This window comes from Acanthochromis polyacanthus, chromosome 10 (assembly GCF_021347895.1).
Source record: "Acanthochromis polyacanthus isolate Apoly-LR-REF ecotype Palm Island chromosome 10, KAUST_Apoly_ChrSc, whole genome shotgun sequence".
NCBI classification, from domain to species: domain Eukaryota; kingdom Metazoa; phylum Chordata; class Actinopteri; family Pomacentridae; genus Acanthochromis; species Acanthochromis polyacanthus.
In genome coordinates this window covers 5,364,712-6,518,144 of record NC_067122.1, presented here as the reverse complement: position 1 = coordinate 6,518,144, position 1,153,433 = coordinate 5,364,712, and the positions used below count along the sequence as shown (strand labels likewise).

General features: G+C 40.1%; 18 protein-coding genes and 7 long non-coding RNA genes across 41 annotated transcripts; 16 read left to right on the top strand and 9 right to left on the bottom strand.

The window, feature by feature from the left end:
- Positions 1–135,558: 135,558 nt before the first annotated feature.
- Positions 135,559–144,627, bottom strand: leprotl1 (leptin receptor overlapping transcript like 1). The gene is made up of 4 exons (XM_022199628.2): positions 144,489–144,627; positions 143,799–143,874; positions 140,764–140,950; positions 135,559–138,925 (listed from the first exon to the last, which is right to left on the bottom strand). The coding sequence occupies exons 1-4, from the start codon at positions 144,502–144,504 to the stop codon at positions 138,809–138,811; spliced, it is 396 nt and encodes a 131-aa protein (XP_022055320.1). The 5' UTR covers positions 144,505–144,627; the 3' UTR covers positions 135,559–138,808.
- A 1,473-nt stretch (positions 144,628–146,100) lies between these two features.
- On the top strand, positions 146,101–158,048 carry srp72 (signal recognition particle 72). The gene is given in 20 exon segments (XM_051954355.1): positions 146,101–146,243; positions 147,023–147,143; positions 148,504–148,624; positions 149,145–149,288; positions 149,419–149,530; positions 149,634–149,665; positions 149,960–150,084; positions 150,297–150,354; positions 151,316–151,447; positions 151,555–151,683; positions 152,657–152,729; positions 153,007–153,071; positions 153,242–153,337; positions 153,554–153,657; positions 153,895–153,972; positions 154,389–154,526; positions 154,652–154,689; positions 155,721–155,880; positions 156,999–157,081; positions 157,084–158,048. Coding segments are annotated over 20 exon segments (2,001 nt in total). The 5' UTR covers positions 146,101–146,143; the 3' UTR covers positions 157,176–158,048.
- A 981-nt stretch (positions 158,049–159,029) lies between these two features.
- Positions 159,030–161,533, top strand: LOC110954877 (snRNA-activating protein complex subunit 1-like). The gene has a single exon (XM_022199625.2). It carries the CDS (start codon positions 159,097–159,099, stop codon positions 160,168–160,170), a length of 1,074 nt encoding a protein of 357 aa, XP_022055317.2. The 5' UTR covers positions 159,030–159,096; the 3' UTR covers positions 160,171–161,533.
- Positions 161,534–161,976: 443 nt separating this feature from the next.
- arl9 (ADP-ribosylation factor-like 9) lies at positions 161,977–166,568 on the top strand. The gene is made up of 4 exons (XM_022199631.2): positions 161,977–162,341; positions 163,026–163,203; positions 164,104–164,279; positions 165,392–166,568. Exons 1-4 carry the CDS (start codon positions 162,117–162,119, stop codon positions 165,566–165,568), a joined length of 756 nt encoding a protein of 251 aa, XP_022055323.2. The 5' UTR covers positions 161,977–162,116; the 3' UTR covers positions 165,569–166,568.
- A 411-nt stretch (positions 166,569–166,979) lies between these two features.
- LOC127535814 (testicular haploid expressed gene protein-like) lies at positions 166,980–189,105 on the top strand. Its single transcript, XM_051954690.1, has 9 exons — positions 166,980–166,998; positions 167,086–167,116; positions 168,978–169,034; positions 169,482–169,616; positions 171,322–171,450; positions 175,060–175,201; positions 175,810–175,944; positions 176,772–176,926; positions 188,944–189,105. The coding sequence occupies exons 1-8, from the start codon at positions 166,980–166,982 to the stop codon at positions 176,901–176,903; spliced, it is 780 nt and encodes a 259-aa protein (XP_051810650.1). The 3' UTR covers positions 176,904–176,926; positions 188,944–189,105.
- Positions 187,834–194,977, bottom strand: hopx (HOP homeobox). The gene is made up of 2 exons (XM_022199632.2): positions 194,627–194,977; positions 187,834–188,133 (listed from the first exon to the last, which is right to left on the bottom strand). Exons 1-2 carry the CDS (start codon positions 194,774–194,776, stop codon positions 188,056–188,058), a joined length of 228 nt encoding a protein of 75 aa, XP_022055324.1. The 5' UTR covers positions 194,777–194,977; the 3' UTR covers positions 187,834–188,055.
- A 22,481-nt stretch (positions 194,978–217,458) lies between these two features.
- On the bottom strand, positions 217,459–252,464 carry sec24b (SEC24 homolog B, COPII coat complex component). Its single transcript, XM_051954345.1, has 24 exons — positions 251,953–252,464; positions 249,470–250,135; positions 247,720–247,881; positions 245,063–245,221; positions 239,304–239,387; positions 237,141–237,304; positions 236,020–236,204; positions 235,599–235,701; positions 233,397–233,523; positions 232,970–233,079; positions 232,240–232,352; positions 231,986–232,104; positions 230,810–230,865; positions 230,293–230,499; positions 229,462–229,585; positions 228,325–228,483; positions 228,028–228,201; positions 227,678–227,788; positions 226,788–226,963; positions 224,659–224,796; positions 224,382–224,486; positions 223,165–223,257; positions 222,530–222,633; positions 217,459–218,942 (listed from the first exon to the last, which is right to left on the bottom strand). The coding sequence occupies exons 1-24, from the start codon at positions 252,038–252,040 to the stop codon at positions 218,828–218,830; spliced, it is 3,642 nt and encodes a 1,213-aa protein (XP_051810305.1). The 5' UTR covers positions 252,041–252,464; the 3' UTR covers positions 217,459–218,827.
- Positions 252,465–257,236: 4,772 nt separating this feature from the next.
- On the bottom strand, positions 257,237–262,184 carry LOC110951670 (thiosulfate sulfurtransferase/rhodanese-like domain-containing protein 2). The gene is made up of 9 exons (XM_022194849.2): positions 261,805–262,184; positions 260,421–260,710; positions 260,156–260,264; positions 259,884–260,003; positions 259,635–259,740; positions 259,292–259,407; positions 258,412–258,570; positions 258,092–258,230; positions 257,237–257,964 (listed from the first exon to the last, which is right to left on the bottom strand). Exons 1-9 carry the CDS (start codon positions 261,931–261,933, stop codon positions 257,744–257,746), a joined length of 1,389 nt encoding a protein of 462 aa, XP_022050541.2. The 5' UTR covers positions 261,934–262,184; the 3' UTR covers positions 257,237–257,743.
- Positions 262,185–262,204: 20 nt separating this feature from the next.
- LOC110951669 (nuclear cap-binding protein subunit 1) lies at positions 262,205–277,764 on the top strand. Its single transcript, XM_022194848.2, has 23 exons — positions 262,205–262,368; positions 264,018–264,106; positions 264,323–264,423; positions 264,508–264,664; positions 264,760–264,867; positions 265,313–265,434; positions 265,604–265,673; positions 266,293–266,508; positions 267,010–267,107; positions 267,192–267,255; positions 267,354–267,464; positions 269,445–269,509; positions 269,596–269,658; positions 269,761–269,835; positions 270,306–270,406; positions 270,620–270,742; positions 271,079–271,181; positions 271,785–271,878; positions 272,288–272,391; positions 272,575–272,692; positions 274,007–274,147; positions 275,785–275,898; positions 277,163–277,764. The coding sequence occupies exons 1-23, from the start codon at positions 262,335–262,337 to the stop codon at positions 277,274–277,276; spliced, it is 2,385 nt and encodes a 794-aa protein (XP_022050540.1). The 5' UTR covers positions 262,205–262,334; the 3' UTR covers positions 277,277–277,764.
- Positions 277,765–281,508: 3,744 nt separating this feature from the next.
- slc49a3 (solute carrier family 49 member 3) lies at positions 281,509–300,994 on the bottom strand. Its single transcript, XM_022194847.2, has 10 exons — positions 300,571–300,994; positions 294,593–294,751; positions 293,169–293,385; positions 291,841–291,917; positions 290,206–290,343; positions 287,060–287,176; positions 286,686–286,838; positions 286,215–286,372; positions 285,208–285,308; positions 281,509–284,690 (listed from the first exon to the last, which is right to left on the bottom strand). The coding sequence occupies exons 1-10, from the start codon at positions 300,730–300,732 to the stop codon at positions 284,524–284,526; spliced, it is 1,449 nt and encodes a 482-aa protein (XP_022050539.1). The 5' UTR covers positions 300,733–300,994; the 3' UTR covers positions 281,509–284,523.
- Positions 300,995–306,922: 5,928 nt separating this feature from the next.
- On the top strand, positions 306,923–390,773 carry LOC110951666 (polycomb group RING finger protein 3). Its single transcript, XM_022194846.2, has 10 exons — positions 306,923–307,066; positions 344,040–344,149; positions 349,516–349,633; positions 358,242–358,338; positions 363,457–363,512; positions 363,812–363,919; positions 371,673–371,761; positions 379,794–379,931; positions 382,646–382,726; positions 384,641–390,773. Exons 2-10 carry the CDS (start codon positions 344,135–344,137, stop codon positions 384,686–384,688), a joined length of 750 nt encoding a protein of 249 aa, XP_022050538.1. The 5' UTR covers positions 306,923–307,066; positions 344,040–344,134; the 3' UTR covers positions 384,689–390,773.
- A 131,148-nt stretch (positions 390,774–521,921) lies between these two features.
- Positions 521,922–1,033,506, bottom strand: LOC127535740 (uncharacterized). The gene is made up of 2 exons (XR_007944587.1): positions 1,033,392–1,033,506; positions 521,922–522,188 (listed from the first exon to the last, which is right to left on the bottom strand). It is a non-coding gene; the product is annotated as an uncharacterized LOC127535740 (long non-coding RNA).
- On the bottom strand, positions 522,653–594,192 carry LOC110951665 (complexin-2-like). 4 transcript variants are annotated; one of them, XM_022194843.2, is made up of 4 exons: positions 593,840–594,192; positions 592,895–593,013; positions 533,059–533,234; positions 522,653–526,206 (listed from the first exon to the last, which is right to left on the bottom strand). In XM_022194843.2, exons 2-4 carry the CDS (start codon positions 592,923–592,925, stop codon positions 526,012–526,014), a joined length of 402 nt encoding a protein of 133 aa, XP_022050535.1. In that variant the 5' UTR covers positions 592,926–593,013; positions 593,840–594,192; the 3' UTR covers positions 522,653–526,011. The 4 variants fall into 4 exon arrangements, with proteins under 4 accessions (XP_022050535.1, XP_022050536.1, XP_051810317.1 ...); XM_022194844.2 differs by lacking the exon at positions 593,840–594,192 and adding an exon at positions 593,304–593,464; XM_051954357.1 differs by lacking the exon at positions 593,840–594,192 and adding an exon at positions 593,315–593,464.
- On the top strand, positions 594,439–602,077 carry LOC127535741 (uncharacterized). The gene is made up of 2 exons (XR_007944588.1): positions 594,439–600,854; positions 600,972–602,077. It is a non-coding gene; the product is annotated as an uncharacterized LOC127535741 (long non-coding RNA).
- On the top strand, positions 602,525–695,617 carry LOC127535743 (uncharacterized). Its single transcript, XR_007944590.1, has 5 exons — positions 602,525–603,319; positions 629,325–629,450; positions 685,832–685,929; positions 690,926–691,017; positions 692,093–695,617. It is a non-coding gene; the product is annotated as an uncharacterized LOC127535743 (long non-coding RNA).
- Positions 676,605–679,418, top strand: LOC110951664 (uncharacterized). Its single transcript, XR_007944591.1, has 3 exons — positions 676,605–678,175; positions 678,268–678,359; positions 678,476–679,418. It is a non-coding gene; the product is annotated as an uncharacterized LOC110951664 (long non-coding RNA).
- Positions 708,866–717,872, top strand: smu1a (SMU1 DNA replication regulator and spliceosomal factor a). Its single transcript, XM_022194841.2, has 12 exons — positions 708,866–709,006; positions 710,119–710,329; positions 710,971–711,123; positions 711,463–711,573; positions 711,744–711,872; positions 712,543–712,662; positions 712,764–712,880; positions 713,824–713,951; positions 714,417–714,543; positions 714,660–714,827; positions 715,107–715,259; positions 716,657–717,872. Exons 1-12 carry the CDS (start codon positions 708,981–708,983, stop codon positions 716,735–716,737), a joined length of 1,524 nt encoding a protein of 507 aa, XP_022050533.2. The 5' UTR covers positions 708,866–708,980; the 3' UTR covers positions 716,738–717,872.
- Positions 719,345–743,899, top strand: LOC110951662 (probable carboxypeptidase X1). Its single transcript, XM_022194840.2, has 14 exons — positions 719,345–719,720; positions 726,211–726,320; positions 726,398–726,537; positions 727,532–727,616; positions 731,545–731,704; positions 731,784–731,875; positions 733,076–733,199; positions 738,027–738,223; positions 738,339–738,518; positions 739,804–740,001; positions 740,276–740,372; positions 741,354–741,493; positions 741,698–741,800; positions 743,308–743,899. The coding sequence occupies exons 1-14, from the start codon at positions 719,420–719,422 to the stop codon at positions 743,610–743,612; spliced, it is 2,232 nt and encodes a 743-aa protein (XP_022050532.2). The 5' UTR covers positions 719,345–719,419; the 3' UTR covers positions 743,613–743,899.
- On the bottom strand, positions 743,957–764,537 carry elp1 (elongator acetyltransferase complex subunit 1). Of its 2 annotated transcripts, XM_022194838.2 has the most exons (36): positions 764,489–764,521; positions 764,326–764,390; positions 763,942–764,132; positions 763,548–763,700; positions 763,376–763,457; positions 763,027–763,107; positions 762,840–762,925; positions 762,539–762,729; positions 760,407–760,530; positions 760,184–760,277; positions 759,443–759,673; positions 759,196–759,366; positions 758,707–758,785; positions 758,282–758,437; positions 757,357–757,463; positions 756,891–757,048; positions 756,681–756,786; positions 755,983–756,098; positions 755,710–755,783; positions 755,337–755,415; positions 754,927–755,006; positions 754,694–754,831; positions 754,391–754,476; positions 754,123–754,271; positions 752,772–752,895; positions 752,083–752,180; positions 751,698–751,899; positions 751,522–751,583; positions 751,252–751,314; positions 749,931–749,991; positions 749,672–749,785; positions 746,557–746,656; positions 746,342–746,469; positions 744,992–745,143; positions 744,329–744,407; positions 743,957–744,099 (listed from the first exon to the last, which is right to left on the bottom strand). In XM_022194838.2, the coding sequence occupies exons 3-36, from the start codon at positions 764,089–764,091 to the stop codon at positions 744,032–744,034; spliced, it is 3,942 nt and encodes a 1,313-aa protein (XP_022050530.2). In that variant the 5' UTR covers positions 764,092–764,132; positions 764,326–764,390; positions 764,489–764,521; the 3' UTR covers positions 743,957–744,031. The 2 variants fall into 2 exon arrangements, with proteins under 2 accessions (XP_022050530.2, XP_022050529.2); XM_022194837.2 differs by lacking the exon at positions 764,326–764,390 and having other exon boundaries at positions 764,423–764,537.
- LOC127535742 (uncharacterized) lies at positions 756,937–759,069 on the top strand. Its single transcript, XR_007944589.1, has 3 exons — positions 756,937–757,060; positions 757,364–757,489; positions 758,217–759,069. It is a non-coding gene; the product is annotated as an uncharacterized LOC127535742 (long non-coding RNA).
- arhgef37 (Rho guanine nucleotide exchange factor (GEF) 37) lies at positions 766,586–804,358 on the top strand. Of its 8 annotated transcripts, none has more exons than XM_051954354.1 (17): positions 766,586–766,716; positions 769,488–769,526; positions 775,383–775,465; positions 775,802–775,912; positions 780,402–780,910; positions 783,366–783,495; positions 784,391–784,538; positions 784,633–784,832; positions 784,940–785,070; positions 786,342–786,446; positions 787,486–787,599; positions 787,779–787,948; positions 789,370–789,517; positions 789,730–789,858; positions 791,854–792,049; positions 792,635–792,804; positions 798,475–804,358. In XM_051954354.1, exons 5-17 carry the CDS (start codon positions 780,413–780,415, stop codon positions 798,691–798,693), a joined length of 2,358 nt encoding a protein of 785 aa, XP_051810314.1. In that variant the 5' UTR covers positions 766,586–766,716; positions 769,488–769,526; positions 775,383–775,465; positions 775,802–775,912; positions 780,402–780,412; the 3' UTR covers positions 798,694–804,358. The 8 variants fall into 8 exon arrangements, with proteins under 8 accessions (XP_051810314.1, XP_051810312.1, XP_051810313.1 ...); XM_051954352.1 differs by having other exon boundaries at positions 775,267–775,465; XM_051954353.1 differs by having other exon boundaries at positions 769,452–769,526.
- ppargc1b (peroxisome proliferator-activated receptor gamma, coactivator 1 beta) lies at positions 951,675–1,067,557 on the top strand. Its single transcript, XM_022213998.2, is given in 13 exon segments — positions 951,675–952,217; positions 1,027,420–1,027,605; positions 1,034,925–1,035,125; positions 1,046,800–1,046,925; positions 1,051,614–1,052,673; positions 1,053,009–1,053,054; positions 1,055,104–1,055,168; positions 1,056,133–1,056,790; positions 1,058,134–1,058,191; positions 1,058,422–1,058,540; positions 1,059,327–1,059,361; positions 1,059,364–1,059,453; positions 1,061,566–1,067,557. Coding segments are annotated over 13 exon segments (2,817 nt in total). The 5' UTR covers positions 951,675–952,136; the 3' UTR covers positions 1,061,658–1,067,557.
- A 3,138-nt stretch (positions 1,067,558–1,070,695) lies between these two features.
- On the top strand, positions 1,070,696–1,080,784 carry LOC110965075 (uncharacterized). Of its 5 annotated transcripts, XR_007944796.1 has the most exons (8): positions 1,070,711–1,070,832; positions 1,072,180–1,072,278; positions 1,072,405–1,072,469; positions 1,072,558–1,072,642; positions 1,075,067–1,075,122; positions 1,075,211–1,075,288; positions 1,076,594–1,076,729; positions 1,079,438–1,080,784. It is a non-coding gene; the product is annotated as an uncharacterized LOC110965075 (long non-coding RNA). The 5 variants fall into 5 exon arrangements; XR_007944793.1 differs by having other exon boundaries at positions 1,070,696–1,070,832; positions 1,072,558–1,075,122; XR_007944794.1 differs by lacking the exon at positions 1,075,211–1,075,288.
- A 10,605-nt stretch (positions 1,080,785–1,091,389) lies between these two features.
- LOC127535948 (uncharacterized) lies at positions 1,091,390–1,102,714 on the top strand. 2 transcript variants are annotated; one of them, XR_007944884.1, is made up of 3 exons: positions 1,091,390–1,091,704; positions 1,097,560–1,097,635; positions 1,102,232–1,102,714. It is a non-coding gene; the product is annotated as an uncharacterized LOC127535948 (long non-coding RNA). The 2 variants fall into 2 exon arrangements; XR_007944883.1 differs by lacking the exon at positions 1,097,560–1,097,635 and adding an exon at positions 1,096,211–1,096,286.
- A 1,206-nt stretch (positions 1,102,715–1,103,920) lies between these two features.
- Positions 1,103,921–1,150,733, bottom strand: pde6a (phosphodiesterase 6A, cGMP-specific, rod, alpha). Its single transcript, XM_022218384.2, has 24 exons — positions 1,150,602–1,150,733; positions 1,149,520–1,149,853; positions 1,148,698–1,148,839; positions 1,145,014–1,145,166; positions 1,140,850–1,140,939; positions 1,140,287–1,140,427; positions 1,138,928–1,139,002; positions 1,138,133–1,138,197; positions 1,135,848–1,135,914; positions 1,131,664–1,131,711; positions 1,124,158–1,124,307; positions 1,122,686–1,122,829; positions 1,120,634–1,120,699; positions 1,120,163–1,120,309; positions 1,118,677–1,118,784; positions 1,117,930–1,118,039; positions 1,115,733–1,115,820; positions 1,115,217–1,115,317; positions 1,113,191–1,113,298; positions 1,113,029–1,113,092; positions 1,109,300–1,109,374; positions 1,105,644–1,105,727; positions 1,105,127–1,105,295; positions 1,103,921–1,104,896 (listed from the first exon to the last, which is right to left on the bottom strand). Exons 2-24 carry the CDS (start codon positions 1,149,846–1,149,848, stop codon positions 1,104,853–1,104,855), a joined length of 2,568 nt encoding a protein of 855 aa, XP_022074076.1. The 5' UTR covers positions 1,149,849–1,149,853; positions 1,150,602–1,150,733; the 3' UTR covers positions 1,103,921–1,104,852.
- Between the last annotated feature and the right edge of the window lie 2,700 nt (positions 1,150,734–1,153,433).

The following is a 1,153,433-nucleotide window of genomic DNA, read 5'->3' as shown; positions in this document are numbered from 1 at the left end:
TGAATGACACAAAACTGTCACTTAAGCAACTTGAAAAAAGCAGCATTCCATGTCTGTAGTCTGAAAACGTGTCCGTTTGTGGTTAGTTCAACTTGTGGTTCAGTTTGCTTCACGTCTGACAGTTTGTTGGGAAGATGCCACACACTTGCTTATTCCTCAGTAATTTAAGGCAGTTCTTACATTGTTGAACTGAACTCTATTTAGGCATTCCAACACCTGTACTTTTCTCGGCCATGCTGTGGTCAGTTTCATTTAGACTAAAGCTATGTTCACACATAAACAGGGCTTAGTTAATGTAGCTTTTTCTATGTTTCTACAGTCTGAAAACTGAGGTTTCTCTGTCTGTACATCAACACTGCAAACAGTATTTCTGAACATCTTCACAAAAATGTCAAAGTGTACAAGAATACCTCTTCCTTTCAGATGTGGCCCAAATAGGGCTGATGTTAACTTTGCTAACTGGACTTTAGACATGTTTGCACATAAATGCACAGTTAAACTCTCACGATATTGAGAAATAGTCCACACATACACCATCCCCTCTTCCTCGATGCATCGCTGTTGATAGCTTATGGTCTGGATCCATGACGTTTTAAAAGATTTCAGCTGTCAGAAATGATACGACTGAGTAGCCTTGTTGGAGTACTACGCTGTCTGAGTGCGTTTTTAGTTAGATATGTGGAAGAAGTTACCGTGCTGTAATGCATATGGAACATAAAGTCTTCTTCCCATGATATGTAGGCTAGTTCATTAGCCTGACTGTATTTAAAATTAGATATGCTTGCCTACTATCTGTCTGTGTGGCAGCCTGTTGCAGCAGCTCTCACTCACTGTTGAGCATTTTTTGGTATTTTTTTTTATTCAAGTTGTTTTCTTTTGCACTTTCAGTGGTATTACTGTTCTTAGCACAATAATACACCATGGACATCAAATTTATTCATCTTGCGCTGACTGTTTTACTTTTTACAAAAACATTCTGGACTTTTAAAATACCCCATGCAATATTTGTCCTTACACACATCTGAAACGTGTGTTACATAGGTATGTTTCTACTTTGCATAGAAATCTGTGCAACATAGGTAACCTGTGCAATATTAATACTTGTGTCAATATTTCCATTTATGTAAGAATCTGTGCAATGCCACTGGTATGTGCAAGAATATTATTTCTGTTTAGCACGTATGTATATCTTGGTTTATTTTGGATATTATTTTATGCTTCATTTCCTAAATGTTTGCTGCTGTAACTGTAAATTTCCCCACTGCGAGGTTAATAAAGTCTTGTTTTATCTTATTTGTAGGATCCAGCTAATTGAGCTGTAGTATAATGGCTTACATGCTCACATACACGATCAAGTGTTTTTATTTCTACTTTGATTTTTAAAAATGAACGAGTTGCAGATATTGACATGTGGGAAGCAGCTGTTCATTTATGTCTTGAGCACTTCTAATAGGAGTGTCTTGCTCATGAGGGAAGAGTAGAGGTAAACGGGAGCCCTCTGTTTTTCTGCCCCATTTTTTGCAGCTGCTTCCTTTATTCAAACAGGCCACCATACGAACACAAGGTCACCGCTCTTACCGTCTGGCCTTTGTGCCACATGGAGAAGTACTCTACTAGAGATCTGAATGTAAATACCTCTCTTGTTAGTTTTTGCTCAGGCCAGGCCTGTAACAGGAATTCAAGCTGTGCTAGCGCACCATTAGGTCCTGGCAAATGAAAAGACATAATTCAGATTATTAGGTCAGTCAGGAGGGGGTGGAGGATTGTAAGAAACGCTGCAAATATTACAGAAGTCTAAAATAGCCTCCTAATTGAATCTGTTGGTGTGCCCTCATCTGGCTATTACACACATTTAACTCTTTGTACCTGGTAAAATACAGACTCCCAACATGAACTTTGGCCAGTCACCATTTCAAGCAAATGTTTGCTTTTCGCACATTGACACAAAGCCCCACTGTTTTACATTGTGCAGCACTGAGGCACGAGACATTTTAAATAGGTTTTATTAATTTCTTGCATTGGTGTGAAACATCCGCAGAATACTAAATAAGTGCTGTGTGAACAGCACAGGTGTGGTCAACATCTGTCAGGAGTCTGTGCTCAGTAGTCGCACTTGGAGATTTACCAAGCATGTTAAACTGTAGCCAATTCTACAGTCCTAAATTATGTGGCCCGCTTGGAAAAATAAGGGAAAAGTCAAGGGGTAAGAGGGAGATTTGCCAGTCGAATCCCCTTACAGAAGCGTGGTGTGGACTGTCCCAGGCCACTTGCTGAAGACATAACATATTACTGGTGAAGAAAAACAGCAGACCTGGACTTTTCTGTCAACTGCACAGCGACGGACTCGGCAGGCCAACTGTTGGGGCAACGAGATGCTGAAGAGGATTCACTTCAGCCGATGAAAAGTTGGCTGGATTGTGTTTCATTGGGTGGAAGTATCAGAGATCCGGGGGATTCTTTGCATCCTTAAGGAGATTCAGGAGATTAATTCAGATTTCTCCTAATATTTATGCACTCAGTTTGGCATTTCATGCTGCACTGTAAAACCTTACGGAGTTCTAACATAAGGAAATGTATTCATTCTTTCAGTTTGTAGGGTATTTTTAAATTAAATTTAAAGCTAGAGGTTTCCAAGTTTAATTGCACCATTAAAACTTAAACATTTAACTTGTCAGGACTTTTGACTATCTAAATCTGCTCTGAAACATCAATGAAACTGTCCAATTAAAATCACTGTTTAACACAGCCTAGAACAAAAAATGTCAAACTCATGTACAGAAAAATGTAACAGCTTTGAAATTATAGACAAGAGGGCAAACTGGAAAGAAACTGGAGGGAAATAACCAACAATAGTAACATGCCAATAGTTGCTAATTATCTCTAAACAGGAAATTCATCTGTAGCCAATGGAAATGTCCATTAATTTATCAGATATTGTCATGAATATAGTCATGTACTGGTAATTTTAGATAAAGTTAATGATTTACCAGATCACTGCAAATCTATCCTGGGGGAGACATAGCTACACAATCCACCAAGTAGTTCTCATTAGATGTCTCCCAGATGTTTAGGATACATCCTCTGAGCACCACTTAACACAATATAGACTGATTTAGTGCTGATACAAGAACAAATTATAACATTACTGTCATTGTTAAGCACACCTGTCTGTCTCCATGCATGATGTGTTTTAGTACAAGAAGCATTGAAGCAGAAATATCTGATTATGTAAACCTAAACAACATTACCGTATTTTGTAGCTTCATCAAGCAATGTTGGCATAGGGTTGTAAAATACATGACGTTATGTAGAGATTGTAAAATTTAATCTGATATTTTTCTTTTTAAAAAGTTCATAATTAAAGTTGTTTTTTTTTTTTTAAACTAAGTCGACCAATTATCTGTCTGGTCAATTATCAGATCAGATATTAGGCATTTTTCTGATTATGAGTATTGTTTTTTCTGTAACTGATTCCTGAAAATGAGATAAAAAAAAAAAAAGTCCACTTTGGCTCTTGTGCAGCTGCTTTTCTATCTGTATACACATAAAATATAAACAAAGATATTTCAGCAAAGATTTGTGTTGGACTTTGTGTTATTATTGATTATTAATAATAAACCATCAGTCGATCTCTAATCAGATGTGAGGTCAGACAGTCATACAAACTAGTTTTGTCCATTAGCTAATTCAGTTAGCTACACAACAGTTACGCCTGGAACTTACTGGACGTATGCAACCGGTCAAAAGTTTGGGGTCAACCAGGCAATTTCATGTTTTCCATGAGAACTCACACATTTATTCATGTGCTAACATAACTGCACAAGGGTTTTCTAATCAATGAGCCTTTCGACATGATTAGCTAACACAATTGGAACACAGGAGTGATGGTTGCTGGAAATGTTCCTCTGTACCCCTATGGAGATATTCCATTAAAAATCAGCCATTTCCAGCTAGAATAGTCATTTACCACATTAGCAATGTCTAGACTGTATTTATGATTAGCACAGTGTTATCTTCATTGAAATTAAAAAAGCTTTTCTTTCAAAAATAAGGACATTTCTCAGTGAACCCATACTTTTGAACGGTAGTGTACATGCTTCGTCCCAACTAACCTTAACATAAAATCTAGCTCACGTGTTTCATATTGAGTGACTCTTAGTCAACTCTTCTAACTAGGTTAAGATTGAAGTTAAAAACAGCTGGTCCAGGCAGCTCCAGATGTTTTTAACTCACTGGCATCGTTAGCACCGTCGGAACAGGACCGCTGCCACTGACTGACAAACTGTCTTGTAACTTTTTTATTCCATTTTTTTTAACGCGCTCTCAACATCCTCATCGTTTACCCCTAGGGATAAAGCCGTTTGGTGGAACGATTGGAAGCGCCGCTGCTCTTCATATTATCTCTGCCTCCGAGTTGCATTTGATCTACGTTCAAGCAGAGCAGATGGGACTCTGCTGCATCTGTGGGGAGCTTCGACCAGATTTATGGAGCAAAACCTACAACTTTCAGGGTGTGAACTTTGAGCGCAGTCTGTTTTTCTGACACATTTTATCCAAATAAATCCATCCTGACATCAAACAGCTTGACATCAAACAATCGTGGAATTTCATAGCCGCAGATGCGAGCCATTTACAGGAAATTGTCACAATGGAAGATGCTGAACGTACATCTTTATCCTTTCCCTCCTTCTCTGATTACGCATTCATTGAGTTACCCTCTGATGCCTTGCTTCACCTTCAACCCCAATTTAAGCTCGTTAAGTCTGATTGGGCAACAAGGAAACAACAGTGCTCGGGAATCCATCAGTTTTTCCTCGTTGGAATAAGAAATTAAGATTAAACAGCAATGCTGAGGAGTGAGAGTAAATGATGTCAAATTGGAAACAGGGTCTCTTGAGATTCTGGAACATCTGTTGGGGTGTCAGGTTGCTTTCGCTCTCGTTAGGCCTGCAGTTTACCTCATAAGGCGGTTTCCAAAAAACCCTCTGCTCCCCCTAGACACAGTCCACTGTTTTACAAACAACCTCAGAGCTGAGGCCAAGATTTAATGTGCCCCTGTTTACCTTATACCAACCTTAGCTGTCCCCACATGCACTTCTTTTCTTCCCACAGAACTCACTTTGGGGACTGATGGCAGTGGGACTTCTGTGTCGTTGCAATTTGTGCGTTCAATTTAGTTAGATTAAGTACTCCGATAATGGATGCCGCTTTCCCACAGGAAAGCTGCTGCTCCGTACTTCATGCGGCGATAACCTCTTTGTATTTCTTCCCTGACATATGAACAATGAAAGCTACATCACGCGAGCAGATATTAAAGGAGATAGATCATGTCTAACGTCAAAACACAGTCCAAGTACCGGCTGGGTCGGACCTGTTCGGAGTGAAGGTCTCATTGAAAAAACACATGTCCTAACGTCTCACGATGTGTTTGTGATGTTTCTTTCTGCCTCTTTTTTCACACCGGAGGAAGAAAGGTAAAAGCATCCAAGTCTGGGTTGTCACATTAATGACACGATCGCCTCTGACGATCAAATTGCATTTGACAGTGAACTTCCGAGGCACAGATGTATCGGCTCGAGCCCAAGCAGACGCCGGCTCCGGTGCCAGACGACTGAGCAATCATTTGGAAAACACTGGCAACACCCGGTGTTTTCATTTTCAGCTCACTTTTTAACCTCTTCGCAAACTTTCAGCGACTCTTTCAGGTCCCAGATGACTGCGAGCACATTTAGCACATGACGGATAGCCTCAAAAACTACAAGTGTGCCTGCGTGAGCGCTGTCGACGTGTTTAGGCTCTGCTGAAATGCTACTGTCCATGGGATTTGAAAATTACAGTGCGAGTTCAATGAGAGCATCCAGCGTGGGGGTTAAGGCGAGGTTATCCCTCACTGCTTTCCAAAATGACTCCCTTGAGAGCCGACCTCTCTGTGTCCTGACCTTACGGTGCTAAAGCTGTAATCTCTGTCAGGTTTCTTTCTAACTCCTTCTGTCTCCATATTTTCTCTCTGTTATTTCTGCACTCTCCCTTCAACTGTTTACTCTTTACATCACTAAGTTTTATTTTTCTCAGTCCTCCTCCCAGTTTTCTCCCCTTTGCTCTCTCCTTCCCTGCTCAGAGTTTTTCTCTGTGTCTCCCTCAGCTATGCAGCCATACTGCCAGGGCTGACTCTTTTGATTTGAGTGCAGTACATGTGGTTGAAATCTGAGGCCTGCTTTACTGCCAAGCCACAGGCCCTGTAATGGAGCGCTGGCGCAGGAGAATAAGCCATTGTTCTTGGTGCAGTCGGTGGATGAATAGATGGAGGGAGGGAGATCGCTCTGCTTTTTTTTCTCAATTTTTTTTTTTTAAAAAAAAGCACTGACTCTTGCTGAACACAGCCCCTGGGGTCAAAGGGGAGCTCCATAATCTCGCTGTAAATCCCACTCAGGGCAGCAGGGGAGGAGAAGCTGCCTGGGAGTCATTTACAGACACAGGATGCAGAGATGTTAGCGAGGCAAACTGTCCAGTCTTGGTTTCCTGGTCTGTCTGACTGCACATTGAAATGACATCAGCAAGAAACTGAGAGTCTTGTACTTGACTTTAAATTTAATATAATCATTTATAATTTCTATCCATAGCGTATGACTTAACAAATATTCCACTTGATTAAAAATCTAAAAAAAATAATAATAATAATAATAAAGCAAGTAAGTCAGTTGATCAACATGGATAACCTCATAAATATTTAATAGTTGATGGCAAATAAAGAAAAAGACATTGTTTATGATTTGTACTACTACAGTATCTACACTACTGTTCAAAAGTTTGGGGTCACCCACGAAATTTCATGAAAACTCCGATTTTTTATTCATGTGCTAACATAATTACACAAGGGTTTTTCTAATCAAGCAATGAGCCTTTCAACACCATTAGCTAACACAATGTAGCATTAGAACACAGGAGTGATGGTTGCTGGAACTGTTCCTCTGTACCCCTATGGAGATATTCCATTAAACATCAGCCGTTTCCATCTAGAATAGTCATTTATCACATTAACAATGCCTAGACTAGATTTCTGATTTAATTTTCTAATTTAATGTTATCTTCATTTAAAAAAAAAATGCTTTTCTTTCAAAAATACGGACTTTTCTAAGTGACCCCAAACTTTTTGAAAGACGATGTATATTACACCACCGCTGCTTAGAAATTACCTTAAAATAATGACGCTAGTATAATTTATTTTCTGTATAAGTTGAATGAAAATGCTGAAAATATGTTTGACTTTATGACATGCAACTTTACCGTTTCGGCTCACATCTGCTCATCATTGAAGGGTTTAGAAGCAAAGTGGTCGAACCCACTTTTTGAGAAAAATGAGTTCAGAGTTTTGTGTACTCAAAATTGGCTAACATTCGAAGTGCCACCGTAAAGCTATACTTGGGTTGTGGGTTAGACCACTTTGTCACTAAAATCTAGATCATAAAATTTTACAGAAATTATATAAAACTCAGGATTTTTTTTCTATGGGTTAGACCACTCTACGTCTAACCCCTTCCAATTGTTTTTTGCAGTGACTGGCTGCCGGCGGAGCGGAAAACTTCCAATAAGTCTATTGCACACTATACCCGCTCAGCATTAAATAACAGAAAAAGTTAGCAACTAGCAGATAAACATTGTGGATCATTTACAGAAAAACAGGAGCCAGATTTTTTTGTCAGGTGTTGGTGGAGACCAACAAGTAGCAAAAAGGAGATATTGTAGCAAAACTATCTGTAAAGGTCTATGGAGAGTTGTGTGTCTTACGGATCTTTCTGCGCATTTACAAATCTTATTATGTTTGCAAATTTTAATACAGATTAGTAAATGTTTTACACATGACAACCTAATTACAGATGCAAAAAGTTCGAAAGACATTTACAGATTTTGGTTGGCATCAACAATCTCATTTACCAAGTCTTTTACACATTTACAAATGTCATTAAGGACATACAGATTGAGATACAGACATACAACTCTCCATATACGTTTATAAGTAGTTTACCCCCATACCAGGAACATGACTCCTACTGAATGATAATGTTGGGACAATTGTCAACCAGGGGCAGTTTTAGACTTTCAGCTCTCGGGGTGCTTAGCACCTGGTTGGGCACCCAGCTCTTCTGCAAAATATGTCTGCTAGCAATTGAGTTAACGCCACAAAATAAACATTTGAACACATGCAGTAACGTTGCTCGTGTTCTGTGCTTTGCCCCCCAAACCTTACCTGAAGCTTTTGCTGGAGTTTTCTTGGAAAAAAAAAAAAGCCCTAATATCCATTGTGACGGTCGGCCTACAAACAACACATTGATAAAACAATGATATGGCACCAGTGTGAAATTACAATATCCTTTTTTCACCTTCATGTTTGGCATGCCAAAAGCATTGCTTGCTTCATTTTGTGATTTGAGAGGCTAAAAGAGTAAAATTCGCTAGCTGGAAGGCAAGCTAGCTAGCTGGATTGTTTGTTTAGACAACTCAGGCTTATAAATGCAGATTTCATGGACAAACTTGTGAGTTCACTTCAGAGTATATAAATACCAAGTAAACGTTGCAGTCACCTGCAGTTGCTGGCTCTGTTGGCTAGCCTGTCAATCTCTCTGCCGATCCATCACACGCACACAGGGGCGGGAGCAGCATTCAGCGCAGCGGCAGAGTAGAGGGGAACTTGCGCTCCCTTAATGGATCAAACCATTATCCAAAAGGGGGGGATCAAATTAGGGAGAACTTTGCCAGATTTTACATTTGGTTTGAACACTGTTAATAATTAGTTCAGCATTTATTATAAACATAAATAACGCCCAATAATTCTAGGGGTGCTTAAAAAAAAAATTAAGGGGTGCTCAAGCACCCCTGAAAATGGTCTAGCTCCGCCCCTGTTGTCAACACAATAAGTTGAATTTGTCCTCTTTCTAAACAGGACACCTTTTAGAAAACGTTCTGAAACTGACATGTTAACTAGCAAATGAGCATGCTTTGAGAGAGGTTTATTTGCATAACAAGAAAACAGGCAGTTCAGTGTAAATCTACAGGAAATAAATGTACATAGTTCACACGATCCTGGACTGCGGATAGAGCTCAGCTGGACCAGCATGTTTCCTCAGTGACTTTAGTAAGTGAAAGGAACACGTGCACTCCCAGCAGCTGGAAAAGCTAACCATGTCCTTACATATTGATATTTAAACCTTATGCTAAGAATGAGTCATGACTGCTTGAACTTGATTTGTGAACTCTTGTCTGATGTTCAAGTTTGCAGCATCAAAACAGCACGGACTAATGCTGTTTTTCCTTGCTCCTATTCTGTCATATTTTAGGACTGTGACATAGTTGGATTGATACGCTGCTGCAGCTGTGGATGTGATGCATGTGGACGAGAAGCAGTTGTTCAGTAGACATGTTTTTGGCGTTTGTAATGAGCATTGTTGACTTTGTAGTAGCTTAATCTGTGTCTTTTGGATGCACTGTTTGTTTAGTTTTATTATCTACTCTGACCTCATAGCGATCCACACCATATGCTGCCTAAAATTTCTAATATTTAAGACCATCTAAAACATTTTACTCATCTCAGCCCTTCTGTCTCCACCACTTTTTAATGGGAAGTGATGCTCTTGGGCACATAAGGTCATTACTTCAAATGAGTGTCATCAACTTATTGTGGAGTGTCTGGAAAAAGATTAATGTAATTCAATAAAAGGCTATAATAACTTTTTATTGACTTTTTTGTGCAAATGATTATGCAAAATAACTAGTAATGGCTGCAGTAGAGGAAAAATACAATATCTACTTCTGAAATGTAGTATAGGAAAATATAAGTAGCTAAATTAAATTTAAAAAAAAACACCTGAAAACAGTGCTAAAGTACTTTTAAAAAGAAATCTTCTACTTCTAAAAACAAACACTGGTCTTCTCTTCACCTGGAGTAACTATCTCCAAGCCTGTGTCACTTTGATTATTTGCTTACAGTCCTTGGTATGACTTTTGAAAATGGTTTAATTTGAGCGATTATAGTTCACAAGGACATTTAAGAAGAGGACAGTCTATTCTGTTGTGATGATGGGCTGCTACAAAACTGATTTTAAATACATCTGGACTCTATTTACCCCCTTCACTGTAAAAACCAGAATCAGGATGCAGGAGTCTGACAGTTTTCAACTTAATTAAATGAGTGTTTATGACCGAGGGGAACGGTGAGTGTGCAAATTCTTCTTGATTAGTCACACCAGCTGCAGTCAGACTCCCCCCTCGCTAATAAACCTCACCTCCCCTATAGGTTTTATGACACGTAAAGGGTTAATTTTGTCTGGTCAAATCTTTTGTTTACCTCACTGGATGCAGCAAAATCATTAAAATGACTACAATGGATCAAGTGACCCCAGCTCATTAAAATTTATGGCCAAATGAGATGGGAGTGCCGGAAAGCTGAAGCGGTGTCATCTTGAATCATGAGAGCTGCCACCCTGCTGGGACTCTTGGTGCCATAAGGTCCTGAGGTTTCCCTCTGCAGCTTTCCCATCAAGTCGTTTCACAACAAGGCCTGTACATCAAGGCAGCCCTAGACACCATCATTGTTTTTACTAAGAAAGCTGTAAAACAAGGATAATTTAATAGCTGGTGTCCAATCTAATGGAGAGATGCCCTCTAGATATGATTTGACATTTACGAGGTGGCGGGAAGCTGTAGCTTTTTTCTCACGGACGGGTTGTTAGGAGGCGTTGGATGCAAGTGATGACAAACCACCATGAAGTTGGTTCTCGTTGCCCAATCATATCGCCACAGAGCCGGGTTTAAATGTTCTCTCACTAAGTGTAAACGCTCTTGAGTAGTCATCCTGTCCCACAGCGGTGCCACAGCAAGCAGTATGTATTTGTTTAGCAGGATTTCTCCTTGGAAACTCGGGTCAAAGTGTCTCGTGCTGCTTGAAAAGCAGGAATTTAAAAATGGACCAATTTTGACTCTTGCATGCAGAGCTGAATATTTTATGAACAGACTTTGTTTTCTCTCTGTGTCGTCGGCTTTGGCTGCTAAACATTTCCTCATGCAGAGATATGCGTTGATGCAGATTCTGGGCCCTGTTCCCCCAAAATCATTTTGAGGCTAAAGTAATCATCTAAACCATTTTACAGAAACTCTTCAGCTTTAGAGACGTTTTCCTCTGAAGCTTCTTAATGTTCTTAGAATCTATTGTAGATTATCAAGAGCCTCCTACTTACATGCTTGCAGAAAATCTACAAAAACTGTGTTTGATGTGGAAAATAAAACTAGAAAAAAAAATTCCTAAACAACTGAAAGGGCGCCAGTCAAACCTCAAATAGTAGAAAACTATGTAGAAAACGTGACATTTGTGTTTGTTTCATGCGCTAATTTGAGTAACACTGCAGTCTTCAGCCAGACTGAATGTGTGATGTTTTTCACTCGTGATTTTTTTATACAGAAGTTAAAATGCATCGAACCAGGTGCATAAAAATCCATAATTACTTAACTTTGATAGACGGACAACTGGGTTTTTATTTCTCGTGATTTTTTTTTTGGCAGACTCAATGTAAAGCATGTTTCTTGACAATTTAAAACAAAGGCCAATCAAAAACTTGAAATACTGTTCATGGTTTTATAAGGATGTTAATGCTTAGTGATTAACTGATTTTTAGCATTATTAATTTACCCGATTCAAAAGATGTGAGACTTACAATGCAAAAGATAAACGACATGCAGAAAATGTTCATTAAATGTAACACCTGATTGCACCATCAGATGGAGAATCTTTCTGCTAAACAGCAGCGACCTGAGGAGACGTCACTCAGTTGAGCTTGTTAAGGGCCACCATGATTAAGTCTCCTGTGACGCCTATAATGCCAACCAGCCAGTTTGACCCCTTCTAGTCCAATATTTTCTGTTGTTTCTTCCACTGAGCCTCAAGGCTAAAGCAACACAGTGAGAAGCTTAATATCCATGTTGTCATAGTGAGTAGAGGATAAACGGCGTGTTACAGCAAACCACTGAGCTTTCAGCAGCTTCTCTCTGTTCTGTTTTAACATCACAGGATAAAGCAACCACTGTCTAAAAGGGCAGCTGTTTCCTACCTCTCTGCATTTCTCTGGAAGGTGATGTATGAGCTGGTCAGGAAAATGAAATGGAGAGGTCCTCCAAGAGTTAAAGGCATGAGGTCACAGTAGCTGCTACCACTGGTGCTTCCGGCCCTGCTCCTCTGCCCCTCGTACAACAAGCCCAACATGTGTGAAGGATTACAGCAATAGCAGATAATCAATAAAATTCACAACACATTTGATGTGATGGATGCCTCCCCGCTGCCCTCTGTGCTCACATCATCATTACTAGTCGCGCTGGCCGCGGTGATCCATCCTGATCAACAGTGAAGGTGTCAGACGCGGCTATAAAAGTCGTTGTAGCCGAAGTGTTTCAGCTGAGTTTACCCCTTCACACCATTTCCCTTCTCACTGAACCTTAGCTTATCTCCCTCGGTGAAAGTATAGGATGTCTAGGTCACAACAAGACACTTGACTGATGAGGGCAAGAGGAATGGTTTCGGTTTACCGCCGGCCAGAGGGAATCCCAGTCGATTTGAAAAACACCACATGGGCACAGTTGGATGCTAAGTGTGTGTCTTGGAGGACCAACCAGAGTTAGGATTCCTGACTGGCAGCGTGATGATTCACAAACATCAGGGGAGCTGGATGATTGATCCTGCTCAGTGTGTTCAAAAGCCTTGAATGGAAGCTGGCACTGAGTGGGGTACATGCAGATACATCAGTGTGTTGTGCGATTGCTGCGCCGATTCCCCAAAGTCTTAAATATTAAGTATCTCTGTCTGGCCGGTTGTGATTAGCAGAGACTGATGTTTCCATTCTCTGCAGTGCTGCAATATTATTTGGGAAAAATAATTTTTTTCGTTTCCTGTGTGTATATCAAATTCTGTCATCCTGAGTAGGAAATAATGGAATATTACCCAAGTACTGAGGAGCAGCAAGGTTTTCCAGAGCACAAACTGGTTTTATGTCAGCAGATCATACAGTGCACGATACACAGATTAATTTAATATTACAGACAGCTGTCAGGCAAAAATAGACACTCTAGTATTTATGACAGCACTGGAAGGCTGACAGGACATGTTATTTCAATAACCATGCCTTCACAGCTTGCATTATGAGCATTTTTAAGTATTGCATTGAAAAATGTCATAGAAGCTGCAAAATTAATTTAAAAAACAAAAAAGAAATCACTAAAATACTCGACATGCTTTTGAAAAAGTTACTGCACTTTATACCAGACCAGAAAAGCAGACATTATCTGTCTGCTGACTTTACCAGTGTTGGTTCATTAGATCATTTTCCAGAAATCTAAAATCTTGTGATATACTAGTATATAAATGTCATGTCATAAAAACATCAATTTACATTTTTTTAGGTCTGTTCTGACAACAGACTGTAAAATCATGCCACAATGTCTAAATTCAATATCTCTGGGTCTCGTTTGTGAATCTACGCTGCCATTCAAAAGTTCAAGGTCACTTAGAAATGTTTTTGTTTTGAAAGAAAACATCTTTTTTTCCAACGAAGATAACTTTAAATTAATCACAAATGCAGTCTAGACATTGTAATGTGGTAGAATGACTATTCTAGCTGGAAACCGCTGATTTAATGGAATATCTCCATAGGGTACAGAGGACATTCCAGCAACCATCACTCCTGTGTTCTAATGCTACATTGTGTTAGCTAATTGGTGCTGAAAGGCTCATTGATGATTAGAAAACCCTTGTGCAGTTATGTTAGCACATGAACAAAAGCATGAGTTTTCACTTTTGAAAGGTAGTGTACATCATCAACATTAGCATATAAACTGAACTTTTAAGCAGTTTATCAGTCAATAACTGACAGATTTCCTGTTAGGAACCAACAGTTGTTTTGAAAAACCAATCAGCTGGGTCCAGTTTCCAGTTTGATCAATCTTCCTGCTGTGGGTTTGACTTGTTCTGTTGCTGTAGCTCAGCAGCATGAGTAAATCTCGCATAATCAGGGCTGAAGATGAACCAAAATCTTAATAATCCCTTAACAGGAATTTAATGTAAGTTATCGTCATGAGAATTCTTGTTTCATTTTCCTCATCAGGTAGATGAAAACAGCTTCTCTCCTCTGGGCTCCACGGTGCCTCAGTGTGAGCTCGACCCCCATTATCTCCCCAAAATAACTTCACTGGTAATGTCTCCTGGTTTTATTATTTATATTCCTTTTTCTTTGTCAGCAAAATCAAAATGAATAACCCCTCAGGTTCATTCCCTGTTATGCTGGGGGGAAAAAAGACTTTGAAAGCATTTTATCTGTTGAACCCTGAGGACTCACAGTATATGGCCAATAGATGATACAAACTATTGTTTCAGCACTTCTCATAGACTGTTTGGATCTCAAAACAGTTTACACCATTCGGGCACTCGGAGAGCTAACGGGTTAAGTTGCTTCTCCGCCACAGCAGCCCGGGTTCAATTCCCACTTGTGACCCTGGTGCTGCATGCCTTTCCCTGTTCTTTTATGTCCACTGCACCTAAAAAAAACAGTTTACACCATTTGAATCTTGAGGTTTTGTACCTTCCCTCCCAATTACAGTTCATGAATTTCGAGTCACAATATGTCAGTGACCTCCAATTACAGCAGAAGTAATAAAGCATGTAGCACAGTGGATAAAAACAGAACTCAAAACAAGACTAAAGTCAAAAGGAAACAGTAAGAATGATCTGGGACTGGTCTTGAGCTCAGGTCTCCTGGGTGAATGTCTGCTGATTTGGATGACTTCTTTAATGTGTTATTGTGGAATTTGTTCCTCTTCGTAAGTGCAAAACCGTGGCTCTGCCATTAAGTGAAGTTACAGCAGAGCTCCTTTAAAATGGGTGATAATGGTCAACTGAGCTACTACAAAGTGGACGACTTCCTACTGGCTCATATGTGTGGGAATGATGCACCATAAAAACACTTACTGGATGATATGATGATATTTGAGACCAGTGGTTTGATACCGCAAAAGGAAAATATTCTTATTAAATGACTTTAGATAGAATGCATAAAGTAGAAAAGTCATCTCCAGAAAAATCAATCTGTGCATATGAATAGATGTCATTTGAACAGTCTCATTTGTCACTAAAATGTTTCACTTGAAGCATTAGCAGCTTGTTGATGTTTATTTGAGCTGCAGTGGCTGTGGATCAGCTTGTCATTGTGAGGATTCTGCCCCAGTCTCCCTTTTGTTGTTTTTGTTCCTTGGCTCCCTCTGTCTGCTGCACCCGGTCTTCTGATTATTGTCAGCTGATGCAATCATCTCAACTCATTTCACCTGGTCCCCTCCCTGCTATTTAAGTCCTGCCTTCCCTTAGTTCTTCACTGGGCTCATTGTTTGCACACACTCGCTGCAGACTCCGCTTTCCCGACCTCTCTGGATTACATCAGTTTTAAGGACTTCTTTGCTTTTCTTCCCCTTTTGGACTCTGTTGTGTGTTTGGACTTTCAGTTTGCTTTTGCCTTCAGTTATAGTTCCCTCGTATGCAAGTACCTTTTGTAGCCCTGTCGTTTGCCACAGTTTAGTTTTGGTTTTTGCCATTTCAGTCCCGTTTTCGGTTTTGTAACAGTTTTGATTAAATAAACCTTTTATTTATTATAATGCCGGCTGCCTGTCTAATGTCTGCACCTGGGTTCTCCAACACATCCCCGTCGTGACAGTCATGTTATATCTAAGCAACATGACTAAACCCTCACATAATCAGGGCTGAAGACACAAAGAAAAAGCTCATCCTGAATAATCCTCCAACAGGGATTCACTACACGGTATTATCATGTGAACACTGTGAAATCGTGGGCTACACGGTGCCTCAGTGTGGGTTCAGACCCCATTATCTCCCCCATAATACTTCACTGGCATCAACTCTGCAGACGAGGAGGCCTCGTTCACGACGGGACACCCAATTGGCTTGATTTACGAGGACGTTAATAAGGGGAGGAAACCACTTTGCCTCACATATATCCGAGGATTACGTTTCACAGTGAATGGGAACATTCAGTTGTTCAGTCCTGAGTGCAAGTCGACACTGATGAGGAGGATCCTGAGGGACGAACTAACGTGGCTCGCCCCGCAGCGATGGATTATTATGTGTCAATACTTGAAAAACAGCTATTTCAGGAGACTGGACTGATCCAATCATGTTCGGCGTTTAAAGTCAGTTTCATTGAAATTGAAGGTTCCTGTGTGTTTCTGAAGAGTAATTGGGTTTAAATGCTCAATGTAGAATAATTACATTGATTTTTCACTCTGAACATTTGCCCGTTCACAGAGAAGCATTCATAAGCTCTCACTGTACATGTGGGGCTGCGGTCATCGCTGGGGATATCGAAAACCCACACAGCTCGGAAAATAGAAGAAGCAAAAAGGCAAGGTAATGCAGTTTTACCACAGGTCTGCTTCCTGTGCAGGAAAACACCAATAGCTTTGCATAATTTGGGAAATTATGATCAATTAAATTTATTCACTGCTTTTCCCAGTGCATAATTGCACATTTATTTTATACTGGTGTGATTTCTACATGTTTCACTACAGTTTTTAACTTTATTGTTTAAAGATCTGACCGGAAGGTTGTCTTAGAGAAATATGCTGCCTGTAGTTTTGGTCTAAAGGATATTCAACATGCTGATATGCTAAATTTTCCTGAGGCTTTAGTTGGTTTTGCTCGACAGGACATGCCAAATGTAAAGTAAATCCAAATGGCTCCGTTTGTAAAAATCAAAGTCAAAGCTTTTAGGTCCTTTGTCTGAATCCTGCAGAGCTTTTTAAACAGCTGCCATCTTGGATTTGACTTTGAGAAAGTGACACAGTAATGGTAAATTCAGTTTTATTGTCTAGTGACTAGTCATAGAACACACAGTTGCTTCCCAACTCTAAATGAGCACAAACAAGAAATGCTCCACAGCTTCACTGGTTCCAATAACATCCAACGCACAACATTCACTTGGATTCAAGGATGAATTAAATTTTGTAGTCAAGGGTCACTGATCTCACAAAACACATTTTTGGCCAAAACTCAAAAACTCAGAATGAATCAAGTGGCAACAGATTCATTTATAGCCACGCAGCGTGAAAGTGTTTGAGAAACACCTCTGTTTAAAGAGAGGCACCTCATTTATTTGGACGTGTCAGTGGGTGGTGGTCATCCACAAAACTGAACTCTGAACTCTTAAGATTACCACACAGTCTGTACGTGTTGTGAAATATCCTGCACCCAAGCTGGAAAAAAAAAAAAAAAACTGTTTCTGTGCCATCATTCAAATGGTAACACTTGCATGTGACAGTTGTGTCCTGTTTATCCTGTGTTCCATTTTCAAGCTTGATCCCTACTTTTTAATGTTTTTTGCTGATAGATATACATAGAAGACATTCTTTGATCTGGATATTGAATCAAACTCTGGTAAATGTAGTTGAAAAATATGTAAAAGATAGAGTAAACATTAATTGTATATAATGTACAGTAATAGGTATCCCACATTTTTATTGCAATGATAATTGACCTCAAGGGGTTCTTTCTGACAAATAGCACCTGCATCCCTGTTTTGAGCTGTTTTAAATGAGCAAAATATATACCCCCTGCTTGTTGTCTTCTGCTCTTAGTATGCTCCAAGATGAAAGTTTGGGTTAATTTGCAACGGAACATCTTTGTAGTTTGGTGCACAGTAAGAAAGTTATTTTGCAACGGTCACCTCACAGAAAGAGGGATTCAAACCTGAAGCCTGTATTATGAAAGCCGGCCTACGTGTGAGATAGTTTTGTCTGTTTTTCAACTGCGTGATTTTACAATGGTCTTTGGAAAATATGGTAAGTCATGATACAACAGGTCTATTAAAAGCTTGAATAGCTTTAAATTAGCAGGAATTCCCCTCCACTGAATAGTTGCAGTAGATCTCTCATATCTATGCTTGTCGGGGAAAGAAAGAGTCTTAGACAGGCTATAAAAATCCACCTCAGAGACGGTCTCACTATCCAACTTCTGGTGGTCATCTACCAATAATGGACGCCTTTTTCCCAATAAAACTGCACCACAAATGGTCTGTACTAAAACACATTTAGGTTAGACTGAACTGCCATAATAATCCAAGGATAAACCTGAAATTTACCTCGCTAACCCCAAATATTGCATCATAGTACATGGAGTTTTGGGTTCTTCTGTGTCTACGAGGCTTTGGTTTTCTCTCACAACCAAAAAAAAAACAAAACAAAAAAACACGGCTCAGACACAACTTGGCGACTTGTCCTGGGTGGACCCTTGCCAACGGATAACCACATGTAGCTGGTGGACATTAGACTCCTCTCCACTTGTCAGAAGGACAGCTTTTCGATTAGTTTGACGTTTTGTTTATAGAGAAATGAGCAGTTGCTGAGTAAGATCATCTGGAGCCAGTCCAGCAGTTTTCACCAGAATTAGACATCTGTGCAGGAGGAACAAATCCAGATCAACTAGATTGACAGCTGAGTGCACCGACCAATAGATGCAACTTGTTTGTGACCTGGACAGCTGTATGTGAGCAACGACACAGGAGCATTGAGACATGGTTTATGAAATTGGATTACGTTAAGTATGCAGATAAACAGCAGAGAAGTTGGTTATTCTGTTGGTTTGAGGAGTCATTGTGGACATTTGGATGGCTTCCCTCCCCCACTAGAGCTGTTGAAATGCATTGCAACACAAAACTACAATTCGTTCCTGGCGCCTTCGACTTTCCAGAGGTGATTGATCGTTTCATGCTCAAAGGTATGCGAGTGCGCATTTTAAATACCTTCTCGTCTCCGTGGCAACTCCGTCCGTCAGACCAGAACAAACCCCATGAAGGATTTCCCATTACAGTTTGACACAGATGTACACGTGAAGTCCAATTCTCACCGAGCCTATAGCAATTTAAAACTACTTAACTTTCATAAACTTCACTTCTAAGTGTTGTGAAATTCATGTGCCTCGTGACATGACATGTGGTGAATAACAAATTTCAGTGCTGCAGTGTGGTTTAGGAAGGCCGGTTTTCAGCAGCGCCTCGGTTCAGCCGGTTCAGTCGGGTTTTCCAGCCAACCGAGCCCCGGCTGTCAGAACTCATCCAAGGGCTCCAAGCCACCGTCATGGGATTATTGTTGTTTCTCTGTCACGCAACAAGAACACCATTTGTCATTTAATGTTGATCACGCACATTGCTTTTGCAATTATTCACATTTGCATATAATTCAAACTAGAAGCGTCTCTTTCTCACCCGTGGCTCTGCCTACATGTCTGGAAAGTGCAGACAGAATATTGATGTATTGACGTTCACTTAGACTGTCACTGGGAGATAATACGCCAAAAAAGGTTAGCATAAATTAAAAGTATTTGGGAGGGGGGGCTGTTGTTTTGGTTGTTTGAGGCTCGGGGGGTGATGTCAGCTGTCAACTTAAACTATAAAAACTGCTGTGACTGTGGAAAAACCTGGAAAGAGGACACAGTTTCTCTGCAAGTCAAATACATCCCATTCTCTGCTCCGTTTGGGAGGTCCAGCTACCTTTTGGTCCACCAAATGCAGCGTTCCGTCGCCGTCTTGTCAAGCGTCTGCCGTGACTAACAAAGTCAAATTCCTCCCATTTGCACTCGCCAATTAGAAGGATTAGAATTCTTGATGCTGTGGCCAAAATTCTTTGTTGGAAACTGCCTCTGGAATTAGTTTCAAGTGGGAATCCAGAGACGGGCCGTGGTCAGTCTCACTGTCAGCGAGCAGGCGAAAGCATCCCAGTGTTTCACTGCAAGTCAAATGTTCAGAGCATAATGCTTCCCAGACCGAGTTGACATGAGTTTCTAAATATCTAATAAAAGTGTTTGTTCTTTGGGACAGTGTACAATACATGGTGATGTATCTTAATCAGTGTTTTAAAGTGACAAAGCAGAAACGGTCACCAGTGCAGGGGGCGACTTTACTTCTGGAACGTAATTAATTGTAATTTATTAATTTTCACAATTACCACATATCACACAACTATCACACATGTATTATAATTACAACAAATGATGCTTACTCTGAAATGTTGGATTCAGTTTATTTCAATTTTCACACCCATCAAACTTTTGTCAGGCAGATTTAATTCACTTTTTAAAGATTTGAACATTTACCACCAGACCAATGCACTGAATTATTTCTTAATGTGTGATTTTTTTCCCCCACTGAATAAATGCACTTGAATTAAAGGTTGGATTCCCCACCCCCATTGTTGTCCTATATTTAGAAAAAAACTGAGTTTATTAGAAGCTAAAGAACACATCTTAACCAGGGGTGCCAATAATTATGGAGGGCGCTGTACATCTCTCTACAGGCTGTACTAGTGTTAGTTAGACTTTTACTGCTACAGTATAATCCTGTTTTAATGTATATTGTGTTAGTGGCTATCTGGGTGGGAAACAGGTGGCTAAACTGAATTTCACATTTTCCCCTTTTGTAAACAAAAATAGATTCCAGAAGTACACCATTATTTTCAGTGTAAACAGGCCCAGAGCAAAAAGCAAGACTTAGATTATTGCACAGAGCTCAGTAAATATTTGACTGTGTAGTGCTCTGATGTTTTGGCTTGGTGCTCTTATTACTTTGGAATTGAAATGACAGTTTGATTAATTACTAGAATTCTCTGCAGTATTGAGCGAAAGGTTAAGGGAATAAAACTGGCTGGACTCTGTCCCTCCTTTTCTGGAAGTCCTGACTGGGAATCAGCGCTCCCGCTGTGACCCTTCGCCTAAAATATTGCAGAGGAAATTGCAAAGCAGACTCTGGATCAGAATCCAAAGGCAATTTGACCCTATTAGTTTGAAGGAGATGCAACAGCTTTTGTCGGCGAAGGCCAAGCGGCTGTAAGTGTTCCTTCAAAGAAATACTGATGCATGGTTTTCAGTCCTGAAGTTGAATATGTGGCTCATTTTCCAAATTCAACAGTTTCAAGCTTTATAAGTAATGAAGTCATCATTTCACATAAAGGCCACAAGGTTTCAGACTTTAAATGTAATCTTTATTTCACAAATGAAATGTTTTATGTCTGTCTCTGAAATAGTTGAGGATGTTGTTGTCTTTAACATTTTCTCCTTGATTATTGTGGTGTAGTATACAAACCACATCATTCTGGTCAATGTGTGTCACAGGGCTGATGGGTAATAAAGTGTTTATGGTGTCCTTTACAGGAACTCTGGCAAGTTTAATAGTCACAAAACAAACTGAATTAATAAAAATGTCTTTCTCCCACTGATGCACTTTGAGACAAAGAACAGAGACATGTCAAAGGCAACCCATGTGTCCCAAGTAGGAGAAAGAAAGTCAAACACAAACATAATATTCAACGGTTGCTGCTCTTAGTGGTACCCTCTCAAAAACGGTCATTATGTCTTCTCGTTAGTACACTGGTTTTAAGCCCTCTTGTTCAGACATAGAATAATTAGATGTTAATTACCTTGCTTGCCTGTTTCAGTGAGCACTCTCCTTCATCAGAAGGATCTCACTGACACCAATTATTCTATGTCTGAACAAAAGAACTTAAAACCAGTTTTGTGGTACTAGTTTTGAATCTTTTTATGATCATTTTGCATCATTACTTTTACATCTTGTTATTTTTGCACCTCTCATTTTGCATCTGTGTGGTCATTTTGTGTTGCTTTGGGATCGTTTGCATGCGTCTGATCATTTTTGCAACCTTTTTCTGGTCTTTTCGCCTCTTTTTGGATCAATTTGCAACTTTTTAGCATCACATTGTGATCATTCGCATTCTTAGTTTTGCATCTTGTGATTATTTTTGCATCTCTTTTCACCCAAGATGTTGACTTGGCCTCCAAACCTCTTAAACCCCATTCTGATCAAGATTCAACAAGATGCAGTGGAACAAGTTTGATTCACAGACGCCACACTGCACAACCCAGAGAACCCAAAGGATCCACTGCCAACGTCCTGGTCCAGACCCCATAGGACACGCTGAGAGGTCATCTTTGCCCAGTGGTTCAGAGCATTTTTGACGACGTAAGAGACCAACACAGTAGTAGGCAGGTAGTCATAATGTTATTCCCGTTTGTGTATGCAAGATTCTTCATCAATATGATAGTACACTAGTTTTTGTTTGGTTTTATAAAGTTCAAATCCAGTTGAAACCCTAATTTGGTGAAAATTCTTATCACAAAGTGGCTCCAGAAGGACGACGTAAATGACCTTTATGAGAAGAAGCTTGTTTGTTTTGTCTAAATATTAAACATCCTCAAATACAGTTTAAAATTTGAAGTCTGAAAAACCACTTGTTCCAACAACCTGATGGCTGAAATGTTAGTTTGCAAACCACAAGCACTAAAATGCCTTTAGCAGAAGAAAAGAGTTTCCTGACCAACCAAACCTTTACTGCATGTCATTCCTCCACTCTCTCCCCACATTTCCTCAACTGTACACTGTCAAAAATTAGGCGAAAATGCCAAAAACAATCTCACGTTAAAAACCATTTTATATCAGGTTTAAATGAGTTTATCCATTTATCCATGAGGTTTTGTGGGTCTGCCTTAATGCATGGTGTTCACAGGAATGCATCCGTCCATAAAGGCACAGAGGGAATATGCTCAACTCTGTAGGACCTTAATGGCACAAAAACTCAGTGAGGTAAAATTTAAAATAACATTTTTATTTTAAGTCAGCTGAGCTCAACTTAACCTCCATCAGTCATTCAGGTAAAGTCGCTCATATGGCATCCCAAACCCACATTTTCTGTCCACAAACCAGCCTGTTCCTGAACGCAGCACTGACCATATCCACAGAGTGCCGTTTTCCTGTGGTTCACTTGGGGTAGTGCTGTTAAAAATCAGGTGCAGTGCTTTCACCATTTCCTTTGTGGAGCCCGGCTATGTGCTGCTAACATGCCATTTACGTTTTTTTTCCCCCTCCCTAAAATGACCAATTAATGCATTTAAGCTGGGGTTGAGTTTTATGCCAACTCAGGAACCTTGCAAAATGTCACTCAGTATTTCCTGTCTATACATAATTTCCACTTTTAAAGTAATGGCAGTATTTGGTTAAGCTCAAATTTCTGCGTGGAAAGTGTTTTCACAGGGATTAATACCGAAGCACAGAACTACAGCGATATTTGTAGCGTTTCAGAAGTGGACAGAGGCTTCGTTCTGCACCGCTCTGCTTCCACATGCCAATAAACTGAAGACCATCTGTGACAGAGCTGAATAAGCTCCCACATACAGAACAGACATCAACATATGTACAGAAACTGTATCGGGATAAATTCATCAAAGCTGGAGCAACCCAAACATTCTATTAGTAGTCGTGTAACCATCACTTATTGAAAAATGATAACTTTGGTTAGCGCTCAGTGTGTTCACAACAAAAATGATGTTTTCTCTTCCCCGGACATGGAAATGTGGGCGTGCAGCAGCGCTATAGGGTGCACCACAGAGGGAGAGCGCTGGCTTGGCAGACACTCGTTGAGGAAACAGGAATGAGAAGCTCTTTGCATTGTAGGTCTGAATGGATTGTCCAAATTTATTCCCCCCCCCAATCGGATTTGTTTTGCAAAATAAAATGCCTCATTTTTTCCCCCTCTCACAAGCCGTATTTTATCGTACAATGATTCACTGATAAATGGATGCTCTGCTGACAAACTTGATTTAAACTCAAGAAAGTTTGTCTTAAAGTCAAGTGGACATCTCAAATTATCAAAAGATACTAAAACATGTCAGGTTGAATTTGTGGGGGAAGTGGTAGATGAAGAACAGTATTTTCAATTTAGTTACTCAGTGTTTGAGTTTACTGGATCATAATATTTAAATGAAATATCAGACAGAAAAGATGCTTTTAAGCCACTAGCTCTTCAACATACATTTGAAAAAAAAAAAAAAAAAAACCCAAAGGTTGCAGTATGATGACCCCAGTCAATGTGTTGAAAAAAAAAGCATAAATTTACTTATTTTTTTAAGAAATATGCTTGTATATTCACGATGGTAACATTTATTTAGTTTTCATCCTTCAAAAACAAAACAACTTGGTCACGGCATTAAAAAAAAAAAAAAAAAAGAGAGCAGCCAGTTGATCAAATAAAGAAACAAATGAAAGAAATATGGATCTTAACTGTAGTTTCAGACCCCAGCTTCACCTTCATGAGCCTGCTGAGAGACCACCAACTGATGATTACAAGATAAATGAATTAAATCTGAGAAGAACCGGTGGAGATCAGAAAACGTGCGTTTGTCTCTGACCGATCTAAGAGAACATAGTTATATTTCAGTACCATCAAATTTCCCCATTAAAGTACAGAACACAACTGTACTGACCGTTTCTGGAGGGTCACTACTTGCACATGAAGTAAACTGGTACACAATGATCAGCTGGTGGGACTAGGGCTGCAACTAAAGACTATTTTGATGGTCTTATCGACTAGCAAAATAGATCGACTAATCAGATTATGAAGTAGCTCTTGTTTAGTTAATAGCGTTTAAATTTAGCTTGGGATCGTTTTAGCCATGTGCTCGCTACCAGTGAAGACCATAAAGATGCCGTTTGTGTACTTTTACACAGCTTTTTTTATATAATGCTGAAAAATGAAACTTGGCTCAGTTTCTGTGAGAACTTGAGGATGAGGTGCTCCATTGACCCAAGCCTGGACTAATGATGTTGACTGTAGAGCTGAAAATGTTGGATATTGTTGTACATCTGCATAGAACCATGTTTTTATAGACCCTCCACCTGAACACATGGTGTCCCAGTCTTTTCTTCTTCAAAGGCTGACTAGAGGGTCGTCAGCTGAAAGGGCTAGATGGTTCAGTCAGATTAAACCTCCCTCAGTCTTTAACAGGAGCTACTCCTCCAGGAGTATGGGTTTTGTTGGTTTCATTTCATTGTTAAAGCACATTGTGGTTACTTTTGTTTAAAAAAAAAAAAAAAAAAAACTTTTTTTTAGTCACCTGTTAACTCCCTGTTTTGTTACAGCTTTTGAGCAAAGCTGTGACACTAGAGTGTTCTCCATGCTTATGCCTTTGTATAATCACATCAGGTAGTGACACCACATTTTGTCCTGAGAAATAGATCAATTGCCGATAACGGAAAAGTGTGAAATGTAAGGTGTTATGTCCCCATGAGTGTTATGCTTCACCCCCTTTTGTCTCAGATAAACTAAATGAACCAAGGTTGTTTACGGGTGAAACAAAAACTGCACAAACAGAAAACAGGGTTCTGTGGTCAAAAAGAGGATAGCGTATTGTTGAATACCACTATCCTTCACTAAATCTACCAAAGGTGGTAGAACAAACAAAAACTAAGACCCCTTAAAAGAAAAACATTCCCCAAAACAAAGGCAAGGAAGTGCGGGGTTCTGTGCACTGACACAACACAAAGACACTCAGGTTTCCAGAAGAAGGCCGACTGATGGTATCAAACCTTCCAGGTCACCTACCCCCAACCATCTGAGCAGCTGGGTGACCCCTCCTTATATCCCCAGCACACAGCTGAGCTCAATCTCACAGGTGCAGCAGATTGAGCCTGATCTGAGAGCCAGGCTGTGAACTTTCCAAGTCCATAAGAGGACGAGGGGGAGTAAAACAAAAAAACTATATATAAAAAGAGACAGGGAGCTGATTATGGAACGGAAAGCTGTTTATTTACAAACTAAAGTTTGCTACAGGTTCTTGCCCCATTCTTCTACCCACATTCCCTGCCTTTCTCTCTCCACTGTCTTATATAACAAAACATTTTCTAAGTACCAGTCTCTGTAATTGAGTCCAAGGCATACTTGACCACACTGAGACACTTTGTGTCTCAAAGAGCAACATCATCCATCCATTCTCTATACACCGCTTTATCCTCACTAGGGTCGCGGGGGTGCTGGAGTCTATCTCAGCTGACTCGGGTGAAGGCAGGGGACACCCTGGACAGGTCACCAGTCTGTCACAGGACTACATATACAGACAAACAATCACACTCACATTCACACCTACGGGCAATTTAGAGTAACCAATTAACCTCAGCATATTTTTGGACTGTGGGAGGAAGCTGGAGTACCCGGAGAAAACCCACGCATGCACAGGGAGAACATGCAAACTCCATGCAGAAAGATCCCAGACCATCCAGCATCATGAAGTGCTTTAATTCGATCTCTGCCTTTCTCAGCGAGTTCCCGATGCTTCACCATTTTGAACAGGAGTGAGGAATTTCAAACTGACTTTGATACTCAAATTTGAGCCACTACTCAAACTTGAACACTAGAATTCTTTGAGAAATCAGAAATTAATCAAGGAAAACATAAAAACACTTAAACAAATGTTTGTTTGTTTTTTTGGAATGCAAGCAACAGTAATTCGTAATGGGTAACAGTAATTTGGCATCTCAATAAAATAATAATAATGTCCTTTTTTGTACATTTCAAAATTCATATACATAACAACAATAATTGGATTTTAGCATTAAAGAAGTCATTTTGACTGAAGAACTTAAAGGTGGATTAACCATGACAGAAACATAAAGAAATGTTTAGGCAATCAGCAATAGGGCAAACACCTTACACTGGATGGCTATCTAATACATTTGCATTGTATTTTGTGGAAAGTTCAGCCTGTAAGATGCAAGCACATTTGTGTTCAATTTGTTGTGTCATCATTTTTACAGCAGAACTCTTGAGAAGAACCTGTTACCCACCTACACACTACAACACGTACATCTGATGGTAAAGCGTGTTCTCAGGGTCGAGGCCTTATGATCCCCTGTGAGAAACATGCGATCGGAGAGTCATCTGTACAAATAAGGTCCTAGCTAACTACTTGGGGGGAGGGCAAAGAAATGGCCTCTGGGTAACGTAACAGAGGAGGCAGTAGATGGTTTGCTGCAGGAGATGCGTGCTGACAGTTACGCTGTCAAGACCGATACCCCTGATTGTCACCAGATGTTCCTCTCTGCATTCTACATGCACGTGTGTTGCTGCACCAGAAACGCAGCAATTACAACCAAATACACGTTTCGGTAATGGGGGCGGAAATTAGGACACTTCCTGTCTGTGTACGAGGCACGAGATGCTTCAAATCGACAATTTCTAAACTTTAACCTCTAAAAAGGCGTCATAGAAGTGACAAGCAGTATCTGTAGGTGCTCTGGGCCTGACATATGATGTGGAAATAGTTTCCAAGCCTCAAACTCTCAAGAAAAATACATTAGTGCCATTCAGACTCCCGTCCATGACACCTGCAAATGTCCACAGATGCACCAACAGGGGTCTGCAGCTGAGGCTCTGGTTTAGTCATTCCCCAGCACATTCAATTTATTTGTTTATCTTCCACAGTTTTCTCATTATTTTGTGTGTCTTGCAAGAAAGCATGCAGTCTATATGAAAAACAGCCTTACAGTTTGCTGTCCAGATCACAAATTGCCAAGGTTTTATGATAGTTCTCTTTATTTGTCCTTGTTTTTAACACTAAAAATATAGAATATTTGAACTTCACTGTAAGTACTTGTAACTGAATTCATATCTACAACATTAATTAGCTTAGACTGGGCAAAGACTGAAATATTTGCTTTAGTTTGTTGTTACTAATAAATTACCTTCTGCAAAAGTTACCATTTTTACATTAGGTTTTCTTAACAGCCATAACCCAAAGATTTTCAGTTTACTTCCACAGAAAGTTAACAAGAAAAGCACTCAGAGAGCTCAGTACTCCGCCATCATGTGATTATCAGCAGCCATCGTTCATTTGTTGTCATGGTTACAGTGATGCCATGCCGCTATCTCGCAATGATACAGAAATCTTTAACAAATCCATGAATACAGTCTATAAGCTGCATTACTGCCAAAATCTAATCACTTAGTCCTTGTGTCATTTCTGATCTTCCCTGAAAATTTCATCCAAATCCGTTTTTCTGTTTTTGGGTGATGTTGCTAACAGACAAACGTACACCGATTGTCACGTAACTCCACTGCGTTCCTTGGCAGAGTAATAAATCCCACAAATACTCAAATTTGAAACTATTGGTGAAACAGACTGTGATGCAGATTTGCTGCTGTTCACGTGATGTTTAAAGATAACGGTGACAACCGTAACTGATCTCATTCATGAATCAGTAAATGTTAAACCATCCAAACTCGGGAACTTACAATTTATTGGACATTAGCTGAGTTACAAGTTCACCTTAATGAATATCGACTCAGATCTCTCCATCTCCAAATCATCAGAGAATAGAGAAGAATTCCATGCCCTCCTTTCCCGTTGCTTGTTCAGTTTCCTCTCTCATGGCCTTCACAGTGCTATGTGAACGATGGAGAACGGTTTGCTGCCCTTCAATATTATTCTGAAAGAAGCTCCAGATTGTAGCATTGGTGATGCTTCAAAATAATGACGGTTGGATTGTACTGGTTGCTGCTCTCAGGTTGTTTCTGATAGTGGAGGTAGCAACACACAGACAGTAGAAGAAGAGGAAAAAGCTGCATATCACATGCAGCAGAAATGGCAGATTTATACCCAAAGTCTACAACCAGTGAGTCGAACTCGTTGAATTTTTCCAGAGGTGTCAGCTACATCTTGCGGCTTTCATTCGCAGATGACAACTAAGAAAATTCACAAGATGTAGCTCTCCAAAAGAACAAAGAGAGCAGACCTTGTGATTTGAGTTTTGTCAGATTTTTCCCAGGTCTTAAAACTTGTGCTGTGTTTTGTGTCTTTTTGTCAGCCAACAGTCGAAAACCCAAAAGAGGCAGAAAAACGCAGCAAATGGGCCAATTTGAGAAGCGAAAAGTGAAGAATGTCTGTCATTTTGTTTGATAAATGAGTTGTAGGACTGATCAATCATCAGAATTGTGGTTAATTCCAGCTTTAGTCAATCGTTCTCTGGTGACCTTCGCTCTCAACGCAAAACTGCTTCTAATTCAACACAGGATTACGTAAAGTGCAGTTAATCCAATTCATTACATTAATTATTACATTTGCTGTAATGAAGTTTTATTTTTCAGAGTTTGGGCGAACCCACAGTGAAGCATAAACATAAAACAGTAAAATTTATTGGAGCCTCAAGGTGGGGACAATTATCTTTCACCTCTGGAATGAGACCTCGCTAATCAACTGTAAGGCTCTTACCAAAGTGACTTGGGTTTAAAAAATATTCCCCGAGAGTCCCAAAGAGACAGCTGGAAGCTATTGTAAGTGCTTGGGAGGTCACACAGAAACGGCAACCTGTGTGCGCGCTCTGCGTATAATTGTTTTTTTCTGAAGCAACCTTGGAGTGAGTGTGAGAGCACCTTCAAGATGGTCGAGGGGGGGGGGGGGGGTCGCAGAAAGCAATTATAAGGCACTTGTTTTTACTGGCAAGTGCGGGAGACCTTGGAGGCAGCACATATGACACCATTGTGATACCGCCCCGTGAAGGAAACCATGGACTCTACTGGCACCTTGGAAAAAAAACACAGCGACCTCGGTCTGGTTTTCACTCGACACACCCCCTCAATTTCATTTCACACTACATTAGTAATCTAATTATGTGGTGAAATGTTACACCGGCAGGGCTCCTCACGTGTTGAGACGGAGCTGGAAAGACCCGGTGAGCTCACAGTGTGGCCGCCTCACGTCCATGCTACCGTTGAGGGATTCGGTGAACCCCGGCGCTCCACCCCGACCGCCCTGCCAGCCTCCGCCGTAAGCCGAGACCTCCCTTCATAAACGCCAGCAGCTGAGTCGCAGCCATGAGCTGTCAGGCAGCATTAAGGCTGAGCGCTCTGCTCTGCGCTCACAGGCGGGCTCCCGGGAGGCCGCCCGGGCCAACATCACATCCCTGAGTGGCCAAAAGATCAGGCCCACACATCCACCTCAAAAACAGGCCCCTCCATTCGCTCAGCCCGCCCCAGGGAGTGAAATTAGAAAGACCCTTCAGCCCTGATACGAACCATGGGAACGCTGTCCGCCCTCAACCCCGGCTGCCCTCCCCTTGAAATTAATTAAGGGTAATTTCTGCTACATAATGGCACACTATACGTTCAGCAGGATGACCGCAATAGTGAGCCATTTTTACCGTTTATGGCAAGTCATCAAATTGTGTTTTGCAAAGCAGAACTCCCTTTAACCCGCAGCGCAGGGTTGTGACCTCATGAAACCAGCCTCCAGCTCCCTTATAAAGTTGTTTACTGCCAGATTACTGGTGGTATTTTCTCACATGCTTCATAAAATGATTACATTTGGGGAGGAAAGCTGCCTGTGTGTTTGCAAACTGTGTGGAATCCAGAAAGTCAGGACATTACCTACCAAGGCGAGCTATTGTCTGAGAGTGAGTTTGTGTTGGACTCGCTCCACATCACCTCATGTTTGAGATTATGGCACAAGCCACCCAGAAAGCTGAATCCGGGAGGAATTTTTTAATAAATTTGTCCAGCGTTGTACAGTAGAAACATTTTTTTTTGTCTTCCTTGCTGGCTATGAAGGGAAATAAAGTTGCCAACCCACCTGATATTTACTCTTTTAAAGAAAAGTTTACAAAGAATTGTTGAAGGGTTGAAAAATCGAATTTTCCTAAAACATTTGCATTTTTAGTGAGATAAGTTCACACAATGCTGAATCCTTTGATGGGATTTGTAATAAATCTGGCAAAAAAAAAAAAAAACATCCAAAGCAACAGTGAAAGCAACTTTATGGAAGAATTGTTTATCTTGAAGAGTGAATAATACATTAAAATGGTCAAAATGTGCCTCTGTTTGCTGGCTATGGACTGAAATATAGCTGTCAACCTATTAAATATTTACTCTTTAAGAGTAAAATCAGCTTTTCAGAAAGATAAAAATACAAGTTTATTTTTCTAAAGTCTGGACAACAAGTTCAAACATCATTTTCTGAGGATGTTGGGTGGTGTTTGCTGAATTAATGGCACTATGTTTGACAACTTCTATAACCTTTACAGTCAATAATTCCCCCCATAAATTCTTACTAAATGAACCTTTTGACACAATTGTTTGGCTTCAAGAAAGAAGAATTCCTTAAAACGCTCATAAACATGCATTTAAACATCTCCAATTCAAGCACAGCAGTGCAAATTCAGTCTGATGACCATATAATATAGTAGATTGCTGAAAAACAGCTACTGAATTGACCTTGTAGTGAGACTGTTATCACAACTGTTATCTTCAAGGTCTGAAAATGCAGAAAATGACAGAAAGCCCCGGGACAATGACTAAATGGACCTTGTGTTGAGATTGTTCTTTTATCTGAAAGCATTATTGCACTTGTAGAGGTTTGAGTTACTCCAATCTTTTACAACATTCGACTTCAAGTGTTTCTTTAAAGTTCCCGTTGAGTCCAGCCATTGGTTTCAGTGAAATCACTCTGCTGCTTCTAGATTTCAAGGCATCTGCAAATTGTTCTTGCATGTTCTTATCCAGAATTCAATCAGGGCTGACCTTACATGTGAGCTCCAGGCTGCTAATCTGCCTCTGCTGAATGCATTAATCTGTGTCAGCCCTGGAAAACAGAGCGGAGCTGGTGTTGGTCGTCAACTCACTCTTTCTACTTTCACTTTTTCCGTTTGCCTCGATGGTTTGCACCTTTCCTTAACTTCATGCGCTTTGTTCCTCTCTTTGACTGCTCAGAGTGGATGAAAACGTGATTAGGGTCTTCGTGCATGTGTGTGGCCTGCAGAGCTCAACTGCTGCATACCTGCTGGCTGCACGCAGGTACTCTTAAATCTTCCCTCTAACATCGACCGTCTGTCAAAACAACTCCGAATTTGTGCGTCACGTGAATCACACCGACTCAGCTAAGAGGCTGTGTGAGTGTGTGAGGGAGTCTGATGGCTTTATGTGTCTTCTGTCAGCGGATCGCTTCAGATCAAATTATTATCTCCAAGCTTTCTGTTGTGTGTGTGTGTGTGTGTGCAAGAGAGAGTGGAAGGCAGAATGTCATCTTTTTTCTGTGGGAAGGAAGAGGAAAAAAACTGATATGGGCTCAGTTTTTTATTGTCACCGCAGAATGCTCTTTTTGAGGATCCACATGCTCACCAGAGAGTCAGCAGCCGGAAATGAAGACCGTGTCACACCACAAAAAAACATTCCTAGCGCTTTTATCCCCATCTTTGGCTACAAGACATAAACGTCTCAAAGCAGGACACACAGCAACCTCTCTAAGGAGGGTTGAGAACGAGGAGGTAAATCAGAAAAGGTCCACAGATGTACAGGGAATCAAACGGCTCATGTGGTAATGCTCCCTGTTAGCTGTCAACAAGAGATGAAACTCTACGCCTCGCGAACTCGCTGTTCCTCCAGAGAGGTCCATTTGGTGCCCCCGCTACCGTATCCCGTTGCCACCACCGGGAATTCACCTTGACATAATTCAACGGACTCTTACCTTGGCGCGGTCGGTGAGCTGGAGGTGCAGAGCGGCGCTCCAGTAGACACTAAGAGTAAGGTTTCCATCAGCTGTAAGCATCCTGCCTGGATGGTGAGATCACAGAGACAGGCGGCAGACCGACGTTGGAAAATACCTGTTTGGAATAAACTACTTTGTCAGAATTTATTGGGGTGACTGACAGACATATTGCTGTTGTCAAGGAGGATTAAAAAACATACAAGTCCACATTATACTGCTTTCATGTTTGCTGGGATTGCCAATCAGTCTTGTAGTCTCAGAATTTTATAGTCCTGAATGAAAGCTTTTTGATAGCGTTTACAAAATGATCTTTAGTCATTCAAAATAAGAGAGATCTCTTTATGAGCCACGTGTATCTTGTACATGTACTGTATAGCTCAATATTGAATTCTTCTCAGACTAAAATTGAAAAACAACTCAGTCAAAAATGGGAAAGCATGATATTCCACTGGCTTCACTCCATTATAAGTAGCTTTCCAGTCTTTGTTATAGTTGCATTTCCGTCTCTTAGCTGTAGTTTCTAAGGTTAGGGGTCACTTAGAAATGTTCTTATTTTTGAAAGAAAAGCATTTTTTTTCAATGAAGATAAGATTAAATTAATCAGAAATACAGTCTAGACATTGTTAATGTGGTTAATGACTATTCTAGCTGGAAACGACTGATTTTTAAGGGAATATCTGCAATATCTGATCACATTTACAACAACAGCAGAGGAACGATGGTGTCAGCTGTTATAGAAAATGCCCAAAAATTATGTTACATTCAAGTGACAGCATCCTCCAGTGGCCAAAGTAATTATGACTGGAGGAAATTTTGCTACAGAGCAAAGTCTGCAGGGAGCTCGGGGTGGATGGATGGGTCAACAAAACATCAAACTTTAACATTATTTTGGGGGTTCTTTTGGGGGTTTGTTGGAGACAATGGAGACAGGAAATGTGTTGGAAAGAGTGAAAGAAGAGTGAATGAAAGAGTGGGCGCTACGCCACAAATTAATGGTCTATGGCTGGACACCAGACTGGTTGTATTGCAAATATGGTTGAACAACTCAGGAAAAGTATACACTGCCATTCAAAAGTTTGGGGTCACTTAGAAATGTCCTTATTTTTGAAAGAAAAGCAGTTTTTTTCAATGAAGATGACATTAAATTCATCACAAATACAGTCTAGACATTGTTAATGTGTTAAATGACTATTCCAGCTGGAAACGGCTGATTTTTAATGAATATCTCCATAGAGGTACAGAGGAACATTTCCAGCAACCATCACTCCTGTGTTCTAATGCTACATTGTGTTAGCTAATGGAGTTGAAAGGCTCATTGATGATTAGAAAACCCTTGTGCATTTATGTTAACACATGAATAAAAGTGTGAGTTTTCATGGAAAACATGGAATCATCTGGGTGACCCTAAACTTTGAGCAGTAGTGTAAGTTGTAAGTGTCAAAGAGACACAAAATATGGAAGTAAAAGATTGGCAGTGGAATTGGCTTTTAGTTGAACTATCTTGTGTTTGCAGAGGCAGTTCTGGCAACAGGAAACAGAGTTATTGAACTTACAGCAGCAAAACAAAAGTGTGTGAACTCTCTTTCTGTAAATTCCAGTAACCCATAAAACCCATCGAAATCCCGCGATGATGTTTTATAAACACACTACACTGCTTCTCATTCAGCAAGACGTCTTATCTAAATTCCTCAAAAGCCGACTTTTGGAGGAAACGTCCAGAATCAACAAGAAACTCAACATACCAGCGTGTCTGCAGCTGCTATTGTTTCATCATTAGCTGCTGCTTTAACACAACAAATGTCACAGTTTCAAGGCCTCTTGGCATCTCCAGGCATCGAAAGATAAAAGCTCCATCTTGTGCGAAGGTGTCTGTCACAGTAATAGGTTGTTCTAGAGCCCAAAGGAAGCGAGAGGTCTGAGGAAGAAGTTTAAACTCTGAGTCATATCACTCACACCGGACTAAAAAGCAAAATGGGAAGGCTTTGTTTTTGCTTTTGCTGCTAATCAGTGCTGAGGATAAGCCCTATCTTTGAATTCCAAGTGCAACAGGAAGACCTGATTAGGTTTCAAAGGAAGTCAGTGGAAATTTGTGGTCACCAAAACCAATGTGGAGCGGTCAGCTGTGGCCATAAAGTGAACCTATTGAGAACAGTTCAATAAACCGCACAGTGACGTGCAGTTTATATCTCTGCCTGCGGCTGACTGATGTTTTAAAAGACTATTGCCATTATTTTCTCTCTGGCATTTGTCAGATAAAATTGAAATAATGAAGGCAGACGTACATGATTTTTTTACACTGCATGTGGTGCGCTGTTATTCTCCACAATTACAGTTTGAACAAGCTTTATATACAGACAGGTCCACCCAGTACAAACACCATCGCACCAAGCAGCTCATTTCAGAGGCCACAGGAGGTTAGTCAAGGAGGGTAAGAGTCAGTTCTTTCATTTTAATGCAGGAAGTGGTATCTTAGTGCGTTTCTTTCATCTAATATGCTTTTTTTTTTTTTTTTGCTAGATGAAGCTGCCGCCAGGTCGCAGTGCCATGCCTTCCCCGGTAAACATTGGATTTGAATGGAACAGTGATAGAAAGTAGTGCAAAGACAAGGAGGACTATCATGCTTCAGTTTAGATGCAGACTTGTGCAGTTAAAGAAGTCCCCTTCATGTAATTATTGATTAGTGGCCCCATTGTCTGCTTGAACACCAAATCCTGCGTCATAATCTGCCAAAAGAAATGATATTCGAGTGCATATAAAGAATTATTTGCACTCGTCTTCAGAAAAATGCAGAATCTGATTGTGTTTGCACAGATTTAGCCGTTTTCAGTCCACGGAACATGGCAGAGTTATGTGATGACCAGCGTACGTTTGTCCTTCCGTCTGTTATTCCGTCTGTGTGCAACATTACTGAAAAACAGACAAACAGATTGATGACACTAGGACCACCTTATTATATTTTGGCAGTGATGCAGCTTATAGTCTGAATCCACATATTTGTTAAAGATTTCTGTATCATTGTGAGATAGCGGCACAGCATCACTGTAACCATGACAACCAGTGAACACTGCGTCGGCTGCCTGCTGACGATCACATGATTGAGATCCTACTACAAATCGACCACTGTGGACTTATCAGGACATATCGATCAGAAATCATACAAGGAACAATTGATTCAGTTGTGAGGGTCGTTCCAAGTCCAATCAATTCCCGCATATTTAGGTCATGCGATTCTGTACCTGTACATAACGTACACATGCATAACACAGGCCTGTGCTCAGGGCTTTGTCATTTGGATACATCTATATTAAATGGTCGCATTCTATGGTGCCGTGATTTTTGATCATCAGTAACTAACAAACAAATGATGCATTTCTCAAAAAAAGCTGCTTTTCTGACAATGCCAATGGAGGAATGAACAGCCTTGGTGGAGTACTGTGCTCTCAGTGCTTTTCCTGTAGACAAAAGTAACTGCTAAGAGGTGACTGGTTGTATCTGCATGAGAAGACATCTGAAGAAAGGGATTTTTGTGGTAAAATCTAAGCTCAGTACCAAAGTTAAACGTTCTGAATATACAGTGAACTGTCTTTAACCCTCCTTTTTGTTCAAAACACTCAACATGACTTGAAGCCAGTGGCATTAGGAGAAACTTGAATTTAATGTCTTACTCAAGAACATTACATTACACAGCAGCAGCCAGAGATCAAACCACCAAATCTACAAATAATGAACGGCTCTGAGCCCTTTCTGGGTTGGCCAGTTTGCCTGCTGCTCCAGAATAACCAGTTAACTGGTTAGTTTGTGCCAGGATGACCGATAGGGGAAGTGTTGTCTCACAGGATCTCGCTGTTCAATAAACTTTACAGATGTCTGAGACATATTTGGTGAAGAATTAAGTTCCTAAAATACACATTTCCCAGAGTTTTAATGAGAAAATGGGGCCACAAAAATATAATGCAAGAACTGTTCTCTAATGTGGGTATATGCAGGATTTTTATCTATAAATGAACTTCAGTTACGTCCAAGCTTCTGTCCAGTGAGTTCACATGATGTAAAGTCTCTCTACTGGAGTTTATAATCTGGTTTCTGTGGTGACATTTTTGCACTGATGCACCAGCAGAGCAGAATCCTGTCAACCAGCAGTGGTTGGTTTGAGAGGGAAGCAACTAAGGTGAAGTACGAAACTGCACCTTGGAGTGTGGCAGAGCTTATGGTGGAAACACACAAGAAGAGTCCAACAAAAGTTCCTGATGTTACAAACTGAAAAGAAGCTCGGCGTCCAGAGGGAAGATTACAGTCTACAAATAGGGCTTCAATGTACAACTTACAGTATAATTCTAGTATATTTCAATCTGGGTCATGATACCTTTGGTTACCAGAGAGGGATTTTAAAATGGTTGTAATGTATGTACTGTTAATCCCAAAGATGCTCTTCCAAAAGGAATGACATTGGTGTTTGTAGTGCATATTTTTCCCAAATTGTTAAGCCCTATTTGCAACATAATCAGACTGATGTCCAGACATGGACCATTAGTTTGTGGCACAGCGCCTTCTCTCTCCCATTATTTCCTGTCTCCTTTGTCACCATCAGTAAACAAACCCCCAAAAGAATGAATTAAAATAACTTTGTTAAAGTTTGATGTTTTGTTAGCCCATCCATCCACCCTGAGCTCCTCCTTCTGCACACTTTGTGGTTCTGTAACAAAACTTCTGTCTGTCATAATTTCTTTGGCCACTAGAGGGCGCTGTAATTTGAATGTAGTATGTACTTTTAGACATTTTCTGAAACAGCTGACACCGTTGTTCCTCTGCTGTTATTGTAAATGTGGTCAGCATCATTCTGCACCAGAACCGCTGGACTCATTAATAGCTACTTTTAAGGGCGAGTCAGGAGAAAGTGTGGCTCTCAGGTCACTGTTACGTCAATCAAACGCTTACAGAAGCAGCAATTTAACTGAAAATCAAAAACCTTCCTTATCTGATTGGCCACAACTAAAATTTAAAAGTTAAACTCGGGCCCTTTGTGTTAAAACGCACACTTATATTGGGAAAAGGGATTTACCTGCCCTGCCCTGAGAGGAAATGAATCAGGGTTTAGCGCCCGCAGCGGTTAAAGGAAATGAAGAAGCCGACAAGTCGCTGACAGCTCCGACAACATTCGAGCACAAACACTTTAACTTTTATTGCCATCTTTTTATTGTCCCAGAGTCTTTAATGAAGCTTAATTGCAGGCTGGAGTGCAGGCAGCAAGGTGGACAACATCCCAGCTGCCAGCATTCCTGCACCGTCTTTGATTTACAGTGTTTGTGTACCTGTCTGTGCAGCTGCCAACCTGTTAAGATGAGAAAAATGTAGCTCAGGTGCTTTGACGAGAGTGCGGTCATTTAACACCTTTTATCGTCAGACTAAACCGTCCCGAGCTGCCAGACGGAGAAAACCCTCTCGGTTTTCATGACTCCCGAGTGGTTTTGCGGAGGTAATTCTGTGCTGCTCTTTCAGCTTTTTCGGCAGGCATGAAAATGCTGATTCACAAAACTTCATTTCAAAGTCTCCATTGTCAAAGCAAAAGAAGGAGACTCCGTTTTCCAGCCAGTGCGGGTTGCGTGTAACCCAACATGTCGAAGTGTAATTGCTGCGATCGAAGCACAGTAGATCTTTTGATTCTCTCCATGTGAACGTGGTGTTTCCAAGTCTGCATCCACACCCACGACACAAGCACTCAGCACAAACATTTATTTCAGATCCCAGCGTTGTTTACAAACTACCAGTGACTGATTGGACACCAGGAACCTTTTGGATCCGACGCCCCTCTCATTATGCTGGGTTTTGGGGAAGCTTTCACATGCAGAACATTTTTGGACTTGCCAAAATGACTTCATAATTGTCGTCATATCATACCGAAGCCTATCAGAGTCTCACCAGAGCCGACACCTGACGTCAGCTGCTGACCAAAGTTGATGCTTTCCAAGTTATGTAATGACACAGACAAAAACAAATTGTTCTCTGCTGTGTGTTTGGAACAGTCTGCTTTTATTTTGAAGAGTCGGGACACCAAGGTAGTGCATTTTGCAAAATAACATGTCCTTAACACAGAAAAAATTGCCCTCTATCAATCTTTTTGATGTGCAACTTCGAATGAAATTATGTTCCACTACACTGAATTAGGGGAAATTAAATTTTCCACTGCAATTACATTCATTTTAACTGCAATTTATTAGTAACTGGTAGCATAAGCACAAGTAGTTCAGTTCTCATAAAATTAAATTTGTCCAACTAGTGTTTCTATATCATTTGAAATATCTTCTTTTGTGTGCGTTGTGTATGTAATTGCCACAATTTTCAAAACAAGTCAACAAACCCAGAATAAATAAGATTCGATATTATCCAGTAATGTTTGCCTTTTTGGTGTTTTTGTTCATGTAGTAGCTTTTAAGAAATTAATTAAATCAATTATTAAAATTGCTTTTTTAAAATATTAATTTGAACTGCAGTTGAACACGGAACATTTTAATCTTTAAAATATAAAGTTCATGCAATTACAAACATTATGCGAACCCAATTCATCAAAATGTCAAAGTTTTTTTGAAAATTTTATTTAAATACATATAAAAACTAATTATTCTTTGCTGTGTGTGGAACAGTAAACATTAATAACTGAAATGGCTCCAATTAGATTTTCTCTAGTAATTTTTTGCCCTTTTTGGTGTTTTTGTTTATGTAGTAGGTTTTAAGAAATTTATAAAATCAATAACAATATTAAGTTTTTATTATTATTATTTTGAACAAAACATTTTAATTTTTAGAATATAAAGTTCATGCAACTACAATTATTATTATTATGTCAACCCAAATCATCAAATTAATGTCTGAAATATTTTTGAAAGTTTTATTTAAATGCATATATGAAAGAGTTCACTCATCAACCTGAATGAGACTGCATGACTGTTTGAATAAGGTGCCAAATCCCCTTGATTATTGATCTTGTTTGTTCCTCACACACTTTGTTTTTTTTTTGTTGTCTGCATTTATTCTCATTGTTTAACTCCATGGAAGGGGTGTCAACACTTTATGAGATTAATGCATATTTTAGTCTTGCAGCCAGATATCTTATTATTTAGTGCATGCGTGTGACCATCACCAGCCCTCCCTGAAAGCTAAGCTGACACTCTTTATTACATTTCCCTGTTAAGAGCCAGGGAGGACAGTGCTACACCTCAGTGGTGATGTGAGGGGAAACAAAGGGTGGACAGGACGAGAGGGGACGGACAGGGACAGAGACTAGCAAGCGGTGCTATTGCATCCGAAGAACATCAGGTGTTGTGTTATTCCCAACTAATAATTACCCATCAATAAGACAAACAAGCAAACACATACACAAGAGAACAGAAAACCAAACAAACAATAAATAAATAAATGAATAATTAGCCAGACAGTACTGAACACCATAGTTGTGGGTGTCATGTTAGTATAGAGTGTAATAGGCCAGAAGATACTAGAAGAAGATACTAGAGAAAAGGAGAAAGGGTTTAGTGTGAGATTAGACTCTGGAGAGAGTCTCAGCACATTCCGGCGGGTCCCATCACTGCTCAACAGCGGAACTCGACAGGAGCTGGTGGGACCTGAGCAAACATGCACATGCAAGTGTGAAAGACCCCGAAGCCCAGAACAGCCATCACAGCAATGCAGGAGCCACGCCCACCCAGGAGCCAGCACGCCAAGGACGCAGGGCGCCCACCCCGCAGCGCCCCCGAGACCCCACACACTTTGTAAACACTCTCACCTCAAGCTCTATGAAGTGTACTTCCATGAGCACATTACATAACAAAAAATACTACTGTAGAAGCTCGCCAGGTGGCTGTGCACGGAGAAGCTTCTAGTCTCCACTCAGTTCAACTCTGACACACGTGTGGGTAATGTGATATTATGAGACTGTATATACATAGCTCACTGTTTCAGGCACAGTTTACGTGTCATGTCAATGCATTTTAAGCTTTGTAATGTTACCATAATATGAAAAAATGTTACATTTAAGGAAAGGAGATCATAACTCCAAATGTAAAAGCTGTGCTTGGATGTGAGTTGGTGTGTTATTCACATGCCTTTTTAATCATACCAAGCTGGTGTTTGACCAAAAAGAGTACAAAGCTTAATAATGGCAGACTTACCCAAGTTAAAAACAAGAGATTGTATTTACATGGGTTTTTTGGGGGGGTGGAGAGTTGAGTTTTCTATTTGTAAAGAACACATTTTTGCCATCCGTATAATTAATCACGTTCATTTGATTGCTGGAGGCCAAAATCACGATGCTGATTCATTTTACACTGATTGTTCAGTCCTAGCAGCTACACAGCTTTGAGTGTTGGTAAAACCACATTAAACATCCTGATCAGGAAGCTAAATGGGTGCTTTTATGTAGTTTTCCTTCTTGTTCAGAGCAGATGAGTTCTTTGACACATTAAAATGAAATAAAATCCAGCTCTAGCCTGAATCTTAGGACAATCCCACGATCTGCCTACGTGACTGTTTTAAAACCGATCACGTGTGGAATTCAGTATTTCAGCCAACTGACGCTTTCCGTGCCTTCGTCGACTCTTGGATTCTCGTGTTACCTCCGTCTGCTGCGTGCCAGCCACGACTCTGGTCATGATGGGAAAAGCAAATATTTCAAAGCGAGTTTCAGAAGTTTACAGCCGTGATGCCACTGTTAGTTTCTCCTGAGGACCGTTGTTGTCTTTGGCTCGGTCAGAGTAAATATTTCTATTCCTGTGTTGTGTTAGAAAATGATGTGTATTCAAAACCCTGGGGATTCTCAACCCAGGCTAAATACAGACTTTTTTATAGCTTTTTTTTTCTTTACAGTAGGTTGTTTGTGTGGGTTTTGTCCTTTCTTTACAAGTGTGGGTAAAATGCCATGTCATTTTTTTCCTTTTCTTTTTGGCTGCCATCACTGATTTGCCGCCACCATGAAATTGCTGTTCCATAAACAGCATCCCTGTGAATGTCTGTTACATATGTTCAGATCCTTCTGGACCTTCAGGCCTGCTTCACAACAAAACTCTGCATCTATTACCATCAAGCACTTTGGGCAACTATTTAATCTTTCTTGCCTATGTTTTCTTTAACCATTTATCTGTTTCACATGAGATTTCTTGGTCAGTCACGGCTGAGACTTTCTTTACAGTTGAGTTGAAAAGATGAGAAAACCGTTTTCTCCACGTCGTTAGCGGCTGATTTAAACCAAAGGTTTATCTGTTCGGACTCGCTGGTGCGCATCTGATCAAATGCGCTCCCTTTAATGATACTTGGAGAAAATGGGTGGTCTGCAGTGGCAGGAAGGCCAGATGATTTGTGGCCTGAGCAGAGACACAGGAATCAGAGGGGATTAGAAAACATTTTAAAATTCTAGTCTGTTTTTCTCCTTCGCAAAATGCTTGTCATACAGTGGGGGGAGTCTGCAAGTCAGCCGAAAGAACAGGATCCTCTGAATGGGACAAAATGCAAACGTGACAACTTCTCCAGTGGGCGTAAAGACAATTAGGTTATTACTGGTGGAGAGCAACAACTGAGCAGCAGTGAACAGATCAATACATTCGTGCGAGGCTTATTAAAGAGTCTCGAGGTCGAAGTAATCTAATCCAACTGTATGCGAGGGTTTGCAGCGCCGGGCCTCTTCTTGATCTGTTTTCCATCAGTTTCAGAGGGATTGTTTGGTCAACATGAAGCCTCAACAACGCGCAGGATCCGAGCGAGAATGTCATTTCAGACGACAGCATCTGGCCCGAGCTGCTCAGATCTTTACGGCGAGCTCCGAGGACGTCGGTGCGCTGGAGTCGTAAACACTTATATAGACCGTCAGGAACCCAAATCTGCAGTCAATCAGACTCCTGCTGGAACCAGAGCCTCTGTCTCCTCCAGAAACTTTAAGGGCTTTTCACTTCCTTTCAGAGTTTTTCCTGCCTCGGCCGGGTGAGACGGTGTCAGATCCTGTCCGCAGCTGTGCGTCCGCAGCCTTTGGTTTAGCTCCTACCTCGTATAATTTAGCAACCACTGGGGCTGCCTCTGGCTTTTGACATTTGAGGCTTGCAAGGCCACGACCACCAGAATAATCACTTACTCCGCTCTAAAGACTGCAGTCATTGTCTGGGAGAGCGCACGTCTTTCAGTATTAATGGCAAACATATCCTAGGTTTTATGAATGTATGGCGCCGTGGTGTTTTGACATCATCTTCACCAAATTCTGCCTTTATAAAGCAGCCAAATGCCGTGAACAAACAAAAAAACGAATCTGTCGCAAAACCAGAATTAAAACATGCATAATTCATATTTTACTTGATGTTTGAAACAAAAGAGGTTTATTTTAGGTCAAATAAAGAGTTGTTTTGAAACATTAGTTGCCTGCTACCACTCAGCCTCCCTCATCTTTCGGCGATTTGGCTCCAGATCAGCCGTCTGGTTCTGCAAAGGCTCTCCCATCGCAGCTCAAACTCCAAATCTGCTCCGGAGGTTGTGGCCTCGCTGGAATGCATCCACAAGCACATAACCTCTACCTCTGTCTCTCTCTTAAACTCCCTCTCTCTCGGACACGGGCATACCCTCTGTCTGTGTCTGGTTTCCCCCTGGGCCAGAAGATGGTAACTCACTGCAGATAAAAACAGAATTTTTCCAAAAGGGTTTGAGGTTTCTGTCCAGCTTTAACACTAAGCTGCAAGTTTGGACCACATTTTGTTCAGTTTAACTTACTGTTTTGTTTGTTTGTTTGTTAAGATAGATTCTAAATTTAGGGAACATAGGAATTCTTGTGCAGGGGTCTCTAGGAGTCAAGCAAAAAAAAAAAAACAATCAAAATAGACAATTTCATGTTTTCCATGAAAACTCACACTTTTATTCATGTGCTAACATAATTGCACAAGGGTTTTCTAATCATCAATGAGCCTTTCAACACCATTAGCTAACATAATGTAGCATTAGAACACAGGAGTGATGGTTGCTGGAAATGTTCCTCTGTGCCCCTATGGAGATATTCCACTAAACATCAGCTGTTTCCAGCTAGAATAGTCATTTACCACATTACCAATGTCTAGACTGTATTTCTGATTAATTTGATGTCATCTTCATTGAAAAGAGATGCTTTTCTCTGAAAAATATGGACATTTCTGAAAGAAAAGCAATTTCTAAGTGACTTCAAACTTTTAAATGGTAGTATAGGCTTTGTAGAATCATACTTAATAGAATTTTCTGAGGACGCAAGACTTTCTGTTAACTTTCAAGTCATTTTAATAGTTTAGATTTGTCTGGACCAAAGTGGTGGATAGACAGGCCAACACCCCTACAGTCACACTGCCAGCATCACTAAAAACAACATTAAATGATTTAACTACAGCCACACTGTCTCCTAAAATCACAGTATCCAGCTCTCATGCTTTTGCAGTGAGACACCCACTTTCAGGCTCCGTCTCGAACTCTCAGTCTGAGCATCAGGCATTTTTTCCACATTTCAGCACCAGCATTGGTCCATAAACATCACACTCAGTTTGCGTGCCTTTAGCTGACAGATGCAATGCACACAGACCACTCCAAAATCACAAAACACCTTTCATGTATGTCGAGTTTGGCTTCATTGATTGTGCTCTACAATTTCACATCTTTGCAAGTGAAGTGTTCGTGAAAGTGCAGCTTTACTGCAATGAGGGCAGAGTAACAGGTCTGATTAATAAGATTTATTGTCTATTCCAAATTTTAAATGACAGATCTATTTGGAATGTCTAAATAGCCTATGTCACATGAATAAATGTATGATTACTCCTAAATAAATGTTTCAGAGAGAAGGGAGACAGGGATTTTTAGATAAAAACAGCTACTGTTACACAGTTTCATGTCCTGTTTAAATAAGACAAAAAAACATAAAAGCTATAATGATTTAATGATAGTTAAAGTTGTATCGATTTATTGATGCCAAAAACATTCTTCTATCAGGTTTTTATTTTATTGTGGAGAATTTTTTGCTTCACAAACTTGCCACAGCATATTTCATGTAAGGGCAGTCTTGCTGGAATGTTCTGATTAGGATGGGAGAACTTTTCCCTTCACCAATATCAGCACCATCTCTTCACCTGAACGATTAAAGGTTTGGTCATCCAAACTATCCATCCATCCATCCATTCTCTATACACCGCTTTATCCTCACTAGGGTCGCTGGGGTGCTGGAGCCTATCCCAGTTCACTCGGGTGAAGGCAGGGGACACCCTGGACAGGTCACCAGTCTGTCGCAGGGCTACATATACAGACAGACAATCACACTCAAATTCACACCTATGGGCAATTTAGAATAATCAATGAACCTCAGCATATTTTTGGACTGTGGGAGGAAGCCGGAGTGCCCGGAGAAAATCCACATATGCACAGGGAAAACATGCAAACTCCATGCAGAAAGATCCCAGGCCCACCCTGGGATTTGAACCAGGGATCTTCTTACTGCAAGGCAAAAGCACTAACCACTACCCACTGTGCAGCCCTTATCCAAACTACCAAGAAATAAAATTATTATGAAAAATTTAATTGAGTTCTAACTGTGTATGAACCCCAAGCAGCTTGCGGGCATTTTTTCATATTTTTCCTTACTTGCCACTCTTTTTTCTCTGCAATATAAAGTCCTGCACCGCTGTGGAAACAGCACAATCATTACTAGAAGCTGAGAGAACTCAAAAATATCTCCTGTGCAGAGTGAAACATCGATACATATTTAAAAAAAGTTAATTTCTTAAATTATTTATAGGGCAAAAATTGCCCTATACAGTTTACAGTTTCTTGCGCTGATAAATGGCTAAAAACATTCAGTTTAAACAGCCCTCCAACACTCAGCCCCTCCCCTTTCTGTGTCAGAGCGATGCATTGTGGGATTTGTAGGCATGGCCAACGGCAACCCATAGTGTCTGATCTGCAGCTCCTCCATTTCATTTTGCAGCTGCTCCTCCTGCTGGTTCTTCTCCAGAACTTTCCCAGACTCCTGCTGCCCCTTCAGCTCCTCGATGGCCTCCAGCTTCTTCTTCAGGTTCTTGATCTTCTTGTCTGTCTCTGGCATGCGTTTTTGTTTTTTTTATTGTAACTTCGGAGCGTTAAGAGTTTGGCATGAGGAGAGTGTAAATGCAACCAGGCGAGGCAATATAAATCTTGTGTCACAAAATGCCTTTGAGAGTGGTCAGAGAGTCACTGAGGCCACAGGCTGATCAAGTGTAAATGGATTCATCAATACGTCACCGCTTTCCTCCAACCAAAACATTACATCTCCAACCACATCAGCCGCCATCCCAGAACAATGCAACCGCACGGTCCGTTGCCAAAGTGCTTTCAAAACAAGTGAGAAAAACAAAACGATGAAAGCGTGGCATCTAGTTGCTCGTGTGTTTGTTGTCCGCTTCACTGTGGGTTAATACTGGCCCAGCATGGATTCAGGTAATTATCCAGAACACAAATCCGGTACAGGATTGAGCATGATGTCCCAGCAGTGAGGTTAAAGCCTCGGTTGGAGGAGGTGCAGAACACCAAGCAGACATCACCTCCTTCTCCTCAGACCCCAAACTTTCAGCCTCCTCAGCTCGACCTTTTCTCAGCAATGTTTTATATACGGTCATTGTAGGTGTGCATGGACCCCTGCACGCACACATCACAGTGAAAAAAACCCCTAATCTTTCCCTTGTGTTTGTCTGGAGGACGTCTACAGTGAGAGGTCACTCGTGCACACGTTCATTTTTCAGCGTCTGGCCGAGGTGAAAACAGATGGTCACCCCTTGCAGTGCATCCAGGCAGTAAAGCTGCAGCGTTGCATCATGACTAAGCAGCCCGAAGCCAAGATTCTGGTGGGGGTGGAGAGGGGGTTCGGAAGGGTTCAGGCCCCCCCACAGCGGCTCTCCTAATTATGAAGTTAAATGTCAGACGTCACCGAGGGAATTCTAATTAAAGAGGTCATTTCCAAAACACTGTTCATGTATTTTGGAAACACCTGGAGTCACCCGTAATCATCTCCCAACATCTGTTAAATCTCCTCGTTTTGTCAAGCAGCGGCCTAAGTCGGCCGTTATCCTTTTAAGAAGTGCCACAATGGTTTTAGTTCACACTCATGGTCACTGGTCATTGTTTTATTTTACTGTTTGGGTATTCTGGTTGGGAAGGTGGTTTTATTTTTGTTGTTGTAGATGGATCACTCCATGTGTCGTTAGTTTTTTTAAGATAATCAACCACATTAACACTGAGAGTAAAGTGGCAAAAGTAAATTAGGTCAGTAGTTGTCAAATGCTAAAATCAATTGCCCACTGTTTTGGTAATCAATTAATATGTTATTTTTTTAAGGAAAATGTAGTCTAAATTCTCTGATTTCATTTTGTTAGTTTCCTTACTCTTATGTGACAGTAAAATGAATATCACAGAGTTGTGGACTAAAGAAGACATTTGAGGACATCATCTTAGGGTTTGACAACTGGTTTCTAACCACTGGGTGGTAGGCCGGTACAAGGCCATGCATCAGTTGGTACTGAGCCAGAATGAAAAAGTTTAGTTTTTTAGTTTATTTCCGATAGAGTCTGCATGGTGTTTTATTTTGAAACATGACAAAAAAAACACAGATTATTATTTGTTATGTGTGTGATGACTGGTCCGTAGAAAACTGTCTTGCTTAAAACCAGTCCGTGGTGCAAAAACTGGAGACCGCTGCTTTACAGTACAAACAGCTAAATGATTCATTGAGAAAATAACTGACAGATTACTAGAAAACAATCTTAACTTGCAAGCCAAGCACATTGCTGTCAGAGCTACGGACCAACTTTTCACAAGCAGCACTGGTTCCACCAAAATTTGGCTGGGCACATCTGGTTACCTCCTCCCTTTTTTTGGTACAGTGTAGGGGTGCAAATGATCTGTAACAATGTTTAGGTAAGTGCTATGTGTCAAAGTAACATCCACATGAATGCAGGACCCAAGGTTTCCCAGCAGAACGTTGTCTAGAACATCACACTGCTACCGCTGGTTCACTTTCCTCACATAGTGCGTCTTGCTGCCACCTCTTGCAGATAAACAACGCGCATGCAGTCGTCTAAATGATGTAAACGATTCATTAAACCTGTCCACGTTGTGCATTGCTTCATGGTCTAGTTCTAACACTCATGGGACCAGTGTAGGATCCTTCAGTAGTGTACAGTGATCAGCGTTGGACTTGTCTGAGCTACACAGCTCCATAGTAAGCTTTTAGTACAGTTTTCAGCAATTTAAGATACTGTAGCTCTTCCAAGGGGCCAGCCTTCACTCCCAACATGCATCAGTGAGCCTTTGGCACTCGTGACCTTGTCAGTGTTTCACCCATTGTCCTTTCTTGGACCACTTGCTAACCACTACCATGAGGAACACCCCGCATGATCTGCTGTTTTAGAGATGCTCTGACCCAGTTTTCCAGCCATCAGAAGTTACTCAGATCTTCATTCCAACTCAACAACTTCAAGAGATGACTGTTCACTTCGTGCCTAATATATTATCCCTTAGCAGGTGCCATTGTAATGAGATAACCATTGGACGGACGGACGGAAGGACAGACCGATCGATCTTACATGGCTACAATGGCTTAAAATTTGTAAAATGTACTTTTCATTTTACTGTGTCTGTGACACACTCACAAATATTGGATAAAAGTACCGTCTCATGGTATATAGCGTCATATTCTCCAAATCAACTCAATGATACTGATTCACTTTGAGGTGTTGATGATTCAGTAGGGTTGAGTTAAGCTTGAGGATTTGTTCTTACATGTACAGAACACCTCGGTCAGCCAGTTCCTCTTCCTTTTATTAGAAGAACGCTGGAATCGTAAAAAGCATTACTTCCTGTGAGACACACAATTGTTCTCATGAAAGTCCGAAGTGTTCAAAACACCAGGTTTAAAAGGGTTCATAAAGTTGGATCGCAGATGGGAAGGTTGAATCACTCTTGCGTTCCAGCCATCAGCAACAGAATTTGGCAAAAAAAAATTGAATTTATTTACATTAAAATGTCAGAAACCTTTGCTTTGAAAAATGAAATTTGAGTTTTAACTGTCTTTACTTTGGCAGTGCTACCTCACTCAATGTAAATGGTCGTGTGTCACAACTAGCATGTGGCAGCGTTCCTATGGGAGCCACTGGATGTGTTCAGGAAAATGTCAGAACATGAAAAGTCTCAGGGTGAAATCCTCAACACGTCTGCAAGGGAGGCGGCGGCGTCCAAGAGCAGCGATGCACGTCTCGGTGCGACGATGATTAAACAAAGTGCAGCGGTTGAGGAGGAGTGACAGAACGCTCAGTGATGAAAGCCAGACAGTGAAACGGTTCCTGCGTGGTTCTGTGAGGTGAAGCAAAGCAGCAACTGAAACATACTGCGTGACTACAGCGAGGCGAAGAAAGAGAACATTTTATAGCTCAAACCAAACTGACTTCACTTTTCACGTGCAACGATGCCTGAAACCAAAATGTTACAGAAACAATCAGGAATTTAACCTGCTCTCCAAGTTTTTAGTATATTTCCTTCCAAAATCTTTGTAACTGATGGATGAAAATAAGATTGTTAGGAGCTTCTTTGTGCTGTCAGAGCATGCTGTAACTGAGTGTGAACAGTTTTGTCCAATGAATCACTATATAAACTCTAGAAACAGCCACATGGGGCAGCAGTGTTTCCTCTGAAGAGCACAGGTTTAAATACTGGCACTAAAGTGATCAGATCGGACAGAAACAAATGACCTGGATTCATCCTGATTTATGATGGAGTCCCAAACGCAGAGATGTAATTTCACGGAGGCGCATGTAGCATGTGTCATCGCTGTGTGATGAAGAGTGAGAATTTTAAAGTTGAACTTGGCAAAACCACAGCATCTTTTTCATACAGGCTCAACACAAAAACTGATTTATTTCCACCAGAAGCACTAAAATGGTCAGTTAACAGAACAGATTTGAGTTTGTCTTTCTGCTGCAAAAAGAAATCCTTCCTCTAACGGAAAAAAAGAGGGCTTAGTGGTCTTATATTAACCCAATTGTTTGCATTTTGACTGTTTGAATATGATTCAAATCACATACAGAATTTTAAATAATGACTGAAACTGAAGTCTTACATATGCTTAACTCAGTACCTATACCCGTATAGAGACAGGTGACAAATTAAAGGGAAAAAAATCATGTTAATTCGTGTCTTGATTAGGTGTTGGGCAACCAGAACAGCTTTAGTGTTCCTTGACATTGATGCTACAAGTTTCAAATGGAACCACAGACTGCATATGAAAGATGGATGTATGAGCCACACATCACACTGGTTGGTGAACAACCAATGTGATGGAATTTTGCCTGGTCTTTTTAAGCCAGACATGACAGATGAGCGGTAGATCTGATTAGATCTGAGAGTTGTTGGGCTTCTCTGTTGTAGTTTTTTTTCATCCCAGCTTTAAACTATGGATTAAAGTAGGGTCGCGGCCTTTTCAGATGAGTTCCAAATACACAGACTGAGATCATGAAACCCCAAAAATACACCCCAGTGAGTTTGGTACCACTTTACTGTCATGAATAAGTGCCTTCTGGCCCTTTGGCATCATGACATCAAAGCAGCAGCAAAGGGACACGGATCGTTGTGATCAATACATCACCTCACAGCGGGTCGCCTGCTGGAGGGAAATCAATGAACGCAGAATCCAAACTGTTTGCAGTGAAGGTAAATCATCAGTAAAGTCATCCATGCGTGTAGTTCCATTTCAGATCTCCTAACAGTCTGTACAGCAAAAAGCATAAATGTCCTCGCTGGGATTGGAACCAGAGTCTCCTTTCCACAAAGCAACGTTGATGTCATTCAGCAAAGACGCCAACTGTCCAGCCCCGTTTCTGGTGAGAAAACGGCAGCAACTGTGGACTGAGAAGTCTAGAAGTGATGCTTATTGAAACATTAGGGGCTGACTCATTTTTTCACACCTAAATGCGCCTCAAAAACGCCAACGCTTGCAGCTATTTTTGCTTTTAATCAACAACTTTGAAGCGCTTGTCTCAATGCGACTTTTTCCATTTAGGTTTGATGTCTGTTTCCTGAGGGTGGCAGAAGGAGTAATTGGTTTTCCAGCACTTAGGCGCCTCTAATTATCTGTAAATAGGCTAATTGTGATGCTAAAAGCTTGAGGTTTGCACTCCCTAAAAATCATTCAAATAAAATCAATGTGTTTCTCCCCACTGGAAATAAATGTAAGCAATAGTTTTTGACAGATATACAACAACTTTCATGGAGCGTTTATTGAAGCACAGTCGAACTGTAATACAGTGTATGGCAGCTTGACAAAGCAGGAACTTGTCTTGTTTTCATGCTGTGTGGACTTTCGACAGACCTTTACAACCTGCAGACCAGTGATCAACAGATCTACTTCTGCAAGCTCTTCTCTGGGAACTGCCCTGAATGGGGCTCGGCCATGGCTTACCTTCTTATACAGTACAAAAAGTCATATGAAGTAGATGGATGCTCAGCTGCCAATGTTTTCTGGTGGTCAGCTGCAGTATTGCAACAAAAATAAACCTGTGCAGTCTAAAAAGAATCTTACATGGACATTGCATGCTTCATCCTAGAAAAATCACTTAATTTTCATGAAAATGTAAAGTCTGCAGGCCAAGTAGTAATCTGTAAAGCACCATGAGAAGAAAACTCAGAAACTCAAGAAACTTTTTGGTTCATCTGGTACACAAGCACTTTTATATGGTAGTGAGTAAGGGCCACCTTTGAGTCTGGTATGAGTACGAATCTACTAGATTTCAAGCCAGCTGACACACACAATCAATAATGCTTGTGTTAATCAGTCTCCAGATCTTTCATCCTGTTTCTGTTTTGTCTTAACTGGATCATTTGCTTCTCTTGGGTTTTGTTTTCAGAAGTGGATTTTTTATTAGATTTTTTTCAGTAAAACATTGTTGAAGGGAGGAATGAGCTGACAGAGCCAGCAAGCAAGCTAATGTCATTTAACGGCTACATGTATGTGACAAATTAAAGGAAAATCCAGCCTAAACTGTCTTAACACTGGTCTGTTAACTGGTCTAACACATACCAATAGAACAGCTTCAGTGCTCTTTGGCAATTGATTCTCTGGACTCTCCGGAAGGGATGAACACCATTTCTTCCATAAGATATTCTCTCATTTGATGTTTTAAGATGGTGAATCTCCTGTAGGTGTTCTGCCAATGATTCACATCGTTTTTAATCAAACCATCCAGTCATTGTCATCCTGGAGAAGATCTGCACATCAGGATAGAAATATCCCATCGCAGAATAGAGGCGATTGTTCAGAACAACTTTGCATTGATTTGTAGAGACTCTTTCCTCTGACGGGACAAATAGACCGAAACTATGTCAACAAAATCACCTCAGAGCATTACAGAGACACCGGATTCTCTCAGTGTAGCCTTCAAAGGACTGAGCTTTTTCCTTTTACTCGCCACTCGTCTGTAGCTCGTTTGCCGAGTCACAAATCAATCTGTGGTACCATTGCCTGCTGTCTCCTAACTATCTACAAAGCATGTCCGTTTTATGTAGCAGTTTACAGGTTATAAACTAAGATTACCTGCTGACCTGCTCAGTGCTGTCAAGATGGCTTATTAGTGGTCAATTTGCACGTCAAAGTTCTGCAAAATATACCTCAAAGCAAAAAAAAATTCCCAGGATTTACTTTCCCCATTGTAAGTGAATCCACCAATTGTGAAATGAGCAGACTTTTAGGAGAAATTTAGCTGTTTTAAATTGTGCTGTGACAGGGCTGTAAACCTGTCTACCCAAGTATTTTAACAGAGGTTGAAGTTCACTTCATTTGACACTTGAAGCAAAGCTGCCCACCTCAAGGATTCTGGATGGTTGCTCCTTTTTAAACTTGCATCTACAGTACTTTCAGCCAGGCGGTTCCATGACAATATACAGTAGTGTTGGCATTCAAACGGATTATACTAAGTCCTGCTGCAGCGTAGGGGGGAAAATCGACTGAAGAACCTGCAGAACAGAACATGTGTTTGGCTCGCTCAGATGAGGTCAGTGTGCTGCAGAATCAGCAGACCCCTCCGGCGTGGAGCTGAAACAGAGAGAGCTCTCTGGTCAGAAGCTGGCTGAGAGCAATAAATTGAACGAAAACGGAACCAACTCAAAGGGGAAACTATTCATCCCAGCCCTATAACTCTTCCTGCTCCTTTCCCCCCTATTATATTTTATGTCCGAGCTTTTTCGCACTGATTGCATTAGCAGGCCCCAAAGAGGCCTTGGAAGAACAAAGCCGTCATAGCTGGAAGCAGACTGGGCTCGGAGGAGGAGGAGCCCAGGGGCCCGGACAGCACAGCGCAGAGCTCCATAATGAGAAAACGCTCTAGTGTCATCCTGTTAATGACTTCTCAACGCACATTTGCGCTGATGGATTTGGCTTTAGTTTTTTATCTTTTCACCGCAGTTGTCGCTGCCTGTTTTGTTTACGATTGGCCAGGATATTAATTCATGTCATTCATGTTGTTTGTTTCACCGCTCTGCAGATTTATCATCTGTAAAGGCTCTCGGTTTGGTTTTTTTTGAAACGTACTGAAGAAATTGTGCTGTTGCCACTGTTACTCTTGGTGTTTATAATTTTAGAAGCAGTGGATTTGCCAGCACTAATAGTAGAAAAGGCTAAAAATAAAAAAGAAGAGTTGTAACAGCAGCTATTATCAGAGCTGCAGTGGTTATGGCAGCATGTTCGGAGAGATTGACATATGCTTTACTGTCCCACAGGGAAACTCAAAGCCGCTGCATCACACAGCACACTAGACAGCAACATCATAATGCAAAGTCAAGCCAATTCATGCAACATAAACACAGCTAAAACACAAACAAACATGAGCCTTCTATCACAGAGACAAGAGTTACAGTCATTAAAAAAACTGAATAATCAACCAGCAGTTTGTCAAGTCTGAAGATAGTAGTTTTATATAGTAAAACACTGTTATCGTCAAACTGATCCTGTAAAACAATAGTAAAAATCAAAGGCCATAAGTCCAGGTTGCTATCAGAGCAGCACCATCTTACTTTATTTATGTACAGCCCAGTGAAGCTTGTCTTTAGTAGCAGCATTAACTGCAGTCTTAGCGGTTTAAAGTTAACGCGTTGTTTATTGTGCACTCGAACCTTTAAAGGGTCCTATTGACATGCACTTCACTTAAAATCTGCACTGCTGGAAGAGCAGCAGAAGACAGGAAACACACAGAAAGTATGTCAACTAAACACTAACACAATTGCATTTTTCTACAGTTTCCTGGAGAACATCTCCACTTTTCCAACTGTTGCATCAATCTTCCTCCGCATGTTCTGTTCTGTCTGGGAATCCCTTTACTCCCATGTTGATGGATTGTAGCGATGCTTTTAGAGATGGACCTGCTCACAGACTTGTCCCCTTCTTCGAACATTTTGCATGTGTGCCAGTTGTGATGGGTTACAAACATGGAAGGTGTGTGACTAGCAGAAATGGGGCTGCACAGTGGCTTGGTGGTTTTAACACCTTCATCTTGCAGCTAGAAGATCCCCGACCTTCCCAGGATCTTTCTGCATGGAGTTTGCATGTTCCCCTTGTGCATTTTCTCCTGGATCTCTGGCTTCCTCCCACAGTCCAAAAACATCTAGTGACCTTAAGCGGTGTACAGAAAATCGATGGATGAGATAAAAGACACTGCAGCACACAGTAGGGCTGACACCAGTAAGAAAAACATGTAGCTTTAGTAGAAGCACTAAATTAATTCACATAAAAAACAGTTTTGTTATTTTCATAATAAAATTTATTACTTCTACTGTAGGTTGCTTTCATTTTGCAAAATTTTAGTGCTGGTGAAACCCCAGGCTGGTCATGTTTGGAGACTAAAATGCAGCTCAGGATAAAATAAATTATGTAAAAATTATTGTCTGGGGTGTATGAGAGTTTGCTCTGAGTCATGTTTGATTACCTGTAGCCCGACCTCCCATAGCCAGACCTATATGGAGAATACCTGATTACAATTAATCAAAATATAATGAAAATCACATATGTGCAAGTCCAAAATTTAAAAAAATAAATGAGATGAGCTTCTCATCACAAATTTGAAGCCATGACTTGTCATATGACAGAAATTAATGACTTTTTAACTCAACTATAAAGCAAATTAAAAATGTATCAAATAAATAAAAGCATTAAAATATCTACTGCATGTGGAACCTGATTTCCTGTCAGTATTTTTAATACCTGTGGGCACTTGGATAAATGGCATTTTGTGATGTTTTTCAGTTTCTTTCCAATTAATTATTCACTAAATAATCAAAGAAACTCAACTTTAGATAGTTTTTAGAGAGAATTAATGGTAGTACGGTTGTGTCATTCTGCACAAAAGTAATTTTTGAGTTCTCTCTACTTCTATCCAGGTTTGTGCCGTTTCAATAGAGGTGCAGGATGAAAAATTAGTCCACAGTGAGGGAACAGTTTGGCAGGAGCAAAAAATACTCAGAAACTGCTTTGGGTCAAGAGGCTTAAACATACAGCCTGTGAATATTTCTGCACGAGAACAAATTACATGAAATAATTGAGCATTTTGGTTAAAATAATGGAAATCCAAACAACTTTCACAATGTTTTCTGATCTCAACCCCCCACCAAAAGACCTAATTTGTGTATTAATCACTAACATGTTCATTTTTTATCTCTTTTTTTGAACTTGTTCGGCATACACCCAACTAGAGGAAACCGAGTGGCAGCCCAGATTACGCTGAAGGGATCATATGTCTCGATGAACGTTGGTTCTTCACGCTGCTGTCAAGTGTGGTCGGACACTGATCAGGCCACAAAATGACTCATGAGCTTGTTCTGCTTGATAACAACATGGCTTTTGGGGGTCATAAGACAGAAATAGAAGCATTTCAGGAAAAGCTGGATGTTGCTAAAGTGCAGTCTGTCTGGATACACGACACTCTGCTTCATTAAAAGGTTTGTCGCTCGATCAGGCAGCATCGCAGTTGTGTCTTCACCAGAGCAGCAGCAGTAGCTTGTGACCGGACAAACTGTGGAGATTAGAGCTTCACAGTGCAGTGGGAATGAAACATTGAGGTCAGGGCTTCCGGTGGAGGCGGCTCTGGGAGTGCTGCTGTCCCTTTAGGGCCTTCGGTGTTGTTTACTTCTCGTTGGAGTCACTGTACTGCATGCGATTCATTAAACCGCTGCGTTCCTCCGCATCCTTCGGTGTCGTCATCGTGTTGCAGAGTTCACGGACGTTATCGGCATGCTTTGCTACGAATGAATCATGGAAATTGCTGTAATTATCTCTCAACCAGATCCTCTTCATGTTTACAACCTTTAAGCCCATGTTTCTCCTCGCTGCAACCATCCAGAGGAGAGCGAGAGGAAATATCAATATGGCTTGAATCAAGGCAGAGGATAAATTATTCTTAATTGCTTACAGAGAACCGTAACGCTTGGGGGGTATTGTGGGGAATCAGCCGGGGTTGCAAAGCAGCGGTGGCTGTAATAGTGCACTGTAGGTCACGTATTATGTAAACGTGGAGGTTGAAGTACCAAAATGTCTGTCTGCTGTATAGAACAGGACTTTCTTAGTTAGTCTTTTGTTGTTTTATTTCTAATTTTAATAAACTGTTTGACTTTAGGGATGATAAATTGTGGATAAATAAGTAAACCTGCAATAACATTACCCCTGAGAGGGAAATCTGTTAGGCATCAAACAATGAATGAGCCTTTCAGCTGTACTTAACTTTATGAGGCAGACACAAACACGACTAAATGAAAGATAATGTTTCTCCATGTCTGCCGGATGTGTAAATTAGCTAGAGTTTGATGTTTAAGTATAGCAGGTTGGACTTTTGAGTGAATCATCTGTCTGCTAAGTTATTCCTTCGACAGACCCCTTTAATGAATCACAATCAATCGATCAATCGCTGTTAGTCAGAGCGTTCTGTTGTGTTATTCAACTTCATAATTGTTTTAAGTGATGGAAGTAACAATAATATTACATTCATAAAAGATATTGTTTAAAAAAGCCCAACTAAGAATGAAATTTCAAAGACAGTATCTTTTATTTTGGAATACAGTACTCCAAGTCTTGTTGCTTGCTGAATCTACAGAAGCCCAGAGGTGCCAAAACATCACCTACCCTCCCAACAACAGCAAAACCAAAAACACAACAATGTGGACACATGAATACACCAAAAACAAAAAATACTTAAAAAAATAAACACTAAAACTTAAAACCTAACGCTTAAAAAATGCATTTCTAAAATAAAATGAATCATAAAAAGTAGAAACAAACCCCACATTTACAAAAACACAGTAACAAACAAAAAAGGCATTTTACAAAACAATATCTAAACAACATTAACAAAATAAAGCAAAAAATATACAGTAGATTTACAAAACAAAAAAACTCCATTTACAAAAAATACGAAAAACATAGTAACATTTACAAAAACACAGACAAAAAATACAAAACAGCAAAACCTGAAACACAAAATTTATCATAAATATTTCACAGATCACAACAATGAAATCCAGGAAGATAAGACACAATAACGACACAAAAAATCCTTAAAAGACAACAAAATCTAAAACCCAGCACTGTCAAAAACTTAAAACAGAAAACGCAATCTGTACAAAAGACATATTTTATAAACCACAACAAAACCAAATACTCAGTGGCTATAAATAATACATTAAATAAACACATTTACAAAACAGCAAAAAAGACAAAATCCTGCTTTTGAAAAATCTTTTTATTTTATCAGGGTTTTTTTATTGCTTTTTGTGTAAGGTTCTCGTGTTTTGCACCTGAGAGCCTCCATAGCTGTTAGTTTAATGTATTTCATTGAGTTATGGTGCAAACTGAACCAAAATACCGAACATTTCATTACTGCTTCTGACAGTACAATGCAGAAATCCCAAAGAAAACAGCGGATTAAATACAGCTGGGTATGGATCTGAAAATGCAGTTTAAACACCAGAAAAATGTCCAGTAAAAATACCATGTGTTCCCTTCCCGGACAGCCAATTGAGAGAATTTAGAGGCACACTTAAATTGAACAATTGGATTGCATTTCTGCCAGAGGAGAGACTTTCACTGTCTGCTTCAACTCAGTGATCATTCAATACTGGCTGTCTAAAAGGCTATATTATTCTTTTAGAGGGTAATTTTCCCAAAGCCAAATGTTCTGTCCTTTTTTTTTTTGGAGGAAAAAAGACATCATTCAACAATAGCACATTTGTCAACTTTGACAAAGCAACGAGTTTGATATTTATTCACTCAACTGTGTCTTGTTTATTTATTATCATGTCTCAGTAACAAACCATAAACATGACATGAGCCCAGATGGAACCTCGTTCTCCTGAACCGCAAGATGAAATCTATAATTCCAGCTATGTGTTGATGTGTTCAGATAATTGGATATGGAATACGACGCTCTCCATCCAAGTGGTAACCAGAGCTGTGTTTCTGACAAAAGAGGCCCTCCGACAGCGAGCTGGACGGCTGTGCAGCACCAGAGGTGTGGGGCCTTAATTGAATTTTCATTGCCCACTTGCCTTGTAATGGCAAAGTTTCCTTTTTGGAATCAGAACTTGCCAGTGCTGCAGAACATGGAGCTCCGTGGCCGTGACGCTTGGTGCTGCTCCAGGACTTGTGTTTATGTACTCGGAGGCCTTTGGCCCCAGTAAGCTGAACCTTTTCTACCTGCAGCTGGGAAGCCATGTCATCTTGAATCTCACAATTTGTTTTTCCACTTCTCTGAGAATACACAGCTGCATTTTTTATCCACTGTGCCTGACGACACACCCATGTTTGGTAGAATCCAGAACAGGCGTGTGAATGTACAGTAGTAGTCCAAGGAAATCTTAGCTGATTTCTAGTCTGTGTTCCCAATGTTCTCTGTCTTGCTGTTGTTTTCTTTTCAGTTTTCATTCCCAAACTCCAATTAAACAGCCCTTCTGTGATTGACACGCACTCTGGCGCTGACTGAATTGTCTTCACACAGTAACCTTCACACATCTGCTGCTTTAATAAGATTTAGAAACAGGCTAAGAACATTATTTTGAAATGTATAATTCAATCCAGATCTGATACATACTGAAAATTGGCGATTGGGGAGTTAAACTCTTTTTTTCTTTCCCTGTACATCCAAATTCTTTTATTACCGAGTATCAAGTTGAAATTGGTCATCAGTTGGAGAAAACTGTGAAGTCCCTTTGCACCAGTAGAATTAGCGCCTTTATGCAGCTTTTACAAGGTCATTTCACTTCGGCATTGCCGGCCAATCCGCACGATCACGAGATGCTGTAGGTGGCTGGATCCACCATGACCTCATGTTTAAGCTCCGTCCCAAGTAACAGGATAATTGTAGCCGCGAATGTGGCAGTTGAGGGACCGTACTGGAGACCTGGCTCTGTGAATTACTGAATCCTGGATGATACGTCCTGGCTGTGGACTCGGCTGTAAATAAATGCCAGAGCACACCCTGCTGAATCTGGCTCAGCGCGTGATTAGCTCTGGCGGCTAAATAAAGGGCATGTTGGCTCACAGAAGTGCCGGAAAACTGCTTTTTCCAAGGACCACATATCCCCCTTTGCCTCACATGTGGGTCTGAGACGCCTAATACTCATGAGCAGATTTGTACTACCGTTTCTTTGCACACGGTGTTTTGGGTGAGTGATGATCCATCTTCTGTGTCTCCAGATGAAATCCAAGAGCTGTGGGGATGCAGAACCAGGAAAATCCACAGGGAGGTTCTTGTGGTACAAAGTCTACTGATGCACAGCAATATGAAAATGTATGTGGGCGCTAATGTTTTTAGCAAAAGCGTTCGTCTGTGTGGGCTTTGGGAGCCCTAAACATCCTCCTGATCTAATAATTGATAGTTTTGAAAGATTTTACCTCCCTGGTTTGAAAAGGTGCCATTGTGACAATGATGGCACAAACAGAGGGAATCATGTTCATATTCTGCGATTTAAATGTTGTTGCATCCGGTAATTTGACCCACTGTGAAATGACATGATGTGGTTTGGAACAGACGTGGGCATAAAGCAGAACACTGTAAAACAGAATGCCACTACAGTGTAAAAAAAAATGCATCTGTAAAACTCTGGCATCGAGAGTGTTGGAAAAATGTGTTAATAATGTTGGATTGCTGTAGCGTTCAAAAATTGTTGGTACAGTAGAAGTAACTGATAGATCTAAATACTTTTTTGAAAAAAAAATAGTCTAATGTTATCAAATGCTGTAAATGAATGAACTGACTTTTTTTTTAAATAAAGCAGCTGGAGGTTGAGACATGATTTATCATTTTTATTCCTTAAAACACAGAATTTTTCTTTGAAATAATGACATTCTTTGTAATTTAGATGCAAAAAGTGTCTAAATATTACATACACTGGAAACACTGCTTGCAGTTCAGTCAAAGCCTCTCTGAATTCATGTCAAATGGCTGTTGGTCACTGCAGAGTCACTAATGGACCACAAAATTATTTATCTTTTTATTATTTTGCAGAGTCTGGTGTAAGCAATGTATTTTTGCAGAATTCTTCATGAAACACGCAAACAACACGATTTGGATGGTAGCCTTGGTTTTTCAATAGAACCAATGACTGTCTAAAAGGCAAAAATCTGATAATTCTTTTTATTTTCACAGTTACTGGTTCAGAAAAATGCTGTAATTTAGGCATTTTTTAAAAAACACATGCAATTCAACCTGGGTGTTTCAGAATTTTCAAAGCCCTCCATCTTCTCTGCTGGTTTGAAGTTTGTTTTTTCAGGAGTTTTTTTCTAGCCGGTATCGCTCCACCTCCCGCACCAGCTCAGGTTCCTTCCCCGCCAGTGAGGTGACTTTCCACGTCCCCAGAACCAGTCTACGCCACCAGGGGGTGGCACGCCCAGGCGCCCGCCCCTGCCTACTGCCTGGTGGACATAGCACCCGACCCCGACTTCCTGCCCTGTAGGTGGTGGGCCTACTGGGCGGTGGCCCCGTGTTTCTTCTTCGGGCTATGCCCGACCCAGCCTCACGGGACCCCAAGACTCAGCCACCAGACGCTCTTCTACGAGCTCCCCTCCCCCAGGCCTGGCTCCAGGGGAAGGCCCCGGTCTCCCTAACCCGGGCGAGGTAGCGGCTTTAACATTTTTTGTTCTCATCATGGTCTTCTGAATCACTCTTGGTCTGGTCTCTCACCCAGGACCAGTTTGCCTGGGAGACCCTACCAAGGGCTTATGCCCCGGACAACATAGCTCCCAGGATCACCGAGACACTCGAACCCCTCCACTGCGATAAGGTGGCGATTCGAAGGGGGGTATTTGGTTCAGGTAAAGAACTTTATTGCTTAGTCGCTAATTGAACATAAAAGTTATCAAAGACATTGAGGCTGGTGGATATTGTCAAATGCACTGACGTTTAACATGCAGTACCCAAAATCTCAATCTACCAAACTGCTTCTTTACGAAATTAGTAGTCACCCTCAGTGACTACAGAACCAATGGCCCACACAGAAATACAACCAATACACAACTGACACAGAGGAACCAGGGCAAACTGGTCACAAATACCAGCCAACAGACTGAGAGCTTGGTTGTACTTATATACTCTGGTGTGGTGATTGCTGGTTCCTTCTGGGAGGAGGAGACATGGTGGTGGACCAATCCGATGTGTCGGGAGGCGGGGAGGACCAGGACTGGGAGGAGGTCTGGAGCTCCAGGCTAATCACTCCTCATGAGTGCCAGGTGTAATCAATCCTCCTCTCTACAGACACAGAAGCTGTACAATGTCCATTTCCAGACGCATGGCCACCAGAGGCCATAACATTGAGGCTGACACTCTTCTGTTGCTGTTCTGTGTAATATTCCTCTTTTTCAGTCATCAAAATGTTCAAATCTGTCATAAAATGAAAAACAAACATATTTCAAGCATAAAATCATTCTTGTGTGGACAAAAATATAATAAAAACAATAATACAAATGATTATTCTTAACCAAAATGAGTAAAAATGGCATAAAAACACATTGATTCTTCATTTTTGACCTACTTATGGAAGAGTGTAGGGTCCAGTCAGTCGTGCAGCTAAGATTTAAGTATCTTCTGTTTAAGGATTTCCACTTTTAATAGTTCTTTATGGAAAATTAGCTATAGCTGCATATTTATATAATTTCTGTATTGTTTTCTGGTGTTGATTACTGTATAGTTTTCAGAGTATTATTTATTGTCGCTCTTGGATGGAGCGCTGACCCCCAACAAAAGGGCCCATTTGAAAATCCTTCCTTTCAGACAGTCCTGACTTGACCGCATCTATTACTTCTGTGACCGCGGCTCACACAGATCAAACGAATGTGATACTGAGAACAACCGAAGCCAGTTCTGCTAAATCTTTCCCAGTGTAAGTACTCTGGCAGGCAAACCGCAGTCTTTTGGAGACCCTCCTCTTTTTCTAAAAACTGATAAAACACGGAGTGCGGCCTGTCAATTTCGGGATTTACTAGCATCTCTGGCCTATTGACAAAAAAATGTGTTTCCGCTCCTGATCTCAAGGATTCTGGACGTGTATCTGGTGGCTGGAGTTGTTGCTTTAGAGTTCCTAGTGATTGCAGCCACAAAGGGCTTTAAACAATCAGAGTGCAGGATTCTGTCTGCCTCAGAGACATGTCTCCTCCCAGACGTTTTTTATTTATGCTAACAGAAGGTCCTCTCTCTCAATGTCGATTCCATAAACATGCTTTTCTTTGGTGTATGTTCGTGTTGGCCGGAAACCAGGGTTCACCTGCAGGTGACGCGAAGACGACTGAAAACAGACAGCGCTGACTTGCATGTTTTGATACGTGGCAGCAGTGATTTTCCTCAACAGAGGAATCGGTCTCGTATCAGCTTTCACAACCAAAATCAGACCAGAAATCAGATCCCGTATTAGATCTGAACCGCCACAAGATTTTAAAATATCCAATAAACCACCAGTCGCTGCACATTTTCCCCATTTTACTGCGGCTTCTCCTGCACTAGCTTTGGTGATTCAACTCTTCCAGCTCTATTTGTTAGGTTTAGCTCCTAAACCTCACATCGTTTTATTGTTACAGCCAGGACTGTGACCGTGGATTAAAATATCAAGGCAGAGTGAGAGAATAAGAGCTGAACTAACATACTAAGAGGTAAAAACGAGCAGACGGGACGAAGCGAAAAACGAAACCTGGAGAGATGCTTAGAGCGGCCGTCCAATCAAACAGACACTTTGCCAGTGCTCCAACCTCGGCGAGCCATCCATCACCGGAGAGGGACATTATTATGAGCGTGTTTCGGCATTTAGGCCCATAGGTGCAAGGTACAGGTTTCTTTTCGGGTGTAATTGCAGAGTGAGGCCCAGCCCGTGCTGGGGGTTGCCTGTTATAAAGAGATTCGATGAATGCATGAGCACAGGCTGAGTTGGAGGAGTAACACCGCTGTTCTCAAACATTTCCCAGCCTGTTCTGGGAAAGAGAATGTCTGTATCACTCTAGACATGAGCTTTTCCACTATAAACAGGACACTGAATGAATCTTGAACCATCCTCTGACGTTAGAGATTTGAGGATATGAGGGATTATGAAACATGTCAGTTTTCTTTAGGTTTGAGGTTGGTTTTGTGCATTTTTCTATTTGGAGCAGATGGACAAAAAAAAGGAAGCTTGTCCATGATTTAATTAGATTAAACTTCAGAGAGTTTTCACACATCAATTCAGCTCTGGGTGGGAGGTATAGTTGTGATCTCTGAAAATAACCTGCAGTGCCAAAACCATTTTAATGTAAGGAGATGGTGTTTATTTTCTATCCAGTTAATCAAAGCAATAAAACAAATGACTTTTGCTTTTCTACTTTATGGTGAGTCTAAGGCTAACTTCCAATTTGTCAGCTCACAAGCTGCTATGTTGTTGTAAAGCTGGATATGAATGTATGCATATAGATGTGTATGTATAATGTCCATTATTAATCTATATGCAGATGTGTGTGATTATATACAGCTGTGCTCATAAGTTTACATACCCTGGCAAAATTTCTGAAATATTGTCCATTTTTTTTAGAAAACATTTTTGATCATGGCAACTGTATTTGCTCTGATCATCCATGTTTTAATGAAAGAATGTTACTTTTTTTTTTTTTTTTTTTTTACAAATTCTGCCATAGTATGTAAACGTTTGAGCGCAATTTTATATACACTACCGTTCAAAGGTTTGCAACCACTTAGATATTCATTGTCTCAGATATGGGGGGTCTGAGCACTGAGCATTTTTTCCTCTTATTGGGCCGTCAGCTTCCTTGTAATTAATGTCACTCTCTACTTTTACTATGTATGCTGTAGTGATAAGCCTTGATATAAATTCAAGAAAACCTAAAGCTGAAATGGAAAAAAGGGACCAAATCATTCATTTTCCACAACGAACTATAGAAAAAAGTTCATTATGTTCACATTTGTAGCTTAACAACTCGAGTGAAAACAAAAAAAAGGACGCAAAAATAAAACGTCTTTTCATAAAGTCTCTATTGCAACTGTTACATTATGTGTACATTATTTTTTGGCATGTTTTTACTTTTGCCACACTTCCAACTGTGCACAGAAGATGGAATATGTCATTACACAATTCGACATACTTAAGATAACTGAAGATGAGCAAAGATATTTCTGAATCTTGTTTGTAAATTGCCATTGCACCATTTTTAATAAGTTCATTACCTTAGTGCACGATTCACCACCCAGCACCGAAGCTTGTGATTGCAGAGAACAGAGTCAGCGTGTCTGCAAGGATTTTATTCACTGAAACATGGAACAGCAGTTTGTACAATCAGCAACCAGTAAATTAGGTGCATAGAACATCAAATTGTTGCTTTTATTAGTTTTTAAGTGTCCAAAAATAAATGTTTCTGCAATAGATAAACTGAGCCCATGGATGAATTATGGTGATGACAGGTGATGACCTAAAGTTAAGGATATTGTTGATATATGGAGTGAACTTTCTGCTATCCAAGGCAACTGATAGACCCAAATGGTTAAGAAAAAGAGTACAGGGAAGAGCCTCAAAAAGATAAATAGATAGCCGTCTTCTGCTACTCCCTATACTTGCAGTGACATACAACACATCAGGGTATTGATGAGACCATGAATTTCCATCACTTGCTTTCCAGAGGCGTCCAGCTGCATTCAACCGTGTCTCCAAAGTGTTAACAACCTGATGAGCAGCACTCACCCAAGCTGTAAAGTGAACTCTGACCCTGCATTAATCATGTACTTTGATTAATTTTCCCTCCCGGTCCCTCGGCATGCACTTGAAGGAGTTCCAGAGCTCATTTTTTGCTTTTCGATATCTGGATTGCGTTAAATGCAGCCGCAGAAACAGGCAGAGTGGAAGACACACGGCACGTATGGCTGAGTGTTCATTAGCGAGCGTCGGGGTTCAAAGGCAGTGAATCATATTTTCACTACATGCAATGCACACAATCACACACACTCATGCACATCCACAGTCAGCCGCTGGCGTCTCTTCAGAATGTTACGGTGTCCATGTGTGAATGAGGTAATTACACAGAATCCTTTACAATGATAATGCTCACACGGCTCATTTGACTCTCATTACAAACCATTTCCAGTTAGCTCAGCTTTAAGACGAGACACCTCCCTCACCTTTTCGAACATACATCCCTGAACCAAATGACAGACATAGACAGCTTTCTACACTTAAAAAAGGATAACCCCAGCTGTAGTTTATCAAGCCTCCTCTTTGTAAATTGTTTTTTTTGTCTCTGAGGAGTCAGATGATGCAAGAGTTTTGTAGCAGGGCCTCAATCACAGAGGAAACAAGCAGGACGGCATCCCGCAGGCTTCCTGCAATCTAGAAGGCCAGAATCCTTCCAGAAGAAAACGTCATCCTCTAAAGCTGACTGTACACACATTTCTCAACCTCCTTGGTTTACATTTTAAAAACAGGCGTTGGACATTTGGCTTCAGCGCTCGTGTAAAGTCAGCAGGGAGGACGTCATTGTCTCACTAAAAGACACTTTAGCATGTCAGCTGATGAATCGGTTGTTGTGGACTCTGAAACTACAAACTACTGGAATTAGAATTAGAATTAGAATGGCTTTGTTGTCATCATACATGGCATGACGAAAATATAAATAGCTTCCGCTGGACGGTGCACAACGACAGGCAATAAAAATAAAATATCAACATTAATGAAATCAAATGTACATATATAACAAAACAAATAAAAAGACTACAGAGATATGTAGGGGGGTTCATTACCATTTGCTTATTGTTGTTATTTAACAAATTCTAATTACTCTGATCAATTGTTCCTCAAACCAATGCCGATCATCACAAAACTCCACTGTGTTCCTTGGCAAATTGTGGGGGTGTTTCTGAGTCCCATCAATTCCCGCTACATATTTAGGTCATGCCATTCGATATCTGTAAATAACATCCATGTGCATAACACACACCTGTGCTCAGTGCAAGGTCATTTTGGGTACATCTATAATAAATGGTCACATTCTATGTTGCTGTGATTTCTGATCAATAACTAATAAACAAATGCTGTGTTTCTGGCAATGCCATGTGGGGGAATGGACAGCCTTGGTGGAGTACTGAGCTCTCTGAGTGCTTTTCTTGTTGATGATGTATCAGTTTTGTTTAGAAAATGTAAAATACATGCCATACATGCAAAACACATTAATAAAAATCTGTGTTAAAGTTGACAATACTGGCAGTTCAAAAGCTCAATATTTAAATATTATGTTACATGAGAGGACATTTGTGACAGTAAACTGCTGAATATGGTCATCTGGCTTCATTTGAAGAACTTTCTTCTCTTCTCATGAGCAGCTTTCATGGCGGCAAAACAAGATGCATCGCTGCAAACGCTCTAAAGAAGTCCTGCAGAGAGCGAAAGTGGCTGATTGAAATGTGAACTGAAATGCTTCACATATTTTATCAAGAACAGCTGTGTACCATGCAGGCATGTAAAATATTCTTAATGGGAGGTTTGTCCAATATTGGTTGCACATTAAAATGTATAAATACAGGATGGTGTAATAATTCACTCCAGTTGTTTGATGGCTTCTTTTCACATCCTCCCCTGCCTCGCTTTGACACTGACAAATATTAAAAGTTTTTAAGTATCTATAAACATCAAATTTTAAACTAAACATTCTGTTAAATATTATTCCAGTATTTCTTGATGATTTAGGTTTTGAATAGTATTGAAACATTTCGGCGAGTATCCTATCAAAGTAGTGACTGCACTGTTTGTCATGGGTCACAGTTTAAAGTGAAGGTCGTGCATTTAGGCTACAAGAACACAGTAATAGTTTACCAAGCAGGTGGTGGCATTAACGCAAAATAAATCACAAAATATCATGAAGAATAAATGGAAAAATGTGTTATTCGGTCTAGAGGGAAAACACATTTAGTGTATGAATATTTTCCAACAGCTACTGCATTTTTGAGGCCGATACTGCAAAACAATGCTTCAGAGTTCAGATAAATCAGTGTAGCAGTGTCTTTGTACTTGCCAGCATTAAAATCAGCCAACAACAATAAACCCTGTTCTCACACGCTGCTCGCCAAACGTTGTCACAGACTCTACTCATAAGGGTCGTTGGATGATAAATTAAATGCAGATAACATTTAAAATACATTCAGTTAAAGCAGATAAACGTAGCTCAGCTTATCACACTGTTGTGCTCTCCTACAGTGCTGCATCGCTGTCTGGATTCCCCTCGCTCAACTCATCCCTCCAGCTTCATATCTTCCCCATATGGGACAGATTGAGATGTGACCACAGCTCCTCGCTCCCATCCTGAATCAAGGCTGCACAAATCAGTCTCCTTTCACGCTTTCCTGAGGCCACACAGCAAGAAGGGGAGGCACTGATTCGGCAGCAGATTCTTCCTCCGCACCACTCCGGTCGGATGTAAATCCCCCCGAGGTTGGAGGTCAAGTGTTTTCATCATCATCTGCACGGCTATTATTTTACTCATCATTATCAGCTGCGTAATATCCCCGCTCAGTCAGGAAACGGGCATAGATGCGAGCGAGGAAGCGAAGAGATGCGGGTCTTGTATGGCTTGTTGCCCTGCAGCTGTGGTTTGGGTCTGGTTCCCCCTCAGGACCTCACACAAGGGAGTTCACGTCCATCCCGTAAGTCCTTACCGTCTCGGACTGCAAAGGAAGCAGCTGCGTTTCATCCTCATAACCGCCGTTGGCAAGATTAAGTGACCATCAGCCGGCCGAGAGCGCAACTTCCCTGTCTCCTGACCACAGCTGCACTGATTTTTGATAAGCTTAGAAGTTTTGGGAGCTATTTATTAAATCCCACACTTTGTTTCCCACCAAAATCACCCTTATTCATACGTCCTACGAGAGGAGCCAAAAGACATTAGCCTCATTGTAATCCAATCCAAGCGGTACATGTTAGCGCTGATAGAAAGCAGCAAAGCAGGGACTCAGCCACTCTCTAAAAAGGGCCTCCTCGTTTATATTTATTAGCCGACACTTCAGTATCACCGTGGTTTGGGAATATCAATGACGAATCGACGACTTACACTTCTCTATAAACCCAGCTACCGCTCTCCCACACACATCATGGATGTTCCCCCACAACATGGCCGAGATGTGCAGAAAACAGATGAAGTCCTGATTAACTTGATAGAACGTGAATGTTACCTTCCCTCCCTGGACGTTAAGAGGCAACAAGAAATATTTTCACTGTTGCATAGCAGCAAATGACTGCACGATACCTGCCAGAGTTATCAGCACTGCTGACTTGGCGAAGTGCTCCGATGTCTGGACGTGGAAACAATTTACGGCCTGCATGTGAAAAAAAACAAAACAAAATGACAAAGCAGGATTATTATTTTACGGCCTCGCGGTCTGTTTGCTTACTTGTCTCTTTGCAGGAACGGGACTTCATCATTTATGGCGAGTGTAAGATGAGCCGCTCGGTGAATCAATTAAACAGCTGAGGTCGATAAAAGTCGCACAATTCTTCATTTTTATCAGTTGTTACACATTAATGGTCTAATGTAATGATGTGATACAACTTGTAATAGCCTGGAGTCAGAGGGGATTGCAGTTTTGCTTCACTTTATTGATTCAACTTGACATTATATCCATGTAAGCTGGCTAGTTTTCTGCTCTAACTCATCCAGTGAACATCATTTTCTGTGGCAGCTACTGCGAACACTGGAGTAGTTAGTGCATCTTTTTGCCACTGATCTGGGTTATTTTCCCTGAGTTTACTCACAATAGCATACACACCTGTACCAACCACATCTACATTTGTGTATGAATATGGCAAACTAGCTATTAGTGGTGTAATAATGCATGTATTTGTTCTGAAATGTGTTTTTGATTGTCTACTTGTAGTGGACAAGTGGACACACATATAGTGAATCAGATGCTTTGGGGTGATGTTTAAATTCTCAGCTGCAAATTCCACTCCCTTCACAGTGCATTACAGAATGCATTGGAAGCAAACTGAAATGTATTGTACAACAACTGTGCACTGCATCAACTGACTTAGACCATCATGCATTGCAGTGTGTCTCTCTGTTGTAAGAAAAAAACGTTGGTGCTACTGACAGAGATTTGCAGAAAGTGCATAACAAGCTTCAGATATTTGTCTCCTCCCTTGCCTGAGCAGCAGCAAATATTATGTAGAAGACCACTAAACCTTAGTTGCTCAGTTTCAACTGTAAATAAGTTTGCAAAATTTTAAATCACTTGTTATATGGAATGTTTATGCCGGAGCGGTAACAAAAGTAGAAATACTGCTGCTTTAAAAACAGTTATTTGAACTGTATTTGGCTGCTTTACTTCAGTAATATACTGAAGATTACAACCAGCCTGCTACAGTCTAAAAAGCAAGCCTTCCACAGAAAAATGACTTGGTATGGGCTAAGATGAATTGTAAGCTTTGTAAGGTTAGGGGAGCTTTTTGGTAACCATGGCTATGTTCACACTAACATATATATTAGACTGTATACAGCATAATGTCTGACTATTATATAGAGAGTTATAGAGCTAAACTGTTTCTCAAATGTGGGGGAAATTGCTGTCAGTGGGCACAAATCCAGACCCATTTGAACTGATGAATATCTTGAGATGTGCTGCGACTACGACTGTAATAGACGACAACATTTTGAGGAGAAAGCTGCTGTTTTTTATCAGATCATAGAAAGCAGTGAAAATCCTGTATTCATATTAACAGTCAGGTCAGACTGATGAATGTGCTGACTGATCAGAGACTCGAAATACCAAAGAAAAGTGCTGATATTGTTTGTTTTAAACCAAAACAACCGCAGTTTCAAATAGCTGACACCTTTTCAAGTTGAGCTCCTGTTGGCGAAAAAATTAAAAAGTCAATTAGTTTGAAACTTGAATTCTTGGTTCAAAAGCTCAACCTTTTCATTCACAAGATCTTTAATAACACACTTACGGAAATATTTTCCAGAGTGCATGAATTGTATTTTGGAATGGAACCCTTCATTTGTAAAGTGAAGTATTGAAGTGGCCAATAAAAATTATAAATGAACTTGGGAAAGCGAGGCCACAGAGCAGACTGTGCAGGTACGCCGTCTTCACAAGTCATCTACACATTCATGACTCTGTGGAGGATACTTCCTGCCAGAACTGCAAATTACATTTCAACATATGCAACATATGGTGGCTCTTTAGATTGGCAACGCTGACACGAGTTCAAAATTGTCATCATTTACCGTAAAACAAAGCCCTGCTGATTGAGGCTGATTGACGGTGACGTTTCCAAGAGTTATTAGACGCGTCACAGCGGCCGCCGTGACACTCATTTATTTTGCATTTGTAATGGATAAACTGTCTAAGATCGCTTTCAAGAAATCCAGACTTTGACCTCTCGTTTCACTCGATTCTTATGCCAGGGCTACTCTGCGGCCAAAGAGCTTTTTGAGTATCCTTTTTATTAAGTGTGTGCAACCATTAGGCTCTCAGTGAGGGGAATTACTGTTACTGCTGAATGTTTCATGCGGTTGACTGAAATGACCCGATGTGACCGCGAGGGTAGAGGGCTCGATAAAAACGGCAAAGCATGAAACCATAGATCACTCTCCAAAGCAGGAGTGGTGTTAACCTTGGAGATCTGGGGAGCTGTGAGCTTCAAAGAATACAGGCATTTGAGTTATTTGTTTAGGGTTGAAGGGTTGCGCTGAAATGGACCTACAAAGTTACTAGCGCCATAGCTTAACTGTGGCCCCCTTCCTGGAGGGGTCACAGGTCGCTGTTGCTGAAGACACAAGAGGCAAAACGGTAGAAAGGAAAAGTGGTGGATTTAAAAGCTGCAGCCATTTAGAGGGGGAGAGCACGAGAGAGAAAATCAGATAAATAGTCTGCGGTGTAAAACGCCACATATTTAATCACATTATGACCTCACTTTTTGGCTGGTTGTGATAAATGTCATGGTAGCATTCGAAATAATGATCTGCTGCTCCACTGTATGTCTTGCAAAACCACAAAGCATGATTTCTGTACAACGCAGAGAAGACCTTCCCTCGTTCGTGTTTGCTGTTCTTTTTGTAGGTTATCCGAGGTGGCCTTCTGCACCATAAAGATCCTGAAACCACATACACTAAACTATTTACAGACACAGAACTCACATCCGAAAGGGGTTTCCGAGTCTAAATCCTCTGGCCATCTTTTTCCCCTCTGAATGATATACCTTCAAAATTACACATTGGCAAAGGATTTAAGTGTCTTTATTTTTACCACTGAGTCACAAGGGGCATTTAAAGCCAGAGGCGTTGTCTTGTTCGGATGCAATGAACTGATAAGTGTCAAAATCCTCCATGGAATCACATGGGTTGGTAATATAAGAGAGAAAAAAGAAGACTCTATTCTGTAAAGTTTGTGTAGGCAGAGTGCTGCTTTGAGCAAAAATGCTAGCATCAGCATGATAACATGCCCACAGTAGGCTGTTTTCCACTGCAGGAAGTCTTTATAAATGTTAAGACTGAAGGAACCAGCCTGTAGAAGCTCTTTCAGAGCTGATGCTGGGGAGAAAAAGTAAAGAAGAACTGGTCTCAGCACTGACTGGTTAAACTTTGAGAGGGCAACAAGCACCATTCTTTTCTGCCCTCTTGATGTCCTCACTGAGTAGTCGTATCATCTCTAACACCCACTGACCATGTCAAAAGTCACTATAAAGCTAGCAAAACAAACCTCCATTGCTGTGTGTCATACAGGCGTATAGACTGTAGTTACAGCCTACCATTAAAGAAACGGTCACATCATTTGTATGTGGATGTAAGTGGTGAAGGGTGGATATGTCTGGGACCCCAAGGTCACTGTGGATGGTGATGTGGTTGACACATCTTAAAACATATCCTGCTTTATTGTCTATTTCACTCTAAATGGGATGATAACTTAAAGAATAAACCTCGTGCTGTACTGACTGAGTCTTGAAACTAGTGATTGAGACCAAAAACTCAGTATTAAAATGTTTAATGAGGTAACAAATCATTCTCATAGACTTGTGTACAATCAGACTTGTTTCTGCAAACAGGAGTCGCCCCCTGCTGGCTGTTGGAAAGAATGCAGGTTTAAGGCGCTTCTTTGTTGGTTTCATTTTTCAGACCCTGATGCTGCATTCATCTTATATATAAAATCTATGGTCAACAATGAGATATGCTAGTAGTGAAGGGAAATGTTTGGTGATACTAACCCTCACCAGCAGCTGGTCAAAGTCAGTAAGATTCATCCTTTGATTTGTGTCCACATTTTTGTTCGGCATTAGCTTCTGCCACATCCTCAAAATATACCACAGAAGCATATTTAAGCACATGTCAAAGTATCTTAGCATTCTAGCGGAAGTATTACAATTCTTAATACAATAAGCAGACAAGGGTTTGTAAAAGTCTATTCTTGGGTATGAAGGGTCACAAGCCACCAGAAGTTTGGAACCGGAGTTTTAAAAGTCGGGTCTTTTTGTATGTCCCCTGTAAAAAAAACAAAAAAAAAACAGATGAGGACCCGCCGTTGTTGTTGTTGGCCTGTGGGGTCAATACATGAGGTGTCTCGTTTCATAGCAATAATCAAAAACACGCTGATCTAATTATGATAATGTGGGCTTATAGCCACGTCTTAGATAAACTATCACCCAAATGCTTCACCCATTGCAGACCTGTTTTTCTTAGCCAATCAATTTCCTAGGCGGCAGCTCGGGATTACCTCCAAGGCTGATCCAACCCTCCTGCGACAGGCTGCGAACGCTGTCCGTGTCTTGCTTATTTTGCCTTCCTCCTGCGTATTTAGGTCTGTTTGTTGACCTTGGTCATGCTTCTCCTTTTGGAACCTGGACCGGTTTTGTCTGCTTTGTCTGGCCAAGCCTTGACACCGGCTGGACTCGGGACTGCGCTGCGGCCCAGAATACACAAACGTCACTGGTCAGAGGGCCAGCGAGAGGCGCGAGGCAACGCTCAACTCAGACCACACAACCGTCAAACCTGTCTCACTGTGCAATTTGAGAGAATTCTTGAATACATTTAGGTCAACACTGCAGTGACTCCAGCTTCTTTCTGTTTAATTTTTCCCCGGCAAAGAGAAGGGGAAATACAGGAAGAGCCTCCGTGCTGTGTATTTTTGCAGGAAGTTCCGATAGAAATGGAGGGATCACAGAACCTTGATTCACAACCACAGGGGTCAGTTTAACTAAATAAATGTGAAAAAAGGGGCCAATTCTTAAGAGAGGAGAAAGTCTGCTGGAGAATAATTTCCTCAACAGAAAAAATTGCCTAATTACATTGGTCTGGGGGTCTTCACTCCCAGAGAGGGAAAGTAAAAATAGTCCACTAGATCTTGGACGTTTCAGGATAAAATGGTATATATTGGCACACATTAATAAAACCTCAGAGCAGGAGAATTGTAGCATTGAGAGCTAATGGGCAGCATTACTGCTTTTATGAATGTTCTGCCTCATTTGAAGGGACTTTTTGGACACTGAAGTTGATTTCAGTGTTCAAAAGCCTCTGTGTGAAATAAGAGTAAAGGCTCATTTTTTCCTTCATTAGGAGTTTCTTCTCTTTCCATGATGCATTCTGTTTTGTTACGGATTTACGACCAACGCTTGTTGGTCATACAGAAACTCAAGCATAAAGGTGATGGAAATTTTTATCAAAGCTGTAAATTGCCTCACTGGGATGCGCATCAAGTGGAAAGATCTCTAAATCAATTCAAATAACACTGTCTAATCTAGTCTCAACCCTTTTTCTAATGACTTTATTTTAGTCCAGAACAGCGTAGATCAGGTTTTTACACATTAATGAGGGTTTAAACACAATGAAGAAATGTTTTCATCCATGAATTGTTCCCACACTGTTGGCCGTTCCTGCCTCATAATCAGACATTTCAACCTTTCCATTGTGGTGTAGGATCTGACAGCTTCGACCTTCAACAACAAATAGTAGTTATTGGACATAACTTGGGTTAGAAAATAATACAATTATGTGATGGTGAATAAAGATGGCAGCATTAGTAAGGAGAAGGCTGCCATTTCATGACAACATCAAGAAAACAGAGAAAATGGCACTTAGTGTAAAAGACCTACACGGCAGTTTCTCAGGCCAGCTCAGATTTCCACTAGATTTGGTTCTTTGTTCTCCCTTTGAAAACAGCATGTTGTACAGGGATGGTTCTTCAGTTGAAAACCGGGTATTTCATCATTTTAAATGCTGAGGTGACCAAGTCTTTATCCTTTGAACTGTTCTCTTGGAGAAGGACCAAAGAGCAGCAGAAGCTCAGCCTAAATTCAAAGTAGAAGTTATTCACTGTCCACATCTGTATGTTAACATCAGCCAGAGGTTTTTGTTCTCACTTAGAGGGTCACCAGGCAGAGCCCTTCCTGAGAGTTACAAAGACATCACACATGTTTCAGAGTGCCAGAAACCCCAAGAACCAAAATCTGATTTGCAACATCCATCATATACTATGAGGAAGTGATTTGCATTCAAGGGAAAAAAGAGATGTGAACTCCATAAGCTTCCATCTGTCCCAGCTTCAGAAGTTTCTATTTTTCATATCAAACCTGCTGAAAGATGAGGGTATTGTTTGACTTTTTTTTTGGTTCCAGACTGTGCCGCATGAGTCCATTACGTGTGGAACCCTCCATGCTGCAATTTCTTCAACAATAACGGTGAAATTCATCTGTTCTCCAGTTTGGTTCCAGAGGTTATAAAAGGTTTGGAAAGTTTTCTACTGGTTTAACACATTGTCTCTGATGGAAAAAGTTTAAGAGGCCACCCTGGACGAATTCTCCTTCTTGCTTTATTTCTTTCTCCCATTCTCTCTCTCTCTCTCTCTCTCTATTTCTTAAATACACACCTCAGCTCGCTCTATCCGGCACACGAGTCGACGCTTTTTGCCCAGAAAACAGTAGAGGCGTGTTCACCATCACCGCAATTATACTCACCAGCAGGTTTACAACACAGCTGAATTAGTCTTTGGATTAGGTGTAGCACTGCTTTTCTCATTAAGGCCTGCTGGCTCTGTTCATTTCATTGTTTCCGGACTCCTGCCTTTTGTCCAGGGAGCTTTCTATATAGCTGGCTTTGTAATTGCATCACCAAAGGAGGATTTTTTGAATTACACATTTTTTCTGAAATGTTCAGCAGATTAAATGTGTGTAAGATTTTGTGGAAGCGTTGTCCGTCTTGTTATAGAGGCTTAGTGTGTAGGAGGGATAAACGTGCATCAGACTTAATTTGTAATGACAACTACAAAACTATCTTTGCCAGACATTTTTGGTCAGTTAAACATTTCAAATTGTGGGATTTGAACACTTAACCTATTGTTTATCTTTAGAAAGAATTCTGAGCTGGGATCCAAAAACATTTCGAATTTTGTCGAGTGATCCAAAAGCTCTTAGGAATGTTTTTCCTCTCTGTTGCAGAAACAAATGACTCAAATGCTGCTTCCAGTGGAAATTGTGTGTTTTTGACTCACAAAGTTGATTAACTGATAAGAATGTAGTTCAGTAAAGTTATAACAGCAGCTGTTGCTGAATGACTGGATAGTTGGACACTTTTTCCTCCCTTTTTAGAAAAACTCAATGATTGATTTTTACATTTTAGTTGCTGACTTCAAATGAAGTCATGTTTACCGTGTTCATGACATGAAAGCCATGAACGCCCACATATTGCGTTATTCATAAGGAGAAGTTCTGAAAACTCAGTTCAACATGCTTACTGAAGCTTCAAAGATGGTGCCGGCCATAGAGGAATTTTTCTTGGTGGATGTTCAATGTTGTGCTGCAATTTAGGTCTCATTGAGTTCTTCTTCCTAATTTTACAAATGATGATATTCCCGCTGCCCCACCTTTGCATGTCCTACATTACCCACTCATTAGCTTGCGAAACGCTTAGCCTCTATATAGTTTGCATATGTAAAATCATTTTAGATATTTTTAGGATTTTTTTCGAAGATTTTTACTATTTTTTTATATATATATTTACAAGAATTTCCTTGTCAAATGTGGGGATTTTTAAAATGTTTTAAATAAAACTTTTAAGGGAAAATTTTAAGGAATTATTGGAATTTTCTTCCTGAAGGTTTTTGCAAATTTTCAGAAATTTGGGGAAATTTTTTGGGTCAGATTTTTTAGATTTCTTTCAGACAAGGAAACAATATTTTTTGGTGTCCGTAAATGAAAACAACAGGAGGGTTAATGCATCTAAAATTAGCAGGTTACATGAAAGCAAAAATCTGTTTTTGAGTGAAAAACTGCTTCTTCTTTTTTTAAGCATATCTAAGATCGAGAATCCTGGTAAAATATAGCTTAAATTAAGTTTTCCACGCTAATTTTGAGATCTCAATCTTCTAAATACCATATCTTATTTCAAGAAATCTTACCAAGCCATTTTTCACTTGTTCTATTGGCAGATTTTTTCCCCACTTACTTCAAGGTAAAAGTTCCTTGAAATAAGTTTTTCTTTCTTGTTTTGAGAGGATCATTTTTTCCAGTGTGTCTCACATCAGTTAGTCTGTTAGTAACGCTGATGAAAAGCAGATATTATTGCAATACTGAGAGAACAGCAACTACACAGTAAACATGTCATTTAGTGTTAATATGCCTCTCTTAAATTACCCGCCTGTGTAACTGTCAATAATGCTTCTAGAAACACTTCTGCTGTAGGTGCTATGACATCCTTTACAGATTATTTTTTCCTGTTTTCTTTGTTGAATAAGACGTCGGCAATCTCCAACCAGCTGCTCATGAAGACTGACAGCTGCCGTAAGTTATCTAACGACGTGAAAAGGGCAAGTTTTTCAAATGTTCTCCCCATCCTGCCGACACTCTGGCGTGAGTGCAACATATAAATCATGAGTGACGTACTTCGCAGTATGCTAACTATGCATTTACCAACGCTGCCGCAGTGTCATCCGAGCCACTGCATGATTGCAAATCAAATCCTCCAACCACAGAACAAGTACCCGGACAACGTTGTCTTGCTGAAAAGTTTTAGCAATAACATGCACATTAGGCACATAGCTTGGATTTTGAAAGTTCTTTCCATTCTGCAAAGGTTGCAGAGCATTTGGAAAACTTTACTGCCTTTGTCAGGAAGTCAGAGCATGGTGTGAGTAATAAAATTCAATCTTAAGACACATGCACAATTTTAGCACACAACCTGCCTTAAATTACAATCTGCCAGTGCACATTTTCTGCAGTTTTCCATCCTTCCCTGTACTCATTGATTGCATCTGCACAGCGCCTGTCAATCACGCTGCTGCTCACAAAACCTTATGTTGATGAGGAATCTCTGTAGGTGGCAGGCGCTCTTTTCTCCTCCTCTTTATTCAGCCTTATCGACTATCACAGCTCATTTTTCTGTTCGCTACAAACAGACTGGAAAAGTAAATCACATCAATGTCTGTCAGCCAGTACATTTTTCCTGACAGAAACCAATCAAACATCTTGTGTTTGGAACAGCAACTGCTTCAAGCCTCCATGAACTCGCTGTATTTTGAATCACAATTGTGTTACAGCAATCAGTGATAGAGAGTAGCAAAATGCAGATCTGTTTATTTGAGAATGTCATATTATACAACATTCGTCTGCAATCATTCGCTTATTTCTGCTGGAACCTGACCCGGTGTTGCCTTTATTCCCATATCGACACACAGAGTTTGTATTGTAGTACTTTCCTGCAAAAATTACCCTTCTGAAAAAATAAAGGTCATTTTTTTGCACATGTTCTGGTCCTGTAGTATATTATTGTGATAACATTTTGGAACAATACAATCACTCAATCATCGGAGTTGTTGCAGTGCAATTTATCATTTTGTCTTCATGTTTATAATCTACTATCACCTTGCTTGCTTTAATTTGGCACAAGCAAACCAGACTCTGTGGAATAAAGAAAAAAATGCTACTCTTGTACTTTTGGCATCTACATAGTATGGAGAGTTACATACTAGTCTCGCTTAGCTTGGCATGATACTGCACCTCTGTATTATTCTGCTACGGTGGGAAATAAACGCTCTGGCTCGTTTATATTTCTTTAAACCAATCATAGTTGTCTTGGGCAGGGCTAAGCGAAGGATGCGGCTTTGGTGTTCTCTCAAAATAGTGATGGGTGGAATTGTTGTGGTGGAACATTTGCATGCTAGGAGACGAACACTGTCATTAAAATGTATGATTTACCCAAAAAAAATAGCCCTACTGCAAGATGCAAATCCTCAGCATAACTTCAGTTTTCAGTGTGGCATGTTGCTAGCATGAAGATGAATGTTACGGGATTTTTGAAAACAGTAACGCACAGAGAGTGGAAGAAGTCATCTCACATGAGTAGATAATGGCAGACTTCGTCACATCCTACAGCTGGTTAGTCAGACTAGTCTACTAGTGAAAGCATTACCATGAAATGTGATGCAGATACTTATGTCCATCAGTAAGAAAATAAACACCCTTCTGAAGTGAGGAAACCGCTTAAATGAAGATTAAACATCAACAAAGACCAATAAGGAAGTTCAGTTTGTATCTACTGAAGCTCGTTGCACTAACATGTCCTAGATAACACAGACTGATCAGCCTGTTAGCATTGTCACTGTGAGACTGTTTACACTTAGCTGTAAGCACAATAGACTCACAGACATGCTAGCATTGCTATAGACTCTTTGTTAGTTGGTGTATTTGACACTTTATCTTTGTAGTCTATGTATTGCACTTAGGAGTTTTATCTCTAGACCTGCATGAGCATTACAGGGACTTAAAGGGAGATGGACATATTAACATGGTTCTGTCAATTGGATCAGTCTTATTATTAGTTTAATTATTTTCTCTTCTTTGTTGTCTGTCTCTGCCACCCTCATCCCGACTGGTCGACACAGAAGGTAAACCTCTGAGCCTGGTTCTGCTGAAGGTCTCTTCCTGTTACAAGAAACTCTTTCCTCTCAATGGGTGCAAAAAACAATAACACGACAGTAGAATACATTAAATTCCCCCCCAAAAAAGGATATATAAAGCAAAATGAAGAACTGTCCACATAGATCAAAGCTTGATCATACTAGATCTTTGGAATCTTAGATTCATTGCGTTTGCATGTGTATTTTGCAGGGTCACAACTTTACTTCAAATTTTGCCAGGTTATTCTCCATAATTAATAATGCTATAGGGTCTTAGCTTTAATATTTGTATTAGTTAGGTTAGACACTGCAACTAGAAAAACCAAAAGGTCTTAGCCACATTACATTGAATAATTCTCCAATATTTATTACTACTTATGGTCTCAGTCATATGTATTATGGTCAGTGAAAATAGTACTTTCTAGATTTTATGTAGGGTTTTAATCCCTAATACATACATTATACCAGTAAAATCACTTCATGAATAACAGTGTCTTGGCCTCCAATATTTGCACTTGTTAGATTAATTCGTAACAGTAATTTTACAACCACAAACATTATTTCTTTTCTTCTTGAGTGGCAAGACTGTTGACACCGTTTTAAATGTGCTATATAAATAATAATAAACAGTAGCCTGACTTCACTTGACCTACATTACTAAACCATCCTTCTTCCACCTCAAAAACATTGATTACTTCTGTCCATCCCTCTCCTTTCCATCTGCAGAAACTCTCATCCTTGTATTCATTACATCCTGACTTGACTATGGCAACAGTCCTCTCTATGGTCCATCATCCAAAATACCCAAGAAACTTCAATGCATCCATCCTGTTTGCTTGATCACCCATGAGCACACCACTTCCATCTTTTAAAACCTTCTTTGGCTGTCCATTCCCCAGCAAATCACCTTCAAAATCCTCCTGATCACCTACAAAATCCTTCACAACCTGACTCCCCCCTATCTGACTGAACTCCTTCACTTGCATTCTCCTGCTCCAGTCTGTTGATGCTACCCTCCTACACCACTCCATCCGGACCAAATACTGGACTTTTACCAGACAGGGATTTCTCCATCACCACTCCCATCCTCTGGAACTCACTCCCCAAAAACATCTGAAAATCCTTCTCACTCTCCAGATTCAAGAAATCTGTAAACACACATCTTTTAAACACTGACTACAACTCATAATCACTTTTTGATATGCTTCCACAATACAAGTATTATGCATTATCATTCATTTCTGTTATTCTTATTTCCTCTTACTTACTGTACTGCCTCATCTCCTGTTTTTCTTATCATGCAGATGTGTATTTTTCTGCAATTTTTAACAAAGACCGTTTAAATCGTACTTGTTTAGTATTTCTCAAACTCCAGAATACTTTCTAGGCAGGTCGGGTCCTTCCAAGTTTGGTCTTTAAAAGGTCAGGCAAGCAGTTGAGTGCTCCAGTTATTGAAAAATGCATCACACAGGAATTCTTGAACTTTCTCTGAATGATTAAATCAGTCCTTGGTAGAATTTGGAGGATCCAAGACATCAGACCAATGACGTAGCACCCGAGAAATGCAGCTGTTAAGGATCATTCCTCAACTTTGAGAAGCAGCTACTGACTGTTTGAAAGTGTTCGCACACAAACCCGATTTGTTAAAGCAGAGTAAGCAATACAGGGTTAAAGGGTTAAACTGAATTCTCTGCCGTGACTGTGACAGTCTTTTGGGCCGTTGAGTCGCCCCACTGGATGCTCTCTGTGCAGCAAGGACAAAAGTATAAAACAAATTCGCCAGCTGGCCTTTATATTTGAACCCATGACCTTCTCTAACCTTCATGTATACTTTAGCTTTATGCTGCAACTGAAGTACAGTGAATTCAGGCTTTGAAGCCCTACCAGCTGTCTGGACTTGTTCTGCAGCTCTGAAGGGAAACCTGTTAGAAATGGAGATCTAAGATCATTCTTTTGGCTTCTGCGGTTATAATCAGCATGGTGTAGTCTTGTGACCCAGGCGGAGCAGATTAAACACAGGTTCTGGATGGGCTCTTTATAGAGGTCACATCGTATTTTGGGAATGCAGCCACCCTTCAATCCCTTCCAATCCATGTTACATCAAAGCAGCATGTCCTCTACCCCTCAGCAGTGTACAATGCGCTGCAGTGTGCGCTGGCCTCGATTCAAACCCCCACTAATTACCTCCAAAGCTTAGTGGGGATGGTCTGTTGTTTGGAAACACTTGTTTCTTTGGTAACTGCGTAAACCCTGTATGGTGTGCTAAAATAAACAACACAGAACTCCCCGATCGATGAACAACTGGAGATTACAGATTGTAGAGGAGATTGTGGAAATTACATTCTCTGCTTATGGCTTTGCAATCTGATTTGAGCTCCAGTTTGTGTTTTTTTTTCAGCAAAAATGTTCCTTGAAGAGTTTTGGAAAGCGTCCAGGTGCAGTACAAGTAGAGTTCATTGCTGAAAGGAGAATATTAACAGTATCAGTAAGGCTGTACAGTTCTCACAGGGACTCTGGGTGTAGTGGAGATCATAAAGAAATGTACACGCAAAGACATCAAAGTGCAACCAATCAGTGAGAATTTGTGTAGCTGAAGTAACAGCTTCCATGGTCATGTGCCTGTTTAAGGCCTCAAAAAAAATACATACCAATAAATACAAGATTTTTTTTTGTTGAAATATAAACACAGGCTCTGCAGATGCTGTGAAAAGCAGCTGTATGGATAGAACACGTTTAACTCTACACTCCAAAACCTACAACTCCCAGCTCCACACCCAGACGCCTCTTCCTCTCTTTTACAGCCAGACATTCTCTAACCTGTCTGGGGTCCAAGAGTCAACCGCCTCCCCTTGACACCAATCCATACGGGTTAATTGACAATGAAAATACCTGGAGGGAAAACAGACATTTTTTCAAGTCAAGATTTAAACCCGGTCATATAGAATTTTTTAAAAAAAAAAAGAGGCCATGAGCACGGTGCAAAGAAAATACCTTGGCCTGCAGATGAATAGGTATTCTTTCTTCTTCTCGAATGTGTTGTTTTTCTTTGGGGAGCTTGCGGTCCTGAAGTGCTTTGGACCTCAGCTCGGAGGCAATTGAATGGATGTACAGCAGCCACGGTGCACAGAAGACCGTATTAATATATGTTCCTTATGTTTTGATACAAAATTCAGGCTTCAGGCTAACGCACAGTGAGCATTCTTAAAGTAGCCGGCTGCAGTGACAAGCAGGGCAGCTTTTTTACTTTTTAGTTTTTGGCCGTGGCGATGAGGAACGTCGTCCAACCACTTGCCTCAGCGGCGCTCTTACAGTCGCTGAGGAACATTTGTATCCAGGAAACATTTGAGCAGTTGTTCATCTTTCCTGACTAAAAGTTAGTCTTGTGCATTATCACCCTTAAGATTTGGCTTGTGGATTAAATTAATCAACCCCATACAAAGCTAAGAGACACACAATGAACATGACGTACATGGAGAATGACAGCTGAATGCACGCTCACTCTGCTCACAGATCCTCCTCCAAACCCTTTATTACTGGAAGATGGATAAACAGAATCTGAATCATGTTTTTTTGTCTCTTTTAGCCTGTCATTCTGTGCAGTGTTTTATCTGTTTACTGCTGTCGGTGTCACAAAACAGAGTGAATAAATGTGCTTGAAGCTCAGCAGCAGCACTATTGACCCCCACAGCCTGTCCAAAGCACTCTGGGTCCAGATTCAAGAACACTTCTTCTCAGAATTGTCCTGAAAGTATTTCCGCAGTGAGGTGTAGCACGTATCATATTAAACCACAATGTGACCTTTCCAGCAATGCTAGTTGCTTCTCTGCACAACAAAGTGTCAGAATGTCAAAAAAAAATCTACACACAGCTCTCTACAGCCATCGATGTTGCTGGTGTTACTCATGAGTTTCTATGTGTTAAGAAGTACAGGGGGTCCTCGACTTATGTCAGAGTTCCATTCCTACAGATTGACGCAAGTCAATTTTCGCCTTAAGTCGGAACTCGAGCGAAAATGCAAACAAAGTCATTACGTGTACCATAATATCGATCAGTTCTTCAGAAAAGTCATGCTCTTAGCGCTTTATTTTATCTCATTTCACTTCCATGGAGAGGGCTTTCCTTTTCTTCGAAGTACTGCCATCAGAAGATCTGACTTCCACCGGGAGCCATAATGAGGGCAAAAAGTTAGCGAATATGGTGCAATCGAAGGTGGCGTACAACCAGCGAATGTAAATAAAGCCATCTTATAGCACTACGTGATGAGGTTTTCCACCGTTCACCAACTAGTTATACGTAACCAGTTCCAACATAACAGTGAAACGCCGTAGGTCAAGGACATCGCAAACCAAGGACCCACTGTAGATATATTAACATCTACAGAGTATTTGCATTGCATATACATTAATATATGTTAACATGTCTTTATAATGGTATTTTAATATCACAAGAAAGAATCAAAAAATCCCCTGCTAGTTATCTGCTCATTTTTACTCACATAGCAAAATAATCAGCTGGCAAGCAGGGTACTGACTGCAAAAACATAAGTGAATAAAATAATGATAAAGTATTTCCATAAAGCACTACACACATTATTTCCAATTTCTAAGCCGTACAATATCCCATCACTGTGGTTCAGCTATTTCCAGATTCCAGACAATCAATTAATGTCTCTGCCAGCATGTTATGTTGGGATATACTGCTGTTCAAAAGTTTGGGGTCACACAGACAATTCCATCTTTTCCATCAAAACTCACTTTTATTCATGTGCTAACATAACTGCACAAGGGTTTTCTAATCATCAATGAGCCTTTCAACACCATTAGCTAACACAATGTAGCATTAGAACACAGGAGTGATGGTTGCTGGAAATGTTCCTCTGTACTCCTATGGAGATATTCCATTAAAAATCAGCTGTTTCCAGCTAGAATAGTCATTTACCACATTAACAATGTCTAGACTAGATTTCTGATTAATTTAATGTTATCTTCATTGAAAAAAAAATGCTTTTCTTTCAAAAATCAGGACATTTTGGTAGTCTATATTATTAAAATTGTAAATACAATTTTGTCTCTTGAGGTACAGGCTAATTTAAAAATCTGCAAGTATTAGCATATGAAATCATGGGAGATCTTGACACCAACCACCAAAACCAAATTCCTCGTATGCTGTGTACATACTTGGCCATTAAAGCTGATTCTAATTCTGATAGTCTTGACTGTTCTGAAAAAAAAAAGATAAAGAAAGGCTTAAAACTAAATGAAAAATTGTGAAATTACAGTGGAACTACCCAAAGGCTCATAGGGTTAAACATCACCAGAGGGGCTGAATGTGCAACAGACACCATCCAGCAGCGAGTGGGTCTTTGTTCCCATAATAATACTGCTGATACACATTTCTCTCTGTAATCAAGGGTTTACTCACAGCTGCTTGTTTTGACAGCGTTGCGTCAACTGTTTTGACAGAGGCTCAGCTGAGCTAAACTATTCCACCATTCAAGTCCTCCTTTGGTCTGTGTTGTGCTCATCGACGGCACTCACGGGAGGCTCCAGAAACTAAAAGTACACCAGATAATGTTTGCCGTGTTTTTAGGATTGTACAGAATTCTGAGCTCTCAGCAGTTACCATGGTAGAGTTCAGTTATCACAACTGGAGTGATGGTTAGGAACTGCAAAAATGTTCCAGTCTAGTTGTGAAAATGTGTGACTTTTACATCATACTCTACATGAGGGGTGTCAAATATTAACCTGGCAATAGCCAGATTAATAATTGTGTAGTACTTGATAGTACTCCACAATATCAATCTGGGACCGCTCCATGTAAATCCGTTCAGAGGAAAGAGGCACGGATTGGACAATGCAACAGTATGTCCCGCCTCTGACAGGTTTGTTTTTAGCCAATCGCGGGATCTTCACAACAAGCGGAGCCAATTGGTAGATTAAACTCTTACCAAAACCCGTAGGTAAAAAAGCACAAACATCTTTACCATCCAGAAATGCGCAAAGTGCCTCTCGTTGTTCTTCCTTCAAAGAAGCGATACGAGAGTCGGCTAAAACTGATTTAATAGCAGCATCTACACGATCGTTGTCCTCCGTTGCCATGTTTGTTTTGATCTACTGGCGCTTAGTGTCGTCGAGAATGCTGTCGTCTTCACACCCGGATATCCCGCCCCACACACGAATACTGCTGCGTGATTGGCCCGTGCCAACTTGGCTCTGTACGAACAGTGAAAGCGGGAGCGGTTCAAGATGCTTTCTTGAGAGATTTGTGAACTCACAAATATCGCGAGAAATCAACTTGCTGGCAAGGTTAGTCAAATATACGGCCTGCGGGCCAAAAGTGGCGCCCAAAGAGTCCAATCTCGCCCATGGGATGACTATGCAAAGAGTAAATATTACAGAGAAGACAATAAATGCAAATTGTGACTTTGTATAACTATAGATTTAAAATAGTTTCTAGACCGTGACAAGTTTTGATCATAAAGTAAAATACTAGGTTGTTGAGTTTCAGACACCTAAAACTAACCGTTTTGTGCCGTTGTGACACACTTTGATCCGTAAATTTTAATGTGTAAATGATAAACTGAGGCGTAATATTGGTAAAACTGCACTTATTTTTTAAAGAAGATTCAGATTTTTCAATATGTTTTGCAAGAAGACGGTTAATTAAATAAGAACATTTTCAAAATTGTACTTTTTTGCACTGAAACTAAGGAGAATATTTGGAGTTGTTGTTTTTTATAGGTTACTGTGATTTTACTGGTCCGGAACAATTGACATCACATTGGTCTGTATGAATCCCTTGAACTAAAATGGGTTTGACACCCCTGCTCTACATAATTGAATAAAAACAAATGGATGCCTGAAACAAGCAGGAAAATACAGTCACAACTAAATCTGAACCGCAGAAACATGCTCTACATTCTGGTAAGCAGTAATGTGAAGTATTTGTGAGCATCATGATTCAGTCTTACTGCACTCAGCTGCAGAGGGAAAGACTGTTTTTAATTTCCTAAATCCCCGTTGTCCCTCTCAGAGTGACAGAGCTCAGCCGATGTGACAGTGACATTTGTACCTTCGATTTTACGGCCTTTAGCTCATTTCACTCTTTGTGTTCTTGGGCCTGCTGTACTTCTGACAGTCCTGACATGTAGACATCATGAGAACACACGGGTTAAACCTGCTGTCCTGTCCCATCTGTGCTCTGAAGAGGCCTGTGGAGTTCTAAAACGTGAGGCTTTCTTTGGTCAGCTCTGGCGGTGAATCACTGAAAAGAAGCTAAGACGGGTAGCTTAGAGAAAGTACCATCTTACATCTGCCTCCTCTCACGTCGCTCTTGTTTTTTCTCCGTCCTTCATTCTTTTGTGCCGCGGTTGCCATTCGCTTGGAACGTCTCGGGATCGTCTTTTCCATTCCCAGACAGCTGGAGCGAGTTACTGGCGGCCTGGCGATCGAGCCAGCGGGGGAGAAGCAGATGGTTCAATTCTCATGTCACCCTGTCTGCTTGGCAGAGACGTCGGGGAGCAAGTGGAGAAGGATTTACTCACACAAACAGAACGTATACTGTATATACATACAGATGCACACACAAATAGGATCCAACGCACGCACAGTCACGGATATATGTGCGGAGGGCTTTCACACACATTTTCTCCATTTGCATTGGAGGCTTTTACTCGACGCGCTCATCCAAAGACACTTAAACAGAGCAGCAGCAGAATGAGCTGCAGTTCAAGCCGCTAGAATAAGGAGTAGAAAAGGTCTCGTCCAGAGAGTCACAACAAGTGTCGGGTCAGATATCAAACATACAAAAGGTATAAACATTTTGCAAGTGTTTACACTCGCAGATCTATTCTTGTCGGGGTGAAAAGGGCATGAAAGCAGCGTTTGGAGTGCTGTGAAACACAAAAACCCTCAATTGGAAGCCAGAACAATGCAATGCCTAAACATTGGGTCACAAAGTAGCTGTGTTTTCTTTGATTGTCAACAATTTCCTTCTCATGGTGGATTAATTTTGGCTTTAAAATGTCAGAGAAATTGTGAAAAAAGGTTGCCACAACCCACAACGGCGTCCTTAAAAATGTTTGTTTTGGTCTAATCAACCCCCTAGATGTGCAATTTTCAGTGATTTTTTAAAGAGAAATAAAGAGAAAGGCAGCACATTTTACATTTTAGAAGCTGGAGATTGTCAAAATAGTCCTCAGATAATATTTTAGAATAGAAGTTTTTTTTTTTGTCAGTGTCTATTTATTCAGGACAAACAGAGGAACCAAAAAGACATTTCTCTCACATCTTTGTATTAGCGGCATACATTTTAAAAAGTACAATACAGTATAAATAAAATGAAGTAAAACATAAAAATCAGCCTATGAACTGTCAGTTGTGCAATATAGGATCGCTTTTAGAGATTTTTTTTATCTATTGATCAGTTGCATCAGCTTTAGTTATTTTTTTTTACTCAATACTTAGATCAGTAATGAATTCGTTTATTTATTATGCGGGGGATTTATTGTTGAATTTGGAAACAGAACTTGACCAACAAGTTCCACCTAATGTAAACTTTCCAGAGCTTTCAGCTACATCTTGAAGCCTTCGTCAGGCCTTAAATGTGCAATTTGGGACACATGATAAATAAAAAAAGTCTCCATCCACTGGTGAAAGCAACAAGATGTGGATCACCCTTCAGACTTTTGTGCAAATGCTGACAATCTGTCTGCTTGAATCTGGGGTTAATGTGAAATTTGATGCGTTTGTGATCGATATTTTCATGTATTTTTTCAAACATGAACCTTAAAACACTTCTAGTTGCCATTCAGTAGGTAAAACACAGATAAAATGGTCATTTACCACATTAATAATGTCTAGACTGGATTTCTGATTCATTTAAAGTTGTCTTCGTTGAAAAAAAAAAGCTTTTCTTTCAAAAATTAAGGACATTTCTAAGTGACCACAAATGTTTGAACGACAGTGTACATGATCCGATATAGCATACACATTTTGACAGTTCTTCTAATTTATGCAAACACTGCAATTTGCTACACTTTGCAAAACATCCAGTGACAGGTTGTGTAATGTCTGTAAATGAAGTCTGAAATAATCATGAGATGTTTTTAAGAGGCAGTGTTCATTTGTTCACATTGCTTGTCAAACAGTCAAAAATCTCAATAATGTTCATTTTCCAATCACAAAAAAAAAAAAAAAACCACACACACAAAAGCTGTAAATCTTCACTTTATTCTGTGAAAATATTTCTTCCTCTCATTTTTTTGCTTGAAAAATGATCTAAATGATAAATCAGTTCTCCAAAAAACTTTCCCACAGAACTCGACGGCAGCTCTACAGTGTTGAGACAAACGCACCAAAAAAACCTGCTGCACTCTGAGATGTATTAATATTTGCCTAATTACATTCATATTTTTCACATTGCTGCACACGTGCGCTTTATTCAGACCATACCGTTGGAGTCGGGGTGGCTGTGTGGGAGCCAGATTCTGGAAAAGCCCTGAATTACTTTGGAGAGAGACGAAGTTTCAGGACTGTTGTGTTCAACTCAAAGGCTTTTCTCTTTTCCTTTCTTCTTTTTTTGTTTTTTAAATTTTCAGTTTGTTTTCACAAAATGAACCATGTTACGATTCGGGAGCAGCTCAGCTCCAATAATCGTTTGCTGAATGTTTTTAGGTTTGTTGTCATACCTAATTCTGGCAGAAGGGTCGGCTGCATTCCTGCGGTGCACGACTCGGTCATCGTGCTCATCGGGGCCCAACTCCAGCTGGGCAGGAGACTACTGTTTCTGTGTGTGTGTTACTATTACACACACAGTAGGTGGGAGGTATCCGTAGTAAGAAGACCCTGCTGACAGCTGCAGACAGGTGGGAAACCTTACAATAATATTGCACTGGAGTTAAGGGAAGGGGCGTGTGTGTGTGTGTGTGTGTGTGTGTGTGTGTGTGTGTGCGTGCGTGCGTGCGTGCGTGCGTGTGTGTGCGTGTGATGGAGTGAGTGCATACATGCTCCATGTGTGCATGTATGTCGGTGTCAGACTGGGAGCTTGTGTTCATAAGTCAGTTGACATATACGATATCAGCTAGCCTGCATACCACATGTACACTACAGTTCAAAAGTTTGGGGTCACCCAGATAATTCCATGTTTTCCATGAAAACTCACACTTTAATCAATGTGCTAACATAACTGCACAAGGGCTTTCTAATCATCAATGAGCCTTTCAACAGCTTTAGCTAACACAATGTAGCATTAGAACACAGGAGTGATGGTTGCTGGAAATGTTCCTCTGTACCCCTATGGAGATATTCCATTAAAAATCAGCTGTTTCCAGCTAGAATAGTCATTTACCACATTCACAATGTCTAGACTGTATTTCTGATTCATTTAATGTTATCTTCATTGGGGAAAAAATGCATTTCTTTCAAGAATAAGGACATTTCTAAGTGACCCCAGACTCAGCAGTAATGCTATAAGTGTGATTGAATTTTCTCACAATGAAAAGTTTCATTTTTGGGTGATTATTATTAGATTATTGATTTTAATGTTCTATTTTGAACAAATACAACCAAAGAAAGGATTTAATTTGAAATGAACCACTTTCACCCGTTTGTCTCAGCGCACTGTTTAAGGTTAACACAGCAATGATGAAACACAAACACATAAATGTACACACAAAAAAATATTAAGGTCAAGGTCAAGAATCTTTAATGTCATCATGCAATCAGTTTTCAGCTGTCACAATGAAATTTTCTTGGCAGTGCAGGCTTAAAATTCAACATTAAGAGACGTGGACGGCAAAACAGAGTGCATTAAAAAAAACAGTAAAAATAAATTAAAAGTAAGAAAATATAAATGCAACAGACTGATTAAAGTGCAGCAATGCAAGGTGCAGTTTCAGTCTCATCTCGTCTCAAGCTTTTAAAATGAGTGTGCATGAGGTTGGACAGAGTTTACAGCTCTGGGGAAGAAGCTGCTTCTCAGTCTGGTGGTTTGAGCTCTTCATTGTCATTAAAGGAATTAACTTTATACACTGATAATTTTGAACAAAGTAAATAAAAACCAGAGGATGACAAGAGCAAAGCTGCCACCCTGCGATGAGTTAAAGGTTCTAACTTGCTGTCTTTACCGAGTTTCACCAGACAAACATCCGACAATAAATCTCTCAACACTTCAACACTAATACCAGTAATTGCCATCAATGCCCTGTGTGCCACCAGTATGTATTGCTATCATTTTGCTGTAGAGGCCCAGTTCGTGCATTATTCCAAGATGGATCGCCCACTAACAGCTGTACTGTCACTAGATAAACATTCCTAAATTAGTTTTTTGTTGCCGTTGCGTTTCATATTTATGGCATTTTGCTGTAATAAACAAAACTAGATACAAATTGTGGTATAGCTTCATTTAAGCTAGTCAAAGTAAGTTGTTAAAGTAGTGTTGATGTTGGATTTATGTTTATTTTCTTGAATGTATCTGACCAGTTGCAGATTTCCACCAACATTGTGCGTCCTAATAACAATGCCACCATACTATACAGTATACTAGAGAATATTTAGTATATGCCGGTACATAGTATGATAAATGCCTAAAATATGCAGAAGTTCTACAACATGTAGTCAGATTTTGCAACGTGGAAACCAGTGTACTTTTCTGGTCGTTCTGACCCACAATTCTCTGTCACACGTTTGTCGCTCAAGTATAAACCGACTCGTACCATCAAGAGCACAAAGAAAAAATGACAGCCAATTTTGCAATACAGACAATATTATGACAAAGTGGTACGTCCACATTGTGTGCATGTTGTATGAAATAATCACTTTGCAAGGACAGCTGCAACACGTACTTAAAGTAAAAAGAAAAGTATGCAATTCAGAATGCAGCCATTCACCATGGTTGCCAGAAAATTCAAAATATTTACATGATGGTGTTTTCCAACTTGGTGGCTGTTTGTAATTTTGCTCTGAATTACATTTAGCCGCCTTCATTTCAACTTCAATTGAAGCACTTTACATGACTGAGGTTTAAAACTCAGTGTCATGCTGTAAAGGAATTTTATGTTTTATTTTCTATATAATTATGGAGTGACAGAGCATTGTGGTGACAAAACTACCTGTCAGTTTTTAATGTCCGATTGATTCATCACAAACGGAACAATAAAAGAGAAGTGACTAATGTGAAACCACCATCATTTGCATAATATACAAGTTCCCAATCATCCAGCTGGTGTTTAACAACGTAAGAAACCAGAACAAACTATTCAGAATCAGTGCTGAAGTTAGCAAGTTAGGCTAAGTAACTTTCCAAAGTGCTAAAAGTAACAGCCAAGTATTTTCCACTGGTATCATTGATTATTTAAAGGCGTTAGAGGAGATTTAGTTTCCTACGACTTTGAACTTAGCATGCGCACATACAACCTCTCCCTCACCCCCCTCTAACCTCCCCCCTCTTAACATTTACGAAGAAACGCCCCCCTCCAGAAACTTGCGTAGGACTCGTGAAGTTGTCTTTTATGGCTGGGTCCCCCTGGATCTTTATCTGCCATTATGTAAAAAAAGATGAGCAAAACAAGTCGCCAGCTAACTGTGAAGAATTTAAAAGTGGGCGGGACGAAATAAGGTGAATACCAGAGCAACACATACAGAAAACACTTAAGTCCAAGGCGTACGTAATCTACGTAACTAGGCCTGAGCCGGAAGATTTTTGATTGACAGGAAAGGGAGCAAACCAAACGCCTCTGTCCAAGCGCGTTGATTGGCTGATGTTTTTCAGGTCCTGCCATGTCCACAGTTATTTTTTTTATTATTCTTTTAGAGACCATACATACAAGTCCACTAAAGGTCAGTATATTCATTTTATGTGAATCAGACAAATTAAACAAACAAAAAAAAACATCCTCCATAATGTCTTTAAGATGGAATTTACACTGATTCAGACCGTCGACAGAAAATAGCCACAAGCTAACATCCATCCAGTCTGACAAACGCTCTCCAGCTTTTTCAACTTTCATGTTACCAAACTGATTGCCAGCTGTTAGATGTTAGAAGACACATCCTTTAATAGTATTCAGACATTACTTTAGTACTGAGTTTAGCATTAAGCAGGGAAGATGATGACCGTCACAAAACTCTGACCACTATGAGCACAGACTTACCCATACAAAAGGTTTAAAGACTATACCTCAAAACCAAAAACTGTACTTGGTTTAAATTTTGCTTCCATCCCAGATAGTCCCGTTGTGGAAACATGTCAAACTGCATTCATGATGAGTGCTGGATCTCCAAACTTGTGTCAAAACAGCGACCCCTCAACTTCAATTGAACTTACAGAAGTCACAGTGAGTAATATCTAACAAGTAAGGGGTGAGACCAATGACTGTATTGTTGTGGCTCATTTGTGTGGTAGTGAATGAATCCTATGTTGGTCGTAAAGCTGTGAGGGCTTCCCGCAGAGGTGTGAATCAAATTCCATGGGAAACATTGAATTCTTGTCATTTTTCTGCATTAGATTTGTCAGATGTACGGTTGTTGAATATCAGGACATAATACGCATATCAGACTTCAAAGTCCTGCTGGTCGGAGCGTAACACTTGCATGTGCTTTATCCAACACCCTGCTGCTGAGGAATCTTCACCTGTGCACCGAGTTCATCCTCTCATCTTACCTCCTCATTACGACGTGGAGGCAGCAGCTCTCACAGGCCTGAAAACTTCACATGCAGGATTACTCAGTCATGCCAACATGAGTCATGTCAAAACTGGAGTGAAAGGGATCCTTCAGAAGTGGCTTTTTTGTGTGCGTTATCTGCAATTCTGAATCTGCTTTGCAAATGTGTGCAGGACGTCCATAACTGAGCTGTCCCTCGCTGGGGTTTTTATGGCGAGATAAAAGAAAACCAAGCAGGATATCTCCAACTCAGCTGACATTCCAAGTCAGAGGATGGTGTTGACTGCAGCCCGCTAATTGAAGACACATTTCAAAGATGTATCGCTGTGTGCCAAATGGGCCCTCACTGACCCGTCAATCCCTGATGCAAGAGGGACCTCCAGTGGCCGGGGTGCTCCTGAGGAAAAGAACCGTCTGAAATACAGAAACTGTACGTTGGATATGATGTTTAACATGTACCTGTGACTGAGTGGAGTTCACCAGAAGTCAAACACAGACGTGCACCTACATCACTGGCCTGGATTGTTACAGAAAATTTAAATTTACAGAATGTTCCGGTGGTTTAAGTTTCAGACAGTTGGATTGCGAAGTTTGGTATTTCCAAAAGACAAACTTTTTCATGATGCATAAATTCAGTTCTATTGAGGGATTTTTTTGGGGGGGGGGAACCAACAATACATTTCATTACAAAGGATTGTGGGTTTTTTTGTTTTTTTTTTCGATGTGAGTATATGCAGTTAGAGCAGAGCCAAATAAAACAGATCCAGCCACAGGTTTAGACAAGAAACTCTTCTGAAGTTGAAAAAGGTGCATAAACTAAATAGACAATCCATCCATCTACACACCGCTTAATCCTCATTAGGGTTGCGGGGGGGCTTAAATCTATCCCAGATGACTTATGGTGAAGGCAGGAGACACCCTGGACAGGTCACCAGTCCATCACAGGGCTACACAGAGACAAACAATCATTCTCACATTCACACCTATGGACAGATTAGAGTTACCACTTAACGTCAGCATATTTTTGGACTGTGGGAGGAAGCTGGAGTCTAAAGAGAACAACAAAATACAAAAACAAAAGAAGAAATAAATGCAAAACATCTCATTTTTGATCATGTCTGCAGCTACATTTCTATATCTAAGGGAATACTGGCCATTTCTGTTTTATAAAAGGGGCAGTAAAGTGGTCTTGGTCTATGAGACTGACTGTTGTGATGTGACGCTGCCGCCCACTGATTCATCTGTTGCTGCGCAAATTTTGTCTTCTGGTCCACGTCAGGTATAAAAGTGTGAGGCTGAGAGTGGGCTGACTGAACTTTTTAATGCCTGGCTTTACCACAGCTTTCATCGTGGCATCACATGCTGAGGAAGAGTCCTGATTTAAAGAATCCTGACAAAACTTTCTCTGAACACAACATGATGTTCGCCCAGCAGGAGCCAGACAGCAGCAGCTCAACTGTAGCTTTGATGGTCAAACAGAGAAAAGGCAAAGAAACACATCCCTCCTAGCCTAGCCGCGCTAGACCCATGCTCTGAAGACGCAAGGGTCATGGCACGCTCGACAGGGAGGGAGGCGGGCTAAAAGGTTGTCTATCAAATCACTCTGAAGTAATTGGGTAGGTATACAACCAATCAGCGCAACGAATAGGCTCCTAGAGCGCCGGAAATTAGGATGCGGGAGTTTGGTGAAGCCTTATTTATACAGTCAATGGGTGAAGCTCAAGTATATTACAGACATGTTAACAGAAAGATTATTCAGAGTCGGTGCTAATGGAGCTCAACGACTGTTGTCGTTTTTGTTGTCGACTCTGGCAGAGAATTAAATTCGTTGCCGTGGGTTGTCTAGCGCGGCTAGGCTAGTTGTTTCCGGTTGTTTCTGTCAGAATCGTCGCGCCTCTGTCGTCACTTAGTTACGCCCGCCTTCTGACTCTACACTTCATGGTGATTCGTCCGACCAGTTTTAGGAGAATCCAGCCTCGAGCCTTATGGAGGGTAACTAGACCCACCCTGGCAGAGAATTAAATTCGTTGCCGTGGGTTGTCTAGCGCGGCTAGGCGAGTTGTTTCCGGTTGTTTCTGTCAGAATCGTCGCGCCTCTGTCGTCACTTCGTTACGCCCGCCTTCTGACTCTACACTTCATGGTGATTCGTCCGACCAGTTTTAGGAGAATCCAGCCTCGAGCTTTATGGAGGGTAACTAGACCCACCCTGGCAGAGAATTAAATTCGTTGCCGTGGGTTGTCTAGCGCGGCTAGGCTACATCCCTCCTTCTCTAATGTCTAATGATGTCTGACAAAAACCTCACCCAGGAACTGTTGTGGCCTCTCACTTCTTGTCTTTTAAGGTGCCAAACCAAAGGCTGGATGTCTGAAATTGAGGAAGTGAAGAGAAAAGAGAAGAAACAGAAGAAGAAAAAAATCTCCAAAACAATCCTGCCCTGGCACACAAAAGGCATTTCAGGTCTGAGAGAAAATAGATTGCAGCTGTTGCTGCCAAAACCTGAAGAGGAAATGTTTACAACCTCGTGCACCTTGTATATCACACTGGTGCCAGCAGCATGACCTGAAATCTTGCTGGTTTTGCATCCAGGAAGAAAAATCAGTAAAAGAGCGACAAAGGCCATGAAAACAAAGACTGCAGGCAGAGTCTGGCATCATGTTGTCAAGAGGTCAGATCTAAATCGAGCTCTGCATCCCTTACAGGAATAGTCTGACATTTTGGGAATCTGCTTATTTGCTTTTTTGCAAAGTTAGATGACAAGATGGATACTTCTCATGTTTTTGTGGTCAGTACGATGCCCCAGCCAGCAGACAGTTTAGCACAAACACTGGAAACAGCAAGTCTGACTCTGTCCAAAGCATTATGGCCAAAACTAAAATTTATTTGATTTTTTTTTATTATTTCAAGCTTACTTCCAGCAACATGCGGGGAAATTGAAACATTATGTTTTTTCCGACGTTAACGTTCAAGACAAACAAGCAAGAATAATAACATACCTGCTCCACATGCAAGACTGGTTACTCAGACATCCAGTTTATCCTTTTAAAAACTCATTGTCTTTGGGTTTACACAGCTCAACCATTTGCAAGAATGAAGAATGAGAAACATCAACAAACCATGTGATAAATTGTATTTGGTTTGTTTAATTTGCACAAAAGTGGAAAATGTGATAATTTGTGAGTAATTAGAGATGCAAGCAGGCAGGTTTTTCAGCACTGGATAAAGCCAGGTTAGCCATTCCCCTTCTCTTTATGCTAAGTTAACAGCCTGCTGGTGACTGCTTAATATTACCATTTATCTTCATCTGATTCATGACCAGAGATCAAGTGCATTTCATAGAATTTTGCAGTATTTCTCTCTAAAGGGCTACATTCTTCACTGGATTTCTCCTGTCAGATATGAACGTCTGAATGAGAATCATCCCACCGTCAACTTTTTACCCTCGTTTTCACATTTCATCTGTCTGTATCATCGATTCATGAATGAGATCACAAGACGTCAGTTTAATAGCCAAAAAACGAATTACAGCTTTCACCTCCGTTCATCTGGTCAGCAGGTCGTCCTGGAAATCACAACAGCGATTCATCAAAATTTAGCAGGAACACTGGCAAGACTGACAGTGTAATAAAATGAGAAACGGTCGTCATAATATCAGTCAAAATGCCTTGCCAATGTAAACACTCAATGGAGTGGAAAGAATATTTCTCAGCATAAAACACATCTGCCTTCCAGACCATTGATATTAGGCTTCATACGACAGTAAAGGGAGGCTGTTCCTCCTGGCCGGCTGCAGCTGGAACGACCTTGTCGCTGTGCTTCACCTGTGGACTCGATGGTCCGGGTGGCTTCGGCAGCCGTCTGGGGCTCATCGCTGCTGCCACACACACGCACAGAGTCACCCTTCAGTCACACCGTGGGCTGTAATATAAGCCCCCGCCACATGCCAGCCAGGGGTCAACGGCGTGTCAACATCTTGCCTCCGTCAAGCAAGAAGACCCACATACACACACGTTTGCGTTACAACACCAACTGGTTTCCTTCCAGCGCTAAACCACAACTTCTACCTTCAGCTAAATCCAAGTCCCAAGCCATAAACGCTCCTTGAAGAAATGAAGACCGGCCAGAGAGACCTCACTGGAGAAGGAAAAGTCTCAGTGGAAAACAAAACAGCCACTCAGATGGAGCTACACCTGACATCAGCCATAATTTGTCTGCAGAGAACCTGTTGACTCCATGTAAAGGACAGCTAGCATCTAAAGGGCAGAGGCAAAACGACTGTCCTCTGTTGTCAAACCATTTATACACACGTGGACAAAATTGTTGGTACCCCTCAGTTAAAGAAGGAAAAACCCACAATTCTCACTGAAATCACTTGAAACTCACAAAAGTAACAATACATAAAAATTTAATGAAAATTAAATAATCAAAAACAGCCATTACTTTTGAATTGTTGATTAACATAATTATTTAAAAAAACAAACTAATGAAACAGGCCTGGACAAAAATGATGGTACCTCTATAAAAGATTGAAAACTATTTGACCAGAGTGACATGATTAACTCAGGTGTGTCATTTAATTGACATCACAGGTGTTTCCAAACTCATAATCAGTCAGTCTGCCTATTTAAAGGGAGACAAGTAGTCACCCTGCTGTTTGGTGAAAAGGTGTGCACCACACTGAACATGGACAACAGAAAGCGAAGGAGAGAATTGTCCCAGGACATCCGAAAAAAATTATAGACAAACATCTTAAAGGTAAAGGCTATAAGACCATCTCTAAACAGCTTGAAGTTCCTGTGACAACAGTGGCTCATATTATTCAGAAGTTCAAGACCCACGGGACAGTAGCCAACCTCCCTGGACGTGGCCGCAAGAGGAAAATTGATGACAAATTGAAGAGACGGATCGTTCGAATTGTATCCAAAGAGCCCAGAGCAACCTCCAAAGAAATTAAAGGTGAACTCCAAGGCCAAGGTACATCAGTGTCAGATCGCACCATTCGTCGTTGTTTGAGCCAAAGTGGACTTCATGGGAGACGACCAAGGAGGACACCACTGCTGAAAAAAAACTCATAAAAAAGCCAGACTGGAATTTGCAAAAATGCATGTTGACAAGCCACAAAGCTTCTGGGAGAATGTCCTTTGGACAGATGAGACCAAACTGGAGCTTTTTGGTAAGGCACATCAACTCTATGTTCATAGACTCAAAAAGCAAGCATGCGAAGAAAAGAACACTGTCCCTACGGTGAAACATGGAGGAGGCTCAGTAATGTTTTGGGGCTGCTTTGCTGCATCTGGCACAGGGTGTCTTGAAAGTGTGCAAGGTACGATGAAATCTGAAGACTATCAAGGCATTCTGGAGAGAAATGTGCTGCCTAGTGTCAGAAAGCTTGGTCTCAGTCGCAGGTCATGGGTCTTCCAACAGGACAACGATCCAAAACACACAGCCAAAAACACCCAAGAATGGCTGAGAGAAAAGCGTTGGACTATTCTAAAGTGGCCTTCTATGAGCCCAGATCTGAATCCCATTGAACATATGTGGAAGGAGCTGAAACATGCCATTTGGAGAAGACACCCATCAAACCTGAGACAACTGGAGCTGTTTGCTCATGAGGAGTGGGCCAAAATACCTGTTGACAGCTGCAGAACGCTCATTGACAAATACAGAAATCGTTTAATTGCAGTGATTGCCTCAAAAGGTTGTGCAACAAAATATTAAGTTATGGGTACCATCATTTTTGTCCTGCCCTATTTCATTAGTTTGTTTTTTTAAATAATTATGTTAATCAACAATTCAAAAGTGATGGCTGATTTTGATGATTTAATTTTCAATAAATTTTTATTTATTGTTACTTTTGTGAGTTTCAAGTGATTTCAGTGAGAATTGTGGGTTTTTCCTTCTTTAACTGAGGGGTACCAACAATTTTGTCCACGTGTGTAGCTTGTTAGAGGGCACACATACTGTTGCGCAGTCCTAGTTAACAGCATTGTGCCTCTATTCTCTGTTCCATCTCTCTACTGTACTAAGTTTAACCTGTTGTCAATAACAAGCAGTGTCTGGGGAAAATGTAGTAAATGGTGTTTATGAGCAAGTTACTGTACTTTGTGCAGGGTAACATCATGTATCAGGTTGGCTGTGACTGCAAACAAAATCTATATACTGTATGCTAGTAGAGGTTTGGCTCTTAATGAGCAACCCAGTCTCACATCAAATTGTGACATAGTCACGTTTGTCCACAATGCAAAACGTTACAATCTCACAATTTTGGCCTGAAAATTGTGAGATGCTCACGTTTTTTCCCGCAATTCTTTTCTATGGGTCTGACGAAGGGTCACGTGACTGCTTGCTGCAGGCTTCTCAAAATGAAAACATGGCGGCTATTCCTTTCATTTTCCGTGGAAAATGCATTATTTTAAGATAGTTTGAACAGAAAAAAACATTTTGATTACATTTTTAGCGAGAAATATATATAACACTTTCACATTATCCATTCAGTTATTGGAAATGATCTTTGGTTTGGTTTGTTTTTACGCTGAATTTCACTTCACGGCATTAAATTGTGACAGTGTCACATTTTGTGCGTTATGTTGGCTGATTAGGACGCTGCCAAAAACGAAAACAAGCGGTGTGTTTATTTTTGTATTGTTGCATTGTGTAATTTTTTGAGTTGTTAAATCATTTATGTAACGCTTGGTGATTACTGCTAGTTACTGAGATGTCTTCGACGGCCTTTCATTAGTTGACGCGCTTCGCTCCCTTGTTAACAAGTTGCATTTCAATGATCCACAAGTCGCTCGTTGTCAATGCAAACAACCGTATTTATTTCCATGAACGTGCTTTTGTTCATTTGTTGAGCTCATCCATACACCAGTCAGCGCACAGCGATCTAAAAACTTTATTCCTGCCCACAACAAGATTCCCCTCTCTTTCTTTAGCCCGTGGAAGCGTCCATAGCAACCACCATAGCAACGGTGGGAAAGGTAACAATTCCACTCCGAGACGTGAAAGATTCATCGTAATAACAAACCAGAGATCATACACAAGAACTGAACGAATATTGTGAAATTAAAATGTATATTTTTTGGTGTCGCTGTAATGCCTGAGGCTTTGCTGCTGTCCGCTTCCTGACCGTGGTCGGCAAAACACAGGGGAGAACGACGTGCAGAACCTGCTGCACCTTTCTTCTTCGGTGGTGTCTGTGTAAAACAATGTCCAACATGCAAACAGCACACCTAGCGCCATGAAGCACAAAATGCAGGTGTAAATCAATGACATCTTACAATTACAATGTCCTGTCTTTTAACTAATAAAGACACATATATAAAGAACTTTACATCAGTTTGTTTGTTTGTTTTATTAAGATCCCCTGTCAGCTTTTGCAAAGCAGCAGCTATTCTTCCTGGGGTCTTCATAATTTCATTTGTGACAACACCAAAAAGCAACATGTACACAAAATACATACAAATCAAATTACAAAATACATAAACAATACATACAAAAATACACGTATACAATACAAATAACATGCATATACAAAACCTGTACTAACCAAAAGCATAAAACACATAATACTCCCACCTTGAATTATAAAAATAAACTTTTCTTCTTCAAAGATACCATGACCTAACAGTAATAATTAAAGAATAATCTACCTCAGAAACCAACCATAACATGAATCACATAAACAGTGACATTACAGTCACTACATTTAAGTTTAAGATTTAATTTAATGAATGATTGTATTTTACAAATTTCTATTCCCAAGCAACCCACTAAACTAATAACTAAAATTTTGTGCTACATAATGCTCTTTTAGTTTAATTTTAAAGTTTTCAATATTCCCCATTTTTGAGAAAATCCAGATGCTATCACTCGCTCCCGAAAAAAGCATCTTTTTTTTTTTTAAATATTTTGGATTTCGATTAATTAGACAATGAACAAATTGACGTAATTTCCTGGTGGGTGTGTTTATGCAGCCTATTAAACACTTTTTTCCCTATGAAATAAAGTACAATCCATACATCATGGTCCGGTGTTCATTGTTTGTTTTGTTCACTGACATAGTGCAATAAAGTTTTGTTTTTTAAACCATCCAGTACCGTAATGAATATTGAATGAATATGGCATTTCGTTTACATCTCTAATTAAGGAGCAAGAAATTTACTGACGTTGATTTATGATTCAAGACAAGCAGAGGACACACTGTGTGCCCCTTTAATGTCCAAAAGGCCAATTAAGGTCAAAATCTCACAGATTCTTTGACCGATTTGGACCAACCTGCACATGTTTGATATTGGGTCCTAAAGCAATACTGGTGTACGTTTTCAGACCACCAGGACCTACAACGGCAAAATAGGAGCAAAGAAGACACTGGAACAGGGGCCTTTGTTAAAATGAATGAGAAACAATGTGAGAACATCAATCAAAGTGCACCAAAGTGCATAAAGTCATAGAACAGGGTGTGCTGAATGCTCTGGGAGCAAGTCTGCAGTGAAAACACCTTTGAAGGGGTCAAGGGTCACTAAATCTGAAGACTTCAAATGAAGGAGACATTTTGTGCAACATATCAAGTATCATAAAAGTCATTCCCAGTGGAATTCAAGTCTGATATTGTGTGGGACTATTCAGAGCAGTCACATGAAGCACCGTACCTGTTTTCAAGGGTCTAGCTCCATGGGAACTTGCTTTTTTCAGCAGTGAGGCCTGCTAGTAGTGATGAAGCCTGAGGCCTTCAAACATGTAAAAAACATTCCTGCTCGGTCATTTTTGGGTCTAGTGACACCAAATCGGACACGCTCCTAGTAGACCACCTCCTGACCTTGCATATTTTTTTTCAGAGAGTTAGCTCAAAAGGGGCCCGACCACGGTCCTGTTTCTGACTCTATGGTTAACCCTTTCATGTCCAAATGCTTCAAAACGGGCTAAAAAGGTCAAAATCTCACACAATCCTTAACCAATTTGGACCAAACTGCACAGGTTCTATATACAGAGGCTAATGTGAACGCTCATGCACGTTTCAGACCTCCAGGGGCCCTGAAGAAGGAATGAGGGCCAAAAAAAACCAAAGTGCATTTTTTCAGTTCTCTATACTTCTATCCATGGTTGTACTGTTTTCATAGAGGCACACAACTTTATATTGCAGTAAAAACAATGAGCCCAGGGGGATTTACAATACGACTGGAGCAACTAGAAACTACTTCAGGGAGTTAATGACACACCAGCATAGCAACACAACTACAGCAACAACAAATACCACAACATCTACAGAGAAAAACATCATTATTACTCTCCTCATTATTACGAAATATACAGACTCTTTATATATAAGGAACCATAAACACGCTAAAGACACAATAAAGTAGCCAAAAAAAGGTAATGAATAAAGTTTCAAACAAACAGACATAAGTTTTGTGTGTGTGGGCAAAGTGTTCTTTTCAGAGTCAGTCAGCGCAGCACAGTGAGGTGCACCAAAGAAAATTAATGATAAAATGATGACTAAATGCTGAGATGTTATGATGAATAAAACAAAGATTTTTCAGTGATGGAATATTCTTTTCCACTTGTACAATGACTGCAAGGAAATTGTGCTGCAACCAAACAGCAAACTCTTTGAATGAACAATAAAGGCAACATGGAAATGCAGAAAATTACAGTTTGTCAAACGTCTGCTTGAAGCTGCTTCAAAAACGAGTTAATCTCTATGGATCCCTGCGTTAAAATGTCCAAGTTTACAGCAGTCTTTTTTGCTCCTGTTTTGCCGTTGTAGGTCCTGGTGGTCTGAAAACGTACACCAGTATTTCTTTAGGACCCAATATCAAGCATGTGCAGGCTGGTCCAAATCGGTAAAAGAATCTGTGAGATTTTGACCTTAATTGGCCTTTTGGACATTAAAGGGGCACACTTCCAAACTTCAACATGGTACCATCTGGCCCCCTGTTGATCTAGGAGGCTGATATTGTGTATACCGACTCACAGGGGGCCCTAGTACTTGTGGTTAAAATTTTGTCCCGTTCGGGTAAAAAATGAGGGTGAGGGTCAAATTCCACTGGCAGAAGGCTCTCAGGGTCAATAAGTCGAACAAGACCTGATTTTTCCAACATGAACACTTGGTCAGATTTTTCTAGTGGGACCATGGGGCTGATCTTTTACTATGTTATACTAGGCTATATTTGGAGCTGAACTGTGGTGGTTTGGAGTCTCTATGACCTTCCTGTGACCCCTGGCGCAGGGTCAAAATGTCACATTTTTGGCACATTGAAGCACCATAAATTAGTAATTTTTGCATCAAATGAGCTGAAACTTTTAGGGGTGATTTAAGTGACCTCGGTGAACAATTGATTTGAAGTACAAGTCTCTAGGTCATTCCTGGAGCTACTTCCGGTTTGGGAGGGGCTAGCAAAACAGTTCCAGTGGATTTAGATTTTAGATGTTTCAGAGGTACCAGATGCCAGATTTCAGCTCTCTGAGTGTAACAGAAGAGAAATGAGAGCAAAAGAGGGACAACTATTGAAAAACGTGTTTTTTTGGCCCTCATTCCTTCTTCAGGGCCCCTGGAGGTCTGAAACGTGCATGAGCGTTCACATTAGCCTCTGTATATAGAACCTGTGCAGTTTGGTCCAAATTGGTTAAGGATTGTGCGAGATTTTGACCTTTTTAGCCCGTTTTGAAGCATTTGGACATGAAAGGGTTAACCATAGAGTCAGAAACAGGACCGTGGTCGGGCCCCTTTTGAGCTAACTCTCTGAAAAAAATATGCAAGGTCAGGAGGTGGTCTACTAGGAGCGTGTCCGATTTGGTGTCACTAGACCCAAAAATGACCGAGCAGGAATGTTTTTTACATGTTTGAAGGCCTCAGGCTTCATCACTACTAGCAGGCCTCACTGCTGAAAAAAGCAGGTTCCCATGGAGCTTGACCCTTGAAAACAGGTACGGTGCTTCATGTGACTGCTCTGAATAGTCCCACACAATATCAGACTTGAATTCCACTGGGAATGACTTTTATGATACTTGATATGTTGCACAAAATGTCTCCTTCATTTGAAGTCTTCAGATTTAGTGACCCTTGACCCCTTCAAAGGTGTTTTCACTGCAGACTTGCTCCCAGAGCATTCAGCACACCCTGTTCTATGACTTTATGCACTTTGGTGCACTTTGATTGATGTTCTCACATTGTTTCTCATTCATTTTAACAAAGGCCCCTGTTCCAGTGTCTTCTTTGCTCCTATTTTGCCGTTGTAGGTCCTGGTGGTCTGAAAACGTACACCAGTATTGCTTTAGGACCCAATATCAAACATGTGCAGGTTGGTCCAAATCGGTCAAAGAATCTGTGAGATTTTGACCTTAATTGGCCTTTTGGACATTAAAGGGGCACACAGTGTGTCCTCTGCTTGTCTTGAATCATAAATCAACGTCAGTAAATTTCTTGCTCCTTAATTAGAGATGTAAACGAGATGCCATATTCATTCAATATTCATTACGGTACTGGATGGTTTAAAAACAAAACTTTATTGCACTATGTCAGTGAACAAAACAAACAATGAACACCGGACCATGATGTATGGATTGTACTTTATTTCATAGGGAAAAAAGTGTTTAATAGGCTGCATAAACACACCCACCAGGAAATTACGTCAATTTGTTCATTGTCTAATTAATCGAAATCCAAAATATTTAAAAAAAAAATGATGCTTTTTTCGGGAGCGAGTGATAGCATCTGGATTTTCTCAAAAATGGGGAATATTGAAACTTTAAAATTAAACTAAAAGAGCATTATGTAGCACAAAATTTTAGTTATTAGTTTAGTGGGTTGCTTGGGAATAGAAATTTGTAAAATACAATCATTCATTAAATTAAATCTTAAACATAAATGTAGTGACTGTAATGTCACTGTTTATGTGATTCATGTTATGGTTGGTTTCTGAGGTAGATTATTCTTTAATTATTACTGTTAGGTCATGGTATCTTTGAAGAAGAAAAGTTTATTTTTATAATTCAAGGTGGGAGTATTATGTGTTTTATGCTTTTGGTTAGTACAGGTTTGTATATGCATGTTATTTGTATTGTATACGTGTATTTTTGTATGTATTGTTTATGTATTTTGTAATTTGATTTGTATGTATTTTGTGTACATGTTGCTTTTTGGTGTTGTCACAAATGAAATTATGAAGACCCCAGGAAGAATAGCTGCTGCTTTGCAAAAGCTGATAGGGGATCTTAATAAAACAAACAAACAAACTTATGTAAAGTTCTTTATATATGTGTCTTTATTAGTTAAAGACAGGACATTGTAATTGTAAGATGTCATTGATTTACACCTGCATTTTGTGCTTCATGGCGCTAGGTGTGCTGTTTGCATGTTGGACATTGTTTTACACAGACACCACCGAAGAAGAAAGGTGCAGCAGGTTCTGCACGTCGTTCTCCCCTGTGTTTTGCCGACCACGGTCAGGAAGCGGACAGCAGCAAAGCCTCAGGCATTACAGCGACACCAAAAATATACATTTTAATTTCACAATATTCGTTCAGTTCTTGTGTATGATCTCTGGTTTGTTATTACGATGAATCTTTCACGTCTCGGAGTGGAATTGTTACCTTTCCCACCGTTGCTATGGTGGTTGCTATGGACGCTTCCACGGGCTAAAGAAAGAGAGGGGGATCTTGTTGTGGGCAGGAATAAAGTTTTTAGATCGCTGTGCGCTGACTGGTGTATGGATGAGCTCAACAAATGAACAAAAGCACGTTCATGGAAATAAATACGGTTGTTTGCATTGACAACGAGCGACTTGTGGATCATTGAAATGCAACTTGTTAACAAGGGAGCGAAGCGCGTCAACTAATGAAAGGCCGTCGAAGACATCTCAGTAACTAGCAGTAATCACCAAGCGTTACATAAATGATTTAACAACTCAAAAATTACACAATGCAACAATACAAAAATAAACACACCGCTTGTTTTCGTTTTTGGCAGCGTCCTAATCAACCAACATAACGCACAAAATGTGACACTGTCACAATTTAATGCCGTGAAGTGAAATTCAGCGTAAAAACAAACCAAACCAAAGATCATTTCCAATAACTGAATGGATAATGTGAAAGTGTTATATATATTTCTCGCTAAAAATGTAATCAAAATGTTTTTTTCTGTTCAAACTATCTTAAAATAATGCATTTTCCACGGAAAATGAAAGGAATAGCCGCCATGTTTTCATTTTGAGAAGCCTGCAGCAAGCAGTCACATGACCCTTCGTCAGACCCATAGAAAAGAATTGCGGGAAAAAACGTGAGCATCTCACAATTTTCAGGCCAAAATTGTGAGATTGTAACGTTTTGCATTGTGGACAAACGTGACTATGTCACAATTTGATGTGAGACTGGGTTGTAATGAGACATCTTTCTCAACTATCATTCTTAAATCCTGCCAAAGCATCTAACATTGCATTTTAAAGGTTAGCAACATAACTGTTGTAATTTTGTCTTTTACAGTTACTTATCGATTTATTTTTGCTTTTTGCCTTATTTCAACCATTTGAGCTTTAATTCATCTGTAAGAGAATAAGTCTTTCTTCACAATTCACAGTTAACTTTTTTTGTAATAGAGTGGTCATTGTAGCAAGGAACTTAAAAAATTCAGTTACTTTAAGATCAGATTCATGCTTGTCACTTTCATAGTTGCTGTAAATGAAAACAGAACTTGAAAAAAATCCTCTCTACCTGCTCACCACTAAACGATGCAGACTCGCTCTGTTTCCGTATGACTGGGGGGTGAATTTGAAGCAAATTTTTTGAATGTTGCAAAAAAAATGAATTGGACTTCTTTCCATTAACTGCTTTGGAGTAACAAAACTACAGGCTCTGTGAGAATGTGGCACCATGGGCTACATAGCAATGACTGTAATAAGGTGAGTAGAAGAAGCCAGAAATAAAACCAGCTGTTGGCCAACAGTTAAAAATCTTGAAGATGAGGAAGAAACAAAACAAAACTTTGGTCATCTATGAAAGCTTGTGTTGGCCACATTTCATGCTTTTTGACAACATACATGTCAGTCCTCTGAGTTAACTTTCACTATGTCCAAACTTATTCAACAAAGATGTACCGTCACTCATTAACTCTTTTTTTTAAAGCCATTTCCATTAACTTTCTTTTGTGCACATCAATATTGCTTTAAAGACATTAGAAAAACACAGCAGGAATGTAGCTTCTGAACAGAATGGAGCATTTAGCAGACAAAGAACCAGATATTTCCCTCAGGATGTGGTGGAGACCAAAACAGAGTTTAAAGAGAGCAAATGTTGGAGAGAAACAGCTAGACTCTTCTCCTATATGGTTCCCTGGTGGTGGAATGAGTTACCACACTCTGTTCAATCTGTAGAATCCCTCTCAGTCTTTAGGACTAAAAACTCAGCTTTTCACTGAACACTTTTGCACTTGACAGACTGCCAAAAAATAAAAAATCTTATTACCTTCCATATTGTCTGTAGGCACTAAGGTCCAATTATCATACTTGACCTTGTTTTATGACTCTTATCCAGGTTGTTTTCTCCTGATTACGTCCTTGTTTGTGTTGCATCTACTCTCACATGTATGTTGCTTTGAGTAAAAGCATCTGCTAAAAGAAACTGTAGACTCCACATGAATATTAATGTTGTTCCATAACTGCTAATAAATTTGACTTAAAGGTGATGATGCGTCAAACTTGCGTTCACAACTTAATTAAAGCTTTACCACTAATGTCAACAGAACCAAACAAAGCTCACTAATCTGAAAAGCCTTTCATGTGCTGTGTTTGACCCAGAACTTGCTCTTTAGCGCGTTGCCAAGTTTGCATCTTGCTATTCGCTTTGTTTATGGGGAGGATTCCTCCACAAGTGACGTCATTGTTTCTTTAAGGCAAGAATAGCTGGATGTTTATGTACAGCTTTGTGTCGCGAGGTTTGCTCGCATTTCTCAGCATGGGCGTCAACACTTAGGATCCTCCGTCGCCAAACAAGGCCCACTCAAAGTCCTGACACCTAACCCCTGTGTGTGTTTACTCACGCCACCGTTAAACATTTACATACTCGTCCAAACAGTGTCAGACGGAGAGCCGAATCATCTCGCTCTGTTTTACATTAGCATGCAAGCAAGCAGTTCGCCTCCTCCGCCAAAGAGGTAAAAACTCCCAGAGCATCCATGATAATCAATCCGACGAACCCAAACAGCAGTACACACAGAGGACACGGGAGTAAACAACTTTCAGCTCACTTGGACTGAAGTCTCGTCTCCATGAGGCGTGAATAAGACGTGACTCCGTGTTTTGCGAACGTTTTGTCTTTTAGTTTAAGCTCCGAAACCGCAAACAACTTTGTGTATTTTGCGAGCAGAGTCAGAGGGCTATTTCTCCAGCTCTCGTAAATGTTTAATAAACACTTTCTATTCACAATAACTGAACTTTTTCCAAACACATGTGGCGCTCTTTTATAATCCATATAAGCCGTGGACGGCACATGCTTGTACCACATAATCTGTGTTTGTATAAGCAAGTGCACAGACAAAAGTCACACGTGGAAATACGAGTCTCCTGGTCTCCATTTTAACAAGTCTCACTTTTTTTAATGGGCATATCCTGGTGTTAAATGTCTGTAATGTGTTTTCCCTGGCTGTGACGGCGCTCGGACATAAACATGCTATTCTTGCTCTACCTATAATTGTTCTATTAATAACACCTATAACGTCTGAGTCTCGTTCTGCATGGAAGGGTGCAGCAGTATTTACTGTGTGCGAATGCGACCCGTTTCCAGCTGCCACACGTTGTTAATCTCTGGCTACACCTCAGCCGTTCACAGCCCATTTAGGTCAGACTCTTTTGGCGCTTGGCAGTCAGAGGGCAAGCTGCTGCCGCTGCCACCGATGTCCCTCGTGGTCAGGGGCGCCGCCACAAATCCGGGGCCACACCTTTCTGACGAGACATACGATGAAGCCACGTCTAATTGAGAACGGCATCGCCTCGCCCGTGTTACCTCTGCCCCCAACCTCAGAGTTACACTACCTTCTAAATGCATGCACACAATCGCTTTGCAGAGCCATTCTTTCAAGGACGGCTCCAACAGACCTAAGAGATGCAGACCTTAGAGATGCACATGGACCACCCACAGACAACTGATAGAATGGGATATGGTGAATTCAAGGCATTCTATCAGATGCTGCAAACCAAAAAAAGTGTACAGAGTATCATTTTTTTATGACAAACCGTTGTATGTGCAGACTGCGATCTTGTAATATTACTAACAGAGGGTTCATTCTCAGTTTTATATAACACTTTAATGACATGAGTATTTGTGATCCTGGGAGCTGTGTTTGTCCGGGGCAATAGCCTGTGGTAAGGTCTCCCTCGGTAAACTGTTTTCTGGGGAGAGACCAGACGGAGCGATTCAGAAAGCCTCGCTAAAAACACAAGGGGTTAGGGAAACTGGGGTCTTCCCTGGAGCTAGGCCTGCCAAGGAAGCTCAGAGAGCCTCTGGTGGCCGAGCCTTGGGGTCCCGTGGGGCTCGGTCAGGTACTGCCCTTTGCCTCGAAAGGAGACACTTGGGTAGTTTGGACATCTGATTCAGATGCCTCCAGGGAAACGTCTTTTGGAGGCTTTCCACACCTTGGAGCTGACCCTGGAACTTGTTAGAAGGGATTATGCATCTTGTCTGGCCTGGGAAGGCCTCCAGGATCCCCAGGAAGAACTGGAAAGTGTTACAGAGTGGAGGGACGTCTGGAATGACCTGCTTCATCTGCCTTATCCGTGACTGTACTTCTGTGTCAGATTCTCAGTCATCCAGGTCGTGGTATCATAGGAGCTTCAGTAGAAATCAACTGGACATCTCTTGTAGGTTCTTGAAGGGGTTTCACTTCTCATTCAAGAGACTTGTTGAATTCCAACTGTGTAAACTGGCATGCCCATACACCGTGATTGCTGTCGTTGTTGGTGGACATTAAGTGGCCATTAGTCATGCGAGCTTGAGCGACTAAATTCTGTAGCTCCTCAGTCTGTTAGAACTGAAGAAGCCTTGAGTATGAAGGTGAAGTGTCTTTAAAGAACCTACAAGAGAAGTCCATTTGATTTCTACTGAAGCTCCTATGATTACTTTACACTACACAAGTTGTGATATTGGAATTTTCAGGCATACTTCCTCAACTCAGAAACAGTCTGAAGATTATACGATGAGTTTTACAAACTAATTAGACAACATGTTCAGTTTAGTACAGACAACACTGAAAGGAATGCTTATGCTCTCTTAATTTCTGAAATCTGGTCCTTCAGTTGGTTCCATTGCTCAGGACTCCAGGCAGATACCTTTTTACTGTAAGCTGGTTTCCTTAGAGTCCATTTTTTACGACAGTCGTTGATTTGCTGCCAGTTTCAAAGTGGAAATGCTCAGCAGTGGCGTTAACATCATATTTCACTCATGATGTGCATTTCAGCATTAAAAACAAAAACTATAAGGGCACATTAACAAGTTAAAAAACTAGATTTTTTTTACGTAGTTGAAGCATGTTACTGTTGTAGTGCTGCAGGTGGAGATGGTTTGAACATTTTTATTATTCAGTTTTTACGATATGGTTAACAGGAAAGGAAAAAGTAATACAGTTGTGATTACGGTGTACTTTCAGTTTTTGGACATTTCATTTCACTTTTTGGATAATTTGAATATTTTTTTAAATGAAAATTTGTGAGAAGTTTCGTGGGGGAAAAAAAAAAAATCTAAATTTGGTGAATTTCGACATAGCTCCAGTATTTAGCCAGGCAGGCAGCTTAGCAGCTCAGCTAGTGAAAAGTATGGGGCAACTCTCCCCCCCCCCGCATCAAAGTCTGCCCTAACGTGCTTTTTTCCCCCACACTGACCGGCTCGGATAGCGGTTTTGGCTCAAGCTATCACGCGATTTCGGAACGAGATTTGCTTTCTAGCGTCCTGAGATTTGGATACAGACCACATCAAAGAGCGATCAACAGGTAATGTGGAGGTTTTCGTTCACTTCTCATCTCTAGTATGTTGTGGGACACTCATTGAGACTATCCGAGCCGGTCAGTGTGGGGTAAAAAGCACGTTAGGGCAGACTTTGACACGGGGGGGCAAGTTGCCCCATACTTTTCGCTAGCTGAGCTGCCTGAATGGCTAAATACTGGAGCTATGTCAAAAATTCATTTCTCTATCACTCACATGTATGAAATGACATATGAAAACAGACCCCAGGATGAAAAAAAAAAAAAAAACTAAGTTCCCCTTTAATGTGAGCTAAATAACCTCGCTCTCATTTCAGATTCCTGCTGACCAGAGAAAGCCCAGGCGATAAGTGAAAGGATGTGCTGATCAGAGTAGAGATGTAGCAGCGGGGGAACAATCAGCGGAGCTTCATTTGGGTCAAAACAACACGTTTGTTGTTTCCTCTGTGCGCCAGCTGCTGGTTTTCCTGCGAGGATTCACTGGCAAAACAACAAAAGCGAACATTCTCAGGTGCTTATGCTCTTGTTAGCGGTGCTGATTACAAGGTCTGAATAATGGACAATTACTGAAAAATGTGACCAGACAACTCCAGGCACATGTGATGTGCACGTGTGACAGAAAAGGCAGGACAAGCAGCGCGTTGTATGTTTAGGTTTTAATTCAGTCGTATATCACTGAACAATAGTGGAAGAAAAACAATGAATGCGTGGTTTTCACAGGTTTGTTTTTCCAAGACTGTTTGTCTTTTTACAACAATGACTGGGAGGCGAGTTGACCACACACACAAACATCTAGTAGTTATCGTCTGGTTTGCAGAAGGTGGGAAGAGAAGGTAAAGACGATTTCAGGCTCCAGGCTTCTGTCCTCATGGAGGTTTTTGGTGTCCGTTGATAGGGCTCCCCGCCTGAGGACAGGAAAATAAACTGTAAGTGAAGATGACCAAAGACAATAAACAAAAGTGTGTGCAAGGAGAAGACATCTGAGTGAGAAAAGGCCTTCAGGAAAAATGTCCCAGTTAGTAATGAAAGGTCAAAAGATGTCTAGATATCAAAGTTATCTGTACGGTTTGTTCCGTTTATAATTTTAATGCTGCATATATTTTTCCCTCTCAGTCTTTCTGCATTGTTTTTATGTATTCATAATCAGGTTTTGTTTAGTTTTATTTCTTTGTTTCTATGTAAACCACACTGAGCTCCTCCTGTGTATGAAAGTGCTATCCAAATAAAAATGCCTTGTCTTTCCTGGTCTTAAAACTAGGCTTAGATTTAATTCTGGTTTATTTCAGCCTTCGTATTTTGCATTAATGTGCATGTCAGAACTGCACGGATCTTTCTAAATTTATTCTGATTCCAGGGTAGAGATTCAAGGAGGTGAGGAGTCACATGCTCCCTGCAGCTTTCTTTAAAAAAAAAAAAAAAAAAAAAAAAAATTTACATGGATCATTTTTGAATATTTGTTTTTGATTCAAACTGAAACTATCCATCCACTTTATTCCACTCATCCACACTCTGGTTGCAGTGGCAGCAGCTCAGGTAAATACTTTAGTTACTTGTGTAAGTGTACAACCCTACTGACAATATTTTTTCTAAAAATGCAATTAAAGGCAACTGTAGAACATTTTAATTAGTTCTAATTCCACAATGGAAGGGAATACAGGTGAAAAAAGTGATTTTAAAATACCATAAATATTGTAATATGGAAACATTACTATGTAAAAAGGATCAAGTATTTGATATGAAAATCCACATTTTTCATCAACCAAGTAGCAGTTATTGATACAGTCTTCATGTGTTAATTTTAACAACAGCACAAAAACTGAAACTCCATGAAGAATTGTGACTCGACACATGCATTAGAAGGTGCAGATTTGTCACGACATTATGGCAGCAGTGTTGACACATTGCTGCAATAAAAAGCGGTGACTAGTGACATGTCCACATGTATAAGCACTACAGGCCAAAAGTTTGGAGGCAAGATCAAATTTGTACAAAAACAATCACTGTTCAGTTTTTTTATATACTTTGCAACTTAAACAAAAAAACACGAGTCATTCATCAGAATACATTTTCACCAAAATTCTCAGTTTGTTTTTTTTTTTTTTTAACTCAATGGTTTCTTTCCAGACATTTCTGGAAATTGAGATATGGACACAGTTGAGAATTATTTGGATTTTTGTATGCAAACTCTCAAAAGCCAAAGAGCTAAACTGAACAATGCAAACTTTGTTTTTGCACTGAAGTTCTGATTTTTGCAAATATTCTCAACTCTAAAAGTAAGCCCTTCTTTTCTTTTGCTAACATTTATTCAACATTTCCCTGGTAACTCCAATATATATATATATATCTAAAGGTAAATTGATGAAAATGGTGCACATCAATGAAAGCAAAGTCTGATCATGCAGTAAATACATCACAGAATTCATAGTGGTTTTTAAGAAAGGCATTGTGAACAGAATATTAAAGTCACTTCCAAATGCCTGGCCTGTAGTAAATCCATGTTTAATGATGTTAGCCTGTTAACTGTAGCCGAACCAATATACAGCAGCTATAGCATGAAGGTAAAGATCTGATGGTTTCTGCTCAAGTTCGAGGCTTTCGATCCTTGAAAGCCAAGAAAAGACGCGTTAAAATGATGCTTCTTATACTGCTTCACAAAACTAATGCTGCACAATTGACCCAACAGCAATCCAGCATTTATTTTTCAAAGCCGAGCAGGTTAATTAACCTTCACGTCAGAAGATTCACTTTCAACTGTATTTAGCCCAGATATAATCAAGCCTCTGCGATATAAACCATCCTGACTGAGATGCACTTCTAATGTCTCTTAAAATGTCCTGAAGCTTTCCTTTTTCCCTCCGTGTCATCTAAGAACGATGCTTGTGTCCACACAGTGTGAATCAGCCGTTTGTATAAATTATGTCAGAGCTGGTAATGTGTTTTATCATGGCTGTTTCCTCCGTGTCTCCGGCGGTCCCTGCTCCTCCAGCTAAATTCCCTCCCCTCTCGCAGCTCTGCAGGAACTGAAAGGAGGAAAAAAAAAAAAAAAAAAATCATCTGCACTCAATCAGAATAATTATCCAAAGAAATGCAGTGCAGAGCCGGTGAGAGGTGAGGGGAATGAAGCACAGAGGCTATTGGCAACCACCTCCCTCCAGTCATTATTAGTCATCTCTTTGCTGCTTTGGAAGAGGACCCGGACGGCTTGGGAGGAAGCCATGTGCAGCCGACAGACAGACAGACACTGTAAAGGCCTGATGTGACGCCGGTGCCCAGAAAGCATCAGCAGTCTCTGAAGGCTCTGGCAGGCCGGCGGCTCCTCTGGGGACTGGCAGCGAGTATTAGCCTTATGTTCTGTCTGTCAGGATTCTTCTTATCCTCCGTTTTTAAAACACTGAACTTGTCTTTCTGATGTGGGGGCTTTAAAAAAATAAAAAATAAAATCCCCAAAGCGGACAGCAAACACCTTTCACTATAAAAATCCTCCAGGAGGATGAAGTGTTTGCAGCCCTGTCAGGATTTGTGAACGCTTCCTGAAGGAGCTCTTTGAGGGACATTGTGAGGTTCCCGTCTGATGGTAAAATGGCTTTGCCACTGAAAGTTCCTCAAAGCCCTCGAACTTTTCAAAGCATACAGACAGAAGAAATAAAACCGATTCGACTCCAGTGCCTATGAAGTATCAGTTTTATGAGTGTCCTGGCAGCCGTCCAGGTCCACAGGAGGACTGGCAGTCGTCCTCTCATGAATGCTGCTGTGTTTTGCAGCAAAGATTTTAAAAGAATACAGTGGTCACTCTTAAGGGATCATTTCTATAATCCAAAGGCAGCTACTTGTGCACTTTGCCCTTACAAGACAAATTAATCATTCTGACCACAGCTCCTGACAAGCTTCTCAGAACATTTCCCATTCAGATTCCGTGTCCCCAATTTCTCTAAACTCTTCCAGAGATGGAAGTTGAAGATTTGACGGATGTTCCTAGCTCAACTTTACAACACATTTGGGTTTACTGGGTCTGTCCAACAGCCTTCTCCAGCATCTGATCCAACACCAGGCAGTGATCAGTCCACAGCTCTGCTCTACAAAAAGGTGCCAGGTAGACTTAAAGGGTTCAGCAGCAGAGTGGTCGAATCTATTTTCTCAGTTTGACAAAAATGGGTTCAAAGTTTTGTGTTTTCAAGAATGGTCTAACATTCAACGTGCCACTGTAACGCTACATTTCGGTTGTGGGTTGGACCACTTTGCCACTCAAATCCAGACAATGAAATATTACAGAAATATTAAACTGCACAGTGGCACAGTGATTTGTCACTTTCGCCTTGCAGCTAGAAAATCCCTGGTTCGCTTCCCAGGATCTTTCTGCATGGAGTTTGCATGTTCTCCCTGTGCATGCATGGGTTTTTCTCCAGCTTCCTCCCAGAGTCCAAAAACATGCTGAGGTTAATTGGCAATTCTAAATTGTCCACAGGTGTGAATGTGAGAGTGATTGTCTCTATATGTAGCCCTGCGATAAACTGGTGACCTGCCCCGGATGTCTCCTGCCTTCATCTGAAGTCTGCTGAGATAGACTCCAGCCCCTCCACGACACCAATGAGGATGAAGCAGCGTATAGATAATGGATGGATATTAAAGTAATTTTGGATTTTTTGTGCTTCTAACCCCCTCACTTATGAGCCACTTTGTGCCCCAACATGTTGTCCATTACGGCCCAGTTTTATCTAGCTATACCATTCCACTTCCTTCCCCATCAGAGATGAAGTTCCATAAAACCAGCCCCGATGCCAGAGTCAGGACGCCAAGGTGCCCACATTTGCCTGCTGTCTGTCTTGCAGAGCACCCAGGATTAAGTGTGGACCTATTCCTTGACTTATTGGAATCCTTATGCTAATCAGAGCTACACTACACTCCATCCAGCTCACTGGCTGCTCACTCCAGCTTCGTATTTAACAGACATCAAACTCTTTGGAAAAAGCGCATTTTGAAAAGTGTTGAGTTGCGCCTTCAACAAATGTTCATATGCAAGAGGTATGAACTCTCCTAGCTGAGGTGCCTCGTGATATTTTCTCTTTTGTGTATCTTGAACACACGACCAAAGAGCCTTAAAGCAGCTCACAGTGAGAATGAGAAGCCAAATCTTTCATGAATAGGGCTAATTATTTTCAGTTTTTAACTATATAAATTCAGATATTTAGATGGAAAAGATCACATTCAATCAGTTTACATCCTGGTTTATACCCATTGTTACATTTCATCCCCTCTTGTCTCAGATAAACTAAATGAACCAAGGTTGTTTATGGGTGAAACTAACAAAAAAAAAACTGCACAAACAGAAAACAGGGTTCTGTGGTCTAAAAGAGGATAATATATTGTTAAATACCACTATCCTTCACTAAATCTACCAAAGGTGGCGGAACAAACAAAATTAAAACCCCTTAAAAGAAAAACATTCCCCAAAATAAAGGCAAGGAAGTGTTGGGTTCTGTGCACTGACAAAGTCAACAAAGAAACTCAGGTTTCCAGAAGAAGGCCGACCTATGGTGTCAAACCTTCCAGGTCATCTACCCACAATCAACCAAGCTGTTGGGTGATCCCTCCTTATATCCCCACCCAGCTGATTGGCAACAGCACACAGCTGAGCTCAATCTCACAGGTGCAGCAGATTAAGTCTGATCTGAGAGTCAGGCTGTGAACCTTCCAAGTCCATAACACTATCAAGAACCAGACCATCACTAAAATGAATCTTGTCACTCCATCACGACCGAGCAGCGCCATGGTCTCCACCGCAGAACTCAACATTGGCCAGAAAGGTTGATTTGCAGTAAAGAAAATTCAGGGTTGTGTTAAACATCCCCACTGATATCATCACAGTGACAGCAACAACAGCAGAAAATGGGCTTTACCTGTCATCTCAAGATGAGTTTACACACTTAGATTGTGGACAATGGAAGTGACGTACAGTGAATGTCACAGTAAAAAAGAATTACAAATTAGATGCCGATGTAAAAATTATTATCAGATTTAAAAAGGAAATTAGATTAACACCAAAATGCAACAAATCTGTCATAACTGCCTTTAACTCCTGTGGACTGGGTATTTCTGATCGATTAATTACTGTATTGTGTTTCTTTTGACGACTTTAAGCTAATGTTTAACTGTTTAACCACACCTTTTGGTCTAAATTTTATCTATTATCTATTTTCTGAGTTTTAATCATTGTAGTACAGAAAAACTACAAGCAACAGTCCTGATAGTTCAGGTCTTACAACTATAAACAGTTCAGTTATTTTTTACCAAGACTAATAGATTGTTTCATCTGTTCAACATATGAATTCCTACACATTTTTAGCTTGTGTGCCCTCCAGTGGTGTCATCATTGGACACTCTTCCTCCCTGCATGTGATCCTTCTGCACATATGGACAAGTGTCTCATTGTTCAGATACGCAGCAGCCAGGCAAAATAAAAGCAATGAAGAGACTTCTTTGCAGATGTCTGAGTTTTCTGGAAAACTTTGTGGCACCGCAACATGCCTGCAGTGAACTGGCAGCTGTGCCCAGATGAATATCTAAAAAACGACCCCGTGTTTTGAAATTCTAATGTTTCGCCCCGAGATCTGCTCTTGTGTCCAATCCAGAGATTTTAAAACTGAGATAGAGAAGATAGATATGGCATTTTAAAAAAAAAAAAACACACAGTACCCCACAGCTAGCTTCAGGGATCCTCACGAATAAAATAACCATGAAACCAGGCTGTCCATACCAAATAAATAAAAGAAGTGTTTGTCAAATCTGAGGCCAAAAAAACAAACCTGTGCAGAGCACTATTTTTTTTTGTTAATCAAGCCATTTTTATGTTTATTGTGAAGTGATTAGAGGCAAATTTACCGGAAGAAAATGTGTCCGTTTTGAGGTCAGGTTAACTTGAGTAGAACGAGACATCATTTGGCCTCATGATAAACGGTTATATCACACAATCACGATGTCTCCTGTCTTTGTTGCATGTTATACCCATTTTCTGTCCAAATAAAGGCAAAATTATACCTCATAAACATACAGGAACAAGAGGAAAAACTCGAGAGACGAGAGAGGGAGCTACCAAGCTAGCTTACAGTTCATGTATGCATTTTTGGTGCAGTACAGCGGCTGTTTCAAGTGGCAAATCAACACAAACACTCAAATTTGCATGACTGAGCCAAAGTTATAATTTACTTCACTGTCCGTCTGAACACATCTTTACAGTGGCGGTCAGTAGGGACGTGACAAGAACCGAAAACAAGGCTGTGCTTGTTTTTCTTTGGGCCACTTTCCACTGCAGGAACCTGTGGGCCATTTTTTAAACTTCGTGCATGTTTCCAACCACAGCAGCCGCCCACGTAGAACTTCTTTTAGGGCTGAAAAAAGTACCTACCTCAGGGTACTTCCGAGTGGAGCTGAGAAACGGTTGTACTAGGGTCAACGCTGATTGCTTAAACTCAAAGAAGACAAGAAACGACAATTGTTGGCCTCTCAGTGTCATCGTCAAGTAGCTTTCTTCAATGCAAAGTTAACCACATAAAATAACACAACAAACCTCAGTTCTTCAATTCACCACTTGCTTATTGAACTAAAGTTTGGCGAAGTTCGATCGGCCTACGTTTGTCCATCTGTCTGTGCGCAACATTACTCAAAAACGGACAAACAGATTTGGATTAAATTTTCAGGGAAGGTCAGAAATGACACAAGGACCAACTGATTAGATTTTGGGAGTGATAGTTATATAAACTAATACAACAAACCTCCATTTTTCTATTTACTATTTGCTCATAGAACTGAAGTTTCGTCCAATTATTTGTCAGTTTTTGGGTGCGATCGAAGCTTTCAGATACTACAAGACAATGGAAATAAAAGCCTGAAAGAGTCAATCACAAGGCCACACCTGTAAATGTCTACTGCCAAACTGCAAAACCCTCGAGCTCTTACAGTACTGCATATACTGGACAGTGATATATCAGCATGTACAATGGTGTGCAGGTACAGTAACACATTCACTGTAATGTGTGGAAAATAACACACTGGAGTATGCAGATATTCTGTATTTGAGTCAATGATCAGGAACAAGTCATAGATGATTGAAAGCCAAAACACAGACAGTATCATGAGAATCTGTGACATCCCCAGAGGTCAGAATGAATGAACACTTGTTTCTTCTTGAAACGGAAACTAGACGTTTATGGAGATACTCTCTGTTCTTTATAGAACATTCTGCAGTCATCCATTGATTATATAAAGTCTTTAACTCATCATTAAATGTCAAAGAACAACAATGAGAGTATCAGAGTTCTGCGAGGCCTCTGGCTGAACGGCAGCTCCTGTAGGGACTGGCAGTCACATCCAGATGAATATTAGCTCTGTTTTTTGGATTTCAAGTCCTGAGACCGGCACCAGATTTCTGTGAAACTTTTAAAATAAGGATCCGCATGAGGGTTGGAGTAACGTACAATGAGAGCGGTTTGAATTTTCCTAAAACTTTCTATCAGGAAAGTTAGAGCTACAACAAATACTCATTGTTGAGCTACAACAAACACTCTGTCTTTTTGAATTCTCAATCATAAATGAATCTATTTTCCAGCAAAAGGACAAACATTTTGGGGTTTTAACTTGTACTTTTCTTTGACATATAAGAAACTCTCTTTTAACTGTGGAGAAATTCTACCACTTTTCACTCTTTTCTGACATTTAATAGAAAAACCAGAGCAGAAATGAAAAGGCAAATTACCCAGTAAAGTAATGTGCTTCACACATGAGAAGCTTGTGGAAGTCAGACGTGACAGAGCTTTAAATATCCTCCACGGCAGAGAGACAAACCTCACTTAGACATGTTTATCCAAGACACACTCGTAATTTGTGGAGGAACTGACAGCACCGTCAGCTCCTCTGGGGATTGGCAGCCGTGCTCAGAAGAATATTATTGCTCTAATGAAGCTCTAATATTTCACCAGTAAGGTTTACATGCGTCTACTATGCCAAGATTCAAAGGCTTTAAAAGACTTGAATTAAAAGAGATGTGCCGTGAAAATGTTCGGAGTAACCTTTAGGATGCAGCGAGAGAAGATTCCTTCGATGGGATCTGAAACACCTGAACATTAGGTAGAGAAATAAAAGCGTTACCTGGTTGAGGAGCTCCTCGTACAACATGTTTGAATTCTCCACTTGAGACTCCAGATCAGTCACTGCATCCCACGATGCTATGCTGTTTGAAAAAGAACAGCAGGTTAAACTGGTGCCATGTAGTGGAAAATGGAGGTAAACATTGCAGAATGTAAACTGATATGGATATTCTGTATTTAACTGATTGATTTGGAAGACACACTGTGATTCCTGATGGGATCTCTTCGTACTCGTTACCTGACACAGCTCTCAGTGTCCTGCAGAGGGCAGACGAGGCTCTGTGTCGGGCTGCTGTCCTGTGAACTCTTCTTCAGTTTCTCAGCCTTCTTTTGCAGCGTGCTGAAATGTCGCAGGAAAATCTCTCTCTCCTGCAGCAGGCAGTCTTTGAACCTGCGAGAAACAGACAAGTCAGCACATCTTCATACAAAACCCAGAGCGCTGAAACGCAGCTGATTAAACTGTAAAGGAAGCAGCAGGATGAGGTCTGGCTGAAGCAGGACATAAATTGTAGGGTTTGGTTTAAAGCTTTTTCCTGTCCACAGGCAGAAATGTCCTCCAGCAATACAAGGAACCTAAGCTTACTTCCGACATGTGAGCTGTTTTAGATAAGATGCTGTTAATTAATGTGAGTTTGTGGCAAAGTTTAGATTCCATTTAAGCAGGGGTCAGAATATGAATTATGTGCAGCACAGAGGTCACATTTTACTTCTTAAAGTTAATTTAAGGTGAGAGACCTAAGATACCTCATGTGTTCTACCCCCAGTCATAATCTTTATGTTGTTCTATCCATGAAGCATGCAAATATTGTGTTATATCACTTTAAAAAAACAACCTAATTTGCATTACATTCAAGAACACAGAGAGTGGAACACTGGATGAAGCTCACTTTATAAGTCTTGTTTTTGTTGATGGATTAGTCAAGGGTTTTTTACTGGGGTAATTTTTGAATCTCTCTTTTCATGACTCCCTAAATGAAAGAATGTTGCCAACAGCCAAAAAACATAAATTTTCACCATGTTTTTAGTAGTGAAATGTTCTAATAATCAGGGAATGAATGATATATGAACAAACCCTTTGATAGGAACCCTGAGGGTATAGGAATGAAACTGGAAAGCCTGATGTATCTGAGTGCTACTGAAGTAAGATTTCTGACTCAGAATATGAGGAAAAAGAAATCATTTTGAGAAAATTCAAATATTCAGTTCAATTCCATTTTCTTTAATATAACACAAATTCACAACGTACAACCGTTCAAAAGTTTGGGGTCACAGAGGCAATTTCATGTTTTCCATGAAAACTCACACTTTCATTCATGTGCTAACAGAACTGGCTTTATAATCATCAATGAGCCTTTCAACACCATTAGCACCTTTAGCGTTAACACAGGAGTGATGTTTGCTTGAAATGTTCCTCTGTACCCCTATGGAGATATTCCATTAAAAATCAGCTGTTTGCAGCTAGAATAGTCATTTACCACATTAACAATGTCTAGACTGGATTTCTGATTAATTTAATGTTATCATCATTGGAAAAAAAATGCTTTTCTTTCAAGAATAAGGACATTTCTAAGTGACCCCAAACCTTTAAACGGTAGTATATGTCACCTCAAAGCGCTTAGCATCGTAAGCTACAGACCTTACAAATTATAAACAGAAAACAGAAAACCCAACAGTCCAAAATTGCCTTTGGATTTCTTATGAACAACGGTGGGAAGGAATGAATAAACCCTGGGATAGATAGGGGAAAAAACTCTGACAGAACCAGGCTCAGGGAAGGCAGCCATCTGCCTCGACCGGTTGGGGTGAGAGAATATGTTCTATTATTGAAATCTACACATTCAAAGAGACAAAGAGTAGTTAAATTAACACTTAAATGTCTGTTTTTAGATGTTTACTCTACACTAGTATGAAAGAAAACATCCAAAACAGGCATTTATGTGCAAAATATATCAAATATACATATTTTATGTCAAAATCTCAGAATTGACAATGAAAAACCATGTCTTGGCATGAGTAGATTCTCTTTGATTTAATTCTAATTTGCAGATGAAAAAACTTGATGTTGCTTTTTAAAAACAGATTCCATCCAGTAATCAGATATTTAATGTAGTAGTGTGTTTTATGCAGGACCCCTCATTGAGGTCTGTGCACATTTCTGTGTCGACTGTAAAACTTTGATCATGTTTTCTGGCAGATAAAATCATACCCACCTCTTTACACAACACATCCAGTAGCGCTGCTGCTGACAGAGCCACTCAAACTGCTTCTGCCGTCGTCCTGCAGTTTCCTCAGACTGCCCTCGTTTCTCCCGCTGCAGTTCCCTCACCTCAAAAGGAAACAACAAGACGGCATCAGTCTGTTTCCCCTTCGGCTCCCACGACTTTCACAACACTTCACTGCCTCCAAATAAATGTTCTCATTAAGTTTTCACTGACCACTTGCGGTCTGTTGTTCGGTTCTCTTGGCTTTGTGCAGACATCTCAAAGGAAAGATTAATTGTGGACCTGGATTGTTTGCTGTTTGATGGACTGGTTGAAGCAGAGCCCAATGAGGGAGGGAGTCTTTGAAGCAAGTGTAAATAAAAAAAAATCTTGACAGAGCAGAGAATGTTCAGTAAAATGCCCAGACCCAACACACACCCAACACAAACCTAATGCCAGCAAAATGTGAATTAGAGCACTCGCTGAGGTAGTGGTAGTTTTTTAAGATTTGGCCACCAATGCATCAATTTGAACCTTGAGGTTTTATGTTTCATGAAATTAATTATCTGAAATCCAGCAGCAGGTCATTATTCACTGTTTTGAGCTGGCACTCTGCCACGCTGACCTAAATTAGCCTGAAACACCAGCACGTTAATCCACGCCTTCTGATTGGAGGAGCCGGCTGCGAGTTCCACAAAGAGGAATGTCCCATATTCATTTGAAAACCATTAAAAGTTTTGTATTTGTTGACTGTATTTATGTCCAACTGTAAGTCCAGTTTCAAACAAAGTGTCCAATCCCGACATCTGCTGGACAAAAGTGACACTGCAGCAATCAGGCAGCAGATGTCCTGATGCACCCGATCACCCTTTAATCCTCAAATGACATTCTGAACTATGAAAAACGCTTGACTTTAAGTGCTAAACTGCACTAGTTCACACATTTCAAGGTAACTTGGCAGGTAGGTTTCCAAATATGTACAACGTGAGTCTTCTGTCTCTTCATGTAATCAAAGACTGACTCCATGATGTTGAGACCACGGCTCTCTCAAGGTTAGACTATGAGTTGCAGGAGTATTTGTTATTTTTTGTTGCTGAAGATAGTTTTATGACTCTTACTGGATGTGTGGGCTCAATAAATGACTTTCAGAGATGTCTAAAGGTGTTGCATGATGGGTAAGAAACTAAACATGGGAAGTGACAAATCATTTTGCACTCTCCTGTACCCACCCATTGGTTTGTGGGCTGATGTTTTGAAGCTGCCACCATCTTGTTTTTGAAACTGGACGTAATGAGTGACGAGTGGATCTGACAACACAACAGCTGTAGGTCAGATGGTAAACCGGGTTACCCACTAATAGCACCAATAGTCTCAATATTATGCCGCAGAATGAATTTCAGAGATGTTTAAAGGTGTTGCATGACGGCTAAGAATCTAAAATCTAAAGTGACGAATAATTTTTCACTCTGCTGTATGTTTGCATTCTATATTTGCCATCCAGAGACGTGTACTATGAAGCAGGTGTAACACAGCCAGGCTCTGTTTGTGTAAGCCAGCTCAACAAAACCTAAGACTTCAGTCAGAGATAGCAGATATCACATCAGTAGCTATCAACGTTCTTTGTTAACCAGGTTGTCTTTTTCAGTTTCTGCCATTTAAAGCACCATAGACTCTTCTTCTACACTAAATGGACCAGCTGTTTGCTGTTAGACACCGTGAGGTCACTCATTAGTTTGTGGACTGATGTTTTGAAGCATCTTGGGTTTTTGAAACTGGACGTAACAGGTAATAGGTGGATCTGACTGAAAACTCAATGACACAACACACACAAAAGGCAGCTGTAACTCAGATGGCTTATCCACTAATAGCACCAATGGGGTCGATATCATGCAGCAGAATGAATTCCAGAGACATCTGAAGTTGCTGCATGATGCCACTACTTGGCGGTTTGAATCTCAGCACATCCACATGCCGAAGTGTCATTAGGCCAGACAGAATCCAGAGGTTTTCCCAATGGCAGATGATCACCTTGCATGGCAGCACTGACATTATGAGTGTGTGTTAAAGAGAAATATTGTAAAGTATTTTAAGTATCTCTAAGGTAGAGATACTTAAAATATCTTGCTTCATCATCTAGTTTCCTCTAAATGGGACCATAATTTACTAAATCAACAGCAAGCTGCATTGAGGGAAACTTCTAAATATCAACTGAAACCATAAACTTAATAGGAAAATGCTTCCTGAGATAACAAATTGAGCAAGAGGGCAGAGTAATTTATCATTAACTTCAATACAATTTGACTTTTTGCAGCCAGAGAAGTTCACCACTGCTGGCTGTGGGAAGGAATGCAGGTTTAAGGCCTCACTTTTCTGACCCGGAGGCTACATCCATCTTTTGTATACAAATATTGCAAGTAACACAGACAGACTTACACAGAGTTGGACAAACATACAGGTCTTACAGGGACATTCAGTTTCAGAGATAGAGGCATATCATATGTTAATGCTAGACAAGATGGTGTGGAATTGTTTTTTGACCTTAGGAGATGGTTTGCCTATTATAACTCATATGGCTGTCAGAACAAGCTCTTCCTAAAAAGCAGCTTTCTGGACGTGGGCAGTCAGCCAGAAGGAAGGACGATGAGTTGATGGCAGAGTGGGTGGTCCAGGTCTGGTGTGATTACGTATCTCTGTATGAAAGCTGCCGCCCTCCCTTCATCTTTCAAGTCTTTACATTGTTAATAGTGGATACTCCCACTTTTCTTTTACTTTAATCTGCAGAAAACCTTCAACCTGAATCCCTATCAGTCCTAAACGTTGTTCCTCACCTCCTCCTGATGAGCTCTGCGGAGATTCTTCAGCTCCTTTCTCAGGGTTTTGTTGACGTCTTGTAGCTCCTCCAGTTCAGCCGTCTTACTGTTGATGACAAAAACAGAAAGAAAAAAAAAACCCTCAAGCTTTACTTGAGCAGAGTCATAAAGAAAACACATTCCATTAGTTATTTAAAAGGAAGGAAATTCTATCCATATTGCCATTTGCATTTATATACAAAAAGCCTGAATAGAAAATGTGCTAATACTGCAAAAAATAAGAGATTTGTTAACAGCATTGAACATGGAATAATTGGAAACTTCTGTTTGTTTGTCTTGAACAGTAAAGAATCTTAATGAATATAAAAGTAAAAGTATAATATCTAAAGTGCCACAGCAACTACTGTACTGTTGCTTATTTTAGTGTTCATACAGGTGTGTCTTTAACAGATTTACTCCTTTTCACATTAACATTTTACATTTACTCATCTGGTTTTCTATTTTTAGCCCTCACACATCAGCAAATGTCTTTGTCTTGATAAGAATTTCAATGAAAATCTAAACATTTTAATATGAATATCTCTGCAAATGTCAAGATTTCATTCATCTGTATTCCTGCAGTCATAATGTGATCACAAATTCTGAATCTAAGCCATCTCTCTGCGGGGACTGAGCAGCACTGGACGATCACTGCTTTTCTCTGAGCTCCATGTTTTCATTTGATCTTGAGACAACAGTTGGAGATGATTTTCTTCTCTGGGTTTGCGGACAAGATGGTGACAGCTTTAGTCGGCGTCAGTTTGCTGGAGATGGTAATCAAAAGTTACTCATTTTATGTCTCTTTCTTCTTCTGCCTGCAGCCTGATCGTGGTTAATGTTCGTTGTTGTATTTTGTTAAGTTTTAATAGTAGAACATGGAGGAATGGGTTCAAATCAATAATTAATATCGCTGAGAACAACATGCATCACTGTAGCCAGCTTTCAGGTTTTTCCTTCACATCTCAGAGCTTTGACTGGACCATAAGGTTTATATTTTTTAGTCTATAAAATCAGAAAACAGAGCCCAACTTGACGTCTTCAAATTGCCGTCTATTAGAGGCCCAATGGGTCAAGAGGTTCATGGGTCGGAACCAATTGCATTTCTACTTGCAAATGCAGAAATTTATCAATGAACTACGAAGAGAAAAGAGCAACCACAAAGAGATGCAAAAAAACAACTACAAAGAATGTAAGATTGCTACAAAAGGATGTGAAATGACAACAGAAAGACCTTAAAATGACAAAGAGATGTAAAGTAACAACAAGGAAATGCAACCACTAAGACATGCAACATTACCACAAAGAGCTGCCAAGCAATCACAAAGATATATGAAAGCATGACAAAGTCAAAATCATAAAGCAAATACAATGAGCTGCAAAACAAGTACAAAAAAAGACTGAATGATCACATCGAGACAGAACTTAAAAACCATACAAGGACACAAAATTACTATAAATAGTGGCAAAAACAGACACAAAAAGCAATGTGAAAAGCCCCCCCCCCAAACACGACTAACCACAAACAGACACAAAATTACCACAAAAGAAGTAAAACGGTCACAAATAGCTGATAGACAATCACACAGAGATGTGAAACTACCACAGAGACCCAGAAAGGCCCAAGAAACACAAAAACCACCAGAAAGAGATATAAAATGGCAACTAAAAAACAAAGCAACCGTAAAGAAATGCAACAGGCCTCAAAGAGCTACAACCACAGAAAGACAAAATGACCACAAAGAGACACAGAATGGCAACAACAAAAAAACCCAAACCACAAATGGACGCAAAATACTACAAAGAGCTACAAAGCAACTTCAAGGAGCTTTGTTCACCGCAAATTACTGCAAAACAGTCACTGTGAACTACTCTAAAGATGCAAAAAGGCCATAGAAAACAAGAAATCAATCATAAAGACACACAAAATTACCAAAAAGATGTCAAAGCATCACAAATAGCTGGAAGACAACCACAAAGAGACATAAAACCACCACAGAGACCAAAAAACGTCCCAAAAAACACAAACCCCACCAGAAAGAGAGAACCAAAAAAAGATTTATCATGCAAAACAGTTGACAGCTGCGATGGGCCTACCTGTGCAGCTCCGCGTGGAGGCTCTCTGTCAGTGCAGCTCTGCTCTGGGCCTCAGCCTGCAGCTCTGCCTGGAGGCCTTCTGCCTCTGTGGCTCTGTGCTGGGCCTCGGCGTGCAGCTCCTCCACCAGGCTCTCCAGCTTCACCTCAGAGCTCTGCAGACACAGCAGCTCTGAGCCGACCTGCCGAAGCAGCTCTGCGTCCCGACAGCTCTCCTCCGCCAGCAGGACCAGCCGCTGCTGCAGCAGGTCCACCAGCTCCTGCAGACAGGTTTTACTATTATTTAATGCCTGTAGTGTTTTCATTAACAGCAAACACACTTTTTTGTTTTGTTTTTTTAACTAAATACACATAAATAGCGCACAGCTACCATGCATGTTATTCTCAAGTTATTCAACGCTGCCTAACCTTTCCAGGTCTGCCCGGAGACATAATAATTAAATTATTGCTATCCAGTACTGATTGTACGTACAAGTGATTTAATGCTGAACACCCGTAAAGGTCAAGGAGTTTAGGACGAGCCCAAACCTGACATGATATCAAATCTTTGGGGGGAAAGTGAAGTGAATCTCCAACAAATACCACAGTAGTTTCTACAAAAGCTGGTCATTTGTTACTCTACTGCTTCCAAGTGAAACACTGGATAAATGTTAAGCTGCTGAAAAACTGCACATGTGAATGAAAAAGCATCACGTTGAACACTACGATAAGCTCCTAAGATCCTTTAAAAGTGTTACAAAGAGTTCCTGGATGATTAATGGTACAAGAAAAATGAAAAAGGCAACAACATTCTTCTTCGACATGGAAATATGTTGATTTTTTTCTCCCCTAAGATGTTTTGCTGTGTGAAATATTGAATCCAGGCTTCCAAAAAGAATTAAAATGAAACGGTTAGAGAAAGGAAAATAAACTCGTTTTAAGTTCAAATGTCTCACAGCTCATAGCTCATGCCTGTGTTGAGCAGCCAGGAGCTCAGAAACATATAAAAGTTCTGCCAAAGCCTCTGCTGTTACACATGTTAACACTGGTAGTCCAATTCCAGTGTAATTACAGTAACTGCAGCACACGTGGCCCGCCGTGATTACACGCATCCAAATAAAAGGACTGTAATGAGGCTAAATGACACAATTTTTTAAAAAATCACTCTGAATTGCACTTACAGTAACCTTTAGGTAGTTACTCCTAACAAGACTGAGCTGAATGTTGGTCTGTGAATCATGATTAAGTGAAATGAGTCGCTGTTATCAGCCGGCTCTGCTGAGCTTCTTAACTTCCTCCACTAGAGGTTTTGGTCTCACGGTTCATTTACTGGTAGTTCGGTCTGCAGCTGTTTGCAGTAAAAAGTTTCGATAATTCAACTGTAACTACTGTTCAGCGTCAAATGGCAGAAAGAGTCTGAGAGCAGCTGCTGGAGCGTTTAGCGGCTAAACACTCAGATATTTGCCTTCAGGAGACCAAACCTGCCACTGAAATGGGAGTAAGTGCTTCATTCTCATGTAGTTGGCAGAATGCTTTGTTTTGTTGGCTACACTCACTACCAATTTAAATAATTCAAATTAGCCACTTTTGTAGCATTAGACCATTCAATTAAAGAGCCCAAATTGTGCTCATTGACAGCTTTACAGTTATATTTTTTCAGCTGTACTACAATATGTTTGATTTGATGGTTTAATGTTCAAAAACACGGAATTTTCCTGCGCGTAACTGCAGCCCCTCATCTCACCACTGGCTAACTGAAGAGTTGTCATGAATTAAATAAAGTTTTTTAGATGATCAATTAATTAGCTTAAGTAAGAAAAAAGTCTAAATACTCTCATTAATTTTCTTAGATGTGAATACTGACAGTAAACTGAACATCATTTATGTAAAGTCATTTTACAGTAGAAAGATATTTTCAAAATAAGGTGTCTTTTCACTCCAAGTCATTACAAAACCAAAACTTTGAGCAAAAGTAAAAGGAATGGCATGTTCATCTGCTCTGATGTTACTATTAGCATTTGCTAGCATGCCTGCTAATGGGCTAGAAGTGAAATAAAAGATCATTTGTTATCGGAAACCTTATGATCCAAATGTCAAAATGTAGGAATTATTTTGGATTTACAGTTTTACAATTTGCAGTTAATGTCTTCTCTGTAATTTTTACACTTTGGGCCGGATTGGATCTTCTGTTGGGCCGTTTTGGCCCACGGGCCATATGTTTGACACCTCTGGTTAAGCGTGTTATTGCAAACAACTGTCAGTTTATGGTCTATTTTTTTCTTTTTAGCAGTTTTGGGATGAATGATCCATTGACTGCAGCACCTTCTAGACATTTCAGCTCTCTGACTTCTAACTCAGCCCACCTGCTGCTGGCGGATCCTGCTGATGAGCTGGTCCTGGTTCATCCTCAGCTCCATGTTCTGCTGCTCCTGCTGGAAAAGTCGAGCAGTCGCAGCTTCCAGATCATTCTGCAGCTTCCTCTCCCTGTCTCTGGACAACAGAAACTCTCTGTCCAACACTGCTGCAGAAATAAAAACACCAGAGCACAGTCAGGACACAGAGCTCATCAGGAAAACTGCAGGTTTTGCATGGGGTTTATATGCTGATGGCGAGAATGATTGGTTTTAAGAGGACAAAGTGTTCAAAATTCAAATTAATTAAAAATCGGCTGCAATGCTCAAAGGTAAAGCAGCAAATCCTCATGTGAGAAGTGGGAACTATGAATTATTTGGCATTTTTAAATGAACAAATAATCTACTAATTATTGAAGCTCCATCTGTGTTTCATGTCGGGTAGTTTAATTTATAACAAAACATCCTGTTTTATCAGCATTTAATTTTTTTTATTTGTTTAAATCTTGAGCAGTAATAGGAGCCATGAAAATAAAAAGTTGTCTCACATGTGAGTAGTGTACTTACATGTCAGCATTTTATTTTCATGACTATCACTGCAGCTTAAGAATGGGGGTTTTTTTGTTGTTTTTTTTTTTTTTACAAACAAAGCATATAAAGAGCTGGCAAAATATAGTGTCATTAAGTTGGGGTCTCACTAATCCTTCATTGGCAGATTAATTGGAATTTACGAATATATTTAAGAATAGAACAATGAATTAAATGAGACATACACTTTCTGGTCACTGCTAGAATGTAACTAACTACATCCATTAAAGTAGTGAACTACAGTATAATTGTTATTTTTCTACTTCTAAAGCACCAGATTTCATATGATAGTATTGTGCTTTTTATTCTGCTGCATTTGCTTGACAAGATATTTCAGATGAAAATTCAAGATTTCTGTTCAATAATTGTTAAATATATCAAAAAATATGTTTGTTTTTTTAAAAAAATGCAGCAAATACAAATAGAATTAAACTCATTTTTCATGCATAAATGCTCAATATACAATTCCAGTTTAATTTTTCCATTGTATTGTATTGTTTTGTTGTTAATTTACTCTCAGTACTGTAATATTGTAAAGGGTGCAACTTTGGGTAACCGTGATGGACATTCCCCCTGTTTAAGAGATGTATGCTCAGCCAGCGTCAATGCTGACATGAGCCAGTACAAAGACAAGATGACGGGATTGCTGTGGGAGTTTGAGAAACGATTTCAGGTCTTCAGCGAACTCGAGACAGAATTGGCAGTTTTTCGCTCACCATTCACAGTCGAAGCTTCTGATGTGCCCTCTGACATGCAACTTGAAATAATGGATTTGCAGTGTGATGTAGAACTGAAGGACAGATTTGCCTCTGTGGGCATGGAAACATTCGATCAGCATCTCCTTCCCTAAATTAACAGCACCAGCTGCAGAAATGTTGTGCACGTTTGGGACGACCTATCTTTGTGAGCAAGTTTTCTCAGTGATGAACATTAATAAAACAAAACTGTGCACAAAGCTCACACATAACACTTAAGTGACACGCTGAAGCTGGCTGCTGCTCAGGACATGATGCCTGATACTGATACACTTGTGCAGGCTAAAAGATGTCAAGTTTCAGGAGCAAATACAAAGCAAGAATAAATCCTGTAAAATGCTGCTTTAAACATTGCTGCCCTAGGGGGGAAAAAACTGTTGCTAAATGAAAACTTGCTGTAGTAAATACTGTGAAATTCAGTGCTGGTCATCAGATTCACTACAAAAGTGTTTGGTTGACTGGAATATTATTTCTAATGGATGCATCCATGTTATGTATGTAGTTTTTTGTGTATATGTTACATATACATTTTGTACATAAACAAGGCAGGTGACAACTTTACTTTCTTAACTGTCTGTATAAAATAGCTGCTACTTAAGATTTAAAGGTGTGCAGAGTTCATTTAGGTGTTCACAATTACTTTCCAGATGTGGAAAACGGACTTCAAAAAATTTCTATATCTTGATAAGTTTGATTTTTTTTAAATTCCAGGACTATGTTTTAAGTTGCACATACCTGTGACTAAATATGTTGTGCCATTGTACAATCACTGTGATCAGTTGTAATGCACACAAATAAATGTTAAACTGAGTCATAGTGTTGTTGAAATTGCACTTACTTTAATCTCTGGTTGTTTCTAATATAATTTTTTAAAAGGACAGTTCATTACATATAAAGATTTTTCTAACATACTTGTTCTCCTTTGCACTAAAATGGCGGAAAAACTTAGACTTATTGTTACTTCTCTGTAATTATGCCATAAGTTTACTGGTCCAGCCCCTTTCAGATCAAATTAGGCCGTAAAATGCGTTAACACCCCTGCTCTAGACTGTATTTCTGATTAATGTAATGTTATCTTCACTGAAAAAAATGCTTTTCTTTAAAAAACAAGGACATTTGTAAGTGACCTCATACCTTTGAACAGTAGTGTATTCAGTGTATAAGTACCACTTTCAGTACTTCTACACTGTACTTGAGTTATTTATTCATTTTTGACTGCATGAGTTGACTTGCATTGAGTATTTTTACAGTGTGCTTTCAGTGCTGCTACCTGACCTGAATATTTCCTCCAATTCTGATGAAGATCATAAAGTTTATGTTTTATTGATCTCAAAGTGAAACTGCACTTCTACAGTCCAGGCCTTTGGCAGCCAATTAAAAGAAACACCTCTCAGTTTAATCAACATTAGAACCTTCATGATAACTTCTTATTAAAAGCTGTAAATAACATAACAGACAAAAAAGGAGAGAAGAGTAGTTCCTTTCGGATTGAACCAGTTTTATGTTCCTTTATAACCGGGGTCAAAGCCTTGACCTTCAGGACTTACCTTTGTCATGAGTCAGGCGGGTGCACTTGGCTGTCAGATACTGGATCTGACTGTAGTCCTCGTCCCTGTGCGCTCGGAAAAACCTTCTCATGCTCGTCTGCGTCTGAACTGCTCGCTCCGATCTAAAGCCAGCTTCGAATGATCCTCAGGGCAGAGCGGGTGTGCCCCACATGGTCACAGAGGGCACGTTTCCCACAATATTTAACTCCCCTGCTGCATGGAGCACACCTACACAGGGCGGGTTTAAGCATTAATCCGGGCTGTTTCCATAACATGGAGGTGAGGCGTGCTGCTGCTGTTGTGTGTTTCCGTGTGTTTTCTTGCCATCTGGCCCGCTAGTTGAATAAATAGGGAAGCTGGGACTCCTTCCCTGCACAAATTAAAGGGTTGATCTGGCGTTATATGCAAAAATTGGTGTTGAAATTCTGCCCCCGAGGCGGCGAGAAAGCTGAGGGAGTCGGGCATGTTGTGTCTAGCAGGCAGGAGTCTCAATAGCAGCAGCCTCAGGTTAGAACTTTATAATATAGGATTGCATAAGGCACTCAAGAGAAGACATTTAATAACATCTTGTATTTTATTCATTGGGTGTGTTAGTATTTTTTAGTCCTAATAAGTGGTTTGAGTCCATTATTTGTTATGTTTCCTGCTATTTGTCTGTTACTGCTGGTGATGTAACGCAGATGTGATCCAGATGAAAACCGTCTCAACATTTTTTGTTACAAGAAAATTTGTAAAAATCCACACTGTGAGGGTCATTTCACCTTTTTAATGACTCATTATACAAGGATTTCTTTTGCAGTAAGCTCTTATCTGCAGAAAGGTCACACATCTAAAGGAAAAGTTCAGCTTTTGGGGTGTATTTGCTTTTTGGTGGCGCGTCAGATGAGAAACAGGGACTACTTTCATGTTTATGTGGCAAAGAGGAGGCTACAATTAGCTTAGCTTTGCATGCAGCTGGTGAAAATGGCGCTCCTGGCTCCAATATGTTCCCTCATTCAGGCAAAGCTGCAACCACTAATCAATCAGATGTTCGTTAAATTAGACGCCGACTATTTTACTAAAAACTTAATTGCTTTGAGTAATTTCTGCTTTTTAATCCAGCTTGTCAAATTACATTTTTTTCTGGTTTCTTTCCTCCTGTATGACAGGAAATTGAATATCTTTGGGTTGTAGACAAGACATCTGTCTTATCGTGGGCTTTGGGACATATTGATCGACATTTTATAGCTAACAGCTAATCGAACAATCCAAAAAAATAACTGAGAGATGACTTAACAATAAAAATAATTCTTAGTTGAGGCACAGATCCTGGAAACGAGGCTTTTCAAAGATTTTTTCATCTGGATGAACAATAGTCCATCCATTGATATTCCAACATAGTTATTAAATGACAAATACTACATTTATTTTTAGCTTTTTCTGTTTTAATGGCAGCCTGTGTTGCAACAAGGCAAAACGGTTAAATTTTTGTTTTCATGCAGAGAGGACAGAGATGAAAGCACTACCTGATTAAATGTAAAGAATATGTTTGACATCAGTTGAAATATTCTGGAAAATGTCATGTTAAAGTCTTGTGTGAACAGATAAAACTTTTACTTGAAATAGGAAGTGCAATGTCATTATGGATGCAGTGAGTTACTCTACAGGCTGCACCATGACGCCCATCTTTTATCATACAATCATTTACATTTTAGAAAATAAAGTTTGACTTTTGGTGTTTACTTTTGGAAGTACTGACAACATTCAGTAAATTATTTTGCCGCTGAAGATTCTCAGTACAATTCTGCCAATCAATCTCTTCTACATTATCTCATAATTACAACTGTCAAGTGTTAATTCAGTGTTCTTTATTTTAAATATATAAACATACACGTTTAACTCACTGTGAGATTGTTCTGGGGCAGGGATTGAAGCTTCCGATCTCACCTGGAAATCCTCAGAATTTTAAGACTTCTGCAGTTTCACAGTAAATTTGTGACAGTTGTAAGGACATCCTTAGAAAAATGAAATAAAAAATAAAAGGCCCCTGTCCTCTCAAACATCAGGATTTTACATGACAACCCTGACATTTCTAACTTAATAATAATTCCTAATAGTTTCTTTGTGAATGCAGCGCACGTCTGCCATCCAGTGATCTATGGTTAATTAACTTTTAGAGAAAGTGATGGTAACCGCTGCAGCCGGAATGTTTGTTTATACATAAACAACATAAACGGGGACTCTCCTGACTCTGTCCAAAGGTGAAAATCCACCTTCCAGCTCCTCAAGCTCACTAATTAACAAGACTGATCTGGTTTGTTTAAGACTATAAAGGTCAAGCTGTATTTTTATAGGAAGCTGTATAAGTTGGAAAAGAAACTGGGACGTAGCAGGCTAACTGTTTCCCTCTGTTTACAGTATTTATGCTAAGCTAAACTAAGCACATGCTGGCTGCAGCTGCACAGTGAGTGGAGTTGATCCTCTCTAATGCAGCTCTTTTTCAAATTTTCTGTAAATAAAGAAGTGTTCTGAGATTAAAATGTTCTAAACTCTGTCGTAGCATTCTGGGGACCAGATAAGATTTTCAACCGTCAAAAAAAAAGACAAAAGAAACATGAAATATTATCTATATATGGGCAACAGGCCTTCATCAGTGAGACTCAAACTCAGTAATCTAAAGAGCATCTTTAAAGCCTCTAAGATTAAACAAAACAATTCTAAATGCAAATATTCAGAAGGCACAAGTAGTTAGTTTTAAATTATTCGTACTGTGAGGCTCATTCATGCCACATATGTTTATTAAAGCGTGCAATCATTTCTTTTCTCTCATCGTTTCTAAAACTTTATGAAGGAGCTCTAACAAGTGGAGGTGATTCATCTGATGCTGATAAAGCTGTTATTCCCATTTCCTGCCAGCAGATGGAGACAAACCTTCAATAAGGGAACCTTTAATTATGTCACTTTCATAGATTTTTCATACAAAATCAGCTACCTTTTTGTTTTTGAAGCTTTTGCATCAATGGACAAACATGGTTATTTTTCCTACATTACTATGTGTGGTAAAAGCTTAAAAATCATTAACTTAAAATGACACGTACTCAACACAACCACAGCTTTTGTGATTTCTTTCTTGCTTTGAGCTCTTGAAGTAGACACTCTTGCATAACTGAAAAACTGAATTATTTGAGGCAGAAAATGAATTGGTAGTTATTTTGACGAGCAAATAAGGACAAATTATGAATATTGATTGTTTTTAACCTCTCAGACAGAAGAACTGGATGCTCTTCTTTGTCACACGTGATTTTAAACTGAGGATTTGGGCTGTAGGTGGACAAAACAAGGCTAGATTTGGATGCCACTGTACATCTAAAGGGTATTTCCACTGGTTTTTTTGGTGCTGTGTAGACTACAATAGAAATAAAACAATATGTGGCATTTGAAAACGTGTTTGTTCACTTCCTACATGTGTTTAATGAGATGAGTTTAGTAATGTGCTGATTCTCCAGAGAGCTTTTCATCAACAACATAAACTAAGTAGGCCACTCGGATGATATCAGTGAAGTATGTTTCCAGTGAGGAGTCCATCTGATGCAATCTTGCAAAGTGAAGTGAAATCCAGCTGTAGTCATTCAAAGGAGAGGATGTTCAAAAATGGCGTTTATTTTAAAAAAAGAAAAAGAAACCACCATGCTGACTTCTGCATCTTTAACACAAATGTTGTAGATAGAAAATGGTGTTGGACATCGACACAAAGCGTCCCACAAAATAAATAAATACAACATCCTCCCAATATCTGTGGAAAAAACAACAAAAAAAGAGAACAGAAACGCAGAGAATCCCATCCCAGAGCTACACACCAGACTGCGTCACATCGGGGAGTTTACGCCAGACGACAAGAACAGAAAATCGGAGAACTTTCGACATATTTAGCTTTAAATTCAAACAGTGTCACACACACGCCTCAGGAAAACAATATGGAGTTACCCTGCTTGTCCAATCACAGACAGGCTCACAGACTGTCACCAGAGGGTTCATTCAGATTCAAACAGGAGCTAAAATGTGCACAAATCATGTCAGTAGTTATAACAGAAATAAAAAGCTGCCGTCATGTGGTGGTTTTAATACAAGCAATCAGGTAACAGACAGAAAGGTTGATTATACAGGAGCTTTGCAGCCTTGATGTTAAACGTAATGCACTGACAGCCAGTTGGTATTCTGAATCCTGGGGATTTTTAATTAATGCAGGAAACACAGTTTTTGCTCCTGCTAATTTGACCTGTTCACTTTTGACTTATTAAAGGTGAAATTCTCATGTCGGGCCTCATGTACGAAGCTACAGTCACTAGAAAAAAGGGGGTAAACAGCCAGCCGGGCTCCGTCCAAAACAAAGAAAAACATCTATTAGCATCTCTAAAGTTCACAGATTAGCAAGTCGTGTCTTGTTTTATTAACATATGGACAAAGAAAAACATAAAACTGACAGTCTGTGGTTTTGGAGGGAGTTGTGTGTTTTGGAAATGTGTTTAGGAAATGATAGCAGAGAGGAGAGTGATCATCGATCAGAAATCACAAGTCAGTGTGTGCAGCTTTTGCATCATGCTAGTGGAACGTTGTGTCACTCTTTCTGAAGGGTTTGGTGAATTTACCGGACATTTTGAGGATCATAGTGCAGGACAAAAGAAAATATGTATTCAATGATTTCTTTCTCAAAGGAGTGTCTCTGCAGCAGTCATACTATCTGATCATTGTCCTTTCAAGTCACTCTTGATGAGGCTGTGGTTTACCTCAGTGGTTGAGAATGTGTTACTCAATGAACAGCTAAAAACTTTTTGTGTACATTTTAAGATTCACTTTTTTCGAAAAGATCTGAGATGCTTACTTGTTTTTCTAAGTCAGTAGTTAGCATGGTGTGCTTCTATTGTTGTTCACAATGCTTAAAGCACAAAACTCCCTCTAAAAAGTACAAATTGTCAGTTTTAAATTTCTGTCTGCATACAGATTAAACAAAACACCTGATGTGAACTTCAGAGGTGTTTGTAGGCCTGTTTTTGAGAGTCAGACAGTCTAGCATTTCCTTGTGTTCAGGCTAAGCTAAGCTAATCTCCCCTCAGCTTCATACTTAAGACTTCTAACTATATATATAGATATATGTATCAAATATTTACAAACAGGTTGAACTGTTCCTCTAAGATGAATTCTATGTGCTGCATATGTGGTGATAAAAATCCTAAAAATGCAATTTAAAAATGTCAATTGTGGGGGAAAATGTGCGAATAAGTCCACTGCGTATGGAAACCAGTGAAGGAAGTACCTTCTGGGATCAAGATGTAAAAACTAAAAACACTTCATTCTTGTGATAAAAGGGGAAATATAAGTAAATGACATTCTATTTCAGAGAGCACATTTTCAAATTGTGCAATCTACAGAAAAACAAGTTTGAAAGAAACATCTAAACCTAAAACCTCAGTCACAACACTCCAGCGCTCCCACAAGGCAGCAGATGCTTAATTCCTTATTTAGCTTCCACTAATGCAACACACTGGAGCGCTGCACCTGACCGACTGCAGGTCCTGCTTATCCAAGAACCGGCAAATAAATCTACTTCACGCGAGTTAGCATTCAGAATTAAATCATACAACTTAAGCGTGTTTTTACAATGGAAACGCTGGTGTGAGGGAATGCATGTGTGCCGGATCTGGATGTGAATTAACACTGAACTGAGCACAGTATGAGGGAGTCACAATTAAAAGCTTAAAGGCTGTTAGTGACTGCTTATAAGTAGCACAGGTCTTACGGTACCTTGGACGAGTTTCAAACAAGCAAGGCTGCTCTCCTCAAGCTAATCCTGCTGGCCGGGAGCTTCTAGAGGCTTCTCGTGCTTCCTTGACCTGACAAGGTGAGGCTACTTCGGACATACAGTGAGGTAAGGGCAATCAGATGCAGAGTAACATGGTGAATAAGCAGCCTGGAAAAATCACTGCGTGAGGTTAATTTGATCCCTGCAGCGACAGTGAGGGTGTTTGAGTGAACTCAAATGCTCCTGAACACTATCTCCTTGTCTTTTTGGTGAGAAACAAAGATTTAAACCACATTTACACACGTAACAGGATTAAAAAGATGTGTGTTGTTGGCAGCAGTAACAGCCAGGTACGTTCACAAACACACTCATCTTCTAGGCAAGTTCACAGCTTAGTGTTGGTCACATTACATGAGCTGACAAAACTCTGCATTATATCATCAGAATTGTCACACTTTAATGTGACAAAACAAAGAAGAACACAGTTTTAATCCAATAAGACTCACATCAGACGACAGACATTTTGTCTAGTTGTGAGTGCTGAAATTTGAGCTCATATAATGCAGATTTTTCATCGGTTTTCTGCTGCTTTAAAACTCACATCAGCATTTAGGCTGGAAATTCACATCCATCAGTGCTATTTATAAAGAAAAAAGAAGAGTTTTTAGAGTATCTGCTAATTGGAAAAAGGAGGCAGGACAGCCCTGACGATTCTGGACATTCAATTGGATTCCTGTTAGCATATTTTTTTTACAGATAGCAAAAGAAGCTGTTCAACAACTCAAATGAAAGCGACCACACAGATGGAGAAAATTCACAACACAGAAGTCAGAGAGCAAAAGTTAAAAATAAAATTCAATAGAATGAGTCAAATCCAACTGAAAGTCAGCATTTTCCATCCCACTTGTGTCAGTTCAGTATGATGCAGGCGGTAAAAAAAAAAGAAAAAACAAAGTATTGCACTGGTTTGGTGTGAGTCTATGGATGGGTGGTCATCATATAAATAACAACAGCAAGAACCAAACAGTAATACCATAATAATATTAACGCTAATAGAAACAGTTCCGACTAAGGGCCCCCTCCCTCTGCTGCTTTACCACTGCTGCCAACTGAAGTCGTCGTTGGATCCGAACACGAGGAAGAAGCCCAGGATGGTCCCGAAGATGACTACGTTACCCGTTAGCACGAGCGCACACGCCCCCCACTCGATCTGTAAAGCAGCGCATCAATAATTCAGGTTAACAAATGCTGCTGCAGAGGCGATTTAGGGCAGAATCTCAACAGACGTGTCAACAGCAACAGTTTACAGAAACATTTCCACACGCTGCTCCGTGCTCAGGTTTATCTCTCTGACTATATATGTAAAGGACTCTGTAATTGTTGAGGTGATTTTGTTTGGGTTTTTTCTCTTCATGGCCCAACTGTGTGCATTAGGAACAAACCCAGCATAGAAGAAGAAATACTAAACTAAATGATAAGGTTCCTTTACTTACTATACTTTGTGCTTTTGCATTTTAATATATTATTTCCTACACGTCTGGTGATATTCATAATATTGCAGAAAAACTACGCACACACAGGTGTTTATTTTCTCCGTCAACAGTTCTTAAACCTTTTGATTTGTAATCCTTTGAAGCAAAACAGTCTCATTTCTCATTGTTTTATGTGAATTGTTTGATACTTCAGGTTGTACCTCAGCCTGTCACTATTATCACACAATGACCTGATCACGGTTATTTCCTTAAACCATGATCATTTTGCATAAACATTCGAATCATTCACTTGTATAAAAACGGCTGGATGAAGCTAACAGAAGCATCATACTCCAGTTATTATTTCCACATTGTTATTCCATGGTTCTCCTTCTTCTGTTTGAATAGCATCGACCGTTTAACACCTAATGCTTTTATTTCGGTGAGGATCAATTGACGTTAACGCTACAGATTTACCAGATGTGCAGCAGAAACGGGGTGTTCAAAAATAATAGCTTAAAATTAACAGAGGAATAAAATCAATAGAAAACGACAAAGTAAGTCATTCATCGCAATTAATGGCTTTAAAATTTATGGTAAACTAAAACTGCATCAACTGCAGCCAAAGATCCATCACAACGTTTAAGTGTTGCGAGTCGATCGTAATCTTGAGGCCCCTTTTATTATATTTTCAGCTGCAACTGGCAACATGAGAGCACCTTCTCTTGTGTTTATTTTGGTACTTTTAATTCATCAACAGAAATACTAGGGGGGTCCAAGGCGACCTGATGGCCAAGATACCGGGGAAAATACCGTCAGCTCCACCTACATTTCTGCTCTGTCTTTACTACAACTATCCAATACAGGAAAATTAGCATGAACCAATAAACAAAGAAACCGAAGACTAGTGCTGTCCCAGATTCAGGGTAATAGTAAGCTAGCCTTCTACAGTGAATAAAACATGTGAGCATACTACCCTTTGATAATTTTCCCAACCAGACAGCTTACTAGTGTACAAGAAACACTTAATTTCTTTCATGCTTTCATGTTTTATTGGGACTGGAAGGAAAAAAAGAGGCTTCCCCCAAAGGATCATTGGACTCTGAGACTCTGAATAACCACCAGAGAAGATTGTAAAACTCAATTAACTGAACTTGACAGTTCTTTCTGAAATAGAATGTTGGTAACGTTAGTTAAGCACTACTCCCGATCTGCTTTTGTAAAAGGCAGCTGAATTGATAATATCCACATTAATGTAAAGATAAAGTCATCGCAGCCTCTCTTTAATAACTAGCTGATTGTAAATGTGCTCCTTGTTTTCGTGGCTATACGGCTGATTCATGTAAAAATCACTAAGAGTAAATACTGAGCAACAGCTATGGAAGAACTAGCCTGTATATTGCAGCCCGCTATATTTAACTGTGGGTAGTTTAAGACATGGAATTTACAGCCAGAATTCAGAAAAATAAAATTATGCCAACCATCTTCCAGCATAATTGAGTGTTCCCGGCCCCAATCTGGACCCACCACTCCTCATCATCAGTATGAAGAGCGTTAATAAACTGCAGCAACTTACTACATCAGCTCTTGCGAAGACGATGGGCAAGCCGAAGGCTGAAATGACGATGCCTGTTGTGAGAAAGATGGCCAGCTCTTTGCAGGCGTTACTGGCCGAGTCTGTGTCATCGACCACCCTCCGCGAGATGCAGTAAGGGATGGGAGAGAGGATGTAGAAGAAGAGGAGGAACAAAGGCCAGTATTTGCTGCAGAGAGAGGGAAAAAAAGAGAGAGAGAGAAACGGGGAAGTGAACGAGACATAAACACCCACATGCTGTGATGATAAAGGAAGCAGTGAAGTGAATTGAAGGATGAAGGAGCAAAATGCTGTTCAGGTGTTTTCAGAGGACGGAGCTACAATTCTATGATCTGTGGAGGGTAACATTGATATTATAGCGTGAAAATATCAAATGTAGCCATATCTTTCAATGCGTGCTTTTTGATAGGAACACATATTTTGGATACAGATCTCTCATAGTCGGGTTATTACTGAGCTGCATTTAAGATAGCATGTACGTAATGCAACATTTTACAGTAGAAAAGCAAACAGAAAGTCAAAATTACAGCACAGGTAAACACATAACTACACTGTCTATAATAAAAAATGAATTATTTTGTGAAACAACTCAGTATTATAAGCCTAAAACATTTAGTACAAAACACAGACGTGGCTGAAATAGAAATGAGATCGTAAGATTGTACACCTCTATATCTGAGACGTGTGTTTGTGTAGAAGTGCCAAAGCCGAACGGGTTTTCTTCTGATACAGTCTCAGGAGTACGTTTCAATTCAACTTCCACACTTGACGGGTTTTGTACATTCACAAAACTGAGTGGATGTGACTGGATTTGGGTTTGTAGTAACTTCAAGAACTGTATCTTGGTTTGAGAACGTGCTCTGCCAAAGTATGATCTCCATCGTCGCCATTTATGGCTTTCAAGTGTGTAATATCTTTATTATCTCAGCTGATATTTTGCTTTCATGGTGGCTTGGACCAAGAAATGTAAGCTGCCACCCACATCTGGGGTTTCTTCAGTAATTCAGACATGTCTAGTGTTTGGTCGTCTTCTCATACAGCGACAGTAAATCTGTAAACCTGACTGCTACTTACATCTTGAAAAATGTAAAACAGCAGAATCAACAACTCTTAAATCATTCTATTACTTTGATTATCATGAAAAACATGTCGACTTCTACCTATAACCTCTCCTGCAATGTCTCTGTTGACTGAAAATGACGCTCAAACAAAACAAAACAACTCTTCTTCCCAATCAGAAATTAGCTAACATGTCAATTTATACAAAAAAAAAAAGAGAATCCTGTGTGTTTTTTGAAATGATTAAACCATAAAGCCCTTCACCGTGGAAAACACTAAATTTAAAACACCTCCTGATGATTTAAAATTCATCTGGATGAGTTGTAAGAGCAACACATTTTCACTGACAGTAAGCTGAATCATGATCAAGACATTCATTCATTCAGAATGAACCCCATTTGTGAACTCATTTTCTGAATCCAATTGAATTAAGTCCAATTAGCTGAAGAACAAACCATAATTATCCTGAACTGAAAACTGATTAAAACAAGTAAACGATCAGCAGAACTGTGGAGAATGTATCGCCTGCTCAAATGACAAATGATGACAAAATACCTATAATTACATCACTACTGAATCAAAACAACTAAGATATGAGACAAATTCAGTGCAGCTAATGAGCCTCCTGTTAAATTCTTATTTAATTAGAGAAGTTGGCGCTTTTTGGATCCTGAGATTTCTTGGCTTCATTCTAAATGCGTGGTTATTGCTGCTGCTGTCTCCCTTAATTAAAGCGCATGATAACTTTATCCAGGATTAACAAATTAATCCACAGACTGGTCTCAAAGGATGCATGAGAGTAAATAAAGGTACTTTAAGCTTTATTCATATTTATGGGGGAATCTACACCGTATGTACAACCTCCAGGAATATAACAATAACTGTGATGCGACTGTGAAGAAATTCATCACAGTGGTTAGACTTTTTTCTTCATTAAAGGGCATTTTAATTTGACACACTGTCATTGTGTAAAGCAGCGCAGTACAAAATGTAATCAAAGGTTTCCACAAAAAGGTGAGTGAAACTAGAAACTTCAACATTATATAAGTCTATTAAAAAAGACAGCTAATTATTAAAGACAGTACAGCAACTCCAAAAGAAAACCAAGTTTCTATAAAACCCCTATGTGAAAAAGATCAGCGTGTACATTAAACAAAGTGCAGCATGGTGGATATTTTCCAGATATGAAGCAGCTACAGAAACTAATTTTCTGAGATTCACTGAGAGAAAATTTTCCAAAAAACATGCATGGGTTTAAAATTTGTACATCTTAGATGTTTCTCTCTTGTTCCATTTTACTTTTAGCTGCCTGGTTCTTTGGTGTGATGCCGTCTCTCTCATTCTTTAATTCTCTATTTTTTGTTATTTTCAATTTGTAATTTTAACTCTCCATCTTATTCTTTAATTTTCAAACTGCCTAGTTCCCTTGTTTGATATGAGTGCTAATCTCGCTCATCATTCCTTTGATTCATTATCATTTTTACTATTTATTTTAATTGACTGCTCTGATTTGTCTGACTGTTGCATGTTTTGACTGTCAAAGCACTTGGTTCTTAAGGGTGATATATGAGTAAAACGATTATTTTAAAGTTTTTACTAAAATGCCAGTGTTGATGCATCATCTTGTATGATTGTAATAAACTCCACCACTAACCAGCATTTGGTCTGCCTACTTACAGAGCAACACGGAGTATAAATCAAGGTTTGGTCTGCTGACAGTCTAAAAGACATTTGAGGAATTGGCTCCAGGTTAGTAGTGGGGTGCCCAGGAGCCTCACAGAAGATTTATCTGGCCATATATCTGAAGCTGCGTTTAAAGCTGTAAATCTGAGATGGGATCACCACGGGTGAACCTGAGCATCACGTGAGAACAGCGTCTTACCCCCACTCACACACACACACATACACAAACACACACACAATCTCAGGCTCACATGCTGTGTGCTGGCTGTACTCACTCATACACGGGGAGGGCACATCCAAGCATGAGGAACATGAGGCCGATGGCCCCTCCAAAGGAGAGGCTGATGAGAGCTGGAAGAGAGGCAGAGCTTGTTTGTAACTGCGGTGTGGACCCACAGACCATCAACAGTGTACAGCAGGGCCCCTCAGGATGCTGACGCTACCATGTGATGAATCAGCTGATTCACGTGAAGCGGCTACATTAGCGGGCTTAGAAGGGCTATTACACGTTAAACTCTGAGAGAAACGGTCCGTGTAGCCGCCCATTAACAGAAACTAATCCCGGCAGCTCGGCAGCAACAAGCACAGCATCTCAATGAGCGCCTGAAGTTAATGTGCAGCTAGCTTTAGCATCACAACGGTAATTACTACGTTGTTATAGCAGTGAACGAGAATGACACTAAATACGGTGTCATTATGCTGCATTACGTGGATGCGGTATGTTGAATAGAAAACTAAACACTCCATAAAATGATATTAACCATTTTTCTTCTACAATAAAGAGTGCAGCTTCTTCAGCTAGCTAATACTAATGACTGTTGGCCCTGCGGCTAACTATTGCACCACTAGCTAGCGGGATGTGACAAACGCAACCGTCCGTCTGCGCCACATTTACACACAATTACATCAACTGAGGCGGAATTTAGAGGCTTTCTGGAGTCGATGAAAAAGCGGGCACTGCTTACCTTTAATCCCGGCCATTTCTCCTTTACAAAAGCTCGACTCACAGCCCTAAAGAGTGACAACAGTGCCCCCTCCTCCGCTGCCGAGTCCGACTGAACCTCCAACCCTGCCCGGCCTGCCGCCTTCAGGTGCCGCCAGAAAGCTCGGAAATAATCATATTCACACAGAAACAACTTCATAAAAACTGATGCTGCAATAATCGAAGACTGATCAAACTGATGAATCATTCATCTAACAAAAATGTCCACTTTACCCTTTGTAATGATTCGCCTTTGTTGTAATAGATAATGTAATAACGATTATTTTCACTGCAGACAAATTTGAAGATTATTTTTTTAGATGAGTTATTCAGCCGATAAAATGTAAGAAAATGGTAAAATATGTCAGATTAGATTAGTTTTCCAACACTCAATAATAACATCATATCATCAGCAATATTGCTTTCTTAATAGTCTGTGCAATTTCACTTTCGGGATTGCATGTAATGTTTCAGTTTGCTGTTCAAAATTTCATTGTCATATACAATATCACTGTTTTTTACATTTACATTAAATAACTCAAGGATATTGAGTTTATTGTCACAAAAAAGAAAGACACCGTAAAATAATAATATTTTAGAAGCTGGAAATAGACAATTTAAGCTAATTTATTGTTCAAACAATGTTCAAATTGTTTATGTGATTATCAAAATATTTTGCCAATTAAGCTAAGAGTTGACAACTGATTGATTAATTGCTGCAGCTCTCTTATTATTAGGGTTGGAGACTTGTCAGTTAGAGATGCAATGATCTCTCAAGTAACTTTGAAAGTCGAATCATAATCTCAACTTTTTCCCCCAGGAAAACTGAGAATTATTTGCTAATTTCAGCCTCTCAAACTGAGGATATGATTCATTTCTTTACTGTAACTCATGTTAAAATGATTTCTGGGGTTTTTCAACGGATCATCAGAAAAAAACAAGGCATTTAATATGTTAATATTTGCCTTTTCAAGATTTTCCAACCTATTTTAGCCGACAAATAATAGACAGATTAACGTATTTTTCAATTCATTGCCACAAAAAACAGAAAACAAAACATAAAACATTCACATTTAAGAGTCTGGAATCAAAGAATGCACTTTTATTATTTCTTTAAAATCTGCGCTAGTTAATTGATTAGCTGTCAGCTAATAGGTTACTTGATTTGTTGTTGCAACTGTAAATGTTAGATGTTTGAATATGGACTGTTGGTTAGAGAAAACGACCAGACATCACCACTAAGAAAATCATCAGCAGAATAACTGAGAGTAACTTTATGAGGATATCTTCTTCCATAAAATCATTAGATTGTATTTGTATTTTTTGTGAGTGTGTGGTTTTGTTGTTGTTGTGAATGTGTGTGGCAATGTGTCCCGCAGCGGTTCCGCTTTCTCCGACTCTGTGTATTGGCAGTGAAGACATAATTTGGCTGCGCCATTCGATAAATAAAATAATAATTATAAAATATCCTAAAGACGTCAAGTCTTCGCAAACACTGAAAGCGCATCGAAATTTACGACTCGCGTGTATTTATTTCGTTGGGAATAATTTTAAAAATAATAAATACTGTTATTATTGTTATTTACACGGTAGTGAACTCCTTCTACTTCCTATGTCCCGAGCCTCCATTCAGCGAAGATGGCGAGCGGAGGAGCGTCCGTGGCTTCGCTGTGGACCGAAGTGAACCGCTGCGGGCAGAATGGAGACTTCACCAGGGCCCTGAAAGCTCTCACTAAAAGTAGGTGCTCGTGTCTGTCAGCGGCAGGTTTGAAAACAAGAGTGGAGCGGCGGAGAAACGGCAGACTGACGGCGTTTTTCTTCTGCTCACAGTTAGCATGACCATATGTTAGCATGCGGCTAAGCTAACGGCAGATATGCAGCTTTTAGGTGTAAAAAACAGCTGTGCCGCTCCAAGTATCAAACTACTATTCGATGTAGTGTTTTTAAGAATTATAGTTAGTAATCCAGCTGCTGTCTGCGTCTTGTGTGTCTTGAATAAATGTTATTTTGCCACACAAGTGTGCCGTCGTTCTGTGATTACTGACGTGTCCCTAGCCTGACAGCTAGCTTATGGTTAGCTAAGTCACTCTGGTAGTCTGGTAGTCTCAGTGAAAATCACTGGACTTTCCTTTTTGTTTTTTTGTTTTTTGTTTTTAGGTCGATGTCAGTATCTTCTGCATATCGAACAGTCGTGTGCAATATCTATGATTTAAATATGACTGAGGAATCTTGTGCATTTTACATATTGAAGTGTCTGTGCTATGTTTTTCTAAATACAGCAGATTGTGCAACATTAATGCTTCAATGTGCAATATGTGCAAGCACTGCCTGGTTTCCCTTGTCGCTACTGTTATATTTGTGTTATTAAATTGTGTATTTATTCATATGTTTATAGTATTTTTTGTTGTATCCCTTTTGCTGCTGTAACAGTAGGTCCAGTTTTTGATATTTAAATCAGTGTGTTGTCTGTTTTTGTTAATCTGCATTACTGAGCGTGTTTTTGTTTTTCTCCCACAGTTTTGCACGAAAACAGGGATGATGTGACGGCCCTTCACTGTAAAGTAGTTTGCCTTGTTCAGAACGGGAGCTTCAAAGAGGCGCTGAATGTCATGAACACGCATGCCAAAGTGCTCAGCAGGTAAACATCACACTGTCGCTCACCTGTGCTTGTTGTCTTTGGGATGATAATAGTAGGTTTATTCATATCACACTCCTCAACACACGGGTGTAAGGTGCTTTAACATAAAAACAAATAATCTCAGAAATAAAACTGGAAGCTTAAAATATAAATGCATTTGTCGTATATAAACCTGGTCGACCGAGAGGCAGCTGCTCTTTCTGAATAATTCACCTGGAAGTGATGTGAGAAGGCAATATTATACAAAGTTTGAGCTGAACAATTATTGATTAGTTAGTTGTGAGGTAGGCAGAGTAAAATAATGCCTACTATAGACCTCTTTTATTAGTGTGATGAGATAAGAAGATTAATAATGCTGATAGAGCTGAAGCCAACAGGTGTATTTTGAATTATTTTGAATTCTTAACTTCACTCAAGGACAGTTATGTGATTAATTAGCTTGTACACTTGCGGAAAATAAATCTGCAAAGTTGTGATAATGAGTTTTCATTCAGAGTTGCAATGATTAGTGCAGAAATTTTGGAAACTGAATGCAGTCTCTTTTTTGTAAGAAAAATGCCAAACATTTGCTGCTTCTCAAATGTGAGAATTTTATTTTTTATGATATTGAATTAAATATTTTGGGGATTTAGAATGTTACATGTAACAGTGAATTTACTTTTAAATTATTTGAGAAAACAATCAGCAGATTAGTCAAGAACAGTTAGATCCTTTTGTCACAACATTGTTTACATTATTACTCAAACATTTGTTTTAGTTGCAACATCTCCGATTTTGTGAGTTTTTGCCATGTGTAAATTGCTGTAAATTGCCAGGCATTTGATTTTGAGACATGAGATAGTTTTGCCTGTTTATGGACAAAATTTATCAGCAGTTCAAGTTTGGTTGCGTAGCAAAGTGTTTTTCAAAAGCAATTCACAGGGCTTTCCTAAAGCAACTCTCATGCACAAACAGCTAATTTAGCTTGACTAAACAATTTCGTTTTAAATTTGACATTTAAAACACAAATAAATCTGCTGTAAGCCATTGCACTATCTTCAGATTTGAAAGTCTTTAAATGTATGTACAGTACATTTAAATGCATATACAGCAGACAAGTAGTTCAGTGTTTTCTAGACCAGGAGCTGACTGTTCAGATCAGCTCTGTAACCAGAAGACAACCAGCAGGGATGTTTGAGAATCATAATGACGTATTCAGACTCAAGACATTATCAGCACAGTCATTTCTGTTTAAAGTTATCCATTTACTACAAGCCATGGCATTTAATATTAGAACTACGTACAACAGTTACAGGATTTCTGGTTTGCTTTTCTTGTGATCTTCTCCCCTTTTAAGAACTTTATTCTTATTTTTCCACAGTGAGGTTGTGTTTGAGAAGGCGTACTGCGAGTACCGGCTGAACAGAGTGGAAAGTTCTCTGAAGACCATCGAAGGTGCTCCTGAGCAGACCGACAAGCTGAAGGAACTTTATGGTCAAGTGGTGAGTTTCACCAAATTCTGATATTAGTGTCGTGTTTTATTCTTGTATATTATAGTGAGTATTTTCTGTTTAGCTAAGAGGAATGAGTGTTATTGGCCATCTTCCTGTAAAAGAAGCACCAAAATTGTCTGCAAAAATGACTGTATCACTAATGTGAGCCCTTCTAAGTTGCTTATTATTGGTGTGTAGCATCATATCATCTTTAACATCGTGACTTTCACAGCGTCAGATCTCTTACTATATAAAAAATATATAGACATGAAGTGCTGTAAGATACAAGCAAGTAACTAATATAGTTTCTTTCAGAACGATTTGGAGTACGGTGCCACTGTAACACCACATGGTTGTATACAAATAGATCAGTGGTGCAGTAGAGGGACGTCACTGAAGATGATTGATATTATTGTTCATGAACTCTGAGCTTAATATTTTGGCTTTTGTAACTGTGTTCTCACAACAGTTCTTGTTTTGAGAGGGTAAAAACGTGCTGAGCTGACCTGGCTGTGTTTTGCCTCTCTAGTTGTACAGGCTAGAGCGCTACGATGAGTGTAAGTCCGTCTACACAGATCTGATCAGGAACTCCCAGGACGAGTACGAGGAGGAGAGGAAGACGAACCTCGCTGCTGTGGTGGCTACGATGAGTCAGTGGGAGAAGGCTCCGATGGTACACAGCTCAGGCTTTAATCTGATGCTCTTCTAAGTCTGAAAGAGTAGACATTTCTTCTCTCAGACTGGATTTTGATTTGAATTATTCCTGTTCATTTAAGATAGTATGTTTTATTTTTCCGCTGCAGGAAGATCTGGGTCTTCCCGAGTCCACATATGAGCTCTGTTACAACGCTGCCTGTGCTCTGATTGGCCAAGGACAGCTTACAGAGGCCCTCAATAAACTACGACAAGCAGAGGGTCAGTCCGTTTATGTCCAGTCTCCTGCGTCAAGCTGCTGTTTGGGACAATTTTTTCAATTATGTAATGATGTTTGACATTACATGATTGTTTCCTTTGACAGAGCTTTGCAGAGTCTCACTGGCAGATGATTCTGTAAGTGTTTAAATTTAATTTATAACATTTTCATCCATAAAACAGTGAAAGAAGCTTTAAATTGTATGTGGAACTGTGTGTTTTTGTGAATAGATCTCGCTAAATTTGAAGTAAAATTTGACAAGCTTATAAAAGGCACAGTCAGTTGTAAATATTGTGTTTTCTGTAAGTGAAATTGTGCAGTTGAATCTTTCACTTTCCAAAAAGATTCAGGATGTTTTGAGTTTAGCTGTAATGGAAAAATACTTGTATTACAAGAAACTAGTAATTAAACGGCCGGTTTGTCCCCATCAGGATGTGACTGAGGAGGACATCGACTCGGAGCTGGCTATCATCCATTCACAGATGGCGTACATCATGCAGTTACAGGGTCGGACAGACGAGGCTCTGCAGCTCTACAACCAGGTCATCAAGCTCAAGTGAGTCGAGGCTCCATTACATCAGTTAGTCCCAGCAGAGATGATGGAAATGCAGTTGCAGTGAGCAGCAGACATACACAGTGGCGTTTCTTTCTAGTTTAATTTCGCATTATGATGGTAAATTTGTACAAGAAATAAATGAGAGTGTTTACCAGGCATTCAAATCAAATAGTGGCTTCATAACGTGCTGTACTTGTCTGTCTTAAATTCAGGCCATCAGATGTGGGGCTGCTGGCTGTGACCGCCAACAATATCATCACAATAAACAAGGTGAGTCGAGAGCTCACCAACTTTAAACTTTACTGACATCAGCAGCATTTAACAGCAGAGGTACCATATGTTGACTCAAGCCGGATAGTAATTTTAAGTTTTCAGACTCGAGACTTGGTTGTCTAACACGAATAAAAGACTTAACTTTGACTTCAGATTGGACTTAGATTTGAGACAGAGAAGATGAGATGTTATTTTTCATTGAATATGTGTATGTCAGGAGATGTGATGTTTTTCTAGAAGTTTCTGATATGCATGAACTGTTTATTGTTGTTGTTTTAGAGCTAAGGGTTAGTTGGTTTGTAAACATTTCAGTTGATTATGTGATATTTCCAACATTTTGATCATTGTAAAGCAGCCTCAGGATCAAAAATCACCCAACGCTCCACATTTTTGTGGGACACTTCAAATGCAACTTTTGAAAAACATTGCTATTCATTTGCCTCACCATCAGTCCTGGCATGTTTGCCCATAATCCTATTTTGACACTATTTCACACCAAAAGAGGCCAAGATGGTGTAACCCTCCTGAAACGGAAGTCAAGGCAGGAGGCTTACCACTGTGGTGTTGATTATTTTGTTTAATACTTTTCACTTTTGACAGACATATTATTTAGGATTTACGGCCTCTGTTGTGTTCCTTTAAGAGGCTTGGTTTTATTTTCTGCCTCAAAATGACAAATATCAATCATTAAGTTTCATAAGATCAGCAGGCTGTCAGTTAATTTTTGAAAATACAGCTCAAATTTTGTGTTTAAGCTGATTTAAATGTGGAAATTAGAGTGGATCATCAGAATTTCGTATGACTTAACTTGTGAAGATTTGGCTGATTTTCACCTCCATAACTCGCTTGTGACTTTAAGATGTGCATTTTACCTTCACCTGTTGTCAACAGTAAGCCTACTTCAGCATAAGGCAAGTCACGATTCTTATGCTACATCTGTCCATCTGTCTTCCCTCAGGACCAAAATGTGTTCGACTCAAAGAAAAAGGTGAAACTGACGAGTGCTGAGGGCGTTGAATACAAGCTGGCGAAGAAGCAGCTGCAAGCCATCGACTTCAACAAAGCCCTGCTGGCCATGTACACTAACCAGGTGCTGTTGTAGCATGAAACCATCTGTGACTGTGGAAAAATGTCTTTCATTTTACATTTTGAAGCTGATCAGTTTTTGTTGCTGCTTTGCTTTTTGCCCATCAACAGGCTGACCAGTGCAGGAAACTGTCGTCCAGCCTTCAGTCTCAGAACCCAGGTCACCCTCGGCCGGTCCTAATCCAGGTGGCTCAGCTGTGCAGAGAGAAGCAGCACAGCCGGGCCATCGAGCTGCTCCAGGTATCAGTGACAGACACTGCTGCTTGTTTTCAGGCTGATGCACATCCTCCACCTTCAGTCTGAACGTGATTCCAGTTAGGCAAAAAAACAGCAATGGTAAAAGTGCACAAGTATAAATGTACTCAAAACGAGAATGAAAATTCTTAGTAATTTTCACAATCAATATTTGATTAACCAATAACATAAACTGACTACAGTGTACATTATTCCACATGCTGGGATAGCTATTTTTGATACCAGTTGCTAAAATGCTTAGTTGCGTACAGCATTTGGGTCATAGAGCGATTTCCTGGCAGATTTCAACTCATTTAGAAGCTGTGACAACTATCAATTATCTGTTAATCACTAATTTGACTAGGTCAAAGTATTAACAGTAATCACAGCACTAGAATGAGCCCTGTAACTTAAACACTATCATATATTATACTGTTAATTTTATATTTCTGCACAAGCAGCTTTTTAATGTTCTAGCTGGCTGATTTGGAGAATATTTTTGACATTTTATTTTATTGAACTGCTTCAATTATTAATTTAGTTGTAGTTAAAATTGATTACTGTTTGTAAAAATTCTGAAAATAGTGAAAAAATGTTGATTATTCCTATGTAAGTCAAAGTCCTGTATAAGGATTAGCAGTAAACTGTAATGAAAGTACCAAGGTTTTAATAAAAATATAGCTGTTGTAGCTACTGTGTAAAATCGTTCTCTCAAAAGTAACTAAAATGATCACATAAATGTAGTAGAGTGGAAGTATGAAGTTGCTTGAAAAAGACACTCATTTAAGTACCTTCTAAATTGTAATTAAAGGCAGTACTTGAGTAAATGTTCATGTTTCTGAAATCACTCAGCATTTCTCTACTTTTTCTGCACAAAACTGAAGGATGCTTTAAAATACTCAACAAGTGGCTTAAAATGTTTTGGTTCTTGGTGAAATTTAAGTGTTGTTTGCTGATTGACTTTTGTTTTGTTTTCCAGCAATTCTCAGATCAAAATCCAGAGAGTGCGTCTGGCATCAAACTGACAATGGCACAACTCTATTTAGTACAAGGTAAAGGCACGCTCTGATGCTTTTAGACAGACTCTCTGAGGATATGATAGCAAATGAAAATGTTCATGTTTGCAGCCTCCTGTAAGAAACGCATGGATCTTTACTTTAACTTGTTTGTCAGTTCTTGGTGTCACATCATCCTTAGTGCTAAAATGTTCATAAACAAGAAGTACGATATGAAAGGGAAAAGCTTCTATACCTTGAAATTGAGTTTTAGCAATGCTATTTTGGAAGGATTAGCTTTTTCATGCTTTGTTTTCTGGTTTTTGGTCTTTAGGTCATGTAACAAAAGCCTGTGATGTTCTGAGGTCCATTGAAGAGTTCAAGCACAAAGCAGGGATGGTGAGACCAAAATGAAGACCATATTGTGCAGAAATTTACAACTGTGTCCACTATTTCTGTATTATTATGTCGTCTGTAACGTAACAGCTTGTTTTATCGCAGCATCCTGGTTACTGTCTGATGAGCTTTTCTCTCAAACATCCGTCTAAGTTATGGTTTTGACTTTTCAGATTTCAGCTCTGGTAACGATGTACTCCCATGAAGAAGACATCGACAGCGCTATTGATGTTTTCAAACAAGCTATTGAACATTACCAGTCTGAACAGGTTTGTGTTTTCATATTTAATTTAAAGATATTTTCTAAAGAACGTCAGCACATTAGCAGCTTTGTAGAACTTTTAGCAGAGCTGTTGTATAGACTGTACAGCGCTACTAAAATGTGCTAAAGGTTGCACTGCACATAATATTTTCATTTGAGAAGGCAGCAAACGCACCAGCTAGTGTCACATATCTGACCGTGTTTCACCGTTTCTCCTCCACAGCCCGGATCTGCTGCACACTTGGCTCTGGTACGAGAAGCTGCCAATTTCAAACTGAAGTACGGACGGAAAAAAGAAGCCATTAGCGATCTGGAGCAGCTCTGGAAGTGAGTTAAATCCTCACAAAACACTCCACCAGCTCAGCATGTGTGAAGTATGTTAAAGTCAAAACAACAGAGTAGATCAAGTATTTATCAAGCTCTTTACTGGCAAACATTTTTTGTGGTACATCATTTAAATACATTTTTTCATTACATCTGTGACACTTTCTGTTTTTCTAAGATCATGATTTTTCTAGAATTTGTTCTTTACAGCAGTTAAACTTGTTTTTTTTGTCTCAACAGACAAAACACCAATGACGTCCACACACTGGCTCAGCTCATCTCTGCCTACTCCCTGGTGGACACGGACAAAGCCAAATCGTATCCTTTCACCAGATTAAGTGTTTCAAATGGAAGCGCTGGAACAGTGACCGTTTGTTTCTTTATCGTAGTAAATAGCTGACTTTCTCTGATTTTTAAATGCAGAAATTAAATGTTTTTACGTTTTGAATTGATGGTCAGATAAAACAATAGTGGCAAAAATGTCACTTTGATCTAATTTTCTGCAATTTGTTACTTTTTTTTGTTTGTTTTAGACAAAAAAAAAGATTAATCATAATTTAATTAAAGTACAAACCAGTATTGTAAATAAATGCAGCCCTAGAAGATCACAATCAAACCTATTGTAGATTGGTATGGACTTCAGAAACCTGCAGTTGGGCCCAAAAGGTGAATGATCAATGCAAAAATCATTGTTTTACAGAAGAAAGTGTTCCATCCTTAGCGCTGGTCTACAGCCTCAGCAAACATCTACCGTCTGCAGACACCATGTCCTTCAACGTGGACGTGGACGAGCTGGAGAACTCCCACGGAGCCACATACGTCAGGAAAAAAGCTGCTAAAGTTGTAGGAGAAAGCCTTCCCAAAGAGCAAGGGTAAACCTCCGCTATACTACCACACTGGATTTATAATGTTCACGTTTCCCTTTAATGATCAGAGAGGGAAGGACGAGCTACGGTCGCTGCACATTCACCTTTCTGCTTCTCTGTTGTCTTTACAGCCAAGACGAAATCAAAAAGAAGAAGAAGAAAAAGAAAGGTACGTCTGTGCTTCAGCTGTGGATCGAAGAATTTAAGTAAAACGAATGATTAGTGTTCAGAAGTCTCTGTTTCCACTTAACCCTCTGAATTCCCAAGCAGTCACATTTTTCCTCACTGTGGCCTCATTTGTCACAACCATGACTAGAAGTCAAAGGAAGTCAGATATGTCTTTTATGCAGAATGACGCAGTTCTAATGGCATAAAAATCATCATAAAGGAAAATTACAAATGAACATTGAAAAAACCTGGCATCAACATACGCAGTTACTTTTCTGAATAGGCGCAGGTGTTACTAATACTGGAAAACAGTGGTGACTCTACATACTGTAGATCAGGGGTGTCAAGATCCGTTCCCGGAGGGCCACTATCCTGCATGTTTTAGATGTTTCCCTCTTCCAACACACCTGATTCAAATGATCAGGCTCGTTATCAGGCTTCTGCTGAGCTTGATGATAAGCTGATCATTTGAATCAGGTGTGTTGGAAGAGGGAAACATCTGGAACATGCAGGATAGTGGCCCTCCAGGAACTGAGTTTGACACCCCTGCTGTAGATATTGTACCACCAAAGGATTTTAATGAAATGTCACTGTTTATGCTTAGATTTGACTGTTTTTTTCTGTCAGGATAGTGCATTCACAGTGTTGGAACATTGAAACTCTGGTGACTGTTTTTACAGTTTGACTCTGATTAATGATGTGGTTTTTTTGGGGGTTGTTTGTTTGTTTGTTTAAACCCACTGATAGTTTTTGGTTGTTAAAATTGTCAAAATGACATAAAAAAGTATTAGTTGCTATAAAGGATACTTTACTGTAAAGTGTACCTAAAAGTAAATAGTGTGTCCGCTGTCTTTTTCTACCTGATGGATAGAGCAGTGTTACCAGAACTTTATAACCCTTAGAGAAAAGATGCCTTTTAGAAATAGAACACACCTTAATCCTTTGAGATGACCAAGTCTTTACTTGCTCTTAAAGTTATTTTATGTTTTTAGTCATAGACCATACTAACCAACACGTTGACCTTCATTTTAGGAAAACTGCCCAAGAACTACGACCCCAAAGCGACCCCCGACCCCGAGAGGTGGCTTCCTATGAGGGAGCGGTCCTACTACAGAGGCAAGAAGAAGGGCAAGAAGAAGGAGCAAATTGGAAAAGGCACGCAGGGAGCAACCGCAGGAGCTTCAGCTGAGCTGTGAGTAAACTAAACAATCACATGCAAGTGCAAACAGAGCTGTCGTGTCGTTGAAACTCAGTAATTAACTCCACTAATGGTGGTAAAGCCCCTGAGATCTTTGTGTTGTTTACCTGCCAATAAAGCCTCCAGATCTCCAGCTGTCGTCGCCAGAAACAGCTTTCCTGTTGTTATAGCTACACTATAAATATTTCTCGGTCTCACCTGGAGGAAAAATTCATCTGACAAAACTTTGACACTAGAATGTGAGGGAGTGTCAAAATAAAGTAGTGAGTTAAAATATAAACGTGTTGAAATGTCTCGGATATCGAAAAATCCCAAGAAAATCATGTAAAAAGGCAAGTACATATTTTGTAGCTATATTTCTAATAATTATATAAGCCAAAACCAGCTCGGAGCAGTTCTGATAACTGATTTTTAGTTTACTGAACTTGTTTCATGCATACAAGCTTGGAATGGGAGGTCGTTAAGCATCACAGAAGGTTTTATCTTGGTGGCTCTTTGCTCGCTAAACATTCAGTTATTTGCAAACTGTAAAAGAAGAGAAAACAAACTACAGACTGAAGGAAAAATGACTCTTTCCCCTTTTCTAAGGTCATAATGGCCTTTAGACAGACAGATGCTGCAGGATGTTAGATACTGTCTATTCTGATGTGACTAAGCAGACTAGCTGTCTCCATGTTGGTCTGTAATCTAAATCTGACCTTCTCCAACTACAATATACACCCAAAGATCGGAGAGAATCCTCAGAACTGATGCTGGCATTGCTTGCATGTACTGCTGCTCTGTTGGTGTCACTTCTCCTGATGCAGCGCTCGATTTAGACGGTCGCCAGGTCGCCGCGAGCGCCGGGAATGATAGGAGGTGATAGGAGGTTGATGACATCATACAAAGTATGATGTCATCAACCTCCTATCATTCCCGGCGCTCGCAGCGACCTGGCGACCGTCTAAATCGAGCGCTGTGATGTCAGCAAACCTTTACTCTCATCCTAACCCATCTGAGTTTCCAGCATCTCTCTGTGTCTGCCTCGACGTCACTGAACTTCGACTACACCAGTTTGAAAACGAACACCGATAAGTACCCTCTAACAGGAGTTTGGTATTTTCTCTCTTCAGGGACGCCAGTAAGACCGCCAGTAGCCCCCCTACCTCCCCGAGACCGGGCTCTGCGTCCGGCTCGTCTGCAGCCCCGGCCAGCGTGGTCCCCCACGACAGCAGAAACCCTCAGCCTCAGGGGCCACCCGCAAGAAAGCACCACAGAAGAAGAAGAAGGGAGGCAAAGGAGGCTGGTAGTTGAATGGAAACGATGTGTGAGGAGGAATGGATGAGAAATCAGAAGCTTTTTGTTTCAGGTTCGGTTTTATTTTGTGTTCTCTGTTCGAGTCATTTTGCAAACACGTGAAACCAAAATCTCCCCGTCACTCTTCTACACCATTAATTTGTGATATTTTGTAAAGTACAGCAGAGAGAATATTTAAAGGACAGTTCCAGTGAAATATAAGGCCTTATTGTTACTCTGCAGGAACAGTTTTTGCTTTCCTTTAGCTTTGATGTATTGAGATCACAGCAAAATGATACTACAGATATTCCTCATGAATGTTTTTCCATTAAATTTGCTATGAATCTCCTGCCACTATATGACCGTTTTACTGTATTTTACACCTTCTTTAATGGATATCCAGCAGCATATGTCTATAACACAGCTCATTGTTTGAATCCAGTTCTTGAATAATGTCACTCCTGACATTTAGATGACTTCATGGGACCTTTACATTTTCATTCCCCTTTAGAAAACTAAACCCAGTGTCGTCTCATGATTGCATTTTTAGAAAATGAATTATTTACTTTAAAATAATTACAGTCAGGATTGTCTGAAAGCTGCTTCTGCAGAGGAACGTGAAGTTCAGAAGTTTGGGAGAATTGTCCTCAAATATTTAAGAGTCTGAATATTCGGATGTCGAACTCTGGCTGTCTGTCACGTTTCTTTAATACGTCCCTTTTATTTTCAATCAGCTGCAGAGAAGTAAAAGATATTTATTTTTGAATCCCTGTGTTGACTTCAAGTGAAAGAGTTTGAATTCTGTCAGATGCATGTTTTAGAAAGACACTATTTTGGCCAAACAGGAATCCCATTTTGTTAAGTCTTAATAAAACTCTGAACAGCGACATGCCTCCTGTGTTTCCTGTCACCATCTACATTGAAATTTTAAATCTTGTTTAATGTTGATTATCTGCACGTCTCAGACAACAGGAGGCACTGAATGCACTCAAGTTTCCTTCAACATGACACAAATTTTTTTTTCTTGTTTCTTTAAGTTTTAAGCAGTGTCTCAGCATTGTTTTAGGTCTTTTTAAAGTATATTTTGATCAGTCAATCAGTCCAAAATAGCAACTGAACTTCTTGTGTGATCAGAAATGTTTTAACCAAGCACAGGTTAAAAGCTATAGCTTATGTTCAGCATATTTATTTACGATTTTGTTGTCACTTCCTTAGATTGTATACAAAGGAAGCATTGCAACTTTAGTGGTATTGTTGATATTGTATCTTTCAGGCAATTAGTGCAACGAAAAATAAAATCTTTTTAGATATAAGTGGACAAACTGACATGTTGATATGAAATCTTGTCAGTTAAAATAAAGTATTGTTGTGTGATACAGAACAGTTATGTGTGTTCACTTTGGGGACTGTTTGGTTTTGTGGTTATTTGTATTGTTGTGGGACAGTCCATGCATAATAATCACTATTTAAAATATTATGTTGATTAAAAAAATTACAAGAGACATCAATGAAAAAATAATACAAAAAAAGAAGATTTAAATTTCATTTTAACTGTTTTGAGATTCAGTTTGGTCATCAGCAGGGTGGAACCAGAGAACAGCGTCATTTTAGGGGGAACTCCAGACTTATTTGGTATTGAAAAAACATTTCTAAACATTCTTTTCTCCTAGTTTTTTTTAGATTTGGTCTCAGGACAAATAAATTTACACAACAACTCGACGTTTAATATTTTGTACATGTATTATTTGAAATTTAAAGTAAAACGTCCAATTCTGGAATGGTCCATTGGCCTAATTGGTTTAATTGGTTTGTCATTAATTCTTCCTGCCACTAGAGGGCGCTGTTGTTCTGTAATCTGTCCACGCTGATATCACACCTGCAGTGTGAACACCTGAGCAGCATCATCCTGTTCCTGACGGAGCTCCAGCAGACACCATGCCGCATGCGCCTCCTCCTTACTCGGACATCTTCGACGAGCTTTTGACGGAGGACGTGGAGGAGCTGCTGGGCCGCTTCCAGCTCTCGGACTCGGTTAGATACGAGGTGTTCGCGGACATCTGGAGGCAGATGTGCTTCTCGGATGTCTTCAGAGGAATCCCCAGCCTAGCAGAGCTCAAGAGGTTCAGCAGGGTGACTCTGGCCACAGCCGTCAACTACTTCCTGCCTCCGTTCAGCTACCAGATCAGAGTGGGAGGTTTGTACCTGATGTTTGCCTTCTACCACACGCAGCTCTGCAGACCCCCGGTCCGCATCAGGCTGGCTCTGAAGGACTGGATCTACATCAAGAAGTTCCTCGGAGATTCCGCAGACGCCGGGCACAGCGACGTGCTTTACATCTATCGTAAGCTGGACGCGGCCAAAGCCTTCTACTACACCGCCATGCCGCACGTCCTCGCCTTCCAGAAGCAGCGCAAACCCAAGAAGGCCGCTGTGTGTGCGAAGTTCCTGGGCAGAGCGACCGCGGTGCATGAGCTCATGTGTGCGGACATCCTGGAGGAGCTGGGCAACCTCCAAGTCCACTACGAGCAGCTGAAGGAGGCCTGCCCGGAGGTGAAAGGTCAGGTGGCAATGACGCACCGAGACCTGGCCTCCCGCCTCACAGACTGCATGTCGGAGTTCATCAGCTGGCAGCAGAGGAGCTTCTCCTCTCTGGGCGTGAAGAGGAAGAAGGCGGTGGATGAAGATGGAGAAGAGGAGTCCGACAGCAGCAGAGCTAGACTGCTGTCCTCCATCAAGCAGAAGAGCTACAGCTGCTACCAGGAGGCTCCCAAGTCCCGGAGGCACCGGCAGGCGGAGACGGTGGAGTCGCTGAGCTGCGGGGCCGAGCAGCTGCAGGACCCCCCCGCAAGGCAGAAGAAGAGGCCTCCGTCTCTGCGGGCCCGGACCCAGCGGAGCCTGGGGGAGAGCCGGGAGGACAGCTGGACGCAGACCTGGCTGCTGAGCGTCCCGGAGCAGAAGGAGAGGCTCCCGGTGAGGAGTACCAAGCAGCCGGCGGCACAGTACGCCTGAGGACCAGAGCAGGATGTTCTCCTCTTCTGTGGTAAACGGACAACCTTAGTTTATCTTGTTCATTATAACCCGCCCAGTTTCTGTTTTAACTGGAATTATTGTTCATAAATTTAATAATAAATCGTTCTTAAGTTCTTGCACTTGTCTGAGAAATTGTTAATCTGAGTACAAGTTCCAAAAGTCCACCAAGTCGGTGTTTGAATCTTTCCTTCTCAAGTCAGTAAATTACTCAGATGTAAGCTGAGTTTCAGAGGACAACGTAAAAGTTTGTATTCCTCCATATAGGAAAATTATGGAAAAAATCTCCAATGTTCTTGAATAACACATTAAAATAATAATATACATCCTCACATTTAAGAATATGTCAATGGAACTGCAGTTAAAAAAAATCTAATTTTCGGGTTTCATTTTAGAGATTTGGTTTGTTTCAAATGCATAAAAATGTCAAATTTCCATTTTGTTAGAATTTTATTAATAGATGAAACTTATATTCAGCTTTAACACAGGAGGTATATTTGTAAACATTAGATACGATGGTATTAGTTTTACATGTGATTAAAAGTGGAAAATACACTTTACTGAGAGGATTTTAATGAAATATATTAGTGTTACTGAAAACAATGTTTTATAGAATTCTGAATTAAATATTGGTCTGTAATCAAAAAAACTTAAAAAGTTAAAGCCATAATGATTAATCTCAATTAATCGTCTTGAAAGATTTTAGCAAATTCGAAAGCCAAAGATACTTATTTTACGATTATAGAGGAGAAAATAAACCAGAAAACAACTAAATTAAGGAAATTGGTCAACATGGTCCCCAGGGTTGGCTTTGGTGGAGGAGGTGCAACAGTCCGGGCAGGCATCAGTAGTCGGCGCAAAACAGATGTGGCAATTGTAGATGGCTCAATCACTGCACGTTCTTACCTCAGAGACATCATAGAACCCATCATCATCCCCATTTCCACCAGCACACCCCCAACTTTCGGTTCATGGATGATAATGCTCCACCACATGGTGCAGAATTGTCACAGCTCCACTTCAGGAAGTTGGAGTGCCTCATATGGTATGGCCAGGAGTGTCCCCTTACCTGAACCCCATAGAGCAGGTCTGGGACCACCTGAAGCAGCGACTGGATGCTCGTACCCCTACATGACCTGGCAGAACTGCGTGTAGTACTTGTGGAGGAGTGGAATGCATTGACTCAGAACAACATCATGAGGCTCGTTAGGAGCATGAGACGTCAAGCTGTCATTGTGACAAATGGTGGAAACACCCACTACTGACTGTCAATTTTGGTTATTTGGGGCTGTCTTTGTTATTGTCTAAATTGTTGGGATAATAAATATTGCACGAATGAAAATGATGCTTCTTCTCATTCATTAATAGTAATATCAAAGGGAACTATTACTTATTTCATTAAAATTCAGAACAAATAGGAAAGTAGTCATGTAAATAACAATATCCCTAACTTGTTGTGAGGCATGTATTTATACATGAAGTTAATATATAAATGTTTTAGAAAGATTGTTGATTGTATATACAGATGTTTAGATAATTTTAGGAACATTGTAGATTTTATATAAAGATGTTTATAAACATCTTTATATAAAAACATATTTATAAAGCGAAAGGAACATATTTATTTCAGCTGGGATAGGCTCCAGCACCCCCGCGACCCTAGTGAGGATAAAACGGTGTATAGAGAATGGATGGATGGTTGGTTTTAGGAACATCTGGTGCCATCTGGCGGTCGGTTTCTGAAAGTGCATGAGCGGAAATATCGCTGCAGTGAGTTCTTCCGGAGCTTCCTGCCTCTTAATCCACTTGTTGATCGGAGCAGGAGGCGGTCTGCGACTTAAACCTTCACTCAAACAGCTCCAACAATGTCGGAAACTGACGGATAAACGGCGCCAAAAACACAGCAGCGCAGCCGGCGGTGGAGCACTATGTTCGGCCTGAGGGAAGCCGGAATCCTCGGAGCCTCCGTGGTTCTGGCGGGAGGAGTCACTTATCTTATCTGGAACTACGTGTCCTCCTCCGGACACCAGAAGCCCGAAACACGGCCGCGAGAGGACGGAAGGAGTTCCGGAAGAGAAGAGACGAAGGAAAAAAGAAAGGAGACTCCTGTTGAACAAACTGTTTCTGCTGCCGAAGCTCCCACGACGTCACAGGTAAATAAAACTCTTATCACCGAGCTGCACATAAACGCACCTCTGCACCGCCAGATGTGTTATTACGATCCAAAATAAGAGAAAAGCAGTGTTTAAAAGGACGTGTTGTAGCGGTTAATGGTTTTACTAGATGGTCCATTTACATTTTACTTGTTGTGTTGTATGTTTGCCTTCACTCAGCTACACACTTTATGTTCAACAAACTGCTCAAATACTCATCAATAACTCTTCTCAGCTTTTTTAGACATGTCCTCTTTGGTCAAAGGGGGATCCTGAGATATGTAGATAATTAAATTAACAATTTTGTCCCTTCAGTAATGATCTTTGTCATTTAAAGTATCCCTTGTTCTACTTTGTTTTTGGATTTAGACATATGAAGATGTCACTCTGGTCTGTGGGAACTGTAATGAGATTTTTATTTCATGACTAATGGTAATCAAAAGATGCTGTTTCTGCAGTATTTCCAAACCACAGTTTCTTTTTACTTATCATCCCTCAAAAGCAATATATCTGCAATTAAATATTGTTCAGTTAGCTCCGTATTTTTTTTACCATTTCATACAAATGATCTTATTGTTAAATCGTAGATGCGTACTTACATTGATTAAAGTGATGAAAGCGTTCAGAGAAGGGTCCCTTCGTTATCAGTGGGAATGTTCACCCCTGCTCCGCTCTGTATTCCAGTCCTGTTCTGTGGAGTCTCAGGGGACCCAGGTTCTGGTTCTGGGTCTGGATGGATCTGGGAAGACCAGCCTGCTGCACTGCTTTTCCTGCGGCATCCCGGAGCAGGACATGGAGCCGACGCAGGGCTTCAACGCCGTCTCCATCAACAGAGAAGACCTGCACATCGAGTTCCTAGAGAGTAAGTCTGTTTGTAAACCAGGGAGTCTGCAGGTTTTAACAAGCTCCGAATAAAAGGCCTTAGAAGGTGTCAGAGAGTGTTTTCTTCCTGCTTATCGTGACCTACATTAATTTAGTAAATCATACACAAATCGAGGTTGCTGCTGTTCCACCCCCTGCAGTGGATCCTCACTAGTATCCCTGCATATGTCACTAGGAGATGTTAATAATTTCGAAATCTGTATTTGTGTGATACAGATGCTTGAGTGATTTGTTTTACATGCAAATAGACTGTACATGCTGGCTGCAAAATGGCTAAATAAACGAGTAAATATTGGTGCAAATGTAACACCTTTGTCGCTATATCTTAGCTAGAATTACTCGTGTTGAATCTCGCTTTCTGTCCTCCGATTGGCTCCATGGTCTCGACCAGATGTATCCTCCTCTTCCTCTTCCTCATCATTGTTCATGGCATTTCTGTGATCTTCCTCCTTTCTTGATCCTTCCTGGTGTTTTACTTTGAAACATTTTAGTAATATGTTATAAGCAATTATCTAAAAATCAAACTTGCGGCCGGCTGATAAACATACATGTATATTAGCGTGAGTAAATTACTCAACAAGTAAAAAATATTTCGACTACACCCTGTGATTTTTGGTGTAATTTGTGAGAGACAGTCCAGACTATGGATGTTAGCTAGTATTTTTTATTTTTTTTACAGATTTGGAATTATTTACATCAATAGAAATAATAGCTACATTCAACTGGATACCTGATTAATTCACAAATTTATTTCCTCACAGCTGCTTCCACAGTATGTAATGTCAAAAAAGGGATTAATTAACTTTCTGTATTGTATGCAAGACCCTGTAAACGACTGAGATGCTGAGTTTGAGTCATGACTTGTCTGTTTGTCTGTCAGTTGGAGGTAAAGAGGATCTGCGGCCGTACTGGCAGAGGTACATGTCCAAAGCTCTGCTGCTGGTGTTCGTGGTCGACTCCTCAGACCCACAGCTCTTCCCGGTCGCTAAGAAACATTTACACGAGCTGCTGGCCTCCCACCCCCGCCTGCCTTTAATGGTACTGGCCAACAAACAGGTGAGCATGACAGGAAGACACTCTGAAGTGTTTAAAATTAGGGACAGCTTGAAATTCAGTAGGTGAAGACAGTCTAGTAATTTTTCATGAAACACCCTGCAGACTTTGCCAGAAATAAAACGAAAAACAAGATGTTTTTATTCTTTCTGTGGCCCGGTACTGGTCCGCGGCCCGTTGATTGGGAACCACAACTGTTCACACTCTGCTGGAGACCCATGCAGCTGGAAATACGTAAAATAACATTAACAACTTTAAAGGTGCAAATTTTAAACATGAATTTGAAAAATGAGCAGTGATTTTCAAGAATGAATGACTGAACAGCTGTATTTGTTCCACTGCTGTTTTCACATTTATTCAATCTTTATTTAAATCTCGAGGAATCATTGAGGCCAAGCCCTCAGTTACGATGATGTTGAGTGAACAGGATAAAACAGGCGACAATCAATGAGACAAAAAAGAGAGGAGCGCAGTTAAAAACCTTAGCTTGCAGACTAACGTTTCAGTATCAAATTTAAATGTGAATTTTTGTTCCAGACGGATGCCTAGATATTTATATTCGGAGACTGTCTCGACATAATCTTGATATTTGAGATGTATTTGTATTATGTAAAATTGTGTGTCATCTGCATAGTAACAGTAACATATTTTGTTGTTGAGCGAGAGAGAAGATGTAGATGTAGTCCAACCACTTGAAATAGTTAACTAACAGTAGGAATTAAGAAGTTGACGCAGCTAATGAATCTGAGGGCTGAGTGATAAACTGAATCTGTTGCTTTCAGAGTGGAAATAGAGGCGTTTCTGTAGATGATATCTCCATAATCTAGGACAGACAAGAAGACTGCTTCGATTATTTGCTTTCTACAAAATATGGTAAAAATTTTCTGCTGTAGCTTGCAGACTGACGTTTCAATATGATTTGGGTTTTTACTCCAGATAGATGTCTAGAAATTTATATTCGGAGACTCTCTCGACATAATCTTTATGTTTGCACGTGCAAGATTTATAAAGACAAACTTCGTCAAACTCCATCAGGTGTATTCTTGTAAGAAACGGGAGAATATCTCACCTCATCTCCACCCTGACATCTCCTCATGTTGGTCTTCTGTCTCCAGGATCTTGCAGGTTCCTGCAGCATCACTGACCTCCATGACGCCCTGTCTCTGTCGGAGGTGGGGGACCGCCGCTTGTTCCTCATCGGTACCCACGTGAAGAAGGGCGAGGCGGAGCTGGGCTCAGGCGTTCAGGACGCTCGGGACCTGATCGTCCAGATGGTTTGCGATGGCAGATAAAGCTCATAGTTGGTCGTCACTCTGTCCTGCACTTTTTTTCTCTTTACTGTCTCCACTACACCAAGTTGGCTGAAACTCCTTTATTTATTTGTGTTTTGGTACGTCACAGTTGGGATAAAAAAAAAAAAAAACAACTCACTGTCGTCGTCAGAAAAGGGCCAGATCTTATTGTTTATTTCCTTGTTTTTACTTAAACTGATGGACAATTCTAAAAACTTCAAACAAAAAAGTATTTTTCCAGTTTGTCTCAGTAGAGGATGGATAGAGCCATAAATATTTCACTTTACAAGACTGTTGGTATGTGTTTGACAGCTTTAGAAGCATTGTAATGTTATTTAGTACTGCATTTTAAGAAGGATCATTATGTCTTTCATGTGTCATAATCAATAGAATCTAAAACACCTTGGCATACGAGACTTAAAGCTCATCATATCGGCTTAGAGCAGACTTCGGTGTGACTTCATATTTCAACGAAAAACGCAACTTAAGTAGCGTCTGTTATACTTATTATTCATTTTTCAGTCAGTAGCATCGTTCTGCCATGTGGGGACACCAGTGAGCAAATGTTCAAGTGCATCAGACTCTTAGTTACCAAAATCTGAAGACTGTTACAGCTTTAAAAACACACTTTTCTGTTACACATTCATGGTATTTGATGTGTGTTTTCTGTTAAACCTGTTAAAGGGAACTTGCTTTATCTTAAAGGAATATGAAACGGGATGTTGTTGTTTTTGCCATTCAGAGAGCTGACTTGCTGTTTTTTTTTTTAATTTAAATACTGTTTTATTGGAGGAAATTTGTGCCTGCAAGCTGTGGGATGAGGCTGAACTACACTGTTGATGTGTGGAACGCCTTCACATGCACTGTTTCTGAGGGATGTAAAGCATTTGAAAGAGCACGTTTTCCAAAAAAAATTACCAAAATATGTCCACTAAACAGTAAATATAGACAGTTTGATACATGTTGTTTTTTCACACTATAAATAAACTGTTTCCACAAATTTTTTTCTGACTTTTCATGGTGATTTTAGGGTTCAAACCTTTTGAGCCTTCACGTACAGGACAAACAACTCTGTTTGTTGGGTTAAAATTAACTTATCTGCCTCTAAACCTCGTCCTAACATAGCTGCTGTCATCTCCACCGCATCAAAGCACATTTATATCTCCACAAATACCTCCACAGTCACCTCCCAGCCGACCTCGACGTATCGCTTTCCTTTTACCGTCCCGTGTCGGAAGTCTCGAGTCGGTAAGATGGATGGCTGAACCACGCTGACTCCTGTTTCAAGGCGTCCTCAGGTGTGGAGCTGGTTGCCAAGGACTCCCAGCTCCATAGCAACGGCAGGAGATTATCGACACCATCAACGGGCAGCGAGCCGACACATCCAAACCTGCTGTGGCTGCGAGGTGAGATGGTGTCTGGAAAACAAGGTAAATTTATCATTTCCTCTCAGTCTTAGGATGTTTGGGAGCTAATATTTTTAATCTGTTAACTTCTTTTGTTGTTGGTTGTTGCAGGAATTCAGTCCAGATTTGGTCCATCGAACAGGTGAAGTTTTTTAAGTTTTTCCGCTGCATCTCATGGCTTATATTGAACATTTTCCTGTTCTGTTGCTTGTTGTTCATATCATAATTACTTAACATGATCAGAATTCACAAACATGTGCCCAAATTTCCTAAGTAGCTGGGATAAAAAATAGACGGTAATGGATAAACTGTTGGAGTGGGTGGATAAAAATAATGAATGAAACTGCTGAAATATTTGGCCAGAGGTAAGTAATATCCAGAGGAAATATGTTTTGTTTCAAACTATTTTCAACAGAATTAAAAGTTATGTAAGGAATTAAAAAAACATAAGATAAAAGCAGCAAAGTTAAAGTTAAATGCATTTTAAAATGTTCACACTTAGGTTAATGAAGGGCCGAGGGAAACTTTTTTGACTTTGGGTCAGAAAGTAGCAAGTTTTTAAGCCAAATGTGTGTAAACCCACTGACAAGTCTTTCTCACTCGTGCTGTGACAGAAGTTATTTAAGTACTTGGTAAATTCTTAATGTGGTAGTTGGGTGACTTGGTAGTTCTTTTAATGTGGCTGTTGAGATTCATGTCTGAATGTTTGACCGCACCAAGGTTTCTGCTTTAGTCTGTGGTGTGAAGCTGATTGCTGAATTTTATTTGTTCTTCCTTCAGTTTTGTGTTTGCCTAATTGTAGAAAATTTTGGTAGATCCACTTATTGATTTGTTCAGTGCAGCTCCTGGGTGCTTGCATGTTATTATAGTCTCACAGTTATGTAAAGTTGTGTGTCATCTGCATATTTTGTGGTTTTAGATCATTTGAGCATTAGGGAGCATATAGATGTAGACTAATCTTTTGAAATGGTTCACTAAAAACACGAAGTGAACAGTCAAAACTGTTGGCGTCAAGAAATTACTTCATTTTTGTCTTTGTTTATTTGAAGAAAATTCTTCCACATCAAACCACTGATTTGTTCAATGCAGCACCTGGGTGCTTATATAGGATTGTATTTTATATTATGTAAAGCTGTGTGTCATCTGCATAGTAACAGTAACATGATTTTTTTGCTTTCAATAGTATGAGCGAGATGGAGCATGTAGATGTAGATTAACCACTTCCAATAATTAGCCAAAAGTTGGAATTAAGTAGCTGACCCGGTTCAGTTATTTAGCAGTTTATTTAATTGATAAATACCCAATTAATAAGTAGTGGGCATTCTAAGCAAAAATACAATATTAATTAATACCTGTTTAAATATTCGGCTTAATTATTTAACATTAATAAACGTTTTGTGACTAAATATGTTGTGCCACTGTGCAATCACTGTGATCAGTTGTAATGCACACAAATAAATGTTAAACTGAGTCATAGTGTTGTTGAAATTACACTTACTTTAATCTCTGGTTGTTTCTAATATAATTTTTAAAAGGACAGTTCATTACATATAAAGATTTTTCTAATATACTTGTTCTCCGTTGCACTAAAAGGTCTGAAAAACTTAGACTTTTTGTTACTTCTCGGTAATTATGCTATGAGTTTACTGGTCCGGCCTCTTTGAGATCAAATTAGGCCGTATGCAGCCCCTGGACCAAAATGAGTTAACACCCCTGCAATACAGGATCAGTTTAAACTGAGAAATTGGTCTTTTTCAGACGGCGCCGCAACATTCAAAAAACTCAGATAAACTGACAGTTGTGTCTTTGAGTCTGACTAGTGGCCACAGTGAGGTTTAGTGTTCCATCTGAAGAGTGAGACCAGTTTTAGAAGCTGGAATATAGAAAATCCTCAACAACGATGTGAAACCCTCTGAGCCACTGCATGTTCCCACTGGGCCCTGAGATACCCTCCTATTGAATGCAGCTTTCTGCTTTTCTCTGAATGTTATATGATTTGGCAGAATCTTGGAGCTGGCGCAGCACAAAACCTCAAAAACAGTTTGGGCAACGACTCCTTGGTGAGTAGCTGTGTCACACAAGCTTCCCTGATACCACAAGAAGAATCACAGTGGCCTCTATTCAGCACACGCCGGGTCCTGAGCATTTTGAGAATGGCAGGGCCGGTTCTGTTCCAGCTGCTACATCATATAAGATTCCATGTTTGTTCATTGATCCAATGTGAAACTGACTCCAAGAATCCAGGAACCAATGTGGTCAGTGTTTCCTTCTTCGAGTGAAATTTCCCTAAACTACATAATCCAAAGCAGATGTCTGGCACACTCTGAATGTGTGTTTAAAAAGGAAAAACAATGGAGACATGAGCAGAGGTCATTGTTGATTGAAGGTATCATTTTTTTATTTGGTAATTGCCCATTTGGAAAATATTTGTTCTACCTCTCCACTCATATTTTCATCATTGCAGCTTCTTATTGGAAACTTTCCATCTTTTTTTTTTCATTGATTAGTGAGAAGCTGAGCTGGGGCAACCAGGAGCCAATATGGCCCATCTCCGCTTCAGCGCTCGGAGCCGCTCCAAGTGCAAGAATCCAATACCTAGCCAGGCACAAAAGAGACTTCTCAGCAAGGGAGGACCACCGGAGGTAACTGTAGCCTGTGTGCACCTCCAACATTATTGATGACTCTATCAAAAAGGCATGAGCGGGAGGGCTGTTTGTGTTTGTGCTGCAAAGCCGAGTACACAAGCTTTTTACGCCGTGCTGCATCGACATATTTGAGTGGAAACGTTTGCAAAGCTCTTTGGCACACGGTAGATTCAGGAAAGTGATGTTCAGGACTGATGCCAGTTGATCGGAGGTGATCACCCCAGAGAGCTGTCAGCCTCAGTTAGTGGCTGGAAGGATGCGCTGGTAGTTACAGCTGCAGAGGCTCTTCTGCTGATAAAACCAATAATAATCATTCACTGTTATTGAAGATGACAGCTGGTTTGGTCCAAAGCTGGCTTTGTTTTTCCACATTGGCCTGCAGACTGCTGATTACATACACATAGATAGACTTTATTCTTCACTGGTTTGCCAGACTAAATTGGAATTTGTTGTGTCTGATAATTACCCTGCTGGTCGACATCTAATCACATCAGTCTGCAGTCTAGAAGTCTAGTCCATGCTGTTAATTTTTAATCCAATCAGTTGATAAAGTATTGCAGAAAAACAATCTAGTCTGACTCCACTATTGTTTTTTAGAATATAATAGTTTTAATACCTTAATATCGATAGTGTGATAGTGCTAGAGTGTGGTAGCTGGAACTTAAATTGCAAATTTAGCTTAGGTGTGCAACTGATTCCTTCCAGTTATACATTTTTTAAAATAAATATACACTACCGTTCAAAAGTGTAGGATCATCCAGATAGTTCATGTTTTCCATGAAAACTCACACTTTAATTCATGTGCTAACATAACTGCACAAGGGTTTTCTAATCATCAATGAGCCTTTCAACACCATTAGCTAACACAATGTAGCATTAGAACACAGGAGTGATGGTTGCTGGAAATGTTCCTCTGCACCCCTATGGAGATATTCCATTAAAAATCAGCTGTTTCCAGCTAGAATAGTCGTTTACCACATTAGCAATGTCCAGACTGCATTTCTGATTAACTTCATTGAAAAAGCTGCTTTTCTTTCAAAAACAAGAACTGTTTTAAGCAATCCCAAACTTTTGAACGGTAGTGTTAAAAATTAAATTTCAGTTTAACTCAGAAGACAATGACTCCAAGCACATTTCAATGTGCAGAGATTATTTGACCAAGAAAAAGGAATCTGGAGTACTGGAACTGATGGACTAGCCAAGACAAAGACTAGAATCCTATTGAAGAGATCTGAGATTTATTGAATTCAAAAATAGATTGCCCAAAACTTTCATCCAAAGCAAGTCTCTTGGAACAGCTCGGAACTATTTGGAACTCAAAAAGAAAGGAGACTGTCAAAGTACATAAAAACAATGGCAGCAAAAATGGAAGCTGTTATCAGGGCCAAAGGAGGCAATACAAAATATTAAGATGTTTGGTTAATCTATCTGTCTATCTGTCTATCTGTCTATCTGTCTGTCTGTCTGTCTGTCTGTCTGTCTGTCTGTCTGTCTATCTATCTTTCTTCACACGTCATTGCACTGTCATGAGTGTTTATCAAAATTTCTATGTTTTTGTGGGTGCATACTACTTTTCCACTGAGGCTTAACACTTTACCATTGTTCTATTTCCCTTCCTCCTTCCTTCTGCTTGAGACGATCTTTTGTCCCAGACACATCACAACATGTAATGGATGTGATAATAGCTTCCATTTTCCTGCAGGAAGGAGGTGGAGGAAGCGGCGAGCTTCTTCAGTACGAGGCGGCGTCCTTCCTCTAAAACCTTCCAGTATGAAAACATTGTGCGCTTGTCGACGCCCAAAACCAGGAACCGGAGCTCCCAGGAAGCACGGTAAAGACCTCATCAGATGCTAAACTTGTACCAAGCCTGAATCAAGGTTGTTTGGATGCCCATTATCTAGTTTTCCCCTAACTGAGCTGCATTTATTTTGACATCTTTTAGACTCTGTGTGTTAGATGATAAGATATGTGACCTAAACATCTTAACAAGCAATCCTCTACCTTGCTGGTAGTTTTTAGGTAATATAATGCAGGTTTTGGTCACTTTACGCATCTACAAGCACATGAGGGCTGGCATGGCGTAAATGTCGGCATGCCTTTATCCCCTCTAGACTCCACACAGACGTCTCTGCAGACATGTAGCCCAAAATTTGTGTCCCAGCGGCTGCTACGCCACGAGGGCTGTAGTGTACATGCATAAAATGTGAAGATGCTAATCTCCTGTGCAGGTATGAGAGTACTTCCTCCAAGCAGACTAGAAAGTAGTGTGTCCATAAGGGCAAGCCACTGATTCTGTGTTCCCCTGTGCAGACTGATTTAAAGACTTTGAAAGCAAACAAAGGATAAAAAGATGGTTTCTTTCTTGCTATAGTAAGTGCAGTTACAAATCCCCCTTCCTGTCAAATATAGAAAAACACTGAGGGGCTCCTCAAAGCCTGTGATGTTACAGTTTTCTGCGTTATATCACAGTTAATTACAGATTGTACAGGAGGTGTGCCCAGTATGTGGGACAGACATGGCACAGACTTTTGGGGGGAATTTCCTACTGTGTTTGGGCCCAGTTGATGAAAAGCATGTATGAATTTCAATTACAACTGTTTAAATGATGAAATATAAATGTGCAGAGGATGCATCTTCTTTCTTTTTTTGCACTATTTCCTAACACATGAGGAGTATGTGTGGTGGCAAACCTCCACAGAGAAGTCAGCGTGGACCCTCCTGAACTTGGACAGATTACTTTTTACCACACAGCCCCTTGTGGACATGCAGACGCAGAAAACATGAAATTGCCTTAATCACAGCTTTATAAATCCTGAGGTTTTATGCAACACAGACTTAGAACATCTGTAAATATATTCTGAGCCATGTTGCCATGGATAGATTTCATAGTTTTGACGTAAGAAGAGAAGCTAAAGGATCGTCAGCATAATCTTTGGCTTTTCATCAATCATGTGGACCAATACGTAGCTGGTGGTCAGAAACAGCAATGATGTGTCCACTAGAGGGCGCTAAGCAATTTTTATTTCATTCTTTAACTATAATCTGTGTGTCGAAGATGAACATGGCCTCCTGGTCTGAAAAGTGTAGCCAATGTGGGAGCGACATAAACCTGTATTCTTAACAACACTACCTAATGGACACTCATATCATCCTCAGGTTCTCAGTCCTCACTTACGACATTAAAGTTGAAACAACTCAGATGGCGACCACATCCATTTTTACACAGTAAAATGTTCCGCACACTGCATAAGTCACTTCAAAACTCTCAGGACCTCATCAAAAATGCTTATGTGTTTATATTGAGGTACATGTGGAGGCTATTTCTGTGAAATCAGTCAGTTGTGCTTTAAAAGCAAATAATGCCCAAACAATTAGTCGATTCATCAACTATTTTGGCATTTATAAAGCAAAAGCAGTTCACAACTCTGGTATCAGCTTGTTGGATGTCTTCATTCTTGTGGACTTAATATGAGCGGGTTTTGAACCACCTTTGCCTCTGGTGATCTGTAACAGATGCTTAGCATTTCATCGCAACTGATGAATTCATTTTAATAATCAAGATAAGACAAGACGATCCCTTATTAATCCCACAATGGGGAAACTTGTAGAGCAGTTTGTTAGAGCAGCAGAGATAGTACAACTGTTTAGGAAATGTACTAAAAATAAAACTGAATAAACCAAGACATACATAGTATTAATTATAGAAAACACATTATTGCATGTTAGTGGTGTTGCACAGATTCTTTCATGAATGGAAATATTGACATAAGTATTAATATTGCACAGATTACTAACTATATTGCACAGGTTTTATTTTTTATCTAATTAGATTCACTGTTCAGAAGTTTGGGGCATTTAGAAAGGCTCATTGATGATTAGAAAACCCTTGTGCAGTTATGTTAGCACATGAATAAAAGAGTACATTTTCATGGAAAACATGAAAACTGTCTGGGTGACCCTAAACTTTTGAACAATAATGTGTGTTGCATATGTTCTAGTATATGTCGGGAAAAAATTAATTATCTTTACTTGCAGCGCTAAATGAAGCTTAACTAAGCAGAAGCCTTTGCCACCCAGTCACAGTTGAATATTCGATTTTTAACATTTTTTTTATTATATTTTCTCAATTTGAAAACATATTCACTATATAAAACCACTAATTACTGTCTTACTGTTATGAAGTGTTTAAAAAAAACTTTCTTTGAAGTATCTGTTTTAGAGATTATTTCCACATCCTGCTCTCCAGTGTGTCACATGTCAAACTCCAAAGCGTCCATTGTCTCTGGGGAGGCCCTCACGCAAACCAAAGTCTCGAGTAATCGCAGCAGAATGCAACATATCATAAAGTTAAATATGAGACGGCAGAGCGGAGGCTCTGGTCCAACACTAATGTCTCCTCAGTGCACGAGGAAGCCAGCGCTCGGACATCTGTTATTTCAGTGTCAGACTGTGGCAGAGCGAAGAGCGGAGACAATAGAGCTTATTGTCCAAAGTTCAGCACCCCTGGGACACTCGTAGTCGGCCGCAGAAGTCTTTTTATAAATCCTCCACACAGCAGCCGCTGAACATGTTGTTGGGCATGAAGAGAGTTTCATCCAGGGTTTATTTTCAATCCAGTGCAGCAGCAGGCAGACGTCTTTGTTTGTGATTTCAGTGACAGCCATCACACTGATTGCTGTTTTAATGCTCTGTACAAGAAATAATCAGTCGAGACTTAATCCTCTCTTGTTGTTGCTCCAAAAAAAGACAGACGGATAAATAAAGCAGACAAAACAAAGCAGATAAAAATCAAATACTTTTCCTTCTGAAATTAAACTGTGGAGAAGAAAAACACCATTACATTTTATGTTCCTGCTTCCAAAAATACTAATATTAAGACAGATTAAATATTAGTAATGATAATAGAAACTAAACAAAAGAAATCAAAATGATGTGATATAAAGGCAGTAACAACCAAGAACAATCACACAAACACGAAGAAGTTAAAGTACCAATGGAGTCACAATGTCTGTGATCTATTTTTCTTTATTGCAATTTTATTTTCTTTAGCTTTTACACTGTGGCATTGAAGATAACAGCCATTTATTTTGTTCACGTCCACTGATTCTTCTTATCGGGATGAGGTGAGAAGATCCAGCGTAACTACATTATGTTTCAAATATTCACCACAGAACATTTTAAATGCATTTCCATCACATATGTCTTTAGAAACTTAAAATCCTGTCCGTAGCGGTACAACAGAGGACTGTCGGTGCGGCGATTTTAGGATTAAGGTGTAAAATTCTGAAAGTAAAAGCATGTTTTTACAAGAACAAGCCATAATATCACAAAAAAGTAAGAATTTTAGAGGAACAAGGCAGAAAAATGTAAGAATCACACAGCTTAGAATGTTTTTTCCCCCCTCACAGTGTATTAAAGGTTCTGTGTGTTCGTCCTGCAGGCCTCCTCACACTCCTCACTGTGAAAAAATCTGTCCAGTGTGGCACGTTGATCCCAGAGTGAAATCTGCTGCGATCTCTCCTCGACTGTTGCAGCTCTCCAGCCCCAAACGGACACATCCTGACTTCCAGAGCAACATGGAGGTAAAAATGTAGATATCTGTGAGCCAGAAAACTGCAAATTTATAACACAACTATGTCTGCTTTAACTCGGACTGCAGTGCACCTCTTCAGTGCTTAATATCTCCTCATTCAGTCCATGATTTTGACCCAAAATATATAAAATACTGTATGAGAATAAATAATTTGATAATTTATTGGCGATATAAGCGATAGGAAATCAAAAGCAACACGGGCTACATGTGAGAAACATGGAGGAAAAGAAGCAGGACTCTGAGTTTTGTGGCTAATTGGATAAAAGTGGTGCTTTTTTGTAGTGAACTGATTGTGTTTCTTTTTATTCTTCTTGTATATTTTGAAGACTTTCAGGTTAGAAATGTTTTAGTTGTTCTTACAGTAAAGGATTTGTTGATGATGGTGAAAGGAAATGTTAAATTATTTCATTAAAGTAGATTTTTATCTAATCTTTTATTACTCTTTGTGTCATTTTTCATGACTTTATTTAATCTAAACTGCAGGTTTGTGTTGGCAGCAGACTGATGGCAGCTCAACCCTCCTCAGCCGCCGTTGGGATCCGTTGTGATGACACAGGTGAAAATGATCTGAATCTGCTCTTCCTGTTTGTTCTGCAGAGTGTTTCCTCAGTCGTCTCCTTTGCATCCAGAACAGCACGAATCTCGAAGCGACTGGTCCAGTTGTCGCTGCCCAAACTGAGGGAGAGCAACATCTGCTACGACCTGGGACGCCCAGAGGAATCCATCTGGACGGTAAGAGCGCTCGCTAAGGCCGCTGTTAGGGTCAGTTTGTGTGATCTAATGATGTTTTCCACCGTCCACGGCAGTCCAGGCTGAAAATTTGTGGCTGAGCAGCAAAAAAATATGCAACATTGTTGAAACTGCACTCAGTTTGCTTAAAATAAAAATAGGTTGTTCATAATGTTTTCTAAAAAGATAGTTTATTCAATGTGAATAAACTATGTGAGTTGTACATTTTTGCACTAAAACAAAGGGAAAAATTTGGAATTGTTGATATCAATAGGTTGTTATGCTGTGATTTTACTGTTCGGTCCCCCTGAGGTCAGATTGGCCTGAATGTGGCCCCTGAGCTGAAAGGAGAGATTTTGACACCCTTGATTTAAAGGATTAATGGTGCAACATAAAAACCATCTGTGTTACTTAAGTCTTTAAATGGGAACAAACACAAAACCAGAGAACAAGGCATTCTTCTCTGACTGTACGCTCAACATCACACATTCAATTAAAATATTTTCCAGCTGTCTGAACTGGTTCTCACATGACGAATACATCTTCCCATTAACTGTGGAACTTTCCTATCCTTACCATCGTCAGGCAAATGACTATTTGATGAATCCGTTGCATGTGCATAAATTACAGACATTTATTGGCCATCTGTCTTCATGATCTGTTGCTTTGCAGTCTGCTATTTATAATTTGATGGATGAAGAACACCGTGTAGGACAGAAAAACAGAGCAGCAGCTGATCAGCAGCTTTTAAGACATGAGTTTGGTTCCTGCATTTTTACCATCTGCTAATACAACAAGAATGTACTGACTGTCTGAATCTCTATAATCAGGTTTCAAGGGCAGCGAGGAAAGCCACGGCGAGCACTCGTGTTGAGATGCTTGCATCACCAAAGCGACTGTCCGAGGACTACATCCCTCCACGAGAGCCAGAGTGGAGCCAGAAAAACGCCCAGTCCAGCTGAGCATCTACCAGCATCTTCACCAAGTCAGTGTTATTCTAGTTTGGAACCGTTGTTAAACCAATTCCATTCCTGTCTAAACCAGCAACATTTAAACATTACGACATGGGAAAGTAAAAATTCAGATTGAGACTCAAGCTTTGAAGTTGATTTAGATCAGATTTTTTTAAAAAGCCAGCTGTTGAATTAACTTCTTTCTGTGCTTTGCTTCCTCATATTCAGTATTTTTTTCAAATCATTTTGAACTAATTATCGCAACGTTTTTGCTTGCTGACAGAAACAAAATAATCAACCCACAAACCACACAGAGAGAAGCCCGACATCTCAGTGCAAACTCAAAGCACGAGGAAGACAAATCCAGATGAGAAAAGACGCCACAACTTTTTATAGCATGTCTTGAAGTTTGTGAATCGAATACAGTTATTATAAGATGTGAAAATACCACAATAAAATCCTCACTGAGCAGCTGGAAGATTTTAAAACTGCTAAAAATCGACCTCGGATTGAGAGAGCTAGAGGAAAAATGATGTTTCTGTTGATATCATTAACATCTCCATGAAACCTTAAATGATCCAACTCTGGACTGTGATATATAAACATTATCTGTAATCTTTTGACAAAAGAAGTGAGCAATGCTGGGGTTTAAGACATAATTGTGACTCTCTCCGTCTACGATCTGCAGCCTTTAACTGAGCCTCGGTGTGATACAGTGATCCACATGGTTTATCCTTTGCAGCAGAGCTGGATTCTGTAGTTTTATTGCAACCATGTGTTCATGAATCCTTGCACTAAAACATTTCCATGTCACAGAGTTTCATTCAGTGTCTATTATAGGCTTTAAAGAGCACGTCTGTGAAGTTCTCAGTATTAGAAGGAAGGCATCTCGACTTTCCTGAATGTCTTGAAGACGTTTCTTCTGAAAGGCCTCTTCAGGTATAACTGACTGGAGAGGAGTCACAGGTACTGAACCTCATGTGGGGCTTTTTAGCACACTGAGACTTCATATGAGTTGTTTGGATCCCCGATTCGAGCTGTATAGAGGAGTAAAGCTGCCCGAGGAGGGATCTTAAGGACTGTCACTGACTGATAAGTGCTGTCCTCTATGAAGTAATGGTCATTCAAGTTTGGCATAGATGGCTTCTTTCACTCCTCTTTCCAACCACTGGTGTTTCCAGACCTTAATGTATACACTGAAAAAGCATACCACTATGACCACCTGCGTAGTATTGTATCGGTCCCCTTATGTGGTCAAAAATGCTCTGAACCATTGGGCCTGGACCAAAGGAACTTTCAAGGTGTTCTGTGAGGTCTGGACCAGGACGCTGGCAGTGGATCCTTTGGATGCTCTGGGTTGTGCAGTGGGGCCAGGCCCGGGGTGGCTAATCGGGAGGACTGGGACAATTCCCAGTGGGCCGGTCTGATGTTTGGGCCACGATGTCCGGTGTTCAGTCATGGCTCTTGGTCGATCATTCTGCTGCTGCCGCTGTTCCTGGGCCGTCTCCACTGGCAGCTCTTTTCTTTTGTTTGCAGACACACCGTGAGGTTATACGTCCATGCACACGGTCAGAGGTGTTTGAAAGATGAAAACAGTTAGAGCAAGGATGGTGCGGAGAAGGCAAGAATTGTGATCAATTCACCTATCAGTGGTTTTAATGTTGTGGCTGATCGGTGTATACTGCTGTCCTCTGAATATCCTTTTAGAACTGCTGAATCCTGTCCTGAGTTGTGCCTTGTGAAACAGTTGTTCTGTTTCCTCAACGTACATTCGGAGAGCTCCTCACTTCACTGAACTGTGTACACTATATTACTCTTCTTATGCCTGAGTGTTTTGTCCTCAGGGTGAACAAGCTGCTGCCTCAGCGTGCGGTTGGGTTTGAAGTGCATAGTAATGTGGTTTGTTTAAGATCCTTTGGAGTTTTTCAGATCCTCCTGCAACACAAGGAATAACAATGTTGCTCTGTTAATTGTTCTTTTCCTCTCTGTTCTGTTTCAACAAAGGCCCAGTTTGGGTAACCACATGTGTTTAGTGCTTCTCTGATGTCTTTGAGCTCATTCTCTGTCTACTTCTTCACTTGTTGGAGGCAGTGTGTGCCACAAGGAATGAGAAACAAGACCGTTTTCTTTATCATTGTTTGTACCCCTGAGAGGACATCTCTTGTTTTTTATAGAACTGACAGATAGACAAAGAAAGAGTCCCATTCAGGCCAATCACCACCACATCCAAAGCCCTGGTGACCTAAGATATCACTTCAATCTTCACATGCATGCCAACGCAGTAAAGACTATCAGGAAGCGATTACTACAGGACATACTCTGTCTAAGCTGCTCATCTTCGGCCTGATGACCACCTACTTTAACATAACAAAGGCTTCTTCAGACAGATGTGTGGGTCATCGATGTCTCCAATCATAGTCAATATCTTTACAGAGGTAAAGATGTAAAGAGTGGAGGTAAGAGTTAGGTATGAGGATAAAACCAAAAAACAGAAAGTTGTAACTTTTACAGCATACATCAATGCAGTGGACACCAGCAAGTAATATCAGTGAAAATATTCTGCCCTTCTCCGACTGTATGGTGCACACTGAAGATGGCAGATACCTCAGTGTCAAAAATAATATACACAGAGATTAACACTGATTCTCTGCTTCCACTCATTTTAGAGCCCTAAACCATCAGGCTTACAGAGGAGAAGAAGCACAACACATGAGAGAAGCACATAAAATGAGTCAAACCTATAAAAAAGACATAGACCAACAGTGTATCCTTGTGGAGTTTAAGCTAAGCAACATGAAACAGAAGTTCATCCACACTTTACAGAAAACCTCCAGACATCAGGCTGCATTCATACAAAGTCATTCTTGCACAATGTGCATTTTAAACCAGTAAAAATATTATTATTTTGTCATGTCAATGTCATTTTTGACCCACTTACGCATCTACAGGTTAAGGATCCTAAACTGTTGCAGCATTGTGGACGTCAGGTGGAAGTGTAGCAAAAATTGTGTTGGTTTTTTTTTTTAAACAAAAACGTCTCAGTGTGGATGTAATTGTTGTGTATGCAACTTGATGTGGTAAAGACTTGCACGCTGGGAAACAAAACTGCAGCAACACAACTGCATGGCACAAATCAAGGAGAGTCAGGAGGTGGTCACTTATCAGCCACTTACAATGCAGCAATACAACTTATAAACCCATTCACGCTTCAACTCAGGGGACCCTAATGTTTCACATGTGACCTCAAGGTGCCAAAAACATCACAAGAGTTTCAATACCTGGCACGACTCAACAGCCAGGCAGAAATTAAGTGTTTCAGATTAGACAAGAAACGTCTTCAAGAAGTAATTGAAGCTGCCTTCTGTAATTTTTCCAATCATGAGAGAATTAAATAATTGACAGCCGTCAAAAGCTGCTCTTTCCCCATTTCAGAGGTCACGACTTTTTGAAAATTTAACATTCTGGCCATCATTTAGTTAACAAAGGCATCAATTTGAAAATCTGCTGTAATCCCTTTTACACTGCTGGGGCCCGTAAGTGAGTGTTACATGAAAAAATGGACACAGTTGTACATTCGGAGGCGGCGGCCAGCATGGTTCTTAGATCAGCGCAGGTTTGTGGGCCGACTCAAGGCAGAGGCCAGCCAGACATCAAAGGAGATTTAACCTACAACCCGCTGGGAGGCTAATCTGGGATTAGCCTGCTGAGGTCGAGAGGTTGAGATCAGGAGGAGGAGGTGGGGAGACAAGGGGACAAACAATGAGAGATAAATTAAAAATAATTTCCTCAGTTTATGACGTCCTCGACCTACAGCATTTCATTGTTACGTTGGAACTGGTTATACGTCATCATGCGGTGCTTTATGACAGCTTGGTTTACATGTGCCGGTTGTATGCCATCTTGGATTTTGCTACATTTGCTAACTTGTTGCCCTTCATTTTAGCTCCCAAGCGTAAGTCAGACTCTTCTGATGGCAGTGCTTTGAAGAAAATGAAAACCATCTCAGTGGAAGTGAAATTAGAGAGAATAAAACGCTCAAGTTGTAAAGACAGTGCAACATATTCTGTCATCTTCTTGTAAAATGACTCATGCACGCATGAAAGTTGTTGGTATTCATGACTTTTCCGAAGAACTGATCGATATCGTGATGCATGTACGGCTTTGTTTACATTTTCGCCGAAGTTTCGACGTACAACAAAAATTGACTTTAATCGATCCGTAGGAATGGAACTCTGATGTTTTCTTACTTTAGAATAGTGTTAGCCTAGCCGCGCTAGACAACCCACAGCAACGAATTTAATTCTCTGCCAGAGTGGGTCTAGTTACCCTCCATAAGGCTCGAGGCTGGATTCTCCTAAAACTGGCCGGACGAATCACCATGAAGTGTAGAGTCAGAAGGCGGGCGTAACGAAGTGACGACAGAGGCGTGACGATTCTGACAGAAACAACCGGCGCACAATAAACAGTTATCTTTCGACTCAGCTTTGGCCACAGCCCTTAAAGATTTGAAGCTAAAATTCAACTTGAAAGATAAACAAAGGACGGCACTGAAGTGTTTCATTGAGAAGAAAGACGTATTTGGACTTATGCCGACGGGATATGGCAAATCCTTAATATACCAGTTGGCTCCGCTGGTTGGGAAGCTAATGGGACTTAGCCACAATCCGCCGGCGCTCTTGGAACTACATCAGCCTATTCGTTGTACTGATTGGTTGTATACCTACCCAATTGCTGCAGAGGGATTTGATAGACAACCTTTTAGCCCGCCTCCCTCCCTGTCGAGCTTCCCTAGACCCTTGTGCCTTCAGAACATGGGTCTAGCGCGGCTAGGCTAGAATAGTGTTGCTTTTTAACTTGAATTTGTCGAGTTAAAAAGTAACGCTATTCTAAAGTAAGAAATGACAAAATGAGCATAATCCATGTAGATTTCATTGTTGTTGTGTTGTGTTGTTGGTGATGCTCTACGTCTGTTTCCTTTGCTGTCAGAGCTGAAGTTCTCTGAGTCTTTGCTGTGTTTGTGTTTTACCCTTCATCTGCCACATGTGGTTTGTGCCAGCAGCCTCACGCCGGATGTCGCGTTGCGTACAGTCGGTCCACACCTTCTGCTAAACACAGGAAACAGATAAAGCAACACGTTCTCCTGTGTTGCAATTTTGTGTTTGAGAAGCTGTGAATGAAAAATTAATAATCAATAGCACAATTATTAGGAGCAGCCAGAATTGGTCCAGATAAAAATGCACAGATTTTGGGAATAGAATAATCTCTGGTTAAATATGTTAAGTCTGCAAACGACATCATGGAGTTACAGGAACTGTCTGCAAACAAAACTAAATCTTCCCCTAACAGAGAGGAACTGTGCTGCTGCTGCTGCTGTGGTTTTAGACTAATAAATCTGCTGGACTTCACTCTGCAAACCCTGTATTTTCTTAATTAACCACCATTTATGGTGCATAAGATGAGGTAAAACCAGAACGTCCATATGGTTTTGCTTTGGTTTATGCGTTTGAGGAAATGGTCCGGAACAGGAGAAACAGACGAGTGAAAAGAAAAAAAAACAGACTTCTTGGGAGGAAAGGATATCAGGGTTTATCCAGAGGTGTCTGGAAGGGTTTCATAAGTTGAGGGATGGTTTAGTTTAAGTTTAAAAGCAGCTTAAAGGACCGCCTGCACGTCTAAAGCAGCTCCATGAGGTTGTGTAATTCTACAAATGGTCACATTTTTCAAGTTGTGAAAAGTTTATTTGTTCTTGTGGGTGCCAAATTCACACTATGTTCTTAAATGTGTGCAGCATCAGTCAGTAACTCACACTGAAGGTTAAATTTGAGTGCAATCGCTCTCGCTTTGGTTTAAAAAGCCGTATTTTACAGATAAATCCTCCCTGATTTTTCTATAGTTTCCTCCCATGTGTTGATATTTTGAACCGTGTCGACTTTCAAACCAGCGACTCGGATTTCTGACTGGTGCTAAATTAACATCAGGGAGTGTACTTTCAGATTGAGTATTCTTATTAATAGCACATGTAAACATTCGAATGCATCAAGTTTGACGCCCTGTTGAAGCCGGCCGAAGAATCAGTGCATCTCCTTGAGTGTGGCTAGATAAACGAAGCATTAATTAAATATTGATTATTATAAATCCAGTATTTTGTGGTTTTGTGGCCACAACAGCAGCAGCTAATCGTTTATTTGTTTGGATATTATTCAAATTGATCATTTTAAACTACTGCAGGCTTGGATTGTGTTTAACTGGTGTCTCTTAATGACCATCTAAAGGTAAATTATCAGCTTTACAGTCTCTTCGAAAAAGTATAAATGTCCACATGAAAAGTCTCTGTTTTTACAAACAGTAATTAATTCTCTTATAATGTGCATTTAAATCCAGTAAAAAATATAATTATTTTACAGATATTTTCTGCTGTTGCCAAAGTTTATTGTCTGGCATTTTTGCTTTAGCAAAAGTTACGTATCAGTTAGAAAAGTTAGTCACCGTGAATTTCACTGTTAATGAACTAGTCGTCTCAGCTCTACTTCACTTTTTAAAAGTTAGGGCCAGCAGCTTGAAACTAAAACTGAAAATCTGAGTAAGAACGAGTTGAATTAGACTTCAAAAATATAAAGCGGTGCGGAAACAAAAAATCAACCAACAAGAGAGGAAAACTAATCAGAAAACTACATTTAAAATGAAATGATCGGATCAATTCCCGTTCAGCGGAACAGAAAGTCAGGCTGCAGACTGACAGATTCCTTGCAGCTCTGCAGCGTCCTCTTAGCAACACACAAAACCAGACTCCATTCAGATTCTGAACACACTCTCGTCCGTCCACTGCTGTGACTCTGGACCAGCAGGAACTTTTTCTCTGACATTCAAGATCAGAGCAGAACATCAGCATCATGACCTCTGACCTTTTATCATCCACACTGGTCAGGTTCATCTCTGCAGCCACGTTTATTTTTTTTTAAAAAAATCTCGACTGCAAATGATGTTTTTCACGTTCTGCTAATTTGTTAAAATGAGGCAAACCTTTTTTATTTGACTATGAGTTGATGGCCACAAAAATATTATTTTACAGATATTTATGGATATTGAGGAATGACAGAAAAAAAGGTACGCATTTACACACTGCCTGCAAAAAACTAACCACAAAAAACTGCATAATGTCCACATCTGTATTTTACAAATTATACATGTTCTTTCACCCTGTTTTTATTACTTTTCTTTTTTACAGCTTTTGAATGTTACTTTACGTTTCTGCTATTGTTTTCACGTCATATCTGCAGATTTTCAGATTTTTCAACAGTCCACATGACTCTTAATACTTACTATCCTGTGTTGTGCTACCAACAAGTGTAATGGTATTGTGATTATTATCATTTAGAATAATAATAACAATAACAATAATAATAGTATAATAATAGTTAGCCACGTCTCTAACCTGCAGTTCTTGTAAATCAACACTGGAAGAGTTTCAAAAAGAGGTAACTCCGTTTTCAGAAAACTCTTTTTTGTGTTTACTTGAGATAATAATAATAACACTAATAATTTATTTTTTCTCTATTTTGTCATGTATTTTTCTACTGACTCAAATCCACTCAGCTTCAGTTTGATTGATTTTATCTCAAGTAAACAATAAAAAAAAGTTTTTTGAAAATGTATCAAAACGGAGTTATCTGTTTTGCAAATGAACTCCTCACTTCTAAAACCCAGTATAAACCACATACCTCATTATAAAGACTGAGGAATAATATGATATTTATCATTTCAAAGAATTTGGAAATTTAGGTTTCAACAGCAACACCTTTTATTTTGCTAACCAGTAGTAATATCCCCTTAAAGCTGCTTTACCATCATTTCTTTTTCTTTTTTTTAAAAAAACTGTCACCTACAGTACAATAAGTCCTATAGGTGACAGTTTAAAAAAAGAAAATAAAAATGTGCTGAAACCAGTTTACCAAGTGAAGCAATCGAAACTGTGAGAGTGAATGATGATTTATGAGCGAGCAGGAGCGAGGCAGGGTCCCAGATATAATGTGTGTTTTCAGCAGGGACTATAAAAATGTTTTTCTTTAGTGGGTGTGACTTTTTTTTTCTTTACACTCAGCTGAACAGCGGAAAACACCCCCAGGCTCAGGAAACAGACACCGGCTCTGTGTGTGTTCTGTATTTCTAGACGTATCCCCTAAAGTGAGGGGCTAGTGAGCAGCTTAGACTGTTCAGATTCTGAGTAAACACCGAAAACGTGAGTAAACGTGAACAGGAGAGTTGAGATTTGAAAAGCAGCGCTGTGTTTTATGACTGCCTGTTGGGTCGGTGTTGGTTTCTGTCGAGCTCGTTGTGCTCACCGTTCCCACGATCAGAGCGTTTTCACTCCCGGCCTGTTGGCAGGAAACCCCATCCTCTCCCCCTCTCCTCACCCCTCTCTCCCCCGCCTCCTTCAGTCTCTTCGGAGGGAGTGTGAGGCTTCAGGATGTCTTTTCTGTCCTGAAAAAATGAGAAACTGTGTCCTTGTCCTGCTTCTTGATTCCCCTTTTTCAGCTCGGTTGGGTTAAAGAACACGTTTTCATTCCTGTGCAGCACAAACGTCCAAAAATGCAGCTCTAGTCTGCAGATTTCTCTTAACTTCTGTCAGTTCTGCTAAACTACGTCAGACTCTTATAAGCAGTTTTCCTCAACCTTGCTTCATTTATTTATTTCACCTCTTTGTGCTCAGAAATTCTGCCTTCCCTTAATGTTTGTTTGTAACAGACCTGCATTACATTCACCATGAAACTTCTTAATGTTTTGCATGAGAGCATTTTCAGAATTGTGCTTTCTTGCACTTAAACAAAGAGAAAAATTTGATATCGTCATTGTTTATAGGTTATTATGCTGTGATTTTACTGGTCCGACCCACTTGAGATCAAGTTGAAATTGGGCTGCATGTGGCCCCTGAACTAAAATGCTCTACGTCTTTCTGATCGGGATGTTGCTGTTTTTGTGTCGTCGGAACCCGATACAACAGACATGACGATAAGAGGACGGGATGGAAAACTCAAAAATCCATCACGACAGTTGTTGGTTTAAGTGTTTTAAGATTGCTATTGTTATTCTATATTTTTTGTGTCAACAAAGCTCAAAATATCTCTCAGACTCTAAGCCCTAAGACCATTCATTCCTTCTGAAGAAGCAAACGTTAGCTCAAAAATTGCAGCACAATATAGTCTATTTATAGGGGAATGTTTTCAGTGGCGGATTAAGACACATTTGTTGCATTATATTAATATTTGTTAGTTGCATTCAAACAAACTACAGTGTGTGTGTGCTTGCTAATGTGTCGTTGGACAACAACAGAACAGAGGAGTGACATCTATGACATCAGCTTGTAATCTTGTCATGGGATTTGTTGACTGTAACAAACAAGTGGAATATTGGCAGCCTCGTCCTTTAACCCTGTTTGAGGCCTAAAGCTCCGACTTTCTGGTGAGATCACAGCCTTTTTACAGCGCTCAGTCATGGGGAGAAAAAGGAACAATGAAATGACATCACCTGCCGATTGTGTAGCCCATAATGCCATTCACAGTCGAGCTGTTTCCTCCCCCTTCCCTCCCCTCCTCACCCATCCCTGTCTGTCTGTCTCACAGCTTCTGAAATGTTCCAGATTCGTCCCTACAAGTTCCAATTCCAGCAGCATCCACTGTAATCGCAGCGCTTCCTCACATCTTTTATGTGGAAGCGGGCGTCCAGCTCGGCTCCCTGCTGACAGACTTACATGTAAACAGAACAATGGAAACAAAAGCAGCCCCCTCGGACCACCCTTTATAAAGCTCTGCCCGTTATTGTATAACCCGACTTCCTCAGTGAATTTAAAGCCCACTCTAATGGTGGATAATGGCTCTTCAGTTCTTAAAAGCGCCGAAGGCTCTTCATTTTTTATTTATTTTTTTCAGTCATCTGCTTTAGTGGAAGGTAAAAGCATGAAGTTAAAGCTGGAACTACCATTTTTTATTATCAAGTGAGGGGGTTAGAAGCAGACTGGTCTAACCCACAAAAAATACAAACTGAGTTTTGTAGAATTTCTGCAATATTTTATAGTGTTTGTTAGATTTTAGTGTCAAAGTGGTCTAACCCACAACCCAAATATAGCGTTATGGTCGTGCTTTGAATGTTACATCATTATCGTAAACACAAAAACTACAGACAGTGGGTCAGACCACTCTACTTCCAACCCTTCATTTGATTATTTGGTTGATAGAACATCAGAAAACAAAGAGAAATGTCCATCACAGCTCCTCAAACTCCAACCTGAAATCCTGTAATATGTTGTTCTGTCTGACTAACAGTCCAGAACCCAAAATATTGCATTCGCTCAAATAGAATTGACCCAGAAGTGCTGCAAACTCCTACATTTGACTTATAAATGTGTTTAAAAATGATCTGGTCCAATAGAACCACCAAAAAATGGCAGCTTAAAGAACTTAAAGTCCTTTGGAGCACCATTTCTGATGGTTCTTTAGGGGTTGTGGAACTAAAATTGGTTCTCAAAAGCAAAGACCACAAACTGGCATTGGCTTTTGATTTTGTGGAATTCACTCGCTCGCTCTTTGTCAACTGATCGGCCTCAGAATGTTTAAAATGAATCTCTGGTTATTGATTTAACTCCTAAAATGTCATCTCTGTGTATCAAAATGACAAATTTAGACTTTTTTTTGCATTAAAATAATCCGTTTATGCCCTAAAAATGTTGTACATGAGGAAGAGTTTTCTTCAAGAGTCCCGCACACACGTTCTCTGGGCTACCTGGTTGATCCTGCCAGTTGCATGTGCTTGTCTCAAAGATTAAGCCATGTGAAACTGCAAGAGGCCCAGTTATGGTTTCGTCAATTAAGATCCACTTTTGCTTCCACGCAGCAGCTTTGTTGTCCGAATGCAGATGTACAGTAGCCTCAAAGCACACTGGAGTCAGTTTAACTTATAATAACAATATGTTTATTTCTGTAAACATGGCGATTATACAGGCAATGGCGCACACACACAACTTCACATTCTGCAAAATAAAATAGCTTCATAGATACAAAAACAGAGATGGACAGCCGGAGAGGGAAGTGTCAGGAATCAGTTCATCCAGGAGGAAAAAAGCAGGTCATGATGAAGGAGCTTCAGGCATCCAGAAGGCGGTCAGGAAACTTTAGTCCCACACCATTCCCGTTTCAGCCGGAAGACCCTCCGCCTGCCTCCACACTGCGTTACGTAGCTTGAACCATTTCTGCAGGGAAAAAGACCAAAACAAACAGGTGAAGGGTTAGAAGCAGGTGGCAGGAGGTTCTGTTCACAGATTTACCGCTGCAGAGCCGGATACCTGATCGCGGTGATGTAACCGGTTCCTCGGACAGAATACGGACACGACATGAATATTCCTGAGAAGTTACACAGGTGTGGCGTCTTATATTGCCAAGAATTAAATACAAATGCAGTTCAGTCCTCAGGCCAGTGGCTATGTTTACATGTAGACAATGATTTAAGGATTGCCAACTGGACAGCAACATGATAATATGATTCTCAAATAGGAAACCCAATCGCTCTGTTTGTGTGAGTAACAACACACGTGAGCTACACAACTATATTGTTCATATGTGGAGCTTCAACTTAAAGAGTGAAAAGATGCTATTAGCAGCATATCTGTTGTGTTTGACAGAGAAATATATCATAAAACATGTGATACTGCATGAAATCATGCAACAGAAAGATTTACAGGAAGTTTTAAAGTTATGTTTTATCATCTGAAAAATTAATGGAGCACAGCCGTCATTTTTTTTTTTTTGTCAAGGATAATTAAATGTTTAGTTATTGTGTGACTAGAGTGCTGATCATAAATACAGAAATATAAGCTATAATTAAACCATGATTAAACGAAAACTGTCCCTGTCTGACTCTCACAACCTTCACAGTCACATTGCAGTCACATTTTGTGCTGCATGTAAAAGTGGCTGCTGACTCACGGAGGCACAGCGGTGACCCCGAGCCTGAGTTTTATCAGAAAAACCACAGAAAACGAATGTTTCCATCTCATTTTCAGAGAATGCAGGCAGTGACTGGGCCTGTTTCTCTGGGACCAGTTCCCTGCACAAGCTTTCTGCACTCTGACAGTTCAGCCAGCGACTGCTACACTAAAACTCCGACCAGATGACGACTGCGTGGAGCGCCTCGACACACACCCGTGACCGGTCGCAGTGCTGTTTTGCGGTTCGTGTTGTCAAGGGACTCACAACAGCGCTGACATAATCTCGATAACGCCAAGGGGGAAAGGGAGGGATCCAGGCTTCTGACACAAGACCGAGGCTGGATGTTTGAGCCGCGCGCCTGGCAGAAGGGTCGCTTTCCACGTTTTGTAATGACAACACATGAGATTTCCATTTTGGGTTGTCTGTGTTTGCACTTACAGACTAAATCGATTCAAGAACTCGCAGAACTTGGCTGTTGATGCTGATGTTTCACAACTAACGATCCCATCTGTAAAACTGCAGTTTTCTCTCCCTGGTTTTGAATGGAAGCTTTGTCTTTTTGTTGCTTTGACACTTTTTTTACAGGTACAAAAGACTTTTGAATCCCTTATATAAGCAAGTCATTTCTGAACAATAATAAACTGATTTATAATCCTGCCGACCTATACAATGGCGTCTGTGTCTTTTTTTTCCTGTTGACTCGCACTGCATTGCATAAGGAGGCCTTTCAGACTTCACTCTGACGCAGCAAAGCAAATAAAACGTTGCGCGGAAGGAGTTCAAACATGCCGCCACAGAGGCTGAAGCACGTTGTAAATATTGTTAATGCGAAACGGGGAGCGGTAGCCGGGGTGGGTTCCTTCAGCCGAAAAACTTCCAAAGAGTTCTTTGTCAACAAATACAAAACACTCGACAGGATGGGCGGCAGGACCAAAGAGAAAGCCAGAAAAAAAAAAAAGACATGAGCGGGAGGTTTAGCTGGGTCTTTTGAAGGGAGGCCAGACCTTTACCTCACCCTGCATGGACTGGGCTTCCCTGTCAGGTCAGCCCGGCTTCTCCCACCTTTGTATGCAGTGAATGGAAACACAGAATCAGCCGGATTGTGAACCTCAGCCGGGACATGACTGGCTAAAGATGAGGCTTGGCAGCAGTTTGCAGCAGTTAGCAAATCTTTCAAAGTTCAACATTTTCTCGTACAAAATTCCCTTTTTCCACCAGGTCCTGATAAATGCGTGAAGTTCTGTTGCCAGAACAAAAAAACCAAGGCCATAAATCACACGACTACCAGACTGAAGATAACCCATTTGGTTTGGCTAACTCCAGCCTTGTCTGGTTAGCATCCTCTGATCTTTAAAGGAAGGCTTAGGGATAGATTTTGTCCTAGATCTTTTCCAAAAGGGGTCATTTTACAGACATGAATCATTACATACACCAGTAATCCTTCTGATGTGCAAGATTTAAGTCATGAATTTGATTACCTGGAAATCTACAAATTAGTATCTGTACTTGTCAGGGGGATTACTGCAAATCTGGAGATAGATTTATAACTGGGAATTAAAGTCAGGATATCTTTTTCCAAGTTGGAAGTGTAATATTAGAATGGATAGAGCAGTTTCTGGGTTAGTTGCGGCTTTTGAACTTGCATTTTGTGTAAACGGATGGCCAAAAAAATCAAGTGTTAGCTTTGCAAACAGCAATTTCTATATCACAGCTCAACAACAAACCTATGAGATCATCTAAAAAAACAAAAAAAACAGGCTAACTTGTCTGCATTATATTTCTCAATAGTTCTTCTTATATATTTTCAGAAATCATATGGATATTGCTGCTTGTAAACAGTTTCCATCATTACGCAATAAAATAAGCAAATTAAGATGATCTAATATGCCACAAATGCTATCCATTTATGCTGATTTAGAATCTATTTAGGCTAATAAGACTAGCAGGTAGAGGGCACTCATAGATAACGTGCAAATTTCATCCCCAATCAATTGGTTGAAGAATTAAATATGATTTCAGTTTAGTTGGCTTTTTTTTTTTTTTTTTTTTTTTAGCTTTCATGCACTTTCTGCTGCACATGCTCAGTACTGCTTTACCTGATGGGCCGGTCCACATGTTCCTGTTTGATATCATGAAAATATAACATTTTTTTTTCTTGGTGTTGGAAAAGTTTTACAAACATGAAGGCACGCTGGATTAACCCTCTGAGTTCCAAGCAGTTTTATTAGCTGTTGTCCCATTTTTACCAGAATATAAAGTCCTATATCTCTCTGGAAACAATACCACTAAGCAGAACAAAAAACGACTAAATCTGGAATTTACATGTTCGGCATTTTTTTCAAGTCCCTACAGATATATGTTACCAATAGTGGAAAGAATGGCAGCTCCACATGCTGTATATATTTTACTCCTTACATCACATGATTTGTTTCCATACCTGTCTCTCTTTGTGTAAACACTGCCTGCAGTTCAGCCGAAAAGTCACAGGATTTTTGACTTTTGATCACAGCTGAGTTAATAATGTCTTTGCAGTTGTGCTTTGAAGCACAGATTTTTTTTTATTATTATTATTTTTAATTTCAAGGGAAAAGGTTTATTTTTTGGCTATTTCTGAAAAATGTGACTGATTTTGAACTTAAACTTGATTTCTGGCACATGACAGATAAGTACTTCAGGGGCTGCTTTAAAGTAGAAAATCTGACGATATTTTCTGTTTTTACAGTTTCTGGCTAATAAATGGTGTAATTTTTGTACATTTTAAACACAATAAACCAGTTATGGGGTTCAGAGGGTTAAAATCTCATAAGAGACAAAGGAACATCTGACCGTGTTTGCGCTTAGAGGCGTTTCATCAACAGTTTTACAGATGTTATTTCATTACATAGGCCTGTATTGCAGAAGCATCGATCTTACACACACATGATGTAACTTCTCAAACAGTGCCGCCGTCTCTATGACAACGCAAAAGCAAGTTTTAAGCACTTTGCATAATTTCTTCTGACGGTTGATTGTTGCTTTTTGCTGTTAGTTCTGGTGTAAAATGTGCTTCACATCTAGAATAATTCTTCCTGTGATTCTCCGTTTGAAAAACCTGTTTACACACCTGCCTGAAATCTGTGTTGGGCGTTTTTGTGTTGCCGCAGCACAGAGATATCTGGAGGAACTGGTTTGCAGTAGAAACCAGCGAGCAGCTCACATGTCATGTGTTCACTGGCGACATGTTTGCATGTGACAGCTGCCTGTTTCCACTCGACTGTCGGCTGCACCAACACAAACACGAGCAGGAATTTGCATACGAAGCAAGCCTGATGCTGCGTCAATCCAAATGACAGAATTTACATGTGGGGCTTTTCCTCCTCATGAGCGCAGCTAAGCAAACAGCCATGGCAGAAAGCTTGCTCTGAACTGAAACATCCACCAGTCTGGATGGCAGCTGGAGGAATCAGTGTGATCTGTCAGCGAGAGGAATGCTACTGGAACGGGCCTGCATAACTTGAGCGCACGTTGCGTTGGTATCGGTGCTCTGAAGCTTCACATCTGGCTGCTGATGTGAAGATCACAAACTTTACAGTAGGCCAAAAGACATTCCCCAGATAGAGAGTTGGTGGGAGTATTTATGTGTGGGAGAGAAGGGTGATGGAGACTAAATACCGAAGTAATAAAGTGAAGTTTTCTACAATTAAATGCCTGCTTTTTCTACTTTAATTTATGACTGTGACATAAGCTTGCATGTTTTGTGCTCAATAGCTGTTATATCATATGTTACCTATGTTTACTTCCTGACAACCACTCTCTTCCTCTTGCTTAAATGTTTAAATCTGGAAAATGTACAGTTTTTTCTTATCTTAACATTACACTACATGAAATATTTGTGGGCTTTGGAGATACGGTGACACTGCTTTGAACGCTAGGACACTCTGATGGACATTTATTGAGGAAAATAGCTGCTAAGTGCAGCCCTAATGAGCTCTAGCGTGGGACTTCCCACATCCTACAAGGAAAAATAACATAAAACTGATGTTAAACAGACCCGGCTGCTGTTTATTTTTTAATGCTTGCATGCTTTAGAAAGCATACTTTTAAGTTTGGGAAGTGAACTCATTCCACCGATGAGGATGTGGTTAAGAAAATAGAAAACAAGGTTGACTGTTAGTATGTTTTCAATCAAAACTGTAACGTTAGGCCATTTTCCTTGATGGTTAATATGCCTAGTGACATTTAACCAATTTGTTTGGTCAATAAAAGGCAAGAATATCACAGTAAAATAGCCATTCAGTGCTTTTTTTTGGGTCCAAAACCTAAACATTTGCAGTTTACTGTCACATAATTAGAGAAATTGAAATCAGAGAATTATTCGCATTTGAGCTCAAAATATGACAAATATTTGAATATCAAAATAGTGTTTGATGATTTTTTTGTCAGCTGACTTGTATTTTCTCCCTGTATATCAAACACAAGTAAGTAAAGACGAGCTTCTCACATCCTCATGTACAATGCAGCACATATATAAACAGCGCCCACATCCTTGGTTATATCAGCACAGAATATCTTAAAAACAACAGCCACAGTCCCACCCTCACTGTGTAACTGACAGCCTGAAGCCCGTACAGATGAGTTAGCGTCTTTGTGAGAGTTAACAATAGCGGCACTTGAACCTGAAAAAAGGAAAAGAGGAAAAACAGCCTGAAGCTGCTCCACTGAACATCAGTGAGCTGTTAACTCTGTGTTCAGTGTCACTTTACACTCAAATGAGGAATATTTCATCACATGGTGACGTTTTGACAGAAATGTTGGGCAGGTTCACCCTGAGCGCCGACCTGCTCTTGTCACTGCTAATGGAGTTGATAGAGATTTAAAGCCTTGTTTTGCAAACCCTGCCTTTGTTCCTTTGAGCACTGTGTCCCTCTGACACTGATAAACACTAAAACCAGTTAACTGTATCTCTGTGAAGCTGTGACACTATAAAGCCTCATTTAATGAATGTAGGTCTCATATTTTTTTTATTGTAAGCAGGTGATGTAGGCTCAAGGAAAGCAACATTTAGTCAAGAAGTACAGTTGAGTACATTATACTTTACTGTAGTTCAAAACTAATATTAATAATAACTACTCAGTGGTACATAAGTTATATTATCAAACTAACCTGGCAGAAGATGAATGTACAAGATAAGAACAACATATTTCCTGAACAGGCTATTTTTACTTTTCCCTGTTAGATTTAATTATTAAAATGTCATTTTTAATTAAGGAGTAGTTCGACTGCAGACCTTTGTGTCCTCTAAGAACTGAAAAATATCCAAACACATAACAAAAAGTGATCATTTCTGACAGATATTTGCATTTTCATATGATTCTCAATTTCATAATCAGCATGTTGTAACAGTGTGAACTAGTAGCAAATGACTGCAGCTCCTCTGATTTCAATATTTTGTGTTATTTATCCCGATTTCTTATGACTAAAACCGTCTTCCATTTGTCAGCATGTTATTTAAAGTGTGCAAACAAGAAGCTTGGGAACCAGCAGGACTATAAATGACACAGAAATAAATTATGAGTCCCAGGATACTAATGAAGGATCAATCAGTCATCTCACATGTCACTATCAGTCTCCACGAAGAATTAGACATAATGAATACACAATATATTCGAATAATTTAAACTATCCCAGTCTAAAAACCCGCTATACTGCAGCCAAACTTAATGTCACAAACTCCTGATCACACTCAGGCAGTGAGGAAAGGGCTGAAATATGACTCACTTGTGTTTCCTCCTCTGACAGTCCGCACTCCGCTGCGATCAACATGAGCGTCGTCTCGTCCGGATGCTTGGTGACTTTGTTAAAATTCTCCTCCAGCACTTTGACCTGCTCCTCCGACAGCTTCAGACACTCCATCGCTTTAGAAGCCATAATCCCGTGTGCGTGTATGCGTGTGTTCCCGCTCTCCAAAAGAGTTCAGCCTCGGTTGGTTGGAGCTCAGATGTGCGCACAGCTGGACGCGCGGAGCAGAAGGCGAAGCGGTGCGTAAAGGACGCGGAGACGGAGCAGCGCGGTGCGGCGGGGCGGCTCTCTGACAGCCCGGCGGGAGTGTGCGAGTGCGTGCGGGTGTGCGGAGGCTTTACTACTGTCAACAGAGGCGCGTCATGAGGCCAGTCCCACCAGCGGAGCCCTCCCCCGAACACAACTGGAGGAGGAGGAACACAAACATCCCTGCCGCAGAGCCAGATCCGATTCCGCTGTCAGGAATGCGACGAGGGGATTATGGGATTGTCAGGGCAATAAAGAGGTGTAATTTATGAGGGGGCGAATCAGCCATGTTAGCCTGTGATGAGATGATGCCATAAAGTGAAGCAATGTCACTGATATGTGGGCAAAAAGGGAGAGAAAAAGTTGGAAAGATCTGTGCGTAAAAGTGTCATGCAAAACAAAAAAGATGAGGCAGTTGTTGCCACGAGGGGGCAGAAAAGTGAGAAATTTCCAAATAGTGCTAAATATTTCTGTCATAGAGCTGCTATTTCTGTTTATTTTATCTGATGTCTATTTCTGTCTGTTGTTTTTGTTAAAACAAAACAAACTGATCCAGATGTACCGATTTATCTATAGTTATGTGACGATCCTCGCACATTTGTCTGTCTGTCTGTTAGCAACATTATTCAAAAACAGACCAATGGATTTGGATGAAATTTTCAGGGAAGGTCAGAAAACAGACAAGGACCACGTGATTAGATTTTGGCAGTGATGCAGCTTTTAGTCTGGATCCACGAATTTGTTAAAGATTTCCTGATCCTGATCTCCTGTCCTGACATCAAACTTATAACCGTGTCGCTAGTCATTCCAATGGCTGAAAATGACACGTAAAAAGCCTAAAATACAACTTGTGCTGATGTGGTGAGATGTTTATATGCAATCCTATGGCATCATGTTCAGAAATCAATGTCTTGGGGAAAATAGTTAAGACGTTTCTTGCAAAAAGTTGGCGCGATATGGTTCAAAACGTGCAATATGTAGTCCCGCAATTAGTTTTTACTTAGAAAAGTGTACATATGTACTCCACTTCAGTAATTCTAAGTGGAGTTACTTGATGCAGCATGTAGTTACTAGAGCAGCAGTAGTTTTATAAGTTAGCCTTTATGCTAAATTCAATGTTATCGGTGGTGTAGAGAAGATAGAGCAGAAAGAGGTGCTTTTTGTCCTCAGATTTTAATCAACCAGCATCTTTTCCCACCCAGCAGTTCTTCAGACCCACTCAGAGTACCTACCCCTCCCTAGGTACTTTGTTCTCCCCTGAAAACTGCTCTGAAAGCAGTTCTTCTGGGACATTTCTCACGGTCAGAACAAGGTTCAGGCCCGCTAGTTCCTGCAGTGGAAAACGGCCAAATCAACCTATTCTGATGCACATTAGGAGACCGATTAAGCTCATTTCCCAAAAAGTAGAAAAGAAAAAGCCCATCAGAAACATTCTAAGAAACTGACCCGGATGGCAGGAATACAATAAGACACAAGAAGAAGGACAAAGGTCATCAACTGCAGCTGGATAAGCACAGAGAGGGACATTATGCAACAGACGACTATAAAAATCTCACTGGATCACTTTTAACTTACTGCCATATAAGAGCCATATATGCATTTTACACTTCCCACAGGACAAACGGTTTTATTTGACCCCTACTTACAATGGAAACAAATGTAAAGAAATAGTCCAGACTGAAATTTGTCGCTGTTATTAAATTGAATCAACACTGCTTTTGTTGCAACGTGAACATTTTCAAAGTACAAAGCTGAGTTTTTATGCTGCTGTGCAAAGAGCCACGGCCTGAAAAACAAACAAAGGATGAAAGTATGACTCCCAGTTTTGCATCTTTACTTTCTCGGTTTAATCCGCCTGTTTATTTTAATAAGCCTTTTCCGCTCTCTTTACCGAACACGTTGACGGACTGGAGGCTTTGTTTTGAAGGCACCTGTTCAAGCATGACTATGAAAATAAGATCCTCCTCATTCACACACACACACACACACACACACACACACACACACACACACACACACACACACACACACACACACACACACACACACACACACACACACACACACACACACACACACACACACACACACACACAGAGGTTTTCTTCTTGCATAAATGATTCTGTTTTCACTGTTATGTCACCAAATTAAGTGACATTATCTACTGACTTCTAGTAATTTGGCTGCATCCAGATGAACGCATGCTAAGAAGCAGTAAATACAGGCACACACACTTCAGTTTCTTGTGGTGCTATGTTTAGATTCTGATTAGACCTGTAATTATGTGGTACTCTCACTGAAAAGCTGGACTCAAATGACTGCAGATCTTCCCAGATGATTTCCTCCCGCCTCCACAATCCATCTAACCTTCCTAGCAGTGACACAAGCCGGGACTAGTCAGAGCTTTTACATCTACGTTAATAAAGGCACATTATAGCATTAAGCATCGATTTAACGCCCATAAGCTCAGATTTTTAAGGTATCTAGAGGCACACTGAACATGCATAGAGATGTTTAGGCCAAGAACTGCTTAAAATGAGGCGGGAGAGGTGCTCAGATCTTGTACGTCAGTAAAAGTACCAATACCACAGTGTAGAAATATCCTATAGTACCCATGTTTGGTAGCCAAGCCGCGCTAGACAACCCACGGCAACGAAATTAATTCTCTGCCAGGGTGGGTCTAGTTACCCTCGGTAAGCCTCGAGGTTGGATGCTCCTAAAACTGGCCGACGAATCACCATGAAGTGTAGAGTCAGAGGCACGACGATTCTGACAGAAACAACCGGAAACAACTAGCCTAGCCGCGCTAGACAACCCACGACAACGAATTTAATTCTCTGCCAGGGTCGACAACAAAAACGACAACAGTCGTTGAGCTCCATTAGCACAGACTCTGAATACTCTTTCTGTTAACATGTCTGTAATATACTTGAGCTTCTCCCATTGACTGTATAAATAAGGCTTCACCGAACTACCGCATCCTCTGATTTCCGGCGCTCTAGGAACTACGTCAGCCTATTCATTGCGCTGATTGGTTGTATACCTACCCAATTGCTGCAGAGTGATTTGAAAGACAACCTTTTAGCCCGCCTCCCTCCCTGTCAAGAGTTCCTAGACCCTTGTGTCTTCAGACCTGGGTCTAGGCTACATGTTTGGGGTAAAGAAGACATATTAGCGGAACAGTTAGCATCAATATTTTTGAGTTATGACAACTTCTAATTACATTATGTTCATCAAAAAACAATAAATTAGGAGAATAATCTTTTCTTGTCCAATCAAATGCATTAACTCCTGTATGGATGCAAGTTTTTGATTTGTTTAAACAGAAAAAGACAAGTTTGCATCAGAAAATTTACTTTTTAATATGTTTTTTTTTTATTTGCGGCCATACTTTTAAATAAGTGGTTGGAAAAGATTCCTTGAAAAAGAAAAGTGTTCATTATGGCATATTTTATGTCTAGATTTTAATTATACAGAAGATTCATTCATTAATGTGTTTGTTACTTAAAGTGTGAAGCTACTGAAGATGATTTGCTGCTTGTGGATTTCCCCTCAGAGATCAATAAAGTTTTATTTTTATCTATAACTTTAAATTCTAAGTTATTTGTGTTTTAACTATTAACCTAAATCTGCAAAATAAGTGTAGTTAAGTAAAAAAAAAAAACTATATTTGCCTCTGAATTGGGCTGAGTGGAAATATAAAGTAGCAGGAAATACTCAAGTCAAGTAATAACTGAATGTTGCACTATTATACCACTGACCTGAGGGGAATAAAAGCCTGTTTTCTTCAGCAGGACTGTGGTGATCCTTGTTTATTATGAAAACAAAATCTGAACCAACCAGAGGAAGTGACCCCAAAGGGTGAAGTTTGAAGGAAGCTGCTGTTGATATGTGATATCCAGCAGGTCCTCAGGCATGGAGAGCTAAAACTAAATGAAGGATGAAGTCATTTTATTTTGTCTTTCCACCAAAGTGATGTGGACAGGATGGTAAGCTCCTGAATCGACCTTTAATCATCTGCACTAAAACACCGAGCAACCTTTTATAAACTCCTAATACTGCTGTACTACTATGAACCTGCCACTTACATACAGACTCTTGTCTTTTTGGTCATTGTGCTCAAAGAAACTTTCAAACTGACACCGTTCCCCCACTCTCAAAGCCATTTGTCAGTCCAACGATGAATTAACTCAACAAAAACTTGATGTCAGGATTCACTGTGAGGCTGAACAGATCAAACCTTCACTGAAAGTGAAACAAATCAGTTAATTCATCAAACAAAATGACTTACAACTGCCAAATTACTTATTTCTCAGTGGGTGTCATTTCAGAGAGCAGCTGTGTCTGATTTAGCTCTGAGTTTACCAACTAGTTTTAGACTCAAACTAAGCTTTGTAAAAAATCTGTTGGCAGAATTCTGAGAATTTTTTTTCCGCCCTCAAAATCATCTTTCCTGTGAAGCTATTTTAAGACTGCAGGATCTCCAGAAATACAACTTCCACAGTCATGAACTATTGTGAGGACTCAGGAAAAAAGTACAAAACTTTCTTAGAAAGACGTCGGGGCACCAGAAAGTCCCTTCAAGTGTAAATATGGATGAGTCCTCATTTCCTACTTAAAATAAAGTCTTTAGTCGACTTTTCACCAACTTTTGAGGCCTGACAATTTGCTCTTGTGCAGTTTTCATGTTGAAATTTAACAACACGAGGCTTTTTTTGCCTTACTTAGTGTTCCGACACATGAAAACTCAAACTGAGATGCTGCAGCGACAAATTTACTGACCTCTGTTTACAGTGATACAGACTGAGCCCACTGGACTGGATGGAGACTGCTGTATTTTTACTGCATCTTCTTATAAGATAACTTTAAATTTCACAAGCAAATGTATAAATAATTGAACCAATGTCTCTTCTTCTGAGTTCATTTGTGACTGATTTATATTTTTTCTTTAGGTTTTTTTTTGTTTATAGTGTACAGGTTTCTTTATCATTAGGAATACAATTTTATAAAAACATTTGTCTCCATTTGCTCATGCTCACATCATTAAACATATTACTGTCAAAAAACATGAGACAGATTCACGCTCAACTGTCTTTAAAAGCCGGTAAATCGTGAACACGATCGTCGCCTGCAGCGCAGCATACGGTCACACTGCTGATAACAAGCTGTCTATTTATGATGGACAAATACAGCAAAGGGTTCTGTGGAAATGTCACTGTACATAAAGCTGCTGGAGGTGATTGGCTGCTGCTTTTTGTTCAGTGATAAGATGAAAAACTGCTATCAGGATGATCCAAAGTTCACCTCTGATGTATATTTGTATTCCCTGTTGACACGAGTCATTAAATGTAACCTGCTGAAAGTATCCAAAAGCTGTTATCAGTCATAGAATATGTGTGTTTAGAAAGCATTATTTGGGTTAAAGGGTGGATTTAGGGGAAAATGTGCAGCAGCAAAACTTGAAAAAGCTTAATATATAAATATAAGAATACAATCAGGTTGATGTGTGGTGAAGCTATAGAACGTTTTGTTGTTATATGTTTCTGTTTTGTGTGAAATATGTTGTGTATTGTAGAAAATAACAGCCAGAGCAACTGAATACACCTTTCAGCAAACAGAAAAACATTATTTTGTGTTGCTATGATGTGCATGTAATTCATTTTAGATTATTTGAGGCACTGGGACTGAGACAGTTTTGCTCCCACTAATTCTAATCTTTTTAGTGATGTTTTTTATAGAGTATTTTGCAGCTTCTTTCATAAACTACCTTTCTAAACTGTTTGCGATCATAGTTTTCTGCTATAAAGTTTTCATCTTTTTATTGTCTTCTTGTTTAATTTCTTACAGACTGATAAATGTTTTATAATTTACGTAATTTTATCTGTTTTTATCGAGCATTTATGAGTTGGACAAAGTTAAACACACAATCTAAAGCAATTATTATTATTACTGTGATACAATCATAAAAAAGTAGCAAAAATAACTAATTGAATCATTCTGAGTGGGCAAAAATAAAATTTAAAGCAGGAATTTACGATTAAATGTAGTTTAATCTATCTATCTATCTATCATTTTTTTCCACTAAAAATGACAACTAAGCATTTTATTTATTGCTGAGTCACAGCTTGTTGCCAAAATAAACTGAGGATAAATAATGAGGCGTGGGATAACCAGCCTCACAACGAGCCTGAAATAGAGGAACAAACTGATAAAGGTGAGTGGCCATTAGTCCACGACAGATAATAAGGGGCTGAGTGGAGTAAAAACATCACAGGTTTGATTTTCAGGCAGTGCAGCAGAAACACACACTGTGATGATCTGGGAAGTGACACTTGAAGCTTACATGTTTATTTTAGTTCTGCTCATGAAGAAGAAGAATTAGATATAAGATTACAATAGTTATTATGTGTGACCCAAGTGGCAACAAGGGCCAGTCTATAATTATATATAATTTATAACTGACTTTTAGCGTATTATGGTGTTTAGCAATGATTAGATTTGTATGATTGTTTTAATTTCACTGACAATAATCATTCAAAGCATCTTAAAAACTTTTTTTTAAAATAAAATTATTATAAATGGCTAAAAGCTGCTGAATTAAAAGCACTTCTAACCACAGATGCTGTATCTTGATATATTTATGTTGAAAAAACTGTCCAGACTGCCTGACATTTGGCTTCATTTCAGTCTGAGAAACACAAAATAATTTCACTACATTTCAAACTGGCTCCAAAAAGGTACGAGGAAAATCAAACTATGAGCAGATAATCTTTCTTTAAAAAAAGAACCTATGATATTGTTGGTTAGCAACCATCGGCTGCACATTAGATTTCCCGGTGCATTGTGGGATACTTTGAGTGCAACGCAACATTCAGACAGCACTACAATATTGGGACACACTCACACTTACAGAGAAGACATGACCTGATTTGATCTGGAATTTGCACACTTTTGCACCTTAGTTTTAAATTATTTATAATTTACAGAGTGACTTTAAATGGCTCTTTAACCACAGGCTGCTACTGTGGACACTTTAAACAGACAATTTCAATTTCCTTTCAGCTGCAATACGACTCAGGGATGTGTGTTTTAAATTCAGTTCTTTCTTCATAGGATTCCTAGTGAAAGGCCATTTACAGCTAAATGACAGTAAAGGATGATTTGATTTGATTTTGAACTGCAAATTGAAAAATCATTTCCAGACCTTGACAAGTTGTTTTGATCATAAAGTAGAATCCTACACTGTTGAATTCTAGATAGCTGTGACTAAATGTTTTGTGTCTTTGTAGACACACTGTCATCTGTAAGTTGTAATGTGGAAATGATAAACTGAGGCATAATGTTATTGAAATTGAACTTATTTTTCTAAAGAAATTTCAGGTTGTTCATAGTTTTGTAAAAAGATAGTCAATTAAATGTGAACAATGTACCTTTTTGCACTAAAACAAAGGGAAAAACTTGGAGTTGTGCTCATTTATAGGTTATTATGCTGTGATTTTATTGTACTTTCTGTGGCGTTAATAGGGAGGAGTGACTGACTACAGACACAACCAGAGTCTGACGCTGTTTCCTGATGACGGTTAAGTAGCTCCTCAGTTATCCTTTGAACGCTGCTCTGCTTAAGATGTTAAGTTGTGACTCAGTTAATCTTTTCCTGCCTTCAGTCGTCTTCACCAACCGTCCAGATAAGAGAGAAACACTCCGTCCTGTATTTAAACAGTCCCGTCTCACTCATTCACTGGAGATATGCGAACGTTCCTCATATTATCTGTGTTGAAAAGACACTGAACTGCAGATATTAACTCAACAGCCAACTGTCGTTTACATTAAAGTAAAACAAAGTTTTCATTAGCAGTGGTTCAAATCCCTGATAGGAACTATTTCTGAGGTGTGGTAAGTACTTTTTAAACTCTCAGTGTGCAAAAAATAATCAAGTGCTGCCGGTGGTAAAATTTCCACAAAGAGGAATGAGTAAATATTAAATCTTTACACTTATAACTTGAATATTCACTAAAAAAGGCTGTCTGATACATGTATTGTACCATTTATGTTGGTATAGTGGCTAAGTAACTGCTAAATCACCACGCAAAATGCAGTAAGTTGTGTTTACAAGTGGAAATAACAGACAGAAAAGCACTCAGGAGGAGTTTATTTTGGCGATAAACAAATGTCCTCCAGAAAAAAATAGCGACTTAATGACTTCGGAAGTTGCAGTTTAATTGATGATATCACAAGTATTTTATCATTTATGTTGGTTTTTAACGGTTAAATCTGTTTTTATGTCCACTAACTCCTAAATCAGTATCTTTACATATTACTATCAACATTTTTATTGTTTATTTTGGATCGATATTTGTATCTCTATTCATATTCCTGATATTTTATTGGTGCGTTTTGCGTATTTCTCATTTTCTTTATACTGTTAACTTGTCTTCCCTTACTGTTTTTCATTGCTAAGGATAAAGCACTCAATATAATAAAAATATAAGTGTCATAATCTAGATTTGACTTATCTTTTGTTGCTGTTCTTTTTTATAAAAATATAACTAAAACATGTGATTAATGGGCCTGCAAAAGGCAGATGCTAAGTTTCTACACTGTACATTGGCTTATAAAAGAGCTTACAGCCTTATTTAAATTCAATTAAATGCTGCTTGTTTTGTTAAATGTTCTTTTTGTTCTTCAGCTGCTCATGTGCATGTCCCATTTTATACTCTGAGGTTTCATCACATTCACAGAATATTCAGATCTCCTGCTTTAGCACATGAGATTAGCATACGTCAGCTCAAGACATCAGTTTTATCTGGGCTGAATGCAGCCTTCTGTTCCCTCAGGGTGAGATTACTGCAGGGAAAATAAAACAGGCCTGAGGTAATCGCACTCGTGACAGGGTCTGAATCATCGTGATGTCGTGTAGCATTCCAGCAGCGAGACATGGGATCGCCTCCTCTCAGTCTAAAGGTGATGCAGCTGATTGCAGCACGCAGGCCTGTTTTCAAGTGTTGTTTTTACGTGTAATTACAGACGCAAGTGTCAAAGTCCCGACACGAATGCTCATCAACGGAACTGCTGTTGTTTCTGAGCATCACAGCTGTTTACTGCTGAGTCACAGGCTGATGTCATCGTACCGCCTGACTGATAAAACTACAAATCTGCACAGTGGCAAGTCACCTTTGAAGGCCTTGAATGATAGGAAACTGTCTATTTGTACCTAATATGGGCTGATTTAAGGCATCACTAGAATCATGTAAATCCTGGTGAGCATTCACTTTTGAGAATTTGTTGCTAGGTGACAGCAGCAAATTCAAAGGTGGGTAAAATGCTGATATCCTCTTGATGTCATCAATCAAGCATAGAAAAAAACAGGACAGTCTGACAGCAAGTAGTAACTAGTAACTGAAGACGCCCACATTTGCTACACCGTTATCTCCTTTGAGTACGACAAAGAACTGAAGCTGAAACTGATCGGTTGCAACAAATCTCTCCACCAACTACCAGCTACTACAGAGGCACCAATATCAACAGTACAAAGTTGTGTAGAGTTTTTCTTTTATTTGTGAAAATGAGGAAAAGATTTAATTCAAGACGACAGGATGGTCCCTACAACCAATCCATTGGAAAAAGCTTTGGATGCTTCCTACCTTGAAATCCAGCAGCTGAGAGAGCACAACAAGAAGCTGAAAGCACGTATCACAGACCTTCTGACGAAAACAAGAGTCAGTGAGAAACAGAGCTTCACTCTTGATGCCATCAATGATGCAGCTGTGGAGAACAGGGAGACTGTGCTGAGAGATCTCAATCCTGAAGGCTGAGAAGCAGAGATTTACCAAGTCCATCAAGGCAAAGGAAGAAGAGCTGAGTCAACTGAAGGAGCAGCTCAACATGAGGGAACAGGAGATCCTTAGTCTGAAAATAGAAAAAGATACGGAAGTACTGCCGGAGGAAGTGAAGGAGCCACAGAAAGACTTTGAGGAGACAGAACAAAAAGAACTGAAGACAGAGATACATCAAAGACCTAAAGTCTACAACCATCAACAACAAACCTCTGCACCAACTAAAAGGTGTTACAGATGCACCAATACCAAAAGTATAAAGTTGTGTAGAGCATTTTTTATTTTTAAGCAATGGCTCAAAGATTTGAAGACACCAGGGTGGTTCTTACAACCAATCCAACCAAATCATAGAGGTGCAGAAAACCTTGGATGCTTCCTGCCAAGAAAATTCAAATAACTCAAGAAGGCCAAGAGGCCGAGATTTGCCAAGTCCATCAAGGCGAAAGAAGAAAAGCAGGATCAACTAAAGGAGCAACTCAAAATGAGGGAACAGGAGATCCTTAGTCCGAAAACAGAAAAAGACAAGGAAGTACTGCTGGAGGAAGTGAAGGAGCCACAGAAAGACTGAGGAGACAGAACAAAAAGAACAGTGCGGTTGGTTGCTGTAAAAATATGCAACCACTGCCTCCTCAACATCTCTACCTTCACTTCTCCATCCCCCACCTCCATGACCATCCATGACTCCTATTTGTCCATCTAACTGACTTGTATTCCTCCTTTTCTCCATGCTTCCTGCCAAGAAATTTCAAATAACTCAAGAAAGTTGAGAGGCAGGAACTCGCCAAGTCCATAAAGGCCAAAGAAGAAGAGCTCACCTCTCCACCTCCCTCTCAATGACCATGCACGACTCCCATTTGTCCACCCTCCTCCCTCCTTTACCCCTCTCTTTCCTTCCAACGTCATCCTCTTTCTCTTACCAGTCTATCTCTGTCTCTAAGACAGAACAGAGGCTCAGTGATTGCCACTGCAGCCTCACATTTGAAATAAACATTAAAAAAGAAACATATTTCTGCATGTATCTTCTTCTCTGAACAAACATGGCATGACGTGTTTCTAAACTAAGATCAAAAGTTTGAATCACCTACGAACTACAAGTAAATATTGACTTTTCAGGTGACGACTTTTGCGTGTTTGGGGGAAAAAAACTTTTTGAGATACTTTACTAATCCTGTAGGAAATTATAGGTGTTCCATTGCAACCACACATTTGTTAGACACTGCAGCAAAGTAAAGTAATGCATGACTACTGAGACTAAGACTAATACTAAGACTAGGACTGACTGTCCCTAAATCTCACTCCGCCTGCTGATGGTTCTGGTGTTCATTTCTTTTGCCTTTTCCATATTTCTGCCTACAGCAGCTTTAAAACCCCTACAGTCATTGGCTAAAGAGCAGGAAAGCTGATGGAGGCTCTAAAAAGGTGGAAGTTTGTCTAAAATCAGACTCAGCTGAAATGTCCCACAAAATGCTAGCAAGATGCCTCATCTGTCAAATTATGCTTGATTGCAAAACTGCGGAACTTTCAACTGAACATGACAAAAAATACTGAGTTGACTCATTTTTGTGTTACTCTATGAGAATTTAAAATGTACAAACCTCTGCAATTTAAAATGAGTACAAACATGAAAAATATCAGCCTACACTAAGAAATATTCTGTAATTTTCTCTCTTCTCACAGAGTAGGTATTATCTGAATTTTGTTATTCGATGGCGAATAACTACACACAAGGAGGATGTTGAACCAGCGAGCCAAACCACTGTGAAGAGAAGGGAAAGGGATGGAAAGCCAAGACAAACACTGGGTTTTGTGTTCAAAAAAGCAGCCTCATCCTCCTCGCAAGACAGTAAATCCACGGAGAATCAGATATGTGCGGTAGGTTTCTATTAATAAATCTCCGGGTGCTGTGGGAAACGGGGAAAATAGATCTGCGGTTGTCTCAGTGGCTGTGTCCTCCGTCCTCACCGATTAACCCTCGTAATTCACGGAGCCTTGGTTTCATTTAAGAGGGGCTGCGAGTTATTAACAACGCCTGGAAGAGAGTATTCGTTATTGGCCAAGGTTCACGGTCGGGTCTTACATAAGAAGGCTCCCACCCACTCACCCACTCCCTCAAATAAAAACATCTGGGAGTGAAGAATCTAATTCACACTGGCCTGGCAGAGGTGGAAACATGCCTGCAGCCTTACTGGGAGCTTAAAGGGGATTACTGGAGGCTGGTTTGAAGAGTTTATTTTCCTGTAAATAGTAGATTTAGAAAACAAATGTTATCTGAGGTAAAAATACCCAAACTACGCTTACACTCAGGACATTTATGATCCAGATTACACAATGTTAGCATGACAGCAGCCCAACCCGAACATTATAGGCTCAGAACGGAAAATGAGCATCAAGACGAACCTGAGGCAAAATCCCAACTAAAAGATCGTCTTTTTACCTTTTCCCCTGTTAAATGGTGACTTCAACACTCTGATGCTCCACACACAGCTTGGCAAAATGAAAACTAAAGGGCAGAACCTATAGTGTCCTTTTACAGCCATTTTTGTGCCTCCATGCTGATGGTCGCCGAGGCTGGAGGAATTAATTCTTGAATTTTTCCAAGTGGACATTAATAATGGACCCAGCAGGACCCATGTACCTATATATTCTCTACTATCAGTTCTAGTTTAACATTGCATGTTTTGTACTTTCTAATAATCGACTTTATTCTGTATTCTGTAATACTCTATTATTGTAAATACCACCAATTTCGTACACGAACTTTTATAACATTTTATATCCAGAAAGACCAAAGTAAAATCTGGACAGAGATGGATGTAGATGGACACTTGACCACTATTTTGGAGGCACAAAACCACAAGCGGCGACAACTAAGGCCGCAAAGTGAAGTCAGTATAGAAAACCTGCAGTTCCGCTATAGTCCGGTAGAGGTGGGCTCAAAAAGTAAGTCAATCCCCACAGACCCCCATGTTGAACCTTTACAGCTTATAATATATAATAAACCTGTTTACAGCCCGGCACACACAACTATCATGGTCTCTATAGCCAATTTCTCTGTATGGAGGGTGAATTTTAACATGGCTCGCCCATTTTAATTGCGTTAACACTTAATTTATGCATAATTAAGGGTGTGACAGTCATTGGCCTTCCTCAGCTACACTCACGCTTCCCTATTTTGCTAATTTTTGGATTAGCAAGGAGACAGTTGGAGTCACCACACTGGAAACCAGTGGGTGACATCATGGAAAGTTCGTCCATCTTCATATACAGTTCTGTTAGCAGTTGGCCCCTGGCACTTCCTGCATGACTTTTCATAGGTCGAGCGGTATTAATGGTCGAGTTATGGCAAGAATAATGATAAAGAAATGATGCAACGGACTGCCAGAAGGTTAAACTCTTGATACTGAGTTGGCCTATGTTCATCTCACCTGCACTCATGAGCTCTGGATAGTGACCAAAAAAAAAATGAGATGATGAATAGAAGCAGCCAGAATGAGGTTCCTCCTAGGCTGGCTGGGCAAAAAGCATTAAAAAAAAAAAGCATAAAACCCCCAGAACATAAAGAGCTTTTTCAGTGTTGGCATGACCCTTTTGTGCACATTTGGATTCAGAACACCAACAGCTCCTTTAATTCTTGAGTAATACCAGAAAAATGTTCATCTTGAGCTTGATTTCACCAACTCAGCCCTACTTTAAATGTTTGTTTTCCTACCCAGGATGGCTTACAACACGAGAGAAGACATTTTTAGCATTTGATTGCTGAACTGTGTTATTCTAAGCGCCACATTGGACCCATATTGGATGGTTGAAAGAAAGATTTCCATCTCTGACACTCGAACTGTTCTTAGCGGAGGAAGTGCTAAAGAAGTCTCAAACAGCCAGAAAGGGAAGCCAAGACTTGACAGCAGGAAGCAACTTCCTGAGTCGCCGTGGAGATCCAACCAATACAGAGGAAGCACAATGCTTTGAGGAGCTGCTCTTGAGGCAGCAGAAAGGCAGGATCTCTTATGTAATCGGGTGGATTTGTACGTTCCATGTCAAACGCCGGGGGCCCTCGGTAGGTAACTGCTCTGGGGAAGGGGCTGAGTCTGAGAGCCTCCTGATGCTGCCGGCCAAGTACAACAGTCCAGAGGACAGCGAAGAACTGCCACCTATTTATGGACGAGTATTAAATGAGCTCAACTGAACTCCGAGCGGTTCAATCGGCCTTTTGTTCAATCAGGCAGCCCTGAAAAGTAGGAAATTCTGTGAGAGCGTTTCACACCTCCAGTTTGAACTCTTGTTTTCTGTTATTTCAGTTAATGCTGAAAAGGCCTGCTGAGACCGTGGCTGGCCGAACAAACAGCGGTGAAATGGTGTGATTAAGGACAACTTTAGTGTACTTGTAGTTGAGTTTTTGCAATTTTTGGAGAAAAATAGTGATTTTAACTACACGACATGTTTGACAGCTATAGTAGGTATTAGTTAGCTACCTTGTAGGACTCTTTCCTGATCAAGATTTACAATAAAAACAGTGTTGATGAAGCTTTATGGTTTTTCTCACTTAAAAATCAAACTGCTTTCATAACCCCCTCCCAGAGAAGCAGGTATAACTGATGGTTTGTACTCCTGAATATGCAGCCCTCCATAGCTTTAGGGAGCTTTGATTCGACGTGCTTCTACACCTACTACAGTCGTTAGTGAGAATATGCGGACATGAACTAGAAAACACGATGGAAACTTGATGACAGCAGATGTTTGTCGTGTTTGGCTGGATGACATAAAAAAGAGAAAACTTTGTGCAACAAGAAACAATGTCAAAGGGTGTAACAGACATATGACGCATGAAACAAGAGGCCAGTTTAATTTTTCTGGCACACAGTCAGTGCCTTTTATGTCCAGACTGTCTGCATGATCTCACACTTTAGGCCGCTGTCTGCACAGATGAAAAAAATTACATTATGCAGGTCTAGAGACGCAAAAATCATGAATTGGCCTTAAACTAATGACAAGCACCTAGTCAGATAAAGAGTCCGGCGGGGATGTTGATGAGGCTTTTTTTAACTGATTGGTATTGTTTTTGAGCTTTTGACATCCGCTGTCACACCGGGTAATGAAAAGGGTGAGCAAGATTCATCTTCTTCATTGGTGTTTGGTAAACAAGCTCAAAGGTGCAATATCCCCACCGAACGGACTGGAAGGAGAGCATGATTTGTGGCAGGACGTCTGCAGTGTAGAAATATTTTAAATTCTCAAGCAATCCAACAGCCAGGTCTGTAGTAGCACAGCAGCACCTAAGAAGTGAACACTCAACAGAACACAGCGAGTTCATTCAGGTAACTCAAGAAAGGCTGCATTGAAGCAACACACAGTGGAGGTGACTTTCAAGAGGAGAATGACATTCGCCAGATTTTTTCCATCTGTGCCACATATTATTGACTGCATCCTTTGATAAAAGCATCAGGAATAAAGAATAACTTTGACAGATGATGTTCAAAGCAGCAGTGACAGAGCTCTGCGCTCATGTACATCAGTTTTTGAGATAAGCGCCTCGCCGCCTGCAGGTCTTCCTTTTCCCCTCTGAAATCTAAACCAGATAGTCAGCTTATCTGTCTGTGATATGCTGCTCTCCAGTCTGTGGGACTTTCTTTGGGAGTGTCGCCTTGGCTTCACTCGAAAGCAGTTTCTGTGTTCGTCCTGTAAGCAAACAATGGGGTATTGTTGCACCGGATGTGCTTCAGATAGTCCTGGGTAGCAGTCAAAACAAGAGAGAAGAATTCTTTTTGTAGCCGGCGAGGAGAAACATTTGAGTCCAGATGAGGGCCTCCCGTGCCTCCTGTTTGTCTGTGTGGTTCTCCTACTGAGCACTAAGACAGAAGTGTGGTTTACTCCAGTGTGGTTGCATGTTTTGTCTTCGTGAAGCAGACGAGCAGCAGTTCCTGAAGATAAATTCAGTAAAGTTCATAACTTGCGGTTGAGCGCAAACAAAAGCCCTGACTTCCCAACACCTATCTGTGAAAGCAGCGTTAATGTTTTCAGCTTTCAGCGTGCCTCGTTGTCGCCGTGCTGTTCTGTGATGAACAAACAGTTGGGTTTGTTCAGCTTTCCTGCAGCTTCACCCAGAACCACCACTCTACAGGCCGACCGTCGAGCTTTTCAGCTGTCAAAAGGAAGAAAAAGGAGCCCAGCTGAGTTTATTATGATGAGCATTCCTCCTCAGACAGATCCTCAAGCTGAACCACATGCAGAACGACTTCAGAAACAGTGTTTAAACTCGTGGCATTTTCAACAATATCAACACATTTATTTACCGTACATGTAGAAAATGTTTTACTGTATTTTTACGGCAGCACTCTGGCAAGCACCGCTGACGGAATTACACCGATTGTTTTTTGTTTTTTTTTACACTGCACACTACCGTTCAAACGTTTGGGGACATGAAAGTGTGAGCTTATGGAAAACATGGATTAGCCTGAGTGACCCCAAACTTTTGAGCGGTAGTGTACATGCTGCTCTCTTCGATTATTATCGCAGCAACGGCAAATGTACAGCCGTGCGTGGAAACTGTGACTTCACGTCCACGAATAAATAAAAGAGGGTCTGTAGTGAGAAGCTGGAGCAGATCTGTGGCAGAGGTTGGTGAGGAGGTGTGAGTCGGGGGTGTGGAGGTGGGTGTGTTAAAGGCTGCACCAGTCAAAGCTGCAGTTTAAATATAGCTGGCAGAGCGAGACTCACTTGTTGTTTGTTGGGTGAAAAAAAGAGGCGAGAGGCTCGTAAACAAGCGCCTTTTCGGCGTGTTGTCGACGGATTTGAAACCTCAGTTTGATTTTTTTTTTTCAAACATCTGGCATCACCAGTCACTTTTAGATTTGCAAAAAAAAGTAGGCTTTGATGAGCAGGACTTTTTCCGACGCCCCGTTCCAGCTGCTTGTGGCCAGCTTTTCCCCTCCAACATGTTTACTTGTATTTCAGTCTGAACTGTGCTTTTTTTTGTAGAACAGAAAAATAAAAATGCGAGACTACTTAGAGTAACTTTTTCTTTTTTTTCCCCTCTCTGACTGCCTTCTGCCCGGCTGGCACCGAAAGCATGACGGGAGGAAATATTTGAGATTTCCAGCATGCAGTTTTCCATGAGAACAGGCGAGCCATATGGGAGCCAGATACTGTATGTTTGAGAGCAGCTTGCTGGCTGTTTGTGTGTTTACTGCAGGCCATTATTTCACAGCTACTTCCTAAGCAGCTCCGCTCACTTAAAGAAAACAACTTCATTCTCACACGGGGTCCTTGGAAGGTCTGAAAACGACAGGAGAATGGATCGTATCATTTCCTGCTGTTAAGAAAAAGTCTGGAAGAGCCTGGGAAAGACGATCAAACTGTGCTCAGTTAGTGTTTGCTTGTACTAATCTTCCAACTGTAAAATAGTGTAGTCTGGATTTCAGCACAGTCGCATGAGGTTTACAGCAATTTCTTGCTTTGTCAGACTAAAAATCTGGAGGAGACTGGAGTGAATGAACTGAAAATGTTCAGATTTGGAGATATGGAAGTTTGTTATCAGATGCTACCAAAAAATGAATAAATAAATCAAAGTGCAAACCCGAAACGAGTTAAAGCCAGATTAATACATGATATAATTATAATAATGTTGTTCAGGCCGCAGCTCTAACATGTGATTCCTGTCTGACTGCTGCAGTACACAGAGCTGAGCGCTGCTGCTATAAATGTGGCGGACAGACGGCAGCTTTGACGGTTGGAGTAGAACTGATTCTTTCAAGTTTATCTGATTTTTCACTGGCCTCAGTGGAATCTGATAAAAGATAAGTTGAGTGAGATTAAACTACAAACTGGAAATTAAACAACATCAGCTACTGAATAAGAATTCATCCCATAAGATTTGTGTTTACATGCACCAAAGCATTTGTATGATATTATTTATAGAATCTTTTTTGACAAATGCTAAACTACCCACTGCAATCTGCTGTAAAATGTTAATTAATCTAACGAACTTCATCTGTTGGAAATGATACAACTGAGCAACCTTGGCGGAATACTGCGCACTGAGTGCTTTTCTTGTTCTGAATATTAGCGGAATATTAGGGTCCAGCTAATGTGTGACCCTTTGTAGCACAATTTTAGTAAATAAAATAAAGACAGGTCTGTTCTGCAGTCTGGACAGCTGACAAAAGCACCTCTGTAGGCTCTTATGTAACTTTGGTTGTGCATTTTAGTAACAATTCTGTCTTTTCTTTATACCCGTTTTCACGTTAGCATTTATCAAACATCCTGCTTTTGTGAGGAGTTCATTCTTTTACCTTTCTATGAAACAAACTGAGAAGCTTGCTTCGGAATATGTTGCTGTAAATCAAGTTGTGGTTATTGCTAATAATTTCTGGAGAAAAGCCAAGTTCACCGGTCCTCAACACACAGTGAGAGAGAAACGTGAAAGTTGACACTAATATTACTGCAGTGTTGCTTGATAATCTTCCGGGTAAAGTCAGAGATCGTAATCCAATACTCTTTGAGTCTACTTCATTTCTGTGTGTGCCGGAAAAAAATAAACACAAAAATTGGAAACAAGCTAAGCGGCTCGAACCACATTGTGTCCTGTGCAGAGGATGGGAGGAAAGGAGGTGCTAAATCTGCCCCTTCCACCTAATATCAAAATCTTTTTCCAGAATCACTGACTCCGCCTTTAACAGTCCTCTGACGCAGCGGTCCCCGACTGTTTGCACATAAAACTGCAAGATGGAAAATCCGTATCCTGTTGGGAATAATGAGAAAAGATAGACGGAGCCAAACGCATCCTTATTAACCCACAAATAGCCTATAGAGCTATTTTATTAGAGGGTTGTTCAGCTGTCTAAGTTGAATCATAAAGTTTTATCGTTGCCTGGGAGCGAACGCTCTGCAGCTCACTGTTTCAGCTTGTTAATAAAACTAGTCAAAACTGCAAAAAAAATAGAATATACTGTAAGCTGGTGTATGTGCATCTACTGACGGTAACTCTGCAGAGGATAAATGATGCAATCCCGATCTGGTTTTGTCACTAATTCTCACAGATTCAACTGTTTTTGCATAAATTTAACAACTTTTCAGGGTAAGATCAAGTGTTAAGAGGAACGTGGTGCTCAGTAAGAGTCTCTTCTCGTCGATCCAGCTGCTCTGATGGATGGGAGAAAAGAGTTCTCTCGTCAGAGCAAGGAGAATATTACATTACAATAAAAGCTTTTAAGGGCAGACACTATATTTGATACTGATGATTGGATTATATTCCACAATGGAAACCTGAACATTGTATGAAGCGATTCAAAATAATTTAGTTTTGTTCATGAGTTACACCGTCTCCATCCAGACATAAATGCTCTTATCAATCATGACTGATAAATTAACTTAGACGATATAAAAGTGTAAAGTTTAAAGTCTCAAAGTGCTGTTCAAGTGGAGATTTAAGGCTCAGAATATGAGAAAAACTGATTTTGAGAACAGCCTTTAAAGATACTGATAATGGAAATCTACAGACAGTAAAATAAACATCTAAATGTGTGTTTTGGATGTTTTCTTTCCATGAGTTTAAATGTTGACATGTTACAATTGATCAGTGGAGGAGAAAACATTGGTTTTGCCTTCAGAGTCTCCCTTTATTGTAATAATTCAATAATTTGCCAAGTTCAGGCTTTCAATTTAGCATATTTTCTCAAAAATGTTGTAAAAACTGGTAGTGTTTATCAGAGCTACATACACACGTGGACAAAATTGTTGGTACCCCTCAGTTAAAGAAGGAAAAACCCACAATTCTCACTGAAATCACTTGAAACTCACAAAAGTAACAACAAATAAAAATTTATTGAAAATTAAATAATCAAAAACAGCCATTACTTTTGAATTGTTGATTAACATAATTATTTAAAAAAACAAACTAATGAAACAGGCCTGGACAAAAATGATGGTACCTCTATAAAAGATTGAAAACTATTTGACCAGAGTGACATGATTAACTCAGGTGTGTCATTTAATTGACATCACAGGTGTTTCCAAACTCATAGTCAGTCAGTCTGCCTATTTAAAGGGAGACAAGTAGTCACCCTGCTGTTTGGTGAAAAGGTGTGTACCACACTGAACATGGACAACAGAAAGCGAAGGAGAGAATTGTCCCAGGACATTCGAAAAAAAATTATAGACAAACATCTTAAAGGTAAAGGCTATAAGACCATCTCTAAACAGCTTGAAGTTCCTGTGACAACAGTGGCTCATATTATTCAGAAGTTCAAGACCCACGGGACAGTAGCCAACCTCCCTGGACGTGGCCGCAAGAGGAAAATTGATGACAAATTGAAGAGACGGATCGTTGGAATTGTATCCAAAGAGCCCAGAGCAACCTCCAAAGAAATTAAAGGTGAACTCCAAGGCCAAGGTACATCAGTGTCAGATCGCACCATTCGTCGTTGTTTGAACCAAAGTGGACTTCATGGGACACGACCAAGGAGGACACCACTGCTGAAAAAAACTCATAAAAAAGTGAGACTGGAATTTGCAAAAATGCATGTTGACAAGCCACAAAGCTTCTGGGAGAATGTCCTTTGGACAGATGAGACCAAACTGGAGCTTTTTGGTAAGGCACATCAACTCTATGTTCATAGACTCAAAAACCAAGCATACGAAGAAAAGAACACTGTCCCTACGGTGAAACATGGAGGAGGCTCAGTAATGTTTTGGGGCTGCTTTGCTGCATCTGGCACAGGGTGTCTTGAAAGTGTGCAAGGTACGATGAAATCTGAAGACTATCAAGGCATTCTGGAGAGAAATGTGCTGCCTAGTGTCAGAAAGCTTGGTCTCAGTCGCAGGGCATGGGTCTTCCAACAGGACAACGATCCAAAACACACAGCCAAAAACACCCAAGAATGGCTGAGAGAAAAGCGTTGGACTATTCTAAAGTGGCCTTCTATGAGCCCAGATCTGAATCCCATTGAACATATGTGGAAGGAGCTGAAACATGCCATTTGGAGAAGACACCCATCAAACCTGAGACAACTGGAGCTGTTTGCTCATGAGGAGTGGGCCAAAATACCTGTTGACAGCTGCAGAACGCTCATTGACAAATACAGAAATCGTTTAATTGCAGTGATTGCCTCAAAAGGTTGTGCAACAAAATATTAAGTTATGGGTACCATCATTTTTGTCCAGCCCTATTTCATTAGTTTGTTTTTTAAAATAATTATGTTAATCAACAATTCAAAAGTGATGGCTGATTTTGATTATTTAATTTTCAATAAATTTTTATTTATTGTTACTTTTGTGAGTTTCAAGTGATTTCAGTGAGAATTGTGGGTTTTTCCTTCTTTAATTGAGGGGTACCAACAATTTTGTCCACGTGTGTACATAATCCTGAATACTTTAAAGTTTGTGTTCATTCAACACACAAGTTCAGGTCACATTTAGGCTTTTATCATAACTTTTGTTCTCATTTGAACCATGTCTTCCTTCTCTCTACCAAAACCCAAGGTTACATTCTCCAAGATCTCATCATACATCCATTCTCTATACACCGCTTTATCCTCACTAGGGTCACAGGAGGACTGGAGTCTATTCCAGCTGACTTCGAGTGAAGGCAGGGAACACCCTGGACAGGTCGTCAGTCTATCACAGGGCTACATATATGGACAAACAGTCACACTAACGTTCACACCTGCGAGCAACTTAGAATAATCTATATAAATTAAGCTAAGCATGGTCTTGGATTGTGGGAGGAAGCTGGAATAGAGCGTGTCATGGCTTGTAGATATCTCGGCATGGATTTTAAAAAAAATGCCGCCTTCAACTCTACCTCTCCAAGACTGAGCTCCTTGTGATCCCAGCCAGTCCCTCTATACAACAAGAAATCTACATCCAGCTTGAATCAGCCCAACTCAAACCCACAAAATGTGCCAGAAACTTGGGTGTCACGATCAATGACCAACTAACCTTTAAGGCTCATTTGTCCTCTGTTACTCAGTTGTGTCGATCCGTCCTGTAGAACATTGGGAAGATGAAACGCTTTCTGAACATGCAGCACAACTCCTGGTAGAGGCTCTTGTAACATCACGCATCGGCTATTGCAACTCCTCACTGGTAAGCCTCCCCCCATGCATGGTCAAACCTCTGCAGATGATCCAGGATGCAGCAGCACGTCTGGTTTACAACCAGCCAAAAAACAGCCCAGCACCCTGGAGTTCAGATCACTTCACTGGCTTCCAGTTGCTGCCTACATCAAAGTCAAAACTCTGACACTTGCATTCAAAACTACAATGGAAACTCTCCTACCTGAACTCTCATTCAGGTCTACGCTCCCTCCTGCTCACTACGCTCGGCCAACAAAAGGCGCCTATCCAGGTTGTTTTCTCCTGACTAGATCTTTGCTGCTGTATCTACTCTCAGATGTACGTCGCTTTGGATAAAAGCATCTGCGAAATGAAATTGTAAGATAGTCAACTTCAAAAAAATAATGAAAGATGCAGTTAATAGATGTAGTCCGTGAAAATATATTGGCATTTCCATGTACTGAGCTGTAAAATTTGTCTTAGTTAAAAGATAAGTGACTGATCACATAAACACGGGAGCCGTTACTCGAGTCACAGCAAACGATAAGTCACTGAACGTTTGTCTGGGAAGGGAAAACATCGGGATTAAAAGCCCCTGAGGTACAGTCGCTGTATATATTTTCAATAAAACCATAAATGATTATAAACAACATCACATAATAAAAATCACAGCACATGGGACAAACAGAGTTCCATTTTTGTTTTTATTTAATAAGCTGGTTCATAAATTATCGCACATAAAAGATTCTTTTCAGTAGTTACAAAGTGGATAGCAACTTCATATAGCGTCTGGAGAGAAAAAAAACAGATGAGGAGAAGACTGCCAACGGGGAGTGATTGATCACACCGATTTGGAAATTATCAGAGAACCGATTGGCATTTATCACCGAAGATCATTCTCATATATACTTATGGGCCAGTAGGGACTTATTCCATCTTCTAGTGGACTATTCTGACCACTAAAAAAAACTGTGCAATCCTGATAGCATAGGTGATATCATGTGGTAAAGTAATATCACCCTGGAAATGAGTAAAATGTAGAGTTGTTACATAGGGTTAAAGTAGCGTCAGGGTGTATTTTTTTTTTTACCTAAATCTTCTAAAAATACCTAAGTCTAATCAAGAATTGCTGATGCCTAAATGTAACTCAGTACCTCCCATACACAAATTTAATAAAACTGCCACAGAAAACACAAGAAAATGAACTTAAAAAATAACAGTTGTCCTAGATGAGATGGTGATAACTCGGCTGACTACAAAGTGGCCTGTATGTATGGGAGTGATTTGCGATGATAATACCAACTGAAGGGTTTGATAACATCCAAACCATGTGTCGATCTTGACTTCTCCAGGGGTTCACACAGTGGAGCAGAGAAGAAGAAGCATCCAGCAGGAGTTTTAAATGTCCAACCGCTGTCGAATCTCGTTCCTGAAGAGCTGTCGTTCATCACCAGACTAGCAGCGGACAAGACGGCGACACGCGTTTCCAAAGCACACACCAATACTCTTGTTTCCGGTCTCCAGTGTATTCAAAATAAGTCTCAGAATGAAAATAAAATGAAAATAAATTCTAGAAGAAAAAAAAAAGAAACAGCACTAGCTACATGTTAGGCTCACAAAAACAAACTGAACTAAACATGTTTGAAGTGGCATCTTCTTGGCTTGACTCCCTTTCCCCTTCTTTTCTCGAACAGGTTCGACAGTGGTTATGAGGCAGCGACCACGCGCTGCAGGAACATTTTCAACAACTCACTTTATTAATAAAAAAGAAAATCACTGTTCCTTCATTTATTTATTTCTGTAACTCTTCATACTTTTCCTACAACTACCTCCTCCTTCCCTTACCATGGTCGGATCGCAGCCGGCCGACGGGCTGCGGAGATGGATTTGTTCAATAAGACTGTGAAAGGAAACCCACCTCACTGAAACTGGTCTGAGGGAGCGATGGGAGACCACCGCTGGCCAACGCTAGTTCTCACGCTACGAGCTGAAGTCCAGTTCTGCTCTGGTTTCAGGAATCTAGTGGCCGAAGTTTCTCTTAGCATGATGGGAGCCTACTTGGATATTTGCTGCTGAATGTGCTGCAGGAAATCACGGTAGGAAGAAGCCACCTCAGACTGGTCCTCTACCAGGTGCTGGAACAAAGTGGCCTTAGCTGAAGCATCATCTCTGCAGGAGCAAAAAAAGACAGGTGTAAAAGGAAGCAACTGGTTTGGAGATGTTAATTGTGGCGTGGACACTATCATCAATCAACAAACAGTAAAGGTATCATACGTGAGAAATTTTTCAATTTTCCTGTTATTTCTGAGGATTTCATAAACAAAAGTGTCTATTTGGCTTGAGGAAATGAAACCCCAACAGAACCCTTTTTTTTAACCTTGTTACAGCCACAGGTGTTTGTGTGCCATCTTGTTTCTAGTTGGGATTTCTTTTGGGCCTTTTTATGTGGAGATGGCCTGTGTGGGCCCAGCTGTGGCTGCTTAGAGATCCTCTCCAGAACCCCAGCTGCCGGTCATCTCAGCTAATGAGTCTGGAGTTGAAGACCTGCACTCCAGCCTTTTGTCTTCCCCGCCTAACGATCTGTCTGATTGGGCCACCACCCAGATCCCTCCACCTTCAGCCATCCAGTCACAGCTGTCACCACTTCCTGAAGAGGATAAATCCTGCAACCAAATTCTCAGTTGAGGCGGCTGGGATTTAATGTGACCACTGTTTTGTAGTCACTAAGGGGTGGCTACCTGGAGCATAACTTCTGTTAGCGGCTGCTATTTCAGTGAGGAGCCACCAGTCTTGGTGAAGACTGTGGCTCCTGTTAGCAGCCCGCTAACTTGGTGAGAAGCTACTAATGGCTTGAGTCTTCACATGTTGTGTCTTGTTAATAAATGTGTGTTTTGAGGCAGCAGTTTTGTTCAGTTAATTATGCACACTCGGCACTCCTTTGTATTAGTTTCAGATGTTTGTGGTGGGTGTTGCTACTGTGTTTGATTTAGCAACATCCACCAGTTGTGTTTTTGTTTGATCACTTTTCTTCAAATTTGTCACTGAGCATAAATTGCTTCACCTAAACCAGGGATGTCAAACTCACTCCACAAAGGGCCGGTGTGGCTGCAGGTTTTTGTTCCAACTAAGCAGCATCACACCAGATGTGACTCATTTAATCAACCAATCTCAGTCTCCAGACAGGTGATTGGTCAGACTGTGTGCTCTCGGCTACAGCATTTAGTTCTAACATATCTACAGCACACAGTCTGACCAATCACCTGTCTGGAGACTGAGATCGGTTGATTAAATGAGTCAGGTCTGGTGTGATGCTGCTTAGTTGGAAGAAAAACCTGCAGCCACACCGGCCCTTCGTAGAATGAGTTTGACATCCCTGACCTAAACCAACGGCAACAACTGACCCTAGCAGTTGGGTCAGAACAAACCTAAACAGTGTGTCTTGTCTTGTTTACAATGTGGTACTCCAACTACAAAATAGGACCGGACTAAATGGAGAAAATCCTTAATTGCTATTTTTCTGACAGATACTGTGATATAACTTACGTTTTTTTTAAAGTCAAGCTTCATCTCAAAATTTACTGTTTAATAGGTTTTAAACGTGATGAAACATCATGACATGAGATGTCATTGAAAGCGTGACCATCACACACACCGACCAGCGGTTTATCTGAAATTACAGCCTCACATGGGAAAGGAAAAAGCTCAAAAACACACGAGAGCTGATTGCCGTTGCTACAAATCCTCAGCTGAGATGATGCCTCACTGTCAGAGACATGGGAGATGCTGCCACCTTAAAGCCTGGAGAAGTGAATCATTTATCGCTCAAGAGTTTTAACTTTGCACTTTTCCACAGAGAACACTCCTAACAGTAACAGTGATGCTGCATTTCTGTCAGGTGACATGACCAATAAAAAAGGTTGTTCTTGCAGTTCATTCATCATGTTCAAACATTAAGACTTCTTCCTGTTGCAGTCTCTCTGTAAGTGACTCTAAAAATGCTGAAGCTTCATATTAACTTCTGATTTCACCCCGTAAAAACCAAGCCAGCATGATCAAGAGGAATGATTACAGTGAGAAAAAGTTACTACAGCTTCAACCTCTAACACGCAATGAGGCATATAAGGTTCAAAACCACAGCTTCATCGTATTTTTGCATCTTTAGCCTTTTAAAAGAACTACCTTTATTTATTTTGATGTCTTTTAGCAAAACCTCTTTTAGTCATGTCATTTCAGATGATGACATCCTGAACCTCGCCGTCCAAACATCCGCTCAAATACCACTCGGTCCATCTGTACTGACATCAGCCAACAACAGCGGCGTAAACATGCGGTTGAGCAACAATGCGGTGCCACAAAGAGGAGGAGAGAGAGGAAACGGTAACAATGCATTCCCTGTGGATGGCTTTACCGCTGCTGTCAGTCACTGACCTCACTGCTTACTTTGTGTTTACAATGGAAATAGTTTTCTGTCAACCTCAGGACAATCTCTTTAACATGAAACCGGCCACACCCTGTTTCTGTGCAGTGCCGGCGAGAGCAGCTCGCTGGGAATGTGATTTTTACTGAGGTGATCACAGCAAAACTAACATGCAGGCCGGGCCAGAAGTAGGCAGTTTCATGTAGTAGATCTAATTTATCCAAACCATAATTCCATATCCTTTATTCACGTTTTGGAAATGTTATTAACCCATTTTTTCCCCCAATCTTGGTTTACATTTTTATGTTTTTTTAAATATTTTTTTCGAGGGATTGTAGGCAATAGCAAACAAATTAAATCAAGAGGAAAGAAAGTGGACACTAAAGCAGCACTGGAAGTGTGAAAATGCAGAGCAGGTGCGCACATCATAGCAAGGAGCTTTAACACCTTCTCCACCTTCATGCCAGGCAATTTATCACATAAGAAATTAATCTGAAAGCACGGGATCGGTAGGTGAAAACCTACTTTTGGCAAAACCCTGAATATTAACCCTGAAGACTGACATCATTTCTGAACCTGAAATTAAGAAGTATGACAACTGAGCCACAGTTTATTTAATTTACAAAGATATTCTTTTAGAAATTGGTAGCTATTTTCACTATGTTTTAAGGGACCAAATGTCAGACTCAGTTTGCAAAAAAAAAGGATATACACTACTGTTCAAAAGTTTGGGATCACTTAGAAATGTCCTTATTTTTGAAAGAAAAGCAATTTTGTCATGTTTGCTTTATCTTTATGTAGACTACCCATGCAAACAGCTTTACACATTTAATAGAATGGCAGTTTTGAGTGGCTGGGCGGAGTCCACGGCCCACCTCAGCTCTACCTCGATAGTCATTTCCAGATTAGCTGGGAGTTAGGGGGACTCGGGCGCTGCCAAGATGGTGATGGCCAGATCCACCACCTGTGATATCACCAATAGGTCCCAAGGTTCATGAAGGAACTCCCATCTCTATATACAAGCACGGGTAAAAACTCAGAACAGTGAGCGCTTTTTGTTCTGTCGAGTGCTTCGTTGTACTTCAGTGGAACTCTGATGTTGTTGCTCAGTCTCTTAGTAATGGAGGAAGTGAAACTGTAATCTGACTGATGAAAACCTGTCAGAAGGCTTTGTTATTTTCAAAATTTAGGCAGTAAAAGAGGCATGAAGCACAACTAACAGCCTTTATATGTCCCTGTGTGACTTCCTACCCAACATGTGGATATGATAAGATGCACACAATCAAACACAGCTCCCTGACTGTTAGTAAAAGTCAGATGTGCATCCAGATGTGCTTACTTGACGACGTGTATCGTGCAGCTGAACGCTCGGTTGTCCTGCAGCCAGTCGAGGAACGCTCGCACCCTCTCAGAAAGAGGAGTCTCCAGCTCAGGAATGTGACTCTGGGTTTCACAGAGAGAAACAAACATCAGCAACATTGTTTTCCTGCCATGCTTCAGATAATGCAGATTCAGACAGTCATCCCGGCTATACAATGTGGACAACAGAAACACGCCTGTGGTTGGGAATGTGCGGCTTGTAGGTAGCTCTGGGTTACATTGACCTCTCACTAGCAAAAATAAAATAAACAGCACAAACAAGTGCTGACGCTGTTTGTTCTGGATGCTGCCGTGATGCCCACACTGTGGCAGTGACAGAACTTTCTAGGTGGCTGCATGGTTTGTTAAAAAAGCAGAACGGCTACTACAGCAAATCTGTTTTTGCTGCACGAGTTGTATTTTTTACAAGGCTGACAGAAAAGCAGAGCTTCTTGACTGTGAAGCAAAACAGTCGTTTTCAGGGAAACATCATTGCATAATTCATGTAGGAACTGGGCGGTGGTGTCAGTCGTGCCATTTCCCTAATCACAGTTATTCTCTGTCATTTCCTGACATGCTGGGTGAAACATAAATGCATCGTTTTGAATCACTGACCATGTTGGGGGGTATTGAAGCGTAGTTGGGGCAGCCCAGAACATCCCGGATGAACATTTCATTGCAGCATTTGCCGATCCACAGATAAAACACCTGGAAGAGAAGAAGGAGAGAACAACATGACTGCACCTGCCTCATCTTCTACGTTTGTGTTGACATATTAACATATTCATGACTAGTTATTCAACACCTAAAGTCACATTTAGTTAAACAGAAACCCAGTTACGCATCTCTTAATTATTTGAACCCACTCTGACATTTTTTCCTTTAATAAATATGTGTATAACTTCAGCACTAAACGAAAAGCACAAGCAAGTGATTAATATCATTTATTCAGCGCAACATGGGCTATTTGATTATACAGACTGCAGTGATAGCACAAGAAAAATAGCACAGTGTTTCCATGATGGATTACCAAACCTCTGAGAGCATTAAAAGAACACTCAGCTTGTTGCAACCGCTGAAATGTGCCCTGCAGGACAGATTTGAAATTAAGTCGCTATACATATCCGTTACAGAGATATTATTAAAAGTATGAAGCCAGTGCTGGTGCAACTGTGGACAACCAGCATGACTCTAGATGGTTAAACTTTAAAGCATCACAACAGAACACATTCTTTTAAAATGACCTCCTTATGTATGACTAATACTTTACTGTGATGTTCAGTGACTCTTATCAGAAAAAGCAACAATATATTTGGACTCCACAAGGCACTCTGGGGTCTTTAATTTAATTAAAGTTAATCGATACACACTGAAACACAGACCTGCATATACTGTCCTGAGTCAAAAGCATTGAAAACACTATGAACTTCACTGTAATGCATCAAAAGTTATTGACATAAATTGCACTCTTCTTTAAATTTTATTCTCTTTGTTTATAAGTCAATGTGTGCAATTGAGATACTTTGTGTAAAATCCCCTTACGTTACATTATATGACAGAAGCTGATTAAAAACTGGACTGTACCATTGCTGTTGATGTTACCGAGGCCAACAATGGCACAAAAATTTAATGGAGGACAAAGTGGCCATCAGTTCTACAAACTTCGAAAAAGTTTATAATTCTATGTTGTTGTTTTTTTAACACAGACTAGATGGTTCTGCAGCAGTGAAGTAAAGAATATAAATGAGATTAAATAGAAATCCAGAGAAAAATCTCTTTAAGAACCACATCCCTGCAGAGTGCACCACGAATAAATAATCCTGAAAGCTTACGTTGCTGCAGTCCATGAGGAAAGCTCCGTCTCTGCTCAGCCTCTCAGCAGACAGGTGGAGCAGATGAGGCTGGGGAACCACGGTGTCGTTCAGATGGAGCGCCCCCTGCAGGTCACACACACCAAAGAAAGGTCAACTTTAACGGGGTACAGTAACGGTCGTATTAGAATTAGATAAAATAAAGTAATAAGCAGCTTGTTTTTTATCGTTAAAGTCTATCAAACTTGACAGACTTGTTACAAAAGCATCATGTGTGTGACTGCTGTCTGCGTCCTACCTGGTCAGACATGTTGTCCAGCCTGTACAGGTCAGGATGAACCAGTCGCATCAGCTGCTGTAGCGGCTGTGTCTTGAACTCGCACATGGCAAAGACCCGCTCGTCCAGCCGCGTGCTGGTGCCGGTCCGCAGCGCTTTCTGGAAACAAATTCAAATCGGCTCAAAAATGTGTCACATTTCACTCATCCATTTGAAGGAGTAAGGCTGTGTGTTCCATACAGTGTTTTCTTGAGACCAGCATGTGTTTTTTTTTCATATTTTTTTGCAACGGGAGCAATGAATATTTACAGTTTAGTGCATGTGCTAGTAGCGTGATGAAGTGTTGAGTTTCTTTTCATTTTCTTTCTGAAAAAAGCTGAAAAATGTTAAAAACGTTGGGTAAAAGGCTGTGCACGTCATGGTCACCTTTCACCAAGCACTGCAATCCACAGTGGATCAGTAGCAGGACAAACACTGCACCAACCAACTATCCACAGTCTGCCTCTACAACTGCTGAACAAGAATGAAGGAAGGGTAAATACTTCTGGTTTTTGATTATTCGTGTCTGTACCAAACCTTGCACAATATTAATATGAAGTCTAGGGCTGGCCCGAATAGTGGTTTCTGGCCTCCGAATATTCGGGCCCTATTAAAGACGAATATCCGCTTATTCGTTCCGCCCCGTAATGTCTGACCAGGGGGAGGGGGGCGCGGGGCGCGGCGGCGGAGACGGCCCGAATAGTCGGATCCGTTCGTCTGGTCTCCCGGGTCCACATTTTGCCCTCGTTTAGTCTTTAGTTAAACTGAAGAATTCCCAAACGCCGGTCTTCAGCATCTTGTCTTGTGTTTATGCAACGAAGTGAAGCGTGACGTCAGAGTCGGCAGCCACCCGGCCATTCGGATGGTATTTCCAAACACGAATGGAGGAGCCGAAATGAGCCGAAGAACACGGCGGGATGAGCCGAAATGGGCCAAAGGCGCAGGGAAGAGACGAGCTCCTAATATTTTCGTCTGGGGGGAGGAGGGGGTGATCACACAGACATATGTGTATATGTTATAGACATATGTGTATATGTTTATGTGATCACACGACGAGATGAGCCGATGTGGGCCGAAGGCGGAAGGAAGACAGTTAGGTGTAACACTGCATATTCTTTCCGCTCGGTGACGTCCGACGACGGGGGTGGGGGTGGGGGGTATTCGGATACCAAAATTAATATCCGGATAGTGCCGTAGCGAACAAATATTCGGATATTCGGGTCCAGCCCTAATGAAGTGAAAGCGGTAGTTGGAGAAATATTTCGCTTTATCAGGTAAGCAACAGTCAGCAGAGTCAGCCAGCGGATCGGTCCTAACAGCTGAGCATCTTCAGAAGAGCATCTCACGTTTTCAGGTAAGAAAACGCTCAGGTGGACACTGAGCAGAGACCTAGAGATCTATTTCCAGGTGTTTTAATGCTTTACAGCCATAAAAGATTAAAATATAAAGGTTAATAATGTGCAAAGTGGATTAAAAAATGCAAAACAAACCCTTATTTGCGATTAAAAGGTGGATTAAACAGAGGTTGCGTCATAAACTGACAGTGAACTTCCAGTAGCATTTGTCATTTAATCAAGTACTTTTTAATTTGGTTTGAACCATTGACATTCATGAATGCTTTAGGGTGTAAACTGTTATGACCCAACCAACACCTACAGGAGGATTTGTCTCAGAAAAGGGTGTGTGTGTTTCAGTGTGAACACACCCTGAATGTGTGCATGCACACATCCTGAGTGGATGAATACAGTCATTGACTAAGTCTGTATGACTGAACTCAGCTTTACTGGCATGTGAGTGTGTAAATGATATTTTGTAGGTTTTGTTTAGGGTGTGTGATGATGTAAACGTTGCTCATATTTTAGACGTGAACTACAGATGTAAAGGTTAAAACAACGTTGACCCTCAAAACTTTCCACCAGAAGGCATTAAAGCGGGTACAAGGTGGATTAGTGCTCCATTATTCAACCTCACACGTTACCAGACATTACGCTTATGCTTTTCTTATGGGATTTTGAGTCTATGTGTCAAAGCCTGACTAAAGCCTATAATGATCCTTTGTGACGTGTTTGAATCTGCGTCTTCATGTGCTGATGCCAGCTGAGCGGCCACACCTGTTTGAGCAGAGCGAGGATGTAGAGGGGGAAGAGGCGCATGGACGCAGGCACGACAAGTCCAGACTGCTGCAGGTTGGACACGTTGCTCTTGTAGGCGCTCACCAGGTCCACCACGGCGTTCACCAGAGCGTCACGTGCATCCGACAGGCTGGATGACACGGACCGGTCGATAGCTGGAATAACAGAGACAGGATAAAGAACATCTGATTGCTTTTCAGTGTTTTAATCATTTCTGAACAGATATTTAATTTGGCTAAAATTGTAGTGTGGAAAAAAGCAAAGGAAAACAGACGTGGTTCACAAAATAGTCAACATGATGTGTAAATTGAATACAGTTTGAACTACAACACACAAAACGCCAGTGTAGTTCTCCAAGAGCACAGTTTTCCAACAGCTTATGTCACTTATAATAGTCCAAGTATGACGTATTAATTCTAACTATCAGAAATGTTCAGTTTTCCAGGCCCAGTCCTAATCTGCCCTTAAAATATGCTTGACTCAACCCTCAAAGTGAGCCTTGAGATTAGCCTGGAACATCTCTAATGTGTAATATAAGTTACGTATTTAAAGGTCAAAAGGTTCTTTGTTGTCGTATCATTCCACATTTGCACATGAAACAATACGAAATTGGACCCTGGTCCCGGTTTCAGTCATCAAAACAATATAAAAACACTTTCATAAAGACAATATAAGTATAAAGAGACACACTATATATACAAACCTGCAACATAAATATGTGCAGTGAACCATCAGTTTGTGCAATATTTAGTAGGTAAATAAATAAGAGTCTTCCCAACGTTCAACCGTGACGAAGCTAAAGATTCATTTTTCACAAATGGGTGAAGTAGATGCTTAAAGAGGTGTGAACGTTGTGTTTAGAGACTCACCCATGTTGGCTAACAGACAGGTGATTGCCTGGACGTCAGCTCCGGCATACACATCGCTCAGCTGGTTGACCACCGGCAGACACAGTGTGTGGACCCTGATACGCCTCTTACCTGCAGGAAAAGATCAATAAAAAACACCTGCATGAAGATTTCATTTCAGGATTCAATTGGGGGAAAAGAACACTCAACATGCAGCGTTTGTATTTGTCCAAATGTGAATCACATGTGAACTAAACAGACATGTCCACACCGGGAAGTCAGTCAACACAGCTTACGGCTCCTACTGTTGGTTGCTGGAGCAGTGTTTTAGCTTTTAGCCTGGCAGGAGACACAATCTTTTATGTGTATACCTCTACTAGACGTGTAGAGCAGAGCAGCCTGGAAGCAGGCCAGCGACGAGTCCGCCAGAGAGTCTTCAACTGACATCTGGACAGCGAAGGCAGAGTCTGGGTTCACATTGGCCAGGGACAGCAGGTCAGTAGAGCGCACAAAGAAGTTCCCGTGGAACGTGTGAATGGATAAACCTGAGGGTCGGGACAAAAGTTATGTTTAAAAAAAAAAAATAATCAATGCGTTGGAAAACTTCTAATACAAAAGAGCAAACTACACATTAAACATGTGGCGTTTTGGTGTGAAAATCCAGCTACCTTTAGTGCATCGTATTCTCATGACGGCCTCAAAGCCAATCTTTCTGGTGAGGTAGCGCTCGAGATCCTTCTGGAACTTCTCCAGCTGAGCCGGGTTGTGGATGTAATGAAAGGAGGGGTAGTAGAAGACACTGCCCGCTGAATACTTTGACATACATGCTGAAAAACAAGACAGAGAAAAAGAAACAGAACAGGATTGACTTGAAATTTCATAAATGATTGTTGGAATTTAAAGGCATTAAATGCAAATGGGTGTGTTCATGTTCTGAAGGACACTTGGTCACAACAAGCACTTATGTCCTGCTAGCTTGAAAGATCACTCTAAAATGTTCTATTAGAAGCCACAAACATACTAAACACACCAGCCAATAGTGGAGAAGTGAATTATGCAGCCAAAGTAGTGAGACATTTGCTACTATTTCTTGTTAAGTTTTAAAAACATATTTTAAAAAAAGCAACAAAAAAGGCAAACAAAAACTGAAAAATCCTGACAAAATCATAAAATAGAATTTGTATAGGAATGCAATCGGAAATAATTAACATCTACAGATGAAAGCTTTGCATTAAAGTCTCTGGATACAAGACTGGGAAGGACTTCAAAGTCTTCAGAGTTGATCTAATTCATGATCCATCAGTTACGGATACGGGTGAAAAGTCACTATCAGTGCCGCATGTTGACTGTAGGAACATGAAGAGCAGAGTAAAATAGCACATAGTTTTCTTTTTAGCCCCAAATATAAGAATTGTTAACAGAAACTCAACATCTGTATCAAAACAATCATCCGAAATATGATTAAACAGACAAAATGAGGAAGACAAGAGGTTGTTTATGAGTCACTTCTTAATAAATCTAGGTATGATGGCATAGCAGAGGTTTGAGAACATTTTCTGGAGGTAAACTAAGGTCACGCTCCAACATCCACACTACATAGTTTACTAGAAAAAGATTTAGTAAGTCCCAACAGATAGCATAAAAAATGCATTATGCCAGACAATAACAGGATGGTCACACTGTGCAGAATACTTTGGATACTTTACTTTTTGACTTTCTGCTTGTTAGTTAGAATCTACAGCCATCAAAACTAAACTCAGCTAAAACTCCTCCCTGCAGTGAGGTGTGAATGTTTGTGTTCTCACCTAATGAGGCGAGGTCGGCATACTGCGAGCTGAGCAGGAAAAGATCCACTCCAATCTGTTGTCCTGAGCAGTCCAGTGCAAGTTTCTTATAGAAGTCTGTGGCTGGGCCGAGGTGCTGTACTCCCTGGAAAGGAAGCAAGAAATTACCAATAGATCCTCATATTGATCTCAAAATTGTGGGTAAGTTGGTGTTTTTGCATTAAAGGATTAAACAAAAGGAATAAAAGTATAATAAAGATGCAGAGTGAGTGCAAATCATTTGACAGGTGTGTGTTTTTTTTTTCATTTTCATGCTTTTTCAGCCTCAAAATCCTCGTCAAAGCTCATAAACCAACAGAAAGCCACTTTCCCTGAGCAAGAACACATCTGCTCTTTGTTCATTTTATTCAAGATTTTAGGAAACCTCTGCTGTGACTTCTTGGCAGTTCACTCAGATAGAAGATGTACGATGATGAGTATCAATAAATCTCAGTGGTGGGATGACAAAAACACACTTGGCTCACCATCACGGTGTTCAGTTTCTGAGCTGAAATGTAAGAATCGACCGTAATGTTGTCATAAATAGGAGCTGTGGTGGGAATATAAATAAAACACAGCACTATAAATGCCAGGACACCAGATATAAATCCACATAGCAGTGACTGTTTGGCTGTACTTCATCTGTCATATGGTTTGGTTTAGACTTCATAAATAACAGGAAAGGTGGTGCAGCCATCATCGAGACGTCCCATTCTATTTAAAAAGATTGGTAGTAAAATGGTGAAAGATGGCGGCAAAAAAACTGACACACTGAGGCAGGAATTCAAACTTCACCATCAGTGTATCACCAACCTTTGCACTCGAGCGCTGATTGGGGTCTTCTCTCGCCTGCAGCGCACCGACACCCAGCGTCGGCAGCTGAGTCTGGAACACCGTGATGCGTCCGCCGGTCGGGGACATGAGCTTATAGGCGGCCTGTAAGGCAGGACCGAGGGCACTGTGGGTCTCCCTGGTCTGGCTGAACATCTCTGGTAGCGACGTCAGCAGGTCCTTCACCAGCTGGAGGAGGGAGGAGTGGTGACAGAACAGAAAGAGAACAGTTTCACTGCGATCGAGAACATCTAGCTGTTAAACATGTAAATTTTAGACCTAGCTTACTGTATTGTACATTTTATATAAGCTCATTCTTATGTTTGCTGCTTTTACATATGAAATTTTGCACAAATCTACTGCGAATTTTTCCCATTTCCCACTGTCTGATTGATCATGTGATGAAACTTTTAAAGGTAAACATCATCTGAAAAGGAGCAGAAGAGAGGCAGAGAAGACGAGTGCAAGAACATGAAGAGGCCACAAATGACAGGTCTACCTCTTTGCTCTCCTTTAGGTTCACCATCAGACTGTCATGGGATGGGATAAAGACATCTGCAGGGGGAAAAAAGTGACATTAAAACTAAAAAGTACATTGAAAATGACATACCTTCTTAGCTCTGCTTGTTACATGGAGCATCTGACCGGGAGCAAATTCATTTAGAAACATTATGGTACAGTTTACATTCATTTAAGAGTCATTCATTATTTCTAGAACTTATAAGTAACATAGAAAACATCCACAAATGCATTCTTAATTACCAACTGAAGCATTTAGATCACACAAAGGGAGTTTCCCCAAGTATTTATTAATTTAACTCTTTGAATGCTAAAACCTGCCAGCACGTTTAAAAGGTAAAGTTTAAATAATTGAATAAAATTCAAATGATTCCATTTATCAGAGTAATAAAACTCTGTATAAACCGAAATAGCTCTCAGATTTTTAACTTTTCAGTAGTTTCTGGGAGAAATGGCAACAACAACAAAAAGCTCAAAATAATAATAATCAACATTCCTGCAGTCTGTACAAGCCATTATTCACTCTGCTGAACTGCAGAGAGATGATAAGAGAGGCGGAGAGGGAAATGAAACATACTGGATAAATGAACAAATCAAAAACAGTGAACAGAAGAGTGAGCTGTCAGCAGGTTGTTCAGATATACACTCATGAGCGAACTTTCTGGAGTCAAAGGGAGAATAGTGAGGAACACGCCTACTTTGTAGAGGTTGTAAAAAGGTAAATAGGCAAAATAAAAGTCAAATAGTCCATCTATAGCATGTGGCACCTCATTTCTAACACTTGTGGGCACTTCTAAAAACATTACACATATTGAGTCCAGTTCTTTCAATTTACGAGACACAACAATTCAAAGAAACTCATCTTATATTCTTATTTTAACAATTTATGGAATTATACAGAACTATGTTGCACTGCATAGAAGATATTTTTGAATTCTTTCTACTTGTACTCGTAGTTGTGCTGTTTCCATAGATGTGCAGGACTTCAGGTGCAGAAACAGCTTGGAGCTCAGGAGGGTTAAAAACAATGAACATAAACAAGAAAACAAGCAAAAAAACCAACCTCATTATCAGATGGACATGTTGTGTGCTTTGGAAACTGCAGCCACCTACAAAAGAACAAAGAGTCTTATCCTAACGGAGTGAACAGACGTACCATCGATGTCCGACACGACCAGCATCTGCGGCTGAGACAGGCCCTCCTGGAGGTTATAAAAGTGGATGGTGCTGTCAAAGGTGAGGAAGCCCACCCTGGTGCGCACATCCCCCGGCAACCTGAAGCACATGAATTCTGTGAGCGCTGGTTTAGATGGAAAACACCAAGAAAAAACTACCAGACGCTCATTACCGTCTTGTAAACTCACACAGCAGCTGCATTTATATTCAACTGTGAAAATAATCAGCACTTACTTAGTCAGGTTCTCAAGAAGTGATTCACAGAAGTACTTCAGGTATCCTGCTTCTACAGCATTGTGAGAAACATCGAGCACAAACAGGTAGACCGCCGGCTGAGGAGGCCGCAACTGAAGACACAGAAGGCAGGGATGTATTTTTACAATATTTAAGGAAACACCTCACATGTGAGAGAGGACATAAGTGTTCTAAAGTGTAGACTCTTGGTCTACAAAGCACTGAACGATCTTGGACCTGGACTTATTAGCTCCAGATCCGGGGCCCTCAGGTCATCAGGGACAGGTTTACTTTGTGTCCCCAGAACCAAAAATAGTGAAGCAGCATTTAGCTATGATGCTCCTCACCTGTGGACCAAACTTCTTGAACACCTGAGGTCTGAGGAAACCGTCGGCTCTTTTAAATCAAGCCTGAAAACCAGATCGTTTACTGCAGCTTTCCCTTAGATGCTCAAAATATTTTCTTGACTTTTAATGCATTTTAATTGCCGAATAACATTTTATTTCTATGATTTTAATGTCTACCTTTAAATACTGTTTATAACTAATTTTACACTTCTGTGGTGAATGTACTTCTTTGACACTGTGAAGCACCTTGAATTGCCTTGTGTATGAATTGTGTGACACAAATGAACTTGCCGTGCCTTCACACTGCAGCAATAACATTGTCACACTGCCCTCTACTGGACAAATCCTCACAATACATGTAAGATGGATGTGGGATATTTTACCATGTAGTCTGATGAGGCAATGAACTCCACCGTGGCGTTCTGGACCTCTGGCCTCTTGTGTGGTTCTCCGTATGACCTGGTGACTGGGTTGTACATAAACTCATCTGGAACTGAACAAGACAGAAAAAAAATTAAATTCTTTACACAGGAAATGTAGCATTTTACATTTTTGTCGTCGTTTATTTTTATTTACTGCACATTCTAGCTTATTTATCTGTATTTGTGGTGATGGGAACTGCACTCTTTCAGCTCTAATAACCAGATTTTCCCTTGGGGATTAATAAAGTATTACTATTCTATTCTATAAGGTAGGACTGCTGCAAGTCTAGACAAAACACAAAAAGCTACAATATTAAGTAAGGAGAGAGCTGCAAGCACAAAAATCCGACAGTATTACTTCCTCAGTAACATCTGACTGGACTCATACCATCGTTGACCCGGTAACACAGGTTGCACTTCCACCTGCGCTGGTCCAGGAAGGTGACAAATGGGTTGATGTAGGTGCGACAGGAGCGACAGCGCACTATCGTGTTCGATGTGATCACCGGTAACTGCTGCAGAAGGTAAGGGGAAAACAGGTTGGAGAAAGATAGAGCGACTTCTAAGAAAAAAAATGCTAGATGTGTTTCATAAACTCAATATTTTACATATTTTGGGCCTTCCGCCTTCTTTTCCAACCATCCCATGACCTTTTCAAAACATTCCTCTATCTGTGCCTCAGCTGATGATTAAAGAGGGCTTTGTGTCATTTTTCTGGGGAATGTGGTTGAACGAATCTTTGCTGTTATTTGACCCAATGTTCTGTTTCTATCTGTGCATATGACTGTTCTGATGGTGCACCACGGTCACCTGAGAATTTGATTTTTTTTCTCAGAACAGAGGACATTTAATTTTCACTACACCAGCCACAATGTGTGTTTTTGGACTTGTGTTCTCTCCTTGCAGTTGATCAGAAATCACAGCTTAAGTTATTTATTCACCAAGCTGATCAACAGAAAAATGAAGCTATTTTGATAATCAGTTATTTGCTGCAGTTGTTACACTAACGTTCAAAAGTTTGGGGTCACCAAGACAATATTATGTTTTACATTTAAATTCACACTTTTATTCATGTGCTAACATAACTGCACAAGGGTTTTCTAATCATCAATTAGCCTTTCAGCACCATTAGCTAACACAATGTAGCATTAGAACACAGGAGTGATGGTTGCTGTAAATGTTCCTCTGTACCCCTATGGAGATATTCCATTAAAAATCAGCTGTTTCCAGCTAGAATAGTCATTTACCACATTAACAATGTCCAGACTGCATCTGTGATTAATTTAATGTTATCTTCATTGAAAAAGACTGTTTTTCTTTTAAAAATAAGGACATTTGTAAGTGATCCTAAACTTCTGAACTGTAGAAATCTCACATAGAATTAAAATTTTGTTTAATGTGTTGCACAAAAGACATCTGGATTTACATTACTTTGATCTGTGTGAAATTATGAAAAAACGGCATTTTTTCTTGTTTCAGTTAGGGCTGCAGCCAACAGTTATTTTCACCGATTATGAATCTGTTGACTTTTTTCTTGATTAGTTCTTTGGTTCACGTAATGTTGATTGATGTTTTCCAAATCGCAAGATGGCATCACTTCAAAATGTCAAAGATACTCATTTTCCTGTTATACAGGAGGAAAGACACCAGAAAAGATTACAATTTAAGAAACCAGAAAGCAATTAATTCACCAGTTGACAAGTAATTAATTAATCATTGCAGCTCTAAGGTTAGGGTATTTCTTCCCTTACAAACAGATTTGAAATGCGCTTTTAACAGTTAATCTAGCCTGCTACACTGTTAGAATAAAACAGACCAGCTAAACAATGACTTCCTGTAAAGCTACATTCTGTGTATTTACAGCCATTTGACCGGTGTTAGCTTCCTGCACTGCTCTCTGTCAGCTCATACCCTCTGACAAGACGCCACCTAGCACCTCTATTAATACATTCATCTATCTGCTCTGCTCTTCATCATTATCATTCTGTCCTCCTGCTGTCACTGCATCTGCAAACTGTCTACAAAACACTTGATTCAGTGAACAAAGACGATAACGTGTTAAATAATACTGTGTTTTACTCCCCGGGTCCCGTTGTGTAGTGACATATTGCTAACATAATAATCATCGACTGTTTTATTAAAACAAATGGTTCTGCGCTGCTGGCTGATGTTATATTACATCTTTGTTCTGCAAGTTTGGAATTTTACAGAATAAACCACAACTGTTTGCAAATAAAAAGTGCAAAATGGTAGAAAAAAAGACAAAACATCTGCAAATCTGCAATGCAAACGTTTCATGGAACAGCAGTGTCAGTGTCCTCAGTTTCTAAAACAGTGTAAATAATAGGTTTTAGAAAACGCAAAAGAATGCCTTTTTTTAAGAAAATCCAAAAAAAAAAAAGAGTTCAAAGTTAAGCTTCTCAATCAGTCACAAAGTACTCCAAGAACCGCTTTTAATCACATCTAAATATAAAAGAGTAAATAGATTAATTCCTCTTCAAGAGAGCAAAATGTATCTAAAAAAAAAAAGAGCTTTGTGTCTGCATGTTTCACTGTGTATATGGGGGTTCTTTAGGGGGTCAGTTCATACCTGTAGATCTCTGAAGGGGTGCAGGAGGAGCCCCAGAGGGAGTCTGGCCTTGTTGAGTAAAGCCTGGGTCTGGGGGATGCTGGTCAGGGTACACCTGAATGTCCTGATCAGCACATGGGAAATGAGAAGAGAGCAAATTAGCAAATATATCTATGCAATAAATGATGAGAGATAAAGTCTGTAAGAAATCCAGAGTAAACATGAGAGAAATAAATGCTTCAATCAGCAAAAAAAGGGAGATCAAACACGCATTTTATTTCCTATTTAAAGGGATTATTAGTATAATTTCAGTAGTGTTATGAGTTGCCTTTATTTGGTGGTAAACAGTGAAACAAAATATAGAATCTCTAGATCCAGCAGCCACTGTTGCTGTTTGTGGGAAAAGCACGCCCCGTTAGCTAACTGCCTACACTCGACTTACTGCGGACTGCAGTTGACCTTCTTCAGATCGGAGCTGACGTTGGGTTCGGGGGCCTCCAAGGGCCTCGGGGGCAGCAGGTTCCTCTCCTGCAGCAGGTTGACGGGCCTCAATGCCTCCACCTCCAGCTCAGGAACCCCGCTCAGCCCCCCCAGGGCGGCAGACAGCTGGGAGAGGTTGGGGAATGGCTGCAGAGAAGGAAGAAATGCAAAGAAAGAGCGGCTTTTTCACTCTTTTTTTACTGCAGGAACGAACATCTGTCAGGAGTGAGGATGGAAGATTGAAACAGTAACTGAATGTACTACCAAAATGCAACAGGGAAGACTTTTTTTTTTTTTAGAAAAGACTAAGATGCCTTTATTGTGAATGGACTTAAAAAATACAACGAAATCGTGTTGGCATTCTCTTACAGTAGCAGCAGGAGTCATAGGGAATATAAGAATATACCGGTATTTACACTAGCGTTCAAAAGTTTGGGGTCACTTACAAATGTCCCTATTTTTGAAAGAATAGCAGTTTCTTTCAATGCAGTTAACATTAAATTAATAAGAAATACAGTCTAGACATTGTTAACGTGGTAAATGACTTTTCTAGCAGGAAACAGCTGATTTTTAATGGAATATCTCCATAGAGGTACAGAAGAACATTTCCATCAACCATCACTCCTGTGTTCTAATGCTACATTGTGTTAGCTAATGGTGCTGAAAGGCTCATTGATGATTAGAAAACCCTTGTGCAGTTATGTTAGCACATGGATAAAAGTGTGAGTTTCCATGGAAAACATGAAATTGTCTGGATGACCCCAAACTTTTGAATGGTAGTGTATATAGATAAAATGTAATAAAAGCAGAGGTATTTACATGAATAACAGCAGGAGTGGAATGAAGAGTCATTTTTTTGCACTAATTTCATCAAAAAACATTAATTTCAAACCCCATATATATCTATTTCACTTTGCAGGTTAATTCAATGATTTAAAGTGTTCCTGATTAATTTTTCATCAGCTCCAGCATTCAAACATAACACATTAAATATATTATTCCACTCACAATAAACACGAGAATCCGCAATAACGTGACGCATCACTCAACACTTCAGCAGTTTTGTTCAAGCTGTGGCCTCACCTGGGAGTACTGCTGGTAGCCTGACTGTCCATACAGGTCGTGGGAAGGCGAGGCGTCCGTGTGGGAGGCTGGTCCCTGCTGATAGGCTGACTGCATGCTGGGGTAACCATAGCTACCATACGGAGCAGCCTGGTTGGTCATATCATTAGAGGGTGGCATGGAATCTGGACAATAGATAGATTAGCATCAGACAAATGTGGTGCACGTTAAAAACACAGAAATGTACTTCAGTGTAGCTGTGAAGTTTGTTTCAGAAATGAGATATTTAGGCCTCGGAGATGTTCACATAAATAAAGACTTGAACCACCTTTTAGGGAAAGCACATTTGACAAGAAGAAAAGATAGTAAATCACTTTCTTTCCTTAAGGGGTCTTCAAATACCTCAGTTTAAAGAAGTTTGTGATGTTTGGGGAGGTTGTTTTTGTGTGATGTTTGTCCAAGTTTCTATCGACCTGCGATGATAAGTTCTATTTTTGTCATCCAGTACTTGATAAGATGGTCCCTGCGCCCAGTTACACGATAAAGGAGTTGTAAATCTGTGACACTGCAGCACAGGAATAATTCTATATAGTGGCCATGTCAACAAAACAATGGTTTACAATCATGTGTGATGCTGTTAAAATGATCACATCCTGAGTGTGTTCAGCCTTATGGGGGGGGGGCACTGCTTTGAAGAAGGTGGAACTGGGTGAAAAGGAGACAGGTGTAATAGTTGAGGGACTATCAGAGACCTGGGATACCTGAGCACAGAGCACTAAAAATGGAGGGAAACAGCTGCAAGCTCGATTCACTAGAGAAAGAGGCTGAGCACAGCGGGGTGTAACAAACCACTGAGATTTCAGTTTCAGGCTGATTTTTTTGTACGTATTTTTGCAGCTAACCTGGGGAATATGCTTTGTTCTTTTGGCTGGATTATTCTGCAGATTTCTGAGAGTTTATGGACGACTGTTACTGACTGGAATAACTTTTTTCTACACCTGTGAGCAGTGATCACATGAGAAGGAACAGACTGGGACAATATGAATCATAGACTTGTCTGTGAAGTAAGATTGTGACTTTAAAAATGTTCACTTCAGTTTGCCTTGTCATTATTTGTTTACAAAGACTTACTATTTATAAAAGCATCTTAAAGGAAAATCACATTTTACTTGTGTATTTGGTATGAGTCAATACACAAATAGCTCAATGACTGATTGTACAGCCATGGCCATAAGTTTGGACACAGCATGACTTACTATGTCTGTTTTGATGTCTGTTACAGAACATAACTAATATTTTTTGACAGCACCAGTTTAATTAGTCAACAAATCAACAAGGGATATAATATCAATAAATTCCAACAATTGGAACAACTTTGTTCCCAAAACATAATATTAGAAGAAAATAACAAAAAAATGCAGTACTTTCACAACCGAATTTGGTAAGAATAACAAAATGACACCAAACTCTTTTGATGTTTTTTTAAAATATGAAACTTAATATAGGTCTCAGGAGTTGTGTCCTGTATTGTAAGTGACAATTTTGTGGTATTTTCTAAGATTCACGAGCGTCATGGTACTTGTGTCCAAACTTATGGCCATGGCTGTAGTTTGCAAGAGGTAAAAGGTGTAGGTTACTTTATACAAGAACAAACAAGAAATTCTGGCCATTTTGTCTTTAGAGAAGCTTAAATAACACAAACAAACAAAAATACTACAGAAACAAATATGGACTTGTCTGAGGGCTGCACCTAGATGCCAGAATGTGCCGTCTGCCCGATAGTGTCACTTTGTTAATCTGTTCTCTAGAACATACCTGTCTAGTAGCACCTCAGTGTCATTCTGCTATAAGGAGGAAAGATGCATTTTTTTTTTAATCAATCACAATCATTATAAGGGAAGTTAAGTGAAGGACGCCACTTCCTCAAAATAGTGACTAGTGGAATTGTTTTGATAGAACATTTGCATGCAGGCACTGTAATCAAATGTCTGTCCTTTAACCCGTCTTTACCGGCGCAGTGCTTTGCATGGAAAAGTTCTTTGGCCTCCCATTTCTCATTGTCCTGAATGCACCAGGGAAGCTGTCACATGAGTGAGACTCAGTGAAATAAATCTAGCATGCTTAAAGTGAGTCGCTCTCAATAAGAGGAGCCACATATGCAGTGTGTTCGTAATAAACTATTACCTGGATAGCTGCCGCCTTCTAAGGAATCGTAGCTGTTGGGCACCGGAGAGGCACTGCCAGTAGTGGAAGAGGAGGTGTCGCCGCCTAAGAGAGGCAGAGATAAAGAAATACACACAGAAAACATTAAAAATTAAGATTAAAAGACAAGAAGAGAGAATAAAGCATGAGATTTACACGGTGAAACAAAGACGAACAGGAAGAAAAAGCACAAGAAGAACATTAAAAAAAAAGAGGAGAGGCCTGAGAGACGGAGGGCAGCAGCTATAAATGAAGCCGGTGAAGAATGAAAAAAGGAAGGAAGATCATGATAAATATGAAACGGTCAGAAAACAGTTTAAGACAAAACATTACAGAGAAGTGGCTTTCTTGTTTGTTCCATGAAATGTGCTTTGCTTAGAGTCCCTCAGGCCTCGCACCAAGACTGAGAGGGAGGAGGCAGAGTGACCGCTGGAGAGAAAACATGAAAAGGATGCACTTAAGTCTCGAACAAGTGAGTGTACAGACGCTGCTTTGTGGGGAGTACAGGCCTCTAAGGATAGGAAAAGCGGAGGGAAAGGCAAAAGACTACAAGGATAGCGTGACAGCCTGACAGTCCACAATCCTTGCTGTAATGGGTACAAACAGCAACGGAAATATTCATTTCTAAAATGCCAGGGTTCTTCCTAAAGAAATTTTTGGTGCGTATCAAAGACATTTTAGCGAGCAACTGGAAAAGAAACAGCACAGTTTTGTTATGTGGTGTTCTGCTCACTTTAACATGAGACATTTTTGTTTATCAAATGTCAAATATTATCAAACATTTAGCTTTTTGTCAAATAAGGCAACAGACTCTTTGTTTTTACTGCCTGTTTACTGGAGCCAATTCCAGCTGATTTAGGGTGAAGGCGGACTGGAAAGGTCTCAGAGCTACACGCAAAGACTTAGAGACATTCGCACCTACAGGCAGTTTAGAATCACCACTTAACCGCAGCATGTTTTCGGACTATGGGAAGAAGCTGGAGTGCCCAAAGAAAACCCACGTCTGCACAGGGAGAACACGCAAACTTCATGCAGAAAGATCACAGGCCGGATGCCAACCATGGACCTTTCTGGTGCAAGGCCACGGTGCTAACCACCGATCCACCATGCAGCCCTGTTCACTGATCATAAATATTGTCATTAACAGATATATGTGAAAGGCCAATTCTGAAGCAGGAACAACCCTTGAGAGAGTGAGTATGTAGGCAGAATTGGGACATTTTAAATGGAACTTACATCGCGTTGTGGCGCAACAGTTAAGCTGATCAGAAGATCCAACCCCACTGCTGCTCTTGAGCAAGGCCCTTAACCCTTAACCAAGACTGACCTTGCGCTGACCCCAATTGGGATATGTGAAAACAACATTTCACAATGCTGTAAAAATGTATCCATGACAAATACAGGCTTCTTCTTCTTCTTGTACCACAGTTGGTCATTTTCCATCCATCCATTCTCTATACACCGCTTTATCCTCACTAGGGTCGCGGGGGGTGCTGGAGTCTATCTTAGCTGACTTGGGCGAAGGCAGGGGACACCCAGGACAGGTCGCCAGTCTGTCCAGTTGGTCATTTTGCAATTTTTAATTTAGCAAAGTATAAGCAGAACTGTGTTTGTGTGTAAATATCATTTTTATAAGTAACTGTGGTTGCATCTTCATCTGCAACAGTTCAAATCCCACCTTTGCTGCATGTCATCAAATAATGGATAGATTTTCCAAAAGGATTACACGGGCAGAATATTTGAATGAGCCCATTAATCCGTGTGTGCCAAAAGGAGGGATCAACAGCAGCAGACCAGCAGCAAAGCGACAGGCCTCAGGCAGAGAGCTCATTGGACAGGACACGATCCAATTATCTCCGACTTAATCAGAACAGCAGACTCCTGGATTATGTGCTCTGGAGGAGGAGGACACCAGGACGGCTAAAGCCTTCTTCTTCCTCCTCCTCCGAGATTCTTCTGACGCCTCCTCCACTTCCCTTTTGTTCTCTCAGCTCCTTCAGGAATAAAGGGGGAGATGCCACGACGAAAACGAATGTTCTCACAAAGTGTTTGTTTACAGCATATCTTTACAGCTGCTCTTCAAAGTTTTAATCAAAAGTCCACTTTGTTTTCCCGCCAAGCTGCTGCCAACAACCCTGATTACTGATAATCAAGGCTTCATTCATGCTGTGGCCAACAGTGTCTAATCCGTTCCTCAGTAAACAACAACAATCTTGGCTCTAGACTTAACTCAGTCCAAACTTGACACAAACATTTCTTTTTTTTTCTATTAATATTAGTACAAGTAACTACTACAAGTGTTGCTTTTCATATTTTATCAGGATAAGAGTAAAAATAGAAATTAAAAGCCAGAAAAATGTATCTATTTAGTTGCAGATATGTACTACGTCCACTCTGTTGATTTTACAAAGCAAAAGCATACACAAAACAATATTACAACTGCTAATTTTCCCAAACAAAAACCGTAAATATGCTCCTAAATTGTGACTGTAATAATAGGGACAACAGGGAAATAGGGAGTTATTGTCCTACTATAGTTAAATTCTAAGTGGCTTCAAGCACATTTTAATCAAAATTTAAATTTGTTTCTGAAGGTTTTGTTTTATAGATCTCAAAAGTTTTGTCTAATACTGGTCAGCAACTAACAACCATTGAATGTATTTTTTTATATCATCTATGTTTCAATCTCTGTCTTAATTAATCAAAAACATGGGTGAAAAGAATAATTACACTCAACAAAAATATAAACGCAACACTTTTGTTTTTGCTCCCATTTTTTATGAGATGAACTCAAAGATCTAAAACCTTTTCCACATACTCAGTATCACCATTTCTCTCAAATATTGTTCACAAATCTGTCTAAATCTGTGATAGTGAGCACTTCTCCTTTGCTGAGATAATCCATCCCACCTCACAGGTGTGCCATGTGAAGATGCTGATTAGACACCATGATTAGTGCACAGGTGTGCCTTGGACTGCCCACAATAAAAGGACACTCTGAAAGGTGCAGTTTTGTTTTATTTTTAGGTGCAGATTTTGTTTTAAGAAAATCAAAAACAAAAAACAAAATCTGCACCTTAAAATAAAACTGCACCTTTCAGAGTGGCCTTTTATTGTGGGCAGTCTAAGGCACACCTGTGCACTAATCATGGTGTCTAATCAGCATCTTCACATGGCACACCTGTGAGGTGGGATGGATTATCTCAGCAAAGGAGAAGTGCTCACTATCACAGATTTAGACAGATTTGTGAACAATATTTGAGAGAAATGGTGATATTGTGCATGTGGAAAAAGTTTTAGATCTTTGAGTTCATCTCATAAAAAATGGGAGCAAAAACAAAAGTGTTGCGTTTATATTTTTGTTGAGTGTATTTAATCGACAAACAGGCCTACTTTCTGCAACCAAAGTCTAAAAACTAAGCAAAACCCCAGAAAACTGTTTGCATTTTTGCTTTGTAAATGATTTCTATGATGAAAAGTTTATAAAAATTGCTTATTTTCTGTTGAGGATGGATTGACTGTTTGATTAACTGACACAATAAGTACATGATTCTCTGCATTAAATATCAGTGTTATTATGTACACTACTGTTCAAAAGTTTGGAGACACCCAGACAATTTAATTTTTCCATGAAAACTCACACTTTTATGTGCCAACATAACTGCACAAGGGTTTTCTAATCATCAATGAGCCTTTCAACTCCATTAGCTAACACAATGTAGCATTAGAACACAGGAGTGATGGTTGCTGGAAATGTTCCTCTGTACCTCTATGTAGATATTTCATTAAAAATCAGCTGTTTCCTGCTAGGAAAGTCATTTACCACATTAACAATGTCCAGACTGGATTTCTGATTAGTCTAATGATATCTTCACTGAAAAAAAAGAATTTCTTTCAAAAATAAGGACATTTTTAAGTGTCCCCAAACTTTGGAACGGTCGTGTATATATAACTTTGACTATGATGTTTATCATGATAAGCACAGCTTCCAGAAATCAACACCTGATAAATTGCTTCTCAGGAGAATCAGAGCAATCACGAGGGACAAACATAAAACTGAATCAGGTTTGTCATTTCATTAAGAGATGTGCTAATGACTGGTAACAGAGCTGACACCGCCTTCTCACGAGAGAGCACGAGAGTCAGCAAACATGGACAGCCTGGACCTGTCGGCAGGGGAGTGGCTATATTTAGACACCTGTTAACCTCTGGATGATGACACAGCTCCCGAAGGATGCTCACAAGAAGCACACCTGAGTGGTGCAGAAATGATAGGAGACTGATGAAACACAGCATTGTGTCATTTCATTCAAATTGCGGTACGTTTTTAAGTAGCGAAGGGTCAAAATATTGGTGTTTTTATTACTCTGCTACGGAACGCAGCAGAGTTATGTGACGATCAGTGTACATTTGTCCATTTGTTTGTCTGTTAACATCACTCAAAAACAGACTAATGGATTTGAATGAAATTTTCAGGGAAGGTCAGAAATGACACAAGGACCACCTGATTAGATTTTGGCAGTGATGCAGCTTATAGTCTGGATCCACAGATTTGTTAAAGATTTCTGCATCATTGCAAGTTAGTGGCATGGCGTCACTGTAACTATGAACAAGTGAACATTATGTCAACTGCCTGCTGACGATCACATGATTGCGATCCTACTACAAATGACCGCTGCAGACTTATCGGGACTTATCTGTCGGAAATCATACAAGTACTGAGCAGCCTTGGCGGAGTACTACGCTCTGAGTGTTTTTCTTGGTGCCATTTGGTATTGGCCCACTAATATTATTGGCCCAATATTGGTCGATATCGTTGTCGTTTTTTGCCTATCAAGAAAACCGATAAAATAATGCCTGGATTTCGTCAGGATTTACCTGTGTGCAAATGAGGCCATCATCAAACTGCATCCCAAGAAGCATCACAATAAAATTAGGCATGACGTGTTAATTCCATGACAGGAGATATGTGATGTGACCTAAAATCAGTTAAATAGCCCACATATATCGGAATCAGAAATTGAGAGCTGGATAATATCGGCATATTGGTTATTGGCAAAAAAGCCAATACCGGACATCCCTAAACGAAACACTTAAATATGAGCTGAGAATTAAACAAAAACTCCAACTCATACCAATGCCATTTAGTCCACTACTACCATCTAGAGTTGTAAGCCCAGTGCAAATAAAAACAGTTCATCCATTGTTTTTTTGTTTTCCCGTCAACATGGATGACTGCTTGTAAGTGGAGAAGCACGAGAAGTGGATGATCATATCTCAAACATTAATTAGAGAGAGAAAGCTGGACACCTTCCTCTGTTTGACAATTACAATAAGCACAACTTAGCTGAATCCTTCAAAGTCAAATTGAATGCTAATCGACTTACCTGCCACCTTTCTGTGAGAGAAAATGTCAGTTTTCAGGGATGCAACAACAACACACATTTAAAAGATGGAATTGGCATTAAGTGTGAGCGCTGATGATAGTGAGGGGGAAACATGGCAAACTTTGGAAGACTGTTACAGTCAGAGACACAGAGAGAAATCTGATTAGCCCACTGGAAAGGACGGCCGTCAGACACAGAGCAGAAGTGTGGCAGGGATCAAAAGTGACACTGCATGGATGAAGGTGTCTATTTAAAGAAATGCAAGAGGTTCATGGGCAAGGTTTGAAAGAACCATATGAGTTCATGGGGGTTGGAAACAAAGGGGTTATGGGGGAGGTAAAAGCTAAAGCAGACCTGCTTCCTCATCCTCATCCTCCTCCTCATCATCATCATCAGAGCTGGATGACGAGGGGGCTGCTGCTGCTGCTGCTGCTGCTGCTGCTGCTGCTGGGCCTGAGGTGGTGGCAGAGGCAGAGCTAGCTCCACTATTAGCAACATATCCGTACTGCACGCCTGTTGGGAGGGGGGGAGTGGGGAAGGTACAGAAGAAAACCAACAGGACTGGGTGACTGTCATCAGCCGTGATCGTACACTTCATGCCATGTGATGCGAGTGTTTAACTCTCTGAATCTCCAAAATCTACCAGCAGGTTTGAAAGACATGTCACAGAATCACAACATTTATCAAACCAGGACAAAAAGAATTGCTGGACTTTCCCATGTGATGCTCGATTCTGTTAGGAAAATTATTGAATCTAAGCTTAAAATCATGATATGTTCTACATGTGTCACTTAAAAATTGACTATTCGACTGCACTGCAGGCTATGTATGCACGGAGCATAAAAGAGATACGTATGGTAACAAATTGGACACACAAAGAAAAATAAAACCTATTTGTTCAATCAAATGAATGCAGCATGGCTCTACATGACATAGAGAGGAGTAAAATGCCAGTTAGTTGTTGGAAGATACATACAGCATGGTGAAATATCTTTCTGGACACGACTTACAGAGTAGTGTGATAAATTCATAGCTAGTTTAAAGGAGTTTTTTTTCAAGAAAATAGGAAAATATCTCTAGTATGTGGAGGTAAATCTGTTTACAAGTACGGCAACACCTGTGGACACTTGCATGTTGATTCCAGCTTTTTCGTAATTTTTAAAAAATAAATCAAAAGACTTCCTGTTTTCTCTTTTATGATTTATGGCATTGTAACTGTGTAATACTGCATTTCTAGAATACTGTACTTCTGGTCATTGTTGTTCTGTTTCCACTGGGGTGCAGGACTTTATATTGCAGTCAAAAATGAACCCATTTCTGAGCCCCGAAATGCCCAGAAAACTGCTTTGGGTTCAGAGAGTTAAAGCTTTTTCCAGTGCCACAATCAAGTAGCTTGTGGACTTCCCATTTCTCTTTAAAACAAAACTACATTTTTGACCAGAAAGAGGAACCTACTCTGCATAAAGACCCTTAAGCACAATTTAAATAGGTCAAGCTCACTTGAAGTTTCTGGCAGTGATGAAGAGGTTGAAAGTTACAAGAAGTCCTGTTGCAAAGGCAGGTTTTAACATTATCTATACACAATAGAATTTAAACAAAATCAAGTGTAAAACGAGCATCGCATATTTTAGCACCTAAATGGATCAGAAGAGGATCCCTTCCAGCCCACAGGACTTTATTTCTACCAAATATGTTTTCTCAGGCAGCAGCTACTGTCATCCCACAAAAGGCCTGCAGCTAATGACTGTTTTCAATATGAAATAATCAGTAGCTTACGTTCTCAGCTTATTGATCAGCTGATGGGTGTAAAAAAATAGAACAGAAAAAGGAGAAAAATGTTTCTCTCATATAGAAGGGGAGAAATAAAAATCTTCTAATTTAAGAAGCTAGACTCAGCAGATTACTTATTTACCCCCAAACTTGATTTTCTTATATCTATATATATATATATATATATATATAACTGATTATCAAAATATTGCCAATTAATTAAATAGTCAATTGCTGAAGCTCTACTCAGCAAAATCCACACCACTGCTTTTATCACAGTGCCACAAATTTACAAAAATTACCTAAATATGTCACAAAAAACCATCACAATGATTGGCCACAATAATTCCAATCACAGCATTCAGCATAGCAATACCATTGCTTACTGTAAATACTTATTTAAAACAAATTATTGCATGACTACGACAGGGATGTGTCTGTTCTTTGTGAAGCTGTTCTCCTCCATTTGTATAACGTGTTTGCTGTTGCCTGAGGCTGACATCAGAGGGAGAAAGGAAACTCATTTAGACACATTTTTCTGACCACAGAGAGGAAAATCTGCAAAGTGTTGTAAATACTGGGTCTGGCTACACTACTGAAGAAGTTTCTTCTGTTTGGTGAAGCTATGCAAACTGTCTTTAGTCCAATCTGAATGATTCTTAAATGCAGGTGCAGCTGGTGCAAAAGTCTTAACCTAAGATAAGAAATGTACAAGTCATAGTCAAAATATGGTAGCAACAGGCAGTTAAGTGATACCCTAAAAGCCTAAAACTTGTGAAAACATTTGAAGAGTGTGTGTGTGTGTGTGTGTGTGTGTGTAACAGACTACGTGTGCTACATTTCCAGTGCAGCTGTGAACATAACAACTATTCACACACACACTTAAACTGTCAATATAGGGCAGGATTTAACATTCAAACTGACCATGTAAACACAGGCTCGCTGACAAGTTTGCACAAGAAGAGACAAAAAACAAATCCAGGCAGCAAAAAAAGGACTTTTCCGCTACAAACAGTTTTTTGTTCTGAGCTGCAATGAATATTTTGTCTGGCAGGATAACTGCACTGTGACAGTTTGTCTTTGTACACATATAGAAACATCATCATACATAAAGCCATGGCTAACAATTTGCATTTAAACACTGTTTTTTAAGTCTCTGTTCATCAGTACCAAGATTTTTATTTTTTTTAACAGCAGTTCCAGTGTATTTAACTTATTGCTTGGAGTTGTGTCATTGTTACCTTGGTGGTGGCCCGGTGAGGAATGGACTGAAGTGGAGGGGGTTCCTGAGGGCGGTTGGTCTGTGTCTGCACCACCACTGCCTGGAGGGACCCCGCTGTAGGAGTCATAGCTCAGAGAGGCCTGGTGGCTTTGGGTGTAGTGTTGGTGGACTGCGTTTTGGGCTGCAAAGACAAAAAGAGAGCACACCGAAAAATAAAAGATCTAACCAGGAGAGGACTAAATAAAACATTTTCTCAAGAGTAAATGGAGGTTTGTATGTACATAAATCTCATTTTTGAATGAAATCTGATGCTCAGGACATGACACAACGAGAACTGGTAAACAGAAAAACAGCCACTGATAACAAAATGTCACTGCTCTGCAGCTTTCTTCGCAGGTTTGCTTAGGGATCGTTTTGGTTTCAGACACATTCATGTCTTCACTTATTTTCTTTATAAACAAAAGAAAGCCACAGCAGTAGCAACAGTGTAAGAGCAAAACAGTCAAAGACATGCTTTCATAATGTTTACAGACCTGCCAACCTTGGCGAAATATTTTGCATACCACTTAATCTCACACACGCACGCACGCACACACACACAGCTCGCGCTCATGTCGATAGGAAAAAAAACTCTCGGTGCTTATTTCCCCGATATGACATCGTATTTTCAACGTGAAAGTAACGTTATTAACAGTATATATTTGCCAAAAGACACACACGTACACTCACGCGTGCACACACACAAAGACACACACACAGAGACACACTATTTTACCATTTTAACCGCCAGCTGCTGCGGGTGGGGGCACGGGGAACGGGGAACGGGGAGAGAGGCGGAGGGAGGCAGAGGACAGGAGAGAGCGGGCCAACAAGGGTTCGGCAGACTCGTTATTCTATGATGATTGGTTGAAATTGCACCACTACACTGCTGCATCATGTTGTCAGGCATGAGTATTGCACGTCCACATTTCTAACAGCACTCACAGATGTCTGCAGCTTTTTGCGTAGTTTAATGAGGCGGAGCGTACCAGCGCATTTTGATGTCAAATTGCGTACCTGCTACGCAAAATGCGTACAGGTTGGCAGGTCTGTGTTTAGCTAGATGTCAAAAAACAGAAAAATATAAATTCCACAATCAAATACGTATTTACCTCCACAGATCAGGGGTGTCAAACTCATTTCAGTTCAAGGGCCACATACAGCCCAACTTGATCTCAAGTGGGCCGAACCAGTAAAATCATAACATACTAACATGACAGCTCCAAATGTTTCCCTTTGTTTCAGTACAAAAACATACAATTTGGAAAATGTTCACATTTAAGGAACCATCTTTTTATATAACATTATGAACAACCTGAAATTTCTTAAGTAAAATAAGTTCAATTTCAACAATATTGTACCTCAGTTTATCATTGACACGTGTATTACAGCTTACAGATCACAGTGTACAAAGGCACAAAACATTTAATCACAGGTATCTGGAACAGAATATAGTATTTTACTTTATGATCAAAACGACTTGGTAATGTGTTGATTTTAAATGCATGTTGTACACATGTACAATTTGCAGTAAATAGCTTCTCTGTAATCTTTACACTTTGCAAAGTTTGACACCACTGGTATAGCCCGTTAAGTTCAGTAACAGGTCTCTGCCATTCCAACTTCACTCCCAGCATATGCACCTTAAAAGTTTCAAGAAATATCAAGGCTTTAATGATTTCTCACCAGCAGATGATCAGCCTCAGTGTAAAACATCCGGTTAAACATACCTGCGCTTCCTTGACCGTTGACGACCGTTGGTGCCGTCTGACCGGGAGGACCCACACCGTACCCAGGCTGCACTGCTGTCGTGGAGGGTGGAGGCGCAGCGCTGTACTGGTGTAGGGGAGCACCCACCATCTGGGTGGGCATGCCTACGGGTGCAGAAGTGCTCTGGGAGGAACTGAGGGTGCCATACTGGCTACTTCCTGGCGCAGACGGGTAAGAAACAATTGGGTAGAGGGGCGCTCCGGGGCCGCTAGCTGTCACAGGAACCAAGCTGGGATGCTGCCGTGCTGAGGAAGGATGGTACGACTGCTGTCCATAGTAGGATCCTGGAGTAGCATAGGGCGGATGCGGCTGGAATGGCTGTTGGTTGTAGTGGGCATTTGTTGGTGGAGGCGCTGCAGAGGGAAGGGCGGCATATGGCTGAGAGGGAGGTGCAGAGCTCAGAGGAGCGCTGTATGGCGAGGGTGCTACATGATGCTGCGGGAGGTGGTTTTGCTGCTGCTGATGGTTGTTGTGGTAGTAGTTAGCACTGTGGGCATTGTTCGTGACGGGTGCTTTGTTGGGAGCAGGAGCAGCATGGCCAGGAATGGTGGAATAGCCCTGCTGTTGAGGTGGGGCTCCATAGTAACCTGCAGGTGGGTACATGGCAGGGTAAGTCTGCACTGGACCTGAAAGGAGGGAGAGGACCGGAAAGTGTAATGACTTTTCTGACAAGTGTTTCTGATAATATCACCATTTAAGTCACATCAAACAGGATAAATTGTCAGCACATGTGGACAGTGTTGCAGGATTGAAATCATAAACTATGGAACAACCAAATGCTAAGTGTACCTGTATTAGTCTACATGTGTCAGATAATTAGTATTAACTGTAAAATAAGAAACCAACATGGGTCAGTATGCAATTTCTTCACTCTGCACACATTTTTGTAAATCTGATGAATAAATGTGCACCCTGGTCACTTGCAATGACAAACTTACTAGGTCATGCAGTCACACGAACAAATAGGAACTCACAACATACTGTGTGAAGTGATGTAGGGGAGGCTTTTTCCACATAAGACAACTTTTTTTAATCACTCCGCCCTTCAAGTTCACATCGATTAGGACGTGACTGCGCTAAAAACACAATCTATAACAGGTCAGATTAATAAAAAATAAATAAATCACCTAAAATAAATATAGCTTGGGTATTAGCTAAAGTTCAGTTTGTTGCTTCCTGCTGTTTGTAGAGTTGTTGTCTCTGACTCTATCAAATACCCGAATCATCAAACAGAAGCAGGATCAATAACACAGAGTTGTGCACATTTACACACAACTGCAGCAGATTCAGTAATTGACTGTTATTATAGACTATCCCTGACATGAAGACAGGCTGATCAGGATCTTGGGACAAGTCACACAGTGTACTTCTTCACCTCAGACAGGTGAGCTGTCAGAATCTGCGCTTAAATCATTAGCAGTCGTTCTCAGGCTGAGTCCTAAACTTCACTGGGATATTTTAACTTCACTTTTTAGTAAATTATTCATTAGAATATCATCACACATGAAAAGAGTTTTTTTTACAGCTACAGTTTATGAAATGTATAGATAAACTATGCTGTTATTTTGTCAGTTTGATAGGCTGCACTTGGTTTAGATTTGGTGAATTGGCATATTATTATTATTCTGCATCACTGGATGTGCGCTCCAGTTTTGCATGCACCTTTGCTCTCTTCATCACTGTGGTTTCAATGAAGCTGTGAGGAACATTTTGTCTCTGAATGACTAAAAACAGACTGATTAAAACACCAATGTTACATATTCCAATCTGAAAAGAGACACTGGCATTTTCAGCTAACCTCTATTCCACAGCTGCATAATAGCTTCCCTGAAATTCTGTGGTTATAGTGTGTCACCTCAAGATTTTCAGTGGCTCCATCTGGCTACAGCTGTTGCAAATTTCTAGAGGAGGCACTGCAAGCTTGTAGGTACAAGCTCAGGAATAAAAACCCAGAATAGAGGATACCATTAGCTGCAGAAGACCAGCTTCATCAGCAGCCGTTACCTCAGCAGGGAGGTTAATTCCAGCTAGCTCTAAGCACAACGAGCATCCCTCACATCGCCACAACATTTATCAGTCAAAAGTAAATTAATTCAGAGGAAATTAACTAAACAGTTATTCGCTGGAGCTTCGATACAAAGCGAACATTACGAAGTGATGATGCGCAATCTGTTAAAACAGCTATTACCTGAGCTAATGCTAGCCTCTACCTGCTCTACTAAGTTAGCTAGAGTTAGCAAGTGACTACCATTAGCTGAAACCCTCACAGTTTTAATGTACACTTCATTTACATTGACAGTCCCCGTGAGAGATAACAGCAAAAGACGGTTGTAGAGAAAATAAAATGGAATAGAAGGAAAGCGAAAGTCAAACTATCTGACATCAGGGCGTTAGCATGCTAACGGCAGCGGGCTGGCTCATCGCATCATCCGGCCTGTGTTACCATTCTGATAGGGGGGCGCAGCTCCGCCGTTCGGCGTTGAGTTCTGGCTGTAGCCGACGGAGCTGTTCAGGTTGGTGAAACCAGACATCGCTCGGTCCTGCCGTCCTTATGCCCGCAAATACACGTCTGGGTACATATGCATGAGCGTCGGTATCCCAAAGCCTCGCTTTCCCCCGGAAAAAGGCGTTAAAAAGGCTGCTGCTGGTCGGTGAAGACCCGAGCAGCCTGGCCAGGTCCGCTCGGCTGAGAGCTGAAGCCTCCAGTCGGATAAGAGGAGCGGAGCTGCCTCCTGGCTGCGGGCTGATCGCTCCCTCTGGCGGAGCTCTAACGCAGGTGTGGACCCTTAGTATATTTCCGAAGTTTGATCTCTTTTTTTATATATATAATTAGGGTCCGAGCACCGATGGTGCCTCGGGTTTCTTATTATTATTATTCACTCTTTTGAATTGCACTTTTGGCTGCCTTATCATACCCCAAAACGCGTGAAACTTGGCGTGCACACGAGGACTGCCGAAAAATTTGATATTTTATGGAAGTTGCGCATGTGTGTGCCAAAATGGCTCCATAGCGCCCCCTGTAAAATTGAAAAAGTGGTCATTCGGCCAACTGCCACAACGTTTCATCTGCAGCTATAATATTTGGTAGGCTTATGCAGCACATCAGGACACACGAAAAAGTCAATCACAGTCACGCCCTAAACCCAACAGGAAGTCGGCTATCATGTATTAACTATGAAAAATGCGTGATGAACTCCTCCTAGGGGATAAGTCCCAGAGACCTGACATTTGGTCAGTATATGCACCAGACCTTGCTGATGAAAATTTATCAAAATGTCGCGCAGAAGCCAAAAGGTGTGGCCATGGCGGCCCCTCAAAATACTGATCTTTCGCCACGAAAAAGGAAGTGGTGTCTAATTCTTCTGAACATGCTCCAATCTGGCTGAAACTTTACATGTATGATGACAGTTCTGTCCTTATGTCATTCACAGTGATATTCATTCACAGTCATAGCGCCACCCTGTGGTTTCAGGAAATAGACATTTATTACACTTTCATGCACCATTCTTACCCAGTTGATTATATTCACCTCAAATGTGGTGACAACAGCCTGAACACGTTGGTGATGATGCACAGTGAAAATGGTGACTTGTCATCAAAAGGTGTGTCTGTGGCGGCACAGCGAATTTTGATGTTTCGTTTTTGTTTGAATAATCTTATCCAAGCCATTTCCAGAAATTCCTGGGTCTGTTTCCAGACAATAACATCATCTAACTGCAACCGTGTAATGTCAGTAAAGAAGTGCAGAGCAGACAGCTTTCAGGGTCTACAGATCAGACTGTCAGAACTCATGTAGGATTTTACATTTGCATCCAACTGGATTAAAAAAACTGAATTTCTGAAAACTGTTTTATATCTAACTGATAACATAATATCTGATCAACCTGCAAGGTTCTATACATTTGAAGTTTTTGAGTGATAATAATTATATTATCTGCTAATCTTACAATGTTCTAATATTCTCTGAGTGTTCCTCTACACACGTGGACAAAATTGTTGGTACCCCTCAGTTAAAGAAGGAAAAACCCACAATTCTCACTGAAATCACTTGAAACTCACAAAAGTAACAATAAATAAAAATTTATTGAAAATTAAATAATCAAAAACAGCCATTACTTTTGAATTGTTGATTAACATAATTATTTAAAAAAACAAACTAATGAAACAGGCCTGGACAAAAATGATGGTACCTCTATAAAAGATTGAAAACTATTTGACCAGAGTGACATGATTAACTCAGGTGTGTCATTTAATTGACATCACAGGTGTTTCCAAACTCATAATCAGTCAGTCTGCCTATTTAAAGGGAGACAAGTAGTCACCCTGCTGTTTGGTGAAAAGGTGTGTACCACACTGAACATGCACAACAGAAAGCGAAGGAGAGAATTGTCCCAGGACATCCGAAAAAAATTATAGACAAACATCTTAAAGGTAAAGGCTATAAGACCATCTCTAAACAGCTTGAAGTTCCTGTGACAACAGTGGCTCATATTATTCAGAAGTTCAAGACCCACGGGACAGTAGCCAACCTCCCTGGACGTGGCCGCAAGAGGAAAATTGATGACAAATTGAAGAGACGGATCGTTCGAATTGTATCCAAAGAGCCCAGAGCAACCTCCAAAGAAATTAAAGGTGAACTCCAAGGCCAAGGTACATCAGTGTCAGATTGCACCATTCGTCGTTGTTTGAGCCAAAGTGGACTTCATGGGAGACGACCAAGGAGGACACCACTGCTGAAAAAAACTCGTAAAAAAGCGAGACTGGAATTTGCAAAAATGCATGTTGACAAGTCACAAAGCTTCTGGGAGAATGTCCTTTGGACAGATGAGACCAAACTGGAGCTTTTTGGTAAGGCACATCAACTCTATCTTCATAGACTCAAAAACCAAGCATACGAAGAAAAGAACACTGTCCCTACGGTGAAACATGGAGGAGGCTCAGTAATGTTTTGGGGCTGCTTTGCTGCATCTGGCACAGGGTGTCTTGAAAGTGTGCAAGGTACGATGAAATCTGAAGACTATCAAGGCATTCTGGAGAGAAATGTGCTGCCTAGTGTCAGAAAGCTTGGTCTCAGTCGCAGGTCATGGGTCTTCCAACAGGACAACGATCCAAAACACACAGCCAAAAACACCCAAGAATGGCTGAGAGAAAAGCGTTGGACTATTCTAAAGTGGCCTTCTATGAGCCCAGATCTGAATCCCATTGAACATATGTGGAAGGAGCTGAAACATGCCATTTGGAGAAGACACCCATCAAACCTGAGACAACTGGAGCTGTTTGCTCATGAGGAGTGGGCCAAAATACCTGTTGACAGCTGCAGAACGCTCATTGACAAATACAGAAATCGTTTAATTGCAGTGATTGCCTCAAAAGGTTGTGCAACAAAATATTAAGTTATGGGTACCATCATTTTTGTCCAGCTCTATTTCATTAGTTGTTTTTTTTTAAATAATTATGTTAACAATTCAAAAGTGATGGCTGAGTTTGATTATTTAATTATCAATAAATTTTTATTTATTGTTACTTTTGTGAGTTTCAAGTGATTTCAGTGAGAATTGTGGGTTTTTCCTTCTTTAACTGAGGGGTACCAACAATTTTGTCCACGTGTGTAATTACCTATCAGGGCTCAGAGGGGCAGCTATAGGCAGCTGTCGTTTAGACAGCCACAGGCACGATCTCTCCATTGTGCCTGATGTGCAGGTGGCATGGTGCTGGAATGCCTTTACACAATGAATCAATCAAAGCCACTCCTGAGTGGACCAGACCTACAGGCAGTGATACAGGCGGATCCATAGCAGCTGTAATATGGATCCTCGGTGCCGTAATCTTTTTACAAGCTTCACTTTCACTTCAGCCTGACCATTTGGAACCAAGATGATCACCGTAAACCCACCCTTGTAATCCAATGCGTTTGAAAATTAGGTAGCATAATAAAACTGCATGGTGTGTTGTCTTTACAGTCTAGACGTGTGAAATGGGCTCTTTAAAGGGTTCCATTAAACTCAGTAATATATGGGATCGGCATCATATACAACAGAATAGCGTCAGAGTTGTTCACATCCATCCTTGGCCCCATTGCCTGGACCTGAGTTACAGCAGGATGAGTCAGCCGTGCCCATATGAACCTCAGATGAAGGCTATTTTGTTCTCCAGCACAGGCAAGCTGTCCAAGAGCACATTCTTATTTATTGACAGCATTGAGCTAGATGTAGTGCATGCAACATGAATTACTGTTCCTCAGATTAAACACAAACACACAGAATTTCCCACTTTGACTGCAATGTTACACTTAAATAAATTGATGCTGGTAGGTTTGCTTACTGTCCCAGCACCAGACAAACCGGGTTTCAGTCTAAGTGAAGATTTATCTACCATGCTGATGTGTATCTTACACAACTTGACACTATAAAGCTGAGATTTCCAGAGATGCTACTTACTAACTGACCATGCTCTCCACAGTGTGAACATTTTCAAGATTAATAAAACGCTGTTGCCGTGGCAACGAATTATTGCCGGAACAAACAAAGTAATTTCTGACAGGTTAAAAATGCTCAAATGCTCACCAAAAGTAACACACACATCAGGACTGGCAAACCACTTCAAGTTTAAGGGGAATTTTACCTGATTGTGGCAAAATGGCTCCATAGCGCCACCTGGAAAATTTCAAACATTTATTACAGCCAGTATGTGTAACCTACAGCTATGAAATTTGGTAGGCATATGTAACTCGTGAAGATACACAAAAATGTAATTGACACCCATGCTCAAAATCCAACAGGAAGTTGGCCATTTTGAATTATATGTCATATTTTGGGACGATTTCAGGTCATTTTGGACCATTTTCAAAAGCTATATACTCCAACAGGGTAACACCAACAGACCTGAAAATATGCTGTTGTGTTTAATAAATACTATTGCATTCTCATATTTCAAATATTTAAATTAGTTTAATAAATTTCTATTGTAAACTATAGAATAATTAAAAACAATATTAATCAGAGTATCTAGTCAGGTAAAGTTGTACAATAAATAATACTGTAGGGTCTTAATTGTAATATTTGAGTTAGTCAATTAGTCAGGCTAATTTTATCGATCTGCTCAATGGATGAATGCGTCCTTAAAAATTCCATCTTGTGTATATAAAGTTTCCTCCAATTTTTGCACTGTTTTTAATATATTCTTAAACTGCCCTTATAACCCTGTCTTTTGAGCTGCTGTAACGGTGAACCTTCCTCACTATGGGATCAATAAAGTTGATCTGACCTTGCTCCTTTAAGGGAGCTTTATTGGTCTGGAAAGTTTACATGATAAATACCATTGTAGAGTCTAAACCTTTAGATAGATAGATAGATAGATAGATAGATAGAGAGATAGCTAGATAGAATTGAACTATTCTAATTTAAGAACAATAGGGTGCTAAGTGAAATTAAAAATTCAATATACAGTATATACACATTTCAAGGCATGGAAGAATAAAAATTAAAGTGAATATTTACACTTGTTTGGCAAATTTATGCAAAATTTACATAACGCTGATCTTATTCCTCTACTTTATCTTGGGGTGAACATCAAATCTTTACCTTAAATCATCTTGCTTCAACTAGTATTACTAATTGTATACTTAGCTGCACACCTTTGGCCTGTTTTTGCACGCTTTCACTCACACACATTATGCACAAAGAAGTTCTTCCACAAATGAGTGTTAACCAAAGTAAGGCACACAGATGTTTTGCTGTTTGTGGTTTGTTTAGGGAACACCTGCAGTTGCAGTAACCTTTATCAGCCAAAGTTTGCAAGGTTTGGAAAACATACAGTCAGTAGTGCATGACGCACATTTTGCATATTTGTAGTTCTACAAAGTGCACTATGAATTACTGCCATAATTTTTTACCAGCACCAGTGGAAACAAATGAAACACATCAATAACTGTCTAAACATTTATCATCGCTCAATGCTGTGATTTGAAAAGAAAATAAACTCCCATGTGTAAACAAATAAGCTGAAATTCAGCTTTCATTACAAATGTTCACAATATTCACATAATAAAAATTACCCTCATACTTATTCAATAAAAGATGATTAAAAGGTTTCATTAGTTAACATCAACTTCATCAACGAATCTGTCTTCATTCCCAGCACCCATACTAAAACATCTGAACTTTAAAACACATTTTGAATTCATCATTAACAGCAAGTCCACATTTTTCAGGCACTGAAGTCTAATTGTTGTGTTGCTACACATCCTGAGGGATTCTGGGGCGTCCATCGGTGCATTCACACTCCTCTTTGTGATGCTGAGTCGCCTCGCACTGAGCCCGTCCTTTGGTCTGGCAGGTGGGGCAGCAGGCAGTGTGTCCGTCCTGCCTGCAGCTGGGACAGGACAGAACCAGCTGGCAGCAGAACCGAGTGGAACAGAGCTCGTACCGGTCCCACGGACAGCCGCAGTACCTGCAGTCTGAACAGACACCCTGAATTAATCAAAACTAATGCCAGAATGACTGTGTTTATTGGTGTTTTCTGATGCTGTTAGCAAATTCTTTGTGCTATTTAATGTGCTGATAAGATGCTCTTTTCACACCAACCTGAGATGATATCATCGTTGGAGGAGATGGCGTAGCGTTCATCAAACACAAAAAGTTTCCCTCGATAGAAACCCTCTGGGAAACGCTCCAGGTACTTGTGAATTCCACCTTTCAGCTGGTAAACCTCTTTACACACATCCTACGTGTAAAGCAGGAGATCAGTGTTAACATGAATTGACAGAGCAGGCTGCATATCAGGAATTTAAAAACTATGACTGAACTGCTCCCATTGTGGAGAATGAGCAGCCAGCATGTATGTAAGTGAAGTGAGCCAGTTCCATGAGAGGCTGTGGCTGAGTCCTCCCCAAACATCAGCTTACTTTGGAGCGGAGGTAGGCGGAGCCGCGCTCACAGCGGATCCCTCCTGTGCAGTACATCAGGACCTTCTTGTCTCTGAACAGTTCCAGGTTCTGGTCGACATAGTCGGGGAAATAGCTGAACTTCCGGATGTTTGGGGCCAGACATCGAGTGAACTGCCCCTGGGGAAAATTAAAATTGCAAAAATTTAGTCAAGCAGTTTTCACACATTGCTTTAAGGCAGGGGTGTCAAACTCAGTTCCTGGAGGGCCACTGTCCTGCATGTTTTAGATGTTTCCCTCTTCCAACACACCTGATTCAAATGATCAGCTCATCATTAAGCTCAGCAGAAGCATGATAACGAGCCTGATCATTTGAATCAGGTGTGTTGGAAGAGGGAAACATCTAAAACATGCAGGACAGTGGCCCTCCAGGAATGGAGTTTGACACCCCTGCTTTAAGGCAAGGGTGTCAAACTCAGTTCCTAGAGGGCCACCTCTTCCCTCTTCCAACACACCTGATTCAAATGATCAGCTTATCATCAAGCTCAGCAGAAGCCTGATAACGAGCCTGATCATTTGAATCAGGTGTGTTGGAAGAGGGAAACATCTAAAACATGCAGGATAGTGGCCCTCCAGGAACGGATCTTGACACCCCTGCTTTAAGGCATTTTGAAAGAACAGTTCATTATAAAATACTGTTCAACCAACCAACCTGAATACGACCGTGTATTAGGACCAAACTATTTGGGGAAAATATCGAATTGTGAGTTTTCTGACAGATATCACCTTTTGTTAGTAACATACCTTTTTGAAAGACGCGGTGTAGGGCTGATGAAAAAGAGGACTGAATTGACCTGCAGAATGTGAATGGTCATTTAAAGAAAATTAATTTCCCACTTACAATTTTACTCTCGTAGAAATTGCGGCAGTCCAGTAGGATGGTGTCGCTGCACAAATCCCCTTTAGCCAAAAGAGCCTCAACTTCTTTATGAAACTCCTCAGGCTCCAGATGAACTCCTGAGAGACAAAACACACGCATGAAACATGAAAACATTAACAACACACACAAAGTAAGAGTCGGTTACAACATAATGGAGAGAAAATGAACACATAAATAGGCGAGGCATGCAGCCACTTGGTATGCTTTCTCAGAAATGTGTGAAACAACTATAGGTATAATTTACATTACTAATATAATCAGCAGCAGCAGAATTACAGCACTGTTGATTACAAGCAAACAGCACCTGCCAGCTGGTAGGAAATAACATCAGGATCCACTCCCATTGGGACGATTTCCTTATAGACTCCAACCTTCAAGTCTGTGAAACACTCCGCTCCACCATCACTGGTCTGAACAAACACACAGATAAAAAGTTCCATCAAAATGCAAACAGCTTAATACATTCATGGTATGCCAATAATTAGAACAAAATATTATGTATGTATATTATGATGCTACTCTCCTATGAGTTTTTTTTAAAGCAGATTCTCACCTTAAAATCTTCTTTATCCATCTTAAAAACAGGATGTGAATGCATTGCATTAATGTAAATGTCAGCGGCCACGTTGGTGCCTCCAACTGTTCCATTGATGCCTTCTGTTGCCACCCTCACCTGAAGAAGACAATGTTTTTTGTAAAAGGGACAGTCCCATTTAATTGAATGTTCCTTTCTTGTTAAATTTATAGAAGAAAAGTCTTTTTCTGTTCCGAATGTAAATGATCTGGAGTCTCCTACTTGGAGATCAGATAGAAGACGTCATTGACCTTGCCGGTTAAATGGAGCTTCTCACACAAAGCTTTCTGCCAGGCACAGATGGTGTGGGGATCTTCTACTTCACAGTAGCGGTAGTAGAGGAGAACCTTGCCTGGACCGCTAACAGAAAACAAGCAAACAGAGAAAAGCATTCAGAAATTAAAACTGAGCTCATAAATATTCTACAAGTCAGCCATGTTAATGCAATTTCATGCTGAGCTTAACAATACAAAGACATGACAGCTGAACCCATGGGGGCTAATCAAAACTTTGTACTTTTTAAGTTGCTCTTCAGAGATGTGGCTGACATCAGGTATCCATGTAGAAATGTCCACTGCCTCTGAACTGTGCTTATTTGGCTGCTGTGTTTCAGGCTCTTCTTCCAGTTGCCTTAACAAACACTCGTACGTGTCCTGCGTCAGTTGCTGAAGTTCAGCATTATGACTTCTGGCCACGTGTTTGTGAATGGCAGAGTGTTCGTTGAAGCTCTGGCTGCAGCAGCACCAAGATGAGACTCCGTCCTCCTGGCTGTCGTCCCTCTTCGATGCCACAAAGGCAGCAAATGACTGAAAATGAAAAAACAAGGAGCATTTTTAATATGGCACACTGTAGGTTCTTAACATTAATATTGAAATTACCCAGGTAAACTGTTATTAGCAAGAACATTGTGGGCTTTTAAACTTTTTTTTTAAAAATTATTCAGATAAATTTTAGATTATTTTGGAGGTTCTTAACCCTAACATTTAAATTACCAAGGTAAATTTGTACTTCACATACCTTTGCAGGGCTTTGACCATAACATTGAAATTACACAGGTATATTCACATAATAAATAACACATGGGGTCTTAATCTTAATATTTAAAACAGCCAGGTAAAGTTGTATTGCATACACCTTTGAAGGGTTTTAGCCAAAATATTCAAATTAATCTATTAAACTGCTATTTTAAGGAATACTGTGGAGTTTTAATCTTAATTTATAAAATAATCTGATACATTTTCTATTTTATTTCATGGGTCTTAACCCTAATATTTAAATTATCAAGGTAAATTTGAATTTTGTATAATTTTAAAGGACCTTAACCTTAATAATTAAAGTAACAAAGTAATTTTGTAGTTGACATATCTTCACAGGGTTTTGAGCATAACATTGAAATTACACAGATATATTCACAAAATAAACAATACTGTAGAGTCTTAATCTCAATATTTAAATTAGTCTGGTAAACTGTTATTAGAAAGAATACTGTGGAGTTTACTTTTTATTTTTTCAATTAGTCAGGGAAACTTTCCACTATTTTGTAGGGTCTTCACCTTCATATTTAAAATATTAAAGTAAAATTGCATTATGTATAATTTTGTAGGACTTTAACACATAATAACTAATACTGTAGGGTCTTAACCTGAATAAAATTCATAATGCTAATCTTATTTCTCCGTTGGAAAACACTATGACTCAATATCTGTTGTTTTAAATGTGCTCATAAGTACTGCTGTCTTGATTTGTGTCATTTAAATTTTAATTACCTTATTGCTTGTCACAATAAAAATGCAGAACTTCAGCAACTGTTTCATTTGCTAAAAAAGCCTAATAAAATACATGTCAGTTCTCATAAACTGCTACATGGCGGTCTTGTCAACATAAGCAAACTGCTTCTCACCTTCCTCCTGCAGAAGCTGTAATATCTCCTCTGAGAGGCTGACAACTGTCTCTCCTGTTTCAATCCGTCACACGATGAAACATCCACCTCCCAGCTCATAAACTCTGTTGTTGTTTCATTCACTGCCATCGTGTTAAACAGCTTTAGCTAACATTTAGCGCTTCGCCGTTTGAGCATTCAATTCATCAGATGTAATCCAAAAACAGCTAATATTAAAAATAAACTCCTATACTTGTTGAGAAATACATATTACAAAGTTTATGGTTACATATCTAAATATCACCAGGTGTGCAGCAGATAAACTCAGCAGCAGAGAGCGTCGGAGGAAAAAGACGGTGCAACATCCGGTTGATCCCTGGCTAACCCAGATGTGCTTCACTTGAATCAGACCGCTGTTATTTTCCTGCAGCGGCGGTCTTGCTGAATGATCAAGACTGAAGACGCTTGCGTAGCCGACTTATTGTTTTATTTCATATTCGTATAATAATCGGTTTGTCTTGCATATTATAGCAAAACAAGCGGAGTGAAAGATGTCCAGGAGACGGCACAGCGACGAGAACGACGGTGAGTCGGTGGACATTGGCTGCATGTGTAATTCAGACGTTAGGCTAACTGGCGGCGGCTAGCTAACGTTAGCGTGTTTATGGTGCATGCTGGTTGCTATATTGTTTTACGAGGCCGTGTTTGAGATTTTCCTCAATCATAAAGTACAACACAGGTAATATCCATTGATAATGATTCACATTGTGGCTGTTTGGAGGGATAAGACTGAGCAAACTGTGTTAGCTGCGGCAGAATTACCCAGTTCTCTTTCACCGTTAGCTGCCAGATTAGCTAATGTGAGTTCAGTATCAGTCAGTATCAGCGTCGGTAACACTGTGGGCGGTTATCATTGCTGTGCTGCTGATTACCAGACAGTTCAGTGTCTGTTTGGAATGCTACCTACCAGAACTGCTCAGATTCATCAGCAAAATCTTAGTATTGATCATTGGAGTCCTCTTGGCCTTGGCCATCCAAACCAATGCAGAGGTCACTTTTGGCTTCCTGTCACAACCTCTGAGATTTTCCTAAGTGGAACTCCTTGGATTTTTTTTGATGATGCTTTGACCACATTTACCTGACACACAGAAATGACTTTATAACCTTTTACTATCTTGTGAGCAGCCACAACACTCGGCTGTCTCTGAGTGATGGACCCCAATAGCAGCTCCCTTAGCTTTTTTATTTTAACCATGACATCAGATTTACCAGTGAGTTACTTGAAGAGTACTGCATCAGCTGTTCTCATCCTATTTTTGTATGTGCTTGAACATTTTCTCAAAGAGAAAAGACGATATCAAGGAATGTATATAAGTTTTTCTGTGACATATTAGTAAAAATGAAATGTAATGTCTTGCTGTCATATGTCATTCAGCTGGGACTAATAGCTGATTCCATGTCTTTATTTTAAGCAGCTCTAATTGATTTTTCTTAAGTTGACAACATAAAAGTGAATTTCCAGACTGTTGTGACCTTTATTCTAAGCACCAGCTCATTATTTAGTTGTTTTGCCCAATTTATTGAGGTTCACTCTCTAAGTTAATATTTTTTTTTGTTGGAACAAAACCGACTGCCCACTGTCTGCTTAGCAACAAACAGCAGTCAGACTCCGTTAGAGATGAACATAGCAGAGCTTTAAACTGCTAGGAACTGGTGGAGACTAAAACAGAGCTTGAAGTGTGATTACTGGACTAACGTTCATCAAAACGTCAGGAACGCAACCTCAAATGAATGGTAGTGTTGCTCCTCAACTTCTGGATGTTTATTTAAGCCACTGTTGATTGATAACCTCAGCTTGTCTCCTTATCAACATTAGTTCCACTGTGAATCATAAAATAATTGTCAGACTACTGCCTCAGTGTCCTATGAATTGTTTCAGTATTCGTTGTCTGTGCAGTTGTTGCGATATCACTACACTGACAGAAGGAAGAATCAGGACATTATTAAGTATTGTATTCTTATGTTAATTCTTGCGATTACCAATTGTTATCTAGTTTTTTTTTAACAGTTTTTTTATTACAATAAAACAAAATTTCTTCTGTAAATTTAGTGAATCTTTTTAATGTCTGGGTTTCACGCATCAGGTCTGTATATGTTCTGTTTCAGCCTGGAGTTTCACATAATGCTGACCCTTATTTTTTCAGGACTAATTTTTTTTTTCATCTCTTTTTCAGGAGGGCAACCCCATAAAAGGAGAAGAACATCAGAGCCCATTGAGATTGAAGATCGTTTGGAGTCGCTGATATGTCGTGTTGGGGAAAAGGTGAGGGGACTGTTGAGGGAGGGACAATTGATGTTTTAAGAATAATGTTTTTTTTTTTAAGGCAAGAGCTTTTTGTAGGTGTTTGCTGCATTAAAATGCACTCTGACTCACCAAAAACCAAGCAAAAGAAGTCAAGGCTTCGCTGTCTTTACCGTGAAATGCTTATTAAATTGCCTGCTAGTTACAACTGCTAAACTGCTTCTCGTTTCCTTCCAGAGTACATCGTCCCTCGAGAGCAACTTGGAGGGCCTCGCAGGTGTTTTAGAGGCCGACCTCCCAAACTACAAAAACAAAATCCTGCGCATCTTATGTGCTGTGTACGTTCATAGCAGTTCTCACCCTCTGATTAATATGTTTCCATTTGACTGTCGCCCCTCACTGAATTAGTTTTTTGTTGACAGCGCCCGCCTCCTGCCTGAGAAGCTGACCGTCTATACAACCTTGGTCGGACTCCTCAACGCCAGGAACTACAACTTTGGGGGCGAGTTTGTGGAAGCCATGATCAGGCAACTTAAAGAGACGCTCAAAAACAACTTGTACAATGAAGCTGTTTACTTGGTATGCTAACTATTTGTAATCTCAACATATATGTGGCTTTTAAATTACACTGGATATATGTATTTTTTTTTAAAACATATTTCTTTATTTTTTAGGTGCGTTTTCTGTCTGACTTGGTCAACTGCCACGTGATCGCTGCTCCCTCTATGGTGGCCATGTTTGAAAACTTTGTCAGTGTTACTCAGGAGGAAGATGTGCCACAGGTGGGAAGATGCTTAAAGTGGAGTAGTAATGTTTTGTATGCTAAAGAAAATGAAGGATGTATAAACCAAATTGATAACTTGTACATGCAGGTATTTGAATTAGAAATTAGATAAAAATGGTAATTAGTTCATGTGCCTATTTGTATGTCTTTTTTGTTATGATTTATGTGTCATTACCTGATGGAAAACGTAATATAATTTACGGGTTTGTTTGGCTTTAGTCTCAATTTTGTTGTATAAAAGAAGGATGTGAATATTCTTCATCTTGGTTGTCAATATTCAGAATGAATTCTGGTGCAAAAAGCATACATGCTTTAAAATCATTAGCTTTAAACACCATCTACCTTTACATTTTAGTGAAATATGAAATATGATCATGACCTTCAGCAGCTCCTGACTACTTCCCCGTTTCAGGTCTTGTAACTTCTCTCGTTTGCTCCCGCAGGTTCGGTCAGACTGGTTTGTGTATGTCGTTCTGTCCTGTCTGCCCTGGGTTGGTAAGGAGCTTTATGAGAAGAAGGATGTTGAAATGGACCGGCTCCTCAGTCAAATTGAAGGCTACCTCAAGTAAGACTTCTGCCTTGTTTCTGCACTGTCTTTTTCTGTTTTTTTCTATCATTGTGTCCTTACTGTATTGTTGAGTCTGACGTTTGGCCTTTTGATCTCACATTCTCATTATCAGAGCAATCTTTGCTCCAATTATGTCTCTAAACTCGGTATTGTCTGCCTTTTTCAGGAGGAGAGTAAAGACTCACGTCCCCATGCTGCAGGTGTGGACGGCAGAGAAGCCCCACCCACAAGAGGAGGTGAGAGTTCTGGCAGTGTTGATTGAGACATTAATCAAGAGGTGTGATCTGAAACCTCTTGATAGTACCTAACAGTTTGACAGTGCTTCATTGTCATTCTACTTTATCTGTATTTCTTTAAACTAATCACAAACAAGACAAGCGAAGGATGTTGAGTCGACATTCCCTCAAAGTAGTGACGAGTGGAACTGTAGTGATGGAGTATTTGCATACAGGTAGACAAGCATTGTCGTGTTTCTAGGCTGTAAAATTGATAATTGACCTTAAAAGAAAAAGCAAAGCTAGCTGAGCTGCCTCACTGTACGATCCAAATCCTCAGAAAAGGTCCATGTGATCCGTTGTTGCCTGGAGGTGTTGGTTGTTGATCTTTATTTATAGTGGATTTCTGATCAGCCACAACTTTAACAGCAGCAAATTGTAGAGAAGAATAAATAAGTCATGTTGCAGTCATGGTCCCTGTTATTGAGCTCACGTTTACAGCAGCTTGTAGTGTGAACACAGAAATAATGTTGCTCCTTTTAGCTTGTTTTTTCTCAGAAAACACATCACTTTTGATCCAGGTGGAGGTATAGTGTTACAATTCTAACTTCTCTGTCTCCTCTTCTTGTCCTTCATGCAGTACCTGGACTGCCTCTGGGCTCAGATTCAGAAGCTGAAGAAAGACCGCTGGCAGGAGCGTCACATCCTTCGTCCCTACATCGCCTTCGACAGCGTCCTGTGCGAGGCTCTGCAGCACAACCTGCCGCCCTTCACCCCGCCGGGACACATGCCGGACGCCCAGTACCCCATGCCCCGGGTCATCTTCCGCATGTTTGACTACACCGACGCCCCGGAGGTTTGTCGCTGTATTTTTGTAAATCTTTCAGGAATTAATCTGAATTTGTTCTGAGTCACTGTAGACAAGGAGATGAATGTGTAGTGGTATTAAAAGTAATGATTTGCTACATAAATCTGCAAATTTACAACAGCACAAATGTATTGGGGAAAGTACTACAATGAGAAAAGCACTGCTTGTTATTAGAGCTGCAATAATTAATTCATATTTTAGTGGTCAGCTATTAAATTATTGCCAGCTCTTCTGATAATCAATTATTTGGTTCATTTTTCCAAAAAAAATGTTGAAATCCTCCAATTCCAGAGTCTTAAATTAAAATATTTTCTGGTTTATCTCCTCCATGACACTAAGTCATGACAAAACTGGATATTTGAACATGTCTTCTTGGGCTTCAAGAAACACAGACTGACATTTAGATTAATCGACAGTGGAAGTAACATGTTAGTTGCAGCACTTTTGGTTATTGACAAGTTGAACATCATGTTTTTTTTTTCTCTTTAGGGACCTGTTATGCCTGGCAGCCATTCTGTGGAGAGATTTGTCATAGAAGAAAACCTGCACTGTATCATCAAAACTCACTGGAAAGAAAGGAAAACATGGTGAGTAAGTGGTCACAGTTTCACTTTTGGAAAGCCACCTGAACTGTCACTCAGACACCTACATTTGTTGTTTTCCTTTTTCAGCGCTGCCCAGTTACTCAGCTACCCAGGGAAAAACAAGATCCCGCTCAACTATCACATTGTGGAGGTATGCATCTGTTTTTGTTTGTGTTTCATATGATTCACATGTAAACGTCAGAGCTATTTTAATACAGACAATTGTGTTGCTTTTTTTTTCCCTTTCAGGTGATCTTTGGAGAACTTTTCCAGCTGCCCTCGCCGCCTCACATCGACGTCATGTACACCACGCTGCTTATCGAGCTCTGTAAACTGCAGCCCGGATCGTTGCCCCAAGTTGTATCCTTGATTCTTTGCCTCGCTGGCGTTCATGTCAACAAAACCCTTTAGTGCAAGTGTTTTCCACTGCTCCTCCGAGTATCTGAGGGTTTCTTCAGAATTCAAAGATTCAAGGTTCTTTACTGTCACGCCACCACACGTATTCATGTAAGGTAGCACAAAATTAGGACTTGGGTCTTGGCTGTAAGCAATAGAAACAAATAAAGGAAATTACAAAGCAGTATAAACAATATACTCAAGTGTTTAACAGTGGTAAACAGAGAAATTGCATGTGTGCAAAAAATGAGGAAGTGTAAATAGAATCTGGTTGTAAGGACTTTATAGTGAAATGCTCCAAACTGCTGCAAAAATCCAGCGCGAGGACACTGCCTCATGAAACACCTCTTCAGTGTTCGTGATGGAGTTGGCTGCACAGGCCAAGTTATACAGTAGAGTTTGTCACAGGATTATACTGGTAGTTGATCAGTGCAGTGTTGCTAATCTCATGATGCCACTGTCTGTACAAACACTGGTTTCTTTTTTAAGTTCCTTTTAGTTTCCTCTGAATTTTTATCACAGTGCAGGGAGACAGACGAATGCTGGAAAGTGAAGGTCATTAGTTTTCCTCATTTGCCCTCCAGTTGTGTGGTTAATATCACAGTTTGCTAATGGCCTTACAAGCAGCAGTTGATGCCAGTGTATATAAACCCCAGCTGGTGATTTTTAAAACACTGAGCTGCAGGGAAAATGAGATGAATAATGACCTCATTGACTTTCCACACACACACACACACACACACACACACCGCTGCTTCAGTGTCACGTCCACACTAATTCTCTGGGTTTTCCTCTTTGGATTGGCTAGACTGGCATTTTTTTATGTTATAAGCTTTAGTTGGGTCTGTTGCTCCCAGTAGTCCTGGCCCCAGCACCTGATTTATGTGGTTCTTCTCTGCAAACTAAAAAATGGATAGTGTTCCTGTGGAAACGGTTTTCCTGGACGAACGTCGGTTCTGTGGCTGTCGAGACGCAAAGAAGTTTAAGATTAGGCACTGACTTCCAGCCAGACCTCCAACGACTTGACTTGACAAAGGGTGACAGGAGAGCTCAACAATGCATTGAAATATTTATTTTAAAACGTGACACAATATCCCATCTTAAATGAAGCCTTTAAATTGTATTCTCTGGATGTACGGAAACAGACCACAGCAAAGCGTCCCGTCATTTTTCAATTTGTTTCAGGAAGAAGGAAATGGAAATATAGACAATTCCCACTAGAGTTTTCTTATGCCATTTTTCTTTTTTTTTTGCGTATTGTTCAGCCCCAGCCTTTATGACGGGTCACCTATGTGGATGGTGGGTTGATATGTTGACCATGAAATGAACTGTCTCAGGCTTGAATCCAGCTCTCTTTCTCTTTTCCCGACGTCTTTCCATTAATGCTCTTTAAAATAGGCAAAAAAAACATGCACAGAATTAACTAGGAAACAGTTTTTATTGTCTTAACAGTCATTTAAAGCAAAGTATAATACAGTTACAGGTGGTCTTTGACTTGCAGCAGAATTCTGTTCCTACGGCGCGTCGTAGCCTGATTTATGCTGTAAGTCGGAACTCAAAAAACATATGTGGCATACAACCGGCAAATGTAAACAAAGCTGTCTTCCTCGTATAGCTCCACTTAACAACATATTCATCCTCCACTCACCAACTGGTTCCTGTGCAGAATTTATTTTAAAGTCACAGACGGCGTACATTGGAATGATGGAATAAGACTTTCTGAATAAATCTATGGGAGATGGCGATGTAACCACAAAACGCCGTAAACAGAGGACCTACTGTATGTCCTCACAGAATATTCAGTAACGATGTAATTAATTATATAAAGTAGAATAGTGTACAGTGTAATTGGTCTCTTTATAACTGAGCTCAGCAGGATGTTCAAGAAGCAGAACAGAACTTCTCTACTGTGATGGAGCCTTTTCTTTAACGCCTGCCTGTTAGTTGGCTCAAGCCACAGAGATGCTTTACATGAGACTGGACACCATGAACACCACCTGCATAGATAGGTAGGTAGTATTACTGCATGTTTGCAATGTTTTCTGTCTGTAATGTATCCATAATCCCAACACTCTCCATTTTCTATGCTTTACAGACTAATCAACTGGTTTTCTCACCATTTGAGCAACTTCCAGTTTCGATGGAGCTGGGACGACTGGTGAGGGGCAGTTTGATGAGCGCAGAGATCGTTTATTGGAACTATGTGATGTTTCAGATCAGAAGAAATGTGTGTTTTCTCAAACATGTTTCCTGTGTAAAGGTCCGACTGCTTGACCGTGGATCTGGAGAAGCCAAAGCCCAAGTTTGTCAAAGAGGTTCTGGAGAAGTCTATGAGGTACGGAAGCACTGCTCATGTTTTCTTCAAGTCTAGAAAAGTTCTACCCTCTTTTAGCAGGAGTTTAAGAGATGTACTTGAGAGTTTTCAGGAGAACTGTATGACCTTAATCTAAACATTTTATGATTTGTAGAAATCCAGCCAATCCAGTAGAGCTCTAGTAGAGGTTTAGTGTCTTACTTATGTAACAGTTGGCTTAGTTTTGTCCAGTATTTTCCGTAAAACAAGACGTTTTCATCACCTGACCTGGGTGTGTCTTAGTACTGTCACAATTTTTCCTCACTCAAAAATGTCACAAAATAAAAAATAATAAAAAAGTCTTATGTCCTCCAATAACACTTTAGGGTTGAAATTTTGAATTTCAAAGTATTTCAGTGAGGGCCCTTTAAAGGGTTAAAAACAAATTCTCTTTGTTTCTTTTTAAAATGTCTCTTAGCCTCAAACCGTCCGTTTTCCTCCTTTACTTGCAGACTTTCGTACCATCAGAGGATAGTGGACATCGTCCCTCCAACTTTCTCAGCCCTCATCCCTGCTGAACCCATCTTCATTTATAAATACGATGAGAGCGCCTGTAAGAACGCCTCCCGTTACTTTGTTGTTTTTATTCTTAACATATTTATAGAAAACTCGTTTGAAACATTTTTGCTAAAAGCAGCACAGTCGCAGTGTATTCATTTACAATTAGAGCCAAAATGCTGTTCAGGAATCTTATTTAATCAGCATCAAGTGGTTCAGAGGAATCTTATTGTGATTAACATCTTACAAAACCTCTGCTGCCTCACAGCTTCGTTACCGGGTTACGCAGTCACCATTACCGTCGGAAACGCCATCAAGAATCGAGCATCCAACGAAGAAATCCTCACCATCCTCAAAGAGGTCCCCAACCCCAACCAGGAAGATGATGACGGTTCGTTTCATTTTTATGGAGCTGAACATGATCACTTGTTACTGTTTCTGTAAATGTTGCTGCCGTGTTTCTTAGCTATTTAACACTGGTTTGTTTCCCACAAAAAGTTACTAATTAGTTAAATAATCATCTTTGGAAACAATTTTGTGTTAAATTATGCGGACTTCTTTCTTACATTCTTTGTCAGTTTAGCAAAAAAACCTCAAATTTAATGACGCTGATTTGACATTTTGCGCTTATCAGTTACGCTATCTCAAAATCTACCCAAACATCGCTTCATACCGTTGGATGAAATTGCTCCGCTTGCTCTTATTTTCTGTTTTTCTGTCCATCCAGATGAGGGTGAGAGCTTCAACCCTCTGAAGATCGACGTTTTCCTGCAGACTCTGCTCCATCTGGCAGCCAAATCCTTCAGCCACTCCTTCAGTGCCCTCGGCAAGTAAGTTCACCGCTGTGTTTTTCACCGACTAAAATGTAGTTGGCGTAAGACATACTTACATGTGAAAAAGGGAAATTGTGTCATATACATCCTCTGAGAAAGAAAAGGGTTTGTAAATGGAGGAAAAAGAGGTTTGTATTCATGTAAAATGTGGCAGTGCAGTGATTGAAGGTTTTTCTAATGTCCACAGGCCTTTTCTTTGTGGATAAAGTTTAAATTTTCAGCTCATTACCCAGTTCAAACTTACACAGGCTGCTTAAAGGCTCGCCATGCATAGCTGTGATTTAATACCAGTATGACAGCTAACTAAAAACAACATATCCACAGTTTGCAAGTACAGCTTGTGTAATTTTACTGTTAATCATCAACAAACACGAAACATTTTAGTGAATAAATATCACAGTTTGTGTTTCCAAAGCATAAAAAAGATTCTTTTGTCACCATCTGTGAAGTAAAATTACCTGTAGCTGAGTGTAAAACCCAAGAGACTGCCATAAAAGGAGGGAAACTGTTTTAAAAATAGTTTATTAATAGCTAAAATATAAGCTATCGAGATATGTAAGTGTATGAATCCATGAACTCACCTTCATCTGATGCCTGCAGGTTCCATGAGATCCTGAAGACCCTGACAGACAGCGATGAGGGGAAACTGCACATTCTCAAAGTGGTGTATGAAGTGTGGAGGAACCACCCGCAGGTAAAAAAACAAGCTAACAGTGTCCCAGTGTGGATCTTCACGTCTGAATGTACACAACCGTTCAAAAGTTTGGGGTCACCCAGACAGTTTCGCATCAATTAGCCTTTCAAGCTAACACAATGTAGCATTAGAACACAGGAGTGATGGTTGCTGGAAATGTTCCTCTGTACCCCTATGGAGATATTCCATTAAAAATCAGCCGTTTCCAGCTAGAATAGTCATTTACCACATTAATAATCACTATGCTGGATTTCTGATTAATTTAATGTTATTTTCATTTTTAAAAACTGCTTTTCTTTCAAAAACAAAGACAATTCTAAGTGACCCCAAACTTTTGCACGGTAGTGTACATGCGGAATAATAGAGTTGAAAGTTTGGTTAATGAAACATGGTCTTTGCTGCGTCACAGATGATCTCGGTGTTGGTGGATAAAATGATCCGGACACAGGTCGTGGACTGTGCTGCTGTCGCCAACTGGCTCTTCTCTCAGGACATGGCTCACGAGTTCACCAGGTGGGACATCAACAGCAGTTTTAGTGGAAACACATGCAAATATTTCAGTTTTATGCTGAGAATTGTTGCAGTTAAAACTAATTTCCATCTTGGGACATATAGATGATCTGAGCTTATGTGTCGTGTCCAGAGTGTTTTCCTTCTTCCTGCCTGTTTAAATTTAAAGACTCTCTCCTCATGCAGACTTTTCATCTGGGAGATCCTGCACTCCACCATCCGAAAGATGAACAAACACGTCCAGAAGATCCAGAAGGAGCTGGAGGAGGCCAAAGATAAGCTGGAGAAGCAGCAACACAAGAGGGTAACTTTGGTTTTCATCATTTTAACAGATTTTTTTTAAAAACAGGGGTGTCAAACTCATTCTAGTTCAGAGGCCACATTCAGCCCAATTTGATCTGAAGTGATGTGGACCAGCAAAATTGCAGCAAAATAACCTATAAATAACGACAACTCCAATTTTTTCCTTTGTTTCAGTGGAAAAAAATGCATTCTGAAAGTGTTCATTTACTGTAATACCTTTTTACGAAACATAATGAGCAAACTCAATTTCTACAACATGATGCCTCAGTTTACCATTTACACATTCTAACTTCCAGATCACATTCTGTCTACAAAGGAACAAAACATTTAGTCACAGCTATCTGGAACAGAACGTTACAGTATTTAACTTTTAAAAAAGACAAAAACAAGACAAAATACTACAAAAATACGACACATAACGACAAAATTGAGAAACAAAATGACGATAAATGAGACAAACGACATGAAACAATATAAAAAGACACAAAAAAGTTACAAAGCGACAAGAAAAATAGATAATCGGTTGCCCCCTTCCCTCACTGGATGACCTTAACAGTGCTCGCTCTGCTAAAAAAGCTCAGAGCATTATTAGACATTTTCCATCCTGGTCACTCATTGTTTGAACTTTTGCCATCAGGCAGACGTTACAGGACACTCAAATCAAGAACAAATAGACTGAAAAACAGTTTCTACCCCACAGCAATAACTACCCTCAATGCCTTAAGGAATGTCATGTCTGATTGAGTATTTATTTATTTATTGTTTTTCTATTTATTAACTTGTGTTGTCTTTTTTAATGATGCACTGACTGTCTGGCACTTTTAAATTTCGTTGTACTGGCTACAATGACAATAAAGGACTATTCTATTCGAAAATGGACAGAAACGAGACAAAAAATGACACAAGCGAGAAACAAAATGAAAAAGCAGTGAATACAGGAAAGCAAGAAATGAGACAAAAAGGAACACAAAACGACATGCTAGACACAAGAAGGCAAAAAAACAACAAAACAGGACAAAATAGTCCAACAATGAGACACAAAACAGCGAAAGAGCAATGAGCAGTCTCGTATTTTACTCCATGATCAAAACAACTTGGCTTAGGAATTATTTTAAGTTTCTAGTTTTACTAAGTTTTACAGTTTGCAACAGATGTCTTCTCTGTAATTTTTACACTTTACAGAGTCGTCCCACGGGCCGGATTGGACCCTCTGGAAGGCCAGTTTTGGCCCGTGGGCTGCGTGTTTGACACCCTGCTTGAACAAACATCAGATCAGTGCAGTTATTTTGTCTGTGCTTGTGTTCTGTTGTAACAGAGGGACAGCGGCGACGACGAGGAGATGGACAAGAACAGCGAGGACGAGGAGGGTCAGCTGGAGGAGCAGATCGAGAGGCTGCAGGAGAAGGTGGAGTCGGCTCAGAGCGAACAGAAAAACCTCTTCCTCGTCATCTTCCAGGTATCAGTGATTTACTGAGAAATGAGGCAGGCAGAGAAGGGACGCCTGAATGAATCCAGTGGAGCTGCTTAGTGACCAGCAGTTTACGGCTTTGATTATGTGACAAAAATAACCAAAAAGTAGGTTCAGCTGGAGTTAGTCATCACTGGTGAAGACACCTTAACCCTCCTGTTGTCCTCATTTACAGGCACTAAAAAATATTGTTTCCTTTTCTGAAAAACATCCAAAAATTCAGCAAAAAAAATCCCCCAAATATCTGAAATTGTGCAAAACCTTCAGGAAGAGAATTCCAATAATTCCTTAAAAGTTTTATTTAAAAAATCCCCTTTATGTAGCAAAAAAATCTTGTAAATATTTTTTAAAAATGAGTATAAATCTTCAAACAAAATCCTAAAATATCTAAAGTGATTCTATATATCAGTGAAACTTCTAATATTTTCTTTAAGGACATTCACAAAAAAATCCAGCGAATTTCACTGGATTTTGGTTGATTTTTATGTGAATGTTCTTAAAGAAACATTTTTATCCCCCGCCTCCATGAAGTGGAAAAGGGGGATATAGGTTTGGCGTCCTTCCGTCCGACATGAAGGGGACAGCTTTTCTCGGAAACTATTACAGCTAGGATTACGAAATTTAGTGTGTAGCTTCACACCATGGACACCTTGATCAAGTTCGAAAATGAGACCTGTGCGATAATATTTAACAGAGTTATGGCCCTTTATCACTATTTTGGATATAGACTCATAGACATCACATGTGGCAGGGGATATTGATGACCATGTCGTCTTGTTAATATTTCTTTTTTTCCCCATCAAAAAATGTTGAAAATGTGGACATCAGAAGTTTCACTGTGAATATATGTATATATTTTTTTTTCCCCACATTTTCAAACTTTAAAATGACACGAGACTTAAGACCTGCAGGGTTTAAATCTGAGCAGCAACCTTTCTGTCCTGCTTCCTTCTCTAATTTAGTCACATGTTGGTGATTTAGTTTCTACATTCAGTAACAGTTTAAAGATATTTTGCATCCATAACATTTCAAATTGGTTCAAATTTAGATTTTTATTTTTCTGCACTTTGTGTGTTGGACAGCTGTGGAAATGACTGCATATTTAATAAGTGAACATTATTCATTCATTTGCATATTTTAACATAGAATTTCACAAAACTCATCAAAAAGAGTCTTAATGTAAAGAATCAACTGATAGCAACATGATGATGTGTTTGTTTACATATTTGCCAGTAAATACTGATTTCCAGAAACAAATGTAGAGTTTTGCAATAAATATCTTTAATTGCAATTTTCTTCAAGTGAGTTTTTTCACCTGCTCTGAGCCAGAAGTCTCCACTTACAGCAGAACTTGCGTCCACCAAACCTTTCAGTTTTATTCCTCCCTATGTTCTGAAGGTTTTTGCAGAGGATTTATGGAACATTTAATTCCTAAGAACGTGCAGAAAATAGATTTTTCTCCAGCTGTTGACGGTACTTTCTGATTTACGGAGGAACAGAAAATAAAAAAATCTTTCTATTAAAGCCATTGACTGCACAATGCCAACAAAATAAAACTCAGATTTTAGAGCAGCTTTAACAGCCGTGTGTGTGCATGTGTTTAATAAGAGTTGTTTCCTCCTCAGCGCTTCATCATGCTGTTGACGGAGCATCTGGTCCGCTGTGAGACGGGCAGCGTCGACATCAGCACTCCCTGGTATAAAAACTGCATTGAGCGGCTGCAGCAGATTTTCCTCATGGTAAGAAACGATGCAAAACACCAAATCACACCTTCATGATCTTATAGTGACATGGACTTTGTACATTTAGGGCGAATCAGAGCACTCAACTTTATTTAAACTCGGAGCTACACTGAGGTGGAGGCTTTGTTTATAATGCAGCCGAGCAAAGACAACCAGCAGCAGAAGATGTAGCTGTGAAAATCAGACAACACTGAGATGGGAAGGACAACTATTAGAATAATCACCAGTTTATTTGGTCATCAGTTAATTGGCTCAAGTAGTTTTAAAAAGAAAATACATTAAATTAAACATTTATTTCCAGGTGTTATTCCATAAAACCATCAAGAAGTTAAGGCTGCGTAAAATAAAGAGCAGACTGATGCTGTTCTAAAGCTAGAGGAACCAGAACCCATGCATCAGGGACTGGAGCCTGTTTATGGGTCGCCTGCTTAGCCAGCTGAGGGATTTGGGCGCCCGATAAACCATAGAAAATTAGGAAAAAGTCATATTTCATAAATAACAAGGCCTTCCTATGCCAAGAAGTGTGCTGCAGTTGTAGTACCCCAGAAAATATGACACAAAAGTGTCAATAATCTGGAAAATAACACATAAAAATGTCAGTAATCTGGAAAATAACACACAAAAGTGTCAGTAATCTGGAAAAGTACACACAAAAATGTCAGTAATCTGGAAAAGAACACACAAAAGTGTCAGTAATCTGGAAAATAACACATAAAAATGTCAGTAATCTGGAAAATAACACACAAAAGTGTCAATAATCTGGAAAACACTACACAAAAATGTCAATATTCTGGAAAACACCACACAAAAATATCAATAATCTGGAAAATAACACACAAAAATGTCAATAATCTGGAAAATAACACACAAAAATGTCAATAATCTGGAAAATAACACACAAAAATGTCAATAATCTGGAAAATATCACACAAAAGTAACAAGAATCTGGAAAATAACACAAAAATGTCAGTAATCTGGAAAATATCACACAAAAATATCCATAAATTCGAAAATTATACACAAGTATCAATAATGTAAAAAAATTAGACAAAGTATCAAAACCTGGATGTTCACATACTAAAGTATTAAAACCAATAATAAAACAAACACAGCATACGTTGAACAATCCCAGCGGGGTCTGAGCACGGCAGCTGCGTCAGGCGTCTGATCACAAACTGGGCTCTGCGCTGATCTTTGTCTTAAATCTGACGCTGCTAAACACGTCGTTAAGTCTCACTTCCTGTCGCTGACTGTCCTGCAGCACCATGTGACCATCCAGCAGTACATGGGAACCCTGGAGAACCTGCTGTTCACCGCTGAGCTCGACCACCACATCCTGGCCGTGTACCAGCAGTTCTGCGCCCTGCAGCTCTGAGGCCGACGCACCGGGACCAAATGTGTACTCGCGTTCACGCAGAACCCGCTGTGACAAACCGACACATTAGAAACTACCAGCTCTTGCATCAAGAATCTCCTCTTTACAGTTTTTTTTTTTTTTTTTTTTTTTAAATTCCCCGTTTTGTGTTTGGTGCCATTCGGGTCAGTTATGTGCAGCCGTAACTAAGGACGTCTCAAAGTAGGAAATCAAACAAATGTTTGACAAATCCTGTTGTTAATTTGCTGTAGTGGTGTTTTTGTTTTTGTTTTTTTTTTCGTTTAACTTTTACCTCCTGCTCGTGTTCTGATGAATGGGTCTTTTTAAAACTGTATGAACTGTCTGAGTGCAGACGGAGCCAGAGAGATGTCCACAGGAGAGGAGATTTCAGGTCAACTCGGAACGATTCTGAATCCAGAGAGCGCTCTACTTTTTTATATTTGTTTTATGTGGAATTGGGAAGTAATTAAAACTCTCCAGAATCTTTATCCGCCTGCTCTCTTGTGTCCTTTTTGCATCTTCGTGGCCCAGAATCAAGGAAAAAACATCCAGAATGGTACTAGATGCTCTTCAGTTTAACTTTAGTAACCTTTAGTCTGAATTTCATTCAGCAGACGCTTTCATCTAAAATGACGTACACGTGGGATTAGATACAACACAAGAAGGACCTCGTCAGGAGGAAGCAACCTGGATAAGAGCCATAAAACAGAAATTCTCTAAAAACTGCAACATGAACATTTAACCCTCCTGTTGTCTTCATTTCTGGGCACCAAAAAATAGTTTCATGTCTGAAAAAAACCCCAAAAATTCCCCAAATTTCTGAAAATTTGCGAAACCTTTAGGAAGAAAATTCCAATAATTCCTTAAAAGTTTTATTTTAAAAAAATCCCCCATATTTGGCAAGAAAATTCTTGTAAATATTTTCAAAAAAATGAGTAAAAGTCTTCCAAAAAAATAAAAAAATAAAAATCTAGTGATTGCATATATATCAGTACAACTTCTATTTTCTTTAAGAACATTAACAAAAAAATAGACTAAATCCAGTGAAATTCATTGGATTTTTGATTTTTTTTTTTTCACCTTGAAATATTCAAAGATTTCCCAAAAATGTTGAAAATGTGGACATCAGAAGTTTCACTGTGAAAATATATTTTCTTTCCACATTTTCAAACTTTAAAAAAGGTTAATTTTGACCTGCAGGATGACATGAGGGTTAATTTAACCCTCTGAACCCATTTTCTGAGTGTCTTTTCCTCACTGAGGTCATTTCTTTCCGCACTATATCGTCCCGACCTCTGGAAACAACAGCTAGAAGTAGTAATATAACAGAACTGGAGAATAATGGGGTTTTGTGCTGTGTGACAGAGATAGTGCCATAAATAATTTTTTAAAAATTGGTTTTACCTGGAAACAACATATATACACACACAGCTAAGTTCATAATAGCAGTGTGTTTAAAAAGGTGAGTAAACCTTCAAATTCTTCAAATAAATTGTACTTTAATGAACACAAATGCATTGGGAGCACTGCACATTCTATTTCAAAGCAAGAAAATTGGGAAAAGTAATTAAATTTGATAATATTTAACAGAAATTCAAGAAATATGTGAAAAGAAATAGCAGTGTTGACATCTTTCTTTACAAACTCAAAAATGTACTGTATAAACTAAGAAATGCTTCAAGATTCAACTTTCCTGAGAATCATAAACTAATATTTAGTTGCATAACCACGGTTTCTGATGACTGCTTCACATCTGTGGTGCACGGAGTCGACCAACTCCTGGCACCGGTCAGCAGGCATTGCAGCCCCGGACAGTTGTACTACGTTCCACAGTTCCTCTGCATTTCTTGGTTTTGCCTCATGAACAGCATTTTTTATGTCGGCTCACAAGTTTTCTATGGGATGGAGGTCTGGGGATTGTGCTGACCACTCCACTACTTGGATTCTGCTTGTCTGGAACCAGGATTTTGCTCGCTTGCTGGCGTGTTTGGGGTCATTGTCTTGTTGAAACACCCATTTCCTCTTCAGCATACGGCAGCATGACTTCTTCCAGTATTCTCAAACTGATCCATGACCTCTGGTATGCCATAAATAGGAGCGACACTGTAGTACCAGAAACATCCCCACATCGTGATGCTTAGACCACCATGCCTCACCGTCTTCATTGTGTACTGTGGTTTGAATTCAGTGTTTGCAGGACGTCTGACAAACTCTCTGAGGCCCTGAGACTCAAAAAGTGTCTTACTCTCATCAAAATATTACGCCATCAGTGTCTTTTTTTTTTTTTTTTTTAACAATGGGACTTGGCGGGGGCTTCTTGCTGGTAGCTTTGCTTCACATAAACGTCGTCTGATCGCTAAAGCACTCACAGGCAACCTTAGATCTTCTTTGATCCTCCTGGAGCTGATCGTTGGCTGAGCCTTTGCCATTTTGGTTGTTCTCCGATCCATTCAAATAGTCGTTTTTCTTCCTCGCCTTTCTGGATTTGGCTGCCGTTTAACAGCCTATCATTTTCTGCACTTCTTTATAGGTTTCCCCTCTTTTATTAAATTCTTATTTAAAAAAAAAACACTCTTCTTCTGAACAGTGTCTTGACTGACCCATTTTTCTCTGTTTTTAAAGGACAAATGCACAGCCAGCATGTGCAGCGTCACTTACCTTGATCCTTAAATAAGGGCCACCTGTTCAACACCGATTTTTTCACATAATCAATGACCTCCCTAACTGAACTCAGCACTGCTAATTTTTTGAACACGCCCCTTTCCCTTAACGATAAATGATGAATGAATCAGTAGCATGCACGTCATGCCTGTTGGTTTTCTAAACCTTTACTAAACCTTCAAGAAACTTACTTGCAGTGTAGAAGTTGAAATTCGAACAAAAACAGTGATTTATCTTGCTCGTGATGTGGGACTGCTCTTATTTTGAACACAACTGTATATATATAAGTGGCTCCACATACTAAACCACCTGTGTGATATTGTGTAGGCTCTTTGTGTGCAGCCTCGTCTACTTTAAAGCCTCATAATGTTTGGGTTGTTATGGATCAGGTAGACCACAGAACCCTGTTTTCTGTTTGTGCAGTTTTTGTTAGTTTCACCAGTAAACAACCTTGGTTCATTTAGTTTCATCTGAGAAAAGAGGGGAGTGAACGTAACACACCAGACATTATTTTAGATGTGAAAACGGAAGAGAAACTTTCATTTGGTGCGGTTTCACAATCGCGCTACAGTCAGGCGTGAACTAACTGTTTTCAACACCGAGAAAATGAAGCCCAGATTTTGCTACTTCCTGGTCGCCATTTTGGATTTTTTGGAGCCAGTGATGTAAAAAGCGTCATCAAACAGGCTGGACCGGAGAGCAACTAGGGGCAGGACCAGTCTATGGGACTGTCAATCAAGTATAGCCACGCCCCCTGGCTCCGCCAACTTTAACAATTTATTTAAAATTCAGTGTTGATTTATTTTAAGATCGGCCACCTGATCTCTCATTTTGACCATGAAAACTAACGGGAAAAAAATCCTGAGCTGTAGAACATCAGTCTATTAAATTTTATTTTTTCCAAAAATGAATTGGGGTCTATGGAGAAAAAGCTTTTTGGAGCCAACCCTAGCGGACGGTGTGATATTGCAAGTTTTTGACACTTCCGGGTGGGCTTCAATTCTGGAGCCAGATGCTACGTCCATCTTTATATACAGTCTATGGGTACAGTGCAAAAGAATTTGTGTTTTTATTCCAGCTGCTGAAAAGCCAAAGTCTGACTTTTAGATTTATTTGTTCATGTTTTTAAATGTTTAACCTCCTGTTCTGTCCATTTCTCAGGAACAGCAAAGATCTTTCAGGGTTCAATGAGGAGAATTCACTCGTTTTTAATAAAAAAAAAGCAACTTTTTAAATCTACTTTGGAAAAACGTACATATAAATTTCAATAGTTTTACATAACAGAATTTAATTTCACATTTTGTTTTTTTGTATGGAGTTAACAAATTAACACATCTCCTACCAAAAAATACTTTTAACAATTATTTATTTTTACTTTTTTAAAAAAAAAAACTTTAAAATGGGTTAATTTGAGCTGCATCATAACAGGAGGGTTAAACCATGTCAGATTTCCTCTTTGGCAAATAAACGGTTTAATTAATTCTCTAGACTACTGGTGAAAAAACCGAACAGCTTAAACACTTCAAAACATTCAGAAATGTGTGAATGTGTAGTTATCAATGACAAACCAGTGATTTGGCATCAGTTTATTTTGACAGAATCAGTACAGTTTGTCTTTTATTGCACAAAACCAACAACTGCCTCCATCTGCAAGGTTTCAGAAAACCTGCAGTCCTTAAGAAAGCAGCATTACATACAAAAATAAGGCACTAAAAGGGAGTTAAAGCAGTGTTTTGTTTTTTCTTTGCAGTGGCACAACAGTATTATTTAGTCAATATTGTTGTAAAATATGTATTGTTGGGTTTATCTGACTGGAAACAGTCTGGTTTCACTTCCAGGTGCTTGTTTCTAAAGGTTTTTAGAAATCTGCAAAATAAACCTGTAAAGTTATACATTTTATTTGGAGCATGTTGGCAAACGGTAGCTTTAATAGTGGTTTTAGAAGAACAGATTGACACACAAAATGATGAGACGAGACTTCTGGTTTTGTTGTCCGTCTCAGAGCATCAAAAAGAAAAAGTCATTTTCTGTAAACACACATGAATTCACTGCAGCTTAAAGAACCAGCATGTAGGATTTAGATGGCTGTTTTACCAGTGATGGAATGCAGCTTCCATTGTTGTCTTGTTAATAATCACCTACAAATTGTTTTTGTTTGCTTAGATTGAACCTTTTATTGGAAACTTCAGACTGTACATTATGAAAATAGCCTGATGTACATTTGGCTGCCATCCCCAGTGAGGTAGTTTCCTAGTGCAGAGATGCACAGCTCCCAGAGCTCCTGCACCGTCTGCAGTGCTTCCTGAAAATCTGTGACCAGCACTAAATCTCTTAAACGGTGTCAAAATGGCCGCCCTTCAACTTCAATTTCATTTTGCGGATGGGGAAGATGTGGCAATTCTGTTGTTTTGGCCAGAAAACGTCTGTTTATCACCACTATGTGACGGGGAGCACCTAACATGCCGTCAAGGTTCAGGTCACTCACGCTGAATGTTCTCCATCAGGACGTTAGAGCAGAACTTTGCTCTGATATTCTGAGTCTGAAGGATGAATTCATGGATGTGAACGTTGAAGGAAACAGACGTGCTTAGTGGGGCAGTGAGCTATGCTGAGCTGAAAGTCAGAGTTCTCAGTATCATGAGGGTGTCCGTTTTATCCTGCTAGGTCACCATGGTAACCGACGCCGTGGCACTAACCTGGTCCAGGTTCAGAGTTTAGATTTACATCTCATGTATGGAGCATCCTACTGTGTAAAGCTTGAGCCTCGTGTCAGTTGGTATATTTACCATTTCGCTAATATAAAAACTGTTTCTAGTTTAAAAGGGTAAAGGACTCATGACTTTATGTTTGGGATAGTGAATGTTGAATTTAACCTGAGAACATACACTCCCTCTAAAACGGATCTTTGTTAAATATTACAACTCTTCACTTGTAAAGCTAATTTTGTTCATCTTTGCACTCATGTGTAACACTGAGACTTACATCTGTATGTTACTAAAACCACTGAATGAAGCCGTGCAGTTGCAGTATCACACACTGTATGCATCGTGTTGCCATGGGAACCTCACACGTACTCAGCTGGTGATGCAGAAATCGTATGAATATGTTTTTATGTTTGGTCTTGATTTGCTGTAAAGTCCATCTCCATGCCGGTACTGCAGCTGATAGAACACTGATTTGTTCTACTGGTATTTATTATAGAGAATAATCAGTAGCATCAGTTTCACTTTGATTTGTTCACAATTTAAAGTGATTTCCTGCATTTGTCAGACCGAAATGCACTTCAAGACAATATTGTGCTTAAATAGATGAAGTTGAACAGCTCTATTGTGCTGCTGAGTGTTATCAATAATCAGCTGCATTGATCGGTAAAACAATACATGAAAGCATGTCTAACAGTTTTCTACCAGCATCCCTGTTTTGCATTATTTGCAGTAGCAGCGTTTAACCGTCAGAAATGTTTCTATTCCTCATTTTTCTCCAACCTGTTGACTGAAGCAGCTGCACGCCATAGTTTCATTTTGTGTGGAAGAAGAATCACAGGACGCGTTAAACGTCCCATTTTATGTGAACAGAGTTTGAAGCAGGAAGTCTGAGTTGACAGAGAAAATTGAAAGCCACCCTTATGATAGCCGTTAACTCTGACTGAGGTTTTAGTTTTTGTCGAGTCGACTCACATAAAGAAAGCCCGGCTCTGTCAAACTGGCTTCATAGTATTCAGTCCTCTGGTGCTCCTGACTTGATGTGGGTGTCTCGTGTTTTTGTCAAAGCAGAAGGTTCTCCTTTATGCTTAGAAAGTTGCAATCTGCAACCTCAGCGCTAGATGTAACTAAACCCTACATACTGGTCCTATAAAGCTGCTGTGTTCTGAAGCTGAACATGAGTCAGTGTGGTGAGGGAGAGAGAAACATGAACTGAGCATGCTAACAACTCTCTGACAGTTAGTGGAGCTACATCTTCAGTTTCACCGAAAATGGTAAATATGCGTTTTACCAGAGTGTTTCTAAGAGCGACCACACTGCTGCTGAGTGCTACAGTACCTGTGATTATTTTCTCCAAATACTACTAACTACCACTAACCTGATCATTTGGGTGTTTGACACCCGTGTAAACAAAGTAACTGCATGCTGCTTTGAGGAAACTCAGGATCTGTGTGTGTTTTCTCACCACAGCAACAAATTTGGAGGAATCAGAAGTCTGCAGCTTCCTGTCTAATAATTATATGGTTTAATTCTGCACCAGCGACTCATTCAGACTCACTTTGTAGGTTTGATTTTCTCTCCCAGTATCTGAATCAAAGTTTGTGTTAATGTCACGATGATTTAAATACACATAATTATTGCATTCTGTACCCATAACAGACTGGTTATTTAATGATCTACACAAACTCACCTCCTTAACACAACTTTTTTTGTGCGTAAAAAAAAAATCAGATTATTCCATTTACAGTTAGAAGCAACAACGTACCCAAAAAGTTTGGCCCAGATGTACAAAAGAATCTATGTGCTCAGGAATGTCAGCAACATCAAAACCTAAAAGTAACTAAACTACGACCTCACCCATAATTCCCTTTGTTTTAAGCGGTTTCACGCCTCCACACTCGGAGCGTCCTCACTGCTGCTCGACTTGCTGCTTTGTTTAGTCCCATAAGTGGCCTCTTCTTCGGCCTCCAGTCGTCTGTAGCGAGTGTCGAAGAAGATGAGGAAGCAGCAGGTGAACAAAGTGCAGATTCCTGCCAGCACCAACATGGGCACTGAGGGAGGTAACAGAAGGTCGACAGGAAGTTAACACTTCTCTTGAACGTCATCATTCGTATTAATATTTAGTGCTACTTTTCCATGCAATTCTTTGACACAAGTACATTGACGATTTAATGGATAAAAAAACAGGAGCAATATAATTTTCCATAATAGTATGGAAGATTAATCTGCTATTATTTGACAAAATAAATATTCTGATCAACGCTTTAATCATTGCGTAGCAAAATAGAAGACTTTTGCTGGAACTTTTTAGAGTTTTGGTTGTTGGTCAAATAAAACAAGATGTGATTTTGTGAGCAAACTAGTCAAATTATCAAAAAAATAACTGTCAGACTAGACAGTAATGAAACTCATGAGGTTTAATAGGTTTAACTCTAATTTGAGGTCAATACGCTGCAGTGAAACGCCCACCATGGCCAATCTGACGAATATTTGATGCTTTAAATTGAGCACATTACAAATATAAGTGCAGGCAGAGGTGTGATGGAGGAGTAACACCATGTGATTTACCCTTCCAGCTCAGGACGGCATCTCCACAGGTGGCCAGAGGAGCGCTGATCCGTTTGGTTAAAGCCTGAAGGAGGATGATGTAGAGAACAGACTGAACCTGTCTGGATGACAGAAACATGACTCACATGAGTTTTATATGAACAGAATCAGTCCAAGAGATGATCACTGTTAGGATGAGGATTAAACAATGAAGTAGCGTTACAGTTTTACTTGCTTATTCAACATAGTTTGATTTATCTTCCAGTACGTCATGAGCTGTGACAGTGTTTTCTCTCAACAGAAGCCTTTTACATGCATGACATCATAAAAACCTACATGGACCTGCTCACTCAGGGTATCAGCAGATTTCTGGATGTTAACTTTAAATATTATGTGATAAAATATTTGAATTTAATCACCACAACAGAGACTCTAAAGTTCAGGATTTTGTCGACTATTTGGCTGCTAACATGTGAATTATTGTAGTTTAATACTAAAACCGCACACAAAAGCCTCTCAATCACAATGTTAGATTTAGCCGCTGTATAAATTGTATTATGGACAATATATTACAGTGAGCACATTCTCTGTGACTAAACAATGATGAGTTTATCACCTCTCCTTGTTCACAGTTTGAAGGTCTAGTGCATCTAAAAGTCCAAATTTATCTTTTCTCTAAACTGGAGCTACCTAACAATGATATCCTCCTGAAGTCACTCACGTCTCATCAAAACCACAAAACTGATCATTTTCTTCAGCCTGACTTCAACCTAATTCTTTACAGAGATGTTTACATGCAAACAAATCTGCAAAATAGATGTCATTGTCCACCTCTGGAAGATTTCTAATGCCTTAAAAGATGGATTTAGGGAATTAAGAGCCTAATTTTGTGTTAATTTAAAATTTTAATTCTAAAAATCTGCAGACACTGGATTTGTTTTGATGAACGCCTGTAAAAACAGAAAACTCTGACTGCTAATCAGACTTCATTTATTAATGCCTTGCTGTCTAATGTGTGTAAGTAGTACCCTGATACGAAGACAAGTCCAGCAGATGTGGCTTCTCCAACTGGATACGAACACTCCACCGACAGCTCCATCGCCACCGGGTAAATGGAGAAACCAAACAGGCCAAAGAGAGCGCAGACGACGGCCACGGCGGCTTTCTGCTGCGGCATCAGAGAAACCTGAGAGGCAGAGAGCAGACGGAAGAATTAGCACCAAAAGCAGAACTGTTCCGTCCTGTAAAGCTTTCTGAACTGGCTTTTCTCAATGCAGGATTACATTTGGTAACTTGTCTCACAAATCCACGCCGTCTTCTCTTCAGTCCCTCGCACATTTTTGCTATTTTTCAAAACTATACATGGAGTTAAACTCAGAGCAGGGGGTTATGTTGCTCTTTAAGTTTGTCTCAATTCATCAGAAACCTCACTCTTCATCAACCTCACAGTCATCGATCATCTACTCTGCTTCAAATAATAAATAAATGGCTGTTCGTACCACCGAGAAGGCGATGCATGACAGAGCAGTGAAGCTCATGTTGATCTTTGTGGCTTCGATGAACTTCTTGGTCTTGTCGACGTACAGACCCAGAGCGCCGGCGCCGATAATCCCGAACACGATGAAGAGAGCGCCACACAATCCAGCAAAGTCCTGCAGAGGTCAGATTTCATAGGTTTAGTGAGTAAATGACCAGAATTAGCAAGTGTCCCAGAAAGACCAACAGCTTTCACTTGCTTTCATTGGACATTTTCAGCTTCTCTCAGTGTATTTAGTCTTAGTTCTTTTTCATTAAATTGGGTTAATTCGGCCACTCCATACATCTTGTTGCCACTGGTAATCGATACGGTGCCGTTATCCTGCTGTGTACTTACATCGGCGTATCCCTGCACGCACAGGATCTGCTCCAGCAGCGTGGAGAAGCAGGTGAAGACAGCCATGCCCGAGCCAAAACACAGCAGCAGGATGAGGTAGGCTTTGTTCCTCAGTAACTACAGAGGAAACAGAGCGGTGGATTTGTGAGAAAAACCTCATGGGGAAAACAAACTCGCTGCAGCAACAGCATTCAACAAGGTAAACACGCACAGAGAGCAGAGAAAACGATGAGTACAACAGGAAATAAACAAGTGATAAAGCAATTATGCTGCAGGTTTAAAGAGATCTTCTTTTTGGACTGAATGTTTTTACTTTGCCTCCCTACCTCGTTTCATTTACGCCTGCAACAGAACTGAAACACACAAAGTAAATTTGCAAAGTTTAAAGAAAGGTGAATGTATAACCCTCTGAACCCCAAGACCTGCTGGTGCTTTGAAAGGCAAGTGATCTTTAAAACAAATGACCAAAATGCAACCATTGTTGAGCTGATTTGCAGAGTAGTTTGTAGAGTTTGGAAAAACTGAAACAGTTAAATATTAACAGCACATAGAGCAACCATTGTAAGGACTTTCACCTATAGTTTCCATTTTTTAAACTTTCGTAAAACAAATGAGAAAAAAGTCACCTTTTGTTTATGATGTATATAATTTATGTTGCTATAACCATGTTACACTGAACAGAAGCCGTTTCTGAGCTTTCTCTACTTCTAGTCAGGGTTGTGTTGTTCCCACAAAGGGACAAAACTTTATATTGCAGTGAAAGCGAGCAAAAATGTGACAGAAGCACACACTGCTCGGGTTATAACAAGCTCCACATTCAGGTGGAAATGTCACGGAGGCAGAAAGAACATCCTCACTCCAGACACACTCATCACGGCCTCAGTTCGAAACGTCCCTGCAGCAGATAGAAATGTCAGCCGCTGCAGGAAGAAACCACATCAGTGCAGGTACACATGCTGCTGGTGCAGAGAGGAGCTCGCAAATGTCACCGTCAAAGACGACTGCTGCTGGGAGAAACGTCAGAGCTGAGCTTTGAAACCGATCATTATTTCCATCACTGTTCAATTCCCTCTCTTTCTTTTCATTAAATCGTTCCCTGTGCATACTGTAAATGTAAAAGCAAGCAAAGAAATCACTGCATGGCAACTGGATGTTTGTCCTTGATTTGGTTTTGTAGGAATTGTTTCTGACACCAGAGTTAGATCTGTGATAGGGCATCGTGAACGTATTTTTGGTGACAACATATATTCCAGGTTTTATGTTACGTTGTCACTTCTTTTTAGAGCTTCTGCAGTGACTTTAACCCCTTAAGATACAGTTTAATTTCTCATTTAACCCTTAGATGCACCAGTAATTGGACCCAACACTCTTCTATAAGTAGGTCAAAACTGACCCGTATAAGAATCAATGTGCTTTTCTGCCATTTTTATCATTTTGGTTAAGAATAAGAATAATAATATAAGTGTTTGTATTATATTTTTGTCCACACAAAATTATTTCATGTTTGAAATATGTTTATTTTTCACTTTATGACAGATTTTAAACATTTTGATAAGTGAAAAAGAAGACTGACACCTCTGACATAGTGTGTGTGGTCCACAGTAAATATATTCCTGACATTCACAGTTGATAAGAATCACAGGTTTCCATGAGATTCGGTGGGAAATGCATGAGGTTTTGACCGACTTATGGAAGTTTGGGGTAATTTCCTAAAAAGTTTAAAAGGTAACTTAAAAATTGAAATGGAATGATACCAAAAACATGTTTTATGAGGAATAACTGGAAAATTAAATGATAAAAACTTTTCATTACAAAGATATCGCAAAAAAAAAAAAAACAACAACAACTCATGGGGTCTTTTTTTTACCCACATATGCATCTAGGGGTTTAATAGAATGAAAGTTGCTGAAATCATTCAAAACCTAACGGCAGCGTGCTTCATTTCTGTACTAAATTATGTTGTGTTTACACTCAAAGCAACACTCAAAAGAAGCTATTATGGAGTGGACATATTTGGTATATTTTAAATCCAATCAAAATCAAATCAAATGAACTTTTATGGTCATTTAGCGGGACAAACAAGCATTGTGCAGGGAAAATGAGAGGGTGTTTCATGAGGTAGCCAATAAAAAAAAGAACGTAATTTAAAACGCACACACTTCCTGAGACGGATTGGAGCTAAATTGAAAATGAAATTGTCTCTGCTTAAAGCGTCCACAGTAGCAGCCTGTGGTTAAAGTGACTCATCATTACAACTGAAGGTGCAAGTTCTGCAGCAGGATGTCAGATTTTGTTTTTCTGTTTGGATGCAAAACGTTAGATCCAAGTTGTGAACCAGAACTGTGAAGTCGTGAACCAGAGAGCTACACAACTCACTGTGAAGCTTTGTGTAGCAAAAAAGAGCCGCAGATTCAATTAGTATTTCCTGTTTTTAACATCGTCGCATTGTTCTCACATTTTCATTTGAGTAATTGCGGTAAAAATATGACTGACTGATTAACTGTCTGCTTAATTAATCAGAATCAGCTTTAATGGTCAGACACATACACAACACACAAGGAATTTGGTTTCGACTGTTGATGTCATCCTAGGAATATGGAAGAGAATAATAAAAAGTAGTAGTGGTAATAAAATTAAATAAAATATAACTGCGTGGGATCTTTTTGCATGGCGTGGGTTTTCTCCAGGTATTCCAGCTTCCTCCCACAGTCCAAAAACATGCTCAGGTTAATTGGTGATTCTAAATTGTCTACAGGTGTGAATATGAGTGTGCCCGTTTGTCTCTATGTGTAGCCCTGTGACAGATTGGTGATCTGTCTGGGCGTCCTGGTAGCTCAGCTGGTTAAGCGGGAGACCCATAAAACAGTTTCTACATTCCCCGACACAGTGGTAATTGAGTCAAGTCCGATCCATGGCCATTTGCTGCATGTCATTCCCTCACTCTTCTCCTCATGTTTCTTAGATTTAAAGTTGTTTATTGGGATTTTCTAGGCTTTATTTTATTGGACAGTGAAGAGAGAGACAGGTCAGCTGGGATAGACTCCAGTCTCCCACAATCCTGATGAGGATTCAATTTAGAGAAAAAATCTAACCGATGCAGCTTCAGATTCTGAGTAGGTGATATCGTCTTCCTTGTGTGCTCTTACCAGTTTGATGCCCTGTACGTAGGGCTCTGATCCGGAGGACTCGGCACTCGCTGATGGTGGCGTCGGGGGGGCGCTGCTCCGTATCCCCACTGTTGCTAGGAAACAGATGATGCATGTCGGCACTGCATAGGCAAGCAGCTAGAGGAGAAACACATGCAATGTGGTGATAAATGGGTGTTAGAACCTTAAATCAAAGACAATTTATCACCATTAGAAAGCGAGGCGACCAGAACCAGCACTCAGCTGCTGCAGGTTTCTGTGTTAGCAGGTGCTATCCCACAATTCCCTGTGGGAGCTGTCTAATTCTAAAGCAACAGAGTTTGTTTTGTTTTTTTTAGATTTTTTGATATTGTTACCTCACACCACAGGGGAATGGATAGAGGAGAGCCTAACACATATAAAAAGGCTCCTCAGTTAGCTGGTGTGTGTTATGAACATTACCAAAAGTGTGTTGTATTCGTTCCACTTAATTTTTAAACGGATGGATCACCTGGAAGATGTTGGTGACCTCAAAACAAGTCAGGCCTAATGAGGAAATCTCATCTGCCTCCTCTCTGCTCCTGTAAACTCACAACAAGTTTATCAGGCCGAATGTGCAAACTGGAATGTCGGAAGATCTCACAAACGAGATTTAGCTGAGATTAGAGATGCTGAGACCGTATTTGAAAGTCTGCATGTCTTGTCCATCTCAAAAAGAAAAAATTTGTTATGAATTCTCATCAAATTAATAATTTTTTTAAAAATTGAAACTAGCTTAAGTACCACTGAGATCCCCTCACTCCAGCAAAAAAACAAAAACAAAAAAACTTTGCACACTCGAGGAATGAAACAAACCTTATAAAGGAAACAGGAGAAAATCAGATTTCGGAAAAAAAAATGTGGCCACAGCAAATTTACAACAAGCTTTTGTGGTCTTGAAAAACTGTTTTTCTTCACGTTTCTCCACAACATTATCAGAAAACCATAGGTTGTGATCCGTGTTTCCCTCTTTTTGTCAGCTGGTACTGCTACGTGTTACCATGGAAACTGCAGATTAACTTTTTAGGCTTAAAATAAGTCTAATTTGCATTAGACTGATAACATCATTAAATTATAGCATGGATGGGATGGAGAAAAGAAACAAAGGTGCCTTGGAGTCAAAAGCTGATGGATGTACATAAGTAAGAACTACAGAGGTCTCTTTGATGAGAGGCGAAATGTCCTCAAGAACCAAAAAGAGTTCAGATTGTGTATTCACGCATGCAACAGATACAGAGCTACATTAACATTAATTATTACTTCTGAGAAACATATCTTTTTTAAGTCCCCAGCTAGTTGTTAAGTGATACTGGGCAAATGTGCAAATGTCCTGAAACACCAAAACAATGACCTAAAAGGGGCTAAAAGCTACTGGCTGATAACGCTCTTTCACAAAAACATCCTTATTTAATGAATGAACTGAACCGGCTGCTGTGTTTGTTCAAGTTCGAGAAACATCAACCTTGAGGTGATATGGATGCTGAAATTCATAGATGTTAACACAAAATAATCAAACTGTATTAAATGAAACGAAATGTAGTAAATGAAACAAAGTCTAATGAGTGACAGTGAAGGATTGGGAATGCTTTCTGATGACGTCGCTTTAGTTGAACTCACCAGTGCTGGGATTTTGTTTGGTGCTTCTACCATCATAGGAGAGATGATGTTAGCAAGGAGGACGCCGAGGGGGTTGGCTGAGAAGAGGAAAACAGAAGTGCAACTGGGGGTTATTCTGGTTTCTCCTCCATATTGAGAATCAGTGCAGTCTTACGTGACTTCCTGTTCCCAGTTTCAGTTGTCTCAGGGACAATATGAAATAAAACATTTTTCTTATTTATTCTTTTACTGCCTCTATACTTTTCCTTTTGGAGCAGCTGTAATGTGAACTTTCCCCACTGTCTTATCTTTATCTAGAAGAAAAGCCTTAACTCAGCGTCTGCTTTGTATTTTCTACTTTCTTTAACCCACTTTTCTTTAAGAATATTAATCTCTTTTCAGTTTTTCTGTACATAATGAAACCTTCATTAAAAGTTTATTTATCTCTGAGCCCATACATATTATTGTGTGGACAAAAAACTTTGCTGATGTGCAAAAATGTGACTGCTTCCGTGCAAATTGTGTGTACTAGTATGAAACAAATCTGACAAAAGGGCTGTGAACAATGACATGAAATACACACAACCGTTCAAAAGTTTAGGGTCGCCCAGACAATTCCATGCTCTCCATGAAAACTCACACTTTTATTCATGTGCTAATATAACTGCACAAAGGTTTTCTAATCATCAATGAGCCTTTCAACACCATTAGCTAACACAATGTAGCATTAGAACACAGGAGTGATGGTTGCTGGAAATGTTCCTCTGTACCCCTATGGAGATATTCCATTAAAAATCATCCATTTCCAGCTAGAATAGTCATTTATCACATTAACTATGTCTAGACTGGATTTGTGATACATTTAATGCTATCTTTATTTTTAAAAAAATGCTTTTCTTTCAAAAATAAGGACATTTCTAAGTGAGTCCAAACTTTTGAGCAGTACTGAGTAGTTGAAAAGATTAACTGTGCTTCATTTAACTTGAGCTGTTTAGTTTATGAGTTGAGCAAACTGGAAAAAAAGCATGAAGAAACATGATAAATGAGTGAATCACAATAAAAACCACAGCTCTACCAGCCACATGTTACCGCTTCTGCATTTTCTATTTATAGCCTTGATCATTTCTTTGACTTTAGATAGATACTTCACTGATCCTTTGCAAGAAATTGTGTATATTTTCTTATTTTTTCTTGTGGAAAACACATTGAAGGGTACATTAAGTGCAGTACAAGCTAACAAAACCACACCCCTTATAAGAGTTTTTTTTTTAATCTAACAACCTGCAGACATTCTTTAAAGAGCGTATGTTTGTTCTGTGAACTATTTGGTAAATGTTAGGGTGACTTACACATAGAGGCGATCATGTTCGCCGTGGCACGCTGATGCTCGGGGAACCACAGAGCTGCCACCTTGGTGGGGGTGAAAATGATGAGGGGCTGAGCCAGGGCAGCGAGGGTCTGACCCAGCATCACTATCGAGTAATGGAACGTGAAACCTTTGTACAGTGGCGTGCCCATGTAGCGCAGCAGGGCTCCGAGCATGTTCAGCCAGGCACCTAAGATCAGCTGTAAAGACGGCAGGAGGGTGAGAGGTCAAAACGCTGCAATGGATTCAGGAGGTATTCTGTCCGGCTGACTCTCAGAGATCATCTGTCTGTTAGGTAGTGTTTGTGGAAGCTTTTCTTCTCTACTAAGATGCAGAGACTGAAATTCTCCCGGCAAAACCGACCCTCGGAGTGTTATTTAAAAATGTTAAAGTCTTTGCACTCAGCCTAGCCTCAAACATCTCTCCTGCTCCTGCTGTCTGTTGTTTTTTACAGCGCATTTGTAAAACAAGAGTAGAGACGTTCAATATTTCCTGAATAAGAGGTCCGTCCTGTTCCTCTCCGCTCATATTAGTTTTCTATTGAAGAGCATCGTGGGTCAAATATGCGACTAGCTGCAAAAAAGCATTTCTGGAAGAACTTGCTACATGACATGAACAGATAATACAGAGCAGACAAAATCTCTCTCTTTCTCTCTTAGTTTTAATGATTTTATCTTGTCGCTGCTTAATTCCAGTCTATTATTATATTCTATGTGTACGGCAATGGATAGCAACGTAAGCCTGGGTTCCAATCCCAGCCCTGGATCTTGTGGGGAGTTTGCATGTTCTCCCTCTGTCTACGTGGATTCTCAACAGGTTTTCCAGCTTCCTCCCACAAATGGTGATTCTAAATTGTCCATAGGTGTGAATGTGAGTGTGCCTGGTTTGCTTGCTTTGCCCTAACTTAGCTGGAGTAGGCTCTACCCCCCCTACAGCGGAAAAAATGGTTTATAGATGTTTGTTTAGGTGCAGTAGTTCTATATAGAAACGTAGATGTCAACTTGAGAACTTAAGCCAATAAGCACGTTTCGTAAATAATTCGAACTACTGTCAGTGTTGCCTTCTTACTAAGACATTGTGTTCAGTTTCACTCTCAGACAGAAATATAAATGCCTCCTGTTTATTCCTTGATTCAGCCTCCGTCTGAGACCTTTCAGAATCAGATCTATGACTAATTATATCCTCCCATGGACTGTTTACTTCCTCCACACTGCTGCTTGGTTGAAGCTTTGTGCTGTAGGAACCACACTTTGCCGTGGCTCACAGACAACCACCCAAAGAAGACATAAACTGTATCTCTTAGTAGAATAAAAAAAGAGGGAATAGCAAGGTTCTCATTTAGTTTTTCTGCGAAAGCTGACAAGATTCCCCTTCCACTTGCCCCAGCTATCAGAGTGCAGTTCGTACCGTGATCCGTAAGCCGAGCGTGTCGAGCATCCAAGTGGTCCCGAAGCTGAGCGGTATGGCCACCACCATGAAGACCAGCGACAACCAGTTGATCTCCTCCAGACTGACGCTCAGGAACGTGGCAGACTGATCTGCTACTGGTGCAAAGGTGAGCCATAACTGGGAAGGCACAAAGATTTGTATTCAAAAATGAGGCCTGACGACTTTGAAGAAGCGTGAGTTACTCTTAAATTAATTCTCAACATCATTTTAATACTAATTTATACAAATAAAACTCATTATGGGCCTGCCTGCCTGCAGAGGTGCAGTGCAGTCCTGACATGAACCACTTCAAGAAAATATATAAAAATCTAATATTTGGGAGATATCGGGATGAGGGGAGCCTGTGTTGACCCACTGTCCAGGCGTCTCTGTTTTAAAATGGCCCTTGTGAGCCTCAGGTTGTTTTCAGTTTTCAATTATAATTTTGAGATGCATTTTCTGTGAGCTGTGCGTATGTGTACAAGTGTATGTATGTATATGTGTGTATATATATATGTGTGTGTGTATGTGTGTAAATATATATATATATATATATATATATATATGTGAGTGTATGTATGTATGTATATATATGTACAATTTTGGTAAATCGTATTATCTTGTTGGATTGGTAATGGGGGGGTAGGAGTTTTATAAGTTTTACACTTCTTCCGACTCCTTTTCGGACATTGCTGATTTGTTTCTTTCTTTTCTCTCTTTTTTTTCTTTGTTTTAATCAATGTTCAAAATAAACTTTTCATTCATTCATTCATTCATTTATGGGCCGATGCGAAAGTTAATCCTGAATTTTGAGGGCTTGGAAAAATATTTTAAAACTTGAGAACAGGATCAGTCTCTTACCTGACATATAAATATAAGAGATCAATTTTCTATGAGAGTGTAATCAAGATTATCATCAACCCTATAAGCTTCAGGCTCCTTTTACGCTACTTTAACTACCTTTACTTTTAGACTTTTATCTTGATCATAGCAGTCAGATCCAGCAGCGCTTCAAATACAAATGATCAATATGTTGTTTATGATCAGTTTGGAATATGAGGTCTCTGTGGCGCATCTTTAAATCCTCGATATGAAATCAAACCAGACAGAATAAAGCCCGACCGGCCTTTTGTAACTCTGCAGCGTGTAAAGCTTTGAGCTGACCCCAGTCTGTAATTAAAAATGTCACCTGGGTGGAAAAATGGTAAAACTGAAAGCTTATTTTATCAGGATGCCAACACAGATACTTCAGGATTTGCTTTTTCCTCAGTGCTGTCAGTCAGTGTGCACGCTTGATCAATAATGTGAATTAAGAGATTTATCACGGAGCAATCCAGCTGCAGGTCTATTAAATGAGCGCCTAACAACCATAAGACTGAATAATATCGATTCTATCACATGGCAGTTACACTCACACACATTTTCTTATTCGGTAATGATTTTATGTGTGGCTAAATTGTTAATAAACACTTTTGCAACGTGTTTTAATCAGCAAAAGCGGAACCACTTTGCACTTTAGTGACTTGATTTCCTCAAGTATGTCGCAGTCTCACGACAAAGACACGGTATCGTAAAAATGACGACTGGATCAGCTCATGGGAAAAAGAACTGATGTATATAATTAATGAATCCTTCCTCATGTGTTCTGCTCTCACATGACTCAACTCGACTGGTCATTCTGCTGAGACTCGGTAAAACAGGACGCTTTCATGCTAACAGAAACCACAATGCTGCGATGGAAAGTTGCTGAGAAGGTGAAAAAGAATGTTCAAAGAAAGACTATAGCCTGCTGAATAATCTGTCACGCCTTCATCCTGATCAGCTGTCATGAATATGTGTGAATTTAGCGATGGTGACAAACACCTAAGTAGATTCATTCAAATAGCACAAATACGATTTTTATTATGATACCGCTTCCTGGTCCCTTCTCACTACATTTCTGTCACAATTATTGATAACTGGCTGCTTTTTAGATCACTTTTAAAGCATAAAACATTTTATTATATCTTTATTTTTAGCCCTGTTGTACTTTTTGTAACTCTAGCGCTTCTTTCTGCCTCATCTGGATCTAGCTGCTGTAACATCTGAATTTCCCCAGTGAGGAATCAATGAAGTTCATCTTATCTTATATAATGCACAACCTTTAAGTTAAAGCTGTTAGCTCTACCTTTAGACAACATGAAAATGCTGCTGGTTTCATGTCAATGAAACAGTGTACATAAATAACAACAAGAAATATATGATAAGTTTTGCAAATAAATTGTTTTACATGAGGTCTTTTTGCTTTTTCACGTCCTGTACTTTAACTGCTGCTCCCACTGTTTAGACTAACTGCACGTGCTTTCACTAACGTACAATGACCTGACCTGTAAATTGGACCGTGGCATTCAACAAAGGCAGCACCTGTACTGCTGTCTGTTGTGTGAACAATGGAGAAAACCTCATTTATGCAGTGGAGCTGACTCAAGCCGGTCAGCTGATTCGGACACACAATGCCGGTCTTGTCCACAACAGGGAGGAAAGCCTCTGAGGCGTTTTGCACTTTTCACACATTCCCCATACCATTAACAGCTGCCAACACCGGCACAAAGAAACAACGTATTCTGTAAACTGTACTGAACATAATGCATCTGCAAGGAGCAAGCTGATGATTCTGCTTTTATCTTCTTAGCCATTTTTAAAGCAACAATGCTTCTTCAAACAGTTGCTTTGGGGAATATCTCCGGGTTTTAGGATGTCATGCTGGGCTTTAAGAAACTGTGATTGCAAGAAGGAGAAAAAAGAGAATCTGCAGATTAATTTATGGGAAATCTTTGAACATTTTTTGGTGGAAAAAATAAATTTTAAAAATGTTTCTTAAGAACATTCATAAAAAAATCAACCAAAATCCAGCGAATTTCGCTGGATTTTGGTTGATTTTTTATGAATGTTCTTAAAGAAAATATTCAAAGTTTTACTGATAAATATGTAATCTCTTTAGATATTTTTAGGATTTTCTGGAGGATTTTTACTTATTTTTTTTGCAAATATTTACAAGAATTTTCTTACCAAATTTGTTTTTTTTTTTAAAATACATTTTTTAAGGGAAACTTTTAAGGAATTATTGGAATGTTCTTCCTGAAGTTTTGCACATTTTTAGAAATTTGGAGATAAGGAAACAAGATTTTTTGGTGCCTGTAAATGAGGACAACAGGAGGCTAAAAATACATCCAAACAAAACTTCATTTAGCCAAACAGAAATACAAATAACCTACTGAGAAAATACAGTCTACTGTAAAAATTAGAGTCATTAAATAAGTACTTATATTTACATATTTTCACAGCTTTGCAAGTAATATTTTGGATTGTTTGGCAAAAAGCACTGGAATCCCAAAGACAGCCATCATATTAAGTAAGTTAATTTGTGCATTCCTACCTAAATAATTTATTTTAATTTCTCTGAAATAAAAAAAGACATCTGGTATTTCATGCTCTTTTAGAAATCCTCTTCATTTTTCCACTGAACACTATCATACAAGGTAGTTTAAAAGGCTAACAGTCACCACAGGTTTTTGTAAACCCTAAGTAGGCCCGTTAATGTCACTCAGACTGATGAGGAACTGGCTCATCAGCTGCTTTTTGCCACATCATGAATAACTCTCTGCCAGCTGAGCTTCTTTTGTGAGGAGGCGCACCAGCTCTGCGGAGACAAAAGCTCCCACAGAGAAGATGAGTCCCGTGGGGGGGGGTGGAAGTAGGTGAGGGAGGGTCTCTGCTTGCATGACTGATGGCCGGCTGGCTCACCGGCCTCCAGGCACGCTCTGCTTTACAATGAAAACATCTCCAGGGAAGGATCCTGGGTTACACCGACATTAGAGGGCCACCGTATGTCCTCTACCTGCACTGATTACGGCCGCAAACGTGTATTCAAAGGGCAACGAGCAGCCGATTAAAGGACAACACTGAGGAGGCAGCGAGTATGTGTAGAATGTGATACTGTACATAAAGAGGGGAGCATGAAAAGGGAAGCCGGGTCAAAGGTGAATGTCACATTTGAATATTAGTGACAACATTTTCTGTTGAAAAAACACATCAAGTCTAACACGTTGGTCGTCTAATGAGTGTTTATCTGAGGACACAGGCAGACCAGACATGAGCAGTTATCCAGAGAATTTTACAAACTGGGCCCCTTATTGATCCTGTTTAAGGGTCAAACACAGACCTTTGAATGTGCCCCGACTGAGCCTCCAACCAGCGCCACCGGTACCCTTTGACCCCCCCTCACATTAAGGTTCAACACTTAACCTATCTATTATATTATATTTAAACACCCTCTAATTGATGGTTGCTCCATCTTATCAACCGATGATCCATCAATTGATAAGAAGCAATTTTTTGTTGAGAAGCTGAACTCCCTTCTGAGTCAACTGCAATTTTTTATCAAACAATGTCTGATAAATGCCTGATTAATAATCAATTGTTTGCACCGCTAGTACACAACCATATGTGGTGTTTCCAACCCCCCCTGGCATGTATGTATGTGATGTATGTATGTATACATATACTTCCCCCTTTTTTTTCCTTCTCTTTCTTTTCTTTCTCTCCTTTCAGTTTACTTTTTTATTCTTCAGTTTTATTTTTTGTTTTCTTTTATTAATATTACCTAATGGTATTGCTATTGACTTATTTTAGGATCACTGTATATTGTAAAGCTAAATAAAAAAAAGAAAAAAAAGGGGAAAAAAAGAAAAAAAACAAAAAAAAACCTCTAACTCCTCCAGGTTTAATACATTTTACTAAAAAAAAAAACCTTCCTATAAATGCTACCGATGCAGGAGATTTGTCGACTAATTTATTAACAGTGCAAAGAGCAAAACTCGCTTTAGTACCTGACTCCTTTTATGACAGAAAAAGCAAAAAAGAAGAAATAATTTGCAGATTAAAAGACAAAAAACCCTTACACAGTATCTCCAATCAACAGTAATTGCTTACTAGGTGATCATAAATGTAATAAATTATTGCCGTGTCACCAATCGCAGCTCATCAGCTCAGTGGAAGCTAACACGTTAGCATATTCTGTACATATACTATAACACGGACTGTTCCACTATTCCAGCTAAAATTCAAAAGTTTGGTTTTCCATCTGATTCCTAGAAGGTTTCCCTTGAACATTTAAAGCAGAGATGAGTCATGATCTGCAACCACGAGTTACAGTTTGCAGGCGTTATACATTTGCAGCCATATTTTGGTTATTGATATGACTAAACAATCAGGTGTTTTGTTCAAAATGTAATAAAATGGCAAAAGAATTTTTTTTTGTTTTTCAAAACCTAAGATAGAAAATGTCTTGTTTTGTCCCTAACTCAAAGATAATCAGTTTACTGTCATAGAGGAGGGAAGAAAACCGAAAATATTGACGTTTTAGAAGCAGCAGTCACACTTTATTCACCTTTTTTTTTAAATTAGTCAAACTGATTCAGCATCAAATTTCCAATCAGTTTCTTTGACAATTAGTTGATGCAGTTGTTGTGAAAAATTTTTTTGTTTACTTGTTTATTAGTAAACAAATCCATCATTATTTGTATTTAAAAGGGAAAATCTGTAAAATAGCAGTTGTATTTTTAGCTGATATAAGTACAGTAAGAAAGGAGTGCAATTTACTGACTGTAACAGAATGAAAAACAGACTTTTGATGTGGACTTTTTTGTTTGTTTGTCTGTTTATAAACAGTCAGTAAGTATATAGTTGACCTTAGAACATAATGCGGAGATCTACTGACCTACTTCCTACTGATTTCAGCAGTCTGCTCTGTGAAGGATCCCATCTCCATGAATTCTATCCTATAACATTTTTTCATTCGAAGAATTCCAGTTTGACTTACGTGTGTATTTAATAACGTATCTGAGCTGTTAACTATAAAAGAAAACTACATTTGTGGAACGTCGACCTGAAGTTTGTTTTGAACTTCTCCGACTCACCGTAGCGTTGGAGCAGTTTAACAAACACAACACCAGCAGCACAAACCAGCGTCTCTTGTACACTTTAAAACCCAGCAGTTTCCTCAGCTCCGGGTTTGGTCCTCTGCAGACACCGGGGGAAAGCGTCTGACTGTCGGCGGAGGCTTCGGGATAACTCTCCATTATTCCGCTGACAGTTTGCCGGTGTTAGCTCGTTGGCTAACAACACTGTACGAAAATCCCAGGCATTGCTCCGTTTGCGTTGTTGTCAGGTGGGTGAAAGCCGACAAAACAGCGTGGTCCCGTTAAAAAAAACAAACCGTAAATCCACGTTGTTGACTTGTGGTGGATTAAAATGTCATTTAATGTCACAAATAGCCGCCGGGAAGCAGTTTTGTCGGCTGGAAAAGTCAACAATCAGTAACCGTCATTGTACTGTACGAAGATCTTCTACTATCAAGATGAATCACTACGTCCGGGAAAAAAACTGAAAATAACAATTCCTCCCACAATCAAAGACTACATTTCAGTGGGATGAAAGGGATAACCTTAATATAGTCCTTAATAATTAAAAACACTGTATTTGCATTGATTCAGCAGGTGTGATACTGAATAAAAACAACTGAGCTACAGGAGAGTAAATATTTGAATGCAACACAGAATGCTACTCTGTTGTATTTTGAATAGTTTTGACAGAAATTGATGCCGATAAGCTAAAATGAGACACAACTCGGGCAATTCTTGTGCCAGATTTTGCTCACTTAACAAAATTACATTACGTGAGAATAAATGCAGTGCCTAACAAGATGAAATGAAATGAAGATCAGATAAGAATTTATTTGTTTATAATATATTTATGCCACAGTGGGGAATTTTGCAACATTGGAATGAGTATGAAACTTAAAATAAATCAAAGTATACAGAAGTACTAATGTTTTAACGTTTAGTAGGGATCCAGGGCATCTCCCAGGAAGCATCAAATGCCTAATTTCCTGCATTCTGCTGAAATTCACTGCACTAATTTGTGCTTTTTCTGCATCAGTATAAAATAGAAATGCCTTCATTTATGTAATAAAAATTACGACACCAGATGACAACTCAACAAAAGGAACATCATGCAGTAAGGCTCTCACTAATCCTGTATTACTTTTAAATATTTAGCCTCCTCTAAATCTGCTTTTTAATTGAATATATACTCTCATTAGACAGCACATTTATTGACGGGATCTACTCCTTTGTGTCGTTTGTTTATCGAAGTGAACTCTTTTAAATGTGCATGTGGAACCTATTTATGAATTCTGGCCAAAGGTCATAAACGTCATTGTACACGACAAACATACATAAATAAAGTGAAATATTAATAAAGCATAAATGCAAAAAGCTAAAACAGGTGATTCGTTTTGCTTAAAAATGTCCCACCTCATTACTATCAATGATCAAAATTGCTGGCAGTTGAAACTAATTTGAACTGATTTTACTGAAAACAACTCTGTTAAATGTTACCAGTTCAACTCATATGTAAACTAACACTGTTAGAAAAGTGAAATCGTTTAGTTTCATTGTAGTATGAATGCCATTTTTGCCAGAAAAAAAAAGAATATAATATTGATTGAAAAGAACTGAGGCAGAATCTTATGCAGCATTTCAGATCAGATTAAGAATAATTCATCTGCAGTTTCTGGATCAGGTGAGGTGATGTTAAAATCATGGCAGGCAATGCCTTAAACTCAAAACGATTAAAACTGGCAGCACAGAGCAGCCCATTTTAGTTTTGTTTTCAGCATATTATGTGTAAACATGAAACCAGAAGCTTCCCCTGCTGTCATTTAAACCAAATCCAGAGCGCAATACGAGATTCTACCTCTACTTCTCCTCTTTTTTAACCAGCAGGTGCTTGCAGTGCCAATAAATCACTTTATGAACTGTTTCAGCAATACAATGCGGGATAATATCACCTGTATGCCCAACAATAGGAGAGAGTCATTTATTCAAAGTCATTTATTTCTTGTTAGAATGCAGCATGGGACTTGGGACATTCGTTAATAATCATTTCTCCCATTCTGATTGTTCATTAACAGAGACTGCAAAGAAATATTACTAATTGGACAAATCAAACACATCTTCTTTCACTGATCCAGAGTCAGGTCGCAGACGCAGCAGGTTGGCATTCCAGGAATTCCTGAAGAGTCCTGAGGTGTTTCCAGGTCGGATGAGATGTGAATCCTTTCAGGTGACTTCTGATTCTACCCCCATAATAGAAATATAAGATAAGATAGTCCTTTGTTAGCTCCACAGTGGGTAAAATTACAATTTACAGCAGTGAAGAGGACAGCAGCAAAACAAATAGACAAAATATAATAAAAAGCAAGGAACAGCTTTGTTTATAAAGCACCTTATTATACACAGGGGTTATTCACAGGGCTATACAGGTGAAAGGTAAAATAATAAACATGTAAAAGATGATGGAATAAAATGCAATTATTTGAATTATATAAATCGGTGTACAAGATGAATAAAGTGCACACAAACTTTATAGAGTAATTAAGACCAATTGTCTTGGACAGATGCAAATTACTAAAGATTTTAAAAATAAAATCACACCCACTGCAAAACATTCTGGCAATATAGCAGCTGAAGTTGTAAAATATTGTATGTGCTTGTAGTGACTCTTCTTAGATAAAAGTTGTAGCTCCTTTGTGTGTGTTTTTTTTTTAGGAAATTAGAGCAAATTAATCAAAAGTCTGTTAAAGTGGTTTTGTGTTCATAAAAGGATCATCTGGGGAAGTTTTTCCTCATTTAAATCAAGGGATGTAGAGCACAGAATGACTGTTTAATCAGTCTGTGTACAGTAAACACATTAGTCTGCGTTACCTTTTTGACAGAAATGTATGTATATCTGTTATTTCTCACATTTTAATAAACAAAAATGGTTGTGGTTGATTAAGTGAATCTCTAACTTACAAAACCGGTTAAAGAAATGTCGGCATTAATTATGTGCAGAGGACTGCTATTCTGTTGCATATTTTGATCTATATAAAATTGATCTGTGGTTGCCTGCTGAAGAATACCTTTGCAATAACGTGCCAGCTGATCTGAGTCACACCCTGGTGGTAGTTTCACTTCACTGCAGCTACTAGCAGGAGCAGAGTGAGAGCTCTTCGTTTTTTGAGCCTCTCTGAGTGCACTAACAGCTCACTCCTCCCTGTTTCACGCTGCCTGCCTGTCTGCCCTGGACTTTCGGATTCTCAAGAAAAGCATTTGTAATGAAAGTGATACCAGCTGAGTTGATCACAACTGGGTCTAGGCTCTAATTTATGTTTTACATTTCAGAATGGTCGGCATTTCTTTTTTCTGTACGCTCTAAGAAGTAATTCTAGGGATATATTCCTAGCTCTTAATTAAGCGCATGAATTTCAGATAAGTTCAAGTCCCTTCTACTGCCTTAACATACCTGAACAATTTCACAAAAGCTAATTTCCCTAATTCAGTGTAGTTTGTTAGTTGAACATGATTGCACTTGAAGTTGTCATAACTCCAAAAGATTAATTTACCTGTAATGCATGTGTTTTTGGCTCTCTTTTCTGGGTGGTGTGTTTGTAGGTTTCGTCTTAAAAGTATCAAACTACCAAAAATTGGCGTTAAGAAACCTTCCTGTTTTATTCTTATATACTTCTCTGATTACCTAAATGAGCTCTGTATACCATCCAACCCAGTCTAGATTTTAAAAAATGAGACACTGGCTTCTGCAATACCTGCTCAACATCATTTGATGCATGTGATGGATTCAGGATGACAACAGCCACATGCTTGCAGTTGCTCCTGCAGAAGACATAACGCACAAAAATGAGAAAAGGTGCGCTCTTGTTAAAAAACAAACAAACAAAGATTTATAAAATGTATACTGTCCTAGATAAATAAATTTGATGTAAACTTTTCATGAAAATACAGATTTTTTTTATAGCTGGACAGTTCCACCTGTATATCTTTAGATTTCTTTATACATAGCTCACTTTAACTAGGAATTATCAGAATTATAACTGAATGTTCAGGACCATTCTTAAGACTATTTCCTCAAAGTTTTACCCACTCTATGGTCAATCTTACACTGACCTTTAACGTATATAGTTGCTCTAAACTGGGCACAAAGAAATTGCTGTGTTGTGGAGGAGACCTATATCTACTTTTTTTACATTTAATTTTCGTATTTGCAAAGACATGGTGGCATGAACCGTTAGTGGGTCATGTAAATGTCAGAGAGTCAGTAGATGTTGGCTTGTGGTCGAGCTAAAAACGGATGTAAGCAGCTGTGACTACTTTGTGTTTCAGAGTCATTATTTCTAATCAATAACTTGGCATATGGGCAAAATAAAATAAAATAAAAGACAACAAATGAGCTCAACAACTTTTCTTATAATGAAACTGTGAACTGTTGACACTTTAGACTAAACTTTTTCAAAAGCTCACAACAATTTACGAGCAAAAATGTGGTGATCAAGAGTAACTAAGTACCTAATTCAATTACTGTACTTAAGTAAAATGCTAAGATATTTGTACTTTATTTGAGTGTTTCCATTTTATGCTACTTCATACACCTACAACTCACCTGCACCTTAAATTGTTTATTAGCTCCTCCAACTGCTTTATGTTTCTTATATTACCCCATAGGCACAAATAAAGTTTTTTAAATCAAACTGAATTGAACAGTACTTCCACTCCACTACATTTATCCGACAGTGTCTTTGAGTTGAAGCCTTCGAACAGCTGATGATATATAAGCCTTTAAAGACTGAACCAGTTTCCAGCGTCTTCCAAAAGCAGTTTGATGTTAAGATGCTGTCTGAGTTGTAAACAGCTCCACCTAATACTGTTTTTTTTTTACCCTTTAAACGTCACATCGTTTCAATAAATGTTCCGTTGATTCAGTGTCTCAGCAAAAATCTAAGATTAGAGGGAAGCCAAAAACAGATTTGTGTTTCAGAACATTAATCATGTTTGAAGCCTTTAGATTTATCTGCAGTTCCTGTGTATTAAACTGGATTTAAAGTAGCTGCAGCAGCTACAGCTTCACTAATACTAATCTAATGATGACAGATATAATAATATATCAATCAGAGAGACCAAACCAGTACTTTTACTGCAATTTATTGCTAATACTTATGTATCTTTACTTAAATGGGATTTGTTTTACAGAGCTTTAACTTGTAATAGTGTATTTGTATGTTACTGTGTTGGTACTTTTGCTTAAGTAGAGGATCTGAATACTTATGTATCCATATATCCAGGACTGCAAAAACAATACTGCAAAAAAATGTTTTTGAACTGTTTTTTAAAAAATGTACAGTTATTCTACAGATTTTATCAGTTTTGTTAAGTTAGAGATAATAGCTAGTAAAATTACAGGTAAAAAGGTATTTCCTTTTCCTTTCTTTTTCCTTATAACTGCAAAAAAATGTTTAAAAAAAGTCCATATCAAAAATCTTTATTTTTATAATTTGTGATATGTTCTTTTCCAATGTTTGACCATAACAGTACAGAGTTTTTGCTGTTTTCAACTCAGCAAAAAAAATGCAGATATATGATGGTTTTAGGAGAAAAATTTTTATATATTGAGCACTGAAAATAATAAATATCTTTAAACTAATATTTTCCACTTCTCCTGTTTTGTTAAATCCCAAATATTGTTTAGTAAAATCACAGAAAAAAATAATATTTTGCATGTTGACTGTCACAAACACAGGCCAACAGAGTACATATATCAACATCAAAAATTTGTGCTTTTACAATATGTGACTTTAAAATTAATCTATAATGAAAAAGTTTCTCTAATTCTTATAAATGTATATTTTTATATAAAACAATCTTTTAAAATATTTTTTAATGTTATTCCAGCTATTTTTTTCCTATTTCAAAATACTGAAAAAATCATTAAAATAAAAGAAACATTTTTAAAAATGTTAGTGTATGGACATAATTTGGCATTTTGAAATTGTTAAAAAATGTTGTCTGTAGTTGAATTTTCTGCCGTAAATACTCGACAATATTTGATGGAATAAAAATAAAGTAGAAAAATGAATAGGGTAAGAGCAGCAGCAATGAAAAAGAGAAATACAAATATTATTGTATCACTATAAAAATTAAATAAGTACGCATTAAAAAAAATATTTTTTTTACATTACACTAAATAATATCTCCTCTGGGATCAATAAAGTGAGTCTGATAACTGATCGATAATTATAATACATTAATTAACTAATTAATCAGCAGTAGGGGGACCAGATTAATGACTGACGACACGCGACGGATCGATTTTAAATATTTGTTGTCCTCGTTTACCCCGCCTCCCTCCTCCCCCCACCACCTCCGGCTCGCCCGCTCTGCGCATGCGCCCCGCTGCTCCAGGAGCGCAGTTTCGGCCTGTTCCGCGGCCGCTCGGTCATTTTCGCCTCTTTGTTTTACTGATAGTGGATTTAACTCGGATTCGATCCCACATCCAGCGGACCGTGCTGCTCCCAAACAGGTCAGTTCGGCTAACTGCTCTCGTCTCACCGCGTGTGTCCGTCCTCGGCGGGTCGACGGCCGGTTTACGGTCCCGGTTCGCTCCCCCTCCTCCTCATTTTTCGCATGTCTCACTCGGCTCGGTGCTACGGGGCATGCTGTACGTGTTGTTTTATGTGTCTGTGTGCTGGTGTATGGCGGCGCCGGGCCCTGCAGTTGCACACCAGGGATGAGGAGGGTTTTCAGGGGGGAAAGTGTGCCGTAAAATGCGGCTTTAATGCCGGCCGGGATGCACACGGTTGGCCGAGCCGGAGAGGAGGCAGTGGCAGCCGCCTGTCTGCCTGTCTCGTCATGTTTAAATGCTGTTGTTCCTCCTGAACCCAACAGCACTTCTTGTTTCCCATTGAGCTGGAATATTCTTGAAGAAAAGAGCTCATGGTCCTCCATTAGGCTAACCTCGCTGCTCCTGTCGTCCAAAGTTCAGCGTGTGTGCGTGTGGACAGTCTGCATGAGGTCGGGATTAAATCAAGACACAAAGTTGGTGCATTTTTTTTCCTCCTCTTCTGGGTGGATGTCGCCCCTCGCCAGGCTGCTGCTGCTGCATCGAGCCCTGGGTGACATTGTAGGAAGGGGGGAAGGCGTGCAGAGAGCAGCCAACAAGTCTGTGCAGTTTTTCTGGTCTGAAGCTGCAGTTTAAATATCAAACATTTCACCCCAGCACGTTTTGTGTGTGGTGGAGCTCAGTATCTCAATATCAGCCTTTACATTCAGGAGGCTTCCTCAACTTTTCCACATCCTGCAGGATCCTGGGCAGCATGGTGTGGCTGATCTGCAGCTCTAGAGGTGTAGGTGTCATTTAGAGTCATTAAGTGTGGTCTCAAGTTCAGTTTCAGTACAAATTTCTGTCTTTTGAAACCATTTGCTATCCGTAACTGAAATGGCAATGTGCTTTTTACTCTGAGCAGAGAGATGCATGTGCAGAAAGCTGCTTTCCTCGATCTTTATCTGCCGGAGTTTCTGCACCTTAAATCTGAGCTTCACAGCATGATTTTGTCATTTCAAAAGCTGAGTATGCAGCCTGCACAAGTGTGATGCTTGAACACAGAGGACAGATTTGAGTAGTTAGACTTTAGAAGTGAAAAATACTTCCGTACTTATAGAATGAGGATTTTATTTGATGACAGAGGAAGCAGAGGTAATTTAGCACTTTTCCACATCCTGCAGGATCCTGGGCAGCGTGGTGTGGCTGATCTGCAGCTCTAGAGGTGTAGGTGTCATTTACAGTCACTATATGTGGTCTCAAGTTCAGTTTCAGAGCAAATTTCTGTCGTGTGAAGGCATTTTTTGTGTGTAACTGAGATGGCAGAGAGATGCATGTGCAGAGAGCTGCTTTGCTCGATCTTTGTCTACTGGAGTTTCTATCAACTCGCCTTAAAACCTGAACTTCACAGCGTTATTTTGTCATTTCAATAGCTGAATTTGTATGCATTTAAGTCAGAATGAATGTCATTAAATGTGGTCTCAAGTTCATTTTGAGTGCAAATCTGTCGCGTGAAGACATTATTTGTATGTAACCGAGATGGCAGAGAGATGCATGCGCAGAAAGCTGCTTTCCTCGATCTTTATCTGCTGGAGTTTCTGCACCTTAAATCTGAACTTCACAGCATGATTTTGTCATTTCAAAGGCTAATAAATATGCAGCCTACACAAGTGTGATGTGAAGTGTAAGGCTGAACACTGACAATGGATTTGAGTGAAACTTAAGAAATGAAGACTATTTACGTACTTATAGAATGACAATTTTATTTTGTGATAGAGGAAACCGAGGCCACTCAATGTTTTATGGACCAAAAAGAAGTTCCTGCAGGATCCTGAGCAGCATGGTGTGGCTGGTCTGCAGCTCTAGAGATGTAGGTGTTATTTAGAGTTATTAAATGTGGTCTCAAATTCAGTTTTCGTGCACATTTCTGTCTAGTGAAGCCATTCTTGTATGTAACTGAGATGCATGTGCAGAGAGTTGCTTTCTTCGTCTTTATCTGCTGGAGTTTCTGCACCTTAAATCTGAGCTTCACAGCATGATTTTGTCATTTCATTTGCTGAATATGTATGTATGTATGTAAGAAAGTGTGTATGTCATTAAATGTGGTCTCAAGTTCAGTTTCAGTGCAAATTTCTGTCTTGTGAAGACTTTTTTTGTATGCAACTGAAATGGCAGAGCGTTGCATGTGCAGAAAGCTGCTTTCCTCGTCTTTATCTACTGGAGTTTCTGCACCTTAAATCGGAGCTTCACAGCATGATTTTGTCATTTCAGAAGCTGAATATGTAGCCTGATGTGATGTAAGGCTTGAACACTGAGAACAGATTTGAGTAGTTTAACTTTAGAAATGCAGAATACTTCCATACTTTTACAATGAAGATTTTATTTGATGACAGAGGAAGCAGAGGTAATTTACCACTTTTCCACATCCTGCAGGATCCTGAGCAGCATGATGCGGCTCATCTGCATCTCTAGAGGTGTACGTGTCATTTGGAGTCATTAAATGTGGTCTCAAATTCAGTTTTGGTGCACATTTCTGTGTTGTGAAGCCATTTTTGTAAGTAACTGAGATGCGTGTGCAGAGAGCTGCTTTCCTCGTCTTTGTACGTCTTTGAATGTTGAGAACAGATTTGAGTAGTTAAACTTTAGAAATGCATGCTTATAGAATGAGGATTTTATTTGAAGATGGAGGAAGCAGAGGTAATTTAATGTTTTATGAACAACAGAAGAAGTTTTAAACAGAAAATTGTCACTTTGCCATATCTTTAAAAGATCGAGTCTTTGTTGTGAATGTTTTAAAGTAGAATGCTTCTTGAACGCAATGAGGAAAAACTCCCGTCTGCTGTTTCACTTGCTGCCAAAATACTTGTTTGATTATATTTCTGTCTGTCCGACCTCCATCAGATGTATACAAATGTTCTCATTTCTCTGTGCTCACCTTATACCGGAGCTCTGCGGCAGGATTTTGTCACATAAAGACTTGATTTTGCAACTCCGATAGGTGTGATGTGATCTTGTTCAGTGAAATACGGGAGACGTGTTGCATGGAGTAGGTCAAGTTTTCAAATGAAGAACACTTGCATAGTTTTGGATTGATAAAGCAGAAAGCGTAATAAGCATTTTGAAATGTGTGCATTTTTGGGGGATGTTTACTTTAAAACAATGAGAGAAACTCCCACCTGCTCAGTTGCCTGCTGCTCGCATATTCATTTAGCATTTCTATCTTTCTGCCCTTCATCAGGTGTGTTTGGGAAGGCATCGCATGCATATGCACACATGCATCTGTCTTATGAAGTCATTTTTGTCTGTAATTGAGATGACCGTGTGAGCTTCTCTTGGATGTTTGCGCACGAGGCTGTTTTCATGTTTTCCTTTTCATGCGCTCGAGTTTCTGTGCCCACCTTAAATCTGAGTTTCCACAGCAGGGTTCTCTCACCTAAAATGACCAATTTTCAAGGCTGAAAATGCAGCTTTCACACATGTGAGGTGACGTGTGACGCCGGGAAAACTGAGAATTCACTCGTAGTGAAACTTTTGAAATGAAAAACATTTTAATATTGTAGTTTTTTAAAAATAAGGAGCTGAATGAATCCACTGTTCAGTGTTTTTCCAGTTACTGATATTGCACCTTTTTCTGTAAAAATACATCAATTTTAAAGTGCGTTCCCTTGCCTCTGATGTAGTCGTCTCTCTCTCTCTCTCTCTCTGTGGCTACTGTGTTCTCAGACATGATTCCCACTCATGGCTCCATCTGATTGGTTGTACATCACAAGCAGCAGTCTATAAACACTGAAGGATAAATGTTTTGTGTGCTTTTAAAAAATTAAACGCACGTAAAACCTAAATAACCACACATATCTGTGCAGTAAGTGAGACATCGTGCAGGACTTTTCCTCTGGCTCATTCATGTGTGCTGAGATTTTAGTGTGAAACATCAGTTAACTCTTTCACATATTTCCATTTGTTTTGAAAAGACAAAATTTTCTCACGGTCAGAAATGAACTTGGTGGAGAGTTTTGCAGTTTCTGTTTAAATGTGAAGTACAGTATTTCAGTTCCTGTTGAAACAGCTGACATGCAGCCCGCATCTCTAAAAAAGCTCATTTGGCCCAGCTGTACCATAGCTGTCTAGACATCTTTTTGATCTGCACGTCACCGAATCAATGCTTGCATGCACTGTAAACCACAGCCTGTCATACTGAGCCCACTTTTGTTGCAGGGAAACGGAGAGCGTTCATCGTCGTCTCAGTGCTGGATTCAAGTTAGTGCAGTTACTCTGCCATTAAAGCTGCACGCTTTCAGCTTCAAACAGCCGCGGACATTAACAAAAATCAAATGTGAGCCTCAGTAGCCTGACTGACAGGGTGCTTGTTGAAAGCACTTGACTCGTGCTGCCTGCTAATGAATTGAGTGTTTTTTGGAAGTGCACACACCGTGCGAGTATTTTCCCTGCTTTTCGGAGGTTCGGTAGCCTTGAATCTTGTAACAAGCTGCTACTGAACTGAGCTGCTCTCTGATGCTGTACACCATGAGATTTGACGCCTTACACCATCACAGAAGACAGAGACGTAACACTGCCGAGGTCAGATTTTCATTGATGGGGCTTTCACTCACTCTTTTCTTTTTGCTTTCTTTGAAAACTGTATTAGCTTGACACCGAAATCTGAATCTGTGAAGTGTCAGTCAGCGGTGAGGAGATGCTCTTGTCTGTTGAAGCCTTTAATTTAGGTTCTGATTCAACTTAACTGAACTTTAAAAAAAAAAACTACTGAAGGACTCCACTGCCCTGAGTGACGGTTCTTGGACAGCTGGCTTGCACTTTGAGGTCCCATATGATATGACTGTTGCATAAGACTTCACATGCCCCCCCCCCCACTTTCCTGTCAAGTTTCTGCTTGCTTTGCAGGGAAACCCCAAATTACCCCCGGCTTTTCTGTGCAGCTGACCTCTGACCTGAAATTGAATAATATCTAAAGAGATTTTCAGATTTTTACAGCAAGATGTCAGCATTTTCATCAGCAAGTAATGAATACAAACTGCCCAAGGAACATCTGTCTTGACCTTTTTACCCCAGAATACGCATCTCCGCTCCGTTTAAACAATGTTAATGGTCCCACTGGGCAGTCTGATAAAACTGTTGGCCCTGCAGGACAGGCGAGCAGGATACGGCCTCTTAAGGCCCGGCTCTGCTTGGTAATGAGAAAACTCAATAGAAGCCGAAGCGCCAGAAGATGCATTTGTCTTTTTCTTGGACAGGAAATGATCTCAGTCAGCTCCCTAAATGAGCCGCTGTAGAGAATCCCTCAAGCTGCAGTTTGGAGAAGCGGTTCACAATTTCAACGCTGTTCTCACGTTTTTTTTTCCTCCCAAACACAGCTTCTTTGAGCATTTGATAAGAAATTAAAACGTGTTTTGTGGAATAGAATCGCACCACAGAGCAGGTTGTTATCCTGATTCAGAGAAAAGAGTTGATGGCTCTTTAAGAGGACTGCATGATGGAATATTAAACATGATCATCATTTTGACCTCCTGCATTTCAATGAACATGATCGTCCCATGTCGATAAAGGAAGCTGATTTTCATCTTGGGTAAATCTTACTTTAGAACATCTTCTTTCAGTCTTTTGAAGTCAGTTTTTGGTTTCACACCTGTCTGAGCTGAAGTAGCTGAGTAGAGACTAGAGGCTTCACTGTGCACAGCTACCTATCAGCATCTACTGATTTTTGGCCACAATTGTACAGGAATTAGTGCCATTCAAAATGCTGACACCAATATTTCTGTTTTTATTGCGAATTTGTATCTGTCTCAATTAAGAGCTGATCTTCTCCTTGATTCTAAATGATCAGTCTTGCCCTTAAAAAAACATTGTCAATTGAGCTCTGCTTCTCTGGAGCACTAAAATCCAGAGTTTAGACTGTAAATCCAACTTCAGAACATCTTATTTAAATCTTTTGAAACACATTAGTCTGTGCTGAAGTAACTGAATGGAGACCAGAGGCTTCACTGAGCACAACCACCTATCAGCATCTACTGATACATCTGTATTTGTGGCCACGATTGTACAGAAATTTGCGTCATTCAAAATGCAGATGACAAGATTTAAATTTTTATTACAAAAAATATCAGTTCATTTTCTACTTGATTGTAAATAATCTGCATCATCTTCCCCCCAAAAATCATGATATCAGTCGACACTTGCGACTGAAATCCAGAGTTTCAGTAGCAGGTTTTTTTAAAATTTATTATGTTTTTTTTAAAAATTTTCTTATGAACTATTTATTGGATCTTAGTACTTCATTCTTTTTTATGTGGCATTAGTTCTCTGTTCTTTTTACTGTGCTATTTTCTGCTGTATTTGTTGTTTTTAGATGTTGACAGTGCACTTTGAGCTTCTTGCACCTCTTTCCAATGTGGTTTTATACTGCACATGGCAAATAAACTGAACTGAGTTAAGACTGTAAATGACACAGTAGCACGTGGGAGCAGGTTTCTCCAGGTGTGAATGAAAACACAGCCATGAGTTGAAGGCATGGGATGCCAGGGGATCGAATAATTCTTTGTTTTGTCAGTGGCATAGTAAACAGTAGAATTGTTAACTTGGCATGAATGTGCACTTGCATGGATGCGATTGGTCAGTGCTGTGCGTTAGCAGCTGATGCAGCTTTTTGTTGTAGCAAAGCTTGAGGCAGGTTTAAACTCTTTGCCAGACATCCCTTCCTTTCATTTGTTTTTTCCTACCTGCCTCCTGTGTCAAAGCAGTGGTCTCATTGAAATGAATGCCTTTTTCATCCATGCAGCACTATTGTTGGTGTGAACACAGCCTGAAGGCCTGCCCACGCTGCCATTTAAACCAGCACAATCATCTCAGATTAGGAGATTGCACAGATTAGCACATTTGCTCGGAGTAAATGCGTCTGTTTTGTTTTTTTTTCCACGTCAGGTTTGATTAGCTATGACATGCGCATTTGTGCTGTTGACCTGTTGTAAGCCGACTCGATTGTTGTTTTGAGGTGAAGGAGAGTCTGCCAGTTGGCAGGCTTGCTCTTTAGTGAAAGGATGTATGATACTGAGATCAAAATACCTGGGGGAGTAAATGGCAGAAAACATGAAGGAGCTTAGGGAGCGAGCTGAGCTGCAAGAGCAGGTTCCCGACTGGTTAGCATGTTAGCATGTTAGCTCGTCAGCGGCAGCACCTTGGCACTTAGTCATGTGAGCAGTAAATGAGCCACCAAGCATCCAGAACATAGACTGTATATATAGTGGATGTAGCATCTGGCTCCAGAATTGAAGCCAACCCGGAAGTGTCAAAAACTTGCAATATCCCGCTGTCCGCTAGGGTTGGCTCCAAAAAGCTTTTGCTCCATAGACCCCAATTCATTTTTGGAAAAAATAAAATTTGATAGACTGATGTTCTACCGCTCAGGATTTTTTCCTGTTAGTTTTCATGGTCAAAATGAGAGATCAGGTGGCCGATCTTAAAATAAATCAATACTGAATTTTAAATAAATCGTTAAAGTTGGCGGAGCCAGGGGGCGTGGCTATACTTGATGGACAGCAACAGAAGCCTCTGTGGTAAAACGTGGGCGGGCTAAGAGTCCTCAGCCAATCCTGCCCCTAGTTGCTCTCCGGTCCAGCCTGTTTGATGACGCTTTTTACGTCACTGGCTCCAAAAAATCCAAAACGGCGACCAGGAAGTAGCAAAATCCGGGCTTCATTTTCTCTGCGTTGAAACCAACGGGTGACGTCACGGTTAGTTTACGCCTGATCCAGAACAGGTTTAGTGGAGATGAATTTAACTGTGTTGCTTTAAGTTTTAAGAAGAAAAAAAGGAATTGTAATAAAATAAGTAAAGCCTCTTTCTATTCTCCTTGTATTCTCTTTTAAATGTTTACTCAAGGGCAGTTTACGGCTACATGATGCTGGCAAAAAAAATGCTATATGATGTTTGTGTTTCTGGTTGATTATAATGGAAGCACTAACAACTTCAACAGTTACAATGAGGAGCACTGGATCTTGTGTTGTTTTTAAAGAATCTTTTGAAATAAGATAAGTCGAATGTAGTGAGTTTAATGAAATATCAAAATATGGTTCATTTTCCGACTGAACAGGAAGTCAAACATGATGAATACAAAGACGGTTATTTGTGTGTTTGCTTTGCAGTCATCATCATCCAGCTATGTGGTGATTGAAATGTCAAACAAATTAGTCTTGTCAGCATGTGTGGTAGCAACAATAGCAAGACAGATTACCTGTTTTTGGTCAGAGTCCGCCTTTCTGTGGCTGATTTTACATTTCTTTTTGCAACCAAATCTTTTCTAGTGTTTCTCTTGTGTTCTTTCCTCATTTCCACTGTGCTCATGCAAGCAAACAAACTCTTCAGAATAAAGTGTTATCTTGTAAATTAGCTTGTATCGGACAGACTTCTGAAAAATTTCTTTTGTATAAAGCTGAAAAGAAAACTTCCAGCTCTGTTTGTTTCAGTTACACACGTGGACAAAATTGTTGGTACCCCTCAGTTAAAGAAGGAAAAACCCACAATTCTCACTGAAATCACTTGAAACTCACAAAAGTAACAATAAATAAAAATTTATTAAAAATTAAATAATCAAAATCAGCCATCACTTCTGAATTGTTGATTAACATAATTATTTAAAAAAACAAACTAATGAAATAGGGCTGGACAAAAATGATGGTACCCATAACTTAATATTTTGTTGCACAACCTTTTGAGGCAATCACTGCAATTAAACGATTTCTGTATTTGTCAATGAGCGTTCTGCAGCTGTCAACAGGTATTTTGGCCCACTCCTCATGAGCAAACAGCTCCAGTTGTCTCAGGTTTGATGGGTGTCTTCTCCAAATGGCATGTTTCAGCTCCTTCCACATATGTTCAATGGGATTCAGATCTGGGCTCATAGAAGGCCACTTTAGAATAGTCCAACGCTTTTCTCTCAGCCATTCTTGGGTGTTTTTGGCTGTGTGTTTTGGATCGTTGTCCTGTTGGAAGACCCATGACCTGCGACTGAGACCAAGCTTTCTGACACTAGGCAGCACATTTCTCTCCAGAATGCCTTGATAGTCTTCAGATTTCATCGTACCTTGCACACTTTCAAGACACCCTGTGCCAGATGCAGCAAAGCAGCCCCAAAACATTACTGAGCCTCCTCCATGTTTCACCGTAGGGACAGTGTTCTTTTCTTCGTATGCTTGGTTTTTCAGTCTATGAACATAGAGTTGATGTGCCTTACCAAAAAGCTCCAGTTTGGTCTCATCTGTCCAAAGGACATTCTCCCAGAAGCTTTGTGGCTTGTCAACATGCATTTTTGCAAATTCCAGTCTGGCTTTTTTATGAGTTTTTTTCAGCAGTGGTGTCCTCCTTGGTCGTCTCCCATGAAGTCCACTTTGGCTCAAACAACGACGAATGGTGCGATCTGACACTGATGTACCTTGGCCTTGGAGTTCACCTTTAATTTCTTTGGAGGTTGCTCTGGGCTCTTTGGATACAATTCGAACGATCCGTCTCTTCAATTTGTCATCAATTTTCCTCTTGCGGCCACGTCCAGGGAGGTTGGCTACTGTCCCGTGGGTCTTGAACTTCTGAATAATATGAGCCACTGTTGTCACAGGAACTTCAAGCTGTTTAGAGATGGTCTTATAGCCTTTACCTTTAAGATGTTTGTCTATCATTTTTTTTCGGATGTCCTGGGACAATTCTCTCCTTCGCTTTCTGTTGTCCATGTTCAGTGTGGTACACACCTTTTCACCAAACAGCAGGGTGACTACTTGTCTCCCTTTAAATAGGCAGACTGACTGATTATGAGTTTGGAAACACCTGTGATGTCAATTAAATGACACACCTGAGTGAATCATGTCACTCTGGTCAAATAGTTTTCAATCTTTTATAGAGGTACCATCATTTTTGTCCAGGCCTGTTTCATTAGTTTGTTTTTTAAAATAATTATGTTAATCAACAATTCAAAAGTGATGGCTGTTTTTGATTATTTAATTTTCAATAAATTTTTATTTATTGTTACTTTTGTGAGTTTCAAGTGATTTCAGTGAGAATTGTGGGTTTTTCCTTCTTTAACTGAGGGGTACCAACAATTTTGTCCACGTGTGTAAATTCCATTACTTCACATTGCACTTATGCAATGTCACTATATGTCACAGTGTCAGTGCTGAAACGATATATTGTGCCGCCCGTAAGCAGGCAGCAGCAAAATTCTCCAAATAAGACTGTTAAGATTGTCAGTTGAAAGGAATGAATTTATCAAAGGGAGTATTAGGGCCATAAAACATGAAAGTTCGGGGTGGAACAGAGTGTAATAAAAAACTAATGAACATAATTTAAAAGACGGGACACTGAATTTTCCCTCTGAATGCAGCAGTGATGATGTATGTCTTGCGTTATTATTTAGACCAGGGCACTGAAAAATCCCTCACTGACGACTTTTTGGCGGAAGGATGAAAAATTCCCCACTTGTAGCTTGAACACAGTGGATTATCCAAAGCGGCATTAAGAGCAGAGGGCAGAAGAGAACACGTCAAATCAGTGGAGACTTGCAGCAAATATTTGAGTCCAGATAAGATTAATTCCTCTGTGCTTTCGCTGATCGTATCTGTTTTATGTCAACATCTCCGTTAACTGGTTGTCAACAGGTGGTGTGAATTTGAATGGTAGGAATTGCCTCTGTGTTGACGTTAAAAACACCGGCTGACAGATGCTGCGTTGAATTCAGGTGGAGAAAACGGCAAAACAAGACTGAGCCGCCTGCGTTTCAGATCCAGGCGCTGATTTCTTTCTCTCTTTTTTTTTTTTTCAGTTATCTAATTTATTCTCCAGACAGGTCGAGCAAGAGATGGCTTAAATGCAGACGACACGGCCACACACTTGTAGGTGCTTAACCTAATTTGTAAAGTCATTCTTACTGTTTCGGGACGCGTGCAGGACGGTGGCAGGCGAATAAACAAAAGCTGGGCGGCTTCCAGACTCATTTGTCAGTTCAGCTGGTTTAATGAAGTCAGGAAGACGGTGCACGTTTGCTGCGTGGTTGCTAAAATGTTTCTCCTTATTGCTCTTAGGTGATGTAACTTTCCCTCTGGCAAACACATCAGGGGGTCTTCAGTTGCTGCTGATGGGTTTTTTCTAAATTTGTCTAAACTTGCTGTGCTGGTTGTCACTGGTAACCGATGATTTTTTTTTTTTTTGGCAATGACTGTGACATGATTGGTTCAATTTTGAGGTTTAACCGTATCTTGTATATTAGCTTGTGGCGCTAAGTGTGATAGCAACACTAATGCTGAGTTTTTGAAGCACCAGCATTAGTATGTGAAAGTTTAGAACGTATAAAGAGCTGGTGATCTTATTTTTTGAACATAAACATCCATTCTCAATATGGGTCAAATAGAGCAGAACTTTTAATGGTTGAAATGTTAAATTGACAGCTCCCTCTGATGTGCAAACTTTTGTATCTGCGCCTAAAATTCATGCTTTGCTCGGTAGCTTGTTTTTAACCCTTTGATGCACAGCATGGGCTAAAAGTGACCCAAATCCAATGGAAAGTCGGTATCTCCTCACCCACGATGTCCATCAAAGGGTCAAAATCAGCTGACAGATTAATTACTTTAGATTAAAAAGAACCTTTATGTCATTTATTTTGATAAAAAGGTGTATGTTGGACCATAATTATTACCATAAAAGCCAAAGTAGTCAAATCTGCTCATATTATTAACAAAAAGAAACACAAATATAGCATCGGTAATACTCCTGTTTAGTCTCAAGTAAAAAATACATCTAATAAAAAATGTTCTTTGACAAAAGTGTAGCATATTTATAATTAACTGCAGCTTTAGAATTGCACAAAGTTATGCTGGCTGTCAACACTAAGGGCACCGCCATCTTATTTGAAGAAACTTTATTGAATTGGCAATCGGTTTTTGTTTACATTAGGGGCAAAATCCACATGATGGCTTGTAGCTCACCGCTTTACACGGCAACACTGGATAAAGTTGGCGGCTAACGATTCTGTGTGTTTCGGACAAACCAGCCAAGAGTCTGAACATTTTGTTAATAATCCCATAGTGCACCTCAGGTTGACAAAACGCACGCAGTTTTCATCATGCTAACCACTCAACCGCACGCTTTCTAAATGACCTCAAACTTAGCTTTGCTTTTCTGTGCTTCAGTTTCTTGTAACTTATCTTAAATTGTACCATATATAATACAATTTAATGTGGTTTACTTGCATGAAGATCATACTGTAATACTGCTAAAGCTTTAAATACACTGTTAGGTCAAGAGTCAGCTGATAAATTATTAGATATATTGATCCAGAGCTGTCAGTAAGCACAGATAAGGACTTATCTTACATCCTATTAACTAAACCAGATAAAAGGCCACGGTCCTCTCTTATATTTCCTAATTCTATGTTTTTATAGGCCAGTGGTTCCATGGTAACACACGGCTTACTCTCCACTAGCAAACGCTTTCGGTTCTGGGAAGTTTACGATTTAACTGCCAAGGCTGGGAAGCAGGAAATGAGCAGAATTCAATTACCCACCTTCCTCTGCTGTCAGTGTTATTGTGGCCTTATGCTTTAAGAAAAGAAGGAAATGCAGTTAATCCAGTTCTGAGCATGTAATTTGTCAGCGTTATTAGTTGGCTAAACTTTTCACAGGTCACACAAGCTTACATTCAAGCAAGAACTTAACATTTTCTACTTTCTCAAGACAGAATGTAGTAGAAGAAATTACATATTTTGCTTTCTTAAACATAAACTTTAAAGGGATTAAGCTAAACAGATAATCTGAGTTCAGGACAAGGTGATGAGTAGAACTCCATGTGAGTTTAAAGGTTTTGTTGGGAAAAGCTCCTTCCTTATCACATCTTAACTGTTGTCTGGCCCAGTTTATTTTCTCCTGAAACTAAGCTGCAGGGTGACAATATAACAGGTCAGCTTTTATTTAGTGGTCTGTCAGCTGTTTGGCAGGACGTGGTCAAGGGTCAGCGGAGGTCTGACTTCTCCTGAAAGTCTGTAACAGAGCGATGCGCCAGTGACGACACCGTTTAGCATTTCTGTCGGTTTAACGAACCCAGAAGGCCTCTGTAAATGAACGTCGATGGGCCAAATGAGGAATTCATTACCTGCTTGCCTTGTACTTTTGGCCCTGCTTGTACAGTAAATGTGTAATAACTGTCATCTCTGGGTCTGTGTGTGACTCACCGTGTCTCCGCATGCGACCTGTAGCCCACAGTTTGTGGTTAAAACTGAAAAAGGAAAAAAAAAAACAGGTCAAGACTACGAGCCTGTTAACCAACAAACCCACGTAATGGCTCATTGCATCCTCCTTGTTAAAGCAGGCGTCTAGTCTACCACAAACTGAAAGGTGCATTTGAATGTTTTATTTTTAATCTGGGAAATGAAAAGCTCAGCTGTACTGATGATTTTGATGTCTAAATTGGTGGTGGTGGGTCTGAGCAGTCGTTTCGACAGATCTCCTTTCTCTTAGAAGCATTAGATGAGGAAGGTGGCATACTTTTCTTTTCTTAAGCGTCAAGCTAAAGGCTTCCAGCAGTATCCTCCACCTGCCTCCGTCATCATTTGTCCCTCGCCGTAGGGCTTCTAGAGAAAAACCTGCACAGAGTTAAGGAGTAACAGAGTTGTGTAAATATGCCTGACACTCCTCCCTCTTCCTATGGACATCAATTGCTGCAGGGACGTTGCCGCAACGTGCAGCTGATGGACACAGGCGCAGCAACTGACCAGGATCCCCTTCTTTGTGGACTGCCCTCCTCGCCGGTTGCAACAGCTGTGGCAGTTCTTCCGCCTTCACCAATAGGGTTCCGTCGTTGACCGCTTTCCCAACCCCACAATACACAGGGGGGGTTTGCTCGGTTTTATGGCGCCGAGCAACCCGCCAGTCACAGTGTGGATGATACCGGTCATCTGTGCGCTTTTTGTAGAAGTTAGCTGGGACTTACTAACCCCACGCTCGGCCTCTCCACCACTGCCCGGTTGCAGTTTAACATCATGCCCAGGACTGAATTAATTGATTACTAAATTAATTGATTACTAGACATGCATCCTCTAAGACAGAGAAGAAATGAGGTTTTATTATCTTACAGCGGTTACGTAGTGGAGGGGTTTGTATAGAAACATGCCTAACAGATTGTTCATATTGTGCTTTATTTTTGTAAATCTAATCTATTTGCCTTTGGATTGTCGATCAGACATCAGTTTCTGCTGTGTGAATTTGAGATTGTTTTTTTTTTATGTTAGTGTTTTCTGATGCTTCATCCACTAAAAGCGATCATAATGTTTGAATCTGTGGTGAAAAATCGTGTTGTGCAACCCCAGATGGATTCAAATATTTTCACTCATTCACACTCACTTTACTCCCTTGCGACTGTGATGACTTAAAGTGAGGTGGTGTTTCAGTAAAGGACCTCTCCCTCCCCTCAAATGCTGTCTGCCTCAGGGTCTGTGGGTGTCATTATCCTGGATGTCAGCAGGCCGAGACCTTTAGAAGAGGAGCCCCTTTGACCTGGAGAGCTTTCTCTTAGCGTCGTGTGGTTTTGTCAAGTGACAGGTGGAAGAGAAACTCGGCTGTAGACCTCAGAAATGTGCGATAGAAGGGCAGAGTCTGTGTAGCCCCTTTAGCTGTTCTGCTGCTTCGTCAGTGTGTTGGGGACATGCCGCTCTGTCATGCAGACAAACATGTGGATCACTTTTACATTAATGTTCCTCGTGGCTTCATTAAGACGTACCCATGACAGTGATGAAGATAGACATGGTCTATTTGACATGAACATGCACAAAATGGTTTGTAAACTGCACAGTATCGCCCTAATTTATACTAAACTGTAGTAACTAGTACTTAACGAGGTCATCAATGTTGTTCCACTTGCATAAATTTGTACATTTCTCTTTCATTTTAGATGCTTATATGGATCCTGTTTGTTTGATGCTGCATATATTTAATAAATATTGAGGAAATGCTGCAACTAACTAACCTACAGCTTCTCAAAAAAACAGGGGCTACAGTTATTTTCAGTCTGATTTGTCACCATCTGCAGTAAAGTTTTATGTGAAATTGTAGAAAGTGAGTGAGAAAAGTTTTTTTTTTTTGGATGATTATTGCTGAAATGTGGAAGTTTTCCCTGAGATTGCCTCACTCAACTGTAAGTACATGGCTTGTGTGTGCGCTATGTCCAAACTTGTAAGATTGTTTTCGCGATTTTGAAAGAAAAATGATCAAAATCCTCACAAAGACATGAAGTCGACACAGATTAACAGCGGGGAGTGCAAGTCTGAAAAGGGAGGTGTTTCGTGTTTGATTCATGAAAGCTTTAACAGCTTTTTTCCTCTATGTTGCCAGTTTGTTTCTAGTAAATAAAGAAGTGGGCTTGCATGAGGACTGAAAGCCTCCATGGCTGAAAAGATAAAAAGAGAATGCTTAGCTACACAGAAACCCACATTTCCACCCAGAAGTATCAAGATGATGTTATATTCAGACCTGAAACAACGTTTGAAGCGAAACCATTCTCTGGTCTCAGTTTCTCAAATTTGTGTTCGTACAATAATTGCAAATCAGAGCTCAAAACCTGTAATATAAGGTTTGAACTGTTAGTTGGATTAAACAAGACATTTTAAAGATGTCACCTTTGGCTCAGAGGGAATCTGTTGGGAATTTTTTCCACCGTGTTTTAAGAATTTAGGAAATTAAAGCATTAATATAGGAAGCATTCTGCAGAGTAGCTAATATATTTTCTATAAATATGACTGAAGCTCTGCTGTGCTGTTTATCCGTCAATTCCACTTAGAGAACACAGATTTATTGCGCTTCTTCAAGCCTACTAATGTTAAAAGTTGAATCGTTTTTTTGGGTTTAAATTGGATCCCCTGGGTTGGACTTAGGAGTGTAAATGCATTGATTTGTGGAAAAGACAAACGGTTTACTTGAGGACTGAAAAGGTCAATCGATTAATTAATTTGCACAAAATTGTTGTCAGTAACTGCAGAAATCGTTCTTGTGAGAATTTGCTGCTCTTCATGTGTGATGGAAGTTCATAAAATATTAAGGTGGGTTTAGACTTTTCTTTCACTTTCTTGATTTAAACAAGATAATCAGGAGGTTAATCGCTAATGAGAATGACCCCTTTTTGCAGCCCTGTCTTTCTTTGATCGATTTGCTTTGTTCTTATTGTGTAGTTGCAGTTCCACATTATCGCGGGCTGCCATTACGTCCAGTCCCAGCCGCTGTAAAAAGGGAAATTAGGGGCAACATCATCTTTACAAGCGGAAGTAAAGGTCTTATGGGAAATGCGAGTGTAATTTGAAGGACATAAAATGCTGCGTGCAGAGGATGGAGCTCCAAGCGCTCAAGGTTATCGATCCCAGCTTTGACTATAGGATTTGTTTTCAGTCTCTCTTCCTGCAGTGGAAGCAGGACAAAACACTGCCAGCCTTCAACGACTGGCTGCAGCAGTGGAGCAGCTAAACAGCAGGTGACTGTGGTTTAACTGGGTGTAGCAGAGAGCACCGAGCAGAACGACGGTGAAAGAAAATAGGAGCTCAGCAGACCCTCCCTGAGTAAATAGAGGTTTAAAATGCATCAGGGTAAGTGGCAGGAGGAGGACTCCTGCTCGCTGTCTGTGCAGTTTGTTAAAGTAGCGGCATTTCTGACAGCCGCCTGCAGACAGGCAGGCTAAGTTAGGTGGATTTTGACACCAGAGTCCTTTAGGAAGAGACAATTACACAGAAATCTTCAGCACTGAATTCATTTACATTTTGACCAGAGGTGAACCTACTGAAGGAATTTTATCACAAGTTTATCACAGTTTAAATCTTCGCCATGAAATCACAGCCTGACTTATAAAAGTAGCATTCCTTGATCAACAACTGATGGAGAAGGTGTGATTTCACATGTGTGCATTCACTATTTTACTGTGAGTTTATACTAATTCCAGATTTCTGCAGTGTATAAGTTTATATCTTAACTCACTAAACACCAAGCGGTAACATTTTTAGTCACTATGGGCTCATTTTGTAAAAAAATAAAATCAAACAATGTTCTAGATATTTTACTACTAACCTATTTAATTAGTTTCCACTCTCCAGTTGGTCTCTTGTCTGCTTTGTGTAAACGCAGCCTGCAGTTCAACCGAGTGCTTTTGAAGAGTCCTTGAACTTCTGTCACTCATCACTTCTTGGTTTGTGCTGAGGAGCAGAGAAGCTTTTGTTTGTTTTTTATACAATCTGGAAAGGGGAAGCTGGTTGTTTTTGTCCTTTTTAAAAGTCTAACATATACATTAAAAAGTGATTCTAAAGAAATATCCTAATTTTAGACTGTTTTCTATTAGTCTGACTCAATCAGTTTAGGGACCAGTTGATGATGGATGTAAAAAAGTTTAGATGTTCATTTTTTCTGTGTGAGGTGAGGAGCCTCCACTGTAAAACGCTGACACGATTCATGTTAATAACAAATAAATCCAGTAAACTGAGCTTATCATGGATGTTTCTGCATCTTTACTTGTATTCTGACATATCTCTAAGTAATTTCGGATTACAACCCACTGAAGGACCGTAACAACAAAGACTATCGGTAATAGTTTTTGAGAGCAGAAAAGAGGCCAGTCGGTTGCCCTACAGTGTGCCCAGTGAACTAAATGTGAGCGGAGCCAAAATACAGCAGCGTTTGGCAGGCTGCTGGTGGTCCTGTGGATTATTATCTGGGATGGAGAAGAGCTGCTTTGCATCTTTAACAACGTGCAGCCAAGATTACTGTTGCACCAAAGCCTGGCTCTCTGCTGCGACTTGAAAGGAGAAAGAGAGCGTTTGACATTTCTGCGAGTCGACAGACACATTGAGCCTTCTGACTGTCTTTTATCAATTCCTCTCATCTCAAACGACTGTCTGGAGGTCAACGATGTAGCGACCCAGATTCATTCCAGCTGCTGTTCATTGAAGCAGATGTTGCTGTGCTGTATTGTACATTTCAGAAATACAGTATTATTTGGGCAGTTTGCTTGTGGAACCAGAAAATTTTAGTGTTTTGGGAAAAATTAAGCAATTTTGTTCGGTATTTTTTATTAAAAGAGCAGGGTTTCAACCTGCTGTAGTTGTTTTCCCTCAGCCTGGGAGCTGCAGAGTCAGCTTTACCTGTATTTAATGACTTAATTAGAATTGACTGTGTGTTGGTATCACCACGGTTTTCTGCCAATTTGAGCACTGGGTCTTAAAGTTTGCTGCCAGTGATGTTGATCTTCCTGATTTATTGGAGTTGGTGAACGTGGAGCTTTCTGACAGACAGAAATTGTATCTGCATCCTGAACTGTAAACCAAGCAGCAGTTGGGTTCAGGAGGTTATCAGTGTTTACAGTTTGGAACGACTGCGGCTAATAGGTGTGGTCGATGCAGGGCGCTGCTGTTATCGTGAGCTTAACAGTGTAGTGAAGTGAACCTTTTGAACGAGCAGAAAAAGTCTGAATGATCTTTCAAGTGCCTATAAGAAATGTTTTTCAGGTTGACAGGAGCAGCATCGTGTGCCGTGTGAATTTCAGCTTTCTTTAAAAAAATAAAAACAACCCAGACACTTGGGCTATGAAGAATTTTAAGTTTCGACTGACAGCCCCTGTTAGTTTGGAATAAGCTGAAGAGGAGTGGGTAAAATTCACAGAATAAGATGTACTCAGCAGTGAAATTGACAGGCGAGGTCTTTGAAGGGCACTGAAGCGGTAACTCATCTAAACACAGTTTTTAGTGTTTTGAACACAGTATGAATGAAGCAAAGGGGAAGACAGTTTAACGGATACCTTGTTTGTGCTTTCAGAGACAGATGAGAAAAGACAAGTCAAACCTACGTTAACAGATGTTGTTTTGCCACTGTGAGTCGGCGCAACATCTGACATGTAATGATTCCTCTAGTTAGAGCATGGGGTGTGAAACATGCGGCCCGCGGGCCAAAAGTGGCCAGCCAGAGGGTCTAATCCGGCCCGTGGAATGACTCTGCAAAGATTCCAGGGAAGACATTAACAGGAAATTGTAGATTTCTAAAACTAAATTCAAAATTATTTTTAGATCTACTGTATCGTTCCGTTCCAGATATCTGAGGCCAAATGTTTCGTGCCTTTGCAGACACACTTTGATCTGTAAGTTGTAATTTGTAAATGATAAACTTCATGCTGTTGTAGCGCTGCATGAATGGGGCTTGTATAGCCTTTTGGGGCACAGAACACTTTACACATTTAGATAAGTTGCTACACAGAAATTTGGCCATGTCTACACACTTTGTTTCTTACACTGAGCTGTTCACCTTTAGCTTCATAGTGCTGCTAACTTACTTCTCAAACACACAAACTTGGATCTCCTGTTAGTGCATGCTTTGAAATTAGCCCAGTTGAATTCACAAAGGGGCAGACCACATAAATTAGCAAAATAAAGTGTTTCTTTTTGTTGATTTAGTTGTTATATTCACTGCCGTTGTTAATCTGTTCAGCCTGCACCAACTGTACTCACCTGCTGTTCACCTGGACCGATAGCAAAGAGTTGTTTTTTTTTTAAAGAGCCTTTTCTGCTGAAATGAAGCGAATATGAGTGGAACAAAACAATGCATTTTAGAAAAGGAGATAGATGCTTCAAAGCTGTGGGGAAGTCAGGCAGTAATTATTTATGGGTTACAGACTGCAATTAGACCAGAGGTACATATAAAAATATTGAGTGCTGAGGCTTTAACTATGCTAAAATGAGAAACAAATAGCTGAACACATGATGTAGCTGATACAAACTGATGTTAAACAGTGTAAATATTAAGAATCTGTATTTTTTTTTGCTGATGAGGATAGAGAAGAGAGCACAGCATGTTTTTACAGATTTAATCAGGGCCTCTCTTGAAGTGTTTCCCTTGAGTCTTCCTGCTGTTGGGGTGTTCAGTGTGTCCTCAGCCGCTGGATATCAAGACTGTTTCCTCTTTGATGTCTTTTCTCTCTCTAAGGCTGTGCCGTCTGTCTGCACTGTCGGACCCCCACAGGCTCCACAACAGTGCCCGTGTTTGATAACCCGAAGGAGCTGGATAACGAGCAAATATGGCGATCTGTCCGATACTTCTTACAGCGTCATGAGTGTGTTTTATTAGTGGCTGTGGTGGAAATACTGAAACCTTTATGCTTTAACGCTGTCGTCTTCATGGAGCCTACAACTGAGGGAAACCCAGATAGTGTTGCTGCTGTAACCTACGCTGTTCCTCTTCTACGATCAGTTTAGCTCATCCCAGCTTAAGTCACACACGGCTTCAGTTCCATGTATGTGATTAAAAAAAAATGACACCACTGTTGTTTTATCTCAGTGCACGAGGCTGCTCTTTGTGAATCTCCTGTTTTCAGTCGGAGATAAGTGGCTTAGTTGGGCTGTTTAATCTCTCGCTGCGTTGAATTTTGCAGAGAACGTGTAAGGTCCTTCAAGTAAGTAAACAGGAACTCCGGATGGCGTTGTTGGCTCTCCCATCAGAGGGCATCGTGCCCTGTGATCAATAACGGGATCGATCTGACCTTCTGAGACGGCTACTCAAGCAGAGGAGTTGAAAATAGATGTTTTGCGTCATTGCTGTGACCTCAGATGTGTAATGTGACAGTGTAGGTTGTGCTGATGATAGACATGAGTCATGACGTGTTTATTTGAGCCTTTTTTCTAAAAGGAAAGTAACACAACAAATCCCTTCTGATGTCCGTTTTAAAGTGAAGAACCCTGTCAAACTTAAAGTGGGTCAACCAGCCGGGTTCTTCACCCTGTTATCAGCCTGAGTTTACTCGGTTTGACTCTACTGAAAGCAGCTCAACTCAGTAACTCTAATGTAGATATATAATCAGATAAAGAAAATCAGACATGGATGCAGGAATATTATTGGGGACTAGTGGCTGCAAAAAGTTCTCTCGAGGTGACCAAGTTTCAAAAACAACATCCAAGTTGAACGACGAGCATCATATATGCAAGTTATATTTGTCTGCTGTAACATAATTGTGTATTTGTTGTACTGTCTACTGACAAACAGTCTTGCTTGAATGTTGTCACACTGGGCATTGTTTTTCTCCTTTACATTTTCATTAAATTCATCCCTATTCATCTAAAATAACAGTAGAATTCACAGCAGAGTGAAGAGCCCTAAAACAGAAAAACACACAAATAGAAGTCATAATAAATACCTGCAATCAAGATTCATCCACATGCTCCATAACAATGGCTACATTCCCTTTTCTTCATGCAGTTATTCAGCTAAATAATGCTACCAGCGTTAGTCGGGAGCGAGATGGATGTTGTCAGCCAACAAGGTAGAAAGTGGGACAGATGACACCTGATAAAACAACGTGAAAATAAGGTTGTGTGTAGGCTGTGTCAAAACAAACTGGAGCAATGCTTAACCACATCCAGTACATGTGATCTTAATCCTGCAAGGCGTCTATTTTAAATGTAGGCTGGTAACCTCCGTCTGATGGGGGTATTCTGCAGGGTAATGAGCATTGCTTATATGCATGGTTTAAGTAGGCATGAATTTTTATTTGTACAACAGAAAGATTCATTTTTTAGAAACATGCCAACTTTATGCTGATCTACATGTTCTTCTATTATGTATGAGACTTAAAATGTTGGTTTCTCAAAGTCTGAGACATATTTGCGTAATAGCAGACCACAATATGGCAGCGTTTTTGAAAGATGCATGAAATAATGGGCAATTAATTTGTAATACTCAAGATACTGCCGCTATTTTATCAAACTCTTTAGATTTTAATGGAAGAGTTTCAAGTTTGGTTTCCCAAAAGCAGACTTTCTGTGTTTATAGTCCGTTTTGTTCAGAGTGTATGTGTGCATGTACTCAAAATATCCGATTTGTCTCAACTTTCTTCTAATTGCTGATGGTTTAGTTTGTTAGTCAACTGACTGTAAGTTCATTGACTGCTAGCAGTCCTTATTCTGTTTTATAGAGGAGTATCTTTTAATATTCTTCAATTTTAGCTTCTTAGTTGGGAGAATTTGCTGCTTTTCTTTGTTTTGTGTGGAAAAATTGAATATTTTTGGGCTCTGAAGTGATGCCACCGTGGGCTTTGGAATATTTTAATGTGCACCATTTTTCCTGATTTTCTGCTTATATAACCTAAATGAAAATTTGTTGATAAAATAACCACCAGTTGAGCTATGATACTAAATGTACATTAATAGCTGCCCTTTGAGGTTAATTCTGCTTTAAACTTTGACTTTATCAGCTGAAAAATAAGTGTCTAAGAAGATCCCACGTTTGCTGAAGCAAACGAGGGAAAAATGAGCTTTCTTAAAGTGAGGACGTGTGGAAGACAAACCTTAAAAGAAACGGGATGTTTTGTGGTGGATGTAAGGTCTATCTTGTCATTGTGACCAGACTTGTGAATATCAGCTTGTCTTGCATGGCGCCTCTGGGAAATGACTTTCTGAGAAAAAGAAGTACTCCGTGTACTTGTGCCCTCATATCGCACTGCTCACTGTGATTCATCCTCAGCTTCAAGTAGAATAAAAGTGTCTTATCCTTTCTTAGCAGATCTGTGCCAGAGCAACATTTGGTCATATGCTTTGTGCTGCCTGCTGTCTTGCCCTTGACCACCTCAGATATATACGTGGATGCCTGTTAAAAAGTTTGAATGTTAAAGTCCTTCAGTGGCCGTTTGAGTTCATCTGAGCACCAGCAGTTTTCCCTTTAGGGTCTGCGCTTTCCGTGTTTTGTCTGACCTGTGAGGCGAATCGCACATTAGCTTCACTAACTCCGCTGCTCGCCCTCACAACCTCAACTCAAAGCTCAATTATTCAAGTGTTGCTGCTTCTTGGCAGCGTGTACGGCCTCCTGGCCTTCTGCAGTCTGCTTCTCTTTGGATCACATCTATTGTCTGACTGATTTCCCCAGGCACCGAGTCCTGGCTGCAGGATTGAGGGCCATCAAACGGCATTAAGAGGAGACAATAACGGTGTGTGTGACGGTGGACGTGTGCGCATGTGCGTGAATGCTCGGTCAAGAGTGCATTTCCATTTTTGTGTACATTGTGTGGCTTTAAGTCTAAGTGTGTGTGGCGTAGAAGTGTGTGTGTGTGTGTGTGTGTGTGTGTGTTTTGAAGTGAAGCCAAAGCTTCCACAACAAGCAGAGGCCTCTCCTCCGCTCCATCCGCTGATGCAGGCCTTCAGTGTCCGTCGCTCCAGCTGGCTGCCAATTTATACCGAGGCCAAACACTCCAGTACCCACAGGCAGGCCAACAGGGGCTCTTTGTGATGCCAGAGTGTGTGTGTCTGTCTCTGTGTGTACTTATCAGCTACTGGGGCAGTTGTTCAGCTCATGATTGACTGCAAATGTTGTTAATCTTATTGCTAGAGGCACGAATTACATTATATTAGCGGCTCAAAGTCGATGAATACACTGAAAACTGTAAATCTGCTGTGGGGAAGTAGCAGCGTCTTGACATAATGACAAATTGTACAGCCTGATACCAGTTCTTAAATGGGTAAACAAAGCTAAAAGATGTCTGGAGATTTACCCAAAGTGGGGGCGTACTACAACACCCTATCATAATTTCATTTCCTTTTCAATTTCTTCCACGGATCAATCAATCTGGCTGTTGTGGCTCTGTTAATCATGCTGACTTTACATCCTTTTCATGTAAAGATTTGGGAAATTGAGTCGCAAAGCTGCATATTTGGAGGCGACTGGATCATTTTAAACTGTAGAGCCTCACATCTAATGTTTTTGGTTGAACTGATCTTGACGTATGTGTTGCAGAAAAATGTAGCAATATTAAATAAAACCACGTGATTTGAGCTTTAATGTGATTGTACTGAATGTTGAACTTGACCGTATGTCATTGGCCTGGTTTGTAGCCTACAGACTGTGGACACTTCCGCTAGATTCATTTTAATTCACCACAAGCATTTTGTTAGCCTAGCCGCGCTAGACAACCCAGGGCAACGAATTTAATTCTCTGCCAGGGTGGGTCTAGTTACCCTCCATAAGGCTCGAGGTTGGATGCTCCTAAAACTGGCCAGATGAATCAACATGAAGTGTAGAGTCAGAAGGCGGGCGTAACTAAGTGACGACAGAGGCACGACGAGTCTGACAGAAACAACTGGAAACAACTAGCCTAGCCGCGCTAGACAACCCACGGCAACGAATTTAATTCTCTGCCAGGGTCGACAACAAAAACGACAACAGTCGTTGAGCTCCATTAGCACCGACTCTGAATAATCTTTCTGTTAACATGTCTGTAATATACTTGAGCTTCACCCATTGACTGTATAAATAAGGCTTCACTGAACTCCCGCATCCTCTGATTTCCGGCGCTCTAGGAGCCTATTCGTTGCGCTGATTGGTTGTATACCTACCCAATTGCTGCAGAGTGATTTGATAGACAACCTTTTAGCCCGCCTCCCTCCCTGTCGAGCGTGCCTAGACCCTTGTGCCTTCAGAGCATGGGTCTAGCGTGGCTCGGCTAGCATTTTGTAATATCTGTCAAAAAATACATGTGAAAGTTTCATCATGAATATTTTCCCTTGACGTAAAGACTGTTATATAGGAAAAAACATTTGTGTATTATCTTATGAAATGCTGTAAGATCTGGGTAACGTCTGAAAAACCAGCCGGAGCATTTATTAGTGTGCCTGATAATAACTGAGATAAGAGCTGTAAAGTCAAAGTTAGTGAGATTAGAGCAGCCGCAATTATGTTATAATGCAGAAATGAAAGTTTTAACAGATGCACGTTTTAGTTTTTCCACTTCGATTCAGCATCACTATATATTTAAGTCTCTAGAAACCCAAGACTTCGAAAACTTGTACGAACTTCAAATTATCACGGAACAAAAAGGCGTTTTTCAAGCTGATCTGTTTCCTTCTCTCCTGCTCTCTGTGCTCTTATATGTTGTATTTTAATATGAATTCTAAATAAAGCTGCTGTCATTTGCATATTTATCTGTTTCAGTCGTCAGATAAAGATGTGAAATGGTGAGAGAAACGTGACACATTAAAACTACACGTTTACCAGCAGTGTCTTCTGCTGCTGCTGTGCAACACTGAAACCCTGTTTTAACAACTGTGACACCGTCTGACCACGCAGTAGTTGTGCACAATGACTGTACTGTGAATTCAGCTGGATTTTCATAGAATTTAAGGCAGAGAACAGTTGCACAATTGGGAGAAAATGAGCTCCTTTAGCTGCTCTGTGCTTGTAAAATATCCACAGCGTACTGTTCCACTTTGTTTAATATGCAGACTGAACTCTTTCACTTTGAGAAACTTGGATTTCTTTTGAGGTTTGCACTGAGTGAAGTAATAAGCCTTTTTTAAAATGATTATTATGTTGGAGTTTCCTGTTTGCCTTCACAGTTTTCCACTTGAATGTTTGGACTTTGTGAACAGTTTGTGCTGTGCTGCTTTATACAAAGACATGCAGTTCGTGTCCCACACATCAGCTTTTGTGGTCATTTTAGTTGTTTTTTGGGGGGGAAATTAATTGTTTAGATGAAGTGACTACACAGTTAAAAGGTCAATCAATATAAAATAGTCATTAGTGACAGTCCAAAGTGAAATTACCCAGAAAATGCCTTCAGGCTTGTTGTGCTAATCATTTGCTTTGAGTCTGACTGAAATTATCCACCTGGAACGACCTTTTTGCGAACTGCTTTGATCCGCGTCCATGAATGCTAACAGGAAACGTGCCAAGTAAACCAGAATTATCCTTTAATTTTACCTGTGGATTGCTCACAAAACATTTTTGATGTGCTGTATGTCCTTTTTTCAGGTTGTTCTTCTGTTGTAGGATTCAGTGGGTGTGTTTATATTCCCCACTCATGTGATTCATCCATCACTGCATTAAGAAACACGGTCCACAATCTGATACAGGAATAGTCAAGATGCTTTATTTTTGTTACTGATGCTTTATTTAAATGTACAGCATACTTTTCTGCCCTGATCTACTTTGTGGCATTCCCACACATCGGGCTTTGTGTTTGTTTTAAAGCCTTTGTCATTCCCCCTGACACATATCAACAGTTGGTGTGTTGGTTGTGCCTAAAAAGCCCTCTGCGTTTACTACAGAGCTCTCAGATGGGACGACAGTCTCCTCTAGTCATGTATGTAAAAGATGCAGACAGCTGAGGATCGCCCACTCACACTGTGGCCACCACTCGAATACATAATTGTGCATCATAATGCGGCTCAGCCTTTTCTCTACAGATCAGAGGGAGTGCAGAAATAGTGAACCTTCAGGGGCTTCGGACCTAAAACTAATTTTCATTCGGTTCAGCTCTACTCAAGAATGAAACACTCATGAGTAGTAACTGTGCAGAAATGACCACAAAAAGCAGCTTACTCTTGCACTTCCCCAGTTTAGTTCTCACTGTCCATCTTTTCTTATTTGCTCAACAATAATTGCATTCAACAGTATTAAGAAAGCTGATGTTAAGCACAACCAGAACCTCATGCTGCCATGTGTTCTGCAGGGTTTTCTGCTCTTGTGGCTGGTCAGCTACAGTCTTTTTGCTGCTTCACCGATTGTAGTCTGTAAATTTTGTTATTTACTGGCCTCTGTGGCTTTTAAACTAACTTTACTTGTTGTTTTGGGGTTCCTCATGATAGCAGACAATCAATCTGTCCACCACCTTTCTAATTTTCCACCCAACACAGTAGCTTTCTCGTCATGTATCTATTTATCTGGTTTCTTTCTCTGCATAGAAATACAGCTGTGAATTTTTACCCCAACTTTTATTTTTTATTTTTTTAAACCACAAAATTCATTTTAGGACGTACAAAACTTGGCAGACTGCAGCTAGGAACCTGCTCCTGCAAAATGACATGTGATATGCTTACTTTGCTCCTCTCAGGGGTCAGTCAGTTTGACAGACCTTTCACCCCTACAGACAGTTTGATCACCGAAACCATCAAATTTCACCCACGCTGCTATTTCTGCCCCTCTGAGGGGCAGCTGGAGTCATCTCTGCTTTCACATTGTTACATAAGAGCGCGGAAAATGAACTGAGTCCTCAGAAATGTTTTGAATTTAAGGCATTTAGCTGATTTTTCTTATCTACAGTGACTTTTTTTTCCATTTGCAAGCATTACAAGCAGCTTTTATTAAGGAGGAGATTTAAGTCACGGACGGTTTTTGCTTCGACTTTGGAGTGATTGTGTACAAGAGACGGCTTGAAACCAATCAAGTGGAATTTAAAAACATGGCATCAATTAGCTCAAACTAATTAAGGAGAATCATTCACAGCATTTTGACAGTTTTGTCTGAGTATTAAGTTAATATGATCTGTTTTGGTAGTCTTAACTTTCGCTGTTATTGTATCTCGCTGCTGACAGAGAATAATCCTTGGTAAACATCAGCCACATACATTTATTTACATAAGACAGTAGGAAAAAGCGAACACAGTTAATGTGATGAAACCTTCAGATTTCCAGAACCTGAGGGTGTTGGATTATAGTAATGAGTTTTTAGGGTGCTTTCACGCATACGCCTTTTGGTCCGCTTAAAGCGGACTGGAGTCTGCAACACCAGCAAGTACGGTTCGTTTGGGCTGGTGTGAAAGCAGACCAGATGTTTTTGGTGCGGACTAAAGAACCGGACCGAGACCACCTTTGAGAGGTGGTCTCGGTCCGCTTCTATGTGAACTCCAGTTCGGTTCGCTCCTGGTGAGAACACAAACCTGTCTCCATTCGGACCGGCTTGATGGCGCAGCAGACTTTTTGGCCTACGGGAGCTTCCGTAGCCAAAAACGACTGTGTAATGTTCTCGTACCGAATGCGAGCTTCATGCTGGAACAACAGCAGTATTTGTGCTTGCTGCATAAAGCAATGATACGAATATATGGCAACAAGAACGAACAGGAGAGCATAGTTCATTGTTTACGAATAAACCTCGATCCATGGAATGTTTTCTTCCGGGATTTTTCCCTCTTCACGTGCTGCGCCAATCCGTCATCTAAAAACACCTTATTTTTCTGAACAGTGCCTCCAAACGACTGGGGGGAGATATAACATTCATCGTAGTTGGTTCAACTGCGAAAACACTGGTGTGAATGCGAACCGAACCCAGTTGAAATTAGCAACATTGTAACAACTTTTGGGTCCAAACGAACCACTCTAACGGACTAACAGGTGTGAAAGCACCCTTAAAGTCCTACTGTGGAACTTCTGGACCTACAACAGCCATAATTTGGCCGAGTTTTGGAGGATGCAACCAGGGATGACAACATTCAAAAAAACAGTCAAATAGTGATGCCTCTGGGCTACAACTTAAGGTCATTTCTTTGCTTGTATTTGCTTTTTACATTCTGCACCATGTATGAAGTACTTCAATTATTAAATTAGCTTTAATGGCACCTGTTACAGTGATGATTCTCAGGCAAACTCTGAATCCGTCTATAATTTCTAAGCACGTTTGTGGACATCAGAAGTCATGAAGTCAAGGAGTGAAGCGTGTCTCTGTTCAGCTTTCACTTACGAGAAGTACATTTTGATGCAGGCGCTAATGATTTTTAGATAAGTCTGTTAAATGCCTTCATGAGCTGCAGCTGCTGACTGTGTGGATGATCAATGAGCCAAAGTACAGCTGCTAGTTCTAAAGGCTGGATTATCATTCCACCCATGTTTTAGAAATGTCTATAGACGTCTGTCAGTGAGACGGAGGAGATGCAATATGTGCTGCATTGGGTTTTTCACAGGAGCAGAGACATAAATATAGATTTATAAACCCCCTGTCAAAAGTTTTAGGACACTGTCTCATTCAAATAAAGTAGAACCTGTCCTACAACTTTTGACAGGGGGTGTATTTCATCATATGGATGTGATCAGGGCAGGACTCTGATCATACATGTAAAGTTTCAGGCAGATTGGAGCATGTTCAGGGCATTTACACAGCATTTGAAATTTCATGGTGAAGGATCAAAATTCCAGAGGCCGCCACGGACACGCCCTTTGACTTTGGAAAAAGATTTTAATAACTTGGATCATTAAGGCCTCCTGTATGTACTGGCCCAATTTGAGGTGAATTGGAGTTTCCCCCTAGGAGGAGTTCGCTCTAGAAAAAAATGAAAAATGGGCAAAATCTGACATTCAAAGCAAAATTCAACGCACGCCTGTTGGGTTTGGAATGTGGCTGTCACTGACTTTTTTGTTCAGCCTGATGTGCTGCATATGTGTACCAAATTTGGTAGATACACCCCCTGTCAAAAGTTGTAGGACAGGTTCTACTTTATTTGAATGAGAAAGTGTCCTAAAACGTTTGACAAGGGGTGTATGAAGAGGAGACTAAACAACAGCACGTGGCTCAACTAAGGAGAGCACCTGGTTTTGTAACTATTCACACCTTGAGGCATGTGTTCGTAACGGGCCATTAGCCATGTGAGCCGGGAGCGGCTATTTCCATCTGAAACTCCCTGTCAGTCAGTCAGAACTGAAAAAGTCTCTGTTTAATGAAGGTCTTCAGGAATCAAAAAGAGAAGTCCAGTTGTTTTCACTAAAGCTTCTAGGGCTGTTCTGACCTGGATGACCGAGAATTTACACAGACAAGGTACAGATAAATATTTACTTCTTTTTTTTTTTATAAGGAAGATCTCTGACTTAAAATTTGGTCGTATTATAAACAGTGTTGAATTTTGTAATCGTTTCTGGCTCGTCGCTGCTTTAATTTGCTGACACGTTGTTGGGAGGGCGGCTGCTCTGCCAACGCTTCTGGTCCATTTTTTGGAGACATTGCGCTTTTTTTTTTAATGCTTCTATTTGGGCCGTTGACAAAAGCTTGAGCAGTAAATGTGACGCCTAATGTTGGCCGTTTTATCACATTGCAGTGTGAACTCACAGGATGAGCTTGTGGTGGTATAGCGTGACCAGTGCGTATGCACAGCCTCGTGAAGTTTTGAGGGAGAGAGTGTAACCTAGGTTGCTTTCTAAAGCTGCAATTTATAGATTTATAGATGCTTTCTAAATGCAGAAAAGCTACTTGTCTCCTGTCAGTAGCTGTAACACAACATTTCAGACGTACACTATCGTTCAAAAACTTGAAGTGACTTAAAAATGTCCTCATTTTTGAAAGAAAGGCTTTTTTTCAATGAAGATAATATTAAATGAATCGGAAATACAGTCTAGACATTGTTATTGTGATAAATGACTATTGTAGCTGGTAGTATCTACAGATACGGACCCGTACCCGTAGCCTGTGGCCTACGGATACGGCACTTTCCATTTGCCAGACAGATACGGACCCGTACGCGAGTCTCGCGAGTCAAGAAGCTGCTAACCACTGCAAACTGTTGAAAGGTAAGCAAAGGCCAAGGTTAGTGTTAGGGTCAGGTTTAGGGTCCGTACCTGTAGTACCGATGCTACGGGTCCGTACCGCTAGCGTCTACCGGGAGTCACGTGACCAGATCTCGCGTATCTGATTGGCAAATGGAAAGTGCCGTGTCCGTAGTCCACAGGCTACGGGTACGGGTCCGTACCTCTAGCAACAACCATTGCAGCTGGAAACAGCTGATTTTTAATGGAATACCTCCATAGGGGTACAGAGGAACATTTCCAGCAACCATCACTCCTGTGTTCTAATGCTACATTGTGTTAGCTAATGGTGTTGAAAGGCTCATTGATGATTAGAAAACCCTTGTGCAGTTATGTTAGCACATGAATAAAAGTGTGAGTTTTCATGGAATACATGAAATTGCCTGTTAGACCCCAAACTTTTAAACGATAGTGTGTGTGTGTGGCTAAAGCTTAGTTTGAAAAGAGAGAAATAAGTGGTTTTAATGACAGATTTACCTCAGTTGAAACCGGGTGGAGACACTCCAAAACAAACCCACTAAATGTCAGACACATCAGTGCGGCTTCTGAAAATATTTTTTTTTTGTCGCACCGAAGCCCTGAAATAACAGAGTAACAACAGAAAAACAGATTGTGAATTGTGTGTGTGAGTGCTGGATTATCAAATTCAGAAAGCTACAAATAACAGATGACACCCTCTATCTGATGTCCGAGCGATCCGGGGAAACTATCCAAGCATCTGACATGCAGTTTCGACAGACCGTAAATCCTCCTGAACTTCACCCCCCTTGCCTCCCCTTCCTCTCAGTGTGAATCCCTAGTAGTGTGATGCAACGTCTGCTCACGACCCCCCCATCAAAGGCAATGCCCTCGGTGTAGAAATGAGACACAAGCAGTTTAAATTGGCCTTTTTTGACACATCTTGACAAGCATTTCACAAGAAAAAAATCTGCAACTTGTGCACCTCAGAGTGATGAGGCACTTGATGAAGCAAGCATACGTCCAAGCATATTTGTCAAGAATTTAATGTGAGGTTTCTTTCTTTGTTTTTTTTATCAGAGGAACATCTTTGGGCACACAAACCCTCTGTTATATTTGAGCTCTACAGGCTTTAGATCTTTACAAAATGATTCTGTTGCTTTAATTAGGCAAACTGAAAAACTATAAACATGATCCAATAAACGAGGTCATAAGGCAGCTGATCGACCTCCTGTGGTCTTTTCGGTGGTTAATAAAAACCAGAGCAACTCGTTGGCGCATGTGCTGCCGGGGTGAATGTGGCAAACAGTTGCTGCAGGACAGGTTTCAGTGGGAGGATGCATGATGATGAACTCGGTCTCATTGTGAATCAACATGACAAATAAGGTCGTCAGAGTGGGAGCAGATCCACACGACAGTTGCTTTAATCCCACATTTTTCAGCGCTAGTCTCAGTGTCAGTTTCTTGGAGCACTTGGTGTGATTTCTGTCGGAGCAGAGACGTTTAGGCTGCATTAGCTGATGTAGAGCTGTGACAGTTTCTCGATTTATCGGTTAGTAAATGGACTGAGATGAACTGTCTTCAGCACATTGAATATTCTTTCATGCTGTTTGTCCAAAAACAATGTGAAGGCATCACTCTGGATTCTGGGAAGCAGGTAGACGTTTTTCACTGTTTTCTGACCTTGTATGGACAAAATAATCAGTTGAATAGACCAAAAAATAGCCAACAAACAAATGACTCTAATCTATATTTGCAGCTGTAATGTGTTGTATTTCTGTAAATGTTTGAATGCAGTCACATTTTCCTGCTTTAATCACGGTTTTTGATCAATTCCGTAACCTCTCGGCTTCTGTCAGCGTTGCTTACGCTGTTGAGCTGCGATGCTGACCTTGTCTTGTGCAGCTGGGGTGAAATGTCTCCGCGCTGCTGCCATGAAGATGAATATCTGACATTGTGTGGAGCCGTTTATACCAGAGCGCAAGAGAAATGATGTGAAGGTGGGCTAAAGCTGTAAAAGCAGGAGGTTAATTTCACATCTGCTTCTGACAGGCGACAGGCGCTGCGATCTGGCAAATCGCAAAACTCTCTTTAAACTTTACAAGCAGCTAACGACGGTTACAGACTGCCAGGTTAATGAGTGAATAGTGCAGTAGATAAAATTTTGCAGTATTTTCCTGCTTTTGGGCCTCGGCTGGTGTTTTGTTTGGCGCTTGACAACACGTGTGAAATATGGCCTTTGACAGATCTAGGAAATATAAAGCGTCTGAGTATAAAAGACAACGCAGTTATTCCTCATGTGCCTCTGAATGTTTTAAGGTATTTTTGTCTCCACTTGACAGCAGAACTGGCTCAGTTCTGCTATGCTGCTGCTACGTATTGTATTGTTGTAGGAGACATGCAACAAAGACTTTTTTTGCTGAAATCGAACTTAGTAGTTGCAATTAAATGCTGTACATCTTCCCCTGGCCTTCAGGACGCCACAAATGTACTAATATCTGACCGTGAGCAGCGATAACAGCGTCTCCATTAAGATGGTGAAAGCAGGCTCTCCAGTGTCGGATGTAAGCTGTCTTTTGTAATGTGTTTTTCAGCTTTCATCGAGCTGGTATCCTCAGATAACCCAGAATGCGGCAGTCTGAGCTCAGCGCTGAACTGAACTGAAGTCAGGAGTGGTTTGTTGCCTCTTATCTCTTATACATATATATTTCCTCCAGCGATATCCCCTCAGCCATCCCGCCGTAGTTCAGGAGCAAACATCTGCGAGTTATTTATTTTGACACTCTGCAAATAATAAAGTGCTCTCAGATCAGCACACTGCACAATAAAGCAGATGGAGCACCTGAAATAAGGGGGAAATCATATTCACACCTGAGTGGAAAGTTGATTTTGTTGCAGAACTGATTTGAGCCCACAAGCACATTGCATGGCCACGCATGCTTCTGCATACTGGAGCTGCTGAAGTCTATAGATTGCCAATTTTCTTGTAATTGAAGTAGTCATTTAGGTATTTTTCAAGCAAATGTGCCAAATATCCACTGGACCTAGCTTGTCAAATGAGAGGATTTTTACTTTTCTGTACAATATAGTTTTATAATTAGGTTTTTAAAAAGTGCTTTTACATTTTAAGGATAGCATTTTTAGTTGATTTGTTGAGAAAACGATCTGCAGATGCACACAGAGATTTTAAAGACTCTGATAGGGATGATAATGATTATTGGTTAATTGATCAATTGTCGTTTGTAATTCACGTGGATAAAAATGTGTAAAGCAGTAAGGCAGAAGTCAAGGGACACGCGCATGTCAGAGAATGTGTTGTAGATTAGTAGTACATTTAATGTGTTTGACACTGTACCGTTAGACTGAGGCATTTGATTGGACCGCAGTCAGTTCTGTGTTTGAACAGAGAGCGTTGTGGTTGTTTAGCTGGCAAGGGGCACCAAGACAAAGACTTGTGTGGTGCTTTATGGCTTCCAGCCAGAGCTCTTCTAGGACAGCGTTTCCATTTGATTAGGTTTACATCAGAGCAGCAAGGTTTCGGTCTTGTAGTAAGGCATAAATCGAGGGATGCGCATGTCATAAAATGTACTGTACATTAGCTATAGGAGGTGTAGGTGCAGCCACTTAATGATTAATGAGATTGAACACTGCAATTTGTTTGCTGTGTTTTACACTGAGGCATTTGATAAGTTCTTTGTTGGAGAGCAGAGAGCTTTGTAGTTGCTGAGCTGGCAAGGGGCACCAAGACAAAGACTTCTGTGCTGCTTTATGGTTTATGGCCAGAGCTCTACTAGGACAGCGTTTCTATTTGATTAGATTTTATTTACACTTTGCTACAACAACTATATCAGAGCAACAAGGTTCCAATCATGCAGTAAGGCAGCCCTGCTAGTTTTTTGGTGGATTGTCCATTTTAATGACGGAGCTCGTCTCCTTGTATGCAAATGTTCCACCACAACTATTCTACCATCGCTGTTGTAGCAGAATGATACCGAGTTGCTGCCGCATCATTATACTCTACAGAAAGGACAGTAGAGATGTGCTATAAAGAAAATATGACATTCCAACATCTGTTGAGAACCCTGAAACCAGAACAGCAGAGACAGTTGCAGTAACACAGAGTTTCAGCTTTATGTGTTTCTGTAGTTTTAGTCGAGCAGGGTAGATTTCTGTCCTCCTGTATTGTAATTGAGGCATTTGTCCTTGATTTGCGTCGACATATTGAGGCTTTCAGGCATAAATAGCTGCCCGGCACTGCAGATGTCAGCATCTGTCTTCTGACACCCACAACCTTCAGTATTTATTGTGTTGTATTGTGCTCACATCCATCAAACAAAACGAACAGAAGCGTGCTGTACTTGGTGTGACCTCAACTCAACTCCAGCGAGGCTCAAATATAAAACATTACGTCACAGAAGAGTCGCCCGGCGTCGTGTCACAGGAACATCTGGGTGAAGCTCCTGGGCTTGTGGCAGCTCTCTAATAGCTGCAGTACAGTGTGTGTCCTCAGCTGCACTCACCACTTTTCATCTCTGCCGGCTAACTGTGCTAATTTCATGGTCTGATGAGCAGACAGAGGCAGGCTGGCAGACTCTCTGCTGTCACCGGAGACTTTAAAGGCAATTTTTTATTTTTATTTTTAAACTGTGTGTGTGTGTGCTTAGAGGAGAATGAAGGAGTGGTGGGCTTAGCATCCTTTCCTCCACCATAACTAGTCAAATTCCTACAATTAAGTAATGAATCATTCCAAGAAAGAACAGGACGAGTCGCTAGGCACCGCCGCATGCATGAGAGACCGAATATTGAGACCGTTTGTGGAGGATTTGTGTTTTATTGTGGTGCTACATGAGATCCTCTTCTTTTTGTTTGTTCCTTCTCACCAAACATTCACTGCTGTGGTATTTGGCTCATCAATGAAGCAGTGTGGGTGGTACTGTGACGTGCAGTTTCTTGTAGTATCCAGTGCATGTTGGCTCTCCGTGGGTGGCTGATTTCTGTGGTTGTTCAGTAAAGCCAAACGAAATACAAAGCTTTTGATAAACGACATTAGTAATCTCCCAAACTTCTTTGTATTACAGCGTACACATGGTGGCATCCATTTAGTTGTACTTTTGCTCGTCCAGGAAATGTATGAAGTAAATTCAGTCGGTTTACGCTACAATTACAACAAAACAGTACAACCATGGCTAGAAGTAGAGGCAGTTTAGAATTTCTGTGCATGATGACACCGTTCTGATGCCATATATCCCAAAAAATAAATTTGTTTTAACAAAACTGTAAAACATCAGAAATCAAATGGTGACTTGTCAGAGTATACTTACTTTGCGACTTACAGTTTGATTAATTTCCAGGTGTCTCCTGTCTGCTCCATGTTAACACAGCCTGCAGTTCAGCCCAATAGTCCCTAGTAGGGCTGGGCGATAAATCGAATGAATTTGATTAATTTGCCTTCTTAAAACCTGACGATTTGAAAATTTGCCAAATCGTAAAATCGAGGCAAGCTTCAATGTATAACAATAGAGATTCTTCTTCTGCCTTTCACAACTTTTGCACTGGCGTTTGCTTCCGCCTCTCATCTCCTTCCACCAAAACACTCACATCCCCGTCATGGCGGACAGAACCGCAGATAAAGAGTTGGTCGCGAGAAAAGGGCCTCATGTTCCATCGATTATATGGAAGTGGTTCGACTTTGATAAGACTGACACAGAGCAAACTACAGTCATGTGCAAAGTTTGCTAAAGTACTGTGAAACGAAGAGCAGCAGCACAACTAACCTCTTTCAGCACCTCCGGCAGAGGCATCCTAAAGACTGGGAAGAGTGCTCGCAGCTACGGGAGTGCGGCATGGCTAGCACTAGCCATAAACAGACCGCAAATAAACAACAAAAATCGATTAAAATCGTAATCGTTCAACATGACTAAAAAAAAATGTATTTTTTGGCTATATCGCCCAGCCCTATTCCCTAGATTTTTTTAGTCTTGGGATTTAAAAACAAAAAAAATATTTCTACATACATAAAAAATATGGTTAGAGCAAAATATTAATATTTATACTTCAAAATTTAGTGGTAAAAATATCCTCTTCTGTTTAGATGTTTACATGAGAAGTTATTAAGCAGTGAATTGTAAAACATGCACCTGGAGACAGTCACTGGCCAGCTCAGCTTGGTTCTGTCCAATGAAACAAAATGCGTCTCATTGGTATGTTTTTATTAACATATTCAGTCTTTTTCTCATTTAAATTCTCAAGAAACCAAAGTAGAAAAATGGCATTTCACTGTTTTGTTTGGGGTCCATGTGTCAGTGAAGAGAGAGTTCTGCACGTTACTTCATTTCTGAATGAAGCACAAAAAATGTTCCATGAATCAAAGAAACTAGATTTAAAATGTGAGTGTGTATGTTAGCTGTTTCCAGACTGTTTCCCAAAATGTCTGTCTATTCCTTTAAAGCTCAACTGGCTACAAATTGCCTTGCTGCTGTGTTGTCGTCGTACAGGAGTGACTTATTCTCAAAAAAACACCTTTTTTTAACGATTTGATTCAACTGTTCTTCCTTTGTTTTTGCCTTGAAACCACCACAATACCAAACAAGCCCGTTTAATTCCGGTAACATCTTTCAGCTTTCAAACTAAATCCTTCAACGCCTTCATTTTTGCTTCTTTCTCTGTTTACAGGCTTCGATGAGAGGCTCTCCATGATGAGCAGCTAACACTGTCGGCCGCACAACCACAGAAAGAATCGTGGCTGCTGCACCACCCACAGTCGACGCATGGCGGTATTAGGGGTAAGAGTCACGCTGTGGGGTTTGCTTCTGTGTTTGTCGATGCTGGGACGTGTCTAATAACTGGAAAACATAGTTGTCAGTGTTTGTCAACATGAAATAAATCAGTAACTATTTTAATAATTAATCAGTCTAAATTCTCTGATTCCAGTTTCTTAAATTTATATAGCGTATGTCCTTTTTTTTCTCCTTTAGGACATTAAACTAAATATCTTTGGGTCGTGAACAAAGCAACAAATTTGTGGCTTTTGGGAAAAAACTGAACATTTTCACCATTTTTTGGAAATTTTTAGACCAACATTTTTAGCTGAGGAATCAATTGGCAGATTTACAGATATACTGTTCACTGCAGCATGCCAACACATTGCTTTGGAATAATAGTTGCTAATAAATGAAACAATTTAGTTTTGGAAACTAAATTGATGTTGCTCTGATGTTGTTTGTTTTTTCTGCTTAAAAGTGATCGCACTGAAGGTTGTTCTGAGTCGAGCGGAAACTAATATTTTGTGTCACAGATAAAGCCACTGATTATTTTCTGAATCAACCAATCAATTATTTCGTCTTAAATGTCAGAAAACTTTGAGAAAACCACCAGAAAACACTGAAAGATTCCCATGACAGTTTATTCAAGCTCAAGGATTCACTGAATCGCACATTATGCGTGACTTACTTTTAAATCCAGAGATGTTCAGTTTAGCATCGCACGATTCTCACAGTGAAGTTAGAACTACACAAATCTCCAATTTAAAGAAATTTTGCCTTAAGCCATATTGTCAATTATTACATTTGAATCAGCTAATCAAATTACTGGCTAATTATTTCTCCCCTAATGATAATTGTGAGCTCGTGAAGTCATAAGATGCTGAAAAACCACAAAATCCTGAAAGTAGAAGCCAGAACTGTTCTTCGTTCCTGAAAAGCTGACACTCTGAAAAACATTTTTTGAAGGAGACTGTGGTCTATCGATTTTGACGTCCAGACACCCGTCCAGTTTGAACAGTCAGCGGGGGTTTCAGCGAGGAGGTGTGAGCCTCTAAATAATGGACGTTGACTGTCTCTTTCACAGAGTACAACCAGCCTTTATCTGAGTGATCGTTGCTGGTTATGTCACATCTGATCATCTGGCAGCAACTGTGCGCCGTTTTTACTTGACAGAAAGCTTCATGTGTGTGTTTGCATCTCTGTGGGGAAGAAAACATTGCAGCAGTTGTGCGTTCATTACATTTTATCCTGTTGGCAAATCAACTAAAGTGGAAAGAACTATTAAATTGTTTTAGCGTTGATTCTTTTGTATTGGAGACACAGAAGATCAAGACATTTTATCTTGTGGTCTGACACAAAGGTGTCTTTATAGTAAAAGTGACTCAGGGAAGCCCAGTGGAGTCTCCTCAGGGTGTCTGTCTGATGCAGAAGGACTGCCTCCAGCTCTATCAAAGCGAAACTTCTTTTAAAATCACAGCTCAGACACTCATTGAATTTATTTTTAACAGAATGTCCCTGAGAGAAGTTTAGAAGCCTGTCTGGGAGCCTTTCATGAATGCAGTTTTGGTTTTAGAGCCTTTATAAAGTTACCACAACATGACGTTTATGTTCGTTGTATTTTGTACAAAATATTTTGAGCGTTTCTACCTCTGTGTTCACTATGAGAGTCGCTGCATCAGACCATGGCTGCAGCTCTAGAAAGTCTTGCCTCGGAGGGCCTACAAACAATATATCAAAATACAGCTGTGTGAAAAAAGGCTCTGCAGCTCCTCATGGTTTTACACAGCTTTATTTATAGCGACTGTCAGCTTGTTGTTTAGCTTTTCGGTCTGCAGCTTTGGTTCAGACTCATCGCTCCCATGATGTCATTTTCTGCTGCTTCAGACGGCTTCTTTTTAGGCTAAAAAACCACCGTACAGTACTTGTTCAGCACCAAACAGCAACTAGATGGTGAACAATGATGAGCTAAAAGGCCATTTCCTTCAGGAGCTGATCGAGACCAAGACAGAGCAAAGAGAGATTGATTATTGGACTTAGCAGCACCTTTGTTAGCTGATTTTTGTAACTGCTGCTGATGTATCAGTGCTGTGATCACAGCTTGTTTCGTTTGCCCCCAAGTGGCCAAAGTTATTGGAACCTTAAAGAGCCCATGGTGGATTTAGGCTGTGTTTTTGTGGATGTAAAAGGTCTGCAAAGTCCACACTAAAGGGAGTTATTGTCTCCTGCAGAAAACACAGCTCGTCACCCCTATAAAACACCTCATTTGAAGTTGAGGTTTTTCTTCCACTACTTAATTATGTCACCATGTGATACATTTGCATGACACTCTCAGACAAAGAATGATCAACGTCCTTGCAGTCCGCCATAATTTCCTCAATAGAGCTGCTTATTTTCTCGCATAATCAAGTGTAAATTAAAGTACACATTTAGCCCTTTTCTCCCAAAACAAAATGAAGATGATCTGTGTAATCTTTATATCAGGGAGGGAGGAGGGGAAGTTTGTCTGCAGTCTGACAGGCAACGCCAACAGCTGCTTGTGGGGCTGAAGCTGTGTGCACATGGTTACAACTGAATGTGATGACTGTACGAGCTAATCTGGGTTGCAGCAGCTAAACAGAGGACACTGTGTGCGGAGATTTAAGCAAGTCGCTCAAAATGCAAGTGGAAATCTTGCCCTTTTAGTATCATTTTTCTGCCCTTGCTTGTGTTTTGATAAATATTTGGATCATCCAAACCACTAACTTAAAGGAATTGAGTACAGAAGTGTGGTTGGTACACGCTGAACTTAAGCACGAAATTTGCTGTGTTTTTATTTCTAGTAATGTGCAACAGAGATGTACAGAAACCACATCTGCTGACAGTTGTTGACTAAAGTTTCGGGGCAGACAAACCAGTTGGCCGTTCTCACGTGAGCAGAGCTTCGGTGTGAACAAAGCGGCCTCCCAGTGTCTTGTTAATGATGCTGCTCGCACAGTGAAACCGCAGTTAGTCAGGCAGTTACTCAACACAAAGTAAGCTTCTGCATTGCAAATCACTGCTTTTAACATTTTTCTCGTTTAAAGCATGAATCACCAGCTGAGCTCCCCGATCGCGCTGGCACACGTCGAGCCGAGGACTTGGTGTAACACAGTAGATCCTGGTTCACCGTGTTCACTTGCGGTGTAAAATTAGTAGTGAGCCATTACTGCCAGCAATACATGACTCACCTGCCTTATTAGTGATGTTTTCTCAGGTAGGAGTTAGATTAAAGGGAGCAGCAGTGTGGAAATAGCAGCATCAGACTGCATCAACTGCTGCAGGAGACTTTAGAAAGTTTTCTTCAAAGACAGCAGAAGATGAAAAAAAACAGCAGAAAACTGTGGTTGGCGAGAAAGCAGGAGTGATAGCTAAGTAGCTCCCTGGGTGCAATAAGAGCAGCACAGAAAACAATGAAGTCCGGCGAGCTGACATAAAATGCTGCAGTAATATTCAGCGCCGTGTTCCTCGGTGTGATTCTGGTTGTATGTTTTACTGCTGCTGGTGACATTGTGCATGCTGGGGCTTTAATTCAGTGGTGGGCTGCATGTAAACTGCCTGTTATGTGGCGTTTTTATTAAAATATAAATAGAGGGATACAGCTTTTACAGTCTAGGTTGTAATTATTTGGACATTTACACAGGCTCTGTGCTTCAGCGCACTCGTTAAAACGGCAAGTCCCAGCTTTAGTCTGAGTAGGTTTGTGTCAATATAGACCAGGGGTGTCAAGCCTGTGACAGTTCAGGTGGCCACATGTAGCCCAAATTGATCTCAAGTGGGCCAGACTCCATATTTTCCCTTGTTTTAGTTAGGGCTGGACCCGAATATCCAAATATCCCAATATCCGTTCGCTACGGCGGTATTCGGATATTAATTTTGGTATCCGAATATTTGTCGGACGTTACCAGGCAGAAAGAATATGCGCCGTTACCGTCTTCCCTCCGCCTTCGGCCCACATCGGCTCATCTCGTCGCGTGATCACATACACAAATACACATATGTCTATAACATATACACATATGTCGATGTGATCACCCCTCCTCCCCCCAGGCGAAAACATTCGGAGCTCGTCTCTTCCCTTCGCTTTCAGCCCACTTCGGCTCATCCCGCCGTGCTCTGCTCATCTCGGCTCCTCCATTCGTGTTTGTTACCACCCGAATGGCTGGGTTGCTGCCGACTCTGACGTCACGCTTCACTTCGTTGCATAAACACAAGACAAGACGCCGAAGACCTCCGCTGTTTGGGAATTCTTCAGTTTAACTGAAGACAAAACGTAGGCAAAATTTGGACCCAAGACCAAAGGAATGGATCCGAATATTCAGGCCGTCTCCGCCACAACACAATCAATCATCCCTAACTGCCACCGCTACAGAAAAATATCCGAGCAGAAACGCTGTACTGCAAACAGTGATGCAGGGGGAATCGAGATGTTTTGGCTTCACCTCTAAGGAGCTGTCGTGTTCTCCATTTTTATGTACAATCTGTGAAACAAACAATATTTGAACTTAACATATGACTTTTTTTTTCTACTTTTGAACTTGAGCACTCAGATTAGATTACATGTGTTTTTTTTAATGCTTTGTTGTTGTCGTCATTCAGTATCAGCACCTCACAGTCTGGTCAGAAATGCTGGAAATTTATAAAGAAACTGCTCTTCAAGCTAAACTGGAAGCACTGAGCTGTGAAGCACCAGATCACCAGAAAAGATCTCACTAAATTTAGTGCCAAATTGCACTAAAGCAAAGCGAACCTGGCCAATAAATGTGTCTTGATCAAATGGATGCTGTTTCAGATTTTAGTAAAAATGATGAGGATCGCGTTATTAGCAATAGAACATACTTCAAATCACACACAATACAAAAAACAGTGCTCTTTTCATTCATTATATCATTGTGTGGTAATATATGAACAGTGTTTTTATATAGTTCTTTGTCACTTAAATATATGTGCATTCATAGGAGGGAAAATATCATATTTGATGTGATGCTGATCAGTGAACTACAAATTAGTGAAATCATAAAACACAATGCTGACTAATGGCTGCAGTTTTGCTTTGTGTCAGTAACAATGTATAGCTACAGTGATAAATCACCAACTGATAATTCATTGATTGCATAATCTGAGCAATTTTTTTGAGAAAGGTCTGAATTCTCTGATTGCAGCTTCCTAAAAATAAATGTTTTCTGGTTTCCTTCCTCCTTTATGACAGTCAACTGAAAATCTTCCATTTATGAACAAATCAAGGCATATGAGAACGCCACCTTGGGCTTTGGGGAAACGCTGACTGACTTCTTCCACCCTTTTTGTAGCATAATCAATAGGTGCCACCCTACTTCTGTTTCCTAATTTCTTGTCTTCTCCTTCATCCCCAGAACCCCGACATGCTGACGAGGAAGATAAAGCTGTGTCACATCAATGCCCACATCACATGTCGTCTGTGTGAGGGCTACCTGATCGACGCCACCACCGTCACCGAGTGCTTACACACCTGTAGGTCCCTCCTCACGCTGTCTCCTCGCTGTCTTTGTGATTTTCAAATGTTCTCACTTTTCATCTCCTGACCGTGGCTCGTGTTTCTCTGCCTTGTTGCTGGCTCCCTCCTTGATTTCTCTTGTTTTGTTTTTCACACACACCGACTGTCTCGGAGGGGTTTTTCTTGGCTCTCGCCACCGGGGACAGATAGAGTGAAGCTTCTGAGAGGGATGCAGCTCGGCTTGTAGCTGAGCTTTGACTCGCGGCGCTGTTTTCTGTACCGTTTGTTTCACCACCAGTGAGTTGGACTCATGGACATCTCTGTTGTGGAGCTTGTTGTGTTTAATATGTCTTTATTAATGTGATTGCTGTCAAACAAACTCTAAAGGTTTATGCAGCTGTCAGTGCTTTGAACCTGAAGTGAACACAAACACTCACAGTATCACAGACCAGGTAATCTGCACATTTATTTGCTTCACTTGGTGCTGCATCATTAGCAGGGTGTTTTCAATAAAGTTAGGATCATAGCGACTGTCTCTTTCTGCAGTTAGTCTTTATACTGTCAAATTTTGTGTGATAGCTAAGACTCTGAACACACACTTCTAGACAAAGAAAATGGCCCATAAATCATCTTTACAGTTAACAGTTCTCTTCTTCTCTTTAGCAGATGAGGCGTAGTTGAACATATTCAAGAGTTGTCCTCAGTGGAAGTCCTTAAATGTACAATCTAAACTATAAAAAGGGGTGTTAACCCTTTAAGCTGCAGTCAATTCCAGCCATTTCCAGTACAAAAAATCGCTAATATTCTATTTGTAAATAAAGATATGACGAGAAATACAGGGAATATTGGACGCGCATCGCAAGGTGCATTTCCTTGAAAACGACCCATTTGTGGATTATATACCGACTTCAAGACATGTTTTGGACAAAATAGTTTACTGGCTTGTTTCGTCTGGATGTCCAAGGTTGGATTATGGCCGTTTTTGTGGAATATTTTCATCTGTGTGTAATAATGAACTCGGAAATGCGAGTCGCGCTGTGTAACAAACCGCCGTATATAGAGAACGGATGGATGGATATTCGTTGTTTGTCGGACAAATGTGTTTATATTACCCGCTGTGGTAATCACATCTGAAAGTGATTTATACCGGCGGATTCATGAGAATCTAAGCTTTCCATCGGTGTATAATGTTTCTATTATCCAGTTTGCAGCGTCGGTCAATTAAGCGAAATACTTTAGCGCATCTCAAAGTGTACCGCGGGCGGGACACTGAAGCGCACTGAAGCGCAAAGGGTTCATCATATTTCATCATGCTAAATCATCTTTGCAAATCAAGGTTTGAGCTTTGCGTTTAGTTATCATCCGTTTTAAGCAGTAAAACACATGCATGCAGGGTTGTGAGACCACCGAGAACTGAGTGAAGGATGGGAAACACCGAAAAGGAAGATTCAGCTGCAAAAGGAAACGCAGTGTCACTTTCTATTGAACGTTGTTGACCAAAACAGGTACGTTGTCTGCGGTCTGATTTGTTTGATCATTTAAATCATTTCAATCAGCACCTTAAAGCTCTCTGTGATGAGAGCAGCATCAGATGTGAATGTCATCCAAAGCAAAAAGCCTATTTTGGATCTCAGGTAATATCATATATTACAGCCCTAAGTGAATCAGTGCCTCACTCACTTAGTATTGTGGTTTTAATTTGTTGAATAAATAGATTGTCAAATTTTGCAATTGTCACAATATGGCATTAGTAGGAAATTATTTTGACACAGAAGGAATCATTACTAGAAGATTCTGGTGTCAAACTGTGGGTAAATGAGACCTTTCATATGTTGTAGCTTGTTTTGACCGACCAGCTGTTCCACATGATGATGTTGAAAGTTTACTGAAAACACACTATGTATGTTCATTATCAGAAAATAAGTAACACTTCAGGGTCTCAGTGCTCTTTTTTGTGACTCTACATCATAACTTTAAACTGATGCAGTCCAAACTGTTGCCGGTGCTTTTAAAACTGTGACATATCCCCTGAAATCAGACTTAAAGTTCATTATGTAGAAGTCATGCCTGTCACAGTTGGAATGATTATAAAATTGTTAATGTGTTTTTCCATCCCTGAAAAATTTCACATGGGTCTCTCCTTTACGTATGAAGATAGGAGTCTGGAAACAGGAACACGAATAACAGAAACGGGAAATTTTGACCCACCGTTCTGTACTTTGAGGGTCTGTAACTCAGAAAATATTTATTGTGTAAAGGTAAAAATGTTTTATGGCTTCACAAAATATATTGAAGTTATTATACAAAAACAATCAGCTGATTTTTAAGGAGTCAGGTGAGAACTGGTGAGATGTTAACTGAGGTTTTGTCAGTGATGGTGTGCGATACTCAGAGATGTTCTGTGAATAGGAAGGACAAAAAAAAAAGACTTTGCAGCCCAGTATACCACAACCATTTTTAACTCTGACCTCAGTAATGAACTTATAGTTAAATTTATACTTCGGAGTATCGTTAGCTTCATAAAAATAGAACTTATAGAAGAGGTGATGAACTGGACTGCGTTGTGTTCTACTGGTGTTCCTAATAAAGAGGCCAGTGAGTGAACTGTGTAAGGGCTAACAGGATTATATCGTGTAAAACCGAGGTAAACGAGTAAAAGTGCAGTGTAGCTTTGTCAGTTGTTGTTTGTTTATGTTAATTTATGCATGAAACTAGTTTGCACTCATACAGAAATTATGATACCTTCTGTTCTGTGTTTACCAGCTTCAAATCATATGGACTTTGAAGTTCATAACACATCAGTAACAAATATATGTGAGCTAATGTTGTTGCAAAGCAAACAAATGCAGCAATACGACTTTACTCACAGGCTGAGAGAAGTCAAAATGAAACACTCATCGCCCTCAGTTGCAATACTTTTGAAATCGAAATGTCTGGGTCTTATTAAGACCACAGGGGTCCGTTTTCTGTTTGTAATATAAACATAATTAACAATTCAAGATGTTTTTAATGCGCTTAGAAAGTTGAATCAGCAGCCAATTTGATTGTTGATTTTGATTAACGAGCAAGTAATTGAAGTCTGGAGTCACTCTGCATGTTGGCATCTAATCGTCCTCAAAAAGAAGTGGAAAGTTTATTCTTTTTATGTTGCATTTCAGTTCTACAGTGCTTTGCCGAAGAAGAGGGACAAGAAAAAGATGCAATAAAATACAAGGACACAGCAACATGAGGCTTTCAAACAACAAGATGAAAAGCTGTAAAATAAAACCTAATCAGAGGAAACTAATTATTTTGGGGCGCTCGTAAAACTGTACAAGAAGTTATATAAGAAAGCCAAAAAGTCCTACAAACTGTCCTTTACTTTATTAACATCCATACAGACAAACAGCAGCATGCATTTAAACGCTATAGGCCGTTACCTGGGAAAGAACCTGAGAGTCAGAGGACACCAGCCAATCCTCCATTTGAAAGTAAATGAAGGTCAGTGGGGCTGTTGGGCTGCATCATGCTAAAACCCTACTGACTTTTACAGATGTGCAGCTTGAAAGAGGGGTCATATTAGTGACTGAGCTGAAAGAAGCAGGACAGGACCAGTTATTCACAGGATCAGGGATCAAGCATTAACATTTTGAACAAGTGAGGCAGTTTGAATAACTTAACATAACACAGCGAGGGCAGTTTTATCACACCGAGGTTGTCTGTAAGCTTTAAACTATGCGCTGGTTGCCTGGCACTTATCACCGCTGTTGCAAAAGACGTTTTATTGCGGCGCTTCCTCTTAGATTTCTCAACCATCGAGCCCGATACTTCCTGCACAACCAGCGAGGCCTCATTTGTCCTGCAGTCTCAATTTTTTATTAAACCTCCGCGTGCTGCTTGGTTTTACTGTATATTTACTGCATCTGTCTGTCGATCCCTTGTACCTGTCTGTCTGTGTGTTTTTCCCCACCTGTCTGCCTACCCATCTGTCTATGCATCTACCTACTTGTCTGCCCAGCTACATACCTGTTTGCCCATCAACTTACCTGTCTAACCACTTGCCTGTTTACCTACCCATTTACCCACTTATTTACCTACCAGTCTACATTCCTGTCCTCTCTATCTACCTACCCACCCTACCTACACTACCTGCCCTACTTGCGCACCCTGCCTACCTACCTTATCTAACTGCCTACTCACTCTACCTATCTACCCTACGTGCCTACCCTACCTACTCTACCTACCTTCCATTTGACATGTCTGTCTACCTACCTTACCCTACCATAACTTCCTGTCTACCTACCTTACCCTACCATAACTTCCTGTCTACCTACCTTACCCTACCATAACTTCCTGTCTACCTACCTTACCCTACCATAACTTCCTGTCTACCTACCTTACCCTTCTTCTTTTCCTTTCGGCTTTTCCCTTCAGGGGTCGCCACAGCGAATCAATTGCCTCCATCTAACCCTGTCTTCTGCATCCTCTTCTCTACCTACCTTACCCTACTCTACCATAACTTCCTGTCTACCTATCCATCCACCCATCTACCACTCATACTACCCATCTGACTACCTCCATCCCATCAGCATATGCCCATTTATCTCCTTATCTGTTTCTCCGTCTGTGTCCTCCACAGCCAGAGCCTGCCGAGTCTCGGTCTGTATTTCACTTCCTGCTGTGGTGAACAGAAAGTAGCACGACCTTGAAAGAGACGTTTTCTAATCCCTGCAGGGTCACTGACATGGCGAGACCTCAGCCTGTTTGCCTCATCTGCACCCTTAAATGCCCTTTAATGCTCACATTGGATCAGAGCGAGGTATTAGAGGGCAGAGCTGACAGTGTCCCAACGCCAGGCGGTTTTTGCTGTTGTGCAATAATAATAATCTTCTGATATTGCAGAATAATGAAAAGCGTCTGAGGATTTCTGAGCCAGAGGGACGATCCCGCCCCCGCTGTGTTTAATCGAACTTGACACATTTATTTGTGGAGCATTCCGCATTTGGGTTGGTGAGAGTAATCTAATCAATCTGGACACCAATCAGTCGCTCTTTGCTCGTCCTGAATCACATCGAAGTGGAGTGTTTTGTTTATTTTAAAGCAGGAAAACCTGATTCTGAGCTCCTAAATTTGACAACATTGCTTAGCGTTTTTAGCTACCCCAAAGCAAACCGCTAACCTTTCCTCCCTGATAATGTTTTCAGCTTAAATCCACCTAAATCTTGAACTGAAAACGTGAACATTTACAGTGAAAACAAGAAACACAGACTTGCACTGGCTGTAAGGTGAACCCAGACATTTTAGTACCTCGTCTGTCCACCAGAGGAGGCTCTTCCACCACAGATGAGAGCCGCTCTGCCCTCATCTCACATCAGAGTCCAGACATGACGCCTTTATTATCCCTCTCACTTTGCGAAGGGGCTCCACCATTGGAGAGTTGAGACAAAGAGATTCACATCACATCACCATTGCAGCTGTTCTGACAGACTGAGCTGCACTGCAATAAAAAATGTCAGGCAGAGGATGGATTTAATGGCAAAGATGCAGTAAATTTCACTGCTGGGTGATAAAATACATACTTTGTGCATAAATCTTTTTATTAAAGTGGCAACATCATGTGCAGGTTCAGCGTGCTCATCAGAAGTCAGTATGTTATTCAGAGGTTTTCTGCAGCCTGACACACACCTGTGCATCCTCTCTTTACATTGTGTGTGTTACTAAAATGATTGGTTGAAAATAACAGAAAATAGATCAACACCTTTGAGCAGTTCAAAGTCATTTCTCATTTCAAATCGGACTTTTTGGCTTCTTCATCCTGCTTTATATAATAGCCGTTTTTAGCAACAAAAGCAGCATTTCCTTCTATTTTTAAATCCTAAATTTTAGTTTATTTAGTAGAAAACATATTTACAGATCAACCCATGTGATTGTGCTTCTACTGACACTAAATTAATAAGAATGGAAGGCAAAAGAACAACTGTATGTGATTGAAGAATTGATAAATGTAACACAGACCCGAATGAAAACGTTTCTCAGTTCAATATTTCAGCTGATCATCTTAACGGTTCATAATGAGTGCAGCTGTAGAATTTGACTAATTCCTGCTGTATTAGTCAGTGCTTTACCTTTCACATCATTACAGGTTGTTGTAAGTTCAAAATGTAGTCGATATTATTTTTTTTAGCATAGGCACAGAATGTAAACATTTTTATAAAGGATTTGTTAAAACTGCATATTAAGATGTTGTGATGAAAAGATCTAGGAGCATTTTGCAGTCAGAAAATACACTTGCTAGTGCTCTCTTGTGGACAAACTGGGTATAGAAGACACATTTTCTAAATGACCTCAAGTTTATAATGAGCCTTTATACACTTCAAGCTAATTTTCAGCTGGCAGTGTGCCCAGATATCACTATGATAAGCTAATATGAGCTGTGAAAATTACAATTACAAGCAGTCTAGAGTAGATTTTGGTCATCTTTGCAGCTGAAAGTGAAATCTAATCTCCTGAATAATCAGAATGAGTGTTAAAGCCACAGTCATGCAGAATTAAGTGCACTGAATTAGCAGCTGTACTTAAAATCTTGTTTGTAAAACTTTATGTGCACTATAACTGTTGACCTTAAGCTTCTTTTAGCAAAGTCAGTTTATTGATAAGACTTTATGCATCAACACATATTGACAAAATGCTTTGCAGAGAAATGACAGCAGTGTAATAAAAACCCATTCATAGTGAGGATAAAACTGTGCCACAGATACAAGAGCCTGGTCATGATGATTGAAAGACTGTGGGAGCTCCCCTGAAAATGTGATGTGAGATTTCAAGGGGTCTCTTATTGATTTGTCTTGTACAGCGCTGTGTAGAATGGTCTGACTGCACCTCATTATCATTCAGCTATAGGAGAATAAAATTTTCCAGCTCTCAGGTTTGTATTTTTCAAACCGGGATGTCCGAGATCAATCTTTAGATCGTAATCGGGGTCAATCAAGAAAAGTTTGACTGATCAGTGTTGGCAAGAACCTGCGCCTCATTCTTCGTTGCTGTCCACAGTCGCACCTGTATTGTAAATTTGAGCTATTTACTTAAATGTGAGCATTATCAATCAGTAATAGATCATCATAAATTTAGCAAACATGTTTCATAAGCTGATAATCTTGGCAAAGACACATAATACAGGCCCATAAAGTGACCGTTGGGCATACAACTGGAACATAAGATTACAGTTCTTGTTGAGCCTAACTTTATTTAGTATATTATTCTTACAGATGACATTGTTATGATGCCCCTTTTATTAGCTAAACCCCCACAATGTTCTCTGCTTGCTAGCACAGAAGTGTAAATAGTACATCCGCTACTACAGCTAATCCACAATGCTACATGCATACGGTTAGCTAAAAGAGATGATATTGGGTATCGGCAAAACTTGAATTTTCAGTGTAGTTGGTTGCGAGTACAGAGGTGGTTGTTGTTTCCGGTAGTCAATGAGATTTTGAAAACAATAAAACGTTACATAGTGGAAGAAGAGGAGGAGGCAGCGGCATTATATGTCCAATCCTGGCAGGCTTTTACCCACAGTCTACATCCAGTGAGTCAGATTACTAAAATACTGACAGTGTGCTATTTTTGTTATTCATTTCTCTGTTTCTGTAACATCATCATCATGGATCATGCATAAAATGATTCATGTATGAGGATGATTCGTCTCTAGTTTACTTCGGTAACAGTACTGGCACGCATGGCGTTCTTGGCGATGACGGTGCTGCTTTATCATTACTTGGCTCACTTGAACTCGAAGATCAGAAGAGAAATCAACTTTCTCCATGCCTGACTGCTCTAAAACGGCACCGCAGAGCAAAGCTAAACCTCCCCAGTGGTGGAAGCAGCAATCGGAAACGGCTACTTTTTATCGGTCTTCTTCCTCATATTAACCGTATTCTTCTAAACCAGTGGTGTCAAACATGCGGCACGTGGCCCAAAAGCAGCCCGCCAGAGCTACAGAGGAGACATGAACTGCAGATTGCAGATTTGCAAAATTGTACATTTGAAGTAATTTCTAGATCTAGACAAATTGTTTTGATCAGAAAGTAAAATACTATATTGTTTAGTTCCGGATAACTGAGACTAAATGTTTTGTGCCTTTGTCGGTGGATACACTGTCATCTGTAAGTTGTTATGCACATCAATGATAAACCGAAGCATTATATGTTTGAAATTGCACTTATTTTACTTTTTTTTTTTTTAGAAATTTCAGGTTGTTCATAATCTTTCCAAAGAAGATATTTAATTAAATGTGAACATTTTCAGAATTGTACTTCTTTTGCACTAAAACATTTGGAGTTGTGGTGATTTATAGGTTGTTATGCTGCGATTTTACCGGTCCAGCCCAATCAAATTGGCTTGTAAGTGACCCCTGAACTAAAATGAGTCCGATTTAAACAGACATAATGATGAGTAAAAGCTAAATTAGGCACTAAATGTTGTATCTCTTCTTTCTGATCACAGAAAAATTGTAACAAATTGAGCTCTTTTAAACCAATGGTATAACTGCAAAGTGTTCCACAAATGAGAACCAACAGTGTGAGTCAAATCTATAGCGTCTGTGTGTTCGTTGAAGCGTAACCATGGGTCTCTCCTGTGTGTCTCCAGTCTGCAGAAGCTGCTTAGTGAAGTATCTGGAGGAAAACAACACGTGCCCCACGTGTAGGATTGTTATTCATCAGAGCCATCCACTGCAGTACATCGGGTGAGTGAGGAACCGCTGCAGAGCTACACAAACACACACACACTGACTGCCATCAGCAGTGCATTGCCAGTAAACAATAAACGACCAAGGAGCAAAGAGCCGCTGGCCTTTTTCCATTTTCTTTCTAGTTGTCTGCGGGAAACGAAAAGCGTCTGATCCGCTGAGGTTGGTCTGTGTGTTTTTTTTTTAAACAGAAAAGTGCTTCACACAACAACACTTACAACCCGAGATCATTCACAGCCCCGTTCCTCGGATGAGTTACATCTAGAGGATGCAGTGCAGCAAATAATATACGGTGTTATTTCAAAGCAATAGGAGCACTGTTTAAGATTTAAGTGGGGCTGTCACATGCAAGGCTGAGAGTTCATTTTAATCAGATACTAATTCACTGATTAGTGTGTCATGTGTGTGTGGAGGGAATGACAACTGGCTCACTCTCAGACCTGCATGATAACACATCAGTGGAGTAAAAGAGATACCTCAGTGGGCTTAAATACAGGTTGTTCCTGTGTGTGTAAATGAACAAAAATATCACTATATCTGTCTCTTCTTTTCACTGCTGTCCTGGATTGTTGTTAGGTTCATGATGGATGGTTCCAATTCCTTTTCCTCCATGACTTTCATGAAATAAAAGCATAAAAAATACCCCAAAACCACATTTAGAATAAATAAATAGATGCAGCAGATCCATAGATGGCATGTTCTTTATCCAAACATTGTTCTTTCTGGCCATCTACATTACCCAGAATGCAGCTCAAGCATCGAAGACACCTCAGAGATTTAGGTGTGTTGTGTTAGTAGCACCTGATGTGGCCTCAGTCACAGAGGAAGAGTGGGCCGCTTCCTTCTAACTCTGCACCTCCAGCTTCCTTTTATTTTTCAGAATCAGTTGCCAAGTAAGTATTCAAACGCAAGGAATTTGTCTTGGTGTTTTGGTGCATACCAGTAAACACTGGCACTCATTCCTCTGCTCTCTTTCGCCACATTTCCTGACTGTCTGTACAGCACCTGCTGTATCCAATAAAAGCTAAATGACAAAGAAGAGCAGTCTCTAAAAAATGTAAACATCAAGCTTGATTTTACATAATAAATTTAATTTTGTTGGATGAATTTGTGTGTAAGCCGTGGTTAAAATTAGTTTTTAAGTTTTATTTATGGCGGGGTGTCAAACATACGGCCTTTGAGCCAAAAGTAGCCCGGCAGAGGGTCCTATCCAGCCCATGGGATGACTTTGCAAAATGTAAAAATTAAAGAAGTCATTAACTGCAGATTGTAAATTTGTAAACCTGTAAATTTAAAATATTTTCTAGATCTTGACAAGTTGTTTTATCATAAAGTAAAATAATTGTTGAGTTCCAGATACCTGAGACTAAATGATAAGTAAATGATAAACTAAGGATTTTGCTTCAGAATCTTCAGGTTGTTCATAATGTTTTGTATAAAGATACTTCATTAAATGTGAACATTTTCAGAATTGTATTTTTTTTTTTGCACTAAAACAATGGGAAAAAGGTTATTATTTAGACATTTTTATGCTGTGACCTGGTCTGACCCACTTGAGTTCAAATTCTGCTGTATGTGGCCCTGAACTAAAATAGCCCTCATTTATAGGAAGAGAAGCAGCACACACTTTGTTAGATAAATTCCTGACAGGAACAAGCATTTAACACAGTGACGGTATTCGACCTTTGGGGGAAAAAAAAAGATGAGGATTGCGGTGATTGCTTTTGGTTTGCTTCTCATGCTGCGTTCACACCCACTGTGAACATGTGTCTGATCACTAGTAGTTCAGCTGTGAACGCATCCAAGACACATTGAGGACATTCGGAGTCGATTTGGGTCGCGCATGCATTTAGCAGTGTATACGTGAATGTGTCCTGGACCACACTGAACTGACATCTCTTCTCACCTCACGTAAACCGGCTTTGTCTTAAAATTTCTAAAAGCCCACAGAGACAACATCTTGGTTTGCCTGGAACACGTCAAGGAATACATCCAGTCTGTACTGTTTTGATTTGTCCTTTTATGCTTTAGATTAGTTTTCAGGTTTTATTAGATGGGTAACAACTGAAGAGAGACAGGAATGTAGGGGAAATAGGGGAAGGAAGACTGCTTCGGAAGCAAGTCCAGGCAGCTGTGGGGAAAACTCAGCCTTAGTACTCGGTGCATGCACTCTGCTAGGTGAGCTACAAGGCCGAAGCTTTCTTACTTTTCACATCTCCTGCAGACTACACATGGAAAGTGCACTGCTGCCTCCTAACGTCTAAAATATAGAATGCTTTTCATTGTTTAATTGCGTATAGAGCTCTGAAATGTTAGGTACGAATGCGTCCTCAGATGTAAAAGTAAGATAAAACCGTCACAAACACTCAGTAGGCCTCATTAAGCTGAGACGCCTCAGTAACGTGCAGCTCTTTCACTCACTGCTGCTGTTTCTGGAAACTGAAGCTACAAAACGGAAATAATGGTTTTATATAACGATATATCCACACTGAGCACAGTTTTTACTGAGTTACCTGATTTCACTTTGATACTGCAGTTGCCCTCAAAAAGTACTCCTGTGAAGTATTTTATATATATGCATTTGTCAGTTAAAAATGAAAGGTTGTGTTTCAGTTTTAAGAAGTTCTTTCTGCCTGCTTACATGCTCCTCCGTGTTGTAGTCGCCCCTCTGAGCGCTCATGCATTACTGTCTTATTAATGTGACACACCAACTTAGCAATTGAGTCCATTACCTTCTAAGCCAAACTGTCTGCAGACTCATTGTTTTGCAGGAAATGCTCCATTTCAAACACATTAGCTCTTTATGCAGCTGTTTTTTTTTTTTTTTTGCCTCATTGTTTGTAGGAAATTGGAGCTGATGGGAAACATCGCAAGTGATTTGAAGGCAAAATAAGAAATAAAACGACCAGCAGATAATAGACAAACCCATCTGCTCATCGGGAAGATTGATCAAAGTTGATGTTTGGGATTGAGCCCAAAAATCACACTCAGATGTCTCCTCGCAGAGAGAATTAGCCGGGCAGAACAAATCCTGCCACTCGTACTGCCAAGTGGGGCTCCTTTTAATCCATTGTATTTGAAATGATTCTGGTTTTATATATAAACAGCCTGACACTCTGCAGATCTGGGAAGGAAAATGGTGCTGACGTGGTTGCTGTTTGTTGTTAATTTACTTTCTTCTGACTTTGGAAGACAAATAATGTCATTAAAGGTGATTTCATCTTGTTTTTTTATAGAAAGAAGAAAGCTAGTATCGATGCCATCAGCATATTTTCATTCCAGTTTAGGTTCCCATAAAGTTATGGCTTTAAATCTCATTATATCTTATAGTTCTGTGTACCTGTGACTTATCTTAATTGTACTTTGAGTTTGCAGGCTTCATTTTTTCCAACTTGTGAAACCAATTTATGGTTGCTGTTTTAGAACTAAAACTAGACTTCTGACTCTTTAAAATGACATGTTAGTAGTCATATTATAAGCATGGGAGCAGCAACCATGCTTCCTTGTTGGTTCGTTTTAGGTTTTTTAGAGGCCCACAGGATAAAAGAACAGAATTTCTGAATCACAATATTATTTTAATAACAACTAATTTATTTCCTAATTTATCTCGAGGCCCTCTGAGATTAAGGCTGGAAATTCTCTGGACTGAATTCATTTGTAATTGTCATGGCCACACTTTATAGAGAGGAACAATGAAGTGAATTGTTAGCATTTCATTTGATTACATTAGTAACTGTGGCTCTGTGTGAGGGAATGAATTTGCTCTGAATTGTGCAGCTTAATAAGTACACATGAAAATATCTACTTTTATTATTGAAACTCCTGCACTTTACATTCTTAGTAACCATATTATATTGTATTGTTATACACATTTTTAAAACCAGATTAAGGTCTCTACAACATTGAAGAGCATACATTAACATACTCCTGCACAGACCATGATTGGGTACTATATTTCAAACATGCATGACATTTTTAGTACTGTTAATTTAAGCAGACCTTATTAGTGATGCTCAGCTGTAAGGATGTGCTTCCACATGTGTCCAGCAGGGGTCAGTGTTTTGCTGCGGTTTTGTAGCCAGCCTCAGTGTCAGGAAGCTAATTGTGGCTCCAGATAGGATGATTCCTCTGTGGACACCACGAGAGACAAACATGCCATGTTCTTTGGGGTTTTTTCTTACATAACACTGCAACAAACTCAACAGGTTGTGTCCTTTTGCTGGCTGTCGGCGTTGGGTGCCAAAATGCACCGTCATGATGATGGCAGACACGAGCACCTCACTGTGCACTCATGTTACCTGTACAGAAGAGGCTGTTTAACGCTCACTGACAGAGCATATGCTGCACACTTGCCGTCGAAAGTGTCAATTGGTTTTATTTATTTTTGGCTGCAACACATTTACATGCACATTTCTCCAGAAATGGTTTTTGCAATTTTAGCTTTTTGTTCAGCAAGGTTTTCACAGCTAGAATTGGTTCTTATTTACAACCCGTCATCACAGGTTGAATAAATCCACACTTTTTAGGTGGTTCAACCAAAGAGCTATTACTCCTTCTCTGACTGCTGCATGTGTAATTATTTACAAGAAAAGTGGCAGAGATGAGGAGTAATTTTGACAAAAAATGAACAATATTCTCCAACAGGAAAGTAGTTTTCCTCTTTCTTCTATCCTGGTAATGCTGTGAAGAAATAAACCTGCCAGTGGGCTTGAAAGGCATGCGATCTTTTTTTAATGCCAAAATTGCACCATTTTTCAGAGCCAAAAGAAAAAATAAGTGTTGGATTTTGTACTTTGTGACGGTCCTTGAAGTTCTTGTCTGTGACTCGCTACTTTGTTTAAAGGCTCTGAAAAACCAGATAAGGTAACAGAGACTGACGGACTGATTGTCTTTACTGTCACTGATCTCTCATGTGAAGTCCATCCCGAAAGACCCATTCTGAACCTGGTGAAACACTCCCTTTAGTGGAGTGACATGAAAAACTATTTTAAATCTGATATGAAACTATCTTTAACATGTTAATGTGTGTTTTTCTTTTTTCAGTTAAAAATTCTTTGCTCATAATGTTAAGTATCATTAAATAAGAATGTAACTAATCATGTTTCTTCTCTTTAGCCATGACAGAACAATGCAAGACATTGTGTACAAGCTGGTACCGGGACTTCAAGAGGGTAAGTGCCATGCATTGTCTTTTATTTTGATATATCCCACAGGAAATCCATTTTACAACCCTTAAACTTTAATTTCACTGTGCTTAATTGATGTTTAATATTGCTACCTGCATGCGTCTTAAAAATGCATGTGTTTCTTAACATTTTCCTGTTTTCACTAATGGACTCAAAGGGCATGATGAAGCAGCTTTTAGTGTGTAGATAATCACACACTTGACTGCGTTTTAAAAGACTGGCGACGGCATAAACCTTGAGAAAAACACCCTTTTGTGTTTTTTGTTTCGTTCCCTGTTGTGCAGCGGAGATAAAGAAGCAGAGGGATTTCTATCAGAAGTTGGGGATGGAAGTACCGGGAGACATTAAAGGAGAGCTTTGCAACATGAAGACTCATCTAGATCAACGCAATGGTACAATCACACCTACACTAATCCTCCTGTTGTTTCCATAAACACTGTAAGAATTCAACAAAGATTTCTTCTTTGGTTTATAACTCATGTTGCTGTTGTGGAGAATTTCTACTTCGTAGTTGTAAATGAATGAATCCAGCACCTACCTGGGATGGGTCTGCTGGCTTAATTACTAGTTGACCTACCAGCTTTGCTGTTGTTCAACATGACCTTGATGTAGAACCCAACAGACGTGAGGACTGTGTCGTACCAGAAGGTGTCGTTTCGCTTTCATATGTTAAGTGGTTAAAGTCCTCCAGATGGCAGTAGGGCTCAGTTTGGTTGAGGTGCTCATACAGACACAAAACTCACAGAAGCTCCTGCAGTAATGAATGGAGGACCCTTTCTGATGCTAAAACACAGCTAAATACAACCCTCTGAATCCCAAAACTTACCTGAAAGACATGTACTTCATGCAAAATCACCAACAGAGAGAAAGCAAAGTGAAAAAGTTTGGATTTTTGGCCAGTCCTTCAACTACTCGTCTGTGACGTGAAGTTTCATCTGAAATGTTACTGAATCTAAACATAATATTCTGATATTTCATCAAAATTACTTTATTCTACAGGTCTCATTTAATAATGTGGGAAATGTAAACCATTTGCTCTAACCAGAATCAGCGAAAATGAAGGTCATTTTGATTGAGCTACATATGTGCAGCTTAAAACTACAGTACAGACATTTTTGGCATTTTCAGTAAAGGTAGGGATACTTGTTAGAAGCATAGCCACAGCAAGCCGTAACAGATGTTTAAAAAAATAAACAGTAGTCCAGAGGTTCAACTAAACTACAAGCTATGAGGCTCAGTTAGAACCAACCAAAGTACAGAGGACTGAGCAGAGAAAGACTTTGGGAAAGAGAGCTTACCTGCTCTACCACACCTGAATTCAGCTAATCAGTTCAGTGGAAGCAGCAGCTTTGGCTTAATGGAGGAGACCATCACAGGACAGACCCTGTCCAGTCTGTCTCTGAGCAGAGCCACTGAAGCAGGTCTGCTGGGAGGCCATAGGCTGTGAAATGTGTGTGTTCATAGCTCAGCACAGTTCAGCATGATTAAAGCGCACTAAACTGTGCCTGCAGAAAAATGGACAAAGCGCTAACTGCTAAAATTGGTCCCCAGAAGAAGTTTGCCAAGCCCTTTACCTCAGCAATGTTGGTTTCCCTCTCTGTCACTGTGCTATATAAGGAACGCAGCCCCCAACATGTAATGAGTAACATTAGAAGCACAACCATGAGTAACAGCGGAAGCCATTAAGCAGTACACATTAAGGCAATTCAGCCAATCAGAACGAGCCTCTGGCCTACTTTGTGTGCACGACGGCTTTTCCAAACCAGCCTGCTTCTGAGGGCTGGTGTAAATGTGTGCCCAGAGGGCTGTCGTGCTGGCAGGCCTAATCGCTTGCTTAATCCCCCTCTCTGATTTTGGTAATTAAGGCTCAAATGGAAGTGGTGCTGCTCTCCGGCTTTCCAAGCCTCATCGCTCGAAGTCAGGTTTAGCTGAAGTGCACGCACAGGCACACATTCATTTCTATACACAAACACATTTTAAGGAACATTTGCTCAGATGCCAACAGAAATAGAAACAGAAGAAACTCCTTGACTGTGTTTCAACTTCATTCCCTTTCACTGTGCGAAAACACAAACATATACGATGTCTCAAGCCTTGAGCAGTGGCAAAAATACAGTTCGACACACAACATGATTGGATGTGATTTCACTGAAGTTAGAACTCTGAGGACGTTTTCACTCTCATGGGTCACTATTGAGTTTTTGGAGAGGATTTGAAGCTTTAGTCTTGCGGCCTTTTTATCGTATTGATGTGTGCCGATGTGTAATATCTGTGTTTTCAAGAAAATGAAAGTGAGATGATTAATGTGCTTTTAAATGGGCCTCAAAGCTTGTCTGAGTGTAGTTTTCTTTTTTTTTAATTTCAGAACTGGTTCAAAAGATGTCAACCACTTTGCAAATCAAATGTGTTTGTACAGGAAGTGCTGTTTATGTCATGCCATGTTGCATCTGGTGGTTTCCTGGTTTCCTTTCTTTGTGATTTAAGTTGATTTAACCAACTTTTTATGACATCAATGCTCTTAAAGTTCTGTGTCACTGGTTAATATATTTATATTCAGTCAAATTATTAACAGCAGTTAATCGATTGGCTGATAATCATTACCATCCCTATCGTAAGTTCAAGAAAATTCTCACTGCTTTGCCTTGTTGTCGGCACAAAAAGCTTTCTAAGCGTCCACCATGAGGTTCCTTCGTTTGCACAGTTTTGGGTACAATGACCAAGATGTTTCTCAGTTGAGCCTGTAAAGGAGAAGACTAAGTGACAAAGAGTTGTCTGACTGGAAGGTAAAGAGAATATTCGAAACATACCATACATTTAAAACACTTAATTGATTTTTTTTTTTAAGTTGACGTCATTTTAAAGTGGTTAAAACATGCTTTGCTGCAGCATGTTGCTTAGCTTCCCTGCTAGCAGCGGCACCGACCTTGATCTACTATACATAATAGATGAACTGAACTATCTCTTTGGTATACCAGTGGTTTATTGCCTTTCTGAATGGCCATACTGGAATATGGGCTGTAAAACTCGCCGTCATAAGAGGGGGTAGGTGGTGCAATGTCACTTAAAAACTGAGACGACAGCTGCTGTTTACAGACAATCTTCCATGGGCAAAGTTGATTGTTTTGTATCAGGTTACTCACACAAAAATACACAAGTTGTTGAGCATCAAGGGGGGAAAAAAGAGAGCTAGAACATGTTCACGCTGACGCTCAATTACAGCGTGAAGAGCATGGGAATGTCGGATCGTTGGTTTCAGAAATTTACTGCAAATGATGCTGAAAATGTGTTGGGGATGAGGTGTCCAATGCAATCCGTCACGCAGTATCCTGCTTAAGGTTTGGGTTTGGAAGCTAAAGGCGACATTGAGCTGAATATAGTAGAAACATTGCCGTCTATCTTTACCTACAGTGATAATATAGTATGATGTGCGCTAGGCCTATCATTATAAAAACACACTTCAATAGGAAGTGATAATACATGCACAGAGTATGAATTAGTCATCTAGTGAAAGCCTTCATTATAGGGACCCTCTTCAAACTGGGACTCCGTGTTTGAAGTTGCTGCTGCGTTTTTGCATGCCACCCACTCAGACATCACTGGATTTCTTTTGTTTTATGGGAGCGGGACCAAAGTAGCAGCATTCAAATAATGAGAGGAAAACCTTTTTAAGGTTCTCCATTATAACTGCCGTGATGAAACGCTGCGCAATCTCTAAAAATTCTGGAGGATTCTTGATGTTTTATGTAGCGACTCCCTTCTTCCCAAACTGAATAATTTGACCGAAGTCTGAAAACGCCTTAAAGGATTACGATGGAAACCCCCAGAGTTCCCTACTTAAATAATTGTCCCTGAAATGCGCCATGAAAGTCTTGGCATGTGACAGTGGTTTTTGGAAGGCTTCATCCTCATCAAGGCTGTTAATTAAAAAGAATATTTTCCTGAAAACGGATTAAATGTGGAATTGTGCTTTACTGCAGATGCATCGGAACGTCTCTTCGAACAGTTAAAACAATATAATGTTTGTTTCAACGAACAGGAAACTGACAAGGTTTAACAGGTGTGTTTCTTCAGCCCTGGAAAGACGATAGAAACAGCTCAGCACATATACCCGTAAATTGCAGTTAAAAAGTTAAATTCAACAAAATAATACAAGCTCATGGAAACCCCATTGGAAATCGATCTTCCACGGTCAGATTAAAGACACAATGAGCTGTTCACTGCCTGCTACAAAATTAAAGATTGAAATTTGGAAAAATCGAGCCTTCCAATCACAAAAATCTTTAACAATATCCACTCAGTGTTAAACTAGAGTTTGACTCAGGACTCTTTAATATTATTTAAGTAATAATGTAGTCTCAGCTTTAGTGGATAATGTACTTTAATTATGCAAATTGTCTAACATTTTTAAAGGTATTTTTTGGCCACTGCAAATCTTTAATCAGACAGCAGTAGTGAAATGAAAAAACATGAGAGAAGAGAGAGGACACATGGTTCATGGCTTAATCCATAAGCTCCCACAGTGCTTCACTTCTCTCGCAAATTAGCATTTTATCAGATAAAAAAGTAAGTTATGTGAGTTCAGAAGGACCGAGGACAGTCGCACAATTATCTGTGTTGTAACTCATCTTTGAGTGTTGGTTTAAAAAGCGGCTCGGAAACGTTTATAGCTTGTTCCTTGGCGGTGCATAATTCACCTGACCTCCAGCGATCAGGATGTTCCAAACACTCAACAAGATAGCTTAATGGAGCACTTCAAGTTCCTCATAGCTCCAAAGCTCTGCCAGAGTTAATATAATGAGCTATACAGCTATCGGAGATGTCTTTAAAACCACCTGCCGAGTACTGTGTGTGTGGATGCAGGAGCTCTGGGGGTGTCCATTGGTGTCTGGTAGAGGATCCTTTGGGTTGGAAGCTCCACAGCGTATTCATGATGCTTGTTTGGACTTAGGTATGGCGTGTTCGAATTTAAGGTCAACATCTGGGACTCTTGTTGTCTTATTCCTAAACCTGAACACTTTTTGTGGTGTGGCAAGAAGTATTGTCCTGCCTTTGGGCGGAGCTACAGCCAGTAGGGGGTTCTTGTTTGATTGGATGGTATGTGTCAAAGTAACATCCACGCGAATGCTAGGACTCAAGGCTTACCATAAAAAACACTGCATTGTAACACGGTGATCAGTGTTATGTAGTTCAATCAGTGATTTTAATGTTCTTCATCTCATTTTCTCTCTCCCCTTCACCTCAACCGATTGAGATAGATGGTCATTCTCATTGAGCCAAGTTCTGCTGGAGGTCTCTTCCTGTTACAAAGGAGTCATTCCTCTCCACAAATACAACTGAATGAACAATAAAATACATAAACTTTTGGAGAGCAAAGCAATCAACATTAAACAAAAAAAATAAAACAAAGCATGCTTATAGGGGGTCCAGAGAATCCTTATATTTGCTGGGTTGTAAGGTATGTTTTTGAGCTCTAAATTAGTCAGTCTAATCTCTTTAATTAGTAATGCTGTAGGAACTTAGCTTTAAGATTCACATTGTTCAGGTTAAATTATGTAACTCGTAGGGTTTTAATTATTGCGTTTCCTATGTTATTCTTTAGAATTATTAATAATGTAGGGTCTCAGTCTTGGAGTCAGGTAAAGTAGTATTTTATTTCATTTTTTGCCTAATATCTAAACTTGTTTGGTTAATTTTAAAATGTAAATCGAGATCTTTTCTTTTTACTGAGAAATACTTTAGCGCAATTGCTGTTTTTAAGTGTTTCATATTGAAAACACTGACTTGACTCGATCACTGTATGAAAATGTAAAATGCTGTTTGATTGGAACCCATTAAACGTAAATAGCAGTGGCAACAAGTACGTGATGCTGACACAGCGACTTGAGGAGTTTCAGTGGACATTTTTATGCCACTTTCCAGAGATTTGGTGTCACGTTAAAATCCATTTTCACAACTTTAAACCTGCATGTGTGACACCCAGCTGAAGGTTTACTTAAAGAGGAACAGGAAGCACTGCCAGCCCATCACTCAACCACTGATAACACTGTGACATTTATGAGATAACGTTACACTATCTCAGTTTTCATGCCGTAAATCTAAGCTCTGTGCTTTAAATTGCACACATGTTGAGTTTTGACACTGGCAAAACAAAAAACTTCCCTTCCACAAGCACACGAAAGCCTCATTTCTTTAAAGTACCTGATTTCCTGAGCACTTAAAGCAAGACATGATGAGTCTGCTGAGTCACTTTCCCCTTTATGATGGTATAAACTCCCACACACTCGCATCTCATTCCCAACACTCAGCAGCACAGTGTCATTGTGCATGATTTTGGGATATGATTGTTTACTAGACATCCCATAGGTCATAAACTCAGTATGACAAACAGGAACCTTTGTAAGAGACGGACTAGCCAGCCAGTCATCACATTACCTGTTGTCCTCCCTTCAAACACTAGCTGGGACTTCATGTCTGCTGAGAGTCACTGAGATGCTCAGGGGTTGTGTGAAGGTGAGACACAACAATGAGAGCAAGGCCCTCTTGATACGCAATCAGTGAGGCAGACTCTGGAGACAATCATCGCAGAAGCACCAGAGCAAGCTCGGTAATACTCGGTGGAATTGGTAACAGTTAGCCCAGACGGAAAATGGTCACAGCGGGGTGAACGCAATCACATCGACAGTCTGAGCCGCAGTAAACCGTCCACACACACACACCCCGAGTTATTACATCCACCAAATCCACAAAGAACAGACTGAATTTCTTTGTTTTTAAAGGTTACAGAAAAGCAATACCCATCTGCAGCAATTTTCTCACAGCAACACAATTTTGGGTTTGATAACTACGTTTCATATCTAAAAATTCAATACTGCTACGATATCACACAGACCACAGGAAAATCCACAAAGACGTATGTAACCGCAGCTGTCCGGGACAACTTTGGAACCACTGTTTCACGGAGGGTTTAAAAGTTGTTGCTGTGTCTTGGACAGTGATTATAGACACGTATCTAGAAAATCTCTGCAGTGTGACAGCATGATACTGCGCAAACTCGTATACTTCAACTTAACCATAGATTTTACACATGCCTAGACCTGAATGATGCATATAATGACTGTTCATGTAAGGACACTATGTTGGGTATCAGCATTCATGTTCTTCAGTGTGTATAATTCACTTGGTCCTACATTCTTGGCTGCAAAATCCACATACGTAACCAGATGACAAAGTAACTTCTTTGTGGCCACTCAAAAGGCTCAAAGTATAATTTGGTGGTAGAAAAATGCTTTCTACTAGTTTAATGATTGTCTGTTTTATGTTATCGAACATTGTTGGGTTTGTTGGATAAAACAGAAGTGGAATATACTACCCTTGTCACTTTATAATGGGCATTTTTTTTGCATTGATTAATCAAGAAAATAATTGTCTTTACAGTAATAGTCTCTATAATGGATGATTATGTTTGATATTAGATTGTAAAACAAATTTAGTGGAGTAATGTTTAGATATTTGTGCATATAGCCTTGTTTTCTACTACCATTGTGGCAAATTAGCTAATCTGGCCTGAAGCTTTGTGCATAAACTCTGCTTTACTCGAGGTGTGCTGTGACATTGAGGTTTCTGCCGGTATCTGTGTGGTGCATTATTAAACAGAACCTTACCTTTCTTAAGGCCCTCTGAACACAATACCCTCAGAAGCCCACAGAAGTGACAAATTGCTTTTTCTTCCTATTTTACCTATATGTTCTCTAGAGAGTTCTGCTCGTTCTAAAAACCCATATCATTTATTTCATTTTCCTGAGGCTGGTCCTCATGTGGGTTTGGAGAATCAGTGAGGAGTCTTTCTTTCGTTAGAAGTATTAAAGATGTGCCTGGGCAGTGGATAAGTCATGTCAAGGATGCTTTGACACCCTCAGACGTGTAATTAAATCATAAATGGAAGTGCTTTTTGCTCAACGAGGCTGTTTAAATCCTGCAGAGGGACAGATGTGGGGGTTTCCCTCATAAATCTGACTTCAACCACAGCATTCAAAACTAGACTATGATGTAAACAGATACACAGTGATGGAGTTTGGCGTCTTATTTGTCTTTTTTGTGCAAATATGCATGGATTTTAACTGTTCCTCCTCTTGGTTTACTAAACAGGCGATGCCAAATCAGAGGACACGGCCAATAAAGAGGCAGGAGAGGAGAAACCAGAGGAGGACAACGACTATCACCGTAGCGACGAGCAGGTAAGCCTCTATGCTTCTCTTTTTCTTTCTCCAGGTCATCTTACGACAGTGACAGCTCCTCTTTTGCTTTGGTGAATTTGCTGTGAGATATCTGCCTCCCTTCCAGCACAATCTTAATCCTCAGACATCACCTGTTTTTAGTTCTAACTGTGAAATGTTTGCCAAGAAATCTGTTGACAAAAAGATGCTGTTGAGGTTTTTAAAAAGTCTTGCAACCTTTTTCCCTATCCTTTGTTTTACTGTAATGGAGACACATGTCGGAGTCCGTTATTTAATAAACTGCCTGCGTGGTTCGATACCACCGGGGGTAAGTGAGAATATGTTTTTTTAATATAATTATATTTTACAAGGAAATTTAGGAGGCACTGAATATTGGTTTGTCTTTTAGTGGAGAGAGAAGCAAATAGGGTGAAATAATTATGGGTTACAAAGCATTCTGCCAGGAACAAAAGTACCGAGGAATAAAAATACTGTTTGTGATAATTGTTGGTACAATTGCCTTAAAAGCCTGAACATCAATTATTGCCTTTATAAAAGTGGCCCCTTTGTGGCATACTGGGACAATTACTGGATTCTTTTGTCTTTCTGCTGTTTGATTTTTATGGTTCCACTTAGTGACAGACACCACAGTGCCACACCACTGCTATCCACGGAACGCATTTAAAATGGAAATGGGCTTTTCTCGATTCCATTTGTATTCTGGCACAATCTGAGACCCCGCAAAATGATATCAATAATGCAGCGACAGAGAGAGAGCGGTGTTGTTGTTGTTGCTGGACAGAACATAAAGCATCTTTCCTGCATCTTGGAAAAAAAATGTTTATGCCATTTTAGAAATTCAGAGTGTATTTTTTTAAGACAAGCCAGCCATCTCTGAAGAACCGGTTCTTTACTGTCATCTGGGGGAAAGCTGGCTGCCCCGACAAGGGTGAAGATCTCACCCTTTGGATATTCAGCAGCCTTACAGGATGCACACAGAATAGCTGATATTCTCTGTATGTGAGCTGAATGCAAGGATGTCAAATGTCATGGGCAGGGGGCGGGCATGGAGACAGCAGAGGAATACAAGATGACGGCTAAAAAAAGAAAGAAATTGCAGGGTTGAAAGAAAAAAAAAAAACCCACATCCCTGCTGATGATCACAAGTCACGGTGCAGGGTGATGAGGTGATCATAAATAGACGAATGCGATTCTTAACTTGGTATGCTGGAGGGCAGCAACATGTGAAGTGATTGAAAAGGTGAAGCTCATCAGAGCGAGCGGGGCGGAAACTGTAGCCGTGGAAGGATGATGGAGAGAAATGATGGAATAAGATAGGCGGCGGTGGAGATGTCCATATTTTTATAAGCAGGGAGCTTTTGGATCAAAACCCAACTTAAAGTGTGTTGGCCGTACAATACCACTGCATCAGAAATGCTCAGCATGGTACAGAACGGATGCTGACACCAGGCTGTGGTAAGAATCTCAGAGCCACGCTGCAAAAAAACGTGCAATACAGTGTCAAATCCTGTCATTAAGCTGTGATTGTAGAGGCTTGTAGAGGAGCTCTCAGGTGACAGATTGCCATATTTAGGCCTCCTTCAGAGAGTTCTTCTGTCTTTTTACATTTGATTATCAAGATTATCCACAGTTTCGCATTTTCTCTTCGAGCTAATGCGTCGTTTTGTTTACTGTTATCTAGGAGGTCTTTGGAACTGCAATAAATGCTGCGGTAATGAACAGCTCGTGTATCTACAGTGAGACCAGTGTTGGGCTAGCTTCTTGGAAAGCTAGCCGTTACTCCCCATTAAATGAAACGTTACAACACTGAAGCTACCTACAGAACAGTGTAGCAAGCTTAACTACGTCAGACGCTACTTCTTTAATTTGGTTGAATGTTTTGAAAGGACAGCCCCATGAGAAGTAGCATCTCCCTGTCAAGGAGGTCCTGAAAATCCAGATGAAGGCATGCAAACAGTATTACATAACGTACACTACAAATACAAGACACTACACTACAAATGTAGACGGCTTGCTAATCCCAAATCTGAGTTATTGTAAAATAAAAATGTTTTACAAAGGCCCAGACAGGCATGAAGAGCCAAGCTGAAGCAGTTTGACTTCCTGTCCACAGTAGCAGGTTGCTTTAAGATGTCAAAACACGGATGACCTGAAATAGTGAAAGGAGAAAATAGATCTAAGAACCAGAGAAAGATTGGGCTATTTGGAAGGAACATTGTATGTGAATATACTACATCCTACCTTTTTTTAATTTCTTAATTATTTTACATTTATTTTGGTTAATTTGCTGCGTACTGACCACGAAGAACACTGGTTAGTAGTTAGCTGTTGGCAAGCTGCTAGCAGGTAGCAAGGATTGGTATCATGTCTTGCGTGGATGCCACCTAGCACTACTTTTTAAATTAAAGAGCTCTGCTAAAGGTTGTTGTGAACATGGAAAGTGTAGCACTGGCCTTAGCCTGGTGTAGGAGTTGGAGTTGTTGCAAATTAATTAGCAGAAGTCATTATTATCCCCCGCCTCCACGAAGTGGAAAAGGGTGATATAGGTTTGGCCTCCGTCCGTCCGTCCGTCCGTCCGTCCGTCCGTCCGTGCGTCCGAAATGAAGGGGACAGCTTTTCTCGGAAACTATTACATCTAGGATTACGAAATTTGGTGTGTAGCTTCACACCATGGACACCTTGATCAAGTTTGAAAATGAGACCTGTGCAATAATATTTAAAAGAGTTATGGCCCTTTATCACTATTTTGGATATAGACTCATAGACATCACATGTGGCGGGGGATATTGATGACCATGTCATCTTGTTTTAATTTAGGAACAGTGTGGTGGAGTATACCAGTTCATGAGGTATTTAATTTGTTGGTTTCTTCAAAAACATTTATTTTATCCACAAACGCTGAACAGACACTGTTTTGTTATCCTGCTACTTTACCTAAACACAGGTGTAGTTCATTAGATGGAGGCTGCAGGTATAAGCCTTTAACTGCTATTTTTTGGTCAGCTTTGTTCTCTCTTTCTATGTGTTACCACTTTCAAAATCCTCTTAGCAACAGGAAATAAGAACATCCTTTGGGCAGTAACGTACCACACCAAACATTTTGAGTTTTGCTGAAGATTTTGGTCATGCAGTCAAGAAGCCCTGCTAGAGTTTGTTATTTTTATTTTTTAGACAGATTAACCATTTTATTGACGGGGCTTGTCTCCCTGCATGCAGATATTCCACCAAAACAGTTCACCTGTCACTACTTTGAGGGATCACCAAAGCCACATCCTTCGTTAAGATGATTGTCATTGATTTAAAGAAGTACAAACAAGCCAGAGCGTTTCTTTCCCCTGTAGCAAAATAATAATGCAGCCGCACCATTATGTTCTACAGAATGGGCTGGCAAAGTTAAACAATATAAATCAGAAGTTTTAAGTTACTTTAGAGCTTTTTTTAGGTTTGCCTCTACTAACTTTAAAACTAAGACAACGGAGGACATTTGACACTCTAAAAGGTCCTTCAAATGCCAGAATGGATCGTGGAAAATGCCATATTCAAAGATTAATGGAATTGGAAAAGCAGAAGAAACAGGTTCGAGAAATATAAAAGCAAAATCAAGAGAAAGAAGCCAAAGCATAGAAACTAAGTGCAAAAATGTGTTAGCAGCAGTTTCAGTCAGTATAAAGATGAAGAACAAAATTGTCCCAGAAATCTGATTGCCCCCCCCCCCCATCACTCAGATACAAGAACCGACAGGCGAAGCGGCACGCTTGGCCGACTTGCAGAACACTTCCCCGCTGTCTTCTGGACGACCTTTCAGAATGTAACCTTGGGCTGTGAGGCAGCGCCAGAGAAATCTAATGAAACTAGAGAAGGAAAACAGAAAAACAACAAAAGCTAGAATAAATCAGAGGAATGCCCGTTATCAGAGGTTAATATTTCCAGATGAGGGATAAAGTCTGACAATAAGGCCACCCGCAGCCTTTTATCACATTTTGATAAAATGGCCATGGGGTGAGAACAGATTGTGTAAATTTAATAAACTGGAGCTATTTGAGGCTTGAAAAAAGTCTACTTTGGAGAAATTGGAGTACACAGCTTTGCTCTGAATTATTAATTAAATTCTCCAAGCGGGAAAGCCTGCTCTATCAGAGGTCCAAGACTTGCATATTTTTGCACACAGGAGACTTCAGAAAAAATAAACAGATAAAAATGTTGCATCAGAACTGTGCAATCGCTCAAAACTTAGTAGTGAAATGGTGAAAGTCTCAAAATAAAGCGTGGCGCTTTCTGAAACGGAACACATATAAATTTATGCTGATATGCTCATCTGTAGCATCAACACGTCTGTGTGCTTCGCTGTCGCAGGACTCCGTGTCTCCATGAACATGTCACTGATGTACTTAAACGTAATGAAACCGTCTTGCAGATTGCCGTCGAGCCCCTGTGGAGTCCAAATCACTGCCAAGGCTTTTATTTCACATTATGAGCCTCCCACATTGCCAACGCCACTGGAAGGCAGATATATTGCAATGTTGGTCTTTGCTTATTGAAGGGCAGGCTGTGCGCTGATGCGTTGCCAGTGTTTATTTGAGAACAGCAATGATTTCCAAGTTTAAACAGGAACCAGGGTAATGTTAGCTCTTCCTGTCTCAAAAGAGCGAGATGAAAAGCGACAGAAGGACTCCCCGCAAATGAAGAAATGCAAAGCTTCTTCTGTCTCTCGATATGTGGGAGCAGAAGCCTGGTGGCAGTAAATGCATCCTGACTCCCATAACCATCGACTGCCAAAGCCACCTACTGTGTCACCTCGGGGGGTGGGACAAGTGCACGGGCCAGTGGCAGCAGCCTTTGGTCCCACGATAAAAGCCGAGAAGTAAAGGACAACAGCACAAGGTTAATGAGATGTGCTGTGAAAGCAGAGGGGCAAATGGGCATCAGTGTCGGACTGAATTAGCATTTTTACATGATATACAAGTAGGTGACACAAGTTCTGGTCAGCTGTGAGCTTAGGAAGTAAAACTGTTGTTGCTGTTTCAGACAGTGCCACAAGCTCAGAACAATTTTTTAAGACGTGCTGTCCGACCACGTCTGAATTCAAATGTGCTTATAGCCGCTTTGAACCGCCACAGTGGAAGAAAGAATGAAAAGCTGGACATCATGGAGGGGGAAGACAAGAAATCATTCCAGAAAGGCTTTCCAGGTGTTTCACTGGGTTGTAAAAATGAAACGCAAATAGCTGTGTGACAATCAAAGAGGGATAGAAAGGGAAGTAGAGTGTCTTGGTGATGTGGGATTGTTGGTTTCTCAGGACTGTTCACACCCAAAACTAACACGTGTCCTATCCGATAACAAGTGAACGGCTCTACGTTCAGGTGTGAATCTATTCATGACGTATTGAGGATATATTGAGATCTGATCGCTCAGATCAGATTCTGAGGTGGCTTGGACCTCAACGGGCCTCATGTCTTTAGCAATGCAGGACAACTGATGTGCTCTGATTAAGCACACCCACTTCATGTCACAAGATTATAGCCTATGCCTCACTGTCGATCTTTATTTGCACTGTAATCCTTCCTGACTGTGGGTTTTCTTTTTGTCTGGTGCATCAGAAGACTTCCTGGGTTTTACCTCCATAGACTACGCCTACTTGCTGGAGCTACTACATCTCCACACTTGCTCCCCTCTTCACCCTCTATCAAACCAGTGGTTACTTGTTCTTTTCAAAACATAATGATCCCATTGATGCAGGAATGTCACCTCAGACATTAGATTTAAGACTCAGTGAAAGCAGAGGGGGGGAATGAGCACCACTGTCAGGCCGAAGTAACTATTCTGCATGGCAAAGCAGGTGGAATTAGACAGTAAGACTTGACATTTCAAACGTTGCCGCAAACCTGCAGACTCGGAGCCAGTTTTTCCTGTTCCGTCTGAATTCAAATGTGCTTTTAGTGCCTTTGGACAGAGGAAGGCGGAGTGAAAAGCTGGACATCATAGGCACTTTTGTTTCCGCTTTAACGTTGATAGCGCTGCACTGGGTTGTACACGTGACAATAAAATAAAAGGGGACAGAAAGGGAAGTGCAATGTCAGCGCCTCGCTCACCGCCACACAGCAAAGTGAAGCGGGTGTGAATGTGGGATCGTGGGTTTTGTCAGACCTGTTCACACCCAGCTCTAACATGCGTCCTGACTGATCTCATCACGAGTGGACAGCTCTACGTTCAGGTGTGAGTGCATGCCAGACGTATTGAGGACGGACTGAGATCCGATCGCTCAGGTGACTTCTGGAGGTGGTCGGAGCCTCATCCAGCCTCCTTCTTTGAGCAGAGTGTATGCAAGTGTGTCCTGACATCCTCTGAATAAGTGAATGTATGAAGCAAGAGTAATTACAAGCACTACAGCCCACATAAAGAGCCATGTTGTGCTCAAGGTTTCTTCCTGCTAAAAGGGAGTTTTTTTCTCTCGCGACTGTCGCCTTAGGACTGCTCTGGGGGTTCAGGCATATATATGGGTTCTGTAAAGCTTCTTGAGACAATTTGACCGGTAATTGGCGCAATATAAACAAAACTGAATTGAATTGCACCTGTGATGTCTATTTTGCCATCAATCTCTCTTTTTTCCACTGTAGTTCTTCCTCTGACCGCAGTTTCTTTTTAGTCTTCAGCATCAGAAACGTTTCTTAGACACTTCTTAGGTCTTTCCACATTGCAAGTAGTTGGTGTAAGTATTCCGTCACCATCACTGTTGTTTCAGCTCTTGTCAGTTCTGGCTAAATGATTGTAACAGATGATGTAAAACACATCAATACAGGCGTACAAATGTGGGAAATGACACCAGATAGATGAACCTGGTGCTGTTAGGTTTAATCAGCATTCTGTGAACTCATTTGTCTTCAATGCAACAGATTAATTTATATGTAAAAGTTTTACAATCCACTTTTAACTTCCTACAACAAGCCAAGATATTAACCTTCGACTAGCATAGTTTAGCATTTAATGTTGCATGCTAATGTGCAGCATGCAGACCTTGTCTTCGCTTCAACACGTTTTGTTGTAGCTCAGTGCACACATGAGGTTGACTGAAGTTCAGCCGTGTTGATGAGCAAACGTATCAGGATTTATATCAGGAGTAATTAGTCTGATCCATATCACAGTCTAGTAGTTGTCATGACTCTTGCTCTAAACAAGAATGTTAGACTAACAAAGTGACAGCCAGTACAACACGTAGAGCCAAGAAAGTAGCATGGCTAAATCTGTACAATGCTGTAGAAAGATATAACCTGTGTAAAAGAGTGAAGACTGTAAAATAATAAAAATCTTTACAAGGTACTTGGCAGAGGGCTTGTTCAGCATCATGGAGAAGTTGCTGCAGTTCTTCTGTTGAATCGGTTTCCTGAAGTTTTCCCTTCAGGATCTTGGAGAGATAGAGGTGGAATGCACCCACGGCATGACATAGAACTCCATTTTAACACTTCAGTTTTATTTTGTTTAGCAGTTTATGCAGATTTACTTGAATAGATGTGGTTAGACAGCACATGCAGTACGTCTCTTCTGAATGACAAAAGTGATGTGTTTATTTCTCCTGTGCAGTCTCCAATCAAATGACAATGCAAATGTTTTTAAAGAGGATTTTGTAAATACAGTGTATTGGCTCTTTAGTACATTCAAACCTTTTCAAATTGTAGGAACATCTGTTTTAAGAAGAACTGCTTCTGTGGGTCTGAAAGGTGCTGAAAACGTACTTTAATGCTAAGCTAGTTTTATTGCATTTTCACATCTCCTTTCTTCTGTGAAACCAGAAGAACTGTCTTCTGTCTCTTCATACAATAACAGACTGACTATTATGTAGAGATCAGAGCTCTGTGGGGGTCAGACCATCTGTTGCAGGACTCCTTGTTCTTCTTGTGGCTGATTACAGTTCTTTATGACTCTGTTTGGATGATTGGCGTCATATTGCAGAATTAATTTGGGCTTCGCTGATGGCGTTGACGACTTGAAACCCCCCCCCCAAAAACCGTGTTCTTCTTTTTGTGTGTCCTCCAAACAGGTCAGCATTTGCTTGGAGTGCAACAGCAGCAAGCTTCGGGGTCTGAAGCGCAAGTGGATCCGCTGTTCAGCACAAGCCACGGTCCTCCACCTCAAGAAGTTCATCGCCAAAAAGCTTAACCTGACATCATTTAATGAGGTACAGATAATGACGCGCTCCACCAGCCTGGAAAGCACCGCGATGAGAGAAAAGCCCTGCTAGTCTCATGCTAAATGTGGTTTTAGTGTAAAACTAAGGAACTAATTCAAGAGGGAATTTCATCCATAATGCCAGTTCTGTTCGTATTAACAACATTTGCACTAACATCGGACACCAATGACACCATTTAATCACTCAAAGCTAACCTGAGTTAGTGTAAAGGCTTGAAACTTTACAGGCAAAATAAAAATAAAAGAACATATTGAATTGGTAGAGAATCACCTCAGCACAGGAAGTGACTTTGCAGAAATATTGTGGGTTTTTTTTTTAAAAGTTTTCCTAAAAGTTTTACTCCTCATTACATTTTAAACTGGTTTGTTCTATTTAAAAAAAAAGGAAAAAAGATGGAAATTGTAGATTGTCATCATTCGTCTTAATTCCTGTACTTACAAAGCGGATTTGTAGCAAATTGGAACAAATCTCTTAATTCTTGCAGTTTGTTTTAACTTGTTGAATCACCAGCTGGGCGGTGTGAGTTCTGTGTATCAGAAAGTTTAGTTAATCGCAGGAAATTACATAAAGGTCAGTTTATTTCTCATATTTTTTCACTGACTCATGCGAGGCTTTTTTATGTTTGTTATATTTAGCATGAAACAAGCCCTTATGATATCTAATTTTCCTGTTTGTTGTCTTCGCCGCCCCGTTCGGAGCAGCAGAACGGGGGAGTGGGCGATAATTTGACAGATGGATTTTTAGATTGCTGTGAATAATCCTCACAGTCGCCTTCTTGTCGTCTATTTTTCTATTTTCTCCCGTGTCTTTTTTTTTCTTCTTTTTTTTTCTGGCTGTCACAGAGATGAGTGGGCAGGCTCCATCATATCGTCGGCCTCCATAACACAACTTTGGAGAGGCGGACGCTCTCCCCGCCAGCCATTGTTGTCTTATCTATTGACTATCAAAAGAAGTTGTTTGAAACGATTCTGCTTTCAGCGTTGAGCCAAGCGAGGAGCTTTACAACACGCCGCTTTGTCAGAGAACGGCGCGCCACTTTCTTGTTCCTTGTGTTTGTAGGCCTGTTGTTGAGGTCACTGTTCCCGTCTAAATTAAACATAGAAGACATGACCAAATAAGAGAAAACAAACAAGTGTGGGAAATGCACTTAAAATTATAAATAGCACGATGTAGAGATCTTTTGTCAGCCCCATTTTGACCTTTACAAAAACGCCTTTTCGCTGTTTTCTGAATGGTTTATTAAGCTTTAGATGAAGGATTTTTACAGCTGTCAGATCTTCAATTTGATCTTCAGTTTGTGGAAAAATTCAAAAACTTCCTATAATTGGTGATGTATATTTTTTCACTGGAGAGCTATGACATGTCAAAGACTAATATTTCTCTCTTAGACTGGTTTATTTTACAGTTCTTCTCAGAAAACTGAGAAAAAATAAACATAATTGGTGTAGCGGAAAGTTTTGTCTTCCGAATCCGTTTCTTGTGTATCCTCTTCAAATGCGTCAAATTTCCATTGTGAGCCTTTCAAGTGCAGAAAACCTTTATGCTTTTCATAGCAAATTGCTGAAAGATACTGAAAAATACCCCTTACAGCTCAATTTGTCATTTTTGAATAGTGTGCGAACATACAAAGGTCTTCAATTCACTGTCACAGATAGAAAAGCAAAGAACAGCAGCAATTAAGAATCTTTACTTGAGGAATTAATACAAGGGGACCAATACTGAATGTAAACGTTTACATTCAGTATGCTTTAAACTGCTTTACAGTAATAATAAAACAGAAATAAAAACAAAAATAATAATAGTAAAGGTACTAAATTGATAAGACAGAGGACTAACTGCGAAGATACAGTGCAGTGAAACATACATCAACAAAAACAGTAAATAGAATAGAGCAGCTGCATGTCAATCAGTGAATAAAAACATCTTAAGCTGCCTCATAAAAGCTTCACAGGAGTCGACCGATCTGTAGAGGAAGAGCATTCCACAGCTGGTTTTGTGCTTGGTTAATAGGACGACAAGTCATTTCTGTTGGCCTGACTGCTTTCTGTGCCCGCTGTACAACTTTCTTGTCAGTTCAAGGACATCTGAGAAGATTTCTTTTTAATTTTCTGCCTACGTAAACTCAAAATCTTCTCTCCAAGCATTCCCCTGAATTATTTCTGGAATCTTCCCTAATCTCAGACCTACAGTTTCCATCTACCGCCGCTGCTGGTTAAAGCCCAGCGTCCATTGACAGCCAGCAGGTGGCGCTGTGGCCGTGTTCCTCTGCAGCCTTCTCTCTCTCTCTCTCTCTCTCTCTCTCTCTCTCTCTCTCTCTCTCTCTCTCTCTGTATTGATTGGCAGATGCAGATGCGAGGCGGGGATATCAATGTTGACTTCAGATGGGGGATTTGGCTAGCCGGCCCCCGTGTTCAGTGTTGCACTTTTGTATTCTGTGCAGAGGAGCCAGGGGCCACTCTGTGTCAAAATAAGCTTCCCCCCTGCTCCCTCTCCAAGAAACGGTGATGTTAGAACAGGCAGTAAAAAAAAAAAAAATGAGGGCAGAGGAGCAGAGAGTAGGTGGGGCCGGTTTGGCTTTCTCATCACACTGAGACCTCCAGCCTTCCTCTGTCACATTCCAGTCATGTTTTTAACCTTTCTGGAGGAGAAAGGGAAGGAGGCACATATTGCTCAGTAATTTGCTCTCCTGTTTTTTTCAACAGCTGGACATTTTATGCAACGAGGAAATCTTGGGGAAGGACCACACTTTGAAATTTGTTGTTGTGACAAGATGGAGATTTAAGGTAATCAGCAGTTCAAACGCATGAATATTCAGACGTAATTTGATTACAGCGCTGCATTCCCTGAGAAAATTCGTGGAGTTTGAGTTATATTGCAGACTTTAGGCCAAATATGGTTTGATTAATGTACACTTGCATGACAAATTAGGATGCTCTGCAATCAGGGTGATGCAGATTTGACTGATTGAAGTGTATTCACATGTAAAATGCCGCCGTATCAAATTTAATGAGTGATTCCTCTCTAGTAGGATTTCAGCCTGCTGAGTGTACGATTGGTGGACATCCTCACAACTGATTAAGCCTGTTGAAACTAGTGGATTCTAAAGTCAAACATTACTAAGACAAAGTGCAAAACATTGCATTTGTGCAGCATATTTCACTGATATGTTTATTGACAAGGTAATCGGTATAAAGCGGCAAAAAGGCTGGTGCTATGTCACACTGAAATAAAAGAGCAGGTATTATAGCACTAGAAAGGGTAAGAAAACATACATAATACTGTTCCGATGTTTACAGCAGGTAAACGGTGCTGTGCAACAGTCTGTTCATCACTAAAAGTAAAGTGAGTAATGCCTTGAATAGCTCTGCTGGCTCTGAGTCTACATTTGGATTCATGCTGCTGAAGGAATTTGGACTGATCAAACACCTCCCTGATGGTGTTAGGTAATGAAGAAGCACCAAAACGTCGAAAGTGCCTCTACAGTTACACAGTTCAGTATACAGGAATTCACAAGTGAAAAATGGTCTGGCCTTAATGATCGTGTTTAACAAAATCTTCTCAGTTTAACTTGGCCTAATCCAGACACATCAGCTAAAGTTGCTTCTGAATGTATTTTTTATCCAGTAAGCCAACAGATAGGGCTGAAGTAGGTCTTGAAATAGACTTTTCAAAAAATATCTGTACAGACTAAGTGCACTCAACCTGCTAGCCTTATTAGCCAAAATTAACTCTCAATCTGCATAAAGAGCTCATATTTGTACAGAATTAAATCATTTGATTTTATAGTGAAATGATACCAAACTCCCATAAAAACTCCCATAAAGACTCACACTTTTATTCATGTGCTAACATAACTGTACAAGGGTTTTCTAATCATCAGTGAGCCTTTCAACACCATTAGCTAACACAATGTAGCATTAGAACACAGGAGTGATGGTTGCTGGAAATGTTCCTCTGTACCCCTATGGAGATATTCCATTAAAAATCAGCTGTTTCCAGCTAGAATAGTCATTGACCACATTAACAATGTCTAGACTGGACTTCTTCATTGAAAAAAAAATATTTTCTTTCATAAAAAAGGACATTTCTAAGTGACCCCAAACTTTTTAACAGTAGTGTATCTTCATTCAAAGTGCACACCAGCAACTTCTTCAACTTAGTGTCAGTTACTTTGCAGCTGACTCTGAGGAAATCTTCAGTAAATGTATAATAAGTCAGACCTAGTGGTCTCCATTGGGTTGGAGAAGATCAAAGTTGTGACAACGCTGTAATGTTCCTCCTGCTGCCAAAAAATACTGGGGGGCGGTTGATGGAGAGCTGTTCTCTTTATGAAAGGAACACTGGTGATCGTCCGACTAATCAGAGTTCGGTCAGATGAGAGCAATCAGCCTGGAGACTACACCCCTGCCAGCAAATAAAACACCTCACTTATTGGCCTTGTCTGCAGTGTTAAGTCTCAGTAGGTAGTGAGTCATTTAGTGTAGCCTGCCTATGATTCACACACTATTAAATAGTTTCCCGACTGTTTTGCCCTCATGTTTTAAGCTCTCCCTCTAGATCCTTGTCTAACCTGCTTGAACATAAACACAAATCCATAGTTCCACAGCAGTACCAAGGTTCTGCCAATAAACTGGTTGTGAATGTATGATTTCTGAAAATCCGCCTTGTGCTGAGGTTGTTTTGTGTTTCCTCCCCAGAAATCGCCCCTCCTGCTCCATTACAGACCCAAGATGGATCTGCTGTAGCTACAACGGACACAACGGTTGTTTTCTTTTTTTTGTTGTTTTTCTTTTCCTGTTGTTGGCCCAGTGGCCGCGAACTGTGCCGAAACCTTTTTATTTATGCAAAGACGATCAACCAACACCAAGCAAACACCCCGACGGTAAAAGTCAACACAAGCCAGCAGCCAATCGGGATCTAAAGGGAGGGAGAGGGGGGACGAACACGACAAAAACTGACGGCCTCCAGCACAGACACGGCAACACTGGTGTGTTTTTAGGAACTGAAACAACCATCTTTTTTGTCCGCTACATCCTACATATGTGAACATAAGAAAAAAAAAAAACACAAAAACAAATGGAGAGAAAGCATATATTTATACTTTTGTACAGAAGAGACACATGGAACCAAGACACTACTGGTGCTCTGTTTACACAAAAACAAGATGTCGGGAATCACATGACCGTCTTTTTGAGCTTCATGCAGACTTCATCCTCCTGAGACAATGACTGACAGGAGAAGAAGGAGGTTTTTTTTATACGTTTCCTTTCACAGTACACTCGACGTGTCTTTGGAGCACAGAAAGTATATGGAAAAGTTATATAACAGGCATCAATTTTAAGCTGTTTATCAAGTAAAATGTCTCTGAATCTTTTTTTAATTTCATTTCGTTGGCTTTGTCTAATTTGCTATTATTGGGTTCTTGATGATTGTCAATTGTGAATAGGCGAATTTTTTTTCTTTGTGTAGTAATTTATGTTCTATATACCAATATTGTACATAAAATGTCATTACAGAGAGACAGAGAGAGATTGAAGAGAGACTTTAGACTGTTAAAAAAAAAAAAAGAGTGGATCCCAGAAGTGCTATCTATATGTTGAAGTGTCCGGAGGTGATAAATTAGGATTTTTAAAGACAGACTCACTATCAGTATCAAAATATATAAATGCATTTTTATGTTGTCTTGGAAAGACACAAAACAGCTATATCAAATCCTCTTCCATTTATGTGTACGTGGGGTCTGAATATGTTACATTGCTCTGATAGAATTATTTTAGGACAGATGAGGACGAAGCTTCAGAACTGTCCCCAACCTCATGCTCCTCATCTCACCTGCCTTCTATACAGTTAACCTTTCCTTATTTTCTGACAATATATTCAGATTTTACAGAAAACACTCGTGTCCATAAATACCTGCAAGACACAAAAAATGCAAATTTGGGACATTTTTTTTTTATTGGTTTTAATCCCTCAGTTGTGACACCATGCAGTCCTTAATATCCGTCCCTGTTTCTGCAGCCTTTCAGCAGCACCAGGCTACTGCTGTTACACCCACATGTTTACAGTTATCGGTTTGAGCAGATGTTTTCTCGCGCCCTCGCACCACGCATTAGTTGACATTTTTACTGCAAAACTACCAAAGCTCCGCAATAGCGTTTTTCTTTTAAAACGTCCAGTCTCACTCGTCTTAACAGCCACAACGACAGTCTTAACAAAACTCGATTACGGTGTTTAATATCGACATTTATCAGTCAAGAAGGTACAACTAAAACTGCATGCTTGTGTCCTCAGAGCAGGACGTCCGCGGCGCGAAGCAGCACAGATGGGCCGGTTTGATAAACAGTAGAGCAGGTTACCGATGTCACATTGTTGTGTTTCTGGAGTAGATTTCAGTTACTTCTCACTGCCAGCTGGAGATGCAAATGTGCAAAAGTTGCACAGTGTTAAGAGAATTCATTTAAGAACATTTCTGAAAGGTAGGTATTGTTTTTGTCACAAAACTAGTATAAAACTTGGTGTTTTTTTTTTTGCAGAATAGCCAGTGTTGAATAGTGTTGACTTCAAGAGACACAATTTTACGAGTCTTTTTGAAAAAAATAACTTGCAAATTCAGGTTTCGCACAGGGACTGAGATTTTTTTGAACATTTTGATAATGAAATTCTGAATAAAATGACCGCTGTTTGGTCATTTGGTGCTCATAAATGTATGTTTCTAACCTTGAGGAGAGCTATTCCTCGGGAGCAATGCTGTTCTTAACTGTGTGACGCAGCGAACCGACGTTCTGTCAAACTACAAAATGTCTTAACCCTAAAAAAAATCCTGAACCGAACTGTCTTTAACGTGACCACAACTGGATCCCTGAACGCCGTGTCAGACCTCAAGTAGTATTACCTCACTGACTTGTCTCATCGGTAATTCAACTACAATTTACCTTTTGCATCGTGTCAGCCCACAACAAGCTTTTTTTTTTTTTTGTCTGTATGTTCACGTGCAGGGTTCCTATGCATCCTCGCATGTCAAAACTCTGGAAAAATAGAATTACAAATTGGATTTCAAAGCAATGTATAGGAACTCTGCCACATAAGGACCTATGTCGTGTGTATTCAATGCATTCTAGCCTACAGGTCTGTACAAAACCAGCTCAACCAAAACTCCTCCTGCATGTTTCAGTTCAATTCTTTTGATAAACTTTATGTTCTTGAAGACCCTTAATCCTGCTACATTTGTCAGGCGGCATTGTTTTTGGTTTTTTGGTACCATTTTTATTGCATTAAATGGTGAAATCTGTAGTTTTTTTTGTTTTTAAAAAGATTCAGTTTTGACCAACATAAGCTGCTTCAGTCCTGGTAAACCTGCAGTTGCAGTAAAAGCATTCAGATTTGTTTCAGATCTGCACATTTTCCTACAACTTCTAGCCTTGTTCCCACCGTTCTCTTCGTTATTATTGCTTTAAACACTGAGCGTTGTAATTGACCTGCGTAGAATTGGGAATTTCCATTTTGAAAGATGATCAACTGGTAATGCATGATTGAAAACCAAAAACAATGAGCCCTCAACAGTCTCGTCACCTCATAGACGAGTGTTGTGTTTGTAATTGGTAAAAATCCTGTAACTGCTGTGTGCTATTATGACTTGGTATTTTTGAGGCATGAACACATAGAAATCCGACCTGTGATCCTCGTCGCAGTGATCTGGTTTGCAGTTTTAACTTGCAGTCAGTCGTGTTGCTTTGCAGTCACTTGAATTTTCAGTCTCGGCCTCACCCATCCGGAGTCCTCATCACATCTGTCTGTTTTCTGATGATATCTCTTTACTGTACTTCAGCTTTTTCCTTCAGGTGATTAAGCTGTTAGAAAACACACCCCACACGGTGCTACTGTAACTACCCCAGAAGAAAAGTTAACACATTTCTGTAAACTGTGCAACACTGCATGGCTGCTCTGTACTGTGGAGAAGGACTGACGTTGAAACAAAAGCTACATCTGTGCAGGTTTAGTCGCCTTTTGGTCCACATGGTTGAGTTCACTCTGCTCTTGACACGTTCCAATTTTATTCCTCATTGGTTGCCAGATTTCGATCAACTTGAGCTGATCAGCTGTTCCAGTATTGCTTTGAAGAACAGTTCAGCTGGAAAACCCCACTGTGATTTGTTGCAGATGCAGAAACGAACTGCCTGGTAGTGCGTTTTTTTCGTCCGAAATAATCTCAACTACAAAAGCGTAGATCGTATTTCACTTGAAAGAGAACAGAAGCAACACTTAGAGTTGAGTTCATTCAGCGTCTATTTTACAACCAGCAGATTGCAGTTTTTGATGTGTCGTACGTTGGACAGTTTGAATTTCAACATAAAGCGCTACAGTGTGAACAAAACCTTTCGCTATCTCCACGTGTATTTGTGGAGTATTTTTCAAACAAGCGAGCGATGAACCCATTGAAGGGTCGGGTCTTCGCCACAGTGACGGTCAGACGTCGTCTCTGCCGCCGGTGCTTTCTATGGTGCTAACAACTTCTCGTTTCAAACTTCTTCAAGAGAGATTCAGTCAGAGACGGAAAGACGCTGTGCTGCGAAGTTCTCCTCCCGCCTTTTTCCCCCACACGTCTCCTCTCTGTACCTGCTCGAGTCCTTGGGTGTCTTCTCTCGTCAGAGCTGTCTCGCTGTGCAGATAAAGAAGGTGCTGTTTTCTCTCTTTTCCATTGATTTGTTGACTCTACCCTCTTGCCTGGGCTTGCTCTGGAAAGCAAACAGATGGATCTTTAAATAAGTCATAGACTGTGACGGGGCTGATGCTGCGAAAAATAAAAGCGGTGAGAAATTGGGTGTACTAGCTGCGATGTCAGGCCTCCAAGAGAAACTCACACTTATTATAGGCTTCTCTGGTGAGATGTTTGCGCCTCTGAGTCAGATTGACACTTCAATCTCTAACAGATAATTGGCTCCGCAAGACGAGAACGTGCATGAAATTTAACATTGCACAGAGCTGATTTTGTTTTAATGTCCCCAAATTTCTGCGGAGCTCTCGGGAGCTTCGACCTCCTCACCGCCGGCGTGTGGATTCCACATTGAGACGTCAGCGCTGCTACGCTTGACAGCCAAGCAAAGAGGCTTACATGAGGCCTGAGCGTGCCTCGCTGCAGATAGGTGAGGGCATCGACTCCAAACGAAGGGAGGCCGCGATCTGTCAGAGCTTCATCGTCTCTGCTTTGACCTTGACCTCCTGTCAGCCCGTTTATCTCCTGCGAGGATCTGAGTGGAGCTCAGGGGGAGTCGTGTGAAATTTCAATTGGAGGTGCTTCTTCAGCTTCACGCTGACTGTCAGTACGAGCCCATCAGAGTTTACTCTCCCACCACGACGTGAAGACGAGTAAAAAATTCATTTGTGCTGCTTTGCACGCTTTCCGAGCTCGGAAATGTCTCAGAAGCTTGCTCTCTGAAGGCGGCGCCATCCATTTCAACTTTTATTTTCAAGCCTGTTGTTGGCAGCGGAATCATTCCTGGCAACTTAAAATGGCTCTTGTGTGTTTTCTTCACTGTAATAAGCGTCCACTCTGGGAATGCAGCAGCTTTCTTTGTTGCCCAGCTCGCTTGTTCTCCCTCTTTTCTAAATTCTCTGTAAAGTTCGGTCATCTCACAGGGAGGCTTTGTGTGCGACGGAGAGGGAGACCTCGAGGGTTACTCAAACGGCAATATGTAGGAAAACACCCCAAATAAACGATTGTTTGGCCGGAGTGGCTGCCCGCTCTGAGAAGTTCTGAAAAGGGCTGAAATGTGCTGAATCACGTCGCCATGGGTGGTGCAGTTTGAAGAGCAAACGACTGGTCGAATTATGGATTGTCTTCAAAGTCGGATTTGTTGCAGACGACACCTCGACATTTGTATTCGAGTGCTAGATTGAACCTTCTGGTGTCAGTATTTCCAGTATAACTTGAGAAATCGGTCAACAGCTACCAAATCTAACAGTTTCACGCTCCCATGAGCCATAGCAGATGTCATCGATTAAATCTGTCCAGTTTTGTATTATTTATTTATGCTGAAAAAGTGACTTCTGCAGCAGTTTCTTGAAAGATTTGCTCTCCTCTTCTAACTTTTTACTTTCACCTGTTTTCTTTTTTTTGTGTGAACTCTACCTGACTCGTCCAGAAAACGACTTAAATTCTGACTTTGCAATCGAACACCCCTCTTTTTTTTGTATTAATCCAAGTGTGTTAATGTCTACGCAATGCTCTGTCCATGTATAACAAACACATAGGCTGCGTTTCTAGGTCAAGTGCAAAAAACAAAAAAGCAAAAAAAAAAAGAAATAGTGTGAATCTGGCAATGTGGTTATTGTATTTGCAAGGAAAATGTGCAATATACGGTTCTCAGATGGTTCCAGGTTTCAGTGTAGAACTCCATTTTTTTTTTTTTTTTTTTGCTATCATTTTTTCCAGTCAGGTCCTCAGGTCACTAAATGCCTTCTGGTCCTGAGGGTGACCAGGGAATCTCAGAACATACACTAATGCACCCAAAATACAAGCGACTGGATTTTACTTTAGTCTTGTCTCTCTTTTTTTTTTTCTTTTCTCCCCCTGTTTATTGCAAACACATTTCTCAGATTTTGCTTTTTTTTAATTTTCAGGTTAACACAGGCACTTAATCGGGTGTCCTTTTCCTTGCCTCCTTTTTGTATTATTGTTATTTATTGCACATGTAATGAACTGGTTTCCATTGCCACATTTAATTCCAAGGAGTTTTGGGTCTAGAGTGGGGCTGGAATTTCTTACGTACAAAACTACAGAAGCTTTTGTCAAAACCTAAGTGTGTATTTCATCAATAAATGCCTTTAAAAGTGCTGCTGGTGCTGTGCTGATTTAAAAACAGAACTGTCAATATCTTTGTGTGCATTGTACAAGATTAGCTGTTTTTTTTTTTTTTTTAGCTGAACAGTATAGTGAAACTTATTTCATACTTCTTCCATATTTTTATATTTTCTTGCTGAAGCGGTCTCTTACCTGGGAGTACAGACAACAAATGTTCTAGAACTTTTTTAGCCTAAGGTCACAATGGCCTTCCTGACAGGTAGATGCTGGAGAAGGAAGGTATGCCAGGACTCTTGAGATTAGATCTTGTCTATTCTGATGTGACTAAACAGACAAGTTGTCTCCATGTTGGTCTGTGATCTAAGTCTGACCGTCTTCCAACTACAAGATCAGAGAGAATCCTCAGAACTGATACTGACATTGCTTGCATGAACTGCTGCTCTGTTGGTGTCACTTCTCCTGATATCAGTAAACCATACTCACAACCTAAATCATCTGAGTCTCCAGTGTGTCTCTCCGTGTCTGCCTCCTCATCTTCTCTCGACCTCGCTGAAGTTCCACAACAGAGATGACAACAGGTCAGATTAATGAGGAACTGGAGCTTGAGTTTAGTTTGTTGCTTCCAGCTGCTTGTTGGAGTGTTTCCTTTGAATGTATTAAATACCTGCAGCATTTGAGCATCATGAAGAGTATTTCTGGATGCTAGAATCCCGTCAGTGGTGACGTAGCAGGTTAAGTCAGTCTCAAAAGGGCTTCAGATCATCCTCATGTCAGGATGGTTTTAAGGATGAGAGCAAAAACCTGAAACTAAGCAAAGACGACTGGTTGCTATGAAAAAGATGAAAGCAGTTGTTTTACTGTTGGTGTCGTTTCTTTTTGATATGATGCTATAACATTTTCTTCCATTCACCTTTTCAAAACAATATAGTTTCTTGCAGAGCCATTCCACTGGAGTCCAACGGAAAGCATAAGCTGACAAATACAACATATAGTGGAGCAGACAGTCCAATCCGGCAGCTGTGGAGAGAACACAAGTAAATGGTCTTGTGCAGCTGTGTCGCTTACCTTTTTGCCCCCCAATACAATGATGACTGATTCAAGTTCTTCGAATGTAATTTGGAGTTTTTTGCGCCGTGCAGGATAAAGCCAAAAAACTTCTGTGAATCAATCAGAAGAGCATTTGTCACCAACAGCCGCCTTACAGCTCGATGGCAGATGTTAAATGTCAGGCGGTCAGTGGTAGGGCCTCAGGTTTCCATCTGCTCATTCTGCAGCTGTAGATCCAGCATGGCCGGCATGGTTTCATATGCTGGTCTGAATCCTGTTTGAAATGTCATTCGTTCAGCAGTGGACAGTTAAGTGCACCACAAAAACCGGTATAATGATCAGACCTGCAATAAATAGCTGAATAATTAACCTTTATGTTGAGCTTTTAGTCCAAATTGTAAGATCAGTCAACAAATCCAGGATAAACTGAGTGGAGATGATCCAAAGCAGCAGATTAGATGCATTTACTTTCTACATAAGTGAATGTCTACAGCGCCTCTTCATTTGAAATTGTAAATATGGCTTCATTTTGCATCAATGGTTCCTCTTTGGTGCAAAGGCGAGGTGGTGGGGTTGGGGGTTCTGGTCGGGGCTGGGGCGGGCGGGGTTGGGGCTTGGGTGGTGGGTAGGTCCTCTTGCCCCGGGCTGCCTGGGTCGGTTTTGGGACCCGCCAGAATGGGCTGAGACTCTCTCCAGAGTCTCTACACTAAACTCTTTCTCTCTTTCACTCGTATCCTCCTCTGACCTATTCTGTTCTATACTATCAAGACATCCACAATTATGGTGTTCAATACGGTCTATTTATTTATTGAATCTCTTTTTTGGTTTGTTTTGTTGATGGGCAGTTAGTAGTTGGGAATAACACAGCACCTGGCACTCTTCAATTACAATACCACCACTTGTTAGTTCCTATGCCTCCTTATCCTGTTTCGTCCTGTCCACCCTTTGTTTCCCCTGCACATCACTAAGGTGTAGCACTGCCCTCCCTGGCTCTTAATAGGGAATTCTAATAAAGAATGTCAGCTTAGCTCTCAGGGAGGGCTGGTGATGGTCACACACATGCACTAAATATTAAAATATTTGGCTGCAAGACTAAAATATGCATCAATCTCATAAAATGTTGACACCCCTTTTGTGGAGTTAAACAATGAGAATAAATGCAGACAAATTAGAAGAAAAAAAGATTGTGTTCGCGGTTTGCCATTTGAGGAGAAATTACTCTGAGAAGACAACAGGATGCGATGTGTTGTTTGTTTTCTCGGGACCATTAGATGGCAGCTATTTCAGTCAGTATCTGTGGGCGGAGTGCTCAGATGTGTGAAATGAGAAGAGGAAAACCACATTACTGACTCATTAACCAAGTCCGTGGTGTGGAGACTGTGGATCTGTCTTCTTTTTCAGTCGCTGGTGGTTTCGCCACATGGTGCCGTTATTACACCGGCAGGGGCATCGTGAGTCAGTTCATCAATATGCAGGGATTTCAAACCTTTTCAGGTAAAAAAAAAGAAAAAAAAGAAGTTTTTAAAATACTTCACAGCAGATGACAAATTAAAGGAAAAACTAACATAAAATGTCTTAGCAAGATGTTGGTCCAGTCTACTGGAGGGTTGAACATCTATTATTCCAAAAAATATTCCCTCGTTTTTCTTTTTAATGATGTTGATAGATAGCATAGTCGAACACACAAAGTCTGAAATGATTCATATCATTTTCAGCAGAATTTGTTCAGAAACTGAGCAAGCAAAGTAATAGTTACTTTCCCAGTCAGTATATTGGACTCGGGGGTAGAAAGTAAACTTTATTTCCAAAAAATAGTCCCATTTTCCAGCTACTTGCATGTTGCTTGAGTATTTCTACTTCTATTTTCTACCTGAAAAAAAACATTAAAGAATAAATATCCCTAAATTCTGTCAGTTACTGTTAAATTTTGAGGCCAAAGTAAACATCATCAGACTAGATAGGTAGATAGAAGCAAAAAAAAAAGTAGAATAAAGAGCAGCACACACCACACAGATATAAATAGTTTCTCCTTTGAGAGAAGAAATATAAATGTTTATAGTATTAAATACAGAAAAATAAAAAAAGTTCATTTCACCATGACTGTCTAAACTTTTTGGTCTTACTGTCTTTTGGTCGCTTTAATATTTGATCCTAAAGCGGACACATTTTTTTTTGCAATGTGACCTCATTCTTTTGGTTGCTACCCAGAGCTCCATAGACAATGTGTTATTACCAGATCCTAAATTATTTTGCCCTTGTAGCTAGAAGATCCCTGGTTCATGTACCGCCCCGGGCCTGGATCTTTCTGCATGGAGTTTGCATGTTCTCCCTGTGCGTGCATGCATGCATTTTCTCCAGGTACTTGGGCTTCCTCTCATAGTCCAAAAACATCCATCCATCCATTATCTATATACCGATCTATTCATCGATACATAGAGAGACGATCACACTCGCATTCACACCTACGGACAATATAGAGTTACCAGTTAACCTCAGCATGTTTATGGACTGTGGGAGGAAGCCGGAGTACCTGGAGAAAACCCACGCATGTACAGGGAGAACATGCAAACTCCATGCAGAAAGATCCCAGGAGGGCCGGGATGTGAACCAAATCTTCTAGCTGCAAGGCGAAAGTGCTGACCACCAAGCTACTCTGCAGCCACTCCAGAAACATGCTGATGTTAAGTGGTGATTGTAAATTGTCTGTAGGTGTGATTGTTTATCTGTGTGTGTGTGTGTAGCCCTGTGATAGACTGGTGACCTGTCCAGGGTGTGTCCTGCCTTCACCCTACATCAGCTGGTATGGACTCCAGACCCCCACGACCTTAATGAGGATTAAGCAGTGTATGGATGGATGCATGGATGGATGGATGGAATTTCTTTTGCTAGGGGCAGCAACTTCCTCTGATCCAAAAGGAGCAGTCCACCAGTTTCCGGTAGAAAACCACAGCCACAGACCTAGAGGTATTTTACTTTATGATCAAAGCAACTTGTAGACGCTACTTTAAATTTACATTTTAGCAATTTACAACTTGCAGTTAATTTCTTCTCTGTAATTTTTACACTTGCGGGCCGGATTGGACTCTCTTGCGGACCGATTTTGGCCCTCGGCCCATATGTTTGATGCCCCTGAGTTATGCTTTTGTTTTGTGTCCTTGTAAAACACACAAAGCAGAAGTACAGGCAGCTCTGTGCTTTTAGGGAAATCCTAATTGGTGTTACTGTCCTTAAACATCCTTCCACCTCCTGGAAACATGCTGACAGCTGAGGGACTGCAGCAGATCAGGGAATCCTGAGCTGTGGGTGAGAAACGCTCTCCTCGTACTGAGCGACCCAGTGGATGTGGTTCAATGCTGCAGCAGGAGGTGAGTGAAGGGATCGGCAAGTGGCAAGGCTGTTTTCAGAGCTCCAGCGCCCAATTGTCTTGATGTGTCTAGACAGCCATGGGAGGAATGACAGCGAGAGCAGCCCGGTGCTGCTTGATATCCTCAGTGCTGCCGGTTTTGACAGCAGCGTCTCTGTCCGTCTCGCCTCGACTGAAGGATCAAGGCCTATCTGCAGCTAGCACAGCCGCTGTGAACCGCTTCAGCGTTTAACCTTGTCAGTGTGTCGATTCTGTGGGATCTCAAACTTCAGTCATTACCATTAAATTACAATTAGTTTTCACACTAGAGTGTTTCCAGTGTGAAGCTACAATCAGCCACAAAACTGAACCTTCAGAGTTTGTGAAGATTGAACCTCCGAGATGAAAAACGTTGTTGGCTTACAACGGTTTCATAAATTCATTTTTCTTGTTTATTTCTTTTCATTTACTTCCAATTCTGGCCCTTTATGGGTTTGGCAATATTGTTGCTTCAGGTTATTACTGCTCTGTGATGCGGGGCAGAGACACCGCTGGAGAAGGTCAATAATTCATCAGCAGAGACACGAAGGTGGCAACACGAAAATAATCTTTCAGCTCCAGGAGGAAGGCACCTTTGGATGCCACAAAACAAAAAACTTTAAAACGTGCTTTTATGTTGTGTGGAAAGAAAATTTCAGAAATTACTTCTTTAAATGGCTCAAATTTTGCACTCACTGAACCTTTTGTTGAATCTTACCGAGCTATTCATCTACAAAATACAACATAAACTTCTTAGAATTACAAAAATACAGAGAAGTTTGACCTTTAGCTAATCCTTCTGCAAAGCTTTCTAACATTTATAGCTGTTTATGAATAGAGCAAAAAAAAATGTATTCACAAATTCAACAATCACCGGCCAAGTAATAAAAAGTCTGAGTCTGAGGATGTAAAAAACTTTTCCAGAGTCAGTAACTGCTTTTAAATCACGTCTGAAAACCACTTTTCTAGAAGTGCTTTTATGTGAAGTTTACTTTTAGCTTTAACTGATTTTAGTGTTCTAATCTGTATTATGTCCTGTTTATTTTAGACATTCTCTCTTGTTTTATTTTAATTTTAGAAGCCTGATTCTTCGGTGTGATGATTTCTCTCTAATTCTTTAATTCTCTAATTATTTTTTACTTTTTTAATTTTTAACTTTTAACATTTTATCTTATTCTTCAGTTTTTAAACTGTCCAGTTCCTTTGTTTGATACCTGTGTTAATCTAGCTAATTATTATTCATTGAACTTATTGTCATTTTTACTATTTATTTTCATGAACTGCTCTGCCTTGTCTCATTATGTCTTGCTTGATTTTCTTTGAGTTGCATGTTTTGACTATCCAAGCACCTTCTGAATGTTGTTCTTAAAGGTGATATATAAATTATAAGAGTTAGTTATTTTTTAATCATTCGTTGCAGCTTTGAACTTATTTAATCTGAAGATAAATGAATTATTCCACTCAAACTTGCAGCAACTTTCCGAAGGATTCCACTCTCTCTATGCAAAGTCTCATTTTGGAACAAGTCTTGCAAATACAATCTGCAGTCAACAGAAGCAAATGTTAGTTAGCTCCTGTATGAGAAAAGCCTTTTTCCATGATTAGTGATACACAACATATGGCTTCTGTCTGAGGAAATTTCTTATTTTAGAAAAACCACACACAGAAAACCCAGACAGCTGCGTGTGTGATGGGGATTTAAGAGCTGCAGAGGCAGCATGTGCAGACTGTGATCCATGTCAGAGAGATGTAGTTCTGCAGATGGTGTCAGCAGCAAACAACTGGGAGCAATGACACTCAAAGGAGCATCTCCCAGAGCCCTGGCATTAACCGTCCCCATGACGACGGCCGTCAGCCTCCGCTCCCCCCCCCACACACACACACACACATTCGTAGTAAAGACAAAGTTATAAATGTGAGGTGATGACGGCACGTTTACTGCTGGACCAATTAGCAGCATCACAGAGTCACTCACAGGAGGAAAACTATGGTGTGAATCTGTGTAAACATTACACCGTCTCCTGAGATGAATGTACACACCGCCAACATATTACTGGAAGCTTCTTTATTGATCCTCACCTGTAGCTACAATCGCTGCAGGCGTCGACGGACCGACAGCAGCACGGTTTTGGTTAAGAAAGCCCCTGTTTCACACACTTAAGATACTAGAGGAGGGCTGTCAAACAAAACAGACCCGCCAGAGGGTTCAATCCGGCCCATGGGATGACTTTAAATATAAAGGCAGTTTCCATTTTTACAATTACAAGTAAGACGTTAACCCTTTGATGCACAACATGGGTCAAAAGTGACCCAAATCCAGTGGAAATTGGGTATCTCCTGACCGCACTGCGCATCAGGGCTTACCAGCAAATTGCACGTTTGCAAAACAATAAATTGCAAATAATTTCCAGATCTTGACAAAGTTGTTTTGATCATAAAACAAAATACTATATTGTTGAGCTCTAGATACTCTGTGATTTCTAAGTTGTAATGCACTTGATGAGACATAATGTTGTTGAAATTGTGCTTGCTTTTCTTAAGAAATTTCAGGTTGTTTGTTGAAAGATAGTTCCTTAAATGTGAACATCTTCAGAATGTACTTTAAACAAAAGAGGTCATTTGGAGGTATTTTTAGATTATTATGCTAAGATTTAACTGGTCCAGCCCACTTGAAATCAATTTCTACACTGTAAATTAATACTGAAGATTAACACTATTTTGTTTACAAAATAATTCTATATTTATTATTTTATAGTTGTGATGTCTTCAGTATTAATCTGCAATGTAGAAAATAACCAAATAAAAACCACTGAATGAGAAGAACATTAAGACTGGAAGTGTAACTAAGCAACAGAAAGGGCCAGGGTAGTTTCTTCTTCATCTATTTGAAGTGCATTTTCTCCTGCTCCTGTCATCAATGAAGACAGAAATAAACAAAGTATGTTTGGCATCGAGTTTAAATATTTTATATTAAGTGGTGCTGATGCCTCATCAACCTCCAAAATGTTCATTGTTCTGTTTGTATTGTTTCTTTTCATCCCCTATCCCCCTCCAATCTCATCCCCACTCCCAACTCAACCAGCTGAAGCAGATGTTTTACCTTCCCTGAGCCTGGTTCTGTCTTCGTTTATTTTCTCTTTCCGTTCCTTCTCCACCGTCATTAACTGCTTGCTTGTAGGGAATCCAGAGGCAGCTTGGATTGTTGGATTCTCTGTTGAAAATTCCTAAGGTCTACTATGTTGAGCGCTGTGAGACGACATATTTTGTGAATTTACACTTTATAAATGAAGTTTAATTGATGCAACAATCTGATAACAAGCCAAAGATGGCAAACCAATGGCTCCTCCTGCTGCTGCGGAGTGATTTGTGTCGATAAAAAGTGAGCAGCATATCATCTGAGAGCAGCAGCTGGAATCAATATACTGCTGAATATTATTAACTTTCCTTATTTCTCTATTTTTGAGCTGTCTCATCTTGTCTGTCCACCTGACTCCGAACCAAAAATTAATCTTAATGTGCAGACTGGAGGGACGTCTCAGTGCTTAAAAAACATCTTTGGTAAAGATGAGGCAGCCAGAGGAGTTATGAATGGCGAAACAGAGGTTTATCACTGCAGTAGCACTTGTAGAAAAGCTTTTATATGACATGTACAACCCATGGTGGGAGTCGAGGTTTTTGGGCTTTTCATAAGTTGTATTGGCTCAGATGTACTGTCTTTAAGGTGAAAATGTCATATTGTTTTCATTCTTTATTTGTCCAAACAACATCTTATTTCTTAAGCGCACTGAGTTTGCAGTGATATCAAATAGAAAATCACACTTAGACATCTAGAATGACACAATATTTGTCTTATAAATGACTTAAGCATGAAAATTGAGCATCAGTTGATTATTTAGGTAACGTTTTAGCACTGATGTTTAATTTTTTTTTAGAAATAGACACCTTAGAGCTGATTCACAAATAGGATTTTTGAGCTAACTGTTGTGTGAAATCTCTATTTTTATCCACACGTCAAATGTTAACATGACACACACAAAATAACTGGTTGGGAAGGAAAGAACAATAAATAAGCCAGTATTATCCCTTGTCTTGAGAGGAGATAGATTCTGTGTTTCCCACCAGAGAACACAGCCACTTCCTTTCAACTCCATAATCCCTCTCCGGCTGCTTCCTCAGGTTGTTCACACGACGTAAAGACATCAATGCAAAGAGTCGGCTCTTTCCTCTGTTATCGACTCTGGCCTTAGCAACCTCCTATCGATCTGCTCTGTTCTTCCACACCGCTGCTTTAAACCAATTAGGCTCACAGGCTCCACCTACCAGAGGTGTAATTTAACAGTAGAAGTGAGTACTATTTAAAGAACTGATAGTTCAGAAAATAATTTACTATTTGCAAGCTTCTCTTAGGCAATATGACCATTTAAACTGACTAAATAGCCCACCGCTTTGACTGAAACAACTTTTTCATGACTTTTTGATGGATTCTCAGGACAGATTTAGCCATTAAGGTTAACATTTGTTAAGTGAAAACAGGACAGAATACATCAAACATTAATTGATAATAGGCTGCAGTCGAAGTTGGTTTGTTGATTCATATTTCCTCCAAGGATGAATCGTAACAACTTCTACTAATTTTCATCAATTTTCCCGATACATTTTATGGCCAAATTTGAATTGCTATCATGAAACGGTGTATTTCTCCCATGCTAAGTCATGCTAGCAACATGCTAAATGTGGTTACCAGCACACATGTTGTTGAGTCTATTGACCACCCCCCACTGATGTTTACCACAACCATGATCAAATGTAATAACACTGTAAAATGACACATAAAAAGCTTAAAATGCGATGAAACGACACACGAAATGTGCCTGAGTTGGTGTCTTATTTATGCACAATTCCATGAAATGCGTCATTACAGCCATGGCCATACGTTTGGACACAAGTACCATGACGCTTGTGAATCTTAGAAAATACCACAAAATTGTCACTTACAATATAAATACCAGTCATAGCCATCAACCAAAATGAAATATATTTCATTTTGGTTGATGGCTATGACTGGTATTTATATTGTAAGTGACAATTTTGTGGTATTTTCTAAGATTCACAAGCGTCATGGTACTTGTGTCTAAACTTATGGCCATGGCTGTAGTTCACTGGTAGTGCTGGACAACTCAAAACTGCATTTTAATCATATGCTGTTCTTTGAAAATGGTCGTTGGTCCACTTGTGATGATTTTCCAAAGCTTTAAATAGGTTTTGGAAATGTCTGAAGAAGAATAATGTTGCTCAGCATGCTAAAATATCAAATAAGGAATTAAAATACAGAAAGAGCAATAATCGAATGCTCGGGTATTAAAGTAGCTGTGTCCTCATGTAGCTGTATCCTCATAGCTATCATTCGCTCTGCTATTGCCTTTGTGGCACATAGAGTCAAGACTTTGTTGAAATGGCTTCCTTAGAAAGCTGTTGAAGCAATTTTCTCAACACTACAATTTGAGAGAGCGAGATACACAAACAATCTCTGCTGAAGTGGAGAGAAAAGCAAAGAAACCTCACTCTCGCTGTGATTTCGAGCACAGCACAAAGAATGCTGTGAAATACTCCCTTCGGCTTCAGCGTTGAGCAGAGCAAGAGCCTTCGACGCCCCCCCCCCCAACCAGACTCAGCATCAATAATCACCTGAGGCTCCATTAAGCTGCTGTTTAATCACCCAGGTGCAGAACGAAGTGAAGCAGCAGTCCACTGGGATTTCCAGAAAAGAAACAAAAGTCAGTCACAGCACCTCAGAGAGCAGAATGTGTGGTCCTGTGGAGGTTGTGGATATGTAGAGCAAGGAACTCTCATTAGACATAAACAGAGCTTCGATTTCATAATATTGTTCTACTTTTGAGGAGGTCAGTCACAGGGTAATTAAATTTAAAAACATAATCAAAATCTGAAGGTTGCTGGTTCCATCCTTTTGTGGGAGTCAGGTGACAAAGATAAATTCAGTGCTGTTCAGTGGAGAATGTTTTGTTCCAGGATAAATGAATACAGTAAGAAACTCCATTAACAAAGCCTTCAACATCTCAGCCTGGTTTGGGTCCCTGTCCACCATCCATCGCAATCCACTAAACAAAATCAGAATAATGAGCAGTAAAATAATTGGACTGGAGCAAAAACCACTCATCAGCATCTACAACAGAAGGACAAAACTTAAAGGAACACAGATAGCCTCAGACTCCACTCACAGGTCAGAGACACAGGTCACTCATTTTTAAGACCAAGAGAGCCATGTCAAGTTTTGTGCCTCCATCCATCAGACTTATGAATGGCTGAGCCGTTTTATTTACTTTACTACCACCTTTTTAGAATCTTTTTTAATTATTTATGTATTTGTCACCTCACACTTTTGTAAGGACAACATGTACATTTTCATCTTGCATTTTTTAATCAGTCTTTTTTGGATGTCTTGTGTGTATAGTATGATGCTTGTGTTTATTATGTACGCTACTTTGTCATGTACATGAACTGTATGTACAGCATACGCACAGATGCTCTGGCACAAATGAAGTTCCTAACGGAAAAATAAATTCTTTGAATTGTATTGAAAGCAATTTTCCAATAGCGGTTTTTTTGTCTTTCAATAATTGAAATTTAATTTTTTTTAAAATTTTATTTAACCTTTATTTTGAAATCCAGTCGTTTGAGACTTGCCTTCAGCAAGAAACTGGAAGCTGGCCTGACAATTTCAGTAATCTGCAATAATTAAATTTATATTTATATTGAATATTAAAGAGAAATTACCCACAAAACACTAAATGTAGTTTTTAAATGATGATTTATTGAAGATTTATTGAAAACCAATAACACCCCTGTGAGAATGTAGTTGCCCCCCTAATAACCGGTTGGTCTCTTGGCAGCAACAACTGCAGTTAGATGTTTGTGATAGCTTGTGATCAGTCTTTTATATCACCACGGAGACATTCTGGCCCACTGTTCTCTGCAGAATAGTTTTAATTTAGTTACATTAGATCAGAGATGTCAAACAGCTCTTCATTCAGGGGTCACATACAGCTCAGTTTGATCTTAAGTGGGTCGGACCAGTAAAATCACAGTAAAATAACCTACAGTTAACTCCAAATATTTCCCGCTGTTTTAGTGCAAAAATGTACAGTCTGAAATTGTACACATTGAAGAAACTATCTTTTCACGAAACAACATGAAATTCTTGAGAAAAATAAGTGCAATTTCAACAATAATATGCTTCAGTCAACCATTTGTGCATTACAATTCACAAATCAGTGTTTCTACAAAGACACAAAACATTCAGTCTCAGGTATCTGGAACTGAACGATGCAGTATTTTACTTTGTGATCGAAACAAGTTGTCAAAATCTAGAAACTCTTTTAAATTGACATTCATTTCCACAACTGTAGTAATCGTGACCACCTGAACTGCCACACCAAACAAACAAAAGTGGGAACAGTGAAGGAAGAAGGTTAAGTTATACCCTTGCCTTGTAAACGTATATAATGTATAATTACACAAAAACTGTGGCAGTGCATGAACAGTAAAGTTCCACCAAACCAAACACTTTTGTGCTGAAGCTGCTGACTGACTTTAAATTGCACAATGTTCAGTGTCTTTAAATGTTTTCACAGCAAGTGTTCATTTAGAAAAGTCAACCCTCTGTCTGACGTCCCTGCATTAGAAGGTTTTCCGTCATGAACTGACCTTTTAAGGCCTTACCACAGCATCTGAATTGGATTGAAGTCTTGACTTTGACTCAGCCACTCCAGAACCTTTAGGTTTTTTTTTTTCTTTTTTTAGTGGACTTATGTACTTTGCATATGTATGCTGTCAGTCAGGTTTTCTTTGATCACATCTTTTCTTCAGTTTATTTTCTGCTGTTTACTGCAGCTGAATTGCGTTAAAATTCAATTTTTTGAATTGACCTTCAGCAAGAAACTGGAAGCTGTATTGCCACTTCACCGAAATATTCTAATATGTGAGTCACTCTTGCTGCTCTTGACATGGGTAGACACTCAACAAGCTTGAGATGCTTTGGGCCCAGAGGACACTAGAGCAGGGCCTCTGTACAGGCATTTCCACCACAGTGGGGCTGGTTTTGCTCTGTTTTACCAAACTAAATTGCAACTGTCACGCATGTTGTCATTTACCCCCAAAGAAAAAGGTTTGTGAACCAGAAACGTTAGAAACAAGGACCTAAAACAAATAAAAACACTTTACATACCATTCATCTTGTCTACATTTGTGTAAAAATAAAATCACTGGCTTATGATGGACTTAAGAAAACATTTTAAATAAAAAGATTTGCAGGTAAATCCTACTATTTTTTCCACTTCACTGACCTAGAATTGCTTAAAAAAATTAATTGACTTATAGTTCTGCAAGAAACTGGTGGAAATATGGGCTGGTTTTTCTAGATGACACCCTAATTATTAAACAGAAACAGTTCTAGAGCCAGAACTTTTCTGGGGGGAAGCAGTATTTCTGAATTAACTGATAAAGTCCCTCTGTGGTTGCTGATAGAACCCTGAAAAGCCCATCTTTGTACATCAAAATTAGAAGTTATTAGAAGTTTTTTTCTTTCCATTGAAATGATCTCTTCCTTGATTGGACATACAGTATAACTCTTGACTGCTGTGATTATCCTCAAACACTTAAAACTATCTAATGCACACAGTGGCATGTTGTAATACTGCAGTAATTCAGCCACGTATCTGTCAAAAGTATAAAACGATTCAAAGAATACTGATACAAAAAGTCCCACCTTGCCAGTTCACAGCTCTGGTATGAAATCCCAGAAATCTGAATCTGCCTTTCTGAGACGGTCACCCCTACAACTGACCTTTAAGGTGGAAATGCTCAGCTGTGCTGCTGACTGCTTATCTAGCATATAAAAACACATCACTTTTCACCGCAGGAGGTCTTTAACAGCTCACACTGAAAAGACACTATGAAAGGGACAAGCATTCTTCACAAAAAACTGAAAACAAACAAGCGGTTTCCCTTCACAGAGTGGCACTTACATAAATCCCTGTATTTTAAATTCTGTGCATATCAGTACGTATTTTTTTCTGCCGAGGTTAATCAGACCTCTTCTCAGGTTGAATGCCGGTAGAGCTAGTGGAGGAAATTACACATTTTTCAGGCTTTTGCGCGTTGAGTCTCCACCGTTTAAGCACGACAGTCGTGACTGACTTGTCGCTGCCCTCCATTTACATAAATGGCAGTCATTTTCATGACTTTTTAAATTTTATTGGACCTCATGAATCAAATTCTGATAACATAAATAACCATTACAGTGTGAAATACCCAGCTAAGTGAAATGAGTGGTGCGTCACAGTGAAGTGCTGTTGCTGGGGTAGATACAAAAACAAAAACAAAAACATATTTGCCCATCTACAGAAATCTTCTATTTTTGCAAATTTCTCCTGCTTGAATGGTCCAGATCATGAAACTAGTATTAATATCCATTTAATATTAGACAGAGATAACCCACAAAACATAAAATGCAGTTTTTAAAATGTAAAATTTCTGTAATTTCAAATATTTTTTCCACAACACTGTAGTTCTGTGCAACCAGCCAAAGCAGATAAAGTCAATGTTGGTGTGTCACAGGTGTGCAGGACCTTTAATGGAGAGTTTAACATGATTGGGTTTCACGTTAATTCAGTTCCAATGATAATGTAAGCACTTTGATGCATTAAACAGCAGCTTTTTTCAGTACTGTGAAGTCTGAGGCTATAGTTCTCTGTTGGATGACCAGCGAATTGCTCCCTCTGGGTCGAGGCTGACTTACTGCCCCAAGTGAAAGACGTTAGTATATTGAGATTTTGTCCAGGTGTGACAGAAAAATGGATTATGAGATAAACAGACAGACTGGTGGAGCATCAGCAGTGATGTGGGAGTTGAACAGACCATCATTGTGAAGAGGGAGATGAGCCAGAAAGCAAATGTTTCAATTTTCCCATTGACTGCCATGTAGAAGTATTTGAATTTGATCATTTGGTAGATTGGTAGCAAAGGGGGCAATTATTTTTCCACATAGGGCATAGTGAGCTGGACAGATTTTTTTCCTTATAAAATATAAATCATAATTTAAAAGCTGCTTTTTGGGTTTTCTTGGATTGTCTTTGTCTTGCATTAAAATGAGTTTAATGATCTGAAACATTAAAGTGTGAGAAATATGCAACAATAGAAGATTTCTATTGAGGGGCAAATACTTTTGCATGGCACTCTATGCTCAGGACTGATCAAACAAATGAGTTTGTGAATACAAGTGACCAAAATGAGTTACCTCTGTTGTGGAGCTCGCTGGAGGGATTATACACCTCATCTGGCCTGGAAACGTTGCTGGGGAGATGGACAGGCGACCTCTTCCTGGATCCCCATTCACATAAATTGCATGAGATTTCATGACTTTTTAGATTTTATTGAAAATACAAATAGCCATGACAGTGTGCAATGTCCAGAAAAGTTAATGAGGTGGGGCCTCACAGTCAAGTGCTGTTTCTGGGGTTTTACAACAAACAAATACTGACCCAAGTAGGTGAAATCACTCATGCTTGTGTTTTACAGGTGTGCAGGACCTTGAATGGAGTTGTTTAACATGACTGGGCTTTATGTTAATTCAATATAAATGTTAATTTATGTACTATGATGTATTATAGATCAACTTTTTTTCAGTATTGTAAAGTCTCTGGCTGTAGTTCTCTGCTGAATAATCAATGAATTGCTGCCTCTAGATTGAGAGTGAGTTCCTGCCAAAATGGGAAAATGGACTATGAGATGAACATGAGTACAAGCAGCCAAAATGAGTTACGACTGTTGCGGTGCTCACTGGAGGGATTACGTATCTCATCTGGCCTGGATCCCCCATTAGGAACTGGAAAGTGTTGCAACGGAGATGGACTTTTGAAATTTTATTAAAGATATAAATAGCCATTATAGTGTGTGATGTCCAGAGAAGTTTATTAAGGACTGTGTCTGGGCTTTAAAACAAAGAAATGTAGGTCTATGAAACCGACCAAAGCAGTTGAAATCAGTCACAGTTGCACAGGACCTTTAATTGAGGTGTGTAATGTGACTGAGTGCTATATAAATGAAATTATAATATTAATGTCTGTTTTTTGAAGTGTCAAAAATCAACTTTTGGTTGAGCGTGGTGGAGTAAACTGCAAGTCAATCAGAAAGACTTTGTGCATCTCTTGTCCAGCGATATTCAGGGGAAATGTAAATTAATACTTAATACAGATAAAAACTGTTCAATTATCTATTTCTGTATTTTTTTAAAGTGTGTAAGTTTAAAAACTAGACTAGTTAAACTAGTCTTCATTTAACTATCCCACCTCTCAAGTCTTTAGTTTTTAAACAGGGCCCATTGTCTTATAACCTGTCTATGCTGTTGTCAACAACTACAACCACCACTGTTGAAAGAGCTTAAGGCGTTCAATAACTAAAGTGACAGCTGTGCGTGACAGAAGATTGAGTTTTAACCAATTAGCTGGAATGTCACTGAAGTCCCCAGGACTTCCGCCACGTCAGACAAATTGTTTCTTCGGGCTCTGATCGACTTCCTTGGATGGAGCGACTGTATTTGCAGTTTACATGCAGGTTATCACACTCTCCACAGTCTGCCTCAGAGTGCTTAGCTCCTTTTCCGCTGAACGCTATCCTTGTCTCATCGCCTCTGGAGAGTTTTGGTTTTCTTTTTTTACATTTTCTTTCCATGCACCTTTTTTTTTTTAGATGAATGGTGGAATCTGCAGCCGAGAATTGAGTGCAAACGCTGGGGCAGGAGATGGGTTGTAATTGGCAGATACGCTCTCATTCAGGAAGCAGAGAGAATGGCAGCACTGCTGTCGGCAACTAAGAGCCATTCATCGGCACCTGTGGGCATTCATTGAAACTGAAATGGGAAATCAAGTCAGTTCATGCATGGGAATATACAGTGAGTGTACACACTATGCAGTCACCACCATTGCTGCTGGTTCGATGTGTGGCAAAAAGGATATGAAGAGGAAAGCCCTGTGGAGTGGAAGAGCTGTTTGAGAGTTATTCCAGAATCTGAGGACATTTGGGCATCAAATTTTTTTAAACAAATTAACCTTCTATTCTACATTTTTCTGGTAAATATTGATCAATAATAGACATGTACCGACTAAAATTGAGTTAAGCACCGCCCAATGCATTAGTAAAAACTGAAGGATAGTGGTGAACTATTCGAGGAACAAATGTGGTCTGAACAAACTCTTAGATGATTGTAGGAAATCAACAGTAGAACTCACAACTATGTTTAACAGTGAAAGTAAGAACTTTTCCAAACAAACAATGCAAAGAGAACTCAAAGGATTTGGACCAAACAGCTGTAACTCTAAGAAAACCACTGATCAGTGAGGCGAATCAGGAAAAAAAAAAAAGGCTTCAATTTCCTATGGAGCATAAAGATTGGACTCTGGAGCAATGGAGAAGGTCATGTGGTCCAGATTTAAACTGTTCCAAAATGATGGGCACATCAGGGTAAGAAGAGAAGTGATGCACTCATCATGCCTCGAGCCTACTGTACAGGCCTGTGGGGGTTAAGGTTATGATCTGGGGTTGGTCAGGTTCAGCAACATTATGTTCCCAAAGAATGAGGTCAGCTGACTACCTGAATATACTGAATGACCAGGTCTTTCCATCAATGGAGTTTTTATTCCCTGATGGCATGGGCATGTTCCAAGATGACGATGTCAGCATTCATGGGGCTCACATTGTGAATGAGTGGATCAGGGAGCATGAGGCGTCATTTTCAAATGGATGGCCTAAGCTGTGGCTGGAACAAAACATGTCACATGTCGCCATCAAACAGGAAGTGTTTGATGGCGAAGGATCAATATTTTTGGGAGTCGCCATGGCCATGCCCTTTGACTTTTGCGGAGCATTTTGATAACTTTTCATCAGAAAGGAGTGTTGCATATACTGGCCAAATTTGAGGTCTCTCTGACTTACCCCCGATGAGTTATTAATCAGAAAAAATTTACAGCTAGTTCAAGATGGCCGCTTCCTGTTGGGTTTAGGACCATAGACTGTATATAAAGATGGACGTAGCATCTGGCTCCAGAATTGAAGCCCACCCGGAAGTGTCAAAAACTTGCAATATCACGCCGTCCGCTTAGGGTTGGCTCCAAAAAGCTTTTGCTCCATAGACCCCAATTCATTTTTGGAAAAAATAAAATTTGATAGACTGATTTTCCACAGCTCAGGATTTTTTCCCCCATTACTTTTCATGGTCAAAATGAGAGATCAGGTGGCCGATCTTAAAATAAATCAATACTGAATTTTAAATAAATCGTTAAAGTTGGCGGAGCCAGGGGGCGTGGCTATACTTGATGGACAGTCCCATTGACTGGTCCTGCCCCGAGTTGCTCTCCGGTCCAGCCTGTTTGATGACGCTTTTTACGTCACTGGCTCCAAAAAATCCAAAATGGTGACCAGGAAGTAGCAAAATCCAGGCTTCATTTTCTCGGCGTTGAAACCAATGGGTGACGTCACGGTTAGTTTATGCCTGTTTAGGACGTGTCCATGATTGACTTTTTCGTGTGTCCTGATGTGGTGCATATGCCCCTCAAATATTGTGGCTGTAGATGAGACGTCGTGGCATTTGGCCTAATGACTACTTTTTCAATTTTACAGGGGGCGCTATGGAGCCATTTTGTCACACTTGCACAACTCCCATAAAATATAAAATTTTTGGCCAGTCCTGATGTGCATGCCAACGCGTTTGGGGGGAGGTTTAGCTCCAAAACTCGCCAAAGTGGAGTTTGAAAAGACGGGAAAAGAGTGAAGAAGAAGAAAAAGAAACCCTCAGGTTTCAAAAGGGTCCTTCGGCACCGTCGGTGCTTGGACTCTAAAAAACCTTCCCCAGCCTCAAAGCATGCTCTATGACTCATTCAGCCTCTCTGCATCCAAACAGCACAGGCTGTAAATAGGTTGTGAATGGAGACGCTCTCACACCGGATGCTTCAAAGGAATTAGCGACCCTGTAGCTATCAATGGAACGCATTCATTAACACCTACGGCTATTTATCATAACCCCCTCACTGCACCTCCGGCTTTCATTTGTCACACCCACACACAAGTTTGTGGATTTTGATTTTTGCAGAGAGTTTTTAATGTTTCCTGAAGGCAGGCAGGTGGCGGCTTATGTATCAACTTGTCACCTGGCTTCAAAGAAAAGTTAAGAGATGGATGAGAATTAAAGGGAAATTCCATTAAAATGTCCAGCTTGATTTAGTTGAATGATAGAAAGGCGCCTCCTCCACGAGTCTTAATGGAATTATATGCAGATAAGTTTTCAGACTTGTGCAGCGCTGATGTGAATGTCATCTTTCTTTGTGTGAATATCCCTCTAATGCTGAGCTACTTGAAATTCCACATCGATACATGGAAACAGTGGACTCGGAGCTCTTAGCCGAAAACTAATTCTGTTGCCGTCCGTCCCGAGATGTTTACCAGAGAGCCTCCGGTAAACACAGAGGAGATGACACAGCATCTCAGCCTCCTGGTGTACATTGAATGAGGCTTTCAGCTGCTTTTGGCTCAGCATGTCATTTCAGAGTTATCATTGCAAAGACAGAATGAAGCCTGTTTACTTTGGTTCTTCGGGCGCCTGATCGTGTTGTTGCATAGCAACCGCTTGGAAGCAAATGGAAAATAAACTGACCTGTGCACCACGAGCCTCCAACCAGTCAGCACCCACTCCCACAATTCCACTGGTTACGTACGACGAGTTAGGAAAATGCTATGAGCTGTGAGCTGGGATGCTGTAGGTTATGTAATCAGTTTGAAGAGAGAGTCTGGTAACCGTAAATTAACGTGAAAGTTTTTGTATTCGATTGAAAAAGTAAAAAATGAAGCACAGACAGAAAAAGGTTTTTAGAAATAAACTCACTTAGTGCAATAAAGACAACGCTGATAGTTTTAGTACATGTTCAGGAGATGTAAAACTGTGGAAGAAAGCAAAGATATTGCTTATTTACCGACTCAGGCAACTATAGCTTTGTTCTGGTCAATTTGACTAGCTGAGAACACACTGTGCACAATATAGAAACTGTTCTGGCAACCTTTAAAAACACTCTTAGTGTAGTCAGAGCTTGCGTAGCTGATGACAGCAGCTGTAGGCGTATGGTGATCAGATATTTAATTCCACTGTTTTAATGAGATATCCGAGCTGTGTGAGTGTGTAAATTTAAAAGGCTCTAATATTAGCTTTTTTTCCCACAAATATGAGCTCAACTACAGCAAGTTTTCTGCTTTAGTCTGTCTTTTAATCCAATTTCTATCACCCTGCTAACAAACAACAGCTCAGTTAGAACTCTGTTGAGTCCGAGCTGCACATTTGAACATCAGGGTTGATCTATGGATGCCTGTTTTTTTGTTCTACAGGCATTTTTTATCTGTTTTATACAAGGTGCAATACAGTATAAACACATAAATGCAATATGCTTTATCTTATCTTATCTTATCTTGTCTTATTCACACTTAGATTTGCCAAAGCATATGTAAAAATCACATTTTAAAACTTATTTGTGCTTGTTTTTTATAGTCATAATGCCTGATTCCACCTCTCAGTGCCGCCATTATATAGAAAAGATGAACTGCATGAAAAGGAGATTCACAAAGGCAAAGTAGTTCTGTTTAGTTTTAGTTTTTCTATTTATTTCAGTGAAAAACTGTCAAATATTCACATTTAAGCCAATGGAATTACTATTTCCAAGGCCAAATAATGTTAAAACCTGAATATGTATTAAAATGTGGAGTTCTTTCCACACACAGCCATCCAGATGTCTTGTCAGTTTATAATGAAAACAGTCACGAAACAAAAAAATGAAGAGTAAACTGAATGACAAAGACAGTAAAAATAAATAGCTGTGGTTTGCCATCACTAAGCAGTCAGTCCACACCAACACAAACATGCAGACATACTGAGAGAATAAATAAAAACGTCTTTCTCTCACTATGAAAGGTTAGAAAATGAGGCTTTTAGAGGTCCAGATAGCCTGGGCTCCAGTGAAAGTGTATTAAGTGTCACTCTAAGCTTGAACGTCAAACCAGTACTGTATTTCTTACTCTGGAATTCTTTAGTTTAGTTTTCAGTGTCTGGTGTCTCTCTTTTAGCCTGCTAGATTACAATGTAACTGATGCTGCACAGCTAACGTGGTTTTTGTAACAGAAAAAAGGGAAGTTTAGTTGAAACCATTTCACCGACTGCATGGACACTTGGAATCTAAGCTGGATGGTACCTGCACTAGAATTTGATGAATTTATTTAAGAAAAAATAACATATCCAAAAAAGTAACACATCTAATCGCGCCTAGTTCCCTAATTTCTGGCACACCGGTAACACTGATGCACACTCCAGCCCTGTAGGTGGCAGTAATGCAACTAAAGTCTGTTTGCAGCCACAATGAAGATACACAGGACACACTGAGTGATGTCAAGAAAGTTTGGTGAACAGGGACAGAAGACGAAACCCCATTGAGCTTGTTGGGTGGAAAGTTTTCTTTTAAAAATCTTCCCGATGGCAGCTTGAATAAAAGCGCGGTTGTGTGCAAATTGTGCAACAAAGAGTTTTCTTAACACTTCAAGCCGACGATGTCACCTCAGTGAAAAACATGTTACTGCTAGCACCAGATCTAACATTAGCTATGCCGGTCCTGGTACCGAGCCATCCCAAAATAGAGCACTTTTCAAAGCACTGAAAGTGCTCGAGTTTTCAAAAAGTCTTCAAATGTCGAATATAATCACTATAATTGCATGTTGAGTTTGCAGAAATCTGTGAATGCAGTAGACAAGTTCAAGTATATGTCTATTATTTGATGCAGTCGTCAACCAAAGTTTACATGAATTGAAAAAAGCTGTTTATTGTGTCAAATATTGCTATTTGACAAAAATGTGATTATCGTGACTAGTTAATTACAGAGCCTCTAATTAATTAGAGTAATTTTTTAATCGTGTCCCACCACTCGTTAAAACCATTTCACCAAACTGCAGAGAATGTTCACCTCTGCTTTACAGTATTTGTGGAATCTTACAGATAATTTTTTTTCTGCTCAGATATTTAATCATCGTGATGATCATAGAAGCGTTATAATCAAAAAGCAGGTGGATTTCTTCCAGGTCTTTGAAGATGCTTCACCTCTCACCCTCACTTGAAGAACTTGAAAGAAAAATCTAGCTGCTTTTCGCTGAAGCTCTAATTATCTCCATAACCCTAATGACTGAGGATCTACACAGACTTTCATTATGATGGTACAATATTTTTAGCACAAGATTACATGTCAAAAAGCCAGATCTATTTTCCCGGTGCTGATCAAATGTGTAGCTTTTGGCTTTGGATACTTATTGTGTTCAGACTCAAACATTTTTGAGCATTATTTAGGAGAAATCAGTCATAGCTTGCTGGGCTTCTATTTGCAAAACATGACAAATCCTTTCACATATTCTATCCTGTAAAAGAAGGTGTCTTATGTTTGTCTTTCACTGTGTAAACTGGTTGAAGATATGCGATAAGGTAATCCTTTATTGATCCCACAGTGAGGAAATTTGCAGTGTTATAGCAGCAAAGGAAATAGTGCAAAAATGGAGGGAGCATCAGTGAAAAAAGATAAAGTAGCAAACAAGGAATATGCATATATCGTGTTGTTGATATTGTGCAGTATTCATCTATCCATTCTAGGTATTGCACAGAATCTTCTAAAGGTGGAAAATAATATTGCACAGGATCATTATTTAAGAAGAAAGATATTGGTATTGCACAAATAAGTGGAAAATACCCACATTGAAAATAAAGATATTGCTCAGATTCTGCTACATGTACAAAAAAGGGAAAGCTGCATTTGTATTTAGGCAGCAATAAAACTAGCTTATAGTGCTTTCTTATTCAGTTTTACCTACCTGAGGACACATTGAGCTGCTGACTATTTGTGCCTCCTTCTCTTAAACTGTTCTCCAGCTCCATCCATCTGCACAGTGAAGTATCTGATGTGCACAAGATTTTTATAAAAAAATCAGACTTCTTCACAGCGACGTGGCAGCAGAGCTAAACCCACAAAAAGTCACATCAACGACAGAGACAATGGAGAACAGCAAAGAAACAGGATGGAGTGAAGTGATTGCCGCCTTGAAGATGTAATTAAAAATCTTCTTGAGTTTTGCCCTCAATAATAGCCGGATGACAAGTGCTGCTTTACACTAATATGCACTGCAGACATGTTAATGTGAACCTGCCCCCCCACCACCACCTAATGCAGACTGCAGTTTGTCCCTGCATATCATCATCAGACTGATTCAAGCCGAATGAGTTTGACCTGCCGAGGCAGCGAGGAAGGTAAAAACACACCCAGGAATTTCCACTCGGCTGACTTCACGTAATGTATTACTGTAATTATGTCATCCATGCCTCCTCTCAGCACGGATCACTGCTCAGCTTCATCTCATGCTGCACTCAGAGCCGGCTGACACAGCGATATACAGTAACAGCAACGTAATAATAGACATTTAAACTGTTAGCGGGAGCAGGAAGGGGCTTCTGAGAGCGACTTTGTTTACGTGAAGCTTTTAAGAGTTTTCTCTCACCCATGTTGTGCACATCTTTGCTTTTGGAGACGAATGAAATGGACCGTGACGTCGAGAGAGTGAAAACGACTGATGTCTCTGGTAGTGGGAGTGTGGCAGACAACAACGCACAAAGCTTTTCTACAAAATCAGAATAAAATGCATGTGTACATATATTACTTTATTTATTTACCTTTATTCACCCAGGAAGTCCCACTGAGACTAGAGATCTTTCTTCAAGGGAGATCTGGCAAGGTAGCAGTCATATGAAATGATACACAAATAAACAATAATCTGCATTTTTGAGACTTTCATCAGTGCACATGCTCAGCTATGCTGTTTACTGCCTGTTTGGCTCTTGGTATGTCTTTGAGAATATATATAAAAAAATCATATGGACATGTTAAAGTAAAAAACATGATTTTAACCAAAGCGGGTTCATAAGACTTGTACAACGACCCCTAAAACTCAAACAAAGATATAGAAATGTTAATGATTATGAATAAATTGTTAAATTGTTTTGTTTCAGGCTGATAAATTATTCTTGTCTCTTTTCCAAAAAGTCTGTATTAACTTCTTGTTTGTGCCTTGTTTCAAACTTCCGACAGCATGAGCTAGAAGATTATTTCTTTTCCCAACAGCTCCTAGAAGATGAATTGAAAGATACACAAGTGGATAAAGATGACCAATACCTCGAAGGCTGATAAAAAATAACCTGTAAAGCAGAAAATTTTACTTGGAAATAAGAATCCGAGCTCCAGATGAAGTTACATTCTCTTCAGCAGCATGGCACACGATGCAAAGCAACATTATTTCCTGGTTATTAGCCATCAGCACTTCCATTAAAGCACTTCAATAGATTTTCCCATATGCAGTGAGCTAATACAGAGCACGCTCAGTAGAATCTAACACAAAGTGCCAGGGGGTAAGCCATCAACATGTTTTTAGATAATTCTCCCACAGAGAGTAAGCACCATTCAGCTCTTTAGCCGAGCTCTCACCCCATGTTCCTCTCCTCCCTTATTCTGTTTGAATCTTACTTTTACCAAACAGGGATTTTTAGTATTTTTAAAAACAGGCAAACGACATGTTTTCGGTGAGTGTTTTCATAATGGCAGAATATTTTTGAAAAATAACAGGCTTTATATGGCTTTGAAAAGATAATAACATCCAGCCAGAATGACGGAGCATACTGTATATTATAACACTTTCAAATGCGTCCTGAAATATTTCACCGCGACGAGCAAATGACAAAAGCCTTGGGGAGCGATGATTTCATGGTAGGCTCTTCAGAAGTCGATAGCGCATGCGGCGTGTCTTCAATAAGTCATTATCGTTGCATCACCTCCCTCAAGTGCCTAACGTGGCTTGAAAACTGTCTCTTCAAGTGTCAATCTTTGATCAAAGCAGCTACCTACATTTCAGATAAACCAGGTCACTCCTGGCTCCATCTGTAATCTCTGTTTGTTGATTTAAGGAAGCATTTTTATTCACATTTGGAGGCTTTGTTTTCTTTTCATTATTTAATTTTATTTTTTTTTACCTCCCAGAAACACGGCAGCGATAGCGGCTTCCAAACCGCAACACGACTGATTTCGCTCACATCTCCTCTTTGATTTTCCGTGTGTGTGTCTTGTGTTGGAAATAGAAGACCCTGCATGATGATTTGCATAAGATGGAGGATCTGAGCGTTGCATGCATGCAAAGCCTTTGATGTTGCGACTGTCCCCTCCCACAGTAAATCTCTGCCTCCATGATAATCATGTGTGCTCACATGTTATGTTGCGTTGCTTCAAGAAGATGTTTTTTTCAGCACAGACGTTGCTGAATATTTTATCATATTGATATTTTTACTGGCTGGGAATAGATTGAATTGTTGTTTTCGTGGCTTATGTTGACATCAGCGAGCGAAATAGAAAAAAATTTAGCCTTGACAGTCAGAATGACTGTTGGAAACGCTTTGCTTTGCTGTCTTAAGGCTTGTAGATGCAGCTGAAGGTGGAAATCAGGCCTGAGGTTGTACTTTCAGGTAGCTGCTTACTGCTTAAATGATCTGCTCGAGTTAATAATCCTCACTTAACCTTTCATGGTATTTTTCTGTCCAGATAGTTTTCATTTTATCTGATTAAGTTTGATTAAGTTTTGTTGAGATTTTGAAGACGTTGAGGTGAATCATGGCAGATTTTGGAGAAAGTCCTCTTCCTCGTCCAAAATTTCCCGGTTTTGCATGTCTTGGGTAAGCGGGATTTTATAAAAGTGAGGCTTTATGAGGTTCTTTTCCACAGTCAGTGTGTTATCTACAGAAGAAGGTGGTCAGCGAGCCCCTAGTTTGGGGAAGCAGACATGAGTACCTGTATAGAAAGTAAACATTGCTGTGGTTGGGTCAGCAGGAAATATATTTTTGCAATATTTTTGAACAGTGTACCTAATATTTAGAATATTTTCATTCTTTACTTTGCTGTTAGACAGATCTTTCTGATGGGAATCTGAAGTCATTAAATTGCACTCTTCAAAGCCACCAGATCCCTTTTACAAAAACAATAATTTTAGCTCACAGACAACAATATCAGCATACCCAGGATGTCTTTTCATTAGCTGGTGTCACTAAACAAACAACCACTGTCATGCTAAGTGATAGCAAAAAGTCATGGTTATGAACTCATTATGTCTACCCAGGGTTGCTCAATCAAGTTTTTTGCAAGTTCTCATAAAAGGATAGGTCTAAAACAATGAATGAACATATTGTACAGTTTTGTACTATTTTGTTAAAGTTCACATGCAAATTAATACAGTTTTTCCTGTGATTTTACTATCTGTAATGTACAGTTTAATCTAGTTCATAAAACTTCCATTGAGCTCCATGGGATCTTCTATGAATGATGATGCTATTTTCCAAGACAACTGATTGATCAGGAGGCAATGTGTTTGTTTTTGCTCATCTGTTATCTTGAGCATAACCTGCTCTGGACCAGGTTAGGAGGTCAGCATAAGTTACCATGGCGATGTACCATCATAGTAGTGAAAAATCCAGAGTTATACCAGAAGTTACCTTCATACCCTGATATGCTGCTTTATGGTGCAGACTTCTAGTCTACTGCTGCATCAGATGGTTAGTTTGTGTTACTTTGCAACTTTAGTCTGGATCTTTTCCCCGTTGGATAGGACTCTCTGATGGTCAGGTAGCACAGTTTAATATTCAGAAATATTTGAAATGTAGTGTACACTTTAGATGTTTTTTTTGCTTACATCTGATTATAATAACCTGAGGTATCATCTATGTCTGTCCCACTGTTTACTCTGATTTTTGGAAAATCTGCAGAACCGGATAAATCATTTTCTAAACTAAGCAGTATTTTTGTCACATCACCGTGAGTTTTTCACCTTGTGTTTGCATTTGTCTGTCATCGTCACTCATCTTTGTTTCTGAATCCTAATTCCACCTTCAGGACAACACGTTTAGTTGCTATTTTAAAGACGAATGCAATCAAGTGCATAACGAAAGAGGAAGCTGTGAATTCAGAGAGCTGCAGCAGAACATTTCACTGGTAGAACACATAACCCACAGCCCTCTCAGGTTGGGAGAATTTGCCATGCATCAGGATGATTTGTCATAAGCGGTGCAGGGTGTAGGCGGATTATGTCTTTGAGGATCCGTATGCAGGAGATGTGAGAGGAGAATATAGAGTGGGTTTGTTCCAGAGTGGAAAACTGGAGATTCCACTTGTTGTGAAATAAAATGATTCTCTAAAATCCTTGACTTTTTGCATGCTTATGGAAATGTCGGCTTCACATTCAAATGTTTTCATTTCCACGTGCATGCAGAGAAGCTAATCTTCAGAATAAAATACATATCTGGTGGAAAGCACCTATTGTGTGTTATGAAAGGATGGTCTCTCCACGGCTGCCTCTTTGATTGAGTGGCACAGAATATGCCTTCATCACCTGTCAGACGGATACTTCGGGGCAGAGATCTGGACTATATTTAGCGAAAAGGTGACAGCCCAGAATGAATAAGCTGTCACTGTCATGCCGGCCTGACAGATTTTAAATTTAAAATGGTAATTTAACACTAAGCAATAGGAAAAGGTTACATATGTAACCATAAAGTTTGGACCTTCTCTCACTTCATTTTGTGCTGACAGATTGGACTTAAAATAGCTTTTTGAATGGGGCTGGTTATTCAGAAAATCATGTTTAAATAAGTCAAAAACTATGGACACATACTGAAATCTGCATTAATTAATAGTTTTGATTATTCCAGGCCTCAGAAACAAGCTGTAATTGCAGCATTGACATGATAATGTGATATGATATACTGTATTTATGGAAAATGTCTTAGCCAACAATTGGTGCACTGCAGCTTCGAACAAACAACCAAGAATAATTTTTTTAATTCAATGTGCCTTTTTGTATTTTTTGGCGTTCTTGCGTTGTCCGTAGTAACTTAATCCACATGCTTTAATCACTGCAGGTTTAGAATAAAGGTTAGGTGCTGTATATGGTCCAGATCTGGAATGAAGATGGGGTTGTAAATGCTCACAGTATCAGAAAAAGAGGTAAAAAAAAAAAAAAAAAAGTTGTATATAAATCGGTTCTTGTTGAGAAAGAGCAACAAGACAATACTTGAAACTAAACATGACCCAGGAAAGAGAAGAGACATTGCTTACAAAGAAAAAATGTTGTATTGGAAGGGAAGGAAACGTCAGGAAGCAGTATAGTTATGGTACACTGGATGCCAGCAGATAAACCCAATGTGATAAAGGCTTCAACGCAGAAGGAACAATTCCTCGTTGCACTTAGGCAGACTTGGGCTTTGGGCTTTGTCGTCCTCTGGATGGCTCATGTCTCCTTTCCCATACATGCAGGAGGAAACGATTGCGAGCATGATGCCGTCATTATTGAAGACCAGTGATGCAATACTGGTCAGATAATGGTGGAACTGACACAACTGTTTCATGTTGAATGGGCCTCAGACGTTCACAAATCCGGCTATTTGCTGGTTAGGTTTTATGTGCTGCAGACGAGGAAGAATCTGGGTTGCCAAAGAAAACACAATGTGAGGGATGACCTCCTTAAACACTGCTTTTTTGACAGTTTTGTCAATATATGTGCAATATTTCTGTCACTGGACCTGGAAATGCTCTTTTAAGATCAATTTTGACATTGAAGTTTTTGCAAAAAGTTGCTTTTGTCATGTTGAATACAATCTTTATTTTCCCCCCTGTGGTTGTTGTGTCAGAGCACCAATAAGGACAATATTTGCTCTATTTTAGCTCTTTTTTTTGGAGAAATGACTCACTCTTTTACTGCTAAATGCTTCTGCAGCTGCTTGATAACTCTGACTGTGTGGTTCTGGGCAGTGAAAGTACAATTAGAGCTCATTTGTTGCAAACAGCTGCCTGCTGCTGCTGGAGGAAACGTGCTGTTAAGAGTGAACCAAAACAAGAAAGACCCCTCCACCTAACATGTTCTTGCACAGTCAATAGTAGCAACCAGTCTCTTTACTGTGTAACAACTGAAGTTTACATGAAGATTTAATTACTGTATAACTGATTGCAGTGCTCTACAGTGGAATATTCGGTTTATTGTTTAAAACTGTAAGTGGACTTTCAATAATATACTGTATTTATATGATGTTTTCACCTTACTAAACATTAACTTTAACTGTAGCCAGCTTTAAATTAAAACTGTGTTTCTCTGAAAATTAATTTAACATTAAATTAATGTTAAAAACAGAAAAAAAAAGCGTAAAAACAACCAATCCCAGGGCATCATTATGCATGTATAATAATAATCTTTGCTAGTTAAATCAAGTTGTTAGTTAAAATTTTTTCCGAACTGTTGTGTGAAAACTTTTTGTTCACTTCACAATGCCATTTTTTTCTTGCAGCAGCCTGTCGTTAGCGGCCATTCTTGTTTTTGGCTCCAAAAGGGCATCACTTTTTACAATCTTTAACCATATTGTGGAGAAACATTACGAGTAGAATGTGATGCCAATTTTAAAGCCACATTCTAACAGAGAGCAGCAGGGACTTCATACATCTGCACATTCTGGAGGAAGCATTGATGTGGAAGTAAATCTAAACCATTTAAAGGCATGTTTTTCAGCTAAAATCCATCAAATATGTGCCTTTGATACATGGAGACCGTAGACCAAAAACACTGATAAAGACCCAAAAATACTCGAAGAGAAGCATCGTGTTCATGCTGAAGCCACTGCGATGAGTTTTGTGCCAGTATTCTTGTCTTTCAGTGTCTCTGGCAATATTAGATTTGTAATGTTCTGGCACTTCACCTGTTCAGTGGTAAGGGGGAACTGAGATATCCTGTGAATTCAAATGAAGTATGTCACACTGATATGTATATCAGCGCCTGTCTTATGTGTTCATCTACCTGTCCCAGAAACAAAGGGAAAACAGACAGAAGAGACGACTGAGTCAGAATGAAGAGGAGCGGCTCTACATTTATTGGTGGTGGCATCCAATTGATCTGGAATAAGGCTGGGTAATTGCACTTTCCTTTCATGTTGGGTCTGTTTGGATTCCGAGACCAAGGAGGATTACTCCGCCTCCAGCAGACGCCCACACTTGGAACGCTCACTTGCAGTATTAAAAACACTGCAGTAGATCAAACACTGCTGTTACTTGGACTGTTCTTGCTTGAGAATAAAAGCAATGCCATGGAAGGTAGGGCAACTAAAGGTTATTACCAATATGAGCGTTTGATTCCTCTGTAAGCTTCCATCTTCTCTATTCTCAATGTATAAGTTCATTCATTAGCTATCCTGTCAGGCAAGCATGCAGATATGCAGATTATTTAAGTCCAGACTGTCTACTGAATCAAGTCAGATCAAATCAAGTTCAAGCAGAACCATGGACAGATCTATAAACAAATAAAATAGCCTCGAAAAAACATCTATTATTGCCAGTTCCACCAAGTTATTTTTACCATCCTCTCTTAAGGAGAAAATCTGGAAATATACAAACCCAATTCAGACTCTATGTTAGAAATGTTAGACACTAAAGATGATTAGTTTTCCAGTTGTGACATTGTAAATTGCTTCACTGAAATTAGACTATCATTAAAATGATATTTCATGAACAACTAAATCCCTGATTTCCTTTTATACAAATGAAGGTGAAGAAAAGATGAGAGAAAGACAATTAAGTTCTCCCAGATTAAAAAGTTGGCAATGTTAAATTTGATAACAAAAAGAGATATAACATTCAAAAGCTGACAATTTACGAAACGTATCCCGGTTAATCATAACAACAAACTGACCATACAGACAACATATCGCCTGTTGTATGTGTCCTACACTCACAATCACTGCAAACAAAACAAATAAAGAAAACAAGCAACAAGAAACTGTACATAGTGAAGAAGTGCAAAAAAAGTTAAAACAAAACAAAACAAAAACTTAAAAATGCAATTAAAGGGAAATGAAATGCTGGTGAGAGGAACTTCCCTCTTGTCTACCCACTGCTGCAACGGCCATTGGTACAACACAGACTATAGCTATACTGGACGCTTTATGCAACAAAATAGGGGACGGTAACTTAATTAAACAGTCCCATGAAGGGTTCCCTAGCATGCAACAGAGACATAATATGCTAAGGTCTACCAGAAATATACAGTGTCATAAAGCAAAGCAATCAAAAAGGAAATTAAACCAAACGACTTGAGCAAACAAACAAAAAAACAAAGCAAAATGAACAAAAACAATGGTGTCTACAAGAAAACACTGTGTAAGCTACTGTATGTACATGCTGCTGAGAAAATTCTTAGAATATAAATTGGGCAATAACTTGTCACAGCAGCATACAAAACAGCTGTGTATCTGTTGTATAGCTAATCTCAGACTGTATATGAAAGATGGACTCTGTGATGTCATCCACCTGGTTTTGAAGCTTCAAGTTTAGAATTTGCCCATTGGCATCCTGTTAATTTGAGAACTCGGGGACATTATGCACACCTACATGGTAGTTAGTCTTCAATCAAAAGGTAGCACTGCCCTAAAACATACTCAGCTTTATCATCTACTCTACTCCAGATCGGACTATAATTTAGAAAATGAACATCATGTTGCAGTGAAGGACGCTTGAAACTAATAATTGACACCATAAACTCATTCTGAAAATGTTTGTTTAGGTAATAAATCAAAGAACCCATAGGCACATTTTCTAAGGGACTTGTATACAATTAGACTGCTTTTATAATCAGAGGAGTCGCCTCCTGCTGGTCGTTGGACAGATTGCAGGTTTAAGGGACCTGCGCATTAACTTCAACTTTCAGACATGAAGTCTACATCAATCTTTTCATAAAATTTATGATTAAAGAGTATGTTTTTTTAAAAAGATAATTGAAAACAAATAATACTATTTTACTTTTTAAGACCCATCATGGTTTCTACTTAAAGCTAATGCTGATTTTTTTTCATGTAAATAAACATCTGTTACACAATCCTGATTAAGACTGTCAGTGCCAGATAAATCTCTCTGTATTTCACAGTTTCAAATGTTGGGTGGGTTCCAACATTCATACTATATAGAATGCCAGAAAAGGGTTTAATATTTCCCAATACACAGTGTGTCAAATGCAGGATGCCAAAAATTACACAATGTCCTTTTACATGTAGTTGCTTGTAGAAAGTAAGTCAGCATGCTTTTCTGACCATTCTGACCAACTATCCTTTGTTGACATATGTCACGTACCAAGGTTGAGCTACACAGAGTGCACAGGCTGATTTCACACTTCCAGACTACAATGGATATGAGCAAGATGGTCAAAGTTTAAACCACAACATTATGACAAAGTTGTATGTCCCATGTGTATGCCTCCTGCATGCAACACTATGGACTCTGTAAGGGCTGCAGGGCCGGTTTCTGTGACGTCATCCTGCGCTGGTGTACCTGTACTGATGCTGGGGAGTCGCCATAGTAATAGAGACAAAATAGGAATAATCTGATGGAGCCTGGGGCAAAAACATCCAAGCAAGATAACTGATGCTCCAGATGAATAGAACAGAAGAGATAACTTTATTATCTGTTACAAGGAAAAACTGAAATTGCACTGTAAGCTTACTAAACAGTCTCAGATATCCTATCATGTGTTCATATACATGTTAACCCTCCTGTTGTAATCATTTACGGGGACTGAAAAATATTGTTTTCTTGTCTGAAAAAAAATCCAAAAATTCAGCGAAAGAACTCCCCAAATTTCTGAAAATTTGCTAAATCTTTAGGAAGAAAATTCCAATTATTCCTTAAAATTTTCCCTTAAAGGTTTTATTTAAAAAAAAAATCCACCAAATGTGGTATAAACATTCTTGTGAAATTTGCTGGATTTTGGTTGATTTTTTTGATGAATGTTCTTAAGAAACATTTTTAACATTTCTTTTGTTCCACCAAAAATGTTCAAAGTTTTCCAAAAAGTGTTGAAAATGTAAAAATATTTTTTTTCCCCACATTTTGAAACTTTAAAGTGGGTCAGTTTTAACCCACAGGACGATACGAGGGTTAATTAAAGAAATATTAAAGGATTTTTACAAAAATCCGTAATGAATGAGCATCACCGTTCGTCAGTCATTAGTTTTGCTCAAACCTTTTGGAGGTTTCATCCAGTCTAAAGTGTTTTTTTTAAGATTAGCATACAGTGACTTGTCAGCATTGGATCACTAAGCCTGTTAGCTAAAACACAGATGCACACGGTTACAAGAGGATCATCATCTCCAGCTGAATTAATCCTTGAAAACAGTATATCCACCGAAAACCTGCTGCAGGTCTGTGTCATGCATTCACACCCGAGCAGCAGCTACTGTCATGCGGCTCGCTCTATCCTTCTCCATTGCAGATCAATCGAGTGTCTTTCCAAGAAGCACAAGCCTTTTGAGGAAGGCCAGATGGTGAGATCAGCTGGCCTCCTCAGAGCTCGGCATGAATGTGGCTTGTCCTCACTCAGATCCCTTTGTCGTCTAATGCCTGCTTGGATCTAAGTCAACCTGTGCCAGGCTGGCCAGATCAAAGAGAATATTCACAAGGCGCTCCCGTGTTTCTAGGGCTTCTGAAAGAATCAAGGAGAGTCTGCTTCTTTTGCACTTCTTGTTTTAACAGCGGGAGAGCTGCAGGCGAGCCTTGCACTGCTCAGTTAATGTTCAGAATGGAAGAGGTGCTGATTTATGGAGCCTTGATCTTGTCATTGTTTCTTACTTTGCCTTGGCGTGGCTGATTAGCAGCTTGTGAATCATTGCTTTGCATCGGGGGCCCTGGTGAGAGATGATAGCAGTGGGTTTATCCTCATTATAAATAGATTATTTGGCTCCGCAGTGACATTGCATAATATATGCGGGCCCCTGCAGTTTTCCTTAACTTGTTGATATGTAAGAGTGTTCGTAAGGCGGACAATGCTACAACTGAAAGTCTCTGAGTATTTTAAAGTATTTAAAGGCAGGATGTATAGCTATGATAAAGAACGCTGAGTGTTCAAGCCCTCCTCTTAATCAAACACTGCATTTTTTATTATCAGTAGCACTTATTTTACAGATATGATGCTGAACTTGTGCTTCAAGAAATAAATGTACTGATTAGTATTACGTCTTTAACACTCTAAACTCCAAGCAGTTTCTGGGTGTTTTTTGCTCCTGGCACATTTTTACTTACTGTAGGCTCATTTTTTTCACTGCAATATAAAGTCGTCTATGGAAACAGCACAACCACAACTAGAGGTGTTTACAGTATGACACAGTTATAATGCCATGACTGAGACACTATTGGTTTCTTAGTTATGTTGAGGAACACACACTTTTATCTTTATACAGAGCGTGGTCTGAATTGTTCATTTTTGCCACATTTTTCAAACTAAACGTGTAGAATAAAATGATTTGGATTAAATATTACTATTTTAAGCAGAAATTTGGTTCATTTTCTTAACAGAACCACACATGATAAATTCCAACATCTAAAAAAAATTCAATCTAATGTTTAGCTTTTTTGTACTGATATTAAGAATTTTAATATGGTTCCCTGATTTGATCATTTTTGTCTTCTTTCACTTGTTGCAAACCACATATATTTTAGCATACCTTACTATTTGGGCAACTTTTTGTGTTTTTATCCTCAGGTTTGCAACATGACAACACTTTATAAGCTAATTTTGCACTTGAGCAACAAGATTGTGATGTCTACTTTTTGAGTCTTTAGTTGACTGAAAACAATTTAATGACCAAGGAGCATATTTACAACTGTCTCTAGGAGAAAATCTGTGGTTAAAAACATAAACTTCCACATTTCAGCTAGCAGCCCTACATGTTCAGTTATTCTGCTCTAAGACCATCCTTAAGATATAATCACAATGTGTGTTCTTTAGATCAATCTTGAGCAATTTAACCACTCTTAACTTTTACTTCTTTCATCATTTTTTAAACATTGTTTAAACCTCAACCTCCCTGGATTAATGCTAAAGACTTAATTAGTGAGGTTTTATATTTTTTTCTTATAATTACTCCAAAGAACGCTTATTAGTTTTACATTTTATTCTAGCATTTCTCTTCTGCAGCTTACTGCATTAAATATGATATGTGCTGATGCTTAATTATTAAAGCCAGTGAATTCATTTTTATTATTTATTTAGAAAAGATATGAGGTGTTTTTGATTTTCTGAGGAACAAACTCTCCATCACTTCTTCACAGGAATATAAATGCAGCGGCACCACAAACATCACAACACTGTACAAACATCGAGGACAGGAACGTTTTCAATTATTAGAATGTTCTGCATTTAAATATTCAGACTAAACTATGTAAAGATATGCACAGGCATAATTCTCACCTGCAGGTTGAACTCTGAGTAATCACTGGAATGGAGTCTAATCTAGTGACAAAAGAGAGAAATTCCCTTCTGAGATGCCCAGTACAGTGTTATGTAACAGAATAACAGCAGTGCAGTCGGTAATGCAAGTGTCTTCCAGACTCTATAGTGATCAGAAAGTCAATGAGAACATCGTATCTGTTGTTTTTTGTTCATTTATAAAACATGCAAGAAAAAATGAGCACTTATTACACAGTAAAATTAATGTAATGTATTAGCTAGTGTAGTGTATATGCATGGAAAAGTGTTGTCTGTAGATGTTTACAGCCATATTTAATCATATTTAATAATAAAATGTGCATAATTTCATGGAGAGCACACCAGTGAAGCAGCAAGAGATGGTAGGTTAGTAATAATAATCAAAAATCACAAACTTGCAGTATAACCTGTAAGGGAAGGAAATCATTTCTACGATGTTGTATTTGGACACCAAATTTTTCAATAGTTTGAGCCGGACAGCCTATTCCCTGCTGGTGTTTTCCCACAGTCACAATAAAAAACAAACTAACAAACAAAAACAAAGGCAACACACAAACAAAGTCTAAATTAAATTTCTTCTTCCCTCAGTAGGAGGTAATTTTGGTTTACATTGATTTTTATGTAGTTTCTTGAGGTCTGGAGCTACTGAAGAACTGGAGCCCAATTAAATTCTAAATTTTATAGTCACATTGCAGTCCTCTTATAATTACCATTCTCCCTGCTAATTGAAGCCTACAATACATGCAAATTATTACATTTGATGGCCCTGGTACCCAAAAGTGTTGTCTATATTAGAGTATAACACAAGGCCCCAAAAATAACATTAAAATTCCCAAATCCCCAATCATACAGGATAAAATTCGACATGGACAAAAGTTGTTTAGAACTAAAATCTGACCTGATTTTCATAACCTGGGCACTCCCCTGCACACATTCCACTTGTGTGTCTCTCTAAACCATTCAGAAAGCGGTGTCCTCAGAGGTAAGGAGTTAAAAAAAAGTGTGCCCCCGAAGATGACTTAAGCGTGTGTGTGTGTGTGTGTGTGTGTGTGTGTGTGTGTGTGTGTGTGTGTGTGTGTGTGTGTGTGTGTGTGTGTGTGTGTGTGTGTGTGTGTGTGTGTAGTTGTACATGTTTAACGACAGACACGTGGACTTGCATACTGCAAACACAAAGAGGTGCAAATGTCCAAGTGTTTCCACATTTCTGTTCTGACCTGTCTTGTAGTTTGGAAACAAATATCTGTGTAACTGACAAGCCTGACAATCACCCACAGACCTGAAAAGTTATTGCTTTGTTCTGTGCTGAATTGTGGGAAACTAATAAAAAGAAACTACATTTCTGAAGACTTGAACTTTAAAATGTTTCTCAGATAAAATCTCTTTGGCACACAGGAAGTTGTGTTCTTGCTCTGTCTAAAACCTCTCCAACAATGAATTCAGCCTCAATTTGACCCACTTAGCATAAATCAGAATCTGAATTATACTTCTGTAAAGCCAGACGTCAAACCCACTCTTATTCCATGGCAGTCAAATTGCATGGTTTCACACTTTAAATGCACTGTGACCAAAGTCAAAATTATTGAGTAGCGGATCTGTGAAGGGTTTCTAATATCGTTCTGTGCTCAGTTTTTTCCTCAGATGCTCTGAAAATTGACAAGATTTTGCAGACAGTGTAGTTTGTGACATCATCTACACAAGCATTTTTATTCCAATTGGTGTATTAATCATTGTGTTATGGTTGTTTCAGTTGCACAGAACTTTGGTGCAGCTTGTGTTGCTTTAAAAATAAATGTGAGAAGTAAATATCACAGAGTAGTTGACTGGGTTGGGTTTTTTGCCTTTCTTTTCGTCTTTTTGTGTGTTTTAGTTTCTTTAGTCCACTCAATAAATGACATCTCTTTTTTTTTTTTTTTTTGGGGGGGGGGGGGGGGGGGATTACACTCTCCTTGATGCTGATGATGGATTGTGCATTTGAAACCTTTCACACAAACAAAATGGAAACAACCAAAACAACTCGGCTAAATCAGGTCAAGTTTATTGCGTTCTTTAGCCAAAACATGTACACAACTCACTTTTCTCAGTTTTATAATCGAAACTCAAACATATCCTTTAAAAACCAGGATGAAAGAACAATTTTAAACACAAATTGAATCTAGAGTTGATGCCAGCTCCAATTGTTGCACTTTGACAGATCATCAAGCTGTCCTTCCGTGAGTTATTAAGTCTCTCTTCATGCAGAAATAAAATTTCAAAGTGTCGATGTCTTGTTCGGGAGCTTCACACCTTCAGTGAATAATCTTTCATTCTAGCGCCCTGCTTCCATCAAGAACACGTCCTCTGCTGTCTTTCTGACTTCAGACCGGCCAAGAATAATGACTTTTGTGATATGAATAAATGACAGCGAGCTCCCTGTACTCCCTCACCTCTGGAGGATGTGAGTCCTGTCACCGCTCGTGTCCTGGAGCTCAGTCCAGGCTATAATGAGTGCCGGCCGCTGGTGACGATGTTATCGTCCAGCTCCAGGGGAGGCTGCAGAGGGGTAAAAACATGTAGCTCTGTGAACTCCTCGCCCTCTTTCAAACTCACTGATGACTAATTAGGCCCCACAGGTAAAGGAATTACCAGGTATCTGAGGAGAAAGCAGGCAGTGGTGGGAAGCCTGTGGATATCAATCTAGCTGCGGCCCCTTTTGACCTTTACCAGTTGTTGTTTGCAGTTATATACACTATCTAGGCTGCTAATTTGTCTCTAAACTGAAGAGTCATGTATTTTTCGCATGTGGCGTGCTTCCTTCTCATTATCTCTGTTCTTGCAAACCCTAATTAGCTTGCAGAAGGTCAGCTCACCTCTGTGGTGCGAAACAATGCAGGGATACGCTTCAGTGGTTCTGCTTTACACACCCACACACACACTGACTGACTGAAGTGTTAGAAGGCAGCAAACACAGTAACAAACACTGACTGTTTTTTTCCAGGGTGGTACAACATGAAGACAAATAAATGTCGCAAATGTATCCTCATTAACACAAGTTTTATTGCTCATCTGGCTGAATTGTGCATCACATGACGCTGACATTTTGTTTTATAAAAGGAGCATTTTACCAAATCTGGTTTCATATTTAGTCCTGCTTAACACAAAGATTAGAAACAGCTGGCTCACATCAGATAGCCATCAGATTGAGGTCCTGGTTCTTTCATCTTAGGTCAAAATCCGTAGATAACTACTTGGAAAATCTCATTTTAAATACACTAGCATTAAAAAGTATGAAATGACACTTGGGGGATTTCTAGATGACATCTTGGAGGAAGTTAGAATTTTAATAAAAAGTAAATTTAATAAAGATTTTATTTTTTATTGCATGTCTTCTTTCCCTGGATGTAAGATTTTACTACCTTTAGTGAGAACCCACTCTGTGATTTCTCTGCTGCTAGAATGATTGCATTAAAGAGACAATATTGTACATTCAGATACAACCAGGTTTGAATTTGCATGTGTGGATCTGTGCCGAACATACAAACAAACAAGCAAAATGCAAAGTTGCTTGTATGTAAGCATTCTCAATGCTGCTGCTAGAATACGAGAACACTTACACCATTTATAGATCCATGCACTGGCTTTCATAGAATTGAATTTAAGCTCCTACTTATTCTCTCAAAGGTCAGGTTCCATCATATATCAGAGAGATGTTTACTGAGCCTGGTAGATTTCTCAGGTCTGCAGGGTCTCAGCTAGTGGAGCCCAGAGTTCAAACCCAACATGGTGAAATGACTTTTAGCCCTCTGCTGCTGCCAGCTCCCCCTGGAACTCAGATCTGACCCAACTGTGGACATTTTTAAAACTCGGCTGGCGACTGTTCTTTTAGTCACTGCTATTAATCTGACATTTTCTATACATTTTGGTTCAAACTTGTCTGTGCTTTTATTGTGTTTTTATGTTGTGTTTTGTCATGACCCTGTTTGTCTGGAACTCAGTGTTATATTGTATTATTATATTGTCTAGTACAGGTCCCTTAGTGTTGTTTGTCAGTGACTCAATGTTGTCTTTTTATGTTATTTGAGGACAGGTCTCTCTTGAGAATGACACTCAGTGTTTCAATGAGATTATGTGTATAAATAAAGGCTAAATAAAATAAAATATATTTTTACTATATCTTCCAATCCTTTCCCTTTCCTCTTTATTTTCCTTTTGAATATGAAAGTTTAGGGTCGTAATTGTTTCTTTTTATGATATTCAGTGCACTATGTGAAGCACTTTGAATTGATCTTGTGTAAGAAATGTACAAATAAACTTGCTTTGCCTTGTGATGTAAAAAAAATTGAGGAAGTGAACATGCTAAATGAAAATGACACCCAGGCCTTACAAAATTGGAGTTGTCAGCCACAAGACTTTATACAACATTTCCTCACACCTAAACAACAGAGTGGGTGGAACAACTTCCTCTGACTTTCAAAATAACATATAGTGAGTTTGCAAACGTATTTGTAATTAGTGGCGTGATTATGGCATAGGTGACTAAGGAGAATGGTGGTCATGTATTGATGGAGACCATTGTTTTTTTTTTTAATTTTTGTTGTGTGAATTATATTCTTATCACATTTTTAAAAGTATTATTAGTAATTATGTTTGCATTTAGTCACAGTACACTGAGGTTTACATAGCTTAACTACATGGTCAGATTTGGAGGGGAAAATGTTTTGGGTAAAATTAGTCTTGCATAGCCAGCAGCACTGTGTTAGTGCAGGACAATAATGGTCTGGATGCACCTCATTATCGGTTTGCTATGAAGGAAAAAGAAGCTCTGGCTTGCTTTGTATTCCTTGAAACCAAATATTATCATCTGAACCCAGGAATCCCTGCAAATCAGTGAAGGGGGGATTTTTTTTGAGTGGAACATTTGCACACAGGAAGGTGAGTACTGTCATTAAAATGGCCAAATCACCGAAAAAAACAAGCACTCCTGCCTTATTGCACCATCCACTTACCATTTTCAGCATGTGCTGCTTGTTCGGAGGAATGTAAAAGTGGAAACGCAGAGAAAACTGAGGGGGAGGAGAAAGCCGTGTGAAGTAAAATTCATGGCAGAAATGGGGCACTCAGATGTCTATATAAGTCTACATGTGGTGAGTCAGACTAGGTTAAAACAGACGCTTTCACATCCGCAACAACCTTCACCTCCATTTTTTCTGTCACCAGGGTTACGAGTCACCTCCAGGGAGCGACAGTGACGACACCTTCATGAAAAGGTCAAACATTTTTACCTACTCATAGGACTACGAGAGATGTGTGAACACTGGTTGTTTTAACCTCTCAACAAGTGACAAGTATTGTTGTTAAGTTGTGTAGATAAATCAAATCTAAAGTCAGTCTTCCAGAAAACACTGCTGACAAACATAACTTACAATAAAGTTATTTCCCTTGCTCTTGATCAGTTGAACAAATGTGGAAAAAATATTGGAAACTTTGAAAAGTCAAAGTTTTGAAAACATTTGGAGGTTTTATTGTCAAATTATTTATTCTATCAATTATCACAAATACCTAAATTATTGTACATGTGGCAACAATCCACTGCAGATGCACAGTTTTTTTTTAAAAGGAATGACTCATTAGGAAGTTTCATTCCCACAGTTTCGCCTGTGTTGGCTGAATTTCTGATCTAATAATCCACAAGAGAGTCAAATCTTTGCTACAAAATGCAGAAACTAAGCAGCTGGACTTCCTCCTACAACTTTCTTGGGAAAATCATTAATGTGAGACAGAGCAACACCCCTGCTGCTTTTTCAGTGTTTCTCCCACAGGTGCATTCCTGTCAAAATCGAAAGTGGCTCACTGGAGCGGGTAAGACGCACCTCCATGTCCCTCTGGGCCATCTTTACCATTGAGAACATTTTAATTGCATCAGGGTTTCTGCATTGCAGTGAGAAATCCTGCACAGAAACACTTGGACTTCACCGATGACTCAGCTAGTGGCATCCTCACAATAGTTTGATGCAGTAATCAGCTGATGAAACACATGGAAACTTTAACAGAACCTTACAACACCTGGCAGTTTTCATGAGGATGCAATTTCTTTGCTATTTTATTTGACTGGATCACATGGGACGGCTTCATTTTTGCTGCAGTTGGACCTACCTACCTCGATCTGGACCACACTCCTTGCTAAACCTTTTTCCTTCACTTCTGCCTACTGACTAGCAAAAGCAAAATTAAATTAAATCTAAGTGATTTTTTTTGTCCTCTGCAGAGTGTTTGCAAAGACAAAAAAAATACATGTGGTTTCTTCTACTTTAATGAGTAAGCGCAGACAGTAGGATGATGAATGGGGCTCCATATCAGAATCACCACCTCATCATGAGCGTGGGTTTGTGTAGAAAACATTATGGGCCTTTTATGACTTCTGTCTGTGAGCACATTACTGGAAGAAAAGAAGACAATATAGGATCACTGCAGAAGTGAATGAATGAATAATCACCACATAGAGGAGTAAAGATTTGCTGTTTTTGTCATAACATATGTATATGTATATGCACACACAGCTTCTGCCTCCTCGAAACGATGATGCACTACTCATTTGCAAAATGAAATGCGTTTTGAATGAAATGAGATGCTGGTTGAATTAATATTTTAATGCCTGTAGCTACAAAGTCCCAAATTATTCCTACTGAATGTACAGCACATTTAATTTGGTTGTTGTTTAGTGTGCATCGAACACGTCACAAGATTAAAACCAGCTGTCTAATATTGTGTAGGTTCTCCTTGTTGTGAGGCACATTGTCCTGCACATTTAACAAGTGGATGGATGTCATGAGGGAATAGTGTCTGCGACAATGTTTAAGCGTCAAAGCAACATCCAGAATGTGAAGACCAAAGGTTTCCTGGCAGAACATTTCATTCTAATGTGGTGGTTTTAATGCTGTGGCTCATTGAAGCATGATGTTTTGTGCTTATACAGTTGCTTGACTATCAAAGTATTAATCTTCATTATGACATTTTTGAGGTGAACCAAAGTAGCCCAAATAAACTACACATGAGCATCTAAGAGATAAGAACCCTGTTTTTTTTTAGAATTACAATGCGGAGGATGAGAAAACCACCTCAGCTGGGCAGAGAAATTACCTTAGGAACACCTATTTTATGAAAGCTGCACTGCATATGTGTTAATATGTGATGCAGGAGGAAATTCCAATAAATCTGAAGTGCCACATGCATATAGATATCATGCATAGATAACATGTATGAACCAAAGAACATGTGAGAGAACAGCAGCGTCTGAGCAAACTGTGATCAGCTAGGCACGCCTCATTTTCCTGCGCTCAGCTCCCCGTAAAGAAAATCCTCAGGGAGCCAGCTCAGTAAATTAATGGTGTTTTCTTTAGATAGGGACTTGCATGTGGTGCACTGAATTTTCAGGCAATTATGACAAAATGTGATGCATTTTCCCAAATGTAAAGGACTATTGTCACCACATGCATTGGATATAATCCTTAAATCCTCTTAATGTTTTCTCTTTGACGGGAGACATAACAAGGAGGCCTATACTGGGAGTGTTTCCCTGCGATGTATATTTCATCTAAAAGCATGAGGCACTGCTGGCAGTTGTTAATAAAATTCAAGCCTGCTATAAATGATCTACTGGTACCACAATCTTTTTCTTGCTTGGACAGTTATTGACATCATCACATTTTGCATAATATTCAACAACAAAGCATATTATTGAATATCTTTGAATGCAAATATGATGTTGTTTTATTTTACTTTTTACCCAGAAGGAATCGTGATGACTTTGGTGTTCCATCATGAGGTTGACATTCATGTGAAACATCGGAATAAATTGTGAGTGTATTTCCATGAAAGTTTTAACAAATATACACTACCATTCAAAAGTTTGGGGTCACTTAGAAATGCCCTTATTTCTGAAAGAAAAACCGTTCTTTTTTTAAGTGAAGATAACATTGAATTAATCAGAAATACAGTCTAGACATTGTTAATGTGGTAAATGACTGTTCTACCTGGAAACGGCTGATTTTTAATGGAATATCTCCATAGGGGTACAGAGGAACATTTGCAGCAACCATCACTCCTGTGTTCTAATGCTACATTGTGTTAGCTAATGGTGATGAAAGGCTCATTGATGATTAGAAAACCCTTGTGCAATTATGTTAGAACGTGAATAAAAGTGTGAGTTTTCACGGAAAACATGAAATTGTCTGGGTGACCCGAATCTTTTGAACAGTAGTGTAATCGTAGTTCCAATTGAAATAACTTTGATAAACATCTCATGCTTCATCTACTGTCACCATTGGGTCAAAATTTTGTGCAAAGCTGCATAGTGGTAATTAGCAAATGCTAGCATGCAAACAAACCAAAACAAGATGGCTAGCATAACAAACAGTACACCTGCAATTCTACCATGACCCTGTCCAAGTTCTCCTAGTAACTGTTTCAACATGATTTACTGAAAGGTTTCAAGCAAGTAGTGCTTTATTAATGTAATTGGTTGATGCACATGTAAGCAAGCAAAGTTGAGGTAAATTTACACTCCATACTGATTTAACAGTTCATGTAAACCTGACTGAAACCAGGATTTAATTTGAATCATTCCTGGTATTACTAAGATTTCCATTTGCAATGAAAAAACTGACATTCTGACAGCAATCAATCAATCAATCAATCAATCAATCAATCAATCAATCAATCAATCTTTATTTATATAGCACTTTTCTGTGTTCATATCCTTGAATGATATAAGTGGATTACAGTTTCCATGAAACTTCATAGACTACATAGACTTAAAATCAAGTTGCTGAAGTCCAGCCTTTGACTGGTAGAATATTGTAAAGTACTTCTGCTGCAGCTAGAATATGCTCTGATAACTACTCTTCATTTTCTCACATCAGTGGTTCGTGTCCCTAAAGGCTAATTCATGGTTTCTGCATGACTGCTACAGACTTTGAAAGTGGATGCGCAGGTGGTTTTTATTCGTACTACAGTAGGTACACGTCTGTCGGCCGCATTGCTCCTCATTGTGAATGCAGAAAAACAAACAGGGCTCCTGTTTCTGAGAGGCTGTGACTCTGCACTTTTTACCAGATATACCAGCTGGCTACAGACAGGACCACAGCAGCAGTTATTCCTATGGTGTGTTGAGCACAATGAGTGGACAAAGCACAGGATTTCTGCAGACTGTAGTCCAGCAGTGACTGCTTGAATAACAAGTCAGTTAATGATTGCTGCTTTGTAAAGCACTTTGCAACTTGGATTTTTAAAAAAGTTTAATAAATAAAGATTAATGTAATTATTAGGAATTAAAAGGTGCAGATTATGTGCATGATGATGAGGTAATTTTCTTGCACAGTCTCTCTTTATAACAAGCATTCGTTTGAAGCACTGCATGTTTTCCTGGTACATGTGCTTGCAGTGCACACAGTCACAATTTTTTAAGCTACACACAGATTTTGGTAAAGGCTCACATCCTTTTGCAGATGATGAAATTTATTTCATCATGTGGACCCTTGAGGATATACAGATGCAAAAAGCACAAGTTAACTTTTTTCTTGTAACAGAAAATGTTATTTATATTCATACTGTTTTGAAAGAAGAAGCAGATCTTTGCATGAGTGCACCCACCCAACTTTTCTGCCAGTAAGACACAGATTACACGTGTTTGTACTCTAACCCACATTTTCTGCTCGTGTTCTGTTTGATTCTAGTGTCTGGCTGATTTGGGCCAACCTCTAACTTGTAGTTTCTTCTCTCAAATAGATTTTTGAAGATAAATTTTCATTGAAATAGGAGTTTAACATGCAGAATTTTACCAACAAGCAGTACTATTAGGACTGAAACTTTACTTAAGTCAATTGCACCTTTCTCAGCTCCTTAATTTCTGGCACACAGGTAACACTGATGCACACTCTCCAGCCCGGGAGGTGGCGGTAATGAACCTGAAGTCTGTTTGCCAGCTGCGAATAAATTTCAGACAATGCACTGAGTGATGTGAGCCCACAAGAAAGTTTATTGAACAGTGCTGGAAGATGAGACCAGATTGAGCTTGTTGGGCGGAAAGTTTCTTTTACTTATCACCACAGCGCTTCAAGCCGACGGATTCACTTCATTGCAAAACATGTTGCTGTTAGCACTTGAGCTAAAGTTAGCAACGACAGTCCTGGTACCGGCAAACGGTGTAGCCATATGTAGACCCCTTTAGAAGACACTTAAAGTGAAAGTGCTTGAGTTTCCAAAAAGTCTGAATATGTTCAGTATAATCGCTGTAATTGCATTTTGAGTTTGCAATAATCTGTGAATGTAGTAGACAGACAAAAATGCACAGATAAATCTAAATGAAACATAAACATTTTTTTGTTCAGGTTCACGTGTATGTCTATTCATCGATTCAGTCGTCAACCAAACTTTATTTGAACGGAAAAACTTTGCTAATTGTGTCAAGTATTGTTATTTGACAAAAATGCGATTAATCATGATTAATTACAAACACTCTAATTAACTACACTACTACTTTCGGTGCTAAAATAATCGTACTTGTACAGTAGATTCTTATTTGCTGACTTTGTGCAGCGATGTGGGTATCTCCAGTCAGTATCTGGCTACTACAAACTGTGCAGGATTCTCACAACTCAACAATAATGATTTTGTTCATACATTTATCATCTATATCTGCTTTAACCTGTTGAAAGTCACAGGATACTGGAGCCTGTCCTCATTTGGAAAAGGCAGTCAATTCATGACAGTAAGAGACAAACAACTATGCACGCTAACACTTCCACTTACTAGCAATATAGAGTCACCAGTTCTCATGTCTTTGCACTGTGGAAGGAAGCCACAGCACCTGGAGAAAACGACTGCGGGCACTGAAAGAATGCGCAAACTCCAAACATAAAGACTTCAATCAACTAGCAGGTTTAAACCCAGATTGTTCCTCTGTCACCTACAGTACAATAATAATAATTTATATATAATCTACACAATATTGGGTCTGTTCTGACAAAAAAATAGTTTATTTTGCAAAATTTCTTAAAAAGAAAACTCGATAATGCTTTCAATGTTAGAAGTAGTGGTTTAGCGCCCTCTATTGGACAACGTTCCCTGATCGCTATGTCGATTTTCTCATTTGCAAGCATGTTAACATGCTGTTAGCACCTAACTCAGTGCACCACTGTGCCTAATTGTTTGTCTTAGCATGGTCATAGTCTCTTGTTTGCTTCCAGTGCTTTGTATCACTTCTGTCTCATGAGTCATCCTGTACTTTCTAATGAGCATCGTCATGCCTGGCATTACATTTCAATTACATATGTTGGATTATCCAGCGGGAAGAAATGCCAGAATGCTTAACAGCTCAGGCTTCTACTTTCTCATAATCTTCTTTAAAAATGTGGGATGTGAGACACTGTTGTTCTCTGCTTTTACTCCTTGCTCGTTGTTTACTGTTGAGCTGCATCTGAAATAACTTGCTGTTATGTGTGATAATTATAATAAGAGTACTTTTCAAAACCCAACTTACAAAGTGATCCAGACGGCAACAAAATAAAAACAGGTAAGAATACAACTCATTGTACAAAAAACAATGTCGGATAAGGTAAAAACATTTTAAGTAAAAGTAAAATCAAGAAAACTAGGACGTAACTAAGGGCACTGACTCAGCCGATCTGGTTCCAAACATTTTGTTTCTTTTCAACCAGGACACTGTAACTGGAAAAAGATGATTGTCTGGGGATTTCAAAGTGCTGCTACATATGTATATCATGCATATTAAATGCTCTCTGGCTGGTCCTGTAAAGACACATAGAGCAGTTATTATATTCTGGCATCCTATGTTCCATCGAAGGCAGCAATTACAGGAGCATGAACGGAACAATAAGCTGACAAGGTGCATGTACAATTATACTTTGCACAACATGCACTGATGTGTGAGCCCACCAAGCTTAGCAATCACACATCACACAGATTTTCACATTCACGGCCGCTGAACCAGAACGCTGATTGTGTTGCCGTGAGAAGCGTCTGAGATGATAATGTGACAAGAAAAATGCAGGCTTTGTGTGGAGCAGGTGTGACCTTTAGCTGTAAAATCTAATGCACCTGTATGAGCTCAATCTATAATTAACAGACGTGTGTGATGCTCTGTGTGAGCAGAATACAAACAACAAGAGACTATGACGGCACCTTGGCTCGAGAAGCAGAACTTTCTTCAAAAGTTATACCAGTAATCAACAAGAATAGAGACAAGAGTTGATTTTCACTTTTATCAGATGATGCTGTAGGTATTCGATGAAATTGTGCAGTTAAAGGTCAGCCTGTTTAGTCAGAAAAGGAAAACAGATGCTTTCCAGACACTGTAAAATTCAAGCTTTGTATTACTTCTTAAGGCATTTTCCTACTCGATGGCTGCAGTGCTTCGTTGGTTAGCACTGTCACCCTCACACCTAGAAGATCCTGGGTTTGAATCTTGAGCTTGGATCTTTCTGTTTGGAGTTTGCATGTTCTCCCTGTGCCTCTCACCTCCCACCATTCAAAGACATGCGGTTAATTAGTGATTCGAAATTGTCCACAGGTGTGAATGTGAGTGTGCTGGGTTGTCCGTCTCTAGCTGGGTTTCCATTACCCTTAGATATGCGCAAAATGTAAATAGTGGAATAAAAAACTGGTAATGGAAACACTTGAATTTTGAAAAAGGAATAAAATATCGCTAAAAAGTTTTTACGCTCTCATGAGGTGGTTTTTCAGACGTTTTGATATTGAAAAATATCACAAAAGCACAATGGAAACACTTTTTCCGCAATTATACGTCACCGGACGTGACGTACCTGGTCACATGACCAGTTCTTTCGGAGTAAACATGGCGCGGTACGTGTGGACAGAAGAGGAGACCGAGACTTTTCTTGCCATTATTCTTGAGAAAAACATCACTGCCATACTCGACAGCAAACAGCAGAGGAATGCAGAGTGTTATAAGGAGATAAAACAGGTTTTGGGCGTCCATCTTCCTTTAGTGAAATCTCGCGGGATGATATTTTACGAGAGTTACGATGCTTCTGCCCAGAACAACCTTCAATGGAACACGTTCAAAGCGCAAATATACCTTGTCGAAATTTTAGAAATATCGCTTTTATTTTGCGAAAAACTGTAATGGAAACCCAGCTTCTGTCACTGTGATTTGCGGCTTGTCCAGAATGTACCCTGCCTTCACTTTAAGTTAGCTGAGATACTGTCATTGCATACAGAACCAACGTAAGAAGTATGTCATTAATGTAGCTACATTTATGCAATAATCAAACTAAGAGACCTCAGCTTGTGTTTTGCTAATAGCCACTTAACCCCAATATTTAAACTAGTTGAGTTAACGCCAACTATGCATGCTTTTTTTTTTCTGAGGTGGAAAGCACTTTGGTGCAATGGCTGTTGTTTTAAATGAGCTGTATAAATAACAGCAACTTGACTTTTTCTTGTCTTTACCACACCATCTTTGCCATGTGCCCACATAGTTCACTAAATTAAACATTTAGGCCTCATCACAGGTTATGCAAAATGGTCTGATAGCAATCTCAATCCAAATCAAAAGGATTAACAGTATCTAAAACAGTGGAGGTAAAGCTTTTAGATCCATTTCAGTTAAAAGTTGTGACTAAGAGCATTTGATGCTGCAATTCAGCCCCAAAACAGGGGAAGATAATACTAAAAGTGACTGTGAGAAGTTGAAGTTGACATTTACATTCATGTGACAACAAACTCAGCAGCAACAGAGAGATAAACTTTGACTTTATATCAATATGTCACAGCTTCTGGTGGCCTCTGTATGAAGAGATAATTGCATGAAATTGATCCCAGCTGGCTGAGGATCATGCTCCAGACCCCACCTGACTGACATCAGTTGATTAATCTGCAGCTCCAGACCAGCTCTCCAGCCCTTGTCCTTCTCCTCGCCCACTGATCTGGCCGATTGGTCCACAACCAAGTTTCCTCCTCCAACAGGATTGCAGCAATCACCACACCTGGCTATAAATCTGCATCAGACCTGACAGTCAGGTTGGCTGGGGTTTAACACCAACAGTTCACCCTGGTGCCACTTGTGTCTTTGTGTGGAAGTTGTACCTTTGGTTGGCTGCTGTTAGCTTAGTGGGGAAGTTATTTTTGTGTGAGGTTGTAACTTCTGTTGGTAGCTGTTAATTTAGTGTTTTGGTGAAGACTGTAACTTCAGTTAGCAGCCGTTTACCTCAGTTAGGCGTTACTTGTCAGTCAGGGGGTATGTGTTTTGAGGCACCTATTTGTCTAATTTTTTTTGTTGGCTATGGCAACAAAAGTTGAAGTTGTTCGGTTTTTGTTCAGCTGGTTTTTATGAACTCCATTTGCCGTAATTTGGTTTGTTTTTAGCAACACTCACTAGCTCAGTTTTGTTTGTATCATCACCATTTTGTTTGCTAATTTTGTCACTAAGAAATGAGGTTGCTTTTCCCTAACCAATAACACTTGGCTGAATCTTTAGGCTTGATTGTAACTTAAACTGCATCAGTACTGTTGACTGGTTAATGTGTAAATATGCTGCTGAGTCATTTAAATCAGGTAATTCTTGCTGGTTTTATTGTAAAACAGTCTTTGTAGTGGGATTGAAGCCAGGAGGAGAGATCCACAGTCAGGGGGCAATTGGTTAGATGGAGCAGTTTACTTAAAATGTTGGGCTTTAAAGCCCTGTTGAAGCCACAAATGACTTTTAACTCGAATATTGTACTCCTCTGCTCAGAGGAGCTCAAAGTGAGAAGAAAGAACTGCAAGAAGAGGGTTGTTTATTTTTAAATCTGGTATTTTTTCCTCCCACATTTTCCAGATTTGTCTGCTGCTTTAAGTTCAACACCTGGGTAATTAGTGGACAGGTCGCAGGTGTGATCAGATGATCACCTACAGGGAACAGGTGGCCATGAGGCACATACAAAGACAAGACAAAAGAGAACAATTAAAAAAAAGGATGACAGCTGGAGTTTAATGAAAAAACCATTGTTCCTATATCTAACACTTACTGAAGGATTTTTAGACCAAAGTAAAGGCTCAGCAGACAATAATCCAACACAATTGAATTTGACAAATGCAACTGTCCACATGAGCTAGTCATAAATCATTTTACCATTTGTGTTCATTTGTAGCGGTTATCTGGTTGAAAAACATGTGAGCACTGTTTTCATTTTAAACTGCTGATAATGTGTAGTACAATAACAGCACACATAAAAACTGGAAAGCTGGTGTGATACAAAAACTTCATTTATAGATGAACAAAAATATTAATCTGCAAATTAAAACTATATATGATAAATAGGCCATGTGCCATAAAATATTTTTGTCACAATGTTTTTAAGGTTTTCCTTTTTCAAATGTTTAATACTGCTGTGTTTAATGTGTAGATTCTGTGATGTCTATGCTGTCATTTTGAAAAGCATTTTCTTGTAAGAAGCAAAAAGCACAGTAAAAAACAGTTGCACTAAAAGCATTGAGCAATCAAAACTATTGTGCATCACTACGGTCTTGTTTTTAACTTCAGCATCAGTGTGTGAATATCTTCACCGAAGCAGCAGACAATATGGCCTGATGAATGAGTCAGCAGCTTCTGTGCTGATAAAGTACCCTGCAACAAAGGCGTAATCAAGTTCCGAGTCACTTTGTGGATTTGGCCGGTTGTCCTGACTCTGGGGAGGGAACAAGGGCGCCTGGTTCGATCCATCTGTCTCTGGATCGGGTCATCCAACAAATCTGAGGGAAAGATGGAGGATGAGCTGGTAGGAAAAGAGGACTGGTGGGGAGGGAGGGGGGCTTTACTGACTGCCAACTTGGCTGAACACAGCAGCACTGCAGAGAAACACATCTGTGTATCCATGTGGTCATTTCTGTTGCTTTAGTGTGATGGCAAGAGGACAATCAGCAGTACGTGGGTTTTTGCTCCTCCATTCTGCTTGAGTTCTTAACAAAACCCAATTTTGTTGAGCTGCACTGGGGATTCGCGAAGCATTTGAATATTAAATATAGATGAGATTGTTAATGCATATGCTTCCTGTTTCCGAGTGAGGGCTCCATTAATTAACCCCCCCCAACCCCGTTTGCAAGTGCATTGGCTGCTGGTGGGTGTTGAGTTGCAGATGGCAGGGGAGCCATCGAGAATCCGATGTGGGCTAATTGGAGCTGCTGTGTTGGCGAATTTACACTCTCACTTCGTTCCCAGGTGTTCAGGAAAGCTGTAAATCTTCACAAGGAAGCAATAAACAGGTGCCACATGTAGGAGCGAGCTGGGCTTGAAGTTTCTATGGAAACTACCGTAAAAGATGTTGATTTCTGTATATTAAAGGTTCATGTAGCTGTCAGTCACGCAGGACCTTTTCTAATAAAGCTGAGTCTCCAAACGTCCAGATGGCTTTTAACCTCAGTGTTCAAGAAATCTCTGTGATATTCTGACTTTTTGTGAAATGCACAAACTAAATGTAGACAAAATGCTGCGTGAGACATTATATCCGACCTTCCCCAGATGTATGTGCGCTAATAAGCCGCATTCATATTTCAAGGATCCTACAGTAAACTTTTTAACCTTTGAAGTTATTGAAATCTCCACGACAGAAACTGCTGTGTGTTCTTTGCTGTGTTGAGACTTCACAGTTCAGAGAGCAGACGGTTGGAATATTTTTCACTGCGAGGAGCATTGTGCTTCAAATGAGAGCAATCGTGTCCATGGCCAGAAATTCCCACGTGCATCTGCAGAGCGCTTTGAGCTGTACGAAAGAGGTTTCAGTGAGTTTCAAGGCTTATTGAACCTCAATGGCTCCGTCAATTGAGCAGAGACCTTCAGTATTGCAGGTTTCCGCTTCTTTAACTCCCATTGAGACGTCAGCTTTACATCTGGGGCCGTTTCTGCATTTAGACCTGATGTAGACGAGAGTGCTTGGAAACCTCTGATGCTGAATAATTAGCTGGTAATATGTAACGCTGCAGTGTTTGTGATATGTACATTTCCTGTCATGCTGAAGAACTGGATTGTGGAGTTTATATACAGGGGACAGTTTTAAAGAGGGTTTTGTGCAGACAGTGATGTTTGGCATCCGGGGAGCTGGGCAGCAGGTCGATGTTGGTCAAAAAGGGTCTTGGCCTTCAGTTACAAACTTGCATAACACCATTAATGACACACCGCTGCTCCATGTGCTCTTATGTCTTTGGGGGTCATTCTGTCATGAAATGTTAGGCAGCAGGAATGTATTGCTGCTTGTGAATGCTGTTTCACTGCCTGTCTCCGTGTGACCTGGTCAGAGCTGCTGTGGATGGATGGCATGTGTTTGTGCTGCATCATTGCATTGTCTTGCAGTTACTGTTTATGTTAGCTATTATGTTAGAGGTTTAACAGGTTTTAACTTCTTCCATCAATCTGACAGTACCATTTAAGAAGCCATTTGGCATCAAGTCATTTTCAAAATGTTAAATTAGTAGTATATAAACAGAATTTATAGGGGACAGGAAGTCAGTTCATATGTCAAACATGCTGTAGAGTTTAGTGTTTAGGATGCTATACAAACTCAACAACATTGATTCAACCGATATCTCTTAGTGTGTCTCTAATTTTAGCCTCGGTTTGTCCCTCCGTCTTCTGTTGGAATCCATTTTCAGCACCACTGTGCAAACAGCTGTGATTCACAAGCTGGGTGGTCTGAAAAAAATGAAAGGAAACATCTCCCAGCATTGTGTTGCCGGGCAGAATGCAATTAGCGACAAGGATGCTAAACATAATTGGGTGTGACACATGTTAATAGCCTTTCATTTAGACAATTTTGGATCTACAGTCTACAGCTGGACGCGAGGGCAGAAATCGGAGTGGATGCTCTTGGAAAACAACAAGTCATTATGCTGCTGTGTGAGTGCCTGCTGCCAAACGTGTGTGAAGTCACAGCCAAAGGAGCTCCCAGCCTGATTGCTGCCTCGCAAAAAATATGAACCAGGCTGCTAGCAGTGCACCTGCATTTCTGAGTCGAAGCTTGGAAACTGCATTAGTTTAAAATCTGAACGGAGCACTCGATGAGCAGCTATATTTTGTTGGAGTGGAACCAGCGGAGGTTTGATGAATGAAGCTTTTATAGGATAAACTGTGGAAACATTTAGTGAGTCAACACCAGAAAGAAATGATCTCTATTCAGTGGAGCAGGGCAGCAAACGGATCGTCCTAAACAGGTGAACTTTCCCAGGAGCTGAGCCAGCAAAACAAAACATATCTACTAAGCGTTAAAGGTGAACAATGCAGCAGGAGAATGTCACGATTCCTACATCATGCTCCCCTTTGACAACAGTTAATGGAGGAAGTCAAAAACTCCTCATACAAAAAGAAACTCCTGGAGAGAATATAGAGCTGATCGTGTGCAATCTGCTTTAAGATTCATGCTGTAGCCGTGATTCATCCCCACTCATGCTGTGATGGCAAATTATGTCTGACCCAGTGAGGCTCTCTGCATAGGGAGCAGCAATAAAGGCAGTCCAATCTCTCTTCTGACTCCGTCCACACAGGGAACATTGATCTTTATATAGAGATTTCCCCATCCTCTAATCTCCTGCATGTCATAGATATTAAGCTTGTTGCTCCAACGGAGAAGATGTCACTTAAGTCACGGTGGTGGGTTTGAACTCTGAGTCAAGCTGATTTGATGAGATAAAGGAAGACCTCAGTTCATCGCTGAAGGCCAAGTGGACGATGATGAAGAGAATGACTTGATGAAGTGACCTGCAGATTGAAAAAGTGTCTCCTACTGAAGAACATGAAGACTTTCATACTAGAACCTTTGAAATAGATGCATTTATTTGACAAGATGGATGTAAAGTCAAGATTAAAACTAAGAAATGCTTAATTTCAGAATTCCTGAGTACCACTAATAGTATATAATTAACCTACAATCAATTAAAAACAGTTGGTCTGGTGCTGTCATTGTTTATGTATGTTTATAGTGTCTTGCACTAATTTCAGTTTCATTTAAATTCTATTTTACCAGACTAAGGTGAAAACTTTGCAAATTTTGAACATCATCAGATCGGTGTAAGCAGCTCGAACATAGTTAGTTCTGTCTTTTGAAGCACACTGTCAAACATAAAGGAATTTTGTCAAGTCAATGTGTCCTCTTTAGTTTATTGAATAGAAACATATGGCTGTTTCTTATTTCTAGTTAACTGAACTTCAAATGAAACCCTGGTGACAGCTAGCAAAGGTGAAGCTGCTACCTCACCTGGTTAGGGATATCGGAGCCTTCCCTTCGGGCCAGGCCTTGAGGGCAGCTCCCAAGAGTGCGTCTGGTGGCCGAGCCTTGGGGTCTTGTGGGGCTCAGTCAGACACAGCCCGAAGAAGAAATGAGGCCACCACCTGCAGGGCAGGAATTTGAGGTCGGGTGCTATGCCCACATGGCAGTAGGCAGGAGCGGGCACCTGGGTGCACCACGCCCCGGTGGTGTAGACTAGCTCTGGGGACGTGGAACGTCACCTCACTTGCAGGAAGGAACCCGAGCTGGTGTAAGAGGTGGAGCGATACTGGCTAGATATAGTTGGGCTCACCTCCACACACAGCATGGGTTCTGGAAACAAAATTCTGGAGAGGGGTTTGATGCTCTCCTTTTCCGTAGTTGCCCACGATGAGAGGCACCGGGCGGGCGTGGGGATACTCACGAGCCCCTGGCTGAGTGCCGCTTTGTTGGAGCTCTCCTTGGAGAATGAGAGGGTTGTCTCTCTGCGACTTCGTGTTGCAGAGGGTAAAACTCTGACTTATGCCTGTGTTTATGCATCGAACAGCAGTTCAGAGTATTCGGCCTTCTTGGAGTCTCTGGGTGGAGAAACTTGGAGGGAGGTGATTGGAAGGAATGGCCTGTCCAATCTGAACCAGAGTGGGCTTTGTTATTGGACTTACAGATCATATGCTCAAATAATACCAGTAAACAAATAATAAAGGCAGCCAATTTAACAAATGTTTTTAAGGGATTTTAGAGACGGACTTGCTGCTCTGAAGAGCTGCTGAAGTAGAAAATTAGCAAGAAATGTATTTTTACCCATGGAGCAAATAAATCTAAAATGGGAAAACACACTTTTTATTGAATCTAATCTCTGTGGAGCCCGAAATGGCCAGATAAGAAACCAGAAACTGGATTATATATAGTTTTGTAAGTGAGTTATGGAAGTTATGTTATGAAGTTGAGTTTCACATAAAAGTTTTGGGGCTAATTAGAGCTACAAACACATTTCAAACAGCTTCATGGAGAGAAATATATGAGGCGAGAGTCACTGCCTTTTGCGTCAACATGCACAGTGTTTAATCTGTCCTAACACACCCTCCACCACACATTCTTCTGATCTTCACGACTAAGACACATCACTAATTGATTATAATGGGTTTTGGACACTGCCCCGATAGTGCTAATGTGCTGTCGTAATCAAGTTCTCACCACTAGTCCTGGGTTTATGATTTGAGGACGGAGGCCAAATTGTCTTTTCTCTGCGCAGGAAAATGTGAGCCAAATTCTTATTGCTGCGTCTCACACTGTGTTGAAGGTAACGCTACATAACAGCTGCTGTTTGCTACAGTACTTGTGAGAAAGTTCCTTCTGGAGTTTTGCAGCCTTAAAACCAGAACTCTGTGAAACAAAGACGTCAAATATTCATGTAAACCTTGACTCCAGGGTCAGGTGGAGTGGACACACAAGTCAGTATATAGCAGCTTTCTGCTCTGGTTTGGAGCAAAATGTCTCTTTTCTAAGCTGCACTTGATAGACTTTAATAAGTTAGATAGCACCATTCACCTCACTTCAAAGGAGGGTTGCAAAGAATCTAGAGATAATAAAAACAGCACTGAATGGAGAAAAAAAAACCTGGCTGCAGAGACAGAAAATATTTTAAACCATGCTAATTGTATAAACCCATTGAATAGCAGCACAAAACAAGTAAAACTGCAGAGCTGACATCTGTGTGCCCAATCAATAGGCCATCATTATTAAAACACATCAGACAAAAATGAGAAAAAAAGGCAAACAGAAGCATACAAACACCCTACTTTCTCTTTTAATGACCTTTTTTGTACAGTAGAAACAATGAAAAATGAGCAGAAAAAAGAAGGAATGACTTATTATGAATCTAGAATTTGTAAGTGGTGCAAATATCAATGCACATGACCGAATACTGCTGTTATGTCAAAGCTGGTGGTGTCTCAGATAGCACTGGTGCCATCAGCATCCATATTAAATGTGATACTCATTTTAGTTTTTTTATTTGAAAAGAGCCTCATAAGAGGATGGAGGGTACTGGGAGCATAAGTCAGACAATTTCCAAACAGGAGATTGAAGTTCTGCATATTTTTTTTCCACTTTCTCATCTTACTTTGATTTTTTCTTTTTTTTTGTTTCACTGACTGTTCACTTTAATTTTTAATTGCTGTTAGGTCCAGTTTAGGCACCAAAAGTGGTTTGGTTATGTGTAGGGTAATGATTGATCTACAGTGATGATACCAGCAGCTACGGACTACTGGTGTCTGTTTTTGAAGTTCAGGGATTTTTCTAGTTCGATTTAACTGTTAGCATTTTGGAAAATAACACTAATATGTACTCAGTGTGTTCAAGTGAGACACTAAAGGTTCCTGAATAGGCAGTTGTATGTGAGCCCAGGCTTGTAGTTTTTTTTTGTTTTGTTTTTAAATCATGCTTTCTCTTCCGCCACGGTTTCTATGCCACTAAACAGATTAGTTGACTGGTCATAATAGGTGTCCTTGCTAAGAAAAAACGTGAAACCTTGATTATTTTTCTAAATCAACTGTTCTAGTTCAGGTTAGACAGAAATACTGGCTATGTGCTAAAGTATTCTTGTGCAAATCTACTCTGAATGCAAAGCAAGAAGCAAAAAAAAAAAAAAAGACTATGGAGCTGCAGGAGGTTTAAAGAGGCAGGTAATGTGATCTGTGGGAGCTTGTAGCAAAATAGCAGAGTCTGAACAGAGTGTATAGTTAGCCACAGCATGTAAAATACTACCTTGATACTATCAACCCAAACTCAGTTCAAGTGGCCTTTTGACAGCAGCCACTTGGGAAATCAGGTCTTGGTATTGTACTCAGAGGTTTCCAAGGCATAGGAGCACTACGCCTACTTTATCACCACACTGTGAAGTGTTTTTTTTTTTTTTTTTTAATCTGCTCAGCAACAAAACTACACTGTATTTAATCATAAAACAGTCATCATTTAGCTAAAAGACACACTTCCTGTATAGTTTTTTCTTTTGCTCTAATTGGCTTCCTCACTTATGTCGGAGGCTATCCTGTCCTGCTAATGATGTTGTATTAATTCCTGCTGGCCCAATAGAGGCCACAGATCACATAAATCCCCTTAAAGACAGGATCCGTACTGTATTTACAGGAGCAACCTCAGGGAGAACAACAACAACCGCGTATTTGTCGGCCGTGCAGCTCCACCACAGTTTGCCTCCGAGCAGCTCCTCCAAACCCACTGGGAATAAGTGGATGAAACGCACATTAAACACGGTAGTTTCCTTTCATGCTTGTTGCTCGGCCTTAAAAATAATTACAACCAGTGATTATTTTCCTCAGCCTTCATACGATCTCAGCGCAGGCTCAATGCACATAAATTAAATGCATTCACACGGAGGAGCTCAGTTCAGCGCCGGTCTTCTCAGTGCTGGTAGCAACGTATCTCACAACAGCAACGCCTGCAGCCGAGAATTTGAAAGTAAAGCTGGCATGTTGGGATTTGCTTCCCTCAGCTCGACATTTCAGATGCTCTGTTGGTTACAATGGATCACATGATGCTTATCCTAGTGAAGACTGTAATGAAATTAATAGCTTTGAGTGGTTCCAGTTTTGCAGGTATCAGAATGTTTCAGTAACATTAACGGAACTATGAGTCTTTTTAACTGGCTACTCTCACTCGGCTGTAGCAAATAGTCTTGCTGCTGATTTTTTGTTTTTTTTTACTACAACCTCAGCTCACCTTTAACCTAGACTAATTGTAAAAAATAAAAAGTCAGTGTAGGTGTGCAAAATTATTGAATAAACCTCGAGGGTCACTTCAGACCTATTATTGCTTTTTGTGTTGTGGATTTCATTAAGATTTAATATTTCCCAGGTTAAGGTAAGCAGCTTACATTGCTGAATGGATGAGTGCTATCTTGACCTGCAGTATAAAGTTACATAATGCTTTCATGACTGCCCTGTTGAACCATTTAATTCCAGTGCAAGTGGTAGAGTGATATTCACACAGCAGGAGGGAAGGTGGATGGTTCTCCAGCGCATCGGAGTGCAGCACTCGGCCTCGTCTCATACCAGAGTTCACGTTTGCAAATTTAAATATGACCCACATTTTTTCCAGACTTTAACTAAATTGCGTGCTTGACTTGTTTTACTTTAATCCAACTTCAGATCCCACAGTATGTTTCTGTTACTGGTGGATATTATAGGTAGCAAAAAGTGAAATATGTAGTGTGGATGCAGATGAGGTGACAAGGGAAAAAATTGAACCCTTGGGAGTGCAAGGATCTGGTGGCTCTGTTATGCTGTGGGGGTCCACGACTGCAATCCTACGAGGTTAAACTTGGTAACATTTCCAAATTAGCTGTATCGATGGTTGACATACAGGTTTGAGGAAAAGCATGGTGAAGGATGAACAAGACGGACTTGCATGGGTACTTATTGCCACCATTAAGTTTAATATAGTAAATAGTATTCATGTACTAAATGTGTTTCCTAATTTTGGTTTCAAGATAATTACTGGTTCTTGGAACAATTGATATGCTTGCTGTTAGTCTAGGTTTGGTATTTTGTTTATTAGTAGCTCCCAAGGACAGAATATACAAAAATGTGTCATTTTTGTCCTCATGATGTGTTTCAGGATGACAAGCCTCCATCCACAGACCATGAGGCGCCAATGAATGGTTTGAATATGGAAATGATTTGAATCATAAGATATAACCTACAGTCACTACATCCACCTGTTTTAAGTCCAAATGGAGATTATCACTTCATGTTCTTTCCATAGCAGTGGGCCAGTAGGGACTTCTTTCACCTTCTAGCAGACTAAGTAAGCGCTCATGTGATGGTGACGTTTTTCCACTTATGAAGAGGTTGGAGTTGGGGTTGTTGTTGGTGTAAATCAGCTGGTAGACTCAAGTTCACCTCCTGTCTTGGACTGTTGTTATAATTTGTATTATGTATACACGACTGATCAAAAGTTTGGGGTCACTTAGAAAAGCATTTTGTTTCAATGAAGATAACTTTAAATGACTCAGAAATACAGTCTAAACATTGTTCATGTGGTAAATGACTATTCTAGCATGAAATTGCTGAGATGAACCCAAATTTTTCAGCGATAGTGTACTCACTTGCATTTTCAGCTGTGTTTGATAAATTTTGGGCTCTGAAACTATCTGGTCCAGTTTGACAGTGATCATGGTTGGGTTAAAATTGACCTTTTGTGTTACAAAACTCAATTATCCAGGGTAACGACTACACCAGAAATGGTACATGCACTTATATACACAACCAAAGCTGGGCTATGTCATGTCAGAGTTACTTTCTGATCTTTCTTTCTGTTTATACATAATCACAATGGGTGACAATGTGTCTGAGTTTACTAGAAGGTAGGAGGTCCTTACTGACCCAGATGGACTCATTATGTGTAAGTCAAACGCCACATCTCCACTCAGTTGAACACTTATGGACTCAGACAGTGCTTTCCATCACCATCAGTATACAGTACACCAAATAAAGGAAAGTCTGGTGGACTTGGAGAATCAATGCTAAGGAGCGCTAATGCTAATATGCCAGCATGTGGAAGACCAACAGACTTTGTTTTTCCTTTTAATTTGTCACTTGTTTGCACACTTAAAAAGAATATTTTATCTTTTGTGGGTTCCCAGATGAGTTCTTCTATAGTAGCTGAAAACAAAAAGTTACTGAACTATTAGAAAACTGAACAAAACATCGAAAGTGTTGATGTTGCATCTCTTAGTTTCGTGTGTTAAATCAGCAAAACAGACTTGTGTTTAATTTTTATTCAACTTTGTTTTCTCTCGGCTTTCCTTCCATCTGCCTCACTTGTTGTTTTTCAACATTTTTTCTCATCTGCTTTTACTACAACAATTGATCATCCTTTGTGTTCTTAAAGAGCTTCGTAGCGGTGCTTTGGGGAGTTGTACAAACACAGCGCTTCAATCAAGCAGTTGCAGGTTGTGCTGGAAATGGGGAAAAAATACTATCTACTATCAGTGCTTTTAATTCTCTCAAAATTTTAATTATTCCTTTTCTCCTGTGCTGCTTTATTACTCAGTTTTATTTTTAAGTCACTTCAGACGTGTCATGTTGCTCAGAAACAGAGAATTCATCAAAAGTTATTAAACAGGTTGGAAAATGTCAGTGTTTGATCCACAGGTGACCTTTACAAAGTTCACGAAAACAACCAGACTCAAAACTGCCAAGTTAAAAACAGAAACTGAAAGACTTTGCTTCGTTTTACAACAGTAGAGCTTTTCTAAAATGTGAATGGAAAAGAGACTGCATGATTAGATGGAGATCTGAGAGAGAAACTGCCGCACAAAGCAAAAAAAAAACAAAAACAAGTTGGAAGTTTCTTGCTTGGCACAATCTTGCTGATTCCAGAGAGCTGGCTTTCTGTGAAACATGAAAACTGATCCTCTCATTATCAGCGAACGCAGTGGGGCCGCTTTCCTCACGCTGGCTGACATTTTGATTTGAGAGGGAATAATGAAAGCAATCAGAAGCTCACCCCGGATCTCCCACTGGGCTCACAACCCATTTGTGACATGTTTACCCTGGGCTTTGAAGACCTCCATGCTTCTGTTTGGCTTTTTGTCTGCTCCCACGTCTGTCACCATCATTAAGATAAAAACAGCCTGTAAAGCATGTGTGAAAGGTCATATTAGTCGTCGCTTCCCACATGCTTGTTGTCAGTGTTAAACGTTGTCTGGACCTTGTTAACCGTCAACCAGTTATTACTCTACCATCAGTTATTAGTGCACTGTCAACTGTTTTCTCATTATTCTTTCAGTGCTTAATACAATAAAAATTAAGGCCACTGTCAGCTGAAGACCAGTACATAGAAAAAAGAGAAAAACAAACAAAATAAAGGACAATGTTACATGTAAAATATAAGCTGTGGATGATGAGGTGACATGGCATAACACAACAGTCATAAAGGACGGTTAATAAAAATTATGTGGCCAAATAAGTTTAGCTGAGCATTCAAATAAGACAAAAAAAGAGCAAAAAATAATAGACAAATAACAAGCTGGAACATCTAAATAGTCCAAATTCACGTATATTAACCAAAAATCTTAACCCATAAGAAACCAGACCCATTTTTCCTGAAAAGACTTAATGAGTTAAGGTCAGACATAAAGCTTTACAAGGAAGAGACTGGGGCACTCAAAGTGCTTGTTACACTGGTGTCACCGTGGGTTCTTATGGGTTAATATTTTGTGTGACCTCCATTGGCCCTGATAACAGCTTGCATTCTTACTGCCATTGTTTTTTATAGATTATTCGACAGTCTCGTTTGTTATTCAGTTCCAGATAATTTCTAGCTGTTCCCAGAGACTTGCTCTGGACACTTTTGGACAATCTATTTTTGAATACAATAATTCCCAGATCTGTTCAATAGGATTTTGACTTGGCCAGTCCATCAGTTCCAGAACTCCAGATTCCTTATTCTTGGTCAAGTAGACTCTGCACAGCTTTGAAGCATGCTTAGGGTCTTCCTGTAACATAAAAAAAATATTTTGGTAATAATGAATTTGTTATGCACTGTTAATTGTGGGAGAATCCGTTATTCCTTTAGTGAGACTCAATCAGACATGCTCAGCAAACATTAAATTCATTCTAGTAGCGTTTTTTGCTAGATTTTAGTTTCAAAGTTATGAAAACCAAGCACGTCATTTCTATACAGGCACTGAAGACCTGAACTCCTGAATGAATTTGTGCTTTCTGTGAGTCTAGAAGTGTTGTGGAAGTTCAGCGAGTCAAGAGTGGATGAGGAGGCAGATGCAGAGAGAGACACTGGAGACTCAGATGACTTAGGTTGTGAGCATAGACTGTATATAAAGATGGACGTAGCACATGGCTCCAAAATTGAAGCCCATCCGGAAGTGTCAAAAACTTGCAATATCACGCCGTCCGCTTAGGGTTGGCTCCAAAAAGCTTTTGCTCCAAAGACCCCAATTCATTTTTGGAAAAAATAAAATTTAATTGACTGATTTTCTACAGCTCAGCATTTTTTTTCCTGTTAGTTTTCATGGTGAAAATGAGAGATCAGGTGACTGATCTTAAAATAAATCAACACTGAATTTTAAATAAATCCTTAAAGTTGTCGGAGCCAGGGGGCGTGGCTATACTTGATTGACAGTCCCATTGACTGGTCCTGCCCCGAGTTGCTCTCCGGTCCAGTCTGTTTGATGACGCTTTTGACGTCACTGGCTCCAAAAAATCCAAAATGGCGACCAGGAAGTAGCAAAATCCGGGCTTCATTTTCTTGGCGTTGAAACCAACGGGTGACGTCACGGTTAATTCACGCCTGTTTGTGAGTACTGATGTCAGGAGACGTGACACCGACAGAGCAGCAGTTCATGCAAGCAACGCCAGCATCAGTTCTGAGGATTCTCTCTGATCTCCGGGTATATATTGTAGTTGGGAGAAGGTCAGATTTAGATTGTGGATCAATGTGGAGACAACTAGTCTGCTTAGTCATGTCAGAATAGACAGTATCTAATCTTGAAAGTCCTGGCATATCTTCCTCCTACAGTGTCTACTTGTCGAAAGATAATTTGACATTACGTAAGCTAACAGTTGCAAGGAAATACCTTAGGAAGGGAAAAGTGTATTTTTTCCTACAAAGGAAGGGCCAATGTCCTCTTGCAGCCAAAAAGTTGCGTCTCAGAACAAGTGGTTGCTTTGAGGAGAGACTGTGCAAGAGAATTCTACCTTAATAATTCACAGCTTTAAAAGAGTTCACGTAGTCACTGTTGGATTTAGTGATGCTTTGTGGAGAATGCTTGCTCGCAGTGAAAAGTTCTAAGTTCTCCAGAAGTCACTAACAAAGGGCTTCAGCGTGATCTTTAATAAAACTGCAATGTGGAACCTCAAAGCCTTTCAGAAACAACCACTGTGTGCTTTTCAGTGTTCGATAAAAGGAGCAAGGAAACCAAGCGTAGCAGATTAATGTGTAGCTATTACAGTATGAATAGAGCCACGTGCATTTTGCCGTCCGCTTTCAAAGTCAAAGGCATCAGACTACACACAGAGATGCACGGACCATGAATTGGTCATAATGGAGAGGCTGTATCAACAATTGTGGTTTGTTCTTGTTTGCTTGCCAACAGAAAAATACATCACATTTCACCGGAAACAATGGATTTCTTTTGTTTGTGTTCAAATGATCCCAAAAGGTGCATAAGTGGGCTTTAGATTTTTCTTTCTACAGCATCACTGCAGGTCAATGAGCTGTGATGTCTGTGATGGTCTAGCAGCCAGAGTATTCATCTGCTTCACATCTGCTTTACTTCTGGTGTAACCTATGTTACCGCCCTCCTCAGTCGCAAGCTTGAGTGTGTACGTTTGAGCATGGTATTAGATTGCGTCAAAAATACTGGTAGTTTCTAGCTCTAGCTTGTTTGTTCAGTGTTCGTATTAAAGCATTTGGCTCAAATGCTTGAATGATGGTTAGTGGCATGATTGTGAAAGAAAGGCCTCCACAGTGGAAGGTCTTGCTGCAAACAAGTGCAGCTCTATGACTGAACGATGTTACATGCTAATAGTCAACAGAAGAAACAGCCGTTCTAGCAGCTGCTCGCTGACTGCAAGTGATACATGACTGCTTAGCGGCATCAATCACATGCATGTGCTTTTAAAAAAGGCATTTACAGCACTGACATGTACTCACACAAGCAAAAAAAACAACGCATAAACAAATTGTGATTTCCTTGTGTGTTCAAAGCGATGCAGAGACAGCTGCAGGGCTGTCCACATGAAATAGAAACCAATCACTCTTAGCAGAACATGTCAGACAGAACAGTCGTAGCTGTGATTTTCACTGCTGCTTGGTTGTACATTGAGGGATGTCAGCTGATAAGGAATATTATTAGAGAGAAGCTTGATGTGGTTGACAGATGGAGGTTCTCTCTGTTTGGCATCGACAGGAGGATGTAAAAATAGAAGAGGGAAAAACCCAGGTCTTTCCGATGCTTGTCATTTAATAGATAAGGATATGTTGCAGTGAAAGTTTGCCTGCACTGTGACGGAGAGATTCTGATTGGTTCGAGGCAATTTTCATCTGTGTATAAAAGCACACTAGCAGCAGAAGTGTTTTATCACCAGCGGCCCCTGAAATGAGTTCTTTATCGGCTAGAGGATAATTTACAATTTGTCTGATGCTATCACCAAATAGTTAAAGCATTAAATGCTCAAATTATCGCGTGCCGGGGTAGTCACTGAAAGACAGGCACAAAAAGACTTGGAGTGCAGCCCACACATCACACAATGTGGTTCTTCACCGAGTCCATGATCGCTAACAGGGCCAGCAGGGAGGACTTGAAAAGGCTCTCAAGAGCTGAAAGGGGGAAACGAGACAGAGTGAACCTGTCAAGTGGAACTAAGCTCCCAAAACACGATACATTGCTGTGTCAGGAATCTTGTGAATTCAAGCCAATTCAATTATGATTAAGAAGGCAACGTGGTTAGTTTACATCAGAGTGGGAGCAGATGATTAATGTGCAGCCATGTTTGGGTTTGTTTTGGTTTATCCTGTGTTGCACATTCAGTGGGAGAGCCTACAGTCACAGCTCTCTCATTAATATGAGGATATTATTGGCATAATCTACTTATGGCCTCATTTTGTAATAGAGTTTTGGCATTTAATGTGTGCAGAATGGTTTCTAGTAGTTACAGGGGACGTGCAGCCATGTTGGAAGAAAACAAAAGAGTGGCAGCATGTCCAGTAACAGCAGTGGCAGAGCAAACAATAGCCTCCGGTGGTCATTATTTCCATTTTGCATTGTTCATTTAGTTAATTTGCTTTCTCCGTCCTTGTCGCTAAGCTTTAATTGTGGTGATGTTTCTTTCTGTAGGTGGTGCTGTTTTGTCTGCACGGTCATGCTGGTTATTGTTCCTGCAAACTGCTTAGTTCTGCTGCGTATTCTGGACAAACAGCAGACTTTAATGCTGCGTTCACACACACAGGCTCAAAGCAGCAGCTCTCTCCTGCCTGTCAGAGACCTTTAACTTTGCACACGTTTGCTGTTGTGTTCATAATTTACATTCTCTGCTTTGGTTGTCTGCTTGAGCAAACATGATAGCAGGGGTCTGGGTGTCCTCTTGCAGGAAATTTGCAGCATCAAGCTCTTATATTCCACCATTCTGTTGATTTGTAAGCACTGAGTTGTACCTTTTCTCCATCATTATAAAGTGTAAATGTCTTTAGTTATGTAAAGGAAAAGACTGAGGGGGGTATATTGCTGGCAACACCCCTTGAAGTCATTTATGGATGTGTTCACAATCAATTTTTCTAAATGTTAAATAGCAGGTCCGTAATGGTGTATTTTTCTTTTCTTTGTTTTGTTTAACGATTCAAAGAAGATATACTTTGGCTTATATGAACAGACCTGATATAATGTTTCAGCATCAATTTATAGGAATAAATGTTTCCTAGTTGAGGAGTCAAAAGTGGCAAAAAGCTTCTTCACAGGACACTTGCAAAAGTGTGAAACAAAGATAATTGTACTACTTGGTTTTGTTTCTGCTACGAGGTGGCAGCTGTTCAGGTGCAGCTGCACAGCGGCCAGCAGCAGAAGGCTGGTGTTGTGTTCTGGGCAGCTCCCTGTGAGTTTAATTACATGAATGTACAGTGACAGGATTACAAAAAGAGCTGTAAACCGTGCATTCAGCAAACCTTCCCTCGTAAAAAACAAAACAAAACATAAAGGCTTGGGAAAAGAATAATAACTGTTTGTAATAATGTCTAATACCGAGCAGCCCGCATGAGAGAAACAAATGTATTTAATGTGCTTTCCTTCCATTTATTCCCCACTGGTTTAGAAGAGCAGCTCGGTTTAAAACTGTTCACTCCGGCAGCCGTTCATCTCCCATGCTGCTGCTGTAAATAGGAGTGTTAAAGGGGTTTTACATGATCTCTTAGTTTTATCACAACAGCAGGAATTACGACACCATCAGCTGAGTCTCTGCCTGAATGGCAGATAAAGTTAACACGCATATTGGTTTACATGCGACATAGTTTACTGGACTATGCTAGAGTATTACAGTAACGTGTGCGATAAGAAAAAAAAGCTCCCCTTGTTTCTGGATAGATAAACAGAATAAAAAGAAACTTCCTTAGCTGTTCCATTTTTGATTCCCTCTGTCCATACTGTGAGACCCTAAAGAGAAAACTCAAAGTAATTTAATTAAAATAATGCAAATGTTAGTTTTGCAGGGCTAAGGGCAGATGGTTTACTGATTTGGAGACAATTAAACAACTAATTGGTTTGTCAGGCGCTGTTTCTAAGGTCATTCCAAGAAATAATAAAACCTTACAATATCATGTTAGAGTACGAACATCTCGGACACGAAGAAATCCCACTTAACAAATAACTAATAATAAGAATACATACTTTGTCCAGGGAAAAATATTTCTTTTAAATATGCTACAAGTATATTTTATATCATTTTGTTTATTTTGTGAAATATGAACCACTCAGTCACAACATTAATCCTCAGAAGAAGGGATGTAAATGTGGACAAAAAGTTCATCTGTAAGTATTGCAGTGAGGTGTAGCAAGTTTCAAATGAAATTGCAGGACTTGACCTTTCCAACAATGGTTTTGATACCTCAGCCAGAAGGTTACTGTAGTAAATAAAACATGTTATTTATTTCTGTTAGGTACTTCCAGACAATTTCACCTACACAGATATGAAAAGATAGTCCCCAATGCCAGCTTTTAATATTGAGACACATGTAAAAAAAAACATCTATTCATTATACATATTTTCCCCCTTGATATTAAGGCTAATGTAAGCATTACATCAAGAGATGGAAGATCTGGATAGAATAATGACTATGATATGAGCTCAAAGTAAAGGTAGTGAAATGTCCCTGAAAGTGGCCTATGCTCTAACACGTTTAGGCACTACAAAATAAAATAAATACAAATTAATTTAACAGTTGGCTAACATTTCAATATGAAATTTAAATGTGAATTTTTAGTTCACATAGATGCTTAAGTATTTATATTCTGAAACTTTGTCGATGTTTAAACTGCCTTCAAGGGAATTCTCTGGCCCTTAAAGCATATATTTAATCTTTTTTAGCACTAATGTTTCATTTTAACTGAAACAGTGCATTTTGCGATTGCTCAGAAGCTTGTAACAGAGATTGAATGGCCAACTGTGCCAGCCCGATCTCACGAGGATTCGTGAAACTGTCACGTAAGTTTTAGTTTCGGTTTCGTGCGCACCAACACGATTTCGTCATGTTTTTCGTGCCGCTCACCACGAAATGCGCACCAATGTATTTTAAACGGCGGACTTTTCGTGCCACCCAGAACGTATTTCAAACGAATGTGTGTATTATATTTTTAATGTAAAACCATGGCGAATCCAACGCTATATTTTGCATGACATCGTCCCTAACCATAACCCTAACCATAACCATAACCCGGTGGTACACTTACCTTTTTTTTTTTTTTTTTTTTTTTTTTTTTTTTTTTTCCCCAATTTGCATAGGAATTTCAAGAATGTCCGGCGGCCGGCGGCCGCAAACGCGATCACACAAGCAGTATACGCCGATGGACAGCTTAGATCGTCATGAATCCGCTGGTATAAACCACTTTCAGCTGTGATTACCACAGCGGGTTTCGTTGTGAGCAACACGAAAAACATTTCGTGGTGAGCGGCACGAAAAACATGACGAAATCGTGTTGGTGCGCACGAAAAAGAAACAAAAAATTTACGTAACAGTTTCACGAATCCCCGTGAGACCGTGTTGACTGTGCAGTACCAGAAAAGCAGTACAGAATAGTGTCATCTGCGTATAGATAGGGGAAAAAAAAATGTTACTGTGGATAACATATTTTGATGTGAACTCGGTCAAAAGCTGTTGGGGTGGGACAAAAGGGCAGGTGGTTTTAATGTTGTAGCTGGTTGACGTAGAGCACAAACAAGCGTGATTTACGGTATCTTTTTTCCCCCCTCTGGTGCATATAAACACACACAAACATAGACCAGGCCATCACCACGATGCATGGTCCCCGTCCAAGATCATGAATGTAAATTAAAGCCATTTGACAGCGTTCTCATCAAGCGGGGCGCCGGATAATTAGCGGCTATAATTCAGAACCAATGATGCCCGCAATGGCCTCAAGGCCACCGCGAAGAACAAGATGAACGGCCGTGTTCACCCGCCCTACACGGCCAACAGCACCCATGGGTGAAGTCCAGAACCCCTTGTGATGATGGATGTGCATTTTTATTAAGCGGCATGCATTTACAGTCTCTCTGTGGCACGAACGGATCCTGACACCTCGTTACTCATCAGGTAAGGGGTGGTAACTGATTAATATGTTGGAACATTAATCATTTTGTAATGAAGTGTAATTTGTGTGTTAATTGAATGGAAGAAACGTTGGCTACCAAGGTGGGACAAAGCTACCAAACGTAACCCAATAATGCTAATCGAATGGGGTTTAGGATTGCATACAAATAAATGCAACTGTAGAATACAATAATCTGACTTGACATGTTTCCTCTTTTTTCTCTCGCATGCTTCTGCTTCCAGGCTTCTACCAGCCTTTAGAACCTCATTGCTGGAATTTGATGATGTCAGGCTCAAAACTGATGTTCCAGTTCATCCCAAAGGTAGTCAGACTCCCCCAGAGCCAAAGTGCGCCATTTCTGCCATGCATTTCGTGTGGCATACTTATCTGCTTCTGCTTTCTGCATGTTACCGGCTTTCAAAATCCCCTTTTGCTACAGAAAACGGCAACAACAACCTCTAAGCCAACAACCTACATGCTGAGAACATCTGGATTGTGCAACATGGCAGACTTGCTTGTTTCTTTTCATAAATTTGCCATTTTAATTGCCATTTAATCTCCTCCCTGCATGCAAGCATTCTACCAAAACAATCACTATTTTGCAGACACACTGACATTGGATCCTGCGTTTAGCTCCATCCAAGATGATTTTGGTTTAAAGAAATGTTTTTTTCTCAATGTAGAAGAATGAGGTGCTGTCAGACCATTCTCCAGCTCTGAGACAGTGCTATAGAGATCAGTCTGGATATGTTCAAGCCACATTAAACTGGGAAGACTGTATCACTGTATGCTATAGTATTAAGATCTAGTTTAAATGGAACTAAAGGTAGTTATCCTCGAAAAGTAATTCTCTACTTTGCAGTCTTTGTAATATGTGCTGTATAGACACATGAAAGCATACAGTATAAGCAAAGTGTGTCCTCATCATCTTGACCATAAATGTATTTCTGCCTTAGCAATAATAATAATAACAAATAATAACTTTATTTATATAGCACCCTTAAGAAAAGCATTCACAAAGTGCATTATGCAGTGAAAGATTCCATTTGTAGTACGGAGAAATAAATAGCAGCTAAATACAACATTAAATTATTAAGAAATCATGTGTTTCATAATTAGCTAAAGTGATTCATCTGTAATACCTGAAATGCAAAACACACTTGAATTACACTGGTTGTCCTGCATTTGTAATTGCTTTCAAACAGTTTTTACAAATCTCAGTTTGGAAACTTGTCGTGCCTGAAATAAATCTTAAATCATAAATGACAAGAATGATGCCAAATCTATGAAAATACAATACAGATATATAAAAAATATATTTCTTTAATTAACAGTCCTCCAGAAGGTTTCCTAGCAACAGCAGTTCAGATAAAGCTGTCTATTGGATGGAGTGTGATTTTATTACACACACACACGCATGCACACACACCACACACACACACACACACACACACACACACACACACACACACACACACACACACACACACACACACACACACACACACACACACACACACACACACACTCTGATGCTCACAGCATCCCGCAAAGGACTGAAGTGTCTTCTCAGTGACAAATAAATAAAAGTACTGCAGCGTTTTCCTCCTGGAGATAAACAAAGAAGATTTGGGAGGGCTGCCTGACTGACGGCTGACAACACCTGAGAGAGGCGGAAGACGCGCAGACAGGCCGGACACACAGATCACTGGGAGCTGCTTCACATAAATGGTTAAATCATTTGTGTGTGCAGCCGTCTGTGTACGAACACCTCAGCACAAAACACATTAATAATAAAAGACAGCAGCTCCCTGCATCATTTTTCATGTTTCTTTTTTCCTCTGGAGACTCCAGGACATTTGACAACCAGTTTTCAGGCTTGTGCAGCTGTGCGATGTTTTAGTTTAATTCAATGTAAGAAATTCTTCCTTTCAGGCCATGCCACTGCGCATCTGCACACCTTTTTTTCTGGATGGCCAATGTTACCACTTGTGGAGGGGACAGAGGGGTCAGATATAGATTGAGATGATCAATTTTTGCAATTATTGTCATGTTTTGTAAAGGTCACTGCTCAGAGATGGCTGATAGAAGCAGAGCCAGACACTGGAGTCGTGTGGATAGAACCTCTGTCAGTAAGGCAGAGTGTACACGTACTGTTTGTTTTCTGACTATGACAACATGACAATCAGCTACCTTACAGAAGATAGGATCCTGAAACTACAGCAGCTCAAATTCAGAAAATCCACTGACTTGTTGTATTTTAAAAACCTTTATTTCCTTAATGCATATTGTTGTAATTATGAAAAATAAATGGAGAATTTCTGTTTTTGTGTTTGAAATGGCCAAAATCTCCCATGAAACTCCATCACAGTGTAGTCAAAACATGCTCACTTTCTCCCATTGGTGCACCTGATTTGAATGTTATTAGCCCAGTAAATGGTTAAGACTGAACAAACGGCGCCTGCTAGCGTGTGTGTCCTCCATTATGATCATCAATAATCATAAAGGAGCCTAGATTATGAAGGCAAACTCTTGCAGTCATTTAAATTAGTGCATGGAGACTCGTGCAATAGGGATGCTGCAGGATGCTGTGCCAATGCCACACTGGAGGGAAAAATGCTACAAAATCGTGAAACTGTGGGAGCAAGTGGTCCAGAAAATACTGTAACATTCTAAAACCTTGCCAGTAAAAGGTTCAACCTCCCTGTTACCTTCAGAACTGCTTTAATTCTTGGTGGCATACTTTCAACAAGGGGTTGGAAACATTCCTCAGAGATTTTGGTCCATGTTGACATGATAGCATCACACAGTTGCTGCAGATTTGTCCGTTATGTGAATGCCCCGTTCCACCACATCCCAAAGGTGCTCGATTGGATTGGGATCTGGTGACTGTGGAGGCCATTGGAGTAAAGGTCTAGAAATCAGTTTGAGATGATTTGAGCTTTGTAACAACCCAGTGTGGTCTTCTGCTGCTGCTATAGAACATCTTCTTCAAGGTTGGACATGTTCCGAGATGGTATTCTGCGTTCCTTGGTTGTAACCAGTGGTTATTTGAGTTACTGTTGCCTTTCTGTTGTCTCCAACCACTCTGCCCATTCTCTTCTCACCTCTAACATCAACAAGGCATTTTGGTCCACAAATCACTCACTGGATATTTTCTCTTTTTGGACCATTCTCTGTAAACTCTAGAGATGGTTGTGTGTGAAAATCCCAGTAGATCAGCAGTTTGTGAAATATTCAGACCATTCCATCTGGCACCAACAACCATGCCACGTTCAAAGTCACTTCTATCCCCTTTCTTCCCCATTTTGATGCTTGGTTTGAACTTTAGCAAGTTGTTTTGACTGCATCTATATGCCATATGATTGACTGATTAGCTATTTGTATTAATAATCAATTGAACTTGTGTACAGAATAGAGTGGCTGCTGAGTGTGTGTTCAAGTTGTAGTTAGACAGAATCATGGTAAAACTCATAAAAACAAAACTCTGTGAACTGTTTGTCCCTAAACAAGTCAGCCGCAGAGTCAGGAGATGTCAGTAAATCATGGCGTGCACAGGCAGAGTGTACGTCGTTGTGTGTGGATGTTGAGAGTTTTCAAGACGCTTTTATCCAAGTTCAGAGACGTGCATGGTTAGAAACTTTGCCGTCAGTTTCCAAAGTGAATCACTGTGTGTTACATCAGGCTGATCCACGAGCTAAAAGCAAACAGACTGAGTGAGCTGTGTGATCTGACAGTTGGAAAGTGAATCATATATTTTCTGTAGAAGTTTTTCACAAGTTCTCTGTATTTCTTGGTATTTTTACATTTGTAACTATCTTGATTCTTTGTTTCTGCTCTTTAAGTGAAAGTACACAGATGGTTTCTATTTTTTAGTATTATTTGAAAACATACTGGCTGCTTTGTAAGCTGTTGAGGATGACATAAAGCATGTAGAACATAATGCTGAAACCAAATAATTACAGTCCTCATTATAGAAAAAAAAGATATATTGCTTTTTGACAGGATGACTCAAGAAAAGTGAAGAACTATTTGATGTTAACTTCATTCATCTCGTTGCCTGCACAGGAGGTGTTTGAACAGCAATGTCGGTGTTGAGCGGCCTGATTCAATTAAGATGTTATCTCTTATTCATAGTCAATTAAATCGACACAGAGCTGTCACCAGGCAGCGGACTGCTCCACTGGCTGCCTGCCAGATAACCCTGGAAGCCACCTTCACCAGAAAACAATCAACACATGGTGGCGTTCACTGCAGCATGGTGGCGTCGGGTGGAGGTGACTGACAAGTCCTGCTGGGTGTCAGACTGACCTTTGTGGGAGGGTTCAGTGTGGGTCACACCTCATGACTGCACCACACATTTTGTTTTGCATAGAACTGGGCCACGTCACACAAATTAACAGATAAAACACGAGACTGCCTTGTACATTTAGGCTTTTTTTCTCTGCTTTTAATTAGCTCTATTTATCCTGTTTATGTTCAAGTCATACCACAAACCAAAGTGCATTCAACCACAGAACAAATGTACGGCTCTTATAGCTCCCTGAGCAGATGTACTCTCTGTAAACATCCATTTGTCACCGAGGATGAGACATTCTACTTATAAGCACACTCATAAGTTGACTTGAAAGCATTATGACTACAGCCATGTTGCAGGAATTGAATCATGTTCGACAGCCTGGCATCAAATAATACCTAAGAATCAACATTATATTTTGGAAAGCTCATTTTTGATGAAATTGGAAGTAAAAGTTCTGCATGGAAGATTTTGCTTAAGTAAAAGTACATACGTTTTAGCAGCAAAGTGTTATTAAAGTATTTAAGTAAAAGCGCTAGTTTAATCTCTGTGACTGATGGACAAGCTCCCAATTTGCTACGACTGACTCTTAGGCTGCAAAGGACATACACAGAGGGTTTTATCTGCAAGAAAAGATTATTTATTAAGGAAAACATGACAATGAAGTGTGGTAGTAAGCATCAGTGGTGTGTGATGGTGTATGGTGGCAGTGGTCAATGTGTGGTGCATATTGTCAGTGCAAAGCAAACCAAAGTACAGCAAAGGAGAGCATGGGTGGCTGGATGTGAGGAGCAGAGAAGAGAGAGAGCTCTGGCTCAGCAGGCTGGCTTATGTAGCCAAGCACACTGACCAGGTGTACCAGGTTAGATGATGATAGGCTCTACACAACCAGAGATCTGCAAGGGAAGAGCAACAGAGGGAAGACAAAGGGGCCGTAACAGTATTAGATTATTATTAGTGTCAGCAGCTGCAGTTTTAAACAACTATATATCCAGTTTTATACCCAGGGACAGAAGATAATTCTCTGGGGCATCACATGATTAATGGGAGAAGAAAAAAAAAACTAAGTTCTGATATACATAGACAAGATTTCTAAAGAGATATAGATCAGTGGAACATTTGCAGAAATGAAAATGTGTGAGAACTTGAGCAAATGTACTTTTGTGGTTACTTTGCACCACTGGAGAGACCTATAGCCACAGCTACAAGTGGTTGCTCCATTTTCTGTATTTTTTTCTTAGTCTGTTTATGAATACATCAAGCTATGTGAGTAAAAACTTCTATTTTTGAATCTGACTAAATTAGACTCATGGTTTTACTCAGCAGTATCTTTGATACAGATTTTATTCAGTATAATCACATCAGATCTCCTAAAACAAAGACACTGATCAATAATCTAAATTAGGAGTTACTAAACGTGTCTTAATTAGCCTAAATTTCACTTACAATATCTATATTTTCTATCTATTGATGCAATCTGATGGGTTTTGTGAGGGATTCATGAGCCCAAGATGCATACTGTTGGTAAGATATTGATTGGACAGAAATAAAATGACAAATCAGGTGGAGAAAACATAAATTCTTACAGTGATGCAGAGTTAAGTGATGATATAAAAGGCTTTGTCTCTGTGATAAAGCATTGCTATTTCTGATTGTACAGGAGTGAGAGTGAATGAGCAGAGATTGTGGTTTAGTTTCTATATTTTAATACACTTTCTGACACATTTGCTCTTTTAAGTTTCTGCTTAGACGTGGAGTGACAAAGTTTGAGCGATTCTCCCAAATATTAGCAGTGGATGTTCAGAAGCTGCTCCATGTCGTAGCGGCTGCCTCAGGCCTCGGCAGCACATCCACTTCTGTAAGTTCTCCTCCCAAGTTTAACCACTTGACACTGAAAACTGTGCTGAAATACTGAGCAGCAGTTTTCCTATATCCCCAGTCCCCCTGCACGCACAGAAAAAGTTCTAGTTAGAACAAAAGCGGTCTATTCGGATTGAAGTTAAAACCGCATATAGCCCTGGTTGGTTGTGAAGAGAGTAAGAATAAACAGACATGCATTTATTGTACAGGCTGTAATTCTCCTCTTGCAGAATGAGTTCATCGGCACGTTGCTTTATTTAGAAACAAATACACAGATGTCTGCCCTCCTGGAGACCTCAGCTCCCCACAGAAAGCCCAGATGTAATATGCTAATGTGATCACACACTTCCTCTGGCTCGCTGAAAAAAAGTAGCACTGTGCCCCAAAGACTCTTTAGAACTATTTAAACTTCTCATTTGTATAAATCCCTCCAGCCACTTTGGCAAACAATACTCCCTCATTGCAGATTCTCTTTTAAATTTTTAACTGTTATGAATGCACGGTTTACGCCCAGATTTGTCCGCTTTAGCACCTAGTCAAACGTTACAAAGCTGCCCTGTCAGCTGCAGAGATTTGGGACAGGCAGGAGGTCCCACTGGTGCCGATCCGCAGCACCCACAAGTATGAATTATTAAAAGGAGGTTGTGCTTTGATGTTGCTGTGCGACAGTCTGATGACTCTCCCCGAACATTTCCCACAGGGATGGAGAACCTCTTCCCTTCCAGCTGTGGCTGTAACCTGGAACAACCCGGCGCTTTCATGTGCTTGTAGCCATCAGACCAGAACATCACCACAGTCTGGGTCTGGGTCCCCAATGCAGTGTCAGTATGTGATCTACATTTTTACAACCGCCTACAACGTACAGTGTAGCTAGTCCAAACACACTGTGTACTACCGATACAGAACGATCCAATACATGCAGTTCTTGGAGGTATAAAAGAAGGCAAGAAGTTTACTGAATGCACATATACATTATTGCTCAAAAGTTTGAGGTCACCCAGGTAATTTCATGTTTTCTGCGATAACTCACACTTTTGTTCACTTGCTAACATAAAAATCAGCTGTTTCCAACTGGAATAGTAACTTGTCACATCAACAATGTCTAGACTGTATTTCTGATTCATTTAATGCTATTTTCCTTGAAAAAAATGCCTTTCTTTCAAAAATAGGGACATTTCTAAGTGACCCCAAACTTTTGAATGGCAATGTATGTATTCTACACTGTCAAACATTATTGTTCTCTTTTCACATTTTTTTTGCTGTGACTTTCTTTAATGTTGTTTTACAGATATACCCTGTTTTGTTAAATTGTATTGAGTAAAATCACAGAAAGAAAAGCATTAATTTGCACATTAACTGCAAAAAAATTGGGCCAAAACTGATATTGTTCTCATCAAAAATTAGGATATATATTTTAAAATCTTTTGGAGCATTTTAATGTAAAAACATACTGTTTTTACTCCTGTGTTTAAATCAATAAAATTATTCTTGTTTTCCAGATATTTGCTGCTATGTGAAGGTAAAAAAAATACTCGGGTTTGGCAAGAAATATAAATGTATAAAATATATATTTACACTGACAGTCATTAAAAACTTTGAGACCATATTTTTCAACATAATTTTTATTTTGAAGCCCCAAACTGGATTTTCTTCATATGAATCACTTGTTTAGCATGTTGGCATACAGAAACAAAAATCTAAAGTTTCAAGAATGATTTCAAAATAAAGAATTTCACAAAAGAAAACGGCACCTGCCAAACACAAAGTCACAACAGTCAATACCGAGTATGGCCTCCATTTGCTTCGATGCAGGCAGCAATCCGTCGGCGCATGCTTTGGACCAGGCTTCTGATTGTGGGTTGGGAACAGCCCATACGCCTGGCTACATCACTGTAGCTCAAACCGGCCTCCACCATACCCAGTGCCCGGAGACGTTGTTCATAGACGCGGCATGATGCTGTTCACTGGACTAACAATGGTGGCCTTTTTTGGGCCTTTATATAGGCCTTCAAAACCCATTCTCACATTGTGCAGATACTCACTGAGTATTGCTTGGTGTGTATTTGGTTCACTTTTGCAAAGTGACCAACCCATGTGCAATGAATCATGACAAAATGACAACTCATCATTATCTCAACTACCAGGGCACTAGATCATCAGTAAATCCACAATGAATAATTACAACCCCCCTACAAGTAGAATTCTGCGTACATTTCTACCTCAAAGTTTCTATTGACTGTCAGTATAGGTATATATACATAAAATAGAAAATATTGCTATTTAAAAGTTTTTTTTCTTGTTTTTGCATTACAGATAATATCTACTAAAATAACATAAAAAACGATTCATTTACACAACCCAAAACTCTTCACAATTTTCACATCAAATCAGACTTTGTTCTTTTTCAATATGCGACTGTAACATTAAACTGTCCTATTTTACCAAAATCTGCTAAAAACATATAATTTTACACTGCTGGAATTGGGGGTTCTGCGGAATCAGTGTAACTCCTCCACTATCCCTGGAGTTGGAGAAACTGTACAAACACACTAATAATAGGCCCATCTAAACACAGTGAATTCCCTTTTGACCTGTGACCTGATTACACAGTTTGAACTGGGAGGCCACTTGCCCTAAATGTAGGAGTAAACTGGTAGAGAAGTGGGGGAACAGTTTGTTCTCAAGGCAGCACAATGCAGCACTGAACTGTTATTGTTTGAATGATTTTCTATGTTTTTTAAAAAATATTTTGGTGACTTCTGATAAGGAGACTGCAAGTAAATGGCTTCCTAATGTTCTGTTCTCCACATGCCTCATTGTGACCCACACCTTTACACAGAACAGGAACATTACATTCATAAAGGTTAATAGAAAAATAGAAAAAGAAATTACGAGCAGACCCATTTTGTTTGGCAGAAAAGACAGAAAAATGTTAAGAATCAAGGATATTTATTCATCTTTGTTATCCCCAAAAGTCAAATTGCTGTACAGTAGTGAGTAACCACATCATCCAAATAATAATAAATAGAAAGTAAATACTGTCTAAAAAATTATTTTGGATTTTTTTTAAGACACAAATGGACAAAAGTTTGTTTGTCCAGCAGATCTGGAACCAGACAGAAACTCTCTGTTCAGATGGTGACTAAGATCAGCTAGAAGGGACTCGTCCTTTCTTAAATTTCTAACTATGTATTGTATTGTATTGTATTTATTATTTCATTTCAGGCAAGTATATACAATAGAATCGCATTTTATGCGTACAGATATATTGTTATTTCCATACAGCAGCTACAAAGCTACAGTAGGTATTACATACAGTAGGATCTGATGCCTGAAAGGGAGTGGGAGGAAGAAAACTTTTGACCTTTTCTATGTATAGATAGAAAAGGTCATTCAAGGTCTGACCTAGAATTTTGCTTCTCTCTTTCAAGATAGCCTGCCATCTGTCTGTATTTTTAAGGGCAAGTGACCCATAACAGCTGATTAAAAACAGAATATGAGGGCTGATTTGATCACCAACGATGTTTTAGAAAGACAATAAAACTTCAAAGCTTATGATAATAGTGCATGTGCTGATGAGATTTTCAATCCACACGAGGCTTGCAGGTCAGTTTGTTATTGATTGAACTGCCAGGACATCCACACTGCTGCACAGCCTCAGCAACCTGAAATTCAATCACCACAGAAGAGATGGATTCTCTAAAAATCAATTATCATCCCTTTAGCTTTGGACACATTTATGTCCAGGAAGGATGATGTTTATTCTATATTAACACGTGCATTTTTTTCAAGTTTCTTCTCAGAGAAGTTTTTGACAGTACAAGCAAAACTATTTTATTCTGAATGAAAATACATGAGTGAAAACACGGTGCTGGTGTCGACTGCCCTGTTGGCTTCAGAAAGGGTTTTCAAAATTGCTACAAATTATTTAGGTTGGCTCCAAACTGACCTTAAAGCTGTTTTTTACTCAGCTGCATGGTTCTGTGTTCTCCCAGAGCGATGCACTTTTTAAATGGAGCAAAGGCAGACTAAAACTGCTGTCAAATAAAGACAGTAAAATGCCATTTTGGAGGACTATTCATTGAAAGCCACTTGGCCGAAGTAAGCAGTGTGACAATAGGCTTGGCACGCGCTCAGATAAACACACTGGTTTGACTGTGCTGATTAAATGTCACATGGGATGCATTTTCAAGTGGAAATCATCTGGTGTTTTTCCGCATCGCTTAAACACTGACCTTTAATTATTTCTGCTGTCGTTGCAGTTTTCCGAACCTCCTTCTGTCTTGACGAACAGAAGGAGCTGTCGGCCCAAGTTCAAATTCAGGAAAGACAGCGGTGGACTGCATATGATTTAAATCAGTGACCCAGAGGAGCAAATCAATGCTCTCAAGGGTACTGATAACAGGAAATAGAAAAGCTCCAAGCCAGTAGTTCCTATTTACTGTACACAGACCACATCCTGTGAATTTGCAGCCTGACAGAACCTCAAAATGAATGTTTATAGATGCTCTGCTGCTTTGACCGACACAATTACTTGTATTTTTTCAGACACATCCAACTGAAAGTTTAGTTTTGTACGGGGCAGAACATGTACTTCCCTTAGGCACTATGTAAATAAGCTTTATGATGCAATTAGTAAGACATTGAGGAAGCATTATGCAAAAAATATTGCAGGCAAGATTTACACTGTGCAATCTGAAAAGTAGGTGATTGCCACTTTTTATATAAATGCATCATTGTAAGATTATATATGTGTGTACTGTGTGTTGTGTGTGTCTCTGTGTGTATACACTACTGTTGAGAAGTTTGTGGTCACCCAGGCAATTTCTTGTTGTCCATGAAAACTCACACTTTTTTCCATGTGCTAACATAACTACACAAGGGTTTTCCAATCATCAATTAGCCTTTCAACACCATTAGCTAACACAATGTAGCATTAGAACACAGGAGTGATGGTTGTTGGAAATGTTCCTCTGTACCCCTATGGAGATATTCCATTAAGAATCAGTCGTTTCCAGCTAGAATTTTCATTTACCACTTTAACAATGTCTGGACTGTATTTCTGATTCATTTAATGTTATCTTCATTGAAAAAAATCTGCTTTTATTTTTAAAAAAAGGACATTTCTAAGTGACCCCCAATTTTAGAAAAGTAGTATGTTTGTATATATTCACACTTACAGAAACTTTATAGAGCATCCACACCATCGTCATCTGAAAATATTGCTATTTCCACAATTTTCAAAGGTATTTTCACCAAATTTCATGACTACAGAAATTATATTTTTGGAGATATTGAGCTCTAGATGTGACTTCCCAGCTAAGACACTTATTTATTCAAAACAGAATTTCCCAAGTGTGAAAAAGTATGAAGTTTAAGTTTGGAGATACTGAACCCTTAAAATTGTTTTCTATGTAAAACTTTCTTGAGATAAAAATACAAACATTTAGAGGTCTGAAAATATACAATTAATAAATAAGTTAGTGAACTCTGAACCAAATCTGAGATGATGGAGTAACAGCGCTATCTAAAATGACATTGACTGACCCAATAACTGAACCAACTGGTTTTAGCTGGAAGGACAGGTCAAATAATTTAATGCCATTATGATTGAAAAAAAAACAACACTATGCAAATGTATGCATGGTGTGTGTTCTGCCTTTTGTCTGGATAAAAAAACAAATCATTTGTGCTCTACCACTTCCTCTTATGAAGCCTGCTGTTTGAGGACACCTCTGATGGAGGATGGAAATGCTGCATAAGATTTACACAATGGCTGCCAGAGGTACAATAAAGTCATTCTTCCGACTGTTGAAAGGCAAAAACATCCTTTGTGTTTTCATTTAAATCTGACAAACGATAACCAAATTAATTCAGTTTTTAGTCTGTTCTGCTGGATACACACTTCTGACATAACAAATGGCTGTAAGTGGTGAATATGGACCCATGCGCAGACCAGGTGATGCACATTCCAGATGTTCACTGCTGGGGGTTGTTTCCAAACTGCTAAATATCAAAATTGTCGTTTTCTCCTCGTAGATCAGCTTGTCGTGGCAAAATGTTTTAAATGTCAGCATGATTGCAGAAGGAGCTTTCATTTCACGCCAGCAATCGTTTCATAGCAAAAGGGAATATATCCATTTGTTTCCTCCCCAAAGATGAAACTCTCATTTGCAATGAATGAATCACATAAGCTGGTGACACCCATGGGTCTCCGTCTTGTTATGAGAGGCACAGGTGCATCATGGCTGCGGTATCACCCCTCCTCATCCATTGGCCGTCCACGGGCCGGTGGCCACTGGCAGCAGTGTGCGACGGTAGCAATCAGACAGAAAAAAAAAAACAAAAAGTGGGGTTTATTGTGACAGTGTGGCTGTTCAATCGGAACACATTTTTGGAACGAGCCTCTGATGGGCTCCACAACTCCCCTGTTTAGCCATCCCTTTGTAAATGTCATAGACAAAGCAGAAATGCCAGGCTTTGTGATTTTCTGGCTGTCTCGTGTCCTGCAGCAGAACAAAAGGCAATATTTCCATAAACTCGGTGCTGATGTCCGTCACGCATGTGGCTTGGCAGGACAGACCACGTGTGACAGGAAATCAATAGCTTGATGGATTTATCATGGCTTAAAAGGCATGTGTTTGCCACTTAAATATCCCTGTCATCACGGGTTATCTAGTCTGTTATTGTCAGTTACATTCATCTGTTCTAGCTTTGTGCTGCTGTTGGCTGATGCCCTGCTGGCTTTTATACAGCCTTGTTTCCTTGGAAGTATACTGAAATGCATCTTAACGTGTTTGTGTATAGTAACTTTGGAAGCAGCTCTTCTCTCCAGATGTGAGCTTTATAAGCTGTCTGGAGCTTGGTTTGATTTTTATCATTCTGAATCCTCTGAATTTGTATTTTTTGATTTGGTACTTCAGTTTTTAAGCCAGCGTATGCATGGAGTGGCCTTAGTGCTCAATTTAAATTCATTGCTAGCATCTGCATTTTTTCTTTGTCTGTAAAATTATTATTTAAATGTGGGTGTTGCAGAAAAACTTCAGTGTATGAACTACGTTCTGTAAACACAAAACAAAAAAGTAAAATTGTAAATTGGGCAGAATCAGGTTACATTTATTGTAATTTCAGATTAGATCAAGGCTTCAAAGCACTGAAGTTCAAAATCTGCATCTTTTATGCCCTCATTGATATCCACTCACTTAGGGTCAAGATTTCAGCTGTTCTTTTATTTTGTCCTCTTGAGTTTATAAATATTTATGCCTAATTGTCTGAAATATAATTGTGACAAATCCTGACTTATTCAACAAATACAATAAAATTCAATAAAATGTTGTTACATAGGCACAATTCCAGATCTCTTGTATATAAAATTATATTTACCCAGCTGGTCAATTTCTCAGGTTTGGATGTAACTGTCAGTCCTGGGACCAGTTTTGCAGATCCACTGTTTGTTTTAGCTCAGATGTCCTAATAAAACCTACACTGACATTATCAGACTTCACTGTGAGCTGGTAACAAAAATTTCATTTGTACTGATGAATTAATCATATTTGCAATGGGACCTGACTGTTAATCAGTCTCATAATAGACTTGTGAGTAATTTTCTCTTATTTTGTCACGCTATGTGATTACGATGTGACCAGCGTCAAGCACCAAGGTCTAATAACACCATGACTGTGAGACTCGTCAGCAGAGTATCCTCCGTTGTCTTCAAGAGAAAAGCAAAGCTGTGCTGTGTGAAGGACAGATACTATTATAAGTTTGCATTTGTCGTTTGAATCATGGTCCGACCTCTGAACACGAGCCTGGTGTCGGAGCTCTTGCCTTTCAGCTGAAATATTCTCTTCTTTATTTATTCATCGTTACCCCTTTTATTCTTTAATAAATTACAAAGATAAGTACTGTTTTTGCAACAGATCTGTCAGATTTTCCACTGCAGTTTAAAAGGTAAATGGACATTAAACTATCTGGGGACGGATCTCAGGTTGCATGTGGCTGATAGTGATGTTACAGACCACCTCCTCTGTGTAGAGATGGCTTTTCGATTGTGATGTGGTAGTTCAAAATGGCCAAAATGTGCACAAACTGAGTGTCCCTGACCTGACAACCTGGTTCATGCAGCAGCTGTTTCATCTTTTTGATGTGCAGGTCTGTGTGCTTCTCACTGCATTGTGAGACCTGGCTAACACCAGGAAACTGGATCATATTACACCATCCTCAGATCACTACATTGACTTCCTGTTAGTCAAAGAAAAGAGTTCAGAATCTTACTCCTGGTCTACAAAGCACTGAATGATCTTGGACCAAAACACATCCTGTTCTTATTACCACCATATGAAGCATCCAGAGCCTTCAGGTCATCAGGGACAGGTTTACTGTGTGTTCCCAGAACCAGAAACAAAAATCGTGAAGCAGCATTCAGCTATTATGCTCCTCACCTGTAGAACAAACTTCTTGAACACCTGAGGTCTGCTGAAATTGTCAGTTCTTTCAAATCAGGCCTGAAAACCAGATTGTTTACTGCAGCTTTCTCTTTGATGCTCAATCTATTTTCTTGTCTTTTAATGCACTTTCATGATCTCAATGTCTACTTTTATGTTTTATTTCTATGATTTTAAAGTATGTCTACCTTTATATAATTTCCAGAATTTATTTCTTTGCCCTTGTGAAGCACCTTGAACTGCCTTGTGTATGAATTGTGCTTTACAAACAAACTTGCCTTGCCATTAAGCTGTGCAGATTACGTTGCTCTACTGAGGCCTTAGTGTTTGGTCCTCAAGGTGGACACGCTCCTGCCTCGGCATGCAGCTGATCCTGAAGTGCTAAGGGATGGTACTTGTTAAAGACATTTTTTCAGACCCTCCCACAATGTAAAGAATAGCAATGTTGTAGTGGCGCAGCTTGAATTCTATTATAAATCTCTTACAAAACGGCTTGTCCTCCCCAGGTTGATGAATCCACGAACATGCCTTTGTTTCCAGACGTCCCGTTTAGAGCTGGTTAGGCTTTGGAGATCAGACTATTCAGAAGAAGATAGAGCCTTATTCAGCATTTTACACTGCTGACAGAATCGATTATCCACAGCTACTGTGGAAGAGGCCACCTTGGAGGGAAGCGCCTTTGTTGTAAATGCTTCTGTGGATCAGCTTTCTGAAGGACGTCTGTTATGTGTTGAAATGATGTGAGTTCTGTTCATGTTCCAGTTGAGCGAGATGGAGGAATCATGAAATAAATCACCATATTTTTGAATATGGAGCACTCTAGGTGTAATGATTAATACATCAATGCAGTGGCAGTGGTTTGAATCAGAAGCTATAGTTTAAATGTTGCAAAACCTCTGAAATAGAACATCACTGATTTAATTTGTCTCATATACAATTTCAAGGAATGCTTTTGATTCTGGATGGTTTCCAGTTTGAATTCTTGGGCAGGCTGCTAAACCTAGGAGGAGAAATGAATGAAAAATGCAGCAGCTGTTGTCACTGATGACATCTATACTGCATGCTTGATTTAACTGACAACAGACTAGCAAGTACCGGTTCAAAACTCTATTGATCTGGGGAAAAAAACAAAACTTTGAAAACCAGCATTTCCTTTATTAAGCCAAATGAGGTGATAAATTAGAATGAAAGGGACTGAAAAGAGAAGCTGATTTTCTGCTTTGGAATTCACACAGACTGATAAAGGCATAGCTTCCTCCAGAGTCAGTTTGCTCCTATAAAACTGATCTGTAATCAGTTTCATTGTTGTATTGGCCTCTTGAATAACAACAGGGATAATCGATACGTTATTTTTCCTGTTTTTTCTGTTTGTAATGATTGTGCAAACTCATGTGCAACAGCTCGTGTAAAACCTTGCTGCCTGTTGGGCAGAATCACCTCAACTATAGCCATGGAGAGTATTGGCTATAAACCCAAACCTCAACATGCACACAGTAGTACTTTGCTTTGGAGAACTCATTGATGTAATACCTTCCCTATGGCATGACCTCCAGCCTTGTTTACATAATTCTATGGAAACAAATCAAACTCATTTGATTTTAAATTTTAAAAAATGTAAAATGTCTATGCACTGAATTTCTAAAATGTGAAAAGCACATTTTTGAGCATTGAATTTGACTACCTGGAACTCTATATTTTGAATTTTTACACCTGAAACTTTGAATTTGTCAGTATTGAAAAACAAAAGTGAAAACAAGTTATTAAAATGTTGATGAGCTAAAATCAAACATTAAAAAAAGATCACATTCAAAATTCTGACGCAACAAAATGCAAAGTTGTTGACACATTGGCTTCCTATAAATAGATGCAAAGACAAGAAGATATAAAGAAATAAACATGGAAGGTTTAATCCAGACAAAACCCAAGGTCCTCACAAAGACAGAAGTGCAAGAAAATGCAAATACAGAGACAAACGAGTAAAGCTACATCATTTTTTGGTAATTTAGCCTAAAGTTTAGCAAATGCAGCTATATATTAATAACTAAAGTCCAGTTATTAGCATGTTGTCAGAGCCTTATGGAGCTTTAAATCATAAATGCACTGCAAATTAGCTCTTTAATAATAAGGTGTCCAATACAGGAGCAGACACCATGTAACTACAGTAATGGCTGGAAAATAGAAATAGCAGGGAAGGTTTTATTGATCCAGAAGCAGTGAGGAAATCAATTCTTTTTATAAATATTGTAATAGAAGTTAGTGGAACTGAGGAAGGCTACAGGAAGCAGATAAAATGGCAAGTTTAGTGCAAAATATCCACAGGAGAGCAGGTGTGCATGTCTGGAAGACGGAAGTAAGATGAAATAATTCGGTAAAAATCACGAAAACGAAAGTGCATTGGCTGGGAATCGAACCCGGAGCTCAGGCGAGAATGCTTACAATGCATTCTCTTCGGTATGCAAGAAGGAAACATCACTTTCCGAAGGTGGAGCTTGACATATTGTACATCTTAGATATTTTGAGTGAATATTGTGAGAGAAGATAGAGGCGGCAAGCTGCATCTGTAGCCGTTCGTGTTGCAGCCTGCATGTTATGCAGGTTTAACAGTCTGCATTGGTCTGATTACAGCTTCTGCACAGAGGGGTGAAGTGACTGGCAGTAACATGTAACGTGTACACAGGTACATGAACATTTCCATGTATAGCCTGAGGGGTGATGGGTCTCAATCCTGGCTCCTGTTCTGAAAGAAGGAAATTGATTTCACACTGAACAAAAAAGAATATTCTAATTATAAATGAATATATGTGAAAAACATGCTCCCAGATGGTTTGGTACATAAAAACACACTACGCTAAAAATAATCTACATTGTGGTCATGTTTTTTTGCAATTTTTTCAAGCAAATCTCCACCTCACAGCACAGCTTGAGCAGATTTCAGAGTTCTCTTGAGCGCTTTTATTGAGAAGTACCACAGTTATTTATGTCACCATCCAGTTAGAAAAGATGAATGCAAATTGTATTTTTAACAATTGTTCCTGAGAATGTGACACCGAGGCAGGACAACAAGAAGCTGCACAGGAATTCCAAATTGACTTACCAGAAAGTTAAATTAATCTAACATTCACCTAATTTGACTTCATGGCTGTTTTAATAATCAGAATGATTAAATAGCTTTATCTTTATTCAGTTTATTGACTTGATTGAACTCCAACCTGATCGTATGAATAATGTATTGATCTCTAATTTACATTCAATACTTCACCTTTGATTGGATCCGTGCTGGTTGCTGCTCCCTCCTCCTTCATCCTCTCCATTTCTTGTTCTTTTTGTTTGTGTAGAATGTTTAACAAATGACAGGGCTGGTCAGCCATTTATTATATCCCTGGTGGGCTTTAATGTGAAGTTGATTAAAAGTCTGTAAGAAATCAAATCAATCAAATTTACACATTTATTCCACTCATTTACAGTTGAAGCTGACAACCATCTTTTTAAACACTTTAATTTGATACGAACCTGCAGCCGGACACTAAAACTCCAAGGTTAAGAAATACATTTACTTAGTTCATTTACCTAATTACCAGTATGTGAGAATGACCAAGCAGCTGCTCTCTGCTCAGTCCTCCTTGATGTTTCTGCATCTTCATCTCTGTCATCATCACCTGCACACTGCTTCAATAAGTCTGTGATATCTCTGTTATATCTTCTTTATCTACATCTATATCTTTCCTGCACTACTGGAAATGTTTTTTCTAGTTCTATTGATGTTTCAGAAATGGGTGCCAAATAGTAACTGCCAGACTGTTGAATATTTTCAGTTATGATGACAAATGTGACCCTCTGTTGCAGATTTCACCAGCCGTGTTGCTGCTGCTACGATGACTTTAATGAATATCTGTGTATCGACATGTAGGCTAATTTTGTGATGGTTCAAAAAAACAAAAATGGCCCGAATAAGATCGACCCACCGGGGAAGTTTCTGAACTTCTCAATGGCCAGTCCAGACTTGCAAAAAGTCCAACTGGAATATGATTGTTATTCAGGACGCTGCTTTCACTACTTGATCCATGGCACTTCATGACTTTGTCCAGCTATACTACAGGCCAAACATTTGGAAGAAACTTCAAGTTTCTGTTCACAATGTCTTTTTGAAAAACCCGTATGAATTCTACAGATTTTGAGATGTATTTACTGCATGATCAGACTTTGCTTTCATTGATATGCACCATTTTCTTACATTTAGGTATAGAATGAAGTTACCAGGCAACTGCTGAATAAATGCTCATCAGATAGAAATAGAAAAGAATGGCTCAGTTTTAGGGTTGAGAAGATTTGCAAGATTCATAACTTCAGTGCAAAAGTAAAAAAACAAATCACAGTTTGCATTTTTGACTTTAGCATGTTGGCTTTTGAAAGTTTGCAAACAAAAATCCTAAAAAATCTCAACTGTGTCTGTATCTCTAAAGTTACCACAGAAATGGCCCGAAAGAAACAGCTGAATGAAGAAACAAGGGTACAGATACAAATACCTGATAATTACAATACATATGTATTCTGATGAATGACTCCTTATATAATAATCATGTTTGTTTTGATGCAAAGTACACCAATAAAACTATGATCTTTTTTGTACAAATTTGATCTTTCTTCCTAACTTGTGGTCTGTAGTGTAGGTAGACACAAATGTAAGCTTAATATAGAACTGGACAAGCTTTGTAATGCTCTCCTTATCCTGTTGTGTTTTGTTAACAATGATGCAATGACATTAAAATTATCATTAATAATTGACGGCTCCCCATCTAATAATTCAAGTCCTAATGATTTAAATGGTATTTGTATGAATAGTTAAGTTGAAAAGCAGCCTCTTGTGGCCATACAAATAACAACCGTTCTCTTTTAGAAAAAGGGCTGAGGATGCTGACTTAATGTTTTGTCTCACTGTTAGCCAAGAGCTCCTTTAATAATCTAATATTGTCATATGATAAAACTGCCACATGGGTTGCTTTGTGAGGCACATTATACCGATACGAGAACTCGTCGGAATCGTCTCCTTTTGCGGTGCAGAACTACTAAGAACTGAATGTCTGAGTGAACTAAAATACTCACTACAACATGTGTGAACGCTAACTGGGGCAATTCTTCTCACTGCCACCTTTCTAACTGACATGACATGAATATTTTACAATCCGCTCCTTTGTTTCCTGCTGAGGAACATCTAATTTTGCACCATTCTCTTTTCCAATATTGACTCTGTGTCTGTGCTCTTCAAAGGTAAGCAGAGTAATGATTCTGTTCCTCATAGAAACTCGATTTACTGCTTCACAGCTAACCATGCTTGTTTAAACAGCTGAAAAAAACTCAATAAATCAATAAAGTTTTCTTGCTGGTAGTTATTTAGTTATACCTGCACAGATGTATGAAACATGAACTAAACCAAAAGCGGTTCCTCTCCTCAGCCGGTCTCTCTTGTGGCTACAAAGTCAAGAGTTCAAATGCTTCACTAAAACCCGACATCTCTTTCATCTCCCTCTTCTTGCTCTGCCCTTGAAGTGAAGATGGTGGGCTTTTTCTTTTGGAAAGCCCACAAGGCATGCAACTTTGATGTTTTCTCTCTGTCTCACATCTGAGAGACCTCAAGTTCAGAGAAAATGGCTGGAGAGTTGACAGCCGAGATACACAAAAAGACAAAAAGTCCTGTCAACTGGATAACGCTGGACTTAAGATGTGAAATGAACTTCTAAATGAGAATTTCAACACTAGTGGACTAACCCTAAAGATTACAGTAAATTTTCTTAATATAAGCATAACAATGAGGTTGAGGTTTATGTAATTTAACTAACCTCGCTTAATCTATTGTACGGTGGAATGGTGGTTAGCACTTTGGCCTTGCAGCTAGAAGATTCGTGGATTCGAGGAGGCCTGGAAGGAGGTTTTCACTTCAAAAGAGCCACAAAGTCTGCATGAGGGTAATAAAAAGTTTGCTGTGGGATTTCAAGTTCCAATAACAACAATATACATAAAATACAACGTGACAGCAAAATATAGAACCTCCAGTCGTCATCTTTCAACTCAAGTAATATCAGCAACATCTCCACCCTCCACTGGAGGCGAGTTCCTACAGTATCAAACTGCTTTTGTTTACATATTATGATAAATAAATGGAACACACACACTTCCTATTCATCACCAGTGTTGTTCCTCAGTGAATTCATAAGCATAAACAAACGATCCATCATGCCTCCCATCCGGCTGAGGTCTCCTGAGAAATTTGCAGCTTTGCACTTGATTGGTCATCCTCTCTTTGTGTACTCGTGTATCATTACGTTGGCTAGAAAATACAGCTGCATGTGCAAAATAAATGTGTTCTCAGTGAATGCGTATTCGTTTAAGCATTGTGTGAGTGTTTGTGTAAAGTCTCATTGTTCTCCGCCTTTTGTCTGTGATAATGAGCCGTTTTGTTCTCAGTGTTTTTGTCATCAGTCATCCATCAGCCCTGTCTCCTACCTAATAATTCATATCTGGTGTTGTTTCCATCAAAAAACAGACAGCGATGCCTATTGATTGGGCTGCATTTACATTACAAACACCACACTGTCTTTGAGGTAGCTTCTTCGCACTAAATCCCCAAATCCCCTTTCAAATTTATTAGAAAGAGTTTTATTGTTTTTCCTAGATTAGTGGCAACTCATCTCAGACTTCATCCAGATCTGAAATTAAGACTAATAACTAAACAGAGACCAGATTAAGCATTGCACTAGACGGGATTCATGATCAAGTGAAACATTTTCCCTCACATGTATGATTGACTGATGCGTAATTTGAAGTCTAATGTGGTTATTTTGCATAAATGATACCTTTTGAGTGTAAAATTCTGCCGTTTTGTTTGCGAAAATCGATATTTTTGTCATGATACCCCCTTACAAATGTGAACAGCGTCTCCCTGGAGCCTGGTTGTTGTGCTGTCTACATGTTGTGGGCAGAAGCAGGCAGCTCTGCAGTGGAGAACACTCTCAGCACGGAGGTGGCAGAAAGGCAGAGCACTGTTTGGCAAGAACATAGCGTCTCTGGGTATGCTTCACGGTACTCTGCTACCAGCAGAGCAGCTTCTGGTTGAGTGGTGCAAATGAAAAGATTTTTAGTTCAGCGTTTTATCCAGATTCCGCAGCACGTGATGCACAGCAAGGTTGTTTGTATATCATCCATTTAACAAGGCAAAGTGAAATGAAATCGCTTTCAAGACATTAGGTGTGTAAATCATCAAGGCAGGTTGTAAAAAAAAATGCAATATATTCAGGTTTTATTGCCACAGTGGCAGCTACACCTAACAAAAATATAAATGCAACACTTTTGTTTTTGCTCCCATTTTTTCTGAGATGAACTCAAAGATCTAAAACTTTTTCCACATACGCAATATCACCATTTCTCTCAAATATTGTTCACAAATCTGTCTAAATGTGTGATAGTGAGCACTTCTCCTTTGCTGAGATAATCCATCCCACCTCACAGGTGTGCCATGTGAAGATGCTGATTAGACACCATGATTAGTGCACAGGTGTGCCTTAGACTGCCCACAATAAAAGGCCACTCTGAAAGGTGCAGTTTTGTTTTATTGGGGGGGGGGGGGGGGGGGGGGGGGGGTCCACTCCTCTTCAATGGCTGTGTGAAGTTGCTGGATATTGGCAGGAACTAGTAAACGCTGTCATATACGCCGATTCAGAGCATCCCAAACATGCTCAATGGGTGACATGTCCGGTGAGTATGCTGGCCATGCAAGAACTGGGACGTTTTCAGCTTCCAATATATATGAGGCAATATGAGGCCAATAGACATGTAGGAGTTTCTCTAGATTAAAAGAGTCCCATATGGAGAATGGAGGGGTCGAGAGAGTGTAAGTTGCAAGACTTTTACTCAGGAGATGGAAAGCTATGTCCTGTTTTGGACCAATATTTTAGTTTAGTTTTATCTTGTGACTCAAATTTCATTTTCACTTGCTGTTTTGTGAAATTGAGACTTCAAAACTAGTCAGTAAAAGATTAAAATACAGCCTTTCACAACATTAACCCCATCTTACAAGGAGAGGCAGTGACAACAACAACATTTGACAACAGATTTGTAGTTTCTATGTCTGATGTTAAATGAATTTAAAGATCTATTGAACAACCCTACAGAGTAAATAAATTACCCAGCATGTTCAAAAGGGTCCTGACAAAGTGGCTGGCTGTATGAGACCTGACTTGCAAGCCTCATCTGCCAGGGAGGCACTCGGTAGATTACTTGGGTAGGAAACGATAAACGTTTTTGCTAATCAGAAAATGAAAAATATGCCCAATTTAAAAAAACACCACAGTTGTTTTTCCAGTTATATTTGAAGAACCATTTCAAGACTTCAAAACAGTTTAGCATGGAATAAACGAGCTAGCATTATTTTTTGTTGTTGTTTTTGTGGTACACCTTGTCATACCTACTTATGAAAGATAAAAGAAAGTAACTAATAAGTTATATCATATGTGACTCCCTGAAAGTAAAGTCAAATACATAACAATGTGTTGTAACACTAGTTCAAAGCAGAACAGATAGACCTTGATTTAGGTTACAGAATAATAGGTCTTGGGAAGAATGTGGTCTGTGTTTGCTTCTCTGAAGCTCCCCGTCTTCACTCTTATGTCTTTGTAGGGGTAGAATGTTTTTCATTCAACATTTCTACATTAATGTATTCCCCCTGAACAATCACTTTTATCTGCATGCAGCGCAGACAGCAAATCTCACTCACAGCTTCTACTTTTGTTCCTCCTACTTTTTCCCGCTGAGGGAAAGCTGGAAAAGCATCTGTGACTTCAAACACCACATTCATGCTCAGGAGTAAAGAGGAGGGTGGTTAAATGAGGAAAAAATAAAAAGAGCACAGTTCTGTAGGTCGGAGGAGAAATAAATTGAGAATAGACGTGGCTAACTATCAAACTCAACGTGTTCACCACCTTTGTTTCAAGTAACAACCTTGTTAAACCTCAGTTTTCTTGTATTGTGTGTAATTAGGAAAAGACGATCACCTGTTTGTGGCTCTAAAAGCTGAAATAAAGAGGTAAATAAAGGGAGCTTTGTCGAAGTTTGACAGGAACCAACCAAACATAAATGTTTTCTCAAACAACACATAGTGTATACAAGCGCTGCTAAATGGCTAGAGTGTTGTGCAATAACACCATTTGACATGCTGCAGGGCCCGGCTGGTTGACCGAGGGTAATGGCTTCAGAAGCGTACAGAATATGGAGGTACGGTTGCTGGTAATCCCGTCAGGAATCGGGGCCATTATGGAGATGTAGGCGGCAGTGCCCTTGGCCAGCTCTGCAATGTGGCGAGTGACCTCTAAGCACAGTCGAGGCAATTAACAGCAAATGAAATCCATGGAAAGAGGCTGATTGGATTATTTTGGTCGCCTCTGCATTGAGGGTTTTTTTTTTTTTGGCAGGGTGAAATGAGAAGAGAGATATGGCTTGGGGAGCTGTAGTGCACACAGAGGGAAACCTATTTTTGCCCCAATTACTGTGCTGCTACTGTCTGTGTCTTTTACTAGACAGACGGGAGGGAATACACCATGATATAGCTCTTAGGGTAAGCACACAGACTCGCTGTGCTGTCCTCCCTCTGTAGGCTTTATACTACTAAAACATCAAACCATCATCAGACTTCAAAAGGTCGGTGTTGTCATCAGAGAGAATTCTCCGCCAGGTGTACTGACTCTGACTCCCTCTCATGCGCCCTCTTATGCCGTCACCTGAACATCGCCTTCAAATGTAATTCTCCTTTATCTAGAGCAAAAGCAAAATAAGAAAGCCAACATTCGCCCATTTTGGCTGAAACTAAAGCCGCTCTGCGTACAAACACAACCCAGTGCAGCTCACTTGACGTTGGCAGAATGATCAGGGTCAACTCTTACAGCTTCCCTCCTGTTTTCCATCTGTAGCTTCTTCTCACAATTCCATCTTTGAAATATTTATGCTCCCTTTAGTTAGGGGTGCATCTGAAGGGCATTTATTCAAACCCCTACTGAGCTAAACTTCAAAAGCATGCATATGTAGCATGTTATTTACTTTTACAAACCTATTTGCATACGCTTCCGTATATATATTTAGCATTAGATTCTAATATAGCAGCATGTTTTGCATTTCACTGGACTGGTGGCGGCTTTCGCAAAGCAGGGAGGACGAATGTACAGGTGGTGAATATTTCATGACTTGAATGCTGATGTAAATGAGTATATTTGTCTTTTTTACTATGAGATCATGAATGCTTCAAAGCCAAACACAGATGTTCAAATTTGCAGAGCCGGAATGACGTGCGGAATGTTATGCAGTAAAAGCTGGGTACCTTGAATGTCACAAGAGATATATTCTAAATGATGACCATCATATTTAACATGGGCGCTGGTAGCTCTGTACTACTCTGTCGTTTGCATGGTGCATGCCTAGAATGCCAATTCTGCTGAGGGGAAACGCTCATGCTTCTGAAGTGGCTATTACTCAATGCAGTGTTTAGAATCTCAAGATTAGATATGGCAATGACAACAATGACTAGTTTTCAAATAACAACAAGAGCTAAGGTTTGGATAACAACTCTCCTCCTTTAGTGAGCATCCAGAGATTTACTCACTCTGTTTATACAGTAGGTGAGTACTGGATGACTCACTGCATTTACACATATTCTACCAGTTGGTCCAGAGATTCACACTGGTGTTTTTCCAGGGAAAGATCGTTTTGTGTTACCTTCGGGGTACAGCTGGCGTTTGTGGGTCAAGAGCTGAGTGACTATTCCTGTAGAAATCCTTGAAGAGACACCCTCAGAGACAGTGGCCATCTGGATAAAGTAGAGAAGGAGGAGAACCCTGGTTGTGCTTTTTCAAAACAGTTACTCAAAAGCGGATTTTAGTGCTTTTTTGACAGTACCGGGGGATGTATTATTGCTTGGCTTTTATATTAAAAATTCACATTGTCCTCTAGTTTCTAGTAAACAGTGATGCTGTGTGCTTTTAAAATTGGGATATTTTTGAGTGGACTTCTTATCCAGAAAATAATAACAGTTTGGCATAACATGTTGTGTCTCTGCATAAGCCTGTTACTAAAGCTATAAAATTATTGACAGATGGTATGTAAAAGATGACCATAGCCACTGTAACACTAATCGCTGGCTTCTGAACAACATTTTTGAACACTTGATTTTGGAATTTGGCCATCGCTTTTTGAAATTGGACATAGTCTGACTGAAAAACCTGAAGACAGTAGAAATATAATAGCAGTCTGTCAGTTACAAGGTATTCCCACTCTAAAACATGCCCTGCTTTATTGTTTATTTTCCTCTAACTATGTGCATAATGTATAAAATGAACATCATGTTGTATTTAAGGAGGCTTGAAACTAGTAATCGAAACTATAAACTAATTCTGAAAAAGTTTACAGAGGGAACAAATCAAGGAAGAAGCATGACCAGTTTCTCATAGACTTCTATACAATTGAACTTCTTTCCTCAAACAGTGGCGTTGCCCCCTGCTGGCCATTAGAAAGACTGTACGTTTCAGTCACTTCTGCATTGACTCGGAGGCTACATTAATCATTTAATATGCAATGAAAACAGCGGACACAACTGGGAATATTTTAACCTCCACAAGATTACTTTCCTAAACAGCTAAACTGCATTCTCAGTTATATTTTCAGAAAACACACACTTTCTGTAATGTATCACAAATGTGTTTCTAATGAACATATCTTTGATTTTACTGCTTCACTGCTTCTCCTTATCAGTCAGTCAGTCATATCTTAGAATTGGTGGGACTTGTAGACATTTTTCTAACATGAAACAAGTAATTTTAGTGCCAAACCTAAACCACTCTTCTGGCATGTACAAATGTCTAAAAAGGTGTGGTTTTTGTGCCTAAACCCAACCCAAAAGTGAATGAAAACCAAAGTAAACAACCACATAATGGACAGAACACAGACTCTTCTAGGTGAAAGTCTGGTCACTGGTTTATGCCACCATCTACCCTCCTACCTCCCAATCAGGGATTCTTGCTTTTTCAAACTGGCCACCTTTCCCACTATGTGACAATTTAGAAACTATGTTTTTTTTAAAAAAAATATATCCCTTATTAATCCCAATTCTGATTTTTGCATATCCCCCCATTTGGGGGGTCAGAGCACAGGGTCAGCCACAGTACAGTGCCTCTGGAGCAATTAGGGGTTAGGTGTCTTGCTCAGGGACACCTTGACATGAGCACGACGGGCAGGGGATCGAACTGGCAACCTTCCAGTTACAAAACGGCCACTCTACCCACTGAGCCATGCCACCCCCATGTTTATTTCAAGACAAAATTACATTTCCTCTACAAAATATTTGAGAAGGCTGTTTAGTTATAAACGAATGTCCTGACACTTGCTTAGAGAGGATTTGACCTGAGGTGAAGTGAAAAATTCTCTTTGTCCAAATCATACATATACCCCAAACCATCTGTGGGAGTGAGAATCACAAAAACTAGCTGCATGAAGGTGTGTATTCCATCATTAGAAGACAAAATGCAAAGAAAAAGAAAGAGTTTGGAAGATTAAAAGCTCACATCAGTTATTTACAAAAACAGGAAACATACATTTTACAATGTGCAAGTTGTGTGTGAGCTGTGAATTACTAAGCTGCTGCAGTCTTGAAAGAGTAAACTTGTTAAGGCGTAGGAGGAAAGTTTAGGCGCATGCATCAGGGCTGTAATTATGTTTCTACAACTCATCAGCACTCTGCATATAGCCTTGGGAGGAAGATGTGAGAAAACTGATGAAGGACCGTCCCTCCCCAGTCACTTGTTTGCTGCATACATTTGCATAAAGCTCTCTTTTACTCTTTGTAACCGCCGAATGTTTAGCCTCAGAGTTTCATCTTTGAAATCAATAACTGTAGCAGGAAGTGAAGGACTCAAAATCCATTTAGTTTTCCTACAATCTGAGTCATTAAAGAAGGGTTTGTGGACCACTTCGGCATGATATTTCATACTGACAGTTTGAAATGATTATACCAGAAACAGACATAAACGTCTTGGAATTATTAAGTTACTTTGCTGTTCTTCAGGACAAACGGTTTTGTTTCACCGTGACTGGTAGTTTTGAACAGACTAAATGTACATATCATAAAGCACTGATGCAAACAGATTTTTGGCTTTAATTCCTGAAAAAAATAAAACTTCCTTTCAGTTCATGTTTAGCAGTGACAGTTGTAAGTTATAGAAGTGTGGGCAAATCAAAATAAACCAAATGTAAAAACACACTAATTTAGCAGTATTCTGCTGTATTCTGGTGGGATTAGTGTTTCCAAAATAAATTTGGGAGTTCGAAATTTGATTACTCTAGGGACAATAAGCATTTACATAAATATCACAGTGCAGAAACACATTACATTATTATTCTAATCAGTGGGAAGCCTTTTAAAACATAGCTTTAATATTAATATTGGTTCTGATGTGGTTAAAATAAATCCATTACAGTATTCACATCACCATTGGAAGTTTTACTTATGAATATTTTATGCTAAATTGAAAGTCTAACAATTTAGAGAGCAGTTGAAAAGGAGCATACTAATTAAAGTAATTCAGCAATTCACTCAACATTAATAGTAAATATATCAGATCACAAATTAACTTTTGCTTTCCATCATATTAAATGGTTGTTGTTTGTAACATGCTATTCTATTATTGTCAGAAATGAAAATTATGTGATTAAGAGATCAGACTAAGTCACCAGAAATAAAATGCATCATTAATTTCAAACTACAATCCATCGTGCTGCAGGTCTTTTAGCACCTATATATTTCTATACAGTTAGCGTAAATGAATGTGTGTTCAGAATTTGTTATATAATTTTTTTGTACATGTTTTCAGGAGCTCTCTGCCTCTCATGAACGTCCCTACAATACCCAGTAATGTACAGTAACTGCCCAGTCATTGTTATTGAGTGAAAGCCCTAATATTAATCAGCTCCATCACATGGTATTCAAATGCCATGGTTATTTTGTGCCAGAGGATAGCAATCACATTTATGGCTCTTTTCTTTATATAATTTGTAATTTCTAAGCTAACCTTTGTTTAAAAAAGCAACTGCTTATCATCTCATGTTGTGAAGTTGACCCTCTTATGGCAACAGCAGGGTGAAAATTACTTCTGTGAGCTCCTGCGTGAGATAAAGAAAAGCTAATTTTCATCATTAACTGTAATTTGTGTTTCATTCATTCTGACAGCTGGATGAGAATAAAGAGGTAGAGGCCCATAAATCAATCCACCTGGGAGGTCGTCTCAAGACAGACAGCGCTTTCATGGCCAGTGCAGTCACAATGCTAATGCTCGGTTCGATAAGAGACAAAGCCACAAGGAAGATTTAGTCATTTTCATGCAGTCTGGAGTCTGGAATGCTGGCAATGACACAACCTTGTACAGACAAATAATGCCTCCACATCCAGATAAAGATGCTATTGGTGGTGCTCAACTGCATCAATGTAGTATAGCAACACGGATGCTGCTGTTGCTGGAAATCAACAACAAACGTGTAAGCCGTTTGGGATTATATTGGTCCAGTGGTAAAACAGCATATAGAAGTGCATCACAGTCATCAAATACTGTTTTTGATGACATCTATATATTTTTGATAACATGATAGTATATCCATAATTATTATGAAATGCTAATCTTATAATTACAACACAAATAACTATACAGCTGAAGGCTCAAAGTTGAGTCAAGGTTAAAGAAACTTACTTATTTTGTATAAATAAAAAGGTGAGAGGTACTTAGGTTTCTTCATGTTTTGTAATAGAATATCTCACTCACTACTTGTAACAAACAGGTACTGAAATAGATGCCACGAGAGAGTAGCCAGTTCTCTGCTGCTGGTTTCGAGACAACAGTTAATATATTACATGGTCTAGGATTCATCTCCAAAGTAACCAAGAAAATGGAGGAAACGACTGCAACAGATCAGAAAAGTTTGCCTTTAAACATGTGGCTAACATTGTGAAAGCCTTGATCTTTTAAAACTTAAAGGGGAACTTCGTTTTTTTTAACCTGGGGTCTGTTTTCATATGCCATTTCATACATGTGAGTGATGGAGAAATGAATTTTCAACATAGCTCCAGTATTTACCCAGGCAGGCAGCTAGAAAGCAAATCTCGTTCCGAAATCGCGCGAGCTATTGCACGATTTCGGAACGAGATTTGCTTTCTAGTGTCCTGAGATTTGCATACAGAACACAACAAAGAGCGATCTCCAGGTAATGTGGAAGTTTTTGTTCATTTCTCATCTCTAGTATGTTGTGGGACACTCATTGAGACTATCTGAGCCGGTAAGTGTGGGGAAAAAAGCACATTAGGGCGGACTTTGATGCGGGGGGGGCAAGTTGCCACATACTTTTCGCTAGCTGAGCTGCTAGCTGAGCTGCTAAGCTGCCTGCCTGGCTAAATACTGGAGCTATGTCGAAAATTAATTTCTCCATCACTCACATGTATGAAATGACATATGAAAACAGACCCCAGGTTGAAAAAAACTGAAGTTCCCCTTTAACCAAGCAGTTGCCTAAATCTCGTCAATCAACGACTGAAGATGTAAATAATAACCCAAAAAGGGAGAAAACTGGACAATATGATGCTTTAATAATGTTTAAAGCAGATTAATGGACAAATTGATCAATCCTGTGTAAACCTGTACAATTACAACCCAAAAAGAATTTCTAAAGTACAGCAACTGGGATAAAAGGATTGTCTGAAGCTGTAGATAAGTGTGTGAGCTTGTGTGCTCCTGTGTTCATGACGATCTGACAAGCCAAATGCAGACCTCAGCTGAATTTAAGGTTAAAAGGGGAAAAAATGGTAACGGGGATTGGATGCTGTTAGCACAAGAGCTAAGGGGGAGGATGACGAGACAGTGATGAGGTGGACAAAAGATAACGACGAGGAGTAGAAGGTGTACGATGAGGACTGAAGAGAGGAAGGGGTGTTTCAACTTCCTGCTGACTTTGAAGAATTTGCCATGAATAGATCAGGCACTCCCAGATGTGAATTGTTTCAAACATAATTATGGTAGAGATGTTCTAGTTGGTCTTTTAAAAAGATTGGGAGTGTGGTTTCACTGGAAAAGGGGAAGAATTCGGGAGGCGTATACGAAAGTCTATAAGTTAGAATCTCAAGCTTTTGCTCATGATTGTTCTTATAGTCTCTGTATTGAATAAACATTATTCAAAACAGACTTTGGAAGGTGTTTGAAGACTTTTTCTTGAAGACCTTTGAAGACACCAACAGTTGATCCAGAATAGATTTTTTCACTACATGTTTGACAAATCTGCCTGTTCATCACTGGCCCTTAGCAGACAGACTGAGTCACAAGAAGGACCACAATCTCTTGGGTGAAAGTCTCATGCTTGACCAAGGATGCCCTATGGATGATCACTATATGCTTGTTCAGTAAGAGTCTCACTTTGCCAAAACTTTCTGTAGTAAATAACAGTCTGGCTGCACCACACTATCATTTTAGCAAGTTATAAGAAGAAAACAGTGCTGTAGCTTGTTTTTTTCCCTTTAAACTCGTCACAGTTGGTGGCGACAGGGCTAAGCAAAGGATGAGGCCTCAATGTTTGCTCAAAAAGTGACGAATTGTTTTGATGGGCATTTGCATGGAGCGCTGTATTTGAAATGGATAAACAACCAGCAGGTGTTTCAGTTGCAGTTTCATTGTCAGTGCAGTAGGTTGCTGCCAAGAGCCTCTTGTTGTTTTTTCCTGTGTTGAAAAAAACTGCAACATGCAAACAGCAAAAGGGGTGAAAAATATTTACTGAGTATATCGGCCAACGGCAGGCTTATACCAACAACCTACATCCAGGGAGTCAGACGAGCGCGATAATTACTCTGACTGCTCTGTACCAATAGGAAAAGATGTATGTTTAATTGCTTAATCAGTAGATTTTATGTTTTTGTATGTTTGTCATGGTGACATTTTCAGAATGTAAACAGTTATATTTACAGCAGACAGGAGTTTCAGGCTCGATATAGTCGCTGCCTCTTTGTTCCAACTTAGCTCCACCCAGTCTCCATACTGTTTCACAATTTGGTTTGTCTGGCTCTAGAAACGGTAAAGAACTTGGTGAGTAATGCATGAGCAAGTGTAAAGGCACGTAAAGGCCTCCCCAGGTACTTTTCTTATCTTTTGTCAGAGCCTAAGGGACAAACGACTGCAATTCCCAATTGAGTCCAGAGCTGGAGAGGTTACAGAGCCTTTGCCTCAGGGGCCAAACCAGCGTGTGAGGTGTAAGGGACTCTGCTGTCAAAAAGTTTACTGCAGCAGCAAGGGGAAATCCAGCTGGGGGACTGAACTCTCAGATGCTTCAAGACAGCTGCTGCTAGACTGGAATAATGTTAAGCTTCCAGATATGGCTGTGTTAATGGATGGCCTTTTTGACAAGGTTCTATTTGATACCTTTAAATGTTAGGTGTTTCATATCAATATCAAATCAGGTTTATTTATATAGCACATTTTTAAATTATGGTAAAGACCAATTTCTAAAATAAAGTAAATATAGAACAATAAAATATTAAACTCAAAGAAGTAAACCAAAAGCCCCTGAAAACATGTACGTCTTGAGATGTTCCTTAAAATGATCACCAGATGAGGATGTTTTGATTGAAAGAAGACTTTTCCAAAGCGTTGGATCTTCCTTACCTGTGGAACAGTAAAAACCATTTGTTTCGATGATCTACGACGCCTGGAGGTAGAATAGGTAGGAGGAGTTCTAATATCTACCCAGATGCCAAAACATGCATGAATTTCTAAACAAAAAAGGAAACCTTAAGATCAGTTGTGTGTTTGACAGTTCAACAGTGCAGAATGGAAGTTTTTAGTACCAGCTCGGAGTCCTTCACCAGCTGCAGATGAAACAGTGAAGTCTTGCCAACACCCAGGTAGAGGGAGTTACAATAATCCAGCCTCAAGGAGATTAATGGCACAATCTTCATCTCATTTAGACAGGCAGTGGATTTAAATTGTGACGATGTTTCTTAAGCAGCAGGTGATCTTTCCACCACAGAGTAAATGCTTTTGGCAAATTTCAGGACCAAGTGAAATATGACACAAAGACTCCTGACATGGCTGTAAAGGTTTGGTGTTCAGGTTTTGGTGGAAAAAACAACACATTTGTCTTTTAGCTGGAGATTGCTTTTCACCATCCACCTTTTGACCTCTTGGAAGGCAGTTAGTGATGGATGCATCAGAATTTGAGCTCTTTCATTTCAAAGCCAGGTACAGCCTGTATTTTAACCAAGCCATAGTTTTGATAAATCTGTTGTCACTGACAGTCTTTGTTGTAAACTCCTGTCCAAAAAACTCATCCAGCTGACCATGTTTCAATGTTAAAATGCAATTCATGTGGAAAACTCCCAAGACATTGAAAACGTTTGATAGGAACTGAAAACTTCTCTGTTAAAAACGTTGTGTTTGTGGAACAGGAAGCCTAAAGGGAAAGTGTTAACAACATTATGTTTGAGGAACAAGAAGGCTGAAAGGAACAGGAATGGGCCTTGAGGTGCTTCACAAGTGATTGGAAAAGTAGGAGAGGCAACTCCTAGGTTTAACAGAAACAAACCCATCAGCCATCCAACCTCTATACACCGCTTTATCCTCACTAGGGTCGCGGGGGGTGCTGGAGTCTATCCCAGCTGACTCAGGTGAAGGCAGGGGACATCCTGGACAGGTGGCCAGTCTGTCACAGGGCTACATATACAGACAAACACTCACATTCACACCTACGGACAATTTAGAGTAACCAATTAACCTCAGCATATTTTTGGACTGTGGGAGGAAGCCGGAGTGTCTGGAGAAAACCCACGCATGCACAGGGAGAACATGCGAACTCCATGCAGAAAGATCCCAGGCCCAGGCTGGGACTCGAACCAGGAATCTTCTTGCTGCAAGGCGAAAGACCACTACTCCACTGTGCAGCTCCCATCAGCCATGTAGGAGGGAAACTTCACTTCAGTGCCGTGCCATTGATGCGAACCTGATCCTCATGGTGGTTTAAAGGACAGGTAGGGTCAAACATGCCATAATCCATGCTGAGATCTAAAACAATTCAAATGGTTCCTTTAGTGGAGTTTAAAAACAGCAGTCGATCATTAGGAGTGGATTCTATGCTATGATAAGCCCGAAAGGTTAAACATAATTTCTCCACTCTATCGTTATTTTCTTAATAGGACACGCAATTTCCATTGACCGCTGTCTTCACATAACTGGACAAGAATGGTAGTTTAGACTTAGGAAGAAATTTATTTAGGTTGGATTCGTCAAGTTTAGGGTTTTTAATGAAAGAATGGACTATTGAAAGTTTGAAAAAGAAAGGAATGGCTACTTTTGAAAGCTGCTCCCACAGCGTCGAACATGTGCTTTAGGAAGTGAGTGGGAGCAAAGTCCATGGAGATGGTGGTCTCTGAATGAGTGATTGTGCTCTAAATGTGGGACAAAGGTACTGGCTGAAACCCATTAAGGCTGGCAGAGCAGACAGGCACCAGAGGGGTCTCATAAGTGGGCGGTGAAATTGTAGATTGCATGTGATCAATTTTAGATAAAAAAAAAAAAAAACAGTGTACAAGTATTCACATGGCTAAGGTTGGCTCAGGACAAGATTCTGTGGAACAGAACTTTAGGACTCTGGGAATTGTTGGAGATGGTAGTGGAAAAATATTCTGTTCTTGCAGCTTTGAGAGATGACAGTTTGCCAAACAGCCTTTCAGTATCTCAAAAGAAACCTGTAGTTTTTTTTTCTCATTGGCATTCTTTGTAATTGCCTAACAGCATTGGTGTCATTATTCATCCATGGCTGAGTTTGGCTCTGGGTTTTAAAACTCTCAGAGGTGCAACAGAGTCCAAGATGTCTCCACAGATAGAATTAAACTACGTGATCAATTTGCCTGTACTTAATTTAAGGGGTGGTGGCTCAATACTGCTGAAAACTCTGTTGGCATCTGAGAAATTAGTTGCAGTGAAAGTGTTTGTAGAGTGGTGTTAATGAGATGGTAATTGTGGAGTGGGATCGATGTGAAATGGAAGCGAGAGCGTGATCCACTGATACTCAGTCCTTCACATCTATTGTTAGGCCGCAATACTAAGTAAATGGTTGTATTTATATAGCGCTTTTATCCAAAGCACTTTACATGATATGTCACATTTACCCATTCACACACTGATAGCGGAAGCTGCCATGCAAGGTGCTAACCACGATCCATCAGGAGCAATTAGGGGTTCGGTGTCTTGCTCAGGGACACCTCAACATGAACACGACGGGCCGAGGATCGAACCGGCAACCTTCTAGTTACAAGACGGCCACTCTACCCACTGATCCATGCCGCCCCCCATGTCATACAAAGTATGAAGTATAGACACTCTTGTGAGCTTAGTTAGCCACATACTCCATGAAATTCAAGGTGTTGTAGCCAAATTAAATTTGTACTTGGATGAATTTGTATTTGTAATGTGATGATCACAAATCTGGCCATGGCTGTTAATTAGAGCACAAAATAGACCTGACCGTGAATATGTTTTCTGCTATTTTGTTGTTGTGTGTGATTGCATTGTGACCACCGTCAAGCAGCAAGGTCTAATAACACAGAGACCATGAGACGCCTCAGCTGCAAAAGCAAAGCTGTCCTGTGTGAAGGACAGATACTACTATAAATCTGAATTTGTTGTTTGAATCTTGGTCTGACCTCTGAACACGAGCCTGGTGTCAGAGCTCTGTACTTCGGCTGTAATATTCACTCTGCTTTTCTCTTCCTTATTGCTCCTTGTTGTCACAAAGATAAATATTGTTGCACCTTGATTGTTTTTGCTACAGCTCATCCAGATTTTCACAACACAAGGAATTCATAGTTTCAAAAAATTCAGCTGCACCAGAACTGGATTGAATTGAAGTGTCTGAGCTGGTAAACTTTGCTGAAGCTGAGAAAACATGAAAATGACAGTATGGTAAAACCTTTATTTTCCTCTTAACACCTATTTTTCCATATATAGATATGTTAGATCAGCATGTGTTTAGTTTGCTCGTACTAAGTCCATGATGGCATTTTTATTATGGCTTTTCAAAAGTTTTGGCATCCAGCTTGCTTGCTTTCTTGGGTTTAACTCATGATTTTTCTCTAACTGGACCTACAGGTGTGTCTGGAAACACTGAAATATTCAAAATAGTTGGGTAGCTGTCCAGTGCACACATTGTGATTGTCAGTATTAAGCCTGCCGGTGTACCTTACTGTATAAAACTTGTCAAATGCAGCTGTAAATTAGGGTTAAAAATAAGTCAGAACTTCAACATTGAAAACCCTGACCCCCTCACACATCCAGTTCCTCTCATCCCACGGAACTGCTGCCCTCTCTAGACTTCTGCCTTCAGGCCTTGTGATGACAGTTGATAGAAACCGTGACCACTGATGTGCTGTAGCTGCTGCCTCACTCCGCTTTCTAAGTGCCATGTGGAGAAGAGTGGGATTTGACTAACCTTCCAGAAAAACTTAGGCCCCCTGAAAGCCCACGAGTCCACGTTGTACTTTGGGAAAGTTTGTGGCAGGCTGATCAATCAGACGCCAGCACTCTAAACTGGAACCCATGAGAGCTAATTCTGATTTATGTGTTTTCACACCTCATTACTTTCTTATGCTTCTGTGCCTGGAGGGAGAGGTGGTTATCTTTTTTCTTGCCTTTCTGCAGTATTTTGGTGGAAAGACAAGTAAAAAAAAAAAAAAAAGCTGCGAAAGAAGTCCGGTTTATCCTGGAGGCCATGTCAATTAGAGATTCAAGAAACTGTCACGGCTAAAAGCAGAGTTTCTAAGATGTCGTTGAGGGTGAGGACCACCTACCTCAGCAGTTTTGAGAAGTCTCCTGGAGGCTTGCGCTCACATTATCCATTAAGTTTAGACTTCAAGTTGACAGTAACACATATCTTGCCAGGCACAATTACACAGGTAGTGGTGAATTTAAACTGAAATTTGAAGGTCTAATATTAGAATTGTTACACAAAGTTGTGGCTGTCGGGCTGTCAAGAAGCAGTTATTGGATTTTTTTGGACAAACACAACTCTAAAAAGATGACAAATTAGCTTAAAGTGCTTGATGACCCACAGTGTTTTTACATATGTATGTAAAAGAGAAAATCTTTGCAGTATTATGAGTGATAGTGGCTTCAGTTTGACTCTGAATATGGATCCAATCTCCCAATACTCAATGACTACCGATGCATCTGTCACTAATCTTGCATATGAAAACCTTTGAAGCATCAAACAAATACAAAACTGGTACTTTTTAAATAATCACTCTTTGCCATGGAAGATTAATAGACACAAGATTTTTTTTTATGCTAAGCTGCATTTTGCAATGAATATATTAATTGTAAATAATGGATTTGTACACTTACCAAGGAGCTCACCAATGCACCAATACAGATTTGTGCTGATACTTAACAGCTCCACACACTTAACTGTTTTTTTTTTCATTTATCATTGAACATTTCTTGAACTGGTTGATCTTGATCAGCCACAAGGCAGAAAAAAGCCTTAAAAGCATTCCTTTTTTAAGTGCTTGTTCCTATGGCATCATAATTATCAGTCTGACATGGTTTGCAAACCACAGACGGGCATGAAACATGGACTTGTATACGCTCACACACTAACTGAAAAACCATTACTCCCACTTTTCAGTTGTCTTCTTGCACAGCTGTGAATATCTCATTGGCCACAAACTGTGACATTCTGATAATAGCTTATCAGTTGACACAGGACAAGAGCATGGTAGGTTCTCAACGCAACTTTAAAAGAGGAAACATATTCATATTGTAACTTGTTTCTGTTTTAACACTCTCTTTGCTATGATGAAGCAATCTGTGCGAGACCATCACCCTGAGACTTACAGTTCATTTTCATTGTCCTTTTTAGCTTTAGACACCAAAGCTACTTGGTTAGGTTGAGGAAGCTACATCATGTTTCACCTTCCCATTTTATAGTCTTACTCACCGAGGATCCAAGTGGAGAAGACAAACAAACAGGAGGACAGAGGAGTTAGGGCGACAGGGTTTTTAACAAAAAGAGGCTTCCTCTCCTTAGAGCTGTTGATATGAAGCAGCGTTGATTTACTTTGATGTGTAACTTTGAGCTGCATCATCTGCCAGTTGTTGTCTTTCAGTCTACTTCCTGATCTCTGTCCGATGAACAGAGCAGTATTCATGACAGCTTACAGTATACATTTGCTTAAAAGTCAATTCGCAGCAGGCATAATATGACGGGAATGTACAAGCATCATATAATGCTTTTAACACACCCATGCATGTGCAATGAGGCATAAGAGGACATACAAAAGAACAGGGTACTATTCAAATATTAAGGGGCATGTATGAGGAGTGAGTGATGTTTATTCACTCACACAGACATATTGATATGGTTTGAATATTCGAGCAGTGTGTCGACTTGTTTATACGTCAAGGCTGCCAAAGATTTCCACAATAGATGTGGCGAGGATACACCTCTGCACTCATAGCTCCTCTAGAAACCTCCTTGATCCTTTCGATGCAGGTTACCATATATATATATGCTATACACCCCATCTAATTGATGAGTGGCTGGATGACAAGAAGCAACAGCAAAGCAATAGAATTCATGGAAACGTATTGGTGATATGTCACAAACAAATATGTTTCTCTCATAACGCTCCACGGTGAACTAGGATTTTATACCAGAAAGTAAAAATAACTCGGATATATTTTGTTTTCTCTACGACTGTGTCAAAATCTGATATTGTCAGCATCACAAATGCAGTAAAATGTGTAAATCATGAGAGTAAAGTAGACTGTTGGACTGCTGCTCTTTAGATGCACTCAGGAAAGCAGTAACTGAATGGATGCTGAATATTTTTCACAGAAAAAAATGTAGGTCAGGTGAGAAAAAACTATCAAAAGATAAGAAAAAGCAGCAATCACAAGCACACAAGTTATTGAAATACAGATGTCAGTCATCGGAGTTTATCTAGATTCTTAATGTTATTCATTCATATTGCTTTGACCTTCCTGCATCACCTGTCCAGCAGATAAATGTCTTTATTGATGGATAGGTCTGCACAGATTCTGAAGTGCTTCAGGTTGTTCTGTCACTGCAGCTATGGGGAACTGTCAAAAGTCCTACTTTTGAAATACGGTGTCTTCTCTGTCAGTGCATGCCCTTCTCTGACTACCTCATCCAAAAATGCAATTAACTGGGGTCATCCACCATGGCCAGCTGTGTCATTCGATGGAGCAGATCCGCCACAAATAAATTAGTCTTGGAGAAACCTCTGCGCCCTCCACATCAAACGTCACACAACTAATTGGGCACTTGAAAGACAATGTAAGTTGAATGTTTTCTCTGAGAAAGTCCGTAATTAGAATGCAACACACAAACCTCAGGAGAGCCATCTCCACCTGAATGCCTTCCTGGTATATTTATTAACCTTTATCCCATTAGCAGATGATGAACATGAACTTCTTGGATGACCTTTCAGTGTTTTCTGTTAACAATGCAGGAGGAAGTTGAGGGGGGCAAAGGAGTTCACCAACAGCTTCGAGAAAGCAGGTGTGAAGGTTGAATGTCAGGAAGTTTGAGGTTTTGGATGTCAGGCATGGATAATGGCACGTCAAGCAGCCTCTCAGCTTTTTTTTGGTAGCCGGCTAAAATTGATGAGCCTCTGTGCAAATAAAAGGAGGATAAGATTGATGCGGCGCTGTCCTTCATGTATCACTGCCTCACTCGGCTGAATGGTAATCCAACCCATCAAAAGCAGAGCTGGACAACAGAGCAGCTGCATCTGATTTTTAAATAAGCACGTTTCCCTTTTTGCCGAGTCTTTGATGACTGAACCACTCCTCCATCAGTCTGATGCAACCAGTCAGACATAGTTCAGAGCATTCAGGTTCTGCTGTTGTACTAATACCTGGGTGTGACTGATTTTAGGGCACACACTTTTCAAAATGCTGCTCAGTGTGCATTACAAGTGCAAAAGACATGCTGTTTATGTTTTCTACATACAGTGAAGCAACAGAGCAACAGATTTGTAGAAGATTTCTACTTTTTCACAGCACTGCATATGGTAGGTGTAGTCGAGATAAAGTATGTGAACTGTGAAGTGCAAAGAAAAGTACTGTACTGCTGTTTTGAACTGGCGTATTACAGTATAATGCTGTTGTGTTACCATTCTCATAAATATTCACAGGTCTGTTCAAGGCAGATCTGTCTTTTTTTTTAATGCCCATTTCAGTTAATTTTCCTGAAAATGAATTCATACACATGTCCTGCTTCTTCTGCCCTTGTTCCTGAGAGAGGCTAGTTTTGTAAAAAAATAAAAAATAAAATAAAATAAAATAATAAAAATGAACGTTAGACTGTTTTAGGAATTAAGGGAAACATCTACTGTTCCTCTGATAAGGCTGACTTCCAAACAGAAACTATTCTTTCATAGATAACAGCATCTAATTTCTTAATATGTTTACTTTCAGATGAAAAAGCCCTCTAGAGGTAGTACTGAGTCACTACTAGGGCAGATGGATGGGCCATCAAAACACAAGCATGATCATTCCTTTACATTAACAACATATTTAATATTGTTAAAATTATGATCAACCTTATGACGTAATGATTTTAACTCCGACTGCTACCTTTATACTTCTAGAGGGAACCAAAGCTTTATCATAGATAATGATTTCCAGCCCGATCTCACGAGGATTCGTGAAACTGTTACGTAAATTTTAGTTTCGGTTTCGTGCGCACCAACACGATTTCGTCATGTTTTTCGTGCCGCTCACCACGAAATGCGCACCAATGTATTTTAAACGGCGGACTTTTCGTGCCACCCAGAACGTATTTCAAACGAATGTGTGTATTATATTTTTAATGTAAAACCATGGCGAATCCAACGCTATATTTTGCATGACATCGTCCCTAACCATAACCCTAACCATAACCCTAACCATAACCTAACCATAACCCGGTGGTACACTTACCAATTTGCATAGGAATTTAAAGAATGTCCGGCGGCCGGCGGCCGCAAACGCAATTACACAAGCAGTATACGCCGATGGACAGCTTAGATCGTCATGAATCCGCCGGTATAAACCACTTTCAGCTGTGATTACCACAGCGGGTTTCGTTGTGAGCAACACGAAAAACATTTCGTGGTGAGCGGGACGAAAAACATGACGAAATCGTGTTGGTGCGCACGAAAAAGAAACAAAAAATTTACGTAACAGTTTCACGAATCCCCGTGAGACCGTGTTGCGATTTCTTATGATCTTCAATGATTTGGGAGGTTGTCCTTCCACTAGAGGCACCAGAAAATATTTCTTAATGTCATTCTAGAGGTAATGGACAAACATCATCATCAGATTAGTGCTACAGTAAAGTAGTTTTCTTTATTAATTCATTCCGCTTTATGTCTAGAAATTCTCTTTATCGCTGTGAGATCAACTTCAACCACAACAGTCCAGTTACCAACATTTAACAACAAAGTGCTCCACAACATCATCACTAATGATCACCACAAAAAAAAACAAAAAAACATGCAAATGGCACACATATCATATCATATCTGTTTATCAGAGATACACTGGAGTGCATGAAGGATCTAACATCTCCTGGCAATAAAGCAGGAACTCATAATAATCTCCACAATTGATTGATACAAAAGAACCAGTCCATTCTCTGTAAACTGTAGGTATCATTGCTGTAATCCAGTCCTGTAAATGACAGCTGTGTTTAAATCCCATGGTAGTTTTTCATCAGTCACTGTCCGTCAGCATTTCTGTTCCACATCGGTGCAGTCACTGTGAAGAGCCACTTGTTGATGGACCTTCCTGCTCGCTCTGAAATCAAACATCATTTCCTCAGTTTTTTTTTTTTTGACAGTTAAGCTCAGGAAAACCAGCATGAGACCAATTAACAAATTAATTGATGCATCTATGATGGTTTGTTTCATCTCCTGTGATGAAAACGACACTCAGCAGCAAATGTAACATTAAAGGCATCAGGTAGACCTGCATTCATTTGCATAAAGAGTAAATAAGATTGGAGAGATGAAGCTCCCTTGTGGGGCCCTAGTGTTGGTAATGAAAATAGAGGGCACTGTTGTTGCGTTTTTAAAATGTATTCATTAGAACACCTAAAACAATGAGTTTATTTTAAGTGCAAACAAGGATCTAAATAGTCATCTACCTGTCTTGTCTTATATTTTGAACAAAACAATGATTTCTTCTTATTTCGGCCATTTTGCTGGCAGCGGGTCACTTTTCATAAAAGAAGACAAAGACAAAATATCACACAGCACCCTCAGGGACCGTTCCACAATGAGACGACGTGTATTTTAAGAGCCTTCCTACATTCATTTCCCATTTTCCTCTCAATCATATCTCCCTGCCTGTGTTTGGAGTGAGTGTGCTCCATAGGGAATCAATTAAATTATGCATGGGAACAAATTGATACTCTGAGCTAAAGGTGGTCCTTATCATTAATTTCCCTTCTCTTCATTATCCTGTTATGATTCAAATGAATAATTGAAAATTCAGCATCGACACTGTAACCCAAAAAGTGTCTGAGCTCCGTGTCAGCCCTTCATTTTTAGGCATTAAGGGGTGTCTTGGGTGAAGCAGGCCGAAAAGAATCAGGGTTTAGAGAGCGGATCTGCACTTCTTCTATTATCTGTCTCATTATTAATTCTTTCAAATCTTATTTTTCTAATTGGCAGTGCCGTCGCCTGTGCAGCGGAGATGCTGGTCAAATGATAGGATCTTGATTAAAAGAATTCCACTGCAGTTTTCAGGGCTCCCTTTTTAAGTGAAGGTTTTGTGCCAGCATCAAAAAAACTTTACATTCATGCACAGACTTGATGTCGCTGCTGTAATTAGAGCGTGAAAACATTTCATATTTTTCCACTTGTTGCAACTATGGAAACTGTGTTGGCAAATGCAACAGCGCATTTGTTTGCCAAAACTTGTTTTTCCCTTCCTCATAATGTGTGACATTCATTTACTTCCTAATTAAAAATTTTCAGCCTGACCTTGTCAGATTAGTGGAAAAATTAAATGTCAGATTTCTTCTTCTCAAACACAAGAAACCGTACAAAACAATGAGCACGACCATCATTCTCTTGAAGTATTTGCAAGCAGGTTTGCCAAGTATTGTTTCTAAAACTCGCTGTCATGAGCATGCATCAGTGCAAGAATTCATCAGTATAAAGAAAAAAGTCACTCAGATGTCCACATGAAATCCACTTATATGGAACTTCATGAAGAAAATCAGCTCTATTTAAAGCTTCGATCTGATTATTTTTCCTGATAACATGTCATGACACCGATAAGTAGCTTGAAGACAATCATAACATTGAAAATGCAATGATCCTCTCTATAGCAGGATTTGGGGTTGAAAGGGTTAACATGCTCATTTTGTAGCAGTAAAGATGCACATGAAGATGCGGATGAATCTGATTTAAAGCATCATCACTGTTGTACAGAAACAAGGCTCTTCACTGGATTGTTTTTTAATAAAATGCATCAAACTCGAGACAACAGAGTGTGAATTTCCAGACTTAAAGCTAAACTTGGAGAGTAAACTCATCACTTTCTTGTTCAATGGAAGTCAACTGAATCAAAGTTTATCCAGGTCTTAGAATCTAATTAAATTCTTAAATTGGCTTTGGAATCTTTGAAATCAAACACATTTTTGTTTTGGAACACCAAAAGAAACTGTTCTGATGTTTCTTCAAGGCGACTTATTAGGGTTCTTTAAAGAACCTCTTGCTTAAAGCTTCCTTGTAGTCAAAAAGTAAAACTATGGCTCCTTTATGGCATCACTGCAAAGAAATGTTTTTGGTTCCAATTAGCACCTCTTTTTGCAGCTTCCTTTTTCTTTTTATTTCATTTTATAATTGTAGAGAGACTGATTAGTGGATTGGCTGTGGTCTGTTGAACTGATCTACAATATCAATGTATGTATTGACCTCTAAGACAAAACACTGTTGTGTACAAACAATATACAATATGCAGTACAATGCAGATTTATCGAACATTCTCAATAACTGAACTGCACATTTTTAGTCTACAAACACAAATGAGTAGTTACCATAGATAATAAAGATATTTCAAGCTCACAACAAGTCATCGCCTTATCAGAAGTTACAGATATAAACAAATATAACCTCAAATGCTTGGGGTCACTCAGACAATTTCATGTTTTCCATGAAAACTCACTCTTTTATTCATGTGCAAACATAACTGCACAAGGGTTTTCTAACCATCAATTCGCCTTTCAACACTGTTAGCTAACACAATGTAGCATTAGAACACAGGAGTGATGGCTGCTGGAAATGTTCCTCTGTACCCCTATGGAGATATTCCATTAAAAATCAGCCGTTTACAGCTACAATAATCATTTATCACAGTAAAAATGTCTAGACTGAATTTCTGATTCATTTAATGTTATCTGCATTGAAAAAAATCTGCTTTTCTTTCAAAAATAAGGACATTTCAAAGTGACCCCAAACATTTGAACGCTAGTGATATTATATGAACTACACATAATATCGTGCAAAACAGGTAACTGCTCTGACATTCATTCAAGGAGAACCAAAATACAGAACAGTGGAGGAAGGTTTCAAAGCAAAAGTGAGCTTTACATTGAGCTGGTTTAAATGCAAAGTTCTAAGAAGAGCACAGGAAAGACAAGCAAATAATAACACACTACTGCTAACACTGTATATTATTTTCTTTTTATATAAGCAGAATTGCAATAAGCCTGAACAATTAAAAAGAAAATGCTTTCTTCTCACATTAACACAAAAATATTGTCACACACTCGATTAAACCATGCGAGGATGTGCAGCAGATCTTGTGCTAAAAGGTTCCAGAGTCAAAACAAAAGCTGCAGAGGGGGACTGATGGATGAGACAGGAGCGGTGGGCGTTGGTCGGTGAGGGAGTCACGAGCTGCACTGCACCAATCCATCATTTTGAGTTTCCAAATCTCTCCCACACCCACTGCATATTGACATACTGGATGATACATGGTTGCAGGGTACTCGGGATGTTTGATTTCAGAGCAAAGTGAATGGATTTTTTCCTCCACAGACAACAACACACATGTCCTTTCAACCACTCCAGCGGTCTGCTAAATAATTTATTTACCTCCTCTCCTGCGGGAGCTCGAGTATATGTAGGCCAACATGTCTGACGGAGTGACGGAAGTGGTCCTCCTGCTCGCCGATGGTAATTCTGTGCATTAAGCTTCGCGGCATTAGATATTAACCAGCTCTCTTTCTGCCATACAGTCACGACTTTGATGCCAGGTCCACTCGGTGTTTTGATCTGAGACCACAGAGGCCTGCAAATAGCTGGTTTGGCTGTAGTCTTCAGTTCAGATGGAGGATCAGGGAGGGAAAAAAAAAAACAATCCCTGATGTGAAGACCCAGAAAAACCAACATTGAACACCAGCTGTCCCTCTGGGAAACCTCAGTCTGTCTAATTATCTCATGTAATTAGAATTTCCTTGCTCTTGCAGCTTCATAAAAATGGATTATTCAAGATTGGTGATTCTAAATTGTCCGTAGGTGTGAATATTGCTATGTGCAGCTATGATAAACTGGTTACCTGTCCAGGTTGTCCCCTGCCTTCACCCTAAGTCAGCTGGATGGACATATTTTTACTTTTAATTATCATTTAAGTATTATTTGGCCACAGAAATCTCACGAAAACGGTTCTTTTTTCCCCAAAACCTACATTGAAAATCAGCTTTTCCTTCATTATCGTAATATAGCCTGCCTTTTTAGTAATATGTGGGTTTTATTCAATAGCAGTAATATGGGGATTATCCTAATGCTGTTAAAAGTGTTCAGCACCCACTAATGCCATTATGACTGCTCTGCCCTTATTGTATCTTTCAAGAAATATCCAGCATGGTGTGTACCAAAGTTACAGATTCAATAATCAACGTAATAACCCTCGCACTGTAGGCTTTCAAAGATTCTGGACTTTTCTGCTGTGCTATTAGGTTGTTAAAATTATGTTTTTGATTGATTTCTGTAGAAATGAGGTGCCGCATGTATGACTTGCGACACCTCAGTTCGTCGACAGGATGTTTTGAGGTGCATGCCGGAGACCAGGAGTCCCATCTGTGGAACGATGGAGAGTTTGATTGAATATAAATGAATGTGTTGTGTCTCAAGTCACTGTCGACCTTCTCTGTATTAAAGCAGTTACAGCCCTTGCTGGCCCTGCGCCTTTCCTCTGTCCCTGTGGTGAACTGATTCTGACAATAGGCTCATTCTAAACGAATTGCATCTCACCAAAAAAATGGGCAATAACAGTCAGCAGAAGGAGTGGGCGCTGTAAGAAGTCTGCAGTCGAGACAAACTTTCTAGCAGCTCTCAGTCTGTACAAGAAGCTACAGAAATTGATTCATTATGAAAAAAAGTACATTCTTAACAGTATAATTGCTGTACTTTACTGATGTTTTACCAGTGACAAGAATCTCTTTATTTCAGTATCACAGCACCCACTTGTTAAATTCTCAAAGAAAACAGTAGTTTTTCCATCCCAGTATGTAAATTGGATTCTTCAACTTCCTCACCTTGCCAGTCGTCCAGCCTGATTGGTTTGGAGTCGTGTTTTCTCTTCCTGCCAGCTCGTCACTGATTAGACTGCTGTGCAATCCAGTGCTCCTGTTACGGATTGTAGGAATTCTGAACCCAGAGTGTGTGCACACAGAGCAGGCGGTGCGGTAGGCAGGTCACGGCCAAAACAGGGTTTATTCACAAAAAATAGACAACAATGCCACTCACACCAAAAAACTGACTATGCCCTTTCTCCAGAAGGCGGCAGGGGTCCTTGTCCTTTCACCAAGGACAGCAGGGAAGAAAACTCAGGTAGCTCTGTTGCCTCAGCTCCAGTCAGTCAGTCAGTCGGTCGGTCAGAATGGTCCCACATCCCCTGCCGTGTGAAGCCGGTCAATATAGACGGCTTGCAGTGTTTACTAACACAAGGTATGCGCGCGCAGACCCGGTGCAGGAAGTGAAAAGTTCATCCGCGTGTTTCATATATACAACAATGGCACAGCCGAAAGTTATTGTTAAGAAATCGTACCTTGATGAGCTGTCACCTGCCGATCGTAACATTTAGTTAAGCAAGTTGACACTAAGTGCAGGTACACAACTACCGGACCCGTACTCATTGCCGCAACAAGAGTGATTACGGGATATGAGGCAATGGCCTAATATTCACTGGCCGGACATTTATTTATATTTAATCAACTCGCCAAGCATTTACACGAAAGAGAATTTAAAGGCATACAAATCCCTTGATGCTGTTAATTTCGTGCTTTGCGGTCACGTACAAGAACTCACATACCATCCAGTATCAGAAACGTGGTGTGAGCGTACAAATTACCTGTCAATTTTGTTCTTAGCTTTGGTGCTGTTTGCACTGTCACGCCTGTGAGGAAATACTGAAGGCACGAAATCAGGACTGTCTGAATCGTCAGATGCACGACCTGTTAAAATAGTATTTATTATAATTATTAAAGTCCTGTGAAACAAAATAACAAGGCTAAGTCAACAAACATATTCATTGCGGTAATGACAAAACACCCTATTATCGCTCACATGCACGATAATGATATAAAGGATTTTACAAATATAAATCAAAACTGAATGACCGTTTACCTGAAATGAAATGTGCACTGCAAAGCCGTGCATTCTTTATTTGTGCCTCCGACCAGTTATCCCGATTGATCGCACGTAGCCACAACTGCCTTCGATTTTGTTGAAATGGATGAGCCCCTCCAGGTATTGAATATTCTTTAAATGAGGGTTGTCTTTACTTTGATTCTGACAGCCGACAGCACAACAAGAAGGCATATTTAGCGTAATATTATTTTGCATACCTTAACCAAAATGTAACCGCTAAAATGTTTAATAATGCTGTAGGTACCAAAGTTGGATATTCTACTGCAGAAAAAAAACTGTTTTTCTAGAGAAAAAAACTTTTCTTCAGAGATCATTTTACAGGTATGTTCAGTTTCATTGTATTTATTTCTGACCAGGTTATTAGGGTTCGAGCACTGAGTGGTGCGAGAACCCTCTTGAAATGTGAGGAATTATTAACAATTGTTTCTTGATTGCAAAAATCTAATCTGGTTGCAATTAAATTTCCTTCAAACATAGTTTATAAGGCATAATAACTTGTACATGAACCTTATTTCTCGTGGAGAGATTGTCTTCATTGCACAAAATTTCCAGAGGAAGTAAATTGGTGGAAAGTTTGATGACATTTCTGGAAATGTGTGTCACAGCAGAGATAAAAAAGAACACAAGTGCCAGAATAAAGACAAATGAAAGTGGACTTTATAAACAGAATCTAATCTGGAATCTAATTTGCAGTGCAAATGAAAATTATTAGGAAGCAATTACTGGCTAAATTGTTTTGACACGAGGGCTTTTTGGCTGTCCATTTGATTTCACAGTTTCACAGGGAAACTGTTTTGAATCAGACATTTTATTTTATTCTCCTGGGTTGAAAAAAGTTTTGAGATCTTAATATTCATCTCATCGAAAGGAACTCCGTGAAATTCACACACATTCATATTGTCTTTGAAAACAAGTCTATGATGTAAGTGCAAGCGAATCTTTGGTCAGCGAAAATGAGCAAAGATGATGTATTATAGCAGGATTTCGAGATTTGAGATACAGGGTGAGCAAAAGAAAGCTAACCCTGGATTTTTAAAATTTGTGTGTTTATAGAACATATCAGTACAGGTCAAATCAAAATGAATCCTTGGCTGACATGTTGTTAAGTGAATTTAAAACCAAACAGTAGAGTCACTCGGATCACTGTGTCAGTTGCTTCCCTCTTGCAAAGCTATAATTCTTCAATCTGCAAGTGACAAGATTAAAAAAAATATGCTTGGCAGCTGTCACGCACCATCAGGGAAGGGGAACGAGACATCTTAAGGGTCCATGATAGAAAATTAATGAGATCCTCCCTGTATGCCGTCACAGTTCTGCCACAGCTGGACTCGGAGTGGTTCAGTGCCCTCGCTGGGGATCCTTCACAATAAATCTTGTTATTTGTGCATTTATGGATAACTATGACACCCCACGAGACTGCAGTTTCCCATATGCTTTGGTTGGTTGAGGGGGATTCAAGCAAAAATGCAGCACAGCACTGCTCTGCCAAATGAGCTACTGCTCTATTTTTACTGCAGAAAAGCCACCTCCTCCTCCTATTATAACAGGATAGCGAGTAAATACAGAGCTATGAGTTATTTAACATGACGACGTCTCACTATGGGACACTCTGCTGTACAAATGTTTGCTGGAGGTGACTGAGAATCCGTGCTGTGGCAGCTGGGGGATGAGTACATCAATGTTTCAGGATCTGTTCACTCCACTGGTCCCCAGTGAGAGTAGGACACTGCTCTTTGTGCTTTAGGTCATAAGCAAACACACAGATCTGAAGCTGGAGTGAAGCAGACACCTGAGTGTCTACTGCACTGTCAGAGAAAACAGACTACAGGAACTCACACAGTAATAACCAACCAACAAATCTGATATATCCATTCGTTCAAAAACCTTTCTTTTGCCTTGAGAGTCAAAGCTAAAGTCTCATTTTTACACCAAATTTAAACATTTAATATAGATGTACCCACAAACAAAATGACCTTGGCGTGTGTTATGCATGTGTATGTGATACCCAATCACATGACTTAAATATGTAGCAGGTAGCTGGAATTGATGGGACTCGGAAACACCCTCACAATTTAATCAAATGTTTCTTGTATCATTTCCAACGGATAAGTCCTGATAAGTCCGCAGCAGTGGATTTTTAGTAGGATTGCAATTGTGATCGTCAGCAGGCAGCTGAGGTAGTGTTAACTTGTAGTCACAGTTACAGTGACGGTGTGCCGCTATCTCATAATGTTACCAAAATCGATAACAAATCCGTGGATCCAGACTATAACTTGGTCCTTGTGTCATTTCTGACTTTCCCTGAAAATTTCATCCAAATCCATTAATCGGCTTTTGAGTAATGTTGCCAACAGACAGACAGACAGACAGACAGACAGACAGACAGACAGACAGACAGACAGACAGACAGACAAACGTATGCTGATCGTCACACAACTCCACCGTTCCTTGGCTGAATAAAAAACACTTAAGAGAGAACCTGCCATTCCAACATCAAGACTGAATTCCCACCTGCACATTTCCTCCGACGTGGATGAGCAGTCATTCGAATTGTCTTTAAAATGCAAATTGTCGTACTGCTGAGGCACATCCTGCGATCTGACTGATGCTCCAGAGCAGCTACGACATAAAGTCAGCCAATAAAATGTATATTTCATATTTTTTCCATGTCTGAAATGATTGACTTTCTCTTCTCTAATATTTAAGGAGTGATGCTGTAAGTACAGTATTAAAGAGGGTGGATTTCATGACCCCTGCAGCATTTAATTACACATGATTGTTAAACGCTTGGTTATAATCAAGATAATTATGAAAGAATTGAATATTTATAAGGCCTAAGAATAGGTTATGGAAAGATGCTGGTGTTAACTAAATGAAATTTAAATGAGCAGACTAATTAAATATCTAAGAGGACTTCCTTCATGAGGGCACAGAATGCTTTAAGAACTGCCACATTGGTCTTATTTTTTATCTAATTAAAGTGAGTATATATGCATTTTGTGCTGCAAGGTCTACTGCACAGACAAAATGAGGTCCGGTAATTCCTTACAAATACTGTCTACATAGTAATTCAAAAAATTTGGAACCGAGTGTTCTCACATTTGGGTCTCTGTCATAAAAAGATTTCGGATATATTTTGTAAATCTGTTTCGAACACAACCACAGCTCCTATCTTGCGCTTTACAAAGCTGTTTTTGGATCATGAAGTTGTAATTCTGCATGAATTTTAGAGAAAATCTCCTGTGCACAAGGAAACGCATGTGCCTCCAGATCATGCGGCCGATCCCCTGCGACCCCGCAAGACCTCTCGTTTGCAAAACAAGAATCAATCGAGAACAAGTCCGCACATGATGAATAGCAGCTCTGAGAAACACAAAGCGATTTAATCAGCCTCACAGACGGGCAGGTTGAGACTGGGTGTCAGGCCACAACTAGAGGCAGAGGCCCCGTGAGGTTAATCTGAACTTTCAAAGAAATCCAATTAAAACGGCGGCACTAAAGAGACAAACATTCGTGAGGGCATCTTTTGTGTAGCGCTGCTGCTGTACCAGAGCAAAATAAGGTATTTTCTCCCCGTGACACCTGGGGAAATAAGGACCAGTTGCTGCAGCTATTATAAAAGTCAGCAATTCCTTTTGTGCAGCAGAGATGTGAAGTCTGCGCTGACACGAGGGCTCTTTGTTTATCTCTCCAGTTTGTTTTCCTGGCGGCACATTGCCATCTCTCTAAAACGACAGAAGGGAAAAGTAAGACTACAGTAGCATCCGCAATTAAAGTATAACACAGCAGGGAAAGCTTTGAACGTTTTCATTTTCACAGTCTCGCGTTGTGAAAAGAGGATGTTGCAGACCTCCAAAATGTTCTTATTATGACCCAAAATACTTTCCATGGAGGCATTTTGTGCTTATTGAGTGGTTATTGTGAAACACTTTGTTCCAAAATGGTCCGTGATTTTATGAGAGCAACTTCACAGATAGAGAAAACAAAGAGAGTCATCTTATGGCGGTTCTTGAATGTATGTCGCTGTAGATGTAGCTGTTATCCATTTGCTAGTTAATTTAGCAATGATGCATTTCTGCTGGGTTAAACATCTGTAGCAATTCATTACCAAGTGAACAAGATGCCGATAGCTCCTATAAACTCAGCCAAATAGATGGAATTTGGGAATTTTCCTGTGAGCCTGTCTTGTCAGGGCCTGTTTTCCCTCTAAACTATAGACATATAGTTTTATAACATCAGGCATCAGCTTCCATCATGACTGAAAGTGAAAGTTACAAATTTCAAGCTGGTGGATCATGATCAAATTGCAAGTAGAGCTTCAAAATACAAAAACAAGGAACAGGAGCAAGAGACGAGAAAACAGAAGGTAGGCAGTTTATTGAAAACTACACTGAAACTCAAACAGGCTGCATGTCAGCTGATCATAACTTTAAGGCCATAACCTAAAAATAACAGAACTGAAAGTGTCAAAAATAAAACTCAGCAGTGAGGAGCCCTACCGCTCTTGTTCATCACTTCAAAAATGTTTGTTTCCATGAGGCATCCACGGTCTGGAACGTGCAGGATGGTCCAGTAGAGTGTCGGTATTCTCCTGGGAGAAGAACTACTGGCATGGCGTCACTGTAACTATGACAACAAGTGAACACTACGTCTGCTGCCTGCTGATGATCACATGACCACTGCGGACCTATCGGGACTTATCCATTGGAAATGATACAAGGAACAAGTGATTCATTTGTGGAGGTGTTTCTCAGTCCCATCAATTCCCGCCGTCCGGTACATGTTTAGGTCACTTGATTTGGTATCCGTACATAACATCCACATACATGACACAAGCCCGTGTCATTTTGTTTGTGGCTTCATCGATATTAAATGTCCAGATTCTATGTTGTCACGATTTCTGCCACAAATCTTTTCAAGATTTGAGCCTTTGGAAATGATATGACTGAGCAGCCTTGGCGGAGTACTGCGCTCATTTTTATTTTCTAAAGTTACTTATAGAGATATTGAGGCTGCATTTTTTTTAATGTAACCTTTGTTTTTTGCAAACTGACAAAATAATTCAAGCTGTTGTTTCTTATTTGATTTCAAAATGAGAATCGCAATAAATCACTCACTTTAGCTTTGACTCTCAAGGCAAAAGAAATGTTTCTGAATGGATGTATCTGACTATTTGGTTCATTATTACCATGTGAGTCCTTGAAGTTTGTTTTCTCTGTCTGTGCAGTAGAAACTCTGATCTCTGCTTCACTCCAGCTTTAGATCTGTGTGTTTGCTGATGACCTAGAGAACAAAAAGCAGTGTCCTGTACATCTACATTGGCCACATTTGATGTTGTCATGATTTCTGATAATTAATAACTATGAAAAAATACTGCATTTCAATGCCATATGGGGGAGTACTGGGCTCTCTGAGTGCTTATCTTCTTAACTACCGTACCGTGTCCATAATAACAACAGCCAAAGTACAACCACAGTGACAGTGACAGTTCTGCCATCACTTAACTGCAGCCATAATCACATCTGCCTCCTGTCTCACTCAGCCTCAGTAGCTGTGGATCAGTGAGCTCAGTGAACTAGCTCCTCTAGTTGTCTATGTAGTGGACACAGAATACTATATCATGATGCAGCACAGCTTTTTTTCCCCATCAATCAGAGGGTATTGATGCAAAGTGATGTGAGCTATTGTAAGAAAACTTACAGTGAGGTAACCCCCAAGTAATGTGAGGGGAAGCAAAAGTAGTTAAAACTCCCACTGTTTGTTAATTTGACAGTATTTTGCAGGGATTTGGAATAATTTTAAGCCGGTGACACTGAGGGGCCCGGCTGAAACTGTTTTACCCGTTTCCTGGAATCCGAGTGTGACACCAGTCGTGACTTCTGCACGCTCTTTGAAACTCCCAAAGGTCTTCTGGGGACCGTAAGTGTGAACGTGCACTGCTCTCCTTCCACTTTTTTCCCAATTATAACCCCTCACACAACTCCTTTCTAGGATTTTGCTGACAGTTTTGCAAATGAAGCATATCCGCTCTTACCAAGCGCTTCCTCACGATGCTCACATGTTGCTCGGCAGTTCATTTAATAATTTGGTGCAGTGCTCTCACGGTCTACCTCAGCCTCTATCTTTCTATTTTTAGGTCTAATTTAAACTGTGAGAATCTCCCATTGTTGCTCCATCTGCTGAGAAAATTGCATGTGTTTTTTTAGGTGCATTCGAGCAATCTCCCGCTGTGTGTGACTCGCTTTGCTTAATGAGCAGCCTTATCTACACCTTATAACAATACTGCATACATATTTGAAAGCATTCAATGAAAAGACATGTCCCCGCAATGCCACCAGTCTGAGTTTGCCTTTAATTAATGGAAATGTGTGCTTTTTTCCAGCTTGGGTTCTGATAAGGTACAAACATATTTTAAAATGTACATTTCCCCACTGCTAGCTGTTCTAGACTTGTATGAACACCCAGCATACTATCTCCATTTCACCCGCTCTGATAGAAAATACTTCTGAATTGCACAGTCCTCTGTTCCACCTTTGTCAGTTGATATTTGCCATAGCTAAATATGCATTTGGTGTCACAGATAGAGGGAAAAAAAACCTCCTACTGTCCTAATTTCATCTGCAATTGGAAAAAGTTGAGTGCTCGCTAATTGTAAGTCGACTGTCCTAATTTATAATGAAATATCTGTTTTTACATACTTCAAAAAGTAGCACAGGTAACTTTAGTTTTAGGTTATAACAAAACCTATGTGTATTTGAACTTTAGATTTTTTTTACAGTGGACTTGCTGCGGCAGAGCATGAAAATGAAATACTGTGTTTGAATGTTAAAATGTGGGGTTACCCATTTAAGGCAGAGCTGCAGCACATTACGCTACTTCAAGTAATGGGCAATCTGCACTTGGGTCTCTGAGAATACTACACATTGATAAGGATCTTGAATTAAATGACCTTCTCTTTAAATCACTGACTTCAGACTGAGAATCATGAGTTGCCCGGTGGTTCTGCTCATACAAAAGCCAGCATTTCAATTTCAAAGCTGTCCATTTGCTTGAAGTAGCACAGGGCTCCTCTGCATAAATCTTGGCCCATCTCTTGACGGTGGAACAAATGAATGCCTTAAATTAAATTTGAGACAATTAGGCCGCCTGCTAAATGTAATTGGTTCTCTGGATGGATCAAAGAGCCACAGCTCCGGCCTGGATGAGAGCAAATGTGGGTGGACTCAGAGATGCAACGGCGGAACTTGGGCTGGAGACTCCCAGATGCTTCATCAAACAGGTTAGTAATAAGATATCACAGAGACTCCACCGGGAGCCTGTGCAGTCTTGATCTCAGACTCGCATTTAGTCCTTTTCTCTTTTCCCCTCTTCACTACACGGCCGACCCCTTGATAGCCACATAGAGGGTGATTTACTTTGCACCACTCTGTGCCTCAGCTGCTTCAGTCAGAATTCAGATGTCAGGCTCAGAGCATTACCCTCTGTTATCAAATTTCCATAGACGACTGGCAGTACAATTTCGCAGCTCAGCAGAGCTTAATCCAAAAGAGAACTTTCTTGGAAGTAGGGTTTCGGATTGAGCGAGTAAAATGTGCTGTAATATTTCATGCATCACGTCTGAACATAAAAAAGACTAAACTGTGGAAGCCAAACTCGCATGTGATTCCACGGGACTGTGCTATGAGCAGCCCTGTTTGTGAAAATGTCGTGCAGTAACCTGGAGCTAAGAGAGAGATCAGTAATGGAGATGTGAGGACTACGTAGGAGGTGAACAGTCTCTGCTGCTTGTGGAGGGCTACACCATCCGACCCATTTCTGGTCACAAACTGTAGGCCTTATAATTCTAATAGCCGCTGAGGAAGCTGTGCATGTAATTGAAAAATTTCTGACCATGTTGCTGCCTTGTGACAGTCTATAAAAACCACAAAGTTCATGTATGACTAAACTGCATTCTCAGTTATGTTTTGAAGAAAACATTTTTCATGGATTATGTTTGTGTGTGAGGTATTACAAATATCTTTCTAACCCAACATATCTTTGCCACTTATTTTATCGCTTTACTGCTGCCCCCTTTCAGGCAGCCAAACATATATTAGATTAGGCAGGACTTGTTTCCCTTGTATCCTAGATAATAGACTAATAGAACCCCAACAATAACTCTAACCTATCAAACAAGTTTTGGTTTGACAGTATTTCACCAAACCTAACCAGGTTTCTAACAAGTAGTTGTTGCTGGGGAAGTGCTTTTGGTGCCATCAGCTCTAATTTCACTAAAATTAAAAAAAATCATATACATCTACTGGCATCAGTGCCACTACAATAACTTGTGTGTCCAGCAGCTTTGACAGAACCAAGCCATACATATATGCACCTTGGGATGAGAACAGGTCGTTGATTTCTCAGCATTGGCCCAGAAAGTCATTTTTGTCACATTTTGCAGATGTCGACTGTACTTCACATCCTCTCAAATATCTAAACATGTGGAGATGTTTAATGATATGGGCCATTGGGTCAAAATTGCATGCCCTTGCAGGATTTTAGTCCAGAAATGTCTTTAGGAAGCATATTCTCGACAAGAAGAAGAAGAAGAAAGACAAGGAGGTGATTAAGAGAACACAAGTCCAACAATATTACATTTACCAGATGATGGATAACCACAAAGAACTAAAATTATGATCCAGATTAGCTGAATCTACACTATCGCTGTAAGATGATATCATTTATTAGGGAGAAGCAACACATCACAACAGTGTGGAACTGACTGAGCTGACGGAAAAATTATTGAAGCGCAGTAGTATTTATTGACGAGCAAAACATCCTAACATCCTGTTTACCTCCCTCAAATCCTGATGGAGGAACATGCAGTATTCCTACTCGCAGTTCCCATCTTCTATTTATGGATGGAGGACGTTTTATATAGAATGGAAGTCTCTGCACCAGATTACAAGGTGTTCAGGACGCCTGACAAAGACTGAGCATCATCATATGCCAGCTGGCGCTTCAGACTCAGAGGAGAAATGTTCACTAATTGAGGTCAGGAGTGCTCTTTACCGAACTTTTTAAATCCTTTTAGCCCATTTGCCTGCTCTTTTTAACACAATGAAATGGAGGATTGTCCCCTCGGAGTCCTGTGCTTAAATGAAATGCCTTATAATACGTCAGACCTCTTGTCACCGTGGTGGATGGAAAAGCAGCTCCCATGTCTGTTGCTGATACAAGTGGGGAAGGTCTCTGGGCTACTTTATTCATTAAACGGGCCTATTATAGCTTCATCTGAGCCACTGTGGCTGCTGCGATCTCGTGTCAATGGACTTGTCAATCAGCGATGCTTGTCGAGGTCCCCTGGATGTAGAGCTGAATGGTGGAGATGTGACGACGGTCCAAGAGTGGTCTGATGGATGTGAAATTAATCACATTTACCTCTAAAATGTACAATTGCACATAATCAGAATATGCAAATCCAACAGTATCTGTATGGAGCATTTGGTGTGGCCATTCAGAACATAAACAGAGCTTTATCAGGCTGGGTGCATGTCTCAGCGTTCCATTCCCGCACCTGATACTGCATTAAAAATACTGTATCTATGTGTTACATAAGACTGAAGTTCAGGCACACTTGTCTTTTAGTTATATATATTTTAAGATATGCTGCTACCTTGAAAGCAGAAATGTGTGTGATAAAGACATATGTGTGGAGCAGCTTTAGCAAAATAGTTAAACACAAAATGCACAACTCAACAAATCTATCAAGGCAAGTATCACCATTAGTCTGATGAAAAAGGATAGTGATATTTTATCGATAGGCGTAAGTAAACTGTTTGATAGCGTGTGCAAGTTTATAGAAGCAAATCAGACTCTGGTAAAAGCTGTTAATGTCACGGTACAGGGAGGATTTCAAACCCAAGGTGTGTGCATACAGAGCAGGCGGCAGGCAGGTCACAGTCAACAGGTTTTATTTAAAAAAAATAAACAATTATGCCAGTCAGACAAAACTCGCTATGCCCTTTGTCCAGAGGGCGACAGGGGGACTTTCACTAAGGACAGCTGGTTGAAGACCGGCTGTTCCGCGGCTCAGCGCTGCAGTGTCTTCTCAGAACAAGAAACGAAGCAGTATGGTCCCACGTCCCCTGCCATGTGAAGCCGGTTTATATAGCAGCAGATGGAATTACACTACAGGTGTGGGGCTCCCACAGCTGCGACCAATCCACTGATACACCGACACACCAGCAGGGGAACAGATGACCGGAAGGGGGCGGTGCAGGGCTACGCCCATGACAGATAATTTTCAAACTTTGAATTTTGTTGCATCACAATGCAAAATGTGAATTTTGTTTTTTCTGATTTTAGCTCATTGAAGTTTTTAATTTTGCTGTCATGCAATTTCAGATGCATAGTCGAACCCCAAGCATGCTCCCTCCCTGGCTAATCAACATTCTATTATATGTCTTGATAATGGAGCATGCTAATAGTGGCATACAAACATCCAATCATTTAAGAGGTTGTTGTTAAGTTGCACTTTCATGTCAACCAACAGGTTTAACCTGAGCTTGAGCTGTTAACTCTCTGCTGCCTTGCTTCAACTTCGAGCATGTGGTTGAGTCGTACATATATATTAGCCTCACCGTTCATTTCATTGTGTATAGGCTGTGTGCCCTTTAATAGGTTTTTAAAATTCTAAATAAATTGGTTAAATGCAATTACTGACAATTGTCAATTATTATTGATATTGCCTGGAATAAGACAGTTAATCCAGACATAATTTTCAGCCTTCAGCCCCAACCTGTGTACCTTTAAATAGTGAGCTAAAGTGATTAAATTCAAAGTAAACCATTTTCTTTGTTATTTAAAAAGGATCAGTAGTGACTGATTAATATAAAAGACTTAAGTAAAACGTGACAACAGCATTGTTGCATTCTGAAACCCATTCATTTCAATAGCTTGCAATGTGCAACAGTATTCAGGTGAAGCGCCTGGTTGACACACTCACATTTTCTATGCTCTGGGATGTATTGCTGTGCAGCCAACAGAAACAAAGCCTCTTGTTATTGATGAAGTGGTTGCATCAAAAGGGTAGCTTCCCACTTGAAAAGAACACATGAAAACTCCACTTTATTTGTTCTGTGCTCTGAGATTGCACTGATCCCAGCGACCATAGCAGCACAAACCATATTTTGTCTGAAAAGGCCTGAAATCAGACACACTGCATGATGTACATTATAAACTGTAACCTTAGTGATTTGCAAATTGCATAATTCGACATCATGATTTTGATTAAAATCTTGGCTTACATTATTCTCTGCTATCAATATTATATTACTGTAAGGCAACTTTTGTCTCTTTTAAATAAAATAGATGGTCAGATATATACTAAATACTTACATTATTTCAACAATCTGTACTTGAGAAGCCCAAGCCCAAATCTGCTGCTTGTTCCAGTTCATCTTCATGGTTGAACCAATGCTGCTTCTGCAAATGCAGAACAGCTGGTGAGCCGTCATTTCCTTCACAGTTTGTGCCTTTGTTACATGTGAGTACTGTTATTTGGGCTCATTTCAGCGACTTCAATTGAAACTGCCGTCTGTGTAATCCTAAAAACCTTTGATTAGCACCACAGTCAATATGCCGTCAGCAGCCTTTTCTGTGCTGTTATTCTAATCACCTTTATATTGATTATGTAGGCTCAGATTACCACCGATAAGTGTGCTCTCATGGCGCTTATCCACCTTTAAAAATTAATAAAAAGAATTAGATTCCAGTACCAGTCTGTGGAAACCGGCTGTACAGGGCCAGGAGCCAGTGCCCAGAGGAGAGCAGTTAATTGACATTGACTGTTGCATGTCTACAGGATACCAATAGAGCCGTGGCTCTCCTGCAGCCTGAGTGCTGCTCAGAGAGCACAAAAGCAGCTCGGATTGAAAAGGCTACCTCAGAGCATGAATACTAATGGAATTGATTTATACCTCCATTTCCTGCAGGGAGACTCGTGGACTATTATTGCGAAGGAGGAGCCAAGACCCTTGTGTGAACTCAATGGCCTGAAGTGTTGGAAAAACAGCAGCAGCAGCACAATGAAGCCGTCAGAGGCTTTGCAGTTCTGTCACAAACACAGCTACAAGGTCTGGAGCTGTCGTGTAAGTCCACTGGAGAGACGGCGATGTGGATATCATGAGCATAAAGACAGCTGCAGGAGTTAGACCTCATGATGTTGGTGTGTTTCAGTTGCGATAAGTAAAGGTGAATGGGCAGAAAAGGTGGATTTGTACCAAAATTGAGGTTTTGCTTGTTCCAAAATATATTTAAAAAAAACAAACATCTCGCCTTTACCATAGACTGTATATATAGTGGACGTAGCATCTGGCTCCAGAATTGAAGCCCACCCGGAAGTGTCAAAAACTTGCAATATCACGCCGTCCGCTAGGGTTGGCTCCAAAAAGCTTTTTCTCCATAGACCCCAATTCATTTTTGGAAAAAATAAAATTTGATAGACTGATGTTCTACAGCTCAGGATTTTTTTCCCGTTAGTTTTCAAGGTCAAAATGAGAGATCAGGTGGCCGATCTTAAAATAAATCAATACTGAATTTTAAATAAATCGTTAAAGTTGGCGGAGCCAGGGGGCGTGGCTATACTTGATAGACAGCAACAGAAGCCTCTGCGGTAAAACGTGGGCGGGATAAGAGAGTCCTCAGCCAATCCTGCCCCTAGTTGCTCTCCGGTCCAGCCTGTTTGATGACGCTTTTTACGTCACTGGCTCCAAAAAATCCAAAACGGCGACCAGGAAGTAGCAAAATCCGGGCTTCATTTTCTCGGCGTTGAAACCAACGGGTGATGTCACAGTTAGTTTACGCCTGGCCTTTACTCTTAGATTTTCACACCACTAAACAGTGAAGATGGAGAACAGTGAGTTCAGTGGGCCAAAGGGTGAATTAGGCGGAGTAGCCAGATGGTTGATTAGGAGTCATTTAGCGACCACTAACCAGGCTATTACTGTCTACTAGACATACTGTATGAACTGCTGTGCAAACTGTCAGCAAGAAAGAGCTGATTAAACATCAGGCTCTGTTGCATGCAGGATATCTGCAGTGTAATGGTGACTAGAATAAATCAAAAGGTCCATGTTATATATTGCATGTACAGCACAGAGCATTGTATTTTTAAGATCAGCCTACTCTCTTTTTGAATTTAATATGAATGAGTCCTCAGGGTGCTCCAAGAGACACTCCGCTTGCTCTGCTAATGAATCCAGTTTACCCAGTAAAGCTGGTACATCTCTGCTTATATGAAAACAGCTCTTTAGTGCTCTCATTGACTTTCTATTATGTGGGAAAATACACCGTGATTATGTCATAGTGATGCCATCATGGCTCCCTGCTTCTCGCATAGCACTTTAAAAGGCATATAAAAGGCATTTAAAGGCCACTGATTGCATTGCATTTTGGGTAGTGTTGGATTCAGGGTTTATGGAGATTGGTATTCTGCCAAAGAATGTTGCGGAGCTGTGTGATGATCTGTGTACATTTGTCTGTCTGTTAGCAACATTATTCAAAAACGGGCAAATGGATAGGGTTGAAATTTTCAAGGAAGGTCAGAAATCACACAAGGACTAAGTGATTAGACTTTGGCAGTGATGCAACTTAAAGTTTCGATCTATGGATTTGTTAAAGATTTCTGTATCATTATGAGATTGCATCACAACGTCACTGTAACTATGACAACAAGTGAGGGGTACATCAGCTTCCCCCTGACGATCACGATTGTGATCCTACTACACATCATACGACGACGGAGCAGTCTTGGCAGATTATTGCTCTCTCTGAGGTGCTTTTCTTGTTATAAGTGCATGGGAATGAAAAGTCAGGCTAGCCTGGTCTTTACTGCATTTATTTTTGTAATTGTCTATCATTTTCTGTCTTTCAATTTCACTTTGTGGAAGTCTAATCTAATGATATAATAGTGAAATGTAACTGGAGTTTAGGGTGGTGGATGAGAAGATATTTGATCTGAACGCTGGAGAATGTCACATCCTCTATCAGACAAAAAATGGATATTGTTTAAGGGGGTTATAAGCGGAACGGTCTAACCAACGAAAAAAAATGAGGTTTAAATAATTTCTGCAATACTTTATGGTCTAGATTTTAACGGCAAAGTGGTTTAACTCACAGCCTGAATAGAGCACTACAGTGGCACTTCAAATGTTGGACTATTCTTGAAAACACAAAACTTTGAATCCATTTTTCTCAAAAACTACAGAAAGTGGGTTAGACTTCTCTGCTTCCAAACCTTTTGTTTGCTGTCAAACATTATCCATAATGGACAACTTTTTTCCCTGATGTCACCCAAGTATTGAAAAAGCAAAACGTCAACCAGTTTTTATAGTATTGGTTATAGAGGGAAGTGTTGCTGTGAGTGATCAATAACTGACAAATGGGAGTCAGAGTGGATGGATAACATGAAACAGCATACATGAGTAAAATCTCTACCAGCCTGAGTAAATGTATGCTTTTCTTCTTTGAGCTGTGGCTAATGAAACAGTCTTGAGATGTTGATTTTAGCTTCATGTAACTCAAAGTCAGAACATGAGATTTATGGCTTTTTTATGCACAAATATGGAAATTGTATTTATTTGTTAATCTTAATGCTGCTGCTAATGCCTCCATAAGCGTTAATAATACCAACCTGTCTGAGCGATGGGGGTATTTGTGCGTGAGAAGCCGGCAGAGCGTAAATCACTCAACATCTGCTGCAACAGACAAAGAGGAAGATTTTGTCCCCTTTGTGCTCTGCAAACCACGTGTGTTTTTTGTAACGCAACAGAACGCAACCGAGGTGTCGGATGTATCAGACTTATTTCTTAACATATAAGCAGATGAATAAATGAATTAGTTTGGTTATATGTTCATCTTTAAAGCAAGGATTGTGCTTCTGTAAAGGCTGCAGAAAAGAAGCTTACCTTTAAAGACAGAAATGTCCTTATGTAAGAGTATAAGGTAGATACATGACACGCTGGAAGAGCCTCATTTGAATTCCAAACTAAACCTGTGACGCAACAGCATCGAAAATGTCAAAGCATCAAATCGATTATTTTTATTTTAATGTCAGCCTCCTTTTTTGTGCTGTAATTAAACCCAACTCAGAAGTCGCTGCCATCCTTTAATCCGTGCTTGGCGCTCCTCCATTATCTTTTCACTGGATTTGTTTGATGTAAAAGGTTTGCCAATACCCATATCACAGAGCCACTTGTGACAAACACACTGCTACGACAGAGAGACGCCGTTTGGGTCACTTTGATCACAAGTCAGGCCTCCCTCCAATCACCATTTCAACCACACACTGCATTCTGTTTACAGCCCTTTTCGCTTTTATTGAATAGATGTTGAAATTCCTTCTGAGAAAGGAAAAAAAACAAAGAAACGGAAAAAATGCACAACAGTCATGTTGAGATGAAAAACAGGATCGACTGACAGAAACAGTAACATGTGATATACATTGAAGGTCTTTGCACGTACACTACCGTTCAAAAGTTTGGGGTCACCCAGGCAAAAATCACACTCTTATTCATGTGCTAATACAAGAGCACAAGGGTTTTCTAATCATCACTTAGCCTTTCAACAGCATTAGCTAACACAATGTAGCATTAGAACACAGGAGTGATGGTTGCTGGAAATGTTCCTCTGTACCCCTATGGAGATATTCCATTAAAATCAGCTATTTCCAGCTAGAATAGTCATTTACCACATTAACAATGTCTAGACTGTATTTCTAATTAATGTCATGTAATGTTCATTGAAAAAAAAACTGCTCTTCTATTTCTAAGTGACCCCAAACTTTTGAACGGTAGTGTACTTCCTTAACGGATGCCATGCCATGGATGAGATCCAGGACTTCAGGCCACGTCTCAGTCTCACAAATCAAGGATGATCCTGCCTCTCAGACCAGAAATACACTACATGTCTCTACCACTGCTTCCATATTTAGTTTTTTTCTTAAAAAATATTACACAGAGGTAGCAGTAGCCAAAGGCCGGCTGCAGAATCGTTTGAATGCAGAAACACAAGACGATGAAAAATTATATGAAATCACTTTATTCTCAGTGTGCGGTGATTCCATTTTTGCAGGAAAGTTACAGACTGAAGTATTCGTCTAAAATGGCATGCAGTGAGGCTAACAGGTGGCGCTTTGAAACACAGAGAGGACACAAAACGATTATATCAACAACCTTGCCTACATCGCACACCATAAGCATGCATACATTTTTTGTCAACAAATAGGGAGAGAGAGAAAGAGAGAGAGAAGGGGGGAGAAGATTTTTGCAGTACAAAAGAATGCACCCAAATAAACATTTTTTTTGTTGTTGTTTTTTTTCTAAAAATACCAACCACCAGAGGACAGAAACAGGACCGGCTACAGACGAGAAAGAAGAAAAAAAAAAATCAAAAATACTGCACCAGAGTAAACATCTTGTCAACATGTACAGAACAGATAAAGACAGATGCAAGAGGAGAGAAACGTCAGACAGTTACATTAAGTCACATCAAAGGAGTATTTGTCAAGTGCCACGTTTAGATTTTTTTTTTCAGGCAGTTTTTTAATCCTATTAATGGCAGTACGCAGGAGCGGCACAAATGAGTGACTTCAAACTGCGGCGGGTTTCTGACACATCGTCTACTGAACGACAAAATATTGATTACGCATGACTTGGGCAGTTTGTTTGGGCAGTGGTCTAAAAGCCATTTGCAATCAATTCGTGATGAATGAGTTTATGAGGGTGTTCATGGATGAGATGTGACGGCGTGATCCGATTTCAGAACACACCAGTTTGGAAAAGACTCACGGATCGTCTGAACAATGTTGCTGAGAGTCCTTCACAGGGGCAGTAATTGTAGCTTTCTAGGATAATATCGGGCCAAACAAGAGATATTCATCAATGAAAGTTGCTGTAGGCCGCTAGAAATCAAAGTGTTGTTACGGAGTAGCTAAGAGAAGGCTAGTTATGGTTAACCTAACAACTGAAAGCTAGAGTACCTGAGAATTTCAAAATTAACAAGATATGCAGGAACTAAATAGGAATGAAACCTCTTGTCTACGACCACCATTCTTTGGTTTGATTGGATGACTGCTCTCATTATGGGTTTACCTACATGAAACGTGGTTCTGTGACGGCAAACCGCTCGGCTGCTGTCTGCTAACACACTGAGGCTGGCGAAGGCAGTTTACGAGTTACGTTAAAATCACAGGAATTTCAATAAATGTGCTCTACATGTGACCGTACCACACTGTGCCTTTAGATGTTTTTAATACACATTCAGCATGATTACAGAGCTCACAAAGCACAGAGAACGGCTAAGTTGCCCTCGTCTACGCCACAGGAATACATTAGTCTTGATTACCGAGCTGAATTAAAACAGACAATGTGGCAAAAGAACTGGATTCACACCTACAGCGAAGGTGCGAAAGTGGATCACAAAACATTTCCCAGCAAAATATATCACAAGATTTAACTGATCACTTCTAATAGCACATTTATGAGTTCCCCTAGACTTCATGTGGGATTTTTTTTTCTGTACATGGCAGCTAAAGTATATAAGTTGTGTCATTAATCTTGCTGTAGATTAGACTCACTCTCAAGAGCATCAAATCGAAGGTATTCATTGTGAGGCGAAGGCTAACAAGGCATTTACTGAGGCCTACTGTAAATCTAAGTCTGTGTGTAACCAGCACAAGTCTGGTGGAATGTCTGAAATATCTGGAATGTTCAACAAGACACTGTGGAATGAAGGAGAAATAATAAAACAAGGCAAATGGAGAAGAATCTGATTTTATCCTCGTTTGAATATTTGTGCCATTTATGGTCATCTACCTGCAGGACAGACCTACAGAGCAGGTGAAAGTTTGTCGTGGAGCTCTCATGCAGGGCCCAGTTGCTCATTGTTTCATTTCTTTTCTGCATGATTTCTTAGTCCTTTGCTTTTGAACACAAAATCCCGGTTGTGCTCATCGTTCCGTATCGTGTAACTGAACATTTTTCTCCGACATTAAACAAATCGTCCCGCCTTCCCTCCTTTCTCGGTTTTAATTAAATATGTCTGACCTACAAAGGCTTCACTGATACAACAGCATGTAGACACGTTCCTGTCTTTAACACCGACTAACACATTAAGGAGTAACTTTAAACACACAACAATGAAGATTGTCTGTTATTGCTGATTTGGGACTTCACTCCCATCAGTAAAACCAACGGACACAGGACAACTTCATTTCGAACAATATATTGCACTATTGTCACTGTCTGTTCACATATAGTGTGTTCACAACATAGTTGTGTTTTGTGAAGTGTCTTTTTTTAAAAAAAAAAAATCATGAAAATGTCAACACAATACAAAAACTACTAGCCTGGTTGAACTTTTAACGTCCTATTACAAGAGCGGATAACCTGCAGCAGGACATAAAACTGAACTTTTAAACCACAAACATGTATAGCCAGTGAATTTAGATAATTTTTAGAATTTTATCTGCTTCAAGACAAACTTCATGTATGGAGAGCATTTACAGTTTTCTCCAAGGAAGAACATTTTGGACACAAAGTCAATTATCGCTCAAAATCAAAATGGAAAACCAGTTATTGCCTCAAATATCAATGCATTTTGCTCGATCATATCAAATGAAATGGTAATATATGTACTTCACTTCACAACAGTTTACTGCATGCTTTAAAAAAAAGAGCAAACGAAACATAATTTCAAAAAAAAAAAAAGTCTCATTTCAAAAGAATTCCTTCACTTTCTGGCTTACAGATGTTGCTTTGACCTCACCAGTGCTCACATTACACATTCACAGTAAACCAGTGAGAACATGAGGGACAGTTTACGGGGTGAATCCTCACAACGGAGAACCAATAAAAATGCAAGTATTTATATACACTGTATGTATCAAATATTAGCAAGAACACAACAGGAAAATTTAATCAAATTTTGATATGATTTGGATAATTTCTTAAAGGTTAAAAATATGGCTTATACTCTTAGTCATCTTGTTATATGTCATATTTCACTCATATATATTACTCTTTTTTATATAACCGAGGCTATTTACAAACAAAAAGGTGGATGATGGGTGATATCTGGTCTGATTCTAAGTCCTGGACAGTTTTGAAAACATGGCATCAGTTTGCCTTGAAGTAAAGACATTAGATCTGAGAAAGTGTTGCGTACTCTTTATCTCTGTTTGAGATGTTAAAAAGCACGAATCACTGTGCGAGATCAGACAGCTTAACTCAAGGACAAAGTCATGGCACGTTTGGACAACTCCAGGACACTTAGAAGTTGGATTGAAGGGGTGGGAGGGAGGTGAAGAGAGGTGTGACTGCAGGTTGGGGTGGGGCAGCATTGATAAGATGAAGGAGTTAATCACGTTTCACCCAAAACACCGTTACTTTTTATTGAACATATCCATGAGCGGCGCCGGGATGAACTTCATGACCGTATCCACGATGCTCTCCTCCTCCTCCTCGTCGCCGCAGCCGGTGGGAACGGCTTTTTTCGGGCGGGTGAGGCTGCCCTCGGAGGCCTGCTCCATAGCAGCTGCTGCCTCGGCTTCCTTCTCCTCCTTCTTCTTGATGCCATACTGCACAGGAGACAGAGAAGACCAATTAGATTCCATGTGAAGTGGTGGTAATGCAATGTGCAATATCCAAAAGTGCAGTTCTGTTACAATACTGTTTTCAGTGCCTCCCTACAGAAATCTTCTCACTATTAAATGCTCCAGATCATCAAACTAATATTTATATCTGTTGAATATCAGACAGAGATAACCCGCAAAACACAAAATGCAGTTTTTAAATGATGATTTATTAAAGATTTATTGAAAAAAATAATTGCCTCCCTACAGAAATGTTCTATTTTTTCATGTTTCTCACTATTAAATGTTCCAGATCCTCAAACTACTACTACTAGCTTGACCTTTGCACCAGTAGTAACTGTTTCAATCGAAACAACTAACTTCCATCCATCCATCCATTCTCTATACACCGCTTTATCCTCACTAGGGTCGCGGGGGGTGCTGGAGTCTATCCCAGCTGACTCGGGCGAAGGCAGGGGACACCCTGGACAGGTCACCAGTCTGTCACAGGGCTACATATACAGACAATCACACTCACATTCACACCTACAGACAATTTAGAGTCATCTATTAACCTCAGCATATTTTTGGGCTGTGGGAGGAAGCCGGAGTGCCCGGAGAAAACCCACGCATGCACAGGGAGAACATGCAAACTCCATGCAGAAAGATCCCAGGCCCACTGCGGGATTTGAACTGGGGATCTTCTTGCTGCAAGGCGAAAGTGCTAACCACTACTCACTGTGCAGCCCAACAACTAACTTATGTAACATATTTATACACCAAAATACAGATCAGTTTCGGCTAAAAAGTTTTTTTCTGAGTTTCGGGTTAGAAATAATATGAATGTTCACGTAACACCCCAGTACTTTTATTCATTCCTGTACTATCTTACATCATTCACTGATTTTTCCCTTTTTCACCTCAGCTCCTTAGAAAGTCTGATTATACCTCTGACTATGTTAAAGAGCAAAATATTCAAAGCAATTAAAGTGAAAGAGAGACTTCCTGCTTGTAGACATGAGACCTAAGATTTTACTTGCTTTAATTTTTTGGATACAGCATGAATTCTACTTTTAACTTTCAAGAGAGTGAAGCATAAAGCAAGGACATTTCATGCATTTGAGGTAAATTGGTTTGAAAACGACCATTACTCTTGCAAAGTGACACAGATTTCCTAATTTGCATGGATAAGCTTCAGGCTGCATCCACTTGAAGTTAGTTTATGCTGCAGTTACAACTGATCTCTGCAATTAGATGTAGAGCTCGAGCTGAGGAGGACTGTGTTGGTACGGTCATGGGTGTTATATGGAAGCTTTAACTGCTGCTGGCTCTAATGTGACCTTCCTGGATATTTTATATACCAATTAGGGAAGCACAGGCACTCTGCAGGTGTTCTGAACAACAATTAGCTTATAAAACCCCGAGCCAACAGGTTTCTATTAAATCAAGACTGTGCTTAGAGGGGAAAGCGCACAAAATTGCATTTTAAAACATTAGAGAGAACAACATCAGCTGGCAAATTGGTTTCACCGGCACCTTTAGTGAAATAACCTTCTGTGTACTGAAAAAATTGTACAAGGAATTCAGGAAGACATGATAGATTGCTCTCCAATAATTGATGATGCTGCTCAGCTGTAACCATAGCTGTAAGTGAGTGAAAGAAAAAAATGACAATGCACTGCAAAAACACTTGTGGATTGTATTAGCTCTTTCTCTGAGACATTAAGCCTGTGGCCTTGTGTTCACTATTACCTAAAGTGTATCATGTGTATCTGTGATCCTATTTGAGAAAAGTCAATACTGCTGGGCCGCAAGGAAAAAGTTCGCAAAGCTCAGGAAGGTCAACGGGCTGAGTGATGGTTGATTTTGAGGCAGAGATGTAGAAAATGAGCTGGACTCCTCCGTGACCTCTCTGATGCTTTCATAGGGAGACGCTAATGTGGCTCTGGAGTGATAAATATCTCAAAGGAGGACTTCTGGTGGATATTCCCACTGCAAACACATTCATAAGTGCAGCAGGATCATCTGTGTGTTTTCGTTATTTATTTCTTTGCTGCAAAGCATTCCTTAAAGTCTGCATAATGCTCAGGAGTATTTTCTCCCATCCTTTTGTCAAGATTTGATATTTTTCCAAGAAATATCTCTTTGGGGTTTGTGTCTTTAAAGTCTGAGTGGCAGTCTAAAGACTTGATAGTGATACAGAAATAGAAAGAGCTTCTAGAAAATGAGCTGGATGTTTTTAATGGGACAGTAAGATTAGCGGCTGTGATTCTTGTTGAATATTTTAGCTTATCACTGATATTATAGGATTCCATCTGTACACAGTGAGACTCTTCAGGTGTGAGGAGCAGATGGAGACCTGCCAGTTATTAAGACGCTATTTTCTGATTCTTCGTCTTGTCGCACAAACCTGAATCCTCCACTTTGCACCAGAAAAACATCAATACTAGTGGACAGTTTAAGAGGTTAAACCAGCCAGTGCAAATGTAGGCGACCTTTTGCAGTCATGTAAAATCTCTAAATGTTTCTGTTATTCCTCTGGTGGTAATGTGGTTGGTAATGGACTTCATGCAGCCTCTGTGTGAGTAGACGGCTTGTGGAGCTTGTATTGATCACAGCTGGCTGAAGACCGAGCTTCAGATCCACCTGACAGACATCAGGAGTGATTGTCCTGGAGCTCCAGACTGACTCTCAGCCCTGGTTCTTCCCACCTCCCAACCCACTGGATTGGTTTACAACCACAACTCCTCCGCCCACTAAACCTTAACAATCACCACACCAGATAAAAAACCTCAACCAAACTCTCAGTCAGGGTGGCTGGTATTTAATGTGAACAGCTTGCCCTGGTGCTGCTTGTTATTGTGTTTTCTGTGGGTGTGTTCTGTAGCCACCAAAGGGGGGGTTACTTAGAAATATAGCTTCTGTTAGCAGAACGCTAATTCAGCAAGAAGCTATACTCGAGTCCTGTGTCTTATTCTGTCATGTATGTTTTGAGGCAGGCTGCACAGTGGCTCGGGGATTAGCACCGTCACTTTGCAGCCAGAGGATTCCTGATTTGCATCCCGGCCTGGGATCTTTCTGCATGGAGTTCGCATGTTCTCTCTGTGCATGCGTGGGTTTTCTCCAGGTAGTCTGGCTTCCTCCCACAATCCAAAAACATCCTCAGGTTAATTAATAATTCTAAATCACCCCTAGGTGTGAATATGTTTGTGCTTGTTTGTCTCTATATGTAGCCCTGTGACAGACTGGTGACCTGTCCAGGTGTACTCTGCCTCCACCCTCAGTCAGCTGGGATAAACTCCAGCCCCCTGCAGCCCTAATGAGGATTAAGCGGTGTGTAGCTAACAGATGGATGGATGTTTTGAGGCACCCGCTTAATTTAGTTAATTCTGCTCTCATTAGTATTAGTTTCTGTTGTTTCTTGGGGGTGTTGCTGTTGTGTTGAGGTTTGGCGGAGGAGTTTTAGTGTATTTTTTCCTTAGTGCAGCTGAGAACTCCGTTAGCCTTTGGTTTTATTTGGGTCATTGATTCAGCAACATCAACCAGTCCTGTTTTCCTTTGTTTGATCGCTTTCATGTTGATTTAATCTCTGAGCAATAAATTCCTCCAGCCAAATCAATGACATCTGGTTGTTTTTGTTAAACCAGGCTGACACTAGAGGCTGGGCCGTAACAGTTTCCTAAAGGCAGTTGTGATTAAAAATTCAGGAAAAAATTGTTGCACATGTGAAAGGGTCAATTTAATTTTCCACTTTTCTTTTCCTAAACCTGAAACCTAAGAATTTTTTAAGCAAAATAGTTTAGACCAAATCAAACCATGATTGAAAATTGAAATAGTAATTTAAAAAGCCAAGCCAATTGTTTTCCAATGTAATAGTCCCACACTGGACATAAACACCTCTTACTGCATTATCACCATTTTATTTTCAGTTATATTACCTGTAAATTGGATTTATGTGTTTTCAACGATTTAACTGCAGAGCAAAAAGTTTACTTCCTCCTTTTCAAATGAATCCCATTTAAATAAAGTGACGAACACAGACCTAAAGGTGCTTAATTTGTGCAGAATTGTGGGATTTTGTGTCTTCCTCAGTTACAAACAATAAATCTGATGTCACTGATGTCTTGAATGGTTACATGTATCTCAAATTTCACCTAAAAACATAAAATAAACATACATAGCTGCTTAATTGAAACCATTGCTTGGGTAAAAGCTCTTTGTGAGTTCATGAGCGGCAGCAAAGTTACACGTTCAGATGTTTCAATATGTTTGAGATTATCACTTAACTTTCCGGGCTGCACAGCGACGTAGTGGTTAGCACTTTCGCCTTGCAGCAAGAAGATCCCCGGTTCAAATCCTGGGGTGGGCCTGGGATCTTTCTGCATGGAGTTTGCATGTTCTCCCTGTGCATGCCTGGGTTTTCTCCGGGTACTCTGGCTTCCTCCCACAGTCCAAAAATGTGCTGAGGTTAATTGGTTACTCTAAATTGCCCGTAGGTGTGAATGTGAGTGTGATTGTCTGTCTGTCCCCTGCCTTCGCCCGAGTCAGCTGGGATAGACTCCAGCACCCCCCGCGACCCCAGTGAGGATAAAGCGGTGTATAGAGAATGAATGGATGGACTTAACTTTCCAGAAATCACATTTCTCTGCAAACCACTTTGCACTGGCAGTTGTCTTTCAATTTGGTTTGGTATGTTTAAATTAAATTAATTGTAGATGAAGCATACTCCAGCTGCCGCATTTGGAAAATTTAATAATACTCATATCTGACAATACAAATTTTGCAGTTATTACTTCAAACATTCAGGCAATGGTGAATGAAACAAAGCACCATGATTGGTTGAATTGTTAGAAGTGAAAGATTTGAGAAGTGAAATCAGAAGTTTGATGATTCTGATTTTCATGATAGCAAAAAAAAAAAAAAAAATCTCTGCTTTGAAGGGTTGACAGGATCTTCTCTGTATCTCTCTTTGTTCCCTTTGCTGATTCTTTGCTTTCTCTTCATGCAGTTCTGTCTAAGCCTCTTGGAATCTGTGTTTCTCCGTCTCTCTCTCTCAGACTTGTTCCACGGTAACAAAGGCTTGCATCAGTTGAAGGCAGTCATGCTTCGTCAGCCTCTCTCCGCTTGCTACAATCAAACACTTTCCAAAGATATGCTGTTATATTCATTCAATCACTCAACCTTGGTTTTTAACTCGGAAATACACATATTCCACTCTGTACTTCCTCTTTCTTCTCCTAGTATTGTTTAAAAAAAAAAAATTCATGTGACTTCAGAGCTGATCCTCAAACAGTAAAGATGGTTTCACAAGGCTAGAAACATGGAAAAGTTTTTTTCTCAAAGAACATCTGAGTCAAATGTTCAGCGCATTAATAACAATGTCAGGGCTAATATTTCACTGCAAGCTGCAGACACTTTGATGCGATCATTTAACATTTCATTACAAGATGATTAAATATTGAGCATGAATTTATCAAAGACAAGACAGTCTTGGTGATACAAAAGGGAGGGGTCATTAAGACAGAGGAAATAAAAAGTCTGTTTGAAGCTTTAAATACTGAACTATAGTTCTGGGTTTATTTGTAGAGCGACTGTATCCAGTGTCATGTTGGAATCATGTTACAAATCTGGTTTACAGCAAACTGAAGAGAATACACAGAGCTAATGTGAAGCAGTTCTGGATGGAGTCTCCTGCCCTTTCTTCACCTTCTATTGGCTAATTAGATTTGGGTGGAACATAATACTGCTTGCATTGTAAAATTTTCAATGTGGTCTGAAAAATCATTGAAGGAACCTATTCCCAGGTCTTAATTAAGTTCATGGATGCAAGATTAAAATCTAATTGGCTGGTCTGGGTAACCGTTTAAAGTTGCAAACATTATTTTGAAGAGTTGGGTTGACGTCAACTTAAGATTATGTGTAACTGAAATGTCAATTTCAGCATCAGCTGTTTTAAAACTAAACACAGGTTGATGTGAGTTAAGGAAATTGGCTTTGTAACTTATTTTTTTTGTCCTGAGTTTAGGATTTAATGTCCCCTCCTCTATCTTAACATGCCTCGACCACTGATGGTAGAGAAAAGGCTTCTTCTCACTTGATTTGATGCTTCAGTAAACATTTTTCCAATGAGTTTTGGCTTCAATCAATAGTTTCAAGACTTTTTGGACGCAACATGATGGTAATTTATGAGGAATAGTCCCATTTAAAGTAAACTATACAATAAAGGAGGGTTCATCTATACATGTAGTCTCTGGTTTCTTGGTCTGTTTTCAAATTGCTCTCACTTGCTTTATTTCCAGCAGGCAATTCCTTTTCTGCAAGAAAACTCTGGTTCACCAATAGAACATTATCCATTCCCAACACCAAATGGCAGACAGGGTTAAAGACTAGTTAAACATTAAAGTGCAGCATTTAGCAGCTGAAAAAACTGTTGGTTTTCTCAGGTTGGAGACTAAAGCAAGAGCCTTAATTTGATTTAAACAGGTGGTAAAGAGGTAATATTACAGGAAAACCAATGAAAAACATCAGCAGGTCACAAATGTGCAGTTTTTCATGGAAAAAAATAGAACCCAGACAGCATTAGATTTGATTCAAAATATATAATCTGGTACAAATTTGTGGTATAAGACTATTATTTGTAGCAGACAATGTTGATTAGTGCACAACTACAAGTGACTGTGGAAGACGGTTTGTGTGTTTATTTGACCCAGTAAGATTCCACAGCAGCTCATTATGGTAGAAATGATTGTCTCTGCTCATTTTGGAAATGTAGTTAGCATTTTGAGGTATGAAACAAACTTGTCCTCAGTATTAATCTGAGTAAGTTGTGCGACTCTGCAAGTGCTGAAAAGTCTTTACCTTGTCCCTGATGCCCTGTCGGATGTTTTCTCTCTCTGCCTCCATTTTTGCATATTTGGCCTTCCTCTCCTCTTCCTGTTGCCTCAGCGCTTCTTGCCGTTCTTCCTCCTTTTTCTGAGCATCAGGGTCCTTCTCCTCCTCGCCACCGAGCATCTTCCCCATGTCTTTGGTGGCCCCTGTTGTCGGAGAGAGAGCGACAGAGCAAAGTGTGAAACGAAACAGATGTCAGATCTTTTAAGGAGTGACACCAACGATTCTGCGGTAATTTCAGCAAATGGATTTCAGCATTTGATGTGCACAGTAGTACGTCAAAGATTTGGATAATTCAGCTCATATTGCTTCGTATTTCAATCCTCTTTCAGACCAGTGAAAGAGCAGCACAATCTGCCCTCGACTGAGCCAAAGACAAAAGCTCGTGACAACAGAGGGAACAAGAGGTGAGCGCCACGAACAAGAGCCTGAGATAAAAGACGCTGCGATGAATTATTAGCAATTCTCTTGATTGCCTTCGTGCTGCTCACTTTGGCCTTTGCTATCTCCAACAGGACTTTACATCCTCACGAAAGGCGCCCACTTGGACTAAGAGTTAAGACCCGAGAACAAAAAGCCTGGAGTGCTGTTGAAAGAACCAGAACAAACGGACATTGAGGCTCATTCTGCTGCTGATCTCATCTCATGTCTGCACTTGTTAGATATGCTAAACAAGACATCAAGCACAGAGTCAAAGGATTAAATCCTCTGTCTTTTCAGATGCTTGGTGAAGGTCTGATTGTTGTGTTCATTATCTGTTTAATTTGAACGCTGATTATTGCAAATATCCTACATGAATTGCATCGATTCATATCTTAAATGTTAATATTAAAGCTCTTATTGATGGTGGTTATACTGCATGTCAGTATTGGATTCTGAATTTTAGGATAGCTTAAAAAGTCTGGAGAGATGCATGATGAAGATATCTATGGAAGACTTCCTGCACTATTTAAAAAATGCTCTGAAATTTTACAAAATATCCTGTCTTTTTATTTTTTTCAATACAGATTTTGCCTGTTTTGTTAAATTAGAAATAATAACTAATAAAACCACAAAAATGTACATGTTAACCCTTTAAAAAAAACAGGCTAAAATTGTAAATAATATCCAAATAAAAGTCTCTTTTTTTTTTTTTACAAATGGCAATTATTCCTTTTACAATGTGTGACCTTGAAATTACAATATTTTACTGCATTTAAATCACCTTTAAATCTTGAAAAATTTATTTTTTTTCTACAAATGGTAGTTACTACTTTTACAACATTCACTCAAAAAGAAGACATTTTACTGCATTTAAGTCAACTATAAAGTAAATCAATAAGTCAATAATTTACAGATTTTTCCTAAATTAGAAATAATACCTAATAAAATAACAGGAAATTGTAATAATTTACATGCTAACCCCTTAAAAACAGGCTAAAACTGTAAGTAATGTCCAAATCAAAAATCTGTATTTTTACAAATGGTAATTACTTCTTTAACAACATCATACAATTCAGATATTTTACTGTATTTAAATGTAAATCAGCTAAAGAGGATTATTTTTACAAATATTTGTAGTTTTTGATTATTACAGTATTCCAGTGTTTTTTTTCTTGCTTGTTTATTTTTTTTAACATATTATTTTGGCATGCTAGCTGCCAGATTTTCGAAATATTGTGAAGGACTTCTTATTTATTATTTTTTCCTACAGTGGCACTGCTAAAGCTGTGGCAGGCGCTGACATGCTGCTCTGTCTTGACTGCTACTCCTGACTGTGTGGAGCATCTGATTTCTGTTACAAGCATCAACTGACAGGCTTCATATGTCACTACATGACCAACCCTCTTCTATCCCTGCACTCATGGGAATTACTCTGCCATTTACATCCATTTCTAGTCCAGGAACATGTAGGTTGCAGGGTGTACGTGCCCTTACAGTAAAGACACTGCAGCTACCATGTGCAGATGTTATACAAGGAAAGATTACTTTTTAAAAAATGTCTTGCTCGTGCTTGTGTGTGGTCACCACTGACACTGCCACAGCTGTCAAAACTGAAATGACAAAGCCATATGCTGCATTGCACATTCACTCCTGAGTAACAACAGAGTCAGAGTCCTTCAGTCCTGTTTTCTGTGCCTGAGCAAACTGCTTTAATGTCTTTCTGCCATAACATTCATCTCTCTAGAAAAACACATCTTCAAATCTTTCTGCTACGACCTTCATTCAGGCATTGATGCTTTATTTTAATGGTCTAATAGCATTCAGTTAAACATAAACACCTCAAGACCCAGGTATTCTCCTTTAGACTACCAGCTACATGGCCTTAGACTTAACAAAACATTTCATTATATTCTGAGCTAAACTCTTAACAACAAAACCTGCTATTACCCTGTAAGTGGTAACTACATGAAAGGCTATGGTTCAACTCAGGAAGTTGCACAGACTAATCCCGGTTGTCACGCTGAACGTCGAGCTGCTTCTGCAGTGCTTTTGCACATTTCCTGTACACGCCGCTCTGCCTGTGTGTTCTCACTCCAGAGGCATCAACTCTTCTTTCCAGCTCAGTGGCTGGAAACAAGCCAGCGCTCCAACAGTGGTCCGATGAAAATCCTGAACCCGTGACTCTGTGCTCACTTCCAACTCGCAGGAAAGAAATTGATTTTAATGAGAACTGGACCTCTTGGACCACACCGGGTAAATTTGAAATATGTCTAGCTATCTCCCCCTTTGCCCTCAGCTCAACCCACTCCCTCTCTCCATTAGGGTGCTTGCCTTGTGGGCTCTCCCGAGGAAAAACTCCAAGACACAGCCATCTGCTTTAGCAGCAAAATTGATGAGACATTGGTGACCTTGAGGTTCTTGTCAGAAGTTTGAACTTGCCGTGCTGATGTACCAGGACAGGCCCCTAGTCTTTCTTCATATGGAGCCGGATGACAGCTAATTAATGTCTAACAGACAATGCTGTCATTTTAAAGATATATTATGCTCATACATCTTGAGAGTTTGTAATGCTAACGCCACATGTACAGTAAAATGATCTGCACTATCTAGAGCTAGCAGCCTAACACGCTATCTCAGTATGACTCATTGTTACAGACCTTTCAGTGTCTGTGTTTTACCATTTTTTAAAAATTTATTTCACTGTGGGAAACAGCAACAACTACCTCTGACAGCAACCTAACACACTAAAAATTTTAAGTTTAATGTTCTGGAGTGGGCTGTACAGTGGCTTGGTTGGTTAGCACTTTCACCTTGCAGCTAGAAGATCTCTGGTTCGCATCCTGGCCTTCCTGGGATCTTTCTGCATGGAGTTTGCATGTTCTCCCTGTGCATGCATGGTTTTCTCCAGGTTCTCCGGCTTCCTCCCACAGTCCAAAAATGTGTTGAGGTTAATTGGTGATTCTAAATTATCCGTAGGTGTGAATGTGACTGTAATTGTTTGTCTCTATATGTAGTCCTGTGATAGACTGGTCACCTGTCCAGGTGTCCTCTGCCTTCACCCTGAATTAGCTGGGATAGACTCCATTCCCCCCCAGGACTATAATAAGGATTAAGCGGTGTATAGATGATGGATGGATATTGTGGAACACCAAAGCTGTCATCTTAGCTTCACCAACAATGACTGTGATTGTTTTTTAAAAAAAGGTGTTTTTTGCTCAATAGCGGAATGACACTGAGGTGCAGTGAGACTAATCCAGTCCAAATTAAATGCCGTCAGCAATAATCAATTCCCCATTTCAAACATCTCATCATCTTATCATCTCTTTGTGCTTGTTCTTTACTATTATGTTTATTATATAACATCCATTTATACAACACATAATCAGTGAAGTCAGTGAACATCCAAGTTCAGTCTTGCTCATGTAAGTAGCAGTTATTAAGGATTTTTTTGTGTGCAAATGAGACATGTTGGTTAAAAATTGTTGCCATAATGTGAAAATAATCCCCACCCCCACCCCCCACCTCTTCACACTGTGGTAAAAGTATGAAATGATAAAGCTCTAATGTCCTAAATCTACCCCCACAGAAACTGTCTGGAAGCAGTTGCCAAGAAAGAGTTGCGTTAGATGCTATAGCCTATTTCTGTTGTTAATAAATAAGCTATGAGCTTCACCATACCTGCTGTAGCTTTGGACTTGATCTATAACATATAAATATTTTGATGTTTTGCTATCAAATTCAAGTGGTGGCTTCAGATTAGTCTCATCTCCATACTACATCAAAGCATGATGTGATTGATAAAATGCTGCCTTGGCTTTTCTTCTAAACTCTTTGTTCTCTGGACAATCAAATGTTTTTCTTACAGGCAGGAAGGAACGCTGCTGGTTTCATTATTAATGACATCTTTCCATGCAATTATAAAGAGTTCTGAATCTTGCAGAATTACTTCATCACACTCATAAGAATATGTCTTAAAGAGGGTTTCTCTTTTCCCTGTGTTTTGCCCCGGGATGGAGCAGAACTGCTGAATGGGGCCGTAAACTTTCTCTCCAACTTTCTTGCCGGCAGCTTGAGGGGAGATTTTCCAAATCTTGTAGATGTAGTAGTATATTTACAGAAGCTGAGTAGACTCTGAGGATGGATATCCTTCATCACTCGAGGGGTAATATATTCCTTTTTGAAGAGAAAGGAAATGAAAACTTGCTAAAGTTTAGAGTCTGCAGCAACGAATTAAAATACAGAACACATGCTTACTTTGTTTCAGATTATACTTTATTAGATATATCTTCCCACATTCTTGTCATCAGAGCTGTTCTCACCTTCTCATTTGCACTGCCTCTGATACTGAAATCCTCTTAAATGCAAGCAAACTCTGTAAAATCAGATCACACTGCGGATATAATGTTGTTACATATCTCCTCCTACAGTTACGATAAATGAAGGAAGTAAATACGCTGCAACCACCACCATACTCTCATTAAAAAAGTTCTTCACTGAAGGATAAATTAGTCCAGTGGCTGGTCTAGTTCACAAATTTTCACAAAAAGTGGGTAGTTTTTTTGTATAAGCCAACTTTTATTTGAGACAGTCTCTTATCCGGTCTGCTGCTTTTTACCTCTTGGTTACTGAATTTCTCTGTCTTTCCATATGCTGCTGTTTTTTTTTTTTTACATTTGCCTCTCCCAAACCTCCACATGACTAATCTAGATGCTCAAGGCTAATTAGCTCGTCTGATTGTGACAAAGCTGCTGTGTAGAAGTCTGAGACAGTTGTTGTTCCCAAAAGCCTCGGTGTCATCAAACGCTGCCAGCTGTGGAGTCTAGGAGCGCTACACGAGAAAGCTCCAGAGTAAGAGCTCGGCTACGCTTAGAAAAACACTGAAACATGGTCTAAAGTACCTAATTAGGAGACGAAATGAATATTTCACTGCATACCACAGTGTTTTAGAGATACACATAAGGTAACCCCTTGTTTGCTTTCAGAGTCAGGACAAGACAACTGGAGAGCTAAATTTCCTGCCACAAGACATGATTAATGCTCACTGTGATATGATCAAAACAATGCTTCCTGCACATCTAATTTGCAAAGTACAAGAACCTAACACATCTTCCTGAAACTATTAAACACTTCAACGTCTTTGCTGCCCCCTTGTTCCCCTTTTTCTCCGAAGATAAGACCTCCAGAGAGGAAGACAGCAGCGCTTCATGCCATCACTTTTAAAGGCATTATGGAGGATGTTTTTTTGTTTGTTTAATTTGTCTGATTCACATAAAATGAATATACTGACCTTTAGTGGACTTGTATGAATGGTTTCTAAAAAAATTAAAAATTAAAAAAATAACTGTGGACATGGCAGGACCTGAAAAACATCAGCCAATCATTGCGCTCGGACCGAGGCGTTTGGTTTGCTCCCTTTCCTGTCAATCAAAAATCTTCCGGCTCAGGCCGAGTTACGTAGATTACGTACGCCTTGGACTTACGTGTTTTGTGTATGTGTTGCTTTGGTATAGCTTCGTAGTTAGCTGGCGACTTGTTTTGCTCATCTTTTTTTACATAATGGCAGATAAAGATCCAGGGGGACCCAGCCATAAAAGAAAACTTCACAAGTGCTACGCAAGTTTCTGGAGGGGGGCGTTTCTTCGTAAATGTTAAGAGGGGGAGGTTAGAGGGGGTGAGGGAGAGGTTGTATGTGCGCATGCACATGCTACGTTCAAAGTCGTAGGAAATTAAATCTCCTCTAATGCCTTTAATGGCTGTGGGGAGCAATGTTGGAACAGATTGGACCAGACTGAGTGAACATAAGGTAAATGTGAATGATAGACCAGAACAGGTCCTGGAATAAACTGGACAGGAGTCAACAATCAATGAGGACAGAGTGGACAGCCAGGGGAAGATCAAGGAGACCAATTATATTCAATGGATCCACCTTAAATAGAGATCGGGGTTATTATCATTCTCCATCAGTATCCAGTTGGCATCAGTTGTACAGGGGTTCAGAATAAGGCTCATGATTGTTTATCTTAACGACAGAAAGCTGAAACTTTCTGCTCAGACTGTCTTATAAAAAGGTGATCCATGTTCCTCAGCACAAATGGCAGTGGAACTACATAACTCACATTTAGTTGGCCATTTTGCTTTACTTCCTATTCTTTCTGCATAAACCTGAGGAACAGGGGAGACCCCAACAGAATCCTCCAATTCAAGGCCTTGACTCAACCAGACTGGCCACCAAACCTTTACATACTGTCCATCTCTACTGTGTCTATCCAACAGGCAAAAATGTCAAAAAGGCTCAACCAAATATTCTAATCTACCTACAATTCAGTCAATTAAGAGGAATTCAAAGAGTTTATCAAAATTATTATAGGTCAGCAATGTACAATAACACCATCAAGCTCAATATTTCATGCCTTTCATAATGAACATGAGCTATGTTGCTGTCCTTCTAGCAGCTACAATGAAAAATCTCAACTTTTTTTAGATAAACCAAAGTTCTGGACAAAATGAACATTTCACCTGCTAATAACGTTCACAAAAAAAAAATATTTTATCCGCCAGTGAAGACATTCATTCTGACCCAACATTGTCAACTCTCTGGATTCAGGAAGTCACAGTGGTCATCAGGATTTGTCCTCTGGGCTTCATGGATATCATGGCAATCCATTCACTAACTGATGAGAAGTCTCGCTGAAAACAAAACATAAAAAGTCAGGGCTCTTCATCCTCTGAGGACCATGAATGTCTGCACAAAGCCCTTCAACAGATGAGATCAGTCTGGCACGCTGACCAACTTCAGTTATGACCCTGGGGTGTCTTAAACCATTTCAGTTTTAAGCTGCTGCGTTTCTTCCCACCATCATTCATAGGAATCCAAAATCAGCTTTGGATTGTTGGGTTGTCTGTTTATAATTTGTAAGGTCTGCATCTCACTGCAATAAGTGCTGAGACGACACGTTCTGAATTTGCACTATGTAGATGAAACTGGGTTAAACTGAACTGAAATACACCACACGATAGTATCAAATCTGCTTCGTGACATCAGTGCTGGGAATGTGGAGAGCTATTTATGTGTGTTAACTCATTACAGCCTTTGAAGGACTTTATAGGTCAGTTGAGGCCTGGGGAGTCATTTTGAAGCTTGGTAGGGAGAATTAAACGAAAAGCGACCATGGAGAAGTTGGGAAGTTATAGATGTCTGGGTGAGAGGTGGATTAGACTGTGTACGGTTACTGAAGGCCTGCATCAGACTGCAGAGAAAACATGAGTGTTGACTTTTGTTTGGCAGGCTTTGTGTGCGTGTGTGTGTGTGTGTGTGTCTGTGTGTGCATGAAAGTCTGCAGAGTGGGAACAAAATGTACAGCTCCTAATTCCCTCGGTGTGTTTGTGCATATGGTGTCTGTGCACTTGTTTCTATGCTCTTTTAAAGTAAGATCGAGTGCATGTCCTCTAGGTTCATTTGAGCTTCACGAGCATTTCCATTGTGTGTCTGTGTGAGTCTGTGTGTGTTCGCTGTGTGCTTCGTGCTGACGGACTGGGTTGGACCACATGAGGAGTGCTCCCTGTGGAGCCTCAAGGCTCCCGAAGAAGGACAGACGGGGGAAGAAAAGGAACAGAGGGCTAAGAATGAAAAGAGAAAAAAAAATACCAAGGGAAGGTGTGACTAAGATTATTTCCACTCCAGCAAATTACAGATTGATGTAGAAAATGGGAGCAAAGACATTTCAGAATAATAGACAAAAATCTGCGACAAAGACAGATAAAAGAGCTGAGAGTGGTACACAAAATGATCAGCAATGAAAAAAGAGCACAAAAGAAACACGGTACATTTAAGAAAGAAAAAAAGAGGAATATTAGATGGAAAAGAAAGAAAGGACAGTGAAGGGGAACAAAGAAAAGTTGATAAATTGAGAAATCCATACTAGAGAACAGTGAAGAGGAAGAGACCCAAGGGAGAACTGAGAGATAAAGAAAGATGAGCCTAGAGGAGGAGAAAGGGAGAGACAGATTAAGGAAGAAAAATGAAATGAAAAGGCAAGGCTGCTGCGAGAAAGAGAGAGCTAACGGGAGATACAGCAGGAAAAAAAAAGTGATAGCATAGGAGAGAGGAAACAGCGGGACCAGCTCAAGGACTCTGTGTTCCTGCTCTCCCATCTGTCACCAGTCCTCAGCGGTCCCACAGCGACCGACCGCCGGCTCCCTGCTTCAATCCCCACGGTCCTCACCAGCAGAGCAGACCACCTTCATCAGCCTCCTGCCCCTGGATGAGGGGGAAGGTGGTCCTAAATCCCAGTGCAAAGACCGCCAAGACAACCTTACTGGCAGTATCCCTACGCATAGAGAACACACACTGAGAACACTGTGTCCTCCACTGGTTGAATCTCTTGGCAGATACAGCAGGTGGCTTCAAATCACAAGACAACAGTGTACGGAAAACAGCTCCACAGGGTTTCCTCTTTTGCTTGTTTTTTGCTGATGAATGAAATTTAGCATGCAGCAGGAAATGGTATTTCTCTCCAGAGTGGGTGGAGACCAAAATCGAGCTAAAAGTTGAGTCAGTGTCGCATTCACATTCAGACAGAAAGTCACACTTGAACTTGTTTCATGGCTCTTATCCAGGTTGTTTTCTCCTGACTAGATCCTTGCTTGTGTTGTATCTACACTCAGATGTATGTCACTCTGGATAAAAGCATCTGCTGAAGTCTAATGGATGCTAATGCCAGTCTGCGGCTGCTGAAAGCATAAAATGATAATAATTTGCTAAAATGTATGCTCTGAGAATATGTTCAGATGACTATGCATAGCTGTTTGTCATTTAGGTTGTTGTAACTTCTCAGTCGTCTGCCACGCATGAATTACAGGAGAAGTTTCTCGATATAGCTGATGTTCATTTAAAATTTGATCTGATATAGTTGTTTAGATTCTTCCCATCTCAGTATTTGGGAAAATCACCATGGGAGCATTTCAGTAATGTTTCATAACACCCAGCTCGGTGCTGTGAACACAATAGGTCATATGAGAGAGTCTTTTTATTGTTTTTGTGGCACTAATTCTTTTAAACTCATCGTCTTTGCAACAGCTGAACATAAGAAAACGTATTCAGGGACCTGTTTGCATCTGATATCCCCAAAAGTGGTCATTTTGGGTCAGTGAACGTTCATGGTGAACAGCAGAGGAGGCATTATACGACACGATGGAACTTATTCGAGGTAGAAGGTGGAACTTGCCGTTTTTGGATTCAGTAATCACCTCATATGCAGTTTATGGAGGGTTTAAATTGGCCTTGACTGGATGAAAACAGCGTTTCGGAGGTATAGGAACCAATTGGGTGTACATGTAGGTGTTCAGAAAGTGACAAAACATCACGCCAACTTCTTAAAGGTCATGCAGAAGTCACGGTTGCATCGTGATGCTTTAAAAGATTTGTGTTCTGTGTTTCAACACCTACACAAAGTTTTATCAGTGTCAGACCTTGAGAAGAGCTTTTGTTGAAGCAGCGCTGAGTCACTTTTCACACTGAACTGTCTGTGCTCGTCCTAACTATTGACTTTATCAGGGAGACTGGTCTGGTCTTTGGAGCGCAGCTGTCCTTGGAGAGCTTTAACAACACTTTGGGTAAGAGATGAGGAGAAAGCCGTGTTCAGTACAGAAGATTGCTTCTCTATTGCAAGGCTGACCAGGGAAGGATTATTTTATAGTCTGGTGGAATAGTGCCAGGTTAAATGCAGTCTGTGTCCTTGGGGAAGCTACAGAGCACCTTCCTTTTTATTCCTTTTACATTCATATGCGGATGAGACCCTTTAAGTGGTCTTGCATAGAACGCTGTACTTTTAAAAGATAATGCAAATTATTAACTGACTAAACTGAAAAGGAAGGTTATAAAGTAGGGATCACGTCACAGCATTTCACTAATAAGCTTTGTTTTTGTAATATCTTTCACTGTGTTTTGTTCCATTTGATCAGTTTTTCTATTCATTTAAAAGCAGAAAAATGTGAGAAAAAGTACCCTCACTGGAAAATGTAGCACAAGATAGTATTAGCACTTTGCTTTAGTATTTATAATCATGTTATCTCATCACAACAAATGTACATTGGATGTAAAATAAATACACATTTAGACTCCATTTGGATTTTTGGATATTAGAGATGTGTGACATAAAAAAAAAGCTATGAGGAAATGTATCCAAAAAGCATTCGTGACAGGTACTTATTACTCAAACCACCTCAGAAGTGTAACTACATTTGTTAAAAACAGTTACGAGGCCAATTAGATTACATTGTGTCCCTGTCAAACATGCGGGGAGAAAATGTTCTACAGCTGCCTAATCACATACTTTTTTTTGCCTTTCAGCTGCCTTTACAAAGCACAGTATGCAGTATGTACATATACAATTGTGACACACTAATTTGTCATAACATTGCGCCTTGAGCTTTGCATCTTCTGCCTTTGCAACTTAAGCTTGGACTCCTCTGTGCAGAGGATTGTGGCTCAGAATGGTCAGAAAAGCAGACGTAGTAGAACGTGCTCGTATTATTTAGCGTACTTAGTTCGACATACCATGCATTGGGACTGTAGAGCCACTGTGACGCCACCTGTTGGGTTGTGCACTACTGTTGTGAATTTGGCCATTGTCATCGTGGTCTTTTGACACCAGGTGTAATGGTAACTGAAGAACCAAAGTACACTAGCAATGCACTATGCGTTGAACATGACAGTGAGCCTGAAACATATCCTGCGTTATCACCTGTTTTACTCTGAATGGGATCATAATTTACTGAATGAACTTCATGCTGCATTGTAGGAGATGTGAAACCAGGCACACAGACCAGATATGAAGCGGTTTGTCAGGTAAAAAGTGAGAAAAAGGGTGATTGTTCATAAATCTATGTACAGTACATTTAGACTTTTTTGAGCAACCAGAAAAGTTGCCCCCTGCTGGCTATTATAAATAATGCAGCTATAAGACACGCCTGCTTAAGGTTTACTTTTCAGATGTAGAGCCACATCCATCTTTTATATACAGTTTACGATCAGGACGCACTAAATCACCACTGGAATTACATGAGACTGATTTTTATGTAGCTTTGGAAAGCCAAGACTGATGCGATCAGATATGCTGTGAATCTGTATACTGTTCAGAATTTGCATACTGGGCAGACTTTAAATAAAAGTCACATTTGAACTTGTTTTATGGCTCTTTTCCAGGTTGTTTTCTTCTGACTAGATCCTTGCTTGTGTTGTATCTACTCTCAGATGTACATCGCTTTGGATAAAAGTGTCTGCTAAATGAAATTGTAGAAAAGTTCTGTCTGTCACACCTGGATAATATCCAGACACAAGACATATTAAGTAGGAAGTGAAAGCATGGCTATGCTGTGTAATGCCAGATCACATGTACACTCACAGAAAACATGTTTTTGTTGTAGAAAGATTCAGATTTGATTATCATTCTGTGAAAATTTAGTCTTTTGTGCAAATTAATTGTATAAACTAACTTTGAATTCAGCCCACAAATCAAACAAAATTATGTCCAAGATTTAAAATTGTGCTAAAGTAAAGACAGCAGTAATCTAATGTCTTGTTGCACCAACAGCTAGGAACCCTCAGTGACAGAGCAAGTGAAAATGTATGACAAAGTCAGTGGCTGAAGGATTTGGGAAACCGGGTAAAAACTCAAAATGATTTTTCATGCACTAGAAGCAAAATGGAGAGAACCCACTCATGAGATATAAAGTGCATCTCCCCCGTCCGCGGAGTACCTCCGTAAATCTCTGGGGCTCATGGGGAAAGGAGGCTTGAGGTGCATGATTCCTGTACTTTATCACCCGTTTGCAACCATTATCATTGGAAGACAGCCTCACAGAGTCTGGCCTTGGCGATGAGCGAGCAGGGACAGATCACATTTATCACCTCTGAGGTTGGCACCAAGGACAAGGCAAACCATCCATCCACACACACACGTGCACCTACACACACACACACACACACACACACACACACACACACACACACACACACACACACACACACACACACACACACACACACACACACAAATGTTTGTTTTTCTATACCGGTGGGGACTTACCATTGACTCCCATTCATATCTAACTCCTAACCCTTACCCTAACCCTAACCTTAACCATCACCAAATCAATGCCTAACCCTAAACAAACGTTTTTGCACTTTTACATTTTTTATTAACAACAATATGGCCAAGAAAACGGTGTTGCCACCCGTGGGGACCTCATTTTAGGTCCCCACCGTAAGACAAGTCCCCACCTTTATAGCAAATAGTCAGGTCAAAGTCCCCACCGGAATAGCAGAAACAAGTACACACACACGCACGCACGCACGCACGCACGCACGCACGCACGCACGCACGCACGCACACACACACACACAGGATTCAGGTCAACACCACCAGCTTTTACTTCCGGACTTCTTAGTTTGCCTTTTATCTTAATAAAATGTGCAGACGATGCACATTCAGCTTGATAAACAACACCATAAAGCAGGAAAATAAGATACTAAATCAAAATGTACAGTAGATATGAAAATCCTAAACGAGTGTATGATCACACAGCACTATGTAAGATGACTAATATATCTTCCAAGAACAATGTCTGATCGAGAAAGAGACAAATCCTGGTAAGCCGTCCAAGTCATAAATCATAGTCATCGAGGATTACATGAAGACAGAAATAATCCAAAATGGAATAATTCCTACCCTGGTGAATACAATCTCACATGGGTAATATCATCTGCACTCACTTTTATCATGGTGTTCGGGGCTTATTATGATAAGTAGTATGTAGTTCGAATTTAGGTCTGATAACTTCTTCTGCCTCTTCGGATGAGCGCTGTCCCTGTTGGAGCATGCTCAGTCGCCTCGGGGTGGCACGTTTGGTCACGTGCCAGAGATCAGAGTGCAATCGCAGAACTTCATGAGCAATTACCCCGGAGTCACTGCAGTAATGAGTCATGGAGGTGACGCGGCGGCGAGCGAAAACTCCACCACCAAGATCAAAGAGTCCACAGAGTCAAGGAGTCAGCACAACAGAGAGAACGTAAAGAGTGAAGATCTACATTTAAATGTGCAAAAATAATATTGTGGCAATGCTGCTAGGTAGGTTTGTGATGTTGGTCTGCACTACTGGTCACTAGAGCTTAATTTTAAATTGAAATTATGATTTGAAACAATGAAATGTTGTCAACAGTGGACCTTTAAAGGAAAAGCACAACATATGTAAAACTTCCAGAGAAGCAAATAAACCAATGAGTGAAAATAAGAGTCATTTAATGTACTGTTGATAGTATCCCTTTATTTAAGCACTTATTTTTATTCAAATCACATGTTTGTTTGTTTTTGGAATCATGTATTACTTTCTTTTCCTCTGCCCAAATAATGATCTAAACAATCGTTGATGCATTTTAGGTAAACTGTTTAGCCCATTATATAATGAAAACAAAGGGCATGTTTTCATATGCTAGCTTTGAGTCATGTTTGAGAATGAAGACAAGAAAAGGCAAGAATAAATAAGTATGGAGGTATAAAGTGCAATATTAATGCAACTGGGCCTGTTTATAATCCCTGAACCAACATAAAGACTTCATTTCAGTATTGAAAGTGCTTCAGCTGAGGCGTCTCACTGACCAAAGTAAATGTAGCTTTAGGGAGTGAGATAAATATTTCAACTCACATCAATACAAAATCATATATAGAAGTATCTGCTTCACTGAACTGATCACTTGCAATGGAAACGTGAAATTTGAACAGTTGAGTCAGATGATTATGGCTGAATCTGGCATTTAAGGTGTTAACGTTTCTTTATCATCAGTTTTTCAGTTAGTAGAGGGAATTAAAATGGTGATTTCATTAATGCTTTATTGTCATTTTATACTGTTTTGTTGTTTAATGAAAATCAAATGATTGGGCCTTGGGGATAATTATAAGGCTTGTGTTGGACGTTTAACGAACCGTCCATGAAACTGTATAACTGCGCTCAGATTACATCATCAAGTCGAGGTTTCAGCCTCTACTGTGGCTCCGCTTAAGTATTCTTCAGCAAATTACTGCAGATTTAACTTCTTCAAGGGCCCCGCTCTATAAACCTCTATAAGCTCCGTGAATCATAGATCTGGCATGGCAGGTCCTGACCTCCACGTCGACGAGGGATGGGAGAATCTCTTTCTTTCTACGGGGATCAATAAGGTATCAGACAGTACTTTGAAGACATAATCTTACTCCAGGGCTTCTTTTTTTTGTAGCTATGTCTGACTTTCTGATTGTGGCATGTGTTTACGATAAAGGAAATGTCGGAATAGAGGGAGCCACACAGCTCATTAATTGCATCTGTGAGAGACAAAGGTATTAGAGCAAGGAGTTATGCAAAGTCTTCCTGCACGGATGTGTCAGTGTTTGGGTTTAATTCTCACTAATGAAACATCTGTGTTGTTTTATTGGTTATTATTTAGTTAATAAGCTTAAAACACAACATTTTAAACACATTTTAGTTGGGAAAAACATCAGCTTATGCCATGATAATGGGAATTACTTTCTTTCGCCTGCCATTTCCTCCTAGAGTTCAGATCCCGAGCTTCTGTTTTAGACAGTTCAAAGGGCTAAATCAAGTGTTCCTGATGAACAGCCTTGGAAGTAATTCACCCAGCATCCGTCTGATGAAACAGCGTGAAAGATATCTTCCAAGTGTCTATCCGTGGTCTTTTACAAACAAGTCAGCTTGTCTTTAATTAGCTTCTTTCTGCTGTTAACAGTAATGCGTTAATTTAGCTTAGCAAACATTTCACATTTTTGTGTGATGGTTTCCGTGTTCGTTGCCTGCCCTCTTACCCTTAATGCTACTCCGTGCTGTTCCTTCTAGACTTTGATTTTTCACTGCACATCTTCAGTCAATAATTGGCAGTGAAGTAAACCCCAAAAATAGCACCTGCTTCATATGCAAAACAAATACCAGCTGTCGACAACCACAGCAGACCAGCACCTGGGACACAGCAAATATAGCAACACTTGCCGTCAGTTTGAAAGCCCTACTGAGAAACTCTGTGCAGCAATCACATAAGTGATGGTTGACGGTCTCTTGTTGCTAAATAAAGCCAGAGATTTTACGTCACATCTTAGTTAGCTGCTGTTTCGCGAGCATCTGTGCCTCAACTTCCCATTGAGGATTTCTTTGTGAAATAGTCCTCCCTCAGTTTTACTCTCAGCATTGTAAGAAATTAACATTTTGTCAGCAAACAAAATAGCACAGCTGCAGTCAGTCATCTCTGCAACTTTTCATCTGTGAGTTACTATCTTACACCAGCTCTTCATTACAGTTGGTTATATGGAGATGAAATCATGTAGCAATGAAAAAGTAAGTAGGTAAATAACCTGCCCACTATTACTGAGAAACGAATAAGCAATGGGGCTAAATGCAATCTGTAGTTCTATGTTATTTGGCGAAACAAAGCAATTAAATGCACGTCAAATGTGGTAATAAATTGCAAAAACTCTTTATGGAGCTGAACAATCGCTTCTGAGAGAACAAGATCAAAGTACAAGGGACAAATAAAAATAATAAATGAATGGACTAGCAAACCAATTAGACAAATGCTTAGAATATGATTGATTGTTCACTTAAATCCTGCATTTGTTCTTTCACTTTTCAGATGATAAAAAAATCCCTGTGGCATCACATGATCAGTTTTGATGCTTGATGTTAATATATGTTTGAATAGAAATCACTCTGATTGGAGCAAACGTGATATTAATAGTTGGTGTATTTTAAAATTACATTTTCTTGTCACAAGTCAGGAGGATAAGATGAAGTATGAACATATTGAGTGTTTTTTGACAGAGCCATTAAAAATTGTGCCTCAAAGATGGTAATTTATTTTATCACACATTCTCTTTAAAATATTCACTGCATTTTCATGTCCTATTTATACACTTTTTATGTACCTGGGATGTGACTTCTGACACGCCTTAATTCACAGCAGAGCTAATTAACAGGTTAGCTAATCCACTGATTAGTGTTGCTGCTCTGTATGCAAATGAACATGAAACTCTTCCTGCTTTTCTTTACTTCATCCTGCTCAAGAGATTTATATTACATCCTTGCATATTGGAAAACTTTCCAATATATAATGTGTCTTGCAATGAGAAACGTGTTTTTGTTTAATCTGGCTGTGTTCAGGAGAATCCATCAATCCTGCATTTGCATTTTCAATAACAGTGTTTCCCACATGGTTAAAGATGTTAATGTTACTCCCTGCTCAGCTCTGCAGTAAAATTCAGCTGATTATGGGCATCATTTCCGGACCTGTCATCTAAAAATCAATGATCCGATCGTTGCCATGATGACATCCATATCTGCTTGAAAGAGTCACTGCGTTTAAATGCTGGATCTAAAGTGAAAGGCATCTTGATGTTCATTTAAAATACACCTAAAAGCACCACTGAAAGTCTTAAACCACGCAGAGAGAGTTAAGAAATTTAAGCCTCCAGCATTTGAAACTCACCAAGCTTTTGGACGAGGAAAAGAAGCTGTAGAGTTTTCCACACTTAACTTTTTCAGTGTTGGAAGTTCTTCAAGTGGGTCAACAACTTTTTCCATTTTTAACCAACTTGTTTACCTGATTAGGAAGGAATTGGGGCACCGCGAGAAGGCAATTCTCCGCCGCATGGATTTTAATAAACCACTAGCTTTAGATGAGTTATAGATGGATCATATAAAATCCAGTCTGAGATGCATACACCAAGGTAAACAGAGTCTAAATTGAATCACAAATCGTGGCATGACCTTTCATGAGTCATCTTCTCAAAGCCTGGAGCTGCTTTGGAGAGCACTGTGATGCTGCTGTCACCTCCCGAAACAGGCATTACCACGAAAACCCCCCTGGAAGTGAGCTGGCTGGGATCCTCCTCGGGTACGTATTGTCAGCATTATGCGCACACATTGATCCCTAAGACCCAAGGCTCTGGCTCCCCCTCACCCCTCAGTTACGGTTATAGCTCCAACTTCACCTCCTGCTTCAATGTTAATATCAAAAATTAGGATTCAGTCCTCTGCGCCTCCTGTCGGCTTTGGTGAGCCTCCGTCTGTGAATTAGCTCAACGGATTCATGGCTTCCCGCTACACATAATCACCCTCGCCTCGTGCTCTCCTGCCACTCTGGGAGTATAACCATCGATCACGTGGCGTAAATCTGATTTCAATGATAACTAGCACCATTATTCAAACATGGGAACCTCCATGCCGTCACCCATGGCTTACATTTGTGTGGCTTTGGGGCCCTTTGAGCGGGTGAAATATGAAAATGTAATTCATACCAATCCTTCTCATGGCATGAGCTGTCATGCAGGAGCTAAGACAACGCGAACATGCAGAATAAGACGGTGGAGCTTTGCGGGGCTCAGACGAAGATGAAATATTTAAGTTTACATATGGAAGTGTGAAAAATCTGCCACCTCATTTAAATTAATTTCTATTCTTAAATTCTGACCTCTTCTAGCTTTGTGACGCTTCAACGTCTGTTCTAAACTACTTAGTGCATCTTCTGTGGTACATTTATGATGAAATGTTGCACTTAGCTATACACGGATGATACATTATAACACGTTCTGGTTAATGTGCTCTTGGTCCTGCATGTGCAGTCAGAAAATTGCATTCTTTAGCAACTAAACTGCATTCTTATTTAGATTCTGAGGCAAACGTATTTTCTGCTTTTACACAAATTCAATCAATATATCGCTGCCATTTATTTTATTGCTTTACTGTCGCTCCTTTTTAGCCAAAAGGGGTTTGGACTCATCATCTTGGTAACCTAGAGAATGATGGAGAAGCTTCAGACATGTTATGAACGGGGTGTATTTGAACACAAACAATGATGCAAAGTGTCAGCCAAAGCACAGTGTTTTCGTAAAGCTAAAGATGCCTCAGTCTGAACAAACAATGACTGAAAATGTCGTGGAAAGTCAAAGACTGATGGTCCCTCATTGGATGTGAATTTGTTGCCAACTACTGCTGCCATTCTGTTATTCTACCTAATTATGTGAACTATATGGATCCTTCAAACAGGAAGCGTTTCTTAAGATATCACATGATTACCTTTCAAACAAACAAAAAAACAAACAAAAGACATTAGAACGAAGTTTGGTTGTAGAGAAATGTCATTTTTGAGAGCCAGAGTTTATTTGTGCTACCAAAATAGCATCAAACCGCTAAAGTATGGACTGTAAAAGATCTCTGAAGGTGTCCTGTGGTATCAGGTACCAAAATGTTAACAGCAGATAATTCAATTCTTCCAAAATGCAAGCTAAAGCTACCTGAAACTGGAAACAAATAGTGGTTCCAGTTTGTCAGAGTTGCAGGTATTTACGCCTGTCTAGTTGTACTGCATGTCTTTCATCTACTTTGACAGATATCCACTATTGTTATGACATATATGTGCCATTTGTTTCATCTGTGAGTGGTCTTAATGTATTGTCGTTACTAATCCCTTGACGATAAAATTACAGCTTAATTCAATTCAATTCAATTATATTTATAAAGCGCCAGAGTCACAAGTCATCTCATAGCACGTCACATGGCAAGGTAAAGATCTTACTCATTTTAAACGAGGAACAGAGAACTCAACAATCCAGTGTTTCCCTATGAGCAACGGTGGGAAGGAGCCAAAAAATAACTTTATTGGGAAGGAAAAAAACTTAGCTTAACTTTCCAAAAGTGTGTAAAATTGGCAGCATAAGGATTACCTCAACCAGCTACAGTATTAAAATGCTGCTTATAGGATCCAGAAGTAGTCCAATATATAATCCTGAAGTGGGAGATTCTGCAGCCTAATTTAATATTTCATTTCCTTTGATAGTTTAAATCCCCTTTTAGGCATCACCCCTTTTTTGGGCTCATGCCCAGAAATGACATAAAAATTAATACAGAGCTCCTTTCATTACAGGAATTCCCTTCAAAGTCAAACACTCTGATGTAGTCAAAGTTAATTTGCAAAGGTGTAAACAAAATAAAATATATTTTCTTTTTCATTAAAAACTACAGAGGTAAAGTGCAGGTACCTCAAAATATTCCTGTGAATGGTAGAGCCAACATCCCAAACCATCTGTGTCCTCATAAACCAGTTACCACCTTCTGTTTCAAGGCTTAAGAGTCCTCAGTGGAGGTTCGCAAAATCAGAATGGCTTCATATCTTACCCTTGAATTCGCTTGTGATATCATTACATTTCCAGTGAGAGACCAGGTGTTGCTCATGTTTTATACATTCACTCAGACTTGGTGAACACAAAGGAAAGTTAAAACTGCTCCACTTCAAAGCCAGCCTGACTTTAATGCACAGCTCTGACTGGCAGAAGAGATGAATAAAGACGTGAGCATCAAAATATCTTTTAACTTTGCTAACTCTCATATGGAGTTCCACTTCCTGATTTATTTGCCATTATCCCATCTGGAAGTGAGATGACAGTTGGTAATAAAACACAGCTGAGCTGATTCATACAGTGAATCAGAGTCTGCTAAATAATTGCAGCATCTCTCTTTCTTCAGCTCCATAAAACCGTCCATTGATATGATGCGGTACGAGGTAATAAAACATTTCCCATCCTTTCATAAAGGGGGGCCACATTAATTCTCACTCTCATGAATTTGCAGAATGCTGTTCGTGATACAGCGTTCTATTACTTTTAGTTTAATAAAAAGTATGAATAACAGCATTATCAGCCTCCGCTCTCAATGTCCTCTGTGACCTCTCAGTATTTTGACGCATTTCTAGCTCGCCTATAAACGAAAAAGGCTTTGTTTCGTGTTTGTCATTAAATTTAATTTCACCGTTAATGGATGCTCCTTTTTTAAGGTGAGATCTTACTTTTACAGTTCCCTATGCTGTTGCACAAAGCAGGTTGTGAGCCTTTACCATGTCGGCATTGGAAAAGTAGAAACTTGCAGGTGGGTTTGACTGACGTGTTAACGTTTAAAAAAATGAAATAATGAAGTATCAAAGCCAAAAAACTGTCAAAACAGAGAGAACCATGAGATGCCATTTCAAAAGAGGTGCAGGACTTTATATCGCAGGGGGAAATGAGTCAGCAGTGTAAAAATAAAAAGAAATGTGGCAACAGTAAACAACATCCAGATACTGTGTGGAGTCCAGAGGGTCAGGGATTCTGCAGGATCTCAGAATGTATAGACGAAAAAATAGCACTGTCGATAACAGTGTGTGGCTTCAGGTACATATTAAACAAATCTGATTAAAATACCTTATTTACTCAGCTTTATAGGTGCTGGCAGACAGACTATGTTACTACTGGACAGGCTCAGGCTGGTCATCTCCTAAGCAGCTGTTCTACTGTATTCAGTGTGTATTATGAAGAAAGGACACAGTCCACGTAACTAAACATGGAGGCTTTATCATTTGCTCTGCCATTGACCACAGTTATGGAACTAAAAATCCTGAATTTCATTGCATATTCTTGTGAGTTTCAGACCAAAACAACCTTTTTGGCTCACACCTTCCTCCAAAAAGACACCTCCTACTTGTCACCCCGTGTGAGTGGCAAGTGGGCGTAAGTTGAGAGGAATCCAACTGCAACCGAGCAGAAAGGTGAACTTTCCACACCACACAGTTTTTGGTTTCACTTCTCAGGCTGTTGCTGCAGCATTATTCCCGAGAAAGCTGCAAAAATTTTGCTTCAGAAACTGAAGGGATGGGGGCATATTAGATATTTGTGACCTTGTTTTCCCCTAAAGCTCCTCTTGACCTCCAGTTTGACAGTCGCTGCTGTGACACATCCAGCCAGTTAGGTGTGAAAAGTGGGACTGACTGTAGCAGGAAAATCCCATCATGCTTTTCCCTTGACTGACTCTCAGTCGTACCGCATGCTCTGGCACACTTTCAGGCTGAGTTGATGTTGGGAGTATTTCGAGATGTCCTCTGATGTTCGCCAGGCGACCGGTCCCCTGCCTTTCCTGCAGCTCTTTGAAGTTCTTTTCAGGCAAAAAGAGCAAAAGAAAGTGTAAGACGCAAGCAGAGAATTAAGGTCAGCATTGGATTCTCTGCAAGTTTCACCGTGCCTGTCAGGCACTCCCTGCTCTGCCCCTGCCGGGTTTTTTTTCTCCTTGAATTTGAAAAATTTATAATATCCATGTGATAGAAAAAGGCAGTGGCACAGAGGAGAGAGTGAAAGTGGAAGAAGGTGAGAACCAAAGACAAAGGGAGAAACTGGAGCAGGGAGACCAAAAGAAAGAAAGTAAGGAGGGGGGGAGGAAGGAGAGGGAAACAGTGGGTTAGAAAAAGGGGCTGAGAGCTGATTGTCGAGGAGGAGGGAAGGGAAGTAGAGTGTGACGGCTGGGTTTGTGATGCTGACTCATCCATGCCAGTGACCTTGGCTGGCAGAGGAAGGGAAGCGGTCCAGAATATCAATGTTTTCTCCTCTCATTTAGAGCACAGACAGACGGGCCACGCTTTACATGTTCTTAGACATGTTTGACAAACTTTGACAAATCTGGTTTACAACAAGCTGCATGAGAAGTTTCTGTAACAAAGTTTGTTGGCTTCACAGCCACAGCGGGCTGTTTTGCAGTGAAATAGTAAATTATAGCAACTGTACTGTGTGCTAAATGTATACTGTTTAAAAAATGACTTTTTCATTGTTTTAATAATATTATTTTAACCATTTATTGTCATTTTATAGCTTTTCAATTCAAAATCATAGAAAGAATTTCAATAATATTAAAAATCAATTGTTCTTTTACAATGTCTTATAATGACTGTAAAAGTGCACAGTTAAGTCACCTATAAATATCATTATTTTACAAGTATTCTACAGAAATCTGCAAATTAAAGGTTAAAAATTATATTTTTTAAATTAGCATTTTATGTGTTTCCCTCATTCTGGTAAATTATAGATCAAATTTAGCAAAATCACAGAAAAAAGGGTTAATTTACATGTTGACTAAAAAAAAGAGACGAGAAACGGTGCGTGATTGCCGTAATAATAATGAAAAAATATACTTTTACCAATAATAATAATAGTTTACAGTTCAAGTATTTAAATTTTGAATGTTACAGTATTTCACCATTTTTTTAAAACATATTTTTTCTAGAACCATTGCTGGCAGATTATGTTTTAGTTCAATATTTATTTTACCTATGTTTAAGGTCAAGTAAAGGTTGGTAAGGGTAAACACTGGGCGAAAAACTGAGCAAGATCTCAATAGTTTGATTGGCCAGTCGCACTGAAAGATACCAACATGTATGAAAAGCATTTTCATTTTGCCAAAAACAGTACATCTCTAGCAGGTTCTTAAGAATATACTTTACAGAGGTCAAGCAGAGCTAGTCAGTCTCACCATAGTAATACATTAATAATGGTTTTCATTACAGATTGTGGTTAAATGAGCTAATCAGCTCATATATGAGGCAAAATAATTCAAATTCATCACTTTGAATTTGTTCAATAGTGGTTGTCATTTTTAACATTCTAGTGAATTTATCAATTTCGGTTGTCTATGTGGACTTTATAGTCAAATACAAAACAAATCTGTTCTCTAAAACTGCAGATCTATTAGCCGAGGTTATTTCATATTTTGAAGGCAGCCAAGCTCAGAAACACAATCACCTGTTCACAGCTGTTGTTTCTGAGCGCTGAGGACCTCCAGCACGGCCTCTATTTAGTTCATTATAAAAGCTCTGTTCGCTGCAGTAAAGGCTGCTGGTGATGATGTTCGTGTCTCCCAGGCTTCGCTTTGATTCAGCTATCTGAGCAGTAGGTGGATGCAGGCTTTTTAAAGACTGCACTTCAGCTACATTAAATGTATGAAGGTAACTGTGTTGGCGAGTGTCCATCCTGCTGAAAGTGTCCTTCAGCGAGCCAACGAGCTGCTGCTTTTCTGATGTCTGGCTTCAGAATGGAACCAAAATCTAACAAGCACTACATTATATTCTTGCTTCTATTGCCTTGGCTTCTTCGTGTCAAATTCAATTAAACCTGATGCAGTCCGTGAGCTTGTATGTAATTTTCTGACCTCAGAAGATGCAGCCGTATCAAAATACATTTCAGGGCTCCTCGACTATAAACGGATCGCTGATGCATCACGAGAGGCTGTCAAGGTGAGGTCAGGGAGGACGCTGAGAGGAATTATTAGAACCGAGATGGATGCTCTTCTTTGAAACGCTCTTCCTCTGAGGGAGAATCATTAGTGCCAGTTTATGATGCCTTCATTATGAACCTTGATGAAATTAGGACGTAAATGGGGAGATTTTCCACAGAAAGTGGTCATTATGTGTCAGTGTTTTCCAGTAAACCTACATCTTCCCAGTGGGATGGTGCATATGGAGGGCACGCAGATTCTCTTTGCAGATGTATATCTTACCTTATTTGCATTGTCTGTTGTATTGTGAGCAACAGAGCAAATATTAACATGAAACAAATGCACCATCACTGTAATAAAAGGCATAAACACACATTATATCCACTTCTAGAGGGACGATTATGCTGTTTAATCCTTTAAATGCAATGCTTGACAAACTGTTGGAAGTGTATTAAGTGAATTTAATGAGGATTATTACTGAGTGTCATTCGAGATTTTTATTTTTTTTTAACATAAAGTGTTCTCGATTATATTTGTTACCCAATATCTTTGTTGCCTCGTTAAAAGTCTTTTTAAAAAGCGTGACGACAATCGTTACACAGGAGCAAATTATTTGACAAAAGCAGGCAGGAAAACAAAGAAGTATGTCCTTTTTGGGACCCTTCTTTCACTTTCCAACGGTTCCTGTGCTTTCATTGAATATGCGTGTCCCTAAACCTCCAACTTAAATGTGCATTCTCTCTCAATTTTCCCTTTACATGAATCTAAAGAAACACTTAACATGTTCATTTGCATGACTGTAAAAGATACAAGAGAACTACACTATGTTGTCTTTGCAAATATGAATATACTTGTAGATGTGGATGTGCAGCTGTCTGCATCACTCCACTGAATGTTTCCAGCCTGATCAGTTGTATAACCTAAAGGATTGGCTGAAATAAAATAATGATACTGCTGCTTTAAACCAGTAAGGAATTCGATGACACATGTACTCTCACAGAATGTGGGATAGGACTTTATTTTCCACCTTCTAAGTTGCTAAAAATGAAAATGATAATGGATTTCCCTCTAAAAGCCCTGAAACAGAAGCCGATCCTGGCTGAAATTACCTCACTTTTACAAAATGGGTTTTGACTGAAAGGTGAACTCTAGAGCTTTTTTCCCCAAAAGTAGTTATCGGTAAGCTTCACCAGAAATAACCCGGTGCAAATCTCTTTGCACTCTTCGTATCCTTACCACAGATCGGCGTAAAGTTGTTTGGAAAATGGACAAAACTCTTCATGTAGGACTATTTCTAGGTCTCACAAGAGCAGAAAAAACAACTCAGCTGCTAAAAACACTAGTCACCTTCTGGTCGTGGAGTCAGTTTCTCTCTGCCTGCCGGGTCGGAGCTTCAGCAGCAGAGCCGGAGCTCGTCGAGGTCTCCTGACAAGCTCCATGTCTGAGAGTCACCGTGAGTCACAGACGACCGTGAGTCATGGCAAGATAACGCTCATCCCCCCGGAGTTGTGTACAAACCAACAGCCGCTGCACTGTTTATGAATCAGTAGGTTAATGCATGTGACAGGAGTAGCTCACTCGGAAAATCAGCCTTTATCCCTGAGGGTTGAACGGCGAAGGCTGGTCGGCAGCCGACTGCATTAACCCTGGCAGAATGACTTGTGGGTACCAGGTTGCAGGAGGCTAACTGAACCTGGAAGGCGTCAGAGGGGAGTGAACTGATGTCAGAGCGGCTTAGATCGCTCAGCTGGCTGACGATAACTAACTCTACCCTGGGAACTGTCAAAATAAGGTTGTGAGGGCTTATATCATACAGTCAAGAGGCTAAAAAGGCCTAAGATAGAGAAACCCAACTAGTCCAAGGATGCCTTTTGAGCAAGAATTTTGATGACAGTGATGATAGACAATCAAATACAGACAATACCATCATCTAGAGATCCGAAAAGAAAAGTTAAGAAAAGCAGAGCAAACAAGTAAAGCACTCAGAGAGCGCAGTACTCCACCAAGGTTGTTCATTTTCCCATATGGCATTGTCAGAAATGCAGCATTTGTTTTTAGATATGCAACATTTCCTTATTAGTTATTGATGATCACAAATCACGGCACTATAGAATGTGACCATTTAATATAGACCCACAAACAAAATGACCTTATGAAAACTTTCATTTTACTTCTCCTGCTGCAAAAACCAGCAACATTCTCTCTGAATTCAGATTTGTTTTCTTTATCAAGGCAGATCTGTATTAAAAACAACTTGCTACTAGAAGATTTTGCCTAAAACAATGTTTTAGGGTGAAATTTAAGATAAAAATGGTGTCAAACAATCTCACGTTCACATCTTACTTTCACCCGAATGCAAGGAAAAAGCCAACTTTTTCCAGTAGTTTGACATGAAACGGTGCACAGCAGCTGAACAGATCAAAAACATCCCTGAACCTGTTGAACTTGAAGTTAAATTTCTACGATGTGAATCTACATTAAAGCTTCAGTTGTTGCTAGAGTATTCCCTCCTCAGAATGAAAATAAAAGAAAGTAATTAATCAAGACTTCTTCTTTCACATGACTCAACTCCACTCAGAATCTTCGGTAATTAGCAGCCTCGCTATTAGCATACCATCAGTGCTGCATTGTAAATGAGTCTCTCTCGTTTGCGAGCTCCTCATCACGTCGTCTTCCTCTCATTAGCTTTGAGCTCAGCTTGACAAGCACAAGAGAACACAGCAGCCTTCAACTTCTGCAAATATTGCTTTTGTATCTTTTTGGGGAAAATGTTTTGGAGAAATCAGAAGTTGAATATATTCTTATTACAGACGAATGAAATTACAAGTTCTTAGAAGACAAAGAATAATGCAATTTCTGCAGACATTCAGTAGGTATGAACATTTTTATAGCCTAAAGCATGAGGTTGTTGTCATGCTGGTAAATCAATCACTCTTATGGAATCACATGGATCTTGCCAGTGGAACTTGAGTCTTTAGGCAAGAACTTCTAAGCCAGATATATAATTTGATATGAAACATACATATTTACTGGTCTGGAAATATAAGGTTTAATGCTCTTACACAACAGACTAAATGTTGCAAGTGGTGAAACTATTTAAGATTTGCTCTAAAATGACAGAAAGTACAGTTTTCTTAACACACAATAATACTTAAATTAACTGTAAATAATCAGCAGCTTATTTGCATCGTCTGCACTTTTCTTCTGACTTTCCATTAGGGGAGGCATTTGTCTAAAGAGCTCATTTACTGTAAATGACAAAGATCAGAATCTTCTCACAAGATGTAAAAATAACGCCGTGCATTTCGGGTGCATGGAGGAAAAACAATTGAGTGAAAATGAGTTCAAGCCAGTCTGCTCCTTGTAAAAGTGAGGACATTATATACATCACCATGACTGGCTGCTGTAATGTTTTGTGCTGCATCTACTGTTAAGAGATTTGGACGATCTATAAATAAGAAACCTTCTATTGCTTAATATTGTTATTGCTGAGGACGCCTTTCTTTAAATAGAATCTTTTGAGGTGAATTCTTCCTCCTGTTTCTGAACACAGCTGTTGTCCTCTCCATCGATATCCGCTCGGTCGACTGCGGGGCTTTTCATGCTGCTCTTTTGGCCTGCGGAGCGAGTCTCTTTGTAGTGCTGCAGATATGGATTGAGAAGATATCTCCGTGATTGTCTTGGAGGACAAAACTGGCATTGATGTCTGAACTGTGCACCACCCCGATAACAAAGCTGCCAATTCACTCTTCTAATCACTCTGGCAATAGAAGGAGTGAATTTCCTCTTTGGCATGACCCTCAGGCTGCTATTGATTCTATCATTTCTTTCTCTTTTTTTACCTTCAGGGAGTCAGAGAGGTGACATGATTTGAGCAATGTCAGACTAACAGTCAGTGGTATTGTATGTGGAGTGTGAAGGGAAGGACTGACCTTTACAGCAAAGGCGTGTCTCCATTTCTATTCTCTAATCTATTCCTGTGACTGTGTGTGTTCTGGGCAGCCTGGAGGATTTCAGGAAGGTGTGGTTCGAATAAATGTATGACCGGAGATCGTTTTCTTGCCCTGTATTGCGACTCTCTCACCATAAGTGAATAAATTCTGACTGTTGTCCCGCAAAATGCCAGAATTTAAAGGTTTTTTCTAAATCTAACCGAGACAAAAGTGAAAACTGAAAGTAAACAAGTAAAAACAAAAGTCTAAGAATAATGGTCAGACAATGAACTTTATCCCCGTTCTCTTGGAGGAAAGTCTTGTAGACCTACACCTCCGTACACTGATTTTGTGGTGCTTTCAGACTAGATATCTTTTCTACCATGTCAGTCTTAACTTTTGGTCAGAAATTATGTTTCTTTCAAAATGTTGTTCTTTTACGGTGTCTTACAAAGTTGCACAACTAAGTCACCTACAATCATATTATTTTACTGATATCCTACAGAAATATGCAACTTAAGGGTTAAAATGCTAAATTATTTTTAATCAGAAGTGTATATGTTTTCCCTATTCTGCTAAATTATAGATAATATTTAACAAAATCACAGAAAGGATTCGCTTATACAGTGACATAAAAAAAAAAACAGACCAAAAACTGTGCATGATCTCCACAATAAACATATACTTCTTTTACAATTTAACAATTGCACTTTCTTACACCATTTGAAGTAATTTACATTCAAGTATTTAAGTTGTTGAATATCATTGTATTCTACCATTTTTTAACGTATGCTTTCTGACACCTTGCAGTCAGATTATTACAGTGAAAGTGCTCACTGCTGATGGTGTAATTGGATAATTTCATCCGGTTAACTTATTTAAAGTTAAGTAAAGGTTGCTAAGGTTAAACAGTGGATGCAAAATTGAGCAAAATCTTGGTAGTTTGATTGGCTAGTTGCATTTTGCCCCCCCCCCCCCCCCCCCCCCCCCCCCAAAAAAAAAAAGCCCATTACATTTCAAGCAAGTTCATATGAACAGAGCCCTCAATTCTCACCCACTTCCCATTCATGTAAAAATTATCCAACTTGAATCCTTAAGAGGCAGCAGCACCCTACACCATTTGCATCGAAGACTGAAAACATCCACCTTCTGTACTTCATCCCTTTTGGTTTGTCACATTTTTTTTCCATTACAGCAGGACATTCTCACATGTCAGCATGATGCTGAGTCATTTAATCTTTCTGTCATGGTGGTTTGATGTTCTATTCTCGTTGGACGTGTCGAGGTTATGTTCAATCCGCACCTTTGTGTTATTTCGGATAGTCCTCTGTGATTCATTGAATCAGCTATGTGGGATACAAGATAAGCAGACTAATTTCATGCCTCTCTCCTTTCCTGCCAGTGACACATTTAACCGTCCCAAAAACGGAGGCACTTGCCGTCCCATTCACATCTGCAGACTAATTAGAGCCCCATTGTGGCAGTTGGCTTCCCTTTCGTGCGCTCTCTTTTCAGCCGTTTGGTATCTTACAGAGGACGTATTTGCTCAGCTCCGTAAACTGGCCTTCAGTGATTGAAAGTCCGCTTTTGTTTGTAGTTTTTAAAACAGTCTTTGCACAATGTTTAACTGAGGAAATGCTATTAGCACAGAGCAAATACTTGCGGATTCTTACAAGCTAGCCCTCATATGTGTAGGGTCTCGCTGTATATGTAGAATTCCTTTCATGCAGATAAGAATAGCACAGGAGAACTCACTAGGAAGAGATATGGGGAGCCAGTGAAAGAGAGTTTCTAACCTGTGACCTCATGGCAGCAATAATGGTTTTCTCGGATGCTCGCTGCTGCTCTTTAGGTGGAACGCTCATAAAGCTTTTTAGCAGTCAGCAGAAGTTCACACTCCCACTCACGGCAGCCCGGCAGCCTTCTCAACACCCACACCTCCTGCACCTCTACAAAGGTTCACACTGAGCACAGCAACCGATGCAGCTCCGAGACCTTCAGCTTCAACGCAGCGCTCCTCTATTCATGTCTGAGATGAGAAGAAAAGCAATCTGTAATTCAAATGCCTATACAGGGAGGCCACATAGGTATGCTGCATTACAAAGTTCCTTTTTAAATTGCCCATTGCACACACAAAAAAAAAACCACACACACACAGATCACACTGTTAAGTATTAATCTGCTACACCTTACTGATAAATTAGAATGCTTTCATAGGACAGCGTCAGCAACTTTAAGTGCAAAAATGTTCTTATTTCTCTTTTTTTTGGTACAAATTCCTGTAAGAATGCACATGATCTTAGATAATAATCGAATAATTTTGCACCAAACATTAGCACATTTAATTAATATTGTGTTTTTGCTCGATTTCTAAGAATAATAAGGAATAAGAGTCTTTTTTTAATCAATTGTGTCAGCTTATCTGTGATTTCTTTAAGGAATATTCCTCCAACAAATGGTTAAAAACAACTGCTCTCTTTTTAAGATGCATATGTAAAACAAGGAATTTGTGTTTTTCTCAGTTTTGACACCAAGATTTTAATTTTCACTGCAATTGTGTGTCAGTTTTTAACATCAGCAAATGGTCTCCCAGATTACAAATAATTGATATTTGCCCTGAAAACACCATATCAGTCGATCTCTATCATAAAAGTACTGTATATAGCGTGAAGTTTTGCATAACGTAGTGGCAGTATTAGAAAGACTAGTGTGCTATTACAGGACTAAAATAACAGTACAATAAATAGCTTTTTGCAGATTTACATCGTACAAAAGGTAAAAGCGCCACACAAACATTAGGTGTTTGGCTGTGTGGGTGTCCACAAACTTTAGTGTACTACTCCACCTACACACACACACACACACACACACACACACACACACACACACACACACACACACACACACACACACACACACACACACACACACACACACACAAACAAACAAACAACAGATGCATGAAAGCCTCAGACTGTGGAACGCATATTCAGCTTAGAATCAGCATCGGGTTTGGTGAGTTGTTTCCCCACAGTCATCACCTGAGCTCAGACGTTTGCTGGGAGACACATGATTCATGCAATGACTCAGCACAGAAGGGATAAACACAAAAAGTCTCTGGCTACGATCATTCTAAAACAAAAACGAAAAAAATGTCCTTTGGGAGTCCACCCTCTGAAAGCATTAAGATCAGCAAAATATCAAAACTGAGCAGATTAGCTTGTTCTGGTGTCAAGGAGAAGATATCAAACATACTAGTGGTGCTATCCCATTTATACACTGTGGCATTTCTTTATTACAATGTTTTTATCAAATGGGCTATTTTTATATATGTACACGACCGTTCAAAAGTTTGGGGTCACCTAGTTTCAATGGAAACTCACACTTTTATTCATGTGCTAACATAACTGCACAAGGGTTTTCTAATCATCAATGAGCCTTTCAGCACCATTAGCTAACACAATGTAGCATTAGAACACAGGAGTGATGGTTGCTGGAAATGTTCCTCTGTACCTCTATGGAGATATTCCATTAAAAATCAGCTGTTTCCAGCTAGAATAGTCATTTACCACATTAACAATGTCTAGGCTGTATTTCTGATTAATTTAATGCTTTCTAACCCTTTCCTTCAAAAATGAGGACATTTCTAATTGACTCCATTTTTTTAACGGTAGTATATATATAATGGCAACAGCAGAAAGTACTATACTTGTCTGATTTGTTGGCTGCTTACCCACTGTTCTAAATAAATGCACAGAGCTGGATAATAAAACATCCCTCAGGTAATGCTACATTACTACTTTCACTGGTGAAGAAATTGACATGAACAAACTGGAACATGGTCTTTTTTATATTTCTGAGGCAATGGGGCCTCACTTTGGCTTTCATTGAATATCAGGACATTTGATTGGTTGACTTGAACATTAGTGGGTGGAACCAGAAACTACAGAAGTTGAACTTGATGATTAGTAAAGTGGATTTCAGTATTTTTTCCCCTTTAAACAGACAAACACTGTAGCCTGTCAGTAAATTTGGCTCACTGACATAGACCTTTTTTATGTTCCAAAAAGGAAATTTCTGTGTTGCTTCTATACTGAATTAAAGACACACTTGGACGAACTGATCAATGTTTTCTCATTTCCTGGCTGTACATTTTGATTTTGGTATTTCAAACCCAATGAAGGTCCATTGTAGGACTCACTGAGTCAATAGTGCTGTTTTCTGACTGTGTGAGAGAGTTTGCATTGCATTATTGCTGTATACATCTGCCATGTGTACAATGGAAAATACTCTGAGTATTTAATGGTTCCATATTATACCCCTTTCTAGCAAGTTAATGAGTCTCACAAGTTCCCAGAATGTGCATTTTAAGTTTCATCTCAAAAGTCTGCACAGATCAATGCCTATAAATCTCCTTGTTTTAGTTTTTTTAGTGTCTGTAGCTTTAAATCCACCTGAGCTTTCCTTAACTCCCTTCTGAGTTCGTCCCAACGGTGATTTGAATGAAGGAGGTGAAGAGGAGACATGAGGAGTTGAGGCAACAGCATTTAACAAAATGAGACAACCACGCCTCAGAGACATTGTCTTAAAGCGATGCCAGTTAAACATGACGTGTAGTGCAGCTGCATCATCTGCTTGTTTTGTACAGCCTGCTACTGTATTTTATGATCTCTGTCAGATGAGCAAAACAGTGCTCGTGACAGCTTACAGTACATATGTTTACTTCTAACTCAGTTCACAGTGTGGCATAATGTGAGAAGAAACTTGCATTGTTTGTTGTTTGTTTAACACACACCCATACATGCTGTGGAGTACAACAGTATAAATGTATACAAATAAAGAGTGACATATGATTGACTGACGAACATTTGTCAGTCCTGGTGTTGATATGGTTTCTGTATTCCAGCTGTGCGTCTTTTATACATCACAGATGCCTAAAAGACGTACATAAAGCTACAAGTATACACCTGTGCATCCTCCAGCGAACCTCCTCTCTCCTCAAGATGCATCTTAGGAATAGAGACATCCTTCAAGATGGCAGGCAAAGATCGATTTCTGAGTCACAGGCAGGACGACGGAGGACAGAGGAGACAGGAGGCTCAGAATAAAGAAATGAGCTTTGAGTGGCAGAAAGGAGACCAGAGGAGGAGGAGGAGGCATCACAACAAAGTGAAGATGAACAGCTCATTCAGAGACTTTTCCTGATCTATGGAGAAAGGAAGGAAACAAATGGATGGGCTTTCCACGTATTTTGTTGTTCTCGAGGCCAGGGGTGTCAAACTCATTTTATCTCAGGGGCAACATACAGCCCAGTTTGATCTCAAGTGACCAGTAAAATCACAGCATAATAGCCTATAAATAACCACAACTACAATTTCCCCTTTGTTTTAGTGCAAAAAGAACATTCTGAAAATGTTCACATGTAATGAACAATCCTTTTACAAGAAATATGAGCGAACTGAAGTTTCTTAAGAAAAATAAGTGCAATTTCCACAATATTATGCCTCCGTTTATCATTTGTGCATTACAACTTACAGATCACTTTGTGTCTACAAAGGCACAAAACATTTAGTCACAGGTATCTGGAACTCAACAACATAATATTTTACTTCATTTTTACTTGATGATCAAAGCAGCTTGTCAAGATCTAGAAATTATTTTAAATTTACAGTTTTACTGATTTACAATTTGCAGTTACTGTTTACTTAGACCCTCTGGCGGGCCGATTTTGGCCCATGGGCCGTATGTTTGACACCCATTCTCTAGACTGTATATGCCTAATGAACAAGTCCATTTTGCACAATAAATGAGCCCTTTAAATGATTTCAAATGCCTAAGAGTTTGGAGAACAAATGCAGGTACTATATACAGTAGATTAGCAAAGTGTTAAAATTAAACCTAAATGTACAGATGGTACACTTATCTTTACATCATTATAGGACAGATGATAATCGCAGAACCACATTCACTGCGTTACCATTTACTCTTAGAAACACCACAGAAAACTGAAAAATCAGAAATATGCCACTTTAAGACATTAAAACATTGTCTCCTGCCTGCATTTACCTGTGAGTGTCACCACATCTTCCACCTGCCTGCGTGAAGGTTTAGCATTTTGCTTTGGTTGCTTTGTACAGAGCAGCTCAGCAATGGAGGAATTTCCCTGAGACAGATGGTGGATGACGCTGCCCTGATCTCCTCAGCAGAATCAGGACAGGGTTGTGTTCTCAATACCCCCAACCTGAACCATCCTGTCCTCGTCCACATGTCCCTCTCTCCTAGAAGTTCACCGCTTCCAACACAAATACCACAAGCTATTAATCCATAGAATCACGCAGGATCGTGAGTGCATGCTTTTTCAGCATGGCTGGGCCCAGTCGGAATCAAACCACAGAACTGTTGGCAGCGTTTGGGACTAAGGATTGTTCAGGACACTCGGCATATGACAACCAGCGGGATGTAAAGCCGGTCCTGAACAGAGTGCAAAAAGATAATGTTTATAGGGAACCATGCAGGGAGGCATATAGAAACTAGTTGAAACACAGCATTATGACTTGGAAGAGGAACGGACACAAATCAGGCAATGAATTACTTTACTAATTAATATCTGACCGGCTTTTTTGAGTAAACTATAACTGCAGCAATGTGGGCTAAAAACACACCACAGAAGTTTCTCATCTCAGTCCTGAGGATCTAAAGTCTTGCTGGCATTTATTCTTGCCAGCTAATCAGCTAATCTACACTTGGGAAGCCATGCGGATGCTGTTAACACCTATTAACTAAGACGTGCAGCGCCAGCAGCAGCCATAACTGTAGAATGCAAAGGAAAAGACTATCCATGTAAAAAAAAAAACACCAGGCAGAATGTTCATGCTTTTTGTTTGTAACCGAAGAAAATTGGGAGATTACATGTTTTAAAAACATAAGAAAAGACTCGAGCCTCAACAAACTGAGCAGCCGTCTTTGTGAAGGTTCACTGAGTTGTTCTTTCTTTACAACTGAAGGCAGTCTGACTGATAGTATGCTTTCTCTGCTCAGCCTCAGTGTAATTTCAGGCTAGCTGCGACCCTTAGAACAACGGAGCATACAGCATGTTAAGACCACACAAGGGCAAGTTGTAATTTTATGACTCTATATTTACTGCTAGTCATGTCATTGTACCTGCCAAATTTATGTCAAAAAGTTTTTCTTTCTTTCTTTTTCAGAATTAACATTTCAAAATTCTTCTCTTTTCCAATAAGCAAAACATTTCTTCATTATATCAGACAGGAGTAAGATAAGATAAGATAAGATAGACTTTATTAATCTCACAAAGGAGAAATTTACCGTTATAGGGCTCTTGTATGAGTTACAAGATGTGTGTCTGAACCTCTGGGCCATTGTGTTCCAGTCATGAGTGGTGGAGGTGATGGTAAAGGCCACCAGTGCACTCTCTGTCTGACTTTTTAAACTGATCTAAAGGACCAGGCCCTCAGGCTATCTTGCTAAAACAGGTCAATTTATGGAAGTCAAAGGTGCCGTGAGCACCGATCAATGTCTTTAAAGCACAGTGGACATTTTGCAGATAATGGTTTTGGATTGACATTAACCATTTATTCCACCAATAGAGGGAAGATAAGCACAATCGTAACTGGGCTGCTTTCAGGTTTAAACCTCCCCAGAGCTTTCAGTGACAGGGAGGATAAAAGCACTGGCCTTGGTGTAACCTTGACTGAAGCCTCAGTAGGCGCTCTGCTGCTTGTCTTTGATCCACTCGCTTTCAGCTCGACCATGTGCTGCACTTCAGACAGAGTCGCTACTCTGAAGCCTCCAGACCAACTAAACACCCCTGGATGAACACCTGTGTGCAGAGAGAAGACACACACACACACCTGCAGACAGAGTTGCATCAGACAGCCGAATTGTTCTGATTAATGATGCCGCAGAACAAATGGAGCAATACAGTTTAATGGACCTACAGCAGCTCGGCCTGCGGTCGAAATAATGGATGGGCCCGCTTGTTTTTCATAAAAAGTGTGTGTTTATGAGCGCGAATGCCTGCCAATGTTTGCGGATGATCCATGCAACTTAAAGGGAATCGCTCCTAATCCTCTAAGTGTTCGGTGATGATCAAGCCGACGAGCGGACGGCGTGCCAAGGCAGCATATTGAAGAGGGCGGCCATTTTGGATGCCGGTCAAGAAGGTGCAGCGAAGGTCAGCTGTTGCTTTCTGCCGTCGCCAGAGAATTACACATTGTTCTCATTGGGCAGAGCTGCATGGCACGTTGCAGCACAGAGCCAAGTGGAAAATTAGTGATTATCTAAGAAGGGCGTCACTGGGGCTATTTTAGGCAACAGTGGTTCCTTTATGTAACCAGTCACAACTTTTCCATTCAATAGATATCAAGGGAAGTGAATGACTCCTAATTTAAATGCACTGTAGTGTGCTAAGATAAAATTAACAATCCACTATTTGGAGTGCAAACAATGTAGTTCAGCTATTAATAGGCTGGTGAATAATATTTCAGAGGGAAATGATCGTCTTGCTTTTGAATTTGTTTTTATTCATATTTAATATGACAGCCACTCAACCAGGCTGATGTTTCAAGCTAAAGTCAGTCAGATGATCCTGTAGCAGTCCATACTTCAAAGATCATGACCCTAAATCAAAATGTTACTTTATATATATACTACCGTTCAAAAATTTGGGGTTCTAATAGTACATTGTGTTAGCTAATGGTGTTGAAAGGCTAATTGCTGATTAGTAAACCCTTGTGCACTTATGCTAGAACGTGAATAAAAGGGTAAATTTTTATAGAAAACATGAAATTGTCATAGATATTTAGAAATTTACATAGAAATTTCACATTTCTCTTTTCTTTTTTTGGATTGTATGTGACATAAATACCTAAAATCCCAAATAGGAATATATATACAAGATATTTATTACCAGTTAAAGCAAGGATAATTAATATAATATGAGCATTTGCAACCTTTATGCAAACATTTTGGTAAACATGACGTTTTATGGCTCAAGGATTATCAGATGCCCTTAAGTTGTGTCATGTTTACCATTTTAAAATGGAAAAGGAAAATGACAATTCAGCAGGCAAAGCAGAGAATGACTGCATCTGTTTCAGAGTTTGTTTGCATCGATCAGCCACAACATTGAAACCACTGACAGGTCTATAACACTGATTATGTCATTACAACGCAATGTTTTCCTGGGATCCACCTAGACATTATTACAGACAAGAACACCCCAATAGAAACACAAAAACACCAGAGCAAACCTGATCCACGGTGCCCCCACCCTACAAACCACAGGAACATCCCAGTGCCAGGCACCACAGGACATCTCCAGAGGTCCTACAAGATATTAGGCAGGTGGTTTTACTGCAGCTCCTGATCAGTGTATGTAGCTGAACATAACAGCTAAACCAATATTACATCAGCATCTCTGCATGTCAGCGTCATCTGATGCAGTTTAAGAGAAATGTTGCCATACTCTTAGGTTGTCAGAAGAACAATTACAATTTTACAGGGCGATGCACTTTCCTTGCACATGAGTGCACAGTTTCTGTTTAATTAGCTCTCCCATTTAGTCTTCGAGTATGAGTTTCAGGCCTCTATGGTTCCCGAAGTAAAAATCCTCGTCATGTGGTGCATAGATAATGTTAGGTAACTGGCAGTTGGAGCACTTCCAAGCCTTGAGTGGGCACAAAACTCTCTTGTTTGAATCATGAGTACAAAAGACAGCTGTGTTGGAAAATATCTGCTTCCAAAGTTAAACCTATAAGCTTGTTTACATAGAAAATTAAGAAGTGAAATCAACTATATTTGTGACAAATCAACAAGTTTCCACTAGGGTTGCACCGCTAACAAGACGCTAAAGCTAAAATATCGAATTTTGTGTGCATGTTATCTATCTATCTATCTATCTATCTATCTATCTATCTATCTATCTATCTATCTATCTATCTATCTATCTATCTATCTATCTATCTATCTACGGCAATTTGACAACTTTTGCATGAGAAAAGAAAAAAAATCCACTGGAATCTACTTTACAGTGCTGGTTCAGTTTGATAATAATCTAATTTCGCTTTCTTTAGTTTCCCACTCATGGTCAAGTCAACCAGTCAGATTGTTTTTGTCACCACAGCCATCAAATGTGTTAATAACTAAAACTTCATCTCTGTATTTCCCTTTTGCTCCATGAGGACAATCCTGCAGAGATGAGGAGCTAAACTGATTAACTACTAACTGCAAATATTTTTTCATCTTTATATTCTCATTTGGCCCCAAAGTTACTAAAGTGCTTGCATCTTTTCATCTCCTCAGCTCTCCTGACCCAAACTAAACAGTGTTGTTTGATGTTAAATTGCCAATAAACGGACAGTGGAGGTCGACACAGCGATCATGCATAATCTGGGTGCAAATATTCAGGCCAAACTGATGACTCATTTCCCCACAGCACAGCCACTGCAGAGGTAGAGACAGAACCCATCTGTGGTGTGCATGTGTGCGGCTAATCTGTGTGTTTGTACACAGGTGTGTATTTGAATTACTGTGTGTTCATTGTCGTATCTTGTATGCTTATCTGTGCCATCATGCTCGAACGAATCCATGTTTCATTGGCATGTTTGTCTTACATGTTGCTTGGATTGTATGCATGTGGAAATAATTTTTCTCATTCTCGTGCATGAGCTAACTTGTGCATGGACATCTTTATTTTTTGTTTATATGCCAGTCTTGGTGGACAAGCGTATGTTCATGAGTGCATGTTTCATCATCACGAGCTGATATTTGCTGCCTGGTGGGACAAACTGCCCCCACTGCATCTGCAGGGGTTGTTGAGGTTATTGAGCAACAACAGTGACTCAGTAATTTCTTGGCCATGCGCTCGAGAGCTTCACTTCACGACCCAACTCGTGCAAGAGAAAACAAACTCTGCAGTTTCTAGCGCTCCTGCGGCGGCCATTGATAACTTCTCACCCCCTCTCGTGTGTGCGTGTGTCACAGTGGCAGGCGGCGTCTCTTTGCATCAGGATCCTCCAGGTGGCTCAGCGGGCCACAACACATCACTGATTCCTTGTGCCCTTGGTTCAGACAGCTCTGCCGTTGCCAGTGTGTGTGTGTGTTTGCCAAGTGTACAGCTGCTGACCCCTGCATAAAGTTCTGGATGCTGCTGACAGCGTGTCCGGGCCAATTCTTCTGTTTGCCTCCCATCTGTTTACTTGTGCAAAGTCAAGCCTTTTCCTAAAATGCAAATTTAAAGAATCACAGTGGGAAAATGAGTATCTTTAAAATTGCTGATATACTGTACATACTGAAACTGCTCAGTTTGGAGCATGAAGTGCCTCATATTATCCCACCCCCTGCAGGAAACAGTACGATCACTGGGCAGCTCCTTCAGTGACAGACTGCTTCACCCGCGGTGTCTAAAGGAGAGATAAAGCAGGTCCTTCCTTCCTGCTGCAGTCAGACTTTACAATCAAGCCTGCTCCCAGTAATTCAGTTCATCCACCTACAAACTGTGCAATAAAAAATGTAAATAATGATGCTGCGCAATTTCATAGAAATTTTGCTGTAAATACTGTTTTTTTCTTCTTCTGAAGAAAATATTTTTATTTATATATATGCACTGTGTGCATTGTATGCTGCACTCTTTTTTATTCAAAATGTTCTATTTGTTGCTGTACACTTTAAATTCCCCCCTGTGGGATTAATAAAGGTGTAGTCTATCTATCTATCTATCTATCTATCTATCTATCTATCTATCTATCTATCTATCTATCTATCTATCTATCTATCTATCTATCTATCTATCTATCTATCTATCTATCTATCTATCTATCTATCTATCTATATTGAGTTTGCAAATGCTGGCGTACTAAAGTGACAAATTTGATTATTGTGGTTATAAACTGAACAGAGATCTCAGGATCTGCACAGACAGGGCTGCAGGATATACCTGAAAATTGCATCATGATAAAATGTTTAATTTTTGTTGGTATTGGCAATTACAGATCAGCAGAAAACAAGATTTATTTTGAATGTAATCACCTTACTTTGAATTTAGACATGTTCGCCTATTTAGCAACACGTAAGCCTATTTTGCAAGTACAAAGGTAATAAATGTACACACCATCAGGATAAAGGAACAATCTCACCTTTATACACATTTTTTAATAAAGAAAATAAAACCTGCAGATGCACAGAGAAGTCACTGCAGTATACTGTAGTGATCGTTCAGAGTGACTGGTGTGAGCAGAGACCTTGGATCGCCCTCCATGTGTGCATCTACGTCAAGCCTGTTAGCCCTCGCAGCGTGCTGCTGGCAGTGAGTTGCTTAGGTGGAGGTGTGGGGCTCAGAGGGTCATGGGTGCTTTTATTTCACGTGACTGTCTTGCAAAAGGCAGATCCGGTCCCCGCCGGTCGCTGCCTCCACCAGAGGAGGTGTGCAGGGCGTGACTAGACAAAGCTGAGGACGAGCATGCTTTGGGAGGTCTGCACTGAAGCCAGGAGCAGAGCAACAGAGAGTGAAGCGGTTCCATTATCGAGAGATATGACGAGCTGTTTACGAGGAGAGGACAGAGCACGAGTGGAGGTTGTTCATGCAACCGGACTGTGTGTTTTCATTATGTGCTTCAGTGGAAATTTGGATGTAATGCATTTACGAGAAAGAATTTAACATTTTATGAAACAATTTTCCTGTTGCCAATAATTTAGCATCTATTATCAGTACAGATTTAAGTTCAAAACTGCCCTGTCCCAGATGTAGCAGCAAAGCCAGCAATTTACTGACATATGGCCTGTCAGTGGAACATACTAGACCAGAGGTGTCAAGCATATGGTTCGTGGGCCAAAATTGGCCCACCAGAAGGTCCAATCTGGCCTGCAGGACTTTTCAAAGAGTGAAAATTACAGAGAAGACAACTGACAACTGTAAATTTAAAATAATTTCTACATCTTGAAAAGATGATAATATTGTTTAAATTTAACTTATTTTTCTTGAACATTTTCTGAATGTACGTTTTGCACTAAAACAAATCGATAAATTTGGAGTTGTTGTTATTTAGATGTTTTTATGCTATCACTTTACTGGTTCAGCCCACTTGAGATCAAACTGAATTTGGACTCTGAATGACTATGACACCCCTGTGCTAGACGTCTGTGCTATTTATTTGCAACAGAAAATGAAATAAATGTACATATGCAGATTTAATGTATATAGACCTGAGTCAGTTCCTTCTGAGGCCTAGTGATCTATATTCGCTGCATGCCAAAGGATGCTGGATTTTATAGGCTGTCTTCTATTATTTGTCCGAGACAGTGACTCACTTGAATGAAACCAGCAGCGCTGCCAGCTGCAACTACTACATACTGCTGAACAACTCACACTGCCAATGGCAGAGACACATGCTTGGTTATTCATTCATTTGTAAAGGAGGAAGTTTATGAAAGCAAAAGTTGTATTTAATCTAAGTGATGGAAACTGAAACATTGTTTGTTTGTTTGTTTGTTTGTTTTGCAAGAGTCCTAAATCTAGAGTTTACCTCATATTGTATTTGCAAAAACTGGCAGTACGACCATTTAATATTGTACCTGACCTTGTGTTCCAGATCTAATCAGTTAAACTGGTGAGTAATGGTTTCAAAATGATAAACTGTAATGCAATATGACCATTCTGACAATAACAAAGTGTTGGAACACCACCGATGATTTGCATTTTTAAATACATGGCTGCACCTCAGTTTTATTTGAACCACTAAGTTGACTGGAGAAGTCTGGAAGGATACCATCTGGTGTTGTTACAGATCCTTGACATTGATCTCACAGATGTATGTGCTGTCAGTTCATTGGCAACAAACCAGCAAGATACAACATTTACTCTCTAAGTTATTTCAGTTTCAAAGGACTCCGACCTGACAGTAACAATGATATATATACATTTTAAAAGATCAATGATCATTTCAAATACAAAACTGAGAGCTCTACTTCTCGGTGTATGGACAGAAGATGTCAAAAACACAACAGTGACATTTCTAGATGTAACAGTTCATACTATATTCATCTGAAATAGTCTAAACCTGACTATAAAATAATACCAGCAGGGAGAGCAGTGAGTCAACAGCAAATTTCAGTGAAAAAATTCAAAGGAGAACAGCAACATTCCTGTCGAATAATGATGATACCCCGAACACCGTATGCGTGTACGCACACACATGCACACAAGCACAATCAAGAGGGTGCTCCATAGCACTAATGTGGGCTATCCAGTCATCCCTCTCACCGCAGCGTATAGTAAAGTGTCATGCAGCCTCGGCGTACGCTATTAACCGCTTTCTAGGTCAAAGCTTGAATCAGTAATAAGCATCAGCAGCTCTCATGCAGAACAGTGTTTCTCAGCTCCCCACTGATGCAGGTAGAGTGTTTTGATTCCCTGAAATCCCCACCAAGATCAGACAACAAAAAAAGAAAAAAGAAAAGAGATCCATTTGGAGATGTAATTAGCACTGAGAAGCAAAAGAACTGAGGTGTTTAGCTTCAGAGAGGTCCATTTGTCTGCATGAACGGGACCGTCACATGGTGTTCGTGTGTTTCTGGAGCTGTGCATGTGTTTATTTATCATGACCGCAGCAGTCTTAGCAGAGCCATTTGAATTATTTAGCAAATATGGATTTACTCACTTTTTCCGGTTAATAAGCAAGTGACACAAAACTGGTCACCCGCTCACACAAGGTGAAGGGCAACATCATTAAAACTCAACAAAAACTGGAATTAAACAAAGATCAACACTGATGGGGGATTAGCGCTAATCATGATGGATACAAAGAGCTATTCAATTCACAGATTGTTGCAAAATTTAAATGATAATAGATTCACATAGCAATTATTTAACAAAAAAGTAAAACACAAATATGATTCACCACAGACGAACAGTTGTCTATTCTGAAATTTTGTTATGTGGCTAACTGGAGGTCTTAGGTCTCTTTTCCTCTCAAAACATCTTTTCAGACTGATGATTTCACATCATTATGTATGTACTATGCATATAATTTATGCATTGCTAAAAAAAAAAACATACAAAGCAACAGTAAAATCCTCCACAATGCATTAAAATTCATTTCAGACAGGACACTTTGTCAGATTTAACCATTTATTTTGGAATGACATGCATTTGTGTATCTTGGTGAGTCTGCTCGAGTGATGCTCTGGGACAATCTGAACAAGCCTAACACAGACAGTCCCTGAGATCACAAACCCCCAAACCTGCACTCATTGAAATGAAATGGAATTTAATGAAATGTGTAGCGAAAAGCGTGTTGAATTTCCTTTGAATTCATGCAAGTAGAATGACCATTACATAGAACCAGTATTGCAAACAGAGGAATTTCAGGAAAGACACTTTTACAGTGACTTGAAACTATTTGTGAGGTCAAATATGATACATTTCCTCTGAATTTGTGCTAGCAAGTTTTAAAAGTGTTATGTTTCACTAGTACAGATAACACAGTAGCTGCCACACCAGCTGTTTTGGTGTCACTCTGTGACACCAAAACAGCTTCATGGTTTACCTACACAAATGTGAACACTTGACATTTTAAATTGCATGCTCTCAAACATTTGGTCCCAGTCTGGAGCTCAGGGTAGGACTATTGATGTATTCAGCCAATGGTCATGAGGAGCTGATAAACCGATGATCAACTTTACCGTGCCAGACTAATTTTAGTTTCATGCATAAGCTTCAAAAGCGACCTTAAACAATCCCTGTAATGTCCTCTGACGGCCTTGAATCATGAGCTAGAAAATAACAGATGTCTCAGATGCCTTAAACAGCATTACACGAAATTGATGCCAGTATGAGGCTACAGAGGTGGGTGAGGGAAAGGTGCCTCACCGGAAGAGGGCGCTAGAGCTACATGAGTCGTTATGTCATCACTTTGGTGGGCGGAGACAGCGGACTTGAACCCGGAAGTTGAACGGCAGGTAACTGGCGCTGAGAAACGCTTGGATTTCGGCGCTTCAGTTAAAGTTGATGGTGGTTAGAGGAGAGTATAGAGGAGACACGACGAGGGGAGGCTGCTCCGGAGCGGGATTAAGGTTATCACATCTCGGATATTCCTGTAGGAGCTGGAGCTGGTGGACGGACGGGATGGGCAGAGCTGAGACGACGGACAATGTGGATTTGAAGTTATGAACTGAAGAAGACGAATAAATTACCGGTGAAAGTTTGTGGTGACTTACGCCACTTGGAGGTCATATTTGACTTCTATAAGCTCTTAATTGATTTAAAACCGTCTGAGGAGAATTAAAGGGATTTTCTCTAGTAACGACCGAAGACACGTCATTACAACTTCCGGTCCGCTTTGGTTTGAACGACGATCTGCTTTAAAGATGGATCGGGCTGCACATGATCACAGCCAGAAGGTAAGAACAAATCTCCCAAGGCTGACATTTATAACCTGTATAAAGGATCTCCTTGGAGGAGATGAACAGCAGTGATGGTTCTTGGATCTTTAGAAGTAGAATGAATGAAGCTGCTGAATGGAGGGCTGGATTTTAAAGGATTGGACAGAAAAGGACCTTCTGAAATAATTCAGAGCTCCGTTGTATTGATACCAATAGCGCTGTGGTACATTCAGTTTGCAACCTCTAAGTCTTTGCATGTAGTTAAAAACCCAAATAAAATTATTACCAACACTGCAATGCCCCCTCAGAAGTCACCTTTTAACACTTTTCAGCTCATTGTTTTTGCGTTATGGCCTGCAAACCATACATACACCCTCCTTGGACTATACCTGCCAAGAACCAGAGGACAAACAGAGCAAGCAGTTTACCATCTAGTGACAGAGCGGTGGATTTATCTGCAGAACAATCAGATTAGATATTTGCCCCGAAGGCACTGTCAGAATCCAAAACACAGCTAAAAAAAAAAAAAAGAGGAGATAGTAGCCCTACTTTCATCAAAGAGGGGAGAAAATTAATCCTAATTGTTGCTCCTGGATATGTATGTAGGGGACTGATGATTAACAAGTATGCATAGCAAATTCTACCTCTTTTTGACAAGTTAATTTAAATGTCAATAGATTGTGTATTTTAAGTGTCAGCCCAAAGTGCTGTAAAATTCTTTGATTCTGCGATGCCTGTACTGCCCCTGGTTTTAGCCTCGTTCCAGAAAGGCTGATTGAGTGTCTGCAGCTTTAAATCCAACTGAGATACAGTGAAGATAGAAATTTACGCTAAAAAAAACAATGAATGATTTTGCATAATCTGGCAGCTTCAAGGTGATAATGTCAGTGATAACAGCAGCTGTTTTTTTTTAACCTCAATGCATCAAAAAACATCTGCACTGACTGCAGGAAATCAGCTCCATATTGCTTCAGACAACATGGATGATTCCCAGATGTCTGCTCTGACCTCTCCTGTCCACTTTGCACATCATGCAAGTTGATAAAAGACAGCTTTCTGTCGCTGATCAGCCTAATCAATGTATGTCTCTCTGAAAACCGAGTCACAGTGATCAGCTTCATCGACTAAATGTTATGTCCTGCTCCAGTGTCCACTAGGGAATTACCATGAGTGAGTGGTTTGGATTGGATAGTATAAAACTGTACAGTCACCAGAAGGAACCTGAAGAACTCAGCAAGCAGACTGTCAGTCAAAGAGTTGGTGTTTTTGTGTCCTGCACAGGTGGGCACTCGGGTCATATTCTCCTCATTTCTTTCATCCCAGTTGCAAATGTTTCCACACAGTCGAGGCCTCGGGGACTTTTCATGTTGGAAATGAAAAGATCTGATTGACAGCCATGTTGACCACATGGGGATTCCCTCTGCAGTTGATGGACTGGCCGCCCCCGGCAGGCTGTTGCAGGGGCTGAAAACCCCCACAGACTGGAAAATGTCAATCTATTGTCATTACTACATCAGGGAGGAAGATAGTTCGAGAGAGAGAACAAAGAGCTTCTGGGTGGCTGTAGAAGTCTGTAGCACCCACAACGGAAGGAACTTGAGTCTAAAAATGGTTTAGATTCACTTGTGAGATTTCTAAATTACAGGGGTGTTTTAGTTCATGCTGGCAGTCTGACTGTCTTGCCTCATTGCTGGGCTGATACGAGTTCGTCTTATGGCAGATTTCTTCCTGACTTTTGACTCTCATGCTTTGATTTTAACATTGTTTTACACAGATTTGTGATGCTGTCTATATTTCTTTATTTTCTGCTTCGAAGCAACACAACCAATTTAAGGATATCACTAGGGCTGGACCCGAATATCCCGAATATTCGTTCGCTACGACGGTATCCGGATATTAATTTTGGCATCTGAATATTCTTCTTTGCATTTTTTGGAAGATAATCACTGTTGTTGTTTTTTAAAATCCTGCAGCGTTTTTTTTCTTTAATTGATGGCAATAGCTGTTACTGCTGAGGTTTCAGATTCTTCATAAATTAAGGTAACGGGATAGACGTTGTGGATGTGGCTGTTTCTGAAGACAGCGTCGTGTAAGTTTAGTTTCAGAAAATCCCCCCAGGTTGGATTCTGTCACTTGCTCCATGATTATAAAACCGTCGACTCACTCCGTGTCACACAGAGACCTTCAGGGTGGGTTGCTGGACCATGATGACAAGTCAAGTATCAATACATCAGTCATCTTCAGACTGGCTTTTTTTTTTAAATTGGCCCCTTCAATAGAGCGAGATGGAGGGGAAAAAACAGTATGGGCACTTTTCCTTTCTGATGGTAGTTTCAAAAGTGCTGTAAAAGCATAATTGTAGGGTGCAGGTACACAAACATGCAGTTAGTATTGAGAAGGAGTGCAGGCAAGCCATGCATTCAGAGAAAATACATCCAATTTTGTTGTTTTCAGTGAGACAGTACACAAGACTAAAATATATTTACTACATGCACTAGAGGGGGCACAAGGAGATGTGTTGCAAGGTTTTGTTTTGGAAAATACATCACTTGTTGTGGTCAACAGTCATAGTTACTACTGCTAAACAGCATGTCTTTTATCACTTAATCCTGTTTAATCAGAGATTTATTGGTATTTGGACAGACATTGTATGCATATTGTTAAATGTATGCTTTTCAATCTTTGCTGTCATCTTGTAAATATGTCAACAGTGAATTATTAGGCTTTAAAATGTTAGTTTTGGCTCTAATATTAGGAGGTGCATTCATGACTAGTTTTAAATGTCAGTAACAATAAAGCTGTTGCCTTGGTTCATATAGAGCAGCTTTACATTGTGATAAGTTTGGATATACTTACAGCTAGAGTTTTTGGTTTCAGTTCAACTGTCTGAACCCCAAGTAATTTTTTGTTGTTGTTGTTGTTTTTGTGCTACTGTTGCATTGTTACTCACTGTGGGCTGATTTTTCACTCTCAATATAAAATCCTTCACCTCAAACAGGACAACCATCGCTCGTGAGGTGAACGCTCATGATCGTTTGTCACAGCTGAGTCACTAATTGCTTCTTGGTTGTGCTGCAGAGTGCAGATTTTTCTGGTTTTTACAGAATATAGTCAGCAAAAATTTAGTTTTCTAGTTGTTTAAATGAGACATGTAAAATAAAATGATTTTGATTGAATTAATTAAATATATGTGTTTCAAACCAAGTTTTCTCTGTTCAGAATAAGGCTGCAGCTATCGATTATTTTAATAATCACGTGTTCTATCAGTGGTTCTATTGACTAATCGAGTAACCAGATAAAATAATTATTTCATTCCGTGCTTGGCGTCTGCATTACAGCATCAAATCATATAGCGTTTTAAATGAAATCCGGAGGCATTTTAGTCATCGAAACGCTCAAATTCCTCAAGGAATTGTTTCAGCCCTACTTCAGAGGGTTAAATAACTGTCTGGATGAAAAAGGGGTAATAGAGAAAGCATCAGAAATTTGTCTATATAGAGATCAGACTGTAACTATTATCAGATAAGTGTAGAGAACACAGTGGTGTCTCATCTTTTCTCTTCCTCTCTTGTGCACATGCATTCACTCACGGGCTGCGATCACAGGTAAAATGTTGAATCAGTTCCAGAGCCAGAGATGTCAACCCTACTGGGTCTGGTCAGCAGCTTAATACTCGCACAGATTTATCCTCTTTCCAGTCCAGCGCAGAGATAATGGAAGTCTGACTCACAAGACAAGAACTTTGAACTAAATACTTATTTGAGTACCTATCTGGATTAGCTCCATAATTCTACAGTTTTATCTGTTCTGCACAAGAAACAAGTGATTCACCAACCTTCTGAACTGATCAAAACACTCTGCTGGAGACAGCAGCGCTCCCCAAGGAGGAAGAAAAATATGTGGAATACGATTAAAACATAACGCATTGATGGAAAGTTTCCCAGCCCGGCTCATGGAGTTGTATTTACTTCATTACGACACATTAATGAACTTAAAGTTTAATTAAAGGAAAGATCTTCTTTTCGACTGAGGCTTGATGAAGGATTAAAAGAATCTTAAGTTCTCCAGTTTTTTTTTTTTTTAGTTTTATAAATTTAAATCTCCTGAAAGCTTGCTCAGAGGTGTACTGCAGATGGTAATGAACCTTGACTCAGGTCATATGTTATACCTAAACTCATCAAGTATTATGAACTTTATAATCCTGTAAATATTGACTGACTTATTAAGTTAACATTTAGATAGTTGGCTGGTGTGATGTAAGCTGAATAAAAGTTGTAGCAGTTGCTCAATTTGAAAAGTTGCAATTTAAAGGAAGCGCTGAATTTGGGATTAAATATAAAACAAGAAAAGCACTCTGCCAAGGCTGCTCAGTTGTTGTGTCATTTCCGATGGCCTTGAAAAAAATTTGTGGCAGAAATCTCGGCACTATAGAATATGTCCATTTATTATTGCTGTACCCACAAACAAAATGACATTGCGCTGAGCACAGCAGTGTGTTCTGCATGTGTACTTTGATTTATACTAAATCACGTGACCTAAATATGTAATTGGGAATTGATGGGACTTGGAAAACCCCTACAATTTATTCAATTATTTCTAGTATCATTTGGGATGGATATGTCCCGATAAAACTGCAATGGTTGATTTGTAGTAGGATCGCAATCATGTGATCATCAACAGGCAGCTGATGTAGTGCTCATATGTAGTCATGGTTCCAGTGCTGCTATCTCACAATGATACAGAAATCTTTAGCAAGTCTGTGGATCCAAACTATAAGCTGCATCACTGCCAAACTCTAATCTCTTGGTCCTTGTGTCATTTCCGACCTTTCCAGAACATTAAATCCAAATCCGTGAGTCTGTTTTTGAGTAATGTTGCTGGCAGACAGACAGACAGACAAACCAATGCCGATCGTCACAGAACTCCGCCGAGGCTTCACCTCCTGGATGGAATAATTTAACCTTTAAAATCATGAAAAGTCGACCCGGTCAGCGTGTGAAGTAGTTGGAGGAGTTGTGGTTCAAAGGAGTTTCTCCCTGAAAATATGGCTCTGCACCATGAACATTAAACTACTCTGCTGTGGATGTGTGCAGGTGGGCAGATATCATTACTGCACATCAATTTATCAGGATTACATTGCCTCTCTTCTTGGCTCATTTCTTGGAATTGGGTAAAAATGGGTTGATATCCACCATACAACATTATTCCTACATGCCAAGTCAGCTGAAAGGCAGTTAAGTGTGAAGAAACTGAGAGTGCTCACCCATGCGCAAAGGTTTAATATGAAATCCAGCAGGAACCGTGTGTAATGTTAAAATTACATGTCGTGTTATCTAAGGGTGATGTTCAATGTTAGTGGACTGAGCCAACCGAACAGCATTTTGCAAGAATCGGGAAAGAAAATCAGCAGTTTTTAAAAACATAAAAGATGATTCCATTTTCCATGCAAAGGGCTGAAGGGCTTTAATAACATGTTGTAATATGGCAATCCTGTCGACAGGACTGCAGCTGCATTAAAATCCCATTTCAGTGTCCCGTGGCCATAGTTCCATTGTTTAAATCAAAGTTTAATGTACAAAAGAAAAATGTTCTTCCATTTTTGCAATCAACTCTCGACTAACACCGCAAAGGCTGTGAGAATGGATCAGTCCCGCTGCTCTATTTAAAGACGACGGGGAGGAGGGAGGCCATGCCTGTAGCTCAAAAAAGACTGTCCATATCAGACTCATTAGCAGGAACTGGACAGAGCAAGATGAATAGCAGGACGAGCAGGGCGGAAGATGAAAAGGAGAAAAGATAAGGAGACGAGCAAAGAGGAACGTCGTGCAGAAGAGGCCATGTAAAAGCCGTTCATTTACAGATGTGGGTTTGCTTGAACTGCGAGGGAGTGGATGGCCATTACGTGAAAAAAGCCTCACTTTGGTATTAAGAGAAGTTAGATTTCAAAACACATACGAAGCAGATGCAATACAAAAACCCAAATGGTCTGTCTTTCTGTGTTTGAACAAGTAAACAGTCCATATACCAGGGGGGTTGTAAGGTCACACAACAGGTATATCGTCATACAGCCACACGTCCTCCGGGGTTTCTCAGCTAATCCTAATTAATCCTTCAGGAGAATCATGTTTTATCTCCTATGTGACCACACAATCAGAGCACAGGGAATTGCCTCATACAGCCACCTATAGTGAATTTTCAGTATTAGTCATGACGCTGTACAGTCGTATTCAGATCGTATTTGCGCGCAAACACGACCTATTACTCAGTGCAGTTCAACATATGCACCACATGTGAGTTTCTGTTGTGACTAAATGTACACAGGGCTACTGTGGTAATGCATTTCCAGCAGGGTTCGCAGCCTTTTAGGTCTGACACACTCCACAGCCCTGTCAGATGAGCTTATTCTATGCACTCCTTCACTGAACCCATCCATCATGCTCATATGTTTAGCGGTTATTAAACCCTCTGAACCGGTGCTGGTTTGAAAGGCAGGGTGTCTTTTAAAGAAATTCTACCATTTATCAGAGGCAGAAAGAGCGAAAACAGAAGAAATTGTCGGACGTTCAGCTGTCTGACGCTGCTTGAGCTTCTCATCTGTTCTGTAGAAATATTTGACCAAATTTAAGCTTAAAACTGGGATCAAACCGCCTTATTACTCCGCCAAAGAATGCAGCTGAATTTTGTGACGATCGGTGTACAGATTCAGATTTAGACAACTTTATTTGTCCCCATGGGGCAATGAAAGGCACGTAGAGCAGGCAGTGCTACAATGATGTAGTAAAGAGAGGGATAAATATATATGCAAATCTAGCAAGAAATATAAGAGATATATAAGACAAAAACACAGCCAGCCTAGCAACATACTAGTGCAAATATGTCATACATAGTGCACATAGTATGTTTTGTCTGTGTGCAACATTACCCAAAAATGGACCAACGGATTTGGATAAAATTTTCAGGCAAGGGCAGAAATGACACAAAGACCGCCTGATTAGATTTTGGCAGTGATGCGGCTTATAGTCTGGATCCATGGCATCACTGTAACTATGACAACAAGTGAAAGCTATGCCAGCTGCCTGCTGATGATTGCATGATTGCGATGTGCTACAAATCTACCACTGCGGACTTATCGGGACTTATCCGTCGGAAGCGACTTACAATGACTGAGCAGCCTTGGCAGAGTACTGCGGTCTTCGAGTGTTTTTCTTATTCTACATGTCTCGGTTAAAAAAATTGGCCAAAAATAAAGCTTTTGCTTTAACTAAATTCTGTCAAATATGAATAAAGTCAAAAGAAGCCATCAGTGACTTAGCTAAGACCAACAGTCACATGACACGCAGAGACGTTTTGGTCAAACTGGGTTGAACTACAGGCTGTGTTTATACAGACAGCATGTAAAGTCATCTTTTATTCCACTAGTGGGCACTTGTAAAAATGTTGTACATGTCGATTCCATTTTTATTTTTTGCAAAGTTAGTAAGTAGAAAATCTACTTCATTTCCTTATTATGATTGATGGTATTATACCTGTGTCACACTGCACTTTTGAGGTCTGTTTACTTGTATCCATGATTAGACTGAAGAGCTGCACTTTTGCCCAGGGTTTCGTAAATTGAGGTATAGATAAGAGCAGGAATCTAATTTACAGCTAATGTCCTTCAGTCCAATATACAAAAAAGTCAGGTTGCATCAAGCCTAGAAATAAACACTCTAAATACTGGGGGAGTAAAGTAGAGGGCTGCTAAAGAGCACAAACCTCCAACTATGTGCTAAAATTGATTTTATGAGCACTGTTTCTGTTTGCTGCAAAGTTAGAGCTAACATTAATTCCAAATCGATGTCAAAACTCAACTAGATCTTTTGGTCAAAGGTCTGTTTGTGTTCTACTTTTTTTTTAATGGAAATCTAGTCAAAAGCCAGTAAGTGGCCTTAAGGGTTAAGAATTTTTCTGATGTGTAACTGGTATTGTCGGCCTGCAGCTCAGCTCTCTGACCTTCATTATCACAGCTGAGGTCTTCTTGAGCAAAACACTCAACCTCCAATCTGCTCCAGTGGGCAGCAGATGCATTCGTAAACCCACTGTGAGCAAATAAAAGTCAAAATTACACTTTCTTGCACGAGCTATTTGACAGCAATTTTGCCGAAAAACATGCACCTGCAAATCTCACAATTCTTATTTTCTCTAAATTGCACACAGCTGGTTTGCACAGAAAACTGCTGTCACAAAGATGAATTCAAATCAGTTTTTTTCTGTTTCTGTCCCTCTCAGTGTTTACTCGATGTGTGTGTCTGTGGACTTTTGTCAAGAGATTGTTTACCTGTTTGTTGAATGGATATGCGTAGATGTGTCACCTGCAGGCTGCCGTACCTGCACGGTAGTCGTACTGTTCTGCCTCCTGTGGTTTTTACCCGGGCGGGAGGTCTGTCATGACCCGCTGATGACGACTCCCAGTGTGTCTGTGTGTGTTTGTGCATTCTCTGGTTAATTTGTCAGTCTGTCAGTACATTTGAAATTGATGCCTTTCCTGATTGTGTGTCAGTGTTGGCGCATTTGTGTGTTGCTCGCCTGTTTTGTGTCGGCATCATCTCTCTCCCAGTCATACTTGAGAACCCACAAATACACACACACACACATACACACACACTCTTACACTTTATCATCTAATGCCAGCTGAAGCCAGCTACTAAGGTCCACCCAAGTCTCTCTGTTTGTCGCACACTTTGCTGCACTCTCCCCCTCTCTCGCCACACACAAGCAAGCACTGAATCGCACCCAGAAACACACACAAACACGTCCCAATTTCCCCCTGTGGCCGCCTGATTGAGGTTCCCTCGCCTTGCCCTTAAGATTTACTGTAATCGCCGAAGGAGGGAGAGCAGAGAGGAAAGGGGAGCAAAGTTAAATTGAAGGATGGGAGAGCAAAGACAGGATATTTGGAGTGAAAGGAGGGAGGGTCGAGGAGGTGGAATAAAGAGAAGAAGGAACGTGACAGAGAAGATGAGTAGATGAGGAAGAGGGAGGAAGGGGTTAAGGAACCAAATGAAGTGAAGCAGGGGAGCTGGAAGGAAAAAGGAAGTAGAGGAACTGGGAGGTCGCAGAAGACAGAAAACATCTCCCATTAAACAGAGATTACAGCTTCCGCCGGTCCAGAGTGCGGCGTGACTTTACAACCTCTGCCGTCCACCGCTGATGATATAACACCCAGTTTTAAAGATCAATTTGTCACTTTTCATCTCCTCCTACACCCCATTCTCCTCCTCTTCCTCCGAGGGCCGAGGGCAGCAGAAGGCCACAAGAAGAAGAGGAGGAGGAGGAGAAGGATGAGGAGGAGCTGGAGTCGCGGCTTTAATGAAGGAAAAGGCGGGAGAGCGAGAAAGCTGACTTCTATTTACGATCACTTTTGATGATGTCATCCGCAATAAATCTTCCCCTCTCCCCTCGCCATGGCTTCCCGTTCTTGCGATAAGAGCCCTACACACACACACACACACACACACACACACACACACACACACACAGCTTTAACTGCCAGCCAGATTGCATCCATTCCTCATTTGTCCTGCTTTTCTCCCTATGTGTCACCGATGAGCTATGGCCAGTGGTTCTAAAATGGCCCAGGGGCTCCAGGAGGTCTTTTCCTAATCAGAATTTGGAAACGCTCTACTTCAGCTGGGTTTTATTCATTGGACCTTAAAGGATAAATAAAAGGTGCTTGCTTTAAAACTGACATGTCCTGATCCCACCTTTTGTTGACCTGTGTTTACGTTTACTGTCACAAAGATGTCTTTAATTTGAATCATTTCCTTTAATCATGCAGACTAAACACTCTGGGTATCTATCTGGTGCTAATGTTGTTGTTTTAGGCCTCGGACACATGATATAGGCTGCAAAAGTGGCTGCTGCATGATAGAAAAGTGCTCTCCTAGTTGAGCTTGGCTTGATTTAACGAACTGGGCTGTGTGTTGGTCGGAGGTCATTAAGCAGCACATAGGACGATGTCATGGTGCCGCTTTACCAGCTGAAACACTCACAATTCATTCATTATTTTGTTAATTTTGTGTCATATTTCCAACTGCTTGTCTCTGTAGATATTTTCAAAGCAGTCCTTATACAAACTAATATTCAGGTTTCCTATCCAAACCTGGTTGAATCGTATCATTAAAATGATTGTGTGTATTTCCTTGGAGATGTTACTGTGAAATCATTGACCGTGTATTTTGGAGCCTCCTTGAACATACCAGCAGGTAAAATTCCTCAGCAACTCTGCTTCACTTGTCTTTTGTAACCATGGGAAAGTCAAAGTCCTGCATTCCCACACTGATTTTGTTGCAATTTGTCTGAATGATCAGGCTCACATTGAATTTTGGCTCAGAAAAGCTGGGAACTACTGGAATCCACCAAAATTCATATGTTATTTTTAATGATGATGGCACAATTTGTATGGTACTAAGAGGTGCAAGAAAAGTCATGGTAAAGTACATGTCAGCCAAGCTAAGACCAAAAACACACACACAGCCCTGACGAAAAGTCATATCATGTCTTCAAACACGACTTTGAATAAAATGAATGGAAACAGCAGTAGCAACGAAAGTAGTTGATTTGTGTGGACTTGTTAGGAAACTATGACAACAAACTAACATGCTAGCCAGTAGAGATAGTTTCAGGTAGCTAGGTTAGCTTGGTCGCTAACCCAACTTGAGTTCACACAAGTGACTTTGCTGTTTATAATCAAAACCTGGACTTACCTTTGATGCACGACTAGTGGTACATAAATAGTGACTGATTCATTGATTGATTAGGATAGCACTCGTGACCACAAACCATTTGTGTGAGGATGGTTTAGCACCAAACTGGAACATGGTGAGTTGGAGAAAGGTATATGTACTCGTAGTTACGTGGACTGATGGCATCATTTGCCTGTGTGTAGGTGGTCTTAAGTACCTATGAATTGTGATTGCTTGACCACCAGCTTGGTCTTTTCTCACATCCCATCATAAACTACTAATTGTCTCTGCAGGAGAGTTCTTCTGTGTAACTGTGCTAGAGTCCGTCATGCAGGGATCCTTGACTGAAAAGACTTTGAGAACTTCTGATCTATGACTTGCATTTCAAAAGATGAAAGGGTCATGGGTGACAGATGAATGCCTCCTTGGTGCCTAGCGAGACGACCTTGCTCTTCGCTGTACAAAGCCGACAGAATACAAATCAGGGCCTAGATGGGAGCAGATGGAGTGCGAGTTTCTCCTCAGAGCACACAGAGAGAAAGAGAAGTGAGATAATAGCCCACAGCTAATCCACTGCACACTGAAAATTCATTACTCTTTAAGAAGGAAACAAAAAACTTGCTCCCCAAGATGGAAAGAAATACTCTGCTGAAGGTGAAGACCTTGGCACAAACTGCCTGGTTTTCCTCATGTGTGAAATGTCTTTTATGCACAGTTCAGGGTATTTGACTCCTCTTTATTGACGGGTAGCTTTGTAGCTGCCAGGCAGTGGGCACCCGCTGCTCCTAAAGACACCCACAAGCAAACCCTCCACATGTTTCCACAAGGGATGAACACGCAGCTACAGCAGCTGACATACAGAAAGTCAAAATGGCAAACAAGACCAGAAACCTGAAGACAACACACCAGCGTGTATCTTTTGTGACTATTTCTGAATGCGAACGTTACTGTTTTGGATGTAATCTGATTACCCCTGACTGCTATTGATTTCCACTTTCTTTCTACATGATATGAAGATCGCTTCTATTGTGTAATTGTTCCCAATTTCTTACATAACATCATGGCTCCTGTCTTTGTTTTGGTGCAGATAGACTGGAAAATCATGTAATACATTATCCCACAACAGTGAATCAGTTTGACATCGCAGACGTGATGACTTACAAACCTGGAACAAACGTTTCAAGAGTGTACTCACTGATTGGTCATAAATGAATATGTGCCAATAGCTGCCTGAAAAAGCAGATCAAGCTGTTTCAGTATCAGCAAATATGTGTGTGTGTGTGTAATGTCAAGCAAATTAGATATTTTTAAAAAGCAACCAATTTGTGGTAAATAGGTTAAAACAATATACACCAGAGCTATTTATTCAAAAAGGCAAAAACGAATTTCAGTCCCATTTTGCTGCATATTTAATTGTAAATATCATAAAAGCAATCCGTTTGATTTCTTGCATATTGATAATCTGGAGAGATAATTAAATTTTCCTTATCAAGAAATGTAGGTCTACATCTGTCAGAGATGTGTGCATTTGCTAGATTTCCCGATTTAAAAAAAAAAAACATTCTGTAAATAATTCATTTATAGTTTCAATCTAAATGCATTTTTAATGTTTTTTAATCCGTGCACTTTAGGAAGCCCTCAGTGGACAAACGATGAGGAAGCAGACGGGCCTCTCTCGTCCTACCAAAATGGAAACAATGGAAAAAAGGCAGCAGGCGACACCGCTGCTGCAGCACCGTCATATCACTGAGCCATTCAGAAACACCTGCCCAGCTGACAACGTGACAAGCTGTTCACAAATGAATATAAACAGATCGGCATCACACTGGAAATCAGTTGGAATCAGGCGGATTTGAGGAAATCACGCGAAGTATGTGTTGCTATAAAAAAAAAAAATCAGCAGCTGTTTGATGAAGTGGATCCTGAGTGAGGAAACAGTGCCAGCTGCACAAACAGGCCACGTTATGTCATGTAATGGAAAACACGTGGTCAAACAATGTGCCGTTACTGCCATTACTTCACTCAACCACCATTGTTCCCTCATAGACTGTATATAAAGATGGACGTAGCATCTGACTTCAAAATTGAAGCCCACCCGGAAGTGTCAAAAACTTGCAATATCACGCCGTCTGCTAGGGTTGGCTCCCAAAAGCTTTTTCTCCATAGACCCCAATTCATTTTTGGAAAAAATAAAATTTAATAGACTGATGTTCTACAGCTCAGGATTTTTTTCCCATTAGTTTTCATGGTCAAAATGAGAGATCAGGTGGCCGATCTTAAAATAAATCAACACTGAATTTTAAATAAATCGTTAAAGTTGGCGGAGCCAGGGGGCGTGGCTATACTTGATTGACAGTCCCATTGACTGGTCCTGCCCCAAGTTGCTCTCCGGTCCAGCCTGTTTGATGACGCTTTTTACGTCTCTGGCTCCAAAAAATCCAAAATGGTGACCAGGAAGTAGCAAAATCTGGGCTTCATTTTCTCAGCGTTAAAACCAACGGGTGACATCACGGTTAGTTCACACCTGGTTCCCTCCTGGAGAACTTTAATCGACAAACTCAAGAGCCTCTCCACACATGTACCACACTGAAAGTAACTTGTCACAATTTTCTGCTCCTCTGTGTTCAAACTTGACTTGTTGATTTGTTAAGACTGCAGTTACAGCTGAGGTTCTTTGAGGTCCCTGCTTTGTACAATGGCAGTTAACTGCACCTGAATCTGAAAGATTTTTATTATAATATTGGACGATTATTTTGTATAATATTAACTAAACTAAGCGAAAAGGAAAACTGAGTGCTGAGAAAGCAGCAGTCTGGCTTTAAAATAGCTCTGTGGTTAAATTTTGTATTTAGCTCTGACTTTGGGTGCTGCCTGATGCTCCACTCGAAGTGGAGGACATTAACTTTGGACTAGATCAGTTTATTCATTCAGCACGTGCACAACGCAACAGTTTGTCTACAATATATAACTGGAATTAATCATTGTAAGAATGAAGCTAAAATCTAACAATAGTGTAATCTTTTCAAAATAAAAGCTGTGAAGTCTGTTTATTTTATTTATTTATTTATTTAGATTATTTATTTTTATTTACAGTATGACCATTAACAGTAGTTTAATGAAAAGACTGATGATGTCAACTGAACAAAACTTCCTGAACTTTGTTTAAAGTAGCAACTTGATTTAGCCAGCTAGAAATAGTAAAGCTTACTTAGTAATGATGCCCTCAGTAAAGCCATTTATTTGTTTGTTTGATTCATTTATTCATTCATTTATTTATGTGCACTGTTGTTTAAAAGTGTGGGCTCACTCAGAAATGCCCTCATTTTTGAAAGAAAAGCATTTTTTTCGATGAAGATAACATTAAATGAATCAGAAATACAGTCTAAACATTGTTAATGTGGTAAATGACTATTCTAGCTGGAAAAGGCTGATTTTTAGTGGAATATCTCCATAGGGGTACAGAGGAACATTTCCAGCAACCATCACTCCTGTGTTCTAATGCTACATTGTGTTAGCTAACGGTGTTGAAAGGCTCATTGATGATTAGAAAACCCTTGTGCAGTTATGTTAGCACATGAATAAAAGTGTGAGTTTTCATGGAAAACATGAAATTGTCTGGATGACACCAGACTTTTTAACAGATGCCAAACAGGGTTGGATTTACATAAAACTACATTTACAGAGATGCTGATTACAGTGATAAAACTATATAAATACAGTTTATAATTAAAAAAATCTAAATAATATTAAATAGTAAAGCTCATCTTCTACAGGAAAGTGCTGTAAACAATCACTGCATTTTGCTGTAATTGTACAGGAAGTTTTGTTGCACTGCTGTTTACTTCTAACTTAAAGTTGAACAAGAAGTTCAGGTGTTTGTGATTGCAAAACAGATCAGTGTAGGAGAAGTGGATTATAGTGCACGGCTGGTTTGGTGACAGCTGTGTTGAAGCTTGCACAGAAACCTCTCAAAGGAGGACAGACAGAAACATCTTTGAAGCTTCAAGCAGTGAAGATTTGCAATTCCAAAGGTCAGTGACGTACTCCTTCAAGTTGAAGGGAAGATCCCCTCCATGAGATGCACAACTCTCTGCTGTGTAAAGGTTACATCGTGCAATGGCTCCAATAGTGCAAGAGATGCTCCAGCTTATTAGACTTTAATGTAATCTATCTTTTAATAGGGGGGAGTGTGAAACAGCTTGAAACACATTTCATCAGCCTCTCACTATGGGTTATGGCATTTTACATAAACAGTCTTCTGCCAAAAGAAGAACAGATTGGATTATTTCACCTGAGAGATTTCTGAGCTGTGCTGGTTGGTCCAAGTGGCTCAAATGGAGAATGGTGACGTCATGTGCTGCCATGCACCAATCAGAGCATGAGGACAGTGATGGATTTGTGTTCATGTGATGAGCCAGACTCAGAAAATGTAACATTTAACTTCCTGTGGCTTATTTATTCATGTAAATCAGAGCATGAAGACACAACAGCGGATGAGTGTTTGGTCTGAACAAACATGGGCTCTGAGGGCCCACTGTGGACAAATCACCCAGCAGTCAGTGCTCTGTGGAAGCCACTTAGGTACCTTCACCTTCCGCTGCACCATCTGCATATTCATACATGATAACAACTTCATATTCCTTCAGAATTCATTACTCTGGTATGATAATCTCATGTCGGGGGAATTCTTGCAGCACAAGCAATTAGAAAATCATTCACATGCCCGCATGTTGGAAAGAAATTATTGAAAGAAGGTTGTGCCGCCCCCCAAGGTTGCAATTGCATCCTCAGCATGTGGAGATAAGAGTGGCCACAGCCTGATTGATGGTAACACACAATCACCTCTCTGTCAGAGGGCTGCACGCACTGCGCAACACCAGAAGCCCTTTTGGCCGCAATGGTTCAGTCAACGTTACAAATCACTAGCCTATTACAGTAAGCTGCTCTCAGTGCGCCCCAGGGGCCAACTGCGCCAAGTGCGCAACGAGTCAGCAGCAGATGCGGAGGCAAAGCGCAAAAACGCACCAAGGAAGGGAGACCCAAAGGAAAGGAGAAATTCAACTTTTGATTTACAACACTGAGCAGCATAATGTTGTGTGATTTGCACACAAAGACACGAAAAAGCAGCAGGTGCTAAAAAAAATAAAAATCTGAACTTCACAGGAAAATAAAACCTCCAGCAGGAACGAGAGCGGACTCTCACATTCTGAATTAAAAGGTCGAACTTACCTCCCAACGCTTGTTTCATAACGAAATTCATGATGATGGCTTTTAATTCCCTGCCTTCCTTGTCTGATCGATGTTACATTCAATAGTTGCGGAAAAGTAGAAGTCCTTCCTTGCCAGATCTGAAAGGAAAAAAACGACAAAAACAGTGAGATTATATGTGGTCATCACTTCAGATTATAATTAATTTCTTAAATTGAAACATTAATCAGTCATTTCTTAATTGACTCTACAGTTAGTTGCTGTTAGAGCTTGCGCCAAACATTCACAAATGGGCATATGTGCGCTGTATCTGTGCGTTAGGCGCGTTTTCTTCCTTCAGTGCGCCAACTGAAGGACACCGAGGTCAATGGTTCAAACACATCTACACAACATCTCCAAAGTCCTGACCAAAACAACAGCCACTGCTCACTATTTCCTCACAAATGTGTCGCTTTTTTCAATGATTCCGGACAGCTGAGGGTTCGGTGTCGGGGGGTACGGACACTGTGCCTGCAGTCACACGAGTTTAGAGAAAAGTGTCCGGTGCCAGTCCTCAGCCTGGCAGGACACTCTTTTGTCATGCATGTGGACGCCGGACTAAACCACTCCTGTGTATTTTTCCTGATCATGTGGTAAAACTTTCCATCCTCCATTGGAGGGGCATTGGACACAGCCATCCCACTCCGGCACCGAGAGAGAGAGAAAAAAAGCTGCTCTCAAAACACGATAATTACGCACAAATACCGATCGATGCACACGTGTTTACAGCTGCATATGCGTGTGCACGGCGAATATGCGGTAAATGTGTTCAAAGTCGACCGTATTGTGCATATTCGTGCAGAGAGACAGAGGTAGTGGAGCAGCAGAGGCACACATGCGCTTCCTCGTCTGATCAGGCTGCTTTCAGCACCACCGACCGCGGATAGCTCCCCAACACCGCTCACACGCGCCGAAGCGTCGATTTACCTCCGTCCGGCTACCGGCGGGATCCTCCTCACACACTCACAGAGCAGAGCTTCAGCCGCAGCAGCCTCCGGATCCAAGTTCTCCTGCAGCAGGCAACAGCAGCACGGGCTAATCTAACTGCTCGTCCCTTGCATCTCCGGCTCCCGGGGCTGAGGGGGGGAAGAAAAGGACGTCCTTGGTGCTTCCTCCTGCTTGACGCTTCGTCTTTCTGCACACACACACGCACGCACACACGCGCACTCACACACTCTCTCTCTCTCACACACACGTAGAGGGAAGGAGGAGGAGTAGAGGGGGTGGTGGTTTGCGGAGGGTGAAGCTGCTGCCGTTAACACCGTGATGGGAAGGAGCGACTGAATCACATGGAGGGATGAAGAGAGAAGCGTCCCACTAACGTCCTCCTGACCGATAGAGAGAGATCAATTATTCAGCCCCGACGCTGGCTGGCTGCTCCGTCCTACAGCCCGCCCCCAGCTCCCTGCAACGGGAAGAGGGACTCGGCTGGCAGCCTACGGTAGAGCAGAACACAGGCGGTGGGGGATATGATGGGAGAACATGCTGTAGCTTGACGTCTCTTGGTTTGTCTGTGTGTGTTTTTTTGTTTGTTTTTGGTTTGATGTGACACACATTTGGTCTGCGTCCAAAAAAAGAAAATCCCATAACGTTTCAGTGGGGCTGCTGTGGGGGATTCCAGTGTGTGGAGCTTCAGGCTGTATTTCACTGTTACATGATCATCACACTCCTGTACAGACACCCAGCAGTGGTGTGCACAGACTGTGGAAGGGACGTGTGCAGTAGGAAGGAGAGGCACCTCATCACTGCTTTGATGTATCACATCAAACAAAAACAAAAAAAGAAGCAGCAGCATGTTTCAGTCCTGGAGCTAATGCTAATTACAGTAAGACCAATCAAAGTGCAGCCCACTGAGTAATAGCTATACTGGTCCACAGCCCAAAATGTACTATTTTCACAAAAAGCAGCTGCAAAACTATGACATGGTTGCTTGTTTTAGGGGGTTTCTTATTTTATTAGTTTTTATTCATATAGTGCCATTTCATATTATCTTGAGGCAACCCAACAAGTACACAGTTTCTTTTGAATCCCCTTTGAGCAGCATTTGGCAGCAATGGGACGATCTCTTCTTTTTCAGACAGAAACCTCTGGCAGAAACAGGCGTTGTCTACCTCGACCAGTTGGGGTGAGGGTGAAGGAGAGAGACAACAGGATAGCAAACAGAAATGCATTTGAGAACAACTTTGGAGATCAGTTTCTGCGTGTAGAAACCTGTAGTCCCAGATTCCTGCAGAGACAACAAAGCACAAACTACAGGGAAGAGAAGACAAACTGAACGACATGCAATTATAACATGTATGAAGACAGAAAGAAAGAAAGAAGAGTAGAAGTCCATCATTCTATAAGTCTAGGCCTATAGCAGGTATAACCAACTAATTACTCACCTGTGCAGCCCAAGCTAGAAGCTTTATCAAAAAGGAAAGTTTCAAGCCTAATCTCAAAAGATTAGCGTTTCTTTTTTACCGACAAATTGGTAAGGATGGTTTTTACCGAGCAGGGAAAAAACATCAACCATCCTTACTAATTTGTTGGTAATCTAATGTAAAGAGATGACAAAATGAACATAATCAGTCTAATCTCTAACGTAGAGAAAGAAGGTGTCTGCTGATCCCACAGCAGAGGAGCCTGATAGCTGAAGGCTCTTCCTCCCATTCTGTGTGTGGAAACTAAAAACCACAAGTAAGCATGTACTCTGAAAGCAAAGTGCTCTTAGGGGATAATATGGTCCAACATAAGACAAGATGGAGCTTCTTCATGTAGAGCTTTTTGTGCAACCTAGAAAACAATGAGAACAGGTGTGTTGCAGGCCATGTCCACATGTACAGGGGTATTTTTTTTAAACAAAGCTTTTTCTATGTATTTTGTCCCTGCCCTTTTGGAAAGTTTCTTTTCAAATGAAGATCTTCAGAAAGAGACAACATATGTGTAGAATAGGACTCAAAGCCTGATGTAATTTTGATGTCTTAAAAACAAGAAGTAGTTTTGCAGCACAAACGCAAACAGTGACTGAATATGCAACAAATAAAACAAGCAAAACAGATCTCACGCCTCCAAGGTCCAGTCTTCTGGGTGAAAGTTCTGAGTTTAATTATTTTCATAATAATAATGCACACTCTTTTGCTCTTTTGTGCAATAAACTTGTCAGAAATGTGTTTTGGGTGCAGGCCAACAGAAGACATTAAGCTAAAAAACAAAACAAAGAAATGTAGGAATCTCGCTAGTTTACAGACTTCATTGTGAAACAAATACATTTTTCCCTGTAGCTATTACACGTTTTGGTGAGAGACTGCGTTGCAAAGTGGCTGGGCTTTGCAAATCAAAGGTACAGGCATTTATTATTCTTTTTAAAGATGGCATTTTCACACAGTTTTCAGTGCACTTCCAACCAGTCTGCACAAAGACTTATACCAGTCTTTGTACTCTAATTATATCCATAGGAGCTTGAAGGGACTCTACACTGGTTTCATGATAAATTTGCTTTCCATGATGCCCTCTGTGAGTATGGAAATGAAAACCTTGGGGCAAAGTTTACAGTGTTTCAACAGAAAGACGTGGCCATTTATTTATTATAAGTTGCACCCATATCATAAAGCCAAAGACAGGATCTCTCAGCCTCAGCTGCCGCAAATTTTACTCTTCCTTTTAAATATCTGTTTCTGTTTCCCAACTCTTTGGTAATAAATTACTGTAATGCGCCTGTATTCCCAAGGAAGTGACCCAAAAGCAATTAGTTCAGTGACAAGACACTGTAAAGAAAAGAAAAAAGAGGGGAAAAAAAGAAGCAGATTATTAAATAAAACTCCCTCATCCCCACTCTAACCCCAACCGGTTGAAGCAGATGGCCGCCTTCCCTGTGCCTGGTTCTATCTGAGATCATAAGGACTCCAAAGCCATCTTTGGATTGTTGGGTTTTCTGTTCTGTTTGTAATTTCAAAGGTCTGTACTTTATGATGCTAAGCGCTTTGAGGATGTTGTGAATTTGCTTTATATACACTACCGTTCAAAAGTTTGAGGTCATCCAGGCAATTTCATGTTTTCCATGAAAACTCACGCTTTTATTCATCTGCTAACATTACTTCCCAAAGGTTTTCTAATCATCAATTAGCCTTTCAACACCATTAGCTAACACAATGTAGCATTAGAACACAGGAGTGATGGTTGCTGGAAATGTTCCTCTGTACCCCGAAGGAGATGTTCCATTAAAAATCAGCCGTTTCCAGCTAGAATAGTCATTTACTACATTAACAACGTCTAGACTGTATTTCTGATTCATTTAAAGTTATCTTCATTGAGTAAAAACTGCTTTCCTTTCAAAAACAAGGACATTTCTAAGTGACCCCAAACTTTTGAACTGAGAACTGAATTGAGAGCAAGACTGTAAATATAAACAGATTTCTTCTCGATTGTTCCAGACCACACTTTCCTGGTCAGGAAATCAAACCAGCAACCACACAATCAATGAAGATGCTTGTCTGAAAGTAAACAGAGCCTTACTTTCTCTACCCTTCAACATATTTAAGAACATCCACTATTAGAGACCATATTTTAATACAAAACATCTAAGATAGATGCCACTTGGTCTTCACAGGGTTTTATGATAACCAGTGCAGTTGACATGACTGACAGAAAAACTGACCACTTCTTGATACACTGCCGAGTATGAGCGAATTATTTAATTAAAATTTCGATGTTGTTATGGTTGTTTTGAATGTGCAACCTCTACCCAGCTATGAGTGGGGGCCTTTCATCCAACTTATGCACAGTTCTATTGAGTCATAATCAGTTTTTCTTGTCACCCAGCTTGATCGAAAACTAATGAGCCTCCGCTGACTGGTGGAGCATTTGTTCACAGTCTGAATGCCAGAATCAGTGATGACACCAAGGTCACATACATATTTTATTTTATTCTCTCCTACATCCATTTAGAATGTTTTTTTTCCCTTTTTTTCCCCCCTCCTTCTTGTCTTGTTCAATTGAATGCCATCGATGAAATTGGCTCAAGATCTACTCAGCAGCAGAGAAATGTACCTTCATTATTTCTGATGATTTAAAAGACTTAAAGTAGCTCCTCTGACCTCCACCGGCTCCGTAATGAACTCAGGCCTCGGTGCTCTCAAGTGTTTTTCTACACTCTAAAATCCAGCTCCAGATTGAGAGCTTGCAGGGACAGATTCATACATACACTACATGTACAATTATTAGGCAAGTTGTATTCTTTAGGATTCATTTTGTTTTTGAAGAAATGCAATACTCTCAATCAATCCAAAATGATGACAAACCTCAAACCTGAGTATTCAACAAAGGAAACGTGAGTTTTGGCTTTCGCAGGATGTGTGCACAGTAATTAGGCAACTATTAGTGTGCAGAATTATTATGTAGCTGAATAAAAAAAACTAAAATTTTCCCATCTGATTTGTTTATTTTTCATTTATTATTAGAGTAAGAATAACTAACAATAAAAACCTAAAATTTTCCCATATGATTTATTTTTCATTTATTATTAGAGTAAGAATAACTAACAATAAAAGCAGTCAAAGAGCGCAGTGCTTTGTCAAGACTGCTCAGTCTTTGTATCATGTCCGATGGATGAATTCTTTAATAAAAAAAAATGACCTGGGCAATGGGAATTGATGGGACTCGGAAACACTCCCACAATTTAATCAATTGTTTAATCAAAAGTCACGATAAGTCTGCAGGGGTCAGTTTGTAGCCAAATTGCAATAATGTGATCATCATCAGGCAGCTGACGTGCTGCTATCTCGTGGTGACACAGAAATCTTTTTTAAATCCGTGGATCCAGACTATAAGCCGCATCACTGCCCAAATGTAGTCATTTGGTTCTTGTGAAATTTCTGACCTTCCTTTAAATTTTCATATAAAACCGTTATTCGGTTTTTGAGTGATGTTGCTAACAGAAAGACAGACAGCTGCACTCCGATTGTCACGTAACTCCCATAAGTTCCTTGGTGGAGTAATAAACAATTTGAAATTTACAAATAAACACTTCTGATCACGCCTCAGTAGCTTAGCTATGTCAAGAGTGCTGCATCCTTCTGTAAGGCATTGTAAAAAAAATGCCTTACAGAAGTCTGTTAAATCTCTTTTTTGGTCCGTTTTGTCTGTGGTAAAGAAACTGCCTAACACTGTTGATCACTTTAGGCCACTTTAGGCCACACCTTCCCTCATTACACAAATACACATCACCTGATAATACTTCAGTCCAATTAACATTCAAGTTTATGTAGCTTGGAGATGGAAAATATGCTTAAAAATGATAAGGTCACGATGTGTCTAATCATTGTGCACACAATGCACTAGATGACATTGTCACATTCTGTAAATCAGTGGTTCTCAACCCTGTTAATCAGGACAGTGGGTCCTGAGGAACAGGGTTGAGAACCACTGCTGTAAATGTAGATTCTGTGTATGCTTGTTTTCCTAATTGCAGTTATAGATGACAGTTTTTATGACCCCTTTATTACAACAAATGGAGCAAACTGACATCTTGTGCATGATGTGGTATGTTAGATATGTTTGGGAATGCAATATGAAATAAATAACTTCAGATTTTACATTGGACATGTGCAGTAAACATCACAGTGAATGCTGCAGGCATCTAGTTTTCTCTGAGCCTGGTATAATATGTTTTTTATTGAGCCTGTCTTAGTCCATAATGCCACTCGAGCCCTTTTTGTCCCCACTTCATCAAATGTGTTCTCACCAGGATCTTGCCTGCAGTGAAGTTTGACCTGCTCAGCTGATCTTTTCACCAACACCCAGCGTAATGCACTTCTGATAGATGATGTGTTCTGCAAATTTATGCAAAGCGTTGACACAAAAAAATTCTCATCTTACACCCTTTCAGCTGTTCCTCATTTAGCATCCCGTTCGGCATTCACAGATGTTCTTTGCTTTGTATGATTTGTATGTAAAATGGTGCCAACTTGAAGCCCTTCACTGTTCAGCTGTACGGCAGGGACTTGACATGTTTCCTGGAATTAGGCTGCATGTAGAGAATTTTAATCCCCGCTTTCATTTTATCTCGCTTGCTCACTTCATTTGAGGAATCTCCGTAACAAAAGGTTGAACACTCTGCCAAACTCAGGTAATTAGGCTTCCTCAGTTTCTTCACCAAGGCTTTTTCCCTGAATGCTGAGGCTTAGATGGAGATAAAGTCACATGAATTTAACAATTTTTTACTGTGTGCTATAAGCTGAGCAAAGTTCACGGAAATTGCTGTCGTGTTATAACAGCAAACGGTAATACTTGCATTAAACTATTGTGTACAACATGATTTCTGCTTTTAAACCTTGCCAAAGGTAGGAATGCAGCAGAGAAAGAAGAGGTGTTTAACTCTGGCATGCAGCTTGGTTAATAGTGTTAGCACATGGAGAGGAATTCATCAATTAAACACAAGTAGCAACTGCATGTAATGTTTGATTGAAGTTGTCCAGAGGTGAACTGAATCTTAAGAACAAGGTCTAAAAATTATTTCATTTGGAGAAGAGCTGGGCTCACCCAGTGCTGGATCTGCTCCCTCTCATCCTGCTGGCTTCCAGTGACATAAAGCATCAAAGACCGGCTGGGAGGTTTAGCATGAGTAGATTGTGCATGTGTTGCTGATGCCACCTCACAGGATTGCTGGAAGTCCTTAAACTTCAAAGTAAGTCAGAAAACTCTTTGTTGCACAATTTGCACAAAACCGAGCTTTTATCCAAGCTGCCATCAGAAAGATTTTTGAAAGAAAACTTTCTATCCAACAAACCAAACAATGCGGTCTCATCTTCCTTCACTGTTCACCAAAGTTTCTTGACATCACTTAATGCATCCTGTGGATCTTCTTCATAGCGGGCAAACAGACTTTATGTTCATTATCGCCACCTACTGGGCTGGAGTGTGCATCAGCGTTACCAGTGTACCAGAAATTAGGAAACTGAGAAAGGTGCGATTAAATGTGTTTTACTTTTTTAACATGTTACTGTTTCTGTAATTAATTAATCATAGAATGAACATGTTGAAGTCCCAGCCCTAATATAAACACCTCTGTTTTTCCTCCCAGGATGCCCAGTAGCCGAAGCAGAGGTCACTTGAGCTCACCCACAAGCCTCCAACTGTCCCCTCCATCACTCTCTGAAATAACTATTGACCAGGGCTGGAGATCAATAGTAATTCACATTAAATTATTTTTTAAAAAACATTCCTGTCATCACAGTATTTCACTGCCGGTGGGCATTTGTTTGACCTGCATCAAGTCTCCTGATCAATCGCATTGATCATTCAAGATTCTGTAAGTATGCATGAGGCAGTCTGGCAGTAAAGGCGGCGGACAGAGCTCCATCCAGGCTGCTGACGGTCAGCCTGATGTTGGTGTGTGACGTGCATGAATGGACAGTGTGGTTGTGGACGGATTGTGTTACAGGTGTAGTTTCAGACAGCAAAAAATAAGCAGATTGTGATCATTTTTAGGTGTGAAAATTAATTTAATAGATTGCATCGACAGGTCACATTTGTCCCAGTTGCTGAAAACATCACAGACTTTGAAAAGCTTGAAAGAAAACTCTAATTTTCCAGCTGCTGGGGTGTCATAAAAGCCGAATAAAAATCCAATAATTTCCCATGATTAAAATTAATTTACAAATTTATTTTTACACAAGATTGTGTGTATTTGTTTTTGGCTTTTTAATATTTAATGAATGATATTTACACGTGTGAAAACAATATTACCTCTTAAATTTAATCCATAGAATTACATAGATGATAGAATGATGAATGATGTATAATGACTAAAAATAGATTTTGACACATTTTCATTGCTTATAGATATTAAACGAATATATATTCATTAATATATGTGTGTGTAATTATACAAGATATATTTGACAAACAAATTAATGTAAAATTTAGAAAAGGTTCTTCTTTTTCTGTTTATTGTCACTAATTGTATATATTTTTAAAAATATATTTACAGCGTCAAAATTCTGTTTCGTGGTTTCTTTAAAAAATATATTATTAGTGATGTTTGCTATATTACCCATGATGTACTATAAATCTGACAGTTTCAAAAGAAAGCATAATATCAGGATTTTTTTCAGTTGTTTGTAAAGTAAACTCTCTGTACATGAATTATTAAAACACTGGGTGGATTGTCTGGATGTCCTCAAAGTCTGAACATCTAAACTTGAAATTTTTTTGCATTATTATCAGTTGAACTGAAGCAATTCCGTTATCTTTCAAGGAAATTTATGGTATTTTATTTCAACTTCAGCATTTTCAAAGATAAGATAGAATTTGCATGTAATTTTTTCTGTGTTGCTGCATGAATATTATTTCATTAAGAGCACTTTTGCTCAGTAGAGAGAACTAACTGTTGTGGATTCAACCTTTCTCCGTTCATGATGTTTTTTAAGCTTTATACACAAATGCATGACATATTTTTTCATTGCAGAATAACACCAGAATTTGAGTATTTGCTCAAAGTGAGAAAAACAGTTGCATTGTTCGAATGAGTTTCACATCATTATTGGACCTGTGAGTGTTTCATTTTTCTCTGGAGTGTGTTAGTCTTTGTAAACCAGCATATTTCCCCCCCACATGCGTTCTTAAAACTGCATTGTCTGTGTTTTTTCTAATAACTATTGTTACAGGATAAATCGAAATGATAGCATGGATGAAACACACCAGCCAAAAAGTGTATACGTGGTGTGTATTCAGTCCTAGTCTATGAAGGAATCAAACTTTGTACAGGAACTTTTTTGATTCCAAATCTAGCTGTTATTCCACACCTTATTTCCAGCTCGTGCCCTCAAACCTGATGTAATAACCTCGGATGTTCACGTTGTTAAAAGAGAAACAACACAATAACTCCTCTTTTTCCTCAATACACTTGTGTTGTGAAGAGCACAGAACACACACAGCATCACACCTCCTCTCCCCTGCTCACATGCTCCCCTGGTGTCTTGTTAATGCAGCTCAGGCGCACTCTTAGGCACTATATCCTCCTTTCTCTCACTTACTGTATCTTTTCTTATGGCACACGCACGCTCAAAGTGTAGAAGTTAAAATGGCTTCAGTCTGCAGTGCAGGAGGAGTCGGTAATGCTGCTGTGACTCGCCGACATCAGAGGATACCCATTGGCCTGCCAAAGCTGATCTGTGCATTTAAGCGGCAAGGTGGCCTGTAAATCAACATGGGATTTGGGAAGACAGCAAGACGCCACTGATGTGTTGCATTATTCCCCCGCTTGGCTGCTGATTTGTGCTCGGCACACAAATTTCCCCAGAGGATGAGCTGAGGTACCTGCAGCCTGGAACAGGAGGGCAAACGCTGCTTATTGGTTATGTTTGATTTGTTGTGCATTTCATTTTGCTACAAGTACTCCCAAGCACAGAAATAAGGAAATCTTCTAAGGTGAGGATTTTTTTTAAAACTTGTTTCTGCATCGGTCATTTTTTGAATTCTGCTTATATGATGAAGATCTCATACTGCAGACGATGTTTGATTTGGATATAGCTTTTTGAGACTGATGCATACATTTAAAACGAGTTTGTGTGAGTTGTACAGTTGTGGTAATCAGATTTCTTCAGAGATGTTTCAGATTTGCAGGAGAGAAGTGTAATGTGACCTCATCCAACTGTGAAATCACTGAACTGCTCTGTTCCCCAACATTATCAGATTGTGCAATTAACAGCTTCAGCCCAGTGTTGCACTGTGGAATCAGGTCACCTATGAGCCTCGAAGTTTGTTTAAATTTTGTAGCTTTATGTATCGTTAAGATATGATCTCTTGATTTTTCTGCAGTGATGCTTCTTTGCAAGTGGGTCTTTGTTCTTTTAGTAGTGCTTTAGTGTTTGTAATTGTCTCCAGGTGTGTATTATCTTGTGTCTCAGCGCACTGGTTAAGGGGACTGGTTGATGGCTGTTCTGTTAGCAGTGTGAGCTTTAAAAAGTGGTGTTTTCACGAGCTACTTGACAATATAAATCAGTAGAAGGATTTTGACAGTCAGTACAGTTTCTGTGCTATTGTATAAAGTCTCTGTATGGTGTCCTCTGTTAAACCACAGTGCTGATGTGTTCCAGCTCAGGTGAGAGAGAGGGACTGAGAAGAAGAATGAATTTGAGGAGTTTCCAGTTGCATTGAAGTGTCATTTGTGTGTGTTATTTTGGAAGCACAGAAGTGTATGAGTGTTTCCCTATTTCCTTTATTAACCATAAAATTAATGAATGAACAGTTGGTTCCCATATAGTTTTTCCAAATATCGCCATAGCCAGCAAAAATAAACAAATCAAACAGAAAATAATTTCAAATTCAACAGAACAAAATACATTCACATGGCGCTACAGTAGACAAAATCTGTCAACTCAGCCGGTATCTGATATACAGAATCCCTTTGGTGTCGTTGCTTTTGATTGCAGATGGACGTGCAGGAATTAACATTTTATTAATATGCATTCACAGTGGCTGCTTTATTAAACTGCTCACCATTAAGCGCGACTGAGGAGTTGTGCGTCTTTTTTCATCATCAAACAAATTGTCGAAATGGGCCGTCGAATGCAGCCCAAAGGCCTCGCTGAGACGTCCACATCCCTGTTTTCCCGATCCTTATTGGGATTATCCTGGCTGATCGTACCAGTGATGTTCTGCACTTCAGCAGAAACGGAAGTCTCTGGTTGCGCTCACATTTATTGTGGAGGATGAAACAGATGAAGGTTTAAGCCTGGTGAAGCAAAATGTACATGTTAAAACAGATAACTGTACCTGCGAATGGGTTGTAACAGGCCACAGGGGCATCCAGTCCACTGAGCAAGCATGAATTTGTTGGTCTGGAGGAGACTGAACCTGAAAACATCAAAATTACTGATGCTAAATAAATTAGTTTCAGGTTTGCGCACGTAATGGCTGCAGCAGCACAACCTTTGGATGCCGTGAACGCAGGAGTCAACAAGTCAATTGCAGCAACTCCGGCAATTGCAATCTGAGTTGTAATCGACTCTAGAAGTGTAGCACTCGCACTCCATCACCTTTTAAACCTGACAGCTCACTACAGCCAAAGGGAAAGGCACAAAAAGAAAGAGAGACAAATGTGCTCATAGCTCTTTTGCAGTGAGTTGACACATAGCCAGTCATTTTACTGGGATGGAATGATTTGTTCACTGCAGATCATTTTCAGAATGATTGCGGCAGCGCGGTGGAAACTAAATCGAGTCTTTGAAGTTCAAAATGCAGGTACGATCCCTTCACTTGTTATTAGAGCCATCAATCCAAAATAGTGATTTGTTTTCGATGCCGCAGCACTGAGGTATTTACTAATGCCTCCAAACAATGTATTGAACTGATCACCCGTCTAATGTTGCCATGCAACAGAAGACATAGATTTTGGATAACTGTGCTTAGCAACAAAAACACGTGAAGTGGTTTTCCTTCCAATTCGAGCAGCTGCAATTTAAATCAGACTCTGAGCATTTTGTGGACCATTTATCATATTCTACCCCTTTTGGTGAAGTTGCGCTTCACTTCTGCACTGAAGAAATCTCTCTGAAGTCAGCCCATAGTACATTGAATGTGTTAGTGCTCATTTTGTATTGCAGGTGTTGGTAATTCTTTCCAAAAGCTCCATATATATGTATAATGTATTATTGCAGCAAAGGTTCTGGAGGCTTAGATGCTGACTCTGTTTATACACTGTGCTGAGGTAGAGTCTGTAGGAAATGTATTACTGTGATGATTTATTGTTCATGTTTACCTTTTATCTGCTTAAGATGTGTTTTTTGGGGAGATTTATTTTATGTAAGTGCAGGTTCATCTACATTTGCAACCTGTGAAACTAGTTTTTTTGGCCCTTGGGGGCTTTTGGCGTTCATATCCCAGTATTTGCTAATGCTATGTAAAGAGATGCGCTACTGTTTAAAAGTTTAGGGTCACTTTAAAATGTCCTTATTTTTAAAGAAAATAAGTTTTTTTCAATGAAGATAACAATAAATGAATCAGAAATACAGTCTATACATTGTTAATGTGGTAAATGACTATTCTATCTGGAAAAGGCTGATTTTTCATGGAATATCTCCATAGGGGTACAGAGGAGCATTTCCAGCAACCATCACTCCTGTGTTCTAATGCTACATTGTGTTAGCTAATGGTGTTGAAAGGCTAACTGATGATTAGAAAACCCTTGTGCAATTATGTTAGCACATGAATGACAGTGTGAGTTTCCATTGGAAAACATGACATTGAAATTGCCTGGATGACCCCAAACTTCTGAACAGTGGTGTATATTTAGAATGACCATTTTCTGTATGGGGGCGGTACAGGGTCTCTTCCTCCCATATTCCAAAGACAATCATGCATGTTTGTCCATCTTTCTCTTCAGACCTGTGGTGGACTGATGACTCGTTCAGGCTGTATCTTTATAATGAAAAAATTGCTTTATGCCGTCAGTATACCATCTGTTCCTGGTAATGTTAGGATAGCCTTTCAGCGTAACCTTGACTCCAGTTAACTTAGAAACACATAGGTCTTACTTCAGGTATAGCTTCTGCTTTCTGTCGGGTGAAGATAAGGTCATCATGCCCCCAGATGGAGCAGTTCCACATCAAAAAGCAGGAACTTCACCAGACGCGTAAACCACAAACTCAGATTTGATACCAGTAAGTGTGAAAAAGATGTCGGAACAAGCAGTGTCTAAAGTGCAACATGCCCGTCAGTCGCATTTTTGTATAACAGAACCTCTGTACTCTGTATCGGACGGAGAACCTCACCGACAGCCTGTGAGCTGTGTGTTTGACCTTCTCACTCTTGCTGCAAGACAGTCAATGACTCAAAGACAGATCCAGTCTGATTGAAGCTTTTGTTTCTCACCTTCAGCCTTGTTAAACAGAACATCCCACAACAATCTTAAGTCAGCTGGGATAAACTCCAATCCCCCATTGCCCTTTTCACTATTAAACGGTGGATAGAAAATGATTTTGTTTGGTGGAACGGTGTTCGGTAACTGATGCCTCCCTAGCCTCTCTTTCTACCACGACATTTGCATGGTGAAGGACTAGCATGTAGACACCTAAAAGCGTTTTTAATACATGAATTCCTGCAAGTTAGACAGTGTGCAGGAGCTTGTTTGAAACTTTTAGATAGACTAATAAAAAAGATGCGTTCTGTTGTCTTTCATATTACTAAACCTACTAGTGACGCTAAGTTTTCGCCATTCATCATATCGACGTATTCAATTCCCTGCACTCTTACACAGGTGTTTTTTGCACTTATTCTACGTGATCACACCTCTGGACATTAGGTGAAGCTACATTTAGACCACATGAGCTCAGCACAGCTCAACTATGAAGGAATTGCTTTTCGAGTGAAGAAGTAGCCGAATGTGAAAAGCTGGCGATTTTAGCAGCTACAACAACTGCCATAGTGCTGATGATTAATCAGAAAATCTCTCGCTCCTCACAGTTCTGATGTCAGGCAGGAAATCCTCAGCGTTTATTCCCGTGAAGACGCCGCACACACGGATAAGGACGTAATTGAAAACACTTCATGAAGGCTGCTTTCTGCTGGCTGGTGTGTCACTCAAACCAGAACATCCCTCAGTCAGTTATAGATTTTGCAATATATGTTTGCTGTGTTTTCTGAACTGGAATTCCCACGTGTTTGCCATGTAGCTTCTCCAATTCTTTCACCCCAACAGGGACATGGATGGGAAATGTAATTTGTCACCTGTGACTTTGTAGGAAAGGCTTCCAGTTTGAAAGAGCCACAAAGTTTGCATAAGGAGATAGGAGAGTTTAGAGGCATAAGTCAGCTACAGAACTTTCACCAGCAGACCAGGGTTAGCATCCTGCGTGAGGCTATAATTCTTAGACTTATGTTTTTCTTTCACTTGCTCTTTGGTTGTGGCATTAATATGCTAATTTGGAACGTCCTATGAGACGGTAATTTTGAGGAAACAGAGGGCTGTTCTAAGAAGTTAGAAATAAGAGTCTGTACTGATCAGTAAAATAAATACACTACCAAAACTGCTTTTCTTTCAAAAATAAGAGCATTTCTAAGTGACCCCAAACCTTTGTACAGTAGTGCATAGTGTCTCGTGTAGTGTTTTCTAGCAGCATTCCTGTCTTACAGCATTTGTAATAGCAGCGTTTTTCCATTTATATTCCATGTTCTTTATTAGAACAACCTGTTGACTACAGTAGGTGACGCACAATCTCCGTATGTTGTGAAAAGGTTGAGTTCAACAACCTTTAATCTCTGACTGGAGCTTTAGCTATTGTTGAGCCAAACACAAAAAATGCCCCGCTATGTTAAACTTGTTTCATAGTACAGCATTCAGGGCTGATTTTTCCTGTTGTGTTTTGATAGCACGAGGCTGAGAATAATTTGTTTCATGGCCATTATCCAGGTTGTTTTCTCCTAACTAGATCCTTGCTTGTACTGTATCTACTCTCAGATGTACGCCGCTTTGGCTAAAAGCATCTGCTAAATGAAATTGTAGAAATAAAGACCAACTGCAGTCCCTCAAATGACCACTTGAGGCTTCTTCCAAACATAAGTCAATTCCCATAGACTGCCATGGTAAAATGTCTAACTTCACAGGAGAAATAAGCGTTTTTACAGTCTGGAACATGGAGCGTGTTGTTATTTGTAACTCACTTGGTTAACCCTTTACGCTTCAGTGCGTAGTAGGTGTACCGCCGGCGGTACACCTACTAATTTGCATAGGAATTTCAAGAATGTCCGATGGCTGCAAACACGATTATACAAACACTATACGCCGATGGAAAGCTTAGATTCTCATGAATCCGCCGGTATAAACCACTTTCAGATGTGATTACCACAGCGGGTGAGAAAAACACATTTGTCCGACAAAAACAAATATTCATCCATCCGTTCTCTATACACGGCTTCAACACACGCAGCGCGACTCACATTTCCGGGTTCATTATTACACACAGAAAAAAAGATTCCACAAAAAACGGCCATAATCCAACCTTTTACATCCAGACAACACAAGCCAGTAAACTATTTTGTCCAAAACATGTCCTGAAGTCGGTATAAAATCCACGAATCGGTCGTTTTCAAGGAAATGCACCTCGCAATGTGCGTCCAATATTCCCTGTATTTTTCGTCATTTTTTTTAATTTAAAAATAGAATATTAGCGATTTTTTTGTACTGAAAACGGCTGGAATTGACTGCAGCTTAAAGGGTTAATTTGTATTTAAAGCTTGACATGATGCATTTAAACTGCTGCTTAAACCAGTGGGTGATGCTATAGAGGGTTGGTCCATCTTTCTATCCATCCATCCATTCTCTATACACCGCTTTATCCTCACTAGGGTCGCGGGGGGTGCTGGAGTCTATCCCAGCTGACTCGGGCGAAGGCAGGGGACATCCTGGACAGGTTGCCAGTCTGTCACAGGGCTACATATACAGACAGACAATCACACTCACATTCACACCTACGGGCAATTTAGAGTTATCAATTAACCTCAGCATGTTTTTGGACTGTGGGAGGAAGCCGGAGTGCCCGGAGAAAACCCACGCATGCACAGGGAGAACATGCAAACTCCATGCAGAAAGATACCAGCCCCACCCCGGGATTTGAACCGGGGATCTTCTTGCTGCTAGGCGACAGTGCTAACCACTTTCACCACTGTGCAGCCCTCCATCTTTCTATGCAGTCTGTATTTGATAAAAACCCTCTGCTCATTTTTGTGCTTCATGAACAAATCTGCATCTCCTCTGATGCCATGTCAACTTGTCATCTTGAGTGAAACCACATTCTTCCATTATTGCATGTCATCTACCATGATCATTATTCACAAACACATTTCCCTTCCCTGATGCCTGCTGTTATTATCTCTGGGTCAAACAGAAGCAAGATTAATCAGATTCTTGACACTCATATCGTCATATTGCACAGAGGTCATTACAGCGTGAGACAGACATCTGGAGACAGATCTGCATAAGAGGATCTCAGTCATATGTGTTGGCTTCATTTCTTCCCCATTATCATCTCATTTCTTATACTTAATGCCACCAACACAACTCTTAATGATGAAATGAGTCATAGGTACTAACATTCTGTGGAAGGAAATGAGCTGCTGAAATGAGTTGCGGCTGGGTTGGTGAATGGCAGGATGTCTGTAATTCACATGAGAATGGACGACAGATATGGTGATCCATCATGACAGAGAGGAGAAGTGTCAGCTCAGATGTGAGAGTACGACATCAACAGTGATCAAAATCTTTAGTCTGTACATGTATAAAGAATATTCAAGTTGAATGTGAAGGTGGAACATGCAGTGATTTTGTCAGTCTGTTGTGTTTTGATGATGAAGGACCATTTTGCGCTAAAATAAACCACGATTAGTCTAGTCAAGCATCGTGACAATTTGGAAAGTGGATGGAGAGCAGAGGTTAATAAACCATTCAAAAGCCTCTTAAATCTCTGTAGAGCCACAGTGTTATGGTCAACATAACAAACAAGGTATACAACCTTGCTCCAAATTCAGTTTAGGAAATTTTTCAAGTGTATTTTTTTTACAGCCATGCAGGCCTTTGATTAATCATCACTTGTAGATCTTCCATGTAGAAGCGGACCATGTTAACTGGTCAATGATGAGGATATAGTCTGTTCATTGAATTTGAAATCCAAGAAGCTCTTATAAATTTTTTCTCTCTAAAATGTCAGTAAGCATTAAATAATGCTGACAGGAATAAAAAAATACCATCTATTGTGTGATCGAAATGGTTGAAGTTACTGGATGAGATTCTCAAAAGTGTAGAAAATTTCCCTTAACTAAGACAGAGATGAGTCGTAATGAGGATCTTGACCTTAAAAGCTGAAGTTTTCGCAGCTTTTTCTGGAAGTTTAAACCAGATTTCATGGCTGTAAGAAAGTTATGTTATGAAATTTAGGATCAGGGTTAGGTTTCATTTTATTTCATACAGAGGACATCATTAGTCAATAGAAGATAAATCTACAGAAGGTACAAAATTAAATGTCTCCTTTGGCATTTTAAGCAAAAATGAGGCATTATTTTAGTTTTGTACATTTTTTGAATGGAAGAAAATGAAGCGGCATGCAAATTTTTGGGCACCAAAATAATTTTGACCTATAAGATCTTATCCCTAATTAGCTTGTTTGAGCTCTGGCTTGTTCAGTCTTTGTTAGATAGGGCCATTTGAGGTGATGCACACTTCAGAGCTTTAACTATACTTCTCAAATCTTTGCCCAATAATCAGCTGAAACAGCTGTGTAGCACCCTGGAAGTTAAAACTATTGATGTCCTCAAAGCAGGGAAAAGACTATATGAAGATAGCGATGCATTTTCAGGAGACTATTTCCTCCAGTTTACACTAACAGTGGAGGTAAAGTTAGAAAAAGAAAGCCTTCTGAGAGAACAGCTCATAGGGTAGCTAGACAAGCAAATCAAAACCAAGCTATGACAGCAAAATACTTTCAGGAAGGTTCAGCAGACTCTGAAATAGTGTTACAGAGACATTTATACACATGACCCTCTTGGAAAAGATATCAGCAGAAAACCTTTCCTGCATCCTCTCCACAGAATTCAGCTTGAGAGGTTTGTCGGTAAACGTTTTAACAGGTCTGGTGCATATTGCCAACAAGTCCTGTGGGGTGATGAAGTTAAAATTGAACTTTTCTTAGCCAAATGAGCAAAGGTGTTTGAAGATGAAAGAGTCCAGACTTTCATGAAAGTGTCCAACTGTGTAACATGGGTGGATAGATCCTCGAATTCTGTAAATAAACATCACAGTGTATGTGGGAAAAATGCAGAAAATGAAAAGAGAATGGCTTCTATAGTAGAATGATGAACTTAGACACAATAAATTGCCTCAAGAGCTTCAAGCTGAAGGTTTCCCCATCATGGTCCTCAAAAAACTCAAACTAAACCCAATGAAGTAAACTATGGAGAGATTTCAGAAGTACTGAACATGCAGGAGGGTCTAAGACTCTCGCATGACTAGAAGCTTTATGCAGGAAGTTTGAGCAAACAGTGATACTGGTCAAAGGTGGTTTTACTCAATACTGACCATGCTTTGGGCCCTTTTCCTTTTTGGTTGTATTGAAAGTGTATAGGATGGAAATAAAAGTCATCTTGCTTAAAATATTAAAGAAATTAGTCATTTTTAACTTCATCAGGCCATCCTTTACCATTTCAAGAGTTTTGTTTTTTTTTAAATTTTGCCTGCAACTATATATTCAGTAGGCCTAAGGGTCAGAATATGTTGTCTCTTTTGAAAAAAAAAAAACAAGATGTAAATCGAGGCTAAGACCACTGGAAAGAAGCACTTGTTTCGTGAGACTTTTTTGACCCTTAATGCCCAGATTTTCCTTTTTTGTTTCCCCTAAGGAGCTTTAAGTTTTCCGATTCAAATTATTTGTGACTTTCTGTCTATATTCTTCTTCGTAGTGTCGTATACAGACACACTCTCCACAAATTCAGTGGATCACATCTGGTACCTTTGGAAACTTAAATCTCTGCAGACTTTGAGCAATTTTGGCTACACAGGTTATAATGATGGATCTCAACTGGCATGTTTGTGGGCTTTAAGATGTTAAAAAAAGAATGGTTGGACACCCAGAGAAAAAATGTGATGGGCATTCGATCCTCACCTTAAGCACACCGCAGCAATTGGCAGTTAAAGATAAATGTGTTTACCACTGCTCTTTCCTTTCTGATTCTTCTTTTACAAACTCTATCAGTGGTGAAGTATTTCAGCTACAAAGACCGTGTTATCTGAAGCCATTGTGCTCCATTTCACAAACGTTCTAGAGACCAACAAGAGAACAAGTACATGATTATATTGGTATTCCTCCGGACCACTGGGACAAGCCTGCTCCCTCTCCTCCTCTTTTTGTTAATCTCTCTCCAAGTTGTTTTCTTCCCCGTCATTCGTAAACATCCACAGACATGAAAGCTGCTTGATAATCCACCGATTTTTCACCCTCGAGTGCTGAGCGTGGGGTGTGGCGTGGGGGTGATGTTTATTAGCGGCGTACGAGGGTTGTGTAATTGGTTTCTTGTCTCGAAGTAAAAGAGAGAGTTTGGTAAAAATCTAATGCTCTTGTGGGAGTCTGTGAATAGGTCCCTTTGTTGGAGTGATGACTCGTTACTGTGGGCTGCACAGGATTCATCATTTCTGCAGGGAGCTTCCACAGCACGTGCAATTGGAGGCTGCTGACAAGAAGAATCAGAAGTATCACTTCTCGGTGTAATTATCCATCCCTCTGTCCAGATCTGTGTTACAGTGGAAGCCAGAGAGCACAGACATAACTCCTTTAGCCATACCCTGCAGCTCCTCAGGTGAATCCAGAGACCCTCGCAGCCCAGATGAGATGTGTATCGCCTCCAGCATGTTTTCAGTTGTTGCAAACAGAAATGTCCTTGCTTCTCCCAAGGCAAACTAGAAGAGGAGCCAGACTCAGAGTGAAGCAAGGATCTATTCGGACTGGTTGTTTTTATGACCGACACGTAAGCCTACAGTGGATTTAAAGATTTGTTTGCAGGAGCAAGACAATCTGATTTAGTTGTTTCTTCTAAGCTCTTTTCAGAGGCTTTTCGGTGTTGTTTTGAGAGACTCTCTGGCTAAGAGCTGTGCTTGTCTCATAACAAAAAAAGAAAGGATATCTGCTGACTAAGGGACAAAACGCGTCTTATTTTGTGGTTTCTCAACAATGGAGTGATACTTATGTCTGCACTTACAGACTTAGAAACTGTGAAGTCTGTGAGAAAACACAGTTTCCCTCCCACAGAAATCAGCATTTGAGAAAACATTTTTTCTTTGAAGTCGCTCAGGCATATTTTCCATTATGTCTGCAGATCAAGACTTTGCAGATGTGCTGTTGCTCTCCGGTTATATTAAGTCAATAACAGAAGAGTTCACTTTTGTTATTAATCAAGTTTTCAGCTTTTGGGACCTTCTAATGTCTTTTACATGCAGTTTATGTGGAGAAGAAAAGGTACCTTGTCCTTCATTGTTGCTGCTTCATAGGATTCATTCATTTACAATGGCAATACACAATCATCAACATTTATATACAGTAAATGTGCCAAATTAGACAACTGGCTAACCGTTCATTCTTTGTAGTCTGGCATTGCTGCCAGAGCAACACAATGAAGCAAATACTCACTGTGTTTCTTTGATGTTGTGTCTGTTGCATGAGAAGTAAATTAGCAATTTAGCAGCTGCGAGTAGGTCTGTGTGGGAACATCATATATTGAATGAATATTTCATTTGGAAAGACGAACAAAAAGACTTCCTATACGTAGGAAGGCAAACCTGATTGGGTGTTTACATTACAAAAAAAATGCATAGGGCCGATTCAACTGCACAGAGAGCTATAAACATGGAAGGGTAGACTACCTGTGGATGGGTGACTAGGAGGGTTTTATTCCAGGAACATAAAGAGTTAATTTTAGAGGTGGATGTTGTAATGAGTCTAACCTGTTCTGTGGATTTACTAACGCTCAGCTTTTGGTGCATCATAGGGAGATTGCAGTAGAAATGAGGCCACTGTTACGTCAATGCTATTAATACTTTATGGTTCATATAAAGTCAATTCCATCATCTCCAGTTTGTGAGGGTGAGCACGGACCTTCTGCAGATGTTAGCCCAAAATTTAAGCTGCAGGGACAGTAGTGTACAGCAGTGGTGTTTATTCGTACAAACCTGCTGCATATGTATGGAAAGGAGTCCTCCAAGCAGACTAGAAAGTAGCATAATAACAACCACAACTCTGCCTCTGTGGTGTCCACAGCTGTCTGAGTGGGTGTCCACACAGATCTTCATGAACTATGGCGCATATACAGAACCTCAGAGTGTCCTTGTTGCCGACTCCCAGGGGACAAGAAAGTAGTGCAACAACAGTGACTGCTCATCTCTGGTGTCCACAGCACACCATTTGCATGTTCACAATGGAGTATCAATGAAAATAAACTTGAATTACAATAATTACAATTGACTTTAGCTAAATAGAAACAATAGAAACAACACTCAGTCTATCACAGGACTACATTTAGAGGCAAACAGTCACACTCACATTCACACCTACAGACTATTTACAATCACCAGTTAGCATCAACGTGTTATTGGAATGTGGGAGGAAGCCACAGGTGAGGACAGGTGATGGTCACAGTCACAAAGAAGAAAAAAAATTGCACATGAAGCTTAAGCAATGACACCATGGTTGGTTGGTGTCATTTTTGAGCGGACTTGTAGACAAAAAAAAAAAAGAGAAAAGGAAAAAAAAAAAAGGAATGTGGGAGGAAGCCGAAGAACCCAATGAAAGCTCACGCAAGCACAGGGGAACATGCAAACTCCATTTAGTAAGATCCCAGGTCCAGGCGGGGAGGCAAACCAGGGATATTTTAGCTGCAAGGCAGCAGTGCTAACCATCGAGCTTGTACTCATAAGTACTGTCATAAAACATCTACTAAGAAGGCTGGATGTGAGTGGGTAGACCAACCTAGCATGTAACTCTGACATGGAAGATGAAAGGCCGCATCTGGTTTTCTTTACACAGTGATTATTAGTTCTTAAAACCATGGCTACAGTTTTTTTCCAACTAGAATGGATGTTAAACAAAAACACCACATAGTAAATTCCAATGTCTGTGCCCTGTTATGATTGCAGCTGTTACTGCACAAGCTTCATTTTGGTTTTGTCTTACTCTGTCTAAAACATCACTAATAAAGCACTTCTATTCCTGGCCAGCATGAAGTGTGGAGCTCACTCGAAAAGCTTTCCCAGTTGATTGCCATTGTCGGGTCTTTAAAGTGTTTTTGACATACACAGTGTCATGAAAAAGTATTTGCCCCATACAGAAATCTTCCATTTTTGCATATGTGTCACATGTAAAGATTGCACTGTATGATAGCATTGTTGTCCCCAATTACCTTGCACACTCATTCCTAACAGCATTTAACCCTTTCCACCCTGGTGGTCTCTGTACCGTAACCTGGTTGTGTCTGTTATAAAAAGCATTCATTTTTTCAAGTGTAGCACATTCAGTGAAGAGGCCGCCTGGTAGCACTATGACTAACATGGACATAGCATTTGTTGTGCTTCTACTCTGCTGCGTCAAACTTGGAAGAGTTGCACTGAGAAGAAAGGAGCTTTTCAAAATCTCCCTTTGGCCAATTGAAAAGCATGAGGAGATATAATATTTCAAAATTCTCCTAAGTGTCTCTGATCCATAGAACCCCAGGGTATACATCTTGACCTCACAGTTTTGCACCTGTTACTGACTGAATTTGGAGATTTTGAAGGTGTTTGTTCAGAAAAAATAACTATTAAAACATTTCAAAACAGCCTAGGGCTTAAGGGGAGCATTTTCTATGGCCATGACATGAATTTGCTGATGTGACATTTCAGCTATTTTCCTATTGTGACATACGTAGTTACTATAGCTGGTATTTTATATAATGACTTTTGGACTGTCTTTTCTGGCCTCTGAAATCCACTTTCCTTTCAGTGGTTCAATGATGAGCCTTTTATTAAAGCGTCACCCACTGCAAATATGTAAATGAAGAATGTTAGTATTTTTTCCCATGCCTGAAACATCCCATGCTAATAAAAACCTGCTGTTTGAGCACTTGTACAGTTCCCAATCATGTCTTAGATGCTGCTGAAGATTTCCTCCTCGAATAGGTTCACTCTAAGTTCACCAAGACGCTGTGTCATGGTGGATCACACGTCTTATCTTCTAAAGGGAAATACTTCTGGGATCGACTCAAGCTCAAAGTAAGACACAAGAACAAAACGAATAAAATTAAATCGGCTGAACAGCATGATGCAGCTCAATTCTCAAAGTTACTTGAAATGAAATGAGAGATTTTCCAAGTTTTGACATGTGACACAAATACTTCATTTATGCAGGAAATGTTAGGGGAAAAACTTTTTGTTTCTAGTGATTTTTTTCACTTCTTTTCTCTATATTGGTGTATGTTAGACCGAACAAACCATCAAAAATGAAGCAATATAAAAGCAGTTTTGTCTTCGTTGACGTACTGTAAATAAGCTGCAAATCCTGTATTTCTCTTTGAGAGAGATGTTGAAAAGATTCTGTGTTTTTCTCTGTTGGAATCAGTTCAAATTTGCCAACAATACAGCAAAGTTTTTAAGGTCATCAGAGTCAAAGCAGTTCTTAAAAAAATATTTCTGTTCGTTCGACTGAGATCATAAACCTTTACTCCTACTTCTGCTTCTTTAATGCAATAGATTAAAATTTACCAACAATGCAGGAAAGTTTTTAATGTTATAAGAGTCCTTGCGGTTTTTGCACAATATTCTCTGCAGGTTTACCCGGGATCATAATCCTGCTGCTCTTACTTCATCCAAAGAACAACTTCACGAGGCTAATTTATCAGCCTGAGTAATCCAGCCAGCTGTGGATGAACAGTAGTTTTGCTAGCGCTGCAAGTGTCATCATTACGCCACTAGCTGGCGTCACGAATGAATAGCGTGCCATAAAACAGGAGATATTTCCACTGAAAAGCAGCAGCACAATTAAGATCAGTTAAGCAATTTGCATTTTAGAAGAAAAGTAGAAAAAGTATTTAAAAAGATTCAAGTGTTAATATTTGTGTATACTTTCCATCAGATCTATGACTCTCAGGCTAATGAGTGTTATCTGGAGGGTACACTGGTTGTTGTGAAAGGTGGTGATACTGTTTGAAATGCAGTCCTGTACAATCAAAAAAATGCTTCTGCACCATTTATTCCAGGTCTCTAAAAGGCAGACCGTACGTTTTAACAGCTGAATAAAAATGCTAAGAGGCAATCAGACCTGGGATCAGAGCTCTGAGGAGGTTTCAGGTTCAGTTTTTTTTTTTTTTTTTTTAACTTCTTGATTGTCGGAAACCTTCCACAGCTCCTCATGCATGCCAGTGTGAAGCCGAAGAGGCTGTCGCTGCACTGCAGTCAGGCTCAGTATGAGGCCACCAGTGGTAAAAATACAATGTTTGACCAGAGCTGACTCATTTTGGCTGATTCCCACAAGAAGACAGAAATAGTTCTGGCATGCAAGAAAAAGAGCCAAAAGCAAGTAAACAAGTTCTTAGAAATTAAAAATGTACTTTTGAAGTAATACAGATGAAAATATAGCAAAGATAAAACACAGGCTTGATATGTAAAATCTTACTTTTAACTTACTTGCCTGTGGTTTGACAGCCCTTGGTAAAACATTTGCAGTTTTCCATTACTTTTTTTTTTTAAAAAAGGATCTCAGCACACATAGCAAACCTCAAAAAAGTGTTTTCCCTGATTCTTGGAGCAAATACTTGATGCATTAATGCTCCAGTTTAAAAATATTCGGTCTGGAACACAATAAATATTTGCTTTTGGTTGCATGTGATGTCCTCATTCTGCATTTTTTGAAATTCTTTGTGTTTAGCGACAGCATGAGTAGATTTTCAGAGAGCTTTTTCAGGGAAGCAAGACAAAGTCGGAATTGCAGAATTTCTGAACTCAGTACATCAGGATAGAAATGGCAGTTCTTAAAGGTCACCACAGACTTTCTAAAATGTGAAGTTGTTCATCATTTCAAAACCGTAGATGTCAGGTGCTCCCTGTGGACACAACATCTGATCGATACAGTTACATGCAAATTTTGATTATATCAGCAATTAAATTCTGAAGACCGTATTGATGACCTTTCCAAGAGCAAAATACGCGACACCATCCTCTGTCAAGATCCAAAGTATGAAGAACCTAATGGCAACTTAATAGAAGTGGACAGTGCATTATGTTCCAGAGGTGTTTGAATACATTAGCACCTGCAAGCTTGACATTTTAGAGTGCAGACGTCTGATGAAGAGCGCAGCACTCTCAGCATCACCTTGTAGACGGTGATAATTTCGTACAGCCTGGCTCTGTATTTGTCAGATGCATCTCACTGAGCAACACATCCAGGCAGACAGAATGGAAGACAGAAAATGAGCACATCATTGTAAGTGAATTACTAAGAGGCAGCGGTGTGATGGCTTCTGATAGCAGAGATGGTTGAATATGATGTTATTTGACTTAAAATAATAACTTGATGACTCTTAAATAAATGAATTATGATTTGATTAAATCAAAGTATTAGTATGTAGGTGGGAATAAAAGACATGAATTTTAGGAACAATAGGCTGATTTTAGTAAATGTGTAAATTGTGAGCTTCAGCACTCCATATTTGTGTATTTTCAGTAGTACTTTCCACAAAAAGTTGCACCAGGACATACCTGGACGATGTCCACTAAGAGCAGACAAATAGTGGCTGACACGCAGGCAAAGGGGATTCTGCCTTGTCGGATTCATTAGGAACCTAAAGGTCACTGAGGCTATCATCACCCAGGCTTTATTTGATTTGGGGAGAAGGGTGAAATCTTGTTCTACCTCCTAATGAGCAGGGAATAAATCCTAGAACACATGGGGATGGCGGAGGCCTGTCTGGCACCTTGCATTGCTGACATTTTTGTCCCTGCTCAGGCTTCAGTGGAAGGGACAAGGACGAGGTTGGGGACACAGAGTGCACCGGGACACTCTCGCCTGAGTCGCCATCGTCCTCTGGTTGTTTTTTTCCAGTTGAGACTGATGACAGACAGCAAGTGGAGGCTGCTAATGAGGGCAAAGCTCGCTCCCCGTGACGCTCGGCTGATTGCGAAGGTCACTGTCATTACCAGAGCAAACTCTCAAATAAGTCAGGGGAAAGTGGGTAAAGGCAAATGAAACTTTCAAAGGACAGAAGGGGGAATTTTCATCTTTTCTTCTTTGGGATTAAAACTGTATCTGCATGGCACAGTTCATCACAACAGCTTCCGGAGCTCCAGACTCCTTCGTTTTTCTCTTGTTTACACTGCAGTGCTGGAAGTGTTTTTCACATCTCCTTATTTTGAGCAGATAAAAGATAACACTACCTGTACTGAGCGGCGACACGGCACAGCGTTCTTTACAATATGCAAGAAGTGGAAGAGTTGCTTTGTCAAACTGGTTAATGTATGCCATTAGTGCTGACATGAAAAGAGAGAGGCCAGATCAGATAAAACAGTAAAACTTAGAAAACAGACAAATGGAGAAAACACTGCAGCTTTAAAGACTGAATGGATGAGTCATTTCAAACAGACATTTATGTAGTTACCTCACTTTATCATAATGAGCATGAGTCATTTCTTTTCACTTTCTTAAAGATAAAACCATCTCTACATTACTAATCTATATTAAATTTGCTATACACGGATTATTATTACTTATTAATTGCAGCCCTACAGTTTTTCTGCCGTTGTGTTTGTTCCCGTTTTACACCTGTCGTAGGTTTTTTTTCTGGAGGGATGACATTAAAAGTGCATGAATGGTGGTGATTCTGTTCCATATTTTTATTACTGTCAGCAAATCCAACAAAAACCAACAAAGAATGGATCTTAAAGTCTAACACATCTTCATCTTCAGCACCACAGAGTTAGCCTAGCCGCGCTAGACCCATATTCTGAAGGCACAAGGGTCGAGGGCCGCTCGACAGGGAGGGAGGCGGGCTAAAAGGTTGTCTTTCAAATCACTCTGCAGCAGTTGGGTAGGTACACAACCAATCAGTGCAACGAATAGGCTGACGGAGTTCCTAGAGCGCAGACAGATTGTGGCTAAGTCTCATTAGCTTCCCAACCAGCGGAGCCAACTGGTATATTAAGGATGTGCCATATCCCGTCGGCATAAGTCCAAATACGTCTTTCTTCTCAATGAAACACTTCAGTGCCGTCCTTTGTTTATCTTTCAAGGTGAATTTTAGCCTCAAATCTTTAAGGGCTGTGGCCAAAGCCGAGTCGAAAGATAACTGTTTATTGTGCGGCGGTTGTTTCTGTCAGAATCGTCGCGCCTCCGTCGTCACTTAGTTACGCCCGCTTTCTGACTCTACACTTCATGGGGATTCGTTCGGCCAGTTTTAGGAGAATCCAGCCTCGAGCCTTATGGAGGGTAACTAGACCCACCCTGGCAGAGAATTAAATTCGTTGTCTAGCGCGACTAGGCTACCACAGAGTAGCATCCTGCCCAAAATAAGCATTAAAACACATCAGTGTAGCTGTCACTCAACAGCTGCTGCATTTACTTTTTGTCTGAGTAGTGTCGGCTAAAAGTTACGGCGCCCTGCTCTTTCTCACATTTGTGACTTGGTTGTAAAGGTTTTCCGCTGGACACTGAAAGCACACAGATGATGAAATGAGAGTTTAGTCATTGCATGAGATTTTTTATATCGAATAACTCTTCTCTTTGAATAGCTGCACAGGCAACAAGGTGAGCCACAGCGAATCAGAATCCATGTAGTAGGAGTTTCACTTAATTTTCACTTTTCAAAGAAGAAAAAAAGGCAAGTATTGGAGGTTAAAAAATAATTAAACAGCAGATATCAGACGTGGAATTAAAAGCAAGTGTTGCAAGCATTGTTTCAGTTCTAATGAAATCATGTTCAACCAACAAACTACATCAAGTTTGGGTAATTAACTTTTCCTCTACAATCAAAGGTACTTTTTAATGAGCAGTCTTTGCTATCGGAAATGCTAAGTTTTCAGGCGGGAACTTGAAATACTGAAGTCGGTGTAAGAGAACTCAACTTGAATTAATTTTCAAGTCACATATACATATTCATGATATTTAGAAGCTATAATGGTACTCATCACCATGGGAACCTCCTTATAAAGTGTGATTTTCTAATCAGCAACAGAGACAGTACTAAAAAATCCCTCGAGCAAATCTGTGTCGCTGCCCATGTGATGAAATGGGATTTTTGCCTCAGCTTGCTTAAATCTGCTTCTTTTTCAGTGTTTCTATGAATGAATGAAACAAAAAGCTGTTCAATGCTTACAAAGACTCAAATGAAAGATGGTATCTACATCAGCAGAGATGATTTTACACCATAGAAGCTGCACATGTGTGCTCGGAATCCCATTGTTTAGAACTCAGAGATTTGAGTTAAAATGAAACATAATATTAAGCTGAATAAACTCTGAACATTATTAAGTCAACATAAGCCATGAAAATAATGTTTGCAACTTTAAACCAGCAAATTAGACTGTTTTTTTTCTTGCAAACATGTATTTAATTAACTTGTGGGAATAGGAGGGTTAAAACTGTTTCTGTCTACCTGACTTGTCTGCAATTGACGCCCTTCTTCCTGCACTCTGAAGTGAAACCACTGCATCTGACATAGCCGTGTTATATTTTCACCAACATAGCTGCAGATTTATGCTTTATACATCTTACGGTCCCTTTATCCTCAGCCACGGTGTTACCTTTGTTACCTTCTGTCAAACAAATCTCTACCCAGCAGTCTCACTTTGTAAAGTCTGGACTTGGATGCTGTTTCTCTGATAAAGTTAGAGATGCACACAAACATATAATGAGGTGTTTCCTTCTGTTTCTGTGATATTTGTCCTCTTTGATCCAGGAAGCTGCAGTGCGACCTTGTTATTCTGAGCCGTCTAGAAGGTGTCTGTCGGTATCGTCATGCAAACCTGTGGCTGGTGAATTGGATGTTTTGCAAAGATTAAATAAATATAATTCTTCTTAAAGTATGGACATGTAAATCGTGCTCCTGTAGGGTGTACTGGAGTAATAGAGGTACAAATTAAAGATCCTGAAAAGATGGAAATCAGCCGTGCTACCGGTTCTGATTTCACTGCTTCCGTCTTTCTTCAGTGAAAGGAATAATAAAAAACCGTAAACAATGGGATTTCTTGCACACATATGCAGCTTCTATTGTGTAAAATCATCTCTGCTGATGTAGATACCATCTTTCATTTGGGTCTTTGCAAGTACTGAAAAGCTTTTTTTCGTGCATTCATAGAAACACTGAAAAAGAAGCAGATTTAGGCAAAAATCCCATTTGTGACACACATTTGCAAGAGGGATTTTTTAGTACTCTCTCTGTTGCCTACTAGGAAATCACACTTTATAAGGAGGTTCCCATGGTGATGAGTGCCATTATATCTTCTAAATATCATGAATATTTATAGGCTGTATGCAACTTTCTTTAGAGACTTGTGACACATTTATTTGCCTTCATGCACTGTTAGAGCTTCATTTCACGACTGCAAATGATGCTTATAATGTTCACATGTGTATCTTTACAGTGTGTTTTTCATTTACAAACACTGGCGGTGACAAAGTTGCCATGCAGAGTGTTTTTTACTTGGGTGCAGCTTATGGTTCAGAGTGTTGCCCAAGGACCCTGTGGCAGAAGGATGGGCCTGGGGATTAAACTACCAACCTTGTGATTAGATACAACCCGCTCTATCTGAGCCTCGGCCATCTCTGCCAACATCCCAACGCCAGACGCCACAGGACACCTTTAGAGGTCCAACATCTGCAGCCAAACAGCTGAATGGACACAGTATGAGACAGGTGGTTTTAATATTGAAGTGGATTGATGTACGTTACATAACAAAGAAAGTTTAGAAACATTTGAGTGACAGTTTGATGAATTATTTCATTTCAAAGTCTAATCTTTGGCCCTCTGCTGAATTTAATTTTGTTCTCTCTTGTTCACTTTATATATTATTATTATTTTCAGGAATAGACTCAAGAAAAAACTATGTAAAATAGAGGTTATTGGAGCACTATTTCACTGCCCAGTTTTGAGCCTGGGTGCATTTAGCAGGACGATATTGTAGCTGCAACCGAATCACATGGTAGTTTGTCCACAGGATCCATGAATTTCTTGCTTCATTCATTGTCTATGTGAAATGCATCGTGTTGCATGCTGGTTGTGTTGCAGTGCATTGCCCTGGAGCTCATTTGCATAAAGCAGTTTGAAGGTATGTGTCCACAGGGGCGTTTTTTTTTCTGAACATCGTCTGTTGGTGGACGCCATTTGTTGGTCACATGACAGTGCTTTAGCTTCAGTCCGGTAGAAGCATCGGACCAACATGGCGGCTTAGTCGCAAACTTTCTTTCTCCTTTAATTACGAAAACAGTTCAATGAAAAGTATTTCTGAAAGCAATTCGGGTGAGAAACAAACGGTGCAGTTGCTGAATCTGTCCTCATTTGAATTCAGCGACGGCTAGTTTAGACGTTTGACAACAGTTTTGTGAATTCATGCACCAAATTTGCAGAAATTAGAAAGTCAGACTATTTTATGCAAATGAGCTATGCCTCAAAGTAGCTCAAAACATACCACAACACAACCAGCATGCAAAGTGGTGCATTTCACATAGACAAAGAATGGGATGCAAGAAACTGACAGATCCTGTAGACACTTACAATGACTTCAACTTTAGGAAAGTTTGGTGTGGGGAGCAGAAGTCTGACGCCTCGGAAAACTTTCGTAAAACATCTAAATATGCCGTCATTGGGCTAAAATGAGGACAGATTCAGTAGCTTATTTCTTGCCTCAAATGCTTTCGGAAATACTTTTTGCTGAACTGTTTTCATAATAAAAGAGAGCCTGCTGCCATGTTGGTCCGACTCCTCTACCGGACTGAAGTTCTGAAGATCTGTCATGTAACCACCTAGTTACCAGCTACTGCACGGCCACCAGGTGGGTGACATTCAGGTGCGGTACGTTTCCATGTGAGAAAAAACTCCCCCATGGGCACGTACCTTCACCTCTACTTAATGCAAATTCGGTGTGGGGAGCAGAGGTCTGACGCCTCGTGAAAACACGTACCTACAGCAGCATCCCTTGGAGTGCACCAGAAATACACCTTCTCAGTATTTGCCCGCATAAAATTACCACCTTCTCTCGTCACTAAACCCTTCTCCTCCCTTATTATGCTGCTGTGTAGCTATACCACCGCTAAGGCAGTCTCTTCTTTCCTCTTCCTTTGTTGCTTTGTGCTGAGTTTTCCAGGCTCTTTCCTCTGCATGTTTATCAGTCAATTTTCTTTTTCTTTCTTCTTTCTTTCTCTGCCTCTCCCTCTTAGAATTGTTTGTGTGTACCAGGTTCCAGGTTTACATTTAGTTTTTGACCTGAAATTTCCTGCTTTCACCTTTTCAGTCTATGTTTACGATTTCCTGTTTTATCCTTTTATTTTAACAAAGCTTCTCTGTGAAGTTATTTACCCTTAAAAAGATTGTAAAAGGTAAAGATAGATCCACCCTGTCCTTTACAGCACTTTAAGGTAACTTAGTTATTTTTGAACGCAGGTTTTTTTTTTTTGCCATGTGCATAGATTCTTTTATCTTGATGTCTTCTTACTGTATTTGTGTTTTGTGAGGAGAGATTAAAGACAAATTAGCAGCTCTTGTTAGGTACAAAAACTCTCTACTGTACTCTATTTTTCTTCCCGAGAAAACACTTGGGAACACAACTGACAGTTTGCACAAGCAACACTGATTCTGCTAATGTGGTAAACCCCAAACATTGCAGTGCAGGTCAGCAAAAGCTAAACATTATTATTATGCAAATGCTAATTCACCGCTGCCTGCTCTTCAGACAGGCGGCAGTGGCGACTTTCCCAGCACTCTCAGCCTAATGTAATATTACAGAGACGTCTGCAGGCATCGTGGTTATATCTGAGCCACCTAAAAGCCTCGAATGGACTCAATTATGCCTTCATCAGAACGTCTTTCCCTTATCTCTCCTTGCCCCAAGCTTCTTTCTCCCTCCCTCAAGAAACAGACATTAAATTCTCCCAAATGCAGTTCTCAAAAAGATTAGATCCTTACAGGATGGCTGCAGTAAGATGACCAAAGATGGGAAGTTAATACCAGCCACCAGCCAAATGATCGAATGACAGAAGTTAATAGTGGTCAGCTGTAGCGTCATGCTAACATAATGGCTTGATGATGGTGTTTAGCTTCATATTAAATCATATACACCGACTTAAAACGAAGCGCTTTATTAGGAACACCGTGCTGGTGCTGGATGGGGCCTTCTGTTGCTCTCAAAATAGCCTCAGCTCTTGGAATCTTGGATTCCATGAGATGTTGGAAACATTCCTCTGAGATTCAGAGCCACGTCAACATGCTTGCATCATGATTTCTGCAGATATGTCAGCCGCACATGCAATGCATTCTGGGACAATTCCTCAGATTAATTTTTAAAATTCCATTGCAAGATACACGATAACAAATAATTCAGCATCTTGACACAGAGCTGCTGCGCTGAAGATGCTATCTGAGCTCTGGAATTGTGCCACGAATGAAATAAGAAACAGGAAGGATTGGAATCTTGTGATCGTTGCAGGTAAAATCATGTTTTGTTTGCACATGAGCAGCCTTTCCATCAGCCCCCCCTGCCCCGTGTGGCTGCAGTCACACTCAAATGAATACATATCATATTACCTCGCACAAAAAGATGAGAAAATCCATTAAAAAAGGTTGTGTCATGGGAGAGAGCGCAGAGAAAATGAGTAATCCCTGCCTCTCTCTCTCTCTCTCTTCTTTCATGTGCTTGTTTTGCTTGCAGACTGCACGGTTTGCGTCGCATGTGAGATGGGAAGCCAGCAGCTATGTGTATATTGATGGGCATTTCTTTGTCCAGCACCGCCTCATTTTGTGCTGTGCCACGCGACTTTAATTCCAAACAAATCATTTTGAGGAATGTTACACCAGTGCAATAAATCTCCACAATAGAAAGTGTCATTACTCTGCTATGTTCCAGCAGTTTGAAAGTCAGTGCGATCTGTTGTGGATTTCTGAAAAATTGGTGTTTATTATTGGTGTAATATATTTCAGATTCACTCTGAAAAGTTTGGAATAAATTTTACATGGGATTTTACTGGTTCCATAAAAGAAAAGTCACGCAGTCATTAAAGTATTTGGAGCATGCAATCATCTGGAACATACAAAGTCACATTTTATAGTATTTGTGATTCCTATATCACCGTCAAATTGACAATCGATGTCAAAATCAATGCAGCAGAACCTGAGATTGTCATTTTTATTTCATGGTATTTAGATGTGTTCTGCCAGTAGTCTTGAGCTTCAAGCAGAGATGAGGAGCAAATAACTGATCTTACTATTTTCTTCCAGCCTTGTCTCCAAAACATTATGTTCCTTTACAATTAAACATGATTCTCAATGATGACGGATTACGACAAATATTAGATGTAGGGGGATCAGTCGCCCAGATGAGCCAGAAAATGGTTTAGAAATTTTAAACATGTAGCTAAAGGGTCGTATTTTTTGCCTAAATGATGTTTTTTTCCTAAACCTAACCGCATAGTTTTGGCTCCTAAACATAACCAAAGAACAAAGAAACTTAAATTTAAGGATTATGAACCTCACACCAACCCCAGTATGCTTTTGTGACATACGCCTGCATCATACTGCTTTGCATGGACTTTATGGCTCTTTCAAATTTTTCATTCGTAAACTTTCCTAAACTCAGGTTACAACCATCTGGATTATAAGTCGTGTTGAATATGCTCAGTATGTAATGAAGCTTTGCCACCACATACATGTGCCTCCAAAACATCCTGAATTTCATCTCACTTGCTTTGTATCCTCGAAAAATAAAACCAATTTTGTCAAGTTACCTCAACTTAAATTTAATTTTAAAGCCTCTGAGACAGATGTTTGAGTTTAAATTACACACAGTATTGGGTTGACTAACTCTATTGTGTCGACCCAATCCATCAAAATAATGTTTCCATCTTAAAGGTTTTATCTAAATCAGTAAATTAAATCTATCTTTTAAAAATGCATTCAATTAGGTGGCGGAAAGAAGTCATTTAACTGACTTTTGTGAGTGTAACTCCAGTAAAGGCCACACTGTATGTAGTAAAACAAACTGGAACAAGTGTGTACATGTTGTACAACTACAGCTGCAGATTCCCTCATATATTTATTTAGAAAGGCTGTGCGACTCATTAACTTCTCTTTGTTGTCACTCATTTACATTTTACTCTTTTGGGCGGGCACCGTTAACAGCAGAACTGCTGGGCAATTTTTTTTAACATTGATTATGTTAAAGTATTTACTAAAAGTGTTTCATAAAAAACAATTCAGAGTTCTGTGAGAGGTAAAGCGTGGACGTGAAATTAAAATCACCTGCAGTGCTCTGTGGGGAGCCTGTAATGAGTCAGCAGGTAGTTGTTGTTATGTGCTTTTTGCTAATGGACAATTTTTGTTTACTGATAATGGAGACGTTGGCAGTGTGTCTGTGCACACACATACAGAGAGAGAAAAGCAGCATGTCATATTTCAAAGCAGGTCAACGCTAGACAGCTCAAACAAACAGCTCACACCCCACTTAACCCTGGTCAGCATGGTTAAAGTAGGCGCCTGTGCCCGTTTTGAACTGGTTACTTTCAGCTTTACAGCTGGGAAACACATTTGTCAACATGGACATCATATTTTAAAATAGTGGGCACAACTGTGGCTTTATCACATTCACTGACCACAAGTGAACCAACATAACGCAAAATTACGGCAAATTAAATAGCAATTCGCTGCAGTCTCCTCCTGCTAAATTACAAAAAATTACAAAAACAGAAAAGACCAACCACAGCTGATTTCTTTTCAGCAGAGCACCTACCCAACTCTTAGTGCTTTTCAGTTCCGTATGTGCTGTGAAATAACAGTAAAATATATACTGTGAAGGGTCAAATCTTTAGGATGACCCAACCTGGAACACAAAAACCCTCACTGAAGTACAAAAAGGGAATTTTTTTCCTCTAGGATGTGGAGACTTGACCAGGCGTCTCTCCTGAATGACTCGATTTGCCTTCGAAAGATTGTCAAGGAAGGATGGTTTCATCCAAAAAGCTCTGTTGGAATAGTCAATCTCAGCTTTTTTACTGGCTGTATGAAAATTTCAGTTCATTTTCTTTGTTTTTTTTTTCACCCTCTTTATAACCTCTGTCTTATGCAACATTATCTTGAAGTCAACAAACTCCCAGCAAGTGAAAAGTCTTTGTTATTACTGTAAAGATCATCATTTCCTTCCCCTGCTTTGGGAGTGATCTCAGTCATGGCCGAAGACACTAATGAGGCCTCTATATTTATTAAATAATAGCCTGGTAATAACTCTGCTTTGGTGCTGCAAAGATAAATTAATTTCTCATCTGATTATGGGTGCAATTACTTGTGTGTTTACTCAACACAACAGTTCTTTTATGCTGACAGACCATAAAGGCAGCTGAATCGGTTGAAGCATGATACCTGTAACTATAGAATTTAACTATCAGACTGCTTGTAGTTCAACGCCGCTCATCCTCAGATATGATTTGACCAATAGCTACGTCATGCTACATTAAACGTCATGCCGGTTCATCCGTTTCACCGCCCAGTTGACATTATTTCCATCCATCCAATGCCAAACAGAAAAACTTTCAGTAAAAGTTGAAATGCTTTTCTTTCACAATTCCATTTGTGCAAAGGCTTAAAATGCATATTTAGATTTAGATTTTCATTGCCAATTTTTAAACATTTGCATGCAAATATCAGCTGATTTTGTTATTTTCTTTCTTCACCTACACAGACAAAGAAGATGAAAAGCCTGCGTCAATCAAAGTTCGGCTTCAGAAGAGAAGAAACTTGAGACCAGACGAGGCACTGCGAGAAAAAGAAATAAAAGCTGATGATGAAGATGAAAGAGGAAGATCAGGTACTGCCCACTATGCCCAGAATAAGAGCAGCATTACAACGATCAGCCACATTATGACCACTGACAGGTGAAGTGAGTAACAGTGATCTTATTGATACTGTGTGGTGTTCTGCTGGAAAACCTTGGATTTTGACATCTCTGTTGATGAGACTTAGACACTCAAATAAATATTGTCTCAGAACACTCCCTCATGCGAATGGAAATCCCAAATCTCACTGCCCTACCTCTGTAGGAAGATGCCCCCCACCACATCTCAAAAACATCAAACAATCAGGAACATCTTGAGGACCATGACAATTGCTGAAGATTTGACCTCCAAACTTCCTAGAACCCATTCTGATCAAGCATCAACAGGGTGCAGTGGAAAGAGTTTCATTCCCAGATGCCCCACTACACAATCCAGAGTACCCAAAGGATCCAGCGCTTTCATCCTGGTGCCAACAGGACACCCTGAGAGGTCCTCTGGTCCAATGGTTCAGAGCATTTTTGACCACATAAGAGGGATCAACGCATATTAGGCAGGTGGTCATATTCTTATGTCTGCTAGGTATATAGTTCTTGTGCTGTTTAACACAAACAAAAACTTAAATATCAGTGGATTAAACAGGTATGTTGAGCTTAAAACTAGAATTTTCAGCATTGCTAAAGTGGTTTTGCTTTAACTCGCTACATCACCATGCTGCACAGCTAAGAGGTTTTTGTTCAGAGTTTGGGATTTAAATCAGCTGCAAGAAGCATCTCCCTTTAATCAATTCATGTCCTGATGGTTCTCTGAGTGATACGAGACTCTCAGCTTAGAGAAGGTGTTATATCTGCAAATCTGTTGGTAATCCCACCGAATGATGCCGTGCAGTTACAGTAGCACAGGCTGTATGCGTGATGTTGCCATGGGAACCTACATGCATTCATTTGCTGATGCAGAAAATTAATAATATGTCGTTATGTTTCATCCTGATACTCTGCCAAATCAATTCTATACTGCTGGTAATGCTGCTAATAGAACACAGATTAGAAAATGGATCAGTCTACTGGCATTCATGACAGAGAATATTCAATCAATAACATGAATTCACTTTAATTTAGTCAAAAACTAAAGTGTTTTTTAGCTATCTTTCATTACTGGACGGTGTGAGACCTCCTAAACAGACTTCTTAAGTATCATGTTTGACTGTAAAAGGTTTAAGATCTCTATGTGTAGCTGTCTTAGACACAACCAGCTGCACTGAGTTGTGACATAAATATAGTAACATACAATTAGCTATTTTCTGACTGAAGTAGGCAGCATGGCATCAATCCATTTTTAACAAGCATCCTCCTTTAGTGGAGCACACACACAGCCTGATGACGAACAAAGGAAGTTGATGACCTGGTTAAATTCATAGACTGTATATAAAGATGGACGTAGCATCTGGCTCCAAAATTGAAGCCCACCCGGAAGTGTCAAAAACTTGCAATATCACGCCGTCCGCTAGGGTTGGCTCCAAAAAGCTTTTTCTCCATAGACCCCAATTCATTTTTGGAAAAAATAAAATTTGATAGACTGATTTTCTACAGCTCAGGATTTTTTCCCCGTTAGTTTTCATGGTCAAAATGAGAGATCAGGTGGCTGATCTTAAAATAAATTAACACTGAATTTTAAATAAATCGTTAAAGTTGGTGGAGCCAGGGGGCGTGGCTATACTTGATAGACAGTCCCATAGACTGGTCCTGCCCCGAGTTGCTCTCCAGCCTGTTTGATGACGCTTTTTACGTCACTGGCTCCAAAAAATCAAAAATGGCGACCAGGAAGTAGCAAAATCCGGGCTTCATTTTCTCGGCGTTGAAACCAACGGGTGACGTCACGGTTAGTTCACGTCTGGTTAAATTACTATCTCTGAATGAGGTTGTAGGTTTTGTGAAGCCAGCTTACTTAAAGTTATCTTACTTTATAGTCCACCCGTCATGTCACATGTAAGCCTGACTTCAGCTTGACAGATCTCTTATGGTACTGCCCGCTGACGGGATTTGAAGTTGCTGTTGTCCAATTTATTTATTTTTTTCAGTTATTTTTTGGGCCTTTTTCAGTTTTATTGACAGGAAAGCAGTGAGACAGAGACGTAAAAAGGCCATGGGCTGGATTCAAACCGATGACTGATACGGCGAGGACTATAGCAGCTGTTTATGGGTCACCCGCTCAACCCTTTGAGCTACCGGGATGCCCTGCAGTCCAATTTTTGACCTCTGAAAGTCTAAAAATGTACATATGTAATTGCATAAGATCAAAAAGTTTTTTGTGCTTCGAAACGACCTGTAGCCAGCTCTGTTTTTGGACATCTGTGTTTCTGAAACCCTGTGTAAGGCTGCGTTTTAAGTCAAAAGATTAGTGGCTAACAACTAAACCTCTTCCTGGTAAATACATTTACTGTGAACAGAAAGATTCTTATAAAGGGTTTATTCACGGCAACAGCAAGAGTCAGCTGTTGGGTTTCAAAGGTTCAAGCTCAAACTGAGTAGCTCAGCCGCATATCCATGAACGTGAACACAAACACCGGCTGTTGTTGGGTTTAAATCTGTGACCTCATAAACAAGAAGAGGCGTCAAACAACGGTACAAAATTTGACGTCACGCAGTCCTATAATGAGACAAAATGCTTCACAGTGACCACAGTCCTGTTGTTATGGCAATAACAGGAAGATTCTTGTCATACAAATCAACAATTAGACTGCATTTCATTATTTGTACTACATTATGATGCAGCACATTCATTTTCTCTGCAGTTCCACATATTTATGATAATTCAAATTTGAAAAGACAGCATTGCAGAAGCTTTATATTTGAAATAACACAGCAAAGGAAAATAAAATCCTTGCTACAGTGAGGAGTATTTTAAATGCAGTGCAGATAATTTTGTGAGATATTATTTGTGCTCTCCTTTACTTGCTACTTCATCTTCTTTTGAAGTATTTTCAAGTCTACATTGCTCAGCCGTGATATCCCTTGAACCTTCAGTTGTCAGTAAATAGTGCAAAAACTCAGAAGAAGTGATGACTGAAGGCAGTGTTTCCTTGGCCTCAGCCTGTGCTTGGTTTGCTTTTAAAGAACATCAACTACGAGCACATTTATTTACAGCTGAGGCCTGTGAAGGGGCCACATCAGCGAGGAGGGTTGCAGTCGGTAGAAATAAACCTTCAACATTTTATCTCAGCCAGATGTTATGGACTTGGAAAGTTCACAGCCTGGCTCTTAGATCAGGCTCCATCTGCTGCACCTGTGAGATTGATCAGCTGGGTGAGGATATAAGGAGGGATCACCCAACAGCTCAGTTGGTTGTGGGTACGTGACCTGGAAGGGGTTTTAGTTTTTGTTTGTTCTACCACCTTTGGTAGATTTTGGGGGGGGGGGGAGTGGTATTGAAAATGCTTTCTGTCAAAAATAAAGAAATCTATAAGCAATTCCAAACTTTTGAATGGTAGTGTAGATTTTCAACAAGTGCAATAAAAATAAAGTACATCAATACATATTCATACATGTCTAAAGTGAGTTCTCCTTTTATCAGACTTAATTTCATCATTTTGTTTGCTTTGCTTCTTAAAGAAACGCTTTTATTTGCTTCCTTGTCGTGCATTATTTCTGATGAGCGCTGCAGCTGATTGGAGCCATAAGGACTGAAAAAGTGTATTCTTTGTGTGCAGAATGTGGTGACAGAACATTTTGCTGGCAGTACATCCTCTGATTTGCATTCTAATTAGTGCTCTAACAAAACAGCAATAGTCTAAGAACTGTTGTTGCCTGCGCCGCCTGCACATTTAACTCCCTCTTAATGGCAAAACACATTTTGGAAAGAAAACTTTCAGATTGTGACAGTCGTGACAGGTTTTTTATTTTTTTCCCCCCCGTGATGTGAAGTGCCATCTTTTCCACACCAAGCTGGCATTTCAGCACACATAAACCGGCTCTGCACCAAGCAAATAGCAATATTGGATTTAGCTTTTAATGAGTATAGCTCATATTTAACAGCCATTTAATGAGATGGTAGATAGACAGCTTTAAATTACTGCACTGCCCAGCGAAGAGTTCTTTTTAATCAAACACGCTGAATTCATTCCGTCCAACACCAACAAAATAAAGTTGCAGAGCACACAGAATCCTCGCTCTGGATTGGTCTTTATGTTATTTATACAGTGACAGAGAGTCGGCAGGCAGGTATCTGTTAAGACTGCTCTCGACGACACCTTAGACAAAGATCTGGTGTATTAAACTGCAGGTATCCATAGCAACAGTGCTGCTTAGTACCGCATTACAGATTATCACAGAAAGTGAGTTAAACTTAACAGAAAGATTATGACTTTATTGCGGACTGCCATGTTTCCAGCCGGTAAGTGGTGATACGCACCTCGGCATACGTTATCACCCATAATGTAATGACTGCACAGAAATGGAAGGGGGGGGGGGACGACGGCTTCATTTAATTAGCCCTATGGATATTTATACATGAGGACATACATTATCACTTCCATATTATAATGAAAGTACAAAGCTGGAAAAATCCAGCTTCATGTAATGTAATTATCCCTCTGGTTAATACGGTGTGCTGAGGCTGGAGTGACACCACTCTGCTGATTTATTCAGCCACTGCCTGTCCTTCACTGAAGTCAAATGTAGATGCGATCATTAAATTTGGCTCAACAAGCTCAGGTACAATGATTCTGTTGGTCAAAAAGCCGCTGAAAATGCAGCCACCTCTACACCTAATGAGCTGGAGTGGGTCACTCATTAATCACAGAGGTGGCAGTTCAGTCCCAACCCCACGGCGCTCCCGGATCATCAGGCCAGCATAACTGGCTGATTGAATGGCTGAATGAGAGGTAAATTTTGAAGTGTTTTGGAGAGCTTTTGCCATTTTTGTAAGAGACAGGTCATCAAATTAAGGACAGTAGCAATGATGAACTTTATTTCCAAAGTCAGAATGGGTTACAAGGTGCTTCACAAAACTTTAAAATACACAAAGCACTAGAAAGCAATGCTAAAGTGGTAAAAGAAGAAGACAAAACATTAGTTAAAACCATAAAAAGAGCAATACCAGAGCAGCAGAAATGTTATTTCAATGCTTGCTTTTACAATGAGAAACTGACCGGGATGTTCTGACAGTTGGGAGTAGTTTGTTCCAGAGCGCTGGGAGCTAAAACAGTAAAAGCACAGCCTTATTTTGTCTTTAGTATGAACTGTAGACTTTTAAAAGTAACCAGTTCTCAGATCAGAGGGGTGGAAGTGCAAGATAAGATGTTAAAAGTTCAGATGTGTGCAGTGGAGCCAGACTGTGTAGAGATTTAAAAGTAATGACCAGAATTCTAAACTGAATTGTATACTGAATGAGGAGCAAATGTATTTCTGCCAGGACTGGAGTTATGTGTTCCCTGTATTGAGTGTTTATAAGTAGTCGGTCTGTAACTGGGAGATTGTTGAGTTATTGAGGCAGGTCAATAATGAGATGCGTTACTCAAGGCACAAGAAAATGAGGGTGTATAAGCTGCTAAAAAGGATTTCTGTGGAGTATTGGTTGGATCTTTATTATGTTTCCAAGTTGTATGTGGCATTATTGGACTGATGTCTTGCTATGTTGGTTAAAGTTGACGGTATGATCGAAAATAACTCCCAGGTTTCTGGCTGTAAGTGTTATGTAGAATGATAGTGGTCCGAGATAGAGGATGATATTGGAGAAATATTGTTACAACTGTTTTAAGTTGTAGGAAGTTAGCAGCCGTTCAGTCTTTGATTGCAGTAAGGCAAAGAGCATATAGTAGATAGCCATGATTACATATGACTGGATATTATCAGCAAAGTGGTGGTGGGACATAAGCTTAAAGTGGTAAATAATGAGGCCCAGGGGCAACAGATATATATCAACAGAACTGGTCCAATAACATTCATCAGGATTTTGTTTGTTACTCTGAGGAGGGCAGCTTCTGTGCTGTAATTCTTTCTAAAGCCAGACTGGAATTGGTCAAAATGGTAAATTTCTTTCCCTACTAAACTTCGCTTTTTAGTCATATTTTTAACTACTTTTTAAACCAAAGGCAACACTGATATCAGGCAGTAGTTATGAAGAAGTGTCAGGTCAAGATTTGGTATCTTTAGGAGAAGCTTGTTTGAAACGGTACCAGACCTTGCCAGACAATAGAGATACATTTATATTCATAAGACGTCAAGACGTGATGATAGCAAAAACCTCTTTGCACAACTTGCGAGGGAAGATATCACACTGAAAAGCTGAGAGATGTATGTGGGGCCAGATCCAGGAGGGTATGTTTGCAATGAAAGGACCAAGATATCATCAGAGGGTAGAATTGTGGTGCTGTTGATGAATCAGCTGCATTTTAGTCTAAACCGAGAGAAAATACACGTTGTTGAGGCATTCTGTTTCAATATAACAAGCTATAGGAAAGGAAAGTAATATATGAGCAACTGGAAGGTCATGGTTTTACCAAAGTTTTTTAAAAATTAATTATTGTGCACAAAGGTGGGCTTATTACTAGAAATTTGAAACTTGCTCACATGGTCTATACTAGCAACAAAACAACTGAAACTGAATGCCTTACCTGCAGTAACTACCCCAGCAAATTTATAGGTGGGAGTAGAACCTTATGGTACGTTTCCACAGGAGTGTTTTTCCACAGACAGCAACTTGGTGCTTTTGAACGTTGCCCACTTGGTGGACGTGTAACTAGTGGGTCATGACAGCGCTTTACCTTCAGTCCTGTAGAGGGGTCAGACCAACATGGCTGCTCTTTCATTACAAAACACTTCAGCAAAAAGTATTTCTGAAAATTTTTAAGGCGAGAAATAAGCTGCTGAATCTGTCCTCATTGTAGTTCAACAACAGCTAGTTCAGAGGTTTTAAGAAAATTTCATGAGGCGTCGAAACTGCACTCCCCTTTGTGATATTGCACAACTTCTTATCCTTCGTCATAAATATGATCCCTGGATTCAGCTCCTTCACTTGGGGCAGTGATTCTCTTCTCCAATGGAGGAGGTGAGTTCACGTTTGCTGCTGGATAACTGTCAGAGCTGCCGACTTTCATCCTGTCTGCTGTACACTTGTCTGAAAAACACTCCGGTGTGAAGTGTGAGGCAAAGCTAACAATAACAGAAACACCTTTTGGAGATTCCCATGTTTGTGATTCTATTCTGTAATGCCAAAGAAGCTACTCTTGCCAATTTTATAGCTTCTATGGGACCTCCATCCTGTGTCCTCAAATTTTCATTCTCTTATGCATGCTGAGAACTTCCAGGTTTCTCTAATTCCAAATCATTTTTAAGTTATTTTGCTTCGCTTCCAGTGAGCGTCAACAACCCATAAATGTCAGCAGCTGATGAGGCAGCCTGGAAACACCGAGATGCAGCAAGTCAATCACACTCCTCTCACAACCAGTCTTCTCTAGCCTCCTCAAACAGAGACAACACTTAAGAGCTTCAAGCGTCACATTTCAGTGTTTAATAAAAGCTGCCTATATTCTTGTCACAGTCTAAAACTATAAGAAATGGCTCTATCTTCGCAGCATGGTCTCATGTTGAGAAACAAGTCTGCTGCAGTTTAATGAGGCATGTTGCTGAGAAAAGTTAACTTTAGTGAATTTAAAAGACTAAGTTCTGTTAGGATTACGTAACAATAGGAAATGAATCGTTTCATTCAGGTTTGGAGGACTAATCGAAAAACTATTGGCAGAATAACAATAAGGTCAGTGCAGCATTCGACACAAGCTACAATATGTGATTAGGGACAACTCCACATAATCTGTATTGAATGGGCCTACTTACTTCTCTGCACCATTATTTTGACATTTCCTCACGCTTACAGACTGGCAAATCCTCTGCTGTTCAGGACTGTCATTTCCTTCCCATTAAGGTGACAAAACTAAGTCGATGTATTGATGAATCATTCATCATAATCCCTGAAGTGTTTTAAAAATTGAAATACTATTTTGTAGTAGAAATTCACACTTTGCAATGCTTTTCGTTTTGGACTCCCTTCCATTTACTGTATCGTTAGCAGCTGAACTAACTCTAATACCAGACAATGACATCATTATTAGACAATTTGGGAAAGGTGATGTTCAAGACAACATTCATAAAATATTTGTTTTCAGCAATATCCTCCTCTGTAACCTAAAAGCAGAAAGGCCAGATCGAGCTGGACCGGCATCCACTCATTGTGTTAGGGACATCTGCTCCGCTCTCCAGAGGAAAGAGATCCTCTATTATAAAACCTCCTCACGTTGTGTACCAGACTTTATGGCACCAATATTTCCCATCTAATGTGGTCAACACCTCTTACAGTATGTCCCACCATGGGGTTGCAGTATTCCAGAGAAAAACACTGAAATGTTCGTGCCTTAAAACATGTATTTTCAAACTGTTCCAGGTCAGATATTATGGCAAACTCAACTTTTACTGTAAGTCAGCAGGCACATAATTAAATGGGTTGTGGTGCCTCAGTTTCACAACTTGCAGTAATCACAGTATGGCTAAGGATAGGGAAGATCATGGTTACGACAAAGATATAAGCACACACTGCCTGTAAGAAGTTGAGTCATGTTCAATTTAATTACACTTTTTTGACAAGAATTTACAAAAACAGCTTCTTTTCAAAGTAAAAACAGATTTCTACAAAGCAATGTCAATTAAATATTTACAATAAATGATTGAATATCTGTTTGCTCTGAGGTGAACCACTCTTTAAAGTGGTGCTGTTCACTCACAACCCCCCTCTTCAACACCAAGTTCAGATGAGTTGTAGACTAAACACATTACCTTTTGGGATCTTTAATGTTTATTTTCATCTTGTTCATCTCTCTGAGGTGCAGTGGTACTAAAGAGGAAGACATGGATGTCGCCAACAATAATGTGAGTCAAGACATCAGCAGATCGGAATAAATGATTTACTTTTAACTGTAAGCATCACAAAGTATCTGCGCTCTGCTTCAAAGTGATGCGGTTTTCACACAAAATGTAAAATCGCTGTTATGTGGCAACAAATGGCCGCTGGGGATGAATAGATGGGAGGAGGATCAAAAGAAATAGAGCTACTCAAAGCAGCTCGTTTAAGAAATGTAAAAGGTAAACATTAACCTTTAGGTCTGGACTTTCACATTACACTGTAAAAAAATGAATTAAACCAAGCTAAATGTTTATTTTGCTAATGAAGGTAATAAGAATCATGGCAGTATTTTACTGACAGTAGCCTTATTGTTGCAAGGCTAGAAGGTGTTTTCGATCACTTCATTCTGCATTTTTACGGGACTAGAAGCGTTAAATCAGCTCAGCTACCCTGCAGGAGATTTTGGAGGCTCCTGTAACCTGTGTTGCTTTTGTGGAGGAAATAAATTCATGACAACCAGGGAGAAAATAAGCTGTAACTGATGATGAGCTAAAAAAAAGAATTCTGTCTGAAAATGCTAGCACATCCCCTTCACACACAGCTCCTAGGCCCTCCAGAAACTGAGGGGCAACCTTGATGGAGCTTTGAACTCCGTGTCTTTGAACCCTCTGAAGCTGCCTTGTGGGCCTCCACAAGAGGAACCACTGCTCCAACATTTGTGCTGTGGAAGGAGATTGCCTGCACTGCGCCATTTGGTTTCACATCTCCTTCACAAAAAAGGGAAATTCTACCCTGAGAGAGGGGAACTGCTCAGCACCAGCCAGAAGGAATAGCTAAAAGCTCTGCCACATTCTGGGGGTGCAGAACTGAGCAGAAACTTGATGGCAGTGGTGTTGTCTGCTGCTCACCCTGCATATCTGCAATGCATCAGTGGAACATGGTTGTTTGTGTGTGTTTCTGTGTTGCCTCCTTTCACATTGGTTTAGTGTGATTTGCAGGCATTAATACCACACAATCAGCCTTACCATTACAATCGGAATCCTTCAAAAGAATCAAAATCTCTCTCCTTTTGTCAGTCTGTTCCCTGCGCTGTAGGGTGTAGCTGAGGGCTGAAGGCTGAAGACTGAGCCGCTGTGTGTGTTTGCATCTTGTGTGTGCATATGTGATCTGCATTGTAATGTTCTCCGTGTTCACTACAAGCGAGACGAAGATTTAAAAGATTTCTGTGTGGGAGTTCAAGGCTCCCTGGCGTGTTTGGGATGTGCAGAACAAAGACGGTAACAAAGATGACGTACATGTCTCCCATGTTCCCCCAGATCTTAATATTTTTGGAAAATAGGGCAATAAAGTGATTTTAAAAAAGGAGGGGTTGTATCAGGTAGAATCTTAAGTTGCCTGAGGTGGTAAAGCGGTTAGGGAGAAGGAATGTTAGTGATTTTCTTGTGTATTTATGGGGTTTTTCCAGGTTATACGATGGCATTTGAGTTAACTGTAATTGATTTAGGATTGATAACATAAGTGACTTTTTAATCATATGATTTACGGCTTATCAAACTATAATTAAATGGCAAATATCGAACTACAGACAATCTAATTTTGTCTAGGTGAAGCTTTGGAAACATGCTGCCTGATGTTCTATTCGTGCAAAAAGCATATTGTATTTCCTAAAATCTGACCATACAACCATCATGTTGCCTCATCTTTTGGATAATTTTGTAGATTCAGACCACATCAACATGCACATGAGCTCATAAGAGCAACAATCAATATCCAGTACAGAGCTGAGCAGCACATGTGGTTTGCTCTGAACTGAGTTGCACAGCTTCTTAGAAAAGGTTATGGGGGAAAATATGCTTGTTCACTCACCCTTGCAGACATAGTCCAAGCAGCTCTGATGAAGTATTGATCTTCGGCCCGGTCTGTGTAATGAAGATAACTTTAAGCATTGACAGAATATGTAAATCATCTGTACCAAGTTGCATAACTGCCTGTGCTACCGTCTCAGAGCTTGTCGCCTTCAAAAATTTAATGGTCCCCAGTAAATATTAATGTAAATATAAACAAGGCAAATTGCCCACGGTGAGATTACGAGGCAGCGAGCAGAGCCAAATCAATTTGGACCACATAGTGCTTTAATAACACAGTAGAAAAACAAACGAGAAGGAATGGCTCCAAATGGTTCCTGTTTTTTTTTCCTCATAGTTGTTTCCCTTTGTGTGTTAATTTCTGTATACTTTTGCTACTGCTGTCACCCAGTGATAATAACATATACATGCTACAAGTAAAAAAATATCCAAGGATTACTTCTTTTTCTACATGCTTTGTCATGGAGTTGCCTAAACCAACTATTACCAGCCTATCATCCCTGACAACTAAACTGCATGCTCATTTCTGATTTCAGTTAGTCTTTGAAACACATACACTATATTGACAAAAGTACTGGGGCATCCGTCCAAATAACTGAATTCTGGTTTTTCAATCACTTCCATGGCCACAGGTGCATAAAATCTCAGCAGCTAGGCCTGTGGACTGCTTCTACAAACAATTGTGAAAGAATGGATCACCATCAGGAGCTCAGTGAATTCAAGCATGATACGGTGATAGGTTGTGCAACAAGCACATTCATGAAATTTCCTCAATACTAAATATTCCACGACCGCAACTGGGAGCAACAACTACCCAGTCATGAAGTAGAAGGCCACATAAAGTTACAGAGCAGGGTCAGCGCATGTGCAGGAATGGCCAACGTCCTTCAGACTCACCAGCTACAGACCTCCAATCTTAGTGTGGCCTTCAGATTTGTCAAGAACACTGTAGAGAGCTTCGTGGAATGGGTTTCCATGGCAGAGCAGCTGCGTCCAAGCCTTACATCACCAAGTGTAAAGCATTGGATGCAGTGGTGTAAAACAGCCACCAGTGGACTCCAGAGGAGTGGAGACGTGTTCTCGTGAATGACGAATCGCACTTCTCTGTCAGGCAATCTGATGAACCAGTCTGGGATTGGTGGCTGCCAGGAGAACGATACTTGCCTGACTGCATTGTGCCAAATGTGGGTCTGTTTTTCAAGGCTTGGACCCATAGTTCCAGTGAAAGGAACTCTTAATACTTCAGCCTACGAAGACATTTTAAACAATTTTTGGGAACACTTTGGGAATGGCCCCTTCTTGTTTCAACATGACTGACACCAGTGCACAAAGCAGGTCAATAACGACATGGATGAACAAGTTTGGTGCCTAGGAATTTGACCGGCCTGCACAGAGTCCTGACCTCAGCCCGATAGAGCACCTTTGAGCCAGGCCTTTTTGTCCATCATCAGTGTCTTCTGGAAGAATGGTCAAAAATTCCCATAAACACACTCTTAAACCTTGGATTTCAGGGAGTAACCCCCCAAAATAAAATAGCGGAAAGAGGCTGTGGTGAAACCACGGAAAAGCATCACAAAAGAAGAATGCAAAAGTTTGGTAATGTCAGTGGGTCACAGGCTTGATGCAGTTATTGCAATTAAATATGAAGTCTTATTTACTTTAATCTATTTTAAGTCTATCTGTTCCAATACTTTTGCACACCTAAAAATATGTTGTTTCATTACAAATAATGCTATCTTCTAAGTTATGTATCAGATCCAAATGTAAATACCTGGAAATAAAAGCTGAACTGTTGATCTTGTGTCTTATATTCATCTTTTGATTTCAAACCCAAAATGTTTTCAGTCTACAGCAAAAGCAAAGGAACTGGAACTCCAATACTGCTGGAGGGGAGTGTATCTGTGTCAATCAAATTTGCTAATTTTCTGCCACCCTACTTTTCTGGCTCTGGGACAACATGCTGCCCCCATTTTTTATATCATGTCTCAGGTTACTTTGGCTTATTTTTCAACCAGAAAAAAATCAGTGCAGAAGGACCTACTTTTTGAATAAATGAGCTGTCCAGTTTTCAAAACACAATCTAGCATTTTAGATTTGTAAAAACTTTTCTAACCATGTGCTTCAGTGTGAACAATACATTTCTTTGTTTTCATTTGTTGTTGCTTCTCTTCTTCTTGGAAAAATGTTTTCATTTCTGATTACTAGTGATTTTATGTAGTGCCAAGGCAAGGCTTCTGTTTATGGATTTACAGCATAGGATATTTTGGTACACATGTCGAACAATCAGCAGTGTCCTCGGAGTGTTCTGATATGATAGTCAATAGTTCAAATCTGCCCTTGAGCAAGACGCAACATACTCCTGTAAATGGGTTTTATTGTAAATTAGCAGCACAGCAGCATATTCTGTATTAACAAATAAAGTGTATCTGAAGCAGGATTCTTTGTCACCAGATTATTTCAAGTAAATATAAAACATCTGATATATACATAATGTATTACTTGAATGTTCCTCCTCCTCAAGCCACATTTATTTTCCTGGTTTTGGATCTATTAACTGATTGTGGAAGATTATGTTTTTTTCTCTTTGAGATGAGAACACTAGATAAGTTGTTTGAAAAAGTTGCCCGTGGATATCACCAGGACGGAGAGAGAAACTAAACCAAAAATAACACAGCTGCCACCGTGTCGCCTTTGAAATAAGTAAAGACATGAGCTGTATTTTCAAAGCATTTCTCTTTGAAAGACTCACGCACAATAAGACGTCTCTCCACTGTTGCAAACAAAAATCCCCGTGCACACGCATGCGTTGACATGCTTTCATGAGGCTCAGTGTTCAGTTCAGCACAGAACTGATGCAAGGACAATAAACAGCTTGTACATTTCAGAACATCACCAGAGATTATACAGTGCAACATGCAGCAAGGGAGACTAATCTGGTGTGAATAAAAGGAGACTGTGAATATGATATGTTCCAATGTTTGTCTATTTATATGTGAAGGAAGCAATGCGCAGCACAGAAAAACGGGCATAAATCAGAATTGTTAAGAGACAAAATCATGAAAAACTGCTTGAGAGCAGATTTACAAGCATCTATAAAAGTTCATGTAGTCATTTGCATGGTGTTGTGATTCTGTTTAGCAGGTATATATTAGATACCTGAAGGTGGAATGGCAAACTGAGAGCCCCGAGGAGGAGATTTTAATCACAACGGAGAGCATAAACCTCTATAAAATGTTTACATGAACTCGGCAGGCATGATGCGGGTCAAGCAATGAAACACAATGTAAACAAGGTAAATGGCTGGAGACAGTCATCTTAAAATAAACTGAGATGCAAGGAAATCTATCTTATCTTAGGCTGCTTAGCATTTTAAAAAGAGATAAACAACATAATCAAGCCACAGCTCGACATCCCTCCGGCTATCAAAACTAAACAAAAACACCTGTCTAATCATTGAAGTCCCTCTCCGGTCGTTAATGAAATTCACAAAAAACTCATTTGTGTGTAAAAGTTACATATTTAGTTACAAGCCCTTCTTGCCCTAAAATGTATTGGAACTGTTCAGTGCTGCTTCCTCTAAAATGAGCAGATCTTTGAAACCCCTTGACTGTTCACACACCTCTCCTCCACTTGATGAAGCTCGAGCACACCAGTTCACTGTAAAACTACTGTATACTACACAATTGCAAGTTGTAATGGAGTAATTCGCCAACACGGTGTCAAGTATAAAAACAGCTCCAATAAAGATTCATGATAAAGGAATTCACATTTTGATAACTCATGGTTGGTGTACATCCTGGCCAAATTTAAGCACTCAATTGTTACCCTATTTGAGTTTATAGCTTTTAAAAATGTCCAATAACGACCCAAAATAAGACACATAATTCAAAATGGCCAACTTCCTGTTTTAGGCATGGGTGTCAATTACATTTTTGTGCATCTTGATGAGTTACATATGCCTACCAAATTTCATAGCTGTAGGTGACACATCGTGACTATAGTTCACGTTTGAAAATTTCCAGGTGGCGCTATCACACCTATGCAAGTCCCATAAAATGGGAAATTTTTCCACCGGTCCTAAAGTGTGTGCAAAGCTTCACATGTTTGAGTATTTTTAGGCCTTCCAATTTGATTTTCAAAAACAGAAAAAGAATGAATAAAAATAAATTTTAGGGTTTCAAGAGGTTCCTTGTACAATTGTTACTCAGACCCCAGACATGTCTTTTAATCAGTCAACTCACACAGACTCACCTTGAATGCGGCACATTTAAATGCAGCATACCAGTGTAATGTTTAAGATCTTAACACTCTTCACAACATGCACTTTCACACAGAGGTATTGGAGAATGATGCTAGTAGGTAGCAGTAGGAGGAGATCTGGGCATTTCCACCAAACCAGTTTGGATAAATGATGCTCTTGTCTGCACTGGCTCATAGGCTTAGTTTGTTTCAAAGTTTGAAGCTTTTTTTTTTTTTTTTGGAAAACATTTCTGGCATTTCTTGGTATTTCATTTTGATTTATTTCCATGATTTTACCTTAAGCTGCAGCCCAAAAACCATCTAAGCAGTTTAGTATCTGGGTATTTATTAAGTTATCAGAAAAATCTTTAAAACTCATGACAATACACATTGAAAGCCTAAAAAATGGATTTTTATCTCCTGTTTCAGATGGTATTAGCATTGATTGGTATGGGCATGGTTTATTATCATTTACTGGCCGTGGAACCAAAATTTTTGCTCTTGCATAGAGGAACAGAAATCCCCATTTGGAGATTGAAGTGGTTGGTGGAGCTGTGATTCAAAACAAAAATCTTAATTTGATTTTCATTTTCACTCTGACAACTTTTGTTTTCAGTCAGTGTTTTGCTGAGTTTAGGGCCTGAAACTACTTAGCTCGGTTGAAAAAAAAAAAAGATCATAGTTTGGATTTAAATACACCCTGTCACTACATTTATCACAGGTTCGCAAATCCACCTCCACGTCTTGCATGCACTCATTTCCACAACTGCAACATTACCAGGGTTTATCAGTTTTTATAGCACAGATTCCCAGCATCTGTATCTCACAGCACTTAGCATAGTAAGCTACAGACCTTCCGAACTGTAGAAAGAGAACAGAGAAAACCCAACAATCTCAATGATAACAATAATAAATGATAAATGATATTTTAAGAAGGTCCCTACTTCTCCCATATGTTTGGGAATGATCTGTCATCGTGGCGGCCATTTTTGGGCTGCTAAATGCATATCAGGCAGTTTTGTTGTGAAGCACAGCTAATATGACTTACCATTTAATGTTCTGAAAGCCCAGAAAACCGTTTCTATGAGTGTGATGTCATGTGAAGTTTTAATTTAATGGTCACCTTGGATCAGACTTATTTTCTTTTACACGCTGATAACCCCAAAATGACTCCACTGCTGAGGAATTTAGTCAGAGTTCACAGTGGGATTAACATTTCAGCCTTGCTAGAAGAAGCTCTGTAGTGCGTATGAACATCTGCTAATCAGTATGTGTGAATGCCTGTATGTACATACTTGGCTCGTGTTTGTGTTAGGGCTATACCCGAATATCCGGATATTTGTTCGCTACGGCACTATCTGGATATTAATTTGGTATCCGAATATTCGCCCCCCACCCCCCGTCGGACGTTACCGGGCGGAAAGAATATGCGGCGTGACTGTCTTCCCTCCGCCTTTGGCCCACATCGGCACTTATCGGCTCATCTCATCATGTGATCACATAAACATATACACATATGTCTATGTGATCACTCCCTCCTCCCCCCAGACGAAAATATTTGGAGCTCGTCTCTTCCCTGCGCCTTCGGCCTACTTCGGCTCATCCCGCCGTGTTCTTCGGCTCATTTCGGCTCCTCCATTCGTGTTTGTAAACACCACCCGAATGGCCTGGTGGCTGCCGACTCTGACGTCGCGCTTCACTTCGTTGCATAAACACAAGACAAGATGCCGAAGACCTCTGCTGAAGACAAAACGAAGGCAACGAAGGTCGGTTTACACTGGATTCAATCTGTCATCAGGAAATGTTGGCCCGAACTTTCTAAAAATGAAAAAGGATCAGAATTTTCGGGCCGTCTGTGTCACAAGCCGCCGCCGCCACTACAGCACCTCCGCTGCCACGCCCCCCCCCCGTCGGACGTTACAGGGCGGAACGAATATTCGGATATTCGTCTTTAATAGGGCCCGAATATTCGGAGGGGCCAGCCCTAGTTTGTGTGTCTGACACCTGATGCTTATACAGTGTATCTGTGCCGACCGGTAATTAAACCGTCCATTTAGCTGCAGTTCCTCCTATGGGAGACGCCAATGTTTACAAACAGTGACGTCACGAAGTCACGTGATTACCGCGCTGGTTGGCAAAAGGAACCAGAGGAACAATGGCTGATGCGAACTATCCTTCCGTGAAATTGTCCGATTATGCTCAATCCTTATCACCTGAGGCCCGACAAATATACGTGAGTAAGCTGAGATATCAGAGAAACAGTAAAACCTAGCCAGATCCCTACAATGTGAAGACTGTGTGGGTTGACGATCCTTCATTGTGGTCGGACATTTCCTTCACCGACGTTTATTTTTACTTGATTGACACCGCTGGGCAGTTCGCCCACCCAAAAATATATAATTATGAATTAAAAATAATATATCTTCTGTTAATCTTCAACAAGATGTCAAAGAAACGTCAATACGTTGCTGTATTTTTTGTCTGCAGTATGGCTTCTATGTAACAGTAACAGACCCACAGCATTTTTTAATTCTAAAAAAACGATCGCCAGACGCATACAGAAACAAATGTGGTTACAAATAGGAGGCTGCTGGCTTAAGGAGATGTTATTGAATATACTTCAATCGACTTTAGTATACTTTCATCGCCTAAAAAGCGATCCGTAACACATGACAACACTGAACCAAACCGAAAGTGTAGAGATCGCTTTACGCGAAGGATGCGACACTAAATCAATATCTTTTGGTAAATAAGCTCAAAGTTGGACATACTAAACATGCTAAACTGTTGAATAGTTTACCTGAAGAAAAGTGGGAGCCACAAACACGATCTCTGCTGCTTACTGGGGTACAATTTTTCCTGTTGATGGCTGAAGCCACCGCCATCTTCTCTCTCCTGACATCGGTATTCGGTGAAATTCCAAGCCCGATCCCTTCTCAAAACGCTTCGTACAACCAACAACTACACACGATATTACCATTGTGGTAAATACATGTGCAATTTCATTCATGAAAAGCGATAACTTTACGTATTTGTTTCAAACCCGATACCGTTCTCGTAGCAAGCCGTTATGTTACTGCCAGTTCTTGCCAACCAGTAGCAGTCTTGTACCACGTGACCATAGCAAATGACGACACGCTGGCGTCTCCCATATCAGCCTTAAAGGTGTCAGCTGTGAGAGCGGTCCTCTTTATTTGTGATGGATGCTGTAATTAGAGCGGACAGGAGAGTTGGGGACTAAAGCTGGCTGGAAATAAAGTGGACTTTTGCCCCATTATTCAACCCGTTCATCAAGATCCACGTAATTTGGTCCACTTCCTTTTCCACTCTTCAGATTGGAATCCCAAGGAGCTTGTGCTAACTTTGCTCTGTGGGTAATGTGACAGGCGGCATCTGGGGGCAACTTTGCAGATGCTGCAGATGTAAAGCCTGTCTCAGAATCTGTCATTTTAATTTAAGTAGATCAAAAGATAAATCCCGGGTCTGTGAATAATGCATTGCACCATGGGAAGCAGGATACAACTCCTGACAGCTGCAGTTTGGGAAACCAGCAGAGAGAGAAGGGGATATGGATGTAAAAAGTCACAAGTATCAGGAGACTAAGAGCTTGAGACCGACAGAAAGAGCAAGTAAGGAATTCCTCAACTTAATTGCATTGTGTCTGAAATCCCTCAGTTCCTTAATGAAGGAACTGCATCTGAAATTCTAGCTGAAAAACTTTTGTTTCTGCCTACGTGGCTGAAATTGGATCATATTGTGTCCCTGCAGGTAGGTGGAAGGTTGGACTGTTGTGTTAGCATGTCAGCTAATGGTGACAAACTGTTCCGATTTGTTCAGTCTCTGGATGGGAAATGCTAGACATATATCAAAACTCTGCAGCAGAAAGCTCTTTTGCACCTTTTTTTTTTTTTTTTTAAATATTCCTAACCTGACTTGAGGGACACAGGGGACTAATTTTAAGACAGAACTACAATCAGGGCTGTTTGGGTAAAAACAAAAGCTCAGCGACTCTATGATGAGTCCACAAGGGATGTGGTAATGGAAGAATGAACCTAGAACACTCTTTCCCAAAAAGAATGTTGAATCAAACACAGTTTAAATGATCATTCAATTAAAATGCTTTTTAAGGAAACATAATAACAAAATCTGAAGTTTTATGTCTCAAATGACTGTCATTAAATCTAGCTAACGTTTTAGCAAGGTAAGATGAGAATAGATAATCCCACAGTGGTGAAATTTGCATATTTTTGGCAACTACCGCATAATAATACAGTAAATTAATGGAGTTTTAGTTGCAGTATTTAAAGCTGATTGTTTCATTGCAGCTTCCAATTCCTCAAAGTTTTTCTCTCCTCCCAAAGAGTTTCATCTGACTCCTAAATTGGACCTTTTTCCTTTTATTTTTCATCCTTTTCTTTAAACATTAAATCATTTTTATAGTTACTTTCTCAGTGTTTCTGTCTCCACTGAGTTCCAGCTCTTGTACGTTTTTAAAAATGTCAAGTGCTTCGAGTAACACTGAAACTTGCATTGTGGTTCTGGGTAAATAAATGTATGATGACCAACAAATGGTTAAAACTGATATGTAAAATAACTTAAGGGCCTGTGATTGATGGTGAACTGATAGTTGCTCATTGTTAACACAGTGGTGCCGACATGTTCCAGTGGAGAGCAAAACAAGCGATTCTAGGCTTTGTAGAGGAAATAGAGAAAAGAAATCTACATTTAGTGCAGACGTAAAGCCTGTCTAAACACTCAGGGGAGGCCTGATAAGTGATATTTCAGAATTTAAAATGTGTGGTTATATGTGTTGAGCAGCTCCTAAAAGAGGAAGTTCTGAAATCCTTAAACACTTACAGTTTTTTTTATTGTAACAATGAGCAGATGTGCAGTCATAGCTAAATATAGACACTGTAGACATTGCACTGCCCAGTTTCTGTGAATGATGGATATTCTGGAGTTTTAAAATACATTGCACAATATTATTTTTACACATTTACTACAACATTTGTAAGTATTTTTCTACTTACATCAAATCTGTGCAATATTGATACTTATGTGAATATTTCCATTCTTGTAAGAATGTGTGCAGCACCAGTGACATGTGCAAAATGTTATTTCTGTAATTAGTGTTATGTGTATCTTGGTTTATTTTGGTAGTTTTGCACAAAATTTTCTTTGCTGCTGGAACAATGCAAATTTCCCCACGGTGGGATTAATAAAGGCTTATCTCATCTTATCTTAGCTTAGCTTAGCCAGCTAGCTCTTTAATCATCTGGGTTCCGATCATTTATTTTATCTTATTCAATTAAATTTTTAACATCTCGTGCCACTTGTAAATCACTTCAAATGACCAGATTTGTTTTAAGAGTGCTGCATAAATAAGTAAGTTTGATTGGCAGCCCCGATGACTTAAAAAGATTCAGATATTGATTGTTGTGAAGTAGAAAACATTAGGGGGTATTACAGAACACATTGCTGTTCATGTGTTCCAAGAACTTCTGTATGCTTTGCTGTGATACAAACTGAAATGAACTAAATATTGAGATTTTACAGTTTTAGGAAGTGGTCCCTTTTCAGAGCTAATCGTATGTTAGATATGGTAGGAAACAAAAAAAAATGGAGAAGCTTGAAACTTAACGTGAAAGAGTGATATTTTAACCCAAAGCTAGCCACTTGTTGTTCAAAGGTTTCCAAAATATGAAAACATATCCTTAAACCTAACCAAGCTTCTTACCTGAATTTAATATCAGTTGTTAATGCCAACACTAAACACTGAACCTCCTAATGCGAACTTTATACTAACGTTTCTTTCAAAGCATTGTTTAGAATGCAGTTTAGTTGAAAAGGAATGTAGGAATTGGGAGACACAGTTGCGTTTTTCAGCGTTAACAGCATAAAGGAAACAAACAGAATGTGGTGGTGGTAAGCGTTTTAATTAATTCACTTTGATGATGTTTGTTACTTTGTGATGTAAGCAGGAGAAATGATGAACTCAGTGTAAAAGATAAAAGTGTCGTCAGTATTTTAGTGAGGTTGAGTCAGCCGGCAGTCCTGTCCCTCCAAAATTACGTTCCTATTCAACTAAACTGCATCTCATTTAAGTTTTAATTGAAACATATTTTACATTAGTGTGTGACACATCTCAAATATGTTTTAAACCAAAATATATTCAATTCATTTATTCTGCTGTTGCTCCTGGGGACTCTGGTAACCCAGAAAATTGAGGAGAAGCTTCAAACATGTTGTATTTTAGCCCAATCTGTGATATTTTCCTTTAAATTGCCGTGTGGTTTTGCTGCATTAATTGAACCAAACATGGAGTAAAAAATCTAATGAAAACAAAACAAACCCAAAAAGTGTAATTATAATGATCACACGTGGAATACAGTCCAGTCTTCTCTTGTTCACCTTACTGAATCTTTCAAAATAAAAGCCTCTCCTTTCATATCACAGTCTAAAATGTAATTAGGAATGTGATTTAGCTGTGTAGGAACAATATTTTTTAGAGATCTAGTCTTACCTCTACTAGCCAAGCTTCTAGTTTTAACTCTGTAAATGAGCGTGGTAATATGGAAACTCCACAGGGTGAGAGCTTCTATCACACACAGTATAAGAGTTGTAGATTTCCCCCCTAGAGCAGCAGATACCTCTGCAGACCTGGCGGATGCTGAACACCAGCGAACACACACAGGTCAGCCTACTGTAAAGCCGATGTGTGAGCGGCCTCGGGATATGTCACTGTGCTATTTCTATGCTGCCTTTCAGTGTGTAAAGTGTGTATTTACAATAACTCTGGTCCTGAAAGGGAATTTTAATAAAAGCAGTGTTTGGGTTTAACTCTCCCTGTTGACCCTAAACCTATAAAAGTATTACAGTGTGTTTGCACCGTATAGGCAGAGCAAGTGTAAACTATCCTCTGCGCTATATGGAGCTACGGTGCGTTTTATTTGCAGAGCAAAACAAGTCTGGCTGCTTTTTCTCACAGCACAGTAGTGTAGCATGAATTAGTCACTAAAATGAATAGTTTTAACCCGTACATATCGATGTTTTCCTGCTCAGACCTACTCCAGCGCTTTCTGGGCCTCTCAGACCTCCTAACGAGATGATAAGTGAGCAAAATAGCTACTTGTTCTTTAACTGGTCTGACTCTTAGAGGTAGAGGAGATTATAGCTTCTGAGGAGATTATAGTGTAGGAATCCATAAACATTCCAGGAACCTTTAGGGATTCCTCACCACTGGCCTAGTTGAGAACCCATTTGAGGTCAAAATGGATCCTCCTGTACTGATGTACAGCTGAGGTTATTTGACAAACAGGGAAAAAAACATCTTGTGGGGTTTAGGGCTTCATTTTGAACCCAATATTGTCATTAATATTATTCATTTTGAAGCCCCCAAACATAGAAAAAAACTGAAGCAATGTTGTAGCTGTCCCTAATGTTCTTTACATTTATATTGTATAGTCAGTATATAGTAGAAATTCTGCTTTTTTAAAGAGAACTGTTTTCAGATTTACTGTCTATACATGTTGGAAGTGTTCTTTCATAGAGTGCTCACAAAACTGTAATCTCTAAACTGCTTGAGATCTTAAGACACGTTCACAAGCTTTCAGACTTTGCAAGCTTTACCTCAGTGCTTCGGTGTATAAATGAGTAGTAGCAGCTGTATACAAATGCTTTTGGACAGCTGGTCCATTGTTGCTTGGCTGAGATGAGGTGTAGATATAAAACAGAAGAGTTGCACATAATTAAACTAAGAGTAATGTAAGGAAAACATAAACCTTGCTATACCCATTTAAAGGCTTTTGTGGAGTAATAATTTCACATATCCAAAAATACATAATTGTCACAGACTCCTATTGATCAATCGACTTCATTTGAAACAGAGTAAATATGTCAGTCAGGCAATGCTGTTCTTTCTGTGATGCGTGCATTTTTGTCTCTTTCGCTGATATTATCCCATATGTTTGTCAGTCATTCTGAATATTGTGTATTTATGGATAAATATGATGTTTGCTCAGCAGCTGAAGCTATCAGACAGTGCTATCTGCAATAGTTGCTGGTAGTCCAACAGTGCGTTGCTGCTCCCTCCCTCAGGTTGGTTTCCTGGCTTACTGGGCTAACTGAGCAGCTTCACTGGAAACATGTGACTAATGCGCAGCTTAATCAAGGCAGTTGTTGGAAAGGTCATCTAATGAGTAGGAGTGAAGATCATATGTTAGCCTTTATCGCTCACCGCGGGATCCCATGGTGCACTGGGGCCACCCACAGCCTCCTGACAAAACATTAGCTGGAGTTAATTACCTACAGTGATCTCTTTGTTTTAGCAGTTTGGCTGCTGACCACTGAAACTAGCTGCAAAGGCTTTATGTAAAGTGTAGGATGCACGCTTAGTGTAGATTTATGTTTAGAATTTAGAAGGTCCTGAGTGAAGTCATTTTAGTTAGTGATGGAATCGTTCTTAAAAAAATCTTTGCAAAGGTGTTGCATAAACCAAAAATGGGATGACTTTATTTTTGTTATTGAGTATAATGATAACCAGTGTCACAATCTGAAAGAAATGAATGAAACATATGCAAGTAGATAACATCCTGAAGATTATATTTAATTTTCTTATAGAGACCTTCACCTAATATGTGTTACTGAGCTGCTTTGGCTGGTTTCCGTTGATGCACGTCTCTGTGATCACACGTATACTGCTGAGATTCTCTGTAAAATCACTAAGAATATGGCAGTATGAGCTCAGGAGAATAACATGTTATTCCAGTGATCATTTCTCTAAGATGAGCTGTTAAAAAAATGCATTGAAATGCTTAAAAATCTTCTAACAAGGGTTTTCAAAAAACGTAAAAAAATAAAAAATAAAAAACACAGTAATATTCAAAAACAGTTTAAAAACAAGAAATAAAGCTGTTAAAATTACTACAGATATTGGTGAAATATATATATAAAATTTAACAGCTTTAAAATATAGTGAAACGATGTAAATTCAAGATTCATACATTATGAAACAACAAATTGATATTTTTAAAAATACTAATTATTGATGGACATAATAGCCTGTTATTTATTTTAAATATAATTTTAAAAATCAATGATTTTACTCGATAGTATCTGTAATTTGACAAAAACTAAAATGCCAATCAAATGAATATTTTCCATTTTCCAATCCATACTATACATATTTTTTTCATTTAATTAACATAAAATAACACCCCCTAAATAATATTTTTTTTATTTTCTTATTTAAAAACATTTAAAAATAGTGTAATTTTATAGTCAAACACTGTAAAAGAGTGAATACTATTTGAAACGATATAGATTTTGTAACCACTGAAACACACCAGAAAATGCCCAAACGTAGGTACTGAAGCTCTCCTATGAGATCTAATAAGGAAGAGTATTTGATTTTCATTTCTCTTTTGGTGAACAGGAGAAAGCTCCTGTCTGTGTGCTGTTAAAACTGCTGTGCATTAATTCTATCATAGATATTATTGCACTAAAGTGTCATTTTACAAAGGCTTTTCTCTAATATAAATTTCAGTGGCTGCATTTGAATGTCAGACATCTTTGAAGACATTATGAAAGAAGCACCACATGATTTCACTTTTACAACTCTTGCCATGAATAAATCGGAAATCCTGGACAAGATGTTTTTTTTTTTTAAGAAGCATATTTAATCAGTTTCATGTTTGAAGGAAATCTTCTTAATTTGGTTCAGTACCAGCTGGAACTCCTTCAAGCACTGCAGGGTCCCGAAGTACCATTTTATTTTTAGCAGGTGCTTGCAAGTCAGCTTAATCAACTTATGTTCTTTTATTAAAATTTATTTTTAATTAGTTGCTCGTGTGTATATTTTATTTGCTAAACATCATGAAGTGTGTTTCCCATTGAGGTTTTCCCAGCACATGTGCTGTATGTTCAATTACAACATTCCAGCAGTCACTTTATTGACAGTTGTTGCAGAAACTGGATCAAAACGTTTCCTGGTTTCTGAGTCCTGAGTGAACTGATATTGCAGAGGATTGCATTTTTATGTCCCCATGAATTGTGATCTCAGTTGGCTGCAGTCGCTTTCATCACCCAGAGCTCACTAGAGTCCTCTTTCAGTGCAGTATACTACAGCAAGTAAGGCTTTTAAAATGGGTTACCCTCCACAAGGATAAAAATATAAGCACAAAAGTATTAGGTTTTGTGTATTTATAAAATGTCCAAGACCACCTGAAGATAAATAATTGCTAGAAAAATGAGCAAACATCACAATTTCATGTCTGGATCAACCTCTTTATGTTTGGGTTTCCCATAATTATTTTTCCTGAAATTTATTTGCCATTAATTGCCAGTGACCATTTTTCTGAGATACACCATAAAAATAAATAAATTAAATTAAATTAAAAAATAAAAATCTTCCAGCCAAGATGTCAAAAATGCTTAAAAATAATTTTAAAAAAATACAGTAATATTCAAAAACAAGAAAATCTGTAAAATGACAGCAAATTGTTTAAAATAAATTCACTTAAATTCTTTCATTTTTTACACTATTTGATTCAGTTAATCTTGTCTGATGTTTTGCCAGCTGTGGGTCAGATTTCTGTCTTTAAAATGCCACATTTCGGTCACTCCCTCAAAACCTTTCCTGCATTCTTTTCCTTTTCTCTCATCTTCTTTCATTCTTTTGTCCTCTCTCCTCTCCTCTCCTCTCCTCTCCTCTCCTCTCCTCTCCTCTCCTCTCCTCTCCTCTCCTCTCCTCTCCTCTCCTCTCCTCTCCTCTCCTCTCCTCTCCTCTCCTCTCCTCTCCTCTCCTCTTCTCTTCTCTTCTCTTCTCTTCTCTTTTTCCCATCTCATCTCTTCCCCTTTTTTATATATATATATATATATCTTCCTCCTCGTCTCCAGACTCACAGAGCTCCTGTGGATACCGAAAGGTCGGCGACTGTGGGATCATTAAATGCACACGCATGCAACCTTCTCAGAACACACACACCTAAATATAAACACATCTTCAGACACACACAGAGACTCTTCAGAGCTTGAATCTAACAAGAAACCAGCGTCTAAAAGCTGACATGTTTTCTGAAGAAAGACGATCACGACAGGAGTCCTGTGACGTTGATTAAACAGCTATGAAACATGAGTGTGCTCTCACATGCGCTGCTGCATCACGGAACAACACCTTCACACAAAATGCCATCCACAGACTGTGATGAGTGTTTAATTTAGAGTGAGGAAGAAGTACGTGGTGCATCTTTTGAGTGAATTGCGTGACCTTTAGTTGAGATGTAAGGCTCACAGTATGTTGTCATAGCATCCACATACAGGTGATTGCAGGTATTCACTGGGGCTCCTACATAAAATACAGAAAGCCGTCATAGTTTGGCAGTGGTTCATTCAGTGTCGTGTATTTTTCACGGCATTGTTTTATCACTAGCATTGGGCAAATACTAACAGTTCTTTCACAACAAGTCTGCGGCGTTTTCAGAAGCTATAAACAAGACTGACCATTAACTACAGGCTTCTGTGAGGTTTGATAGTATAAATTATATTTCAAAAAGGAATCTAATAGACTCCAATTTGCCACACACTTCTAGCTTTAAATAAATGTTCCTAATCTATTGAAAAGTAATTTGCCTCATCCTTTATTACTTTATTATTTAGTTATTTGTTTTTTGTTTTGTGTTTTACTGTAAAGCACTTTGTAACTGAGTGTTTTGAAAGGTGCTAAACAAATAAATAGTTTTTTTTTTAAATTGTTTTTGGTGTTTTGGTTTAGACATTTCCATTCTGACTGTAAATGACCTAAATTTTATCTGTTCATCTCGGTTTTTCTTATAATTTAAGTTCCTTCTGATTAAGTTAAATCGGGTGCTTTTATTTTGGTAGTGTTGTACGGCAGGAAGGTGTATGGCGTCTGACAACAAAAAGTGTAGAGTGTTGGTAAAAAACGGAAAGTTAAGGAAATAGAAAACGGACAAACCATTTAAAATTCAGCACCTGGCTAAAAGGGACAAGGTTTGTGTGTGTTTCTGTTTAATTTGAGTTTATGGTAGTTTAAATTGTGACGTTTTTTATCGATGGTTTTGTGGACTTTGTGTGGACTTTGACTGTGTTTTAGCTAGGTTGAGTTTTTGTAGTATCGTCCGGTCATTACTCGTTCGTTTATAATGTGTATTTTTTGGGATTAATTCAGTTATTCTATGAGTTATTATTACAGTAAATGTATTCAAGTTAAGATATGAACATGAATGTGATATTTCGTTTTCTTTTTCTGTTATTGTCCTAGCTCTTACGGTGTCTTACAAAATAAAAGCAGCTGAAAAGGCATCAGTCAGAGAGCACTTCTTTAATAAAGCCAGGGATGCTACACTGACTAATAAATATGAAAGACACATTGATATTTATAGTACATGTCTGCAATTTGCAGTAATGTTTGTCCATTATAAAAGACTAAACTGGTATAATTTACAAGTCACTACAGTTACAGTTAATATGGATTACAGTGGCAACACTATAAAAACAGTATATTATTTACAGTCTATTATTGGAAGTATTTTACTGTCAATTTGACCATCTGCAGAAGAATGCAGCAATCAAAGTTTTAGCAATTAACTGTTAGGAATGTGATAGTAGCATTTTAAAAGTGCAGTAAAAATCTTTGCTGTAACTTGATGTTTGAGTTGTGCACAGAATTTATTCTAATCACTTTATTCCTTGCAGATCTCTCATTAGGCCTTACGTCTTAATGCAAAGCTTTCAGAGTGCTCATGCACGACACGGACTGATTTAAGTTTGTGAAGATTCTCAGTCAGCAGAAGGCAACCAGACATCTTTTTGTCTCTCCTCCAAGAAGCATCTTCAGCTCTAACTCATGAGGTTTGGGTCCTTAGTGAGTCTTGAGTCGTGCGAATTCTGGTAAAAATAAACTTTTGGATGCTGCATCCTCATCAAAACTCCAAAAATCACTCGGCTGCTTTCTACTGAAGTACATCAGAAACTCTTAAAGCTCATCTCTCTGTGTTAAAGTGGCATAGAAGTAAATAATCTCCTCCTGCTTTACAATGTCTTTGCACTTGGGGTAATAATAAAAAGTTTTGTGAAGTATATAAGATATATTAGAGGAAAAGCAGATTGATGCGTGTTTGGTTGACTGTTGGCACTTAAGAGAATACCTTACATTCAACAGTGAACATATTTAACATACCTAAAGTTATTTTAGCTCCAAAACAGGCCAAAAATTTCCTAATTCATCCCTATCAGGTTGTCTGAAAGCCAGTCAGTGGATCATATTGAGCTGTACATGGCAGAAGTTGCATGTGTTTTATACTCCAGGTTTGTTTCCAACCAGCCTCTGAATGCCAAGTGATGCGATTACAACTGAAGTTTAAAAATGCATTTCCATCTGGCTCAAAATAAACCTGAAAACTACAACAATCTGAAATCCTGCATGCAGAAAAACATTCATCACATTACTCGTTACGTGTCGTAGCACTACCGTGTGTCACCGTGGCATGCAGGCTACATGAAGGCTAAATCTGTTACAGCCGGTGAGCGATTCACTTTTCTGTCCGCCTGTTTCCCATTTAGCATCCCCTCCGCACAGTCTCTGCTCCACTCTGACGTAAAACTCTGTTCCTCCTGAGAATCAAACATCTGTGCTGACACATCCTGGACCTCACACTCATTTAGCATCACTCTGTCAAGCTAAAGCCCTTTTTGTCCAGACTAGCAGACACATGCCCCAGTAGATGGAGCACATAGAGGCCAACATCTTGTAAATTAATAGTTTCTAATTCCTTTAACAACGTCAGCGATAAAGGGTTTGCCTGCTTGCTCAGTGCAGTGCTATTTGTCATGTTCAGTGTCAGGGTAAAGCTGAGAATCTTGATTTATGAATACCGAAGCTCCACTAACTGTTGTTTTTATGTTGCCAATACGAGGCTGCATTTAAAGTGAGAATTATCACTTGTAAGACGAGACAAGATTCAAGGTTTTTTTGCCATTTGTGCGCAAACAGACAGTCTAGGCACATATGCATTGGTTGTAACCAGTGGTTATTTGAGTCACTGGTTGCCCTTCTATCATCTCCAACCAGTCTGCCCATTCTCTTCTCTTTCTGACCTCTCACATCAACAAGGCCTTTTCATCCACACTGCCACTCACTGGATGTTTTCTGTTTTTCAGACCGTTCTCTCTAAACCCTAGAGATGGTTGTGTGTGAAAATCCCAGTAAATCAACAGTTTCTGAAATAATCAGACCAGCCCCGTCGGGCACCAACAACCATGCCACGTTCAAAGTCACTTCAATCCCCTTTCTTCCCCATTCTGATGCTTGGTTTGAACTTCAGCAAGTTGTCTTGACCACGTCTACATGCCATATGATTGACTGATTAGCTATGAGTGTGAACAAGCAGCTGAACAGGTCTACCTACTAAAGTGACCAGTGAGTTTATGTTTTAGTATTAGACTGCTATTTGCGCCATGAGAACTGATACTGTACAACCAGAAACTGGTTCATTATTTAATGTAAATCCAAATTTGATCAATCGACAACTTCAAAAAAAGTGTGACAGAAACTTTTTGCTTTACGTCAACCAATCTGTGTGTATCCATGAGGATCTACAGATTCATGCAGCCTTTTTCTGGGTTTATGGAACATGGGAGACTTGGCTAAAAATTCTATTTTTGAAGGCAGCTCCACTGTCACAGCAGCCTTGAGGCATTGTACCCCAGCGGACGCTGTGGTTTCAAACAAACTGCAGTCACATAGCGAGTTCTTCCTCGCAAGTGGTCCAGTCAGAGAAAGTGCCTTTGAAGGAAGCCTTGTTGTCAAGGCACAACAGCCTGCAGGCCTCCATGCCTCAGTGGACGCCACATTTTGCTGTAGTCTGCTGCTCCCTGTGTGTGGCTGACACTCTGCTGCTGTCAGTAGCAAATAGTGATGATAGGAAGACCCGAACTTTTGGCAGCTGCCGACAGGGATCCACGCTCACGGCAAACACCCAGTCTTATTTAATTCAAAGCCCTTCTGAAGAAAGTTGGCTCAAAGTCTGAGGACTCTAACAAGCTATAAAAGTTATCCAGGGAGCTTTCATGCCAGCACTCGTCATCTCAGACACGTATACTGGTCGCCCACTAATGAGACTTTAACCTCCACGCCGCCTTCCTGGCTTTTCCTGGGTGACGTGTTGGACAGTGAGACAGAGAAGATGCAATATGGACAAAGGGCTTTTGAAGGCCTCATTTGTTGCTGTGACTGATACAATCCCCCGCCTCAGTCACAAAAAGATGCCAAGAACAAGCGAGAAAGACAACATCTATACACATTTGTTATTTCTGTCAATGAGAGGAGCCTTTTTAGAGCTTAAAAGAAAGAACAGTTGGTTGGATCCTTATTTTTTATAAGTTTGCAGTTGGGTTTCAGTGGATGTAATTGTGTGTTCAGACAGGCCACAAAGTGAACTTTAGCAACAGCAAACAATGTCAAAAAAATCCAACTGATCTGTCAAACCCATAAGATAGAAATGTTTCTTCTGAAGCAAAACTAATGAATCTGCATCATAACAAGTGGATAATGGACCACGCCATAAGGACCAGGGAAGGCATTTTTCATTAAAGTACACATCCAGGTATGAACGGGTTCATTCTGTACTGCTCTGTGAGTATTTGTGTGAGCATGTGTCACTACAAATTACACTCCTACATGACTAATTTGTAGTACTTTCTGATGTAAGTGTAGTTTTACTATTTTTCTTGTGTTTATTATCAGAATATGTGCTGCTGCCGACTAAACTACAGTGGTTGTTGTTCATATATATACTCAAACAGCAATGATGAGAAAATAAATGGAATTAAAGAATGAGACAAGATAAGTCCAGATGGAAATAATGTTTTGCCTTTTTCTGATTTTCTGTACAACAACAACATAACACTTTTATGCAGCGGAACGTGTTGTCGCCAGCGATTGCGTTCCATTTCCTCCCAGAATGTATTAACCTATGTAAATGAGTTTTATATGAAAGCAATTTGCTGGAGAGTGAGTTTTGCATATTTGTGCGTATGCATGCACACGTGTGTCTGCAGCAGGCCAGTGTATTTGCATGAGAGGAAAGAAAAAAGTTCTTAAAAATGCAAAAACAGCACCTGATTGACATTTGGGCGCCATCACCTTCAAAGTCGTCTTCTTGGGCTGCCAGGTTGTGAACTCCCACAATCTCCTCCGCAGTATCAAAACATTAACCTTTTCACTTGAGCGTCATGTTAAGAAAGAGGAAGAAGTCGTAGGGAACCAAATCTAGTAAACATGACAGTTGAGGATTGACAATTTTATGGCTGCAGCCGAAAAACTTGCATCTTGAAAATATGCTGTTATGATGCAGCATCAGCCCTCATCGGTACACGTGGCAAAACCTAATAATCTGTACGCTTGGAGTCCAGCTGGACCCCAGTCGTATTTCATCTGTTTCACATTTCTCTACCTGTCCATATCCTCTCAACATACATTTTCTTAAAACACGTGTCTATAGAAATTAATATTGATGATTACCGATGTGTATTGGTGATAATATTAGTGTAAGAACTCCTGAATTGAAATGAAACACAGTCACAAGAGCAGCATAACACAAACATACATAAACAAAAGATGCACAGTCCAGCTGGGGTCCACATGTACCTCAGATGATTCTTTTACATTTACACCACAAACCTGGTTGGAATCAAAGAAGCTTTGGTGTATGTGGGTGACAACTACCTAAAGGGACTGAAAATACATTAAAACTACTGTAATTTAATAGTCAAACATTATAAAATAACAAGTAAATATTGGCAAAAATGTAGATTTTGTGGATTTTTGTGGATATTTGATGTGATGTGTGTTTTTGGTTGTTGTTTTGTCTTTTGCCAGTCAAATACCCAGTGTCCATTCCTATCAATGACTAACAAAATGACAAACACCCTTTTGGTGTGATGTGACCGGACTCGTATTCTTAACGATTGGAGATTGCTGGCTCTCTCACTGCTGTTTGGTGTCTGTAATGTCTGACATGAAGGTACAAGAATAAGCTCTGCGGCTGAAAAATGAAGCCAAAACAGAAGTGCCGAATACCGCAGTTCTGTAAACGGGTTCTTCAGACTGTTTCCAAAAGCGAGTCAGTTCCTGTAGAGCCCCTTGTTAAAATGTTCAACAGCAGCCAGAACATATTTACAGCCTGCTGCAAAAAAGAGGATTTGATCTCTTTTATATAACTCAGCTATTTAAATTGTATTAAGGCAAAGACTTGTGAATAATTAGGGTCTGTGTGAGTGACACTGTTAACTGTAACCATTTATGAAGGCACGCTGATCTGTTCTTTAGAGAACCCATCAGTGAAGCCAAAGATTGTACATCCATCTTCGCATACTATCCCATAAGGGTCGGTTCAGCCCAGACCTGTTGACCTTTCCTGATTCTGCAAGTCTATGGTGATACTGCAAATGCCAACCAGCAAGTGTCCACAAAATCCTGATGCACAGAGCTCCTTCTCCCACCTGTTGCCTGTGCATGTCTGAGCCTTGGTCAGTTTGTGAGCAACAGGAACAGATTCTGAACTTTCTAGTCTCATCTCTTGTCGATTACAGTGTGGTGATAGCAATTGTTCACAATGTGCTGACAAAACTCTAGACCCAGACCCTTCATTTTATGGCTGGGAGCTTCTGGTTAATTGAAAAATAGGCATCAGGTTAGGCAATTGTAAGGGTCAATTTCCCAGCTTACTGTGAACCAATTTTTTGTTCTTTCATTGTGAAAGCCACGTAAATCAGCTTCCATTAGCCTGCACTGTTAAATAAATGATGGTAATACATCTGTGACGAGCCAATTGGGTGATTGATCAATACCTCTGACACAACAATTACTGGCTGGCTGCTGATATTTCCAGCCTTTAAGACTAATTCACTGCCACATGCATTAATGGAGGACAGACAATCACTTTAATTATTACACTAGTCGCCATGGTGACATTTGAGCTCTTTGCCAAACATTTCTGATTGTCCTCCGCTCTCATTAAAAAAGCTTACTGCCTAATACTGTGACAATTTGTTGGTAGCAGGAACTTATCTGCCACAGAAGAAATTGAATGTCCTAAAGCTTTACCTTTGTGCTGCACGAAGCAGGACAGCACAGGAAATCTGCACTAATAGCGCCGACTCAGAGCTGCTCTGTGTTAACAGGTTTACGGGGTCTAAAAGGCAAATCTAAATTAATTACTGACCAACCCAAGGAGGATATTGGCTTCCACCTCTGAGGTTTTATTTCTTCCTCATCGACCAGTGTTTCTTTATTGCGCTGGCAGAGGTATTGTGCTGAGAGGGCGAACGAGTTTGTTTTTTTCTCCAGTCTGATGAAACATGATGTCACAGAGAAGAAATTGCATCAGCTGAATCACAAAAAAAAGCATTTATTGACAGAATCTGCTTTGCCAACCTCATCCAGGGCATTTCTTTTTTCTTTTCTTTTGTTGTTGTTGTTAAATACTGAATTTGTTTATACAGGGTGTCCCTAAAGTCTGGACACACAGGAAATCACATTAATTCTACATTTTTTTGCCTCCACAGATTAACTATAGCTTTGTCGAAAGAAGAAAGAGTTGAACTGGTTCAAAAGAGAGCAGATGAATTTAATGCTCGTCATACAAGGAGGATTCCACTTGGCTTTACACGGTGGTGAAGGTGGTTGAAAAGTCTATAGAACCGGCCAACGCAATGGACACACCCCGTCCTGGACGACCAAATGTATTAGCTGAAACTAAAGATCATGCTAGCCCCCAAAAATCACTTCTCTGACCCTGTCTTTCGATATGTCCATCCTTCACATACCAATTCAACTCCTTTCCACAAAGTCATGTTTAATCTGTCGAGGCCAAAAAAAAGTAATAGTTAATGAGATTTCCTGTGTCCAGACTTTAGGAGCACTGACCCTTTGTTGTATTCTTTAATGCATTAAATGTATTGTAGATGTGACTAATTGAAGAGAGAATTTGACAGGTTTCCACAGTATCTCTTGGAATTTGTTTCTAGATTTGAGATTGAATTCAATTTGTAGCATCTGTACAAAAGTATAAGTTTTTAAAATATTTTCATTTTTGTGTATTCTGGGTCATTTGAGGAAAAGTCACAAATGTCAAAACGGGTCAAATTTGACCCCAACATTATCCATCCATCCATTATTTATAACCCACTTAACCCCCATTAGGGTTGCGGGGTACCTGGAGTCTATCCCAGCTGACTTAGGGTGAAGGCAGAGGACACCGTGGACAGGTCATCAGTCTGTCACATATACAATCACACTCATGCCTACGGACAATTTAGAGTTACCAATTAACCTCTGAATGTTTTTGGACTGTGGAAGGAAGCCATAGTATAAAAAAGACATGCATGCACAGGAGAACATGCAGAAAGATCCCAGGTAGGCTGGGACACGAACTGGGGATCTTTGAGCAGCAAGGCAACGGTGTTAAGCACCATCCACTGTGCTGCCCAAACAGTACGTTAGGGTTAAATAAATCCTGATCAGTGGAGCTGAATGTGCATCAAAGGGGGGAAAAAATCATGAAACAAACTCACTTTGCTGCAAAAAATGACCAAGAACATGAATTCTGATGTAAAATTTGACTCGGGACCAAACACCAGGGGCGGCCTCGTGGCCAGAATGCCATCTTGGATCAGCTGAAAGCTTTGATGAACCACGGTCACAGAAGTAACAGCGGGCCACATCACTCTCATCTCTCCAAGACATCTAATTAGAGATGAGATGTGCGACCCCTCGCTGAGATGAATGGCATGTTTCTGCTTAAGCCTGGAAGCCAGTGTAGGTTCAGAGCTGCCTATAGCATGAACAGAGAACATAAAGGAGGTCTGTTGTCGGCCATACTGTGCACATTCTGTCTGGCAAAATGTGTGAGCAGGGACGAGGCGCGACTGGGAGCACACTGCGTCTATAGTAGTACTAGTAAATTATTCAAGGACTTTACCTCAGTGTTGACATTTCCACTAATGGCGGCAGAGAGTCATCCCGCCCGGCTGAACCGAGTCAGGCTACCGACTGACTGACTCTCATTACAAACACATACAAACACAGACACGCACCCTCTATAAATAGGCCAATCGCAGGTCCTGCCTGTTCTCTCGACCCCAGCTCGCTACGCGGGAGAAATTACAGGCTGTTAGAGAAATCACAGGCTGCTGAGCCAATAACAAGAATGAGCTATTTATGACATGCTGTGTCATTTATTTCATGTCATTCCTCATCATTAGCGGCATCTTTATATGACAGACAGTTGTTGAGTCATTATGGGAACAGGACAATATCCATGAGAGCGAAGGGAAGGACTGATGATGTTTGAGTTAAACAGTGAAAAAAGGCAGGTAATGAGAAGGGGATTAGGCCATGTGTTGAATCTGGAATGCACTGCAGAACATTTTCGCTCTATTAGAGGATTTTTAGGTGACATGACATTCCATTTTCACACGGTTTCTTTGTGTCCCAGCCTGCTTTCAGTGAGCTTCGTGAAACGAGGCTGATGCGTCGAACAATGCAGGAGATGTTTGACAGACGTGAGGAAATGTGGAGCAGCGTGACACTTTGGTTTGTCTGCAGCGTGTGGAGGCTGGTGGAGGGAGGTGATGGAAGGCTTGAGAGTAGGTTCAGGCAGACTTTAAATTCCTAAATTCCTCTATAATCAAGTTTCTTTTCTTTAAACCCGAGCTGGGCATGAATTTTAAAACGCTGTTTGTTTGACTGGACGTGATTAAAGCATCTGTCAAATTCTTCTCATTGCACAAAAGTGAGAAAATGTTTGCAGAAAACTGCAACAATACAGCTAATAAGCGGTTGCTTTTAGTCTTTTTCTGACAAACCAGATGTAGGCAGCAGGTATAAACTTGCTCTTGGTTGCCTTGCTGTTGCTTTCTGTGTGTTCCTATTTTTTAAAATTAATCTTGCTGCAGCAAAAAAACAACCTACCACACTGAAAATGTTGAGTTTAAATCATGAAAATAACAGATCCTGAAATGACGAGAGGTCAGAGAGGTTTAGAAAAGGAAAAAAAGCTTATAAATTATTTGTCGTTCTGATATTATTAGACTATAATGTATGCGCTTCGTATACTTTTAAATGTGCACATTTAGAAGCACAACATAGCTCAGTTCATATCATAATAATGAGTATAGTCGGAGCAGGTTGTACCACATGTGTTAATTCTGCAGAAGGGCAACTACGATGAGGCCCTTTATGTATCACGCCACACTGATAGTGCACTAATAAATAATAAAATGAAATACAATAAATAAATAAATACAAATTAAATCACTGAATAAATAAATAATCTAGAAAAAACCTGGCAGCTGGGTAACAGAGAAAAATGCATAAATAGACGGTAGCTTACAGAACATTGAAAAACTCCAAAAAAAGAAACAAATCTGTAAAATAATGATTATTTAAACACAGTAAAAGCAAAAAATAAAATGTAATTTTAGTGTTATAGCCCTTACTATATCTCCCTCACAGTGCACTGTAAAATAAATAAATACAAAATAAATAAATAAAAGCAAAATAAATAAATAAATGACAGTAAAATAAATAAACAAATAAATACATAAATAAAAATAGAATAAATCAATAAATAAATGACAGCAAAATAGATAAAAGATTCAGTAAATAAAAGCTTAATAAATACATAAATAAATAATCTGGAAAAAAAGAAAATCTGCCAAGAGGGCTGCCAGAAAAATACTGCACATTGAAAAACTGCAAAAACAGTGAAAATAACAGCAAATATCTGTTTTTTAAAAAGCAAACAAAAAACAATTTACTATTTAACACAGTGGAAAATTAAAAATATATATAATTTTAGGGTCAAATGTTTTTAAAGAACAAATTAGCATTCGTAAAAAATGCAGATTTTGGAATGTGGAAATGATTTGGACTGTCGTTTTCCGTTTTACATGCAAATTTAATATAACTGTAATTCAACAAAATTGGGAAAACCTGCACAACAACACAAGCTTTTAAATTGCAGGAATTACTATGCTGTGCTGTTTTGCCTCTTAGTCTGACCTTTAAGCTTTTATTTCTGAAAGAAAATGTAGCCGAATGTTATTGTGGGGTGCAAGATGAAAGTAAAATACAGTGGATATTAGAAATGCTAGAAAATCTGAACAATGAGGAAATATGTGAGCGTACAAAGTTAACCAGAAACACTCTCCAGCTACTTTTACTCTTCAACACCTCCAGAGGTTGTGTTTAAACTCGGCTGCTCCCCGGTGTGAATTTAAAGCAACAGCAGCTGAATCACCTTCTCCGGACTAAATAAAGGCTATAATAACCTGACATTTTACGCCCACTTGACGCCTCAGTAGTTGGCATGTGGCGACACCGAGAAATGCCACAGTGAGCGGCGACAGCGTGTGAGCTCTTTGACATGAGATGCGAGCTCACGCTGCAGTTGTGCGTGACAGTATTTTTCATAGCGGCTCAAGCAGTAACAGTGCAGGAACATGACAGCCCATACGGTGGCTGCTCTCAGCTCTCTACGGGCAAAAAGTTGCCAGAAAATCTAAAAAAATAAAAATAAAAATGGTTTGTTGTGTTTTTTTCTCAGTGAAAGGACATAAATTCTCAAACAGCAGGGAGATGATGTCAGCGTCTGGTTGACATGCAGTCTCTGAACGCTGAGCAGATTCAGGCCGGCAGAGAGAAATGGCTTTGTGCTTTGGCCGTCCATCACGACAGGCAGACGAGACAGAGCTGTGGTGACAAACTGTCAGGGTGAGTGTGTTTGCGTGTGTCTGGGGTCAACAGAGACTTATCTGACAGCGACACTGAATTTGATCCAGATCTGCCTGCAGGGTTTTTATTATTATTTGATTAGGAGCTGTTTGAAAATATTTTGTGTAATTTAGACTTTATTTGAGCATAAAAGGAATAAATGGACAAAAGAAAATAGCAAAAGAAAGGGCAGGTAAGTTTTTTATTTAAAAAAGTCTCATAGTTATTATACTATATTATATATTTTTTATTTTTATGTATTTATCATTTAATTAAATTTTAAATTGAGGCATTAATACTAGGATGACTAACAATAATTTCAAATTTTCTGTGTTTTTATTGGGAAAATTTCACAAAACAGGCCAGAAATGCCTCAATTATACTATATTATATATTTTTTATGTATTTATTATTTTATTTAAAATTTAGGCATTAACACTATAGAATGACTGACATTAAATAAAGTTTTCTGTGTTTTGACAAGGAGAAATTGACAAAACAGGTCAAAAGTGCTTCAGTTAGATTAGATTAGGCTAAATTATTATTTATTTATTTTTATGTATTTATTTAGTTTTACAAATGAGGCATTAACACCACAGGATGACTAATATTAATTCTAATTTTTCTGTGTTTTTATGAGGAAAAATTCACAAAACAGGTCAGAAATACTTCGATTATATTTTAGGTAGTGTCTACAGATACGGACCCGTACCCGTAGCCTGTGGGCTACGGATACGGCACTTTCCATTTGCCAGACAGATACGGACCCGTATGTGAGTCTCTCGAGTCAAGAAGCTGCTAACCACTGCCAACTGTTGAAAGGTAAGCAAAGGTTAAGGTTAGGGTTAGTGTTAGGGTCAGGTTTAGGGTTCGTACCTGTAGTACCGATGCTACGGTCCGTACCGCTAGCGTCTACCGGGAGTCACACGACCAGATCTCCCGTATCTGATTGGCAAATGGAAAGTGCCGTATCCGTAGTCCACAGGCTACGGGTATGGGTCCGTACCTCTAGCAACAACCTATATTATATTATATTATATTATATTATATATTGTATTATATTTTATCAGTTTTACATATTTATACTTTTGTTTAATTTAAAATCAAGGCATTATGACTGGGATGACTAACATTCATGAAAGTTTTTATGTTTTCATGAAAAAAATGGTCAAAATTGCTTCAGAAAAATGTTAAAATTGTCTCCATCTTATAGGTTTTTTCTTTGTTTTGTAGAAATTCGACTCATTACCAGACTACCTAAAATCAAATTGCACAGAGAGACTGAAAAGTATAACACTAAAGCATAGTACATCAAATAATGATGAGTATTTTGAATTGCAAGGCAAAAAACAAACCCCAGTTCTTTCTGGTCATCTTGGGGCTACAAAACAGTTCAGCGGTCCCACAGTCAGGACTGGAAGTTACACACTAATGGCAGCTGACTGCCTCTGTGGATCACTGATGGATGGAGATTGGCCTGACAACAATGATAACGTTGATCTCTCCATCTTCCTCGTGCTCCCATCGTCATTCTGCGCCACCTCCATATAAAGGTTACGCTATCCGTCCATCTATCTGTCTCAGTGGAGCTGCAGCTGTCAGTCTGGACGATGAACGGAAGTCTTTGTCACCGGGGTGAAAAACTAACCTTTACGTTTAGAAAGTAAATTCATTACTGTTTGTCCTTTCCTTTCTCTGCAGCTGGAGCAGGTTTTTAGTCTATATTTATCCAATGCAGCATGTCAGAGTTTGTATGTGACGCCACAGTGAAGCACACAGTTTCACAGTCTGTGCTGATAACCGAGTCAAGCCAGGATTATTTCCTTCTTTAACATTAGCTCATAATTAATGCAAGAGCAACGTCCTTTAGTCAAAATATGCAAATTAGGCTCATTGAAAGTTTACAAGACCAAGAACAGGAACTTATTTTTGGATGCACATTAGAGGTAGAGTGTAATATATTGATGTAATTGTTATTTTTTATATAGTGTTAGATTTTCAAAAATATTACCGTGTGGCTGTAATTATAACAAGAAAATTACAAGTCAGTGGCAGAAATTGATGGGAGTCGGAAAAAACCCCCACAATTTAATCAAGTGTTCCTTGTATAATTTCCAAAGTTTAAGTCCGCAGCGGTGGATTTTGTAGCAGGATTGCAATCATGTGACCGTCAGCAGACAGCTGACGTAGCGTTCTCTTGTCATAGTTGACAGTGACGTCGTGTCGTTATCTCGCAATGATACAGAAATCTTAAGTAATCTATTTTTCCCAGACCGTAAGCAACATCACTGCCAAAATGTAATCTCTTGGTGTTTGTGTCATTTCTGACCTTCCCTGAAAATTTCATCCAAATCCATTATTCTGTTTTTGAGTAATGTTGCTGACAATCGGACAAACAGACGGACAACGGACAGATGGACAAATGTAAGTCGATCGTCGCACAACTCCAACGTTCCTTGGCAGAGTAATAATTTAATTTACCAACTAAACTTTGATGAGGAAGTATTTATGTTATTATTACTACATTCATCTACATGGTTTCTTCGCTTTAGCAGACACATCCTCTGCATAAGTTTGCCTTTATATGTTTTATGTCTCGATGTTCCCTGTGTGCTCTGCTCTTATCTCTTATTTCTGTCTATTCTGTAAGTTTATATGCTGCTGGTTTCTTGAATTTACCTTGGGGTCAATCAAGTACCTACCTACATATTTACAGGGCAACAAAAAACTACTTGTAAAACATTCTGTAGCTGACCTGAAACAATTAATTACTAACTGTATTAAGCTGGTAAACTGTAATTATAAAAGTTAAATTAGCTTGATAAAGTACATACAGTTTACATGTAAACACATACAGTATTAGATGTTCTTTTCATGCACACATTTCTAATGGTCCTTCATTTGTAAAGTTTAGAGAAGTGAGGAAACAGAAACATTGTGAAATATAAAACACAGGAAGCAAAGCTGATATATAAATAAATAAGACCGATATCTATCAAGGTATTCCTAATACATTTATTAAATATCCACTACATGTGTTGAGGAACTAAGCTGAGGCCAACCTGACCTTCCGGTGTCGTGTGCTGCAGGTTCGTCTCCTCCAGTTCCCCAGCCTCATCCAGTCCTCTGCTATAAACAAGCCTCTCAGCTCTGTTCACCTCCCTCTTCCATCAGCTCGGTATCTAGACAGCCTGCAGTGACCCCACACCAGTCCTCCGGGTCCTGAACACTCTCTTTGGTCTCCACATTTTTAGCAGGACTCTGGAGCTATGAGTAACCTCAACCCTAACCCTGGTTTTAAGTGCTACAACGGTGGTTTCCTTCTACAGGATGGTGACTAATGCTGCACCTTGAACCTGATGTGGAGCGATTATGTTCAAAGTAGCACATCAGAAAGTATATCAGCATCCATGGACTGACCAATCTTGGAAAATGGCCCCAAAGTAGAAGATCCCAACAGAGCTCAGTATGTGGAAGTAGAGGGTCTCTGAGGACGGCAGGAGTTTTTAGAGCTGCAAGTGATTTGAAAACCATTTTATTGTTTATTAGTGTTTGTATCACAACGTAACCCTAAAACAGACACTGATGAACCCATGAAGACTCGTTTGTTGACCTGTTGAGATTCAGTAAACTTTCTTACTGGTTTGGATTACATTTTATGGTTTCTGTCTAGACCAAGGGTGTCAAACTCATTATAGTTCAGCCAATGTTTCCCTTTGTTTTAGTGCACAAAGTACATTCTGTAAATGTTCACATTTACAAAACATGACAAACAGCCTGTATTTTCTTAAGAAAATAAGTGCAATTTCAACAACATTATGCCTCAGATTACAGAGTATCTATAAAGGCACAAAACGTTTACTCTCAGGTATCTGGAACTCAACAAGACATGTAATATTTAATTCTGTGATGAAAACAACTTGTCAAGATCTAGAGATTATTTCACTTCACATTCATTTCCATGTCTGTGTCGTAATCCTGGCCATCACACCCGTGCAAAGTAAAGTGGGAACTATTAAGGAAGAAGGTTAAGTGTCCGCCTGCCTTGTAAATGCATAAAATCTATACATAAAAATGCATAAATGTTATAGCAGTGCATCAACAGTAGGGTTCCACCAACCAAATCTATTGTACTGAAGCTGCTGACTGACATCATATCGTCTTTAGATATTTCCAAAGTAAGGATTCATTTTCACAGAACTATATTTGTCAGGATGAAAAAAGTGTCTGAAGCAGCATTTTACATTAAGTTGGCTTACTCACTGCTTAATTTGCTCCTGAAACATCTTTTTACACACTTGGCCTTATTTTGACACCCCTGGTTTAGACCATTTACCACCTTCAGGGCTGCAGCTGAAAGAACAAGGCAACACAGCATTCTAAGGGACTACACAAAGTAGTTATCATCACATCGGTTTGTATTTCTATGAGGCAGGGATTTTCATGTTCGCTCCTGATTGCACCCGATTTTTAAGAGCATAGACATGACTTCCAGGCTTTAGTCACTGTAATTTCAATATGAGCTGCTGGTCGTCACTCCAAGCTAAGTCACCAGGACTGCAGACCTACGAGAAATGGCTCAAAGCGTGAGAGTAAGAGAGCCCTCGGGGCACTTGCTGCTTTTAATAGAGTAGGACAGCCGTGGATCTTTGCACACTTCTCAGGAACACATGTCGAAGTGTGAGAGGGTGGACAGTAGGATAATGCTCCTACATCTGGCGGCGCCACGAATATCCTGCAGCTCACAGTAAGTCATGCGTGTAATGTTACCAGCTTATCGGGCCTAAACAGCAGAACTGCATGGTTAATGATGCTCTTGCTTGCTTTTCAGGTGACACATTATCCAGCTTCCACCAACATGACTGACATGAATGTCCCGTCTCTCTTCATTTTTCTGTGTACATTCTGCGCATGTATTTCTGTTTTTGTTTTTTCTGTATATTGCACGTACAAGAACAAACAGAAACACACACAAAGGAATAAAAATTTATTAAAGCTGCAACCAGCGTCCTCGCCTCCTTGCTGGTTGGCAAATCCATGCATGTCCACCAGGTGGCGCTGCAACCAAGAATGCATTCCGGCCTATGGATGTGATGAGGGCTGGACTCTGATCACATATGTTAAGTTTCAGGCAGATTGGAGCATGTACAGGCTGGTTATGCAGCATTTCCTGTCCATCCATCAGGTGGCGCTATCACTGGGACTGTATATTGGACCGTAAATGTCTTTACGGGGTTCCATTTCCACCACTGCCCTCCTATTAAATTACTTCGCCCGATGTTGTGAAGCTATGTTGGTCTGTTGTTTCGTTAATATGTTTGGATCGACTGATTAGTGCATGTGTGCACAGTGTTTGCATGCTTGACCTCCAGAGATGGTGGGAGTCACAAGTCTCTGTTATTTTTGAGGGTGGGTGTTAAAAAATGTGGAAACTGCTGGTAAAGAAAACAATGTTTTTGTAGTGTTGCCTCATCAACTGATGAAGAGCCTTTTGGAATGTACATCCATAACATTTGTCTTTTGACTCATTTAAAAAAAAACAAAAAAAAAACATTTTTGTCTTTTCAAGTATCCCAACAGGGAACCACACATCACCTTATGTTTGTCTTTGGACTCATTTTTCAGTTATGCTTTTTCTCCTCACGTGTCCCAACAGGGAATCACATGTTAGTAAACTGGCTGCATCAGGTGAGGATCATGTGGATTTACATGTGGTTTGCATTGCTCAGCAAAGCATGGAACCACAGTCTGTGACCTGAAATGGCCTTTTTGTTGAACAACTATCACAGTTCCTTTCACTTGCACCACTTTATGCCATGCAACATTTTCCATAACTATGTCTTGTGGTTGGACGACTACCGTATTTAAATTTGCCCTGAGAAGAAAGATAACATAATGTGAAACACTTTCATTACCACTAGCTGCTGTGGTTTGCCTTCAAGTGTAAGGCCAGTGGTGAGGACAGTCCAAAGGGCAGCTCGAAAACTAGAATCTGGCAGTCCCGCTCTGGAGGGTGCTTGCCTTTCCCCAAAAAAATCCTCTGGATAGAGGATTTTAACCCCTCCTCCTCAAGGTGCCTCTGGATGGAGGACCTTGGAAGCCACCCTCCAGGCAGAGGACGTGAGCCCCAGACTGCTCTGATCGACCTGGCCCACACTCACCGAAGGAGACCAGGCGTCATTCCTGGCTGCTGCCACCGCCACGCTCCGCCGGTTGTCGTGAGTGTGAAGGAAAAATTACTCACTTTCTCACTAGGTGTACCCTCACTGCTGTTAGTTTATGACATCCTAAATGCCGGTATGTCTGCCAATTGCAGTCACCCTAAATCAAGTGTAGGTACCAAGTCACCCCATATTACTCTACAGGATGTCACCCTTGACCCATGTTTCTCCTACATTGAGGATGTAAACATGTTTGTGCTCTCTCCGTCCCTAATATGGCCCTGAGACAGACGCTCACTAGACATAAAAGACAACCGTTTGTAAGGAAAACAAAGTTATGTTATTGTCCAGATGGTGCTTCTGAACAGACAAACCCGTCACCATATTTGGATTGTGATCTTGACATGGAATGCCTTCCAACTGTGTATATGTACCCATATATGGGTATATGGGCCGGCAAGCTCAGTGGGTAGAGTGGCCGTCTTGTAACTAGAAGGTTGCCGGTTCGATCCTCAGCCCGTCGTGCTCATGTTGAGGTGTCCCTGAGCAAGACACCGAACCCCTAATTGCTCCTGGTGGGTCGTGGTTAGCACCTTGCATGGCAGCTTCCGCTATCAGTGTGTGAATGGGTGAATGTGACTAATCATGTAAAGCACTTTGGATAAAAGCGCTATATAAATACAACCATTTACCATGTACCCGAGGCCAGTGAGACTCCTCAGAACTGATGCTGCCAGTGCTCACATCACTGTGTTGCTCACTGTATCATTTCTCCTGAGCAGTAAACTTTATTCTCAAAATAAGCCATCTGAGTCTCCAGATAGTCTCTGAGTTTGCCTCCTGATTCTTCTTTCGACATCGCAGAATTCCCTAACAGTGAGCACCAGCGTGTGCCTTACCCGACTGCCAATCCCCAGGAGCCTGCCTTCCCCCCTCTATCACATGTTGTGAGTTTTGGTCTTAGATGTATGGTTTATTAGTTTACTTATTTGTAAACAAAAACCTTTTTTGAATCGATCTGCCTCCAGCTGCTCTGTGTGTTCTCACCCTTGGGATCAGATTCCCAGCGTACCGTGACAGTCGGGAAGCCAGTGGCAAAAATCGAACACCTCTGGAGGGCAGTGGTGGAAATGGAACCCCTTCACTCGTTGTCACCACAACCAGACTCCAGATAAACAAATTAATGGGGAATCCCTGCTTGTTGTTGCACAAAGACAGACATGACATGTGAATCTGCTGCTGCTACATTCTGTATGTTTCCTCAGTACTAGAGTTTACACATGGAGGTTACTTTAAATGATCTGTGCTGCTACCAGCCTCTGTTAAATTACCATAACATAATATTGAGGTCTTCAGGCATTTTGTTCTGTTGTTTTGTTAATATGTTTGGACTGGCCGATTAGTGCATGTGTGCACAATGTTTGCATGCTTGACCTCCAGAGATGGTGGGAGTCACAAATCTCTGTTATTTTGACTGGGGCTAAAAAATGGAAACCAGTGGTACAGAAAAAAAAAACATTGTCCAGCATCGCCTCAGTGACTGATGAAGAGTCTTGTGAAATTTACATGTTAGTTTGCAAACATGTCATTCCCTGTTGGGACATATTATGCTTTGTCTCCTCACGTGTCCCAACAGGGAATCACATGTTAGCAAAGTGGCTGCATCAGGTGAGGATCATGTGGATTTACATGTGGTTTGCATTGCTTAACAAAGCACGGACCCACAGTCTGTGACCTGAAATGGCCTTTTTGGTGCACAGCTATCACAGTTACATTCACTTGCACCACTTTGTGCTATGCAACATTTTCCATAACTGTGGTTGGACCACTATTTAAATTGCCCTGTGAAGGAAGACGACATAACACAGAACACTTTCATTACCACTAGTTGCTGTAGTCTGTCTCCAAGTCCTTCCCCACAATCACCTGGTAAATTTGTGAGGATCCATCTCACTGACTTCAGTATTCAATACTATCATCTGCTGGTGATAATAAAGCTCCAACACCTCAGTGTCACCACCTATTTAAAAGATGGACTGTAGGGTGTGTTCTCCCCCCTTTCCTTTACATCCTGTACACTAATGTACATGGACAGATTATTGAACAGACCTACTGGACATAGGCCCATTACAGTGCACATCCCAGAATGAGACCGACAACAACCAAAGGGAGATGAAATGGACAAAAAAGCATCCACAAAGCGACACAATGTCAACAAATAGATGCGAAATGACCAAAATCTGACACAAATGACAAGAATTAAATGCAAATGACCACATATCACTGGTAAATTTGCTAAATGTGTCAAATAAATGAAGTAAATTGCATGCAAATCATCATAAAATGATGCAACACGACTATTAAGACACACAATATGATGCCAAACTTCAGGAAGATGCAGTTGGAGACACAAAACATGAATCCTGTGTGGGACAAGTGGGGAGACTTATACACATCAATAGGACAAATTGTTTTATAATCCATACATGCATCATCCATCAATAAGAAGTTACTTCTTTAATAAGCAAATGTCATGACGTTGGGCGGGGGATCTGATTACGGCTGTCAGCAGATGAGATACTCATTGCTTTGCAAATCAAGGGATTAGAATATGATTTAAGAGCAAGAAGTAAGGCCAAGACAAATGAGAAGAGAGAGGAAAGGGGCAACACAAAGGTACTGCTGCAACTGTAGTCTGAGCAATCGTTAAAATTATGAGATTCAGAGAAAGAGACAAGAACTGGGGAGTTTGGAGAGGCACCAACTTGCACACCAGGTAAGAAATCTGTTTAAAAACATAAGAAACGCAGAAGAAAATGAATTTTACTCCCTTCAGTGCATACAATAGGCCAATAGAGAAGACCCAGATATTATTTTTCTTGCAAGTTAAGAAACAAACAACATCTTGCCAAACTCCAAAATGCCAGTATGTGTTGACAGGTTCTGATGAATGTGTTTTATCCTCAGGTGTTAATGGGGCTTTGCTGTGCATCGTCCTTTTATCAGGTCTGTTTGCATGTGTATAATTCATTGTAAAAGTTGTTCTGCTACACAAAAATATTTTTTTAAATGGAATATTTTACTTTAAACAGCAGCAAAAATCTGTGAAAATAACTGCAAATTTATGTCAAATGGTCATATTTTTGGAGCAGTTAAATACAGTGAAATTGTAATTCAGTTGTCACACATTGTGACAAAACAAAGTCCCATTTGTTAAACATCACATTTTTGATGTCTGTTCTTGACGTCTCTCTTTCCATTGACTTTTGAAGCAACTGTTGGAGTTCTAACATGTTCCATGAAGAATCTGTCTCCTACCAACCAAATCAATTCACTAACTTTAACCATGTGATAAATCTAAAGATAGAGACAATTTTAAGATGACTCTAAAGAGAAAATGTGAATGAATGCATGTTTCTAGCAATAAAACAGAACAAATGGTGTAATAAGGACAGCAAATCTCAGACATGTGGATGATGGAAATACTGCACGTTTGTTTCATTTACTACCATTTTAAGTGCACAGCAGTATCCAACTTGTGGGTGGTTTTGATCCACATCTGTATCATTTATGTTTTTATGTCATATTTATGTGATCATTTGACTTTTTGACATCACAACGATGACAGTCTTGGCCTCATTTTAACCCAAACTCAAAGGTTAAAGTGCTTATTTTACCCAAAACAACAAACCTTAAAGCTTAATGTTAGTGATTTGTTAGCTGCAGCACAGAGAAACAGTCACTGCTACAAATTATGTCACATTGTTCAGGATGAAAAATGTGCCTTTTTCAGGGCTTTGTTCATGCCTTCATCAATACCAATTTGTTGATGAACCCAAGACTTGGGGTGAAGCCCAACAGTACTGCAGAGAAAAGTTCACCGAGCTGGCTACTGTGGACAACAAGGAAGACGTGGCTCAACTGATTGCTGCTGCTGGCAGTGGCTACAGTGGAAAAGTATGGATTGGCCTGTATGACAATTCTAGCAGCTGGGCGTGGTCGATGAGAGATGATGGCTACTATGGAAACAACAATGAGTCCATCAGGTGGTACCCTGGTCAACCAAATCGTAGCAGAGAACGGTCGAAGCTATGCGGTACTGTATATAAAGGTCGATTGGTTGATGTGTTTTGCTCCAACATGCGTCCCTTTCTCTGCTATGACAATTCAAACGGTGAGCAAAACATTGCTTGTTGTGGTTTCTGTGATCCAATAATACGTAGTGCGTTTTCCAGACTGTGGTACAATTATTACTTCAAGTGTTTGTATAGACCCCAAAACAGAAAATGAACGGTGGCTTTGACTGTTTCATTTGTCTTGCAAAGATATAACTCAGACGTGAAAATTTGACACTTTTATTCATTTGTTTTCATACATATTGGACTTTTTAACACTGTTGGTCAGAATCAGTTGCTTTTGTGGTCAAATTAGTCTGACCTAACTTCCAAAATTCTTGCCAGCTTCTTCTCCCCCAAGCTATGTCTTTAAGAACTGGACGAACCTGACATGGGAGGAAGCTCAGAGCTACTGCATGGAGTTCCACACAGACCTGGCCTCCGTAAGGAATGAAGAAGAGAGTACACTGATCCAGCAGATCGTAAAAGGAATAAAGTATGTTTTCGTTGGCTTGTCCAGAAAACCCTGGCCCTCTTGGTCAGATGGCACAGAGCACAAATTCAAAAACTGGCTGATCAGACACCCATCATCTGAAGAAACTGGAGACTGCGCTACCAGTTTGATCGGTGCTACTGACGCTGGAAAGTGGGTCGAAGATCATTGTGACCGAAAACTTCCTTTCATGTGCCACTACGGTGAGTTGTCTTCAAACAAACTCACCCTGACTGTGTTGCACTGACACTCCAGTCTATTTGTCACCGAATCTCTATTTCCGTTTTGTCTGCAGAGAAAAAGCAGCAGCTTCGGATCAAACTGAGGGCACTGAATCCCACAGTCGACCTGAATGACCCCGCTGTGATGGAGGCCATCCTGAAACTGGTCAGTGTAAGATGAGATATTTTCATATTAACATTTAAATTTAAGGAGACATAAATCTGTACGAACAGCAACAAGACGAAAAATCTTTTGTTTTTGCTCATGAACTTGTTTTTCAGCTGGAGGAGAAGATGAAAGAGAAGGGGATCATAGCAGGTTTCAAACTTAGATGGGTCAAGAAGTCTGACAACACCGTCTTCCACGAAGAAAAGAATGAACTGTAAACTGTATTTATAGGATATTTTGCCATTTATTTTACTTTGAAGGTTTACGCTTTAGTTTGACATGAGTTTCGAGTCAACTAATGAACATCAAATTCTCATGTGAGACATTTATTATTTTGGAGTAGAGCAGAGCAAATTGTTCATCAAACTGCACAAACATGTTATTTATCCTGTTGCTGTGTTGCTAAATTAATCGTAGGGCAGATTTACATGTGAAATTCTACACATTTAAGCTCTGAAAACTTTCTCATGTGAAAATGTAATGAATTGCAGAGACATTAGCATATCCCTGTAAAGCTGGATTCATTTATAAAGCGTGTTGTATTTTTAAGAGTGATGTGTGATGTATTAGGATTTAATATTGTAGCTTTGTAAGAATATCCCTGAGGTCAAGAGAGTTGTGAAGGAAAAATGACTCTTTCCCCTTTCTAAGGTCATAATGGCCTTTAGACAGGTAGACGCTGCAGGTTTGATAATGTTTATTCTGACATAACTAAGCAGACTAGTCTCCATCTTGGTCTGTAGTCTAAATCTGACCTTCTCCAACTACAATATAAACCCAAAGATCAGAGAGAATCCTCAGAACTGATGCTGGCATTGATTGCTGTTATGTTGGTGTCACTTCTCCTGATATCAGTAGACATTACTCACAACCTAAGTCATCTGAGCCTCCAGCGTGTCTGTTTGTATCTGCCTCAACATCGCTGAACTTCCACATCAAGAGTCAAATGAATATTTTTCGTTGTGTGGTTTTTACATATCTACAGAGCTGTAGCTTACTAGTATCTGTTCTTTGTGTCAAAACTTGCAACTGTAATCACTGTACCGATTTATGTTCATTATACTGATTTGGTTTTCAATAAATTTTTCTGACAATAAGAAAGATTGTCACCAGGTAGTATCCTTTTAAATTTAAATGGCTTTTGAGTAAAATTTAAATATCTAGGAATACATTAAACCCACAACTCTTCCTAAACCTGCTAATGACCCAGCTGAGCTGCTCCTTGAGCTTGCAACCAGCATTGAACGGGTCCTGGCATCCTTGCTGGTCAGTAAATCCATGCATGTCCACCAGGTGGCGCTGCATCAGAGAGTGTGTTTCAGCCTATGGATGTGAGGAGGACTGGACTGATCACATTTTTAAAGTTTCAGATAGATTGGAGCATGTGCAGGCTGGATATGCAGCACGTCCTGTCCATCCACCAGGTGGCGATATCACTAGGACTGTATATTGGTCTATGATGTCATCAGACCTGGACTCTGATCACACATGTATAGTCTGAAGAACATTGGAGCATGTACAAGCCAGTTACACAGTATTTCCTCTTTCATGGCGAAATGTTGAAATTCTAGGGGCCAAATTTGAGGTCTCTTGAACCCACGATGAGGAATTAATTTCAGCAAATTCCACAGCTAAATCAAAATGGCGGACTTCCTGTTGGGTTTACAGTATGGCCATGATTGACTTTTCTGTGCGTCCTGATGTGCTGCATACACCTACAAAATTTTGTAATTGTCAATGAAACATCCTGCCCATTGGGTTAGTAACCACAGTTTGCAATTTTGAAGGGGGCGCTATGGAGTCATTTTGGATCACACATGTGCAAGTTACATAAAATATTTAAAAAAATTTGCTGCTCCTGATGTGTGTGCAAATTTTTATTCATTTTTGAGTCTGTTTAGGGCATCCAAAATGTATTTCTCCTGTCCGACGTAGAAAGTATAATAATAATTCCTTGCATTCCAATAGGGTCCTTGGTGCTTGTACCCTAATAAGGAAAAAAAACTTAGTTTCAATTCGGTGCTCGGCCCCTAATTACTCTTCTGACATTATCAAAGCATCACAATCACAGCAGCCTCTTTCCAATAGCAGTAATTTCACTGTGATAACTGTGTCTCACTGTTCCTCTCTGTGGACAGTGAACCAAAGAGAGATATTCATGTTTAATTCATCTGTAGCTTAGTTAATCTGGGACAAGTGACTTAATTCTGACACCGCACATGGTCGGTTCTCCTCAGCGGGGGACTTGACAGTTGCTTGGAGACCTTCTCAGCAACACTTAAGCAGCTCTGTAGTTTGAACATGAAAGTGCCCTCATAAGCCATGGAAAAGTGGACCATGGCTCCTCGTCTCTCACCGGACATACAAGAAGTCACCGACATTCACTGAGAGTCATGACAGTGAGTCGGTCCTGTGTTTTTATCAAAGCAGCAACTCCCACAATCTGACCTTCTGCTGTTTCTAAAAGGAGCTCGTGAATATTTCAGGAGATGTAAGCGACACATGCAAAAATTGAACCAGGAAATATCTTTAAAAATGCATGTGATAAACAATTCTGAAAGTCCAAAGTACCTTGACAACAAGTTGACCGGTTATGGGTCAAAATCTGTTGGGTCCCAAATGGTAATGTCACCGTGTATTTCTAATTATCACATTGCTACAGCAAAGAGACTGTCTTCGAAGCTGCACTGAACAGAAATTTGGAAAAGGCAAAAAATTACGATAATTAAATATCAAAATGTAAGGTTGTACATTAGAGGCACTGTTAATGTAATTCTTTGCTACACACAGGAAGAGGATGTTTAAAAAAAATAATAATGAAGTCGAATTTATTGCAATAAGTTCAACAAATGAAGCTGAAAAGATGATTCGATTTCATATTAGTCCACGTTCTGGTATTGGTCTTTGCCTCTACATTCTAGTTTTCATAGTTGGTAAAGGAATCTACATGTATCACCTAAATAAACACGGGGGATTCATGTTATATAATTTTATGTTAATTTTCTGTTACTGGCAGAGGCTTCCTATAACACTGTTTGCTCACCTGCAGGTGTTCCAGAGCAAAGTTATCAAACACCAAAGTGGCTGAAACCTCAGCTCCCAGAATGTCCATTTGACACCAAAAACTAGTCAGTGCCTATAGAATTCCATGTTAAAATAATCCGTTTCAGAGCAGAAATGAACAGTTCACAGCCAATAGTTTGTTATTTTCTACTAATTATAGAGAAAATGGAGACAATTGCTTGTGTTTAATGATTTCCAGGAAAGAAAAGCTGTATTTAAACCCAAACAACTTATTAGCTGCACCTCAGCAGTTAAATGTTAAAAGGTTTCCTTTGATAATCCCTTGTCAAAGGAAATGTACTGAATTTGTTGGTAAGAGTGAACATTTAAAAATTATGTTCTTAAGAAACAACAAACAAAAAAAATGAAACAATAGAAAACTTGAAAAAGGAGCACCAACTGGACGACTAAAGTGGACCGAGCAATCAGCATTTGTTTAGGCCTTGAGGCTGATGCACAGATCTCACATTTCGCTGTGAAATTCTTTACGCCTTGTATCTCTTAAAGTAGGTATTGAGATGACACTTTTAATCCTCCGCAGGCGAAACAATAAATAAAAAAGCTTCCCTGCGGAACAGCTGTGAACTCGCGACCCGTTCAAAGTCATCCCAAGTCTTTTTTCACGGCGAAATGACACAATCGCAGCGTAACATCAGCGTTTTCAAATTCCGTGGAAACAAAATTCTTCAAATCTCGGTAAAAAAGACAAGCGAATTTCACGGCGCGGCTCTTCGCCCCGCTTCAAGACAAAGTGGCACTTCAGCAGCGAGCACAATCAGCATCCTGGCAACTATTTCGAGAGGAACACATTCACTTATCTGCCACTCTAACGTAGCCACCAGAGACCAGCCGTGTGCCTATTGTCCCGAGGCAGCATGTGATTACGCTATCAACTAGCTATTCAACAGCCATGATTTTATTGTCATTTGAAATGAGAGGACAGGAGATGTGGGGAAACCGCATGAAGCCGAGGCTGTCTGTCGATCCTCGGGGAAGGATTTGCTGCAGGGAGGAACCTGACGGCTGAGGAGGCATCACAACACTGGAACAAGGGCTGTTTACCTGCACAAGGAGGGGACAGAAGATGTTATGCACACACATAACCCACACACTGATACAGCAGCCTCTAATGGCCTAATGGATCCACCAGAGCACTGGAAAAACACTCCCATTAGGAGGGTCTGAAGATGGATTGATGCTCTCTGAAATCTCTTTCCCTGCCACTGTGGCACACACAAGTCTCCTCAAGAGCAAATAACATGTTTAAGGTCATAAAATTTAAGCAGATTTATGTTCTCATCTGCCTGAACAACCAGTAAAGACATTTATTGCAAGCAGGACAGACTGTTAAGTGTTGGTGTGAGGAAAAAAATGTACTCATTATTCACCGTTACAGAGCAAACATGTCGGGAAAAAAATGAATGTGGCATGGCGGTAGTCCACTTTATCTCATAGCAGGGTGACAACATAATTGTATTAGCAACAACAAGCTTACCATCAGTGTTTACTAAGCCAGAAAAATCTGTGTACACTCATTCATAATTCATAATGCTTAAATGTTACATGCATTTTACCGACTTAATCCGTAATGTTGAAAAGAATACACAACAGTAAATCAGCATGCGACAGAATGCTAACGCCACTAATATATGGAAATGCACAAAATTAGGCTTTTATCTGTACAACCCGGTCTCCTAAAAACATTCATACTTTGCAAGTGTGTACCTCCAGTCAATCAATGCATCCCACTTTATTTGTATACATTTTTTTGTACAAATGGAATGGAATGCAAAGTGCTTTCCGGAACAAAATAAATTAAAAACGCTACCTTTTCACCTCTTCCTTCCCCAATCCCCCCCCCCCCCCCCAAAAAAAAAAAAAACAAAACAAAACAAAAAAAAACACTGCTATAAAAAAGGACTGAAACACTGTCACATCCAGAAATACAACAGGGAGACAGCAGAATAATAATGAATTAATATTTTGAGTTTGCTTTTAAAAATGTCGGCATTGTTTGTCCTTGTAGCTCAGCAGGTTGAGTGGGTGACCAATAAACAAGAGCTACAGTCCTGATGCAGCGGTCATAGGTTCAAGTGTAACTCATGCCTGTTTACTGCATGTTTTTCAACCACTCTTCTCGACATGTTTCCTGTCTCTGTCTCCACTGTGTACTATAATAAAAGCAAAAAGGCCAAATAAACAAACCAAAAACATCAGTGTTCTTCAGGAAGGCCGCTCTAGACGTCGCAATAACAAAAACGATGCATTGCCGTTGGGTTTTGTTCTGACTTTGGTTGTTATTAATACCAAAAGATCTGAGAGTTCTGGGAGGTTCAGGGGATAAGGGTAAGTCTGATGAACAGACAGGATCATTTCAAGTTTTTTAAACCACTGAAAGGATCTTAAAATCCATCCCAAAGCAGACAAGTACCCAGAAGGTTGTTGCTTGAGGTACGGACCCGTACCCGTAGCCTGTGGCCTACGGATACGGCACTTTCCATTTGCAAATCAGATACGTGAGATCTGGTCACGTGACTCCTGATAGACGCTAGCAGTTAAACTGTGTCTTATTTAGTTCATTTCTGTAACTCTGAGAAGATAGTTTTCAGTTTTGTCTGTAAAAATCTGTCTGCCATCCATAGCTTGATATCTTAAATCCAGTTGAAAATGGCATCTAACGCCTTGAAGAAAACATGTATCCAACATTTCCTAAATGTACAATACCGCCCGGTTTTCATTGAAGAGATTACCTATGTGGGGAATTGGATTTAACTAAATGTTAGATTCATAAACACATTGGAATTCTTTGGTTTTCTTTTTATGTGTTCCTGTATTCATCGATATGTCACACTACATTTTCTTCCCGGATCGAGGTCGGATGCATTTCTCTGAATAATTACCACAGAATAATTGACAGTTGCCAGAGAAGAAATCAATCCGGGTGAAATTTAAAATGATAGGACACAATTTTAATGCAGTGAAGGACTGAAGAGGCTGTTGTGTAAATGTAAAATTTGGCCAGACTCTTACTTTAAGCTATAAAAAGTTTAAGTAGGTGTATTTATATATATATATATCTTACGCAGCTAAACAGATGAACACTATCAAATGTTCAATAATTTACCACAAACTCCAGCACAGGCTTCATAATGCCATCGATTTTAGTCTGCCTCCTTGGCATAAACTGCACAGTCAAATGCATGCGTTTATCAAGAGGTACCTTTCAACAAGATGGATATTAGGAGTCCATCATTAGGCGTAATGGAGTGGAGGTAGTAAACTTACAGCCACGACTGATTGCACTGGAGCTCTGAGAGGGATTTCCTCTACACAAATGCTCTGTTTGGACTTAAACTAATTTGGTTTCACTATGGGGAATGACAGGGGAGATTTTCTATTACCTTAGCATTTTCCAGAGGGGGAACTGTAATTCAGACATATCCTACCATTACACGCACAAAACGCAAGATTGATTAAGACTGTAGGTGTGTGCGTGCGTGCGTGAGCTTGCAGGAAAACAGGACGAAAAGATTTATTGCCTCACCAGAGTATAAAAGACAAGGGAGTGAGTTAATCAGAGCAAAATGAGATGACCTTTAATATCGTGCCCAATCTGCTCTGAAATTCCCCAGAGTTGCTCTGATAGTGTTTGTCATGTTTTTGCAGCCGAGAGGCCGCCTTCAGGAGAATGAGCTTGATAGTCGATAAAAGAAGCAAGAAGATGAGATTTCGGCCTTTCAGATAAGATCTGCTAAAGCTAAAGGAGGCAATTTGTCACCCATGCAGCGCTGCAGCGTCTGCGAGCGCCTTTTCTTGTCTCAAAGTGTCATCTAATAGGCAGGTTTATTCTTCTCGTGAATATTGTGTTTCACTCTCAGCAGCCACCGAATGGCATGACACAGTCTGGTAAAGCTGTGTTTACCAGGAACAAGCGTGAAACCTTTTAGCTTACTAGTCAGGGATGTAGTTGGTGTTATTGTTTAATTAGTAACAAAGAAGACTCAAGATTTCACATGTGCTTTGACTAAATGGAATTCAGTTCTTCTAAGCGTTGGGCAATTACAGAACGTATGTGCTAATGAGGCTGACATTAACAGTCCACTTCAGCTGCATGACAGATTTACTGATGAGAACATCTCTGTTTGGAGAGGAACAACGTGCACAGAATTTGGAGATGCGGCGATACGACTGACTGTTTTAAAGAGACAGTTCAACGTTTTGGAAATTGCACTATTTGTCTTCATTGTAAAAGATGAATAAGGTCAATACAATTCTTGTTTCTGTGGCTTTGAAGCTTGTACTAGAGGAGAGTTAGTTTAAATCCGCAGGATGGAGCTTTTGTTGAGAAATTACACAAACATTATTGACTCATCCTGATGTCGTATGTGTTGCTCTTTCTTTTTCAGACTGCAGTCCTTCCACTGAATGTTGAGTTCCTTTTCCATATGACCAACTTTTGTTGGATGTTTCTTCATCTTCCCTGCTCCATCATGCTGTGCTGTGTGTAAGTTACCGTAGCTTTCTTCATCTTTGCAGTTATTCAACTCTTCAGCGCTGGAAAACCAATCCTTGCCGGTTGACATGAAATGCATCACAACTATAGGAATGTTGCTGCCCATTTAAAACTCCACTATGATGCAATATAAAAGGAGATTCTCCTGCTGCTGATGGGATTAATCAGCAGTTTTTGAATTTGTATTTGAGGGCTCAGATTAATGGGAGACCGGAGGTAAGGGTAAAAACATGACTCATTAAAATTCACCAAATGTTCCAAAATCTGTCTTTTCCAACATTTTTAACATCTGTCCATATATTCACTATCCTTCACCTGTACACGTCCAAACCAAGTCAGTCTGGTCTTCCTGGCTTTATCTCCAAAACATCTAACATGCTCTGTCCCTGTTTTGTACTCATTTCTGATCCTATCCAAAAATCCTTTCACAAGCAATGACCTCACCATTTGAAGTTTGATTGTTTATTGGACGCAAAGGATTGTTATGTTGGTGATGAATGAGTTGAACGGATGCGGTGGGGGAGGGGGGGGACTTAGTCGGAGATCAGCCAGCAGACCCTCTAGGAAAAGGAGAAGACGGGAAAAGGAGGCAGAAGTATAGGGAGGGTGAGTCAGACATGAGAAGTAAGAATGAACAAGTGAGAAGGGCAGAGTGGTATGTATAGACACACGGTCTCACGGGGATTCGTGAAACTGTCACGTCAGTTTTTGTTTCGGTTTCGTGCGCACCAACACGATGTCGTCATGTTTTTCGTGCCGCTCACCACGAGCGAAACCCGCTGTGGTAATCACATCTGAAAGTGGTTTATACCGGCGGATTCATGACGATCTAAGCTGTCCATCGGCGTTTGCGGCCGCCACCGCGGCCGCCATTGCAGCCGCCGGACATTCTTTAAATTCCTATGCAAATTAGGCGGATTCATGACGATCTAAGCTGTCCATCGGCGTTTGCGGCCGCCGCTGCGGCCGCCGGACATTCTTTAAATTCCTATGCAAATTAGGCGGATTCATGACGATCTAAGCTGTCCATCGGCGTTTGCGGCCGCCGCCGCGGCCGGATCACATCTGAAAGTGGTTTATACCGGCGGATTCATGACGATTTAAGCTTAAATCGTCATGAATCCGCTGAATTTGCATAGGAATTTAAAGAATGTCCGGCGGCTGAAGCGGCGGCCGCAGTGGCGGCCGCAAACGCCGATAGACAGCTTAGATCGTCATGAATCCGCCGGTATAAACCACTTTCAGATGTGATTACCACAGCGGGTTTCGCTCGTGGTGAGCCGCACGAAAAACATGACGACATCGTGTTGGTGCGCACGAAACCGAAACAAAAACTGACGTGACAGTTTCACGAATCCCCGTGAGATCGGGCTGGTATAGACGTATGACAGGAAAGGGGGCAATTGAGGTGTGGTCCTGCTCCTGAATCTCAGCTAAAAATTTTAGCCCCATTTTAATAGTCCTTAGAAATACACCATTTCTAATTATTTAAAACAGTGGTTTATGTCATTGCTGTGGTTCTTTAATTTGAGCTAAGATTACATGTTTAGTGATCTGTATTAATGACTCCATCTCCTAGTCTGAGATGCTTTACACCTACTGACAGCAAATACTTTTGGTTTTTCCTCATTCCAGTTGAGGGAACTTCAGCAAATCACTGATCAATGATTGATTATTTCTCACATTTTTTCTGTCATATTGTCAGTTTTAACACCAGTCAAACTTTGTTAACGTGTGGAGTGATAGGAAGGTGTTTTTTTTTTTTAGACTTGGAGTACATTAGAGGTGGGTTTGTCTACAAGCAGAGCACAGTCACACCGATCCAACACTGTGTCAGCTTGTACACATTTGCTAGTTATTCCTGTGTTGTTGCAACGAAGTTTTTATGTGTGTGACTATGCAACATGTCTGTAGAAGGGTTTATTTATAAAACTACTGCAAGTTTTTCTGCCTCTATCTTCAAGGAGATAGTCCTTGTTGAGGAAACTTCTTCAAATCAAAATAATTCAAGCAGAAACTTAACATACCACCAGCAAAAAAAGTTAGCTGCTGAGTTGACCTGACTTGGGAATAAGCAGCCTCCATGTTCTACGTTTGTGCTTCATGCAGTATTCAGTAGTAACACCGAACGCCTCCCAGCTACAGCTTCACACTTAATGAAAGGCCAGGAAACTGGTGGAAATATTTTCATATGACTTTTATAAAGAAATCAAACAAGCACATTTCCCAAAATGCTTTATAGTTTGTTTATACAGTTCCATAGCTGAAATAGAATGCCAAAAAAATGTTTAAAATTTAGATTTATTGTTAAATCAAAAGATGAGGGGAAGCATTTCACAAAACCTAAAGTAAAGCCTATTTGAATCACAGTATGCTGGTTTGATTCAATACCTTTATTTATCAGAAACACAATTATACAGAGATCAATGCACAGTGAAATGCATTGTGCACCTGTTCCAAACCGAAACAGTCAGAATAAAGCATAGGTTCAGGTTTGTGAGTTGCTAAATGAGTTCATGTGCCTGATTCTGGCCCAAGATGCTTATCTGATTTCCACTGATTAATTACCAATACTGTTTGTGCTGTAAAAGAGCAGCTAACTCCAAAAAGTCTAAATATCAGCGGGTTAATGAGAAATACGCTGGAGAAATGTCACACTGCAGAGGTCAGACTGAAGCCAAATGGAGAGCAGTGGGGCTCGATCTCATTTGGACTGAAGTTTAGGTTTTGAAAGTGTGTGCGTGTGTGTGTGTGCCACAGGGTTTTTGTGGTTTGATTTTAATTTTGGTGTTTGGATAAGTCAAAACACGAGTGATCTTAATGAAATGTGCACAATATGACAAAAACATTGAATCAAACCCCCGATAGTCTGTAGAGGATCCTATAAAAATGGGATCAAACATGTCAATAAATGCATTTTAAAGCATTTAAAGACAAATAATTATATGACTAGATATCAAGATTATAAGATGAGAGGTTTGTTGTGTCGAGAAGGGGTCTTTTACAACAACTTATAATGCCGTGTGTCTACAATCTCTGTACGTCTGAAAGTGCAGGAACACTTCACCACCAGGCGCAGCAGGCTGTGATTTCTCTCGCAGAGTATCTAACAGATTTTCAAAACTCAGACAGCGATTAGCACAGCAAGACTGAGCTGTGCTGTGAGGACCCCGACCAATTTTAAAATCCACATCTGTAACAAATTATTACCACTGAGCAGACTGCAAGAGTCATGCTCTGAAACACTGGTTTGGGAGGGAAAGGAAAATGCCACCAAGTGAGGCATATCTTAAAGTTTGTTAACAAATGCAAAGAAAAATTCACCCAAAATACTTTAAAGAGGAGACTTCTTTTTTTTCGACTTTTGGTGGGTTGCTTCCTTATCTTGCTGCAGCGATGTGCAAATATATTTCAGGATGTGATCAATGCACCGTGACACCACTGATGGGTGCAGTTAAAGACACTTGCAACCAAAACAGAAATACTCCTTTTCATTCAGGTTATGTGCTTTAATATTCAGGTAGAAATTGCTCATTATTTTTTGCATTTCATTCATTGGGCCAGATTGTTCTCCTTTGCATGAATGTGTCTTTAAAAAACTAAATATTATAGTTTTAAAATGCTGCTGTGTAGGTATCTTCCTTCACTTGTACACTGTTATAACGTACTAAAACATAAAACCAGCATTTATTTATTGCAAGTAGAGCTGTTTGTAATATAGAATAAAACTCTAAAATAGAACGAGCGGTTGGAGGATCACCTTTGTGCTACCTCGCATTACGTTTTGCATTACCTTGCAATGACTTTTCTGTTTCCACTGACACCACAGAGAAAAGCTGAGCCATCATACAGCGCCATGTATTATGTAGCAGACTGCTGCTGGTTGTGACTACAGTATGAGTCAGAGCAACACAAAGCTGTGAATGCACCAACTCCAATCTGTGCCACTGCATTTAATACGAAAACTGAAGGAGCTGCTCCACCTGCTCCGTAGCAGAGATTCTGACTGTAGTCTTGTGCACTGTAGCTGTGACACATTTGTATTGTATTGTGCATGTATGTGTGTAGTGGTGGTTTTGCTGGCTTAGTGTTGTATATCAAAGCTAGGATCGACAGTATGAGGAGACATTTGACCCTGCAAAACCTTAAAAGTCACACAACGAATGTTAAAATCAGGTCTAAAACTCATTGTTAATGCAATATTAACAGAAAGTAATTAATAGGATCTGGCTGTTGATGATTGGGCTATGGTTCTCTTCAGTGATGAATGAAATGTTCAGTTGATGCCCATTCCAGCCAACTTACTGGTTAGGAGGAAGCAGTAAAACATTGGGGTGGATCAGTGACGATCTGGGGTTGTTTCAGTATGGGACTATGGGTGGAACAGGGCAAATGCAATTGTGTGAATGGTGAATGAACCGGGTTATGTACAGGGCTACTCTTGGAAACAATCTTCTTCCATCAGCTGGAAAACTCTTTCCTGCCTTGAATGACTGGATTTTCCAACAAGACAATACCCTTTGACACACAGCAAGGTCAGTTAAAGCCTGAATGGAGAACCGGAACATTGGAACCATGCCTTGAGCTGCTCAATCACCAGATCTAAATCCAATTGAAAACCTGTGGAAAACCATCAGACACAAAAAGGAAAACCACAAGCCCAAAACCAATTTGTTAGAATTAGTGCAACAGGAATGGGCTGCTGTGACAGCAGAACTCCTGTGTGACTAAAACAGACAGAAAAGAAAACATGGGATGCTTTTTGGCAGTACAATGCCATAGCTATTGATGGAAGAACTTCAGTGATTTTGATTATTATCAATAAATCCATGGGAAATGTGTAGATACCAGCTCTTAAATTAAACTGTTATGAGCGATTTTTGCTATTATCATTATATTTGTCCATACATACAAATAGTTGTACCAGGCATTAAAATGAACAAGAAATTGAAGAAAACAATGGTGATCTTATAATTTTTTTTCTCAGGTCTGAGGTTGGTGTTGAAACAGTTTCTGACACGAGAAAGTAAAGGCATGAATTACTCTCCCTGGATCTGACTCACCAGATGTAGGCTGCAGGTATGTGCTTTTCATTTATATCGTGTATTTCATGCACCTCACTCCTCTCCTTCCTCTAACTGCCTGTTACCTTTTTGTACAATAAATTAGATAGATTCTTTCATGGAATTATCCAATTTAATGACAGCGCTGGCCTTCCTGTATGCAAATATTTAGCAATAAAAATTCCACTGCCGCTGCTTTAAGGGGACAAGACCATGTCCTAAATTTCCCCTCTGGGGATCAATAAAGGATTATCTTATTTTATGATTATCCACATCACCATGTCGGCACTGAAGAATAGTCTGACTCTTTGAGACTACACGATCCTTAACTGTGTAACCCGGGTAGATACCCTCAGGTTAATAATAATAATGTGTTTTTAGCCAGTATTTTGAATTTGTCCCTTAATTTGCCTTTTCTCTCAGGAGAATTAGTACCTCAAATTGACCACAAGGTGGTAGTAGAAGGCCATTATTGTCCCTAAGATTGAAATTGGTAAGTTTTTCAGTGCGCGAAAAAGTGCTAAGTGCTAGGTGTGGCCGTCTTACCGAAATACGCCATCTCTTTCTGTTGCCTGAACCCAGTTGTGTGTGGATGCTACGATTGAGCTAGAGCTGGATTTACTTTGAAACCGAACTATAAATGTGGTATTTTGGCACTGAAGTTAACCACATAAGTTACAGAAGTAGATGAGAATCACCATAGAAATCGATACTCCGATGAGTTATGGGTGTTCTTCAAGGTTTTAAGGTAGCATGCTAGCAAAGTGAAGCTAAAAACAGGAAACATGAGCCTTGTAGTCTGTCTAAAAAAATAAGTCAGGATAACTTTGATAGGAATGAAATGTTCGACTGAATTACTGAGTGCTAGTAATGTGTTAAACTGTAAGAATGTGCTGCATTATCGGCTGTAGACTGAAGGAAGAATGTAGATAAATTCAGGAGGTTATATTGTTCGTGTATGATATGTTGAATTGCTATGTGTGCAGCCTGTTACGAGCCAAGAAAGGACTGGCAGTTGTCAGTTTGCTGAAGTAAATTTATTGGACCCTTATTATGGATTGTATAAGTAATTGCCCTGCACATCCTTGTAGGCTGTTTTTTCTTGAGGATTCTCTTCAACGGGACTTCATCCATCTGCCACAGTGTTGATGCCCATCCACGTCCATATCTCCGTCTCCATCATGCAGGGACCTACCGTCACCTCAGACATTCATTATAAGAGGAGGTAGGGTTTTCCTGAGTGCCCTCCACATTTTTTGCTTTGCTTTTTTGCCCAGGAGTTTGGGTTCGATTTGCCTGGCCGGCCAGTTGTGGGTGCCAAAGACATTTCTATCTTTGAAACTGTTAGGACTCAGTAGTAGTTATTGTGAACTGACACTGGATCCAATGTTTTGGTGGTTTCAACTTGAGCTCATTTTTATACGTGGGTTCAAGATACTTTTTTCCTAAAAAATTACAATCTGTTGTCATTGTGTGTTTTTGGGTTGACTATATTCTTATCAAAACTCCCTCCCAAACCTGAGTTACACCTTAAGGTGTTAGAACTGAAAGGGAGGGTTACAGAGTGACGATGTAGAAATAACTAAATTAAAACTCGGATGAGAAACACCTCCCTCCACATCAGCAGCTATCCTGTCAGAATGCCCTTGAGCAAAGTAGAAAAGCCTTAAACTGCTCCAGTGGAGCTGTTCAGTCAGTGTTCAACAGACCGTGGGTTTATTACACGTCATCCTGGCGTGAATTTGTCTAACGGTGACTGAGCCTGATCACATGAGTGTTAAAAAGACATCCAGGCTCAGTCAACTTTCCCTGGAGAAACAAGATAAGACAAATAAACTTTATTGATCCCTGAGGGGGATGAGACTCGCTGCAACGGTGCAGAATGGAGATGTCAGTTCATGGGGAAAAGATCAAAAGATAGTAAGAAATACGAATGAAAAGTCAAGGGAGGGTATAAATAAAGATTGCGATAAAACAGAAAAATATTAAAGATCTTTCTGGTTTTTAATACCTCCTGGGAAATAGCTGGATGTAATTGGATGATGTCATGTTTCACTGACTGTGACTACAAAGAGTGGGTTCACATGAGGAGACAGACTGTAACTCTGCAGTAGCAGGACTTCACTTTTCCCTGCAGGATACTGAGCCAGTCTTGGCTGACACTGGTCAACAGAACATATCATTTAGCCCTGAGGCGCTGACTTCTGCCAGCAGAGCCACGGGAACAGCGCTTTATATTGGGCAAAAGAAATGTCCGTGTTTCCCAAGTGGATTTTTTTTAAGCTGGATCACGAGAAGAAGGCCTTAGAGTTCCTTACTGGTCACTGAAGAAATGTCTAAAATGCCATCTGTGTATTAAAGTTACATATTTAGAAGGGTTTTTTTCTGTTTCTGTTGTCTCTCTGCTTAAGTGCTGTAAAACTACTCATGTTCAAACAAAAACTAAATATATAAAGAATAGTGATACACGGCATGTCCCACCCTGCAAGCTGACAGTACTTGTTCCTTTTTTGTTGACGTGCGTTTCTGAGACTGTCATTAGTACACTGCTGTGGTCCAGCTGCAGGCGGAACTTCTAAAATCTTTAACAATGATTGCAATGCGGTTCACAGAGGGGGGAAAAAGAAACTCTAAAAATGGTAATGTCCTCTAAAAGTCAAAAATGTCTTTCGGTTTTAAATACAATATGTTCATTAGGAGCAAGGATCAGTGCAATATTCAAGAGTAGTGTAAAGCAATAACGCATTATGAAACTAAGATGGTAGAAAAGCCATTTTTCAAAATATCTGGATCCTTGAGTGATGACAGATTCCTGAATGTGAATAGCAGAATTTTGTCATACTTTCATAATTAATGAAACTTAGTTGCTTTCATCTGTAACTGGTGTCTAAACTAACTCAGCTAGAGTGAAGAAATTCAATTCAGTCAGAATCTGAAATACTTTATTGATCCCCGAGTGGAAATTACTTATGTTAAAGTTTCTCCCATGGGTCCTTGTTTTCAGTGAAGATAACATTAAATTCATTATAAATCCAGTCTAGACATTGTAAATGTGGTAAATGACTATTCTAGCTGTAAACGGCTGATTTTTAATGGAATGTCTCCATAGGGGTACAGAGGAACATTTCCAGCAACCATCACTCCTGTGTTCTAATTAGGGCTGGACCCGAATATCCGAATATTCGTTCTCTACGGCGGTATCCGGATATTAATTTTGGTATCCTAGCCCTAGTTCTAATGCTACATTGTGTTAGCTAATAGTGCTGAAAGGCTCATTGATGATTAGAAAGTCCTTGTGGAATTATGTTGGCTCATGAATAAAAGTCTCTGGGTGACCCCAAACTTTTGAACAGTAGTGTAAGTATGCAGTGTAATAAATAGCGTGTTATTGCACAGAGATACATAGTTTTTGCCCATAATTAAGTATTAACCCAAGAAGAGAGAAGTGAAAAGTTAGTCAGCTGTTGCAGTGGAACATAATGAGTTCAGTCTGACTGTTGGCTCAGAATATCTGAACCTCTCAGTGAGGAATTTGATGGCCACAGTCAGGAATGGTTTCCTGTGGTACATCTTGGTGGGATGACTCTATTACTGGATAAGCTCCTGTGGCATTTTAAACTACCTTGAATTGCCTTTTGTATGAATTGTGCTATACAAATAAACTTGCCTTACCTTGCCTACATAAAGGATGGCACTGACTGGACCTCAGCAGGTCTGGAAGACCTACAGCTCCATCTACATCAGCTCTCAGGATGCTCTGATCGCTCTCTACCCGCAGTTCTACAACAACGAGAAGAACGTCTACGTCCAAGTATGTCTTGTAAATCCTGATCAATACTCATCAGTCAATTTGCTTTTTTATTTAGCGACTGAACTTTCAGCTTGTTCTGGAACCTTGTAGAATCTGTACCTATTTTTTATTTCTTGCTCGTCCTTTTGAGGGCGCCAGAGTTCCTTACCCAGTCCACTTTACTGTCAGTGTCGACCCCCAGATACATTTTTAGGCGTTTTTAGATGTTTGCAGTCCTCAGTAATGACGTCTTTAGCAGCTGTTCTTCCTTTTAAGTCTTGTTCCTTCAGTTGTCTGCTTGTGGTCTTTCTGGAGACTTTCTCAGATTCTGATCTAGACGCATTAATCTCTGCCTGAAGATCAGCAGTGGTCTTCCTTCTGCCTCTACAACTTCAAATCTTGAGGTGCCTGACATCTGCTTCTTTTAGCTTTCTTTTTCTGTCTCTTCCTTGGCACATTTTGTAAGCACCAGTCTCTGCAGTCGAGCCTGACCACACTGTGAAAAGACCTTATGTCTTGCCCTATTTGTCTCAAAAACTATCGACTGTCATAAAATGCTTTAATTCAGACTCCGCCTTTCTCAGTGAGTTCCCTACGCTTCACCATTTTGAACAGGAGTGACTATTTTCAAACTGATTTTTCTACGCAAATTTGAGCCAGAACACTCGAATTTCTGAGAAGTCAGAAATTAATCAAAAAACAAGCAGTAAAATGAATTTATCTGTTCAGGAATCCCAGCAAATAGCTGTAATTTGACATCTCAGTCAAAAAATAATCATGTGTTTTAATTTTTTTCTGCTTTTTTGTAAAACGGTACATTTGAAAATTCATGCATAACAACAATAATTCTATTTTAGCATTAAAAATATCAGTTTGATAAAGGAAGTTGCACATACTGGTGGATTAACCATGACAGAAACATGATGTATATGTGATGTAGTTGAAAATTTAGACACAAAACAGAATCCAGCTTCAAGTTTTAATGCTAAAACACGTTCACTCAGATGTAGAGATTTAATCCCACAGTCTTGCTGTCAAACTCCAGTCTTATTAGATGTGGAAACGTACACTTTTTCCTCCCTGCAAGAAGAAAACAACACTGGCACCATATTGCGCCGGATAAGACCAGTCTTATCAGCTATTCAGTGTTGTGCTGCGTGGGTTTTCATGTTGTATAAGCTTTTTACTCCACTGAATGGAGGTTTTGAAACACCTCTGCTCTCTGACACTGTTCATTCTTTCCAGTCTCCTTAGCCACAAAAGAAATTTGGTGTTATGTAATCTCTTGCATTTTTGCAGAAGAAGCGTGAGGATGGTCGGGAAAATGAGATGAATATTAATTTTCTGAGTAAACATTGAACAAAAAGTGGAGAGAGAGACGAGCAGAGAGTCACTTCAGCCTCATACTGTGCAGAGCTCTTTATTTCCATGTAGCTCAGTGAGAACGCCAATACACATGGGATTATTGGTTTGATTCCCTGCGTGTCGAACGTTTTCATATCAGTGCCTGTTACATGTATTAGTGATTAACTGTCAACATTTTATGTTTTCAGTGTCTCTTACTGTGCCGTACAAAAATGAAATGATTAAATTACCATGTAGGCAACACTTCATGATTTTTAAAAAGTCTGCACTGCCAAGAAAAAAAGAAAAAAATACATGAGAGTGAAAAAAAGTATACATTCCATAACAGTACAGATGTGTTAACGTGATAGAAATGCAAGAAAAACCAGATATGGTTTGCTCCAGAGACGATGATAGAAGGTATGGAACAAGCAACAGCTTCTGTTTCTTAAAAAATGATGTCAAGCAACACAGACATGCAAAAACTGCAGTTCCTCAAATGTCCACTTGAGGCTGGCTCTAATCCCTGTTGGCTTCAATGTTAAAACATGCAATTTGACAGCAGGAGTGCAAAAATGGTTTTGGTCTGTGTGGCTAATTTCCACATTCATGACAAGTGGACAGGAGGCGATCCTTTAAAAATTCACCCATTTAGTTGTATGTTGTAGTTGGATACCAGAGATGTTTGCATGACTTACCTCAGCTCCACTCCCACTCCACCTCTTTGCTATTTTTTTTTAGTTAGGCCTGCAGTTAGCAGGAGTCAAACATTGCCAAGATGACGGTGGCTGGAGCCACCAGACATCATCAGGAAACTTACGATTAACATCACAAAGAGTTTATCGTGGAGACACACACAGAGTATGAAATGCATAAAAATAAATGCGCAAATCAGATAGATAGATAGATAGATAGATACTTTATTAATCTCCAAAGAGAAATTCACAGCAAAGGGAAATTCACAATCATGGTTCATATTCTTTGTCTCAATGAAAACATAGCAGAGATTGTTGTTTTTAACTGTGCAGACCAATTAGATGACTGCGTCAGTGCTCTTAGCCCTCTAGATGTTATGATCGACCGTCTTCAAAAAAAAATCTGGGTATGATCTTTGATAATTCTTTTAAATTTAACAAACAGATCGGTTCTGGGTTGCACAGTGGCTTTGTGGTTAGCACCGTTGCCTTGTAGCTAAGGCTAGTTCCCCGGTGCACGTCTCGGGATCTTTCTGCATGGAGTTTGCATCTTCTCCCAGTTCATGCGTGGCTTTTTTTTTTCGGATACTCCAGCCTCCTGCCACAGTTCCAAAACATGCTGAGGTAAATTGGTCATTCTAAATTGTCTGTAGGTATGAATGTGAGTGTGTTTGTTTGTCTCTGTATGTAGTCTTGTGATAGACTGGTGATCTGTCCTGGGTGTCCTCTGTCTTCAGCCTGAGTCAGCTGGGATAGACTCCAGGAATCCTAATGAGGATTAAGCGGTGTATAGACGATGGATGGATGGATGGATCACTTCTGTTGTCAAAACCAGCTTCTTTCAGTTAAGGCTGAAGTGAAGCCCTGTCTGTTCCTCAATGACTTTTGATAGAGTCATACATGCCTCAATCACAAAAATACTAAACTATTACAACTCTCTTTTTGTGGGTCTTGGACAGATGTCTTTTCTCGTGCAAACCGCTGCTGTCCGCCTACGAACAGGGACAAAGAAACAGGAACACAGCACTCCAGGTTTAGCCTTGCTACACTGGCTGTTTGCTTCAGGATTGATTGTTTGTAAAGTGTTAATAGGTTGGCATCTTTTTATTTATCTGAGCTTTTACACATCCATGCCATAGCGCTGAGCTTGGCCAAGTGGATGGTCCTTGGAGCTCTCAAATCCAGACTCAGAAATGAGGGTGTCTTTTCTGTGGCTGCATGCAGTCTGTGGAATCACCTTAAATTGAAGGTGAACTTAGACACCTTGACATATGCCATTGCTTCTCTTTCTTTGTACACTTTCTTCACATATTGTTTTGTTACTGTTTTGAGCTTGTTAATCACTTTTTAAATGTGCCATATAAATAAAGACGACCTAATTTAATGTATAAATGAGAATTTAGTGCATTTTCAAGTCCACTCCTCTGTGTGTGTTTGAGATTTAGATCAAGGCTGATGGGTCAAGGACAGGCTTTGAACTGTCAGACAAAAAAGGCATCCATTTAATGACTTGGCATAATAAAACAGTAATTTCATTTTTCAGATATGTTCTGGAGCTTCAGGCCATAATTACTTTGTTCAGTTTTTAAAATGCATGCCGCAAAAGCTCAAAACACAGCGTATCCCCCCACGCTCAGATGGCCTGCAGCCAAAGGTTTTAGCATCTGAAACTTTTTGTAATGGCGCTCATGTTTGTATGACTGACACAGCCTCTGATTTATCCCTCCCAGATCACACACACAGTACAAAGTGGGCTCATAATGCACCTGAGTTCTGTCATTTTGGCAACATATGCTCTATCATTCACTGTTTTCTGCAAGAGAATTTAAAAAAGCTACACTGTAAAAGTTTAATTCTTAATTGTAATTTATTGCTATTTTGCAGATTTTCCCTGTTTTGTTAAATAGAATTAATAATTAGTGAAATCAAACAAAAACATAGAATTTACATGTAAATCCCCCAAACATTTGCATAATGTCTCCATGAAAGCTGCATTTTTACAAATTTGAATTGATTCTTTCATGGTGTTTGATTGTAAAACTTTCTCTTTTGCTGTATTTAAATCAGGAGAAACATATAAATTATTTGAAATATTTTTTTTAAATATTAAATCATTTTAAAATTGTACACTAGTGATTTTCCCCGTGTTGGTAAATTAAAAATAATATCTGGTAAAATACCACCATAAAAGTATTAATTTACATGATAATTGAAATATCTAATATCTATATATTTTTTTAGAAATATTCATTTGTGCCTGTACAATGTGTGACACATAAAATTACAGTTTTTCTGTATGTAAGTAGTTTGAAGATTTTTATTTTACAGCTATTTGCCATTATTTCAGTTTTTACATGCAGTTTTTAAATGTATAATGTATTCGTACAATAGTTTTACAGATTTTTTACAGTGCATTTTCATTGATTTTATATATTTGTGTATATATGTATAGTAAATAATTTATATATATATATATATATATATATATATATATATATATATATATATATAAAACATGACACAGAAATTATCATCTTTATTGCACATACAAAGCAGCCCAATATCTATTACAAAATCTTCCATAATGCAGAATTTAATATCATTGTTTCCAGGCAAATATCAGGAAAGCTATTAGATTTACTGTAATGCGATGGTGAGTGTGAGATCAAATCAAATCACTCGATGTCTGCGAACTCCCTGTCTGCATCAGACAGCTGTGGAAGATAATATCACATGATGCTGCAGCCAGAGTGTTGCCTTTCCCCTCACGTCCTGCTGGCCGGGCTTCCCTCTGCAGCTCAGAGAAGGGGAGGGGAGAGATTGACGGATGTTCGCTCGCCGTTTCTTCCGCCTCACACTCCAGTCCACCTGAGTAGGATTGAGTGCAGCTGAGTGTTGCGTGCTGAAGGAGTCCATGTTTTTGTTTGCAGGTATTTTCCCCGCATCACTGAGCGTTCATCCCCGTAAACACAGTGAAGAAAAATGTGTCCTTCAGTCAGGGCCACATCTTTGCATTTTGGTTTGAGCTCAGAATATTCATGTCCAAATAGCGAAGCAAAATAGAACCAATATTTAAAAGGAATTTTAACCCTCTGAGCTCCAAACCAAATCAGTAGGTTCAAAAAGGCGTGGCATCTTTCAAAAATATCAGAGCCAGAAACAATAAAAACAAAAAGAATCTTGGCATGATAGTATACTACAGATAATTCTATCTCCAACTATAAAAGTGAATTTGTGGAGGTCCACTTGCATACCGAATACATCCATCATTATATCGTAAATGCTACAAATAGTTGATATAAGCACTTTTAATCAAGACAGGATTTTTCCCTACCTTTTCTTTGCACACTGTAAGGCGAATGAGATAATGTAGAGTACTAGAACTTCACAAAAGCCATCAAATTTGTTAGTCTCTGTGTCCATGTTTTTGTTGTTGGTACGCATGCACCTGTGTTTGGCTGTCCACTGATACTGTTCTGTGAATTCCTTGAAAAGTACCCTGAGCAAAGCAAATAGAAAACACACCAGTGGAGTTCTTCAGTGAATAAAAGGGACTTATGGGTATTTCACAAAATGATATCTTTGTTCTGCTATACATCATAAATGATAGATTAAAAATGCAGATTGAGTAAAAATGCCACCAGGCTCTCATGATCCGGCTGTGACCTTTGCAAATGGGCTTCTCTTACATCCAGACCATTTCCTACAGAGACAAAATGCCATTGAAAAAGTAATATAGAATGCTGCTGGACAGATGAGGAGAGGCAGTGACATTTCAGATTTCTTGTTCCATTTCTCCAGTTGCCACCCCTGAAGAGCTAGTGATTTTCAGCCCGATCCAATATTTGAAAAGGAACCATGCATGCCTTTCCTGTCTCTACAGATGACAAGTGACATGGGGCACGGTGACAGTCCACGGCCCATTGTTTCAGCTTGAAACCAGCTCCGTGCTGGGACATGCTACTGTGGAACAGCAAAAATAGCCACAATCAGTGAAGAATGAAATGTGAGGGACTCTCTCAAAATCCAATGAGGTGTCAAAAGTCAAATGGGCTGGTGACATGTATGCTACAATAAAAACACAGTTTGTACTGTAAGAAGGAGCTTAGGATTTGACTAATGAGGAAAGTTTTCAGCTGGAATGCATTAGCTTAATACTTCAGTGTATCTCTGCTCTTTTTTATGGTTTGTGTATGTTTAAGATGACAAGAATGCAAAATGATCTCCTTTTTACATTTGCTCGGGTGCATCTATCTCAAGTGAAGTGCGCATGTATCTTTGAGTGTTTATATCCCATCAACTAGCTTTGTTCCACTCCAGCACTACAAGATAATTAAACCACCATGGATGAATATGTTCTATTATTGGGTTCCATCAGCCAGTGAGTATCCCAAATGCATCTTAGTCCCTCTGCACTTCATGCATTGGTGTTGTGGTGGGACTGTAAAGAGATGATATGATGGTAATCCTGAACAAAAGACAGGAAAATTAGACCTGAATGTGTTACCTCTTCCCCTTAGGTCTGCAACCCCCTCAGCAGGGACTGAGAGAAGATGGATTTACTTATTATCATGCCTGTGCATGCCAATATGCAAGACGTGTGGAATCAATAGCTCTCCGTGAAAAGCGTGAGAGCCATACAAATGAATGGTCAAGCCTAGTTACAAATGAGGCAATTGCTCCAGTTAAAACTTAGTAGAAAATTCTAAGTATCCACATCCTTTCTGCTGTATAAATTATTAGACAGTTACTAAGAAAATGACCACGTTAATTAACTGCAAATAGCCTCCCTTTGTCTTCTATGTTTTGCATAATAACCTCATTTCAACCTGCCAGATTTGCCCACTGTGAGCTCTGTTGAATTGGTTTCTGAACACAATTAAGTTTTAATTGTGAGCTTCAATAGAATGATCGGAGACTTTGTGGCTCTGCACCTTGGAGAAGTTGTACTGTATCACTGTGGACTGTGCTCCTATAGGGACTAGAGAGGGTTGTCAGTTTGAATCTTGAGACTGGCATGGAAGGTAAAGAGAAGTAAGGTAACTTCCTCGATAACTTTCCACCATCAACAGTGGAGCACTTCACTGTGGGTGCATTAAGAAGGTCCAAACTCTTCAACTTTCACTGCTGTTACTTAATCATAATTGTCGAGGACATAATAGACATTACATACTGTATGTTTCCATGATTTGCAGAGAATCTTTACCTGTCTTGACACCAAATGTGCTGTGGTGTGCTGTACTTGAGGTGAAGTATAACAAATGATTCATTATGTATAAATGCTATGGAGCAGTCAGATTGTGGACTAGTAACATACACTATTTATCTTGAAACCTGGAAATCGTCAAAGAGGGTGAGACCTTTTCTGAAGACTTCTACCATCCATCCATCCATCCATCCATCCATCCATCCATCCATCCATCCATCCATCCATCCATCCATCCATCCATCCATCCATCCATCCATCCATCCATCCATCCATCCATCCATCCATCCATCCATCCATCCATCCATCCATCAGTCCATCCATCCATCAGTCCATCCATCAGTCCATCAATCCATCCATCAATCCATCCATCCCTCCATCCATCCATCAGCTGTCAAGTTGAGTTGGCAGCAGGCTAAGCAGGACTATATGGTCATCATTCTCCCCAGCACCTTTTTCCAGCTCTTTCTGGGGATTTCCAAAGCATTCCCAGACCACATAAGAAATGTAATCCTGTGGCGCCCAGATAGCTCAACAGGTTAAGCGGACGATCCATAAACAGATGCAGCGACCTGGTTTCATTCCAGCTCATGGCCCTTTGTTGCAGGTACTCCGTGCATTCTTGTCTGCCTCTTAACTAACCTATTTGATATCCTAATGAGATGTCTGAGCCTCCTTCGCTTGCTCTTTTCGCTGTGACGGAACACTGATTCGACTCCAAGCTCCAAGATCCTCACTCTGTCTATAAGGCTAAGTTCATTCACCCTACAGAGGAAACTCATTTTGGCCGCTTGTACCTGCAATCTCATTCTTTTGTTCTCTACACAGAGATAATTGCCCTTGGTGAGGGTTGGAACGTCTAGTAAACTGAGAGCTCCCTCTTCACCATTAAGGCCCAGAACATGCTGATGCTGCACCAATCCCCCATGCGGGCTGATGTCTTCAATCTCATGCTGGTTTGGGGGGATTTTTCTACCATGCCCGAGGTGTTTCCAGATATAGAGAACCTGCATTTTTGATGTGAAACTGAAAACTTTGAAACTTGATGAAACGCAAATGTTTTGCATCTAAAGACCACAAGCTCTTGAAGTCACTTTCTAGCATTAGAATGACGAGCTGACAGCGTTTCCCTCTTGTGCAAGGCTGTTGGCATGGTTTATTTTCCATTTGTAAAAAAAAATTACTTCTGTGTACAATTTAGCACACCACAAAAAAGGAGTGAAAGGAGAGACCATCATGAATTGTGTGAGGTTATTCTCATTTGTAATATTGGTTTTGTTGAGACTACAAGGACACAGGGTTCTTGTCAAGAGACTATAATAGTAGGTTTGTCACCCCAGCTTTCAGTGTGGCTATTCAGAAGAGATAAAAAGGCTTTTGCCTTCACACATACTTAGTCAAATATGGCCCAGTGCATTTGAAGCAAAGTGAGGCCTTCAGAATTTCATTAAAGCAGTGATGAGATTTTTTTTTGTAGCTTACCATAAGAACTCCTCAAAAGGAGTCCCAAACCTTTGAAGATATCGCTAGCGCTGTTTTCCGCTCTTAAAGTCCCAGTACTGTTTTACTGCTTGCAAGTACATGCTTTTTTTTGTTCAGCCTCCAAAATAGAACGTCGGCTGCTATTTCACACCTCAAAGCTCATCACCGGCATTTTGACCTTCTATCAAGGCTCCAAAAGTCTACAACAAAAAATCATGCTTTTGAAAAACATCTGTTATGTTTGTGAAATGTCTTTAAAACTCACCAGGGAATTCTCAAGCACCCAGACAAACACCGACGCCTCAAGTTGTCGACTACATGAGTGCAGATGCCTCAGCGAGCAGAGATAGACCAGTGAGTGAAAAGAACGAGCTTACCCCTCTCAAAACCATCCACTTGTGTCAGCACTTTAAGGGTGTTTTCTTCTTTTTTTTTCTCAAATACAGCGCAGCCCCTGGAGCTTTTCAGCTGAGGAGAGGCAGCGGCATTCACCCGGTAAGTGGATAGCCTCTGTTTACATTGTCATGGGCAGAGACGTGCCCTGCTGCGTATCTCTCTTATCCAGACTGCAGGGACTAACATATATCAGTCCACACGTGTTCTGCCTGGTGCACTGCCTTACAGGCACAATCCCGTTTCTAGCTCAGTGCTTCATCGCCTTGATGACCTGTAATTTATCACTCTCCAATGCAAGCAGCTACGGCATGAACAAACCCGATTCTGAGTCTTTGTATGGATTTGTGCGCCTCTTTTCCATCAGACTGAATACAGTTCTACAGATACTCTGCTACTCCTTGTTGCCGTTTTTGTGTCATGAAGACTGAAAATATCAATAAAGGTTTCTCAGTGACCCCCTCTTGGCTTTCCATCGCATCCATTGAGAATAATGGACATGCCGATAGGGCTGATGCTCGGAACCGAGCAGCAAACAGCCCACAAGGAGAAGATCCATCAAGATTTACCGCCTGGGCGATAACCCTCCTCCTCCACCACCAGCACCAATACCTTTTACAGACACACAAACACACTGCTTCTACCCACTCCCACTCATGACTCAAGGGCTGACTGACTGGCACAGAAATTAGCCATTAGCAAGGACCTGCGAGTAGCTTCTCAGCATCAAATTAATGGACCCTTGTTCATTGTGTTTGGCTGCCGGGTACACTCAAGGGCAAGGCTCTCAAAGAGACATAAACAAAACCAAACAAAGCAATGAGGCTTCGTCCACTGATCTGAGTTGTAGTTCATGATGTTCTACACATCAGCTGGTTAGTCAGCTGGAAATGCTGTGAAATGAGCAGTGTGTGAAAACACAAATAGCACTTCATGCTCAATGTAGATTTACATTAAAGAAACATGAAAGAAGCAGAGCAATGTAAATACTGTGATGTGTTTGCCTTTAGGTCAATGTTAATTTTATGCCAAGATTAAACTGGTTTGTAACTTGTACAGAACCTTGTTTCATTTTTAACCTTCAGTCTATTTATGACCAGTGTGTACTTTCACAGGTAAACAGAACCCTTCATGATCCATTCCATATTCTTTACTTGGAGTATGACCTTTAACCACCAGCTAGATGATACAGAGTTTGGTGGCGTAAATTTAGCAACCCCTTTGTGCCTGTATCCGTTGGAATTCAAAACCGTAACCTAAAAGCTGCAGTACAAAGTCACAACCTAATTGATACCCTCACTTCCAAATAGGTGTACTAAGTAATGTCGTCTATGTAGCAGTTTTGGGTGTCCATATATGTTGGCAAGTCCAGCTTCGTAGAGTCGAAGTGGAACCTATCTATGTTACAAAAGGTACAGCATTGGTCAGGTGTTCTAGTACAATCTGTGAACGTACTGTCACCCTTGGTAGGGCAGAGTCATCAATCATTAGTCATGCAAACTTTGACTCCCCAAGTCACAGTTGGTGTCATTTATCAAAAGCCAATAAAAGAAAGCTGAAACTTATCCTTTAAGGTATCAAAGAAGAACTCATGGATATAGAGTTCATTCAAAGGGAACATTTTTTTTATTGTGCACTAAAAAATTTGTATTGGAGATTTTAGGTTTTTGTCACTGAATCTTGTTTCAAAATGTTATAAAAGTGTTATGTAGCCATCATATGTTGAACACAGAAACTGATTTTAGTCTTTTAAGGGAATCATGAGAACAAAAATGCTTACATATAGTACACTTGCTTAATAAATTCCTTCCCTTCAGTGATCAGTATAAACAGCAAAAATACTGATTAGTTCATATTTTTCATGTCTGATCCAGATCATTCAATTTTTGTTTTTCTGTAGCTGCTTCTTGGGAATAAGTAGAGCTCAACTGGAAAGCAGAACACATGCAAAGATTCTTCTCTGTTCCAGTCTGAGTAAAGCACACCTGTAATCCCCTCCTTAGCTGACAAGACAATGCAAAGATGTGCTATTTTCTGTAACTTATTCTTATCTGCTTTTATCCCCATTAAAAAACAATGCTGCCAAATTTCAGCTGGTACATGCAGCGAGAACTTTTTATTTCCCATGTGCATTTATTTCCAGCTTTTTTTGAATAATCATCAAATTAAAGCAGAGAATTGTGTCTAATATATTTGTATAACCCGCATTGTCTTTACTTTCATATAAGCTCCCTAAACACAACACAAGCATGCAACAGTTGTGTACATCTGTGCCGTTAGTGTCGTATGGTTGCCCAAAGTACAAATGTAGGACAGAGTAAAAGTTTAGAAAATAGGACACCTGTCTAAGTGATGTGACTTGCTGTCATATCTACAACGCAGACGGTCGGTTTCCCTTGCTGGGAAAATGACAGCTCCAACCCTGCGTGGATCCCTGGATGCTCGTTCTCTCCTGCTGCTCCACTCTGCTGTCTGCTGATTGATTCATCTGCTCGTCTCTTAAACAAGTCGCCACGCTTTTATTTGTTATTATTGTGAGGGCTGTGAGTATTCAGCGTGACCAAGTGGCCCTTTCAGTTCAGCATTTTAAGTGGTTTCCATGAGAACACTAGAAGTTGTATCTATGAAGACTGTTCCAGAAATGCAACGCTATGTGCAGCATTTTGCAAAAATGCGATTTAGAGGCAGTAAACTAGAGACAAATGCTACTGTTTTACTTAACAGCTGACCTGTTTGGCTCATGAATGTCACAATTTAATCACTGTGTCTTGGTGTAGAGTGTAAACTGTCAAAATACTTTTGCTTTTTGCATGTTTGGTATGAAAACAAGACATCTGGAGAGTTGCTTGTAAGAGTCGTTACACCAGATTCCTTCACAGCGCTGACGTCCAAACTGATCAGGTGCAACACAATTTTTCTCTTTTTTTTCCCCACAAGATGTTTTTTGTCTTCCTGACAGAACAAAGAGAAGCTAAGTTTCTTTGTGGTGGTAATGTGTTCTAATTATGTTGAAAAGGAGTAACTTTATTGCACGCTAAGAGTGGCACCTCACATAAATTTAGATTTTTCTTTTGTTTTTCACAGAAAGGACGAAGTGATTACATTACAGCCTTTTGTGTTGCTGTCACTCTTCCGGCGTGGTGGCGTCTCCCTCATTGGTAAGCGTTCTCCAAACAGCCTCTGCTTTGTCATGCCAGAAGACGGCAAAATTATGTTGACGTCTTTCTTCTGCTTTCATGTGAATATATTGTGAATGGCTGTGGTGTTACGGTATTGTGTGGAAACCCTGCTCCTCCCCTCCCCGTCCCTCTGTGCTTTCCCCTCATCGCTTCCCAATATATTTCTCCATCTGCAAAGGCAAATGAGACCAACCAGGATCTGCTGTGTTGTTGGTGCCAAATCCATTTCCAATGTGGAAGGGGCTCACTGGGGGATTATGTCATATTTGCCCACAACAATCAAACCCAGGCCTGCAGACTGAAGTGGTGCTGCACTGTGCATCATCATCATCATCATAACCTTGAAAGACCTTCACTGGCAGAAAGCAGGGAGTCAAGAGGGCCTCGGTGTCATAACCGTGCAGAGAGCACCCCCTGTTGAAAATGAGGAAAAACATCACAGCAAAAGGGGCCGGCTGCATGCACACTCATTATAGATCTTCTTCATTGATTGAGTCCCTGGGAACACAAATCTGCTTCTGCTTCGGCTTAACAGAAGGAGGCAGGAGGGAACCCAGTCTAATGAAACCTCTATCAGTGAGATAATCATCCTGATATATACTCTCATTAAACTAATTTCTAGCAGCAAAATAACTCTGGTGCCCTTCAGAGGAGGACCTGGACTGTGGATTTAAAAAATTAACGATTTCAGGATCTGCGGTGTGATTACCAAATGGAAGCTCTTTACTGTTGATTGGTTAATGCAGGGGTGTCAAACTCATTTTGGTTCAGGGGCCACATACAGCCCAGTTTGATCTCAACTGGGCTGGACCAGTAAAATCACAGAACAGTAACCTATAAATAACCATAACTCCAAAGTGTTCTCTTTGTTTTAGTGCAAAAAAAAATTATGAAAATGTTCCCTTCCAATGACTGTCTTTTTTTTTAAACATTATGAACAACTTGAATTTTTTTAATGAAAAAGAAGTGCAGTTTCAACAATATTATGCCTCAATTTATCATTTAAGCATTACAATTTACAGATCAGTGTGTCTACAGAATCACAAAACATTTAGTCACAGGTATCTGCAACTGAACAATAAAGCATTTTACTTTATGATCAAAAAATCTTGTCATAATCTAGTAATTAACCTTTAACCTCAGGTAAGGTTAAAGTGAGAGAGACAAAGAGGACAAACAAGAGGACAGTGCTACTTCCCTGTTTTGATCAATTCCAGATAATATCTAGTAAAACTGCATAAAAATCGTGACCATAAAATGGCACTTTTACTGCATGTAAATAAGCTTAAAATAAATCTTTATTTTAGAGACGTTTGCCAGTGTTTTCACTGTTTTTACTTTTTGAATGTTACAGTATTCTACTGCATTTTGGCATGCTTTTTGTCGCACTCTCGTTGTCAGGTATTCATGTTTTTTTTTCTTTTGCTTTTTTCCAGTTTTTATTTATTAATTTATTTTGACATATTTTTATCACGTCTAGTGTAAAGAAATTAACAGGTCGTAACTGCATTTTTTACTGCTTTTTTAAGATTTTACCGGTTTTATTAAATTACAGATATCAGGTATAATCACATAAACAGGGTGTTAATGTACGACCGAAAAAAAATGGAGGTACTGTCCACATGAAAAAACGTTTTGTTTTTGTTTTTTACAAATAGTAGGATTTTTTTACAGTGTTTTTTTTTAGTCAGTGGTTGTTGAATATCAGATGAAATTATATATTTCTTCACAAATGTCAAATGTATGTTCAGGTACAATAATATCCTCTTCCGCCTCTGATGAGTAACGTCCTTGGCTCCTCCCACGTTTCGTGTGACTGTCCGTCCTGCGTGTTTCTCTCTGCTGCAGACTCTGGAGTGACTTGTAGCTGCTGTTGTAAGATAAATAATCATGTCTCTGGAGGTGGAATCAGCAGAGTAAGTAGTCCATTTAATTATTCTTGCAGAATGGCTGTTCCTGCAGTTATTCGTCAGTGAATAATTCCGCATTCGATCATATTTTCCGGCGTTGAGGCCTACTGCATCCTCGGCTCTGATCGACTAACATTAACGCTCTAAGCTAAGCTAAGCTAAGCTAAGCTAACATGCTAACTTTCTGTTAGAACCGTGTAAATGCTTTTTGCGCTTTTTTGAAGGGACGATAGTTTCAGTTTCGAGCCTCTCTGTGTTATCTGAAGCTTTAAGCCATCTCTGCGCAATATATTTTTATTTTCATGAGCACTAAACAGAACTGACAGACACTGGAGTTAGAATTAGTTAGCATTAGCTAGCCTTGTGCTCGTAGCTGCCATAGACTGTTATGACTGGATATGTAAACCAAATCTAAGCAGCGAAATTTGTTGTCGTATTAAATGTGCTCATGTTTGTTTGGTGTCACCATCTACACCAGCAGAAATGGTATTTACTGATATTATTTTGATGTACATTAAAAACATTTTGATAAGCGTCTATTGCATTAGAAGATCTGTACTAAGTCTTGCATTTTAGGGTGGGGAAATAAACTTACTAAACAAACTGTGGCTTACTGTTCGCTTAAAACAAAAATGTGTTTCTTTGCAACTAAATCAATAGATGCTCATCAAATAATACATGTTGAGTGCCTTGTAATAAACAGATGATGCCTTTAATCCACAGCACAAGCAGTGGATGCAAATGCTGGAAAGTGACGTGAAAGTAGTGATTGAAATAAGACGTTTCAGTTTGTTTCATCCAGCTGTTTTTATACAGTTGAATAGAAACTTTATTATAAGACAGGATCACTGTCACCTCAAATAATCTAATAATTGCAACAAGCCTCCTCACACTCATAAGTAATAAGATAATATTTGCATTTACACAGAGTTGTGCCATCAGGGATGTTTCTAATCACCTACATTTCAGCAACGATAAACTCGTGTTTGTTAGATTTATTTTTGTTAAATGATCTACCTTCGACGAACTGCTACTCCTAAAACATTTCTTTTTTGAGTTGCTTCAGCTGATCTGTCATGCTTCCTAATTACCTACCTAATCATTTGTGTTTTTTACAGCGTGATCCGTCTGATTATGCAGTACTTAAAAGAGAACAATCTGCACCGGACTCTCGTCACGCTGCAGGAGGAGACCACCGTGTCTCTGAACACCGTGGACAGTATCGAGAGCTTCGTGGCAGACATCAACAGCGGCCACTGGGATACCGTACTGCAAGCCATCCAGTCCCTCAAGCTGCCGGATAAGACTTTAATAGACCTTTATGAGCAGGTAAGGGTAGAATAAACTGATCTGCAGCATATCATGTTGTCTGATTGACATTGTCCTCACACTGGAATTTGAAATAATCCTACATTCTTAGTGCAGCCAGAAGAAGTTGTGGAGGAGTTATTTTTATTATTATTGTTGTGGTTAATCTGACTTAATGAAAGTAATTCAATAGGGGTTAGATTATGTTGTAACTCAGTTTTTGTAGTCCTAATCGTCTACCAGCTCATTTTCTGGTGTTGTCTCCGCATTTGTTTGTTTATTCTAAACATTAATTTGATGTCTATCAGAACGACTTTGCAAGATTTGCTGTCTGACCAAATATGAAGTTAACAATCTTTGTCTTAAAATTACCATAAATCATCGTTTTACAAATTAAAAGTGAGCTAGAGAGAAAACTGCAACCCTCTGCATGTCTCTCACCTATCATTTTGGACAGACTCTGCTTAATGCCCTCAGCTTTATTCCCAGCATATTCACAGAAGGAATTTGTTTGTTATTTTTTGTTAAATCTGTGTGTTTTAGATAGCTTAATTGATCATTTTTGACCTAGGATTTGTTCTGCTGTTGCCATTACTCATGCTGGCAGATCTTCCAGAGATAGGGAATCTAGTATTTCATGCCTCTGTGTTGTTTCTGACCAGGTTGTGCTGGAGCTGATTGAGTTGAGAGAGCTTGGAGCAGCCCGTTCCCTCCTCAGACAGACCGACCCCATGATTATGCTGAAACAGACGCAGCCAGAGAGATACATCCACCTGGAAAACCTGCTGGCTCGCTCTTACTTCGACCCCAGAGAGGTAAGAGCCCGTTTGCCTGTTTTCGTTTTTCCTTTTAAATTCCAAAATTTTTTGAAATGTATTTAATGTATATATTAAATCTTAGGCAGAATTTGTTAACAGAAACTTTCCTACATAATCAGAACTATATTTGTCTTCATTTTTTATTTCCTAAAACACAAATTTTGTATGCATGAAGACAAAAATCATTCTACGATAAGCATTAACCCTTGAGTAAATGAATACTATCCAATAGAAATCTTCATCTTTTTTAAGAGCAAAAGGTGGAACAGTAACGTAGTTTATGCCAGGCAAATATACATTTATGTGTAAAACTCGTATTGGTTAAACTCTTTCCAGGCATACCCAGACGGCAGCAGTAAGGAGAAGCGTCGGGCAGCTATTGCTCAGGCTCTGGCTGGAGAGGTCAGCGTGGTGCCGCCTTCTCGTCTCATGGCTCTGCTGGGACAGGTCAGTGCTCTGAAAGCCTGCATGTTGTCAATAAAGCATCCTAATCCTGACTTATTTGCAGTACAGCTGTGGTTCTTGATTAATATTCAACACACATAAAAGTAATGCTGTCATCCTGATAAAGTACTGGTGATGATTTTGCTCACCGTCTGCATTTTTCCCTTCTTCAGTCTCTGAAGTGGCAGCAGCATCAGGGTCTCCTTCCTCCTGGCATGACCATCGATTTGTTCAGGGGCAAAGCTGCTGTCAAAGATGTGGAGGAGGAGCGTTTCCCCACGCAGCTCAGCAGGCACATCAAGGTAACCAAACTGTCCAGAAGGGAGGATTGTAGGACACATATGCATTCATTTCCTTCTTTTCCACTCCAGTAATCAACCAAGCCCACATTTATAGTCCAGGCTAAAAGTTTGGAAGCAACCTCTTCCAAACTTTCTTAAAAACCTCTATGAATTCTGTGTGTTTGGGGATGCATTCACTGCATGACCAGACTTTGCTTTCATTGATTTGCCCCATTTTCCTCAATTTGCCTTCAGCTGTACCTTGATGTTACCAGGCTATTGCTGAATACATGTTAACAAAAGAAAAGAAGGGCTTAGTTATGTGGTTGAGAAGATTTGCAAAAGTCACAACTTCAGTGCAAAAATAAAAGAAAAAAATCACAGTTTGCGTTATTCACAATAAATTCCTCGTAAATCTAAACTGCGTCCATAACTCTGTAACTACCACAGAAATGGCTGGAAAGAAACAGCCTGGTAAAAAGAAAGAAAGAGTCCAGATAGAAATGCCTCATAATTATAGTAAAAATGTATTCTTTATTGTTTATTATGTTGTAAAGTACACCAGTTTTTTTAAACAAACTTCATGTGCCTTCCAAACTTTAGGTCTGTAGTGTATGTCAGTTCACACTTTCCCAGACTTTTTCTAAGTTTTATGACCTTAATGTTTTGGGTGTTTTCCTTCCTCGCACAGTTTGGACAGAAATCTCACGTGGAATGTTCCCGATTCTCCCCTGATGGTCAGTATCTGGTCACCGGCTCTGTGGACGGTTTCATTGAAGTCTGGAACTTCACCACTGGCAAAATCAGAAAGGTAGCCGTTTACTGACCGGTCAAACTACGCTATGTGTACACTTACTATTTCAAATTGGTTGTTTTGATTTAAAATAATTGTATATGTATGGTGTCCCACAGGATCTGAAGTACCAGGCTCAGGATAACTTCATGATGATGGATGACGCCGTGTTGTGCATGTGCTTTAGCCGGGACACAGAGATGTTGGCCACCGGAGCCCAGGATGGAAAGATCAAGGTAGAGGACGAACTTTGCTTCTGAGTTTTTAATTGCTTTTGAATGCTTTTTTTTTTTTTTTTTTTTTTCATTTTCAACAATCTGTGTTCAAAAGGCTCTTTTGATATTAGCTCATTAGAGCTGGATTACTGTTTATTGAATCTTAGAAAGTTTTGTGAAATGGAATGACAGAAATCAGATGCAAAAGGAGCTGCTTGCTGCTAAACGTCCAGTGGAAAACTAATGTGAGTTGCACCGACCACGGTCGCTTATGTGATTCCTATTTGTACTAAAGCATGTCTTTTATTTAACCCTTTAAGCTTCAGTCAATTCCAGCCGTTTTCAGTACAAAAAAATCGCTAATATTCTATTTTTAAATTAAAAAAAATACGAAAAATACAGGGAATATTGGACGCACATCGTGAGGTGCATTTCCTTGAAAACGACCGATTCGTGGATTTTATACCGACTTCAGGACATGTTTTGGACAAAATAGTTTACTGGCTTGTGTCGTCTGGATGTAAAAGGTTGGATTATGGCCGTTTTTTGTGGAATCTTTTTTTCTGTGTGTAATAATAAACCCGGAAATGTGAGTCGCGCTGTGTGCGTTGAAGCCGTGTATAGAGAACGGATGGATGAATATTTGTTTTTGTCGGACAAATGTGGTAATCACATCTGAAAGTGGTTTATACCGGCGGATTCATGAGAATCTAAGCTTTCCATCGGCGTATAGTGTTTGTATAATCGGGTTTGCAGCCGTCGGACATTCTTGAAATTCCTATGCAAATTAGTAGGTGTACCGCCGGCGGTACACCTACGACGCACTGAAGCGTAAAGGGTTAAGTATTGAGCTATATACAAAAGAGTAGAACATTTGGAGTGATGAAAGAAATCTTACATCTTGCTCTGCCACTGTCAACGAGTACAAACCATCATTAAAGATGCTATGAATGTGTCTTTGCAGGTCTGGAAGATCCAGAGCGGTCAGTGTCTGAGGAGGTTTGAACGAGCCCACAGCAAAGGAGTTACATGTCTCAGTTTCTGTAAGGACAGCAGCCAGCTCCTCAGTGCCTCCTTCGATCAGACCATCAGGTAAACTCTTATTGGACCAAACACCTTAGAGCTTTTTTGTGTTTTTTTTAAAGGCAGCTGTAGAAGTAAGTGTTAAAAATCTATATTGTGCTTCTTGTGGTTATGGAGCTACTGGGAGCTTTTGTCTCCCACAGAAAACACTGCTCCTTACTTACCTGAAAAGACTCATTTGAAGTCCAGACTTCTTTTTAATTACTTCATCAGGTCTTCGTGTAACTCATTTGCATAACCAACACTCAACCAATCTTAGATCTATGCAACTAACTTTGCATCACTTTTATCTAATCTGCTGTTCTTATCTGGAGCATTTCAGATTCTAGTAGACCCCAAAAATATAATTATTCACACATAAGTGTGCGTAATCTGGGCTTTTTAAGACCTCTCATTGATGGAAACATTTTGTTCTTCGCTGACAAACCTTTTTGGATAACTTATGTTAACGTCATCCTTGTGTGTTTGCATAAGAATCCACGGACTGAAGTCAGGTAAAACTCTAAAGGAGTTCCGCGGTCACTCTTCATTTGTCAACGAGGCCACTTTCACTCCAGACGGGCATCACATCGTCAGCGCCTCCTCCGACGGCACAGTAAAGGTAAGAGAAGCGGCTGCAGACAAACTGCTTTCATTTCATTTTCTCTATGTCTAACAGCGTCACATGTCTCCTTCATACATCTCCTGTCTTATGACCTTCTATTCCCCATGCTTCAGGTGTGGAACGTGAAGACCACAGAGTGCAGCAGCACCTTTAAGCCTCTGGGAACATCAGCCGGCACCGACATCACAGTCAACAATGTCATCCTGCTGCCCAAGAACCCCGAGCACTTTGTAGTGTGTAATCGCTCCAACACGGTGGTCATCATGAACATGCAGGGACAGGTCAGTTCAAGTCTTTGCTCCTGGAAACAGTCTGGCAGGAGTTCAGAGCTCAGTGTTACGACATGAGTGTTTAGGAACAGGTTGCTGACATAATTTTCTGTGCCATTACATAAATTGTGGGTTTGAAGAAATTCATCATAGTTGTTCCGTTTTTGTTCTCCTAAGCAGTAAACATGAAATATTGCAGATATTTTCAGTTGTTTGGTGATAAAACTGAACCTGCCTACCTGCCCTTTTACACATATGCTTCATGTGTGTCTGAATGTTCTCGCCGTGAAGATCGTGAGGAGTTTCAGCTCCGGTAAGAGGGAAGGCGGTGACTTTGTGTGCTGCACTCTGTCGCCCCGCGGCGAGTGGATCTATTGCGTGGGAGAAGACTTTGTGCTCTACTGCTTCAGCACAGTCACTGGCAAGCTGGAGAGAACGCTGACGGTACGTTGCTGCACTCGAGCACGCATCAAAGTGTCCAAAAATATCACCGCTTATCCCTACTCTGTTTCTCCTACAAGTTCTATCAGTGAAGTTTTGATCAGGGTCTGGAAGGTGGGATGTGGAGCTTTCTTGTCTTGCTGTGAACTTTGTGAGATTTTACTTTGGCACAACACTGCTTGGAGATAAATGCCAGCGTCAGAATGTAGGCAAACACACCGTTACATGATGTTCATACACTACTGTTCAAAAGTTTGGGTCACTTTTTTAAAGAAAAGCAATTTTTTCCATGAAGATAACATTAAATTGATCAGAAATCCAGTCTAGACATTGTTAATGTGGTAAATGACTATTGTAGCCTAAAACCCCAATCCGAAATAATGACTCTGTTTAGTCAGGTTTTCTTCATCATGCTCCCATAAAAGGGGATGTTTGATTCATCCGTCGACTCCTCTTTCTCACAAAGTTAAGTCAAGGGGAACAGGTAGTTATAATGGAAAATTTAGAAGTTCATTACAGGTAAAAACGCTGTTACTGCAAATGATGCAAGAGAGAGAAATTGTTAATGGTGCAAGTTATTAGATGTAGTTCAGCAGTCAGTGCACTTTTAAATGCAGCCGGTTATTTCTAACAGGACAGCTGCAGGGTAGAGCTCCTGAGCTTTAAACTTCATACATTTAAACATGATACTTCCATACAAAACTAGAATGAAAACAGCTCCCTCCTACCTGAACTCTCATTCAGGTCTACACTCCCTCTCGCCTGATACAACCACCACAACAGGGCCGGTCGATAGCTAGACTCTTCTCCTCTGTGGTTCTCTGGTGGTGGAACAAGTTACCAAGCTCTGTTCAATCTGCATTGTCCCTTTTAGTCTTTAAGATAAGACTGAAAACCCAGCTCTGTACTGAACACCTTTGCATTTGACAGACTACAAAAAGTAAAAATAAAATACCCAGTACCTCCTGCACTGCCTGTCGGCTCCATGGTTCTATTATCACACTTAAATTTGTTTTGTGACACTTATTCAGGTTGTTTTCCCCTGATTAGATCCTTGCTTGTGTTGTATCTACTCTCAGATGTACGACGCTTTGGATAAAAGCTGCTAAATGAAATTGTAGAGTTGTAAATTGTGATACTGTACAAGTATATTTATGTCAGACATAAGGACGTGTGGTAATCACTGCAGTCTAAGTGAAATTATAGTTCTTAATCTTCATAATAGATACTAACAGATTAATCAGTTTTCTATTTAGCTGCAACACCAAGCATAAAAACGTGAAATTTTCTGCATCATCAACTGAATAAATGTCAGTTTTATTGACTTGTAGAAGCTCTGCCCTGTTGAGTCTCCTTGTTACCTCTGCCTCCTGCTCACATCTCACTCCTCCACTCTCCAGGTCCATGAGAAGGACGTGATCGGCATCGCCCACCACCCCACCAGAACCTCATCTCCACCTACAGTGAGGACGGCCTGCTGAAGCTCTGGAAGCCTTAAAAGCGTCGTCCTGAGAGGACACTTGATGTACTCGTCGAGCAGCTGCTCTCCTCACTCCCGACTCTGCTCAGTCCTTTTTTTTTTTCTTCTGTTTTACAGCCGTCAAAGCTCCACGTGGACTTTAAGGTTTAGATTTACAGGAGCGCCGTCAGTTTGACACATTCAGGTGCGTGTTCAGGATGGTAGGAGCTGAATGTTGGCAGCTGGTGTTTGCACAGCAGAGCCTTATTTCACTCAGCCTTCATTTCTTGCAAACAGAATGCAAAAAAAATCTCTCATATTAAACTGTCACTCGGTGTCTAAAATAATTCTTTCTCAGGTTGTCCAATGAACAACTCAGTGTGTCTTACAAAGCCGCGTTTGCTTTGATGTGATTCTGTTTATTCCTGTTAATCAAGCAGCAGGTATGAAACTATGAAGTGTGAAGCACTAGACGGCTACAAATGCTTCTTCTGTATTAGGCCAGATGGTGAGAGAAAGCCCTTCACAGTCGTTCTGTGCTCATCTTCAGTGGCTGTTCAAATAAATGAGGTTCTGCTGCTCAACACCTGAGCTTCACAGACACTCGATCAGCGTTTTCTCACACACAGGAGGGGAGCTGTCAGGTGTTTGGGGTGAGGAGTGGAGATTCTAGAATCAATGCTTGTTTTGAAAATTCCTCTTCTTTGTAAATATATTTTTAATAGCATTTTTTTGGGGTTGTTTTTCCAGAAAGACCTGGTTAAATAGTGTGTGTTGTTTTTTTTCTTCACAAAAACGTGTTACCTGAAATTAGTCAGATCTTCAATTGTGGCTGATGTAGTAAAAAAAAAAAAAAAGGAGTTTTGTCAAGAGGAGACTTCCAGTGAGGGATTATACTGTCACATAAAATATTTGAATTTCAGAATAAGTCATCTTATTGTCGGGGTTTTTTCTCCACATTCCATGAGCACATCTTGAGGAATCAGACTGAAATGTTGAGGACTGTTTGTTTTTTCCATCCCCTTTAATTTCATTCATGTCAACTTGATTGTCAAATTTATGAAACTTCTCTCAGATCTTGTGTGCATGAATTTAAAAGCAACTCTCTGGATGTACACGTAACATTTCTTTGTGCCATTAAAGCTATTTAACCAGAACAGTCACATGTGACCTGTGATGCCAGAATACCCACAGACTTGGGAGTTAATGTGAATTATTGTAGCCTTTTTTTTTAAAGAATTTCTTCACATTTTTTTTAAGGTTTAAAGTAACAAGAACAGCAGATGTCACTGTGCAGCCATCACTGAACTCATTTCCTGCAGTTTTCAAGTTGATTCTGAATCCAACTGCGTTTTCTAACCGTTTCCTGCTTCATCGGGGTGCGAGGAAGAGGTTTAGCAAATGCAGTTGCTCTGATGAAGAGGAGTTTTGACTGGGTGTAATCCCTGAATAAACTGGTAGGATGGTTGTTAGTTCAGCAGCTCTGCAGACAGGAGCGTCAAGTTACGGAGAATGGGATTTTTTGCAAGACTTTCAAAATAATAGCACAAATATGTCAGTTAAAAATGTTTTACTTTAAATGGGACGTTGACGCTTAAAACGGCAACATGCTGTGTTCAAGTGATAAATTTCACAGTGAGCTTTAAAAGTTCCCAAGTTTTAGAGTTTTTTCCCCTGGAATTATAGTGATTTTTTTTTGTAATTATAATGACTGGAAGGAAAAATGTAATTTCTTCTTATAGCAAATTGGTATAACATTTTCTGTTTTGTGGAAAGAGGTACATTTTGACTTTTTTTTATTTTACGTTAATGAAATAATTGTTCTTGGACTGCAGCTAGCTATGGTCATCACTATAAAAAATAGTCATTTTCTTGACAAATTGTCTAAAAAATAACAAAATCATGGAAATTAACATTTCTGACAAAGTATCGTTTTTTTAATACGTTTTATGCACCCATTTTCAACAAGCACACACACTACCGTTTAAAAGTTTGGGGTCAGCCAGACAATTTCATGTATTCCATGAAAACTCAAACTTTTATTCATGTGCTAACATAACTGCACAAGGGTTTTCTAATCGTCATTTAGTGTCAATTGTGTTAGCTAATGATGTTGAAAGACTAATCAGAATCACTTTTATTTGCCAAGTATGTGAGCACCTACAAGGAATTTGACTCCGGTATTTTACAGTATCCTCTTGTACAAGACAATTAGAAAATTAAATAATAAACATAAATTATCTAACAACAAATGTAAAAATACTGACATAACTTTAACCTTACGTAATAAGAAAAATGTTATGCTAATTTTTCTTATTACATAAGGTTAAAGTTATGTCAGTTATGTCAACACTTGTGTTCTAGTCGACCTCATCAAAGTGGATAACATCTTGAGGAAAATGGATGTAAACGAAGTGTACAACTAGAAAACTGGATCATTCAAATCAGATTTAGGATCTAGTCATGGTTAGTGTTCAAGACTGTCTGAAGCTAACGGAGTATTGTGTATATTATAGCGTCATACCACCTGTTTCAGCGTCTTAAACTATATTACCCAAAAATGTACACTCCTAAGCTTTATTTTTTAAAATCTGTGTGAGACAGGAATTTGCGTTAGTGTTGTTGCTGCCTTGACCGTGTAGCAGCGCTGCAGGTCAGAGAGGTTGAATGAGAGTTGGAGGAGTTTCTGCAGAGAAGAGTTACCATGGCCGGCTTTCTGCACTTCACTCTGCTTCTATTCCTGAATTGTGTCTCATTTGTTCTTGTTCCAAACGTTCTTGCTATTAACACAACTACAGTGAGACCCACTGTGGTGTCAGATGCAGCTGAGAGCCTTTTTTCTGCAGGGAGAAGCGATGCCACTGAGGTTCCCACCGCAGGATTCACGACTGCTTACAGTAAACCAACAGCTGAAACCACCACAACTACTGAAGACACAACTAAAGCAGCAGGGAGAGCTGCACCCGGACGGGAAGCTGAAGAAGAGGAAGGTCCTCCTGAGTTAGGTGAGTGGAAGGACTCGAAGTGATCATTACTAAAGCATTTATTCTGTACCTTAAAGTGAAATTTTCTGGTTTTGTGAATTAGTCTGTCATGGAAAAAGTTGTCACAGTAATTTGAGGTGCAGTTTTCACAGCTTCGTTAACGTCTCATTACTTTCTCCATAAAGAAAAGCAGCCACGATTGTAAAAGTTAACATTTTCAGTCTAATGTGTCACTCTGGCAGTTAACAGAATCCCTGAGAGCATAATGACCAAAACTTTATGCAGTGCTCTGTTTGGTTTGCAAGTAGAGGTGATACCCTATCTGCAGGACTGATGAGATTCTGGGAATACATCCATCACAATCATTGAGTCACTGATGAAGCTTCAGGGTTTCAAGTATCTCTCAGTGTTCCTCAAAGTCCTGCCGGTTCCCAGAGGATGAATATCTCCGTGTCGGTCTTTGCATATCTGCGGTCAGAGAGTCAGTGTCCGAGGGTTGGGGGAGGATGTTCCACACTCTACCATGTGTTTTCTGCTGATGAAAACCAGATGGGCTGTGTGACGTCTCAGACCAGGAAAAAGGGGGGGTTTTGCCTACACTTTTTGTAACCAGTCATGTGTGATGCTGGTCCTCATCACTGTACATTCCACTGCACACTGAGCTGAATGTAAATACGAGCATCCACGGCCAAAAACGTCCACAGAGTCGCTTAGACATCGATGAAGGTCTAAAAGCTGCTTTGTGCTGCTTGCTGGGGCTCTTCTCTGTCGGAGATGATTGGAAATATTTCTGTAATTATCTTACTTAAATGTCTTCATTTTTATTATATGTAAAAATGTATTTGCTGGTTTGTCTCTTGGTAAATTTTGGTTCTTAAATGGTTCTTCAAAGCGCCATTAGCAGTTGAGGAACCTCATTACCGCCGTCAGGATGTCATGTAATCATCAGAGTTTGTTTGTCTGTTTGTTTGTTTGTCTGTTAACAGCATAACTCAAAAAGTCAGGGACGAATTTTCACCAAATTTTTACAGGATGTCCGGAAGAGCAAAAGTAACAATCGATTAGATTTTGGAGGTGATCCGGATCACCGTCTGCATCCAGGATTGTTTTGAAGGAGTCTGTACAATTGCGAGGGATGGCCGCCAGGCCATCTCTCAGTTGTACAGACAGAGGTCGCCGGATCGATCCCAGGCGACAGCAGAATTCCGCGCGGCGGGTTTGGGCTGCCCGAGCGAGTCGGGACCGACGGAACGAAGCGGCGGCGACGCGTACGGTACCGTCACATGCGCGCAACACTACCCTTACGTACGTACGTGAGTGCGGCGGCGCCGCCGTCAAAACACTGTGCTGTTACACTGTACATGCATGTTATGCTTTGTGCACAAACTGTTAAAACAATTGAGCGATGGCCTGGCGGAGATCTGCACTCTCCGAGTGCTTTTCTAGTTAGGAGATGGTTTCTCAGGTACTTCTCGTGTTTCTTAAAATTGGTATTGGGTTTTATTTTATTAAAGTCATTTGGTGTCCAGTAGTCAAATACAATTAGAGCTGCAACTAAAGATTACTTTCATTATTGATGAATCATCTGAACTCCAAGCAGTTTCCGCCTGTTTTTGCTTTTTTTCTGTCATTTTTGTCACTATGGGCTCATTTTTACTACAATATAAAGTCCTATAAATATTTTACATCTTTTTATTATTTACATACTTGTCTAGTATCTGCTCCGCGTAAACACAGCCTGCAGTTCAGTCGAAAAATCCCTGACTTTTTGTCCCATGCATGCTGGTCACAGATAGTCATTTGTAGCTTTAACATTGCACAAAGAAGTGCAGAATTTTTTTTAGTTTTCTGTGGAATTTGATTTGAGCAAAAGCTTTGTTTTTGGCAACTTTTTGAGATGTGTTAAAATCTATGATTTTGATGAATTATCACAATTTTAAGCTTGGATCTGGTTAGGTCTACTGACAGAGCAATGTGTCATAGATTTTTAGTTCAAAGACCGTCAGAAAGTTGAAAATCTAATAGTTCAACTACTGTGTTCTTACGGTTTCTGGCTCTGATAGACGGTGTAATTTTGTCGATTTAAAAAAAACAATACAACACACCTCTCCAACCCCCTACCTGGTGTTTGGCGTTCAAGATTTTTGGAGATCAAATGTGTAAAAGCATCACGACATGGACTCCAGAGGTCTAATTGCTAAATTAAGCTAAGTTTAGCTAACCAGCATCTTATTTAATTAAAATGTAGTATCGAGCATCTCATCGAACTCCGTGCAAGAAATGAAAATTTAACCTAATAGTTCATCCTGGTGTGTTGTGTTTAACACGTGTAAAGTCTGAAGTGATGCTCTGTGAAGTTTGCATGTTTTACTCTGAACAAAATGGTTTGCCTTTTTATAGCCAGGAGGGTCTCTAGGAGCGTGAAGGTGGTAAAGAAGCCCAAAACGGTCCTGAAGAAACCCAAAGTCATCGCCAAGAAGCCGAAGGTTGCTAAGAAACAAAAACCACAGGTCAAAGAAAAGTTGGCCACAGAAACAGTCCCACGTATGTATTAGGATCAGCCCTGAACTATGCAGTATGTCAGTCAGACACGGCGCAGATATGAGCAGCAAATAGTTTTGGTTGCTTCTGCCTGCCTGAAACAGTTTTTGTCCCACAAATGTGTTGATAATCCAACTGACTGGGACACTGAACTGTCAGATGAAGCATGCAGGACCAAAATGAACCAAACTATTTGCTAGATTAACACTAACCACAGGGCTGATGTGTGACATACTGTATATCTTAATACTAGTAAGCATTTAACCTAACCTGCTGCTTAAATTAGCCTCATTGTTGTGCATGAAACAGCTTTAGTGTTGTTTTATCACAAACTCGTAATGACAAGACCAGCAAGCCTCTCAACTTTGTGAATCTTTTTGTCAAACAGGCTCATTTTTAGTTGTAATTAAACTGATTTGAGGCTCAAATTCCATCAGAAATTGCTTCAATTTATCATTTTAAGCTGAAAACAAAATAAAAAGTTCCCTCAGCATCATCCTGACACATTCAAGACCTGACTGCAACTCTTGCAGAGCTTATAGCTGAAAGCAACGTCTGATGCAACATTACATCATCACCTAGATCTTATCTGATGCACTTTGTAAGAAATATTGCCATCAAAGGAAGGTTCTAGGATGACTGTCACAATTTTAACGGGTGAAGCACGTCTGATGAATATCTGTGATGACGAGGAAGCTGCTGATGCTGTCGACATGAAGTTTGGAGGCTGTATAAATGCAATTGAACGAGTCACTACCACAACATTTACCACAAATTATGTTCTCGGGGTTGGATTCAAATAAAATTCAGTAGAAATGATCCCTCCACAAAGTACAGACTATAAAGCTGATGAAGGTCAGGAATAACAGACGACATTCAGTGTGAGAGGAACATCTCTTTCTTGAAGTCTCCTGTGGCTTCATTTTCCTGCTGTGGTTCCTTTAAACGGAAACAAAAAGGCAGAAATAACTGGAAAGATGTTTTAATGGAGCTGATGCGGAGAAACTCGCTCCAGAGAATCAAGTCTTTTACCTTGTCAACGTCTCCGTACGGTGCTTTTTATGCGTGTCTCGTGTTTTGCGGCTGACAATCACAAAGACAGAGAGTCTATTCTTCCTGAAGAGGCGGGAACAGCGGCAGGGCAAAACAATACTTTTAGAACAGCTCTAAAACCAGAGGTTAGAAGAAAGTACAAGACTCTGTGTCAGACAACAGTTAAAAGGCATAATGATCGCTTTCTCCCTCTAAAACCACATCTTTCTTTGGTTGGTGTTTTTGACACACACCAACAAACAATCTGGATTTATTTTCTCTCCTCGTGGAATTTATTTTCCTAGTTAATCAGCTGAGCCAACTGCTTTTGATGTTGTACAAATTGAACGTCTTTGTCTTTCCGGGCGTCCTTGTCAGTTTGCCAAATCTGTTTGGCTAAGCTTCAGTTGTTTCAAGAGAAATTTGCGGTTTGGCAGGAATCCAGCGGTCAGCAGCAACAAAGAGACGTTCTTGAGTCACACGTAGCTCAAAAGAGATCCCGTAGGACGACAGGGTCTTTGTGGGAAACGCCACATACATTCAGCATTCATTTATGCTGCTTCTATAGCTCGGCCCTTTTAACAGCCAATAAAGCTTCCCCGACAGGAAGAGGCAATTTGAACCGAGCTGAACCCTGCAGACAACGAGAGTCTGTCTGAGGCTTCAGCAGGAAACGCTGGACAGGTTTAAACTTCAGCAGCTACAAGAGCTTGCTCTGTCGCTTTCCTTCTTTTTTTTGGTTAAATTTATAAATCCATGAGTGTAGAAAGAAGTCGCAGTACCTCAAGATGGACATCAATCAATTATCACAAGTTAAAATTCTAAAAACATAAAGCCACCCCTTATGTGATGCTATTTGAGATTTAGTCACTCTGAAGTCTGTAGTAAATTGCTCATATCCTTGAAAACACTTGCATTTGTTTAGTTTCAGCATCTTTAATCTGTGATTTGTCACATTAAAAAAAATCCTGTGTAATGTTATATAATTCATGTGCATTATATAACATCAGAATACCTCCAGATAATAACAGAGCTTTTTTACTTAAATGCTTCGGAGAGTTGATCTCTGAACTCTCAGCGATTCTCCATGTCTAATGTGTGTGCATATGTCTGCTAATATGTGTATATGCTAGTGTGTGTTTGCAGAATTGCAGTGCATCCAGTGTGCACTCTTGCATACATTACATTGTGTTTTTGCTGAGCTGCTTTTTCCAGAAGTTTGAATGTTGACTTTTAAGAATACACTCGGTGTTTTTCAACATAAAAGAAAAAAAATAAATATTCAAATCAGATGCAGAAAACATTCACACGCCATATGGAGAAGATGCTGTCCGTAATGCAAAATCTTACACTAAATCCTGAACAATTTGTAACCGTGAAGAGGAACAAACACTTCAATTCAAAGTCTGTTTGATTCAACAAAAAGTCTCTGGAGTTTTGGAGTATTTTTTTTAAAACTTGTAGTGCAGTCACACCATCTGGACAAAAGTATGTGGACAGCTGAAGGTTCCTGTTTATTGTAATAAATATGAAATTGAAACCAAAGTGTCGCATACTTTCGTCACTTCTACTCTAGACCCTTTAGGTCACATGTGTCAAACTCGAGGCCCGCGGGCCATATCCACCCGTAATACAGTTATATCCGGCCCGCGATATCATTTTACATTGATCTATTATTATTGCCCGACGATATGAAGCGCTGATAACACACAAACTACAGATCCCATAATGCAGCGCAACAGCTGCCTTGCTGAATGAGAGGTTAGCTGGGAACATTTCCGCGTCGTTTAAGTCGAGCGTCTGTTATTGTCTGCAACCCTATTGTAACGTCAACTTTTGGCGATGTATTGTATAAGCACTTAAACAAAACAAACAAAAAAAGTGCTGATTCTTCTATAACAATTAATTATGTGGTCAAATGTATGTTGACAATTGAATGTTGCAGCATAAGTAATTCATGTTGCGTTGGCCCAAAAGGAGGTCCAGACACAGACAGAAATATGCTGATTTTCCTGCAACAAATACACCACTTGGCCAAAAGTATGTGGACAACTTAATGTAGCTAGCCTAGCCGCGCTAGACAACCCACGGCAACGAATTTAATTCTCTGCCAGGGTGGGTCTAGTTACCCTCCATAAAGCTCGAGGCTGGATGCTCCTAAAACTGGCCGGACCAATCACCATGAAGTGTAGAGTCAGAAGGCGGGCGTAACGAAGTGACGACAGAGGCGTGACGATTCTGACAGAAACAACCGGCGCACAATAAACAGTTATCTTTCGACTCGGCTTTGGCCACAGCCCTTAAAGATTTGAAGCTAAAATTCAACTTGAAAGATAAACAAAGGACGGCACTGAAGTGTTTCATTGAGAAGAAAGACGTATTTGGACTTATGCCGACGGGATATGGCAAATCCTTAATATACCAGTTGGCTCCGCTGGTTGGGAAGCTAATGGGACTTAGCCACAATCCGCCGGTGCTCTCGGAACTCCGTCAGCCTATTCGTTGCGTTGATTGGTTGTATACCTACACAATTGCTGCAGAAGGATTTGATAGACAACCTTTTAGCCCGCCTCCCTCCCTGTCGAGCGGCCCTCGACCCTTGTGCCGTCAGAAACATGGGTGTAGCGTGGCTAGGCTATAATGCAGCAGCATTTGTAATTATATGGTGCTCGCCCTAAAGGATCCCCACATACTTTTGGTGATATACTGCAGCTGTTAGAGTCATTGCATATGCATGACACGGTCCTGGAATTTTTGTCTTTTTTATGTCTCATTGATTTGGAACCAACAGCTGGTTGTGTCCAAATGGGGGATCATTTCACATTCTCTTTGCAAAATTAGATTTGATTAACCTCTGGAACCTTGGCTGATGTTTACTGTGCTACTCTACTCTCTCCTGTCTCGATTTGCTCATGAAAGTTATCTTCAAATGTGTCAGAATGTCCTCCGCTGGGCCTGGAGTCGCTGAAGGTCAAAGACAATCAGCTGAGGGCTTCGTCCTTCAAACGCAGAGGTCTGGGTCCCCACCGCGGCCGACTCAACATCCAGGTGAATAGCAGACTAACAAACATGCAGAGCAGCTCTGTCGTTGTGCACGTCACTCATCTATCCTGTGTGTGTTGCAGTCTGGGACACAGGATGGAGATATCTATGATGGAGCCTGGTGTGCTCAGTACAGGGACAAGAACCAGTGGCTGGAGGTCGACGCTCGGCGGCCGACTCGTTTCACCGGAATCATCCTGCAGGGCCGTAACTCCATCTGGAGGTCAGTGGAGAATTAAGCAGTCAGAATGACTACTGCTCTCTGAAACATAACGCTGGATGTAAATAATAAGAAAATAACAGTTTACATTAGTTGTTTTGACAGTTTCTACTGTTGTTTTTAATGATTTCTAGCATAGACACCAATTTCTAAGCTGATGTTTTATTTTGGGTTTTTTGCAAGTTTTTTAAATAATAAATGTAGTTATTGTAATTTTTTTTTTTTTACAAGTTTTAAAGTTAACTAACAATTTGAAAGGTAAAATTTGAAAGGTAAAATTGGTCCAATTGGATTTTCTTCAGTGTTTTCATGCTTTATCACATTTTTCTTAATCTGGTGGCTGTTTTTAATAAATCCATTCAACGATTTTATTATGAACTGCAGTTGTGTATTAAAACGTTCATTATTTAAATATTGCAAGCAATGTGTATATTATCAGTCACCTGAGTTAATAATTATAGCATATAATAAAAAAACAAAAAGAAAGAAAAAATATTTTATTTTTAAGAATAATAACATTATTTTAATTTACAAATTATAAAATAATAATAATAAATGAAGAGAATAAATCCATTCATTGTAATTTTAAAATGATTATAATAATATGATTGTTATTATTATTATTTAAGAATAATACCATTTATTACAATTTTTAAAAATAAAATAATGTTAAAACAATGATGATGATTATATTGTTATTATTATTACCGTATTGTTGTTGTTATTGTTAATAAGCTTAGTTCTTGTGGCTGTGGCAGTAAACAGCTTTATATTTCACTTCTTTGTTTTCCCTCACCAAACAGGCAATGTCTTCAAATTAAATTTCATTCATTCATTTATTTATTTAATCAATCAATCAATCAATCTAATGGGCAATGTATTATTTTGGACTGAAGCTTCTCTGCAAAGTTCTTCTGTGTATCATGTGTCACAAAACATTTTATGTTCTACTAATTAACCCTGTTATTCTATCTATATTTGTCGTGTTTACTCACAGCTGGGACGTGGTTCATAGCTACAAGGTGCAGTTCAGTAACGACACGCTGGTCTGGAAGCCGTGCATGAACGGGACCGAAGAGGCTGTAAGTGAAAATCCAAACTTATGTCTCATTTCTGCTTATATCACATTTTAAACCAGCGATGCCCAAATCACCTGGTCCCTCGTCTGTCTTTTTAGGCTTTCATTGTTGTGATGGTGGGAACATCTTGTGATGTGACTTTGTTATGAAAAGTATAATAAATAAGGAATGACTTGAAAACTACGACAGAAAGTTGTGTTTACTAAAAGCCACTATGAACAGCTTTGCAACAGTCCCTTTCCTGTGACAAAAAGTAATATGATAAAGTAAGTAGTATAACAAAGTAAATACATTTAAGTATAGTAAGGTTAGAAGTTAGAACATCCTTTGCAGTTTATTCATTTATTATATGTGCAGAGCTTTGGTAACACTTGATTTTATATGTTTAACCAATTTCCTGGTAATTTTCCCAGTAACTCTATTGTCAAGAACATTTTAGGCAGAAGGAGTGATTTAGTGTGGAAATATAAGGAAAACTGGTAAGTCTTCAGTTAGTATATGCTAAATTATTGAAAAAAACTTGTAAATAATACAGCTGAGTGGCTAGATGGTGAATGAACTACAGAATTCTTAATAACTTTACTACTCTTAGTAAAGAGTAGTTGACCTCAGGAAAACTACTGTATTCGTGTTGCTTTAGTTTACAGGGGAACAAGGCTGATGTGAGTGTAGAGCAGATCCAGGTCCAGCTAGTGCAGGACACTGTGGAGCCGCTGAGGAATCACTGCAGCTCACCGAGCAGACAGAGAGCACCAGGCAGACTTAGAGGAAATGTTCAAAATGCAAACCCTCCAACTCCAGCTGCCATGTATCAACCTGCACCTTGATTTAAAGATACAATAAAAACAAATAATCTCAGTGTCATGTTGGGTTTCCTCTGAAATGTGTGACAGAGGTGATGGTTCAGAAATGAGTAGAAAACTAGTGAAGGTCATAATGAAAACTTGATATATGATTCTCTCTCAGTGTTAGAAATGGGTTCTTCATCATGTCTTATGTCTCACTGGATTTTGGTGAATTTAACTTCAATCCTCTAATTGCAAAAATCACCGTCTTTGTGTTCAAACTCATGCAGCAGATGTTAAATGTCCCTTCATGGAAGAAAATAAGAGGGAAAACCATTCCAGTGTGATTTACCCACAAGCTGTAACCATCATTCCAACAAAAGCCTGTAAAGGAAAGTTCGGTCATGAGGAGCTAGTATTATGCTGGTTATTTTTACAGCATGTGGACCTACACTTAGCAGTTTGCTCTTTGTGTTTGGAAGGAATAAATGGTAATAATCTGACATGTTATCTTCAGCCTGACGTTTGATTGTTCAGAATGCAAGAAATGGTTTGGAAACTGCAGCTTTGGCGTGTTTATTTCATTGGTCTTTCTGACATATGTGCCACAGTTGACCATGATGTGCCAGTAGATGATTTTCCAATTGTGTTTTTTTTTTTCATTAGAAAGGGCTTCTTGTAACCATTTACTGGACGGTGTTGATATAATTTTGAGGTTTCACAGTTTTTATAGAAACAAAACTGGTTTAATTAACATTTTTTGTACATAATTGAGTCTGTTGGTTTTGGAGTATTTTGAGTGGCTTAATCAAGTGTTTAGAAGAAAGTGGAAGTGAAGTAATAATGTCAAAAGCAAAGGAAGGAGACTGTGACAAGCGTGCACAAATGTGAGGTAAACTTCATGTCTCGTCCATTTAGGTGTCGTGTGTTTGTGGCCGTTGTTTGGTGTCTTTGTTAGGGAAGGGTTTGGCTTTCTGTGGGTTTTACAGAGACATGTCCTGTGTGTGGGCTGCACAGTGGAGTGGTGGTTAGCACTTTTTCCTTGCAGCTAGAAAATCCTCAGTTCGCTTCCCCAACTTCCGGGGATCTTTCTGCATGGAGTTTGCATGTTCTCCCTGTGCATGTGGGTTTTCTCCGGGTTCTCTGGCTTCCTCCCACAGTCCAAAAACATGCTGAGGTTAACTGGCGATTCTAAATTGTCTGTAGGTGTGAATGTGAGTGTGATTGTTTGTCTCTTAGTGTGGCCCTGTGACAGACTGGTGACCTGTCCAGGATGTCTCCTGTCTTTACCCTCAGTCAGCTGGGATAGGCTCTAGTCCCCGTGACCCTAATAAGAGTTAAGCGGAGTATAGATGATGGATGGATGGATGTCCTGTGTGTGTGAGATGCATTCCTTTGTTTTTGGATAGAGATGCTGCTTTGATTGTTCTGCTTGGCTGGAGTCTGGTCCTGGTCAGTTACTGTTTTGTGGTATGTCTTGGCTTTTATGGAGTTTCCCTGCAGGTACATCAACAGGCTTGTTGGTGTTGCATTCTATGTTTTGTTTTGTTTGTGTGGTTTGCGGTCAGAGCAGTTGTCTCATGAACACATCTGTCAGGTGAGTAACTAGCTTACCAGCTTACCAGAAGCCTAACTGGGCTGCTGGGTTTAGTGTTTAAATACACAACTGCCAACCCGCACAAAGACTGGGGGTCAGTGAGGTAGATTAGTTTGGGTTTTACATGGGGGGACTTCCACATTTATTGGGGGTCTATGTGTTGTGTCTTCTTTGTGCACTAGTTGACCTCAGGCAGTGCTGGTTGTGTTGTGCTTTGTTTGTTCTCTCGCTCTCTCTCTGTAGGCCTTTAAACTTGGGCTATCATGAAGGATTTTGCTGCTGCTGCTCCATCTGAAGGTTTTCTGGATCGTTGCACTAAAGATCCGCTTTTGAAAGTTCCTTAAGAGTGTGATATTGATTGAAGTATTACTGGTGATGAATGGCTTAAGAAAGTGTAAAGGCTGTGGTTAAGCTGCTGTCCTGATCAGTCATTAGTGGCTCAACCAGTCGTAGTTTCATCAGGAAACCTCACTTCTGAGCAACTCAAAAAATTTTTTGTATTTCAGTGGTTTAATGAGCAAGACAGGCAAAAGTTCAGAATGGTAAAGTGAAGGGTTTGGAAACAGAGTAGTCTAACCCACTTTGTGTAGTTTTTGAGAAAAATGGGTTCAAAGTTTTGTGTTTTCCAGAATGTGCTAACATTCGAAGCACCACTGTAACGCTGCATTTGGGTTGTGGGTTAGACCACTTTGTTCATCCACTTCTAATTTATACTTGAGGGTGTTAGAAGCAGACTGGTCTAATCCACAAAAAAATCCAAACTGAGTTTAATATAATTTCTGTAATGTTCTATGGTCTAGATTTTAGTGGCGAATTGCAGGCAAAGACTGAGTTGTAGGCTCCTAGGTTGAGTTTGGTCAGATGGTTAGCGTTAGGAGATGCTTTGCAAGCACAAGGAAGTTCGTTATCGTCATCAGACACGTCAGAATTATGATGTTTTGTACTGGCTTTTTACATTTGTAAATATGCTGTACCTGTATCTGTAAATATCAGTCTACTTGCACACTGGCCAGGCAGTATTTTACTACACTATTTCACTATTTCACTATCCATAGCACTGCATTGCTTGTTTCTTAGTATCGTTGCCTTTTTTTGTGTTTCCACTGTGCCTTACATGTTTGGGTCTGACAGGAACAGCATTTCCATCTCATCTATGTCCTGTACATGTGGCAGAATTGACAATAAAGTTGACTGTGGCTTTGACAAGTGGTCTATTTGGACTTGAGAAAATACATTTTATTGCAGTTTTGCTTTTATTATATATACATTAACCATGTGACCTGGAGGGACTATATATTCTGGTACTCCCCATTAGTCAGTTAGACCTGAAGAAGCCTCTTGGATGAGAGGTGAAATGTCTTCAAAGACCTACAAGAGAAGTCCAGTTGATTTTTACTGAAGCTCCTACGATTACTTTTATTACATCGTTCACAGAGGGATGTATGTCATAGTTCTAAAACAGAAGTCATTGTTCAAACATTGGGTTTCATTTATCCACAGGTCAGGTCTGAAGATTTGGTGTTCCTCATTGTGTCTCCTTGTGCTTCAGGTATTTGAAGGCAACCAGGACGCAGAAACACCCGTCCTCGCTCTGTTCAACACTTCCACGGTGGCACGCTACGTCCGGATCAACCCACAGACCTGGTATCAGAACGGGACACAGGGGCACATCTGCCTGAGAGCTGAAGTGTTGGGCTGCGCACTCCCAGGTCAGAAGTGAGCAGTTTATATCCACGTGTTTTTACACTGTGTTTAGCAGCTGTAACACACACCTTTCCCTGTTCACAGATCCTAATAATATCTATGCATGGCAGACAGAGCCGACAGAATCCAGAGACAAACTGGACTTCAGACACCACAACTATAAGGAGATGAGAAAGGTAGGACAGAGTCTGATATAATGATTATGATTTGGTTTTCTTTTTCTTTTCTAACTATAATTTAATGCAGCAATTTAGTTTTTTTTTTTCCTTAAATGGAGCTGTATTGTCAAAAAACATCTTTAGTAAACTCAACCAGAGTTGAACAAATCCGCTAGTTTGTGGTGCTGTAGTGAGTAGATAACAGCCACAGTGTATGTGTGCACTCTGGTTTTACTCTGACTGAAAAACAAATAGTACACGAGGCTTCATTCATTGGAGGCAGCGTTCTCACTGTGCTGCCACTACCAGCGGTCAATTTGAAGACACCGTCCAGCCTACAGAGACAAATACACGTCCTCATTGCTCAAACTCACACTTTTATTCCCTTGTTTTCCAGAGAGGAGACTCCACACTCTACTGATTTGATGGTTGTAGATGTAGTGGTCATATTCAGATTCAATAACAAGTCAAAAAAAATGTCTAAGCTTCACCAGAATAGAATTTAAGGCAGAGCTGATTTATTGGATTTTATTGGATTTTACAGGTGTACCTAATAAAATGTCCAGTGAGTGTATAGCTGGAAGAGAATCCATGTCGGGGCCTTAGAAGTAAAATCTTAAAATCTGTCTAAAACCACTGGAAGCCAGAGTAAAGAGGCTGGAATTGGAATGACGTGGTTGTGTGTGGTGCCTCTGTCTAATAGAATTCAGTTCTGTACAGTCAATCAACAGAGTTATGGTTCAAGCAGAGAAAAAGGCTGTTATAGTAATCCATGCCTGACAAGATTAAAGTGTGTCAAATGGTATCTGCGCCTTCAAAAGTTATTGATTGTGTTTTTAAAACATATTGCTAAGATGACAAATTGAAGAAATCAAGTGATGTGGTGCTCACAACCAGGTGCCAGGGGACTCTTTGTGACTGCTGTGATTTGATGCCAAAGGGAACCAGTGGATGGCGATGTGCCCTATGCTGCAAAAAAACCAAGAATCGCTTTTTTACATGAGCATAGTTTGTTTGACATCACAAAGGAAGTCATTAATTGAACTCATGATACAAGGATTGGAAGATCGGACTAGCTCAACATACTTAAACACTAAGAAGGAATCAAAAATGAAGCTGACCTTTGAAATATTAACTTTTTAAAAATGTAAAACTAATATTTGCTCCAAATGAGACCATTGTGCATGTCGGTGTTTAACTGCTTTTGTTGTTTCCCAGCTGATGAAGTCGGTGAACGATGCGTGTCCTGACATCACCCGCATCTACAGCATCGGGAAGAGCTACACCGGTCTGAAGCTCTACGTCATGGAGATCTCTGACAATCCAGGAAAACACGAGCTGGGTGAGACACAGAGTGTGATGTGAAAACTGCCAGAGAGTAAACTTTCCCCCTAAAAAGTCTTCTACCTTTGTTTATCTCTAAAACGAAGGAGATCCAAGAGTCAGGTCAGTTCTGGTTTCAAACATATTGGTCAACCTTCCTGTTTGGAGTTTGCACGTTGAAGATATTCCATTGGAAATCACCTGTTTCCAGCTAGAATAGTCATTGAATTGTATTTAGCACGTAGTTCAGTGAATCATCACATACGTTACATTTCTATCAGAGGTGTAGAGTCTCCATGTAATGTGTTAGGAGGTATGAGGACTACCATCCTCACTGAGATGTGTGGAACTCAGTCACAAACATAACAAGCTCAAGATCAAATCTGGTTCATGTGTTCCCTGTAATTAAATGTTTTACTTGCTCTGATAGTCACGAAAAAATATTTAAGATATTGCATTTGTTCATTTGCATCTGGACATATCCAAAACAAAGCAATGAGACGAGTATGCACATCTACGGTCCAATAGAAAGGTGAGGCCAAAAAATAAGCTGTATATGTGTTTACAACTGTTGGCCTCACAGGGCTAACTAAACCTGTCAGCACTGCTTCTCCACTAATGGGAGGCATCATTTCAGTCCGGGTCAGATTCTTTGCATTCACACACTAATAAAGGGTCGTAGGGTCGATGGGGGCTCGTACGCTGGTTCTAACTGTATCTCAACCCTCCTACAGTGCAGCACTGTGTGAAAAATAAACCCTCTTTGTTTGCTCTGAGGTCCACAAATGTTTTCTTTGGCCTCCTCAGCTCAGCCCACATGGCAGCAGAGTGGAAACGTTTTCCCGCCAAAACACATGGCAGCGAAGGCAGCACAGACGAGCTGAGGGAGACTTAGCGAATCGAAGACTGCTAGGTTATTTAGTCATCAAATGCAATGCTCAGACAAGTGCAAAAAGTCTGGCAGAGGGTGTTTCACCTTGAAGTAGTTCTAGAAATGTCTTTTTTTTCACTTCAAGCCTCATTATGTGTTATTATTTAACCCGATGACTGCAGCTTTAACAAAGGAAAATATCATTTTTTCCCCTCCACTCTGTTCAGGCTCATTTAAGTCTTTTTTTTCCCCACAGACCAGTGTTGGTTTGGTTTGATTTTATGTTCCAGCTTTTCACTATTTATTATTTTAGTGGTTGCAGTTGGAAGGGTGGGTTCAAAGACGTCAAATCTTCAGCCTCTTCCCCTTTTTTTCAGTTATGTAACCTCATTGATGCTGATTTCTCTGTTTTCTTCAAAGCTTTTCTGCTGTTGCTGATGCTCCTCTCTTGGCTGGGACACTAATACTTATTTATGGCTTTGGAAATAAGATAAATAAATGAACAAAAGCAGAGGAATTGATGGTCCCACTAAATTGCCATTTTGGTTTCATTAGATTTTTTAAAAAATTGCAGTTATTCAGAGCTCTGGAATTAGTCGTAAAGGTCTTTGAATATTTAAAAGAATGTTGAGCTTTTTGAGCCTCAAAACCAAACTGGACGAACCCAAAGCAGCCGATTCTTTGAACTACAGAGGGAGAAACTCCTCTGCAGTGTTGCATTAGCAGTGAAGTGAGCTGAAATTTCTCCTCATAAACAGTTTTGAATAGGCTGTGTGAGATTTCAGACATACCTGCTATTTCAGTGTATGTGGACCAAACGGAAAATACATCCAGGTCCTTCAGTGGGGTCAGTGACAGATGTTGATCTGTGCAACTGTGCCTTGACAACTCAGAAACTGCAGGTTCACCAGAGGTTTTGAGGGTAGAGTTCTCATTATTTGATGCATTACAAGGATGGTGTTTTCAGTTGGAGGCTTTTTTTTTGACTCTGCAGTAGTGAGGACAGCTACAGGAAGTCATTCCTGCCCACTGCAATAATGTTGTACACTCCTGGGCAAAGAGAGGAGACTTCTCTTCAGAGAGGTTTGCACATTCAACTTTAATTTTCACTTTGGGAATTCTAACTTCTCTCATTTTTAGTTTTTAAAAGTCAGTTTTTATGAGGGTTTCGTGATGTGCAAATTACTGCCACAACATTACAGTTTCCCTCAAGGATTAGTAAAATACCCTATCAAGCTTCAGTATATTAGAATAGTAAATCACGTTGATGTGAAAAGATTATCCTGTAAATGTAAAACAGACTGGATTTGTCCACTACTGGATCTGGTATTCTTATGGAGGTAAATTTGTTTCTTTATTCTTCAATCGAAAAAAAAGTTGCTCCAATCGCAAAACATGTTTTCAATCAGAAAAAACTTCACTTCAATCAAAAAAAAAACGTTTTCAATCAAAGAAAACTCTTGTTCAAACGCAAAAAAATATTTGAGACCCAAAAAATTGCATATAAACACGTTTTTTCTTTGATAGAAATTTTTTTGTTTTTGTTGAAAATACATTTTTTGATTGAAGTCATATTTTTGGATTTGAGCCATATTATGGGTAGGACATTTGTTTCTTTATTACTCGATGAAAACAAAAGCATCCTCAATCTCAAAAAATGTTTTCAATAAAAAAAAAAGGTCACTTCAATAATAATAAAAAAATTCAATCAAAGAAAAAAACGTTTTCCCAATAGAAAAAATATTTGAGACTAAAAAACAAATGCATTCGAACACGTTTTTTCTTTGATTGAAATGTTTTCATTATTGAATTCAGTTTTTATTTGACTGAAAATATATTTTCTGATTGAAGTCATATTTTTGGTTTTGAGCCATAAAATGAGTAGGACGCTTGTTTCTTTATTACTCAATCACAAAAGATAGAACTTCAATCAAGAAAATTATTTTCAATCAAAGCAAATAAAAAAGTGTTCGGAGTGTTTCGACTTTGTTTTGGCATTCAAACACCTTTTTTTCCGATCGAAGTGAAAAAAGTTTTGAAGCCTGTTTTTTGCGATTGAATCATTTTGACACAAACATCCCACAGTGGGCGGATGCTTCTCCATTGGTCGGGCATGTTTGAGTGACAGGTGTCCACACCAATGACGAATCTCTCTCCAGAAGAAGCTACTTGTGTGCGGGGAAGTCAGTCTTTTCTATAGTCGTATGTTTGTGCAGCTGACACTGCATCTGTGGTTGCAGGCGAACGCCACTACTTATTCCACCACCAGCTGCAGCTGCATTGTAGTATCCACAATACTGAATTTACTGTGAGTACAATGCCCTCAGCACACTTCATATTATAGGCTTTTGCGATTGGAGCAACTTTTTTTTCGATTAAAGAATAAAGAAACAAATTTACCTTCATATATTCTCTGGGGGCACCAACATTTGGCTGGTCTTGGACCAAGAACTACAGAAACTAGGGCTGGGATTAGTAATCCAAAGAAGAAGTAAAAAACAGAGATGTTAAAATTTGAAGTACTAGCACATCAAAAACCTGATATAGTCATTATTTGCCCATTTTTTGACTGCTAAGGAAGTTTTAGTCTGGCTAGCTGGTGTTTGTAAGCAGCTTTTGTAATCCCTGTCTTTGATATTAACCCTCTGAAATGGCATTTTTTTCTTTATATTTTTTAACTAATTGTTGAACATTGGACAGCATGTAAATGTATTTAAAAGTATGTACAGTTTTGCTCATAAGAATACACACCATGGCAAAATTTGTAAAATATGTGCCATTCTTTAGTGAAAACATGAATGATTAGAGCAAGTACAACTGCATGATAATAAATCACTTAACCGCTATTTCTAAAAGAAAAAGGCAGCATTTCATAAATTAAATTATGTAAACTTACAGGCAAAACAGTACATGGATCAGGCATAACATTATGACCACCTGCCTAATACTGTTTTGGTCTCCTTTATGCTGCTAAAACTGCTCTGACTCAGTGGGGCATGGACACAGGGCCTCTGGGGATGTCCTGTGGCACTGGTCCTGTGGGTTGCAGGGTGGGTCCTACCTAAATCAGACTTATCCTGGCACATCCCACAGATGCTCAGTGAGTTTTGGATCTGGGGAGTGTGGAACCAGGGTGAACAGCTGAGCTCTGTTGTGTTCCCTGGACCACTCCTGAGCAGTTTTTGTGGTGTGTCAGGGCTGCCAACTCTCATGCTTTGGCCGTGAGACACACGCAACTCAGCCCCTTCACACGCTGTCACGCCACACTCCAAATATCACACGGGTTTAAAAAAAAACGTTCCACTTTGCTGTTATGGGAATATGTAATCTTTGGGGAAATCCAGTTCGCGTTTTTACTCCAGAGAACACCAGGTTTGTGAAAATCCGGTCCACATTATCCGTCCTACACTCCCCAGTCATTGTGCAGCTGTCAGGCTGGCTGTCTGTGAGTGACCACCTGTGTTTAAAAGCCTGTGTAGCTGCCCGGGCAGTGGCCGATCTTCCGTGGGGCCACTGCTCCCCCGTGATCTGAAAAATTTTATATTATTAATTTCCAAAATTTTCGTTGCAAATTTACATTACTGATACTCCGATTTCCAACGCTACTGAATGCAACTTTGTTGTCCGACTGCAACTGAATGCACCAATGACGTTAGTTTGATCTTTCGATTGTATTTTGTTTGGATTTGAAGAAAATCCCTTTCAGCATCCCGCACAAACCAAATCTCACTCTAAGATCTGGTCACAAGTTGGCAGCCCTGTAAATTGCCGTGCTGAAGTTGGTGTTGATACATGTCAAACATCCACATGAATGTCAGGACTTAAGGTTTCTCAGCAGAACGTTGCATTATGACAGCATGATTGATGTTATTTATTCTACCTGTCAGTGGTTATAATGTTGTGGCTGATTCGGTGCCTGTCAGAAGCAGCATTCCTGACCGCATCCTTGTGTTTGTGTGTTGGTGCCCCCTGCAGGCGAACCAGAGTTCCGATACGTTGCAGGGATGCACGGGAACGAGGTCCTGGGCCGGGAGCTTCTGCTCAATCTGATGCAGTACATGTGCCAAGAGTACAAACGAGGAGACCAGCGCATCGTCCGCTTGGTCAAAGACACTCGCATCCACCTTCTGCCCTCCATGAACCCTGATGGGTACGAGATGGCCTTTAAAAAGGTGACAGAAACCACATTTAGCCCCAAGATTATGTTGTGAGCGCAACCACAGCTGAAGAAACGAGTGCTAAGTGACCATAACAAAGCTGAAAATCCCAATGTTCTGTAATCCTCAGGGCTCAGAGCTGGCAGGCTGGGCGCTGGGACGTTACAGCTACGAAGGCATCGACATGAACCACAACTTTGCTGACCTGAACTCTGTGATGTGGACCGCCATCGAGCTGGAGACGGACCGGTCCAAACTCATCAACCACTACTTCCCCATCCCTGAGCAGTACACCTCAGAGGAAGCCTTTGTAAGTCTTGGACACACACACACACACATCACACACACTTTGGGAAGTGTTTAAACAAATCCATATCTTCATCCTCTGCTCCTGAAACAATAGATTTCTATTTGCAAAAAAAGAACTCGGCTTTCCAGCCTCCTTATATGTTGGTCTTACTTCTGTTGTTGGATTGGACAGAAATATTTACCTTCAAGAAATCTATAGAGAAAATACTTAAAACATTTATATGACATATGAACTAGAGCAGCTGATGTTTTCTCTCCTAAACTATGCAATCCTCAGAGGATCTCAGCCTGGAGGCAACAGTTTATTCTTTTTTAAAACATTACTAACACCTTCTTCCACATTGAAGACTCTCCTTAACTTGTTTTATTGTGGCTATTTTGCTTTGCTCTTTTCTATATTTGGTGTTTTGTGTGCATATAGTTTATTGTTAGCTTTGTGTAGCACCTTGAAGCTTTGTTTGAGAAAGATGCTATATAAATAAAATTATGATTATATACTATTGTGACAGATTTACACCTCTGTTTAGGTTCTAGTCTGCCAAAGTTATGCTGAGATTTAGTAAATTTGCCAAACTCAGTATGACCTTAAAGAAGGAGATCAATCAACAAACAGTTCTTAGAAAATGTTATAAAATTTAATTGCAAGTGAAAACAGTGTGTGTGGACTGTGAGAGTGTAGAGCCTTTTAGAACTCAGAAGAACATGTTTATCTGGTGTTGTAAAAATGTCAAACAGATCGCTTCATTGGCTTCCATTTGCAGCCCGCATAAAATTCAAAACTCTGACACTTGCATACAAAACTAGAATGAAAACCGCTCCCTCCTACCTGAACATTCAAATCCACACTCCCTCCTGCTCACGATGCTATCCCAACAAAAGGCGCCTGATGCAGCCACCACAACACTGCCTGTCCATAGCTAGACTCTTCTCCTCTGTGGTTCCCCAGTGGTGGAACGAGTTACCAAACTGTTCGATCTGCAGAATCCCTCTCTGTCTTTAGGAAAAGATGAATCAAGACTGAACACCGTTGCACTTGAAAGACTTCAAAAAAACAAACAAAAAAATTAAATAAAAATTCCTATTACGTCCTGCCCTGCTTGGAGGCATCCAGGTCCTATTATCACACTTTAACCTATGTAATGGCACTTATCCAGGTTGTTTTGGCCTGATGAGATCCTTGCTTGTGTTGTATCTACTCTCAGATGTACGTCGCTAAATTAAGTTGTAGAATTGTCAACCCAGTGTCTAAAACCGAGTCTTTTGTCTGACAAAATCTGCAACATTAGGTGGCGTCCGAGACACGAGCCGTCATCAGCTGGATGCAGAACATCCCGTTTGTCCTCAGTGCTAACCTCCACGGTGGGGAGCTGGTGGTCACCTACCCGTACGACATGACCCGGGACTGGGCTCCTCGTGAGCACACGCCCACTGCTGATGAGAGCTTCTTCCGCTGGTTGGCCACGGCCTACGCCAGCACTAATCAGGTCATTGTCTACTCTCGTTCTTAAAATCTGACTCACAGGAAAGTGAGTACTTAACGTATTTGTTCACTCTGGATTTCTAACTGGAAATTTGGAGATTCAAGTTCCAGTGCTGCCATTGGTGGGACCTTGGACCCTACCTGATCCAGGGACGCTGTACCATGACTGACCCTGTGATCTGACCCCAACTGGGATATGTGAAAAGAGAATTCCACAATGCTGTAATGTATTTGCGACAGTAAAGGCTTCTTCCTCTTGTGTAATCTCATGTATCCAGGTGATGTCCAACCCAGACCGGCGGCCGTGCCACAACAAGGACTTCCTCAGATATAACAACATCATCAATGGAGCTGACTGGCACAACGTACCAGGAAGTAAGAATGTGTGTCTTTAAAGTTGGAGTGATCCAAAACTGAAATCCATAAAGGTTTTGAATTGACACGTTACTGTCGTATCTATGCAGATGGTAACAGATTAGATTGCTATTCATGTTCACTGCTCAGGTAAACCATCTAACTCTGTTTGGTATCAATAAAAAAAAAACACTGTGTCAAGGGGGACTTAACATGAATGGATCAGGAGGTCTTGCTGTTAATCAACGGGTCTGTTCTTTACTGATAAAATGGCATGATAGTGTAAGCTGATCTATTCCAACCCCACATTGTTTAGAATAGCGTCCCCGTCATCCACCGGAATTCTGAATGGATGGCTGGTTTTATTCCTTTGAGGATCAAGAGAGAATGATCTGACTGGCTGTACAGGCAGACAAAAAAGACAACTGGTGAATTAAAAATACTAATTAATAAATATTACTGTCCTGAAATTATTTTTTAAGATTCTTGTGCAACTAATTGACAGTAGACTTCTATTGAGGTGACAGAGTGACCCACTAGAGTAAAAATGATGTAAATGTTATTTTAAGTAAAGGTTTCTTGTTGCCCTTTCCTCATTTTTGTTGGTGCTGATCAGTTTATTCATTTTGGGAATTTTAAGTAAATATTTCCAGAAAAACATGAACTCTGTCTGTATAATCTGTTATAATTGTAGCATGTAGCTCTCAGGCTATCAAATGTCTCTCAGTTTTCAAAGATCCTTTTAGTGTTAAAATGAAAAAGTGCAATTCCACCTTCAAACTACAGAAGAGACTCTCAGAGGTAGATGAGCTGGATGAATGGACATATGAAAACAGTCTTTTTGTAATGAGTCTAATGACAATGCCACTGCTGACCAACTCCACTATAGTATTACTGGATAGTTCATGAATAACTTATAATAATTGATTAAATGTGAAAAATAAAAACTGTAACCCTAACCACAGAAAACAATGTTATTAAATGTTAATTTTTTTCTTGCAGGTATGAATGATTTCAGCTACTTACACACCAACTGCTTTGAGGTGACAGTGGAGTTGTCCTGTGATAAATTTCCTCACGCCAGCGAGCTTCCCATTGAGTGGGAGAACAACAGAGAGTCTCTGCTGGTTTACATGGAGCAGGTCTGCCTGCACAGATATTCTTTATTTCATATACATGCATATTTTATCCTCAAATCCTCTCTTTTAATGTAGCTTGTTTTCCCTCTGTGGTGCTTCATCACCTATCAGCCTCATACCATTCATTTAATTGTAGTGTACTCTGTCAGACTCCCTGGACAAAGGAGACGGCACCAGTTTAACACTAGAATCTCTCTGTGTCCTTAGGTCCACCGTGGAGTTAAGGGTGTGGTTCGGGACAAAGACACAGAGGCTGGTATAGCAGATGCCATCATCAAAGTGGATGACATCGATCACCACATCAGATCAGGTACCATTTTATGTCAGAATATACAGTATGAGGGGGTTAGAAGCAGAGTGGTCTAACCCACAGAAAATCCAAACTGAGCTTGATAGAATTTCTGTAATATTGTATGGTCTAGATTTTAGTGGCAAAAGTGGTCTAACCCACAAACCAGATATAGAGTTACGGTGGTGCTTCAAATGTTACACTGTTCTTGGAAACACAAAACTTTGAACCTATTTTTCTCAAAAGCTACAGAAGGTGGGTTAGACCACTCTGCTTCCAAACCCTTCATATTAAATCAAGGTATCGAATTAGGAAAATGGAACACAAGGCAAATAATCCTCACCCCAAATAATTCTACTTTCTGTTCTTTTGTATGGCTATTAGAATCTGAAAGTAGTGCCACTTTTAGTTTATTTTTGAACTTTGTAGTTTGATTTATAGCTAAGCTACAAGTTCGGTACAGCATGAAGATTTTCTGGCTGTATGGGGACAATAGGCTGTCAATAAAATGACAAATTATACCGTGGATGTCCCGAGCCAGTTAAGGCATTCGTTAACCAATCAGAATTAGCGAGAGCCGAAGCCCATCCTCTATGTTCGTTGTCACACGTTACAATGTGATTTTAGGAATATCTGAGTTGTTTCATAGTTGATTCAAACTCATCTTAAGCACATGAGGTGTGTCAGAGACCATTAAGCATCACAGAAGTCTTTGTCATGGTGCCTGTTACTTAGTGAACCTTCTCAATGCTCTCTGCTTGCCAACACAGAGCTGCCACTAGTCGATGCAGATTAAACAGTAAGATGTCACATACTACAGCTAATACTACTGAAGCGACAGATATTAATTGACTCCAAGGGTTCCTGTCCTGCACGACAAGGCGACATATCACTTCCTGTTTTCTTGTCTGTAGCTGCTGTGTGCTCGTGTTGCAGATGTTCACAGCTCTTTGTCAGTTTTTATTCAGCTCTGCCTATTAGCACTAAAACTCTCAATACAATCAATTAAATGACTTCAAAGGTTGCTCCGAAAGGACTTGTGTTCAAAATTGGGCCTCACCAACCTCCAAAATGTTAATTGTTTGGTTTGTATAATTTTTCTGTTCTTCGTCTGCTATCCTGCTATCCCTACACCAACCCCTTACCTCTACTCTTACCCCACCTGGTGGATGCAGATGGCCACCTTTCCTGAGCCTGGTTCTGTTGGAGTTTTTCTTCCTGTTACTTTTTTTTGTTGTTCGTTCCCTCCGTAGCTCACTGCTTGCTCAAAGGGTATCCAAAGGCAGCTTTGGATTGTTGGGTTCTTTGTTTAAAATTTGCATGTGCTATGAGATGATATATGTTGTGAAGTGGCGCTATATAAATAAAACTGAATTGGAGCCAACTGGGTACGTAAATCCACAATAAGGAAATCCCTAAATTATACTGTGACACTCAACTATAACAGTATTTGAGTGTATTTGTCCTGATATCTTAAGCGTTACTTCTCACTACTCATGCTTGTCATCTTCTATCTCTACTTTCACAGCGGCTGACGGTGACTACTGGCGGCTGCTGAACCCTGGTGAGTACCGAGTGACGGCCACTGCAGAGGGATATCTACCCTCCTCCCGCACCTGCCAGGTCATGTACGATTACTATCCGACTATCTGTGACTTTAACCTTACCAAGATACCCAAACAGAGGCTAAAGGACATTCTAGCTAAGGGGGGAAAACTTCCAAAGGATCTGCAGCTCAGGCTGCGGCAGCTACGAATGCGGAAGCTCCGTGTCACCACCAAAGCCATCAACCAGAGACGAGCTGCTGCTGCCAAACGGGCCAAGAGGGTGTGATGGTGAATAAACGAGAACAAAGCAGGACTTGGTTCACAGACACCACCTTCACTGGATTCCTGTCAGGTTTTCTTTTTTAAATGCTGTAATTTATCAAAAACACAACAGATGGGCACCTTGCTCCTTTTTTTTGTTTTTTTTTAGCAGTGTTTCTTAGTTATTTTACACCGGCACACCAGATAATTGAACACTTTCATCTTCTGCTGTGGAGCAGCAAAGCATCAAAAGAGACAGTTCGGAGCTTTATAACTGCGTTCACAAATTCTGGAAATAAATGGATGTGAGGAGATCATGTTGTTATGCTTCTGAATTCCAGAGAAAGAAGACATTTGGTAAGAGAAGACTTTAATTGAATCTGTGTTTATTACATAATTACTATTTGACTTTACAGTTACAAAAAAACTAACAACAAAACTTATTTACTTGAGAACAGTAAGCTTCCACTTGACGCCGCTTCTCATCTTTGGTGGCGTCGGAACCTCTGCATCTGCAAAGAAAAAAAACAAATATTAGGCACAAAAAAAATGGAGACGATAAACGATGCTACCTCATATGCAGCTCCAGAACTGTTTTGCCTGCACTAACACTGTTCACAACCAGATCATTTTTACTGTGGGCTTACATGTAGCACAAATCAGATAAACATGAAAAAATATTTCAAAATGATTATACAAATCATGAATGAAGTTGTGTAAGTGGTGATCAATTCCACTGACCTTGCTGTGAAGCTGCAGGTCTCTGCTGCTGTTGGTAAGAAGCCATGATGCTGTTCGCAGTAGAGTTTGGCCCAGTGAGCTTCAGAACAGGAGGAAGGTGAGAGTTAAGAACAAAACAGGATTGCAAAATGTGAAAATACACTTAAATAATGTGGTTTTTCATTTCTATCTCACACACAGTGGATGTGAGTGAATTTAACAGTTCATTTTTGGGGCCATACTTGTTTTGTTAACATTTTGTTCAAATACAGAGTATTGTTTCTCCTGAATTCATACAAAAAGTGAGTTAAAAAAAGCAGTTCTATGTTAATGAGCAGAGAGCATTGTGGAGGTTTAGGGCCACCATGACAGAGTTTTCTGTGATTGTTAATGGTTACCTATCTAAGACCAGCTAAAATCTGCTAGGAGTGCTTTTTCTGTAATAATGACCTTGGTAACTAGGCCATTGTAGCAGATTATATCATGTGAACAGTGTCGATTAACCAATTAATGATGAATGCTGCGGTCAAGATAACTGTTCAAATTCACATCCGTGCTGTTAAATCAGTCATAGCAACAACATAATAAAAGCAAAGTGAAAATGAGATAAAACCAAATGTGAGGAGAAAATTTACCGAGATACCAGCACAACTACTACTATTACTGGTAAGGCTGAATGTTTACCGGGGCTTGGCTGTTGTGCAGGCCTTCAGGCCACACCTCAGGAACCGCTGCCTCCATCATCTGCAGAGCTTCTTCATAGGAAAGCTGGAACTTTGCTGCCTGTTTGTCAAACTGGAACAGCACCAAGGCCTTCAGAAGGTTGTGGACTTCCTCTGTAAGCAGAGGAGGAACAAATACATGCTCATAATATTCAGTGACGTTTAGATGCTCAGTTCAGGTCTTTCAAAATGCTGGATGTTTCCTTCATTGCTCCTTTTTGAGAACACTACAGACTTGAAACTGTTTTTAACAGGTTACATCTACATCAGCAGGTCTACATTTAGTGTCTGTCTGCCTTTAAACATCAATAAGGTGTCCATGTGAGAACTGAATGTTTTTTCTTCCTGTAAGTATTCATCTTGTTCATATTAGATGTTCATAGATGCCTTTTTAATCTACTTTGAAGCAATGGGGGACAGTATACTGCATATATTTTGCATACTGGTCCATACATATTCAAAACCTCATCTGAAGCTACAAAGAGACTTCAGCTGTGCACGTTAAACAAACAAACAAAAAAAACCCTCAAAAGATTGATCTTGAGAAGTTACAGTCTTTTAGTACAAAAGTTCCCTTTCTTGGCCACAACTGCAGCTGCCCAGGAAAACACTGTCACAAATATTTCCACTCTTGACTAATATGTTATTTTCATGGATAATCGATTAGGTGTTTAATCTATTGAATGGCAGAAAATGCAAAAAAAAATATATTGTGTTTCCCAAAATTCAAGACGTCGTTATCAAATGTCTTTTTTTGTCCACAACCCAAAGATATTCAGGCTGCTTTAAAAAGACAGGAGTAAAGACTCGTTAGTATTTACATTTAAGAAGCTGGAAAGCTGTTTTTTCTAAAAAAAAACAAAACAAAACAAAAAACTCAAACTGAATACCTGCTTTTTCAAAATTGTTACTGATTCATTTAAAAGTGGACAACCAATGAATTGTCACTGCTCTAAAAACTTGTACCTAAAAGTCACACTTTTGTAGGACTCAGACTGCTGAAGCCTTTCATTAGCTTTAGATTTAGAACTGAATGTTTCGGTATCATCATTTAATTCACTTCAGGAGGCAATATTTCAAAGTCCAGTATGAGCAGGAGGAATTATTACAGCAGGCAAAAATAGCTTCTATGTGCATGTAGACACCTGGTGATTGTTTTATGACAGATATGAAAAAATGCTGAACCTTTCCTTTAGCTTTATTATCATGTGAACAGAAGCAGTGGGGGTATAACTAATATGGACAAACTAAACTGTTCGGTGAAGGTCTTCATATGCAATCAAAAACAGTTTTTGCATGTTTGTTTCCGTACCTCTCATCTTGTCCACGGTGGTGATGATCTCTCCTAGGGCATACATCAGCGCTCGGTCCTCCATTGGACTTCCTTCCTTCAGACTCAGCTTCTTTCGCTCGGCTTTCCGCCGGTTCTTTGATGATCTCCTGCAAACAGAGCATGAATATTAAACCAGAAACAAAACACACACACGAGTTTTTTGTGTGTGTTTTGAGTGGCAGCGTTTGTCTTACGAGGAGATACGGGAGTTACTGTGGGAGTATTTGGAACCGGTCATCACACTGCTGGCCTCAGAGTAAAGTTCAGCATCAGGACAGTCTGGACCATCTTCATCTGAAGAAGGAAACAGAATTTAACTGGTTCATCTAGAGACTGGGAGATGAGAAGAAACAGCCAAAGCTGGTATTGCACATAGACTGTATATAAAGATGGACGTAGCATCTGGCTCCAGAATTGAAGTCCACCCGGAAGTGTCAAAAACTTGCAATATCACACCGTCCACTAGGGTTGGCTCCAAAAAGCTTTTTCTCCATAGACCCCAATTCATTTTTGGAAAAAATAAAATTTGATAGACTGATGTTCTACAGCTCAGGATTTTTTTCCCGTTAGTTTTCATGGTCAAAATGAGAGATCAGGTGGCCGATCTTAAAATAAATCAATACTGAATTTTAAATAAATCGTTAAAGTTGGCGGAGCCAGGGGGCGTGGCTATACTTGATAGACAGCAACAGAAGCCTCTGCGGTAAAATGTGGGCGGGATAAGAGAGTCCTCAGCCAATCCTGCCCCTAGTTGCTCTCCGGTCCAGTCTGTTTGATGACGCTTTTTACGTCACTGGCTCCAAAAAATCCAAAACGGCGACCAGGAAGTACCAAAATCCGGGCTTCATTTTCTCGTCGTTGAAACCAACGGGTGACGTCACGGTTAGTTTACGCCTGGTATTGCAGCAGTAACTTTTAGTGTACAGTTTATTTGGAATTTTCCCAAACGAAGACAACAACCACAGGGAAAAACTGTGTCTTAAAAGAACATTTCCTGTTTCATTTTTTGACAGAAGTACCGCACAAATACTGAACAAACTGTCAAAAATGAATACTGTTTAAGGAGGTTATCACCTCTCATTGTGACTTCATTGATAACCCAGATTCTTCCTCATCTGCACCACAGAAAACCTCCCCAGGAGTTAGTCTGATTCTTGAACCCAGTGAGTATTTACAACCCCATCTTCACTCCAGATCTGGACCACGTACAGCACCCAACCTTTGCTCTAAACCTGCCGTGATTAAAGCCTATAGATTATTTGATAGGAAGGTAGAAGAACTTAAAATATTGCAGTTTTGCTTACTGGAAGATGCATATTTTGTGATACAGTAGTGTTTTATAATCCCACGCATTAACTGACAGATGTGGCCACAAATAAAACTGCAAATATGATTATAATTAAAAGTATAAACAGACATCTTTCATGACCTTTCAATTTCACTTTACAGTCCTTATAAAAGACCAAGTTTTTATTATCACAGGTAATGAAACTTGGGGTTTTTTTAGCCACTTTCCGGTGACATGACTGGACATTATCAAACATATACACACGTGGACAAAATTGTTGGTACCCCTCAGTTAAAGAAGGAAAAACCCACAATTCTCACTGAAATCACTTGAAACTCACAAAAGTAACAATAAATAAAAATTTATTGAAAATTAAATAATCAAAAACAGCCATTACTTTTGAATTGTTGATTAACATAATTATTTTAAAAAACAAACTAATGAAACAGGCCTGGACAAAAATGATGGTACCTCTATAAAAGATTGAAAACTATTTGACCAGAGTGACATGATTAACTCAGGTGTGTCATTTAATTGACATCACAGGTGTTTCCAAACTCATAATCAGTCAGTCTGCCTATTAAAGGGAGACAAGTAGTCACCCTGCTGTTTGGTGAAAAGGTGTGTACCACACTGAACATGGACAACAGAAAGCGAAGGAGAGAATTGTCCCAGGACATCCGAAAAAAAAAAGATAGACAAACATCTTAAAGGTAAAGGCTATAAGACCATCTCTAAACAGCTTGAAGTTCCTGTGACAACAGTGGCTCATATTATTCAGAAGTTCAAGACCCACGGGACAGTAGCCAACCTCCCTGGACGTGGCCGCAAGAGGAAAATTGATGACAAATTGAAGAGACGGATCGTTGGAATTGTATCCAAAGAGCCCAGAGCAACCTCCAAAGAAATTAAAGGTGAACTCCAAGGCCAAGGTACATCAGTGTCAGATCGCACCATTCGTCGTTGTTTGAGCCAAAGTGGACTTCATGGGAGACGACCAAGGAGGACACCACTGCTGAAAAAAACTCATAAAAAAGCCAGACTGGAATTTGCAAAAATGCATGTTGACAAGCCACAAAGCTTCTGGGAGAATGTCCTTTGGACAGATGAGACCAAACTGGAGCTTTTTGGTAAGGCACATCAACTCTATGTTCATAGACTCAAAAACCAAGCATACGAAGAAAAGAACACTGTCCCTACGGTGAAACATGGAGGAGGCTCAGTAATGTTTTGGGGCTGCTTTGCTGCATCTGGCACAGGGTGTCTTGAAAGTGTGCAAGGTACGATGAAATCTGAAGACTATCAAGGCATTCTGGAGAGAAATGTGCTGCCTAGTGTCAGAAAGCTTGGTCTCAGTCGCAGGTCATGGGTCTTCCAACAGGACAACGATCCAAAACACACAGCCAAAAACACCCAAGAATGGCTGAGAGAAAAGCGTTGGACTATTCTAAAGTGGCCTTCTATGAGCCCAGATCTGAATCCCATTGAACATTTGTGGAAGGAGCTGAAACATGCCATTTGGAGAAGACACCCATCAAACCTGAGACAACTGGAGCTGTTTGCTCATGAGGAGTGGGCCAAAATACCTGTTGACAGCTGCAGAACGCTCATTGACAAATACAGAAATCGTTTAATTGCAGTGATTGCCTCAAAAGGTTGTGCAACAAAATATTAAGTTATGGGTACCATCATTTTTGTCCAGCCCTATTTCATTAGTTTGTTTTTTTAAATAATTATGTTAATCAACAATTCAAAAGTGATGGCTGATTTTGATTATTTAATTTTCAATAAATTTTTATTTATTGTTACTTTTGTGAGTTTCAAGTGATTTCAGTGAGAATTGTGGGTTTTTCCTTCTTTAACTGAGGGGTACCAACAATTTTGTCCACGTGTGTAGATGGAGGCTATGCTGTGAGCCTGATGTGAGACATTTTGACCTTTTTGGGCTATTTCAAATTAATACACAACATAACTGACACAAAATTACAAACACACTGGCTCTTATAATGTCTCGTTCTCACCCAGCATGTCCAGTCTGGCCTTCTCTTTCTGCTCACGGACCACGGCCAGCCGGGTCCTGTGCCGTGTGAACGTCGCTACCTGAGCCTCCAGGAAGACAGTCTGGGTACTGACAGCTAGAGAAAGACAAAAGGTTTTGTGTGGTGTTACCCTTCAGCTTCTTCTGGGTGTAGATTTGCAGCAATTATTTAACAGAAATCCCCACCATTTTTCTTCAGGTACTTCATGCTCACTTGACCGAACAGTCCGAAGCGTTCTTACCTTCTATTAGTGCAGGTTTCAGGTTGGTTTCAGTGATGTCTTGCCTGTTGTGCATGTAAATCTGAATCGGACAGAAAAATATTTGAAATAACACATTCACACATTACATGTCAGCGATTGTCTACCTAAGAATTTTCACAGACTAGCTATGCATTTAAATAAAATTAAGCAAAAAGTAGGAAGGATGGAAGGGTAATTAGAGGCCTTCTGTTATGTGATGTCATCTTTTTGTTGCTTTTTCAAGGTTTTTCATATTTTACTATTTTACTTGTTTTGGAATTTTGAATCTTTTGTCGTGTTGTTTTAACTTTATCGTAACCACAATTTAATTTAGCTTCACATAGTTTGGCCTGTTTTTCTTGGTATCCTGCTTTTTCTTTGTGTGTTAGCATAGCGGTCTCCAACATTTTTTTGCACCACAGATCGCTTTCAAGCAAGACAGTTCTCTGTGGACCGATAGTGGCGCACATAATAACAACAATAATTCTTTTGTTTAGATTTGTTCTTATTAAAAGACGTGTGCTAAACAAATAAAATTACCTTTTATTGCTAAATACGTATTTATTTCTGTTCAAATCAGTTTTCCAGAGACTTTTTTAATTTTTTGTTTTGACAGGGGTTAGTCTTTTTTTTAAATAAAACACAGTGTTGACTCCGCAGGAACTAAAAAGAGAAATTTTTTTAGATTTTTACTCTTTCTGTGCGGCCCAGTACCAAATGACCCACGTCCTGGTGGTTGGGGACTGCTGTGTTAACACATTGTTTAAACTTCAGTGTACCATTGGCGGTACACTTACTAATTTGCATAGGAATTTAAAGAATGTCCGAAGGCTGCAAACGCGATTATACAAACACTATACGCTGATGGAAAGCTTAGATTCTCATGAATCCGCCGGTATAAACCACTTTCAGATGTGATTACCACAGCGGGTGAGAAAACACATTTGTCCGACAAAAAACGAATATTCATCCATCCGTTCTCTATACACGGCTTTAACGCACACACCGCGACTCACATTTCCGGGTTCATTATTACACACAGAAAAAAAGATTCCACAAAAAACGGCCATAATCCAACCTTTTACATCCAGACGACACAAGCCAGTAAACTATTTTGTCCAAAACATGTCCTGAAGTCGGTATAAAATCCACGAATCGGTCGTTTTCAAGGAAATGCACCTCGTGATGCACGTCCAATATTCCCTGTACTTCTCGTCATATTTTTTTATTTACAAATAGAATATTAGCGATTTTTTGGACTGAAAATGGGTGGAATAGACTGCAGCTTAAAGGGTTAAAAACACTTCATTTCTTTACTCACCAGTCGCAGCGCCTCCTCCCAGACTGCACCAGTGATCAGAGCCAAGATGGCTTCCTCACAGTCCTGTGGGAAACAGAGAAATATGGAAATTCAGACTTTAGCTGGTAGCTGTGGACAGGAATCTGCTGCTGGTTGATTCATCATAGATCATAACCACGGAAATCTAATATTACGGTAAATAGTTTTTCCACATTCATCCGTTTGCTTGTGCAGCACGGCAATTGATCAGAAGTCATTGGTCCGGATGTTCACTGCTGCAGAGGATCTTACTTTAGCGTACTGGTCCAGCAGCAGAGCAGCATCTGCGTAGCGCCTCTGTTCAGTCAGCTTCTCTGTGAGGGAAACAAGCACAAACAGTCACTGGAGTTACGTGCAGTGCCACTTCTTGTAGAATCACACCAGCAGACTGACTACCTGTCAGTCTGACCACCTGTTGTCATGGTTACCTGCCAGGTCTCTGGCCAGCAGAGCCAACTGGTCCGGTGGCAGCGGTATCTGCTGCGCCACGCAGATGGCGTTTCTCCAGCTGGAGCTGCCGGCGAAAGCCTGCAGGGCGCGGACTGGCTCTCCACATCGCCATAGCAACAAGCCAGCCTGCTCCGCCTGTTGCTGCTCCACCAGGTGCTCAGCATATGCACAGCTCAGAGCCTGGAGGTTGAAAAGGCAACACACAGCACTGACTTTCTCCTACTTTGAAACTATTAGAACTACTGTGCATTCACCACATCTGATAAGTGATTGATGCTGCAGCCTAGTGGCATGACTTTGATTCTGGTGGACTTGAGGAACTTCAGGCTGCAGAAGGTGTAAACAGCCCTGAAGTGTCTGTACCTTGTAGTGGACACTATCTGCTGCGTACAGTTTCAGAGCTTCACTGTAGAGTTTCTGTTCCTTCACCAGCTGCAGAGCTTCACCAAAATGTTCCTCTCCTGAACACAAAACACAAAAATCTGTTTGCATCTTCTACATTCTACCTCAACAGATGTGACTTCTGTGTTTGCAGCTGTTTTTGGTAAGGACTCCCTCTGATGAAAATCAAGTTTCTTTACACTGTTAATGTCTCTATTAGTTTCTATTTGTTCGAAGACATCTTGAGCAGAATAAGCGTTGTATTTCCACCATGAATATGCTGTCTTAAGTTACTTGATACATAAACCTATAAAGCCAGTCCTGTAAGCTTGCAGGATGGGGCATTCTGTAACATTATGCTTCTTCAGAATCAGTTTCCAGGTTTAACATGTATGGCTGAATCAGTCCAACATTACTGCTTGTAAAGTAGATTTACAGTGTTTGAGCAGTCTTTGGTGAGTTGCATCCAAGCTATTTTAAGGTAAAAAGGGATTACTGTCATTGAAAAAAAAAAGTATACATAAATAACTTTGATCTACAGAGATGAGTTTCTAGGGGTTATATTAATGACTGGAGAGGGTCAAAGTAGCTTTATAGGTTATTAATCTAAGAGAAACTGATTCTGGCAAGGTGAAAAGCAGTAAAAAACGGTAAAAAGTTGCCAGACTGACCACACTTGCTGAGGTGAAGCAAGGCCTTCTTGTAGCGCTTCAGGTGTTTGTCGATGGTGTAGCGTTGGTAGTTGGGCTCCAGGCTCTTCAGCATGTTTAAGAAGGGAAGGTATTCTTTGGGATCCTGCAGGAATTGAGAAGAATTAAATTAGAACACGTGTCAAACTCAAGGCCCGCGGGCCACATCCAGCCCGTAATACAATTATATCTGGCCCCCGACATCATTTTACATTGATCTGTTATTATTGTTATTAATGAGGTTTGAACCGCCGGCAATTTCAGTCTTTTTTTGTGAGAAATAGATTCAGAATTTGCCGACATTCCTTATCATGTCCACTTTTTTCTTTGTTGACAAAGACGTCTTGCTGATGAGCGTGTCAGGGCCAGCAGGAAAGCAGGTGAAACTCCAACAGACAGAACGCCACCTGCAGACCCGGGTCCCGTATTGCCGCCACCTGCCGCGACGTGAGCGCCGAGTCATGGTGCTGCGTCACGCCGTCCGCCCCGAACTAGGCGGAGCGCCCCCAGCAGACGATGTGGGAGCTGCGGTCTGGTCAGACAAAGGCAGTAGTAATGTAGGTCAGAATTTTTGGATTATTTTTTTGACATTGCAGAGGTCCGCCGACCGAAACCGGGGAGTCCAACCCGGCCCAGGGAGTACATCTGCAATATCATAAAATATTCACAAAATTCTGACCTACATTACTACTGCCTTTGTCTAACCAGACTGCAGCTCCCACATCGTCTGCTGGGGGCGCTCCGCCTCGTTCGGGGCGGACGGCGTGACGCAGCACCAAGACTCGGCGCTCGTGGCAGGTGGCGGCAATACGGGAATCAACGAGTTGTAGTGCAATGCAAGTCCTGAAAATGCACCAATGTAACTGTATTTTGATCATTTTTGTGAGGCAACTTCTTTCCTGCAGACACAGACTTCATTTGTAGATCAACTATAATCGTTTGTGTCTCAAGAAATTTTTTTACTCAGAACAATACAGCTACAAATACAACGTTCTGCGATTGATAATGTTTTCGAAATCTCTGAATCTCTCACATCAGAGCTGAATATCTAATTAGCTTTGGGAGGACCTTACAGAGCAAGTTAATGAGAAATTTTGTGTAATATTTGGCACTTTAAAAGCCTTTTATTTCACTGTTTTTTTAAAGTAAGATGAAAACTGTCCCATGTGATATGTTCAGAGAAATAAATGCTTTTATTTTGAAGGAATATTTGTAGGTAATCATGTAAAGTATAAAATATAATATCATGAACTTGAATTTTCATTTTTGTTTGCACCTTTTCATGTCTCTTTTGCTAAAGTGTGATGTCTCCTCTCCCTCTGCCGTCTCATACCTTCTGTGATTTCTCGGCCACCATGAGTACGAGGTCGAAGTCGTACGTTCCCAGTGAGTGTTCATACAGGTCGTTAACGTTGACGAGGAACAGGAGGTACTTCAACGCCTCTTCGGCGCTCACAGCACCTGGAGCGTCAGGAGGGTTCTCTGAGGAGAAAGACAGAGGAATTAAACATTGTCTCCTTATGTTATCTACTCTATATGAGTGTATAATTGTTGTACGCTTTATCTCCTGCAGGTCTTCAGTGTGCCAAAAGTTTACTCACCTCGAAGCTCGTGGACTTTCTGCAGAGCGATCTCCAGCTCTGGAACCGTCTTCTTCACGTGAGCCGTCAGAATGGACAGACAGAACCTAGATGGACAACACCATGATCATTTTATGTCCCACTACTGACATTAAATGATGAATTTTTATTTACCTACAAAAACTACAAGTTGCCTTTTCAACTATTACTGTAAAGGATACTAAGAAATTTTGATAAAATTCTCTGAATGCACAGCCTATATTTTACCTAACGATAGGCTTTATTATCATGTGTAGTAAGGACTAAAGTAGAATTATAACTGACTTGTTTGGATCCATTGATTCCATTGCGTTCCGTAAAGCATCACAAACCACGTCCACCTTCTTCTGTCCAGATGCAGGTTGGTGCTGGACGGAGCTGCTCTCAGGACAGGGGTACATACTGCTGGTCGTATCCTCCTCCCTGGGTACCAAAGACAACATGGCTGTTCTATAGAAGTTGTTCTTGCTTTATATACAGGATGAGATCCGACTTATCTGGCTCTGACAAAGTCTTACTTCAGCTCAGTGAGGAAGAGGTTGATGTGGTTGATGGAGTTGAGTTGCGTGATGAAGGTCTGTATTTTCTCCAAGAAAACCTGCAAACATAAAATAGCACTTTGTGTTTAAAAAAACAAAGTTTGGGCCACTCAGACAATTCCATGTTATCGGGAAAAAAAAAGTCTTTCTTTCAAAAATACCGGACTTTGCAAACACTTGTTGAGACATTCACGAAAATGAACACAAAGATTTTTTGGTGCAATAAGATAAAACTTCTGGGTGGCCACATTTCTGATTTGGAAAATAAAAAAATTATCTTATTGCACCAAATAATCCTTGTGTTCATTTTGCTTGCATTTTGCAAGTGTAACAGAACTTTTGCAAAGCCCGGTAAGGGCATTTCTAAGTGACCTCATACCAGTGCATACCTTTGGGTTGTGATCATAGATGAGGTTTAGGTTGATTCTCAGCTTCCTCATACACTCGAAGGCGTCTCTGAATCTCAAACTGATGAAACAAAATAATAAAAAAAGAAAAAACATGTAGGATTGGGTCCAACACTAAGACAAGTATGGACATTTTACACCCTGCTCTCAGTTTCCAGTCTTTACAGCTACAAAACATGACATTTATATCATGTTAAGATGATTATGTTTAATTATAAAACGCTTAGAAAGTTTAGATTAAAATAATGAAGTATAATTTAACAGCTAGGATCTTTGTAAATTTCACCTACATTCAATACTAATGTGACACACCACAAATCTTCTATTAACTGGAGTTACAGGAGATCAGACTCACTTATCCAACCATGTCCTGAGCTGAGCCAACACCAGCGCTCTGTGATGTACGGTCTCCAGATTCCCACGAGGCATCTGGACGCAACAAAACAAATCAGAGAGGGAGTGCATTTTACCACATTTCTCTTTTTTAAGACAGAAAATGTTACAGGTTTTTAATGTGCTTTTGGGTCTTTAATTTGCATGAAGGCAGTCACAGAAATTACATGGTGGTAAATGGTGGTTTTTAGCCAAAACTGTGAAGCTGACAATGTGTGTTGTGTGTAAATCTGACCTGCAGAATCACTCTGGTGTCCTGAGGCACCACAGTGACGATCCTGGATCCTCTCTCCACTCGCCGAAGCGTCTCATCATTCTGACCTCCATCTGAGGCTAAGGCCGCCTGCAGCCCTGTGGGGTCAAAGGTCATTTAACTCAACCAGAAAGAAGTCCAACTAGTGAGACACACAGCACAGATGTTAAAGATACCTATAGGTGCAGCCGGCCTAAGGGCCAGCTAACAATGAAGACAATGATAGGAGCAACAGAAAATCAATGTACTTATAAGAGAAAGCAATAACGGAAGCAGGATGGACCAATTGGTCTTTAAAAATATCACATTGTAAATGAATGACTGTGTAGCAAGAACAGAAATGCAACTTTGAAAATGCACAACTACTGCTAGTGATTGTGTTTTCACTGCTTCCTCATAATTCCTGCACTTTTACATGAGGAAAATGAAAAATATCAAACTGCATACATGCATATTTAAAATCCTTTTAAGCTAAGTGCATTTTTCATTTCAAATTAAGTGTTTTTTTTCTGTAACCACGTATGTTGCATTTTGTTTGTAACTAATTTCTGTGTCAGGAATATATATATGTGTTATCAGGCATTACTACAAAGCTGTGTTTTTGTGTGTTTCTGTTTCAATTTCTTGATGTACATGCAAGGAGAGAAAACTCTATTTTTCACTGCTTGTCTCTATCCTACCTTTGACAGTGAATGTGCTCAGATGGAGGCAGCGGCAGGTGTGGGAGTGTGTGGTGATGAGGAGGAAGTCGTTGCAAACAGCGAAGGAGCAGACATTGGAGGCCAGCTGCAGGAAGAACAGCAGACATTAATGCACGCGTTTTCCAAAAGTCCCGTTGGTGTTTGTCTCCCAAAGAACAAACCGCTGGTATCCAGATGTTGAGAGCATACCTCTGTGTCTCCAGCGTACAGGTGGGATCTGTCCGTCAGCCCGAGCAGACATTCCTGTCCACTGATGCTGCAGAGCGCCGTCTGGATGCAGGGAACAGGAAAGTTGATGCGACAACCGCTGGAGTCACGCCAGTCCTCCACGGACGGCTCAGGACGATCTACAGAGAAAAGTAAAGAGTGAAAGATTTATTCATGTAAACTGATGCGTTTTACCTACTTTAACAGCAAGTTAGGTAAGCAGTTAAAGCAATTGATTTAATTATTGTATGTTATGGACACATACACTCCTGTGTCATGGAGCAGGATTCCAGCAGGCAGGAAAATCTAACTGGTGTTCATCATGTTTTCAGATGACTGAGTTGGAAAATAAATCCATTTTAGGGTAAAAATTCCCAATCAATTATTTCTAACATGGGAAAAAGACTACATTATTCAGCACCAAAAACATTAGTGTTTGTTTTCTGACCCCACAGCAGTTTCCGGATCTGTCCGTCCTCCAGCTGCAGAGCCACAGTTCCAGTTTGTGAGCAGTGAACCATACTGACCACAACACCATCCACTTCCACAGCAGCCCTGAAGCACAAAAACAGCAAAAAACGGTAAATAACTTCAGTGTAATTTTCTTAATTTACTGGTTTTACAGGATAAACTACGGTGGCCGACAGGGGCAAACACGCTGCAAACCGCAAAAGCGCTGCAAACACAGAAATGATCCAAAACCAAAAAACTCAGAAACGCATGAAACACATGCAAGAAAGAAGAAAATGCTGCAAGAGAAACATGCTGCAATCACAGAAACGACGCAGAAGCAGACTTGCAAAATCACAAAACAGATGCAAATGAAAAATGCTGCAAATATATAAAAACACACACAAACCCCCAGAACAACCGCAAGAGAAAAACGCTGCAAATTCAATCCACAACGGAAGTGCACCAGACACGAAGAAGAAGAAGGAGAAGCAGAAGAAAGTGAAAGTGTCTGATATTTTTTAGTGTGAAAAGGTACGTTTTCATTTAGTTTTAGCGTCATGTTTTACTTGGCTGGCATCTTTTATACAATATTATTTTTATACAATATTATCGAAGAGCAGCGCACTTCCGTTGTGGATTGAATTTGCAGCGTTTTTCTCTTGCGGTTGTTCTGGGGGTTTGTGTGTGTTTCTATATATTTGCAGCATTTTTCGTTTGCATCTGTTTTGTGATTTTGTAAGTCCTTGCTTCTGCATCGTTTCTGTGATTGCAGCATGTTTCTCTTGCAGCATTTTTTTTCTTGCATGTGTTTTATGCGTTTGAGTTTTTGGTTTTGGATCATTTCTGTGTTTGCAGCGCGTTTGCCCCTGTCGGCCACCGTAATAAACCCATATCTGAAGGGGATTGATTAGATTGCTGACCTCACTCCGAGTGTGTCAGTAGCATCCTGAGCAGGACGGAGCATCTGCAGGGTGGAGGAGGTTGGCAGCAGACCAGAACTGACCCCCACGAACAACTCATCCTCCAGCCACAGCAGCTGCCTCAGGGCCAGAGGATCATCAGGAAGGGCTGCCAGTCTGCAGGAAAACGGGACCAACAGGAAGGACAATCGTTTGGGATAAAGTTTAAAGAGCCAATGAAAGCAGTGGTAGTATTTGTAGTAAACCAATGACAAAGAAGCGTGTTAGTTAAACGGAAACACTGGCATATTTTAAAATTCGGACACCAGTTTTTCCATGTTCTTTAAGTAACCTTGACTGAGACGGAGCAGGCGGCAGAGTGTGAGGTGGAGCTGGATGTCAGAGGACAGCAGCATAATGTACAGCACTGCAGGTTCATACGATACCTGAAGGTTTTCTGAAGGACCAGAGGACGAGACACAATCCTGAACCCATCTGCTGTTTTGTCAGCTTGTCCTCCTGAATCTGAATTGACAGGGGAATAGGCAGGTAGATAAAAATAAGATACAGTTAACAATGGGGCTGCATTCTCCAGGTTGACATGCTCTCATCTGAGCAAATTCTGACTAAATATGCATTTAAAGGCTGTGTGGCTCAAGACAGATTTTAGGGACACTGGATAAAAAATGGGTTCAAACCCAAGAAATCTGGTTCAGGTTCAGAATCTTGGCTCTAATTTCAATGTTGACTACTATTTCCTGAATTCAGAGCCCTAAAAAAACAGAACTGAACAAAAAAAAAAAAAAGAACATTTGAGTTCACAATGTCGAGTTTACATCAAGTCCAGCTCAAATATTCCTCAAATTACATGACGAGAGAAATTCCACTCATTTTGTAAGTTAATATAAAACATTTCACTAATTTTATAAGCCTACCTTGGCCGTAGATTGAGACTTGCCCATTAGCGGCGAATGCTGCCAGCTGATTGGTCCTTTGAGGTCGACACAGAAAAGTCACCTGGTTCACTGGTGAAGTTAACTGGAGCTCGAATGAACTCATGGGAGGAGGAACCACACACTGCCTGAAGGACGTGACCAGGATTTTCTCTGCAGGGGGTTTAGACAGACATTAACATCATGTCGGAATATTAGAACAATTCATTGCTGCCTTATCGGCTCTCACCTCCATCAATCACGGCCACGTTGGCGTTGTCGGTGGCGTCCAGTCCAGGGCTGCGCTCCGTCGTCCAGCCCCAGTCGTAGGTGATGCTGGTCCAGCTGCGGGACACCACATGGAGCTGCAGGGGGCGCTCAGGGTCCCAGCAGACGCAAACCGGAGCCTTCAGAGGGTCTCTGCCAAAGTCCAGGCTCTGCTTCAGATACCAGTGGTAGTTCCCCACCGTCCACAGCTGGACTGCAGAGGGAACACAACACGGCGAATTCATCAGACTCTTTTTTTATGTAAGAATTGTGTGTATCTGTCGCGGGTGTGGAAAAATGGAATTCCTTGGAAAAAGACATGAAACAATGTTCAAACATTTTGCAGTTTAAATGTAAGTTTAAAGAAAAAATATTTAACATTTATGCAAAGGAGCAATAACAATGTTGTAATTGATCTGTAGATTGATTGTGGCCATCTGATGTTTTTTGTTGTGGTTGTTTTTCTGTTTGAGTTTGGAAAAAAGACTGGGGTAGGAGTTAAAAAGACTTATTCTTCATCCTACTCCTGTTCTTGTACATGGGATGTGTGTATTCTGTGCTTTATAAATTGTATCCATTTGTTGATTTTTCATGCATTACCATGGAAAAGAATAAATGAAATGAAATGAAAGAATACAATGAATCAGTTTATACTTTTATTGCAGAAAATAAAAACACCATGACAACAGTAAACATTACTACACACAAGTTTTGCTGAACTTACTGTGGCTGTTGACCTGTCCATCCTCCCCAGCAGTCATGTCCTCCAACCAAACAGCTAAAACAGTGGAGTCACTGTTCCACAGCAGCTCCTTCACCTAAAACACACACCAGTGTAATAATCTGGACCACAAACTGAAATACTGATTCCATGCTGATACTTATAGTGTTAAGCATCCTAAATAATGTTGTCATTTTTGAAAACTGACTCTGGAAATTGAACATGCCTTGGCTTGGTCTTTACTGAAAGGCAAAGTGAAGTCTCCGTGCAGCAGTCCATTCTTCTCCATGAACACCACACTGTGTTTGTTGGGATGACGCTGAGTGCTCGCTATCAGGCTACCTGACGGTCTGAAATGTCAGGACAAGGTTTAACATTGAAAGCAGGTGAACTCTAGTAAGGAGAGGTTAGTGGTGAAATTTGTTCAAGAGGGGGAGAAGGATAAGGGCCTCAGGTCATGAAATAGGCAAGAACATGGTCGCCTGGTCGGAGCTCGTGATTGGAAAATGCAGGTAGATTTAGGAGGAAAGCTTGTTGTTCCCCAACAAATAGTGTGTACTAATCTGAGGCCAGACATTGTTTTGTCGTTTGTGAAGGGAAAGACGGTGTATTTCATTGAGTTAACAGCCCCACTGGAAAATTCAGTGAAGGCAGCTTATGAGAGAAGGAAGGCTGGATATTCAGACTTAAAGACAGAAGCTGAGCAGAGGGGATGGAGAACCAGAGTTTGCCCAGTTGAGGCCGGGTGTAGAGGCTTTGTTTCAGGGTCAGCTGTTTCACTTTTGAGGGAGCTGGGAGTGCAGGGGCAGAGTCTGAGGAAGACGGTGAGGGGCATGGCAGATGAGGATGCTAGATCTAGTCGGTGGATATGGATTAGGAGAAATAATAATAGTTGGGGGGTGAGAAAGAGGCAGTAATGGAGTAGAGCAGGGGTGTCAAACTCTGTTCCTCTAGGGCCACTATCCTGCATGTTTTAGATGTTTCCCTCTTCCAACACACCTGATTCAAATGATCAGCTTATCATCAAGCTCAGCAGAAGCCTGATAACGAGCCCGATCATTTGAATCAGCTGTGTTGGAAGAGGGAAACATCTAAAACATGCAGGATAGTGGCCCTCCAGGAATGGATCTTGACACCCCTGGAGTAGAGGGAGGCAGAGGGCAAACCCTCTCTTTCACTCTGCTTTTCCCGCCCTCTTTTCCTTGCCCCAATGGGAAGAGACCCAGGAAGAGGAAGTGTAGATAAGGTGGGGGAGCGGCCTGTTAGTCTCTTTGGGACCACGCCGCCATCTCAGGTAAGTCTGTGATGTAAGCTGGTGGCTGTGTCCTTTTCTTTTGTTTGTTGGTTTTCTTGTTAGGTAGCATTAGCAATGCGCAGTTAGCAACTGGTACCTGCATCCTAGATGAAGTCTGCTTGTACAGTCTCTGTTTGTGGTGAAGTTGGCAGAAGTAGAGATGTATTTTATTAGCATTAGCAAGGTTGGCAAGCTGGCTTGTATAGATTCTTTGTCAGTGTTAAGTTTTCTTTGGACACAGTAGTAGTCTTGCAGCTAGCATTAGCATTTATAGGGGTATGGAGAGGTTATAAGTACAGTTTCCTTGCCTTTTTATTAGCAGTGGGCACTAGGCATTCTGCACTAGCTAAATGGTAGTATCAGCACTGGTTACTACCTGAAGTATCTCCTAAGCGAGCCTGGGTCAGTTGAACGTGGCAGTGCTGTTTGGATTGTGTAGGAGCAGAGGGGGCGAATCTGGGACGCCAGAGTTCACCACCTAGCCTCCTGGAGGTGGACTAAATAGGCAAAACACCGTTGAAGAGAGGTTTCCACCTGATGAACCCAGAGATGTTAGGAATCACTGCTCACTGGTGTGTACAGTGATGGTCATAGATCCTAGGTCTTTCATTCATCCTCATTGTTTGGAGCACGTGTCTTGTGTTTAAATGAACTTCTTCTACGTTCACTAAACAGTAAATCCGAAGCAGCCCAAATCCAGGCAACTGCCTTTCACTTTCACTTCCATCCGTCCATTATCTATACACCATTTAAACCTCATTAGGGTAGTTGGGGGGGAGGGGCTGGTGTCTATCCCAGCTGACTTAAGGTGACGGCAGGGCTCACCTTGAACAGGTCACCAGTCTATCACAGGGGTACATATAGAGACAAACAATCACACTTGCATTCACACCAACAGACAATTTAGAGTTACCAGTTAACCCCAGCATGTTTTTGGACTGTGGGAGGAAGCCGGAAAACCCACGCATGCACAAGGAGAACATGCAAACTTCATGCAGAAAGATCCCAGGAAGGCTGTTTCACTTAAGGAATTGAAAAATAAATCGCTTCGGCAGAGCTCTTACTTCCAGCAGAGCGCCTGCTCCAGGCCGTTGATGGGCTCACTGGTGGCCTGCAGGACGCCCTCTCTGTTCCAGACCCGGACCTTCCTGGCTCCAGTCTGAGGACAGATTGCACTGACGGCAAAAAGCTGACCATCACCTCGCCACGTCACCCGAGGCCTGCGGTCATCCCAGGCAACAGCGGGCTGCACCTCCTGTGGTAAAAGCATATTTTCATGTGTGACATATTCTAAAGTAAATTTCAATATCGTTTGACACTTTGTTTTGTTTACAAGCACTGATATTTAAGTGAATGATCAGTGACCTGGATCTTCTTCTGCGCTGCCTGTTTCCCCTCTGAGCCATGAAACTGAGTCTCCTTCTTTCCCCAGCCCACTGTGATGAACTTCCCTGCAAAACAAATGATCTAGGTGAGCACATTCAATCTAGAGAACAATCCAGTGAACCTCAATGACCACTAATGTAAACTGAGTCCTCATGAGTCACCGTACCTTCACCAAAATCATCCTGGTGGATTCCGACCTCAGTGATCGGCTCAAAGTCTTTGGTCATCATGATGATTGTTTCCTGGCCTATGAACACAAAGTATTAGTGATTTATCGGTAATACTGCTGATTGAGTAGAACTAATAACTGTTTTGTCTTGTTTGTTTGTTAGTTAGATATGCATCTTTAGAACAATAGCATATCTTGACCACACTCATCCCGTTATCTAGAAATTCTGGACTCTTGTTCCTCTTTCATGGTTTTCACACTGAGAAATGATGCTGCTGCAAACATCAACCTCACTGTGACATAAAAAAGTAATTTTTTTTTTTTGACAACTGTTCAACATACTGACCAGTAGTGAGAATGACAAGCTCCTCATCAGGACTCCAGCTCATCGAGGTAAGGCCACTGTCGACACTGCCAACACACTCCAACTGTGGAAGAGAACACTTTTTGTGACGGCCCTCATTCACCTAACTGTACTGTTCCTTGTTCATCATGAACAACTTTTCTGCACGGCCAACCTGGCAGGTGTTGAGGTTGAAGAGAACGACATCCCCGCTTGCTGTGGCCAAACATGCAGACTCGAGTTCAGCCAGGTCCTGGAGTCCGACCACCACTCCGCTGCCATCCTCTGGGAGGAAACTGTCTGCTGTCAGGGAGGCTTCACTGGCAACCTGGAGAAGGAAAAAAGGCCAACTGATGCATGAACCAACACTCACCTCCACATGAACCTTATATGCAAGATTCTCAACTGAAATGCTGTTCACTTCCTTTTTTTTACTTTATTCTGTAAACACATCCGTCTTCTCTGAAACAGAACTTAAATGGACTAAAACCCTGAAGTCTCGACTACTGACCATTCACAAAATGTTTCCTCCAAAAACGGATAAGTGCTGTATTCCAGGAACAGCTCACCTGACCAGTTCGAGGGTCATATTCTGTGATGGAGTACTGAGAGGCAATCAGCAGCGAACCAGTGTCCGCCCGTACAGAGAAACACTGTGGCGAGCCTGGACCCTGACGTTTGGAGCTCCGCAGGCTCTTCAGCAGCTTCAGATTCCTCATTTCACCTCAGGAGTCTGGTGCTAAAGGCAGAAGACCTGAAACTACACAAAAATCCACACATTCAGGAAAAGGAAAAATGTAGATATAGCTGGTGGATATATTAGTTCAAGACGATGACGCTTTATAAAATACACTAACGTGAAAAATTTTGTGCCCCCAGTTTTATGCCACAAACCGATTACTGTAGAGACTCAGTATGAGGTTGACCGAAAATGGAACTAACTGCTAGCTTACCTTTAAACTAAAGGAAGCGACGAGATGCGTAGCTGCAATTATTCAGAAAGTGGCACCGTTGAAACCTAACATCATAAGAAAATGATTAAAAACTCACCACGAAGACAGAATTTGAAGCAATAAAACCCTCTAAGTATCCGGCATCAACAACATAACAACATACATGTGGCGCTGTCTCACAACCTCCGACCTCTGTCGCACGAAGATGGACACAGCGGTGTCGCTCCCTGATGACGTGAGTGAAACTACAGTCAGTGGAAAAAGTACTGTATTTATTTGGGAAATTACTGAGCCAATGTTCAAAATTGCAAAATATTGTGCAATGGAAATAAATATATGTTTGATTTAATTGTTATTATTATTTCTGAAGAATTTCATATCCAAAAAGAAAACCAACAAACAAAAAGCAGATAGTTCTCTTCTTTTTCTGCTTCTAATATCTAAATCTATTTCCTTCATCTTTCTGCTTGTGTACATTCGGTGCAATATAGACAATTTGTGTAACGATAGTACTCTCAGTATTTCTATTCATCAAAAATCATGCAATACTGTGCAATAATGTTATTTTTAGAACTAGTAATTACGTCTGTTTTGGTTTATTTTTATTTTTACATTTCATTCCTTAAATGTTTGCACTATCTTTGCTGCAAATTAAAACCCACTGATTTTTAAAGTATTATAAATATTAACATAAAATCAACCATGACTGATGTCAGCATATAGAAGACAAATAGATAAAATGCTCTAATTGGTGTCTTATATCATTAACAAATTGCATAATCCGGTATGTGCAATTTATCCAATTGAAAAACACAGGAAAAATTACAAAATCTAAAAGAACTAAAACATAGTCAGTGTTCTGTAAAAAGTGGTGTCTTAATACAGCTCACCTTTATAAGGTGCTCAAGTGAGGTTCAGAGGTGGTGCTTTGACGTCATAAAAAGCCAGCTTTTGACTTTGTAAAATGTGGTGTTGTAATTGAACTGCCATAAAAAGTTCTGTCAGATCAGCTCTTGATGTTGAAAAAAAATGAGTGGTGTAATTGAAACACTGTAAAAAAAATCTAAGAAGAAAAGTTAAGAAATTCAGGAAAAAATGTGCCGTTTCAGGGTTTGCTGGCTTAAAAAGCAAGGTCTTGATTGGCCCTGCATGCAAATGCAGGAGAATTATGGCACTTATTGCTTTCCATAGCCAAGCAGAAAAGTTAATCATAATAATAATGATACTGCCATAATTAATAGGTTTTCAGTCTTTGATGTCATTAAAAGAAAATGCCCTCAGGCCCTTTGATGTTGATGGTGTAATTGAAACACTGTAAAAAAAATAAAAAGAAAAATTAGGAAATTAAGAAAAGTGGTGCTATTTAAGGTTTTGATAGCTTAAAAAATAGATCTAGATTGGCACAGCATGCAAATAAAGGTGAATTATGGCACTTTTTACTTCCCAGGACAACAAGCATAATAATAATAATAATAATAATAATAATAACAATAATCATGCCAGAGTTAAAAGGTATTCAGCTTCTGATGTTATTCCAAGCAGCTCTCTCTGAGTCATCATGCTTGAATTTATAGCTTTTAAAAATGACTAAAAATGACCAAATATCATGGAAAATATGAAACATAATTCAAAATACCCAACTTCCTGTTGGGTTTACAGCATGACCTTGATTGAGTTTTTCGTGTGTCCTGATTTGCTGCTTATGCCTACAAAATTTTCTAGTTGAAGATCAAACTTTTTTTTGAGTTAGGTTAGTAACAACTTTATGCTATTTTCCAGGGGACGCTATGGAGCCATTTTGGCACACACATGCTCAAATCCCATAAAATATCAAATTTTTCCCCGGTCCTGATATGCATGCCAAATTTGACACGTTTTGGGGTAATATAAGGCCACCAAAAATGCGATTTCCCTGGCCGACAAAGAAAGTATAATAATTATTCCTGGCACCACGGTGCCTTGGACAATCGGTGCCCTCGCACTACCTGTCCTCGGCACCGTCGGTGCTCAGACCCTAAAAAGTTAAGAAATTAAGAAAAATAGTGACTGTTAATGTTTTGCTGGCTTAATAATTAGATCCTGATTGGCACAACATTCAAATAAAGGTAAATTATGACACGTTTTGCTTTCCACAAGCAGAGTTAAAAAAAAAAACAATAATCAAAAGATAATAAATAAATATTATTCCTTATTTTCAGCAGCCATTAAGCAGTATGTTTGATCTGCGGCTTTTATTCTGAAAAGCCGTCTTTCTGCTGCTTTTATTGTGTAGAGCTGATTGCGGTCGGTGAGTGAGTGACAGCAGGTGAAACGGAGTTCACGGCAGAAACGCGGAGACGCAGAAACGCCTGAGCGGGACACAAACCGAGACGAGAGGACGGAGACAGAAAGGTAAGCGTTTAATCAGATTTCTTACCATTTATTTCTTTGTTTTTTTTTATCCAGACGGAGGCAGCACACAGACCGAATTATTCCCAAAACCCGACGACGGTTTCACCTTTTTGTCGCTCTCCTCGACGGTTAGCTAATTCTGCTGCTTATCTTAAGGCTCCATTTCACTAATATCAACGTCTACTTAAAGCTTTGGTGGAAAAAAACATGCTGGAAAACGCTGACAAATGCAAGTATTGATTGACTGGTTGCCGCCCCCTTCTGCTCTCACTCAAAATGAAATCAAAACAGACGCATGGTGTTCTGATGGAGGCATTTAACCCAGAAAGATAACCCTGTATTAGCCCTTTTATATCAGCTAAAGCGGGTAGTATAACCATAAACCCAGGCTCTGTTTACGGCAAGATCTTTTATTGACAGTAGGCTAATATAAAAGATAACGTTCTAATCATATGTTCACCTGTTGCACATGAGAATTATATGAAATATGTGCACATAAATCATAAAAACATTTTATTCATCCTTCTTGTGGGATTGTTTTTGGGGTTTATACTTGAAATGACAGAAATATTCTTACAGTTACACCCACAGTACTGTATTTTTATCAAAAAATACCTACAATTTGCACATTATTATTATTGCTACTATTGTTTTTTTTGCACATTTCTATAAATACCAACATTTTGCTATTGTTGTACACCAATTGCATGCTCTTTTCTACACTGTTCCTTATCTGTGTGACCTATATGATATGATGAATTTAATGCAATCAAGGCAGTGAATATGTGTCTACAACAGCCTGTTTGAGTAGTTCTTAACGCTGTTTCTTGTATTTAATGCGATTATGTATTTTTAATATCAGAAAAGTAAGTATTATTTACACCTAAATCAGTGTAGAGGCATAAAAAGTACAATATTTCCCTGTGAAATGTAGTGCAGCAGGATCATTAAGTTGCATAAAATGAATTCATAAAAGTGAATTCCAGTTTTTTTTAACATTTCACAGATTTATGTCGCTCTTCAAATCCCCTTCTTTTCCATGTGTGTCATTTTGCCTCTTACACTTAGAGTTTGATAGCAGGACAATTTTTACATCTTTTTAACTTCTTATCAAGTAAGATTCAAAGCAAAATCACCTTGACTTAAAGCTGAAACAGCGTTACTATCTATCTATCTATCTAGCTAGCTAGCTATCTAGCTATCTATCTAATGTTGACATTATGCAAAAAAAAGACTATTTTTCTGTAGTGAACATAGAGTTTTTTGCATTTGTTTTCCACCAAAACTTTTTTGTTCCCATATCTTTATACCTACAGTACACAACTGTGAAATATCACTGAGCTGTCAAATTGTTCAAAAATAAAATCACCTTTTAATAATTGCATAATATCGTAGTATTTTCTCTTATGAGCAGGTACCATAGTACAAAACTTAAAGATGTTTGACCCTAAATTGGGTAGAATACAACACAATTTTATTGCCATTTGCACATTTGCATTACAGTACAGGTGCATTGGAATTGAAACCTTTACATACAGGAAACAAACACTATAAGTACACATGATAAAAAGAGCACTTTATATAAAAACGTGTTAAAAGTAGATACCCTGAGAAGTAAATTGCACATATTGTGTTGTGTCCAGATGTTATATTGAAAACAGAAGTCAAATAACCACAGTAGTACATGTGGGTATATGTGTGATGTACATTTAGTCTAATTTTTATGCCCGTGGTTATAAAACAAGCTGAATACTCTCAGTTTTGAACCTGTGGCCCATGTTTGGCTCCACATGGCTCACTGTGAGACATCACAAAGATCAGTGGATCAGCAGAAACACAGCGGCAGCAGCAATCAGGAATCACAGAAGGAGCCAAAGTAGCGTTAATTGGTCGTCATCTTAAAATGGCACCAGACTTGGCGCAGGGTTTATCAATGGAAATCAGAGTTGCTGTTCTGGCTCAGACAGCTTGAGAGACATTGTGTAACATCTGCCTCTATGGATGATGTCCAAGAAACAAACCCTTAGCACAGAACTGCAAGATTAAACTTTGCTAAAGAAGCCTGATGATTATTTGGTCAGATGAGACCAAGATAAATTTATTGGTCATGCTGATCATGTGTAAAATTATGCATTTACTGAAGTCTGACTCATACTTCCTGCATCTATACAGAAAGATACTGCTATGACTTCTTCTTGTTGTACTTTTTTATTTCTGTTTCATTCAAATCAAAAGAGAAAGCGACCTTGCGACAGCATCCTCTAGCAAAATAAAAGGATATTAGACAGAAAAAACAGCCTATGATACCACTTCCTGCATCAGAATGACAGAACTGACTCTTGCACTCATCTACTAAATCGCTGTGAGGGCGATTTAATTACTCTTCCACTTTTAAAAAGTCACTAGCATGCCTGCTGTTCTTGCAATCACAATCATATCCCGACAGCGCAGCATCATAAAGATCAGAAAAAAAACGACAAACTTTCTCGATGCCAACTGCTGTTAAAACAGAACGGAAGAACAAACCAAACCTTTTGCAGTACTGAAAGCAGGCAGCAGCATCTGTTTTCTTTTTCATATTCTTAGTCATGGAAATAATGCTAAATCTAAATCAAGTGCTTTATTATTATTGTGCCGTCCAGATTACGAAAAAGTAAAATAAAGTTTGTACATAGAGAGATGTGCCAGCTGTTTGTTTCATCTAAATGTGTTTATTTTAGTCTTCCACTGATTAGATGATGTTCCCTTCTGCTGCCGTTTCTGACGCCCAGAGTGGAGCTGCAATAAGAGAAGGAATCTGATGCCTTAAGGTAAAAATATGGTTTGCAATCATTTTGTTAAGGTTCTGGGCTTCGTCGTGGTGATTGTAATTTGGCTCAACAATTTGAGGATTTTTCTGAGACGTATTGCAATTACAGTAAGATTTGTGATGTTAAGTCAAGCTTCAGTTCAATTTTCACACTGTAATAGATTTTAAACATGCGATGGAGCACAACAGCATGATACCATCAGAAGTGACACAAGGAGGATGGTATGTGGATGTAAACCACTAATACGACAGTTTAGACCCTCAGTCAGGCACAACGTATGATATATGTCCCGAAATTGCTGCCTTTGTGATTTGCTAATTGTATTGTGTTGTATTGACATGCATTTTGAAGTTGGTTCATTGGTTCAGGACAATAATTTGGAGTTTAAACAGGCATGTGGTCTGTTTCTCTCATCTTTTTACAATTTGGAGTCAATGAAACATGACTTCCACACCAAACTGAGACATATTTAATCCTTTTTTTGTCTTCTATGATAATTCTGTTAGGACATTTTGCTAATACAGTCAAGCCCGGAATTATTCACATCCCTGGCCAATTTTGACTTAAAGTTACTTTTCTTCAACCAGCAAGTCTGGAAATGACGCAGGCTTCTCCTAAAAGATAATAAGATGGTGTACAAGCAGCATCATTGTCCAAAATGATTCATACCCATTGCAAACTGTGTCAGTCTATGGGAAAATCCAAGGTTTTATTCCATTCCGAATAGTCCAAGTTGTTCTAAAGCTGTGCATACTTACTTTCTTTACAAATTAGCATTCAATAGTACTTGTTTGCTCTTCACAGTCCAGCCTCATGAAGAGTGGAGGAACATGTTTTTAGATGGATTCGGTTTAGCAAGTTATTTATTGCGTAGCAGGTAAGCTAAAGATATACAAAAGTCAATATAGGAATAAAGGGCCTTTGTGTGTTTCTGATGTAAATGAGGTGTTATCTTAGCTGCATGCCTGTAAACAATGTAAAATAAATAAAAACCTCCGCTAACTAATTCCTAGTCAAGCACAACACTCTGGCCACACCCCTGCTTACTGTGTCATTCTATATTTAGCCTTTTTCTCAAGTCATCACTCCATCCAGCTCTGACTCTTTCTACACAGTGTGTCATACGAAGTTACTGTACAGCTGGTCATCACTCCGAGTCTATGATGTAAAGCAAACTCTGAAAACTCAACAAGCCTAAAAAGTCAACATAAGCTTTCCCCCTAAAGGTGTGATAGAAGCCTTAATCTGTTGTCGCTCTCCTATGATGCTTCACTCAGTGCATCTAACGCTGCTGCAGCGTGAATTGAAAGGAAGCGTGTTTACTGCTGAGACAACAGACAGGATGCAATCATCGCTGCTTTCATTTTCAGCTTTGTTGTCTTTTCTCAGCTCTTTGTCATGTAGACTGCAGCAGGAAAACCTCAGTGTGGGTTTTCAGGAGACTTTAAGAAGCAGGTCAGCAAATGACAACTTCACACCGATGCAAGGTTGGAGTGTTTGTTAAGAGAGGCGTGCTACAATTAATTCCAATTATGTGAACTTATTTATTTTGTATTCCTGTTTTTAGAAGGTTCCCGAGTAGTATCACATGTCTGATATAGTGAGATAATGTCTCATGGTTTCCTTTTTGCACAAGTCTTCATGTGAAAACTCGCATGCACAGTGGCCAGAAACTTGACCAACCCTGCAATTGCACAAAACACGGAGTCATGACTCAGTAACATGGCTATATGTAGAACACAGTTACTGAGTCATTACTCCACCCTGCTCTGACTCTTCCTCCATCTGCATTACTGTTCTGTAGCTAATGTACGCTAATCATCAACTCGGATAACAACGTCTCACATAAAGTCAATGAGACAAGCATGCCAATATTAAATGGTTGTTCATCTGAACAGAGGAAGATATGAGATGTTTAGTCTGTCTGAATTTCTCTGTCAGTTTATATCTAGCTCTTTGTTTTGGAAATAATAGCAGCTGTCGTTATTATCACAGGAAAATTTTATTTGTATAGCACTTTTTATGAGCTTCACATGAAAAAAGTCAGAATGAATATAAAATATAGTGTTGAAATGCCATACTTAATGTAATATAACATTGGAGACAAAATCCACTGTGTATTAGTAATAAAATAAGGTGAAAGTAGAACTAAAACTAGATGAGCCCTCAGTAGAGGGCAGAACCACGCCCTCTGCTGGCGAAAACCCTGTCCTCCCTATACAACTGATGCAATATGTATCAATTTTGATCATCGTACGTATCTCCCTCCCTACTTGATCTGCTGACCTGTAACTCCAGAACTGAGCAGGGGACCTTAGACTGATCTTCAGTGCCAAGTTTGATTATCCTGACTTCAGCGGTTGCAGAGATATCGGACCGGACATAGCCACATACATACATACATACATACTTACCCAGCCAGATACCGCACCGAATGCAATAACCCCGCCGACGTACCCGTCGGGCGTGGTTAATTAGAGCGTATTGAATGAACTTAAGTAATGTGAAGACAGACTTATCTATAGACAGTGTGTTGCATTGCAGAGTTCTTGCAAACACATAGTTAACCTTGGATTTAGAAATGTAGCTAAATGGCCAATTAAGGGGTTTGTATATAAGGAGAAAGACCCTCAAATCGATTCTAAATGTTACAGAATGCCAGTGCAGATCAGCCAAAATTGTACTAATGCGCTCTCTCCTCTTAGTTCTGCTTATTAGTCAAGCTTCAGAATTTGGAATGAGCTGAAGTCTCTGTGTGTTTTATCAGGAGGCTCATAAAAAGCGCTTTGCAGTATTCAAATCGGCTTTCAATACGGGCATTAATCAGTTTCTCAGCTTCTCTTGAAATCATGATATTCTCCCAAACACAGTGTGTACATGGGATGTGCAGCAATACCAGTACGTTAGTGCAGAAGAAGCTTCAGTGCTCTGAGAGTATTGAGTATAGTCAGTCTGCATTTTAGCAGAACCCAATATATAATTAATCTATTTCTGAGTGTAAAGCAGAAGAATAAACACCTTTAAAGTGTGCAAATCATACATGCATAGCACAAAATGAACTCCAGAGTGGTAAAAATAGGAATGTAGACATGCCAAGTGCTTTCTAAAAACTATCTGGTCCAAGAAGTGTTTGGCACCGCTTTCTCAAAAGCAAGGTCTGTATGCGTCTGGTTAAAAGTGCACACGTCGTTTCAGACGTAATCCTTGAAATCCTTGTTTTTGCATTCAGACTGCAGCCCTGCAACGCTGACAACATCTTAGTCTAAACAAAAAGTGAAGGACACATGGGTTTTGGTTCTACTCGTCTGCCTGTATTTTGCAGGATATCTCAAAAACAGATTCAGTGGACCAAAATGTGGTAGAAGTTTAAGACCACAGGCCAAGGAACAACGGATACGTTTTTGGTACAAAATCAGGTATTTTTATATAGTACAATTATAGTATAGTTTGCCATTAGATTGCCATTACCCAGAGTCAATAAAACCTTGCCCAAAAGAGATATTCAAGACGTATATTGGTATTAATAGTTGAGTGTTTAAGCATTCTGTCAGCAATGAACTGGTACATTGTACAGAAAAAACAGCATCAATAACAAGATGCATACTGATTACTATTTTACATTTTTAGAACACACTTGACTGTAGTCTCTGGTGGACACGTAAATGATGACACTGTTTCTAAATTACATCATTTCTGTACTGCAATTTCGTTTTACTGAATTGGCCATCGTATGTTACATACATCTGCAATAAGATGATATTAGCCGGTATTTCCGTCTGGCGTCATTGCCAAAAATCACAACAGCTTCTGAAATGTCATCCCTTGGCAGAGGAATGATGAGCGTCTCCAAGAAATCGAGCATTTCCCTTCTTCAAAATGCATGTTTTGACTCTGAGAAAGCAGCAGCTCATCTTAAGGTTGCCATCAGATGCCGGAAGTCAGCTGATGAAAGAGTCCGGCCTGGTGGCATTCCTTCCTGACATACCGATCTGATGAACCAGATTAGCTGCTGCCTTCGTGCCTCCCTCATTCCAGTCTCATCAGGACTGGCTGCTGTGAATACGTTTTTTGTCTCAGGCCAAGGTCAGGCAGACATCTTTGTATAATTATTCTCAGGGCTCAGTAGAACATACACAGTGTGTATGTTTGGGTCATTGCTGCTTGTGTTAAAGAAACCATAAGGACGCGTTGTATTATCAAAAGATGGAGAAGAAACTCAAGATACCACTGTTGCTACAGAGTCTTAGTACTTCTTGTGATTTACAATGCTGGCAGCCTGACGACATATGACCCTTCCTTCATAATAGGGAATACTTTGCTTGTATATGTGCAGTAAAAATAGGAGTGAAGATGTTAGAGCATCAAGCTAGAATGCACTCCTGTTAACTTGGAGCCCAGTTTATTGAAATTGAACAATTTTTCTCATTTTCTCCTGCAGTTACATCACCTTTATTGTCCATTAAGACAAATATTTTCAAAGTATTGTTTTGCTATTGTTTATCAGACACTGTTTTGAGGAAATCTGCCTCTTCAGTTAGCAACTAGCCTTTAGCACAGCCTTACCTCCTGTGAAAGTCACTCATGTTCTCATGGTTGTGCTGCTCGTTTAGTTTTTGCATGTTGTGTCTCTGCTACAGAGACGTGTCTGGCAGATAGAGCAGATTGTTAAAGTTAATCTTGCATTAGGAAGATGTTACAGGTACTGTAGGTTGCATTGCCACAGGCTAAGAGGCAAAGCAAGCCTCTTAAGGGTAGCTTTAGGCTAGCACCGCCGGGTATTGTCACAAGGAAGCGAGATGCTAGTTTGAGATTACATTGTTTATTAAACCTCATAGTTGATTGGCTTTTATAGGGGACATGTACCAGCTAATTGGATGGACTAGAGAGAGGGAGTTGCCAAAGTAGCACATTTAATGCATTATATCATTTTTATTTAATCAATTCATAAACATCAAGATATGGGAAAATGCTGCATAATGATGAGAATCAGAACCAGAAATACTTTATTTATCATACAGTTCCTCACATTCAAAGTCAGAAATATAAACAGTACAAACTATATTGATAAATGTAAGTACAAAATATGAAGTAAAAATAAAAAGATAAGAAAAAACAATAATAATCTGTCAATTCTTAATTATTCCGTCCATCAGGATCCACTAATTTTTATAGCTTTGCTGATTCTTTACCTTCCTATAAGCCGTAGCACCATCACACATGAAGCCAAAATATAATGTTTAATATTTACACCTGCAGAACTAATAAAATTCCCAGGATACTCAGCTGCACTTTGTACTAATTAGTAAATGTGAGACTGCAAACATGCTAACCTAAACATTTAACTTGTTACTGTTAAATAGAAACATGTTGGCATGTTGACTTTAGTTTAGAACAAGTTTTTCTCTGCTTTTACCATCACCAATGAAATTCCTTTGTGTTCTGATGTATTGGCAGTGATGTCTCAAAATAAACCCAAGTTTGTATGTCTAAAGACTTTTCGAAGGATTTTTTGCTGATCTCCGCTTTTTTACATTGAAAGAAGTTGAATGCAGATGTTTTTAGTCCTCTTCTTAACTTCTATTTGAATTCCTTTTGGGGCTCAGTGGGCATATGTTTTCTTTAATAGTTTCTTCAATTAGTTTCTAATAAAACAGAGGCACAACTAGCATAAATCTTTTACTTCTGGCTGAGGAACTCTTAAGGGGCGAGCTGTAAATCTGTCTTTGTTACCCTCCACCAGAAAATCCAGACAATCCCTTTGCAATTGGAAGAGGATGGGACGTCCCGCGGAGCTTTTGTTTCCTGTGGTAGGAAACTTAAATCACTTCAGCGCTCTGTTTTCGTTGGTTCGCACAGTGTCTCATGAAGACTCTCATGGTGTCGTCTGATTGGTCCCCCAAATCCACTGAAGACCCGTCAGCCAATCGGCCGCCGTCTGGGTGAGTGCCGCTTCCTCTTCCCACCAGCTGCTGCAGTCAATCAGCTTATTCAGCTGCACAGTGTGTGCATATGTGTGTGTGTGTGTGTGCTCACTCTTTCCTCCCCCCCCTCCCCTCTCTTTCCTCTACAGAACAGCCATCCCACCCTCTTTCCACTCCCATCCCCCCCTTTCCTCACACACACTTTATGCGCTGTGTTTCTCTCTCAATCGCACACGCTTGTGAATATACACTCACACACTCCTGCCACATGAGGCCCAGCCACAGCCTGCTGTGTGTGAGTCACTGGAGAAAGTTACACCGGTTTGTGTGTGTGTGTTTTCCATGCAGCAGCAGCAGCAGCAGCGTCTCCTCTGCAGCACATTTCGCTTCAGTTGGGACACAGTGCAAGGAGACAGAGAGGGGAGATCGAGCTTCGCTGCAGCTGAATCTGGGATTCTAGTCAAGGTAATGACAGCCTCACTTCCTATGAGTGTTTGTAATGATACTCTGTCACTCAAACGCGCGTTATTGTCGGGACAGTGATGAGTTTGCTGTGGTTTTTGGTTGGCGTTGAGGTTTTAAACACTTGTTTTGGAATGGTGAGTGTTTGCTCCAGTTTGTGACTTGTCTGTTTTGATTTGTGTTTGTGTGAGTCAATTGAAGAGCATATTGGTTGCATCGCTTTGAGGGCAGATTTTGCATATCCATACAAGATGCTTAGTAAAAGTCATACCTTTAAATTTTTACAAGCTGCGTTTTCAGCATTTACATATGAAGCCAAAGTTTGAAAAAATTAAATTCTGTCTAAACATGAACAGCATGTCAAGTTAGGGGGAAAAAATCGAAGGAAGTAAATTCAGGAACTGTCTGATCAAGAGGGTATTTGATGCCAGCATTTGGTGCAACTTTAATTGTTGGTTAATACTTATTTCTGACTCTAAAAAGGAACTGAGATTTAGTACTTTGCTCAAGTTGTAAATCTCAGTAATCTGCATCACCATATGCTGCAAAAACCCTTACAGTCATTTATTGGAGGGAATGGTTAGGTTAAGATTAGATCAAAATCAATGACAGCAATGCAAATAAATAAAATAAATCTTAAAAGTACACCTCAGTCCTGTGCAGCAGTGGTGGAAGAAGTACTCGCATCTTGTATGTATGTAAAAGTACCAAAATTACAATGTAGGAGTGCAAATAAAAACCCTGCATTTAAATGTTCCGCTCATGTTAAAGTGCAAAAGTATTAGCGTCATAGTTTTCTTAAATTACAAAACGTAAAGTTGTGCAGAATGCAGATTGATTTATGTAATTCGATTTTAAGTATTGATGCACCTTCACTTGTTGCATCTGGTTTAAGTGATTTAACTACTTGATGCAGTTCATCTGCTGGGTGAATTTCCCTTCATCTTAGTCTACAGTATTCATTATAATTTGATTGTCGATTAGATTTAGTATTATGAAACCAAATCTGTAAAGTGGGCAGCAGCAAAAAAATTAGTGTAGCAAAAAATACTGTATTCACCCTTGAATTGTGGTTAAATATAAGTCTAAAGTAGTGGAAATGGAAATACTCAACTTAAGTACAAATAACTCAAAATTGTACTTTTGTGTAGTACTTCAGTAAATGTACTTTGTTACTTTACGTCAGTGCCAAGATAATTATACCAACAAAAATGAGAAAGAATATTTTAAAGGGTTACAACATAATTTAATATGCTGTCAGCTGGCAGTTTATTAGCTTCATCTTGCTGCACCTACTGAACTATTTAAAGAATTTTGAAAGTTAAAATTCCAAGCAACACCTCAGTACCTCTCAGTAAACTGACATTTTCAGCGACACAGTTTGTATCACAGAGAACTGGGTGGTGTTGTGTCTAACAGTACGTGTCAGTACATTTACCCATTTATCTCATGAAAATTCCTTTAAGTTAGAGCCATGAACATCAAATGCTATTTAGTACTGACTGAAAGGGACTACAGCATTGATATGAGGGAATTTGTTGCTGTGATATTGTCGCAGTAATGTATCAGTTCTTCATATTAATGTGAAATTCATGTCTTCAAATAAACATTGTAAGACACACAGCACAACTGGAACACTATATTCTCATGCAGCAAAACAGCTTTATTATGTATATTAATGCAGCAGCGTGCAGCTGAAGGTGAGAGTTTAATAATGGAAATGTGCAAAATGTCATCAGGTAGTTTAACTATTAAAATGTGTCCCTAGAATACTGCATAAAGTGTAGGAAAATATATTTCACAAAAATCTTTGTGTTAGTACTCAAACCCAGGTGTCAAACTGCTGGAAAAAACACCTACAGACTTTGGCATACACAAGAAACTCCAAACCTTTTGATGTTAAATGTCATTGGTAAGTCCTCACACTGACACTTTGATTTCATCACCGAGTCAAAAATAAAATTGTCATTAGAGCCTGACCTTAAAAGCCACAAAGGGCTGTTCAAGTGGACCATGTAATAGCTAATTGCCGCAGCAGTGGCAGCATTAGTCGCTCTGTAAGCAGCTTGCCAGCCTCCTGGTGGGTCAACACGTGGTGTTCCAGCTCAGAGGATCCATGACAATACAATAAACAAAGCTTTCTCATCTGCTGCTGCCTGCTGATTTATGCAGTTATAAAAGCTGTATTAACATACATGGTAGTCCACATAATGCTTGATTGTATGTTTCCTTCTGCTGCTTCAAACAGGCCTCAGTTGCTGTGGTGGTGTTTGCACTTTGCAAAACTGAGCATCAAATCGAGTGCAGGAATGTATCGCTGTCAGCATTGCAATTCTAAGAATTTTTCTGTAGTAGGCTTCTCTGTCAGGAAATGATACAGAAAACACTCTGAATTTCACATAGAGGCTAGAAAATGTGAATTGTATTTATATGATTGACTGAATAGCTCTCTCCTGACTGTCCACATTAGATGCTGTAAACCAAGAGTGTCAAACTCATATTAGCTCAGGAGCCACATTCAGACCAGTTTGATAGCAAGTGGGTCGGACCAGTAACCTATCAATAACGACAACTCCTCATTTTTCCCTTTGTTCTCGTGCAAAAAAGTACATTCTAAAAATGTTCACATTTAAGGAGCTATCTTTTTACAAAACATTTTGAACAACCTGAAATTTCTCAGTAAAATAACTTTAATTTCAATAACATTATGCCTCAGTTTATCATTTAAACATTAAAACTTACAGATCAGAATGTGTGTCTATAAAGGCACAAAACATTCAGTCACACACATCTGGAACTGAACTATACTGAACGAGTATTTTACTTTATGATCGAAACAACTTGTCAAGGTCTAGAAATTGTTTTATATGTACGCAAATATACATTTTGCAGTTGATGTCGTCGCTGTAATTTTTACACTTTGCAAAACTGACCTTTCAACGAAGAGGTTATTTATGTGATACTTAATTCCCGAAAGCATGCCAACTGATTACTAGCTCAAAATGTGTTATGGTTTTGCAATCTGTATTTCTTCAGTTATACAGAGCAGACCTACACTCTGGTTACTTCCACATTTTGACAGCTGTGCTGTTTCGACACAGCTGTGCACATACAGGAGAGATGCAGGGAGGATTCACACGGCTTCATCTGTAGCTATTTGGATCCAGTTTGTGCCTCTCACTTCTTTTCTGCACGTTCAAATGAAGACACTGAGCCAGTGTTTTTCTGAAACATGAATGCCTTCTACTTCAGTTTTAGGGTATTTTCAGAAACAGTGTAAATAAAAAACAGTGTGGCTGCTTTTTATATAGTTTAAGTTGATACTGTTTCCTAATCTGAAAATGGTAGACAGATGTTTACACATTTTCTGTCTCGTGATGAACAACACAAGAAATACCGGGCTTTGCAAAAGTTCTGTTACACTCGGTTTCATGATCTTTAGAGACGTTTACATGTCGGAGTGAAAAATTCCATTAAATAAACTGAAAGTTCTACCTTATAGGCAGGTGTCCTTAATACAAATTTTTTTCTCCGGTGAAGTTGTATCAAGATGGAAGTCAAAAGAGTTGAGATATCTGCTCTCCTTTGTGCTGAACAACAGCCGGATGACCGTCCACAGAGTCGCGGAGAGGCTAAAGAATGGTGAAGATATTTCAGGTCTTCACCATTCTTGAAAGATCACTGAAAGATCTTCACCATTCTTGAGCCTCTCCGCGACTCTGTGGACGGTCATCCGGCTGATGTTCAGCTGCTTGGCTCTGTCAGACTTGTTGTGGCCAGCGTGAAGGAGAGCAGATATCTCAACTCTTTTGACTTCCATCTTGATACAACTTCACCGGAGAAAAACATTGTATTAAGGACACCTACCTATAAGGTAGAACTTCCAGTTTATTTAATGGAATTTTTCACTCCGACATGTAAACGTCTCTAAAGATCATGAAACTGTGTAACAGAACTTTTGCGAAGCCCGGTATACTACACATACTTATACAGATAAATGTGACTTGTAATAGAAAATTTCCATTCTACAAAGATATTATGAAGAAGCACGCATACAGATTAACAACAATAAGTCAATACATCGTGGTCCACTTAAGTATTTTAACATTTTCAGGTATTTTTTTGCCATTGTTGTCTGAGATCCTGCTAAATCAAGCTGAAACAAGTGCATACGAATTTTTCCATCCATCCACATCAGGATGAGAAAATGTGACAGCATGCACCTGTTGCCCTTCATACCGATTACTCAATCAATACAAAATGTAAGCCTCCTGTTAAACTTGCTCTGCTCTGTAGCCAGAAAACTACTGTTCAAATGGGGTCCTAGGAGGATGTTTTCCCCTCTAATCTTGAACAAAAATCTTTTAAATGGCAGTTTTAGTTGGTTGGAGAAATAGCAATAAAGACATTATTATGTATGCTGTAATGATTTGTAGGTACAAAATAAATTCAAACACGAAGAACAGTGTCTAACAGCATTTGTCTCTGGCAGTGATCTTCATCATGGAGGTTCCCAGGAGGCCTCAGTCCTCCTTCACACTGGCTCTCCCTAAACCAGCCTCATCTGCTCTGTCTTCCCTGGGAGCTGTAGAGAAGGTTACCAAGAAAGATCCAATGAAAGAAAAACTCCTGGAGAGGACATATGATCAAGCTGGACAAGAAAAGAGAAACTTGGAGGAGGCGTTTGAGTCGGATGTGTCTGTGTTTGTGGAGGCACCTGGCGATTCTTCAGAACTTGAAGATATAAGTACTGCTCGAACAAATTCAAGACTTCCCTCACAGGACAGTTTTTCAGAGGAGAGCTCGATATCACAGGAGAGGTTGGCAGAGGAGGCCAAAGAGGCTAAGAAGAAGTCTGAAGAGGAGGCAGCAGCAGCTAAAGAGAGGGCAGCGCAGAGACAGCTGCTGGCTATAGAGGAGCTGGTCCAGTCTGAGAGGAATTACCTTCGAATGCTGCAACTCAGCACTGTGACTATCAGGAGCAACCTGCAGAAACTACAGGTATGAATCAACGACACGATGAATAAGTGGATAGAGCATGATACTAAGGATGGCAGTGCAGAAACAGTAATTCCAAATAGGATTTAATGTGTGGATTATTTGTCCTTTTATTATGCATGACTTGATCGTTATGTCTTTTGAATTTGTCAACCGACCAAATAGTCAAACTTTTGGTTTGTAGTGATATTAAGGCAGGAATTACAGCTAATTTATGTGATTCTTTAAAGAGAACTAATAAAATTCAGTTCATCTACACCCAAAAATTATTTAATTGAGAAACTAAATCTAAATAGTTTATATTAAATAAAATAAATAAGCTGAGCAGACGTGATTAACGCATGCACACTTCACAAAACAGAATTAATAAATTTCATCTCGCATCACTATATTTATCCATATTGTTGTCACTCTAGTATTTCTCAGACTGTCCTTACTTGAATAAAATAAATAAATCAATACATAAATAAATAAAAGTAAAAAACAATAAAATACATAAATGAATCAATATGATTTGTATGATTAGATTTTTTATTTTTAAGGTATTAAGCTAAATATGTTACATTTGACTGAACATTATGCAAACAGCAATAAAATAACTATTTTGGCAGATTTTTAAATATTTGTCTCTGTAGTGAAAATAGTGTTTTTTTTTGCATTCATTCCACAAAACACATGTTGTTTCCCCCATAGCTTTAGATATTACCCTGGAAAGACAGTTTCCTGTGCCTTCCTTTAGTGATGGATGTCATAAGAAACCGTTAGACAGTCAAGATCAATGTACAGATTTAAAGCGAGCAGTTGTGAAACATGTTGTTTTACGGCAGAACAACCGTTTTGATTGTGCTTTCAAACAATAAGTTATCACTACATGTTGTAATGGCATTGCAGCATCCAGATATACTGCTCTGCCGTTGCCCCTTGTTTGCTTACAGCTTTTCATTTTGTCTTGAGGTATTGCTTAATACTGCTAAATAATCATTTATTATCGCTGGTAATGAAATGGGGCCTCATAAAACATAATGGAATCAGGCTTTATGAGCTGGAAGGACTGAGCTGTAGATGAGCATGAAAATGACAACACACCCAGGGAACAGGAGAAGAGGGAGAGGACACTCAAATGGAAATAAAAAGACATGAAAAGGGCGAAATTATGAGCCGGTGACCTGTTAAAGGAAGGAAATTAACTGGTGAATGGAGGCATAGTTGATGAGATGGATATTAAAAACTAAATTTATCACTTTTATGCGCCATTTCTCTAATGTAAAATTGTGACGACGTGCAAAAATGTAGAAATAAAAGGAAAGATGGAGGTGCTTTAGAAAATATCATGAAGATAATGTGATGGCTGCATGAAGGACAGAGAGAGAAAATACTGAAAAGTGGTAGAGTGCAGGAGCACTGACCAGAGGGAAAACTGGAATAAATGTGGATGAATAGTGGCATTGTGAGACAGAAAAGTTACTGGATTGTTTTTCTCTGGCAATGTGCACATTGTTCAGTCTCACAGCGGTTCGTGTGCCCACTCTTCTCTCATTACAATAGAATGAAGCAGGACAGAATAGATCTTTATCAGCCACATTAGCATTTTCCCTGTAAGGATGACCTCATACATATGTTGCACAAATGACAATTTATGCTATTAGTGTTATAATAATGCTCAAATTTCTGAATTGCATGTTGATTGTGCTGATATTGCCATTTACCGTGTTATATTTTGCTCTATTTTTAGGAAAATGTAGCTAATGGCGCTTTTCCATTAGCAGCTAATCTCCTCGACTCGGTTTGTGAGGTTTCACATTAGGACGTAGTACCAGGTACCATTTTAGTACCGACTCGGCCGGGGTTCCAAGCGAGTCGAGCCGCTAATGTGACGTCTGCAGAGTGCAGGCCACTGATTGGACAGAGAGTGACAAAACTACACAGCATACATATTTTAATACCTAATAAGGAGAAATTAGCGAACTAGCATTAGCTTACCCTCATACGTCATCGAGTTCGAATCCTGTTTGTATCGCCTCCCAAACTCTCCTGTTCTCCTGAGTGTTTTGCCTCGCTGCCCTCAGCTTTCTCTGACTCTCTTCTTTTACTTTGGATCTGACAAAAGCCATAGACCGAGCAGCAGGGGTGCCATCACCTCCATGTCTTCCATTGTTGTGTTGCGTTTGTGTCGCAAATGACATAAAGGAACTTCTGGGCTGCCGCGCTATGACGACTCCACCCACGATGAGGTGGTACTCGATTGTAATAGAAAAAGACCTAAACCGAACCAAGTAGGTGCTAATGGAAAAGCACCTTTAGTTGCCTATTTGATAGATGTATAGCTTCATAGAGTCTGGTTTATATGCAGGCAAGATGGTTAAATATTAAAAATGTTCTCTGTGGTGTTTAGTTGTAAAAGCCTCGCTGAACAGTATATTTTACACGTGTTTTTTTTCTGTCCACATATCCACCAAAGCCTCCTCTATCCAACCTGGACAGCATGTTCCTGTACATAGAGGAGGTGATCGACGTGTCAAGCCGTCTGCTCAGCCTGTTGGATCAGAAGCAGGTCAAGCCTGGAAACCCAAATTTCCTGGAGACGCTCTGTAAGGACTGAATACTGTCTGTAACTTCACTCCATGAAGCTGTAATGTCCCCTCTAATCTTATTACCTGTGGTCATTTTTTCACAATGCGAGCCTGTTTAGAGTTCCAGCAGGACGTGGTACGATGGTTTCAGAGAGGTTTTCTGTTTTTAGATGAGCTGCTCCTGTCGTACTTGTTGTCTGTTCTCCTCTTGTCATCTGAAATGTGGTTTTTACTTTCATGCGAGAAGTCGTTTCTGCAAGTTTTCTGGAGGTGTTAGTAGAGCTTATTGTTCAGACTTTATACGCATTTTATTGCATTTGCGTCGTGTGAAAGGCCTCAATATTATTTTAATATCTGTGTTATTCCTTTTTGTTGCAATATTGACAACAAAGTCAAAGGTTAAGAGATTGTACCACATGCCTTCTAAGATTCTTTATGTGCTATTTTTCATTTGAAAATACAACCCAACTTGCACAAACTGTAAAACAAACTAAAAATATCTGTTTTTTTTTATTCCATGTTCTCTTAGTCAGGGCATGTCTGGACGGGTTTCTTCCCATGACCACATTTTAAAGTTTCTCAGCATGAAGGCTTAAAATTAAATTTGCTTGTTTACAACAAGAGAGTGCTTTTTATTACGCCCATACTATGGTACTTGCTTCCCTGAAAGCATGAATTGTGTTTCACATGCACCGCCTTTCTTATTTCTTGTGATTATTCCAACAGATGGCCAGCAGATGAATTTGATATGAGTAAATCTGCAATTTCATTTAGTTTTTTTGCCTGTATTTTAAAGTTCTTGCTACTTACCTTTCTGGTTTTACTTACATATATGAGAATTAAATTTGTGTTTTTGTGTTCTTCATGAATCCTGCATGTAGTGAAGTAAATGTATGTTTTTCCTTCCTGACAGGCAATTCATTCCTCAGCCTGTCTTCAGACATCGAAGCTGCCTATAAGGAATACTTGGCCAACTACAATCAAGTGACGGTGATAGAGGACGGCTACAAACAGAAGGAGGCCCTCTGGAATGAGATAGTAAAAGTCATCAAGGCCTCAGCGTAGGTTTATGCCGTTCTGACACACTGGAACAGAAAATACTAGATAAGCTGTAGAAATAGTTATAGAGCTCACAATCTGTGTTTGTCCCTCCAGGCCTGAAGTCAACGCCACCTCTCTGAGTTTCTTCCTGGTCATGCCGGTGCAGCGGATTGCCCGCTACCCACTCCTCCTGCAGACCATCCAGAAGCACACCGACCCGACTCACCCGGCCTATCCGCTCCTGGAGCAGACGGCTCACACCTCCATCGCCTTGAACTGTCGCATCAATGAGTACAAACGCTTCAGAGAAGTTGGTAAGAAAGTTTTCTCCCAAGACTGAAGAAATAAACTGATAGTGCTGCAAAAAAAAGCTGGTACTGCAGGCGCTGAAAGGGTTTTAGCTGTCCCTCATGTTTTGCAGCTGATAAATACAAGAAGACGGAAACCCTGACCATCAAAGACAAGATCAACCGCCTCAACTCCCACAGCATCGCAAAGAAGACCGCGAGGTTCAGCCAGCACTTTAAACATGAGACTGGGATAGCAGCTAAGGTAGGACCAATCCTTTTACCAAGTTAGGCATGAGAGCGGCGAGTCTAACCCATAAAATCAATAAAACGACTCGTAATAGTGGGTGTCTCAGGATGCTGAGCCATAAAATATATCTCACTACATACCATACCCTGACCTGCCAGCACCTCAGTAGTTAATGATTACCTGGGAATGTGCAAAGACGATGCATGATATGACCTTTCACCGAACCTGCTGTTTACTCTGGTCTGATCTACGGCGCTACGCTACAGTTACCATCGTCACTCCAGTGAGGTTTTACAGGTCTGATCAAAGAGGTCACATCCAAGAGCATCAATACATGTCTCCTGCAGCTTTATTTTGATTTATATTTTTATGCTTCTCATTTTTAGGTTTAAACCTGATTGCATTACAGTCAAAATCTAAAAGTACTTTAAAGATCTTATATTGCAAAAGTCATTTTAAATTATGTTTTGTGGTTATTATAAACTTGGAGGTGTACAGCAGAGGTTATTAAACTATAAAGATGTTTATTTTTGCCTTTCCTCAAGTCCCTCCCACAACTAGTTATAAGATTGTAAAAATTTGAACCATGTGCAGGGTAACACCAAACTAACCAGTACTCGTCCAGCCCAAACTGTGATTTTCAGCTAAAAACACTCTTAAGTGTCACACTGTAGGGAAATGTGACACTTTAATTAATTTGCTGAAAACGTGAAAGCTAAAGTTTCTACTAGCATAATAAAGGACGCCTAAACAAATGTAGCCACCTGAAAGGATTGCATTGACAAATGCCACTGTCTTCATGTTTTCTTGCTAATAGTGAATACTGAACACTGTAAAACTTTGCAGAAGAGCTTGAACTTGAAGAATGGGAAGAAACGACACGTTTAAACCCATGTTGGAAAAATCTCTCAGAATTGTATAAATACAAGCAAATCTGAGGTCTAGCACAAGTATTGTTATAATTATTTCAAATTGTAGGTGGTTAAGCAATATGTGACATTATAGTAAAGGTGCTAATCCGACAACTGGAAAAAGAAGGCTGTCATCATGCAACCTAAGCTTATAAAGACAGTTTTCTACTTGTATTATCTGCAGTAAACATCTAGTTAACACTATAATGACACCCTGAATGTACAGTAATTCTCAGGTGAAGATTACGTTAAAGAGTAATTACAGAGAAATGACTGTGGTACTAATGATGATGTGTTGATAATCAAGGTATCAAGTCCCAACATGCAACTTGAGACATTGCATACTGTAACATCTTCCTGTGAACTCTGTTTCAGCTCGTGGATGAGGAGTTTGATGCCTTGGAAGGTTTCTTTTACGTTCTGGAGAACGGGATCCTGGAGCTTCTGGAGAATGTGGAGACATACCTGAACCACTTACAGGTGAACTGCAAATGTCCAAAGCGGTTTAATGGGTGGTGGGCCTGGGATCTTTCTGCATGGAGTTCGCATGTTCTCCCTGTGCATGCGTGGTTTTTCTCCGGCTACTCCGGCTTCCTCTCACAGTCCAAAAATATACTGAGGTTAATTGGTTACTGTAAATTGCCCGTAGGTGTGAATGTGAGTGTGATTGTCTGTATATGTAGCCCTGTGACAGACTGGTGACCTGTCCAGGATGTCCCCTGCCTTCGCCCGAGTCAGTTGGGATAGACTCCAGCACCCCCCACGACCCTAGTGAGGATAAAGTGGCGTGTAGAGAATGGATGGATGGATGGATAGTTACTGTACTTGGTGGTGCTATGGTTAGCACTGTCACAACTAGAAGGTCCTGGTTTCAAATCTCTGCTGCAGTATTACTGTGTGGAATTTACCTCATATGCTAATGTGAGAACATCAATTCTGTGTAACACAGTCAAATCTGCAGCTCTTTGTCTCCACAGAATCTAATTTGACATGTACCCATACCTTTGTCGGCATTGTTATTGTAGGTCTTAAATGGAGGATGAAGAGCACATATTACCTTCCCCTGTTTAAATTTTACCAGCACAGACTGTGACGGGTGACTTTCCAGTCACTAGTCACTGATGGAGAAGTGTAATATAATAAGATATTTATTTATGTTGTTATCATATGTTTTTGACTCACGCTGTGTAAACTCAGGAGGCGCCGCTACGTCCCCGCAGTCATGTGTACCTTTCCACTCTAAAATTACCCTCCAAGCTGTTTTTCTTCCTATTCTGTTCCCAACCAACAGGGACCTTTTTTTTTTTTTTTTTTTTTTTTTTTTTTACATTTGTCTGCTAATATTAGGCCAAGTAAAGTATATGTTTACTTTTCTTTCTTGCTTGCTTTCTTGCTTTCTTGCTTTCTTTCTCTCTTTCTTTCTTTCTTTCTTTCTTTCTTTCTTGTTGACAGTTGCTGTACAGTAAGTATGCTCACAGTTTCCACAGCACAGTACTCAGTGTTTGTTGTTGGTCTTTAGGCGTTCCTGGCCTGCAAGACTGAAGAGTTTGACTTTGATATGGATGGAGAAAAGGCACCTATTTGCTACAAGGAGATCACTACTGCACTCAGACAATGGATTCTTCCGACATTTGTAAGTCATTTACATGTAGATGCCACTGGTGGAAAAAAGTAGTCAAATGCTTTAAAACAAAACCAAAACAATGTGATCGATGAACCCAGTCAGTGTGCCGTTACTGATGCTATAAATAGAAAAAGCTGTAAAAATAGAAAAAGTCCATGATCGCTCTTTTCTTCCTTCCTTCCTTACAGGAGAAGAGGATGAGGACTTTGATCCACAAGCCACTGTGTGCGCTCCGTGACCTCCTGGTGGGCCCAAGGAACCTGATCAGAAAGAGGCTTGACAAGCTTCTCGACTACGAGCTGATAGAGGCCAAACCCACTCTGAGCTACGAGGAACAGGCTGTGGCAAACACATACAGGTAGAGAGAGAGATTGTTTGAAAATTACAGGCTATAACTGGGATGGTTTTGTTCAGTCTGCTAATTGAGGGCATAAATTAATGGCTTAACTGATCCATGAACCATGTGGGTCCCCACCTACAGTTTGGATAACATGAAATATGGATTCATCCTAAAGTTTAACCACAATAGTATGAAATACAGGTTTAGTGTCTCTGTTACTTTCAGTCAAAGTCTAATGCCCTTTATCACACTTTGAAAGAAAGTTATTCAGATTTCCACCAAAGCTCAATTAGCCATGCTCAACCTTTCCACTAAGTTTTGCTGCCAGATAAGCAACAACGCTGAAAACATAATGTGCCTCGACTTTAGAAATAGTTACCTAAATCTTGATATAAAGCTGCAGTGACAAGATACAACATGGACATGTTGACAGTGGCAACCATGCCACTATATTGTTTCTGTTATTCAAAAAAATATGACATTATGTGAGTTTTGTGATCTGTTGCACCCTTGGTATCCATCAATACACTATTATATATTACAGTATGGTACGCAGTATTAAATTTCAGTTCAGTTTCACTGGATATTTCAAATTGATTAGCTTCCTCATTTAAGTAATTTCAGTAAAGACGTCCTTTGGCGATAATGTTAGCATTGAAATTAAGCTTAAAGAACTTTTTCAAAAATATAGTTAGAAAATTGTGAATTCACAGATCTGCAGTGGTATCAAATATATATCAAAATTTGTATTTATTGTAAATCTGTTTGTAAACGTTTCTGCACGGTGGCTCAGTTGTTGCAACCGTCGCCTCACAGCTAGAAGATGCTGGGCCTGGGATCTTCCTATGCAACACAGATTTTCACCAGGTTTGCGTCATGTGTGACCTTCGGGACATGTGCAATACTGTTTTATGTGCAATACTGTTTTTCTATGTGTTATATGTGCAATACTGTTTTATGTGCAATACTGTTTTTCTATGTTATATGTGCAATACTGTTTTATGTGCAATACTGTTTTTCTATGTTATATGTGCAATACTGTTTTTTACGTGTCTTATGTGCAATATTGTTTTTATGTGTTTTATGCGCAATACTGTTTTTTACGTGTCTTATGTGCAATATTGTTTTTATGTGTTTTATGCGCAATACTGGTAGCACAGCTCTGAGTCCAAGACAAATTTCCCCAAGTGGGACAATAAAGTATATATTGATTGATTGATTGATTGATTCTCCAGCTTCCTTCCACAGTCAAAAACCAAGCTGAGGTTAATTGATGACTCTAGGTTGTCATTAGGTGTGAATGTGAGTGTGATCGGTTGTTTGTCTCTGTGTGTAGTCCTGTGATAAACTGGCGACCTGTCCCCCGCCTTCACCCTTAGTCAGCTGAGATAGCAAACATCCCAGCTAAATGCAAACGTCTCACCCTCTTCTCCCCTCAGGACCATGAACACGCTGCTCCTTAACGAGCTTCCTCAGTTTAACGGTCTGGCTCTGCAGATGATCTGGAGCATGTTGGGGACATTCAGCTGTCTGCACAAAGACCTGGCCTCAGACATGGAGCAGCTGTTCCAGAGCTTTGCACAGCAGGTACACACTTGTAATCACCCCAACACAGAAATATAATAAAGGAAAAAAAGATACCAGGTTGTGATCTGTGGGTTGTCCAAGACAGTTCTGAGATTTCTTAAAAACTTGTTATTGCCATTGAGAAAACCTGAAGGAATCATTAATTATATTCAAAAGCAACGTTAAATTTTGATGCATTGCTTCTTTCTTTTGCTCCATCTGTCTCCCTCCAGCTCCCTCATAGCTCCGTCCATCCTGCTGCATTCTGGGAGTGGGCAGAGTCTGCGGTGCTTGAAGGTGCGAGGAGGCTGGAGACTTTATGTCAGACTGTGCAGGACACACTCAATGCACCAGTCGTGCAGGTTGGAATTGAATTTTTGTTGTTTTTTATAATGCTTCTCATTGGGTGAATTACTTGTGTTTTATTTGTTTAATTTTTACAAAAGTTGAATTTGTCATCCTAACAGACACACAATGCTGATTAATAGACCTTAAATTAACAATTCCATTAGTCAACAAAACCAGCTGTCGTTGGACACCTGATCTCGGTCACATTCCCTTCTTCCAGTGCAACAACAGCGAAGGAAATTTGAACTGTTTAGTTGTTCAAGGCAATACATTTATACGACACAACAAGCTCTCCAATTTACAGTTGGTATGTAAAGCGCCGGGCAAAATGTTACAGGAGATAACCGTTAGTTATCGTCATAGGAATACTCTAAGGTGATGTCTTCATTACAGTTTTTCCAATAATGGGTAGAACTAAATGCATAATACTCCCATTTAGCAGGCTGAAACGATGCAAGTGGATCCCCTAAATGCTCTTTGTCTTGTCCACTTGCAATTTCTAAGACTAATTTCTGCACTTGAGACTCGATCTGTGCTAAAGAAGAAGTTGTTTTAGTAGTTTTTTCTGCACATGCCTCCTCATTAAAGCTCACTTTAAAAGAACAACAATACCTATGAGCCCTAAACAGTGACGAACAAAATCTGTTCCACCCTCAATATACACTTTATATTACCCAACTAATGTTCCTGAACCTTAGGCTAAAAATGCCAGAAATTACACCAACAGCCAGGCGTAAACTAACCGTGATGTCACCCCTTGGTTTCAACGCCGAGAAAATGAAGCCCGGATTTTGCTACTTCCTGGTCGCCGTTTTGGATTTTTTGGAGCCAGTGACATAAAAAGTGTCATCAAACAGACCGGAGAGCAACTAGGGGCAGGATTGGCTGAGGACTCTCTTATCCCGCCCACATTTTACTGCAGAGGCTTCTGTTGCTGTCTATCAAGTACAGCCACGCCCCCTGGCTCCGACAACTTTAACGATTTATTTAAAATTCAGTATTGATTTATTTTAAGATCGGCCACCTGATCTCTCATTTTGACCATGAAAACTAACAGGAAAAAAATCCTGAGCTGTAGAAAATCAGTCTATTAAATTTTATTTTTTCCAAAAATGAATTGGGGTCTATGGAGCAAAAGCTTTTTGGAGCCAACCCTAGCGGACGGCGGGATATTGCAAGTTTTTGACACTTCCGGGTGGACTTCAGTTCTGGAGCCAGATGCTACGTCCATCTTTATATACAGTCTATGCCAACAGCTCATGACAAGTTACCTTAAGGACTCATATCTCCCTGTGTTAACTTTATTTTCTTTATATAATATGTTGATCTGTGATAAAAATGCTGCTCCAGAATAGTAGGCCAGTAGTGTGAGCGCTAAGGTGAAGCAACAAGTGTTTGCTGCAGAAGAAAGCACTTGTTTCTGCCTCTAGAAGTGTTTGCATTCTGATCTCCTGACGTAGTCATTATGCCTTTTTTTTGAAGTAATGCATCAATTTTTCTTTCCCGTGTGTCACTGCCGCTTGCATATCTTTTTCAGATGACCTTGAAGTGGGTCACATTCCTTCAAACTGGCCAAACAACTTTTATTAATAACCTGCTGAAAGAACAGGATGTACAGTCACGTCATGCTTTGTGTGAGGTTACAATAATAACCTCAGACAGGTGATAATTCAGCTGTGCTGTCCAACATGTTAATCTGTGAAGAATTTGCCAAATCATCAGGCTGTGTGTTGGCATTTATGTGGAATTACAAGTCAGTCATAGATTCTGAATGTGGGACTTCTTGTTCTGTAACTTTCTTAAATATTTCAAAGTATGTTCTTATAATTCTTGACAGGAAATGTTGAATATTGATTTAGTTAGATTTTTTGTCAAAATTGTGTGTAAATTCCAAACACCTGTATACTTAAATTTTACCTTTTTTCTTTTTTTTGCTTTTTAATTATGCAACATACCTGAAACAGAGATATATGTTGAGAGTTAACACTTAACTTAATATTCTTCATCAGCCTCTGAGCCCATCCTCTCAGCGTCGTCTCAAGCAGCTAACAGACAAGCATGGCTCTGGAAAGATCTACCAGGTGATGACCACAGTGGTGGGCAGCCGGGACCTGGACCTGAACCTGGTTAAGGGGGAGCTGGTGGCTGTAATCAGCGAAGCCGACACCCGCGGAGACAAGCGAAGATGGCTGGTTGATGCAGGAGGTGAAAGCCGCTATGTTACTATGATTATCATTCTAAATTGCAACTCAGCTAAGCTGCACACTTTGCTCTAGAAGACAATGTTTGTAATTCTGGTTACATTCAAGATTGTTTTTGTTATCCAAAAAGAACGACATACCTGGTAGAAATGACTGAAGAACAAATTGTTGTCTGCATATGGATATTGGGAATAACAAATATGACCAAGAAATGCATAGAAGCCAGAAGTTAAGAGTAAAACCAAGGATGATGTTGACCTCTGTATGGCAAATACTGTGGCATCAGTGCAGCTTTGCTTAAATACAACACATTGAGGACATCTTGTGGTCAATTGTTGTTATTACAATGAGCCAACTTTCTGTTATTGTAGCTTCTTTACCTTGATATTTCAGTTAATAAAGTACATTTGTACAGTCAATATGGCAGTGTTTTAACCTTGATCTTAAAATTAGAATAAAATTTGGAGTATCTGCTTTTGTACGTAGTTGTTTTTTAACGGGTAAGGGATATGTTATTGAAATTATAATAAATACACTAATATCGTCTACATGGACCACTTTAGTCTTAACCTGTGTGTGTCACCTGCAGGCAGAAGAGGCTACGTTTCGAACTCGAAGCTCATTCGATATCACCAGCCAGCGGAGGACCCGCCCCCTTCGCCACACTTGACCCTGCCAGAGGGCATGAGTGGAGTCAGAAGACACTCCTACACCCCACAGAGCCAGCAGCTGACGGTCACGAGGCAGCCTTGCTTCCAGGTAATTCACTGAGTGGTTTATAGATTGATTGATTGCTTAAATCCTGTGTCACCACCAACAGAAGACGGTAAACAATCACACTAATGACAGATAACTCAGAGCTGGGATGTGTGCAGCTAAAGATTAAAAGCAGCCTCGTTAACTCTTGCATCTGACTGTATTGATTGTTTAGTTTGTGGTTGTTAAAGGACTCTTGTGGGAATATCTCCATAGGGGTACAGAGGAACATTTCCAGCAACCATCACTCCTGTGTTCTAATGCTACATTGTGTTAGCTAATGGTGTTGAAAGGTCAATTTATAATCAGAAAACCTTTGTGGAATTATGTTAGCACATGAATAAAGTGTAAGTTTTCATGGAAAACATGAAATTGTCTGGGTGACCCCAAACTTTTGAACAGTAGTGTAGCAGGCAGCCATATTGCACATGCTAATTATATGCATGAAAACACGTCTGTCTGTTAGTAGCCCCCAACAGGGAAATATCCAGTGGTCGTGTGTGACACATTTAAAACAGTAGTGAAATAAAACTGCCTTGGAAATTTTACAAACCAGTTTAAATACTGGGCTTTAGATCCCAGAGTGTTATTTGTTTTGTGAATATGCCGAAGTAATTTAAATGTTACGGTTAAAACCCTACAAAATCATTCATAATATGTGCTAGAAAGCAAATCTCGTTCCGAAATCGCGCGATTTTGCGAGCTCTCGCGCGATTTCGGAACGAGATTTGCGCTCTAGCATCCTGAGATTTGGATACAGACCACAACAAAGAGCGATCGCCAGGTAATGTGGAGGTTTTCGTTCACTTCTCATCTCTAGTATTTTGTGGGACACTCATTGAGACTATCTGAGCCGGTCAGTGTGGGGAAAAAAGCACGTTGGGGCGGACTTTGACGCGGGGGCGCCAGCTGCCCCATACTTTTCGCTAGCCGAGCTGCTAGCTGAGCTGCTAAGCTGCCTGCCTGGCTAGATACTGGAGCTATGTCGAAAATTAATTTCTCCATCACTCACATGTATGAACTTACATATGGAAACAGACCCCAGGTTGAAAAAAAACCGAAGTTCCCCTTTAACTATCAAAGTGAGGACATTTTGGCCGGTCCTTACTTTGAAACAGCCATGTTTGAGGGTGAAGACTTGTTTTTAGAGAACAGGTATGAATTGAGGTTTGGTTAGGGTAAGGATTAAGTTTAGGCAATCAGTTGTAATGGTTAAGGTTAGGGTAAGGCTCTAGGAATGCATTACACTTAAGGATGTCCTCACTAAGATAGAAGTACAAGTGTGTGTGTGTGTGTGTGTGTGTGTGTGTGTGTGTGTGTGTGTGTGTGTGTGTGTGTGTGTGTGAGTTCCTAAATTAAATGTTGCAGACTTGGTGTGTCTGAAGAATTGACTGATCGATGTGACAGCGTTCTCCAGCGGAAGCATCAATCTGTCACATGCCTGACTCTGTGTGTGTCCGTGCATTTGTGTCTATCTTTGTGAGGACCAGATTTTACCTCCGAGGTGCGACTGTTTTGGAATTTAAGGACTAGATGGTTTAACTTAGAGTTAGGCATTTATTTTTGAGAATTAACATTTATGTAGAGATGTAAGAAGTGCGTTAATTCAGCAAGTGTTCTCACAAAGATGGAAAGACATGCTTGTGTGTGTGTGTGTTATTAATGGAAAGGTCTGTAATTAGCTGTTTAACCTTGTACGTGGGTTACTTTGCGAAGGGTTGCCCGTTAATTTATGCGACGCAGGGCTGCAGGCTGAGATAGAGCTTGTTGCAAGATTGATTTACATTTGTGGCACATGTGAGTGTGAGAGGGGAGTGTCATGGCTTGTAAATTTGTGATGGTTTATGTGACTGAGTGTTCATGAGAGCGGGAGAGGGAGATTTAGCTGTGCGCATGTGTGTGTGAGTGTGTGTCCATGTGTGTGAGATGTGCCTTCATACTGCGTCGCCTGTTAAAGTGAGTGATTGCTCCGGTGACCTTATATCCACGCATGTTCATCCCTCACGACCCTGAGCGTGCTCATACACAGAACATACACATACCCAGGCTCTGTCCACCGTGCTGCAGATAAAGCACCAATTTTCACTTCTTTCTTTTCTTTCATCCACACTAAACTGTTGTTTTCCGCGGCAGAAAATGCTGCTCATACTGTTCTTTTGTTAAAGACTGGTACATGTCTGCCACCTAAGCTGTAAATAATACAACAAGAGCAAAATTGCAAGAGGTGCTCGATACAAAAAGAACATCCACACGGCTTTCATTTACCATAACAAGAGAAGTCTGTCTGATAGAAAATCTGATTTAAGGAAACTTGGATACACTAGTTCCTTTTTTTTTTAACTCACAAGACAGAGTTTGTTGACGTGCAGGCTCCATATGTGCACAGCAAAATGAGCGAGGAGCAGGACACAAACACGAAAAAGGAAGATTTGTTTGCAAAAAAGTAACTCAACGTCTAGTATGGAAATGTTTCAGCCGCAAGGGTGGTGTTTTCCAAACACGAGTGCTCTGTCAGCAGTGTCTTTCAGTTGTTGCCACCACGGCTAATTTGTTTGACCATTTAAATTAGCACCACAAAGCTCTGCATGACAAGTGCAAAGCCACATCTGGCTGCTATCCAATGCAAAAAAAAAAAAAAAATTGGATGTGTTTGTTTGTGCTACACCAAGTATCCCTCACTGTGAGCTGAGATGGACTTGAAGCACTCTTGAAGCACTGATCAACTCTTTGTCTTATTTCAACCACAAGGTTAATGTTTCTTCGTTGCAGTAAGGTAATGAGAGTACGTGGCTTTAATTGGGTAATATGTTGTGATTGTTAGATGTACATTGTGTCATTTTTGGCGTTAGGAGTCTTTCAGTCAAAGCAGTAACTAAAGATGTGGTTTGATAATGTGTTAATGTGGGATCATATTTAAAATGATTGCAACTGAAAATCAATCTGATGAAACTCAGACAGGAATCATTATGAGGTGTCGAGGTAACGTATCAAAGATATATTTATGTTACGTTTAGTCGCATATATTCGCATACATGTCATTAATCAGAAATACAGTGTAGACATTGTTAATGTGGTAAATGACTATTCTAGCTGGAAACGGCTGATTTTTAATGGAATATCTCCATAGGGGTACAGAGGAACATTTCCAGCAACCATCACTCCTGTGTTCTAATGCTACATTGTGTTAGCTAATGGTGTTGAAAGGCTCATTGATGATTAGAAAACCCTTGTGGAATTATGTTATCACATGAATGAAAATGAGAGTTTTCAGGGAAAGTATGAAATTGTCTGGATGGCCCCAAACTTTTGAACGGTAGTGTGTATGACATCCGTGTCATCCTAATATTAAGAATTTCTAGCTAAGATGCATAAAGGGTTTCATTAAAATAGGAGAACTTACTATTCCCTTAAAGAATCGGACAAAGCATTTCTGTTGTAGTGTATTGTTGCCATTAAAAATGAGGAAATTACCAGGAAGGAGATAGAAATAGATTACATGAAATTTCCATTGTGCTTTAATATAAAAAGCTTCCTTGCTTTCAACCAGACGTTCATACTTTCACTTCTATTGGAAACAACCATATTTAGATTTAGATTTCCTCCTACGTCTGTCAAAAATCCTGACAAATGCAGTGGGAGTAAAGCTTTTAGGCATCAAAGCGAGAGTATTATTCATACATTCCAGTCTGGCTTTTAGAGACACGCAGGCAGACTCAATTAACTCTGTTTCTTTCTCCCACCTTTATGGCACCGCCATGATGTCATGACCATACACCAGCACAAAGAGGTGCTGATTAGCTGCACTACACTCCTCTTGACTTTCTTCATTTCCATCACAAACTTAGCTGCAGCAAATGCTCGCCCGTCTCCACAACATGAACCACTTCTCTGCCGATGGCCGTGGTCACTTTACGTTTTAAAATTTCTTCTGTTTCACCTCGTCCCCGCGTCTGCCTGGCAAAATGCTAATTAAATGCTGATTGGTGTAGACCGTCAGCGCAGAGCTAATGTCGTAGCTGAGAGGTGGGCTGAGGTGAAGGGTTTGTTAATGACACCAAGCAGCCGGCTAAACTCGGCTATTAGCACTGTTGGGGCACTCTGTCATACCAACACAAGGCTCATTAGGAAGCCTTCATTCTGTGTACGTGCATGAGGGGGGTGATGAGATGGGATTTGTCAAGACATAACTAGTGGGCTTAACCTTTTCACAGAATATTACAATGATTTGTGGTTGTGGTATTGTGTGTATGTGTGTGTGCGTGTCCATGAGTGTTCACATTTGTACCATACCTGTGTTCGTGCATTCTCTCGTGCTTGTTCGTTTGCACAGTTGTGTGTAAGTGTGTAACTCGCACTGTGATGTGCTGTGTGTATCTAGTAGCAATGAGAAAAACGCAGGGGAAGTGCCCGTGCTATACATGTGTATTGATTTGTTTTTTCAATTATCTCAGTTATTGCTCCAAGTAGTTTTGTGAAGACAGTAATTTTCTAGAATATCTCCAAAACTACGTCCATCAGTCTCACCTTTATGTTTATAATAAACTCTAACATCAGCATGTTGCACTATAATGTGACATTTTCACTTGTTAATCCAGTAGAGTTGCCAACTTCCGTATGAATCAAAATAGGTCGTGTGTGTATGTAAATTAAACCGTGTGTGAAACATTGATTAAAAATGATGAAATCTGTTCCACCGATATACATTACAAGAGGCTTTCTCTAAATCAGTAAACCATATTAAATTATTTGCTTGTATATGCATATAGGAATTAGCCATACTTAAACTACTAATTATATACATGAAATTTGTTTGTTTGCCAATAAAGGAGCATCCAGCATCCTAACAAAACACCTGTTACGAGCTACAGTGCATCTATGTTAAGTGCCTGTGTTTCAGCTTGTTAATAGTTAATATCCATACCTAACATGCCAATTGTGACCAGTTTGTTGTCATATTGATGTTTTTTTTTCCAACAGGCAAAGCCAGAGGTGTTATATGAACGTCAGCATGATGTCTCTTGAATGTCCTAAGGCAGGGGTGTAAAGTATTCGGCCCGCGGGTCACAATCGGCCTGCCAGAGGGTGTAACTCAGCCCATGGGATGACTTAAGAAATCATTTCTAGATCTACTATATGCTTCAGTTCCAGACATCTGAGACTAAATATTTTGTGCCTTTGTAGACACACTGCCATCTGTAAGTTATAATGTGGAAATAATAAACTGAGTATAATACTGTAATATTGTTGAAATTGTGCTCATTTTTCTTAAGAATCTTCATGCTGTTCATTCTGTTTCGTAAAAAGATGTCATAATTTTATTTTTTTCATGTTATGTTTGCAGGTTATTATGCTAAGATTGTACTGGTCTGACCCACTTGAGATCAAATTGGGATGTATCATGCCCCTGAGCTAAAATCAGTCTTTACACCCCTGCCTTAAGGAATTAAGCATAAACATCCACATGAACCACAAGGAAAACCTAAATGGCAATCAAATGTTTCTCTGGTCTCACAAAACAGGTTTTTGGTCATAACTTAAGAATTTGTTCATGAGTTAATAATCACTAAAAGGAAAAAGATCAGGTCTATACAGCCATGAAATCATTTTTTGAGGGGAATAACGTGATCTGTAGAGATTATTCATCTGTTATTGACTCAGCATTTCATTTTCCAGGTGTTGGCAGTTTATGACTTTACGGCGAGGGGGAACCATGAAGTTTCTGTCCGGGCTGGAGAACCTGTTCGTGTCCTTGAGCCACATGACAAACGAGGGAACCCTGAATGGAGCCTGGTGGAGGCAGGAGGCGGTCAGAGAGGATACGTGCCCTCCAACTACCTCGCCATGATGCCGATGGGGACAGGGCCGTCCAGCAGCTACTACCCTTACTGCTAGGAGAGGCGGAGGAAGGAAGTAGGGCAGCGTATATCAGCATGTGCAGTATGAGAAGGATCTTTTTCAATACTATATTTTTGAATGCTAACAGCAATAGTTTTTAAATGAAGCTACAGCTGCTTCTCAAACGGTAGCATGCAACTACAGCTTGACCGTCAAATACTTTTATTTTCGGTGTCAAAATCAGTGTTTTTAAAAAGATATCAGAGCAACTACTTAATCTACATGTATGCAATGGTCACTGTGTGAGCGCTAAAATGCTAAGTTTTGTTAGCTGACTGCTGTGTTCAATTTGACAACTGGAATTTTTAAATATCTTTTCATGGCTTTCTTGACACCCAAATCCTGTGCAAAGCAGTGCAGGGAGAATCTCAGAATCACCTTGAAAGTTAATTAAAGGAAAGATTAAGTGTACCAACCTTTCGCTTTCACAGGTAAGGGGTCATTGGCCATGTCTTAGGCTATTCCTGTACTAACTTGAATGCATATGAAAATCAATCTAATCCTGCATTTTGTAGCACGAAAAACTCTGAAGTGAGCATGACACAAGTTTGATGTAATGCTGTGGACTAATTCAGTTTTCTCTCTCTTTTTTTGACCGTAGCATCATACGAGCTCTAGCTAAACATCAGAAAGTACTGGACGATTCGACAGTCAGAAAATGCGATAAAGCTGCTGGTTTAAGTGGCTGGAATGTGTGCAATAGAAGACATTTATGCATTGCTACTATTTTTTTTTAGCTCAGCGTGGACAGTAAATCTGTAAGTGTCGATGGAAAGTATTTGATGTCCAGATTTTTTGACTTTTCCAAGTCATAACTTACAGCATTTTTCAGATATTCAGTCTTTTCCATGAACCAGATAGCAGCTATTATTGTCCGTAAAAGCTGCAAGGGCAATCTCACCTGGTCAGACCTACTTTCTCCATCACTTTCAACATGGCAAAAGTCTGAACTCCACCCATCTCCATTATTTTCTTGAGGCATAACAGAGAGCAGACACAAAACTTGGGTCAATAATGGTGCTAAATTGTAGAAAAACATTGATTGCATTGGTATACAAACGTTTGGAAATTGTCAGCTTCCGAGATATAATTGGTTATATCTTACATACTTTGACAAGTTGAACTGAAAAACAAATGAAAAAACTGATGATTGGCTAATGTCTCCAAGATGTTTAATGACAAAGTTTTATTCTGTATTTATATGTACATAAATCTTGCGTTTGAAAGAATACTTCTGTCTGAATTGTCAAAATGCTACCCTAGCAAGGATTAAACAAAAGAAGTCTCATGACTCATTGTAACTAAATGTATTAGGAAAATACAAACTGAAACAACACTGAAAACATCCTATAGAACAACAGTTATTCAGTATTTGCATGATGCTTTTTGGATTTTCTCGTACACAGCATCATCCCTTCACATATTCCAACAGTAGTCAGCCAGCATAGATGGACTCCATTTTCCCTGATGGGTTATTTGGACACTGCACAGTCCATTTTTCCTCTCTTGATATTCCTCTTGCAACTGGAGAAACCATACAAAAATAACAATCACTACTGTGATGTGTTGGTTCTCGCCAAATCATTGGAACTGCAAAAGGCATAGATTTTCTTTTTTGTGGAGCCAGTGATGAAAATTAGTTGCATGTATGTTACAACAACGATGTGGGGCTCAACTCTTGTCCTGCATCCAAAATGAAGACAACATGCCTTTTTCACAACAGCAGCTGTACTGCGCTTTTGAGATTACTTCACCACAAATATAACAGAAGTTATCTTTGTTGTTTACACAGTTTCAAGGCATCTCTAATTCCTCAGGTAAAAACTAAAAGACAGTTTGATAAAAGTATCACACACTGACAAAAGCTGTTACATATGACTTAGATTGATGCTCGCCGTGTCTTATGAAATGTAACAGAGAGGCCGTGTTCTATGTAAACATTAGCATAGATGAATATGTTCTACATTGCAGAAATGTTTTGAGTCAACTTGTAGCTCAGACATATACATATCCTTTAACTGATAATCCCTCTCTCATGTAGAATTTCAATATTTGACTTGTTACTGTATCTTGATAACATGAGCCAACCATCAGTTTTTACTTATTCTTTTGTCTTTTTTAGTAACTGAAAGTAGGTAAAGTTTAGCTACTTCTGTTCTGGAAGCATTTTGCTTGTGGACCAGTGTTAGAAGGAAAACCTAACGGTTAAAAAGACGTGAAGAGCTGAGATTAATGATGCTCCATAAAAATGAAGGCAATCTTTTTTATTATTCCCACTGAGATGTTAACAGGAGCTGGAGTTTAGTTTGTTGCTTCCAGCTGTTTGTAGGAATCTTTCTTCTGTAGCATCAAGCAGTAGCAAGATCCATATCCCTGACACTGAAGCATTTTTCTGTATAGTCCAGTCTCGTGACAAATGTGGATATGTCTGATTGAAGCTTTGAGGAACCTTAATGGGAAGATGACTTATGTCTGAATGACAGAATGCCATCACTTTAGCAGACTGATGAAGTTTTCCATGTCTGAAAAGGGCTTATGTGACACAGGAAGGAAGCAGCAGCCCTGCAGCTGGTTGTTTTTTGGTGTCATGGACATTCGGGAAGGTTAGACGCTTTCTGTGACTTTAGGCTGAAGGACAATCTTAAAGTTGCACTGAAAATTTGTTATGGCTTGTTACAAGGCAGCAGAGACGATGAGGAGAATAGTTTCGAGGGCTCGCGGGGGCCATATGAGCTGAATGAGAGGAGAGGAGTCCGGGGCCTACCCTTGACTCATTTCACGTGATCCTCAGAGGCTGAGAAGGGCACTTTGAATTGATAAAGATAGGCTGCATGTTCTCGTTAGAGGGCGTGTGTGTTAGCGAGCTAACTGGAACACTTAGACATATAGAGAGCAAATTGTATGTGTGTGTGTGTGCATCTGCGTGAGATGAAATTGTGCTGACAGGTGAGTGTGTGTGTGTTCCCCGAGTCTCCTCCTCACCTGGAGGCAACAGCAGCAGCACTGTATCGAGACTGACAGGTACACAGCGCTCTCATCATCTCAGACTGTGTAATGTGATGTAAATGTAAAATGTCTCCAGGGCCGAGCAGGAGAGGGAGGAGGAGAGGAAGAAACTCATACAGGGAGGAGGAGTGAAGGAGTTGGAGGGTGAACGGAGAGAAGATGTGAGGAGGCATAGCAAGCTGGGAGGAGACGACGAACTGCAGCACAGAGTTATCCTGTTAGTTCGAATCTATTTCTCCCCCTTTTCTGCCCATGAGCTGATTTAAATTCACTCTTTTCTCTCCTCACCATTGTGTTTTCACTCGTTCGGAGCCCATTACAGCAAGAGTTTGATTCTTCCGTCGGGTTTTATGCTTCAAACGGTTCATATCGTAGATGTAGACGAGTCAGGAGCCACTCGCATCTCTATTCATATGCACCTGATGATGCTCGTTGCTATGGATACGGTTCAATCAATGCAGGTCATGCCTCTGTGTGGCATTTCTTCCGAGTGAGACGGACTGTGAAAGCATTTAGCTACAGCAGATTTTAACTCGCTCATGTCCCCTGCACTGGAAGTTTGCCGCCTCATTATCCCAGTGGCCCTTTCTGGAGATTTACAGACCAGCATTGATAATAAGGGCTTCTCCTCATCTATTTACCCCGCGGAGTCCAGAGTGAATGCCTCATATATGCGTTTTATTCCCCTGCTTTCAACTTTTAAAGTCACAGTATTATGTATTGATATGGTGTTCTGGGTAGGAAGCAACTTCCTAACTTGCTACAAAAACTAAATTTAAGTAATTTTCCGATTGTGTAAACTGACAATCTGGAATTGGAGCCTAATAGTTTGTTTATAGTAGTTTGCTTTGAATTCTATATGTGCGTATGGCCCATAATTTTCTTGAAACGCTTCCCCTCTGCCTCACATCATGCCACATCTAAGCATGCATAGAACATTATTCTAATCCGCACCAGTTTCTCTATGGAAAATCCATGTTGGAAGATTTTTATTTGTGTTAAAAGTTTAGTTTTTAGCTATTGGCAAGAAAAGCATTCTACCTACCCATTCTTCAAGTCCATTTCTAGCCTTAAAAGCATGAAAAAAAAATCTAAATAATCATTTTATAGCTGAACTGCTCAATATTTTAATCATAAAATGTCTAAAATCACAACAGGTAGTTTAAAAGGAGAACTTTGTAGCGATGATTTTGCAGATAATTGTCACAAACTGTGAAAATCCATCATCCATGCAGGCAAACAAAGGCTAGCTAAAGAATCAGATAATGTTGCACTATGTGTAAACCAGCAATAGATAATTTTCCAGGTTTTCGAAGCCATAATCTGTCAGATTTTGTGGAATTTTACCTCCAAGTGGCAACAAAATTATATTAATGCTGCTTCAACCTTTCCAGCATAAGAGAATTGTAGATGTTTTACTGAAAAAGACTCTTACTCTTCCAACATGGCCGCACCGTCAGCTCTTCCCGTTACATGGCCGTGTCTTGAGCCTTTTCATGTTGGATTGTGCTGCATCAGCTGCTGTGGATGTGAAGCAGAAAGAGGGAGCCTCGGATTCAGAGCTGCTCAGCTGGAGCTTAGCTGTTCCCATCAGTCTGAATGTCAGGACGGAGCAGAGCAGCAGGAGGGACAGAGAGGGAGAGAGACAGAGAGAGAGCCTGTGTGATGATACTTATGCCAAAATACCAAATGTCCTCAAGGTTAGCGAGATGAGCACGAAAATCTCTCAACCTGAGAACATTTTGTCCACTTTCACCTCTTCAAAGGCCATTTTAGGGGTGAAAGGAACAACTCAGCCGTGTACTGTAAGTGCATTAAGCCTCACATTTTGGGATCTGTTCAATTGGATATTTCTTTAATTCCAATGAATGACAGACTGCTGTTTTAGATGATGTTTCCTGCAAATCAAATTTCAGATGTGTTTTGTGTTATAAAATGTATTTACTGCTCGAAAACTTGCAGATAATTAACTATTTTTACTTTAAAAACCACTCCTGATGAAGATTGTGAACCACTTTCTAATAATAGTGAATGGGGGACTACTCGATTAAATCAAAAACTGGATCATATTTAGGGCATATTTAAGCCATAAACATGTCCGTATGGTTTTGAATGCGTCTATATTAATTACCAAAGGAGGCTGTAGTTTTTCTTATCTCCACTAGAGGGAGGAGGAGACTTTAGTTGGCTGTGTCTGATAAGAAAGACTGTTAATTTCACTGTGGAACTAGAAAATGTGTGTTTTAAAGACCAGCATCATTACCTTTGTCAGTATTGATCCTGACAACTTCTGAGAATGCAGCTGAACAAAATTCTGTACATTCTGTTAATATTGTTATTTTTTTATTATTAATCTGCTGTCAAAGCAACATGTTTAACCTGCTTTTACAGTCTGTACAGCAAATTTGTTTCATAATTTATTGTTTTGTAATTGTGTTTTGAATCATGTTGGTGTTTTAACTTATTCAGCGCCACAGGGTTACATGATGTCAAGATGAAGCATGAAGTCTTTGAAGTGTTGCCAAAGTTGTGATGTTAAACTCGCTCGCTCACACATGTATTCACGCAGCAGATGGGAGTTTCTGCAGTGCAGCAGCGGTATCTGTCAGGGCAGCTGTGGACTGACTGTGTGACTTCAATAAAAACTCAACTGAAACCTGTTCTGTGTCCTTGCATCATTTGACACGAGCACAGAATCCTAAAAAGCAACGAGGTGATACAGATGTTAACCGTAGACTGCACCGATGAAAACAAATGTGGAATTCAAACTGGAAAAAGACTTTAAGGGTTCAGTGTTTGTTCCCAAAGCTTTCTTGTGACTTCTTATAATTTTACCCTCATTTGTGTTCCCACATTTTAGAAAGCCCTGGGCTGCCTGCAGTCTTTTTGTACCTTTTACACATTTAAAATACCAGAACATCTGAGTGCTAGAGAATGCTCCCCGTTTATCAGTCTACAGGGGTGGGCTTTATGTTTTGCTGCCTGAGGGTAAATGCTGGAACTCACTGTAATGGACACTGAAATGATTTAAAACTCTCAGGGCCTGTTGACTGTAGCCTGACTCCACCTACAGTCTTTAAAATGTAAGAACATGTGGGAAAAGCCCTCATCGTTACTTTCCATAATCCAAGAAGGATATAAACTATCATTCAAAAGTTTGGGGTCATTTAAATGCCATTATTTTTTTTAAAGAAAAGCATTTTTTTTCAATGACGATAACATGAAATTAAATGGAAATCCATTCTAGACATTGTTAATGTGGAAAATGACTATTCTAGCTGGAAATTGCTGATGTTTAATGAAATATCTGCATAGGGGTACAGAGGAACATTTCCAACAACCATTCTAATACTACATTGTGTTAGCTAATGGTGTTTAAAGGCTCATTGATGATTAGAAAACCCTTGTGTAGTTATGTTAGCACATGAAGGAAAGTGTGCGTTTTCATGGAAAACATGAAATTGCCTGGATGACCTCAAACTTTTGAATGGTAGTGTATGCACTGTGAAACAGGACAGGGGCCTGCTTGCAGTGTGGTCTAAATGTATGTTTGAAATTATAGGTTATACTGACCCTTCATCATAAACCAAACCAGCGGAAGCCCACAGACCTGTCAATAAAAATGGACTAACAGAAGCTGTTCCCTCAGGATTGCAGGAGTTATTTTCCATGATGCAATGCAAATAAACAAAAGATCAAAAAGCACGAAATCTACTGTCTTTTACCAGTTTGAAACTGTAAGCACTAGAAAAATTACGTAGATTATGTAATATTAAGTATAAAAATACTTTATGATCGAAATTTTGCACCACATGAGAGGGAGGTGCTACAGAGGATTGACCGTGGACATAGACAGTAAGGATATGTAACCTATATAATTAAGCTCAAAATGATTCATACCATCACTCATTTAACTTGAATTTAATTTTTTTCTTGAGCTTGTGACAGATAGTAAACACGGTTTGATTTAGCACCGACTCATTGCTAATGTCTTATATAATGGCCGCTGTTGATACAAGTAGGTGTGCATCGATCTGCTAGTAATGCCTTGCGGCTCCAGGTGAATGAGCACCCAGCGAGCAGACAACTATCATTTCCCCCCTCGATATTCCCCATTTTTAAGGTAACTGCTGCTGAAACTAGCTGCTAAAAATAGCAAACATGTTTGTAACATCTCCTCTGTGTCTGAGTTGGCAGGAAAGTTTGTTTTTTGTACTCGGTTGGTGTGTAAGCTAGCTACTAGCAACCTCATGGTCCAGGTTTAAGCTGTTGCTGGTGTTCAAACGCAATTACACTCCGACGTGAAGTAAATGTGCTAAAAAGCATTTTTCTGTGCAAGACAAAATAGTTAAATACACACTTCATGCAACAAACCGTATGTTTCATAATAAGAACTTAAGAAGAATATAAGTTTAAGAGTTATAAAGGTAAGTTAGACAACAGGTGATGAGACCAAAGGCATTGTTTGTAAATAATGGTGTAGTGTTTCTATACATTTGTTGAAAATAGTAGAGTGTTTTTCTGTGTATTGTAAAGAAGTTACACTCGATGCTGGGTTTTCTAAGGGCACAACACTTGCTATAAGGTCCATTACAGAGACAGAGTTGCACATTGTGGGCGCTCATAATACAGGAAAAGGCTTTAAAGCATCCTTCAAATGTCTTCAAGTGTCAGAGTCTGGAGTGCAAAGCAGAATCGAAAAGTACACGTTGTTCTGCACAGTGGAAACTCTCAGAGGGTGTGGTAGGAACCTAAAACTGACCGCTGGAATGGTAAGAAGACTTCAAGACATTGCTGATGGATGTGAGAAGTTCTGTCAGCAGTTCAAACAATCACTTCATGGACGCTGAACAAGGAAGACTCCACACCAATCAGATGGGCGCTCAAAAGCTCAATTGGACTAAGAAGACAGCCTCTGCTCATCAGCTCTGATCAGATGAAATGAAGGTGGAGTTGTTGGTCACTGACATGGAAGGAAATTTTTGAATTTGTCGTTTTTTTATTTATTGGTTGTTATGCTCTGATTTTACTGCTGCGGCCCATTTGAAATCAAATTGGGCTGGATGCGGCCCCTGAACTAAAATGAGTTTGACACTCCTGCTGTAAAGTAATGTTTGAATGCATCCTAGGTATCTAAAAACTCATACCTTTTATCGCTATTGTTCAGTAAATTGTGTACTCTGACTATTCTCCTGATGCTTCCAGGTTTGTAGTTGTTATCCCTTAAAAAAAAAAGGGAAAATCTGTACCCTGATGTTGGTGACAGTATCTCAGAAACTCCTTAGCAATCCCACAGATGGGTGTCAGTGTCGCAGCGTTCTCTCTGTAGAAACCGGCTCTGGCAGATTCTTCCAGACTGAACATGTTTGCAGAGTAAACAGAGCTCCTCACAGGTTTCTGACTCTGCCTGTTGCTCACAACGGTCGGACTGTTTGCACAGCAGCTGTCACTACATCTTCCGCAGTTCATCGAGGAGGTTGTTTACTTGTGTTCCCGGCCTCTCTCTGTTTATTAGCATTGTTCACATCCTCTCCGCAACTCGTCATCTTGTTCCTGAGATTGACTCAGCAGTCCGACATCACATCCAGTCTACTCCTTTTATTTTGCGGCTCTGAGTGTAACATAACTTTCCTTCGATTCCCATTTTCTCAAAGCCACCTTAGAGAAGTTTTTTTCCACAGCAGCAGGTGTGAGTTTTAACTGCTCGCAGGTACTTCTGCCATGTTCATGCACCTTCAGGGCAGCAGAATAGAGTATATACACACATTTTAACACTGAGGTGTGTTTCCGAGGAGTCCAGCGTTGCCTCTGGTGCTCTGTGCTCCTGCTGTGTGAATATACAGCAGTCTAGCAGCAAATGTTTCAGAGAAATACAAGTGAGGAAAACAGCATTTTTCTCTATTCCTAACATAGTATGTATTTTGTTGTACCTACCTAAACACAGAGTTTGTTTATCTCTGCTTTCAGACTGTTAGCAGGGTCTACTTTTATCTGATTTGTTGTCTCAGGCAGCAGAGACTGACAGCAAACATCCAGACACTAATGGGCTGTTTGGTATTAACGTCATCTCAGTTGAGTTTTTAGGCTGACTCTATTTGTTATTGATAAAGAGGCAGGCAAAGAAATGCTAAATGGAGAAAGTGAGACAAGAACTCCCAGTATTGATTCACGATTAAAGAGAGAGAAGCACAAGATGACTAATATTAATGACATGAACGCACAAACTGGAGGGGAAAGAAACAACAGGAGTTTTAGAAGTTCAAGCACTTCTTTAGTGGAGCAGACTGGATCACGTTATTCTTCAAACATCAACTAGTATAGACTCTTGAAAGGAGGTAGATTAGTTTTTTTCTTTTAAAATAATTCTAACATACATCATTTGTCATTTCGAACCAAAAGACATGACGATGTTCCTGAGTTATGTGATTGTTTGAGGATACTTTAAGTCTACCAATGCCCCAAAACAACCACTAAGTATGTAAAGTGGAACAGGATTGAGGGATATTTTGATGGTGTGTGGCCAAAATGCATGTTCGTTTAGAATTTTAGGTTACACTGACCCTTCATCATAAACTCAAACCAGCTAGAAGCCCGCAGATGTGTGTAAAATAGACGGACAGAAGCACTTCCTCCAAGATTACAGGATTTATTATTCCATGGCACAATGTAATTAAAGGAAAAATTAAAAAGCATGAAATGTACTGTGTTTCAATGGTTTGAAGTTGTAAGCTCTATAAAGATATTCTGCTATATAAAGAGACTTTATGATTGAAATTCTGCACCGCATGAGAGGGGGCCATAAGGGGGGAATAAATTTGCTTGGACCACAGACTTTACACGAAAGATAAACGTATCGACAGTGATGGCGGACTGTTGTTCTGAAACATTCAGTCTGCAGTTTGGCTGTTGTCATGTTGGGCTTTCAAAATCAGATGTGTCAAGCTAAGGATGAATCAGACTAAGAAGTTGAGGACACGACGATACAGCAGCACCTCATCAGTCACGAGGTCAGTCTGACTCAAAATCTACCCTGCTATGCTGGTTCAGAAGTTGGAGTCGCTGCAATTTAATGTTCTATTTAAGCTTCACGGTCTTTTGTGTGCAGTCTGTGTGCAGTGTGCAGTCACCTGTTACTATCATTTCTTCATACTGGTTTAGCCGAGCCATTTTGCAATTTTTATTTTAACTAGCTTCATGAGAGAAATTAGACAATTTAATGGAGTGTTTTAATGCACTCTATTCACTATTCACATTACTGGGGACTTGAAATTCTGGCAGTGGTGTTGATTTTTATTTGCTAACTTGCAGTATGTGCATATATATATATATATATTTCTAAATGTTCAATTCAACATCAGACATACTGATGACTTTGCAAAGTATGTTCATAATGTTTTGTAAAAAGATTAAATGTGAACACTTTATTTTCAGAATGTACTTTATTGCACTATAACAAAGGGAAAAATTTGGAGTTTATTTATAGGTCATGCTGTGATTTTACTGGTCCGGCCCACGTAAGATCAATTTGGGCTTTATGCGTCCCCTGATCTAAAATCAGTTTGGCCCTCCTGGTCTGACTGAATTTTAAAGTTTCTTCCTTTCGTTCTGTTTTTTTCCAAACCTCTCTGTCATCACTAAGGTGTATCTATCAAAGAGTAAACTTTGAAAGATATGCTGAGTTGATCTGGCATAACTTTAGCAATTATGGACGACTAATTTTTAAGCATCCAAACCAGCAAAATACATATTTTTCCTCCAGAGGTGCAGCTCTGCCAAAGCAGGCTTCATCCCGGCCTTGGGCACATCCTTGCAGCTCGATGTGCGATGTGAATGCATTCATTTGCATGTGAATGTTTCCCCAGTCAGAACTCCTACAAACTGAAGCGATTTAATTATGTGTCTGTAAGCATAGTTAGCATTGGCAAAAAACAATATCAATTCTGCAGTGCAGCTGTAAACATCTCTGCTAACTGAGCACAGTTGCTTTCAAATACACATTTTCACTGCTAGGTAAACTAAAGCTCAGCATGTGAACTGAAGAATAAATCTTTTTTTGTGGTGTGTTTAGGCACTCACACCTTCATGCACTTTCCTGGCAGCAGAGTTTATCACAACTACACAATGTAAAGCTGCTACGAGACTGCAGACACATTTTTGCACTGAGGTGTGTTTAGGTGTTCAGTGGTGCCTTCAGTGCTCTGTGCACCTGCTGTGTGAATGTACAGCAGTCTAGCAGAGAAATAAAAATGAGGAAAGAAAGATTTGACAGCATTTTTTCCTATCCCTAACATACGATGTATTTTGTTGTGACCCCACCTAAACACAGCGTTTGTATCTCTGCTTTCAGACTGTTACAGGGTCTAGTTGTATCTGATTTGTTGTCTTTGCCATCAGACAGCAGAGACTGACAGCAAACATCCAGACTCTAATGGGCTGTTTGGTATTAACGTCACTTCACTTGATTTTTTTTTAGGCTGACTCTATTTGTTATTGATAAAGAGGCAAGCAAAGAAATGCTAAATGGAGAAAGGAACTCCCAGTATTGATTCACGATTAAAGAGAGAGAAGCACAAGATGACGGATATTAATGACACGAATGCACAAACTGGAGGGGAAAGAAACAACAGGAGTTTTAGAAGTTCAAGCACATCTTTAGTGTAGTAGAAGTTTGTATTGAAAATCCACTGCTGGATTTCAACTCTACTGACCTTAAAGGAGATGAATCAGTTTTTCTTCTGCCAAGGTTGACTCATATGATGATGTTCCCAGGTTATGATGACACTTGTTGGCACGGCGACTGATGGAATTATCAGTTTGGTGAAGATAATTACACAGCAACGCAGTCTCACAACAAACGGTCCAACAGGTAGGTTGGTCCACAGCACAGACCCTTATTAGTTTCACATTTAGGCCTGTAGAAATGTGAGATGGCTATGTGATTTTTGCCTTTTTTCTTTTTGCCTATCTTCATCTCACATGAAGCGCCACACAAGAACTTGTAAACTATTTACAAGACAGTTTAAACCTTTCAGCCTGATGTGTTTTGCATGTTTCAAATCATGATTTCAATTTAAACTCTGTTACGCTACCGTTCAAAAGTTTGGGCTAACTTTGAAATGCCCTTATTTTTGAAAGAAAATACTTTTTTTTTTCAATGAAGATAACATTAAATGAATAATAAATACAGTCTAGACAGTATTATTGTGGTAAATGACTATTCTATCTGGAAATGGCTGATTTTTTTTAATGGAATATCTACATTATGTCAGTTAATTGGGTTGAAAGGCTAATTAGTGATTAGAAAACCCTTGTGTAAATATGTAAGCACATGAAAAAAGTGTGAGTTTTCATGGACAACATGAAACTGTCTGAGTGACCCCAAACTTTGGAATGGTAGCATATATCAATTAAACATTTCATCCCTGGTCTCGGTTAGGTTTTGGCACCAAAGCTACTTGGTTAGGTTCAAGAAAAGGTCATGGTTTCGGTTTACAATTTTATAGGGTTTTACTGTAACTATAACATTTTACACTATAAACCAGCATTTTTTGTGAGACTAGGTGGCACCCGTTGATGCGTCTCTGCTTTCCCACCAACTGTGCAGCTTTTGAGCTCAGAAAGGCTAATATCTCAAGCTGTGTATTTCACAGCAGGACACACCACCAGGACTTTTTATAGTTTATGCACCCAAGTAGGCCAGCTGCATTGTTCAGGTGGCCTCCATAAGCAACTACATGTTGTTAAATTTCAAACTGTGAACAACATGGAAGCAACCTGCACAATGATGGCAATTTATAGACCCATTTGCACACCAGTTTTTGTGGACCTATGAATTGATCTACATCACCATGTCAAAATACCAACAAACTGGAACCTTGGCTTGCCGTGCTGCTGATGTTGGAAGCCTCAAAAACTGGTAAAATGTTGACCCTTGACTGTATTTTGGGGCAGAAATGTGGATGCATCTACACTTAAAGGAACTTCATGGGATCACAATACCACCCTTGTTTGAAAATGTCAGTTTTTAAGGGTCAGATATTAAAATGTGGTGTCTGCTGGACTCATCATTTTGATCCACTGAAAACAGTTTTGCCCAAATTCCATAAGAAAGTCTCAAAATTCAAGGATTTTTTTTTTCTCACCAGAACTTAATTTTGGGTTCCAAATGACAAATAAGTAAACTGTGAACATAAACTGAAGTGTCCTACATGATGCACTTTTCTATTCTAGTAGGAAAGACTGACAAAGAAATCTCAATTATAATGAAAAATATCACAAAAGCATTGCATATTAGTCACATAAACATCATGTGGTATAGCTGCTTCATATAGAGGGGTAATGCTTCTCAGACAGCAACTCATTAATGTAACTAGTCTGACTCTCCAGATCACGACACCGGCATGCTTATGTGCCCGTGTACTAGGGCTGGGCGATAAATCTAATTAATTTGATTAATTCGCCTTTTTAAATCCTGACGATTTGAAAATTTGCCAAATCGTAAAGTCGACGTGAGCTTAAATATATAACAATACAGATTCTTCTTCTGCCTTTCACGATTTGTGCACTGGCGTTTGCTTCCGCCTCTCATCTCTTTCCGCCAAAACACACACCCCCGTCACGGCGTACACAACAGCAGACGAAGAGTTGGTCGCGAGAAAAGAGCCTCATGTTACATCGATTATATGGAAGTGGTTCGGCTTTGATAAGACTGACACAGAGCAAACTACAGTCGTGCAGGGTTTGCAAAAGTATTGTGAAAACGAAGAGTAGCAGCACAACTAACGTCTTTCAGCACCTCTGGCAGAGGCATCCTAAAGACTGGGAAGAGTGCCCGCAGCTACGGGAGTGCGGCATGGCTAGCACTAGCCATAGCAAACAGACCGCAAAGAAACAACAAAAATCGATTAAAATCGTAATCGTCCAAGTTGACTAAAAAAATCGAGATTTTATTTTTTGGCCATATCGCCCAGCGCTACCATGTACATATCTGTGCTTGTACATATTTAAACAAAACCATGCCAGCAAAATGTTCCTTTGGTTCCTTACATATTCAGCAGAAAACACACAGCCATAGCATCACTCACATGGTTTTCAAAGCTTTGTGTCTTTAACACACAGCATGTTTGGTTCTGTTTCTGATGTCTTTTGCCATTTTTATAAAATCTCATATAGAGATCCACATCTGTCTTGCATAGTATAGCACAGGACTTCAGTTATGTATGAAATGCATCGTAAAAGGGGGATTTTTTTTGCCTTAACCTGAGCCTTTCTGGGAAATGTAAGGATTACTGAGAAGTTGCAGAAGGTTTAACCAGCCTTGTTTAGTGAATATAGTGGTCTGAAAATGAACATCAAGAGAATAGATGTATTCGTAGTGTTTTATTCATGGTAATGCATATGTAGCATGCGCTGTGTGCTAACCACAGCCGTGTGTGCCGATTGTGTTTGTTCCGTTGTGCTCAAGGCCGAAGCTTCATGAATCTGAGTTGCCAGGCGTCTCCACAGGGAGCATTAGCTGGCTTCAGTGGGCACTGGAGTGTGAGCTGCAGAGCTGGTTTAGGGGCTTTTAGAGTGCCACTTAGTGAACAAACGCTGCCTCTGTGTTTGACATACATCAAGGCACGCTGCTCGCATGAGTGTAGACTCTTTGGTGTTTCTGGTTTTGCGTATCAGTGTAAAAATGGACATGTGCATGCATTAATATCTTATTGGTGTGTATACATATTTGTAAATGGCTGGTGTGTCCTGCGTGTTTCTGTTCACTTCTTGACTGAACATATGTATCCATCCATCTGTGTGTTCACTTTTAAGCGTGAACGTGTGTGTTGTGCTCATTAATGCTGACGTCAGCTCACTTTTTTTCTCTGTCAGCAGCAGTTTGATTCAGAAGTAGCCCTACAGGCATCTGATAGCCTCTAAGTGTGTGTGTGTGTGTGTGTGTGTGTGTGTGTGTGTGTGTGTGTGTGTGTGTGTGTGTGTGTGTTTTTAGGAATTTGTCTCGGTGTGCGCAAGTGCAAGCCTTCCAGTGTGTGTGGGAGGATGCACATGCTGCTGTTTGTGTGCGTTGAAACAGTGAACAGATCTCGGGCTATAAATATCTCGTCCTCCAGCTGGGGCTGGGCTAAAAATAGACACGCAGCTCGCTCCATCGCCTAGAGGACAACGACAGAACTGCATCCAAGCCTGACATCACAACAATCGCGGTTTGTGTTTGATTTACTCCTCCGCATAATTAGATTTTTTTTTTTATGCCTTTAAGGAGAGGCTCTCAGATGGGATTTGAAAGATGATTCACAGGAAAGAACCAAGATGTGCACTGAGCAGCAAGAATCAAGGTGGATGCTGTAAGGAAACAGCATTGATAACATCATGAAAAGCACTCAGAGAGCGCAGAGAGCCAAGGCTGCTCAGTTGTTGTATCGTTTCCAATGGATGAAATCTTGGAAAAATTTGGCACTACAGAGTGTGGCTGTTTAATATAGATGTACCCACAAACAAAATAGCCTTGCGCTGAGCAATTAGTGTGTTATGCATGTGTATGTTATGTATGGATACTGAATCGTGTGACCTAAATATGTAGCGGGCGGCGGGAATTCATGGGACTCAGAAACGCCTCCAGAATTCAATCGTGTCTTGTATCATATCTGATGAAAAGTCCGCAACAGTCGATTTGTAGTTGGATCACAGTCATGTGATTGTCAGCAAGCAGCTAACGTAGCGTTCACTTGTTGTCATAGTTACAGTGACGGTATATATACAGTATAGTAACCCAAAATCTAATCACTTGGTCCTTTTGTCATTTCTGACCTTCCCCGAAAATTTTACCCAATCTGTTAGTCTGTGTTTGAGTAATGTTGCTAACAGACAGACAGACAGATGCTGATCATCACATAACTCTACTTTTCATTGACGAAGTTACAGTGCACAATGTGGAATCAAAAAGACTGTGCCTGTAAAAATCAAACTCTGTACCTGATTTAAATTTGGCTGAAATCCTCTTCGTAGTCGTCTCCTTCCGAGGTGATACACCACTCCCAGCACTTCTGCAATGCTTCTAACAGTCCCTGGAAACCCTGATATGTAAACATGTCAAGCAGCATCTGTGATGACGGCTCAGCCTCTTAAACTGTGTCAAACCCTTCAACTTGAATTTCAAAAAACACTGCAGGAAGCTAAATCTTTTGAGTAGGACAGGGGAACAGCAATTGTGATTCTGCAGCTGGAAATTCTCCATCAGACACTTCAGGATGTAACAGTAGGAATCTGCACTGACAGGCTGACCCAGGGCGACAAATTCATGGTGCACAACCGCGTGAGTGTTGAAGAAAACAGCGAGCATGCTGCTGATGCTTTGGAATCTGCAGCTCTTTCGTGTGAAAACTGTTGTTTTTCTCTGGGTGGTTGCTGCAGAGCCACCAGTGATGATCATTCACATAAAGGAAGGATCCAGCTGCTGACTCACAGAATGTGATGTTTGCTTTCTGCTCCAGTTTGAGCTGAATGGAGAAGAGAAAAGTGGTCACAAAATGTACTTTTTCAAAAGCAGAAAAAGAACACTTGACCGTCCCCAGCTCACCAAAATGGTGACCTACATTTAGCACATCTTCCTGGATTCATTGGCAGACGTCCGCTAAGTGATGCACCTGCTTGCTGGCGTTTTTCTTCATGCAGACACTGGAAGAAAGTTGGCCTAAATGCTGCCAGAGCTGGCTCACATTTGATCCTGCAACACAGCTAGGTGCGTCGTCACTCAGTCACAGATGTTCTGATACAGCCGGCTCTCAGTAAACAAAGGATTTCTTTAGTTGTCTAGTCTTCATGGCACATAAAATTCACTGTTAAACTGCTGAGATGTAACAGAACCTCCACAATGTATAATTTCAAAAGAGCAACTCGGCTTGTGTGGCACGGAGGAAGAACATCAGTGGCTGCAGTTTCCAGGACAATCCTCTGTATTTCAAACCAGTTTCTCATTGTGACCTTTAGGGGTGGGAGAAATTTCCGATTCTTAGATGCATCGCGATTTGGACCTGGACGAATTGGAATCGATTCACAAACATCCAAATTTTGATTCTTTAAATCTGTTAAAGTAATACAGAAGGTTCTATTCTCCTTCCTCTGCATGCTTGTGTTGTTCTTTATGTTTCGTCGTTTACAACATGCCAGATGTTTGAATACAGTGCGTTTAAGAGCTGCAGTTTGTCGTCGTCATTCCACCAGCATGTTGTGTCTTCATCCTGGTTAGGGAGCTGCCGAGAGTCTGTGTGAGAGAGCGTGTGTGTTCAGAGCAACAACGGTCAACCAAACTGTTCATGTTGCTAATGGCAGCCTCAGGGTGAGAGCAAGCCATCTGCGCCTCTGCGTGCAAGAAGAGTGTGTGTGTGTGTGTGTGTGTGTGTTGCATGGTGGCTGCCTTATTTACAGCTGATCCTGAAAGTCATGATTTATCGTCTCTTGGCTCTGGTGCTGTGGCCAACTCTTTGGCAACACACTTGTGAGAGCAAAGCGTAATGTGTGTGTGTTACTTGTGTTTACACAGTCACCTTGTGAGGACCTGCCTCGTTATTAGGGACAAAGCATGAGTCCCATAGCACGATTTCATGATATCATTCAAAATCTTAGAGTGACGACTTGTTTTAAGGCTCTGGTAAGGGTGGGTTTTGTTTAAGGTTGGTAGGTAGTAGTGTTTCTGGTTTTGGTGAGTCTCCTGGAACAAATGTAGGCCAATGCCATGTCCTCTGAAGTGGTGGAAACTCGGCTGTATGTGTGTGCCGGGTGACAGCTGATGTCTGAAATTAGGAGCAGCCAAAGTCAAGCCCCTCGAGGAGATGGAGAGGTGCTGGGCTGAGCTGACACGACACACATGGAAACACACAGTCCGCTCACACAACATTTTTATATTTCTCCCCACATCAGAGAATTTAAAGATGATTCATGAGACAGTTTATCATAATAAGTCATCATATTTTGAAACTCGGGTCCCGTTTACACGAAAACGGTTTTACGATGAAACACAAAGGTTTTGTCTTAGATAACCTAAAACAGAAACTTTTGAGTACGGCCTCCAGAGTGGAATTGTTTTGCCTCCTACAATGTTTTCAGTCCTTCCAGCCTTCCAATGAAAATGCAGATTTTTTTTTCACTCCGTTGATGTGTAAACCCTACAAGGCAAAGGAAATTCTTTTGTGTTTTCGGGTGTGTAAAGAAGGCCTTAATGTGTTATCGTTATTTTCCAAGAGTCATCCAAATGAGCCAAAAAACATGATGTCCTTATACCAAGTACCAGTGGTTTTTTTTCCCCTGTTAAAAGGGTATTTTCTTTGCCACTGTTGTCTTAGGTCTTGCTCTGGGGGTCAGGCATATGGGTTCTGTAAAGCTTCTTGAGACAATTTGACTGTAAGTGGCGCTATATGAATAAAATTTAATCGAATTAAATTAAACATATCGTATATCCCTCTCACTCATCAGCTTTGCCAAATAAGTGCAAACCCTTATCATCTTTTGATTGTAAAAAATGCCCATTCTTTACTGTATTTTATCACTTAATTATCATTTTCACTGTTGTTACAGTTTTTGAATGTTTACAGTGTTTGTAAGATCATAACTCATACCAGCAAACAATGCTTAACCTTAATAACACTTAATAACTTTAGCAGCTATGATTAAGACCACTTTTAGTTTCAGCTCTTCCAAAGCAGTGGTATTTTACATGGTAGCGTCACTGTGACACAAGTATGCAATGCAGCCATCATCAGTATTATTGATTTGTAACTGAATTTTACTGTAAAATCTCCATTGTCAAAGCAGGTGTCTGTACAAATTCAAGGTCTGTTTACACAGAGATCATAGACCGTATATAAATGATGCATATTCCAACCTGATGTCACCCATTGGTTTGTAAACTAGCCTTGAGTTTGGCATTTCGTCATTTGAAATTGGAGTTAAGGGTCGATTTTACTTCAGGATCTGAGGACTCTATGCACTTAAATACAGTAGAGTCCTGTCAATTACAAGGTAGCCTCACCTTAACCCTTTAAGCTTCAGTGTACCATTGGCGGTACACCTACTAATTTGCATAGGAATTTCAAGAATGTCCAACGGCCGCAAACGCGCTTATACAAACACTATACACCGATGGAAAGCTTAGATTCTCATGAATCTGCCGGTATAAACCACTTTCAGATGCGATTACCACAGCGGGTGAGAAAAACACATTTGTCCGACAAAAACAAATATTCATCCATCCGTTCTCTATACACGGCTTCAAAGCACACAGCGCGACTCACATTTCCGGGTTCATTATTATACACAAAAAAAAAGATTCCACAAAAACGGCCATAATCCAACCTTTTACATCCAGATGACACAAGCCAGTAAACTATTTTGTCCAAAACATGTCCTGAAGTCGGTATAAAATCCCCGAATCGGTCCTTTTCAAGGAAAAGCACCTCGCGATGCCCGTCCAATATTCCCCGTATTTTTCGTAATTTTTTTTATTTAAAAATAGAATATTAGCGATTTTTTGTACTGAAAACGGCTGGAATTGACTGAAGCTTAAAGAGTTAAAAAATTAACCTACTTTACCACCTAGTTTACTGTAATAAGATCATAATTTACAAAAACATCTTTCTGTATTCAAAAAGTCTTGAAGCTAGCAACTGAAACCAGTAGAAACATTTGATAAGGAAGTAGATCAAGTAAAAAATAGCGTCATTCTGTCACAGACTTCTATACAATCAGACGTTGTTTTGCAATTAGAGGAGCCGCCCCCCTGCTGGGTTTTGAGGAAAAAAAATGCAATTTTAAGGCTTTAATTTTCAGACCCAGAGGTCATGTCTATCTCTTAAGTGCAGTGTTAGACCAGCGTTATGCTTCCTTGCATACAGGCAGCTGCAGAGAACACGAATGCATACTTGTTCTAGATTATATTCATGTGTAGTACACTTGGAGTATGCGTTGAATACACGTGCACTAGATTGGTTTACACCGACTCTGGGCAGATGATGAAATTAGTACAGCTGCAGTGACTTTGTTTTGCTCATCAGTGGAGGTCAGCGGGGTGGTGTCACATTAAAAAGTGCCCATCAACATGTTCCCTCTATATATGTATGCGCATAAGGTCAGTAGATTTAACATGCAATACATTCCTCTGTAGTGTAGAGTCTGGGTATGTGTGTGTGTACAATACACCCCTCATAAACACTCATGCAGAAAACCAAAAACAGAAACAGTAATAAGCTCACTCACACATTTCTTCTTGAGGCTCTGCTGCGTCATCCATGTCTCATCAGTGCTATAAGTAAATGTCTGTCTGACTTCATCTTCTTCTCTCTCAGCATCTCTGACATGTGTCAGCGAGGCGTCAACTCATTTTAAACAAGTATGATTGTGTGATAAATGTCTTCCGAGTCTACACTCTCTGTGGATGTGTCTTCAGTGATCTCAAGCTTACTGGTTTCATATATTTTGTAATTTCTGACCAGCTGCAGTGAAATTATGTTGAAAAAAAAGGCTTTCTGAAAGTCCAGCACTGCAGCCGTGTATCGCTGCAGGATAACTGAATTCTTCCACTTGGCGTAGGTGAAGTTTTGTGTTTGGAGCATTAAAGTACAAATACGAAGTGCATGTCTCTAATGCGATTCAAATGGGATCACTTTATCTCGAATGAGGAGGTCTGTGCTGCTTGGCACAGGAATTCTCATCCATGCTTTGCAATGTGCCAGTGTTCTATTAATGTTCTACATTCACTGGTAGACACTCGCTCACACTTTAACTTGTTTTATGACACTTTCCAGGTTGTTTTCTCCTGACTAGATCCTTGCTCGTGTTTTATCTGCTCTCAGATGTCAGTCACTTTGGATAAAAGCTAAATGTAATTGTAGCTAGATGTACTTACCTTTGCTACGGGAGAATGATGGTTCAAATCCCATTCAGAGAGCAGTTGTCCAGTACGGGCCCTTATGTGTTTTTTCCTTGTATAGGAATGTGCTGCATGTGAATATTGCCCGCTTTGTGGGCGTGCACTAGTTGGCCATTAGGTGGTCACATGACAACCCTTTCAGACCTTCAGTCCGGTAGAAGTGTCGGCGCAACATGGCGGCTTGGCTGTCAACTTTCTCTTTTATTATTATAAAAAAGTTCAGCGAAAAGTATTTCTAAAAGCATTTTAGGTGTGTAGAATGCGACATGGGGCATTTCACATAGACAGTGAATGGGAGAGCAAGAAACTGACGGATCCTGTAGACACATATCTTTAACCTCATGCTGTATCTACTCTCAGATATGTCGCGTTCGATCAAAGTGTCTGCTAAATGAAATTGTAGAACTGTACGTGACGAAAACTGAGTTTGTAAAGAATCAAGTATAGCGTTCTAATGTCAGATTTACTGATGTTGACAGTGCTTCTATCTTCCTGGGACACCTAGAAACAGTTTCTGTCAGACACACTGGTGGGACCAAAGAGAATATATATGAAGGGAAAAGACTGCATTGTTCACGTCTGTTTGGGAAATGCACTGATTCGCTTTCTTGATGACAGTTAGACGAGAAGATCAATACCACTCTAATGTCTCTATGGTACCAGAAGCCTGTTAGTTCAACTGAACACAAAAGTCATTGCCTCAGTTAAGAAAAGGTCCAATTATCACGCTAAACAAAGGAAAGATAATTTATTGAGTGGCTTCAGAGGTGCCAGCATCCAGATTTTACCCGTGGACACAACCAAACTGTCTGTATTGAGGCTGAGCTCACCGCCTGCTGGTTGCAGTTTTATATTTAATGGGCAGATACGTGAGTGATATCGATCTTTTCATCAAACAGCTTCTTCTTGCTCTTTGCAACTCTATAGGTGGCACTCAGAATCAGGGGGGAGCAGCCTTGGCAGTGGATTTCAAGTTGTGGCTGCATTCTTGGAAGATCAGAGGATGCTTTTTTTATAGTACAGTGCAACAATGATAAGTAAAGGTTATAAAATAACAGACTCTCTAAACTGATTCACATGATACTCCTAACCCAGACGCACACACGCATTTTCCAAAAACATTACACCCTGATGATGCAGTGCAGTTTATAAATAGACAGAGACCTTCATGTTCCACATGTATCAGGTGATCGTTGGCTTAGATTTGAAGCCCTGACAACACACACACACACACACACATATGCGTGCACGCCACTCATATATCCAAACCATGCTCTCTAAGAGACAAACACACGAGCACACCCACTTATCTTTCTCATCTTACAGCCTGAACTGTCGCTCTTCATTAGCTGCCGAACCGTGTGCTACATTACAGACTGAGTGCAGCTGAGTTTAAAATGTGCAGGATGCTAAATATAGTCTGGCTTTAATGATGTTATGTTACTTGATATTATTGAATGAATATTCAAAATAACAGCAGTGAGTCGTGTTGTCTGTAGTTCATTTATTCAACTTGTTGCAGAGTAGTGTGTTTACTTTCAGCTCAGATGACCTGAATTTAACATTTTTCAAAGCAAAACCATGACAGACTGTAAGAAGAAGTGACCAATAACTTCAACTCACATTTAATTTGTTTATATCGTTAAGCTTTACTATATTGCTTTTGTAGTTTCCCACTTTGCCTCAGTATATATGTGTGTATTCCATACATGCTTGCTTATTCTAACAGGAAAATTCCAACGTTGCTTGAGTTTTTGGAGCATTAAGTCATGTGTTACAAAGTGCAAAAAGGTGGAAATATTGTGATAAATGTCAGTATTTATAATGAAAGTACACACAGATTTTATTTAGTCTCAGTACTTTCCCTATAGGTTGTTGCTAGAAGTACGGACCCGTATCCGTAGCCTGTGGACTACGGATACGGCACTTTCCATTTGCCAATCAGATACGCGAGATCTGGTCACGTGACTCCCGGTAGACGCTAGCAGTACGGACCCGTAGCATCGGTACTACAGGTACAGACCCTAAACCTGACCCTAACACTAACCCTAACCTTATCCTTAACCTTTGCTTACCTTTCAACAGTTTGCAGTGGTTAGCAGCTTCTTGACTCGCGAGACTCACGTACGGGTCTGTATCTGTCTGGCAAATGGAAAGTGCCGTATCCGTAGCCCACAGGCTACGGGTACGGGTCCGTATCTGTAGACACTGCCTTCCCTATAAGCTGATAGAGATCATGTGTTTGATCCATTTCTGTCCTCCAGCAGAAATCCTCAAACATTTTAACAGGAAACTTACAGAGATCTTGATGTGAGACAGACCTGATTAACTTCTAGTGAAAACCAGACATGTGGAGCTGACATGTTCACATTTTCATCAGTGCATGTTAGTTGACTGCTAAAATCTCTTTATTATTATAAATGATACCTTCTCCCACTTCTCTGCAGTTTTTGTATGTCATTTTTGCTCATTTTTTTCTCCCAAAAATGAAATGTTCGCGGTTTCTGCATCCCTATGCACTGACCGATGTGGATTTTGACAGAAACTACAACACATACTGGAATATATGTCAATGCAGATAGTCACATTTCCCCTAATATCAAACACAGGAAGACACACGGAGCTCCTGTGGGTGTTTCAGAAAAGCTAACTGTGACTGTGCAGTTTTTTACAGAACAGAGCAGCTGCTTACAGATTTGACTGTAACAGTGTGTCAGTGTGATTATTCCTGAGGTGTGCTGAGCACAGCGTGCAGACAAAACACAGAATTTTCTGGAAAACTCAGAAGTTCCCGATGTGTTTGGACACCATTGATGGAAAGCATGTAGCTACAAATTAGAGAACCTCCAAAGTCTGGCAGCATCTAATTCCAATACAACTCTTTCAATGACGAATTTAAAAGTTGTCAATACTGAATCTCCTTATACAGTGTCTCTTTATAGTAACTATTTGTTTTGAGTATCATTTTTTTATGCAGTTTGCATGCTTGCAGGGTGTACACTCTGCCAGTCGCAATTTTTGGGCTGCATATGAAAGTCTGGAGAGCGGTCCAAGTCTGGTGCCTTGCAGACTTGCTCAGATGATAAACTATACCGATCAGGCATAACATTGTGGCCTCCTGCCTAATATTGTGTTAGTCCTCTTTATGCTGCTAAAACTCCTCTGACCCAGTAGGGCATGGACACAGGACCTCTGGGGATGTCCTCTGGCACCGGCATGGTGGCAGTGAATTCTGTGATTCCTGTGGGTTGCAGGGTGGGACCTACCTAGATCAGGTTTATCCTGTCGCATCCCACAGATGCTCAGTAAGATTTGTGGAACCTGGGTGAACACTTTAGCTCTGTCATGTTCACCAGGCAGCTCCACAGGACGATGCCGCTGTGGGAGTGCATTGTCCTGCTGAGGGTGGCAACTGGCATCAAGGACTGCTGTTGCCATGGAGGGGGTGGGGTGTTGGAGGGTTGCTTGACCTGCAATGTTTAGGTGGGTGATACATGTCAGACATTCACATGAATGTCAGAAGTCAAGGTCTCGCAGCAAAACATTGCATTAAAATAAGATGATCGATGTTTTTCACTTCACTCATCACTGATCATAATGTTGTGGCTGATTGGTGTTTGTCATGCAGACATGTGGACACAGAAAGCATGAATTGGCCTTGTTTTGTATAGTAATTCTTTTACCTGAGCATCTACAAATATCTAAGTGCAAAACTTTTCCAAGATAAACAAAGATATGGATCCCCACAAACTTAAGTCTCAGGAGCATTACCAAGAAAATGAGACCTTATTTACTGCCTCCTCTTTTTAAGTAAGAGCATAAGCTGCAGCAACAAATATTTTAAAAAACTATAGTACCGTATTTTATCTTATTAATAAAGTTTTTTATGTTTTCTGCACAGCATAAAACATGATTCTCTTTCTGTACCAACATTGTGCATCTTCAGCCTCAGCCACTGTAGGAAAGTAAATGTTCGGTTAGTTTCTTTTCAGGAGAAGGGTTTGAACCAGCAAAAAATGCTTTTGTTTTACTGGTGAGGGCCATCATGGATGATTTGTAATCTGTAATCCATGACACAAGAAGCTACAGATGGACAACAAGGCAATAACTCGAGGCCAGGACCTGCCTTTCTCCGCCGTCCTCCTTGTACTCGGTCTCCCCGCCCTTATTTTCCAGAAAGAGCTAAATCTCGCTGTGACCTTGTTCTGCTCGCTTCACCTTTGAGTTCCACCTCGCTAAGCTGTAAAACACTGAAATAAAAAAAAGGATAATTGGCCATTCGTCTTAGAAGAAGAAAATGGGGACGAGAAGATACAGCGAAGGAGGTCGAGAAGAAAATATGATTTGGAAATGTAAGAAAAGAAGAGATGGAATGGAGGCAAAAGAAAAAGGTGATGGAAGAGCATTAGGATGAGGTGGGAAAAAGGGTAAAATGAGCTAGAAGAGGAGGTGAGAAACTAGTGAAGCGAGGAGAGGTTGCAGTCAAAAGCGAGGGAATAAGTAAAAAGATGTAGAAGGACAGAAGATAAAGAAGACCACCGAGGAGAAAGAAGAGGTCACATTTATCACTAAAACCCATAAAGACCCTGTCAATGTAAAGATGAGGGCGAATAGGGTGCAGCAGGAGAAGAGAGAAAAAGAGGCAAAAGGTTGGGAGGCAAGAAGAAAGGGCGGAGGAGCTCAGTAAAGGATTCTAGTATATCAATATGGAAGCGAGAGAGAGCAGGAGGGAGCTTAAGTGATTTTGTCAATAAGATGTTCTTCTGCTGGCCTTGACTCACAGCTATCCCTTTAACCAGCAGCAGATAAATGACACATTTCACCAGTGAGCAGGAGGAGGTCAAACCATTTCACTGCATCTAAAATACATAAAGCCACTCTGCTTTTATGTCTCTGCAATAGAGAGGAGGAGGCATTAGAAAATAAGTTGATACATAAAAGCAATCACCTTAGAATTCCAAACTAAACACATCACAAAAAAGGTGTTCCATAAATTAAGATCATAAGGAATAAAGCAAGTTTATCAAGTCTTTGACTGTCATTTCTATTACTATACCACTTTTACGCCGAAGTCACACTACAGGACTTGCAGTCACCACTAGATTTGAATACAGTGGTGCATCACACATTGGAGGATACTAATAAGATCATGTCATGGGGAAGCAGATGGAGACAAAGTGGATAATGTGGTGCAACAAGTTGCTTGAGACAAAACCATAAAACAAAAGCAGATAATCCCGTTGTGCTTCACCGGCCCGCCCGCGGGAAGCTTTGAGATTTGCATAAGCATTTCCTTAAATGTCTTAAGCTGCAAACGCGATTATACAAACACTATACACCCATGGAAAGCTTAGATTCTCATGAATCCGCCGGTATAAACCACTTTCAGATGTGATTAATCCAACCTTGGACATCCAGACAAAACAAGCCAGTAAAATATTTTGTCCAAAACATGTCTTGAAATCAGTAAACAATCCACAAAAGCTAGTTTTCGTGAACGTGCACCTCGCGCTGTGCGTCCCATATTTGGGATTGGCTACAGCACCCCCGCAACCCTACTGAGGATATAGCGGTGTATAGAGAATGGATGGATGGATATTAGCGAACTTCAGTAGAAATTTCAGGCGGAATTGACTGCAGTGTATAGGGCTACTGAGTCAGGATAATAAAATAGCTGGGCTACACAATCGAAACAGGTAGTCAAGTCACCTTTAATAATGGAGTATACATTTAAAAGAATGATCCAAAGCTTAGGTTTATGTTTCAAATTTACCAAACAAGTTTAAATATTAAAATCAAAAACCCTATAATGTTATCAACTATGTGAATTTCAATGACTAATTTAAGCATTAAAGCAAAGATCCTGTATTACTTGTTCTGACTTCTTAATATAAATTCTAACAAATTAGCTGACTAATTGATAAACTGAAGTTAAGACCCAACAAAATTATACACAGAAAACACAGAGAATCCAAAGATTTCATTTGAGTTGCACATTGGTGACAATGGAGAGGACTGACTCCCTTTAAACAAGGAGAAACCTTCAGCAGAACCAGGCTCAGTGAGGGTGACGTCTGCCTTTACTGGTTGGGTGGGTGGGGGGAGAGAAGGATAGCAGTGATAGATACTAAACAAGAGGGAACAAACGGAAATAGAGATACAGGGAAAGACGATAAAGAGGACATGAGACAAACTGGAGAGAGTAGGTATATCGGTAGCGAGTGTTAGCCTCAAGAGCTAGAAAGTAGTGTTGCTTAGCAACAGTGTCCACTGCTCCAGGCAGTATCGGGATAGTTGAAACCATCCGATTTTAACTCACAAATATCACACTTATTTGATATCGCTGGAGTCCTGATGATTCTGTGAGTCAACTGGATCTGTAAACTCCTCACATTGTCAAACAGTTATCGAAAAAAAAAACAGATCTCCTCTTGTTTCTGGTGGGCAGAAACAAGAGGAAATCAGCCCAAAGCAACAGTAGTGAGAACCCTGATTTAGCTAAAGAAGCTGCCGCCTGCTTTAAATCTTTCATTATATTAATATGTTTCAGAATTCTTTTGTGTATGTAAATCTCCTCTGCCATAGAAATAAAAACAGAGGCTACATTCACTATATCTCAGATGAAACAAAAATGAGCAAATTGAATGTAATGATGTGATGCATGGTGTGTATGACTCACATCATGCATGTATTCAACACAGATAGCTGTGTGTGTGCAGAGTGGGAGACAGAAGGTGCCTGTTTTATTTCAGATATCGCAGAGGGTACACGGTGTACATCACATATAGCCGTAGTGGAACTGATTTAGAATGCATTCACGCACACACTCGCACACATGCAAATATACACCGGCATTTTCGTGTGCACACCCACCCACGCTCACAAAACTGTACACACTTGAACAGAAGCACTTTCCTCACGTGTGTGTGTGTGTGTGTATGTGTGTGTGTGTGCACCCAGAGTCAGCTGAGTAGACAGATGCATGCTGACAGGGCTGCAGTGCGCTGGATTAATACACTTAGCGTTCCTCATGTCAAACTGCATCACTGCAATCATGAAAGCTCCACCATTTCCACATCCCCTTCTCTGATTACTTCTACCACCGCAGCCAGCTGTCGAATCATCCAGCCATCCAGTCAACCAGTCGGTCACCCAGCAAACTGGCAAACATCAGACTGACAGCCCAACCCACCCACCCACCCGTGTACTTACACAGGATGCCAACCAACCTGTCAGCCACCCACATGACAACCCAGCTGGCTGCACCACAGAATCAGCGTCGCACAAGGCAGCCAGTCAGGAAGCCGACCAGTCTCACTACCCGTTATTATGACACGCAGGGGCGCCCAGACAGATTGCTAATAACTGTCAACGTCCAGTCAGTAGAACAAGTACCTCAGATGCCACTCAGCTAGATTGCCTGGCGACCAATCAGCCAGATCATCACCCGACTAATCAGGGAAGCCTGGGTAGGTGCAGTCAGTGCAGACATGCTCAACATGTTTATTGTGCGAGCCCTTGCAGTTACATAGACACAGATATTTTCGGTGCTTTTGAAAAGTATTTACTCCATTTGAAATTGTTCTCTTTTTATTGGTTTTCATCATTAAATCATATATCCATCATCTATACACCACTCAAGCCTCATTAATGTCGCAGGGGGGCTTGATTCTATTCCAGCTGACTCGGGGTGAAGGCGGGGGACAGCCTGGAAAAGGTCACCAGTCTATCACAGTGCTACACATAGACAGAAACAGGCACACTCACATTCACACCTGCATACAGTTTAGAAACACCAATCAACCTCAGCATGTTTTTGGACTGTGGGAGGAGGCTGGAGTACCCGGTGAATCATTAAATCAATTTAATTCAAGTCATAGTCAAAACAGGTTTCACCAAAGTAATGTCAATGAAATAAAAAATTAATAAATGTAAAATAAGTGAATGTGTACTGATGTACTAATCGAACAGCCACTGGTGAATCTGTACTGCTGGATAAAACAACACCAAGATGACAAAAGATCACTCAAATGAACTCTGTAAGAAGGTTATTGATGATAAGGGGGTTAGAAGCCGGGTGGTGTAACCCACAAAAAATGTGAACTGAGTTTTATGTAATTTCTGTAATATTTTATGATCTAGATTTTACTGGCAAAGTGGTCCAACCCACAGGCCAAATTCAGCATTACAGTGGTGCTTTGATTCTTGAAAACACAAAACTTTGAACCCATTTTTCTCAAAAACTACAGAAAGTGAGGTAAACCACTCTGTTCCTGACCTGGGATCTTCTATATGGAGTTTGCATGTTCTCCCTGTGCAGCGTGGGGTTTTCTCTGGGTTCTCTCGCTTCCCCCGACAGTCCAAAAACATGATGAGGTTAATTGGTGATTCTAAATTTTCCATAGGTGTCGATGTGAGTGTGTTTGGTTGTCTGTCTCTTTAGGTGTAGCCCTGTGATAGACTGGCGACCTGTCCACGGTGTCCCCTGCCTTCACCCTCAGTTGGCTAGGATAGACTCCGGCCCCCCCGTGACCCTAATGAGGATTAAGCAGTGTATAGATAATTGATGGATGGATGAATATCCCTTTGAGTACAGTTAAATCCATCATTACGAATTGGGGAGGAATTTGGCACATTGTAAAAATCTGGCTCATGCAGGCCATCCTTAAAAAGATTTTTAAAGCAAACGAATGACTCTTCGAGAAAGAGACTAATGAAGGAGGCCACCAAGACACCTGTGACTCCTCTGAAGGAGTTACAAGCCTCAGCAGCTGAGAATGAAGACACATTCACTGCACTCAGACTCTCTACTTCACCGATTTGGTAACACTCAGCATCTGTGTTGAATTCGGTGAGTCACTTATTTGACATTTTTAATCATTGACATCCTTTTTAAATAGAATCTGTTTTCACTTTGACACAAAAATGTTCTTTTTGTGAATTTTTCACCAAAAAAGACAAATTAACTATGATTCAATACTGAAAAGCAATAAAAAAGAACTTCCCATGCCTTTTACTGGCACTAAACAGCTTTCCATCCTTTCATATTTCTCTGATCTGCTCAATAAAGCACACAGGGATGGACACAGGTCTGCAGATCCATCAACCATCATCATGTCACGCTCGGAGGAACAGGAAAATGTGCCCAAACCTACTGTAGCCTGAATTAGTCAAACCCACTTAGTCCCTTTGGGTCCAGTTGGGCTCACATGAGGTTGCAGATCTCTATTACTGTCTTCCCGCCAACCACCTGCTTCCCTGCTCTCCAGCAAATAGCCGGTCACATGCAGGTTGTAATAAACAAGCTCACTGTCGAGCACACAGGAGGGCACTGCTTTACCAGCCAGTCTGTTGTCAATGAGCAGGAAACATGGACAGAGCGCTAAAGGGCTCGGGATGTCAACAGAGCCAACTGTTCACTCATTTGAAGGTCTTAACAAACAGTAATCTGGACTTCCTCATAATATAACCCTTTAAAAACCTCTTACAATCCACGACTTTGATATTTTATGGTGTTAACAAACCAACTAGTAAGCTGTTCTTTGAAGGTCAATGGACAGCAAAAATCGTGTCCGTAAGACGCCTGAGACATGGGGATTGCTGCTGCCATGAAAACATGTCATGCATAAAGATCACAGGGGATCACACAGCACTTTGTGTACATGTATGTCCGTGCATTCATCTCTGCTGGAATGGGCGCAGGCATGCTTATGTGTGCATGTTGAAGTGCACATCGGAGGTGTTGAGGAAGCAGAGGGTCAAAAGGGAAGCAAACAATCACAGTAGCTGCATTCACGTCATTTTAGGATCCCCCCAGTGCACTTTATGACTGCCAGCCGCCTCCTACCTTGTGTGGAGTTTATTTTGGGTCTGTGCCCTAGTAGGCCAGCGACACCCTGATAATATCCTCACGTACTGGGCTCCCGGTGAGCCACCCTGTTGCTGTGGTGGCTCAAACGGTCTCGTGTGCAGCAAAGAATCTTTCTTTTATCAGTGAACAGCAGCAGGCTTGTGCTCGGGGAAATATTTTTATGGCTATAAGTTTGTTGGGTCGAACACCAAGGTCAGAAAGGAGCAGCACTTCCTTCCTGCCTTGGTGTCTATTGTTGGCATGCCCTTGAAAAAGGACACAAAATCCCAGACTGCTTGGGAATAGCTGTTAAGTGCCCAGTGTGTTGTCCTACTGCACTTGATAATAATAAAACTTTATTTTTATTGCACATTTCACACAGAGAAAAGCAGCCAAATGTTCTTTACCCCGCTGCCTCAGAGAAGAACACAGCCAGAGGAATATTATTATGAGCAGCGGCTGTCAAAAGAAACAAAATAAGTCACGAGAAACTGCTTTGCAGCAGCAGTTGTACGATACCCGTTCAGTATCAAGCAGACAGAGTAAGTGTCCTTCCTCATAAAGCTCCCTGAAATGCAGCATGATGTGACCCAGACCATAAAAGTTTTAATTGAAAAGGAACTGAACAGTACACTGGATGGGGCCCTCATTTCTGAAGTTTTTGGGTCATAGTCTAGCTGTTTAAAATCAAACTAATTTGCAGGCTTCATCATAAACTCTACATGAAAGAATTTCCCTGTTAACTCCTTAGACGCATGAAGCAAAATAAACAGCATTTTAAGGCGAAAACATATTTTAATGCTAGCACTTGACACCTTCTTTTGCTGATGCAGTTCTCACAAATGGGCACATTTAAAAACTGTCCTGAAATGCAAGTATTTTGAACATTTTGTAATGACTGTCAACCATTTCACAATTAAGTCTTTCTCATGTGTAAACTAGTGCTGGGACCCGATTTAAAAAAAATTATCTAATTAATTAGAGGCTTTGTAGTTTATCATGATTAATCACATTTTGGCAAAATGGCAATACTTGACACAATAAGCAAAGTTTTTCAATTGAAATAAATTTTGGTTGACGACTGAATCTATCAATAGACATATATGTGAACTTGTCTGCTACATTCACAGATTACTGCAAACTCAAAGTGCAATTATAGCAATTATATTCAAGATTTTAAGACTTTTTTGTAAACTCAAGCACTTTCAGTGTATTTAAAAGTGGTTTATTATGGGATGGCTACACTGTTTGCCGGTACCAGGACTGTTGTAGCTAACGTTAGCTCTGGTGCTAACAGCAACATGTTTTGCGTTGAGGTGATACCGTCGGCTTGAAGTGCTGCGGTGATCAGAAAATAGTTTGTTTGACCGTGTACCGATGCTTAAGACAATTTGCAAACAATCACGCTTTTATCTAAGTTACCATCAATAAGGGTTTGTTTAAAAGAAAACTTTCCGCCCAACAAGCTCAATTCAGTCTCGTCTTCCTTCACTGTTCAACAAACTTTCTTGTGCGCTGACATCACTAAGTGCGTTCATCTTCTTCGCAGCTGGCAAACAGACTTTAGGTTCATTGCCGCCACCTACTGGTCTGGAGTGTTTATTAGTGTTACTGGTGTGCCAGAAATTAGGAAACTGGGAAAGGTGCATTTAAACACTTATTTTTTTCTGGAATTCTTCAATCAGAATTAATGTGTTAAAGCCCCAGCCCCAGTGTGAACATATCAATTGACAGAAAAACTGTAGCTTAAAACTGCTGAAAGCACTTCTGCACATTAGCTAGCAAATGGTGTTTTGACATAAAAGTGCAAAAAGAAAAGTCTAATTGAAGGTCAAGAAGTTCAGCACTGGCATGTTCTCCACTCAGACGACTCTGTGATGCCTCGTACTAAAGTCCTGGAAAACTGTGAACTTTCTGGACGTGTTGTATTTTCCAATGAAGCCAAACTGCTGTGGAGGGAGTCACTTCCATAGCATTGCCAACGTAATTCCCGAGATATTATGGGGAGCTGTAGCAGCACGTGTGTGAGGTGTAGTTGGATGCTCATGAATCACATCAGTTCATGTACAAATGACTGGAGACAGAAATGATGCAACGAAATTGTCATGACACTGAAGAAAAACATTTGTTTCAGCAAGATGAAATGAAAGATATGTAACAGAGGATAAAAACTTTGCACGAAGCACGAAGAAAGTGGCCAAAAGATACTGTATTTGAAGTAGATGGCTGATCGTTGCTGCTTACATTAAATAGTTTGCTCCTTCCTCTTTGAAAATACACAGTATGCTGCTTCAAAACTCAATTTAGTCGAATAATCAGAATTTCAACATGAACTGCTTTCCTGTTATCTTGATGAGATAGGTATGTTTTCAGTCCCCAGTGCAGTTTTCACACCCTTTAAACTCATTGCACCCTTTCCAAGAATGTTATCAGATTGGCTCCCAGACAGTGTGTCAGCATGTTCTGTCCGCTCACCTGGGCTCACCACCATATCACCAGACATTCGGCAAAAAAAAAACAACACCAGCTGAAAAAAATACTCTTGTTTTTCGTTATTTTTCTGAGAAAACAGCAGCTTACATGTAGGTCAGTTTTCTACCTCCTAGATCATTTATAACCTCCCGATGAGTGGATGGTCTTTCGACTTTCTCACCACTCTCTCACTACAAGGCATCTTGGTTTCCGCTGAGGAATTTGTTTATTGGCCGCGATGGTGATGGAGGTGTAAACTCATCTCAGAGCATGACTGCAATCCCCGAGATGGATCTCAGAGTGTTTGAATCTAAGCCCGGTCCTTACGGTGGGCTTTTTGAAACGAGCCTTCAACCTTCCGCTGGCTGCCGTCCAGACTGGACGCACACAAATATACATGTGCAACATGACACCAGTGGAAATAGTTATAAACACTTTGCGCACATTCTAGCACATGTTCAGTTTGACATACAGTAAGCACATGCTTATTCCTGACATTTGAGTGCTTTCACCTAAATAAAAATGCACCAAAACGTCTGCCTCTCAATGATTTATAAAGAGTTTATTTTTAAATCCATTACTGTGTAGGTGCAGGCTGGTCGGATTCCATTCACTGAAATCTAAACAGCCATAAGAATGCTGTTAATATTTTGTCAAAACCTGGAATACATTCATTATTTGCAGAGTGCTGTATTCTTAATGTGAGCTGTTACAGACTTCGCCAGTGCAAAGTTTAATTTCCACAGACATTTGAGTTTGTTATAGATGTAATATTGTAGGGAAAAGTAGATGAGAAAGGTGACATTTTGGTATACGAACTGTGTTGTTTGCTCCTTTTGATATCTTTAGACCAGCATTGTTGCTACGCCAAGGAGCGGCAGAGTTATGTGACAATTGGCGTATGTTTGTCTGTTTATCCGTCTGTCTGTTAGCAACATTACTCAAAAATGGACAAACGGATTTGGATAAAATGTTTAGGGAAGGTCAGAAATGAAACAAGAACCAGCTGATTAGATTCTGGCAGTGATGCAGCTTATAGTCTGGATCCACGGATGATACAAGTGATACAACTGAGTAGCTTTGGCGGAGTATTGCGTTCTCTGAGTATTTTCTTGTTGCTAAAATGTAGAAAAAACTCGAACAACTCAACATACAATGCTTGTGTGTGCTTATCTTTGTAGAACTGTTGTGTGTTTAAAGTATAAAATGTTGCTAGGTCTTACCTAATAAGGCTGCCATCACTGTGTTCACGTAAAAATGAGCAGGGTGCTCATTCAAATACGTTTCCTCAGATTAACGGAAAACGGTAAAATCCCATCACTCACAGCAAAACAAAGACTGTGGTCAAACATTCTTTCTTTTTTTGCTTCTGAAGTTTCCCAAATGAAATGAGCTGACCACATTCTTCATTTAGACACCTCAATGGATCTTTTCCTATAGCCTTTAGCACAGCATACATTGGTTCATGCTTTGAAAAAGATCCATTCACAGCAGCCTAGCGCCATCATATGATTACAAAATCTAGTGTCAGTGCTGTTGGTTATCAAGTCCTCTTGAGTTATCTTTTTTCCCACCAAAATCAAAGAGAAGTTTTTAGGAAAGCACTCATGTAGGGCTTTTTTTTTTTGAATATTTAACCACAAGACTTCGTTTTAGCCCATAGATAAACATAATTTCCTCCTCTATTGCTTCCTTATGAATACATTTCCTTTAAATCAGATTAACCTCCTATAGATATGATGACATACACACACAGTTGTTGTTCAGAGTCTGTTATAGTAAGGCTTACATGTCAACAGCGACGCAGACTTACACTCTGTCACTAACAGCTAAACTGTTTACAGTGCAAGCAGCCAACATAAAGGATTTCAACCAGAACCCAAACAGTGCTGAGCCTGACAGGAGCGATGGTGATCTAATCACAGTCCATGGGAAGCAGCACTACAATATTGACTCAACAATTTACCGCAGATTTTTTTTCGCTCGGCTAAATCCATGACAAAACAAGTAAATATCACATGATGGCAGCTGCTACTGTCAGGTTGTGGCCTTTTGCTGATTTCGTTCCTGCAGAAAGTCCCTTACTGTTGCTTGGCTTCTATTTTCTCTCTGTGCGCTCACTTCAGAGAGACTGGAATTTGTTTTACAGCCTATGGAGGTGTGGCGTCCTCAGTCCTACAGAATGAACGCCGCTGGTTTCCCATCCAGGCTGTGAAACTTACAGTTGCACTCGCTGTAAGTCACACAATATATTAGTGTCAGCAAAACCACGAAAATGTAAACATGACCCTTGGAAGCTCGCCACATTTGGCTGTTTGCTCGGCTCTGCCAGCATTTTCTGAATAAATAATACTGACCGACCCTCAATGTGAAACGTGAATTAGCGGCTGTAAGGCAACAGGATGAGACATTAACACGCTGTTATGATTTAATATGTTAACTGTATGTGAACATCTTAGTGAGCTATTAGCTGGATGTCCTCACTGTGTGCAGCATACCTGTGCCACACCCACAACCTGCTGTTTTGATTCTTTTATGTGCCCTCTACCTGCTAATTATGTGTCTGGCACGAACAGGCTGGAGCTGAGGAGGCCCATGGGAACATGGTGTGTTTAGCTGTCGGGCAGATGTTTTGCATGTTGTGTAAGTAAAATATGTAACCTTCCTCTGGAAAATTAACTTCTAACTGTGGAGAGTCTCTGCAGTGCATACTGATGGACACATAAAGTCATGTACAACTCCACTTTTCTACTTTACATTAACAGTGTTATGTATTACAGCGCCCACACTGTGCATAATAATGTGTTGAGTAAGGCCAGCTTGCAAGTAAACACTGATTATATATTTTTGCGCTTGTGTAAGTGCTGCATTGTGCCAAACATTTTTGGCCCAGCTAGTGCATTTTTCTCTTCCTAGGCGGGACAAAACCACCCAGCTGGTTAGTGTTTGTAATACCAGCTAACAATAGCTCACATTTTATTTTTACCAAAGACTTCATGTAATAAGCAGGATGTTGGCTGATGTTGTGAGCACCTTCCATGTGTTTCTTCACCACTGAGAGTCCACAATTACTGTAGTCAGACCTGTCAAACTGAACAAAACAGTCGTGAAATGGAAAAATAAGATTTGGGCTGGGGTTATGTGCATATGGACCAACTGAAATGGGAGTCGTTGTGCAGTGAGACAGCTGTATTGATATTATTGATAGACTATATCTTTTCTGTCAGACAGCGGACTGAAAGGTCTCCTGTGTTATCCAGCCAGCATTATATATGTGTCTGTTAATGCTTAACACACTTCAGATTGATAAAGACAAAGATAGAAAGACAATAAACACATTTAAATAGTATTTATTATATAGAAACATGCTGCCACAATAGGATAGAACTGCAAAGATGACTAAACATCGGTTTCACATTCAGCTATCTGCACAAAGCTGTTACTTATGGGACAATTCACGGTTTCTGAATCTCTGTGTGCTGACTGAGATGCTGTTATCATTTAGCATTGGTGCTAATTAGCTCAGGCCATGGCTAACAAATGGATCTTAGGTGATGGCAAATGGAGCCACCGGTAGCCTAACCAGACCAGCTTTCAGCCTTTCAGCAGTGGATCCAACTAGACAAGGCAATAGCAAATGAACAGATTTTATCATAGAATAGAGTTTTATTGTCATTTGCACAGGTACATTGGAATTCTTCATGGATTTTGTGCATGGGCTTTATATACAAGAAAAAACTAAATAAAATAAAATAATGAAAAAAGGTTGTCATCTCACAACAAGAACATCCCTGGTTCATGCCCTGGCCTGGGATCTTTCTGTGTGGAGTTTGTATGTTCTCGCCAGGTTCTCTGGCTTCCTCCCCCAGTCCAAAAACATGCTGAGGTTAATTGGTCATTCTGAATCGTCCGTAGGTGTGACTGTGAGTGTGTAGCCCTGTGATGGACTGGTGACCTGTCCAGGGTCTCCTGCCTTCACCCTAAATCAGCTGGGATAGACTCCAGCCCCTCATGACCCTACAGAGGTTTAAGTGATATATAGATAATGGATAGATGAATGATCGATCATAACATTTATCCAAAAAACTGCGACAAAGTAAATGAAAGTATGGCGGTGCTGACAGCAATGTCAGGAGCTCTGTCTGGTGATGTTTCTGTTCTTTCCAAAGAGAACACTGTAGACATAACAGATCCACAGGATGTATTTCTGTAAAGTTAATGTTACCTTTGTCATCAAGCAGGGAAACCAGTTGCTCTGGAAACTTCATACCAGGAATATTTAGGATGCTGTCCTTCCACTCCTGTGTTCCACCTCATTATATCAGCAGCTACCAGACAAGACAAACATTTCCTTGCTTGGTAGGTGTTCAGCCCAGGCAGGCGATGCTGCAGTTTGCTCCCTCTGGTTATTAGTATGTGTGTGTTTACTGTGCGCTGACACAGACAGATGAGCTTGTTCAGGACTGGACCGACTGGGAGTAAAGCGGTAGACATAGTCTGACAGTTTATCTGTCTATCTGCCATCTATTACTGTGCCTGTTTTTACTTAAACTAGTTACTGTGTGCCCTGGAGCTGCTGTTCTGTCCACCTGCTGTGCTCAGCTGTCACCACTGGGGGGCTGTGGGGAGTCAGCAGATTGACACATGCCAGTAAATAGTGTACTGTCTGTCTGTCTTTCCTTGATGTGGCACACTGGAGCATCATTTGATGTTTCATTCTCCAGACACAGGCTTCCAATTAGCACTCTGTGATGGACTCTTACAACACTCCCACCTACACACACTCACACATTCTAAAACAGTAACACACATGTGGCTGGAAAATAGTGATGCTGTGCCAGTTAAGTGAAGCGAAGGTGGGAAATCCAGTTTGAACATTGCATCTTGAACAAGTGAGAAAATCTTTTTATTTTAATGTGTTATGGAGGCCAGAGGTCGCCGAATGTGTGTCTGCAGAGAATCAGACATTTACACAAGCTGATGGTCTGCCATTCATAATCTGTATCATGGATCCCATCAGTGGGTCAGTGCAGTGGAATAGATGTTTGATTACATACTGAATAATATCCGTCTCGTCTCTGAACATTGTGTACAGTCGTTTAACTAAGTGTGTAACATTCATTTATTTGCTTTGTTTACAGCAGTTTGTGTACAATATGACTCCTGGAGCCTTTTGTTTGACAAAATGTCCAAACCATTGACATCTTTCAGCCATTTTTTGAGTCAAAAGGAAAGTGACAAATGATAGCATGCTAACACAGAAAGCTAAACCCACTGAAAGTAATTATGGCAAGGTGATACAGCTGAGAACTTTATCACAATAAAATAATTTCATTCATTGTTAATTTTTTAATGACCCATTTTTTAATAAAAGACGAGGAGAAAAAATATTTTGGATTTATCCACTTTGGCCTATTTATCAAGGTACATGGGTGATAAACACAGCAACTAATTAAAACTTGCTGTTAATGGTTTTATTGTTCAGGCTTTAACTGAATCCATCATTGTCTACAACCTGCGTGCTGAGCATCGTTGTCAGCAGGTTAGCATGCTGATGGAGGCGTTGGCTCTGTTCTGAGGCTCAAGAATTTGCTGGTGACTTTTGCTTTCTATCTATTGATGGTGTCGCCGCTGCCATTTTCTTCAACATGCACAGTGTTGTAACCACAGCTGCTCTGTGTGCACATTGTGCCAAAGCAGAAGTTTACTGGGAAGAGATTCTGTTTTCATACAGAGATTATCAGACAGCGATTTGTCTCAAAACTGAGGCACAATTTAACCCTCCAGATACACATCAAGTGCACAGGCACGTACATATATACTTTCTTAACCCTTACATGCTATTCACATTTCATTTCACTCACAGTAAATGTCTATACCACATTAAAAAAAACCCCATCTGTTTAGAATATCTAGAATAGTCTGTCACATTAATAAATTGTGTGATTCATCAGTCGCTTTCTCCGCTTGTTGCATGTTGTGCATCAACATGAGATATTTGTCTCCACAAAGTTCGATCACCAGCAGATGAATTAAGAGGAAAAAAAGGTAAAGTCCAGTCCATCAGTGGACATTGTCGAGCCAGTGTTTTGGTGGTCGACCTTTGTTCCTCTTACCGGCTAACTTTTCGTCGAGGCAGATCTTATTTTTACCATGGGTTGACCTTTTGCTATGACCGTATCGTTTAATTACTCTTGATTCAATAACTGATGTGTGACTGGCTTCAGTTTGGTAGTGTTGACTAGTTCATTGATAGGAATGTCCTCACTGAGTCGTTTGTTAATCACAAGTCTCATGATGTGGTTCTGAAATAGAGCGAGATCTTGGAGTAATTTTGTTGTCCAGTTAACACAAACAAGACCATATAACTCGGCTGGCATGATGTAAATGTCAAAGATCTTGGATTTCAGATGACAAGGGACTCATTTTGATGCTTGGACTGTATGTCTGTTAAAAGCTGCCAAACCTAAAAACCCCATTCCATTGTTGTTTGATGACCGTTTGTGACCGAGATATGCAAGTTCAGTTACTTGCGCGATTTGTTGGTTGTATATTGTGAGTTGGAGATTGGCATTGTTTTTGCCAGTTGTCATGCATTTCGTTTTTGAGATGTTGATGTGTCAGCCAACATCTAGGGCATGTTTGAAAGTACATTCAAGAAGTTTTGTTGAGTTGCTGATAATGTCAAGATCATCTGCATAACGAAAATGTGACCTCCTATTTGGTAGCCAAAAGAACATTCATCTTCAGTGTAATATATAAGAGCTGCTATGACAATATAGAAAAGAGGTGCTGATTTGACATCTCCTTGCTTACCTCTCTTCAAGATGTCAACACAACCTGTAGTTCAAAGTCTGTTTAAGCTTCCTTCAGCAGGTTAATGTAATTCTAGTCAATGGATGCTTCGCTTAGAAAATGCCACAAACTGGATAGTTTCATGCTATCAAAAGCTTTGGTGAAGTCAATGAAAGTGATATGTACAAGTTTGTTGAATACTTGTGATTTCTCAGTGATTTGCTCAGTAGCCAGAATGTGCTCCATGGGGCCACTTCCAGGTTGATATGATTGATTAATCCTTAATAAATGTTTCAGGGAGCACGGAGAGTGTATTTTTGAAGTCTTACAAGAGTCGTTTTTGAAGAAAAACTTCTGCTATTACACAGTATCACATCCTGTTTTTACATAAGACATAAAAACATAAAAGCCACAATGATTTAAACATATTTTGTTAGATTTGGAAATGGCATTAAAACTTTGAAACTGTTGGAATTTATAATACAACAATGTTTAACCACTGCAACCATTAACATTGATGCTGTGTGATATATTTTTATGGCAAGAGGTGAGACCAGATTAATGATTTTTTTTTTCTGTCCCATTCTTTTCATTGTAATATCACTTTTGGGAATTTCTTCAGAGTCCTCCCTTTGACTAAAGCATTACATTTTATTGGTCAAAGGTCTCAGTGACCTCACGTCCATCCCGTTCTTGCAAAGGTGATTAATGAGGAACGCCTGGAGGAGTTTCTTCAAATTTGGTGCAAATGTCCTCTTGGATGCAACTATGAACTGATTAGATTTTGGCCATCAAAGGTCACCGTAACCTTTCTTGGCCATAACTCAAGAATTCGTACCTTAATTAGGACAAAATAGTCTAAAAGGATAAAATGATGAACATTTATAACCAAAGGGTTAAAGGTCAGCTTCACTGTCACACCGTAATGTTCTGTGGAAAAAACTTTCCTGGCTGTTATTATTCGACTCCATAACTCAGGAAGAGGAGGAGAGATGGATGTAAACCTCAGCGTGACTTGTTGATGGAGCCACCAGACAGTAACTCCAGTCTTTGATATGTTTAGGTATTTATCTATATGTGTGTGTCCATTTGTAAATTAATGCGTCCATTATGATGCCGGCACATGTGGATGTTTGCAGAGATTTATATCCAGATCAATACTCTGCAATCCCACAGCACATTTTCTATCTGCGTGTGTGTTTGCACGTGTGTGTGCGTGCTGACAGCTCTCTCGTCTCTCAGACTGAATTCCTGCTGCTCCTCTCAGGTCGGTTATTAAACGCCAGCGTCAGTATCTGCCTTGCGAACTGCTGCCAGCTGCAGCCACGCTGTGTTCGGTGATGAGGTGATTCAGAGTTCAGAGGAGTGAAAAATAATTTTTCTGTCATTTTTATCAAAGCAGCAAGAACAAACAACACGAACAGATTGTACTTTCCTTTCTGAAATGAGAACCCTCACTTTTTGCTAATGTTGGGCGGTGTTTTGTTTTTGCAACACAAACAGAAAACAAACCAACTACAGGTTTGTTTGTTTTTTTTTCCAGCGGACTTTATTAATCTGAACACTCGGTGTGGGTTACGCCCTTGCTGCAGTTGAACAGCAATTTCACAGAATCCATCAAATTAAAACATGTTGATGTGTATCTTTTAAGTATCCATTTGGTCTCATTTTAAGCTTAACCAGTTCAACCAGCTCCAGCTAGTACTAATCCGCAACTTCTTAAAGGATTATTTGCTTTTGTGTGCTCTTTTTCTCCCCATTACAACTTAAGTCGTAGTTTTTATAGTCATTCCTAATTGTAAATATAACATTAACATTATAGTCACTAATTGCTGAAATTCTGGAGCACAGTGATTATTAAAACTAAACCTAATATGCTAAGGAAAAAAGGAACTAAGGTGAGACATCCTGCAAGAAAGCAGCTTACCAGAAGTCTTTTGTGGAGAAAACAAAGACAAACAGTGAAAATGAATTACCTGAACCACACTGGTTCAAAGTCAACCTATCAGACTTATTGTAGTTATGCTTCCCTCGTTGCATGGAGGGATATTACCAACATTTTATTTGCTCACTTTGCCTCAGAATATTATAGTTTAGATCATCTGGATGAACTGGTGCGTCAAACCTCATCAAACTTTAACCCAGCATTTATTTCTCATAGCAATAGTTTAATTCTTAACTTTTTCCTGTATAGCTGTATGCAACAATGTAAGCGCCATGATGGTAAAACGTCACCCTGACTTCAATAAAGTGCCTTTTCTAATGAAAGTGAGTTGAAATGTTGTGGATCATGAGATTATTCAAAGCTTGTGGTACACAAAATTGTATACAGTATATATTCTCTTAACTTTTATCAGGGAAAAATGGTTTTCAGTTCACTTTTACGTCTTTATGGCTAAAATATGTGCACTACCAATCAAAAGTTTGGACACACCTTCTCTTCCAATGGTTTTTATTTAATTATTTTCTACATTGTAGATTAATACTGAAGACGTCCCAACTATACAATAATCCATATAGAATTCTGTCGAAAACAAAAAAGTGTTCATCTTCAGTATTAATCTACAATATAGGAAATAATACCAATAAATGAAAAGCATCAAATGAGAAGCTGTGTCCAAACTTTTGACTGGTAGTGTATGTACATGAAATCCTCTGAGAAGTTTACAGAGGAAATGTGTTTTTTACTGAAACTGCTAGCAATTGTGGAAATCACTCATTTGCATTACACATTATTACCGCCCGGAAAAACTGCGTTTTCCGGAAGGTATTGTTTTCAGCTGCATGGTCTTGCTTGCTTGCTTGCTTGTTTGTCTGTAACAATTTGGTTTCTGGACGATAACTCCATAAAAAATTGGTGTAGCCTCATCATATTTGGTACACAGGTGTACCATAATAAGACACAGGTCAAGTTCGAATTTGGTGACCGTCACCTCATTTTCAAGGTCACAGGAGTCATCTTTGTCGCCGGGCGGTCCAAGTTTGGTAAAACTTCTTGTTTATAATTATTTATTTATGTGCAGCATCTTTCAGCAAAAATTCAGTTGCTTTACATAAACCCATACAAGAGATTAAATTAAGCATAATAGGCAGTAAGAGGTGGTGTAGATCAAACACAAGATACTATATATAAAAAGATGCATTTAAATAGAATGTAAATAGATCCAAAAAAAAAAATAAACGAAACAGGAGAGAATTACAAATAAATAGTCCTGGATTTAATTTAGTGTTCTCACAGATGTAAACACTGTATTTTAATAGTGTATTTTTAAATTATTTTAATTTCAAACCATTGAGTTTTCCTGTGAATTGATCACTCAGTGCTTCCTCATCTCTCTGCACGCTCAGTTTGACCCCGTTTGGTGGTAAACAGGCTGCTGTTGAATGAGTGGGGGTGTGGTTCCTATACTACATACTATATGCTATTAAAAGAACACACACACGCACACTGAAACGTATGTTTTCGATGTAAACATCCACGGGTTTTCCGGTGACGTCACACGTCAGTGTGTAAATCAACAGGCGAGTGTGTGGATGTGTGACTGTGTGTGCTGTCCTACTTCCTCAGTGATCAATAGTGAAACCTACACTTGAGGGCTTCCTATTCCATTTCAGTGATGAATGGTGTGGTGGCCTCTGGCTCAGTACACATATATCCATGTGTACATACATGCATAGTGTGTTTACATTGTGTGTGTTGTTGTGTATGTGTGTTTTGGCATGTGTGCATCTGTTTTTACAGTAATAATTGCATGTTTCTCTGTTGTAGTTTCTATGATTGGGTGTGAGTTTGTTTCTTTAGAGAATGAATGCATGAAAACACGCTTGAATATTCATGCTTGTCACACTGTATTAGTGTGTGTACATGTCATTTTTTTCATTTCGTATTTTGAATCTTATTAGCTTAAACTGACATAAAAGTGGGATTGAACAAATCATCCAAATATTCAGAAAATTGCAACGTGACCAAATGTAACATCCAAGTGCGGTTTTTTGATAAAGTGTCACAAAACACCACAATAACACCTGGTACTACAGAGATACCCTGGCCTGCAAATCATCCTGACATGGAGCATGCTTGTGAAAAATCCACAATAATTTAGATTTTTTTTAGAGCAAATGCATTGAAAAATGGCTGTTTACACTAAAGGTGTGAGTCATTCCTCAACATATGTCTAAATAATCACAGCGTGATATGTTTTACATGCTAATTAGCCTTAACTGAAGCACTAACTGATGCTGGGAAATGATAAGGGTGGATCATTAACCAAAGAAGTGATACAGATTATTACTAAATGGATCTCTTCACTTACAGAAAGTCGGTTGATGTTTATGCTTTTCTGAAAAGCTCAGTTTTGCAGTGGCAGAATCATCTGTTTAGTTATAATTCTTGATTTAATTATTCAGAGCAGTTACAGGAGTGCTAAATAATGTTGTTTTAATTAATAAACCCAGTCTGTCGGTGATAATTATGACTGTGATGACTCCAGTCTGTTAGTTTGCTGATGAGGTGGAGGTGTGCAGCCTGTTGTCTGCAGCTTTAAAGATTTAAAACAAACCTATCAGTGAGGATTGTTGCGTTGTTTTGTTGGCAAATTTTTGATGAGAATGCCACTCCTGTAAGAGCTTCACAATAAAAACCATCCTGTGTTTCAGCCGTTGAATGCTTTTAATAATAAAGCTCATGTAGGAAATGTGTTTTCCTTAGATATAACACTACACTGAGCTATAACAGAGTAATTGCTACAGATCGTTTTAAGAGAAACTGACAACAAACTGGTTTATGCATGCGTTATTTCGTCTCATTTACATCGACAGTCCTCCAGTGTGGCACAGCATCTGCATTAGACGTTATATAACTGATATTTTCTGGCTTCCTGTTATGTTCCTCCTCTGTACTCCGAAAGCAGAAAGGCAAGGTCAAGCTGACCCAGACTGCTCAACAATCATGTCTTTCAGCAGCTCTTCACAGGTGAACAGAAGAGGCAGCGGCGGTAAAGACGAGAGCGCATAATGTGTCCATAATCCAAGTGAGGAGAAGACGGAAATTAAAAAATAGAAGTACAGTGGCTGTAGAAAGTATTCATCAAGTTTTCGCCTTTTGTTGCTCTTCAGTATTAGATCATGGTTAGTTTAATTTTATTTTCTTTAATAATTAAATTTACAAAAAAAGAATCAGATTTTACAAAGTAATAAGTAATTAAATAAAAATATAAAACATAAAAAAAGTAACCGTATCAATATTCACCCCCTTCAAAGTCAGTACTTAATAGATCCTTGCACACAATTACAGCATTAAACCTGTGGATAGGTCTCATTCAGCCATACCCATCTGGATGCTGCGAATTTAACCCTCTTTGTTGCTGTGTGTTTGTTGCAAAATCGGCTACTCACAATTCTGTCATATTTCACAGAGATTGTGAGTGGAAAGCTCTTTTCAAGTCTAAACACAAATTCTCAGTAGGATAGAAGTGTGAATCTTGACTCTGCCACTCCAAACTGCTTCAGGATTTCTCTAGACTTTGCTGCATTCATTTTACCCTCTACCTTTACAAGCCGTCCAGGGCCTGCTGCTGAGAATCCACTCCAATTCATGATTCTGCCACCACCATGTTTCACAGTGGATTTATGTTCAATATTTTGTGTCCCATGGCCACATAACTCCGTTTTGTTCTCATCATACCAAAGAATCTTCTTCCAGTTGACTTTAGAGTCTCTCATGTGCTCTCTAGTGAACCCTAATTTGGATTCAATATGAGTTTTTTTTCCCTACAGTGGTTTTCTCTTTGCCACTCTCCTACAAAGTGTTGAATGGTACGCAACCTAGTTGTATCAACTATCTCTCCCATGACGCATTTAAGTCTTTCAAGGGAATCATTGGTGTCTTGGTGGCCAACTACACTTATCTCTTTCTTGCACAGTCATTCAGTTTTTGAGGACAACCTGCTCTTGGCAGATTTGCACATGTGCCATATTCCTTCTATTTCTTAACGATGGATTTAGCTGTACTCCAAGGGATGTTCGGTGACTTGGAAAGTTTCTTGTATCCCCTGAGTGATGCTTTTCAATAACTTTTTGTTTTTAAAGTTGCTTGGTGTGTTCTTTTGTCTTCATGATACAGCTATATCCAGGAGTATTGAACCTACTGTACCAGAAACACGTTTCTTGATACTACAATCACTTTAAACACATTCACAGCCCTCAGATGATCTTCATTTCATTAGCTGTTGACTTGAGGCACCAACAGGCTGCATCTGTGTTGGATTAGGTGAGACATATGAAACGGGGTCAACACTTATGCAGTCCCTTCCACAAGTCAACCTTGCATGTCATTTGTCTGTGAAGATTCTCAGTCATCCAGGTCATGGTAATCATAGAAGCTTCAGCAAAAATCATCTGGACTTCTCTTGTGGTTTCTTGAAGCTGTTTCCCCTTCATCCAAGAGGTTTCTTCAGAAAATTAGAACTGAAGAAGCCTCTTGAATGAGAGTTGAAACGTCTTCAGGAAACCACGAGAGAAGTTCAGTTGATTTTTACTGAAGCTCCCATGACTACTTGCATGTCATCATGCTTTTCATTTAGTTGATTTACTAAATTCATGTCAAAAAAGCCAAATTGAATTGACCAGAATTCAATGTTGGGAAACGATTAAAAGAAAAAATTTATATGGCAAAAAAAAACAACAACACTTCACTGCATATCCCACTAGTTGGATGATTTATGTGAAACACAATATTGAAACATTAAAAAAAACTGAATGGCACGCAAATTTTTAAAGAACTTTCCAAAAAAATGGTGTATCTGAAAAATCAGTGAAGACACCTGAGCAGATTCCATACCATTGTTCAGTATCAAGGCTGAAGAAGATGCTGCAAAGGCTCAACTTCAGCACACTGACAACAGCAAAGAGTAAAAACTGGATGTAAAGCTGAAAAGGTCGTGACAGATGAGAGGAAATGAAATGAAGGCAGAGGGGGAAAAAAGGTGCGAAAGCTTGTGTCTTGTTGTGTAGCTTGTTGACAATAAGACTGCAGAGCTGATGATGGGTGACACATTGAGGGTCAGAGGTCACGGTGACTGACAGCTCAGGCCAGGCGTGTGAGCAGCCTCCGGCCTGACAGCCGTGACTGACAGGCGGGGAGGTGACCGGTCGGCGAGCCGCTGAATGTCAGGATCAAAGACTGACAAACTGGGAGGTGTTGGTCAGCCAGTTCTGCTGGTGTGATGGTGATGATGATGAGCGAGTCTCCTTGAATAAGTAACTCCCTCTGTAGTCAATTACACACATAAAAACAACAACAAAGCAGCTGTAGATGTACCAGTGTTTGACGTAGCAGTTGTCATGTTTTATTAGTTGCAGTTGCATAAATATTAATAATAATAATAATACTGCTAATAAGATCCATTTGAAACCAAAGTTACAAAGTGCTTTACCGTGAAAACGTTCAAACAAATGAATAGGATCCTAAGCATGCAATATAAAATAGTCAAGATGTCATTATTATTATTATTATTATTATTATTTAGTCAAGTAATTTTTTGAGTTTTTGGTTTTAGTTTGTACGCCACACATTCAAGACAGCTGTTGACTCAAAGTGGACTAAAGTGCAATTGATTGTGATTGGCCACAAAAAATATATTAGGACTTAAATATCAATACTTAATAGCATTTCTTATGGTATGATTTTAGGAAGTATAATCCTGTCCAAAGTATATGAAACACTCCTGCGTTATTTGACCATAATACATACTAAATCGAAGACCCTCCAGCGTTATACATTATGGAGAATACCCTAATTAAAGTAATAATATAGCAAAGACCCTACAGTATTATAAATTATGGAACTTAGCCTTACTAATATAACTATAATGACTGAGACCCCACGGAGCTATGGATATTGGAAGTATTATTACAGCTACAGTAGTAGTTACAGCACTAATTATTAGCAATGGTATTAAGCACAGGTGGTAATGGTGGTATTAAGGTTAGCTAGTTAGTGGAATAATGGAGGTGTTATTATAGCTACAGTAGTAATTACAGCACTAATTATTGTAATGGTTGTTAGCACAGTAGTGCATGTGCCATATTCCACAACCTCAGTTCTGCCCTTTTTCTTCACCCATGATATTTTTTTAATGTAATTGTGTGGAATGTGACCATGTATGCATACCGCTGATTATTTTTTTAAAATGTCAACAAAGCCTCAGAATGACCTAAATTCATTCATGAGGGTTTTGTTTTAGAGACTGCAGCCCAAAGGATGATTTCTTTACATCTAATCTCAAAAGAGATTTCTTTATTTTATGCATAAAACTTATCTGTTAATCATGTTAGCCGCAGTCTAAACAAGGATACTAGAGAACAATGTAATCATTCTAAATGCCATGCTTGATTACGCTGCAAACTGCAAACATTTTTTGGGTCACAAATATTAGGTTAACACAGAAGAACTCATTCACTTGACTACACAGCGTATTGTAGTAGTAACAGTAGTAGGAGTACAGGTAATAGTGGTAGTTGTGGTGGTGCAGTACTAGTAGTAATTACTATAGCAGTAAATGCAAGCAAAGCGGACAGTCTGTCAGTCAGTTAATCTGCAGTGGTCAGATGTTGAACCTTGTGGCCTTTTTAGCCAGATGATGATGCTCTAATCCCTCATCTGAGCCCACATGCACGCATGTGCTTGCGTCTTTGTGAGAGCCCTGACTGACATAAAGCATTCCCCAGACAATTACCTTAACCCTCACAACTAAATACTTGACCTGCAGCCTTTAACCTACTCTTACACTGGGGTCAGCATAACGGCATCGCCATCAACCAGACTTGATACCGATGCTATTGTGCTGACATTTATTATGATCAAATTGAGCTTGGATTCCTTTTTTATTAACTTTTCCCTATCGTTGTCAGTGATGTGTTAAAATTGTGAAGTTGGAGAATAGGAACTGGATTTTTTTTAGCTTTTGCAATGACGAACCACTTTACTGAACGCTAAAATCAAATCTGAACCATCAAAAACCCTTTGAAGGTCTTTAAAAAATAAATCCTTACTGCCATTGTCTAAAATGTTGTGCACAGAGTAACCACATCTCATTTCATAAATCCAGATAACCGTTGACACAAAGTCACTACATTTAGTTTTACATGCGTACACTGTCCACCGATCTGTTTCACTTTAACAGCCACTCTGCAACAAACTTAAGAAAACCTGTTTGGATGTTCAGTCATTAGCATGTTGTTGAGATGGTAAACATTGTGGAGCGAATACAGAACGCTGTATGTCTTACATTACAGCAGGATCTGCATAAAACAGGTACTGTTGTCTGAAAGCAAGCGAATGCAGCTTGAATGGACACCACTGATATATATTTTTTTTTGATCAAAGTCTTTTTTATTTTTCCAGCATGATAACAAAGGAACAAGACTACACAACAATACAACTTAGGACAGTCATAAACAAAAAGAACAATGTCCCGTCCTATTCCCCAGTCCCCAAATACTTGGTCTTCAGCACAGAATCAACCAGACAAACAAATATCCATACAGTTACGAAAGATAAATAAATAATAATTAAAAAAGAAAAACATTAAAATACATAAATAATAAGAAAATTATATAATTGAATAATAGTTACAACATTAAATTAAATACAAACGTGAATATATATAAATAAGCATGTACACAGATAATACAAGTACAAAATTTTAACTAACATAGCATTAAAAAAAAAAAAACGGGGTTACAGAGTCATATTGGTAGCTGCCATATCTTCAACATAGGATATAAACGGTTGCCAAGTTTCAAAAAATTTCTTAGTGCAACCTCTAATGGTATACCTTATTTTCTCTAGGTGGATAAAGTACATGACCTCCTTTATCCACTGGCCATATACTGGCGGTAATGAATCCTTCCATTTACATAGAATCGGCCTTCTGGCCAAAAGAGAACAAAAAGCCATCATATTAGCTTGATACCCATTACAAAAGGCATTCTCTGGGGTAACTCCAAACAATGAAACTAGTGGAGAGGGATCAATTGTTGTGCCACGTATTCTAGAAAAAGTCTCAAAGATGGAACACCAGAAACTATGAAGTTTAGGGCAAGTCCAGAGCATATGTAATAATGTAGCAGGGGCCTGCTTACGTCGGTCACATGTTGGGTCGAAATCAGTCTTAATCTTAGCCAATTTGTCTTTTGACCAGTGCAGGCGATGCACAACTTTAAACTGGATTACCAAATGTCGAAGACAAATGGAAGAGGAATAAATCCTATGAATAATCTTGTTCCAGATTTCATCTGTAAAGGTTTCCCCCGGGTCTTTTTCCCATTTATCCCTTAAGCCATCCAAGTTAGAGTTATTATGTGAAATGAGTAAATTATAAATTCTGCTTATTGTTTGTGTCATATGACACAAACCACTGACATATTTTATAACTATTCTCAACATTGTGTTTTGTTGCGTTTTAAAATGCGTCTGCAACCTTTTACTTCAACAGTTTGTTTTTTTTAAATTTCAGTTCAAATGTATATGAAGCTCTTTGAACTACATGTATTGGTTATTGATTATTCTAAACAGGTACTGCTTATTTGTGGGAACTCGGGGTCCACTGAGGACATTGTAATAACTGCCGTACATTATGCATGTGTGGCTCGGTTAATGACTAAACCGCAGTTCTCTTCTTTCTCTCGCTGCGACCTCTGTGACACTCGCTCTCCTGTTCACCCTTCATGCCTTTGCTGCTGTGTGTCGCTCACCCATCCTGCTGCTGATATGCTTACAGCAGCACTCTGTTTCCTCAAAGGCAAACCATTAACAACAACGCTACTGCTCGACTCAGCGCTCGCCTGATAACCAAGCTACCAACACACACACACACATGCGCACGCAGACAAAAAGAACAACTTTGTCGAAAGATCAAGTGGTTCACGATAAGGAGCTGCGATTGACCTGAGATGCCTTTAAACAAAGATCAAAGTCACACACAAGCAGCCAAAGAAGGCTCCGTTTCTCACCACGAGGTTGCGCTACAACCTTTTTCTTCTGTTCACGCATGTGGCTTATATTAACCGAGCACCATGGGATTAATTAGCTAATTAATTGGCTATTTCAGTCTTCTGACAAGGTTTCCCACAACATCTTGTGACCTAAGTGGGGAATCGGCAAATCTAAGAGAGGAAAAACTGCTTTTCCATTTTCATCATACCACTTCCATGTCTTTTAATTTTATCTTGAATATAAATGCAGGATGGATGCCACAAGCTGCTGGTAATTAATGTGATTTTTTGTTTGCTGCTGTTCTAGCATTTTGTTTAAACTTTGGCTGCTTTTTAATATAAATTATCCTTATGAAATCCAACACTGATGTAGTTCAATAAGGAAAGGGAAACCTAAACAAATTAGCCAATGTGGAAGTGCCCAAAACTGCAGTTCCTTGAATTGCCACTTGACGCTGCCTCCAAAAGCAGTCGGTGTCTAAAATGACTGATTGCATGTTGAAGCCTTGAGTCCTGCTGTTACATTGGGTTTTTGTTAAATCAGGGTTTTCTAGCACTGAGAGTTTCCATCATGTGACCTGCTATGTGTGTGTGTGTGTGTGTGGACAGAGTGTATGTGGCAGTCTAGTGGCTACCAGCAGAGTTATTGATGCCGGTGACCTTCAGGCCCTGAAATGACGGCCGTCTACTCAATAATAGATTGGACTGCTCATATGGGGAAAACAGTGTGCGAGTGTGTGCGTTTGCCCATGTGTGTATGAGAAAGAGAAAGAAAATGACAGATATATTGCTGTTTATAAGCACATTTGTGAGAGTGTGTGTGTGTGTGTGTGTGTGTGTGTGTGTGTGTGTGTGTGTGTGTGTGTGTGTGTGTGTGTGTGTGTGTGTGTGTGTGTGTGTGTGTGTGTGTGGATGAAAATGACTTTGAATCTCTGTACGTGTGCGTTTACCTGCCCTGTATATTTTGCAGCATCTGCAGTGTGAGTGAGGAGGTGCACGGGGAGTTCACGGCTACCTTACACGAGCTGCATATTTTTCTCTCCACAGGAGGTGCAGAGAGACTGAGGAAGCAGCGAGATGCACGGGGAGGGGATGAAGATGTGAGGATGCAGAGGAGATGAGGAGGAGCTGAATCGGTAAAAAACCAAGAAAGAGGTGGGATCATGAGCAGCAGGTAAAGTGAACAAAAGGAACACAGTGTTCTGATCAGAGGGAGCAAAGCTGAATAGCTGCTGAGGTCATTTGTTGCAGAAATTGGATGTGCTTCATGGTGTGGGCGTAACTAATACCCAACCAGCCATCAATCCAACCCGCTATGTAACTCTCTTGAAATTATACTTATTTTGCAGCCTTGTTTCAGTTGCTAAATGAATCTTTACCACACAGATTACTGTGTACAATGTTTTTATGTAAATCACTGCATGCATTTCACCTATCTGTCCATTATCTATGAACCGCTAAATCCTCATTAGAATCGCGGGGGCTGGAGTCTGTCCCAGCTGAATTAGGGTGAAGGCAGGAGACACCTGGATAGATCACCAGTCTATGACAGGGCTACACATAGAGACAAACAAGCAAACTCAGACAATTTAGAGTCACGAATTAACCTCAGGATGTTTCTGGACTGTGGGAGGAAGCCGGAGTACCTGGAGAAAACGCACGCATGCACAAGGAGAACATGCAAACTCCATGCAGAAAGATCTCAGGAAGGCCAGAATGTGAACCGGGGATCTTGTAGCTGCAAGACCAAAGAGCTAACCATCAAGCCACTGCAGAGCCCATTTTGATTTCATTAGTTGTCCAATTGATTTGTTCTGTTGTGGGGCAGGTAGCTGCATTTAGACCCCGTAGGTTAAGCCCAGTTGTGCACTCTCCATGTCTGCGAATACATGAGCATACTTGTTTGCAGAGCCCTTTGCTCACATCTGTTTGCAACCCAAAACTTGCACCTGCACAGCGATGGCGCTGCAAGGGCAGCAGTGTGCATGCTTAGAAAATGTAAATACGACCTACTGTGTCCTCCTAGCGGACAAGAAAACGAGCAGAATAACAACAACTATGCATCCGCAAGAGAGTATAATCAAGGTCTACTCTTTAGAAGTAACTAAAGACAAGGAAGCTATGTTCTCAGTCATGAGAAGAAACTAGCAACAACTCACTTTATTGTATTCTAGCAATCAGTAAAAAGTGCACAGTGTTGCGATCAAATTCTCACAGCTGAGAAAGAAGCAGCACAGATGACAATAACACGTGAAATCTATCATCATCGGTGTTTAAAACCACACAGTTTATACATGTGTTTATTAAATGCTTCAGGTCATTGTAGCAAATGTTTTGCTTCCGTATCACTACGTAGCTGCTGCATCATAGCCTAGCTTAGCTAGACTGTGTTCCCGTTATAAGGGACATACGGTCTAGCCCTCCTCCATTGACACATTTTGACAGGTTTTCAAGCTCCGAGCAGATCAGACCAAACCAATCAGAGCACCAGAGGTGGGAGTTAACGATGCGTCATCTTCAGGGCCGAGTTGGCAACTGCAACAGAGCGAGGTTTCTCTCGTGCGCTTTCCTCTGTTTTGCACGGGCTGAATTTGTCCTTAAAACCTCAACAAGAAGCAGCTCTTAAAGCTTTTCTTTTTAAAAAGGATGTATTTTTAATTCCGGCAGGCTGTACGATAGAATGCGTAATGCTGCCCTCCACTGTTGAAAGGGAGAGCTTAGATTTTCCTCAGGACCCCTGTACGGCGAAGGAAGCTGTTAAAACTACAAAACATCATGGTGGAAAGGCAATTGTTAGGTCGCTTAGTGATTGCGTCACACATGTGTTACGCTGATTGGCTCTCTCCAATTCAAGCTGTGATCGGTCGTCCCGCCTCTGGGCTAGATTTGGTTCAATGGAGCAGTTCCAGACTGACTTTATGTGTATTTGTAATACACAATATAAAGGCTGTCTGGTCCCCAGGCAAGCTGCATCATGATGTTTTTTGCTCCAGTCATTGGTCGGCTGCGTCCAGAGCCCCACTTTTAGAAAATGGTGACTGCAGCTGAGTTTGATTTACTTCACTGTAAATGTTTCCAAAGGTTGTATAAAAGACCACAGCAGGGATGCATCTGAAAATAAAATACAGTAATAAAACTATTCTAGAAGATGTGCACACAAAAAAGGCAAAACAGAAAGCGCTTCCTGATCATTAATAAGGAGAGCTTTCTAATATCTTTTGTCCTTGTAGCTGCTGAATGCATTCATGAGGGCCAAAACTCAAAATTAAAATGAACTTGCAGTGCCAGCTAGATTATTTTGCATTGAAATAAATCATTTTGATTAACTGAGTAATAGGCAAAATAGTCTTTTGTTACAGCTCTGCGCAGAGACTGTACTGACAATATACCACTAAAGTTTAATAATAAAGTTTAATTAATTAACTGTATGGAAAGATTTCTTCCATCCAATCTCTACGACAGATCCGTAGTCGGATGAGATGTAAATATGTGAACATGACAGAGGCTAAAGATGTGATTTTTTCCCCCTGAATTACTGTAAGTCAGGGAGCTCTGAGCCTTCAAGAAATAAACAAAATGGATTTCCATGGTGTTGCTTTTGGGAAAGGTTGAGGTAGTTTGTGCATTGGTTATGGATGCCTCCTCGGTACGTCTCTATAAAGGTGCTGTATTCCAGTCACGTCAAGATGGGAGGACACCCTGGGGCAGGCCCAGAAATGCTGGAAGGGTTATATATCCCATCTGGTATGGCAGTGCTCTTGGACACCCCAGGAGGAGGAAGTATGTGATTGAGTCGTGCCTTTTTTGATTTCCATCCCTCCTTGTTATTGTGAAGGGTGTGTGAAAGTCACTGCAGCCATTTGTAACTCGCAGGTAGTCATGCAACGCTCTGTATAATTTGAGATTATTTGCCATGGCAAAAAGCAGGCTTCTCTTTTTGCTCCTTTTTGTACGTATGGAACTTGAGATCCTCAATTTTCTGCATGAGGTAAGATGTTTAGTGAAACACACAAAGTCTACTTTTTGACGGAAAAGCTTTCTCAGCACAGGAAATGAATTGAATTTCGTGCTACTGTTCATCTCTATTTGTCGCTGTCAGTCTGAATTGGGCGTAGGAGGAACGGAAAGGGAAAAAAAAAGCAGGTGATGGAGAGCTGAGGTGAAGAAAAAGAGAAAAAAGGAGGAGGAGGTGAAGAGGAAAAGCAGGGCTGCTGTGTATGTATTAGTCATCTGAGATTTACAGTGAAGTTCTGCTTTGCTGTGTGAGTCACTGCTCCACTGCAGACAAGATAGAGGGATAAATAAGCAATACCAGCACCTAAATGGTGCCGAGAGTCTCTACAGCTCAAACTCCACAGTAAGTGAGAGACAGATGAAGGGAAAGATGAAATATTTAGTGTAATAAAGTTCAGCTATAATGGAAACAACCTCTTAGAGCTGAGGATAGAGACATAAAGGGAGAGAGCCTCGATGCAAGAAAAGCTGTCATGCCCATGCTGACACATAGTTGAAAGCAAATGCAGTACATCAGAAATCTAAAGGTCTCTAATACATCAGGGCTCCATCACTACAAATTCAGGCGTGTGGCAGCATTTTCAAACCCACAGATTCCCCTAAATGACAAATATTTGATTGATTAACCATTAAATGCCAACACAATAACCTTCCCAAGCCATCATAGCCCAAATAAATTCCTGAGAGATGTTTTTTTTAGCTTAAAAATTACAAACACGTTTTAATTCCAAACATTTAAAACAAAGAAAAGCAACAAACTCGTCCATTTGGGAAATGTTTTTAGTATTTTTTTACTTACTGAACTTGCATGAAATTATTCATTTATGCAAATGAGCATGAATTAATCTTTCTGTTCACTGCTTTACTGTAACTGGCCTAACATGTTGGTTCCACTCAGTATCAGTACAGATAAATGGACAGATTAGTGTCTTTGTGTGTGTTTCACTGTTCCAACCACTTGAGTCAGGGATCTCTGTGCCTTTCATGCCTGAAATATGAACTCACTTGAGATTGCAGAGGACACAGCAGCAACATGGCCCTGTACTGTATGTGCGTTTATACTGTATGTGTGCATGCAGCAGTACTGCAGCAAATCCAGTCAGTATTACTATAGCCCAAGTCACCACCGTCTCCATTAGGAATGCAGGGATTTCACACATGAACACAGAATTTTTTATCTGTGGATCAGAATTTCAACATCACCATTAAATATTAAATAGTTCATCTTGTGGTAGCTCAAGGAGAGATCATACCAAGATGCTGATTTCACTTTTTCTAAAATTTGACTTTTCTGTTTTGAATTTGGGTGTAATTTCATTTGTTTAAAGTACAGCATGCAAGCAAGTACAACCCAGAAAAAGCTACGTTGGTCCATAGCGCAAAACGCATTATTTGAATCAAAAAAGGTTTTTGAGATGCTCCCATTTTTTTTAGAAGCTCTGAGACTTATCACTGCAGTACCTTCGAGAACAGCTTTGTGTTTAGGGTTTTGTTCGGATGCACTTTAACTAGGACTGGGAGATACAGCTGGAAAAAAAATGCCAAAACTGACTAATTTTAGTGACTCAAAAAGTTTCAAACAACCCAGTAGCAAAAAGACGTATTTACAATTTAGCAACCTTATTACTCCGGCAAGGAACATGGTGGAGTTAAATGACGATCTGCATACGTTTGTCCATCTGGTTGTCTCTCCATCTGTCTGTCTGTTAGCAACATTACTCAAAAACGGACTAACGGATTTGGATGAAATTTTCAGGGAAGGTCAGAAATGACACAAGGACCAACTGATTCGATTTTGGCAGTGATGCGGCTTATAGTTTGGATCCACGGATTTGTTAAAGATTTTTGTATCATTGGGAGATAGCGGCATGCTGTCACTGTAACTATGACAACTGAACACAACGTCAGCTGACAATCGCATGACTGCGATCCTACTACAAATCAATCACAACGAACTTGTCAGGACTTATCCATTAAATTACGGGGGTGTTTCTGAGTCCCATCAATGCCCGCCGCCCACTACATGTTTTGGTCATGTGATTCGGTATCCGTACATAGCGTACACATGCATAGCACACACCTTTGCTCAAGAAAGGACATTTTGTTTGCAGGTACATATATATTATATGGCTATATTCTATGGTTCTTCAAGAGTTCTTCTGTTGGATCCATCCTTGGCGGAGTACCGCGCTCTTTCACTGCTTTTCTTGTACTGCGATAAGCACTTAGCCTATAGCCTCCTGAGAACCGAGGGAAAAAAAATATCTTTCAGTTTAACTTTTCTTGTGATTTCCTCCCTTTTTGGAGTTAAAAGTACAACTCAAGGCTTAGAATTTTATTTTTTTAAAAAGTTTTTTAGATTTCACAGCAAAAAAAACAACAGAAAACCAACGATTCTTCGAAGTCAAAATAGGCTGACAAGAAAAGAACAGCGTCAATCTATTTTCTAATGAAATTTTAAGATATTAAATTATACTGAACATGAACATAAAATAAACTCTCAACAGTTAGGGGATCTCCATTTTGTCTCAGCGTGAAAACAGGGGTCCCCTCATCCCACCCAATCACATGAGATGTCATTGGAAAGGCCAGGATGTCATCTACTGAGGCCATACAGTAGGATTCAGTGGGGTAGCTCAAATGAGTCAAAAATTATAGATCAAAAACAAACTGTCCAGCACAGAGGACATAAATTAATTTGCTACATGCCAGGAGGACAAATCAGGGCACACCGGTAATTCATTTAATTTAACAACGCAATTAAAAACACATAAAGAATTAATATAAAGATAAATAGGGATAATAGAATTTTGGCACACATTAAATACAGAAAGCACTTGGAGGTGCACGAAGGTCGACCAGGGCAAAGCTGCCATACCACAGTAAGGTTAATGCTCCTAGCGGCAGGCTATAACCGGATGGAGACTCCTCACCGGCCTTCATGCACCCTGACGCCAAGTCCATCAGCTGTCAGAGCAGAATGTTGGTAGTGTTGGTTAGATGGAGGTGGTGGAGGACACAGAGTCATGGATGCATTTAAACAAGGTCTGTGGGTGTGGACGGGGTGAGGAAAGCCGGGTGGCTGCAGACTAGCGTGCCTCAGGAGACCTGACAGTGAAAGGGCTCCATTGTTCAGGTATGACAGGTGGTTTATTGGGCAAGGAGGGAGCATTTTTCTTGTTTTTGCATTTTTGTTCTGTGCTTTTAAGGCCTTTTGAATCTAATGCTTATGAGCAAAACTATCACACATACTATTGAGCTATTTTTTGTTGATATTAATGAAGTGTCTGTTGAAAGTACACATCGTTATTCTTATTGTTTTATCACCAATTTAACCCAAACCATCACCTTTTCACAGACATTACCAGGTACATTTAGTGCCTAATGTAACCAAGTAGTCTTGTGGTGTAAACAAAAGTGACTGAAAATGAAAGTAAACAGAGAGTAAAGTAATGCCAAACAAAGAGACTCAACCCAGCTCCTGGTTAAAGTCTTCACTGTTTGCTGCCTTCACTCCTCCAGCATGTAGACTTAAATGTATATTGAAAGTGAAAGAAAAGCGAGTCACGTGACATGAGGCGTCTCACAATTTTCTAGCTTTTATTGTGAAAATAATAGGGGTGTAAGTCACAGGTTGATGCCGATACCATGCTATGTCAACTCTTTGAACAACAATAATACATCACCCAATCTGACATGGTACGGTTTGCTTTGATTCAGTTTGATTCGGAGGCCTGTAATCGATATGAGATGATGTTTTCCCTTTCACACAATAAATTACACTCGTCTTATCAACTTGCAAAAAGAAAGTAAAGTTTAGTTTAATTAAATTTATTTCCGAGCTGTGAAAAACAGAAAAAATAACGATGAACAGAAAATTAAAAACAATCTAGTCTTTTTTTTTTTTTTTACAATGACTGAAAGAAACCTGTGCCCTACAAGGTGCCACATTCCTCATTTGTAAGTCCATGTTTTGTTTTGTTTTGTTTTGCTTTTTTATCAGTTAAAGAGATTTTTGTTGATGGCCATTCATTATTAAAAAAAACATTTCTGTCTATTAGAAACTACTTACCAACAACTTTCAAGGTCACTAATTCCTCTATACTTGTAAGAGCAAATGCAGCACAGTCTCCTTGAATAGCGTTCTGTCCCTCTGTCTCTTTCTGGTTGTGCACCTAAAGAAGAAACACAATGTTAATCCGCTTTTTGATTTCACATCCAAATAAGACATTTTAAGGCAAAGAAAATACAAACAAATCCACATGTTCTTTACATCTATTGCAGAGAGTTGAGTAAATATCTTGACTGTCCATATTCTGGCTGCTTGCCATTTTCCAGCTACAGTCCAACTGAGTGTTGTGGATTTGCCATGGGATTTTCAAAATAAAGGTGCACCTAAAATAATAAAGTGCAATATGGATCAATTGTTGAAGTTAAGTTTTTATTTTTATTTTTTGGCTTTCATTGACAGGGAAATGGTGAGAGAGAGACAGGGAAGTGAAGAGGACAATAGGGAAAGGACTTGCCTCAAAGATTGTTCAATTTTTTGAACGATGCTTTTCGCTGTTATACATTTTTGGCGTGATACTGCTATAGCAAGTGACTTAATTAGGATCAAAATACAAACTAATCCATACAAACTCTGTAAAGTACAATTCCCTGAGAGTGTAAATGCGCATAAAGCCACTGGTGTACAGACCAGGAGGCATGACTCATTCTGACTGTCTGTCACTGGGAACCAGAGAAGAAGTGAACCCCAATTAGACTGACAGGTGTCTTTCCAGCAGCCAGTCAGTACCAAGGTCAGATGATGAGACGGGAAACTGGGTGTGATGTGGGAAGCGGGGTACGGTGTGGTCAGTGTGTGTGTGTGTGTGTGTGTGTGTGTGTGTGTGTGTGTGTGTGTGTGTGTGTGTGTGTGTGTGTGTGTGTGTGTGTGTGTGTGTGTGTGTGTGTGTGTGTGTGTGTGTGTGTGTGTGTGTGTGTGTGTGTGTGTGTGGGGCGAGGTGCTAAGAGTGCTGCCACAACCACAAAGGCATGTTATGTGTTGCAGCTTCATTTTAAGATCACTGGAGTGTCTGACCTCTCATACTGATCCACCTGCTAACACACACACATGGGGGCACACACACACACACGCTCACACGCTCAAAGACAATTTAAAATATCTGTAATAGAGATTCTGAAGAGGTTACACCAAAACCTTGGAAGCCTCCCGCTCTCTTTAGCTCCAGCCAGACTCTGTCGACAGTCAGCAACAACTGCAGACCTCAGAGTGTGAACAGGCGTGTACGGAGAGAGAGAAGGTCAGAAATGGAGGACAGGGTCAGGCTTGGCCCGGTCCTATGAACAAACAGTGTAATGTTTGCATCGATTCTGTAGGTGAAAAGGAATTAAGGTGAGCAGATGTGGGGAATGGACTGTGAATGTTACTTCCCTAGTTTGTATGTGCTAACAGTTCTGTTCCTATAAAGTCAGTTTTGCAGTTAAGACATGTTAACTGGGATATAAGAAGTGTATTGTTAATCTACAATGCTGTCTTACTTTTTTCTTTTTGCTTCAGACTGGTTGAAATCATCTGGAATAGAAGCTTCTGTTGTTGCCAGGTGGTGATCGGTCTCTCAATAAAGTGGAGGTGTGGTCATGTTGTAGGTCTGGACCAGAGAGTGTATAAATAGATAGATTTAGTGAGGTGTGACATCACCCATTAGTTTGCACTGGATCCAGTTCCACAGCACAAAATGTGGTAGTTAAAAAAAAAAAAAAAAAGCTGTGAAATGTGAGATGGCTCCTTTATTTTTTCTCTTTTTTGGGAGCTATTCTTTTCAGCTGTTCATCACGTGACCTACCAGTTTCTTTCATCATGCACATAAAAAGAGCAACAAAGGCTACATTTGCAGGTTGAAAGAGTGGTGGGACTTCATGTCTTTAATTAGGAGACTCGATTACAAACCCTACGTTGGACCGTGCTTTATTGTATTATGTTCACATTTTGTTGCATTTACAGTCGCAGTTTATTATGTTCAGGCAGTTTATGTTTACTATACAAAACTACTTATTAATACTTCCTTTTAGTAAACTACTTGGTCAGACTCAAGAAAGATCCTGATTTGGGTCAAAACACTGTAAAAAACATTTAAAAAAATAACAAAAAGAATGAAAATCTGTCAGAAAGGATGCCAGAAAATGTGTTTAAAAATTGCAGAATATTGCAAAAAAATTGTAAAACAAAGAAAAGAAAAAGAGGAAAAAAGGCAAATCACAGAAAATAACTATAAAATAATTGTGTTTTTGCTGATAGAAATAAACTAACACAGATGCACAATCCAGATTTGATCACTAAATGTAGACTTCCAGTGTAAATCTGCCATTTTCACAGTGCATTTCTGACTGCTTTATTCTCCCATCTGCTATCTGCATTTTGACACTTTGAAAATCTTACTCGGAAACAACAACAGCACTTCAGAACAGCAATTCAGGTGTGCAAATGCCCCGCCAAGACAAGTCCTCTTGTTGCTACACTATCTGTCAACAGTTACACCTTCTCACTTCAGTGGTTTTTGAATTTAGTTATTTTGTACATTGCAGATTAATACTGAAGACCTCAAAACTATGAAAGATGCATATGGACTTATGTTGTCAACCAAAAGTGTTAAACTTCAGTGTATGTTGCAGGGGCACCATCACCACATCCTGGGCTTAGCTCTGCTCAAGTCATTATTGCCAATGGTTTACAGAAGCACAGACAAACCTGGGCATTTTTCCCTGGTAGCAGAAAGATAATCAGGTGCAGACTGACCATTCTCCAACCTTGACATAGATGCTTTGTGAAACCAATGATAGAGCAAAACAAAAAAAGAAGAAATCCCAACAAAAAATGTATGTCTGACAAAGAGCCAGCAGGGTCAGCGGCCTCATATCTGCTGATATAACTGGGCACACTGGCTAAACTGAACCAAGAATCAACTTAAAGGGGAACTTCGTTTTTTTTCAACCTGGGGTCTGTTTTCATATGTCATTTCATACATGTGAGTGATGGAGAAATGAATTTTCGACATAGCTCCAGTATTTAGCCAGGCAGGCAGCTTAGCAGCTCAGCTAACGAAAAGTAAACCGAAATCGCGCGAGCTCTCACGCCAAAACCGGTATTATCGCGCGATTTCGGAACGACATTTGCTTTCTAGCGTCCTGAGATTTGGATACAGACCACAACAAAGAGCGATCGCCAGGTAATGTGGAGGTTTTCGTTCACTTCTCATCTCTAGTATGTTGTGGGACACTCATTGAGACTATCTGAGCCGGTAAGTGTGGGGAAAAAAGCACATTAGGGCGGACTTTGACACGGGGGGGCAAGTTGCCCCATACTTTTCGCTAGCTGAGCTGCTAGCTAGGCTGCTAGCTAGGCTGCTAAGCTGCCTGCCTGGCTAAATACTGGAACTCTGTTGAAATTCATTTCTCCATCACTCACATGTATGAAATGACATGAAAACAGACCCCAGGTTGAAAAAAACCGAAGTTCCCCTTTAAGATATGCGTGTTAGCAGCACCAGGTCACACCGGCATTTATAACAGAGAAACCTCTCAGTGAATTCAGCTACTTTAATAGAATCGCTGTGATCGGTTGGAGGGACTGGAGGGAAATGGAGAGTCCAGAAATGATTACCGACAATGTTGTACCATCAATTTTTAAACCCTGTTTTGCTTGAATGGTCTGCAGTCACTGGTACATAGTGTGTTATCGAGCATCTGCTAAATACAAAATGAAGCATGAAAATTAAACTCAACATAGAAGTATGATACACACCACATATTGCACACTTCCAGATAAGAAAGGGAGAAATAAAATGACCCAGAACCAAGAGAGGAGATAATTATGTTCTGATAAAATTGCACCAGAGGAACTGAATCAGGAGGCGGAAAAATGAAACAATGTAGTTTCATTATATAACAGAAGACGTAATCATCTTTAACAGATTCTCAAGTTCTGCACAGATTCACAACCGATTCACTGGTTTGACTCTACAATGTATTATTCTCTAATCATCATTCTTCTGTCCATTGAGATTTGTTTGTCTTGCTGTGGCCTCTTTTCACCACATCACACTTGTGATGTCTCATCTTTTATGACACACATTTCCCACAGTGAAGGTGTAACTTCCTGCAGTCCAAGCCGAGTCATTTAACCGCCGAGTGAAATACAGTCGAAGCTCTTAAAACTGAGACGTCCATTAGCGCGCTGGACGGGAGGTTCTCTCCAAAAAGAAGGATGTGCTAGAGCATCATGTTTCTCTTACTATCCAAAGCTCACCTTTCTCTAATTAGATGTTTAACAGTTTCACCCATGCTGTGAGAATAACAATAAAAGGAACCTGAATTATTCTGGCAAGAATCATGGTATAAATAGTAACAGGATTCTTTACACAGCTTGTGATTTAGGCAGCATGGCTGTACAGGGACAGCAGTGTTGGCTCAGATTGAAACATAGTAAATCGATTGATTTTGGAGCCAATATTAAGGTCCAGTAAAGTCATTTACTACCAGTGACTAAACTTTTTATGTAAGGCCACAGCTGAGTTGACATTATTGAGTTCCCTCTGAAATATCTTGACACTTATCGGATTGCGGTGAAATTCGGTTAGGGCATTCTTTTCCCTTAAAGCTGAGATAGTTGGTTGCCCTTTTACTTCTGGCTTCACGTGATATTTGAGGTACTTGTTTTCTGTCAAACCACTGAAGATACAGTGTGCTAAAAGGTCAGAATGGAGGTTTTGCCCAATGATGCCTCATAAAAACTGTCTACCTTAGCTTTAACTTTTATTCTTTTGCCATCACCAGGTCAAACACCTGTACTGGACAGCGCTGGCACCGTGACTGTAGAGTAGTAGTGTTGTTTTAATTTAGAATGGTTTATAAATGAACTTATTTTCAAGAAAGTCATAAAAACACCTCAAGCATACAATGCCATGATAAAGTACTTCACCTTGCAATTCTCCCATAGATGACATTTTCTCTCAGCATCTTCCTTATTGTGGAATCATGTTTACTGACCTTCACTGAGGCCACTGAGTTCTGCAGATCTTTTGATGCCCATCTAGGTTCTCTTGTGACTCCTGGATTAGATATTGAGGCTCTTGAAGAAATGTTGGTCATTGGTCCACTCCTGAAGGTTCTCCACTGTTCCATGTTTCTCCAGTTGCAGAAAAAGTCTCTCACTGTGGTTCTCTGGAGTCCCAGAGCCTCAGCAATGACTTTGTAACCCTCCAGACTGTCGAATGCCAACGACTTTGTTTGTCATCTGTTCTTGAATCTTTCTAGAATGTGGCATCATGTGCTGCTTTTTGATACCCTTCAGCTGCCTTACAATGCCAGGCAGGTTCTATTTAGTGATGTTTAGATTCAGCGAGTCTGGCAGTAATCATATGAAGGGTTTGGCATCAGAATGGTCTCGCCCACTTACTGTAGTTTTTGAGAAAAATCGGTTAAAATTTTGCGTTTTCAAGAATGATCTAACATTCGAATGCCACTATAACACTATAATTGGGTTGACGGTTAGACCACTTTGCCACTAAAATCAAAACCATAAAATATTACAGAAATCACATAAAACTCAGTTTGGATTTCCTGATCTGAAACAATTCTGTGGGACAAAAATGTGGAAAAATTAGAACATTTCAAATACTTTTTCCATAAAGTTTTGTGCAAAATTAGATTTTTTTTTTTTGTGTTCTCCAGTTTTGATGTACATACATTCTTCACTAATGTGATTAAGAACATTAGTGAAGAATGTATGTACCCGAATATCCGAATATTTGTTCGCTACGGCGGTATCCGGATATTACTTATTAATTAATATCCGCCCCCGCCGGACGTTACGGGGCGGAACGAATATTCGGATATTCGTCTTTAATCGGGCTTGAATATTCGGAGGCCAGAAACCACTATTTGGGCCAGCCCAAGAAACAAGGCTAATTCTACTGCTGTCTCAGTTCATCAGAGGTAGACCATTAAGTAAAAAGTTCAAGCACTCTTGTTATTTACTCTTGAGTCATTCGGCGATTATTTGTGAATTTTGTCAATAACCTCAACAAGGAAGAGCTACACATATCCAACACTGATGTGGTTACAATACAAAAGCTGGTTACTGCAAACACGAGAACATGGAAATAACTTTCACCATCAGGTTTTTCTTCGGAAACACACACTCATTGTTCGTGTTGCTGCCGAAAGGGTCAAATGTCCGTTTACAGCAGGTTCAGATGTTTGGTGCAGGTTTCCTGCATTGGGCAGAGTTAGCGGTTAATATATCTGATAAATGATGCAACGGGCAGATTATTCTCATCTTTCACCTTGTTCCACCCAGGAGAACCTAAGTTGCTCTCTTCCATTATCTCTCTCCATCTTTTTTTTAGTTCTCTAGCTTCTTTTCTTTGATACTTTTCTTTCTTTTTGATTGTTTTGTTTCTTTCATCCTTTCTTTTTTCTTATCTTTTCTTCTACCACCACTATCTTCACTCGCCAGTCTCCTCCCTTCGTCTGGCAGTTGCATTATCATTCACAGCTAGGGAATTGCGTGTGTGTGTGTGTGTGTGTGCGCGCGTGCATGCGTGCGTGCGCTGTATTTCTATCATACCACAGGGAGCAGCCACTGGTGTCCTCTCTCTTTTGTGGCTCACTGCTATTTACAGAGTGTATCACATGAGCACATTGAGACACACACACACACACACACTCACACAGTGACCTTCACACACCTGCATGCACACACTAATTCGCGCTCACACACGGTGACACTGACACTGAAATTTGCTTACACTTATGCAGACAAATACACAGTATATGCACACCAGCTACACACACAAACACACAAAAGACACTGCACGGCTGGAGCAGTATTCAGAACACACACACACACACACACACACACACACACACACACACACACACACACACACACACACACACACACACATACTCACACACACACATATGGTGTATAAACCATAAACAAATGCCACCAGCATGCATAACAGCCTCTTTTCCTGTGGGACCCGCAAACTCCAACTGTGTTCTGTTCTTTTTTTTTGGTAAATTCCAGTTCTCTCTGCATTCCCTCTCATTTGTTTTTACAAAATTAACATAAACCATTTGAAGTTCAAGTTTTGTAAAAGTAAAACTAACGTTAGCCGCAGGACAGTCGGGTAAACTAAACATTTGGTGGTTTTGGTCATGGTTTAATCAGAAGATGCAGGTTTCACTCTCAGCATTTAAAACTCCAGTGTTGAAAACTGGTCCACAGAGTGTTAATCTGGGAGGAAGCTCTCTTTGCCCATCTGCTCTCCTCACCTCCACTAAAGTAATTCAATGTCAAACTGCTTCTTTTCGTCAGTTTGTTCTTTGCTGATCAATATGACGAGACACATATCTAATATGATACACAGAACATGCACTGCTTTACAAAGTTTCTAGTTAATGTTAAGTGTTAAACTCTTTAAACCCAAGTATAAGTGCAATACCCTGACAAGCCACAATATTAAAACCACTGACAGGTGAAGTAAATAACATTGATTATCTCGTTACAGTGGCAGCTGTCGAGGGCTGGGATGTATTCGGTGGCTAATGAACAGTCAGTTCTTGAAGTTAATGTGCTGAAAGCTGGAAAAACAAGCATGAAACTCTCACAAGGACGAGATGGTTTGACAACTGGGTCAGATCAACTCCAGAATAGCAGGTGGGTGCTTGCATGCAGTGGGTGGCGCCAACCAAAAGTGGTCCAAGGAACGACAACTAATTAGTTGGTGATAGTATCATGTAGGGCTGGGCGATATGATGATAGATATCGTCTGGATGACAGAAAATGTCTATTGTTTTATGTGAAGACCCTATAGTTTATATCGCAGTGTCACAAAACACGCTTTACGGCAGTATTTTACGTCACCGACATGCCTTACGGCAAGCCCAGGCACGTGGCTAAAACATAAACAGCTATGGAGGAAGACAGTGGACTCGACTCAGAAGAACAATCTAAACAACAAGATGACGAACAACCAGCTCAAACCGACGAGCTTGTACCTAAAAGAGGGGGAACTTCTGTCATATGGCGGTGGTTTGGATTTAAAAAGACCGACAAGGATCAGACTACCGTACTTTGTAAGGTATGCCGCTGCCCGGTCCCAACAACAGACTCGAACACGAGTAACTGTTTCTATCACCTGAAAAAGAATCATGACAAAGAATACAGAGAGAGTAAACGAGAAAAAGCAGCAAAAGCAGGGTCGAGTGACGTTGACGTTAAGAAGAAATATGCTATATCGTGATGTATATCGATATAAAATAAGCTATATCGGGATATAAAATTTTGGTCATATCATCCAGCCCTAGTATCATGGACGGCCAAATCTTGTTAATGCATGTGGGGAATGAAGACTGCAATGTGTGGTCCAATCATATAGAAGAGCTAATGTAGCTCAAACTGCTGAAAACCTTAATGCTGCTGGAATAGAAAGATGTAGAGATATCACAGCATGCTGCAGATCAATCAGAGCATCCATGCAGAACCATGTCAACTGGAACTTGGAAGCAATGGAAAGTCTCCTGGTTCAATGAATGACTTTTTCTTTTCCATCATGTGAACTGCCAGTTCTGTTGTTTATCATGCTTTGCTCAATGTTCTGCTGGGAAACCTTGGGTCCTGCCATTCATGTATATAGATTCTTTATCCAGGTCAGCTACAGCATTGAAACCACTGACCGGTAAAACTGAATTAATGAGATTATAGACTAGACTGTCCTGCAGAGACTGGAGATGATTTAACCTACAGTTTCTGATTTGTAAAACTGTTATTCTGTTCGTGAAAATGTCTTTTTTCCCCATCTGGACTGCATTGAACCAGGTCCAGATCAAAAACCACTGAGCTTTGGTGGGTCGAATCTTGAAAAGATTGCCATACAAAAGCTAAAGACTCTACAAAACCTAAATTTTGTTATGAAAAACTAGTATTTTTTGTGTTGGAATGTAAAGACATGGAGATTTTAGTACCTTTTTTGTTGCATTGGATGACTTAGAACTAGGTCAAGATCAGAAACCAGTCAGCTTAGGTGGATTAAATCTTGAAAAGATTGACGTACAAACGCTAACAACTCTTTACAGCATCATTTTTGAGATGGGAAACCATTATTTTTGTGTGTTAACATGTGAAAAGATGCGATTTTTAGTGCGTTTCTTTGCATCTGGACCACTTTAGACCAAGTCCAGATCAAAACCCTCTGTGCTTAGATGGGCTGAATGTGGAGTAGATCATACTTTTGTACAAGCCCAATCCATGAAGGCTCCATCCAGCAGCCCAGTCCACTACTGACGTCCTCGGACCAGACATAACAGGACATCCAAAGAGGTAGCATGTTGTGCCAGTGGTTTTAATGTGCAGCTCATTAGTGTATATCCAAGTCCTAAAAAAAGGCAACACTGAACTTGCTTGAGTTTCTTGAAGATGCTCCCCTTCTCATTCTCTAGTGCCTTACTTTGACACTGAGCACCTTCCAAAACATTGGTGCAATGAATGTGTACCACCCCTTCACGGCGGCAGCACTCCCTGACGACCTCTTCCAGCAGTATAATACTCCCTGCTGCACCGCAAACATTGTTCAGGAAGGATTTGAGGAACTTGACAAACATTTCAAGCTGTTCCCTTGGTCTTCAAATTCTTCAGATCTCTGTGACATCAAGCATCTGTGGGATGTGCTAGAAAAACAAGTCTGATCCACAGTAGTCCCACCTGACAACTTCCAGGACTTAAAGAATCTGTTGCGTCTCTGCGCCTGAAACCGCCGGACACTTTGAGTGTGGAATCAAGGTGTGGTTTGGTAGTCTTGTCTAATATCTAAACAGTACAGAACAGTTCTGATGCACATTTAAATGCTGATACACTCCAGACTGTCTTTGGGCTCCGTCATGAGTGTGTGTGTGTGTAGTGTTACCTGGGAACTGGCTTCGGGCTGTTCTCTGAAGCCAATCCAGCTGGCACATACTGTGAGAGGCAGAAATGTGGAGAGAGGACGTGAGGGACGGAAAGGAAAACAGGTGAACTCAAGAAACAAGGGAGCAAAATGCAAATGGAAAGACAGAGACAATGAAGCAAAAACAGAAAGTATGAAATTGAAAAGACAAACCCTTTAGCTGTCTTTTTCCTGCTGTAACTTCCTGTTTACTTGGAGAAAATTTTCTTCCGAACAGCCTTTTTGCTGTGGATTTCCTAAAAATAGCTGATAATAATAATAGTTTTTGGAACAATTCACTGTTGAATTACAGATAATTACAAGTAATAATGCTGAAAAATAATAAAATTACATGTTATTCATAAGAAACTGGCAAAAAATGTACATAATGTCCACACTGCTTTTTACACTATTCTCAATTTAGCAGTTATCATCTTGCACAAGTGTGTATCTATATTCTTTTCTAAATATGTAGATATTTGTATAATTTTTTTCTGTAGTTATTTTATTCTCTTTTCCATATTCCTAGAATGACACCAACAGCCAGTCTTTGTATGCTGTGTATACAACTGGCATTTAAGCTGATTCTGCCATCAAATATCTGTATTTTAATGCCTGCTAACTCATTCTTTTACATTGTGTGGCTGTAAAATTGCACATTCTACTGTCTTTAAATCATCTAAAAAGTTCAGAATTTCGCAGATACAGTACCAGTCAAAAGTTTGGACACACCTTCTCATTTTAAGCATTTTCTTTATTTTTCATGACTGTTTACATTGTAGATTGTCACTGAAGGCATCAAAACTATGAATGAACACATCCGGAATTATGTAGTAAACAAAAAAGTGTGAAAGTCAGTGAACCTATCCTCAGCAGCAGCAGATATGACTCTTGGTCTTCCCTTCCTGGAGCGGTCCTCATGTGAACCAGTGTCGTAGTGCTTGGTGATTTTTGTGACTGCACTTGGGGATACATTCATACAGTGCATTCAGTCCGGAAATTTTTGTAATTTTCAGGACTGACTGACCATCATTTCTTAAAATAATGATGGACTGCCGCTTCTCTTTACGTAGCTGATTGGATCTTGCCATAATATGAATTCCAACAGTTGTCAAATTGGGCTGTCGACGGTTCACCAACCTGACTTCTGCACAACACAACTGATTGTCCCAACCCAACTGACCTTGTTAGCTTCCATGCTGGTGCCGTTAAGAAGGCAAGAAATTCCACAAATTAACCCTTAACAATGCACACCTGTAAAGGCAAGGCAAGTTTATTTCTACCCTTCATGTCCAAGACAATTCAACGTGCTTGTGAAGCAGGTGACTACCTCATGAACTCATCCAGAGAATGCCACGAGTGCACAAAGCAGTAATTAAAGCCAAGTGTGGCTACTTTGAAGACTCTAAAATATTAAACATGTTTTGACTTATTTCATACTTTTTTATTTCCTACATAATTCCATATGTGTTCATTCATAGTTTTGATGCCTTCAGTGAGAGTCTACCATGTAAATAGTCATGAAATAAAGAAAAAACATCAAATGAGAAGGTGTGTCCAAGCTTTTGACTGGTAGTGTATATGCCACCATTTCCACCATTTCTTTAACATTACAATATTCCAACATTTTTAACCAATTTTTGCAGTTTGATTCAAGGATTTTACATTGTACTGCTGTGTCTGTAAACGTCTCAACTGCACTTGGCTTTAGGGTTTGCAGGAAAATATGTTTTTAGGTGTTAGCGGACTGACCCCGTTAACTTCCATGCTGGTGCCTTTCGCCCCTTTGCCCGAGTGCCCGAGCCTCCCATGCAGCCTATCGGCCCCCCAGATCCATACATCCACCCACGGCCCCTCCTCTACACCTGCCAGAGGTTAAAGGAAGCGTTAGTACTTTTGTTTTTCTCCACTTCGGCGGCGGCGTCCGTGAGTGTGTGTTCACGTTAAACAAGCAAAGCCAGACTTAACCTTTACACCGCATTATGAAAACACAAGAGGTGGGGGCCGCAGCATGTGGCGCGTCCATTGTTATGCACGTCTGTGTGAGCGTCCTGTGCACGTCTGAGCGTCTGCGTGAGTGTGTGTTATGGTGGTTGGCTGCCTGTGGGGAAGACTGGAGGCGTTCTTGTTTTGAATTCCTCCAAGCCAACTGTCATAATAGAGTTGTATGGGAGCGATACGCCGAGTGCGAGAGGGGAGGCGGAGAAGAGGAAAACTACTCCGCCGACGTAACAACTTCTCCTCGTCAGTGGATCTGGAAATGATTTGTGTTTATGTCGATGCGCGGCATCTTGGCTGCAAAAGTAAATCACCGCATCATCACATCTCACAACGTCATTTATTAATTCTAAATTGGAACAGAGATCTTCATAAAACCAAGATTTAGGACGAAATGAATGCATTTCTGTGAAAGGGGTCAATTTTTGGAACAATCTAAAGAAAGAATCAAAAGAATCTGAATCACACGCAAACCAGCATATTATTAAAATACAAAGGAATGAATTTAGAGTGTCACAGTGTTTATTATGTGAGAAAACTCTGGTAGGAATGAGAGTGGCTTCGCCTGCCTCTCAGACATAAGTCATTTTGTTTGTTGGCGGCTGTTTATTTTCAGTGCTCACTGCAAACTGATTGTTTGGCATAAACAGGCAGATTACATAAATTTATTCTTCTTTCTGCTCCCTTTCATTCAGAAGTTGAGACTTTTGCTTTTGTATCGTATTGAATTGTTCTTTTTTCTTTTGTCAATGAATGACACAAGAACCAACCAACCAACCATCTACATTCATTTAAGTTTAGTAAAATAATAATCCAAGACTTTTTTCTCGTAAAATACAAGCTTTTAAAATGAAATTTCACCAAAAGTCACCACAAGCACGGTGTTTCAATTGATTTGAGCACTGTAAAAAAATCTGAGTTTAGTTTGTAGCTTTATTTTCTAAAACAATTTACTGTTTTTTCTTTGGTTTTTCATAACAGGAAAAAGGCATCGAGAGAATGCCAGGAGTGCAAAGCATTTTCAAAGCAAAGGGTGGCCATTTTGAAGAATCTAAAGTACAAAACATGTTTGACTTATTTCGCACTTTTTAAAAACTGCATAATTAATAAATAATACAATCTAAATAGTCATGAAAATAAAGAACAACCATCAAATGAGAAGATGTGTCCAAACTTTTGACTGGTAGTGAATGTGGGATTAATTTTTATATATAGACACTTTTGGACCCGTTTCTGTGTTAAAAAGGTTAGAAACTCCATGCTATAAAAAATGGAAGCCTGGTGTGTCTCCATTGCAAATATGCCAATGATGATAGTAGAAACATAGTGATGGAGACCATTCTGCATGCTGTGTATTCAGTGTTGCTAGAGCATGAGGTTTTTGATATTACTATTTACTTGTTCTTTGAAATCAATGTTTTAATGCTGTTGTAATGCACCACAAACACAGTCAAGTTCATTGTATTTGCATTGCGATTGTAGAAGTTTCATAGACAGATAATGAAAGCTTGAGCATGGCTATACATCAGAACAAAAAATATGGGACTGTTTTCACGTGATTTTCTTTCATGAATCCACCCTTATATGTAGAACAGTTTCAATGGGATGAATAAATTCAAGCTTCTAAACTCTGAAGTTCAAGAAAAAGTTACACCCAGAGTAGAAAACATTACCTAGTTCAATCTCTGATAGAAGAGAGTCCCAAAAAAATACATTATCAAGTCTTGTACGATAGAAAAGGATCTCTAGATAATCATTTATGGTCATCTTAATGTCCTTTAAAATCCCCTCTGTGACAATAAGGGTCAGCATGCAATTAGATCATATTTACCACCCAGCACAGTAGAAATTAACACGTGGGGGATGGGGAATGGGACTCCTTGTCCTGCCCTTCCAAATTACACATGGAATATCCTCATCATTATTTTCCCCATCAGTAAATTCCCTCCTGGTTGTGGGTATGCATATTAACTCATCAGAGGAAGCCTTGGAGGGTGGCGGCGGCCTCACCCTGACCCTCGTTAGACTCGATATGATACAAACAAGAACCCCGGCATCGGTTCAGATGGAATTACATGTGATGTGGCGGCACCGCGAGCAACCGAAGGGCAACGAGAAGTCAAAGAGGTGTTGTACTGTTTGGAGGGAGGTCAGTGGTGGTTACGTGAGTCATGCCATAGAGACTGTCTATATAACGCTATCAACTTAAGGCATCATTAAAAAAATAAATAAAAGCTGACTCCTGAAGCTTAGTTCAGAATCACATTTATATTATGGCTCATAAGGCATTCACTCTTACAAAGTATAGGTTTTAAGCCTAATTAAAAATGGGACTAATCCTCTTTGAGATCCATTAGGAGCTCTGTAAGGATGCTATGCTTTCCATGCTTAACACGAACTGAGAAGTGAATTATAAACTTGGGTACCATCCTCTAAAACTGAACTACATTAAAGTACAGCAGAGTAAATTAAACTTTCTGCTGATTCTAAAATATTCCTGATTATACCAATCTGGAGAGCAGAAAATGAATGAACAGGAGTTGAATCTTTTTGGATTGGTTCAGGGAGAGCCTAAAGAAAGATCCTTTAATGTAAGTCGTGACCATGTCTGTTCGTGGCAGATTGTTAAATCTTGCCCTCAAATGGTCGAACTGACCGAATTCATTTTTGCTTGCTGACAGCAGCGCGGCAGTAGCTACCTTTAACTGACCCGTGTGCTCGTGACGCAAAAGTCTTTTCTTTTCTGTCAGCGCAGCATATTGAAAAAGTGCTCCAGTGACTGGTTATTAAACTTCCTTCTTTCAGTCCAGAGTAGAGGTCCAGCTCCAAAGATTCTATTCTCTGCAGTTCCAAAGTACAATTTGCTTTTCTTGTTTGACTCTCCCTGCTTGTTAAATGTAAGTTTTCCCAAATTGTCCATCATCATTCTTACGAATTTTTTTGTCTCTAACCCTAAACACCTGAGAAAGTCCTGATTAATCCGCTAGCGACATATTGAAAAATAGATTGCTATACAGTTTAACTTCTTTCTAATGTTTGGAAAGAAACAACATGACACAGCGTTTTACAAAAAAATGCTAAAGTGTAGATAATAACCAGTGAAATTACAGGAAAAAAAGTCTTAATTTGCATGTTAACCATATAAAACAGGCCAAAGCTGTAAAAAGAAATTCACATCAAAAATCTGTGTTTTTCTAAATTTATTCTTTAAGACTGTGTGACCTTTAACCTGTTAGGACCTAAAAAGAGTGAATTATTCATTCATTAGTAATGATAGTAATAACATTAATAATAATAATATGAACTTGAATAATAACAATAATAATAACAATATAAATATAAAAATATAAACGTAATTATCACATATTAGAGTTTATCCCATTTTATGTTTACTGGTTACTCCTTATCCCAAATAACTAGTGGAAATCTAAAATGCAAGCCTAACTAAAACTTGGGCCTTAAGAGGTTGAATTCCACTTTTTTCTTGTCTGTTACTGTTTTGTTTTTTTTAAGCTGCAAGAGTATATTCATTTTTAAGTTACATATATTTCCTGTTATTGGGAATATATGTTGTAGATTTTCCCAGTTTTGTTAAATTACAGAAAATAACTGCTAAAATCACAAAAAAAAGTATAAATTTGACTATAAATTAAAATCTGTGTTTCCCAAATTGTGCATCCTTGGTCTTGATGACATATATATATATATATATATATATATATATATATATATATATATATATATATATAATTTTTTTGCCTCTAAACCTAAACTGAAAAAATCCTGATGATTCCACTATAACGCGTTATGTGTGTGTCTTGCTATGCAACCTAACTTCTCATTAATGTTTTGGAAGAAACGATGCGACAAAGCTGAAGATGTGACCAAGTATTCTCAGTCATAACAGAACAAGAAATACACCACCTATCAAATGACCCTAACCCAATTTGAGCAAATTGTGTCCTAAAATAAGTGATTTTACAAATTATCAGTAAAATTAGTGACTTGCTCCTTTCAGAAACATTCAAAAATACATTACTTGAAAAATGAGGAATTGATTCAGAATCAAAGAAGGCAAGAGGCTGATTTTACAAGTATTTTCAAACTCCTTTAAGTTAAACATGACTGAATCACATTAGAGCAGGCAGAGCTCTGCTCTGTGACTGCGACCACAGCTTTGCTTCTCCTCTGTAAGAGCACCGAACCAGAATAAAGCACTCCAGAAGTAGCTGATGTGTCCTTGAGATGGCCTTTGTACCAGTCAAATTAAATGGAGGCTTATTATGACCTTTCATACACACTTGAACACACACACACACACACACACACACATGCATGCACACAACCTGTCCAGCATGCATGCCAATGGACAATGAAACCTAAGCGGGCCCACAATCAGCTTCATCTACACACACACTTCCACAAATGCACACTCATACACACACACACACACACATACACACACACACACTCCCAGGTAGGCAGGAACACACAGAGACACATTCAACAACACACTCAAAGTCACGTGTAATACCAACGCTGATCAATAGCAGCACTAATGGGAACTTGCGACAAGCCACAGGATCAAAGCCAACACACACACACACACACACACACACACACACACACACACACACACACACACACACACACACACACACACACACACACACACACACACTGCATGATTCCTGACATGTATACGCTGTAGCTATATGTGAACGCATGCTTTTAGTTTTACTGTAACTCTATAGTCAAAGAGAGCTGGTCCGCTTTAAAGTCGCAGTTAAGCTCATGCTGTGCTAAAATGCAAATGTTGCCCAGAGGACAACCGACCCCGACACCCTCACACACTCACAAACACACACAGCAGAGTACAACACTCGTGGAATGCCGGCCGCTCATGTGGACCCAGCCGACCTTCGACCAGTGATACTTGTCCTTGAGTCACATGAGAGGGGGGACACACAGCAATGAGCGAATGACAGAGTGTGCACGAATGCAAAACTGCACTGCACTTAAATCCTGCACATATTGTGAGTGTGTGTGTGTGTGTGTGTGTGCGTGTTCACATTAATAGCTGATGCTCTTGTACTGTATCGTCATATTAACTGAAAATGTAGTGCTTGGTGTCTTACTGTTAAATTATTTTTAGCCTCATGTGACAGGAATATAAATTCAGAAAGGTATGCTCCCACATGTCAAAGATTTGTCGGTTCTCTCCAGAAGAGCCTGACAGCGGGCCGAGAACATGGAAGTGAACATGGAAAAAAGCTGCTCACTGAGTCCCTTGAGGCAATTACACAAATAAGCCCACTCCAAATGGCACTACATTCAATTTCTATTTTGTTTTTCATTGGTAGAAAAAGTCAAAAATAAAGAGAAAAGAATGATCAAGCATCCCTAGTGGTTTCCTCAGCTGTGGTATTTGTCAGCATAATTTAATGAAACACATTTTATGCATTTGTTTTGGGCATGTACTTGGAGTGTACAGTCCCTGTGCATGAATGTGTGTGTCGATGTGCTGACAGATCCTTTTCCCACCGTTCACTATGAGTCCTCTGGTTGACCTCTGATCCTCTCAACCCAGAGAGATTAAAGCCTGATGGAGGAATGGGAGGGATAGAGAGAGGGAGAGTGAGAGACCTTCTTCATCCTCCTTTACCTTCGACATCTCCTCCTATATGTCCTTCCTCCACTTCTATTTATCTCCATTTTCCCTCCTTCCGCCCCATCTTTACCCTTTTTCCTTGAACATCTCCACATCTGTTTCTCCTCGTCGACACCCCCTTCTCCGATCGCTCTTCATTCCCTTCACCTTCCTTTCCCCTTCTCCTCTCTCCTCCCTATCCTATGGTAATTTCCTTAACGCGGCTCTTGTTCTTGCACTTTCGTGACTTTTGCACTCCTCTGTTTTTTGTTCCTAAGAGCACTGTAACAGTAAATTTCTCCTTTGTGAGATCAATAAAGTCTATCTTATCTTATCTCTTCATCCTCCAAGAATCTTTATTCACCTCTTTCCTCTCAGCTTTCTTTGTCTTTTGGCTGCACATCTCTGCTCCAGCTGCTTATTGACTTCATCAACTTCCTCTTGTCTTCTGCCCGTGATCAGCTGATCTGAACTGAATGAAAATGAACTTTCACATTGTGTTCGTGTGTGTCAGTGTGTTGCCTCGTGTTGATTTTTGAGCTGTAAAACTTGTGTACTTTCACTTTTTGTCAACAATGTTTTTGTAGCACTTATCAGTCTCATGTAAATTCACATGAGGCTTGCAAATCAATACGACACACATACACAGCGGGATGCCTCTGCTCTGTCTTTGGGTGCGCTTTTATCATTTACTTGTAGCATTTGAAGGACCTTTGGACTGCAGCAGGCTATTGATAATGGACATAAATAGAAAACAAATTGTTCATAGGTTTACATGCTCTTTCAACAAGACGTGTCTTTGAGGGTTTAATCAGAAAACTACAGTCAGAGTCTTGTCACAAGGTCACGACTGAAAGACCTAAATTTTAGAAGTGGCATGATTGCAAATAAGTGAAATTAAAAGATGGATGGAGTAACACAGCAAAATGTGCTTTAATCTAAACTGCGTTGTTCAGTCGCTGGTGAATAAACACAGTTGATTTATTCAACTGTCCAGTGAGCAGAACTGAAACAGCTCAGTCTACATGCATTATTTTAAACCACTGGTCAAAAGTTTGGGGTCACCCAGGCAATTCCATGTTTTCCATGAAAATTCAAACTTTTATTCAGAATTGCACAAGGGTTTTCTAATCATCAATGAACCTTTCAGCACCATTAGCTAACACAATGTAGGATTAGAACACAGGAGTGATGGTTGCTGGAAATGTTCCTCTGTACCCCTATGGAGATATTCCATTAAAAATCAGTTGTTTCCAGCTAGAATAGTCATTTACCACGTTTACAATATCCGGACTGCCTTTCCTTCAAAACTAAGCACATTTCTAAGTGACCCCAAACTTCTGAATGGTAGTGTATGTGTTTGTACCGCACCAGAATTGCATACTGATCAACAAAGAACGTGCTACTCCCTGTGTAGTGAAGAAATTCAATTCAATTTTAATAATACAGAGTCACAACATATGTCATCTCACAGCACTTAGCGTAGTGAGATACAGACCTTACATATTACAAACAGAGAACATAAAACCCAACAATCCAAAGATGCGTTTCCTGTCCTGTCTTTGTTTCCCCTCCTTTGTGCTTTCCTGCCTCGCCTCATTCATTTCACCCGTGTTCAATTAGTCCCTGTGTACTTGTACTCCAATGCTTCCTCTTGTCAGTTTGTGCTCGTCTCCTGTGTCTCTTGTCTGTGTTTCACATCCATGTTCTTCATGCCTGGCCTTCCAGTATTTTTTATGTCCTGCATTTGGTTCCTGCTTCTCTGAATATCACAACACAGGCCAACAATATAAGCTGCAGTCAGTTTGAGAAAGATGAACTCTGCACTAAAACCTGAGGAAGTGAATTCTGACAGAATGCTGACTCGCATTATTTTCCATTTGATTGTTGTTGGTGGCCGAAACATAGATTATGTTTACAGTTCTTTTGCTGCTTGAAATGATCTCTGTATGCTGGCCTGGAATGGAACCATCCAAGTTGATGCAAACTGCGCCCAGAAGACAGGAGTTTTGGGATGTTTTACAGCCATTTCACCCCTCCAACAATCAGATGCGAAATCTGAGAAAGTCATTGCACCATGGTCTCCATTTTATCTCCATCTGCTTCCCGCCTGCTCCGATTGCTCCCTCTGGTCTGCCAGTCTTGTAGAGTGTGATGCAGCTTGATTTTCAAATATTGTAGGGTGTTCATTTCTAAGACTAGAGAGATTTTAGCTGTCCCAATTCAGAGGCTGCATCTTTCAAAAGCTGTATTCGAAGGCTGAATACATCACAGCAGGATGACGAACACTGTCCCATTTCATAAAGATGTGAAGACTCCTTTGAATGCAGTCGACGAATGCATCTTTCTTTTCCATATTTTCAAAGGATGCATCAGGTGGATCCTTCGCAGCCCAACATATCCCAAGATTCATTGCACACCGGTGACAGTTCAATCAAAAGCTGGATTTTAAACTGCTCAAAACCTGACTCAAAAGATGGATTTATCAGTGTTGTGTTAAAGTTCACTCCATTAGAAATGTTAAAAATCCAACATAATTTAAAAACTTTAAATTTCTTTTTAAAAAATCGATTAATTTATGTGATGTGAGCCGCTGCAATTTCAGACTTTTTCTTTCCAGTTGTACAGCTTCACTGTTTGAGTCATATTTTAAGTTCATATTAGTGTGAATGTTAACAATTACAAATAAGCTGTGAAGACTTCTTGTTTTTCAGCACCTCAAGTTCTTCGAGTGCTTAAAAATATTGAAAGCAAAATCACAATTTTGGATCCAATTTCAGTCTTTTTTTGGCAATCCGGGTTGCTAGACAACAAAAGCGGCGCTACAGGACGATGCAAGCAAGAAGTAAGTTGTAGGTTAGACTGTCTCATTGATCAAATGCTCAGATGCAGTCTTTGTATCCCTTCTAAGAACTTCTAATATTTGTGACTTTCCTGCAAATAACCCTAACCCTCTGCTCTTGCACTTGTTTCAGTTCTACATCTAGATAAGAAAATGATAGTCAACGTACTTCCCTCTGGTATGATACCGTTTACCACTGTGTAATCAGTGTGCCACTCCAACATTTATTTTACCTTTTATAGCCCACACTGAGCCCTATCTCCTCCATGAACGGGAGGTGTTGGTCTCACTATGAGTTGCAGCATTGGATGCCTTGCTCAAGGGTGCTTCTTGAGCTTGTTAAATCTCTCTCTTGTATGAGGCTGATAGCATATCAGAGGCCAAGGTCTTAAATGTCAGCTGAAGGTGCTCCAGAACTCCTGATAATATAATCAGGTGGTGTGATGACAAAAACTAACTTTGGTTAAGTGAGGTGGCAACGTGGCCTTTTCAACAGCTAAACTACATACAGGCCTAAATGTCATTACCAGCGCTCTAATTAGAAGGCAAATAGGGCAGAGTGATCGTGTTGCTGTCAGAATTTTAGCGGAAAAATAAAACCCCAGCGCTCTAACATGGAGAGTCAAAGATATTACACCGAGGCAAGGTTGTTGTTTGGCCTTAGATATGCACAAAGAGCTCTGCCATGAAGCAAACCCACCACCTTTATTGTTGATTGGTTTCAGAATCACTTCAAGTCAGGTCAAGTCATCTGCTTTTGTCACAAAAACATGCACAAACAGTGTCGCAATCACGCATTAGAGAGCATTCAGACTGATTATAATGACCCTCTAGGAAAAGGCTTGTTGCTGCAGGGTAATGATGAAGCAATAAAAGGTGAACCAAGAGAAATGGTACAGCAGGTTATACTACTTTAATACAAGATTTTGCAACTCTGGAAAGTTAAAAACACATAGCAGTTATTAGCAATACCTATGAGACTACACAGCAGCAAAATTACACTGTAAAATAATTTTGTTTTAATTTTTTCAAGTTTTTCACTTTAATCTTTCTTTTTCCAATTATTTAAAAAATGTAAAATTAGAAGAAGTCTTAATTTGTATGGTAACCATGTAAAAAAACAGACAAAAGCTGTAAAAAAAAATGTTCACATGAAATGGCGGTTTAAGTGTTTTAAATGTTGTTTTGGTTCAAATGCCACTTTTTTCTTTTTCTTTTTTGTTGCAATTTTTAAATCAGCAAGAATATATTCATTTTTTGTCATTTGATTTTATTGGGAGTGAATCTGTCCATCAAATTTAAAAAACTTGTAAATAAGTTACTGATTTTTGCTGTTCTGTTAAACTACAGATAAGTGGTAAGATCACAAGAAAAAAAATCAAAGTCGACCATAAAATATAATGAAATAAAAACTATAAATTAGGTCCACATAAAAAATATCTTTTACAGATATTTTTATAATTTAATTCCAATTTTAATTATTTAATTCCTCTCTTAAACATATTTTTTCTAGCACCCATGCAGCCAAATTTCACTGTATTTTTTTATGTTTTACTGGCCAGTGCATTACATTGCTAGATGTCATTGTGCACTGCTCTAAAAGCTGACGCTCTGCAGTGCCAAAACTGTGAATGGATAAACTGCAGAGCGACTACAGTCTGGGGAAAGCATCAAACAATGTAGCTGTTGTCTATGAAGTGTAATCAGACTATTTCTAAAGGTAAAAGTGTTCATGCCATCCCTGAACAGCCACACTTTAAGGTGGGATGAAAAGCCGGCTGTCATACAGTCAGGCTAGGCTGGCTGAACAGTACAAATGGGGCCACACTTTCCTTGCTGCTGCTCTTGTTTGAAGGCATAGAAAGGGACAGAAATAGTTGTAGATGCTGACAAAAATGAAATTGAGAAGGAATTTTTATTTTATTAGCCAAGTCTGCACACTCTGGTTGATCGCTACAAAAATTGTTGGTGTCATAAAGGTATAAATGAAGGAGGTGTGGGGATTTATTGTCAGTTCAAGTTCTTCGTTTGAAGCCTACCAATGCTTTTTGAACCAAAATATGTGATGAAACCTGGCGTTCTCCCTCTGCAAGGCACCTGGAAGTATTTCATCACTCTGGCTTTTAGCAGAGAGTTGTGCCATGCAGGACTAAATGCCGCTTCGCAGCATTTTCCACCCTGACGTGAAGGAAATTCTGACAGAACGACACCGTACCGCTGTGTATTCAATTTTATGGTATCGGAGAGATCGCAGCAAATATCAGGTGAAGATTTCAAAGTTCTCCTGGTGTCATTTTCTAAACACGCTTGAGATGAACAACTTTGTAAAAACTCTGCTTTTCATAAATGCACTCTACATTCCCCTTTCTGCGGTGCACCCGCTGACCTCCTGTTTTTAAAGTCCCTCGGGTAAACAGGGACACGGGAGCTGATGAATGGGGCCAACTGCACAGTCGAAGGAGTTCAAGTTCAAATCTATCAATTACGCTGCTCTTTCGGCCTGCAAAGTACGTATGATCTGAATGCGATGAATGCTTCTGCTGTTCGAGCTACTTCACCTCCAACCAACAGCAGTAAGGTCAGAGGTCAGAGCCAGACGGAGGTTACACATTCCGCCTTAAATGTCAGCGTGGTGGTGTTGTTGGGGTGCTGTGGCTTTAATCTTTGACCTGCCGGCTCAGGGTCGCTTGTTACTTTGATCATGTGAGGTGCTGATGAGCTGCTTTGAAGTCAGTAAAATCTGAAAACCAAGCATTGATTGTATGGATGTAGAATTTCAGTCTCCTTCTTAACTGTCACTAACAAACCCACTGATCCTTAAAAATAATGTTATTTTTTGTTTTGCTTTTCAGAAGATTTTGTAAAACATTGCAGGTTTGTTACAGCAGGTCTTGGTTTTTACAGATGTCACCACGTTAATTAGTGATGATTCAGAAATATATTTTTATTAGTGGTGTGATGCAATTTTTGAAAAAAAAGAGCAAAATAATTAAAAGCTTTGTAATTAATTAATCCAGATTAATCACATTTTTGTCACATAGCAATAGCAATAGATATTCGACACAATAAGCAAGTTTTTCAATTCAAATGCATTTTGAGTGATGACTGAATCTATGAATAGACATATACGTGAACTTAACAAAAATGTTTGTTTTATTTATATTTATCTGTCTCCTACATTCACAGATTACTGCAAACTCAAAGTCCAATTATAACAATTAAATTCAACATCTTAAGGCTTTTTGTAAACTTAAGCACTTTCAGTGCCTTGAAAACTGGTCTATTATGGACTCGCAACACCGTTTGCCGGTACAACAACTGTCGTAGCTAACGTTAGCTCTAGTGCTAACAGCAACATGTTTTGCATTGAGGTAACAAGAAAACTTTTTGTTGCACTCAACTATGCTTTTATCCAAGCTGCCATCAGGAAGTTTTGAAAAGAAAACTTTCCACCCAACAAGCTCATTGCGGTCTTGTCTTCCATCACTATTCAACAAGCTTTCTTGTGCATTCTGTGCATCTTGTTCATGGTTTGCAAACCGACTTTAGGTTCATTACCGCTACCTACTGGGCTGGAGTGTGCATCAGTGTTACCGTTGTGCCAGAAATTGGGGAACTGAAAAGGGTGCAATTAAATGTGCAGTTTTTTTTTAACAAATAATTTTTTTCTGTAATTAATTAATTGAAATTAACACGTTAAAGTCCCAGCCCTAATTTTGATATAAAGCTGTTTGATACGATGCAGTGAAAAGGGCTTGAATCATGACAAGATGTCCATAAGTTTTCTGCCTAAACTCACATAATCATCGCTCCCCGCCCGCCCTACTCCTCAGTGATTTCCTCCACGTCCCCAAAATTAAGTTAAAATTGAACGGTCGCTGATTTCAGACGTGCAGATATTCAAAGGACACTGCAGATGTACTTAGACAACTGGACTTTCAGGTAGTAATCCAAGCACTGGGGTTGGTGTGTGACTGCAAAGAGGTTACTTTAAAGGAGATAATTACCATCTTAAAGTCAGATGCAGTTTTTGATTTTAATAGCCACAGTCTCAGAACTTTTTGAGCAACACCCATATACGTTAGATGTAAACAGAAGTGCATTGTATTTGGATTATGAAGTTATATGATAGCATTCGATAGTATCTGACAGCTGCAGTCGTTCACACATTAAGTAACAAAGGAAGTCTCATGGAATTTTTTCCCAGCCTTTAAAAATGAAACAAAACCATTAGTTTCACATTTCATAATATTAATAATGATGAATAATGCGGGTTTTTAAGGTTTTAAAGAATTGTGGGTGACAAATACTAGCCTACTACAAACCAGCCGGCCATTTTCAGCTTGAGCTTGTTTTTTCAATGAGCTCTAAACCAGATTAAAGTCTTTTATTGAAGTATCAGAGTAAACCTGATTGGAGGAAAGCACTACACATCTGGCTCGCTGACATGTGAGCTCTCTTTGGCTTCAGTCTTTATTCTGGGTGAAACAGATGTTTTGGAGATGGTCCATATCTGCTAAACTACCAACCACAATCAGTCGAAGCATTAATTTTCATAAGAAGTAGGCCACGTGGCTTAGGAATCAGGCTCAGGTGGCTCAGGTTTTCTGTTTACATTGCCGGTGGCCTACATATTCCTCTAATCAAAGCTGCATGACGAGGTCAAAGCTGAACCGGGAAATAGCCCTGTCATTTAATGGCAAGTAATAATTTTACTATCAATTTAGTAACAGGTGTTTCTTATCTTCAGTTCGACATCATAAATCCAGTGATTAAAATACTATCATGACAATAGAACTAAATAGAATTCAACTCATAATGCCTAATCTATTCAACTACAGATGCGCAATTAAGTAGGATGTGCATTAACTTTGTCTTTTTATTGATTATTGTCTTAAACCATCGCTGGTACATTTAGTTCAGGTCAGTGAATACAAAGTCTGTGTTGTTGATAACTTCCAGCTCTGATACCAGTAGTACCAGCTCAGCACTGTGTGTAATAAGGCCCCGACTGGCTGCAGATCAAAACTAAACCTCCGAACCGAAGCAGATTTACTTACAAAAGCAGCAGCTGAAGAGAACACTGAGGAGAGTTTAAAGGGTCATAGTGACATTTTTAATTTTTACTTTAAATAAGCTCTTTAAAATAAAAACCAAAACATTTAGCAAATTGGCTTTGATGAAATTTCTGATTTATGACTGGTGTCTTACACAAGCTTCCACCAAACTATCATACTTTGCCACAGCGCATGAGGCAATCAGTTACTTGACACACATTTAAGTTTTGTTTTCACTTATTTTATGTATTTATTGTTTGATAATTATCCATTTGGGAAAATAAAAACCCTTTTTATCTGCTTTATCTGCCACTGGTTGTAAAGCAGAAATACTGTTGCTATGGTTACTTTCAGCTTCACATTCTTTACGATGCCGAATTACAGTGTTGATTTAATTGTTTTTTGAACCACAATAGACACCTACATGCACTGTAGGGTTTTGTCAGGCCACTTAGGAATGTGTTTTTACATTTTTTTTTGTCACTTTAAAGCTAAAGCATGCAGTTTATTTCACTAGCATTTTATGGTGTATTTGTTGAAAGTTTAACTTCATCTTGAAGGCAATCAATACATCAAACGCCATGATAATTAAAAGGGAGAAAATCTGTTATCTATGGCAGTCACAGGCGGTTTAAGGCCATCTAATTAATGCACTCGGCTCACATGAGATGATTGGATGACCTGCCTACTTGTGTACTATCTTACACAAGATTAGGTGAACACACTGCAAGAACTACAGAGCAGATAGCACTAGAATGGCAGACACAGTTCCACCTGCACTTACAACATATTGCTGCTAAACTCCTAAACAAACACACCTCAATGCTATTTGTTTCCGCCATCCTTCTCCGGTTTCATTACCTTATGTTTACACATATATATGTGTACAGCAGTCAGTCACAGCGTTAAAACCACCGGCATAACCTTTGCGTTGGTGTTCTTCATGCTACCGAAACAGTTCTGACATGTTGGGGCAAAGATACAGGATCTCTGGTGGTGTCCAGTGGAAGCGAGTAGATCTTTTATGAGTTGCAGGGTCTGGGTTTGGCTTCAATGCATTTGACTTGTTTGCCGAAGTATCCCATTGATGATCCACTGTATTGAGATTTGAGTAGCTGGGAGGCTGTGTTATATCTTGAGCTGTTGGTTGTGTTCCTCAAGCTGTTTGTGAGCAGTTTTTGAGGTGTAATGGGACATATTGTCTTTCTTGGGGACTGCTGATACCCAAAAAGGACTGTTGTTGGTCTGGAGCAATGTTTAGGTAGGTGGTACATGTCAAAATAACTTCCAGATGAATACCAGGACCCAAGGTGTGCTAGCAACACATTGCATTATTCCAATAAAATCAATGTTGTAGACTTCAGCTGTCAATGGTTTTAATGTTGTGGCTGATCGGTGTGTATATTCCCACTTGTCTAGGCTGTAGCCTCACTGTGAGCAAATGTCATTTGATGTTATTTATCCTAAATTGCAGTGAAAAAATATTTGCCCCTCTGCTGGAATCTTCTGTTATTTCAGTGGTTGTAGTGTGATGGTTTGGGGCTGCTTTGCTTCTGCCAAACCTGAACGACTTGTTATGATTGATGGAGCCATGAATTCGGCTCTCAATCATAAAATCCTCCTGGAGAATATCCACCATCAGTTCATGACCTAAAGCTCAAAACAAATGGGTTCTGCAGCAAGACAATGATCCAAAGCACACAAACAAGTCGATCTCGTAGTGGCTCAAAAAGAACTAAATTAAGGTTCTGGAGTGGCCGAGTCAAAGTCTGGACTTGAATCTGACTGAGATGCTGTGGCAAGACCTTAAAAAGGCAGTTCGTGATCGAAAACCATATAATGTGGCCCAATTAAAAAAATTCTGCAGAGAAGAATCGACAAGAATTCTTCCATGGTGATGTAAAAGACTGATCATAAGCTGTCACAAACTGCAGTTGTTGCTGCCAAGGGAGCAACCAGTTATTAGGTTTAGGTGGGTAATTACTTTTTCGTAGGGGTGATATCTTTAATAAATCATCATCTAAACACAGCATTTTGTGTTTTGTGGGTAATCTCTGTCTAATATTCAATAAATGTAAATATTAGTTTATCTGGAACATTTAAGTGTGAGAAATATGCAAAAAGTGAAAATGTATATTAGTCTATAGTGGCTTTAACTGGTATATTATGCAAATGATATGATGTAGCCAAATGGCTTGTTTTAGCTATAATACTCCATGCTCCTCTACCTATCAGCATTCTCATGGATTAGTCCTCCAGCAGTTGTCAGACAGAGAACATCAATGTATTCTGGAAGAGTGGCTGTTGGAGAGAAGGCTGAGTAGAGTGGATGGGTTTAGTTTCTGTTGCATGCTTTCAAAACAGTTTAGGCCAGCTGGTTTCTGTGGTCTTACATACTTTAGCTTTAACATATTGTGATTCATTTCACGATAGACTTTTCTGCCAAAAAGCAACATAGATACGAATCTCATTAGTAAGGGTTATCATCGTCATTATCATTTTGTTTGATAACATCTGTTGAGTCACACAGTGGTCATTTTTTGCACTTTGATTTATACTTTCATTGCATTTTGAGAATATTAGCAGAAAGTGATACGAATGTCATGGAAAATTCTGCAACTCCGAATGGCTCCTTGAGAAGCTCTCGATGGGTTGGAAATGGAGAGCAACAGTACATTGCAACTTCTAGAATCTGATGTAGAATTAAGAATATCCCACTGACATTTGTAAATTTCATGCATCTGCCTGGATGCCAGCAGTTGGGGAGATTTCAGACCGGATCTGTAAATCTTTCACATCCCAAAATAATCTGACCAACATCGATTCTGGCCATCATCCCACAACAAAATTCTCCTTTGATAGTCAGAAGGTGTGAAACTGGGGTGACTCAGCCCAGAACTCCTTGAAAGTTGAGAAAAGGAAGAGACCGTTGGAGATGTGTGGATATACATTAAACTCTGACGTCAGTATCTACACTGCTGTGGTTGAAGTTTCTCTATGGAATCTGCTTTATAAGTCATTGTTTAACTTTGTCACTTGGTTTGCAAAAATCATTAAGGTTTAAGTTTCTTTTTTGACCAGTAGTGTATGTAATGTCAGAGTAAATAAGTAAGTGATTGTAGATTATCTGGCAGTCGACTGCATCAAAATTACAACTATAGAGCATGAGAAATACCAGATATCCTGAGCTAGATACAAAGATGTATAAAATATTGAAAATAAAGCAGAGAAAAGTGAAACAGAACAGGCAGGTAAAGCAATAACCTTCTCCAAATGAGATGCTTTCGCTTTAGAGAATGACAGCGAATGTGTTCTTCCTGCATTAGACGGATCAAGTGTGACAGCGCGTGACGTTTACGGATTCAAAACAAGCCTTCACATTATGAGACTCAGCCTGTAGAAACTTTAGCGAAACAAATACGACTACGAAGAAAAATGAAATAAAGAAACTGGACATTTCTAGGTGGCCCCAAAGTTTTGAACGGTAGTGTGCACGTATCCTTGAGACGTTGTAGCGATTGCACCCTACAAAGGTTCAATGTTGAAACATACTGCAGCTAAAATGAGATTGAAATTGTCCCTTTTTAAAGTGTCCCTAGTAGCAGCCAGTTATAATAACGCTGTGAAATTAAATAATTCAAAACTGCTACTAAGGTGCAGTAGTGTGCAAATTCCAGATCAAATGAAAAATTAAATGAAAACTACATTTTCTAACTCTGTGTCCCTGTATGTCATTAATTTATTTCTTGTTATATGCAGAGTCAAAGAAACGGTATCTTTCCTTTCTCCACCTGTGCAGCCAGTCACTTTTGACCACTCCTTGAATGAGCAAAAAAGTAATTACTACTTGTATTTCTGAATTTCCAGACCTCTACAGCAACAGATGATCCTCATATTGAAAGCAGACAAAAAGACCGCCTCTCTTCAGTACCTAAACCCTGTTTCATTTGCCCATTTGGAGCACATCACACATAAGAGAAAAGAGTCGGTTTTACAGCTCTCTCTGGTTGAAATCTGTAAATAAGCAGTGAAAGTGGTGATCCGTGGCCACGAGGTCAGAAAATATGCTACAAGACTAAAAGCCGGGAACACTAACAACACTTCTGTGTCTCCGGGCAACAAGTTGTTTTAGTACTGGGTTGATAAAAAAGAGCACAGAAGACATCAACCACTGAGAGTGAACTGAGCTTGACCCCCCCCAGCGACAACTGTGTGAAGCTTTGCAGCCATTTTGTGCACTTTTCTGCTAAAGTGCCTTGTAGCGCAGTCGACCCCGGCGGGAATCAAACTCCCAGGGCCGTTCGGGCTTCGCTTTTCACGGAAGGCGAGCAGTCGAGAAGGCAGAGTGTCGGCACAAGTGTCAGACTTTCCTCTCCGTAAAACTGCTGTTTTACTTTTGAATTTGAACAAGAATGTGAAAAATTTGACATTTTCAGCTTTTTTTCCCCCCTCACATTCTGCAGATTGAAGAGAAACTTAATGATGGGAGTTCATGTGTTTGTACAGACATGTGAACTCATGCAGTGTGTACAACCTCCTGCAGTGCAAAAGAAACTGTCTTCACATGCTTTGTAAGGTCACACTCATACTCCAGCTTCTATTTAATCTGCCCACATCTGTATGGGAGAAAAATCCTTCATCTTTTCTCAACATTTCTTTTCATTTTTTTATTTTTTGTGTGTGTGCATGTAATGTCAATGTCAGCTCTTTCTCTCTTTTATTCTCAATATGGTCGTTTTCTTCTTTCTCCCTCGCTCTCTCCTGATCACGCTTTTTACCTCCCTCTCCCTCTCTAACCCAGTTTCCTTTTTTTTCCCTCCTCTCAGCATCTTCTGGTTGTTCCCACGTGTGTGTATTTGTGTGTGCAAATGTGTTTGTTTGTTTGTTTGAGTGAGTGAGCGAAGGCCTGAGCTGAGGGCTTGGAACATTTTGGATGGATTTACTGGGTTATTTGAGGATTTCCTCTCTCTCGACTCGTGTGTGTGTGTGCGTGTGTGCGTGCGTGCGTGTGGTCCTGTGAGTTCGGAGGTAATTATGGGAGATTTCGCCCTCACTGGAGTGAGCGAGGAGCAGGTGCCATAGGAATACCCTCTCTCTCTCTCTCTCTCTCTCTCTCTCTCTCTCTCTCTCTCTCTCTCTCTCTCTCTCTCTCTCTCTCTCTCTCTCTCTCTCTCTCTCTCTCTTCTTTTTTTCTCCCTCTATTTATCCTTCTCTCTCCTTGTTTTTCGTTACTTATCCCTCACCCTTTCTTGGTCTCTCTCCCCCCTTATTATGGTAGCAATTAGGTCATTAGATCATTCCTGCACTCATGCATGTAATCTAAGCACTTAGATAACAAATTCATGGTCACATAAAGTCATAAAGCTAAACAGTTTGTTAATACTAAATCCACTTTACGTCACTTAGCTCTCATTATATGAACGTCTGATCCCAATCTACAGGGTTCATTGTGAATTGTGGCTTATGAAATACGGTTCACTGACATATTTTTAGCTGCCCACCACTACATGATATACTTAGTGCCTCCACCTCGATGTCTCGAACAATAAAACTAAAGTTGTTTGAATTTTCACAATTCTCAATTCGTATTATTTAACTTTCAGACGGTTAGAGTTGCGAGATCAGTAAAATCCCGATGAATTGCTTTGCAATCTGCCCTTTGGAACTGGTTCTAAACTGAAGCCAGTTCTTGATGCACCACCCTAAACATGTGGTGGTAAAACAGAAACTTGTCTGTAATAAAATCTGATAATAATGGTAATATAACAATTATGGGCCATATTCCTGCACTAAACAAGTATGCCTCTGGATCAAAGTTTTCAGTAAAGGCGGAAATGTGAGAAAAGAAGTCTTCTGCTTCAAATGGCCAAATATTTGAAAATGTGGTGCAGTCACTATGTTAGCTTCCATGAGGACCAAAAGACACTTTGGTTTGTTGTACTGCACAAGTGTGCCATTAAGGCATCGGTATTGTATTGGACGCTAAAGTGCTTCCACTCTGTCAAGACTTGAGCATTCTTCTCTCAGCGGGGAGCAAATGTGTACAGGTGCTGTTTGGAGCCATTGAAGTATGTCTTTTATTACATTTGAAACCATTCACAGGAAGTTGTGTCAGCTAATGAGTTTGTTTGACAGGTTGTTGAGATTTCATAGAGGTGCGTGTCAGTGTGAGTCTCAGGTACCTACAGTTACATGTAACATCTTTGAGCTGTATGTTGAATGAGGCATTAGACTGGAGTCCCTTTCATGTAACTTTTGCCCCAAAGATTTCCTGTTAGATTCAAGTCAGGCGACACACTTGGCCCGGTCATAGTTTTCACTTTTTTCTTCTTTTAGAAACTCTTGTCTGATTTTGGCAGTGGACTTTAGATCATTATCATGCTGAAATATTCCTCCTCTGCCAAGCTGCTGGGAGTCACCTTGTCGGTGAGTATTTTGGTAGACTGACAGCTTTCACGGTGCCGTCGATAAATGTCTCCCCAACACCTTTGGCACTCAGACAGTAAGCAGGATAGTTCATAACATCAACCTCTATGGATGTCACCGAAATACAACTGCACAAATGCTCAAAAATGCAAGATTTTGCAACATATGAACTAACCTGATTAATATTGGGAGCATCAGACTTGTTCAGTTCAGATGGAGTCCAGCATGTTTGGTGCAGGAATACCACAATGAATGCACAGTTCTGACAGTGAAGCACAGAAGTTGGATGGTGATGATACAGGGCTACAGGAGTGTAGTGTACTGAGCCTCTGATTAGTGGTATAAACAGTTTGATTACTGCTCTAGCTGTGTTTCCCCCTATTTATTTTTATTTTTGCTGGTCACTGTATCTGTGTCCATCTTTGTGAAGACAAGAAATCAGGTTTTCTTGCTTTTATTTTTTCCCCGTGGAGCCATGATGCAGACATGCAGATAGACGTAGTCCGCAAGAGCAAACCTGAAAAAGTTTTCAAACCATAGGTATACAGCTGAATGGGAATAACAGGTGTACTCCATTTTTTTAAGTTGTATGTCTGCGATCACAGGTGAAAACTTTATATTTTCATAAGAGGAAATTCTCCTCCTATCAACCTAGGAATTCTGCAGTTATTAGAAGGTGATGAAAGCGGGGTTCGTTTCACTTTAAGTGATATTGCACAGTGGTGTATTTCTATCTACTTTGGGAATACTGTTCACTTATATTGTATAGTACACACACACCACACAGACACGTGCATGTATTCTGGATCAACTAATCCTCCATATGTTTCTGCTCTGATTCTTATGGAAATGTATGCACTCTGGATCTACTTATTCTCTGAGGTATAGCAAATGGAATAGCTGGATTTGATACTCCTACATTACTTGTAAGCCATTACCCCACGGAAATGGAAATTTAATATTTATATCTAACTTGGTAAGGCGGAATTATAGTTGCCATTTACATTTTAATTCGCACAGGAGAATTATAGTTGCTCTAAAGGAGGATCGTCAAGCAGTGCTTTAATATTGGCTGCTGGACCTCCAACTATTCAGCTCTTGATGATCTAAAGACCCACATGATGGCAATTAAGCACAGAGCAAATCTGACTGACGCAATTCATGCAAAATCCTGGTGTAATTTTCGTTTGGTTTACTGTTCCTTTTATCATGTTCTGCCTTTCTTTTATGGTGACTCATCCTCATCTTCTCTGCTCTCTCGGTTTATCCCTGCCTCTCTCTCTCTTCCTCCTATTTTCCCGGGTCCTTCCTTCTTTCCTCCCCCCTCTCTCTCAGATTGATCTGATGTTCTGGGGCCTGTCCAACAACAGCTGTTTCTATTGGTTGGTGGAGGTATGTGTGTTCATTAACCCTTCAAATCTGCACCTCTCTCACTTGTACTCTGCCTCTCTCGCCCTCTTATTTCACTTCAAATGGCCTTCAGTGGCATTATTTCTTCAGAACTGCTGCAAAACACACACTCGCACACTCCGCAATCTTGCTCTGGTCTGTCGTCGCCTTGGTGTGTTTGTGTGTGTTCATGAATCCAGGGATATATTTCAGAAATACTCTCCCTCTCTCCCTCCCTCTCCCTCCACGTGACTTGGGGATTATTTCTCTCAACCAAAATAAAGCTGAGAGAGAGAAGCAGAAAGAGAGGGAGGTAAAGACATAAGGAGGGAGAGGGTGTGAGAGACACAGCGGAAGAACACAGAAAGAGAGAGAAAGCTATTGTCCGAAAGGGAAAGCCTCAAGGAGAAAGCCAAGAAAACTGAGAGAGAATAGGAGATAGGAGGAAAATAAGTCACTGTGTACATTTTTAAACCTTGAAAAATCATGATATCAGAAATATTCATGAGCGAAACAGTTATACAGAAGCTTCAGGCTCACAAAACAGTCAAGTTAATCAGTGCAATGGTCGTACATCTGAATGTTTTACACCACTAAGCATGTGTCCTTCTCAAACACAGAAACAGTATTAGTTGCTTTTTCACAGTTAGAGCTCAGTTTAATCTTTAAGATAAAACTGTTATCTTACACATTTTTCCCATTTTGTTAACCCTTAGACGCACAGGTGGACAAAAATGACCCGATGAGGTTGTTTTCTTGCTACAGTTTTGCAATGAAAAGTTTTTAGCATTTCATATTCCTCTAAAACCATGTTGTTGAAATCATTCCATTTAGATTTTTAAGTTACCTTTTATACTTTTAAAGAAATTGTAATATTTGCATTACTACCCCAAGCTCTTTATCACTGATAATATCATACAAGGGGTGATGCACAAAGTTGGAGGGATGGAGAGCAGCAACAGCTGGAGGAAAGTGGAAAAATTCTTCTGTTGTTGTTCTGTGTAATATTCCTCTTTTTCAATGATCAAAATGCTGAAAATGTGTTATAAAGTCAATAATAAACATGTTTCAAACACGAAGTCATTCTTGTGTGCACAAAAATATAACACAAACAATAATACAAATGATTATTCTCAACCAAAATGCCAAAAAAAAAAATGGCAGAGAAATGCATAGATTCTTATTCAGGTCATATTTTACCCACTTGTAGAAGAGTGTAGGGTCCAATCACTCGTGCATCTAAGGATTAATTTGTTGAAAAAAAGTGACACAGAAGCCTGAGTGGCCTGTGGTGACTTATCCTCCTTTTGCCCATCAGAACCAGGAAGGACTACTGAGAAAACTGGAGAGATTTCTGATAAGACAAAACAAACAAACAAACAAACAAACAAAAATCAGCAGCACTAGCATCTTCTCTTCTCCCAAACAAATGGGTGCTTGGTTTGCAGAAATTACACTCATCACCTCTGTAAAACGAACCACTTTAAACATGCATGCTGCTGTGCTTTTAACTGTAAATATCAAATGAAAATCTATTCTAAAAGCAACATGTTTGTCAGGTAAAAATCAGTTAGACCTGCTAGAATTTAAAAGCTGTGAGATTTGCACAGCATCATCTCACACACACACACACACACACACACACACACACACACACACACACACACACACACACACACACACACACACACACACACACACACACACACACACACACACACACCACAGGCTTTTGGAAACAGCAGCCTGTGTGATTTTTTTCTGATGCAGCAGCAGCATCACAACATGCAACATCATAATGCACAGCAAGATCACTGCAGTCGCTCTGCATTACATCACTCTCTCAACACACACACACACACGCACACACATACGCACATACACGCTCGCACAAAACAGTGTCTGCATGTGCATTCATGTCTAATTACATATTCTCTGAGCATAAGTGTGTGAATACTGTTTGGGTAGTGCACATGTATTTATTTACAGAATAATTGCATGTGTATGCACCATATGTTTCCATGCCTGTGAGCTTGATGTGTGTTTGTGTGTGTGTTTGTGTGTGTGTGTGTGTGTGCGTGTGCGTGTGTGTTTATTTTGTCTTATTTAGTGTTTTGGCCTCATTTTCAGGGCTTGGTTGAAAATTCTGACAGAAAATATGCGATAAGTTGGCATTCCCTTGAATATTTTCTATTATTCACATATTCTTACTGCATATGCACATACTGTCTTCGAATTTTTTTGACTAAGTTGTATTTTCCTGGGGCTGCACAGGGGACTAGTAGTTAGCACTTTCGCCTTGCAGCAAGAAGATCCCTGGTTCAAATCCCGGGGTGGGCCTGGGATCTTTCTGCATGGAGTTTGCATGTTCTCTCTGTGCATGCGTGGGTTTTCTCCGGGTACTCCGGCTTCCTCCCACAGTCCAAAAATATGCTGAGGTTAATTGATGACTCTAAATTGGCCGTAGGTGTGAATGCGAGTGTGATTGTTTGTCTGTATATGTAGCCCTGCGACAGACTGGCAACCTGTCCAGGGTGTCCCCTGCCTTCACCCGAGTCAGCTGGGATAGGCTCCAGCACCCCCCATGACCCTAATGAGGATAAAGCGGTGTATGGAGAATGGATGGATGGATGTATTTTCCTGATCTAGTGTGGCATACTGCTGTTAATGTAATGCACATTATATGTTACAATACGACAGTAAATACTTTCAATGGAATTTGAACGTGCTAATTGCATGAATTCATTTGCATGTTTAATTCAGTTTCTCTCATCTCAAAGGGACGTATTTTTCTCTTTTGCTTCACACTGGTCAGTATTGTTCAATCTGCTTCATTAAGTTTGATTGAATGTAAAAGTCATGTCCTGATGATGAGGAGGAAATCATGCCGAGTTCTTTGAATGTTTTGGTCGAACTTACGCTGTCCCGTCAAATGAAAGGTCAGAGACTAAAACAAGTGATGAGGTCAGATTAAAAAACGATGAAGTTACCAAAAATATGTTTAGATTTTTTCAGGGAACCTTAAATGATGACAAAACCCTAGCCCAGGGTTGTCAAACATGCGACCCGCTAACCAAAAGGATGACTTTGCAAAGTGTAAAAATTACAGAAACGACATTAACTGTAATTTTTCAATAAAAGTCACTGTTATTTTAAATTTGTCTACTGCACTGCTACAACTTTTATATATTTTTCATGTATAAATTTAATACATTGACAAGGCAGGGGCATAACTTTTTCCTTAATTCCCCCTTTTGTTTGTACGGTGTGGTGGCCAGGGTTACTACACAGATGTGAAAATGAATGTATTCTAGGTTTTGACAAGTTTTTTTGATCATTATATTGTTCAGTTCCAGTTACCTGTGATTGAATGTTTTGCACCTTTGTAGACACTGATCCCTAAGTTGTAATGTGTAAATGACAAACTAAGGCAATGCATTGTTGAAATTATTTTTCTTGAGAAACTTCAGTTTGTCCATAATGTTTTCTAAAAAGATAGCTCAATAAATGTGAACATTCTCAGAATTGTACTTTTTTGCACGAAAACAAAAGGAAAAAAATTGAATTGCTGTAATTTATAGGTTACCGGTAGTTTATTTTATTTTAGTTAACCAGGAAAGATCCCATTGAGATTAAGAACCTCTTTTTCAAGGGAGTCCTGGCCAAGATAGGCAGCAGCAGATACAAAACAGTTATAAAATCACTCAGTTAAGACATGCTTAATATATGAAAAGAAAATGAATAAAAAGAACAACAAACTGTGTTACTCTGCTATGATTTTTTTATTGGTCACTTGAGGTCAAATTGGGCTACATGTGGGCCCTGAACTAAGATAAATATGACACCCGTGTCCTCACATGACCAGAGCATGAAGCTACAGGTAAGAAAAGTGACTGAACATGTTATTGTGGCAGGACAGAAGCAGTTGTGTCTTTGTATGGTTTCGCTCACTATAGCTCTAGTCTCACAATCATCTATTCTTAAACACACACATGATGTCCTCACACACATATGAAATACCCGGGGCCATGTATTTACTTGTATAGGTACATGTTTGTGTGTGCAAGTGACTATTTTTACATCTGTGTGCTTGTGTGTGTGTGTACAGCACTCTGACTCATGAGTCATGTTCTATTCCTGTGTCTCATGCCAGTGAATGTGTCGAGCCGTTACCTCCATGCAGGAAACACACCAGAGTCCTTACACAACCAGCTGCTCAGAGGAGCCCTCTGATTGGTCCAGACAGAGGGTACGAAGTGAGGGTAATGACGTGTGTTGAGCCTAAAGTCAGAGTATTTAATGTCTCGAAAGCGCTTGTCCTTTAACTTGCTGGATCGCCATGGTAACTGATGCTGCACAGCTCAGGAGGAGGTCCTGTTCAGAGTTCTGGATTTAAATCGGCCATAGTAAGCACCGAGCTTTCACCAAATCTTTTCCTAATATTCTCTCCGAGCAACACAGATTCTCAGCCGGGGGAATATGTTTAATCTGCAAATCTGTTGAGCCGTACGTTAATAATCCCACCGAATGAAGCTGTGCAGTTACAGTCGTGCAAACTGTACGCCGTCTTTTGGTATTTATCACAGAGAAGATTCAATCAAGTAATTTCACTTTGATTTTCAAAAGTGATTTCTGAAATCCTTCTTTCTGGGACGGTGACCTAAATGCACTAGTTGAGCATCATGTTTGAATTAAGGTTCAGAATTAGTCTCTTGCATCATTTGCAGTCATTTTTACCGTCTCATCTTCTTCTATAGTTCGCATAGCGTTCCATTATACTAACCTGTTCCTGTTGACTGAAGTGGCTGACACATGATCAATCCATTTTAAGAATGACAAAGCTCCTTTTGAGAGAGTGATTAAGAAAACCCAGTTTCCAAAGAAAGTTGATTACTTCCTCCATTATCTCTGTTTGGAGTTTTAGTTTTGCTGAGTCATCCCCTTGCATAAGGAAAACCTGACTTTGTCCAATTTTCTTCATACTACACCCTTGAGGCAAGGTAAATAAGTCGCTCTAGAAATATTATAGGAAAGTGCATCAGCCTAAAACCTCTATGCAGGAAAAAGCCTGGCCTAATCCCAGCCTAAAACTTGAATATTTACCTGAGAACATCTCTCCCAGCAGAGTTCACAGAGTGCAGCGTCTCATATGTCTCTCGGCTGCTCTGTAGTATTCTCAGGGTGACAGAGGTTGCATGACAGAGACCCCCTTAAAATATTGAACATGCATGCAAGGACATATTTACATAAACATGATACAATTTCAGCTTTATTAAATGTGTCCCTTTTCACAAACGACTTTCTCAAAGAAGAAAACTTTCCCACCACTGTTTTTATCCAAGACTTGGACTCTTAGTTTTGGGAATATTTTCATACTTTTATCATACAAATGCTCTATGTAACTTTTTTTTTAATGTCTAGCAGTTGTTCCTTCTTTGTGTTCTTCCATTTGGTAATCCATTTGTTCATTTATTCTTCAACCAGTCCTGAATGCTATTGATTCATTCATTCATTGAGCAGTTAAGCTGTTGATTGATTCGCTGTCATTTGCTTTTAGCTCATTTCTCTATTCCCTCAACCCTTTTCCCAAACCCTCAGTCTCTTTTTATTTCCCTGCTATATGTTTATTTTCCTTCCACTGTGACATACTGTGTATTTTCCCTCTAATAGCAGCTCTTCTGTATCAGCTCTACCCACATGTGCTCAGGGCGAGGCAGAGCTCAGTCACTCCTTTGTTTCAGGCAGGTACTTGTAGGTTTGACCTCCAGTCTGCCAAGAAATTTCCAGGGAATGAAACAAGGAAGTTAATATGATCCAGTGTAATGATTTACAGTTAGTGAGAATACAGGTTCCTCCTCAGAAAGGGGTTGGGAGCATATTTGCGCATATTCATACAAATTTTAGTAAAGATGCAGGAAATCTTCATGCACTCTAACAAATATTTGATCTCATTCTATATAAAAGATCATTTTTATTTCACATTTATAATTACATCATGCTGCAAGGTTATGGTCGGAAGAGTTTTGTAATCTGCTGACACAGTAAATGAAGGATCCTCCCACGGTTATTGCACATTACACGACTGTCAGGAGTGTTAGTCTTTCAAAATGACAGTAAAACCTGCACCACTCCTCCCCAATGAGGAACAAAAAAACCCCAAAAAAGAATCCAGATTATTACAATCCCAGAATTTAGAACAGAGTTTTTGTTGACTGATTTTCTGAGGACGCTGCTACATATAGATTTGCTTAATATTATTTTGCACACACAAAAAAAAACAAAGCAGCAGAAACATAACAACCAAAGCAATGCCTCTCGAAGCTTATGGACGAAATCTCGCTCTAATATGCATCATGAGTAGATAGAAAAGCCACGAATCTACAAAAATTAGCAAACCACAGAAGAACAAATGAGCACACAAAGTAAACAAATGATAAATATTATAAAGGAATGAGGGTATGTGTGCTTTAGCATGAGTGTGTGTACATAAATGTGTGCTCTCGCTTACTGAAGCACAGTTGTGTTTATTTAACCCCTTATAAATAATCAAACCATTTGCAATATTGCACCAGTATCTGAATCCAATCACGTTTCTTTGCACTACCTCATCATGTATTTACATTTCCTGTGTTTTGTTTGTACATTTTCTTATACTGTGCATTTTACTGTATCTTTGATTCTATTTTAACTCAGGGATTGACACCATAATTTCTTTGTATTGTTGTCTGAAGCTGTACAATAACAATAAAGGTCTTGAAATTTCTCCTTTGTGAGATCAATAAAGTCTATCTTATCTTATCTTGAATCTATTAAAAAAAAAAGAGATAAAGGTCAGTCATAGTCAGATATGAGATCTTGGTGATAAAGCTGTATTTATTATTATTTATACCTATTCCCAGTAGGGGACACTGGAGCTGTAGCTGATGATACTGATATGTTTACAAACGTCATAGACAATAAGAAATTAATAATAATCTGCATTGTTCTTCTGTAAAGTGTTTGTAACTCTTAAAAGCCTTTTTGCTTTATTTTCCTTAGCAAAGTAGCTGTCACTGTCATCCTGACTCGCCACTCCTTCAACATGCAGATTAGTTTTTCAGAAGGAACACATGTAGTGGCTGAAAAAGGCAGCTGACGTCCCGCCAGGCTGAAACAAGCGTTCATGCTTCTACACGGAGGTGTGAACTAATAGCTGCTGATAAAATGAAGGAAAGGGAAAAAAGAAAGACATTCAGCAGCAGCCAGACAGACATAAAGTGAGTTTGGCTCCTAAAGTGAAGATATCTGGAAATGTGGTGAGATTTTACTCCCACAAACTGGGAAAGGCTGTTCTTTCAAGTGGATTCTGAGAAAAGTCACACATCTACAGCAACTCATTCGTTCTGTAACTGAGGCTGGTTAGTAGTCATTTGCACTCAGATATTACTACTTCATGGAGTACTTTTGCTAAAAATATCATGGCAGTATTGTTTGCCAGTATTTTGTTGTTCGTGTTTGTGTAGCTCGGTCCGAATAACAGACCAGAGAATGTGAGAAATATTTAAATGCATTCAGTCGAAGGTCTGAAGTTCCAAACTTTGCAATTCCTTCCTCATTTGCTGCCTGAAAACTAAATGAACAGATTATCGCACAACTTCATCCTGCAGCTGCCAAACGTTCACAAATATCCAAAACAAAAATATCGGTCAGATTAAATAAACCAAACACAGAATATTATGGTGCCAACTGTAGTTTTGTATCATGTTTCATCTTCAGAATGAGTTTCTAGTTTGAACATATGTGGCTAAATAATCCAATAATAACTTGACATTGTGATGTAGAGTAATTTTAGAGTGGTCAAGCAAAGCCTCAGGTGAGCTGGTGTGCTTGAGCTGCAGTCAGAGAGCACAGAGACAGCATAAATCTGAGCCAGTTTAAGGCAGGAGGGCATTATTTCATGCAAAAACATGACAAAAAATGTCTAAATATGTAACTTTAATACACACAGACACATTTTTAGGGGTTGAATTGTTGACCAGAGAGGCATGTGAAGTCCTCAAATCCAAATGAGACCTGAATTTTTCAATTCTTTCCTCGTCTGCCGACTGAAAAATGGATCGCTGGCGAGGAGCTTTCAGTTGTCTAAGATGAGAGAAATAAGAAACTTTCTCTCTAAGGGTTTCACACATAATCAAAGTCAACACTTGTTCCAAATACTCAGATTGCTTCCTGCAGCTGCCAAACATTCATAAATATACAAATCTTTGTTTTGGATTACAAGTTCAACAGTAGTTCAGATTGAATACAATAACCCTCTGATTTAATGCGCTGCTATTTCATACTGTTTCCCACAGTATGCGCTAAATATTTTATGCTTCATTCATTTATAACAGTTTTTTCTATAGCAGCATAGAGACTCTAAAGCAGGGGTCGGCAAGTAGATGTGGCTTCGGGCCAAAATGTTTGTAAACAATCGAACAGCGGGCCAACCTGCGGGGGGGTGCTCTCTGATTCCGCGAGCGGGGGGGGGGCGATACCGCGAGCAGCGGAGCCTCTACAGCTGATCGCCGCTGCTCATGTCACTCCCCTATTCATCTCCCTTCACTGGCTTCCAGTTGCAGCCAGAATCAAATTCAAAACTCTCCTCCTGGCTTACAAAACATTTACAAGAACGGCCCCAGCCTACCTGGATTCCCTGATCCAGGTCTACTCCCCTTCACGCCCACTTCACTCTGCATGTGAGAGACGCCTGGTGCTTCCAGCCCAGCACGGCTCCAAATCTCTAGCCAGACTCTTCTCCTCTGTTGTTCCCAAATGGTGGAACAATCTACCAAACTCTGTGCGTTCTGCTGAGTCCCTTTCTACTTTTAAGAGACAACTGAAGACTCAATTGTTCAGAGAACATCTAGGCACTTAATCCGACTCCATCTTAGGGGTAGAATAAGTCAGGTGGTCCAAAACCCAGCACTTATTTAGCACTGACAAAGCTGAAAAAACAAACAAAGCAAAACAAAAATTCTTCTGCAACTTGATGGCAACACCTTTGACCAACCGCACTTGAAGCACTGAAGCACTTTTGCACTTACTACAGGTTTTTCCGTATGTCTGAATTCTTGCTTGTGTTTGGACAAAAGCGTCTGCTAAATGAAATTGTAGAATTGTAGAATATTTATCACCTTTTTTGATTAAATTCATACTGAACATTGCTGGAAAAAACTCCCACAATGCTTTTTTTTTTCTTAAAGTAAAATATCCCTGAAGGATGTAGATTGTGTGTGTGTGAGTGAGTGTGTGTGTGTGTGAGAGAGTGAGTGTGTGTCCTCTTCATGGGCTGAAGAGCAGAAGTTGCCTTGAACAGACATCAGCCCATTGAAACATCAATGACAAGAATGCGACACATCCAACGCAGAGTCAACACACGCTGCTTTGAGTCAGCCTCACACACTCACAGCTGACTGGATGCACACACACACACACACACACACACACACACACACACACACACACACACACACACACACAGAGGCACAGACACATAAACACAAATACATCCAGTCCGCTTTGTGGTTTACTCCCTTCTTTCTTGCTGTTATACACACACACACACACACACACACACACACACACACACACACACACACACACACACACACGCGCGCGCAAATAGTTCAGATGAGTCAGTGTTTGCACATTTTTTCTCACACTCAAACACATAAACACTCTTTTTCTTAATGTACACACACAGACACACTTTCACCACACTTACTGTACTCACACAAAGTCTTCACATGAACTCTTGGCCAATACAGTAACACCCTGGTCACACCTACACACTCCCATTTATGTGCTCAGATGACAAACTGAAAGCAGCCGAAATGCTTTAAAGTCAACTTTCATTTACATTCGCTGATCATCATCTTTACTTTCAACAGCAAACAAGTTCTAGCATTCAGTCACACAGTGTCACGTGAATTGCGGGCTGCTACCTTTAAATGACAGCTTTTTACATTCCAACTTAAACTAAATATCTACAACCTGAAACAACCAAACAGCAAACAAAATATAGTGTGATATTATTAATGCTAATATTCTTGGTTGATGCTAGAGGTACGGACCCGTACCCGTAGCATCTGTACTAGAGGTACGGACCCGTTAAGGTCACTGAAGAGCTGGCGCCGGTTAACTACTATTTGCTGCACATTACAGGCAGTTTATATGAATGACTTTGACGGCGAACATTGTATAATTTAACTAAAAATACACCGTCTCCTCTCACACTTTACGTAGACAAAGTAGTTTTTACGCTTTTAGACGCCGTGTCTAAATTGTTTGAAGTCCAGTTCCTATTAATTAGTTTACCGCGTTCAGTGGTGGAAGCGGCTGACGAACTCCATTGCAAATGTTCCCATTTAATTTCGGACGCTAATTTACAAGATAAAATTAAGGATGTCGAATATGAAACAAACACTCGTGAATGGTGAGGAGTAGCTCTTTAATTCGGCATGAATTAAAAAAAAAAAAACATTTACTCGATTTACTGTGATATTGTGAGATTTGTTTGTGGTGATGTAACTTAGCCATTCAGCAGAGTCCGCTAACATTAAAGTGACTGTGACAGGGTCTGTGTTGACAGACGCAGAAAATACGTCAGGGTTTTGTTTAGGTTGTTAATATGTAATAGTCTGTCGCTACTTTTGAAGGTAAAAAAATACTTATAGTTTGCTAGCTGTTAGTTCCGCCATTCATTCTGCAGATTCACCTCGAATCACGGAAGCGCCTTCATCAGCGTCGCCGGCTCATTAATATTTATGTCGTCGGATTACCAGCCAATCACAAAGCGCGTTCATCAGCCGGCTCATTAATATTTATATACGGCTCATTAATATTTATGTTAAGGGAAAGTGCCGTATCCGTAGGCCACAGGCGACGCTACCAATATTCTTGGTTTGTGAACTGTTTGGAAATGCAAATTCTTGCAACAGAGTGTATCAAACTCTTTTTTTGATCGGCTGTAAAGATGGTTTCATATTTACTGGTGCACTTTCCAGTTCTCTTTTTGTGTCATTTCATCATTGTTAGTGTCACTGAGACAAACTTTTGTATAAACGGTTGAAAAGCAGCAGAGCAGCACGTCCACGTCAAGTCTTGTTTCACTTCAGTTCATAGCACGGAAAGGCTTTCATTGCACAACATTGGCTTTTGCCAGTAAATCCTAATTACACAGAGTGCTGCATGTGCATAAACACAGTTCTGCAATATACAATATAACTGTGTCCTTTAATCCTGCAGCTTGCGTTTGATTATCCTTTGACTTTTGCTTTGAGGGTTGTAGGCACTTTAGTAGGAGGTGCAGTATTTATTTCAACAAGCCACACAGTCCTGATCAGGTAGACTATATAACACTACTGTGTAGTTATTATGTGCAATATTTATTATCTTGTTCTTGCACTTTCGTGACTTTTGCACTCCTCTGTTTCTTGTTCCTAAGAGCCCTGTAACAGTGAATTTCTCCTTTGTGAGATCAATAAAGTCTATCTTATCTTATCTTATCTTATCTTATCTTATCTTATCTTATCTTAGATTCTCTGAGTTTTATGCGTTAATCTGTCAGTAAAGAAGAACTAGGAAGGGTTGCATTTTTCCAACACTGAAACTATGATTCATGGATTAACAGGTTATTAAAGTTTAACATCATAGAAGCATACTGAAAATTAAAAAGATGTCTGACCGCTAAACTGCATTCTCAGTGATGTCTTGAGACGTCATTCCAACACCTTGTTCAAAGCATGCCACAAACAACTACAGTAAGGCAGTTCTGAAGTCAAAAGGGAGTCTAACTTTTTACTAGCAAGGTGTACCTAATCAAGTGGCTAGTGAGTGTATTTTTGCCATTTATTAACTGATGCTCCTTTTTTGCCAACCAATCATCTGTTAGCTGGAGGATTCATCAAACTGATGAGCTAGAAAATGGATGAGAAGTTTCAGAAATGTTGCATAACAGTTGTATTTTCAGCTAGCCAAGTTATTTGTTTTCAGGAGATTCGGCTACAATTTAAGTTTCTTGTTTGTTTGTCAGAAATCATCAGTCTTTAGGAAGGTGGCTTTCACCAAAACGGCTACATTTTAACACTGATGCAGCTCAAAACGCTTTGTCCTGAGCCTTATCATAACTGCTGTCAGTCAATCAGACGTAACAAGGTCAGAGGTTTGGAATCAAATCTCCAATTCCACCCGCGTTGATACTTCGCTGATTGAGCCTCATCTGATCACTGACTCACATCACCGCTGCAGAGCTGTTTCTATTACATCTCTACATAATGAAAGTAATAAGAGTAAAAAGATGTCCTAATGAGGCGGGTTTAATGAGCGTGTCCCTAGCTTAAATTCTCTCGGCAGCACTAGATTTACTAAAAATTGGGTCCTGGGCTTAATAGGATTTAAAAAGCTTGATAGCAGCTAATGAGAATTGTTTTAAAGAGACAACTGACTTGTTTTACAAGACTCCCATCCCTACCTCTGGATAAGTAATGAAAGTTTTTAGTTAAGTAATTTAGAAAGAAATCAGCTGCGGTCCCTTTTAAATGTCAAGGTTAAAATGTTTTTTGTGGAAAAAGTCCAACTTTTTAAATGTAATTTAAAGCAATAAAGAACATTTTAGTATGTATAGGTGCTAGTTTTCTGGTTCTGTGTGCTCAGTGGATTCCTTCAAATCTAAAAGCAGAGGATGAGCAATGCAGAATACATGACTGTGTAGTTTGCTGAAGAAGCTGCTGTCTTGTGGTTGTTGGTGGTCAGCGGCTGTGAATCCATTAATGAAGCGAAATGCATTTTAGTTCTCAGTTAGCTTGAAATGTGGAATTTACTGTTGAACGAGTCAAGCAAATGTAATGTAAACATCCATAGGCGTAGATTACCCCCGAGCATGTACACACACACACACATGCACTTAACGTGTGCTCCCCTAACAGTCAAACAACATCTACACAACTGCAAACATCAACGTCTTCCCACATGCCCTTGCAGCTTATCTGTCCATCTGCTATCTTTCCGCTTTGTCACTCTTTCCTAGCTTGTGTGTGCAACTCTGCCTCCCTTTTTCTGTGCCTGTTTTTGCATGTGCGTGCACGTATGCGTGAGCGGTGGCTGACGTGCAGGTGTGTACACTCAATCAATATTCCTTATAGGCTCAGGACGAGCGGCACGATTCGACTCACGTTCGTCCCTTCTAACAGCCGTGACAAAGCAAACGGCAGAATATGGATCGGCACCGCTGCTGTCCACCGGCTGCAGGGCGAGCTGTGTTGACTGAAAAGCTAATATCTGAGAAACTGTGCTTTACTCTTTATGTGTGTATGACACCGACACACACTGTCATACATCCCAGCCACAAAAGCCCCATAATCCATGCGAGTCACGCCCGCAGTGGTGCCATGGATTGAATTTAGCAAAGGTGTGGACGGTCTTAGGTTTTCCTCATGCATAAATACAAAACCAATGGGACTACAACACTCCAACCATGCTCCCGATTTATCATAGGAGTTGGCACAATGACTATTGATCCTGTGATTTTTTTTTTTTGTCTTTTCTTGCTTGTCACTCTAAAATTCAGGCTTGTAGATACCTGCTGCAGTCCTGAACATTTTGTTGCAGCACGACTCCTAGCAAACTAAAATAAAGTTTAAAAAAACGGTACCATTTCCAAACATCCATCCATCCTCTCCATGAGAGAAATCCTGCGCCTGATTTCATTTGGTGTGTCTGAATGTATTGTGTTTTCTGTTGCTTGATACCTGCCTGATGTGTTTTCTTCTCAAAGTCTCTATAAGAAAGCTGCCCTTGAGCTATTTTTTTCCCATAATATATTGCAAAACAGCATGACTCAACTAACTGAATCATAAAACTGCATGATGATGATCCTGAATCAGAGGAATTACAAAACAGTGGGCCTAACAAGACTTTTCCTGGGAGACAACTACACACCAAAAGTTTAAATGGCGTATTCACAGGTGCAAATTGAAAATAACACTTTACCATTTGATAATGAACAGACATCTGCTGCACTTTGTTGGTCATTATGTGCACAGCTGGAAACACGCCGTGACTTTTTTTTTTCGACTACATGGCCCAAACTCTTATTTCAGATTAAAAACAGCGCAGAAACACCCTTGCTAATAGACTGTTGCTCACTCAGAGAAGAATGTCTGAGTGTTTTTCAGTCCACTGCGGCACCTCTGCCTCTCTGCTGGAGGCTGAATCCATTTTCTGCCTTTCTGAATGTTTGTTTTTGGTTCATTTGCTCCTCTCCTCTCCTTCTGGGTGTCCCATCATCCCACCTCTCCATTCCTTGTGCCCCTCTTCCACTCGGCTTCCTCTCTTTGAACTTGCTTTTTGTTTGTTTTTTTTCCTTTCGACAAGCCATAATGTTGCCGTCTTGTTTCTCAGGAGGTCAAGTAGGACCTTTGCTCTGGGACTTTAGGTCACCATGCTGTAGTGCAGTGGGCCATTTGGTCTGAGTAAAAATAGAGATGTGACCTCTAGCTCCAGCCATGCCTTGACCGTTCGCTCCTCTACCTTATATAGATTGACCTCGATTTGCTACGTACAGGCGTTGTTTGTTTACAAATGACGTAAGATTTAAGTCCTTTACAGTGGAGCTACATTCATGATTGTGCAATATGTACTTTAGATCAGGATTCAAATTCAATACAGGAGGTTCAAGAAAACTGGCCTAATTGATGGTTAATGTGTGTGAAATTAGTTTGTTTCCCTGCCTCATTTTTTAAATCATCATTTAATTATACATTTTCCTTGCAAGTGTTCTTCCTTGAAACGATGCCGCACAAAGACAGCCTCTTAATTCACGCCGAGGAACCCTGCATCTTCTCCTCTTTTGCTTTCTTTACAGTGTGAAATGCATGCCTGCCTGTAGGTACACGCTAAGTGAGTGTTTGCATTTGAGCAAGTGGGCTGGCAGCAAGGAGCGGTCGGATTGTCTGAGGGGCCGCAGTGGAGAGGCTCAACAAACCAAACTGCCAACCAGATTTAGCGGCTGAACCTGGATGAGTGACTCTGAGAGGGTGAAACTGAAAAGAGGAGGACAGAAAAAGAGACGGAGGGGTGAGAGCACGGAGAAAAGACAGATTGTCTGCAATGCTGTGCTTGATTATTGTCTAGGCACTGAAGCATGCTTTAACGTGAAATTTGCACTTAAGAAGGAGAGACATATTTGAAGATTCGAGAATGCGCGGCAATTCCGGGGTGTTCATTAATGCATTTCTTTGATTTGCATTTGTTGTTTTGTGTTTTGCGCCGTAATAAACAATGCAAATTCATCTCATTGGAGATAAATCGTGAAAACAAAACCGGAGAAGGAAAGATAGCACTGACAGGCGACGGGGAGAATGCACGAGAGAGGGAGAGAAAGCAAATAGGAGGAGGTGGAGAGAGTAACGCAGAGGGAGGCAGGGGAAGAACAGAAGAGAGAAAGCGAGAGGAGAGAAAAAGATGTGGATGAAGAGCAGAAAATGGAGCAGGAAAAAGAAAGAGCGAGGGAAGAGGCCAGAGCATCAGCAGAGAGGGAGATCAGAGTTGAGCGAGCAGAGTGAGAGCGATGGAGAGAGACAGCGTTGAGTCATGTGACGGAGCAGCACGTGTCGGCCGGCAGTGTCAACTCTCCCTCTCCTCCCTCTCTCTTGTTCCTTCCACTCAGATACAAGAGGTCCTCTCAGCCAATCAGCGTCTCCGCTCTGCACAGCCTGTCTGCCTCTACCTCTCTCTCTCTCTCTCTCTCTCTATCTCTGTGTGACTGTGCCACTCTTTCGCTGACACACTGTTCTCCTCGTCCCTCCACAAAATGTCAGAATCATAACACACTTTAGCATGTTTAACGCCCCGGCACACATTTCATATTATTCCTGCATGTCAGCATCACCTCCAGCCTTTAAAAGGATCGGTCAGTTTAGACGTAATTCAGGAAATGTGTTGCTGTAGCGCCTCAGATTTTTGTCATTTTTGTTGTTGGGGACCTAAAGCTGAGCTCTGAGAAATATTTTGGTTGAATTTTTGAGAGTTGTATTTGTTTTGACATGGTTTCAGAAATGTATGTTATTTCACCATCAACGAAAGTCTGACCTGCAAAGAAAAGAAAAGAAAGGGAAAGTCTGGCAGCAAGAATGTCAGTAAAATATGACGGAATTCTGTGATACTGAAAAAAAAAATAATGTAAATAATCTGTAAAGTAATCATATTTACAGCAGATTAAGTACAGTAAAACAGCATCATTTTATGGTCACATATTGTGAAAAACTGCTTGTAAAAATATAAATGTCATTGTAGGTATTATACACAGTCTTAGCCTGGTAATGGAAATATCTGTGCAGAATGATATGTAAATGGTGTATAACTATGGTCATATTGGTCAGCAGTGGTCAATAAATAACATCCACATAAAAAAAAAATCTCTCTCTCTCTTTCCGTCCCTCTCTAAATTATGTTTATTTATTTAATTACTTATTTATGTGGGGTTTTTTTTTTTACAATTGGCTCATAAATTTTATTTTATTTTTTTCTTTAATTTGATCAATTATCTATAATTTTAAAAAACTGACATCGGAAATAATCTAAGTTATTATTGTTGTTGTTATTAATATTAATTATCATTATTATTATTATTATTAATAATAATGATAATAATAATAATAATTTGGGAAAGAAACAGATCCAAATGACTGAATGGCTTCAACAGAGTGAAAATGTTAAATTTCTGCTCCTTGTAAATATAAAGAAAAGACAAATTGTCAAACAAGGTTTGAAGGTCCGAAAAGTATATATAAGTATATATAACATATTTATGGCTTTTTCCATATTTCCTACTAAGATTAGAGTCTTTGTTTGAGATTTCATTAACTTTAAAGACCTTTACCATTACTTGTGTTGTAAGTATGGCGAGTTCTAATTTCTTGCCAATTTGACATGTTAAAATGGTGATGTGGACCACAAAAACTGGTGAGCATAGGGGTCTATATTTTGTCATTATATGTGCAAAGTTACACGCTACTTCCATGTTGTCTTCGTACTTATACTTAAATAACATATGAGGCTTACTTTGCATTACAGAAAGTTCCTATACATGTACCGTACTTGAAATGAGCATTTAATTTTTTTTCTTTGTAATCAGACTGCAGCTCTGGTTGAAAGTAGACACAGAGATCCTGGAATTCACACCAAGTCTCCAGACTCATGTTATAATAATAAAGCTGCAGCAGGTCAACAAGCTATCAGGACAGTCAGAGATCTGAAGCGTAGTGTGTTGAAACCCACAGGTCTGTACTGCAAAAAGGGAATCAAGGTTAGTGAAGTAACTTCAGATTTAACTCCAGGTTTCATGTCTGTGACCGGGTTTCACTTCAGCAGGTTCAAGATACCACATTAATATGCATTAAAGCACTGCCTACTGACCAATCAGTTCTCTTGGAGAATGGCACCACTCATAGAAAGTCCTGTGGCGCTCGGTGCAGACAGTGAGAGCTGAAGGTCAGAGATTTTAGAGATTGCCTAAACCTTTTGGATTTCCTGACAAGCATGTATGAGGTACAGAGGGAGTTCAGACTTTGCTTTATTTATTTTCCACTTGACTGCAAACAATTTCAAAACAATTGCTGTAAAGACCTTATAGCAGTAGTTTAGAATAACAATACATAGACTGATTAGGCACTAAAGCCTTGTACTTGTTGACCTTATAATATCTGCAGTAAGCCTACTTAACCAGTTTGAATGATATTTTAATATTTGCTCCCCAAACTGTTTACATTGCCAGGGTTGCAGCTGAAGCAATGGACTAAAATGTTCTAAGATTAGATTACAACCTTTACTGTCATTCTACTGCAGAGCAGGACGGCAATGCAATGGGATTCTGAAAGCACTCTGTGAGGGAAAACGAGTACAAAACAGTAAGACGGTCTATTAAAAGACATTCCCAATACAGATAAAAGCATTAGCTGTACTCCAGTGGTGTGCCAATGTGTATATGTGTGTAACAGTTTGTGTGCAAATTCATTTATTGAAATGCACATTTAATTATAGTCAGATCTACTTGTCCTATAGTGATTTATTTGAATAAAACTACTAACATTCAAAGAGTCTGCACTGTTTTTCAGCTTCCTTTCATGACTGTGGCTTCAAGAGCTACTAGGTATTAGTTTTAAACTCCCTATATGGGTCCAGGTTTATAGTTTGCTCTTCTCGTGAGATTTATGCAGCTCTGGATGTGTCCACGTTTGCAGTTTGTGCCCCTTTTATGTCAATACTCTCATTGCCAGGTTCAGAGTTGATAACCAGCTCTGCGTAGCCTCACTGCAGTTGTTGGATTTAGTGAAACCAGATAATAAAAAGATATGCAGTGCATGTTGAACTTCACAGCACAGGTATCAGGAAGAATAATTAAAATCACTACTGTGGCTTTAAACATCAAGTCAAGAAGTCGAGTCTTTATTGTCATTCTGCAATTGGTTTTCACCGGTGACATAATGGAATTTTTCTTGGTAATACCGGCTTAAAAGTCAACATTAAAAGATGTAGACAGTAAAACATACAGTAAAACATGCACAGATAAGTACGTAAAACAGATGCATATCTACACAATAAATAGGCAGCCAGCTATTGAACTGTAGACTACACAATTCACAGTGTTTATCTAGATAAGCAACATACACTATATACAGTGATATATTGTGATTGGTGTTGTGCAGTACCAACAGTGCAAATGTGTGTGGGTGTGTATTGAATGCTGAAATGATTATTGAATGTATTAAGGGATAGATTTTAGTTTCAATAAACTTCATGTAGAACTTGGTTTGTGTGCAGCTACTGACTCACAGAGCTCTACAGTCAGGTCCATAAATATCTGGATGTTCTGCAAAATCCAAGTCAGTCACCTGACCTGAATCCAACTGAGCATGCATTTTAGTTGCTGAAGACAAAACTGAAGGGAAAACACCTCAAGAACAAACAGGAAGTGAAGACAGCAGCAGTAGAGGCCTGATAGAGCATCACCAGGAAACAAAGCCAACGTTTGGACAAGTCTGTGTGTTCCAGACTTCAGGCAACCAAATATTCAAAGTGACAGTTTGATTTATGATTATGTTAGTTTGTCCAGTGCTGCACAGTGGCTTGGTAGCACTTTCACCTCACAGCTAGAAGATCCCTGCTACGTCTCCTGGCCTTCCTGGGATCTTTCTGCATGGAGTTTGCATGTTCTCCCTGTGCATGTTCTCCAGCTTCCTCCCACAGTTCAAAAACATGCTGAGGTTAATTGCTGATTCTAAATTGTTCATAGATGTGAATATGAGTGTGATTGTCTGTCTGTATATGTAGTCCTGTGACAGACTGGTGACCTGTCCAGGGTGTCCCCTGCCTTCGCCCTAAGTCAGCTGGGATAGACTCCATCCCCCCGCAGTCCTCATGAGTAGTAAGCGGTGTATAGATGACGGATGGATGGATAGTTTGTCCAATTGCTTTTGGTATCTTAAAAAGAGGGAGGGCATATATAAAGTGTTGTAATTTGATTTGGATGCAGATACCCTCAAATGAAAGCTGCACTTAAAGAACATCTTGATTGTTTCATTTCAAATCCATTGTGGTGGTATAGAGAGCCGTGGTGTTAATGTTCAAATATTTATGGACCTGACCTTCACCCTAATCCATTTAAAAACAACTGAAATCTGAGTGACAACCAGCACACTGTTTTTTTTTTCTTTAATGTATGAGCACAACCTACGCAGCCTAATCCGAAACTAAGTTGTCAAACACGCTCAGTTCATCTGCAGCTGCTCCCTTTAAAAACTCTGTATATATATCACTGCAAGAATGCTAAGATGTGTTGGTGTTGTCGGGTTATTTCCCAGTTACTCCGTTGCCCTATTTAGCTGTTCATGGGTGTGATGTAATGAATGCATGTAAACATTTCTCCTCAGTCACTCGCATCCTTTCATTTTCATCCCTCTCCCAATCCTCATTATTACTCGTTGTGCAAATCTGGATATATTTCTATCTCTCTGTTTCCATCTGTCTCTCTCTTCCTGGTGTTTGGCGCTGCATGGTGTGTTTAGTCGTGGATGAAAAGCTGGCACACGCTCGTACACACTAGGATGACTAGGTTAAATGCAATGCATGCTAAGCCTCTGTGTCAGTATGTGGCAGATGGAAGAGGAGAGAGAGCGAGAGAGAGAGAGGGCGAGAGACATAGCTGCACACATGCAGGTATTTGTCATGGATGATCTGAGGAGTCTCGGTTGCCTCTGTGCACGCAAAGAGTTGTGTGTTTTCACATCTGAGTGTGTGTTGGATCGGTAACGCCGTGTGTAAATTAACCTACGTGAGCATGCATATGTTTACATGCATTGTGTGTGCGTGCATGTGTGTGTTTACATCCGTATTGTGTGGATGTCATTGGCCAATGCGGGTTAATCAATGCACACATATACAATTGATCTACTACACAATGTTGTGTGAGCGAACATGACGTAACAAGTGGAGGGCAGGAGGAGGAAAGCTCGGAATAGAATGGTTGTGTGTGTGTGTGTCTGACAGATGTGGCTGTGCAGTGTAATTACTGTGTTGACGGTAAACACCATAAGCCTTAACAGAGATGATCCGTCCCGCAGAGCCGGAACTGTTCTGCATTGTTTCCTTTTCCTACATTTTAACAGTTAAATTCAGATTTATTATGTCCAGTTATCATGCAGATTTTAAGGCAAAGAGAAAACTTTTCTACCACCAGTAAAAAAAAAAAAAAAAGGATGCATTTTTTACACTTTATGTCTGAAGTTGTTGTTTTGATTTGTTGCTGTTTTTTCTTTGTCTGCAGTCACATTTATACTCACTGTGGACTCATTTTTCACTGCAATATTAAGTCCTGTACCCTTATGGAATCAACACAATCATGGCTTGTGCTACATTAGGTACACGTTCCATTTCTCTAATTATTTCACAAAAAATAGGGGGGGAAATGCTGAAAACAACATGTACAGCATTTATCCAAGTGCTCACAGAAATTATCAGTACTGGAGGACATCATATTTTGAATTTATTTCCATACTTCTCTCCAATCTGCTCTCTGTAAACACAGCCTGCAGTTCAGCCGAAAAGACCAGAATTTCTGTCATTTGACTGTCGATCGCAGTTGAATCACTCACGGCTTCATGGTTGCACTGAGTAACACATCCATCCATTATCTGTACACAACTTAATTCTCATTAAATTTGCACAGGGGTGCTGGAGTCTATCCCAGCTGACTTAGGGTGAAGGAAGGAGGCACACTGGACAGGTCACCAGTCTATCACAGGGCTAATTATAGAGACAAATAATCACGCTCACATTCACACCTATAGACAATTTAGAATCACCAATTAAGCTCAGCATGTTTTTGGACCTTGAGAAGAAACCAGAGTACCTGGAGAAAACCCACGCATGCACCAACAGAGCATATAAACTCCATACAGAAAGATTGAGGCCCAGGCTGGGACACAAACAGGGATCTTCTGACTATAAGGCGACAGTGCTAACCACCGATTCACTGTGCAGCCTGTACAAAATCTGATTTGTGCCGATGGTTTATTTTTAAATGACACACGTAGCATTACGCGCAGCTTTACACCGCTTGGGATAGAAGCGTCTACTAAATCTAATTGTAAAATTGTAACATGATTTTAATCAAAAATATCATGGTTTTAATCTCAGAGTTGGTTACGTTTCCTAAAGAATGGCACATTATAGATGATTAGTGTACACTATGAGTAGTTTATAGATGATCAGCAAGTTGAAAATCTGGCAGTATTTTTGTTTTTGCAGTTTCTATGGATGTTAAATTGTAGGATTTTGGCCTTTTGAATATAACATACTCTACCCTGGCAATTCCATGTTTTCTATGAAAACTCACACTTTTATTCATGTGCTAACAGAATTGCACAAGGGTTTTCTAATCATCAATGAGTCTTTCAACACCATTAGCTAACACAATGTAGCATCAGAACACAGGAGTGATGGTTGCTGGAAATGTTCCTCTGTACCCCCATGGAGATATTCCATTAAAAATCAGCCGTTTCCAGCTAGAATAGTCATTTACATTAACAATGTCTAGACTGTATTTCTGATTCATCTTCATTGAAAAAAACTGTTTTTCTTTCAAAAATAACGACACTCCTAAGTGACCCCAAACTTTTGAGTGGTAGTGTACCTTTCTAAATATTTAAAAACACATTTTCTGAACACCTCTGCTAATGCTGCTAAAAATATATTTCTAATTTAAAGTTGACTGCAACCAGTCATGGTCCTTGCATTACCTGAAGGCAGTATGCTATACCGCCTTCTTTTTGATACATAGTTTTTTCTTGAATTTACTGTAGAGAATATGAAAAATTGAGTTAGAGAAGGAGTAGGTGGAACTGTAAAAGTTTATTTAGATTTAGTTTTTTATTGAATAGGAAGAATCATTACAGACAAACACACATTATGTCCTTGCATTGGTATAATTGTGTAAATATGCCGTGATTACTTTAGTGTGGACAGTCGCTGATTTACAGCAGTTGGCTTGGTGCGAACTCATTCGCATAAAAAGGGACTTCTGGTCTCCAAACGGAGCCGTGGCACAGAATCTTGCTGCTGACACATTTATGTATTTGCTCATCCATTTATTTCTCCATCATTCACGTCCGTGACTCTCCTTCTGTTTCTCTTAAAGTGAATAGGTAGAAAAGATATATGGGTACATGCTGGTAATAAATCATATCTAAGCTCAATAATCAATATTTTACTTACTGTGAACGCCTCAGCACAAACACAGGGTTTTTAAAATCAGCAGCTTTCTACAATATTACTAACAATCAGATAAACCCTGATTCACATGAATGTGGTCTGAGTTTGTTAGATTTGGGACATATTAACTTATAGAAATTCTGCAAAAAGACATCATCTGCAGTCCTCATCCAATATACAAACATGCACGGCTCAGATTTTTTGAAAAGCAAACAAATAAACTTGGGTAATCTGCACATGGACCCTAATATACACTCCTCAGGCTATTTGAACATTGGGCTGTATTTTGCACATCTGTTATTCATGCATCATTTGGTGTTCATCAACCTGGACGTACCTTCCACATCTGTGACTCTGCCAATCGCTGCCGACTGTCTGCTGCTGCACTAGAAGATTTTTTTGTCTCCGAGGATGTTTGTCACGTGACTTGGTTTTGTCTATCGCCTGCTTCTAATCTGTGAACCTTGAAGCATTTCCTATGTTTGTTACAATAACCTGATAGGGATGCACAATTGACAGTCGAGGCATCAGAGCCAAATGTAATCCTGCTTTAATATTGGGGCTTTTGGTCTCCAAATGCAGGTTTGGTTTCACATCCCTTGCATGTTAGAAATACTATTTCATTCACATGCTGTCCTTGAAAAAGAAATGAGGTGGGTGGACGAGGCTGCAAAAGCTAGAGCATTAATAATGTCCTATTGGATTTCTGGGTCCGTCGTGGACATGAGTCTTCATATCTCACTCCTGTCATGTCAGGGAAGTTTTAGTGACAAGATGAAGATGGTGTAGAATTCAGCGTTTGCAGTCTAACAGTGAACTGAATAGAGACACAGGGTTGGTGGACTGTACTCTGTAGTAAGATGTTAGACCTACACAAGCACAGTTAGTAAAGCTGGCTGAGTGTTACAGAAGGTGCCAAAGTTAAGGTTAAGCTTTCCAAGATTATGCGACTTGTGGGGAATTCTCAGTTATGTTTTGAGAGAGATTTCATGAGCAAGGACCACACCATCGTTTTGAAGCTTGATTTTTTTTATCAGATGCAAAGGATCGTTATGTTGGTGGTTTGAGCTGATGTGGTGTAGGGGAAAAGCTTAGTCGGAGATCACCAGCGGCTTCAGACCCCCTATGAAAAGGAGAAGATAGGAGAAGGAGGCAGCAGTAAAGGGAGGGTGGGTTGGTGGGGCACGAAAAGCGAGAATGAACAAGTGGGCAAGGCAGAGTAGTATGTATAGGCGTACAACAGGAAAGGGGAGGGATAGAGGTGTGATCCTGAACCTCAGTTAAAGATTTTATATCCATTTATTTTCACCACTACATGTCTAATCAACACATCTTTTCCATTTATTTCATTGCTTTACTGATGCTCCTTTTCAGGAAACCAGTCATATATTAGACAGGTTGGGACTCGTCACCACGGTTATCTAAAATGGAGAACCCAGGCCAGGTAATTTTGGTTTTTTTACCAAGTCTAAGAAAATACCAAAAGTCTAAGAATACTGGTCACACTTGGGACGTGACTAACCTGTTGTGGATAAAAGTCTCCGCCAAACAAACTAGAGATGTTTCCTGCAATGTCACAATCTTACCTTTCTGGGACAAAATGCTTTTCCTTCAAAATCGAGTTAAGAATGCGATTTACTCATATAGGGACTGAATATTTATTGCAGCAGATGGATGCAGAAAAACTGCAGGTCACAGAGGCTTCCAGAGGAGCTCATGTAGAAACAGTATGTCAGGCAAACCGGTGTATCAAGCAAGATTACCGGTTTACTCAACACAGGTTCAAAATGGAAATGAAAACAAATGTATAGACAAAGCAGCTGAGGACATGTATTGTCTCTGCAGTACTGTCTGCAGAAGTATAATTCCAGTTTGAGACACCAGAGTCAAAGTTAATCCTTCAAGAAAAATTGTATTTCTCACTGAGACTGTTCCTGCTGCACTTAATGTAAATAAAGATGTTGGGAGATTAGGCTGAGAAAGCATTAACTGTGAGAGCGGCTCAGCATGAGAATGATGAGACTTGTCATGAGATATCTATTAGTAATGACAAAAGTAGTGTATAAATCCCCATACACGGTGATCTGAATGCAGATGCAAGGTTGATACGATTCGTCTTATTTCCTTGTTAAGCTTGACTTTAATAGAATTTTGGTAGACGAAACTACAGCAACATCAGGATCTTGGCAGGTGGTCTGAAGTGCCACACTCAGGATTAATCCCTGGTAAACTCTGACCTGAGATCTCAAAGTGAAGGCAGACATTCAAATGGCACAACTGGTCTGGGCAGCAAAGGCCAGTGTTACACTTTCTGTGTCTCCAAGTGCATGAGAGTTGAAATAAATTCAAGCCTAAGCCCATGAGAATCCACATAGACCACTGTACAGACATCAACATGCAAACTAGAATTTGTATTTTTGGACATTAGCCTACAGTGCAGTGGCGTGCATGCACTGACTACACCAATCTACAGTGCATGAATGGAACAAAGTCCTCTAGGCAGACTCCAAGTGGACTAGAATATAATATAATCACAGTAACTACATGACTATGGTGTCCACGCTTGCCCGCACTCCTCTCTCAGAGAATGTCTCCATAATAGCAAGAACAACAATGAACTACCAACAACATATTGAAAGCAGAAACCTTTCCTCCCGTTTTGGGAAATTTTTTGTTGAGCTGCATTTTTCCTTGGTCTGTTCAGACCCTGTCTGGTTCACCGTCTACAGACCGTCAAGGTTAGCACATGGCTTTTATTCATTGAAAGCTCACTATTCAAAGTTTTCCTCATTGTGCCAGCAGTTGAACATTAACAATGGAGCATAAGGCATAGGCAAGGCACATCAAGGGGAAATTGTTCAAATGTGCCAAACTCACTATTCTTCCCTATTCTATTTTACCTAAAAGCCCCTCTGAGATGAATAAAGGTTTTTCTGATTCTGATTCCTGAGCGGTGAGTCTTCTGGTTTTACAGATGAATGCATGGATTCACATCCTTTAGGTGAGCAAGTGTTTGTGTAAAGAAGAGGCACTGATCAAAATACAGTGTTAGGAGACCAGCAAGCCCAAGTCCAAGGAACCAAGCTTTACATTAATCCATTTAGTCATGATGTCCTGTCTCCACATATCAATACTACTACGTTTCCTTGTTTACCTTTCCACGGGCTGTATTGTTTGACAGTCTGCAAAAGTGACATGATGATTGGATAATCTATCCAACACCACAAAGCTTCTACTTTCATAATTAAACACCAAACCAGTCACACCTGTCATATGTCCATTAATCAATAGGCATGCCATGTCTTTTTAGGCACGGCAAAGCTTTGTTTAAATAGCACACATCAAACACAAAAGCAATTCAAAGTGCTTTAGACAGGCAAAGAAAACCACTTTGACATTTGAAAATAAAAGAACTAGAGTGGAATAAGTGAAGACAGAATAAAATGAGTTTTAAAAAAGACACAAGGGGCAGCTTACTAATGTCAGTTTGAGGACCGTAAAATGTTCTATACTGTGGCCCTCTACAAATAAACATGAACATAAACATTTGTTGTTGCACTATTTGCTGACAGATGTGCACCAACATTCAGAATTTAAAGAGTATGAATGCAGCCCTCTGCCTGTTTCACAGGCATCACGTTTGGTCGCCCTTCATGGAAATCAAGCAGCACAGTCATGGGAATCATATCACTTTTAGGATGGCTTTTAAAGCACACAATTGGAGTTGCTCACCAGTCAGCTTTTATCTCCCCGGCTGCTTAGGATGAGATAGTTCGAGGAGGTGTGTCTGGTGATCCAAGATCTGCAGCTCTGCTCACGGAGGCTTGGAAAATGCTGGCCTAAAGATAGAGAGTATGCCAGAGCAAATATAGAGACAGCGGGATCTTTCATTGCTGCTGGTGCATGACAACCTAAATCCCAGTTCTGGTCACTTTTAATGTTCTGAACTTGATTTAAAGGGCACTCAGCTGAATAGGATTTGAGACATCAGTACACTCACAGCCCACTGCGGGAGCTGCAGACTGTATAGTTGTAGGGTATTTTTATTCATTGTAAAATGACTGATGTCTGCAGTGTTTCATAGGTCACCAGCGATGCACTGGACTAAATATAGTCCTGAGAAGAAGAGAAGAGTAGTTTGCTTCAATATTGATGTGGGACATGGCTCGGGATTCTTGGATCTAAATACTGTTCTCAAAACTGAAGCTTGGCACAACTTTCAGGCCAGTTACAGGGTGGCTGCATTTTAAACATTGTGCTTGTTTAGTATTTTGTTATGGACTGTAACATTTCCGCCCCGTCTAATGTCGTTCTGCTTTTGGTTTAGAGGGAAACATACTTCTGCTGGAGTACTTTTATTTGCGACGTGTTATGAGTTTCCTATTTGCCATTTGTTTTGTTACTGTCGCTCCTTTCAGAAAACCAATTATATATTAGATGGAATGGGAGTTGTCATCCTGGTAAATTGGAGAACGGAGGAGAAGCTTTGAACATGTTGTGAAAGTGTCGTAAGTAAACTCAAATCAGACTGTGCTATTTTTCTCAAGCTAACCAAGGAATTTTTTTGCCGAAACTTAACCGAGTTTCTAATAAATAAAGATTTTATACAAACTGTTTGCCAATGACTCCTATAACTGCATATAATATATGAGTGTTTGCAAAATGGAATAATGTAAAGCGGGACAAATTCTATATACAGAGGCTTGACATTAACATAAGTCAATCATTCCTCTGCCAAGGTGGATTTATGTGATGATTGGCGAATGTTTGTCTGTTTGTTTGCAACATTACTCAAAAATAGAAAAATATATTTGGAATCAATTTTCAGGGAAGGTCAGAAATGACACAAGGATCACCTGATTAGATTTTGGCAGCGATGGGGCTTACAGTCTGGATCCATGGATTTATTTAGGATTTCCGTATCATTGTGAGATAGCAGCACTGTTACTATGACAACAAGTGAAGCCAGCTGCCTGCTGATGATCACATGACTGCCGTCCTACTACAAATCGACCGCTGCAGACTTATCAGGACTTATCCGTTGGAAATGATACAAGGAACAATTGATTAAATTGTGGGGAGTTTCTGAGTCCCATCAATTCCACTACATATTTAGGTCACGTGATTAATGTCCACATGCACAACACACGCCTGTGCTCAGTGCAAGGTCATTTTTTTTCATCAAAAATTTCATCCGTCGGAAATGACGCAGTAACGAAGCAGTCTTGGCAGAGCACTGTGCTCTCTGAGTGCTTTTCTTGTTGCTATTGTGTTTTTAGATGTAGCTGACTCATTTTATTCAGTGCTTGTTCATTTTAGGCATCAAAATTTCATGCTTAGGTTAAGGAAAAGATCAGAGTGTTTCACATCTGCAACAAGCCTCTCCTTCATTTTTTTTTTCTTTTTTCTTTTTGGTTACCAGGGTGATGTATTCTGTTGGATCCAAAAGAAGTGACAATCACGACACTACCACCTCCCAAAAAGCTCAAAAAACCACAGGAGGTCGCTTCCGTCAATTGTTTAAGAGGGATTAAAAACCCTACTTGTTTTAACTCCCTAAAACAGTTGATCAGTATTGCGTTTTTGTAGCGAGGTCGAGCTGGAAGCGGGAGTTTGTCGTGAAACTTGTTGAATTTTTCAGGTACTTCGGAGGAAGGGAAGAGTTGTCCTTTCTCCCCTCTTTATCAGGAATTCTAGTGGTCTCGGTGAGACAGCATAAAAATGAGGACATTTGTAAACGCTTCACGTTTGTGGCTCACTTTGTCACCATGTGCGAGGGTATGAGGGAGACACTGAGAGAGGCATAAAGTAAAGAAATGAGGATGATGTTAACTATGATAACCGAGACAGAGGAAGGCGACGGGCGGAGCAAAAGAGATGAAGAAGAAAACGTAGCATGAGAAAGAAAGGGGAGGATTTGACGACGAGAGATGGAGAAGGGAGAGATGGTAGTGAAGGGTGAGAGACTAAGAAAAATAAGGAAGATATAAAGACGGAGAGGACAAGAAAGGTGGACCAAGGGAAAGGTGCAAAGAAGGAGGACGAGGAGGTGATGAGAGCAGAGAAGAGGAAGAGGGAAATTATAATGAGGTAGAGAGGAGGATCAAAGCTAAGAGGAAGAAGCACTGGTTGAATAGCTGGCAGGGGAGAAGAGAGGGATAACAATAAGATGGAGGGAGGTAAGGAAAAGACAGAGAAAATGAGAGGAAGATGAATTGTGACAGCAAAAGAGGAGTTGTGGAGAAGAAATTTGGAAAATGAGCGTTGGAGAAGGTGATGAAGGAGGTGGTGAGACAGTGGAGAGGAGTAGAGGAGGGGAGTCACCGCGAGAATCGAAGAGGAGGACGAGTCTGAATTTATTTTTGCTGTCTTCTCCTCATCAGTCTCTATCTTGACCTCTGTCTCCAAAACACACACACACACACACACACACACACACACACACACACACACACACACACACACTCACATGATCTGTACTTGTAATTGTGAGGACCAACGTTGAAGTAAATGACTGTAAAAAAATAAAACTACATGCAAACCCCAGACCCTACAACCAAGTCTTGTGGTTTTTGGCTTGGACAGTTGTGCCACTTCCCAACAATGGACGGTTGATGGATGCAAAACTTAGATTAGTACAATAAACCAATCTCAGCGCTCGAGTTAGATGGTCGCCAGGTCGCCATTTGCGACTAAAAAACGATTTTGGCGACCAAAAATGACAAAAAACACGCTGGTTAGGGGCCCAAATAGTTTGATTTGGGCTACTGACCTCCAAATCCAAGTTTCAGGGCTGGCAATTTTCCACGGATCCGCGGATTTCCGCCGATTTAATTTCAAATTTGAACACTTTATTGTCGCTGATGTTAACGTCTTTAACATCGCGAGACTCCGTCGGATCCAGAACCAGCCCAGAATGTGGTGGCGGCATCCAGAGGACAGCACCAACTGAGCCTGAGCACCCCAAACGGAAAGCACCAAGCCACCGGAGCTGTCATTTTTAACTCGGCGGGTCCACCGGCTGCTCTCCCCGGTCACAGACTGCTCAGACTCCCCGGCTGGCTAGCTATCCCCCGCTAGCTGCTCGGCTAACACCTGCCGCTCCTCGCCGCTCATCTTCCCGGGAGAAACCGCACCTGTTCTGGCTGTCAACGTCCCAGTCGCCCGCTAGGAGCTCCGGACAATGCGCTGCTCATTCATGGGTGACTTTTCATGGCCGTGTGGGGTTTTAAGGCACACTTTGCCCAGCGACCAGTGATAGCTCGGCGGCTCCAGCCAACAAGTTGACGTGGAGGAGGAACTGGATCCCCCCCCCCCCCCCCCAAAAAAAAAAAAAAAAAAGTAGGATTAATTTTTTTGGCCACTAAAAGTTGATTTTGGCTCCTAATAATGTCTAAATTGACGTATGTTGGTGGCCCAAAAAATGTCATTTGGGCGACCGGACCTCTCGGCCTTAAATCGAGTGCTGAATCTCGGCCACAACATCCTACAACCATGCAAACTATAGCTGCACCTGATTGGTTGAACGCTGTCTGCTCCTGGATTTCATACCAGACGAACATTGCAGCTTGTTCGGGAGCTTTCACATACTTTACAATAACAATTTTAACCTTTGAGGTAAGAAATAAGACGTGCAGCTGCTGAATCTGCCTTCGTTTTTTAAAAACATGATTAGTTTATGATAGCTGGTGTCGGTCAGTATAGCCTTCTTTAACCCTTGCCTCAGGTTAAATCAGGACCAGCTCTCCGTTTAAAGGGTTAGATTCTATCTGCCTATTAGTATTCCACCTAACAGGTTTCAGCAGAATAATTAAGCTGGTGTCGAGGAATACTTGCCTAGGTCCTAACTGTCTTCTTCCAAACGTCTTACCCCTCTTACTCCAATAAATACTCTCTTACTAAGCAGCCCTCCTAAGTAGTAGAATTGATTTATTGACCACGTTTGTTAACGACAGCTTTCCTCTTAAAACTGTGGCACTTGTTGATATTCCTAGGTTCGTTTTAGAGGTTTGGATAACTAACCTCAGGGGTAATGTTTAAATAACTAGTTGGATTAAAGTAACCTTTAAGAACCATTAGATTTAATGCACACAATCAACTTAACTTTTTACCACTATGCAGAATAGGTGAATCATAATCATTTCATTAGACTTCTCTTTAAATGCAATATAGCGTTTTATTAAGCAATTATTAGCAGGGGCACAGCATTAATTCATGATTAAACAATTTAATTATTTCTGATTATTTCTTACTAAACTAAACTAAACTAAGCTGAGCGTAACTAAGAATCTTCTCTAATTAGTAAATTTAGGAGAGAGAGCGGACAGCGCGGCCTTAGCTGTCACACCCGGTCTTGACCTGCATCTGGGAGAGCCACTCGATCGACCAGTAGACTCGGTACGAAGTCTTCTTTGTGGATGGAGGGTGTTCTTCCTAGGCAGGGGGAGTGGAGAGGTCCCGATAGCCAATTGTTGGTCTGGCAGTTATCTTTAGTAGCAGCTGGAACACAAGTGCGGGCGTCTCAGCTGTCTTCTCAGTCGGATGGTGGTGGTGGAAAGCCCCCGTCTCATCAGGCTGTGGTGGGTCACTGGGTCCTCCAGCCCCTGGAGTGGAGCAGCCCTCTGCTGCTGCCTCCTGTGCCTCTCTGGATGCCATGGGTGCTTGCCTCTCTTCATCTCTTTGGACAACTGCAGACCTCTCAGGACTCTCCTTTCAGCAGAGTGTGGTCCTCGCTTGTTGAACAAAGTCAGAAAAAGACTTTGCCTCCAACGATGTTCTCAGCGAACTCTGGAGCCAAAGTCCTGCGTTGTCTTCACGTCTCTTGGGCGAAAGGTCCGATTTCGGCTCTTCAGAACTTTGGCAATGCTCTCCGGCAGCTCCGGCGAGCAGCATCTCTTGCAGCTCCGGCGAGCAGCATCTCTCCCCTCCGGGGGAGAACTCCGAATTCAGTGTCTCTGACTCTCTCTTTTACACACGTGGACAAAATTGTTGGTACCCCTCAGTTAAAGAAGGAAAAACCCACAATTCTCACTGAAATCACTTGAAACTCACAAAAGTAACAATAAATAAAAATTTATTGAAAATTAAATAATCAAAAACAGCCATCACTTTTGAATTGTTGATTAACATAATTATTTAAAAAACAAACTAATGAAACAGGCCTGGACAAAAATGATGGTACCTCTATAAAAGATTGAAAACTATTTGACCAGAGTGACATGATTAACTCAGGTGTGTCATTTAATTGACATCACAGGTGTTTCCAAACTCATAATCAGTCAGTCTGCCTATTTAAAGGGAGACAAGTAGTCACCCTGCTGTTTGGTGAAAAGGTGTGTACCACACTGAACATGGACAACAGAAAGCGAAGGAGAGAATTGTCCCAGGACATCCGAAAAAAAATTATAGACAAACATCTTAAAGGTAAAGGCTATAAGACCATCTCTAAACAGCTTGAAGTTCCTGTGACAACAGTGGCTCATATTATTCAGAAGTTCAAGACCCACGGGACAGTAGCCAACCTCCCTGGACGTGGCCGCAAGAGGAAAATTGATGACAAATTGAAGAGACGGATCGTTGGAATTGTATCCAAAGAGCCCAGAGCAACCTCCAAAGAAATTAAAGGTGAACTCCAAGGCCAAGGTACATCAGTGTCAGATCGCACCATTCGTCGTTGTTTGAGCCAAAGTGGACTTCATGGGAGACGACCAAGGAGGACACCACTGCTGAAAAAAAGTCATAAAAAAGCCAGACTGGAATTTGCAAAAATGCATGTTGACAAGCCACAAAGCTTCTGGGAGAATGTCCTTTGGACAGATGAGACCAAACTGGAGCTTTTTGGTAAGGCACATCAACTCTATGTTCATAGACTCAAAAACCAAGCATGCGAAGAAAAGAACACTGTCCCTACGGTGAAACATGGAGGAGGCTCAGTAATGTTTTGGGGCTGCTTTGCTGCATCTGGCACAGGGTGTCTTGAAAGTGTGCAAGGTACGATGAAATCTGAAGACTATCAAGGCATTCTGGAGAGAAATGTGCTGCCTCGTGTCAGAAAGCTTGGTCTCAGTCGCAGGTCATGGGTCTTCCAACAGGACAACGATCCAAAACACACAGCCAAAAACACCCAAGAATGGCTGAGAGAAAAGCGTTGGACTATTCTAAAGTGGCCTTCTATGAGCCCAGATCTGAATCCCATTGAACATATGTGGAAGGAGCTGAAACATGCCATTTGGAGAAGACACCCATCAAACCTGAGACAACTGGAGCTGTTTGCTCATGAGGAGTGGGCCAAAATACCTGTTGACAGCTGCAGAACGCTCATTGACAAATACAGAAATCGTTTAATTGCAGTGATTGCCTCAAAAGGTTGTGCAACAAAATATTAAGTTATGGGTACCATCATTTTTGTCCAGCCCTATTTCATTAGTTTGTTTTTTTTAAATAATTATGTTAATCAACAATTCAAAAGTGATGGCTGATTTTGATTATTTAATTTTCAATAAATTTTTATTTATTGTTACTTTTGTGAGTTTCAAGTGATTTCAGTGAGAATTGTGGGTTTTTCCTTCTTTAACTGAGGGGTACCAACAATTTTGTCCACGTGTGTATAGTGTCATCCTCTAATACACACATCTCTGGCTAGGTACGCCCCTGACACCGTCTAACTCATGCAATCAACTTGTTATCACATACATCAGTAATACAGAAGTCATGGTTTTACAGCAAATACACAGCATCCACCTTCCGTTGTTAACACACACACACATTGCTTGAGACATGTTGCCAAGACCATATTTGGCCACAGAACTTCCTCAATGTCCTCCTTTCTGCAGTGTCATGGTGACTTCTGCTTTTTGCCCTGCACACAGCTCAGAACAGCACAGATTACTTCCATTCAAACCTCATTTAGTTACACAGAATCACTTTTTAAATCATTCTTCTTAGCATGATCAAATAACTCATTTTAAATCATTCTCTTCTATAGCAATCATCATTTCCAGAATATATATCAGCCTATTAAAATCATTCTTGCATCAAGCATAAGCATAATCATGTGGTTAACTTATATAGTTTCTCATTTTAACTTTTTATTGGTTTGCTTAAAGCTTTTATTTAGGTGGTGGTTGCTCCTGGGATCTCAAATAACTAGGCCCCACTTGACACTGGACACTCCTGACACACCTTTTCTTAAAGTTTGTCTACCTCTTCTTTTTGCATTAACAGTAGCAGTTGTTGGCAAACTTCGTTCACAGCCTCCACTGCGATTCTTTATCATGAATGGAATTCACATGACATTACAGGTTGTTGCTTAAGTTGAGCTCTTTCTTCAAAGTATGGGTACAAAAGGTGCTCCCTGGACTGAAGGTCAAGAAGCTATTTGGGCCAAAATCCAACGTAATTCATTTCAGATTCGCCCGTGGAGTCTGTGAGCAGCTTTCATGTAGAGCTTTAGTGAACTTTGTCTCACAAATTAGGCCTGTGACCTTGACGAGAAAAACCTTTCAAATAGAGGAGAAGAAAACAACAAGACAAGAAAAAGTTTGGATTCAACTTAACTTGCCATAGTCACTGCAAAACTATGTGTGAGTTTTATCGATCTGCTGCTCTGCCACAGCTGGGGCTGGACATGCCCCCTCCGCTCGCTGATCAATGGACACATGACATGAAATAGGCCACGGCACTGATTAATAACTACAAACAAGACATGGTTTCCATAGATAAACATCAATAGAGGATGTTGTCTGGCTGCAGTGTTGCGTGGAACACTGTAATGTCTGTAGACAGCTTTATGAGATGCTGCATTGCATGAGGACAGTCATTTCCTCTTATTAAAGTTTGATAACATTTTGGATCAATAACACACTTGTTGTTTATGGAGGGTCTTTAGCTTGAATTGACACTGATGCATCATGGGATTTAATGCACGTAAACATGGGGAGAATTTATATACATTGCCAAATGTTACCGGCTGCACTGGCATTCTCTATTACATGCAAAACAGCTTTTAGAAAAGTTCCATTTTCATTTTTTATATAAAAAAATTAAGGGTGACGCTCCTCTGTTTTGTAGGCATTAACGGATCACTGGAGTTACATACCGTAGTTGTTTTGGTGTCGGTTTAAATGCTTTATCGCTACTGTGTCATGTGAAGGAACAGCGTGGAATAGGACCAGAGAGAGAAAAGTGGGATAAAAGAGAGAGGAAAAGAACATGAATGAAACATCTAATGAGGTGAGGTGGAAAATTGTATTTGCAGAGACAGACGCTGAGAGAGAGGGAGGCAGGAGCCGGGTTCTGCAAGTAAATTATGACTTGGGTTTGATTTGATGCAGCAAAAGCCTGGAAAATTTACTGTTTATGTTCCCATTAAGATGTTGCTCAAGTCTGAGATAAATTCCTGAACTTTTGGCAAAAGAAAAGACTGTGCGTTTTCATTTATGACATTTATGCAAATAAGAGGATTTGACAAGATTACATAATGAGATGAGGAGCACCAGTAAATACGATGCATTTTAATGCTGCTGCACGGATGTCTCTGTGGCCAGTATAAATAGAAGGAAATTTACTGCAAGTTTTACTAAAATCCAAACTAATTCTTTCATGTAAGCCACCCTATCCTAAGATTGCTTTATTTTGTTGCATATGCACATGTTTGCATATTGAGGAAGACTTTTCTTTTAGTTTTTCTTTTAATTTTCAGATACCAAATCACAATCTGATACCATTTTCTTTGATAATGCACACTTTAAGTACAGTAAAATTATTAAAATCCATCCAATGTGTATACTTGACAATAGCTCTGCAATGCATTGAGAAAAAAAAAGCATTTCCCTACAAGAAAAGCACTCACAGAGCCAGTACTCTGCCAAGGCTGCTCAGTCATTGTTTCATTTCTGATGGATGAAATGTTTAATAAAGACTGACCTTGTGCTGAGCACAGACGTGTGTTATGCATGTGTACGTTATGTACGGATACCGAATCACATGACCTAAATATGCAGCGGGCAGCAGGAATTGATGGGACTCGGAAACACCCCTACAGTTTAATCAATTGTTCCTTGTATGATTTCTGATGGATATACCCCAATGAGTCTGCAGCTGTTGATTTGTAGTAGGATCGCAATCATGTGATCGTCAGCAGGGAGCTGACGTACTGTTCACTTGTTGTCATGGTTACAGTAACGCCGAGCCGCTATCTTGCGATGATACAGAAATCTTTTACAAATCTGTGGATCCAGACTGTAAGCTGCATCACTGCCAAAATCTAATCACTTGCTCCTTGTGTCATTTCTGACCTTTCCTGAAAATTTCATCCGTATTCATTGGTCTGTTTTTGAGTAATGTCACTGATAGACAAATAGACAGACAAACGCACGCCGATCATCACATAACTGTGCTGCGTTCTTTGGTGTTACATAGGTGGTTATGAACCTTGCTGTAAAGCTCCAGTAGGCCACTGTTTGTAATGTAGTGTGATGGTGTTACACGGTTCCAAAAGATGTTTCTCGACCACAGTAAAGGGCTGCTCATTCAGCACAATGAAGTGTGTTTCCTATCTGTGGTTGTTTATGATGTATGGTCACAAGTGCACCTTCTGTTCCTGAGTAATGACATTGAACTGTGCCCACTAAAGTGACCTTTAACCTTTAATTCAATTTTATTCTGATTTCTAATAGTGAATTCTTGACTTGCAACCAAAAAACAGTGACCTCTGACCAATCAGTTAATCCCTGAGGTCCAGTGGACATTTGTGCAATTCAAGAGGCATCACACCGGGATGGACAGACGGATGGACACCTAGAAAACATGATGCTCCAGCCTCAGCTGAGACGTAAAAGCGTAGCAGATGTAGATAATATCCTGAGGCTTTGTGTGCATGTATAGGCGGATTTATTGTTCGTCATGTATGGATATATGGAACTCTGGGAAAAGCGACGTCGTCCTCGACCCAGATTCGCCTTTCATTAACCAATCGGATGAGAGAATGCAACCAGCAAGCAGTCAGCAGCCACTTATAGATCGGGCGTTTTTGTTTTGTTTTTTACTCTGCCTGAAACGCAACAATTTCTCACAGCATGCTTTGCCAATGACACATAAGCAACACATCAGTGTAAAAGAGGATTTCATGAGCTAGAAAGTACATGTGTGAATAGCTCTGAGCAGCTGAAGTGATTTATGCACTGCGGGGTAGTAAACAAGGGGAGGGAGGAGTGGCCAGTGAGGATGGTATTGAAGGTCAGAATATTGTTTCTCCTTTTTACCCTGCCTTCAAGTGCCGCTGAAAGCTGTTGTGGGCTTCTGTAGTTGAAAATATATGTTGTTGTTTATTCTGCAAGTGCATTTGCTCATTGTGGACATGGGCTACCTGCACTTGCTTGCATTTTTTGTGAAAATTTAGTAGATTTTTTCCTCATTTTTGCATGTTAAAGGCATGATATTTTCACTCTTGCTGTCTTTATTTGCTGTCTATTAAACATGCAAAGCTCTTCATTTGCCTTAATGCTTTAGCTTGACTTATCTGATGCTGTTTATAGTAAAGAAAATGGACAGGACAGTGCACTAATCATGGTGTCTAATCAGCATCTTGATATGGCACACCTGTGAGGTGGGATGGATTATCTCAGCAAAGGAGAAGTGCTCATTATCACAGATTTAGACAGATTTGTGAACAATATTTGAGTGAAATGGTGATATTGTGTATGTGGACAAAGTTTTAGATCTTTGAGTTCATCTCAGAAAAAATGGGAGCAAAAACAAAAGTGTTTTTGCTCCCATTCATATGCGTTCATATTTTTGTTGAGTGTATATTCCAACCACAACAGAATGTAGTTTAGGCCCATAGCAACCCCACACATGCGTCATTCCACCATTCAGCTCAATGACAGATCAACCTTTCAGGTTCTCTACCTTCTTACTGCAGAGATAAACCAGCTCAGTGATGCAGCAGCAGTATTAATATGAAGAAATGCACATCAGCAAAGTAATTGATGCTGTAATTGATTCATTGGCTAAGATTCCCTGTATGCATGGCCGCCATCTTAACGCACCATGTTATCGTGTTCTACATCTTCTCAGCACCGCATCATTGCAGTTCAATTACCATTTAAAATTGCCTTTATGCTGGTTGTGTGCTCCACTCTGCAAGGCTGCTCATGTCCACTCGTCCACTGGTTGTGTTCACAACAGCACTTAAAGGCAGCAGTGCACTCATATACTGCAAATGTTTGCAAATGTCAGTAACAAGGCACCTTTTGTGTTGTTTTTTTACTTCAGTGTGTTGCCTCGACACGTGCACATTTGTGTATTATCATGCAGTGAAATGAGATTTTTCTATGAATCACTTCAGCCATTAATCACAATGTGTATTTACTCCACACATAGTTAGTTAAATGTGTTCTTTCATCATAATTCTCTGTATGATTGGAAGCCAAAAGTAAATGAATTAAGTCTAGAAACCAATTTGTTGAATCAAGGAAATTGGCTCAGTTTGGACTTTCTAATTTCTCAGCAGTGACTAATTTAAAAAGAAATTATAGCCAGATTTAAAATTGTGTTTATGGACATGTGCTATGTTGGTGGGAAAGGAAGACAGAGGAGAGAGATCTTCAATTTCACCAGCAGTTTTAGACAACTTTCATATCCAGCGTTCCAGGAAAGTTTTCCTTATTTCCGTCCACTAACAGACTGATGAGGTTCGTTGGTGTGTCCAGTCTACCGCAGCATAAAGAAAAGCCTGACAGAGCTTTATGATGGCTAATCATTACCACCATGACATGCAACGAGAGCAGTCGATATGTCCATATTTGCATCATAAAAACTGGCTGTAAAATGTTTGTTAAAATTATTCCCTCACTGTCAAATCTAGCATGTGATTCAATCTGTTCTTGAAAGTTCTGTTTAAGAGACTTTGCAGTGATAACTAACCAATATAATGTTCGGGGTTTGTGGTTTGAATACAGTTATAATAGAATGACAAAGCAGAGTCTTTTGAAGACTTTATTTTTCTGTTACCCAATTATTAAGCGATTGCAGGTCAGGGAAACTCTGAAGGCTCAAGGTTTCGACGTGAAGGAGAAGCACAATAACGGCCACTAAGAGAAGCATAGTATTGGCCCCTACTAATAAAGTGTTCCATGCACTCTTTCAGCGGTGCATCGACTTTATCGTCTTGAATTTCCTCACCTGAGAAGGTAAGAACCGCATTGTCAACACTCTTTTGTTGCTAAAGCTCAGCATGCTCTCAAGGCTCCTAATCCTTTTGTCCTATTCCCCTGGAGCTTGATTAAAGAGATATATTTACTAAAATAAAGTCCTTACAAATGCATGAATGCTGGAGTTGGTTTCACTTTCTGTTGTCACACATTTGTGTTGTCCAAACATTAACTTTGGACTTTAAATCTCTCTGCAGTCATCAATTTAACCCCCAGAAACTCATCTTGGTGTATTGAAGTCATATTTAGAAGTTGCTTTGTTCCTTTAAACACCTTAGATTGAACTCTACACCATTTTTCTTCTTCCGTATGTAATTATGCTGTAAATAATTTTACAATATCAAATAGTACCTTTTTTGGGAGATTTTTTTTTGCCCAAGTAACAGGCTTTCTTTTTGTGATAACAGCAAATATCTCCAAGACAGCAAACATTTAGATGTTAAAGGGTTCAATGTTCATTTTTCATGGTGGTAAATGAGCAGATGTGTGATATCCCGGCCTCTACTTACACTCACCTCTCCTGCTCACTGCAGCTGGAGCACACCAGCTCACTCTGCTCAAACACTGAAAAACACTACTGGCAAGTTGTGATATTATACCAATTCAGCTATAAATGTTTAAACCAGAACCAACTCTAACGAAGAATGGTGATATGGAAAGTCCAATCCTACAAAGTGACAGTACTGATTCCTTGCAAATGAAACTCTGAAAGTCAGATTTTTAACTGTCTACAGTACACTGTAGATTTCAGTGGGAATACCTCCACCATGCTGTTGATTATTTCTGTAATGGAATGTTTTCAAGCATCTGAAAAAAAAAACGTGGACATTAATATGGTAAATATCTGGTGGTGCAGTGGTTGGCACGTTCACCTAACAGCACTGTAATTACCCAGAACCCTGTAAATGACAAGCTAATTATATGAAAATGGGCCACATTGTTTTTTTTCTGGTGTTACATTTGACAGCATTGGTACCATAATCTTAGAATGTCCACTCATGGATACAAAAGGTAAAGGTTAAAAAATCAGCCTAATTCAGCTGATATTCAAACAGGGAAGGAACTAATTAGCGAACAGAGTTGCCAAAGTGTTGGGTTGCTGAAATGAAAACCTACTTCTGCAATCCGTGGACTCTAATGGCCAACAGCTGGTGCCTGCTGGCTCAATGTACACATGCAGCACGGTTTGTTCTTGGTGTGTTTTGGTAACAGGTGTCTCCGTACGAAGCATCATCCATCAGCATCAGCAACCGCAGAGCTCCTCCACCGTTTTAAATGACCATGACTGTAAGGAGTGCAAATACGCACAGAAGGCTGACAGGCACGATGATATAAATGCCAAACATTGGACACTGGACTATTTATACAGCAACAGTCTTTGATGAGTCACTACGTGAGGACATACCCTGATAAAATCCGTTTATAGCATCTGTTTACATCCAGACCTTTCATAAGCATTTTAGACTGCGATGTTACACCGACTTGGACCAGGGAGGTTGGCTTTGACTACAGATCATCTCAGAAATTATATCATAAATCATATCAAGGATACACGAGAGACCACATGAGAACCCTGCAGGCTGCTTCCAACAGGCACCGTTAAACACTTCCTCTTCATAACAGAGCTCAGAAATAATGTGTGTCCCCACAGGTAAATGTGGAATCAAACTGTCAGCAGTGGGATTAAGAGCAATATGAACAACTGGCTTGTTTTGATGTTTTGTAACCCATGGGCCAATTGAGAGCAACTTGAATATTGATGCATGTTTTGTACCTTGTAGATCCTCTTTCAGGGCCATTTTCAGGAAGAAAAGGGTACATACTCTATAACTGGTGTTTTCAAGTGGTCTTGCAAAATTGCTATGTGAGGCTCAATGCTTATTGGTTCCACTTGAAGAGGACAAACTGATCAGTTATGTTGGGAGAGGACAATGAGCACCACTTTTCTGCTATTCTCAAAGTCCTCATAGAGTAGTAGTAGTAGTCTTCTTGCTAACATCGTCAGTAACACTGTAAACTCAACAAATAGACCAACATAACAGACCTCCGATGTTCCATGTATTATGTGCTCATATAACTGGAGTTGCTACTTTTTTGTGCACAGCTCCTACAATGGAAATAGAAAAACTAAAAGGGACCATAAATGTTCGCACCACCTTCCACATTCCCCCAGTTCCTGCAGAGGAAAGCTGCCTAATCTTAACAACTTGTCAACAAAAGCTGGTAGAAAAAGACTGCTATGAAAAAAATGAATGCCATCCATCTGTCTTCTTCTTTGGACCAATGTGCATGGAGGCATGCAATATGCAAGGTATTCCTCATGTCCCATTCCGAAGCAACATTTTTTAGTTTCTTCTGAAGGGTCCCAACATGTTATCAGGTGAGGTGAGGTGTGTCGTCCTTCCACTGAGTTCAGGGTCTCCTCTCAGTTGGACATGAAATCACTCCACAATTTACGGATTTGCACGTCAGAAAATGAATTTTTAAAATCCATTTATAGCATCTGTTTACATCCAGACCTTTCATAAGCATCTTAGACTGCGATGTCACACTGACCTGGAACAGGGAGGTTGGCTTTGACTACAGATCATCTCAGAAATTATATCATAAATCATATCAAGGATACATGAGAGGCCACATGAGAACCCTGCAGGCTGCTTCCAACAGGCACCGTTATACACAGCCTCTTCATAACAGAGCTTGGAAATAATGTGTGTGTCCACAGGTAAATGTGGAACCAAAGTGTCAGCGGTGGGATTAAGAGCAATATGAACAATTGGCTTTAGCTTCTGATGCTAATTTGTCCATAAACACAAAAGGGCTTTGTATTGCTCGTCACAGTATGATGAAATATAGTTTAACAGATTGTGCGGTTTATGTTTTCTTTTTCCTGTATTTATTCTTTTTTTGGTATATTTGGTAAGAAAAGACCCACTGTTTGTTTTTTGGCTTGATAATATTCTTTTGGTTGTGTGAGGATGTGGACTCACTTTCTTTTCTGATCTGAAATGTAATTTTTTCTGCTCATTGATCACAAAGATCACAGAGAGGCTGGAATAAATAGCATCATCACAGGTGTTTTGGCCCAGATAATTTTTTTAAAGGCATTTTCTAAACTTGTTTCGCCATTTGAAAAACAACAGTAAAGACTGTTGGATTGTTGTTGTTTTTTTTGGAAAAAGAATAGTCACAAAGCAGGAAGTTTTTTTTTTTCTTTTGTATCCTGGCATCCAGGGGGGAAAGCTGTTTTTAAGGCAGATAAAGTGATGTTGTAATTTTGTGGAAAATAAACTATGAAGATTATCCATTGTGAAGTTTTTATATAACAGTCCTGTGCTTGTGAACAACACAGCTTGACCTTACTGATTAATCACTTCAGGCTTGGGATGTAACAAATCATTTCTCTTGCAATTTGCACACAATGTGGAAGTTCTGTAGCAGGGACAAGAATGTCTCATTTCAATTTTTTGGGTGAGGAAGGTAACAACATGCCTGACATGGTAGACACCAAGAAGTATCAAAGCAAAGCAATGTTTTACTTTTATTAGCTGTATTTAAATCCAGGTTATTAGTGGACTCACACATGATCTGGCAGCCCCTCCACTGTATGAAGTCGTGCTAAAGTCAAGGTCAGCCTGCTGGCAGAGTGAGCAAGGAAGTGAGTAAGCAAATGACAGAACAAGAATGACCACGAGTGACGAGCACAGTGCACAGGATGAATTAATACCTATATCACTCGGATTCTCTCCGCACACTATTTTTCCTGCAGCCCTTCACCAGATTGGCCAACCAAGTAATGGAATTCGCTGGTTACATGTCAATGATTCCTGCTGCCTTGAATTAAATACCCCCAATAAATCAGAATGCTCCTGATTCAGTAATGTCCTTATTCCTTTATGGATGAGAAATGTAAATTGATGCGTCCCGAGGACCCCGACGCTGAATGTAACGCAAGCAGAGGTGGAGGAAAACGTCGAGTCAGCGAGCTGATGTTGGTTTTTGCTTTAAAATAGAAGCACGAAAGCGACACATAATCGAAAGAGGAGACTTCCTCTTTCTTGATATCTATCTTTGAATTTGATTATCTGTCCCAAGCAGCCCCAGAATTTGCATGTCTGTATTAAAATTGCATTTCCGACTGCCATTCACATCAGTTACAGTTAAGCTTTATGTAATCAATGTTTGATGGTAGCGCCCAAAAATACCGTCCTCACTCTCAGTAATCTACCACTGTTTACTATGGTTTATTAGCCCTTTATGGAAATATTTAATACTGTAAGTGTTACACTGGTGCACACATCACATATTTTATTGGCCTATTTCACAGTAAAATGTGTTTCATTGGCCCTGCTATGAGGCTGCTCTGTTGGCTCAGCAGCAGCATGGCTGACTGTCTTCAGTGTGCCTGGCTAGCTGACTGTTTGGCTTTCTGACAGACTGCTTCTCCGTCTGTCTATTTAAAGATTACAAGTACTTGAATTCTGGATTTACTGTTAGTGGCAGTGTCACAATATCAATAACACAGTAGAACAAGTATAAAATACATCCTCCGAAGTTTTACGATTAAAGTATTGGTGGTAAAATCGTTCACAGTCAGAATAGTAAGAGTTTTCAATTGTTAGCCTTTTCAGACATGAGGCATAATGCTACTGTTATAACATATTTTACCCAAATATATCATACAGTGACGTCTTGGCAGCATCTTTCAGGAGTATAATTAAGGGATGCTAACAGCTAGTCCAAACCATCCACTTTTCCTGCAGACTGTAAGGTGACTTGTCTTCAGTTGACACTACAAGTGTCAATTATTCCTAGTAAATAACCTTCACCTTTAGCAGACTTTCTCTGCTGTAGAAGCACTACTTACCTGGCCATCCTGCGGAGTCTAGGCCATGGTCTCAGGAGTGAAATTAAGCATTATTAATAGCTAGTTTTCCACAACAGACCTGAGCCTGTGTGATGTTTTGGAGCAGCAACATTTTGACTTGAGTAGCTTCAACTGTCAGTTAACTGTAGTGGAGTGAACAGGACCTTATTATTCATCTGGATGTAACATCCAGTGTAGGGTTAGGACCTTTTGTTGGCCATGATTGCAGCATGCAACATGGCTAAAGTCGTGTCTATGGTGTTGGCTGTTAAGTAAAAAGTTTACAGTTTTGCAGATAAATATTGTTATACTAAGGTTGGAGGAGATAGATGGACCAAAAACATCAAACTTTAACACAGGACAATGCTGTTTGTTCTCTATTCACTGCTGTACTGACACTCAATATTGACATATTTGAATCATGACCCTTGTCATTCCCTAACCTTAATGTTTTTGTAACCATGATGGCCATGGTTCCCTAATTGTGACAAAAATGTAACTGTCCTTAAACCTAACCATAGCAGTATTGAATATATTTTTCAAGCTCTCATTTTTGTAATGTTCTGCCTGCATCAATAGCATTAAACTGTCTTCCTCACCTTGTGAAGTTTATAACCACTGATGCAATAGAACAAAAGGACCAAATGCAGAAATAGCACATGAAAAAGGACAACCACCAGAAGTAATACAACAACAAAAGGCTGTTTTCCAACCTGTGGGCCATTTGAGAACAACTTGAACATTTGTGCATGCTTTGAACTCTGTAGATCCTCTTTCAGGGCCATTTTCAGGAGGAAATAAAAGTACAGTACCTACTTCATACCAGGTGCTACTACATAGTCTTGCAAAACTGCTATGTGAGGCTCAATGCTTACAGGTTCAACTTGAAGAGGACAACCTGATCAGTTGTGTTGGAAGAAGACGATGAGCACCACTTTTCTGCTATTCTCAAAGTTCTCACTGAGTAGTAGTCTTCTCCTCGCTAACATCAGCATCAACAATGTAAACTCACCAAATAGCCAAACATAACAAACCTCTGATGTTCAATGTCCTACAGGCTCATAGAACTGGAGTTACTTCAAGTGACAGCTTTTGTTTTTGTGCACAGATCCTATAATGAAAACAGAAAAACTAAAAGGGACCATAAATGTTCGCATTACCTTCCACATTCCCCCAGTTCCTGCAGAGGAAAGCTGCCTAACCTTAGCAACTTGTCAACAAAAGCTGGTAGAAAAAGACTGCTATGAAAAAAATGACTGGCACCCATGCATCCATCTATCTTCTTCTTTGAACCATGGTGCATGGAGGCATGCAATATGTAAGGTATTCCAGACGTCCCTCTGCTAAGGAACATTTTTCAGTTTCTCCTGAGGGATGCCAACACGTTCCCAGCTGAGGTGAGATGTGTCATCATTCTAGTGAGTTCAGGGTCTCCTCTCAGTTGGACGTGAAATCATTCCACCATTTAAAGATTTGCACGCCAGAAAATGCATTTTTATTAAACCTAAATGGTGCACATACTGTGGTGAGTAACACTGGATGTAGTCATTGAAAAAACATTTGTTAATTGATTAGAACTCTCAGCAGGGCGTCTTGGACATCCTGTCAGCTGAACCGTATTAGCTGTCAGTGCTACAGTCTGCACTGAAGAAACTAAATACATCTGTCTGCAGTGAGAACATAGTGTCAGGCGATATGACCTCCTGGCTGACTGGCTGCATAACTGACGCTAACGGAGTGGCTAGCTGCCTGCCTCGATTAGAATGTACCAATGTGTTCCCCTGTCCTGGCTGTTTATATTTGGAACATCCCTCTTACGTGACATGGATTCTTCTCAGTCACTCGCTGGCTTTGATCTGAACATTATGACAGGACTCAACATAAAGCAGCAACAAACATCCTTCTTTTCTTAATTGGTGGTTTATTTTGACAGATTCTGCCATGACTCCAGTGCAACCCAGAAAACCCTATAATGACATGTTTACTGCATGTAAAACTGTTATGGCTAGTAGCAGGGCCTCAGGACGGCAATGCTGGTTGGCCAGTCCACAATTACTGGTCGGACTGATGTGACATTTGCTGTAGATGTTGCAGAAGTGAGTCGTGGTGCTGACAGCAATGGAGTTGTGTTACAGGGCTGTCTCTTGCATCGCACCCCACTCCTCCCATCCCTTGTCACCACAGCTGCCTTTTTTCTGTAATGAGAACAGCTATAGCGTTCCTCATGATTTCCTCTAATATTTGGTATAGTGTCATATGGTATCTTGTCTGTAATATTCTGCTGCAGCAGGGAGGTGTGACCCAGATTCAGACAACTTCCCGAGCATGAAACAACAAAAGTTCTCATATAGTTTTTCAACGAACAGCATCTCTGTTGATTAGTCTGTTCTTTCAGTCTTAAAGACATAATATGATGCTGTGAAAATCTGGTTTACAGTAGCTCTATCCCTACACTGTACCTTTTTGGAGATGCATCTGTAGCAATACCTTTGTGTAACATTGCAGTCGCTCAGCTTTTGTTTGGACAGGTTCTCATTTTTTGGAGGGAAATGTCACCCCCATGGCTACAGCTGTGGATGCCTGTTTCCAGAGGATGATTGCCATTTTTGGGTTCTTTTCTTGACTGCCTGACATTTTCTCTAACAATCGGGTCTTAATTTTCACAAAAAACATATAAAGGGGTTCAGCTGGGCTGGCACACTCACTCTTTGTGGGGTTTCCCTTTGTACTGTCAAAGCCACCTTGCACATCAACCCACTCCTTTGTCAGTCAGACTATGCACATGGCATGGATAGACAGACAGAGACCTCATTTCATTTGAAAACTGAATGTGAAGAGGTCTGAAACTCTGTGTAAAACAGTATATGTGATGACTTTAGCCATTTAATAAGACTGTTGGCCTACATGACTGTTACTTCACTGTAACTTTTACATTAAATTCACTGTCAGGTTCAGCTACAAATTCACTATCCTGCTTTCCAATGTGGTTTGAGCACAATATCAAAGTAAATGACAACCATGACTATGGTAGATGCTACAATCTAACTTGATCATTCCACTGCTATTAGCATAGTTAATATTGGTGTGTAGTTTATTAATGGAAACTCCTTTTTAATGTAAATATTAAAAAAGCCTGTGCCAAGCACAGTAAATGTTCTATTTATTGTGTTTATTATTTCAGGAACTTTATTATTTTGTGCTATTGTTGTCATGCAAGTTATTTATTTGTGTGCCTACATCTTCTATTTTCTTACTTGGCAACATTAAAGGAGGTCTCCATACTGACTTTAAATAAGTTTACATGAATGAACGCATGAATGACTGAGTGAATCAAATAATCAGTATTAATTTATTGATTTATTTACACACAGAACAGAGGGTTTTCAGCATTGATTATGAGATCAACCATAATCCTCCTCTTTAATGTCCATGCAGGCTTTTGTATGTGGAAATATTTTGGATGTCACAAGTGCACCCACATGTTAAACTCCTTCTATTGGACATCCTGGTGTCCTGCATTAAAAGAAAAGCAACTTTACACTGAAGATACCATATCTCAAATGGAAATTTAATGGCAGGATACATCCATCATTCCCAGGGGAAAAACCCTCAGGGATAGTAGGAATAATGCTTGTTTTGATCTGCTGCTTGTGATCTTGAATGGTTTAGATCATGAATCAAAATGGTAAGATTCCCTCATTCCTCCATCAATAACTGTTGCTGAATTAAAAGACAAACTTGAACATGCTAAAAACAAAGTAAAGTGATAGATGGATGGATGGATGGATGGATAGATAGATAGATAGATAAACATACAACACAGTAGCAGGAAAGTACAGCATTTAAGAATAACACTGGCTTGTAGGATACCCATTCCTGATTAAGCAACACAAATAAAACACAAGTGCAGGTATATCAGTCCTGCAGTAGCCGGTAGCAGGTACCCTAATTCGAGCTGTGCACTATGTGCCGGCTGTTCAATAGTACAGTGGAAACGGGGATAAAGGAGAGTTTAAAACAGTTACTCTTAGCATGACACACTCTGTAGCGTCTACCAGAAGGTAACAACTCATACTCTGAAAAAAAGAGTGTGAGAAGGATCAGACAGTACTCTGTTTGCCAGACTGAGCACTGACTTTTCAAAGATCATCTGAAGGGGAGTGTTTTTAAAGTATCATAAAGCCAAACTCTTGTGATCTTTTAGGAAAATATCTATTAGAGAAATGAAAATACATGGTCGCCATGCACCAAAGACTAAAAGAACTTGGTTTTAAAGAGTTTACATTCTTTGAAAAAGGGGGTCATACCAACAAGAAAAGACATTTTTGCCCACTTCTTTTTCAGTGTGAAGGTATAGCAGCTGAAATGTCCAGTTAAGTGAAATTAACTGAGGCCGAGCTGACCGTTGGATGCCAGTGGAGTTCACTGTCTTTACCGCACAGATTTATTTCAGCAGACATCAAAGCACGGACGTAGCTGTGGCTGTAATCTGGGATCTTATTGGAATGTCTGCTTCAATGAAATACTGCACTCGCCTATATGTACGATATTCATTGACACATAGCAGCTCTGCTTAGCCACGGCGTGGCCTCAGATCACGGCCTTGTTTTCAGGTGGCCGACCGCACCCTGAGGACTGAACATTATTGAAATGTCAGCTGGAATGGTCTGGATGCTTCTAAGACACACATCATCTCAGTTTACAGTCAAGAGACCTGGATTGTTTTTAGTGCTTGTGGAGGTCCGCTGCAGCTCGGTGTGATATACTGAGCCACTACCGCTGCCAGGGTTTCACCAGCTTATAGCCTGTTTGTCATCTTGAGTGGAGTTTTCTTTTAGCTTGAGAGACATTTGTTTTGTAAGCCCCCCGCGGTGTTTCCTAGTCTCGTCGGCACATTTAGTGTTTGTACCCTTTGTCTTTTAGTCTTTATTGTGTATACAAAGAGATAACTAAATATAAAGTGAGTGCAGAGTTGTTTGTGGTCGGGACATACTCCCTGAGGACTTAATAGTTTTAAAAGACGACTTAGTTTAGGGCACAATTCATAAAAGCGAACCTGTCTTCTTCTTCTTGTGTTTGGATCTTGTACAGAGTTTCAAAAGTTCCTACAGAACCTTCCTGAATCTGTAAGTTTCTCATCCCAGTTCTCTTCACCAATTCACAACTTTTCTCATCTAAATTTTGTTGCATTCATCACCAGCCAGGCTTCATGCCTGACCTGCTTACCAATAATTTACTGTGACGCTGATGTCTTAGAATTTGAAGGTTGTTTTACCGTTGACCTCACTGGCAGTCAGCCTGGACCAGAGGACTGGCCGAAGGCCTGACCTTTAAATATTTTAATCTGGTGATGGTCACACACATGCACTAAATATTAAAATATTTGGCTGCAAGGCTAAAATATGCATTAATCTCATAAAATCTTGACACCCTTTCTGTGGAGTTAAATGAGAATAAATGCAGACATTAAAAAAATAAATATAAAATTTGGTAACATAAGAAGAGGACATCACTGGAACACAGTTTGGAAAAGTTTGTGAGCATTTCAATAATGTTGGCTTCTTCCTCTGAGGCCAACCCTGACCTTACAGCATGCAAAATTAGCAGGTTGGTAAATTCTGGTGCTATTTTTACCAGTTGTTATGACTTGTGTAACAACTAACTACTGTTACTGAAATACTTTCAACCTTGCAAAAGAAAAGTGAGGTATTCCTTTTTGTTCAGACTAGATCAACAGACAGGCAGAGCAGGCAGCAGCCCAGCAATCCCACAGCCTCCACTGGTTCGCTGTATAATAACTAGTTTTGGTTAATTTGAGTTACTTCACCACTGAAGCAGGACTAGTGAGTTACCAGTCCTGAGCCCTACTACTGGAAGCAGCAGTAAGACTCAGGAGTGGTAACACAATAAATTCCATCAAACCATCATATTTTTTATGCTAATTTTGAGCTGAGCAGGTCATTCCAGTACTTCTTCCTAGTAATGTTTTCCGGTTCCTCTTGGGGATCCTGAAGTGCTCTCAGGTCAGATGAGATATACAATCCCTCCAGCGAGTCATAGACCTACCCTGAGGTATCATCACAGTGTGATCTGCCTGGACAGTTTCAGACAGTTAAAATGAAGGTGTGTGTGTGACAAAGTGGGTGAGAACTCTAATTTCTCCTCGCCCCTTGTCTCTTGAAGCTTCCATGCTACACATTACATGATTACTGTTTTACTTCTGTGTATTTTGCTTTTGTAAATCAGTTCTAGAGTTACTGATAATCTTGCCATTATCAGTAACTCTGGAGCTGATCTACTAAACTTTTTGAATATACTTGCCAAACATGCACTAGAGGTTGGCTTATAATTCAGCATTTTGAAAACAAAATTCATGACAACTGATTCAAAAAATGCCAGTCTCCAACTCACAATATACAACCAACAAATCACTCAACTAACTGAATTGTATATCTCGGTCACAAACAATGGAATGGTTGCTGTACAGCATTGCATCGCTTTAGGTTGGGCAGCTTTCAACAAAAATAAAAAGTCCTAGCATCAAAACGAGTTCCTCATCATGAAAACATCTTTGACACTTACAGCATGCCAGCTGTGTTATACGGTCTTGACTGTGTTAACTGGACAACAAAACCACTCCAAAATCTCACTGTGTTTCAGAAACACATTATCAGACTCATGACTAACAAATGACTCAGCGATCCCCATTCCTATCAATGAACTACTCAACGCTACCAAACTGAAGCCAATCACATCAGTTATTAAATTAAGAGTACATAAACGATATGGTCAGATCAAAAGATCAATCCATTGTGTGAGTAAGATATGTCTTAAAGGAAAGTTAGCCGGTAAGAAGAACAAACACCGACAGCCAAAACACCTGCTTGGTAATGTCTACTCATGGACTGGATTTGACCTTTTTTCTCTTAACTTATCAGCTGGTGACTGAACTTTGTGGAGAAATAAGTCATGTTGATGCACCATCTGCAACAAGTGGAAAAAGATGATGATTTTGCTTTAATGTAACCATTCTAGTGTAACATTGGCTGAACTCATCCACTCACTCCCTACTCCCTATCTAGGGACCACTACATAGTGAACCATGTAGGGAGCACCTCCACAAAGCAACATTTCAGGCATTACTCGAGCTAAGCCGCCATTTGTGCTGTAGCAGCACAAGGCAAACACATTAAATTCAGTTTATTACATGGCTTAGAAAGAGGTAAAATCAAATTCAAGAATACAACCTACATGAGAAATTATTTGCATTATAATGAAAAGTTTTTGCATTCTTGTTCATATTTTCCTTTGTGCAGTGCGTGATTGCCTGGTTTGTGGCTTTGGAAACTACTTTTCACAGGTGCATTGTGGGATATTTTGAGTGCACTCTATAGGGTGTAACATTTGTGACTTAACATTCTGACAACACTATAAAATAGCAAACAAGTTGCACTGTACAGGGTATAATGATGTGATTTCAGACACAATCATTACAACCCAACGCTATGCCAGGCTTGTGTTCATTTTATGTTACAGTTTACATCCATCATATGGAGAATAAAAGGAAAACACATATTTATTCATTAGTTTCAGTCATCATTTATTAAGTTGCATGTCAAATGTGATCTAATTGTTTGTTCCTTTGTTAATATTTACCTTTCTTTGTTCCTTTTTTCTGACTCACCTGCAGGACTACAGTGTTTGGAAGGAGTCCGGCCAAGCACTTCCTGGATTTACGGTGATGTCACTGGGCCAGACCAAGTGGAGGTCTTTTTTTCCTTTTTGATGAATGTTTCTTTTGCATAAAAATGCATCAGTCAGTATTTATTTTACAAGTTTAGCTTTCAGGGACACATTTAGGAATGCCAACAAGTTTTTTTTTAGTATGTACAATAATGCTGTTTTCACATTTGTTTGCATGCAGGTTGTAGATTCGGCCACCGTCCTGTGTGATGGTAGAGCTGAAGTGAAGAGGTGTGAATTGAGCAGCATATATAAAGGGGAAGAGATTTTGCTCAATCCAGAGAGAGGTGAGGCTGTGCTGTGCAAATGGGACAGTTTTTTGTGTGTCTATGACTTTTTGTATTTTTTGTCACTTGAAATCTCACATCAACAGAGAAGCGCTGTAAAATAAAACCTCCATCTTTTTTGCACACAAGATGTCTGCTGAGCCTGCCAACCACCTTCCTGGATCTTTTGTGAGTATTGTGTCTTTTATGACTAAATTTCGCTAAAAGAATGAATTTAGGGAATAAAATCAATGGTGACAGTGTACTCATGCACTGAGTTTAGGCTCCACTTGGTAATACACTGCATGAGATATGTTGTTTTAATACACTCTCCATATTTAGCAGTGAAAAGTCTGGCAAACTAGTGGAAAGCAAGGACAAAGTTTCATTAGATCTCCTCAGCTAAAAAAGGCTGTTTGTCTTTATTTATAGCTTGTGCTGCAATTTAACTTTGTGTTTTGGCTTTCAAGATTTAAAGTCCATGTATTGGTATATAGAATTGCAGTTAAAAATGAAGGTAAATTCTAACAAATTGTTGAATTTCTTAAAAGCTACCAGATGAACCAAACCAAATAAAGAACATCTGATTTAAGCAATTAAAATTGTAAGACATTTGTCAACTTGAAAACTTTATACTTTGCTGTACGCTTGGCTACAAAGCTGAAGATCACAATCTGATTTTAAAAAGCAGACAAAAATAAAAGCAAAGATGAAAAGGTTTCCAAACCACTCAGGCTGCTGGATCAACAAAGCCATCAACAACAAAGTCATGCTTGGAACAACAAAGTCGTCCTTCTTAAATATCACATTTTAGTTGAATTCAATGAAAACATAAGAAAAATATCCGACCCGAGCCTTTGAAAATCGTCATGTTTTGCTCATCAGCGCTGATAATTGAAATTAAACCCTTGTTTCAGCTATTTTGAAGCCACAAGTGAAAAGAAATATGATTCATTGTGTGATATGTAACATCAGAGATGAATATTGCGTTAAAGTAAAATTGTCTTTATGACACAATTTGTCATTTACTCAGAGGAGAGCCTGCCATGTAACTGCAGTGCATTCTGGTCTATTTCCTACTCATGTGGTTGTAAAATTTGATCCCTGTGCCTCTTGTTAGACGGGTTTAAAGACACCCTTGACCTTGAGGGACTGCAGCCCCACACTGGCGATGTTATGATCGAAACCTTTTTGCAGGCGAACTCCACTTTAGCCGCGAGAAACATAAGAAGTTGTCACACTTGTCTTCTTTAGTCGAAAAAGAGCAGCTAAATGGAGCCAGAAGCACAAAGTACATCCCAGTGGCTCTTGTGCAACAGTGTTTAAAGACTTTATAGGGACGTTTTTTTTAGTTTTTATTTGTTCTGAATTGCATGTTTATTTGATAATGATGAGGCGTGGCTCATGCCATTTTACGTACCGTTTTGAACAGGCTTGACTGAACAGGTTGATTAAGGAGCAGTTGTCTTGTTGATCATGTGACTGCATTAAGCAATGCGACAAGCAGAGACACATTTTTCAATTTTGCTGCATATAAAGAACGACAATAAAGACATGCTGATTCTGAGATTATCGGTTATCTTTTATCTGTTGTAGCTGCTATATAAGAAACTGTATCTGTTTACTCATCAAAAGCAAGAGGAAGAGCTTGACAAGTATAATTTAAAGATGTACATACATATTTCATTTTTTTTCTCTCTTACTACCGTACAAACACTTCCTCGGATTACTTAAAACTCAAGTAGAATGCAAAACATGACCACATTATCAGTTTGTTTCTGTTTGTACTACTGTTAGCCGGTTGCCGATATCCATGTTCCTTCTTCTTTCATCCTTTTTACACTGGCTTCCAATTATTTCTGCCTCTTTATTTCAGCTCCCAGTGTGTTTCAACCTTGACGAACTGGTCCTGGTAGGTTTTATCCTCTTTCTATTGACTAACAGTATATTTCAGCATATTTAAAATGATTCCCAGTATGTTTTAGCCTTCTTAAATTGGCTCCCAGTATGTTTCAGCATCTGCAAACTGGCTTCAATATATTTTGTCTGCTTTTTTAAACAGCAAAAATATTTTTCTAAGACTTGTCTGTTTCATTTTGCCTCCTTATGAAGCACACTGTAGCTCTTAAAAATGCTCTATCTTTGCATTTTTAAAGTTGTGAGCGCCCTCATCGACATAATGCTAATCTTTTACCCCAACATTAAATGGTGATATTTACAAGTTTGCTTCCTTTTTCACTGTTTTCCCCACTTTTCCCATCAATTAATGCCAAAAAAAATGTGACCAATCAGGCTTTGAACAGGCCAGCAGTCATTCAGATTTCTCTGAATCGTATGAAAAGGTAAAACTGAAAATGAGCACACCCAAAAAGGGACAGCAATAATTCATCATTGCACGGGAAGACTGAGTGTGCACACAGCTGCGATAAGTGCTGCGGATCAATGAGAGCCAGTCTGTAGGATGTATTGGGTGCTTCCAGCAGACAGGTTGGGTAATGATTGCACTGCTCCCCTTCAGTTTCTCTCCCAAACAAATTTGGCTATCCCGGGGGGCTTTGTTTAAAACCAATCTGATGAAGTGGCTGCTTCTGTTTTCCGACCTGTTAGACCTCATTTGTGGTCCTGTTGTTGTCACAGACGGAACGATTGTCAAGAACTACAAAAATATGATGCGGGAACTGCCCCAGGTAGCCCGGGTGTCTGGCAAATGTTGCTGACGACTGCCTCCAAAAGTTGAGATTTTCCCTGAATAACAGCTAAACGACACACATGCAGACATAACATGAGAATCAGTTCCACTCTGCTTAGTCTCTGGAGCAGATGCATTTGCAAAAACAAAACAATAACAGCAGACACACGTTAAGTCGTTTTAAGTTCAGTTCTCCTTCTGCTTTAGAAATGTGAGGTGATTAATTAGTGCAAAGTGAGTTGGGAAAGTGTAAAACTGTCCGAGCCAAATTCAACGAACTTCAGAAAACAAGTTGAATAAAGTTATCCCTTAGATACGTGAGTGATTGGACCCTACACTCTTCCATAAGTGGGTCAAAAATGGCCCGAATAAGAATCAATGTGTTTTTATGCCATCTTAGTCATTTGTGTTACTGTTTGTTACAGCAGATTTTGAATATTTTGATACTTAGAAAAAAGAAGAATATTACACAGAGCAGAAAAAGAAGAATGTCAACATCCATTTTGTTGACATTTTTCCGCTCTTTTCCTCCAGCTTTTGCTACTCTCTGTCCCTCCAAGTTTATGCATCACCTCTTGTAAGATTGAGTGATATTGAAAACAGGTTTTTTGAGGAAAAGCTGGAATATGAAATGATAAGAACTTTTCATTACAAAGATATTGCAAGAAAAGGACCTCACTAAGGATTAAAATATTAGCTTCACTAGTCACTCAGACAACAGCTACAGATTTTCTTGCACATTCTCCCAATTTGAAGAATTTTTTCTTCGTTTAACATCTACCTGAGCTCTTGAAGCTGTTCTTGTCAGTACAAAGATGATCTGTGAGTGAATTTGCTCTCCATTACAGTGACATAAATAACAAATCTTTGCATATCTGGACTAAATTCAGCACTAAGCTTTGTCATACTTAGGTTGTTTTAAATTATCGTGAAAATAAGCCACCATAACTTTATTTAAAGACACAGAAAGTATGAACCGGGTCTGTTTTCTCAAATCATAAAAAAAATAAATAAAAAATCTCTGGATAGTTCTATCTATCTAATGAAGTCTGCTGATATGCTGGTTTTGTTTCTCACCAACTTAATGTCATGAAATTGATTTAATTTCTTTCATTCAACTAATCATTTTGCATTGGAGTGGGTAATTTTTTAAGATATAAGAGCTTATGTTTTAAAATTAGCTAAACTCATATATTTGTATGAAGTAAACTAGAAAAGATGAATTGATTTGACTGTGTTCCTAAGAATGTTTTACAGTGCAATGCAAGTGTGTTAAAATAGGGGTTTAGATTATGTAATATTCTGCACAGAGTATTCTAAAATTTAGTTTAATGATAATTTAATACTCTCACTGTGGCTAAAATACCAAACTAGAGTCCTGTTTAAATATAACCCAGTGTAAAATGTGTGTTATATTGATTCGTTACAAGGCATGATGCTGACATGAAGCCAAGCGCCTCTGGGATCTCTGCAATCCCCAAAGCGTTCGTGTTCTTCAAAGCCCCATGACTCACTGACATGAAAGTGATCAGACGCAGTTATTGGTTCAGTTTTACAGCACAAACTCAATTTGCACAACTAATTTCTTGCTAAAGTGATTTCGGCTCACAATGCGAATGAAGACAAACGGCTCCGGCATCAGTCGAGGCACGTTCGGCCGTCAACACACACAAAGGACGTATCAGATTATGATGCAAGTGCAAAGGAATGAAGTACAAGTCTCACTCTGATCACACAGGGTGGGTTCCTTTTCACTGAATGTCCTGTTTTAAAAAATGTTTTCAGCAAGTGCACGGGCGCGTCACTAACAAAACACGAGGTTGTTAGGGAAAGCCAGCTGCTTCACAAGCCACCGAATCATTTCAGTCAATTATTAACTTAAAAAAACTGTGAGAAATAAAATGAAGGATGAAGGACATTCTGAAACTCAAGAAAACTGATGGCAATGAAGCACGACACGGTTCAATACTTCTATCACGTAAGCAAATTCTGTTATCTACACTGTAAAAACAAATCCATTCAGAAAATTATGAAAATGTGGCCGCATCAGTGCCAGAAAAAGGCTATTGAAAAAAACACACTGGAATACTGTGACATTCAAAAATTGTAAAAACCAACAAACAAACAAAAAAAGTGTAAGTAAAAGCAATTAGTTAAACTGTAAAATAATAATAAATTATTATTAGAATATGGTTTGAATCCAGTAAAGCAGTGTGGTGTAAAAAATTTAATCATTGTGTATAAAAATGCAGATTTTTACACATTGTACAACTTTTTCTACAGTCAGTATTTAAATAAATGCTTTTTTCTTTTTAAAATTGTAATTTAACACAGCAGTGAAAATTTTACAGTAGGTAGTTTTCAATCCTTAATACACAAGTCACTGAATAAATTAAATCAATTATTTACTTCAAAAAAACAAATCAATAAAAGCCAGTGAAAAATACAATGAATGATGAAGAACATTCTGAAACTTAAACACAATAAAATCAATGATTGAATTAAAAGAGGAATGGCAATAAAACACTACGCGGTTCAATACTTTTATCACAAGATAAGTAAATTCTGTTATCCACACTGTAAAAAAAAGCAACTAAAAAAACTGTAGAAATCCATTAAAAATGATGAGAATCTGGCAGCAAGCGTGCCAGAAAAAGGGATGTTAAAACAGTGGAATACTGCAAAAAATAACAGTAATTGTTTAACTGTAAAACAACAATAATTTGCTTATTTAAATTCAATAAAAAAGTACAGGTTTATGGTCATACATTGTCGAAAAAAATGAATTATTTTGTATAAAAATCATTTTTTACATTCAATGTTTAAATACTTTTACTGTAATTTTACTAGACACTCACTGTAATTTAACAAAACACATTTAAAAAATAAAATCCTAGTTTTTCTTTCAAATCGCAAATCATCATAAAAAATGTTTTATTGCTGATTTAGAAACAATAAACTGCAATTTAGTGTTTTGTTGTTGTTGTTTTTAAAGGTTAACATGTAAATTAATATTTTTTTCCCAAAAAAATATTACTAGATATATTCTGTAACTTAACAAAACAGGGACAATTTGTAAACTAACAGCACATTGTTTAAATTATTGCAGTCAAAAACTACTATAAAATATTCACTTCTACAGTAAATAACAAGCACATCATTAAGCCTCAGCACCAAGATATGAACAATCTAAGCCAGAATCAGCTTTAATGGCCAAGTACACACACAACAGACATGGAATTTGGATTTGACTGTTGGTGTCACCATAGGAATAAGAAAGGAGAAAAATAGAAATTATTCTAGAAAGAAGAAGAGGAGAGAATAAAATAATAGTATGAACTAAATTAGAATAAAAAGAGTGTATGCAGATATTTACACATATGAAAAGAATATATGAACACAGTAGCACAAAATGATAATTGCTAGAGGGATAATATAGAGCAAAAAGTCAGAGAATATTGGCTACAAAAAGCTCTTTAGAAAGGTATCCGACACTAGTGCGTCTTTTCATCAGCTCACACAGATATTTATGCCATCCAGATGAAAAAAAAATCAAAAAAAGAAGATTGTTCCAAACCGACATCCTCTTGCAGTGTTGTGACTGAACTGAATGCTGAGATTCTTCTTCAGTTACAATGGCATCAGCTAATGTCATCAACTTTGCTAAGTGACTGACAGAAGCTGAGTTTGCAGTTGCCCGGCAACAGCAACATGATGCTGCCACTTCTGTTCATGCTGCTCGAAACAAAGACGGAGTGGTGCGAGTGGAGTTTTCAACTCTGCCGAGTGCGTCCCGAGTGATCGGGTCCTTTGTGTTTACTGCTGGTGATAACTGTTGAAGTTTGCTCGGAATAAAACCAGCTTTCAGCCAGCGGCTTTGTTTTACGGTTGCATGCTTCTTTCAGGCTTCGATAAAGAGAATAAATGTTGAACTCCTGATCTTAGGTTTTACATATGAGGGCATTTATCTTTACAACTTACAACGTTTCAAATTTGTACATTATAAATACTGTAAACTACACCTGTGAGCCTCTAGAATGCTTTCTAGGCTTCCAAAACAAAAGTCTTTAGTTTTTTAGCTTTATTTTCTTTTTCTTTGCATGCAACTGTTGAACCTCAGCAGGCTATGTAGCTGATTTACTCTGTGCAGGAAAATACAAACCATTAAAAGCAATAGAATGAGCAACATGTACAAACAGTACATTAATTATTAACCAACATCGCCCTAAATGTGCAATATATAGTCTCCATATAACAGCTTAGATCATCATGGTTAGTCTTTAGCCGTGTCTTCAGTGTTGAATTTTGTGCTTTCTCTGATACAGGTGAGAATTTGCCTCCATTTACGCGACCATTCAAAAGTTTGAGGTCACTCAGGACATTTCTTGTTTTCCATGAAAACTCATATTGTTATGTGCTAACATAACTGCACAAGGGGTTTCTAATCATCAATTAGCCTTTAAATATGATTAACTCACACAATGTAGCATTAGAACACAGAAGTGATGGTTGCTGGAAATGTTCCTCTGTACCTCTATGGAGATATTCCATTAAAAATCAGGCGTTTCCAGAAAGAATTGTCATTTACTACATTAACAATGTCTAGACTGTATTTCTGATTCATTTAATGTTATCTTCATTGGGGGAAAAACTGCTTCTCTTTCAAAAACAAGGACATTTCTAAGTGAACCCAAACTATTGAACGGCCGTGTATCTGCTGCTCTGATTGAAAGTCAAAGTCCGCTTTATTGTCAATTCTTCAATATGAACAAGACATTCCAAGGATCCAAATTGCATTAGTCTCTCTTCGTGCAACAGCAGACATTAAATAAACACTTAGAAGGTTCTGAGATAATAAAAAAGTAGAATGCAAATTTAGAATCAAAATATATAAAAATGATTTCAAATTGCAAAAAAGTGAGTAAATTAACAACTAAAATCAGGTAAACTAAAAACAAAACTAGAGCTAAGCAACAACTAAGAAAAGCAGAACTGAGTGAAATGTAAACATGACTATGAGATGAAGTGGCGTGGCAGACGTCTGAAAGTAAAATGTCTGAAAGCAGTTTTCTTGAATGTATCTGTGCAGTGACATGCAGAGATGATTCTACTACGAAGCAACATTTATGAGTTATGTTGAGCCCAAATTCGTTCTTTTCTGTATAGTGAAGGTGTCTTCTAATTTGCAAGATCGTCATGGTAACTGATTCAGCACAGCTGACCGGCTCAAAGTTTAGCATTTAATTCAGCGGTAAGAAGTGTCTCCCTTTCAGTTATTTTCCCGACGATTAATGATGCAGATTCTCAGCTGAGAGAACATTTTATATCTGCAATATGTTCGTAATCCCACTGAAAGAAGTCATGCAATTACAGCAGCCTCAACTGTTTTCATTACTTTACCATGAAAACTGACATGTGTTTAGCAGGTTCTGTAGAATAAGGTCCCGATTAGCTGCCCAGCCCATTTTATACTGCTGGTAGTGCAGCTGAAAGAACATAGATTAAAAATAAATAATAAAAGGTGTTTTTTTTTTTTACAGAGAATATTTCATTGAAAACATTTCAAAATAATATTTTTGCTCACTTAAATATATTTTTCAAAGTGTAATTTTACAGTCAAACATTGTAAATGAATTTTTAAAAATATATTTTCTTTTTTTTTTTTTAAATATGGACACTGGCAGTTTTTTAGGGTTAACATCTAAATCAATATTTTTCTATGATTTTACTAGTCATTTCTTGCAATTGAACAAAACTTGTATAATCTGCAAAATATTAAATGTTTTTCATCTGACTTTAATATATTCTTAAAAGTGTAATTTTACAGGCAAACATTGTAAAAGCATTTGTAAAAAAAAAAAAAAAAAAAGCACAGATTTTTTTTTTAACGTGGACATTATTGACAGTTTATTTTTTGGGTTAACATCAAACTCAATACTTTCCCCCATTCTGTAACTGTACTAGTTATTTTATGCAATTCAACAAAACCTGGAAAATCTGCAAAACATGTAATATTTTTCAAAATCACAGCAAATAAAACAGGGAAAATCAGAATAACAGCATTTATATACTGTCAAAAACTGTCATAAAATGTTTGAAATTTAACATTTTTTGCAGTGTAATTCACATATCCATCACTGAGTGTTCTGAGGTTTAGAGAGGCCACCTGAGCACCAAGAGAGGAAATAAAAGGATTCAAAAATCATTATTTTTTTATTGTGTATTACTAATAAGTCACTGCATTTGTCTGCAGTAGACAAACCACAGTGAAGTAATTCTCATTTAATTGCGGGCCTCCACTGCGTTGACCCCCCCGGTGGTCCCCAGACCCCACTTTGGAGCACCGCATATCTCCAGCGCGCCGGTTTGTGTGTAAACATATGCGCCCCCTGCAGGCGGTCGGCCCGCACTGCTCCTCGTCCGCCTCCTATACTCCACACTCTGACTCCACGGCTCCTCATTCACTAGAAGATGGCGGACTGCGCTCCACTATTAGATGAGGAACTCTCGTCCTTTGTCTTCAATTACCTGACAGAAAACTCCGGCAGCCAGGTAAGAACCGGGCCTCTTTGGACACACGGGACTTTGGGCTACGCGCGGCGGGGCGCGTCTTTGCACGTCGCCGGCCGTGGTGCACGCTATGAGCGGTTGATGCCGAGCCTCTCGCCCGGCTTGTGAGCAGCATCTCCCCGGCACAGTGCGCCCCGCCGCCTCGGTCCTCATGCATGTGAATGCGCGTAAATGTCTACTTTGTCTTGACGTCTGGCTTTCACGTGTTTTCTGGAGGAAATGCCATCAGCCATCGGCGATGAGTGGGATTTAACGGATGAAAACGAATAAATGTTGTATGTGTCGGTGCTGGAGCGGAGAGCAGCCGGTGTGTGGCAGCTCTGTGAGGATTATTTGGTATGCAGAGGGGCGCTTTGGAAACTTTTGACGCATTCTTGAGGGAAGTTTTAATTTCAGTGCCGGAGACTTGGACACGTGGTGCGCCTCTGAACGCATGGACAAAGCCTGAGGACTATTATGATTTTATGACATTCTGATACTAATTTGCGGGCTACAAGACTGCTTGATTTTAAGTGTTTGTGAAGAGAAAAACACTTGTGTGCCTTTTTTGAGTGTAGTTGACGCTTTCGCTTGGACACGTTTTATTTGTTTTCCGCGCACAATCCAATCGGCTGTTCTAATAAAGTGTGTGTTTGTGTTCCCGCTGCACTTCATCAGTGCTGTGTAATTGTTATTTATCCACTTCATCGTAAGCTGCTTGCCACAGCATCGGGGGCTTAGCTGTGGGATCTCTGGATCTCCTCGTTGGAAATCTGCAGGCTGCTCGATGCAAAGTTGAACAACTCCCTCTGATGATCAATTTCCCAGGCATTTCGCACAGGAGATCAGACAGTGAGGGGTGTTTTTTTTTTTAATCAGCTGAGAAAGTTGGTGCGATTTGACGTTTTCGTAACCGGCTTGCGTAAGCGCTTCGCAGTGGTTACAAAACGGTTGTCCGCTTCGCACAATTGTTTGCTGACAAAACCGACAACCTCAGAGCCGTCGGGGCTGTTTTGAGTCCGGAGGGTTGATGTTGATAGTTGACAGTGGTGTTGCTGTGCCGGGGGGGTTGATTTTACGCACCGTGTTCCAAGACGCGAAGAGGTGCGTTTGGAAATCACCCAAATGTAGGAATCTTGGTGTTTTTTTCCAGCGCGCATAACACATAAAACCTGGAATCACATTTTAAGCGAGTCAGGTGGATATTAAAGTGAATTCGGCTTTAAAACATAACGCCAAGTGGCGCATTTGAATTGGAACTTTGATCTCTGATCCTGCAGAAGTTGATCGAAATGCAATGATGCATTGACAACAACATGTATGCCGAATCTTCCAGGACACGCCAGCCCGTTCAGAAACACCTGATCCGGCTCTGTGTAACGCTTTCATGCGACGTTTGAGGAGGAAAAACAGTAAATTGGCAGATTACCGAAGCAGATTTGGTGAAATATTCAAATTCTCACGCGACACGGCGGACTTTATCGGCTCTAATCTCCATCTCCCTGCTGGCTGCAGAGTCGCGCTTCCGAAATACGCACGGATTATCGCCGTCCACGTAAAACCCACGACGCGGTCTCTCATTGGAATATGTTTGCTGCATCACAGTATGACATGATCGCATCGGAGGGTGATTTTTGCTGCTGCTGCTGCTGCTGCTCCTCTGGTTGCACGGTCATCCAAGTGTGTGTGTGTGTGTGTGTGTGTGTGTGTGTGTGTGTGTGTGTGTGTGTGTGTGTGTGTGTGTTTTGCGGGTGCTGGAGGAGGGCGATGTGTCACAGCTGATTGGCAGCTTAAGCAGGTTAATTCTGAGGGTGGTGGGATCCAGGGAGGCTGTGCGGTCTATTTATAAACTGCAGCAGTGGCATGTGCTTCCACATATATGCACACATGGAGACAGATGTGGACTGATGTGATTCCCTCGCAGTGCAGAGTGAAAACATTCCCCATCACTAGAAGAAAAAAATGCACCAAAGCATGGCTTGGTTGGAGGTCATGATGTCACGACACATTATAGAACAATTCCCTCAAGTAGTATAATAAAAGTGCACACTTCAGCTCCAACATTCAGCTGTAATACACTCATATTCCAATAGGAGCATGTTTATAAATTGCCTTTATAATGCATTCTAGTATGAGCATCAGAGGCGAAAGCTTTGGAGACGATGTCAAATTGGGATTTTTCTGACTGTTATTGCAATTAAATTTGCAATATGATATTTTTAAAGTCTATACTGACTGTGTCATGGTAGGAAAGCATGTCATGAGGCATTACCACACCATCAAACCAAGCTGTCACATTGATTTGTAAAACCTGGGCATGCTAAAGTGAAACCTTTCGTTTCAAATTGTGATTTGAAATCTATCGACTATTCAACCCCATTGAGCACATTTTGTATCATCCGTTGTCGTCTAGCAGGCTCCAGTTAATGCTCCCATAAGAGCCTGAAATGTGTTTCCCCTCAGTCACTTATATGCAATAATATGCAGCGTTGGCGCACTGGTTTGACAGTCATCGCAAAGTCACCCTGTGCAGCCGAACCAACAGAGGAGACGTCAGAGTTTTCGTTGACACCAAATACACGAGGCTGAAATCGAATTTTAACGTAAAACAGCGCACAAAAGCATCTGGGATGTTTCTGTTTTGAAAGATGCAGCCATAAAATAGCTGCATGTGGAATATTCATATGGTACAAGATCATTTTATCAACCGTGGAGCTGTTTTCAATCTGCATTCGCATTGTAACATGCATTTGCAGCTCACTCCTCTGTGGCTTTATATTGCTGCAAAGTCCTTGAGTGGCACACAAGGGGAAAGATAAAGTGCAACTTGAATCTGGGACAGGAACAAAAAATATCAAATTGTACACTGTATCGCCGCTTTCTTCATGTGTAGTCCGATAAGGTTATCTGTTCTACAAACGCAGCGTTAATATGTTAATATTTACTCAGGGTTATTAGGGCTGGCTGGTGGTTTTCCTTTGCTCTCTGTCTCTCTCCCCCTTCTCCCAGTGTATGTGAATGCCGCTCGCCCCTGCCGGCTGGTTATTGTAATACTACTCTATCCTCGTGACTGGAGTTACAGAACAGGGCTGCTGCAGTCATGTGAGTTGTAGTGGAGGGAGGGATGGAGGGAGGCGTTACCGTGACGTCGGCCGCTGACAGGCAGCCCTTCCTCCCCTCCTCCTCCTAACATGTGACTGTTTCCTCCTCTCTCTCTCTCTCCTCTTTTCATGCACAGCGCTCTACAGTATACCAGCTCACTGCAATTCCTCTCATTTCCTCATTCAAAACGCATTCCCTAATCCATCCCTCTCTGTCCAGCTTGTTTCAGAGGAAGTTTATCGCATGTTTAAATTAAGTGACTCAAGGGAATCAGTGAAAGATTGTTGCAGCTACGGTCAGTTTTGGAAGTGATACCAATCCTAATTTGTTTGTTTTATGATTTCCATGCAGGTATAAATGACTTGTGAATAAACTTGGCAGTGTTGCTCAGTTTACGCCTTTTTCACATATTGAAATTCACACAAATCACTGATAAAGGTCGGAACTGATTGTATATCGGATCTATTAAATGGCACCATCAAGTGTAGCACAAAATACACTCTTTCTTGCCCTTTGTGGGTATTTTTTTACATTTTCCCTCAGTGTTTACAGTTAACCCCAGTTTCTTGTCAATGTAGGCCTAAGTACCATGAAGGCAAATGGCTCATGCATGTGGAGAACTGTAACTGGGTGTTGGTGGAAGCGCTGGTTTTCTGAATCACCATGTCTTTAGTGTTAGAAGTGCAAAATCCTCAAAACCACAGCACAGAGTCATTGACCACAGGCTCATGTGATGTCTGGACGCTTTACTCTGCGCTGTTAGTGCACTTTTACAAAACAAATATGTGGTTTTCACGTCAAAGTGAAAATACGCTGACCTACATGATGCCACGTATGTAAAATTTATGAAACTGAGAGTCTGGTGAGAAAATGTTGAATATCTGTAAGGTTTAAGGGGCTGTGAGAGGTAGGAAAAGGCACAATAACTCTTGCAGCCTTTTTTTTTTTTGTGATTTAGCATGACGCAAATTTAGGTCATCTTTAAAGATTGTTTGGGTTCATCCATCATGATGCTGTCAGTGCTGTTTGTCTGCCTGTAGGCCAGATTATGCAATCAATCCAAATTTCCTGAAAAAATTTGAGAGCTGGAACACAGCCAACGCAAAAAACAATTACATGTCAGCGTGGATCATTTTCTTTAAAAGTGCGAGGTAGAGCGTAGACCTCTAGTTGACAGGTAGGTCCAGGTACAGTCGGTCTCTCAAAGTTCTTTCAGTGGTAATCATTGACTGAGCGCTGAAGGCCGGTCTGGGTCCGCTCAATGGATTGACTCTGGGAAGATCAGGCCGACTTAACGTCAGTCACCACATCTTGCTGTAACAGGACACAACTGGCCACTAGTAAAATATTAGCCGTGGCTCATCTACTCCGCTCAGTGTGGCGGTTAAGCAACCTCCTGCAGAGAAAGCCACATGTGAATTCAAAGCACATGTGTGGGTCTCCAGGGAGAAAAAGTGGAATCAACGAACATTTTTGACTCTGAGATGAGAATCCAGCGCGACAGACGTCAGTCATTCCCGTCTGTCAACTTCATGTGCTTTGAAAGCACGTTTGCCTTTTTCTTTTTTTTTTGTCGCGTCTATTTTGAAGTTTTGCTCTGATCTGGAGGTCAAGTTAAAATAGTTGCACTAGTTTCTCAGCCGGCGTTGTAAAATTTTTATTGCCAAACATTCTAAGTTGCTCGGTGCTGCCGCTGTGCTGTAAAAGATCCAAGTTTAGTCTTGATTCTCAGCTGTATAAAAAAAAACGCACAACAGATCCAGGCTGAGAAAGCAACAAGATCCAAGTAGAAGAAGATTTTGTTCCCAGACGTCAACTGGCAATGACTTATTGCCTCTTTGTTTGGCTCCTCTGGACCTCAAGCTACATGCTACACGCAGGCCAATCAAGATAAAACTCTTAAGTGTTGATTGCGTCTGTGAACCAACGCCTACATGTACCAAAATGGAAAACTTAATAAAGGGTAAAGCCTTTACCGTGCTGCTTTTGTTGCCCCTATAGAGCCTTATACTGTCAGTCAGCACTTTAGCGTGCAATAACCATGATGCCTCTGTGTGTCTGAGTGGGTGTCAATGTGTGTGCATGAGCTCCTACATAGCAGGTGGTCAGCTTTGGCTATCAGGTGATGCTATCCAATTTCGGATCGGAAGTCACGCAGTCCCTTACTGACAACATTCGGCTGGATTTAACTTGATAGTGCGATTCTGTGGGATTAAGCAGTGTTACTTTCAAAGTAATTTCAGGAAAGGGTCTGCCTTGCTAAACTTTACATAACGCAGTTTATTGATTGTATGAACAGCGGAAACAAACTGGATAATTAGTGTGCACATTAAAGGAAAAAAATTGGCACAGACACAAAATGTTGGTGATGGTCAACAAAAACCACTGGATTAGTCTGACAACTTTAGTGTAGAAACTTGGCCTGTGGAGGTTTGAAGGACTAAAGGAGCGTAAAACACTTCCTCTAGCAGCAAACGGGCAGGTGCATCACTTTCTTGATGCACACCGATAAATCCGATTTAAAGTGGACAGTGAGGAGTGAAGGATCCAGACGGCTAGGTAGGCAGACAGACAGGTGTATAAATAACAAGGCTTTGAAGTTCCACCCAGGAGTGATGGATACAGGTGTTATTGGCAGTGACTGGGATTTACACTCTTCCAGGAACAGACGGACAGACAGGCTCTGGTCGCCTACATCTTGTCTGTCAACCTCTCTGTTCGCAGATTTGGGGCTTTTTGTTGTGTCTCTGCTGCATTTTCTATCATTTTATTCCCGATTCGGTGCCATTATCTAACTCACCGTTTCCTTTTCTGTCTATCTGAGTCGTGATGTGCAGCACTGCAGTGCAATGTGTTCATCTTCCAGCCCTACAGTGACTCACCTATGCCTGCTGTCACCGTCGACACACACACTCTCGAGCATCACTTTGACATACATGTGTCGTTTACATTGCAGCAAGAGGAAAAATGTCCAAAAAGTGCATGGATTCATTTGCATATTTTACAATGCGGTTGATTTTATCTATCAGTGTGCTGCATTGTTAAGCAAATCACAGTAAAATGACTGCAGATCTCCAGGAAAGCAGCCTACAGTGAGCAGGTCAGAGATCCAGGCATTGTGTCAACGCTGAGAACAAAGTGTTCCCCTGATCCTAATCTGAGAGAGCAACATAGGAAAGCACAGGAGGGAATATTTTGGACGTACACTCAGCATAAATGTTGAATTTTCTTTGCGCTAAGCTGTCATATTGATGAAACAGATGCGATTTTGCTCTGTTGCTGCTAAGAACTGACTCTGGTCTTTGCGATGCTGTGGAAGCCTGGCTGTTCCCTGCTGGTGCTACACCGAGGTGTCTAGTGGAAATCTGTGCGTGTTTGCAGATACGAATGTGTGCTACATGTGGCCGATCCTCATTGTGCTTTGTGTGCGTCAGTATGAGTGCTGGGAACATGGTTGCTTCCTCCCAAATCCCTCTGAGGTTCATCAGGCATCCGGCTTAAACGCTGACCCCCCCTCAGGGCCTGTGTGTGTGTGTGTGTGTGCCCATAAGAGAGGCTCATAAACTGCATGTATGTTTCCATGTTCCTGTGAGTCACGTGTCGGAGCGTGCTGCTGCTAGCTAACATGCTAGCAGAGGCAGGTGAGGGGTCCCTCAATAATTAATTGCGTGGTGAGTCGTCAGCTGCTCGCTCAGGATAGCTTGGCATCACATTCACACACACAAGGCCGGCACACTGGATTATGGAAATCATGATTTTCTTACTCAGAACTGAGATTACAGTTATCTCTCACTTTTGTGGATTTTCATAAAAATAGTACCTGTGTAAGCTCCTTGTTCTTCTGAGGGCTTTTCTTCTTGTTAACGTTGGCATAGTCAGTCAAAAACCTGTGTTTCTGGTGCTCTCTGCAGCCTCGTTAGCTTCATGATCACTTGATTAAAGTGGTAGATGTGCAGCTAAATGATAAATCTTCAAATGTGTAGAAAAGCTCCAGTGAAAGACATCAGTTTCCTTTCATTCCTTGGTTCTGACTCACGTCTTTCTTCTTGCTACTCCTCCATACCTTGTTTATATGCGTGGCTTGCTTCAGCTTCTGTCCACTCTGCTTGTGTACAGTTTGTCATTAGAAATTAGAAGGCCTCAATTTGATGCAACCCCTCCTTCCATCGTAATGAAAATATGGCAGAATTGATTTTGTCGAGATTGCATTTGCAATATGATTAATTTCGCAGCTCATAATTACACACAGGAGAGATTGTGACTAAGATACCGTCCAGATTCATTAAGTTCTCGCTTGAGCATTTTTTTGCTACCCATCCATCCGTCTTGATAATTTACTTTTTTTTTTTTTTTAAATTGTGCGACTTTATCTTTGGTCTCCCATTCAGAACACAGTGACACTCTGGCAGCAATAACTTCTAACCTAGTTTCCAAACTGGGCTAGCAAAGGCTTCCTGACCTCCATGGTTTGGGACCCAGCTACACAATACTTCTTCATTTCCTTTAGCAAGACTGTATCAGACTCCACATTGCCTGATTTCTGCCTCTCTTTAGCCTGGTGTCTGTTGTGGTATTCTGCATGGCAAATGCATCCGATTATGATTCATAACTGTAGTACAGTTTACATTTGATTAATCTAATTTTACCTCTCGAGGGTAACTCTTAGAAGGTCAGTGTCGGCAGAAGAAACCGAGAACTACTGCAGAATCCCTAAATCCAGTTTGCATCCAATCTTGCATGCACTCTGCAGAGTGAAGGATTTTTCCAAACAGTTCTTCTTCCCCTGAGGTGGAGCAGCAGAGTGGCACTCAACCATGCAAAGTGTCCAACACGCACAATGGCTTCGTTGCGTGTATCGCCGTTGTGAGGCCGAGAGAACAGACACAGCGGGTGAAAGATGAGGAAGAAGTACGAGAGGTAAAAATAATCCCAGAGCATAGAGGCTCTTGTGAGCGAGGGGTTTTATTTGGTATTCGAATGTCTTAATTTACATGAAAATCTTTTCGGTTTGCCGCTGTGTTCCAGGTTGTTGCCGTTCTTACTGTGACTCAAACCAGAGTGGGATGTGGAGATGTAAATCTCTCTCTCCAGGCTCTGCTTCTTATACAGATTATGCACTTTACAGTCAGCGCTGTGATTCACTGTTATCACCTCTCATCGAAGACCTTCCCTTTCTTTTTACTGTTTTTCTTTACGATTCTTATCTTTATGGCGCATTCAGACACTCAGACTGCAGAGGATTTATCATTGTGGTTAAATCATCATATACATGCCATTTAACCTTTGTAGCCGACTGGTGGCGACCAGGTTCAGCTCATCTTGGTCACGCTAGCCAAGTCAAAAACTGCTTCCTGCTGTACGAGGTTTGAATGTACTGCAGCATTTAGTGCTGAAAGCATCAAGCTGATTTAATGATTAGTCATATTGCAACAGTTTTGGTTATTAATTAATCATTTAAGTCCCTTATCAAGCAAAAATGTAGTTTGACTTTAGCCTCTCTGTGGAATGTTTTCCTGCTTTTCTGCCACCGTGAGCAGTGGGACTTGTGGATATTTCATTAACCAAGACCAACGTGACTCGTGTCTAGGAGAGTATAAAATCTTCATCAGTCATCTTGTGGGTCTTTCCTTTCTCAAAATCTACATTGTTGACACCCTCAGATATTTTGTACTATGATCGTGGGAACTTAAAGGGATATTTCGGGATTTTTGACATGAATCTGTATGGCATCCCCGTCAGCAGTGTTGTTCATTCACACAGACTTACTGCCGACAGCGTCCAGTGAGCAGAGATCTTGTCCGGTTTTGGTCTAGACGAAGGTAGTCCGGCAAGTTTGCTGGGGTCACAAAAATAAAGCGTTTTCTTCTCAAACCAATATGTGTTCGAAAGAGTGATATATTTGCATTACAAAACCGTTGCCCACGAAAAAGTCAGACCTCGTAAACGCTTGGCACTATTTTCTCTCCCTTCATATCACTCCGTGCTGCCTCCACCTGGCAGCCGCGCAGGTTTCACTTTGTTTACTGCTCGTAAAGTTAACAACAACATGTCTGACTACGACAGCGACGATGAATATATTGACTTCAGCATTCAGCCAAGGGGATATCTTTATGAACCCGAATATACTGAAGCCGAAATTCACCAGATGGAGTTAGAACGGGAAGAGAGAGAGAGAGAGGGTGGACAGAGAAGTGGATCACTTGTACAGTATAAAGTTATAAAATTTGAGAAGAAAACGCTTTATTTTCGTGACCCCAGCAAACTTGCCGGACTACCTTCGTCTGGACCAAGACCGGACAGGATCTCTGCTGACTGGACGCTGTCGGCAGTAAGTCTGTGTGAAAGAACAACACTGCTGAGGGGGATGCCATACAGATTCATGTCAAAAATCCCGAACTATCCCTTTAATCTCAAATAAAGTTTCATTAATCAAACTACCAGAAACTTAATGACAGCAAAGTCTGTGATGTGGCAGGTATTATTACTCTAGCATAGGTTGGTTTTAAGGTCTAACATGCTGTGCTTAAGCAGTAGAGGCTGACCAATAGTTTTTAAGGGTTTATACAGATTGTTAGTAATCTAGAGTCCCACTATGAGCTCAAACCAGCATTTTTTTCTTCATGACCTTTAACCCATCAATCCATGCATGTTCTTCAGTCTTTCCCTTTAGCTCAACATGCCCTGTTTGCTTGATAATCTGCACATTTTTGGTGTTAATTCTGAGTAAATGTTGCCAATTGAGTGCCTTTGCTTCCAAACTAGACATACTGAATGTGTCTATTATCTTCAGTCTGCTTCAGAGGGTCAATAGATGACCCGATGTTGCGTTAAAACCATCCATTCTTCAGAGGGAGTGCGATAACACAGAGACACAGGAGTGTGCAGATGTACTGCATTTCATATGCTTGCTGTCGACAAGTGATGCATGTGTTCATCCCTATTCTCAATTCCTCCTCATGTGTCACACCATCTTTCTTTCTTTTTTGTTCCGAACATGTGTGTTGTATGCATGTATGTAATGTGTCCTTAGCTAACCTTTACTGATGATTTGTATTCATCACAGGGACTCTGTTGCTATATTGATAGTGTCAACATGGATGTGAGGCTGTTTGTCATTCTGCACGCGCTCGCACTGTAGCTGTGTGCAGCACCTGAGGGAGATGGGCTTGGGCTGAAGGAGAGGGAATCCAATCTCACCCAGCAGCTCAGGGCTTTGTAGGGAAGCATGCGGAGGCCCAGTGGTCGCCAAGCTAGCTGGCTGCCCTATTTCTTTAAAGCTCTCCTACTCCGTTACCTGATTTATCACGGGGTGCAGCCACCAGGGAAATGTCTTCTTTTAAAACAGGAAGAGCGCAACCAAGGGTTGTGTCTGTTTCTAAAATCTGAGGAGATGGCAGATGGCAGGAGAGGCAGATGAGATGAGGGATGCTGATAATCGCAGCAAGATGCCAGCGTCAAATAGAGGTTGATGTGAGCCATCGCTCCACAGTGTGTGCAAGACGTGCCATTTGAAGTATGTAAGACGTAACAGAAGTGCTTCGAGATGCACATTTTGAATTGGTTGCATCTCTGAAAAGTGTGATTTCTGATACCTATTCGACTTTTTGAACACATTTTCAAGGGATGATTGATGTTGCACAAAGTGGAGCTTTTATGACGTGCACGATTATAATCATGGAACATTTAGAGGTGCTTTTAAAGAGAGTCATACATTCAAGCTTGATTTGTGTTTTGGTCTACAGCTGTGAGAAGTGGGGTTTGTTCAACGTCTGCTACCGTTAGAACTTTGACACTTTGTGCTGTTGTTAAAATTGAGACTTTAATGCCATGCAACACTGTAATAAAACTCGGAAGATGAATGAGAGTTGTGCGACGGCTGGAGGTGTAAATGCTGCTGCGATATTGCTTTGGGCTCTGTCACAGCCCACAACGTAGGTCTCTCTCTCTCGCTTTTTCTCTCTCTCTGCTTGACATTGTGCCAGTGTTTTGGCTGGGGCTCGCCCCGACTAAGTCGTCAGACAGATCGAGTTGTAAAGATGTCTGGACCGTGGACAGACTAGCCCCCAACTGCACAAGCACATCATCACTCCTCTGACACCGACACTATAGGCTGCCGGATCAAAGATGAACATAAATATACATACTGGTCGCCTGCCAACCAAAATGTTTGTACCACTGTATCTTTCCCCTCTTCCAATAATCCACCGGTCCAGCAGGATTATTGTATGTGATTACGACTCATGCTCTCCAAGTTGAAGGATTACAAGGTGCTTTCAGGGGTAAGGCCGTCGTGTGGAGTCTCTAAACAGCTCTTCCGCTGGGGGTTGAAGAAGCACTGAAGCTATGAATGAAGCTTGTTTGCTATTCTTGTCTGCTGTCCATACGCATTGCACGCATGCATTCATCATTCCCGCAGTAGCAGTAGCTGTAATAGATGCACAAACGTTAGCAATAACGGATGTAGTGGTGGCAGACTGAGCAGTTACAGCAGTGAAAGCTTCATCAGTTACACACAGTACCTGCAGCAGCCATATTAGTTCTTCCTGTGGTAGTTACAATGTGATAAATACTAGTTACTCATCAAACTAATAGCAGTAGTGATGGCAGCAGGAGTGCTAAAGGCACGATCTAGTATAGTAATCGTTCTGTCTTTCAAAAGTACAGGCATTTGGAGTCTTTCTCATGTGGTGTAACACTGGAAAAGGTACCGGAAATGTTTTTTTTTTAAGTGTTGTATCTCATTTTTCTGAGGACTAAGGAGTCTGCATGTCAACAAACTTGTAAATAAAGTTTTTTTTTTTCTACCAGAGCGAGTGTATTTCTAGTATACGAGTCATAGCAAAGGAAATGTGTGCATGTTTCCGTGTACATTTGCGCATAAAAGCAGCAGTAGTGGGAGCTTATTAAGCAGTAGCCAAAAGGAGCAACAGTAGAAATAGTAGTTTATTGCTGATAATAGTAGAAGCAGATACTGTAGTAGTACGAGTACAAGTAGTTCACCGTGGCTGTAGGCTTCTCTGCTGTCAGTGGTAGTAGGCTAGTAGTAGCAGCAATAATAATCATGTGACTGTTAAGCAGATTTGTTGGTTTTAGGAGTTGGACACTGTTTATAGTCTCAACAGAGTGACGGTTAGTTTATCTCTACTGTAGAATGTACTGCACTGACAGAGCGTGTGTGTCCGTGTGTGTGTGTGCGTGTGCGTGTGTGTGAGCTCTCAAGGGCACAGGTGTAAATGAGAACAGGTGAAAGGAAATTTCCATGGCGCTATTACGTGAGCGTGGGGGACGCGGGAACACGCACTAATGCCAGCCTGGCATATAGCTGTGGCAACCAGGTGCCAGGGGAAGGCAGGCACGGACTGGTGTGAACTTTTACACACAAACACACACACACTCACTATAGCAGGGCGCATTTATCTAAAAACACAGCCTATCGCATCCACTACAGCATTATTTGATATGGTTCGATGCAGCAGCTCCCACACAAACACACACTAAGCATTTCTCGTCTTCCATTACTCCACTTTAAAAGCAATTTGTTGTTATTTTTAGACGCTGTTGCTTCCTTGGATAAAAGACGCATTAATGTGGCCACGTCTGTGTGTGCGCTACAGCGTTGTGTGTGTGTTTAAAAATAGGCTTCCTGTGGCACGGATGTGCAGTCGTCACTGTCACGTCGCGCACATCTGGCTCATGCGTGACCTCAGGTTCGGTCCTAATTACCCTAAGATCTCCCTTCCGATCGCAGCTGGAGCCACCAACCCTGATTCTATCTCCAGCCTCCAAAATAAGAGATTATCAATTACACACGGCGGAGAATGTTGCCGACTAATCATGAGAAGTTAATAAATTGCGGCGCTGCAGGAGTCCCAGGATGTAATAAACCTAGAAATTGTGATGTATCCTCCAGATGATGTCATGTAATTTCACTGATAATTCATAATGATAAACACATTAGGGTGGAGTTAGCGCGCTGCGATGGGCTCAGGAGGCTCTGCACAGCTTAGCGATGGAAAGTTTAGAGGTGTGTGAGTCATGTGTGTGGGTTGTGAGCAAGCAGGCTTCTACCTGCATGTAGCCGGGATAGTGAAGGAGGTGGGTGAGGCCATTTATGTCCTTCGGGATGCATATACAAATACACTGACAAGCACACACATTATCCTTCCAGCCTTATATAGCGTGTAAGTACATGTTCCCACTAAAACAGGCATTGTGCTTGTTTCCAATTAGTAACTTTCCACTGTTTCTTCTTCTTCCTACCTGCGTGTGTTCTTACTTTTTCTTCTTCCTCCATGTTAAATCTGATCATGATTTTCTCTCTCTCACACCATTCATCACTCTCTCTCTCTCTCTTTCTCTCTCTCGTGCTCACTAGTTCATTGACCTACTTCCCGAAGGCGGCTCAGGCTTGCGTGACCACAGAGCTCGGTGCTACAGTGATACGGCATTACACACACACACACACACACACACACACAGCACATGCATTCGGTTGCACTTCCACATCCACTGCTCGCTCACATACGCATTCGCATCACACGTCGAGAGCATAAACCTGCTCCTGGGCGCTGTGTAATCAACCAAAACAAACAAACAACCGAGGAGCGTCCTTTTGTGACGGTAACCGTTTTGACCGAGCAGTATGGCTGAAATCAGCAGGAATATTTCTCCAGTTTTTTATGCAAATGTGCAGAAAAATCACACCTAACTTGCGATCAGCTGAGTTCTGTATGTAACTGTGTTATGGTTTTAATTGCACATTTCTTAGAATTCATCCATCCAGTTTGCAGCATTTGTTAAACGGCAACAATATATGATCAGATTGTTGCAATGCACAACCATCCATCCATTATCTTTTGGAGGGCTGCCACCCATCCTTTTTTTGTTTTTTTTACTGCCACCCATCCCAGCTGACTTAGGGCAGAGACAGGGGGCATCCTGGACAGAGAACAGTCTGTCACAGGGCTACATATAGACACAAACAATCACAATCGCATTCACACCTACAGACAATTTAGAGTTACCAGTTAACATCAGCATGTTTTTGGACTGTGAGAGGAAGCCGGAGTACCCAGAGAAAACCCACACATGTACAGGGAAAACATGCAAACTCCATGCAGAAAGACCCTGGGAAGGCTGGGATGCGACCGGGGATCTTCCAACTGCAAGGGAAAAATTGCTAACCACCAAGCCACAGAATGCACAACCACCTCAGAGTCATTTTAACTGATTTAGGCCCTTTAGACTTTGACAGCAGCATCCAATATTGTGGTGTTACAGCCACACTGTCCACATTTTCAAACTATTTGCACGATACCCCCCCAAGTTGATATATTTGCAATTATTTTGGACCATTTTTCCAAACCCCGTCTGCAGTTTCAGCTCTGTGGTGTTTCTGTTGTTGCTGCTGCGGTTCAAAAGCTTTTCATGTCAGTAGGTGTCACGATTCACCTGCTGATGTGCAGCTCTGGCAGGTGCTGCAGAGGCTGATCTGATCGTCTGCATTCACTTTTGCGTTACTCGCCATAATCGCAAAATTGAGAGCTGCCTGTGGGGAGCATCGGGTTAATGAGGAAATGATTTGTCATCAGCTTATTATTACTAATGTGGGTAGTCCCTGTCGCTCCAGTCTTGTCGGTCTGTGAATATCGAATCCGCACAAACAGATTTGGCACGAGTGGCGTCTTGTTGAGTGTCCTCACACGACACAGACACACCCATGCTGTGGTTTGTAGTACCTTTCTCCTCCTTCCAGCTCATTCATCGTTTCCCTCGCTGTTACCCAGCAAGGCGGGGGCGCTGTTGACTCGAGGAATGTTGCTGCTGTGATGCAATATGGGTAATAAGCCAGATTCTTTCATGGTGAGTGTGTGTTTGTGTGAGAATGTGTTCAAACAGGCAGGCATGTCTTCTGTGCGCGCGGGAGAGGTTTTTGTTTTTGAGTGTAGTTTTGAACGTGTTTACCCTCCAAAAACATTTGGGTGTGTGTAGATGTGTGGTGGAGCCTCGCCTCCTTCTGCTGGTCACTGAATGTTAATGGAGCATCGTGACAGTTTAACAACTGTGTGTCTGAGCACTGCAGACTGGATCAGCTTGTACTGGTTTTATTGTCACCTCGCCGTTGAAATTCTTCTCTCTCTGTCTCTGCATTGATACTCAGTTTCTCAGAGATGTGTTAACTAGAGCCAGTGTTTCTGGACTGACGTTTTTATCTTATGCCAACTGGTACGGCTAATAACTGCGTCAAGTATTAACATTTGCATTCTCCCGAGAAGTTCATTCTTGTGTGGGCGTAAAAGCCACTGAAATCCTTGATTTTGACAATCACAGAGGAGCAGAGCTGAAATCATTTTGATGCTGGTGCCAAAAGTATCAGATTTGCAGCACCAATACCATCAATTCCTTCAAAGTCATGAGCTCTACAAACCGCAGTTTAACTAATTGAGCCGCTTCTCAAAGGCATCGGTTTAATTTTGTCTCTGCATGGATCTCTTGGCTTAAATAAGATGTTCAAAGTGTTGGTTTAAATCAAATCAAAGATAAAGTTCACAGAAAGAGTCTGCAAACATTTGCTGCTTGACTGTGGGGCTCCAAAGTCTTTAGGTTTGATTCTCAGCCTTGCGCGGGGAATGAAATGTATCCACTGGAAATCTATCGCTGCTTTACACTTTGTCCACCACCGCGACTCCTAATAGCGCTACTGCTAATCTTAGCAACACATGGATGAAGCAGAGAATCAGAAATCTAGATCAGGCTGGGGTCTTTCTGGATGCCTGCTCTTACAGCTCCTGTGTGGGTTTCAATCCACAGTCCAAAGACGTGTAGGTTACCTTAATTGGAGACTCCAAGTTGCCATTAGTATACATTGTGAGTGGAGATGAACTAATGACCTGTCCAGGCTCTGCCCTGCCTTTCACACAAAGTGCCTGTGCTCTCTGCAACCCTGCACGTGATAAGGATGTATAGATAATGGGTGGATGATGGATGGTGAAATGAAGTGTCTGCCCGTGTTGGGTTTTTACATTATTTTATATATCGGAGCATTTCAGAGTGCATTATTGTTGCTATAGCTTTCACACTTAACACATACAGTTGATGTTTAGATTACCTTAACTCTCCAAACACCAAACAGTTCCTGGGAGGGAACTCAATATAAAAATAAAATCCTACATCTATATGAAAACAGTGCCGGCTTAGTTTGGTTATTCATTTTACAAAAATGCAGAAAACTTGAAAACAACATGTCCGTAATGGAAGGAAATGGTGACTGTACAGCAGAAGGGTGTCAAACTCATTTTTGTTCAGGGTCCACATTTGATCCCAAGTGGGCTGGACCGGTAAAAGCACAGCAGGATAACCTATAAACAAGAAAAGCACAGACAGCGCAGTACTCTGCCAAGGCTGCTCAGTTGTTGTATAATTTCCAATGGATAAATCCTGATAAGTCCTCAGCTGTTGATTTGTAGTAGGATCGCAATCATGTGATCGTCAACAGGCAGCTGATGTAGGGTTCACTTGTTGTCATAGTTACGGTGACGCTGTGCCGCTATCTCGCACTGATACAGAAATCTTTAACAAATCCATGGGTCCAGGCTATAAGCCGCATTACCACCAAAATCTAATCACTTGGTCCTTGTGTCATTTCTGACCTTCCCTGGAAATGTCATCCAAATCCGTTAATCCGTTTTTGAGTGATGTTGCTAACAGCAAACAGACAGACAAGCCGACAGCGATTGTCACAACTCAAGCGTTCCTTGGCGGAGTAATAACCTATAAATAGTGACAACTCCAAATATTTCCCTTTGCTTTAGTGCAAAAAAAGAAAACTATTCTGAAAATGCTCACGTTCAGGTGTATCTAGAACTCAAGAATCTAGTATTTTTGCTTTACGATCAAAACATGTCAAGATGTAGAAATTATTTGAAATGTATATTTTTACAAATTTATAATTGATGTCTTGTCTGTAATTCTTACACTTTGTGAAGCCATCCATGTGTTTGACACCCCTGCTCTACAGATATTTCACCCTCCTGCTCTGTGTACATACAGCCTGCAATTCAGCCTAAAGCGTGCCTGAAATTTTGTCATGTACCTCAGTCACTACAGGCCTTTTTGGTTTTACCACATAGCGCAGGATTCCTTGTGTAATCTCGGTTAATTTCAGCGTATTATCTGTACATGGCACCGTCTGGCACTACTATTTGTGTAGGTGTTGCGTACAGCATGTTCCCAGCCTTCCTCTGTCTGTCTCGCCCTACACACCTCTCTTCCCTGTCGCTGCACACCTTTTTTTTTATCGCACACACACCTCTCCTGTGCTTCTCTCTCATGTTTCCTGCTTTTCCCTCAGCTCTGCTCTGCTTTGTGCTTTTCTCAGCAGCACCTGACCTCATTTCAACTCACCCTGTTTTTTATCATTTTTAAAAAAAATCTTTTTATTTCTCGCACTCTTTTCGCTTTTCATTTGCCCTCCCTCCCAGTTGCTCTTTGGCTTTGCCTCCCTTTCCCCCTCTCTTCCTCTCCATTTACTGTATTCATTCCTTTCACTCGCCTCTCCTTTTCTGATTTTGTTTTCATTTCCTTTGATGCCAGCTTTGCCTCCTCTCTATCTCCATCGCTCTCTGGTTTCCACTTGAATATCGCTCTGCTGATAGTTTGAAACTGTCTGGTTTGAGATAGCGGTTTACTGGGGCAGCACACACACACACACACACACACACACACACACTGGCAAGTAGAAGTTACAATAAGTGAATGATGGATGTTTTGTCAATCAAATATGGGATTTACTTTGACAGCACACTCACACACGAACGATGGGCAGAAACAGCGGCTGAGGCAAGCTGATAGCCAATTGACACAGCATGAAATACAGAGAGAAAAGAGGGCGAGTGAGTCTGGGAGTCTTCACGGTCTGATAGCTTATCGATTCCTCTGCAGGTGATTTCAAGACGAAGGCGATCAGGGGAGGAACAGAGAAAGTAGACAAAAGAGATGGACAGGTGAGGAGGGTGGGTGCCGGAGATAGTAATGAAAGAACCTCATCATTTAGGCCGAGGAAAGCAGATGTCGAAATACATTTTGAGAAATCCCTCTGACCTTTAGTCCCTCTGTTGCAGTTCCTTTCTGAAATTGCCTTTCGAGGAACTGGAGCTTGGTCAGCTTGTGCTCTCGGTGACAAATGCAGAAATTTATTGTAATGTTGCGAGTTCGAATCAAGTTCATGTGCCATTGTGCAAAGTGAGGGTTTTCATCACACAGACCAGAGACCAAAATTTATTGTTAATGAAGGTAGAGTGAAGAACTGTGGGTTGTGTAAGTGCGGTGAGTCCTCGAGTGGAAACCGAGCTAATCAATAAGCCTCGGAAAAGAAACCGTCGCCCTGTAGCAGACGAACAAGAAGAAAAGCAGCCATTTATGGCCCTGGTTTCTTCTGCAGTTTTAACTGGCTAATTAGTAAAGCCTTGAGAAGCCCTTCATGGCTCCTTCAGTGGAAAGCAGAGTGAAGAGGAGCCTTGTCTTGTCTTGTCCTATCCTGCAGAGCAAGGAACACTAATGAGCATGTTTGGCTTGTACATCATAGCACCCTGCAGTTACTGACCGCACTAACAAGTACGTATTGGATTGCTGTATTTGATCATGAGACATTTTTAACCAGCCTGTGAATGCGTCGTAGGTAATGCCATTGAGCTCCCTCCCCTGACTGACTCCTGGTTGGTCTGCTTGTCCTGCATAGCATGAATGAGCCTTGGTTGGCCCGGGTGCTGCAGCACAACTCATGCTAGTTGGAAAGCTCTGTTTAGCCCAGTTTGGCTGTTTTATACTCAGGTCAGAGCCAGGCCTGCCTTCTCTCTTTTGTGGTTTTTATGTGTGTTTGGGTGGTGTAACTGCCATATTGTCTGATAATGTAGTGGACCGCCTACTAGGACGACTGAATGATCATTGTGTGTGTGTGTGTGTGTGTGTGTGTGTGTGTGTGTGTGTGTGTGTGTGTGTGTGTGTGTGTGTGTGTGTGTGTGTGTGTGTGTGTGTGTGTGTGTGTGTGTGTGTGTGTGTGTGTGTGTGTGTGTGTGTGTGTGTGTGTTTGTGTGTGTGTGTGTGTTCTCGTTCTATTACAATGGCAACCCGGGTCCGGTTCACTACTTCTGTTGCCAGCAGCTGAATGAGGAGCCGAACACCTCGGAAACCGACAGAGAAAAGCTTTTCCAGAGCTTTCTGTGTTTCGAATTCCCCCGTTGTGGCCACCAGTGCACCAGAACACAGCACCAATGCAGATATTTAGGCCGTCCCGGTAGACTCACGGTTTATTGTTCGCCGGGATGCTCTGACTCCTCACCACAGGTGCACTTCAGAAAAGCTTTACAGTTCTGTTTTAGCATTGCTTTCACCTGGATTTAGTCATTTCAGCATGCAGAGGTGTACAGCAGCAGAACAGAGAGCTCTTAAGTGATGTAGTGGCCCCTCTGGCAGTCATACTGATGGTCTTCAGCTCTTACACAGTAGCAGTGAAGTGCTGATTGTCAGACTTCGGTATCTCAATTTGAGCAGCTCAGTGCTGCTTGGGGGATACATTTGTGCTGTTTGTGGGTTGGAAATGACTCCAGGAACAATATCTGGACCTCTAAATAAAAACTGAGTGAATTAAGTAGGAAGGTTTACTATTCAGTGATAGTTTGTGAAACAAATCTACTTCACCAAGGTGCTTGTTTTTATTCTGCTCGATGTTTGAAGTCATCTCCAAACTTGGTTGTAAGAAATTAAGATCACCACAGGAGACTTCTGTTGTACAAAATTACTCGTATTTATCAGCGTACCTGCCAGTCTTTGCTTTATTCAATGTCTTGTTTTACCTCGAAAGGTGAAACGAAACAGAGGAAGGTAAAATCTTGTTTTTTATTGTAGACATACACAGTATGTGGCAAGGGGCTGCAAGCAGACATTGCATCATTTAGAGCAGTTTTAAGCAGAAAAAAATGCTGTTGAGATGTTCTGACAACATTTAGACAGTATTTCCAAATAGCCATTTCTCTGCTGGATGTGATGATGGAGTCAGACGTGGCTGTTGGGAGATCAGTGAAACAATCTCTGGTGTTCACTCTAAAGGAGAAATGTGCAGAAAGGTTGTCGGGGGTGGACACAAGGGACAAGTTTCCAAAGAAGATAAAGCTAAAAGGCAATGTAGTTCTGCACTTGAAGAGTTGTAATATTGAGCAACAGTTGTGAGCATTGCATTATCTGCTGTAATCTGCTGTCATTTTTATTGTTGTATGAACCTCATGAACTCGAAGTTGCTCATTAAGTTTGAAAAGCATGTAATCTTTAAGCAACAAAAAATAAAAATTAGACCTTTTGTCAGAGCAGGAAACTGTAAAAACAAGAAGAATTGTCGGATTCTGAACTTTCCGATGGTCCTTGAACAAGTATTGTATGGCTTTAAATGCAGGATATTTAATTAAAATTGTTTGGATTTTACCTCTCATTTAAAGGTTTGCCAAAAACAAGCCATTCATTCTGTTCAGGTTTTGTAAAAAAATAAAAAAATAAAAAAATCAGGGACTTCCCAGCTGAACTGCAGGCAGTGTAAACAGGGAAGATAGGAGACCAGTAAGAAAACTCGGAGTGCAGTACTCCGCCGAGGCTGCTCAGCTGTTGTATAATTTCCGACAACTGAAATCTTGAAAAAATTCATGGCAGAAATAGGTACAATATCATAAGTAAAGTCCAATTTTTTTGTGGAGATATTGTAAAAATGTTGTTTCATGCTCATTCCAGTTCATATTTTTTGTGTTTTTCAGTAAAATGTAGAGTCAAATAAATTACATTTTTCTTCTTTTAATGGTTAATGACATTTGAATCACTGTGCACACAACATGTTTCGGTTCTCTCTGCTTCCAGCCATGGCTGTGGTGTTTCCATAGAGCTGCAGGACTTCGTGTTGCAGAGAAAATTGAGGAAAAATGTGCCAGAACAAAAAAAAAAAAACACCCAGAAACTTGTAGAGGTTCAGAGAGTTTGTACCAACAAGGATGTACTGGTTCTGACAGTGGTACTATAGTACTGTAGTACCTGACTACTGTATGTGACTGTATTCCTGCTCTGTTTATGATTGACTGGAAGCAAATCTGCCTGTGTTCCTCTTGCATGGAGAGAAATGTCAAGACTGCTGAGATGACTAACACTTGCATAAGAACGGCCTACACACACACACAGCCTCACACACTGACACACAAACGCATTCTCACACACTTTATGGCTCGTCAAACACCCACAAATTTGCAAATTCGCCGAGTGACAGGGTGCGCGTCCATAATTCATCCCCCTTTTTCTTGAAGTGTGCGTTTCCTCGAGGAACAGAGGAAGAGATTTATAAGTGTGTGAGAGAGACAAACAAAACAGTTGCAGCCATCGGAACAAGTCTGGTTTAGAACGTCACGTACCGTATCTGCCTGATTTCTCTTTGAACATCAGCCGCTGCTCGGACACAAACTTCACCCTCAAACGCACACAGACAACATCACACCGGTGCACTTGTGTGGGTTTTGTGCACGTGTGTGTGTGTGTAAAGACGGTGGAATGAGGGTAGTATAGTAATAGAATGAGGTGGTGGCGTGAAGGTCGTTCTGCCACTATAAACATGGTCACACACATGCACACACACAAGGTCTCACATCAGCTGCCTGTCCCACCCTGTGTGTTATTTACTGCGACATTTTCACAGCTACCTGTGCTTTGTCCGAGTGTGTGCCTGTGTGTGTGTGTGTGAAGGCCAGTTCCAGTCTGCCAGGTGAAAGATTTGCTGCAGACATGTTGACAGGGCGAGGCATTTACCGAAACAGCTGCTACCTTAGAGAAAGCAGAAAGAATGTCTTTTTACCCCGTTTAATCGCCTTTTCTGCTGCATCAACACGACAAAATATCAAATTATTGCGGAAACTACAAAAGCTTTTCTAAATGACTTAATTGATTAATGAATTATCGAGGAAAAATGCTTTTGTATGCTTTCATCATTTTAAAATATCATATTCTGATGATCTGGTGATCAGCTGTCGGGATAACATAAGGATAGATAGAACTTTTACCCTGAGGGAAATTCCTGCATCAGATATGCATCAAATCTAATGACGGTAACATGACAATAACCTCTTTACAAGAACTTGGCCCACATTTTTGTCTACCATGCTGTCTTGTGTACTCGGAATAAGCTTCCAGGTTGCTGTTGTGGTGTTCCTCGATGCCTCGACAGACTTTATGGCATCCTTGTTGCACTCTACAGCCCCGGTGAGCTTTATTTGTGACACACGAAGCAGGTTTCGGTTGCAGCGGCCCACCGGGAACATCTGAATTTGAAGATTACCAGTTTAAAATACAGTATAAAAGCATGATTTTTAAATGATACAAGGATGACGAGGGGGCTTTGACCTATGCCAGGTGTTCATATTTATCTGTTTACTTGTTTATTTGGTAACTAACTATGAATTACTTATTGGTTTCTTGTTCTGTTTTCGCTAATATGAGTTTATGTGTATTTGTAGTTTGTATATAGATGGATAGATAGATAGATAGATGGATAGTGTTCTTGGTATTTGTCTTTACATATTCGAAATAAATACGTCAATCAACTATTCAGTTATCAGAATGACATTGAGGACTGTAACAATAGCAACCTGGACAGTTAGCAGTGATTGGACTTTCAAAATAAAATACTTACAGCACCCTTAATGACACTTATGATTCCTTTGAAGTGCAGAACATCTGCCAAATTTATATCGATGACATTCGTCCACTCAACCGTCAGTTAAAGGTTCAATCTTGAGCCCTTTTTTCAACAAATTAATCACTATACACATCTTTAATCCATAAATGCATCTGTCTTTGCTTTATTTAATATAACTGCAATAGAAAAAAGTGAAATGAACAGATGGAGAACAGAGATAAGTTGTGTGTGAGTTATTGTGTGTGTGGACAAACCGAACCATAATGGCAAAATAAAGGAGGACATTGTGTCTGCGTGTGTGTTTACGGGGTGTTTGTGTACATACAGCCTTTAGCATGCACTCTCACAGTGTGCGGTGTGTGAGTGTGTGTGTTTTTGCTGACCAGGCTGAACATAATGGCAAAATAAAAGAGCTTGTAGTTTGTGTGTGTGTGTGTGTATGAGAGAGAGAGATGTGGGGAGGAAGCAGATCTTTTGATGGAACAGCTGGGAAGTTCAAAGCTCGCACGGCTTCGGATCACACATTTAGAAGCACACACACACACACACACACACACACACACACACACACACACACACACACACACACACACACACACACACACACACACGTATATATTCTGGTTTTTGTACTTGGCACAGCTGCAGTGACACACACCCTCCCACGCAAGCATGTACACACACATACATGCACACACACACTCGTTTCATCAGCCTCTCAGAAGCAGGTTCACTTTCCACAGAGCTGTATTTAGAGATAAACCGGGAGGTCAGAGGTCGGAGTACAAAGTCTGCGTCTATGTCTTTGTTTCGCTCTCTTTCTTTTCTACCTAATATGGCTCTGCTGCTGCATGAGTCTCTCCGTCACGTGCGTCGTCCAGCGCCGAGGCCTCACAAACACACACAGAGACACACACCTAAACACAATTCCCAATCGGCCTCTCCTACGCTGTGATTCTCGCTACTCTAGGGGTTGCTGCTTTGTCGTAAAAGTGTTTGTTTGGTTATCAGTGTGTGAGATAATCTTGTTCTGCAGCCAAATCCTCTTGGACTCTCCGTTGATTCATCTATGCTCCCGTTGATGTTTTGTCTCCTCTTTCCTTACTTCCTCTCCTGTGCTTTTTGTCCTCACTCATCTATCGCCAATCATCTCCACCTTTTTGTATTTTTTTATCCTTTGATTTCCTCTTCCTCTGACCTGCCACTTTCAGACCCTACTTCTGTTTCTTTTCAGCTTCTTTCTTTCTCCTTGTTTTTTCTTATTACTTGCTTCTTTGCATTTTAATCTCACTGTAGTCCTATTTTTCCTCTCTTTCGGATCAGTTGTGTTGACATAGCAGTGTTGGTAATTGCATCAACTTAATATTGTGACCGACTTAAACCCAAATAGTTCATTTAAAACTAAATTGAGGTGACTTTTCTTCACCTTGAGATCAGGATTCCATGTCCTACTGAACACTGAAGCAGCTTAATTTGTTCACGAACATGTAAAAAAGTCTGAATCACGAATTGGAACGTTAAATTTTATGAGTAGTCAACTTTTTTTGTCTCCTCATCTACCTTTCTTTTGTCAGCATGGTTTCTATAGTTTGCTTCCAGACTTCTGTTAGTTACTTTTTAAGCTCTCCTTTATTAGCACGTGTCTCTAGCGTTTGTGTTACTGCAGACTATTGTCGAGTTTTAGACAAATTTTATACATTTAACCATCTGTGAGTTTAGTCAAATTGGTCTTTTTTCAGTGCTGATGCAGTAAAAAATTGCCTTCAGACTGTTTCTGTGGAAGCTTCAGATAAACAGAAACTGCCATTAGGAAAGTGAGCCATTTAGACAGAATGTTTAGTGGAAACTAATTTGTTTCTGTGTGTGTTTTGTACAAAATCAGGAAGCATTTGAGAGCAAAACACTATTTTCTACCTGAGTTTCCACCCAGGTGCTTATCTTTGCAAGCTGGGATCCATTAACACTTTAGAAAAACATTACATTTAAGAAAAAAATAAATAAAAAAGCAACTCTGTACTCTGCTTCAGAGATAATATGCTTGTTCAACTTTGTTTTTCCTCCAAAGAAAAGCACAGATTGTCATAAATTCAATTATTTATTCTCTCGCATTGTTTTTGGGACGTGAGAGTTTGCCTAATTGGTTTTGTATTTAGCCTGATGACGTGCTGAAAAGAATTATTCATCAAGCTTTATTGTGACGGTGTGTCCATGTTCGGTGACATTTCAGAAGTTGGACTGAAACATAGCGGTGTGTTTACTGTGTGACTGGAACTTCCAGAGCATTGCTACTGGTTGTGCTGGACTAATTCTGTGTGTGCTAAGCCCCTAAGCCCTGGTTATCTCCTCACATTTGGCTAAGCAGCCTAGTCTGCTAACGTCTGGACCTCTGCAGGCCGAATGTAGAAACACCGTCAACAGAGGACAAACAGGGGTTAATGGAAGCAAAGCTCCTACCTTCCTTTCCTCGATTCCCTCCTCCCTCCATGGCCATTATGTGATGAGCGTCAGGGGTCTGAACCTGTGGTGGAATACTTCTTACGCTCAGCTCAAACCTTTTAAACTTTTTCTTTGACATGTTTTTGTGCTGCTGTAGACTGAAATTGGAGAATAATTTCAGTGCTGAAACGACAATGAAGTGAAAATTGCCCTCATGCCAAAAAGAATGGAAGGTGGGCATGAATTTTCAACTGAAAGGCCTCTGACATGAAGCTGAAAGCAACATCTGAACAGGCATGAGGTAGTTTAGGGTGAGAGAACAGAAAGATGTATGATATGGGAGACAAACATAACCAAAGCAGGAGAACAAAGAAGTCCATCTATCCATTATCTATACCTCGCTGAGGGTTGCAGAGGGGCTGGAGTCTATCCCAGCTGACTTAGGATGAAGGCAGGGGACATCATGGACAGGTCACCAGTCTATCACAGGGATATGCAGAGACAGTCACACTCACACTTGGACATTTTAGAATTACCAATTAACCTCAGAGTGTTTTCGGTCTGTGGGAGGAAGCCAGAGAACCCGGAGAAAAACCACATATGCACAGGGAGAGCATGCAAACTCCACGCAGAAAGATCTTGGGAAGGCTGGGACGCAAACAGAGGATCTTGTAGTTGCAAGCCAACAGTCCTAACCACCGACCACTGTGCAGCCCTCAGAATACAGAAGCATACAGGGGGTCCTCAACTTACATCGGAGTTCAGTTGCTACAGCCCGATGTAAGTCAGTTTTCACTGCAAGTCAGAACTCTGCCGAAAATGTACACAAAGCCGTTACGTGCATCACGATATCGATCAGTTCTTCAGAAAAGACATGAATACTAATGACTTTCATGCATGTGTGGGTCTTTTTACAAGAAGATAGCAGAAAATGTTGCACTGTTTTTACAACTTGATAGTGCTTGGGAGCCATAATGAAAAGGCTAAAAGGTAGCTAATGTGGCACAATCCAAGGTGCCGCACAGCTGGCGAATGTAAACAAAGCCGTCTTATAGTGCCATGTGACGACGTATTCCTCTGCTCCACTCGCCATCTAGTTCCACATAACCAGCTCTGACATGACGGCGCACGTCGTAAACCGAGGACCCGCCCATAACCAGTTCTTACGTAATGATGAAACGCCATAGGTCGAAGACGTCGTTGACTGAGGACTCCCTGTAGAGATAAAATTAGAGGATGGTTAAAAAATACAGAAAGGACAGATGTGTGTTGGAGGATCAAGAGAGATGATAAAGCATCTCTTTGGTTTAATTGAACATGGAGGGAGTACAGAAAAGAAATGAAGACACAGTTATTATTCAGATTCCTCAATTCTGTAATGAAGCAGACCAAACTGTCTGAGTGGAGAATTTAAGGAACACGGTTTAAATTTAACATCTCTGCAGAACGGAACCTTTTAGATTTTCTAATATAGCGCTGATACTTGTGTTTAATGCATGGACAAGAAACAGATGTGGTTTGTGTTTGTGTGTGAACCACCTCAGAAATGATGTGTCACCCCCGGCATCCCTCACTGGGCTCAAGGACGGAGTCGCTGATTGCACCGGTCACCCTCTGCTGTCTCTGTGTGCGTTTGTGTGTGCGAGCGATCGTGTGACGCTGTGTGTTTGTTGCTGTCATGCACGCATAGAGACGGTATTGCGCTTGTATTGCCGCCGCTCTTGTGTATTTGTTTGTGTGTGTGCAGAGGGAAGCAGTGACAGGTTGCCGGTGGTGACGGAGGGCTGTGTGTGTGCGACGATAGCTCACTTGTTATCAGTTTGAGTTTGAGTGAGTGTGTGTTGAAGACCCACACTTCTCATCCAGGCAGAGGTGGGAGGTCTGATACTTGATCACTGCGACAACTTATTTGTCTTGTGTGTTTCTGCTATGCATGTGCGTCCATGTATAGCTGCTTCCGCTGGCCTGCAGGCTGAGCTGCTTCTGGCTAACACTAGCCTGCGGCGTGCAGCCCTGGATACAGTAGAGGATGCACAGTGTGACCTCTGCGCACACATCGCAGTTGGAGGAGCTCTGGGAACAGCTGGTTGTTGTGTTCATCGACGGCGTCATTTTTATTCACTGAATCAGCTCGTTCTCAGCTGGTGTGCGTATGTTAGCTGAGTCTAAGTGTTGTTTTAACCCTTAAACGTCCTCCCACCATAAGGCTGCTTGTCCACCGTTGCTCCTCCCAGCTGGGACGGCGCTTTGGAGATGTTTTGATTGCTATGGTACCCACGATTAACTGTTAATAACCTACACCAATGGTTGTTTTTCACATCGACATTAAAATTAAAACCATCCTCTGGTACAGACTGGATGCTTAGAGACCAGCATTATTGATTTTTCCTCCACTGATTAGCACCAGCACGAGTAGGATGTGATGATTGGATGGTTTAATATGAGTCCCGCCCCTCCTCCACCCTGATTGGACAGCTAGTTGTAAAGTCACAAGTACAGTGTCGCACACCTTCCAGGTTTTCAGTTTTACTTATTTGTGACAAGAATTTCTCTTGGAAGTTGCCCAAAATGAATCTAATGTACTCTGTTTATTTTTATATATTTTTTATTAGGCGTTTTAGAGAGTATGACAGTAAAGCTGGTGTGATTACCCTGAGGGGGGTGCAGCTCTGAAATAACTTCCTGTAGGTAGAGTCTCCACTTGTTTAGGGATTTTACAAGCATTAAGTGATTCATTTCTAAATGATTTGGAGGCATGAATTTGTCACCTAAAATCTGTAAAACTGTGTTGAAGTGGCCTCATTCAGTCAAAACCTAACAGCTAGATGTTCTCCTGTCTAAACAGTCCCTCTCTGTGCTTGTGCATATTATATATTATATTATGTATATTTTTCATGACAATATTTTTACCAATTGTTTAAGAACTCTGCCCTGACAGTACTTCCAAAACATCTCTGTAAAGCCGTCTTTCTTTTGTGTTCCAAAGATTCAAATGACTCTGTGAACCTGCTGGTTTCTCTGCTGGAGCTCGTACAGCAAACTTGTTTTTTTGTTTGTTTGTTTGTTTCTATGCAGCTGGTCTTTATCCTGGCAGGTCCTGCTTGAAAAAGTCATTCTTAAACCCACCGCGGATAACCTATTTAGAAGTGTGGTTAACTATGAACGCAGTGTGTTCCTGACAAAACTCTAGCGGGAGCTGCTGGTGTTTTTCTAAAATAGCCACTGGAGTCATCACAGTCATCCCAATCATCTGCATCTAAGAGTCTGACCGACGTGCCCTTTAGCAAGGTGCCAACTGACCAACTGCTCCATACCTGCAGCTTGCATGGAGCTTTTACAGCAGGTATTTGAGTCCTGCAGCTATATATTTATAGATAGAGCAACATGTTCCCCACCATGATAAGATGAAGGTGCAGCATCTAAGGCAGGGGTCTCAAACTCATTTTAGTTCAGGGGCCACGTTGAGCCCAGTTTGTCCCAAGTGGGCCGGACCAGTAAAATCAGAGCATAATAACCTATAAATAACAACAACTCCACATGTTTCTCTTTGTTTTAGTGCAAAAAAGGTGCATTCTGACAAAAAAGGACACAGAAACAAGGCAAAATATTACAAAAATGAGACACAAAATGAGATAAGTGACACGAAACAAAACAAAAAATTAGACAAAAAAGTTACAAAGTGACAAAAAATAGACACAAACAAGGAAAAAATGATGGAAAACAGACAAAAAACACAAGCAAGACAAAAAGAAAACACAAAACAACAAAAACGTGGGTCGCATGTTTGACACTCCTGATCTAAGGCATCATTGTGCTCCATCTAAGAGTTATAGGTGCTAAACATGCATCTGGTTTCACCTGCAGGATGTTCTGAAGGTTCTTGCAACACGTTTTGCTGCCACGAAATCGCGATGAGCAGGGAGAACATCAGCTGTCACAGCGCTCGATTTAGACGGTCGCCAGTTCGCCGCGAGCGCCGGGAATGATAGGAGGTTGATGACATCATACAAAGTGGCTGCCTCCATGAAGAAAACATGATACGTGGTTCAGCGCGATCGAGCGGATTTGGACGGTCACCATTTGGCGACGTTTTTAGTCGCAAATGGCGACCTGGCGACCACAGATTTGGACGGTCGCCAGATCGCCATTTGCGACGTTTTTAGTCGCAAATGGCGACCCGGCGACCGTCCAAATCCGCTTGATCGAGCTGAACCACGTATCATGTTTTCTTCATGGAGGCAGCCACTTTGTATGATGTCATCAACCTCCTATCATTCCCGGCGCTCGCGGCAACCTGGTGACCGTCTAAATCGAGCGCTGCTGTCACGGATGACGAGCTCAGAAAGGCGGCGTGACAATGCCAACCCTCTGCCTCTAACCGAAGAGAAACTCAATAGAAGCATTTTTAGCCACCTTGCCTGCAACTATGAAGGGTTAAAAGAGGTCGGGGGTCAAGGTTTTGTACATTCTGTAGTTTGTGGATGTGCATGGCTGTGTGCTCGTGGCTGCAGTTTGTGTCACGTGTAACTAGGTCAGCAGTAACAGCGACCCGAAGTAGATGTGTTAATGCCTAGTAATGCTTTTATATTTACCTGTCTTTGCATTTCTGTATGCATGCAATGACTTGTGTGTGCAGTCCTGCCTGTGTGTGTGTGTGTGGGTGTATATATGTATATGTGTATGTGTGCATGAAGTTTTTTCAGTCTTGACAGTGATGGATAGAACGGGCTGCAGTATGAAGGCTGCATCTGCTGTCACCTCTGCACGCACACACACACACACGCACGCACTCAGCCTATTTATAGCTGTTCAATGTTCAAGTGCACATTTGTAAGTGGTTTTGAGGAGGGTATTTTAACCCCTTTCTATTCTGGCGTGAGAGTTCTCACTGTGCCTCACAGACCTGCCTAAAAACGTCTGTTATTTGCATGTTTGTGAGGTCACCGTCTGTGTGTGCCAGAGGATAAAGTGCTCATGTGATGAAACCTGATCAAGATAACCGAGGAAAAGCGAAAGCAGACAAACGCTTTTTTTTTTTTTTTCTCACTGGCTCAAAGTTTATTCATTAGTTTGTGGTTTTCTCAGCCTCCGCACATCCCCCGTCACCTTTAGACTCCAAGTCCACATTGAGCAACCTTAGTGGAGCGTGTTGTAGCCGGACAGGAGGTCACCACATTTCTGGTTTTCTCACAGTGAACTTCATCGAGACTGTTTTAGAAGTCGGTCTGCGATTTAAGGATGTAAGAAAATGTATTTTAAGCTGTTTAAAGCCGCTTAAAACCGTGCACGTCTTAATGTTGTTGATCTCACAATTGAAGCTCATTTTGCTGCAGCACTCGGCATAAGAGCAGCAGCCGAATGATTAAAATTGGCCCAGCTGAAATTGGATCTTAAGGGAGAATATTGTTGTCATTTAGAGTTACAGCCCATTTAATTCTCTCAACATCTAGTTTACATTTTGTCTAGTCATTATGCAGGGCATTTCTTGTGTAATTGGATTCGTTCGATTTTAGCTCTAGGTGATGTTCAAGTGCAACAGTTGGCATCCATCACTCTCAGTGACAAGCCTGTGTGTTGAACGCGCATCCGGGTTTTAGGCAATTATTGGCTGATGCAGTCTATTAGTGAATTATATTTACTGGTGTTTAGTTTGAAGTTCAACTAAGAAGTTATGTTTCCATGTAATTGTCAAGCAAATCTGTAAAATATTGGAAAACAGACATTGTTTTCATTGTTTTTGGAACAATTAAACTGGGTTGCATAGGACAGAAGATGTTACGTTACACATGGACATAATAAAAACAGTAGAAAAAGCTAAAAACAACCTCCACAAACCCAGGAAGAAGAAGAAATAAACAGCACTTTGTCTGGTTAATGAGGTAAAAATGCCCATTGTGCACATTAACACTTGCAAAATCATTTAAAACCATCTCAAGCAAATGTTTAAACCTTTGTTGTGAAGTTTAACTTTTCCTAATGCAGTAATTCCAAATGCATAAAAATACATGGACAGAAACACTAATGAGAGAATAGAATAGAATCACTTTATTCATCGCCGAAGGGAAATTCAGTTTGTGTGATCAGAAATTCAGATAGTGTGCAAGCTTCCATCAATGTCTGTCACTGGCATCCAAGAGTTTTTTTGTTGTTGTTCTAAAACTGCATGAAACAAATTTTTTTTGCAGCAAGCATGCCCTAAATATAGACAGTTTTATATCATTTGCTGGATTTGAGTGCTGCACTGGGCTGTTCCTGCAGGATAGCCTTGTGTCTATCTGGGCCAAGAACAGTGTTCTGAGCCCTGGGGAAGAGAAACACTTTCTTAGCCGTCCGACCTCAGTAAAAAATAGAGCCTCTGTGAAAATGGTTTCAGTCAAAAGCTGTAATGCACCTGACATGTACACGAAATAACTGCTTGTTTGGAAACAGCCTCATCTGAGTGAAAACCTTAAAACGCGATCTATTCTACAGGTTTAGATACTGAGCCAACAAGCCAGCAACCTAATACATCCTGACTGATGTTTTCACACTAACAAAGGTGTAACTTCTGCGCTGGCAGCCGCTCAGACACTGAAATAAATCAGAGCTAAAGTAAGGAAATGTCTCCCAAACGAGACTAATGGTTGCAATAACTGTGCAAGTAATCTTTATTTTAGATCTTTCCTGACCAGATATCCACGAATAGCTCTATTGAAGTGAGGAAACACTGATGATAAAAATATCTGTAAAGCATGACGCAAGCAAAGCAAACTAAATCTTAGCAGGAATAGATGAGCTCTCAGACATGAGGATGAAAGTCATCCAAGTCAGCATTGCTAAATGTTGACGATTGTGAGCCATAGTTATTCTATTAGGTCAGAGCTTTTAAAACAAATGAAATTAATCACAGTGGAACAGTGAAGTTAAATAGATTAGTCTTGATAACCATAACTGAACTTTCCATCGCTGTTTTTGAGCTATGATGACTTATTATGAAATGATGCTCAAACAACAAATTACAGTGAACTGAATTATCCTTTAATCTGCAATTAAATCAATCCATCAGAAATAAAGTCTGAATATTAAACGGCGGATCTAATTCAGTAATTTCATCATGCAGCCGTGCATTTGTTTGGTGTGGAAACATTTCCCTTATATTACTTTGTAGAGAGTATTTCGCTTGAAAATTGTTGCATCTCTCTGATTAGTGACTCTACGTGGAGCTGTCAGGATATTTGAATCTTAGCTTAATCTGCAGACGTACTGTCAGATGGCACACGGCTCCCACTAACCAAACTGGTCAGTTTGTGTTACTGAGAAGCTGCGACAAGATAAATGACGTGTCCGTCTTTCACTAAACGCTTCATCAGTACGTATTAGAATCCAATGCTAGTTAGTTCCTTCATTTTTAATTTATGACTGCCTGTGGGCAGAGAAATGATCCTGCCCGACTAAGAATTTAATTTAGATACATTTTATTAATATTTGTGGATCAGTAACCTGATAAGAAACATTCTCATTTTGCTGCATCTTCACACTGTGACTGCAGTCCAATAGGATACAAACACACACCATTTGCAGCTTGACACATTTAATATGGGCAAAAAATTAAGTCTGTGTAGATTCTCAGTCATCCAGGTCGTGTTAATCCTAAGAGCTTCAGTAAAAAGCAGCTGGACTGCTTCTTGAAGACGTTACGATCTTTCATCTTAGAGACTTCTTCAGCTCTGACTGACTGATGTAAAGTCTCAGACGTAAGTATTCTCCCCCACTCACACGGCCCGTCTTAGTCAATACCATGATTTGAAGGTTGGCCTTCAAAATCCATATAGCCGGGACCGTGGTGTGGATTACTAGCTGCTTCTTTGTGGATGTCAAGTCTATAAATACAAGACCGACACTGGGAGGCAAGGTTACATACCTTGAAGCTCAATTCAATAATTCTCTGACATGTCTTATGTTCTTCTCTTACTTCAGTCTGTTACTTTTACACTCAGAGGTACTGCAGCCAGCACTATAGGGTGCAGAGGGGAGGCAGGATTCATGGAGCCAGCTCTATATTTATAGCTGCACTGTTTCCATTCTAAGCTCTCACATGTTGTACTGCATAGCAGCATATGCTGCATCCACCGCCACCATGTGTCCTTCAGGCAAGGAGATCTGTGACCTTCACGACTACTCCCGTATCAGCAGATATGGACAACAGAGGAGGGAGGAGGGAAGAGGACAGGAATGGGGAAAAAAAAGAGAGAAAAGGAGATGGAGTGAGTGAGGGGAGGTAATAAAAGTAGAGAGGAAGGAAGAGGAAGGAAGTAAAGGGACAAGAAGAAGGTTTGAGGTGAGAAGCAAAAAGTGGAGAAGGGGGAAATGGAGGAGAGGAAGTGGGATGATGAGGGTGGAGGTAAAATGATCTAGGAAGAATATGAAAGAGGGCAAGTGAAGGGAAATGGGAAGATGCAAGGATAAGAAGAGGAGAAAAGGATAAAACAAGGAGGAGGGCAGAATCCTCATCTTGTAAGAAGGTGAAAAAGAAGAGAGGAAGAGATGTTAGGGAGGTAAAGAGAGAGTGAAAAGTTGAAAGAAGGGGAGGCTGGAGGTAAAAGAGGCAAGTGGAAGATAGAGAAGGATGCAAATGGGAAACAGGTGGAGGTAAAGCAAGGGGAAGATATGAAGCCTTATCTGGTAAGAAGATGGAAAAAGGAGAGTTAAAGGAGGATGGTAGGAGAGAAGATGTGTTGACATAGATGTGATGGGATACTTTTAAAGGAGTGAAAGAAAGAGGATACGAAAGTTGAGCAGAAGTAGGAGAGGAGTGATGAAATGAGAGGTAGCATATAAGGTAAGAGGAGGCAGGGAGGACGAGGAGAGAGAGGGACAGAAGGAAGTGGACTCCGGATGCATCTCTTAATGCATTTACTTCTTTTTCTTCTTTAGAGAACAGTCGGTTGTGAAGCTCTGCCTCGCTGCATTCGAATGCAAACCGAGCTCGCTTTTTGTCAAGCAGTTGGCCTCGAAAACCAGCTCTCCCTCTCTCTCTCCCCCTCTCTCACTTTCTTCCTCTTTTCCCCTTTCACATGTTCAGTGCCCATGTGTGTTCCCACATAGGGACCGAACACGTGTGTGCGCTCACGCATGTGTGTGACGGTGGGTCATTCGGGGACGACACAGCCTGCCAGTGTCGTCCTCTTCTTCTTCTTCTTTGCCACTTTGGCTGCTGCAATAGAGACGATTCACAGATCTGAATGAGAGGAGAGATAATTAATAGCGTGTGTTTGTGTGTGTGTGTGTGTGTGTGTGTGTGTGTGTGTGTGTGTGTGTGTGTGTGTGTGTGTGTGTGTGTGTGTGTGTGTGTGTGTGTGTGTGTGCGCTGACTGTCTCCAAGGAGATGCAGGAGGCGAGCGAAGCAGCCAACATGGTGTAGTAAAACCAAGAAATGTCACTCTGTGCGTTCGTGTGTGTGTGAGGGGCTAGTGGGTGTTTAGGTCGACCCTTTACCTGCTTGTTTGTTGCCTAGCGACCGTGTGTGTCCGGAGAGATGCTCCGCAGCAGGTATTCCAGGTGTGTTTGGTTAAGTGAGGCCTGCCAAAGTATGTGAGTGGAGATTGTGTTTCAGCGGTGTGTTTAAACGTCACTCCTCCGTGTTGTTTCATTTGTTTGTCGGCTCCTTTCACTTTCTTCATCTGTCTCGCCTCCCTTTCGTGATGCCTTCAGGGCAGCGGTGGCTTCATGGCTGTTACTGGTCAGACGGTTGGGCCCTTGAGCGAGGCTCTTCACTCCATCTGCTCCAGGGGACCTTATCATGGCTGAACCCTCAGCTGGGATGGGCAAATCAATAGATGCACAAGTTTATTCTTCCTTCCTCGCGTCTCCAATTAATGCCCAGGTTCTTCCTTTATCCGTCCTGCTTTTCTCTTTCTGCTTCCCCCAATGTTTCCTTCCTTCCATCGTCCGTGCTTCCTCCCCTCCTCTGCTCTGTTCAAACAGACTGTAGCTCAGTCAACATTCTCAGTGACTGACCGTTATTGTGTCTCATTAGGATGAATGGGTTTGTGAGTTGGAGGTTTACTGCTGTTTATTCAAACTAAAGTCAGTTTGAACAGCGCTGCTGGACTTGAACCGTGCCGCAGCGTTAGGATTTCATTCAGCTCGGCTTCATTGATAAAATCGATGACACGTTGACTTCAGCCAGAGATTTAGTTTCCTCTTGTGAAAATAAGTTTTACAAGCTGTTGAATGCATCTGTCAATTCCGCACTGCAGCAGTATTGACAAATGCCGTTGAAGCCCATTCCTCTAATTTTCATTCAATTTTGGCTTATTATTAACTTCAGCTTCTTCAAGTTTAACTTCATGTATACAGCGCACTTCAGACAAATGGGCAACCCAAAGAGGACTTTAATGATCTGGAAGATGAAAGAGTATCTCTGATTTAGAGAGCGCTAAACTCAGTCAGAGATTTATAAGCAAGTAGAGGAACTTTAAAATCAATTCAGTGGGGTAATGTGGTACATTGTCTTTGTTTTTTAAAGACTGTCAGCAGCATTCTGAACTATCTGTAGCCTTAGAAGAAAAGCTGTGTGTAAAACATGCCAAGTAAGTCGGCCTTTGATTGTTTTTCAGTGTAGTTGCAGCAAATGATCCCGTCCCTCTGGCTTTTTCCTCTAACGGTAACCATTGTGTGTGTTATTTTAACCCAATAAAATGAATTGCAAAATGGAATTACATGGAATCCCATGATAGTATATTAACTTTATAGGTAACCCAGTGTAAAGGGAATTAAAATAGTCGAAAGCAGCTAGTAAAAAGATGCTTTAATGAATATTTCACCTTTCCTTTGCTGCACCTTCTTAAAATGAGAGTTAAAAATTTAAATCATAGTCTGAAAACGCTTAGTTACACCAGTTACTACAGGTTTTTCTCGTCTTCTGAAGGTAAAACAAGAGTCTAGAGGTGTTAGAGTGAAGGTCCAGCTCAAGAATGAACTTTAAATGTCAACTTTTAAGCCAAGGTGGAGGAAAAAGTCTTTAAACTTGAATATGTATAGTTGCAACTTTCTGCTGAGGAGCATCGAAACATCCAAAACATCTGAGCTTCTAATGAGACTATAATAAGTCAATCATTTTTCCATGTGACAGTTAAAAAAAATAACAGCTTGTTGGGTTTGTAACATATGTAGAGGTTGAAGTTTAGATAATCGAGCGATATGTTTTTATTTTATTCCATGTTGTGTATCGCTGTGGTCGACTGATTAAACACATTATTATCTGACTTTTAATAATATTGGTGCAGTTCTGAGTTTATTTGATATGGGCTACAGAATAATAGATGGATGAGACTGCTGACTTTAGCCTGACACTGCTAATCTGCTGCCGATGACGTTTATTTTTTCGACTTCGCAGACGCATGCAGCAGGTCAGGGGAGCTAATGTGCTGTCCCCTTTATTAACATGCTAATCCGTCCTTATTGTAGCCTCGTAGCACAGAATCATTTGTCCAGAATCATCTCAAGTAGCTTCCTGTAATCTGGTCTAACTGGGATAAAGTTGCCATGGTAACGCAGTTTCTGCTCAGGTTAATAATGGAGCGCGACCCAAACCCATACTGCTAAAGCTGTTTGTCATTTAAATGTTCAGCTAAGCCGTTCCTAAACAAAGAAGGAGAACATTTGACTTTTCGATAAATGTATCAGAAGAAAAAAAATGTAAAGGAATCACCCCCTGTGAAAAAAGATTTCCAGGATTTCCTTTGAGCTTCAGGACTCATTTAATGATAATTACTTCCTGCATTTTGCAAATACAAGCACAATTCCAGGTGACTTTTTTTTAATTCTCCCACCTGGATGATACCTTGTAGTTGGTTAAACAAAAAGCATAAAAAGGACACTAATGTACAATAACACAAATTTCCTCTGCTGCTCTCAGGTTACAGGATTGTTTATTATCCCAAAAGTGGAAGCAAATTAGTAATCAAACAATTGACATTTGTGCTTTAGCTACCAGGAGTGCCATAATTAACAGTGTGCAGACCGAGTGTGTGTGGATGGAGAGAGTTGAAGGTTTGTGTTGGCGTCCGGCCAGCGGGGGGAATTACAGGTTATTTGTCAGAATAATGCTGTTAGTTGACTGGAGGAGTGTGTGAAGCGGCAGGGTTGGATGGCTTCTGAGTCGTATTTTTGGGGCTTTGCTAATAATTGTGTGTGTGTGTGCGTGTGTGCTTACAAAACACTGCCAGGAAAAAAATATTACACGTTTTACCATTTTGTTCCTGCTGGTCTTTATTTGGCATCAGAATATCTTTGCTTATGACCCATTTGTAGACTTATCCACCTCTATAAGGTCATTTATCTTTCTCATAGTAATAAAGTGATGTCAAAGTTATCCTGCCCATAGATGTCACTAATAGCAGTTAAAACACACTATAGGTATGTTAGAACTTACATTTCTTATTTATTATCCTCATTTTTCTTCTCTCTGCTCTCTGAAAATACAACTTTTGGCACACTTAAGCTAAAAAGTCTCTGAATTTTTGTCACTTCAGTGTTGGTCACAGCTGAGCCACCAATGGCTTTACAGTAGCGCAATGGAACCCAGAATTTTTTGCTTTTCACAGAATCTGAATAGAGCAAATGTTTTGTTTTTGGCCTCTTTTTGAATTGAGACATTGCAGAATTAAGTGATGAAATATCACATTTTTTTATGCGAAGATTAAAGTTTCCTGACTGAGCAGCAAATCACAGATGATAAAGTTCTGCCTATAATATCATATAATTTGCTTAATTTGTGCAATTTCTTTGAAGATAAATTGCACTGTACGCCCTCTGGAGTTCAGAGGGTTGAAAATTTTCCTCCCAAAATGTGCATAAATCTTCAGGTTTGCTGATGATGTCTGAGCCTTCAGATGAACTTCCAGCGGCATTCATCAGAATTACTCCACTTGGAATGACATGCTTTATTACTCATCCGTGTCAATATGGTGTGTAGGTCTGATTTATCCAGTCACCTGTAAATGACCTCTTGCCACTTAGTGTAATCCTGGAGCGGTTACTTACAGTCCCTCCCCCTCCATTACACGCAAGCTCATACATCATAAAATGCTTTTTTTTTTTTTTTTTAATTTCCCCGCCCCTTTTTCTGCTGACGCTTAAAGCTGCAAATGTCCCACCTTAGCCACACAAAGTCCCGGTTTAATCCCTCTGATTTGATGCATTCTGGGACATGCAGGATATTCATGGCATACTGTACAGAAGTGACTTTGTGGCAGCTCTGCCAGAAATGGACCATTTTGCCAATTAATGGGCGCACTTCAACAAAATCTGTTTACTTTCTTTCCATTTTTGTGGGTTAGTAAAAGTTGGTTAAAGCTAATAGTACCTCGGATGCTCTTGCATTGTTATAGAAACGTAATTGTAGGTGCTGTTGTACTTGTAATGCTCTTGCAGTGTTATAGTAACTTAAGGTATAAGTCAAGACCGTACCCTATGGATGTGGCTTGACGTTAAAGCCTTTAGAAGACTAAAGATTAGCCCTGTGTAGTCTGTGCAGTGCCCTTTAGCTGAAACCAGGCTAGTTAGTAAGCCTCACTTAGCCTGGTAGATGCAGGGAGGCCACAGATTACGTCTACAGGCTCAAGGGTGTTAGGTCTGTTCAAAAAAAAAATTGAGAACAAAATGTACCATATGATGGTGCTTCCACAGTCTGTTCGGTCCGGCTGGCCAATCACAGCACTCGCTGAGAGCAACGTTGCCGAGGAATGTCGCTCACAAAAAGTTGCTGGTGTGCTGGTTGCCGTGTGAGCAGATGGCGCTGCCGTCTGTCTCCACATTAGGAAGATACTGATGAGATGAGTCAGTTAACACACATTCATACACACACTTACACAGGGATGCCAGTGTGTGTGTGTGAGTGTGTGCACTCGACCATGTTCATGTATGAGCTGTGTGTTGAAGTATGCTGCTACCTGTCAGTGTGTGTTTGTGTGCATGTTTGTGTGTGTGTGTTTCTGCTTGCAGTCTCCTCTGTTCTACTTCCTCTGAGACAGCAGGGAACATCGCTGACTCACACTGTCCACCACACACACACACACACACACACACACACACACACACACACACACACACACACACACACACACACACACACACACACACACACACACACACACACACACACAGCAGCAGCAGCAGTAATAAGAGCTACTGAAACACCAAAGCCGCCGAAGAATGCAATCGCTTTCTTTGATAGGAAATCAAACTATTTCTGATTGAAAGCTATGTTTTTTGAGCACAGAGTCAAAAACAATCAGACTCAGGAGGGGAAAAAACAGCAGTGTGGCCGCGCCGCTGTGTGTGTACGTGGAGGAGGTCCAGCCTCGAGAACACACACTTAATGCCAAGATGGGCTACTGTATTCAGCCTTAACACTTGAGTGCTTCTGATAGACAATCCGCTGCTCTCATGATGCATCTGGAAGATGTGAGGGAAATAAAAAATATAGCCACAGCAGATGACAAAGCTGAATTCTGAGCAGGAGAGTTGAATCATACAGTCGGAGCAGAAATGGGCATTTGATGTGAACTCCAGGGTGCATTGATTGAGCACCTACCGTCTGGAGGACTGTGGATTTGTTTGGGTCAGACTTGAGTTATTCTCTAACAATTTGCTTTATCTTCCATCAGTCACTCTCTATTTGATTTTTTAAGTCGGTGTTTTTCTCTCTGTTGCATGAAGCTGACACTCTTATCCACAAAGCTGGCAGGAGTCGGCTGCTGCTCGTGGACAGTTGGAGACGACTGACACACCAAAAGTATTTCATTTCTGAGGGGAAATGAGACCACAGTCGAGACAATGTCTCAACTACCTTGCATCAGCAGGAACTGGTTATGATTGGAGCATATTACTCCATGTTAGAAAGAAGATTGTGCATATTTAGCTAAGGATTTACAAGGTTTGGTGAAATAATTCTCAAGGCTCAGGGCATCATCCATCTGTTTTATACTCCAAAGGGAGTCGAAGAGAATCAACATTGTCAAGACATACACTACCGTTCAAAGGTTTGGGGTCACCCAGACAATTTCATGTTTTCCATGGAAACTCAGTTTTATTCATGTTCTAACATAACTGCACAAGGGTTTTCTAATCATCAATGAGTCTTTCAACACCATTAGCTAACACAATGTAGCATTAGAACACAGGAGTGATGGTTGCTGGGAATGTTCCTCTGTACCCCTATGGAGGTATTCCATTAGAAATCAGCCATTTCCAGCTAGAATAGTAATATCACCACATTAACTATATCTAGACTGTATTTCTGATTATTTTAATGTTATCTCCATTAAAAAATGCTTTTCTTTCAAAAATAAGGACATTTCTGAGTGACTCCGAACTTTTGGATGCTAATGTATCGTGTATACAACGATAGATGGAGCCTGCTCCGTGTTACTCATGGGTTTTCTGAGGAACTGTTTTGATGCTCAGGCCAGCTCATGACTCCACCGAAAGGCTGATTCATGCTTCCTGTGTGTCCACATCTCCAAGTGACTGATTTTGTCATCTGTCCAAGTCTTTAATTGTCTGCACTGAACACTCTTCAGTGGTGTAGTACCAAATCTGTGAAAGAGCATGAACTGAGCCTCGTGCACCTCCACTGTCATCTCACGTGGATTGATCTTAACTCCTACAAAGAGATGGAGCAGGATTGGAGCTGTAGCAGGTCATGCAAGCATCTCTGGACCATGGACTGTTCTTTAACAGCACCCACCTGTCACCCAAAGTGGCAACACCATCAATTCTGCACAAGATTTGCTATGTGCCTAGACTGTCTTTTTGCACACAAATGGCAAATAAAAATCTTGAATCGCTATACCAAAAACCATTTTTCATATGAAACTGTGAATGTGTTCATTTCCAGCCTCAAGTGGACATTCTGGGAACTACAGTTTTTGGCACTTGAATGTTGGCTTTATTTCAAGTTGTCTTACTTTGTGTTTAAAATTCTGTTTACTCAAATATGGTGCTGTGAGGTGCTGCTAAACATCACAATCACTATAATGTGAAAACGGTGTGTATATGGTATTGCTGCTGGGTGCATGCATGCAGCTGCGAATGTGAAGTTGCTCACAACAAACTCAAAGTATTAATAACGGTTAAAGTAAAGGCACATGTTTCTCATGCATCCTCACCTGAAGTCACCCTCTGGTTGGCAGCACGGTAAGTTCTCCTGCTTCGCCAGCTTTTTCCTGGAAGTAAATCTGAGAGATGTAAGCGTAGGAAAGGCAGAGGTGAGGTATATAGTTGCTGCTGACTGCCTGTAATGTTTTATAGTGCTGTTGGTTGTGTTAGGGGGTCCAGACTCTGCTCGCTGTGTCCCATTAAAAAACTATTGCTGTTCCTTCTGCTGCCGAGTATTTACTGCAAAACTGATTATACGACTCTATACTGCTGCTAGCTGTTTGTGTGTGTGTTTGTGTGTGTGTGTGTGTGTGGGAGTGGAATAAGCCATTAAAATGAGAAGAACGAGTTTTTAAGGTTTGGTAATTATCGTCAGCTAAAATAACAGATACAGATACATAAGCAGAGGGCAGGAATGCAGTGTGAGAATAGCTGAACGCACAGAGCTGAATCATTGCACAGCAAATCTGAGATGTGTATGTTGGATAGCGGGACTTATGAGCCTTTTATTGCCTATTTGTTTTGTTCTTTACACAATGCCAAGGAGACCGACAGATAGATAGAGGGGAGGGAAGCAGGAAAGAGGATGGTGTTTGTTAGTAAAAAAAAAAAAAAAAAAAAAAAGCAAAATGATGCCTGGAAGTCAGACAATGTAAAAAAAAAAAAAAAAATGCGTTTTTTAAAAACAGCTGATGAAGAACTCTTGTGTTTTCCAGCAATTATAATCGTGCTGTTTAACCTCATTATCAGCTCGTAGCTCGGCTAACTGGGAAACAGTCCAATTTGCACACATTTAATTAAACAAAACCAACAGCATTAATGGCTTTCAGACCTAAAAGTTTCCAGTTTAAAGAAATATAACAGGGATCAACTTCCGACGCAGTAATCTTTTCTTTAAGATTCCAGTCATATAAGGAAAAGACCTAAAATAGGCTCCAGATTCAGAGGATTATAGTGTCTTTTTCATTTAAAGATCCTCTCAGAGCCTCTCCTCTGCATCATTGGACTGTGTTTACCTTTGCACCATGTCCCTGATGTTACTTTTCTACAAGTAGGGAGTCCATCCATCCATCCATCCATTCTGGGGGCTGGAGCCTATCCCAGCTGATTTGAGCGACGGCAGGGGACACCCTGGACAGGTCGCCAGTCTGTCACAGGGCTACATTTACAGACACACAATCACACTCACATTCACACCTACGGAGAATTTAGAGTAACCAATTAACCTCAGCATGTTTTTGGACTGTGGGAGGAAGCCGGAGTGCCCGGAGAAAACCCACGCATGCACAGGGAGAACATGCAAACTCCATGCAGAAAGATCCCAGGCCCGTCCCGGGATTCGAATCGGGGATGTTCTTGCTGCAAGGCGAAAGTGCTAACCACTACTCCACTGTGCAGCCCAAGTTGGGAGTCAAGATCATTAAAAAATTTGGACGCCGCAAAAGAAATATTGTATCAGAGAGGGAAGCGGGAGGCCCTCAACCGTAAGGCTCTACAGAGGGTGGTGAAGACTGCACAGCACATCACCAGGATGATGCTGCCATCCATGGAGGAGCTCTACACCCAGCGGTGTAGGAAGAAGGCCAACAGGATCATTAGGGACTCTCACCACCCCAGCCACACACTGTTCTGCCTGCTGCCTTCTGGCCGTCGGTACCGCAGCATCGGTGCCCGCACCAGCAGGCTCAGAGATAGTTTCATCCCCCAGGCCATAAGACTTTTAAACTCCAAATAACCTGAACATTTTGCACAACCCACCTCATTTGCACATTTGAACTATTCTGTCTATTTTATTTTGATTTTTGTGTTCTTTTTTTTTTTTTTTGCACTGTTGTTGGGAATGAGAGACGCAAACATTTCACTGCCAGTAATTGCTGCATGTAATTTCTAGTATGTGACAATAAAACTCTTGAATCTTGAATCTTGAATCTCTGCTGCTCGAATTCTATTTGGCTTCTGTTTTGTTTATGGTGTGGACGAAGGGGCGACGGTCTGTGAATATGACATGGGGACACGTTGGGACGAGAGTTCTCCCTCTGATCTTTCTTTAGAAGTCGAACAGCCGAAGGTCATTTCAGATCACGTAGCTATTCTCAGGTTTGACGGTGGTCTCAGGTTGGCAGGGACGTGTCAGACATGACCGCACGGATGGTTCAGATGAAGTACAGTTCAGCCAAGGTTAAAATCAGTGCTTCCATTTCTACTACTGTCTACAATGTAGCAAAACTGCTTTTTTCTGATTCACAAGAGCCGGTTTGTTGTTATTTATTCAGAGAGAGGGAATTAAACAGATTGAAATAATTCATCTTGATCCTTCCGTCAACATAAAACGCATCATTCCATGGACCATTTTTCCTGGAAAAAAGCCTTCCAGACACTGAGCTCTCATGGATTGCACGTAGTATAGCGTCATTAATGTAGATATCTGTATGCATCCAGTAGTTGCTGGATTATCTTAACGGTACAGAAAAGCAGCTTCTGGTTGCATAATGTCGTTAAATGTTCAGAATCTGCTGACTGCCGCTGTAATCGTTGCTGCGTGTTGATGAAGCTGAGCTTGTATGACATCTGGGCAGGTTTTTCCTGTATGTCCGTCTCTTCAGGGTCAACGAGACGATGGCCGTTGGAAATATGCATGCAGACTACTGCATGTGTGATTGTGTACTCAAGGAGTGTGCCTCTGTTCATGCTGAAATGATGTTCTGTTGTGGACAGGCAACAGCAGCTGGCCTCTTCAACAAGGCCAGAGACTCCAGTAAAAGTCCCTCCAATTCAGCTACCAATTGAATCGAGTCATTTAAGTTGTCTTTTCTCAACTCGTGCAACACATTGACTGCTTCAACTGCAGCTAAGTTAATCATGAATTATAAATCATGAACTTAATTAAACATTACTAGAAATTCAAGTCATTATGTACGAGTTTTGAATCATTTTAGACAAATTTTGAGTACATTTCAATAAGTTTTAAGTCCTTGTAGGCAAATTTTGAGTATATTTTGATGAGTTTTGAGCCATTTTAAGCGGATTTGTAGTTACTTGCACACATTTTTGATTAATTTGGCCAAATTTTAAACAATTATGTACGGGTTTTCTATTCTTAAAGACAAATTTGACTTATTGAGGCAAATATTTTCGATGAGCTTTGAGTCATTTTAGGCAGATTTTTGAGCCGTTGAAGACAAATTTTGAGTCATTTGAACAAATTTTGAGTCAATATAAATTTTAAGTCATAGATAAATCAGAATTACTTGGGACAAATTTTGAGTCATTGTAGACAGATTTGATTTATTTTGGGCAAAATTTGAGTCATTTGGACAAATTTTGAGTCATAATTAGTAGTTTTGAGTCATTATAGACAAATTTCAAATATTTTGGGAGAATTTTGAGCCATTTGGACAAATTTGGACATTTTTTTCCCTTCACATGTCAGTTTTGAACTTTTATGCACCTAAAGTCAAATTCCGAAATACAAACACGGATTCTGATATGTGCAAAGTTGTGTTTTCCTTTCAAAAATATGAGTGTGTGTTCAACTGGAGGCAAGTTTTGTTTAGCTCCGGGCCACATCAGCTGTTGGGATGGAACCCGTGACCTTTTGTTGTTAGACGGCTGAGCTGTAGCATCAAAATGAATGGGAGTAATGGGAGACAAGCTATGCAAGCCCGAGGCCTGTTTTTCTCAGGGTGTGTGTGAGAAAAAGAAGACCACCATTGCAGCTCTGCTAGCAGCCAGCACTGTATACGCTGGTGTGTGTTTGTAACCCCAAAATATTGTGTGTGTGTGTGTGTGTGTGTGTGTGTTACTGTGTGTGTGTGTGTGTGCAACATGGGACAGCTGTTTCTCACTGTGTCCTTTAAACCCCCGCACCACGACTACTCCAACACACACACACTCTCACACAGACCCCAGCAGCCCCGTGTAAAGGTCAGCGCTCCACCCATCTGGGCCACGCTAGAGTTACAAAACAAACCCGCCCCCCTCTCCCAAACTCCCAGCATTTCTGAGGGCCTGAGGAGGAGGGGTGTCGGGGTGCAGTGTCACCTCAGATCCACACACACGGTCGGCCCGGTTCTTCTGAAGTGGGGATAGAATGACGCTGGATCAGACCAGCGTTGACCTTTCGTCCCCCTTCTTAATGACTTTTGATTCATATCCAGAGATTCTTACTTTCCCTTCCAACTTCTCACTTTTCCACTTGCATGTGAGCGACAGTGTCTGAGAACCCTGCTGGTGTTTTGAAGTCTTTCACTCTTGTTGCACTTTAAAAAAAATTAAAAACTTCAACTAAAATCTGGTAGGACGGGTGCCAGAAAGAAAGAAAGGAAAAAAAAAAAGCTAAAATAATTACATTTTCAGCAGATTGTTTTTACACAAATTGCCCCTTTTATATTATGTACTGATTTTTTTTTATTTATTTATTTTTTTTAAATAATGCGTATTTCTGGTTTTACTCTGCCAAGGAGACGGAGCCTCGGCGAAGTTATGTGACGATATGTTTGTCTGTGTGTCCGTCTGTCAGCAACATTATTCAAAAACTGACTAATAAAATTTTCAGGGAAGGTCAGAAATCATCAGGATCATTTTTTTTTGTATGTACATCTATATTAAATGGCCACATTGTCTGCGTTTTTGACAATGCCATATGGGAGAATATACAGCCTTGGCAGAGTACTGCGCTCTCTGAGTGCTTTTCTTGTTTATTTCTGCTACTCTTACCTTTATCATTATTTTATTTAGTTTCTCCTTGTATTTAAAGCTGACTCAGGAAAACCCACAAAGAATTCCAAATGGCAATAAAACTGTTTTATTCCATTCTGACTGAAATACAGTGACGCTGTGTAATTTCATGGCCAAAATACACGTTTTTGAGGCAATTATTTAGAGTTTTGGCTTTTTATTTTACTGCTGACATGTAACTTAATACCCTTTTGTTTGACTTGACTGGTTATTATCTGCTGTAATTTACCCAAACGAGGAAAATCTGTAAAATAACAGTAAAATTTAAAACGTTCATTTTTTTACAGTGTGCATTAGTGCATTTCCCTGAGGAGGAATGAAGAGGGGAGAGAGAGCGAGAGAGATGGATGACGACTATGGCTGCAAAAATAACTTCCATATTTAGACTCGGAGGAAGAGAGATGTTCGGAGGAGAGCGAGGCGAGATCATGTGAGACAGATTAAGGAAAGAACATCACTGGTTCTGTGGTTCTTACACTGAGGGCTGCCCCAAGAGTTGACCGATCTGAGGCAAAATTACGAGTCCTAAATAGCCCTGTAAGACTCGTCTATCGGCAGCTTTGGAGGCTTAAAACAAACACTGAGCTTCTAATAATAAGGCGCAATGTTTTGGGTTCTTCAGTGGAGTGAAACCAAATTAATGGAAATGACGCAAGGATGAAGAAAAACCTCTGTCCAACCCTGTATCTCTTTGTCTTTCTGCTGCTTTCTTGCTATTGATGTTTGTAAGTGAATGCTTGTCAGATCGCCGGGCCCTATATTTAGAACAGAGACATATAGGCAGATGCTCTCTCTCTGCCAGTCTCTCCTAACCTCAGACACCCATTAGCTGCACATTGACCTTTCAACTGTGTGTCATGATCTTCCTTCAGAAACGGTCAATAGGGGCATGCAAGAAAACAGAGGTGACCTCACAGGTTTTAGACTATTTTTGCCTTTCTCTGATTTATACACTCCCTTTCTACTCTCTGGCCCCAGCAACCTGTTTTTTTAAAGGAATTACATCATAACAATAAAGTAAGGACACTGATTCGTGAGAGCTTTTAAACCCTGCTATAAAAGAACTATTAGAGATATGATTTACACATCTGGTTCCATCTAGGTGTTTCCAGTTGTGTTGTCACATCAAGAAATCTCAGCAGGTACAATTTCAGAGTCAAAGGATTTCTTTCTAGAGCTGCTATTTAGCATTAGCATTTACTACACAGGGAGGAAAACTCAATATAATGACGGGTATCCTTTAATTAAAAGAGGTGTCTTGAAATTAGTTAGTGGCTTAGTGTGACGACAGCACAGTTGTTATCAATACTGTCAGAAACATGGTGAATCTTCATACTGTAGATACTATACGTACTAAATACAGACTGAATAATTTTTAATAATCTGTTTCCATGCTTCTTCTCAAGTCTGCTCAGTGTAAACACAGCCTGCAGTTCAACTGAATACTTCCATATTTTTAGATTGGAAAAAAAATTATAGCCTCTGGTTATTGCAAAAAGTTGATTGTTGACATTTTTGAATGATGCATGTAGAATAAGTTAATTTTGCTGAAATATCACAGTTCCAGGCTTTAAAGAAAGCTGAAAATGCAACAAATCTTCCCGTTTTTTAGTTTGTGGCTCTGATAAATGATGCAATTTTGACAGCAAAAGCAACAGAACTGTTCAAAGGTTTGGGGTTGTCCAGATAATTTCATGTTTTCCTTGAAAACTCCCACTTTCATTCATGTGCTAACATAATTGCACAAGGGTTTTCTAATCATTAGTTAGCCTTTTAACACCATTAGCTAACACAAATTAGAACACAGGAGTGATGGTTGCTGGAAATGTTCCTCTGTACCCCAGCTAGAATAGTCATTTACCACATTACCAATGTCTAGACTATATTTCTGATTAATTTAATGCTATACTCATTGAAAAAACTGCATCTCTTTCAAAAATAAGGACATTTCTAAGTGACTTCAAATTCCATACTTACGAATGGTAGTGTACATGACTAAACGCATGAGCTGAATGATTGCTCCTCTAACTAAGCCTTTAAGTATATTTTTTATTTAATATCGTTTAAAGCTGCTGCTCATTAATAAGGCGTGTGAGTTATATGCTGACTGAGCCACAGAGGAGGAGTTCGGGTTTGCTCGTGCAGACTTTTATCCTTCCAGATTTGTCTAAAAGCTCACTAAACTGCTCAAAGAGTTTGGAAACGATCTGAGAATCTTAAAAGCGACTCTGGGCGGACCGTAGTTTTTTAGATTGATGAATGAGATTTTCTTGCCTCCGAGGCAGCCATTAGTTTCCATTCTTTCCAGTACAGAATAAAAACCAACTTGCAGAACCTTAAAAAAGGTAATCCATCACACCTACCAATGCGTCCTGTGTTATTTTTGTCAAAGTTGCTGTTGTGTGGCGATGCGGTCAGAAAATTCTCCCAGTGTTGCACGCAGGTGCTTTCAGGAAAGTGGGAGGAACATGCTTCAACAGTAAAGCTAACGTGGCAGTCTTTCATGACTTATTTCTGCGGCCCTTTCTCTCCCTCTGTCTTCCAGCGCACGTGCCTCCCTTTCTTTCTCTGACTCAATGTTTTCCTCTCTGTCGGTTGTTCTCCTTGCGCCATTAAGGAGTCGTGACTGGATGGAGGGATGTGGAGACTGAGGGAGGGAGGGAGAGAGGGAGGGGCTGAGGAGGGAGGACAGGGTGTGTCGTGATGCTCAGCTTCACCTCTCTGCTCTGCAGCACAGCGGGTGAGGAGGGGAGGGAAAACGGTATGGAAGGGAGGCACGGAGGGGAGCAGATGATAGGAGGCGATAGGAGGTGGAGGGCGGGGAGGAGTGGGCGATGGCTGGGGGGCTGAAGAGCCTGGAAACGGAGGAGTGAAGGGATAGAATGATAAATATGGGATGAAGGGATGAGAAAAGGAGTGACAGGGAGGAGTTAGGATGGGAGGGTAAGTTTGCAGACACACCGAGAGCTGCATGAGAATGAGGCACGGTGGGATGCAGACACACACACACACACACACACACACGCACAGTGGAGATGCATCTGCTAGATGAGCCATTAGATCAGGTGACCGAGGTCTGGTCCGTTACCTTTTACCTGCTTCTCCTCTTCCCTCCCTCCTTCCCTGCATCCTATCATTTTATCACCTCCCTCTCTTCCTTACATGACTCACTTTGAAATCTTCCCCCTCTCCTCTCTTTCTCTTCCTCTTGTTTCCTTCTCTCTCCTTTTAATCCCCCTCTCCTCTCCACTTCTATTTGCCCCTTTCTTCCTTCTCTCTCTCTCTCTCTCGTTCTGCTGCCCTTCATCCGAATCTTTAGTAATGAAACTCGTCACTGTTCATGCTAATAGAGCGACTGTGATACAGAAAGACCATAAATCAGCCTTTATGTGCGTGTCTGTGTGTGCGTGCACGTGTGTGTGTGTGTGTGACCGGGCCATTTAGATTCATCTCTGTGATATAAGTGCTTAATCTGCCTGGATACAGTACCTGGATCACACCATGCAGGGACTGCAGCCGAAGGACAGAAACTGTTTAAACCCTGAATTTGCCTCAGCTTCACGGTGAGGTGGCACTACCTCCAGCTGTGTGTGTGTGTGTGTGTGTGTGTGTGTGTGTCAGAACAGGTGTGTGTTATCCAAGCTGCTGTAACACTAGACACCTACTGTCATTGTATCTGTGTAAAGGATACCAAACTGCTGACGGACTCGCTAACCCCTGGAGTCTGTGTGTACATTTGGGGGTATATTTTTGACATCCTGGGAAAAAAGCAAGTCCGAAGCAGTTGTGTATAGGCAGGTGTGTGTGTGTGTGTGTGTGTGTGTGTGTGTGTGTGTGTGTGTGTGTGTGTGTGTGTGTGCGTCATATCTTTGCACGTGTGTGTGTGACAGCTACCAGCTGGGTTCACCAACAGCATACAAAGCTCGCATGTTTTTCCTTTCCCCTGTTGATTGCTGCAGGTCGTTCATGCTTACTTTTACTTTTTCTGAAATATATTAACCCTCTGAACCCTCCTTTCACATTTTAGCTCACTGTGGACTCATTTTTCACTGCAAAATAAAGTTCTGCACTTCTATGGAAACAGAACAACCATGGCTAGAAGCTGAAATGACTCAAAAATGTATTCTCTGTACTAGAAAAAATAATAGAATGCCATAAATCATAATAACAGAAAAAACTAAAATTGAATTTCTTTGATTGTTAATTCTCTAAAAATTGGGGGGGAAATTAAATTAGCATGTTTAACATTTTTTCAAGTGTTTGCAAATGTTGCTAATGCTATAAATATAACAGTGGCTTGACATATTACTGATAAACTTCTGTATTTTCAGTTTATTTAAATCCAAGTTTAGCTGAAAGTTTCACATTTTTGTCACGTCACTGTTTGTTGCGGTTACGTCGGTTATTTTTTATTTTATTTTATAGACAATATCATTACTATAAAGGGTTTATTTTGGGTAATTTCTAAAAATTAGACACATTGATATAGCGATTTTCATCAAAGATCCCAATTTCTATCTTAGATTTTCTTAAGTTTCCAGGTGAAACCAAAAGTTCCAATAGAAAAAGTATTTTCTATTGGAACAAAAAACAGAAATACTCACAGTTAGTTTGGGATTCAGAGGATAAAAATAAGGATGGATGTCGTTCCTGTGTTGCCAGAGACCAAAGCAATGTCTTGGATGTTGGTTATTTGGTCCCAGAAACAATAAAAGGAAACTTCTTGGTCTTGAAAGTGAGGGCAAGCAGCAGAGGGGCTTATGGGAAATGCAGTCTTACTTTCACTAGCGCCTGTTTGAGATAAGGGTTTCCTTTTATCCCTATCACGGCCTCTTTTGTTTACGGCGGTGTCATAATTAATTTAGCTTTGATGAAGCGATAAGAGATGCTCCGTGATACTTGTGTTTCTCCGTCCACATCGGCCCTCAGGCCCCACAGTTCACATGCTGAATTGTGCTTATCGACACGTTTCCTAGAAATCCGGCAGCGACCTTGAGAAAGCACCGGTGTTTGTCTTGCTTTTTTTGTGTGTGTGTGTTTTTGAGAGAAAGAGAGTTGCTGAGATGTGATAAGCTTTTTGTTTTAGCAGGTCAGGGCCACCTTACTGTAGAGGGAACGGTTTTAATCAGAACTGAATTGAAGGTACAGCAGTATTTATACAGATGAGCTCTTTGAGTCACTGACATGTTGTACAATGTTAAGTACAAGAGTGCATGCATGTAGCTTTTTCTTTCTGAAAGGTGTTTGTGCATTCCCCAAGTACCATCCTGGTCTATATAAATGTGTTTTCTTCTCAGGCTGTGCAGATTTGTTTCTGTGCATGAGCAAGAGTGTGAGTCATTTGTGTTTGGTTCTCATTTTGTAAGTGTTCCTCAAACGCGCGTGCATGAAAAAGGTATTTTTAACTTTGCGTGTGTGCGTGTGTGCGTGTGTGCGTGCGTGTGTGCGTGTGTGCGTGTGTGTGTGTGTGTGTGCGAGCGAGTGATGCTTTTGTGTGTGTTTGTTCCCGACGCGTTGGGCATCACATTACCATTTTGTAATGAGAAGTCGGTTTGCCCGGTGACCGATCTCGTCGATGCAGCGCCACGCTATAATCTGCAGGCGGCAAATAAAAAATGCAGAGAAATCACCATCGTCAGCCGCCGTCGGTCGAAGACACACGCGCACACACGCAGGCGCGCACACAGCTTTGTTTATGTTGTTGTGCGAGCGCAAGCAGGGCGTGATTAGGCATGTAATTAGCTGTGAGCGCTCAGGTTTTCATCAGGATTCTGCTTCTTTTTGAGCTGAGAGAGACGGAGAAACACATCAAAGATCATCTTTTGTGTTTGATCCGCATGCCTCGGTCATGTGGCATGCATCATTCAAAGCTTGACCTTGTCACAAATTGCTCGTCTGATTGTTTAGTTAGTTGTTAAGGCAATGGATTCATTTATTGATTGATTGATTGAATGATTGATTGATTGACAAGTGGGTTGAAAAGCCTGGAACAGAAGGAGCCACTTTAAAATTCCCCTTCAGACTTCATTTGTCCTGATTTGTAGCCGACAGAGTGGAACGATTTGTTCTCTTGGGCCCTGTCCGTCCTTCATTCTACACTGACTCCAATCCAATTATTTACTTTTAATATTATTCATATTATTTATGCTGTTTTCTATTTATTTGTACTGTAACTAGGGTTGAGTATCACTGAAGGATTTCCATTAGCGGTGCGCTTGAGCTCCGATGCGGCTAGTAGAACATTATTTTCACAGACATCCTCTTGTGAAAAAGGGAAATATGTGAAACTGCAAATGTGTTATCTAATAATAGGGTGTGAAAACAGAGAAATTGTTCAGTGACAGGTTTTGTTGCTCCGTGATGCATTTTAGTACAGAGTTGTGATAAGGGCATCACTTCAGTCCAATTGGGATGCTACAGGAAACAAAAGACGGTAGAAATAAAGGACACTGCATGCCCTGTCAACTTTTCAGCTCATTAGTTTGCGTCTTTCATCCTCCTTTGCTTCCTCTGTAGGAACCCCACCTCTCTGCCTCCGATGTTTCGGCATCAGATTTCAGGTGTGGTGTCTGGGAGGTTTGGAGCAGTTGAGGAAATTTATGATAAAGTGACCAATGCAAGCGCTCGCACCTTTTCCGGGAATTAAGTCCACCATAAAAGGCTAGAGCTCCCCCGGGGTTTGGGTACAAGCGGGTCGTTCCACACACAGGGGCATTATCTAATTTGACTCTTGATAATTGATTAAGCCACGCTGCTGCCGGGGACTCGGTGATATCATATTACAGGACCGCAGGATCGTATTTCCCTACAATGTCCTTGCCGGCTACTTTTTCCTCCTCCTCCTCCTTCTCTGCAGCTCTGTTTGTCTGACGTTACATGGAGCCTCAGCTGTCCTTTACTCACAATAAGCAGAAAGCGTCTGCAGCATCGTCCTTTTATTTTGCAGACGGCATCATCAGAAACCACTAATGACGATGCAACAGCAGCAGACAGCATGCCGGTCCACTGTCTGAGTGGGATGGGGGACGAGACTCTGAAGCAGACCACGTTCAGGCCAGAGGCAGCGTCAGATGCTTCTAGAAAAAGTTTTTGAAGTCTAATTTCATTTTAATTGAACCACTGAAATACCCAAAATATATTAATCCATGCGGTAGCACATCTCTTCTGATGAAATTAATATTTAAATAAGCCAAAGCTAATGAGGAAAATATCCATTTTAATAAATTAGGGTTAACAAATACAGAAGGTTTTTTTATTAAATGTGATTGGCTGAGATGAGGGTCAACGCTGCTTGACACTGGAGGTTTAAATCAAAGCAAAGTAATCAGATTGGCCGACTTGTTGCTGCTGAATGAAGGGCAGGTGAACCGATGGATTTGGAGTTTTAAAATGAGCGATGATTGCCTGAGATGTAATCAGTGTCCGGGGAGAAGTTAAGAACTTTGCAAAGGTTTGACAGGCTAAAAGCAAAGATTGTATAATAGATCCATATTTGGTGTCACCACCCAGTTTTCCTCTTTGCTCACAGCTTTATGTGCCACTTGGAGAACTTGCCACAGTCTCAGTCTTCCGTCTCTTTATGTAATCAAAGACGGACTCCATGATGTTGACATGAGGCCTCTTGTGGGGGTCTGCCATCTGTTGAAGGACTCCTTTCTCCTCTCATCACTAAGGATGTTTCTTGATGTTTGGGGTTGTCGCTGTCATGATCAAACATCTCCCTGAAGCTTCTGTGTGACAGAAACATCTAAACCTTTACAGTGGGGCTCTGCATGCACAGCACTCGCACATAGGTAGTGAAAACTTTCTGCTCGCTGCTGCAGAATTAGCATCCTCCTCCGCTACACATACCATCATTAACCCCGCTGCTAACCTCTGACCCGACCTCTGTGATAAGGTTCACTCTGATTTTCTCCAATCCTGTTAAGAGCTTTACAAACTGCCTCGCTGAAAAGATAGATTACCAGCCAACAGGAAAAGGTGGAGGGATGGACGGGGGGAATGATGGAGGTGTAGCTTTGCAACAGATTATTGGTGAACAATCACAGATTGCTGGAAGTTGCAATTAGCTAATATTTAGTGCCAGCGATGTGAAATCCATTTTTACATCAACAGATTAAGAGAATCCAGGAATTCCTCTCTGAGTGAAGAGTAATTTACAGGCAGTAATGAATGTCATGCCTCAGGCTGTCCACTGCACGTGACGGAGAGAATAGCAGGACAAGGAGAAAGGCGGAGGAAGGAGCAAAATGAAGAGCCGGACGCTGCACAGGGTGATGGGTATTCCTATTTGTTGCCGCCTAATGAGCCCCACAGTGTGAGCAATTGGGAGGTTTGACCTTGATGCCTCCAGAAACAAGCGCATATACTGTTCATATGTGGGACTTGCATGCATCAATGTAGCTTTAATGCAAACAGAAGATGGAGCACGGTGTTAACCGCATCAGCTTGAAAATGAAATAGGGGGAAGTAAAAGATGGAAGACAGGGGTAAAGGGAAAGATGTATAGCATGGGAAGGTGAGTATGGAAGTAAAGAGCGATATAAGAAACCACAGAGGCACTGCAGCAAAGACGGAATGAAGCGAGAACGGAACAAAGCTTGGGAAGTGGAAGGGAAGTGTACGAGGGACAGATCAAAGGCGGTGATGGATGATGTGTTGGAAGTGAAGCTTCGGATGAGTGTGTAGTTTTGGACAGCCAGCCAATGCAATCTGTCGGTTAGCTGGGATCAGCTCCACCGCTAATTGCTAGCAAAGCTATTGAGAATGCCATCAGATGCACTGATCTCACCATGATGGATTCAGTCCTGAGGCTGCAGAGGAGGGCAGCGGCTTCAGGCTCTGCACCCCGAGCATCAAGAGGTCTCTTAGACTTATCGATCCCTTCTGATGATATTTGAACAGGCCTTTAAAAAATGCTAAATGCTGTGTTGCCGCTTCACAGCACTACTAGTCACTCTGTAGCAATGGTTACCAGCTCGTGGGTTCAAGATAAATCCAAGAGGGCAGGACAGAAGGGTGAAAACATGCATTTTTGTCTCAGAAGTTACATATATTTCTCTCTTTTTGTACTTTTTTTTGGCAAATTCTGCAATAATTTTACCCATTTTGACCTCTAAAATGGTGACAAAGGATCCTGAGTAAACAGTTTTAGGGATCACAAGCCATAAAAAGTTGTGTAACATTGTTTTCTAATACCAACTTTTATCAAAGCAGTGGCATAAAGTGATTATCAGCATATCAGTGTTTAGGACGGCGTGTCTTCCTGTGCTACTGGAGCACCTTTCTGCTCATTTGATACTATGCTGAAAGCCCTGAACACACAGATGTAGTTGTAGAGGCTGAATTTCTGCTGCGTACTCAACTCCTCCTGCACTAAATCTCAGCCTTAAAGCGGACCTGCTTATGGGAGCAAAACTGGATTTGCCCCTTTTCCAGCTTTTGAAAGCTTGTTTAACACTATCCCCGTATAGATCTGCAGACAGGTTTATCTGAGATAATGTGATGTCGGAGAGAAGAGGGATAAAAGCATTTCGACTGCTGTGTCACGACTCAGAAAACATAAACAGGAATAAAGATGCCCTCAAAGAGGACTCTAATGGATTGATGGCTGGAGTGGAGGGTTTCGGTGCAGCTAGAGGCCGAGGTCGAGTGCTCTGGAATTAGATACTGGGGCAGCTAGACATCTGAAACTGGAACATCGTAGAAGCTGAGGGTTAGAGCCTGTTCAGTGGCAATTTAATCAACAGAAGGTCTCTCAGAGGGAATTTGGAAAGTGGTTACCAGTGCCTAAAGAGATTGCAAGTCCACATGTTGGGGGAGTGATGACGGAAAAGACGTAGAGGACATTTTAGATATTGATACAACTGCCTGCACTGAAAATGGAGACCAGAACATCTTTTTAACTAATTTAATCTCATATTCATATTAATTTTGTTGGTCAACGTTGTGAACATGACCTCGTTTGCTAACAACAGTTAAATTTGGACAACTCCTCCTTTAACCTCAATAAAAATCCATTTTCATCGCCTTTACCTCTGTGCCTGTTCACCTATTTATTACCTTCTTCAACTTTTCCAGTTTAAAATTTGACCCACTCCCACAGCTCCACCTGACAGTCGAACCAATTCAATCCTCTTAAACTCTGAGTGTATCTGCGTACACTCTCAGCCTCCTGAATCCCTATTTCCTTTTTCCATTCAATAGCCAACGTGTTTCTCTTTTTTCTGTCTTTCCATTCTGTTCGCACACCGAAGCATCCCCCTGAATCAACCTGGCTGGCAGGGCCTCCACGCCGTCTTAGCTGCCACCAACGCTCTTATTTCTGAGCTTTGAATCGGCTTTTCCCCCTCCGATCCCATTATCCGCCATGCCCACTACCTGCAGTCAAGACAGCAGCTCTCCGCTCCCTTCAGCCCACCGTTCTGTCTTGTTTTCTTCCCTCAGTCATCGTTCTTCACCAAACTGTCACTCCAAACTTTTCTGCAAGCCTTTGTGGTCTTGGATGTTCACGGTTTTGACTTTGATGCTGCTGCCAGCCCAGGTTTGGCTCTAGAAAAGTGTTGAGCTCCTACGAGGTTTTTTTTATTTGCAGAAAAGGATGACAGCGCACTTTCTCTGTTATCAGAAGTGCTTTCACCAGACTTGTCGTAATTACTCATTGTTTACGTACGTCATTAACATTGTCATGGCATAATTTTTTAACCTATATTCACCAGAAATCTGTACATGTAACTAAAAATGCACCATGGCATTTTGATGCAAGAATAGGAAGCTGCATAACTATATTTAAATTGTTGACCTTTTGTGCAAAGGGCATGTTTTGTGTATTAATTGCAAAAAAAACCTGCAGAATCTACTTAAAACACTGTGAAATACATTCAGACCAGCACAGCTTCAAAGTCACGAGCTAAATCTGATGTACATGAAGCAAAGAATTAGGTACAATAAGCGTTTATTTTTAGGTTTGATCTTGAATGCTGGGTGAAAGTTGTGTTGCTGACCCTTTCTGCAGTTCCGTCTGAGGTGCCCTGCTAAGTTCCTGTGTTTTTCCCACATTTACCCTTCACCCATGTTACCAGCTCAGCATCTGTCACCCTCCCTCCCCACTCGGGTTTCACAGAGCTGCTGTGTTGCCCTTCACCCGCTCTTGATTGGCTGCGGCTTTATCCATCGGCCAGTGGAACGGTTCCGATTTAGTCCCGACTGCTAATCTGACAACAATTAAGCGGGGCGCTTAGTGACGAGGTGAGGACGCCGTGGAGTGGGCGTTGTCCTGGACCTGCCTGCTGCTCTGGAGGAAGTACAGCGTCTGCCATGGTGTATATCTAGGCGGATCGATCAGCGGAGCTAGACATAATTTACCCGAGCCCTGACTGCATATTAATAGATACATCGAGAGATAAACCGAAAAACAGACAACACTTCGTCACGTATAAAAAAATAAATAAAAATGTGGGGCAGCCCGCTGTAGTCTAATCTGCCTGTTGATTTAAGTTGAGACCATTTGGCTTACTGTGTGTATTTCCATCCCTCCATCATTAGCCTCTTACATTCAGCAGACGGGCAAGGGTTCACATGGGCTTCCACATTTAGCCCGTGTGCCTCTACCTTACTGAGGGATGAAGGGATGGAGGGGGGGAAAGGATGGAGCCAGATTAGGTTGCAAAGTGACAGAGGTTGGCTGGAGGTGAGATCAGTGTAACGGATCTCCCAGCCGGAAGAAAGACACGTAGACGGACTGGATTCCATGCCGTTAGTAACCCGAAAAAACCCAGAATTAAGTGAAGAGTACAAGAATGTATGTGAAGGCAATTTGATTAAACTATGTTCTCTTCGCTTTTCTTCTGGGAGCGCAAAACAAAAGGGACACTGTTCTGTTTGATGAGGAAGTGTACAGCTTTTGGTTGAAGTTTGAATGCGTTCCATGTCCTTCAAGTCTGTTGCACCAAACGTTCTGTTTGGTTCAAAAATCAGTTTCAAGTACAAATGAATCACTTTGATTTGGTTAAATTAAAGCAGCTAGGACAAAAGAAGGAAGGTGACAAATAAATCCCAAAACCCAACACTGCAGCTTGAAAGAAATGTTTTTTTTTTTTTTAAGTATTGCAGAAATATTTACAAATCACGAGAGCCAGAAATGGTAAAGACAGAAAGAAATGTCTATGTAGATGCTTAGTCATCCAGGTCATGGACTATAAATGCTGTAACTCCCCATTAGTCAAGGTGAAACGTATTCAAGAACCTACAAAAGAAGTCCAGTTGATTTCTACTGAAGCTCCCCTGACAGAAAGAAATGTCATGTTTTCAACATTCTGGTGGTCGTTGAACTAATTCTAGTGCTGTTCTGCCGGAAAGCGAAACCGAAAGTTAGCTTGAAATTGTAGCATTTTATAAAAAAGCAATTTATTCGATATATTTCATTTGAAAATCAATCACTTGCAAAAGACGCATCCATAAAGCCACTAGTGTCTCAGCTGCAGTCAACGGTCATGTGACAAAAAATCATGGATTTTTCATAAGAAATGGGTCAAACATCTTTAGTATGTAGAGTCACTATTATTGTCCAGTACTGTGAAGGATTATGGCCACTTGGAAAACAGCACATGTTAATTCCAGGTTTTTTCCTCTTACTTTTATTTTTTTTAAAGATCTATGACTTTCCAACTGCGTCATACTGCACAGAAGACATTTCTGTGTTCTCTCTGAGGTGCAGGTCTTTATGTTTTACTGAAAATTAGCCCACAGTCACAAAAGAACCCAGGAACTGCTTTAGGTTGAGAGAGTTAAAGTTGAGAAAAACTAAAACTGCAACTCTTATAAAGTAGCACTTCTCAGTGGACTTCAACTGGAACTTCCTGTGGTCCAAAACTTTCTTCTTACCCAACCGTGGTGTTGTAAAAGCCTCAGAGGGTTTCACCTTTTAAAGGCAGCGCTGCAGAAGTAAGGGTGTGAAAATGAGCGTTTGATTGAACTCTGTGTTTGAGTTTGAGACTGCAAGCGGCATCGGCGACACTCAATAACACTTGTTATATTGACTGAAGGCTAGTAATCATTGGGTCGTGTTCGTGTTCGTGAGACGGAGATACAAAGGAAGTGAAAGAAAGTGTGAGACGACGAGAGAGGAACAGAGCCTTTGATGATGTGTGCGATGGAAGGAAAAAAGAAAACAATATTTCGAAATGCTTTTGACAATGAGTCAAAAAGTGAGAGACTGAGGTTGAGTACTTCTCTGCATCTCTTCCTGTTCACCAGCTGTCTGTCTCTTCTCACCACTTCCTTTCTCCTGCAGGTTAATTTCCTAAATTTCAAAAGTGACAGTAATGACTGAGGTGAAAGGCCAGGGGTCGCGGTGCCGCTGCAGTGATTGAAGCAACCAGAGAGTGTAGATGAGTGAATTCAGCTGGAAAACGTCACAAATGCTTAATTGGATTAAGTCTAATCCTTAACGTGTATTTAGAGCAGTTACATTCTTGTGGCTCCTGGATTAACTGTTATTGCTGTTATAAAGGTGGACAAACACTCCTTGCAGTCCTTCTGCACATAATCAGCTTTGTGTCAGCATCCGTCAGCATTGCACGCTGCTCAGATTTTAAATCCACAACTGCCCTCGGAGTTTCAACTTTGACCCCATTGAACGATGACGGCAGCTGTCTGCGGTGTCCCCGGAAAGTGACCGATGACAAAGAAGAAGCTGTTTGCCGTCCGTAAAATAGCATTTTAAAACTATATCACAGTCTTGGCCAACAGAGTTTATGCTGGGTTTACCAAACAGTGGAAATGGCAGTAATTCACAGATGTATTACCAGTTAACATTCAAGTCATTAGACAACTTAAAGTTCGCGATGACTGCAGAGCAATGCATTCTGAATTGGTTGTTTGCTCAATAAAATATAAGAATAAAATGTTGATCATGTTTACTGACTGTCTTTGACATTCGCTTGCCGATGCGGACCTCTTCAGCAGAGACATTTACTAACATCGTCTACAGGTCGTTGATCGTGTTTAACATCACTCATAGAGCTGATGGTCTTATAGTTTTGCTCAAGGGCACCTCAGCAGGGCAGGTTGAGTGATCTTACCCTGCTGTAGTGTATGAGGACAGTCTGTCCCTCGGAGTGGCTGCACACAAAGATGCCCAAATACATCAAAACACAAGAACATAGTCACACACACACTCACACACACAGAGCCTGAAGCACCAGTGATGGGAACAGCCAGTACTTTGCAACACATCCAGCGTCCCACTTCCTCCTCAATTGGCCTCATTTGTACTCATCACGACACAAACACACATATTTACAGATACACACCAAACACGCATTCACGCAGAATCACACACACACACACTGACCTCATGACTTAGTGACTGACTGACTGACTGCTCGCCCGCAGGCCGTTCACCGAATTAGACGGAATTACCTAAATGAACTTAAAAACGAAAATTGGACAGAGTGTTCTTTTGAGGTTTTGGTAACACAGCTCCATCTTTCTCTCTCTCTCTCCCTTCAAACTGCTTCTCATTCAAACACATCCTCTCTTACTACTGAGGCATGTAATAAGAAACACTAGCTGCCAATTTAGCCTTGCAGCCATTCATGACAGCTGGGTGTGTGTTTTGAGGGAGGAGGGGGTGAAAGGGGGGCTCACGTTCACGTAAATCACTTTATCCATCATGTGGTATCAACATTGCATTAGGTCAAGGCCACACACAATTGCGAAGCTTGTCTGCTCAGACTTGATTGATTCCACAATAACCCCAATTCATTTGCATCATCAAGCTTTAAGGTGTGTGTGTGTGTGTGTGTGTGTGAGTGAGGGGGGTCATCTGTGTCTGGCAGCAGCTCCTCAAGTCACCGGCAGCTTGTGGAAGAAGCGGTCATGAGACCAGGATAAGGGCTAAATATAGCCCGACACACACTTACACACAGATAGTCGTATGGCTGACGTACAGCGTCTGCGCTCAACTTGTCAGACGGCGGATTTGCATTCTCGACAGCATCTCCCCGCTTTTCATTTACTCTTCCTTCCGCCGTTCATCTGTCTTTCCCACCAAAAAAAGAGGAACTCCAGTGGGAGAAGAGCGACAAACTCTCTGTTTCGCTCTCGGTCTCTGTCTTCCTGCAGATTTCGACAGGAGCTGTGGTTCGTCAGAAAAATGCTTCATGTAAGAGAAAATCTGGAAGACTTCATCGCCTTGTGTTGTAACTCTTTGTGTCTTCATACTATACTATATAGTATGCCAGAAAAAGACTTAATGTGTCCCAATACAGAGTAGGTTCTGACCCACAATCCACTGCGCAGTTACACTACCCTTCAAAAGTTTGGGGTCTCTTAGAAATGTCTTTATTTGTGAAAAAAAAGCAGTTTTTTTCAATGAAGATAACATTAAATTAATCAGAAATACAGTTTGGAAATTGTTAATGTGGTGAATGAGTATTCCAGCTGGAAACGTCTGATTTTTAATGGAATATCTCCATAGGGGTACAGAGGAACATTTCCAGCAACCATCACTCCTGTGTTCTAATGCTACGTTGCGTTAGCTAATGGTGTTGAAAGACTCATTGATGATTAGAAAACCCTTGTGCAATTGGTTTAACACATGGATAAAAAAGTGAGATTTCATGGAAAACATGAAATTGCCTGGGTGATCCCAAACTTTTCAATTGTAGTATACATTTGCAATAAAAATTGAAATCTAAGATGCTAATTCCAACACAAAAGTTTGCTGAAATGGCCGCTTATTTATGTTGTTTTTTTTTGTTTTTTTTAAAGAGAACTTTGCAACATTTGCCCTTTAGTGTTGATAGGCTCTCGCTCGCTAGAAGCAACCAATGAGATAGTCCTGCGGGACTTTGCTTTGCTCGAGAAAGTGGCAGGTTTTTAAATTAACTGTATTAGAAATCAGTAAAAAAGACAACACACTTGGAAAAATATTGGCTCCAATGATCAGTAATTGGTGGACCTCTTGTAATTATTCCTGGTTGTACACCTGAATATCATTAGTAAAACTTGTAAACGGAATCCTAATAAAACACGACGCTTGTAGTTATTTACACCTTAATGTATATTCCCCACCATCTGTTTGCTTAATCGCATCTTGTGGAGGCATTGAGGCTGTAAACGCTCAGCTAACGCTCTGAACGCTATACCCCAAGTAGTGATCAGTAGAACAGCTGTGCATAAATCTAAACTATGCATTGTGTAAGTTGCATTTCCTAACCGTAAAACCATTCTACAAGAGTGAACTCCAGAGAGTTGATGTGTCGCAGGTTCTTTCTGAAGAAGTTTCCGTCTAACAGAGGGAAACCAGCTGCTGTAGGAGACGTCGTTTGTGCTCTGCGGCTTTCCGCCTGCTAGCTTTGTGAATGTAAAGCAGGTTGGTGCTGAAAAAACATTTTGGTGCTCAATCAAGCTCCTCTGGATAAATAAAGATTAAACAGCGTGAGATAATGATTCCCATTGATCTGCATCCTAATTTAGCTTCCTCCCCGTACCCTTGCGAGTTTTCATTGTCTGACTTTGTACCTCAATAATCAAACGGCACATAATTGGCTTTTTGTGGCCCTTATTAAACATGGAGGGGGGCTACGAGCGGAGGAGGGGGGGGCCTCCTTTTTGTTCGCCGTAATTAAGCATATCCCCTCTGTGTTGGCTGGGAAAAAAAACGAGTTGGGAAGTTTAAATCGTGCTGCTTTCCCTTCTCATTAACTGTCAACAAATTGCTCAGTCGCAGGTGGCTTTTGTGTCATGATGGAGCGTCGTTTGTTAACCTGAGGAAAGGTCATTTTAAAGTCTCGTAACATAGAACATAAGCAAACATATTTGATGCCATAAATGTTGAATAATAATAATAATAGATTGTCCACTCAAGTGTATTTATTATGCGTGTATCTATTATCTTGTACAGCGACAGTCGATTATTTAAAGCCTCTGTTTTCTTTGCCAGCTAAGAAAAAAAAACTCCTCTGAGATCTGCAGACAAAAGTGCAGTCAAAAGTTCAAAGACGAGATCCCCCAGTCTGTTGAACTGACAAGTCATCTCTGGCAAGGCGGTGCAGAAAACATCAAGATCAAACTCCTTACTGCTTACAAAGAGAAAATGTGTTAAGGGCGTCTTAATTTTCATGCCTGATGTTCGCGGCCTCATTTATGGAGGTCTTGAGGTTATACGTTAGAGCGGCATGGGCTGAGGTGTCGTTTATGAACTACTTGCTGTCAAAGTGACCTACAAGAAAGTGAGAGTTAAGGGAGTGGGACACTTAACAGAGTGCCCAGCCTGGCACGCTGCCTTCTATCTTCCATGTCACTTCAATGCGCGAAGCAAGAAGGTGATTACAACTCTCCATCGGGCTCCTCTCATCACCATTTTTCAGCTATATGGGCTGCGCTCTGTCATTTAACCTTCACGTGTACCTCCTGTTTTACAGTGTTTCTCAAGCGCTGCCGTAAGGCGTCGGTTTGAACTGTTTGAAATTCGGAAAGCTAGCGTAAATTCTCACAGATCAAGTGTACTAAAATGTGTCGCCAATTACATGCGACCCTTCTCCTCCTCTTCTGTTTAATTATTCCTGCATTTGATCAACCAGCTGTTCAGAGTTTGGGCGAGCTTCTGAAACTGAATTTGGGATAATTTATTTTTTGGTTTTAGTAGGCAAAATGTAGATGATATGTTTTTGAGCCTCTGTGATGTCTATGACATGGCAAAAATCCAGGCTTCTGACGTTTCTTCTTATGTCGAATTTTTACTTAATTTGACCGATTATTCATTTTTGCAAAAATTGGAAAAACCTTGAATCAGCATGTAAAACATTTTTAAGCACCCGCAGATGTTACCAATGCTGGAAAACATGGGCACTCTACATACTACAGATGTTTGCCTACTTATGTTTTAAACATAAACACAGCCTGCAGTTCTGCATTGTTGAATTTTTGTCACAGTAGAGTTAGCAGTAGCTTTGTGGTTCTGTCAAGGAATGAAGATTTTTATTTACTTATTTGTAAGAGCAAATGGTTTAATTTTCACAAATATTTTAATGAGATGTGTAGAATGAAGTGATTTTGATGAATATATCCCCATTTTCAGCTCAGATTTGATTAATTTTGCCGACAAAACCAAAGTAAACACTCGATTTGTTCACAGACCATTGTAAAGTAAAAAATTCAACATTTTTTTATGCTTTTACTTTGTCTGATTTTGATGAATGGTGTATTTAAGGCAATTTTTAAAAATAGTATTGTTCCTTTCGAACTTAGAAAGTTGAGTGCTGGACACTGGTCACATCTGATGAATGAAAAAGGAGAAAAATGCACTTTTTTCCCTCCCTTTTGCATTGGCTCAAAGTGAAGTATTAGCTCAGCAATTCTACAATAAATAAGTCAAACTTTTGCAGTATTTCCTTGCAATCTCGCATTTGGTGATCTAAAACCTCCTGATCTGATCCAGTGCTTTTGCTATTTGGAGCTGGCGGTCCTGAAGTCCATGCAGGCCAAAGCAAAGGCATCATGTGATGCATCAGTGGATGTTGTAGCTAACCTCAGAAACCATCTCTCAGATCCAGAGTAAACCTGCTGTATAGTCCTCCTTGCCTCTACCCTCCAGCCCAGAGTTGAGGGAGCTTGACCTTGTATGGTGTTGGTGCTGTGTCTGATGGAGTGTGTGTGCCTAAAGGGAAGTTTGGACAGTCCAGAGCACCAGCGAGGACTCACCGGCACATGACGGGGCTTGTGACTGACCTTACATAACATTACAAAAGGCCTGCTGTCGGGCTGCCAGGAAAGCAGCAGCCCGAGCTTTGATTTCTTTGCGAGGATCAATAAAGTGTCACATTATTCTTCCCGTGTTGACGATGTAACATTTGGAGGTTTTATTTGCACAGGTAGAGCTTGTGCGCACATCACGACTTGTTTGGCGTAATTAATGGCACAGAAGTTGGGGAAAGGTGCACCGACACTCGCCTCAATATGTTCTGGTTCTGCATTACGTCGCATTTCTGTGCAGGTTTTTAGTATGAGTAGAACAGGAGAGCAGTCAAAAAATCCCTCAGCCCACAATGCAATGCAGATAAAATACTAAAGTACTGAATTAAAAAGACATTTTGCTTTCTGTGTACAGCAGTTATATCAAGGGTGTCAAACTCATTTTAGTTCTGGGGCCACATTCAAACCAATTTGATCTCAAGCGAGCCAACCAGCAAAAACGTAACATAAAAACTAATAAACAACGACAACTCCAACTTTTTCCCTTTGTTTTAGTTCAAAAAAGTACATTAAATGTCCACATTTAATGAAGTATCTTTTAACAAAACATTATGAACACCCTGAAATTTCTGAAGAAAAATAAGTGCAATTTCAACAACATTACGCCTCAGTTTGTCATTTACACATTACATCTTCCACATCAGAGTGTCTACAAAGGAACAAAGCAATTAGTCACAGGTGTCTGGAACTGAACAATGTAATATTTTAATTTAAACAAGACAAAATATAGAAAAGTTATACACAAACAACAAAAACGAGAAACAAAATGACAAAAAATGAGACATGAAACAAAACAAAAAATTACACAAAAATGAGACAAGTAACATGAAACAAAAATTAGAGGAAAAAGTTGCAAAGTGATACAAAAATAGACAAACAAGACAAAAGAAATGGAAAAAAATCTGAAACAAAGTGACAAAAAGTATACAGAAAACGATGAAGAAAGCGAAACACAAAAATCAGACAGAAAACATAAGCGAGACAGAAAGGAAACACACGAAAAAATGAGATACAAAACAACAAAAACATGACAAAAAAGATAAAAGTCACACACAAAAAAGACAAAAACCGAAAACAAGACAAAGTATTACAAAAATATGACACAAAATGACGAAAGAACAATGAACAATCTAGTATTTATCTAACTGATCAAAACAACTTGTCAAGGTCTAGAAATTATTTTAAATTCGTAGTTTTATAAATTTTACAATCTGCAGTTAATGTCTTCTCTGACACCCTTGAGTTATATCGATGCCCTGCAGTGCGTCCTTGTATGATGGCAGCAAAATCAGCGAGCTACAAAGATTAGTATGTAGTCTAAGTGTCACTTGTGTGCAACTAGTACGTAGTTGCTTTATCTATTAGGCTAAGAAAAAACTTGTTTGCCCCGCCCCCTGGAGGCTTAACTCAACAAATGGGATCATTTCAGCCTCCAAGAAGTGCTTGTGTAACTATAATTCCTATAATAATCTACTATTCGTAGAAAACCAATGGAAAACCCATGAAGCTCTGGCTCATCACCATGGAGGGAAGTCCAACAGGAGATAACCCTCAAAAGAAAGCACCCCGGGGTGCATGTGTGCGTGTTTGGAGATAGAAGTGGAGGATGCAGGCTAACATATCCATATGCTGGAGCTCTACCGCAGAGCCTCGCTGGCCTTTCCACATCCACTCGCTCCTTTTAGCCCAGATAACTCTCCCACGTGCCGGCGTGCTATAAATAGCGCAGGTTTTAATGCAACACTGTCCCACCAGGCTTTTTATGACTGAACGGGCCAGTAGGTTTTCACTGTTGTTACTAAGGCAGAAATTAACCACAAATGGAAGTCACCACACTTCATTTTTTTTACACCTCATTCCCCTAATATGACCAATACACCATAATGTCCTTTACAAGCAGATATTAGCGAGTAGCTTTTATAGGTTTCTAAAGGTCAGTGCAGAGCCCGACCGGTGCTGGATTTTCTTGGGTTGATGTCGATACTGAGTTTTAGGGAGTAAAAACTTCCGATATTGATATAGACTCTTGCTCATAGCACTGTGTTTGAATCAATCATTTTGAGCTGGGACAACTTGTCATGAAATGTTCAACCAACAGACTACATTGGATTAGGGGAATTAGCTTTTCCTCTAACAGCAAACGTATAATTAATTACCTCTCTTAACCCTTTCAGATTGTCTAGACAGCTGAAGAAAGTGGAAGGGGGTTGAAATGTTGAACTGAAGTTAGAAGGTAGCAAGCCATTTTCATTAAGTTATTTAAACTTTGATTTAGTATTAAATCAACCAATGCAGAAATTTGAGTTGTAAAATACTTAGCTGATGCAAAAGTAATGTGTCAGCCCTTAATTCGATTTAAGACGTCCTCTACTTACGGTGTTTTGTTGTTACGTCGGAACTGGTTGCTAGTTTCGACTTATGGCGAAAATCGACACAAGTCGAGGACCAAATGTATAATTTTTGCAACCTAAATCACAAAATCAGACTTTTTAAATCTTACAACCATGCATTAAATTACGTGGTGGGAAGAGATCCCTGTGTTTTTTGCACATAAACATTTATATAGGGTACATACAGGTACCATGAAGGCACTGCTTTACTCCGCACCAGTGTATGACCTCTGCTGCATGTGCTGCTGACAGTGTAATGGAGTTGAAGTCACTCTGCAGGACAAACTGAAATCATTTGCTCCAAGCATGTTTTTCTGCATTACATTCGACAGTCGTACGTACTGATACCTGTATATCTGTTAACGGTATCAGCTGGGTTCATAGTGAAAGGTCGGGACTAAGACTTGGATTCACATCATCATAAATACTACATGTAGTTATTGTGAATTTATAGGAAATTCTCCTCTGTGGTGTAGGGTTTTATGCAATTCATTTGCAATAATTAGGAGCGTGAGTCAGTATTTCTGCAGCTCTCGTGGTTCTGTGGAAACAGCTTATATGTCATACTTATATTTTCCTCTGTTTATGAAACCACTTAAACTCTGAATGAACTTATTGCAATTTTCCCTGAAGTATGCCTTGTCAATAACTTCAAAGGTGTCTGTATTTGACGATAATTTCATGCCCATTTGCTTAATCTGCCCATTCTAATGCTCCATTTGAGCCATAATAGATTTAGACAGAGACACAGTGAGTGATGTATTCACTCCCGAGGTGCCATTGTGCTATGCCACTGCCAAAACATTGAAGAATAGACCTTTCTCCTCTTTATTTTTCTCTTAACGAGCCTAGCACACTCTTTTTTTTTTCCAGAGAAGGATGACTGAGCACTGTGGTGTTATTCAGCAAAAAAATAAAAACAAACCCTGATTTATATTCATATCTCCAACTTCTGTATTTCTGTTTGCTGGAGGCCAGCTCAGCAGGGCGTCAGAGTGAGCTCCTCTTTAACTCAGACTCTATATGGATTCAAACATGCAAATGTAGGTACAGACTTGCTGCTCTCCCCTCTAGGCTGTTTCGCTGCCTTTTGGGACTAATCATGCTGTGAACTGTGTTTGACCCGGTGCAGAAGGGCAGGACCTTTGCACATCTTTTTGCAGTCCTGTGGAAGTTAAATGTCAGTCAGGTCTACACACAAAATGAAGACTTGACACTTTTTGAAGACTTGTCTTGATTTATGGTCTTCTAAAGTCTCTTCTAAAGATCATAATCCTGGACTTGCAGGTTATTCTATACATTCCATGCATTCAGACACACTGACAACCTCCTGATGGTTGTTTTGTGAACTGCATGCATGTCATACTTGGTTACTGCAGGAATCAAATCACACACCAAGCTTGAATGACTTCACTGATAAAAAGCTTTCTCTTTTGTAGAGAACAACGCTTATTTTCTGTTTGAATTCAAGCCACTTAGAGCAGATTTCAGCTGTGACCCACATTAATGGTGAAATAAAATCAGAACGCTCTCAAATTCTCCCCAAACTGCTTCAGAGTAGTCCCGTCCCTCGGTGCGCATGCCGAAAACATTTCCACGAATTATTGCTGTGCCGATAAATTACTAAATAGATGCCTTACAGCGATACTTCAGAGCTACAAAACAACACAGAGGCTGCACTAAGTTTTGCTGTGGAGTGTGTGGAACATGCTGAACTGGTTCGAGGAGTTCTTGTGGACAAAGATGAAGTGTTGTGGCTGCTATTTGATACTATTGTGGCTGCTGTAAATCTGCAATTTTTGGTGGAGTGTTCTTTTAATGAGGCCAGAGACTTCAGTCACAAGGTTTGTGACCACCTACGTAACATTAACCTTCCTGTTAGGTTTGATGAATGATCTTCCCGGAGCATATATAATTATCCAAAAATGGAAGAAACCAAAAAATATCAATAAACATTGCTTATATTGCATACTGCAATGCACTTGAAGTGTGTACTATCAAAGGAAAATGGTATCTATCTGGGATTCGGTGTCAGCAAATACTAAATATTTAATGACTCAGATCGGATCGAAGAAGGGGGACGTGACTGGGACATCCCTATCAGAGGATGCTGGAGGTCAGAGGTCGCTGCACCCAGTCAGTCTCCATAAGCTTTAGCGATCCTGTACAATATAAACCTGCAGGAAACATGAGGCAAAGCAGAGGAGCTGAGCTGTTTGGTCCTTGCTCCCTCCCCCTGGTGTCTCTGAGTCATGTTGAGAGGCTTCATCACCATTCAGATTCAGCGCGGCGCTGCAAATGGCCACATTTGTTGGCCACAAATCTGCTGCAGGATGTTAAGACGCGTACCATGTGTGATGTTTTTCCTGGTCATGTTTAGATGTTAGATGGCGTGACATGTACGGGATGTATCATGCGTGTGCGCGTGTGTGTTGGTATGTAGCGTTGGCTAATCTCATTTTAGTGCATGTGTGTCTTTGAGTGTGTGTGACAAAGAGCAGAACACACCAGCAGAGCGTCATATAAGGCAGAGGAGCGCTGCTTCGGTATGTGGATGTGATGCTCTTCACGTCACGTGTGTTGTTGCTCCGATAGTCCAGTTTTCTGGTGCAACATGTGTGCATGTGTGTCATGCCCAAGGATGTTGTTAGTTATTGATGGCCACGAAGGAGAGAAGAAGTGGAGAGACAGAGGGATGATGGAGGAGGGAGAGAAGCGGAGTGGAAACATTGAAATCAATCAGCCTGTCCTCGGAGTTTATAAGGAGGAGAGGCAGAGATGGAAGGGTGGAGGGGTGGAAAATTGAAAAGAAAGTCAAGGAAGAAGAGTGATAAGGAGAGAGAAAAGAAAAAGAGGGAGGATAAATGGAAGTAAAGAAACCGAAGGGCAAAAGAGAAGAGGTGATGGAAGATTTAGAAGAGAAGACAAGTAGGGAGAGATGGTCAGTGAAGAAGAAGAAGGTTGAAGAGGAAATGATAGAAGGGGGAGGATAGAAGAAAAGATGAGAGGCGCGGAACCAGGATGGATCTGCAGGGAGGACAGGAGATCATTCAGTTAAACGACTGGAAAGACAGATGTTAAGAAGAACAGGGGGAACCCGAGGAGAGGAAGGAAGAGGGAGAGATGCTGCACATGCTGGTGAAGGAAAGAGGTGAGAAAAGGGGAAGAGGAGGGAAGGGAGAGCAGAGATGAAAGGAGCGATGAGCCGAGCGGCAAACGACTGGAGGAGGAGGATGAGTCAGGCACACGTGACGAGGATGTGAGCTGCATGTTAACGAACACACACACACACACACGGCGAGGTGGAAACACACACCTGCATCAGCAACTGGAGGGAGAGGAAGCAGCGGGAGGGTCTTATAGAGGGCATCCTCTCGTCTTTCCTCCCTCCCTCCTTCTTCTTCTTCTCAAGTCACGACTGCTCCCCTTCTCCTCCTCTATCCCTCTTTTATCCTCGCTTCTGACCTAGATCTTTCTTTTCCTCCCTTTCTCACTTTTCATTCCTGGTTCGTACACTGTAAAAACGATTCTGTATACAAAACTGTTGAAAACCGCTAGAAGACTGTAACATTCATAACCTGTAACGGGGGAAATAATAATATTTTTAGCTGATTTACATACCGTAAAACTAAATTTTATGGTCATGCATTGTAAAAGAACAAATTGCGAGGTTTTCATTTTATTTTTTGCTTATTTCTTTTAACAACATGTAAATTCACATTGTGGTGTGATTTCAAAATAAAAAAAAATAAAATAAAAGTAAATTTCACTCAATATTACAATGAAAAACTGTTATTTTTTTTACAGTGTACCTTCGCTTTCCTTCCCTATTTCCTTCTTTTGATTGGTCTTCCCTTCCTTCTCTTCTATCAATCGTCCATTTAGCTCCTTCTCCACCACTATTTACATCTCTATCTCCCTCTTTCCATCCATCCATTCATACTGATTAGCTCTTTGATCGGGTCTCCTCTGATCTCCTGTGTCACACCGCTCTGTAGTTTATGAAACCATAAATGATATCAGCTTACGTTATCTATTCCTTGACCCAAATAAACACAGAACCTCGCACAAGGAAGAGTTGCACATAAATACAACGTGGTATTTTAGTGATTTAAACCTACAGCTGGATGCAGTTTACTAGAATGGAAGTTAAAAAAAACAAGTGTATTTGTGCATCCTGTAGCATATTTGTGAGAAAAAAACACTACTGATTATGAACTGTTGTCCAACAAAAAAGAGGTGCTTATAAAATGATAGTAACTCTGACGGACAATCATAATAATGCACCACTAGGACGTTTAAAATATGTTTCAATGATGAGAAACAGGGCAAAGTACTTTCTAAAAATCAATTGTACAAAAAAAAAAGAGCAGTAATTACAAAGCATGAAGTGAAATTCAAACACGGAGTGGCAAAAGAAGAAAATAATGAGGCAATAACTGCAGGGAGGGAAGAGAAGCGAGAGATTGATGATCGTGCGCCGCTTTGTAGAAATGGAGATAATTAATTATTATGGGTTATTGTTAATTCATCACGAGTGTGTACCGGCTGTTGATTAGTGGTAGGTTTTGGACAATATAAATACAGTTAATTGCCTCTATGAGAATGGTTTATGATGATTAGTCATGATAGAGAAGGAGGGAGGAGGATAGAGCATGGGAGGCGGCTTTGCTAACCATGCCGTTTTCTTTTTTCTTTTTTTCTCAGTCTGACAGTTAACTGATAAAACTCGAGCTTTTTGAGCTGTTGCTGTGGTTGTCGATGAATATTTATGAGCCAGCTTTACATGAATGAGACTAAACAATAGTGAAAATGTAGTAGTTAGAGACATTGATAATCTAGGGCTGACAGGTGGTTTTTTAATAAGTCAGAATAGAAAATGCTCTGTTGATCCTAAAGGGTGATTTTCCACATAACTCTCCTAATTCCTAAGCCATGCAGTATCCCATCTTTTACTTCTGATATTTCCCAATTCCAGACAATCTTCCCTACATAATCATGAAGAGATGTCTCTGCTGCCATCATTTTATGGTGATAATGAGATACTGATAATGGCAGCCCATTTAAAAAGTAAACTAGACTGTAGTGGAAGTGACAGTAACTCTAACTACACCAGCTACAACAAAACAACTCAATAATAAATAGTGTCTCTCTTAATCAATTTTTACTTGGTGTCTCGGAAAGATTTTCTCAAACTGTTGGGCAATAACTTCATCGGATGATGGGGAAGATTAATTGTCGCACTTATTTGTGTCCTCAGACAGAGTTGCTTGGAGAATTTAGTGAAAAAAAGTACCAAAGAAGCGTTGTGCAGCCTATTCAGTCAGTTTGAAATAGGACTACCTCTGCTGAAAACTGATAGCGAATGAAAACCATCTGTTTGAACTTCGGTTTAACTGGTTGACCCTGTCTGCTTGCCCAGTGAGAAGAATAGAAAAGGAAATGTGTGTGTGTGTGTGGTTGTGTGAGAGACTGATAGAAACAGAGTGTGTTTCCTCATCATAACATACAGTGAGACACTGATCTCTCTGTCTTCTCTGAATACAACTCACCTGAGCAAATACACATTCAGCAAATCTGGCATGCTGGAATTTTACCATGAAAAAGTCCAGTTGGACAGCTTTTTTGTCTGTAAACGTTCACTCCTTTTTCCTCCTCCTTACACTCCTTCCTTCTTTCCCCAAAATTTTCTCCTTCGTTCTTCCTCCCCCAAGAGACCACGATCGTTTCCCCTCACAGTGAGTCACGTACACACACTTCCTGCTCTTCTTCTGCTTTAGCTGTTCTCACAATGACGTGGCTCAGATGTTTCTGTCTGAACCTCAGCCACGCGTGACAGCTGCCGACCATGTGGCTGCCACTTCTGGCAAGTTTGAAAAGTTATTGAGGGTGTGTTCAAGCTTCCTCAAGTTCTCTTCAAGTTCTAGAGAGCATTTTCAGGATTCTTGAGAAGGCAACTTGGCCAAGAGGGTATTCTGAAGATGTCTAAAGGGTTCTTTAGACACGTACTGATTGAGGTGGGCTATAGGAGTCTCTGAAAGTTACATGCACTGTACAGGATCTTATATTGATTCTTCAGGGAGTTTATGAGGTTACTGAGTTCTTCAAAAGGGAGGTGAAGTCAAAGTTGTTTTGGACATTTGGGGTCATTAATGTTTGAGAAGAGGTGAGTGCTTCTTGAGCGTTAGGGTTTTCACGCTTAGGGGTTTTCAGAATGTGCTGAGTTTCTTTGAAGAGATCCCAGAGTTTCTAGGGGTTACAGTAGTGCTTGGTGCATGAAGGCGTCCTTGATGGGGTCTAAGGGTGCTTAGGGAAGTTATTGGATTTCTTTAGAGGGATCTAGAAGACTTTAGAGAAGAGATGAATCCTTCTGGAGGTTGTCTTCAAGGGTTTCATATTTCTTTGAAGGGTCCAGGGATCCTTAGATGGTTGCAGTAGAGCTCGCGAGAGTTTGAGGGGTTCTTGAAGGCGTCTAAGAATCTCATTGATTTTGTGTGGTGTTAGATGGTGCTCGAGGGTTGATGCAGGAATATGCAGGTCTTTAGTGGTATTAAAAGATTTCCGGTTTCTTCAAAGGGCCCCAGGGATCTTTGGGGGTTACAGTAATGCTTTTGGAAGTTTTAGGGGTTCTCAAGAGGGGTTAAGTGTTAGGGTCCCTTTTAAAGAGTTCTTCAGGTATCCAGGAGTCATTAAGGGGTTTATCCTTGAGAGGAGTTAAATGGGTCTTCAGTTCTATTTAGGGTTTGTGGGCTTCTAGAGCAGTTTCTTGAAATTCTTAAAGAGATTCTTGGGAATTAAACCCATATTTGGGTTTGGAAGTTTGCTGGATTTACCTGTGAATAAATACACGTCTGTAAAGCAAATAATTATTCGAAATGAGGAATTCAATTTTAGAGTGTCCAGAAGTAGTCTTTATTGCTCAAATTTCTTGTATCTGGCAGTAGTTCTCCTCCAACTCATCCTTTCCTGCTAGTCTCTTTCATTTTTTGAGCACTGAGAAAATAGTATACTTTCTAAGACCCTACACAGCTCACTATCCTGTGGAAGGTTTTCCTAACTAAATAAAACTCTGAAAACAAAGCTGGAAGAGCCATGTGCCTCTGTGACCAGAGTCCGCAGATTAAACAGAGCAAACAGCACAGCTCATTTCACTGATTAACATCCACTCAACCAACGAAGGGGAACTAATCACCTGAAGACCTCTTGGGTCAAGGTTGTACTTTGTTGTGAGCCACAGAGACTTGTGCCAGCTAAAAGCATGAAGGCACTTTCACGATATCTACCGGTGTATGTGACACATTTTCTCTGTCTGATGCTGCATTGTGGCAGCGAAGATGCCTCTATTGGTTTCAGTGTTGAACCTCCTTTAACATGGAAGTCTCATTATCTGTAATGAGTAGCTGTTGAGAGATGAAGGGCTGTTGATGAGAGCTCCTTGCGACTCCCGACAGCGAACAGTGTAATAATATACAGTATGTGCCAGATGATGGAGGCTTTTACCCAAAGTGCCTCACAGTGCTTCTACTGCATACATATTTCAGAAAGGGTGACCCAATGGGAACTAATCCCCTAATTCTAACAATGCAGTGAACTTTGAAGAAAACGCTAACCCTAGCAGTCTCAAAGAAGGAGCAGAATAATTTCCCATGTTTGGGAGACTGTGCTTCAGAGGGCAGTGGTTACAGAGAAAGCACCATTTCCTTTGTTCTGGCACCAAAGAGCAAAATGGCATACACCAGTAGTGACTTCAGTCTTATCCATATCTCACTGAGGATCTGTCCAGCTGTGATCAGCCCCTATGTTTTTTTGGTTCTCATTACACATGTGCTTTTCTTGTATCTCAAAAGAACCGAACTCCTGGGAATTGTGCTTTAATCATGATGTTTTGCTAACGCGACCTTTCCGTCTCTTTTTCCATCTTCAGTATGGGGAGGAGGAGGTGTGTTCGGACCGCTTGGACACTGACTTCCCGGACATCGACCTCTCCCAGCTGGACACCAGCGACTTCGACAGTGTCAACTGCCTCAGTGAGCTGCAGTGGTGCAACGATCAGCCGGCAGATGTGTCACCAGCCTCTATCCACTACAGTACAGCAGATGAGCTCTTTGAGGTGAGGCTTCTTCACCAACATGCAATTCAGTCACACCGTGCAGCTGATGTTGCTCAGAAGTCAGCTGTGGATTCATTCTTCTGCTGCATCGGTGTGCACTGCCATAAAAATGCGCCAGATAAATGTATATTTCTGTGAACAGATAAAGCTTGTTTTGATTTGAATTTAGGTTTGATGCTAATTTGTAATGTTCGGACCCTGGAGCCACACTTTTAACTACAAAGTCAGATTTAGAAAGAGCGTGCTGCTTCGATGGCAAATGCAACATCAGTGCTTCATCAATCATGGAAGCCATTTTAAGTAAATCTGTGGTTCAGTGTCATGGTGACACTTTTCAAAGTTTATATATAATTTGTGTCAGTAACACGATGTAGTCATATGGAGGTGCTCAGGGTTTTCTCTTCTTCAGTTTCTGCTCTTTCAGAGAAATTCTTCCTGATTCATGGAGAATTTTGCAATAAATCTGGGACGAAATGGGTACATGTGGGGGCAGAATCTTTGTCCATTCTGTTCCCTCTGCCATGTACAAACTTTATGCTACTTGAGATTATTATTTCTTGAAATGAGGAGAGCACGAGGTGTCCCAGACAGAATCATGCTGCAGCACTCCTGATTGCACAAAAATATGTTCAAATGCTGCAGGCTTCTCTGAGCAGTCCAAACAGAAAACAGGGTATGACAGGTCTACATCTGTTTCATCTCTTTTTTTGTTATTATTTTAAGCACTGTCTACCTTTGCATAGTCTTTATAACAAAGAAAACCAATAATCCAAACAATGGTAGGGCTTTTTTTTTAGCCACGGTGGTTGTTTTCTGATGTAAATAAAAGTGTTATTATGATCTGATCATTTCACTTATACAGCACTCTCCTAATAGCCCAGACCTTTCATGCAGCTTGACCTCAGAGTCAGTTGGTACAACAGCCAAAGCTTATTTTGCTGTTGACACGTGCAAAACTACAGCTCTTCACCTGATCCTTGTGCTGAAATTTGGGCATGTCGCATGTCTCAGAGGGCACTGCCAAGAAGTTAATTCCCAGTTACGCTGTGTGTAACACGATGATGGAAGCAGTCCATTGGTTCGGATCCGCCTCACGCTTCTACAGGGGCAAATGAAAGCCCTGAGGCTCAGGTATCTGATGCCCTTCCTGGATAAATTCAGGGAATACCTCTCTTGTTTTTCGATATCTCAAGCCAACCCTGGATCATTGATCGTCTATAGGTTTCCAGCCCCAGCGAAGTCTTGTGGTCCCATTACGGAGGCTAAATTGAGTGCATCTGGAGAATAAAAAAAACAACTACAGAGAGATAAAGTAGCATTTAGGTCCAGATCATCAGCTATGTAACGCAACTCTGGTGGTGGAAATTGCCCTGATGCCGTGATGCATCACAGAGTATTGGTTAAATAAAGACAGGCAAAGCATGCTGGGAATGCAGGTGAAATAAACAGCGACTGTCTCTGTCTGCACTCCGTCTCCATGTCTCTCGGTTTTTATCCTTCCTTCGATCCCCATTAGCTGACGCCTAAGTGACTGTTTGTCTTCCTGCTGCTGACACGAAACAAAACTTTACGACACGGTTGGCATCTCAGGACAGCCTCAAGAGGACCGCATTAACGGTAATAGATATTTGTATTGACGACATAATCTTTGCGAGAAAGGTGCGTGAACAAGAAGCTTCATTTCATTTCTTTCAGCGACCAAGAACATTCAACTGATAAGAACTTTGAGAAGACGTAAAGTGGAAAAAGACGCATTAATCTCTCCGTTATTGTCCCCCTCTTCTGTTCTTTCTCACCATTTTCTTTTGTCAAATACTTTTTCTTCTTCCTGTCCTTGATCTTGTCTGCAGCTCTGTGTTGATATCTCTTTTTTGCTTTCAGTTCATTTTTCCCTCCCCACTTGTCTTTGCTGAATCTGTTTTGATTTCTTTTCTGTCTTTGTCTGACTTTCTTTATTTCACCCATACATTTTTCCTTTAAACTGCTCCCCTGTACTTTTCACATTTCTATTTTCTAGGTTGTGACGTGTCTTTGTCCCTGTCTTGAGCGCTCCATCTTCCTCTGCCCTTTGCTCTCTTTCAATCCATATTTTATAGATTGTGTACATCGTTTTGCTTTTTATAGTCCCCTGTCTCACCTACATCGAGCTAATAAAGAGAAAAGGACATTTATTCTCAGCTTTCCCTTTACTCCCACCTAATAATTCCTCTCATTCCCCCGCTATATATTTCAGCCAATATTGTATTGATCAGACTAAGACAGCATTGCCGATGGTCAGACAGGATTTGATTATAAACACAAGTAATGAATAGTGATAAGCAGACAGATGAAGCCCCCGCGCGTCTGTCTCTGCTCCTGTCAATAAGCCACTTATTTACAGTAGCGTATCGGAATCTAATCCCATGTTGGAGGGGATTGATTGTGTTTGTGGTGTACGACTTCATTTAACCTTGGAGAGTGCAGCGAGAGAAGGGGATCAAGTTGGAAACATTGCGCTAATTATGCATTTTTCCTTTATAGTTGTACGATCTATGTACACTACCAGTCAAAAGTTTGGACACACCTTCTCATTTAATGTTTTTTCTTTATTTTCATGGTTATTTATATTGTAGATTCTCACTCAAGGCATCAAAACTGTGAATGAATACATATGGAATTAAACAAAGAAAGTGTGAAATGACCTGGTCTCCACAGTCACCTGACCTAAACCCAATGGAGAGGATTTGGGATGAGATGGACCGCAGAGTGAAGGCAAACAGGCCAACAGGTGCTCAGTGCCTCACCATTTCACCTCATGAAGCTCATGGAGAGAATGCCAAGCATGTAATCAAAAAAGCAGGAATCAAACAAAGGGTGGCCGTTTTTAAGAATCTGACATAAAACATGTTTTGACTTTTTTCTCAATTTTTTATTTATAAAGAAAGCACTTTGAATGAGAAGACGTGTCCAAACTTTTGGCTGGTACTGCATGTTCATCTACACTGTAAAGTAAATAATTACGCTGCCTTCTAGCTGTAGCTTTCTCTGAAGCTCCTTTCAGATACGCAACGCTTTTTTCCATTTCCGTATCGCCCTCAACACACCACAACTGAACTGAATGCCATCCACACACACGGCATGAACTCTGAGTTGTGTGAAGATTTTTTCCACAGTTAGCATCAATATTAGTCCAAAAACATTGCAGAGAACACCAGACAAGTCCCAATATTACTTTGCACTACAGTATCACATCTATTCCAAACTGTCTTTGTGGACTTTTATGGACGTTTCGGAATCTGCAGCAGGTCAGTTTAATGAGAAGCACCAATAATAAATGTAGTCCAGTTTTAAGAGAACATTACCAGACTAGAAAAGCACTCGGAGAGCGCAGACCTCCGCCAGGCCATCTGTCTGTCTGTCTGTCTGTCTGTCTGTCTGTCTGTCAACAGCATAACTCAAAAAGTCATGAACGGATTGTAGTGAGTTTCAACAGTTTGTGCAGAAAGCATAACATGCATGTACAGTGTAACAGCACAGTGTTTTGCACGCGGCGCCGTCGCACGCACGTACCGTTGCGCGCGCGTGTGACGGTACTGTACACGTCGCCGCCGCTTCGTTTCGTCGGTCCTGACTCCCCCGCGGCCGCTTCGGCCGTCGCCCGGGATCGTTGCAGCGACGCACGCGGCGCCGCCGCACGCACGTGACGGTGCCGCACGCGTCGCCGCCGCTTCGTTTTGTCGGTCCCGACTCGCCCGGGAAGCCCGAACCTGCCGCGGGGGATTCGGCCGTCGCCCGGGATCGTTGCAGCGACCTCTGTCTGTCCAATTGTCCTTCGACCTTCAAAAAAATCCTGGATCCAGACGGTGATCCGGATCACCTCCAAAATCTAATCGATTGTTACTTGTGCTCTTCCGGACATCCTGTAAAAATTTGGTGAAAATCCGTCCATGACACACACACACACACACACACACACACACACACACACACACACACACACACACACACACACACACACACACACACACACACACACACACACACACACACACAGACGGACAGACAAACAAACTCCGGTGATCACATAACCTCCTGGCGGAGGTAAAGATGAAGTTAAGTTTGTTGCTTCCAGCTATTTGTAGGAAGTTTTCCTCTCATTTTTCTGCAGCATCAGATCAGAAGAGACTTCATGCATGAATCCCTTGCATGCTTACATGCCATTTCCATTTCATTCACACTTGCAAATTAATCTGATTATTATCCAGAAAATTGTGGCAATATCCAGCTAATCTAATGACATTAATATGCATGAACGCCTTTAAACGTCTAAACATGTTGGTAATTGTAGTAAAGTCTTTCTGGTGGCATATGCAGCATGAATCATGTGTCAGAAGATCCACACTAATGGTTCTGGTGATATATTACTACAGTATGTGGTAAACTAGGCAAAAAGAAGCCTGTTAAACCCAAAACAACTGTAACCATGTGTAATGGCATGATTTTAATTGTGACTTTACATGTTCTCTTTCAGTCTTCTTACTTCTGACTACATTTTGAACATCCTGTGGATTACTTCAGGCTCAAATTTGCAGCATCTGGAGAAGAGAAAGAGGCAGAGAATATATTTAATAAATAGTCTGGCAGTCAGGGATAGATGGAGCAGGATGATAAAAGAGAGAGACAGATGAATGAAGCTTGGTGGCTTCCCGTAGGCCAGCCATGCTATCGCCTCTCCACCAGATTCTGCTCTCAGCAAGATGACAGCTCCATAACAGTAAACAACCCCTGTGTGGATGCAACAGGAGGGCTGGAGAAAAAAATAAATAAATAAAATGAAAGCAAATTTTGGGACAGAAATTACAGATAAACAATGTTTTCTGCAAATTTGCACCCTTGTTCGTGCTCAAAAATTGCAGAAAAGCCTCACAAGAAAGTTTGCAAAGATGGCCAAGAGTCAAACTGAGTCTCATTAATCATCATTAATGAGAACGAGACAATGGTGACGAGTCAGTTTTAGGGGAAAAGCCGTGTTTCAGCAAAACTGGTCTTTCTAATGAGGTCAGAGGTCAGAGTGACATCATCCCCGCCACGTTAATAAATAAGACAGACAAGAAGGGGCTTTAGATAACAGCTGACCAGAGAGAATGGAGGAGGATAATGAAGAGAGAGGAGAAGGGGATTGAGGGAGTGATTCAGCACTGACACAGCTTCTAAAAGAGTCTTTCCACTCTGTGAACAAAAAATTCCAGTCTCAAATGTAGTAGACCTAAATAAAGTATACAGAATATTTATTCTCCATCTAGCGGATGACTAAAATGCTTCAAAAACAGCAGGCATTTTGTGTGTGATGATTACAGATGTGTGGGCATCAGATGTGAGAACAATCCTCACATCAAACAAAATGTGGTTTACTCTATCAGTTTAATAAATTGCCTTTGCTGCTTTTAAAACATTTTCTACCAGTTTGTACTCACTTGTTTCCTCCAAAAAGATCCTTTGAGTTTAACACTTAAAAGCTTCCCGTGTTTAATGCTTCCACAAGAGTGACAATTATCTCCTTGACCGAAACTCCAGCAGATCATTTGTTTTAGTTTCTGACCTTTACGGAGGCAGAATTGTCTCTCGAGGTTGAAACGTTGTTTTAGAGAGTTCTGATAAAATGGAGTAACAACTGGACTCATTTACAGGAGAGAGAAGAGTGATGGTATACACTACCATTCAAAAGTTTGAGGTCAGTTTAATCTTTTCTCACACTTTTATTTATGTGCAAACATAGTTGTACAAGAGTTTTCTAATCATAAATGAACCTTTCAACACCATTAGCTAACACAATGTAGCATTAGAACACAGGAGTGATGGTTGCTGGAAATGTTCCTCTGTACCCCTATGGAGATATTCCATTAAAAATCAACCGTTTCCAGCTAGAATTGTCATTTAACGGATTTATTGGACTGCATTTCTGATTCATTTAATGTTATCGTCATTGAAAAAAATGCTTTTCTTTCAAAAATAACAAAATTTATAAGTGATCGCAAACTTTTAAACGTTATTGTATGTCCACAGGATGTGTATGTAAGCAGCCATGCAATGCATTCTGGTTAGGTTTTGAGAGACGCAGGGTCACATTGTTCACTCCTCATTTGCATCAAGCTGAGGTCAAGGCTACTTCATGCAAATAGAGTGTCTAGCCGCCACTCGATGGTTCTGGAAACTCCACAGAAACTTTAAATCTAGCCATAACTTAATACAGTAACTGCATGGCTCATTTGTTTCCTCAAATGTTCTCAGAAATACATTACGGTTTGGGTTAGTTCTTAACTAGTGAATTGTTCTTGTAATACGAGCCAAAGTTTCTAAACAAGCCACCATGTTGGTTCGATTTGAAATCTAGGAGCAGATCAGACACGAGTGAAGCATTCGTCCAATCGGGTGTAGCAAACATGTTTATGAAGCCAGGACTGAATGTCTCCCAGCAGAACATGGGTGGCATTTTAATAAGATGATCAGTGTCATTTACTTCAAATACAGACATTTACCAGCATTACAAATTGTTTTTCGGCACCGGTAAACACCAGGTCAGAGTGTTGGTATGAAACAGCTGAGAGAAATAAGCGATGGCGCCTTCTCCTGGAGTTGTATTCTGTATTCTGGGAGATGTAAGAAATCTCTAATTGCAGTAAAAGTAGACATGGCAGGCTAAAGTGTGATTGCACACGTCCACAGGCACAAAGACACAAACTGGGGATCTTCTAGCTGCAAGGCGAAAGTGCGAACCACCAAGCCACTGAGCAGCCCTCAAAGTTATATCCTGAACAGTTATTTGTTCCTTTAAAATAATGCCTTGCTGCCTCAAAATGGCTTAGATATGACTTGACGTTGTTGTTTAGACTAGAATCCGTCCATCTGCTAAGTTTCTGTCTTTATTTCCAGCCACCTGCTAGAGATAAAGGCCAAACTTGCTGATTTTCAAAGGTTTTGCTCTCATCCAACTTGCTGCAGCTGAAGTACACCGGCTCACCAAATATTCTGCACAAATGCTTCAAAATTAATTCAACCCAGCATTTTTAAACCAACACAGAAATCACAACGCTGCAAGATGATGGTTTGGTCCTTCAGATTTGAAAACCTGAAGAGTTTTTTGGACTCATCAGTACACTGCCGTTACAAGGTGATCATGATGTGACTCCCAGCACATATAAATATGGAAGTGCTAGCAAGATAATAAGCTTGGACGGGGTTTTTAAGCGTAACGGACCCATTATGTGTAACCGTGTCGCTGTATTTAAGGTGTATCTTTTCCACATTTGACCCATTTTCTCCTTGTGTTCGCCTCCCTCCAGATAGAAGAGGAGAATGCGGCTCTGCTCGCCGCTCTGACCGACAGCTTGGATGGCATGGTGGACGCTGAGGTGGGCGGGCTCTCGGTCTTCCCCGCTCTGGGGGAGGAGCCCAGCCAAGAAGAGGAAGAAGAGGACAGTCTTCCTCTCAGCGCAGAGGACTTCAGCCAGTCCCTGGGGGCCGAGACAGAGGACCCATCTCTAGTAAGAACCCCTCTTTACCTAAAAGAAGCAGCGCTTTTCGTTTCCCCCCTGCTGCTGGACATCGTGGCCACTTTCATCTCCGTTGAACTTCACCTTACACATATCTGAACATTTGCCCCTCCCCTGTTTAACAACTTGGTATTTTCATCCCAGATACCTTTGTGTTTCGCCTTTTTTTTTTTGCAAATCAAAAGTCTCTCGCAGCTCACAAACCGCCGCCTGTTGAAGTGGATCCTTTAATGCGTGCTTCAAACACCATCCAGCCCTCGTCGCCTCCGCCACACTGTGCCTCTGCTTTCCCATGCTCTGCCTCTCTCTTCCACCCCACTATCTCAATCTGTGTCGCGTGTGCTAGCCTTGATGTTCCCCTTGTTGGCCCGCGAGGTTCAAAGTCTGCCTTGAACTCCAGGAAAACAGAGCGCTGCTGAGGCACAAAGTAACCTTTCATCCAGACCCGTCCTGTGTGTGTGAGTGTGTCGCTGTATTTCTAGGGACCACGTGTCATTTTCAGGAATAAAAATCTAACTTAAAATCCTTCAGGCAGAGGAAAAATGCTTAGTCAAGGAGTTTATATAAGAATTAGATTTACTTTGTAGCAATGGGTAAACAAAAATAATATAGAAAAGAAATACTTGATTAATCTCCAAGGGGAAATTTGGCTGTTACAGCAAAAAGAGAACAGTTCCCACCAGCATAAATACAGATAAATAAGCAAAAACATGCAGTAAATGAAAGGAACAATAAGAAAGATATAAAATGCAAAGTGTCCCATGTAAAGAATGTACAACTGTTAAAGCATTTTATGTGCAAGAGTGCAAATTGTGATAATTTTTCATTTTAAACCTCTAAATCTCGTGCAATTTCTTGTTGTTTTTTTTTTGCTTTTGTCACATTTTTTTGCTCACTGTAGGCTCGTTTTTCAGTGTAGTATAAAGATAGAGGGAAAAATATGACACATAATTCAAAATTTTGGGTATTTGTGCAAGAGGCTTTTTTGTACATCCTGATGCAACAAATAAAAAGTTACTTTAGTGTCCACAGTGCTGCCATAGTTAATGGAAAATATAGTCAAAACTTTAGAAATGAAACACAAATTGTAGAAATAATAAGAGTAGTTAGTCCTCACAGGTGCAGTAATCCAAATGTGTGCGGTCTTCCAGCACATGGTCAAGTGCTCATGTGTGTTTGCTTGTTTCCACCCTCGTTTTCCCTCTTTCTTTGTTCGCACAGTGCTGCTGGATGCCTCACTCCCTCTCTTTTTTCTGTCTCTGGGCCCCTCCATCGTTCGCTGAACCCGGTTTCTAGGAACAAGACTTGTTTATGTCTCTCTTTGCCCCCTCCGTCCCCCATGTTATCAGCCCCTGCCTGCACCTGAGCCGTAACCCCCCTCCTCCAAAACATAAAACCTCCAACTCATCACACGGGAACAACAAATTGTCATATCTCCCTCCAGTGAACGCTCTAGCCTACTTTCCCCTCCGCTGTCTGAAGATTGCAGACCCGCCGCCGGCTCGGGGGCCTAATTGAGGCAGGAAGCTATTTGGCTGAATTAAACGACTTATGATCACCGCTGTAATGTGGCCTTATTGCACTTGTCAAGATGAATCCGCCCCACTTCCTTAATTTGACTTAAGTTTCGCAGCAGCACAGAGTTTCCTTGTGCGCTCCGATCTGGCAGCGGCCTACAAAGATGCTATTGTTTGTCGGTCGTGAGTCACACCGGACGGTTGAATACCTACGGCGTAAATCTTCACCGAGCTGCTCTGCCTTCCCGTTTGCACTCACACACAACCGTTAAAAACAAATGTGTTGGCACAGATTTGTGAAGCCTCAAAATGAAAGGTTGGGTGTTTCACAACTCCTTAGGTTCAGAGGAGGCTGACGGTGGGCAACAGGACGCCCCACTGAGAAGCAGAACGAGAGAACATGTCCTGACAATAGAAAATACATAAAAATACAGATACAGTGTAGTTAGAAGCCTGATTTCAAATAGATGTGAATAGGCAATTGGGGTCCTGAGATTCTGCATGTTTCATACGATTATTCTAAGTGTAAAAGATGTTAAGACTTCTTTAAATTTCTCTTTTGATTTTTAATATGCTTCTGTATTTATGACAAATGTAATAAAACTACTGCAAAATCTGTAAAATGACACCAACAAATGGAAAAATGAATCATCACAGTAACTCCAGCTGTGTTGTGTATATTAAATATAAACGTCCAGTAAGTACTAATATAATCTTTTGTTATGGATACAGAGCAAAGCAGGTTTATCTTAAAGACTTCATGATGTGGTTAAGTCTGACCTGGATCATCTCATGTGTAGTATTTAATTCAGTTTTTGTTCATGTTGCCATTAGTTCTATATTTTAAAAGTAAAATTAAACTTGCAGAGTGAAAAAGGAGAGTTGTCTTTATTAGGCTGCAGTCCTTCCTCTTAATGCAGTTCCTTTTTTATTTTAAAGCTTTACAAACTTTATTCTGGATGCTTCTGAAGTTTCCCCTCCATGTTCCTAGTAAAAAAACATTGCTTTTGTATAGATACTTTGCTATTTCCTTGTTTAACTTGTCTTCTCTCTGCTCTGTGTGTACACAGCCTGCAGTTCAAAGTAATAGTCGCTGAATTTTTGTCAGGTGGCTGTTGGTCTCAGCAGAATTACTTATGATTTCTCTGTTGTGCTGAGGAGGACATGATTTTTTTTGTTTTTTACAAGTGCAAATGGCTTATTTTTGGTGATTTAAAAAACTGAGCCACAGAATAAAGTGATTCTGATAAAATATGACTTTAAAGTCAAGAGATGATGATTAGTTCAAGGACCGTCGGACAGATTCTCTCTGGTTTTCAGTTTCCAGGACTGATAGGTTGTGGAGTTTTGACGGGTTTTTTTCTTCTTTTCTTTCAAAGATACCATGTTTTTTACACTTCCTTGTAGGTTTTAGGTAGGGATGTCGGATAATATTGGCTCACTGATATTATCGGCCCGATATTAGAATAAAAATGTAATATCTGTCAATATCGTTGTTGGGGTTTTTTGGCTATTGTGAAAATTGATAAAATACTGCCTGGATATTGCCAGCATTTACCAAAGGGAGAGAGGGAGAGTGTGAACTGTTGCTTGAGACAATTAAAAAAATGCCATAAATATGGTATTTTTTTCCACAACTAAAGTTGAAGTAGTTTTACTGTTCTGCACAGACAATGTTGATGTTTGGAAAGCCTTGTTCCATTTGAGAATGCATTCAATGGGGCATCACAATAAAATTAAACATGATGTGTTAATTCCACGAGAGGACATATGTGATGTTACCTAAATAAACCACATATATCAATATTGTTATCAGGTAATATCGGAATCGGAAATCGAGTGTCAGACAATATCGACATATCAGTTGTTGGCAAAAAAAGCCAATATCAGACATCCGTAATTTTAGGATATCAGGCGGGTAAATGTATATTTGACTGACCTAGGATGTGGTTTTAGTCTTGCTAATTGGACCTAGTTTAGTGGCTTTACTAAAATGTCAGGTACAGGTTCAAACAATTACCAAAGTTACAAATATATAAACAAAAAAGAGCGGTGATGAGCCATAGTTTTTCATAGTTGGTCAGAGCAGCAGCGGTGCAGGATCTGACTGGTAACAGAGAAGAAAATGACCAGTGGAAGGGGCATTCCTTCCAAATTGGTGGAAATGATAATGACTTGAATGACCTTAGATGTTTCAGCGCAGTAATCAGAGTAGTTTGGCAGCTGAAGAAGCCAGAAAAAAATTCCAAGCCTCACAGCAATAGCCATTAGTGTGTGGCTTACAGTATGTTGGCATAGTAACGGCATACAGGACGCAGCGGGGCAGAACCGGTCGTGTTGCTGCCGCAGTCTGTTAAATGCCATGAAGGTATTGTTTAGGCCAAAACAGCGGGTTAGTGATAGTGAGAGGTCACGCCACTAGATGCCATCGTCTTCTGTGTTGTTGCAAAACATTGTCGCTGCTCACATGACCGCCCTGCCCTTGTTTCTCCTTGACGACTCCTTGGTTATCAGTCAACTTATGTCGCCATAAGAGGCTGGTTAATAAGTTGCCTGCCAATTTTTCTCAGTTTCTACCTCCAGGGAGAAAAAGACGCTGAAGGTCAAATGAGAAGCGGTAGGTCAGGTGACTCTTTACTGGAAAAGAAGCTGATTAAATGCCATCATTCGTCACCGTGCTTGACGACGATATCTGGTGCACATGTACGCTTTGCACAATAATTGAGAGAATTTTTTTTCCTAATCATGAAAGGGTTAAAATCAGGGGACTTGAAGGGAATATGAAGCGGTTTGAAGCATAACTAGTGGAGTTCAGAGACAGGTGGATGCTGTGTTTACCTTTAACTTCATGGCACAGAATGTTCTTTTAGCTATGTGACGTCTGTGCTGGAGAATATGTTTCTGTTCTTAGACAAAATTCTCCCATTAAATCTGATTGGAACCCAACAACTTAAGGTTTCTTAGCCCTTTAAGACCTACCATTGTGCAAGTCTACCAGGACATATTCTTACATTTTCACCTACTGTAGTGCAGTTTTCTGGGTTATTTTTATTTGCTTTACATCAATTTAAGGTATGCTCTGCAATTATTGTTGCAGCAACACCTTCCGTTGAAGCCTCCTCCTCATGCCTAAACCCTAGAGCTGAAACAGTCTTTTCTGTTCCTAGACAATCTGGTTGTCGCTTCGTACCGTTGACAGATGGCATAAGACACTTTCCCAAAACCTTTGTCACATACGCAACTCCTTTTTTCCGTCACAGCCCCGCATACTACTACTACTACAGTTTCTACCTCCGCTCCCGTATCTGTTGCTGCTTCTAGAAACGTCTCCCTTGGGCGTCATCTTGGTCGCACCTGCAGGCAGCAAGTTTGTGACTAGCAAGTCAAGCTTGCTGAAAACAGGAATGGGATGTGCAGTATCATTTGCATGCCAGGAACGCTAGTGAACAGATGAAAGTTTGTTTTCCATAGCAGAGAAAACTTAAACAGTCGTGCAAGCTGTTGCCAGTAGGGGTGTAATTAACCCTCTGAACCCCAAATCTTTTAGAAAATTACACCATTTATCAGAAAGATGTTTTCAATTTTCTCCTGGTCATGTGCACTTCCATCAGGTAAATTAACCAAATCTGAGCTTGAAATTGTGATACTTCATCGAATTCACTTTATTTTGCAGCTCGCACCAAATTCTAGAAGCAAATAAAACAAACGGCTCTTTGTGGTGCAACTGAGAAGCCATGAGTGACTGCTGCCATCAACAGTCAAAAGATAAAAAATTCTGACTGAACTGCAGGCAGTGTTTACACAGAGCAGAGAGGAGACGAGTACAGAAACAATTAGGAGAATGTGACAGCAAAATACAAAATTCTTGATCTATAACTAAAGGCAAGGCGAGTTTATTTATATAGCACAATTTATACACGAGGCACTTCAAGATGCTTTACATTGGCAGAAATGCATCACAGAACTTTAAAATTCATTAGAAAAATAATTAAATGTAGACATTAAGACCCTGAAATAATATCAATAAATCATAGTTAAGCACAAAAAATGCAATAAAAGTCAAGAAAATACACTGAGCATCTAAGAGAAAGCAGCAGCAAACAATGTGGTTTTCAGGACTGATTTTAAAGGCAGCACGGCTCAAAAATAGCATACATAAGAGCAACTTGTTGGAGGATACATTCAGCACAGTGAAATATCTTTCTCCACTTGATGAGCAGAGCAGTGTAAAAAAACAGCTAATTTCCTATTTAACATATCCTCAGTATGTAGAGCTGCTATTTTCATTTCTAATATTGATAACATCTTGGAACCAAAAAGGTTCTATGTGTTGATTCTGGGTTTCTTAAACTTCTGTAAAGTAAAAGAAATTCAACTTACTTTTTAAATCATTTATAACTTTATGTATTTGTTAGACATGGCTGAGTTCTTTCTACTTCTTTCATGGTTTTGCTGTTCCTGTAGAGATACAGGACCTTAAAAAAATAGAGAATTTTGGCCTGAAAAGTTGCTGTTCATCCCACTATGTAATGACTGGAAGGTACAAGTAGCGGCTAGTCTATTAGTGCCATTTTTAGCTTTTCAGACTTCCTGATTCCATCCTGCCTCCATTGATAACTACACTGCTGCTAGCATTTACATTAGCGGCCACTTAACTGTAGAGCTTACACATTATAAACTGTTTACAATACAAAAATCCCTATATTTACATCAGAGCTACCTGGTTATTTAATGTTTTTAGATGTTTCCTCTTTGTTTCGACCAAGAAAACATCTCTGATCTGCTCTGGTTTTATGAAAATTAGCAGTTTTTCAAAGTTTCATGATCATTTCCCGTACTTCTCTAGGTTTTCTTTTTCTTTTAGATTTATTAATGATACACGTGTCTGCGCTGTCTCAAAATTCACTGATCCAGCAGCAGCGTCCAGGACCCCAGACAGACAGCTCAATATTGCACTTTACTGTATATAAAACATATCTTTCTGCATCCTGGCTCTGTTTCCATTACGCACACTATCAGTGGCAAAAAATAGCAACCTGACATTAACGTCCACTCACTCAGAAAAGCCTGCTGTAATAACATTATGCTCTTTACTCCGTGGAAGCTGCCAGATGTGTGTGTGTTTCCATCAGTTGAGTGCTTTACTGTCACATGACCGCTGTCACTCATGCAGCTCGGGCCTGAGTGCAGCGCCGCCCTCTGCTGGTGGGAACTGATGCTGCAGGTGACATCACCGGGATGCTGAGCAGGAGCACCTGTCTGCTCATCAACGCACATCAGTCTGCTTTAAAGAGTGGGCAGCTGGGTTAGATTGACAATAAAGATATCCACATTATATGTATAGCTTATTATTTTTGTTGAAAAATCCAAATTCAGTGCAACACATTCTTTTCTGTAGGTTTTTGTGTTGTTTATTGTATGTATTTATACAATCACACATGCACTCTGTGCTCTGGCACAATGTCAGCATTTAATGGGGATGCTCAGGTTAGAAAACGTGAATCCCCCACCTCCAAACAGAAAAAAATATATAAATGTTTTTTGAAACATGAAAGTGAGCTAAAAATAAATAATAAATATTATTAAATAAAAATTGTCTTAATAAATCAATTAAAAATATACATAGAAAATAAACAAATACTAGAAAATCATTTTAGAAATGGACAATTTTGGTTGTGGAAGAAACTTTTAGATAATAAAGATTTTTAAAAAAAAGAGCTCTGGGAACAGTGCCAGCATTTAATGGGGCGCTCACCTCAGAAAATGTGTGACTCTCCCACCTCCAAACAGAAAAACAATATAAATAAACTTTTAAAAATATATAAAAATTAAATTAAAGTACATAATATGTCTCATGAGATAAAAATTGTTATAAAAAATTTATGAAAAATATACATTTAACAATAAACAAAAAATAGAAAAGAATTTTAAAAATGACTGAGTTGCTTTCTGACCTGATCACCTGCATAAGATTCTCACTGTTTGGAAAGCTCTCTGTATACAATGTAATGCCATTTTTGCTCAAAAATATCTTGATGATTCAAAGCTTGCATTTCCTTTATTAATAAAACACTGGTGGGAGGAGCCTGGATTCATTTTCATACTCATCAGAACACTTTAGTCAGCTTTCCTGTCGCGAGGCATCACACTCTCTGCTCAGTTATTTCGGTTTCCCCTTAATTGTCACCCGTCTGCATCTCCAGTCACTGCCTTGAAGAGTTATGACTGCGGGCCAGATTGTCATCGAGGCTGGTCACGTTGTAATTATGACTCATCAAAATGCGCATGCAGACATCTACAGTATAATCATTATTATTGCGCTCAACCACTCAAACAGTCCAACCCTGTGTGCTGACTTCCTTAATTGTTCCTGTGACACAGATATCTTTTAACATCTAGGCCGTATTTTTTAATGCTTTTCAGATGGTTTTTAAGTGGTTCAACTTGGTTGTGCTTGTAGAAAATGAGCCCAAAAGGAGTCAAAAAAAAGTTAGAAGGGATGTCATTTCTTTGTCTCTGAATGAGGCGTATGTTTTAGGTGTGATTCGATTTGTCTTAATGTTTTCATGTACTTGTCGCTGCCTATTTGCTCTTATATCTCCTCGTCTGAGTGTGTTTGCCATCCTCCTTCTGTTTCTGTCAGAGTTCACTTCAGTGTTCGTGCTTCCCCGACATCTCATATGTTTGTGTTTTTGTTTTTTGCATTCACTTGTTACTGCAACTGCGCCACCACTTACTCTGCATGTTTGAGTCCCACCGCCACAGAACAAGGCCTCCATTCTTGACGGAGCTCTGGAAGGCGTCCAGAGTAGAGTAGAGTAAAGCGAGGGAAAAGTAGAGTGTTTGAGGGGGCCCGGACGCTGCCGGAGGGTTTTCAGTGTTTCACACAGACACAAACCTTCAGTCTCCTCTTCACATCCCTCAATGGGACTCTCAGAGGAGCATCATCACGCACTCTGAGCCAAGTTGGCTCGCCCACAAAGGGCCGCAGTGGCCCCATTAGCGATGCAGGCGATCGGCCCGTTCAGTCATTTGACCCAGATAGTATTATGTGCTTACAGCCAGCTCTGTCGCCTGGTAATGTTGTCCTCATTAAGGCATTATAGTACTATACAGTCATAAAACATGGTTGAACTCTGACCTCTGGATCACCCAAGCCTTCATAAACATTCACAACTTTTTATACTTTTCCCCTTAAAAGCCTCATTATTCTAATTTGTTTTTCATAAAATGTTTACTCGTGTTCTCATAAAGCTGTACCATAGGCAAACCAAAATAACCTATAAAGTTGTATTAAGAGCCTCTCGCTGATATATGTAGTTCCTCATTTAAAGTTAAATAGAGGTGGGTCAGCAGGTCTCCTGTGTGTTTGTGCATTGTAGTGCCATCATAGAGAGGCCAGTTGGTCATCAACATGAAATATTTAGTGCCATTTTATATTCAGTGAGTCATTTAATTAAAATGAAAAATGTAGCCTGTCAAAAGTGCCATAAACCTGCTTTCTGTCCAGCATCCAGTAGGGGGCGACTCCTCTATGTCAGATTGTATAGAAGTCACTGACAAAATGACCCTACTTCTCACTTATTCCATTAACTCACAAAACATTTTCTTAGTAAACTGATGGTCTCAATCACTAGTTTCAAGACTTTTTTAATACACCCTGACATTAAGGTACTGTTTAGAGTAACCGTTTGCGTTTTAGGACACTGATGACTCTTTTTTTTTTTTACGATTATTCAATATAGGACAGTGGAGAGAGAGAGAGATAGGAAACTTGTGTAGAAGAATGGGGGAATAACATGAAGTAAATGGCTATGGGCTGGATTTGAACCCATGACCTCTGCGTTGGGGACTATAGCCCCTGTTTATGGGTCGCCACTCAGACAGCTGAGCTATTGCTATCCTGCAATTACATCATTATGAGTAATGTCTTCAGGTTCTCCAGTCAGCTCCAGCACTCGCTCTTTACGTCTATTTTTAAAAGATTGCGACAGTGAAATACCAAACTTGAGGCTTCAGTGGTCGTCCACAAACCAGAAGGTCACGTCACGCTAGCTGTATCCGTCTTTCATATAAAGTCTGCAGAAGAAACGCAAAGGCAGAATCAGAGCTGTAACAACAGACTGACTTGGATTTGTCTCTTAATCACAGCTTCTTGTCCCTGTCTTAGACCCTTAGATGCGACAGGCATTGTACTAAATGAGCAGATATAAAGATACACCTGTACATCCTCGCTCAAAGCTCCTCCAGCAAGCCTCGAGAGGAAAAGGTGACTAAAAATAGAGAAATGAGATGAGCCTGCTGTGTAGCAAGAGATCAAGGCCTCCAATATGGCTGCCAGAGGGTGCGTTGCATTAAGTCGACCCTCCGCATGCAGGGCTCTTCCAATCCTCATTTCTATCACATCTGTATTTTCTACATCGTCTTCTGGAGCAAAAGCTGCGCAGCTTAGTGGGGGATTTTCTCCCTAAGCTGATTTATATCAGCTGATAGCCCTGCCATGAAGCTAGGCACTATAATGAATGGATGAATAGACAGATGAATAAAGCAATGAAAGGATAGTGAGGGAATGAGGAGCAGTTGTGTTAATATCCATTTGAAAGGTAATACCCTAGGAGGGGACTCGGGAGAGGTTTGCTTTGTTTCGTGTCTGTATCTTGGCTTTTGTTTGGTCTGAAGGAAGGAGGGGATGAGGGGAAGGAGGGACGAAGAGAGCGGAGGAAGAGGGCAGAGTTCACGGGAAAGCCGAAGACGGGTGGGAAAAGGTCGTGAAGATGGAGGTGAAAGAAGGAAAGGATTTATGGGTATAAAGAAAGGAAGGCTGAAAGATGTTACAGGGATTAGAGGGAAAGAGGCGGACAGAGAGTGGTTGAAGTTCTGCATGGGAGGAAGAAGAAGAAGAAGAAGAGTGTGAGGATGGAAAGATGGAGGCGAGAGAAGCTGAATCCAGCTCTTTAATAGGGACTGTGAATGTGTCATGTAACTGTCAGCTTTAGTAAAATGATAAATACACAGTGTCATGACCTCCTCTGCACATTATTCCCTTGCACAAACATCCATCTGTATGACATTAACAGGTGACAGAATATAGATTAAAAATTGGAATAAGAGGCTTAAAGAGCCAAATGTTGGATCCTTTCATTCCATTTTAAACCCAGCTTCCTTTTCACTTGTGCCTTTTGGTATTTTGATTAAAATGTGTAAACAAATGTAATTATTATACTGCATTTGCATCCTAATTGTCATCCCATGCATTCATCATTTTTACTCACACTGTGTGTACATTATGCTTGTATTGAGTGCATTTAGGAAGTAGCTGAAATATCAAGTCTAAACTTAACATAACTACATATTAATCCTGACTTTAACTCAAAAAATCACTTTGAAAGGTATGTTTTCTTAAAAGAAATATCCAAAATTACACTATTTATCATAGCCAGCAACTGTACAAATAGAATAAATGTTAGACTTCCGACTTTCCAACAGTCCTTGAACGCATCATGTGTAATAAGCAGGTGCAGCAGAAAGAAAATAACCATAAATAAACTTAAAATTGTTATTATTATGTCACAAATAAACCATTTGAAGGAGTCCGCTCTTGTAAAATACAAAAAAAAAAAAATGTGGCATTTTGCAGTGCAACTGAGAAGCCGTGACCGACTCAGCTGCAACTCGCAAAAATTAGTTTTCAGTTGAACTGCAGGTAGTGTTTACACAGAGCAGAGAGGTGACTACAAGGAGGAAAATAGAAGAAATTTAGAGGAAAATATAACATACTAGATCAATACTACATATACAGCATGGCTCAGAAACGGTTACCAAGAGGAGCAAGTTGCCAGAAGATAATTCAGTGATACATTCAGTGAAGTATCTGCCTTGGTGTGCAGAGGAGTGTGAAAAATGTTTTATAGATGTTATAGAAACACAAACGCTTCAATATCTGTAGCACGTGGATACGTTTGGAAAGTTGATTCTGTTTTCTTTTTCATTTTGTTAGAAGGAATAAATTCATCTTTGTCATTTGTTTATTTTTTTGTAAAGCATTATAACTGTTACAATTTGAGGGAATAAAAAACATTAAACTTCAACGGATGCTAATTTGCAAACTCTTGCCTGACTTATCTCCTTTTCTTCTTCTCTTTCTCCAGCTAAAGAAGCTGCTGCTGACTCCTCCCAACGTGCCCACGGGCATCGATGTGCACAAAGATGGAGTCCACGCCCGTCGCTATGGAAACAGAAGCCTGCACCTACGGCCAGTCAGACCTCTGACTAAGGTGAGCTGCACATTAGTGATAGAGTACTATGATTTCAGACATCATGACACTCTCCCTTCATTTATTTATCCCGTGCCTTTCTCGGGCTGTGAACTAGAATTGAGGCTGTGTGTTCTGTGGAAACCTCCAGACACACACATCTGTGTTTTCGCTGGTTAACACATTGTTCCCTGTGTCTTCTGAAAGCTGGCAAGATAACAAAATTGGATTTTTCCAATCACTTCCTCTAAGGATGGTGAGGCAGAAGTAATTCACTGTTGCACGTCGAGGCTGCAGTCAGCAGAAACTGTCCTTTAAAGGGGCTTCTGCACTTCTTCTGCAGGTTGAAATGTCTTTAATGCACAGAAAACATGTAGCTATTGGCTGTAAATCATCCCTACGTTGTCCAGACATTCAAAAGTAGTCATATTTTTCATCTTTGTATTTGTACATCCACAGAACTGGTTCAAAAAGGGCACCAGAAACTGCAGTTTGCATCTTGTTCCCTAAAAACAACCAACATTAATTTCTTTAATTATGATCACAATTTCTGTAATCTCTATTAAACTAAACCAACCAGTACAATAAACAAACATTATTGAAATTACACAGAGGATAGTAATTCAATTGAAATCAAAAAAGAACATAAAGTACAGAACGTGTCAAAGGGTGTAAAGTGGATGCCAAGGAATAGTGTCTAAAAGAAAAGAAATAAATAGATCAAATACCACAAGTATAAAATGTAAACTGTACAGAAACAGAAAACAGAAAGTGAATTGAAAGTAAACAAATGCATTACACAGAAATATTGCATTTGACAGTGATAATATTGGTAGTGAGACGATTGCACGTGATAAAAATGACAAAATATACAGAAAAGTCCCATAATAGTCCATTATTGATTGCAGACTAGCCAACCGTATGAATTATAACTGGAGGGCACTATCAGAGGTCTTTTCTTGTTGTTTGTTTGACATACTGAACCTGTGAAATGCTTCTGAATGGCTTTGCATCTCGCAAGACTTTCTGAGAACTGTCTCAGCCTCCCCTAAACAACAACAACCGCCAGTCATTAGATCGGCTTTCAGGGGAGAATTTAGACATCAAATAAAGGTTAATTACAGTTTGAGAGACATGTCCCCCCTGACAGAGAGAAATAAAGGAGAAAATACTTCAATTAAATTTAAAAACAGAAATCTTGCTGTGGGGTGGCACGTTGGTGCAGCGGTTCTGACTTCAAACCTGCTTGGCCTTTCCTCCCACACACATGCTGAGGTTAATTGGCGATTCTAAATTGGCCGTAGGTGTGAATGTATGGTTGTCTGTCTCTCTAACCATGTGATAGTCTGACTCAGTGGAAGGCTGGGAGGCTTTCTCCCTGCCTGCTGGTCTCAAAAACAACAACAACAACTACCTCCACTGACAAAGGTTTAAATCACATAGTCCGCTAGCTTTTCCTCTGCTACTTCTGTGTTTTACTGCCTCTCTGCATGCAAATGTTTCACCAAAACAGTTTCCTCATCACTATTTTGACGGGACGCCATTCCTACATCCTGGGCTCATGATTTTGATTGGCTTAAAGACATACAGTCAAGCCAATGTGGGTTTTTCACTCATAGTATAGCTAATTATCAGTGGTTTCAGTACAAAACCAGCACCATTGGTACCTGCAGTGGCAACACCATTTACTATACACTACCGTTCAAAAGTTTGGGGTCGCCCAGACAATTCACCATTTATTCATGTGCTAACATAATTGCACAAGAGTTTTCTAATCATCACTTAGTCTTTCAACACAATTAGTTAACACAATGTAGCATTAGAACATTGTTTTTTTTTCCCTGTTAAAAGGGTGTTTTTCTTGCCACTGTCACCTTAGGGCTTGCTCTGGGGGTCAGGCATATGGGTTCTGTATGGCGTCTTCAGACAATTTGACTGTAATTGGCGCTATATAAATAAAATTGAATTGAATTGAATTACAGGAGTGATGGTTGCTGTAAATGTTCCTCTGTACCCCCATGGAGATATTCCATTAAAAATCAGCCTTTTCCAGCTAGAATAGTCATTTACCACATTAACAATGTCTACACTCTTATCTTCATTGAAAAAAACTGCTTTTCTTCCAAAAATATGGACGTTTCTAACTTTTGAACGATAGTGTATATAGAAATAGACAGTCATTGTATCACCATCTTGGCAGACTCCTCATAACTCCTCGTAATCCAAAAATGAGCAAAGAGGTAAAGCCAAACTGAGGCGGGCCACATTCCCACTTCAGCACCCAGCAGTCATTCAAAGCTGGCACGCCTTTAATTACGCATAACTTCAAACCTTTCCACAACTGAAGCAGGTAACTTCTACAAAAACAGTTTTCAGTACCAGGTTGTAAAGATGTTTATTTCTGCTCCAACACTGGGCGCAGTGCGGCCAGCTGGAGTCCATCGAGCACAACAACGGTTTCTATTTCCCAAATGATAGATATTTCATTTTGGAATAAAAACTCTGGGAGCCTTCAAGCTTGCAGAGACCTTCAGCTGCTGCCGGTGATAGATGTGGTGTTGGGGAAGAGAGGACATTTACAATGGCCGCCGCTGTATGACTTAGCAGTAATTGGATAGCTGCTAGCATTGTGCTTCAAGTGGTCATTGATTACAACACCAGTCATTTATCTTGTACAAGCATAGAGCATGGCGAGGCTTCACACAGATTTCTGCTCCTGCTCAAGCAAGGAGGATACAAAATACCCACAGGAAGCAGTGTGGGGATAAGCCGAGCCTGTATCCATCACACACACCCTGCTAACCTCGCTGCTGCTGGCAGTGTGTGTGTGTGAGAGAGCTTTAGTTTTAGAGTAGCGTGGCTTTGCTGTGGCAGATGGCGCGAGTATTGACTGACAGGGCAAGAGGGCAACAGTGAATCATAGTCTCTCTCTCTCTCTCTTTTCTCTCTGTATGAGTAATATGGAATCAGCCATTTTATCGCAGCTGCACGCTGAATCATCCTTCACAAAGTCGGAAGCAAAATTTACTGCTGTGTGCTCCGTGATCCTGTATCCAGGGCAGGAAATTGAAGATACACCCTTGCGTTCATGGGTGTGTTTTTGTTGTTTGGTGGTTCATTTTTCACTCCCATGAACAGCTAGACAGTGTAATGAGATATTTCCAGCGCAGGAAAAATATTTCATCTGAAACATCAGCGGTAAATGTCAAGTTTTAGCGCGAGTTCCTCAGAATAAAAGACCGAAGGCTTCCTTCTAAGGTTGCCATTTTGTATCGGCGTCCGTTGACCAAGTAGTGTTGATGCTGATGTGTTGCTTTTTGAATTGGAAAAGCGTGCAAAATTCAATTATAATGTACAAAACATTTACTTTATTCACATTACGGCTCACTTTAGGTTCGTCTTGAATTCAAAAGTAACTAAAATCAAGATCATTTGTTTGCTCCATTTTTCTAAATATTTGTTTCATTTGAATTTCAAAAATCAATAATTACTTTTGTAAAGCAGCTTTTGTGGGACTCAGACACGACTAGCAGCTGGTGTGCATGTTGTCCCTATTGTTCCATTCTTTTTCTGCTAGCGGAAGCGTTTTCTTAGCATAACAAAAGAGCCTTTTGTACAGTTAACTGCTATGACAAGTGTCCTCTGCAAATCAGTTTTTCTTTAGGGATTCAAATTAATCCGTCCTCTTGTAGTCTGCCTCAGTGGACGTAAGCTGCAGGTATAAGTCTGCCACTGGACGCTCATTTCAGGCTGCTGTTTTCTCCTTTCTGCTTTGCCTTTTCCCAAATTTCCTCTCACTACGGAAAACAATAGCAATCTCTGAAGTGCAACTACATACTGAAGTGGGAGCTACAGGTTTAGCTTCCCCTCAGCTGTCTACACGAAGGTTAAATCATTACAACTACCTTACACCATCTCTGGCCAGCAAAGATTTGTTTTCCAGGCCTAAAAACTTGAGTTTATCTAGTCAGAAACCTTTTTTTAATCAGCATTGACAGGACATTGTGAGTTACATTTATCTCGTCCATCTATCAAATCTGATTTTACTACAGTTTCAAGACAGATATAACTTGCACCTTTGCAAAATTCCAGACGTTATCTCGCAGGACTCTGATGCCTGATGTTGATAGGTTTCTGACTCAGCCAGTCAGTTGGAGTTGATTTGACAGCTCTATTTACTCTGGAAGCGACATTTGTTCCACCCCAGCTATTTAAATATCAAACTGTGTCTCTTTTATTGGTAAAAGTCTTCTCACAATGTCTACAGATGTGTTTTATTAGTTTTGTCATGTTTTCTTTAGCAGGGCATTAGTGATTGTAAGGATAAAGTTTCTGTCTCATGAAACTGTGGCACAAAAATAAGTTGAGCTGGCAAAACGTGACTCTTGCAGCAAGAAAAAAACCCCAAAAAACAAATCTGTATCAATATAAACATAAACCAGTTGAAATTTGTGTTTTTGTTTGAATTTTTAATTGTAAAACAATGATCCTCACGTACATAACTACTGTCAGTCGGTTACATGACTTCCCCAAATTGTGGTAGCATCAGATGAAAATGTTTCTCCATCCAGTAATAAAACTTCTGTTACTTCTGTTGATGTGTGAAACACTGGAGGTGGCAGTTTGTATGTGTCTGCCAGGTATAGAGTGAGGAGTATGGTGGCTTAAATGTGCAGCAGGCATTCATGTTTGCTTGTCTCTGCCCTCAGAGCGACCTCCCTCAGGAGCGGAAGCCCCGAGCGGTGCGTCCGGCGGGCCGTCTGTGCACCGAGCTGCACCGCCACCTCACCACTGCCCAGGACACCGAGGACACCCCGGCCCCCGACACAGAGGAGGACGAAGAGGAAGAGGAGGACGAGGACAGTGAGTCGGAGGAGGACGAGGAGGCGGAGGAGGAAGAAGAGGAGGAGGAGTCTTCTTCCAGCAGCGAGGTGGAGGGTGCGGCGGCTGCGGCTGCTGTCCCCGCTGAGCCAGCGAAGCCTCAGTTCAGCTCGGAGAAAGAACTGCACTCGGTGGTGGAGCTGATCACGTACATGCACACCTACTGCCTGCCCACGCGCAAGCAGCAGGGCTGGGAGCGCAAGGACCGTGACCTCTCGAGGCCTCGGGCCAGACCTGAGGCCCCCCGCCCGGCCTCCGCGGGCTCTCACAGCAGAGTGGTGCTGGTGGCCACTCCTGGGACTAGTGGGGGTTTGGCTGGGACAGGCAGCAGCGCCCCCAGGAGGCTCCCCTTTGCTAGGCGACGGGAGATGAAGGCCAACTCCCTTCTCCGTGAGCTCCTGCAGCAGAGCAGCTCTTTTGATGTGAGCAAGCCTTACAGACTGCACAGCCCACCCTACTCCCACTCACACAGCCCCAACAGAGGAACAGCACTTGCCCCTTCCTCCCCCGCTAAATCAGCCCCGATCCAACCTTACAGCTCCACCAACCCCAAAACAGAGCTTCGTAAAGACTCTTCCTCCCCCGAGAGGAGAAACCTCTCCTCCGAGCCACCGCAAAGCCTGGAGGAGGCTGCAGAAAACAGCGGCTCTTTTTCAGTCCGGCGTTCCAGACGGCTGGCGTCTTTCCCCAGCCGCTTCGCCAAGAGGCTGCGGCCTGCACGGGCGAGGGAAGGGGAGGACAGGGAGGAGAGGGACGAGGGACGGGCGGGAGTCAAACTCCTGCCCACCCAAGCAGGAGGTGGAACCACGACGGAGATGCAGCCAGAACAACTAGTGTCTAGTAACGGCAGCACCGCTACAACTGAGCCGACCAAACCCTGCTGCCACGGTTAGACGAACCAGAAACACAAACTACTTCACTCTACTGGCTTTCATTCTCAGTTTTTGTAGGATTCTATCTGAGTTACTTGTAATCCACATCTGACATAATGTGCCACAATGGTTGTAGCACATTGCATTGATTTCTCGTCATGAATCAAGGCATTGCAACAAATTTGAGTGACTGCTGGTCACAGTTATTACAATCTAACTCACATGTGACATGATCAGCTGCAGTGTGATTGTAGCCCAAGATGCTAATATTAACAGGCACATGCTTTAATACATATATGTTATGAGCATCTGTATAATATAAAACCTGATTTTTTTTTGTCCTAATTGCAGAAAAGCGGGCCTGCCTCTGTCTGCCTCTCAACCCAAAGTCCACAGGGTGAGTATCCCGTTCTCTACTCCATCATGCAGTTGTAGCTTGGTAAAAGCGCTCCTTAATGTTTCATGTCCTAGCAGTTTAATGTTTAGCATCGAGGAAGCAACCTTCTGTGAATTTCAGGTGTTCAGGACGCCACACGGAGCACTCAAACAGCTAAACTGTCACAGCAGTATCTACTAGTCCAGAACAAGCTATTGTGTAAAATAGAAAAGACAGCAGTGTAGGCTTTTTCAAATCATTTATTTTAAAAATTGAAAAAAAATGCATCAGAAGTTTCCTGAGCTTAGTTCGGAAGCTCCTAAAGTTTAACCTTGTGAACCTCTAGCTGTTTCACATTTTTACTCACTTCAGCTCCAATATAAAGTCCTGCACCTCTATGGAAACAACACAACCCTAGAACAACAAAAAGCCTGCAGTGGGTTCTGCCGAGCAGGGAGGTGCAGGGTAGACGCCTCCTTGGAAATCCTGCAATGGCAAACATGTTGTAACTGTAACTGCTACTGTCAGACCTTGGACTTAATGTGCACTGCCCTTCACAACCCATGCCAGGCAGGTGTCGATACCAACTAGCATCTGTTTGTTTATTAACTCAAAACGTAATCTTGTTACCCTCTAGATATTCTCCAGCTGTTTGTTATTCTAATGTGGAACATGTCGGGTTACCATATAGCTCCAGTGTTTGTCTGTGCCTCACAGCAGAGCGTGACTGGACTCCTGCAGGTAGAATTTCCCTACTTAGAGTCTGATATAAATTCACAAGTGAATCAACAGGACCTACTGTTCCACATTGCTGAGGAAATGCATTTGACATCATGGCAATTGTTTATTTATGAGTGCAGAACGAGAAGGCAGATTTCATTAAGGAGCAGAGGATTGTTTCAGCCGTACTAATCCAACGCCTGTAAACATGCAAATTACTGCAGTAATCACCTTTGCTGTAAATTGTAAAAAAAAAAAAATCAGTGCTAATTGATTTGATCCTATTTGTTTTATTGTCTCAATTATATAATCTAATACTTCATATTCTGGCACAGTTCAGAAATGCTCATGACAAGCGTTTGGAATTTGTTGCTAGCAGGGTGGTGAACACTTAAAGTTGAAACCCCTGAGTGTTATTTTAATAATAGCACAATGCTATTGTACTTATTCACATTCTGCATAGCAAATGTTGAAGGCGCTCCTCAGTTTAAAACCTCAAACCACGCTTGGTCTTAGATAGTTGTGAGGTAGAGAGAAAAAAACAAGTCAGGGTTGATTTTTAATGCACTTCAGTGATAATAATTTGCAGGCCCATCACGTTTAGCCTCATATATTTGTATACTCTTCTGCTCTGAAAACATGCGCCAGGCCCAAATTCAGCAATTCAAGATCTCTAATGAATCGGCACCCTGGCTGGCTTACTGAGATCCTAATCTGTGCCAGAGTGCCCACACTGCTCTTATTTTTCCAAATTAACCTCCCCGCCCATCCAGCCTCAAACCCTGGAACTTCTCCAGCTCCACCGAGTCCCAAAACTGAATGGTCTTCCTGTACAAACCCCTGGCATCCGTCCATCTGCTAAATGAATCAGTCTTCTGAAGAGCTCACCAAAAAAAAGAAAAAAGAAAAAAATGTATTGTGTTTTTTTAAATTTTATTCTCCTGTTAGCTGTGGAGGGTAAGTAATATCCTGCCTGAAGCCAATCCACTCGGCACCGCTCCTGCCTTTCATGGCAACCGGAGAAACAGAGACCGACAGCCAGAAATAGTAGAGGAAGAATAGGGGATGGGACAGGGGAGTACATATGGTTGTTGTGATAAGAAATGAGGAGCACTGAGAAATGCCAGTAGCATTTACAGGGAGAAACGTAATTCAAATTCAGCAGACATCAGCTGAAAGTGGGCTGTTTTTTTATTATAGGGAATAAAAAAAAAGAGAGAGCTTCAGCTGAGAGCCTTTTATGGCTGGTGTTGGATTCGTGTTGAGAGTTTGAAACCTGCAACATATTCCAACATGACACAGCAATGTTTAATTTCTCTCTCTCTCCTTTCATCTGTTCTTCATCACCAGAGAGTCCCAGTACAGCACCAAGCCTTTTGAGCAGACGCTCAGTGTGGATCTGTGTGGAACGGCAGGTAAACACTCGATTGTTTGTTGGTTTCGATACATGTTGATGTCAGCTGCTTACAGTAAAGATACAGTCAGAAATGGTTAGTCCGGTTCTCCCTGGAGGCAACAGGTGCAGCATCAAGGTTATTACAGAAAGACTGAAGGATGCAAATGCTGAAAGGCAGTTTGAGCGTTTTTTTCACATTTCTACGCATTGTGGGGTCATTTTTTACTGTAGTACAAAGTTCTGCATTACTATGGAAACAGCACAACAGTGGACAGAAGCAGAGAGAACTCAAGAAATGTCTTCTGTGTAGTAGGGCACAATTACAATACTATAAAAGAAAAACAATCAAGTTTAGTTTCTTTGATTATTTTACAAAAAATCCCCCCCAAAAACTGAAATCGACATATATGCATTTTTCAAAGTGCCACAGGTTTTGGCAATATTGGAAAAAAAGATGACTCCATATGTTACTGTTTATGTGTACAAACGAGGTGTTTTTCATGCTACAATGCTATTCTAGAAAGATGCTTCACCATGATGAAAATATCTTTCAGCAACTTGACTGCTTTCCTCCATTTTTTTTAGGTCATGCTGCATTTATTTTATTTTCCTATCAGTCTCTCTTGTCGGTGTCTGTGCAATTTCTGGCTCTGATAAATGGTCCAATTCTGATATTTTTTAAAAAAAGAAAACAGGATTTTATAACCCACTGGCGGGTTTTAGCGTTCAGAGAGTTATTCACAGAGAGAATATTTTGACATTTTGGGAAATAGGCATAATCATGCAGAGAATTGGATCAGATGATGAATGTGACTAATGTGAGTAAATGTAAATACTGCAGCTCACAGTCCATTAGCTTAACACAAAGACTTGGAGCATGGGGGAGCAGCGCCGCTCTGTCTAGTGCTAACGAAACACACTGCAGAAAGAGCATGTTTTGATACTTGGGGTCTCATCTGCATATCTCTTCCCTCCTCACTCAGGTCTCACCCCTCCCACCACCCCACCTCACAAACCTGTGGAAGATGAGCTCTTTAAGCCCGCAGAGGGAGGTAAGAGTGGCGGCGGAGTGAGTGGCAGCAGCAGCGGCGATGGTGGAGGAGGCAACAGCGAGTCTGTCCACCCGGCTTCGAACACCAACGTTGCCACGAAGGGCTCATCCTGGCTGAGCCGCGCTCACCACCAGCGGAAGCTGCCAGAGCAGACAGAGCTGTATGCCCAACTGCGACGCATGGGCCAGGCCGGCGACAGCGACACCCACCGCCACTTTGGCGACCACGATTACTGTGTGCTGAGCCTCGGGGAGAGCCGCAAACGCAGTGCTGCCATTCTGGACGCCATGTTGCAGGCACAAGGAGGGAGCGATGGAGCCGGCGGCCCAGCACCCAAAGCAGCTGATGATCAGGTGTTGGATGAAAATGAAAAGGAGGACGAGGAGAGGCTGGTGACGTCAGAAATCTCTGAGCCACAGGACCAGGAGACGACCGTGGTGATCTCCTTCTCACCGCCATCGGACTGCCAGTCACCAGCTGCCACACCACCAGCTTCTGAAGAAGAGGCGGAGCGTTCGTCAGCATCACGCTCACCCTCGCCCACCCTCCACCTGTGTCCAGACTCCCCATCCAGCAAGACAGACTCCAGGTAAGACAACGAGTGCGAACAGGGTAAAGGGACTGAAACATTAAGAGAGAAAATAGAAAATTCTCATCCTTGCATTTTACATATTGGGATACAACATATGATCTGTTGAGGCAGAGGTCTGCTCTCCATGAGTCTGGTTCCGCTGCTCTAGTCAGCTGGACTGCTCAGTGACATTGGACATTGGCGGTTCAAATCCCGGTCAGGGCCGAGTTGTCCAGTGAGGACTCTTCGGCAAAGTCCTTAGTGCTGCCTCCACCTACCTACCTCATGTTGTATCTACTCTCAGATGTACGTTGCTTTGGATAAAAGCGTCTGCTAAATGGAACTGTAGAATTGTGGAATTGATAGAGGTCTGGTCTGCTAAAAGGGAATTGTTGGATTAGTTGAGTTTCTCACTAATATAACCTAGGTTCTTAATCTTAATATTTAAATTTGTCTGATACATTTGTAACTTTTAATCTAATTTTCCTTTTGCAAAACATTTTAAATTTAATTAATTAAACAATGGTCACTTGACCCATATCATATCAGCCAACCCTAGAGCCAAAGCTAGGGTTAGGATTAACCATGACTTTCACGTAAATTTTAAATCTGCAGGCAGAAATAAACTGAAAACAATCAAAGTCTGGGTAATGATTTTAAATTTAAAGTAAAATGTAGTTACAGCTTAACAATTTTACTTGAAATTTGCTATTTTAAATCCATTTTTAATGTAGCACAAGTTCAAAACAAGTCATCTCCAGGCAATATAATGTTAAAGACAAAAACCCAAAAGTTCCCTTTGTGCAAGCTCTCGGTTGAATAAACCAGGAAGAAACTTACAGAATCAGGCTTAGGGAGGACAGTCATCTGCCTTACCGGGCTGGGGTGAGTGTATTGCAGAAAGAGACAGGGATGGCAAAGAGAAACAAAAAGTAAAGGAGAGCCACCACTGGAAGGTTGGTTTAGACAAAATTACTTGCAGATGTTCTGGGAGAGACAGAACAAATCAGAAATCTCAGTATTCAGTAGTTAAAGGTAGAGTCTGTATCCTGGAAACTTTTTGAACACTTGAGCATGTGTCACACTGGCTGTCCCTACCTGTCTTCTATCTTTTAAGAAACCTTCGCTGAATGAAACTGAATACTAAGGCAGCACAGTTTCACTTGACTGTCCATTTTATTTCTGTACATGAGAATAATAAAGAGACGCCTCACTGCAGCTGGGAGAAGAAAGAGATTTTTTTTTTTTGCCACAGTTCCCCTGTTTCTTCATGTCTGACATTTCAGTTTCACCTTGTGTCCGTCCTTATCTCACTTGCCATCCTCTCTCTCTCTCCCCTTTTCTACCTTGTCCTCCTTTAGTGAGAACTCGGAGATCTGTCCTGACGACAAGCAGAGGAACAAAGCCAAGTCCGATGAGGTACAGAACATTTGTGCTCTGCGGTCCTCTGCATACTGCAATGCTATTGAATTAAAGAAACTTATCTGCTTAAGAAAGTTTAAAAAGCAAACTACATGTCACTAGCCATGAGCTCACTAGTGAGGTTTGCATACCTTTAGCAAACGGTTTAGGTTGCTTTGGTTCCCACATCTGTCACTATTCTGCATTGTCCTTTGTCCTGACTGTTGCCATGGTTTCGCTGTTGCCAGGAAAACTGCCAGGTGTTTTACATCCACAACCTGCCCAGCAGCGTGACCCAGAACATGCTGAGGAAACGCTTCCAGGTTTTCGGCAAAGCAGAGGACTGCAAAGTCATCATCTGCAATGAGTGAGTGTCCTGATCTAGATTCTAGTAACTTTTGTGATGATGCAGCAAACCATGCAGCTCTTTTAAACATGTGGAGCAATTGTAGTGTTTGTGGAAGACATTTTATAAACATGGATTAAGTACAGCAAAAGGAAATGAGCAAGAACAGAGAGGATTCGTCAAAGGGGTTGTGTCACTCATCTGTTTGGTTGTCTCCGTCTTATACCTCCTTCCTTTTTTCTACATGCTTTGATCACAGCTCAGATGCAGAAATATTTCCTTGCTTTGAGCTCTGCAAAGTTGATACTGAATTATAGATACCCACTAAGTGCAAACCAGTGAGACACCTGACACAGACAGCAGCTCCCAGTTCAAACTTTATCCGTAAAGTTATAATGTTTTTAGATGCCTTCAGGAGTTCTGGTCCCTTACACCCTAGAAATGAAAAACAACTTAGACTTTCTCCACTTGAATCATGACGACAGCACTGACCTCAGACCTGCAGTTGGTCCCTCGGCATTGACTTGTCGTTGGACACTCTTCCTAAACAGTCAGAATGGGTCAGTTACAAAAGATAAATTTCCCCATGGGAACTAATGAAACGTGACTGTGAAAAGTTTAAATTATCAAAGGAGAACTCCTTCTGGAGCAGACCAACCCCAGATTTTAGAATGTGATGTGGATTGTGATGTTAATGCAAATGTCTTATTTTTGTCTATTCCACTTTTGAAACTGACGCGTAATGGAACATTTTTTACTCCTCATGTGCTAATAGTCGCATGTCTGTGTCTCCACCTGTGGTTTCAGGGAGCGCTGTGGGGTGATAAAGATTCGTCAGTCGGGGGTCAGAGACACTGGAGAGAACGGGAGACTGTTTTTCAGAATGGACCTGCAGGGGTACGGAGGATGACGAGGAAACGCTACATAGACTTAGGTAATGAAACTTTTTTTCCTGGTGTCAGTTTTCTTCAAGCCAGGTTTTGCATCTTGCAGTAAACCAAAACAGGAGCAATATCAATAGACATTGTGGGAAAATGCTAGCCTAGCCGCGCTAGACCCAGATCTGAAGACGCAAGGGTCTCGGAACTCTCGACAGGGAGGGAGGCGGGCTAAAAGGTTCTCTTTCAAATCACTCTGCAGCAACTGGGTAGGTATACAACCAATCAGCGCAACAAATAGGCTGACGTAGTTCCTAGAGCGCCGGAAATCAGAGGATGTGGGAGTTCGGTGAAGCCTTATTTATACAGTCAATGGGTCAATTTTAGCTTCAAATCTTTAAGGGCTGTGGCCAAAGCCGAGTCGAAAGATAACTGTTTATTGTGCGCAGCCATCTTCTTGTCTATCCTTGTTTCTATGGTTGTTTCCGGTTGTTTCTGTCAGAATCGTCGCGCCTCTGTCGTCACTTAGTTACGCCCGCCTTCTGACTCTACACTTCATGGTGATTCGTCAGCCAGTTTTAGGAGCATCCAACCTCGAGGCTTACCGAGGGTAACTAGACCGACCCTGGCAGAGAATTAAATTCGTTGCCGTGGGTTGTCTAGTGCGGCTAGGCTAGGAAAATGCTGCACCAGCAGAGATGCAAAACAACATAGTCAATGAAAAGCTGTCTTGAGTTTCCAGTCACACGAGAGGGCAGCACAGCAGAATTATTCTGGCAATGTTGCAACTTTACTACAAGTGTTGGAAGCTTGGTGAAATGCTGAATGCTAGTGATTAATAGTAGCTAGTTTAATTTATGACAAATTTGTCAGATGGTTTGCAGTTTAGGAATGGTGATAATTAACATTTTAAAATGTACCCCAGTTTGGCGTCTGATCCAATACTTTAATTTCATTTTGGGAAAGCGGAAGATGTTGCAGGGACCAAATCTAGCAATTTAGCAACAAAAGAGTGACAGTTGTGTTATTGTGAAGTTGTGGCCAGGCACACAGTGCAACTGGAGCACCTAAGCGGGCAACACAGTTCAGGTGGTTTGTGCTGAATGTTAGAATAGGCTCTGCGTTGACTGCCAGAGCCCGAGGGAAAAATTCCCACTGCACATCTCTGTGAATGTCAAAGAAAATGACAAGCATGCTCTTGGTATGCTTCTGACGTGAAGCATGCTCTCTGGATTTGGAGAATATTTCCACTATAAAAATGGCTGTTTCTTCTGAGGGTCCACATGACATCAATTTTTGTTATGCCCCCCAAGGCCAGAGAGTGTGCAGCCCAAAATTTGTGTCCAAACATGCCACTACCCTACAAGGGCAACAGTGAATATATACACTGATCAGTGAATAACATTGATTATATTGGTACGATATGCCATTCAACTGGAAAACCTTGAATTTTGGCATCCATGTTGATGAGACATAGATACCCAAATAACATTGTTCTATAACAAGCACACTCTCTCATGCAAACGGAAACCCCAAATGTCACTGGCGGAAAATCCCCACAGGAAAATGCACCCCACCACATTGCAAAAACATCAAACAATCAAAAACATTCTGAGGATCATGACAGTCAGCCAAGATGCTGATTTGACCTCCAAACTTCTTAGACCCCATTCTGATCAAGCATCAACAGGATGCAGTGGAACAAGTTTGATTCACAGACGCCACACTGCACTCCTACAATATTCAAAGAATCCACCGCCAACGTGCTGGTGCCAGACCCCATAGGAGAGGTCTTCTTGGGTCAATGGTTCGGAGCATTTTTGTCAACATAAGGGGGACCTGTGCAGTGTTTGGCAGGTGGTTTAATGTTGTGACTGATTGGTGTAGGTACAACCATGTACCTAACAGTCTTCCCAGCAGATTCCTGCAGACTACAGGAAGTAATACAGTAGCACCACTGTGAATGTCCAGAGCTGTTCATGTTCAGGTTTGCAGGACTTGACACAGAATTCCCTGCTCCAGTTTAAGGTCCATGGTGAAACAGCAAATGCACAATAACACATGTAACAGCAGTCCCACAACTTTTTGATTGTACAAGGACAAATTTGACTTTAAACTGAGCATGCGTTTCCTGCCCTTAATACCTCCCTTGTGTTTCTGTGCTTTAGATGAGGCAGGTCCGGGCCCTGTGAAGAGCAAGTACGATGCACTGGACTTTGACACTCTACTGAAAGAGGCCCAGAAGTCCCTGCACCGCTGACAGTACAGCGCCACTGACTGGCCAGCCTTAGTAAACTGCAGCAACACCCCTCCAACAACACGGCTCTGCCCTGAGACAGGCCTCTCAGTACCTCCACGCAAGGCAACCTCGCAAAATGTTTACATTTTTACCATTGGAATAAAGTAACAATAAGGACCTTGTTTTTTAATTTTCTTTCACCGGAGGATACTGCTTAAAAACGAGGAAGCCACTGGGAGTCCGGAGGGGTTAAGAGACAATGGAGGAAACAGGACTTTAAACAGCAATGGTACAACAATTACAAACAATATTGATACAGTTCTCCACTGAACAACAGTAACAACAAAGCTGCTTCCCGTCTGTGTTGGTGACTTCATCGCCCTGCCTTGGACGAGCGGGCATGAGAGACCTGTAGCAAATCCTTGCTATCCCTGCGTTGCGTTGGTCGTCGTGGTGTGTGTTCCTGCGTGTGCGTGTTCTTTGTTCTGTTTTGTATAAAAAAAAGAAAAATCTCCCTCTTTCCAGTCACGAGTGGTGAACCTGCAAGCTGTGTTCACTTGTGTGGTTGTATAACCTGAAAAAAAAAGAACCCTGCTTTGTTTTAGCGAAAAATTGTGGATGTTATAAATTTTAAAATCTATTGTGTGTGTGTTATGGACAAAGAATATAACAAAAACCATTTAACGTAATCATTTGATGACTGATAAAGTTTACAAATCTAAAATGAAGAAAAAAATCATGTTTTTTTCTTTTTTGTAATTGTAGTGCTTCCTTGATTTGATCTATGCACTGTAAGGAGGTAAATGTCTCTGCTGTCCTCCACTTCCCCTCTTTTATCTCCAACTCTGCCATGCTGACTATTTTGGCTTCTGCTGCTGGCTGCTGCAGGTTGTGTTTGACAGGTGCTTCATACATTAAGACCTCATCTAAGATTTGGGGAAAATGAAATCATTTTCGGCATTGTTTACATCCTGTTAAAAGGCAGTAAAAAGTTACTGGAAAAGTACTTACCTCGAATGTTGCACGTGTAAATTAGCTTTAGTTGAGTTTCATAGATCCTGTACTGTTGACATCCAACTTCATGTTACATGCCTGAACTGGGTCAAAAAGAAGCTATAAGTGCAACAAAGTTTTTTAAAAAAAGGGTTGTAAATATTTACTGCCTGGAGTTAAGGCATTTTTAAGGATTCATGTTTGTTTTAAAAATACAAATAAATGTTGATTTTAAAAAAGTTTTACGGTCAGGATTGGGCTAGGATAAATTCAGGCTTATGGTGAAGCTGACCATGCATGGAAAGGTACTTAAGTTAATGGTTGGATACAATTAACTAGTTCTTGGTTAAGTAATGGCCAAGTTTTACTTACCCTGGCATACTCAGAAGTTCAACAGTGGCAAATTTATTTATGGACATCCACAATCACAACCGCTGACAAGTGTTAGCCCTTTGATGCATTGGGTCACAAGTGACCCAAATCCGATGGAAAATGGTTATCTCCTGACCCATGCTGCGCATCAAAGGGTTAAGAACATTTTTCCCTTGTCTAGAGAGTCTTCTTGTATCTTTGATAAGGTCCCACTGAACATGTGTCCAACAACGGCTGCAGCCTAAAGACCCCTTCACCCCCCGAATGCCACAGCCAATGCAACAGTTACTGTTTACATTTGGACTGCAGCAAGCAGGGCAAAATGGGGAAATAAAGATGGTAGCCACTGGCGCTTTTATATCATACTCGATATGAATTCATCACTTTTGCACTTTGTCCAGACCATTCCGGTTCTAGTATCTTTCACACTAAGTTCATCTGTAAATGAATTCAACCATTTCGATTGTCTAGGAATCATTTGTCTTCGCAACATTAGTGCCCGACATAAGGTTAAGCAAAGTACGGCAAACAACATAACCAGTTCTCTTCGCTATAATCCACTCATGGCCATAGCTAGAAATAGAAGAATCCGTTGGTTCAAATGGAATGTATTCAAGAATCTGAATGTAATCATCAGGTTTTCCCCATTCCTGCTTGCCCAAAGATTGTGGAGCCTTCTGGTGCTTTAAAGGTAGACTTGCTTAGTCATCTGGGTGACTGCATGAGAGTGGTTCTGGCTTAAAGTGCAGTCTGGGTGGCACCAAATTTACATTCCTGATGCAGCCAGTAGCAGCAAGCCGTGAAAAGGGAGAGAGCCTCCAAGCCTGCCAATCTGGTGGCACCAAACTGCCACCAATAATACAAGCCAGGGAACAAGCAAGGGATCGGCCGAAACGTAACGAACAGAGCAGTCAGTCGGGAATTAGACTTCTCGTCTGGGAGGTACTGTATCAGATGAGCATCTCTACCTCACATCCATCCGTCCCTGCTCTCCCTGTCTTTTTTAGTTCTACTGGATGCTCTCCCCCTCCTCTTTTATAAGTCTTTCACTCTGTTTAGTTTTGTTTTTTGTTGGAAATGTTCTCTGTGTGAGGGTTTTCTCAGCAGTTATGGGTATTATGGGGCTTTGTCTTTCCTTCGTTTGCCTCATAACGGTTTCTAGCGTGTCCGTTACTTGGAGTCTCAACCGTGTGTCCTTGTGTACCTGAATGTTTTGTCTTTGTCTCGTGTTGGAGTTGGACACCGACAGCGAGGGGTTGAACGGCGGTTTGGTGGTTGGCTGGTCCTCGAGTGCGATTCGCGGGGGGGAGGAGATTCCCAATCTTCACTCACCCCTGCACTTGTTGTCACATTTTCTTTCGGGGCGCACCAATCCTGCTGATTTCCCTGCTCTTCCTCTCCTTAACGCAGTCCGACTCTTTCTCTTTCTCTATCTCTATCTTAAACTCTCTTCTGTCTTTCTGTGGGTTCAACGCCTTGTTTCCGGGTCTTCCCTAAACCCTGATACTAAGGTTGCCCACTTTTTGTCAGATATTCCCTCTTTCCCCTCCCTTTTCCTTGTCCGTTCTCTATCTAATCAACTCCTTGGTAACACACAAAAAATTGAATGTTTACATCACTTGATTCTCCTTTGACTTTATTAGGAACGCACACTAAGTACAAAGGCGCCTTATTCAGTGTTTAAAACTAAAATAACAGCAAGTGAAGTGGCCTAGAAGGAGGCTCCTTCTGCAGGCTTACCGATGTCCAAAACTAACAAAAACAATTTAGTGCTATACATACTGATTGAGAAACAAGGTGTCGACTATTAAAAGGAAAAAATATATATATTAATTTAAACTAATTACGAACAACTGAATGAGTATTTGTGCTTAGTATGTATACTACTAAAAAGTGAGAGAATGTGCTGGTTTACATATTAAAAAAGAAAATATAATATATGAATATATAATGTGTATATAGCACTATGCCTCATTGTAAACATAAAATGTATTGTGTGTTTATTTTTTTTTTAAAAAGGTGGCGGGTCACAGTTAATCAGACAGGAGATGGTCAGGTTGGTTTTGTTCCAGTGAGTTAATGTTTGTTCAGTACAGGGAGGAAATGAAGGGAAATAATTACACAAAGTCCAAAACTGCTATAAAAGAAAGACAAAAAAATATCCCTTTAGACTATCACACTAGAAGGTTCTATTTCTTTGCCGTTTTTTAAATAACTAATCTTGATTTTTTTTCTTTTGTTCTCTCCTGTTTTCTTAAAAAGCAATCTGAGATGCAATACATAATAATCTTATCATTAAGACAGCCTTTCAGAAAAACTGAGGTAATAATGTACAGCGTGTGGTCGGTTGTTGAGCTATAACACGGGCAATCTTTGAGCTGCGGATTCAATAGGCTACTGTACTATATGTAGACTGCTGTTAAATGAAACAAAAAATGATTTTAAAAAAATCAGGAAAGAATGTGGTCAGTGGCGTCGTAAACACGTATACAAAACAAGTTGTACTAATATAATCTTGCACAAATAATGTCCCAAGTAGTGAAATATCTTCACAATATTTTCCTCCTCGTTGAAAGCTATTGTAACTAAGTTATTACCACATTTTGATGGTGCACAGGCTCGCTCAAATGGAACTTGCTTTGGACACTTGTGTTACAGTAACAGCCAATGACTATACACGTATGACTCTGGTAAAGGAATGTGGGATGGAGGAAAGGAAGGAAGAAAAAAAAGACAGTTGTCGCTGGTTTGACCCCGGTAAATCTCTTCAGACTGGTTGATACAGTTGAGGTGGACACTGTAGAAATCTCCCTCCTGCGTCTTCCCCAAAAAGTAAAAAGGGGTAAAGGGGATGTGGAATTTGTCAAATCAGTGTGCACAGTTTTTAGTTTTTCTCACTGATGACCAAAATGTGACGCCTTTAGTTCAGTTCTTGATTGTTATGTTGGTTGTGAAGGAGGAACTTTCACTGTTTCTGCTTATAATCCAGAATCCAGGCTTGTTTGAGGAGACCTGGAGACTGCAGTTTGTGCTGGGATTTCTACAGTGACTGCCACTGAGCCGGTGAGGGTACCCCCATTGTTCTAGAGGTGAATGACATCCAAACTACCCCATTTTTCATCATGGCAAGCCTTAAAAATCAACTGGGGGGAAAACAAAGCTACCACTAGCTTTTATTATTACCGTTTAAACTCCTTTCCAATCCAACGTGGTTTATTATTGAATAATTACTGACGTAATTAAAACTTTTTTCAATAGCCATATTATAAAAAGGTATATACATATATATGAATATATATTTGTGTGTTTGTGTAGATATCTAGATGATTATATACTTTCTTATAGAAAACTTTGATGTTGATCATTCTCCTCAGTGTTTTGAGAACACGTTGACACATTTCAGCATAATAATACCGCCGTCCGCTTGGTCTAGGTCCTAGATCATCAGGCGGTGAATCCAAAAAAATAAAAAAATATTTTAAAAAAAGAACTTCCAAAGGGAATTACCCTCGTCAGAATGCAATACCTTGCTTTCCACTCTTCATTTCAGAAAAATGGAAAGAAAACCATTAAACTTGATAGGCAAGTTGACCAAAAAAATAATGAAAGTTCTACAATAAAGAGCGCGGCTCGTGGAAAAATGTGATGTTTTCAACGACCTCGTCAGATTCAGTTTTATAGATGTCATGTTTCCGATGCCATGGCCCACTAAAAAAACACTTCTTTGTTTTTTATGTCACCGTTTCTTCAGTTTGGAAAACAATGTATCTGTCAGCTAACTACACCATGAAATGAGCCCCCTACAAGGACAGGAGCGCTGGCAATACCTACACTCTACATCAACATCTACAGTTTGTACGATAAAACCGAAACTAACGGGCGATGTGTTAAACCTGATGGCAACAGTGATGTCAGATACTTAGTAGGGACTGTAAACGATCAAAATCTGCTAAATGCAAAGTGGGTGTTTTGTTTATTTGGTGGAAGAAAATGTTTTGACATAAAGGGCATACATTGTTTCATTGTTGTTTTTCATTACTATTGATTTCATTGTCTATTTACATCTAATGACTATCAAATTCACATAAATGATTTTTTTTCTTTTTTTTAACTTAGTTTTTGGTAAAAACAAAAAAAGGTAAATACTGCTAGTGAGATTTTATATTTTTACATATGTTGGTTTTATTTTGTGTTTCTTCTTTTTTTATTTATACGCCACTTAGTTTGGATGTCTTTAAATGGTGTTTTTTTTTCTTTTCTTTTCTTTGTTTTGTGTGATTTCATATGTCTTGAGAATGTGGAGACAAAGGCATTTCAGTATTTTTGAATTGTTAAAATCTAGTTTCATAGAAGCGGAAGTATCTGATGTTATAAATTATATTTTAATTCATGTAAATAGTTTAAAACAGAAGACTATGGCTTCCTTTTAAACTGAATACATTTCTCTTCAGAGATTGTTTACATTATGAAACTGTAGAGATGTGCTCCTCATATACTGTATAAAGTACATATATTCATTGATTTGCCTCCAAAAAATAAAACCCTAATGAACAAAGTTTTTGTAGCACGCATGGTGATTTTTGTACACTGAGGTCTGCTCAGAGTTGCCTATATATAGTTTTAAAACTTAAAAAATAAAAGCTACAGCTTCTTTTTTTTTTTTTTGATTACTTAGTACCAACCAAGCATCATTTAAACACCGCAGCCTCCCTGAGTATTTTTACTAACCATGTCCATCCCTTTATGACCACAGTGGACCATCTTCTGATGATACTTCCAGCAGGATAATGCACCATATCACAGAACTCAGGTCATGTCTAACTGGTTTCTTGAACATGACAATGACTTCACTGTACTCCAGTGGCCTCCACAGTCACCAGATCTCAATCCAGTTGAACCTTTGGGATGTGGTGGTTGTGGAACGGGAGATTGGCATCATGGATGTTCAGCCGACAAATCTGCAGCAACTGTGTCAATATGGACCAATATGCCACCAAGAATTAAGGCAGTTCTGAAGGCAAAAGGGCCTTCAGCAGAGGGTACCTAATAAAGTTGCCAGCGAGTGCACATCTTCACAAGGTCAATTGAAAAGCTATAGAGGACATGATCCTCCCATCATACTCTATCTTGTCTGTATTTCGGCACATGGGGAAATCTTAGTGAATGTATAATTTCTTGTGATTTGTTTCAGGTTGACTTCCTATTCTGTGTCTTCTTAGCAATCACTGCCGCAACAAGTCCCCTCTCTCTTTAGGAAGCGTCAAAATGATCCTGCCTTGTGCCTGTTTGTGTACAGGTGAGTGTTGCTAACACGCTTGCTAACACAAGTACTGTGAGACTGCAGCGTATCTATTCTGTGGAGAGGTTCAGCTTCACAAAGCGCCATGCTCTGCTGCCGATGGGTGCGCACACACACACACACTAATGGACGCTCCCTCTCTCCAGTCATCCCCCAGTTAAACAGCACCCTATTAACAGGCCGCTGGCAATTTTCCGCCTGGCTAGACTGTGATTCACATGTCAGCGACTGCACTGATGATGTCTGTGCACGGGACATCACTATGGCAGCACGGCTGCACTGATGGTCTCTAATCTCCTGCCATTCTCACACCAGCAAAAACACATAGGAGCGTTTATGTTTCACAAAACCCCCGAGGCTATGAGGAAGGAGGAAAATGTGTCAGGTGGAATATTAGTTGGATTCCACCTGGTATGGAGCAAAATGGCCCTTGAGAGGGAAGAAATGAGAACAAAAATACGAGGAAACAACAAACCTAAGGTGGAGAGCAACATAATGACCAGTCAGTTTATTCCAGTTTTAGATATTTAGTTCTCCAGTCTGTTTTGCTTTTCCTGGTGAAAGCTGTATTTAGAGTCCAACATCTCCAAAAATATAAACCCCAGAGCTGTGAAAATTTGTGAGGACACAGACCACATTGTTTCCAGAAGCTACAAAAGGTCAAGTGGTTCCAGCAGAGGCCAAACTTACAATTGTCAGCTCTCGAAAATGGAAAAAATGCAACATTTTAAAATAAAAAGGATACTGGTGTGTGTATATATCTGGCTGTATCGATATTTCCTACTAAAAATACAGTCTACACTTGACATTCTACAATTTTTTGAGGCTTCCAACATTATTAGAGTTTGATGACAGTCAAGTATTGTAAGCCAAAGTTCAACTTTTTTTTTTCTATTTTGACAGGTCAACATGATGTGGATTCATTCCTACGACCACAAAAGCTAGTGAGCATAGTTGTCTGTATATTGCCATTATACATGAGAATATGCACTTTCTTTAGCTTCCACTTTTTCTGTGTCCTCAACAAATGTTTTGGCGGTGGGAGTAATATTTTTGGAGATATTTAACCTTTTAAACAGGCTTCCAGGTGAGACATTTTTTGAGAGTGAATATACAAAAAATCCTGAAAACATATGGAAGTATCTGAATCCTGACAAAATATTTACAGAACTTGCGAACAAAATCTGAGACGTGCAGCAACATCTATAATGGCATGGACTGACAAAGAAAAAGAAGTTCTGTTAAAACTACCGTCTGTGTATGCATTCAGAAGTCACAACTGCAAAAGCATCAGATGAACCATTTTAGAAATTTGAGGAATTAAATATTTTCCCAATTTTTTTGCTATGCTTTGGTCTCCACCAAAAATATGTGGCTTTATAGCTGCACTACATTCTTCACTTGCTAGTCAAACATCATCTTTGGTGTTCAGCAGACAGTGTATGATTAGATAATTAGGTCTTTTGCTGAAAACAACAAGAAACTAGTACAACAAGGGGAAACACGTTTTTAAAAAGCCTTCATTGCTGCTTCGTGGTGAAGATGACGTTACATTCTGTAAGCTCGTCAGTTTCTCGCACCTAAAATCACAGAGCCCAGGTAAGAAATGAGACACAGACCAACCATCTGAGTGTTAGAAAACTAAAATACTCTCACTTTGTGCAGTCCGATACACCGTGGCTTCAGACATGGACCGACTCCAATTCCAACCACTTTACATTTTGGCCTCCCACTAACTCAGGGTCACAGTCTGACGAAGCCAACATCGTTACATCTTTTGAAAAACCACAGACGCTCTCTGAGATCACAAAAGTGTGCGCTCTCTATTCCGCACACATTCTGTCTGAGGATATCAGAAACAGAATCAGTGACAAGGAACAGCCTTGGCAGAGCCCATTGCTCACTATGAATTTGCTCCTGAGAATGCAAAAGCTCTATTTCTTTAGGACCAAATGGCTCATAGCAGCACATCCAATAGTCTATAGACCCACAGCAGCTCCAGGACAGAAGGAGCCTTTCTGGTATGACTAAATATTGCCAACACCTACCAATATAAGACATTTAACCTGAATTGCATCACATACACAGTAAATTCTCCAGAGTAAAATACGTGATGTCAAAGTAGATTAACTCCATCAGAGTTACTACAACACCAGTCAGAGCCCAATTGGGTGAGATGACACCCAGTGTTGGTGTAAACAGGGCTGCCAACTCTCACGCTTTGGCCGTGAGACACACGCAACTCAGTCCCTTCACACGTTCTCACGCCACTCTCCAAATATCACATGGGCAAAAAAATATCAGATCAGATCACGGTCCCCCCATTATCGATTGGCCACCCCGTGTGTCCCCCCACAATTTTCACTGGAAATTTACATTACTGATATTCAGATTTCCGACGCTCCTGAACGCAGCTTCATTGTCAGACTGCACCTGAATGCACCAATGACGTTATTTTGATCTTTTGATTTGAAGACGCTTTGAAGAGGTTTCCTGATGCTGGAAGAAGACGAGCAGCTTTGTACCTTTGAGGTAAGAAGACTGTGGCCGTTTGTCAGTACGTAACTGTCCGTACTTGGTTCTCAAGTACTCGTGAAACGTCATCAGGGAGACAGCATCGGACCAGACTAGTGTGCATAGATATGAATCAGTAGATAGATATATATATCTGTGGCTTCAGCTACGAGTAAACAGGAGGGTTTTATTAGAGGAAGTGAGACACAGTCACACAGAGAAACATTAGACCTCACACTGAAACGGAGCTACAGCTCTGTGTCTTGGACTAGATTTATTTTGAAAGCTACATGTGTGACGGTAATAATCTGTGTCAGAGCAGACTTCATTAGCACTTCCGCTAGGTTGGCTAACTTCCGGTCACTCCGTGGATCCTGTAGTCAGTAATGTTGCCAGAAGATGGATTAATTTTTCATTTAGGCTTGACAAAGACAAGAACAAAAATACTCAGAGCAAATGGAGCAGCAAGTGGAGCAGCAAGCTAACGCTGTTTGCATGTCCAAAGTCACATTTTGAAATCATGTAATTTTTCCGTTAAACAAATCACGGCTTTTAATTTGTCAGAGAAACCTGGAAACGTTGTTTATCCGTAATTCCTATAACTTGACTGAACGTGGGCTGCAGTTCCCATTATTTAAACATCAATATGATGTATAAATGCAGATGAACTTTATATATTTTACTATGCAGACATTTTTATTGATGTCCAGTATATTTTACAGACATAAACATATTTGATAGAAATATTAGAAATGGATTTCTGTTTCCTCATAATAATTGAGTTAATGCCATTAAATGTTTATCAGTGATTCATCTTTAGTGTGAAATTTTTACTATGTGGCTATATATTTTTTTAAATGTAGGTCATTTTGAGGGAAGACATAAAGGATGGTTTTCTTAGGTAACTGAATTTAAGGTTTTATTGACTGAAATCTTTCAGTCAATGTTGCGTTTCTTTCAATTTGAAATATCTCGATTTAATTAATACAGCTCAGTCAGTTACATTTTATATTATTAAGAATTCTTATTCAGTTTAACACTAGATGACACATCAGTTCATTGAGTATTTCAGAGCCACTTTTTTTCTTTTCAATTATCTGTATTTAAAGTGATATTAAAAATATTATTGCAATGAAACAGCAGCAACATAAACAACCAAATATACAAAGGAAGTGCAGCTATTCTAAAATAAAAAATGACTACCGAAGTCTAATGATTTGGTCCTTGTGTCGTTTCTGACCGACCCTGAAAACTTCATTTAAATCCCCTAGTCCGATTTTGAGTGATGTTGGTAACAGAGGAAGGATTCACACACGCTGATCGTCACATAACTCCGCCGTGTTCTTTGGTTCATTTCGTCTTGAGGTGACCCTGAGTAAAGACCAATGCAAGGAGGCCATATCCTTCATGAAGTATTCCACTGATGAGACTTCTATCAAGCAGAAAGTGAAGATAACATTTCAGGTAACTGAATATTTTACGGAAAAAAATTGCATTAGGCCATACACAAATTAGTGTTGACGTCAACACTTCTGTCCTCTATTGGTCCACTGCTTTACAATTTCTTTCAGAACTTTCTTGTTTAATCAGTTTCAGAATGAGTAAGACTTTGTCCTGCTGTTTGGAGAAGATGAAACTGCCGAGTTTTTGGAGAGGTTAGTCCCAACTCTCTAATAGGGGATGTCTTGGGTATTTTTTTCCTTTTTATCAATGATCATGATCAGATTTTAATTTCTTTTACAGCTTTTCGTGTTTGGACTTCTCTAGTGTTGGATCGTGGGAGGCCTACTACATTCAAGGAAAAGATCATCCAGCGGAGCGATTTTGAGTGATGATTTTTATTTATTCTTTTCACCTGACCTTAGATGATACCACGGGAATGATTTGTTTTATTTGTGACTACCAGCATGCTTGTGAAGCATATACGATTGATTCATGGTTTCTGTGCTGGTAAATCACTTTACCTAAAATGTTCTCAGGCAGGAGGTTGCTATGTTTTTGTTTTAGTAAACATTTTCCAGACATGGATATAATGTTGTTTGTATTTTCTTCCAAAGTTCTACTTGTTTTAAGTGCGTTGGGTAAGAATAACAGTAACAGAATGAAGAATTTTTACCACTCACAGGAATCAGTTAAAAATCAACACTGTATTTGGAGTAGTTTCATAATCGACACTGAGTGCTAAGCAGGCTTAACACTCTTTGAGGAGTTAATTCCCAATAACACCAAAAACCCCTTGGTGTTAAGGGTAAACAACACTAAGAGTTATTTGTGTCATAGTGTAAAACATGATTCACACTACTCAGTGTAGTGTGAATCAAGTTTTACACTGAATACAATATTAGCTCTTGTCAGAGTTAAATTAACTCTGACAATTCAACACTATCTTCAGTGTACCTTTGACACTTTGTGGGTTGGGACACTAACTTAGTGTTGAAATGAACTCTTTGAATGTTGTATGTGCACTGGTGATTTGAAGTAGTTGAGAGTTTTGGTTGTAGTGATAATACATTTCCACAATAACCTCAACATTTACTCTTTTAAATAAAGCCATGTGAGTTCAATTACACATGTGAGATTACATTTTTTATCGGGATAATACAGCTATTTGTGGAGTATAAACCTGTTTTGTTCTCTTTTTTGGTGATTAATTGTACAGCCCAAAGCGAGAGGAGAAAGCAGACGATTAGAAATCCTCCTGTCAGCCATTTCCCGTCCTGCTGTCCTCTGTTTGGTTGTTTCTGTGGGGCAGTCGTGACTGCAGCAAACAGAGCTGCTCTGCAGTGCAGTGCAGCGTTATTAGACACACACAGTGTCGTCCCCATGAGCTTAACTCTGACAGGGACACCAGGACGGAGGCACTGCTGCCAAACATGCACCTTTATCAGTCCTGGCCTCCCATGTTGACTTTCAAAATATTTTCAGTCCGGTTATAATGTGATTGGATAAAGTGAGTAAACAAAATTGTGTTTAATATCATCAACAGCTTGTGTTGGACTGGAGGCATATTTCGTTTCTCGTATTGCATGTGTCTAATTTCTGAGACATTGAAGCTGAAATCTTCCCTCAAAGTAATTTTTCAGTCTTTTTTTGCTTTTCCAAAATGACATGGAAAGGAATAAAACAAACACAAAAAAAATGCTTGTTGGTTGGATTTTCAACTCTGATGGTCCATCAGAAAAAATAACCAAATGTAAGCCTAGAATTGTGATATTTTAACAAAATTGCTTTATTCTACTTGGCCTGTTTAGGAAAATCAGCAATAAATAACTCATTTGCACCTGTAAAATCCTGTAAAATAAACAAAACAAAAATACGCAAAAATCTCTGCTCCCTGGTGCAAATAAGAAGCCATGACTGACTCAGCTGTAACAAACAATCGTGACAAAACCTGAAAGAGTTTTCGGCTAAACTGCAGGCAGTGTTTACACAGAGCAGAGATGTTCAGGGAGAAAGCTCTAGATCAATAATGTCAATGTAAAGTGCATCAAAAACCGCACAGGAAAGCGCTGTTGGACGATTAATTCAACATTTCAATGTGATGAAATATCGTTCTAGAGTTTATGTGCAAAGTAGTCAAAATCTGCTTGCTTTTAGACAGTGCAGAACTGCAAATATCTATTAAACATCTAAAGCATGCTGATTCTTTTGCTCAGACTCTTTTGACTCATCACTATTAAAGGTCATATAAAATGCAGCTTTATTCAAAATGTCACAGATGGCATAAAAAGATAAGAACAGGCTGTTGGCGTTTTTGCTAGCTGCTCTTGAATGTCCGTAACGGCACCATTTGTTGAGAAAAGAAAAAGAAATTGTGGCACGACAGGTGATGGGCAACAAAATGAATGTAATGTTACACAATCCAGTCCTCCAAAAAGGCTCCAAACTCTGCTAAGCCCTTCAGGAAAAGTGGAACTACATTCCACAACCCACTGTCAACAGCCTCACAGAGATTCAACTTGTATGTTAGCTTTTTTTTTTCTTCTATTATTCATGACATCATTGCTGTGTCAAACTGAACAAAAGGCTTTTTTTTTTTTAATTCTCTGTCCTCCTAGCTGTGGTTGTGCTGTTTCCATAGAGGTGCTGGACTTTATATTGTGGTAAAAATGAGGCCACAGTGAGTGAAAATGTGACAGGAGCAAAAAACTTTTGGGGTTCAGAAGGTTAAGCACCACACTCTGAGAAATATGGCTCTTAATGCTCTCAGAAATGACACTTGTTGACCTTGATTCTTCTTCTTTGGCCACAGATGCTGCTGATTTGGGAAACTCAAGAGGATTAAAGATGATCTGCTTGGCCAGAGAGGTGAGCTACATCATGTGTTATCGTTGTCCACACGGCATATGGAATGTTAGGAGAACAATCTTTCAGATATTAATGATGTGGTCCACAGAAACCAATCCTCAGAGATATGTCCTTATGTCTGCCACTGGATATGTAGCTTTTGTCCTAGCACTGATAAATTGGACATGTAAATACATAAACTGCACAATATACACTACCGTTCAAAAGTTTTTGGCATTTTCATGTTTTCCATGAAAACTCACACTTTTATTCATGTGTTAATATAATTGCACAAATGTTTTCTAATCATCAATGAGCCTTTCAACACCATTAGCTAACACAATGTAGCATTAGAACACAGGAGTGATGGTTGCTGGGAATGTTCCTCTGTGCCCCTATGGAGATATTCCATTAAAACATTTCCAGCTAGAATAGTCATTTAGCACATTAACAATGTCTAGACTATATTTCTGATTCATCTTCCCTGAAAAAAACTGCTTTCCTTTCAAAATATGGACATTTTTAAGTGATCCAAATTTTTTTTTTAAATGTAATGATGTTTCATTTGAATATTTGTGGAATGACTGGAGCTCATTTTATAGTTAATCTTTCTTCACGCAAGCTGTGGAATGATCATTTAGATCAGTTGTGTCAAACATGCAGCCCAGAGAATGACTTTGCAAAATGTATAAAGTACAGCGAAGACATTAACTGCAAATTGTACATTTGTAAGACTGTAAGTTTAAAGTAATTTCTAGTTCTTGACAGGTTGTTTTGATCATAAAGTAAAATACTACATAGTTCAGTTCCAGATACCTGTGACTGAATGTTTTGTGCTTTCGAAGACACACTGATCTGTGAGTTGTAATGTGTAAATGATAAACTGAGGCATAATAATTTTGGAACTTGCACTTACCTTTCTTACAAAACTTCAGAGTGTTCATAATGTTTTGTAAAACGATAGTTCCTTCAATGTGAACATTTTCAGACGCGTACTTTTTTCCCACTAAGACACAGGGAAACATTTGGAGTTGTAGGTTATTATGCTGTGATTTTACTGGTCCAGCCCACTTGAGATTAAATTGAGCTTCACGTCGAACTAAAATGAGTTTGACATTCCTGATTTGGACAGATCAACTCGTACATTATCTCAAAGCTATTGAAGCATGCATACGAAAGACTTATGAAAGCTGATGATATGTCTGTTCTTGGAGCACAGATTTCATACTGTGTCTAAATATTGGCCATTATGCCTCCTTATGTTTCAGTCATACTGTTGGATGTCCTCAATGTATCAGTATATATATATATATATATATATATATACACACACACACATTATCTTAGCCCAAACAACATCCCATAACACCTCAGGGGATTTTGACCCTGAGGTGGGAAACGACTGATTCATGCAAAAGCAGCGTCGTATCACTGAACAGATGCAGGCACATTTAACGTGTTGCACTTTGTGATACGCTTGGTTTCTCCACAGATCCCGCGTATTGCTCGACTTGTTGGATAAGCCTCTTAACTGTCCTCCTGAGACGTGTTGATCCAGGCAGCCACATACATCGCACCTGCTGCGACTGAAATGATTCGGCCTGCATTTCTGCGTGTATTAAGAAAAGGTGAGACGAGGCGTGACGATAAAGGTCACGTCACTGTTTCCTCCTGTGGTACCACAACTGCTGTCTTCTCTGGCTGTGTGACAATAATGTTGGCTTTTGTTTGAAAATTGGAAGAATCCATTTATTTGAACAGTTAATTTTTATTTGGGTGGAGATTCTATCTTCATCACACCGTCACAGACTATGCAATGTTCATAACTGATAGGAAAAAAACTATATCAACTGGTAGATGCTTCCACACATGACTGCTGCATGCTACCATTAAGCAATTACAAAGATGCTGAGCAGATCCAGCTGATTCTGATTGTGTGTCAAAATGGCAATGGAAGAAAGACCTAAGTGGCTCTGAAAGAGGGGTCATCGTTGGGGCACAGATGGGAGGAGCTTCAGTCACTGCTCAACTGGCTTCAATTGGAAGAGTAACCAAAACCATCTTTGCATTTACCGGTAGATTAATAAGAAAGATGTCAGTAAACAGGGTCAGAAATTGCAGTTGACCATACATATTTGATGATGCAGAAGAGCAAGGTGACTAAGAATGTCAATAAGAGACGTGATCAGACTGAATCAGCAGGAACAGAGAGGGATATTAAAGAGGGACGGCACTGTATAAACCCCTCATTACCAAGCTGGACGCACATTTGAGAGCTGAGTGGCACTTAAACCCCAAAGATGTTGACAAAAGCGATGAATCATCCTTTGGCATTTGCTTAAGAAATGGACAAGAATGAATTAATCGTGTGTGACATACATTTCCATCAGAAAAAATAGCCACATTTAAGCTCAAAATTGTGATATATTAATGAAATCCCATTATTCTGCTCATCCCATTTAGAAATTCAGCAAAAAATAACCAATTTGCACCAATTTTGAAAAAAAAAAAGATTTGCAAAATCTCTGCTGCAGCTGAGAAGCCATAACTGACTCAGCAGTGTTTCCACAGAGCAGACATGTTTAGAGGAAAAAACTCAATCTATAATGTCAATGCACAATTCATCAAAAACAACATGCAGGAGCAAGTTGTTGGACAATTAAATCAACATGATCAAATATCGGTCTAGAGTTAATGTGCAAAGTAGAGTCAAAAGCAGCTTGTTTTTTAGAAACTGTACAAATGTAAATATCTATTAAATATCTAAAGTATGCTGTGGATGCAACACCTTTGTCAGCCATGGCTTTAAAGAGCAACAATCTGATCATTCACACTCTTGTCTGACTTGTGACTATTAAAGGCCATTCCAAAATGCAGCTTTTTTCAAAAGGCACAGTGCTACAGAAGACAAAAAAAGACGGGATGGATGCACATTTGAAAGTTTAGTGGCACAAAAACCACTGAACTGTGGATAAAAGTGATGAATCATCCTTTAACATTTTGTTGACAGTTGGACAAATAAATGTGTGGTGAACATGAAGAGAACAGCATAGGCCTGAAACCTTGACCCCTGCAATGAGCTGATTTGATTATTTTGTGGGTGGCATTACACTTGCATGATGGTCTCCTTACAGGGGTGGATCACTGGTGTCACCGCAACTAGTGATTGTGTGTCGTCTCACTTTTGTGCACGTACAATTGGGAGATACGACTTTGTCATAATAATGCTGCTTAATCTTTCACCATTGTAGTCTGTAACTCAAAATGTGCTGTCATCTGTCTGCGCTTTTAGCAGCTTAAGGTTGTTTATGTTTGCACGAGACACTGTGATAGGAGGCTCCTAACTGTGCAAAGGACTGGTAAAGCATCACTTCAAATGCCAAGTGGGTTTAGTGGGGCATCCTGGTAATTTGCCATTCTGTATTTGACATACAATGAATTCGGACTTTACTGTATGGTAGTATGTATATTGGAATGTACATACAACCACATTAGAATATTGCTTTGGCCTTCACAGTCATCTGATCTCAGCCCAGCTGCACATCTTTGGGAGATCTTGTATTGACTTGTTAGACAACACTCTTCACCACCATCATCAAAACGTCAAAATGCCATGTCTCTTCAACAATATGCAGCTGAATCACAGAAAACCTCCAGATGACAGAAGGGGGCTGCTACAAAAACACAAGGCAAAAACACAACGCAAACAGATACAGTCAATAATAAAAAACAGCTGTATAATTATCATTGAATAATGTGTCGAACAGAGTTTCAACCCCTAACACCACGTCAGAAGCTAAACGACAAGGAAACACAAGCAAAAAGAGCTTTATCCCTTTTGATGCACAGCATGGGTAAAAAGTCACCCATTTTCCATTGAATATATCTCTTGACCCATGTTGTGCATCAAAGGGTTAAAGATTTGCATAGCTTAACATGTGACTGCAAAACCTACACAAAAATGTTGATTGTACTCATGCTTGGCTTTATACAGGCTATCAACAGCATCTGCAGCATCATTAATGTTCTGGTGCAGAGAAAATAATCCGTACCTTGCCTCAGGGTGGTGACATCATGGACTCACCACTCACTTTAAACCCAGTGCAGCCCTTTGGCATTAGTGAAGTATTGAATTTGTCATGTTCCCTCTCAGTTGTCACACTTGACAGATAATCACACTTGTACTTTTATCGTTGTAACTTTCACTTGTTTGGTTTCTGACCTGTTAGTCCTCTGAAATAGAGCTTTGGAAATAATTATTAGGCCACTGTTACCACTGTTTTCTTCCTCTCCCTCTCTCGTTCTTGATGGAAGCATTCTGTGTCTTCTTCTTAAGGTTACAACAGACAGCTGCTTTGCTGATTCCAAGCTGGCTCATCTCTGAGCTAAACAGTGAGGTGGTGAAGGCAGGCGTTTCGGTTTAGCGAGGATCATCTGGAGCAGCAATCTTTTCCAAAGTTGGCTCCATTCCCCAGATCTCCTTGGCATACTGGGAAATGGTGCGGTCACTGGAGAATTTACCACAGCCAGCGATGCTATGGATCACCATCTTGGTGCACTCCTTAGGGTTCTTGTAACCCCTTCCACTGTGTGATGCCAATTCATCACACAGTGGAAGAGCAATGGAGATTATTGTTTCTCTCACCAATTCAGATGTCACTTCTTTTGATTTCACTTTTATTTTTTTATTTTTATATGAATTTATGATTTCAGATCATTATTACACATTGAGAGGTTATTGTTTTTGTGTATGTGCATATATGTATATTTTTATGTATGCAGGCTATGTACTGTACATAGACTGTATATATAGTGGACGTAGCATCTGGCTCCAGAATTGAAGCCCACCCGGAAGTGTCAAAAACTTGCAATATCACGCCATCCGCTAGGGTTGGCTCCAAAAAGCTTTTGCTCCATAGACCCCAATTCATTTTTGGAAAAAATAAAATTTGATAGACTGATGTTCTACAGCTCAGGATTTTTTTCCTGTTAGTTTTCATGGTCAAAATGAGAGATCAGGTGGCCGATCTTAAAATAAATCAATACTGAATTTTAAATAAATCGTTAAAGTTGGCGGAGCCAGGGGGCGTGGCTACACTTGATAGACAGCAACAGAAGCCTCTGTGGTAAAATGTGGGTGGGATAAGAGAGTCCTCAGCCAATCCTGCCCCTAGTTGCTCTACCGGTCCAGTCTGTTTGATGACACTTTTTACGTCACTGGCTCCAAAAAATCCAAAACGGCGACCAGGAAGTAGCAAAATCCGGGCTTCATTTTCTCGGCGTTGAAACCAACGGGTGACGTCACGGTTAGTTTACACCTGGTACTGTATGTGTCTCCTAGGTTTTTAGAGACTCATGTGACAGTTCTGGTGTGAGTGTGAGGGAGATATTTGTGTTTTTTGCATTATTTATATGAAAAGAGGACTTTCTGTCACAGTTTGACAATAGGAAACTAAGCACAGCTCACTCTTTGCTGTGTTGTTACCTTATGAATTTTTCTTTTTTTTTTTAGCTGGTTAGCAATGATTCTTTTACTGTATCCCTCTTCGTAAAGCACCGAGATGGGATCATTTAGTTTGGCAGCTTATGCACAGAAATAATGGGGTCTCTATGTTTTTGATCATTTTGTGTGACTGTTTGATTTGTTACTGTTGCAATACATCACATTTTTAAAGACAATTTATTGCAGGTTTTGAATTTTTATGACACCTTTTCACGTCTTTCAGAAGATACTGTACTTAATTAACCACTGTGTTAAAATTTTTACCAAAAAGATCCATTTAAAAAGCCTGTCATGTGGAAGAAGACAACAGGTGGCCTAATGATCATTTGCAAAGCTACAAATTAATTGCCTGATTTGTCATGCTTCCTACGCGCTGTCACATTTGACAGATGCTTGTTCTGATGCTTTTTGTACTTTTATCTCTAACTTTTAGAGAGGTCTGCCTGGGGTGCAGCACTTTGACTCAGCTACCACGCTTGGATTTATCATCTAATAAATATGAAACTCTGTCCGACCAATTATCCAAAGCAATATGCACCTGGTTTAAACTGACATTGTGTGTCAGCCTCGTTTTTTTGTCCACTTTCACTCTGATAAGGATGCAATAGTCATAATGAGCCTTACTATAATACTTGAAGGGTTTGGAAGCAGAATGGTTTAAGCCACTTTCTGTAGTTTTCAAGAATGGTTCAACATTCAAAGTGCCACTGTAACACTTTAGTTACGTTGTGGGTTGGACCACTTAGCCAGTAAAATCTCAACCATAAAATATTAAAGATATGATAGAAAACGCAGTTTGGAGTTTTTGTGGGTTAGACAACTCTGCATCTAACACCCTCAGTCTTCATGTTGGGTTTTTCCTTGAATTTGACACCCCTTTCTACACAAAGGAAATCTCATTAACTATGTATTTTTTAACCTCCACAAATTAAACATGGCTTTGTCGAAAGATGAAATAGTTGAACTGGTACTTCTCAGTGGACGTAAAGGATGGACATATGGAAAGGTAGTTGATGAATTTAATGCGTGTCATCCAAAGAGGATTCCACTTGGCTTTTCCACGGTGGTGAAGGTGGTTAAAAAGTTTAAAGTAACAGGCAGTGTCATGGACAAACCCCATTCTGGTCGACCAAATGTGTCAGCCGAAACTAAAGAAGTAGTCATGGCTAAAATTCATGCTATTACCAAAAAATCACTTCCCCACCCCTAACTCTGTCTTTTGATATGTCCATCCTTCATGTCCTCTGAGAAGTACCAGTTCAACTCTTTCTTCTTTGGACAAATCCATATTTAATCTGTGGAGGCCAAAAAATTATAGTTAATGAGATTTCCTATGTGTCCAGACTTTAGGGACACCCTGTATATGATACTGCCACATAGTGCTTAAAAAGTTGCTCTTAAACAATGAACAACTGAATGGGAAGGGAAATGAAAAGAGTCTAATTCAATATCACAAAAATGGACTCAAAGACCATTCGTTGATACATCTGTTGTCTTGTGTTGCTGCAGCAGCTCTGACACTCTCATCACTCCCTTCAGCGCATGATATCTGCTGTCAAAACTGCATGTCGTTGTGGGATGAGAGCATCAGCTACATGTGAAAAAGAAACACATTTAAGCATGCATCATGAAATGCTGATGAGAATGCATTATTGAGGAAAGCACGCCTCAGCAAACTAGTCAAGTGACTTGTTCTGCTTGGAAACTGCAGCTAGACCATGCAAAGGCGTCCTATAAATAGTCCTGCATCGCTCTCTCCGCTGTGGCTTGTAGGCTGGCAGCTCTGCAGTCACGACTGCCCCCGAATGCTGCTAGAATGAGGCTAAAGCTCCCTTCCTGCAGACTCTATGGGTGTACTGCAGCTGCTGCTCTCTCTCTGCCTCTCTGCAGTCACGGGTTGCCCCTGCGTCAGAGCCGAGCCTTGCAAGCTTTGCCGATCACCACCACCGTATACGGCAATCCTTTGAGCTCCCAGCATGCCCTGACGTCACGGGGACTTACGTCACGCACAAGTGACGACATCGCTCCAGATTATGTATCCGTGCTATTATTATAGAACTACAGCGTGCCGGGGAGCAAGAGGAGGGATGGGCGGTGATTAATTTAGCTCATGCCCTGCCCCCTGTGGATTCTCCAATGGCAATCAGTTTTCATTACCCTGCTCTGGCGTCATGTTGGGTTTTATAACAGTATTATGTATGGCTCTAGGTGGGCGAATTAGCCCAAGCGTGCGCACACAAACATGCAAATAGATGGTGCAGCTGGCACGAATTTATACTTTGTCAGCTGTTGTGTAAGTTGTACTTTATGCATGTTTCTTGGAGCAATCCTGCATTGTTACTGCAGGCCATTCGCTCACAGTTTCCTATTTATTATCACCCTTCTGGTTTGCAGAGGTTTACTTTTCGTGACATATTTGTATCCTGAATTGGGAAAAATATCAAATCTGCTCTATGCATCTGCTATGTGAAAACAGCACAGACTAGCTGTTTATTTCCACTTCTTTCATGTTTGGTTTGATTGTTGATGCTTTAACCATAAAAATCTTGTGCTGGGGTTGGGTTGAAAATGGTACCAGGATTTTTTCCCCGTATACCTTCCTAGAGAGTCTGTCCTTCCTTTGATCTCAGGCTGAGCTGCTGTCGGCAAACACAGAACTGGGAATTTACAGATCAAAAACACTTTTAAGTATCTCGGTTAAAGCCAGGATGACTATTGGTCAAAACAGACATGAAATACAAAGCTAATTGCAGTGCACTGAGTGCATTAATTAAAAGCGTTTGCAACAATAATTACTTGTGACTTTTAGATCTGAAACCATTTTGAACGAATTAAAACCCTGTAACCTAGCTGTCTTTGGTAAATCAGTGCTTACAGGTTTGTTTTGTTCAAGCACAGTGCAGCAGAAATAAACATCTGGTCACTGACTAAACCCTAAAAATTAAAGATATTTTTTCCATGAAAATAATCCCTTCCTGTCCAAAATGTCATGAAAAAGTCCTAGTTTAGTATCTCATCCAAATTGTGACAACGTCATAGATTAGTATGTCGTCCAAAATATGACAAAAATGTCATAGTTTTGTTTGTCATCCACAACATGAAAAAAACGGCAAAGTTTAGTACGTCGTCCAAAAAGGGACCAAAACGTCATAGTTTAGTATGTCGTCCACCAAGTGACAAATAGATGCACAGGTAGCTCAACTGGCTGAGAGGGTAAGTTGTAAACCGGACTGTGTCAAACATGCAAAACCAATTCCAGCTCATGGCACTTTACTGCTGGTCTTCCTCTTTACTTACCTATTGAATAAGAAAGGGCCCAGAAATAAACTTCAGTTTAGTATGTCATACAAAACATCAAAGTTTAGTATGTCGTCCAAAATGTGACAAATACGTCATAGTTTAGAATGTCGTCCAAAATGTGACAAATACGTCATAGTTTAGTATGTCGTCTAAAATGTGACAAAAACATCATAGTTTAGAATGCCGTCCAAAATATGACAAAAACGTCAAAGTTTAATGTGTCGTTCAAAATGTGACAAAAATGTTATAGTTTAGTATGTCGACCAAAATGTGACAAAAAATTCAAAGTTTAATGTGTCATCCAACATATGACAAAAACGTTATAGTTTAGTATGTCGTCTAAAATGTGACAAAAACATCATAGTTTAGTATGTCGTCCAAAATATGACAAAAACGTCATAGTTTTGTTTGTCATCCACAACATGAAAAAAACGGCAAAGTTTAGTACGTTGTCCAAAAAGGGACCAAAACGTCATAGTTTAGTATGTCGTCCACCAAGTGACAAATAGATGCACAGGTAACTCAACTGGCTGAGAGGGTAAGTTGTAAACCGGACTGTGTCAAACATGCAAAACCAATTCCAGCTCATGGCACTTTACTGCTGGTCTTCCTCTTTACTTACCTATTGAATAAGAAAGGCCCCAGAAATAAACTTCAGTTTAGTATGTCATAAAAAACATCATAGTTTAGTATGTCGTCCAAAATGTGACAAAAACGTCATAGTTTAGTATGTCGTCCGAAAAAGGACAAAAAACGTCATAGTTTAGTATGTCGTCCGAAAAAGGACAAAAAAAGGTCATAATTTAGTGTGTTGTCAGAAAATGGACAAAAACGTCATAGTTTAGTATGTCGTCAGAAAATGGAGAAAAAAACGTCATAGTTCAGTATGTTGTGCGAAAATGGACAAAAAAACGTCATCCTTTGTTCAAAATTGGACAAAAACGTCATGGTTTAGTCTGTCATCCAAAATGTGACAAAAACGTCATAGTTCAGTATATTGTCCGAAAATGGACAGAAAACGTCATCCTTTGCTCAAAATATGACAAAAACGCCATAGTTTAGTATGTCGTCCAAAATATGACAAAAATTTCATAGGTTAGTACGTCGTTCAAAATGTGACAACGTCATAGATTAGTATCTCGTCCAAATTGTGACAACGTCATAGATAAATATGACAAAAACGTCATAGTTTTGTTTGTCATCCACAACATGAAATAAACGGCAAAGTTTAGTACGTTGTCCAAAAAGGGACCAAAACGTCATAGTTTAGTATGTCGTCCACCAAGTGACAAATAGATGCACAGGTAGCTCAACTGGCTGAGAGGGTAAGTTGTAAACCGGACTGTGTCAAACATGCAAAACCAATTTCAGCTCATGGCACTTTACTGCTGGTCTTCCTCTTTACTTACCTATTGAATAAAAAGGGCCCAGAAATAAACTTCAGTTTAGTATGTCATACAAAACATCATAGTTTAGTATGTCGTCAAAAATGTGACAAAAACGTCATAGTTTAGTATGTCGTCCGAAAAAGGACAAAAAACGTCATAGTTTAGTATGTCGTCCGATAAAGGACAAAAAACGTCATAGTTTAGTATGTCGTCCAAAATGTGACAAAAACGTCATGGGTTAGTATGTCGTCCAAAATGTGACAAAAACGACATAGTTTAGTATGCCGTCCAAAATATGACAAAAACGTCATAGTTTAGTATGTCGTCCGATAAAGGACAAAAAACGTCATAGTTTAGTATGTCGTCCAAAATGTGACAAAAACGTCATAGGTTAGTATGTCGTCCAAAATGTGACAAAAACGTCATAGTTTAGTATGTCGTCTAAAATGTGACAAAAACGTCATAGTTTAGTATGTCGTCCAAAATATGACAAAAACGTCAAAATTTAATGTGTCGTTCAAAATGTGACAAAAACGTCAAAGTTTAATGTGTCGTTCAAAATGTGACAAAAATGTCATAGTTTAGTATGTCGACCAAAATGTGACAAAAAATTCAAAGTTTAATGTGTCATCCAACATATGACAAAAACGTTATAGTTTAGTATGTGGTCCAAAATATGACAAAAATGTCATTGTTTAGTCTCTGGTCCAAAATATGACAAAAACGTCATAGTTTAGTATGTCGTCCAAAATATGACAAAAATGTCATAGTTTAATATGTCATCCAAAATATGACAAAAACGTCATAGTTTGTCGTCCAAATTGTGACACAAACGTCATAGTTTAGTATGTCGTCCAAACTATGAAAAAAAACGTCATAGGTTAGTATGTCATCTAAAATGTGGAAAAAAGTCATAATTTAGTATGTCGTCCAAAATGTGACAAAAACATCATAGTTTAGTATGTCATCCAAAATGTGGAAAAAGTGTCATAGTTCAGTATGTTGTCCGAAAATGGAAAAAACATCATCTTTTGTTCGAAATTGGACAAAAACGTCATAGTTTATTATGTGGTCCAAAATATGACAAAAATTTCAGAGTTTAGTATGCCGTCCAAAATGTGACAAAAACGTCATAGTTTAGTATGTCGTCCAAAATGTGACAAAAACATAGTTTTTGTTCCGTTATTGGTGTTTCTAAGGTTTTTTCTGTGTCTTTATTCACCTTTTGCTCAGTTTTTTTCTTTTATAATAAAAATATCCCACCCTATTCCTTGTGTTTTTCTTCCCAGTTGAGTATGTCATCCAAAATGGACAAAAACGTCATAGTTTAGTATGTTTTCAGAAAAATGGACAAAAAAGGTGATTTTTTTTTTGTCCAACAATTGACAAAAAAGTCATAGTTTAGTATGTCGTCAGAAAAATGGAGAAAAAACGTCATAGTTCAGTATATTATCCGAAAATGGACAGAAAACGTCATCCTTTGTTCAAAATGTGACAAAAACGCCATAGTTCAGTATGTCGTCCAAAATGTAACAAAAACATCATAGGTTAGTATTTCGTTCAAAATGTGACAAAAACGTCATAGTTTACTATGTCGTCCAAAATGTGACAAAAAAGTCATAGTTTAGTATGTTGTCCGAAAATGGAGAAAAAACGTCATAGTTCAGTATATTGTCCGAAAATGGACAGAAAACGTCATCCTTTGTTCAAAATGTGACCAAAAAGTCAAAGTTTAATATGTCATCCAACATGTGACAAAAACGTCATTGTTTAGTATGTCGTCCAAAATGTGACAAAAATGTCGTAGTTAGTATGTGGTCCAAAATATGACAAAAAAGTCATAATTTAGTATGTCGTCCAAATATGACAAAAACGTCAGTTTAGGATGTCGTCTAAATGTGACAAAAACATCATAGTTTAGTATGTCCTTCAAAACGTGACAAACATGAGTACCTCTATAGCTCAATGGGTTAAGCAGGCAAACCATGTATCGGGGCAGGTCTCTGTCTCGGGTTCGATTCCCACTCGCAGCCCATTGTTTCATGTCTTCTCCCAACTCTAATCCCTATTTCCTGTTTATCTCGACCTCTCATGTCAAATAAAGCCAAAAAACGATAAAAAGAAATTGTGACAAACACTTCATAGTCTTATGTGTTCTCCAAATTATGGGAAAAACATTTCATCTTTTAGTATGTCATCTAAAATATGACAAAAACATTGTTTAATATGTCGTCCAAAATATGACAAAAATGTCATAGTTTAGTATGTCGTCTAAAATGTGACAAAAACATCATAGTTTAGTATACCGTCCAAAATATGGACAAGAATGTCATAGTTTAGTATGTCGTCCAAAATGTGACAAAAACGTCATAGTTTAGTATGTCGTCCAAAATGTGACAAAAACGTCATAGGTTAGTATGTCGTCCAAAATGTGACAAAAATGTCATAGTTTAGTATGTCGTCCAAAATGTGACAAAAACGTCATAGTTTAGTATGTCGTCCAAAATGTGACAAAAACATAGTTTTTGTTCCGTTATTGGTGTTTCTAAAGTTTTTTCTGTGTCTTTATTCACCTTTTGCTCAGTTTTTTTCTTTTATAATAAAAATATCCCACCCTATTCCTTGTGTTTTTCTTCCCAGTTGAGTATGTCATCCAAAATGGACAAAAAACGTCATAGTTTAGTATGTTTTCAGAAAAATGGACAAAAAAGGTGATTTTTTTTTTGTCCAACAATTGACAAAAAAGTCATAGTTTAGTATGTCGTCAGAAAAATGGAGAAAAAACGTCATAGTTCAGTATATTATCCAAAAATGGACAGAAAACGTCATCCTTTGTTCAAAATGTGACAAAAACGCCATAGTTCAGTATGTCGTCCAAAATGTAACAAAAACATCATAGGTTAGTATGTCGTCCAAAATGTGACAAAAAAGTCATAGTTTAGTATGTTGTCCGAAAATGGAGAAAAAACGTCATAGTTCAGTATATTGTCCGAAAATGGACAGAAAACGTCATCCTTTGTTCAAAATGTGACCAAAAAGTCAAAGTTTAATATGTCATCCAACATGTGACAAAAACGTCATTGTTTAGTATGTCGTCCAAAATGTGACAAAAATGTCGTAGTTAGTATGTGGTCCAAAATATGACAAAAAAGTCATAATTTAGTATGTCGTCCAAATATGACAAAAACGTCAGTTTAGGATGTCGTCTAAATGTGACAAAAACATCATAGTTTAGTATGTCCTTCAAAACGTGACAAACATGAGTACCTCTATAGCTCAATGGGTTAAGCAGGCAAACCATGTATCGGGGCAGGTCTCTGTCTTGGGTTCGATTCCCACTCGCAGCCCATTGTTTCATGTCTTCTCCCAACTCTAATCCCCATTTCCTGTTTATCTCGACCTCTCATGTCAAATAAAGCCAAAAAACGATAAAAAGAAATTGTGACAAACACTTCATAGTCTTATGTGTTCTCCAAATTATGGGAAAAACATTTCATCTTTTAGTATGTCATCTAAAATATGACAAAAATATTGTTTAATATGTCGTCCAAAATATGACAAAAATGTCATAGTTTAGTATGTCGTCTAAAATGTGACAAAAACATCATAGTTTAGTATACCGTCCAAAATATGGACAAGAATGTCATAGTTTCGTATGTCGTCCAAAATGTGACAAAAACGTCATAGTTTAGTATGTCGTCAAAAATGTGACAAAAACGTCATAGGTTAGTATGTCGTCAAAAATGTGACAAAAACGTCATAGGTTAGTATGTCATCGAAACTGTGACAAAAATGCCATAGTTTAGTATGTCGTCCAAAATGTGACAAAAACGTCATAGGTTAGTATGTCGTCCAAAATGTGACAAAAAAGTCATAGTTTAGTATGTTGTCCGAAAATGGAGAAAAAACGTCATAGTTCAGTATATTGTCCGAAAATGGACAGAAAACGTCATCCTTTGTTCAAAATGTGACCAAAAAGTCAAAGTTTAATATGTCATCCAACATGTGACAAAAACGTCATTGTTTAGTATGTCGTCCAAAATGTGACAAAAATGTCGTAGTTAGTATGTGGTCCAAAATATGACAAAAAAGTCATAATTTAGTATGTCGTCCAAATATGACAAAAACGTCAGTTGAGGATGTCGTCTAAATGTGACAAAAACATCATAGTTTAGTATGTCCTTCAAAACGTGACAAACATGAGTACCTCTATAGCTCAATGGGTTAAGCAGGCAAACCATGTATCGGGGCAGGTCTCTGTCTCGGGTTCGATTCCCACTCGCAGCCCATTGTTTCATGTCTTCTCCCAACTCTAATCCCCATTTCCTGTTTATCTCGACCTCTCATGTCAAATAAAGCCAAAAAACGATAAAAAGAAATTGTGACAAACACTTCATAGTCTTATGTGTTCTCCAAATTATGGGAAAAACATTTCATCTTTTAGTATGTCATCTAAAATATGACAAAAACATTGTTTAATATGTCGTCCAAAATATGACAAAAATGTCATAGTTTAGTATGTCGTCTAAAATGTGACAAAAACATCATAGTTTAGTATACCGTCCAAAATATGGACAAGAATGTCATAGTTTCGTATGTCGTCCAAAATGTGACAAAAACGTCATAGTTTAGTATGTCGTCCAAAATGTGACAAAAACGTCATAGGTTAGTATGTCGTCCAAAATGTGACAAAAATGTCATAGTTTAGTATGTCGTCCAAAATGTGACAAAAACGTCATAGGTTAGTATGTCGTCCAAAATGTGACAAAAACGTCATAGTTTAGTATGTCGTCCAAAATGTGACAAAAACGTCATAGGTTAGTATGTCGTCCAAAATGTGGAAAAAACGTCATAGGTTAGTATGTGGTCCAAAATATGACAAAAATTTCATAGTTTAGTATGGCATCCAAAATGTGACCAACACGGGTACCTGTATAGCTCGATGGGTTAAGCAGGCAAACTATATAAAGGGTCAGGTCTCTGACCCAACGGCCCAGGTTCGATTCCCACTCGCGCTCCATTGCTTCATTTCTTCCCCCAACTCTCCACCCCGTTTCCTGTTTATCTCAATCTCTCCTGTCAAAAAAGGCCAAAAATAAATTGTGACAAACACGTCATCGTTTCGTATGTGGTCCAAAATATGACAAAAGTGTCATCGTTCAGTATGTCGTCCAAAATGTGACAAAAAAGTCATAATTTAGTATGTTGTCCAAAATGTGACAAAAAAAATCATAGTTTAGTATGTCCTTCAAAACGTGACAAACATGGGTACCTGTATAGCTCAATGGGTTAAGCAGGCAAACCATGTATTGGAGCAGGTCTCTGTCTCGGGTTCGATTCCCACTCGCGGCCCATTATCTCATGTCTTGCCCCAACTCTACTCCCCATTTCCTGTTTATCTCAACCTCTCATGTCAAATGAAGCCAAAAAACGATAAAAAGAAATTGTGACAAACACGTCATAGTCTTATGTGTTCTCCAAATTATGGGAAAAACATTTCATCTTTTAGTATGTCATCTAAAATATGACAAAAACATTGTTTAATATGTCGTCCAAAATATGACAAAAATGTCATAGTTTAGTATGTCGTCTAAAATGTGACAAAAACATCATAGCTTAGTATACCGTCCAAAATATGGACAAGAATGTCATAGTTTCGTATGTCGTCCAAAATGTGACAAAAACGTCATAGTTTAGTATGTCGTCCAAAATGTGACAAAAACGTCATAGGTTAGAATGTCGTCAAAAATGTGACAAAAACGTCATCGTTTAGTATGTCGTCCAAAATATGACAAAAACGTCAGTTTAGTATGTCGTCCGAAAATGGACAAAAAAAGTCATAGTTTAGTATGTCATCCGAAAATGGACACAAAAGGTCATAATTTAGTATGTTGTCTGAAATTGGACAAAAAACGTCATAGGTTAGTATGTTGTCCAAAATGTGACAAAAACGTCATAGTTTAGTATGTCGTCCAAAATGTGTCAAAAACGTCATAGGTTAGTATGTCGTCCAAACTATGAAAAAAAACGTCATAGGTTATTATGTCATCTAAAATGTTGGAAAAAAGTCATAGTTTAGTATGTCATCCAACATATGACAAAAACGTTATAGTTTAGTATGTGGTCCAAAATATGACAAAAATGTCATTGTTTAGTCTCTGGTCCAAAATATGACAAAAACGTCATAGTTTAGTATGTTGCCCAAAATATGACAAAAATGTCATAGTTCACTATGTCGTCCAAAATGTGACAAAAACGTCATAGTTTAGTATGTCGTCAGAAAATTGGAAAAAAACGGCATAGTTTAGTATGTTGTGTGAAAATGGACATAAAAAACGTCATCCTTTGTTCAAAATTGGACAAAAACGTCATGGTTTAGTATGTCATCCAACGTGTGACAAAAACGTCATACGTTAGTATGTTGTCCAAAATGTGACTAAAACGTCATAGTTTAGTATGTCGTCCAAACTGTGAAAAGAAACGTCAGAGGTTAGTATGTCGTCCAAACTATGAAAAAAAACGTCATAGGTTAGTATGTCATCTAAAATGTGGAAAAAAGTCATAATTTAGTATGTCGTCCAAAATGTGACAAAAACATCATAGCTTAGTATGTCATCCAAAATGTGGAAAAAGTGTCATAGTTCAGTATGTTGTCCGAAAATGGAAAAAACATCATCTTTTGTTCGAAATTGGACAAAAACGTCATAGTTTATTATGTGGTCCAAAATATGACAAAAATTTCAGAGTTTAGTATGTCGTCCAAAATGTGACAAAAACGTCATAGTTTAGTATGTCGTCAAAAATGTGACAAAAACGTCATAGGTTAGTATGTCGTCAAAAATGTGACAAAAACGTCATAGGTTAGTATGTCATCCAAACTGTGACAAAAATGTCATAGTTTAGTATGTCGTCCAAAATGTGACAAAAACGTCATAGGTTAGTATGTCGTCCAAAATTTCAAAAACACGTCATAGTTTAGTATGGCATCCAAACTATGACAAAAAAAACGTCATAGTTTAGTATGTCGTCCAAAATATGGACAAGAATGTCATAGTTTGGTATGTCGTCCAAAATGTGACAAAAACGTCATAGTTTAGTATGTCGTCAAAATGTGACAAAAACGTCATAGGTTAGTATGTCGTCAAAAATGTGACAAAAACGTCATAGGTTAGTATGTCATCCAAACTGTGACAAAAATGTCATAGTTTAGTATGTCGTCCAAAATGTGACAAAAACGTCATAGGTTAGTATGTCGTCCAAAATTTCAAAAACACGTCATAGTTTAGTATGGCATCCAAACTATGACAAAAAAAACGTTATAGGTTAGTATGTCGTCTAAAATGTGGAAAAAAGTCAAAGTTTAGTATGTCGTCCAAAATGTGGAAAAAACGTCATAGGTTAGTATGTGGTCCAAAATATGACAAAAATGTCATAGTTTAGTATGGCATCCAAAATGTGACCAACATGGGTACCTGTATAGCTCCGATGGGTTAAGCAGGCAAACTATATAAAGGGTCAGGTCTCTGACCCAACGGCCCAGGTTCGATTCCCACTCGCGCTCCATTGCTTCATTTCTTCCCCCAACTCTCCACCCCGTTTCCTGTTTATCTCAATCTCTCCTGTCAAAAAAGGCCAAAAATAAATTGTGACAAACACGTCATCGTTTCGTATGTGGTCCAAAATATGACAAAAGTGTCATCGTTCAGTATGTCGTCCAAAATGTGACAAAAAAGTCATAATTTAGTATGTTGTCCAAAATGTGACAAAAAAATCATAGTTTAGTATGTCCTTCAAAACGTGACAAACATGGGTACCTGTATAGCTCAATGGGTTAAGCAGGCAAACCATGTATTGGAGCAGGTCTCTGTCTTGGGTTCGATTCCCACTCGCGGCCCATTGTTTCATATCTTCCCCCAACTCTACTCCCCATTTCCTGTTTATCTCTACCTCTCATGTCAAATAAAGCCAAAAAACGATAAAAAGAAATTGTGACAAACACGTCATAGTCTTATGTGTTCTCCAAATTATGGGAAAAACATTTCATCTTTTAGTATGTCATCTAAAATATGACAAAAACATTGTTTAATATGTCGTCCAAAATATGACAAAAATGTCATAGTTTAGTATGTCGTCTAAAATGTGACAAAAACATCATAGCTTAGTATACCGTCCAAAATATGGACAAGAATGTCATAGTTTCGTATGTCGTCCAAAATGTGACAAAAACGTCATAGTTTAGTATGTCGTCCAAAATGTGACAAAAACGTCATAGGTTAGTATGTCGTCCAAAATGTGACAAAAACGTCATAGGTTAGTATGTCGTCAAAAATGTGACAAAAACGTCATAGTTTAGTATGTCGTCCAAAATGTGACAAAAACGTCATAGGTTAGTATGTTGTCAAAAATGTGACAAAAACGTCATAGTTTAGTATGTCGTCCAAAATGTGACAAAAACGTCATAGGTTAGTATGTCGTCCAAAATTTCAAAAACACGTCATAGTTTAGTATGGCATCCAAACTATGACAAAAAAAACGTTATAGGTTAGTATGTCGTCTAAAATGTGGAAAAAAGTCAAAGTTTAGTATGTCGTCCAAAATGTGGAAAAAACGTCATAGGTTAGTATGTGGTCCAAAATATGACAAAAATGTCATAGTTTAGTATGGCATCCAAAATGTGACCAACATGGGTACCTGTATAGCTCGATGGGTTAAGCAGGCAGTATGTCGTTTAGTATGTCGTCCAAAATATGACAAAAAACGTCAGTTTAGTATGTCGTCCGAAAATGGACAAAAAAAGTCATAGTTTAGTATGTCATCCGAAAATGGACACAAAAGGTCATAATTTAGTATGTTGTCTGAAATTGGACAAAAAACGTCATAGGTTAGTATGTTGTCCAAAATGTGACAAAAACATCATAGTTTAGTATGTCGTCCAAAATGTGTCAAAAACATCATAGGTTAGTATGTCGTCCAAACTATGAAAAAAAACGTCATAGGTTATTATGTCATCTAAAATGTTGGAAAAAAGTCATAGTTTAGTATGTCCTCCAAAATGTGACAAAAACATCATCGTTTAGTATGTCGTCCAAAATGTGACAATAACATCATAGTTTAGTATGTCGTCCAAAATGTGGAAAAAACGTCATGGGTTAGTATGTCGTCCGAAAATGGACAAAAAACGTCATAGTTTAGTATGTCGTCCAAAATGTGACAAAAACGTCATAGGTTAGTATGTCGTCCAAACTATGAAAAAAACGTCATAGGTTAGTATGTCATCTAAAATGTTGGAAAAAAGTCATAGTTTAGTATGTCGTCCAAAATGTGACAATAACATCATAGTTTAGTATGTCGTCCGAAAATGGACAAAAATGTCAATTTAGTATGTCGTCCGAAAATGGACAAAAAACGTCATAGTTTAGCATGTCGTCCGAAAATGGACAAAAAACGTCATAGTTTAGTATGTCGTCCGAAAATGGACAAAAAGGGTCATAATTTAGTATGTCGTCCGAAAATGGACAATAAAGGTCATAGTTTAGTATGTCGTCCAAAAATGGACAAAAAAGGTCATAATTTAGTATGTCGTCCAAAAATGGACAATAAAGGTCACAGTTCAGTATGTCGTCCGAAAATGGACAATAAAGGTCATAGTTCAGTATGTCGTACGAAAATGGACAAAAAAAGTCATAGGTTAGTATGTCGTCCAAAATGTGACAAAAACGTCATCGTTTAGTATGTCGTCCAAAATATGACAAAAACGTCAGTTTAGTATGTCGTCCGAAAATGGACAAAAAAAGTCATAGTTTAGTATGTCATCCGAAAATGGACAAAAAAGGTCATAATTTAGTATGTTGTCTGAAATTGGACAAAAAACGTCATAGTTTAGTATGTCGTCCGAAAATGGACAAAAAGGGTCATAATTTAGTATGTCGTCCAAACTGTGAAAAGAAACGTCATAGGTTAGTATGTTGTCCAAACTATGAAAAAAATCGTCATAGGTTAGTATGTCATCTAAAATGTTGGAAAAAAGTCATAGTTTAGTATGTCATCCAAAATGTGACAAAACATCATAGTTTAGTATGTCATCTAAAATGTTGGAAAAAAGTCATAGTTTAGTATGTCATCCAAAATGTGACAATAACATCATAGTTCAGTATGTCGTCCAAAATGTGGAAAAAACGTCATGGGTTAGTATGTCGTCCGAAAATAGACAAAAAAGGTCATAATTTAGTATGTTGTCTGAAATTGGACAAAAAACGTCATAGTTTAGTATGTCGTCCAAAATGTGACAAAAACGTCATAGGTTAGTATGTCGTCCAAACTATGAAAAAAACGTCATAGGTTAGTATGTCATCTAAAATGTTGGAAAAAAGTCATAGTTTAGTATGTCGTCCAAAAATGGACAAAAAAACGTCATAGTTTAGTATGTCGTCCGAAAATGGACAAAAAAGGTCATAATTTAGTATGTCGTCCGAAAATGGACAATAAAGGTCATAGTTTAGTATGTCGTCCGAAAATGGACAAAAAAGGTCATAATTTAGTATGTCGTCCAAAAATGGACAATAAAGGTCACAGTTCAGTATGTCGTCCGAAAATGGACAATAAAGGTCATAGTTAAGTATGTCGTATGAAAATGGACAAAAAAAGTCATAGGTTAGTATGTCGTCCAAAATGTGACAAAAACGTCATCGTTTAGTATGTCGTCCAAAATATGACAAAAAACGTCAGTTTAGTATGTCGTCCGAAAATGGACAAAAAAAGTCATAGTTTAGTATGTCATCCGAAAATGGACAAAAAAGGTCGTAATTTAGTATGTTGTCTGAAATTGGACAAAAAACGTCATAGTTTAGTATGTTGTCCAAAATGTGACAAAAACGTCATAGTTAGTATGTTGTCCAAACTGTGAAAAGAAACGTCATAGGTTAGTATGTTGTCCAAAATGTGACAAAAACGTCATAGTTTAGTATGTCGTCCAAAATGTGACAAAAACGTCATAGGTTAGTATGTCGTCCAAACTGTGAAAAAAAACGTCATGGGTTATTATGTCATCTAAAATGTTGGAAAAAAGTCATAGTTTAGTATGTCATCCAAAATGTGACAAAAACATCATCGTTTAGTATGTCGTCCAAAATGTGACAATAACATCATAGTTTAGTATGTCGTCCAAAATGTGGAAAAAACGTCATAGTTTAGTATGTCGTCCGAAAATGGACAAAAAAACGTCATAGTTTAGTATGTCATCCGAAAATGGACAAAAAGGTCATAGTTTAGTATGTCGCCCAAAATGTGACAAAAAAAGTCATAGTTTAGTATGTCGTCCAAAATGTGACAAAAACGTCATAGTTTAGTATGTCGTCCAAAATGTGACAAAAACGTCATAGGTTAGTATGTCGTCCAAACTGTGAAAAGAAACGTCATAGGTTAGTATGTTGTCCAAACTATGAAAAAAATCGTCATAGGTTAGTATGTCATCTAAAATGTTGGAAAAAAGTCATAGTTTAGTATGTCGTCCAAAAATGGACAATAAAGGTCATAGTTCAGTATGTCGTCCGAAAATGGACAATAAAGGTCATAATTTAGTATGTTGTCTGAAATTGGACAAAAAACGTCATAGTTTAGTATGTCGTCCAAAATGTGACAAAAACGTCATAGGTTAGTATGTCGTCCAAACTATGAAAAAAACGTCATAGGTTAGTATGTCATCTAAAATGTTGGAAAAAAGTCATAGTTTAGTATGTCGTCCAAAAATGGACAAAAAAACGTCATAGTTTAGTATGTCGTCCGAAAATGGACAAAAAAGGTCATAATTTAGTATGTCGTCCGAAAATGGACAATAAAGGTCATAGTTTAGTATGTCGTCCGAAAATGGACAAAAAAGGTCATAATTTAGTATGTCGTCCAAAAATGGACAATAAAGGTCACAGTTCAGTATGTCGTCCGAAAATGGACAATAAAGGTCATAGTTAAGTATGTCGTATGAAAATGGACAAAAAAAGTCATAGGTTAGTATGTCGTCCAAAATGTGACAAAAACGTCATCGTTTAGTATGTCGTCCAAAATATGACAAAAAACGTCAGTTTAGTATGTCGTCCGAAAATGGACAAAAAAAGTCATAGTTTAGTATGTCATCCGAAAATGGACAAAAAAGGTCGTAATTTAGTATGTTGTCTGAAATTGGACAAAAAACGTCATAGTTTAGTATGTTGTCCAAAATGTGACAAAAACGTCATAGTTAGTATGTTGTCCAAACTGTGAAAAGAAACGTCATAGGTTAGTATGTTGTCCAAAATGTGACAAAAACGTCATAGTTTAGTATGTCGTCCAAAATGTGACAAAAACGTCATAGGTTAGTATGTCGTCCAAACTGTGAAAAAAAACGTCATGGGTTATTATGTCATCTAAAATGTTGGAAAAAAGTCATAGTTTAGTATGTCATCCAAAATGTGACAAAAACATCATCGTTTAGTATGTCGTCCAAAATGTGACAATAACATCATAGTTTAGTATGTCGTCCAAAATGTGGAAAAAACGTCATAGTTTAGTATGTCGTCCGAAAATGGACAAAAAAACGTCATAGTTTAGTATGTCATCCGAAAATGGACAAAAAAGGTCATAGTTTAGTATGTCGCCCAAAATGTGACAAAAAAAGTCATAGTTTAGTATGTCGTCCAAAATGTGACAAAAACGTCATAGTTTAGTATGTCGTCCAAAATGTGACAAAAACGTCATAGGTTAGTATGTCGTCCAAACTGTGAAAAGAAACGTCATAGGTTAGTATGTTGTCCAAACTATGAAAAAAATCGTCATAGGTTAGTATGTCATCTAAAATGTTGGAAAAAAGTCATAGTTTAGTATGTCGTCCAAAAATGGACAATAAAGGTCATAGTTCAGTATGTCGTCCGAAAATGGACAATAAAGGTCATAGTTCAGTATGTCGTACGAAAAAGGACAAAAAAAGTCATCGGTTAGTATGTCGTCCAAAATGTGACAAAAACGTCATAGTTTAGTATGTCGTCCGAAAATGGACAAAAAAACGTCATAGTTTAGTATGTCATCCGAAAATGGACAAAAAAGGTCATAATTTAGTATGTTGTCTGAAATTGGACAAAAAACGTCATAGTTTAGTATGTTGTCCAAAATGTGACAAAAACGTCATAGTTTAGTATGTCGTCCAAAATGTGACAAAAACGTCATAGGTTAGTATGTCGTCCAAACTGTGAAAAGAAACGTCATAGGTTAGTATGTCGTCCAAACTATGACAAAAAACGTCATAGGTTAGTATGTCATCTAAAATGTTGGAAAAAAGTCATAGTTTAGTATGTCATCCAAAATGTGACAAAAACATCATAGTTTAGTATGTCGTCCAAAATGTGACAATAACATCATAGTTTAGTATGTCGTCCAAAATGTGGAAAAAACGTCATGGGTTAGTATGTCGTCCGAAAATGGACAAAAAAACGTCATAGTTTAGTATGTCATCCGAAAATGGACAAAAAAGGTCATAATTTAGTATGTTGTCTGAAATTGGACAAAAAACGTCATAGTTTAGTATGTCGTCCAAACTATGAAAAAAAACGTCATAGTTTAGTATGTCGTCCAAAATGTGACAAAAACGTCATAGTTTAGTATGTCGTCCGAAAATGTGACAAAATCATAGTTTTTGTTCCATTATTGGTGTTTCTAAGGTTTTTTCTGTGTCTTTATTCACCTTTTGCTCAGTTTTTTTCTTTTATAATAAAAATATCCCACCCTATTCCTTGTGTTTTTCTTCCCAGTTGAGTATGTCATCCAAAATGGACAAAAAACGTCATGTTTTAGTATGTCGTCATAAAAATTGACAAAAAAGTCATAGTTTAGTATGTCGTCAGAAAAATGGAGAAAAAACGTCATAGTTCAGTATATTGTCCGAAAATGGACAGAAAACGTCATCCTTTGTTCAAAATGTGACAAAAACGCCATAGTTCAGTATGTCGTCCAAAATGTAACAAAAACGTCATAGGTTAGTATTTCGGTCAAAATGTGACAAAAACGTCATAGTTTAGTAAGTCGTCCAAAATGTGACAAAAAAAGTCATAGTTTAGTATGTTGTCCGAAAATGGAGAAAAAATGTCATAGTTCAGTATATTGTCCGAAAATGGACAGAAAACGTCATCCTTTGTTCAAAATGTGACAAAAAAGTCAAAGTTTAATATGTCATCCAACATGTGACAAAAACGTCATTGTTTAGTATGTCGTCCAAAATGTGACAAAAATGTCATAGTTTAGTATGTTGTCCGAAAATGGAGAAAAAACGTCATAGTTTAGTATGTCGTCCAGAAATGAACATAAAACGTCATAGTTTAGTATGTCGTCCGAAAATGGAAAAAATAGTCATGTTATGTCGGAAAATGGACAAAAAAACGTCATAGTTTAGCATGTCGTCCGAAACAGGACAACAATTGTCATAGTTTAGTACGTCGTTTGAAAACGGATAAAGAACGTCCGAAAATGAACAAAAAACATCATAGTTTAGTATGTCGTCCGAAAATGGACAAAAATGTCAGTTTAGTATGTCGTCCGAAAATGGACAAAAAACGTCATAGTTTAGCATGTCGTCCGAAAATGGACAAAAAAACGTCACAGTTTAGTATGTCGTCCGAAAATGGACAATAAAGGTCATAGTTTAGTATGTCGTCCGAAAATGGACAATAAAGGTCATAATTTAGTATGTCGTCCGAAAATGGACAAAAAAGGTCATAATTTAGTATGTCGTCCAAAAATGGACAATAAAGGTCATAGTTTAGTATGTCGTCCGAAAATGGACAATAAAGGTCATAGTTTAGTATGTCGTCCGAAAATGGACAATAAAGGTCATAGTTTAGTATGTCGTCCGAAAATGGACAAAAAGGTCATAATTTAGTATGTCGTCCGAAAATGGACAATAAAGGTCATAGTTCAGTAAGATTGTCCGAAAATGGACAATAAAGGTCATAGTTCAGTATGTCGTACGAAAAAGGACAAAAAAAGTCATAGGTTAGTATGTCGTCCAAAATGTGACAAAAACGTCATCGTTTAGTATGTCATCCAAAATATGACAAAAAACGTCAGTTTAGTATGTCGTCCGAAAATTGACAAAAAAACGTCATAGTTTAGTATGTCATCCGAAAATGGACAAAAAAGGTCATAATTTAGTATGTTGTCTGAAATTGGACAAAAAACGTCATAGTTTAGTATGTCGTCCAAACTATGAAAAAAAACGTCATAGTTTAGTATGTCGTCCAAAATGTGACAAAAACGTCATAGTTTAGTATGTCGTCCGAAAATGTGACAAAATCATAGTTTTTGTTCCATTATTGGTGTTTCTAAGGTTTTTTTCTGTGTCTTTATTCACCTTTTGCTCAGTTTTTTTCTTTTATAATAAAAATATCCCACCCTATTCCTTGTGTTTTTCTTCCCAGTTGAGTATGTCATCCAAAATGGACAAAAAACGTCATGTTTTAGTATGTCGTCATAAAAATTGACAAAAAAGTCATAGTTTAGTATGTCGTCAGAAAAATGGAGAAAAAACGTCATAGTTCAGTATATTGTCCGAAAATGGACAGAAAACGTCATCCTTTGTTCAAAATGTGACAAAAACGCCATAGTTCAGTATGTCGTCCAAAATGTAACAAAAACGTCATAGGTTAGTATTTCGGTCAAAATGTGACAAAAACGTCATAGTTTAGTAAGTCGTCCAAAATGTGACAAAAAAAGTCATAGTTTAGTATGTTGTCCGAAAATGGAGAAAAAATGTCATAGTTCAGTATATTGTCCGAAAATGGACAGAAAACGTCATCCTTTGTTCAAAATGTGACAAAAAAGTCAAAGTTTAATATGTCATCCAACATGTGACAAAAACGTCATTGTTTAGTATGTCGTCCAAAATGTGACAAAAATGTCATAGTTTAGTATGTTGTCCGAAAATGGAGAAAAAACGTCATAGTTTAGTATGTCGTCCAGAAATGAACATAAAACGTCATAGTTTAGTATGTCGTCCGAAAATGGAAAAAATAGTCATGTTATGTCGGAAAATGGACAAAAAAACGTCATAGTTTAGCATGTCGTCCGAAACAGGACAACAATTGTCATAGTTTAGTACGTCGTTTGAAAACGGATAAAGAACGTCCGAAAATGAACAAAAAACATCATAGTTTAGTATGTCGTCCGAAAATGGACAAAAATGTCAGTTTAGTATGTCGTCCGAAAATGGACAAAAAACGTCATAGTTTAGCATGTCGTCCGAAAATGGACAAAAAACGTCACAGTTTAGTATGTCGTCCGAAAATGGACAATAAAGGTCATAGTTTAGTATGTCGTCCGAAAATGGACAATAAAGGTCATAATTTAGTATGTCGTCCGAAAATGGACAAAAAAGGTCATAATTTAGTATGTCGTCCAAAAATGGACAATAAAGGTCATAGTTTAGTATGTCGTCCGAAAATGGACAATAAAGGTCATAATTTAGTATGTCGTCCGAAAATGGACAATAAAGGTCATAGTTTAGTATGTCGTCCGAAAATGGACAAAAAGGTCATAATTTAGTATGTCGTCCGAAAATGGACAATAAAGGTCATAGTTCAGTAAGATTGTCCGAAAATGGACAATAAAGGTCATAGTTCAGTATGTCGTACGAAAAAGGACAAAAAAAGTCATAGGTTAGTATGTCGTCCAAAATGTGACAAAAACGTCATCGTTTAGTATGTCATCCAAAATATGACAAAAAACGTCAGTTTAGTATGTCGTCCGAAAATTGACAAAAAAACGTCATAGTTTAGTATGTCATCCGAAAATGGACAAAAAAGGTCATAATTTAGTATGTTGTCTGAAATTGGACAAAAAACGTCATAGTTTAGTATGTTGTCCAAAATGTGACAAAAACGTCATAGTTTAGTATGTTGTCCAAAATGTGACAAAAACGTCATAGGTTAGTATGTCGTCCAAACTGTGAAAAGAAACGTCATAGGTTAGTATGTCGTCCAAACTATGAAAAAAAACGTCATAGGTTAGTATGTCATCTAAAATGTTGGAAAAAAGTCATAGTTTAGTATGTCGTCAGAAAAATGGAGAAAAAACGTCATAGTTCAGTATATTGTCCGAAAATGGACAGAAAACGTCATCCTTTGTTCAAAATGTGACAAAAACGTCATAGTTCAGTATGTCGTCCAAAATGTAACAAAAACGTCATGGGTTAGTATTTCGTTCAAAATGTGACAAAAACGTCATAGTTTAGTATGTCGTCCAAAATGTGACAAAAAAGTCATAGTTTAGTATGTTGTCCGAAAATGGAGGAAAAACGTCATAGTTCAGTATATTGTCCGAAAATGGACAGAAAACGTCATCCTTTGTTCAAAATGTGACAAAAAAGTCAAAGTTTAATATGTCATCCAACATGTGACAAAAACGTCATTGTTTAGTATGTCGTCCAAAATGTGACAAAAATGTCGTAGTTAGTATGTGGTCCAAAATATGACAAAAAAGTCATAGTTTAGTATGTTGTCCGAAAATGGAGAAAAAACGTCATAGTTTAGTATGTCGTCCAAAATGTGACAAAAATGTCATAGTGAGTATGTGGTCCAAAATATGACAAAAAAGTCATAGTTTAGTATGTTGTCCGAAAATGGAGAAAAAACGTCATAGTTTAGTATGTCGTCCAGAAATGAACATAAAACGTCATAGTTTAGTATGTCGTCCGAAAATGGAAAAAATAGTCATGTTATGTCGGAAAATGGACAAAAAAACGTCATAGTTTAGCATGTCGTCCGAAACAGGACAACAGTTCTCATCGTTTAGTACGTCGTTTGAAAACAGATAAAGAACGTCCGAAAATGAACAAAAAACATCATAGTTTAGTATGTCGTCCAAAAATGGACAAAAAAGTTCAGAGTTTAGTATGTTGTCCGAAAATCGACAAAAGTACGAAGTACTGCGCTCTCTGAGTGCTTTTCTAGTTCATGATTGTTATTGTTGTTTGCATTCACGTCATACGAAATTTGGATGAAATTCAAGAAAATCTCGTATTTCCACAACTATTCCCATATCATTTTCCAACATCTGCGCCTCTTTCTTCTACCATAGTTTAATGGTTTATCTTGAAGCTCAACTTCTTTCAATGCAATGCCTCATGGATTTCTTTACAACAGCTTTGCACCGCTAAGGGCACAATTAGATTGTAAGCCAAATGAGAAAGAAGAGTCCTACAGTTTCAAGATTTGTTGGAGTTGCAGTAATAAAGTGGTGTTGAAAGGTGCTAACACCATTAATCTAATACTAATGGAGGCATGAAGTGAACAGGAAAGAACAAATTATTAATTGCATTTGTTTTATGGCAGTTATTCATCAGCTAAAATTCCTGACATTCTGGTTTGGAAAGAAAATATTTAGGTTTTGCCTGTCTTTTTTCCTGGCATGAAATCGATGCCTATACCCAGAAGAATACGTCTTTTTGGAGAAATACATTTTGGCACAACAACACTTGGCCAGCTCACTCCAGCTGCTGTCAGTCAGATGCTTGCTGGGTCGTAAATCCTCGCAGATGAAGCATGCAAACCTATTTCAAACAGATTCCCTTGGATATTAAACCCAGTGACAATTAAAAAAAACACAGACAATGGTGTTATTCAGTATGAAAATTGCAATAAATCTTTACTAATCTCAGCAAAGTGACTCAGAAGCAGTTTCACATGTCTTCATCAATAACTGCAGTGAAATTTGTATGTCTTCATATGAGCAATTAGTTTACGGAAACATTTTGCCAGTTTTCTGCTCCAGTATTTTCAAGCCTTAACATGAAACGTCACATGGGTAAGGTGGTACATAAAGCTACAAAGGATCCAATAGCATCACTGTCATGGATTAAAATTAATGGTGCAAAGCAGAAACGACCAGGGACTGAACAACAATATACATAAGCTTTTCGCAGCATGCGTCTATTTTCCAAGCAAATATTCTCAGTTTCCTCTGATCTGCATTTGCATCACAAAGCTATTATTCTGGCTATTTGACGCCATGTAGACAAACAAGCTGGAACAAACATGTCAACACAGCAAATATCACCAGACGTGCAAATAATACAAAGCAATCGCTGACATTTGATTCATATACTTGGAATGTTATTAGTCAGGGTTGCAGCCTTTTTTTCCTTCTGATTGACTCTCAAAGGAGCAAACTAATAAACGAAGCCAGCCTGAATGCCAGAACAACATAATCAATCAGGTTTTAAAGAGATTCACTTTGTCGTGCTGCACTGACTTGTTGATGTACTGAAAAAGTTTCTTTCTGGTTTCACTTTTAGACAAAAAGTGGTTTGTTACATGCAACACTTATTCAGTTATGTATTTACGAAACCCATGGAGCTGATGAGAAATACACTATCAAAGATGCACAGGAAGAAGCGGCACAGAAGGAAAGCAGAACAGAAAAAAAGTTGAAAAACAATCAGTGAATTGGATTTTTCTGGTGCCATCTCAAAAATCCCACTGAAGAATGGAAAGGTCCATATCTACACCATGACCATGTAGGAAGAACCGTGGTACGATTGTAGCATCTCTAGCTGAGAATACACGTTTTGGACTGCGACTGGGCTGCACTCGCTGTGAAAAAAAAGACAGAAACAAAAGGCAAAAGTTAATTTGAATACATAAATAATGCATTTAACAGTTTTTCTTACATCAGTTTGCTTCTATTTGTGTCTCTCAGCTGATGCATAAAACTTCCATTTAAAGCCGGTGCACAAGCAGCATCGGCTCTCGAGGCATTTACACCCCGCATGAAATGAGAATCCGGCGGAGTTTGTGTGTTCTTATGCCTAAGAGCCTCCTACCTTGTTTGGCTGCTGTGGCCTGCTGAGCTGCCTCCTCCTTGGCTTTCTTAGCTGCCTCAATTACAGCCATTTTGGCTTCGTGCTCCTCCTTCAGGGCGTTCCACTCCTTCCTGTTGTTCAGGAGGCGATCCAGCATGGGGGTGATCTCCACATGAAAACGACTGAACTCCTGGGGAACGAGAGACGGGGAAGAGCCGACACAAATGAAATCAATACGTCTTCGTTAGCTCCAAACTGTTAACATTTATTAAATCGTACGAGAATAAAACACGTGATTCACAGATGGTACAAACAAAGTGGATTAAGGTAATGCAGTTGCACACCTGTAGCTCCTTGAAATAAAGTTACTTGGCGGAAAAGTCGATACCAAGTTAAATGCCATCAATTTCTAATTAATAAGTGTCATATCAGCATGTAAATTCAAATACAGTTAGGACAGCTGCGGGTGTTTATTACGGTCAGGTTTCAGTACATAAAGGGAATCACTTGTGGGCGTTTGAATGGTGTGACGTCTGACCTTGTACACAAAAGAGCAGACAAAGTCGATGAAACCACACTGCAGCTTTGGCAGGTCGTCTGCTTTGTTTCTGTCCATCATAGGCTGAAAGAAAAGAAAAGAGTTTAAAACTCACATTGTGTTCTGGTGTTTAAACCAAATGCTAAAAACTTGCATTTAATCTCATTAGTATAACAACCAGTCATAGCAATACCACAAAGAGTTGCCTTCAGCTGTGAAAACATTGCTTTAACAGAGGTTTTCTACAGATAAAGAAAAAACAAACCAGGTTTCTGTGCAACCAAATAGTTCTGCTGGAATCACTTTCTAAACAACACGTTTGGCTTTGTATTCAAGGAGTGAATACATCCAACAACGCTATGATAAACGCTGTATCTTTAGCAATTTTACTTTGTTAGGACTGTGCCACAGAGGTGTTTTAAAGGCCGATGTCTCTTTTTCTTTTATATTTCAGGATTTTTTTGTGGTATTTTGAGCCTTTTATTGAGGGCAGTTAAAGAGAAAAAGGAAAGGTTGGAGAGAAGAGAGGAGTACCGATGTGCAGCAAATCTTGCCCTGAGTCAAATGTAAATGCCAAAAGAAGCTTCAATATAGCAGTGAATAATTATCTGCTATCTAAAGACAGATGAGTAACGACATCCTGAGAAGTCACACTCCCTGTGTGTTGTAATCCAAGTATCTCTGTTTTTTGTTCTGGTAGTTGGTCTGGTAAGCCCTTTCCCTTTAAAACTCTTGGCCCTCTCCGCAAACAGACAGAGTGACTCCTCACAGCACATTGTAAAAGCAAAAATACACAGTTTTTACCTAATTTATGTGCACTCATTCCATTTCATCTCAGTGTGAGAGTCCATTAAGGGTTGATTATACGCCCTTATGGATGTGACCAGGGACAGCTGCAGACACCATGGATGTAAGGTTGTTAGTATACTACTTTCTAGTCCATTTGGAGGGCTTTATTCCATACGCGCATGCTGATCATCTCACAGTGTAGTCATTGCTTGGACACAGATTTTGGGCTCCACGTGGACGTCTGCAGAGGTGTCTGAGCAGACTTTTGTGAACTTGGGGAGATGACAGAATTCACATCAGGGTCATTCAGACCCTGGCATACTTGCGGAAACAGAAACAAGTTAATGACAACTCTTTAAGGCTGTTTACTGTATTTTCCAATGGTAGTGCGGGCCGATGTTTAGTTTTGTTGGTGTTTTTTGGCTCTTGCGTACAACCTTTCTGGTAGTAAATGAAAGAAGAAGAAAGAAAGAATGAAGTATCGCCAATGTGTCCATAAGTCTTGACATGACATGCTGGAATGTCATATACAGAATTTTTTAATATCAAGTTTACCAGCCTATTTATCTTGCAAATCCCTTATTGGTAGACATGCAAGAAGAAAACCTGAGAAACACTAAAGTCACTGCAGAGTCCTTACGCAAAGAAGTAAAGTAGAGGGTGGACATCATTTTCCTGAGCATGTTTTATAAGGATAGATCTATGTAATTAGCTACAGCATGGTCAAAAATCAAAAAGAGAGTGCTCCATGATCACTAACTGCAAAACTGAAGAGCAATTGTGGTCACACAAGTGAAGTCCAGGTGGTTAGAGGCATCCAATCAGAATCTGAAACTCGTCTCCTAAAAGCAGGAAAGAGAAAACGCTCCCTTTAAAACCAGTTATTTGATGATAGAAAAGAGGAACAACCCCGCATGTTTGTAAAAGAAGATCCAAGTCCTCACTACGTCCTTTCCAAGTCGAAATAAATGTTGAATGAACCATTGGCTTCATATTAGTAGCCATATTCTGACTTGACACTGCATTACCTTTCCAAAGAAGATGCGAGTGTGAGCACTGGACTGTAAAATCTTTTAAGAAGTCCATGCCGGCTGTAATTGCTGGCAAAATTGCCCACCTACATTTCCTGATAAAATCGCTCAAGTGTTGCAGCCTCTGTGTAGTCTTGTCAGACCACAGTGACTCACAGAATCCACTGCTGGGAAAATACAAACTGATCAAAATGAAAAGTTTTCCCCACTGACACGTATGCTATTAAATTCAGAGCACTGCGAGGTGAGAGGATGGCGCTTCTCGTACTTCAAGTGTCTCAAGGACACGAGGGAACGAAGCCGAGCGAGGAGCGAGACAGAGGCAGAAAGTTGAGGGGAGCCGGGGAGGGTATGGTCGGCTGGGTCAGGGCCACAATGACCGCTCTTTCTGTATCAGTGCTCCACGTAATGGCTTGTACGATGCTCAACGACGCCGCCACAGGGAACTAAATCTGTCTTTTCATTTCATCTTCCAACGGTCTCTTGTTCGCCTTTCTCGTCCCGTCCTTCCCGCTCTCCGTCCTAAATTGGAGCCCCAAGGAGCGCTGTCCTTCCTTAATTCCCATGATTCTCGTTCATCCCCAAAGTCCTCTTTCTCCTCCGCTCAGACTATGGCTTTAAAAATAAATCCATAGGAATTTGTGGAGAATATCTGGGAAGCTGCATTTTACAGGTTCCCAACTAAATGAATTGTAAAGACCAACTGAACGAGCTTTTTGCACCAAGTTTAAATCTTAGCAAAATCTGACTCTCTGGGTGTAGACGGGTATAAACCTGTCATTTCTTTCCTTTTCTGCTATTTGATTGCTACTGTTTCAAAACAGACTTGGGTTTGTGACACTAAAGCTTCTATAACATTCACCATTTTCCTGATTAAAGTCAGAATAAAGAATAAAAGTGGATCTAATCATGATGGGTCTAACTTACTGATGATTCATTGAGCACCAGAGTTCTGATTCTAAACTTCACGTTAAAATACTATTTTCTTAAAGAAATCTACCGTCTATTTAGTCACCTGCCTGAGCTTTCTGGCAAAAATGAAACAAAATAAGATTAAAATTTGCCTGTATCTTGTGCATGCGATTCTGGGAGCCATTACAATCTCTTCCAATTTGTATGCGACTGCATTCCACTTCATTTTCAGTATCTTATATTTCGATGATTGAAGATTTCCAAGCACCAGATTTCTATTTGTGAAATTTCTTGATATTTTGGCCTATTTACTATCTTCATTTTTATTCCAAGTAATGTTTTTCCTCAGTAATAATGTTTTTTTTTAAATAGAGAATCAGGTCAAACCTTTAATAGAAAACCACAACAGCCTCAGGTTTTTGTAAAATAAGCAATCAATCAAATAATAAGGTTAAAGGTGAGAGGTAAGGATTTTTTTTGCTGATTTTAAAAGAGTCAGAGGTTGCAGTTATCTATAAATGGAGCAGCACTGTTTCAGAAATACGGACTTCAGCATTTTCGCTCCAGGAGACCTCAGCAGGATGGATGGTGCCTCCATTCACCCCTCTAAACCCCAGAGCTTTTCATTATGCTAACTTATGCTTCCTCGGGTGCACTCTCTTGCCGTGACCCAGAAACTGTCCGAACCTCTGATATCATGCTGGATCTTCCTGTTTTTTAAATGCATCTCAAAGAGACGACGAGGCTTCCGGAGAAGTTTAGAGCGAGGAAGCGCAGGTGGATCGTACCCCTCACATCTTCGCTGGGAAGAGCTAAGATGCTGCGAGCAAGAGCCGCCAGGAGACACGTTAGCATAATGAAAAGCAGCCCTCGTGTCTAGCATGCTTCCCTCTCCCTCAGTCCCCAGCATCGTTGAGCTCTTACAATGGGCTGCTGCTCCAGGACCGTCCTCTCCAGGTCTCCCTGCTCCCAGAACTCTGCTGCTACAGACAGCGCCACCTAGAGGGGGAATCAAAGATGGAGAAGTCAAGTCAAAGTCAGCCAGTAGACTTTATATTATGTGATGTATTAGAGACAAAGACAAAGAAACTGAAGCACATCACTCCAGTTTTAGCCTCTTTCCACTGACTTCCTGTCTGTTTTAGAATTGTTTATGAGATTTAACTGCTTGTTTTTAAGGTGCTAAATGGGTTAGCATCTTCTTATTTATCTGAGCTTTTAACTGTCCATGCTCCAGTTTTATCGCTGAGATCAGCCAGTCACATGGTCCTTGAAGTGTCCAGATCCAAACTCAGAAACAGAGCTGACCGAGCCTTTTCTGTGGCTCCACTTATTCTGTGGAACCGCTCACCTGTTCAAATTAGAATCACTCGTTCTCTTGATACCTTCAAGTGCCTAATGAAGACACATTAGGCTTTAAACTGTAGCTGAGCGCTGACACCTGATATATGTCATTGTTCATCTTGCTCTGTATATTCCCTTAGAGATTATGTCTTGTTTCTTATTTTTGAATTGTAAAGCACTTTGGTCAACCTTGGTTGTTTTTTTTAATGCGCTAAATAAATAAAGGTGACTTCACTTGACACAGAGGCATGGGCAGAAAACATGCAAGTCATACGCAAAACAGAGGAAAGCAGCAAAGCTCCACTCAACGCCTGACTTATCCATCACTCGCCTAATCGTTTCAGGGAGGGAGAATTCGCCTTTAAGACATTGGCAGTCATGAAACTACCGCTGGAGCATGATTTCCATGGTGCTGATTTGAGTAGTATTTTACAAAGCAGGAAATCCTCCCATACACGCTGTTAAAATCATCATATAAAGCTCTCACAACGTCGCATAAAAGAGAATTGTATTCACCGATCACGCGTCCGTGTCTGGCTTTGAGTCCTGATGAGATGAGAGCCATTTTTGGCTGCCCTCACAAACCCAAAAAAAGGAGCAATGTGAGATCCGATGAATAATATGTAAATTTTGCATTCAGGATGGAAACCTCATTTTAGAACGACTTAGTCATCAAGCCATTTTTGGGGGGGGGACAATTGCCACGAGGCTGGTGTAGCCTGTAGACAGATATTCTGTGTGCGTGGGAAGCAGAACCGAGTGAAAAGTATAAAATATCAGCCATAAAAACGTCAGCTGAATATCGTAAAAAGAATGGAGCAGCTCCAGCTTTTGTCTCTCCGTAACATCTTCGAGAGGGCTGTCTATCATCAATAAAAACCTGAGTGAGTTTATCTGTGCTTAAGAAGATTTGGATGTCAAAAAGCGACAGTCTTATCAACTTAAATCACAAAGTAGAGCTATATTAGACATTCATTTCATGCTACCAGACTTAAATAAAGTTCTTTTATTATGTATCGGCACAATTCTGCCCATCATCATCACCAAAACTGGAGTTTGGAGGTTTTCATAAGACTGCTACAGTACATAAGCGCTATATTCAGGGTGGAGTTCATCTTCTGGGGGGAGAGTTAGTCACCAAACTATTTTGGAAAAAAACTATTCACAGGAGGGCAGCAGATGCTGTGGATAGATAACCTGACAGCATGTGTGGGATGCAGAGCTGACTCACCAGGTGCACACGGAGGTGAAATCAAACTAGAAAAAAAAACATTCGCCCAAAGACTAAAGTAGGATATCCTAATTGGCCTCAGTTGTGTAATGCAGCAGGAGGAGAAGGACTGCTCTAAAGTCATGTAAAACTTGCTTTACTATCAGTTACTCCACTGAAGTCTGCAATAATATCACTTGGTATGGCAGTAAGTTAAAATTCAATATGAGATGTTCCGATTTATATCATGTTTGTGCATTTTCTCACTATGTAGTGGAAAGCGAGGAGACTAATTACAGTCTAATGTCATGTACCTCTGACATACAGCTGTAATAAATGAAGAAATTAATGATGGGAGCCTGTGAGGAAAATCTATCTGAAAAATCACTAAAGAGGCAAATTGATTTATAATGCAACAACAACAACAACAAAAAAAAAAACGCCATAAAAGGGATGCATTATTTTATCTTAGAGCCACCAATCAATATGTTTTACACCAACCTCCACGAAGCTGCAAACTTAACGATTAATCCTCGAAAAACTCTCCTCTGTGTATTAAAGTTACATATTTTGTTTTATACCACTAAAAAAAATCCCTTCCTGCCTTCAAATGTGTTTGACATTGTTTGGCTGGATGAGCAGATTTATTATCTCCATGCAGGCCTCCCCTGTCATTGCAACTGAAGCACACCAGCTCACCCATGACTCTGCTCAAACACCGCAAAACTATTCTATGCTAGGCTAAAGTCCCACCCTGGAAGCTGACTGGTTCCCTGAGTTTGTTATATATAAAACCGTAGAAGACTGAACAGGTGCTTTGGAGACTGTCATCAGTAAACTGCAATGTTAAGGTGGAAATGCAAACTGATCTACAGCAGAATAAAGATTTGAAAGCAATGCAGAACGCCTGAAAGCTTTACTGCATTATCTTGCATTGTATTTTTAATGTTTACCTGAATTTTGTGTTTTCGTTGGCATAACTGAATACATTTCTACCATAAAGAATGTGAAAAAACAGTGCATAGAATTCACTATACACAATAAATATGCTCTCATGCTGCAAAGCAATTTTACCAACAGTTAGTTCTTCATTCTCACCAATAAGCTACTTTTAGTATACTTTCACGCCTGCTATTGAAAAGCAGTGATTAGGCCTGGCAGATTGAGAAAAATATTCCAAACACCTTATTCAGTGATGCATACCACATCAGTACAGTGCTCCTCCTCATTTTCTAGATCAATAGTGTCATTTGTTTGGCTTGTGGCGCTGCAAACGGAAGCTGCATCTGACGCCTCATTACAGGCCGAGTCAGAGGAGGTGCAGGACCGCTTCACCCAAAAAGGTGACGCTCGGGTTATCTAATCTGACAAATTTGCAACCAGCACGACTCACTCAAACGATAAATGAACGGGAGCAAAGTGTGACAGAATTTTGTTAGCAGACTTTCCCACTTGTTGTTTGTCCTCATTATCTCCCACTTCTTCAGGTTTATTCAAAAAGTTGTGGGAGCTCCAAACCCCAGAGAAACATTACAGATTATTATCTTTACTTTTGAATTCTGTGAACAGACGCTTCACCAGCAAAAACTCAGCTATCTGTGCTTTGTAAATGCACTTATTGTTGGTACAATGTCGGTGCAGTCGCTATTAGTCTCCAGTTTATGCGTGTATAAGAACATAAAGCAGGTGATACCGAAAACAAGCTCATGCTCGCAGACAATTGCAGACGAATAAAGGTAAAAAATTACCCTTGAGCATCGTACGCTTGCTGTTCCTGTTGATATTCCCGTGTGTTCAGACTTGATGGCAATGTGTATATTACATACTTGAGTGAAATAAAATGCTGAGCCTGCCAAGCGGTGATGAGGGGAATGAAAAGCAGCAGGTTGCTTTTGATGCATGAGGCCGTCAGGAACCACTGCTGAACGCCGCTGAGAAAAATGGAAGCGCTGACAAAATGTCGTTCTCTGCCTACTTTATCACCGGCTCTCCTCTCACAGAGCCTCTCCTGGCGCTCGTGTACAAGTGTGTGTCTTATTACTGCGAACGGCTGGATGTTGGCGAGGGGGGAGGTAAGAAAAGATCGGGCAGTGGTGTACCTTGCTCTGGATCTCCCACGGTTTGGCGATGGCAGACAAGTCACAGGCAGTCATCATCATGGCCCTAGAAGCAACACAGAATTACTAATGAGATGAGATCTGTCTCTGTATTTCCCGGTTAAAGGCTGTCGTGTGTGTGTGCATGTGTGCGTTTCTGCCTACATGACAATCTCTTTGCGCGTGGTCTCCAGCATCATGTATTTGGTCCAGTCATTCCAGTTCTCGTAGGTCTTTGACTGGTCCACGATCTTCTGGAACATCGTCCTCTTTCTGCGCATAAACAAAACAGCGTTACAGTACCTCTAGTGTGGCTCACTATGGGGATGTTTGGTGGTATTTTAGAAAGATTTATACCCATGCAAAGTTTAGGCACTGTGTTAGAGAAGTTAAGGGATTTATTTTCATTTGTTTTGGTTTTTTTTTGGTTTAACAAAGCCTTTTTGGTCACCACATGAAATGATTCCTAGAATTGCTAAAGAGCTTTTTACATGTCTCAACTGAGATTTTGTTCCAGTTCTCTTTTGTGATGATCTCCAGGCTGGAAGGCTTCCTTGCCATCACTCTGGTCGATGAGATTCAGATCTGGACTCTGGCAGAGCTGCTCCAACACGTTCATATAGTTTTCTATTAACCACTGTTTCAACACTTTGGCTGCATGTTTCATTTTGCATCCAATGCTGCCCAAGGCCAAGTTCTCCAGATCATGAATGCAGTCCTCTTTCTTAAGGTTGCCTGATCCCCAAAGCATCACATTCCCATCACCAAGCTCAACCTTTGAGATTGTGTTCTTGAGGTTCTATGCTCCATTCTCAATTCTTTTGTAACTCGGTTTTCATCTAATCCGACCACACAACTGTTGATTAAACGCCTTATTATCCAGGTTAGCATCTTGGAGAAGATGGGTCCTACTTATAGATGGCGTCCATGGAGACTAGCATTATTTGTGGTCTGCTGGATTATCTGATTGAGAAGCTGCTATCAGAGCTTCATCGAGAAGTGGTGATCCTTGGAGTCTTCTTGGTCTCTACCAATCTTCTCAGTGCAGGGGTGCTTTTTTCCATCTTGTGAGGGTTGTGGAAGTTCAATGAGGTCGAGAGAGGATGAGGAGGCAGATACAGAGAGACCCACAGGAGGCTCAGATGACTTAGGTTGTGAGTAAGATTTACTGACGTCAGGAGAAGTGACACCAACAGAGCAGCAGTTCATGCAAGCAACGTCAGCATCAGTTATCAGGACTCTCTGATTTTTGGGTATATATTGTAGTTGGGAGAAGGTCAGATTTAGATCACAGACCAATATGGAGACAACTCGTCTGCTTAGTCATGTCAGAATAGACAATATCGAACCTTGACCAGAGCAGAAAGTCCTGGCATATCTTCTTCCTACAGCGTCTGTCTGAAGATAATTTAGGATGATGTCAGCCAACAGCTGCAGGGAAATACCTTAGAAAGGGGGAAGAGTGATTTTTCCTTCACAGTGAGCAGCCACTGTGCAGCACTCTGTGATGACCCCAGCACAAGTTCACTGAGCTTTTTGGCTTTAGCCATGACACGAAACTAACTAGCAACTGAATAGAGACCTACTACATCAGCTGTTCTCAATTTTATTGCACATTAGAACGTTTTATAACATGCTAAAAATTACCAGAACCATCTGAGACTGTGAAAAAGCTGCATTTTCTCAACAATTTGTGGCAACGTCCAGGGGTAGTTATATTCTGGACATTGCATTTTTAGTAAAAATGAAAGGGAAAAAAATATAGGAACAGTTGAAATGCATCATTAACATCTCGAACACAGTCTTTTTCTGTCTTTTGTCACTTTTTTGTGTAATTTCTAGCTATTTTGGCCTGAGTATGAATCTCTTTGGGTGCACCTGCATAATCTGTGAGTTGCTTTTTCTGTATATTAACTCATATCATTTTCCATTACAATAAAATCTAGAGCATAATTAGGTGTATAGATAAATTATGCTAAAATTGTATAAAAACAATGAAATGATTATTAAGGGAGACAAGTATTATTACATTTATTTTGTCATGGCCTGAATGGGAGAGCAAATAAATGCCCTTTTAAATGCATCTTATTTGATTTTGCTGCGGACATCTCATTAGCATCAGGATGATCCATGGATATAATTAACTGCAGAATAAAAAAAGATTATTCTGGAATTATGCTGTTGTACTGACTTGAAGTAGAGAGCGAGATCGGTGGCGATGATGGCGATGTCCATGAGGTGGATGACCAGGTCGTGCTGACGGCGGTTCAGATTCTGATAAATGTTCAGCGACTGAAGCACAAGAGAAAACATGGAGAATGTCAATTAGCTTCAGAGAGCACAGGAGGGTGTGTGACAGGCTCTGATGACTGGACCATGAAACCAGTTCATCCTTATCTTTATGCCACTTATACAAAGCAAGAGAAACTCAAACAACCCTCCTTTGATGTGAAGCAGAAATGATTCGCCACAAATTTGATCAAGTGGAAAAGCTAAATACAGAAGACAAAAAATATCATCACAGTTTTCTGTCTGCATATTGAAAACTGTGCTGGACAGTAAGGTGTCATTTAAGCACAGGTTGCTCTAACATTCAACAACTGTAATAGAGGACGCTGCTGAATAGAGAAAAGACTATCGCGCTGACGATATCATGCAGGTCCTCGTGCGTGTCCTATGCGTGCATGTGTGTTGTACTGCAGCATACCTCATCTCTCAGCAAAGTCTTGCCAAAGTCCAGATGGTGTCTTTCCAAGATGGAGGAGCCGTGAAGCTTCGCCAGAGGATTACCAGACCTGGAAACACACACACACACACACACACACACATGTACAGAAACACAGCATGATGGGAGGTTATGCTGTGATAAATCATGCATGGCACACTCAGGGTGGGCACGGCCTGCTGTGTCCGCGGCTAATGGCGGCTCTCATTAGCTCATCCATCAGCAGGTGGAGCACCGCAGCTGGAGGTGTATCTGGTCAATATCAGCTCATTGATGTTCTTGGCGTGTGACATAACCTTCACCTAAAGAGCTGAGGTCAGCGCGTCTGCAGACAGGAGGAGTGACTGCTGTCGCTTTGAGTCGATTAAACGGTCTCAGAATGACCCAACAGTCTGAAGCACGAAAACTTTAAATGAATCTAACTGATGCTCATTGAGAAAGCGGGTTGTGACGGTTCTGACTGATAAAGTCGCATTTGTTTAATGCACCAAATTGTCTTTGCATTGTGCAAGTTGGTGATTATTTTTCCACTTTTGATCTGACAAACTCTCTTTATAATAAATTCATAGTTTACTTTGTGCAGCTTATTCCCCCACAAGTCCTCTTATGAGAGTTTTAGTTGGAGAATGAATCTAGTGACTGCTCTCATGGATTAAAAAGAAATTACTGTGGGCTTTCTTTTAACCGCTGGATGCTCAGCTGGTCTCCTTTCTCCTTTCAAGGCCAATGCAAGGTTTCTATCTCCGGGCACAGGATGATGCAGACTTTGAGAGCAGAAAGCAAATGCACTTCTACTGATACTACAATATACTAATGAATACAAACAGCACACCTTAGTCTGCTATGGAATGACTGCATTGCCCACTATATCAAACTCATATAAACACACAGGGCTTCAATGGAAGTTTATGAAAGGCTGTGACTTTGCACTTTTATCAGAACAACAAAAGCACTCACAGATCGGATTCTAACAGAGTGCAAAGGATTATCTCTGAGGTGTGTGTGTGCTCACAGTGGGAAGATGCAGCACGGGTTTGCTGGAGAATTTAGAGCTTTTAGGTAGTGTCAAGAAAAAGTACGTACAAATTAAAGCAGCTCCAGAGTCCAGCAGCAACTGCTTCACTCTTAATGATGACTTATAAAGGTGTGGGTGATTGAGAATCTCCTCACACACCTCGTCTGTCCTTAAAATAAGCATTTATTTTAAGTACTATTTGTTTCCTGTTAAGTGCGTGGAGTCACTGCAGTCACAAATTTTGAGATGCATGCAGACGTCTGCAGAGAGGTCACAGACTTGAGTGAATGATGTTATTTATGTCATGCATACCCTTGCAGAAATGCAGACACAGAGAGCACAAATTGGCTTCAAACCCCCTTGATTTTCTGATAATAACTATCATGAGTGCCTCACAATGACTGTAATATTTGCAGATTACCTAAAGACTTTAAAAAGACCAGAAGAAACAGCTCTACTGAAACCACCAAAACCGCAACCCCAACTAAAAATAAATGTTCATAAGAATGCAGACAAGTTATGTGCAAAGATCAGAAATTCAAAGGCTACTCTTGATAAATTTTATGCTGCACTAAGATCAGTTACTAGTGATAATAAACACCTTCCACTGTGACCTGTATACTAAAGCTGGGTGGCCCTTCTCCCTGTAAAGTGTGTTAGCTCCATTGCCGTCTATTATTGCAGGGCCTCACCACTGCAGCTCAAATGATTGGATTAATCTGCAGGTGCTGGCTGTTTTTACCGAGCTCAGAAAATCCTGTTTTACTAACTGTGCACCGGCAACCTGGAATAACCTGCAGAACAATCTAAGGCGTGATTTAATTTTTATCCTTTGTGCAATTCGGGTTTTCAGTTCAATCTACTTTTACGTCCAACTGCTCTTGCTTTTGTTGATTTGTTTGTTTTTACATTCTAAAAGCTTGAATGAATGGTAATAGTGTGTTTATAACTATGTGCCCAGATCTTAAAGGCTATAAATTAAACATGGCCTCCATACCCTAATGTGTTACACATTTAAATAAAAGTTAAATGATTTCAGGGCTAACATATGCTCTAGCTTGCTGCAGTTGGTGTCAAACCTACAACCTTTCATTGAATAAAACAACATGAGATACACCCCCATTCTATTTTCCTCTTCCTTCCTCATTCTGTTTAAGCTCGTACTTCATCTGGTAGAGGTTGTTGGTTCCTCTGTGGTCGATATCGTGACAGAGGCCGGCGGTCACCATCGCCATACACTCCAGGTCTGTGTAGTAACGCTTCAGATCACCTGTCTGGGAGCACAAACACAAGCACAAAACGTCAGACAGAAAGAGAGCTGTGATTTATTAATAGGGTCAAGTAGTGTATGCATGCATTCATGATTCATGGAGCCATACACAGCAATATTAATATTACCACTAAAGTGCATGTGCATGCCGTAGGAGCACAGGAACAAGCACAGGCATTTACTTTAGTTAAATAAATAAGCAGCTCGCACAGAACATATATAAAAATACAGATTTATCTGATTTCCCCAGTAGAGGCTGTATATATATAATCATGACAGTGACTAGTTTTCTTATTAATAACCAGTGTAGGCAACACTGACTCACTTTTCATTTACAGACACACTCCATTATCCCTCTCATTTACCCCCTTTCTTCCACACAAACACACAAAATCGCAGCAACATGCATGATCACACGAACAGTACAATCCACACGATGCCACAGGGAATGAAGCGGGGGGGAAATAAATCAGACCTGGAAGGAGGAGGGATGCCCTAAAATTAAAGTGATGAAGGAGTGCGTGTGCTGGAGACAGGAGGAGGGAAAGACCGAGAGCAGGAGGTGACGGATTGATGAGTATTTGGGGATTAAAGGGAGACGGAAGGTGGTGAGAGAGAGTGAGTTTATGTGAGTATGTGACCATCAGCAGAGTGAACATGGTCTGTCCAACGTTGAATCCGTGTCTCCAGTTGTGGTAGGTGATCCTCCTGTAGCCTTTACTGAGAGAGTATATGAACCTCACCAAGGCCTGCAGAAAACACAACAGAAGTGACTGAGATCAAACAGGAGATGGATACAGTAGCTAAGAGAATAAAAGACAAATGAAACAAGTACAAATGCTAAAAATGCAAAACGTTACACACCCACACACATACAGCTGTGGAAAATTTTTTTAAAAATGCAATTTTTTTTTTACCTCCACCAAGGAGGTTATGTGACACCCGGCATTTGTGTGTCTGTCTGTCTGTCTGTTAGCAAGATAACTCAAAAACGCCTGGGCAGATTCAGATTAAATTTTGAGGGGATGTAGACTATGGTAAGAGGAAGAGCTGATTTCATTTTGGTGGCAATCTGGAAAGGATCCTGGATTCTGGATCACTTTAAATTTTTTAGTATGTTTTAGTATGTGGTCCAAAGTATGACTAAAACTTCATAGGTTAGTATGTCGTCCAACAAATTGGAACAAGGTGTCCAGATAGCTCAACTGGTTAAGAAGGTGATTCATAAACAGAACTGTGTCAGAGATGCAGGTTTGATTCCAGCTCATGATCTTTTACTGCATGGGTTTCCTGTTTACTCTCTATCCTTGGCGGAGGTCTGCACTCTCTGAGTGCTTTTCTAGTTTTTTCTGAAATCAGCATCCCTCCATGTATGACAGCTATTCCAATCCAGCATCTGTTGAATTCCAGCATAAGCACACCTCATTCCACATTCCTCATTCCTTATTCATCCACCTCATTTGCACCTCAATCTCCAGACCTGAACTCCACTGAATACCTCTGGAATGTTATCAGGAAGAAGATGGATGGTCACAAGCCACCAAACACAGCTGAGCTGCTTGGATTTTGGCATAAAGCCACCAAACAACAATGTGAAAGGCTGGTGGAGAGCATGAAAGCTGTGACTGAAAATCAGAGTTATTCCACCAAAACCTGATTTCTGAACTTTTAACAATGTCTTTTCTTTGCATTATTTGAGGTGTGAAAACACTGCATCTTTGTTTGTTGCTATTTTGACCATTTATCTTTCTCTGCAAATAAATTCTCTAAATGACAATATTTTTTTGGAATTTGGGAGAAATATTTTCAGTAGTTTATAGAACATGCTGACATGATAATAAATCCTTAAATAAAGAACCTTGCTTTCATCTGATGCTCTAGTTTGTCTTCATAGAAGTTTGTCTAAATCTGCTATTTTACGGAACTTCTTTGTAAAGTTGGTCGTCTTGCACATTCCATAGATTTTATGATAATGCAGCTCAGTTCCTCTAAAACGTATTTATCCCAGTCATTTTAACACAGCAGCACTTTGACATGTACAGTCTGGATCAACGTTTTGCAAACATGAGGAAGACATTAGCGTTATGCATCCCGATTTGCAGACAAATTGACAAACCAACTACCAACCTCTCTGGGAATGTGAAACTTGTCCACCACTTTCAGTTCATAGTACATCTTGATGCCACACTTCACCAGGTCCAGCTCACTGTGCTCATAGTCATAAAAATGAAACTCGAAGATCTGACTTTTCTTGGAGTTTGGCAAAACCTCGGACTGTGGACGAAAACAGAAACAAAAAATGATTTTTTAAATTGAGATTTTTTGCAATCAATGTGTTGGTGTGGATCCTTTGGTGATTTTTTTGCCACATTATTTATTGATTATAACATTAAAGCACTGAACCGTCCAATATTAAGGTGCCACAATAAGAAACTCTGCAATCACAGCTTTATTTTGTATATAATGTTTTCACATCTCCAACATGCAGGTCAGATGTTCATCACCAGCGTCATTGTGGCACAGATTTCACTCCTCCTTTCCGTTTGCACCAGACCTAATGCATTTTCAGAAGCACAGGCTGAGTGTTTTGTTGTTTACCAGAATCTCTTGAAGCTCCTCCTCTTCGCACTCGTCCGGTTCCTTCCCCCATCTCTCTCTGGTGTTCTAGAGAAACACACATCATCAACGCTCACCTTGGATGAAACGGTTTAGCATCAATCAACTGGCTCCTGATCTGAGGTCAAACCAGGTCACCTCTCACTGGATTTGTTCTGCCTCTGTCCACTGACAGATCACCTCATAGAAAGTCTGACAGCTTATTTCAGCCTATGGATGATGCTCCCCTCCTGTTTATGTCCCCCACATCAATGGACTGGTTTCAAACTCACTGGTTTTGTTCTGTTTAGAGCATATATCAAAAATTAACCCAGTGAAACTAGTGTGTTCAGTCTCGCTCTGTTGGATTTAAAACACATTTAACTTTATCTTTGCCCTACTCAGTGAACACATTTTATTTACTTTCAAAATTAAAACGATTAAAATGTAGTATTTGAAGCACTACTTTGCCATTTTTTTAAACTTAAACATGAATTTGTTCATTCAAGGCTGTACTACCATAATTCTATATTATCCGCATGTGCCAATAATTCTCTGTAAAGTCTTCAGTTGATCTAAAATGTTGCAGCCAGAGCACAACCAGATCACATACCGTTACATTTTCTTCCTGTAAAATCCAGAACTTATTTCATAATCTCTCCTACCCTTCATGAACAAGCTCCATCTTTTGGAACCACAGTTATTCCTGTAGACTCTCAGTCAAGTACTCTTTAGGTATACTAGTTTACTGTGAGGTCTTTGAGATAAGTTTCCAAAATAGAACAGGAGGCAGAGCCCTTAGTTACACCTCTACAGGCCCAGTCTGCTTGGAGACTTCCCATGATGCACTGAGCACCTGTCCTCTACTCTCCTCTTTCTCGTTGCATGTCGTTGACTTTGTGCCTTCTTTGTTTTTAGACTGCAGTTTGTGCTTTAGTCCTTGATGCATACATTATAAGCTGTGGAGCTGCATGTTTTTGACCACCCACACTAAACTAATTGTAAAAGTTGCTGGATTGTTTTTGGTGCAGTTTTAGAGGATATTCTATCTAAGTGAACCAAACTATACGCTCTTGTAGCCCAACTAGGGATAGACCAACTATCCGCCTGGCTGACTATTGTGGCCGATATTTGGCATTTTTCTGATCACTGATTCATTAAATGCTCCATTTCAGGTCTGATGCAGCCACTTTCTCTGTCTGTTTCACTCTGTGGTCTCAGAAATGTCTCTCAAGCAGCAAAATCTGAACAAGAAATACAAGATGTTGACACAAACCAGGAAATTAGCTCCTCTCTCATGGTGGCTAAGACTATGCTAACGGCTAGCAGCTAAGTCAAAAAGCAGCCTCAGATTACCGTGAAACAGAGTCTGGAAAACAGTAATTAATGATGCTTTAAGATCTGGACCTTAGTGGACAATAGAATTCATAGAGTAGTAAAATATTAGGAAAATACAGAACAGCAGATATATGTACAGGAGACGAACTGGTCAATGTCAGTCGAGTGTCCAAATTTAATCATCCCCGTTTCTGTTTTCAGTTATAGTCAACTTTCCTAATGAAGGAGCCTAGTTATGAATGACAGGTTCATGCTGTTAGAACACTACTTTTAATTTGTATTGGGTCCAAATATTGGTTGATTATCAATAATTGACACTGGTATCACCCCTAAAAAACAACCATATTGGTCAATACTTAATCCCAACATCATTTCTTTTTCCTATATTCAAAACGTTTTCTATGCATCAGTTGAGATTCATATGGCATCCGATGTTTTGCAGATTTCAGTTGACACGGAACATGACACATTTCTGTTGTCATGACAACCACTTACATATTTGGTGGTCCAACAGGTTTTCAATAAGCCGGAAAAAAATACTTATATGAGGAAAACAAAAATCCTTGACTTCTGAAAATGCTTGCACCAGACACTAAACCAATCATTCTCAGAACTGAAGCTTCATTCCAAATGTCTGTCCTCCTCTTTAAAACCTTCCAGTCATACATTTCATCTTTGCTCTAACGCTGACAGTCTTTTCCACATTTCCTTACTAACCAGAATGTTCTGGATTTCGTCCTTCCGACACTTGACGTGGTACATCACCATGTCCTGGAAGATGTCCTTCCTGTTCTCCAGCTTGTTCATCTTGTCGTAGGTGTCGGTGTTCAGCACTGACCAGCCCAAGAACTGGGTCAGAGACTGGAAACAGATGAGAGAGAGAATATCATGATGGTGATAATGACACCAGGAAACTGGACCATAAAACGCCGGTCCTCACATCACTACACTGGCTTCCTGTTAGTCAAAGGTTAGAGTTCAAAATCTTGCTCCTGATCTACAAACCACTGAATGATCTTGGACCAAAATACATCCTGGACTTAGCTCCACATGAAGCATCCAGAGTCCTCAGGTCATCATGGACAGGTTTACTGTGTGTTCCCAGAACCAAAAATAGTGAAGCAGCATTCAGCTTTGATGCTCCTCACCTGTGGAACAAACTTCCTGAACACCTGAGATCTGCTCAAACTGTCAGGTGTTGTTTAATGCAGTTCTCTCTTCGATGCTCGATCTATTTTCTTGACTTTAATGCACTTTTGTGTTGTATTTCTATGATTAGAATGTATGATCTTAATGTCTACTTTTCAATTATCTTTATAATTAATTTTTTACATGTATTTCTTTGCCATTGTAAAGCACTTTGAATTGCCTTGTGTAACAATTGTACATCACCTCAAACTGTTCCATTAAACCTTTAAATGTATTCATTTTGTATGGAAACTGAATTTTTGTGCCACTGTTAAACATAACGGCATGCAACTGGCTAAAACAGAATCAAAACTAAGCTATCACTTTCTATCAGTGGTGGAAAAAGTATTACAGATAAATGACTGACTGTTATTGGCCTGTTATTATTATTGGTGCATTAATTTAATAGGACATCAATGAGGTGAAGTTTGGTTTTACTACTTTATATTCTGTTGATTTCATAATCTGTAACAATTCATTGTATTTTGTGTGCCAATCATTGTTTTTTTATCTAAAAATGTCAACATGTACAACTAAACCTAAAGTATATATTTTTTTAATGTGTAAAAAAACAAATAAAGTGCATACAAGTGTCTCCAAATTGTGCATAATAAATATATTAACTTCCAATCAGTTCAATTAAATCTACAACTAAAAGCTTTCTGAACTGGATTTTTATCAAATAATTTTTTTATACAGCAAATTAGTAAATAACAAATCATGTCAACATGGCAACTGTTCATTCAAAAGTTCCTTTAATGTCCAAAAAAAAGAAGAGCTGAGGATCAATGTGCCATGTTTGGTGTTTTACTGAGTTCTGAGCAGTGAGGCAGACAGAGAAACATCAGTAAAAAGCCTCCAGGCCCGCTGATAAATAATGCAGATGCTCTGAATGGCCTGTAGTGTATTTATAAACCAATGAGTCATTGCTGTCACACACACACACACACACACACACACACACACACACACACACACACACAGTCAGACAAAGCCTGTACCTCCATCAGTGTTTCGTCCATTTCATCAAAGGGTTTCCCATCCTTCCTATTATAGAACGTGGCCACACCCACTATCTCTTCTTTCTTGTTGACGATTGGCATAGACAGGACGTTCTTAATGGTCCAGCCAGACTCATCCAGAGGCTCCGTCTGAACACGAACACACAGAGCACTTTTTATTTGAATGAATATCAGTAACAACACGCCTTATCTGGGGTGCAGGGGGGATAAATTTACTATTTTTAGCATCAATCATTATAACAGAAATGCATGTGACCCTCACTGTAAAAAAAATGTTTGTAAATTTTATGGTGAAAAACTGTCAAACCATGCCAGTAAAAATCTGTTGGATACAGTTTATAAAACGCAGAATCACAAAACAATAAATAAATAAGAAAAATAAATATTTATACATTGGAAAAAATACATTTTCCTACTCTTGCAGTTTTGTTATAAAGTATATGTAGCATTCATTACTGTAATTTTCTGCATTAATTTCTCAAAAAAATACAATTTTCTATAGTTAAACATACGTATTGTTGTGCTGATAACTGTAATATGCCACAATATTTAAAGCAAGTAAAAAATACAGCTTGTAGCACTGATGTACTTGATGTACTTCTGAATTAATAGCAGACATTTATTTTGATGTTTATGACAGCTATAACTGCAATTTTTGTGTAATCATCACTGCGAAAAATGCATAAATTAAATAATAAATGCAATAATTGTTATGCTGATAATGGAAAAATTGCTGTAATGTTTGTAATTAGCCACAAAAACCTTCATGCAAATTTTCAAGTAAAACAACTGTATTTGTTTTGTTTGTTTGTTCATTTTACATTTTTTTCTCTTGAAAAAATGCATTTCTCTACTCTTGCACAATTTTTAATTGAAAAATGTGGTAATATGTATAGCATCAATTTATTTCTCAAAAAAAATAATTAATGGTTAAATGTATGTACTGATCATGGAAACATGGCAGCATATTTATAACAGGTAACATGGTGATTTTTTCATTGTTTCATGTAAAAAATACAGCTTGTATCTGTCAAATTGATGTACTTCTGTGTTAATAATGAAAATGTGCTTTTATATTTATGTCTAGTATTCATAATAGGGCACACAAACTTTATTTTATAGGTATTTTTCATGTAAATTTTCAAGTGAAACACTTTTATAGAGTCTTTTTTTTACATTAAACTATGGAATGAAGCACTTTTTAACCATAAAATCAACAGTATCAATACAATTCTTTGCTGTAAATGAAGAAAATGTTTCACTGTAGCATTCTAGCAACCATAGCTGCCAGAATTTTACCATAAAAATAACTTTATGTTTTATAGTGTACATACATAGAAAATGTGAATATAATCAATAATTCACCTGATTCCTGCACTAGAAATTTGAACTGAAGGCCGCAGGCTTCTTAAAGTCTTACTTTTAAGAATGACTGCATGGTGAACTACAGCTGCACTTCAGAACAGAGTGAAAATGCTTAGAAAAAGGGGGGGCAGGTTTTGCGGGGATTAACTTCCAGAGTTCAAGAGAGAACTAGAAATAAAATGCTCATGCTTGACTGGGAAACCGTGCAGTTAAACAACACTGAAAGAAAATAAACCCACAACCCCAAACCCTTGCTCAGCTTCTTCTTACTGCAGTAATCCTTTGGCCATGACTTTCTTTTTGGGAAATGTGAGAACCTATTGACTAAAGCAAACTTACATAAAGCAGGTTGGAGGAAATTACTTCATCTGGTAAAATCGCACACAAAAAAAGTCCTGATCCCACTGAATTTCAGACTCAGCTCCATGAGAGAATATAATGGTGTATTTTCCCTTCATTGTCAGCATTACTGAGCCACGGTCGATGTCTGAGCAAGGACAATGGCCACCACCGTATTAGAAAACCAAGTATAAAAAGGATAAGTACAATGGGAGCTTTTACAGCTCCCAGGAAAATAATTGAAACTAAGGAGAGGAGAGAATGTGGGACATATCATTTATTCATCTCTACATGATTGGTCTCTGCTGGTCTGTTATGGTGCATGAGAGGCCTTTATGCTGCCGAGTTCATTTTTTTCATACATTATTTCTACATATAGTCTCATACACTGTAATCTGACAAATGCTAATGCCATTTACTACTTTACATAAAATCTGATTACATATAATGAGCTGAACTGGCTCTCAAGGAAGCCTCAAGCACCAACCGGTGTTAAGGTAGAAGAAAAACCGCGAATTCTGTCTCGAGTTCGCTAAAGACCTGAAATCGTTTCTCAAGCTCCCACAGCAATCCCGTCATCTTGTCTTTGTACTGTCTCATGTCAGCATTGACGCTGGCTGCGCATACATCTCTTAAACAGGGGAATGAGCAGCGTCACCGCTTGCAAGCTGCGTCTCTCACAATGCGAGCTTCAACTTGAATGCATGTATACTGTCATAACACTGGGTGATCATTTTTGCGCCCTTGTAACATTTTGTTCAGATTATTCAAGTGCTTTGTAACATCAACTATAAATGCAAGGTCCTGCAGCCATTGTGGGCTTTGTAATTCCACAACAGGTTTACCTATTTTCTCCATGAATTGTCCGATGTCCCACGAAGATCGAAGAAGCGCTTCAGCACAGCACCGTGGCTTAGCCACCTTACTTCAGTGTGGTACGGCAGGCCATGTATGGCAAGCCGTTTTAACATTTAATGCCCAGACTGGATATTCGCTACAGATATCTGTAATTCAGTTCTTCCTAGTCGAAAAGTACGTTAGAGATATCAACAACTCTATTTCTCCTATCCGTAATTATCATTTCAGATATCCACAAATACATTCTTCCTAGGAGAAATGATGTCACTTTTGCCATTCATGTGTATGGGTTACGTCATTGCACCTATCCATAATTCAGTTGCAGATATCCGCAATATGAGTTACGGATATCTGCAACTGAATTATGGATATCCATAATTCCAGTTGCAGATATCTACAACTGAATTACGGATAGTCAAAATTCCAATTCGAGATATCTCCAACCCCTCCTCAATTACAGATATCTACATGTTTCTTTATGGATATCCATAACTCAGTTTTGACTAGGCGGAATTCGTTGTAGATATCTTAAATTAAAGTAATGCCTAGTCAAAACGACATTGTAGATATCTCAAATGGGAATTACGGATAGGCAAAACTTGATTGTAGATATCTAAAATTATGTTAGAGATATCTTTAATGGATTTTGATAGAGATATCTAAAACTGGAGCTATCTGTAATTATAATTCTGCCTAGGCGAAATGTAATTAAAGATATCTTGAATGACAGTTTTGACTAGACGAAATGACGTTGCAGATATCTGTAATGTCGTGCTATTCGTCCTCCCACTTTCAGGCGGAAAGCGGTGAAATGCATGATTTGAACTTTTGACGCCTTCTTTTTTTGTCTGTCGCGGCCATGGCCTCCCGGCTGGACAACGTTTCCCTTTTTGACAGACTTTTCAGTACAACTGCCCGTGCTCGACAGGAACTGGCAGCAAGAGAAACAGATAATATTGTGGATGCAACGAGACGGCTATTTCGCCGTCAACCCCAACTCCTTCGGAGTAAGTGTTGCCAGCATAGGCTACATACCACCGAACTAGCAAAATAGCAAAAGCGCGGCTAAATTCATTTCATTTTTCTGGCTATAATTGATTCAATAAATAGCAATCAAAGTTCCCGATCTCTGCTCTCTGCTCTCTCCCTCAGGTCTCTGTTTCTGCGGTTGCCTAGGTGCTGCGTCTAGCGTCTTAAAGGGACAGTAACATGCGTTCTATGAGTTGCTGGTTTACTGTGTGGGTTACATTCACATCTATATAAATGTCTTTTAATTGTGTACGAACTGCCCTTTGCACCACTGTATGGTGCACACTGTCACTATGCACATCTTCAATGTATAGGAAATGTAAGTTTTGTATTTCTATTTTGCTTTATATTGTACTCTGTATCTTCATGTAGTTTAAAACTTACATGCCTCTTTACCATACTTATCTCTCCCCTTTTTGAGCTACTGTAAATGCCAATTTCTCTTGGAGATCAATAAAGTATCAACCTGATCGACAGGTTTGATTGATCTATGTATCATGTCTTGTTTTCATTTTTACCTTTACCTAACACTGCAATCTCCCCATGGGATGAGCGTGGTTGTGGTGTGACGTATGTGGGCCTGCGTGCCGGCGTGCCTGCGTGCCTGTACAGGGCTGATGATGGTTGGGCGCTCATCCCATTCGGCCATATATGGATAAATAAACAAAATTATTATTATTATTTTTGCCTTTTTATTGTGATGGTGGCAGTGAAGAGTGACAGGTAAAAGAGTAGGGTCAAGACATGCAGAAAAGGGCCACGCTCAGGAATCGAACCCGAGCTGCTGCACATGGATCGCCTGCTTAACCCGATGAGCTATACATGGAGCTATCAGGTACCCCGTAAGTAAAATTATTTAATAAATACCAGCGCACCGACCCAAACGACCGAATGAAATAACGTTCAATCCGCACCTGCCTAAAATAGAGCAATGTCATTCCGACGAGTCAGAGTGACGTTTAAGATATCTTTAACTCACATTTCGCCTAGTGGAAACTGAATTACGGATATCTGTAATTTTCATTTAGGATATGTGACGCGTTTTATGACGTTTCAGTTATGTCATTAGAGATATCCGTAATTCAGTTTCGACTAGGCGAAACTGAAATTTAGATATCTCTATCTGTCCTTTCGGATAGTCAAAATTACGTTATGGATATCTTTAATGAAAATTCCGGATATCCAAAATTCATTAACGCCTAGTCAGAATGGAGTTGTGGATATCCGCAGTCTTAGTTTCGGATAGTGCAATCTGGGCATTAAATGTTAAAACGGCTTGCCATAGGCCATGGGTGATGTTACTGTCACTGAGAAGGAGTCAAACTGACGACGGTTCGGACCTCTGGCTCGGAAGAAATTAACAGTTCGGACAACCACCTCCATTTTTAATGACTTACAGCACAGCGCCTCCTGATGCAAAATGCAGTGGAATGTCCAAAAACAATTCCCTCCAACTGCGGCTTTGACTTTGTCTTTAAACTTTGCCACAACACCTGCCTTTTTCCCGATCACTGATGGTGCACCATCTGTAGCCAGTCTGACAGTGCGGGACCAGTCCATTCCAACCCTGTCCAGCACCAACGACAGCGCGGAAAATGTCCTCGGCTGTTACAGTGTCTAACATCGGCACCGGCTCAAGAAACTCCTCTGTGACATTCAAAGTCTCGTCAACTCCACGAATGAATATGGCCAGCTGAGCGATGTCCGTAATATCGCCGCTCTCATCTGTTGCAACAGAAAATGCCAGAAATGACTCCACTTTTCCTTACGATTTCTGCAGCCTTCAGCATGCAAGTTTTAACGAACTCGCCCTTAGAGTACGGCTTTGATGTTTACACTGATTTGCTAGCAATTAGGTAGCTGGCTTTCACTGCAGCTTCGCGGACCTCACGGCTCAGGGTGAAAACAGATTGCAGTTTCCTCGAACCCGCCAACAATTCATTTATCTTCTGTCTTCTTAGTTGTTCTTGCAAGCTGTTGTATTTTTCGCCATGCCAAGTCTCATAATGGTGCCGAAGATTAAATTCCTTGCTTGCATACACACCAAGCACACAGGTTTGTCATTCACCTCAGTGAACAAACAGGAAGTGGTCCGTTTGTTTTGGAAAGTCAGTCTTAAAAGTCGGCTTATGGGATCCGTAGTTTGCGTGTTACCAGCGCTTCATATGGTCGGGTAGCCTAGCCACGCTAGACCCTTGTTTCTGAAGGCACAAGGGTCTAGGCACGCTCGACAGGGAGGGAGGCGGGCTTAAAGGTTGTCTATCAAATCACTGCAGCAATTGGGTAGGTATACAACCAATCAGCGCAACGAATAGGCTCCTAGAGCGCCGGAAATCAGAGGATGCGGGAGTTCGGTGAAGCCTTATTGATACAGTGAATGGGTGAAGCTCAAGTATATTACAGACATGTTAACAGAAAGATTATTCAGAGTCGGTGCTAATGGAGCTCAACGACTGTTGTCGTTTTTGTTGTCGACCCTGGCAGAGAATTAAATTCGTTGCCGTGGGTTGTCTAGCGCGGCTAGGCTAGTTGTTTCCGGTTGTTTCTGTCAGAATCGTCGCGCCTCTGTCGTCACTTAGTTACGCCTGCCTTCTGAAGGTCCTTACACACCGGGTGCGTTTTTTACGTGCGTTTTTTTCGGACATCAATATTTTTTTTTCGAACCTGTATCCTGTCAATACACGCGTTCACATCGGCAACGTTTTCTCGCTCAGCGATTTTGCGGCATTTATTTTTTCGGATCATTGTCGATTTTTCTAAAGTTTCGCATTTTTTGTGACCATTTCTGACTAATCAGATTGCGTGTTGTTGCGACGTCCCATTCACCGGCATACAACATACTTTTCACTGTCAATTGCGTTGATGTCACGGTCATCAATTAGGTCTCGGTTGCTACTTTACGTTTATGGATTATAGTTTAATGTTGTGCTTACCCGGTACTGGCCCCGACTCACATTACAGTACATGATATCACGACAGAAAGACATCGCAACGCATCTAATCAGAACTGAAAATAATCCGTCCGGTGTTGTGTTTTCTGCTTTTAGTATCTGTGGCATATGGTAGATATTATTATTATTCATACTTTATAGTTGAAGAAGTGAAGAAGATGTGGAGGAATTTGAGGGACACGTACGTGAGAAAGAAGAGAGAGGAGGGAGAAATGACGAGGAGTGGCCAGGCAGGTGGAAAACAGAAGAAGAGGTGGAAATACATTACGGCAACATCTTCCTCCCCTTCGGAAAGTCGCAAAAACGCATCGTGCTTGATATGTATGGACAGGTGCGTCAAAACTCGCATCCGAATATTTCGCAATTTCGCATCGTTTATTCACATCGCTCCCGGTGTGTAAGGACCTTTACTCTACACTTTATGGTGATTCGTCCGGCCAGTTTTAGGAGAATCCAGCCTCGAGCCTTATGGAGGGTAACTAGACCCACCCTGGCAGAGAATTAAATTCGTTGCCATGGGTTGTCTAGTGCGGCTAGGCTAATGGTCGGGCCATTAATACCAATAATAATAGATCAATGTAAAATGATCTCGCGGGCCGGATATAATTGTATTACGGGCCGGATATGGCCCGGGGGCCTTGAGTTTGACACGTGTGCTAATCCATTCCAAATATTTATCTTACTGCTGCTAAATACTACATTTTTCATCTACTTGCATACTCCTGGATTTGTAAGCAAAGCAGTGAGAGTAATTAACTTGTAAGTCCAAATCAGGTTTTTTTTTCAGGTATTTCACTAAGAAACATCTTGACAACTGTGGCAGAAAGTTGATATTAAATTAGGTTTTTTACAACTATTATTGTTTTGAAGTAAACTTACAAAAATTATTTCCTGTTTATTGATGTTTTTTTTTTTTTTACAATAATTAGTGCATCCATCTTACCTGGAACTGAAAGAATTCATCCTCAGCTGCATTCATGATGTTACAAATCTGTGGGAAAAAAAGAGAGAAGCAAAAACAAAGTTGAGTGTAATGACATTTGGTGATGTTACAAGTGTGAAATCAATAATTAATTTAAAGACCCAGTTGCTCGTGAAGAGTAGATGCTTCTCAAATTGAATTTCCCAACATTGGAGGTTTCATTTGGTATAACGAACCATTTTTTTCATTTTACCTTCTGCTATCCCTACCCAGATTCCATATGTCTTTGTTTTTCCTTTTTCTCAAGACAGGCGGCGCGCTCTTAAAGGTGCAGCAGCCCGAGCTGCCATTGGCAGGGCAGCTCAAATGAAATTTCATTGTATATAAAAGTGTGCAATGACAATAAAGGTCTGATTGATTGATTGATATGTGGGGTAGATTTATGGAAACAATCTGGATGATGATGTCAAAGTGAGTACAACTATAAAAAAGAACACAAAAAAAGATTGGTTTGAAAAAATATAATATTGTATAAAAGTAAATGTGGTTGGAAGTTTCTAGAGAGGTAGTGCCCTCTGGTATATTCCTAGTTGGGCTGGGGTTCAACCTACAGCAAGATAATGACCCAAAACATCAGTCCAAGCTTTGCAGAACCACCTTAAGAATAAAGAACAAGATGGTAAGCTTGAAAACATGGAGTGACAGCACAGTCTCCAGACTTAAATCCCATGGAGCTGGTTTGAGATGAACTGGACAGAAGAGTGAAAGCAAAGCAACCTACAAGTGCCACACATTTATGGGAACTTCTCAAAACAGAGTTGAGAAGAATTTTCTGAAGAATAGTAAAGAAAAAAAAAAGGGAAAATTAGGATGTTCTAAAACTTTTTACGAAACTTTACCCTTCTCCTTTTTGGATTTGGTTTGGTTGTTTTTTGTTGTTATTCTTTTCCTTTATGATACTGTCTGAAATAAATCAAATAATAAGATAGTGTAATCTATAAAACTGGTAAATGTGGCAAACTCCTTCACTTTCAGCTTTTTGGCTTGAAGGACCGCATGTTCACATGTAATTTTCAGGAGGTGACAAAGGTTTATTGTCCCACGGTGAATCCATTCATATCCCCCATGTGTCGACTGAGAAGCCATTAGTGTCAATCTGACATGCCTTTTTCTCAATTTATTAAAAAAAAAAAAACGTGGCTGTGTGGGGAAATTAAGTTTTCACCTTGGACATAATGCAGAAAGGAAAATATAAGGAAGGAAAGACAATGTAGAGTTGAAAAATGACAAGCGCCAAAGACAATGAAAGGACAGGACAGGAGGAGGACAGACGGAGAAGGAGGGATCGACAGCCGAGCGACAGCAGGCTCAGCGGTTTGGGAAAAGCGCGCTGTGATTAATTACAATGGCTGCAGAAATTACAATTATATATCATAGCAGCGTGTGGCTGAGCACTTTTCATTTCCACAACGGTGTGCACACTGACAACTGTGTAATAAGGCCTAATGGTGTTCTGCTCGTCTGACCACCCACAGCTTCCAATGAAGATATTTTGAAACAAAGATTTTGTTTTATTTTATTAAGTGCATTGCTTCTACATGGACTCCTGCTCAGAGGAAACAAAGGTTGTGCACTTAAAGTCAGTGAGAAATGAGGACAATTCAGTTTTGGTCGATTTCAGCCACACTCACTGATTTTGAGAAAAGATTCAATTACACAAATAATCTGGCTTTCTCCCTGTAAGTCATGCAAAATGAGCTTTCACAAAACAATAAATACAACTGAAAGGGTCAAATAATAAAAATGTTCTGATTCTTAATCCAATCATGCAATGTCCATTAAGATTTGCAAAACTAAATCTCACAAAACACATGGATTTTCTATCTTGTGAAGTAATTATTAATAGACACTACAATAACTGGACACACAGCAGCTTTCCTAAAATATCAAAATCAACTTTTTATGCATTTAACCATAAATTGCTAAAATAAATAAATAATTTTAAGTCGGTTGCAGTTGTAAGAAACTGTTTAAAAGTTCACGAGTGCATTGATAATATTAATATGTAACACACAAGTGAGAATAAGCATGGCTTTGACCTGTTTGCGTACATCTGCTTCAGCAAAACAAGACATACACCGATCAGGCATAACATTATGACCACCTGTCTAATATTGTGTTGGTCTCCCTTATGTTGTCAAAAATGCTCTGAGTCATTGAGGCTGGACCAGAGGACCTCTCAGGGTGTCCTATGGGGTCTGGCACTGGGATGTTGGCATTGGATCCTTTGGGTTCTCTGGATTGTGCAGTGGGGCTCTGCGAATCAAACGTGTTCCACTGCATCCTGTTGTTGCTTCATCACAATGGGGTCTAGAAGGTTTGGAGGTCAAATCAACATCTTGGGCGACTGTCATGTTCCTCAGGTTGTTTCTGATTGTTTGATGTATTTCCGATGCGGTGGGGTGCATTTTTCTGTGGGGTAGGCCAGTGACATTTGGGATTTCCATTTGCATGAAGGAGTGTGCTTGTTCTGAGACAACATTTATTGGGTGTCCAAGTCTCATCAACACAGATGTCAGAATCCAAGTTTTTCCAGCAGAACGCCACAAAGTCACCAATATGATTAGTGTTACTCACTTCACTTGTCAGTGGTTTTAATGCTGTGGCTGATCGGTGTATATTAGCTTTTCAGGAAATTTATAGCTTTAAGATAGATTTAACACTTGTTAAGATGCTGCATAAGACCACTAGCGAGGCCAACTAACAACAATGTTAGTTTAGCAATCAGTTTAGATATGATTCTGCAGAAAACCTTTACATGTATGATTCCATTTCAGCACAGATGTCCACAGGGGCCACATACAATGTTGTGTTGTACTAGCCTTTTACACCTTTAACTGTAATCTGGAGCTTGATTTAAGGTACCATGTTATCTCTAGTGTAGCTACAGTGATTATGTAATGAGCTCCGCTGAAATGTAGGTGACCTACACATGACCTACATCTTTAAATGTATATGACTTTAAGAGGTAATAATACTATCACTGTAAATACAAGCAGCTTTTTGGAACTGTCTTGGTGACTGTTTTCTGCCAAACTAGAAAACATAGTTGTGTTTATGATTCAAACTGTAAATTCGATAGACAGCTATATCATGTCCTAAACAGACATGTGTTGACATCTCCGCTCCAGGTGTTTGGTGCTTTAAAGGCCCGTCTGGTCAGACAGGTTGTTGTTGTTACTGCAGCTAGGTTCATCACTCCCTCACTGAAGAGAGTTGACACCGTTTGTATTCAACCTGCTCACTGACCAGTCATTCATTATTCATTTGTTGATTAATTCATACATGTTTGGCCTCTCGGGTGGCCAAGCAGAAAGGTCACATGATGTTCAATACCTTCAACAGTCGCTGTGTGTCCATGTGGCCTGACAAACTGTCCAAGTTAAGTTAAGAATGTAAATGAAACTGCCAGGTGCCTCCAATTTAAATCTGATTATAGTTCTTGCCCTCATCTGGCCTGATTTAAGGCTTCTGAGAGCTGAATACATTCACAGTAACCAAAGAAAAGATTTCTGGCAGACAGAAACCTCATACATCCCCGGAATAAAGGAGGAGGAATGATGAAATATGCTGCTATGGATAAAAGGAGCTCACAAAGCAGACTTTTGATGGCCATTATTGTCTCAAAAGTGACACAATGACACTTTCTGCACAAGCAAGTTTCAACTTACATAAAGCAGGAACCAACTCAGCAGCAACCCAAACCTGCTATGACTTTTACAAATAAAATCCCTCAGCAGTCAGGAGTTCATTTCTGTGCGGGTCTTCTCTGAGCCTCTTTCGATGTCAAAAAAGACACACCTGAAACAATGCCTTCAGGACCAGGAAGTATAAAAAGAAATATTTAATTTGTTGGGTTGGTATAGGCTGCAAAAGGCAGTTTGACACCAATGGGCATTAAAGTTTGATACCCAACATGACAAGTTTACAACTATGAACTTTCTCTGTGCTTTTATTGGTATGCTATTGGCAGAGATCCACAACAATGCAGTATGGAATTCATGATAGCGGTGCAAGAACATTCTTAAAAAATTGGAAAAATTGGACTTGACAGACCATGCTACCTCTTAAACATCTTCTAAGACTTTTCACAGTCATGAGGTAAATGGACACAATGTGAGTTCTTAAGATAAACAGATACTAACCAGACTGGTCTCTGCTACATAGGTGGGTAAACCGCTAATCAGGGCCCAGTGATCCGCCGGAGGGTTCCTGAGGATGAACAAACATATCATTGTCATCTTCAACAACAACAAAACAGGGTCAGAACATTGTTTAGATTACTTTCTTGTTTAGCGTTATTTAGGCATGTCAACCGACTAACTGCAACTGTCAATTCACATTATCAAAAAATATGTCAACCAATAAGGCAGAAGATGAATGTCATGCATGTCAGAAAATGTGTTGTAGATCAGCTGCAGTACCTAGTTGTTCCACTGGGTGGAGCGTCGTAGTGTGTAATACTGTAGCGACTGGGTCATGTGGATTGTGGGCATTTCATCTCAGAGAGGAGTATTGTGAGGGCTTAGCTAGCAATGGGCCACCATGACAAAGACTTGTGAGACGGTTAATAACTTCAGGCCAGTCCCCATATTCTTGAGACTAGCCACAATCTAGAAGGGCAGTGTTCATATTGCAGAGTGGCTGATATAATTCAACTATTTTGGCCATTAAAGCCATGTGTCTGTGGTTAAAAATAAAGGCATATGGAATAACATCAGCTGTATTTCATTTATGCTAATAATGAAGCTACTATTGACTGCTGACTATCAGTTAAGAAAATGGTTTAAAATCCCTGCTGTCAATATAAATTTGAACCTTTCAGGGTTAAAGAAATCTTTCAAAAAAAATCATTAATTCAAATAATGAATGGACAACTTTCAATTTACATTGGTGAGATTATTCTGCAGTGAAATGTTTAGACAACGGTAATTAATGTTTACAAGAGCAGCAATGTTGGATAAAGGAAACCAGAAAATCAGAATATCAGTGTTGTACTTGCTGAAAGTAAAATATATAAATAATACTGCAAGGTTTTTCCTGGGCCTTGAGACTTTTTTTTACCTTTCTGTTAGGTAAACTGTAGCTCATGTTTGGTTTAGTATCTTTACCTCTTCCGACATGTGTGCTGTGTTACCATATTTACCACTCTCCAAACAAGTTAAATGTTCTGAATTCTTGATAAAAGTTTTGATAACATCCAGTGTTGCTCACTGAAACACAAGTTATTTATTAGTGACAGTTACAGAGCAAGCTGAATGCATCTCCTTCCTCATGAAACCTTTCAAAATACATTTTGGTCCTTCAATTTATGAAACCTGCTTTGTTTACATCCTTGTCTACTCTCTTGTAGGATTATTCTTACCTGCTGTTGTTGGTTATTTCTTAAGACATTACTGTCACCTCTGTATAAAGCCGGGATTACACAACAGGAGATTTAAAATCCAGAAAAACGGATTTTGAAAACAGGTTGCATCATGCATCAGACGACAATTTTTTCACTAAGATCATCGTGCCAGAGGGAGCAGATCACTACCTCATATGATCTCATAGGGAAGCAAATGGAAACCAAATGGAGACTATAGACCAACAACTTGCTTTAACTAGCCTGGATGAGAAAATGGTTGGGAAGAGCTGGCCATTATGGGGTTTGTAATCTTCTGTGACAACTGGAGGGGAGATTATCTCAGACCACTAAGAAAACTATCAGTTGTGGCATTTGCAGCCAACATTAGCACCAAGGTCTTGAATCTTTAGTGTTACTTGGCCTCAGCATCCAATGCATGGGCGATACCATCTAGATTTGAATTAATGAATAAACAGTTTGGAAAGTTTATGACTGGATCTGTCAACCCTTTGCATTTCCGAAAAGTCTAAGCCAAACATCAGTTCAGGCCGAGGTCCCAGATGAGAGTTCTTCTCTAATTGTCAGAACAGTGAGATGGGTAAATCAGCCAGAAACTCCTGTAGTGAGGCGGACTTTACTGGCACCAATGGCGACAAATGTAGCATTACAATTGTACAATTCTATTTATCAGATGCTTTTATCCAAAGCAATATATGTCTGAGATTAGATACAACACAAGTGAGGATCTAGTCAGGAGAAAACAATCTGGACAAGCACCATAAAACAAGTTCAAGTGTGATAATAGGACCGTGGTGCCTACAGGCAGTGCAGGAGGAAATAGGTATTTTATTTTTTCCTTCTTTTTTTTTTGATAAGACTAAGAGGAGCTCTGCAGATCGAACAGAGTTTAGCTATCGACCAGCCCTGCTGTTTATCGACCGAGCATTTTGAGCAGGAGGGAGTGTAGACCTGAATGAGAGAGTTCAGGTAGGAAGGAGCTGATTTCATTGTAGTTTTGAAGGCAAGTGCACAAGCTGTTCAGAAGGGAACCTTTGAACTGGATCTCAATCTGTTGTGACTTACGGTATGACTTTAATGTCCTCTTTGCCGTGGAGGATGTAGTCAATCACTTTGTAGAAGATAATTTCCTTAAGAAGACACAAAATATTAAAATTAGAGACACTGTGTTCTAGTAAAAATGACTTTGGTTCTTAAAAGCTGCCAACAAAATGCACTTATAGAATATCACAGGTTATATAGCATAACCATACAGGCTCCTGATAACAGGTATTTACAAAAATGTCCCATTTTCCAAGTTTACCTTCAAAAAATGCACTGAAATTCCAAATTATATAGACAAAAAAAAATAAAATCTCAGCTCAAGCTCCAGGTTTGCTCGGCTGTGGAATACAGTGAAAACTCCGCCTGCTGATAAAACTGCAATGCCTACTGCTTCCCACAGTGCAGACAAAATGTTACTGATGATTTCGCTGTTCTTTGAGCTTTTCATAGCGTCAAGCTGAAGGCTGAACATGTCAAGACTGTCTTGAGGGGGCCACTGAAGGAACATGACTACTCAGTGAAAGCAGGAGTCTAATAGCCCCGAGAGCATGACTGTACTCAGCAGGTGTCATGGAAATCTGTCCGCTAGCTTTTCATTAACCTGACGGTGATAGAAGAAGAAAGGTCAGAGAACTGCCCCCCTCAAAAAAGACGAGGACCAGAAATATTCATGGCACATTTCAGAGTCTTGAGGGTTCGTGATACCCAAAGGGACATTTAACCTGGTGGTGCCGCTACAGAAAATGTGCCGCTGATGCAGGGAGCGTTCCTTCAGATTAACCGTATCTGTAGTAGCAGTGGTCAATATTTCCTCACCCTGCCATCAGGAGTTTTGGGTCCATCATAAGGTGGAACTTCTCCCATCAGAACGGGCCACAAGTCAAAGAACTCCTACAGAAATAACACACAGAAAAAAGAGAAACTGTAAGATTTAGAGTTTAATTATTTAGATGAACTTCCTGTATACTGAGGATTACATCTAGCGTCATCATTCTGTATGAAAATGCAAAACCTCTTATGAGAGAGTCGTATTTTTGTTACGTCTCCAGGAAGCGCAGTTTCCGAAACACGAGCTTAAAGAAGATCTACTAGTTTTGTTTGTTCTTAAGTGCTTTATTCATGAAACCCAGTATTGTTACCAGACAAGCCATCTGTGCAGGCAGACAACACGTGTTTGTTCTCAGATAGCAGGTGTTAGGAATCAACTGGCAGCTGCTTGTAATTAGGTGACAGCCTCAGCCAATAAGTAGTATTTATGACAATGTGCTGGTTATCACAAATGCACGAGGATGCGAGGATAGTGATCAGAAGGTGGTTTTAGGTGCTCTTTTATCCACTCGGAGAATGAGAAATCAAGCTGACTAGACAAAGAAAGCCCAAAGAGAGCCTGAAAATATCTCTTCCCAAAAGATTAAGGAGAAAAAAAAAATGAAATGGATCACATCAGAATGCAGATGAGTACAAAAAAACACTGCATAAATAAAAAGCAATGGATGCTTTTGGTTTAAAGTTTGTACATGAATACTGTTATATGCAGTCGTCCTTTGTTGCAGCAGTTTCTTTGGGGCTCATGGTAAACCTAAAGTTTATGGGTGTTGCTGCAGTCTTAGAATTATCCACTAATCAAGCTTTAGGTGATCTGATCCCTAAACCTCAAAATTTAAATAAATTGAAAGCTGTTTTGGAAAGGATACTGTTAAGCAACTCTGGAACCTTACAATATACACTACCATTCAAAAGCCTGGAGTCAGCCAGACAATTTCATGTTTTCCATGAAAACTCACACTTTTATTCATCAAATGAGTTGCAAAATGAATAGAAAATAAAGTCAAGACATTGACGACAACACCATTAGCTAACACAATGTAGCATTAGAACACAGGAGTGACGGTTGCTGGAAATGTTCCTCTGTACCCCTATGGAGATATTCCATTAAAAATCAGCTATTTGCAGCTAGAATAGTCATTTACCACATTAACAACGTCTAGACTGTATTTCTAAAAAAATTTATGTTATTGTCATTTAAAAAAAGCTTTTATTTAAAGTGACTCCAAACTTTTGAACAGTAGCATATACAAAATAAGGAATCTTCAAGCAGTGCTGTTTGCTTTACAAATGGTCTTATTTGGTTTCCAGCTCATCTTTAAGTCTGGGTGTGAATTTATGGTAGCCCACCTTGGTCTTAGTCATGTCCAGGAGACCCACGGAGTAACGGTCGCAGTTGAGGAAAGCTCTGACTGTGTACAAGGCCTTGTGGAATTGCCTCTCTATGTCCGTCAGCTCCTCAAACACTTTGCTGGCCGACCACAGCAGCACCTGGACAATAAAACACAAGAACAGAAATAAATATTTTCAGGCTCCATCAAACCTGTAAGCCCACAAGCTGAGCGCTCCCACTCCTTTCCCGTCGTTGCTTCCCTTAATTGTTTCTGACATGTTTTTGTTACAGTTTGTGCTTCCAGTCTGCGAGTGAACTGAGGTAGAAAGAGTCTGATGCTTCTTTCTCTTCGTGTTACATTTGTGTGTCTCTCTACCACGTATTCGCCCCGTTAGCAACGCAAGATTGTGTTCAAAATCACTGCGAAAGCATCAGTCAGATGCAGGATGAAAACATAGTCAGGTCTGAGAAGTTCTGCAAGCAAAAAGATATCTCACTAAGTATTCAAACTAAATCTAAAAATGAATGCAGTTAAAAGAGAAACTAAAAACGTGAGGAGCTACTTCCTGTCCATCCTTACCTGCCCCCTCCTGGTCTCACAGTTGTGCAGGTAGCTCAGGTGGAAAACTCTCAGGATCAGGTTAGCAAAGTTCAAGTATTTGTTCAGGGTCTGGAAGAAGACAGAATACATTTTAAACTGTTTTTTGTGAATGTATAATTGTATGTCATTGTTTTCTCACATCTGAATATTAAAGCTACAATAGTGTTTTTTCATTTACTTGGGTGCTATCAGTTGTTTTTATCAGTATCAAGTCTGAAAGGGCAATTATCTTAAATGTTTATTCAAACAATCCAGGTCAAGTCAAATTTACACCAAGTTGTACATCGGACGGATCAGTTTTGAGGAGTATAGTGATTTTCTTTTGAATATCAACGGTTTGGAATTGTTTTTGCAGTAACATATACAGCTAAGACCTTAAATAATCATACCCATACCACATGATTCATAGTTCATTTTAATCTGAGCAAAAGGTTTCTTCTGGCTGATGATGACATAAACAAGTAAATAAAGAAAATTAAGTATTATGTTATGAGATGTTAATGGTGAATTTTAACTGTTTCTTTGTTTTTTGGGGGAGAATTTTTTTTTTACAAAAAGCACCATATCCAAAAATATCCATACTCTTTCTAAGTAATCAGTAACTTTCTGAAAGACTGGGCCGGTCCAGTGTGTTTATATTGTGTTCTGTTAGTTATTTCATCACCACTTTGGTTGTATATTTTAGATTGTCTTGTCAGAAGATCCAGTGCTGTCCAAGACCAAGCTCTTCTGCTGACTGCTTGATGTTTTCCTCTTTTTCCATTATGTTGTTAGCGCTGATAACATTGCCAGGTTCATCAACCGAAAACATCCCAGAAGCATCACATTCCCATCCCCATCCCCAACCATTGGGATGGTGTTTTCTGGGTTCAATAGTTCTCCTTTCTTTAGCCACTGCATCCAAACAACTTCATTTTCATCTCATCTAACCACTGAACTGATGCTTTTTATCTTTATCTCTGTGAGCTTGGAGAAGTTGAGTCCTCCCTGGAGTGTTTGTTTCAGATGTTGCTATCAGAACTGCTCGCATTCATCAGGAAGGTTTTGGCGGTGATCCTTGGGTTCTTCCTAGCCTCTCAAGCTCCCGTAATTACCAGTGACGGGATTACTTTTGGCCTCTTACCTCAACCTTTGAAGTTTTTCCACAGTGTGAAACGCCTTGTACTTTGATGATGCTTTACCCTGTGGCCACTGAAACTTGAAAACCCTTGGATGTGGCTTTACAGTCTTATCCCGTCTTTTCAGAAGCTAGAATGCGCGACTCTCCCTCAGTAATGCGCCTTAATAAAGAGTTCACTGAGCTGTTAGGTTTGAACCATGAGTTGCAGGGAATGCCATAGAAAGCTATGAATTAGCTGTACGAGATTTAGAGCGATTTAGAAGACTGTGAGGCACTTTGACAACTAGCAGGAGCATTTGAAATGGAATAGAAGCTGCATTATATCAAGAGTTTGTAGCAGTTTCATGAAATTTTATGAATAATTTTGGGCATGCACTTCAGTGAATAACAAAACAAAACGCTGAAATGAGTCAGATTTATTCTCCAACACAAAGTCTGCTCATCTTTTGTACCTTGTTTATGTCCCTTACAACCAGAAAAAGACTACGGGTCAAATAAAACATCACTACAAACGAAAATTTGGCATGAGAATGAACACCAACAGGAAGATACAGCACAGGTCAACAACTCTTGAGATGGTCGTTGGTAGAAGGTGAGAACAGCCGATGCCAATAATGGAATTCAAGAGAAGCCCTGAATGTACTATAATGCACTAACTGCACGCTGTAATTGGTAATTGTTTACAAGTGACAGAGAACACCTGTGAAAACATCTTTACATAATGTTTCCATTGTTTTGTCAGGAAGGAACTGGCAATTACTTTCCGCTTATCCCTTCCTTGTGATCGTTTCATTACAGTGGCCAAGCTCTTGGCACCCGCTGGAAGTCTCTCTCCCTCTCCTCGACTGTTCTCTAACAGGCCTTTCTTGGCTGAAAAATGTTCTCCTTTCAGCTTTCACTTACATTAAAGGATTAATCTTGTTAGTTGTGATTTGGGAGGCTTTAGATTTGTGTAGCAATATATCAGCTGAGTTTAAGTGACTTCTACAGCAGCTGCTACTGCAGGGCAGAGCAACAGGAAGCCTCAGACACAGACACAACACCTACTGCTAAAGGTTTTATACTTGGAAAATGCTAAGTCTAAGGGCTTAACCACATCAGCTGTAGCTTCAGTTATTACTGTATTGCTTAGGAAGTGGACCATGGAGGCCCCTAACAAGAAGATCAAGTGTAGAGTTGTTTGTCTGTTTATTACTTTAGAATTAAGCAGTGCATTTTAGTTTCCTTGAGGAAGGATTACTTGGTTTATAATGAACCTAACAATACAGCCTATTACGGCCTGATTGTCCAGTTGGAAATTGCTGAATTTGGTCAATATGTGGCATTACAGGGACACGATTAGTCGTAAAGTGCTTCATCCAACTCGTGATGGCCACTGTTTATGTGTTTCCATCTCTGTTTGACTGTGGTAAAAACCAACATAGAGGGGGTTGGATCATCATCTCCCTCCTACTCTATCCTGAGCTTTGCCAGCACCAGCTGAGATGGAACCATCCTGCAGCTTTTGCTCCCTTTGGTCGCCAAGATTGGTGATTTTTGCAGCTTGAGGCTTCGTTTCCAGTTTGGGTTGGGGAAGGCGACTAGATCTGACATCCGAGTGCCTAGTTCTCTTATCATTAGTTTGGTAAAGTTCATCCTTTTTCGTTGCTTTAATTCCTAAACACTCATTCTTGTGAACCTGCAAATTTACATATTCTGAGGTTTTACCCCTCTTAGCTTGAAATGTCTTAGATGGAACTCTTCACCCTTCCTTTAGAATGTGCAGATCTATGAAGCTCCCGGGTCGATTCTCCAGAAATTCAGGTCATCAGTACTTCTGTGTGAATCAGTGGATTGTATTTCTGCTCACACTTGGACCCAAATGCAGGTTGAATTTATCAATAATTGAACAACTTTGTGGAAACAGCAACCAGCGCATTCTCTGTGTGCCGCCTTTACATCTGGATTAAGCCAGAGAGTCTATACCAGGGGTGTCAAACATACGGCTCACGGACCAAAACTGGTCCACCATGACTTTGCAAAGTGCAAAAAATGACAGAGAGGACACTGAATGCAAATTGAAAATTTGTAAAACTGTGAATTTTAAATAATTTCTAGATCTTGGCAGGTTGTTTTGATCATGAAGTAAAATACTACATTGTTCAGTTCCAGATACCTGTGACTAAATGTTTTGTGCTTTTGTGGACACACTGATCTGTAAGTTGTAATGTGTAAATGATAAACTGAGGCATGATATTACTGAAACTGAACTTTTTTTTCAATTTTTTTTTCGGAAATTAACAAATCTGCCACTGTAACATTTCTTGCACAAATGTTGTATTTTTTTGTAACAATTTCTATTTACATCTTTTTCTCCACAGTTCAGTTATGATTTATTCTTATTTCACTTTCTTAATTTCTTTATCTGGTATATTTTAAAGGGAGAAAGTCATCTGGAATTTCATTGCACACCATGTATAATGACAATAACGCTTTCTTATGTTATCTTATCTTAGAAACATAGCTCAATAAAAGTGAACACTTTAAGAACTGTACTTTTTTGCACTAAAACAAAGGGAAAAAAGTAGAGTTGTCATTATTTATAGGTTATCCTGCTGTGGTTATTTCTGGTGTGGTCCACTTGAAATTAAATTAGGCTGAATGTGGCCTCTGAACAAAAATGCTTTTGATATTTTTGCGCTATACGTTAGAAAATATTAAACGTTATTAGTTACATTGAAGGTAGGATCTTGAGATGCTAGCACTCCAAATACCACTGATAGAAATAGAACATATTTCTGATCAATAGCAAAGGCATGAGACCGACAACAGAAGCGACATCTACATCTGGTAAAGAGCAAGAGCCTGAATCAAGAAACGAATAAATAAAGAGAAAATACCTGAATGTTTGGAGAGGACTTTTTTTTCCCCTTAAACTTGTGTCATGTTTCTTTAAAATTGGTGCTCTATAAAGCTGGAAATGTTACCAAATCGACGTAATCACTGATTGTCTGTGCAGAGGGATGCATGGTGTCACGTGTTACCTCCTCGTCCTTGGCGGTGAAGCTCGGTCCATCCAGCTTGTTGATAGCCATCATGACAGCCACCATGTCTTTACCGTTCATGATGGGGATGGCGAGAACGTTCTTGGTCTCGTACTCGGTCAGCTCATCAACAAAGTTACTGAAATGAGCGCTCTGGCAAGAAAAAGCAGAAGAAGAGAATAAATGTTTGATTGCATGTAACTGGGAGGTCTTTGTCCGTGCCCTCTTCAGAACTTCCAGGCTCAGCTCTGACGAACACACTGCTCTCATCCATAAATGCTGCAAGCGAAGGCTCTCCATTATCCACTAACTGAACGCTCTTTCTGCTGCTCTCCACCTTCCTCTCCTCCCGTACAGCAGGGGTCATCAATTGTGCTCCTTCAGGGGTGCAACACAGTTAGAGCAGCTCATTAACCACCAAGAAGGAACAGAAATCTGCCCAGAGACCAGATCTGCATGTGACAAGGTCTCAGTTTTGGGTTGAATATTAGCTCCCAGGTTGGTAAGATTGAAAACGAAGCGGGAGCTTGCAAAATGAACACGGTTTATCGTGTATGTCTACAAAGACTGCACGTTGAATAAAAGCAAAAGCTGCTACATTATGACTTCTCCACTGTTTTATTTGCTTCTTAAAGAAGCTTGACTTTCACACACTGGAGAAAACGCTTCTGCATCAACTTTCATCCTCCATCCTCAGAGATCTTAATACTGCTGCTGTCACATAGAAAGCAAAGAGAACTGAACAGCAGCCGTCCTCATCTACCGAGCTGCACATGCATATCAAAGATGTGCAAAAAGAGAGCTTTTCTTGGCCTAATGCCCTCGTGCATGACATGTTTCTATAAAGCGCAGGCCTGGCATTATTCTGGTCGCCCTTTAGTTCTTAATTTGTGCATCTGTTGGATCAACTTCCATCTCAGATTAAACTGCGGTGACATTATTTGCATAGTTTAGTCTTAAGTTGTTTATGGTTCCTCTGCATAGCTTGAATTGTGGTGCTAGTGTGGGAAAGGAAAGAAAATCATTATGAGGGAGGCCAGGTTGATCCTGGATCAGCACCTTACAGCAGCTGCTCCAACTGCAGCCTGACAAAGCTTACAAATAAACCTATTCCAAAGATCTGGGCAGTTTGACAGAGTGTTATTGGGGGACCTTTGATCCCTTAAAGCCCAGAGAGGTCCTCATCTGATTTGTGCTGCTCAGCTGAAGTTTTGTCTCAGCTCAGAAGCTTTATCCTGACGAAGCATAATCAGAGGACAAGTTATATTTTGGTATAAAAATGAAGATAAACAGTTACTCGTTAAACTGATTTAGTTCAGCATTATCAACTCCCCCAGGTGGGTTTTGCCCGTATTCCAAAATTGAAACTTTGCAGCTTTTGATTCAATATAAATTCTGGATGCACATTTTAATAAAAACAATAACAATAAAAGAAAAAGTTTTCCTTTGCTACTTCTCGTGCTGGAGTGGATTTCAGGCTGTTTCTGCTCCAAGAAACAACACTGAAAACAATAAAGTGCAACAGAATAGATTAAAGGTGTGTTATAGCGCTGAGTCTGTGAAAACAGCTCGGGGCCTGAGTGACCTCTGGGAGTAATCTGGGATCGGTCTAATTCAGGACAGATTAACCCGCTTCATGTGCAGCCTCTCCACCTTCCTCGCACACACTCCTCAAGTAACCACACCTCAAATAAGTGTCCAACTCTGCAAATCACGCGATCATTAAATTCACTTTGACAGAGAAAAAAGATCGACGACAGCGGGAGCAGTGATGCCAGCTGCTGGTCACGACACAATCCTCATCTTCTACCTACTGTACGAGAATCTTAACTGCTTAACCGCCCTGCACCAGATTGGATTGTGATGGAAATAGCATGCAGAGAGACAGTGATTGACAGTCTCTGCAACAGTGTAAGGCCTTCCTCTGTGCATTAGCATCATAATGCAAGTCAATTATATGGAAACACTAGCTTTTCCTTCGCTGCCACTCTGGGAAACTAAGGCTTGGAGGCTTTGATCGTTCCAGTTGCCACATCTCCCATCATGCTTTCATGTATCTGCACGAGGCTGCGGCGCGACAGACTGAGGTTTCAAATGTGTTCGCTCGACGGCGGCTCACAATGAAGGCACAACAGGCCGGTTGCTGGCAGCAGAACCACCAGATAAAAAAACGAACAGGAACAATCAGCCCCGGTCTGTTTTGTTCGTGCATCAGCAGCCGAGCTTTCTAATCTCCCATGAAAAGGATGTGATTGAACTGATACCGAGGAGTGCTTGTAATCCATCAGTTCTGTGGAGTGGGCTGCTGCCTTATTAAGTGTAAATGTCACAATAGCAGTTAGCGCAGGTACAGGCACGAGGGGGGGATGTGGGTGGAAGCGACGGTGGTGGACCTGCAGTAGCATGATGGCTCCATGAGAATAAGCTTGCCAGCTATTTTCAAATGTCAAAGGTATTGGCTGTAATGGGATTGGGCTGGCTTTGGTGAGAGGGAATTAGAGACGGGGACACTGTGGAGTCACGCCGCCCTCTGGTGGTTAAACAGACACAGAGCAACAGTAGGAAGGCTTTCTGTCATAACACAGCAGAAATTAAAGCAGCATTTGGGTTTTTTTAAGGGTGAAGATTCAACACATTTGTATTTCCTCTGCTTAACTTAATCATAACAAGATTACCACAGATATATTTTATCTGCATGTAGATAACACCAGATAAACACACATGTACGTCCTTAAAATGATAATACGAGAGAGAAGATTTTAACTAGAAATTTTTTAAAGTATTTTGTGTGTTGCTTTTCTAATAATATAATGCTAGGACTACAAGAGATATATTTTAAAATGTGCTGGCCGGATTAACAAAAATATGTATGCATGCAAATAACACCAGAGAGACACACATGTACGACCTTAAAATGATAATATTAGCGAGAAGATTTTATCCCAACCAACAAAATATATATTTTGTTGGTTGTTTTTCGAATAATATGACAACAAGATATTCACAAATATATTTGAAAATGGGCTTGGCAGATAAACTACGTGAATGCATGTAAATAACACCAGATAAACACACATGTATGTCCTTAAAATGACAACATTAGAGAGAAGATTTTATCCTAACTTTAAAAATATATATATTTTGTCGGTTGTTTTTCAAATAATATAACAACAAGATATTCATAGATATATCTGAAAATGGGCTCGGCAGATAAACTATATGTATGCATGTAAATTACACCAGATAAACACACGTTTGTCATTGAAATGATAATATTTGACAGTAGATTTTACCTGAATTTTAAAAATATATCTAAAAATATGTACATTTTTTTTGTTGGTTGCTGCTGTCGATTTTTTCTGAAAATTAAAAAAAAAATTTATTTAGTTGTTTTTCTAATAAAATAATGGGAAGATTACAAGAGAGATATTTTAAAATGGGCTAATATAAGTAAGTAAATCAGACTGGATAAAATCATTTATTTCATTAAAATGATAATTTTTCAGAGAAGATTTTGTCCTAATTACTTTAAATGTACTGTGTTTGTTGTTTTATTAGATGTGTTTTTTTTGCAGCATTGTCTTATGATGATAGTCAAAGGGCAGATCAGGGTGACACGTCTGCTAATGTGGCCTTAATCTGCTTGTGAATCTCAAAACAAACACAAACAGCAGCTCGGCGTACCTGCGTCACATCAGGAATGTTGACCATCTTCTTGCTGGTCGCCACGTGGCCCACGATGCCCATGTCCAGCGGGTACACGATTTCACTGTCAGGTGCTACCAGGCATTCATCAAATACTGAATCTTTGTTGACATTAAATAACCTGGAGGAAAAGATAACATAACTGTAATTCCCTCTGCAACTGAAGTAGATCATCTTTACTGATAATTTGTACATTAATATTTTTTTAAAAGGGTTGCCGTCAGCATAAAACTCACTAAAGGAGACAGTGGTGCAGTGAGCAAGCCGACTACAAAATCATCACTAAAGCTGCAAACGGTGGAGGTGTAAGGCTAGAGTAAGGGCATGGAAATGTGTGACTGCATGATTACAATGATTGTAAATCGGGAATGGTTGGTTAGCATTCCCAATTTAACAACACATCCAAATGCGATTGTCTAAACTAGTTGAATGTGAAGGATGTGGTAAAAAAAAAAAAGCACCAGTGTTCATTCATTGTTAGCAAAGTCCCTTTAAGTGTTGGCTCAGTATCAGAAAGTTTTACTTGTCAAGTACTAAATAGGTGGAGGAAATGCAAATAGAAAACAGTAGTCTGACATTTAAACAGAAGATAGACTGTAAGAATATGATGCCTTGCATGTGAATGAATCAAGACATCAAAAATAAACTCTTGCAAGTTAATTCAGGTATATGTTTCTACAGGACTGAGAATAACAATGTTCTGTCAGTTTTTGTTTCCTCATAACAAACTCTGCTTCAGCTACTGCACTCCCTTTGTCAGAAAAAGCTGGATTTGAAACTTTAAAAGAAAAAACAATCCACCTGGTAGCCAGCTCAGCCACGCCGTTCCTCTGCCGATACATGAAGAGACTCATGCGATCGGCCCTCATCATGAAGCTGAGATGCCTCATGAGGTTGAAGACGGACTTCTCCATGTTCAGGTTGTCCTGGATGTCCCGCACCAGGTCGAACAGGATCTCGCTCTCGTCCACCATTGTCATGTCGTGGTACTTGCTGATGTCCAACGCCGCCTTACGGTTGTTGTCCAGCAGGTCCGAGATGACCTTAGGCCGGAAGTTTTGATCGTAGTACTGCTTGGCGAACTGTGGGTTGGCATCCAGGAACTGCTCTGCTGCTGCTGCGTCCACCATGGCTGCTGTGGACGAAAAAGAGTTTAAAACTGATACTCAGGGCGGTTTCAAACTAATACGGGAAAAAGACTCATGAACCTCAACGTAGACAGACATTTGAACGACACCAATCCACTCTCTCCTTTTCCACTTAAAGCAAGATTAATTGCTCATGGTCACAACAAAAAACACTGATTCCTTTCCAATATTCTCTCATCAGTATCTGACTCCTTAACCACTACAGATTGCATTTTCTTCACTATTTGACTTGGTCTTTTGTAGTTCAGTGCTGTGCAAAGATTTCTAAGACAGCTAAATGTGAAAGAAAACAGGGTTGGTGTGAGCTCTGAGACGGAATCATAAAGTTAATGAGCTGTAAAACCTAAACAAGCAGCTAAAAGATGCTAAAGAAGATCAATGGAGACGTAATTCTCAGGAGGATCGTCAATACAAGTAGACCCTTTCCCACAGAATGAAGTCCTATTAATCCATAGCATACTTGTGGGACACTGTATATCATTGATAAGACAAACTGGTTCATAGTTGTCTTTAATTATTTGTACTATGAATTGGGTGTCACCACTTCAGGAAAAGCATAGGATAATTTTGCCCTTTCCTGTGGACATCTACCGCTTCTGGCACTGCTCTACTCTCCACACATCTATGATACTTCACACAGAAAATCACCAAAAGAAGGTATGAGAACAATTCTGTACGGCCTTCATTAGTGTCCCACAGATCTAACAGATTTCGATAATAAGCAGATGGTTCTACCTGTTGAAGTCCTTGTATTCTCTGCAGCAAAGTGTGTAATCCCTCTGTCCTGCTAACCAACTCAAGTGCAGATGTCTGAGAAAAGAAAAGGGATTACCAGGATGGTTTTAAATGGTCATGTGTGAACATAAGCCTGCATCCAATTACAACACTGGGATTACGATACCTTCCAGTGTTTAATGACACTATCTGGGAGTCTTTTCTTTGTCTCACCACAAGGCACCATTAACACCGGCTTCTCCTGTGCTGGGCCGTGGGAATGAATCAAGCATGTGAGATATTGAACTGGAAAATTTTGTTCACGAGCCGTATGCTGCCGATACGTTTTTTGACACGGATTTAATTTTACTTTCACACTTCTACAAGGCAGAAAAACACACAATTAATCAAACTTAAGTGAGCAGCTCCGAACACAGTGCAGCAGTGTGAAAACTGGAAAAGAAGAAATGATCAAAATTCAATAAAAGAGTTTAAATGCAAATTAGTGCTTTTACATTTCATGACCGAGTCATTTGTAAACATGCAGGCTCAGCAAACGTCCGTGTGAGGCAGCTAATGAAGCTTTCATGTGATGTAGATGATATTTTCAACTGAATAACGCAAATCAAACTGGAGTTGTTCTTACACAAGCTAGAGGATTATAAACAACATGTAAAAATAAGATTTGCCCATTTCATACTATGACACTTCGGTAGAAAAGCAAGTTTGCCAGCTCCATTTGCTGTTTTTTTTCCCATTGATTATACTGAGAAAACAGCATTTGGACTCACTAAAGTGACACTTCACCAAAGAGTGCAATTTTAGATCAACAGACTCAGATTATAATTTCATATAAATGTCAGTACTAGTATAAGTTACAAAAGCTATGAATGCTTTTAAGCATTTTGAATGAAAAAAAGCAGTTGATCATAGGAACATACCACCGCATATGTGCACCACACAGAGGACAAACTGATTATGGATTAGGATCCAGGATTGGCTGCACACATTTAGAAGTGTTTGATACTCTTGTTAACTGTTTTCATTTGAACCTATTACTTTCATAAAGCAGTCATCATTGCAAAGGCCTTGCTTTTCTATTTTACTGAATTAAAAACACAGTGGTAGTTCAAGATTAACCCTTAGATGCACGAGCGATTGGATCCTACACTCTTCCATAAGTGGGTCAGAAATCACTGCAGAAGAATCACTGTGTTTTTATGCTATTTTTTGTCATTTTGGTTAAGAATTATAATTTGTATTATTGTTTATATTATATTTTTGTCCACATACGAATGATTTAAAGCTTAAAATATTTTTTTAAACTTTATAACAGATTTTAAAAACAGCAATAGAAGAATGTCAACATCCATTTTGTTGCTGCTCTCTGTCCCTCCAAGTTTGTGCACTGCATCATCTCTTGTATGATATCAGTGATAAAGAGGCTGGGATAGTGCTACAAATATTACAGTTTCTTTAAAAGCAATTTAAACATTTAAGTGGAATGATATCAAAAACCACATGTTTTGTTCCAGCCACAGCTTCGGCTGTGAGCTGTGGCAGGGCTCTCTCCTCCCTCGGCCTCGCTCTCTCTCTTTGCAGGTGTGTGCTGATGAGGAGTCCAGGTGTTTGTCATCTGTCATCAGCAGATCATGTGCAGGTGGAGGCCAGCTAATCAGGTCCTGGCGTCCTATAAGAACCGTCGTCAGTCCTCGTTTGATGCCGGACGTTGCTTTTGGTTTCCTGCACCTGCACCGCTGGGTCAAAGAAAATCATCTGTAGTCAGCCCCCCCCCCTCAGAGGCAGCAAGGCCCCCCAGCCCTGGTGTCATCTAATCTCCCTCGGTTAGCATAACGGCTGTGTTAGCTCCCGATAGTCAAGAGCAGTTTGGGTTGAGCTTTTGGGTTTTAGTGCAGACTTCAGGTTGCTTAGTTTTTGTTAGTTAAATTTCCCTTGTTATTTTGTTCTCCTACCTTGGTGTTACCAACAGTGGGCTGACCTTAGCTTTTGGGTTTGTTTTGTTATTAGTCTTCCCTGCCTCAAGAGGCTGCTAGGTTGAGTTAACCCTGAGTTGTACAGCTAGTTCCGGTTGTAGTTCTGTATTCTTCCTGGTTCTGTGAATAAATTCGTTGTTGTTGCAAATCTGTCTACTCGTTCATTTCCTGCAGCTGAGCCTCCGGTACCCGCCGTAACATGTTTTAAACAAATATAGTAATAGAAATATTTTTTTCAAAATGTATATATAATGTCATAGATATATTGTATTATACATGATCACATTTAAAAATTATTTAATTAAATGCAAATTTTATCTGTAATGATTTTAAGAGCCAGCAGGTGTCAGTGTGGAGCGACACAGTGCGGGCACAGCATCAGCACAGCCTGGAGGGGGCGCAGCGCCTCAGCACCTCACATCTACCCGCCATCACCAATAGATACAGATGCCTGACAATGACAGTGAAGATGTATTCTGATGAGCGATTCTTTATATAACAATCATGCTTATTTTGCTGTACCCATGAAACTATGATAAACATTTTTTTTTGCACAAACTTGATCTGGCTTCCCCACATTTGGTCTGGATTGGAGTTGTATACATATTTATATACAATCCAGACCAAATGTGGGGAAGCCAGATCAAGTTTGTGCAAAAATCTGTATCTATTGGTCATGACAGGTAGATGGGGCCCCGTGAGGTGCTACTTTAGATCTTGTCTTGTTTGACCTCACCAATATTGTACCTGCTAGAAACTGTGCTCCTGACACTCCCCGAGGCTCTTACATATATTGTGGTTTGGTATTGTTGGTTATGACATAACATCAGTATGGTGTTACACTCACTTGCTTTTCCCA

Excerpts from the sequence above, each read along its gene's own strand:
- smu1a (XM_022194841.2), top strand. The coding sequence starts at position 708,981 with ATGTCTCTGGAGGTGGAATCAGCAGA. Across the intron at positions 712,881-713,823 it reads CCCAGGATGGAAAGATCAAG|GTCTGGAAGATCCAGAGCGG; the intron begins GTAGAGGACGAA and ends GTGTCTTTGCAG. Across the intron at positions 713,952-714,416 it reads TCCTTCGATCAGACCATCAG|AATCCACGGACTGAAGTCAG; the intron begins GTAAACTCTTAT and ends TGTTTGCATAAG.
- LOC110951665 (XM_022194843.2), bottom strand. The coding sequence starts at position 592,925 with ATGAATTTCGTTATGAAACAAGCGTTGGGAG. Across the intron at positions 533,235-592,894 it reads TATGAAACAAGCGTTGGGAG|GGGCCACCAAAGACATGGGG; the intron begins GTAAGTTCGACC and ends CTCCGACAACAG. Across the intron at positions 526,207-533,058 it reads GACAGGGCATCAGGGACAAG|TATGGCATCAAGAAGAAGGA; the intron begins GTAAAGACTTTT and ends TCTCCTGTGCAG.
- LOC110951669 (XM_022194848.2), top strand. The coding sequence starts at position 262,335 with ATGTCCAGGAGACGGCACAGCGACGAGAACGACG. Across the intron at positions 266,509-267,009 it reads ACTACACCGACGCCCCGGAG|GGACCTGTTATGCCTGGCAG; the intron begins GTTTGTCGCTGT and ends TTTTCTCTTTAG. Across the intron at positions 272,392-272,574 it reads ATGGCTCACGAGTTCACCAG|ACTTTTCATCTGGGAGATCC; the intron begins GTGGGACATCAA and ends CTCCTCATGCAG.
- pde6a (XM_022218384.2), bottom strand. The coding sequence starts at position 1,149,848 with ATGGTGGACGCAGCAGCAGCAGAGCAGTTCCTGGATGCCAACCCACAG. Across the intron at positions 1,113,093-1,113,190 it reads ACGCGCAAAGAGATTGTCAT|GGCCATGATGATGACTGCCT; the intron begins GTAGGCAGAAAC and ends TGTTGCTTCTAG. Across the intron at positions 1,104,897-1,105,126 it reads GGCCACAGCAGCCAAACAAG|CGAGTGCAGCCCAGTCGCAG; the intron begins GTAGGAGGCTCT and ends TTTTTTTCACAG.
- elp1 (XM_022194837.2), bottom strand. The coding sequence starts at position 764,091 with ATGAGGAATCTGAAGCTGCTGAAGAGCCTGCGGAGCTCCAAACGTCAG. Across the intron at positions 760,531-762,538 it reads GAGCAGGCGCTCTGCTGGAA|ACCGTCAGGTAGCCTGATAG; the intron begins GTAAGAGCTCTG and ends CTGACATTTCAG. Across the intron at positions 754,272-754,390 it reads GAAAGTCCACGAGCTTCGAG|AGAACCCTCCTGACGCTCCA; the intron begins GTGAGTAAACTT and ends CTTTCTCCTCAG.
- LOC110954877 (XM_022199625.2), top strand. The coding sequence starts at position 159,097 with ATGCCGCATGCGCCTCCTCCTTACTCGGACATCTTCGACGAGCTTTTG.
- LOC110951670 (XM_022194849.2), bottom strand. The coding sequence starts at position 261,933 with ATGGCAGTGAATGAAACAACAACAGAGTTTATGAGCTGGGAGGTGGAT. Across the intron at positions 260,265-260,420 it reads TCTGAAGAGCAACTTAAAAA|CGGTCCAGGCAAGGTTCTCC; the intron begins GTACAAAGTTTT and ends GTTTTCTGTTAG. Across the intron at positions 259,741-259,883 it reads TGGATAAAGAAGATTTTAAG|ACCAGTGATGGTGGAGCGGA; the intron begins GTGAGAATCTGC and ends GTGTTTGTTCAG.
- hopx (XM_022199632.2), bottom strand. The coding sequence starts at position 194,776 with ATGGCTTCTAAAGCGATGGAGTGTCTGAAGCTGTCGGAGGAGCAGGTC. Across the intron at positions 188,134-194,626 it reads TGTCAGAGGAGGAAACACAA|AAATGGTTCAAGCTACGTAA; the intron begins GTGAGTCATATT and ends TTTTCCCTGCAG.
- arl9 (XM_022199631.2), top strand. The coding sequence starts at position 162,117 with ATGTTCGGCCTGAGGGAAGCCGGAATCCTCGGAGCCTCCGTGGTTCTG. Across the intron at positions 162,342-163,025 it reads AAGCTCCCACGACGTCACAG|TCCTGTTCTGTGGAGTCTCA; the intron begins GTAAATAAAACT and ends TCTGTATTCCAG. Across the intron at positions 164,280-165,391 it reads TGGTACTGGCCAACAAACAG|GATCTTGCAGGTTCCTGCAG; the intron begins GTGAGCATGACA and ends TTCTGTCTCCAG.
- sec24b (XM_051954345.1), bottom strand. The coding sequence starts at position 252,040 with ATGTCTGGTTTCACCAACCTGAACAGCTCCGTCGGCTACAGCCAGAAC. Across the intron at positions 237,305-239,303 it reads AGAAGGCGGCAGCTATCCAG|ATTCCATGCCACCCTCTAAT; the intron begins GTAATAGTTTAT and ends TCTATTGTCCAG. Across the intron at positions 228,202-228,324 it reads GAGAATACGATGCACTAAAG|GTTTATCCATTCACACGTTC; the intron begins GTAGCTGGATTT and ends CCCGACCCTCAG.
- LOC110951666 (XM_022194846.2), top strand. Across the intron at positions 363,513-363,811 it reads GGTACCGGGACTTCAAGAGG|CGGAGATAAAGAAGCAGAGG; the intron begins GTAAGTGCCATG and ends CCTGTTGTGCAG. Across the intron at positions 382,727-384,640 it reads TGACAAGATGGAGATTTAAG|AAATCGCCCCTCCTGCTCCA; the intron begins GTAATCAGCAGT and ends TTTCCTCCCCAG.
- arhgef37 (XM_051954354.1), top strand. The coding sequence starts at position 780,413 with ATGGAGGTTCCCAGGAGGCCTCAGTCCTCCTTCACACTGGCTCTCCCT. Across the intron at positions 784,833-784,939 it reads CAAACGCTTCAGAGAAGTTG|CTGATAAATACAAGAAGACG; the intron begins GTAAGAAAGTTT and ends CATGTTTTGCAG. Across the intron at positions 792,050-792,634 it reads ATGGCTGGTTGATGCAGGAG|GCAGAAGAGGCTACGTTTCG; the intron begins GTGAAAGCCGCT and ends TGTCACCTGCAG.
- LOC110951662 (XM_022194840.2), top strand. The coding sequence starts at position 719,420 with ATGGCCGGCTTTCTGCACTTCACTCTGCTTCTATTCCTGAATTGTGTC. Across the intron at positions 719,721-726,210 it reads GGAAGGTCCTCCTGAGTTAG|AATGTCCTCCGCTGGGCCTG; the intron begins GTGAGTGGAAGG and ends CAAATGTGTCAG. Across the intron at positions 738,519-739,803 it reads ACACCTCAGAGGAAGCCTTT|GTGGCGTCCGAGACACGAGC; the intron begins GTAAGTCTTGGA and ends CTGCAACATTAG.
- LOC127535814 (XM_051954690.1), top strand. Across the intron at positions 167,117-168,977 it reads AGATTTGGTCCATCGAACAG|AATCTTGGAGCTGGCGCAGC; the intron begins GTGAAGTTTTTT and ends ATGATTTGGCAG. Across the intron at positions 175,202-175,809 it reads ACTTCCAGAGCAACATGGAG|AGTGTTTCCTCAGTCGTCTC; the intron begins GTAAAAATGTAG and ends TTTGTTCTGCAG.
- slc49a3 (XM_022194847.2), bottom strand. The coding sequence starts at position 300,732 with ATGGAGAGTTATCCCGAAGCCTCCGCCGACAGTCAGACGCTTTCCCCC. Across the intron at positions 291,918-293,168 it reads GAACATGATCGCCTCTATGT|CCAACCCCCTCGGCGTCCTC; the intron begins GTAAGTCACCCT and ends TCCTCTTCTCAG. Across the intron at positions 286,373-286,685 it reads CATGCATCGCCTTCTCGGTG|GTTTCTCTGATGCCGCAGCA; the intron begins GTACGAACAGCC and ends TCTGCCTCTCAG.
- leprotl1 (XM_022199628.2), bottom strand. Across the intron at positions 140,951-143,798 it reads TGTGCCCTCCCCGTGTATGA|CAAATACTGGCCTTTGTTCC; the intron begins GTGAGTACAGCC and ends CTCTCTCTGCAG. Across the intron at positions 138,926-140,763 it reads TCTTCGCAAGAGCTGATGTA|ATCGAGTGGGGGGCGTGTGC; the intron begins GTAAGTTGCTGC and ends GCTGCTTTACAG.